This window comes from Gopherus flavomarginatus, chromosome 1, assembly GCF_025201925.1.
Source record: "Gopherus flavomarginatus isolate rGopFla2 chromosome 1, rGopFla2.mat.asm, whole genome shotgun sequence".
In the NCBI taxonomy this organism is placed as follows: Eukaryota; Metazoa; Chordata; order Testudines; family Testudinidae; genus Gopherus; species Gopherus flavomarginatus.
The window spans coordinates 161,732,439-162,885,871 of record NC_066617.1 but is presented as its reverse complement, the minus strand read 5'-3'; the positions used below and the strand labels follow the sequence as shown (position 1 = coordinate 162,885,871).

At 46.4% G+C, this 1,153,433-nt stretch overlaps 2 protein-coding genes across 6 annotated transcripts; one reads left to right on the top strand and one right to left on the bottom strand.

Annotated features, from left to right (window-relative positions):
* Positions 1-143,027: 143,027 nt before the first annotated feature.
* Positions 143,028-216,886, top strand: GAP43 (growth associated protein 43). The gene is made up of 3 exons (XM_050961726.1): positions 143,028-143,144; positions 182,728-183,334; positions 216,101-216,886. The coding sequence occupies exons 1-3, from the start codon at positions 143,115-143,117 to the stop codon at positions 216,187-216,189; spliced, it is 726 nt and encodes a 241-aa protein (XP_050817683.1). The 5' UTR covers positions 143,028-143,114; the 3' UTR covers positions 216,190-216,886.
* A 23,325-nt stretch (positions 216,887-240,211) lies between these two features.
* LSAMP (limbic system associated membrane protein) lies at positions 240,212-987,759 on the bottom strand. 5 transcript variants are annotated; one of them, XM_050960825.1, is made up of 9 exons: positions 987,684-987,759; positions 718,679-718,757; positions 494,427-494,659; positions 427,129-427,254; positions 315,294-315,428; positions 299,086-299,206; positions 295,336-295,484; positions 289,287-289,322; positions 252,755-260,036 (listed from the first exon to the last, which is right to left on the bottom strand). In XM_050960825.1, exons 1-9 carry the CDS (start codon positions 987,715-987,717, stop codon positions 259,939-259,941), a joined length of 1,011 nt encoding a protein of 336 aa, XP_050816782.1. In that variant the 5' UTR covers positions 987,718-987,759; the 3' UTR covers positions 252,755-259,938. The 5 variants fall into 5 exon arrangements, with proteins under 5 accessions (XP_050816791.1, XP_050816800.1, XP_050816782.1 ...); XM_050960834.1 differs by lacking the exons at positions 252,755-260,036; positions 987,684-987,759 and adding an exon at positions 240,212-240,675 and having other exon boundaries at positions 718,679-719,257; XM_050960807.1 differs by lacking the exon at positions 987,684-987,759 and having other exon boundaries at positions 718,679-719,257.
* Positions 987,760-1,153,433: the final 165,674 nt, after the last annotated feature.

Here is a 1,153,433-nt window from a genome sequence, read left to right as displayed (position 1 = left end):
AATCTGAGATTGACAGAAATGTTTCCATGACTTTTTATTTTTTTAAAAATTCCATCAGAAATTGTTTAAATTTTCTTTAAGTGGTTGTAAGGTAACCCCAAAATGGGACCATTGAAAACGTGGAAGTGAAAGCAGCTATAAACAAAAATTAAACTGAATTCATTGATTTTTACTGTCCAGCTCAAGATAGTGCAAAGCGTGAACAAAAAAGCACCCATGGGTGCTGGATTTTCCGATTGTAGCTTTCAAGTCATGGCTGGTGCTGGAGGGGATTCTGAGGGACCTAGCTGACTCTGCCAGATTTTCTCTGGTCTTCTAGAGAACGCATGGCGCAGCATGAGCTGCGCCACCCATGTAAGGTAGCAGCATGCACTCCCCATTGCACCCATCTAGATCATCTGTCTGGTACAGAGATGTGTGTGTGTATGTGTATCTATGATCCTATCATCTGAATTGAATGGTTATCAGTGTGGTTTCCAGTTACCATTATGGTGTCACATAGGGATACCCCAAACTGAGCAATGTTTAGGCTATTTTTGTAATGTCTTGTCTCAGTGACTCTGATCTGAAGATTGAGGTGTCCCTTAGTCCCCTGAAGTGCCTCTGGATGAAGATCATGGGCCTGCAGGAAGACAACAGGGTAGTGAACTTTTGCTGTTGGTATCACATTTCCCTTTCCATTCTGTGAAGAGTAAGGCTGAGATTTTCAAAACAGCCTAATAGTACTCCACTTTTATTGAACTTCAATAGGATTTGGGCATCTAATTCCCTTAGGTTATTTTGAAAACCCCAGCGTAAATGGATGAGGAACATTCAGCTATGCACTCACCTTCAAGATGTAACTAGTTCTCCCTTAATATTATTAGATGTGTTACAACAGTGCCCAGAGGTCTCAATCAGAATACAGGCCCTACAGTGCTAGGTGCTGTACGTACAGTGTAAGAACAATCCCTGCATCAAAGAGCTGACAATGTAATTTATGACAAGACTCAGCAGGTGGTTGTAAAAATTGGAAAGAAGAGGAAAAGGAGGATTTGGGTAAAAATGATCAGAAACAAGTGATTGGTTACATGCACAGCTAGATGATTTTAAATGAACTCAAAAAGTAAGGCCGGTTCGTGTGAAAGAGATGTGTGGGCAAAGCTACTACTACTTCCTTCCCTTTCTTCCTCCTCAAATATCATTGCTTCAAGCCTCTTGCTGTGTTTCCAGCTAGCAACACCAATTTTTTGGGAGCTCCATGGTGGCTGCTGCTCCAAGAGATGGCTGGGTCGCCCTCCTTTAGGAGGCAGAGTCCCAGCAGAATTGTAGAAATAGTAAGGTAAACCTTTTATAAGGGGTCATAGAGCAGAGATGGAAAAGACAAAGTCCTTCTGATTTTTTTCCATCTGATATGCAGTCCTATTATAAAAATGCCAGAGCAAGGTGTAGATTGTGCAAGAGCAAATTGCATACTCTGGACTGACAGCTCACTCAAGCTGTCATGTCTTAAAGGCACAGTATGTAAAGGGTGACATGCAGTATTGCAGCAGCAGCAGAAGAAGAAAGCTCAGGGTGAGGCCAGATCCTTATGTCCCCTTCTGCTTTAGAAGAGCGTAGTTTGCTTGCCCTATTGAGGCAGAATCCTAGGGGACCGGGGCTTTCTGTAAATCAGCATCTTGAAAGCTGGAATCTCCCGCGCAAACAGGACAATTATTCCAGGGGAGCGTTTTAAATCTAAAAGCACTGCCTGCTGGTGGAAACAAGTTTTAAAAGTCAGCCTTTTATGTTCTGAGAGAAGCCTGGCTGGTGCTGAATGTCTAATGAGTGGGGGAAGGGCCAGGTGATGGATTGCCTCTGTCCCCGCTGCAGTGTGAGAGCAAGCTCATTTGGCATACCCACAGGAAGGAAGATTTTGTTAATGGCTTTGTAGAAGACACAAGTGAATCCAGAGAGTTATTTGTGACCAAGATTGCAAGGTTGGAGGGGTGTTAATCTCCCGGAATGTGTGCTTTTTGAGAATCTCTCTGACTCCTTTTTGAGATATGGAATAATAATCCTTTTTCCCCTTGTAATTTCTTTGATGCTCCCACACCCCCAAGACAGAGACATTAAATATAGGGGCTGAGTTTTTTTCTTATTAAAGGGAAATGTGAAATAGCTGGTATTAGGAATAGAAGAGTCTGACCAAAACGAGGCTGCCTCAGAGTGAGCCAACCTAAGTATAATTGTTAAGGCTGACTGAAATTTTGTTTCTAATGGAAAAAATGGGGTTTTGAGTCAGTGAACATTTTCAAGGAAAGCATCTACTTTTCCTCAAACAATTTCAGTTTTTTGGTAGAAAAGTGAAAACCAAATAATTGTCCATTTTTGGTCTGAAAATTTCAGGTTTTGATGAAAAGTTAAAGTTTTCTGCTGAACATGAAGCCTTTTTATCATTTGTCAATTTTTCCCCTGGGTGAAAAACAGGTATTTTTGGCCAGCTATATTCATCATGTATTTTTTATTAATTTTTTTCTCCTTTACATCGTTGCTGCTCATTTTGACATTCATTATTTGCTCTCTTACCCTTTCTCTCTCTGTATTTCTCTCTCTGCTGCAGTTTCATACCATTTTAATTAATTTTTCACTTTCCTACTGTCTCTTTTTTTACCACATCTCCTAAGCAGATGATGAACCTCATAATATTTGAGTTTAACTTGGACTTTGGATCCCTTCACATTTGAGTTGTTTTGAAATTGGCTAAAAGTTATCCAAAAGAAAAAAGTTTGACATGAAATGTGCTAGACTATTCCTATCTTATCTCTGCACCGTGAGATTCCCTATAGCCGAGAAGGAGACGGGTGAAATGAAGCTCAGATGGGGTTTTAAGAGTCCACATGTCTCTGTTTCTCTGAGCCTATAAAGACTAAGATTTGCTCTTGTGAAGTAAGGCATAATGACCACTATTTATAATAATAAATTTACATTTCTTTAGCTTCTTTTATCAAAAAGTGCCCCATTCAAACACATTTTAGTTAAAGATTGGCAAAATTAGTAGACAGTCCGGTTTGCAAAGCCTATTCAACCAGGTTTTGGTTGGGCAGAACCAAAACCTGGTTGGTTTAGATCCAGGTCCTATTTTATTTGCCTTCCCCTGGCCCACTAACTCCATGCAATTCAGATAAATGGTTCTGATTTTTCCCTTTCTATTGCGTAAGTGTCACTCAGCCACCACTGAAGCACAGCCGATTTGCTCAAGGATCCCTCACAACAGTACTCAGGAAGAGAAGAATAACTTCTCCAGTTGATACTTCTTGGGACAGTTTAAAGGGCCCTAAGTTGCCATTTGGCCAGGACTCAGAGATCAACACTCACCCTAGCCCTAGGATGGAACTGGTGTAAGACAAGGAAATAAGTATGGGGTTTGGAAAGAAAAAAGAAAAGTCCCCATAGGTCTATTTGCTCTTGATCAGTGACAGCAAGCATTTTTCTACCTCCTTCACACATTAGTATGACAACGTCAAAGGTGTTAATACTGGTGCTGGTGAGGTTAGTGGTGCTGGCTACAGACAGCAGTGGTCTTGATAATAAGGGTGACTACAACAGTGCTGCCACTGGTGACACTAACCCTCTTGGTGAAGATGGTAAGACACAGTGAACCCAAAGCAGTCGGTCAATGGGACAAGGGTGTAAGTCTTCATGGTGTCCATGTCCTTGGGGTTTGAATTGCATGGCTTGCGTTACACAGAAGGTGAAACCAGATGATTAGAATGGTCACTTCTGGCCTTAAAAACCTATGAATCTCCCAGGAGCCCCTCTCTTTTCCCACCCTTCTTTCTTCCCCCATCACCTTTTACCCAGGAGCTCCTGAGAATCTGCTCCAAAAGTCATTATGTAGAAGCTAATGGTGTTACAGTGAGGGAACAGGGTTTATAGAACAACTGGCTCAGTCAAGACCCACTATATTGGAGCAAGTCAGCATAGCCTACGGAGAGGAGAAGAAATGGCATTGCTAAGTCATGCTGGTGGCGTAAAGGGTGTCAGTCTCCCAATAAGTGTGTATAGAGGAGGCATATGTATCAGGTGTGCAAGATACCGCCCTCTTTTAGAAACCACTAAGCCAAGTTGATTGAGAAGGACACGCTCTGTATTTCTTTTCATCCCCCTTAGAAACCTCATAAGCACATAGAGGTTTAGGGAAACTGACACATCACAGAACCCTTAGGCACTCCTTCCTGCAGCCCCCTCCTATGTACTGGAAGAAGAGTCCCCCCCCCAACCCTTCCACACTGACCTGCTTGGGATCGCTAATGGGAGCTAGGAGACGGTGTGTAATTGAATTAGTATCTCTGCTTCTTGTCACCACAAATTGTCCTGGGAAAGGCATAAAGGAAAGAGACAAAATGCAGTAACCCTAATTGAATTCAAGCAGCACAGAGGTAACAAGCAGCTGAGGCTCCTGGGTGAAAGGTGATGGGGGAAGAAAGAAGAGTGGGAAAAGAGAGGGAGCTCCTGAGAGATTCATAGGTTTTTAAGGCCAGAAGAGACCATTCTAATCATCTGGTTTCACCTTCTATGTAACACAAGCCATATAACCTCACCCAGTAATTCCTGCTTCAAACCCAATAACTTGCGGTAGGACTAAAGTATAGCTTTTAGAAAGACAGTCAGCGTAGACTGTCTAGGATCATCCCATCCTGAACAGACAACTTTAGTTCTGGCATTTCCTAGCTTTTGAGAGTTTGAGTTTGCCCTTTTAATGTTGGTTTTAGCGAGTAATTTTCCAGGTATTGTGATAAGGTTCCTCCTCTACCTTGATGGGTCCTGCGCTTATTGGCAGATTTGCTCCCTTCAGTGATCTTCCCTATAGTCTGGATCAACTCCTCCTGTGTCTGATCAGGAGTCTGTCACATATCCCACCCCCTGCTCAACACCAAGGGGTTGGGCAGCTTGGGAAGCTAGACAGTGCACACATGACAAGCCATCGGCATTGCCATGACAGCTCCCTGCTCTGTGTTACACACGGAAATGGAAAGGTTGGAGGGATAAGAACCACCTGGTCACCCTTGTGTTCTTCTCCTTGTTCCTTTGCATCCATTGAAGAGGGGCACGGTCGGTCACGAGGACAAATCTGCGCCCGAGCAAGTAGTAGCGCAATGCTTCCATGGCCTATTTTATGGCGAGGCACTCTCTCTCCACCACTGCATATTTTTGTTCCCTCAGAAGGAGTTTCCTACTGAGGTAGAGAATTGGGTGTCCCTCCTCCCTGACCATCTGGGATAGAACGACCCCCAACCCTAATTCCGATGCATCTGTCTGCAGGATAAATTCCTTGGTGAAATCAGTACAGGGTTACTGCAGAGGGCAGTCCATAGGTCTGTGAATGCAGCAGAGGAAGCATCAGATCATCTCACCAGATCAGGTCCACGGGCTTTCACTAGGTGTGTCAGGGGACTTGCCCTTGTGGCAAAGTGGGAGATAAATCATTGGTAATACCCCACTACACCTAGGAATGCCCAGACTTGTTTCTTGTGATGTGGTTGGGGCCAATTTTGGATGGCCTCCAACTTGTTCACTTGGGGTTTTACCAGACCTTTTCCCACAATATAGCCAAGATATTTGGCCTCTGTAAACCCTACAGCACACTTGGCAGGATTTGCTGTAAGGCCAGCTCGCCTGAAGGTATCAAGGACTGCCTCCACCTTCTCTAGGTGGGTTTCCCAGTCTGGGGTATGAATGACCACATTGTCCAAGTAGGCAGCAGCATAACTGTTATGCGGGCGTAATAGCTTGTCCATGAGGTGCTGGAAAGTAGCTGGGGCCCCATGTAGTCCAAAAGGGAGGACAGTATATTGAAAAAGACCCTCTGGTGTAGAGAATGCAGTCTTTTCCTTTGCGTCTTCCGCAAGAGGAATCTGCCAGTACCCCTTTGTCAAGTCGAGAGTAGTCAAATACCGGGCATTACCCAGACTGTCCACTAGCTCATCTATGCGAGGTATGGGGTATGCGTCCAACTGGGATACTTCGTTTAACGCCGGAAGTCTTGCAAAACCTTGTGGTGCCATCAGGTTTGGGCACCAGCACGATTGGGCTGGACCACTGACTGAGATTCTTCGATGATCCCCAACTCCAGCATTTTTTACACTTCTGCTTTTATTTCCTCCCTTTTGGCCGCTGGCACCCGATAGGGCCTCATTGTTATTCTGGCCCCAGGGTTTGTGATGATGTAGTGATATGTCTCGGTTGTTCGACACAGTTTTGTCGAGAACACATCTTGGTTCCGGAAGATCATCTCAGACACCTCATTCTTCTGCTCTGGTGTTAAATCGGGAGATACTCTCACCTGTTTGGAAGGCTTGTTTTCCTGGGTTAGGTCTTTTTGGACAGTTATGCACGCCTCTTGTGCATGCCAGGGTTTCAGAAGGTTGATGTGATAAATCTGTTCTTGTTTTCGGAGTCCTGGCTGCTGCACCTTGTAGGTTACTTCCCCCATTCAACCACCTCATAGGGTCCCTGACACTGGGCCAGAAGCTTGCTTTCTGCCGTGGGTACCAACACCATCACCCTATCCCCTGGTTGGAACTGTCGGACTTTTGCCTGGCAATTGTAATGGGTTCTCTGGGCCTCCTGTGCCTTTTCCAAATGTTCCCGTACAATAGAGGTGACCCGGGCTATCCAGTCTCGCATCTGTATTACAAGTTCTATTATATTTCTCCCCTCATTGGGTTCCTCTTCCCAGATCTCTTTGGCGATGTCTAGTATGCCACGGGGGTGACGCCCGTATAATAACTCGAATGGGGAAAACCCAGTTGAGGCCTGAGGTACCTCCTGGATAGCGAACATAAGATAGGGTAGTAGGGTGTCCCAATCCTTCCCATCCCAACTTACCACCTTCCGTATCATAGCCTTGAGGGTTCGGATAAAACTTTCTACCAACCCATCAGTCTGCGGATGGTAGACTGAAGTTCTCAGGGTATGTATATGGAGCAGCATACAGAGGTCCTTCATTAGCTTTGACATAAATGGGGTTCCTTGGTCTGTTAATATCTCCTTTGGTAGCCCCATTCGGGCAAAGATCCCCACTAGCTCTTTGGCTATCGTTTTAGAGGCTGTGTTCCGCAGGGGGATGGCTTCTGGGTAGCGAGTAGCATAGTCCAAAACAACAAATATATATTGGTGGCCTCGAGCAGTCTTCTCCAGGGGTCCCACTAGGTCCATGGCTATTCGCTCAAAGGGGACTTCTATGATGGGAAGGGGTACTAAAGGTGCCCTCAGGTGGGGACAGGGACTTTGCAGCTGACACTCCGGGCAGGATGCACAGTACCTCCACACTTCTTCATGTACTCTGGGCCAGAAGAACCGTCATAGGACTCGTGCCAGGGTCTTCTCTACCCCCAAATGCCCCCCCAAAAGATGACTATGAGCAAGACTTAATACAGCATTCTGGTGTTTTTGAGGTACTAGGATCTGCTGTACCTTCTGCCCCTGTACTGGTGCAACCCGGTATAAGAGGTTCTTCTTCATTATGAAGTAGGGTCCTGGTCCCTGGGTTTTCCCTTCCACGGGGACCCCATCTATTTCAGTCACCTCCTTCCTAATGTTGTCGTACCTTGGGTCTTCAGCCTGGTCTTGTCCAAAACTTCCTCTCCCAGGGCTAATCTGCCCAAGATCTAGGGGCCCAGTCTCTGTTGCCTCTACTGGTTCAGAAGCATTAGGGTGGGGGTCAGACTCAGGAGCTTCTCCCTCCTGGGTGGCCTCCTTTTCAGCTGCTTGGGTCCGCCTACCTACGAGAGCGACCCTCTGGCTTTGGGCCAGTATTCGGGTTCCCAAGGCCTTAGCTGCCCTCCTTTCCCTTTTGACTTTCTACTCTGTCTGGGAATGAAAAATAAATCTGGGGATATTTCAGAGAAGACTGGGGGTTGACAGTCTACTGTGGATGCCTCACTAACTTGAGGGTTTCCCTTTTCCTCCAATCCTCCTACTGGGAGTAAGTTTCCAAACCCTGGGAAGTCCCTCCCTATGAGCACTGGCTATGGGAGTTTAGGGACTACACCTACTGCTACCTCAGTAGTGTTCCCCTGAATCTCGAGTTTTACTGGGATGGTGGGGTAGTAACCAACTGTCCCATGGACGCATGTTATCCCTGTACGCTTAGCCCGCAGCAGCTGACTACACTTGACAAGCTTCCCCAAGACAAGCGTGATAGCATTCCCCGAATCAACCAGTGCCGTGGTCTTTACCCCATTTAGCTTTACTGGTGTGGTATACATATGTGGGGTTAGTGAGACCCCCACAAGGTGGATTAGGGAGCATGGGTCTGCCCAGTTCCCCAGGTTACACTGCATCGGCTTCTCAGCATTGGGACACTGTGCAGCTATATGTCCCCGCTCCTCGCAGGCATAACATCTGTATGGAGCCCTAGGCATTCCCCGGTCTCTTGGTTTGGGCAATCTAACATCATGATCCTCTTCTCCCTCCGTGCTCCTACTCTTTGTGGCCTCTGGTGAGCCTTCAGCCCTTCTCTTTTTCCACCTGGGCCCTCCTGGTGGCCCAGTCACCCGAGCTCTAGGGCTTGGTGCTGCTAGTTTAACCCGGGGTGCCTCTTCCTTAACTGGTTGGGTCAGCTCCCTCGCCGTCCTTCGCCTTTCTACCAGTGCAACAACCTCATCATAGGTGGAGGATTCATTCTGGCTTACCCAGGCACGAAGGTCTGGCGGTAGTCCTCTCATGTATCGGTCGATGACCAGAACCTCTAGTATCTCTTCCGGACTCCGTTCGCAACCACTTTCGTGCGAGATGGATGAGGTCATACAATTGGGACTGCGGGGTTTTGTTTTCCTGGTAGGTCCTCTTGTGATACCGCTGGGCCCGTACTGTGGTTGTTACCCCAGATCTGGCCAGGAGCTCTGCTTTCAGCTGGGGGTAGTCTGCTGCAGCCTCTTCAGGCAGATCTTAGTAAGCCTTCTGGGCCTTCCCACACAGGAATGGGGCAAGGATGCCAGACCACTGATCTTGAGGTCAGGCCTCCCGTAGGGCTGTCCTCTCAAAGACCAGAAGGTCTGCCTCTACGTCATCCTCCTACGTCATTTTCTGCAGCCAATGGCTGGCCCGTATGATCTGCATCCCATCATGGCCGCGGTTCAGCTCTGTAAGGGTCTTTACCTGGTTTACCAGTTCCTGCAACACAGCCCGGTCTTGAGAAGCCTGGTCCATCAGCAGGCGATTAGTCTCTTGCTGCAGCCGCACTGCCTCCTGTTGGGCAGCTGCCTGGACACGGGTAGCCTCCTGCTGGGCCTCCGTAGTTTGTATCAATGCCTGCACTAAGTCATCCATTGTGGTGAAAAAAAATAAACCTTCTACTTTTTTTTTTTTTAAATCACCTTCCTTCTTCTGCTGCGCTGTGCACATCAAATCCCACTCTGACACCAACTGCAACAAAGTTCCTCCTCTACCTTGGTGGGTCCTGCACTTATTGGCAGATTTGCTCACCCCAGTGATCTTCCCCACAGTCTGGATCCACTCCTCCTGTGTCTGATCAGGAGTTGGGAGGTTTGGGGGGAATCCAGGCCCACCCTCTACTCCGGGTTCTAGCCCAGGGCCCTGTGGATTGCAGCTGTCTATAGTGCTTCTTGTAACAGCTGCATGACAGCTACAACTCCCTGGGCTACTTCCCCATGGCCTCCTCCAAACACCTTCTTTATCCTCACCACAGGACCTTCCTCCTGGTGTCTGATAACGCTTGTACTCCTTAGTCCTCCAGCAGCACATCCTCTCACTCTCAGCTCCTTGTGCCTCTTGCTCCCAGCTCCTCACACGCACTTATTCTCCTCTGGCTCCTCCCTGCCTGACTGGAGTGAGCTCCTTTTTAAACCCAGGTGCCCTGATTAGCCTGCCTTGATTGGCTGCAGGTGATCTAATCAGCCTGTCTGCCTTAATTGGTGCTAGCAGGTTCCTGATTACTCTAGTGCAGCCCCTGCTCTGGTCACTCAGGGAACAGAAAACTACTCATCCAGTGACCAGTATATTTGCCCTCTACCAGACTCCTGTACCCCACTGGTCTGGGTCTGTCCCAGTATTGAAAAAAAACTGAAGAAAACAAAATTTCATCTTGTGCTTTCATGGTGACACTTGGGACATTAACTGGGTTTGCTGGAATCTTTAGATTCACCATGCAGACCCTACTCCCGGAACTTTTCCACCTTTTCTGTGGAACAGCCAGAGATGACATGTGCCTGCTGACAGTGGGAGAGGGAGAGGGGAAGGCACAATTTAAAGGTTCAGCCATCTCTGAAACAGCTTGAGCCATGACCCCCCAGGCAATCCCCACCTTATCCTCTAAGTCTCCCCACCAGAAATCAGTCACTCCCTGCAGCTCCCAGCTGTTGCTTTTGCCTCTCCCCACAAGGTACAGCTTGCCGCTCACAGGCTCTAGCAGCTGTGGCACAGGGAGGGGGCCTGGTTGCAACATGTAACCGAGTGGGGCTGGCAAATCCTGGCAGATATTGAGGAGGGGCACATGACCCCTTGGTCGTCCTCCCCCTCCCACATGCATTGCATTCACAAACAGCACTGGACAGGGAGCAGACACACTTGGCTAGCGGGTTTCACAGCTATTTGTTGTTAGAGCGATGTTAAGATTCAGGTGTCTTGGATTCCCTTCCTTCTGGAGGAGAGTCTTTTCTACTGGTCAGACCCTTTGGCCCCTGTTCTTCCCAAGCCTGATCCCCTTGGCCCTGCCCCCTCCAGCCTATCCGTGTCCCAGTCTCCAACCTTCAAACTCTTCATGCCAGTCTCCTTGCCCAGGCAATTTCCTCCCATCTCCTGCCCCAGCTCCATGTCTGATCTGTCTTCCTGACCCCCATTGGCTCTAGTCTCCTTGCCCAGCCAGTCCCAGACTCCTCCTCCAACTCTCAATCCCATTTTCTCCCCTCACCTCTTCCAGCTTCTAGTCCCACTCTCCTCCTTTGGTTCCTTGCCCCAGTCTACTCCCTTCACTGCCCTACCCTCACCCCAGTGCTCCGGTTCTTATCACCTCTGCATTTGAGTCAGGCTGCTTCTCCTTCCATGGTGCCTGGGTAGCTGTGGCAGACGTATGGAAAGCCCAGGAGGGAAAGTCTTGCTCAGACCCTGCAATCCTGGGATGGGATCTTTGGAGAGTGTAGCTGACAAACCTTAGCAAACCTCTACTGAACCTGTGTGAACTGAGATTTTTCAAAGGATCAGCAAAAGGAACGTCCCTGACACCAAAGCAACTCCCCCTTGCCAAATTTCAAGTAGCTGCTCCAAAGCAGAGAGAGGCTTCTCAGGGAAAAAGTTGTAAGAATTTTTTTTTGTCATGTTGGCAAACCAATCAATTGTTGCCCTAGTCTTGGTCTTAGAAACTGCAGAAGCAGTTTAGCTGAAACTTTCCAAAACACTTTAGGCTGAGGCAGGCACCCAGCATGGAAAATATTGCCAATCTTTAACCATACTGATTGAAGTTATAAGCAACTGAACACAGAGTTTTATAACAGGAAGTGTCAGGCAGCCTTGAAATCAGACCTCTCAGATGAGCTGCCTGCACTTGTTCTGTTTCACTCCAGGTGCAAGATGGGGTAAGGCATATGTTGTTTGGTCATGATATGATTCAGTGCATCATGATACAGGACAGTAACTTTTGCACCTCCTTCAGGGAAGCAGGGGTTGTAAGAAGCCAGCAGAGCAGACATTCTGTGTCATTGGCAGTTCAGCTTTAGGTAGCAGTGTTCCATCTCAGGGATGCCCTCTATTCTCACCCCAGATGAAAGCAGTAACCACCACTGACTTTAACAAGTGTCACTTGTATCCTATGTGGAAAAGCAACTGGGGGATTTGTCGTCTATTCTTAGTGGTGCTAAGAGGAGGAAACCAATCAGATTTTACTACTTCTTTGACAGTGAAATTGAAAGGCCGAGCTCATCCCTGGAGATCAGGGGCACGAGTGGGGCAAGGCAGGAATCCCAGGGCTCCTTTTTGCCCCTGACCAGAGCTGGGTGGTGTAACAATGGACCCCCTTCCTTGTTGGCATGACAGAGGGGCAGCTAGGAATAATCTGAGTGAGTGGTATTGCAGCCTGGTGCCTGGAGTTGCAACATCACTTCAATTTGGGGCTATTGGGCAGGTAGCTTGGACCTCTTACTTAGAAAAATTCTGGATGTGCCCCTGCTGGAGATCCACGCTATAGTGTTACATTCTGCCTCAGATAGGGTGGAGCTATGAAGCAGGACTGCGGACTGAAAGCTCTGAGAGGGAATGCTGGCGATCCAAAACAGCTATAGCATAGTCAGAAGGGAGGATATGGCTGCTGGGAAGATAGAGCTCCATACTTACGTGGCATTGGACTGGGTTATACTGCAAGCTGGGGGATTTCTTCTGGTTGTGTTAAACCATTTTGAATCCTTCGTGTACACACTGTGCTGTAATCCTCAATGATAAAACCTCACACTTTCAGGACAAGAAGGTGCTGACTGCTAAGAATGCTATATATCTAGATTGTGGAATCATTAGATGAGCTCCCACCAGTTTTCAGACCCTCTTTTACTCACTTCTTACTGGCCTGATCTGACCACAACAGCCTGGTAACTTACACTGGTGTTATAGCTTGTGAGTGGTGTGCTTTACCAATGTATCTCAGCCTGTCAAGTGTTTGAAAGAACAACAGTATCTTATAGACTAACAGACGTATTGGAGCACGAGCTTTCGTGGGTGAGTACCCACTTCATTAGGTGCATGTGCCTACATGCATCCGACGAAGTGGGTACTCACCCACGAAAGCTCATGCTCCAATACATCTGTTAGTCTATAAGGTGCCACAGGACTTTTTGCTGCTTTTACAGATCCAGACTAACACGGCTACCCCTCTGATACTTAACAGTATCTTGAGGTGGCTCCTGACACATCCCAGCATATATTTCTAGCCTAGGCTGATGTAGCGTCATGTAATCGTGAGGCCACCAAAAAAGCTCAGCCGCTCTGTATCCACCCATTAGTATGATACTACAGAGTTGTGCTCTGCTGGCATATGTCATGAAGATCAATGGATGTTTTGAAGCCTGCGGTTGGACAGGGGCCCAGACAACTGGAGAAAGGCTTTCTTCAGTATGATATCAGGGCAAAGAGTTCCTTTGTCCAGTCCTTGACTGTAAGCTACTGCCACCTCACTTTTCGTATTAGGTGATGGTTCTGGTACTTTGGGAATGTGTGAGCGAATGACATTGGTATCAGCTACCCAGTGCTTTCCTGTTCTCCCGGTCTTGTTTGTAATCGAATCAGAGATGTGATTTTTTCAGGTCTCTAGGGCAAAGCGTTCATGCTGGAATGAAGAAGAATAATGACCATTCTTCCTCCTGCACCCTGCTTCCTTGCCCCTGCTCTTGCAGGCCCTGGAACCTCCTGACCCTTTTAGAGGCAGCACAGCAGCCTGCCCCATCTTTTATTGAATTGAATTGCAAATCTGGGGATGCCTCACTGGGGGCAGGGCATCCATTTCACTTCTGTGTCCCCTGCTGTACCCTCCCCTGGGACAGGCTTAGGCCCTGAGGAAGAGCAGTCAGCCTTCATTAAGGAAGGCATTTGATAAGATTAACTCCCTGTTTAATAAGAACTCAGTCAGTCAGACCCAGCTGTGCTCAGCGGTAAGTAAAAACAAATACATGGAGCTCTGTTGCACACCCTCAGCAACTCAGGGGTCAAATTCTCACCCTTCCAACTGTGGCTCTGGAGAAGGAGACTTACAAAGTCTGACTGCCTCTCCGTCCTGTCCCTTTTCAGCAGGACTAGAGGGGAAAGACATCAAGATGACTTAGGGTGGAGGGTATCTATCTATAACAACTAGAGAGTGCTTCTGCCTTGGGACCAGTCAACAGATTGCCCCTCCCCTGGGGAGCCTCTCAAGATGGATGGCTATCACGACAGTGCCGTGAACTGCAGCCAATGGTGCATGGAATTAAACAGCCCTAATCCTAAAGAAATCAGCTTAGATGCTCACAAACCACACTAGAGCCTTGAGTCTGTGTCCTTGTTTATAGTGACTAATTCTTCTCCTGATTGCAGAGGGGAAGGAGTCACAGGGGAAGGTCAGACTGGGTCACAGATCACTGGAGAGAATACAAATCAAAGCAGAACACTTAGCCTTTTGATTTGGTTTGTATTAACAGTTTGATCTATCTTTTTTTTTAGCTCCAATCACACTTGCCTTCTGACTCTCTCAGGAGCAAACTCGTCTCCTTTCAAGCCCTACAGGATGGTGGCTCAGAAAAAGGAAGTGGTGCCTGCTAGCTCTGTGCTTGACCTCTTTCCCTGGTGATCATATTATAGCAGCACTTCACTGCACTGTCTCTTTAGGCCTGCTCCTGGGCTCCCATTGACTTCAGTGACAAAGTTCCCAGCAATTTCCACCTTTCAAGACCGGGCTTCTAGTTTGCTTGTAGCACTTTATTAATGTAACTTCTGTTCACCATTATACTGTAACTTCTGTTCCATATTGTAATTCAAACCCCATTTTAAAACACTCACTCCATTTTGTAAAAGCTTCCTCCTTCATTTTTGCAAACCTTGCTGTAATCTTATTAGTTTAGTTTAGATGTGTGAATGAGGTATGTATGAATGATGGAATCAACCTCCAGCCCCAGCCTGTCCTGATGAGATAAAGTTCAAATACCAACGGCTGAAGACCTAGACAACAGCCCTAAACAAAGTAAGAAGCATCCACCCTAAAAAGCCTATAAAGAAGAAGGGTGAGATGGGTAACATTCTGCTGCCAACATGGAAGAACATCGGTGCCTGCCCAACAGAGATCCAGCTCAGCCTTGTGCCCAGCTTTCCTGGCCAGTTAGCTGCCACAAGCTACGAACCCAAGCTGCAAAATCAAGCCATGAACTTAACCTATCTTCAGGACTGGTAACTATGCAGCAGCTGCAGAACACCTGATAAATGTGGATGTGTGTGTGTGAATGTATAGGTATTAGGTATAATGTGAATGTGAGTGTGTGTGTGTGTGTGTGTGTGTGTGTGTGTGTATATAGGTAATAGGTATAGTGTGTGTATAAGAATTAAGATATTAGTTATTAGTCATAAATTGTTATCATAATAAATGTGGCATCTTTGCCTTGTCCCCTTTAATAAGATCCTGCTGGTTTTTACTGGTCTAATATAATTGGTACAACATGCTGACATGAAGCTTTAAGTGATGTACAAGGTGGCATCTCAGCTCTATGTGATCTGGTTGGTGCTCTCTATATCTCACAGAAGTGGACTATGTCCCACCTTCAGCCTGCTATGCTGTTACTGTAACCTGAGCATATACACTTTCCCTGTTACTCCCTTCCCATGAGTGCTTATTACTAGATTTCACAGGAGCTGCGTGTATTGGATAAAGGGGAAAAGAGCTCATTTTCTCTGTGTTTCTCAACCTTTTCATGTTATTCTCCCTCCCCCTCACCTTTCTCAATGGCTGAAACAAAAAAGGCTAGGATCCTATTTCAAGATTTGGGTTTTTATATATAAAAGGCCTTGTTACCTATAAAAGAAAGTCCAATTTAGCTATCTTAAGTACTTATATGGCCCCATTGCTGTCTAGATAAGAACAGGAGGGGCCTTTATAAAGCCCAATAGCTGAGAGCACAAGGAAAACAACAATTCTGCTTGGCAAAGGATTTAAAAGTTTGTTTTTGTTCCACTGTGGAACAAAACCAAGAGCTCTTGAGGTTTGAGAGAGAGATCCAACCCAGGATAGCCAATAGCACAGTGATTAGAGAGAACCAGGTTCTAATCCATGCTCTGAATTAGAGTACAGACTGGAATCTGCCTCTCCCATCTCCCAGATAAGTGCCCTAACCTCCAAGTTTTTGGCTATTCGGGGGTAGGGGCTCTCTTTCTCTGAGTAGAAATTCCATCTTAGACCTGAGGAAATGTTTGTCCAAAGTGATATGTTAACATGAAACTCTTCTGTTTTGATGAAACAGCATTTCTGAATCAGCTGTAGCCTCTCCATTACCACAGTATCTGAGCACTCACAATCTTGAATGAGTTTATCCTCCAGTACCCTGTGAGGTAGGGCAGTGCTGTCATCCCCATTTGACAGATGGGGTACTGAGGCACAGAGAGTAAGTGATTTGCCCAAGGTCACTCAGCAAGTCTGTGGCAGGAAACTGAATCTAGGTCTCCCCAAGTACCCGGCTAGCGCCCTAATGTGTTCAAAAGAGGGATTTAGGATTATTGGGAACCTTTTGGGAAAGGAGATGCCTATAAAGGAATGATGGACACCACCTAAACCAAAACAGAAACAGATTGCTGGGCATGTAAGATTAAAAAGCTTGTAGAGGAGCTTTTAAACTAAGGATAGGGGGAAAGCCAACAGGTGCGGAGGCACACATGGCTCAGAGAGACATGTCCCTTGTCAGGGACGATGTATTAAAGAGGATATTCTATATCCTAGTAAAGAGGAGAGGATACACGTTGATAAAGTACAGGTAGGAGCAAAAGAGAAACAGTCAAACAAGAAAGTGTCCCATTCTGTTACATCACACAAAGGCAGACAACTAAATATTGACAGATTTTATAATTGCTTGTATACAAATGCAAAGAGTCTAAATACTCAGATGGGTGAGCTTGAGTGCCTGGTATTAAATGAGAATATTGATATAATAGACATCACAGAAACTTGGTGAAATGGTAATAATCAGTGGGACACATTAGTACCATGGCATTAAAATATAGGAATGACAGAGTAGGTCGTGCTATATCATATGACTGGCAGATAGTGAATATGTGGCCGATTTTTAAAAAAAGCATCCAGAGGTGATCCTGGCAATTACAGGCCAATAAGTCTATCCTCAGGGGTACCAGTTAAATTGTTTGAAACTATAGTAAAGAACAGAATTATCAGGCACATAGATGAACACAATTTGTTGTCAAGAGAAATCATGCCTCACCAATCTATTAGAATTCTTTGAGTGTGTCAGCAAATGTGGAGATGAGTAAGGTAGGAGATATAGTGTACTTGGACCTTGAGAAAGCCTTTGACAAGATCCCTCACCAAAGGCTCTTAAGCAAAATAAGGACTCATAGGATAAGAGGGAAGGTCCTTTCCCTGGATCAGTAACTGGTTAAAATATAGGAAACAAAGGGTAGGAACAAAGGTCAGTTTTCAGAGTAGAGAGAGGTATAATAGTGGGGTCCCACAAGGATCTGTACTGGGACCAGTGCTGTTCAACATATTCTGATCTTGAAAAAAGGTTAAAGAGTGAGGTGGCAAAATTTGCCAACTACAGAAAATTACTCAGGATAGTTAAGTCCAAAGCAGACTGCAAAGAGTTACAAAAGATCTCACAAAAGTGGGTGACTGGGCAAGAAAATGGCAGATGAAATTCATCATTAATAAATGCAATGCAATGCACATTGGAAAACATACTCCCAACGGTACATATAAAATGATGGAATCTAAATTATCTGTTGCCACTCATGAAAAAGATCTTGGAGTCACAGTAGATACTTCTCTGAAAACATCGGTTCAATGTACAGCAGCAGTCAAACCCCCACTCCCACCCCAAACCTAACAACGTTAGGAACCATCAGGAAAAGGATAGACAAGATTGAAAAGATCATAATGTTACTATGTAAATCCATGGTATGCCCACACCTTGAATACTATTTGCAGTTCTGGGTCGATACATCTCAAAAACAATATATTAGAACTGGAAAAGGTGCAAAGAAGGGCAACAAAAATGATTAGGGGTATGGAACAACTTCCATATGAGGAGAGGCTGAAAAGACGGACTGTTCAGCTTGGAAAAGAGAGGACTAAGGGGGGATATGTTAGAGGTTTATAAAATCATGAATGGTGAGGTGAAAGTGAATAGGGAAGTGATATTTACCGCTTCACATAACACAAGAACCAGGAGTCACCCAATGAAATTAATAGGCAGCAGGTTTAAAACAAATATAAGAAAATACTTCTTCACATAATGCACGGTTAACCTCTGGAACTGGTTTCCAGGGGATGTTATGAAGGCCAAAGGTACAATTGGGCTCAAAAAAGAAGTAGATAAGTTCATGGAGTATAGATTCATCAATGGCTATTAGCCAAGATGGTCAGGGATGCAACCCTATGCTCTGGATGTCTGTAGGCCTCTGACTGCTAGAAGCTAGGACTGGACAACAGGGAATGGATCCCTTGATAACTTTCCCTGTTCTGTTCACTCTCTCTGAAGCATCTGGCACCAGCCACTGTCAGAAGACAGGTTACTGGGCTACCTAGGCGCTGACTGGGAAAAAAATAGTGGGTGCTCAGCACCCACCAGTGGCCCTGCCCATCAGCTCCTCCCCAGCATCTCCCACCCGCCGATCTGCCCCATTGATCAGCTCCTCCTTCTCTCTTCCAGCACCCCCCACCCACTGTAATCAGCTGTTCAGCAGCATGCATGGAGCACTGGGGGGGTGGAGGAGCAGGGACAGGAAGAGGTGGAGGAAGGGCACATGTGGGAGGGGTCAGGACAGGTCTGGAAGAGGTGGGGTGGGGCCTTGGGGGAAGGGATGGAGTAGGGGAGGGGCCTGGAGCTAGATGGATTGTTGGCCTGACCCAATATAGCTGTTCTTATATGCTTTTGCTCTGTGACTAAATGAGCAAGGACAGCATGTAAAGTATGAGGAGCCCCCAGATTAAAAGGGAGTGAGGTAGAGTAAGTATTCCCAAATTGGGAGTCAAGATATTCCCTGTTAGGCAACTGCCCAGCATACTCTGAATTGTAACATATATGCATATGAATGGCTGTGTAGTGTACACACACACTGGTAGGTGTATGTGTGTCTGCATGTCCATAGGGGTGTGGTGAACATGAGTGTACGAGTAACTCTATATGTGTTTACGTTAGTTTCCCTGTGTCACTACAGAGAGGCAGCGTGTTAGCAGTTAAAACTGAGAGTCTGGAGACCTGAGTTCTAGTCCCAGCTCTGGTTTGGATGTACTGTGACTTTGTGCAAGTGGCAGTGCCTCAGTTTCCCCATCTGCAAAATGAGGAAATGAAACTAATGCTACTATCAAATGTTCAGACCTCCAGCATGAAAGTACAAAAGCCAAAATATTTGGGCACATACCTACTCCTGTGCTTGTGCACATTAGCCCATCTAGTATCAGCCCCCACATACAACAGTACATATATACCTGAAGCCACAAAAATATACATTCATGCACACATACAGCCATCAGCACACACACAGAGCTGCAGTCACATGTATTTGTCCCCAAACACTTCCCTGTGAAATCATTGGAGCTGGGTGAAAATTTTTCAGCAAAAGAGTTTTCCAGCAGAAAATTCAGTTTCATTAAACTCAAACCTTTCTGTGGAAGCGTGTCAATTTTGATGAAATTTTTGATGGGAAAAACTCAGTGAATCATTGTGACTCTAATTTCGTTTTGATAATATCAAAACATTTCATTTCAATAAGATAAAAACATTTCATTTTGACTGTAGTTTCATTTTGTTTTGATGTTTGTTATATTAAAATGTTAATAAATATAGCAGAGTTACTATTTTAATATAATTTACCAGTCAACATGAAATTAACAAAATGATAATGTTTTGAAGTGGAATGTTTTGACATTAATGAAATGAAACAATTTGATACTATCAAAACAAAACATTCTGATGACCCTGAATAGAATTTTTTGAGGAATTTCCATGACCCAGGAAATGTAAAGTTTGACTTTTTGTTCCAGTTGAGAACAAAACTAAAAAAGTCAGAATTTCCTATGAAGCAGAAATCTCATTTTCTGATCAGCTCTGGAAATGATATCCCTAGACATATAAACATATATTACAGTGTAATAGAACCTTTGGAGAGCCAGATGCTCTTGTGAATAGCACTCCTAGTATTGCCTCTCACTGGGAAGGTGTTTCAGTCCAGTTCCTCACTGGAGGATGAGCTTAGCTTCTCCTTGGGTTTGCAGTGTCCTTGTCCTCTTCTTATCAGAGTGGGACTGAGCTTGGAATGTGGATTATGCCCCTCTCCCCCACTCCACTGGGCTCCTACTTGGAGTCCTAAAAGGGTCAACAGTCTCCAGCACTCTGGAATGTCCTTGAAGTTACCCTCCCTGGGTCGCTACCACCTGTCTCTCCCTATGGCTCCAACTCCAACGTAAGGTAACAAAAGAAAAGACAACTAAACCTTAAGGTCCAACTGGGCTCAGCATGCCATCCTATTCCTCACAGAGAGGCTTCTTTGTCACCCTTGTCCAGGAGTCCTCAGAGTAGGTCTGTCTTCCTCCGCAGTTTCCCTGTTCTGCATTGAGTTGCTGTCTTTTAGGTTTCCTCTCCAATGGAGCATGCTCTGCAGGTCTGGAGGAGCAAGGCTGCCTGGGACAACAGTGGGGTTTGTACACTCCATCACATGTTAAAACACGCACGCAACTCACATTCAAGCACCCGTTCACATGCGCACATTGTTGTATGCAACACCACCGGGCCATGATATAAAAACAAAATACATACTACCTGGAATCTAGATACTATGGTAATGGATGAATTAGAAATGGCTTACTATACAGAAGCACAATCCTAACTTATCATATTCTTCATCACTGTTGCTGAGTGTCAAGCCCTGAAATCCTTATTGTAATGTCCTATCTATCCAGTCTACACAGAGGGAAGCCAAGGAGTTTCATGGAGATGGGCAGCAGGGATGGCAGGGTGAGCAAAGGAAAAGAGTACTTTCTTATTTAGACCCAGATGGTTCTGGGGGCTGGCAGTGGTAAGAAACTGCTGAGTCACATAATCCCAGCAGTCAAAGCTGGACAAGACCTATTGTCAATGTGTTATCCAGACTACTCTCCCTGCCCATTACGCATTCTGTGCCCATTGTACATTTACTAATGTTCAGTCAAGTCTAGTTTGAAATGTCTTGAATGATGGCGCTCCTGCCAAATTCCCAGCAGAAATTATTCACTAGCTAAAGCAATCATTCTGCCAGGTAGAGCTGGTTGAAAATCTTGCATCAAAACTTGGTTTCAAAAAAAGATAATGGCTCTTTGCTGAAACTGGAATGTTCAAGAGACAACTTACATTTTCATAGATTTTTTTTGGGGGGTGGGGAAGGTAAAACAGAATTTTTTTTTTTCATGTTGAGAGAACCTCACATTAGAATATCCTGTATTCCAATGGTTGAAGCACTCTCCTGAGAGTGGAGGAGGGATTTGAAATGGGGGTCCCCATATCCCAGGTGAGTGCCCTAACCTATAGGGGAGGTCCTCCTCCAGCTTCTTGTTAAAGTGGTATAGGTTCCTAAATCTAGGAGAAGGTTCACAGCTGAGACTCACTAGCAGAGATAGGCTCCTAAGTCTAGCTGCAGAGAGGTGTCTATGTCCACAAGAGAACTGGGCTTTAGCGCCCTGTCGTTGGCGTCTCCCATTGGCTAGCTGAGGCAGCTCCCTGCCTAGAAAGCTGGCTTTTGTGGATCACATTCTTAGGCACCTGTCTTTCCCCATGCTTTGTATAGGAGTGGAGGCACCTAACTCAGAGGCTTTGTGAATTGCAGTGATTTTTCTAAGTGCCTAAAAGTAAGGCATAGTGATGCTCAGGGTACGTCTACACTACCCGCTGGATCGGTGGGTAGTGATCAATCTATCGGGGATGGATGTATTGCATCTAGTGTAGATGCGATACATTGATCCCCAATTGCTCTGCCGTCGACTTCGGAACTCCACCACGTCGAGAGGCGGAAGTGGAGTCAATGGGGGAGCGGCAGCCCTCGATCCCGTGCCGTGAGGACGTGAAGTAAGTGATTCTAAGTCGATCTAATATACGTCGACTTCAGCTACACTATTCTGGTAGCTGAAGTTGCGTATATTAGATCGATCCTCCTCCCCCACCCCAGTGTAGACCAGGCCTTAGCCCATGTCCAGACTAACCTGCGGCATCGGCGGGTTAAAATCGATTGCTCCGGGATCGATATATCGCGTCTAGTCTGGACGCGATGTATCGATCCCTGAGCGCGCTTACATCGATTCCAGAACTCCATCAACCCGAACGGAGTTCCGGAATCGACACGGAGAGCCGCGGACATCGATGCCGCGCCGTCTGGACGGGTGAGTACCTCGATTTTAGAAATTCGACTTCAGCTACGTTATTCACGTAGCTGAAGTTGCTTATCTAAAATCGATTTTAATACCCTAGTCTGGACGTGGTCTCAGTGTCACACCACCTAACTCCTTTTGTGCATCCAGGCCTTAAGCACTTAGCAGCCCAAGTTGCATTGAAAGTTAAAGGCCTGCAGCTTGTAAGGGCCAAAATTACTTTTGGGAATGGAACTTGGGCTCCTAAACCATGTAGGCACATCTGAAAATATTACCCATAATCAGAATATAGGATTACGCTAATTTTATTTTGTAGTTCAATATTTATAATATGGTAGACACAAATGCCTTCCATAGGAGCCAGGAATGACTTGCTCTCAGTCAGCTGATATTTTACATGTAGATGGCTCTAGTTTGTGTATATATGACATATAAGACATGTGGTGAATGTATATGATGTGTGCATTTTATGTGTCTGTGAGTTTACACATATCAGTACTGTTTACGTTTCCTTATTCATGTGTTTGATGTGCAGAGTGGATTTGTATGGAGTGTTCAAAATAGTTGTAACATATACAGACACCAACTTTCCAAAGTGCTGGGAGGCGCTCGACCCCTGGCTTTGTCCCAGACCCCACCCCACTCCACTCCTTTCCCAAGGCCCCACCCATGCCCTTCCTTTTCCTGTTCCTGCTCCACCCCCACCCTGCCTCTTCCCACGTAGTTCTGCCCCCTTCCCCAAGCGCTCTGCATCCTCTCTCCTCCCTCCCCATCTCCTGCATGACATGAAACAGCTGATTGCGGCGGGTGGGAGGCATGGGGAGCAAGGGGGAAGTGCTGATCAGTGGGGCCTGCTGGCTGGTGGGAGGTGCTGTGCGGTGCTGGGGGAGATAAGAGGGCTTCTGGTGGGTGCTCAGCACCCACCATTTTTCCGCCCTGGGTGCTTCAGCCACAGAGCACCCACGGAGTTGGCGCCTATGGTAACGTGTATGTAATATTAGGGTAGGTCCTTTTCTGCAGCCAAACTCCACTCAGTGCAGGCAAGTGGGGAGCATTAGGGAGCTGTTTGTGGTACCCCCAAACCTTTGCTACCTGGCCCCAGTGTAAGTTTTAGAGCAGCTCCTGAGCTTCTCTCTTATGCCATTGGTGTAATGTCTGTTGGGGATTGTAGCAGGATGGTCACCCCATTCCTGCCCTGAAGGGCTTAAAATAGCTCTGGGAGAGGGCTGCGGTAGGGCAAAGCTAGGCTGATTGGGGGAAGCAGCCACAGGTGGGGCCATGCCCCAATCAGACCATAGTTGGCCCTGTAAGAGGGCTGAGGACCAGAGACTGAGACAGACACTCTCTCTAGCTCTCTTGAGAGAGAAGGACCTGGTTACCTGGGAGAGAAGGGTACCTGAGGTGGAGCAGTGCTGCGGAAGGGCAGAGGGAGCTGAGGAGCTCCAGCCTGGAAAACTCCCAGCCTGCAGGTCTTGAAAAGGGCCTACAAATAGGTACTGGGGCTGCAGAGGGGCAGACCAGAGATAAGCAAAGGCAGCAAGTCCTAACCCCCTTGCTGATGATGGGTGGTTTACAGGCTGCAGTCTGCCCCAGTGAGCGGGGCCTAGATGGAGACTGGCAGTAGCCACTGAGGCAAGGTGGCAATAGGGGGTTGGGGGTTTCCCAGCGAGGGGAGACCCAGAGAGAGAGGGTAGTGCAGTGGGCAGAACCCCTGAGCAAGGGGCACCGGGGTCCAGGAGGGACACAGGGGCCAGCATCAGGCGAGACACCAGCCAGCAGAGGGTGCTCTGGGCTGGAAAGAGCTAATTCCCTGGATGACCAGCAGGAGGTGCCACACCTGTGAGTCATCACCCCTGCCACAGGGATCTTATGCCAATTGAGTAAGGGGTTAGCTCCACTGCACTTTGTAATGCCTCTGGTGCATCCTCTATGCTGGAAGTGGAGAGGAGATTGGTTGGTGAAGGAGGCAGCTACACTGCCTCTGTCAGCTTTCTGCAAGCAGAGACGTCACTATTCAAGAGGGATCCTGAGCTGGCCACTTCTGGTCAGTGTATGGTCAATTTTCACCACCTGAGCTGCGTTCAGTGGCCTTCTCAGACTGGGGAACCTGGCCCAGTGTGTTTAAGTTTGGCCTCAGTGTGTGTAATGTGCACTCTACACAATATGGGACATATTTATGGGTGAGGCATGTGAATCTGTAGTTTGAGCCAGTAGTCTGTGTGAATTACCCAATGCATGTATTGATGTGTGGTGTTGATATGTGCTGAGAGTGCAAAATGCCTGCCCTCTCGGTTTGTCTGCAATGTTGGTATGCGGCATGGGTATGAATAATGCAGGCAGAGATGTATGGGATGTGCAGCGTGTTTGTGTTTATGGCGCTGTGTTAGGTGAGTCTGTATGGAATATTTGTGTGTTGGTAGCACAAAGGGGTGCTGATTCTGTAACGTGTTCCTCCCTAGCTGGGGGATATGTGCACGTGTATTTTGTGTTTGGCTGGTGCAGGCTGTGTGGCGCATTTGACTTCTGTAAACGGCAGGGATGAGTCAAATGGAAACATGCAGAGCACAGGACAACACTTTGCCTTTGCTTCAATCCTGGCACTTCCCCCAGTTGTTGATTCCCTCTCCATTTCTCTGTGGCATCTTCACATCAGCTGCATGTCTCCTGCCCCCACCCTCTTCCCTGCCTGCAATGTGGGAGGGAAATTAGCACAGGAGAAAACACAAATAATAAACCAAATGGAGTGAACATGAAAGTCTGACAGGAGAAGCTGCAAGGTGTCTGAGCCTGCCTGGGCCATCTCTGGAGGATGCAGGAGCAGGACAGTTTCAGGACATGGCGCCACTGCTCCAGCAGGGAATCACAAGCACTTTAATTAGAAGCCAGCATCTCGCTGGAGCTATGGGAGGGGGAGGGAAGAGGAGAGTCTCTAGGGTGAACAGGAAGATAGAAACCAGGAGCAAAGTCAAGCTTGCCAGGGAAGAGCTGGACTAGGCTCCCGGAAAAGGACACAGCTTAACGCCATTGATGCCCTGCACCAGGAGAGCATTCTGCAAGGATAGAGGGAAAAGCAGGAAAAAAATTGATTAAAAGAAGGCGGAGGGGGGAGTGAGAGAAGACAGTTTTCCTCCAAAATAGGGAGTGTTGGCAAAACTGTAGCACCTACATTTATTTCAGGCTTGGCTGCCTATCATGGTGGCAAGTCCCTTGGTAGATTATGAGCTGACTGTTGCACAGAGCCTCTTCCTTTGCTGTGCAAGTAGAACACTGAGAAACCTGCGACAGGGCCATTCAGAGTCTGCGTTGTGCTGGGGGAGGAGGAATATTTGCAGCCTGTAGTGAGAAGAGGGGATATACAGTCAGAACCAGTACTGAGTCTAGGTCTGGGGTTGGGGAAAACAGAGCCTGCAGTGAGTGGACTGGTTTTGTGGGGAAGGAGGAATATAATCAGAGCCTACAGTGAAGGGGCTGGGATGATGGTGGAGACACAGTCAGAGTCTCCACTGAGGGGAAAGATGGTTCCAGGTTTGAAGGAAATGTAAGGGACTGTGGGCAGGAGAGATTAGGTCATGTTGGGAGGGCAGATAAAGAGGGCTTCCTGGCAGGGTGGACAAGACAAGATTGACTCTTCTCCAGGAGCCAGAAATCCTCTCTTTACCTCAAGACAGAACCTCCAGGTAAATGGCCATTCCCTAAAGTGTTAAATAGCTGGCTCTTAGCTAGAATGTTAAGGATGAAAGCACCATGCAGTGGCAGTGAATTCAGTCAGTCTGCACTGTGACAGACTTAGGCTGGCCACGTATGCTAGAAAGAAGCTGCTGTCGGCATTGAGCCTCTTATCAGTCTGTACATGTCCTTCCTTTCCAGCCTAATGAAATGTCCATTGACGTTTATAGGCTGGTTACCAACTCAAAAAGCCACCTTCACCTCCAGACTGCAACTCCTCTGATCACAGTGGGCCTGATTCCCTGTGGCCTTGCACCTGTGTAGTTCTTTACATCTAGGCAAAATAAGTGGATAAGCCCTTATTTGGTGGCATTTCACATCCACCTTGCACAGGTACAAATTACTACACAAGATGAAAGGCAGTGGAGAATCAGGCTGTAATAGAGATCACAACCACATAAGAATGGCCATACTGGGTCAGACCAATGATCCATCTAGCTCAGTATCCTGTCTTCTAATAGTGACCAATGCCAGGTGCCCCGAGAGGAACGAACAGAACAGGCAATCAAGTGATCCAGCCCCTGTCACTCATTCCCAGCTTCTGGCAAACAGAGGCTAGGGACACCATTCCTGCTAATCCTGGCTAATAGCCAGTGATGTACCTATCCTCCATGAATTTATCTAGTTCTTTTTTGAACTCTGTTATAGTCTTGGCCTTCACAACTGTGACGTTGTACTCCATATGATTTTATGAAAATATGCTAATGAACATGAATATAATGTAACTGGAATATGCTTCATGCAAAATGTTTCTTGAAATGTATCATTACAAAGCTTATAATCTACTGAGTGTGTTCATCCTATTTGTATGACTGTATCATTCTTGTATCTGAAACTAGAAATATGAAATAACTCTGAGGTACTATTGTAATTATACAAAGTGTGGGCCATTAAAGATGGTTTGGAATCTTGATGGCTCCCATCAACTAGGACAATTGGTTATAAATGGCTCTGTTTACTTGCAAGCTTTCCTGTGAGTCAGGTCAGGAAGAATGAAGGCTTTGGGGAGGGGTGTCTTACAGGACATGTGACCAAGTCACCTGGTACTGGAATCCGTCTTAAATCTGGTGCTTTACAATTTAGAAGGAGGGGTGGGGACCCAGAGAGATAAAATATTCTGACCTTTGCCAAAGCTATATTAGGGGGTGGAACAGAACAAAGGAGATTCCAGTCATGAGAAATCCCCTAGTTACCATCTGAGCTGGAGCCAGTGGTGGATTAACAAATTTTGCAACCTTAGGCCCTCAAAAAATTGCCCGCCTCCGCACCCCGCTCACCTCTGCTCCCCGCGATAAACCTGGGAGGGAGCGGGGAAAAGGGGAGTTGTGGCAGCAGTACAGTGGAGGTGAGCAGTACAGTGGAGGTGAGCTGGGGCAGGGAGCGGTTCCCTTCCCACTCCCCTCCCCCCCGCAAGAGTCACTCCCTGCGCCTGCTGGCCCCAGCTCACCTCCGCTATCCCCTGAGCGCACTGCTACTCGCTTCTCCTCCCTCCCAGGTGCAAGCCTGGGAGGGAGTGGGGAGAAGGGGAGTTGCAGCATGCTCGGGGGATGGCAGTGGTGGAGCGGAGGTGAGCTGGGGCGGGGAGCGGTTCCCGGCCCCTCTGGGTTACTCCCTGCCCCCGCGGGCTCCAGCTCACCTCTGCTCTGCCTCCTCCAAGTGTGCCACTTCTTGCTTCTCCCTCTCTCCCAGCGCTTTCGCGCAGCAAGCCTGGGAGGGAGGTGGAAGGAGGGAAGCATGGCACGCCTGGGGGAGGAAAGAGGCCAGGGATTTGGGGAAGGGGCGGAATTGGGGAGGGGTCGTGAGCAAATTTGCCACCCCTTGTTGACCTAGGTGATAATACGCCTCTGGCTGGAGCTAACAAGAACTGTGCTGGGGAAAGGATTGGGCCCAGACTAGGAAAGAAGCTTATTGGAACATCTGAGGGTGATATTTTATTTGTAATCAGTTTCTTAATGTATTAGGCTTAGACTTGCATGTTTTGTTTTATTTTGCTTAGTAACTTCGTTCTGTCTGTTACTTGGAACTACTCAAATCCCACTTTTTATACTTAATAAGCAAAAAGTTATTTTAATTAATTAACCCAGAGTAAATAACACCTGGAGGAGCAAACAGCTGTGGATATCTCTCTATCAGTGTTATAGAGGGTGGACAATTTATGAGTTTTCCCTGTATAAGCTTTATACAGAGTAAAATAGATTTATTTGGGGTTTGGATCCCATTGGGAACTGGGTGTCTGGGTGCTTGAGACAGGAGCACTTGCTAAGCTGTTTTCAGTTAAATCTGCAGCTTTAGGAGTGTGGGTCAGACCCTGGGTGTGTGTTGCAGCAGATCAGCGTATCTGGCTCAACAAGACAGGGTTCTGGAGGCCCAAACTGGCAGAGAAAATGGGCTCAGAGGTAGTCTCAGCACATCAGGTGACAGTCAAAGGAGGTCTCTGTGACCCAACCCATCACAACAACACCTGGCAAGGAGTTCCACAGGTTGACTGTGCATTGTGTGAAAAGAAAATACTTCCTTTTGTTCATTTTAAACCTGCTTCCTATAAAGACATGCAGCATCTTTGGGGACTGTGTTATATTTTATGTTTAAATCACAGAAACCTCAAAAAGCCGTTGTACTGAGATGAGCCAGACACTATGAGCTGTACCCGAGTCATAGCCCTTTGTATCCAGACAAGTGATGGGTATTGCTCTGTTCCTGGATCACTGAAGGGTGTAGGGGTGTCCTGTGGAATCTGGAATGAGTAGGGGGTGATTAATGCAAAATCCCAAGGCTGGATATGTAAATTTCCAGCCTTTGAAGCTTGATCCCCTGAGCTATAGGGAGAGGGACCAGCTTTACCTGTTTTCAGGAGGCTGGGGCACACAGCAGGACTTTTGGAATGAAAGGCTGACTGTGCAAATCAACGGGGCCTTCTGTCCAAGGAAAGGTCCTATCTCATAGAACTGGAAAGGACCTTGAAAGGTCATCAAGTCCAGCCCCCTGCCTTCACTAGCAGGACCAAGTACTGATTTTGCCCCAGATCCCTAAGTGGCCACATAAGGATTGAACTCACAACCCTGGGTTTAGCAGACTTGAAGGTTTGGGAGGGTCTTTGCCCTATCAAACTCCCCAAGTGGAAGATGGGTGATGTCTGATATGTTTATTAGTAAGCAATGTAAGGGTTTTGCCTTAAGAATAAATGTATTTTGCTTTGGGAGACCTGTATGGTCACTAATAATAACACTGTCATTGTCCTCAGAGAGAAAGTACACCCAGGTTCTGGCTTTTTGGCAATCTGGCTTGCTCAGGGTATCTGATCCTACTCCATCACTATTAGGTTTTCCATCAAACCCCACTCAGTTGTCCACAGCTCTCTGCTAAACACACCTCTCTAGTATCTTTGTCTGTTAACCATGATTTTAGGTTGGAGTGGCAGAGTTTATAGAATTGTTCTAAAATCATTAATTCATAGGCCTCATCAACCCTGGTAATCCCCCAACCAGTTCTCCACTTCCTTACATAACCCCTTATTTGGACTGAAACCTCAGCATAGGTCATGTCCCTTTTTTCCTGAACTTACTGAAACTTCCTCCTACTCCTGTGGTTGGTGGGTCAATTTTTTTGAAACAAAGCTTATTTGCATAGACCCTAATCTTTTTAGTCATCTCCGTCCATATGAATGAAAGTGTCTAAAGCCTTCCCTGACAGCAGTGGAGTCAGACACAGCACCATGTCCTCTTGCCCCACTTTGTTCAATTCACACTCCATTTCAAAAGCATTTAGAAATACATCATTCTCCTCCCTGTCCCTAAAGTTAGGAAATAATTTGGAGTCTATGCTACTCATTGGGACAAGTACCATACATGGCATCTCACTCCACCTACCAGTTAGGATTTTGCTGGTGCAGTCTCTTCATATCGAGCTGATGATGCTCCTTTTCCATCTCTTCTCCTTATGCTGACACTGCTTTTCCCAGTCTGCAAATTGCTGGGCTTCCAGGTGCAGTCTGCCTCTCTGCAGCTGCAGCTTCTCTTGCTCTACCTGGAGATCTGTCCACAATCTCCACAGAAGTGATGCATTCAGTCTGGATGGAGGGTGACTGATTTTTTCTTCAGCTGCTCTTAACTCATTTCCCTCAGTCTTTCTTTTTGCTATTCCTTTCCCAAAAACACTGAGACACTTTTCTCCCTGCTTTCCCCTTCTACAACACAGGGGGTCCCGAGTATATGTCTCCCCCTTATCCGTTGTTTCAGATATCTGTCGCTCGTTGTCACAGGGTCTGCACAGCTTTCTTCCTTCCCTCTTGTCCCTGTGCTCAGGCTGGTCAAAGAAAGGGTCCCAAAGCCTCTCTCAGTTGTTTCACCTGTGTCTTTTTATTTACAGTGCTCAGTGCAGCCCCAATTCCCCCAACATCAATCCCCACACTGACTCTTCCCTGGGTCTCTTGGCCCCTGAGGCTTCCTGTATCAGTAGAGACAGAGCTGCTGTCTCTCTGTCTTCTCCCCTGGCTAGCCTCCCACTGAGCCTTTCTCTGGGCTTATATCTCCCCCAATCACCAGCCCAGCTGGCTCCACTTGGCTCAGCTGATTCCCCGAGCCTGCCCTTGTTAGGGTGTGCAGCTGATCTCCTTGATGAGTATTTGGGCCCCTGCACCTGGCTGCCCTGCCAGGGAGCAGGGGGGGAGCTACCCCTTTAGCAGGGCATCCTGCTATACCCCTGCCCTGTCACACATCTCCCCCCTTCAATGAGCCGCCAGGCTCCACCAGCCCCTGCCTCTTCTCGGCCGGACATATCCTCCCTTTGGTGGGAGTTCCTTTGCCCCCTCCTTGGGTTGCAGCAAGTCTTCCCCAGGGTTCCCCGCCCCCCCTCTCCACGGTAGGGGCAGGTCTCCCCCGTATGCCCCTTTGCTCAGCAGAGTCCACACCCCTGCTCTGGCCATAGCTGGTCACCCTCTCTCCTCAGTGGTCCGTCCTTCTGGCCTGGTGGGGTGCCTAGGTACCCCAAGTCTGGGTTTGGGCCCCCAGCTCTTGCCTTCTCCGGCTTTCAAGAGCCACACTCCTGGCACTCTTCCCTGGAGGGTCCTTTGTTGCCTCATAACCAACATTCCTTGAGTCCATCTACTTGTTGTCTAGGAGTTTCTACTTCATTCTCCCCACTTTCCCACGGCATCGTGAGAGGGGTTCTTGCTATCTTAGGGGGTTCCACTGTTCCCTCCTCTCCTTTCTATTCGTTAATTGGATTCTCCATGCCCCTTCCCCAGGATCCCCCTCCTGATTTTGTGCCTCGCCAGTAGGGGGTCTCCAATCACTTCCCAGAAGGACCAGGTAGAATAAGTTCTCTACTACCTCTACCCGCTGCCACCAGAAGCGTCCTTGGACCTCCATAGGTACCTGGGCCATCCAGTAGCTCCGAGTGTCACCATGGACACAACGAAGGGCCACCTTTGCCCCTGGAATCATCCAGTGTTCTTTCACTAGATCCTTTCGAACCAGTGAGCAGGTGGAGGCAGAGTCCACCCCCTCCCTCCGGGGCTTCCTCCCCAGCACCACTGATACAGTGGTCATGGGGCTGTTTCCCTGATCCGTTCCACCCCCAGTCCACCCACAAAAGTCAGCCAGTGTACACTCCATTTGTGGACAGTCATGCTTTTTATGTCCTGGGCGCCCACACTGCCAACAGGTCAATTCGCAGCTGCAGGTGGGCCCCAGGTCCAACTTCCTCTTGGGTGTAGAGTCCGGTGGGCTCCTTACAGGTCTTGCTCCCTTGCCAGGCTTCACTGCCTGCCTGGACCTCTCTGCCTTTATGTACTCTTCTGTCAGCTGGACCGCATTGGCCACATGGGCTGGCTGATGTCTTCGGACCCAAATGCGCACCGGGTCCGGGAGCCCCAGGAGGAATTGCTCTAGGATCACTTGGTCCATGATTTCCTCCACTGTCTGGGTGGCAGGCCTCGGCCACCTGGTGGCCCAGTCTGTCAGCTTCTGGGCGAATGCCCTGGGCCTCAGGCCCTCTGTCCAACACGCGAAACTACTGATGGGATCTCTCTGAGAGTCCAGCCCTATCTAGGATAGTGGCCTTTACCACCTCATAGTCCCTGGCTTGGGTCTCACTCAACGCCATAAATGCCGCTTGGGCTTCCCCTTCCAGATACGGGGCTAGCTGCATGGCCCACATCGACCTCTCCCATCTGGCCGCCAGAGCCACCCATTTGAAAGTCCCCAGAAAGGAGTCAGGGTCTTCTGTGGGGCCCATCTTACAGAGCCCTGACCCTGGGGTTCTGGTCCCATCCCCGGGCACTGGACTCACCACGCATTGTAGGATCTGTCGCTGGGCCGCTGACTGCTCCCTGATGAACTCCTGGAGGGCCCACTGTTGGTCCACCTGCCATGTCATCCGGGCTTGTCTTTCTGTCCGGTGTGACCGCTGTATCTCTTGCACTGTATTGACCAGCCTCTTCAGGGTCTCCTCCATGCTGGCAGCCACAAATAGCGGTGGCTAGGAGGATCCTGGACAAGTCCCCAGAGTCCCAATGCCTCTCTCAGTTGTTTCACCTGTGTCTTTTTATTTGCAGTGCTCAGTGCAGCCCCAATTCCCCCAACATTGATCCCCACACCGACCCTTTCCTGGGTCTCTCGGCCCCTGAGGCTTCCTGTATCGGTAGAGGCAGAGCTGCCATCCCTCTGTCTTCTCTCCTGGCAAGACTCCCGCTGAGCCTTTCTCTGGGCTTATATCTCCTCCCAGTCACCAGCCCAGCTGGTTCCACTGGGCTCACTGATTCCCTGAGCCTGCCCTTGTTAGGGTCTGCAGTTGATCTCCTTGCTGAGCATCTGGGTCCCTGCAACCCGGCTGCCCTGCCGAGGAGCACGGGGGAGCCACCCCTTTAGCCGACCATCCAAGGGGTTTATACCCCTGCCCTGCCACACTCATCAATAGGGGAACGTGTTCCAATTCACGTTGGTCCTGATCCACATATCTGTCATTTGCACAGATTGGGACCGACGTGACCTGGAACATGTTCCCCTATTGTACAGTGCAGTACTGTGCTTGCATCAAGTCCTCCTCCTCCCTCCTAGGGCCTCCTGTCTGACATGTTCAGCTGTTAGGTGGTTTTCAGGAGGCGTGGGGGGGAGGAGCAGGAGGATGTTCAGCGGAGAGGGCAGAACTGGGCAGGAAGAGGCTCGGTGTGGGTGAAGGGGGTGGAAAGAGGCAGGGTAGGAGGTGGGTGGGAAGAGGCGGGGCGGCACCCAGTACAGTACTGTCCTGTAGCCATCATGAGTGCAAAACTCTTTCAAAGTGTTAGGAGTGGGCCTGTGTCTAATAGGCAACATAAGAGTGTAACATTAGAAGTGAAATTAAATGTTATGAAGTGTATTGAAAGAGGTGAGCGTGCAGCCAATGTTGCTCGTTTTCTCGGTTTGCCTGCTTCAATGGTATGCTCAATTTTTTGAGTGCTGATTGAATTTGTGAAACCCCTGAAGTGCTCCGAAATTGTCATCGATGAAGATAACGAAACAGAGAAGCAGTACAATGGAGCAGATGGAATGTTTGTTGGCTGATTGGATTGATGACCTCCATGCAAAAAAAACACCTGTTAGTTTAAGCTTGATTCAGGAGAAGGCCAAAAGCCTGTATAATGATTTAAAAGAGAGGGAGAGAGAGCTCAACAGCAGAAAAGGAGACCTTCAATGCTAGTAATGGGTGGTTCCACAGGTTTCAGAAGTGTGCTAATCTACATAATGTAAAACTCACAGGAGAAGTGGCTAGTGTGGATGAAGAAGCAGCTGAAATGTTTCCTGCGCAGCTAAACACAATTGTTTCAGAAGGTGGCTACTCTCCAAAACAAGTTTTTAACATCGACAAGACAGGCCTTTTCTGGAAGAAGATACCAACAAGGACTTATATTTTTCGTGACGAGAAGACTGCTCCTGGATTCAAAGCCTCGAAAGACAGCTTAACCCTTCCGCTTGGGGAAAATGCAAAAGGCAATTACAAGTTGAAGCCCTTGTTTGTCTGCCACAGTGAAAACCCAAGAGCAAAGATGGGCTACATCAATTCTCATCTCCCCATAATTTAAAAGTCAAACAGAAAGGCCTGGAAGACATGCAATATTTTCCGTAAGTGGTTTGTAGACCATGCTGTCCCTGAATTTAAGACTTACTGTCAGAAGGAAAATTTGGCTTTTAAGATTTTCTTTCTGCTGCATAACACAAGTGCCCACCAACTGGACTATGAAGCCCTCTGCCCGAACATCAAGGTCCTATTTTTGCCACTCACATTGTTGCTGCAGCCTATGGACCAGGGTGTAATGGCCACGTTCAGGACATTACCTATAGAGGACGTTCTCCATGCTGATTAAGGAGATGGCAGGTGAAGGAAAGCCCAGTGTAAAGGAGTTTTGGAAATCCTACAATATCTTGAAGGGCATGGAAAACATGCATGCATTGTGGGAAATGGTCACTTCACAATGAATGAATGGCGTTTGGCAACATACGTGGCTAGATGCTGTTCGCAGCTTTTTGGGATTTGTTGCCATTCCTGCTCTCGAGCAAGAAATTTTCAAGTTGGCAAAGGATGTTGTCTTAGCAGAGGTGGAGGATGATGTACAGGAGTTGTTGGAGTCTCACAATGAGCAACTGACTAATGAGGAACTGATTGAGCTTGACCAACAATGGCTATCCGAAGAAAACAAGGTTGATGATGATGATGACGTAGAGCAGGATGACAAAGAATCTCTCCCGTTTCTTTGGATTGCTGGATGAGATTACAGAAATCATACAGAACAGTGATCCTTTTTGTGAATGGTCTGTCAAAGTCTCCAGGGCTATCAATGATGCAGTGGCTTGCTACAGGAAGATCTATTTAATTTAATAATTGGAGATATGCCAATCTCCTAGAACTGAAAGGGACCTCAAAAGGTTATCGAGTCCAGCCCCCTGCCTTCACTAGCAGGATCAATTACTGATTTTTGCTCTAGATCCCTAAGTCGCCCCCTCAAGGATTGAGCTCACAACCTTGGGTTTAGCAGGCCAATGCTCAAAGCACTGAACTATCCCTCCCCACCATCATTCAAAGATTTGTGCAGGAGAGCAGATGTAGATAAAATCCTTTTTAAAGACTGTTGCAATGGAAAAGCCAGCTATGGAAAATGCAGCCCAAGAAAATGCAGCCGCCACCCCTACTTAAATTTAGCGTGATTGACACTGTTTTATACTGTATTACTGTACTGTATTTACTATATTAAAATGTTGTATGTGCTTGAATGATGTTATTAGGGTTCTACATTATTTTATTCAATGTTTTTTGTGTAAAATGTGTACTCTATAACCTGTCATTGTAAAGAGGCACACTGTTTATGTACACTGTTTAGGTGAAAAGAGCATTGGCATAGGTGAGTGTGGTGACATTGCGAATGCATCCCCCCCGTTATTACATTATTTCTTATGGGGAAAATTTCCCCGGTATACGTCATTTCAGTATCCATCGTCTTTTTCAACAACACAACCCCTGTACTTGCTTTCATTGCTGTTGGCACTTATGAGTAATTCATACTGTCCTAGATCTCACATACTGTTACAATTTCAGGCTAACTGCACCTTGTTTCCCTTCTCTGTGGTCCGCTCCAGGAGTGCCCAGTCAGGTCTCAGGACTTCTGCCGTCAGCTGTCTCCTGGTAGGGAAACCTTGTCCCACTCCCTTCTGACTGGGGTTTAAAGGCTGCACAACCCCCTCCTGGATGCAGATCCATCTGGTCCCCAGTGGGAGACCTGTGTCAACCTGTGTTGACCCTAATAGTCCTTCAGTCACAGTCCCATAACACTCCTGTCCCTGCGACATTGGTTGCTTTGGTCATAATTTTGAGCCCAACAACCCAGTGGTCACAGACACTGGAAACTTCCCCCCCTCCCCAAACAGTGGTGGATTATCCTATGGGTCAATGGGGCCCATGCCCAGGGGCCCTGGCTAATCGGAGTGGGCAGGAAAAATGGGTGCCCTGCCTGCAACAGAAATTCACTGCTGGGTGGCGGAAACCCCAAGCCCTGGCAGAAGCGCCAGGAGGGCAGGGCAGGGAAAGCCCCTGTGCCCCAACCCTGCTCCTGGGCAGAAATGCTGGGTGGGTGGGGTGAGGTGGGGGAAGCCCTGTGCCTCAAACCTGCTGCTCGGCAGAATCACTGGGAGGGGCAGGAGAAGTCCCAGCACCCTGACCCTGATCCCCCACAGAAGTGTAAGGTGGCTTGGCAAGCCCCAGCACCCGGACCTCTGCTGTGGTCCCGGGACTGGAGGAGCTCTCACTCCCTGCTGTGGCCCCGAGGCCATGGCGAGAGCACAGAGCTTCTCCATTCTTGGGGCTGCAGTGGGGAGGAGGTAGAAAGGAGTAAATGGGTTGTAGGGCTGCAGTGCAGGGGCACAATGGGATGGGACCATGGGTTGAACAGGAGCGGGCCCTAGAAGGGGCAGAAAGGGGTGCGGCTGTGTGTGGGACTGTAGGCAGAAGGGGTGGGGAGGGGCTCTTCACTTGCTCTGGCCCAGGATCCCAGAAAACCTGAATCTGTCTCTGCCCATAAAGCCTCCCGCATGTTTTTGAAATGCCGTTTTCTGATTGTCTGCTTTTGCGAGCATCTGAACATACAGGCTCTGTGTACATAGAGAGATCCTAGATATGCACCTGTCTGGAGCAGGAAACAAGTCATTTGATCTCCGCACCCTCTGCAGGGAAAAGACTGCTTAAGCCCAGCCAAGGAGTAGCTGAAGAAATATAGATATCTATGTGCAAACTGCACAGGGATGCTAAAACTGGGGCACAACAGGGATGAACAGCAGTGCTGTGTGAAGGAACATTGGCAAGGCAAGGTAGGGCAACAACAGATCTGGAGACCCCTAAAGACCTGCTGCTTCTACAACAAACTGCATGCTGTACTTGGCAGGAACCCATCAGCACCCTGAATGTGAGTGATGACACTTTGCAAGAGCCTGTCATGGAGAGCCCTGCAGTGCACAGTGAGGAATAAGCCACCATGTGTGTGGGGAAACTGGAGGGACTTGCAAACCATGCGGAAAGTCAGGAGTTTGAAACTCTGTCAGAGTCAAACCAGTCTTGCCAGGCAAGCCAGATGAGCCCTGGGATGAAGGGAAAAGAAGCTCAGATAAGGGTATATATATTAATTATTCCTTATAAGATTTTTTTTAACCTTTTTTTGCCTGAAACCTACTGTCCCTCCCTCCCTTTTTAGAAATGGCACCTTCCCATCCATGTGTTTAGAGAACAAAAGCAATTACTTTTGATTGCTCACTTTATTTGTAAAACATTAGAAAAGAAATTCAAAAAAATTAGTAATGCAGTCCAAATTACGCAGTCCATATCTGATCACTGTCCTGCGCTCAGACAGATGCAGAAGAAAGAGGTAGAGGCAGCATCTAGTTTATTTACTTTGGCTTGTTGGTCTAGGCAGAGGCAGGGGTGGCTCTATGGTTTTCGGTGGCATGCCTGCGGGTGGTCCTCTGGTCACGTGGATTTGGCAGCGGTTCTGCGGGTGATCTGCCAGTCCCGTGCCGTCAGCATATCCGCCGCTGAATTGCTGCTGAAGCCACGGGATCAGCGGACCTCCTGCAGGCATGCCGTCGAAGCCTGCCTGACTGCCGCCCTCACAGCAGCCGGCACGCTGCCTCCTGCAGCTTGCCCCCCCAGGCATGCACTTGCTGCTCTGGTGCCTGGAGCCGGCCCTGGGCAGAGGGTAGGGGAGGAGCACAATTCTCTCCATAGGGAGTACTTTGTTTCTCTGAATAGGAATGTCCTTTTACTCTGTTGAGCAATCTCAAGGAAACGTTCGTGAAGTTACTCTGCAATACTCTCCCTGCTTCTTCCCCAGCAATGGAAGACATTTCCATGCAACTATGCCATGCGTTCGGCCAGCACCATTGCAGTAAATAGGCTAGAAGTAGCCTTAGGAGACCAGTGCCACCTGAGTTCTCTGGCCCTTTGTCACCCTCTGGAGTGAGATATCAGCTAAAATCAACATTGTCTGTTGAGATATTGGCCGTATTCACTTCACTTTCCCTATCCTCATACCCAGGGACACCCAACATCTAAACCTTCCGTGCAACAATTCTCCCACCCTGCTAGTCCATACTCACCATGGCTTGAGCTGCTGAGCAGTGCTGTAACGAGATGTTCCCAAGCTAAAGCAACAATTGCCATTTCTTATTAAAGGTCTTTATGGGAATAATGTAAGGGAGTTTGGAGATCTATCTATTCCTTTCCGTTGTGACTGTAAATCTAAGAATGTATCTGTCTGTTTTAATCAGCAGCCTCTGGTGGGGTGGCCTTGAGAGGTGCCTCCTCCAGCCCCAATTCAGGCCTGACCTGGATCAGGCAAAGAAAGAGGCGGATCAGGGAGGACATGTTCTGTAAGATCCTCCACGCTTCTACAGCTGCTGACTATGAACACAGGAATTGGAGGCACCAAATGTCCACCATCAAGGACAGGAATGGAGAGAGCAGTTGCTGTAGGAGAGGCCAAGGGACCAAGAAATGCAATGGAAAGTGCACCAGGGCATATGGCTCTGCTCCAGCAGATGTTAAAAACATAAGAATGGCCATACTGGTGCCCCAGAAGGAATGAACAGAACAGGCAATCATCAAATGATCCATCCCCTGTTGCCCATTTCCAGGTTCTGGCAACTAGAAACATGTTGCAGGACATTACAGAGCCACATGCTCAAAGACCCCAGACATAGCAGCCTTTCCAGTCCATGGAAAACTCCATGGTTGCTGCTCCTTATAATCCCCACATAATAGGTGGTAGCATGGCATGAACCCTTACCCTTACCTCTCCACACCAGAGGAAAACAAGGAGAATTATGACTACAACTATACTGACCTGTGATAACCACAGGATCAGCCACTAAGCACATTGAACTACATGTTTTGTAACATGAACAAAATTTTGTAATATGTTTAATATGTAATCATGGATGTTATTGGTCACTTGATTTTTACAAGTGTGGATCACTTCCCTTACAGCTAGCTGAGAGGGGGGAAGAGACCCTGAGTGCATTTATGTAAATACAATTTGCTCCTGCTTTGCTTAAATTTGCTAGTTATTCAGCTGTTGGAGGGGAGTTTTGCTCATTGTAATCAACTTGGCTGGTGTTAGGCCACAAATTATGATAGAAATGAATGTTTGTAATTATTGTGGGAATACAGAAAAGAAGGACTATGCTAAACCTGTCACAAAGGAAGGAGTCACTTTCAGTTTAAAGAACCTTGGCAAAACAAGGGCTCCAATGTCCAAGCCCTGTGAAAGAAAGGGGCGGGGTGAGGAGATCAGATCTCATCTCATCTCATCAGTCAGGAAGCTGTACACTCTCAACCAGGGTTCTCTGTAAGACTGGTTCAATCTATTTCTCCCTACCGTTCAAAGAATAGAGTTAAATAGGCTTCATTAGGAGCTGCTTTTATAATGTTAAATGACTCACTGAGAGCTGAAATCACTTGTGGCAGGACTGTGTTTTGGCCCAGCCTGCACAGAGCTTAAAGCACTAAGAGACTGCCTGGCAAGAGCAGCTGGCGGGAGCAGCAAGCAGGTGGTTGGCAATGAGCAGCCAGTAGGGCGGCGGTGGAGAGGCACGATGAGTGGCCAGCAGGACGGTGGTGGAGAGGCGTGACGAGCAGCCAGCAGGGGAATGGTGGAAAGGCGTGATGAGTGAGTAAGATGCCTCTTACCCATCATTTTACCCCTCACCCAGGGTGGGAGGTGAACTCTGCAGATGCACCTCTGAACTCTGGGTCTGCACTGACCAGGGGCAGCAGCTGTGAGTGGGGTGCATAGAAGGGTCAGGCATGTGAAGGGGACTTTTCGGTTGCTGGACTTAAGAACCGGAGGGGAAAAGGGCACTGCCCAGCCTACTTGGGGTGGGTCTTTTACTCATGGTTTATGTTTATGAACTCTTTGTGGTACTTTCCCAAATGAATGCCAAGTTACTTCCCTCCTTATATTAAGTTTCTTTTCTCCACTCAGACTCTGTGCTTGCGAGTGGGGAAGTATTGCCTCTCAGAGGCATCCAGGGGTGATGTGTAAATTTCCCAGGTTACTGGGTGGGGTTTGAGCCAGTTCTGTATTGTATGGATGGAAAGGAACCCCTAGATATTGAACCCGGCCCTGGCTGCTGCTGGCTTTACCTGGCAAAAGGGTAACTTTTAAAATGTTTGACTCGTGTATTTGCCCTTTTGTTTCCTGTTTCTTTGGGCACAATAAATGTCTGTTTTTTGAATCCCAGACTCTATTTATTAATGGACACTAAGCACAAATGCACATTACAAAATTCATAACAGCAGTCAAGCACCCAAGCACATTTAAGCTCCATGCACACAGGGAAGCACTGCTTCATAAGAGCATTACACAACACAGCTGTGGCTGACTGTTAAAATGTTCTTTTAAGGCCTCCCTCAGTCGTATAGCTCCACAGTTGGCACTTCTAATAGCCCATATGTCTGGCTGTTCAAATGCAACAGCCAGCCAGTCAACCTGGCCCCTCACCCTGGCAGTAGACTTTCCCCTGCGCTTCACTGATATTATGCGGTACACAACATGCAGCTATAATGAAGGGGAATGTTTGCTTCACTGAGATCCAGTCTAGTTAGTAAACATCACCAGTGACCTTTTAATCTACCAGAAGCACATTCAACAGTCATCCTGCACCTGCTGAGCTGGTAGCTGAACTTTTCTTTGGTGTTGTTCAGGTGTTCAGTGTATGGCTTTATGAGCCAGGGGAGTAAGTGGATAGGCTGGGACTCTCAGAATCACTAGTGGCATTTCAATATCACCAATAGAATGCACTAGCTGGGGAAGAATTCACTTACTTGTAGCATTTGGAAAATAATTGTGTTAAAAAAACACGTCACACACCTTTCCTGACCAGTCCACACGGATATAAATGAAGCATCCCCAGTGATCCACCAGTGCGCGCATAACCATGGAATCCCTTTCTGCGTATGTACTCAGTGGCAAGCAGGGTGGTGCCAGAAAAGGGACATGTATACTGACGATTCCTGCACCACAGTTTGGGAACGCTATTGCTCCAAATCCACTGAAGATTTCCTGAACCTGCAGAAAGTCCCAGTCCTGTGCAGCAGGATATGCTTAATGGCCCTACACACTTGGATAATAATGGCCCCCACTGTGGATTTTTCAGCTCTGAACTGATTGGCACTGACCAATAGCAATCTGCTGTATAAGCTTGTGGAGTCCAATCACCATCACTTCTCCACTGTCAGTGCAGCAACCCCATTCTGGGGTCCCTGCTCTGGAGGGCTGGGGTGAGCTCAGTAGATAGGCCACATTCATGGATCTGTCTCATTCAAAAGTTCTGTAGCCCCTGATCATCATCCCAAGCCTTCATTAAGCTGTGATCCCACCAGTTGGGGCTTGTTTCCTGGGCCCAGAAGCATCGATCCATTATGTGGAGCAGCTCCATGAATGCCAGGAGAAACCTGATGTTTTATTCTCTGTCTCCATCAGCATCCAGTCATCATCGTGGAAAATCTCCTTTTCTTTCTCCTGGCACCAGCGGTTGTAGCTGTATATCCCTGAAGTGCTGCAAATGCAGTAGAATTGGATGTCATGTGTTAGCAACGGTCATTAGAATTGCACTGAGCTTTGAAGGGTTTGTGCTTCTGTCCGAGAGATGGTGAAGACTGAAAAGCAGCATGTGGGAGTTTTTAAAATGGTGTGAAAATTATGGGATGGAATAAGCATTATGGGATGGAGAAAGCGACATTGTGGGAACTTGATCCCTAGCTCCCAGAAATACCAGATTGAATTGCTGGTAGACAGCAAGTCACTGTGCAAATGTCATGGAAGGCGTTGCAGTGGACAGTGGCATGGGATACCTGCCCATAGTGTACCACATTTTCCTGTGACACAACTGCTCATGGTGAGGACGTGGAGTGATGATGCAAGCAACCAAGTGTGTACGCACCTGAGCAATGTACTAAAATTGGCAGCTGTAATTTATGTTGACTGAACTTTGTAGTGCAGACATATCCTGTAATATCCTGAAGCCCAGGCCAGTGAAATAAGCTTTCTGTCCACCCTTACCTGGAAACATAGGGCATTACAGAGCAAGGTGATGATGGTGTCTCCATCTGAAAGTGGGGATATTGAGGCAACTACAGTGCACTGCCAAATCTCTGACACCCATCCAGAGGTGGGAAATGCCCAGGTAAAGGGTACAACACCTGCTTGGGAGATGACAGAGGTAACTACAGCCAGGAAAAAGGGAGAATTTTTTCCCACACTCTGTGACTGCCTGATGGTCTGTGAAAATGTAAAGGACTCAGAGCCTGGTGAGGGAGGAACTGTTGATTACCTTGACTCAGGGCAGGGAGATCAAAAGGCTTCCCCAATGGAGTAGGGAGTAAATACTCTTCCCCCTCCCCATTGAGAAGCTGAGGTCAGGCCAAACGGGTCCCCAGGCTCCAGCCTCTGAGGAGGTGGGACCAAGAATCACATGCAGCATCTTTGGGGACCATGTTATATTTTATGTTTAAAGTACTAAATCCTCAAAAAGCCTGAGGTGGGCCAGACAGCATGTGCTGTACACGAGCTCTTTGTATCTAGACAGGTGATGGCTATTGGTATGTTCCTGGATCACTGCAGGGTGAAGGGGTGTACTATAGAATCTGGAATGACTAGGGGGTGATTAATACAAAATCCTATGGCTTTGAAGCTTGATCTCCTGAGCTATATGGAGAGGGACCAGCTTCACCTGTTTTCAGGAGGCTGGGTGACAAAGCAGGAATTTTGGAATAAAAGGCTGAGTTTAAACAGACATGGGGCCTTCTTTCTCAGTGAGAAAATGGACAGGACCTTCTGCCCAAGGACCAACCCCCTTCCCTTGCTGAAGGGTTGGGGAAGGACATTGGCTTATCAGCCCAGGAGGATGAGTAGTTTCTGGTTCATTTATTAGTAAGCATACTGGAACTTTTATTATGTTTATATGTTTTCTCTGTAAAGCTTGTGCCCAAGGAATAAATGTATTTAGCTTTGGAAGAGTTGTGTGGTCACTAGTAAAAACAGTCATTGTCCTCAGCGAGAAAGCACAGCCCAGGTGGGGGCCCTTATGCAGACTGGCTTGCTGGGGATATCACAGTGTATGGCAAGGGGTTGTGTAGACTTTAAACCCTGGTCAGAAGGAAGTAGGACAAGGGTACCTACCCAGAAACAGATAACGGCTGGAGGCCTGAGACTTGATGAAAAGTGGACCTATGAGGGGGAAATATCAGTGCAGTTACGCTGAAACTGTGACATAGGTCCTCCAAGATTTCTTTTCAGAGTATTGCACCTTACATCCCTAAGACCTCTTGTATGCACAAATGGCATCTGTTTAGTTCTCAGAGGTGCTGCAACCTGCTACAGATGAGTCAAATACACTGTGCTCTCTCCTGGGGATTTAGTTTTTTTCTTTCTTGCTATTGTTTTTCTGTATCTAAAATAAAAATCAGTTTTTATTGAAAATCTATGGCTGTCAATGACAGGGACGTGGGTGGTTGGACCTAGTGCAGTGGTTCCCAAACTGGGGTTCATGAACCTCTGGGGGTTTGCAAAATGTTACAGGGGATTCTCGGGAAAAAATTCACTAATGGCGGACAGAGCTGTCCCTAAGGATCCCGGACAGCACGGGGCCAGCAGCCCAGAGCCCCTGGACTTCGAAGAGTTAAGCAGATCAAAGCAAGCCTATCTATCACACAGAGGAGATTTAAACTTCAAGGCTTCTTATAAGAAATGGAAAGGGAGGTGGATATTTTTTGCTGTTTTTAAAATTAAATAGACAGTTAGTATTGTTTTAAAAATTATTGTGAAGAACAAATGTAAGCTTTGTTGTAACGTGCGTTGTTTGCCTGGACTGCTCAAGACCTAAATGCTTGTGTAGGAGGAACTCTTTGAGTTGGCTTCTTAAATACCTTCATGCTGTTTCACATCTGATACTCCTTGATAAAACATAGGAGCCTTGTCTTATAACAGGCTTATTCAAAGTGATACAAGCTATGAAAGTGAGATCTTGGAAGAGTGTTGCCGTTTTCATATTGTAATAAAAATACTGTAATGATAAATAATAGTTAATAATAAATAGTGTGTAATAAGCATGTCATAAAAACAAATTTTATATTTCTAAGATCACTGCTTTTATAATTTATACTCTGGTAAAAGAAAAAATCCCTGGAAATTTTCATTTTTAGGAGGCGGTTCACAAGACTTGACATTTTAATGAAAGAGGTTCATAGGTTGTTAAAGTTTGGGAACCACTGACCTAGTGGATAGAGCAGGCATTGGGCAGACCTGGTTAGAGCAGGCATCGGGCAGACCTGGTTAGAGCAGGCATCAGTAACCCTCAGTGGAATTGGAGCCCAATGCCACAGCCAGAGGCGGAAACCAGAGCCAAGGGTCAGAACTGAGTTATCTGGAGTGAGGCAAGGCAGGGTAGGGCAGGGCAAGGACAGAGTGGGGAATAAGCCAGGAGCTATCACAGCCATGGACAAATGCTTTGAGTAGCTACTGAACTGCTGCTGCTACTGCAGGACTTAAGAGGGTCTACTGACTCTTCCATGCAATCAGGCAGTTTATCCAATTACGCAGCCTACTACAGGCCAGCCGCACTTATTAGGTTGCCTGGAGACAGGCTCTGCTGCAGGCCCTGATTCCTGACAACGGCTGCTCTTTGTGCATGGAAAAATGGCCTGTTCATTTGTAATGTGTCTTGTCAAACATTGGTGAGTAGATTTTTTATGATAACTTCCTTTCTCTCCATGTTACATGGCCCTCAGTTTTAACCAGATGTTTAGAGGTGCTGAAAATCCACAAGTTCCACTAAATTTCCCACCAGATCAGATTGGCAGTGACCTTGGAGATTCTTGTCTTCCTCTGCAATATGGGGTGTAGGTAACGTGGGGTGTGGGTTTAGATCTCAGTTAATCAATTTCCTACCATTGCAGGAGCCTTGGGCACCAGAGTTGCCAGGTGTCCCATTTTCGACTGAACACCTGGTTGAAAAGTGACCCTGGTGGCTCCGACCAGCATCACTGACTAGGCTGCTAAAAGTCTGGTTAGTGGCACAGCGGGACTGGCAGGCTCTGTGTGGCTCCTGGGAAGCGGCAACATGTTCTTCTGGCTCCTAGGGGGGCAGCCAGGGGGATCCGTGCACTGCCTTCGTCCTGAGTGCTGGCTCCGCAGCTCCCATTGGCCAAGAACCGTGGGCAAAGGGAGCTGCAGGAGTGGCACCTGTGGACAGGTGCAGCGCGTAGAGCCACCTGGCTGACCCTTCACCTGGGAGCCAGAGACATGCTGCTGCCTCCTGGGAGGTGCCTGGGGTAAGTGCCGTCCGGAGCCCACACCCCAAACCGCCTCCTGCACGCCAACCCCCTGCCTCAGCCCTGAGCTCCCTCCTGCACTCTGAACCCCTCAGCCCTAGCCTGGACCCCCCTCCTGCACCCCAAACCTCTCATCCACAGCCCCACCCCAGAGTCTGCACCCACACCCCAACCCCCTGCTCCAGCCTGGTGAAAATGAGTGAGTAAGTATCGTAGAATCATAGAATATCTGGGTTGCAAGGGACCTCAGGAGATCATCTAGTCCAACCCCCTGCTCAAAGCAGGACCAATTCCCAACTAAATCATCCCAGCCAGGGCTTTGTCCAGCCTGACCTTAAAAACCTCTAAAGAAGGGGATTCCACCACCTCCCTAGGTAACTCATTCCAGTACTTCACCACTCTCTGAGTGAAAAAGTTTTTCCTAATATCCAACCTAAACCTCCCCCGCTGCAACTTGAGACCATTACTCCTTGTTCTGTCATCAGGTACCACTGAGAACAGTCTAGATCCATCCTCTGTGGAACCCCCTTTCAAGTAGTTGAAAGCAGCTATCAAATCCCCCCTCATTCTTCTCTTCTGCAGACTAAACTATCCCAGTTCCTTCAGCCTCTCCTCATAAGTCATGTGCTCCAGCCCCCTAATCTTTTTTGTTGACCTCCGCTGGATTCTTTCCAATTTTTCCACATCCTTCTTGTAGTGTGGGGCCCCAAACTGGACACAGTACTCCAGATGAGGCCTCACCAATGTTGAATAGAGGGGAATGATCACATCCCTCGATCTGCTGGCAATACCCCTACTTATACAGCCCAAAATGCCATTAGCCTTCTTGGCAACAAGGGCACACTGTTGACTCATATCCAGCTTCTCGTCCACTGTAATCCCTAGGTCCTTTTCTGCAGAACTGCTTCCTAGCCATTCGGTCCCTAGTCTGTAACAGTGAATGGGATTCTTCCGTCCTAAGTGCAGGACTCTGCACTTGTCCTTGTTGAACCTTATCAGGTTTCTTTTGGCGCAGTCCTCTAATTTGTCTAGGTCCCTCTGTAACCTATCCCTACCCTCCAGCGTATCTACCACTCCTCGAAGTTTAGTGTCATCTGCAAACTTGCTGAGAGTGCAGTTCACGCCATCCTCCAGATCATTAATGAAGATATTGAACAAAACCAATCCCAGGACCGACCCTTGGGGCACTCCACTTGAAACCAGCTGCCAACTAGACATGGAGCCATTGATCACTGTCGGTTGAGCCCGACGATCTAGCCAGCTTTCTATCTGCCTTATAGTCCAATCATCCAGCCCATACTTCTTTAACTTGCTGGCAAGAATACTGTGGGAGATCGTATTAAAAGCTTTGCTAAAGTCAAGGAATAACACATCCACTGCTTTCCCCTCATCCACAGATCCAGTTATCTCCTCATAGAAGGCAAATAGGTTAGTCAGGCATGACTTGCCCCTGGTGAATCCATGCTGACTGTTCCTGATCACTTTCCTCTCCAGTAAGTGCTTCGGAATTGATTCCTTGAGGATATACTCCATGATTTTTCCAGGGACTGAGGTGAGGCTGACTGGCCCAGATTCTCCTTCTTCCCTTTTTAAAATTTGGCACTATGTTAGCCTTTTTCCAGTCATCTGGGACCTCCCCCATTCGCCATGAGTTTTCAAAGATAATGGCCAATGGCTCTGCAATCATATCCGCCAACTCCTTTAGCACCCTCGGATGCAGCGCATCCGGCCCCATGGACTTGTGCTCGTCCAGCCTTTCTAAATAGTTCCGAACCACTTCTTTCTCCATAGAGGGCTGGTCACCTCCTCCCCATACTGTGCTGTACTGCATACAGTGCAGTAGTCTGGGAGCTGACCTTGTTTGTGAAGACAGAGGCAAAAAAATCATTGAGTACATTAGCTTTTTCCACATCCTCTGTCACTAGGTTGCCTCCCTCATTCAGTAAGGGGCCCATGCTTTCCTTGACTTTCTTCTTGTTGCTAACATACCTAAAGAAACCCTTCTTGTTACTCTTAATATCTCTTGCTAGCTGCAACTCCAAGTGTGATTTGGCCTTCCTGATTTCACTCCTGCATGCCTGAGCAATATTTTTATACTCCTCCCTGGTCATTTGTCCAATCTTCCACTTCTTGTAAGCTTCTTTTTTTGCGTTTAAGATCAGCAAGGATTTCACTGTTAAGCCAAGCTGGTCGTCTGCCATATTTACTATTCTTCCCACACTTCGGGTTGGTTTTTTCCTGCAACCTCAATAAAGATTCTTTAAAATACAGCCAGCCCTCCTGGACTCCTTTGCCCGTCATGTTATTTTCCCAGGGGATCCTGCCCATCAGCTCCCTGAGGGAGTCAAAGTCTGTTTTTCTGAAATCCAGGGTACATATTCTGCTGCTCTCCTTTTTGCCCTATGTCAGGATCCTGAACTCGACCATCTCATGGTCACTGTCTCCCAGGTTCCCATCCACTTTTGCTTCCCCTACTAACTCTTCTCTGTTTGTAAGCAGCAGGTCAAGAAGAGCTCTGCCCCTAGTTGGTTCCTCCAGCACTTGGACCAGGAAATTGTCCCCTACACTTTCCAAAAACTTCCTGGATTGTCTGTGCACCGCTGTATTGCTCTCCCAGCAGATATCAGGGTGATTTAAGTCTCCCATGAGAACCAGGGCCTGTGATCTAGTAACTTCTGCTAGTTGCCGGAAGAAAGCCTCATCCACCTCATCCCCCTGGTCTGGTGGTCTATAGCAGACTCCCACCACAACATCTCCCTTGTTGCTCACACTTCTAAACTTAATCCATTGACTCTTAGGTTTTTCTGCAGTTTCATACTGGAGCTCTGAGCAGTCATACCGCTCTCTTACATACAATGCAACTCCCCCACCTTTTCTGCCCTGCCTGTCCATCCTGAACAGTTTATATCCATCCATGACAGTACTCCAGTCATGTGAGTTGTCCCAGCAAGTCTCTGTTATTTCAATCACATCATAGTTCCTTGACTGTGCCAGGATTTCCAGTTCTTCCTGCTTGTTGCCCATGCTTCTTGCATTTGTGTATAGGCACTTAAGATAACTCGCTGATTGTCCCACTTTCTTGGTCTGAGACAGGAGTCCTCCCCTCTTTCACTCTCCTGCTCGTACTTTCTCCTGGTATCCCATTTCCCCACTTACCTCAGGGCTTTGGTCTCCTTCCCCTGGTAAACCTAGTTTAAAGCCCTCCTCACTAGGTTAGCCAGCCTGCTTGCGAAGACGCTCTTCCCTCTCTTCGTTAGGTGGAGCCCATCTCTACCTAGCACTCCTCCTTCTTGGAACACCATCCCATGGTCGAAGAATCCAAAGCCTTCTCTCCGACACCACCTGCGTAGCCATTTCCTGACTTCCACAATTCGACGCTCCCTTCCCAGACCTTTTCCCTGCACAGGGAGGATGGACAAGAACACCACTTGCACCTCTAACTCCTTTATCCTTCTTCCCAGAGCCATGTAGTCTGCAGTGATCCGCTCAAGGTCATTCTTGGTAGTATCATTGGTGCCCACGTGGAGAAGCAGAAAGGGGTAGCGATCTGAAGGCTTGATGAGTCTCGGCAGTCTCTCCGTCACATCGTGAATCCTAGTTCCTGGCAAGCAGCAGACCTCTCGGTTTTCTCTGTTGAGGCTGCAGATAGATGACTCAGTCCCCTTGAGGAGGAGTCCCCAATCACCACCATCCTCCTCCTTCTCTTGGGAGTGGTGGTTGTGGAACCCCCATCCCTAGGACAGTGCATCTCGTGCCTTCCAATCGGTGGAGTCTCCTTCTGCTCCCTTCTCTCAGATGTACCATCTAGTCCACTCTCCGCATTAGTACCTGTGGAAAGGACAGGAAAACGGTTGCTCCTCTGCATCTCCATTGCGGGTATATGGACGCTCCTCTTTCTTCTTCTGGAGGTCACATGCTGCCAAATTTCTTCACCATCTCTCTCTCTTCTCTGCACAGCCTGCTCCGATTCTTCAGGATGTTGTGCCGGTAGAAGCATATCCTGATGTCTGTCCAGGAAATCTTCATTTTCTCTTATGCAACGCAGGATTGATGCTTGTTGCTCCAGACCTCGAATTTTCTCTTTCAATATGGAGACCAGCTTGCACTTTGTACAGACAAAGTTACTTCTGTCCTGTGGAAGAAAGACAAACATGGCACAACCTGTACAGGTTACAACAGCTGAATGCTCACCTTCCATAATTTCTTCCTTCTAAGAGCTTCCTCAGCTGTTGCAGCAACTCTCAGAAGCCCGTAAGATGAAAGCCTCGGTGGGCTCTCCCCAGGCAAACTCCCAGGCAAACTCCCTCTGTTAGCCTCTGCTGTGAGGGTCGGGGAGAGTGCGCAACAGAGAGAGGGAGGATGGAGTGAGTGTGTGCAGGACATCAGAGAAGGTGTGGGGGCAGAAGCGGATCTTTGGGGGAGAGGGAGAGGCAGGGAGCAGGGCAAGGATGTTGAGTTTTCTGCAATTAGAAAGTTGGCAACCCTATCAGGCACTGGTGCACCTCAGTCCTTCCTATTCTGTGCCTGTGGCACATTACAGTTGAATCTCCTGAGAGCTGTAATACCTTGCTCCAATTTCAGTTGCTGGGTTTAGTGTGCAGGTGCTGAGTGGTGTTGGTGGGTTGCCTGTGATGTGCAGGAAGTGGGACTGGCTGATCTGGTGGTCCCTTCTGGCTTTGAATTCTATTACTCTATGTTTACAGGAACTATGGATACGAACACTTCTAAAAATCAGGACATTTGTTACCAAGCAGTTGCTCTACCTTCCTTAGGTGCATTTCAGAGAATCAACCAGGTAGCTACACAGCTAACTTAATTTTGCATAAATATTTAGTTCAGCCTTTGAGTGTATTTTTGGGACTGAGGCAGTTAACTATAAGTTTGACTTAGCTGTGCACTTAGGTGATCACATATGGCAACAATTTTTTTCCTGGTGCACTTAGGTGACCACATATGGCAACAATTTTTTTCCTGGTACTCTGTGTTGTTCTACTTAATCAGCAGCATATTGTGTAAAAAGAATTTATTACATATTTCTCATATAAATTACTTTTGTGGGCTCTGTTTGTCAGGCATACACAGAGCAGCACAGCGTAATACAAAATGCTATAAATGTGTGTCTAAAATTGCAGAAAAAAAGATGTATGATATTATATTGTATTATTTGAAAAAAAGGCTGTATCATAATTAAAGCAGGTTGGAAAACTGAAAACATTTTGTGAACATTTTGAAAATTTCCTCCCTTCCCCCCATCTTTTCAAAGTTTTCTATCCAGCTGCAACCATAAGGTAAATCAACACAAGGGACAGAGTTAAAGTTTCATGGAAAACTTTACCTTTGGCATTTTCTGCCTTTGGAGTGCTTAACCATTCAATCTTAACATTATCTTTAGTTTTTTGGGTTGGAATTTCCTAGCATTTTTTTGAATGACTGAAGGAAATAAATAAATAAATTCCCAAATGCAGTGTTTTCTCATAAACAAAGATGCATGTATTTCCACTTCAGATTATTTTATTTAAGAGTACACAAAACAAAGAACAAGTATAAAGTCTCAAAGAGTAAAGTACAGTGACTGTTTGTAACATTCTGCGTGAGAAGTGAAGCACAAAATGCATCTGCCTTACACCTGTCCTTGCAGTAGAACCAAGGAGACATCTTTAATATTTCAGTATGGGAACAGGAAACAATCACACCATCCTCTTTCAATTACATAGACACTCTCTTGAAAATATCTGGATTTTTTATCGGTTTTGTCTTCTGGCAGATCTGTGTTTTATGCTGTGGCCAAAACTGTCTTCTGAGAAGGAAAGTTCCTCATCTGCACCCTCAGAATCACCTTCTAGAGTAACATTTTCATTTACATCATCAGGCCAGTAAAGAGCAGAATCAGTTTCCTTCCAATATTTGCATGGTCATGACAGTTTCACTTTTAGGGCCTTTTCCCCTTTCGGAACCCTTTTGCTACACTTCCGTCGACTCAAGGCCTAACTTGGTTGATTTAGCAGCCCACCCTTTCCCTTTCGTGCTCTCTACGAAAAAGGCATTCACCCTTATCCAGGGCTCAGAGTTAACCTTACCCCGATCCTAGAGCTCAGGGCGTAATCTTTTGCGGGTTTACGGGGTCTTTTACCAATGAAAGAGCTATACACAGTAATATCCTTAACCTCTATTCATTTACAATCACCAAAACAGACTACATACGCTAAGCATACAATGCTCATCACTCCCAATAAAGCAGATAAATTTTCCTGATGGTCAGTTAGGATCAGGTCATCCGGGGACTCCAGCGTCTGCATGGTGTGACTTGCAGGGTGTTGAGGTTTGGCAGCTCTGATCTTGGGGCTGTGTCCTGAGGTTAGTTCCAAAGAACCAACTTCCTTTAAGTCCCCAGTTTATATAGTGAAACTTGAGTCTTTCTTAGTTGTACTTTAACCAATCATTTTACTAAAATATTACTCAATCCTAACATATAGTAAAACAATTCTTTAACCAGTCATACTCCACCACCATAGTTAACTACATCTAGCAAAATTAGTTATGTAACAGACTGAAACAATCAGAAAACCAGGCAGAGACCATACAGACAAACAACAAAGAATTGGGGATTTCACAACCACAATTGTTGATAAGTGATTTCTTGTGAGACAGAATGCTATCAAACCAAGTTTTCTTTAACCATCTTAAGCACTGTTTCTTTATCTGGTAACAGTAGGTGCTATTATGACAGGATTGCCTTCTTAACAGCCCGATAGTATATTGTTTTAATGTAATTGAGATGGAATGTGAGGATGTGACTTTCTACTTCTTGGCTCATGGCTGCTGCTCTCTTATTATGGCTACAGGAAAAGGCCTCAGACCTTACACTTTGTCTTGTAAAAGCTGATCTACGTTTCTTTCTTATCTCCTCATTTACCTCTCTCCTTTTACTGGTTCTATAAACTTCCTGACACTTTGTCCCCACTTCCTTTCTCCCTGTTATTTCACAACCAACTTTCTGGTTGATGTATAAAATCCTAGGAGGCATATATTGTTGCTTTTCTAACTTTTTTTTGTTTGTTTTTTAATTTTTGCTAAATCTGCTATAAGTAAATCATCAACAGATCTAGGGTGCTTTATGGCATTTCTCCTGAGGAATATTTGTAATTTCTCAGAGGAATATTGCATGAAACAATGTGTGAAATCCTGACTCCACAGAAGTCAATGATACAAAGCCCATTGATTTAAATGGTCCAAGATTTCACCCACTATCACCATATCACCCTTATGTAACACACATATCCTGCAATGTCTTGTGGTGGGAAGGCATAGTTTCTTAGATGGGCTCCTTTGTAATCAAATAGCAAATGCAGTGTTTTGTATTTATAGGTGTTAGGGAGTTTCTCTTTCATATAGTCATAGATTTTTAAGTCTACATGGGGCCATCAACTCATTTAGTCTGACCTCCTGCAGATCACAGGCCATAGAATTTCCCAGTTATTTCTGTGCTGAGTCCAATAACTTGTGTTTGTCTAAAGCATATCTTCCAGAAAAGCATCTGGTCTTGAACCAGGTAAGTGGTAGTACTGCTGAAAAGGGATCTGGAGGTTACAGTGGATCACAAATTGTATATGAGTCATTGATGGGATGCACTTGCGAAAAAGGCTAATATCATTCTGGAGTATATTAACAAGAAAGTGCTGTATGTAAGACACTGGAGGTAATTGTCCTGCTCTCCTCGACATTGGTGAGCCTTAGCTGGAACATTGTGTCCAATTCTAGGCACCACACTTCAGGAATGATGTGCACAAATTGGAGAGAGTCCAGAGGAGAGCAGCAAAAATGATAAGAGGTTTAGAAAACCTTACCTATCAGGAAAGGCTAAAAAAACTGGGCATGTATAGTCTTGAGATATGAAGACTGAGCTGGACATAATAACAGTCTTCAAATATAACAAGGGCTGTTATAAACAGGACACGGATCAATTGTTCTCCGTATCTACTAAGGGTAGAACAATCCACAGCAAAGGGAGATTTAAATTGGATATTAGGAAAACGTTCTAACTATCAGGATAGGTAAACTGTGGAGTTGGCTTCCCATGGAGGCTGTGGAATTCCTGTCATTGTAAGTTTGTAAGAACAGGTTGAAGAAACACCTGTCAGGGATCATCTAGGGTTACTAGGTCCTGCCTCAGAAGAGTGAGAATGGATTGGATAACTTCCTGAGGTCCCTTCCAGCACTACATTTGAATGATTCTATGATCCAGAGAGCTCAAGAAGTGGAGAATCCATCACTTCCCATAGCAGTTTATTTCACTGGTTAATAGCCGCCCCCCTCCCCCGCCACTATTTTAAAATCGAGCCTTATTGCTAATTTGAATGTGTTTGGTTTTAACTTCTTGCCATTGGTTCTTGCCATTCTTCTCTAGAGTAAAAAACACTTTAGTATCTGGTATTTCCCCCCACCATGGTATTTATACACTGTAATCAAGTCACCTCTTCATCTTCTTTTTGATAAACTACATGTCCTCTTGAGGTGTGCTAAGGCCTGGGCATCACGTTCCCTCTTAGCACAGTTTCTGCACTTAGCCCGTAGAAGAAACACAGCTCTGGTCAATGCAGTGTCCCCAGGCAATGGTATCATGATCCCTGTTCTTTGCTGATGCCATTTTGGATGTGTTGAACCACTTCACCTTCTGCACCTGTGGACTGGGCCTGCCTTCCTACTATGGCAAGCTGGAGTAAGTTGCTTCCTCTCATTGTTAAGTGTTTTTCAATGTGCTCTTGTTTCCACAGCTCCTGCCAGGGCTCTCCTTGGTGCCAGCTGTGCCCTGCAGCCTATTTAAAGTCACTGTTCCTCATGCTGAAACCAAAACTATCTCTAAAGCCTGTTCAGAGAAGGGCACCCATATTGATAGATAGTAGAAAACTCTTTTAGACTGTCTAGAAATTCAGAGAGATTTTTTCCTTCCATAGATGAAAATGTTGAGAACAACTTTTCCTATGCCAGTATCTTGATGCTTCTGCTTCCATCAGGAAATCGGAAGTGTAGAAAGGCCATAAATGAGAAAGAATGAGGAGGAGGGCAAAGTAATCATTTTTGGACATAAAAAAAGACTTGACATTTGGTCTGAGTTTTGAGTGAAGTTCTGTGGGGAGTAGGGATGGCCCTTATTTTATCCAAACCTTTTGATCCGTCCTTAATGACAGCCCTTGGTCTACAAAACAAAGGCAGAAGCTTCCCTCCATGCCATACCCTTGTGCTTTAGTTGATGGCTAACTGAAGGTTTTCATGGATTTTGATGTATACACAGAGGGTCCTAGTACATTGAACTGTCCAGAGGATTCCCATCTCCCCCCACCCCCCCACAAGTCTCATTGCACAGTTTCTCTTCTCTCTCCACCTGTCTCCTTGTGGGAGCACAAGAGCGAGTACATAACTTTTGTAACAAAGCCTGGGTGCCTAACGACCTCTGTGGAGTTGTGGGGCCTACGGTACGTGCTCACTAGAGAATCAGTAGCGCATCTCGAGCCAGTGACAGCCACAGAAGTGCAGAGTGGCTCAGCAGTTGTACATCTTTACTGACAGGAAAGAGGAAAAGCCCTCTTCCCCTACCTTCTCAGTTTGCTTTTTCATTAGCCTCCTGACACTAACCTCGGAATAACTTCTAAAGTAAACAGCACATAAATATTGCACAAGTTTTCAATAGTAAATGCTGATAAAGTTTATTGCACTTATAAAATAAATAGAAGGAAATGCTTCCAGTTTCCTATTTATAGGTCTCTGGGGAGATCTCAGGTATGATTTATCACTTCAATTTTGGCAATGCTAGTCTCTGTCTCATACATGCATGCATGCATGTACGTGCGCGTACACACCCTTCTGTCTCTTGGTCTCTCTTTTGCTCTCACACATTCTTACTTCCTCGTTTTCTCCTGCGTGCACACCCACACACTCAGTGGCACACACACACACATTTGCTCCCTCCTTCCTTTTCTAACATAGAGGGTGCTGTGGGCCAGGCCTACAAGGTGTTAGGTTCCATCAACATCCATTGAAGTCGGTGAGCACTGAGAGCACCTAGTACCTAGGAAGAGACACTCCCTAACTTGTAATGCAAATGAAAAAGACTCTGATGAAGTAAACAAGAGGCAGAAGAAGGATTGAAAAAAAAAGCCAACATTTTGGACGCAGGGTGCTCATTAAAATGCAAGGGCATAGCTAACATGGGCACATGTCTTTTTAGAGCATTCCTAGATCCATGAACAATTTCCAAATGCTGCCTTTTCTGAATATGCTTCGTTGAATAATAGTGTCAGTCCACTGCGGGTACCTTGCACCTGAGGAGCTGAATGTGCTTTGCAGACATGAATGGATTAAGCTTTGCACCCCCTTTCTGTGAGGCAGACCAGTATCATTTCCCTTGCTTTACGGAGGAGGGGACTAAGACTCGGAAAGATGACACAACTTGTACAAGGTCATACAGTCAGAATGAGGTCTGCTGATGCTCATTGCTCAGTCAGAACTGCAAAGCATTCTTTGGCTTTTGGAAGCGTACACTTTTGGGTTGGTTCTGAATTTAAACACCTCTTTTATCATTTTTATTTGATGATTTTCATGGGTACTGAGTACCCCTCTGGCTCCTATTAGACCCATTCAGGGGTGCTCAGGACATCTGAAATAGCCAAGAACCTTGTTCAGTCAGGGTTTTGTTTCCTAAGAGGTTCTGCTTATACAAGAATATGGAAAAGAGACTGGAAGAGGTGCTGAAGTCCAGCTGTAGAAATCTGCAAGGACCAGGAGCCCATAGGTCTGCGGTCTAATGCTCTGCAGTGAACTGGGGGGAACAAAGGCAGCCCCGTTTGAGAGCACATTCCCATTTCAAACCCAAAGTTCAGCTTCTTTTCACAGGAGAGAAGCTACAGTGCAACAGGAAAAACAACGTTTTCTGCTAAAGAATTAAGTGGCAAAAATCTTCTTGATGAGAGTTAGAGGGAACTTAATGGGATGCGGGGGGAAATGGGTTAAAGGAAAAAGATTCTCTTTCAAAGAGATGAAAAATGAGAAACACAGACCTCTCCTGGTGTGGATGGGTGAGTCTGGAGTGGGAAGAGGTACAGAGAAGTGAGGAGAGGATTTAAGGAAAAGGGTGGTGACAGTAGTCAGATTAACTGGGGTGGGAGCAGTGGTAGGGGCCAGGGGTGGGGCAGATCTGTGGCAGGCAGATGGGCAGGCTGGTGTATATGAGATGCTTCAATCCCTTCTCCCCTAGGATAGACTGAAACTGGGCCAGAGAATCCCAGCACCCTCTCAGCTGGGGTTGTTGGGCTTCCTTGTCCTGGTCTACTGTGACTGACCCAACTGTCTGGAGTGGCAGGGCTTTCCATGTTCTGAGGCTGGCAGGAGCTTCTCTAACTTTCCTCTGCTAACGATGGTGCTAAACCAAATTACAGCCACTTTAATTATGAATGAATATCCACAGAGAGGTTTAGTGCAATTTAACTAATCCACTTTTAATTTACACTGTTAGTTAATTCAGATTAATTTTTCCTTGTATCTCTATGTGGAGAAGCCCTTAGATGACTAACGTCTTCATAACCTGGATTATTTCGTGGTCATCTCAACTAAGGCAAATACTACAGGTATAAAAGTAACAGAGGCAAATAACTGGTTGTCTCCTTCTTGTTCTAGTGGACAGTAGCCAATACTCACATCACAGAATGCTCCGTCATAGCTGGGCTGTGGTTAGTAGTTACAGCTGTGGAGCCAAGAACTGAGCAGGCCATGGAGAATGAATTCCATTCTTGCCCCAAGGGATGGTCTTTACAAGTCAGGTCTGAGGCCTATTTTGAAATCAAGATTGGATTTTTTTTGTAAAGATATGCTCCAATTCAAAAGGAATATTTTTTGGAAGTTCTGTGGCCTGTGCTATACAGGAGATCAGACAAGATGATCTCAACAGTCTCTTCTGACCTTGTAATCTATGAATCTATATTGATAATCAGGGGTGACTTGAGCTTTTTTGCCGCTCCAAGCATGGCAAGCAGGCTGCCTTTGGCAGCATGCCTGCAGGACGTCCCCGGTCCCGTGGATTCGGCATACCTGCCACCGAATTGCAGCCAAATCCGCGGGACTGGCAGACCTCCTGCAGGCACGCTGCTGAAGGCTGCCTCACTGCCACCCTCCCAGGTGGCACCCCCAACTGCTTGCTGCCCCAGACACGTGCTTTGAGCGCTGGTGCCTGGAGCTGCCGCTGTTGGTAATGGGCAGAGAGTGTGTGAGGGAGGTTTGCACTTCAGCTGCCAGTGATGATCCTGCTCTGTGGATATACAGAGATCTACAGGCTGCTACTCTGGCACCTTTCACCAGCAATAAATTCACCTTTAAGAAAATAAAAAGAAACTTGAGATATCTGGGAAGCACCCAACCTCTAGAAGAATTGGTAAGGGCCATATCAATAATTACCATTCAGGGATGCCTTGTGCTATTGTTAACATCACATCTACGCTTTGCTGCGCCATTAACTTCAGCCTCAGCACTTGGTTTCCACAGGGAAGGCTCTTGACTCTACAATAATTAGTGCTGAGACACCACAGCAGCTATCTGATCTCTGGCTGACCCATAAGGTTTGATCCAACCCTTGCCTACAGAGCCAAGATTATGGAGAGAGGAGAGGGGATAATATAAATGAGGAGGAAAAACAGGAGGAGGAAGGGAGCCAGCATCACAACTTCCCTAAGGATAGGCAATTTTGGATGAGGGTTTTGTCAGGAAAGCAGCCAGGAGGCTATTTATGAGAGGTAGGTGCAACATGTTATTCTTGGAGAGAGTTAGAGTGGAGATGAGTTTGAGGCTCAGCACCTGTTCTTTGTTTCAGGATTGTCACGACTGGGAACACGATAGTGTCAGCACACTCAAAGTATGAGAAGGAGGGAGTATTTTATATGCTTTTGCAGCAGCAGTGGCAATCTCGAAAAGCCACACTCTGTGCTTTTTGGCTGTATAGATAGTTGTTGCGATGACACAGAGGTGCTGCATGGAACTTAGTGGGAGGAGCCCAGGTTGCAGAAAGGGAGAGTACAGAGGATACACAAAGAACTCCATCTGTGTGCACATGGCTGGAGTGATAGCTATAATGGCTGCATCCTGGTAAATAGTTTTCTTGGTTTTACAAGTCTGAAGTCTTTTCATGCTGTTACCCAGCACAGGGCACACGATACCCTTCAGGGCTCCTTAGGATCATGGAAGAAGCATAATTGCTGAATCTTCTTACATACGAAACTTTAAAGAAAACAAACTCATGTGGCCTGGGCCCAGTAGCTGCCCCTGCCTTCCCCACTCTGCTGATCAAGGCTCACCCCCTCAAGCTCTGCAAGCCACTTTTACGGTGCATTTCTCGTATGGCAGCAAAGATGTAAAAGATGAAAGGGGTTAATGAGCCAACTGCCCAATACACAGAGAACCTGAGGGATGTGACAGTTTCAGAGGATGAACTGCATGGCAGGTGCTGCAAAGTCAAGCAGCAAATAAATACAGCTGCAGAGCAGATGTGCCTCTGAGCTAATGACACTGAGGGAAGAAAATGAAGAGAGCCCAGGAGATGAGGAGGGGAAGCGTGACAGGCAGCCACTGAAAGACAGGTGGATTTATTTGTCTGCCAAGAAGCAATGGGGGAAGAAAACATGGTGAAAGCAAAGCCTGCAAAATGTTAAACATAAATGTCAGTCACAAATGCATGCTAAGGAGCACCGCGAACAACTTCTAAAGAGCAGCTCTGATTTGTCAAAGATCCTTCAGTTTCAGAGTTCAGTCAACTTCCCTGGAGCTGAGCAGCGGGATGTAGGGAGCTGTCCATGTCCAGAGGATGACATCATCGCCATTCTTCCATTGTATTTCTTCTGTCCTCAGGACCACCCGTGCAACATGACAATGGTGCCTCTGGCTGAGAATAGCTGGACTCAGTGCTCAGCTGCCAATCAACATCATGGCTCCATCAGTCCAGCCAAGAGAATCCCTGCAGAATGATGCAAGAAGGTGCTTCCTCTCCCCAAAACCTGCCTGCCAAATTGGAAACAAGAGCCCAGGCATGACTCTGGGGCTTGGATCCTTCACCCAGGGTCACACTGAAGAATGAGCTGCTGTAGACTCAGCAATATTTTTCCCTAAGAGGAGATGAAAGGGGCTGAGAGCACTGAAGACGGAAGTCCTCTATCTAGTAGGTACAGCATCGACAGCAGCAGGGCACTGTTGTTCACACACTCCCATTAATAGGCCACAACACTGAACTGGAGGACTTGATCTGAGGCAGAAAGATGAGTTACATTTCTAAGACTCATTCAATCCCCAGCCTCTCCACTGCAACTGCTAACAAAAACACAATGAGTGCCAAAAGTGCTGTGGTTTTTGTGGTATGGGCACCTGTCCACTAAGAAGTGTACTGAAACCGCCAGCTCCTTTCACATGTTCCACTAAAGAGCCATCAGTTGTTAATAACTTTCAATAACTGCTACCCAGGGCTGATTTTGGCTCAGCCACCTGGAAGTGAAACACTGCATCTCCCACCACCAACCCCGTGTCATAAGTAAATTATAGCATTTGGAACCAATGCTGCAGTAATTTTTTATTACAAGTGACGGTTTCCTTTAGGGGATATTTATGCCACAGTTGAGTTTGGAGATTTCACATATAGTATGCTGTATTTTCTTTATTGAGTGTGTGTGTGTGTGTACACACACATCCTTTTATTTTTATCCACATGAAATCTTTTTTTTAAATTGCAAGACATTTTTCTCCTTTGGTTTAGTAACAAAATGTATACTTTTATTGATCTATTTATATTGATTTAAAATGTACCGATCCACCCCTCCAGCCATGTATACAGCATTAACAATGTCCACCATTAAAATTCACCCAACTCAGACCACCTTCTCCATGTATATGTTTCTACTCACACACTCTCAGGAAAAAAATCTGAGATAGACTTTGGAGCATACCCTAAAATCAGCAAGTCTGGAGCCGAATACTACAGCCCTGAAGTTAATAGGAATCCCTTGTGTGAGTGAAGATTACTCAAGTGAGTAAGGATTCAGCCCTTTCTGAATTTGACATTAGTAGCTTGAACTCTGATTTGGCAAAGTTCTGAAAGCTTGATTGAACACTTATTGATGTCCCTAGAAAGATCCCCATTGACTTCGGCAGGCAATGGAAGCACTGATTGGTGCTCAGTGTTTGCTAACTTCATTGTGAGTTTAGGGTATTTAGCAGCTGGCAGGATGGCACCCTTAATGCTGAAGACCTTGTGTGTAGTGGTTTGTAATATTATCACAAAGGGTCTGGTGCCAAACCCATTGGAGGGAGTGTGAACAGGCTTCTATTGACTTCAGTGGGCTTTGGCTGAAGCCCTAGGATTGGACAAAATAGATTTTATCTGGAGCTTGGATGGTTATGAATGGGAAGTAGTTATATGCCCCAAGGTGATTCTTGGACATATAACCATAGTCACCTCTCAGGATCCCACTAATTCTAGGAAGAATGACTTATAGTACATAAGAGACAGAGAAAAAAAGCTGTTGGTTTAATATGAATGTGTAAAACAGGACATGCACAATAAATTTCACTGCCACAGAGTGATGATCATAGAGGGAGAGAGAGGCTGAAGTAAGGGTTGTATTTTTCCTCACACACATAAAGTTGACTTGGGAAAAAAAATCAAATTAAGTGCAAGAGTAGAATGTGAAAATGAGCTAAATGAAAGGAAAGCAGTGTGGGAAAAGTCCATGGGAAGTTGTTTTAGAAAAGCTGGAGCTGGAAGGAATGATGGATTATTGCTCTGTGGCAAAATGAAAAATAATTCCTTTTCCAACCCCACTATCTTCGATTTTTCTTTTCCCCCTCAGCCTCCTTCCCACTCCTCAGCCTCTGGCCTGCTGTCCTTCGATGGCAACTCTCTTCCCTCCCTCCCTCTCATCTTTGTTTTAAACAGTTCCCTAGCAACAGCTGTTTTCAATTAAAAAGGAAAGCACAGGCATTTTGCAGAAGCAGTGATGGGCAGGAGGGCGAGTGACTTGCGGGGGTGCTGCTGACACTGGGTGAGAGGGGAATAGCACAGCTCCAATGGAACGGTTTCCAGGTTGCATAAGATGAGGCATAAGTATGATCTGGGGCTATCACATGGGGAATGTGATAGCCCCAGATCATACTTATGCCTCATCTTTAGCCATCATCTGACAAAATTGTATTCACTCTTCTTCAGTGGAATGTTCACTTAACTAAGACCTGGTCTACACTAAGGGGTTAGGTTGAATTTAGCCGCATTAGGTCAATTTAAAAATGACTGTGTCCACGCAACCAACCCCATTCCGTCGACCTAAAGGGCTCTTAAAATCAACTTCTGTACTCCTCCCTGGCTAGGGGACTAGTTTTAAAATTGACCTTGCTGGGTCAAATTTGGGGTAGTGCGGATGCAAATCGACGGTATTGGCCTCCAGGAGCTATCCCAGAGTGCTCCATTGTGACCAGGGCCGGCTCCAGGCACCAGCCAAGCAAGTTTATGCTTGGGGTGGCACATTCTATGGGGCGGCATTCCGCCCAATCCTAGGGCGGCATGGCCACTTTTTTTTTTTTTTGGTTCCCCAATCCGGCTGCCCTATAGGGGGCAGAGGAGGGGAGCTCCCTGCAGCAAACTCGGCAGGGCAGCCTGCGTCCTTCCCTCCCCGCCGACCGGAGCAGTGCAGAGCCCTCCCAGCAGGCGGCGCAGTGCGGCGGTCGGGGCCGCGGGACGAGTACTCCACTGAAGCCCTGGCCGCCCCACTTCTCTCTCTCACCCCCGCTCCCTCCCCCTCCCCCCCATTAGACCGGGCACACACTCTGCAGCACAGGGAGTCTCCCTACACCCTGGCTCTGGTCACCCTATAGGGTGTTTTTGTTTTGTTTTTTGCCTTGCTTTGCTGGCCGTACCATTTCCCCCCCGGCCACCCTCACCACCCCTGCTTTGCCATTCCAACGACGCCATTTTTTGATTTTTCCCCCCGCTTTGCTGCTCCGGCCATGCCACAGGCTTTTTCCCCCCCGCTTTGCTGCTCTGGCCGCTCCCCTCCCTTCTTTTTTTTTTGCTTGGGGCAGCAAAAAAGCCAGAGCCGGCCCTGACTGTGACCATTCTGGACAGCACTTTGAACTCCGATGCACTAGCCAGGTACACAGGAAAAGCCCCAGGAATTTTTGAATTTCATTTCCTGATTGGTCAGCATGGCGGCAGTGACCAAGCAGTCCCAGAATCGCAAACCAGCTCCAGCATGGACTGAAAGGGAGACACTGGATCTGATTGCTGTATGGGTATTAGACTCTGTGCAGGCAGAACTCCGATCCAAAAGAAGAAATGCAAATATATTCCCAAAATCTCACAGGGCATGTTTCACAGAGGCTACAACAGAGACCAGTGCTGTGTGAAAGTTAAGGAGCTCAGGCAAGCCTACCAAAAGACAAAGAAGGCAAACAGTCGCTCCGGGTCAGAGCCCCATACATATCGCTTCTATGAACAGCTGCATGGCGTTCTAGGGGGGAACCCTACCACTACCCCACCACTGTCCGTGGACACATGCAAGGGAGGAGCCTCACAGAACACGGAGGAGGATTTTGTGGATGAGGAAGAGGAGGAGGAGGAGAATGCGCAGCAGGCAAGTGGTGAATCCATTCTCCCTGGCAGCCAGGACCTTTTCATCACCCTGGAGCCAATACCCTCCCAAGGCAGGATTTCCCAACCCTGAAGCCGGAGAAGGCACCTCTGTTGAGTGTACATTTGTAACTACAGCACGGGGTTTAAAAGCAACAGTGTTCATGATCACCTGGTTGAAATAGGGGAATTTTTGTAAGGGAACAGTAAAAGGCCCCCGTTCATGCTGGGCTGTTTGTGCTTGGCTAAAAGGGATCATCCCAGACGATAGCCACACGGCAGGGGGAGAAGAGAAGAGATCATCCCAGAGAATAGCCATGCGGTGGGGTGGGGGTAGGTGTGTGCTGTACATCTACCCGAATACTGCAGCCCCTCCTTTTAAATGTGAAACCCAACTGGCATTGCTTGCTCTGGGAAGGGGAGTGCTGCAGTTTGAAGACATTCCCACATGTTATGAAGGCGTAAGAAGCCAACCCAATTTTACTCTCCCTTTTTATCACCCCCCAGGTGCAAATGTTTCTACACTCCCCCTATCATCTCCATATCTGCAGTTATCGCAGATTAGAAGGTGAAAAAAACGCACTTGCGATGACTTGTTTTCCGAGCTGATGCAGTCCTCTCACACTGAAAGGGCACAGCTTAATGCACGGAGGCATTCAGCGGCAGAGGCCAAGAAAGAATTGAGTGAGTGCGAAGGACACGATGCTGAGGCTAATGGGGGAGCAAATGGACATGCTGAAGTGTCTGTTGGGGGAGCAAATGGACTTGATGAAGCATGTGTTGGAGCTGCAGGAAAGAGCAAAGACTCCTGCTGCATCCACTGTATAACTGCCTACCCTCCTCCCCATGTTCCATTGGCTCCTCACCCAGATGCCCGAGAACGCGGGGGGTGGGGAGAGGCTCTGGGCACCCAGCCGCTCCACTCCAGAGGATGGCCCAAGGAACAGCAGTCTGTCATTCAAACAGTTTGTTTTTTAGTGTGGCTACAATAAGCAATATGGCCTTGTCCTTCCTTCCTCCCCCACCCCACCTAGGCTATCTTGTCCGTTATCTCATTTTTTTTAATTATTAAAGAAAGAATGCATGGTGTCAAAACAATAGCTACTTTATTTTGAAGGCGGGGAGGGTGGTTGGCTTATAGGGAATTAAAATCAACAAAGGGGGGTGGGTTTGCATCAAGGAGAAACACACACAAGTGTCACACTGAAGCCTGGCCAGTCATGAAACTGGTTTTCACAGCTTCTCTGATGGGCAGCATGCCTTGTGTGCTCTTCTAATTGCCCTGGTGTCTGGCTGTTCAAAATCAGACTCCAGGCGATTTGCCTCAACCTCCCACACTGCCATAAACATCTCCCCCTTACTCTGACAGATGTTATGGAACACACAGAAAGCAGCAATAACAATGGGAATGTTGGTTGTGCTGAGGTCTGACCCAGTCAGCAAACAGCACCAGCAAGCTTTTAAATGTCCAAAGGCACATTCTACTGTACCACCATTCTGCACTTGCTCAGCCTATAGTTGTACTGCTCCTTACAACTGTCTAGGCTCACTGTGTAAGGCTTCATGAGCCATGAGAGCAAGGGGTAGGCTGGGTGCCCAAGGATAACTATTGGCATTTCAACATCCCCAATGGTAATTTTGTGGTCTGGGAAATAAGTCCCTTCTTGCAGCTGCTCTAACAGCCTGGAGTTCCTAAATGTGCGAGCATCATGCATCTTTCCCAGCCATCCCACATTGATGTAGGTGAAACATCCCTTGTGATCCACCAGTGATTTTAGCACCATTGAGAAGTACCCCTTGCGGTTTACTGGTTGGCAAAGTGATCCAGTACCAAGAAGGAGATATTCATTCCATCTATCGCCCCACCACAGCTGGGGAACCCCATTGCAGCAAAGCCATCTACTATCACCTGCATGTTTCCCAGATTCACTAACCTTGATAACAGAACGTCAATGTTTGCATTGGCTACTTGGATCACAGCAGCCCCCACAGTAGACTTGCCCACTCCAAACTGATTCCTGACTGACCAGTAGCAGTCAGGTGTTGCAAGCTACCACAGGGCTATCGTTGCTCACTTCCCAACTGTCAGGGTAGCTATCATCTTGGTATTCCTGCGCTTCAGAGTTGGGTAAAGCAACTCACAGAGTTCCAGGAAAGCGGCCTTACACATTCAAAAGTTTCGCAGCCACTGTGAATCATCCCATACCTGCAACACTATGCGGTCCCACCAGTCTGTGCTTGTTTGCCTGGCCCAGAATCGGCGTTCCACTGTATCAACCAACCACACTGCTGCCATGATGTCTCAGTTGCCCCAGCTCCTGTTTTCAGGAATGTCTGTGTCCATGTCCTCATCAAAATCCTCCTTCTGCTGGCGTCTTTTAGCCCATTCTGCATACACTCCAAGATAATGCATGAGGTATTTACAATGCTCACAACAGCAGCGGTTACGTTGAGCTGAGCGGGCTCCATGCTTGCCATGGTATGGCATCTGCAGGAGAGCAGAGTTGCAGCGGAAGTGGTGGATGAGAACAGTTAGCACCGTGCACATTTCAGACAACATGGAGAAATTTGCTATTGAGACTAAGCTCATTTAGAAGAGCAGGAGAGCAGAGTTGCAGCATAAGCGGTGGATGACGACAGTTAGCAGTCCTACCACACCGTCTGCTGACAGCAGCACCCAGGACACAACAGCAGCAGTGACAGTGAGCTGAGCTGAGCTGAGTGGGCTCCACGCTTACTGTGGTATGACATTTGCATGGAAAAAAGGCGCGAAACAATTGTCTGCCTTTGCTTTCACGGAGGGAGGGGCAACTGACGACATGTACCCAAAACCACCCGCTACAATGTTTTTTTCCCCATCAGGCATTGGGAGCTTAACCCAGAATTCCAATGGGTCACAGAGACTGCAGAAACTGTGAGATAGCTACCCACAGTGCAATGCTCCGTAAGTCGATGCTAGCCATGGTAGTGAGGACGCATTCCGTTGACTTGATGCGCTTAGTGTGGACATACACAGTCAACTGTATGAAATTGATTTCTAAAAACTGACTTCTATAAAATCGACCTAATTTCATAGACTAGACATACCCCAAGATGATCTGGGTTTGGCCCAGAGCATAAACACTTAGAAACTGCAATGATGAGGGTGACATGGGATAGCTAGATGGATTATGGAGTGGAACTAGTGGCTCGATTGTTAAAGTTGAAGCTAACATCCCATTATGATCATAAAATCTATTTTCAACCCCCTCCTAATTTCCCCAGTCCTGAAATTTCCTATGCCACATTGCACATCATCCACCATCTCTCCATCCCTCTGACACCTCTCACTCACCCTTAATTTTACCCCCTAAAACTTGTAAAATTATACACAAAGGATAAAGGTTAACATTCCAAAAGCACCTCAGTGCCTTAGGTTCCCAAGTTGCATTGACTTTAATAAGATTTAGGCTCATGAGCTTCTAAGTCCTTTTTTTAAGATAGGACTTACGCTCCTAAGTCACTTTGGATCTTTTGAAAATTTTATCTGGAATTAACTACTAGGCAATTATAAAATCATATTTCCTATTCAAGAGATCCAGTTGCAATTTACAGTAACACAACTATATACTATTACATTCTTCACTACAAAAACAAACAAAAACCCCACCATGTGAATTGTTACACAATATTACTATTATAGTTAAAAAAAACACTTTTAAGATCTACATACACTTACAAAAACCTACAACACTGTATAATCAACACTCTTCATAATTCCCAACAGATCAATCATTTCCGTTCAAAACAGTATTTGTCTATTCATAAAAACATTCTTCAGCTCCTCCAACACATCACCCTGTGATAAAACTTATAAAATGTAATGTAAGGTACCCTGAGGCTATAGTCATCTTGACATCTTTATTGCACATTTAATAAATAATATATAAAATCAACAGTATGCATCCAATAGCATCATTCTATTACAGAACAAAGGAAGAGGACAAAGTTAAAGTTGGCTGGGCTTTCTGTGTCAGGTAGAGTGATGGGATTATATGGCAGCGAGGCAGTGACTGGATCCCTTAGCTGTTCATTTCCAGGATTTTTAACTCTTTGAGTTGAGTAAGGAGTATATATTTTGTGAAGAGGGTTAAGTATCTTGGGGTGGGGGCAGGGCCGGCACTACCATTTAGGTGACCTAGGCAATGGCCTAGGGCACCAGAATTTGGGGGGGGGCGCTATTTTGCCGGGGAGGGGGTGGCACGCGGGTCTGGTGGACCTACCGCAGTCATGCCGGCGAACGGTCTGCTGCTGGAAAGGCTCTGGTGGAGGTGCCGCAGGCATTTTGGCGGACGGTGCGCTGGTCTAAAGGCTCCGGCAGACCTACAGCAGTCATGCCTGCAGCAGGTCCACCAGAGCCTTTAGACCAGCGGACCACCCGCCGGCATCACTGCGGCAGCTCCACTGGAGCCTTTCCAGCAGCGGACCATCCGCTGGCATGACTGCGGTAGGTCCACCGGGGCTGCGGCGAAATGGCTGTCCACCTAGGGCGTCAGAAACCCTGGCGCCGCTCCTGGGTGGGGGGCGAGCAGGCTATGAGTTGGATTCCATTGAAACACACTTTCAGACTTAACTCCTTTTAAGATGTGTTTTGGTTTGGAATAGATAGACCTGAGTCTACCTCTGTGTTTGTACATTGCTTAGCCCCGGGGGGGCTTAGGGTGCCTACAGACTTATCAGTGTGAAAATGTGCTCACCTTTATGACCATTACTATTTCTACCCTTTGTTTCTCTTCCTTCCCGTCTTTCTTTTCTTTTTTTTTTGTTCCTCATCTTTCTGTGTGTCTCTCCTTTCTTTCATCTGTATTTCTTTCCTTGCAGCAACTTCCAGTTTCCACCCCAACATCACTCCTCTATCTTTCTCCATTCTGTCCACTAAATGACCAGCAATGAACTAGCTAAGTGTGACATTTCAAGGGAAATCCTTAGGCTTGCAGTGAGGTTCGTGACGGGTACAGGAGATCACAGGTCTCAGAGTCAATATTTTCAAGCTCAAGTAGCTATGGATGCAAGCAGAGTCTCAGCTCACATTTGACAGGTTTTGCTCAAAACCATAGAGGCTGGACACTTTAAAAAATAATTTACATTCTGCAGAAGCTGAATATGCCATGTGGGCCACATAAATACCCCAAGAGGGGCAGCTAGGGCTGGTGCAAGGTTATTTTGCACCCTAGGCGAAACTTCCACCTTGCGCCCTACCCCACCCCACCCACGGAGCATCGGTTCATTGAGGAGCAAATCCCAATGAGCCTTTATAGACCCCAGGGGCCAGCCTGCCCAGGGGCCAGCCGTGCCCAGGGGCTGCTCCCCAGACCAGGTTCCCCCTTCCCCCTCCCTGAACTCCCCTGGAGAGTGAACAGCCCCCCCGTGAGCCCTCCCCCCCACACCAGCCCCCGCCCCGAGTCCACTCACTGGCTTTGCCGGGCTTGGGCCGCTGCAGCAGCTGGGCAGGGAGGAGCTGCCTTTTGGGGGCTCCTGCAGCAGATGCATGCAGGCAGAGGCTCCCATGCATCCCCCCTGGATCCCCCCTCACAGCGCTCGGGCTCTGTGGCTCCCGGGAGTGTGAGCCACGTCGCCACTGCCCCTTCTGGAGCAGGCTAAGGGCCCTGCACCCTGGCGGCAGCTCACATGCCCAGAAGCTGCTGAGCCCTAGCGTGGTGAGGGCACACGGGGGCCTCTGCCTGCATGCATCTGTTGCAGCCTGAAGGAGCCCCTCGAGCAGGCACCAGGCCACAGCCTGGGCAGGAGGGATGGAAGGCACAGCTGCTCTCTGCTAGCGGCGCCATCGCCTTTGCAGGGCTGCTGCCGCCCCCCCCCCCCCGCACCAAGTCGGCTCCTCCATGGCTGGGGCTTGCCGCCGCCATAAGCAGGACGCTCTGGCTCTCTGGTGCCTCCAGAAGGTGACCCCTCCCTGCCAAGCCTGGGCACCGCTTTTTGATGTCCCAGGGCCGTCCTAAGGATTTATGGGGCCCTATGCATTATTATTAAGCTGGTGCCCCTATGCCCGATGGCAGCCTAAGCTTGCAGCCTGGCGGGGGCAGGGGCGGAGGGACAAGACAGAAAGAATAACAAGACGCTCGGCCTGCCTCATGGTGGCATAGAGTCACAGTTCCCCACAGAGACCTCTGTGCCCTCTCCCTCACGCAGAATGGACATGCAGAAGGTATCTAATTAAAAACACTAAACTTGGGAATAAAAAATGTCAGTCACAGATTTTTTGATATGCCCTGAAGTTTGTCAGACATTTATTTGCAAAAACTTTGTAGTAAGAGTGAGTCAGCTGTCTTGCTGAATACAACATTAAATATTATGGAATACATGATGAAGCTCTTCTCTGTTTTACATTTTCTTAATCAGTATTTCTAAGCTGATTTTATATTTTAAACGTACTCTTAAACGTACTCATTCCAGATTACTACATATTTAACTCACTGAAACAGACATTATTTTAAATTAATCAGCCACAGAGGTTTAGTGTGTTCATAACAATGTTCATTGCTTTTAGAAAAAGGGAACACTAATTTACTGTGTGGGATCTCCATAACAGTACACATGTTTATGAAATTTCACCAACTTTAAAAAATATGTTTCCAAAGATTTTAGGCATAACAAAGGATTTTATATCTGACTAAAGTACTGATTTTGCTTAATACTAGTTCATCAGGTAGTCAGAAGTAAAGAAAGGGAAACGCTTTGTCCAGTTATCCAGAAGCAAAGGGCTGTTGCTTCCTTTGCGTGGAGGGGAGGGAGGTGGAGAGGGAGAAATGACAGGAAGGACAGGAAGACTTTGGAAGTAAGTTTTTTTACTATAGCAATTAAAATGTGTATTTTAGATAAGGGTGGTCTTTTGAAGAATTTATTTAAAAAAACGTATGTCTGAAGATCCAAGCATTTAAGGCTAAAGATGATCGTACATCTAAAAATCTGTGCAGGGATTTGTTAGAGATGTGATTTTATAATATTCACCAACTCACTAATGAAATATTTTTAAAGCAAATTTTAAACTAAGGTCCTGTAGACTGACATTTTTTGAGTAAATATTACAGTCATGCACAACTGTTTTTGTCAGTACATTCAGAAACTGACAGTAGATACCTGGGGGTTGGCAAAAGCCTGTTAAATGGCTTCATTACCCCTTGAATGGCTCTTTAACAGTTTCAGTGTTGGGCTAATAGGTCTGGCAGGCTGGAGACTTTTTCACTTTAAACTATGAGATCCCCTTCCCAGGAAGACTCAGAGCCTGCAGGAAGGGTTAGAACAGGGATAGGAAAACCAGTAGGGTGGACACTAAGACCTAGTGGTGCCCCAGTTTTCAGGTGCAGTACCCAGCTGCCTATGCCTGAGGACTGCCGTGGGCACCCCCAACCACTTGCCGCCCTAGGCTACTGCCTAGTTCTCCTGGTGGTTGCACTGGCCCTGGGGGCAGTTGATTGACACCAACTCTTTGAGAGTGTTTTGATGATAATAAAAAAAATAATATTGCTCACACAGAAAACTCCCAAGCAGACAGTTTGACGTTGGATTAGGACAGGAAATGCAGTTTAACATTTGAATGCTGTAGAACAGCAGAGACTTTCAAAGTTAATGCAAGATAAATTCTATTATTATTTTTCCATGAACTTGATACTTTTACTACTGTCTCAGGTTCCCAATATAACCTATGCATTACCCAACACTATATTTTGAAAACGGGCAAGAATCCCAATATATGTCACACAGATCATCTTAAATTATTGGTCTGGAAGTTCTTCTCTGGTGTACTCTGACTTCAGTGGAGTTACACTAAGGGTGAATTTGGCTCAGTATATAATAACTAGAGTGGTTATTTGTACCATCTATAGACACGATCACTGGTAGGAATTAATGAGATATTATAAGGAGTCAAATTCTGTTTTAATTTATACCCCCTTTGATACTATGAAATCATTGGGTCTGCTAGGGTATAAGTGAAAGCAGCATTTGACCCAAGATTTATTGTAGCAGATAGCATGGTGATAAGCCCACAAGAGATTAAGCCACATACTATTTCAGTATTTTGCAAAATGCTATCAACTCACAGTAATTCCAGTGGAGAAGATAATATCTTATTGTCTACAATTATATATACTCTCACTGAACTCGGTACCAGACATGTTTATTCCTAACACAGCTCAACCATATGTATAAAGAGGTCAGAATGACCACATCCTCTCCAAGAGAAGTCTGAAGGTAGGGAGCATATTTTAAATGTATATCATGTGGAGTGGTTTAAGTTACATGCTCAGAGACCACGCCAGTGAGCACACTGTAAACACACAGAGTGAAATCCTGACCCCGATGAAGTCACTGGGAATTTTGCCATTTATTGCCGTAGCCAGGATTTCATTCATTGCCCCTTGTCCTGCAACTGGATCTTACAGTCAGATCCAGCGTGTCTCTATATGGACAAAGAATTCCTCCCATGAAGATCAATCTGATGGCAGGATTGGAACCACAGATTCAACAGAGGGTTGGACTGATTGATGGACATGGGGGTGTTTGAAATCTGGAGTCAGATCTGAATTTTGCAACTTGAAGTGGTCCCCAAGGACATTCCATTTCACCTATTTAAATAGTTGCTTTGATCAAAAGCACAGGGGAAGGGTAGAAGAAGGACATAGCAATACATAATGATAATCAACAATAAAATCAAACACATTTCCCTTGGTGGTCCTTGCTTAGAACAACACTTTTGGTGTTACAAGAAGATGAAGAGAAGAGACATCAGGTCACTAGCTGTAGAAGCACTATGAAAAGGACAGAAGAGAGGTTTTTGATGTGGAGTGTACAATGAAGGAGTGCCCCAGCATGGTGTTAGGGGAAACTTTGCTGATAGATGTTGTTTGGTCCAGTGAATAGAGCACTTGACTGGGATTCAGGAGGCCTGGGCTCTCATCCTACTTTGGCTCCTGACCAACCTTGGGCAAGTGTTTCCTGTCTGTGTGCCTCTATTTCCCCTTTCACTCTTTGTCCGTCTTTTTAGACTGTAAGCTGTGTGAGGAAGTTACTCTTACTATATGCTGCTTTTAACAGAGTTGCCACTTTTCCTTGGATGTATTCCTGGAGTTTTAATCACATGACATAATCTTCAATTAAATATTAATCTTTAATTTCTGGAGACTCCAGGACAATCCTGGAGGGTTGGCAACCCTATGCTGCTACCACACCCAGCACAGGGAGGCCCTGATCTTTGCTGGATCCCCTAGGTGCTCCTGCAATATAAATATTTAAGATGTGTAGCGCTCTGGTCCTGACCACATGTGATTGTTAAAGACCCTGTGATACCATTCTAAAGGCTAGGCTTTCCCTATCTGGTGTGTAAAGCTGGAGAAATCAGTCTCACCCTTGTGTTGTGCTGTGATGCTAACACAGAATAACTGCTGTATTCCAGCCAAGGCAGAGGTATGGCAAGGCATGTCTGTATACTCAGCAGGGTATTTAACACACATCTGGCCTGTTCATGATACAGCATGCCCAGGGGCGGCTCTAGCTTTTTTGCCGCCAGAAGCATGGCAGGCAGGCTGCCTTCAGCGGCATGCCTGTGGGAAGTCCCCAGTCCCGTGGATTTGGCGTACCAGCCGCCAAATTGCTGCCGAATCTGCGGGATCAGCGGACCTCCCACAGGCATGCTGCTGAAGGCAGCCTGACTGCTGCCTTCATGGCTACCGGCAGGCCACCCTTTGTGGCTTGCTGCCCCAGGCAAGCAATTGGAGTGCTGGTGCCTGGAGCCGCCGCTGAGCATGCCACAGACACAGGAAGAGGTGTTAGTTTCCCACAACTCCTCTTGGACTAGCAAGTACCTGACAGACTTCCAGTCCTTCCGGCGGGGAGCAGGGGCATGAGGCTGGGTTTCTGGCCACTTGTTAGCTGGATGGGACACCGTGTGTTTCAGGTGTGTGGAGGTGGCTGACTATCTGAAGGGAATTTGAAGAGAGCCGCTTGTGATTTTTTTCCTCTGATTCACAGCTGTGTTTCATTTCTTCCGTGCTTAAACTAAATGCCCTCAAGTGAAGCGAGAGGATATTCAGGGCCCCTCCCAAGAGACTCTTGGCTGTAGAGTCGAGTGAAAACCTATAGTTTTTCAGCCTTTCAGTAATGGCACCATGAGCTTGCTACGCTCTGTTCTGTCGGAGCGGAGGAGTAACATGACTTCACCACCGGGAAATTCAATGTCGAGTGGGTGGAATAAATCTTTCCGGTTGTGCATATACCTACCCTATATAACCATTTCCAACTATCATTCGTCACACTTGTGTCTTAATGTGTATCATCTTAAATAAGACTGTGGGGCCAGATGCTCTTTCCCATTAAGTCCCTTTACACTGCAATGGTTGTAAATGTTATTCTATTTAATTAGTTACACCTGCTTTAATCCCGTTTACGCTGCCAGAGCTGTGGTGAAGGGTGTTGATGTAAATGAGGATCAGGTCCAGGAACTGTTCCTCCCTGTGTGTTGTATGCTGCCTAGCACAATGTCACCCGAGCCCCGATGGGAGCCTCTGAGTGTGACTACAATACAATTAAATGTAGCATCATCATCATCTTCGTAGTAGTAGTAGTAGTAGCAGTAATAATACATTCAACCCAATTCACTTTGCAGGTGAATTATAATTCAGCTCCACCACTGGCTATTGTTTTTTTGGAATATATCTCTCCCCAACACAGTTCATTGAGCCCCATGCTGGGAGAGATTGTCTCTGTGTCTTTCCCCTGGGAGTCTCCTGTGGCCTAGTATAGTGATTATGGCTTAGGAATAATTGGAAACACACATCGGGAATGACTTGCTTCATGTGACTGCTGTATTGTCTGCTGCTAGTACAGGCCTCTGAGAGTAGCAGGGAGAAAGCTTGGCTCTGAGTGATGGATGCAGTATAACACTGTTTAACTCTTTAGTGTCTCAATAGGCTACACCCACACTGGGAGAGGCTGTCTCAAACTCACTCATCAGTATGTGGTTGGGTCATTACAAAACTTAAACTTAAATTCCTCAATACTAATTTCTCCCTACTGTTACTCACACCTTCTTGTCAATTGTCTGTAATGGGCCACTCTCCTACCACTTCAAAAGTTATTTTCCCTCCCTTGGTATCCTGCTGTTAATTGATCTATCTTGTAAGACTGACCTCACACTTGCTATAGCAACTCCCATCCTTTCATGTATTTATACCTGCTCCTGTATTTTTTACTTCATACACCTGATGAAGTGGATTCTAGGCCACGAAAGCTTATGCCTAAATAAATTTGTTAGTCTTTTAGATGCCACAAGGACTCCTCAGTTTTTTGCTGATACAGACTAACACGGCTACCACGGAAACTTCTCATCTTTGTAACCCACAAAGCAATTTCTGCTCTTTCCACCCTGCTAGGTTGAACTCTGTATTGAAACAGGTATTTATTATTAGGCACTCAAGCGGGAGTGTATTTATGTCATATCCACATCTCCCATCCCCAGCTACTGATACATTGAGGACAAAGTTGATTTCTAGGACTTCTTGTCATTGTTATTTTTCCTGCTATTGTACATTGTTGTAGCCAAAAGGGTAGCATTCGAGGGGAAGTGGAATCTGGCCACCAACCCTCAGAAAAGCCCAGGATCTCTGTGCATGCATATAGGGACAAGACACAGAGAGGAGGATTATGGGAAGCAGTAGCACTGCTGAAAGACACCAGAGGCACTGTCAGTTCAGGAAGTGATGGGAAACTGTCTGGATATAGAGATGATAAGATGTGCTACAGCGGCTGAATATAAACTATGAGGATGCTGCACCGAGAGAGAGGCTCCTTAAATCTGGTGGTTGAAATGCTGCCAATCTTCCCCACCCCCACCCTGAGTATATTCCTGACTTGTAGAGATAAAGTTCAAAGTCTCATTCCATCTCAATGGAGATTTTATGACTAAATTGCTGAGGCTAAGAAAAGACCAATTTGTAGTTTTATTGATCAGGCTAAAGGTCAGGGGCAGATGTGTAGGTCATGGTGCATCCTCTGAATAGACCAGGAACTGAGCAACAATTGACAGGCTTCCTTCTACAGAAAATTGTAGAAAAAAGGCAGGGGATAGGGGAACCTATGTTAATGAAACATTAAGGCTGAGATTTTAATCACACATAAATCAGAGCAATGTAGAGCTAAGGCTCCCACAGCAATCATATCTCTGTCCCCTTGTTCATACACATTGCAAGAGGGTCTCTCATTACGTGATCATCCAACACTGGACACTGAGACATATGGTTCAGCAAAATGGCAGGATGCCACATAATATAATGTAAGCACAAATCACGCTGGCTAAGTTTATGGGATGGAGTTTCCCTGTAATGGCTGGTGCACATGGAGGATAAAGAGTGTTATTCAAGGCATTTAGCCTCAATAGTAGGAACTTGTGCTGATGAAGATCCTGCTTTCTATCTGGGCTGATGACCCAGGATGGGTTAATTACAATAATATAATGACAATGGGAAAAGCTACACTAATTCACTGTCAAGGTGTATGACTTAAATATAAAAACGTTAGGAAGTGAGCTGACGAAGGTTCCTATGCCAATGTTAACTTGGCCCTTTGGCACATATTGGGCCTCCTTTTGTCCTCATTTACACACAAACATCATTACTGATTTCAGTGGGGTTGCATAGGCATAGCTGAGAGAAAAAAATGGCCTGTGAAGTATTTTCTGTTGCCTTATCCTTGTTAAATATGTATCTCAGTATATCACTCTTTACAGGTGAGACTCTGTGTATGTAGCCTAGTGGGCTTTAAGCTACCTTTGTGCCCTCCCAATTCTGGGCTGCTGTAAGGGCCAAAGCAGCCCTGGGGGGTAACCGAGACAGACTGGAGGGGCGGGGGCTAGGTTGTGGCAACCTATCCCTTCTTGCCAATGGGCCTCAGTGGTGCCCAAAGTTTCCGCCATGCTATGTGTTGCAGCCCTGCCCCCAACATGCTTCTACTACCCCCAGTCATCCCCGTGACAGTCCCCCATCATCACGGCTTGTGAGGGTCCTCAGAAGACAGTTTATGGCTTTTAGAGGCCCTTGATGCTGCTCTGACCCGTTTGCCTGGTTTGCAGAGTCCAGGAAGGGGTGAGAATCTCCCCCAGTGTCGTTACATGTCTACCATGTACAGGATGTCCAAGGTGACACTGCTAGAGAAGCCTTCATTTATGCATTGCCTGGCATTATTTTTTGAGATTTAACACGTGCAGCCCTAAAAAGCATTTTTAAATGTAAGTTCCTCAGGTGAAAGAAAGGAAGAAAGAAAGGAACTCTTTCATGTTCATAACTGACAAGCTAACAGGGTACAGCTCTGGACATATGTGCGCCATAAGCTAAACAATCACCTTAATTTCTGCTTACTTGTGTCCCCAGCCTTGCCCTATGTCTCCAGCCATGGTTGAGGCCTAAGCTACAAGTTAACTCCCTGTCTGCCAGAAAACAAACAGGGTCCCAGGACCCTGTCACAGGGTGATGACGTTTCACTGTCATGTGCAGGGCATCTCTAAAGAATTAGTGCCCTGCACATTAACCAATCAGATGGCTTGAAAATTTCTCAACAGTCCACTCAGTTTATGATTAAGCAAGCAATGTTGATCAAGAGGAAGGGCATTTGATGGCAGTTAATGACCATTGAAGGAGCTGAGGTGCCAAAGGCCCAGGTGACTACAAATTCAGGACTGTTGTGTTAGGCAGTATAAGTTACACATTGGCAAATGAGCCTGAGGAGACCTAAGATGGTGTACCTTATGCTCCAAGGGGCTAGAAGAAGGTGTCAGAAAGTGTCAGCTAAAGTGGAGGTGGGGGGACTTTCTGAAAAGTTCCCCTTCCTCTCCCTTTTGTTCATTGTTTCCTTCATTGTTTGTTTTATTGCAAAGTGGGGTCTAAAGAAGAGAGTTTTGCATGATATTCTGGAAGTGTTAAGATCCATGGTCATTTTACTCACTTGTGGAATGGTTGTGGGCCAGATGCTGCTTTCATGAATTTCATTGTTGAAGTTGGCCATTCCATTGTTCCAAAAAAATGTAGATGTCATGGAAGGCCATAGTCATGTAGCGGGAGGTGATATCTCAGATGACTAGGGCCAATCCCATGAAGGGCTTTGAAGACAAGACTAAAACCCTTCAGCTTGACTCTTTATTCAATGGGGAATAAGTCCAGAGAGCTGAGCACAGGTGTAATGTGTGCTTGTGATTTGTGACACTCAGTGGCTAGTGCTGCATTCTGAACCACTTGCAGCTTTATCAAGTTCATTGCAGTAGTCAAGCCTTGGAAGTCACAGCTGCATGGATCCTCATGTCTAGGTCCTCATCCAAGAGGAAAGGGCACAATCTCCTGACTGAGCAAAGGAAGAAGAAGTCATCCACACCTCAGGAGCAATCTGTTTATCCAAGAGTAGTGGGATGTCCCGCATGACTCTGTAGAAGGGGTAGGCCAAGGCTCGTCCCTCGGTGAGGCTGTGGGGTATCCCACCGCCTCACACTAGTTCGCTCTGGGCCCAAGCCCTGGGTCAGGGCGGGCCACTAAACAAACAGTCAGGAGCTTGGGCCCTTAAGCAGGGGTTGAGCCAATAGTTAACTAGGAGCCCTGGCCCTAGGTCAGGGCGGGGCAGCAAACACACAGTTAGGAGCTCAAGCTTCTGAGCTTCTGGAGCGAGGAGGAGACTGCCACCTGTGAGTGGGGTGGCAGAGGGTACGCAGGCCCACCCACTCCACTGCGTCCCAGCTCATGGTCCTAGCAGCGGCAGAAGACCTGCTGCTGCCTCAGTGGGGATCCTGACCGCAACACACTGACATTGGTTCTGACCCTGCTGCGGCCAGGACAGGGTCGGCTGCCCCCCGGCTACTTCCGGAATCCCCTCGTAAGGTACCTGGGTTTGACCGGCGTCCTTGGCAGTTCCCAGCACCATCGGTTCCTCCGGGTAACTAGTGAAGGGTAGGCTTGGCAGCTTCTCGGGATAATTGGCGAGGGGTAGGAGCGGCTCCTCCTCGGAGTAGCTGGCGAGGGGTAGGCTCAGCTGGCCCGGCCAGTAATCGGGTCAGCCGTGGCCTGCCAGCGTCCCCCAACCAGGAGCTAGGCAACAGGCATCTGGCCTCTCTGGCGGCTGGCTTTAAACTGAGCTTTGCAGCGGGGCTTTTCTACTTCCTGTCCTGTACCGTGACCACTGGGGAGTGGGTGCAGGATCCACTGGCTCCACCCATGTTGGTGCTAGGGGAGGATCGTCGCTCAGCGGGGCTCTGGGGTATCCCACTGCCTTGCTATTGACACCTAAAATTTTTATCCCTTTGATCTGTGTTCTTTCTAACACCGACTATTCATGGTAGGGTTAGATAACTATCATCACATAACACAGCTTGAATTCCCTAGACTCTGTATGTGTTTAAATCACAACCTTAACTTTCCATGCATATGTATTACTGGAGTGCCTTGAATACTTATATATATATGTGTATGGGTGTGGGTGTGCGTGGCCGGTAGGTGGGTGACTCTAGTAGGGGAGTTTACATTTATTTGGCATAATAAAGAGTGTGTCAGAAGCACAAAATAGAATGGGAACGGTTTACACAGAGCTGTCAGCTCTCACACCTGATGCTTTTTGACTGAGATGGCTCACATCTAATAGCCATATATATTAGATCGTATCAGATCTTATAATTAACTAATGGCATTGAGTGATAGATGTTTCCTGAGTGACATCAAACAGCAACAGCAGTACCTGTGCTTCCATGTACTAGGGACTGTTCCAGTCTGGAGGTTGTGGAGAGCGAAGGGGAAGAAGGATTCAGAGAGCTGAGGGAGGAGGTGTAACCTGCAGAAGTGAGGGGGAAAGGTAGCTGTTGGCCTTCAAGCAGCAGACTCCAGTTTGAGAATAGGCATTTGTATAATCCACAATCAAAATCTTAGTCTCAGAAGAAGCCTGAGTATGGAAAAATAAGCTATTCTTGCTCTTTGGCACTTACATGCAGCCCAGGATTAGGGGCACAATGCAGCAGTACACACAAATTGGACAGAATGAGACCTGGTCAGAGAGGGCTAGAGGTAGGTTTACCATCAGCAAGAGGCTTAGGGTCAGAGAAAAGGCTATGGTAAGAAAGAGAGTTGGGACTGGGGCTGGGCTGGAATGAGAGTCAGAGTCATAGAGTCATAGACTTTAAGGTCAGAAGGGACCAATATAATTGTCTAGTCTGACCTGCACAAAGCAGGCTGCAGAATCTCACCCACCCACTCCCGCAACAAACCCCTAACCTATGTCTGAGCCATTGAAGTCCTCAAATCATGGTTTAAAGATTTCAGGGTGCTGAGAATCCTCCAGCAAGTGACCCATGTCCCACACTGCAGAGGAAGACAAAAAAACCCAAAACCCAGGGCCTCTGCCAATCTGTCCTGGAGGAAAATTCCTTCCTGACCCCAAATATGGCGATCAGCTAAATCCTGAGCATGTGGGAAAGACTCACCAGCCAGACACCCAGGAAAGAATTCTCTGTAGTAACGCAGATCCCACCCCATCTAACATCCCATCACAGGCCATTGGGTATATTCACTGCTAATAGTCAAAAATCAATTAATTGCCAAAATTATGCTATCCCATCATACCATCCCCTCCATAAATTTAAAAAGCTTAGTCCTGAAGCCACATATATCTTTTGTTCCCACAGCTCCCCTTGGAAGGCTGTTCCAGAACTTCACTCCTCTGATGGTTAGAAACCTTCATCTTATTTCAAGTCTAAACTTCCTGATAGCCAGTTTATATCCATTTGTTCTTGTGTCCACATTGGTACTGAGCTTAAATAATTCCTTTGCCTCCCTGGTATTTATTCCTCTGATATATTTGTTGAGAGCAATCGTATCTCCCCTCAGCCTTCTTTTGGTTAGGCTAAACAAGCCAAGCTCTTTGGGTCCTCTTTCATAAGACAGGTTTTCCATTCCTCGGATCATCCTAGTAGTCCTTCTCTGTACCTGTTCCAGTTTGCATTCACCCTTCTTAAACATGGGAGACTAGAACTGCACACAGTATTCCAGATGAGGTCTCACCAGTGCCTTGTATAACGGTACTAACACCTCCTTATCTCTACTGGAAATACCTCGCCTGATGCATCCCAAGACAGCATTAGCTTTTTTGATGGCCATATCACATTGGTAGCTCATAGTCATCCTGTGATAGACCAATACTCCGAAGTCCTTCTCCTCCTCTGTTACTTCTAACTGATGAGTCCCCAGTTTATAAAAAAATTCTTGTTATTAATCCCTAAATGCATGACTTTGCACTTTTTACTATTAAATTTCATCCTATTACTATTACTCCAGTTTACAAGGTCATCCAGATCTTCCTCTATGATATCCTGGTCCTTCTCTGTATTGGCAATACCTCCCAGCTTTGTGTCATCTGCAAACTTTATTAGCACACTCCCACTTTTTGTGCCAAAGTCAGTAATAAAAAGATTAAATGAGTTTGGTCCCCAAACTGATCCCTAAGGAACTCCACTAGTAACCTTTATACAGCCTGATAGTTCACCTTTCAGTACGACCCATTGCAGTCTCCCCTTTAATCAGTTCCTTATCCACCTTTCAATTTTCATGTTGATCCCCATATTTTCCAATTTAGCTAATAATCCCCATGTGGAACCGTATCAAATGCCTTACTGGAGTCGAGGTAAATTAAATCCACCGTGTTTCCGTTGTCTAAAAAATCTTTTACTTTCTCAAAGAAGGAGATCAGGAAGGAGATCTACCTTTTGTAAAACCATGTTGTATTTTGTCCTAATTACCATTGACCTCAATGTCCTTAACTACTTGCTCCTTCGAAAATTTTTCCAAGACCTTGCATACTACAGATGTCAAACTGACAGGCCTGTGGTTACCTAGATCACATTTTTCCCCTTTCTTAAAAATAGAAGCTATGTTAGCAATTCTCCAGTCATACGGTACAACCCTTGAGTTTACAGATTCATTAAAAATCCTTGCTAATGGGCTTGCAATTTCATGTGCCAGTTCCTTTAATATTCTTGGATGAAGATTATCTGGGCCCCCTCAATTTAGTCCCATTAAGCTGTTCAAGTTTGGCTTCTACCTCGGATGTGATAATATCTACTTCTATATCCTTATTTCCATTTGTCATCCTGCCATTATCCCTAAACTCCTTATTAGCTTCATTAAAGACTGAGGCAAAGTATTTGTTTAGATATTCGGCCATGCCTGGATTATTCTTAACCTCCACTCCATCCTCAGTGTGTAGCGGTCCCACTTCTTCTTTCTTTGTTTTCTTCTTATTTAAATGGCTATAGAACCTTTTACTATTGGTTTTAATTCCCTTTGCAAGTTCCAAGTCTACACGGCTTTTGGCCTCTCTCACTTTATCACTACATGTTCTGACCTCAATAAGGTAGCTTTCCTTGCTGATCCTTCCCATCTTCCACTCCTTGTAGGCTTTCTGCTTTTTCTTAATCACCTCTCTGAGATGCTTGCTTATCCAGCTTGGTCTACAACTCCTGCCTATGAATTTTTTTCCCCTTTCTTGGGATGCAGGCTTCTTATAGTTTCTGCAACTTTGACTTGAAGTAATTCTAGGCCTCCTCCTCTTTCAGATCTGTACGTCCTTCAGTCCAATCCACTTCCCTAACTAATTTCCTTTTTTTTTTGTTAGCCCTTTTGAAATCAAAAACCCTAGTCACAGATCTATTTTCGTTTATCCTTCCATTTAGTTTGAACTGAATTAGCTCATGATCGCTTGAACCAAGGTTGTCCCTGTCATAAACAGATAGCTAAGGGTTAATGTCTCTTTCACCTGAAGCACCTGACCAGAGGACCAATCAGGAAACCGGATTTTTTCAACTTTGGGTGGAGGGAATTGTGTGTCTGAGTCTTTTGTCGCCTGCCTGCTTTCTCTGAGCTTTGGAGAAGTAGTTCTACTTTCTAATCTTCTGTTTCTAAGTGTAAGGACAAAGAGATCAGATAGTAAGTTATATGGTTTCTTTTCTTTGGTATTTGCATGAATATAAGTGCTGGAGTGCTTTGATTTGTATTCTTTTTGAATAAGGCTGTTTATTCAATATTCTTTTAAGCAATTGACCCTGTGTTGTATCATCTTAATACAGAGAGAACATTTGTATGTAATTTTCTTTCTTTTTATATAAAGCTTTCTTTTAAGACCTGTTGAAGTTTTTCTTTACTTCAGGGAAATTGAGTCTGTACTCACCAGGGAATTGGTGGGAGGAAGGAATCGGGGAGATCTGTGTGTTGGATTGCTAGCCTGATTTTGCATTCCCTCTGGGGGAATAGGAAAGTACTTTTTGTTTCCAGGATTGGGAACAGAGAGGGAGATTCACTCTGTTTGGATTCACAGAGCTTGTGTCTGTGTATCTCTCCAGGAGCACCTGGAGGGGGGAAGGGAAAAAGGATTATTTCCCTTTGTTGTGAGACTCAAGGGATTTGGGTCTTGGGGTCCCCAGGGAAGGTTTTTCAGGGGGACCAGAGTGCCCCAAAACACTCTAATTTTTTGGGTGGTGGCAGCAGGTACCAGGTCCAAGCAGGTAACTAAGCTTGAAGGATTTCATGCTAACCCCCATATTTTGGACGCTAAGGTCCAAATCTGGGACTAAGGTTATGACAGTCCCCTACAACTATTTCTTCTATGATGTCCTCACTGCTCACCAAAACCAAATCTAAAATGCCATTCCCTCTTGTTGGTTCAGCAACTACATAGTGAAGGAATCCATCAGCTATCACATCCAGGAAAATCTGAGCCCTATTATTATTACTAGCACTTGTCCTCCAGTCTATATCTGAGAAGTTTAAGTCTCCCGTGGTCACAAAATTCCCATTAGTATTTACTTCTTGAAAAACATTAAAGAGGTCTCTATCCATATCCAAATCAGATCCCAGTGGTCTATAGCACACCCCAAGCACTGTCCCAGCGGAGGCTCTAGTAGCTTTCTTCCCCAATGTGATTTTTGCCCAGATAGAGTCTGTCTTATCCATTCCATTACTTCTTATTTCTTTACAGTCTACCTCTTCACTGATATACAATGCTAATCCACCACCTTTGCACATAGGCTTCAATACCTGTACTCCAATCATGACTACTATTCCACCATGTTTCCATTATCCCTATAATATCTGGTTTCACTTCCTGCACCAGTAACTCTAGTTCCTCCATTTTGTTACCTAGGCTCCTCGCATTGGTGTACAAACATCTTAATTTTTGCTGTTTGTCTTCGCTCACATTCTTTACCCGATTAGGCCCAGACATTCTACAGCCAGTATCACCTATCAGATTGCTATCTACACTACCCTTCCTCTTTATGTCCATTCTCCTACCCATGGCTGTATCCTTTCTTATTTCGTTTTCTTCCCTCTCAATGTTAAAATCCGGTGTGGAGATTACCTGAACATCTCCCAACTATCTCCCTCAAATTCCTAGTTTAAAGCTCTCTTTATCAGTTCTGTCAGCCTCCATCCTAGAAGTCTATTTCCCTCTCTACTCAGGTGAAGTCCATTCCGAGAGAACAGTCCTCTGTCCATGAATGCCTCCCAGTGGCCATACATCCTAAAGTCCTCCTTATAGCACCACTGCCTGAGCCGTCTATTGATCATCATAATCTTGTCACATCTTTGTTGCATTTCTCTAGGAACAGGCAGAATCCCACTGAAGATCAGCTGAGCCTTGATTTCCTTGAGTGTCTTCCCCAGCCTGGCATAGTCTCCCTTGATATGTTACAGTGAGAATCTAGCCGTATCATTTGTTCCCACATAAAGGACAATCAGTGGATTCTTTCCCTCTCCCGTTAGGATCCTCTTCAGCCTCAGGTCCACATCCCGTATCTTAACACCTGGCAGACAGCACACCCTTCTGTTCTCTGGATCAGCTGTGGTTACAGGCCTGTCTATTTTTCTCAGTAAGGAGTTCCTAATCACTTAGACCTGTCTTTTCCTGATGATGGTGTGATTCTCCGGTCTATCCCCTGTTCCCTCTGGCTGCAAGTCCTCTTGATTACTATTCACCCTTGCAGTCCTCTGCAACCCATCCTGTATCCCCCTGGGGCTCATATTTGGTGTTGTTATCTCCATTGACGCTTCCCCTCTTCCTATAGAACTAGCTGCTCTTCTCTTCTTCCTTGCCCTCCCACCTTCAGCGACCACTTGCTGTGCCCCTTCTTCATTTTCCAACTCTGCAAACCTGTTCCTGAGCTCTATTTCTCCTCCACTAGACCGTGTTTTCCTCTGCCTGGTTCTTTTAGTCATATGCTTCCACTGTCCACTTTCCTCACCCAGCAGTCTCCCCTCAGAGTTCTTTCCTCTTGCTTCCATCTGCAAGTCTGAGCTTTTCCCTTCAGCCTCCTCATGTCTTTGCTCTATCATATGGCCTGAACCCCCTTCTAAACTCAAGCAGAGTTTCCACCTGCATCTCTAATCCTCAGATCTTTTCTTCCATTAGCTCTATCAGGCGACACTGCATGTAGACGAAACTCTTTTCAGGTACCCCCTCCAGGATCACGTACATGCCGCAGCTTCCACATTCAGTCATCTTCATTGTGTCTTCCACTGCTTGGGTCACTACCACTGCTGCCTTTGTATCTGTCATAACCTTCCCACCTAAGTCCAGCCTCTATAAATGCCTTCTCCTCCAACAAAACTCCCACTCAAACTCCTCTGTTTACAGCTCTGTTTGCTGGCTCCTCTGTCACTGCAGCTGTCTTAGAGTTAGCATTAGGCAAAGGATGAGGGAGAGGTTTAGGGTCAGTGGCAAGGGTAAGAACAGGGTTAAGGCCAAGGCTGGGACACAATTGCAGCTTTACATCAGAATAGGTATAGTGAGTCTCTGAGACACTCCTGAGGACAGTATTTTACCAGCCATGGGATATGGGGTATGAGCATGGGGTAAAATAGGGTCCAATGTGAATGGTAGGAAGGCAAAGCCCTATTTCACACTCTCCTTTAATTTAGTTTAAAGAGATCACTTTGGCTATGTCTTCGCTGCAGAGTTAAGTTGGGAGATGAACATGTGGGTTAGCATAGGCCAGGTGTGAATTGCCACGCTTCAAAGTCATATTTGAGTTACTGCACTCCCTATATGTGTTGATAGGATTTCTGGGGGCATAGTCCTTGGTTCTTTGTGTGGCAGTAAGCTGAGCTGCTCTGTGAATCTTTCCTGGTGGATTGTGGGAGAGCTTGTCAGTCCTTTTGGGTACATGAGGAATTGTGCGGCTTTGAAGGTCCATCAGTACTCAAATGGTTTAACCTGTGTCCTTACTGCAAAGTGGACAGGTTACCAGCCCGAGTGAAAGCAGCACTTGGGTTTTAGCCTCTCGCCCTAATCTGCGCTGAAATCACCAGTTAGAGTGACCAGATGTCCCGATTTTATAGGGACAGTCCCGATTTTTGGGTCTTTTTCTTATATAGGCTCCTATTACCCCCAACCCCCATCTCAATTTTTCACACTTGCTGTCTGATCACCTTATCACCAGTACACTTGACTGAGAGGGTGTGGTGTGTGGATGGGTGGCATGTTGGGGCAATGCTTGAGTTACAGCCTGAGCTAACCCTGCAGTTGAGACATACCCTCAGTAGAAGGGGAGGGGGACGTCTCCAGAGATGCACCTCTTAGTTGCAGTGGAATGTCTGAACTGGAGAGTCATTTATCCAAGGTGAGATTGAAGCTAACCTGCTGTGTTTCAGGAGAGTTTGCTCATTGGAAGTCCATTTGGATTTCCTTCTGGAAAGGAGCAAAAGGCAAAATGGATCCCGAATGAATTCACACCGGCACCCCTACCATACTTTTAACTACAGATCTAGAAAAAAAGGAACCTGCTTGGTGCACATGTGCCTCACTAAAGCTGTGTCTTTACTTCTAACGACAGTAGCATAAGGGAGCCCAAACTGACTGTCTCTCCCAGCTCCCGAGAGCCTGGAGACCTTGCACTTTCCATTGCTGGATGCTGTGATACCAGACACCTCTGTGTTCTTGGGGAACCAGGGTGCAGTATCCAGCTTGACTCATGAAAGACTCCCCCTCCCATCCCCCAGCCTCTGCTTAAACCAAAACCCATCAGAGAAAAGAACTTGCAGAGAGCAGTGAAGGGTGTTGGGAGACACACCTAGACCCCTCCTGACAAAGGTGACAAGATTAAGACATCTCCATTAGCATACAGAATGGAGAGCAGAGACGACTCCTCTAGCCTCATCTGCATGAAAGATGGGACAGGAAGACATCTCAATTTGCATACAGAATGGAGAACCAAGAACCACACTGAATTCTGGGACTAGAAAAAGCAGGGAAGTACTGCATCATGGGAATCTCTGCTCCAGATGCTAATGAACCTAGGTCTGCACACACCCAGCTCAGCTATTATCAGACCAATTATAGTAAAGAATCCTTAACTGATATCCAAATAGTAAAGCTGCCTAGTTGCATTGTGAGCTCCCTGGAAGAAAACACCACCCATAGCCAAGAGTGATCAGCTCCTTTTGTCTAGGCTAAAGAAAACCCTTGAGTTATCAGCTTTACCTATAAACAAATCTATTGTTCTCCCTTGAACAATTGTATTTTCTCTACAAAAATCCCTACTCACTCTCCAGTTAGGGTTCTGATGCTCATATCCAAACTCTGCATCAGTTCCACTAGGACTCCATACTCTCCTGACTGATCGTGCTGGGGACTCTGCCTGCCTCCTGCCCTCAAGACCCTCAGCTACCAGTACCATCTGGGAACCCCGACCAGTCCAAGCTTCAGGGAGTGGTGAGATCCCCTTCTATCTCTCTTTTCATTTTTCCTTTCTACCTTAGGTATTAACCTTTAATAACACTGGTCTACAATTTTTGAGAAGTCGTCTGCTTCAGAGATAAAATGTGATATTTATTATGTATTTTGATGTGCTGAATTCAAATATGACAATTAAAACAACTGATTGGCTACTGTTTCTAAGATGTTTAAGTTTTTACATTTTATGTCTATGTATATTGTGTAGATAGTAGAGTTTTAATCATAAATCGTAAACCTAGGTCTTTTCATGTGTTTATGGTTGCTTTACATGATAATATTTCACCTGTCCTGTTTATGTAACACTTTAAAAATCAGCAAAAGGGTTATGTAAATAAAATTTATTATGAAACAAAAGGCAAAAAATTACTATGTACATAATTTAGTCCTATTCAGTGTCTACTCGGCGCTTCTTGGCTTGTCTCTTGTATTCATTAAATGGAGCATCTCTTGTCACTGTCCAGCAATAGTCTGCAAGCATTGATGGGCTCCATTTGCCCTGATAGCCTGCCAGGAGATTCCACTGCTGTAGTCTGGAGCCCAACAGCTCTGCCTTACTCTTGGGTAGTTCCAAATCCCTGACAAGGTCATTCAGTTCACCTTGTGTTATGAGGTGTGGTTCAGAGGAGGAGGATGGGAGAAAATGTGGGTCCTGTGACATTGATGGTTCAGGACCAGAAGTTTCATCCTCTTCCTCTTCCTCATCTGACTCAAGTGAGAATGATTCTGGTGCATCAGGAACCGGCAGTCCTTCTCCGTGGGGTACTGGGCATATAGCTGATGGAATGTTTGGATAATGCACAGTCCACTTTTTCTTCTTTGACACACCTTTCCCAACTGGAGGCACCATGCAGAAGTTACAGTTGCTGGTATGATCTGTTGGCTCTCTCCAAATCATTGGCACTGCAAAAGGCATAGATTTCCTTTTCCTGTTCAACCATTGGCGAAGATTTGTTGCACAAGTGTTGCAGCATATGTGTGGGGCCCACCTCTTGTCCTGATCTCCAATTTTGCAGCCAAAATAAAGGTGATAGGCTTTCTTAACCATAGTGGTTATACTGCACTGTTGTGATGCAAAAGTCACTTCACCACAAACATAGCAGAAGTTATCTGCACTGTTCACACAAGTATGAGGCATCTCTGCTCACTTTGGCTAAACAGAAATGTGTCCTTTGCAAAATCAAACACTGACAAATAAGAGAGCATGACACTGTATGATTTCTAGAGCTGATATAGGGCAATTTGTTCAGCAGAGTGATGTAAGCTTCGTTATGATTGCGTCATCCATGACTTCTAGGAATAACATGATGCAATTCATATCATGTATGATGCAATACCAGCTTCGGATTGCATCATTCATTGTTTTGCCTAAAAAGCAAGTATTGTCCAAACCCAGTCATAGATTTATTCATAGACCCAGTCAAAGATGTATTTTAATCATTTCTGGTTTAAATTGAGATCCCTTCCCTTTATAACTCACTTACCCTCCACCATTCCCAAGTCAAGGGTCGTATATACTGACCCAATAGCATATCTTGAAAACTAGAACCAATCAACAATTTTAAGCATCATTTTCGTTCTCAGTGACCCAGAATTAGTAAAATTGGACTACATTTATTTCAGAAGCATTTTGGCTGTAGAGCAGTGTAAAGTATGTTATGTTGGTTTAGCCCTCGTTGTGTAGTTATCACCAGTATTCAATAAATAACTTGTATGGTTAAGTTGGTTGCTTCTCTCTCTCTGGCTGAACCTTACTCTTTTGTGTTTTTAGCTTCCCCCATTCACTCTGCAGCAACGCTTCTTTTACCTAAGCTAAAGATCCCTGCAGCACCCAAAAATACTGTGGGGTTTGCTCATCAAGTAGGTTACTGCCAGTACAATTGTGTTGTGAGAGTGGGGATTGGGAGGTGCTGAATCTGGGACACATAAAGGTAACAGCTTGAAAGTGCTGCTTGACCCAGTCCATGGAGCCCAGGAGCATATAAGGATAGTCAGCTTGAAAGTGCTGCTTCGTCCAGCCCAGTGAGTCCAGGGACATATAAGGGGTCAGCTTGACAGTGCTGATTGACCCGATCTGCTCAGACTTGCTCTGTTAATGTATGTGTGGGTGGGTGTGTGCTCAACTGGTTTTGGAGCTGGAGAAACCCAGCCCTAGGGAACCTAGGTCCTGCAGGATAGCTCCATTGGGAGGGGACTTGCAGAAAGGGACAAGTAGAGCTCCATATGAACACACAAGTGACACAAGCAGTACATTGATAGAATTACAGAATCCTCTTCCCCAGAAAAGTAACCCGAATAAATGAGCATACCCCAAAGTAATGGGTAAATCTGGTAACAGCTGTGAATGGACACAGAGATTGGATTCACTTAGAAGCTCAGGAGAGAGAAACCTCCAGGTTAGAGCTGACGCATCCCTAGGTAAAGCAGCGTGGAAAGAAGCTAGGACTGAATTCCGCTCTCCTGGGGTCCTCTCCAGGGCGAGGGGCAGGTTTCATCATCCTGCCTCCACTCTTTTTGCTCTCTAGAGGAGGTGGCTGATGTTGACCCCCCTCCTCCACACTAGCCATGCTTCCCTCTCCAGACTCATCAATGTCTCAGTGAAGAAGGAAAACGTCATCTCCGCAGAAAGGTCTCACACCTCTTTGCTGCTACTGTTGCCTTTATCTGTGAATTCTTGGCTGTCTCAGCAGCGGCAGCCAGCTGCTAGTGTTCCGGTTTCCATGGTGATTCTAACATGATGTAAAATGGGGGGAGATTGTGGGAGGAAAGACCAGAGGGGGGAGATATTTGTATTTAAATAAGGGATAGTGGGGGAGGGAGGAAATGGAGAGAGGGAAGGAGAGAGGAAAAGGCAGAGAGAGGCAGAGGGAGTTAACCCTTTGCTAGGTAAATGCTTAGATTCTTAAATCCTGTCACAAGCCCAGGAAAAAAAATCAAAGGAAGGCAGCAGGGGGTGTGTTTGTTTCATGCCTGAGAAACATATTGTAGAAAATGTGCTTTATTCCAGGGTGACACAAACAAGTGGATCCTTTCCAGGATCCTTTCCCATCCTCCCTTCCCCTCAGGATGTGCTTTTATGTTTGTCCCAGTGCACCACATTTCCATCAAGTGCCAATAGGTGCAAGGGGGCAAGACAGCCGTGCCAATGCACCATGGCCATCACAAATCCAAAGAGCGGTTTTCCTAACACTCTACCCCCGGAGAGCATAATTGGCTAGTTTCTGGATCTCAGTTCATTGATTGGCAGAGCCTTTAGTGAGGTGGCTGGCCGTGCGGAGAGGAGGAGGAGGAAGAAGAGAGTGCTGGGATTCCACTGCAGCAGGCTGCAGATTACATTAGCTCTAATAAAGGTCTGGCCCAGTGAATGTTAAATGCATCTCGGCAGCTGCACCCTCCAAGGAGCTCCGTGTCAGGAATATTGTTAGAGGCACCTGCCATTCTCCTTTAGAACATGTAGCAGGTTGGCCCAGTTGAATCCCACAGCTGCAGCCCCAGCAGCTCTTGAGGGAGGGTTAGTTCATCCCAGCACTTCTGTTGTGTTAGATTACAGGATGGAAAAAGGTGTTTTGCGAAGGTATAAGTCTCACAGATTTAGAAAAGCCAGGATAATGTGCAAAGCGGTCCACACTCCACAGGTGTACCTCCTTGTGGCTGGGGCTGGGAATTAGCTCTTGCCCCAGCTGCCAGCCCCTGCCAGCAGTTAATTACTGTGTGACCCCACTCTCTCTTCACAACTTGGAATGCTCTCTGTTCACGATTCTGCCCTCCAGCCACTTCACTATGTTCTCTGTCCCTCCAGGGCCTGTGCCACTTTCCCAGTGCCTGGTAGGGGAACCCAGGCCCTAGCTGGTACTCAGGGTTCCAGCCCTTGGACCCTATGATTAACAACCTAGGTATGCTGAGCCTCAAACCCTGTTGCTGTTTCCCAGGGCTCCTGGCTACCCCATCCCTCTATCTCAATGGTTCTCAAACTTCATTGCTCTGTGACCCCCCCTTCTGACAACAAAATTACTACACGACCCCATGCCACTGGGGACCCGTGAAGCTAAGTTGTCAGGGCATGAGCTTCAGCCCCATGTGACAAGGCTCAGGGTTTGGCAAAGCTGGCAGTAGACTCACTGGGGACCTGGGCAGAAAGCCCATGCCCGAGCCCCGCCATGCAGCGCTGAAGCCAAAACCTGAGGGCTTCATCCCCACGGGGCTTGGGATCAGGCTCAGGCTTCAGTCCTGTGCTTAGGGCCAGGCTTTGGCTTTTTGCCCTGGGTTCCAGTGAGTCTAACACCGGCCCTGGTGACCCCATTAAAATGAACTCACATCCCACTTTGGGGTCCTGACCCAAAGTTTGAGAACCACTGCTCTAGCTCCATGCCTATCTCTGGGTTTACTGCTGGAGATTCCTCCACTCCCCATGGCTGCTTCACTCCTCTAGGCAAAACTTTCTACAGTCTCTGGATCTCCTCCCTGTCCCTAACCATCTCCCTTTCTCTCTAGAGAGTGACTGCAGATCTCCCCCTTACAGCATCGTCCTGCTCTCACTTCCTGGCTTTATTATTATCTTATTCTAGCCTTTCCCCCACCTGCAGCTGGGCTTCATCGGCAATTAGTAGTTATCAGTCCTTGGTTCCCCTCGAGGACAGCATGCAAGGCTAATTGGCCCCTTCTGGCCCACATTAACTCGTTCAGGGCTTGTGTGGGGTGGACATCCCATCATGTAGGGATTCACACCCAGACAAAACAAGCCACAGACTAATATGTGGAGTTCGTCCTCACTGCAGATTTAGAATGATTTCTAGTGTGGGGATGTAGAAAAGCAGTGCCCTCCATGAACTGTAAAGTGGCAATTCCAGGTGTCTACTGCAGGTTAATGCACCAGCCTTTCAGCCCTGGAGTCCCTGGGATGACAGTCTGTGTTACAGTACTGTATGTTAAAAGTGAATTGAACTGGTTGATCAGGGCCTAGTCTCCATTTGATAGCCATAGAGACCAAAACCACAGCATAGATTGGCAAGGTAGTTAGTTTCTTCTCAAGAGAGGGACTGGAACAGCAGCAGGAAGCTCATGAGTGAGGGACATGGGCTGAGGTGTGCGTGGGAAGTGAAGGGCTGACTAGCAGCAGGGCTGTGGGGCAGGAGTGAGGGGCATTGGCAGAGCTGTGTGAGGGGAGCTCAGGACTGGAATGGCAGCTGGCAGCAGGTCAGAGTGAGGTGCATCAGCAGAGCTAGTGGAGTACTGGAATGATAGATAGTATTGCATGTCAGGATTGTTTGGGGATGGGGGAACAAATCTCAAAATCCTCAAGGTCCTTGCACGTTGTGTAGAAATTTATGCTTGCAAACTGGATGGAAAATGTTATCATATCACAATGCTAACACTGTACACCCATTTTATGCAAGTGTAAATGACAACACAAGGCTGAAGGCAGTGTGAATCAGGCCTGAAGCATCCATGCCAGCCTGTTGTTTGCCTGACGCAATATACTTGCTCACTCACTTTAACAAGCCTAAGGATTCACTCAAATATCCAGGTTTCAGAGTGGTAGCCGTGTTAATCTGTATCAGCCCACGAAAGCTTATGCTCAAATACATTTGTTGGTCTCTAAGGTGCCACACGTACTCCTCATTTAAATATCCTGGACATTCTTGTTGAAAATTCGAATCCTGTGTGACTGCCAAGAATGATGCCAACAAATGATCCAGAGTTAGAGGCAAAATGGGATGACCTCCATGACCCAGGAGACAGTGCTAGAAGACACAGGCTAGAGGTTTCTCTCTAGTTCTTAGACTTGGGGGTGCCAAATAATGTGAAACTCCAGAAAAAGCGAAGTGGATTAAGGCCCCGTCCCCATGCACATTAAAGTCAGGGGGAGTCATTCTATTGACTCTAATGGGAGTTGGGGCAAAGCCTTAAGGAGGAAACAGGGGCTCTTAGCAAACATGGGTGGGCCCAAAAATCCTGGACAATAAAACTAGTTCATATTGCAAAAGCTAATGCCTGTTGGGAAATGAGAACATCCCGGGAGCAGGTTGTATGACTGACACACCTTGCTCTGAGGTCTGAGCCATAGCTAGCCTATTAGAATGTCCCCTTCCTGATCTCTCCTGAGACAGTGTAGAAATAGCAGCAGCAGTGGGATTGCCTGGCAGAAGCATCGGTTCCAAAGCAAAGAACAGCAGTAGCCTCAACCGCATTAATTTGACTCAGTGTAATTAAACGCAAGCAGCGAGTTTTACTTTCTGTGCTGTGGCAGGCTCAGCAGCTATTATCACTCATTTCAAGGGATGCAAGGCTGTATTTTGCAAAGGATTTTTCACAGAAGTTGTGTCCTAGCATGCTTGACTGAAAGAAATAGAGTCACAGAGTTAATAGCAGAAGGAGAGAGGAATTACAAAGGAGAAAAGATACCATATATACCCAGACGTCACTGAGACATTTCCACCAGCATTTCAAATCAGCTTCTGTGAAAGTCATCGTATGCACAAGTCAATATGAAAATGGTTTTCTCCATTCCATCCTGCCTTGGCTTTCCAGGCGGGACCTGCTGCTCTCTCTCTCCTCTTCCTGCCTGGTAGAGGGATTTGTTAGATGGGAAACACATCTTCTCCCTACTGGCCAGAGGGAGAAGGCGTCAATCTATATGCCCATCGCTGTTTGTGTATGATGATGGTGAAACAAAAGAATCAGCTGATATACAAGTCCGCTTATAGGCAAGAACACCAAGTACACTTTCGGCCAGGAAAAGAGAAGGATCCATGATATGGGGATGTGCAGTGAAGCTGTTCTGGAGAGGAGAAGGCACTTGCAACAATAGTAGCCAAACTGAGGGCAGGGACAGAGAAAATGGTGTTGCTGAATAAACAGAGAGAGACAGAAATAAAGGGTAGGTGTGAAAAAGAAGGAAAGACAAGTGGAGGAGGTCTCATGCACCAGGATGGCAGATGCCTATGCTGTGCAAGCCTCATTCACCATAAGAATCATTGTCCAGGCTGCATGTGTTACTCCACAGCTGGTCTGATGTATTTGCTTTCAGCATGGGGTATGGGGAAGTGGATGAATGATCTCACTTGTAGGCCTTCACCTGGGACTCAGTACACAAGTTCCAGATGGTGCAAAGCCTCTCTGACTTGGCTATGTCCATAAACCTCCTCTTCCTCAATCAATTTCACTCACACTTGGCTCTCTGCACTGGCTGCCTGTTTCTGTGAATAAAACCGTGCTGTTAGGAACATTTGCAAACAATGCAGAACAAAGTTGGATGAACAGGCCAAAGCAAAATCTGATTGCTAGTTCGGTGAAATGCTCACAGATGCTTACACTATTTGACCAATTCTAACCTGTATATGACACACACACTCATTCACCCATCTCTCTGTCCACCAAATTCGCCTCTTGCAAAGTCATTCACCCTCCTTTTTCTTTCTCTCTTTCAAACATACAGACCGACTCTTTCACACGACAAACACTTATATCCGCTCCTGAAACACTTGTTCATTCCCCCCAAGCAAACCCACTGTCACATAAACACGCACACCTCTGGGATCTACGCACAATTTTTGGAGGTAGCACACGTATTGTGAGATCACATCTGTTTCTGGGGGAGGGGGGATCGCTGGCAGTGGTGAGTGGAAAGCCCTGAGCTCCCTCCCTGGCTGCCCCTAACATGAGATAAGGTTGGCACAATTCATGGTGCCAGCTGTTTCCATCCCACACAGCCCCTCATCTTGAATATCCCCCATGAAACCTTTCTTCTTGTTCTTCCTGCTTTCATCAAATCCCACTGCTCTCATCATTTTTTCTCCTCCTTCCCCACCCTCAGGCTGTTCTCTCAGTGTTAAAGATAACAGAGCAGTGGGCCTTCACAGAGAGGGTAGTAGCGGCCTGTGACCTCTCATGCCGACCTAATGCTGACCTCTGTTTTCTCACTAGGAGAGTTAGCCAGGATGACTGATGGGTCTGCCACAGCATGACAGGGAGTGGGGTGGGAAATCGTGCAGGTTATGGCAAGCCGGTGAGAATGCAGGCAGAGCCGGTAAGTGGCAGGATGACTTCGATCAGCACTGCCATCCCGGCACTGCTGACTCCACTTGGCATCAAGCCTGCCTCTAATGGAATGTGACCCACAGCTGGGAATGAGCTCATCTGTAATCCACTTAATTGAGTTTGAGGAGCAGGACGCTCAATCAGAGAGCTAGCCTGGCTCCTTCCTAGCAATTGCCCTCTGCATTTTCCTGGCTGTGGGGAGAACATGTTCTGGGGAAAGCTTCATTGTGCCGCCTGCTGGCTGGCCTTTGAGCTTCTGCCCACCTTGGGGAAGGTGAGGGGGCTGCCCTGCCATCCCCTGTAGAGAGCCTGAGTCTGGAACTCCCTAACATAGTTGTATAATTTCCTTTTGTAGTAATAAGTGACACTTGAGCTCCCATAAGGCAGTAATGATGGCATGACGCTGGGCCCTTTCGTCTTTTGTTTGTGTCCCAGGGACTCAGGATCCATAGGAGACGCAGAGACATTCCCCATGAGAAACACCTGGGGAATGCACATGTAGCACACTGGTCTGTGTGTGTTTTGGGTCCCCCTCCAAGCAATCCACAGAGGATATGAGTCTATTACAGCCCGGCACACTCCAGAGTGTTGAATTTTTAGCTCAATAAGTAACATGTCATGTTTTCAAGTCTGGAGGTCCCCAGTTCCATGGCTGGTATGTCAGCCAAGATGGTGCTGTCACATGCAAACTTGCCACGCAACCTCATTCTCTAGAAGCAGTGGGGTGGGGATGAGAGGCATTTTGTCCATGGCCTTGTGGTTCTCCAACTCTCAAAGCTGTTAGGCTTACCCTAGTTTTATACCCTGTACTTTCTTTCTCATCTTCAAGCCACCTGCATCAGGCAACAGCCCACTGCACTTACTTGAGTGTTGTTCCTGAAACAGCCAGAGGGGCCACTGGTGAAAGATCAGAGGCCAATAGGGGTGGAGTGTATGGCCCCTAGTGCACTGATAGCCTTGCTAGCCTGAGTCTGAAGACTTGGAGAAGGATGTAATCTCCTGCCTCTCAGTAAAGATGAAGGGAGAAAGACAGACCCTTAGAGACTGGGGGGCAGCACTCAGTCCCCTTGGTAAGATCTGGGGGAGACAAACGAGGACTCCATGATGTGCATTACTGGGAACCACTTCCCTCTGAGTATTCCAATGAGATATGGACTCTACATTAGCAGAAAGTGTTGGCTTGGATAAAGACCCCAGTGTGAGCTCTACAGTGGGTGCAGCTCCCATTGCTTTCCCGATCCACTAGGCCAGTGGTTCTGAACCGGGGGTATGTGTACCCCTGAGGGTAGGCAGAGGTCTTCTGGGGTTACATCGACTCATCTAGATATTTGCCTAGTTTTACAACAGGCTACGTAAAAAGCACTAGCAAAGTCAGTACAAACTAAAATTTCATACAGACAATGACTTGTTTATACTGCTCTATATATTATACACTGGAATGTAAATACAATATTTATATTCCAATTGCTTTATTCTATAATTATATGATAAAAAATGAGAAAGTAAGCAATGTTTCAGTAATAATGTGCTGTGCCACTTTTGTATTTTTAATGTCTGATTTTGTAAGCAAGTAATTTTTAAAGTGAGGTGAAACTTGGTGGTATGCAAGACAAATCAGATTCCTGAAAGAGGCACAATAGTCTGGAAAGGTTGAGAGTCACTGTGATAGGTTGCCTTGTGGTGAAGAAGTCTTGCTACCAGTTTAGGTCTGACTTACCACATAATACATGGGGCCTTGATCATGGTGTCATGGCTCAGAAGCAGGGCCGCCCAGAGGATTCAGGGAGCCTGGGGTCGGCCCCCACAGCCAAATTGCCGCTGAAGACCCGGCACTTCGGCGGCGGGTCCTGGGGCGGAAGGACCCCCTGCTACCGAATTGCTGACTAGGACCCGGAGTGAAAGAAGCTCCGGAGGCCTGGGCCCCAAGAGAATTTTCCGGGGCCCCTGGAGTGAGTGAAGGACCCTGCTCCAGGGGCCCTGAAAAACTCTCATGGGGGCCCCTGTGGAACCCGGGGCTTGGGGCAAATTGCCCCTCTTGCCCCAACCCCCTGGCGGCCCTGCTCAGAAGTTCCACAAACCCATAGGCATAAAAACAATTGTTAGTCATGTGTGTGTGGATGATTTAACATAGGGACAGCAAGACAACATGCCTCTCTTAGGGACATGTTGCCAACTTTCATCAGTCAATCATGAGTCTAGCAATGTTGGATAGTTCTCTTAAAACTCCAGCTCTTGGAGTCATGATAAGAGAAGAATCTGAGCTTTCATTTAACACCCTCCCTCCCCCGGTTTGTTTGCAAACAAAAGGTTGATAACATGAGCCAAGCACACACAAAGTCTCAAAAGCCAGAAGGAAAATAAAAAGAACCCACCATGTATTATATTAAAAATCTTATGCTTTTTTGAGGGCCTGAGTCATCAATTTTGAATGGTTGGGATTGGCAATACTGCAATAATGTTACAGCTGAAATGCACATTCTTCGCTTGACAGCCAAGGGATGGCCTTCTGAAGCATAACACTCCTTTGAACCAGCTGCTTTCTTGTGCATCCAGCCCTTGTCTTTTCCCAAATGTCTAGAATTGGCTCCAGGTTCACAGGGCCTTCTTGGCCATGTGCTTCCCAATGTGGCCAGCTTTTTCCTTCTTCCTGAGCTTTGGAAAGGGCTCCTGGAAAACACACACAGCAAGACCAGATGCTTCTTTTCACAGCCAGCTCCTGTTTCCCTTTCCCCTCATTCTCCAGGGAAAGTACGGCTCTTGGAGCATGGACTTTGAGTCTGGCAACATAACACTCAGGTCTGACCAATTCAGCCCAGAATGTTGGGATTTAGTTGGGCAAACTTAAAAAAGGTCTGTCCTGCAATTAAGTATGTCCTTGTTTTTTTTCCCCTCCAAACATTTCATGCTGAGATCTGAAAGCAACTGTCCCAGCATTATAGCAAGCTCCAAATTGATCACATATACTGCTCATGGGGAACATCCCTCCAGTGTATCCCGTGCTGGAAATCACCATTTCCTTGCACACACCTCCCCACTGCCATGCCTCACAATGGGAAATTCCTTGACATGTTTGATACTAGTTCTTCAGTAGGATGGCTATTGATCCTAAACCTATCTCCTGACTGCAACTTGGTAACTGACCAGTGCACAGCCTGGCCCTGGCAGTTTGCTCAGCCCTCCATCCAGCCTCTCCACAGAAGAAAGAAGGGGCAGGTTGCCCTCTAAACAGTGGTTCCTCCAGGAACTGAGACCTACAGGACCAAATCACCCACCTGCAGGCAAAGAACTTCATGCTACAGACCCAAGCTATGCAGCTTGCAACTGAAGCACAAACCCTGCAGGAGCAGTTTGCCTGGTTGCAGGCCCAGGTGATGCAGCTTGCTGCTGAGGCACAGAACCTACATGTGGCTGATGTCAAATGGAATGAGGTGGCCCAGCTATACCAGTTCTGGTGGGGACTCAGTGAGGAGGCAAAAGATGAGCTATCTTGCATTGAAAATCCCACCTGCCCAGAGATCTTTATTGATCTCACCCTGCATATTGACTCAGCTGCGCAAGCAGGAGGAAAGAAGGGACAACCTGATGCCCCCACATCTGCCTGCTATGCCAAAGAAATAGAACTGAGTCCAGAACCCATGCAGGTCACCCTGGGTCAACACCACCTGACCCTGGAGGAGAAAGATCGTCAATGGCAACTGAACCTCTGTTTTCACTGGGGTCTCCAGGACATGCCTTTGTCGCCTGTCCAGTTCAAAAGAGCTCAGGAAAAGGACCAGACCAGGCCTAATGGGGGGAGGGAGGAAGTACATCCTCGGCTTCACCAGTGCTCTATGTTCTGGAGCCAGCCCCAATCCTTGAGTAGAACCCACTCTGGAAACCTCAGGGCCTCTCCACATTTCCAGTTGCGGCTGCGGTTGCATGTCTTGGGAGAGGCAAGACTGATTCCCCTGCAACTGGTTATGGAAGACTCTGGAGCCACTGCCAACTTTGTAGACTCTAAGGCAGCCCAAACCATCTGGCTCCCTCTCCAGCCAAACCCAGTCCGGATGTGGTGGAGATGATTGATGGGTCACTCCTATCTTTGGCACCAGCGACCCAAAAGACTATCCCCCTAGAAACTGCAGTGGAAGGGCACTGGGAAATAATATGTTTTGATGTTATCCCCTCTTTGTTCTTCCTGATAATTCTTGGCATTCCTTGGTTGGAGCAGCATGACCTATGGATATCCTGGTGACAGAGGAGCATTGCCATCTCCTCCAAATATTGCCAGACAGCTTGCCTCCAACAAATCAACCAACCCCCAGGTGACCTGCACCCTGGGCCCCAGGATTGGATAAGACCCTCGGAAGAGAGCCCCCAGATGACAGGGGCTAGCCAGAAGGAGGAGGCTCTAGACCAAGCCCTGGCCTCCCTAACAAATGTGGAGACTCTCTGAATATGTTTGAAGGGAAAAAAAACATGGATTCATTACTCCCCAGAAGGGCCTCAGCTATCCATTAGACCTACAACCTGGGGCAAAAGTACCCTACAAATGGATATACACCATGTTTGAACCAAACTTGAGGCCCTATCTGTGTAAATCCAAAAAGTTCCATTCAATGATTCGCCTCTTCATCGGGGGCACCAGTCCTCTTGTGCAAAAAAGGAAGGGTCACAGCACATATGTATAGACTACTGCACACTAAATCAGATGACTATTCATAACTGGTATTCTCTGCCCCTCATCCTGGAATTGTTGGACTGCCTGAGGACCACCAGGATCTTCACTAAACTAGATCTTCAGAGGACATACAATCTAGTGCACATTATGTCTGGGGACAAATGGAAGACCACTTTTCATGCCCAATATGGGCATTTTGAATACTAAGTAATGCCGTTTAGCTTAATCAACTCCCCCACAATGTTCCAACATTTTGTAAATAATGTGTCTAGGGACGCCTTGCACTAATATGTGTTAATCTACCTTGATGATATACTGGTGTTTTCTGAGAGCCCTGAAGAGCACCACCATCATGTCTGGTCCATCCTGGAGAGTCTACAGAAGTATGGTTTGTATGCCAAACTAGAGAAGTGCACTTTCAACCAGGCAACCATTGAATGTTTGAGTTACATGTTTTCTCTGGAGGGCATTCAGATGAACCCACAGAAGGTGGAGGCCATCCACAAATGGGCGGCATCTCTAGGGTGACCAGATGTCCTGATTTTATAGGGACAGTCCCAATTTTGAGAGCTTTTTCTTATAATGGCACCTATTACCCCCCACCCTATCCCGTTTTTTCACACTTGCCCTCTGGTCACCCTAAGCAGCTCAGATCCTCTGAGAACACAACACTTCCTGGGCTTTGTGAATTTTTATAGGTGATTCATCAGCAACTTATCTGAACAAATTCCCCCCTGACTTCCCTCCTTCGTAAAGCTGTTTGGTTCACTTGGCTGCCTGAAGCCCAACGTGCTTTTGACCAGCTCAAGTCTGCCTTCACCATCGCCTTCCTGTGCGATTCTGCAAATCTCAACCTGACTTGTCCATTTATACTGGAGGTGGATGTGTCCAACATGGCCCTCTGGGCGGTACTCTAACAGTGACTCGGACCCCAGTCAGTTTTTCATCCTTGTGCATATTACTCCTGAAAATTCACCCCTGCAGAAATGAACTATGAAATACTGGACAAAACTCATTTACAAGAATGACATCAACAACTCAGGGGAACTTGGCATCCAGTACAGGTTTTTACTGACCATAGGAACCTTGTGTACTGCTGTAAGGCCCAAGCTTTGAACCAGTGGCAGTTAAGGTGGGCCTTGTTCTTCTCTTGATTCAAGTTTACTATCACCTACCACCCAGGAAACTGAAATGGGAAAGCTGATGCTCTGTCATGGAAGGGGGAATACTACAAGGAAAATGAGGAACCTACCTCTGAGCCATCCTACCTCTTCAAGCCTAGTAACTTTATCACTGCCCCAGTCTATCAACACCTAGTTTCCCTCATTCGATCTACCTCAGAAGAAGACCTCTTCACCCAAGAAACACAGTCTAATCCATTAGGGGCTAAGATGCACTGCTACATGCGGGATGGGGTAACATATTTCAAGGGCTCCTCCGACTTAAGGTGCTACAGCTGTGCCAAGGCACTCCATTGGTGGGTCACTTTGGCTGCCTTAATATCTCCTGCATGGTTGTCTGGTTTTTTTTCTGGTGGCCCCACATGCAGGCCAAAGTCAATGCTTACGTGGACTAGGTCCCAGACTAGACCCCTCAAAATCTTAGTGCCCCTGGAGACTCCATTCAGGCCTTGGTCCACCATCACTCTGGACTTCATTGTGGAACTTTCAGCATCTGATGGCCACACGGTAGTCTTAATGGTTGTGGACTGATTAAAATGTCCTACTTCATCTCCTACTACTACGTGCCCACTGATGAGACCACTGCCCTACTCCCGGTGCAAACTATGGTTTGTCTTCACGGACTTTCAGGCCACATAGTTTCACACCAAAACCAACAGTTTATCTCTCGCTTTTGACATGAAATGCTCCTGTTATTGGACATCTGCATATCCATCTCTAGCGAGTACCACCCCCAAACAGATGGACAAACCAAAAGAGTGAACCAAGTACTAGAACAATATTTGAGGTGTTTTGTAAACTATCACCAGAATAACTGGTCCACACTTCTACCAGAGACAGAGTTTTCATATAACAGCACTGACCATGTCTCTACAGGTCAGAGCCCTGCCTTTGCGAATTACAGGTTCTACCCCCATTTTCACCCGAATCTACCAGCTGCCACCAACTGGATCCAACAAATCCATCTCATCCAGGAGGAGCTCAAGAGCCACTTAGAAGAGGTGAAGAATGCTTACAAGAGGCATGCGGACACTGATGACAGGAAGCTCTGGAGCATCCCTCATAGGTCAATCTCATTAGAGCTAAAAAAGGAAGCGCTGTAGAAGTCCAGAGGCTGAACTCAACGTGGGAAACTTTGACAGCAGGGCCTGGGTTATGGCCGGTAAGACAACAACAAAGTTGAGAGGCAGCTGAGACAAAGATGGTGGTGACAGTGGCATCCACAGAAAGTGTTTCTCTGCTGTTGACTGTATGGGATTGCTTGTGCAGCATATACCTGCCACTGGAGGAAAGGATGTGCTTGTTTCCAGTAGCACATGTGTGGCCCAGACACTGCCAGGAAGTGATGCAGACTGCCAACAACTATTCAAGGGAACCAACTGTGTGTTGATTCTGTGATGACCAGCAGCACAATCCCACTGGAGGCTTGGCTAACTGTGGGAGGCCACTGTGTGTTACCTGCCAGGCTTTCCCCTCAGATATCTGCAGAGACTGACTATGATGGGGATTGAGGGACTGGAAGGCACCTTCAAAATACAATTATAGTTCTCTCATATGCACAAGTGAAATAAGGTCTGAAGGTCAGAAACCGTTCATTGGCAGAATAGAGGGAAGAGAGAGACACTTCCTCCCTGCCCCAAATACTCCTCAGGAGTCATAGAATCATAGAACCATAAAATATCGGGGTTGGAAGGGACCTCGGGAGGTCATCTAGTCCAACCCCCTGCTCAAAACAGGACCAATTCCCAACTAAATCATCCCAGCCAAGGCTTTGTCAAGTCTCACCTTAAAAACCTCTAAAGAAGGAGATTCCACCACCTCCCTAGGTAACCCATTCCAGTGCTTCACCACACTCTGAGCGAAAAAGTTTTTCCTAATATCCAACCTAAATCTCCCCCACTGCAACTTGAGATCATTACTCCTTGTTCTGTCACAGTCTAGATCCATCCTCTTTGGATTCCCCTTTCAGGTAGTTGAAAGCAGCTATCAAATCCCCCCTCATTCTTCTCTTCTGCAGACTAAACAATCCCAGTTCCTTCAGCCTCTCCTCATAAGTCATGTGCTCCAGCCCCCTAATCATTTTTGTTGCCTTCTGCTGGACTCTTTCCAATTTTTCCATATCCTTCTTGTAGTGTGGACACAGTACTCCAGATGAGGCCTCACCAATGTTGAATAGAGGGGAATGATCACATCCCTCGATCTGCTGGCAATGCCCCTACTTATACAGCCCAAAATGCCATTAGCCTTCTTGGCAACAAGGGCACACTGTTGACTCATATCCAGCTTCTCGTCCACTGTAACCCCTAGGTCCTTTTCTGCAGAACTGCTTCCTAGCCATTTGGTCTCTAGTCTGTAACAGTGAATGGGATTCTTCCGTCCTAAGTGCAGGACTCTGCACTTGTCCTTGTTGAACCTCATCAGGTTTCTTTTGGCCCAGTCTTATAGTTTGTCTAGGTCCCTCTGTAACCTATCCCTACCCTCCAGCTTATCTACCACTCCTCAAAGTTTAGTGTCATCTGCAAACTTGCTGAGAGTGCAGTCCACTCCATCCTCCAGATCATTAATGAAGATATTGAACAAAACTGGCCCCAGGACCAACCCTTGGGGCACTCCACTTGAAACCAGCTGCCAATTAGACATGGAGCCGTTGATCACTATCCGTTGAGCCAGATGATCTAGCCAGCTTTCTATCCACCTTACTGTCCAATCATCCAACCCATACTTCTTTAACTTGCTGGCAAGAATACTGTGGGAGACCGTATCAAAAGCTTTGCTAAAGTCAAGGAATAACACATCCACTGTTTTCCCCTCATCCACAGACCCAGTTATCTCCTCTTAGAAGGCAATTAGGTTAGTCAAGCATGACTTGCCCTTGGTGAATCCATGCTGACTGTTCCTGATCACTTTCCTCTCCTCCAAGTGCTTTCAAGTCCCCAGGTAGAGGATGGTATGTATAAGTGTTATCTTATTATTGAATAGGCCATGAGATGCAACTTCTCTTTCACAAGGTCAGGGGAGAGGAGGCATATTGGGGATGTGGTGTGAGGGAGAAGCGTATAACTCCGCAGCGGCTCCTGCGGTATCAATTCTGTGGAGAAATAGAGGTCAATGCTAGGATAGATCCTAGGGATTTCTCACGGTCTGTGGTAATGCGCTTTTCCTACTGTAGAATTTTAGTAAATTTTTCTCTTGTAAAAAATGGCCTGAAAGATTCTTGTTTTGTCACATGCCTGGTTTTATTGACTTATTTAGTGTCTGCGGTAGCCAGATTGACATCTCTGGAGAGCAGTCCCTTCAGTGTCACAACAGAAGAGGTATTGTCCTGGCAGGGGCCAATGTACCTAAAGTCTGACCTAGAAGCACCATTTTTAGGCAAGAAAGGATAGTTTTGGCTCCATGGTCCATACAGTGCTACTGAGACTGCTCAGGAGAGAACATCTGAGATGCTTGGGTGTGGGGTGGGGAAGGGAGTTGGTGGGGATGCTACAAATTGAACTGAGGCCATTAACTTACTTTCAGCCTGGACCATATTTAAACAAGTGACCCAGAGGTGAAATGTTCTGTACCCCATTCCCCGAGGTATTCCAACCCCCTTTATGTTATGGACCTGTGCTTCCAAAAGCAGTGGTTCTATTATTCCAGTTAGAGAACTAGAAAAATTTACATCATCCTATTAATACAGTCAAGCTAACCATAGACTTTTGTTGTGGAAATAATAGCTTAAGTGGAGGTGGAACCTCCTCTATACATTTTTCTCTTCTGCTTTTGAATTCTCAGGGTTTATGGCACATTATATGTCACAGGAGATACTGGTGTAACTGCATATTGTAATTTGCTTGTAGTACATATCCTGAAACATATCAATACAATGTTTGACAATGATAATAATATAGCCAATATTCTATTTTTGTATAAACTTTCACATTTGTATCAAGCATTTGAGTCTTATTATTTATGAGTTATCAGTGTATGAAGGGCATTCAGAAAGTTTCTAGCCTGACAAAGACAAAAAACCCATGATTTGCGTCCTATAGTTTATTTTTCAATATAATCCCCCTTTACTTTGATACACTTGGTCGGCACAGGAGCAGTTTTGCTATACCCAGCATGTAGAAATTCTTATCTGGTATGTCCAGAAACTCCTTGATATGGTGCTGAAACAATTTTTTTAGAGGGGTTGCTGAAAACCATTGAACCAAACTGTAAACTCTCTATATGAGGGGAACCACTTCAAGCCACGGCTGCTCTGCACCACAGCACCCCTATTTCCAGTATTCCTGCTGCAATCACCTCATCCTATTTGAAACTCTTCCCACTAAGGTCTTCCTTCAACTTGGGGAACAGTCTGAGGGAGTCAAATCTGGTAAATACTCATAAACAGTTTTTTAACTTTTCCTCACAGATCAGGGTTTCTAAACCTTTTGTCATTTTTGTTGCTGTCCACTGAACTCCCTCAATTTTTCCACATTTCTCTTAAAGTGTGCTGCCCAGAACAGGAGAGAACACCCATCTGAAGCCTGACTAGTGCTGGGGAGAGTGGGACAATTACATATGACACTGTTTTTAATACACCCCAAAATGACATTAGCTTCTTTCACAACTGTATCACACTGGTGACTCATATTCAATTTTTGATCCACTATAACCCCCTAGTCCTTTTCTGCTGTACTACCAGCTAGCCAGTTATTCCCCGTTTTGTAGTTGTGTGTTTGATTTTTTTTCTTCCTATATGTAGCATTTTGCACATTGGTATTGAATTTCATCTTACTGATTTCAGACCAATTCTCCAATTTGTCAAGTTCGTTTTGAATTCTAATCCCCTCCTGCAGAGTGCTTGCAACACCTACCAGTTTGGTGTCATCTGCATATTTTGTAAGCATATTCTCTACTACATTGGTTCTCAAACTTGGGCCACCTCTTGTTCAGGGAAAGCCCCTGGCAGGCCATGCCGGTTTGTTTACTTGCCATGTCCGCAGGTTTGGCCGATCACTTGAAATGCTGGTGGAAATGTCTCAGTAATGTCTGGGCATATGCAGTGAAACCCCTCTATAACACGATGATTAGGGTCCAAAAAATTGGGTCGTGATAAATGTGGGGTCGGGGTATAGCGAGGTTTACCATGTCAAGCTGGTCCGTTTCAAGCTGGTCAATTTCTCTTGGGCAGAAAATGACTTGTGTTTGCAAACTGCCCATAACAGTAACTGAAAGGGTGCAGCTCCAGCAGTGGGGGCTCTCAGCCATGCAGTGAGAGAGGGAAACACTTGGGGAGAGTAGGGGAGATGTGCAAGGGGCAGAGGAAGAGTGAGGAGCAGCTGGGGAAGAGAACGGCTCTTCTCACCAAAAGAGTAAGCGGTGCAGCTCCAGCAGTGGGGGCTCTCAGCCATGCAGCGGGAGAGGGAAACACTTGGGGAGAGCAGAGGAGACGTGCAAGGGGCAGAGGAAGAGTGAGGAGCAGCTGGGGAGGAGAATGACTATTCTTACCAAAAGAAGAAGCAGGGATAGGGGGAAAGAGGCAGTGAGGAAGGCACTTTCCATGTTTTGTTTTGTTTTCTTTGGCGGCACTCCAGCCTCTTTTTTTTTCTTTTTTCTTTTTTCCTTTTTTGCACTTTGGCAGCGCTCTGGTGTTTTTTCTTTTATTTTTTTTTCTTTTTTGTGCTTCCGCGGTGCTCTGGCTGTTCTTTTCTTTTCTTTCTTTTTTGTGCTTCTTTGGTGCTCCAGCCGCTTTTTTTTTTTTTTTTTGCTTGGACGGCTGGAGCCACCTTATGATCGCCTTATATCCGAATTCGCATTATAGCAGGGTTTCCTGTATGACGTGCTGGCTGTTGGCCTGGAGTGGCAAACCACGGCCAGTGGGAGCTGCGATCGGACAAACCTGTGGACACGGCAGGTAAACAAACCTGAACAAGCGACGGTCCAAGTTTGAGAAACACTGCTCTACTCATTATCCAAGGCATTAATAAAAACATTGACTAGTGCCAGATCCAGGACTAATGCCCAGGAGAGTCCACTACGTATCTCCTCACCACCAAATTTGATAGTGAACCATTGATAACTACTCTTGAGTACCTTTCAACCAGTTTTGCACCCATTTTATAGAAATTTAATCTAGACTACTTTTCCCTAAATTCGTTTACTAAAATTAAGATATATCACATCTACAGCTTCTCTCATCCATTAGGCCAATAACTTTGTCAAAGAAGAAAATTAGGTTGGTTTTGCATAATTTATTCTTGACAATTCCGTGTTGGCTGTTACTTATCACCCTGTTATCTCTAGTTGCTTACAAATTGATTATTTAATCATTTGTTCTAGTCTTTTTCTAGGTATTGAAGTTAGGCTGACTGGTCTATAATTCCCCAGGTCCTCTTTGTTCCTCTTTTTAATACTAGGTACTATGTTTGCCCTTCTCCAGTCTCTTGGACTTCACCCATCCTTCATGGGTTCTCAGAGATAATAACTAACAGTTCTGACATTGCTTCAGCTAGTTCCTTAAGTACCTAGAGTGACTTTCATCAGGTTCTGTTGACTTGAATACATTTAACTTATCTAAATATTCTTTAACCTGTTCTTTCTCTGTTTTGGCTTGTGTTCCATCCCTCTTGCTGTTAGTGTTAATTGGAATAAGTATCTTGTCACAATTTACTTTGTTTTTTTTTTACTGAAAACTGATGCAGAATAAGCATTAAACATCCGAATCTTTTTAATGTTGCCCATTAGTAGCCCTCCTTTCCTGCCAAGTAGAAGTACTCACTTTCCTCTATCTTTTTCTTGCTACTACTATAGATACCATAGTTATGTGAATGAGTGAGACTGTGCACGTATGTGAGTGTGTTTTAAAATTACTTTGTGGGTGCGCGCTTGTGTGTGTTTGAGAGAGAGACATTACATTGTGTTAGAAAGAGCGATTACTATGTGAGTGTTAGAGAGAGAACATTGTGTTTCTGTGCATCCGTGTTAGAGAGAATACAGTGTGTGCGTGTTAGAGAGAGATTACATTGTGCATGTGTGTGCGTTTGTATGTATTAGAGAGAGAAAGATTACACCATGTGTGTGCTAAAGGGAGGGAGATTACATTGTGTGTGTTTGAGAGTCCCAGCAAGGAACCCCAACATTTGAAATGTCCATTGTTTTTATTGATGAAACTTAAAAAAAATGGAATACTTGAAAAAAAATACTTGAAAAAAAATGTTTGTTCAAGATGCTCTGCAACACCTAGTGAAATGTGCTCTGCATTTACCAGTCCAGTGTGATGAACAGTGGTTGGAGTGAAGAGAAAAGTCAAATGGGTGTAGACACAATCAAAGCTGTTGCCCAAAGTGAATGTCCATGATACCTGTTAGAGATTCATGATAAACTCATTCAGAGTACCTACATTACTGGAAAACATTCTCAACTCTGAGAAATATGCGTGTGTCACTGTTGAGTCAGACGCTGGCAGCAGTGACACCAAGCACAGGTTTTCGAAAAGGGTGTACTTTTTGCTTTTGTACGCATTTTTTAGTACCCTAAAATTGTTGGCATAAAAACATCTTGCTTTTTTATTTTGCAAATATGGTCACCTTAATGGGGGGTGTGTGTGTGTGGTTTGAGGGAAAGTGTTAAGATTTTGCACACGGGGGGGCATGGTAGGGTTGTGTGCATGTTTTACAGAGAGAGCTATAAGATTACACTGTATACATTTAGAGAGAGGAAGAGAAATATATGCTCGCTCACTGACTCAGACCTCCCCTGTATCATTACAGCAGCTCCTGTTCTCCCATCTCCCACCAGTGTTTTACTCCCAAATTCAGGCATCAGATGACATCATGCCTCTTCTGGAGTGGTGTCTGCAGTGGCCCCACCAATATTTCTACTTGGGTGGGTGAATACTGAGTCTTCTTGGATGGACCCCAACTCTCCTGAAGATAGGGAGCTGTATTCCTAGGAGGAAGGAAGTCCTAGCCTACCCCAAAAGGAGTTGTGGTGGCCCCCACACCAGTCCAACAGAGGGTTTTTGTGTTGGTGGTCTCTATTATTACCACCCCAAGCAGAGGCTGGGTCACAGCATGTGAGTGGGTCTATGGAGGGCTCTATGTAGGGATGCGTGTACAGTCTCAGATGGTCTTAATCTGGTTTTGGCTGCATTGGTCAGGCTATTTGTTCCCAATGTTTTCATCCTGCTGTGTATGTGTGAGAGAAGATCCCCCAAAATAATGGAGCTCGGAGGCAGGTATGTACTATGACTTGCAATCCTGCATCAAGCAATGCAGAACCGGCAGGTCAGGAATTGCTTATTCTTACATAAGTACAGTGTCTGCATCTAGCCTGGCATTCTCCACAACAACACCTGCACAGTTTTAATGGTCACTGCTCTGATGCCATTCCCATGTAGCTTGGGATTAATTTAGGGTCACAAATAACAGGTTTCTTGTTCAGGCAGCTACTTAGAGTTAATTAAAAAGATGACATTGGTGAAGCACACTCAGAAACTTTGAGCTTTACTTAATACAGACACTTATTATTGAAATAATAGAAAAAGCAATATACATAAGTATAAGAATGAGATAAGTACATTAAAGTGGTTTCCTGAATTGTCCATATTTACAATGTGACATTGTGCATACTTACAACCTTATAGAGACCATTTAGAAACAGTTGCCCCATGTTGTCCCCCACTGTCCTGATTCAGGATGGGTTTGACAACCTTTTGTGCACCGTTTTCCATTCCACCACAGATGGCTGAGACCACATCTGTTTAAGTCTCAGCCTCCATTCATATTTGGTATTCTGGGAGACCAAATTTTATGGGTATGATTGTCCATATGTGGTATTCCAGTTGCCCATAATTACATTTCCAACAATTAACCCAACCAGTCGCATCATTCTCTTTTCCAATAGTTTTGATATGTCAATGCAGTTAGCTCTTATTGCAAAAAGCTCCTAAGATGCTACTAACTGTTTGTTTGTGGTTTACCTGTCCCTATCACAAGATGTATTGCTGAACTATCACAAGATACATATTGCTTAATTTTATAACCTTAGGTTAAGCACATATCATTTCATAAACTTTGGTCAAGCACATAATACTCAGGCCAAATGCCAGCTTCTACTGGGCTTCACTCTAAGCCCTTAACACTTAATGCTTAAGATCTATAGCCAAGGAAATTTATAATATATATATTTTGGTTCTTCTAATTGCTATTACAGCTTCAGTAACTTCCATTATGATTTCTAAAAGCATGCTTAGCAGATAGATTATATTTTACCCACAACTATAGAACCTCCAAGATCAGGTCAAGGGTCTATGGTCAACACCTGTAATGGCTTCCTCTGGGACATGGCAACCCTGGGACAGGTTGTCACCCTGCCAACACTGATGGTGCTGCATAGTATTCATGGAAAGATGTTGGAAAAGCATGCTTGTTACCCTTCTCCACAACTGCCACCAACAGACATGAGTGGGGAAAAGGGAAGTCATCAGGTCCTGTTATTCATTCAGGGAATACCCATGGGACAGAGGAGAAGGGACACAGTGACATTCTTATCTGGATACCTATGGTTCTTCTCCATCCAGGATAGGCCGGCAGCTTTTTACTATCAATGACATGAAATCATGAACTGAGCCAAGATTCAGCCTGGATGAACTCTTTTAGCTTCAGTGTGGATGCCCTGGGGTCATTCTATAGGACCCTTGTTGCAATTTAGTGGTAATTACTATTGGTCTGTATGTCTGACTCTCTGGCCTACAGCTGTACCACCACCACTGACTGCCAGACTGATGGAGTCCATAAGATTAAGCAGGGTTAGATCTGGTGAACTCTACGATAGGGAGATCTTCAAGGAAAACCCAGGTGATCTTTGTGAGTCAGAATACAGAGTTCTTCCCTCTCGGTCAGGACTGACCTTAATGGCCCTCCTCAGTGTTGCTGGAGGTGTTGTCTTTCAGATGAAACAAAGGCTTTTACCACTTCTGGTCATCAAGCAGCCAGCCAATGGCATATTACACACAAGCAACCTCAGCCTTGTTTTTCCCCAGTACCACTTGTGTGATCGGGTATGAAAGGCTTCTGTGATGGGGTGTTCGCTCCACACCAGCATGGATGAGGTTACAGTGACAAGAGAGGCCAATTAGCCTTAGGCTGCACCGGCTGGGGAACTAAGGGCCAAGGATACTGGTTGAGAATGAAGCTCACCTGGGCAGGAAGAGATGGGACTTCTATAAAGCCTAGAAGCTGAGGCTAGCGCAGAGGCTGCAGTGAGGTGAGGCTGCAGTCACATTCCCTGATACAGGGGGAGAGCAGGAGCCTGAGAAAGGCAGGACTGGAAGCAGTCTAGGGAAGGAGCAGTAGGGCCTGAGAGGGATAGATCTGAACTGCTGGTTTGAGGGTCCCTGAAATGGAATCTGGTATAGAGGGCAGGCTTGGGTTCCCCTACCAGACACTGCAGGAGTGTTACAGTCAGCACAATGCAGATGGAGACTGCCTGAGACTTTGAGGAAGGAGACTTTGCTAATACCCCAGAAGGGGAGGATGATGGTGATTTGGCCAGAAGGCTATGCTGCGAAGGGGAGGTGCAGCAGTTCTGGACCAGCAAGAGGAGGGCCGCAGAGCGAGTGACCTAGGTAACAGGCTGAGTGACTGCCAGATGGGGAGTTGACAGTAGCAAGCTGATTCCCCATATACACCAGCTATTAGGCAGGTGTGAGTGAGTGAGCAATATTGCCTTCTGGAAGCTAGTCCCCAGAGCTTATGACAGATTTAGTACCAATGCAATCTAATGATGATCTTCTTTAGTTCAAGCGGTACAGGGCTGTAATTTTTGGAGATGAAGGATTAGTTGCTAGTCCCAGTTTTGGAGGGTGTGTGGGTGATAGAGAGAGATTGATTTAGGCAGTAATTGCATCTATTGTTTGCAGCTGGTGGATTTAAACAAATGCACATTCTCTGGTAGATGTACATTTGTCCACACACTCAAATGCTCACTCCTCTCCATGCTCATGCAAACCCCAAAAGATGCATGCATGTAGCCCTATGCTGGGTAGATGGTAAATATCTCTGACAGATCCACTTTGGCAGCATTTGTATAGTGTGTAATGCCAATACAATCTCATTGAATTGAACTGAAATTGCCTGCAAGTACTCACATGTGCATTCATTCACACCTGTTGGCACTGATACACATGGCTATACATACACTCCCATTCACACACATGCAGCGTTTCAATCTCTCATTATTTTGAGTCTCACAATATTTGGTGGGTTTTTTTTTAAATGGTTCAGCTCCTGGAGTCAGGTGATTATATGAGAATCTCAGCTTTCATTTAAAAAACAACATGGGGAATTCATGCGGAAGCAAGTGCAAAATAGTTAGGGTGTGAATTTAAAATGAAAACTATTCCATACCAGCTCCCCATGTGGACATTCTTATTCCGTATCAGGAGTGCTTTTTTGTGGTTTAGGTTAATCCACTTCCAAAGTGGATTAAGCTAAACTGCACAAACACACTCTTAATAGCTATTCTGGGCTTTTTCCCGTGTAGTCAAGCCCTAAGTTTCTAGGCCTTGTGGTTGAGGAGAAAAGCATGAAAATATGACCCCTAATGGCTCTAAAATCAGAAGCCAAATAAAAAGAACCCTGCAATTTTTAGTATTATTATTTGAAAATCCCATGATTTTTAAGCCAACCTTGTGATTTCTTACAGGCCCAACTCATTTTTTGACCACCTGGGGTTGCCAATACTGCATTCCCTCATTCATGCACTTCTGGTTATATTCACATATGTTCACTGCACTGATACACCCTTGGGTACATAGCCAAATATTCACCAGTCCACATGCAAATATCAGAGCATTATGCTTTCTTGCTTTCTTTCTCTCTCTCACACACACACACCTGCATACAGAAATGCACGCACATACACACTTCTTACAACATCATTCACCTCACTTTGTGTTGTTTCCACACGCCCTTCTTTCTGAAAATTATGCCCATGTCCTTTATTATGCTATGGGAGCTCGACTTCTACTTTTGCTTGTACTGAGTAACCACCTCCCCATATCTCCCTATCCTGTCTTCCCTCACTCCAGGAAAGCTCTTCCTCATTCTCTTTTCACGGATGTCTGGTGTTTGTGCCTTGGAAGACAGAGAAAGGCAGGAAGACAGTGACGTGAGCAGACAAAATAACCAGGGAATAAAAAGGAGTTGGTTGAGAATCTGTAATTAGAAGCCCAATTTCCGCTTCATATCCAGACGCCTTTTAAATCCCTGTCAGGGGTTTCTTGACTGTCACAAAATTGAATGTCATTGAGTTTTTTTTTGCATCCTCCTGTTTCCCTGGCAACAAGTTGGTGATGCAAGAGCTAGCAATGTGCTGTGTCTCCGTGGAGATGTTGGCGTGGGTGTGCCGTGGTGACAGCCGCGATGGACGCATGGCTCTGCCAATCCCACCTCACCACCCTATGGGCCCAACCTCAGAGGTCACACTTTTATTTTTAGCTAGATAGATGTTAATTTGGCTGGTTTTCATCACACTTATACCATGACACTGAGTGGTAAAATCCAGAAGCCTTGTTAACTATTTCAGCCCAAAGTGACAGAGCTGCAAGGGCTATGAAAGGCTTTTAGGGCCAAATCCCAAGACCTTTACTCAGCGACATCTAAGGCCTTGGCTACAGTGGCACTTTACAGCTCTGCAACTTTCTCGCCCAGGGGTGTGAAAAAACACCCCTCTGAGCACTGCAAGATACAGTGCTGTAAAGCCTCAGTATAATCAGTGCTGCAGCGCTGGGAGCGCGGCTCCCAGCACTGCAAGCTACGCCCGTAGAGGATGTGGTTTACGTGCAGCGCTGGGAGAGCTCTCTCCCAGCGCTGGCGCTTCGACCACACTCACACTTCAAAGTGCTGCCGCGGCAGCTCTCCCACAGTGCTGCCATGGCAGCGCTTTGAAATTTCAAGTGTAGCCATACCCTTAGTGAAGACTGGATCCTGCACATTACCTCATCCCCCGACTCAATCAGGTGTGCTGCATTAGTGTTCCAGGTCTAGCTGAGTGTTTCCCCAGTGGCTCATCTTCAAAGAGGAATACTTATCTAGGGGGGTAGGGATAGCTCAGTGGTTTGAATATTGGCCTGCTAAATCCAGCATTGTGAGTTCAGCCCTTAATGGAACCACTTAGGGAGCTGGGGCAAGAATCTGTCAGTGACAGTACTTGATCCTGCTGTGAAGGCAGGGGACTTGACTCAATGACCTTTCAAGGTCCCTTCCAATTTTATGAGATAGATATATCTCCATATAATACAGGCAATGCACAGGACTCATGGGTGCTTGTCCATTCTTGACAAGTCATTTCTCCTTTTAGTGCTTCAGTTTCCTCATCCATAAAATGCAGATGATACTATGCTTCTCTAGGGGGATGGAGGGGAGGAGGCTAAATTTGTTGATCTATGAAATGTTTGGCTGTTGAGTACTACAGAGTTATTTGTCAAGCTGTCTGGAGTGGCTCATGAGTGCGAGTACTAACCTCAGGGTAGACTGTGAAGAAGCAGGGCCCAACCCCCAAACTGGTTGTGAGCTCTATACTTAGATTTCACCATCCAAGTACCAAGTGTGAACTCCTCAAGCATTATACCAGCAGTAATGTGGAGTCACAAACAGTCCCCTTGGGTACTCCCATCTCTTGCTTCTCTGGTAAGCTTGCCTTTGTGATAGATGGTCCTTTACACCATAAATCACAATAATGTTCAGATTACTCCCTGTACCAAAGAACCAGTCACTTACCCCAGGACAATAGCACCTTAGATGCTATATCAAAGACCACATGTGTTGTCAATCCTATAATAAATTAACTAAAGAAGTATGAACTAGGAAAAAGAAATGAGGGTTATTTACAAGGTTAAAGCAGGTAAACATACACACACAAATGAGTTAGTCTTAGGTTCCAAAGGGTGATAGAAGCTGCCCTAATATGCAATCTCTGTGTGTCCTTGAGGCCCAGCCCAGGCCAAGCACCATAAAGACCCAGTTCCTTCTCATCAGGGATTTTTATTGCCTTTCCCCAGAGTTCAAGCTGATGAGATCAGTCCATCTGCACATCTCCTTTTCAAGGGTGCGGAAGGAGCAATCAACAGAGTCTTTGGTCCTCTGATGTTCCCCAATGGCTTGTCTGGTGTCTATGGGCCTTCTTTGGCTGGGGAGGACATGACATCACTTGTGGAAAACTAGTGAGTGTGTGTGTGTGTGTGTGTGTGTGGGTGTGGTGGGGAGGGTCTTACAGCTTCAGAGCAAACACCTAAAAACTACCTTATAGCATGGGATACAGATAATACAAGTGAGATAAAGGCATTCAGCAATTCATAAGTATTTGGTTGTCTAAATACTAAACATACTATTAGAAATCTAATACCTATTTAACAGTACTAACACAGATGAGCCAAACTGGTTTCCAGTTTTGCATTTGTCCATGTTCAGTGAGGCCTAGGGGCGTTGGCATGAGCTGATACCTGGCCTGCCAGTGTCACAGTACAGTATTGTCATCGTTTCGATAAGAGGGGTTTGTCTCCTTTTTCAAAGAGTCTTTTAACTCTGTTCTCCCAGCCTGAGGCCCAGTCCCTTCCAACAGCATGCAAAGTGTCCACAGGGATTTCCAAAAAGGAACAGTTTCTTCTTAGGCAAGGGATGATGAATTTAAGACTAGGCCTCCCAAAACATCTCAATATAGAAAGCCCTTTTCCCTTTCTTGTCCCACAAGCTGGCTGGAATACATTGAAATATTTTATAGGGTCATTAATACCCCCTCTGCATGGCTGTGCTGACCTGCACTCTCTAGTTATTTGCATATATACTAAAGACTCAAAGTCCCCTTTGACGTAGCTCTAACTAGAAGCAGTGGCAGAGTAAGGGCTCCTGTGCCAGGAAGCGGTCACTGAGTGTCTGGGTGCAAGCTTATCATTGGGCTCTATGTGCACCACGGGGCTCCCCAAGTGTCTGAGAATGGGGGCTGCAGGGAGATCTATGGGGCCTATGTGCCTTAAAGGAGACCAATTTTTTTTTTTGGGGGGGGGGGAGAGGGATGACACAGGACTGTAAGCCAGTTCAAGAGTTCCAATTGCTCTGAAGAGGCCTCCAAGTATCTGAAAATGGGACTTTTGAGCTGATCAAGAGATCACCACATACTTCAGTTGAGTGGTACAGGGTGATACACAAGCCTCAGTACCACAAAGGGACTCACAAGAACCTGCAGGTGGGATATTTGTGGCATTCTGGTGTCAGTAATGCTATAAAGAGGGATCCTCAGCCCTTTTCCTCACAGCAACCAAGTCTCTGTGACATCATACAGTAAGCAGCATTGTCACTGGAATACCCTCTGCCACTCCTTCTCATACCCAATATGCATCTGTGACATCCACTGTGACATCATTGCAAACGTCAGTTCCCTCTTTATGATGCAAAACATATGATGCTATCTGTGAACACCTGGCCTCTCATCCTCCTACACAAGAATCTTCTGTGACATTGTACGGAACACTGCAATATCATCAAGGAACCATGGGCCCTTTCACCTCCTCATTTCTGAGGTGCCTCTGTGACATTGCACATACACTGAGGTCAATGAGGAACTCTCTGGGAAAGCTTGGCAGATGCTTTCCCAGGATCTGCTTTTTTCCAAATGAGTGTGACCTAGTCCCAGTGAGATCTGCATAAAGCTCATCCACGAAGCAGTAAAACTAAGCATCAAATTCTCCTCTTCAGAAAGATCAATTAAAGGATTACATGAAGAAAGCTGAATCCCATAACATCCATGGGGCAAAAGTTTTCTTTTCCTTTTTTAAACTGGAACTATTTTTGTAGAGTGTTGTTCTGGGATCACCTGATCACTAAGGAGACACCTGGGAACAAGTAGATGCTTGCCCTATAAAGAGCAGAATACAGCTGCAGCAAAAGAGGGAAAGCTTTAGGTGAGAGTGAGAGAGAGTGGTGTCTGTCTGTCTGTCTGTCTGTCTGAGATCAGGGTCTAGCAGAGAATCAGGCCTGAGATGCCAGCCGGGTAGGGACTGCCAAAGGGAGGCCTGGGATGAGGAAAACAAACCTTTGTTGTGTATGGACTTTGTTTTGAGGATTTTGAGTTTTATTTAGAGTTTATTTTACATTAATGAACTTGATCCTCAAGGAAAGGTATTTTTGATCACAAAAAAAGCCTGGGTGAAGTTTTATTTCAACAGTCCAAGAGGGGAAACTGAGGCAGGCTGCCTGTGGTATGACTCTAGGCAACAATGGGGTTCACGGGAGGCATCAAGCCCATTTCCAGAAACAAAAATGATTAATTTAGTCTTCAGAGCAAGCAGGATATTTGGACAATGTGTTTTATTGTGTGGAGCTACAGGGCACACTAAGCAATTAGGCCATGGAATTAACTAAAGGAGAAGAGTCACACACATGCATGCATACACACACTGACTCCAGTGCTCATCTCCACTAACAGCTATGGTTGGTTTTGATATAGCTAATCATGTTGTTTAGTACTGCCTATAGAAGACTCCAAGCATGCCCCCTCCTGTGTCTGGAACAGGAAACAGGCTATTCTAAGTGTTTTCTGTGGTGCACATACAGTATAGAATATATCTGGAATGCTGGAGTGCAATACCCAAGTACACTATATGGGGGAAAGGAAGCTGTAGACTATTCCATTTCAAATGGGGAATATATATATTCTTATCCCATTCTTCCACTTCCAGGGGATGTAAGGAAGACTACATTCTAAAAGGGCAGCGAAATCTATTTCAGGTTCCTTTCCTCTCAAGAGCCCCACTGATGGCCAGTTTCAGGTGGACAAAGAAATCCAGTTCAGGTTCTTCTTTTAGGAGCAGCACCATCCAAAGTGGGTACAGAAATCTGATTCAAGTTCTATTCCTTGTACAGGGCACAGAAATCCAGTCAGACTTCTTCCTCTTTATTTCTCTCTTGTGTTAACAGACTAACAGGGCTAATGTTATTTGTCATGCCCCAGATGTTTGCTCAGCATTGTACTAGGCTCTCACAAGACAAGTCCCCTGCCTCCATGAACTTACCACGTAAGGGCCTGTTTCAGCAAGATGCAGCTGCTGAACTCATTCAACTTCCAATGGCCTCAGTGGGAATAGAGGATGCTTGGGTAGTACTCCTAGGAGGCACTCAGCACAAACTGTGTGTGAGCCCTACCACAGGCACTAATAATACCATGCACATATGGCACAAGTCACTGGGGGCTGTGCTAACTGGAAGCAATGGTAATGTCTAGAGGAGGTTGTTGCTGTAAGGTGTGGTGGAAGCAAGGTATTTTACAGTCTGAAAACTGGATTGAGGAAAGGAATTAAGGATAGGGCTGGTTGAAAATTTTCCATCAAAATTATTTATAGATGGAAAATCTTTTTTTCACTGAACAATTATTTTTTCCATAAAGTGTCTCCTAATTATCATCATAATAGTTAATGTAGTAAATAGTAAATGTTAAACTGAATATGTGGGTTTGGGCCAAAAAATTTCAATTTTTTAATAAAAAGTCAAAGTTTTCTGAGCAACACCTTCCTTCATCTGCTCCCCTGTTTTCTGACTGACCTTCTCCCTGCTGGACACATAACAAAGCAGACACAAGGGCAGCTCACAAGCTCCTCCATCAGTGACAGGGAAAACTCAGGCATGATTTCATCTTGCCCAGCAGGAATGACTTCCCCTTTATCATTTGAGAAGCCAGGACCAACCTGAAAATAAAATCTAGTGATAATTCTTAGCATCAGTCCTATTATTAATTATTATTACAATAGCGCCTACAGTCCTCTTCCAGGGTGAGCTCCAATGTGCTTGGTTCAGTGCAAACAAAATAAATGACAGTCCATGCCCCAAAACCTCCTGCCACTGGAAGATTAGAATGAAACTCATCACGCAAGCTGCTGCTAATAACCCACAAAGTGAGATTTAGCAGCTCATGCAGTGTCACAAGTCCAGCCAGCTGTCATAGGACTAAAATACAATCTTTATCTCATCCCCCTTCCCCAACTTTCAAAGTTGGTTTTAAGTAAAATGCACGTCAGCAGCCACTTGTGCCCCATGCCCCTCCAAACTTACTAGATGCTAATTCTGCAATAGCAGGACCACAGTAGGGTGGCAACTCTGATTCCCACCCCGCCCTGTCAGCATGCCCCCTCACCCCAGATCATAACCTCTGTTCTTCCTACCTCTCTTTTTTATCCTGCAAGACCATAAAAGCACAAGCCAGTGTGCTAGGTCTACGCTGGTTTGTGAAAATCTTGCTAATTCTATTACACCAAAGCAGGGTTATGTTTGACTGTAGAAATAGCCCAGGGCCAAGGATTGTAAATCGAGCTGAAACCATTCACCATGCTGTTGGGGAGGGGGAGGATCTTCCTTCTGGGAGAGAGAGAACTTTATACACACACACACACACACACACACACACACACACCACATCACCACCAAGCCAGCTTATACCACAAGTATAATTCCAAACTAATATTTATAAGATGTGGTTTGCAAGGGAGGGGGCCGATGTATCACTTAGCTGCCCTTTGTAATAAGCTTTGTGCAGTTGCTTCTTCGGCTGCTCTTTTCCCTGCCAACTGCCTGCCTTATAGTGTCTGTTTGCTGCTTGCTTGTCACTCAAAAGGCACCTGTAGATTGGATGCAACAGTAAAGTTACTACGCCCGAGAAATAAATAAGTGGCAGCTGCAGTCCTATACTAAATGCTCGGCTCAATTCCAACACTGGGATCCTAGGACCATGACTCTGCCAGAGAAACATGAAGATTTTCTTGAATGGCTGCTATGGGAGCTTGGCTCTAGACTTGGCATTTGCCCAAAGTGGAGGGCATGACTCTGACATTCTAGTCAGGAATGATCAACCTGAACCTTCTAGCTAGTGGGCGCATGTACTGCTGTATCCTACGGGGTGGAATCAGCCTTATCCAAAAGTGTGTGTTTAGCCTTAATACCGCTACAGCTCAAGGACATTCTCCTTGAGCTCAGGTGGCAGGGGGCTTGTGCTTTTGTATTAAACTGTTCCATGCTCATGGTGTGCAAAATATTGGTAACTGAAAAGTCCTAGCTTTCATTTAAAAACAAAAAAAACCTGGAAAAAGCGACGATGTAAACCACTGCAGTCTTGCCTTCCTGAGTCTGCAGACCCTTGTAATAATAACAGAGATGTGAACTGCCTCATTCATCTCAATGGGGTGTTAACTCTGAAACATAACAAGGACTTATTAACATTAACGATTTCACTGACAATTATTTTAGCAGAAATATCCAGCCAATAGCCTTAGCCCACAAACTCCACCTGCCTCCCATAGCACTTTAAGTGTCAAAAGCCACAGCTGCCAAAACCTACAGATTTGCACCCTGACAATTTCTATTTTATAATTATATCTGATAAAGATTAAAATTTATGGCACACTGAAAACTGAATATATGAGGAAAATTAAAACCAGCTGAATTTAATATCAAAATCAATAACAGAGACCATTGGACTGATTGTATTATTCAGTTTTCATATTTAATTTGAATTTTTTAACGTAAATGAAGTTGCCACAGAATCCAAGATTTTTTCTGTAGAACTTAGGTCCAGCTTGTCTCGAAGTATACAGGTGCTTGACCATAGTTGTGGTTGAGAGATAGTGTTACCATTCAAAATCCTGATTTTTTTTCCAGTTACTTACAACGTTCTCCCAAAATTCCCTTTCTGGCAGAGATTTTTTTCACATTTGATCTGAGCCCAAAATGAAATTATAGTGGAAAATTTTATTTAAAAAAATCTGTTCAAACTACCTTGGAATTATTTGAATGTGAACAAAATATATGGACGTTCAGCTACTAAGGCATTTTTCAGGGTTTTTTTTTTCTCTTTCGTGCTCAGATAATTTAATAACAGCCCATCCTTAAAACTTCAGACTTGGAATGTACACATCCCTGAATGAGAAACATGAGCTTTGCCTCATATGGTTTCAAAATGACCAAGCTATGGATGGTTTAGAAAGCGCTGTCATCATGTACAGTATATTTGTCTTAAACAAGCAGCAAGATGCAATGTGGATAAGTTGTGATGTATGGAGGGGTGAATGGTGGAAAAAACACACGTAAGTGTGATTATTAATAATGCTGCATTTTATACTTGTTATAGTCCCTTTCAAAGGTAGATAAATATTTCAAAGGTAGATAAATATTATTATCCCATTTTACAGATGGAGGAAGAGGAGAGAAATTAAGCTGCCCAAGGTCATAGAATGAGTCAAAGAGGCAGTCAGGAATGGATCCCAAATTCGAATGTAATAGAATTATTTGAAATGACACTGGAAAAGGGCAGAAATGCTTTCTCAGCTTCGCACAGCACAATTATACACCCTTTAATTAGCAGATACTCCAAGATGAGCCCTGCCATCAAGCCTACAACAATAACCCTCTTTTGTCACCAGTGCTGCAGTATATACAGTTTTAAAGCTAATGGCATAACCATATTAGAGATATATGTGCTTCCTTGAATGAATGGCTGTTTTCACAGACTCTAGAAGACAGTAGCCAGAAGCTTGAACAAGAAAAGCCACGCTGCTCTGTTCAACCTATGCTGTTACAAACTATGTAACCTGTTTGGAGTGTCTTAATACTTAATAATCTGGTGCTCTGTAGGATTGTTTTTTCTTTGTGCTTGGTGTTGTCGTATCACTTGCTATTGTATTCTCTGGTCTCTTTTAAGCAGTTTCTCTTGACAGAGAGGAGGCTAATGTCATCTAAAGATTTTGGCCTTAATTGGGACTACTATTGAATGAAAAGGCCAGTTCCTCCTTAGCTTTGTGATGTATGTAACCCTGAGATGATTAGACACAGATGTGTCTTGTCTTTAAAAAAAAAAAAAAAAAAAAAAAAAGATTTTTCTCATAAAAACATCAAAGAAAACCCAAGGAAATTCTATGTAAAAACCATGTAACAACAACCCTGACCTTGTGACTGGAATAACTCCAAAATGTGGAAAACTCAGAATTATGTTCCTACAGCAGCTATAGCTCTGCTATCTTGCACATATTCATAACAATGGGATCTTTCATTACATGAGCACTCAACACCAGTTAAGCAGATTGTCAAATTCATCATTTTTCACTGAATAATATAATATAATATAATATAATATAATATAATATAATATAATATAATATAATATAATACAAAGACACAGCACTTTTCTCACCAGTGCTTCATTTTCATGACTATCAGTGGGTGGGAGTTGCATAAATTAGGGTGGCAGGACAGGCTCATGCTGTGTATTTTAGTTGACAGTATATGCTTTTTAAAATAAATATCCACCCCTTCCACACCGCGACTGAACACACCAGAGAAAACAGAAAAATGTCAAGACTAAGTGTACTTATCCTCTCTGCTGTATAAGCTAAATAAATTCTCTCCTCCTTCTCTCTCTCTCAAGCTATGGAAGATCCTTCCACCACCCAAATCCCTTCTGCTGAGCACCAGATTCCTCCTGCCATCATCTGAGTAGGTAGAAAACTTCATGTCCTCTCTGCTATTGGGCCTCACTTACCTGCTGCATCCCACTGCCTTTTTCACACTGTCTTTCTCCCTCCCTGACCTCAGTTCAGGTATGATTTACCTCAACTCCTAGACTGAGTGCACCAGCACCGGTGGGCTGAAGGTCATGCCAGGAGGATGGGGGAGGATGGACCTGTGGGAACACAGGTCGGGAGTGATAGAAAGGTTCTTAGTAGGAATATAGCAGGACTGGCTTCTCAGAAGTGTCCCACTACTATGCACATGTGACAGATGCTAGTGCTGTCACTTAATGCAGTTCTGGAAGGTACTGTGACAAAGTTCCTCCTCTACCTTGGTGGATCCTGCGCTTATTGGCAGATTTGCTCACCTCAGTGATCTTTCCCACAGTCTGGGTCAACTTCTTCTGTGTCTGATCAGGAGTTGGGAGGTTTGGGGGGAAACCGGGCCCACCCTCTACTCCGGGTTCCAGCCCAGGGCCCTGTGGATTGCAGCTGTCTATAGTGCCTCCTGTAACAGCTGCATGACAGCTACACTTCCCTGGGCTACTTCCCCATGGTCTCCTCCAAACACCTTCTTTTTTCTCACCACAGAACCTTCCTCTTGGTGTCTGATAATGCTTGTACTCCTTAGTCCTCCAGCAGCACACCCTCTCACTCTCAGCTCCTTGCGCCTCTTGCTCCCAGCTCCTCACACGCACTTCCTCTCCTCTGGCTCCCCCCCGCCTGACTGGAGTGAGCTCCTTTTTAAACCCAGGTGTCCTGATTAGCCTGCCTTGATTGGCTGCAGGTGATCTAATCAGCCTGTCTACCTTAATTGGTTCTAGCAGGTTCCTGATTACTCTAGTGCAGCCCCTGCTCTGGTCACTCAGGGAACAGAAAACTACTCATCCAGTGACCAGTATATTTGCCCTCTACCAAACTCCTGTAGCCCACTGGTCTCGGTCTGTCACATATATCTCTCCCCCCTGCTCAACACCAAGGGGTTGGGCAGCTTGGGAAGTCAGACAGTGCACATGTGACAAGCCATCAGCATTGCCATGATGACTCCTGCTCTGTGTTGCACACGGAACTGGAAAGGTTGGAGGAATAAGAACAACCTGTTTACCCTTGTGTTCTTCTCCTTATTCCGCTGCATTCATTGAAGAGGGGCATGGTCGGTCACGAGAACAAATCTGCGCCCGAGCAAGTAGTAGTGCAATGCTTCCATGGCCCATTTTACGGCAAGGCACTCTCTCTCCACCACTGCATATTTTTGTTCCCTCAGAAGGAGTTTCCTACTGAGGTAGAGAATTGGGTGTTCCTCCTCCCCGACCATCTGTGACAGAACGGCCTCCAACCCTCCTTCTGATGCCTCTGTCTGCAGGATAAATTCCTTGGTGAAATCAGGGGCTATCAGTACGGGGTTACTGCAGAGGGCAGTCCGTAGGTCCGTGAATGTTTCCTCTGCTGCATCAGACCATCTCACCAGATCAGGTCCAGGGGCTTTCACTAGGTCTGTCAGGGGACTTGCCCTTGTGGCAAAGTAGGGGATAAATCATCGGTAATACCCTACTACATCTAGGAATGCCCGGACTTGTTTCTTGTGACGTGGTTGGGGCCAATTTTGGATGTCCTCCAACTTGTTCACTTGGGGTTTTACCAGACCTTTTCCCACAATGTAGCCAAGATATTTGGCCTCTGTAAACCCTACAGCACACTTGACAGGGTTTGCTGTTAGGCCAGCTCGCCTGAAGGCATCAAGGACTGCCTCCATCTTCTCTAGGTGGGTTTCCCAGTCTGGGGTATGAATGACCACATCGTCCAAGTAGGCAGCAGCATAACTGTTATGCGCGCGTAATAGCTTGTCCATAAGGCGCTGGAAAGTAGCTGGGGCCCCATGTAGTCCAAAAGGGAGGACAGTATATTGAAGAAGACCCTCTGGTTTAGAGAACGCAGTCTTTTCCTTTGCGTCTTCTGCAAGGGGAATCTGCCAGTACCCCTTTGCCAAGTCTAGAGTAGTCAAATACCAGGCATTACCCAGACGGTCCACTAGCTCATCTATGCGAGGTATGGGGTATGCATCAAACTGGGATACTTTGTGTAGCTGCTGGAAGTCATTGCAAAACCTTGTGGTGCCATCAGGTTTGGGCACCAGCACGATTGGGCTGGACTACTGACTGTGGGATTCTTCGATGATCCCCAACTCCAGCATTTTTTACACTTCTGCTTTTATTTCCTCCCTTTTGGCTGCTGGCACCCGATAGGGCCTCATTGTTATTCTGGCCCCAGGGTTCGTGACGATGTGGTGATATGTCTCGGCTGTTCAACCCGGTTTTGTCGAGAACACATCTTGGTTCCGGAAGATCATCTCAGACACCTCATTCTTCTGGTCTGTTGTTAAATCGGGAGACACTCTCACCTGTTTGGAAGGCTTGTTTTCCTAGGTTAGGTCTTTTTGGACAGTTATGCATGCCTCTTGTGCATGCCAGGGTTTCAGAAGGTTGATGTGATAAATCTGTTCTTGTTTTTGGAGTCCTGGCTGCCGCACCTTGTAGGTTACTTCCCCCACAGTTTCAACCACGTCATAGGGTCCCTGACATTGGGCCAGAAGCTTGCTTTCTGCCGTGGGTACCAACACCATCACCCGATCCCCTGGTTGGAACTGTTGGACTTTTTCCTGGCAATTGTAATGGGTTCTCTGGGCCTCCTGTGCCTTTTCCAAATGTTCCCGTACAATAGGGGTGACCCAGTCTCGCATCTGTAATACTTGTTCTATTATATTTCTCCCCTCATTGGGTTCCTCTTCCCAGATCTCTTTGGCGAAATCTAGTATGCCACGAGGGTGACGCCTGTATAATAACTCGAAGGGGGAAAACCCAGTTGAGGCGTGAGGTACCTCCCGGATAACGAACATAAGATAGGGTAGTAGGGTGTCCCAATCCTTCCCGTCCCGACTTACCACCTTCCGTATCATAGCCTTGAGGGTTCGGTTAAACCTTTCTACCAACCCATCAGTCTGCGGATGGTAGATTGAATTCTCAGGGTATGTATATGCAGCAGAGTACAGAGGTCCTTCATTAGCTTTGACATAAATGGGGTTCCTTGGTCTGTTAATATCTCCTTCGGTAGCCCCACTCGGGCAAAGATCCCTACCAGCTCTTCGGCTATCGTTTTAGAGGCTGTGTTCTGCAAGGGGACGGCTTCTGGGTAGCGAGTAGCATAGTCCAAAACAACAAGTATATATTGGTGGCCCCTAGCCGTCTTCTCCAGGGGTCCCACTAGGTCCATGGCTATTTGCTCAAAGGGGACTTCTATGATGGGAAGGGGTACTAAAGGTGCCCTCAGGTTGGGACGGGGACTGTGCAGCTGACACTCCGGGCAGGACGCACAGTACCTCCCCACTTCTTCATGTACTCTGGGCCAGAAGAACCGTCATAGGACTCGTGCCAGGGTCTTCTCTATCCCCAAATGCCCCCCAAAAAGATGACTATGAGCAAGACTTAATACAGCGTTTTGGTGTTTTTGAGGTACTAGGATCTGCTGTACCTTCTGCCCCTGTACTGGTACAACCCGGTATAAGAGATTCTTCTTCATTATGAAGTAGGATCCTGGTCCCTGGGTTTTCCCTTCCATGGGGACCCCATCTATTTCAGTCACCTCCTTCCTAATGTTGTTGTACCTTGGGTCTTCAGCCTGGTCTTGTCCAAAACTTCTTCTCCTGGGGTTAATCTGCCCAGAGAACTATGGGCCCAGTCTCTGTTGCCTCTACTGGTTCAGAAGCGTTAGGGTGGGGGTCATACTCGGGTGCTTCTCCCTCCTGGGTGGCCTCCTTTTCAGCTGCTCGGGTCTGCCTACCTACGAGAGCGACCCTCTGGCTTTGAGTCAGTATTCGGGTTCCCAAGGCCTTAGCTGCCCTCCTTTCCCTTTTTGACTTTCTACCCTGTCTGGGAATGGAAAATAAATCTGGGGATATTTCAAAGAAGACTGGGGGTTGACAGTCTACTGTGGAGGCCTCACTAACTTCAGGGTTCCCCTTTTCCTCCAATCCTCCTACTGGGAGTAAGTTTCCAAACCCTGGGAAGTCCTTCTCTATGAGCACCGGGTATGGGAGTTTAGAGACTACACCTGGTGCTACCTCAGTAGTGTTTCCCTGAATCTCGAGTTTTACTGGGATGGTGGGGTAATAACCAACTGTCCCATGGATGCATGTTATCCCTGTACGCTTAGCCCACAGCAGCTGACTACACTTGACGAGCTTCCCCGAGACAAGCGTGATAGCACTCCCTGAATCAACCAGTGCTGTGGTCTTTACCCCATTTAGTTTCACTGGTCTGGTGTACATATGTGGGGTTAGTGAGACCCCCACAAGATGGATTAGGGAGCATGACTCTGCCCAGTTCCCCAGGTTACACTGCATCGGCTCCTCAGCATTGGGACACTGTGCAGCTATATATTCCCACTCCCCACAGGCATAACATCTGTATGGAGCCCTAGGCATTCCCCGGTCTCTTAGTTTGGGCAATCTAACATCATGATCCTCTTCTTCCTCCATGCTCTGACTCTTTGTGGCCTCTGGTGAGCCTTCAACCCCTCTCTTTTTCCACCTGGACCCTCCTGGTGGCCTAGTCACCCGAGCTCTAGGACTTGGTGCTGCTAGTTTAATCTGGGATGCCTCTTCCTTAACTGGTCGGGTCAGCTCCCTCGCTGTCCTTCGCCTTTCTACCAGTGCAACAACCTCATCATAGGTGGAGGGTTCGTTCTGGCTTACCCAGGCATGAAGGTCTGGCGGTAGTTCCCTCATGTATCAGTCAATGACCAGAACCTCTAGTATCTCTTCCGGACTCCGTTTGCAACCACTTTTGTGCGAGATGGATGAGGTCATACAGTTGAGACCCCAGGGTTTTGTATTCCTGGTACCTCCACTCGTGATACCGCTGGGCCCGCACTGTGGTCATTACCCCAGATCTGGCCAGGATCTCTGCTTTCAGCTGGGGATAGTCTGCTGCAGCCTCTTCAGGCAGATCTTAGTAGGCCTTCTGGGCCTCCCCACACAGGAATGGGGCAAGGATGCCAGACCACTGATCTTGAGGCCAGGCCTCCCGTAGGGCTGTCCTCTCAAAGGCCAGAAGGTATGACTCTACATCATCCTCACGTGTCATTTTCTGCAGCCAATGGCTGTCCCGTACGATCTGCATCCCATCATGGCCGCGGTTCAGCTCTGTAAGAGTCTTAACCTGGTTTACCAGTTCCTGCAACATAGCTCGGTCTTGAGAAGCCTGGTCCATCAGCAGGCAATTAGTCTCTTGCTGCAGCCGCACTGCCTCCTGTTGGGCGGCTGCCTGGACACGGGTAGTGTCCTGCTGGGCCACCATAGCTTGTATGAATGCCCACACTAAGTCATCCATTGTGGTGAAAAAAAAAAAATCCTCTACCTATTTTTTTTAAATCAGCCTCCTTCTTCTGCAGCGCTGTGCACACCAGATCCCACCCCGACACCAGTTGTGACAAAGTCCCTCCTCTACCTAGGTGGATCCCGCACTTATTGGCAGATTTGCTCACTTCAGTGATCTTCCCCACAGTCTGAGTCAACTTCTCCTGTGTCTGATCAGGAGTTGGGAGGATTGGGGGGAACCCAGGCCCACCCACTGCTCCGGGTTCCAGCCCAGGGCCCTGTGGATTGCAGCTGTCTATAGTGCCTCCTGTAACAGCTGCATGACAGCTACTCTTCCCTGGGCTACTTCCCCATGGCCTCCTCCAAACACCTTCTTTTTCCTCACCACAGGACCTTCCTCCTGGTGTCTGATAATGCTTGTACTCCTTAGTCCTCCAGCAGCACACCCTCTCACTCTCAGCTCCTTGCGCCTCTTGCTCCCAGCTCCTCACACGCACTTCCTCTCCTCTGGCTCCCCACCTGCCTGACTGGAGTAAGCTCCTTTTTAAACCCAGGTGTCCTGATTAGCCTGCCTTGATTGGCTGCAGGTGATCTAATCAGCCTGTCTACCTTAATTGGTTCTAGCAGGTTCCTGATTACTCTAGTGCAGCCCCTGCTCTGGTCCCTCAGGGAGCAGAAGCCTGCTTCTCCTGGGGCCAGAGATCTCTCTTTTGCCACTCTGCTGTAGAGGAAGGAGGGAGAGGGCTGCTGCTGCTGCTGCTGCTGCTGTTCCTGCTGGGCGCTGGGCCCTCGCTGCTGCTGTTTCTGCTGCTGTTCCTGCTCCTGCTGCTTCCCTGGCTGGGCTAGACACCACCACCTACCCCTCTCTCTGCTGTCTGTTTGCTGGCTGGCTGGTGGTTCCCCCCCACCTCAGTTACTGCTGTTATTCCACCTACAGCCCCTTGGGGGGGGTGCTGGCCTGCTTCCCAGAGAGGAGGGGAGTGAGGGACCCCAGCTCTTGTTACTAAGGACACCACCCTCTGAGCGGGGTCCCTCCTGCCTGGACGCCAGACCACCACCACCTGGAGCTGCTGGGCCTACTGTGGCTGTTGCTGGGGAGCTGTTGGTGCCCGGAGAAGGAGAGGAAGGAGAAGAGGACCGCCCGCTGATGGAGACAGTATGAAGACCACTGTGGAGGGGGCTTTTCTGGACTGAGTCTTTTTCAAACTGTGCTCTTGTGGTGGGGGTTTGGACTGTGTCTGCTGGGGCACCGGGGGTGTGGCGTGGAGCCTGCCCCCAGTCCATCCGTGTCCCCCTTTGCCCCCACCACCATCGTTGCCCCCTCCACCACCCCCGCTGGCTGTTTTCCTTCTGCTTTGGACTCCTGCCTCTGGGTCTGAGCTGCTCGCCTGGCTCAGCACGCCCACTTCCACCATTTGGGCCTGCAGCAGCAGCAGCCAACCATTGACTTTTTTGGCACAAGTGCCTGTGGGTGCACCACCTCCCCCCTCATACTGGACTGACCCCCTCCCCTCTGCCACATTTGTCCACCCCACCTATTTCCCTCTGCTGCCTGATAGTTCTGCCCCAGCCCTGTAGCTGTCCCCGTGGTCCCTCTACCCCAGTCTCAGCTCGCCCTTTCCCCCCACCCTGTGCTACCCCAGCCCTGATCGGTTCCCCCCCATGCGACACGCCCCCTCTCAGGCGCTTGTGCCCTTCCCCATTTGGTTTCCCCTTGTTCACTGCACTCCCCCCTCTGCCGTTGCCCCCCCCGCTACCCTAGTGCAACTGGAGGAGCCGGAACCCCCCTCTGCGTTGGTGCCCTGCACCAATCCCACCTGTAGTCCTTGGTTGCTCCCTACGCCCCTTTAGCCTTCCCCTTCTGTCGCCCTCCTCCCCTGCCTGCAGCCTAGCGGGGAAGGGTGGCCGCCTGCTCTCCTTCCCCTCCACTCGCTGTTTGTCCCCCTCCCCGCTCTCGTTATGGCAGGGGATGCGGCGGGGGAGACCCCTCGCGATGCTCCCACTACCCCTCCTCCACCTGCCCCCGTGTCCACTGCCCAAGCCTCTACCTCGACCGCCGCTGCTGATCCACCTACCACCGCCCCTGCTGGGGCACTGGCAGCAGCGAGTACTGGGGAGACCTCCGTTGCTGCCACATCTCTCGCCCCTTCTGATTCGGGGGGAGCCCCCTCAGCCGGTGGGAAGGGTCGGGGTGGGAAGAAGGGTAAGGGCCCCGCTAGAAAGGCCAGGCCCTCCATGGCGGAGACTGCCCCCGTTGCCGCAGCCCCGCTACTGGCTGCGGCGTCCCTCCCCGCTGTTCCCTCCACCAGCTCTGCAGGTGTCCCTCCCCCGGCCCCCAGGGCGTACGCCCAGGTGGCGGCGGCCCCCCCGCCTGCCGCTGCTCCTCCGCCCGCTGCTTCCGCCAACATCTACAGCGGCCGGGGCCCCTTTCCCACTTTGACCAGGAAGCACGGCGTCCGTTGCCTCCTGGTGCCCGCCTCGCCCCACGTGGAGACCTACGTGCGGGCGTTGGCCAGGGTAGTGGGGCCCACGGCCATCGTGGCGGCCTCCAAAATGTACGGGAAGGTGGTCTTCTTCCTGGCATCGGAGGCTGCCGCCCAGGAGGCGGTAGAGACGGGCCTGGCGGTGGGGGGCGTGTTCGTCCCCCTGGAGCCGTTAGAAGACCTGGGGGTCCGCTTGATCTTGACCTCCGTCCCTCCCTTCTTGCCCAATGCCGCCCTGCTGCCCGCCCTTTCTGCCCTGGGACGCCCCATCTCTGTCATCAGCCCTCTCCCCTTGGGCTGCAAGGACCCCGCCCTCCGTCATGTTCTCTCATTCCGCCGGCAAGTGCAGCTTCAACTGCCGCCGGCGGCGCGTGGCGGAGAGGCGCTCGAGGGGTCCTTTCTGGTCCCTTACCAGGGAGCCCACTACCGGGTGCATTACTCCACGGGGGAGGCCCGGTGCTACCTCTGCCGGGCGATGGGGCACATCCGGAGGGACTGTCCCTTGGCCCAGCACGGAGGAGCGTCCGGGACCCCCGAGCCCCGGCACGGCGCCGGCCCTGTCATCGCCGGTTCCCCTAGCTGCCCGGCACCCGAAGCTGCCCCTCCTCCTCCTTCTCGGTCCATCTCTGTGGAGGAGGGTATGGCGGGGCTACCGCCGGCCGTGGGAGAGGGCTCGTCCCAGGGGGAATCCTCCCCGGTTTCTGCTGTCCCACCACTGCCTCCTCGAGTCCCTGAGCCATTGCCCTTGCCCCCCGAGCCGACCCCTGTTAGCCAGCCCCCGGATGATGCCATGGAGGGCTGGTCCTTAGTGCAGGGGAAGCGGGGCAAACGGAAGGCTCGAGTTTCTTTACATACTTCGGATTCGGAGGCCCCCCGGAAGAGCAGGAAGGGGGGCGCCGATGTCGAGTCTTCCGCCTTGTCCCCTGATGACTCCCAGTTTGTGGTGCCGGCTGGGGATGCCGTGGCAGCACTGGAAGGTGACACCGCCCCTCCTCCGGGGTCCCTTCCCGTGGATGCCCCCGAGGGAGCCTCTCTCGCCCCCTTCCCACTTGGCGCCTCTGAGAGCGCCGCGGTGGGTATCGCCTCGGGTGCTGGCGGGGAGGGCCCTGGGGTGGTGGACTGTGATCTCCCTCCCATCTATGCAGAAATCGAGGCCCTGGGTTTGACCCCGGTCACGCAGGGGGAGGACGACCCTCTGCCGGCGGGCCTCGATCTGGGCGACCTCACTACATCCCCCCTGTCCCTGGGTTCCCTTCCCCTACCCGCTGTTTCTGCTCCCACCTCTGAGGGTCCCCTGGAATCTTCCCTCGACTCGGCTGCGGGTGGCACTCTGTTGGCAGCTGCCGAGCCCCTTGGGGCGACGGCCAGTGCCCCGCTGCCGAGACCCGCTTCCCAGGGGGTGTCCCTCTTGGATGTGGAGGACCCGCCCTCCTTCCTCAGCGGGGACCCCATTGACCACCATCTCTCTCTGGATGCCGAGGCTGCCGCACGTGCCACGGTGGCTGAGCCCGGCATCGTTAGGGGTCCCCTGCCCCCTTCCCAGATCCTTGAGCCTGGCCAGGAGGAGCCACCTTCTGGCGTCTCACCTATGGAGGCTCCGGATCCTGCCTCTACCTCCTTCCCGGATTCTCTCCCTGATCCCCGCCCTACTCCTGTTGGCTCTGTCCTTGTCCCCCCCACTTCCTGTGATGCCAGTGCCGCCCCTGGCAATACCTCCCAGGGAGCGGGTTCACTAGTTCTTTCCTGTCCCGACCCCCCAAGGGCTGCTGTTCTCCTTCCACCGCCCCTTCTTGAATCTGAGAGCGGGGCGGGTCGTGTGGCGTCGGTCCATCTGCTGCCACGTTGGGGATCTGCCCCCTGCCTACCCACCTTGGTGGGCCACGGGGCTGTGACGGGGGCCCCACTGGGGGCCAGTCATCGATCAGTGACCCCACCCCCCCATGCGCTGAGGGAGGAGCTGCGGGAGTTCCTTGAGGATGTCCGTGGCTCCCGGAACAAAGTCCATCTTGCGCTCCAGCGGTGGGGGGATTTCCATCAGGTCCTCCGGGCCGCGAGGGCCCTCATGGGGGAGGGTAGGAGGACCGGGAAGCAGGCCGCCGCGGCCTACCGGCGGGTCCGTGTCTTCCGTGACTCCTTACTCACCTTCGGGGTTGGTCACGGATTGCTGCGCGGCCTGCCGGAGGCCGTGGGCGTGTCTGCCAGCGAGGATCCCCCCCAGCCCTCCTCATGGCGCCGATCATCCTTGCCACCTTAAACACCCGAGGCTGTAGGATGGGTCTCCGTAGGAGCCAGGTGCTCTCCTTCCTCCGGGAGGGGGGGTACTCTGTGGTTTTCCTGCAGGAGACCCATACGGATCCGGCCGCTGAAGCTAGCTGGCGGCTGGAGTGGGGGGATGGGGCCTACTTTAGCCACTTCTCTGTCTGCGCGGCTGGAGTGGCGACCCTGTTCTCCCCCGACCTACGGCACGAGGTGCTAGGGGTCGCCGAGGCTGTGCCGGGTCGCCTGCTGCACCTCTGGGTCCGCATGGAGGGGCTTGTGGTTCATCTCGTCAACGTTTACGCCCCGACATCGGCCCCGGAGAGGCTACGTTTTTATCAGCAGGCATCCGCCTTCCTTGGCTCCCTGGACCCTCGTGAGTGCCTGGTCCTGGGAGGGGATTTTAACACCACCCTCGAGGAACGGGACCGCTCGGGGACCGAGCAGTGCCCGGCAGCTGCGGACGTCCTCCGGGAGATTGTCGACCGCCACTCCCTGGTGGACGTCTGGCGCGACCACCACCCAGACGACGTCTCGACGTTCACCTTCGTCCGGGTGGAGGCCCATCGGTCGTGCCACTCCCGGCTGGACCGTATTTACCTGTCACGTTTCCACCTTTCACGGGCCCACTCCTCCAGCGTTCGGCCGGCCCCCTTTTCGGATCACCACCTTGCCACCGTGACGGCCTCTCTCTGCGCGGAGAGGCCGGGGCCGGCCTATTGGCACTTTAATAATAGTTTGCTGGAGGATGCGGGCTTCGTGGCGTCCTTCTGGGAGTTCTGGCTGGCCTGGCGAGGGCAGAGGCGTGCCTTTTCCTCGGCGCGGCGGTGGTGGGATCTGGGGAAGGTGCGCGCCCGGCTCTTCTGCCGTGACTACACTCGGGGTGCCAGCCGACGGAGGGATGCGGCGATAGGGCAGTTGGAGCGGGAGGTCTTGGAGCTGGAGAGGCGTCTGGCCGTCAACCCCGTGGATCCATCCCTCTGCGGAGCGTGCCGGGAGAAGCGGGAGGAGCTCCGGGCCATCGAAGACCATCGGGCCCGGGGTGCTTTTGTTCGATCCCGCATCCACCTCCTTCAGGAGATGGATCGCGGCTCCCGCTTCTTCTACGCCCTGGAGAAACGGAGGGGGGCCAAGAAGCACGTCACCTGCCTCCTGGCGGAGGACGGCACCCCCCTCACGGATCCGGCGGAGATGTGCCAGAGGGCCAGGGCCTTCTACGCCGCTCTTTTCTCCCCGGATCCGACCGATCCTAACGCTTGCAGAGTGCTCTGGGACGGGCTCCCGACGGTCAGCACGGGCGACCGGGACTGGCTAGAGCTGCCTCTCACTCTGGCCGAGTTCTCGGAGGCCCTCCGTCACATGCCCACCAATAAATCTCCGGGCTTGGACGGGCTGACCGTGGAGTTCTACCGCGTGTTCTGGGACGTCCTCGGCCCAGACCTGGTCACCGTCTGGGCCGAGGCTTTGCAGAGCGGGGTCCTCCCTCTCTCGTGCAGGCGAGCCGTGCTGGCCTTATTGCCGAAGAGGGGGGACCTCCGCGACTTACGGAATTGGCGTCCCGTCTCGCTCCTCAGCACGGACTACAAAATTGTTGCGAAGGCCATCTCGATGCGGCTAGGGTCCGTGCTGGCGGACGTGGTCCATCCAGACCAGACCTACACCGTCCCGGGCCGCACCATCTTTGATAACTTGTATCTGGTCCGGGACCTTCTGGAATTGGGGTCTAGGGATGGTCTGTCGTTCGCCCTCTTGTCCCTGGATCAGGAGAAGGCGTTCGACCGGATGGATCACGGGTATCTCCTGGGCACTCTGCGAGCGTTCGGCTTCGGACCCCTGTTTGTGGGTTTTCTGCAGGTGCTGTACGCTTCTGCGGAGTGTCTGGTCAGGCTCAACTGGACCCTGACCGAGCCGGTCAGCTTCGGGCGGGGAGTGCGGCAGGGGTGCCCCCTCTCGGGCCAGCTGTACGCTCTGGCGATCGAGCCCTTCCTCTGTCTCCTCCGCAAGAGGTTGACGGGGTTGGTGCTTCGGGAGCTGGGGCTGCGGCTGGTCCTGTCGGCATACGCTGACGATGTACTCCTCGTGGTCCAGGACCCGGGCGACTTGGCGCGGGTGGAGGCTTGCCAGGCTGTGTACTCGGCAGCCTCCTCCGCCCGGGTCAACTGGGTCAAGAGCTCTGGCCTGGTGGTCGGGGACGGGTGGCAGGCGAGCTCCCTCCCACCTGCGCTTCAGGCCATCCGGTGGAGCGCGGGTCTGCTGCTCTATCTCGGCGTTTACCTTTCTGCCACGCATCCGTCTCCGCCAGAGAACTGGCAGGATTTGCAGGGCAGGGCCTCGGGACCCTTCGGGGGAGGGCACTGGTGCTTAATCAACTGGTCCTGTCCATGCTCTGGTACCGACTCAACACCCTGGTCCCGGCCCAGGGTTTCCTGGCCAACCTCCGGACGGTGATTCTGGAGTTCTTTTGGCCAGGGACGCACTGGGTCTCTGCAGGGGTCCTCCACCTGCCCCTGGAGGAGGGGGGGCAGGGCCTGAAGTGCTTACGCGCTCAGGTCCATGTCTTCCGCCTCCAGGCCCTGCAGAGGCTCCTGTTTGGTGCGGGTAGTCCGGCGTGGAGCGTATTGGCGCACGCCTTCCTCCGCCGCTTCCGAGGGCTCCGATACGACCGGCAGCTCTTTTACCTCCATCCGAGAGGTCTTCCGCGAGACCTCTCCGGGCTGCCGGTCTTCTACCAAGACCTCCTCCGGACCTGGAAGCTCTTTTCAACGACCAGGTCCGTGGCGGCCACCGTGGGGGTTGACCTCCTCGCGGAGCACCTGCTACACAATCCCCAGCTTCGTGTGCAGGTGGCGGAGTCCCCCACGGTGTGCCAGAGGTTGGTCTCGGCAGGAGTCACCAGGGTCGGAGACCTCCTGGACTACGACCGGGGAGACTGGCTGGATCCCCTGACGCTCGCTCAGCGCATGGGGCTCTCCAGACCTCGTACTCCCCAGCGCGTACTTCAGGAGGTGAAGGCCGCTTTACTGCCCGCTGCTCGGGCTTACCTCGACCGGGTCCTGCGAGAGGGCACGCCCCGCCCACCCTCCACCCCAGGCCCCGTGGACATTTTTATCGGGCCCCTGCCCCGTGGACCCGATCGGCCCCCTCACCCTTTCACTGCCAGCCGGCTGCATGATCTGCAGCCGGTTTTGTTCCAGACCGCGCCACAGAAACATCTGTACTCGCTCGTGCTCCATACCCTTCACTACCTCACCCTCGCGTCCCGCCCCGATACCAAATGGCGGGACCTCCTGCCGCCTCTCGAGGGTGAGGAGCTCCGGTGGGCTAGCTCGTACTCTGCCCTGGTCCCGAGGCCCGCCGGGGATATCAGTTGGCGGCTCCTTCACGGAGCCGTGAGCACGGGCGTGTACTTGGCGCGGTTCACATCTGTCCCTAGCACCTGCCCTTTCTGTGGTGAGAAGGAGACCTTGGCGCACGTTTATTTGGAGTGCACCAGGTTGCAGCCCCTGTTCCGGCTCCTCCTGGATATTTTCCTGCGTTTTTGGTTGCACTTTTCCCCTCACCTTTTTATCTACACGCTCCCCATCCGTGGCCCCACGAAGTCGCGGGATCTCCTTCTCAACCTCCTCTTGGCCCTGGCCAAACTGACCATCTACAACACCAGGGAGAGGAGGTTGGCCAACGGGATTTCCTGCGACTGTAGGGCCTATTTCCGTTCCTCCGTCTGCTCACGCATCCGGGCAGAGTTCCTCTGGGCGGCGTCCACTGGCTCCCTTGATGCCTTCGAGGAACAGTGGGCGTTGTCCGGGGTTCTCTGCTCGGTGTCACCATCGGGTTCCCTTCGTTTAGCCCTATGACCTCACTCCCGATCCTGTTTTTTTCATTAGTTGTCCCCCGTAATTATTTGGTGTCCCAGACCTGTGGGTCCTCCCCTTAGGCTGGGGGCAGGCCCTTTAGAAGTGGGCGGGCTTTGCCCGCCCACCCCCACTGGATGCCAATAGGACCAGTATATTTGCCCTCTACCAGACTCCTGTACCCCACTGGTCTGGGTCTGTCACAAAATCCAAATGCTATAGTGATATGGGCTGTATAAGAACCTGAATAGAATAGAACCTACTCCAAGTCCAGTCACTCAGAAACCATCCCTGCTCCCCAGTGCCTTCACAAACACTTTTGAAACTAGCCAGTCTCCCAGGTATTAAATGTTGCACTATCCAAAGGGCTAATACTGATCAGTAAGAAACTCATTACAGATAAACTGTAGATCTGGGTCAAACCTGGCCCTTCTTCTGTAACTTTAGATAAACGAACTGGATATTTCTGCATATACACTGTCTCAGACCCTTAAAATTCCATCTGTCCTGCAGGGTTTTTCCAGACCACTATAGTGACTTTCATCGAATAGCAGCATGTTCCTGAAAGAACATTGTAGGATCAGTGTATTATCTCCAGAACCATGAGCTATCATGCCCCAGTAAATACAAGGGCACAGTTATAATGGTGAGGGGGAAGGGGAGGTTTACGGTTCCCAGGATTAATTTCCAGACTGAATGCAATAACATTAATGGGCCAAATCCAGACCCATTCATATTTCAAGGGAGTTGCAGTTTGATTCTTCAGAGCCCCTACAGTTCTGTTTCTGGGCTGGATCCAAAGCCACAATGAGCCCATTTTCTGCTTCATCTTGGGATTCATCCAAAAAAAAAGGAAATAAATTGAACGAGATTTTAGCTATATCAAGCCTAAGCCCTAGCCATGGTCCATCTTGAGATCTGAGCCTGGATCTTGGGCTGAGCAGCCCTTCTTGGGCTGGGTAGCTCACCCCATCCTTTCTTTGATCCTCCACCACTGTGCCCAAATCTGGAGGACAATGGGTATTCTAAAGGCTATGACAGGATGTTTGAAGATTCCACTAGGGGGGAGTTTCTCCCTTTTCCAAGGAGAAATCTCAACTATCAATGAAGTCAATGGAAAACAAATGCCATATTTGTCTGACTGATTGACGAACATGGTGCTTCCACTCTCTTCTAACCTAAAATAGATCAGAAGCAGGACAGCTGTTTTCCACAGCAAGAAAGAGTTTATAAAAAGCCCCAACCTCTAATTCTTTCAGAGCTACAGATTTGGCTTGTGCAAACATTCAAGATCTGCTTGTGAACTTCTTGCTAGCCCTCAACAGCCATGACTTACCTACAGCACCATACATTTCAAAGGCTGCTGCTGCTGCTGCCACCACACCCCATCAATGCTACCTGCTTTCTGCCCCAGCCTCAATCATTCCTCTTGATTCACTGGATGGTCACCAAACTTATTAAGATACATTTAACACATAAATGTTAAAAACATTGAGTACTCATTGCATGAGCTGTTTGGTCAGCAAATCTCAATACCATTCCTTGAGAAGGGAAGGGGAAGGAGGCCTACAGAAAGGCTGCAGGCTTTAAAGAGGGCAGGACTGTATTAAAGCTTTGCTGGAACCCAAACTCTGATCCATTGCTTCAGTGGAGCTCCACACAGACTCAGAGATCAGCTTGCAAGATTGCAGGAATAAGACCATAGATCGCAAGGTCCGTGGAGCAGGAACCTATATCAAACGTGCATTGTATAGTGCCATGCACCCAATTGTACTAACTAGATACACTAATAATAATAGCTACTGTGACATCTGCAGTCTGGTGTCTGTTGTGACGTTTAACTTCATTTTAGACAAGCAGACAAGATTTTAATTTTATTGAAGGATTATGGTTTCTAAGCACTACACTAAGCTGGAAATTAATTGTAGTAAACATTTGCATTGTTGAGAATGCTGTGGCTGAATAATAATAAATAATGACCTGTGAGTTATGAAGGCCACCCCCCATGAGTGCTAAAATCTTTCTTGCACATGCACTATCATGTGTTCCATGCCACAGGAATGCCACACATGTTACAGGAATGTTTTTGAGAATGTTTAAAAATATTATTGGGAACTTTTCTTGTATCTCTATCCCTGGCACCAGGTGCCTTAGTTACCAAGAGTCAACTTGGGCTGTATAGGGCTCAGAAGAAGAGAAAAATGATAGTGAATAAATGTAAAACACCTGTAAAAAATTACCTGGACTAGTGTAATGGCAACAGTTGTATATTGAGTTGCTGAGTATAAGCAGCCAGCCAGTCATTAATATCATGGTGGTGGGTTAGAGCACTCTCCAAATGGACAGTTAAATCCTTTGCTTAAATGAAAAAGTTCCCTGGTTTATTGAAAGGTGTGATTTAAAGCCATTTAGGGTTCGTCTACACAGCAGCTGGGAGGAGTAACTCCCTGTGCATGTACCTCCCAGCTGCTGTGTAGACAAACCCTGCTTTAAACTGGTGCAAAACCCCACATGGACACTCTTAGTGTTTTGTATTTTTCAGTTTAAACCAGGATTATTTTAGTTTATTTTAAACCAATCAGGAATAAATTAAAGCTAAACTGCAATAAGTCACTTTCCCATTGAAATAATGAAGTTCATGCAAGGATTTGCACTGGTTTAACTACATTGGTTTTTAAACTAATTTAAGGTTGTGACACTCCACAGAGGTACGGAGGGCACCTCACCACTACCTGCCCTTAGCAAGAGGCAGACATGTCTGTTCCTGCTGTGGGTCGGCTCCCTGAATCCATCAGCCTCTGGCAACACAAGCACTGCCTTCTAGGTCTCTGCACGCTCTCTGTGTAGGTGGCAATAGGTACACACAAACCCCCAGATCCTTCGAACATTCCCTGCAGTGTCAAGCCTGTGATCCACTGAATACTCACAGAGTTACCAGTCAGCTGTTCCCAAAGGAGCAGTACACACCAGCTTGTAAGATTCATCTTAGGACCAGCCCTTTGCTAACATCACAGCGCTTAGATGTAATTATAGTGAAAACAAGAATAAGTTTACTATCAAAGATTAAAGTAATAGTAAGAATATTGGAAACAGATAACTACATATAAGCCAAAATCATAACACGTTTTTTAGAGACTAAACTTAACTAACAGGTTAACCTCTTATCTAAAAGAAGTTTCATCTCACTCAAAGTTCTTTTCAGCATTTTCATCCTAAGCTGTCTGAGACCTAGCTTCCATGCAGGGCCGACTTTAAGCCGATTCCTCCCATTCCCCGGAATCAGGCCTCGTGCCCACACCTAAGAGGTCCCCGCACGTTAGGCGTCTTTTAATTTTTTTTTTTTTTTTACTCAGCTGCCGGTGGGGGGTGAGGGGTTGTCTGCTCTGGGTCTTTGGTGACATTTTGACGGTGGACGAGGGGGGTCCGCTCCAGGGCTTCCGCGGAGGAGGGTCCTTCAGTGCTGTGGACTCCCGCCAGGTATTCAAATCGGGCCCCGCCCTTCATAAAGCCGGCTCTGCTTCCATGAATGCAAATGCACTATCTCTTTACTTCCTAGGTGCAAGGGTGTGTTCTTTGCCTTCTAGAAATACCTCCAAAGGTATTTACTCATAGACAGGATAACCCCCTGTGGCTTATTTTTTCCTATATGCCCCTTTCTTGTTGATTTCACATCACTTGGTTAACATTTGACTTGGTATGTGAACAGGCCTCCATTGTGTAAAGGAACAGTGCTTAATTTACATTCCCACAGAGAGAGAGAGAGATGCCTCCTACCTCCAGTCTGGAGGAACCAGTCTAAGACATGTCACCTTTTGGTGACCTGCTTTTAACTTTATATGTTTAAGAACATAACTTTCTGGTACAGATGCACAGCTCCTTACATAATACCCATACATACATTTCACAGTGATATTGATGACCAGTGTGTCACTGGCTTTCATTTGAGACCTCACATGGCATTCTTAGGTGGACCAGAATATACATCCCAGACTCAGGAAATTCCTGTAACTCCTCTGTACCCCTTTGTCAGTTGGCATTAAGAGGTTCTTGGGTCACAAAGTTAAATCATTGCAACTATATTGTGTAGAAAAGATCTATGTGACCTTTGGCAAATCATTTGAACCCTTTCTCCTTCAGTTACCCCAGGTGCAAAATGAACCTAGGTACACTGGGCCAGATTTGCAAAGGTAAAGAGGCAAAGAGATGCCTTGTAGCATTTTCAAAAGCACCTGTGCAGGTTAGGCATCTCCATACCTTTGCAAATCTGGTCCAATCACTTCATCATGGAATATGACTACAACCTTAAAAAAGGAAAGGCTACCACATATGTCCATAATATATAAATCATGAGATGACCCAGTCCTTCTCCCAGCCAATGCAGCATTAATCACTTCAACATTTTTTTCTATTCTAACTTTAGACATCCCAAATGGTGGGGCTTCCAAACCACTTCCCCTGGGAAGACTATTCCACAGCCTAATACACCTCACTATCAGGACATCTTTCCTCTTATTCAGCCTCAGTTTCCCTTTTCTTGGTTTCCTCTAATTTCTCCTAGTTATAGCCCAGTGTACCATGTAACAACAACCAATAGGTGTCATCTCTGGTGGGACTGAACCAGGGTCCTCTAAGGCTAAAAGCATGAGACTCTTCCACTTCATTTAAAGGAGTAACTCTGGGTAGCTACTAAATGTAGTAGACTCATGTACTCTGTGGACTGCTTAGAGGGAGAGATGTAACACACACTGAACAGTGAGTTAGGCATCACATTGAATAATTCCCTCCTTGGGCTTTATGTCTTTATCATGCTCCTTTGCCCCCTTAGCTGTCATTTAGTCAAGCTTCACAGAGTTAGCTTTTAAAATCTTTCTTCATCACCCACCCCATCCTACCAGCCCCACCCCCAGTTTTTGATCCTCTTTCTAAACTCCCTCCATTTTAGCAGAATAGATTTACAGAGTTTAAGGCCAGAAGGGACCATTAGATCATCTAGGCTGACCTGTACCTCACAGGCCCTTAAATTTTATCCAGTCACTCCTGTAGAGAGCGCAATAACTTTTGTTCCTATGTGCCTAAAGGTAAAAATGTTTAGATGTGCCTATGGGACTTAGGAGCCTACACATATTGATTTTAATGAGCCTGTAAATTTTTAAAGTTATTTAAACCCCAATAGGGATTAGGTGTCTAAATACCGTTAAAAATCTGGCCCTATGACTCTTGAAAGTGGAACTTTGACTCCTAAGTCACTTAGGCACTTTTCAAAATGTTACCGTATTCCTTCTCCTTTCCAGGATGTGATGTCTTTGGCATGTGCAGCCACAGTGCAAACTTATATCTAATTTGATACCCTCTATCAACCCTTGGTCATTTTCTGCAGCACCACTTCTCAGGTTTCTTACTTCTCTTAATTACACATATTTTGGATTCTTTTCCCCTGGATGCATTTTTCCATACTGAATCTCATTTTGTTATTTAACCCTTTGGTCTCTATGTACTGTTGCTCTGTGTTAGCTACCGTTTGCAACTCTCCTCAGTTCAGTATTGTCTGTGAATTTCATTGTCATGCTATATTCCCCCCCTTCCAGATCACAGACCCAGACCTAACACTGTACCTGCTGTACCACACAAGGAAGTTCCCCTAAACTACATACATAGACATAGATAGATAGATTATGTTTGCAAGCCTTTCTATTTACTTTTCTTTTACAGTGATGTCATAGCAACTGAATATGACTATGAGGGAATCTGCTCTGAAGCTATACCAGTAACCACATATTGCTTATATTTAAAACGTAAAAGCCTTAATAATTACTTGGGTCTACATTCTGCTCTTAGGCTGGTTTACCATAAATCAGAATTAGATCAATGTAGTAGCTCAGAAGAAGACTTCAGTGATGGTACTCCCTGATTTACACTGATGTAACAGAGTTCAGAACCTGGTTTTTAGTAAAAAAAGGAGGCTTAATCCTAATTTTGTTAGATAGATTATATCTATCTTTTCCTTTCTAGTGTATTCATCACTGTCATATTTTGGCTGAAATCCATGCGTTGCCTAGATTCTCTTTTCCATATTGTCAGACATAGTCACTCTGCTATAAATTCTGAGAAAGCACAACATTATAGCATCTGATACGTGTGTATTTGGGCACACGTGTGTGTATGTTAGTGTTTGTGAGTGTATGATGTGCCTGTGTCCCTTATGGCAAGTTTTACAGAAATTAATAAAGAAAAAAAATCAATGGGATTCTACAGAAATTATTTTAAAAATCAATAGAGAAAGACAATAGAGAACAACATCCTTCCTATAGGTTACTTGTAAAACCACCCTATATAACTCCATGGCAAGAATATAATTTTCTATTAAATTGCACAGAAACCTATATTAAAGTTATGTTCCGTTATATTCTATAGGGCATGTGTGTAGGTATATGTGCATATCTGCCTATGTGTGTATGTGCATATCTGTTTGTGACAATGCATGTGAGGAGGAAAGGAGAAGATCCACAGACATTCATACATATATTGTTATTCCCTACCTACCACAGCTCCCACCTACAGCATCTCACCTGTGCATGAAATGCCATGAAAATAACCCCACTAGCTTTCATAACATACAAATCCTCTCTTGGATGGGGCCCTGTGCTCTCTGCTTTAACTACTTTAGTGCCAATGCGGAAAAAGAGTGGCAGAAAAATGTAAGCCCTCACCCACTTCCCGTTCCCAAGCCCCCACAGACACACCGCACCCCACCCCCTCAACAATCTATAATGTTCCCTTTCCTGCTAGTCTCAGTACAGTGGGAAAGTCGTTGGGTAATTGGGTCCAGATTGGAGATGTTTAAATATTCATGAGGCTGGCAGGGGACTGGGAGGGGGTGGCTGCCTGGATTGTAGTGGGGGGTGGGGTGGGGAGGTGACTAGTCATTGAGAGCTAGTGAACAATTCTGGGAAAGATACAGAGAGGGAGGGAGGGAGGGGAAGAGAGAGACAGCCAGCTTGTGCATGTGTGATGAGCAATAGCTGTGGACCTTACAGTTGCAGCTAACTGCCCTGGTGTGTGTGTGTGTGAGAGAGAGAGAGAGAGTGAGAGAGAGAGAGAGAGGGAGGGAGGGAGTGGAGGGGGTGGAGGGGAGAGATAAGAGAGAGAGGAGGAAAAAGGAGAGAGGAGAAGGAAGGAAGAAGAAGGAAGGAAGGGGACAATACAATCATGCTGTGCTGTATGAGAAGAACAAAACAGGTAGAGCTGACAATTTTATACTTCTTTCTGTGGAGAAATTCCCAGGCTGTTGGATGTGTGTGTATGTGTATAAGGGGCGGGGGGAGGAATTTTTAACTGCTTCTAAGCAGATGTCTTTTTTGCAATTATTTAGCATCTTGCAATTGAAGGCTCTTTTCACACCCTTCCTGATGACTGTTTGTCTTTCTAGTGCTGATGATGTGGGGAGAGGGTGGCCTATCTTCATGTTTGGGGAGAAACAAGGATCCCCCTCCCTTTTTTTTTAAACTGTGGGCAGATGCATTGCATAGGGTTTTCTGTCTCTGATTCTGAGGGTGTGGATGTGGAAGGGGGAGGAGGGAAATGTGATGAGAGGTGGCTCTACCTCAAAGATGGGGGAAGCAATTCTTCATCTTTTGCCACAAAAATAAATAAATAAAAAGATACTTAGTGAACCATGATCCAAGATCAGGATGCTGGCTCTCTGTTGCTTTTTGCTCTGAGAGATGAAAGCTGCTTTATGTGCATATGCTTTGAGATGGCAAGGGGGACAGGTACATTTAGTTAAAATAGTGTGAACAAAAATAAACTGGTAATTTCTTTCTTCTTTTTTTTTTTTTGGTGTTAATAATATCAAGTACAATTAATTAATAGCAAAAGTAATTGGCCATGAAGTCGGGGGGGGGGAAAAACTCAGCCCTCTTTGCAATCCCTTTCTTAGTAAAACCAGTTAGACAACTGTGCACCAGCTGGTAAAGAGACAGAGGACCACGCCTCTATTAGCTCTGAGCTCCGATGGGATGAGAGAGACGAACGGTACAAACCTGTTGGAAACCAGTTCATTCTCTCTACTGGTACCACATGGCTTTCATTGATGAGGGTGGCAAGAGGGGCGAGGAGGCAGCTAATTTTCAACAATAAAACATGGCAAGCCAAAAATAATGAAATAAAAAAGCTAGCTAGCTCATTCCCCCCCCCCCACTTCCATTTCAAACTGTTCACTTGAAAGCCAAAATCTGCTCTCTGTTACCTCAGTTTAACTCCCTTGACTTCAGCTGGAACTATTCCAGATTTGCACCAATGTAGTCAGGGCAGGATTTGGCCCTTGGTGCATTTCAAAGGTATTATGACTACTTTCTCCCTAGGGATCATAACAAAGAGGTGGGATTCCTGCTTTAAGTGTAAATCTTGTCTCACTCTTATAACTATAGAGCGGCAACTGGCACCTTCATTATATATACCTTACAGTGTCTATTACTGCAATACTCTACAGTAATAGCCTAACACACTGCTGGAAGCTGTAGAGATTTGGACAATTATTGTAGAATACTGTATATAATTACAGTGAAGATTAAGGTGCATTTCTGTGCCTCAATCTGTGTGCTCCCAAGCCGAGGAGTCATATTGTAGATAGAATAACTGAAAGGGGCAGGTGAATGGGATAGAAAGAGACCCAGCCTTATATATATTTTCCCTATGCAGGTTTCTGATACTCTGCAATTAATGATACAGTCACTAAAACCTGGAGAAGGGTGGGAGGGGGAACACGTTGCAACCAGCCAGCAGAGCACGTTTAGTTGGCCAATGTAGGATGAAAAGAGAAGAGGAGGAGGAGGAGGAAGGCAGACGGAGAGGCAGAATGACAGGGCAGTGGGTGGAGAGGCACAGCAAATTTTAAAATAAAATAGCGGTCTCTGTAGGGTTTTTTGGAGGCCATAAGCTGGGAAGAGCCACAGGGAGTATTTTTCACCATACTTTAATAGGCTGGGCTTTAGCACACATGGTTCATACCCAGTTTTACCCATTCTTTAAATCTATACATGTTATTCCCATCTTTATTATTATTATTATAATTATTACAAAATATTTATAAACTTACGACACACATATTACTAGATCAGGCATATACACACACCCCTAAATTCAGCCACCCACCCAGACACACCCCTTCATCCTTCCCGTACATTCACACACACATCCAGCCCTTCCAGCCCCAGTACAGTCACACACATCCACACGCAGCCAGACACACCCATTCATACTTCTACGCCCATACATGCATTCATACATATTCACACACACACAATTGCTACATTGACGATGTAAAACTTTGAAAAGCAGAGCTGATGATAATCCAAAAGGAGCTTTAATTTGGAGGGGGAAAAAAGACCTAGGGTTTCAGCTTGCTTTCCTCTCTCCCTGCCTCAACCTTTCGCAAATGGAAAGAAATCAGATCAGGTTCTTCATAAGGAAACAGGAGCTTCCTTCCAAAATAAAGACAGCTTTCCTCTATCGGAGCATTTTTCTGGGGAAGCTCCCATCATCCTGCCTTTCTGATTGAAAAAGAGCGAAGTGCTGAAATTACAAATACAGAGTCAGAGAAATCTCTTTAAATTCATATATAATTACAGGAGTGGGTGTGTATATACACACACACCTCTAGAGAAAGTGTGTGCACATATACATATATATCTGTGGGTGGAGAGGATAGTGGAAAAGAACTAAGTAGCTGACGGACTGCACCTGCAAATGAGAGACCTAGATGTTTAAATTCTATCATCTGTACCAACTGATTGTACCTGCAAATTTATACCCATAAAATCTGGAGCTTAATAGATGCAAAATGAGAGATTGGGTTGAAGAACCTTTGAAATTTTCCCTAAAGTTTATTTAATACTATTTGGAAATAAACTGTGCTATCTACTGTATCTCTTGATAGCATAGCAAGCATAGATAGATAAGCATTCCATATACCTACACTAGAATGGATGGACATTGTCAGGACAAGTGCTCAGTACTAGACTGCATGAATGATTAAATGATAACTCACAAGCCGGTTTCCCACTTGTGGGTGAAATGATTTTCATTCATCGCCAGCCGTGTTTTATGGCTTTCCCTCCAGTACTGTCCTCTCTGTTCATCACACTTGTGTCTGTGAGAGACTGCAAAGGTTTGAACCCTGCCACACCCATGAAATGAAAGGCAGCAGGAGGAGGAGGCGGCAAAGAGAGTCTGCATTTCTTTCCTCTTCCACATGAGCAGCATGAATAAACAGGGCTGTATCTATAAAGATGCAGTTTAATGCAATTGGAGAGGACGCAAGCGTTAGGAGACTGTTCCAGCAATTACAGCCAACCAGCTCGGTGTCTTCTCATACTGGGAGCCACAGAGGTGAAGAGGGAGAGGGGAAAAAGACAGAGAGAGACAGAGAGAGAGAAGGAGAGGGAGGAATGAACATCAACCTGAGATTTTATTGCTTCAGGATATTAAATGTCTCATACCTCATTTAAAATAACTTAATTATGCCGCATGATGCAGATGCTGCAAAACTCGCAAGGCGTGTTCGTACCTTTAAATGCTAGCACAGAAGGAGATGTCTTTTTCCTTCTTAAAAAAGCTTCTGAGACAGGCTGCCAGTTGATGTCAATTGTTGTAGAGCCACTGACTTCAAAGGAGAGATGCTGATTTATACCAGCTGAGGATCTGGCTCGTTTCTTTTGGTAACTGATTTCTGCATATGAGGTTCATTGCTTAAAGTTCTTATGGCTCCTATTTTCCTTCCTTGGATAGTGTCTTTGTGGATTTCTTCTGAAATGAAAGTATCCACAGAAATACCCATCCCACTCTTCCTCACCTCATCCTCTGCTGCCTTCAGTGAGCTCCTTACTGTGAGAGAAATTGATTTCTCCTAAATCATGTAACATAACCACTCTGGATGGCACATGTGAGCTTCCTTGGGGAATTAATTGTAGGCAGTGCTTCCAGAGGGGAAAATACAATGATAATGTTTAGTGGGAGAGACACTAGTCTAACTGCCAATCTAAGTTTCCTGTCACCACTCACAGGTGCATAGAGGCCATAACAGAGGAATGAGCATCCATTCATCCCCCATATTCACAGAGGTCTATAGGAGCCATGTCACCTCCTTGTCCGAGTTTGACAGGGTGTATTCAGCCTGTGGACTCCTGCTCTCTCATACTCAGAGGGTGTATACAACTGAGGGTTCTTTCTGCCTCATGCTGAAACGGCTGAAATCATTTGTGAGCTCCTTCAGCCTCAGAACCCGATGGTGGTGCCTGTCGCATGCTGAGGCAGGCTGTATAACCAGAGGCTTCCCATATCTCCTATAATGAGAAGATGTGAATAACCTGAGGGCAATATCTGCATCACCCTGACAGGGTGTAGTGTGTGTAGGTTACACTCGCATGGCTGCCTCTGTCTCACACTGAGCACATGTGTGCAACTGGAGTCCTTTCTGAGTGAGGGTCTGCGGAACATGATGTGTAAAACATGGTGCGTTTGGCTGAGATGTGCTCAGAAGAGGATCTAAGGAGGCGGGTTAAATGTGGTTTTATACCACCTTATTAGAGTAACCTCGGGGCTGCTCTAATTGCACAGCTGTCCATGGATCCATGGGGCCATTCCAGGACCTGGAAATAGTCAAACTATGGAGGCATTTCAACCACGTTCTCTTTCCCCCAGCCATGCCGTTACATCACCCTGAGATACCCCATGCAGACAGGTTTCCCAGCCGGCCACAGCTGCAACCTGTAGGCTCCGACTGTCCTATATTGTAAGGGTGTGTATAACCTGTAGGCTCTGCCGGCCCTATATTGTGAGGTTATTTGTAACCTGAGGACACTGCCAGCACCATGCTGACTGGTTCTTTTATTACCTAAGGGCTGAGTGCATTTCAAGCTAAGAGACCATGCTGCCAACTTTCACGTGGTAAATAAGCACCCCGACATTCACAATAAGCCAAAAATCAAGCTAATACCATTACAAAACAAGGCCAAAACAAGCCAATCCCTAAGAACCCCAACACTCTATGTGACTAGATTCCCCCAGCGTGCTATCTGGGACTGTAGTGGGCCCGCTGTGCACCCCTGACTCTCTCGCTCTTGCCCCTGCTTGCCCCTCCTTGTCCCTGATTGCTGGGAGCAGATCAAAAAAAAGATGCAACAAGCTACAAGACAAAAACTCACAGGCCAATAAAGCCAAAACCAAGCCCAATTTCTGCGCTTTTTTCGTGGTTTGGCATGTCTGCATTCAAAGCCTGAGGACTTTGCCTTTCCCATGCTGAAATAGTGTATAAACCGATGGTTACTCTGGTCCCAAACTTAGAGAGTGTACGTAACCTGAAGCCTCAGCCTGCTCCGTGCTGGGTGTGCATGACTTGACTAGCAGTCACGTAGTCCATGCTTTCCTCCAGACTGTATCCCTCTTTAACTCTATCACTGTTCCCTCCTCCCAGAGACTCCCTGCACTTTACGTACCTCCTGCTTCTCTTGCATCCCTCTGGGATTTATCTCCACCTCATCTGGATTTCAGAGTGGGTGATGGATCTGGTCATAGGTCCAGGCTGCTGCCACCACCACCTCTGCAGTAGAGCTTGTTTACTCTGTGCTCAGGGATACCTGGGAGTGAGTTGCCTGGTTCTTCCCTTTTCTGTAAGGTTGAGTATCCTCCCCGGGGGATATTTGTCAGACCGTGAACACTTGGGCACCTCTGAGCAGTGAAGTCCTAGTGTGGATATTCTAATGCAACAGCTGTAGCCCACGGCTCAGCATAGAGGATACTGGACCTGCTGAGTCTGGCAACTGGATCCATTGTCCTGAAGCCACAGTAGGCAAGGCCTGTGGAGGGTGCTGTGTCATCTCTGTCAGAATGGAGTGGGGTTTTATTGGAGTACTGTGAAGAAGGATTTGGAAACTAAGGCATATTGCGGGATTAAATTTATGGGAACCAACATCCAACCCCATTCACCAGCTATTGTCTGAACTCTGATCCTGAAACCCATCCACATTCATTTCATGTTTTACCCCAAGAGTCCTCCTGAACAACCTGGGAGATCATCTGCACTCTCAGGACTCCGATGGGCTTATGCTGATAACTGTAGAGCTCAGTGGTCAACATACAGAAATAGGCATCAAGAGAACTGGGTTCAATTCTCAGCTCTGCTGTTTGACTTGAGCCAGGGGCAGGCTATTTGCCTGTCAGTATCTCTCTGAGAGACAGGGGTCATGCTTTCCTACCTTTTAGAAGGCTTCGGAGACTAAATTAGTTAACATTTGTAAAGTGTTCTGAGACCCTTACCTGGAAGGTGCTGTTAATAGACAGAGTTCTATTCTCCATTCTAGATCATTTGTGGAGCCCTAAAATGTTTATCACCTGCTTGCGTTGCCTTACACAACCCATCTATTGCCCTCTTAATTCAAGGTTTATCAGACTTGTTCTTAGTGTGGACCACACCTTAACACAACATTGGCATCATGGAGATTTTCCTTCTATTTGCTGTCACACCAACCACCTTCCTTCCCATCTGTGATCAAGCAACAGCTATGTAGCAACCTACAGCAATTGCTTGCATGGAAAAACAACATTAAGAAAGTAGTGATGTATTTTTAGCTTCTCGTAGCGCACCGAGGAGTTTGTCCTTTTTAAATGAAGTTAAATCACACTGTCTCCTTCTGTTCTTCATTTCGTCTCCTCTTTCCATCTGCTCTGCTCCTTGCTCTCCCCCCGCTCTCTTACACGTGCTTCCCAGATGCTAAGTCCTCCTCCCCATCTTGTGTGCATACTTCACTGTCATGTGATCCTCTCTTTTGCACATGCCTAGTCTTCCTCTATTCTGCTTTCCTTCTCCAGCATTCCCTGGGACTTTCCTATCCTAAGGACAGCTCTGGTCACCGATGGCAACTTCTATTTCCTCTCTTCCTCCACTTTACATCAACAGCCCAGAGAAGATGCAGCTCAGATGGCTTCTCCACCTTGTTTCCAGTTGCTTTTACAGGCCTCAAGGTGTCTCTTTTGCCTGGGTACCTATAGAAGCAATTGGAAACAGTTACCCCTCTATGTCTATATATTCCTGCTGCCAGGCAGGGTGATAGCCTCTCCAACCCCACAATGTCTCAGCAGTTTCCCATGATGATAGAGGAGTAGTAACTGCAGTTTCCCCCCATTATATCCCTGATGTTGGTATGGGCAATATCTGCAGGCTACCACTAGCATTATCCCTGTGCTGGGGGTGGAGAGGGGAGGGGAGGACAAATATTCTGAAGCAGTCCTATGGCAGGCCAGGGTGTGTGATGCAGAGCAATAACTAACCCTCCACACATACCATTTTCCTGCCAAATCTGCTGGGGCCACTTACACTACTCATCTCATTGTGGTGGTTGCAGACAGCTCTCTTACTCTCTTGTTGGCCTGAGAGGGGTTCTCTTAAGTCTGTCCTCCCCTTCTAGGGTTCATTGGGCTAGATTCCTAGAAAGGGAAGTGAGGAGATACTTATCTCATTTCAAATTATAACCAATAAATGTTAGCCCCATTCATTACTCATCTACTTTTGAATTTCCTTGAATTAATTCCAGTGATAATCACTGTACATCTCTATTTATAGAAAGCCGACATGTCTCACAGTATTGAACCGTCCTCTCTATAGGAGCTGCCTTTCTCTAGAGGCACAAGTCTGGTAATTAATAAAAGTTAATAGGGTCTGAGTCAACTCCACCTCTGCTCTGAATACCCCTGGATTTTGGGGAGTTATTGTATCCAGACCTAAACTCTGTAACTGGCTTTGTCCTTACCCCTCCATAATAGGTTTAAACCAAAACTCTAGGATCAAGATCCCCTGTACTTTGTGGTTTGGGCCTATCATTAGTAATCAGTTGTCTCCAGAATTATTTAGAATTTCTTTTATTCAAATACTTAACAAGGTCCTTAGCAATAAGCACCTATCCCTCACTCTGTCTGATGAAATCTAATCCATTTATTGCATGCTCCAGGCACCTTACAAATTCTCAATGCTATAAATACGTGGGTGAGGGAGGGGAGGAGCTCGTTATCCATTGTCCTGCACCACCTGAAGTCATTCACACCAGTGCAATTGGGCATGAAACATTACCATTCAGATCTGACAGCAGATAATTAGGCCCAGGATCTCTGCTCTTCTCACTTGCTCTTCCATTCCTCCAACTTCCTCTTAAGGAGTAAATTATTTTTGAATGATCCACTTATGTCATTTTCCGTATATTATTTTGTTGCTGGAAAGTGGGGACTAAAGAAATAAGCTTTATATTTTGCTCTGGTGGCCATCTGATTAGTAGTTATTTTGATCTCTTGCAGAAGTGAGTTCCACAGTTGTTGTCAGCTTATTGAGAAAGTTCTGTTTTTCTGCACTTGTTAGTTTCACTGGTGAGAATGACTGTTTCTTTGTCCCTGATAAACATGACTCTTGTGGGAGATCATATTCACAGACTGACAGGTGCTGACATAGGTAGCTCAGACCAGTCCAGGACAGGGCTTTGAATAGCTGTGCTGTAACACTGAGCATGCCTTTGTATTCAATAAGGAGACAATGCAGAGTGGAGCACTGGAATGAAGTGCTCTTGGCAACTCGTTTTGTTCAGTAGATGGCCCTCTGTATTCTGAACCAACTGGAGCTTTTTCAGGGTCAGCATTTTCCTTCCTATTTCATTGCACTGCTATGGTCAAGCCATAGGTTACAAATGCATGGGTCACAGTAGCCAAGTTGGAATCTGATGGGATGGGGAAATCTCTAGGCCAGCCAAAGGTGGAAGAGGACGTTTTGTACAGCCATAGCTTGGCGGTGGGGAGTCTAGGAGAACCCCAAGGCTGCATACCAGCTTGAGACTCTGAGAACAGATGTCTAAAGTAGAGGATGATGTTTGGTGGAGGCAAGTCCTTTCAAGGCACCATAACAAACCTATAACAAGATCAAAATCAGTGGTTCTCAAACTAGGGCCTCCGCTTGTTCAGGGAAAGCCCCTGGTGGGCTGGGCCTGTTTGTTTACCTGCTGCGTCCACAGGTTTGGCCAATCACGGCTCCCACTGGCCACGGTTCACTGCTCCAGGCTTTCCCTTGGCCTGCGCCGCTTCCTGCAGCCCCCATTGGCCTGGAGCAGCGAACTGTGGCCAGTGGGAGCCACGATCTGCTGAACCTGCGGACACGGCAGGTAAACAAACCGTCCTGTCCCGCCGGGGGCTTTCTCTGAACAAGTGGCAGCCCTAGTTTTGAGAACCACTGATCTAAATGAAGAAGCAATCGGCCCAACCAGAACCATAGGGTCTGATAAAAGAACATACCTTTATAGACACAGGGCAGCCAGATTAACAACTGGAAGAAAATGATCCCCAATTAACTGAAAGAACATAAAAGAAAGAGTGACTAGGAAAAACAACCTGCCCCACTGCCCCCCAGAACAAAAGAAGAGATGAAAAGTTAAAGAGAATAAGCAGAACATGCATTGTGCCCAAAAGGCAGCCAACAAAGCTTGAATTTGGATAAATAAGAGAGGCAATTCCATTTTATGTGTTAGAACTAGATATATGGCAAAAAGGATCTTCCCATTTCTGAATTGTATGTTAGCAACAGTTAAGCCCAAAAAGATTCAAGGAGTTTTGGATCAGAGAATCTCCCTCAAAAAGTGTAGACATAGTGTCCAGATCTTCCTGAACCCCATGGTTCTCTAAAACTGGGCTGGGTATCACAAAGAGGATGCAAAAAAAACCAGGAGTACCCATACCACTGCCACCTTTTCATGTTCTCTGTATGTATAAACATCTTTTTACTGTATGTTCCATTCTATGCATCCGATGAAGTGGGCTGTAGCTCACGAAAGCTTATGCTCAAATAAATTTGTTAGTCTCTAAGGTGCCACAAGTAGTCCTGTTCTTTTTGCTGATACAGACTAACACGGCTGCTACTCTGAAACAAAGAGGATGCACTTTCTTATATGATTTCTTGTGCTTTAGACTGGTGGCCTAGCTGGAAACCTTGTGAGAGGAGCCTGTAACATGGTAACTCAGGACTTCCTGTCTGGTCAGAACCCAGAAGTGCAGAGACAGTGCGAAAACAAGTCAAACTAAGGTTTTGAAAGTTCTGCCTAAAAAAATTCAGGCTTCAATTTATTGACACACACATGCCTCATCAACACGGTTGGAACCTTGAGGTTCACCACACAAACGTCTGCCACTTGAGCTAATGGAGAAACTGATAGCAGCAATAGGGCCAGCACTAGAGGGAGACGCGACAATTTCAAAGTGGGTTTCATCGATATTGGCTGACACTAGGGGAATAGTGAGATTCGAGGTTCTTGGATTCAATTCCAGACTCTGGAGGGGAGCCTGTTCTAGTAAGCGCAGACTCTTCTCCCCATTCTCCCCAAGTTTGTCCCTTTCCCAGTTCTATATCTACTCCACCACTAGCTCCTTCTCACAGTTCCATTCTCCTCTCCTACCATGGGCGGCGGGTGAACCCCCTCTTTGGGGAGGCCAGGTCCTCAGCCCCGCCCCTTCCTCCTGAGGCCCCACCCCTTTCCCCCTTGCTCTCTGGAGCCCCGAGCCCTCCCGTGGCCAGAGGAGGCCTGCCCAAAACTGTCCCGGGCTGCTGGTCAGCCAGAGCACTGGCCTGAGCCACAGGCTGACTCAAACCACCCCCAGCCACTGGTCAGCTTGAGCTCAAAGCTGGCCAGGCCACTGGCCCAAGCTGAGCCCCTGCTGACTTCAGGGAAGAGGGGGAGTGAGGGTGGTGCCTCGGGGCAGAGCATGGACAGGGCCTCGATTAGGGGAGGGACTATTATACCCGCTGCCCATGTTAGTCACTGCCAGTCTCCACTACTCAGGCTTCTGATCCTTGTCCCTGTCTGACTCCCTGTCTCACTCTGTCCCATTCCCAGTCTCCCCCATACTCCTACTCCCAGTCTCCTTCCCAGCATATCCAGTTCTCCCCCTGCTCCTGGCTCCTCATCCCCAGTACCCTTGTACAGCGAGTCCTAGCTCCATCCTCCACTCCCTAATCTGTCTCTTTCTATCTCTCCCACCCTCTTGTCTCCAGTCATTATCCACACCCATGTTTCCCATCCCAATGGCTTCCAGTCCTAGTCTCTCCCCCTGAGCTCCTCATTCTATCTCATTGTCCTTGCCTTCCCCAACTACTTATCCCAGTTTCTTCGCCCAGCAGGTCACAGTTCTCCCCTTCAACTTCGAGTCAGATCTGTCACCCCTTCCCACACCTTCTTCCTCCTACCCCACTGTCTCCCAGTCCCAGTCTCTTCCTTGTCCTATCATTCCCTGTCTCCCACCTCAGAGCCTCCTCTGATCTCAATTTCCTCCTGACCCACTGGCCAGCTGTCTCCCTGTGCCATTTCCATCCCCAGCTCCCAACCTATTCTCCTTGCTCCCGCAGTCCCAGGCTCTGCCTCTTGCCAACCTCCAGTCCTAGTCTTTGCTTCCCAGACTATTGGCCCTAGGTCTGGCTCTTTTCCTCTATGCCTTTGAATTAGATGGCTTTCTGCTCCATGCTGCCTGGGTGTCAGCAATGGAGGCGGGGTGTCACTGAGACAAGAGAATAGACAGGCCCCCCGTTCTCAGTTCTAGTGCCCTGTCCTACCCTGGGCTAGAGCATCTGGGAGCAATCGTTACAGGGAAAGTCCTCCTGAGTCCCCCCATTCTGGTACCTCTGCCCTGTCACTTGGTGGGGATGTTTTCATGAGCGATTTTGTCACATGTAGGAGCTGTATGCTCACTTGTTCTGTGGGGATGGCACATGTGCAGACTAGACAGTACTCGGAGCTGGGAGATTCTCAAACATGTTCAGTGATGGTAAAATCTTTGAAGATTTTAGCTAGGGTTAAGGAAGTCTCAGCTGAGCTTGTGTGAACTTCTATTTTTCAAAGGCTCATAAGTTGGCCCAATTTGGGCAGTTTGTCACAGGGAAGACAAAGGCACATTCTTGACACCAGGGCCATCTATCTGCCAAATGGCAAGTATCTCCTCAAAAGCATGGGGGCATTAGAGCTTTCCAAAGAAAAGGTCACCAGACTTGGTCACCAGAATTTTGTTCACATTATGAAATAATGTTTTTCCCCTAGCCTTGTTCTCAAAAATGTTTTAGCTGAAATTGTCCAGAATCATTCAGACTGAAACAAAGACTGAGACATGGAAATTGCTGGCAAAACTTCCACTGACTTCAACTGAAATTGGCCAAGTCTCATAATGAAATAAACCTCAGAACGCTCCTGTGGGGTAGGTCACTAGTATTAGCCCCCTTTTAGATGAGGAAATGGAGGCACAGAAAGTTGTGGAATGACTTGCCTAAGGACACTCCCTCTCTTTCTATCTGGCCCCCATCACATTCGTGTCTGAGTGCCTTACAAGAATTAAAATAGAAATGACAATAATAGCAATTTTCTGTCTTCCAAGCCCATAGAAGAAATAGCTTGATTAGTGTAAAGGCTGTTTTTGTTTGTTTTTATTTGTCTGCCTGTTTCTTTGTTTTTATTTGTTTGCCTGTTTCTATTTGTGTGTGTTGGTGCGTGGGTGGCATTTGCGTGAGAGCGTTCATCTGAAGAGCTTACTGGGGGAGGGCTATGTTGGAGAGATGAGACAGTTGAGAGGTCCCTGGCCATTCTTGCCGTAAGGGGAGTGCATTTCACAGTCTGGGTCCTGTGTAAGCTCTGTGTCCCGCACTCAGGAGCCTCCCATTTTTGGCTGACAGTTCTATGATTGCTTCTCCCTGGGTTGGCCTCCAACAATGACTGTGCTCCCAGGCAATCTCTCAGTGACATGGGTCAGTTCCATGGGAGGCTCTGAGGTCAGAGACCTCCAATGGGACTCAAGGGGGAAGCCATTGCAGAGAGGAGAGCATCCGAGTGGTGTATTCACAGTGACTCATGTTACTGAGGAGACTGGATGTTGTGTTTTGTACCAACTAGAGCATTTCTAGATTGTGTTGCTTCCTCCTTAGCTAAAATAAGTTGCAGTAATCAATTGTGGAGGTCATGTATGCCAGTACTGTGGCTCATAAGATGGGGCACGGCCTTCTGGCCAGTCACAAGTGGAGCTAGATGGCTTTACCACCACAGCTATTTGGGCATCCAGTAACACTGAGGAGCACAAAAGGCTTCAAAACAACTTAACTGTCTGAAGCCAGATACCCTCAGTAGTGGGGGATGAGAAGACATGCTCTTTGAAGCACTTCCCACTGCCTACCAGAAGAGCAGGCCGCTTACCATGTATATGCTGATTTCAGCCAGGTATTCAGAAAGCCTTGAGATGGTTTGATGTAAAGGTGGCGTAGAGCTGGGTGTCATCCACAGAAGAACGTGTACTACCCTATAATGGACCATGATGGAATCTCATAGGGGAAGTTTCTTCCTAAGTTTACACTCTTAGTGGTTGTCTTGTGCCGTGAATGAGGGTTTATATCCCTTACAAGTGTATCCTAGCTCTATTTTGCAGAGCTGCCATTGCAGTGGGTTGAAGTTTTGTGTCAAGTTTGTGCCCCCTGCCTAGTAATAGGTTGCAGGCTCCGCCCCCCATCCTCCCATGTCTTGCCTTGGAGACCCCTCCTATTGCCTTTGAGGAGGCAGGAATCACATTAAAATGACGCTCAATGCAAACGCTCCTTTTATCAGTAACAGTCGCCTTGACTGGCAACAGACTGGGTCAGAATCCAAACTGTCCCAGCTGCAGTCTGTGTACGGTGCGAATACGGTGTGCAAAGTCCAGCTCTCTGCTGTGTTTGGCATCTGCTGCCATGGTTCTGGTGGTGGCCTGGACTTCTCTTCAAACATGTCAATGTTGGTCAATGGTGAGATTAGTCACATGGCTGAAGTCACACAACTGAAGTCACATGCTATTGCTTCTGACTCACTGACTGAGCTTAATGCCATGTTTCCCGAAAAGTTCAGCAGAAGCCCTTTGGATTCATTTTCTGAGAGTGGCTGTAGTTCACTCTGATCTACTTAGGGAAAATTTGAGATACTGTTATAACTAGGGGGTCAGACGCACTTCATAGTGTGTGTAGGCTGATACTTATTGCAGCCCTCCACAGTCCCCCCATAGTCTGCCCTTGGTGTGGGCTGTGCCCCCCATTCCCTCCTCTTCCCATACCCAGGCCCCTCCTTCTCTCCCCCCATACCAGTGGCTTTGTGTGCAACTGTCATAAACGGATAGATAAGAGTTAATGGAACAGAAGTACTTCATATCTCTTTTGCCTGTAAAGGGTTAACAAGATCAGTAAGCCAGAGGACCAGAGGATCAATCAGGGGACAGGATACTTTCAAATCTTGAGGGAGGGAAGTTTTGTGTGTGCTGTTAGTTTTTTGGTTGTTGTTCACTCTGGGGGCTCAGAGGGACCAGATGTGCAACCAGGTTTCTCTCCAATCTCTCCGATACAGGCTCTTATAAGGTCAGAATAGCGAGTACTAGGTAGATAAAGTGAGTTAGGCTTATGGTTGTTTTCTTTATTTGCAAATGTGTATTTGGCTGGAAGGAGTTCAAACTGGTATTTGCTGAAAAGATTTTAATTTGTACTTGTATACTTAGGCTGGGAGGGTATTCCCAGTGTCTATAGCTGAAAGACCCTGTAACATATTCCATCTTAAATTTACAAAGATAATTTTTACTGTTTTTTCTTCTTTAATTAAAAGCTTTTCTTGTTTAAGAACCTGATTTTTTTTTATTCTGGTGAGACCTCAGGGGACTGGGTCTGGATGCACCAGGGACTTGGTGGGGAGAAAGGAGGGAAGGGGGAAAGGTTAATTTCTCTCTGTATTAGGATTACTTTCTCTCTCAGGGAGCATCTGGGAGGGGGAGAGAGAAGGAGGGGGGAAGGTAAAATTTCCTTTCTGTTTTAAGATTCAAGGAGTTTGAATCACAGTGATCTTCCAGGGTAACCCAGGGAGGGGAAGCCTGGGAGAGGCAACATTGAGGGAAAGGGTTTACTTTCCTTGTTTTAAGATCCAGAGGGTCTGGGTCTTGGGGGCCCCCGGGCAAGGTTTTAGGGGGACCAGAGTGTACCAGGCACTGGAATTCCTGGTTGGTGGCAGCACTACAGGTTCTAAGCTGGTAATTAAGCTTAGAGGAATTCATGCTGGTACCCCATCTTTTGGACGCTAAGGTTCAGAGTGGGGAATTATACCATGACAGCAACACATTCCCATTTCCCCTCCATTCCTTTCCTTTTCAGGGGCTCTTTGAGGCTCCTCTTCCCCCACACCCGATTTCCCCAAACTCTCCTGCAACCTGAGTTCCACCATTCCAGGGTCCCTCACTCTCCCCTCTGCAGGAGTTCTGTGTGCCTTGTCTCTCATCTCCCCAGTTCCCAAATTCCTACTCCTTGACAGGGGCTCTGTGTGGTTTTCCTTCCAGAGCCTCCCACTCTTCGATCCATGTTAGGGGCTCTGTGTATACCCCTATTTCCTTCTTTCCCCACCCCCCACCAGGTTTCCCAATCTTCCCCATCGCAGGGGCTGTATATGAACCTACCTTACCCCTTACTCCCACTTCTCCTTCCCCTCCCATGCCAGGGGCTCTGTCTGCCACCCATTCTCTTGCTTTTCCCCCATGCTAGAAGATCTGTATGCCCATTTCCCCCTCACCCAATACTAGGATCCCCCAACTTCCCCCACCTACACCAGGGATTCTGTGTGTCCCATTCCCCTGTCCCCTATTCTCCGCCATGTTCCAGGGGCTGTATGCAGACCCCCTTTTCACCATCCTTTCACCAGTATTATTCTTTCTCTCTGGATAATAAATCATTCAGGGTGTCAACATGTTAAACTATTAGGAGGTTGAGCAGAGTTGAGATGGGATGTTGTTATGCTGGAAGCCATTAGTGGGTCCAGTCAAACACTTGTTTGATCTATACACCATTGCAGAAGTGTTTGAAGAAGTGGCTGTGCTAATCAGATGGCTAGGGCTCCATATGCCCCCCATTACCTTCTCTTGGTTTTCCAATTTTTCCCAAATCAATAACCTGTTCTTTGATGCGTAGAACATTCCCTGGAAGTTTGAAATGTATTGGATGCAGCACTCCAAAATTATTGTGTTAGATACCGACATACTTACAAACAGAAAAATACTGTCAAGTTGGGTATAAAGTCTCACAAGCTCTTCAGTCAGAAAGTGTGATCCAGCCTGGGAAAGGATTACATTTCCCCATATTTGAGATTATAACAGAGTATCCCATTACTATTGTTTTATATAGGAAATGCAGTGCTTAGGGAATCTTAAGAATGCTGTTATAGTATCAGATCACAAAATGAAGAGGTCTTGTACCAGCAGCAGTCTGAGAAGCAGAGAGAAAAGTATTTTTCCATATGATTTAATATTATAAAAGGCTGAAGTTGGACAGGCTGGGTCAGGCCCAGGGACTGCAGCATGGCTTCTGAGCAGCTGGTCACCTCCCAGCTCCAGCTCAACAGTTTTGCTCACAGACCTCTGTGCTGCCCCAAACTTAATAAACTTAACTGGTAGGGTAAAATGTTTATTAGAGCCAGAGGTTGGGGTGTAGGTGGCCCAAAGAGAGGATCTACCACCGAGTTTGGAGGGAAAGGCTTTCTGCTGTGCTATTTAAACATAGAAACAGGGAGCCTGTCATTTTAGGATGTGCTGGCCCCATTACAAAGTGAGTCTGAAGTAGGCTGTTTGGGGCAAACCCTACTCCTGTGCACACCACAGGAGGGTTTACTGTGCCTCAGTGTAGGGGGTGATTTGTGGGGAGCACAGATCGCAGCTGAAAGAAGAGTGGGGTTAGGCAATCCACAATTACATGGATTCACTGGCTGTTTTCCCCCACTAATGGGGAGGACACTGACCATCGAGGCTACAGGAGCCCTGAGGCACCAGGAGCATGGCAGTGCAGCTATGTGTCCACTCTACACCCCGGAGGGCCTTCTCAGTGCACTCTCAGTCTTTCCCTGATGCCAAATACTATGCGCTGAGTCTCCTGCTAGGGTTCACTTTGCTGCTCTTCCGGTGCTCTGTGCGATGGTTCGAACCTGTCTCTACTGACAAGGAGACTCACTCTTTGACACTTTCCCTCCCAGGTCTAGTCCCCTAGTCTTCAAAGTGTTGCACATGAGCCTGCCCCTCAGCCTGCACTCAGAGTAGAGGATGGCCATTGAACCACCAGACTGTAGACCCTTTTCTAGGTACTTGGCTCCAAGTGCTTCCTGGTTTCAGGCACAGCCAAGAGCATCTTCCATCCTGAGTACCAGTCCCTTGTTAAGTCACATCTCTGATCAGAGTTCCTCTGGGTGGAGTCCACTGACCCTTACATGCCTTTGAGGAGCTGCGGACATTGTCATGGTTTCTCTGCTTGGGTCCCCTTCTGGTTCCCTGATTTTTAACCTTTGATCTTTCACCTTCACTTGTGTTCCTGCTTTTATCCCCAGATTTCGGTTGTGGCCTTGGTTCACTGGTTCCTCTCCCTTGGTTGAGGGGGCAGAACTTTCATTCTGGGCTATAGCTTTGCCCATCCCATAGTCACAAATATTTCAACTTCTGCAACAAGTGAAGCAAGACGCAACAGACACAAGCCTCCTACAAACCTGATTCATTCCCAGAGCATATCTGTCCTGAGCATTTAATGAGGCAAGAGTCTTGTGGACAAAACAGTATGTGGTCATGTAATTAAAGACTGTACCATAATCAGAGCCAGTTGGAAAAACTTTGATGGAATAGTTTTCTATCAGAAAATGCAGTTCCATCCTATTCTGCCATTTTCTGAATTCCAACATTTTAATTTTTCGTTTCAAAGTAACTTTTCATTTTGATTTTTTAAAAATGTATTATAATATAGACAAAACCAAAATGTAGTGTTTTGATGTCAAAACAAAACATTTTGGTCAATCCAAACTATATATATATTTGAAGGGGGGATATTTTCTTTCAAGGAAAATTTTGAAATGTTCAGGGTTAGTAACTAATCGAGCCAAAACCAAACTTCAAAATCCTGCACATGATGGAATTTCCATTCTCTGCACAGCTCTGAGCATAATCCATATGCACAAGGAACCCAAATTAAAGCCACACAGGCTACCTTAATTGTGGCATTTCCTAACTTCTGACTGCTTCACTTTGCAATCGTAATAATGTTCATTTAACCTAGTTTTTGTGTATGTAATTTCCTAGGTATTAAAAAAAAAAAAAACAGAACCCCCCTCCAAAATTCCATCATGTGGCATCATATTTTCCCACATGAGTCATCAGCGGTGTTGCAACCTTTAAAGCTGTCTACGTGAACATGGTGTCAAGTATCAGGGGGTAGCTGTGTTAGTCTGTATGCACAAAAACAACAATGAGTCTGGTGGCACCTTAAAGACTAACAGATTTATTTGGTCATAAACTGAGGTGAAAAAGCTTTTACCCATGAAAGCTTATGCCCAAATAAATCTGTTAGTCTTTAAGGTGCCACCGGACTCCTTGTTTACGTGAACATGTAGTTTGTGGCAAACTGGGATGAAAATCTACCTCTCACTAGCCTGCCAAGCACTAAGTCTCCATGTGGACACTCTAACAGTTCCCTAGTGTGCTTTGATCCACCTCGCTTTGAAGTGAGAGTAGATTCAAGCACACTTAGAAACTTAGTCCATGTCAGCAGAATCTACATGGACGGCTCGTGAGTGGCAGGCTAGATTTACACCCTAACTTGCCACAAATTAATTCATATAGACAAGCTCTAAAAGCCAACCCCAATCTGCCACTTGAGCTAATAGCATAACTGATAGCAGCAGTATGTTGTCATCCTCTATGAGGACCAGCAGCAATACACCTACTTTGCCAGTGGGTTTCACAGATATTTGCTGACAGCAGAGCAACAGGGAGACTCAGGAATCTGGATTCCATTCATAGGCACCAACTCCATGGGTGCTCCAGGGGTGGAGCACTCACGGAGTTGGTGCCTATGAATGGAAAAATTGGGGAAAAATGGAGAAAAATTGGTAGGTGCTCTGCACCCACTGGCAGCTCCCTGCCCCACCCTCTGCCCCAGCTCACCTCCGCTTCGCCTCCGCCTCCTCCCCTGAGCATGACATGTGACTGATTTTTCCCCCTGGCTCCCAGCACTTGATGCCACGAAACAACCGTTTCATGTGGCAAGCCTGGGAGGGAGGGGGGAGTGTGGCACGCTTAGGGGAGGAGGAAGGGCCAGGATGGGGATTTGGGGAGGGGTCCAATAGGGGCAGGGAGGGGGCAGAATTGGGGTGGGGAATTTGGGGAAGGGGTTGGAATGGGGGGCAGGACAGGGGTGGGGCACGGGTGGAGTCAGGGCAGGGCCAAGGGATGCGAGCACCCACCGGTGCCATGAAAAGTTGGCACCTGTGATTCCATTCCAGGCTCTGGTGGGGAGTGTGTTCTATTGGGCAGATCCTTCTTCCTGTGTCCACAAGCTTGATCTCTTCTACTCCAGCCCCTCCAGTCTGCCCCAGTCCTGTCTCTTCCCCACCACTGGCTCTTCGTTCCAGTCCAATTCTTCTCACTCAGCCAGTCTCAGTCCACAACCAGTGGCAGATTAGTCACTGGACCAGTGAGGTCCATGCCCAGGAACCCTGGCCATTGGGGGACTGGGCGGGGGGAGCAGGGCAGGCCCCCCCACCCTGACCCTGTTCCCTGGCAGGATTGAGGGGAGTGGGGTGAGGACTGCAGGAAGAAGGGGAGGAAGGGCCCCCCCATTTGTCCTGGCCTAGGGCCCCACAAAACCATAATTTGCCTCTGCCTGCAACAGCCCAGAGCTGCAGTTGCAGGGGAAGTCCTGTGTATACCTGGGCTGGAGCATGCCCAGTGCAGATGGAATGTTTGGAGAATTTAGCTTCAGAATTCTAACAGTTCTCTAATGAGCATGCACATGAATGTGTGTGAACTGTGATTTTTCAGCGGCTTATAATTTGACCACTTTTGGATAGATTTTCACAGGAGCTGCAAAAGGCACATCCCTGCCATAAAGGCCACTCCCTCCCATCAAATCTCAAGTCCCTTTTCCAAAGCATGAAGGCACCAGAGCTTCTCAAATAAAAGGTCACCAGAATTTTTTTTAAGATGGGCAAAACATCCCTTAACCTCGTTCTCCTAACCTTGTTCTCAGAAACAGCCCAACACTTTTGGCTGAAAATTTTCCCAATGTATTCAGCCTTGAGTGAGACACCTGGGATGGAAAACTTTAGCCTGACCATTCAGAGTTGGGTAAAGTTATAAGCAACTGATTTATGTTTGTAAAGTGTTTTGAGAATCTCAGTTGGAAGAGGGCATAACAGTGCAGAGGACTGTTACATTTCCTTGTGCCTTCAAATGGCTTCTGTAACCAAAGCAAAAAATAAGTGAAAGCTCGTATTAATTCTACAGAGATCAAATTGTTACTTAACTTAAAATATCAACAGGTTTTTTTCTCCAGGTTTGCTTTAACTCTTTATAGATACCAGTTATGGTTAGTCAATATCCAAAACCACTGAGGAAGGTACTTGTTTGAAAGAATTCTAAAAGAGTTTGTGAACATGTTCCTTGCTCGCACTGGAACTGATCAAGTGATACTTGGTGAATTTAGCCCTTTTTTCTGTTTGCGGATCAACCCTGATTTCATTATTCATAAGTATTCAGGAAATCGTTTATGCAGACAGATGTCAGGCTATGGGTTACTTGCAAATTGTTCACTGTCAGTAATATTCACTGTTACTGGTGCTTGGTTCGTGGCACTCACGTGGCATTATTTCTAATTATTGAGTGGATAGGAGACTCGTGGATAGAGAATGGCTAATAGGAAGTAACAAATGGTGTACTTTCCTGTATGAATTTTCAGACCAATAATCATTTGAGTTAAAATGTATGATACTTATGGGATTGATAAGCATATTCATGGAGAAACTGATAGTTATTGAAATACTGGCATGCAACTAATAATATGTCCAGGCCAAATAATAGTGATGAGGGTGTACATGTTAATTTGCAAGTCACAACTTTTGCATCATTTGATTAGCTCTACCAATTATTTATTCAACTCGGGTTATTTGTCTGGGAACGTATTAGGGATTGTTATTCTCTTGGGTCAAGAAAATTGGGCTGGTAAGAACCAGCCGTGTCCTGATGCTACCTCTGAGAGCAGAAGTTAGAGCAGAAACTCTTCATTTCTGTTTGGAAAGTATCTAGCACATTGTGAGTGCTACCATAAAAATAATAATGATGATGATGATAATACATCAATAAGCCGGGCTGACCTCTGGGGTATGTGAGTGCCTTTTCCTCTGCAAGCTTGTGTCCTGCTCATGCAGTTTGTTTTTGTGTCTCACACCACCCCATTCGCTTTTCCAGTTGCCGTTGCTTGTTTCATTGCTTCATCTCTGGATGTCACCAGGGTAATGTTACCAAGATGTAGTAGTAATAACACCAGTAATAACACCAACATGGTAAATCATCACAAGCTCGGCTTACCTTACAGTAATCTCCTTCCATCTGGACCTGAAAGCTCAGAGCCATGTGAAAATTAAAGATAAGAGGACCCTGATGCAAACAGTTAGTCAGACATATTGGAACCTCAGAAAAGTGGCTGACTTCCTTCCAGATCTTATTTGACCTAGCCTTGTTGAGCCATCCCCACATTTAATGTCCTCAGAGAGCTCCTTAACATTCTGAATACCTTTCAGGAGGCTGGACAGCAAACAAGACACAGGGCAGTCAAACTCAGGACTGTCATGTGACAATGAGGAGGGATGGTCATCCATCTATGGTAGGCTGCTTCACTTATGAATTCTCTGAAATCTTTTCTCTCCAAGTGCTTAGCTAATTTCTTCGCCATCTATGTTCATGGTTGCAGCTTCCCCGGCTGCCTTTGAGAGTCAGTTCCACACATTGGTCTATTTTTAGCGACATGGCTAATTATTATTATTGTTAGTATGGTGTGTTTTGCTATTCATGGAAACTGGGAAGACATTTAGTCATTTCTCAGTAGAACAAAATAGGACTCCAGGAAATGAAATAAGAGCTCTGAGTCGAGGTTAAGGGAGCAGTGTCTGATCAGTTTGGAGGAGAGAGGATTGATGTGAGAGATGAGGGCTACAGATATATGAAGGGATGTTACCAAGAGGTCAGAGACCAATTGTTCTCACTGGGTACCTAGGATAGAAGAAGAAGGAATGGACAGGCTTAAGCTGCAGCTGGGTATATTTAGTTCCATAATGAAATAAGCTGCCACAGGAAGCTGTGGAATCACCATTTCTGGAGAGCCCCAAGACTGAGATGGGATACCCATCTATCAGGGAGGGCTTAAGAGCAATGAAATCAGTCCTGGATGACCCCAAAAAAGAGTCCATTCCAACCCAAAAAATGATCTACAATGGTTGTTCACAGTCTGTGGTGTGTCAATCCTTCACTAGCAGTTGCTCCCAAGTGAATTACTACAGCTTCTAAATAGCGATGTTCTTGTTCACCCCTCTTGGCACTTTCTCTTTGTGGCTGTGTACTGAATGTCAGGTAGCGAACGATCCTATTTCCAAACCCCACACCTTCTGCTTGGTCAAGATGAAAACTTGCCCCCACCTCCAAAGTATACTGGAAAGAAATGGAAAAAGTTTCATGCATCGTACCTCCTACACCGTTCACATATTGCATCCAGAGAACCCCCTCTGCTTGGTTTCTTCTGCTAACTCAGCAAGAGATGCTGGACAAAGCACCCTAAAGAGACTGTTTTGATGGCACCTATCTACTTCAGTGATGGGTGTGTTATAAGTGCATCAGATGGATCTCTGTCTATCTAATCTGTCTGGGAAGAACAAGTGGCAGTAGAACTCACTTTGAAGCTATTATAATGCTTGCTGATTGGAGGCTGGACAAAAGCCAGGAGAATTGAGTTTACGCCTGAGGTGTTCAGAGCCAACTCAAGCCCTGTTTTAATAACAATTTGGAAATGGAAGGCCCGTGAGCAAAGAGCAGAAAAATTAGAAAGCAAAGAGGCACTAAGCAGGGAGCTTAGGCGGGACTTTTGGAAGAGTGTAGCAGTGGTTAGAGGTGGGCTGATGTGCACCAGGCTACTGTGAGCCTTAAATTAATATACTTCAGGTCCTTTCATTAGCTGCTCTATTTAACGCCTCCCTTTAGATCTGACTTTGCAGAGCCATCAAAGTGTCCTGTCCCAGCATACACTGCTGGTCCAGTTAGCATTTCTGGCTGAGCTGTGTGCTCCATGTAGGAACAGAGTGGGAGCGAGGATGGCTTAAAGCCACATTTGCATTTCCCATATTCCAGGGCCAGCCCTGAGGCTGTTCGAACTCCCATTCAACTGCCTGTGGCCACAAAGGGTTGTTCCAGCAGCCAAGAATAGACAGAGCTCTGCTGTACTCGGGCCAACGCCCGCTTTCCTCTGGCCATCCCCTCTACGTAAAGGGCTATGAGAGGGGCATGGCATAACATTGTCACACTGGTTCTCTGCCCTCAGGGATTACCCCTGCAGTAGGTAGCCAGGTTCATCTGTTTCATGGTCCCTTTAAAGCACTAGAGCAGCATAAACTGGCTAAGGGACAACAGAAAATCAAGCCCTGATTCTCTTGGGTAACCTGTGATGGATTCTTTGGAAGAGATAAAATAAAACAATGCCACCTCACTAAAGTCCTTACTAGAGACATAGATCTTACAAACCTGCCTCCTCTCAGTGATTTCATACCCTGATGCACTGATATACAGGAAAGGGGCCAGAGAGTATTGTACTCTGCCTTGCCCTGCTACAGAACCTTCCATTTAAGGATCTCAAAACCCTCCACAAGCATTAAGGAGTCTAGCTTTAGAGTCTCACTGTGAGGTAGGATGAGACAGCAGAGGCAGAGAGGAGCAAAGTGACTCTGTCAAGGTCACTCAGGATATCCATGGCAGAGCCAGGAATTAGAACCTAGATCAGGGGTTCTCAAACTGGGGGTTGGGACCCCTCAGGGGGTCATGAGGTTATTACATGGGGGGTCACAAGCTGTCAGCCTCCACCCCAAACCCCGCTTTGCCTCCAGCATTTATAATGGTATTAAATATATAAAAATGTGTTTTTAATTTATAAGGGCGAGGTTGTACTCAGAGGCTTGCTATGTGAAAGGGGTCACCAGCACAATAGTTTGAGAACCACTGGCCTAGATCTTGTGACTCCAAGTTCTTTACCATAGCTATGAAACCATACTCCATGCATGAAACCAACGCATGCATCTGAAGAAGTGGGTATTCACCCACGAAAGCTCATGCTCCAAAACGTCTGTTAGTCTATAAGGTGCCACAGGATTCTTTGCTGCTTTTATGAAACCATACTCAGTCCTGATTGTTGAATGCTGGGAGGGAGAAACTGGTTGTGTGATCTTCGGGTTTTCAGGTTAAACTGTGGCAGAATGCAGGAAGAGTCAGCAGAATCAGTTTTGTTCTCATCATCCTGACTCGATCTCATCTTGGTTCTTTCAGGAAAGTTCTTGAGAGCATGTAGCCCTGAATTTTTGTCTGAGTTCCTCTAGTGTTAGTGGTGTAAATGCAGACACCTGTGGTTAGATCTCATCGCTCCTTTGCCATTAAGAGGAATATTTAATAAACAGTGTTTGTTTTATTTCCTTTCTTAATTTTAACCAAAAGCCAGCTTCTGTCATGTGGTGTATGTCTATTCTATTCTATTCTATTCTATTCTATTCTATTCTATTCTGATAGCTTCTCTTACTGCACTAACCTCCACGGTATTTGAGTGACTTTTTCTCTACAGGTTTGTCCTCTGCTCAGACGGCTGTTCCTGTTTTCATCCCATTGGCTTCCCTAGTTGCTGTCATTTGCCACATTGCCAGACATCACAAAGGGGAATGCCACAAGGATGCGGTTGGTGGGGATGGGAAGGTGCTGAGAGCAGAGGCCATGGATGCTCCTGTGCTATCTATCTGCTGCTAGTGGAGCCAAGGCCGTGTAGGTGAGGTGTTCATTTAGCTTGTGCTTTGTGTCTCCCCATTAGTAAAGGGATGAGAATTGCCGTGCCCTCTCCAAATTGTGTGGGAGCAACTGGCCACTAGGCATCTACAGGCTCTCCAGTGGAAAAAGAGGGCACTGAAATAAATGGAGCTGCACCCACTTACACCAGCCAATGTTGAATTTGGCCCGGACTCTCCAGTAGCACATGGACACAGCTGCTTCTCAAATTAAAGTCTCCATTTTATTTGGACAACTTTTGGTGCAAAAGGTGCGTGGGCTCCACTCAAAAACCTTTTCAACGTCAGTTCTCCTGTCCGGTGAGCCTTACCAAGCAGATCGCAGTGGTGTGTGTCTGCACATCTTGGGAGCAGGGAGCTAGCAAAAAGCATAGTCTCCTATTCTTGGCTCTCCTAAAGGCTATGCTTTCCAGTGAGAGAATTATTGTGTCACAGCTAGGGACTAGGAACCATTATCACTTAAAAATCTAATATCCTGGATATCTAGAGTAGACTTTACTCCCATCTTTCTCTCACACACTGGTGACCAAGCAGAGAGGCCATTTTGGGTGTACAGCCCTCCTTCACTTCCTGGACAGAGTTGAGGGATGGGAAAGTAATGTGTGTGTGTGTGTGTGCGCACGGGGGGGTGGGGGGGATATTTTCCCTCTATGTGCAATTAAAAACATCAGAAGTGTAGGCCAAGAGTGATTTCACAAAAATGGTGGCATATGGGACTGTGGCATCCAAGACGTGCTGCCGCTGGGGAAAAGTCAGATACACGAGACAGGGTTGTGTCCTGCCTTCCCTGCTCACAGGGACTTCATTCAAGTGCCGTGTTGAGTCAACGCCCTTTCTGCCACCGTGTCTGGACACCTGTAGGGGAAGCCTTCCGTAGCCAGAGTGTCAGGATCTGCTGGGTCAAGCGATATGCATAATAGTATGTGTGAGCATGGAGCCCGTCTCTGTATCAGTCCAGGGCCAGCTGGGCACCAGGAGCCAGAGCATGAACCAGGGATGCCAGCTGCCCTGTCAGTCCCCAGGAATCAGAACCTAAGCTCTTGACGCCACTTTGGCACCAGCATCCTGAGCCTGTACCAACAAGGCCAGCCCCTAGTCCACAGGAGCCAGAACTGGTGACAACTGGGCCAACCAGGCCCCAAGGAGATAGAAGCTGTGCCAGGTAGGCCAGCCCCGACCAGCAGGGAGGCAGAGCTTGTGCTCAAAGGGTATGTCTGCACCGTAGCTGGGAGCGAGCCTCCCAACCCTGGGTTAGCTTCACTCAAGCTAGCGAGCTAAAAATAGCTGTGTGGCGGTTGTGACTCTGGAGGAGACTTGGGCTGGACACCCAAGCTCAGACCCAGGGCGTCAAGCCTGAGCCACAACGTCCACACAGCAATTTTTAGCATGCTAGCTCGAGCCCCAGGAATGCAAGTCTGTTTACCCAGGCTGGGAGGCTTGCTCCCACCTGCAATACCCTGAGGCTGCCAAAAAGAGCCAGGCAGGCCCCGTAGGGATCTGGAGCCTATATCAAGGGTGTGAGCCATGTGCCTCAGGGAGCAGGAATCCATAGGCGCAAGGCCAACAGGATCTGCTGCAGGATCTCTAAGCACAGGCACATCAACTTTTCAGAGAGAAAATGAGGGTGATCTTCTAGTGAATGAAGGGGATCAGATCTGGGGAGGGGCTATCATAAGCTAAGCAGGCTTGGGCCCTGCCTGTATTTGGATGGGAGATGTGCAGGTTGTACCTAGGTGCTGTAGTGTGGGGATGGTGCTTTTCTCTCTGAGTCAGTACAGACACCTGTGTGCCAGAGAGTGCTGGGGCACTGTGCTCTTTCACGGGGTATAACTAAAGATCCCATATAAGAAAAGAGATGGTAACCTTGGTGTCCTGGCCAAATCCCAGTCTGAGTAATTACAGTTTGCCTCTTTCAGTTTCCCCTGCAATTTTAATTGGATGCAGTGGTCTTCTTCACGTCTTGTCTGAAACTGTGGTGTATGGTTGCTATGCACTGTTAAGCAGAAGTGGCTGCATTTCAGGCATGGGTGAGGCAGTTTTAATGTCTGTAAAGCACTTTGGGATGAAAAGTATTACAGAAATGTCACCAAGTCATTATTATAATCCCTTGCCCCGGGAGCAGAAAGGAGGGCAGTTATGGATACCACAGAGTTTCTTCCTGCTTTATTGGTGTGTCAAAATGATGTGGTCTTGTTCAGCAGCGCAGCAATGCACAGGAGACACTTGTGTAACCATGAAATTGCTCTCAACCAGGCTTCAGCTGACACATGAGAAGCATGGTAGAATCATAGATCATTAGGGTTGGAAGGGACCTCAGGAGATCATCTAGTCCAACCCCCTACTTGAAGCAGGATCAATCCCCAAATCCCTAAATGGCCCCCTCAAGGATTGAACTCACAACCCTGGGTTTAGCAGGCCCAATGGTCTGTTTGATGCCCTAGTTGTGTAATAATAATATACTCATGATAATATTTTGCAGTTGCAAAGCACTTTTCACCTATAGGTCTCGAGATGCTTTGTAAAGATATGTATCACTATATCCTTTTTACAAGTGGAGAAACTGAGACACACAGAGGGGAAGTGTCTTGACCAAGCCCCCACCGGGCGTCAGTGGCAGAGCTGGGAATAGGACTCAGGTCTCATGACTCTCACTGCTGCTCTCAATGTGAGGCCACCTTCCTAGTGGTGACTGTCGCTGCAGGGTTCCATGTGTCAGTGTGGCCCATCCTGCTTCAGCCCACCCCACAGTGGTGCTAACAGTCTTCAGCGAGAGGAGGGAGAAAGGCCAAGGATTGAATGGGGAATTTCAGTAGATACCTCCCAAGCAAACAGACCTTGACATTTCCCTTTGCTCCTTTCTGGTATGTTCTCCAAAGATCCCCTGGCACGCTCTGAGCACAGAAAGGGGTTAATAAACCTGCTGCTCTGGCCAGTAGTCCCTCCTCTCCCTTTACAGAGCAAGGTCTAACATCTGAGGCTGTGGCTGCACTAGCCCTCACTGTAAGATCTCTCGTATAACCACTCTGTGCCAGCGGGAGAGAGCTCTTCTGTTGACAGAATGAAACCACCTCCGCGAGCGGCAGTAGCTATGTCGGTGGGAGAAGCTCTCCCATGGACACAGCATTGTCCATACTGGCACTTCTGTCGGTGTAAATTATGTCGCGCTAGGGTGTGTTTTTTCCACACCCCTGAGAGACATAAGTTATACTGACAAAAGTGGTAATGCAGACATGGCCTCAGACTGCGTGAGAGCTACTACTGAGCGTGCAATGGCTGCAACATATTCCTACACTCTTCCGGCATTCCTTGTATCTAGCGCATTGCTGTCCCTTTGGGATAACTTGGAATAGAAAGATTTTATAGATGCTCTAAGTTCGCTTCACTGGACAGCAGGCTGCCTTCTTTTCCTCTCCCCTGTCTTCCAAGAAGAGAGTCCTATGTCTGGCTAGTGCAGTTTGCTACCCATATCTATTGTCTGAAGTGGGGAAGGGAAGGGAGCAACAATGCCCGAAGCTGCCACACATTAACACATCAGTAGCCAAATCAATATCCTTCCTGACAAGGCTAATTCCCTGGAGGGGCACTGCCGCCAGCCACGCTTGCAGGAATAGCCCTGCCGTTGCTGGGGAAATGCTCATCCGGGGGTCCCTGCAACCAGTGCATTGCAGATGGCGTTCAGGGCTCAGTGCAGTGACACTGGGCGTGCCATGGAAAGATCAGCAAGTGGTGCCTGAGTTGCGGCAGCAATAGTCTTCTGTTCACACAGGTCTGCTTCTGCTGAACCTATCCAGCTATTCACTCTCCTTTTTGTGGCATCTCTCCCTCTCATACACGTCAGAGAAGCATCAGTTACTCTTTTGTCTGTCTGTCTCTCACTCTGTGTCTCTCCATGTGCCTTTCTCAACCTATCTCTTTCTCTTCTTTCTTTGTCTGTTTCCCATTCTGGCTCTTGATTTTGGCCAGTTTCTCTCTCTTCATCCCTGCCTCTCCTTTTCTCCTCTAATTATTGTCTCTTATTCCTTTGTTCCTGCCCTTTTCTCTTTTTCCTTCTTCTCTCATCTCATTTCTTATCTTCTTCCCCTGCAGCTCTCCCTTTTCATTTCTCTCCCTCTCTTCCCTGTCTAGCTGTCCCTGGTCCATGCTCTGTCCCTTGCTGTTTTCAGCCTGGGTGACTCTAATCTTCTTTCAGTCTCAGCTTTGCTCATGGTGGTTTCTCCAGACAGAAGGCAGAAAGGGTGTGGCACCTGTCTGTGTCTGTGCTGGAAGGGGAGACTCTCCCCCAGGCAGCGGTGGCGGCTGGTGCTGCGGCAGGAGCGGAGAACCAGCTGCATTGGCGGCGCCTGCTCTCTAGCTGTTTTCCAAACCACTGGGAATTAATCCGCGCTTCGCTTTCCCTAATTGCTTGGGATGTTTGTTTGATTTTCACGAACCTGTAAACGCTTTGTGGGAAGATAATTGCCCCTATTTCCAATGACATAAATTAAAAAAAAATAATAATAGAGCAAATACAGCCCCACGCTCACACTGCCAAGTGTGGAAGATGCTGGGAGCTGCTCAGCTCCCTGTGATCATTAGGCTGAACTGTTTCACCGCAGTGACATCTCACTGTCTGCAGTGGGCATCCGAGTAAGTTCAGGGTTAATGGGCAGTTGAAAAAGAGGATTGAGGAACCAGAGGGTTCGCTGCAGGCCTTTCCTCTCCAGAGCTGTGAATGCAGTGGTACATTCAGAGAGAGGGGAATGGGCGAAAGCAAGTGGGACAGAAATTGCCTCCTTTTTAAAAAGAGTTCTGGAGAGGTCACAACACCTTGGCCTCCGTGGAAGCTCAGCCTCAGTGACTGGCTGCACCATATCTGAAGGAACATTAGTCATAGGTTAGCACCTGTCCTCTGGCCCTTGGTCTTGGCTGAAGCTGGAAGCAGGGATGCCCAGATCTCATGGGAACAGTAGTTCTGAACTGCTGGAAATGAGAATCACCCAATCACGTTTGTGTGGAGCCTCCATAGTGAGACCCAAAACTAGATGAAGTCACTGAATTTTGAGTTTCCTTACAAAAGTAAAATGCAGGCCAGAATTGCCAGAGTCTGCAGGGATTTATGGTTCGGGGTTATTAATAATCATTTATACCGTGATAGCAAAAAAGGGCCTGAATGCGCTAAGAACTATATAAACACATAGAAGAACATGGTCTCTGCTCTGAACCACTGGAAACTCTATAGGCCCAAGCCACAGTGTTTGGATCCGGCTCCTAATTTCCCCAAAGTCTAGTGGTTTTAAAATCCCGGATTTGGTCACAGCCTATCTTCAGCTGAAGTCATCTGAAATTCCACTTATCACTCAGCTTGTGAGGGGAAGGGCACAAAGTACATTTAGGATTCTCGGCATCCAGTGAGCTGGCCTTCCTCAATGCAGGACCATCTGAGGCAATTTAAGGCCTAAACAAGATGCAGGCTGAGAGCGCTGGTGTTTAATCCCTTCCTTATTCTGACACCAAATTGTTTTCAGTTGCATATTGAAAATGCACGAAGGGACAAGATAGGTGAGGTAATATCTTTTATTGAACCAACTTCTGTTGGTGAGAGAGACATGCTTTCAAATGTACACTGAGTTCTTCTTCTGCCCACATGGTCATGCACACTTTCTGATTGGGCATTTTATGCCATTGCACCATGCAATCCATTCTATTCCGTCCTATGTGAGGGTGCAAGTGTCCCATAGTGAGCAACCCACATGTGATTTCTTGGGCATTCTAACAACCACTGTCCTGTGTTTTACCCAACAGGGAACATGCACACAGTCTCTGGTATTGGCAGTACTTTAAATAAGGTCAGGAAAGCCAGGTGGAAAGTGGAAACAAAAACCCAGGAGATTTTGATGAAAATGAAAAGAAAAACAAAAAAACAATGTTTAATTGAAATCAATTTTTTTTGGCTAAAAGCTGCTGAAAATAAAATAAAATAACAAAAAAATCTAGCCAAAAACTGCTGTAAATTGAAATATTTCCACCCCAAAAACTGAAGAGTTCAGGCTTATGGTTTTCCAGCAAAAAATTGAAAATTGTACAGTAAAACAGACACTTTCTATGAAAAGTTTTGTTTATCTGGTAACCCAATTTTCTGTCAAACTGTTTCAAAGAAAAATTTTCATCTAGCCCATATAATCAGTTCAGCTTGGCATATTTAGATGCCTTTCTTCACTTACCCAGCAAGGTGCTAGGGGTCTTGACATGGGAGGATATAACATTTGACCACCATATTACAGAAATACTAACAAACTGAAAGGAGTTCAGAGGAGAGAAAGAAAATGGATGAGGGGGTTGGTGGGACTGATTTGGGAGTGATTAAGAAGATAAATATGTCAAGCTGCAGTAGGTAATGGACAGAGAGAGAACATGATAATCTACAAATATTAAAGGAGTGTGAACACTCCTATCTATCTATCTAATCTAATCAGGGTTGCCCACTTTCCCAGACTGGCCGGGAGTCTCCCAGAATTGGTCTCAATCTCCTGGTGACTATTAAAGGCAATCCAGGAGATTTTAATAGGCCAAAGTATGGTCGGTGGCGCAGTGGAGCTAAGGCAGGCTCCCTATCTGCCCTGGCTCCGTGCAGCTCTCACAAGTAGCCTGCATCTTGGGCTTCTAAGCACAGGGGTGGCCAAGGGGTCTCCATGTGTTGTCCCTGCGCTGAGTGCTGGCTCTGCAGCTCCCATTGGCCAGGAACTGTGGCCAATGGGAGCTGCAGAGGTGGTGCCTGCAGGCAGGGGCAGCACACAGGGCCACCTAGCTATCCCTGAGCCTAGGAGCTGGACATGCTGGTTGCTTCTGGGAGCCACCCAAGGGTAAACACCTTCTAGCTGGAACCTGCACCCTGCACTCTCTCCCACACCCCAATCCCCTGCCCTAGCCCTGAGCCCCCTCCTGCACCCAAACTCCCTCCCAGAGCCCACAACTGCTCCTGTACCCCAGCCCCCCTCAGTTGGCAACCCTACTCTATCTATCTATCTATCTATCTATCACTCATACACTCCATTCTGGGCACCAGAAAAGAGAGGAAGAACGTTCTAACCGTGAGATCCATTAGGCTGTAGAAAAGTCTTCCAGGGGAAGGGATGGAAGCCTCTTTGCTTGGGGCATTTGAAGCTAGGTGGGACACTATCCTGTTCAATATACAATAGAGAACTATCTGTCACTGGCCCGTGGGGAGGTGAGCTAGATGAACTAACAGGTCTTTTCCCTCTTTAAATTATATTTTGACCATAACAGCAATACTCAGTCTGGAAAAAGGAATCATGTTCTTGTTTCCTCACACTGCAGACAGGTTGAGCAGGGAGCGGCAATCCTCTATCCTGGTGTCTTCACACCATTTAACTGGGCTAAGCAAAGCTGTTCTCAGTGCTAAATTGCTTCCTCACTTCAGAAGGTGCGAAAGTCTTCTATCTCTCATGCATTCACGCTTCGCTCCTTCTGCGGAGACAGCTGGTGCAGTCTTTTCTCATGTGCTTCTCTCCTCAGCTGCCAGGTCTCAGACAAACTCTCCTGCTTTTCCCATAATGCAACTCCTTCCTTTCTGCCCTTACACTCAGGCGCCAGCTCATCTACCTTTTGGGGCACCACTAATGCCTCCCCCCCTTGGCCTGCAACTCACTGAGTCCCTTTGTCCTTCAAGTCAGAGGTCAGGAGGAATGTGTTGGGCTCCCAAGAGGAAAGGAAGATGGAGAGTTGGGAAGAAACCAGAGTGAGTAGGTATGGAAGAGTTATGGGCTTATCCCAGTGGCTGGACAAGAATGGGGAGGAAATGAAGGAGAAATGGCTGACTTGACTACAAACAAGAGAGACAAAGGAAAATCACTCACCTTGAGGGAGTGTCTCTAATGGCACCAATGCTTAACTTACTGTGTGCTGTAGTCAGGAGTAGGGCACATGGAAAACTCCGGGGGAGCTGCCCTCAGGAGTCCTCCAAATACCACAGGCAAACAGCTGTCCCTGGACTAGCTTTCTAAATGGCATCCATCCAGGTCAATGAGAGGAGTCCCCAGAATATCCCAGTGCAGAGGAGAGAGAAGGACAGAATGAGGAAGATTCCCCGTTCACATTAGGTCTCTGTACCTTTGGCAAGGGAAAGAGAGTATGGAGGAGGGGAGGGTAAAATGAGGGACATCCTCTCCCAACTTGCAGAAGGGATGCCAGCCATCAGCCTCTTCCAGCCTTTCCATGGGTACAGACTCTGGTCTTTTTAATGTGTGTTGCTTTCTCTTCTGGTAATACTTGAAAGCTAAATAAACCCAGAACTTCTGGGTAATACACCGTGAATCCAGAGACCAGGGAGCTAGGAATCCTAGCTTTAATGCATACAGTCCAAGGACAAAAAGGAAAGGAAAGGGAGAGTAATGCCTCTGGGTGTGTACCAGAGTTGTCTCTGGGAGTGACAAGTAGGGACACAGTCCCTTGCAAGCTAGTGTGGGGTAGAGGGGACTCTGGTGGGAGAGGTAGAGAGGCAGGTCCTCCCAGTGTGCAGCAGAGGGGGTTCTGGAGTGTCTCAAAATGGAGCAGAAGCAAATCAGTCAATGGTCTTAAAAAATGGAGCGATGGGCTCCCTGTCACATGCCTCCTCCGTGACAGGGTATGGGACATTTAAATGGGGCTGGAAGGTCTGGTGGCACCTTCTCCATCCCTAGCAATAATTTGCCCCCCTCTACAAGTTTTTGGTGTTAGTGGCCAAGTCAGCTCTGTGAGTGAGAGGGGAAACCTCACTGGGGTCAAGAGTCAATGTATTTTGCATGCCTGGAATTCTTCATGCTGCTGGCTCTTGCCAGCTGATCGACACTCCTCCTATGTTGGGATAATTTATCTTCTTGCTTCCTGCTCCCCAGCTACCTCTGAGAAGGAAATTCTGACAGGAGCTGCCTGCCTGAAAAGGGAAGCCTATCATGTGAGCTTGGGGTGTGTCAGACAGAGATGCGGAACAAGATCATGTCTCTGTACAGAAGGCAGATTCTGTGCTGTGTAGATAGAGACAAAGCTGCTTAGCTGTGTGCTTCACAAAGAGCTTTCAAAATCCTGTACATCTTATTCGTGCCAAAGTCCCACTGTCTTCAGTTACTGTCAATGGATTGGTCAGTATTACTGACTTTCCATCTCGGTAATGTCTAGGGTTCGACTCACCATGTACAATACAGAGAACATCTACTCTGTGCCGAATGATGATGTCAGTGCATAACTTGCACAGTTGGTTAGTTTCCATATTGTCTATACAGAATTCAATCTGTACGTAAGCATGTGTGCAGCACTATTACTGTTGGACTCTGATTCCTGACTGGAGCGTCTAGGCACTGTCACTATACAAATAATAATTATTATTAATAACAGTAAATAAGAAGCCATTAAAATAGCACTCAAATATCATGAGTGTAGACAGACAGATAGATAGATTTCCCTTTTCCACTGGGATTCCTTGGAACCATGTTCATGTCCTGGAAAGACTGACTCACCTCTTCATTCTTCCAGGGAAGATAAATTGCGTTCTGGGCTGTTCACTGTGTATGGATTATTTCTGACCCAACCATCGTAAGTAAGATATTGTTTGCAGTGTGTGTAAAACTCAATGATGAAGATGCAATGCCTGTTTTCCTGACAGCAGAGGTTTTCCTTGGCCAAAATGCCTCCCTACCCCAGTGATATATGCAGCATGACACGTGCACCGGTTAGCAGCTGTGTTCCACCCCAGAAGTGGCTGCATTCCAACAGTGTGGCACATACATGGTTTGTGAAGTACTTGGGCATGCTCCAGGAGGAAAGCTGGTATGGAAATGTAACATGTTATTCCTCAATGGTTTCTGGGGCAGATGTTATAGAAATGCAACACTTATTATTGAGTGGTTCTAGCTGTGTTTGAATCACTGTACTCCTGAGCTGGAAGTGGTCTAATTATTATTATTATTATTATTGGATTCCCCTCCTCACACACTGACCTGAAATCCTTCCCGTGCTTTACCTCCTCCCACTCTCTGCCAAAGACCTCCTTTCTTTCACATATGAAATGATCCCAAAAGCATGTCTATGTTACACAATGTGTCTGCAAGCAAATCAAGGCAATGGGGAAATGATGTAATCACAGCAGGGCTAAGAGTGTGATGTCATCATGACAGCAGTTTACACTTTAAGTGCTGGTGAGGCAGGCCAGGCTCTGAACTAGAGTTCACTTTTTAGCCAAAGGGCAGATACAGCATGGTCAGCAGCGAGGCAAGCCCTGCAGATAAGGCTCAACCACTGACTTGGAGGGACTGTCCTCTGGGGGGTGAGAGGAGAGGTCAGTCTCCATGACCTTAGCTAGGACTGCTGACAAGCGAGACAGTTAATGTAATTGCATTAGTGGGGGTTGCATATTGTAAATTTCTGGTTAATAGAGCTGGGCAAATACTGAACACATGGCACACGCTACCTTCTGTGTGTGCGATGATGATGGTTGTCTGGGGTGGGAAAGGCTGAGTGGAATGGTGGGAAATGGATTCAGTACTCTATGCAGGGCCCGTGTAATATGTTGGTCAGAGGACAGGAGCACATTAATTAACCCTTTCCTCTGTGTGTGTCCCTTTTATCTAAGGGTTGATGTTTCCATTACCTTCTCTGATGAGTGTGGGAGCAGCTAGATGCTTGGGGCTAGATCCTTAACTGTGTTGTGGTTATGTTCGATGCAGCTGGCCTTAAGCCACCCTCCCATTCCCCTGATACTGGGGCTATCAGGGAGCTGACATGTTTCCTAGTCTTGACACATCCTGGAGTGGTCACACACAGAGACCTCTCCATTGACTGGAACACTGTGTGGTGCCTTTGTGCCTTCCTGCCCCTAGTGCGCCTGTGTGGGGATGAGATGGCTTGACACAGCTGAGGTTTTTCCCAGACTGAGGAAGCTTTAAAACCCCTTTGTGCCCAATGGGAGACTTAAATAGGGCTGAAAGGTATGACCCGAGGTATCTACTAACACATGGATACAGGCAGCTTTGCAAATGCAGGCACTTGTTTGATGCTCACAGTAGCTGGCATAACATGTTAACAGGCTCATAGACTCCATGGTCCTGTTGACACCATGTCAACCGGCAGGCCGGCCTTACTGCTCGCTGAAAGTTTGCAGTGCTGTAGCACTTTGCATCTGAGGCACTTAATGCATTCTGGAAACATTAGTAAACGTAAATTCACCCCCTTTCTATGCAATGGGCATGTTTGCACCCATTCACTAGATTCTTGGGGCATAGTCACACCCCACAGTCACTCTCATATCGATTGGACATGGTGAACCCTCATGCTCACTCTGAGGGATATAGGTGTGATCACGCCTTATGCAAACTCACATATTCACAGGTGTGTCTTCCATCCTCTGGCTCTCTCTCACATATGGATGTGAGCGTGGTCAGTCCCCATGCTCACTCGCACTCACTGATGTGGGCATGGTCACCCTCACACACTGATGTGAGCACAGTCCATCCCCTCATTGACTCTCACATTGATGTGGGCATGGTAAGTCCCCCTGTTCACTCACATGCTGTGGGTGTGGGTTACTCCCCAGGCTCACTCGTTGCTGTGGGTGTGGTCAGACCGTGCTCAGATTAGCGTGCAAGTGGTTATGCCAAATTCTCACTCTTACAGATTGATATGAACATGCTTACTCCTGCTCACAAACTGATGTGGGTGTGGTGAGTCCTCACACTATTCTTACATATGGATAGGGATTGGGGTCAGTCCCCTCACTCACTCTGAGGTATATGTAGTAGTCAGGTAGTCAGTCTGCATGCTCGCTCAATGACTTAGCTCTGGATGTGGTTGCTCCCCATGCTCATTCGCACACACAGATGTGGGTACAGTTGCTCCCAATTTCACCATCATAATGATGTGGCATGATTACTCCCCAGGCACATTCTCACTGGTGTGGGTGTGATCAGTCCCCATTCGCAGTCACCTTGGGTCAGCATGGTTACTCCCCGTGTTCACTCTCATACATTGGCATGGGTCTGGTCACCCAGGGCTTACTATCACACGTTGATGTGGGTGTGGTCATTTCCCACATTCATGTTCACAATTTAGAGTGGGCATGGTCAGTCCCAGCCTCATTTTCACATTGATGTGGACATGGTTAGAGCCTGTACCCATATCCACATCCGCTCTGTGATCTGCAAAAATGGGCTGTGAATATTCACAACTGCATCTGCTCATATTGGTGTGGGTGTGGTCCATCCCCATGCTCACTTGTACACATTGGTGTGGACTGTCCCCATGCTCACCTGCACATGTCCATTTGGGTGTGGTCAGTCCCCATGCTCACTCGCAGACATTGATGTAGGCGTGGTCCATCCCCATGCTCACGTGCACATGTTGGTGCAGGTATGGTTACTTCCCACACTTGCTCTGGCCTGGTTTATACCTAAAACGAAGAGAGACAAGGTGGGTGAGGTATCTCTTTATTGGATCAACTGCTGTTGGTGAGAGAGAAAAGCTATGTGTGACTTGACAGCTTGTTTCTCTCACCATTAGAAGTTGGTCCAATGAAAGATAATATCTAAGTCATGTCAGTTCCAGGCGATCTAAAACTTAGGTCAACCTAGCTGCATTGCTCAGGGCTGTGCAAAATTGCATGTCTGGTGCAATGTAGTTAGGTTGACCTAACGACTTCCTGTCGATGCAGCTAGGTTGATGGAAGAATGTGCAGCTGTAGGGGTTTGTGGTGTGGACAGATGCTGTGACACAGTGATGTTGTATGGGCAGTACCTACACTTAGTCTCTTACATTGATGTGGGTGCGGTCACTTCTCATGCTCATTTTCACATTGATGTGGATGGCATTTATGTACGTGCTCAGCCTTTGCTCACTGTCACATATTCATGTGGGCGTGGCCACTCCCCATACATACTCTCACACATTCGTTTGGGTGCAATCTGTCTGCGTGCTCATTCTTGTGTACTGATGTCCCTTTCTGGTGACCTAGCTCCAGCTACACTGCGGTTTCGGTCGGCACAGGTGGCCCTCATGGATGTGGAATTTTCACACCTCTGAGCTCTGTAGCTATGTTGACCTAAGCTTTAAGTGAAGCCCAGGCCCTGGTGTCTGAAGACATGCATTGACAGCGTAGAAGCCACTGCATTACCAGCTTGCCTCTGCTCTTTAATAGCTCTTTTGATAGCTACTGGATTTGAATATTGATGGAAAAGTATCCCCTTGTCAATATGCAGTTGAACTGCTACCTACTCAAGCTCTGGTAAATTATCAGAAGTACAGTACGTATCATAGAGTGAAAGGAGCCATTAAAGGGTAAAATCTACCTTGATGCATGAGACCAGCATGAGGCCTGTATGGATTGTATTTCTGCTTAAGACTTCAACATAGGGATTACGACGTACATGGTGTATGTGGCCCTCTGCTCATGGGGAATTAATAGAGATGCCAATTATCTGGTAACACTGGATGACTTATCACTATCTACTTAGTTTCCTTTCAATGAACCTGGCTTTGAAAGCACAAGCCGATGAGACTGGGGACAAGAGAGAGTGGTTGTAGATAGGGCATTTGTGAGGCATATATTGTGTGAGTATGTGTGTGAGAGGGAGTATTTGTGTGTCATCCATGGTGGAGCATCCCTTAGTATAACCCTTCAGTGGGATTCCCCCTAGGCAAAAGACACCAGTGACACTGAACTCAACACTACTAGCACCGAGGTCTTACACAAAGCCACCCCGAAAGCAGCGTGGGTTGGGTTTTGTAGGGTGGAGGGGTGGTGGATTTGAAGAATCAGTAAAAATAAATAGAGAACCAACATTTCTAAACTGATAGCAAATACCTGGTAAATATCACAAATTAACGGGGGGGAAAAAATCACATGAAATTAAAGAGAGGCAAACAAGTTAGCTCGGGTCCTCCGCTGCAGCCAAAGAGCACTAGGTACACCTGATTGGCTGAAAAAGTGGCTTTGAATCACCTTTGCATAACTCCAAGGGACACTGTTGTGGCCAGATATTGCCAGGGTATTGGGATATCCCTACACCCCTTTTTTCCTAGCCATGCCCCTATGCTTAGGTCGGGGGGGGGAGGGGTTCTGGAGCCACTGCAGGAGTTGTATATAGGACTGGTCACTTCATTTTTATCAAAAAGGTTTTTCAATGAAAAAATGACTTTTTGAACAATACCTGCAGTTTTACAAACATTTTCATATTGATTTATATTTTCTGATTTTTCAGTGAACTGATTCAAAATAAGAAAAAAATCAGTTTGGATCAAATTGAATATAAACAAAAAGAAAGTTTTTCTTCTCCTTCTGAAAAAACCCAAATAAATAAGTAAGCACTAGAAAAAAGGTGCTTCAAATCAAATCAAAATTATTTTTGATTGGTTTCAAATCCGTTCCAAACGAACGTTCGTTTCAGATCATTCCATCAAACAATGGGGACATTTTGGGGGGAAATGTCAAGGGAAATGCAATTTTATTTCATTGGCTATTTTCCACAGAAAAGAATTCAACATTTTTGCGCAGCTCTAGCTGGATACCGCTGAAGAAACTTCCTATGTAGGGGAGAACCTCGTGAGCCTGAGTCCACGATGTTAAAACAACTTTGTTCTGGGATCTGCTCTGAAGTTGCTAAATTGAAGGACAGGATCTGACTTGCTGTATGAAGTGAATATGCAAAATAACACACACACATGCATATAAACAACAGTGTGGTAGTTTTGCCACATTGCTGCCACATGGAGATAAGGGTGCTGCTCTAGCACATGCTCGACTCTTGACAGGCCTTGCCCAGCTGAGAGAAGCGTGGATGAGATGATATCAATGAAACAAGCTATCACTGCATGTGTAAAATTCTTTATCTGACTCCTTTCTTTCTCCCCCTTTCTCCTTAAAGGTTGAAAAAAACGATGACGTTGACCAAAAGATTGAGCAAGATGGCATCAAACCAGAAGATAAAGCTCATAAGGCAGCCACCAAAATCCAGGCCAGCTTCCGTGGACACATAACAAGGAAAAAGCTCAAGGGGGAGAAGAAGGGAGATGTCCAAGCAGCCGATGCTGAGGCTGCTGAGAAGAAGGATGAGGCCCCGTCTGATGGTGTGGCAGAGAACAAAGAGAGTGACGCTCCTGCTGCCACAGAAGCTGCTCCGTCTGACAGCGCCCCACCTGCAGAGGGCAGCAAAGATGGCAGCGCTCCCTCGGAGGAGAAGCAGGGGGAAGGCACCGCTGATGCTGGCTCAGAGCAGCCAGCTCCGCAAGCAGCCACTCCCGCCTCCTCCTCAGAGGACAAGCCCGCTCCGACTGCCACCGAAACGGAAAGTGCCACTAAAGCTTCCACTGATAACTCGCCGTCCTTGAAGGCTGACGAAGCCCAAGACAAAGAGGAGCCTAAACAAGCCGATGTGCCTGCTGCTGTCACCACCACTGCTGCAGAGGATGCTACTGCCAAGGCAATAGCACAAACGGAGACGGCGGAGAGCAGCCAAACCGAAGAGAAGACAGGTAAGTGGATGTCAAGGAGCAGGGCTCTTTCTAAATGGACTGTGAAATGCCCCTTGCCTCCCTGTGGTTCCCTGGAGTGTCAAAGATAGAGTGGTAAGAAGTTAATAAGTGAGGAAGACAGGTGGGCAATGACCAGTACAGTCATCTTCGTGTTTCAGGAAAAGGTGAGAGAGATTTTCATAATAGCTCCCTGAGCTTGTGGAAATACCTGTGGAAGCTGTATGATATGGGATATGGCTAAATGGGTGGAAGGGAGAAGACAGACTCCAGTGCAGGGAATCTTTTGAGGGTAACAAGAGTCTGAATCCAGATCTACGGTGAAAGCAGATTCTGAAGGGATTTTTTAAACCTCATTTACCTTGCGCCTGTCCAGAGACAACCCCCTGAATTCATGCCCTCAGCTTTGATTCTTTAGGGCCTGATTCTCCACTGTTTTGCCCTCTGTGTCAACCTTTACACCTGTGCAAAGTGGGTGTAAAATGCCATCACTGGAATGAGCAACCAGAGAATCTTGATTTGGTAGAATTTTACACCCACTCTGCACTCCCTTGGCACAGGTGCAACATCCCTTTCATTTGGCTGTTATCATCTCCTTTAATAGTGAGGACGTACATGAACCAGCTCCATTGTAATGACCAGAGCTAAGTAATTTATTACAGCAGATATTGATTTGATTATTTTCATCTATTTTGTTTGCAGGTTGTCAGTGAGCTGTTTACAATATTCTTGCACCTAATCGGTATTCTAAATTATTTGCAAATTTCTTCAGTAAATATTTCTTAGCCGCAGATCACTGGAATTGTGAACACTACAATTGAATATACAATTTGCAGTTCACGCTCTAACATAAGTAAATAGCTTAGCTTGCCATCACAGAGTGAGTTGTAAATTTTACCATTGCATATACACTTTTTAAAATTAGCTTTCAGTGAATATTTGAATATTCAAGCACAACATTTGCCTTTTATTCATATTCATTTGATATTCTTGCTAGCGGAACTCAAGATCTCGAGTGTTTTCAGAAAGCAAATGTAGAAGGTTTGTGACCACAGTCAGATCAAAATTCCCTTTGGAATGTTCATGAATATTGGTAACAAAATCTCATTTCCCACTAGTTGATCAGCTTTTCCAATCACAAATTCACACAGTTGGTGTGTTCTAGGATCACAGAAATTAGAGATGGGGAAAAAAAGATCCAATATGTCTTTTTATCCATTTCCCTGATGTGGGATTGTTCCCTGCAATATGTATTTAGGCGTGGCAGAATTTGATTTTAATTTTTTTATAATTTTGACAGTCAATATCCATGTTTATTTGTAAGCCTTTTTCAATTTTTATTAATTTAAATGTTCACAGTTTGGGGAAATTATGTATGTGTGTGTGTGTGGAGGGGGTCAGATAATTATTTAATGATGGGAGATACTGAGATTCAAAAAGGCTTTACAACCATTAAAACACAAATTGTCAACATCATGTCAAAATATACAAAGCAAACAGCCTTAAATCAAACTCTAAATTCTCAAGTGGCATTTTTTTTATTTTGCCTGTCTGTCATATGTTAAGATTATTGATGGAAATATTTTTTCATCTGTTTGTGTGCATAAGGTGAAATCGACGTTTTTCTAATCCTTCCGAGTCTAAATATGTTCCACAGTACTTTGCCTAGTCTAGTTGTGAAGGGCTTTCACAACAGTAGGGCTACCACAATGGAGCTTCCAGTGTTTCCTACATCTCACGGCTAGGAAATGTTCCCTGATACACAGCCTACATTTTTCTTTTCCTAATTGCATCCTATCACTCCACCGTGTCCCTCTAAACAATGCTTCTCCTTCCTTGGCTTTTACTCCCTTCCTAGACTCATACACAGTGACCATGTCCCCCTAGTCCTCATTTAGTTATGCATTATCCTGCCAACTCCCAGCAGTGCTGTGGTGGCTTGGTCATCCATGAAAGAGCGAGGACTACTAAACATCTGTCACTCCAGCACCCTGCCAGTCCAGGGACTGATCTCTTCAGCTTTTCTCAAAATCTCCTCTTTCAGCTCTATCAGGCTATTTCTCCCTGAAGTCATTCTCTTGGCTTTCAAAGTTCATCTTTTATCATTTTTGTGGTCGAAGACTAGCACCGAACTATGCAGTGTGAGGCTGCCAAAAATAAATAAATCAAATTGGCTACTGGCCAGCCTCGTTGGTTGGCTCATTGCCATGGCACGCTTGGCTGCTACTAACTACTATGAAGAGTAAGTGCAGGTCATTCTACATTTGTGTGGTGTTGTTCATTTGGGTAGAATTTTGCTACATTCATCACCTCATCTACGGGTATGTTCCTGGGGTACCACTGGGAGTGGATGAGGTCATTTGACCTACATGCTTGGGAGGTCTTTTACCTCTGCATCTGAGTAAAAGAAAAAAAAGGAGAGACTGAATGAATGAGTTAATCAATTAACCAAATTGCATTACCTGTAATGCTTAAAATTAAACATGTCTGCAGTGAACAGGAAGTGGGGCAGCTCCTCCAGAACAGTATTTACTCTACTAACACACCCATCATCCCCCAACTGTTCAGCCTGAGATACTCTATTAAGCTTGTCTTTTAGGTAACTGCTTTGGAAACTGGCTTTAACCAAGCAATCCGGTGTCCAGTATTAATTTACTTGGTGCCTCAGGGTTCCCTGAATTTTTATTATAAAGCACCTTCTAAATAATTCTGATTAGGGCTGCTGGACCATGAAGCAAAGATGTGGGGTTCTACCCAGGATAAGGCATGAATGAGACATGGGGCCAAATTCAGAGGCTGAATTAAGTTAGAATCCTTAGACCCCCCTCACATCCCCTTCCCTGTGTGTAGATGTAGGTTGATGCCACGTACAATCTGAGGAGCTGGGAGAAGATGTAAGTTAAACTAGGAGGTGGCCTACTTAAATTTACACTTCCTCACACTCTCCTGTTTGTTGCTTTTCTTGCCACATTCCTGGCTTCTGGCCCCTTAAACTCAGTCCTACTCAGTGGGACAAAGTCAGCAGGGAAGTGTAAGGAGTATCTACATTACATATTGGTAAGGAGGTGCATGTCTAAGGCCTAGTCTATACTACAAAGTTAGGTCAACGTAAGTCGCCTTGCATTCACCTGTATGTGCATGTCTCTGCACTCAGATTTGTCTCCCGGTGATGTAAGTGCCTGTTACAACGACACAGTAAAACCACTTCCCCAGATGGCATGGAACCATTGTCAATCTACTGAGGTCAATGCAGTGCAAGTATAGACACCTGTGTCGACGCTAACAGTCCTCCACAGTGCCCCATTCCCTGAGACAGTGATCACTTTGGTCACGATTTTAAACTCTGCTGTCCAAGGGTCATAGAGACCAGAAGCCACCCACAACCCCCACCCCTTTAAGGCCCCTGCATATTTTTGAAATGTCTTTTCCTGATTGCCCACCTCATAAGCACACCAAGCGGCTCACCTTTGTTGAGTGCAACCGGCACCCCCACCAACCATGCTGGCTCCACGCACACCAAGAGATACTGGATGCGCTCCTGCCTGGACTATACTGGAAGTACTGGATCTCCTGGGGCTGTTGGGAGAAGATGCTGTGAAGCACAACTAGGGACCACCCATAGAAATGTGGAGACCTATGAGCAGAATGCAGGGGGATACAGGGAAAGGGGTACAACAGGGATCAGCAGAAGGATTTTTGCCAGGGATACCACAAGGCCAGGGAATGCAACAGATCTGGTGCTGGACTGCAGACCTCCTGCTTCTACAATGAACTGCATGCCATACTTGGCAGAGACTCCATGGGCACCCAGCAGAACACTGTGGAACCTCGGAGAAGTCCAAGATAGTGACCCCTGCCATGAAGAGTGAGGAGGAGGGAGACGTGGCTGGGAACTCCAGAACCCCTTGGAAATTCTGCCACAGTGTAGCCAGTCCCGCCAAGCAAATGCGGGTGATCCTGATGAAGGGGAAGGGAACTCAGGTAAGTGTGTGCATGCATTTTTCCTTAAAATATTGACATTTAAAGATGGCGCCTGGCCCATCCCCAAGTTACTAAGACACAGGTATCTACTTTTCATTGTTTTACTTCTATGAGAAGAGGTAGTGGTACAATAAACAGAGGTAGAGTTGGCATCTGCTTTTCATACCCCTATTGGACTAGGTGGCAGGGTGAATGTGTTCATGTGGAGTTCTTTGTTTAGGTATATAGTCATGTCCCGGATAGCCTCCTGAGAGGTCTCCATGAAATTTGCACGGAGGTCCTTTGCAATACTCTCCTGAAGGTTTCTAGGGATGGCAGCTTTATTTCTTCCTCCGTGGTAGGACACTTTCCCACACCACTCCACAATGAGTTCAGCTGGCACCACTGCAGTACACAGGTAGCAGCATACAGACCCGGGCGGCTTAAGGATGCCAGCAGCAGCTGTGCTCTCTGTGCCTTTGTGACCATCAGGAGTGAGATACCAGCTAAAATCACCACTGACTGTGGGAAATGGTGCCAATATCCAATGCCATTGTCCTATACTCATCCCCTGAAATAGGGACTGGAATAGGGGCTGAAATGTTATAACTTCATGCAACAGATAATCTTTGCCCACTCCCATCGTCCCTGTGGGCCATACTCACCCTGGCTGGGGCTGGAGAGCAGTGCTGCGCAGGGGTGCTCCACAGCTGAAGTGTCAATAAGCATTTCTCATTAAAAGTGTTTGTGGGAATCAGGGAAGGGTGTTGTGAAATTTATCTTTCCCTTTTCCATGTGGCTGTAAATCCAATGGTACATCTGTCTGTTTTTATCAGCAGCTTCTGGTATGGTGGCCTGGAGGGATGCCCCTGCCACGCCCGCTGAATGCCTGGCCCTGATGAGCAGGAAAAAGAAGAGGACTAAGGAGAACAGATTCAGCAAGTTCCTGCAAGCCATGCTGCATCAGCCCATGAACGAAGGGCCTGGGAGGCCAATATGACTGACAATATGGAGAAAGACAGAGAGGAAAGGAGAAGTCCAGGAGTCTCAGCAGGTGTAAGAAAGTGAAATGCACCAGGACATAATGAGTCTTCTCAGGCAGCAAACCCAAATGCTGCAGACCCTGACTGGCCTACAGGTCCAAAAATCGTGGACTCTGCACTTTTGCAGTGCTTGGAGCACTCCGTTGTCGCTGCTCCCTAACTGCCCAACGTACCACAAGGCATCATGGGCCACATCATTATCCCTACCACACTCCACTCCAGGATACAGCAAGGAAACCCACAGCTTCACACACAATGACCTGTGAGCACCACAATTGGTGTATGCGTAGCCACACTGGATTACATTTCTTTCCTCACATGGACATAAACATTTATTTCCTTTATATTTCTAATTTTTCACCCCATTAAGTTATGTTGAAAATGTGTATAACATTGCCTATGGTTTCTTTGCCCACGGATTTTCTGCATTGTGTTTTTTTCTACTCAATAAAGTTCAATTTTGGGACAACCAAATTATCTTTATTAACTCACAATGCACATTGCAGAATGCATAGTGGCACTCAAAGCAAACAGCACTTGTAAATGCACCCCAAGCACCACAGAATTCATGGCTTAAGGAAAAAACTCTGTCACATTTATTAATATACAGCAAACACTACACAATTCTTAGCTGCACGCAAAGCTCCAGGCCCAGAGAACACTCTGGCAGAGAATACTACTGTGGCTGATAGTTAAAGTGCTCTTTCAAAGCCTCCCACAACCGCATAGCTCCAAGTCTGGCTCTTGTAATAGCCCTTAGGTCTGGCTATTCAAAGTCAGCAGGCAGTCTCTCCACCTTTGCCCTCCACACTGGTGGCAGCTTTTCCCCCTTTGATTCACGGCCAGTGTACAGTTTCATGAGCTGAGGAGCAAGGGAGTAGGTGGGCTCCCCAAAATCACTATTGGCATTTCAGTATCCCCAAAGGTAATCTGCCAGTTGGAAAAGAATGTCCCTAATTGCAGCTTTCTGAACAGTCCTGTGTTCTTAAAGATGCGAGTATCATGCACCTTCCCTGACCAGCCCACAATGATGTTGGTGAAGTGTCCCCAGTGATCCGTCAATGCTCGCATAACCATGGAAGTAGCCCTTTCTGTCGATGTACTCTGTAGCAAAGTGCTCTGGTGCCAAAATAGAGACATGCATCTATTGCCCCACCGCAGTTGGAGAACTCTACTGCTGCAAATCCATCCGCTATTTCCTGCACATTGCCGAGAGTCACAGTCCTGCATAGCAGGAGACGAATAATGGGCCCCGCACATTTGCATAACAATGGCATCCACTGTGGATTTTTCAACACCAAAATGATTTGCCATTGACCAGTAACAATCCGGCGTTGCAAGCTTCCAGAGTGCAATCGACACTTGCTTCTCCACTGTCAATGCAGCTCTCATTCTGGTGTCCCTGAGCTGGAGGGTAGGCCACACTCAGCACACAGATCCAGGAATGTGGCTTTTCGCATCTGAAAGTTTGGTAGCCAATGCTCGTCATCCCAAACCTGCATTATGGTGCTATCCCACCAGTGAATGCTCATTTCTCAAGCCCAGAAGCAGTTCTCCACCAGCTGCAGCTGCTCTGTGAACACCAACAACAACCTTGAATGGGGTTTTGCTATGTCCCGCTGCAAACGGTTGTTGAAGAAATCCTCATGTCCCCGGTTGTTGCATTACTTCCTGAGGATCTGCAAATACAGGAGACTCATGCCTTGTGTATTTGCAAGATTCAGGAGAATAGTGCAGAACTCTGTGTGCACCGTGATTCTCTCAGAGATGGCAGAGACTGAAAAGTGCTGCATGGGATTGTTTTAAAAAAGATTAAAAACTAAGGGATATGGATGGCATTATGGGATGGAGAAAATTGCATGCTGCGAATTTGACCTCTATCTCCCAGAGCTCTCTGGGTGAGTTATTACTATCCCACAAAACATTGCAAAAATGGCCCAAAATGTATTGTTCTGGATGGCAGCGCATGGCATGCTGGGATACCTATCAATCGTCTTACCATACTCTGCATCAACACACGCCCTTCTGGTGCGTACACACATCACTGACACAAGCAGCCAAGTATGCTTATGCCCGGGTGATATAAAAACTTTGGCATCTGCATACCAATGTAACGTGTGCCAACCCAAGTTTGTAGTGTGGACATGGACTAATTAAGCGAGCCACATGCTACTCTCAGTTGCATTGGTTTAAGTCTGGAGTGTCTCCACTGAAGTCAGTGGATTTACTCCAGATTTAGATAGGTGTAAAGAGAGATCAGACTCCAGTCTGGTTAATTTGAGGGAGTCTATGCTAGCTGGTGTGGGTGAACATGGTGGGGTGCAGGAGAAGGTGCAATGTGCCTCAGGTGGCATGTGAACAGGATTCACCACTGGATTTGGCTTGCTGGTTGGATCATAGCTTCCCCGGCTTGGCCCGGGCACTATAGTCATTTGCATCAGCACAAAGTGTGTGTAAAATGCTTATGAATGCATTTTGCACTGGGGCAAATGACTACACAAGGTGCAGAGCAAAGGAGCAGCAGACACCACATCTTCAAAAGGTTTGCAGCAGATTTGTGGATAGAAACTTTACAGGATGGAGCATTCTACCTGCTCCAGTATGTACACTAAACTATCACTGAATGAGGTTCTCCTTACATAATGTGTGTTGGAGTTGTACATTTGGAGCAGAAAGACCTGAGTTCAAGCCCTGCTTATATTCATGGTAATAACTGTGTTTAGTAATAATTATATGGGATCTGGCTATGAACAATCTTCCCAATGAGATCAGGTGAAGCAAGAACCTAGCTATTGTTGAGGAAGCCTTTCAACCATGATGCTCACAATACAAGCACCCCCCTTTTATTCCTACCAACCAAAAACAAAACAAAACCCCCTAGCCCATGCAGAGTATTGACCCCAAAAAGGGAAAAATGCCAGAGACTCCACAAAGTCCACAATGCACTTCACTGTTGCTATTGATTTTAAATGGAAGGCACTCATATACTAAGGTGATGGTTGGCAATATAAAATCAATGCTAGACAGCTAGAGTGATCTCTGTGAAATGTAGCTAGCTGCTACATGCCGTACAGTCATAGCCATGCAGGGCATTGCAGCCATGGATTCTCTGTATAGCATGAGCTGCTAGGCTGAACGTTGCAGCTGGGCTCTAAGCATATCAAGTATCAGCTGGGATTTATTAGCCAAAGGATCAAATCCAAGAGAGCCATCAGGGTTAGACAGTTCTGCCTTTTGTGCTGCAATTCCTTTAAGGTGAAAGCACTAATTCATCCATAAAATGATAGGCTTAGGCAAATTCCACCCGGTCAGTGTGATCAGTTTAGATGAACATTTCTTGATCACTTCCAATCCATGCAGCAGATCCATGGACTCAGCTAAGGTGGACCTATGCACTCTGAAATTATGCAGCCATGCAAATGGTTGCATAGGATCATAGGAATTGCCAGGGATAGCTCAGTGGTTTAAGCATTGGCTTGCTAAACCCAGGTTGCAAGCTCAATCCTTGAGGGCCATCTAGGGATCTGAGGCAAAATCAGTACTTGGTCCTGCTAGTGAAGGCAGCGGGCTGAACTTGATGACCTTTCAAGGTCCCTTCCAGTTCTATGTGGTAGGTGTATATGTCTATATAACATTACAGCCAAAATCCATCATGTCCAGTATCCAGCCTTTAACAGTGGCTAGTACCAGATGCTTCAAAGAAAGGTGTAAGAATGCCACAGTAGACAGATGTGGGTTAATCTTCCCCCTATATTAGGGCTCATCCTGATCTATGTTAGCTAGACATTGTCTTAAACTGTGAAGCAGGAGGTTTAATATCCCTTTGAACATTTCTGCTATTATGATAACTGAGGATATTCTTGATAGCCATATAACTATAAATCCCTTTCGAAATCTTGCTAAATTCTTTGCCTCAACACCTTACTTTGGCAGTGAGTTGCACAGTTTAATCACATGTTGTGTGAAATTTGCCACACTTTAATTACATTGAATGTCTCCTTGTTCTTGTATTATAAGACAGGGATAACAGAAGGTCCCAATCTACCTTCTGTAGACCGTTCATTTTTATTATGTCTCCTCTTATCCATCTCCTTTCTATGAGAAGCAATCCCAGTATTTTCATATATGAGCTTTTTCAGGCTCTTGAGCATTCTGGCAATTTTTCTCTAAGCATTCTCCAGTCCAGCCTTTTTGAGATGGGGTGACCAGTACTGCACACAATGTTCCAAGGGAGGCTGCATCACAGATTTATGTAATGGCATTTTCATATCTTCTTTATTGCTCTCCATCCTGTTCCATGTGCATCCTAACATCCTGTTTGCTCTTTTGACTGCATCTGCACATTGTGCTGAGGTCTTTATTGAGCTCTCTATAGCGATCTCCAGGTCCCTTTCCTGACTTGATCATTCTCCCTTTTGTAAAAATGCTGCATAAATCTTGTATTGAAACACATGATTGGCTGTAGAGTGGACCAGTGGCTAAAGAGGCCAAAAATTGTAGACAGGAGCAGGATGCTTTCGGAGCAGTCGGTTGCAATGCTGAGTTCTGCTGGGGCACAGCTCCTGCTCTTGTGGAGAATCAGAGCTCTGCAGGACAAGCATTTCTCTGGCTCTGGAGCTCCCAAGATGCTCAGCAAAGTAGTTCCTTCCTGCATTCCTTAGGAGCTTTGCCAGAGTGAAGCAAAAGCAGGCTGGCGCCAATTGTGTATTCCTTAGGACCTCTACAGCTAGGGACATTCCTGCCCTATGGAATTACAAAACTCCACAAGAACAGGGTCTTGCTCTCCTTCTCTGCATTTTAGAACATCTTCAAGGCAGGCATCTCTTCCAACAAGCTCCACACACCTACCAGTTCAATTTTATCAGCTCTTCAGCCACAGCCCCCTTCTGCGGACTCCCTGTTGTGCCAGGGTCAACTCTGAGAATAAACCTTCCTTGGGTGGCTGCTGTGCATCTCTCAAGGAAGAAGAGGAGCTTCAAGTTAACTTGTGACAATAAGTTGGATGGTGGGGCGTGGTTATAGGCTGTGGTAGGCTGTTCTCTGGAGGCTTGGCTGGTTTGTGGCAACAGGCTGCTGGTGAAGGTGGTCTCTCCACTATGCTGGGACTTTCTACCTAATTCCACGGGTCTTGCTGTATAATTCTGAGGGGCCTTGCCACATAATTTAGATCTAATGCACTGCACAATACAAGGAGTCTTGACTTTAGCCTTTTCTTCCTGTGTCCTTAGACACTTCATTCAATCCATTGGACACTTGGATGGGTTTGAGGATCTCAGCTGAGTTCCTAGCATACAGTAGCCCATATTGTACAGCTGTCACCTGTACAGCTGCATGAAAAGACAGAGAGCTATGGAAGGCTGAACCAGGATAAACCTCTAATGGAAAAGACTGTTTTTTTTTTAACCCTGGCAACAATGAGACTCAAAGCTTTCATGTAAATAGGCTTAAATAGTCATCAGTAATCACACTTAATTACTGGTTATGGTACCACACAGCTTCCATCCATCTTTTTTGCCAATAGCAAATGTCTCCTTTTCATCATGAAGGAGAGCAACAGGAATGAAAAGCAAGAGATGGAGGCGAGGGGATGTTAGTGAGGATGACTGGATGTGACCCTGACCCGGGTGGAGCTATAATACTTGCTGAAGAGATAAGAAGTCACTTTTGCATTTGAAAAATATCTGCTATCTCGTGCTACAGAAGGCCTCATAGACACAGTGCTGAGAAAGGTGTGAGCAGCCAGGACCTGTTGATACTAGAGTTCTCAACATTGCTGACTCTAGGGAAGCTGAGCTGTGGGAACCTAAAGTAGATCCTCTGGGGGAGCTGGAAGAAGGTGTAAGAAGATATAAGTTAAAATAGGGGATGATTACACCTTAAAACCCCATGCTCTTCTTGATGTACTTCTTTCTTCTGACACCTTGGCATGTGGACTTGATGCAATGTGTAAAGAGGGAAGGTGAGGGGTTCAGTGTAAGTGCAAATGGGCTGAGTTCATTACAGCACAGACATAACTGAGTATCTAAATTCATCCCCTTCCTGGAAGTAGGCTTTACTGGTAACTCAAAACCAATAACAAGACATAAACTTCATCCTATGCTTCGTCCTCATTATAATTGCTCCTACAGTTTGGGACCTTCTTTGTCCTAGCTCCTTAGTTCCCTCTAACTACACTTATTTTCTATGTGGAGTTAAGTGGGCCCACCAGCTAGCATGATCAAGTAGTAATGGCTGGATTTGAATGCATGGGGTGAAATCGCGGCCCCCATTGAAGTCAGTGGCAAAACCCCTATTGACTTTAATAGCGCCAGGATTTCACCTATGGTGTTAGCACCTGAGCCTAGGATGATTTGTTTGCAGTGTTGTAGCCATGTTGATCCCAAGATACTAGAGAAACAAGATAATTGAGGTAATATCTTTTATTAGATCAATTCCTGTTGAAGCCCCAAAGAAGAGCTCTGTGTAACTTGTAAGTTGTTCTCTTTCATCAACAGAAGATGGTCGAATAAAATATATTACCTCAACCACCTTGTTTCCGTAGGATGACTTGACAAAAGAGCCATATATCTCGGTACAAGGTCTTAGGATCTGATTCTGGACTCCTGCCTTGTTTAGTCATTTACAGCTGTACAAAGTGGGTGCACAATGCCACTATATCAGAAGGGTGCCATTCCTCCTTTGCAGTAGTGTAAGTAATGACACTAGAGGCAAGCCAACGAAAAATAAGGCCCATGTTACACTTTGCCATCCTGCCACATTAAGTTCCCTTTGATAAGTTCATGTGAGTCTAAGGGAGTCTAGGGGCTTGATTCTCCTACACCCTCTAGTGAAGGATTTGTATGTTTCTTCCCCTATCTAAATGTTGACTGCATGAATTCTAATGTGTGGCATGACATGAGTTAACCCACTTTGGAAGACACTGGCTTTCTACCTTCCCTTTCTGTGGGAGGAGACAAAAGGTCTATTTTAGCTCTTTCAAAGCCCTTCAGACACCTGACTATTTTCTGATGCATGTTCTATTTGGCTTGGTGTTGACCATGTGGGGTATCAGATGTAGAAGAATGAAGGTCAAAGGGGGAGTAAACCACAACTGACCCTATGATAACAACACTGTATGTGTGTGTGTGTGTGTTGGGAGGGGGTTGTTTTGAGAGAGGTGATTTGGGGAGGAGGTTGTGTGTACTGAAGTTTTTCTGTGTTTTGGAACATCGGTGTGGGTTTTTTTGGGTACATGTGCCTACATGAATTGGAGCAGCAGCTGCACAGAGAAACAATTTAGGTGTCACCATGGAATCTGCTAGGTTGAATGGTTTCAAGGATATGCCCCATTCCCATCCTTTTCCATTGGTTCCTCTCCCATTTGGCTACACTTGGGTTCCTGTGTTTCAACTGAAATCTACTACTGCTCCACAGAGATGCCAGGGACTGCAGTGCAACATGGGGAGATGGTCAACATGGATTCCATGAGCTGTTGTAATAGAAATGACTTTCCTTCATTTGAAATCGGTTTTCATTCTCTCAACCTTTATAAACCCCACTACAACATTTTATGGCCCACAACACTGTAGTAACACTTATTGCTAAAGCCTTTTGAACCATTATGGTAACATTTCTTTTATAAACATTGCAGTCATGGGTCATGTTTGGCCACTCACTGTGGCCCTGATCCCAATAGTCATGGTTATTCATGATGACAACACATTACTTACTATTAATTATTATTAATATATCACGTCTTTCACTCTCTCAAAACTATTTACAAACACTCCCTCATTGAAACAAAGCCATGTCTGGGGTGGTACATAGTAGTTGTTCAGTAGTAAACAGCCTCACTACACAACCTTTTGGGAAAAGAAGTAAAGAATATAAGGTCCAGTTTAAACTGCAGAGGAATTTAAGGAAGCAACCAAATTGGAACTTTGCCAGTGTCGACCCCCCCTTGCTGAGAAAAGTGCCATAGGACCTTTAGAGACTACTAATTGTACAGCTTATTGAAAGATATCTCCTGCAGCAGACACATGTGCCTTAGCATGATGGGGGCACATTGGTTAAGTACCAACTCACAGAGAACAGTGTCCCTAACTGAATCAGCTGCAGCACTTAGTTGTTCTTTGGCAAGCTCCATCCAAGTTCTGATATTTAGTGAAATACCATACTATATGGTCTTTCTGGTCAATGAGAAGCTCTTTAACCTGCCACGACCTGAATTTAGACCTATGGTGGGCCATGGAGTTCCTTGAGTTCCTGACACTGTTTTAGGAGCCAGACTGTAGCAGAGTTAAAAAACTGAACTCTGAATTCAGTTCAAGGTAGATAAGTAAGGAGGCAACTGATTTTCAACTATTTTAAAAGGTATTTATTTGTAAATTCTATGGGCCAGGTTCTCAGCTGGAGCTACTCTGACTTAAACCAATTGAGGGGGCTGGCCCTTTGTTTACATGTGTATTCCGTTGATGCTTTGGGATATTAGGGCCCATCCTACATCATTTGCGCACTGCAAGCTCAAATGTCAATATCAAAATAACAATTGTTACCATGTACATAGCACTTCGCAGCTCTAGCTCTCAAAGCACTTATGGAGAAGGGTAAGGATCATTAGCCCCACTTCAGAAAAGGAGACCCTGAGGCACAGAGAAGTGAAATGACTTGTTCACTGCCAAACAGTAATTCAGTGACAGAGCCATGACTACAATCCAGCTCTCCTGATGCTCAGTCCAGTGCTCTGTCCACTGAGACCTGTGGCCTTCCTATATGGAACGCCCATCAATTGTAATAGAAGTTCTGCAAGCATTGCATTTGCAGGACCTAGAGTGCAATCAGAATTTTGGGCGAACAACAGACCCTTAAATCGCTTAAACAGTTTTTAGTACATGCATTTAAATTCATTTTCATTGACAATCCTTTGTGGTAGCAGCAGCTATCCGCTCCACCTTCTCTTCGTATTCTGGCCAATGGACCATTGGGTGGTGATGGCTGGAGAGTGATCAGAGTTCAACTAGGGATGGCAGATGAGAAGAGGTGGCTCCAAAGTTCTCAAACTTAATATATCAATGGTTATGTGAAATGAGTCTGTGTGTGTGTGTGGAGGGAGTATCTCTGTCTAGTTCTCAGTAGACTCGGGTACACATTACAAAACCCACCACCACTGTCACCCTTTGTGGGCAGTCTCAGCAGGGCAGCCAGAGCACATGGGCCATGCAATTTGAACCCCACTCTTGCTGATAGAGGGTGCTCTTCTAGGGCAGGGGTGAGGCCCAGTGCCAGGGCAGCAAGAGGAAACACATATCACTGCTGTAGGGTTGCCAGTTGTCCAGTTTTCGAGCAGAACACTCAGTCGATAAGGGACCCTGGTGGCTACAGTCAGCACTGCTGACCGGGCTATTAAAAGTCTGGTCAGCAGCACAGTGAGGCTAACTGCCTGCAGTGGCTCCAGGCAGCTCCTGGAAGCAGTGGCATGTCCCTCCTCTGGCTCCTATGTGTAGGGGCAGCCAGGGGGCTCCGCACGCTGCTCTTGCCCCAAGCGCTGGCTCTGCAGCTCCCCTTGGCTGGGAATGTCAGCCATTGGGCACTGCGGAGGTGGTGCCTGTGAAAAGGGCAGTGTGCAGAGCTGCCTGGCCGCGCCTCCACATAGGAGCTGGAGGGGGGACATGCTGTTACTTCCAGGAGCTGCTTGAGGTAAGTGCCACCCGGAGCCTGTACCCCTGACCCCCTTCTATACCCCACCCCCCTGCCCCAGTGCTGATCCCTCTCCCACCCTCTGAACCCTTTGGTCTCAGCCTGGAGCATCCTCCTACACCTCAAACCCCTCAACCCCTGCACTCCCAGCCAGAGCCCTCACCTCCTGCACTCCAACCCTCTGCCTCATCCCAGAGCTCCCTGTGCACTCCAAACCCCTCAGCCCCAGCCCAGAGGCCCCTCCTGCACCCTAAATCCCTCAGCCCTGGCCCCAAACCAGAGCCCACATCCCCAACTGGAGCCCTCACCCCATCCCGCACTCCAACTCCCTGAGCCTGCCCAGTGAAAATGAGTGAGCGAGGATGGGGAGAGTGAGCAATGGGGCGAGAGGGGTTGGAGTGAGTGGGAGGGCAAGGCATCAGAGGACGGGAGTGGCAGGGGGCAGGAAAAGTGTCTTCAGTGTTGTGCAAGTAGAAAGTTGGCAACCCTACACTGCTGCCAGTCCAGCAGATGTTCTTTGGATAAACAGCAGACTTCGGTCTCAAGGAGCTTCGGCTCCCCACTTGTCACAGCACTCAACAGATACACAGTGTGAAAGAAAACGTTTCTTTGTGTCTCAAGCTAGAAACCTTCTTCAGGTCTGCAGCCAAATGACTGTGAGAAAGATGGATGGAATCACTGATTTTTACCATAGGCACTAAAGGGAAAGTGCCAGCCAAGCTTGAGTAATGGAGAAGACAACCCTACAACCCTTTTCTCTACCAAATATCCCTTCCACACTTGTGCTTGTAGAAATGAGCAAAGTGGCCAGCCTAGCTGGGGAGTGACAGTTTAATGGGCTACCACACGGAAATTCTGAGTGTGACATTCACCCAGCCTGGCTGGCATGTGATGGAGGCGTGCAGCCTGTATAAAATGCACCTGTCTGTATATTCAGGGACTTACACTACATGGACCTGTTGTATAGTCTTGCCTGCAGTGCCCCTTGTGGAAGACACAGGACTAAGTTGTAATGAATTGAAAGGAGACTTGTTACCAAAGCTGCTGGACACAGAACCTGTGGTTCTGTCTGGCACTGTAGCTCCTTGAATGACTAACACAACCTGTGCTGACCAGTGTCACCACACAGGGTCTACTAAGTCCTAGCCGGGACAAAGCAGTCATGGAAGGAACTGCTAGTGCACTATATTATTCATTGCTAATGGAAAAAAAATACTAGTTTCCTTCACTAGTCTAAAGGACTGGTGCTGTAGTCAGATCCTGGTGTCAGGATGCAGCACTGATAAAACAGATAGATATTCATGGGATCACTACATTTCTGGTCCCTATGTACCTGACAATCCATGGAAGCATACAGGAATCTTGAAAGAGTGAGACGTATGGAAAGATCAGTAGGCAACTGCTCAGGGGATTTCTGGTCAGTTAATCAGCAATCCTGAATTGCTTATTCATGTTTCCATACAATTTGTGGGTCCCAAATGCCTATCAGAAGCCTTTAGGTCATTTCCTGTAAATCACTGCTGTAGCCAGAGTCTGGAACCTAAAGCCACCCACCACACTCTGACCAGTGGAGACAAAGACAGTATTTGTGAGGAGGAAATGACGCCGTAAGTGGCTGAGCTGTGTGGGTTGAAGGAAATAAATGAGCAGGGACCAATTAAGTTAAGACAGTCAATCACACATTTTCCTAGCTGGCTAATGCAATCTAGGGCCAGCCCTGATCTAGTCACTGCTGCAAAGAATGACTGGATTTCTTTAATTGCCTTTTCCTTGACTAGGGAAAGAGGCAGTTTCAAGGTCAACCAGTCAAGGGCAATTGTCATACTATGTGCACATTGTGGGATATTTTTCAATAGAAGAAACAGGGAGACCTTAATCTTCACTACTAACAATCTTCTGGGGCTTGTCGGTCACTCTCCAAGGATAGATCAAGCACTCACCTCTTAAGGATTCTAGGCAGCATAACCCAGACATTATTTCCTGTACTAAGAATACAGGTAGTTTCCATCTGGCCCTTATAGGAGGAGGAGTTTATTATAATGCTACAGGGCTGCCTGTTCCAGTCATGGCTGTGGGAACACACACTCCTTGTCTTGATTTCCCTCTCACACAAGTGTCACAACATCGCAGCTCCCCTGACTTCAGTGCAGTTACTCCTGATTTACCCCAGTGTGAAAGGCAACTCAAACCCAGCATGCATTCTAGGGCCCAGTTTTGCTCACTGATAAAATTAATTTTAGAGTCTGTTCATCAGCTTTAGCAGCAAAGAACTCCTCCATTAGGCCATGTCTGCTTGTTGGAGTCTTTATTTGGGTTGCTTGAGGCATTGGATCCCACACCCTACATAGATAGGGTGACCAGACAGCAAGTGTGAAAAATCGGGACGGGAGTGGGGGGTAATAGGCAGCTATATAAGAAAAAGACCCCAAAATCAGGACTGTCCCTATAAAATTGGGACATCTGGTCACACTACTCAGATCAGGCCTCCCAGTGTTATCAGAGCTCAGTTCAGTTGTTATGCAGACTCATGCCACAGCTAGTAAAAGAATTACATCAGTGCCCTCTGCTGTCCAGAGATCTGCACTGCACTGGGCAACAATGGAGAAGCCTTGTATTTTCCAATGTGTGGGCTGATTGGGTAATTAAAGAGCTGGGCTTGCCACTGCACTCCGGTCATCTAGAGCTGTTTTCACAGCTGCCTAGTTAGGGATGGTCTCTCATTGAGCCTGAATTCATTAACCGAGCAATTGAAATCTTATTGTAAAAAGCTTGTCAGCCAATTAAAACAAGGCAGCTATTGAAAGGCGGCTGCCCCTTATTTGCTGGGTGCAGCATTCAGGAAGTTCAGAGAGTGGAAAGTCCCTCCTGCAGGGCACAAACTGTGAGCGGTAGTTTAAAAAATGCCCAGATTCTAATTAAAATTGGAATTCTTTATGCCACTGGCAGCCATCTTAATGGAAAGGAATGCCTGTGCAAACATTGGTTAGTCCTCATGTGTAAGACTTTTTAGACAGGCCTCCTGCTTTGTCATTCCTACTCTGTTCTATACCCTGGTCAAAAGTCCCAGGTTCCAGGCCCCAAATGCAGTCTTTTACACCAGGTGTAACATGCACTCATAGATTCATAGCACGTGAGACCCAGAAGAGACTATTAGATCAGCTAATCTGACATCCTGCATAACACAGGGCACAGAAAGTCCTTCAGTTACCCTTGTCCTGGGCCCAATACTTTGTGTTGGAGGCATAAAAGATGGACTGATTCTCAGCTGCCTCAGAGGGTACAAACTGGGGATGGTGTCAACCCACTTTTCTGAGACTCCACTCATGTTAAGAGGAGATCTAATTCCTAGAGCATATCTAGGCTGGAGGCTACCCCTGGTTTCCATGGCAATCTGGCTTAGTGGAAGGCTTGCAGGTTTCATGAATCCCCAATTTATCAGCCTTGTAGAGTGTATATTAATGGACACTGGGCAGTGAGGTGGATCATGAACGGTATGCATCTGTTGGACTGTGGGAGGGGAGGTGGGCGTGGGGTTGTATAGTAAGGCTGAAGCAATTTGTTCTTTTGTCAATAAGAGATGAGGGTGGAGTGGGGTGGGGGAGGGCACAGGGATAGAGGCTGTTATCAGTTCAGAAGGCACTGGAAGAATTTCCAAAGCTTTTTGCTGCAAACAGGGAGCACCATTTTCCCCATGTCCAACTGGGGAGAGGAGCACATGCAAGGCCTGCGTCCCATGTTGTGGCGACGAGGCATTTCCATTATGACAAGGAGGAAGTTATATACAGAGCTGGATCAACCCAGTGAGAGCACATGGACCCTACAGTTTTGTGCACTTCCCTCCTGTTCTTAATGCTTTTACCCTGGCAGCTATCAGTGGGTTACAACGCTCCCACTGGTGCTACCGCCTCTTTTTAAAGTCAGCCTTGGCTCTGCTCAGCCAGCCTCTCTCTCACCCACAGCCTGCCTCTTCACCTTTGCACAACTAACACGCAGCTACAAAGCCTCTCGTAGGAGCTGCCGCAGGTAAAAATGCACCTGAGGATCCCACCTGTTTACATAGCTTTCATCACAGCTCCCCTACACTTGCTAGGCCTCGCCAAAACAGTGCCCCTAAAACTGCTGTACCCTCAGCCTTATGAGCTTGTTGGCTAAGATAGACTTGCTTTTACAGCCAATCTCCTTACGCACTTGAGTAATTTCCATGGTAAGCAAGCTGTGGTTTCTTCTGTCTGGGCCTTTCAGTTCCTTATGATATTAAGCCTTCTCTAATTTCTTTACTGCATCTTCTTTCTGGATGACAGGGCTGAAGAAAATTGGACACTTCAGCCACTGATCTGCCTTGACACAAGTTCCCACACACATCTCCCAGAGCATCTTCTAGAGATTGCAAGATCCCCAGAAATAGGGCACAGATATGTTGCACAGAGGGGCACTGCTGCTACATGGGATGGGGACATCTTTTCCAGTCTGCGTGCCAATAGGAGCTTCCTACTACCGTCAAAGGTCACATGCCACATTCCTGCGCATTCAAGCTGTTCACACATCGAAGTATTTCTCAGAAGGAGTAGGATGAGCAGGTTTTACGGTTTGTAGGCTCTTAGGGAAGAGAAAGAGATCAGAAAATAGGTTGTGAATTACCTTTCCTGCAGGTCCCCTGGCTTGGGAGCCAATCAGGTCATGACTTGCCATACCCCCCTGTCCTGGTGCTACTTCTGAAAAAGTGAGCGATTAGCAAGCTTGCCCAGCCTCAGGTTTTGGCCTACGACAGGGCTTTTGTGGAATTTCTCAGGCTCTAAATCCTTCTCCGGACTTTTGGCTCTGCAGCAGCTGTTGCTGTGAAGACCATGGCTAGTAAGTAGAACAGTGAAAGTAACACTGAGGTCAGGATGGAGGGTCTAGTGAGTAAGGTAGTGGACTGACGAGGCATAGGTTTAATTTCTGGTTCTGTCATAAACTTCTTATGTAACCTCGGTCAAGTTACTCAGTGTTATGCCTCGTTCTCCATCTGTTAATGAGGCTAATGGCTCTTGCTCAGACCCCAGGGCTGTTGTTTGGAATAGACCAGAGACATAGGTACTATCTGGGCAGGTCATAATGCAGGCACCACAAAGGTCAGAGTTCATTTTAAGTGTGTGTGTGTGTGTTATATATGTGTATGTTATATAAAACATTCCAGAAAACTATATTAAAATTAAGGTTGCAAAGTTAAGCAGCTGAAAATTAGGAAATGCCAGTATTACAATTGCCTGTGGTACTGTGGAATAACATCCTCAGGGGACTGGCTGGGTCAGGAAAGTGATTAATGGGAGTCTTTACCACTTTAAATCCAGCTCAGAAAGCAGCCTAAAGTTGTTGGCTGCTTTTTTTCACCTAGACGGTGGCTATAGCAGGGGATTGGGAGTTAGATCAGCTTTGTGGATTCTATTCCAGCTTTGCCACTAACACTACGGGTGATCTTGTCAAGTAATTTCTTCTTTCCATTCTTCAATTTCCCCATCTGTAAAATGGGGATAATGATACTTTTCCACCTCACAGAGGTGGCTGTGAGAATTAATGTTTGTAAAATGCTTTGAAATTTTCAAAATGCTGCAGGAGGGAAAATTTCCTCTACCACTCATGCCAAAATCCTCTAATTCAAGATCAGCCTTCATCCGATAAACCTGTTTAAGGATCATCATGCAAATATTTTGGATACAGCACAACATGGCCAGGCCCTCAGGATCTGGAGAACAGGAACACTAGCACCTTCAAAAGATCTCAAACCCTGTGACACTACATCCTCCAAACCCCACTATCACTGCGTTGAGGAAACATCTGTCACAGTTTCGGGCACGATTCCCCCTCCATGGTCCAGCAAGAGCACCCAAGCTAGACTCCTGTCTCCTCAGCCATCACCTCTCTTTGGTGGAGACCTGCCTATCTCTCTTCTGATCAGGGTTTTTTCCAGGCTGCACAGTTCCCTATTTATGCTGTGATGTTCCCAGCAAGCCAGACAGCATAAGTTGGCCTTTGTCTCTGCTGTGCTTTCTCCTCTGAGGCTATGAACAATTGCCCAGCATTTTAAGTTACCACACAACTCTTTCTAAGCAGCACATTTATTCTTAAAGTGAAAGCATTACAGAGAAAACATATTAAAACAATAAAAGAATTTACACACGTGCTAGTAAGCTTACTGGAGATCACCCCAACTCCAGCAAGAACTCTGGTATGTGATCAGTCCTTCACACCCATACAGGGGTTCTTCTGTGATTACAATTTCATAACAGCTTTTGCTCAGAGCAAGAACACACATGAATACGTCAGTATGTCCTTTTAAACTTGGGCTTTTGATCTTCAGATTCCAGGAACTGGTAATCAGCAGACAATGGTTCTCTCCTCAGGGCGTAGCCACAAATGGTTGTGTCCAGAGGTGGAAATTTACATTCACCTTCCTCCAGGTAATTCCTAGGAAACACACTTACCTTTTGTTTATCCCAAAAGTTCCTTCTTGTTTAAAATAATCATTTGAAGCTCAATTCATTCCCAAGTTTTGCATTGGCCATGTCTCCCCCTCCAAGAAGTTAAATCCAGTCCCAGAATAATACATAAACTTTGCATTCAATACAATGGATTCCAAAGATACTTAAACTTAGTTCAATAAAGTTTTTCAAAGATATTGCAGGAAATGACTCAAACTGTCACAACGTGCCCTGAGAACACCATGCACTAGGATAAACTCAAAAACCAGGAAGGAAGCCCACAGGACTCGCCATATGTCAAAAGCTAAGACAGACCCCAGAATGAACCAAGAACAGCAAAGAAGAAGTACAGAACAGTTCTGTTGCCCTCCAGCCTAGGATGCAGAAGACGTTCCAGTCTGGAAACAGAAACATTTGAGTGCACCTATAGGGTCTGTCAGGCAAAGGACAAGAGGAACCTAGGGCTCCTAGTAGGGTTCAGGACTCCAGTTGGAAACTCTTTCAGCTTACTGGAGGAACTTGCAGAGCTGCTGACCAGCAGAGTAGTGGAATCCCCCAGATTCCTTGTCCTCGGTGATCTCATTCTCCACATAGACAAGGCCACTAATACAACTGTATTTGATCTCATGGCCTATGTGGGATTCTGCTAGGCAGCCTCTGGATCCGCACATATTCTGGACATTATCTTCAGCCTAGGAATGGATATTGGAGAGGTCACCAACATACCACTCTCTTGGTCTCATCACTGCCTCCTGCAAGCAAAGATCAGAGCCTTCCCTCCTTTCTGCCAGGACAGTGAGCAACCAAAGCTTGTCCACCTTTTTTCCCCCCTCCCCCCCCCCCAAAAAAAGACTCAGGAACTCCTTTGTTTTTCATCTCACCCTAGGAGAACAAGACACCCAACTACAAGGTCAAGGTGCCAATGAGTTAATACAGCAATACAATCACCTGTTGTCAACTACCACTGGCCACAAGCCATCCACTCCCCCTAACAATGACGTTATGGCCATGGACATAGGTAAAATCTCCATGCTCATACTGATGGATCTCTCTGCAGTTTTGATACAGCATACAACAAGGAATACAGAGGTTATTTTACCTCTATATTTGGCACTGGTATGATCTCTGCTGGAATACTGTGCCCAGTTCTGGTGCCCACAATTGAAGGATATTGATAAATTGGAGAGGGTTCAGAGAAGAGCCACAAGAATGTCTGAAGGATTAAAAAAAGTGCTCCATCTATCTAGCTTAACAAAGAGAGGGTTAATGGGTCACTTGATTACATTTAGCAAGTATCTAAATGAGGAACAAATATTTAATAATGGACTCTTCAATCTAGCAAACAAAGTGACTGGGAGTTGAAGCTAGACAAATTCAGACTGGAAATAAGGCTTCTTATTTTAACAGTGAGAGTAATTAGAACAATTAACCAAGGGTTGTGGTGGATTCTCCATCACTGACAATTTTTAAATCATTTAAAGATTGGATGTTTTTCTAAAAGATCTGCTCTAGGAATTATTTTGGGGAAGTTTTATTGCCTGTGTTCAGAGAGGATAGACTAGGCAATCACAATGGTCCCTTCTGGACTTAGAATCTATTACTCTAGGTACTGCTACAAACAGGGGTAAATGGCCCAGCATTAGAATCACTCCAACAGAACTCAGAATAAAGATGAATAGCTACTTCTCCTCTACAATATCTAGGTGAGTCCACTGGGAGAGATGTGAGATGCCATGGGCTTGGCTGTGAACGACGTGCCAATGCCATTAAGCTGTATCTCTACTGATGCTACTAGAATGTCTACAGGAAATGAGCTACTGGATAAAGACCAGCTGGCTCATGCTGAACCCAGGCAAGACTGAAGAGATGCTGGCTGGAGGGGAAAACACTTTGACGAACTTTTCAATACTTTATCTCTACCTTTCACTGAAGGCACACAGCCCCCATTCGTTGAAGTGGTGTGAAGCCTCTTGGTCTTGTTTGACTCCTCACTAAGTTTGGATGATCAGGTAGCATGAGTATCTCAAAAAGCCTTGGCCCTCTTACAGCTAGCTAGGAAATGTCATCCCTTTTTGTACAAGGACCTGGACACACTGATCCATGCCTTTGTCCCCTCCAGCTGTATTTCTGACTTCTTTGTACCTGAAGCTGAATGTGAAGATGGTGTGCCCTGCACCAGCTGGTTCAGAATGCAGCTGCCTGCCTTCTCCTTGGCTCAGGCCTCAGTGAGCATACCAGGCCTGTGCTCAGGCCCCTCCCCTGGCACCCAGTCATTTTCCAAAGCCACTTTAAGGCCTTGGTCCTAATTTTCAAAGCTTTAATTAATTGATCAAGCCCCAGGTGCATCAAAAATTGAATTCCAATCTATGAGCTACCCCAACAGCTCTTCTCCTTTTGAGAACTGCATTGTCCCAGCGCCCAGAATGAAGCATATGGGAACTGGGACACAGCATCTGGCTATGGAACAGCCTGCAGGAAGCTCACTGGCTGCTCTCCATGCTGCACTTTTTCTATGGATAGGGTCCTTTAGCCTGAACCAGGGCTGCCAGGCTGCCCTCTTGTACAAGCACTATAGTCACCCCCCCACCCCAAAAGAGCAAAGTACTTTATATACACATACCCGCAGAGCATGGCTATGTGGCTGTGTGTGCCACAGGCAAGGGAACCTTTTCGGTGACAATACAGTAAATTGAGCTAATAACCATCCCTTGGCATCTGTAGCCCTTGCCAGGTGATGCACATTTAAAGTACTTTCAGATCTACTGAATGAAGCTCCATGAACCTCCAGTCTGATTCCCTCAGTGAGGTGGTTCAGTATCATTATGCCTGGTCTATGTGGGGTGCAAACTGTACTTGAACCTTGAGCCTTTGTTACCTTGGTCGTGCTCTGTGGGACAAATGCTTCCTCAGTGTGAATGCACTGAAAGCAGCAGTGTTATAGCCAGGTGCCAGTGGCCCACTCTGCAGCTGCACAAGGTTTCTGTTCCTCAATGTATCTTCTTACTTGAAAGATGGTCCCCTACCACTTTCCAAGACAGTGAGCCACCAGGCCTCCCCTTCCAAGTACAATATAAAGCGTCCGTGAAACAAGCCTCATTGCTGATTTTGCTGCCACACGAACTGAGGAAGGTGCTACCTTCCCAGAGGCTGCAGCTGCCTATGGGAAATGGTGTGAGGGGAGACTCCCCATTGACAAGGGAGGCCCTGCTGCCTGTAAAGCCATAATAGGCTCTGTATCCCACTCTCTGGTGGGTTTGAATGGCTCAGTTATGGTACCTGTTCCGGTGTAGAACGCGTTGGTTTGCTGAGGGCGAGCAAACATACTGACACCACAGAGCAGTAGATAGGGGTGGAAAAGCAACCTGCCAGCCATAGCTTAGCCAATGCCCCTCAGCCGTTGGGTGTAGCGCCATATATGTGCATGTGGGAGGGGGGGCGGTGAAGGGAATGACGAGGAGTCAGTTCTTCCCTTTCCCAAGGAAGCAGAGCGTTTGTAAATGTGGTTGTATCAGGGTTAACGCCACACATTCACAAAGAGCATCTCTCCTTCCCCTCCTCCCCTTATTTCTCTGGAGACATGCCCATCAGCCAAAGTTGGACGGTTTCCATGGCAACCAGGCAGCTGGTGTCTAGACACTGTGAGAGATGCCTTGCAATTTAGCTGCAATTCTAGGTCCCCTTAACCCTACTCCCCCGCCCACACACACTCCCACCCTTTTCCTTTCCATTTACTGCACACGTGAATGCCCAATGGTGGAATGGAGTTTCCTTTCCACAGGCTGCAGGGTGTGTGGGGGGAATCCCAAAGCCACCTTCTCCTCAGCTTGATGAAGCAAGAAGGCAGCTGTGGCAACAGAGACAGATCTGACTGTCCTCAGAGGATTTAGCTTGGTCAGAAAATGTGAGGCAGCAGACAATTTGGTCTGCTAGGACCAACAGCATTGCTCCTTTCTTCTCCCTGCCCAGCTCTGGGTCTCGGCTGATAATGGGGCTGAACACAACATGGAGAGGAGTATCAGGATTGGGAGACCCAAACTGGAATGAATACTAGTGATATGTGACTGATTGCTACCTTTCCTGAGGACCTGACCTTCCCCCTCCGCCAGCCCTTTCCTGGGACTCCCTCCCGCAGCATGCTCCATGACCCCCTTACCTGAGAAATCTTCTAAGAGTCCATGCAGGGAGCTGCAATTTTCTACTCCCCCATCCACTTCTCTCTGACGTCTTCTGGGCTATCTGGGCACCACTGCCACCTGCTGCTGCATGTGCCAGGGGATTGAGACCCCCTTCTTGTGTGATCACTAAGAACGCTCTGAGCTCACTGGCTCTGTGATGTCACCAGGATCCGTGAGTGGAGGTGAGCTCACAATTCTCCCGAGGGGAGGCTGAGCTAAGATGGAACTGCAGAGTGCCCTGTGGAGAGCTACCAGCCAGAATAGTGTGAGTAAACAGGTAGATTTACACATCATCAAGAATTATACTTTCATACATCTGTTTATAGGAAAGGAGCCCTCTACACAATGGATAGACACGTCCCCCCAAAAAGCTGTTTTATTGTTCCCTTTCAACTGAGAAGGCACTCTAGGTGTGCTGTGGGCCAGCGACTGATCTGACTGTAGTGAGTGACTCATCAGACAATTGTGAAGACTAGCAGGAGATATTCCCCATGGAGGAGAGCCCCATGATAGACTCTGTTTCCCCTCTCTCCAGTATTCAACAGGCCTGCAACGGTCACTCAGTGAAGCAGACTGGGCCTTCAAAGGGACAGTGGTTTCCATGGAACTCTTAACAGCCTACGAGATGCATGAGGCATTTTAGTGGAGGGAGACTGGGGCAAGGATGCATTTTAGAGAGAGATGGGGAAGGGATAATGGTATCTGCAGTGGCTCTGAGCCTGAAATGGATTCCATTTCAACAGTCTCAGGCTTATAATGCTCTGCCTGGAATCAACTTTTGAGTGGCTGGATAGCTAGCTAGCTAGATCCAAGCTGAGAAGTTCAGCTCTGGATCCAAACATCATCACAGCTTGGAGCGGCTGAGATCCGGGGTTTTGACTGGGACCCATCTCTAAACCAGAGCTTCCAAAGTTCTAAAAAAATATAATTTAAATACAGCTGCCTCTGGTGTGGAACATGGCTGCTGATAGCAGTGCAGTAGACCCTGCACAACAAGAGAGCAGTGAAGGACTCCTGGGTTGGGGGGGAGAGGTAGATCACCACTGTGACTCCCTGGGGCTGGGGCCAGAGCAGAGGTCAAGGTGAATGCAGGCTGGGGTTGGATGTGGAATACTGTAATATAAGGAATGAGACAATAATTTCTGAGCGAGGAGCATGAGCAGTAATTCTGAAAATCATGGAAAAGAGACAAAGGCAAAATCCCTGAGTCAGCTGTATTGAACTAAAAATGTTTGTGTAATTTCTTTTCTCTTGGTGTTGACTGTGACAATTTAAAGATCTGTAAGAGAACAGAAAGGAAAAAGAAAACGAAACCAAAGCCACCAGCCACAAAAATATGATCAGTGGAGAGGTTACTACTACTACGGTCACGTGCTGAGGTCTGCTCAAATTTAATTAATCTTGGCAAGTCAAATGGAGCTGGGCAGGTCCCAAAAGGCAACGTTTACCCAGAAATCCACTCAACCTAATTTCACTAATGTAGGGCAGTGGAGGGACTTGGAGCGAGGCCTGCAAGCTCAGCCATTAGAATGTGGCGTAGGTGAAAGCAGCTGGAAGTGCCACCATCCAATGAAACTGCTGCCTGCCTGCCTAGCTCAGCTTTATAGCAACCGTAGCTGCATATGTTCAAGGCACTCACTTGCCAGTGGGGTTCTCAGACACAGTTCTCACCCTTTCCAGGAAATAAATGGAGCACTGAAAGGCAGGAGATTTTTTTCAAGTTCATTTCAGCAAGGCTCTGTAATTCAGTGCCATGCTTTACACTCCCTCGCACAGTACTTGGAGGGCCTAATCCAGAGAGGTGATGAACACTTACCAATGCCAGCTGAAGTTCATAGGGATGTACATTCTCAGCCCCTCTCAGAATCAGGCCCAAAGTCCACTCCAGGAGGACACAGAAATATACTTCAGCTTCAATCTACTAAACTACCCCATAGTTTAATACTGGTGCAAATGCACCATGTCAATTTAAAGCATCACACAAGGGCTCTGAGGTGGCCCAGTGGGTTTCTGAACCAGGTTTTCTCCTCCAAAATCCAGGATTAAAAAGAGAGTGGTTGCATCTCAGCTGAATCTCGAGTCTGACATTTGTCCCTAACCCAGAATCACCACAGATATGGGAAGAATTCAAAAAGCCAATCCTTCTTTGTCCTTTGGCCTCCCTTGCTTTATTTTTTTGCATATCCCAAATCCCTACAGCTTCATGTCACTGCCCTTCCTGTTTCTTCTCAGTCTCCTGGCGCATCCTATTCCATGTTCTGACATACCCCAGGGCCTCTCCTCTCATTTTCTGGGTGCTGGGGCTCCATTTGTTGTCCATACATAACCAGCCTCCCCTGCTCCAGCTGATGGCCTCTCCTGCCACATTTCTAGCTGTCTGAGCTTCTCCAGCTCCACATATCTTAGACCCAATGGCCTGTTTCCAAATAAACCAATGCCTCTTCCTTGTTCCTACTCTGCCCACAAAAATGGAGAGGCGGGGTCATGGGAGAAGGTCTCACAATGTCAATGCACTGAATCTTAGCATGCCTGGCAGGAGCAGGTGTGGCAGCTTCTGTGGGGGTGGAAAGTTGGCCACCCAAAAGGAGCGGCAGCTGGTGCATTTCAATTTTGAAAAAGGGAAGGAAAATTTTGGCTCAATGGGCCTGATTCTCCCTTGCCTTGCATCTTGTGTCACTATTTATGCCTATACAACGAGAGTACAACGTGGGTGTCAAATGCCACCGCCTGTGTTGCTGACAGGCAAATTACACATCCATGCTGCACCAATGTAAATGACATCCCAAGGTGCAAGGGAGGGGAGAATTAGGCCCAATATCAAGAAAAGCCTTCTGACAAGTGACAGCTAATAGATAACTGCCCCTTCGCATAGGACATTTAAAATTAGACTGGAGAAATCCCTGGTCAGAACACATACCCAGGAACAACCATGCACTAGTGAGAGAAGGGGGAGAGAGAGAGAGGCTATTTTACATACTTTTAGGAGTCAGATCTTCAGCTGGTGTAAATTGGTACTGAAATCAAGGGAGCTACATCAAATTATACCAGCTGAGGTCTTTTCCAACTCTGATGTCTAGGATTCTGTGATGTAGCATTTCTGTGCTTTGAACCTGTTTTGCACACAATTGTATATCCTTGTGCTGTCACCTGTGATCAAACCTCGTTGCTGACCAATAGGTTCTGATTTTTCACTGTCCTCAAATTCAGTGAAACACTGCCACAGCTGTTAAGCAAAAACTCATCCCAGCAGCAGCCAGTGCACATGTGCTCAGAACAATTCCCTTCCCAGATGCTCCCTGCTCAGATCCAAGCAAGAGCGAGGCAGATAACTAAATCTTGCTTGCTAACTTTCTTCATGGAGCAGGTTTCTCATTTATTTATGTGAATTCAGTGCTGGTGAAAGGTGCCTGGGACTGCCCTAGTGACTGAAGCCTTGATTCCCTTGTCCAGCCGAGCTGTGCTTGGTGCAGGGCCTGAGTGGGAGACAAAGGTGGCTTTATGTCACTTTTGTGGCTCCCTGATTCCAGACCCAACCAGGGGCCAGGTGAGTCCCAGTATAAGTTAGAGCAGTCATGAGGCCAGGCTGTCAATGAAGTCCATATGGCTCTGCCTATGACCCTGATACTGGGCAAAGTGAAAGGGGATAGTGTTGAGCCACCACACAAATTCCATGCCACCTGAGGATTCCCCTATGCCAGGAGTATGACCTGGGGTGAGATCTGCCACTTTTCAGCCCCTTTGTCCCATTAGAGCAGGGGTGGGAAAACTATGGCCCACGGGCTGGATCTGGCCTGCCTGCCATTTTAAGCTGGCCCTCGAGCTCCTGCTGGGGAGTAGGGTCTGGGGCTTGCCCAGCTCTGGCGCTCTAGCTGGGGTGCAGGGTCAGGGGGACCGCTCCACGCGGCTCCTGGAAGCTGAGGCATGGCCCCCCTCTGGCCCTTATGTGCTCCAATGGCCCCTTCTAGTGCTCCAGTGGGAGCTGCAAGGGCAGTGCCTGCGGACAGTGCAGCGTGCAGATCCGCCTGGTTGCGCCTCCGCATAGGAGCCGGAGAAGGGACATGCCACTGCTTCCAGGAGCCACTTGAGGTAAGCACTACCCGGAGCCTGCACCCCTGAGCCTCTCTCAGTGCCCCAATCTCCTGCCCCAGCCCTGATCCCCCTCCTGCCATCTGAACCCCTCGGTCTGAGCCCAGAGCACCCTCCTATGCCCCAAACTCATCCTAAGCCCCACCCCAGAGCTCACACTCCCAACCAGAGCCTTCACCGACTTCTGCACCCCAGCCCCAATTATGTGAGCATTCTTGGCCCTTGTGCCAAAAAGTTTGCTCACCCCTGCACTAGAGCAATGCAAAGCGGCTGTAGTGTGGCAGAACATTGTGCACTGAAGCCTTCTGTTTATCCACTGAGCATGAACAGCACAAGGCAGCATTAGTGTGAGCTTCCATGCACTGCTCTGAGCCTGCCAGTACCCCCCATTTAGAACCTGGTATTGCATTTCTCGACCACCCACAACTGTCAATCAAATCCATAGGTGTTTTAAGTGATGCCCCAGGCTTCAGGACCAGGACCTTAATTGCTAAAGTACATAGAGAGGTGTTATGACCTAGCGGACTGAGCATGGGGATTGACACAAATTCTAAAGCAGGCTCTGATACTGTGTAGCCTGGACTAGTCATGTGAACCATTCAGTGCCTCAGTTCCCCCATCTCTGTAAAACTGAGTTAATTTTTACCCACCTAACTGGGGAGTTGATTAAGTCAATGTTGGCACAGCACTATATACATTTTCACTGTACATAATGCCAATACAGAACAAAATTCCAGGGGTAGTTCTTATGTTGTTTGAACTGGTTCACCCACCTCTAGCTTTTTGTGTGTGTGTGTGTGTGTGTGCAAGCATTCATGCTTCACCCACCCATCCTGTGTATGCCTGCCTGTAAGAAAATCTGTAGATGGCTTTGTTTCAGAAGGTTCAGATGAGTCCTTGCAGAGTCTGTGCTGCTAGCAGATAAAACAATCTTGTAGCTAAAACTCACCCCTAGTTGTTAGAACTCCTGGGTTCTATTGTCCTTTCCCACTGTGTGACCATGGGCAAATCACATCTTTTTTTCTGTACTGCCATTTCTCCATCATAAAACCCTCAGCTCGCCGGCACTAGAGATGAGTTGTGGGGTGGGGGAGAGACCCAATCAATGTCAAATTGTTGTAGCTGCAAGAAAGTTTAGTAAAACCATTAAGATCACTTGAACTGTTTGGTATCAGAGGAGTAGCCGTGTTAGTCTGGATCTGTAAAAGCAGCAAAGAATCCTGTGGCACCTTATAGACTAACAGACGTTTTGGAGCATGAGCTTTCGTGGGTGAATACCCGCTTCGTCAGATGCATATGTCCCCCCCCCATTTCCTGATCTCTTCTTAGCTGCTTGAACTGTTTGGGCTCCCCAACCCTGCGTGCGTCCCATTTAAATCAACAGCTTATTTCACTCCCTGTTGATGGTTGTAGTTGTACTAATTCATGCAAGGGAGGCCTCGCAAAACTGTCGGATTTTGTTGCTTAAGAGCAGGTGAAAGCAAACATATATATGCTTCTGCTGGCTGGAAGTCTGCAGCCCCAGGGACAAGGGCAGGGTTACTGGGCCACGGTGCTGCACAACAGATTTTTTGGGGGGAACTATTACAGTAGGAGTTCAGTGTGACACCTGGTTTGGGGGTCCAAGCAGCGTCAGTTCAATAAAAGCACTTAATTGGCTCAGGAGGCAGGGGGTTTGCACACATTTTAAAGGCTCTCCTTGGGGACATAGGGTTAGGGTTGGTATATAAAGAGCTAGGTTAAGGGGTCTTGGCTGTTTGCCAAGGTTGGTAGTACATGCATGTCTGCCATCTGATGGCACTGAAAAGCTTCGCAAAATTGAGTTGGTCTCAGTTCAATTCCTTTGACTATCCACGTGCCAAGAGGCAGCCTCACTGATGTTCGGCAAGGAGTCCTAGTCCAGTGCAAGAAGTGAATGGGCTACATATGACCAAACTCCCTTTAACAGGATGGTCACTGCATTTCAGTGCTGAGGCACATCAGTGGGGGCAAGGGAGGGAGAGGAGAGGGTTTGCTCTGCCACTGCCCTTTCTGTGCTGCTCGCATTGCTGAACCAAGCACTTTAGCTTGCAGTGGTGTCAATTCACTACCTTTCACCAGCACTACACTAATATGACTGTTTTTAAAGAAACATAACCAACCCTGTATACACAGAGGGACAGTCCTGCAGTCAGTCATTATGACAAGTGAGTCCTGGAATCTTCTATCCGTGTGCTTGCTATTTATGGTCCTGATTCTCCACTCCGTTGTGTCTTGTATAGTCAGTTACCGTTGTGCAAAGCAGACCAGATTCTCCAGTGCATTACGGCAGCTTTGCGTCACAAACCACAAAAGTGAAAAGTTGGCTTTATAGCCCCAACAATCCCCTAGGCTCAGACAAGATGTGTGGGTGTCAGGGATGCTTCAGCAACAGTTCACTCAGGCCCCCTTACCACAGGAGAATGGTCTGGATGACCCAAAAGCAGGTCCATTCCAACTTAAATCATTCCACTTCCACCTACTTTGTCTCCCTCCAATGTCCCCCCCCTATTTCCTGATCTCTTGTCTAATACATGTCTAGAATGTCACTGTTTAAAGTATTTCACTTTAACATTTCATGTTAACTGAGGGCAGGTGATAGTTGTCTGATGGCCTCTACTCACAGCTCAGGCAGATGTATCCTTACAAGATGTCAGGAACCTCAGGAGGTCATCTAGTCCAACCCCCTGCTCAAAGCAAGACCAATCCCCAGACAAATTTTTTCCCCAGATCCCTAAATAGCCCCCTCAAGAATTAAACTCACAAGCTTGGGTTTAGCAGGCCAATGCTCAAACCACTGAGCTATCCCTCCCCCCAAACTAGTGCATCAGACAAGGTTTGAACTCACAACCTCAGCATCACTCTCAACAACACTGCTTTATAAGTACTGTGCACTAACCCGTTACACCCCTAGAGCTGGCCTGAAGGATGGATTAGAGAATAAGAACCCTTCTATAACTTCTTGTAGCATTTAATAGAAAATTAGCTCCCTGCTATAGACGTCTGTACTTTAAAAAAAAATCTATAGATATAGGTTCCTATTTGCTATTCAGTTCTATAGGGTTCTAGAATAATTTCTGCAGAACTCTGTCATGTGTATAGAGAACCTTGGTCTCATCCCTATCAAAGTCTATATGACTTTTCCGTATGGCTAAGTAACCATTCAAACACTTAGGATCTGGACAATATAAATTCATTTCACACAGTCACCCACACACGTGCCAGATAAGAACTGTCACATTTTGGCCCATTTGGGAACAAGGAGCTGGAGTCATTCAGGCCTCCTGCAACAAGTGTGTGAAAAGTACACTGTAGCTCAGGCAACTAACCCTCACCTCTCTCTTGCCCCACTAGATGCTGTAGAAGAAACCAAACCTACTGAAAGTGCCCAGCAGGAAGAGGTGAAAGAAGATGAGAACAAGGCTGACCAAGAAAATGCCTGAACATTAAGAAATGACTCCCTATTGCCCCTCCCTTCCCCTTTCCTGTATCCTTCTTCCTGTACCCACCCCCAGTCTTGATTCCCACCTCTTGCTCGCCCCTGTGGGCCTGTCCGTCCCTCCTGCATCCTACTTAAACCCTTTTTCTCTCTGTGTGGCAAACATTTAAAGAAAAAAAAGCAAAAAAAAAAAAAAAAAAAAAAGCAGGAAAAATCCCAGTCGACCAGTGTGGCTTAAACATTTCTTTGTTTCTTGGTGTTGTTATGGCGAGTTGTTTGGTAATGATGATGATCCAATCATTTTGGGAAAATTCTTGCACTGTATCAGAGTTCTTTGATCTGGCGCGTGCGTGTGTTTGTCTGCCCGCCGCGAGCGCTCTCTCTCTCTCTTCCCCCTCCCCTCCCTCTCTGTTCCAAGTGTGTGTGCAATGTTCCGTTCATCTGAGGAGTCCAGACTTACCAAGTGAGTTAAAAATGAAAAAAAAAAAAACACATTTTTCTTTTTCTTCCTTTTTCAATGTGATGGAATGAACTAAAGAGAACAAAAAAAAAACCAAACAAACGAAGGAAAATTAATCCCCCCACTCCCCGTTTGTTTTAAAAAATAAAGCAAAATGTGCCAATTAGCGTCACGCGTGGCTCCAGGCTCCTTTTTCAAACTGAACGACGATGATAATAATAAATAAGAATAATGATCATGATACCAGTGTCTTGTGTTTATATAGCGCTGTCCGTCCTGATGGAGCATGTCGGGAGATTCTTGCTTTGGACAACATGTTGGGTGGAGCATCTTCTGCTCCAGCCAACACAACACAGCAGGACAGTGGTGATGCCATCAGAACTACTGAGGGAATTTCAGGGAGACAGGCTGGCATTAGGTTGCATTTTGGCCTGGGCATCAGGGTTAATGTGCTGACTCCTGCATAAAACACACCAAAAAAACCCAACCTACTGTGGGACCCTTAGGGTTTGATCATGACAGTCACTCAACACCGCATGGTGAAGACTCTAGGGTAGCTCAGGCATGGCCACGTGTGGCCTCGAGCCTCTAAGCTGTGACCCTTAATGGTGACTGCATTAAGAAGAAAATCTGTGTTTGATTAGGAATTGACAAGGTGCTCCCTCAGCAGGCCCTGTGCCACTAAAAGGCGGTGTTGCCTTACAGCTCCTCATCCCCAAAGGAGCAGGTCTGGGGGTGAGCGAGCAGCGCTCCTTGGCTGCTCTCCCTTCCTGGTGCAACAGCTCCCCTGCTGCATTGTAGAGGAGCAGGGGGGAGAGTAGCTCCAGCTGCACCATGGTCTTATTCACTGCTGGGCCCCAGGGAGAGCAGCATCAGAGCTCACATAGCTCTGCCTGAGCCCAGGGCAGTAGTTCCAGTATTTATTAGGGCCTCTTGACTTTTCAGAAATAATATGTTTGGAGGACTAGGTTGGACACCACTCAGAGAGACAGGCTGTTTGTGACCATGTGGCTAGGGCTAGAACTGGTGAAATAGCAGTACTGAGAAGGGGAATGGCATCCTAGTTTTCAAATAAAGGGCTGAACTTTTTTAGCCCCAGCTCTAATCAGGGACTAGGTTTATAGTCTCATCTCCAGCTGCACAGTGCATCCTAGCATCCAGCTAGGGCAGTGGGTCTCAAACTTTTTTACTGGCGACCCCTTTCACATAACAAGCCTCTGAGTGTGACATCCCCCCCCCAATAAATTAAATACACTTTTTAATATATTTGTCATGGAGTCCCCGGGTGATGCTCTGGAACTGCTCCCCACAAAGCCAGTCAGGACCTTGGGGAGCCTCCTCTCCCGTGCAGCAGACTTTTTCAGGGCAAGAAGCTACACATCTTCACCTCCTGGGTCTCTCCTTGGAGCATTCAGCATCCTCTGCCCCTCCATGCACTTCCCACAGCGAGCCCGCCCCAGCGGGGTCCTGGGGAAGCCACAGGGTCCTGCACCCCCACTTTGCAGTCAGAAGTGACTCTCAACCAGCCAGTAAAACAGAGGTTTATTCGATGACAGGAACATGGTCTAAAACAGAGCTTGTAGGTACCACGAACCGGACCCCTCGGCTGGGTCCATTCTGGGGGACAGTGAGCCAGACCCCCATGTCTGCACTTCACTCCTCGTCCCCAGTCAGTTCCAGAATGAAAACCTTTCCAGCCCCTCCTCCTCTGCTCAGGTCCTTTCCTCAGGCCAGGAGATCACCTGACCTCTTTGTCTCCAACACCTTCAGTTGGCATCTTTGCAGAGAAGGGGCCCAGGCCATCAGTTGCTAGGAGACAGAGGGTCAGGTATTTAGGTGCACTGGCCCTTTGCTCTGCTAGATACTTAAGCATAGGGGACACTGAGGCACCAACACAATATTCAGAGAAAACATTAAGAACATTCCTAGTTCGTCACAATATTTAACACCATTATAAATGCTGGAGGCAAAGCAGGGTTTAGGGTGGAGGCTGAGAGCTCACGACCACCCATGTAATGACCTCACAACCCCCTGAGGGGTCCCCACCCCCAGTTTGAGAACCCCTGCACTAGGAGATTGATTCAGCACAGACCCAGAAGCAAGAAGCACCACCTCCTGAGTCACTAGTGCCACTTCCTGCCCTGGGTTTTCCTTGGAGATCACCAGCTGAGTACTCCCTAGGGCCAGCCTTTCTTAACGGATGCGATCTGACAGGCTCATCACCCCAAGCAGTGTGGTTGTCAGTATCTGCTATTCTCTTTATTAGCTGTAAGAGAGAACAATTTAAATGTGTTACTGAAACATCTTTTTACAGCCTCTTCTGTAAAAGCTCTCTTACGACTGTAATAACTCCTCAGAGTGGTGTGCTTTCACTATCCTGATTATTGTCACCCGCTCCCCCATCAGCTCTTACTGTGGCTTCTTGGCAACACTAGATAACCAGGGTGCCCCATGCTCTTATTGTGCAATATTGCCCTTGACAGGAGATGGAATAACAGGCCTCACAGCTGTAACACCAAAAGAAACGCTCCATCTGGCTGTGGATATTCTGCTACCCACAATGCATTTGCCACTGGCTGTCTCATGCAGTAACAGAAGCAATGGCTTCAGAAGAATGGCTCACCACTCCTCTTTTGTTTGCCAGAAGCTGGGAATGGGCAACAGGAGATGGATCACTTGATGATTACCTGTTTTGTTTATTCCCTCTGGGGCACCTGGCACTGGGCACTGTCAGTACACAGGATACTGGGCTAGATGGACCTCTGGTCTGAACCAGTGTGGCCATTCTTATTTTCCTCCACTCTTCTCCTCCTCAAAGAGAAAAGTAAAAAATGCATGGTATCGCCTCAGAGATCTTAATCTGAAAGTAAACTGGATTGCTGGAAATGCCACCAAAAAGCAGCTAGTTTCATTTAATGTTCCACTGGTATATAGGTCCTGGCATTGCCATTTACAGTGCTGAGAAATATTTGAGAGAAAGGAAGAGGAGGAGACTATAGAGAGATAGCAACAGAGCTCTTCTGCTCTGTGCAGCTCAAACACTTGTCTCTCAAGAGAAGCTGGTCCAATAAAAGATATTACCTCATCTACCTTGTCTCTCTAAAACAGATTTGTGTCATATGTCATAAACAGCATATAACCTAACTCTCCCACGTCATAATGGGCCATAAACCCTAGAAACCCTTCTGCCCTAGTACCCAGCAAATTTGGCACATCTGGACTAGTTGTCAGACCTCACCCACTTCCACATCTCTGTTGTGGAAGCTGATAGGTCTGGGGGTATGAGGAGAATTGCTATAACAGGGAGACTGAGCACAGGCCCTTCTGGAAAGGCATAGTGCATTTGTGGCTCCTGGTGCACAAAATGTCTGATCTTTCTCAGACACTGCCATCTGAAGTAAATCCTTTCTCAGGCACAGATTCAGAAGAGTTGGAATTCAACTCTTGGTATTTGGGAGAAGGAGGGGTTCATGGGGCGACATCTTTTATTTAGCCTCATCCTCCATCATGGTACTAGGGTGTCTTTTTAGATTTGACTATAACAGAAAGGGTCGAAGAATGACATTAGGGTTTTCCAGCCCCTCAGCCTTTGGATCCCAACATTTTAATCTGCCCTTTCACTGCTTGATGAAGATGAACAGTCTGCTCCTCACTCCTTCCTAGTTGAAAACATTCCTCCCTCCTCAACCTATGGAAACATTTTTCTCTCTCCCTAGGCATTCCTTGTCTTTGAAATAGGGGTCTTTTTCTGCTATCAGGGGAGGTATCAACTGCATCTTAACATTTCTCAGAGTGCTTTGCAGATAAAACAGGGTTTTTTATAAGAGGAGTGGCTTGGAATCATAGAATATCAGGGCTGGAAGGGACCTCAGGAAATCATCTAGTCCAACCCCCTGCTCAAAGCAGGACCAGTCCCCAACTAAATCATCCCAGCCAGGGCTTTGTCAAGCCTGACCTTAAAAACCTCTAAGGAAGGAGATTCCACCACCTCCCTAGGTAACCCATTCCAGTGCTTCACCACCCTCCTAGTGAAAAAGTTTTTCCTAATATCCAACCTAAACCTCCGCTACTGCAACTTGAGACCATTACTCCTTGTTCTGTCATCTGCTACCACTGAGAACAGTCTAGATCCATCCTCTTTGGAACCCCCTTTCAGGTAATTGAAAGCAGCTATCAACCTCCCTCATTCTTCTCTTCTGCAGACTAAACAATCCCAGTTCCCTCCGCCTGTCCTCATAAGTAATGTGCTCCAGCCCCCTAATCATTTTTGTTGCCCTCTGCTGGACTCTTTCCAATTTTTCCACATCCTTCTTGTAGTGTGGGGCCCAAAACTGGACACAGTACTCCAGATGAGGCCTCAACAATGTCGAATAGAGGGGAATGATCACATCCCTCGATCTGCTGGCAATGCCTCTACTTATACAGCCCACAATGCTGTTGGCCTTCTTGGCATCAAGGGCACTCTGTTGACTCATATCCAGCTTCTTGTCCACTGTACCATAGGTCCTTTTCTGTAGAACTGCTGCCTAGCCATTTGGTCCCTAGTCAGTAGCAGTGCATGGGATTATTCTGTCCTAAGTGCATGACTCTGCACTTGTCCTTGTTGAATTTCATCAGATTTCTTTTGACCCAATCCTCTAATTTGTCTAGGTCCCTCTGTGTCCTATCCCTATCCTCCAGTGTATCTACCACTCCTCCCAGTTTAGTGTCATCTGCAAACTTGCTGAGGGTGCAGTCCATGCCATCCTCCAGATCATTAATGAAGATATTGAACAAAACCAGCCCCAAGACTGACCCTTAGGGCACTTCATTTGATACCGGCTGCCAACTAGACATCGATCCATTGATCACTACCTGTTGAGCCTGATGATCTAGCCAGATTTCTATCCACCTTATAGTCCATTCATCCAGTCCGTATTTCTTTAACTTGCTGGCAAGAATACTGTGGGAGACCGTATCAAAAGCTTTGCTAAAGTCAAGGAATAAGACGTCCACTGCTTTCCCCTCATCCACAAAGTGAGTTATTTTGTCATAGAAGGCAATTAGGTTAGTCAGGCGTGACTTGCCCTTAATGAATCCATGCTGACTGTTACTGATCACTTTCCTCTCCTCTAAGTGCTTCAGAATTGATTCCTCGAGGATATGCTCCATGATTTTTCCAGGGACTGAGGTGAGGCTGACTGACCTGTAGTTCCCCGGGTCCTCCTTCTGCCTTTTTTTAAAGATGGGCACTACGTTAGCCTTTTTCCAGTCATCCGGGACCCCCTCCAATGGCCATGAGTTTTCAAAGATAATGGCCAATGGCTCTGCAATCACATCGGCCAACTCCTTTAGCACCCTCGGATGCAGTGCATCCGGCCCCATGGACTTGTGCTCGTCCAGCCTTTCTAAATAGTCCCGAACCACTTCTTTCTCCACAGAGGGCTGGTCACCTCCTCCCCATACCGTGCTGCTCAGTGCAGTAGTCTGGGAGCTGACCTTGTTCGTGAAGACAGAGGCAAAAAAGGCATTGAGTACATCAGCTTTTCCCACATCCTCTGTCAGTAAATTGCCTCCCTCATTCAGTAAGTGGCCCAAACTTTCCTTGACTTTCTTCTTGTTGCTAACATACCTAAAGAAACCCCTCTTGTTACTCTTAATATCTCTTGCTAGCTGCAACTCCAAGTGTGATTTGGCCTTCCTGATTTCACTCCTGCATGCCTGAGCAATATTTTTATACTCCTCCCTGGTCATTTGTCGCACTTACACACAACAATCCCAGTGGTTTAAAGGTATTTCTTGTCTCAAGTTAGTTGCCACTAGGAATTGCTGGCTGTAACCAAGCACACAGCCATTCTCTATTCCACATCATCCTAATTCTGCCACAGAGTTGAGGAACAGTGAGACACATCAAAGCAAAGTGCAGGATAGTTTGGAGTGTAGCACAAACTTTGCAGTCATGGCTTTTATTCTGCTTGTGAAGGGTGTCAAAATGATTTCAACATGGCAACAACTACTGTGGGAATTCAGAGTCAATATGTGGCTTGTCATGTCTCTCTAATTAGATTTGGGACCTAGCTACAACACTACTGCACACACATACTAACTAGAAAAAGGCCATTCATGTTTCACATCAAAACACAAGGCGTGACAAAATTAACAGAGAATTTGCATGAGTTTAGTCCAATTCATGGTATACACTGATGCTCTATACTGAAAGGTAAGAGGACCCAAGCGTTGTCATAGATGCCTTATGCAATCGTTTGAAAGAAAAATAAAATGGAGCCATGTTACAAAGAATGAACGCATGTCCCTTCAGAATCTTTTCCTATAACCCTGAGGTAAACCCAAAGTCTAATACAACTACTTTAAAACAATGAACCCAGGAACAATGCCAATGTAAACAAACCATCACCCAGAGAACTTCTTATAACTCATCATGTGCTTGAAAAAAGGGGTTGGGAAGAGGGATAGACACTTTAAAAAAATGGAAAGGGAAACTTCATTCTCCACTCCTTCCCTATGTACAGAAGACCTGCCTTTCTGCTTTGCCATATTATAGGTCTATCAACATGTAGAGCGGGAAGGTACACCTCCAGGTATCTTTTTCTTAAAGCGAGAGCAGAGCTAGAGGGTTTATGTCTCCTCAAGCTCACACTTACACCTTTGGCTTGAAGTGTAGACATACCCTAAGAGATTTCATGACTTCAGGAAGGATTTCTCCTCTTACGTGCACTGCTGTAAATCAGGAATCACTCGACTGAAATCAGTGGTGTTACACTGGTGTGAGAGATGAATTAAGACTCCTGCCTATACTGTGATTAAAAAAACGACGACAAAACAGTAGCACTGAAGTCCAGAGCTCAGGTCAGCCAACTGAGCCCTACGCAAACTCGCAGGACTCAGGCAGCAGGGCTAAAAATTGCAGTGTAAACATTTGGGTTTGGGCTGGAGCCCGAGCTTTGAGACCCTCCAAGTGAGAGTGCTAATCCAACAAGAGGTGATGCCAGTTTAGATTTGGTACTGGTGAGTAGTGAGGACCTCATGGAAAAATTGGTTGTGGGGGACTTAGTTCGAGTGATCATGAGCAAATTCAGTTCAAACTAACTGGAAGGATAAACAAAAATAGATCTGCAGTTAGGGTCATGATTTCAAAAGGGCTAACTTTAAGGGAATTAGTTAGTGAAGTGGACTGGATTGAAGAACACAAGGATCTGAATGTGGCAGAGGCTTGGAATAACATTAAATCAAGGTTGCATAAACTGTGTGACACCTGCATCCCAACCGGGGAGGGGGGAATTCATAGGGAAATATTGCAGAGCAAGCTGGATGAGCAAGCATCTCAAATAGGTGTCTACAAGAAAACAGAAAGTCTATAAGCAATGGGATTGATCAGCAAGAAAAGCTACTTCTTGGAAGTCAGAAAGTGCAGGGGTAAAGTGAGACTTGCAAAGGGAATTAAAACCAACAGTAAAACCATAAGAAACCAAGGAAAGAAGAAGTGGGACCACTAAGCACTGAGTATGGGGAGGTGATTAAAGATAATGTAGGCATGGTCCAATACCTAAATGAATACTTTCCCTCAGTTTCTAATAAGGCTAATGAACAGCTTACGGGTAGTGGCTGGGTGGCTAATGACGATGAGGATATGGAGGCAGAAATTACCACATCCGAGGTGAAAGTCAAACTCAAACAGCTTAATGGGACTAAATGGAGTGGGGGCAGATAATCGCCATCCAAGAATATTAAAGGAACTGGCATGAAACTGCAAGGCCAAGAGTAAGGATTGTTTAATGAATCTGTAAACTTGTGGGTCAGGGGAAGTCATACCCTGTGACAGGAGAATTGCTAATATAGTTCCTGTTTTTAAGAAAGGGGGGGGAAGTAATCCAGGGAACTACAGGCCTGTTAGTTTGACCTCAAGTGTATGCAAGGTCTTGGAACTAATTTTAAAGAGAACATTGTTAAGGACACAGAGGTAAATGGTACTTAGGATAAAAAAAAGCTGGGGACTTACAGTTGAAAGTGACAGAGGAGGCGAAAAACCCCAGTGTATTGGCTGATCACATTATGACTATGAGCTGCCAATGTGATGTGGCTGTGAAAAAGGCTAATGCAGTCCAAGGATGCATCAGGCAAGGTATTTCCAGTAGAGACAGGGAAGTGTTAGTGTAACCCACAAACCTTCTGGGTGTTGTGTTCTGTTCCATCTAGTGGCACTGAGACCACTTAAAGAGAGAGAGATAAAATGAGTCTGTCCTGGCTGTTAGCTCATGCGCTAGCTAGCAGCTCGTGCACTGAGGTTCCAGGTTCAATCCTGCCTGATGATGACTGGGTCTGTTGGTGTTACATTAGCACTGTTAAACAAGGCATTGGTTAAACCTCTTCTGGAATACTGTGGTGGTTTTGGTCTCCTGTCTTTAATTCAACCTGGAATAGGTGCAGTGAAGGATTACTAGGATGATCAATGGAAAACCTACCTTATGAGAGGAGATCCAAAGAGCTTGGCTTGTTCATTTTAATGAAAAGGTTGAGTGGAGATATGATTGCTCTCTATAAACACATCAGAGGGATAAATAACAGGGAGGGAAACAAGTTATGTAAGCGAAGCGCCAATGTGGACACAAGAACAAATGGATATAAATTGGCTATCAGCAAGTTTAGGCTTGAAATTGGATGAAGGTTTCCAAACACCAGAGGAGTGAAGTTCTGGAACAGCTTACCAAGGAAAGCAGTGGGGGTAAAAAAACCTAACTGACTTCAAGACGGAGCCTGATATGTTTATGGAGGGGATGGTAGGATGAGACTCCCTACACTGGCATGTAGCTAATCTGCGACTGATAGCAGCTAGTACCTCCAACAGCCAGAATGGGACAGTAGATGGGGAGGGTTCTGAGTTACTACAGGGAATTCTTTCCTAGATATCTGGCTGATGAGTCTTGTCCACATGCTCAGGGTCTAACTGATCACTATATTTAGTGTCAGGAAGGAATTTTCTCCCAGGTCAAATTGGCAGGGACCCTGGGGTTTTTCATCTTCCCCTGCAGCATGGAGCATGGATCACTTGCAGGTGTAAATGGTGGATTCTCTGTAACTTGAAATACTTAAATCATGATTTGAGGACTTCAGTAACTCAGCCAGAGGTTAGGGGTCTATTACAGGAGTGAGTGGACTGCAATGTGCAGGAGGTCAGACTAGATGCTCATGATGGTCTCCTCTGATCCTAAAGTGTATGATATGCTATTGACAAATTTCACGCACCCTTACTCCCCATCCATTTTTCAGGTGTTTCTCTGGTCATATGTGAAATCCTCCATTATTACATATTTTATTAAAACTTCTCCATAAAGTGATATGAGGGGGGAAGTGGCTAAGGCCAAGATTTGCAGGAGAGTTTAGTGATCTGGGGAATCTTGATTTTGGAACATCCGAAAGAGGCCCAATTTGCAGAAGTATTTTCTGCAAACCAGGCCCGTTCAAGGTCTCTCAAGTTGGGCATGCAAAACTCACTAGCCTCTTTTGAAAATCCCAGCCTGAGTCTTACTCTTCTTGCTGCAGAAGTCTGTAGCAGGGTACTTGCCCTGCCAATATCTTAGTTTTTATACTCATTCCTATTCCTAAAGAACAAAACTCACCCCTGCACAAAGGTTATGCATCACCAAAGCCTTCTTTTGATCAGTTACACTGACAGTAATGCAGTGGTGCATGCGGGCCTGAAGGAGACGTGTACAGCCTGTATAGGGTATAGAATTGTGATATATCTCGTTGCTACTACAAAAGAACCTGAGTATTAGAATGGCCTCTTTCCAAAGCTCTGAAGTGAGGCTTTGGGCAGAGTGTCTCACCAATTGTGCTTCGTGTTAGGAATTGGTCCTTCCTCAGCGATCCATTGTACACAGATGTCCTGGATAGTGTCTTAAGGCTGAAAGCTTCAGAACTTAACAGAGAATGTTCCAGAGAAGTGAAAATCATACTGATGTCTGTATTTGAAAAATTGGTCCAAATAAAATCTCTCATTGGTAGATATGCAATTATTTGCTCCCAGAGCCCAAAGTTATCCATTGAGGCAATCTCCCCTTCCTTTAAAATAGCTCTCCATTTTATGTAGCCTCAGGAAGTATGTTCTTCTCAGCCTGGATGGAGGTAGTCAAGGTCTTGTGTTGTGGATATAAATCAGATTGCTCTTTTCTGGTTATAGTATCTCTAGACAAGGTCCTGTATTGATGCAGATATCTCTAATAATGGATGCAATCTCAGGCCTCCTGGTATGTATTTTATGAGGTGTTAGAAGCCAATTCTGTATGATGTTGTTTATTTTTTATTTGTGTTACAATAGTGCCTAGAGGACCCAACCTAGATCAGGACCTCACTGTGCTAGGTACTCAACACATGGGTAGTGAGAGACTGCACTGACCCCGAAAGCTAATGGCCTGGGAAGTTAAACATATATGCATGGCCACACAGCCTCTGAAACTTGACTGAGTCAAGAAAACCTGTGCCTGCAGAATCTCCAGAAAAAAAATGTCCTGGCTGGGATGTTCTTTAAAAAAATGACAACCTCAACAGCAGTTTGCTTCGGTCCTTTTAACGACTTCCATCCCTCACACTGACCAGTATTAAAAAAAACAAATACCCCCCCACCCACACACACACATTTTAAGGAAAATGTAAAGTGAACAACTAATTTACACTGCATTAAAGACAAGAAAGCAAAACAAATATCTGGAAAGTTCATTTTTCCCCTTGCGCCCCTAGGCTGAATTCCTAATGTGTACTGAATACAGGTGAAAAGCTCAAAGGTCTTCTGGGAAATCCCTGATGCTTCTGAGCCTGGAAGATATTTTTCATTGCCTGAGAGGTTCCAGAAAGTTCTTTCCTTCAGGCTAATCCTAGTGACCAGGGCAATGAAATGTAAAGACAGAAGAGGTTTCTAAACAACTTGTGCTAGGTAGCTACATTTAACATTGCATCGTGTCTGTCACTGACTTGAGAGTCTATCTGCAATAATATTTTCAGTTCATCTCACATTTTCATCCCAAGGCACTTTACAACCACTTGGCAGGAATCGCTACACGATTCTCTGAAATGCAGCAGCTGTTAACAGGGCCCAGCAATGTTGCACAAAGGTTGGGACAGGAACTGAAGAACATTCTGTGACAGGTTGGATCACAGAAACCCCCTTGGGAACTGCCAATTGATGAGCCAAGACTACTTCTGCCTCTGCTTTCCTGCCCTAGCAGCTTGAGACTTCAGTGCCCTGCCTGGTTTGAGCCAGACACGCCAGTCTGCTCCAACACAGACCCAGGGTCTGAACCACGTGCCCCAAGCTGCAGACTTAACTGAAAGCAACTTAAGAAGTGTTCCTGTGTTTAACACTCAGTTGCCAAACTCCCTATGGGGTCTAAACACAAATAAATCCATTTTACCCTGTATAAAGCTTATGCAGAGTAAACTCATAAATAGTTCACCCTCTATAACACTGATAGAGAGGTATAAGCAGCTGTTTGCCCCCACCCCCAGGTATTAATACATACTCTGGGTTAATTAATAAATAAAAAAGTGATTTTATTAAATACAGAAATTAGGACCTAATTGGTCCAAGTAGTAACAGACAGAACAAAGTGAATTACCAAGTAAAATAAAATAAAACACGCAAGTCTGAGTCTAATACAGAAAAAATCTTACCCTCGGTAGTGTTCCAGTAAGCTTCCTTTTACAGACTAGTCTTCTTCTAGTCTGGGTCCAGCAATCACTCAGACCCCCTGCAGTTACTGTCCTTTGTTCCATTTTCTTTCAGGTATCCTTGGGGGTGGAGAGGCTATCTCTTGAGCGAGCTAAAGAAAAAATGGAGGGGTCTCCCAGGGGTTTAAGTAGACTTTTTCTTGTGGGTGGAGACCCCCTCCTCTCTCCTATGCAAAGTCCAGCTCCAAGATGGAGTTTTGGAGTCACATGGGCTAGTCACACATCCATGCATGACTCAGTTTTTACAGGCAGCAGCCATTGTTTGCATGTTATCCTGAACGTCCTCAGGCAGACTTCTTATGTGGATTGGAGCTTTCCAAGATTCATTGTCCTTTAAGTGTTTCTTGACTGGGCACTTAATTTGCACATTCCTTTCTCAAGAAGCCGACCAAATGCTTTATACTAAGGCTACTTAGAAACCAAGCAAGTACACAGCCAATATTCACAACTTCAAATACAACAATGATACATGCATACAAATAGGATGAATAGATTCAGTAGATCATAAACCTTTACAGAGATATGTTACATGGCATATGTAGCATCAAATATTATTCCAGTTATGTCATATATATACATTCATATGCATATTTCCATGATGCCTTATTGGGTGCACCGTCACACACCCTATCCAGCATGGCACTGTCTGGAGAATGTAGAGAGGGAGAATGGAGCCTCATGTGGAATCTGGCCAAGATGCCAGACTTAAAACTAAAACCAGATTACTAGATCAGCATATTCTTGAACGCAATCATTCTCCCCAAAGAACTTTTGCAAATAATTCATGGTCTGTAGCTTGTTTGCAAACAGTTTGTTTCAAGTATTTGGTACTGAAAATTCAAAGTGGCTTAGCTAAGACTAGATGCAATACAATAGTGGTTTTCAAATTGTGGGTTGGGACCTACTACTAGGTAGCGGAATGTAAGACACTGGGTTGCAGTGGTTCTGGTCAGCATTGCTGACCAGGTCATTAAAAGTCCCATCAGTGGTGCTGCCCAGCTAAGGTAGGCTAGTCCCTACCTGTTCTGACACTGCGCTGCACCCTGGAAGCAGCCAGCAGCAGGTCAGGCTCTTAGGCAGGGGGTCCATGGGGCTCTGCATGCTGCCCCTGCCTGGAGCACTGGCTCCGCACTCCCATTGACCAGGAACCAGCCAGTGGGAGATGGGGGGGCAGTGCTGCAGGCAAGAGCCACTTGCATACTTCCGCCTAGGAGCTGGACCTGCTGCTGCCCGCTTCCGGGGTGCAGCGCCGTTTGTGGTGCCAAGACAGGCAGGAAGCCTGACTTAGCATCCACACTGCACTGCTGACCGGGAGCCACCTGAGGTAAGCCTGCAAGCTAATCCCCTGTCCCAGCCTTGAGCCTCCCCCAAACCCAGAGCCCCTTCCTATACCACAAACTCCTCATCCCTGGCCCCACCCCATAGCCTGCACCCCCAGCTCAGAGCCCCTCCCACAGCCCAAACCCCTCATCCCCAGCTCCATTGGGTGGCAGGTATCAACAATTTTCTTCAACTGGGTCTCCAGAAAATTGTTTGAAAACCACTGGCATGCAGTGCAGCCCCAGCACTACACACATGCCACATGGAAAACTTAAAGGGACAGCCAAGGACTGTTGTTCATCCCCTCCTAGCCTTTCCTCAGATTGATAAAATCATCGCCTAAATGCTTATATGGCTGTGGGCCTATCACACCCTCTTAACCTCTTCAGCTCTCCTCCTGCAGCAGAGTTTGGTTGGTAGCTTTGCAAATTTGACACCATCAGCTCAGGATTAAACAAAGACCGCGAATGGCTAGCCAACTACAAAAGCAGTTTCTCCTCCCTTGGTGTTCACACCTCAACAGCTAGAAGAGGGCCTCATCCTCCCTGATTGAACAAACCTCGTTATCTCTAGCCCGCTTCTTGCCTGCATATTTATACCTGCCTCTGGATATTTCCACCACATGCATCTGACGAAGTGAGTATTCACCCAAGAAAGCTTATGCTCCAATATGTCTGTTACGTCTGTAGGTGCCACAGGACTCTGTGTCACTTTATAGGGAACAGTTCTTCACTGGCTCCTAATCTGCTACACTTTGCTCTGTTGTATTATTTTACGCCTGCAAATGACTTACATCATCATGACATCAAGATTGGCAGAGGCTGCTGCCTTGTAAAGATGAACAGAAATGCCTTTAACAAACATAAATAAAAGGAATACTGCGAAGATCAAAATCACAGATGCAAAGGAAACTACTCCCTTGTGTTACTGATTACACTTTGGTTAATTAGACATGAGGATCCTTTTTCAAACAATTTTTCCTCCCTTTTTGAATTTCATTTTGCACAAACAAGTGAGCCACACAAGTGAGCCAAATAAATCAGCCACAAAGAGAAGAGCAAAGTATGAGATTCTCACAAGCTGCTGGATGATCTTGCATGTTAGGCAGGGGACTTTGAGCTAGATTTGTGTCTTGGCTTGCTCATGGAGTCTGTATGACATCAGAGAAGAACCTTGTCTGTAAAATGGGGGAAATGACGTTTCTTTTCTTCCAGCCGTTAAGCATTTGGGGCGGGGCCTGTCTCTTACTTTTTGTTTGAATGACACTTAGCACAATGGGACCCCAGCTCTAGTTGGGACTTCTAGCTGCTACCATCATGCAAGTATTAATAAGAGCCTTTTAACTTTTCAAACAGGTGGTGCAAGGTTCCATTTTTACACAAAGACTTTCCAGGGCAGAACCAGACCTGAACATGATGTGTTTAATCAGAAAACTCTAGGGCAGATCCCACAGGCCAGTGATACTGCTCTGCCTCCTTTCTTTTTTGTTCAAATATGAAAACATTTTGTCGCAACATTTCATAGGGACGAACTCATAGAATCGTAGACTTTAAGGGCAGAAGGGACCATTATGATCATCTAGTCTGACCTCCTGCACAATGCAGGCCACAGAATCTCACCCACCTGCTCCTGTAACAAACCCCTAACCTATGTCTGAGTTACTGAAGTCCTCAAATTATGGTTTGAAGACCTCAAGCTGCAGAGACTCCTCCAGCAAGTGATCCATGCCCCACGCTGCAGAGGAAGGCGAAAAGCCTCCAGGGCCTCTGCCAATCTGCCCTGGAGGAAAATTCCTTCCCGACCCCAAATATGGCGAACAGCTAAACCCTGAGCATGTGAGCAAGACTCACCAGCCAGCACCCAGCTCGTTTAATACACCCAAGTTTCTCCCCCAGTGTCTCAGGTTCACATCTAGCTGAGGTCAGAAAAGGTCAGTTTGCTAGTCCCTGCCATCTGCCAGCACCAAAACACTATGTGTTACCAGTGGAGGCTAGGCCATGATGGGCGGGGGGTGGGGCCAATTCCAGAGGTAGGGGGGATAGAGCAGGGATGGAGGGCAGGCAGCAGGGCCTGCCCAAGAGGCAGCAGGGGCAGAAGGGCATGGTGGGCAGGGCCTGCTTTCTGTTTCAACGGTCTCTGCACAAACCTCAAAGTGGAGGGAAAAAGACACACAACGGCAAAGTGGTCCTACGGTGCTGGGTTTGCTATCCACACTCAAAAGTTAACAGCCATGTCTACCGACAGTCTCTGCAAGCGAAACACTGTGAATTGAATAGTAGGGGTGCTTGCCAAAGCGCAGGACTGAAACAGCAGAGGTGGCTGCAGGGCAGGATTGAGGAGCCCGGGCAGAGCTGTGTGGGTAACTGAGGACTAGAACAGCAGAGAGCGGGGGCTGTAGATCACAAGTGAGGTGTAGTAGCAGAGCCGTGTAGGGGAAGCAGGACCACTCACAATTTACAACCACCTTTGAAAATTCCACAAAATTTCTTGTCATCATAAAAAGACTTTCCCCTGACAATGGAGCTATTATTCCCCTTAGAGCAATATTGTGAATCCTTGAATCACACAGGAAATCTCACAGCCCAAAGCCCAGGGCTAGATGGCTAAGAGCAGGCCTGAATGAACTCAGACACACACCAGTTCCCTGTAAAACTTCTAAGGGCTTTTTGCTGTGTTTTATGTCTGAGGATGGCAAGAGAGAGTGAGAGGTTGGTGGCTAGATACAGAGGTGGGAAGGAGGCTGATGTGTTGTATGTCAGCAGCGTCCATAACACCATGGGGGTGGGTGATGTTTGCAGATGGGGGTGGGGTGGTTTTGCCAAATAGTCATTAGACAGCAGCAGTGCTGAACTACTTTACACAGTCTGCCTCTGCAGCGCTTGCTGATAGAGAGACCATTAATAAGGCTTTCCAGCTTGTCACTTCCACTCTGAAGCCTTTGAAAGCTGTGCTCCTCTGGGTCCATTAGCGGGAAGAGCTGTATCTGCTGAAACATACGGGTCTGTCAGGCACTGTCCTCTTGCCACTCGGAAAGCCACGGTTTCTGTGGTGGTTTGATGCTGAAAGACATGTCTGAGTGGTTGTGGTGGGGTCGGAGGCATTGCTGAGAAGGGCAGCTGGGGTAGGATGGTTTAAGAGGGCTGGCTATGTGATGAGAAAGGGGTGACAAGGTGGGGTGGCAGGACTGCAGAGAGGCTGTTGGTGTATAGCTTTGGGGAGAGCAGTTGGGGTTGTGGGGAGAAGGTTGAGCAGAGGGTATGGGAAGGGATGTTGGGTGGCTGGGGGCTTTGTACGGGGAGGGGTTGGGAAGTTTTGGGAGGAAGTATAGGGAGGGGTGGGGTGGGGCATTACTGGGAAGAGTATTGGATTTGTTGGGGAGCACAGTCGTTGAGGGGTGATGAGGATAGGATGGCAGGAGGAGTTGGTGGGGTGGGAATGGTGTTAGGGGAAGAGGGAGTTAAGGTGTGGCTGGTGGGGCATGGTGGCTTCTGGGTGGTAACACCACCTGGAGAATCATTTGAGTCCTGTTTTTTGTATTCCTGAAATCTTCTCAATGCCGTTGGAGTTTCTCATTATTCACCCTCCAGCTCCATTGACAGAGACTGAACGAGATTTAATGGAGTCCCCTGACTTTTGCCTTTGAAATATTCATGTGCCTTTCATGGTGCATTTCATGCTCACCACCTCCTCCTCCATTAGAGAAGCATCCGACATGGACAGAGAGGAAAGTGGGCTGGAGAGGAACTGAGGAGACTGATAAAGGGACCTGCTGCTGCTCTGATCAGCTGAATCAGAAACTTCTGGGGAATGGTTCATTCCAGGTGCCACTCCCCATCTGCTTCTTCCCTCTCAGTCTAACAGGGGCTTACATCAGGTCAGGAGGGTGATCAGAAGTTACCCCAGGGAGATGATTAATACAATGAGAAAGGAAGGAAACTAACTGAGCAGAAATGTCTATCTGAACTTACTGCCTGCCCACCCCCTTCTACAATTGTCTGTCTGCCATCACCATTTGCAAGGTTCTGCCATGCTAGTATCTAGGAACAGCACAATGGTTCTAACAGCCACTGGGAACTGCCCTGAGGCAATTAATTTACTTCACTGCTCATTCACCTCAGTCTCCTCCTTGTTGCCACACTAAAGTTTTGGGAGATGCACCGCGAGTGAGGGCAGTGCCTTTTGCAGCACACCAGCCCAAATGCCAGGCTGGAATGATGAGAGAGGGAGCTTGCACAGGTTCTGAATGATAGCACTTTGTACCTCCTCTCTGTCTTAGGCATTATTAATAACACCTAGCTATAATGTAGTGATTTTCATCAGCAGATCTGACAACACTTTACATAGGAGGTCAGTATCATTATTCCCATGTTACAATGGGGGAAACTGAGTCACAGATCAGCAACATGAGTTGCCCAAGGTCACCTGGCTGACTAGTGGCAGAGCTGAGAACTGGACCCAGGTCTGCTGAGTCCCACTCCAGTGCTAGGACGGTATCTAGACACCATGCTTGGCATGCCAGGGCTATGGGAGATGGAGCATTAGAGGAGGAAGACTGTTCAGCAGCTGCTAATGTCATGCATGGGTCTCAGATATAGAATATGCCAATGTCATGAATGACACCATCCATAGCAAGGCAGAATGCCATACTGAGCATGTTGGTAGGTGAAATATCTACAGTACCTTTCACTGCAAAGTGCCTCTGAGGGCCATGCTGGGGTGTCTGGAGACAAGTATATGTCCACATTGAACAAATAGCACCTCCCAGCAGCACACTGCCCCCAACACTATGGTAGGTATGGTTGGAACTGGAGCATATCAGTATCATGATATCAAATGGGCCACTCTGCAATGTGTGATCGTCCACCAAACCCGCCCACTGAACCAGGAATCTATCTGACTAAATAACAGTTAAGCCTGAATCAAAGCTCCAGATCCAAACCCCCAGAACTTTGGAAGAGACTTTCAGAGCTTCAGCCAAACTTTCGCCACCCAACTTGCTCAGTAATAGTGTGACATAAAGACTTGCTCATGACTCCATTGTCTTCTAGGGTTGGATCCAATCCACACTGAAGAACAGTTCCCCACCACTAGACAAATAAAAATGCTTCCTCAGCAAAAATGTCAGGGGCACCTGGAGGTGGATACAAAAGCTACTTGACTTGTTTTACATCAGCACTATGACTAGCTGTCTGAGCAAGATCTTGAAGCTGATCGGCTTGTTCCTATGACTGACAGTGGGGAGACTGAGAGACCAGAGATTACTGACATTTATTTTTCCTTTGGGCCCAGCCCCTTTCGCTCCATATGACATTCCTTTGCTCCACATATTCTTAAAACCCAACTCCTTGCCCTGAGCATGATTCAGGATCTAAAAAAACCCCAAACCCCTATTTATGCTTAATTTGAAAATATTCATCAGGCTGCCCTCCTCCCCACATGCGTGCCCCAGGAGTTAAATGTTTATGAACTAGTTTGCCGAATGTGCAGCATCAATGTGGAATTGTTATAGAGGAGCCCACAATCAGCCTAATTACCAGGGATTCATCACCTGCCCACAGGCTCTTCCAAGGCAGCTCTGTGCAGCATGTCAATGAATTAGTTTGCCTGATTCTATCCTGCTGCCAGCCAGCTTCGAAGATCAAGAGCTCCATCTCTTGCTTTCTATTTTTCAAGTGGAGCGAGAAAAAAGGTTTACAGAGCGGAAGCCGCACAGCAGCAGAGATACCGACTGAGAGCAGCAGGAGTATGATCTCTAATGTCCTGTGAATGCCTCCTCTAAGCAGACACTGATCTCTGTTTGCTTTCTCTGATCTCTGTTCACTTCCCTACTGTGCTCCCAGTGCAGATAAAGAGAACCTCACTTCTAAACAAGCTAGAAGTTTGGAAGGTTTGAAACTCATATTTGAATTTTGCAACTGGCTCCTATCATCATCATGGGCTGAACCAAATCCCTAGATCCAAAACTGGGAGGTGTGTGACTATCAAACCGTGATGCCTTTTGTTTTCTGTGCACTATACCTTCACATGCACAGCAACTCTGCCAGTGTGAGACATGTTGTTCTCAGAGGGGCTGCGGCCTGTTACAGTGCGTTCACATATACTGTGCCCTCTCTTGGAGACCTGACTTTTGTTCTTTCTTGCTTTGCCAGTTCCTTTCTCTCAAATAAAAGTAGTGTTGGATGGAAAACCAATGGGTTGGGTTTTGCTGATGGAAATGCTGCAAAGCACATCAGGGCTAGATCCTGGGCGGGCATAAATTAGCATAGCTTGGCTGCAATTAGTGGAGCTTTGCAAGTTGCATCTGCTGAGGATCTGGTCCACCACTCTCTGGGAAAGTTCAGTTCCGGATCTGTTTCCAGAATATGCAGCCCAGGGTATGCAGCATATAATCACCTGTGTGCCCCTGTAGTGTAGCGTACAGTTCCTTCGGTTAGAACTTAATACAGGACTTGGCACCATATTGAGACAGAGGGTACCAGTTCGCATCCTGTAACCCTTCTCCTTTGCATTTCGTGCAGGTGCTAAGTCTTCCATACAGTCCCTCATCAAGTCTTCTTGTCTGAAACAGCTGGCAGGGGAAATAAGCTGCTTGTGAAAGGGAGCCGCCAATAAGCCTGGCTAATGTTGATCCCACGGCAGTGCATGGTAGGTGCTGCACAAGTTTCCCTTACACAGTCTGTTAACAGCCATGTAGCACCTCAAATTCGAACTCCTTCACTTCTTACTCTTCCAGTCCTGCCCCCTTTTCTCTCTCATATAGCTCTGCCAATGTCCCGCACTCCTGCCCTGCACCCCTTTGCTACTCCAGTCCCGGGCTCCTCACACAGCTCTGCCAATGTCCCGCACTCCTGTCCTGCACCCCTTTGCTACTCCAGTCCCGGGCTCCCCACACAGCTCTGCCAATGTCCCGCACTCCTGCCCTGCACCCCTTTGCTACTCCAGTCCTGGGCTCCCCACACAGCTCTGCCAATGTCCCGCACTCCTGCCCTGTACCCCTTTGCTACTCCAGTCCCGGGCTCCCCACACAGCTCTGCCAATGTCCCGCACTCCTGCCCTGCACCCCTTTGCTACTCCAGTCCCGGGCTCCTCACACAGCTCTGCCAATGTCCCGCACTCCTGCCCTGTACCCCTTTGCTACTCCAGTCCCGGGCTCCCCACACAGCTCTGCCAATGTCCCGCACTCCTGCCCTGTACCCCTTTGCTACTCCAGTCCTGGGCTCCCCACCCAGCTCTGCCAATGCCCCTCACTCCTGCCCTACAGCCTCCTCTGCTATCCCAGTCCTGGGCTCCCTACCCAACTCTGCCAATGTCCCTCACTCCTGCCTTGCATCCCCCACAGCTTCTCCAGTCCTGGGCTCCCCACCCAGCTCTGCCAATGCCCCTCACTCCTGCCCTGCAGCCTCCTCTGCTATCCGAGTCCTGAGCTCCCCACCCAGCTCTGTCAATGTCCCTCACTCCTGCCTTGCAGCATCTTCAGCGATTCCAGGGTCGGGCTGCCCCCACAGCTCTGCTGGTATGTGGTCCTCAACCCAGACAACTAGGTCTATAGCACCATTCGTTACTGCAGGCTTGACCACATCTGGGCAGGTGACTAATCCTGTAAGTGTGTGTGATGGAGTTGTGATGCATGGCCGCCTGTCCCTGGGGAATTGGATGAGACTACCTTGTTTCACTTGTGACCTAGCACCCTTGAAACAACATCTCCAGAGAAGGAATATCCCGTGTACTAATCCACGCTGACATTGAATTCTCTATCCATTTCCCACTCTGACCTGTACTCGAAATTTTGTGCCAAAATCTTCCAGGATGCTGAATATTATCTAAAGTAGTGCTATGTATCCCACAATTTCCGAGGCTCTCCACTGCTCACCAGAACTTCCTGAAACCAGTTTGGTCTAGGATTCACACTGGGATTGGCAAGAGAACACGGTCTTTCATTCAATTCCCATTAATCTGGATGGTGACCCCCCCTACTCAATAGCCCCCTGACACTTTCGAAATGTATTGTGAGGAGGAGGGGGTGTGCACGCTACTCACCAATAGCCCCACTCATGCTTCCCTACTAAGTATATTTGATAAGCCGATTCACACCATTGCCTCCCCTAGTCCTCTCTCCCCGGTATATCTAATATATATGTGTGAGCCTTCAGCTTGATAAGAGGTGGGGGCCTTCACACCAATAGCTCCCCTCATCTCCTTTGGATTATCTAATAGCAGCGTTCAAAGCAATGGTCTTTCAACATGCTGCACAGATCAAAAGCCTTTAAAATGTCCAGGGTTACATTTAGCTCGTCATTGGTTGCCTGGCTGAGCTGTGAGAGCAAGAAGCCCAGGACCAGAAAACCCATTTCTCACTCTACTGTGCTCTGCATTAATGCCATAAAATCCCATTAGTGCACTCTGAGGCTTTATTTTAATACAGACAATAGCACCAGAATCAGCCTGCAATGGCTAATAAGCTTGCAATAGAGAAATGATATGACCAAGAGCGCCATACAAAACCGTGGAAAAAGCTCACAGATATACACACAGAGACTGATTGGTACACAGACAGACACATACATGTGCATCCAGACTGGACTGTACAGAGGACATGCCCTTTTCCTGGTCACATGCTGTATTTTAAAAATGGCCCACACCATTATGCTCAAGCTCCATGGCCCATTTTATTCACTATTCATGAATTTTCACATGAGCAGGTTTGCATGAGTGCTCAGGCAAGAACTAGTTGTGATGCGAAGTAACTCTAGGTTGCCCAAAGACAGACTGGCCAGTTAGCTCAGCCCAATGGCTCAGTTAATCAGAGCATAGTGTTAGTAATACTAAAGTTGTGGCTATGATCTTGGGTCGGACTGAAGGCTCTGGGGGGGGGGGGGTCTCTTCTCACCTTAACGTCGATGAATAGGTATCTCACTATGCATATAGTCTCCCTCACAGTAATATCTGAGTCTCAAAAATGTGAATGTAATTATCCTCACAATATCACTGGGAGGCAGGGCAGTGCTAGTATCTGCGTGTTACACTTGGGAAACTGAGGCACAGAGCTCACAATGGCCAGATTTGTCAAGGCACTTAAGCACCTAAACATATATAGAGATGTCTAAAGGGATCTTCAAAAGCACCTAGGTACCTAACCTCCCTAGGTGCCTCACTTTCCCATTGAAACTAATTGGAACTAGGCACCTAAATCTCTTTGTGGATCTAGCCCCAGTGGAATTTTCAAAATCACATAGACACCTAACTGCCATTTTAGGAGCCCAAGTCTAAAATTAAGATCCTCTCAACCCCCCTGTTCAGCTGGCACCTAATGCTTTCAGTGCGTAGATTCCCTAGGCACTTCAGTTTCCACAAATAATGTCCCCTAGATGCATAAATGTATGTCATTGGGCACGCCCACAGCTGCCTTTCCCTTGCCCCCAAACAAATGAATCTTTTATAATTGCAAACAGAACCCAAATGGCCGACAGGTGAGCTAAGCCCTCTTCTTAGTCTACCCTTCTTAGTCCAGATCCCTTATAAAACAGAGCAGCTGTTCTCTCAGTTCCTTTGACTCATAGAGTAGCTACTTCTTCATAGAAAGACTTCGAACTTCCCCTCAGCATGCCACCCCCTGGGTCAAAGGGAGGCGCTCTAAGGTCCTACAGTCCTTCAGAATTTGGGATGTGTGGCAGCCAGAGCGAACATGGGCTTTGTCTGTGTCCAGCCACCTTAATAAAGGGTTGCCCTTATGTTTGTTACAGGCCAGTTCTGTCTCTTGGCTAGATTGGAAAAAAAATAATTCCCCTTTAGCTCCTTGGTTCATCGAGGCAGAGATCCTCAGCTCAATTTCTTGTAAGAAAAGGGGGTAAATTATTTCACCTAAGTAACTGCTGAGCCACTAGCTGCACATTCCCCTCCCCTAACAAAATCCAGTGAGTTCCCTCCCGCCTCCTGCACAACACACTGGGAAAGTGGCTGGGAGCCCATGGGATGTTCCACACATTGTATGTATATCACTCACTGCTCTGTGTGTACTCTGTCACTCACTCTGTGCCTGGTCCACAGAGGATGCAAGGCTGAGCCCTCACCAGAAGATGGCTCTTTAGCTCAAGCTCTGCAGATTTATGCTTCTAACTCTGGAAGTCCCTGGTTCAGTCCCTTGATTGGCCAACACGGTGGATGACGCACATGTATATGGTTGGCTGTGGACTCTTTTTACATATTTCTTACCTCCTCCTACTTGTCCTCTTTCCCACCCCACCATACAAGCTGATGTAATATAGCTTTACTACATAATATCAGCACTCATGGCAACCTGCAACCATCAAAACTGGTGGGGTTCCCTTTCTATTTTGCCCGACAATAACCACCCTGTATTGTGCATTGGCCACATCAAGGTCTGCTCACTTTAATATACTCTGGCCAGCAAGCACTTACTCATTAGCGGCGTTTTTTTTTATTTTTTCATGTAAATGCTCTACATTAATAAACCAAAGTGTGGCTGTGAAGCTGATCAGATAAGGGGGAGAATGAGAGCTGGCCACCGACATGAATAGAACTATATTGTGCTCTTTAAATAGTATGATTCCATTTTGGTAGTGATATTAATGTGAAGTTTGAGCTAAGATTGCCTGTGTGTAGGCCCTTTGGCTGTATGGGTGCCTCTGCTTGGGACTGTGTGGATTTGCATGGATGGCCTTTGTGTGTAGGTGCACGTGTGCGCCCATGAGAGGGGAGGCATATGTGCCTCTTTGTGACTGTACGTGTGGTTGTGTCCCTCCTGCCATCTGCTTGGTAATCCGAAGGCAATGTGACTAGAGAGGTACTGAAGAAAGGGTGAGAGGAGAGACTAAAGCAGGGATGGCTGGAAAGGAGTGGAGCTCACTCTCTTTTTCCATCCCAAATGGGTCTGAGGCTCACAAGTGAGTACCTTGTCTGGGTTGGCAGAAATCACAGTCGCCGGTCTCACTGGAAGGCTGCCATGCCTCTGCCATTAAGCCTCACTGGGACCTGAAATCAAAATCGCTGTTCTTTTATCTCTGCCTTCTCCACCTTGAAACCTGTTGAGCCAGCATCCCATGAGACACAGGGAAGGGTTGGTCCATCGGACACGGAAAGGAGCGGAGTCCATGCCCCAAAATGTATCCTTTCTCCTTCCCCTTCTTTCAATTTTTAAGAAACAACAGGACTCATTCTCTGTTACCCTCCACTTTGCACCTCTGCATGGTGGGTGTAAAACGATACTGAATCAGAAGGGCAGCGGAGCTAAGTGGGTGTACAAAGACACAAGGTGCCAGGAAACAGAATCAGGTCTGATGTTTCCCTCTCCCTCTTCTTTTGCCATATTGCAGCAGCCCAACCTATTTAGCGGTCTCCCACCTCTGGCATGTCCTACAGCTGCTTTCAAAGGAAATTTTTTTATGGTTCAGCTGCAGCAAGACGGGAGGTCCCTGGCTTCATACATAATGAATGAAAGCCAAACTGCCCACGTGCTCATCAAAGACAGCCTGTGAGAGAGGTGGGAACAGTACAGTATGCTGGAGCAAGGGAGAGAGAACAACAGAAGCCTTCTGAGGATGTTAGGGGGAATGTAGTGTTAATGTCTGTTAAGCAGATAAGAGCATTAAAGCAGCGAGGAGCACGAGGGATGTACACATGTACGTGTGCATGTGCGTGAGAGAAAAAGATGGTCTCATTGCAAACCATTTATTGAATGACCTTAGCTCCTTTTTCAGTTCACATATGAACCGCAACCAGACTTTGATTTTGACTAATTTCCTCATTATTTGAAATTACTAAACAAACTGGTTTCTGTGAGTACATTTCAGCTGTTGGTTAGCCTAGGGGCTAAGGCATGCACCCGAGATCCAATGACTAGGCCCTGCTCCAATGACTATTGAAATATTTATTACAAAGTGGAATTGCTTCAATAGGAGAGACTGAAAGGGATCCAGCCCAACATAGCCTATAGCCCAGCCAGTGCACTCATCCGGAAGGTGGGAGACCTAGATTCCAGTCCCTGCTTTAAATCAGGCACAGGGGGGATCTGAACTGGGACTCCCACATCTTAGATGCGAGCTCGGGCCATGGAGTACGAAGGGGCACCACTATCACAGCTGCTGTCTGTGGGGATTAGGTATGATCTGAGAATGCCCACTTGTTCAGGCCGTATAAATGAGACGGCAGGAGAATGCCTAGTTTGTGAATCTCACTGCAGTTTAGGCATGACTAAGCAATGAGCAACTAGGCGGCATCAGGAACTAGGAGGCGGTGTGCACCCCCACTGGCAGAAATTTAGGCACCTAGGGGACTTTACCAGTGGAAACTCAGGTGCCTAGAGAAAGTGCCTCAGTTCACATGAACACTTGTGCGGTGACAGATTCTGTTCACAAGGGCACCTGGGACTTTCTTTTCCTTTTCTTGCAAACAAGAGTTCTTTCATGCCAATGTGAATAAAAAAGGATTCTGTTAAAGTGAACTCACATGTCACACGTTTGATGTGAGTAAGTGCTTTCCCAGCTGTAGTGATTATGCAAGTGGGGGGTGAGTGAGAGACAGGAGGGTGCACAGAGAGGGACTGTGAGTGTGCATTGGGCTCCATGGGAGATAAAGTTTTGTCTCTTTCAGTGCCTCTTGAATCTAGTTTCCATTTGTCTGTCTCGAGCTGGTTTTATCTCATCGAGCTGATCATTAGAGGCACAAAGTGCCTCAGCTGTAATTTTTCCTCCCTCCGGACAGTCTTCTTAGTGCTCCTTGGTTTGTTAAGTCCATGATCACTCAGCTGCAATCAGCCTCCATTACTCTGATCTGGCTGTCTCAGAATGACCCGTCCCCGCCCCCTTCCCTCCCCATTGGCATGGATGGCAAGGGTTCTGGATCCTGACCCGTGTCTAGGAACAGCAGCAAATGCTTACTCCCAGATGTCTATAGCCCATTCCCAGTTACACTTGATCTCTGTGTTTACCCTTACACCAATATCAATGTCATATCCAGTGGGACACAAAAGCACAGCAGAAAAGACTTCCCACAGTGCTGTGCCTCAACAACAAAGCAAGGATCCCTCCCTGACTCTAATGTCCCCAAAATTTGGGAGTGTCTGGGTTTTGTTATGAGCTGTGAAGTTTGAATTCAGATTCAGGTCCAGATCCTGATGTGAAGTGCCAAGTTTGGAGATGTTTGGAGCCAGACATTAGGTTTGAGCCCTGCTCTGCTTTCCAGAGGTCTGGTGCAGGTTGGACGTGCCTGGCGTAGATATAAAAACAAAAGGTCTGATACAGCGCTGCATCACTCTAGTATGTCTCAGTTACACTGGCATAAAACTGGAGAAACACAGTGGTAACTCAGGTCCAATGTGTTTTGCTGTTTAGAAACAAGGGGCCAAATTCTCATCTTGTGTAAAGTGGCATAGTGTGAGGTTATTGATATAATCGGGGACCATACAGAACATGGTTGCAAACAAGGTCCTGTAGTGGCACCAAATATTATGTAAAGGGGGTCATATAAGGTGTCTAAGACCAGGTTATGGGTTGCTGGTTATGATTATGCTGTCTGTATGCATGTATCATTTTGTAGTTGGAGTTATGAATATTGGCTCTATACTGTCTGTACTTCAAACTTATGCTATGCTTCTGGGAGACATCCCAGACAAGTTGGTGTTAGCTCTGCCTAGTCTGATTGATGGCCCATTAAGGACCATCAGCTATACAATTGATCCATTGAGAGAAGGCAGATACGCCTTGTAACTCAGCAAAGTATGCAGGAACTTGCCCATGTGACTCCAGACTCCATTTTGCTCTAATTTTCCATAGTAAGGACAAAGAGGTTCTTACACCTGGAAAAGACTATAAAAGGCTGATGCCTCATCTCCATCTTGTCTTCAATCCTGCTTCTTACCTCTGGAGGGACTTTGCTACAAACTGAAGCTCTGCACAAAGGACTGAATGACCCATCCCAGCGGGGGATGTATTCCAGAGACTTGATTTGAACTTGTAATTTACTCCATCACGACTACAAGCCTGAACTAAGAACTTTGCCGTTACTGTATGTAATTGATTCCATTTAACCGATTCTAGCTCTCATCTCTATCTTTTTCCTTTTATGAATAAACTTTTAGATTTTAGATTCTAAAGGATTGGCAACAGCATGATTTGTGGGTAAGATCTGATTTATATATTGACCTGGGTCTGGGGCTTGGTTCTTTGGGATCAAGAGAACCTTTTTCTTTTACTGGGGTGTTGGTTTTCATAACCATTCATCCCCAGGACAGGTGGCACTGGTAGTGATACTGGGAGACTGCAGTGTCTAAGGAAATTGCTTGTGTGACTTGTGGTTAGCCAGTGGGGTGAGACCAAAGTCCTCTTTGTCTGGCTGGTTTGGTTTGCCTTAGAGGTGAAGAAAACCCCAGCCTTGGGCTGTAACTGCCCTGTTTTAAGCGATTTGTCCTGAATTGGCACTCTTAGTTGGGTCCCGCCAGAACCGCATCATCACAGCATAGCTCCGCTGACTTCAGTACAGCTGTGCCAATTTACACAGTGTCTCATCCCAGAATTTCTCTTGAGACACGAATAGTCTGATTAGCTTTAACTCCTCCATGCATTGATGTCTACAGCAAATATAGAAGGAATAAGAAAGCATTAGGTGCTGATTTACTCTTCTAATCCTTGTCTTGTAAATCAGCTGTCAAATAGGACAGGAGTTTAGAACAGGTGAATTTAGTCAGCTGTGCTCATGAAGACAAGCCTGGTAAAGCAGATGTAGTCTGGGCAAACAATGTGGTGCTTCAGGGACGGAATGAGGTGCACCGGAAGGGATTTGTGGGGGAGCTTGCACAGACTATAGAAGCTTCTCCACACAGCTGCCACTGCCCCTCAGTCCTGCCCTGCAGCCCCCCTGCTATTCCAGCTCTGGGCTCCCCACCCAGCTCCGCCAATGCCCCTTACTTGCTATTCTAGTACTGGGCTACAGCTCTGCCAATGCCCCTCACTCCTGCCCTGCAGCCCCCCTTGCTATTCCTGTCGTAGGCAGAGCTTTGTGTGTGGATCCCATGCCCCTCAGTCCTTCCCTGTACCCTACCCTTTCTGACAAGGCCTCTCTTGAGCAGAGCATGCCAGTCTTTGCTGAACTGTGAAATGTTTGTGAGGAAAATTTGTTTACAGTGTTCCCAGCATCTTTGGTCATGATCCCCCTGAAACTCATTTATAGCTGTGTTCCTAGAGCTCCAGTGGGAAAATGTTACAGGCATAATCTCCTCAACCATCTTGTCACTTTCCCTACGTTTCTGAAGGTCCTGGGTTACAATGAATACTGCTAATTTAAATACTCATTTGCTGATATTACTACTCCGACGATAATATTGTCCTATGTACTTTTCCCAGTGAGAATAAGATACATCTAGTAAATGTTCTCATAGATACAGGATGCTCTATGTGGTAGTAAACGCATCAATTAATGCTAATGAGTCTGCTGTTAGCAAGTAATATTATTGGTGTTATACTCATGCCTCACCAAATGCAGAGCCTCAGTTTGTTAAACAGATGCCAATGTTAACGGCCAAATTCTCTTCCCATGGATAAGTTAGCATTAGTTAAACGTACTATTAAAAATAACCATTTAAAATGTCAATGAAAACAGAGTCTGCGCCTGCCAGGGTTTTTCTGGCCTCCCTTTTATTACTACTAAACTTTTCAGTGGAAGTGAGGTTGATTTAAAGTGCATTTCGATAATACAACAAAAATGGAGAATTGGCAGCACTAGTGAGACCCAGAGATGGCGCGTGAAAGCCTGCATGTTTCACTCACACAGTTCTGCTTATGCCCCTCGCTCCTGCTCTGCTGCAGGCCCCCCTGCTATTCCAGTGCTGACCTGAAAGTACCATTTCCAGAGTCCGCCCTCACAGCTGTGGCATTGCACCTCAATCTTGACTTGCCATTTTATTGGTTTCATTTAGGCCTTTCCCCTTTTTCTCCAGGGATTAATCACAAAATGATTATGAGTCTCCCCAATTTGTTCATTAAGTCTGGTTTCCTGCTGTGTTAACTGAAGCTGTGTCCCACTCTTAGCCGCCATTCCAGCGCCTCACGCACAGACCTGGACCCACTCATACCGAGTCGGAGAAGTGCTCAGGGCTCCAGTGGACGAGGTTGTCAAAAAGACTTATTTCTGACCACAGTAGGTGATGACAAAGGCTGCCGTTCCCTAGAGATCATCATGCCCCTGGTTTAGCACCACAGCCAAGCAATATGCAAACGGACTGTAATTATATGCTGCAAAGGAACAGTTGTCTTTTTGGGACTCGTTCCTGGGCAGGAACATGAGTACACAGGGTGTGCTGTGGTCACTTGGCTAGTCACCAGAGCAGGATGCAGAAGTTTTCACTGTCGGGTTCCTGTCTGGGTAACTCATTGTGGCAGGGGGTCTACAAACGAAAGAGTTGCTGCTACCGATGTTGATGACCAAAGTAACATGGGACAAGGTACTCCTGAGCGTAAAGAGGGGGAATATACCCCAAAAGAGAATATACCTACCACCAGGGATGATGGGGGAGAAGACGACACTGCTTCTAGCAGAATAAGAGGCCACTGGGGGCAATATGGGTGCTAGAGATTCATCCAGTGCTGTGTTTAGCAACCTCAATGGCAGCACAGAGTACAATACCTGCTAAACAGCATAAGCTGAAATCACGTGTAGGGAAATATTTTCCGCTTAACAGCTTTGGGGAAATCCATGTGGCTTGCCTGTTATGTTGGCAGATGTTAGCTATAGATTTTGGCCTGGCTGGGTGGGTTCCACATCTCTGCAGAATCACATCCAGCAGCACGTTCATAAGGATGGGCATATTCAGACAAACCAGGGTGAGCAGCAGCCTGGTGGGGGGAAGGAACCAGCACCACATCCATTCTAGGGCACGCTTTGCTGAGTAAGCAGCATGCCCACCATTTCCCACCAGAGGACCGATTTACCCACCAGAGGTTCAGACTGACCCTGCAGTTCCTTTCTGAGAGCTCTGAGACGGGTTCACAGTATCTCCCTGTACCCGCACCCCCAGCAACCCATACCTGAATGCTGCCTGTGCAGATACTAGTGCACCCCATCAGGGTGGAAGGTCAGGGCTTTTGGGAGCTCATAGTTGCTGCTGATCCACGGTGACAACTGCCAAACTCTTCTCTGAGTCCCCTCCCCTGGCTGCAAAATTTGCCAAGCAGTGAACAGTTCAGTAGAGCACGCCCCTGAGAGCTGTGTGTGGGAAGGGTAGGACTATACACCTGACTGCATGTTCTGGAGCAGCAATCAAACCACTCAGGATGTCGGCTAGGACAAGCTTTAACCACAGCTGCAGAGAGCATCTTTGAGAAACTACATGTTTCCCTCACTATAATGGATGAGTGATGTGCTAGCCAGGAAGGGAGGTATCCTGCTTTGCAACTCAAGCTGCAGCAGTTTCTCTGCGCTGATAGTAAAGTGGCCAGTGCTCTGCAGCCAGAAAAACCATCCTTACATTGTACATTGTGTTCTCTGAGAGCCTTGGTTACAGGAGGAACCTCCCTGCCACCTGGGAAAGTGAGAGGTGGGAAAGCTCCTATCTCCACAGGCTGTATGAGCAGCTGGCTGCTCTACAGGGTTTCTGTCTGCATGGCTCAGGCCCAGATAGACAGCAGCCTGTGCCCTGCAACAGCAGAATGGCCACTAATCAGGATTTCGTGTCTCCCTGATGCCCTCTGGTGATACCATCAGGATTATGAGTGTTTCCCAGCCTCTCCTGCTCCATTTCTCTTAGCCTGTGGTAGGCCTGTTGACAGAACTTTGGGGCCTCAGCACCTCATGTTTTCTGGGGCCTCACCCCAGTTACAGAAGTTTTGGGCCCATCCCATGCTCAGGGCCCCGGTACAATTCTCCCCACTTCCCTCCATCCTCTCATCAGCCCTGTCCTGGCCCTACCTGCTCTTCCTTCCCAGGTCCTGGACCACATGGCCTGTTCTAGGGGAGGGCAAGCAGGGCTGTTGCTCTGGACACCAACTTCCAGGGGGGCGTTGTTCTGGTGCACCACTTCGCTTTTTTCTGACTCTTCGCCACTCTGATTGGCTGGCCTTTTTGGGGGGTGGGAGTAGCGTATCGGTCCCTCGTGGGGGCTGTATGCCAAAAATTTTTTCCATCCTGGCTGGCAAAATAGCTAGAGCTGTTCCTGATGGGTCCCCACCTTCTAGGTCCATTTATTTCCTAGCATCATGGGCTCTCTTTTTCCAGCTCCCCCTCTTTCTGGTCCATATCCTATACGATCCTACGCCCATTCCCCAGCACCAGACCCCTTCTCCTTCAAGTTCTAGGCCCCTATCCTCAGATTTCCCATGTGCTAATTTTTCCTTCCCTACTGACCAGTTTCCCTCCTGCCCTGTTTCAAATTTCTCTGTTTCCTGGCCCATCCTGCTCTATTTTCCTGAATCCCAGCCCAATCCTTCTTATTCCGCTTCTCACCAACCTAGGGTGACCAGATAGCAAGTGTGAACAATAGGGACAGGAGTGGGGGGTAATAGGAACTTATATAAGAAAACGACTCAAAAATCAGGACTGTCCCTATAAAATCAGGACATCTGGTCACCCTACTCCACCCCTGCTGTGTTCCTATCTCCTCCCTTCTGCTCTGTTTCCGTGTAGGCCTTGGGTCTTCTGGCCATATTTTCAGGACACATCTCTGTGTGTCACCCAGTCCTGGCTCCTTGTACTCCACTGGCCTTTCTCACCAGGGGCGGCTCTAGACATTTTGCTGCCCCAAGCACGGAGGGTCCGCTGGTCCCATGGCTTTAGCGGACCTCCCGCAGGCACGCCGCCGAAGGCAACGTGCCTGCCACCCTTGCAGCGCCGGCAGAGCACCCCCCTGCGGCTTGCCACCCCAGGCACATGCTTGGAGCGCTGGTGCCTGGAGCCGCCTGTTTCTCACAGCCCCTCCTGTTTTCTCCCTAGGTCCTGACCTATCATGCACCATCTGCTTGTTTCCATGCTTCTCCCCCTCTTGTTCCGTTGCCTGTTGTCCCATTATTTCCTGCGCTGTTCCTGTTCCCAGCTCCTGTTTTTTCTATGTATAACCTGACCCCCCTCTCACGTGTACCTTTCTGCTCTCTTTTGCCATGTCCTGACCCCTATCTCCCCATACCCTAGACTCTTCTGATCCAGGTCTCTTTGGCCTGGTCCCCCCAGCCTCCCTTCTTTTTACCAGCCCACCCAGCTGCTTTTTTGCTTTCACTTCCAGGCTCCTCCTGCACTGCTGCACCCATCCTTCCCCTATCCCAGTGGCTCCCAAACTGGAGTTCGTGAAATGTTATAGGGGTTCTTGGGGAAAAATTCCCTAATGGTGGACAGAGCTGTCCCTAGAAACTCTGGGCAGCAAGAGTCAGCAGCCCAGAGCTCCTGGACTTCCAAGATCTAAGCAGATCAAAGCAAACATCTCTCTCACACTGAGATTTAAACTTCAAGACTCCTTATAAGAAATGGAAAAGGAGGTGGATATTTTTTGCTGTTTTTAATATTAAATAGGCAGCTAGTATTATTTTTAAAATTATTATGAAGAACAAGTTTAAGCTTTGTTGTAACGTGCGTTGTTTGCCTGGACTGCTCAAGACCTGAATGCTTGTGTAGGAGGAACTCTTTGAGTTGGCTTCTTAAATACCTTCATGCTGTTTCACATCTGATACTCCTTGATGAAACCTAGGAGCCTTGTCTTATAACAGGCTTATTCAAAGTGACACAAGCTATGAAAGTGAGAGCTTGGACATGTGCGGCCATTTTCATAATGTAATAAAAATACTGTCACAATAAATGATAATTAATAATAAATAGTGTGTAATAAGCATGTCATAAAAACAAGTTTTATGTTTCCAAGATCGCTGCTTTTATAATTTATACTTAGGTCTAGGAGACTATCCCTAGTCATTTTTAGGAGGGGGTTCACAGGACATTTTAGTGAAAGGGGTTCACAGGTTGCCAAAGTTTGGGAACCACTGCTCTACCCTCTTGTCCCCCTTCCTCTGTAGGCCCCTGCTGCTGTGTTTCTGTGTTCAGACCTCTCTTGCTCCAAGCCCTTTGTCTGACCCCATCCAGCTCCATTTTCCTTTGTCCTGGGGATGAGGAGGGGGATGAGATTAGCTCTAAAATCATGAGTTTGGTTTTTTTTAAATAATGTTTTTCTGTGTGTGTGTGTGAGAGAGAGAGAGAATTAGTGTTGCTGACTTACAGCGAGAAATGAGATTTTGGCCGCACTGCCCAGACATCAATGAACCTGGGGCTTCAGGTCCCACAGCCACAACTCTGTACCCCAGCACCAAATCAGTCAATGTTATGTCTCCAATTCTCATATGTGCCCCAGCCACAGAATTCTGCACCTCCTCTTACTCTCCCCACATATGCAGCCTCTGCTGCTCCTGAGGTTCTTCACTCACCTTGCCCAGGGCCTGGAGGAGCAGTGGCAACCGGGGGACACACCCTCCCCCTTTCCTGGTGTTTCACAACTTGCAAGGATGGGAGGAGCACAGAGCAGACTGACCCATTGCACACAAGAGGAATGGGGGGAAGTGCACAGACTGACCCATTGTTCATTGAGGTGAGGGGGAGGAGCACAGAGCAGACTGGTCCATTGTACAAGGGGTGAGGGAAAGCGCAGAGACTGACCCATTGCTCACTGGAGGGGTGGGGAAGAGCATAAACTGACCCATTGTTACAGGGGAGGGAGGAAGAACACAGACTGACCCATTGTTCACAGATAGGGTTGCCAATGCTCCAGGATTGGCCTGGAGTCTCCAGGAATGAAAGATTAAGCTTTAACTAAAGACTATGTCATGGGATGGAACCTCCAGGAATTCCTCCAACCAAAACTGGCAACCCTATTCACAAGAGGGAAGGGGGAGGAGCACAGCCTGACCCTTTGTGGAGGGGAATACACGTACCCCTGCTAGCTCTGATGAGCAAGGAGGTCAAAAATAGAAGTGATGGTGCGATGGGCTGGCTGCCCCAAGCATAAGTCTATCTGAACCCCTAGGGCCAGACTTGAGGGGGACAAGCCCATCCCACTAATCAAAGCGCTGGGGCTACCCGGCTATTTTTAGACTAGTTTGATCAGAGGCCGCACTGGTATGACTACCCAAGCCGGAAATTACTTCTCCAGGTGCAATGCAGCCACACCGTTAGTGTGCTTTTCATTCTGCTCCAGCCCTGTTTACGCTGGATTCCTCTGTGTCTATTAGTAACTTCCCCACATGACGTCTTCCCCATGCCTCCCTGGAGGTTGCTGTTCTGTGTTGAGTCGCTAGGGTGACCAAGTGACCAGTTTTAGACCGGAAAAGGATCCTGGCGGCTCCGGTTAGCACCGCTGACTGGGCTGTTGACTGTAGCTGCCATTGTCCGGGAACTGCAGCCAATGGGAGCTGTGGGAGTGGCACTTGGCCGTGGATCCACATGGGAGCTGGAGGGGGGACATGCCGCTGCTTCCAGGAGCTGCTTGAGGTAAGCGCCACACAGAGCTTGCACCCCTGAGCCCCCACCCCATGCCCCAACCTCCTGCCCCAGCCCTGATCCCCATCCCACCCTCTGAAAGCCTCAATCCCAGCCCAGAGCACCCTCTTGCACCCCAAACTCCTCATCCCCAGCCCCACCGCAGAGCCCACTCCTCCGCCAGAGCCCTCACACCCACTGCACCCCAACCCTCTGCCCCAGCCCTGATCCCCTTCCAGCCCTCCAAACCCCTTGGTCCCAGCCTGGATCACCCTCCTGCTCCCCAAAGCCCTCATCCCAGCCTCACACCAGATCCCACACCCCCAGCCACAGTCCTCACCCCCTCTCACATCCCAACCCACTGCCTCAGCCTGGAGCCCCATCCCACATTCTGGACTCCTTATTTCTGGCCCCACCCCGGAACCCGCACCCCCAGCCAGAACCCTCACCCCATCCCGCACCACAGCCCCCTGAGCCAGCCTGGTGAAAAGGAGCGAGTGAGGGTGGGGCGAGTGACAGAGGAAGGGGAGGATGGAGTGAGTGGGGGTGGGGCCTCAGACAAGGGGTGGGGCAGGCTGGGATCTCAGAGGAGGGTGGGGAAGGAGTGGGGTAAGAGTGTTTGGTTTTGTGCAAGTAGAAAGTTGGCACCCCTATGAGTCGCATGTCACAAGGGGCCATTTGAAAGAGGGGAACGTTGGCATCCTGAATCCCATTTGGGACAAAATGCTGGATGGAAAGTCTTAAGAACCGGTTGAGACAGTGTACATACCCGTCATTGTGGTTAACACAGGATATTATCCTGATCTCAGCGGAGGTTTTGTCATCTGCATCAGTGGGAACAAGATCTAGCCCTGCATATCCTTATGAGTATAGGCTTTGGACACAGCTCTCTCTCTGCTCCACAACAGCACGTTGAAAAATCCCTGGATAGTTTGCCTAGGGGATCCCACACATTCCCTGTGACTTTCACTGCAAATCAATGGCCATTAAGGACTTCATAGTTATCACAGTGCTGCAAGCCATAGCCATATGGAACTTCAGTGCAACAGCTGGCATAGAATTCAGTTGCTTCGGCAGAGGCTGTTCTTACAGCTTGAGCTAGAGGATAATCTCATCTCTCTTTGTACAGCAGACTTCTCAAACATATGCTGCATCCCTCTCTAGTGGCTTTTTCGCATAGAGAATAATCTGCTACTGCTACCACCCACTGGAGTTATTCCTTTAGTTCATGGGGTCTGTGCCAGGCTGAAAGCTTGCTGCCGACCCTGTGGCAGTGGCAGTGTCGGTGGCGGGGGGGGGGTGGTCATCACATCAGGGTCAAAGATGCATGAATTAACAGTTATCATTCCATCCAATAGAGGGCACTAGTGGAGTAGCGGTGCATATTCACCAGCCATTTCAGTACAAAAGCATTGCACCAGATGAGCCAAAACTGTGTATGAGGGGAAGGGAAATTAAGATGCATTTCTTCCTTTTCACGTTTATTTCATTTTTGTTTTTTTTTTTTGTTCTCTTTTTTTTAAGATCACAGAAGAGCAGAGCATTCATACATGTAAAGAAAGAGAAACAAGATAACAGAAGTTAAATACATTGAGGAAAGAAAAAAAGAAAAAGCTTTTTGTTGGTGTCAGGTTTGGGGTTTTTTTTTCCCTTCCTTTTTTTTTCACACACACATACTTGCGCATTTAAAATTTTCTTCCACAGAGCTAGTATCCGAAAACAAACCAATGGCAAAAAATAAAATGGCCGTGTTCTTGTTTCATTAAAGAGAAGTTCAGCTCATGTCTACGGTGCTGGGGAAAAATATATATAAAGATATATATATATATATATATTTATATGTATATAACACTGTTAATGAGAAAAGTTCTAACCACCCCACTGTGTAGCAAGAAGGGACACTGGACCTCCTCCCTAAGGCCTGGAGGATGAAACTTAGCTCCAGCTGAGGAAATGGAACGGTTTGGAGCTGGTGTGAAGGCAATTTTTACTCTCCCCTCCCCCCATGCCCTTTCCTTGTTTGTAGAAATTCACCACAAACCATGCAGCTGATGGCTTTCTATAGACAAACTGCTAAAAGCAAATTGAGACGTATGTGTCATTTTGCATGTGTCACTGGGGGGCGGGGTCTAGGAAAGGAGAGTGGTGTGATGGCTGTGTGAGGGATTTGTGGAGGAGAGTGGCATGTGTGTATTGTAGGGGTATCGGGAGGGATAAGTATCTGTGTGACTGAAAGAGGGAGCAAATGAAATAACTTCAGAGCTGGAAGACACTCCCCAGCTGGGAAGTTCTCTCCTTGTTGATAGTTTCCTTGTGGCCTGCGAGTACTATATCTATATGTAGACACATGCACATACTCACATTCCATAGGAGGTACTAGACATTCTGAGCAGGAAGTAAAGGGGTTGACCGAGGATAGATAGCAGGGCTCAGTTCAATCCCTCTGTTCTCACAGATACGCTGAGATGTTGATGGATGGGGCCCCAGTTAGGGTATCACAACGCACGTTCCCCACGGGGCTCACAAAGTGAGCTGAAGATATACACAAATCGGGGAGAGGTAGTTCCCTGCCCCGCCTGGAGACTTCCTTTGTTGGATAGGATCTTTGCCCACTAATGTGCTCCCCAAACAACCTTGCCATGAAGTCAGCCCTACCACCAGCTCTGCAAGCCTATCCTCCTGACTGGTGAGACACTCTCCCTTCCTCTACTGTCTCATGTACTCCTTAAAGGTTTGCAGGACCTTTTGGTGGCACTAGCTAAGCTGAACCTGCAGTGAGGTAAGAGCCCTTTACCTTCCATTTCCTGGGCTTATTTAGAGGAGCTGTCCTCTTTTCCTTGCTCTTCTCAGGGTGGCTGGCTTACTATACATGGGCCTCCCCAAGCCATGCCTGGATAGAGGAACTTGCTGGCATCCTTACCAAGCTGATTTCCTCCCTGCTGAGATAGGGAGATTGGAAAACAAGTGAACACCTGAGGTTTGGTCTTTGGGGAAACAACCCCCATAGAAACCATGCTGAGGTGTCACACTGTAAGATGTAGGTGGGAAAGGGGCATGTTACATAGAGGGGAACAAGAGGATGGTTCAACAGTTGGACACATCCCTTAATGTCGAACTCCCTAACTTTCCCAGGCACCACACTGGAAATATACCCACTTTGAGACCATACTGAGAGCCAATAGTCTTCCTCGTTGATGTGGCTGGGAATTCTGTGCATGGATTGCGAACAGCATATGGCCCTAACTTTTTTATCAATGACATAGCCTGGGAGACCATCTCCTAGTTTAATTCTCTCTTCCCGCCCCCTCCACTCTGCTCCTCATGTGAGGGGCCTCTTTTCACAGTCTTTTCTGTGCACTTGTCAAAAATGAAATAAGCTTTTGCCACCTTCAGGAGGAAGACTTAGAACTTCCAGCTCTGCCTCACCTCCCCAAGACTGTATTCCATGGCACCATTTGATGCGATTTGCTGTGTGATGTCAAGCACCATGAAGATTTTGGCCATGGATCAGTGGGGTCAGAGCAGAGGACATGGATTGTACTATTAGACTTGGGAGAGGAAACACTTCCTCACTACACACCTGGATTCCCTCATAAGATGAAGTGAAGGCAATAAGCAATATGTGAAGACCTGACCGAAATGTCTTCTTGTGGAAAGGCTGAGAGTGAGGTTAAATGCTCCCAAGCTCCACTCCCCCAAATTCCCATGAATCCTCGGTCGTTGCCCCAAATTTCCTTCCAGACATGCTACTTCTACATGGCCTGGAAAATGTGTGAAAGATGAAGTTTACAAAGTTAATGCCATGGGCTCAATTTTGAAACAATGGCACCTTAATTGGATGCTCAGAAAGGTACCTAGGTTCATTGAATAGATGCACCTGTATCTGAAGTCCAATCTGAGCACTGAAATAGGGGTGGGTGGACTTCTGAGCATAGTGTGATTGACTCTTGGTCTGGCATGGGAGAAAATTGGAGATTTGTCCATGGTTCCTGAACAGTAAATGCTATGTAAAGGGGTGTAAACTGAGGCTGTAAATCAGTTTACACAAAGCATGTAAACAACAACAAAAAAAACCTTGTTAATGTCACTGTTAACATGACCCTGATGATAACCATGGTCTACACAACTTTGCTGGTGGAGAAAGCAAGGGTTTGCATTGCTGCTCTACGTGTCCGCAAGTCGTGGTCTAGAAAAGGATCATAATGCTGAGATACATGCGTTACCTGGGGATTTTGATACCCACCTTCCCAGCATTTCACAGCCATGCATCGCTTCATTTTTCACCCAGCCAGACACATACAAACAACACGCTGCAATCATGTATGGCATTCAGGTCGTCCTAGAGGGCTACGTTCACACGGTTCATTTCCTTTCAGAAAGTTGCCCCCCACCCCACCCACTAGTAACCTGAAAAGGGTTAAATATCTGCTAGCAAGTAAGGGGCCACATATTAAATCTAAGTGTTTGTTTCTTTGCTTGGACATTATTGGACATCTCATGTCACTATCGTATATTTACAAACTTGTAGAAGAAATACAATCTTTTTTTTTAATAACACTAAATGTTAAACCTCCATCAATCAAACACAATTACACCTACACTCTCAAGGAACTGGTGTCCCATTCCAAATCCCACTGAGGGGTAGAGCAGCAAACGAGTGAATTTTGAAGAGGGGGAGAGGGGGGGCCAAAGAAGCAGGACCATTGTGGATGCCTAAGAACAAAGGCTCTGCACTGGAGGATATGTCTTTTCAATGTAATTATCCACAGGGATGAAGAAATGATCAAGGAAAATGCCTTTTCCCATCTTCATTATGGCCCTGGTCTTGGGAGGTGATGTGCAACCCTCATTGACTTCAATGGAAATGGAGGGTGCTCAGGACCTCTCAGGAGATGCTCAGTAGCTCACAGGATTGGGTCCATTAAAAACATTAAATAAATATTTCCCCACCCCAGCTCTCAAGTTAAAGGAACAGACACTGCCAAGAATGGAGATCCCAGAACAGAATAACTGTAATACTGTGCACTTGCATCATGCCCAGGGGTGCTGGGGGTACAGTGGTATCCCCCAGACTTGAAGTAGTTTCCATCATATCCAGGGTTTACAGTTTGGTTCAATGGCTCTCAGCACCCCCACTATACACACTGTTCTAATGCCACTGTCATGCCTTTCAGCAGCTGTATTGGTGAGTGAATCTCATTATCCACATTTTACAGAGGAGAAACTGAGGCACAGACTTGCTCGAAGAGTCAGGGGCACAGTCAGGAGTAGAACCCAGGAGTCCTAACTGGTAGACCTCAGCCCTAACCACTAGACAGAATGGGTCCTCCCACCCATCTTTGTCTTTTTCTGTTCCAAAAGTCTGGGATTGTTGTTGTAGTTGGTGGTGGTGAGGGGGGGGTTCCCCGCCAAACAAAAGCTTCAGTGCTCTTTTTTCTAAAAATATTTAAAACAATTCACTGCCAGTAGCTCACTACTTGTGAGGAATCATACGATAACAAACCACTGTGTGCCGCCTAGTGCTCATGAACAACCCTACAATAACACAGCGATATGTACTGCTCCGCACTCATCAGTGACCCTACAAAAACAAACCAGTGTGTACAGCTCAGCACCCCTGAGCTAACCTACACTGATGAAACAATGCGTTCAGCCCAGTCCTCATAAACAACCCTTGACAGGCTCCCTGCAGTAATGAATCAGTGCAGGCAGCCCACCACCTCTGAGCAACCCTACAATAACAAACCTATGAACCAGTATGTGGGAGAGGGTGCACAGTCCATCCCCCAAGTGCAATATCTGCTACTGGACTTGTACACTCACTCTCCTCCCTACAGCAAGACCCATCAGACTCAGAAAGAATCACCAGCAGAGGCTAGAGGGCTCCTGTCCTAAGAGACTCTGCAGGGCTCATGGTCAGTAGGTCACCTACAGGCTAAGGCCCAGATTCTCAAAGGTATTTAGGTGCCTAATGCCCAGTGTGTTCAACAAGAGCCCAGCACCTACATACTTCTGAAGGTCTGTGCCTCATTTTCTGGCCTCACTGGATCTAGTCCCACCGAGAGAGGTTTCAATGCCCAATTGCCAACCCCTCCCAAGCAGTGATGATGTCATATCTGTTATCAAGGCGCGCACACACACACACACATTCTGGGGTGTGATTTTTGTGGGGATTATTCTCCAACATCCCAAAACACTGAGGGAAAATTACAGAAGAGCCCACCTTGAGCTAAGCATGTACTTTGAGGGATGGGGGAAAATCCCCTTCCCTTGACTGGTGACATCCTGCAGGCCTGTTTCTCTGCTCTCCTCCCTTAAAAGACACTCAAAGACTAATATTTATCTGCAAGTCCTGGTGGGCTGTGAGAAGCCTTGCTGCCTCTTTAATTGATTGCCTGTCTCTGCCCCAAAACTGCCTTGCTCAGCAGAAAAGAGGCAGTGCTGTTGAGCTGCTTGATCAAGGCGAGCGCTGCCGCTGAGCCGGCACTGAATTATAAGGAGCCTCCTCTTACAAATTTCATCTTAGCTGAGTAAAGGGAAGGATTGAAACACATAACAGAATTAACTCATTGCTTTCTGGTGATCAGTCTCCCCTTTCTTAAGCCTGCTCAAGCCAGAGAGATTTCCGCCCTACTTCCCATAAGTTTTTACAGCAAATTCCAGGCAGAGCTAAATTGTACTTATTTGTGGAGGGATGGGGTGGAAAGAAGGGAATTTTTACTGCTTAGGAAACTGCTTAGGAGTAGGACACAGTGAAGGCCCGTGCGTAGCTCCTAAATCCTGACCCACAGCACCACTGCTAAGCCAGTTCCAGAGGCTCTGCTGAGAAAGAGAAGGGACTGGCAGTCCCAACATCTCCTCTGCTGTGGACACCCAGATCATGGCACTTGTGACCCTAGGTGCATTTAGACACAGGTTGCCAGAGACAAAACACTGGTGCATAACCCAGCTGTCCCCTTTCACGGATGACCAGCACAGTCAATGGGATATGTGAGGCTCTTCAGATTTGCATGTGTCCCATTGCTTACATCATATCCTGCAGGACCTGTTGCTGAAATGGCAGATTCCAGCAGATAGGCAGCATTTCAGTAACTCTTGTTTCAAATGATCTACTCTGAGACTCACCACATCTTCTCCACCAGGTGTCACTAGAATTTCTTTCATCAACTACCTCCTCCTCTGACCATCCAGAGGGCAAAGATTTCTAGAAGCAAGCTTAGCAACCTTGATGTGTTACATATTGGTGAACAAAATAGCCCCCCACTGCATACCCCCTTGTACCTCTCTTCAATGTACCACCCAAATCTTCTTTCCTGTATGTCAAGAATTTTGGCCCCAGCTTTTTTACAATACAGTCCCAGGTTCTGGCCACTTTCTGAACCAGTTTGAGTTTTCTTTAAAGTACAAAATTAAAGAAGCTCCATCTAGGTATTTTCATAGTGGCTGAGTGAGATATTTACAGGTTTGCTTTGATTGTAACAAGGAGGTCAGAGGGACAAAAAATTCATTTCTATAGCAATACTGAATGGTTATGAATTACCACTTGGAGGCTTTTCTGGTAAGAGAGATTTACTGGCCACGCCATACCTACAGGGGCAGAAGATCAGTGAAGCCCAGGTTATCTCACTGATAACCTCTCTTCCCAACGCCCCCCCCCAGGAGTGGGTACTGGAACAGTGCTCTTGAAATGCTGCCATCTATGGTCCTACGGGTCAGTCACATTGATTTTCTACCTGTTTGGACATACACACAAGCACAGAGGTAAAGCAGGAGCCACTATTCTGATGCATTACAATTGAGTGCCAGCCGGGTGGGGTTGATCAGGGACGGGTTAAAAAAGTATGGAGATTGACGCTTCCAAGCAATACGGCCAGGAGGCTGTCAAGGCAAAAGCCAGCTGTGGGACAGGAGCCCATCTGAACCAGTGCCACAACTGATGCACTCCCCACCCCCCCACATCTGCCCAAGTGATCTCTCAGCACCATGTCTCACACTTACAATGCAGAACTTTATCTACAGCATGATGAGCTTATGTACATATGGACCATTCTGTTCGCATGCTTTAGAGAGAGAGAGACATACACACAGACACACACACACACGGGAGACAGAGACACCCAGCCAAATACAGGGGGAGAAGAAGAGAATAAAAACAGTGTGTTTGTAGCATAGTCAACATAGCTTGAGCTCAGGGCAGAGAGGGAGGTAGTAGAGGAGAAGGGGCGTAAGAGAGGGGGTCAATGAGGGTGCAAGGGATGGGGGGGGAGGTGTGAGGTTTCTTCATGGGACACCAGTATGCGAAAGGGTCTGGATTACTGCTTTCCAAAAGTCTGAACTGGCAGAGAGTCAGCTCACCAAATGGCTAAGGAAATCAAGGGGTTAAGTGGCTATAAACATCACAGCAAAGACCTTCTCTTTCAGAAGATGAAAGAAAGAGGACTAAGGAAAGAAGGGGGAAACAAGAAATCTAATTGGTTGGGGGTTTTTTTTACACCTTGGCGTCTTTGGCACAACGCGGTCCCCACCCAGTGCCTCCTTCTCTCCTGCGCTCCTCGTCGCATCTTGGGTGGTCGATGGCTTGACAGATGTCTTGTCGTAATTCGGAATAAATGTTGCTGATTCGTCTTCGCTGTAATTCCCCCCCTTTGCTCCTGAACACACAAAAGTTGTGAAAGAACCAGTCCTCTCTCTCTCCCCTTCTTTTTCTCGCTCTGTCTCCTGTATGACGCGCTTTGTTTTGTGTGTTGTTATTGTTGCTGCTGTTGTTGGGTTTTTTAATTTGATTTTATTCTGATTTTATTAACATTTGCTAAGTAGGCAGAGCAGGGACACTGCCAGCAGCCACAGTGGTACGGCCAAACTCACTGAACCGTTGTCTACTCTCCCTGTGCCAGGTCCTGTAGGGAGAGAGTGGGAAGGAAGAGAGAAGAGGAAAGGGTTACATACAGCAAGGAAGAAACAGAGTCAGCAAGAAACATGTTGAGGGCCTTCAAAAGCACTGACTCACAGCTACTGTGAGCTTCTCACCCTCAGTGCTCCTGTGCCATTTCCTACAGCGCCTCCTGCTGGGAGAGGCTAGGACTGCAGGTGAGCTTCCTCACAGAGAGCTTGTTTGTCAGCGTGTCCTGCTGAGAAAAGCTGGGACTGTAGTGTCTGTGAGCTCCTCAGAGCCAGTGCCCCTGCCCCATTCCCTCCTGCACTTCCTGCTGGGAGAGGCTGATACTGGAGTAGCTGTGAGGCTTCCCACATCCAGCACCATTCCTTACAATGCCACCTGCCGGGAGAGGTTGGGCCCGTTGGAGAGCTGCTGTGAGCTCCTCAGTAAACAAGCTGTTATATCCTGCTCTAGATTTTGCTAGCGATGGCAACATGGCTGTTCTTTTCACCTCCCTCCTTGTGATGGCCCTTGAATGCCAGGACCTGTTATAATTCTGCATGTTGATGATGTCTGTTTGCAGCCAGATGCCTGCTCCTCAGGGGCCAATTCATCACAGCGTGCCAATCAATGAAACATGGAACCAATCAGCAAATGCCTTCAGGCCCAGGGGAGGTGCTGTAATAATTTGTTTGTTAATCAGGAGGAGGAACAATTTCCATGTAACTGTTATGACCCTGTGGTGCTGCACCTATAGGGAAGGGAGAAGGGAGGCCCAGCAAAGCTTTGATTTTCACAGGGGTGGGGAATGAAGTCGACAAGCTTGGCACTGCAGCAAGAAATAATGCAGACTTGCTACAGGAATATTATGTCCCAACACACGTGACATCTCATTCATCCTCCCATTTGTGGCTCTCCTTCCTGGACTGTTTTTAAGGCAGAGATTCGGCTTGACATTCTCCCTGTAGCCCCAGACAGTGGTAACTTGTTATACCATGGTGTGTGTGATACGCGTACATCTTGTACATGTCAGCACCTGCCCATGCTCGTGTGTGGTTGTGCAGGAACAGTGTGATGTATATATGGGGTGTGTGTTTGTATGGACAGGTGTATGGTGCATGGGAGAGAATCAGGCTGTCTAAGAAGACATGTTCATTTCAGCAGGAAGGAAGAACCATTTATTGTGAAAAATATCCTTTACAGGACACTCTGAGTATTTAATAGGGGAAAACCTATAAAATGTAATAGAGAATGAGAATCTATAGGGGTTTTTTAGCCATGCTACAGAATTGTATAGCAGGGATATAATTCTCTATTCAAGTCTATATGGTGCTTAAGCGAAACAAACCCGATAGAGAGGTTCTCATTATTCATGCAGTTCTGTAGCCTTTTCCCAGATGAGATTTGTTACTATCATAGCTCTTTGTTTAGTCAGCCAGCTGTTAGTGATCTGATCCCATTTTTTTCATTATTAGGAAGTTTATGTCGAATCACATGGACTGTATCATTTTCAGCCTATGGGCTGCTGCTTCAGCTATTCACCGTGCATCTAGTGAAGCTGGTTACCTGAGTCACATGGTACTGTTTCTGCGCTCTGGCTGGGTGCCAGAAACTTTTTAAACAAGGGAAGGCTGAAGAGTGAATTGTGCACTTACCCCATACAAATCCTGAGACCAATCATTGCTGAACTTTTGAGAGCATTTGCAGCCAGCGGTTGACTGAACAGTCATGAATAATGAATAATCTGACCCCACAAATCACAGTGAACGCACCAGGGGGCTTTTATTCACAAAAATGTCTGTGAGGAAGGCTTTTTATAATTCAGCTGTAATATGCATGTATGTGATTATGGGCACAGAGATGTGCATTTGTGCATGCATATTATAGATGTATAGTATGCATGTGTGAGGCTATGCAGGGGTGTGTGTGTGTGTTCATGAAGGTGTGTGTTGTGGAGATGTCACACATACCAGTGCATAGATTTGTGCTAGTGTTCCATGCACTGTGGATTGATGTGCAGTATTTATAAGTAGTCCTATACAGCTATATGTGTGTGTTCCTGCTTGCGTGTGTGTGTGTGTGTGTGTGTGTGTGTGTGTGTGTGTGTGTGTGTGTGTGTGTGTGTGTGTGTGTGTGTGTACTGGTGATTGCACACATACCAGTGTATGAAGGTGTGTGTACCTCCATGGATTGATATACGTTATGTGCCTGTGAAGATGTGTGTTTTCTGGTGACTTCATTCGTGTCAGGACATAGATATATGTGTGTGTGTGTGTGTGTGTGTGTGTGTGTGTGTGTGTGTGTGTGTGTGTGTGTGTGTGTGCATGCAACACCCCCCCCCCATGGAATGGTGTACAGTATGCATTGTGAGTCTCTAGTGGTTGGGGTGTCTGTGTGTGTGTGCGTCTGTGTGTGTGTGTGTGTGTGTGTGTGTGACTGCTCAGAACATAGTGTCTGTGTAAGTACCAATGGGTCAATATGGAACACGTGCATGTCATGATATGAGTCTCCATGCAGGCATGAGTGGATCTGTAAGAGCGTGTGTGATGTGCTTTCCAATGGCATCATCTGTAACCACGTTAGAGTAGTAGCTGCCTGTCCAAGAGTGGTACTGGACCTCCAGGAGCAGGGTTCACAGTATCACATCTCAGGTGTGTCAGACAGACTGGCCTGCTCCATCTTCACAGTCTCCCATCCAGGGCTCTGTTACAAGCCTCATCCCCAAAACAGGTCAGGGAGGGATGAGATGGGGGACTACAGAAAGAAAACATGAGCCTGGGAGGATGCACCCAGGCCTAGGAGTCTCTAGGAGGGGATGCAGGGTGGTAAGGCTAGCAGGGGATATGGTTGTGCAAGCTCACGCTCATGCTCAGAAGCATCAGTGAGTATGTGGTTGTGTGATGAAGACAGTGTATTCCAGTGTGCATGTAAGGCCACCTCTGTGGATGAACAACGGTGTGAAGTTGTGAGAGTCCTGTGAAGTGGTGTGCAACTACTAGAGTCTTTGTAGGTGATAGTGGATTGTGTGTGTAGTCATGTCAGTCCGTCCATGTGTAGCTGTAGTGCAGTCGTCCTATGTAGTCTTATCAGTGTTTGTGTGCAGCAATGAATCTGTATGCAGTTGTGTTCATGTCTGCAGTGGGTCCGTGTATAGTTGTGCAGCTGTCTGTGCAGTGGGTCTGTGTGTAGTTGTCTGGATGTCTGCAGTGGGTCCATGTGTAGTTGCGTGGATGTCTGCAATGGGTTTGTGCACAGCTGTATTGGTCTGAAGTGGGTCTGTGTGGATATATATAGTAGATCTGTGTGGAGTTGTGTGGATGTCTGCTGTGAGTCTATGTGTAGCTATGTTGGTTTGCAGTGGGGCCGTGTGTAGCTATGCTGTTGTCTGCTGTGATCTGTGTGTAGCTGCAGTAGGGCTGTGTGTAGTTGTATGGCTATCTGCGCCCTTCCACAGCAAGGATCACTGGAGACTAAGTGTAAAGACCATGCCTCCTTTTCCCCAGTCATGGTGCCTACCAGGAGGAGACCCCAGGTAGCTAGTTAAGCTGGCTTCTTGGCTGTTTGGAGCCACTGCAGCAGTTCTAAGCAGCCCCAGCCTGCATGTCGCCACGGGAATCGCTGTGTGTATCTCTAGTTAGTCTCTGTGTGTCACTGATAGCTGTAGTTGAAAATTTTTTGCTGAAGAATTCCTCAACAAAATGTCTTGTTTTGTTGAATTTTTTTTGGATTTCATCAAAAAAATGAAAATGCCAAAACTCAGTGAAAAATTTAGATGACAATGAAACTTTTTTTGCTTTAATTGAAAATTTTGCAGGAAATAAAACAGATTTCCCAACCAGCCCTGGCAGTCGTATAGGCACATGTTGCTGTGACTATGTGGGGTTGTGTCAGTCCCTGTGTAAAGGCACTTGTGTGGTTTTGTATGCATGGGACACAATCACATCTGACGTTACCGAACCTTCCTGGCTCTTTTCAGCCTGGCCAAGTCATTGGGATCCACACGGGGATCCAATTTGGATCTTCAGCTGAACAGATCAGACCAACTGTCTAGCCCCATCCCACCCTTTCTGGCTTGCCACATTTCTCCACTCAACTTTAATGGACTGTACTTGTCTGAAGAGATCTGATCCATAGAAACAACTCTTCCCCCTCCAGTCCCTCTTTTACAGGACAGCTGCCAACCTTCTATAAGGTGTCCCTTCACCTCCTATCCCCTTTGAGACCTGATGAACTCCAAGCTGAGGAAGCTGGTGGTAATTCATCATTCCTGACCGTGTGTAGAGGCGAGGCCCAACACAAACCCACAAATCTGAGTAGCCCCCAAACTTTGTGGGGGACTGAGAGTCAATTCCAGAGCCCAGTTTTGCAGGTGACCCCAGCTGCAAGAAAGGGCTTGAGCTATGGGGTGTTCACTATCTGGATCTAGATCCAGATTTTACTGCTCTACTCTTAACCCCTCATCCATGCTCCCTGAATGCCGCCAGCGCCTACCATGCCCATGTGACTTCATTCTAGGAAAATAGACGGCAAAGTCCCTGGGAAGGGAGAGGCAGGGAAGGAAGGCCAGTGGCAGTTGCTGCATGTTCTTGTGGGGTGGAGGAACCACACCCAGGCATGAAGCAAATATGAGCCATTTATATGAGGGCTCCATTTCAAGCTGATGCTATAGTCTTTGGCGCCACCTGCTGCCCATTGTTACCCACTACAGCAAGACCCAGCTGAGTATAAAAATTATACCTCTGTCAATTTAGGCTATTCCAAACACTTTTGTGAGTATATTTGTTGGCTTCCTCTGCTCATCATTAAATCCCTCGTTATTTTAGATCCACACCTCTTGCTGCTACAGTATGTACAGTTTCATCTTGTTTCCGAGTAAACTCACCTTCTCAAGAAGCTGAAGAACTGCTAGCACTGGCTACATCCAAATATCAAGTAGCTAGGTTTTATGCAAATTTATGCTCTGTCCTTCAGCCCACCAATGATTCTCCATTATGCCAATGAGCCTCAGTTTTACACCCAAGCACCACCTTGTATCCCTGGGCTCCCCACACAGCTCTGCCAAGGCCTCTCACTCCTGACCTACAGTATCTCTCTGCTATTCAAATCCTGAGACGATAGACAGGTGCTGAAATGTGCAAAGGGTCTTTTTTATGGGAATACATGCACAAAATGCATGCTTAGAGCTGATCACCTGACTCCTACCACTTGTATCACCTCAAATAGATTTTAGTGAAGGGCTCCAGAAGCGAAAAGCCATTGCACTAATCAACTTCCATCTTATATCTCTTCAGGGGTCAGTGTACACTCATTTGTCTGTCTGAGACCAGAGATTAGCTCATGCTACCAAAATTGGATTATGAACCAAATCTTAAAATACCTGAGTTCACAGATGAGATTTGAGTTCATCCTTTCTACCCAACTCAGAAGTGTCAGCTTTAAATTTCTACAGAGGTGCTTGGTTTACAGTAACCAGTACCTCTTTCATTTCCCACTCCGGGTCTAGAACCTGTGTTCTGTGACAGTGGCTTGCACGCTGATAACCTGCTTTACACTTTCTCCCTTGTTATTTGGTAGCACAGTTAAGTTCATGACCATTCACCATATGTGAAAGGTGTTTCTTTCAATTTAGCCAGGGAAGGAAACTGAGTTTCAGATGAAAGATGAATGGGAACATTTGAGGAATCTGCCAAATAACCTTGAAATTTCACCCAAGGGTCTGAAAAGCTTGAGAGAATAGGTGCAAATGAACTGGAAGTGGGAGAAACAGAGTGGAAAAGGGCCACAATGTTTGCACATCTCCTCAACCATACCTATATTTGCAACGTTGCACCTGGTTCTCCTCTGGAAAATGACTCTGTTAAAATGCATCAACAGGTTCCATGTTTCCTATCACTCAGTGACTCCAAAGCAAATGGGTTTCTTTACAAATTAAAAACTGGTTTAGCTAACTTCACCCTCAGCTAGAGTGATCAGATGTCCCAACTTTATAGGGACAGTCCTGATATTCAGGGCTTTGTTTTATGTAGGCGCCTATTACCTCCTACTCCTGTCCTGATTTTTCACACTTGCTATCTGGTCACCCTACCCTCAGTGTGGGATTTGAGAATCTAGCTTGGCTCTTTCCTTCTCATGCATCAGTAGTGATAAAGGGTCTGCTGGCTAGATTCTGCCTTTCAGAACACCTGTGTGATGCCATTGTTTTCAGAGGGTTTGCACAGACAGAATTGATTAACACCCAGGCCCAGATTCTCAAAGATATTTAGGCTCCTAGCTGCATCTCTAGGTGTCTAAATCTATCATTTTTGGCACCACTGACATGTTCAAAATCTGCTCCCAAACTCTGTAGGTGCCTAAGTCCTCTAGGCACTTTGGTTTCCATTGGCTGGCCTATTCAATGCATTCTAGGCACAGCTGCCACCCCGCAACCAATGAGCAACTCAGAAATATCGCTCCAGCCAAAGCCCCAGCATCTCCAAAGCAGGCTTCTCAAACTAGGTGGGGGACCCCAATCTCACCAGTGGGGCCTGAGCCCCCTGCCTAACACCTGATACCTATCAGCCCTGCAGCTGGAGAGCTTGAGCCAGACCGCTGGTGGGGAGCAGGGGCAGCATAACGCCCCCACAAAAGACAGCCAGGGGGTCACAGAAAAATGTCTGGTGAGCATCACAATAGTGTTGCGTGTGTGCAGTAGAATGAGTGTTTGGGCTGCTGGGGCATGGGCAACCTAAGCAGCTGACCTGGCGCAGGTGCCTCATTCCAGGACAGGGTTCTTGGTTGAGATGCCTGCACAGACGGAGGTGCCTATGTCTGGCCTGTCAGTCAGGTGCACCAGGTCAACTATTTAAGGGCCTCTACCTAGCTCCTCTCTCTGCCCCACCCCTCAGCATTTCCTGCTGGCTGTCTTACGCAGCTCACCACTCAGCCTGCTGGCTTCTGAGATCTCTTAGCAATCTGACACTCCCCATTCTTTGCCTGAGGCCCAGATCCTCAAGTGCACTTAGGCATCGACCTCCCACTGAAGTGAGTGGGAGTTTGTGACCCCAGGCACCTCTGTATTTGTCTCCACCCACCATTGTAATAAATCTTTGTACGACAGACACCTTGCAGGATATCATTTTAAAACTAACAACGCCTGGACCAATTTCTGGTGTGCTGTATGTACGCAATGTCTAATCAGAGTTATGGATGCATGCTGGAATGATAACTTAAATGTATTCAATCCAGGCTCGTCGGGGGGATTTGGTAAACAGGCCTTCTTGGACAAAGGAATGTGTATTTGAGTCAGGCAAAGACAATGAAGGGCCATTTTTACACGTTAGGTAAACTAAGCTAATTAGCAACCAAGTGGGGGAGCAAAGAGCATGGAGCTTCCTTCACCACCAGACTCCATGTCACCTTCCTCACAGTTTGAATAAACTTTACTTTGAGTGGCACCCCTCAGGAGAATCCATTGCAAAGGTTCATTGGACTATAAATGAGAGGGGCAAGGAATCCCCATGCCCCGCAATTATTTATCTTTCACCTAAGAAGACAAAGGTACCAGCCCTTTGACTTTGGGGTACAGCGCCTGACCCAGGGGTTTGGTCAGCCATCTAGATGGAAGCATGTGGTGAGGATTTTACCTTGACCCAAGTCTAGCTTGTTACATTTTAGGTATTAGAAAGCATTTTTATCTTTATTTCTCTTGTAACCATTTCTGACTTTAAGCCTTATAGTTGTACTCACTTAAAATCTTTCTCTTTGTCATTAAATAGACTTGTTTTATTTTAACTGAACTGTTTTGTAACTCCAGTTAAAGTAACAAACTGTTCACTATTGATTCCTTAAAGGAGTAATAGCCTTTAACATTCCTCTGCTAGTTCCAGAACAGGGCTGAACATTTTAAAACATGTTTTTTGGGAAAATGTGGGGCTGGGGAAGAGTATGGAGTCACCTTACCAGTCATTAGCCAAGGCTGGTGGAGGCCAGTGGAAGGCTGTGGTATTGCAGGAATGCGCCAGGATCCAAAGTGTTGCACCAGGGCTGCCCAGTACATAGCCGTAGAGGGCATGCTTGGGGCTGACTGTGGGCATCCTAGGCAGACAGTCACAGCAGCAAGGCATTGTGAGGCACTCACAGTTACAGGGTAAGAGGGGACACAATTCTTTATTGCATCTCAGAATGTCATAGGGTTAGGCATCTAAATATCTTGGAGGATCAGGTCCTGCACACCTGACTCAGGGCTGTGGATTCCAGAAGGCAGCAGCCCACCTAGGGATTAGGCATTGCAATGCTGAGTGCCTAAGTTGGAGCTGGACCTTAGTGAAAAATTCTGTTGATGATGCACACGGAATAGACCCTCAGCTCCTTTTCACTGAGCTGTGCTGGCTTTCCAGGGTTAACAATCAAAATATTCAAAGCACCACCAATGTACTTCAGCTTGCTCTGCAGCATCACTTTGCTATTCCAGTTTGGGGCTCCCCACACAATTCTGCCAATGCCCTTCACTCCTGCCCCACAGCCCACCCCTCCGCTATTCCAGTGCTGAGCTCCCCACACAGCTGTGCCAATGCCCTTGATCCTGATCTGTAGCAGCCCGAGTTATTCCAAACAGGGGCCGCGCCACAACAGAAATGACCAGCTGGTGCCAAAATTCATGACATATTTTTGATGTGTATCACCAAACTCATGTCACTTGTGACTTAGAAACAATCTGTTCCCATGCTTTCCCCCATGTATTTGTGAAGGGCCACTATGTCCTGTGGCCTGGTTTAGCTAGAGGCATGGCATGGCATGGCAAAGCGAGACATTAGTCCTTTATGTTGCTGGGCCAGCTACGTTTCTTTGGGCCTAGCTTTTGACAAGACACTATATACAGTCTGTCCTTCAGGCATTGCTCTTGGCAGCCCAATCGCTGGAGAGAGTAACTGTCTGAGAAAGGCCTTTGCCCAGGTTGGGGAGTTTTCTGGCATCTACTCAGTTCTGCATAGGGAGGTGCTGGGATGCTGTGGTCTGTCAAGGAATGAGTTGCGTGAGAAGCTACACATTCAGCTGATCTGAGGCCACCACATATTGAGCACCAAGCTACTGGGCTACAAGTCGCCACCCAGACACCATCTGAGTTAGTGAGTGGTCACGGGCTGAGACAAAGAGAAAGTCAGATCAGCTGAGGGATTGGCTGACACATAAGCTATGCAATGACATATCTTTCTAAAAAATAGGCTCAAGAGCCAGAATGGGCTAGATGCAGGAATCACAGCGTTACATTCTCTGGCCTGTGTTACACAGGTGGTCAGACAAGATGATCACAGTGGTCCCTTCTGGCCATAAAAGGTAGGCATGGGTGACACTGTCACCAGGTGGAGCTCTGAAATGGTTTTCCAGCCAGCCAGTGACTGAATCCAGAAGGCAATCCCTGAAGTGTTACATTGGCCAATTATTGCCCACGGAAGGGGATCAGTGTCCATATGAAGAGTGAGGCCAGCAGAGATAGGTATGGGAAGCTGGTGATGTCAACTCAGAGATGTGATGTCTCTGGAAAGGGGCAACACCAGCCCGCTGATATGTTGGTTACAGTACAGGGGTGGTGCCTGCTCAGCTCTGTGATAAGTACAGGCTGATGCTGGCTAAAAGTTCTGATGGGTATGGGCAGGGAGATGACGCCTGCTCACAGATGGGTTGATGTGGTGGGAAAGGTATGAGAGTAACGGTAGCTAAGGGCTGGCTATGATATGAGGATGAGGCAAGAATAGGCATGTTATGGCTAGGGACTGTGATGGGTAGGAGACGGGGCTGATGGGAGTTAGGGGGCTGATGGTATGGAAAGGAAGCTCTGGGATCTGATTAATATAAGATGGGGACAATGCTGGCTCAGGTGTGCGAGAGAGGTGTCAGAGAAGGCATGCTATGAACTCTGGGATGGGATAGTCATCAGTCAGTGGGACCTCTCCTCCTTTCTTCTCAGTGTGATTGCAATCCCCTGCCACTGTACACTGCCTTGTCCACATCTTGATGGATCCTGTGCATCTTTTTTGGGGGGGGCGGGTTGATTTTTTTTTTTAGTGCCACCTTTCTCTAAGCCTTGGGGTGGTGGAAATGGGGACACCTTGGGACAGATTCCCCAAATTGCTTGGGCCAGGCCATTGGTGTTATATGCTGATCTACTTCATCCTATCTCAGCCACACGTAATGCTCTCAGAGAAAACAAAGAGGGCAATATTAGCTGGAATTCTGGCATTCTCTCCCCCGACCCACCAAATTCCGCCTCAGAGCTTAGCTAGATCCTGCCACGAAGTGGCAAAGCAGGGTTAAAAATGGTTAATAGCAAGGGCGCTACACCACGTTTCCCCACAAGGTGGCATCCGAAGGCAAAAATGAGGACAAACAGAGCTAACCTATGCACAGCGCAGCAAACTGGAGACAAAAAAGCCCATGTGCAGATCTTATCCCAACGTTTCGGGGATGATTGCATTTGGGGATCTGGATCAGATGCACCCAGAAATGTCCCCACTTCCTCCAAATGAGACAGCTGGGCACCAGGAGAGGAGCCCAGAGTCCACATGAAATGATTCCAGCAACTGGCCCAAGCAGACTTCTGCTATCTACTTACCTAACAATCACTCCATCCCTCCCTCCCTAGTTCCCAGGTGATTGCTGTCTCACCCCCTCAGCTGGGAAGCAGAAGTTAAATCCGGCCTGTTCCAACCAGCAGCTCTATATGTCATTATCATCTGTGGACTGTGGTCTAACTCTGCAATGGAAGACCTGGAGAGGAGTGGACCTGACGTCCAACTTCACTGAGCTACTGACACTTCGTCGGCAACCCTGAAAAAACAGAATGTGCAGTACAGATGCTTCTGGCCACACAGCCTTATGGATGTTTGAATGTTGTGACCTGAGGCGAATGTGGTGTTAGTCAGAAACCTCTCCATCCCACATCACCCCCTGCAACACGGACTCCAGTTCTTTCCTATAACCGGGATGGGGAACAAAGAGCCCCAGTGGGGCCTGTAAGCAGAGTGGGGCCGTCTCTTGCCTTCAGGGGTGTAGGCAGCAATTTGTAATTAGCAGGTCCATGCACAGAGACTAATCTATTGTCCCCAGGCCTTGGACTGACCTGCCACTCCACACAATCCCACTACTCACTCAATGGCTGCAGGATCTAGCCTGGGCTGAGTGAACCCCCTCCAAGGCCCTTCAACTGCACAGAGCACAGCACTCAAATGGCACAGACACCACAGATGGATCCCCAGGAACTGAACCTATGGTCACTCGTATCACACTACAGAGGAGTCCCTTCAACTGCACACACATAACAGATTCATTCCCAAAGGGCAATCACAGCCTCTCATCTGCAGAGGGGCTCGCTGTAGCCCCTCCCCACGCCTTCTCATCTGTCCACTGGTAAAGCGACTCCCCATGGCCTCACATGCCAGGTTCCCGGGCTCAGTGATCTGAGGGAGCAAATATGCAGCTGAGACTTCCGAAACCTGAGTGTGATTCTCTTTTCATGTACATTGGTGTAAGTCAGCCAGGTGTCACTCCACTGAATTTAATGTCAAACCAGTGTGAGACAAGAACTGGGCCCTATGACTCTTTTTTTGAGGAGAGAGGAGAGGAGAGACGTGTGTGTGTGTCTGTCTGTCTGTAGTTGAGAAATTAAGGGAGGAAAAAAATCTAGCAGGCCTGGAAGACTGTATTTCAGGGAGCACCAAAGATTTTTGTGACTCCACAGCATCAGAGGCCAATTCTGTTTACAAAGAAATTCACTGATGCTTATCTCGCAAGTTCTCTTGGGCATGTCTTGGGACAGGAGAGGTTGCAGAGAAAGAACAAAACCATCCACTAAAGAAAAAGGAGCAGGGGCCGGAAAAAGCTGGGTCTCTCTCTCTCTTTCCTCCCCGCCCTCTCCCGCCACAGCCTGAGGGGGCCAGGTTTTTACACATGTCAGTTCCTCTGCAGGAAGTCATTTTTCTAGTCTGTTGACTCTCTTTGCCAGGGCTTCCAAAGATGAAATCTTTATTATCATGGAGGCTTAAAAGGGAGGAATACTCTTAATTCCATTTTCAAGGTCATACTTTGAAAGTTATTAATTTCTTTCTTCCAAGGCTCTGCACTCTACTTTGAAGCTTTAGGGATTAGCAGTTTCTACTTACTAGGGCTTGCTTGGTTGTGGGTTGTTTTTTTTTCTTTCCAACCTGCCTTTGAGCTTTGGGGAAAAAAGACACAATTCACACACCACTCTGGTTGCAGCACTGTCTGTTAATACCTATGGACCTGCTGTTGCTGCTTATATTCCCTGGTGGGGGAGGGTCTTATGATTAAATCTTGAGCTGGGGCATTGGGTGGGCCTCATGTCTACACAGTCAATGTGCTGGCTTTTCTGGAGGCAGCCAGGTCCTCTGCATGAGCTAGCGATGACCCCAATCTAAAGCCCATCCACAGTGGGCTAGCAACCGTTCATGATGTTCTAGAGATGGCCCATTTTCTCCTGGCTTGCTAGAGCCTGTCCATATTGCCATAGCTGCTGTAGAAGGGGACCGCTGTCCTAGCTAACAAAGCCTATGACTAGAAGACCAAATACGGTTCCAAGCCAGGTAGATGAGTTTCTCTCACAGCTAACCTATTTTTTTCCTGTAGATTTCAGGAAGTTCTGGGGTTTTACCACTGCTGAGAAAATCCCCTCTACCCCTCTCCTCGTTCATTCTCCAAGCAACTAATGTTGCTTTATCAAGAACCTGGCATATTGCCTCTCTCAAATGCATTACTGAGCCCTTGATCCCTCCAGCTAAAGATCTGATTCTACAAGCAAAACAGCTGGGGACCATGTTACCCAGGTTGCACCCGTGGGCCATTCCTGGGTTGGGTCTGAGTTCTCTCCTCCCCCACCACCCCACAAGCTTCTAGGAGAGAATGAATCCCTTCCCTATTCAGATTTCCAGCTGATTGCACATGTGTGCACCAGTGTGTCCCATCCCCTCAGCAGTCAGCCAGTGCTGAACATAGTCTGGCTTCTCAGTGCAGAGCTAACTGCCTGGATCCCACAGCACTGGGCGTGCAGTGTCAGCTAAATAGATGCCCAGTCTGTGTTTACCCCACCACCCATCTCCATGCATAGCTGCACTAGGCATCAAATTAAATCCTTTGGTGTGCCAGGTTTTCATGGGCATGAATGGTGTGCATGTGTCCAGGGGGTGGAGGATGGGGGGTATGGGCATGGAGACAGGGTAGGGGATAGGTGTAGGGAGTGAGATATAGTGGCTGGAAGGTCGTGGGGCAGGAAAGTGGGCAGAGATGGGACTTAAGCGGAGAGAGAGAGTGGGAAACAGAGAGTGGGGCAGAATGAGAAGCTGAGGAGTGGGGGTGGGGAGTAGTCTTAGTGACAAGGGTACTGAGTGAGACAGAGGCCGGTGTAGAGAGAGCTAGAAAGGAAGTGATGGAGGATATGTCTGCACTTTGATCGGGGGTTGATTCCCGGCTTGAGGAGACACATCTGCACTAGCTATGACCAAGCTAGAATGCTAAAAATAGCCATCACACCACAAACAGTGGGAGAGGCTAGCTACCCCAAGTACAATCCCATCCATGATGCTAGGCACATGTTTGGGATATCTCCTTCTGCAACTTGTGCTGCCATGGTGACATGTTTAGCATGCTAGCTGGATCGGAACCAGCATGGGTATGTCTCCTTGAGCTGGGATTTACACCTCTGGGTCTTGTGTAGGTGTGCACAGAGGCAGATAGGGAGAGCGGCCAGAGAAAGAAAATGGAACATGAATGAGAGAAGTCTGAAGGGAGATAGAAGAGGACAAGAGGTTGGCACAGAGAGATGTAGAGAAGGAAAAAAGGAGAGCGGGACAGAGGTTAATAGAACAGGACAGAAGGATAGTAGGGAGAGGACAGAAATGGGCAGGGAGATAGACTGACAGAAAACTGATCTGTTTTTCCCTATGGTGAAGGCTTCTTTTGTGCCTTGCTCTCCCCTGGGCTGGGGTGTGGCCACCTGACATGGCAAAGCCGCTGTTTTGTGAACAGGCCTTTGTTAGTGTCTCTGCGAGCACGTGCGTGTAGCAATGTGCAGGCTGTAGATGGCGTATGAGCTGGTTAGTGTCTATGTGCCGGCACTTGCAGGAGTAGGTGCACATCTACTTTTCGTGTTGTGTGATCAGGGTTGGGTGTAAAGTGTGCGTATGGATCGTGGGATGTCTCCGTTATGGTCACAGCTATCTGTTTACTTCAGGGGCCTGACCCTCAGTCACACTAAGGCCTCTTTACTTTCCTCTTGTTGGCAGAAATGGCCTGCAGAGAATGCCCTCTGATGTAGCGCTGACACAGGGATTCTACATAGGTGCTGCTCTCCTTTCCCTGAGGCTGCTCCAACTTATACCAAGGGCCAGGTAAGGCCCTGCACAGTCCCTGGATGAGGTGGGGGCTAGATTCTGTACTATGCCTCTCAGGAACCGCAGCCCAGAAGCTGCAGCCCAGAAGGAGAGGGGCAAAGGTAGCTTTAAGCCAGCTCTGCATCTCCTGGACTCTGCGTCTGGCTGGGGCCAGAACAGTCCCCGACAAATATTAGTGGCTTTGGGGGCTGCTCTAACTTATGGCAGCCTCCTTGTAACTGTCATTGGGCTTTTCCCCAGCTCAGAAGCACTCTACTTCCTGCTTCCAGCATGTGCCCATGCCATGGACTGCAAGAGGAGCACAGCAGTGCTGGGTATATCAGACCTAACCTGCTTCTGGGGAAGCCTCCTCCTAGCCACTGTGGCCCCTTTTTGGCCCCTTTATGTTACTGAAGCAGAATCTGGCCTGGAGCTTGAAACTCCATTTGTCCACCCCACCTCCATCTCTACCCCAGGAGGCAGGAATGGAGTAACTGAGAATGAGGCCCTAGACATGGGAGTGGGGTGCGTGTGTGCGTGTGTGTGAGAAAGAGAGAGAGAGAGAATAACTAACGCTATAGATGTCATGTGAGTTGTGCGAACACAACCCTGTATGTTTTCATGTTTGAGTTGGCGTGGGTGTGGATGAATTATAACTCCCACGTGAGTCAGATTGTATGTCTCCCTGTGTGAGTAGATAGGTGCGTCCTATAGCTGTTGGGTGAGTATGTGTGCGTGTAAATATGGGTGTGAGAGTGGCTCTGTGTGCACTCTAGAGCTCAAATGCTGGCAACTTCTAAAGCCCCTTATTGGTACTCCAGCGGTGCAAAGTGGTCTTAAAGCTACCCGAAACAGCCCTTGTTTGGGGGATTGCTTGAGTGGATCTCAGCTAGCTATGGTGGCTTTCTGCTAGCCTAGCCCAGCCCCCCGGTGGAGCAGGTTGTGCACTTGTGATCCCTGATGGGACACAGCCCCTATAGAACTGTTATAATCCATTATGACTTAGAGCAACCCTGAGGGTATTCTGAGTTTCACAGTGGGTGGGGGTGCCTTTTAGGTGTTCCTAAGAACCTGAGGAACAAGCCCTAGGTGGTGTGTGCATTGAATAAGCCTACATGTGTATCTCCACGTCAGCAAGTAGGTGTGTCCACTATAGGTGTTGGAAAAGTTGGTTTGTGTGAGTGTGTGTGTTTGTGTCAACTCCCACAACACCTACCGTATACGATGCCTGACTGGGACAGAACAAAGCTGCACTGGTTATGTCGCATCCTCTTCAACGCAGGAACCACTTGCAATGATTCCCTGCCTGCTCCCTGCTCCTGCTGCCACCCCGACACCTCCATTCCCAAAAGTGTGAAGGGCAGACTAAGCCCCATTTCCCCTTCCAAACAGACCCTCCCTCTTTTGTTAGGTCCTTTGATGGGCACAGCAATTCCTGTGTGCGCGCCAGGAGGACTCTGCTTTTCTGCAAGTCTGATTTGCTTGCGAAAAGGTTCTTTTTTTTCCCCCTGGTTGTTTTTGTTTTCTGAGAGAGCGCTGAGACAGCTGTATTAATCATGTAAGCCCAGCCATGTGTAATGTGCTTTATCAACCACAGCGCAAGCACTGAATGGCAACCAGTTCACGAATAGGCCCAGCGCAGTGCCTGAGCCTAGAAGATAAACCCGACGCTTCCCAAACTGACTTACCATCCTGGGTTAGTGAATGGAGAGGCTGTTCGCTCGGGACAATAACCAGATGGGAGGCCAATTTGTTAGGCAAATTCCTTAGTGGTTTGCAAAGTGGAAATGGGGAAGGAGAGTGAGGATAGGGAAGGGGGGGGGAACAGTTCTATTTGAGGATTTAAAAAAGAAGTGATGTCTGTTCTCTCCCCACCCTACTTTAATTTCAGTGCAGCTTTTCACAACAGGTCTCTGCTACTGGGAAGGCAACTAAAAAAGGACGTGGAGAGAGAGTGAGAGAGAGCAGGGTCTTCATGTGTATTTGTTATAAACTTGATATAAGATTTATATTCCCCCACCACACTTTTCCAAGTAAAAAGCTTAGGGAAATGGTTTAAGAGACAATATTGTTATTCCCTGAATGCTCACATGGAGGCATCAGGAGCTGGTTTAAAACCATACCAAGCTGTGTGTTTCACAGCTGGATCTGTAGTCCTGCCAAGCTCTGGATTCTTTGGGTCTGGAGGGGTATATTCTGCCTGAGTGCTGGTCTAAACTGAACCCATCCACACTACAGGTCAAACTCTGTTATCAGCGATCACACCTGCCAATGTATTACCTGAACTGATTATCGTAGGGGTGGGGGTGATTTCTAATCCATTCAGTGAAGACGGGGATTTTTCCAATATTCTGACCCAGAACACCCTCTAGGGCACTAAGGCATGAATGCAGTTTTGCAGCTATGCTCTGTGTGCAGCAAACCGTGCTACAACCAGGTTAGGCTCTAACTGGGGCTAAAAAGGGCTTCGAGTGTGTGTGCCACTCCATGGCAAGGGCAAAGGTCGAACTGAAGAGCATTTCCCTAGTCCTAGCTCTCAGCCTCCTCCTCCCTCTCACTCAGCTCATTGGATTCTCCGCAGCACTGCAGCTGGAGAGGGTTATGCAAATATATGCAATCCAGGGCTCATTTTGGAATAAATCAATCTAAATTAAAATTAATGAACAAAAAGTACAGAAACAGAGCAAGCAATACAACTATTTCTCTCTCTCTCTCTCTCTTTTAGGGAAGGGAGGGAGGAAGCTGACTTTTTTTTTATGGGGAACAGAGTTTTTTGAGCAGTCTTGACAAATGTTAGCCCAAGCTAATGTTAATTGTTATAATATTAATACTAAGACTTGGAGTTGCTCAAGCTCCCAATCCAAGGTGCTGTTTCTAGATTGAATTAATTCTCTCACCTCCCTCTGAGGTCAGTATTATTATCCCCATTTTACACACGGGGAAAGTGAGGATGAGACAGGACATGCAACTTGCACAAGGTCATATGAATCATAGATTCACAGGTGTTAAGGCCAGATGGGACCATTGTCAGGGCCAGCTCCAGGCCCCAGCGCACCAAGCATGTGCTTGGGCGGCATGCCGCAGAGGGCGCTCTGCCGGTTGCTGGGAGAGCGGCAGGTGGCTCCAGTGGACCTTCCGTAGGCGTGCCTGTGGAGGGTCCCACGGCTCCGGTGGAGCATCCGCAGGCACACCTGCGGGAGGTCCACCAGAGCCGCGGGACCAGCGGACCCTCTGCAGGGATGCCTGCAGGAGGTCCACTGGAGCCGCGGGACCGGCGAGCAGCAGAGCGCCCCCTGCGGCGTGCTGGCCGTGCTTGGGGCGGCGAAATGGCTAGAGCCGGCCCTGACCATTGTGATCATCGAGTCTGACCTTCTGCATAACGCAGGCCACAGGACTTCCCCGAATTAATTCCTATTCAGCATAGAATGTATCTTTTAGTACAACTTCCAATTTGCAGTAAACATTGCCAGCGATGGAGAATGCCCCATACCCATTCGTCGGTTGTTCCAGTGGTTAATTACCCTCACTGTTATATATGTGCATATTATTCCCAGTTTGAATTTGTCTAGCTTCAACTTTCACAATGATGAGTCTGTCTATGGTAGACCAGGAACAGAATCCAGGTGTCCCAATGGCCTGGCTTGTGCTGTAGTCACCTCTGCTCCTTTCTGCTTCATTGGCCAGATTTTCAAAAGAGCTCAGCATCCCACATGATCATGCCCTTACGTGCCACAGGGTATGTCTTCACCACAGAGTTAGATCAGGTGATTGGCACGGGGGTCTGAGACCTGAGCTAGCCTAGCCCAGTTTGAGCATCCACACTGCAGAGCCATACCTAAGCCACAACCATGTTGCTGCACCATACACTGGTGCTATACTCACCAAATTGGAGCTGGGCTTGTTTGAAAATCTGGCTCAATAACATTGGACGGAAGCCTTTTGAGTTATTGAGCCCTACTTTCTGCTCAGGGTGGCAGGATTTAAACAAGAGAGCTTCTGCTGAGATGCAGATAACTGAAGCCAACCAGCAATCCAGTTAAGTGACAGAGGTGCACCCTGGTCATACACAAATATATCATTATATACTGATAAGTCCAACCTGAATTGTGAACCCCAACACCCCGTGACCTTTGGGAAAGTTCTGATCCAGAGATGGATCAAAATGTTGCATCTCACGCTTGTCACATCTTTTAATTATTTCTATTTCCTGGCTGCTCCGGTGTCAGGAACAGAGATCAAAAAAGACGGTTACTCACCTTTGTAACTGTTGTTCTTCGAGATGTGTTGCTCATATCCATTCCAGTTAGGTGTGTGCGCCGCGCGTGCACATTCGTCGGAAAACTTTTACCCTAGCAACTCAGTGGGCCGGCAGGTCGCCCCCTAGAGTGGCGCCATCATGGCGCTTGATATATCCCCCTGCCGGCCCACCCGCTCCTCAGTTCCTTCTTGCCGGCTACTCCGACAGTGGGGAAGGAGGGCGGGTGTGGAATGGATATGAGCAACACATCTCGAAGAACAACAGTTACAAAGGTGAGTAACCATCTTTTCTTCTTCGAGTGATTGCTCATATCCATTCCAGTTAGATGAATCCCAAGCCTTACATAGGCGGTGGGGTCGGAGTGAAATGTGGCAGAATGAAACTGCTGAGCCAGAGGCTACAGCATCTCTTGACTGTTGAACCAGGGCATACTGCGAAGCAAAGGTATGGACCGAGGACCAATGGAGCTGCGCGACAGATCTCGTGGGTAGGAACACGAGCCAGCAAGGCGGCAGATGAAGCCTGAGCCCTGGTAGACTGTACGATGATGTGGCTTGGGGAAATATGAGCCAAATCATAACAAGTGCGGAAGTCCGCCATCACCCAAGATGAGATCCTCTGAGAGGAAAACAAGCAAGCCCTCCCTTTGGCCCGCTACCATGACAGAGCTGGGGCACCTTACGAAATGGTTCTGGCAGCGCAATATAAATGCGAGCACTCCACAGATGTCCAAGGAGTGCAATGGTTGTGCCCATTGCGTTGAGCTGTGGGTAACATGAAAGGCCGAAACCACCTTAGGGAGGAAAGCCGGGTGCGGTCATAACTGCACCTTGTCTTTGTGAAACCTAGTGTACGGCGGAACCACCGTAAGAGCTCTGAGCTCAGAGACCCGTCTGGCCGATGTAACAGCTATGAGGAAAGTTGTCGTCCAAGACAGGTATAGCAGAGGGCCAGTCGTGAACGGCTCGACTGGGGAGACATAAGTCTGGTTAAAACTAGGTTGAGGTCCCAGGTTGGGGCTGGGCGGCGCATCCGAGGGTGCAAGCTCTCCAAGCCCTTGAGGGATCTCGAACCCATAGAGCGTGAGAACACGGAACGTCCACCTTAGCCTGGCTGGAAGGTAGAGATGGCTGCTGAGTGTATCCTCAGCGATAATACCGCCAGGTCCTGCCGCTGAAGGCCAGAGGCAGACCAAATAGAGGGGATCGAGACCTCAGCAGGAGCAAGATCGAGCGTATTGCAGCTGTAGAAAAAACGCTTCCACCTGGCCCGGTACGTTGACCAGGTGGAAGGCTTCCTGTCACCCCGGCTCCGTTACGCAGCAGCCACACCGTGAGGCGAAGAGGCTGCAGGTCCGAGTGACGAAGCCTGTCGTTGCCCTGAGTGATGAGGTCTGGGTGGGGTGGCAGGGTAATTGGGTCTGTTATTGACAGGCCGAGCAACGTGGTATATCAGTGCTTCCTGGACCACTCTGGAGTGATCATGATGATGCGCGCTCTGCCCCTGCAGAGTTTGAGCAGGACCTAATGAACCAGTGGGAACAGTGGGAAGGCATAATGGAGTTGGCCTTTCCACGGCATCAGGAATGCGTCCAAGATCGATCCCGAGGAGAGACCTTGGAAGGAGCAGAACATCTGGCATTTTCTGCTCTCGCGGTGAGCGAACAGGTCTATGTGAGGAAACATCTCCGCTTCTGGAAAGCAGAACGCCTCACATGGGGCAGAGTGATCACCCATAAGACAGGAAAGACCTGCTGAGTCAAAGCGCCAAGACGTTCCGAACGCCTGGGAGAAAGGACGTCACCAGCTCCATCGAGTGGGCCATGCAAAAGTCCCGGAAATGAATGGCCTCCTGACAAAAGGGGGGAGTACCATGTCCCTCCCTGGATATTTATGAAGCACATGGCCGCTGTGTTGGCTGTAAATACCGAGATACAACGGCCTCGCAGCTGCCGCTGGAACCCCTGGCACACCAGGCGGACTACTCTCATTTTTAGGGCATTGATGTGGAATGCCAGCTCCCGAGAAGACCAAAGGCCTTAAGCTCGGAGGTGACCATGAGCACTTGAGCAGAGAGATGACGCGTCCGTCGTCAGGGGCAGTGAGGGCTGGGGCGGATGAAACCGCATCCCTGCCCACACCAAGGAGGGAGTTAGCCACCACTCTAGGGAGCCTAAGGTGCTCGAGGGAACGGTGACTACCATGACCATTGGCTCCCTGTCTGGGTGGTACGCCGAGGTGAGCCAGACTTGGAGAAGACGGAGGCGGAGCTTGGCGTGTTTGGTTACCAACTTGCGGGCAACCATGGACCCAGGAGACTGAGACAAGTACTAGTGGAGGTCGTTGGGAAAGCCTGCAGACCTCAGATGATTGTTGCCATCGCCTAAAACCGCAGTTGTGATAAGCAGGCTTCGGCTAGGTAGGAGACCAGGATAGCCCCTAGGAAGTCCAACCTCTGCGTGGGAACCAGAGTGGATTGCTCTATAGTAATCATCAGGCCTTGACCTGTGAATAAGACCGTGACGATGCCCACGCGCTGAGTGGTTTGTGTCTCAGAGTCTCCTCGGATAAGCGAATCGTCCAGATACGGAAAAACGCATATCCGACATCAGCGAAGGTAGGCGGCGACTATGGCCGTAAACCAGAAGTACTGACAGTTGGCTAGAAAGCAGAGGTATCTCCTGTGCGGAGGGAAGATGGCGTTGCGAAAGTACGCGTCCTTCATATCCAGGGCGGCATAGTAGCCCTCAGGAGGCAAGGATGGAATAATGGTTCCCAGGGATACCGTGCGGAACTTCAACCTTATCCTAAACCGGTTGAGTCCGTGCAGGATTAGGAAGGTCTGAGACCTGCGTTCGAGTGGGGGACTAGGGCATAACGGGAGTAAGACCCCTTGCCCCTTTCGTCCATCGGCGTCTGCACCTCTTGTACAAGGAATTGCTCGTGAGAGGGGTCCCTGAAGGGGGACAGGGCTGGAACAAATTAGAGGTGGTACCTATGCTCCACCGTGCGCAGGATCCAGCGATCTGAAATTAACTGGGGCCACGCCAGGAGAAAGCGGGATTGGGATCCCGGCCTGTGACTGGTACACCGCCCTCAGGCGCACCTTGGAAGGTTCGTCTTTGGTCCCAGTGGTAATTGTGAGGGACCTTGACCTTGGCTCTTTAGGGGTCCTGACGTTCGTCTGCGACCACGTTGGCCTCGCCGTTTGCCAAAGTCCTGTCTCTGGCTAGGCACAGAGTATGGCGGCTGGGGACAGAAAGGCCTGCGTTTGGTCGCTGGCATATGCATGCTGAGAGAGCGCATTAGGACCCTATTGTCCATCAGGCTTGGCAGCCTGGGGCTGTCTTTGCCGCGAAAGGCCTTTACCAACAAAGGGTAAATCCTGAATGGCATACTGCAGCTCCGGCCGGAGGTTTGAAACCTGAAGCCATGAGATGCACCTCATGGCGACACCAAAGGCCAGAGTCCTGGCTGCAGAGTCTGCTGCGTCCAACGAGGCCTGGAGGGACGCTCTGGGTACCTTTTTTTTTTTTTTTTTTTTCCCCCGTCCTCCAAGACGGCAGCGAACTCTTGGCGGGAGTTTTGAGGGAGAAACTCCATAAACTAAACTACCTTCACTCAGGTGCTATAATTATCGCAGCTAAGCATGGCTTGTTGCTTTGCTACCCAGAGCTGCAGGGCCTCTGCAGAGTACACCTGGCGGCCAAACAGGTTCATTCGCCAAGCCTCTTTCGGTTTCAGGGCTGGCGCCCGCTGGCCATCATATCAGAATCGTGGTCCTGAGCATAAGATCTGCGCATGTGGGATGACACGGATGCGTGTCCGGATGGCCATGGAGGTACTAAAAGAAGGCACAGGCAGAGTCTCTGACTCTATCGGACCTTGCCCAACTCGGCACCGGGAACTGGCACCGGGAGGCGTACCGGTACCTGGAACGAGATCCAGACCCGCAACCAGAATGGTGCCTGGAGGTCGACCGAGATCTCGAGGCTCGGGGAGAGGCTACAGGAGTCAAGGTACCTGTCGCGGTGCCGGGAGTCGGAACGGTGCCGATAGCGGGTCGGCGAACGGGATACCGACCGGTGCAGCGAGTGCGACCAGTACCGATGAGGAAACAGCACCGGGACTGCAAGTGGTGTCGGGCGTGCCGACAGGATCTGGAGTGTCTGCGGGACCATGATCATGAACGGTGCCGCTCTGCTGTGCTGACAGAGGACGGTCACATGAAGAGACTGTATTACCCGCACCAGCGGTGCCGGGGTCAGGCAGCATCGACTCTGTCATGGCAATGAGATCCCTCGCCGTTGGTAATGTCTCCGGCGTGGAGGGAACAGCAGGCTCAACCACAGTGCATACTGGGGAGCTGTCAGGCACCGGATTCGACGGCCCTCGTGGGACCGGGATCGACGGTACCAAGGTCGTCAGAGCTTCGGTAGGTGTCGGTGCCGGGCGATCCGAGTTAGATGAGCTGTCTGGCTGCAGTGCCGTCGGCACGGAAGCAGCAGGAGCAATAAGCTCAACCACGGCGCGCGCCGGGGAGCCGTCAGGCACCAGATTCTACGACCCTTGTGGGACTGGAATCGACGGTGCCGACGTCGTGGGTGCCGCAGCAGGTGTCGGTGCCAGGCGATCCGACTTAGACGAGCTCTCTGGCTGCGGTGCCGTTGGCACGGAAGCAGCAGGAGCAGTAGCTCAACCACGGTGCGTGCCGGGGAGCCGTCAGGCACCGGATTCTACGGCCCTTGTAGGACCGGGATCGACGGTGCCGACGTCGTCGGTGCCTCAGCAGGTGTCGGTGCCGGGCGATCCGACTTAGACGAGCTCTCTGGCTGCGGTGCAGTTGGCACGGAAGCAGCAGGAGCAGTAAGCTCTACCACGGCGCGTGCCGGGGAGCTGTCAGGCACCGGATTCAGTGGCCCTGGGGGACTGGAATCGACGGTGCCGATGTCATCGGTGCCTCTGCAGGTGTCGGTGCCGGGCAATCCGACTTAGACGAGCTCTCTGGCTGCGATGCAGGTGGCACGGAAGCAGCAGGAGCAGGGGGCTCAACCACGGCGCGTGCCGGGGAGCCGTCAGGCACCAGCAGGAATCGTAGGCTCTCTCGACCTCGGAGGAAGGGAGCGGTGCTGAGTCGACTTCGGTGCCGGCGGGGTCCGGTGCCGAGGAGGCGCTTCTGCCAGCCGCTTGATCATCGCTCGGCGCCAAAGGTGGAGGGGTAAGTAAAAGTCCCGCTCCTTTTTGTTCTCGGCTTAAAAGCCTTGCAAATGGGGCACTTAGCTGTCAAGTGTGATTCCCTGAGGCACTTCAAACAGGAGTCGTGGGGATCTCCCTTCGGCATCGGCTTCTGGCAGGCCGAGCCCATTTTAAAACCCGGTGAGCCGTGCATGGGCTCCGGCAGCGGTTCATGGAAGGGGCTACTTCCTGAACCCCGCTAACAATTACTAAACTAACTATGTTAGCAAAGAAAAAACGTATAACTATACAAATATATATATAAAAGGATTATAACTGCATAACTATATACGAGAACTACGAGTAGCTAGGGAAGTGGAGGTCAGCTAAGCCGCGCTCCACTGTTCCAACGACCGACACGGGCGGTAAGAAGGAACTGAGGAGCGGGTGGGCCGGCAGGGGGATATATCAAGCGTCATGATGGCGCCACTCTATGGGGCGACCTGCCGGCCCACTGAGTTGCTAGGGTAAAAGTTTTCTGACGAATGTGCACGCGTGGCGCACACACCTAACTGGAATGGATATGAGCAATCACTCGAAGAAGAACAAGCATTTAGGTCTGTTTGTGCTACGAGCAGGGCCGGCTTTAGGCCTATTCCACCAATTCCCCTGAATCGGCCCTCGTGCCTAAGAGGGCCCCACACCCAGTGAGAATCTCTTCCAGGGCTAGAGGTGCCTTTTTAATTTTTACCTACCTGGTGGCGCTTTGGGTCTTCAGCGGCACTGTGGCGGCGGGTCCTTCGCTCACTCCAGGTCTTCGGCGGCGGGTCCTTCAGTGCTGCCGAAGACCTGGAGCGAGTGAAGAACCCGCCGCCAAAGTGTCCCCGAAGACTTGGAGCACCACCCGGTGAGTACAAGCCCCACGTGGTTTTTTTACATGTGTGGTTTTTTGTTTTTTTTTTAGTCATCCCTGCCGGGCCCCGTCGAAACTGTTCGAATTGGGCCCTGCACTTCCTAAAGCTGGCCCTGGCTACGAGTTCTCAACCATGCTAAAGAATTAACATGTTTTAAAAGCAGTGTATGTGATTTGGGATTTCACTCTTCCTTCCTTTGAGCCATGCTAGAGAGGTGAGTTCAAATCCTAAAGAATGGCTGGGGATGGGGAGGGACTTTGAACATGGTTTAAACTGGTTTCATTATGGGGACCAAATAATGAGTGTAAAGATCAAATTCAGACCTGGTGTTAGCAGAATTTGGCCCTAAGAACACTGTGGTGCCTGCCAAGCAATTCCCTCTTCTTGGGCATGAATAGGGGGCATGGCGGGGCCTGACCCCCTTGCAAGCACCCAAGGACTTAACAAAGGATTTTTTATTGTCTTATTGGGACTGGCTGGATCAAGGGAAGGCAGTTCTTCCTGCTCAGCAGGCAAGCCCTGTACCATGTTGGATCCTCAGAGTCTGTGCTGCTCAAAAGGTCCTATTTCCCCATGGTTTTCTCCTGCAGAGACATCCTGTTTAAAACCAACCAGACCACCTAGTTTTTGCCAAATGCAGAGTCACTGTCCATGAGAAAAGTGTTCACTCACTGGAATTGCTTTGGTGCTAAGGCCCATGTGTTGGAGGGAGTGTGCTGGGAGAGAACAGGTGACCACATTAACAGGAGAAGCCTCTGTGCTTCCCAGAAGGGAGCCCAATCCCTGGGCAGGAGGGAGAAGAATGGGAGGCCGTTAAAGAGAAAGCTGCTCTTTGGGCCTCTTAGGAAGCTCCAACCTCTGGTCATTAGACACAAATGAACAGCTCTCTTCTCCCTCCCTCCCACTTCAGTCAAGGCATTAGTAACAATACAAGCTACAAGGACTACAGCTAAAAGGAGACTAGCTACAATCTACAGTCCATCCAGGGTCATTCTCCAATCTGCGTCTGTTTGGTGGAAAGACAGGCCTGCCCCCGAACAGTCACCTCACCACTATCTTTATCCTGTTGACGAGCAATGGAACTGGATTTTGTTTGATGTGGCCCAACTGAGTGGCTTCTGCACTTGATTCCTTCTCATGTTAAAATATGCAGCCCAGGACAGCGCCACTCACTGCCCTGACACTTGGCAAGCTCTGTCAGAGATCCCAGGGCAGGCACGGTGAAGGAGATGGGGCTGATCTGTAATCATTTGCGAATACTCTAGGTGACCTGGTTGGTGGGATAGTTACTCTATGGCTCTCCTGGGGTTACTGGAATGTTTACTGTATTCATGTGTTGGTTCAGTTTAATAGCAGGACTGTTAGGAAAGTGGCAGGAAGGTAACACAATGACTCCAGATAAGCAACCTCCCAGTAAACAAGGAGGGCACAGAAGGGATAATGCCTGAGCTGTTTTCTGGGAAAATGCAAGGTAAAGGCTCCAGTCAAGACTGCTTTTGCCACAGCTGGCTGCCAAAAGACCAAAGGAAAGCTAAAGAGTTTAAAAGTCCAGAGATAAGTCCAGGGATGAGGTAGCTGTCCAAGAGCTGCTCATGGAGAACAGATTGACACCGAGACAGATGCCGCTGGAGGTTCTGAAGAAGCAAAATGTACCTGGCCCACTACTATAGGGTGGTGGGGTTTAGGAGTAAGATTGTTAAGATTGGGTTGACAAAGCTGTCTGGTCACCTGTATGAAACACTGGTCTTGAGCTCCCAAAGGGAAGAACTGCAGGGGCCAAATCCAGTGGGACCTGTAAGTAATCATGGCTGATACACAGGGTTATTACAGCCCAAAGCCCAATATAAGAGTGGCAGCCAGACCTGTGACTATGGCAGACAGCACAGAATAAAACATCCTTAGAACTTAACAGAGATCCCACTAGCCTTATCCTCGGAAGGAGAGGGGCCTCCTTGAAAACTTTCTTCCACAAAAGAACTCTGAGCTCTTTTGAAAATCTGGCTCTGTTGATGATGGAGTGATACAACGGCCAGATGCAGTGACATCACAGCACAAATAGAGCAATGTTACAAAATGATGATGTGACATCAGCCCAGATGACATTTAAGGCACTTTGGATGCCTTGCCTCAACAATCAGGATGGCTAGAAATTTTACCAGGGGATTTGGTGCTATAATGGTGGTCACAGGCCCCATTTTTAACAGCTGAAATAAGGACCAGTTGGGTTTCACTTATGCTCTAGGAAAGTCTTTCTCATCAAATTCAAGCCCCGTGTATTGTTAAATAGCTCCCTTTGGAATCTCTGATCTCTTTTAAACAGCAGCTAGCAGATAATAACTATACTTAGAATGTACACAGCCCTTTCCATGTCAACTCACCTTCCCAATTAATTCATTAATTAATTAATCATCAGAAATGCCAGGAGGTAGGAAAGTGTCAGCTATACTTTATAGATAGGGAAACTGGGGTACAAAGAGGACACGTGACATGACTTAGGTCACAGAGGAGATTGATGGCAAAGAGAATGGAACCCATAAACCTATATAGTGATGGAGTCCCCGTCATGCAAGGAAACTTTTTTGCCTGGTGTTTCTCTAAAGGTGAACTGCAAAGGACAAGTGAAGATTGATTTAAGCACTAATGTCTGTGCTGAATGCCCACATGAAAGAAGCAGCTGGGAGCTTTCAGCAAAAGAAATGAGGTGCAGAGTATTAAAATTATATTTTCCTCCTGTGAAATCCTCTTAGCACTTCCTGGTTCACTGAAGATATCGCAGAATGCAACAAATTCCTAAAGACTCACTGCAACTGTGATGTCACAGTATGATGTCCACTGAGACATTATTACTGAGACAGGAAGCAGCAAGAAAATATCAAAGGCAGTGAGAAAGAATTTTCATAGGTTGATTAAAACTGTGCTGGATGGCGCAGCCAGCGTGGTTAGAACTTAGACGGGGCATTTGGCATAGAAATCTTGCCTTAGCTCAGCTGTAATTTTTAGCATTTGCCTTAATGGGCCACTAATGCACGATAGGAGACAATACAGTTGGGAGAAAAATTAGCAAAACCTTTGTCTGTCTGTGGAATTAAAAAAAAAAAGACAAAAATGTCTTTTCAGTTTGGACAGAAATATTTGCCATTAAAAACCCCACATCTTAAAAAATTAAAAGAACCAAAATCTTAAACAGCCATTGCGACTATAATATCTGAGCCCATGTTTCATTTACAGTGTGTTCAATAATTGCACTTAATTGGATTTATTTTTCCATGCTAGATTCCCAATGGCCTGCTTTATTCCTTTTCCCAGCTTCTTCAATGTTATTTGCAAATCACTCCCTGGGATTTAATTTTAATGGTGGCTTGATTTCAATTTTTCTTTTTCCGGGGTACTTTTCATTAATTGTAATTGCAAATTTGCCATTAAATATAATAAGCGTAGCCCCATCCTGGCCCTGAAGAAGTTGTTTGCAGCAGAGCTTGATTTGAAACTGCGGGGTGGTTAAGTGAAGCTGACGTGAAACTCCCACCATCCATTGCTCACTTCCTCTAAAGAAATGCAGGTGTTCCCTTTGGGCACACTGAATTGCTTTCCAAAAGAAAATGGACTCCTGGCAAGCCCTGGCACAAATTAAGCACTTTAAGCCAGAGTTTTCAAAGTGACTAGTGATTTTGGGTGCCTCCATTTTTGGGTGTCCAACTTGAAACACCTCACAAGGGCCTGATTTCAGAAAGGACTGAGCACACATCCTCTGAAAATCAGGCCCTTCTCAATTGGGACATCTAATAATGGAGACACGGCCATACTGATTTGACCAAAACAAGTGTGAGGCAGATCTGGGAATAATATTCAGGTCTCCTGATTCCCTGCCCTGTGTTCACGCTCGCTCCTTGTGAACTGAGTTAAATCAGAGGTGCCTCATATCTGCTTTAATGACTGCACTATGCTTCTTTTCACAGTTAGTGCCCCAACTGCCCTACCATGCGAACAGCAAAAGACATTTTCACTGGGACAGATGAATCACAAAGGTGAGGTGGTTTGTTAGGAATCAGCACTCAAAAGTTTGGATGCTTCTCTGGACATTCCATACCCTGAGATGGAAATCTGAGAGTAGCAGTTTTATGGCTTTTTCCCCTCTTACAGGATTTCAAGATGCTTCTGCTTCTGGTCAGATTGGGAGCACCAAGAGATGAACCTCTTTTTGAGTTACTGTGGCACATATGCTTCTGGTCGGAATGTATACAATAATTAGAAATGGGCCTGACGACAAACTGAACACTGGGAACATTTGGATCTGGATCCAAACACAACAGCTCAGGCTCATCTCTACAAAGTTGGTAAGAAAAGAAGTTGAGCAAAGTCACTTGAACCTAAGGTTTTAATTCAATCTGAGATTCTGGCAACAGTTTTTTTTGGGGAGGAGGAGGGAAGGGGCAACTGGGATGCAAAGCAAAAGGGGATATCCTTATTTTCCTGTCATTCTGCTCTGCCCACCCTCGGCTTTTAGCATTTGTTGAGATGATGGAGAATGACCCGGCTAGAGAGATACTTTGACATAAAGCATATACTGACCTGGAAAAGGGTTGGGGAGTGTGGGTAAAACTCGCTCTAAGGGGGGAAAAAACAACAATAAGCAACATGCAGGAGAAAAGGAAATGCCACTTTCCACACCCAGAAAGCAGCCGTTACAAACCTGACAGCTCCCCCATCCTGCAGTTGGATTGACTAAGACGGTTTCACATACAGAGCATTATGCTACCAACATATCACAGTACATGTTTCCATGGATTGGGATTGGGAGTTGAGGAGAAACCATCTCAATGGCACACAGAACTGAATAATCAATGTCCATACAGCAGGAGGAATAAAAGACCTGCAGTGATGCTATTTGTAGTGGATGGGTCACATGGCCTCTTCCTGCTTCCAAATGGCACTGAGTCACCAGACCGTGGGCCACCTTAGCGGCATTTCCCGCTTGGACCTAGTCTTTGTCAGAGAAGTGAATTGTTCAGGTAGGCGTGCCAGGTCATCTACGTGGATTTATTGCTGCCACAGAACCTATCTTAATGGACACACCCACAGGGACCTGAGCGCATGGTCATAGAATCATAGACTATTAGGGTTGGAAGGGACCTCAGGAGGTCATCTAGTCCAACCCCCTGCTCCAAGCAGGACCAATCCCCAGATTTTTACCCCAGTTCCCCTTAATGGCCCCCTCAGGGATTGAACTCACAACCCTGGGTTTAGTAGGCCAATGCTCAAACCCCTGAGCTATCCCTCCCCCCAAGCATTCGCCATGCTGCAACCTAATTGGTCACACATTCCTTAAGTGCCCTCACCTCCCCATGGTGCAATATTTGGGGAAAAGTTTTCACACTCCCATCAACATCTCCTTGTTTATACAGCCTGCTGGGTTGGGGGATTTAGGTATAGATTTTGAAGATTCATCTTTGGTACACTGTTATGTCATGATGCTGCTGGCACCATACTTTGCACTTCGATAGCACTCTCCTTTCCAGGATCTCAAAGCACTTAAGACAGACGTTAAAGAATTAAGACTCACATACCCATTCTGAGGGGGCAGATTATCCCCACTTTACAGATTGTGCCCAGATGCATTGAGAGGGGAAATGATTTACCCACGGTCACACAGTGAATCAGTGGCATAGCCAGGAACAGAACTGGACCCTGCCGGCACATGTTCTGACCAGTAGACCATTCTCCCTCCATTATATTGAATGGAATTTGTTCCGGCCAATTCTGATTGCTCGATGGTATGTGTCACCCAAATGGTGAATATAAGGACTGAACCAGCTAGAGGAGTTCCCAGTCCCCACTGATGCCAGGCGTGTGGCTGGGGGCATATGAGTGTGTGAACATACCATAGATCCTGATAGAGTTGAGAAGCAGCAGCTCCTCTAGATGAGCTAATAGACACTGTCTCTGTCTGACTGAACCTGTGGGAGCTGCACTAAGATCATCGCTGATGGAAGTTGTATTTGGCAGGTTATACAGGTAGTCAACCATTATTCACTTCTAAGCTGAACTTCAGCTATTCAGAGATGGGTGCTCTTTCTAAAACACCCTGTGCTCATATAAACTGATCTCTGAATAGCTGAAGGTTCTCCAAGCCAATCAGGATGTAACAGGTCAATTACATCCCAGTGAAAGTGACAGATCTCTTGCATTAACAGTCCCAGCAGAAGTGTCTGAATCCACAGCAGGAATTGGGGAAATTGCCTCTTGTTTGGAAAACACACAGCTAGGCTGGGTCTCTGTTTATGTAGCAACAGGGGATTCTTGTTCTGTGAAAACAGGTTATTGTGCTGACATGATTTCCGTGTTATTTAGTTAGTTAAATAATAAATCAGACCCGTTTCCTTCTTGTCCTGTAGATGGCAAGAGATTGCGCATTGCAAGCAGTTAGAGTGCAACAGCCTCATTATCACACTCTTTTCTATTAAATGACTAGCTCTCCATTCCCCTTGCCTGCTGAGCCTTTCTACTCCACCAAAAGTGTAATAGCTGCTTCTCAGCCTCACCCCACCCCATTATCACTATAAGAACTTTACCTCAGCACATTATTCTCCCTGCTTTTGCAGCTCCAGATACAATGCAGTGTTTTCAGGGAGGTTGTTGGGTGAAGTGCATGGTATTAACTGTGCTATTCAGTTACAAGGATATATCCCAAACTCCATCTGCTAGAAGAGCACCACTGATTATCTGAAACTAATGTGTGCATCAAATAAGGTATGGGCTAGCAGGTGAGATAAAAGTGTGTGTGTATGAGCCTGTGTATGTCCACGCATAAAACTGGGGCACTGATAGATAATGACATTTTGGAAACATGCTCTGATTCTTCTAAGAAATGTGCTCATAGCTGGAAATCTGCTGTGTCTGATTAACATGATAACCTATACCTGAAATTTCTTGGGGATTCTGTGGTCAGGACCTGCCTTCTGCTGTTTCTAACTGAAACATGCGTTGCCAGCTGCCTCTCCTTCTCCAGATCTACTCATTCAAGGGTGAAAACAGGAGAGGGGACAGGACCACTGTGGTGACTGTCCCACTGTAAATCAGACTATACAACCAGCAGGAGAGCAAGGTGCTGCCAGTGCCTATGGATTCCTGCTTTATCCCCATCAGTGGGCTAGACCTTAAGAAGGTGCAGATTATGATTTGCACCAGCTGAGGGTCTAGTCCAGGGTGTGAGGCGACAACTTCCATTTTGTTTCCATTATGCCTTGGAATGTCTTTGAAAGAATGATGTGCATGCATATGTATGTGTGCAAACGTGTGTGTATGCGTGTGCTTGTGTACATTGGTGGGCATACCTGTGTGTGTATGTGTGCCTACATACCTTTATGTGTGTTCAGGTGTGGATACACATCTTGTATATGTATGCCTGTGCGTGCCTGCAGAATGGACTTAGCTATAACTATGGTCTTGCTCAGACACTTTCCCAAAGCACTCTGTTAATTCAGGAGATGGAAGGAAAACAAAATCTTTCCTTCACAGTGTATACAGGAAAAATGTTCCTGACACTGATTCTCCATCACCAGATTCTGTGATGATACCACTTGTACCTCTCTGATCATTTTCACAGAAATCCTTTCTATCCCAGACACAGAGGGACAGGATGTGTTTTGTCATTCTTTGCTGTAAACTCAGTCTCCTTTTTCTCTCTCTTGGCTCTTGTTTCATTTCATGGGATAAATCCTTCTGTCTCTGAAAGACTCCAGGAGTAAGGGGCATAAATCTCTCTGTCCATAGCAGACAATGATGCTTCCAGGACCCTTGTACCAGGTCACTCTTTATCTATTCATCTCTCTTTTTTTTAATGTAGCATCTCTCATTACAGTACCTAAATCTAAGGAACTCAGCACTCTCTGACTTTATGGTACCTGGTATTTCCTGGAACATCCCCCTCTTTTCCCTCTCACTGTCAAATCATTTTGTGGGTCCCTTTTACCCCTCTGCCATAGGCAAAGTTACACATATCTTAGCACTACCCTATTGCGCTATTTCTGTCTCACCAGCTGTCTGTCATTTTTCAACCACTACAGAACCTTCAGGCACCAACACTCCATCTGCCTCTCAAAAGAGACGTTGTCCTAGAGTGAGTTTATTCTCTATTAAAAATATATAAAATCTTTCTCTGCTATTTCAATCAATCTGATTCCAGAGAAGAAAATCACTCAAAAGCTGTAGCTTGAAAACCTTACATTTTTTCACGCCTGGGCATGGGACTGAGAATGTTCAGTGGCTGCTGTTCTAGTTGCTATGTGATCTGTAAAAGATTTAAAAAAAAAGTGGGGTTGTGTTCTTTGCTTCCTTATGATGGATGCTTAATCATTTATTATTATTATTTTTTACTTCTCCAGCCCTCTTAAGAATGGCAATTCTGGTCTCCTCATGCTTTGATTCTCATCTCTCCCACCTTAACTGAAAGTTGGGGAAGGGTTTGTAGAAGTGTTAACAAATAATTTTCACCAAGACTCCTTCTCCTAAATTAGTCACTGAAGTTATTATATAGGTGTTTAGTAAACAAACAGTTACAAGGAGTCTAACAAAAAAATCTCTTCCCCTCTCAGCTGCTTTCTTGGCTCTCGTATTGTCTTTGTGTCACAATTTCTCCAGTCCTCAGAGAGTTTTCTAGCCTAGACAGGACCTGAATTTCTAACGTAAAAAAACCCCACCAAAACAAACCAATAAACAACCCCCAAGAATGCAGGCCCTCTTTATAAATCATGAAAAAACCAAAAGATGGCACAAACTCAATTTATGTCCTCTCTGCAGGTTATCTTTAATGGTTTCCATGTTTTCCCTGATATGGTAGATGACATCACTAACAAGCTTATTCAGGGAATGCAGCTATCTGATTGGGCTCTGAGAACTGGGACTCCTGGGATCTATTCCCAGCTATGCCTGTGACTATGTGACCTTTGGTAAGCCCCTTCCCCAATTTGTCCCTCAGTTTTCCCTCAGCTGCTAATATGGCTCATCTATCTCCCAGCAGCTTGTGAGGTTAAAATATTCACTGTCTGTAAATGCTTCGAGATCCTCAGAAGCAAGATGTGATAGGCATGCAAAGTGCTTCTATTTTTCTGTATGAGTTCTGATCTTAGATTTTGTTTCAATTAAGCATTACAGTTCATCTGCAGAAGGGCAGCCATGAGTGAGGGGAAAACTTATTTTGTCACATTTAGAATTTAGCCCCAAATCATGGGTTCTACTTTTAGCATTGTCAGTAGTAAAAGTACTGAGAACAAAACTTGTAGCATTTGAGGTTCATGTTCCAGGCTACAGCCCTGAGATTTTTATTTGAAACCCCTGGCAGTCCCCCAAGAGTAGGGCAAAAAAGACTTTCAGAGTAGAAACTTACCTTGTTTGTGTACCACAAGTTTCCATTTAGTCAAAGATATGCTAATCTCTTATTACCGTTGGAACCAGTGGTTTACATGAAGTGTTCCATGGAATGCACTTTAATTTTGCAAAACTTCAAATTAAAATATAAGAAATCCAGTTGTCTTGTGAATGCAAAAATGCCAGCGGGTTCTCCCATCCCTGCTACATCAATTTTTTTTTCATTTAAAAACTATTTTCCTTATCTTTTGATCAGGCTGGCTCCAGAAAGCATAAACAAACCTATCACTCAAAGTGAGACTCCCTTATAGACCTTATCTCCCACCCTGCCTAGAGAGATCACAACTCTATATACCCTAATACAAACCTGTATTTCCAGAGGAAGGAAGGGCTCATTTATTTATTACCTGAGGTGCAGTATTCATATCAAGAACTAGATTTCAAATACTCCAAAGTTTGGATGGGGTGAGGTGTTGAATTCAGATCCAGGCTTGATCTATTATAGACCAGGTGGGGACCAGCTGTAAAGTTTGGATTCTGTAAGCCCTCAAGGGCTTGTGGGGTTTGGGTCTGAACCCCTCTAGTTTTGGGACCCAAGCTTGTGGCTGTTGAGATCTATGGCAATACCTTCATCGACTTCAAAGACAACAGGATCAAAATCTGGGAGTTTGATTTCATATTTCCTTTAACCTGCTCTATATTTCCCTACATTCTAATCATCCCACTATCAGTGTAAGACCTTCATTTTCCCACACGTGGTTCTTGCAAAATGTAGCATGTCTCTTCAAATAATTCTGGTCTCTGTTTCTCATATAATCACTCTTGGCTATCTTGCATCACTTCCTTCTATTTTCAGATCCATTTCTTCTCTTTTCTCTGGCTCTCCCCTCCCCAGGCTCACTGGCTACTTCTCTCCATCTCTTTCAATGTTTGACATTTTTCAGCCTCCATGGAACTTTCAGGCCCCAATATTCCATCTCTCTCTTAAAGGGGCTGTCACTCTGCTCCCTGCTTAACAATATATATTTTTGTTTTACCAGATTGCAGCAAAGACATTACTCAAAGGATCAAGGGGGGCTTGAACATAACCTTTTACTCACGGTGTTTGTGTTTGCTGTTGGAGTTTGGCAGGCTAATGTCTTCCAAGTACCTGAATTCAGGGCCCCTCTTCTAAAGCACACTTACTGTAGTGTAAAGGTACAGGCTGACCTTTGTGAAAGCCGCCTCGAATCCCCCTCCCCTCTTCAATACTTACTGTAAAGGTATAGGCTGGCATTTGTGACTCCCAGCTTGTTGGCAGCCACACAGGTGTAGTTGCCATAATGTTCTTCAGTGACATTGGCCACCATCAGAAGGGACTGGCTCCCCATGCTCTTGATCTCCAGGCCATTGGCACTGTTTATCCTGAGAAGCAAAGAAAAGAGATGTACAGTGCACTAACAAGTAGTCCCCATCAGACAGGGCCGCCCAGAGGATTCAGGGGGCCTGGGGCAAAGCAATTTTGGGGGCCCCTTCCATAAAAAAAATTTGCAATACTATAGAATACAGGATTCTCATGGGGGCCCCTGTGGGGCCCTGGGAAAAATAAACATTTAAAAACCTTCCGTATCTCAGCACAAACACAGTTTTGAGAAAACTTCTTTTCAAATCACCTTTACAAGGTATCACTGGTTCTCAGCATCAGCTAGTGCTAAAAGGCACTAAAGCTCATTAAAAGGGTTGGATAAATATTTTCCGTCAAAACTTTTTCTGGATCAAAAACTAGGGGTTTTTAAAAAGCAGAAAAAAATCACAGACAATGTCTGCTTTCCTTCAAAATTTGTTGCACTTTTTTTAGTTGAAAAGCTGAAATTTGTCTGCCAAAATCTGAACATGATTTGGGGTTTCAGAAGCGTGTGGCCAAATATTTGCTGCTTGCTGTGTTTGATTTGTTTAAAGAAACAATACAAAAATTCTGCTTACAAAAAATCTAAAACTTTTGAACCACCTCAGCTTGTGACCAAATGCCTGAGCCCATCCAGTCAGAGATTTTTCCAGGTTTCTGATACTCTTCTGGCTTCCTTGACTCATATCTGTCTCCATAACTTTGGGTTCATTTAGGTTAGAACATAAGAACATACCGACAGTGGCCAATGCCAAGTACCCCAGAGGGCGTGAACCTAACAGGTAATGATCAAGTGATCTCTCTCCTGCCATCCATCTCCACCCTCTGACAAACAGAGACTAGGGACACCATTCCTTACCCATCCAAGCTAATAGCCATTAATGGACTTAACCAGCATGCATTTATCTGTTTCCTAGAGACTGGCTCCATGGGGTCCCTCACAAACAGACAGACCCCCAAATGCCCACGATCCAACCCCCCATTCTCCATCCCCTGACCACCACCCCAGAACCTCTGCCCCCTCCCTGTCCCCTGACTGTCCCCAGGACTCCCTGCCGATTATCCAACCACCCCGGTCCCTTGTTGAGCTGTGTGGAGAAGGAAATTCTATTTTGCAGAGGATTTCAATAGAGAGGATGGAGCCCTAGATTCTTAGCCAGTCTGGCAGGTGGGTTGTTAGGAAAGCAGGTGACCTGATAGAAAACCAGTCAGGTTTAACTGAAACCAAACCAACTCCACAAAATACTTGTATTTCAACAAATGCTAAACTTCAAAGAAACACTTCACCGAAATATTTCTGACCAGCTCTAGGTCCTACGAATGGGTGGGTTGCTGTGTTTAAACTCCAAATGCTTAGTCCAATCTGCTTCATTCCACAAGCAAAGTATTTGATCTTGAGAAGTATTTTATGAGCCCCAGGGCTGAGTCATCTCTGGCAGTGATGCTTTATCACATGCAGAAAGAGAATAAATGTCTGCAGTGGCAGGGAAAAGCACCTCAGCTTTGTTTCGGATTTGGAATATTAACAGAGAGCCCCCAGAAAGAAAGCATGATTTTGTGGTTAAGGAGCTGGTTTGGAGTTTGCGCAATGTGTGCTCAATACTGGCTGTCACAGACTTTCTGTCTCACCTGAGGCAAGTCATTTTATAGCCCAGGCCTCAGTTCCCCATCTCTAAAATAGAAATAAATCTTTCTCTGTTGGTCTTGTCCATTCAGATAAGAAGTGCTGTGGGGCAGGGTGTCTGTACAGTGCCTAGCATCATGGGGCTGTGATTTTACCTGAGCTCTCTAGGTTTTGTTGCAGCATTAATAATCCTCCAAGAATGCACTCCTGCACACCAGCTGGCCCTGGATCTCAAGAGATGAAAAGGCAAGTCCAGAAACCTCCATGGCTATCTAGTCCCTATATCTTTTCATACCAAATTTCAAGGCAGAGAAATTCTATTAACACCCTCCTTAAAACCTTGATTGTGATGGAAACACTGACTGGGCATTAGCTACATTGGTGCAAACCTCAACAGCGTAACTATAGTACAGAGGTAAAAGGACTCTTCAGTCCCCGGGACTCCCTGCCCATTATCAAACTCCCCCAGGTCCCGGCCGCTTACCCCCTCTCTCAGAGCCTCAGCACGCGCGTCCAGGCCGAGCGGCGGGAGCTCTGGTCCTGCTGGAGCTCACAGCCCCACCCCCCTACCACGCAGCTCTGAGTGGGGAGGAGCTCAGGCCCTGCCTGAGGCACGTGGCTGCAGCGCTGTCAAGGATGCTCCTGGATGCGCGCTGAGGTGCCGGGGGGATGGCAGGGGCGGGGGGTAGCCTCTGCCCTTCTCGTGGGGGCCCCTGTGGGGCCCGGGACAAATTGCCCCACTTGCCCCCCCCCGGGAGGCCCTGCCATCAGAAGGAAGGAGGGATGGCAAGAGCAGGGGAGAAAGACACATTGAAGATAGGTAGGCAGAAGCAGGTGGTGAAAGGCAGGAAGATAAGAGAGAAGGGAAAGAAGAAATGGGTTGGAGAAGTGGGCAGTCAGAGCATGAAAGAAAGAATGAAAGTAGTGGAGAAAGGGAGGGGGGAAATTGACAGAAAGAAAAGAGAGGATGATTAAAATGATGGTGAAGGTAGAATGACAGCAGTGGGGAAGGAAAGGAAGGGGAAAGAATGAGTCAAAAGAAGAGATGCTACACCCAGCTGACATCCTTGGGTGCAAACACCGCATTTATTATGTGCTTCCCTGGAATAAAGGGGAGGGGCTCTGCCAACGATCAAAGCCAATTTCAAGCAGGAGTTTATTGGACTGAGATAAAAGGTTTTTTAGAATGTTAGCTGGCATGTTGTAATGAACATGTTTTAAAATGCCAGTGTAGACAAGGCAAGCTGAACTTTAGCATGTGCTAAGTGGTTGAGTTGAAACCCAGTATAGTAAAACTCCTCTTTTAACAAATGCTCAGGTGTAAAGGGTGACCCAAGGCAGAGGGAATATTGGGTGTCGTTCCTCTGGCTGTTATTTATTTTCTCTTTCCCATGCTGACAGAGAGCTGCAGTGGCTCAGGGCCGGGAAAGCTAGATCCCACCAATGGACCAAATTTGGTGATGAATCCTGGTCATATGCCACCAGAGGCACATTGCACATGCGCTAAGAAGGAGGTCATACTGGTGCAGAGAATGTTACATATAAACAACCTCTTCCCTCAGAGTTCAGGGAGCCAAGTCCTAATGACCTTGGTTGGAATTTGGCCACAGCACCAGAACTAATACACTCTACTCTTGTGAAAAGGTCATGAGATCTTTAATGAACATAGATGGTCAGTAGATTATCAGAAAGATGGCACCTGTGGTGCCTTAATCCCACACCAGCATGCTGGTGCAGTGTTGAGGCAAAGGCAAGAGCACCATCTACTGAATCACCCACAGCACTTCTTTCAGCACACACAGTTTACAAGCAGGGTTTTTACTCAAGTCCTGACCAGGCCTGCCCTGCTTAGCTTGTATGAAGGAATGAGATAAGAGAGGATCTTGAGCTTATATAGCTTGTGGAGGATTTTTTGTATGGCATTAGGGGGCTTAGTGGGGAATCTACTAAACATTTGAAGGAGGTAGAATAAGGAAGAAGATAGACAATATATTTACCTGGTGTCATCTCTGTACCACTCAAAATCAGGCGTGGGCACTGCCGATGCCTCACACTTGAGTAAGGCTTGCCGTCCCGTGGCAGCTTCATTGCTCTTCGATTCAGTGATAGTGGGAGGGTCTGCAGAAAAGAAGCACATGCTCATTTCCCAATCTTTCGGGTGCAGAGAAGGAATGAATTTATTTTGGGGTTGGCTGGCAAACAGAGGCCTTTTGGTGGGTGGAGACCCACAGATACCAGTTATGTCAAAACAGATGCACAATCTCTTTCCTGACATGTTCATGCAGGGATTTAAGGATATTATATGATGTCTGATAATGCGACACATATTGATAAGTATTTGTAAATTGGAACTTGCTATGAAGGGCTGTGGGGTTCACTTAAGTAATTTAACTGGTGGGAAAAAGGACCCCACAAGGGAGATTTTTAAAAAAATATCCTGCTTGTATTTTTCTGCTCCAGCAGTATATCTCTCTGCCATGTGCATTGAGACAAACCATTTCCAGTCCATTGGACCCAGTGCATGAGATGAGTCATGAAATTAACAAATATCTTTCTATGGCCCTGAAAGCTATACTGCTAGGCTAGCTGCGGCTCTAAATGTTCCGTACTCCTGTTCTCTGCCAAAGAGCCGAATCCCTCACTTTCAGCATTCTTCATATTAGCCACGCTCTGCGGCTCTTTAAGAAAAACATTCCAGGCAGGTTGACAGCCCATTCTTTTGGCTCTAATCCTGATTTGCCATGTTTCCAACTGAGGCGTAACTAGCCAACCAATCCTGATCACTGAACAAAGAGCAGGCCCCTCACTAAGACGTAATCATGAGAAAAGATGCGGAGACCTAAGTATGTCCTGAATAGGTCCCTATATTATTCTTATATTATACTTCACAAACAATTGCCCTGTATTTGTTAAATGCATTGGGAGTGGAATCATGAGAGTGGGTTCTGTTCTGGGTTCTGCTCCCAGCTAGTTCCTTCCCTGTGATGCAGTTTTCATATCTGTAAAATGGAGATAATTATAATGACCCACCTCAGAGGGGGCATCATTACGTGAGGCATAATTCATTAATATTTGTAAAGTGCTTTGAGATCTGCAGATGGAAGGGGTTAGTGAAGAGGAACCTAAAGGATTACTGTACTTCACTGAATATGTGTCCACCTTTCAAAGCACTAAGGTGTTGCACAAAAACTAATGTAATGGCTCAGGTGCTAAAAGCCAGCTCCAGAACTCTCCTACCATCACTGTTGGCATATCCTGGGGTCAATGGGCAAAGAGAAAAGATAAGAAGTAAATTTAGAAAACAGCCACAAGAGAGGGATAATAGGGCACCATTATAGCGAGTTCTGTAATGTACTGCCTTCCTGGGTACCCAGGAGTGAGCAATGCCATCCTCTGGTGGCTGGGTCCACAGAGAGGCTATAGTATCTACTGCTAGTACCAGCCCTCTGTTAGCTTACATGAAAGAGGGAAGTGCTTTTGGAGTTGCAGGACAAGGATTCTAAGCCCAGCTCCCCAAGTGAGCGTGTAATTTATAGACTAAATTATGGCTATCTGCTCCATAGCACATGGATTTGTCACAGCTCCCCAGCCAGTCCTATCGCTAAGAAAGCCTTGCTTCCGCCAGCATGATGCAGATTGAACTCTGGGACAGAAATACAGACAACTCAGCAGATCTCAGTTGCTCTCCTGAAACCCAGGACAGAAGGTCATCCTACCAGTACTTCAGACTTGGATTATTAGGTATTATTACTGCAAATAGCACTTGCCTAAAAATAGCAACTTTCCAAGAAATATAACCCCCAAGAAGAAAGTTCTCATCAGCCTGCACGGCAGCTCTCCCCCCAGGATTGGGGGCAGATGCTAAACATTGCACCAATCCCATGCAACTCCCAATAATATCAATAGCAAGTCTTACTGTCTTTGAAGGAGTTCAGCACTGTTGTGTTTGAGCATGGTATTGTGTGCGCAGTGGATCCATAGCGTGGATTGGGGAAGAGAATTTTGTCCTGAATCATATTGACTAGGAATTGCCAGCTGGTTCAGGTAAATTCATGATGGGCCTGAGTGGCAAAAGTAGGATCCATATCTAACCTTCCCATAAGTTTGAGGTGTTTGCACCCTGGGTTTTGGTTTGGCCCCTTTATACAGCCAGATCCAGATTCAAAGTTTGGAGGCAGTTAGATCCAGGGATTTTGATTCAGGCCCATCCCTAAATAAAATAAGAACTGACCTGAAACATCAACCAAAATGGGAGATAAACAAGAGCATTTTTTGAGGTTCAAAGATTGTTTTTTTCCTTTTGGTTATGGTTTGAATTGCCCTTGCTCCCTGCACTTTCAGGTTCTGTAGGGGTATAGAAGAGTCAGCATCCTGTGAGGAGGATTCTTCCCATGGCATTTCCAACCTCAAATGAAATGGAAATCTCTACAAGAAAAGTCTATTCTTGGGACATTTCTGGCCTGACCTGAAGACTCAAGACCTGTGGATAAGAATCCATGCTTTTGGATAATTATCCAAATAACTCCTGGAGGCTTTTGGAGGTTTGGCCATCACTTAAGAGCAGGTTCTCATAAGAGTCCTCTTTGTAAAACTGACAGCCCTCTTGATGTTGTTGGGGCTGCTTGTGCTTATGATAATGTTATGAAGCCCCGAAGCTTTGATCTGGGGAACAAACTATAACCCCTGCTGCTTTGCTCTCTCACACAATAGAAGGTAAACGTTTTCTGCACACATGAAGAGTGAGTCTTTAGGTGGTAATCTCATTATGATTGATGCTATTTAATAGAAAAGGGCACTTCATTTTAGAAACCAGAGGTGGGGATGGCAAGCCAGGACAATAAGAGAAGATAAGACCCATAATGTCACATGCATTTGCATGCAGATATGGGCACTCAGAGAAAATGATTATAAAATATCACATATACTTATGGTGATGCCTTTCCAATACTTTGTCCCCGACACTCTCCCTTCCTGCCTCCCCCGCCCCATCCTGTTCAGGCCACACATTTAGTCCGGTCCTACTACTCTGTGTTTATGAATACTGTGGTGAATCAGAAAAGGTGCTTCCTGGATATAAATTCAGGCTGGCTTGAGAAAGTTCATTTTGCAGATAATTAAGGAATTCTAGCCTGTATAGGAAGGGATTCTATTCTTGCCACTTAGCAGGGATGTCAATATTATTTTTGCATCAGCTGGGATACTTAGGGACCCTTGGCTGGCCTGGCTGAGGAAGCCATACTCTGATTACGAGGTTGACACATGGTGATTTAACTATTTGGCCCAGTCATGCCAGAACCGTAAGCTCCTAGGGGGAGGGGCTGTCATTTTGTTCTGTTTATACAATGCTAATCAAAAAGGGCCCTTGGTTCGTGACTGCAGCTCCAAGGTACCACTATAACAACAACAACAACAGAATGATTTGTGGGTATGCTTTGTTTGGCCTGGTCTCAGTTAGGCTGAGGTAAACTGCCTTGCATCGACCTAGCTGTGCATGTTTCTACATTCAAATTTGTCTCCAGCCAAGGTAGGCGCCTCGTTACAGTGATGCAGTGACCCTACCTTCCCATAAGGTGCAGAGCCATTGTTGACCTACTGTGGTCAACACAATGCTAGTGTAGACACTGCATGACCTATGTGGACTGTACCAGTCCTCCAGGAACTGTCCCACAATGCCTGACACTGACTGCTCTGGTCTCAGTTGTGAACTCCATGGGTCACAGAGCCTGGGAGCCACCCCTCCTCTAAAAACCCTGTGTATTTTTGAAATGCCCTTTCCTGACTGCCCAGCTTAGTGAGCACACCTAACAGCTCTCCCTTGTTGTGTGCAACCACCCAACGACCACCTTGATTTTCAACACGTCTTGGAGCACTGGAGAAGTTCCAGAAGACTGTATGAAAGCTAATATTATGCAGTTTTTAAAAAGGTAAACTGGATGACCTGAATAATTATAGGCTTGTCATCCTCACATTGATTCCAGGCAAGATAATGGAATGATTGATATGGGACTTGATTAATAAAGAACTTAAAGGAGGGTAATATAATTAATGCAAATCAACATGGATTTATGTAAAATTAATCCTGTCAAACTAACTTGAAATTTTTGTAGTTGAGATTACAAATTTAGTTGATAAAGGTGACAGTGTTGACATAATATACATAGACTTCAGTAACACATTTCACTTTCTATCACACATTCTGATTACATAATTAGAATATAGCATTAACATGGCACACATTAAATAGACTAAAACCTGGCTAACTGATAGGTCTCTAAATGTAACAGTAAATAAGGAATGGGTCTGTTTTGAGTGGGGTCCTGCAGGGATCAATTCTTGGCCCTACACTATTTCACATTTTTATCAAAGACCTGGAAAGAAACAAAATCATCACCAATAAAGTTAGCAGCTGACACAAAAATTCGAGGAATGCTAAATAACAAAGAGAACAGGTTACTGATTCAGAGTGATCTGGATTGCTTGGTAAAATGTATGCATGCAAATATATGCATGTAATATGTGATTTAATATGGCTAAATGTAAATGTATATATCTAGGAACAAAGAATGTAGGTCATACTTATAGGATGAGGGACTCCATCTTGGGCAGCCATAAGTCCGAAAAAGATTTAGGGGTAGTGGTCGATAATCAGCTGAATATGATGCTGTGACCAAAAGAGCTTATGCAATCCTTGGATGCATAAACAGGGGAGTCTTGATTAGGAATAGAGGTTACTTTACCTCTGCATTTGGCAGTGGTGTGACTGCTGCTGGAATACCATGTCCAGTTCTGCTGACCACAGTTCAAGAAGGATGTTGATAAATTGGAGAGGGTTCAGCGAAGAGGCATGAGCATGAGTAAGGATTAGAAAACATCCCATATAGTGATAGATGCAAGGAGTTCAACCTATTTAGCTTAACAAAGAGATTGTTAAGATGTGTCTTGGTTACAGTACCTACATGGAGAACAAATATTTAATAATGGGGCCTTCAGTCTAGCAGAGATGGGTATAATATGATCCAATGGCTGAAAGTAGAAGCTAGACAGGACTGAATTCAGACCGGAAATAAGGTGTACATTTTTAATGGTGAGAGTAATTAGCCATTGGAACAATTTACCAAGGGTTGTGGTGGATTCGCCAATTTTTAAATCAAGGCTTTGTGAATTATTCTGGAGAAGTTCTGTGGTCTGTATTATGCAGGAAGTCAGACTAGATGATCATAATGATCCCTTCTGGCCTTAGAATCTATGCCAGCTATATGCTCCAAATGCACTCCTACCTAAGGTAGACACAAGGTATTGGATTCTTGGGGCTGTGGGGAGAAAAGGCTGTCCAAGCATGGCTACAGAACAGTTGTAGAAACATGGACATCTATGAGCTAAGTGCACATGGGATGCAGGAGAAGGGGATACAACAGGGACCAGCAGTGCCACGTAAAAGCAAAGGACCAGCAGCAGTGCCACGTAAAAGCAAAGGAACTGCACCAGGCATACCAGAAGGCTAGAGAGGCCAACAGATTATCTGTTGCTGAGCCATAGACTTCCTGCTTTACAATGAGCTGAATGTCATAGTTGGCAGACACCCCACCAGCACTCCGCAGAGCACTCTGTATAACTTGGTAGAATCTGAGAGACAGACCTCTGCTGTGAACAGGAAGAGAACGGGGCATGTGTGATGGGGGAGAGGCCAGCCATGCTGTGAGTTGGGATCTGTTTGAGACTATGCCGCAGTCTACTCTGTCCTGGCAGCTGAGCAGAGGTGAGCATGATGCAAGGGAAGGAACTCTGGGTAAGTGTGTGAATCCGTTTTCCATTACAATGTTTAAACGTACAGATGGTGTCTGATCCCAACATAGCAGGACACAGGTACTGACTCTTCTTTAATTTACTTATACTAGAAGAGGTAGTGGTACAACTAAGATAGATAGCACCATAATCTGCTTTTCATTCCCCTATAGGCTTAGGCAGAGGGGTTTATGCATAGGGATGTCCCTTGAATCCTCCTGAGAGGTCTTAATGAAACTTCCATGGAGGTACTCCACCATTCTCTCCTGAAGGTTTCTGGGGATTGCATATTTCTTCCTCCATGGTAGGATACTTTCCCATGCCTGGCCACGATGACTTTGGCAGGCAGCATTACAGTAAACAGGCTAGTGGTATATAGGCTCAGGTGGCATCAGGATGCCAGCAGCAGCCCTGTGTGCTCTCTGTGCTTTTGTTACCCACAAGAATGAGATACCAGCTAAAATCACCACTGCCTGTGGAAAATAGGGTGAGTGCTCCGTGGCACTGCCCTGCACTCAGACTCATGGAAATAGGTCAAAATTGTATTGTTTCATGCAACTGAACCATTCTCTCCTCATTCCACCCTGCCATGGGCCATACTCACCATGACTGGGGCTGCAGAGTACTGCTGTGCACAGGTGCTTCAAGACTGAAGTGACAATAAACATTTCTTGTTTAAAACTTTAGGGGAGCAAGGGAAGGGAGTTCTGAAACTTAACTTTCATTTTCCGTTGTGACTACACTGACAATGGCACCTCTGTGTATTTCCTGTGAAGCTGTTGCCAATGCAGCCTTGAGCAGTTCCCCCTCCATGCCCACGGAATGTTGGACCAAGATAAGGAGGAGAAAAAAGAGGACTTGGGATGACAACTTCAGGGAGATCCTTCAAGCCAGTGCTGCATCAGACAGAGGTCCTGGAGGATGAATATTGCAGACAGTATGGAGAGGGAAAGAGTGGACAGGAGAAAGACCCAGGAATTGGAGAGGGAGATGCACCAGGACATAATGGGGCTTCTCCAGCAGCAAACACAGATGCTGCACTCTCCTTTTGACCTAGAGGTTCAACAATCATGGGCTTGTCTCCCTTTGCAGTCAATAAAGAACTCCATTTTAGCACCTCATTGTACCCCCTCCACCCCAACATTCCAAGTGGCATCAGGAGCCACATCCCTACCCCTAACACTTCACACTGGGGGACAGTTAGCACAGCCACAGCTTCATATAGATTGATCTGAGAGAGCCATGGCTGGTGTATGTTTGGCAGAATTGGACTGAAATGGATGTGAATGTTCTTTCCCCTTGTTACTTTCTGTTAATTTATTTCAGAAGTTTTTACTGAATGTCTTTTTAACCGCACATTGCTTTTTTGCACTGGTTCTGTTATGTGAAGGGCCATAATGCATTTAATGTGGATGTAAAATATTAACTGCAGTTTCTGTTAAGAAGTTTCCATATAGGCCCAGAGTCCACAGATTGGCCTGGAGCATGAGGGCTAGCTAACAAACAACAATACATGGCTACTTTCCGTTCCTTCAGATGGGGGCTCATCCAGAATGCAAGTTTGAGAACTGACTAGGAGCTGAGACTGACATCCAAAGAGAGGTGAGTATGTTTAATTTACCACCTCATTAGGCTAGGGATAGAAGTCTCTCATCCCCTACAAACACATCTTGTTCCCACTTTTTAAAATTTAAGTGAGAAGGAACCTAGACACATGTAGTCCAAGCATAGGGTTGAATAAGGGTACCAACTGAGAGGAGAGGCAAGTACAAGAGGGTTATGTACTGTTTAAACTAAGGGATGTGTTATGGAGGACTTGGACAAAGAGGGCCGGCTCCTGGCACCAGCGCAGCAAGCAGGTGGTTGGGGTGGCCAACAGAAAGGGGCGGCACTTCCAGCTCTTCGGTGGCAATTTGGCAGCGGGTCCCTCAGTCTCTCAGGACCTGCCGCCCAATTGTTGGTGAATGAAGCAGCGTCGGTAGAGCTGCCGCCGGCTTTTTTTTCCTTTTTTTCGTCGCTTGGGGTGGCAAAAATGCTGGAGCCGGCCCTGTGGACTAACCACTAGCAAGGGATTGGCCTTGAGTTAAGCCCAGAACTGGCTGGGTATGCGAGCGGTAGGCAGTCCGAACCGGTGGTCCCACTTCCTCATTGCATGTAACATTGCAAGTCCTGATGCAGTCCCCGCATCAGGCATGTGACGTATATGCCCTCAGATGGTACAAGTCTTCAAACAGGGCCAGTAATTGTGTGTAACTTGAGACCACAGTGTTCCAGGGGAGTGCAGGGGGAGACGTACATCCCCATCAAGGCTGACAGCCATGGAGACTGAGATCATGGTGTTAAGGGGGAGACGTACATTCCCAATATGGTCAGCAGTCAGGATGATTAAAAGCCATGGAATCGGGCAGTGGAGGTTAAATCAGTAATTATGGGCAATACCATCTCAGGTGACAAGATCTGAGTGCTATTCTGCCAAATTATGTGGGGAGTGTCCATCCTGACATTCTTGATGGTGTTAATACTTTACCGGCGACTCCGAAGTAAGTTGGAAATGTTAAAATTGTTATATTTGACCTGGCGGGTTAGGGAACTCTAGGGTCAAGAGGAGGGACTGAAGGGCCATAATGCATTTAATGTGGATGTAAAAACTTAACCACAGCTTCTGTTAAGAACTTTTCATATAGGCCCAGAGTCCACAGCTTGGCCTGGGGCATGAGGGCTAGCTAACAAAGAACAACACATGGCTAAGGGAAAGCTGGGGTAGACAGACAACCTTGTGTGTTTCAAGTTGATGAGTGGAGTCACCAGATGGTGAGCTGTAATTGAGTGTCCTTATTGCAAGTTATAGACACACAAAGTGCTGAGAAGGGCCTCAAAGTTAACTCCCTGGTACAGATGCCAGAACAGAGCTCTGGGAGAGGCCTAACATTACTGATGCAAGTAATGACACCCTCCCCTCAGGAATGTATGCCAATCCCAGTTCACAAAAATGCAAGCGTAAAACTATAAACAATTGTTATTGTTAAATACTAATTGCTGCTTTTTTGCTTTAAATATCCAGGAATGTACCTGTTGGTCAACCAGGAGAGTTGCTACCTCATTCTCCTGGACCCCAAAATTAAGATTTAACCTACATATTTTAATAGAAACAGTTTAACGGTAATTACCTGTGTGTTAACAATATGTTACTTTGAGCCATGGGTGGAGCCTGTATGTAATCTTTTACACCATTGGCTTATTTTGCTTATCTTGTCTTGCTGCTAGAACCTATCCAGGGGCTTGGGAACTCCCTCTCTGTCGCTTCTCTCCAGCCTTGGTATCCTATATAATCTATTGTAATTAATTGCTGGGAAGTGTCTCTGATCCTAATAAGCAAAGTGACACTCCAACAGTGCTGTGTGTAATAAACTCCTGTGCTTGACTCTACATGGTGTCCATTCCTGTTCCTTCAGTATGCAATCAAAATCTATATTTTGGTAAATAATTAATCTGTAATACTTTACAAACACGTACTGCAGAAGGCATAGCGCTACTGAATGCACCCACTACTACTTATCATTGCAGAGGATGACAGAACTTGTAGGATCAGTAACAAACACAGTGTAATAATCATGAATGCATAGCAAGTGCTGCAAAATTAATAGGTGCATTACCAGTTTTATATTCATAGATGTACATCAAGCACCACACAATTCCTAATTGCCCCAAAACTTCAGAGCCAGGTGAAGCCCAATCTACCACATCACATTACTCTGGCTGACTGTTAAAGTGCTCTTTCAAAGTCTCCTTCGGGTGCATAGCTCCATATTGAGCTCTTCTGATAGCCCCTGTGTCTGGTTGTTCAAAGTCTGCAGACAGCCGCTCCACCTCCACTCTGTCAGCAACTTTTCCCCCTTTGCCTCACAGATATTATGCAGGATGCAGCAGGCAGCTATAACCATTGGGATATTTTTCTCACTGAGAACCAATCTTGTACGTAAACAGTGCCAGAATCTGTTCAATCTACCAAAAGCACAGTCAACTGTCAATCTGCTCCTGCTGAGCTGGTAGTTGAATCTTTCCTTGGTACTATCAAGGTGGCTGGTCTATGGCATCAGGAGCCAGTGGAGCAAGGAGTAGGCTGGGTTCCAAAGGATCATTATTGGCATTTCAACTCACCAGTGGTAATGTGCCAGTTGGGAAAGAAAGTGCCTGCTTGTAGCTTTCTGAACAGTCTTGTGTTCTTAAAGATGTGAGCATCATGCACCTTCTCTGACCAGCCAACATAGAAGGATACCTGGTGATCCACTAAGGTTTGTATAACCTTAGAAAAGTAGCCCTTTCTGTTGATGTAGTCTGTGGCAAGATGGTCTGGTGCCAAAATAGGGACATGCATGCCATATATCACCCTACCACAGTTTGGGAACCCCATTGCTGCAAATTCATCCACTGTATCCTGCACACTGCTGAGGTTCGCAGTCCTGCATAGCAGGGGACCATTAATGGCCCTGCATGCTTGCATGACAATAGCTGCCACTGTGGATTTTCCAACTGCAAAATTATTTCTCACTGACTGGTAGCAATCTTGCATTGCAAACTTCCACAGAGTGATCGCCACCTACTTCTCTACTATCGGTGCAGCTGCCATTCTGGTGCCCATGTGCTGGAGGGCTGGGACGAGCTCCAGGAATGTGGCCTTTTCATCCAAAAGTTCTGCAGCCACTGCGTGTCGTCCCAAACAGGGCCGGCTTTAGGCCGATTCGCCCAATTCCTGGGAATCGGGCCCCGCACCTAAGAGGGCCCCGTGCTTTAGGCACCTTTTAAGTTTTTTTACTTACCCCGGCTGCGGTCTGCTCCGGGGTCTTCCATGGCCCCACTCCCCTGACCAAAGCGCCGGCGGGAGCGCGGCTGCCCCACAGCCCCGCTCCCTCAGCTGGAGCTCTGACCAGAGCGCCGCAAGCCCCGCGGCCCCGCTCTTCTGGCTGGAGCTCTGGCCGGAGTGTGACAAGCCCCACAGCCTCGGCTGGAGCTTCGGCCGGAGCGCGACAAGCCCTGCGGCCCCGGCTGGAACTCTGGCTGGAGTGCGACAAGCCCCGCGGCCCCAGTTGGAGCTCTGGCCGGAACGTGGTAAGTCCTGTGGCTCCGGCTAGAGCTCCGGCCGGAGCGCCGCAAGCCCTGCGGCCCCGCTCTCCTGGCTGGAGCTCCGGCTGGAGCACAGCAAGCCCTGTGCCCCCGGCTGGAGCTCCGGGCCCTTTAAATAGCCCCCAGAGCCCTGGGGTAGCGAGGGGCTCTGGGGGCTATTTAAAGGGCCAGGGCTCCAGCTGCCTCTGCCACCCCGGTCCTTTAAACAGCCGCCGGAGCCCCGCCACCCCCATGCATTCCCCAGGGCTCCCATGGCTATTTAAAAGGTCTGGGGCGGGGTAGAAGCAGGGGAGTCCTGGGCCCTTTAAATAGCCCCCAGAGCCCTGGGATAGCAGGGGGTTTGGGGCCTTTTTAAAGGGCTGGGGCTCCAGCTGCCTCTGCTGCACCCCGTGCCCTGCCCGCAACAGCCCCGCCCCCTGCTGCCTGCAGCCAGCTCTGCACCCCCTGCCCACAGCCAGCCCCTACCAAACCCCCTGCCCTGTCTCCAGCCAACCCCTGCCACACACGGCTGCCTGCATCAGCCCTGCACTGCCCGCCCTGCCCTGTCTCCAGCCAACCCCTGCTGCACCCCCCTGCGTGAAGCCAGCCAGTCCCATACTCCTGTCTCCAGCCCTGCCAACCACTGCTGCACCCCCCTGTGGCCCTGCCTGAAGCCAGCCCAATCCACACTCCCCTGTCTCCAGCCAGCCCCGCACCCCTTGCCCTGCCTGCAGCCAGACCCTACCTCCAGTCAGCTCCTGCCCTGCCTCCAACCAGCCCCATGTCCACTGCTGCCCTGCAGTTCCCAGGCCAGTAACCTGCACACCTGCTTCAATGAGGGGGGCAGGAAGCAGCGGGAACCCAAACATGTGAAACGGCAGTCATTAATAACCAATCAACAGCATATATGATGCAATGTACATAATATACAATTTTATTATTTATATAGTTATGGAAAGTAAATAATACACGGAAGAAATGGAAGGCTTTTTTTTTTTACACTTTTTTCTTTTTAAGTCATCCCTGCCAGGGCCCCGCCGAAAGTGTTCAAATTGGGCCCTGCACTTCCTAAAGCCGGCCCTGGTCCCAAACCTGTATTATGATGCAATCCCACCAGTCAGTGTTTGTTTATTGAGCCCAGGGTGGCACTCCATCATATGCAGCTGTCCCATGAACATCATCAACCACCTTGAATTATTTTTGCTATGTCCCATAGCAATCTGTCCTCTATGAAATTGTCATGTCCCCTGCTGCTGTGATTCTTCCTGAGGCTCTGCAGATATTGCAGGATTTTCATCTCATGTCAGCAACATTCATGACAGGGCAGAGATATGCGGGCTCTGTGCTTCTGTCAGAAAACATGGACAGTGAGGAGGGCTGTGCAGGTTTGTGGAATTTTAAAAAAGGAGTGAAAATTATTGGAGATGGATGGCAGTAGGGGATGTGAAAGTTGCATGATGGAATCTAGACCCCTTGCTCCCAGTGACCCCAGGGTGACTTGTTTCTGCCCCAGCATGCATTGCCAAATTTTCCAAAAAGACAGTCTGCTGGATGATGCATGTTTCACATTGGGATGCCTACCTGTGGTGCATCACACAGAGCATCAACACAAGCACTCCTGGTGACTATGCACAGTGCCGACACAAGGAGCCAAATATGCACCTGCATGCGCAATATTCAAACCTTGGCAGCTGTATGCCAAGGTAAGTTGCGTCAACCGAAGTCTGTAGTGTAGCCAGGCCAAAGACAGAAGGGGAGATGGTGATGAAGCAAAGTTACACTGATCTGTAGTTGTGGATGCATACTGTGTGTTCCATAACATCTTTGACCTGCGTTGTAAGGACACAGGAGATTCTGAGCCTGGATATTTCCCATTTTCCTAGCACACCTTGTGCTGATGTTTGGAAAGTGAAGTTCAGAGAGGAATGAGATGGTTCCTGGGCATATGCTGCATGTCCTTTTATTGTTTTATTGTTTCTGTGGGAATTCTGAAAAGTTGATTTTTTTTATTTCAAATTAGAACATAATAATAATAATAATAATAATTAATGATGATATTAAGAGATGTCATGTATTACATTATAATTTGACTTGACATAACAGTTGAAATACTTCAACTATTATATTAAACATAAAAGTCAAAACAATATAGTTGAAATGTTTTGACTTTATCAAACAAAGCATTTTAAACTTTATCGAAACAAAATATTTTGACCATACCATCTTGAAAAGAATCACTTTGATAATTTTTTGTCAAAAGGTTGAATAAATCAATACATTTCTGTGGAATGTTTTGATTTTTCCAAAGAGCATTTTCCTACTTAAAAACATTTCTCAGAAAATTTTCTATCAGCTCTAATTGTTTTCATTTGTGTAAAATAGATTCATTCAGTGTTATACATTTATTTATGCAGTGTAAGCAACTATTTGAACTGACATGCTTGTTTGGGTTCTATGCCTACAACATACATATATATAATATATTACTTATTGTTTAACAAAGAAAATATAAAAAATAAATATAAGCATTATCAGGGTTGCAGGTCTGCATAACAAAGAAAGAACTTAAGAACATAAGAATGGCCATACTGGGTCAAACAAGTGGTCCATCTAGCCAGTATACTGTCTTCTGATAATGGCCAGTGCCAGATGCTTTAGAAGGAATGAACAGAACAAGGCAATTATCGAGTGAGCCATCCAGCCATCCAATCTCAGCTTCTGGCAGTCAGAGGCTGAGGAACACCCAGAGCATGGGGTTGTATCCCTGACCAGCTTGGCCAATAGCCATTGATGGACATGTCTGCCATTAACTTATCTAATTCTTTTTAGAACCCAGTTAAAGTTTTGGCCTTCTTAACATCCCCTGGCAACCAACTCCACAGGTTAACTGTGAGTTGTGTGAAGAAGTACTTCCTTATGTCTGTTTGAAACCTACTGCCTATTAATTTTATTAGGTGACTGCTAGTTCTTGTGTTATGTGAAGGGACAAATACTTTCCTATTCACTTTCTCCATACCATTCATAATTTTATAGACCTCTATTCTAACCCCCTTTAGTCGTCTCTTTTCCAAGCTGAAAAGTCCTATTCTTATTAATCACTGCAGATTGAACATACATTTTCAGAGAACTATCCACAATGACTCTAAGATCTCTTTCTTGAGTAGTAACAGCTCACTTAGGCCCCATGATTTTGTATGAATAGTTGGGATAATGTTTTCCACGATACATTACTTTGCATTTACCAACACTGAATTTCATCTGTCATTTTGTTGCCCAGTCACCCTGTTTTGTGAGATCCCTTTGTAACTCTTTGCAGTCAGTTTTGACTTTAACCATCTTAAATAATTTTGTGTCATCTGCAAACTTTGCCACTTCAGTGTTTACCCTCTTTTCCAAATCATTTATGAATATGTTGAACAGCACTAGTCCTAATACATATCCTTAAGGGACTTCGCTATCTACCTCTCTACATTATGAAAACTGACCATTTATTTCTACCCTTTGTTTCCTGTCTTTTACCAGTTTCTCATCCATGAAAGGAGCTTTCCTCTTATCCCATGACTGCCTATTTTGCTTACAAGACTTTGATGATGGACCTTGTCACAGGCTTTCTGAAAGTCTAAGTATACTGTATCACCCTTGTCCACATGTTTGTTGATCCCCTGAAAGAATTCTAAGAGATAAGTGAGGCATGATTTCCCTTTACAAAAGTTGTGTTGACCCTTCATCAATAAACTGTGTTAATCTATGTTTCTGATAATTATTTTCTTTAGTATAGTTCCAAACAATTTGCTTGCTACTGAATTTAGGCTTACCAGCCTGTGATTGCCAGGATCGCCTCTGAAGTATTTTTTAAAAAATGGGTATTACATTAGCTACCCTCCAGTCCTCTGGTATAGAGGCTGATTTGAGTGATAGGTTACATACCACAGTTAGCAGTTCTGCAATTTCATATTTGAGTTCCTTCTGAACCCTTGGTTGAATACCGTCTGGTCGTGATGTCTCACTGCTATTTAATTCATCATTTTGTTCCAAAAGCTCTGCTACTGATACCTCAATCTGGAACTGTTCCTCAGATATGTCACCTAAAAAGAATGGCTAAGGTGTGGTAATCTCCCTCACACGCTCTGCACTGAAAACTGATGCAAAGAATTCATTTAGCTTCTCTGCAATAGCTTTGTCTTCCTTAAGTGCTCCTTTAGCACCTTGATTGTCCAGTGGCCCCACTGATTGTTTGGCAGGCTTCCTACTTCTGGTGTACTTTTTTTTTTCCTGTTAGTTTGTTGTGTCTTTTACTAGTTGCTTTTCAAATTCTTTTTTGGCCTAACTAATTACACTTTTTACACATGACTTGCCAGATGGTCCTCTCGATTATTCTCAGTAGGATCTGACTTCCAATTTTCAAAGGATGTCTTTTTGCCTCTAATCATCTCTTTTACTCCTTTGTTTAGCCACGGTGGCATTTTTTTGGTCTTCTTACCATTTCTTTTTATCTCTGGCATACATTTAATTTAAGTAACCGCACGCCTAACCATGCACTGGGGCTAATCATGTGTCGGACAAGCTTGCTAGAAAGGGCAACACATGGCTAGGACTCACCAGTTATGAACTGTGTGGTGTGTGGGCAGGAAGTGAGGTTTAGCTAACCATGCCCCACAGCTGTTAAAGGCAGTAAAAGTCACTGTGGAGAGGCCCTTACCTATGCTCTGTAGATCTACAGGGAGCCTATGTTAGTATAGTTTACATGCTGAGGATCTGGAAGAAGATGCAAGTTAAAGTGGTCCCACGCAACATTAAAGGACCTCTCTTATACACATTCTCCCAGCTCCCTGGTGTGTTTGTCACACCCACTTACACCCACTCTACTGCTGAGTGAGGAAGCATAAATAGATTGGAGGGAGTCCAGTGTCAATGAGTCTGAGTGAATGTTACTGGAGTCTAATTTACACCTCTTTACACATCACTCTTAAATTTGGCCTTTAGACTCTTATCTACCCCTGTCACATTGTGGAAGTTTCTGTTTATGATACTGTTCTCCTGAATGTCAGTGGCTAAACATGGACTGTGCTGGCCCTTCTAGGGGGAAGGAAAGGGGAAACTCACAGATACTTTTTCTACATCATTCACCAAGTCTAAGGCATAAGCTCTGCCCTCAGGTGAGTCTCTCTGATTTCAGGGTATGCATGTCCAACAATAGCACATGCCCCACATATTTCCTTTGAAAAGAAATAGGGCGCAGGTTATGGGGATGTCAGGATGTTCTCCTCCTCCTGCCATCACCATGGTATGGGAGCCCACCCCCATCTGGTTTAAATATACTCACAGTTCACAGTGACCCGGACTTGCTTGACATCTGCCGAGGAAACCTCATTGGCGGCTTTGCACTCGTACTTGCCAGATTGCTCCCGCGTGATCCCTAGGATCTCCAGGTACTCTTCCTCGCCTTCAAATTCTCTGCCTAGGAGGAGAAAAATACACAGCAGGATGTCGTTAGGTGGTGTGGACTTGAGAAGCCCTCACTTTGATTGTAACATGTGAATGATCATGGCACAAGTATCCATGAAACAATGACAGATGGGAGCTACTTTGAGGCTATCTCAGCAACCACAACAGATAGAGACTTTTTAAAAAAATGAAAGCTTAGATTCTGGAGAACCAAAAGGATGCATGAAAGGAGTGCCAAATGCCAAAAACCACACACCAGCCGAAACTAAGCCTTGTGGCCAGAATCAGACACATTCATAGAAGCAAAATCTCCAACTTGCAAGGATAGAATTAGTTTAATGACTAGATATTTGAAAACCAAGGAAGGATAAACAGATTATAATTGGTTCTATGGTAGTTATGACCACCATAAATTGGGACATATTTTACCTGTAGCCCCCTGACCATGAAAAGTCATGGAATTGTTTTCTGTCTCAGAAAATGCAAACTTCCAACCCAGACCACTATTGACATGATTAAGTTTCCTGGAAATACCTCCACACTGAGAAGTACGGGCTTTTGAAAAGTAAAATTGAGCCACAATAATCACTGCAAACCCTAGCTCTCCAGTCTTCAGTTTATGCATCTGCAAACTGTGGCTAAAAATACCCCCCTCCAAGGAGGGTTGTGAGGTTAACCTATGGAAAGCACATTGAGATCCTTGGATGGAGGTGCAACAGAAGTGTAAAGTGTTAGGATTAGCATATCTAGACTATCACTCTGGAACCCAAGCATGGACTCTCCCTAAAAGGATTATGAGCAATGTTGTGCAAAACCATGATGGGAGAGTATTTTCCTGTCTTAACAGGGTATAAACACCACTCTGGAGCATGGCTGCAGTAGTGTTTGCAAACTGGATAGCACAGGCAAACAAATCCAAACAAAAAACCCAATTCTGATCTCACTTTTAAATCATACTTTCATACAATCATATTTTCAGAATAGCTCAGTGCCCAGATGATTTCATTGTTGTCAATGGGGACTAATGGGGGCTGAGATCTTTTGAAAATTGGCCTTTTCATTGAAGTGACTGAATGAGATCTAAGCTCTTTTCATAGTTTGCTCCCATCTGTGGGTGGGCAGCTCCTCTGAAAATCCATCCGAGTTGCTGGATGTGCTTCAAATACTGTCTGTGTGGACTGGGCATTAGTCCCTGGCTCACAAAGTCATGAGTGGCAGTAGCAGCTAAGCCCACCCTCAGGGGCTCCAGTTCCAATGATAGTGCCTAGAGTGGCAGAACTGTCCCAGTGCACAGACATATGTTTTCTGTGGCATATTAGCCAAAGCAAGTTAGCCAGATCAGATTAGCCAAGCACACTGGAGGATGAACACAGGGCATCAGCCAGATTCTCTTTGCTTCGCATCAGGGATAGGGACTTTGGGGACTGATAAAACTCTGCTCAGGATTCTGTCCCTTGCACTACCACTCAGTTCTTGTTTTTCCTGCACTCATCAAAATCCCCCTATGGGTAAAATCATCCCCAGACTTGGCAACTCAGTATTCAAAGATGAGCTGCCAATCCACATATGGTGAATGAAAGCTTCCAAAGCGAATAAGCTTTCCTCTTCTATTCAGAGATGGGCAGACCCAAACCCCAGATCCAAACGCTCCCATATTTCCAATGAATTTGAATCTAACCACTGTGTCCCAAACCATTATCTGCTTTTGTGTAAGTCTGCATTTTACCTTCAGGACCTACTAGCACAGATGCAGAGAGGCCTAGTGCTCTGCTGCACGACCTGCTTTTGTAGGGGTAGTGTACACTATTAGACAAAGAGGGAATATGGTCCACCCTACTGCACTGCAGGAGTCACCATGACACCGCTCCCAATAGTGCACAAGTGAAGAAGTTAGGAACAATATTCTGGTGGCAAGGCCCTTTGGGTAGGATTTTCAGAAGTGCTCACCATTGACCTAAGTCTGCTCCCATTGACATGAATGGGAGAAGCATTACGCCAATGCTAAGGTGCTCCTGAAAATCCCATCTAGAGTCAGAATGCACTCCGTTTATCACAGCATTGGCAGCTCCTGACTACTAGATGCTGAGCAGGGGACATTAATCTGCCACCACAGCAAATCTTAATAAACCAAAGACTACAAAATAATTTGCCAGGGCACAGTTGCTCTGCTCTCATCTTGTTAACATAATGGGTTGGACCCACTGTTCACACAAGGTGTCGGAGGGGGCACTGAGCAGGTGCTTCTCAAAATGCTGCCACCAAACTGAAGGGACAGTTGGGGGAAGATTTCCTAGCCTCTGATGGAATCGCCACCTCTTTGGGTGCTCCTAAACCTGCCTGCTGGAAACAGCATATCTTTGGAGCTCTGAAAAATATTCTGGAAGAGAAAATATTTTGCCAGGTTTCCCAGAGGAAGAACCTTCTGGGCTCCTCAGAACATTTCTCTCTCTCTCTCTCTCTCTCTCTCTCACACACACACACACACACACACACACACACACACACACACACACACACACACACACACATAAACAGAAGGAACACTGAGCCATCAACAGGCCCAGGAGCACTTTCAGGAACAACGCATAATCCTTTCCAGCAAAGTGGGGATGAAAAGCAATTGGTTTGCGGTACTCAGCCCCTCAGTCTTCCTTCCTGTAGCCTATGCATCCCTGGGTCATGGAGTTTAGCACACTGTTTGGGGGAACATTTTCTGGGAACTCCTTGCTAAAATGTTGTCAGTTCTATCACTGCCCTCTCCTTCTATGCCAGTTTGGTCTCTGAGCGGCAGTGTTTTGCTCCATAAACTTAATTACTCTGAACTGCAATCTCAACCCCTCCCTTGTGCTGCAGCCATGTCTCCTACCAGGGTAGAAAGTTTTTAAAAAGAGCATTTCCGTTAAGTGTGATGTCAAATGACAGGAATGAGAGATAGCAAAGACAAAACACAGCACCGTAACAGGAGGTCAGGTTCTAGTCTCTTGAACACAGCGACCTTGGCAGCCTGACAAAGAGGACCTATCCTCTTAACTCCAACCTATAAAAGTTGTTGGAGAGTCTCTCTTTGAGGAAGAGGCAACTAAAGTCAGTGACAGGGAGAAAATCTAGAAACGGTCTAGCTCAGGAGCAAGCACTGGCAGGATGTTTAGGTTTGTTACAGTCTACATTAAGCCTAGAGGCAGGGGGTAAGTGTGGACACTATCCAGTGGTGTGGTTTACTGATGTGTGTGCTGTGTTAGGAGAATGGCAGAAATGCCATCTGCTCACAGGAATCTAGTCCACTCTCATTAGGACAAGAGTTTTCCCTGCAGTGTATTCTCCCAGGAGTAAAATCACAACCCCATTAAAGTCAAAGGCAAAACTTACCCATCTCACCACAGATTTTTGTTTGGTTCAGGTTTAAATGTTCCCAGTGATGAGGTTTCCACCACTTCCCCTGGGGAGGCTATTCCAAAGACAAACAAGGTTTAGTCCTGCCATCCCATAAGACCTAGTTACATCGCCTTGTCTGATCCTAAGCAACTCTTCTCCCCCTGGGGATTATTGTCCCCCTCAGAAATTCACAGGTAGCTGGTTTCTTCTCACAGCCCCCTTAGACACTGCCTAGCTAAGCTATGCATATGTTGTCACACTTTTAATCTGTCCTCAGAAATCTGAAGCAGGAGCCCCTCCTGTTGGCCAGCTCCACGATAAGGCTTTCTATTCTGGAGACTGGAGAGAGAGAGAGTGGAGGGCTGTCAGGCTTAACAATCAAACTAACAGTGAAAGAATCGGAGAGTGACAGGTGCCTGCAGTAGCTGGGAGCTCTTGGAGGCCCTTCTGCACAGGTATGTGCTGCAGATAGCCTTGATGTGTGAACGTGGAAGCCTTTGAAAGTGCTCTCAACACAGCCATGTCTGCTCTCCCCTTGCTTGCTAGCCACACCTGATAAAACAGCTGGAAAAAAAATCTTACACAATAGTCTGCTTACAAACACCACCACACTTGTGAGGGCACATATGCACACACACCAAACAGAGTGTACAATCCTGCACTCAAAAGCACACTCACACTCTTCATGCCAACACACACAGACACTCACATCTTCTGACCCTCAGACCTCCCCTCTTAAGCCTATTTAAATACACAGAAGCACAAATACACATATACATCCCCCACATTCATATATGCACTCTTCCGGCCCCGACTGCCACCCCCCCGCATATACCTACATATATTCACTGGCACATAGCCTACTTATGCACACACAAAAGCTTCTTTTCCTTTCCACACACTTCACCAGCCATTTCATAAATCCCCCCCCCCTTCTCTCACACACATTCTATGACTATACAAAGTATTCAGACAACATTGAAAATGGTGTCATTTTTAGCTGTGTACTGTAACAGGTATGTCTTGGTTTACCATGTACTGGATCCTCAAGTTTCTAAAGACTAAGCAGCCATTTTGCGCTTTGTTCAATGCAGATGGTACAAGAGAAGGCACATACACTGTGCTCTCTCTCAGCCAGACCTGACGTCAGTTCTTTTGTAGTATTGTGTTCTTAAACTAAAAGAAAGTTCATTCTCGCTGAAAGTATCTGTTTGCATTTTGTGTATGGAGAAACACAACAGGGATTCTGCTGCTTTGTTTATTTTTTCAAACCCCTTTTGTAGTTGTGCGGCATGGAGAGCAGAAGGGGCTCTGGGATGAAGTTGGGCGCCTTCTACCTAAAACAAGATGCATAGAGGATAAAAAGATTTCACATCAAAAGATGCCATTTGAAGATTTTTTGCGGTGACTTCCAATGCTGAATTGAGGTTTCTTTTCTCTCTGCACTTTTCATTTATTGTCTAAGGTCTCACTCACCTAACTCCCTTCTCCCCTCTGCACCTTACATTCCCCAGGAGAATACTTCTGAAAAACAAAAATAGCTAAGGGAGCTTTGACATTGTTTTCTTGTTTTACCTCCAGCTGGGATTTTTTTTATTTGAAACTTTGAAGCTTTTGTTTATCAGCCTTCGCCTCCTCACCCACTGCAGATTCCTCTGAGGATGCCATTTTTATCTGTCCCCTAGCTGAAGAGACTTGTTTTCGGTAAAGAGATCAGTGGAGAGTGGCAGATGGTGTATGAGTAAAGGGACAGCCTGTGCTGCAATGCTACTGAGAGAAGGGAAGATAGAAAGTTACCATGGCATGGGAGGTAGGGAACGTGAGGAAACTGGGAGAATGAGAGAGAGAGAGGAGAGCAAAGGATGGAGATAGGAAGGGGAAAGAGGAAGATGAAGAGATGGAGAGAAGCTGGGAGAAAGAAATGTAGACAAAGTGAGATTTGGAAAGTGAGATGTTCAGAGACAGAGAGAAAAATGTAGACAGATTGCTGAGAAAGAAAGAGATGTACAGCGACGGTGAGTAAGATGGACGGCAGTGGAGAGAGACAGTGAAAGAGAGATACAGTACAGTACAGAGATACAGAGAGCTCCTTTGTGCAAAGGGAGCAGTGAAGTATCAACTGTTGTAGGGATAGGAACAGAAGAGTCAAATGTACTGTGGAAATAATCACTCTGTTTACACACCCTGTTGTGCCCCATTGCTTACTGTATAAATTGGCCTCATGCCTCCAATGCCCTTAGATCTGTCATTACTACACAAAAAACAGAGGCTAGCATGGTGCCAATGAAGACTCAGGCCTGGCTCTGGCTTTGTGAATGAGGATGAGCCAAACCAGGAGGAAAGACCCTGGCATGGTTTCCCCTGGTGTTCACAGGGACCTAGTTTATCATTCATCTCATTTCCTTTTGTGTATCCATAGAGTGAGCTGGCCTTGTCTGAGACACTTTCTGGCTTGCCCAGGGTTAAGAATGTCTGGAGTTCTCTCTAGAGATGCTCTCCCCTGCCCAAACACCTTTTGTTAAGCAGAACCCTCTTGGCTGAAAGTGACAGTTCCAGACTGAATTATACTATGTCTTGTCCACTCACCATTGGAATTAGCGGTGATGACATGGTGCACAGGAGAAGCAGGACTCACTGAGTGCGACCTGTTAGTGTATCAGCTGGAGTTGAATTTCAACAGGATAAGGGTGTCAGACATATCTGACTGGATTCAGACTACTTGCTAATACAACAATATCCTGTGAGACAGGATATCCCCTGATGTGTGCCCAGGTAAAAAAACTCACCCAGCAGTGCTCCAAAGTCTTTGGAGGATGGGCACAACAGGCAATACCCCTTCTAGCTACTTCCAAAGGGTGGTAGGACTGAGTAATTCCTTTGCTATGATGCCAATCAATATTCACTACATTCTGGGGCATCCCTGGCAACTGTGCCCCAGGCTGAATGGAAACTCTGAACTGTCAGAGAAGCAGTGTCCTTTGGTGTCTGACGACATGGCAAGCTTCAGTTTGTCCCACACCAGCTCATAACTCTGCAGCTTTGGAGAATAGACACTGCCAGCTGAGTACCAGACGTATAGCTACAGAGAATTATAGCCTCTTTATTTTGGAACACATTGGCCTCTATCTCCTGAGGCAAAGGAGAAGCTATATTAGTGTAGCAGTGGTAGGACTCACAGCTTCTCCGAATAACCAGCCTTACTTTTTTCAGATCTTCAAATGTCCTCTACAGAGCACTACAGTCACACACACACACACACCTGCGCAGGTCTGGCATTCCAGCCAGCAGAGGGAAGAAATGCCACGTGCCCCCCTCAGTATGTCACACAAGGGGCACCGTGTCACACCATACACATCCCAATATTGGGCCCCCAAACATTACCTCAAGCAACACACGTTTCATCCCAGCAACACCACCAAACATCACAACGTCGCAATGGAAATGTCATGGCATCACGACACGAGTCTCATGACATTAACATAAAAACTTCAACACACCCACAAAATTTGTGCACTCTGGTTCCTTTTTGTGTATGTGGGGGTACTTTAACCTGATGTGTGGGAGCCCTCATCAGCCACAAGAATCATCATGGCAGCACAAGGCCTTTGCGGTAAAGGGTGGGAGATAGGAAGGGGGAAATTGGGAAGTTCCTTAGGGCTCTTGGGAGCAGCAATAGAAAAGGAGGTTACAAACTTGCAGGTCTGACAAAGGATCCTAAAGCTTTTCCCACCTGCCTGAGGGTGGGGATGATTAGCTGTGTTGAATGCAACACATTTCTTTCTCTGTGGTGTGACCAGCTCTGCAGGGAGAGGTGCCCTCTCTCTCTTGTTAGTGACACCTCCATCCAGGTGGAGGGGAAGGACCAGCGGTAGCCTTCTGCAGTAGGAATAGAAAAAAAATCAATTGGTGTTTGCTACCAATGATGTTAAGCAGAGAAGGTAATAGAATCTGAGACTGCTTGGGGAACAGGGGTTTGTTGCATGACGGAGAGGCCTTTGAAAGGCAATTAAAATATAACAACCCAGCCGGTCATTTTGATCCCAGGTGACTCTGTCAAGCTCAGTCACTCTCGCTCAGCCTCATACACTCCTTTCCCTCTGAGTAGTACCATTCTAGACAAAGCACTCACTCTACTGTCATTTTGTAGTTTAAAGGCATGTTCTTCCTACCGAACAAGGCTCTGGGATGTGCAGCTCTGAGAAGGCACAGGGCACAGTGAGTTTGAAAGGAGCCAACGTGATTTGTCCCAGAAGAGGAATTATGGGGTTGCACTCCTACACGGGGCAAGTGGAGAGGGGAAGTGGGCTCTTCCTTATTTTTAGTTAAGCTTGTCTGAATGCTGAGTTCACATCAGAAACCAGAAGCCCCGTGATTTCCATTTTGCTTCAGCTGTTTCTATGGACCTTTTGCAAAGCTCTAGTTTTAAACAGTGGAAGTATGGTCAAGCTATTCCTCAGCTACTGTTGCCTCTCAAAAGTTTGTCAACTTCTGTGGCATGGTGGTGATATTTATGGGGTATATGTGTAGAAAGATTAACTTCCTGAATGCTGCTTTAGTCTTCATTTCTGCTGACCAAAATCTATGATGCAGTATTTCTCAGTTATGTCCAATATGGGTGTCAGACATCTTCCTCTGTATCTGGTACTGGCCAGTGTTGGAGATGGGACAGAGGTCTAGACAGGCCATTTTGATGTGGTCCAGTGTGATTAATTCCGCTGCTCTTAGAATCCTTTTGTTTTCAAAGAACAAGGAAGCTTCCAAATTTGCCTTGCACCGCTTGTCCAGGGGGAACTTGTCCTTTAAGCAGCAAATGGGATGTTTTGGGTTGACGCCCTTTTACATAATCCCACTTGGCAAGTAAATAACATAAGGGTTTCTTGCAGGCTGGGTGTGGTAGCTTGTTGCTTGAAAAATAGTAGAGGGAAGACAAGCACTGAAGAACAAGTGGTCCTGATTTTGAGTGGTACTGAGCATGTTGTTCCCACTGACTCCAAGTGGAGTTCTCAGCACTTCTGAAAATCAGGGCCATGGGGACATTGACAAGACTTTCCTGAAGAGCAGAGAAAGAGGAGTAGTCAATGCGTTAGAAAGGGAGGACAAGTGAGAGCACAGAAGAAAAAGTGTGTGGCATAGGGACACAGATAGACACACAAATACAGAATGTATCAGCAAGAAGAGGTGAGGGAATAAAAGAGTATTTCTGAAAGCAAAGGCATGTAGGAGGTAATAGAGTGAGAGAAGATATTAAGGGACTTGAAAGAGGCAAATCAAAACCAGAAAGGGGATGCAGATCAGACTAGAAGGCAGAGGAATCGAGGAAAAATAATAAAAAACAAAGAAAGAAGAAGAAGAAGAGAGAGGGAGAGGCAGAAAAAATGAAGAAGTTCAGGGAGAGGTAAAAGAGAAGGGAAACGACAAAAATCATTCAGTCAGGTGATCCCAGAGACTGACAGAAAAAAAACGTTGTGCCTGGAATGAGCAGGTGTCTCTACTGAGAAGACAAGCAACTTGTTCTGGCGTGAGCTAGTTATCACGCTGGATACAGAAGCTCTAGACAACCCAGAGGAACTGGCCTGAGAAACAGTTAAAAGATCAGTTTGGAAGAAACTATTGTCCTTGTTATGAAGTTCCTATGAGAGTTGGGAGTTTTGTTAAGTTTTTTTCCTGGTGAAGCGGTGGAAGTTTTGCTAGTGCTAATATACCAGTGGCACAAAATAGGGCAGCACAGATCAGGCTCTATTCATGCTTAGTATGATTTCATTTTCTTGAGGAGTGGGGAGATGGAGGGAACAGAACTAATGAGAGATATGGGAAAGGGGAAGAAGAGGAATGGGGTTAGTCTGATTGTCCCCACTGCCTCAGTAAAGAACTCTAATGGGGAGGGGTCCCATGCTCGCTGCTCTAAGGGTTAACAAAACCTCCAGAGACACATTTTATTAAGCAGTTAAATAACAATTAGGGCTTTAGAGTGGGATTTTCAAGAGCATCTACGTGACTTGGGATCACAACTTCTGATGACTTTCAATAAGATTTTATGTTCTTAAATCACTTAGGTGCTTTTGAAAATCCCTTAATTCCTTTATTAAAGTGAATGGTTGGTATAGTGCTTTAATGTGACCTGGCAGGGCATGACAGTGGGAGCTGGAGAAGAAGTGAAGGCTAGCACATCTAAATGAGAAGGGGAAAGATCCTGCTTCTCCCACTTTGTTGAGAGGAAGGAGGGGCCAGGCGGCAACAGCTCTAGGGTGGAAATCCGTCATCTAATGAACAGTTCCAAGAGACCAAGGACACTTGAGGAAATAATAGCACAATAATTCCCTTCCTTCTTCTCCCTTAGCCGATGTAGGGGAGGCACATCCATCCCTAAGATGAGGAACGCCAGCAGGCTGGGTAGAAATGTTGCTTGCAAGCCAGGACGCCAGTGGGGCAAAGCTTAATAAGAAAACAGCAGTGATTTGTCTCCACTGCTATTTATATTTCAAGTGCATGACAGGCTGTCAGGGGAAGTGAGAGCTGCTAAATTTACTGCCTCTCAGATCCCTGCCACAGTCACTCACTTGACAAGTCACTTCATTTAAAAGGCCCTGTGTTGGGATGGGCTTTCCCTCACATGACTGTTAAATACAAACAACAAACCAGCAACCATGGCTGACTTTACACTTCAAACTAGTCCCTGGGTTACTGTATTATCAGGATGTGAGAGAGGTTACAGAATAGGGAGGTTCCTACTGTCTTTGTTAATGGCCTTGATGCATTCCAGTTCTGTTCTGGACATCTTGATTGCAGCTGTGTGTTTGAGAGAACAAAGAAGGAAGTGAGATGAACCAGAAAAGGTCTCATTATAGAGATTGGACACCAAGAAAGCAAGAGAGAGAGAGAGAGAATGTAAGAGAACAAGCACATGTGTAAGTAAGTGAGAGCAGATGTATGGGTGAATACAGTTTGGAGGTGAGCGTGAAGTTTGGGTGGATATGTGAGAAAATGCACATAAGAGCGCTAGAGTGTATGTGTTTGAGTGAGGGGCTGTGTGTATAAGTTTGTGGTGAGGAAGTGAGTGTAGATGCAGGTGTGTATGTGTGAAAGAGAACATATATGAACACAAGAATGGCTATACTGGGTTACACCAATGGTCCATCTAGCCCAGTATCTTGTCTTCCTACAGGAGCTGGTGCCAGATGCTTCAGAGGGAATGAACAGAAGAGGACAATTTATCAAGTGATCCGTTCCCTCTCGTCCAGTCCCAGCTTCTGGCAGTCAGAGGTTTAGGGACACCTGGAGTATGGTGTTGTGTCCCTGACAATCTTGGCTAATAACCACTGATGGACCTGTCCTCCAGAAATGTATCTAATTTTTTTTAGCCCAGTTATACTTTTGGCCTTCACAACATCCCCTGGCAACCAACTTCACAGGTTGACCGTGTGTTGTGTGAAGAAATACTTCCTTATTGTTTTAAATCCACTGCCTATTAATTTAATTAATGGTTCCTATGGAAGGGTATTTCCCCCTGGGTAACTAACAATTCCCTATTCACTTTCCTCACACCATTCATGATTTTATACACTTTCACCATATCCCCCCTTAGCTGTCTGTTTTCTAAGATGAACCGTCCCAGTCTTTTTTCACTCTTCTCATATGGAAGCTGTTGTATAGTCCTGTTCCTTTTGGTCACCTCTCTCTGGACAGTTTCCAATTCTAATATATCTTTTTTGATATGGGGTGACCAGATCTGCATGTAGCATTTATGGTGTGGGTGTAGCATTGATTCATATAGTGGCATTATGACATTTTCAGTTTTATTATCTACTCTCTCCTAATGGTTCCTAACATTGTTAGCTTTTTTGACTGCTGCTTCTCAGTGAGTGGATGTTTTCAAAGAACTATCCACAATAACACCAAAATCTCTTTCTTAACTGGTAACAGCTAATTTAGACCACAACATCTTGTATGTATAGTGGGGATTATTTTTCTAATGTGCATTACTTTGCATTTATCAACATTGAGTTTCATCTGCCATTTTGTTGCCCAGTCACTTAGTTTTGTAAGATCTCTTTGTTACTCTTCACAGTCAGCTTTGGACTTAACTATCTTAAATAATTTTGCATCATCTGCAAATGTTGCCATCTGTAGCGAGGCGGTGGGATATCCCACAGTCCCGCTGCGGGACAAACCTTTCCCAACCCCGCTGCGGGCGGGGCTACTGGGGCCTGCGCCCGCCCCTCAGCGGTCACAGTGCAGACCCGGAAGTACAAAAGCTGACCCGCAGAACTCAGTGGGCCCCCAGCTCCCGCAATAGCCAGAGGCCTGTGGCCCCTGCTCGCCGATGTTCACGCCCGGCCAGCTGAGCCTGCCCCGCACTCGCTACCCTGAGGAGGACTGGCCGAGCTTGCCCCCCACCAGCCAATCTTCGAGGGAGGGTGTGTAGTGAGGCGGTGGGATATCCCACAGCCCCTCTGCGGAACAAACCTTTTTCCCCTGCTCTGAGGAGGCTGAAAGCCACCTAGTGACTTACTGTGTTTGCTGCCCCGCACTGTCCTAAGGGCCGGGCCTAGAACTGTTACTGCTCAGCCCTGCCTAAGGGCCTGAGCCTATTGACTTACTGTGCTTGCTGCTCAGCCCTGCCTAAGGGCCCGAGCGTAGTAACTCACATTGGTTGTTGCCCCACCCTGACCAGGGCCCGGGCTTAAGGCTACTGACAGCGAGGCGGTGGGATATCCCACAGCCCCGCTGCGGGACAAACCGTGGCCGCGCCGCATCACACGTGGTACCAGAAGTGGGGACTTCTGCCCAGAATGTGGGCACGAGCCCTCGACCCCTGTGAGAAAGGGGTTGGGGGGGAGCGGACCATCCCCCGAGACATGGACCCGCAGACCCCCAGCCAGGAGGCCCAGAGGGGACCCATCGGCTAAACCTGCCTGTAAGGCTAACCAAGATAGGCCCACTAGAAAACCCCGAGGCCTTCCTCGTGACGTTCGAAAGGGTGGCCCAGGTTGCCGGGTGGGCCCCTGACCAGTGGGCCACCCTCCTGGCCCCTTACTTGACCGGAACGGCACAATCCGCATATCGGGGTTTATCGATAGAGGAGGCCAGGAACTATACCCGGGTGAAGTCGGCAATTTTGGACGCTCTGGACGTCAGCCCTGAAACCTTTCATCAGCGGTTTCAGAGTCTCGCCTACAACGCCGGCGCCCGGCCCCAGCTGGTGGCGCAGCAGCTGAGAGACCTATGCAAGAGATGGCTACAGCCGGACCAGCGGAGCCCCAAAGACCTTCTGGAACAGGTTATTTTGGAGCAGTTCCTCCACATCCTCCCGCCGCGGGGAAGGGCCTGGGTCCTCCAGCACCGGCCCCCGACGGTGGCCGCCACCGTCGCCCTCATGGAAAACTTCCTTGCGGGGGAAAACCCACTCGAACCGGTGACGCGGGACCATCCTCCACGGATCGAGCACCACAACCCGAGCGACGGGCGAACACCCGCGCCGACCCGCAGACACCCCTGCGGAGTCAGGAACCCCGGGCTCGGCGGCCTAATGGGCCCCCTCGGCAAACTCCTACAGGCACCGGACGCGGGACCAGCCGTGACCCGCAGAGCCCTGCTGCGAGCCCGAAAAGTGGTGCGAACCGACTGAGATGACCCGAAATTGGGCCCTGTTTCTCCTGCAGGAGGCAGGGGCACCTTCAGCGGGACTGCCCAGAGATGGATTGCAGCTTTGGGCACGTCTCCACTGGCGAGAACTGCGCCCGAGGGCCGCAGGCCACTAAAATCACCGTGCACGTAACCGTCGGGGACTGCCAGACGCAAGCCCTGATTGACTCGGGCTGCGGACAGATGCTTGTCTGCCAGAACCTCGGCGTCCCCAAAGACCCTCGCCTAGGAACTATACGCTTGTAGTGTATTCATGGCAACGTCCGACCGTATGCGAGCGCCTGAGTTCCCCTTATGGTGGGGGGAGTTACATGAACCCTCATGGTCGGTCTGGCCCCATGGCTCACTTACCCCGTGATCCTCGGGTGGGACTGGCCAGAGTTTGTGGGCGTCCTGCAGGCCCACACCCGGAAAAACCCTGAGGTCACCCCCATCTTTGAAGGGGACCACCCCGAGGATTCGGCTGAGGAGACTGAGGAGGCAAGGCCAGAGAGCCAGGACGTCTCGTCAGGGGACGTCCTGCCGATGCCCGTTGATAACCCCGTGATCGACACAGATTTCTGCCGGGACCAGCGGGAGGACCCTACCGTGGGCCGGGTATGTGAGCAGCTCGCGGTGGTCGACGGCACCCTGCTTGATCCTGCCCGGGCCAAAATCTGGCCCCACTTCGAGCTGCGGCACGACCATCTCTATCAGGTGGATAGGGACTCCCACACTGAGGAACTACAGACTCAACTGTTGGTGCCTCGGTGCCACCGACGGGCAGTAATGAGGCTTGCCCACGATGTCCCAGTGGCCGGGCACCTAGGCCAGGGAAAGACCCTCGCCCGGATCTTGTCCCGGTTTTTCTGGCCCGGGATGCATCAGGAGGTGCGGAACTATTGCAACTCCTGTCTGGCGTGCCAGCTGGTGGCCCCCTCCTGGACAGCCCCAACTCCCCTCATACCCATGCCCATCGTGGAGATGCCATTTGAGCGGGTGGCGATGGACTTGGTGGGACCCCTCCCAAGAAGCCGGGCCGGGTTTCTCTACATCTTAGTCATCGTGGACTATGCCACTCACTTCTCCGAAGCTGTCCCGCTCCAGAGCACCACAGCGAGGACCACTGCCGAAGAACTGGTCAAGGTCTTTGCCCGCGTAGGCCTGCCCCGGGAAATCCTTACTGACCAGGGTACCTACTTTACTTCCCGGCTGCTGCGGCAGGTCTGTGGACTCCGCGGGATCAAGCAGCTACACACCTCAGTGTACCATCCACAAACCAATGGCCTGGTGGAGCGGTTTAACCGCACCCTGCAAGACATGATGTGCAAGTTCTTGCCCAAGGACCTGCGCCGGTGGGACCAGTTGATCCCACCGCTGCTCCTGGCCATCCGGGTGGTACCCCAAGCCTCCACCAAATTCTCCCCCTTCGAGTTGTTGTATGGTTGGCGACCGAGGGGGCTCCTGGACCTCATGAGGGAGACCTGGGAGCAGACCCCATCACCCACGCAAGGCTTTCTCCAATATGTTCTTCAGCTTCAGGGTCGCCTGGCCCGAGCTGGAACCCTCACTCAGGAAAACTTGAAGGCGGCGCATGAAGCCCAGGCCCAGACCTATAACCGAGGGGCCCAGACTCGCGAGTTTCAACCGAGGGACCGGGTGTTGCTCCTCCTGCCCGCCAACGAGTCCAAGCTACTGGTCCGGTGGCAGGAGCCCTACAAGATAGTTTGGAGGGTCAGGCCGGTCACCTACGAGATTAACCAGCCCGACCATCGGAGGAAGACCCAGAGGTATCATATTAACCTCTTGAAACCCTGGCGGGAGCGCAAAGGCCTCTTGATCGACCCCTGCCCACCCGAGCCAGAATTAGGATCCTGGGCTGCCCCACCCGAGGACCCCACAACAACGCAGCTCAGGGAGTCACTCACGGACGAGCAATGGAAACAGACCGGATGCCTCCCACATGCCTTCCATAAGACATTTATCGCCCAGCCAGGCTACACAACCCTGGAATATCATACCATCCAGACTGAACCGGGAGTCGTAATCCGAGAGGTGACTAGACCCTTACCTTATCGGATGCGCCAGGTCATCGAGGAGGAAGTTTGGGCGATGCTAGAGCTGGGTGTTATTGAGTGGTCATAGAGTGAGTGGCGCAGCCCTGGAGTCCTGGTTCCTAAATCAGATGGCACCCAGCGCTTCTGCTTCTACTTCTTCCGCGTCAACTCTATCTCGAAGTTTGATGCGTACCCGATGCCCTGTGTAGATGAGCTGCTAGATCTCTTAGGCAAGGCCCGCTTCCTTACGCCCCTCGACCTAAGCAAGGGATACTGGCAAATCCCCCTTGAGCCCGCATCCCAGGAAAAGACGGCCTTTGCTACAGCCTCAGGCCTCTATCAGTTCACTCGGATGCTCTTCGGCCTCCATGGGGCCCTGGCCATGTTTCAGTGACTCATGGATCGCCTCCTTCGCCCCCATCACAAGAACGCGGCCGCGTATCTGGACGATGTTGTCATCTACAGCGACTGCTGGGAGAACCACCTGGAGTGAGTGATGGTGGTCCTGTGGTCCCTACGAACCGCAGGGTTGACCGCCAAACTGAAGAAGTGCCATATCGGGTGGCAGGAGACGACCTACTTAGGATATACTATTGGGAACGGACAGGTGAGGCTGCTCATGGGGAAGGTCCAAACCTTAGCCACCTGCCCACCCCCCACTATGAAGCGTCAGGTGCGCCAATTCCTAGGACTGGCAGGCTGCTACCAGAGGTTTATCCCTGCCTTTGCCTCTATCGCGGCCCCATTAATGGGACTCCTGACTAAGAACAGCCCCCAACAGGTGGAGTGGACCCCGGAGTGCGACCGAGCCTTCTGGGCCCTCAAGGATTGCCTTTGCCATGAACCTGTCTTATACAGCCCGGACTTTTCCCGAGGGTTCGTCCTCCAAACGGATGCCTCATAAGTAGGCCTGGGAGCGATCCTGTCCCAGGAGGTGGACGGGGAGGAGCACCCTGTTGTATACCTTAGCCGGAAATTGTTTCCGCGTGAACGACACTATGCCGTGATCGAGAAGGAAGCCTTGGCGGTAAAGTGGGCCTGTGATGCCCTGCGTTATTACTTACTAGGGGCCCCCTCCTACTTAACACAGACCACGCCGCGCTTCGATGGTTGGCTCAAATGAAGAATAATAATATGCGGCTCACACGATGGTATCTGGCCCTACAGCCATATGCGTTTACCGTCCACCACAGGGCCGGAAAGGAACATGCTAACGCGGACTTCCTGTCCTGCCTGGGGGACATGGATGGGGCTGGCCCCGACGACCGGGAGCCACTCTTGAGGGGGAGGGTGTGTAGTGAGGTGGTGGGATATCCCACAGCCCCGCTGCGGGACAAACCTTTCCCAACCCCGCTGCGGGCAGGGCTACTGGGGCCTGCGCCCGCCCCTCAGTGGTCACAGCGCAGACCTGGAAGTACAAAAGCTGACCCGCAGAACTCAGTGGGCCCCCAGCTCCCGCAGCGGCCAGAGGCCTGGGGCCCGTGCTCGCCGATGCTCACGCCTGGCCAGCTGAGCCTGCCCCGCACTCGCTACCCTGAGGAGGACTGGCCAAGCCTGCCCTGCACCAGCCAGTCTTCGGGGGAGGGTGTGTAGTGAGGCGGTGGGATATCCCACAGCCCCTCTGTGGGACAAACCTTTTTCCCCTGCTCTGAGGAGGCTGAAAGCCACCTAGTGACTTACTGTGTTTGCTGCCCCGCACTGACCTAAGGGCCAGGCCTAGAACTGTTACTGCTCAGCCCTGCCTAAGGGCCTGAGCCTATTGACCTGCTGTGCTCGCTGCTCAGCCCTGCCTAAGGGCCCGAGCGTAGTAACTCACGTTGATTGTTGCCCCACCCTGACCAGGGCCCGGTCTTAAGGCTACTGACAGTGAGGCGGTGGGATATCCCACAGCCCCGCTGCAGGACAAACCGTGGCTGCGCCGCGTCACACCATCTCACTGTACATCCCCTTTTCCCCAATCATTTATGAATATGTTCAACAGCACATCTTCCAAAACAGAATCTTGGGAAACACCATCATTTACCTCTCCCCATTGTTCAAACAAATTAACAATTTGTTCCTACCCTTTGTTGTGTGACAGTGAATGTTAAAGTGTGTACGTGACAGTGAGCATGGGAAGATGAATGTGAGTGGCAACATGTGTACAAATGAGGGTGGAGGCGGGAGGTGAGAGGGTGAGTATGAAAGCATAAAGGCATGTATCTATAAGAAACTGCATGCATGCGAGTTCTAGTAGTCAGGTGTGACAGTCTGAGCATGTATGAGAAATTATGTACATGAATAAAAGGGAGGGTGAGTGAATGAAGGAAGAAGGAGGTGAGTTTTCATGCTGCAATTTAAAGTACCAGGTTAATCCAATATTCCCAAGAGTCCCATTGCCCCACATTCACACAATACCACAGGCATGAAGAGAAAGATGCATGAGCTGCATTTTGATGTGCAATGCAGTACAGAGGGCACACACAGAGGCAGCCAGAGTAAGCCCAGTTTCCAGGTGTGAAGAAAAAAGGTTCAAAGGATAGATTCAAGGTTCAAAGATCTCTGGATAGCAAGCGAAGGGTAGTGCATTAGAGCCAGCCCAGTGGCCCCTAAAAAAGTTTGCTATCATTATGGCCTCAAAAGGCTCCAGTGTGCAGATTACTCATTTCCAAAAGGACCACCGGGTAAGCATTGGCTTTAGCCTATAAAATGGATTGAACAGAAAGAAAACCAATCAGGAAATTGTTGCTCTACAGGAAAAAATCAACTTGTTGCTCCTTTCGTAGTAAAGTTTGTACTAAAATGTGGGGAGAAGAGGAAAGCCACTTTTACCACCAATGTCAGAGCCAGATACATGAGGATCTACTTAGTCACATGAAGGCAGGGGCACAATACCCCTCCGCCAGCTGAATTTTCTGCAGTGCTTTCACTCAGAGAACACTGACAGCCAGGCTACTGGCTGGACCCTTCCTTCACAAGAATGCTGAGGCCTTGCTGTTCTTCAGGAACTGGGGAAAAGACAATAGAATAGTGTGTGTATGATAACACCCATTGTTTCATGTTCTCTGTGTATATATACATCTTCCTACTGTATTTTCCACTGCCTGCATGCGATGAAGAGGGATGTAGCCCACGAAAGCTTATGCTCAAATAAATTTGTTAGTCTCTAAGGTGCCACAAGTACTCCTGTTCTTTTTGTGGATACAGACTATCACGGCTGCTACTCTGAACCAGTAGTTTAGTTATATATTATAGACTTAGAGAAAGAGACCTTCTAAAAACATTAAAATGTATTACTGGCATGCAAAACCTTAAATTAGAGTGAATAAATGAAGACTCGGCACAGCACTTCTGAAAGGTTGCTGACCCCTGCAATAGACTGCTGCAGCCATTCTCACCCAGCTGGTAAAGCTGGGTTATCATTTGTTCAGCACCATGGACAGCACCAAAGGGTCCCAGATGAACTGGTTGATCTAATTCTATTTGTTCTCTGGCTGCCATGGCACGCCTCATGTGGTTTCACTGGGTCCAATCAGATGAGAGGAAATCCTCAAAGATGAACAAGCACTGCCCCATACTCTACCTCCACTACACTCTCTCTCTCTCTGAATCACACATGAACACTGGATCATTCCCAATCCTCCCCCTCCCCCACAAGCTGGCTCTGTGTGTGTGTCTATCTCTTTCACACACACAGGATCTCCCCTACACACACTGAATCTTAGATACAGTGAATTCCTACCTTGCTCTCTCACATACATACACACACAACAGATTCCATTTCTTCCTCCTCCTCCTCCTCCTGAAGAATCTGCTCCAATTGCTTCCCCAATGCTGTAGGCCAGGGGGCCTTGTTCTGCAACTGTACTGTGTAGTTTATATGATTAAATGTAGCATCTGCAGCTATATTAGCTGGCCTAATAGTGACAAGGGCTATCAATCCTCACGCTTCAGAGCATAATCTCATCAGCAGCTGGAGACAGAAATCTTCCCTTGCCCCTCATGGTATCGTATGGCACAATAGGTGTTTTATAAGCGTTTTACATCATCCTTTGATGCATCAAATATCAGCTACTGTTGTAGGCAGGATATTGGGCTAGATGGGCCACCTCTCAGTCCTGGCAGAACAGAGAATTTAGGTCTATCTGCCACTGTGCTGTGTAGATTCTAGTTATCTTTCCCTTCCTTCAGTTTCTTCTCCTTTTCATCAGCATCATTCCTAGAAGTAGCTATGATGACTTGCCAATACTTTGCTCCTATGTGGATACTAATCAGACTCTGGCAAAGACTATGACACTGGATCCAGAACTGTGGAAACTGTCCTGGGGAGAGGATGGGAGAGGGGGATGCATACGCTGATGATTGGCAAATAGTTCACACCTGTGGTGGTGTATGCACTCCACATGCCTTCTTTTACTTCCATGTTTCATTGTTCTCCAAGCCACATAATGGACATTCCTGTGAGCCCCTAACCTGGGATGCTTTAATAAGGTCCACACTGGTCTCCCAGCTGGTCCTAGGATCAGTGAGCCACCACCAACTCTCCCCCTCAGCTGTGCCCAGGGGATTGAGGACATGATATCCCACACTTCCCTCCTATTAATCCTTCTTAGTACATGACTCATCAGATCAAGTGACCTTTTAACCCTTTGTCACCCATAAGCCCAATATTGCTTCTGCTGAGCACCTTCTTTTGATAAGGACTTCAGGGAAAAAACTGCAACTCATGCCCCTAAGGCATGGACATAACTTTAAAAAAAGTGTGTTTTTCACCTCTCTTTTCCACAACCACTTATTTCTCAGTTGCTCTCAGAACTGCTGGCCTTGTAATTCTGAGTCCAACATCCAAATAGGATGCTAGGTTTGATTAAAACAACTTCCTGTTTCATAGGTGATGTCAATACCCTGCTGGGATTTTATGCCACTAATCTCAGCAGTTTGCAATTTCAGAAGGGGTGAGTAGGGGAGCATTAGCTGTATTAAAATGGCAAATTCACCTGCAGTCTGTATTTTTCACTGAGTATCGGTGGCATATGTTGAGAAAATTTCAGGCAATGAAGACTTGCTCACACAGGGGGCTGCAAAGAGAGGGAGTGAAAGACAGGGAGGAATAAAGGGAGGGAAAGAGTGGAGAAGGAAGGAAGGAAGAAAAGACACAGAAAAAGGGAATGAAAAAAGGAGACATGAGAATGAGTATGAGAGACAAAGGACCACGGGAGAATAAGAAAGAGGGAAAATATAAGGGAATGAGAAAAGCAGCATGAGAGAGACGAGGGAGCTGCTGACAAAGAATAAGAGGAGGAGCAACAGAGATGAAGCAAGCAAGCAAGAGTGTGTAAGATAATACAATGAGATATTGAGAGAAATAGGTCAAGTGAGGAGTTGGTGTTGATTGGGAAAACTACTCAGAAGAGCTTGTTGTGTCCTGACTCTTTCAGATAAATCCCTCTGGAAACTGTAGTTTAGTAGCAAATAGCCTCATCAAGGGCTGGTATATGAGACTGAGGCTGTTAGTGGGATTACTGAGGCACTCAGACAGACAGACAGACAGATATAGTTCGGAGATTCTCAGATTATGAACCATGGAACACTAGTACATGGAACACATCTAAATAGTGATGTGCAGAGAATAGGCTGGTCATGTGGTGCTGGCTCCTTGTCCTCCATATACAGTTGTCACATCACATGGGCCACTTCACTTTGAGTGGTCCCTTGAAATGTGTGTTAACTACTTATGCTAAACAATTGTTTGATCCTTGTATTTAGCAATTACATTTTGAGTTAGTTTTCCAGACCTGAAGAAGAGCTAGGTTTAAGCTTGAAAGCTTGTCTCTCTCACCAACAGAAGCTGGTCCAATACAAGATATTACCTCCCCCCAACATGTCTCCTAACATCACATCAAAGGCAGTCACAATACATTAGTCCTTGCCTAGTGTCACTTTTCCAAGGGAGGAATTGTTGTTGTTGCCATGTTATACAATGGGAAAGTGTAGGGAGCTGTCCATTGTATTAAAACGCACTCCACCGTATGACAAAGCTTGAGGATCCCTGGATCAGATAGATAGACAAGGTAGAAAATCTCAACCCTTGAATTTATTTTAGTGCTGCAGAAACCCTGTGAGATCATCTCCTGCCTTTCTGTACAACCCATGTGAGGTCTTCTTGAGCATTTCTATTTATCTTCTCCCCCTAGGCTCCTGCTGTGAACAAGCCCTGGTTCTCACGCAAGCCAGTCTGACTATCACAAGGCTCAGGAACCACAGAAACACAGGGGAGCCTCTCTAGCTGCATGTTACTGGGCCATTTGTGGTTCCACTGCTCTCACTCACTAATCTGTTATGGCAGGCGAAGGCTCCCCTAATCACCCAGTCCCATCAGCTTGTCACGCAGTGAAACAAGGCCAGCAAATAAGGGACTTTGTGTGACCTCCGATACCATATGAAGCTCCTGGAACAGGGAAATGCAATAAACCCCAACCTGCAGGGGGCCAAGACTTCCATAATGACTCTCACATCTGCCAGGCAGATGACAAACATCGAGATGCCTGTATTTCTGAGAGGGGCGAAGCTCTCCATTCAGATCCACATTGTCTCCTGCCTCTTCTGTACCCCAGCCTTTCCTGTCAGGAGGCGCAGTAGGGAATGGAACTGGCTGTGAGCAGCTCCACACTACTCCAGCACTGGCCTCTGGCAGCAGAAGACACTAGAGAATGACCTTGGGGTTGTGACTGTGGAGAGTGAACAGGTACTCTAATCCCAACCTTTTCCTGGAGGAGGTGCTCTCAAGAGAGGTGTGGGGGTGTTGGCTGTGGTGGAAATCACAACTAAATCAGTCACGACCTCTCCCACTCCTGGACTACCTGCTGCACGAGAACAGGCTGCAGGGAATGGCTGAAGGGAATGGGGAATCCTGATCAGTGATGTGCTGCCAATATATGAACAAGAGGAAAAAAAAAACAAAAAACTCTCTCTTTATAATTGCAATAATTCCCAGGACCCAAGGAGGATGGGTGAGAGGTTGAGGAATCTGCTAATTCGTTACCCCATGTACACAAAAAAAATCTCACTGAGAGCCATACCCAAGGTGGGAGGCAGCAGCAGGTGGCAAATAACCCTCTTATTGGCCAGAGATCAATATTGCACCTGAGCAATATCCTGCTGAGAGTGACCATGCTAGCTCAAAAATGTTCAACCTATCTAAGGGGGTGGGGACTAACAATCTTGTCTTGGGAAACTTGTCTCTTCCCTCTCAATTTTTCATTTGTTGACGAAAATACATGAAACCAGGTACATTCTGCTCAACCCCAAAGGCAAACATTTGCTCTTCAGAAGTGTTTCTAGGAGCCCCAGAGTTGTGCTCATTCTGACAGACAGGATTCAGCATCAGGGGGTGGATGACTCTACCATAAGGAGGGAAATTCCCCCAACTCTCCCTTCAGTTTGGCTGCTGAGTTTAACAAGGAGCTGTAGAAGCCTCTGGGAATTCCCTCCATTGCCTCACCTTACAGCCCCAGCAGGTGATACTGTAGGGAATGGGACAGGAGCTCTGGCTCGGGGAATGTTCACATACATTCTATTCTCCACCTTTCCCCTGCTGTGTAGGGTACAGTGTAGAAGTGCTACCAGTTTCACTCTAGTCCAGTCAGATGCACTGCAGTGAATGGTACAGGAGTCCTGGCTGTAGATTTGATCCCAGTCTCAGGCAGGAGCCTTTCTAGGCAATGGTTCTGCAGTGCTTGCTGTGAAGCTGTTCCCGGGAGAAATGTAGGCAGGGTTAGATTCAGACTAATAGCCTAACACTTGTTCTTCTCTAAAAGCAGAAAAGGCCCAAGGCATTTTTCTTTTGCCTTTGCAAAGGCACTGATCACAAACCTGTACACTGCACAGCTCTCTGGGTCCCTTCTGCAGGGAAAAGCCATTAAAGAAAATCACACACATATGCCCAACAACAAAAAGACGAAGAAAAACAACACACGGAGCGAGAACAGCCACAGCTGTTTCAATTTATGAGATGAGAAAATCGTTATTTCAAAGAGGGGGGAAGTTTTCCTCTTTGAGAGAGTTAACCAGAATTCACAATAAAACCTTTCTCCCTTCATGAGCTGCTTCTTTTGCTGGCAGATTGAGGGGCCCTAGAAGAGGGTCTGTTGCATTCCCCAAGGCTCTGCCTTGCTGGGATTAGCTCACAAAGAGAATGGGGAGAAATTTTTGTCTGAAACTGACACAGAAATGGAGAGTATTGGTTCTGCCAAACTGTTCATGTCTAAATTCCTGTTTCCCCAATCTCCTCCCCTCCACCCAATTTTTTTTTCTGGAAAAGTTGAAGGATTTTGTTTTGACAATTTCAAAATGAAACTTTTTGGTTCAAAGTAACTTTTTATTTAGAAATGCTCTTTAATTTTATTTTTAAAAATTGAAAGCATTAAAAAACCCAACTAACCAACCAAAACAAAAAAACATTCAAAATCAAAATGAAACATTGTATTTGACCCTAAACCACTTTTTCAAACATTTTGATTAATCAAAATGTTTGAAAAAATTACTTTTTTGGTTCCACCCAAAATAATTTGCCCCCTGATTTTTTGGAATTACCTGTGAACTGAAAAAAGTCAGTTACTTGTCACAACCCTTACTCTGACATCCCAAAGACCTGACTTACATCTCCTTATTTCCCCATCACTTTTCTTTCTCCTTCTCCCTGTGTTTCACTTTTTCTCCCCTCATTCTCTCCCTCCCCAGCTCTCTTCCCTTATATTTCTTCACCTCTTGTACTCACCTCTCTCTCACACTCTTCCCCCCCAACTCTCTTTTCTTTATTTTTCCCCTCCCCCCCGTTTTCTTCTCTTGCTCCACTATACTCCACCTGTGCTACTCACACTTTGGCCAAAACAGCTTAATCCTGCTGTTAATGGGGGCTTCTATGCATTGCGTTCCACCTTGGGCATACATCTAGCAAACACATGGACCAGTCCCTTCCAGGAGAGAAGAGGCTGTGTGAAATCACCCCACATGGATGGAAAAAACTTGCTTCTCCTACATCAGAACATGAGAGAATCAAGCTATAGGAAAACCAAACCCCAGGAGATGGGTTGTGCAACTGGGGAGAAAATTAATGATGGGTGTGTGTAGCTAATAGCAACATATACAGAAGAGCACAGATGAAAAAGAGTTCCTCTGATATGAAACATTGAAAGGCTTCAAAAAGAGACTAGGACATTTTAGACTCTGATTTCGCAAGCAGCTGAAGATGGACAGATGTCTGCACCTTTGTGGAGCCCAACTGAAGTCCATGGGACTCTGTGCTGGCACTAGGGTCTTTCTATACACAGTGACTTGAAGGATTGAAGTCTTTGGAAAGGAGAAGAGCAAGAGAAGATCTGACAGCCTAGGTAAAAAATAGTGAAAGACAGAGGAGGTCCACCAGGCATTCCCATTTTTCCTTTACTGTTCCTCAAAAGATAGCAAATTTCACACGGGGCACGGAGAAGTAATCTTTGTTTGTTTGTTTTGAACAGCATAAAATTAACCTGAGGAATTCAGAGTTATGGGATTTTTACTGAAGCAAGCATCTTAAGCAGATTGTAAGTTTCCCCATAAAGGAAAAATACAACATTTTTGGTATTTATATGAGTAAGAATGGTATCTGCAGTTACACTAGCAAGCACAGAAATGATCAAGGCCTAATATGATCATCAGCTGGTGTCAGGAAGAAATCTCTCTCAGGGATTAATACTGCAGTTTTAAACTTTGCTCTGAAACATCTGTCATTGCCAGAGACAGGATACTGGATTGGATGGAACATTTGTCTTGTCTGGGAAGGCAATTCCTATATGTTCTCTGCATCCTTTTCTAGCACTTGATCTCAAAGCACATGGTTTTCTATAGGGAATATGTACACAGGGCCAACTTTATATGGCACAATTTGTATGCAGCTGTCTGGGAATGAAATCTTAAGCAGTGCAGACAGCACATTTATATTCTCCTCATTAAAAGGAAAAATTATCCGTAACCAGTTATTACTTAATGTCTGTGTCTCTTTCTGACATATATGCTGGGGTTAACATAAAAAAAAAAAAGCAATATTTAAACAATCATGTAAAAGAAAAAGAGGCTTCCTAATGGGACAGAGAATCTTTCATATCCCAGTTGTTGGTACATTTATTGCTCCAGGTGGTGATGACTGGAACTTGTTACCATCTGGTGACCATTTGGTGGCCCCTATGTAAGTCTCAGTCCAGGTCCCAGAAAGCAAGTTACCCATCCCCAAATCGTACACGTTTATGTGCGCTAATTGCTCTCCTTGTTGGCAATTTCAGTGGAGGGCCAAAGAATGAATGGCCCATGGACACTGCATTTCATTTTCATCCCAGAGGAGATCCCATCAAGACAGGGCTAAGACACTTTGGTGAGGCAGCATAGGGGAAGATTGGCTCTACATTTCATAAGCTGTATCTATTCTGGGCATAGAGAGAGGCCTTCAGTCTTCAGGGTTTGTCAGTCTGGCATCTTTCGCCAGCTCAATAATCATGCTAAAAACTAAGTGGAATCAGAGTCTTCCATGGCGAACACCCTGCTGAAACTGAAGCTCTTCAGAGCAGAGCTCTAGGCATTGGTTACCAGAGCTCTAAGTGGAATTGCCCAAGCCCTGTGTAAAGTGAGCCTGTTTTTAGTTTGCATGTTATATTCCCAGATCCACTGCTCAGGGAAGACTCATTCTCATGATTAGATGTACACATGCATAAATCTCTCCAGTAACAAACCAAACAAAACTGGACTGGACTGGAAAGAGGTGCTTCATAGCCTACCAGAGATGGTCCTTGGACTGGATGGTCTGGGCGTCACGGACTGCAGAATGGATGGCCTGTTAGCATAGAGGGTATTAGGCATGTTTTTGATTTATCACTTGACTTTTGCTCCTTTGATTCCTCTACTTTTGACATACTGATAGAGATGTAGCATGACTCCTTAGTTCCAGATGCAGTCTTGTGCTGACCTTGTTGCCCATCCCTTGTTATCATCAACTCTTCCTTGGCCTCTGTTTTCCACTGCCTTGAACATGATTGAGAACACCTCTGCAGGAAACTGTTTTACTCATCTGTAATCCCAAGTTATTACTCTGACAAGGCTCCTCTACTCCTCTATCATCTGGAGAATGCCTTTTAATTAAGTTCTACCCCTCCTTTTAATGTCTCCATCTTCTTTTCTCTCTCCACCCTCCTCTCCCCTCCCCTCTGCCTTGCCCTTCCTGTTTTTTGGAAATGTTCCAGCAATAAAGCACAAGGAGGTGCACTGAAAAAGGTTAGGCAAACACAACATTAGCAGCAGAATCAGTAGCATATTGCTCATTAAACATTGAAAATCAACAGTTGCTGTCTTGATCTGTCAATATTGTGAGAAATGGGCATTTTAGCACAAGGTGCCTCTTAGTTTCAAATGGCTTAATTTATGATTTGTGAGCTGACAGTCAGGAGAACAAAACCTTACCACAGTCAGAGCTGTGCTGACAACACCAAAGCTACGAGCAGAGCCATGTAAAGTTTCCCACCGAGTGCCACTCTATCCTGGCCATGTTTCAGAAACAAACGGGGATGTAAAAACAGTGAAATGTGTTCACAGAAGATACATTATTTAGCTGGAATTTATGAGGGCTATGTCAGCCTAACTCGCAAATTCCTGGATATATTTTATTATGCTGACAGAACATTTCAGACTGAAGAGCTTGGGTTTGGCGCTCCTCCCTCTTTTGCAAATATTTGTACATTAATACCATTCCTGGAAAAAAGAGCTAGTGATGCAGCAGATTTGCACTAGGATCATATGCTTATCGTTTAGTGACATGTTCCAGCAAAGTTGCATTAAAATACCAACTGATTTTCGAAAATTCCTTCCTTGTATTTTTTTTCCTCTAGTTTAAAATTTTGGTGAGTTTGGTGGTCATGAAAGATGAGATTGATAGCACACTGGGTATAGTGTGGACAGGGCCTGTGGAACTTGATTCATAGAACTATGTCACTGCCCCTCCCCGCTCCTTACCAGCAGCTCCCTTGCTGTTTCAGACCTGCCCCACACCCACAGAGCTGCCTATGCCCCTCAATCCTGACCTGCAACTCCCCACTGCTATTCCAGTTCCGGGAACCTCACACAGCCTGCCAATGTACCTCAGTGCTGACTTGGACACACTGCACACACTCATATCTCCTTTCTGCACTAGTAGTTGGGGGTCACTTCTGAGTAGAGCAGTCTACTAATTGCAATAGTGTTGCATAGCGATTCTGTCATGTAGTGAAACACCCCCACAAAACATTCCACGGAAAACTATAATTAATGTACATGAGACTGGGACCTAGACTGGGAACCCAGTTCTGCTCCAAATTGAAGATTTGGGACGTTTGCAATTGATTTTCAAAGGGAACAGAATTGGGTCACAAATGTTAGGACTTGTCTACATGGGGACATTCAGAAAAGTTAAACTGAATTAATTAAAGGTACAAATGTAAAGTGTATAGGTTAAACTGCATTAAACCTACATGGACACTCTCATTCAAAATTAAAGTGCCTTTATTCAGTTTAGCTTAATTAACTTCCAATCACACCTTTAGTTCATTCAGATTAATTTTCCTGAGTGTCCCCATGTAGACAAACCCATAATATAAAGGTGATTCATTCTGAATTGTAATAGTTTGAAGTAGAGGAGAAAGGATGGTCCTCTGATTAAGCATGCATATAGAGTACAATTAGGAAACATGATTTGCAAACCAGCCAATCAGCCCACTGCTCTTATGCACTTATACCCACCAATAACCAGTAAGACCCCAATCTTGCAAACACATACATACTTCACTTTAACTATATCAAACCACCGGAGAGAATCTGCCTATGTTTGTTTTGTTTTTCATTCTCCTTGTTGCCAACAGGTGTATTTAAAACAATGAGATCTCAAAAGAGAAACATTTTTGTAATAAACACTTCACTTTGGGCTGTAATAAATGCAAAAGTTAATTAGCAAGGACTGCACTTTTCCAGGCACAAGGGGTGGGAGGGAGTTTGAGAAATAAGGGGATGGGGAGGAGGTCTGACATCGTTGATACAGTTAAGCAGCAAAAGCTGTTCATTACAGCGATTCTACAAGATGGAGCTCTTCACAGCCTCCCCCTGCAGGAAGCCTATTCTCAGCTCCAGTCCTCCGTTAGAACTGCTTTTTAAACAGCTAAAGGAAAAGTCAGCTTTTTTGCTGAAATGTAGTCCAAATACCAAAGATCTTTAAGTGTGCGTGAAGCAAGGAAAGCTGTGTTTCCAAGGAGCTCCTAATCACTTTGCCAGGTAACTAAAAAATTAGTCCAACAAAGCAGGATTAGGTCTCAGTTTGTTTCCAGCCCAGCACGCTTCAAAGGAATCATTCTCTTATCATTGCTCATTCATCATCGACATACTAGTTGTGTCACTACCTCCACTGGGGTTTGCGCAGTGAAAAAAGTCCTTATGGTTTAAGAACAGTTAGTCCTCTCCTTTCCTCTTGCAGGAACATATTCCTCTGTTTGTTAATTCCACTGAACACCAGAAGTATGGCCAGACAAAATGGTGTGAATTTTTCTTGACAGAAGTAAATCTTTACTTTGGATGCAAATGATTATTATAAAATGCAATGCCCACCCTCTCTCCCCAAACACCATCACCACCATCAAATCACCAGACAATGGAGTTCACGGAGTCTCAGGACCTTGTTTAATTTAATTCAGGGATTCCACTTTGTTACTTACATTCTATACTAATTGATGGTAAAGATTATTATTATTATTTAGCTTTTGGATTACAATCATAAACTGAAGGCCCCAGTCAGAGACCAACTGGATTAGTGCGCACACACACACACGACCAAAAAGTGATTCCTTACCCCAGAAAGATTGTGCTCCAAGTAATTGTTTATTTCTATCAACTCTTATCCCCTACTCCTAAGGACACAGCTCCTAACACCATGCTGGGGTCTTGGGAGATGGAACATCTCCTGAGTACGCAGGACAGTAGCATTTCCAGCAGCACTGCTCCCCCTAACACCATGCTGTGGTCTTGGGATATGGAGCAGCTTCAGGGTGTGAAAAACAAGGTCACCGTCAAAAGTATAGTAGACTGTAATGTTTCGCTGCGTTTTTGATTAGTGGAACGTGTACGGGGTCAGAAAACAATCAGCATCTCCACAGTATCCCTTCAGCCCATGATCTTTCAGGCCATGGCTCCTAACAGATCCTATTTGAGGTCTTAACTACATTAGCACGTTACACTGGTTGAACTAAAAGTGTGATTTTAAACCAAGTTAGGATATGTCTACTCTGCCATGCAGTTTGGACTAAAGGGGTGTGAATAGCAATGTGCACTGAAGTGCTGTGCTGTAACTGAAAAGTCCTGAGTTCACAAGACTACATTAGTGTGAATTCAGGACCTTTAAGTTTGCGCCTGCAGCATCCACACAGGGGAGGCTCAGTGCAACACTTTGATGCACGCTGCTATTCATCCAAACTTGTGCAGGGAAGGGGGAAGTGTAGACATGCACCCAGTTAACCTGGTGCAACCCTCCATTTGGGGGCATTCTTATTTTGGTTTAAGACTGGCTTATTTTGGTTCAGCATAAATCATGTCCCGACTTCAGCTAAGCCCAAATAAGAGTGTCCAAACACAGCCAACCTTTTGCACCAATTTAATTAAATTGGTTTTAAAACTTTAGTTAGATTGGTGCTACTTCTTCATGTAGCCAAGCTCTGAATTCCCTATTTAGGATCTGGTAACACACCAAAATCTATTTTGTGAGAAACTACAGAAATAAGCTTCAGGCCATGGAGAGAAGGATTAAATTGCCAGTAATGAAACTGACATGCCGGGAAAATATAAAATCAATCTTGCATTTAAAAGCAGAACAATAGTGGCTACACTTCCATATTTTTCCCTCTCACACACTCTCTTTTCCTTTCTTCCCATAGTGAGCTTGTTACCACAGAGCCCATATTATGGACATTACCCACAAATCTCTGCTCTGTTTAAATTAAAAAAAGAAACAGTGTTTTTAATCAATCTATTTGCACTGCTCTGTCACAACTCACAAAAGCACTTTGATTTCTTTTCATTGTTCTCAAGAGAACTGAATGCAGATGACTAAAAAAATTAAAAGAAGAATAGAGAGGCATAAAGAATTAACAAGCCCCTGCCAAACTGAGGCAATGGTAAAAAAATAAAATAAAATAAAATAAAATAAAATAAAATGGAATCAGAATTGATCTCAATTATCTGTCACATTCTGATCTTGTGATCTCTACCCCATCACAGCTGACTGCCAAAACAATTGTGAAGCAATGCTGACCGTTTTGTTCTTTAAAGAACAGGTTGGTCCTTCTGCTTCATTTCTCAGACTACATAGCACTCTTGACACCTTCACAGTTGCACCCTAGGATGTGAATGCCAATATCCTGAATGCTGCTCCAAGTGATCACTGGAAATTCCCATCTTATCCCATCCTCCTTTGGAACCTGAACATTCAGATCTGGGGTTTTAGTTCAACGCTTGATTAAAAAGTGGGGCTATTTAGTGATTTGCTTCACATGGAATCACAGCCATAAAGAACTCTATAGCTCAGATCTAGCGAGAGTAGATTTTTATTTTTTAGTAAGTTTCTGATTCTGCTCTCATGGGAGTTTTGTCACTGACATCAGTGGGTGCAGAAGCAGGCCATAATGTGGGAAAAGGTTAGGTACAAATGTTATTTAACACGTCTCTTTAGTTTTCCATCTGTTAATCTGTAAGCACTTCTACACAGAAACATGCATATCATTATCTCCATTGCATGGAGAGCGGAAGTGACTTGCCCAAGGTCAAACAGCAAGCCAAAAGCACAGATGGAAATAGAACGTTAGTCTTCTTACTGCCAGGTCTCTGACTTAACCACAGGACCACCCACTGTTACACGAGTCAGGAATGCATAACCCATCCCATCCTACTGTACCCAGCTGTACAGCACCAGCATTACCCACTCTAATATTTGAATTACTCCAGGTATATGCTCTACAAACCAGTCCTACAACAGGCATCCCCAGCTCTGTGCGCTCTGATCCATATCCTCCGGATCTGCTAGTGTACTGGATTATTGCTCTTACAGTTTTGAGTAACTTTCATGCTCTCCCAAATTGCTGAGATGCCTTTCCCTTCCAGCCATGGCACTGAGCTCCCCCTAGGGTCCATAATGAAGGCACCTGTGACACATTAATGGTAACTGTAAACTATTAAAATGTATTAAAGACTTTAGTAAAAGGGAAAAAAAGATAGGGACTATTTGCAATATATTACCCCTGAGTTTGGTTCAAAAGGGAAATATCCACACAGTTGAGGAGTGTCTACATCTGGGGTTTTGCTTCATAACTTTCTTTAACTGAAATCCCATAGTTTTCCCTATCAACTTTAAAAATGAGGGTCCCTAGCTACTCGCTTCTTATGGTGCCTATCACCACAGTAACTCAGACTGTGATTATCAAAGCGGATGCCTTTAGGAATATGTCTTCACTGCAACTCAACATCCATGGCTGGCCTGCATCAGCTGACATAGGCTCATGGGACTCAGGCTGTGGGGCTACAAAATTGCTCCGTAGATGTCTGGGCTCAGAGGGGAGCCTGGGGTCTGGGTCCCTTCCCCCTTGCAAGGACCTAGAGCCCAGGCTTCAGCCTGAGCCCAGATGTCTACTCTGCAGTTTTATGGCCCTGCAGCCTAAGCCCTGTGAGCCTGAGCCAGCTGATACAGGCCAGCCATGGGTGTTTGATTGGACTGGAGCGTAGACATACCCTAAGTGTTACCAGGTGCTTTTTGAACAGGAAGATGAGGAGGTACCAGGCTGAATGCACTGCAAGGTGAGGATGGGGAGATGACCACACGTTCCCATTTGATATCTCCCACTTTGGTAAAAGCAGCAAGGCAAATGGACAGAGGGGTAGGAGCAACACAAACATGACACAGCATTTCTTCACCTTTTCTGGTCTAACTGACCCAGCTGGGCCTCCAAGCACACAATGCCAGGCAGCTATGAAGAACAGAAGGACACAACGGAGAAAATTCAGAGCCTGGGTTTTGTTTGGACAAACATCTGCGCCACTGTGTAAGGGACACTGGGTTCCACTGTTCTCCAACCAGCTAATCCATCCCTATGACTGATGCATAAAACTCTGGTATTTTCCAGTTAAACAAATTAAAGTATCATTGCAGCAGAATTTCTTTTTGATGAAGACCCCTAGACTGCAGAAGTCTCTACTGGCAATCAGGCTGAGGATGATCCTTCCACACTGCAAAACTCATCTTTTCACGTAGTCTTTCCTCACCAGCTGGAACTGAAGCAAGCCCTGCCTGTGTTCACCTGGGAGACAACAACCAACAGTTAACACAGGGGAATGGGGAGAGCTGAGATCCTGCCTTCATCATGAATGTTAACCACATGATAACATAAACAAGTCAGATACTATGATGCTGGAATTTTAGAAATGCAGGACAGATCTCCAGTGGGTTAAGGCAAGTTACAGATCTAATTCCAGGTGAGTTTGCTAACACCCTTGGAGATGCTCAGATGAATTACTTACATAAGGAAGTTCATGGCTTTATAGCAGGAACCTTATTCTCACCAAGAAGCCGTTCTTTTAAGAAATCTGTTCCTCCCAATGGGAGTTAGTTTCAGTGGGCCCAGTTACTATATGAAATATGCTGCAATGCATTCAGCTAGATGGTATATAAGGTTCATGATTTAAGCTGGTTGACTTTGTAATTATCTGTGATCGGAGGGGAGAATTCAGAAGTGGTGTCTCTGCTCCACCTGGGCAACTTTACTCCTATGATTATCTGCGTAAAGATTACTTCTGTCCACAGGGTCCTGATTTCCTGACATTGGATATTCTCAGCATAATGCATCTCACGGACTAAAGATTGGCATATTTATTAAAGACTGGTGCATTACCAATAAAGTCTATTTTTGGACAGTATGACATTTATGAACAGCATGACTCCATCTTTCCGAACACACCAAGTCCAAGGATTTCATCAGCACAGCATACCATCACCCTTTGCATCAGGAACTCCATTCCAACTCCTTTCTAAAACCTGACTGTAGCCAGGAGAGTGACTCTGTAAAAATGACATGGGAGGGGGCATATATATATTCTCCTGGTGATTCCACAGCAGATTTACTCGTTTTTCAAGTCAAAGTCTGCTTTTTCCAAATGCCAGCAACACACATTTCCCCTTGTGAACTGAGAATTCAGCAGGTTCTTTGTCCCTCATCCCTCATTCCTAGCAATAAGGATTTTCCCATTGGAATTTAGCTGACAATACTATTGATAACGCACAAGGCAGAACAGAATCTACCTCATTCTCCCATAGCTCTAGTGACATTGCAGGGCTAACAGAGATACAAACACGTGTTTGTTTCAGTAAAAGAAGGAGACAAGGATTCAAAGACACAAAGAGGTGTGTGTCACCGTGTGTGCACACCACTGTGTGTGTGCGCATGCACTGGAGGGAGAGAGAGAAAATGCGTGTGCGAAACATGGTTGATTTAAGCTTAAACAGAGACCAGATTAACCAATACTATATTTTGGAAACTCCTGAAAAATGGAACTTCTCTAGATTCCTGTAATCAGAGACAGACATTTCCCAATGGCTTTTTTAAACTTGCCTCCCAAAACACCTTGATTAATCACTGACTCACTTTTTGGCACCCTTAGTCCACCATGGTCTGATCCCAACAGCCTTAATCTATCCCGGTTTGCAACTGACACGAGACAGCAGATGAAGGTAGTTGGGAGTTTGCCCTCTGCTCCAGGAGCCGTAGATGGTTTGGAATCCACTCCCTCCTGGATAATGAAAGCTTCAGGGGAAAAAGACTTCAATAGCAAAAAAGCTCCAGCTTCTTTTTCTGTAGATATACAGTGAGGCAGGTCAAAATCTGCTCTCATCCGAAGTGCCAAAGGCATCAAGGTTTGAACAAGAGAAAAAAAGGCTCTTCAGCATATAGACACATTAAATCTTTTGAAATCCACGCAGTATTCTTCTCTCATGCTGGCCTTCATTTCACAACACAGAGCTTTTCCATCCATGACCCACACTAGCACCAATTTTGATGGCAAACGTTTGGAGGGGAGATTGGGGGGAGTGTTCCCCTTCTGAGGTTTTTGCTCTTTGACCTAGGTTATAAATTGATCCTGAGACTGTTACTGCATCTGATACACAGAACGGGCAAGAGTTTTCCAATGCGACATCTCAGAAGGGAAGGGGAACGCATAGGAGGGTCTCCCTTAAGATTTTGTGACTTCAAGACAACATCTCTGACTCACCAAAGCCTCTTACATAAATTACATTATTATAGGATAAGAGGGAAGATCCTTTCATGGATTGAGAACTGGTTAAAAGACAGGGAACAAAGGGTAGGAATAAATGGGAAATTTTCAGAATGGAGAGGGGTAACTAGTGGTGTTCCCCACGGGTCACTCCTAGGACCAATCCTATTCAACTTATTCATAAATGATCTGAAGAAAGGTGTAAACAATGAGGTGGCAAATATTGCAGATGATACTAAACTGCTCAAGATACTTAAGACCAAAGCAGATGGTGAAGAACCTCAAAAAAACTCAGAAAACTAAGTGACTGGGCAACAAAATGGCAAATGAAATGCAATGTGGATAAATGTAAAGTAATGCGCATTGGAAAAAATAACTCCAACTATACATACAATATGATGGGGGATCATTTAGCTACAACTAATCAGGAAAGAGATCTTGGAGTCATCGTGGATAGTTCCCTGAAGACGTCCACGCAATGTGCAGCGGCAGTCAAAAAAGTAAACAGGATGTTAGTAATCATTAAAAAAAGGATAGAGAATAAGAGAGAGAATATCTTATTGTCCTTATATAAATTCATGGTACGCTCACATCTTGAATGCTGCATACAGATGTGGTCTCCTCATCTCATAAAAGATATATTGGCATTAGAAAAAGTTCAGAGAAGGGCAACTAAAATGATTAGGGGTTTGGAATGGGTCCCATATGAGGAGAGATTAAAGAGGCTAGGACTTTTCAGCTTGAAAAAGAACAGACTAAGTGGGGGGAGGTGGGGATATGATAGATGTATATAAAATCATGAGTGGTGTGGAGAAAGTGAATAAGGAAAAGTTATTTAATTGTTGCCATAATATAAGAACTAGGGGGCACCAAATGAAATCAGTGGCAGCAGGTTTAAAATAAATAAAAGGAAGTTCTTCTTCACACAGCGCACAGTCAACTTGTGGAACTCCTTGCCTGAGGAAGTTATAACAGGGTTTAAAAGAGAACTGGATAAATTCATGGTGGTTAAGTCCATTAATGGCTATTTGCCAGGATGAGTAGGAATGGTGTCCCTAGCCTCTGTTTGTCAGAGGGTGGAGATGTATGGAAGGAGAGAGATCACTTGATCATTACCTGTTAGGTTCACTCCCTCTGGGGCACCTGGCATTGGCCATTGTTGGCAGACAGGATACTGGGCTTTGGTCTGACCCAGTATGGCCATTCTTATGTTCTCATGCCTGTATTGCTGCCTGATGAGCAACAGCAGTGTGCACGCAAGACTGAGTTTCTTGCACTGCAGGTGAGACCACCAGGGGCCATAGTCATCTGAGGTGTAAATTAGCTGCTTCCAGTGAAGCAAGAAAAAGGTGAATGCGAGATGTTGACTTCATTGGAGTGGTACCAGGGATGAATTTGGCCCTCTATCACAAGGACATCCATCATGCTCTCCCTACTAGTGGTGTGGGAGAGGCTTGCACTGCCTGTGCTATCCCTCTTCTCTGAATCGACATGGGACCTCCGGCTTCTATTGCTGTCAGTTGGGGCACTTCCAACAGCATTAAAATAATAGCACAAGACAATATTTAAGAGAAGAAAAAGACAACCCACCTAAACATGAAGGAGTCACATTCTGCACTCAGTTACCCCAGTGTCAAATCCAGAACAACCAGTGGAGCCATTCATTCGTGCTGAAGTAACAGATCAGAATTTCGCATTTGAGTGTCACTTATTGCCTTCCCACTGATCCTGAAACTCTTCCAAGAACTTATATAGGCACTATGTGTGCTTCGCCTGGATATGAAGTTTATACCACCACTTTCTCCTTCCCAGTGGACAGCAATCTGCGTGGTTGTATTTGCATTTGCTTTGAGGTTTGTTTGTTTGTTAAAGCATTTTGGAGCCCATGAAAGCAAAGGACAGAAAATACAGGATGGAATGGACTGGACAGCTTGCACAGCTGTCCTTACCCAGCTCTGCCAATGCTTCTCATTCCTGACCTGCAGCACTTTCTGCTAGCTCAGTCTTGGCCCCAGAGGGCACCTCTACACAGCCCATGGCAGCGAGTCTCAGAGCCCAGGCTGACAGACTGAGGCTCACTCTATGGCACTAAAAAGAACTGGGTAGATGTTATGGCTCAGGCTGGAGCTCAGGCTCTAAAGCCCACAACTCCTCCCTAGGCTTCAGAGCCCGAGCCCTAAAATCTACACAGCTATTTTTAGTGCCTAGCCTGAGCCCAAGTCTGTAGACCAAGGACCTGAATCTCGCTGCTGCAGGCTGCTGCTTGCTTTGTGGCTGTACCCTTTCCGTTCTGGCAATGCACCTGACTCCTCACACACACAGTACTCCCTGCTATTCCAGCGTTGGGCTCCCCACACAGCTCTGCCAGTGCCCCTGAATCCTGCCCAACAGCACCCTTGCTATTCCAGGCCTAACCTCTCTTTAGCAGAGCAGAGCATTGCTATTGATCTGGGTGCTGGTCTTGTGATGGAGAGCGCCCAGAGGAAGCCTGCTGCAACAGTGCAGTGCTGAAGCAGCCAGGAAATGATTTTTTCCCCCCCTTTAAAAGACCAAGTTTAAAGCTGTTTCTTCAGTGGTGATTTGAGCCAGGGAATAACACTAAGGGTTTGCTCATGCCATTTAGCCACAGCCCAGAGGGATGAGCAATGCGCAGTTGCACCACTGCAAGAGAAGCTGGGGGAGGGACTATCCTGGGCAGACCCACCTCTTCTAAGATGATATACACTGCGTCCCTGGTGTGTACAGCCTGCCCGACAAGCTGACGGAGGGGAGATCCCCATCTTCTTTGGGCTGCTGTTCAAGCCCAGGGGTGCATTGAGGGAAGAAATCCTATAGTCTCTTGAATTTAGGGACTGGAATTGTGACTGGCACATGCTTGAGGGAAAGGTTCCTCTCACCGCATCCTGTGCACCTACAAAAGGGCTGGGAACTATCTGGCCTCAATGCAGTAATATAGAAGCCCTCTTTTTCCCCCCAGGTACACAGGGATTTCTTTTCCAGTCTGAGTCTCTGGTTAACAGCCTGAGGCATCTACAGCTACTGCATCTCCCCTCATTCCTGCTTACTGGCATACCTCAGCCAACATAACATCATTCGCAGGGAATGATTAGAGGAACAGAGAGACCATATGGGGCAGGCAGAAAGGGTTGCTTGAGAGGAGTGTGAGAGATGACCAGACAAGAAAGTGGGAAGGAGAGAATGAGTGCAAAGAAAGAATGAAGACAGGAGTGCAAGGGCAGAGAGAGAGACAGAGCTGCACTAAGGTGAGATGCAGTAGCTAGGCAGAGAGATGCAATAACAGAATAGCTCAAAGCCATAGGATGCTGGAAGGGGGCGCTCAAACCCCACATGAAAGCTGATCAGCTCTTGGCACTTGTGCTTCAGACAGAGCTCACTGCTAGCTGCCTCCTCTCGATATTCCCTTCTCTGCCAGCTGCCACATTAAAACCCAGCTCTCCGCTGCATCAGGCCTGGGGTGCATTGATATTTCCCTGCCTTGGCTGTCACCCATGCTGCTCCAAAAGCCTTCGCCAGTGCCCCTTCCTCCAGTGGAGGCTGCTGGGGAGTTCAGAGCTGGAAAGCAAGCACTTTTGAAGTTGTAAATACCACCAGGTGGCAGGAGAACAATCAGCTCGGAAGGAGTGGGAGGCCTGTTTTGTTTTGTTATTTAATTGGACGCTACAAGGCAATAACAAGCTGTGGTAAGAGCATCTCCTGTTAATAACTATTTCTCATCACTTTGGAAGATGACAACTGTATCTCAGCTCGGAGGAGTTTTTTTCCTGACAAGATGCAGGAGTTCGCCAATGGCCTGCTATCTTGGCACACAGGAATTAGCATGCTGGGCCAATCAAGTCCTATATCCTGCCTCCAGCTGGGCCCAGTGGCTGATGCTTCAGCAGAAGGTGAAAATCCCTGGTAATGCACTTGGGTCAAGTGAGAAATGCAGTTCATGGGGATTATGGGGGAGAGAGTGAATCTTTCCTGACCACATTGCTACCCAAAACCAAATAGCTGATGTCCTGATGACTCAGATGGCACAGAGATGAGATCAGCACAAATGCTTTGAGAGATTAGCCATCAGGTGTTTGCCATCTTAAAAGTACTTTTCAAACATTAACCAGTTAATCCCCATAACATTCCTGTGAGGTAGGTCAGTATTATCCCCATTTTCCAGATGGGGAAACTGAGGCACAGAGCGGGCATGTGACTTGCCCCAAATTCACACAGCTAGTCAGTGTCAGGTTTAAATTTTCCTGTCTCAGAACACTTTTAATCCAAGAGAACAACCCTGTCACAGATGTGATTCCAAGGAGGCCCAGGAGTGGGCAATGAAAGAAGAAGATCCAGAAAGTAAACTGATAACATTCAGAACAGTTACCTCTTTAAAGCTGCCTTTAGCCAAGGTTCACTGGTGCAGCTGGCATAGCAGCTGAAAGTCAATTCATTAGATGCTTATCCCACCCACCCTGGGGCTGATAGACTGTCTGTACCAAAACCAAAACCGTGTGGGGCTCTGGCTGAAATATCTAGGACGCAGCAGGGGGCTGACAGGGAAGTGGAAGGAGGAATTATGTGGAGACAATGGGGTGAGAGAGTTGTGTTTGACCTGCAATATAGCTAACAACAAAATCAATCTACTAGCTGTAGCTATCTAGTCCTCCATCCCCGCTGTCTGTTCATCTTTTCACTGTAGCAACTGTTATTTCTTCGTCCATCCACTCTACCTATCTATCTTCCTTGCTTTATCTATCCCTTTGTCCCTCTACTGTATCTCTCTCTCCATCTTTCTGTATCTTTTTTCTCCTCCATCCCCTTACTGTAGTTATTTGTGTTTCCATTTTATCTATTGCTTCACTCTTCTATTGTATCTTTCTGTCCATCTTTCAATTGCGTCCACTATCTCTCTGTCCCTCTATGATATTGATCATTACCGCCAACTTGTATTGATCTCTCCCTGCGTCCCTCTATTGTAGTATTTAGCTACCCGCAGTATCTATTTATCAATCTACCATAAAGTAAGTGTCTGCAGTTTGTTGGCCTGCCTCCTTCTCCCCATCTGTATGTGAAATAATAAGAAGGTTGCCTTATTATGGGGGAAGGGGTGTGCTAGTGAACAAGCTGCCCTGAGTTCTCAGCTGGGGAAGTTCTCATCTTCTCCCCACACCAGCTGTGGCCTCATTTATTTGAGGGTGTGGCTGCTTTTAGTGTATATTATTAAAAAGCATAAGAAACGAACCGGCCTGCAAAAGGCAAGGTAGAGAAACCATTAAGAACAGACAGGCACTCTGCTAATGATTACCTGAGACATGTCCGGGGCAGGCAGCTAGGAAGCAGGTTTATGATTGCATCCCATGGCTCACAGTGTCCTACATGGGGATTTTTCAAATATTTTCCTGCTTTTGGACATTCAGAGGAAAATAAAGCATTACGTCAATGGTTTAACTAGGACAGGGGGTCTCAAACTTCATTGCATCTCGACCCTCTTCTGACAACAAAAATTACAACATAACCCCAGAAGGGGGGACCGAAGCCTGAGCCTGCCTGTGCCCCGTTGCCCTTGCCCGTGCCCCGTTGCCCGTGCCCAGGGCTGAAACTGACGCCTGGGATTCGGCCCTGGGTGGTGTGGCTCAAGCTTCGGCCCCAAACCCCAGCAAGTCTAACGTCAGCCCTCACAACCTCATTAAAACAGGGCGGCAATCCAATCTGGGGTCCCAACCCCCAGTTTGAGAACTGCTGAACTAGGACATTAAAAAGAAGTGTTTAGTGCCAGTATTAAATCCCCCAGCACCTACTGCCTCCTATCCAACCCTGCAGTCCCATTACTTCAGCTGATTGTTTAGTGCCAGCACAGTCTGCTAGATTCCTGTAGCCTTGTCCTCTCTCCTGCATTTCTACCTTACTGCCTTCTCCATCCTGCACACAGGCTTTGTCCCTGTTCCTGGATCCTTTCCAACAGCTGTGATGGGGCAAAGCCAGATGGCTACAGTAAAGTACTGAGGAACAGGTATGTTAGCCCCAGGCTAAACAAATCCCTAGGACCCTGGTAACCAAATGGCAGTTGCTCAAGGTTAATCAAGGCACCTGGGGCCAATTAAGATCTTTCTAGAAGGCAGTAGAGATAGCTACTTTAATTAGAACACCTACAGCCAATCAAGGCAGGCTAATCAGGGCACCTGGGTTTAAAAAGGAGCTCACTCCAGTCAGGCAGGGAGGAGCCAGAGGAGAAGGAGCATGTGTGTGTGTGTGAGGAGCTGGGAGCAAGAAGGCAAGGAGCTGAGAGTGAGAGAGTGTACTGCTGGAGGACTGAGGAGGACAAGTGTTATCAGACACCAGGAGGAAGGTCCTGTGGTGAGGATAAAGAAGGTGTTTGGAGGAGGCCATGGGGAAGTAGCTCAGGGAGTTGTAGCTGTCATGCAGCTGGTACAGGAGGCACTATAGACAGCTGCGATCCACAGGGCCCTGGGCTGGAACCTGGAGTAGAGGGTGGGCCCGGGTTCCCCCCAAACCTCCAAACTCCTGGTCAGACACAGGAGGAGCTGACCCAGACTGTGGGTTCCACAAGAGGGAAAGATCACTGAGGTGAACAAATCCGCCAATAGGTGCAGGACCCACTAAGGTAGAGGAGGAACTTTGTCACACAGCACATTCCTGTTCATGCTATTTCCAACATTCTTTCCATCTATCAATGTGTAGTAACTGAGCACCTACTTCAACCCTCACCCATGCCTTCAGGGCCATGGCAGCCTCATTTAACCCTTGATGCATATTAAGGTGCATCTTCCGAGAAGAAAAGTAGATGACGTCCTAAAACCCAGTGGCAGCTCAGCAGTTAACTTTAAGTTGACTAGACAAAATCTTAGATATTAGGCTACATTTTTTTTATTTAGTTTCCACCCATTGAAATTTGCCTGAAAGATCATGACAAGCTTTATTTATCTTATTAAGTATACTACATTAACCTTGCCAGTGTGCTAATGGGCAAAAAGTGCTGTCTCAGCAACGTACTACAATAGGAAATTAACCATGTTCATCAGAGAGATTTTAATTATTGTTCTTTCTTAAAAGTACTACGTAATGCAACAATGCCCTTTTCCTCACAGGGCAGCAGATGAAGAGGAGGACATGTGCCTTCTACCTCACGGTTGTTCCTAGAGAGGCAGAGTTGGTTTTCCTCCCTGAGAGGTGGGGCTTCTCTCTCCCTCAGATGCATGAGTGAATAGGCAGAAATTGTAACTGGCACAGAAAATTGAAGACCAATATACCAAACACTGGGGTATTGGTTCAGTGGTAGATGGTCTGTGTCACGTGAGCCCGGTTGCTGCACATAGAGAAAGCAGTGCAAGCGAAAAGGAAGTGTGGTAGATGAAAATGTTGCTGAAACTGCACCCCGGGGATCCCCTCCCAGAGTATATATAAAAACATGCCTGGAAAGTCTCCTGGAAAGTTGTCCCAATCTCTCCTTCTGGGGGACAACAGGAGTACGCATAAGTCCTGTGTCAACCTCTGTTCACAATGGTGATTATGATCATGATAGTAGGATGTGCTCTTATGTTTTCTGACCTCTGTGGCGAGCTGGTGGCTAAAGGTCTAGGTAGTGCCAGGCTCATCTGGTCATATGTCTGCACATATCACGGCTCTTGTGCTGCACAGGTGCTGGGCCACCTGCTGGTTCATGTACAGACTTTGTACAGTCATTCTCTGCTTGACAGTGCTGTGGTTATGGGTCACATGGTTTGTGGTGGGTGGCTGATCTGAGTGATGAGCCCACAATGTCTCCACGGCACTTAGCAGGCATTGCTGACGCACAGCCCCTATTCCTGTGACTTGCTTTCCATGTGAGGCTAGTTATTCCTTTCACATCAGCGTGCTGTGTGTCACCATGCTAGTGATTATTCTGTGCTGCACTGTGCAACCAGCCACTCAAGCATCAACTGGATGCTTGCTGAATGCGTGATTTCTCATCCCCATGACCTTCCTAGGAGCAGGAATAGGATATCCAGGAAAGCCCTGGATATGGTATTTGCAGTGGACTGGACTGCAGTGGGCTCTACAGACATACAGGATCACAGGGTGATTCCCTTCTATGTGGCTATCACACACATTGTGATAAAATGTCAAGGATGGTTTGCCTTGCCCTCTATCACAGGATCTCCATGTACTTCTGCTACGAAGCACATCATTGCTAAACCCAGCCTACTCTCTCATTTTACTGCCATTGCCCCTACCCATTCGAGTTCCACCTGTCAACCACCATCTCTGTTGCCTTACCTAGACTACAGTAGCACTTGCAGTGGTTGTCTCTCTGTGCTATCTAGTTTAGGGGTTGCATCCCTGCCCCTTCCTTGTTTTTGTGGGGATCTAATGAGACATTTATGCAGCTCTCATCAATTTGTTGCACATGGGGTTGGCTCCACTGCTACTGGCTACACCCAAGCCAGTATGAGCTCAGCTGTAGCAGGCAGTACACTTGCACTTGACTGCATGCCACAATTTTGTCACTTTTTTTGTGTGGCATCAGTATTGTACAATCTGTGATGATGGGTCTCACAGACTTTTACAGCTTGCTAATGTATTGCTGTCAGATGAAGTTTAGGAGATAAGGCCAATGAGCAGGGACCAATCCAGTTTTACCTGACATCTCTGAGAAGCCTTTAAGACCCTTTTTTCTGTTGGTAAATTCTTAAGTGGGGAGATTTAGCGCATCATCCAATGTCTTTTGGAAGTCTGTCCCTGATAAAACCGTATTATCCAAGCAGGGCAGAGGTTAGGGAGCTTATCCCAGGCCACTGTGAAGATGGTGTCAAAGGAAATCAAATGCTCAGAGATTTATCCAGACACAGAGAAATGGATGATGTTATCCAATATGACAATCTATTTTCTTTCACTAGCACAAATCGGATTCTATCAGTCAAACAATGCTCCTTCAGAACATGAGAGCCTTTTGGAACAGAGTGTGTGTGCAGTGCTGTAGAAGTTTTGTGGTTTTATTTTCTCTGTTGCTGCCACTCTTAGACCAGCTTCCTGTTGGGAGAGACAGAGACAGGAGTGATCGTGAGCAATGCCACAGACTGCTTTCCTCCAGTACTTTGCATCAGCAGATGGTGGAATTGGAGTAGGGGAGATCTATGATGCACTGTTCCCTATAGTGCCTCCTGCTGGGTAAGGGTAGAGCTGGAGTAGTCCTGAGCTTTCTCACAGCCAAAATCCAGGTGTTATTCCTTACAGTGCCTGCTACTGGCCAAGACTGGGATTGCAGTCCTTGTGAGCTCCACTTTGGCCAGTGTTACGCACTGTGGTAAGCAGGGCCACACAGCTGCAAAAGCTCCACCTCTATCAAGGAGGTGAACAGAGTGGCTGCTCTATGATAGCCAGTCGTGGGCTGCCTTAGACCTCAGCTTAGTCCTCAGCATTCTTCAGAGACACAGGACAATACACTGTCAGCTCTTTCTTCAGAGAAGTAGGGAGCAGAGGCTGTTTGTAAACAGGAATCACTCAAATGCGTCTCTCTGTAATCTGAAAATGTCACAGTCCACTCCACTGCTGACTATTTATTCTGCTTTCTTCACACGCCTGAACTTTCACTCAGCCCTGAGGCAGCACTAAAGGAGCTGGTGACCTGTCAGCCACCTTGCTGTTCAATAGCGACAAGGCAGCACAGAGGTGAGGAAAAGAGGGCCATTTCCATTGGGGCTGCCTGTGAAGAATACCAGCCGGAGCTCTTGTGCCTCTGTCTAAACAGTATCTGATAAGCTCCCAACTGGCCGCTCCTCCCTGCCTTGTACTGGCCTTGGCGAGTTCCTTGATGGAACATAAACAGTCATTTCCTCCCTCCCTAGCCACATGTGCTGCTCAGCGTGCTCCGTTATGTGTTCTGAGCACACCAAGCAGATGATCGGCTTGGAGATGCTGTTTCATCAGTGGATGTGTGACTAACAGATGGGCTCCTAATGAGGGGGGATTTTGGCACGGCACCTGCATGCCTGGGACCAAGATTAAAAACAGTGACAATACATGAGTTTATTCACATGGACAGCCATCATGAAAGAAAGCTTCCTGCACCAAAGAGAAGTGCTGAGGACAAAGGCAACACTTTTTTTTTTTTTTTTTTTGGCCAGATATGGCTCCTTCATACTCAGAGGAACTTGCCAGCATTTCAACCATCATGGAGGCGGGAGAGATGGTGGTGGTGGAGCTGCTAGCATTTCCCCTTCTGCACAAGCTAGCAAAGGTCACCCACGGACATCTGCCTTTCATGTGATTGGGCACAAACCACAGCCATATGTGTCTGTATCTGCTCAGGACGTTTGATATTAAATATTAATAGTTGTAGTGAGTATGCATGACCCCGATATTGGCACTATTATGTCATTATGGGCAGAGTTCAATAGAGGAAAAAGGGCAGGATAGTCCCCCTTAAGATGCAAAGCTACTTGATAATAGTTATGGAGAGCAGGAGACTGAAACTGGGATGTGGGAGAGAGGCACACACAATGGAGTGGATCCTCAAACTGACAGCTAAACGTGAGGGGACAGATTCTGTTCTCACCCATGCACCCTCATGGAAGGTATTGGACAGGTGTACACGAAAGGACAATTTGACCCAAAGTCTGGTAACTGAGCAGAGAAGTGCACCAAGAGAAATGGATCAAGAGAAAGAGACAGCCCTAATCGGGGTGGGTGTGGGGGTGAGAGAGAGAGCGAAAGCAAGCAACACACAGAAGCAAAATGTGGAGCCAGGAGGCTGAGCAGTGTGGCTGACGTGTTCCTCTGCAGCCTGCATTGCCTTCCCATTCAATTCTGGGTGCAGTTCAAAGGGTCAGCTTCGAGCTTTGCATTTTTTATTAGTATGGATCCGTGGTAGCCTAGGGATTGCCTCTCCCCTTGTACTCTTACTCCATGGATGAGATCAACCAGCAGCAGCCACTAGATCTGCAGGCAAGGGCAGGCTCCTCACTTGGCCTGATAGACCACTGCCTGGTTGACTTTTAGGGCACACGGGCAAGCCTATTCGCTCAGGCTGTTGCTCAATGGGAGGGCTCACTTCTTCCTTTGGAGTTTAGTGGCCATCATTTTATTTCAGTCTGAGTTGATGATGGTAAGTGGGTTTATATCTTTAATATATCTGCTGATTCTAGCTTATTCTAAGGTCCCTGCCACGGTGAAGGTAATTCAATATCCCTGTGTGTTGCCCTAGAGATCTGGAGCTATATGCAGTTATGGTGTTCTATGGAAACTGATTAGAATAAACAAGACTGTCTGAAGCCCACCTCCCCAATTCCACCCAGGCTGGCTCCAGGCACCAGCCGAGCAAGCTGGTGCTTGGGATGGCAGATTCCAAGGAGCGGCATTCCGCTCAAACTTTTTTTTTTGCGCTTTGCCGCTTCTGCCGCCCCTGCATGTTTTTTTTCTTTTGGTTTGCTGCTCCTGCCACCCTGTAGGGGGTGGCAGCGCGGAGGAGGGGAGCTGCTGGGAGCAGTGCCAGGTCTGCAGCAAGCCTGGCACGGTAGCCCATGTCCTTCCCTGCCCACCCACTGGAGCGGTGCGGAGCCCTCCCAGCAGGCGGTGCGGCAGGAGGGGCCGCATGGCGAGCGCCCCGCTTAAGGAAGCCCTGGCTGCCCCACTTCTCTCCACCTGCACTCCACTGCCTGGGGTCTGGAGGGCTGGGAGTCCCCGTGCACCCACGCTCCTGCTGCCCTGCAGGTATTTTTTCTTCTTTTTTGTTTTTTGTTTTTTTCTTCCCTTCGCTGCTCCGGCCAGCTGGGTGGTTTGTTTTGCACCCCCCTCCCCCCTTCACTGCTCCAGCTGGCAGATTTGTTTCACGTGCCCTCCCCCCTCTTCGTTGCTCCGACCAGCCGGCAGGCTTCCCGGAATTCCCGCCCCCCCCTTTGCTGCTCCAGCCGGGTGGCAGGTTGGTTTCCCGCCCCCTTTGCTGTTTCAGCCACTGCGCAGGGTTTTTTTTTTGTTTTGTTTTGTTTTGCGCTTGGGGTGGCAAAAAAGCCAGAGCTGGCCCTGATTCCACCCTGCTCCTTCATCAATGGCTCTGGCTTGGAACATCTTGGCTAACAGCCTGGAAGGTGGCGTGGGGGCTACTAGGAAAAAGTGTGGGGAAAACTCCATCAAGATCTACTCATTCAACTATTCAATTCAAAGAGGGAGGCCAGGAAGCTTCCTAAAGGAGACCTGCATAATAACCCCAGAATGACTGTGAACAAGGGACAGGAGCGTGACAGGAGCTGGAGCATGATCCTGGAACAGCACAAGAGAAGGGGGAAAGGATTTGATGAATAAAATATTAAATCATCCATTTTTTATGTGGAAACATGGAATGCTGTGGATTGCTGTTTCCTGTTGGTTTAACATGCTAACTGGCCTGGTTCCCCTGTGAGATTCTCCTCCATCCCCTGCTTGCAATAATTATGTCAGGCACTTGACTGCATGCAGGAGCAATTAGGCTGGGTGAAGGAGAGAAGGGAGGAAGAAGAGGATGGGAGGTGGAGGATGGAGAAAACCAGGCAGAAGACCCTCCCCAGCTACAACACTTACATGCAGGGCTGTCCAGAGGCTCCACAGCAAGGAACTAGGGACTGGGGTGCAGGTGGGAAACACTGGCCTCTGGCTTCTGCGTGATAAAGAGAAATCCCAGACGGACAGAAAGAGACAGTCAGACAGCTGGAAATTAACCACAAAAGAGCTGCAATTGATGCCTCCATAGTCTACGGGGAGAAGAGTTGCCAGATGAAGTGTTTAATGGTTGGGCTGCTGCTGGTCCTTGTTAGGAACAGTCTGCTCTGTTGTCATCTATCTATCCATCTCCTTAGCTCCCTTCGCTACAGCCTCTGGGAAATGATTTCAAGCATCCTACTTTATTGCTAGTTGATTGGACACTTATCTAGCTGTTCCTCTTCGTTTTAGACACATACTGTAACTCTACACTGGCTTTTATATTGTCTTCCATCTATCTTAGACATTTCAATAGTGCCCATTACTGTAAGACGTGCGCATTGAGAGACAGCCTGTTTCACTATTACATTCCCTCCGTACCCTTAACCCCCAATGGGACAGACAAATCCCTAAATCTGGAGAGAGACACTTATCTGCACAGTGCAGAATTGCTTCCTTCAAAATATTTAGAAGTGTTTTATCTTCCTCAAGGGGAAGGATTGACTATGGCCAGATGGCACGGGGTGTGCTGTGCAACCTGTTCGTGTGCACCTCCCTGCTGACCTAGAGAGCTGCAAGCTATGTCCCTGCACCTGAATGCCATTGTCTGCTAATGCACCCCAGTTCTCTGTCACCCTCTGGATTGGAAATTGCCAATTACACAGCATAATTTGGTGACACAGGGCCAGAGTTTCAGAAGAGCTTGGCTCTCATTTAGGCAGTTAAATAAGGGCCATATTTTCAGTACTGCTCAGCATGCAACAGCTTCTCTTGTGACTCTCACAGCTAGATTTTTCAGAGTAGCTCAACACATCGTGTGCTGAAAATCTGGCTACTTATTTTGTGCTGTGATGGAGCATCTGCCCCACACAAGGTTGAAAGGGGTTAAGGTGGCCAGGCAGGCCAATTAACTCCACTGGGTGCACCTGGAGGAGGAACCAGGGAGCAAGCCACTAATTAGAAGTAGGTTTAGCTGGGCAGGAACAGGCAGGACCAGTATAAAGCCCAGAAGCAGTGAGCAGCAAGAGAGTTGCAGCTATTCTCTGTGTGGAGACTGGCAAACCTGGGGAGGGAAGCCAGATGAGCAGGAAGAAGCCCAGGGAAATGGCAACAAGGGGTCAGACTGTGCAGAAACCTTGGCTGCTTGTTATAGGGTCCCTGGGCTGGAACTCAGGGTAGAGGCTGGGCCTGGGTTCACCTACCAGCCAGGCGAAGTGGCAAGGGTGTTGGAGACACCAGCCAGCTAGCAGGTCTGGAAAGACTGCGAATTTCCCAGAAGGGGAGGACATTAGTGAGCTGGATGGAGGGCCCTGCCACAGAGAAGAAACTGCAAACCCAGGAGTGAGTGGGGCAGCAGAGCAAGACAGGACAGGGGAAGACACCACCGCAGGGAGGGTGCAAGCCTGGCAGAGGCACTACTAGGGGTGAGTGAACCCCATGACAGGTGCCTCGATGGAAACTGAGCCCTTTTGAAGATTCTGACCCTAGTGATCGAATGTCCACTAGAAATTAGGTTGAGAACAACAAGCTTCTTTCACCTGTCCAAAGACATTGGATTTGAAACTAAGTCTCCAGATGAAACCAACTTGACAGCAGTAGCCTGCAGCACCAATGAAGGCCTAACCCCCTGTCATAAACAGATAGCTAAGGGTTAATGTCTCTTTAACCTGAAGCACCTGACCAGAGGACCAATCAGGAAACCGGATTTTTTCAACTTTGGGTGGAGGGAATTGTGTGTCTGAGTCTTTGTCTGTCTGCCTGCTTTCTCTGAGCTTTGGAGAAGCAGTTTCTACTTTCTAATCTTCTGTTTCTAAGTGTAAGGACAAAGAGATCAGATAGTAAGTTCTATGGTTTCTTTTCTTTGGTATTTGCATGAATATAAGTGCTGGAGTGTTTTGATTTGTATTCTTTTTGAATAAGGCTGTTTATTCAATATTCTTTTAAGCAATTGACCCTGTGTTGTATCATCTTAATACAGAGAGCCCATTTGTATGTATTTTTCTTTCTTTTTATATAAAGCTTTCTTTTAAGACCTGTTGAAGTTTTTCTTTACTTCAGGGAAATTGAGTCTGTACTCACCAGGGAATTGGTGGGAGGAAGAAATCAAGGGGAGATCTGTGTGTTGGATTGCTAGCCTGATTTTGCATTCCCTCTGGGGGAATAGGAAAGTACTTTTTGTTTCCAGGACTGGAAACAGAGAGGAGGAGTCCCTCTGTGTAGTTTCACAGAGCTTGTGTCTGTGTATCTCTTCAGGAGCACCTGGAGGGGGGAAGGGAAAAAGGATTATTTCCCTTTGTTGTGAGACTCAAGGGATTTGGGTCTTGGGGTCCCAGGGAAGGTTTTTCAGAGGGACCAGAGTGCCCCAAAACACTCTAATTTTTTGGGTGGTGGCAGCAGGTACCAGGTCCAAGCTGGTAACTAAGCTTGGAGGTTTTTCATGCTAACCCCCATATTTTGGACGCTAAGGTCCAAATCTGGGACTAAGGTTATGATACCCCCTACCTATCGCGCCCCTGCAACAAATACATGAAACTTTTCCCAAGTCAACTATTCACTTACTGTCCTTTTTGAAAATGTATCTCAGTGCCTGTGTCAAAAGCAGCAGTCAAAATAAGACCTAGATGATAACAAATGTACTGTTAATGACGAGATTACTGTTAACTTTTTAATAAGCTCTTTATAGACAATTGATTTAGTAAAGCAAAACTCTATTTGCAACCATTCGGCTCCCAAACAATTGCACAACATGCAAGATGCTCTCGAGAAAGGTTCCAGAGACCTGGGCCAGATCCTAGTACTGAAGCTCTTCTGCATGCTTTCATTACCACAATGCTGCCTTGGGTAGCTACTGTCCAGCTCTGCACCACTGAAGAGCAGCACCGAGATACTAGCCAATATGGGAGAGATATAATAAATAGAGACAAATAGGGATACACATTTTAACTCCACTGAATACATCCTGGCCCTAATTTAGTCTTATACTTGGTGTCCAGAAATCAGAGTGATGGGTGCAATAGCAAAACTGATTGGATAGAATGGACAAGAACAGACTGAGTGATAAGGATGGATAGAGCGAGCACACAGGACCAGTGCAAGAAAGTTTCGCACCCTAGGCGAAACTTCCACCTTGCGTCCCCTGCAACCCTGAGGCAGCTCCACCCTGAGGTGCCCCCCCGTGGCAGCTCCCCCCATCTTCCCTGAGGCTCCCCCCTCCGGGGAGCTGTGCAGCACCTCCCCACCCCAGCTCAGCTCTGCTCCGCCTCCTCCCCGAGCATACCGGCCCCGCTCTAATTCTCCTCCCAGGCTTGCAGCTCCAAACAGCTGATTGGCGCTGCAAGCCTGGGAGGCAGGAGAAGTGGAGCAGCAACCGCACGCTCGGGGAGGAACGCTGTAAAAAAAATTGGGGCACCGCTTTTTGGCACCCCCAAATCTTGGCACCCTAGGCAATCGGCTAGTTTGCCTTAAGGGTAGCACCGGCCCTGAGAGCACACTGGGATTTAGGGAGATTAGACAGACAAGGATTGAGTAATGGATAGTTCACCTACTGAATTATTCCTTAAGTGACCATTAAGAAATAGAGTGATTAGTCTCAAATCTCACCAGCTGAAGAACAGGGGAAGCAAACCTTGAGGAACAGAAAGCCCAGCAATAGAGAGCTTCCAGGACTCAAAACTTAGTGCAAAAGAGGGAGCATGACTTTCCCAAGAGGAAGGGAAAATCTGGGATCACTCTCAGGTCCTTTAAATCACTTTGCTGAGAATGGATGTAGATCATGCAAGTGCAAATTGACTTGTCTACTGAGATCTCAGAAGAAACATTGCCCAGAAGTAGCTAACACCTGCAGCCAGGACACTGGGTTGTTTTCATGCTCTGATAGCGCGCACATTCCAGTTTCATATATCACAAAACCAGTTAGTAATAAGCCAATGCCAAAGCAATGGCCCTAATAAGTCTATGGGTTCTACTGTCCTATCTCAGGAGGCAAGACCAACACTTTCAAATGGCAATTTAAAACTGAATCTTCCGGAGGATGCACAAGGGACTAATGAGGGATTGAGTCCACAAAGACTGAAAGATTCTACCCAGTGTGGATACATAAGTCTCCCACCACAATGTATTTATAGCTAGCCTAGTTAACGCACATTCTTTGTCATGAGGGAGAATAAGACCCTGAATGTGAACGTGTTCACAAACTCAGAGCAGTCTGCCTCTACTCAGAGAGAACAAGGAGGTTTGGAACAGTTGTCAATGTTTTACTAGGGACACTGTATGGGCCAGATTTTGATCTCATAGAAGTGTAAATCCAAAGTAATTCCATTGGAGTTACTTTGGATTTACTGTAGTCTGAAAACAGAATCTGGCCCCATATCCCTAATCTCCCCTGTTATAAATCTCAGAGCCATGCAATAGATGAATGTATTATGTATCAGTGCCTATATCACCTGTGCTCTTCCCACTGATCTACCCCTAGGTTTTATCTTAATATCACAAAACCTGAGCAGCTTCAAACATCCACCTTTAAAAAAAAAAAATCAGCATGCCAGAGACTTAATTCCTCTTTCCTCCACAAAAACCGGGATTTTACCTGCATATCCTCCTGGTACAAGGCCAGGCTAGACAAGTCTTTGTATTTATGTGTTGCAGCTTTAAAGTCTGACACCTCACAACCCTGAAAAAGGGCTAAAAATGGAAACTTTATACGTAGGGTGACCAGACAGCAAATGTGAAAAATCAGGACAGGGGGTCTGGGGTAATAGGTACCTATATAAGAAAAAGCCCCAAATAATGGGACTGTCCCTCAGGGCCGGCACTACCATTTAGGCAACTTAGGCAATGGCCTAGGGCGCCAGAATTTGGGGGGGGCGCTATTTTGCCAGGGGGGCGGCACGTGGGTCCGGTGGACCTACCGCAGTCGTGCCGGCGGACGGTCCGCTGCTGGAAAGGCTCCGGTGGAGCTGCCACAGTCATTTCGGCGGACAGTGCGCTGGTCTAAAGGCTCCGGCGGACCTACAGCAGTCATGCCTGCGGCAGGTCCACCGGAGCCTTTAGACCAGCGGACCGCCCGCCGGCATCACTGCGGCAGCTCCACCGGAGCCTTTCCAGCAGCGGACCGTCCGCCGGCATGACTGCGATAGGTCCACAGGACCCACGGGGGGCGGCGAAATGGCTGTCCGCCTAGGGCGTCAGAAACCCTGGCGCCGCTCCTGCTGTCCCTATAAAATCAGGACATCTGGTCACCCTATTTATACCATTGGGAAGGAGAAATCTGCTGCATTCATTTGTAGCCCCAGAGGAGCCCAAGATAATGGACTTTTAAAGCAGTCAAGATTTTATACCTAGAAAGGCTATTCCAGGTCAGTTTTGGAGGATTCCCTCTCAGCCCTGTAAAATCAGACCCATGGTAATGAAAGCACCTGGTTTTACAGTTGGAGGCATGCAAAAATAGGACCAGTCCATTTATTTAAAATGCTTTAACACCATTTCATAACACCAGACAAGATCATGTATTTTATGGGAACATATGGTGGTGGTGTGTAGCCTAAAGGTTTTGCTGGCATGAGATTGGGTTGCATTACTCATGAATGGCAAACCCACAAGTGGGTTACCACATGGAGCTCATCCCAAATAAATGAAACTGATACAACCAACATGCCATCCTGTCATACACGTCATATATCTGGGGTAACTTGATCCTCCACAGGGATGAGCAGGGTGGGGAAGAATTCTCCCTCCAAGGCACAGATTGGAAGCAGAGATACTTTATAGCAGCAGCTTCAGCCTAAGGGCTAGAGCAGCCTTGGCAACATTTGTGCGCACATAGGTGGAGGTAAATGGGCAGGAAGGAACAGAGGATCCGCAGTCCTTGTCTCTCTAGCCATGTCCCCAAATAGCAGCTTGGTGGGATCACAATAGAAGCTCCCATGGAGCTGTGCTCCACGTTGCAGAGTGGGTATGGATCCTGTCCTGCTCTTGATATCTGGGCTTGAAAGAGAACACTAAATTTAAGTTTAAATTCATATCCAAGTCTTGCAACTTGGACCCACTCTTATGGGGGTTCACGCACTCTTATGGACCTACACAACTAATATGTAATGCCCTGTGACCCCCATCCAGCTCCTCAAGGGGAGATGGAACCAATCCAGGGCCCAACCCAGCAATCTTTATTCATACAAAGACTCCCCTGAAGTGAGCTGGAGTTTGTGAGAGTGTTTGGCCAGAATAGGATCTCTGACTAAGAAGGGACAGAAAAAGATCTGTCTATAAGTATACATCTTGATTTTTTCTTGTATTTTTTCAGATATCTGCTATTTCAGTGTTTCTCAAACTGGAGTTGCCGCTTGTGTAGGGAAAGCCCCTGCCAGGCCAGGCCAGTTTGTTTACCTGCCCCGTCCACAGGTCCAGCCAATCACGGCTCCCACTGGCTGTGATTCGTTGCTCCAGGCCAATGGGAGCTGCTGGAAGCGGCGCGGGCCAGGGGACTTACTGGTCACCGCTTCCAGCAGCCCCTAGTGGCCTGCAGCGGGCCCTACTGATAAGAACACCACGTCCCTCAGACTGAAGGCCAGCGTATCGCTAATGCAAGGGGAAGCTAATTGCCTAAGAACTAGAACACTCAGTGAATCCAGAGGTATTTTTCCATCCTACAATTACAGATAACAATCCTGGGAATATCTGCATGTTCCCGTTTAAAATAGCGGCTAAGATAGAAGCCTGTGAATTAGGAAAGCTCCACCTACCCAGACAGCCCCTTCGGATCAATACTGCTGCATGAGACAGTATCTTTAAAAGGGAGGAGGGGAGGCACTGGGAAGGTGAAAGCTGGGGGAGAAGTCTACCTGGTGCTGCAAAAGAAGAAATTGCCCAGCAACTCATGGTTTACTTCCAGGCTTTATCCTGAGCCTCAGTACACACAGGAAAGGGACTCAACCGTTGAATCAGACACAGCCCATCTCAGGCTATAGCCCAGCCTTCTAGCAACTGGGCAGGGAGCTCTGCCTCCTCAGATGTCTCTCTCCTCTCTGATTATCAGGGAGATACTCTTATGGGGTCAGATTCCGTGCCGGTATAAGTCGCGGTAGCCCCATTGAATTCAATGGAGCTATGCCAGTTTGTGCCAGCTGGGAATGTAATCTGTGTTCCCCCTGAAATATTGCTTGGATCGCAGGTTCCCATCCAGCCATGATGTTCTACCCCGCATGAGAGCTCAGCAGCGAGTTAGTTCCCGGCTTGCAGGTGAACAGGTAGGGCCTCTGCATTGACTGAGCTTCCTGGCTGACTCACTGATCACCCTGGGGGCATGCTCACTCATTATTATCCCCTACCACCTGATGAAACAGGCTGTTTATATTTACCAGTCTCCTGGCTGGCTTGTCTGTCTTTCTGCCTGTGTTCGTATTTCCTAGACACGTCGCTCTTGCCCATCCATCTGTGGCTTCTGCTACTGGCTGGACAGCAGCACAGCACAGTGGACAGCGCATCTCTGCCCCCAACTTGCTTCTGCTGCTGAAGGAGAGCTCCCCTCCTCGCCCCTGGGGCTTTAATGTGCTAAACTATGTGCGATCACACTGACTGGATGAAAATGATCAGCCAGCTCCTCCAGATAGACCCGTGTTTCTCAAACTGGGGTTGCCTCTTGTGTAGGGAACGCCCCTGGCGGGCCAGGACGGTTTCTTTATCTGCCTTGTCTGCAGATCTGGCCGATCGCTGCTCCCACTGGGCACGGTTCACTGCTCCAGGCCAATGGGAGCTGCTAGAAGCAACGCAGGCCAAGGGACGTACTGGCCGCTGCTTCCAGCAACCCCCATTGGCCTGCAGCGGCAAACTTTGGCCAGATCTGCGGACAGAGCAGGTAAACAAACCGTCCTGGCCCGCCAGGGGCTTTCCCTACACAAGCGGCGACCTCAGTTTGAGAAACACTGCTAATTTTTGCAAAACGTTAACATATACCCACCATGCTCTGCAAATGAAACCATCAGCAATAATCTGGGGAGTTCTGAAACGACAGACTGAGAATCTGATGTGAAAAGGAGAAAGCAAATGAAGGAAAGAAACTGTAAGGTGAAAAATCAGCCCAGCAAACAGAATTTAGTCTGTTTTCCTCATTCCCTTGTTCAGCTTCTGCTGTCCAGCTCTGAGTGCATCATTTTTATCTCCTTCTCTCTCATATAAAAGCCCAGCTCCCCTAGTGAGAGTGCAGATGATGATTTGGCATTGTCCAGGACCATTATGCTGTCAGTTCTCAAAGGAAAGAAGGGCTTGTAAAAATCCTGTAGTCAGACAAAGGCAGAGCATGCAGTGCAGGACAGTTTGTACTGCAGCCTGCTAATAACTGTTCTGAACAATGGCTTATATGGAATGATCCACAGCAGAACATGAAATTCCTCTTCCAGCTTCATCTCTACTTACAATGCCTGTTCCAGCTTCAGCTGTACACACTTTACATATTCAATTCCTGTTCCAAACTCTTCTATACAGAAGTACGTGCGCACCACTCATACACATGGGTCATTGCTGGCCCAGCCCCGCCTCTCCTTCATTACTACATAAGCAATTTCTGTTCCAACACACACATTCCTATTCCAACCATTTACACACACACACACACACACACACACACACACACCCCTCCACCATTCACACCAATTCATATCTCACTCAACCCACATCCACATTGAGCCGTGGAACACCCCAGCCTAGCACATCACATGGCTGTTATTGTTGCTTCTGGGAAAGAGGTTGACCCTTTTGAAAAGAAAAGGAAAAACCAGTGAGGAAGGCTACTTGTTCTGTGCATCTAAGATATGAACATTAGCTCTCTCTTAAAGGGACCAAAAGTCAATATATTTGGGATCACAAAAAAGCTAAAGTGAGAGTGTGCTTCTACACAAAGAGGAGCTAGTGCATAACCCACTGGTCAGTGTGCCCGTTCTATGTCCCCGTGTGCCTGATCCACGTAAGAAGTGAGTCTGTTCCATTTCCAGCTACAGAACCTAACTCTTTAATTCAAGCTGAAGAGACTCATGCTTTCAGCTCTAGAGATCCGTTTCAATCCCTGATGTCAGCCGTCATACCTGCAACTGCATTTAATGTTGGAACATGACCTGTTAGCCTTTAAGGTGGCAAGGGGCAGGACAACTGACAAATCAACCTCAGTCTTGTTCATCAACTTGGCATTCAGTAGGTGTGCAGAAAGAGTGCAACTTGTACACAGAGGCTCTGATTCCGGGCTCTGCTGCAGCTACTTTATAACTGCACAGGCAGCTTAACCAGCCCCCAAGTGGAGCAGGGCTGGTGTAATGGCTCTAACTCCCTTCCCTCATGGGCACATGTGGCTGCAGCACTTTGTGCTTGAGCGACGCTGGGCTGTTGGCGTGGCCCATGGTTGGCTGTGGGCAAATGCTATACATCAGAGCCTCCTCTGGGGCTGATTTAACTTACAATGGGGGCTGAGTCAGTTCCAGTCCAGAACCCCAAAAGGTGCAAATATGGCATATAGATGCCTTTCCTCCTATCCCAGGCTACACCTGCACATCCTGTGCTCTGCTCTCTCAGAGGCACAGTGCAGAATCTGGCCAGGCTAGGGAGAAAAGTGCAGCAGGAAACCCAACTAACGAGAGTACAAGATCAGAGGTGAGGGATTGCTGTATCCTGCATGCCCTTCTGATAGCTGCTTTTCCTGCTACAGCTCTTGCCCCCGCCCTCAGTGCATAAGCACATTCATGTGATGCACCAATGGAACCCCAGATCAGTGCAAGGTACATTACACCACTTCTTGCCCGAACACACCCACTGTGTCATTTCATATCATCACTGAGTATGAGCCATTGTATTTAGATTTTCATTATTTTCCTCTCCTCTTTTTCGTCCTTCTTCCAGGCCCCAGGATACGATGAGCAGAACGCAAATCCAATAACATTTGAGTCAAACTTTCCAGCCAGCAACATTGAATGGGTCTGAAATTACATGTAACAGGTTTGCCCAACCCCAGCAAAATCTCCCTGCACCTCTTTAGAGCTAAGGTGGACTTCAGTGCTATGCATGGAATCTAAGACATCCCTTCTGCAATGTTGTTAATGGGAGCAGGTGCCTTCAAGGCACCGCTTCCCCTAAGTATGTACATTACAGCTGTTGGAATTAGGGTGCAGACCAGTCTGTTAATCTGCTAAATCAATCTCTCTCACTGCTAGTAGAAGTCATTCAGATGTTGTCAGCTACAAACACCCCACTGCCCACTCAGGAGTTCCTGGTCATACTCAGCAGTGCTAGAAATGGCCACTTCATGGACTATGAAATGCATTTTCCTCCCAGCCTTAGTTTGGACTATGACAAGATGTGATAGTTAGGACCACAGCTATATCTGATATGCTAAATATGCTCTATGATATGATACAGCAACTGTATAGAACATTACATCCATGCCACTTATAGACAGATGATCTTAGCAGACTATATGTAGATTTCCCCATCACATCACTGTATATTTGCTGTGTTGCCACCCCTCCAGTCAAAATGTCATGACCTGGATCCTAGATTCCCCCTATAGCTTTCTGTCTGTGCACTACAGGGAAAGAAGTGACAGCAGACCGTGCCAGAGGGTTGAAACTAGCTGGAAGAACATTGCAGTGGGACCTGGGGCTCTGATACGTGTGCAGCTTCAGCAAAACCGAAAGGCAGTAAGCAGGAAGCACTCCTTCAGCTGAGCTGAGAACGTGTGTGTTACTGAACGAGCAGCGCCATGCACAGCTTGGGGTGTGAAAATGCTTCACAAATATAAATGAACTAATTCCAGAGAGGTAGGGAAAGTGCAACAGTGGCACAGGGAGTGATGTGACTGACCTAAGGTCACGTAGAGCCAAGAACAGAAGCCAGGACTCCTGACTCGCAGGGCCCTACTTATAAGAACACCACGTCCCCTCAGACTGAAGGCCAGCGTCTCCCTAATGCAAGGGGAAGCTAATTGCCTAAGAACGAGAACACTCAGTGAATCCGGAGTCATTTTTCCATCCTACAATTACAGATAACAATCCTGCGAATATCTACATATTCCTGTTCAAAATAGAGGCTAAGATAGAAGTCTGTGAATTAGGAAAGCTCCACCTACCCAGACAGCCCCTTTGGATCAATACTGCTGCATGAGACAGTATCTTTAAAAGGGAGGAGGGGAGGCACTGGGAAGGTGAAAGCTGGGGGAGAAGTCTACCTGGCGCTGCAAAAGAAGAAATTGCCCAGCAACTCATGGTTTACTTCCAGGCTTTATCCTGAGCCTCAGTACACACAGGAAAGGGACTCAACCGTTGAATCAGACACAGCCCATCTCAGGCTATAGCCCAGCCTTCTAGCAACTGGGCAGGGAGCTCTGCCTCCTCAGATGTCTCTCTCTCCTCTCTGATTATCAGGGAGATGCTCTTATGGGGTCAGATTCCCAGCTGGTATAAATCGCTGTAGCCCCATTGAATTCAATGGAGCTATGCCAATTCATGCCAGCTGGGAATGTGATCTGTATTTCCCCTGAAATATTGCTTGGATCGCAGGTTCCCATCCAGCCATGCTGTTCTACCCCGCATGAGAGCTCAGCAGCGAGTTAGTTCCCGGCTTGCAGGTGGGTGAACAGGTAGGGCCTTTGCATTGACTGAGCTTCCTGGCTGACTCACTGATCACCGTGGGGGCATGCTCACTCATTATTATCCCCCTACCACCTGATGAAACAGGCTGTTTATATCTACCAGTCTCCTGGCTGGCTTGTCTGTCTTTCTGCCTGTGTTCATATTTCCTAGACACGTCGCTCTTGCCCATCCATCTGTGGCTTCTGCTACTGGCTGGACAGCAGCACAGCACAGTGGACAGTGCATCTCCACCCCCAACTTGCTTCTGCTGCTGAAGGAGAGCTCCCCTCCTCGCCCCCGGGGTTTTAATGTGCTAAACTGTATGTGATCACACTGACTGGATGAAAATGATCAGCCAGCTCCTCCAGATAGACCTGTGTTTCTCAAACGGGGGTTGCCTCTTGTGTAGGGAAAGCCCCTGGCGAGCCAGGACGGTTTGTTTACCTGCCTTGTCTGCAGATCCGGCCGATCGCTGCTCCCACTGGCCATGGTTCGCTGCTCCAGGCCAATGGGAGCTGCTGGAAGTGGCACGGGCCGAGGATGAACTGGCTGCCGCTTCCAGCAGCTCCAATTGGCCTGCAGCGGTGAACCGTGGCCAGTGGGAGCCAAGATTGGCCGGACCTGCAGACAGGGCAGGTAAACAAACCAGCCCGGCCCGCCAGGGGCTTTCCTTACACAAGCAGTGACCCCAGTTTGAGAAAAACTGAGATAGATCAATATGCTGATATTACTGTGTGGACCACGGACACAAAACATGACGGGGACTTTATCCAGTGGCAACAACTGCAGGTTCAGAAAAGTCAAAACAGACATGATAAAAATGCAAGAAAGGCAGTGTAGGGAGGGAAAGAAGCCCTTGTTACTTTCAGTTCATTTAAAAAAAAAAGTCTGAAGCCAGAGCACTGAGCTCGTACAAAGTGCATTAAAATCAAATTATAAAGAAGGAAAAGAAATCCCCATTTTTGGTGGTGTTACTAGGTAAAACTTGGAGTGGGAATTATAGACACTATTCAATCAAATGTCAGGGAACGGAGCAAGAATGAACATTCCCCAGTCACTATTGCTGTTTGCAAGCTCCATAGTCCTTCTACCTTCTTAACCTTAGACTGAGGACACATTGGTTTGAACACAGATCATTCAGTACTAGTCTCCTATGGGGCCAGACTAGGCCCTCATGTAACTCCATGGAGCCATTCAGGAATGAGTGGGACTTGTTGACTTTACTGAAATTGCACCAGGGCTCAATCTGGAAGCTGATGTGTTTGGGGAGGTTGCAGCTACATCAGTTTCCCATGGGCTGGAGTAAGGAGAAGTATGAGACTCTTTTTGTCCCATTCCTTCAAGGATAACTTTGACCTAAAAGGAGATTTTTCTAATAAAACAGTGATAAATGGGCTTGCCAGAAATCTCTGGATCTCCACATCACAGACCCCTTTGTGCTCAGCTGTATCGGGGAACCATCAGACTGCAGCATGGTTTCTGCCATATATTATCATTTCTATCACTTTTTGAGCATGAGGCACCAAAGGAAAATAAGGGCACTATACAAAATGTGTTTCAGTAATGAATGATCATAAACTGGGGCTTGATGGCTCTGCTATAGACCCTACCAGTACGGAACCCCTGCCACAAGCCATGAAGAAGGGTATGTGGGTGCGTGGGAAGTTAAATGCACATGAATTTAATGGAACATGCACACGCCTCCCCTGACTAAAACAAAAAAAAATTTAGCCAGGGAGAGACTAACAGGCAAATTTAGGGTTGCATAGATAACAACCCTACTATTACTGAAAAAGCCTTGCTAGCAGGCCAGATCCAGTTTGAACCTTGGATAGAAAGCCAGGAGAAGTCAGCCGATCTCTACTGGTTCGGTGGAACATAGGGTAAAATATGGCGCTGCAAATACCTTGCTCCTAGATTATTAAAGCCTTGAGTTATATCCAACTGCCATCCAATGCAGTTTTTGGAGAGCAGGCATAATTTATTCCCATGTACCTATCATGGGAAGAGGAAAGTTTGGGTCAGCTTCAAGGGAAGCCAAGGAGAAGGTATTTACAGTGTTCCAGCTGGAGTGATTGTAGACTGTAGGGAGTCACATGAGTGCGCAAAGCTAGTGTCTCAGGGTGTCTAGAGACTCCATCAGGCATTCTTAAGGTTTTATTCACAACCATGTTAGGTGGAGAACAAGATGTCAGCGTTAAAGAGGTAGCGGTACGTGGAATCACCACGTACACCCTGATTCAACCCCTGCTCAGAATATTTCTTCCCCCTGTGTCTTGGCTTCAGACTTGTAGCTCATGGGAACTCCTTGCAGTGAGATAGTGCTGGACAGGTGTGACCAGCAATGCCAAGTGCTAAATGAGAGGATATCTTCCTAGCTAGACAGAAGCTTCTCAACTCTGCAGAAAGTCTCACTCCACATGGTGTTTTACAGGTATGGAGAGGAAGGAGACCGTAAAGTTCATCACTGCTAGGGCTGAGCATCAGACTACTCCAGTTAAAGGGAACAGGGTCATTAATTATAAAAGAGTAGGCCTCTCCTGTTTTGTCCAAAATCTCATTCTCAATATAGGCCATCTTAAATTAAACACAAAGGTATAACAAGGTACAGTCAAAGTCTCATCCTGGATGCCAGGTAGGCTGACACAGCACCTTGATTTGCGTTACGCTCTGATCTCACAAACTAAACAGGTTTAGGCATGATCCATAGGTGAATGGGAGACCTCTAGAAAAAAATCCAGGAAGTGCCTGGTGTCATAAACAGATAGCTAAGGGTTAATGTTCTTTTACCTCTAAAGGGGTAACACCAGTAACCTGAAACACCTGACCAGAGGACCAATCAGGAAACAAGACTTTTTCAAATCTGGGTGGAGGGAAGTTTGTGTGTGAGTTCTTTGTCTTGTGTCTGACCCTCTCGGCTATGAGAGTGATTTTTCTATCTCCTGGCTTTCTAATTTTCTGTTTTCAAGTTGTAAGTACAAGATAGTAAGACAATAAGGTTTATATTGGTTTTTTTTGTATTTACATGTGTGTAGTTGCTGGAATGTTTTGAATTGTATTCTTTTTGGATAAGGCTGTTTATTTATTTTTTTCTTTTAAGCAGATGACCCTGTATTTGTCACCTTAATTATTTATTTTTTTCTTTTAAGCAGATGACCCTGTATTTGTCACCTTAATACAGAGAGACCATTTTTATGTATTTTTTCTTTTTTTATATATAAAGCTTTCTTTTTAAGAGCTGTTGGAGTTTTTCTTTAGTGGGGACTCCAGGGAATTGAGTCTGCAGCTCACCAGGGAATTGGTGGGAGGAAGAAGTCAGGGGGAAAATCTCTTTGTGTTAGATTTACTAAGCCTGACTTTGCATACCCTCTGGGTGAGGGGGGGAAGTACTTGTGTTTTCCAGGACTGGAAACAGGGAGGGTGCAGTCCCTCTGTATATCTCTCCAGGAACCCAGGGAGGGAACACCTGGAGGGGGGAAGGGAAATGGTTTATTCCCCTTTGTTGTGAGACTCAAGGCATCTGAGTCTGGGGGTCCCCCAGGGAAGGTTTTGGGGAGACCACAGTGCGCCACACTGTATAGATTCCTGGCTGGTGGCAGCTTTACCAGGTCCAAGCTGGTAACTAAGCTTGGAGGTTTTCATGCTAACACCCATATTTTGGACGCTAAGGTCCAGATCTGGGAAGAAATGTTATGACACCTGGTGATTCAGATGGTGACACTCGGCTGGAACAGTCATGACTGTGCCAGCATTGCATTAAGGGGTGCTCTGCTGTTAGTATTGCCATCGTTTAGGTGAGAGAAGTGATCACTAGACTTTGATTTTATCTAGAATAGCCCTGAGAGCCCACAGCATTTTTGTAAAGTTTGGGATTTTAATGCTGGTGTCCTGGCCTCATTCCAACTCGGGTAATTACAGTCTGCCTCCTTAAATTCCCCTGACAATTTTATTTGAAAAATGCCTTCTGTGTCAGTCTCCAGAAGTGGGCAAGGCAATCCTTACACATAGAGCTTCTTTGGCATGGAACCAGACAGATACCTGTCTGGACTGGAGCCAGTGGGTCAGATCCTCAGATAATGTAAAATAACAAAGCTCCAACGAAGTCAGTGGGTCTATGCTGATTTACATCAGCTGTTGATCTGGCCCAACAGTCTTTAACTGGTTAAACTTCTTGTACACTATGGAAACTGTTATTACATACCTACCTCTCTGTGCAAAAGTAACTGCATGCTCACATGTGTGTTAACTCATGGATACACACTGATGGTATGGACATGCAGCTTACGGCAATTGTACAGGCTGTAGAACTTGTGATAATGGGATGGAATCCATTGTCTGGTTAGAAGGTTATATACACAGAAGGAGGAGAAGTTGCAAAGGGACAGGGGCCTCTACAGAGCAGGGTTGCCCAGAGGATTCAGGGGGCCTGGGGTCTTCGGGGGCGGGGGGCCCCCACTTAGGCAGTAATTTGGCGGTGGGGGGTCCTTCTGCTCTGGGACCCACCACCGAAGTGCCCCGAAGACCTGCAGCGGGGGCCTCCCACTGCTGAAGACTGGCATTTCGGCTGTCAGTCCCGGGGTGGAAGGACCGAATTGCCACCGAAGACCTGGAGTGGAAGAAGCTCCGGGGGCCCAGGCCCCGCGAGAGTTTTCCGGGGCCCCCAGGGCGAGTGAAGGACCCCACTCCAGGGGCCCCGAAAAACTCTCGTGGGGGCCCCTGCAGGGCCTGGGGCAAATTGCTCCACTTGCCCCCCCCTCAGGGCGGCCCTGCTACAGAGAGGGTACAACTAACTCCTCATTACCTGCTTTTCTTGAATTAGTTTTGATATAATATGCCTGAATTTGAGCAACCTGATTCTCACAGATATGAGAGGCTGACATCACCATTTTGAGCCAGACACAGTCTAGGTAGATGCTGTGAAAGCTTCTCTAAAAGCTCTCAGAAGTGCTTCACTTTTGACCTGCAGCCCCCTCCATGCTGTTCTGTTCCCAGACTCTCCACGCAGGACTGCCAATGAACCTCAGTGCTGATCTGTAGCCCCCTGAAATTCCAGTCCTGGGATCCCCACACAGCGCTGCCAATACACCTCTCACTCCTATTGTTCTACAATACACAGTTGTTTATTCACTACCTGCTGTTTCAGTTCTGCTCATCTGCTCTGTTGAACTGTGAAGGGCTCTACTCAGTGCTAATCCATCCCATGCAAAATCCACTTACAGCTCAAAATTTTCCAATGTAACAGGGGGACAGGCAACATTTTGAACAACTCTGCTTCCAACATCTCCATGTTCTTAATGGATTGTTATATTTTTTCACATTTCTAAACCCCAAATTGGCCTTGCTCCCTGCTCAGCCCTTATATGCTGGATGTGCTTGGTATGGGGCTGCTGAAAGGAAGGAGTTAAAATCAGTTTAATCAAAGGTTTTTATCAGATATGGTTCTGCTGCTGGAATGACCTGGAAGCATCTGTTAATAAAAGGCAATAAATAAATAAATAGCTCAAATAAAACCCCCAAGCCCTTTCAGGTTGAGATTTTTTTTCCCCATCCACCTGCACCCAAAATAAGAGAGCTATCAAAGAAAGCTCCCCCATTAGCCATCAATTCAGAGCAACTTCAATCAGCCAGCTCTGCTGGAGCCTGCAGGAATCTTTCCCCAGCAGCCTCCTACATGCTGCACTTGAGTGCTCTGTCAGAGCCACGTGAAACCTGCCTGCTATCAACCCCCGGGTCTCCTTTGCTGCAATGAGGTGAGGGGGCTGGCGTTACTGACCAGGGACCACCAACTTCAAAAGAAAGGGACAGAGAGCCACAGAGGGTGGAATCTGGATTTGAGTGATTAAGCCACAAGATCTTTCAGTGAAGATTTCCCTAAACTGTTGTCTGATTTGCAAGTATGTGTTTTATCTTGATCCCAGCCAGGACCGCAGGAATATTTGAATAGGTTCCCACGGATCTGGTTTTCTCGAATATAAAAAGATGTTTTCCCTTGAAGCTCCTGAACATAGACAAACTCTGTGGTTCTCCCTGGCTCTTCAATTATCAGACACTCTCTTTGACATTTTGCTGGTTTTGCCTCTTGCCACCACACACAAGCCACAGGATGGGCTAAGCATTTGTGGTAGGGAGTGATGACATTCCCCCCTACATAACTGTGATGTGGTTTCTTCCAAAGCTCACCCAGGGCCAGTGCTTCCATTTAGGCGACCGCCACCAGGATTTGGGAGGGCAGCATTTTGCGGCTCTCGGTGGCAATTCGGCGGCGGGGGGTCCTTCCGCGCTCTGGGTCTTCGGTGGCAATTCTGTGGTGGGTCCTTCACTCACTCCAGGACCTGCCACTGAAGTGCCCCGAAGACCGGGAGCACGGAAGGACCCCCCTGCCGCCGAATTGCCGCTGCCGCCCGGAAGCGTGAAAGGACCCCCGCCTAGGGCGCCAAAAACCCTGGTGCCGCTCCTGAGCTCACCGCCTTGTCCCTGACCACATCTGTTTGTGTTTGGCAGGAGGGGACCACCCTAGCGGTCTGCTGCTACCATGGTTGGTTGGGCAGGTGGCTGCTTCCACAGCTGGCACAAACCCTTCGCCTTCCTCACAGTTTACAGCTGGAGAAGGATTTAAACAAACAAAACAAACACGACTCTTTATTTCATGCACAGAGTCTTAAAAACAAGGGGTACTTGGGATGCCTGGGACTTTGGAAGTCTTGAGTATGGCCTATTACTCCACAACAGTCCCAGTCCCACACACATTGGCAGTGAGAGTGGGTGGGTCCACACTTACACACTGTATCCAAATGCATCCAAACATTTCAAGAGTTTGGATCTGAATCTAATCTATGGGTTGGGCCAATCTATCCATTCTAGGTATTTTTAAGGTACCTTTCTCCATTGGGTCTACACACAAAACAACTACTAGAGAGTAATCTAACTGCCAAAAGGGTCTTAGCTCTCTGTCCCTCTCCATCTTCCAGATGCATTTATTTCTTCCTCTGGTAAGGTCCTCTGTTAATGGCATCTCCTCCCATGCAGTTTCGGGGGAGGAGGAGGAGAAGTAGTAGTGAGTCTTGCATTTAGACTTTAATACAGTCAGGATCAGGGTCTGTCTGGTCTCCACTGGTGAACTGTCCCATATCCAGGAATCCTGCCACCACAAATGCCTGAGTGTAGGGGGGTGATCACCTGCCTCTGCCTGGAAGGGCTTAAAATAGCCCTGGGAGAGGGCTGGGGCAGGGGAAAAGCTGGGCTGATTGGCAGAACAGCCAGAGCTGGGGTCACTTTTATAAAAGGGCTGTGAGCCAGGGGCTGTGAGGAGTCTCTTTTTCCAGTATTGGAGGGAGTAGGGTCTGGCTGCCTGTCGAAAGGGTACTGGGTGTGAAGCAGGGCTGGGGAAAGGCCAGAGGAGCAGGGGAGCCCCAGGCTGGTGACTCCCCAGGCTGCAGAGCCTGGTCCTAGGCACACCCCATAGAGGTATTGGGTTGCAGAGAAAGGCAACAGGTCCAAAACCCCCTTGCCTGTGATGAGTGGCTTATATTGCAGTCTGCCCCAGGGAGTGGGGGCTAGTTGGTGACTGGCAGTAGCCTATGACTGGGGCGAGGTGGGAATAGGGGGTAGGGGTTCCCTGGGGAGGGGAGACTCAGACTGAGGGGTGTACTGCCAGGGGGCAGCTCCCCAGATAACGGGCCACTGGTGTCCAGGGAGGGACATGGGGCCAAGTGGCAGTGGGACACTGGCCTGAAGATGGTGCTCCAGAGGCTGGAAATGCTAATTCCTGGATATGACCAGCAGGAGGCGCTGCAGGGGTGATTCCCAATTTGCTATACTGAGACTCTTATCCTAGATCTGTCCAGCAGCTGTTTCCTTTGAGGAATGTAGCTGTGGGTAATGGATAGATCAGACAGCACAGCTGTACCCTCTTAACGCCCTACAGAGTATGACTAGAACTTTGAATTCATTCTAGAAATGACCACGGCACCAGTGGAAGTCACAGGCTTAGCACAGTGATGTGTTCTCTTGGCCTTTCTTTCTTAGTGGGTGGACTGCTGCATTCTATCTAAGTTGTCCTTTCCATGTGGTCTACATGTTCAGTCCCAGCTAGACTGAGCTGCAGCAGTTTGTGATGAAGGGCTGGAACCCTGTAGCTCTCCTTATCTGAGGGATGGGGCACAGTCTGAAGGCTAGTAGAAGATGGTAGAATTTGTTCCTCTCCACTCTTCTATGCTGTGTGATTGGGAGCCATGAGGAGTCCCGAATTACACTCAAGCTTTGTCCTGTTTGGTGATCAGCATTCGGATGCCCTCAGCTGACCATGAGATCTGTGGTTGGCAAGTCTCTCACGGTGTCTCTCTCTTCCTGTCATCAGCACTTCTGTCTTCCCTGGCTTTGGTCTGAACCAGCTGCTCTTCCTCAATCTGTTTGTTTCCTCCAGGCACTGGAACATCTTGGTGATGACGGCAGAGGCTGCATCAGTGGAGCGGGATATACAGACCTCAGTGCTGTCAGTGTAATACTGACATAGTAGCGCATCGTGTCTTGCATTCTCTCTCCAAGTGCTCTCATTTATGTGCACACATGTTGAGGAGGAAAGGTGACTGTCTTGACCTTGTGATCTGTCCAGTGGGCATGAGTAGAGCCATCAGAGTGCTGTTCCATCCACTCCTGCTAGGTCCTTTAGGTCAGCCAGCAGCACACTTATCAACGGTATCAAAGGCTATTAAGAGGTCAAGCAGTATTACTGCAGCCGTTTGAACTCTGTCCAACCCCAGAAGCAGGTCATCCATCAGGGTCAGAAAAGCCATGTCTCCACCATGGAGCCTGACTGTGAGAGGGCCACACACTGGAGGAGGTTAGGTGCTGTTGGAATTTTCTCACTACCATTTCTTCATTACTTTACTCCAGAAGGGCAGGATGGAAATGGGGCAGTAGTTTGTAAGGAGCATAGAGCCAGCTGGCACAGCCCCAAACTGGGCAGAGATAGCTCACAAGATGACTGGGTCAAGTCAGGAAGATTTGTTGTTTCAGTACCTCTCTCAGGAATCCTCTGCTAGGGTTTATAGGGAGGCTTAAATCTGCCCTTCTCCAGCACAATTGCCACATATGGATTGCTATCTGCTTTCCCCTGGGCTGAACCCCACTTTAGATGCAGCTGCCTATAGGCTGGTAGGATGTTCCACCTACCAAGGACAGGAAGGAAATACCATGTCTGAGTTCTTTTTAAGGCCCCTTCCTCACAGCAGTGCTTATTTACAACAGCAGCCAAAAACAAAGCAAAATAAAACAACTTAACTGAAACGCAAGCTGCTGGGTGTTCTTGGTATGCAGGCCTCACTTACCACATCTTGGGTTCAAATCTCTGATACACCTCATAATGGATTAAATTCTATGAAAATGCTAATCAGGACCCCCAGATGCTTTCCCTACCTCAACCAGCCAGGGGAAAACACCACCTCCTCCCATGGGAGTCTGGACCCAGCTTCCTTATATAACCCACCCAGCCATTTGATTGGCTTAACCCTTTTCAGGCTGCTGCCTTCACTTTGTAACACAGCCCTTGTGGATATAAGGAAGTGGCTAGAGAGTACTAAAAACAAAGCAGTAAGGGAACAGGAATGGAGAAAGGGAGAGAAGCATGAAGAGTAGGAAAGAGGGAGACACTGAGAATGCATATAAGAAATACATTCTAAAGTTCTTTATCTCCTTGCCAGCAGCCTCATTCCTCAGCTTGCAATAGATGCTTCATCTTTTCAGAGGAGTCAGATGAATAAGAAAAGATTATAAAGTAATTTCTCTGCTGCTAAGATGGCACAAAGGAAAAAAGATTTCCACCCTGCACATCTCTCATTGTCTGCGGGATTTTCAAGGTCTTGTAGCCGTGGTAATAATTATACTAACAACGCCTTTCTGGTGCCTTTCACTTGGCATGCATGTGTATGTCCATCAAGGGACTATTTCCATGTTTGAACATTCATTTACACGCATCGGTCTGTTCTGCTCGGAATGCCCATTTGTGCCTGGGCCTTTCAGAGTGTATAGATATCTGACTTGGGTATATAATTCACAGAGGACAGGTGAGGTCTCAGAAGACACAAGAAGGGCAAACATAGTACCTATCATTAAAAAAGGGAACAAAGAGGACCTAGGGAATTATAGACTACTCAGCCTAACTTCGATTCCTGGAAAGACACTGCAACAAATTATTAAGCCGTCAGTTTGTAAGTGTCTAGAGGATAATAGGGTTATAAGGAATAGCTTGCAAGGATTTGTGAAGAACAAAATCATGCCAAACAAACCTAATTTCCTTCTGCAACAGGGTTACTGCTCTAGTGGATGGGAGGAAGCAGTAGGCATTGTATATCTTGATTGTAGTAAGGCTTTTGATGCAGTCCCACCTGACATTCTCATAAGACATCTGAGGAAACATGGTCTAGATTTAATTACGATAAAGTGGGTGCACAACTGATTGAAAGACTGTACTCAAAGAGTAGTTATCAATGGTTTGCTGTCAAAATAGGAGGGCTTATCTAGTGGGGTTCCACAGAGGTTAGTCCTGGGTTCGGGACTACTCAATATTCACTAATGATTTGGATAATGGCGTGGAGCGGGTGCTTATAAAATTTGCAGGTGACATCAAGGTGGAAGGGGTTGCAGGCACTTTGGAGGACAGGATTAGAATTCAAAATGATCCTGACAAGTTGGAGAATTGGTCTGAAATCAACAAGCTTAAATTTTTAAATAAACACGAGTGCAAAGTATTTCACTTAGGAAGGGAAAATCAAATGCCACACTACAAAATGGGCAATAATGGACGAGCTGGTATTATGGCTGAAAACAATCTGGGGATTACAGTTGAACACAAATTGAACATGAGTCAATGTGATGCAGTTGTGGAAAAAAGGCTAATATCATTTTTGGGCTATATTAACAAAAGCGTTGTATATTAGAAACAGGAGGTAATAGTCCCACACTACTTGGCACTGGCTTTTACCTGCATTCAAATGATCGTAGAAGAGATATATATAGAGATGTATTAGGCCTGGCTTACAAGCAATTTTTGTACAATGTAATTACGTTGGCCAGAGGTGTGATTCCCCCTGCCCCCCAAACAGTCACACTGGTACAACCCCTAGTATGGACACAGTTACACTGGCATAAATGTACTACTATAGCTTAGTTCTTTCCTCTATGAGAATAGCTATATTGGTATAACTGCATCCACACTAGGGAAGTTGTACTGCTTGAATTATACTTAGGCCATTATAGCTGTATGACTGGTGTGTGTAAACTGTCAGGACTGGGGTTTTTTGTTCTGTTTGTAGCACAATGGGGTCTTGGTCTATGACTGGGGCTCCAAGGTGCTACTCCAATAACCATAACAACAATACATTATAAAGTTTTACTGGTATAGCTATGTCAGCACCATGGGAAAAAAATCATGTCCCTAATTTATATAGCCAGGTCATCAACATCTCCTTCCCCAGTGGAGACACAGATTATAATGGCAAAAGAGTCTTATTGTTGGTATAGCTTCTATAGTGCTGGGAGGGACACCTATACTGGCAAAGGAGTCTCCTCGAGGGGGCTTGATTGGTGTTTCTCTACCAGTGTGTGTGTGTATTATATATCTCCTGGTAAAGCATTGGCAGCCCTTACTGAGCTTGAGTATGACTGATAGATACTTCTAAAAGTTTGGGTTAGCTGTTTTGTTCCTCTGCAGCAACTTTAATCCTGTGAACCCAAAAGCATTTTACAAATATTAAGCAATTAACCCTCACAAGCCACCATTAACCAGCATGAGGTAAGTCTTAGAATTTGTCTTAGAATTTTTCATTGCAAATAACTTGTATGAGTAATGTATCCCTGTATACCACTCACAAATTATCTGGATCAGGCTCTGGATTTTGTCATTTAAACATCTTTGATGAACATTTAATCTGAACAAATTTCATCATAGTCGATGTTCACAAAACTGTTCGCTTCAGCTCTTTGTGGCATGTGATTGCTGACCTAAGTCATGTGACAGTGCTTTTGCTCCCTGATAGGAAGAATGAAACCTTGCAATACAGGAGAATAGTGAATAATGAATACAGTATTTGTTCACACATGAATACCCTAGTTTGCACACACAAATCTGTGTATTTGTACAAAGAGCAGTCTTGCTCCAATATTAGTGGAAACAAAACCTCATTCACATGAATGCTGCGGACAGTGAATATAAGGAATATGGTGGAAGCACACAGCTGTTCAGAGTGTTTACAAATGTACTCGGACATTGTTCTGTAATATTTCCCCAGCTCTAGCAAGTCTCATTATCCCCATTTTACAGATGGGGCAATTGATTTATAGCGAGATTAAGTGAGTTGCCCAGGTCACAGAGCGTGCCACAATCTTTTTATTACCAGACCTGTGATTTAATCATTAGACCATGCTTCTTCTCCACAGTCTCTTGAGCTAAAAGATCAGATGCTTATCTAAACCACTTAAGTCTGTAAAACTGAGCTAGAAATCTCAGAAGAACCAGGAAATTTCTTGCTTCTGGTTAGAAAGAAATAGATTCATAGATTCTAGGACTGGAAAGGACCTCGAGAGGTCATTGAGTCCAGTTCCCTCCCCTCATGGCAGGACCAAATACTGTCTAGACCATCCCTGGTAGACATTTATCTAACCTACTCTTAAATATCTCCAGAGATGGAGATTCCACAACCTCCCTAGGCAATTTCTTCCAGTGTTTAACCACCCTGACAGTTAGGAACTTTTTCCTAATGTCCAACCTAAACCTCCCTTGCTGCAGTTTAAGCCCATTGCTTCTTGTTCTATCCTTAGAGGCTAAGGTGAACAAGTTTTCTCCTTCCTCCTGATGACACCCTTTTAAATACCTGAAAACTGCTATCATGTCTCCTCTCAGTCTTCTCTTTTCCAAATTAAAAAAACCCAATTCTTTCAGCCTTCCTTCATAGGTCATGTTCTCAAAACCTTTAATCATTCTTATTGCTCTTCTCTGGACCCTCTCCAATTTCTCCACATCTTTCTTGAAATGCGGTGCCCAGAACTGGACACAATACTCCAGTTGAGGCCTGACTAGCGCAGAGTAGAGCGGAAGAATGACTTCTCATGTCTTGCTTATAACACACCTGTTAATGCATCCCAGAATCATGTTTGCTTTTTTAGCAACAGCATCACACTGTTGACTCATATTTAGCTTGTGGTCCACTATAACCCCTAGATCCCTTTCTGCCGTACTCCTTCCTAGACAGTCTCCTCTCATTCTGTAAGTGTTTCCTTCCTAAGTGGAGAACTTTGCATTTGTCTTTGATAAACGTCATCCTGTTTACCTCAGACCATTTCTCCAATTTGTCCAGATCCTTTTGAATTATGACCCTGTCCTCCAAAGCAGTTGCAATCCCTCCCAGTTTGGTATCATCTGCAAACTTAATAAGTGTACTTTCTATGCCAATATCTAAGTCGTTGATGAAGATATTGAACAGAGCCGGTCCCAAAACAGACCCCTGCGGAACCCCACTTGCTATACCTTTCCAGCAGGATTGGGAACTATTAAATACTACTCTCTGAGTACGGTTATCCAGCCAGTTATGCACTCACCTTATAGTAGCCCCATCTAAATTGTATTTGCCTAGTTTATCAATAAGAATATCATGTGAGACCATATCAAATGCCTTACTAAAGTCTAGGTATACCACATCCACCGCTTCTCCCTTATCCACAAGACTCGTTATCCTATCAAAGAAAGCTATCAGATTGGTTTAACATGACTTGTTCTTTACAAATCCATGCTGGCTATTCCCTATCACCTTACCACTTCCAAGTGTTTGCAGATGATTTTGTTAATTACTTGCTCCATTATCTTCCCTGGCACAGAAGTTAAACTAACTGGTCTGTAGTTTCCTGGATTGTTTTTATTTCCTTTTTATAGATGGGCTCAAGCTCAAGCATAGCCCATTTCCTGGTACTTTGCCATGTCTGCTTCTGGTCACATCTGGAATCAGAACATGTGTAGGCATGTAAAATGGAAGAATAATTATTATAGATGTTAACCCAACATTTTCAAATCCCCTGAAAGCTTTGTGTCTCAAACACATTTCTACAGCGGGGGCCATGGTCTAGGTGAGTTCTTGTTCCTACATCAGTTCCCTAATCTCTAAAACATGGAACCCATTGCTGGCTGGATTAACTATTTGCAATCCATGGAAAGAAAAAAAAATTCACTCTCCTCAACTGTGATGTGATATCAGATTCATGAACAACAAGATCAACTCAGCCAAAAATGGAATTTTATCCTGTTCGCATCTAGAGCACCACAGATAAAAGCAGCACAGACTCCTGTGCTTTCACTGAAAATGAGGGAGAGGGCTGGCGGAACACAGTTAATTAGCACCATCTCAGTCAGAAGAAAGCAGAGCCATTTTCTTTTAATCTGCCTTCACCTTTAAAACCATTAAATCATCTCTCTCAATCCACCATTAAATCCATCCACCCTCCTTCAAATCCTTCTCATTCAGAACCAGTCATTTTCTTTAAATTAATACACCAAGCTTCCTCACTGCTACAGGAAACAGCTTTGTTTGTGGGCACAGCCCTCCCTGCAGAGCACACAAAGACAGTGGCAGTCTACTACAAACAATGTGCTCCAGCCTTAGTACTGCATCCTTTGCAACAGAGGGATTCCAAGGCACCTTGGAAGAACTGGAGACACCAGACCTCTGTTTAATTCCTTACCCTAGAAAGGTTTCAGAGTAGCAGCCGTGTTAGTCTGTTTCCGCAAAAACGTCACACAAGAAGCAATAAGTACACACTGACATTCCTTCATGTTGCTTTATTCCAGTTGCAAAGAGCACTAGACAGATGCAAAGGAAATCACAAGCCTGCTTTTGCAGATTTTTGGGACTTGGTTCCAACTGAAAAAAATGCTTGGACAGAACTCAGATCTCGGATTTCTCTTGACATGAAAAGAGACCACCAGGAGAGTATAGGATGCTGCAAGACAAGACGGCTCTCCTTGTCATATTGTACAGCCCCCACTGGCTGCTTTGCCTGCTGCACATCCCTTCTTTTGCCTCCTTAGGGTCACTTTCTCTCTTACTGGTGTTGAGAGATGCAACTTGCAAGTCACACATCTCAGTGTGTCAGAGATTCACCCCCGGGAATGTCACAGGCAGGGGTGTTTGCTATAGGACAAAGGGGGCCATGGACCTTCTCAAACCTTGTTTCCCCCCTCCTCACACTTTCCATATGTATATATGCTCCACTTTTGCCCCCATCAACTTTTCAAGATATATTATAATCACATATAATGTTCTAGATGCTGACACAACTTTGTCCCCTGCAGCCAAATTTTTCTGAAATGTATCCCAAGTCATAGGCTGCATGTCCTTAGCGGTTTCTCCTGAAGCTTTAATTTCCATCAGGGCACCGTGGGATCCCAACTCATATAGTGGGGGTGTGCTGAGTCAGTGCACACCTCTCTCATCATAATTACAACCCTTCCTTGACCAGTTGCTCCAATGACTTGGATCACTCTGACTGCGTGTTGGAACCCTTGCTGCTGTAACATTCTGCTATGAGAATTTCCACCCTGGGGACCCTGCCACTTGGGAGATGCGGCAGAACTTAGTCCATAAAGCAAATCTCACAGTAAATTACTGGCCAAATCCTGGTATACCGACTTCAACAGAACTAGGAACCAATGGCAGTTGCTCCTAGATAACATTAGTTACCCCAGTTTACACCCATACCCATGCAACCATCACATTATCTCGGAGATTGGCCCCGTACACGGAGCGTAATCCAGTTGACAGAAATGCTTCTTCCTATCTTAGATGTCTGATGTTGTTTTTCCTTCATGGTTATTTAAAGCTTGAAGAGCACCAAGTGGGGACTTTATTGTTTCACTTGCATTAGCTGGTTATAAAGTTGTCTTTTCATGGGGGAAGAGTTTCTATCTTGTTATATTCTAGCACAGTTGAGACAATACTTTAAACAGTGAGAGACCCTTGGGTCACTCTAATGTCCCCCATATAGACACCTTGACAGATATACTTCCCTTGGGAAGGTCACTCTGACAACAGTGCAAGGAGAGTAGCCAGATGGAGATACCAGCAAACTTGAAAAGATAGGGGCAATCCTAGGAGCTGTTGTCAAATATGGGAGGGAGAAGAGTGTCAGGGAGATAATAGGGAAGAAGGCAGCAGCATGAAGCAATGGGGCGCTAGAAAGGGATAAGAGAGAGAGAGAGCAGCTGCTTCAAACTCAATGGCTGAGCATGGCAACAAAGGAAAACACTATCAAGGAATGCGCAGGGTCTGGGGCCAGTGGTAGACCTGGGTGCTCTCAGGGAGCAATGATGTATGGTTGTGTTTGTAGAGGTGTTGGGGCCTGCAAATGAAATAGCCAAGTTTATTTTACCCTCTTTTCAATTAGTTACTTACTTGCTGGTGTAATATGCTGGCCTACTCAGGACAGGGAGGGGAAACAGTACCAGGACTTCACTAAGTATAGGGGACAAAAAAGGAACAAACAGGATATGGTTGAAGATCATAGGTACAAAACAAATCAATCAGAAGAGGACATGAAACAGAACTCCAGACTGTTGATTCTCTGACATGGTGCCCAGAGAAACTCTGACGGGACTCATGAACGGACAAAGGACCTGGAAATGATTTTACAGTCACTGAGAACCTCTGTCCACCTTTATTCTCCTGAATGACGCACAGGCATTGTGGCCAGTGCCAGGAGAAGATTGACAAAGAGGTCTTGTGACTTTGTAGGGCCATGGATAGGGAGTGCCTAGTCAACAAAAAGCTATGGTGGAGATGGAGGAGGGACTGAACCCAGCAAACTCCAGAATGAAGTCCTCTAGCCACAGAATGGGTACAGCATCAGCAGGGAAAATATACCTTAATGCTGTGATTTGGCCAGGGCCAGCTCCAGGCACCAGCGAAGGGAGCAGGTGCCTGGGGCGGCCAACAGAAAGGGGCGGCACTCCGTCCCTTATTGGAGCGGCACATCCAAGTCTGTGGCGGCAATTTGCTGGCAGGTCCTTCACTCCTTCTCTTCCTCTTCGGCGGCACTTCAGCAGCAGCTCAAACAGTTTTTTTTCCCCTCACTTCACTGCTTGGGGCAACAAAATAGCTGGAGCTGGCCCTGACTTTGGCCCTGTCCTGGAGACATCTTACCTCCCCAAGGACTGGTTAAAAGGACACTTCAGTCTGTTTGTCCCATTCAGTCATAGGCCTCTCTGCTAAGACTGCCAATAGACTTGTTAGTTAGTGCCAACCGTGGCGGTGATTTTTATGAGTTGAACACAGTCTTCAGGGAACTGGACTGAGACCCACAGAATTCACTGTAAGACATGTTTATTTTAATCCTGTTACGTAGGAGTTTCTCCTTTGTTCAACAGTTAATGTCCTTCACCTCTATTCTTCAGCTGAAAGAAAGTGCACTCAGATTTGTGACCTCACTTGTCCTTGGGTTACCTTGAAATTGCTTCTTAAGTTCAAAATCCCAGCTGAAGTACTGGCTTTCCAAACTCTGAGCACTCAATTTACTTAAAGAAGTGCCTCTCAAAACAAAGAGAAAGGGGGACTGAGAGAGCAATTCTCCTTGAACACAGATAATAAGTGCAATGAAAATGATTCTCTTTTGTCTCTCAGTATATAAACCACAGGGTCTTTCCGTTTCTGGGCTCACTGTTTACTCTGGCAGGAATAATTCTGCATCCTTGTACTCAGCAGGTAGGCAAAGCTATTATAAACTTGGTTTGAGTCAGTACATAGTTATACCAATGTCAGGGTACTGTAATTCCTGTGTCAGAACTCCCACAGAGTGAGCCCCGTAACTGTAATTCACAAATGAAAGAATATCTGCACCCATCTCCTACACCCTGTTAGATGATTCAAACCTCTCCAATCGCCAAGCAATTACTCATGTCATAGTAAATCTGTGCTTTAGCATACTGTGAAAGGTCATCAATACACTGTCTTAAATATAGAAACACTTATTAATACTTGGTGTTACAGTAAGAGTACTTAGGTCTGCTCATTCAGTGAAGACATCAGTTACAGAGCTTTCTAGTCAACAGGAAGGTGTACTTCTGAATGACATGTTACTTAGGCTGTCAGTTCATCCAGGCACAGTACTAATGTGTCTTAACTGTTCCCTAGAATGCCAGAGACATCTGCCATGCAACATTATGGTAACCGAGCAGTATTCTTCTCTTGGAAAGGCTGGTTCTTAGGACAAGGGGCTACATCCTGCTCTCGAACTCATGCAAAAGTCCTGCTTACGTCAATGAGATTTTGGTATGAGTAATGTGGATTTGGACTAAGATTTTATAAGAGCTGCATGGGTAAAATATGATCTGCTATGGGTTATGGAAGGCTGACCTGACTCAATCACTCTTTATGCCTCTCTGTAGCTCCCCCTTCATTTGTTTCCTGTTGTACCTCTGGAACAGAGAGCAGTACAGAGAGCAAAAAAAGTTTGCCCTTTGCAAGTTATTCCCATCTGAGATGATCAGCATCATCTGCTCAGCTTCTCCTTATGTGGACAGAGCAGTGTTTTCAATCGAATGTACTTATATGGCCCCCATTCCTGTAGAATCTGAGTGCCTCACAGTCTTTAGTTCATTTCTCCTCACTCCTGTAAGGTAGTATTATCCCCATTTTACAGATGGGAAATTGAGGCATGGAGAGACTACATGATTTGCCCAAGGTCACACAGGAAGTATGTGGAGGAGCAGACACTTGAACTCAGTTTTCTTAAGCTCTTGGTTAGCATCCTAACCACTGGATCATCCTTTCCCTTCCTCAGGTCCACTGAAACCAATCAGAAAATGCTATTATACACATGAAACCAAAATGTATAAAATGCTGCCAAAGTACACTGCAGAGTCTGAGGGGACTTTCTGTGACTCCATGGTAGGACTTGTATAGTGATTCAGGAGTTCCCATTTGTTACTGGCTTGATGAAATCTATTTATAGAGTGTACCACCAGCTTGGGGAGTCTGCCCTGTTTTCTGAGAGTCTGCCCTGAGACAGGCCCTCACAGTTGTGTTACGCTGTCTGGAGTGTCTCACAAGACATATAGAAATACAGTTGTTATAATTAATGTCAGCCCCCACCCAAAAGACAGACTGATTTATGCCCACCACCGCATATTTGTGAGGCTTTCTGTAGACACATGGGTTAAGAGTCTTGGAACCATGGGTTGAAGATTCAAATAGTGCACCTTGTAATGTAAAAGTTTATTAGCAGCAATGGAGTGTGGTGATATAAAACCAATGCAGATGCGAGCCCTAATGTGGTGGTAATGGGGAGGCAAATGAACATAAATAAGGAAAACAGAGTGAGGAAAGAGGCTAGTATGGAGGACAGTGCACTGTGAACATGGAATGCTGCCACCCAGATAAACAATGCTTAGTCTTAGAGTGCTTTTCATCCATACGATCAAAGCACTTTGCAAAAGTGGGTAAATATAACCATTGCACAGTTGAAGAAACTGAGGCATGAAGAGGGGAAGTAACTTCCCCAAGTTCTACATCCGCTACAGACTGCATGAACTAGAAGCCAGGTCTCTGATCCTTACTCCAGCACTGTACTTTGCCTCCTACATTTTACTTATTTGTGCTACAGCCTTTGATGAATCCTCCCTCCAGACCTGTGATGTCTAACAATTTACTCTGGATCTCAACTTGCTGTTTGATTATGACTTTGCACGGTGAGGGAGGCGGTGTCTGCATCACTGTACCTCTCACTCTTCATATCTAATCTAAAAACTTTATTTTGGCACATCAAGGTAGGCCATCTAATTTAATACATCCTAGGTCTGTGAATAAGATGGGTATCACAGCGGAATGTGAGGTAGGTAGGTTTAAACACTACCTCTCCGGAGTACATAACTGTAGTGCCTTTATTTGCCAGATATGGTCATTTCACATTTCTAGACCATACAGTTGCCGTAGTCTGTAATCTTCTGGAGACTACTTTTGTTCTTTTTTCTAGAGTTTTTTAGCTAACACAATATTGTCTCTAAAAGATGGAGTGTTGGCGAAAAAATACTTTTTGTGGGAAAATGTCATTTTCAACTACATTTTTCAGTTAAAGTTTTGAAACAAAGTGATTTTTTTTGTTTCAAATTGAAGTGTGTGTTTTCAGTTTTCAAAAACCAAGTCTAAATTTCATACTGATTTTTCTCCCTCTCCTGCCCCCTCCTTCCAACTGCATTAGAATGGATAAATGTCTACTTTTTCCATTTATTCCTTTCCTTTCCATTCCCATTTCTTCTGTTTCCACTTTAACTTTTCAAAACGTCATTAACTTCTGAAGTTACAGAATGGCAAAAGTTTAAATGAACCACTAATTTTTCCAAGATTGGAGAAGTTTTGAAAAGTTAGAATGGGAACTAGAAAACAAGGAGAAAAAAAAATGCTAGATATTCATTTTATTGTACTCAGCTGGGGAGAAGGGAAGAAATGAAGAAAGGCGGAAACAGAGTTTGAAATGTCAAAAATAAGACCTTCCTTGAAAAAATATTTTGTAAAATATTTCCAAAAACTGACAAATTGTTCCATTTTGACCCCTGCAAGATGGAAATAAAACAAACAAAATGTTTGTTTTGAAGTTGTTTTTCCATTTTTCAAACAGCAATACTTTTTCCTTAAACTAAAATAAACATTCAAAAAGAAACAAATATGGCTGGTCTGTGCATATGACACAGACAACCTCTACTGTGCATTGTTTACACCTCCAGTTTAGTGGTAGGCTACTACAAATTGTTTCTGGAATGTCTCTTTTCTCAAAAAGAGAGAGAGTTTTCTGCTCCTTGTTTTTAAATACCATTTTTATTTCTGGACTTGAGATTTAAACTTCTCCATGAAGCTCTGTCAAGCATTACTTCTTTTCCAAATCCACTACCCTCCCTTTTCCAATCATGGTCATTCATCACCCAAGCAATCAATCAGTGATGATTATTTTCCCAGAAAGGTAGTGGCATGGGTTAAAGTGACAAGGGAAGACTAGCTACCATTAAACAAAATTCCTTAACAACTATTAACACAAATAGATCCCCCCCGCTGCACCAGTTGTCCAGATTCTCCAGTCTTTGGCAATGAAAGAATTGATGTTCCAGTTTAGTGGCACTTGTCAGACAAAGTTTATAGCCTGCTTGCAGCATACTGAGCTATTGTTTGAACCTGAAGGCAAGGTGACCATTAAAAGGGAATGTTGTGCTTCAGAGACCCCAAAGGAGCTTTTTTTCCTCTCACTGTCCTGTCTTTCCAGCAACTTTTGGTGTCATGATGAGCCTTTGATTTAATACTCACTCCTTTAATTCTCCTGCAGTGACTTAGCTGACACTGAGAAAACTTTAAGTCAGCATTTTCCCCAGGATGGGGCTCGGTGGGGGACATCTTAACAGGCTGGGGGTCCTTCCTATAAGATTGGGCTCTCGTGTTTCTCCAGAATCTTCATATTGTTATCAATGGTGCATATAGCAGGTGAAACCTCATCACTTTTTAGAAATGGTGGCTTTCTTCAATTCAAGTTCTACAGCAGGGGTCCAGCAACCTTTCAGAAGTGGTGTGCCGAGTCGTCATTTATTCACTCTGATTTAAGGTTTCGCGTGCCAGTTATACATTTAAACACTTTTAGAAGGTCTCTTTCTAGAAGTCTATAATATATAACTAAACTATTGTATGCAAAGTAAATAAAGTTTTTAAAATGTTTAAGAAACTTCATTTAAAATTAAATTAAAATGCAGAGTCCCCTGGACTGGTGGCCAGGACCTGGGCAGTGTGAATGCCACTGAAAATCATGCATGCTGCCTTTGGCATGCATGCCATAGATTGCCTACCCCTATTCTACAGAATACTCTCTAGCTAGCCAGGAAGAAATGGAGACTTTCATGCTAGGTTTGCTTCTGCGAAACAGACATTAGACCTTTGTTCTAGGAGCTATAACCCGAATCGTAGCATACATCTCAGGGTGTTGCTCCCTTCTTTCGTGAGCTCTATCATAAGATCTTTTGTGGTTTGTAAAGGATTTATTACTACTTCACAGTTTGGACTTTGTTCCTCCAAAGGCGAGGAGCCTGGGATGTAGGTGTGCCATGCAATCAAATATTACTTTCCTGAGTACCAGCATTCTGACATCTCTCACCCCCAAGTTTCCCCACACTGCTATCCCAGACTTCCAGGGTAACTGATTCAAGAAGTGAAAAACGTAAGCCAAATTCTCTGAAGGCAGAGGCTTCAAAACCAATTAATTGTTGGGTTCGCTCTAGAGATACTAATACACGTATGCCTCCGACTCCTAAGGATTCCAGTTTAGCAGGACCTAAAACATCTCATCAGATTTGTTTTAAAAGTATAAAACATAAAGGTAGCTGTCAAGCCCTGAAAAGATATAAAATGCAGACCTAAAGGCCTGAACCTGCATCACTGAAGTCAACAGGAGCTGTGTGTTAGCGGCACTGGTAGCAGGATTGGGCCCATTAGAACATATTTTCTTTAATGCCCTCATCCTTTGTCATTTTAGAACCCACCAGAGGTGAAGTTGCTAATAGGCTCAATCCTGCAAGCTACAGAGCACTGTGGCCTGATCCAGCAACCCCTGCAAGCACATGCTTAACTGTAAAAACGGGAGTAGTCCCATACTGAGCTTCATGAGACTGCTCCTGTGCTTCAGGCTCAACATGTGCTTACCTGCTTTGCTGGATCAGTCACAGAGCTTTGCAGCTTGCACGATCAACCCCCTGATTGACATTCATGGTTTCCTAAGCCATTCGCTGCTCCTTCATCATTCATTTTAACTCCTAGTCAAAGACATTTAGATGAAAACTCCTGGAGGATGAGTGAGGTCCCAAAAGACGAGAAAAGGGCAAACATAGTATCTGTTTTTAAAACAACAGGAACAAAGAGGACCCAGGGACTTAGACCAATCAGTCTAACTTTGATACCTGAAAAAGATACTGGAACATGTTGTTAAACAATCTCTTTGCAAGCACCTAGAGGAAAATAGGCTTATCAGGAACAGCCAGGATAGACTTATCAAGAACAAATCAAGCCAAACCAACCTAATTTCCTCCTTTGACAGGGTTACTGGCCTAGTGGATGGGGGGAGTGGATAGAAGCAGTAGATGTGGTATATCTTGATTTTAATTAGGCTTTTGACAGTCTCACATCACATTCTCATAAGCAAACTGGGGAAACATGGTCTAGATTAAATTACTATAAAGTGGGTGCACAAGTGGTTGAAAGATCTTACTCAAAACAAGTAGTAATCAATGATTCACTGTCAAATTGGGAAGGAGCATCTAGTGAGGTCCCACAGGGGTCAGTCCTGGGTTCAGCACTAGTCAATATTTTCATTAATTACCTGGATAACTGAGTGGAGAGCATGCTTATAAAATCTGCAGATGATACCAAGGTGGGTGGGGTTGCAGGCACTTTGGAGGACAAGATTAGAATTCAAAATAATGGACAAATTCGAGATTTGGTCTGAATTCCACAAGATGACATTCAATAAAGATAAGTGCAAAGTCTTCATTTAGAAAGGAAAACTCTGCCAGTTATTCCCTATTTTGTAAAGCGGTAGTACTGCTGAAAAGGATGTGGGAATTATAGTGAATCACAAATTGAATAAGTCAACAATGTGATGCAAAAAAGGCTAATATCTTAATGTTGTTAAGAGTAGTGTCATATGTAAGACATGGGAAGTAACTGTCCTGCTCTACTCGGCACTGGTGAGGCCTCAGCTGGAGTACTGTGTCCAAGTTTGGGCACATGCTTTAGGAATGATGTGAACAAATTGTGAAGAGTCCAGAGGAGAGCAACAAAAACAAAAAAAGGGTTAGAAAACCTGACCCATCAGGAAGGTTAAACAAACTGGGCATAATTTAGTCTTGAGAAAAGACTGAGGATGGCGGGAGACAAACAACAGTCTTCAAAGTAGGTTAAGGGCCGATATAAAGAGGACTGATCAATTGTTCTCCATGTCCACTGAAGTTAGGACAAGATGTCATAGGCTTAATCTGCAGCAAGGTTAGATATCAGGGAAAAAAAGCTTTCTAACTAAGCCGATAGTTAAACTCTGGAACAGGATTCCAAGGGAGTTCATGGAATGACCATTGTTGGAGGTCTTAAAAACAGATTGGACAAACATCTGTTAGGGATGGTTTATGTATATTTGGTCCTGTGACAGCACAAGGGGTTGTACCAGATGACTTTGAGGTCCCTTCCAGTCCCCACATTTCCATGATTCTATGCGCAGGTGGGATTTTTAAAAGCACTCAGCAGTGGTTTAAATCTCAGCCCACTGATGTCAATCACCCAGCATATGCACCATTTTTCAGTCTGAAAATGGTATTTCTCACTTTCTAAATGCAGCAAAGCCTCTGGGCCTTTGACACAGGGTCCTAACCTGAATCACAAGTTTCTCATCTAGAGCTGAGGTAACTAGTTTGTATGAAGAACTGACTTCAACTTGCCCCTAGAACTTGATCTCAATCATTTCTGAGATTCAAAGGAAGCTCTAATTACATTTTTTCTTCATTAGTTTTCATTCCTCTGCTTCTCTGCAAATCTCATAGCTGGCTGAGGCTGGAAGTGGAAGTGCTGAAACGTCTTGGGAAGTGAAGATGGGCATGAGCTTTGAATTTCAGATCTAGATCCAATCTCTCCCCAAGTTCAGTGGTGTTCAGACTCTCTCATAAAATTTCTGTCCCATTTTTTCCAGACTCAAGGGGTTGGGAAGGTTTCAGGAAGCATCAGCTGTGGGTACCTATCTGAATGGATTGTCCTGAGATTGGCTAATCACTACTTTCAGTCTTGGAGGACTAGGTGAGGCCCTTCAAAAAGGGCCAAAATAGTCTTCTGTGCACACATACAAAGATATGCAGTAGCTCAAACAGATATTATGGGATTGATGCAGAAATTACTGGGTGAGGTTCTCAGGCCTGTGATATGCAGGGCTCAGCAGGTCAGACTAGATGATCATAAAGGTCTCTTCTGACTCTAAAACGTATGAATCTGATTTCTATTTCTCCTTTCTTCTCTAATGCAAAGTGTTGTCCTCTATCCCCAAGTCCCAGTCACTCTCTTCACAGTCCAAGAAAACTGGCCTTTTCCATTGAGAAAATGCAGAGGTCACACTTCTTTGCTCTGTGATTTACTACTTTTTTGTTACTTAGACTTATGAGCCTTGAGAAAAAGAAGTGGCTTTCTTCGAAGCTATTCTCACTGACTGGAGAACAGCTATTTAGGTGCCTTCCAAGAGTGGTTCCCAGTCCTTTAGGGCAAAAGTACCACTTTGAAAGCCAAATACCTGCAGCCTAGTGCATGGTGTCTCCCATTCAGATGCATGGAATCATGAGGGTGGACTTTGAGCACCTCAGGCGCCATTGTGAGTGAGGAATCACACAACAGAAGAGAAGGAAGGTGTGACAGGGCAATTAAATTTAATAATTTTAGGAGATCTTTGTATTAAATATAAAAATATTTACAAATTTTTGGGGGATTATATGTAAGATCTCCAGGAGGGAGACATGACTAATGTAAACCCTGGGAATTTTATGCACTTGAAAGGATTATTTGAAACAGTGTGAACTTTTAAAGTTAAGTGTAGTGAGTTTCCCAGAAAGTTTCTAAGGGGAGGTATATGCAAATGTAAGCCCTCTGAGTATGCAAGAACTCAACTTTTTGAAGCTTCACCCTGGGGAAGGGACCTTTGCTCTGTCCTCATGACAGATGATTAGCAGACAAAGATTCAAACTGTATAAAGGAGTGAGTCACAGATTCATGGAGGTGCTTTTTCCTGAGCCAAGGCATATTATGAACTTTTAACCACAGGAGAAGCCATTGGTGGGGTTTGAAGGACTTTTCACCTGCCAAAGCCCTTGTTGGAGCTGAGGTAATTTCTGGTAAGCTTATTAGTATGTGTGCAGGTTTGGTTATTGTATTCATGTTTTTCTGTAATGCTTTTCCCTTAAGAATAAATGTGCTTGCTTAAAAAGAGCTGTAACTTATAACTGGGCAATTACACTGTTTATAGCCTCTGAGAACAAAGCAAAGCAGGCCTGCTTAGGCAGTCTCGCTTGCTAGATAATTCACACCAAAGGCAGGGAACTATGCAGCCTGGGAATACTCCAGTCCGGAAGGGGGAAGAGAGGGGGAAAGAGAGAGATATGTGAGTCTCTACCCTAGTGAGGTGATGGCTAGGGAGCCAGAAGCCTGAGAATGGGTGCCCTTGCTGGGCCACAGAGGGGGAAATACAGGTACAGTTGCCCTGAGGTGTGATAGCAGGCATAGAGGCTTGTATTTAAAGTAGAGGTGAGGGAGTCCACACTACTTATCATGTAAGGATTCTGTAGGACCAGTACAAGTGGTTGAGAACATCTACTTCATGAGTTAATGTGAATGATTTATTGATTGGCCATTTCTGTAACCTTCTGAGAGCACATATTTGCATATATTTAAGACAAAACAAATTCAAGCAGTTCTGAACTCATAGTGTGGCATTAATGGTCACTGCCCCATCAACCACCTTGACCCACGAGATGCAAATAACAAATTGTCTTGTCCAAGGGCAAGCAAATGTTGAACTAAGAAAATAGGTCTTGCACTGCACATTGAATGCCATTAAACTCAAATGTATGGCAGGCCAACAGAGAGAGAGATCCATGATGGACCCCTACTTAGATACCATGGTAATAGGAGCCATAGAAATAGGACAGATTGATGGATGGAAAGCCTCCTGTCCTAGTTGTCAAGAGTTCAAATCTAGGGACTGTCAACAGGGGTATCTCAGATATGGGATAGTACAGTAAGACCCATCATCTTGAAGGGAAGGGGACAACATCAAGATCAAACCTCAGTATTCATCTGCCCCATATGAAAGGGGGTCAAATTCTACTCTCATTACACTCAATTAGGGGTTGCATAAGCATAATGGAGAGCAGCAAAATAACTAGCTGTTCAGAGATGCTCTGTATCTCCAGGCTCCTGCAGCAATAACTAGAGGCATGGGAGACATGTTACGTGACTCTTCTATTTATGTTATGTATTTATTTTATGCTGAGGATGCACTAATCTTCAAAATTCTATCTGCTCAGAAGCTACAAAATACATTTTCCAGTCTTGTTGACCCTGTGGTTTTATGGGCTTGCCCACTGATATTATATTATAATCATATTACATAGCTGGATACTGCCTTTCATCAATTTCCCATGGCTGGTTACTATTTCCCATAGCTGGTTACTATTCACATGAAATGAATACTGATTGGCCAGCATCTCCATGCCATGAATTCTGATTGGCTTGTTGCTCAAGAGCATGAAGGTCACTCATTGAATTGTTCTGTGCTTTAGTCAATATTGTCCCATGTGCTCCTGCAGCCCTGTTTTCGGAGAGCATTATCTAATTGAAAACCAAATCCCTGCATCAGAATGCCAACCTTGAGCGCAGCCTGTGTCTCTTCCCTAGAACACCACTCCAGCTTGGAGCCGCTATTACTGCTTCTCATCCTTTTTTTAAAGTTCACAAGATCTTATTAAGAGCACTCTACATGGGATAGATGGTAGTGGGAAATGGTGAAGATGGGAGGGTGTGAGCATCATTTATCAAGGAAGCTGGACAAATGCTGCAACAAAAGTTCTATGAATATTTATTTGAATGTTTTAAAAAAATCACATTGTGTTTGTGCCCCTTTAGTGGCTGCCTTCCACACATATTCTAATAAGTTTCCTGACAGGAATAATCATGGAAACAGCAAATGTTACAGGATATTCCAGAAAGCAAATTCCAAAAAAACAACAAGGAGTCCAGTGACAGAAGTTTTTGTGGGTAAAAAACCCTCACTTTTTCAGATGCATGGAGTCTGAAGAAGTGAGGTTTTTTTCCCCACAAAAGCTTATGCCCAAATAAATCCATTAGTCTTTAAGATGCCACTGGACTCCTTATTGTTTTTATGGATACAGACTAACAGGGTTACCCCTGATACTCAATCACCAAAGCTGCACTCATCCAATCAGGGGCTAAATATAACATCATGTGACTGGTGTGGCCAGTTGAAAGCTCAGTGAACTATTCATTAGCCAGTTATATACAAAGAATGGTTGGCAAACATTTTTTGACTAACAGTTTCAAATAAAAGAGACAAAGAATCCTGTGGCACCTTATAGACTAACAGACATTTTGGAGCATGAGCTTTCGTGGGTGAATACCCACTTCCTCACATGCATCTGAGTAAGTGGGTATTCACCCACGAAAGGTCATGCTCCAAAATGTCTGTTAGTCTATAAGGTGCCACAGGATTCTTTGCTGCTTTTACAGATCCAGACTAACACGGCTACCTCTCTGATAAATAAAAGAGAGTCATTTGGTGAAAATCATTGTCTGTTCACAAGCAGAAAAGGAAGTAATGTTTCTAGAACAAATAAACAATTTGCAACAGATGATTCTCCCAGTTTCATTCTTACCAGTAGTGTGGGGATTTAACAATATCGTCTGATTTACTAACCTCCACCCCATCCATCCCAGGGTTCTTAGCATTTCACTAGTGACTCTACCATTGGCTAACCTCAGAAACAGCCCAGTTCAGAAAACATAAATCGTATTTACCTTCCTCCTTATTCTATGCTATACTTATTTATGTACTGCTTACCACTGATATTTTGTCTTTTTCTACCCACTTCCATCCAAAAATTGCAAAGGCCTTTACAAACATGTATGAATTCAAAATTTCATAATCTCCTTGAGAGCGGTCAGCGTCATTATCCAATTTAATAGAGGGGGAAGCTGAGGCACGGAAAAGTGACATGAACAGCCCAAAGTCACACAGGATGTCAAGGACAGAGCTGGGATTAGAACCTAGGACATCTACATGGCAATCTTGTCCCTTAACCACCTCAGGACCAGTCTTTGTGCCCCTCCCAGATGAAGGATTCAGATGGGAGTGGTATATTGAGTACAGTGTATAGAGCACTTCAATTTGGAGGCACCTAAACAGTGGATGTTTAAGGGGACACCACCACATCAGTGAACTGCCTCGTACAGAGGGTCACTTGCAAAATGGCCCTTAATTAACGAGCATGTGTGTAGTTAAGGAGCATGATAGGACCCTTCCTAAATTCTAAACCTAATACCATTGATCCGCATTCCCTGGTCGGCAGCTTTAATTATGCCAACCTTTCCCTAGTGAGGAAGGTAGCTGTGTCCCACAAAGGGCCACAACTCAGTCTTTTCCAGCTATGGTTGAAAGAAGGAAAGGGTTACAGAGAAGAAACTTAACCATTTTCTTCAATTTTCACTTTGAGGGGGTAAAAATAGTGAGCTGGAAAATCCAGATGCTCTCATAATTGGTTATTGATGAGTGCCAAGGGCAGTGGTGACTGTTTGCACTGATAGAAAAATCTCTCATCGTGCGTGATGCTGGCATTGATCTGCTTTAGCAATATAAAGCAACATCCTTCCTGCCCAGACTCAGGAGAACAGAGGCAATTACCAAGCAAACACAAGGCAGGGAAGCAGCTGATCTGCCTGGCTGAGGGAGCAGAACGCTGGCTTTTGTTGTAGCCCATACATTGCCAGTTGAAATTTTATCTATAGGAACCTCAGCCAGCCAGTGGGTTTCACTTTAAATCAAATGCTTTGTTTATAAGAAGAAAAAAAAAAGATCACTCAAAAGCCCAACACCAGTGTTGATGAGGCTGGTGAAGCAGTACGGATCCAAGAACCATCAGGCACTCAATGGCTCAAAACCCCATTCTTCATGCTCTTCTGATGAGCTTAATAGCAGGTGATGGCCTCTTCCCTGGATTCTTAAACCTGCTTCTCTCCGTCTCTTTTCCTCCATGACTTCTCTCCTCTCTCTCCTTCTGTGCTGTCCATCTGTATCCTCTCTCTATCAGATTTAAGCTCCTCCAGGTAATAGCTTTTATATTTGGCTATAAGCGTCCATGGACACCTATGGCTCTAAAACAAAACGAGTTCCCTTCCTCTCTGCATTCTCTTTCTCCAGTTTCCTTTGTATGTTCCATCTCTCTGACTCTCTTCATTCCCTGCATATCATCCCTCTCTCTCCCTCTGTGTTTCATCTCTCTTTTTCAATCTCTCCCTTCCACCTCTCTCTTCCTCCCTGCACTCTATCTCCAATTATTGATTGATTACACGTTGTCTTTTCTCCCTTTCTCCCTTTTATCTCCCATAGTGACTCAAGCCTTGTCTCGCCCCGTTGGTTTCAGTGATGCTGTTGTTTGGGATTTTTAGGTTGTGGATTTTTTTTTTTAAAAATCATCACATTCCTCTTTGCTGTTTAGCTGCCTGTCGCTTCATTTCCCCATCTCTGCCTCCCTGGTCTGGTGCATCATTATCTTCTTTCTCTGTGTTAGCCCATCGTTTCCCACTGAGGCTGTTATTATTAACCATGCCGAGAAATGTATGAAGTGGCCAGCAAGGTTACTGGGATCCTGCTTCAAAATGATGGGAGTGCAAATGGAAAGTGGACGCAGTAAGTGGACAGGGAGCATCAACACTTCAGTGGCCTGGACCATGGAAGGGAAACTGGCAGCTGAGTTGAAATGATCCCAAACATCTTGCCCCTCACAAAGACACCTTAATTAAAATCCCCCTGGTAAAGGCTGGCTGCAGCCAGCATGTGAACCATTCTTAGTGATCCAAACTCTGCCTGTTGCAGTTTAGATCAAGTCTCATTTTACAGAAACACGTCTCCCTCAGCCTGCTGACATCTTCAGGCCAGACAGAAATTCCTTTCAATTAAAGAGCTTGCAGGAGAATCTCATTACAGTGACAGAAATCTCAAGCATGGGAGGGGGAGGAATGGCAGCCTTCAGCACTGATAGAGGGATACAGGGAGAAGCACAGATTCCAAAAATGATTTGGTCTGATCCCGGGTGGGTAAAGGGTCATGGTCCCTGACACCAGAGGGAAGGAGTAAGGGTGCGTGCGTGTGCATGTCACAGTTTCCAGTAGTGGGGGGGAAGGGGATGATCACACTTTCTGACACTGTTGGGGTGGGGTCTCTGACGGTCTCTAGTACTGATACATACGGAGAATTGTTTCCATTGTCAACTAAAAGAGGGGGCTGTCCAGTATGAAGGGGATGAGATTTGACACTCTGCAGGAGTGAGGGGCCTGGTCTCTGATTCCAGTGGGGTGTGGTCACACCAAGTATTGGGCTCAGTCTATCTACCTGATGTCTCTCTCAAGGAGTAATTCTGTTAGAGTCAGTAACATGGCAGCAACGTGTAAGTGTAACACTGACAGACCCCAGTCGTTGGCAGGTGGGATTGAACCTGGGGCCTCTGGAGCATAGTGCATGAGCCTCTACTGCATGAGCTAAAAACCATATGGCCTTTAGCTAAGGCTGTAGATCAAATTCATTAATCTCTCTGTAAGTGGCCTCAGTGCCATTCAATGGGACAGAGCACCACACCCAGGAGGTGTGCAGGTTACATAAGTAGCATAGGTGAGGAAAGACTGAACCTCATGGTGTGTCCCTAATGAAGGAAGTCTTCAAACTAGAAATCGAGATGATAGTTTCTGAAAGGATTATATGCCGTCATGCAGAGAGATTGCTATTTCTGACAGGCAGCCTGAAGGGTGGTCCCTCTCTGCCCCCCTCCACCGTGAACTGTTGGGGTTTCTGCTCTGCCCTGACCTCTGACTTTTGCCCCCACCTGTCTCCTGCATGTCCTTTGAGACTGCTACCCCCAGTGCAGCTCTGTTTCTTAAGAGAGATGTTCTTTCAAGGCCCTTCATTGTTGCTTTTTGCCAGTTATGAAAATTTCCCCAGGTTTTACTAAAGCTCTTTTCAGGGTGGGGGGGGAAGGTTAAATCAAGTTTTAACCTGATTTTGGACCTCCCCTATACACGAACATACACATTATGTTAAGAAAAGCCAAGCCATTACATTAAGCAGATTTGTTTATGTTAATAATAAATCTGGGTAAGTATGCATATGAGGCTGTCTGTTTAAGTAAGGCAAAGTAGTGGAAGATACACACACATATGCAAAGTGTGGGCACAGCTGGACATTAGTGATCAAGTTCTAAATAAGCACCAGAACTCCCCAGACCTGGCTCCCTACTCTGGAAGAGGAGATGGCAGCTTGGTTACCTGAGCTGCCCAGGTTACAGAGCCACCTACTCTCCTTCAGTAAAGAGGAGACAGCCCAGAAGTACTCTTACTTCTTTCTCTGTGTTGTTTTTATTCTGTCCTCCACTCCATCCCCAATATTTACTCAGAAAACTGTGAAGTTTATTTTTGCACTGATGTTCACCCTTTAGTTTTTGTAATAAACACTGATAAGTTCCCAGGAAATTTTAAACCAAACAAAACAAAGGGCCTTGATGGTTTTACTCCCACCATGGTTAAAGATCAGATGCTTTAGTTTGCATGGATTTTGCAGTACACATCTGGGAAATTAAAGACACTCTAAGAGTTTATTTTTCATAGTCCCAGGCAGAAGACCTCATTAGCAAGCAGTAAAGGGTGCCTTAGTCCTGGTCTACACTATGAGCTTAGGTCAAATTTAGCAGCATTAGATCGATTTAACCCTGCACCAGTCCACATGACGAAGCCATTTTTGTAGACTTAAAGAGCTCTTAAAATCGATTTCTGTACTCCTCCCCAATGAGGGGATTAGCGCTGAAATTGACATCGCCGGGTTGAATTTGGGGCAGTGTGGACACAATTCGACGATATTGGTCTCTAGGAACTATCCCAGAGTGCTCCATTGTGACCACTCTGGACAGCACTTTGAACTCAGATGCACTAGCCAGGTACACAGGAAAAGCCCTGGGAACCTCTGAATTTTATTTCCTGTTAGGCCAGCATGGTGAACTCAGCAGCACAGGTGACGATGCAGTCCCCCCAGAATGTTTGTACGCCCCCTCATCATCTCCGTTCCTGAGGTTAGTGCAGATTAGAAGGCGAAAAAAAATGCACTCACGATGACATGTTTTCTGAGCTCATGCAGTCCTCCCGCACTGATAGGGCATAGCATAATGCATCGAGGCATTCAGTGGCAGAGGCCAGAAAAGAATTGCTGTGTTTGCTTAACGGCCTAAGTATCATGCCTCGCTAGCGATCCAGCCTGAGCCAGGTTGCTGTGTCACATGCACTCCGCGCTATGTCAGCTTTGGGCAGGGGCATGACCGCTTTGTGAGCAGGAAGGCCATAGATATAGACATTCCATTAGCAACAAAGGGTCCTGTGTCACCTTATACACTAACAAATGTATTGGAGCATGAGCTTTCATGGGTGAATACCCACTTCGTCAGACGCATGACATTTTTGAAGTCTATAAGGTGCTACAGGACTCTTTGTTGCTTTTTACAGATCCAGACTAACACAGCTACTCCTCTGATATATTGCATTAGGTAGCTTCTGTAGCTAGTGTGACAGGGTCAGGCCAGATGGCTACAGGAGAGTGTTAGAAGGCAGATCTATTAGTCCCAGATTAAGTAGATCCCGTTTTCCTGGATATGCTAACTGGGGCAGTTCCAGAACAATCAGGAACTTGCTAGAACCAACTAAGGCAGGCAGGCTAATTAGGACACCTGGAGCCAATTAAGAAGAAACTGCTAGAATCAATCAGGACAGGCTGGCTAATCAGGGCACCTGAGTTAAAAAGGCACTTCAGTTTGCAGTGTGCATGTGAGGAGCTGGGAGCAAGAGGCACTAGGAGCTGAGAGTGAGAAGACATATTGCTGGAAGACTGAGTACAAGCATTATCAGACACCAGGAGAAAGATCCTGTGGTGAGGATAAAGAAGGTGTTGGGAGGAGGCCATGGGGAAGTAGCCCAGGGAGTTATAGCTGTCACACAGCTTTACTAGGAGGCACTCTAGATAGCTGCAGTCCACAGGGCCCTGGGCTGGAATCTGGCGTAGAAGGTGGGCCTGGGTTCCTCCTAACTCCTGATCAGACACAGGAGGAATTGACCTGGACTGTGGCTTCTACCAGAGGGAAAGGTGTCTAGGCTGTTTCCTGACCCACATGGTGAATCTCTGAGGCGAACAAATCCGCCAATAAGCGCAGGATTCACCAAGGTAGAGGAGGAACTTTGTCACACTAGAGAAAACATTACTGTGCATTCGGCAAAGTCTGTGGCAAAAAAAGAGAAGCCCATAGTATAATGGTGATCATGTTCACCTAACACACAAAACGTCCCCGGTTCAAAACCAGGCGGAAACAGGTCACTGTTCTTTTTTTCTGTCTTAGAACAGAAATTCTGTGAAATTTTACTTTGAATTATATCAGTTATGAGTTAAATAATATGAAACTCTCTCTAAGTTATAGTCCCCGCGTTCCTTACCTTTTCAGCTGCTCTGATAAATCAACATTTTTGTTAGGGATGGGGGGAAATTTTCATGAAGCCTTTTATAGTGACTAAATGCTGTCTAGGACTCTGAAATAATCTTAATGTGGCCCATAGAGTGCAATCCTTCATTCTGGATTTGTCATTCCACAAGTTGAACTGCTCCTTACCACTGTCCATGCTTTATGAGCCATGGGAGCAAGGGGCAGGCTGGGGTAGGTGTGACCGTGCGGTGCTGCCGGCTAGGAGAGCAGCCTGAGGCAGAAGCCTCCAGCTGGTATGATATTCCAGGCAGGACTGAATCTCCATGAGATGAAAAACTTAAAGAAGAGAATGACCTGAAGTCACTCTCATTCAGTGCTCTAAGAGGAGGATAGCCATGTCTGTACAGGCACCCCTGATCGACCTCACCGAGATCTGCCAGATGAGCGGGACCCTGGCTGTCAGGAGCCCATGGAGGGAGCCCCAGACCGCTGCTGGTCTGGGGCTCTGTCCGCCAGCCCCGCTCAGCCTGCTGCTTGCCTGGGGTTCCGATCATCCAGGCAGGCAGCGGGCTGAGCGGGTTCGGCGGACAGGACCCCGGAAAAAAGGCGTGAAATGATTGTCTACCATTGCTTTCACGGAAGGACGGAGGAAAGGGAGCTTGACGACATGTACCCCAAACCACCCGCGACAAAGTTTTTGCCCCATCAGGCATTAGGAGCTTAACCCAGAATTCCGATGGGCAATGGAGACTGCAGAAATTGTGGGATAGCTACCCACAGTGCACCGCTCTGTAAGTCGATGCTAGCCGCAGTAGTGAGGACACACTCCGCCGACTTAATGTGCTTAGAGTGGACATACACAATAGACTGTATAAAAGTGAATTCTAAAAAAACTCAACTTCTGTAAAATTGACCTAATTTCATAGTGTAGACATACCCTTAGTTACTTTCAAGAGAAAACCCCAAAGGGAACAATGTGGTTTTATAAAAAACACAAACTTCAGCAAGCTTGTAAAAGTTAAAGTGAAGTTACACTTAAACTAAGCAATTTTCTATTCAGTGTTTGAAGGAAATTGTAATGTCACTCTAACAACCTTAATTCTGCCTCCTGTCCTACTGACTTACTATGCTAATCTGCTGTGGCATCTTGCACGTAAAATGGACATACTTTGATTAATAAGCTTTTGATCAGGACTGTAAGATGATGAATAAAATGGATTTGATGTATCTGAGCTGAGGAGCTCTGGAGACTTCAGCAATGAGCATATTTTGTAAATGGTCAGAGGAAGAGGAAAAGGAAATGCAAGCAGGCATGTTGATTTGGCTCTGTTTATACATTCCTGTGTGAGTTCTATACCATCACACTCACTTCCAGACATAAGATACCTGATTTTTAGTCTGGCCCTTTCGTTTGTTGCCCTAATAGCATAGATATGTGCCTATGCTAAGCTTAAGATTTTGACCACACTTCTATACTGAAAGCTCTGTACACTTTTAGAAAACTATCCTGAATAATTGCCCTCAACGGGGTTTCTTTCTGCAACCATAAAACACTGTGTTTTTTCCAGTGACCGTGCATGGATTTAAAGAAGGTAGGTTTGCTTTGCCAGAGTGATGTAAAGACAGGGACAAGTGGTATGCGATACACTCAACTAGTGAGATCATTTCTCAGTTGCACAGTCCCTTATGCAATGAAGATGTACCTTGGCTGAAGACAAGGTTCTCTCTTGGTTTGAGGGTGTTCTTGTTCCCTGGGTGGTGAAACAGAGCTAAGCTTGGCTGGGGGACCTTTATGGTACATTTCCAGATTTTATTTTTTTTTAGGTGTAACCTTCACTTTTGAACATTTGGGAAATATTTACAACATTCTCTTCAGGGTGTATAGATTGTGGCACAGACCATTCTTTGTGTGCATGTACAAAGAGCCAGCAACAGGAGAGACAACATGGGTGAGCAGGGCAGGGAGAAGCAGCGCTGGATTAATGTAACAACACAAGAGCCGTCAAGCCGTTATTCTAGCTGTGCACATTGCCAGTCCGATGCTCATCCCATCCATTCGGTTCCCCACCTGACACTCCACACATTGTGGCCACAACATAAGAGCCATGAGAGCTTTGTAAAGTGTGCAACGGCCTTTTGGGCTCTGTAAGCTATGTGGAGCATATTGTAATAAGTAAATAATGATGGTCTCCCAAGTCCCTAAATAAATAAGTCAAAAAGGTACCTAGCAAGAGTGTCCGATTAAAACAAAGCTGGAGTTCGTAGACCAAATTGTTTTGGAGGTATAAGACTAAAAGTTACATTAGAAAAATATACTAGAAGTGAAGCCCAGCTCAGTTTTTGACCCAGCACATCTTCCAAACCCTTTGTCCACGTTACTCCACAGTAACCAAACTGTACTCTGACCTTAGACTAGGAATGTGACATTTAAGGCATTTTTGGCAATGTTAGGTCTCTGTGTAGGAGTGGGGAAATCAGGCATATAATGAGGAAGCCAGCTTGAATCTTCGCTGTTTAGATACTAATGGCTCAGTATAATGCACCATGAAAATATCGGAGTAGGATGTGTGTCAAAGCATATTCCACTAGAGCCAAACCTATATCACATTTAACTATGTCCGATACCATTCCTTAGCAGAGGTCAGGCCTATATCTTAGGAAGCATATAGTCAGAAGCACTGATTCATTGCTTAAGGAACTCACAGTGGGGTGATATTCATTTCCTAAAGTGCCTACAAGTCACTCTGCAATGTAAGGAACACTACACTGCTCGCAATGCTTGTGGAAGCCAGTAGTAACAAAATAATTCTACATTCCCATATCCCAAAAAACATTAACTCTCATGCAAACCAACTTATTAATGCAAATGGAGCTTCTAGGCCAAAAAAAGTCTGTGAATGATGACAAGCCATAAAAAAGTTAGGAAAATGTCCAAGAAGTGAGATCACTTCATTATTATTGGACTTTCTTAAACACCTTGTGAGACTGAAATGTTCCAGAATGATTCTCATTTGATACAAATTCATACATGATTTTTCAAGCAGACCATTTTTGGATTGGCCAGATTCGGGGACATGTTAAAATTGGGTTTATAATGAAAGACATGTGTCAACCATAACTATGGAATAGACAAGTCTCTCTCCAAAATGCAAGGCTCACTTTACCATTTTTTAATAATGGTGCACACAATTGATTTTGACTCCAATGTGAAGGTCAGCAAAACAAAATACCACATGTGTACACACAGACAAGAGCATGTACATACGTGCACATGAACACATACACAACACTTGATTCATCAGTAAAAGTGGTGAGTTCACCGGGCTGTTATTTCTGTAAATTTTTGGATGACTGGATTGAATTGAGATATGGCTGCGAAGCTGGAAATCATGTCATCCCAAAATTCCAGCAACAAAGTGTTCTAGTGGCTAGTTGAAAACTTCTTTGTAAGGCAGATGATTGCAGGAGGATAGAGAGCAGAAGCAGCGAGAATGAGGATGTGACTGCAGCAGCAAACCAAATACTATCTAGCAGAGTTAGGCACTATTGTTCACAACAGATAATCTGAACTTCTCTCTCTCACACACACACACAGAGTAGCTTGTTAAATATGAATAATGCCATGAGTGGCATGCAGCAATGGTAACCAATGGCCCACCATTTGTAAAAGAGTCTTTTGATTTTAAAAAAGAAATATATAGAATAAGTGTAACAAATCAGATGGCAAATCAGGATGGGGAGAGGAGACAGAGAGACTAGGATGAAATGAACAAAAAAGGAGAAATTGGGAAAAAAGCAAGGAGGGGGGTCTTAGAGGAGAAACTGGTATTCCAGTCACACAGGGAATAAGTGGGGGGAAGTAAATGCCTCTGTGATCTCTCAGTTCTAGTAAGAAAAACAAGGCGTTTGTCTCAGTAAGTCAATTAGAGCACAGCTGGAAAGAAACTCTCTGCAGTCCAGGAAACCAAAGAATCCCCAGAAGCAGTGCACAACTCAGAATTACTGTTTTTCTTTTTAAGGTGGCGGTAAAACTTTATCAGGGTAGGGGAAGCACCAAAGAAAAAGTAAAAAGTCAACTATTTCTGCTGAAAGGCCGCATAGGACTGGCCTCAGGTATTGCCAGTGCTGTTGTCTCTGGCTCAAGAAAGGCACAAACCTGGAACATCAGAGGTTTAGCAAGCTTGAGCTGGCAGAGCTGTGCAGAGGATGTTTCTGCATCAGTTGGCACTGTACTCTGCTCTGTGTCCTGTGCTATCGATCTATGAATAGGAGAGCTGCACATCTGGACTAGTGGGGGTGGGAGGGCATTGGTGGTGAGTCCAGGCGCAGAATAGCAGGGTGGGGGAGACTGCAGGCTAGAATCAAGGGGTACTGACTGGGTGGCATGGGTAATCCAGGAGTGGGAATAACAAGGGGAAGCAAATCAGGACTAAGGTGCATTGACTAGGGTTGTTTTTTGGTCTGCTCTGGATGTACTGCTCAGATGTGGATGAGATCTTATATATAAATCTTCTTTCTACTGAAGAACACCCAGTTTTGGTGGGTATAGGGATCTCAAGCATGCAAATAAAAACCTGTGTCTGATTGTAAAACATTACTGCATTGATTCCTCCTTGAAATACAAAGCAGCCAGAGAGATGGCAATCTTATTTTTCATAATTATGCATCTTTAGGGTTTCATAATGACCAATTTAATCACTTTTGCCGTTTAGAGGGCTATAACAGCCAATCACGGTAATGGGCTTGGTATTTGGTAGGAACCATTTAATGCCCAAGAGCCCTTGTTCTAAGCCACTTGATGCCACTTAAACTTGACAGACAGACTCTTCTTGTGCAAGTTGCAAAACCTCCTGGATGAGGTTCATTTCTTTTAAACAAACTCTATTCACTGATCCCCAAAGTCTCTGACTGAGGAAACCTTCCAGCTTGCACCAGGATATATACAGGTCAGCAGAAGTCAATCAGTGTCAGTCTCCAATGGGTATTCCTTTATATATTATATAAACATAAGTTTCTCCTCCTATACCAATTAAAATCTGAGTTTTAGGAAGAACCCATAGAAATACCAGTAATGCTTCTGTCAGTGCCAAGTCTTCTCTGATCCTGGCCCTTGCTGTAGCCCTATCTTCTCTCAGGACAGGGAGCCATGATCTGTGAAACTCAGCTCTCTCTCTCACACTCTCACACACACACACACACACACACACACACACACACACACACAAAATGTGCTGTACATTTGGGGAAGGTATACTGCATTCTTCATGCCAAACAAAAACTGAATTCCTGCTTTAAATGAAAAACTTGAGGTAGCCTTAACTGTGGAGTTGCAACTAGCAGCTCCATAATCTATACACTCAAAGGCTGAACAGCAATGGCAGTGGTATTGGGAATTTCACCAACACTGAACATCTTGTATGGGATGGACTGCCCTACTAACTCCACGGGACCAGGGAGAACAGGCCTCAAAGTTTGTAAAGCTCCAGCTCAGAACACAATCTCTGTTAACCTTCTTTGTCTTTCCTAGACAACCGACCAGTCCTTTCTTTCCCCCCCATTTCCCACAACACAAGAAGGAGGGGACATGCAGTGAGATCAAAGGACTTGTAAATTTAAAAGCAATAAAGGAAACACACCTACATGCAAACAGTCAACCTGTGGAACTCACAGACACAAACACAGACAGACCAAATTAGTAAAAATCAAAAGGCTCACGGCTATAATTCAAGGACTGCCGTAAGATCATGCCTAGTAAACAAGCACAGCGTGGCACAAGAAATCAGTGAACCAAAATTGGTGTGTTGGGAATTAGGCCTAACTGAAGGACAAAATAATGAAGGGATGGGCTAGTTCACTCCCCACCTCGGTTCCTCAAAGAGAGAATTTGGAGGGTGAAAAATTAGTAGTGGTGGAGTGTCATTGTAACAATTGTTAACTGAAAGAAGGGGAAGGAGCAGGCTTCGTCATCATGGCTGCAACCCTCACCATTTCCCGGGATACTGGGATCCACCATGACATTACGGGCCCTTTTTCCTCTGATCCTGACAGATATCCTGACAGACTGGGCCAAAACATGGACTCAGAAGGCCCCCCCCCCCCACTGGTTCCATGTGAATCCCAACCACCATCCACGATGTGGTCTCCCCCCAACGCAAATGTCCTTTCCATCCCCAGCAACTTATTTCTTCTCTTTCCTACCCCTCTCCTTTTTCTTCTGTCTAATAGGAGTCTGGCGTAGCCGGACAAGACTGTGTATTTTACAACATAGCTACAAGCCTGTGACCAGAAATAGGTAGCTAAAAACAATGCCCCAAACAGAGCCCAATGCTGGTACAAATTTGCCAGATCTCAGAGTGGCATGCCTGTATTTTACCTGCAGTGAGGTTTCAAGTGAGAGTCAACACCAGAGAGAAGCTGCATTTTCTAATCGGTCCCATTTTCTCTCCTTTCCTGTGCATGTTTGTCCTGTCTGTTAGGGAACGGGATCAGACTTGAACAATAACTCCCCCCCGCCCATCTCAGCTAGCCTCTGTTCTTTCCCCCAAAAAGGACAGCTACCACCACTTTTAATACCATCTAGAAGATTGCCAGACATGAGGAGGTTTCCTTCTAAAGGCTCTCTACAGCTAAAGAGAAAGGGAAAAAAGAGAGACTGTTACAATGAAAGCCTTGCTTAATTCTTCAAATGCTTTAGCTGCTCTGTCCCTTTCTGTAATAAAAAGGTTTAAGAAATGTTTAATGATGTGTTTGCCATGGCACTAAGCAGGCTGAGGTCTCTGGATACCAAACCCCAAACCCTGTTTAATGTTGGGCAGCTTCAGGGTCATGTGAACACCTTTGACTCTTTGGGCCCATGTATTCCATCTAAATTTAGTATCTCATGCCCCAACCTAGGGTGGAACACAAAAGCCAGCCCAGTCAGTGGTCCCTGCTCCTCACAGCTGATCTGCACTCAGCCATGCTCCCCACAGTTTCTGCTGCTGCACAGCTTGCTCCCGTGACACAGTGAAGTTGAGGAGGGCACTGACTGGGAGTTCAGAGGGAGTGATCTGTTCCACTCAGTGAATGAAATAATACAGAGAACAGCATCGTGCTGTTTTCCCCTTCATATTTTCCAGGTGCCAGAGGGAAAACAAAAGAAAGAAGGAAACAAACACACCTATTTTAAAGATGCAGTATTTAAAGAAACAAATTTCCAAGCCCCATGCTGTTCACTCTCACCAGATAGGAAGGGGGAGTTTGTTCCATGAGATAAGACTGAAAATGCAAACCAAACCCTTTGCAAAGGTGGGGCACGGAAAATGAGGGGACAGACAGCAACTCTGTGCCAAATTCAGCCCTACTGTATGTGGGGTCCAAACACAGGGCTGCACCCATTTCCACGAGGCCTGTGTTTGGAGCCTAGAGAAAAGCTCCTTGTTGTGGGAGGCTGACTGGCAGCTGAAGTCTCTACAAGTCATCATCCTGAGCAGCATCAGGTTTTCCAGCCCTTACAGCTCATCTTTTCACTCTGTGCCTGTCTGCCTTTTAGAAGAGCATCTTTCAAGTTCTGCTTCCCTCATTTCCTCTCCCAGCACACGCCCACCCACACACCATCCCCCGTCCCAGTGACAGCTGCATGCCAATTTACCAGCCTCCTGTGATCACAGAGCAACATAGTGTTCGTCACTAGCTCCTACTTCAATCAGTTCCTGCTTGCACAGTGATGTAAAGGTAGAGAGCACTCTGTATTACTAATTTGAGTCATCCATAAACCTCAAAGCCTTTTACAACGGTTGGTCTGTATCATTATGATTTTACAAACAGGGAAACTGAGGCAGAGGAAGGCAGTGACTTGCTCAAGGCTCACACAGTGAGTCAATAGCAGAAACAGAAATAAAACCTACATCTTCTGATACCCTACCAAATGGATCATACTTCCTGGGTGAATGAACATACTGAATATGCTATGCCTCATTGTTATAGCATGCCGGACTACAGTTATCCTGATACGTGGATATCGTCACACCGTACATTAAACAGAGGCCCGGTCGGGAAGGGGATGGGGGAACACATAGGATGGGGAGCTTGTGGGTGATAGAGAACATTCTGATTTTCCTTCCTGCAATACAAGAGCATAAATCCATTTTGCCTTCTTCCATGTCCCTTAGAGACTACTGAGTCCAGCTCAAATATTTCTGAAGTCTGTATCTGTTTGACAAACGTAGCTTCCTGGCAGCATATTTTCCAGCTATCACTGGAGCCAGCAGGCATATGCCAAGCAGCTTCATGATTGGTGTTGGTTCAAAGCAGGGGGAGGAGGAGGAGGAGACACTGGCAAAGAGAAGCGAGAGTGTGTCCATCTTCTTACACATGAGAAATGTAAGGCAGTGAGGCTTTAGGGCTGTGTATGAAACAAATACTGTAGCTTCAAGAAAGTGTTCGCTGCAGCACGCATCACACAGCCCAGGACAGAGCTGTCATCAGCCTTCACTGGGCCCCATGTAGGAGAAAGCTGTGGGAAGAATCAGCTCCTGCTCCAGTGAAGAGAGAAGTGATCAGACCCAAAGCGGCAAACGGGGGAGGGGGGTGTCTTCCTTTTAGAAAGTGCCTGGAGAAACTCCTAACTTTTCCTTCTTATTACTGAGGCTCATTTTCCCCTCCCTGCTGCAACAAGAGAGGGAACAGCCTGCTTGCTGCAAGGAAAAGAATATATATATTAGCTATAGAAAAAAAATTCAACCTTTCCATTTTCTTTTTAAGGGAGAACTCTAAAAATGTGCCCATGCTGAAAAATGTTAAACACTGAGGGTCATGAATTCTCTCTCCTTAATGCACCCATCACCTCTTCGCATCTCAGGAGTCGCAAGAACAAGAGCGTTTTAAAACCTGAATAATGAGCCCAGGCCATAAACATGCTGTCACTAGTGGGGATTGTAACATCCAGGTACTGAGAAGACTGAACTCAGGATCTTCAGCCTTAAATATGCAGTCACTGCCACTTGAGTTAAAGGAGTAGCTCCTTTTACTGTGAGTGCATCACAGGCTGATATAATTGCTGAGGTTGGTCACTTGAGGGAGACAAATTACATTCACCTAGCCAGTGTATTATCATTGGTTATATCATCCCCAGTCAACTCCCTGTGGATTAACTGATCACTCTCTATAATACAGCAGTTCTCAACTTCCGGGAGTCCCATTTGGTGTGCAGAAGCCTGCACAGGGGCAGGCAGATGAAAACCAGACAGGCCCCTCTAGCTTACCAAACAGCGTGGGGCAATGTGAGGCATGACGACAGGCAATTATCCTCTTAGTTATCCCAATGCAAATCACTGATGCCAATGAGTGTGTGAGGGTGGAAAATGAGGAGAATGCGGTGAGGTGCAGTGCATTAAGCTGTCGCTGGGATCCCACTAAGCTGTTGTGTGGTATTTCCTTTCCGTCGTTGATGATTATGATCTCTCTCACTCTCTTTCAGCCTCTGCTTGGGTGTTCTGGAATCTTCATGAACTAGTGAATAGAAAAAGCTCAAGTGATGTTCAAGATCAGCCTACAGTTCTATAGCCCTTTTCATCCCAAACTGCTCTACAAAATAATCACATTACTACTGGACCACAGCCACCTCTGGGGGTGGTGGGCAGCAGATTGCACAACAGTGCTAACGGAGGGACATTATGGCCAGAGAACCTAGGGGAAACATTACTCCTATTAACTCTCCCAAGATCCTTTTCAAATATGAGCAGAGCAGCTTCATTTTTAAGATCTCACATAGTGGTCTATCCATTCTCTGCTGACCTAAGTAAAGACACCACAGCTCCCCAGCAAATGCAAGCAAAATCAGAGCTATTGAATGGGAACATGATTAACCAGAAGCTGATGGGTAAACTCACCCCTGGCTGTAACTCACTCCCTGGAATACAGTTGAGGCAGAGAAGAATGTGGCCCGTTTCCTGTATTACTCTAACAGCCAGAAGACTTGCACTGCCAAGAAAGCCCCACTCCCTCTCTGCCACTGAGGCAGAAGAGAGAAATTAAAGCTGCTAAGATAAATGCTTCATGTATCAGCAGGGCTGCCCAGAGAATTCAGGAGGCCTGGGGGTCTTCGGCGGCAGGGGGCCCCCGCTAAGGCGGTAATTTGGCAGCTGGGGGGTCCTTCCACTCCAGGACCTGCCGCCAAAGTGCCCGGAAGACCCGCGGCGGGGGGTCTCTGCCGCTGAAGACCTGGCACTTTGGCGGCGGGTCCTGGAGCGGAAGGACCCCACCGCCGCCAAATTGCCACTGAAGACCTGGAGCGGAAGAAGCTCCAGGGGCCCGGGCCCCGCAAGAGTCTTCCGGGGCTCCCTGAGCAAGTGAAGGACCCCGCTCCAGGGGCCCCGAAAAACTCTCATGGGGGCCCCTGCAGGGCCCAGGGCCTGGGGAAAATTGCCCCACTTGCCCCCCCCCCCCCTCTGGGCAGCCCTGTGTATCAGCAGTGTTCGCACTGGAACATCAGCCCAGGCAGTCGGACTGGATGGAGCATGGCTACAACAGGGGTGATCTGCAAGCAGCACGTGTGTGTCTGGGCATGGATGGAAGAAATCAAAGTCCTCTTGTGTGTGTGTAGAGAGGGCAAGGTTTCAGGATTTAGTTAACACAGTCAGAGGAGAAAGGGTGACGATATTTTCCTGCTCCCGGGCAATGCAGGAAAAGGAGACAATTCTTAGAAGTAAAACAGGGGACGGAGGTTGGGAGACTGGGAAGAGAATAAAGAGGCTGACAGCTATTGATGCCTTCTGAGAAGCCTTGGAACACTTCAGACTTCAGCTTGTATCCCAGCCTCTCTGTGAGCCAGTGTCCATTTTTACACTGTTGGGGAAAATGAAGACAGGCTGAAGAAATTTCACGAGAATCTTAAAAACAAACCAATAGTGACTGCAGACGGCCCAGTGTTGGGAGGGAAAGGTCTCTGAAGAAGAGACCATAATCCTGGCAAAAATTCTAGCTGGAGGAAGTAGAAAAATAAGAGAGAGAGTTAAAATGATCAGTACTCCTCCAAGCCTCCTAAAAAATTAGGGGTCAGTCCAATATTATTGAGTTCTAAAATCCCTGTTTATGCAAAGGCAAGGAAGGGAGGTGGAGTGGAGAACTGGAAGAGATGGTGCAGCAACAACACTCCAGGTGTATGTGCAGTAAGTTTCCTCCTCAAGATTTTGCTCCTGAGTTTTTGAGAATGCACCAGACACAGAGACTAAATCCTAATGGATTTAGATAAGCAGAAAATCCTCTTTTCACTCATCATCACCTAGTGTTTATGGCTTTTGAATGCCCATGCTGGGGGTTTTCTGGTTATCATCTTCTTGTGGAAGCCCATGGTTCCTCCTTTGGGTGTCATGTGCAGCACCTAGCACATTACATCTAGAGACGCATCAAACAACAACAGGGGGAAAATGCTAGACAAGTGCTTGAGAGAGAGTCCTACATGGGTCACACAGCCACCTTTAATCTTGCTCCTTCCCAGAACTCCCTGGTTCCTTGCTATTAGGAGTTGTGTTAAAAAGGGACCTGTACACACTTCACATATCTGGAACAGCAGGGATGTTGGATACTGTTCCTTCCACATTAGGAATTATCCCGATCTCCAACAGTGAAGCACTGAAGCATGAAGCTTAATATCCCTTCCAATACTTTTATCATCAGTTATAACTCTGGATAGCCTTATTATCCATAGAAGTGTCCAATTCCTTTCTGAATCCTGATTAGTTCTTGGGGTTTCAATGATTTCTTGCATCAGTGAGTTCCACAGTCTACTTACAAGTTACAGGAAAAAGTATTATATAATGCTCCTTCCCTATTACATATAGTGCTGGGACAGAGCTACCTCCTGCCCTCTCAAAACATTGTAGGGTATGAGTGATTGCTTTAAGATTCAATGAGATTTGCTCATGCCCCGTGTGGAGAGAATCAGTCCACTATGTTTAATAGGCCTTCTCATTCCTCTTTGTTTCTACCACTAAATGGAACCGGATTTTGTAATAATTTTGCTTCTATTCTGTTCTATTCAGGTTCTTATACCACACATCACCAGAGTATTCTAGCTCCTGATTTGAGCCATATCGCCTAATTTTAGATACAGCCTGGTGATCATAGAGATCTGAGAGGCGTTGTGGTGTTCTTTTCAGAGTCTTATCACCAATCCACATGGTGGTCATGAAGACTACGCCGGCCTACCTGCGTAGGCAGAATGCAGCCAACACCAACAGAAGGGGGTTTCCTGTCAGTGTAGCAATACCATCTCCTCAAATGCCAGTAACTACGTCAACACAAGTCCTCTTCTGTCAGTATAGCCCCATCTACATGGGGGGGTTTGTTGGCATAGCTATGTCCATCAGGGTATGTTTTTTTGCACACCCCTTACCAATATAGCTATGCCTACATAACTTAAAATATAGACCAAGCCTAAAATGTAGTCAGAGTGTATGATCTCCTGCCTAGTTCTGTATCAAATCTCCAAGTATCGTCATTCCCTGTCCATCATGAAGGGTGGACAGGGAATGACGATACTTGGAGATTTGATACAGAACTAGGCAGGAGATCATACACTCTGACTACATTTTAGGCTTGGTCTATACTAAGTTATGTAGGCATAGCTACATTGGTAAGGGGTGTGCAAAAAAACATACCCTGATGGACATAGCTATGCCAACAAACCCCCGCCACGTAGATGGGGCTATACTGACAGAAGAGGGCTTGTGTTGACATAGTTATTGGCATTTGATGAGTGGTATTCCTACACTGACAGGAAACCCCCTTCTGTTGGTGTTGGCTGCATTCTGCCTACGCAGGTAGGCCGGCATAGCTCGGAGACATAGCGATGTCATCATAAGCTCTGTAGTGCAGACATACCCACAGAACTGAGCTGTTTGCAACTGAACTGGTTTGGCAGAAGTCTTTCATGCTGAATGGGTTTAAGGATCGATGCAGGATTTGCCCCACTGCCATACCAGTGCTGTTTAAAACCATATGAAGCTGCAGTACCCTACAGGTACCTCTACCAGAGTTCCAGCCTCAGCACCAAGCAGCAGCACACTCTGGGAGAGTTCAGAAGGCAACTGATGCATTGTGGGATAGCAGTGGAAGGACTAGTTGAACCATTTCAGCTAGCCCATCTCCATACGGACATTAAACCAATTCAGACTGAAGCGATTCTTAAGCCTACTTTCTAGGTGTTAAATCACTTCTTGAAATGGTAAATATTTCTAGTGCAAACAATGCTTTACTGTCCTCAGGATCACCAAGAAAATATTCTTAAAATCAACCAAGCATCAAATATACCTTTGAATAAGACGGATGGGGAATTTAGATTGCATCTCTCTATATAGTAATAAGAAAGCTTTTTCCATGTTCAGTTTTTAAAGTCCCTGAGACTGGGGATCAGGGTGGCATTAAACGGCTCAGGAGGTGGAGTAGAGTGGGTAGGGAGGGGGAGGAAGGAGTGATTCATTAGCCTGAACAAATCCAAGTACAGAAAAATACACAGTAAAAAGGTGCCACTTGCATTCTGCCAGTAACTACGTTACTGGGTTCTTTTCTTGATCATGCACAGAAGGTTGGATCACAGGTCACAGGGCATGATCTGAGCGGAGCTGCTTCAGAGGGGATAGACTGTAATCTAGAGTCACTAACCAAGGCTGGGTGTGCTGTCTGATATAGGCCTGATAGCCTCTTCTTACCACACCTGAATGGCAGCGTGCCAGATGATATAAGGAAGGCCCTGGCATTACTGGCCATGCCTGGGGAGTGGCAAGATAACAGGTGTTAGATGGGTTTGCATCTCATGAGAAAAAGAGGTGTACTTTTAAAAAATATAGTATGGGTTATGTTGCATGTTGCCATGCCCTTAATCTCCCCAAACTGTGTCACAGGGAAGAACAGCTGGGACTTTGCCCCTCATGGAGATGAGAGAGCCAAGATAACTCCAGTGAAAGATTTCCTGCAGTGACAAATTGATAAATGTATCCTCTCTATATAGCAAGTCAGATACTTATCCCCACTCTAGGTAAATGAAGCACAATTTCCTGACAAGTCCAATTCAGGTAGTTCCCATCACATTACCATGGGTTAACTTCACAAGCCACGATGCCAGGTGATATACTGTAGAACAGGCTTAACACCCCCAGGCAAGAGAGATAGCCATAAAATGGTAGGAAAGAGGAAGGTGGTAATAGAATTAGAACCTAGGTCCCAAAAATTCCCAGGTGGAAGCTCTGCCATCTGAGCTAAAAGGAATAGCTCCATTAGTTCCAACTGATAGACAATGACTATTAGACTCTCCATAACTAGATAGCAAGGATGCTTTGGCTTTACAATCCACTAGCCTGAAGAATAAAGAGGAAAATGGTTCTGCTGGGGAACTTTGGTTACTTTCTCTCCACCTATGTGACACTTTCTCGGGTATCCAGGATTCTGAGGCCCCTCACTAGCACATGCCGTTAGCATGAGAAGACCTTGTTTGTGCCTGTCCTCAACTCCACTAGCCACAGCCAACACAAACACTCCCCTCTAGGCCTTGCAGGCCCTGCTGTCTCTCTACAGGTGAGTGATAGACACTCCAACCCCCAAGCTGTCTGAGGTTCTTCCTGGAGCATCTGGAAACTGTTTCACAGATACAGACCACATATATGAAGAACCAGAACCACCCATCTTACCAGTTTCACCTCAAATCACTACTCCATTTAACTTACACCACTTAGACACTTCCCACAACATAGCTTTCAGAATCTATGGCTTCTATATGTCCACTTCATCCAATGCACTAAATGCCCCAACAACTACTAGGTAGCTGAAACTAGCTAATCACTATGCTCTCAAAAGAACTCTCACAGGAAAAGGATAAAGACAAAAAGCACCCAATCACCTGTGAGTGAACACTGTTCAAAGTGATCACTCTATAGCTGACCTCTCAGTCCTCATCCTCAAAACGAAACCTACACAACACCTTCAAAAGACAGGCATGGGAGCCTAAATTCATTACTCTGCTAGACACTAAGATTCATGGAATGAACAGAGACACTGGATATATGGATTATTACAACAATCTCTTACCCACTAACCTACTCTTTTTGTCCTAAGACTGTAAACGTGTTAACGGGCCACTCTACCTTGAATGGTGACAGGTTTCAGAGTGGTAGCCATCTTAATCAGTATCAACAAAAACAACGAGGAGTCCTTGTGGCACCTTAGAGACTAACAAATTTATTTGGGCATAAGCTTTCATGGGCTAAACTCCACTTTATCAGATGCCTTGAATGGTACCTAGAATATGTGCTAACAGCTGATGCTAAACAATCTGTTCCACCTTGCATTTAGCTGTGACACTCTGAGGACCTTTCTCAGACCTCCACCTGGCTCAAAAGCTTGTCTCTCTCATCAACAGAAGTTGGTTCAAATAAAAGAAATTACTTCATTCACTTTGTCTCTCAGCACTTAAATATGTTTATAGTGAAAACAAGTATGTTTATTTAACAAAGTACAGAGATTCGAGTGATAGCAAGTGGTAGTATTATTAACAAATAGCTACATGAAAAATATTCATAAAACAGGCATTCTATAACCTAGACTTACTTTGCTAGATACCTTCATGTCTTATAGAGCAATGCTCACCATAAGTCCTTCCAGCATTTTCCAGTCAGGCTTGGCTGTGCTTTTCCACTCATGAGACAAATCACTGCCAGCTCGCCTCCTCAGTGAAAGAGCCAGCGGATACCTCTGCACTCCTAGATATATCCCAGCAATCCACTGTCTTTATTCAAACAGGATTCCTTCTCTTTGTTTTTTCCTATATACTCCTTTCTTGTAGATTTTGCAGTCTCTTGGGTAGCCTGTGGCTCAGTATTTAAGTAGGGATACACTGTGGAGTATGCAATATGCCTTACCCAAATGGCCAGACAAGAAGATAAGTGTTTGTTACTCCCTACCCAAAAGGAACCTGTTTGAAGCATATCACCTCTTGGTGATCTGCTTTTAGGAACATAATTTCTAGTATAAATGCATAATGTCTCAAATATTATCCTTACATACGTTTCATGATTACGTTGACCAGAAAGCTACTGATTCTTAGTAGAAACTTTACATGCCACCCTTTGGCGCACTACGGTGTGCACACCTGACCCAGGGGATCCCTGTAAAACCCTAGGCATCCCCCAAATGCTTTCTGCCAGTGGTGTTCAGAGGTTCCTGGGTCACAAACTACTCATTCAAAATCCATCTCTGTGCCACCCTGAAAGCAATGAAATGAATTGGGAGCTGATGACATCGCAAGGAATGACATTTCAGTTTTCATTACTAGAGTACCGCCAAGAATTAAAGCTGATTTGCATTGATATTTGCCATCTGAATTATTAAAGGATTATTTTTCCCCTGCTTCAAATGATACAGGCAACAGCAAGTCACAATACAGCAATCTCATGGGGGAGGAAAGTGAGCTTCCTACAGGCAGCTTCTGGGCTTGGAAACTTGGAGCTGATGTGAGAAAAATGTCTGATTTTTCTCCACACCAAGGATGGGAGGGGGAGGGATAAAATGGAATAAAATGTTTTTTATGAAGAACTTTTCTTCCCACATGCACCCATCTATCTTTCTATGCATGGTAGTTCTAGAGAGTCCATCCCCATGGAATCCAAGCATCATGAGAAGCGTCCCTTTCTTCCACTACATGAACAGTGGTCCATCTTTTCCTATCATTTGTTTTCTTTCCTCCACTTTCCAGCTGGTAAGAAATAATTCCATTCTTCCAGAACCAACTCAGGTGATTAGACAAAAAGTGTGCAATGAATAAACTGAATGAAAGGAAGCCGAGAGAAATAAGCCAGCCATATTTTTCGGTTAGTGTACAAAACAAAGGTAATTCTGTCCCCTGAGATTTTTTAAACCTTTCTATCTGTTCATTAGCTCTCATGCGTAGGCATGATAACTAGGGAATGAATTCCTTTTGCTCTGCAAACATGTGTTACACCTTCCAGCCATGTTCTACAGCACTCATTTCGATTGGCCCACTAATTATCTTCTCCGCTAGAACTGTGTTTAATATTCCAAGTCTATTGGCCTTAATGGTCCCCGTTTAGAAAGAAAAAAATAAAGTAATAAAAAAAAAAGAACCTGCCAGAGAAATATGGATAAAGTGAAAGGAGAGAATGAAACATCCACTGGTCTGAGTGAGTTATACCCAGGGACAGTATTAAGGACTGACATGCCATTGCTAGAAACGGGCATTACCTCACTGGAGAGCTGCCTTTCCAGTGATTATCCAAAACCGATTTCTAGATCTGGCATATCATGAGATACGAGATCCTAAAATTATGACACTTTGATTTCTAGGAAAACTAATTTGGATGATTTTTTAGAGATTTCTGTATGTGCTAATACTAACATTTCTGTCACCAGGAGGCCTGCACACTGATATGCATCAGGCAGCCTGGTGACCCAGCCATGAACATATGAAAAACAGATCAGGACTTTTGAATCATCTGAGAAAGCAGCAAACCCTTACTCTCCAAGGCTGCCAATTGCAGCAATAGCAAAGGAATAATTAATAATGGAACAGCTGGCTGAATTCTTGCTTGCTCTGTGCCTTACTGGGTCCTCCTTTTCTGCCATCTCATCCCTTAATGGGGTGCAGAGCTGCTGTCTACAAAGGCTGAAACTAGCATGTGATGACTCATGTCACCACATGCTTCCTCTTTGATGCAAAAGGATTGGAAAGCCAATGTGGCGGTTTTCAGAGGATCCTACTTGACTTATTATTAAATGGGTAAGATTTTCCGCCTCTCTCTCTGCAATTAGTGGATGTGGTCCCTTTGACCCTGCAGTGTGCCTTGCTGGCACCAGAAATTACAGCAGCTAGATGAAGACAACAGCTAAGATGCAAGCAGAAGGTCAAGCATATACAGCTCCTGATGGACACCATTTAAAAGGTTCCCTGAGACAAACTGATTATTATGTCCTGTACAGCCTAATGGGAATTTTTGCGCCCAAGGCAAGGGCCAGCTCCAGGCTCTTTGGCGGCAATTCAGCGGCGGGTCCCTGAGCAGGGGCGGCTCTGTTTTTTACCGCCCCAAGCAAGAGAGTCAGGCAGCCTTCGGCGGCGTTTCTGAGGTCTGCCCTGTTGACGAAGATTCGGCAGCGGCTCTGTGGGAGGTCCGCTGGTCCCGTGCCTACAGCATACCCACTGCCAAATTAGCGCCGAAACCGCGGGACCAGTGGTCCTCCATCAGAAACGCTGCCCAAGGCTTCCTGACTGTTGCCCTCACAGTGACCGGCAGGCTGCCCCCCGTGGCTTGCCATTCCAGGCACGTGCTTGCTGCCTGGAGCTGCCCCTGTCCCTGAGTCCCTGTCGGAGGGAAGAACCTGCCGCTGAATTGCCACGGCTTCATTCATTCTTCGGCGACAATTCAGTGGTGGGTACCTGAGTGGGTACCCGAGTCCTTCCCTCCAAGAGGGACTCAGGGACCCACCACTGAATTGCCACAGAAGAAGCGGCAGTGGTAGAGCTGCCGCCAAAGTGCCCCCGATCACGGTAGAGCTGCGCCCCTCCACTTTGCACACCCGAGGCAAGTGCCTCACTCGCCTCTCCCTTGTTATGGCACTGAAGTACCTTCCATGTATTTAAAGGGTTTCCTGGCATTGCTCATCACATGGACTTACCCCTCTTTGTAGCTGCCAGACTCACTGTTGAAACCACCTCTGGTCACCAGCACAGTGTATGCAGAAGAGCTATGCTGCATGACTTACCTGTCGGGGTGAGGTGTCTCCAGGTGATGACAGGCTCGGGGCGTCCATTTGCCATGCACACCAGGGTCACATTGCTGCCCTCATTCACAGTGACATCCGAGGAGATACTGGAGATCTTTGGTGGAACTGTAAAGACAAAAGAATAATGGAGCAGGTTACCCAGAGTTCTGAGGCCCCATGAGCCTGACTCACCCAGAGTCAGCTATTGAACCCACCCACAGACAGCACTAATTACTACTACTACTACTATTTGTTAAGCTCCACTACAGTCCAAGACACGGAGGAAGTTATAGTCTTAGCCTCAAGAAGCTTGCAGTTTAAATAGAGAGGCAAAACAATTCAGGCACAAAATGCTCTAGATGACCCAGAGGATGTTTCTACCTGACAATGGAGAACCAACCTAAGTGACCACTTTGAGGTACTGACACAAAAAAAAAAAAATCAGCTGCTTACTGGAGGTGAGGCCTCCACTGACACTGGAGCAGAACTGTGCTCAGTAAGTTTATGGATATTTATTAGGGAGTTACTGTAAGGCAGGAAATTACTCAAAAGGAAAATCTCGGGCTCATCGCCTTTTAATTTTTACTTGGTATGTGCATGCCATCATTTCTCACTTACAGAAGGTGTGTGATCACCTGAGGGCTTCCTGGAGTTGGTGTGTTTAAAGAAGGGATTTGAAGGAAGGAAGGGTTAGCCACTTGGAGCACCAGAGAGAGGAGAAAGGTCCGGGGGCAGGCAATGACATGGAAGGATACAGGGAATGGTAGTGTAGGAGGTTTGGGCAGAGAGAAAGGAGCAAGGAAGAGAAAGGGGGAAGTGGAATGGAGATATAGGCAAGGCCAAAGGAAAGCCAGAAAGTACTGAGAAGATCCAAGCTGGACCAGATGCCCTTAAGAAGTTGTTTTCTTTAACTAAGGCTATTGCCTTGCACAATTCCTCGAATGCCAAGGGGATACATTCAGTAGTGATGTAAATAGTGTTGTTGGGGAGTTAAACAGCAGGTGTAAGCCATAAAGCAGCATAGCTTGCGTGGCTGTGGCATTCAGCAACTGTGCCAATGACCGCAACTCTTACACGTGGGGGCGGGGGGGAAGAGGGGACGGAAGGGAGATACAGAATTGGAAAAGTAACCAGCAAAAAACCAAGGGAGTAAGGGAATGTTTAATAATGTACCCTCCTGTTAGCTGCTTTGTGACTACCCAGCTATAAGAATGATCTCCTGGGGATATCACTGCTCCAAATATCTGCCTATGGCAATCACACTGTGTTGCAGTGCACTGCAAACTTCTAGCATCCTGATTACAGGCTATTATCATGCTGCTGTTGCTTTATGTTCGGTAAGGGATGGGTACTCACAGAACTTGCAAGCAACTTGCATGACTGAGCTGGGGAAGCACTAAAGTGTAAGTAGGAGCCACAACTGTCACAGTGCTTCAAACTCATTTCCACATTCAAAACAGCCCAGCTGGGTCCTTCAGCAGTTCTGATTGCCACATTCAAAACAGCCCAGCTGGCTTCTGCAGAGCCAGGCCTAGAGGCACTGTGCAAACTTCCTAACTCACACTGGGCACAGGCCAAAACTATGTATTAGCTATTATTACATCTCCCGAACACAGACAAGGTATCCTACTGAACAAGGCACTGTTTTGTTGGCAATGTAAACAATTGCTCACCAGAGGTTGAGCTTGCCATACCTGGTTTCATTTGTGACTTAAGTGGCCAGATTTAAAACCCAACACAACTAACTAGCTCCTCCAGTTCTTAACTATCTAAAGCAAACCCTGTTGTGGAGTGTTGCAGCTGGCGATAATATTTCTGTTGCAGGTTTCATCCAGAAAGAGCCCAAAAGGCTTCACAACCAATATTCACCCAATCTGGAATGAAGGGCAGCAGCCAGCACATAGGGCAATGCACCACAGTGTGGGGAGAAGGAGAAAGAGGAAATTGTGGCTAAGGACACTGGAATAAACCCTTGCCTCACAAAGTGGGATCTTTAATAGCCAGAAGAGTGGACAAGACTTTCCTTTCGAGGATCCTTAAAATCCTCCATAGAGGTAACATTTTATCTATTGTGGGAATTACAAGGGTTGAGTTGACTTCACTAGGATTTGAACTTGTGACTCCAGGTACCTGAAAGTTAGGCCACTAGGTCTTCCTCTGAGGCAGTACAGATTGTTCCAGTCACCTTTCTCACATTAATGTCTCAGATCCATGCTTCATGCTCAGGGGATGCAGGGGAGCTCAGTAAAAAGACTGTTCTCCCCCCAGCCCGCCATTCTCAGCTTTAGTGTGTGTGTAGTGAGGAATGAAACAAGATCATTTTCTGCTTTGCTTACCACAGAGTAAACAAACAGATGCTCCGTTCCCTCAGCCGAGTTGATTGGAGGCAAAGATGCCCACACAAATTGACTGGGAGGAGGAAAGGCTGCCCACCTGTTCCGCTACATTTTTATGAATGTTCTTAACATCCATGATTGTCCAAAATTACCACTGTCTTCTCTCTCTAGGCTCCAAACTCCTGTCCAGTGTTTCAGAGTCAAGGTGAAAAGTGAAGAGAGAGCACTGAGGACTCCCTTCTGCACAGGACTGCTATGTGTACAATTCCCAGTAGAGCTTAGCTGGGTGACTGGGCAACAAAATGGCAGATGAAATTCATTGTTGATAAGTGCAAAGTAATGCACATTGAAAAACATAATCCCAACTGTACATAAAAATGATAGGGTCTAAATTAGCTGTTACCACTCCTGAAGGATCTTGGAGTCATGAATAGCTCTCTGAAAACATCCAATCAATGTGCAACAGCAGTCAAGGAAACCAACAGAATATTAGGAAAGGAATAGATAATAAGACCAAAAATATCTTAATGCGTCTATATAAATCCATGATATGGCCACATCTTGAATACTGTGTGCAGTTCTGGTAGCCCAATCTCAAAAAAGATACATTGTAATTGGAAAAGGTTCAGAAAAGGGCAACAAAAATGATTAGAGGTACGGAACAGTTTCCATGAGGTGAAATTAAAAAGGCAGACTTTTCAGCTTGGAAAATGGGGGGTGGATATGATAGAGGTCTATAAAATTTAGACTGGTGTGGAGTGTGGCAAATAGCCAGCACTATTATGATGGGTCTCACGCTCTCTCTTCTTTGGGGGGGGGTTCAGGGCACCATTTCTTGCCCCTAAATTGGAATATTAATTGCCCAACTAGTGTCCTAGAGGAGGGGAGTGGAGAGGGAGGGACCTGGGCCTGCTCTCTACTCCAGGTCCCAGCCCAGGGGCCCTGAGGTTTGTGGTGAACCACTTGAACTGATGGTTCCTTCCCCCGGGCTACTTCCCTCTCCTGCCCTTCAGCCTGTGGAGGGCTTCCTGCCCTCCCTCTGCACAAGCCTGGTGTTCCTTACCTAAGGTCTAGGACTTCTTAAGCCACCGCAGCACTTCTCCAAACTGTCCTCTGCTTCCCTTCAAACTGTTCTCTGCTCCAATACCAATCCTTTCTGCTCCAATTCCTCCAAACTGTTCTCTGCTTCAACACCAATCCTTTCTGATCCAGCTCCCACACTGTCTGATTGAAGCAAGGGGAGGGGGTTTATCATGTGACTGACTGCAGGTGCTCTAATTGGCGCCAGGTGCTCTAGTTAATCTATAGCAAACTTTCTTCCCCTTACAAGGAATAAGGCTCCCTTCTAACCCTCTCCTGCTGCCCTCTGGCCATGCTGTATCACAGAAGAAAGTGAATAAAGAAATGTTATTGACTCCTTTACATAACACAAGAACTAGGGGTCACCCAATGAAATTAATAGGCACCTGGTTTAAAACAAACAAAAGGAAGTACTTCTTCACACAACGCACAGCCAACCTGTGGAACTCATTGCCAGAGGAAGCTGTGAAGGCCAAAACTATAATAGGTTAAAAAAGAACCAGACAAATTCATGGAGGATAGATCCATCAATAGCTATCAGCCAGGATGGGCAGCGACACAACGCCAAGCTCCAAGCATCCCTAGCCCCTGTTTGCCAGATGCTGCGAGTGGACGATAAGATGGATCTCTCAACGATTGCCTGTTCTGTTCATTCCCTGTGGCACTGGCCACTGTCAGCAGACAAGATACTGGGCAAGATGGACCATTGGTCTGACCCAGGCTGGCCATTCTTCTGTTCTTAGTTTACCAACATCCCTCCTTATAGCACATTCCTCAAGTGCCTTGAGTTCAGTGTACTTGGTCCCGGAGCAGGGAAGAGGCCAAATTCAATTCTTTGCAGTGACCCCTCTGGCTGGCTCAAGACAGATACTGGACTTCAAAGGGATCTGGACACAGCCTCCCTCTCCTGAAAAAAATGTCAGACATTATATGAGGCCTTTCAGAACATGAAGAAGTAAATAGCAAAAATGGGTAGGACAGAATTTTTGGGGCTAGAAGAAAGTCTCAGACAGCCCCCCAGAGAGGTAATAAGAACCTTTAGCAGGAGTGGGAATTAAAAGTCACGTATGTATCATATATTTTTGGTGCCTGCCCTGCCCCATCAGGAAAGAGCCACACATAAGACAAGCGAAAATCTGCTCTGGACTGAACCAAGGTTGGAATAACAGGTGAGGTGGCAGGACAGTGCTGAGGCACTGGCAAAGCTGTTCAAGGGAAGCTAGAGTGGAATCGCAGGGGGTATTAAAAGCCAATATTGACATTCAACAGTAGAGCTGCAATGAGGAAATATGCTTTGTGCTGCCTTGCTTTTGCCAGAGCTGTCAATTGTCTCAGTTTCCTGAGGACCAAATAAACCCAGAAAATAAAATAGGTCTGATTCACCAGGCAACCTCAATGCCCATGAGGGAGAAAAGGTGATCAGATGGTCACATCTGGCCTGCCACTTCCCATATGAGAAAAAGGGGGCATTCAATGCTGAAAGCCAGTTGGGAATTTAATGGCTAGTTCCTTCCAGCTGCCATCTCAGCCTAGGGGAAGGGATGCGGGAAAAAAAATTTCACAGCAAGTACAGAGTTTAAAATGTGGTTTAGTTTCACATGTTCAGAATCCAAAGCTGTCTAGTGCTAAATGCTATTGGATGCTAGCGGACAGGCTGATAATACACAAATAGAAGTTGGAAGCTTTTAATTTTGTGGGTGTCAAGTCAGTATGTTAAAACACTAAAGGTGTCACCACCAGCCATGGCTTCCTTTGTAGCATTTTCTCTTGGCGCTCATCACTTCTTCATATACATCTATTTAGGACAGTCTTAAAATAAGATGCTTTGAACTTATTTTTTCACATGTGAGTTGTGTTGTGTTTCTTCAGTCACAGGGATGCTGAAAGTAGGGATGCTGAGAAAACAGCTCAGCCCCAAGGACCCTGGGAGACTAAGCCTCCCTCACAAGCCATCCAACAGTGATTCTCACACATACGTATGTCAGGGCCATCACGGAGCAGGCACCAAAATTAATTACATTTGGGTCACTTGGAAGCTACTAACGCTGTCACGGCCACCAGAGTGTGGGGCACCCCCAGCAGAGAGAGAGCGCGCTATTTCTACACTCAGCATTTTGGGGAACCTTAGGGAAAGAGAAGGGGCTTCTTTCATATCCACCTTTCAGGGAGTCCCTTGCGGGATGACAGAGACTGCTCGCAGACTCTTTCTAGCTCAGGGGGATTGCACTGCCAGGCTCTCAGACTCAACCTCTGTGGGGTTTCCAAGAGGAGGCAATTGCAGCAATTAGACTAACAGAGAAATGGAGGTGGTCGTGGTTACGGGGCAAGTCTCCTTTTCCAGTAGTGACAGGGGAGGACTCCTGCCTTCCTTTCAGGATGATCAACTCATGTCACTGCCACTTTCCACCCAGTGCAGCGGTGACGAACAGGCAGAATACTGCAAAAGGGGTCACCATAAAGTTCTGTATTGTACATTGAAACACTGCTTTATACCTACAACTATAACACATGCCAGCAACAGATTCTGGATGCTTTTAAATAATTAACTCAGAGAAGAAAGAGTATGCGAGTTCACAGTCTTCTCTCTCTGATTCATACTCTATGGGGTTCTTGTGATACCAGGTGAACATCTCAGCTTGGCACCACTGGAGAAAAACACCACACACAATTTGGCATGAGTGGAAGTCTGCTCAGGAGAATCCCAGGACTGGAATAGCAGGAAGTGCTGCAGGGCAGGAATGTGGGGCACTGGCAGAGCTGTGTGGGGCCCAGAACTGGAATAGCAGAGAGGTGGGAGCTGCAGGTGAGGAGCATAGGCAGAGCTGTGTAGGAGATGCTTGCACAGAATCTGCTTGCACTGCACCAGCTCTAGTTAATTGCTGTCAATCCCTCACTTTCATGACAACTACAACTCACTGAAATTTAAATAACAAGAAAAAAAACAAAGAGACATGAAAAATAGACTGAACTCCCCCAGTGCAATCACTATTACTCTCAGAATGAAAGCAAGTAATTTGTTTCCACACAAAATATTACTGCGTCTTCCAAGCACCAGCTACAGTTACTTGTAACAAAAGGGATGGGGGGCAGCAGGGAAACCATAGACACTCAAAACATCTGTCTCTGAAATGTGTGTCCTTTACAACTAAAGCCCTCCAAAGCTCCGTAGCCCTCCTTGATACATCCTGGGAAATGTGTGGGAGGGGGCAACCTGTCATACCAGGCAAAACAGCTACCTCAGCCAGCAATGGTGCCAGACCCTTAGATGTCCTAAGGAGGAAACTGGCCCAGTGCTGAGCTAAGGCTCAAGGGACCACGTTCTGTGCATCTTTTAACAGACATAATAGATTACATAATGTGCCAGGAATTGGCCAAGCAGGCCCCACAATGTGTTGGGGTGTCATTGCCCAACAATAGAATGTAACTCAGGCAACATCTACCTGGGCTTCATCCTGGAATACAATGAGTTAAGGTCACCATTCTCCTGATTGGGAGCATCCTCTGGAGGGAGCAGGCCAGATTCATCTTTAGTGGACACTGGCACCCAGGCTGTGGCCCAACCCCATGCTCCACCTGCACTCTGCCCTGAGCCCCGCCCCCACCACCACTCACACAGGGGGAGGGGGCAGAGAGTCCAAGCAGAGGCAGGTCCTGCACAGTCTAGGTGCAGGGGCCCCTTCTGCATGTGGGCCTGGCATCACTGGTACCATTGTAAACTTGTTACTGGGTGCAAGGAGGCAGTTCACACATTTTAACATATGCACATTGTCTTCACACCTTTAGTTGATTTGCTTTCACTTTCCTGAGTGTTCCCACCCCGACAAGCCCTCAGACAGCCCTTAGCTTGTTCTAATAGATTATAGTGACTCTTCCCTGGTGAGTCAGCCATCTCCAAGATACTTCCTTCTTTGGCTGGTTATGCGCAACCTAGTCGATATGATTACCCACTCCTCAAAATTAGCAGCCCAAGGAGACTTGTTCGTCTTACTTTCCACTGCTTATGTCCCTATGGCCTGAGCGGACTGTTCTCAGCTCTATGAAATAACGATAATACGTAGCACTCATGGTTCATCCACAGGTCTCAGAACTCTTTGAAAAGAGTATCATTATCCCCACTCTACTGATAGGGAAGCTGAGGTACGAGAAGGGGAAGTAACTTGCCCAATGCCAAAAGGGAGTCAGTGACAGAAATTGGAAGAGAAGCCAACAGTCAGTAAACCAAGCTTTATGTTCTATTCACTGGCCTCAAGAAGGGCCTTCAAAACAGTCCAGACAGGTACCTCGGGCAAGGTTTTTAGAAGGAGAAAAAAAAGATAAGAGCTCATCACCTTTGTCCCACTCCACACATGTATTCTTCCTTATTACTTGCCTTCCTCTTCCTGATTATCTGCCTCTTCTCTGTTACCTGAGGATGGGGAAAATGAGAACTCCCACCACTACTCCACAGGAGCAAACAGAAAACCATTAAAGCCCTTCTCCAAAATCCAAGGATCTTACAGCCTCAGGCGCTTCCCGATTATGACTTGAGAGTTCTAATTTCCTCCTCCCTGGCTCCTAATTAACAGCATTTTACAACAAATACAAAGAAACTAATCAGCCCTGAGGCTGGGGGGCACACTGGTCACCAAACACCCCTTTGAGCATTTTGGAACTGCCACCGTGCCAGCCACAATTAGGAGTCCTTTCCTGGGGTAACTAATTGGCCTCATTAGCCATTGTAGAGTTAAAGTCTGTGTGAGGAGAGAGGGCTTGAAGAGGCTGGGCATGCTAGTAAATTCAGCCCAACAGCTAATTTCCCTCACCTGCATGCGGCAGGCTAATCACAGTTTTTTACGCTGGTAACAAGAAACAGCTTGATGCAGCTCAGATCCATGTGGGTAACAAGCTGAGGGTTACAAAGCAAAATCCAGCCCTTGGGGGTGCTGCATGCTAATATTTCTGATGCACTCTGAAGATGCAAAACGCAGAACAAATGATATTGTTCTGCCAGGCTACTTCATGCAACAACAGCTTCTGACTTAAGAGACCCACAGACAGAAGCTGCATCAGGGCGAGAGAGCAGAACAGTGGTGTTACTTCACCTGGGTTTTATTAAACTATGTAGACTAAAAAAATGTTCCCCAATCTCTCAATCACTGTCTGTTCTAGGGTGACCAGATGTCCCAATTTTATAGGGATAGTCCTGATTTTGGGGTCTTTTTCTTATATACGCTCCTATTACCCCCAACCTCCATCCCGATTTTTCACATTTGCTGTCTGGTCACCCTAGTCAATTCTTTTGTGTGTTTGTTTTGTTTCACTAACGCCTCTGTTTGCTTCACCAAACTATTCCAAGCAAATTGAAGCTTTTTTAACCTGCTAGAAATCAAACACTTTTCAAAATGTATTGCAGTGTGATTTAAATAGCATGAAAATTAGCTCCATTTTGTCATTGAGACTAATACTGTGCTAGCTTCGGCTCCCTGTAGCCAAGTAAAAGTCTCTGCAGAAACATCTGCACACTGCCAGAGCAAAAGTTATCATTTTGAATGTTCAATAGTTGGTTTAAGTGGTAAGGGGGATTTGTGATTATCCTGCAGTTGATAACAACATAGTGACTACCAGGATGTGGGGAAGTAAGCATATGTATAAGTAAGCTGTCTTGCTGAATGGTGTGGAGTTTCAAAGAACCAACATATTTAAAAGGAACAAGCTGCAAGCTGCTGACAAGCCACACTCCCTCGTCCAAAGTGAGGTTCCATCTCATGGGCTATAGATAGGTGTCCGGCCTATTTGTCTGCATGAGGATGTGTGGCCACATCTTCTTACCAACAGAGAGAGGCCCGAACAACCCCGCTTCAATAATAACACCCTCAAGCCACTGAAAAGGTAGGATCTAGATCTGGAACTCTGTAGTTTATCTCTATGTAATTCATTAATGTCCACATACATAGAACAGTCAACTAGACATTTCTTCAGAGTCCCTTTGAAGTGAAATTATTTTGTTTCCTGATTGGGAGGGAGACTCAAAAGAAGAAATAGTCGAAATCTCAAACCAACCTGAAAACTTCTGTTGGGTGGGGTGAAGCGAGAGGGTCTCTATTTTCACCTTCCAGCCCACCCCTCACTTAGCCTTCAACTCAAACCCCAACCCTGCTCTTCAACTGATTCCAGTTCCAGGACTGAACCCAGCCTTCTTGGCCCATCTGTTGATGATGTTCGTCCATCCACACCCAGCTCTGAAGAGTTTGGTATAAACATGCACATGTTCAGGATGAGGATGTGCTGAAACCATCTTTGTGGCTTTTGATAGCACACAAAGCCTAGATTCTTGGCCACATACTGAATATGGATATGTCAAATCATGGAAGGAAAACGTAATAGGCTAAGCGAATCCTTGCTGAAACTCCCCTGAGGAACTTGGACCACTGTGTAGAAAGTATTGTATCTTTGCTGTGAAACTGATTTTTGACTAAAGTACCAAATTCACAGCATGGCAATAGTGATGTCTTTACTCACAGCACATCTCTCTAAGAGGAGGTTCTCTCTGTTCACAATCCAAACTGTTCTTTTGCTTTCAGACTGCAACATTGACCCCAACTGCTTTTTGACTAAAGTACACAGGCAGACTTCCTGTGAATAAACAGCGTTGTTTGCATGTCACATGTAAACAAGTCACAGAAGTGTTTGCTATGCTAATTCTGAGGGATTAACCCTGGGGACGCTGCCTAATCTCCAAATCCTAAATACTTTGAGGACTAGGGATGTACATGGGGTTTAGCATTTGTGATTTAAGTATTTGTATGTATTTTCCATGGACTACATTTCGTGCCAGAGGGAGTTATTTGTGGGACTGAAATAATGCAAGATCTGGTCTTTTCATGGTTCTATTAACCATCCAGAAAAAAAAATGCTGTGAGAAGAGCAGCTCCCTTCATATTTCAGTCCCAAAGACAGATCTTAGAAGACTGTGGAAAACACTCTGCAAATAGAAGTACTAAGAAGGTCAGGTTTACCCGAGTCGTAGCTGAACCAAAATGTACAGCCCTGTTAGGGCTTGATCCAAAGCCCACTGAAGTCAGTGGGAATCTTTCCTCTGATGTTAACGGCCTCTGGATCAGATTCTTAAAGGGCAAGGCTAGAAGGTGGCCTTCAGGAGTTGCTAGACCTAGGAGAGGAAGGTTTCCGGACAGTGCAGAAAGAGCCAAGTCAAAACTCTTGTTTTAAGTGAGCCCTGGCTGGACCTAGCTGCTGGTTCCTAGCCCTTTTTTTGGTAGGATGGTGTAAATGGAGAGAGCAGGCTGGGCATGAAGTGGAGCTGAGATGGAGTCCAAAGGGGTTCCAAGGTTGGAGGTGCAAGGTGAAAGAGGTTTCCTACCTGACGGGAGGAAGGTTGGAGCTTTCTAATAATTAAAGCAGGAGTAGAGAAGAAGAAGTGTGAGAGGCCTTGAATAGAAGCTGGAAGTGGAGATGGAGGAGTGAGATGGGAAGGGAATTTCCTCCACTTACAGTCAGTTGTATTCTTGTGTGCATACTACAGGTACAATTTTGCTAAATCTTTCAGCAGCTGCAGCCTGAATGCTCCTCATTCAGCCCTCATATTATTGACATTACCACCTGGCTACAGGTAAACAGTATTTCCAGAGTAGCAGCCTATCTGCACCAGCTGGCGGAAATCTGCACGTTAGTTAAGAAAAAAATAAAGGAGGTTTCTCATAAATGCCTCTCCACTGGCTCATCTGTTTGAAAACTACCACATTGCCATACTGATAAACATGCCATGAGGCAGTGAGTTCTGATGCTGCAGTGTACAGTAGTGACTTGCATATGGCACAGAACCAAGGATGTGGCTCCATGTCGACACATTCAAATAGCTTTGAAAGGACAAGGCTTGCATACAAATTGAATGCATGTGGCAGATTTAACAATTACTCTCTTCGGAACTTTCACTTCCTAATACGTTCAGGTCTGCAAATTGGGTTGGAGATCTTGTGATAAGCCTCTTTTGTACAAGATGTCTGGTACTTCAGGATTCTGGTGGAACCAAAAGTATTGCATGGTATTTCGGTGTGATCAGTTCCGATCCCATGCCAAAGTAGGAGGTATAGTGGTGCCAGGACTGGAAATAGAATGTAAAAACTATACTCAGACATTTCAGAACCTCAGAAAAAATAATTCTTGGGTTGAGTTCAGGCAAAGCTTTTGAGAGAGGTGTGAGTGTATATCATATTCAGTTATTTAATAACTCTCTAGATCTTTCTAAGTCTTAGTATAGAACAACAGCAAAATAAAAAGTTACTGTTGACTCCCCAGAAAAAGGACTCTTTGTCCTATTTAGTGAATGATGGACAATATAGAAGGCAAGTCACTATGGCTACTCCAGCAAATAGCTAGTTCTGCAATCAAAAGGCTAATAGACAAATTCTTCTTCTGATGGTGAGAGTTCAGTCGAGGGTAGCTGGTAGCTGCTCTTAAGTAGAGAGGTGCTGAACCATATCCCTGATTCCAAATAACCCAAAACTTTGAGAAGGAGATACATTCTAAATCCAGGTCTGAAGTTTTCAGCCCAGACTCATTATTAAATTCTTGTCATTGCTTACATCACAGATGATGGCCCTGCTTGATAGAAATTGGGATACCAGAAGGAAGTTCAGAAATGCCAGCTGTAAACATTCAGACATTATCTGCTATCCAGTTTGGTGACATCTAGAAGCAGCGTGTGTTCTAAGCACTGGGAAGTTACGGCCAGCCACTTGCTGAGGAAGGAGCAGGAAGTACAAGACAAGGAACTCCTTTCATCAGAAATGTTCTCCTGCACAAGTATGATCCAGTGTGAAAAACCTTAGCCTTGCACTACATGAGCAGCTGTGTGGGGAGTGCTATGACTCCCATGATCACATGCTACAGCCCAATACTGAATCATACCCGTGTGTGTACAGTTTCTGCCCATCTGGTTCCTCTGCCAAAAGAGAACTTCTGTTTTGGCTCAACCATGTGCTGCAGCACCTGGAGGTCTTTGGAAGTGCCCCAGCAGCTCTTCTGAACCTTTACCGCATGATGAAGACTTGCTCCATATGTACAGACATTACAAAGGACATTTGGGGTTGAAATCCAGGACTTCTGGCTTCATAAACACGTCTGTGCCTCTTGGGTTACAGGAGAATTTCCCTGATTTTTCAGGAGCGGGGTTTATTTTTTTGGGGCTGCCGCTAGTGGGATTCAATTCTGTTCCCATTGAGGTCAATAGGAATTTTGCCACTGAACTCAACATTAGCAAGATTGGCCAACTAGCCAGTAAATTATATATTAGAACTGCAGTTAGGGATCCAGACCTCAATTACATGTCCTCAAAAACATTTGGGTAGCTTCAACTGACTTGTATATGTCTGAAGGGACATCAAGGTCTCAGGATTTTGTAAGAAATTCAAGAGCACAAAGCACAGAATATAAATGATTGGAAAGAAATGGACAGAGCCTCCTTTGTGGAGATGGAAATTACTCAGACTGGGGACAGTGTGGGTTGCTAAGCTGATTGGGACAAAACCTCTGCAGAAACTCTCCAGCTGAAGTCCTGCAAACAAATACTTGCTGTGCAGAGGGAATCTAGCAACACTGGCCTCAGAGTAGCAATGATGTGGCATCTTCCCCTCCTAATCAATATACAGAAATGAACACTAATCAAACCAGTGTACACTTCCGTCACAGCAGGAGATTAAAACATCTACTGCGCCATCAATTTCTGGTCTCAACATCTCTAATCTACTGACTAGTGGAGCAAAAAACCACAGTCAAAATGGAAGGAGGCATGGTCTTATATTAAAGGCAGTGGAACTGGCACTCTGGCAATCAGGGATCAGTTTCTGGGTCTGCCACAGACTTCTTGTGAGACCTTGGGCAAGTCACTTCGTCTTTCTATAATTCACTTCCCCATCTACAAAATGAAGCTAATAATACTCCCTTACCACATACATTATGAGTATAAGGTTTGTGAGCCACTTAGGTACTACAGTTATGGGTAACTTACAAGTATCTAGATAGAAATGATGCTCAACACCTACAACACTATATCATTTCCTGAGACCAAATAAAATCTAGCAAGATTTGAAAGTGTTAAAGATCTCTGTGTGGAACTAGCAAACTGTCTCACCACAGTGAGATATGCAAAACTAAGGGAGACTCTTACCACAGACAGAATCAATGGGCCTGATTCTCCATTGGCTGCATAAAGTGGGGGTGAAACACTACCAAATTATAATGGTAGTATTTTACGTTCACTTTGCCCAGGAGGAAATGATTACACAAAATGCAGGGCAATGGAGAACGAGCCTCAAGGACTGCAAACTAGAAGAGGAAACTGGGAGTTAGAGTGCACTTCAAGCACAGAGGAACGATCGTAGAACTAATATAGAAGGAAATATTGAGAGAAAGAGACACACACACTTCTGGCTCAGCAGCCAAAATACGAGGGAGTCTGAGAAAGAGATTTCTTCAAGCTATCAGGAGTGATAATGATTTTTCATGAGGATGCAATGAGGAAAACTGTTCCTAACTTCCAGGGGACAGAAGAGAGCCAACAAAGATGGCATCATGCTATTGGATCAAGCTACCACTGGATCTGCAATGGATACTAATGACAAAGGATAAAAAAGCCCAATACAGCATGATGCCATGTCCAGGCTACATGCTTGATGTGCTGGGGATTAAATTCCAAACACACTGTCCTGCGCAGATTGTATCCACTGCTAGAGAAACCGGAGGGACCTGTCTCTTTCCTTAATACTTTGTTCACTCTCATGCCATAGGATTGGGTGGGTTGGTGGAAGCAGGAGAGCACTCACTGCTCTATTTAACAGAGATTTCTACCCAGTGGAGTGGTTTTGTCTGTGACCTGGACCTCTCCATGGTCAGTGGGTGACTCCACCAGTTCTACCGGCCTTGCCAGGCTGTGAAATTCCTTGACTCCTTGAGGGGGTGCCAAGAGTTTACTGCCTTGTTTGGTATCTCTGAAAAAACCTCTGGTTCTTCTGAAGTCATTAGTCAACCTTTAAGCAAACACAGCTTCTTTAAGAGAGTTTAAAGACTGATGTTTGCATGCCCCGTGAAGGAAAGAAAATATCAGACACGCTATACAGACCAATTGCTCTTTCCCCTTGGTGAGTGACAGCTCTGTTTGTCAAGAGAGACAGCTTGTCTTGAGTTTGAGATAGCTAACTATCACCTGGGGAGACTATTAGAGAGAGAAGCTGGGGAGGAGAAAGAGGAAGGAGGAGATGGAAGAGTGTAGGGGAGAGAAAGACATATAACAGTTGATTTATTTACTTGTTAACTTTGGCAACACATGTGTGCCTTGTGATGCCAATACCCTCATTGAAATTGAAGCTGAATTGAAAGTCAAGCACAAGGGAGTGTGGATGGATGGAAGAAATCACAGCCCACTGAAAGACAAAGAACAATATATTAGTTACCTTAGAAAAACACTGGGCACAATGACACTGGGGACCAACCAACTTCCCACCGTCTCGAAGCGGGGAATTAGGATTCATATTCCAACTGGACAGTGTTGACCAAGCCCTCCCACGGAACACAAGACCACCAGGGAGACCCACCTGGAGAAGGTAGGGAGACTTACAAGAACCAAAGAGGTACAGTGGTAGCAGTATTCCCTCAGGTACTTCTTTCTGAACCATATCATAAATTAACATGTCATTGCTAGATGCAAAATCCTGAACCTTAGCGGTCATAACAAGTAGCTAAAACACACGCTGAAGCCAGTGGGTTAAAGAAAGAAAGAGGATTGAGCATGTGCACACTGTGAGGTCAAGGGAAAGGGAGGGCAAGCAGAGAGAAGGGGAGAAAAGCACAGTTTGAGCATGGGCCAGGAAGTTCTGAGTTCTGAACCCAGCTCTGACAATGACTGTCTGTGGTCTTGGGTGAATGTTGTTATTAGAAGCTGTAGGATGTGGTATAAACCTATGTTAGATCGAAGTTTGTTCCACTGAAGCAATCTGCTTAATCACGGGAATACAGTACTGAGATCCCAGCTTGTGAGTGTATATTACCTGACATGATTACAGAGGTCATCAATAGCCTAGCAAAGGGTCCTGGCATCTCCTACAATAAGGAAAGGAGACCAGACCCCATCTCTGTTCCTCAGAACTCCACCCATGACTGAAGAAATGAAAATTAACCATGAGATGCTCTCATTAATGCCCAGCTAGCAGAATACAGAGCCTGAGTCAGGTGAAGCAAGGGACATGCAAGAACTTCCTCTCTCCCGCTTCTGGACCCTGTTGTGCTATCTCATTTACACCTGCATCTCTGAAGGAAATGAACAGTGTCTGTGAATGCTGTCTGAGAAATCCATACCCTTCACTTCCCCCTCCCCCCCGGCTCACCATTTCACACACTCATGCATACACACCACCTGTGTTCAGGAAAGACAATCAATTCCTGCAAAGAGCACTCTCTCTAGCAAACTACAGAGCTGGAACACATCAGAGGACAATTTCCAAAGCAGCCCAAAACTCCCCGCAACCTCATTTGTAGCCATCCAAAGATGTTTGCCTTTATGTGATGAGACCTGTCCGCTGAGCCTTCCTTGTGATTGGGGCCCATTTCAACCAACTGTCAGACTTCACAGCAAGGGAGAGAAATACGGTGCACCCTCTGGGGCCCCTTCCTCTCATGCCCTATCCTGTTGCTGTTTCTGCTGAAGGTCAAGGTTTTCTCGGGTGAAAATAGCCCCTTCATGAGGCAGAACCACTAAACATGCTTCCTTCACACAGGGAGCTGCTACTAAAAGCTGCTTTTTAGTTCAGGTTAAAAACATGGAGACTTCCACCCATTTGCTGCATTGTGAGAGTATGTGGGTGTGTGTGCATGTGTGAGTGTCCCGCCTTTATCTATCATCAATCTTTCATTCTGTTAATCTTAAATAGCCCCTATGGCTAGAGTATCTGAGACTTAATGGCTGCTCTGAAGCTTTCATTTGGCTGACAGTTTGCAAAGTGCCAGGGTGCTAGGATAGAGATGTCCTACGTGCAGTCCCCTGAATTATACGATGAGGCCCTCTAGGCTGCCTTCATGATTATATAAAGTAAGGCCAGAAGTTTCTACCATGTAATGCTCTACTTTGAGCTAAGTGGTTTCCAAATGAGATCAACTGTAGTGTCCTTGAAATGCAATATCTTATTAAAGTTGAGGGCAGCTTCAATCTGCTTTATTGTTTGCACAGTACAATCAGTGCCTCCCTCAGTTGGATGAACTGGATGTGTCTCGTCTAAAAGTTAAGCTAGGAACTTCAGATTTACAAGACCTTTAGTTTAAATGACCAGCACAGAGTGAAGAAATTAAGAGCCAAAAGGAGAAGCTTGTATAAACCACTGCTCACATGAGTCTGCAAAAAGCATGAAACAATGGCTCTGAAAGGTGTGAAACACCCTGTCATCTCACTCAGGGCCCCAGCTGTAGAATGTGGAAATTTTACAGGATATCAGGCGCCAGCATTTTGTTTGCTGTCTCCTTGCCCTGCCTGCAGCTCCTCTTACTGTTAGTTTTCCCCACAATGGGGAGTTAATCAGATTACTGTGGACCGCCCAGAATTATCAGCAATGCCGAAGTTCATAGAGCCAGTTTGCCTGGAGAATACAACCACCATCAAACATAATGATGGCTGTAAATAACCATTGAAGAAATTGACATCAATGAGTATTTTCAACTATGAGTCATAACTGAGTGTGTGGGTTTGAATGTTGGAGGGACTGGAATCAAGGGCATTTCATAGAGGTACAATAAATTAACACTGCTGCTGAATTTAGGGGCTCTTGCTACAGAATTTGGTCCCACTGTGCTATGGAGTGCATTGGCCTCTGCATATAGGTGCCTAGACTGATGGGTATTTATAAAAATTGTCTTGAAAATTCATCTTTACAAACATTATGACAGATTAAGAACAAGTTAGACAAATACCTGTCAAGGATGTTCTAGATAATACGTAGTCCTGCCTCAGTACAAGGGATTGGACTAGTATGACCTATCGAGGCCCCTTCCAGTCATATATTTCTATATTTCTCACCACAGAACCGTCCATGCACACAACATACAGAATATTCTTATATATTACACCATTATTTAGCTACCGATGGTGTTATATGTAATTGCTACATTTTTTCCTTTAAGGTTCTTATTCTCTATGGAAAAAGTAGTCTTGCAGTTTCTCATTCTGTTGTCATAGGGGTGTTGAATTCATCCCAGGCCCTTTAAGAACAGGAGCAGAACTAGGAGGCTCCAGGCATGCACTTTCTTTGCCTTGTTCTCTCGCAGTTGGCTTAGATCAGCTCTGTCAGACAGAAGGGTCAGTGGACACGCCTCGTCACATAATCACAAGCCTCTTCCAATGGCACACATATCACACTGTGTTTCATTGCTCACAAAGGACACCAGGCATCCTCTGTAGTGCCTAGTGCTGGGGGGGTTTGGTGGAACAAGAAAGAAGCCTGTTTAGAGGGACACTTCATCCTCTGAATGCCAGGATGCCGCAGTGGGGAACAAGTTCACACATGCCTTGAATATCAATAGACTCGTAGGATGTATGGCAGCTGTCTGTTAGCTATGCTGAAAGTACTTCTTATGCCTATAAAGAGGTCACATCACTGTTAGTTAAAACAAGGATTTGGGTAGTGTCAGATGGAGAAGCAGTGATACTCAGCCAGGAGGGAAAATTCACTTCACTTATATCAAGTGCTGCTTTGTTGGGGGGAGGTGGTGGTCTGTAGGATAGATACTGAGTGGAACACCTTGGGCTTATGGGAAAACTCATTAAAATAATTAAGTTTACCACAACAGGCTGAGGAAGATTTAGTATAGTGGAAGGGTCCACACAAAATGTCTCATTAGAAATGGGTGGTATAGCACCTTCTCTGCCAAGATCTCAAAGCATTTTACAAACCTCAACTAATTCTACTAATTCACTTGTGAAGTGGGTCAATATCATGATACCCATCTCACATACTAGGAAACTGAGGCGAGTGACCTGCTTAAAGTAATATACTGGGTCAGTAGCTGAGCAGAGAGGCAGTACGGTCCAATAGCTAAGGTACTAAACTGAGATTCAGAACAGTCTTCTCCTGGCTGTGCTGGTGAGCTGCTTTGTGACCATGCACAAACCATTTCACCTCTCCCTGTCTGTTTTTCCAGACTGCAAACTGTTCAGGGCAGGAGCTGCTTCTTACTAGGCATATGTACAGCTGTGACCATGCACAAACCATTTCACCTCTCACCGTCTGTTTCTCCAGACTGCAAACTCTTCAGGTCAGGAGCTGCTTCTTACTAGGCATATGTACAGCATTTAACACACTGATGGCCCAATTTCAGCTGGGTCTTCTAGGCCAGTGGCTCTCAAACTTTCGTACTGGTGACCCCTTTCACATACCAAGCCTCTGAGTGTGACCCTCACCTTATAAATTAGAAACACTTTTTAAAATATATTTAACACTATTATAAATTCTGGAGGCAAAGCAGGGTTTCGGGTGGAGGTTGACAGCTTGCGAATCCCATGTAATAACCTTGCGACCCCCTGAGGGGTTCTGACCCCTAGTTTGAGAACCCCTGTTCTAGGCATTACCTTAGTACACATAATAACAACCCAAGACTCCTGGCTCCCAGTTCTGCACATAGATCCTGTTTTTTCTTTTTCTTCTGCAAAGATCAGATCTATGGCCTAGGACCACCTTAGTGAGGACTTAGATGTCTTGGTTTTAAAATGCCTGGGGACAGTGTATACTGGCAATAGCAAGGGTGGGACATTTTTGGTAAAAACATTATTATAAACACAGCCACGATGGCACTGCTCAAAGATCTTATGTGAAAAATAAACCCTGTATCAGAAATGGAGAAAGAACCAAAGAAGGTACAGAGTCAAAGCGGCTAACAAAGAACTGATAGGGCACCACAAAATAAGAATGGGTTAGTGTTGCCAAAGGGCTATGGAGAAGAAGAAGGGCCTATTATCTTGAAGAAAAAAGAGCACCAGATGGTAAGTGTGCCCACTAATAAATAAAGGAAAAGAGGTGACATTCATGATGATATTTAAATGACCGAGGTGCCAAGCAGCTTATTAAAATATCTCATGGTCTTGAACAAGGAAAACAAAGAACAGTGTTTTGGACAATCAGGAAGCAACAGCAACCTAATAAATAGAACTATTGATAAAATGCAAACAAGGAAATGTTAGCGGAAAATAAATCTCTACAAATAATCAGCTAATGGATTAAATGTATCTGAGGGTGAGAAGGAAATTAGTTGATCAATCCACTCAACAACTGCTAATTATATCTGACAAGTCATGGAGTACGGGGAGGTATCTGAAGACTGGAGAAAAGCAGTTGTGGAACCAGTGTTTAAGACTGCCTTGTGACTGTGTAAGGGATGGGCCCAGTGAAAGGCAAGGTGGCTGACTCAAGGATCCTTTGAAAGGTGCAATCCGCATTCCCCTCTGTGCCATCCAGCTTCATTGGCCAGTGCTCCAGCTCATAGTCCCGTGATCATAGCCCCAATTCTGAAGAACTCCAGCGGCAGCATTAATTTCAGTCATGTTTGAACTCAGGGGAGCACAACCACCACATTGTTCCTGAGTCTTAAGCTTCTTCCAGCCTCTTCCCTTCACTCTGTGCACCCATCTTTGTCCTTAAAATATGGGGGAGTGGGGGTGGGGGAAATCTAACATTCCTGGAAATTAATGTCAATTCAATCCAACTGCTGAACAAGGGATTACTTCCTCCTTCCCTGGCACAAGGCCCTAGGGCAAGGCTATGTGAATGACTGCATGCGAGGAGGAGAAAGACGATGAGTTTGGCAAGGCTGGGTACCACATCCTGGGATGCAGGGCAGAGCTTAACCCTGAGAGGGAGTGGGTGATTTTTTCTTGCCTTTCCTACCTATGCTCCTTTATTTTTCTCTTTTGCTATAAAGCATAACCCCTTGAGGAGAAGACCTTGTATTTATTTATGCTCATTCTTCCAGCTTGCAAACCAATATTAATGATCAGGCTTCCAGGAATGTCCAACACAAATGAATACAAAGAATCATTACTTGAGGGGGAGGTTTTCAAAGACAGAAATGGGAGCTTGACACCTTACTCCCATTGATTTCAAAGGGTTTCCAGTGGGAGATGTGCACCTGCCTCCCTTTTTGTGCCTTTAAAAATCTTGCCCTTAATAACTATGAGCTTAGTACTGTGGTCCTCATGCAAGCAAAAGCCTCATTAACTTTGGTTGGACAAACTTTCTTGAATAAGTACTGCAGGAGTGAACCCTTTCTTAGTTAACTGTAACCCATTTATATCCCTACACAGAAGGTAACATTCCTTGTTCCATAAAATATTGTCAGACATGTACCTAATAAAATGGAAAAGTCTGGGCTTCATCTCCAAGCTCTCACAAAGTAGAGTCAGTCAGAAACTAGAATTCCCATCCCAAGGGAATTGCCCACATTTCATTTCTCTCCCTATGAATTGGAACAAAAAGTCAAAATGTCAAGTTTTTTTTCATGGAACAGAAATTACTGATACTTTCAATTTGGGAACATTCTGTTTTGATTATGTTTAATTGTTTTGTGTCAAAAATGTCAAATTATTTCATTTTGATAATGCCAGCACATAATATAAAATAGTAAATATAATATAATATTAATCTTAATACGACAGTCTAAATTAAATTAAACAAAACTAAATGACACAGCTAAAACAACATTTATTCCTTGTCAAATAGGAAAGTCAAAAAGGTTTGTTTCAAAACTTTCCAGTAGAAAATTTCATTGAGATGGACACACACGCTGAAAATGCTTAGATTTCCATGAACCTGCATTTTCTGAAAGAAAGAGGTTCTGTCTAAAATAGTTTGATCAGCTCTATCAAAAGGCTACTCTGAATATATCGTCTGAAGATATATTTTCCTCAGCATGATTCTGACCAAGAACCTCCTATTGCCATTTGGTAAGGGGGTGCACAGAGTTGCTGGAATTTCCTGATTCTGGAATGTACATTCTGGTTCCCATAGAATGTCATGTGAGGCCTCAAATGAACGCCAGTGACAAACTGGTCATCAATATAATTGTGAAATGTACATACAGATACTATGTAAAGAGATATGTATAAATACTGAAACCATATTCTTAAAGTCTATATCCAATAATTAGTCACCAGAAACAGTAACAAACAAGTTTTCTATCAGATGGGAGATGTCTCTCCATTTATCTGTTTATACATAAACTGAATATTGGCTCATTCACCACGGGTTCCCTATCTCCAGTCTAAACCAAATGAAAATTAAAGATTGAAAGAAAGAACTTCATATAGGAACTAACAGGAAAAGAAACATAGCCGGGGAAGAAAACCTTATCTGGAGGTGTATTTCAAAAGTTTGTCTGAGTGTATTTTGGGTGACAAAGGGGATGCCCAGGTGCCATTCACTGAGGGAGTAAAAAGTTCAGTGCTTTTGCTTCACGAAAATGGGATCTCAGCCAGGCTGGGTTGGAAACACTGGAGATCTTTGGGTGAGATCAGCTTCTTTAGACAAAAGAGTAACATGTTTGTTAAGCTTAGTCTCATGAAAATGTGTTATGATTTTGTTTTACATGTAACCATTTGTTTCCGGTATTCTTACTGATTAGCACTTGAATCTCTATTCTTTAATATTAAACTTATTCTTGTTTCACTATAAATACATCTAAGTGCCTGTGTTTAACAGAGCTGTGTTCTAATGTATAACTAATAACCTGAGGTGTACTGTTGTAGAAATACCAGGCCTGCTATTCCCAAAGAGAATGGATCAGCGGCTGGACACTCCAGGGAACGCACTGAATATTTGGGGTTGGTGTGTATCTGTTGCTACCTGTACAGGGAGAGTGAGGCCTGTAGAGGCCTGGAAGGTAGAGTTCAAGCTGTCTGGGGCTGCTGGATTCAGGGAGCTGACCCACAGCAGGCACAGACAAGACTACTTCATGCTAAGGGCAGGTGGTAGTGAGGTGCCTTTCAACCCTGGGTACCCCAGGGAGTGTCACAACCATTATATTTAGATTTGTATCATTTAATATATGGTCAAGCATTTATCTGTTGTTCCCATTCCCTAGTCTCACTGTCCGCTGTCCTAAGACCATGAGCTCCTCACAGCAGCAATTATCCCTGCTTAAAGATCTAGAAAGAGCTGAACACATTGTGGGAGCTACCGTAGACAATAAATGGTTGTTAATTCATTATTATTGATGAGATTAATATTAGTACCTTTGACATGATGTGAGAAATTTCCCTAGCACTCTGGTAGCTCATTTTGCATTAGATAAGTGCATCCTTCATAGGAAGCAATTTGCATTGGGTCGGCATAATTCTCACCTTCAGTTGTAACAATGAATTTGTTGCACAGCTGGTGCAATGATAATTCTTATAAACATGCAAAAGCTATTTTAAGACAGTTATTAAATTATTAATTCAGGAAAATTAATGTGTGACTTATGAGCTAAATCAAAAGTCAAAATCAGATTGATCATATCTGATGTTATGACACAAAAACGGTGAATTTTTTGAGTATGACCATAATGCATGAGTCAAGTTGCCTTCAGGTTGCTCATTCTTCCAGCACTTATCTGCTCTCCATTCTTATCGCTGTAACTTGTTCGAGTCCAGTATGCTCCATGAAATATCTTATGATGGTATTTTTAGACTGATTTACAAAATTCATGGTTGAAGGGAATTTGGATCACATAATGTTTGATACAGAGCTTCATGAATTCCTACTTGCAAATTTAATTCAATCTGTCTTGGATTAGGAGCACTGTCATGGATTGAAAATTGCCTGATGAACCATAAGCAAAGGATAACAATCAGAGGGATGCATGTGCAAATGTGCGGGGAGGTGTTTTGTGAAGTTCTGCAGGAATCAGGATGAGGTCTGGTTTGATTTAACACCTTCATTAATAAACCAGAAGAAGCAGTACACAGCTCACAAATGAAAGTTGTGGCTAATACTATATTGGGAGGAGTTGCAAGCGCCCATGAAGGCAGAGAAATAACATATAGGGATCTGTAGAGGTTAGCAATATCATGGACAGAAAGGGACAGAATGACAGATAGACACCCAGTTTGGAGAGGAAGGACAAATCAGTGGTTAAGGGGCTAGCCTGAAAAGATGTGAGTTTCTTGCTCTGCCAGTCTTCCTGTGCAATTTTGGGTACATCCCTTAGGGCAAGCTTTTGAAAGGTATTTAGGTGCCTAAAGATGCAGACAGACACCTAGTGGGATTTTCAAAAGTACCAAGATGCCTAACTCCCAGCCCTAGGCACTCTTGAAAAGCCTAGGTGCCTTCCTGCTCCTTTAGGTGCCTAAGTGCCTTTAAAAATCTAAACTTAAGTTTCCCTGTGCCTCACTGGGATGTTGGGAGGATAAATACATTAAAAGATTGAGAGATGCTCAAATACTACGGTAATGGGGGCCATATAAGCACCACAGATCAACTGTGAACCTCTTGTCCTCATTTGGTTAGCAGTTATTCACACAAGTGGTCCCATAGAAGTCAATGGAACTACTTGTGTGAGTAACTGCTCACCACTGTGAATCAGGGAATCACAATCTAGCCTGCTATTTGCAAGCGGAAAAAGCAAGCTAGGGCCCAACTCAGAAAGCATCCATATTCAGGACAGCATGTTTAGCACATGCTCAACTTTGCACATGTGTTTAAGTACTAGTGAAGTCAATGGGATTTAAGCATATGCTTAAAGGCCTTTCTGAATCAGGGCCTAACAGAGTACCCCTGGGGAGAATAACCCAAAACACTGGCAGTCAGCGGGAGGGAAAAACTGCAACAGCTGTAATGCTGAATGAGACCTAGACGTGATGGGATTGGGCAAATTCTGCATGAAGCAGGCACATTATATGCTGGAAGAAATAAGTTTCAGCTGCAGCTACAGAGGCATCATGTCACAGAGCTGGGCTGTATCAGTCTTCATCTACATGGCTCTGGTAAGAATACACACTAGACCACCACCATCAACTCTGGCCTCTGCTTTATCATAAAGATGAAGACAAACTGTAGGAAATTCAAAGACAAGAAAGACTGTATAACATAACTGAATAAGGACAGCATAACAAATTCTACGCAACGTGTTTCACTAAGGCCTCGTTTACACAGATCAGCAATGTGCTCTATAGCGGTGTGATTCCTTGAAGCACACTAACATGTTGTGCATTAAATGGTCATCGCAGACCCTGCTGGTGTGCTTCAGCATAGTGCTGTTTGAAACAGTGCAACATTAGAGTGCACTAAGGAATCTTTAATGCACACCAGCAAGGTGTGCACAGCCACGTCAGTGCACTTTAGAAATCACTCCCCCTCCTGTGTAGAGTGCATTACCCCACTGTGTAGACAAGCCCTTAGAGAATCCTTACCTAGAGGATTAGATTGGATCAAGGTTCATTCCACAGAACAAGATCTGTCCAACATCATACTAGATGAATCAGTGATGAGTTGGTACAAAGGACTCCAGATCTACCACAAACTAATGGCCAGATTTTCAAAACAGCTCAGCATCCAACAAGCTGAGCTCTTTTGAAAAATCTAGAGCCTGAATGGGTCCTGTGTGCTTTAGAAAATGTGGCCCTACAATGTACAATCTTCTTCCAGTTGTAAATGTATAACATGATAGGACCTTGTATGGAAAGCGTTAACTACTTCATGGTTATTAATCCTTCCTTTGTAATGCTTAAATAACCTGCATACCCTTCACAAGATCATAAATTGTAATTATTACTAATCAGCAGTGACAACTATATTTACCTGTGTTTATTTTTTTCTCTGAAGTATTTTACTTGTTTTCCAGGTGGAAAAATAATAAAAAAAGATTATATACAAGAAAGAAATCAGGAATGTTTGGAAAAAGTGAATATATTTAGTCTATCTATCTATCTGTCCAGGTTCTCAAATTAGCACACATCATCATAGTATCTGACAGCCTTCATAGCTTTAGAGAGCTTATTTTAGCTAGTTCACTCTATATTACGCTAGTATACCGTATGCTACCAAGTATTCAAAGAGAGTATACATTGAGAAGTGAGAGGGCTGGAATTGCTGAGGATGGCATAAGGAGAAATGGGATGAGAATGAGTGGTTGGGGAATATTTTTCCTAACGGAGAATATAAGGATACTGTGGAATAGTCTCCTATGAGAATTAGTGGGAGCCCCGTTAGCTGGGGTACTGCTGGGCAAGAAAGTGGAAAGAATATTGTACCTTAATTCTATACTGGCAGACTGTCTCAGGGGAAAGAGAAGATGCGCAAGATGATCTAAGAGAAAGCCAGTTTGTTCTACTGTTCAAAACACTGGACTGGAGACCTGGCTCTGCCACTTACTTGCTATTACTGTGGCTTAGTTTCCCCAGTTGTTGAAATAGGGATAATGAAACTTTCTCCCACACTTTGACTGTCCTGTCTATTTAAATTGTTGGCTCTTCATGGCAGGGACTGTTTCACAGTATTTGTCTATACAGTGCCCTGCACAGTGGGGCGCTGATGTTGCGCCCTTTAGGAGCTATTGTAATGCTAATCATAATAAACAAGGTAACCGCATCCCTCAATGAACACAGTGCATGTACCACCTCGAATGTTAAAATAACCTATTTTTAAGTTATCCAAGAGCTAAAATAGCATCTGAACTATTATTTAACTCAAGAAAAGTGTGTTCTAATTCCACATTCTGGTGGTGTCATAAACAGATAGTTAAGGGTTAATGTCTCTTTCACCTATAAAAGGTGACAAACAGTGACCTGAAACACCTGACCAGAGGACCAATCAGGAGACAAAATACTTTTAAAAACTGGGTGGAGGGAAGTTTGGGTGTGAGTTCTTTGTTCTTTGTCTTGGTTCGGTGGCCCTCTTGGCTCTGAGAGTGATCTCTCTATCTCCAGGCTTTCTAATCTTCTGTTTCCAAGTTGTAAGTACAAGGATAGTAAGACAATAGGTTTATATTGTTTTTTTGTATTTACACATGTGTAGTTGCTGGAATGTTTTAAATTGTATTCTTTTTGGATGAGGCTGTTTATTCATTTTTTCTTTTAAGCAATTGACCCTGTATATTGTCACCTTGATACAGAGACCATTTTTATGTCTTTTTCTTTCTTTTTATATAAAACTTCCTTTTTAAGACCTGTTTGAGTTTTTTCACTGGTTAATGCTAAGAAACGAAGGGAGGGGGAAAATCTCTTTGTGTTAGATTTACTAAGCCTGACTTTGCATACCCTCTGGGTGAGGGGAGGGAGAGATTTGATCTCTCGGTACTTGTGTTTCAAGGACTTGAAGCAGGGAATATCCTAGAGTACCCAGGGCGGGGAAATCTGGGAGGAGGTAAAGAGGGGGAAGGGAAGTGGGTTATTTCCCCTTGTGGTGAGACTCAGGGCATCTGAGTCTTGGGGTCCCCCAGGGAAGCTTTTGGGGAGACCAGAGTGAGCCAGACACTGGAATTTTCTGGCTGGTGGCAGCGATATCAGATCCAAGCTGGTAATTAAGTTTGGAGGTTTCATGCTAGCTTCTCATGTTCTGAACTCTAAGGTTCAGATCTGAGTAGGAAAGTTATGACAGGTGGCCAAACAAATATCAAACTTAAAAAATATATATTGCTTCTGGTCTGATACACATCATGAGACCACAGCTCCAAATGCAATTTTTCCTCACCAAATTACAAGCAAAGTGTTAAAAATAATAACATTCTGTGAGATAGATTGGCACTAACTCTATTTTAAAAGTGGAGAAACTGAGGCACCTAGCAGCAAAGTGGCTTTCTAAAGACTATAAAGGAGCAAAGGTTTGAGTCATGAGGTTCCATATTTCTAGGCCTGTGGTTAGACCACATCACCACAGAGGCTTAGAGCAAAAATACCCTCTGAACACACTCTAACCGCAGTGTTAGAGTGATGCTATAAAACACACACACTGGATCACATTACACACTCAGAGGCCAATTTTCCACTTTGGTTCCTAACCAGAGTGCCCAAATACCTATTTTAGGTGCCTACATGCCTGGCAGAGCACCTATCTGAAGGATTTGGATGCATGGCTCTGAAAAGTGGCTCTGTAAAGTGGAGCCTCCCACATTGTGGAGCTGAGAGATTGCCAGGTGGATTTATAGCAGAATAGTTGCTGCTCTGTTAGACTCGCTAATGTAAAAAAGTCCCATGGTGTCACCTCTTACTTCAGTAGCTTGTGGTGATGGTTGAGCTGACACACTTGACAAAAGGAGATGTGAGTCCACAGTCAGCTAAGCATGGGAAATAAAAATAGCAACAGCAAATTGGCCACAGTGGGAATGGCAAGTGCATTTGTTCACCTGAAGGCAAGTGGGTAATTATGCTTTCAGTGGCCAGTCTGTCTTTCAACCCCTTTCCTTCTCCACTCAACAGAGACCAATGCTTCACCCTCATAGACACAGTGTGCTCAAGGCAACCCATACCCTTTGCCTGGCTCTGAGAAATGTTCCAGACCTTTCCTTCTCCAGGTCAGATTCTTTTCAGTGTTGGAGAAACAGATGAAGCCTGAATTCTTGTGAATGCTGAATCTTATAGCACTGGATAACAAAATGGGGAGGGGAGAGTGTGTGTGTTTCTGTATGGTTTTGTTCCACTTGGCTGAGCACAGGCTGAACGCAGAGGCTGTCTCCATCCACAACGTCTCAGGGAATGTTTTCACATTTCTATAGACAGGGAGCAGAGCCTCTGGAGATCTCTCCCTACAGAAAGGTACCTGCCACTGATGTCACATTTGCCTCAGAGGCACGTCAAATTGATGGCACTCAGTTTGCAAAGTGTGTTGGTGGGGGGACAATGTCATTTCCCACAGCTCATGGGAGAGTTGATACCACTCCTGCACGAGGAGTTCAGGTGTCCAGCTATCTGAACTCAGGACCCATCAATCCACAGGCCTGTCCGGGGAACAAGAGTGGCTTCTTTTTAAAAGCTCTGCTTAGAAAATGCCAGTGCACCAACAGTAGCAAGCTCTATAGGAGCTTTATGTAGACACATTTTGCTCCCAAGCTATCCCAGAACCTCTACTGATTTTAATGGAGTTACTCCAGATTTACACCAGTATAACAGAGATCCATCAGCAATACAGTTACTCAAGAGACCCCAGACTGTGGAGACTAAATGGTGACACGCTGAGGTCTTATAAACAAAGGTAATTCAGAAATAAAAGAAATGGAGCACACCTGTACAAAATATCATCTGTCTTGTGCTGTACCTCTGAGATTACGCAAAGAATAAACACAGGATGTTTCTTTGGCTTCTGTTATTTCCCTAGTTTGTAAATCTTTCCAAATCTGATCCACATCTCTAGTTTCCAGAACATAAATCAATCAATCAATTCTGAAACATGAGTAAGCAAGCAAGGGTCTGACCTGGATAACAGAGCTTTGGCCTTTAGAGCAGATTGGCTGTTTAAATTCTAATAGTCTCTGAGAAGAAGCTCTCAGCTACTCCAGTCCCAGCTGTGAGAAGGGGCTGTAAGGAATGGGACAGAAGTGCTGGTTGAGGGGAAACTCACAGCTACACCAGGTCTGGCCTCTCTCAGCAAAAGGGGCTGTAAGCAACAAGGCAGAAGTGCTGACTGTGGCGAGCTCACAGCTATGTCATTCTCTGCCTCTCATGGCTGAAGTCAATGTCAGGAATGGTAAAGGAGTAGTAGTTGCGGCACAGCTCATGGCTACCTCCATCCCAGCTTCTTCCTGCAGGAGGTGCTGTAGGGCCCTCTTTGCTATAAGGGAGCTCATAGATTCTTCAGTCCCAGCATCCGCCACCAAGTTGTTCACGTGTTCATTTTCATTATTCAAACACACTGATGGAGCATATTCTCAAACCTTTTCGTACATTGTGTATCACTTCTTAAAACTGAAATCTTCATGTAGGCCATCTTCCCTTCCTGATTCTGCACAGCTCATAGTACTGCGACATGGAAAGGTTTTAATAGGACAGTCAGAGAAAAACAAAGGGAGGTGATTAATGTGATGGGCACTGCTGTTTGGTCTCATGCCCCAAGTTTGTCCTATAGCTATGCTGTTTATTTCCTCTCCTGGGATGGGGGATGCTACATTTATTAGCACCGAACTTTCCCTCATTGCCGGAAGCCACTGCTGCTCTGATCTCCCCAATTCACTTTGCAATTAAATTTTGACCTTTTGTGAAACAGCTGTGCAGGGAAGGTCTTGGTTTTTTCGAGTTTTAGTTGGTCAAAACAGCCTCTGGAAATCCTAACATGTCTGAACAGGGTATAACAAACTAGAAAATATCACCTCATGGAAAAAGACAGGAGCTTTCCCACTTTTAAAGCAGCAGCTCCCTGGAGCACAGACTGAAAACAAACGTCTCAACAGGTTGGGCCTATTGGGTCTCAAGGAGACTGGTATATATCGGTGTAACTCCACTAAAGTCAAAGGAGTCCCTGGAGAATTACAGTGGGGTAGCTTGGAAGCAGAATTTGGCCTCTGTGTCTGTATGGGCACAGGATGGGCCTCAGGTTGATTTAATCAGTGGCAGGTGGAATACTTGAAAGCCCAAACTATATAACTCTTCTACAAATAATTACCAATTGCACTGTAAACAATTGCCCAGCAAGGAAGTTAGAGAGCATCATCTCAGCCATTTTCATTTATTTACTTTGACACCAAACCACCCTTGCACTGATCAGGCACTGCTATTACTCCATAAAGCATGAGAAGCCATATAACGTCTCTCTCTCTCTCTCATACACACTCATATGTCCTAATGATTTAAAATCAGTAACAAAATAACCCACTCACATTTACTAACACAATTTTCCATGTAGAGCCTAATCTTCACGGTCAAGCCATGAATCCCTGAAATAAACCACACTGCATGTACCAGACCTTTAACTGTTACAGGAGGGAGGCTGGCTAGGGCTGGTCACCAGCCCACAAGTTACAGGACCCTTGATCTTCATGGTATAGTTTCCAGTAAGCCAGGGCAACTTAAAATAGATGCAAATATTTTTCCTGGGTTCCTATGAAGTCTCCAGTAGAAATTAAGGTGCCTTCCCCTCCCCCATTCACTGAAGCCTTAAAGAAGAGAGAAAGTGGACATACTGCCTGTCCTTCCCGGAAGGTAAGAAATTATTCCGGTGCTTCCATATGCTTTATAAAGAGAGTTTTCCTCCCATTCTCCAGTCCCAAAGCCAGAGATAAGCTCCTATGGCTAAAAGGAATGAGGAAGGCTGGACAGGAGAGATGATGTTTGTTGCCTTTCAATGGAGATCTCCATCTGAGAGCCACAAATGGTTTAGAAACCTTTTACCTTCAGCAGCAGCAGGTGAAGACAGAAAAGGTCTGGAAAGTTAATGTTACTGTGTAAGGGAAGGATGGAGGGGAGAGCTTGGCATGCATGATTCATGGGCCTTCACGGGGATTTCTATCTAGCAAGGAGTTTGGAGCATTCCCAAAGCCAGTGAGCCACATTGTGTTCTCAAGTATATTAGTATAAATCTGAAGTCACTTCACTGACCAGCAGAGTTACTGTTTTTACAATCTTACAGTAGTGCCCTGATGAGGAGGAGCTTGAAGGAGGAGAGCATAACGGTTTTGTGGACTAGGCAGGGTGTTCCAGGCATAAGGAGCAGTGTTGGAGGAAGTCCAAAGCTACTTCTGAGACAGCCAGCTAAGTGGGTGGGTTCAGGCTGGCATCGTCAGGCGAGTGGGGTGGGTGGACAGGCAAGCGGGGGAGACAGATGACAATGCAGAAACAGAGAGGGGCAGAAAGACATGAAGCTTGAACTTGATGCAGCAGAGGAGGAGGAGTCCACTGGGCAATTCAAAGGGCAGGGGGGTGATGTGGCCACAATAGCAGGCTGAGAAAATGATCATAACTTTACTCAGATTTACTCTGGTGGAAGTGGCATAGAATCTCTCCGATCGTGCTGTGCATGATATTGGCCATCTTCTCTGATAGTGTACCCATGGAGAGGTGGTTTGCAAAAGGATTTTGGCACTGGAGATTGAGATGGGTGTACATGGGACTAGTCTGGGTGCTAGAGTTTAGGCTGCTGGAATAGAAGGTGAGTTGAGGTATGCAGCACAGGAGCTGAGAAGGTTTGGCAGCTGGAGTGCTTGTGAGATGTGTCACAGGAACATACAGGAGGGGGACTTTAGCAGCTGACGTCTGGTGGTAGAGACACCTGTCAGCAGTGAGTGAGTGGGGGTTTTAGTAGCTGGGGGGACTGAGGCAAGGAGGGAAGTGTGCTGCAGGTACCAGTTAGTTACCTTCCTTTGTCCCCCTTACACTGGGCTCTCGCTGTCCTCCCAATTTCCCTCCTACCATGACCCCAAACTTTCAGCAATCTCCAATGTCTTCTTCCTGATCTTAATGATGAATAGAGCACTGCAATTTCTTTCTTCTTCTTCTTCTTTTTCTAATAGTAAATTCACCAAAAATGCATTTTTGGGGGGCACAAAAGTGATTCATGCATTCAGATCAAATTCAGTGAATAGTTTTTGATTCAAAAATAGGGGGAGAATTACAGAAAAGTTGTGAAGATTCATTCTGGCCATTTTGAAACAAAATATTTTGACTTTTCATTTGATTTCATTACATTTGTTTTGCTTCAGACTTTAGTTCAATTTAAAAACTAAACTAAACTAAAACCAACCCTACATCCCCTCCATCAAGAAGGTGAAAAAAACTGATAATGACTTAAAATAAAATGAAATCCCAAACAAATTTAGTTCAAATCAAACAAAATATTTCATTCAACCCAAAACAAATTATTTTTTTCATTCTTTTTTGTTTCAGTGAGAACAACAACAACCCCCAAACCCCTCCAAAATCAATTTCTGTTTGAATCAAACCAATTTTTCCCCACAGATTTTTTGGTTCAGCCACTGCTCAGCTCAGTTCGTATGATGAACTCACTGGACCAGGAGTGGGTACCATGACTCCCTGAATTCTGGAGGAAGGCCCACTGCAGACACTTCACTGGAGCTGAGAGAGTGTCAGGGCCAGAACACACTTGTCACTTGTCCCAGTTTTCCTATAATCATTCCTTTTACTAGGCAGCTGTCCCAGGAAACGTATAAGTCTTCCCAGGACGTTAAAAGTCCCTTTTTTTTGGTCAGTCATGCCTCTGCTGGCTCCCTCAGCCCGTAAAAGCTCTAGCAAGAGGAGTTGCAAGGTGGCAATGTCTGCACACAAGTAGGTCTGCCTTTGAAGTGCCCGGCAGCATGGGGATGGGGCAACTCAGGAACAGAGTGTGGGATAGGGCTCAAGGCTGGCAGCACTCAGTCACCCGCACACGGGAACTGGTTACGGGGGTCACCACTGGGCAGGAGTGGAGTGGATGCAGCCAGCCTCTTGTCCTGCTTGACAAGATCTGTGCCTGGGTCAACACTGGGAGCAGAAATCTGTGTGGACTGGTACCCTCTCCTGGGAATGAGATGAGGAGACAGTGCATGGGTGTGCATGGGGACCAGGGGACACGGTACCTAGGGTTGTATGTGGTCAGGGGGGCACAATTTTGTACCTTGCCCAGATGGGATTTTGCTCACCTTCTCCAAAGCTCCTGAAAACAGGCTATGTCAATTGACAAGTGTCTGTTCAGAAAGCCTCTGCTTTACCTCCCCCCACCTACCTTATTAACTATTCTTAACAGCCCTTCTTGTGTGTGTTTGTTCAGGTAATTCTTGTTTCCTCCCATTTAGCATGTAGGAAAAAGCATTAGTAACACTCTTGGTTTTAAACGAACCCTATTAATATTTGCCTCTGCAAGGGACTGTGGGATAATTTTGATAAATGGGGCTTGGAAGCTGATCTGACACAGCCTGGCGCAGTGCTTGTGTGTTCTCAGCACATCGCTGCACACACTGAAGGAGGCAGGGAGGGGGCTGTGCAGCATGGGGTCAGGGTGATGTGAGGGGGAGAGAAGGAGATCTGGAAGACTGAGCAACTCTGCACTTTAAATCAAGCTCCTTGAAATAGCACAAAGGGACCTAAGCAGGATGAAAAACATGGGCAGAAGAGAACAAAATGAGAGTAAGCTGGGGGAAATACAAGGTGGTACAACTAGGTAAACATGATCTGAAACACAGACAGGAGGATGGGAGCCATTCATAGGAGGGAAAGAGCCAGGAAGCTGTGATGACAAAAGACAGCAAGGGGGAAAGCAAGGGGGAAAGGAAGGCAGCAAATTAGACACAAGCTTGAAGTGTGATTTGGCTGCAAAAAGGTGACCGGCCCTGGTCCAATCCCTCCAGGCTGCAATTCAGCAAATCATATAAGCATGTGAATAAAATTTAAGACATTCATTTTAATGGGACTTCTTGTGTGCTTAAAATAAAGCACATGCCATGTGGGGGCTTCAGCTGTGGACACCACATTACTATAAACATAATGATAAATTGGAGGAAGTGACCAGAAAAGAAACAAAAATGATCAGGAGATGGCGCAAGTGGGGTCAGGCTGATGGACAAAGTATGTTTACAAGAGCTTGGCTAAGGGAGGCCGAAGGGATAGGGGGGACATAATGACTGAATACTTGAAGAGTAGCAGAGGGTTATTAGCATCATAAAAGGGGGGCAACCAGAAGCAATAGGGTGGAAATTAATAAAGAATCAAATTAAGGTGAATATCATGAAAAACTTCATGGTGTGTTCTTGACAGTATTTGGCTCTGGAACAGTCTCCCAAGAGGAGAGGTGGAAGTCCCATTGCTTGTCGCTACAGCTGGCTGAAAAATTATGCAAATCCTACAATGCACTTTGCAAGTTCAATTATAAGAAAGACCATGGTGTATCATGGGAAATGTAGTCTAGCCAAGAGCCCAGCCCACTGAAGAGAATGGGGACATGAGGCATCCAAACTACAACTCCCATGAGGCACTACAGCAGCTCAGACGGACACAGATTACTGTTGAACTGACTAGAAAAGCAATGAAATACTATCTTTCAATGTTTCCAATGGAAAAATAATTTAGAAAAATTTCCCATGGAAAATTTTGATTTTATGAAACTGCATGTTCCATTTAAAAAAATCTCAACTGAAAATTCCCAGCTAGCTCTACTCATAAGATATACAACTAGACTTCAAAAGCCTAGTGAATGTACAAGATGGAAAAATCCCACCAGGCTCCCCGGGAAGACTGACTAGACCAGTGGCTCTGACCCCTGACAACTGTACCCCTTTCAGGTGTCTGATTTGTCTTGTGTACCCCCAAGTTTCACCTCATGTAAAAACTACTTGCTTACAAAAGTCAGACATAAAAATACAAAAGTGTCACAGCACATTATTACTGAAAAAATGGTTACTTTCTCATGTTTATCATATAAAAGAAATCAACTGTAATTTAAAAAATTGTACTTACATTTCAGTGTATAGTATATAGAGCATTATAAACAAATCATTGTTTGTATGGAATTTTAGTTTGTACTGACTTTGCTAGTGCTTTTTTGTAGCCTGTTATAAAACTAGGCAACTATCTAGATGAGTTGATGTACCCCCGGAAGATTTCTGTGTACCCCCAGGGGTACACGTATCCCTGGTTGAGAACCACTGGACTAAATGAACTAATGGGTCCTTTCCAACACTAGATTATGGGCTATATTCAGAACTGTTCTAAACAGCTGCAATTCTCTTTGACTTCAACAGAGTTGTATTTGCATACAGCAGAGCTAAGTTTGGGCCAGTGAATCTATCCATTTGAGAGGCAACAGCAGAATTCAGTTTAATTAAAGAAAAAAAAAACTCTGACAGAGGATCCAAAAATGTTTGGTTGCCAGTGTCTTAACATGATTTTCTCTAAGCAGGTTCAGAGGCCTTGTATCCTACAAGGAGACAAAATTGCAGAGCAGAGCGCATTTCTGAAGCAGACCCTTCTGCTTGCCAATAAGCCAACGAACTGCTCCATAGGGCTCTAATTCTAGACAGCTGGCCTCCAACAAGAACTTTCTTTGCATTGGATCTGTTCCCCAGCCTGGGCTATCCTGTGCTTTCCAAACAGTAGATCTCTGTGCAGTAATTTGTTCTCATCTCACCATGGGATCTCACTTCACAAATGGTGAATCTCATAAAAGCAATTTGCTCCCCATGCAGGACAGACAAAAACAACACATAAAACGTGCCAGAATAATTAAGTTTCCTCCCATTTGCTGGCTGTGCCTCTGCCTCAAAGTTCCGGGGGACCATGTATCACTTGTTTTCTTTTTGTGAAGGCTGCTGTTTGCCTGAAGCTGGTGGAGCCCTCTCCATCTGGTGGTAAGATACGAACCCACTGAGCACAGAGGCAGACTGCTTGGAAGTGGAGATTACAGAGCAGGCAGGCTAAGACTGGGTTGCAGAATTTCACCTCTGTAAGGGGGATAAGGGAAAAAAGCAACCCACAAAACCTACTGAGCAATTGTTCCTGCACAGCAACTTTGGTCTAATTGATTTGGACACCACAGCTAATTTTCTCTCAGACATCTGTTAGCACGCATTAGTGTATGTCATTAGATAGGGAAGCACAGATTAGATGCAGGGGCAGAGCTCAAAGGCTCTAGTTTGGGATGCTGGAAGAGGCAGTAGGAATGACAACAGAAAGGAGATGTTTGTGCAAGGTGGTACCATTTGGAACGAGCTCCATAGAGAAGGGGAGGGGGTCTGGTTAGCTATGGATGCTCCCACATAACAACTTAATCTGTTCCACACATTTACCCAGGCAATGAGCCACCTTTCACTTGCATTTGTGCTACCTGAGGTTTTGGCCCTCTCTGTCACACAGGCAATAAAACTGTCCCTAGTAAATCTAAAGCGAATGCCATTTCCTCTTCCATTTTATTTTTTTTCAACTATTGTGAGGGTTACCGAGGCTCGCAGGGATCAAATGAGAGCCAGGAGTGAAAGTGAGATCTTCTCCTCACCTCAGGGCTGCATCAGTGACCTCCAGAAACATGCTGTTTGGGGGTTTCTACAATTGTGATTGGTCTCTTGTGATAGGACCTGAGTGATGGGTAGCAGCTGAGAGCATGTGACAGGAGAGAAAAGTGGGAATAGGCAGACTTCAGCACAACTCATCGGTAATCATGTCTTTGTTAAAGATGCCAACAAAGCAGACTAGAGGTCCTCTGTTCCAACACAGTTCCGGTTGGCAATGAGCAAAAAATCATTACTATCCGATGGCAGTTCAGTGACCTATACGAAAGAGTTGCAGGGAAAGGGATCCCGCTTCAGTTCCAAATGGACAGCTGTTCACTTAAAAAAACACAATCACACTTGACACTAACTGGTCCTCTTGTTGGCAGTCTTGGCAGGGAGACCAAGCACTGAGTGGGTATGACAGTCTGTACCTTATGTTCACCCCTTTTCCAAGACTATGATACATTTTGTACAAACTATGTCTTGTGAGGTATCATTTGAAAACTCATGATTTGCTGATCATTATTGTCCTGGTAAAATATGTGTGGCAGTGTTGTATCTAAAGTTATAAGATTCTATTATAAGATATTACTAAGACATATTCCAAATCTGGGGAAGGAGCCACAAATCAGTTCCTCAGAGATAAAAGACAAACTGACACCTCACCAATGTGTCAACGAAATCAAATGGACCATCAACGGGGTAAGTAGCCATTCTTTGGCAGAAAATAGGGTGCAAGAGAGAGATTTACAACTTGCCAAAGAAAGAGCTGGAGGGGTCCCATCCCCTCAGACTTCTTGTCTCTTGAACCCCAGCTGGAGACCATTCTCAAAGAAGAGGAAAAGGTGGAAGTCCCATTGCTTGTCGCTACAGCTGGCTGAAAAATTATGCAAATCCTACAATGCACTTTGCAAGTTCAATTATAAGAATGGGAAACAGAGTCCCCAGAATATTCCTCCTTCTCTCCCTACCCAGGGTAGCCACAACACCTGAGGAACAAAGAAACAGCTTTGGACTGAGGGAGGGATCCTGTCTGAAAGGCTGCTGGAGCATGTGGTGAGACAGACTTTTGCTTTGAATTCACTTACCCTATTAAGTTAGGTATCAGTTCTGTTTTACCTTTTATTTCTTTGTAACCAATTCTGACTTTTATGCCTCATTACTCGTAATCACTTAAAACCTTCATGGGAGAGACCAGTGTGTCTCAAATTGGGGGTCCTGACCCAAAAGGGAGTTGTAGGGGGGGAAGGGAGGGTGTCACAAGGTTATTTTAGGAAGGTCGTGATATTGCTACCCTTACTTTCATGGCCAGGTTTAGGCCGATTCCCCTGAATTGGGCCCCGCGCCTAAGAGGGCCCTGTGCCCTAAAGAAGAGCGCCTAACTTAGGTGCTTTTTAAATTTTTACTCACCTGATGGTGCTCTGGGTCTTTGGTGGTGGGTCCTTCACTCCCTCCGGGTCTTCGGTGGCATTTTGGCGGTGGGTCCTTCAGTGCTGCGGAAGACCTGGAGCGAAGACCCGGAGCACCGCCAGGTGAGTCATCCCTGCCGGGGCCCCATCAAAACTATTCAAATCGGACCCCGCACTTCCTAAAGCCGGCCCTGCTTACCTCTGTGCTGCTGCCTGCGGAGCTGGGCATTCAGAGAGCAGTGGCTGTTGGCCTGGTGCCCAGCTCTGAAGGCAGTGCCCCGCCTGCAGCAGCACAGAAGTAAGGGTGGCAATACCATCCCATGCCATCTATACTTCTGTGCCGCTGCTGGCGGCGGCTCTGCCTTCAGACCTGGGCTCCTAGCCAGCAGCCACCCCTCTCCAGCTGCCCAGCTCTGAAGGCAGCACTGCCGCCAACAGCAGCGCGAAAATTAGGGTAGCTGTGCCACAGCCCCCTCTACAATAACCTTAGGACCCCTTTACAACTACTTTTTGGGTTAGGATCCCTAAAATTACAACCCCGTGAAATTTAATAGATTTAAATAGCTGAAATCATGAATTTTATGATTTTTTAAATCCTATGACCATGAAATTGATCAAAATGGACCATGAATTTGGTAGGGCCCTATCCATATTATATCCCTGGAGTGCATGGCACAAAGGGGAATACACTGAACTTAAAATTCAGGGGGCAGTGTGGCTGGGCACAGAGCAATAGATAGCAACAATTTCCAACCAGGTAGTGTTCTTGAAGGTTGTGCAGAGGATATTGAGATGCCTGCCCATAATGCGCTGCATTTTTGGATGCTACGACTTGTTGCTGTATGGGCACAGTGTGCTAGCAAAAGTGGCCTCATGTGAACGCACACTTCCGAAATAGTTCTTAGTGGTGTTATATGCTGGCAGAACTTTTACCAATACAACTTACTGGTATAGAGAAAGCCTCATTGATCACTCTAGTTCAGAACTGAACCACATGGCGGAAAGCATGAGGGAAGCTTGCACTGCTTCTGTCTGTGCTGTCTCTCTTCTGGAGATAAGTGACCACAGAAGATGCTAGCTGGGTGGACGATCCTGTGCTGTTTGGTTTTATGGCTTTCACATTCTAAGAATGGCTAAGATCAGGCTCTTTATCTACCAGGCAACACTGTCGCTGCTTCTGCAGCTGCACATGAGTGGCACAAGTTGACGTGAGAGTCACAGCAGCAATGACACAGGAATTCGGCTGCCAATGAGTAGCAACTGCATCTCAGGTTAACACCTACTGGGTTCTCTCTTGTTAACTACATCATTAGCTCATAGGACTGTGGTATGAGAGACTCCCTTGCACAGTGAAGTGAGATTTGCCAGCTGAAGCTGCACTTCTGGGGTGGAACAATCAATGTTTATGAAAGAAATTATAGGGATGGAGGCAAACCAGGCAGCCGCATGGGCCCATTCCCTCTCAAATAATGGCAGGACAACTAGCTATCAGAGAAAGGAAGCCCCCAAACCCATATCTAACATATACTGCACCTACTCAATCACACTGGGTCTCATTCTACTTTCACTTACACCAGTTTTCCATTAGTATAACTCACTGACTTCCATGAAATTACTCCTGGTCCCTCTCAGGGATAATTTTCCATCCAGCTCTGACTGCCATGTCATTTCCAATTTGGAGGAAGACTCTGATACACGAGTATCCACACATCACTTCCCGAAGGCACCCTGCTCATGCAAGGATTCACCAGCTGGGAGCTGCAGATAGGTACTGTTCATGACAGGAGTGAGAAGGGGTGTGGGGGGGAGGGGAAATAAAAGCTAATCTCTCCATCCTGATGGGCTGAAATTACTCCCTGGGGAACATGAAGCAAACAGCTGTCAGGCCACCACCAACTGCTCCAGAACATCCCTGCCCTGTTTCCTTCCTTTGTCCTCTGATAGAAAGACAAGAAAGAAAAAGGTGGAAACAGAAAGGAGATGAGTAGAGATGAGAAAAAGAGAAGTCATGAGACCGTATGATTCCTCACATTGGACCAGATCAATGATCCACCTAGATTGGTATCAATTCTCCAGTGGTCACCAGGAAGTGTCAGAGGAAGGTAATAATCTCCCACTTGGGCAATGGCACTCTCTGAAGGATAGCAGTGATGGGACACTGCACTGCTGTCCACAATCAAAGGACCCCTCTGCCCAAGAGAGACCAATTACTCCTTGTCTGGAAGGAGCCAGACAAGATGGAGGAGAGGAAGTTTTCTGTGGTCACTCGTCAAACAGTGAGATGACGCTGAGAAGAAAAGTTTCATTTTTCAGCCCTCACACTTGCTTCATCTATATGGACAGCAATAGCTACCAAAATCTTAGAAATCCCTAATAAAAGGGAATTGAAAATGTGGCTGCTTTAGATTTAGCCACTGATAACCTTTGTTCTACTGTACTGATCTCTATGTAGTCCTAAAGGCTGAAGCCTTCTGGAAAGGCAGGGGGTGCTTATTGCATACATTTTATTATTACTTTTGATCTCCTTTTTTAATAAGAGACTCAAAGCACTTTGCAATAAAGTATCTATTTATGACTCACAACCCCTCAATCGTGAGATAGGTAACTATTATCACCGGCATACCCGCCGCGAAACTGAGGCATGAGGAGGAAATAACTTATCTGGGGCAACATGAGTTAGTGACAGGAATAGAACTCAAGAGTGCAGCTTTACAGTCCTGTGCTCTAGACAAGGGGGAGGGAAAGGGCTGGGGGAGAGAAGAAAAAGGAGACGGGAGAAAGACAAAAGGGCAGAGGAGCGAGTGAACGGAAAGTGGAAAATAACCAGCATGAATGGGGTTGTCTGAGTGCATGCTAAGCAAGAAAAGGAAGTGACAGTCTGAGCTGTGGAGAGAAAATGCCCCAAACTTACTGGGAAATAGCCAGATTTGCCTGCCCTGTCTTGCATGGTAGAAAAGATTTTGCACTCAGGCAGTCTTGAGAATGCAGGAATTCTTCCTGCATTAGCACATCTCAGGGCTTCCTCGCAGGGCAGGTTCCACTGCTGAGGAGAGTGCTTGGGCCAGCAGGAAAAGATGTTCAGAACAAGGCTTGCAGTGTTTAACCTCTATTAGGAAGAAATTACACACTCATTGGCTACCAGTTTACCAGCTGCAGTGGCTCAATTACACAGGAGACTTTCATGGAGGGAGCGTTCATACATTATCATGGCAAACAAATCAGCACGATATTGTTCACAGGTATCATCCAGCCTGGAACCTATTTCACATCTCGTTGGATAGCTGAATGAGATCTAATTATACGTGCTCCCCTTGTTGCTCTGCCTCAGTGAATGGATATCACTGCTTTTGAAAGAAGATCCTGGCACATTAAGGGAAGCAGAATGAGGTGAAGAGCTCTGCCTCTCCCTATTACCTTCTGGAAAGTCAGATATCCATGGAGCCAGGATTCCAAGTAGGAAGCATAAGCATTAGCAGGAGTGAGGGAAAACACGACCCCAATCCAGCTAGTTCTCTTTAGTATCTGTCCACCACTTAGTCATAAAAATGACATTGTGGAATTGCTTATTTAGCCTCCCCCTGTTTAAATGGGCTGTTTGTGAAATCCAGTGATGTTACTCAGCTCTTCCTTAGCATCCAGCTGGTTCTTCCTACCTGTTGCATCATCCCGAATAGCGGAGATTCTGCACATTTTTTTTTCCTGATGCACAAAGCAGAATAGACTCCTACTCCCTCACCCACAGATGCCTACACTCCTGCAGGACTAACAGGAACAAGAGCTTTCATGTCAGGAAGTGAGCAGGTTTCACTCAAATCTAACGCTGACCTGCTTGTGAACTTTTATGCTTCCATTTGATGGATAAATAAGGCTCACATTTACGTTTTCAGTAATATTTTTTCTGCTCTTTTTCACCTTTGAGATAGAGGTGGTCAGAACAATTCTAACAAAAAACAGATTTTTGTCAGAATTTGCAGATTCATTGAAATTAAAAAACATTCCGTAAAGATCTGAAACATTCCATTTCAATGGAGTTCCTCTGGTAACCAGGCAGCGTTCCAAAGGCATCCTGCCTGGTTACTTGACAACTCAACTACCCAGCTCCTTGGCAGCCTGCCTGGTAGCCAACTGGGCACCCAGAACTTCTGGGATGCTTGGAGACGGGGATCCATCTCCTTTTATGTGGAACTGGAAGTATAAATTTCAGCTCAAGGAGACGTACCCAGGCTAGCTCTAATTGAGCTAGCCTCCTAAAAAATAGAGTGTAACCAAGGCGGTGTGAAGAGTTAGCCCTTCTGAGTGTGCACTTCATGTCTTGGACAGGTAAACTCTTCTCTGTTACACCATCCTCAGCACACATGCAGTTCCTGTCCATGTGCAGCAGGGTCTGGGATACCCAGGGCCAAATTCTATCGAGGCTATATGTCACATGTTAAATTTAGAATACAGGGATCTTTTAAGGTTTCATCTCTTTTCCATGTTGTTAGGAACTCCCTCCAATGATCTGACAAACATCTTCTTTCCCGACACCAAATATAGCACCCAAAAGGCTGGCTCTCCACACACACCCCCAATCTATTTCTTGATCCTGCAATGCTCTCCACCCCAAAACTCTAGCTGGTTCTCAACCTTCTTCCCTGAAGATAGCCAGAGAGAAAGAAATGTGAGGGGCTGATTCTCCCCCACTTATCCCCGTTCTACTCTGGTGTAGCTCCATTGCCTTTAGTAGGGTTAGTCCTGAATTACATCAGTGTAGGAGAAAGGAGAACCAAGCCCTTTGTGTGGATCTGCATTGCTCATTCTGAGTATTCAACAGGTTGAGTTCTGCCTCTCTGGATCCTGCCAGCCACACACCTTTAAGGATGCTTTGGGGTTCAGATTTTATTAGTGGAGAGGAAGAGGGTGGAAAAGAGGCACTCCTCTTACACTCGGTCTTCTCCTTGAAACTCCTGGTGGTTTTACTTTGGCAGAGTCTGCTCTCTTTCTTGTTGCAGAGAGCCAGGGAAGAAGAGAAACCCAGTTTCCAGGTGTGTTGGGATTGAAATGGTGACTATTCCACTTTACCAAGCTTTTCTCCTTCTCCAAGTAACCCACATCATCTGCCGCATTGAGGATATAAAAAGTGCCCTCCAGCAACACTCTGCTTTGTCCCTGACTAACAGGAGCTACTGGAATCAAAGCATTGAGACTCACTACTCATGTTCATTGCTTTCAGCTTTATTTAGCATGTCAAACTGTCCTGCAGTGACTCAGGAGTATGTGTACCAACCTGAGGCCAAACTGTTAGAAAGCAGCGTACGAACCCCAAATTGGCTGTGAGTTCAATACTTAGGTTTCACCAACCAATCATCAAGCGTAAACTCCTCAAGCACTATATCAGCCTAGCCATGGAGTCACAGACAGTCTTCTTGGGTACTCCAGTCTCTCTTGCCACCCAAGAGAGTGTACTTTTGTGACAGATGGACTCTTACACCATAAATCACAGTAATATGTAGGTTACTCCCAGTCTCAAAGGACCAATCACTTGCCCCCAGGTCAGCTGTGCCTTAGATCTCACACCAAATACAATAGAAAAAGGAAATTAGAGTATTTTTACAAAGTTAAAGCAGGTAACCATATACACACAAAAATGAGTTATAATCTTGTTTCAAAAAACAGGGGTTCTCAAAGTGGGGGTCGTGACCCCTCAGGGGGTCATGAGGTTATTACCTGGAGGATTGCGAGCTGTCAGTCTCCACCCCAAGCCCTGCTTCAACTCCAGCATTTATAATAGTGTTAAATATATAAAAAAGTGTTTTTAATTTATAAGGGGGAGGTCACACTCACATTCTCATAATTCTAATACCTATTTTAACAACACTAATGCACAAATGAGCCAGACTGATTCCACCTGTGTAATTCTTGGTGTTCTGAGGCCTGGGGACCTTAGTATGAGCTAGCATCAAATCTGCCAGCGTTACAGAGCATGTCTACACTGCATAAGCATCCACAAAGAAGTGTCTAAACTCCCAAAATACTACTACAGCATGCACTGAGCTCAGGGGTGGATTCCTGGGGCATTCTCTTCTTTGATTGCTCCAAGGGCGGGGAGGAGGGGAGTCAGCTGATCAGCAGTGTCTGAGAATTGGTGGGTTTTAAGGAAGCAACTGTTTTGTCCAGGTCATTGGAGCCTTTAACAATGGGCCTGATTCTCCTCTCCCTTAGATAGATGTAATTCCATTTACACTCCTGTAAGTGAAAAGAGAGTCAAACCCTCAGGGTCAAAGGTAATTAAACTAAGCAGGTGTGACTCACTTAGGCATCTCAGGACAAAGTGAATGGGGACAGAATCAGAATCAGGGGCATAAGTTACATGTTAAGTGTCAGCTGGTTATAAAACAGGCATGAATGGTAAATTCATGTGACTTGCACCGATTTGGCATTTGCTAGGTAGCAGTCAAAGCAACTACCAGCAGGGTGGAAGATGAAGCAGCTCCCTTGCACTTTTACTTGGACCTGAACCATCTCCAGTGCTCTTGGAACTAAATTCTGTGCTGATGTTAACTTAAATGGGGGTTTCATTCACTTATACCAGGGCTTTATTTGCTGTTCACAGAACACCAAATCAATATGTCACAATCATTTTACATGCCCTCTGAATGCCAAATTGGTGGAAGTAGCTTAACTTTGCCATTTACAGCTGTTTTATGATCAACATACATCCAATATCTAACACCACAATTGACATCATCCCTGAATTGTCACTAAATCTCAGTGTTAAGGTTAGAAATGGGAAAAATCAGGAGGGGCTTTATTTTGCAAGTGCTGTTCAATTTGTGAAGGTTCAGACTGGAGATTAATGCAAGCCACGCTGTTCAGATTCAGGGAAAGAACATCCCAAAATTCATGGGTGTTTAGATCTGGTTTTTGGTGTGGGGGCCATCTTTAATTCAGATAAACAGTTCTTAGTTAGGTAAAAGTTTATTGGACATGCATTGATCCAGCATGGCTGTGAGTCAACCTGAGCCTAACCAGAACTCCCCTAGGTAGCTTGTCCCAGTATGTGCTGGGGCTTCAATGAATGTAACATGAATTATTTGGCAGCTGGGTCTGTTTCAATGGATACAAAATTCTGGTCAGCAATACGGTCGGGGGCTTTTCTAGGTCTTTACGTAAATAAGGTTGGAGTTTATCTGCAGATGGAACGACTAAACTGAGGAATGAAGGGACATGCAGACAAGTTGGTGCAAGCTTAATGTGGGAAGCAATCTAGACCTTGAATGTTCATAGAACCTAGAGATGGAAAGACCTACTTGCACATCTAGTGCAACTCCTCAGGGTCAGAGCAGGATTGTTCTCTGTTACACATTTAATAGTGTTTTTGTCTAAGTTACAGTGTTTGAGGCAATGAGATTTCCACCTTTGCCCTTAGGAAACGATTCCACAGCCAGATTCCACAACACTAAGATGTGTTATTACATTCTTAATTTCCCCTTATTATTCCTAATTATACCTCATGAACTACATTAAGTAATACCTCTCTCTCCATGGTGGCTACCCTCCTCAGGTAGTGTGTTTTCAGGCCTGATTCCAACTCCCCCTCCCACCATGCTCCGATCCTACATTTTTATTCTATACATTTATACTCATTCACATCAGTACCAATCAGGAACAATTCCACTGAGGTCAGTGGAGTTGTACTGGTGTAAACCGCCCTAAATGAGTTCAGAATCAGGAATAGTACCCTCCTACTTGGTGGCCATTTAGGTGAGCTTTACAGATCCAGCTCTTTTAATCTTTAACATACGGTTTTCTGCTTTTTGCAGCTGACTGCAGTGACATTTCTGTGGCACTGGCCCTACGATAGCCCAGCTAGAAGGAAGGGAATTTACAGGGACAGAGTCTCACTAGCAGGAGGACAGACCTGGATATTATCAGCCACATTGCTGGGTAACTTGAGCCTTTCCAGCTCTCTCTAAAAGGAAAGGCTTGTCCTCATCCATGTACACACTCATATATGTGTCTGTCTGCCCATTATCAATAGCGCCTTTCCGAGTCTGAGCCCTTTTCTTCTTCTTCCTTCCCTCCCTCCCTTTGACTCTTCTGCCACTCATTAAAACCCATCTTCTGCTCCTGCAGCAGTGGAAAATCAGCAAGCTGCCCAGCCAGCAATAGTAAATGGGCTTTGACAGTCAGATGTTTCTTTTCTTCAGATCTGTTTGTCTTGCAGTGTGAATAATTGCCCTTATCATGGGGAGATTAACCCCAGGGCAGTGGCCATTTAGCATAGGCACAAAAAGTGAAATGAAGGCAACAGAGGAGGAGGAGGAGGATAGAGGAAACGTCATGGAAGCACAAAGGGGTAAAGAGAACTAATATGCATCCAGAATACTCCACTTGACCTGGGCATGCACCTCAGTCATTGGTTCACTGGAGCAATTCATTAGAGTGACCCAGAACCAGGGAAAAACTTGAGCTCTTTAAGAAGCAACCCTAACTGATGATAGACTAAAGCAGAGGGGAAGTTATGCTTGAGCATTTTTCAGCTGCCTTACGATTATGTGTGCCCCATTATGCCGCTTCTCTCTTTATCTCTCTGCCAGATTTGTGGAACTGAGTCTGATACTACCTGTGAATTACGAGATTGTCATAAACAGATAGCTAAGGGTTAATGTTCTTTTACCTGTAAAGGGTTAACAAAGGGAACCAAACACCTGACCAGAGGACCAATCAGGAAACAAGACTTTTTCAAATCTGAGTGGAGGGAAGTTTGGGTGTGAGTTCTTTGTTCTTTGTCTTGGTTCGGTGACCCTCTTGGCTCTGAGAGTGATTTTTCTATCTCCAGACTTTCTAATCTTCTGTTTCCAAGTTGTAAGTACAAGGACAGTAAGACAATAGGTTTATATTGTTTTTTTTGTATTTACACATGTGTAGTTGCTGGAATGTGTTAAATTGTATTCTTTTTGGATAAGGCTGTTTATTCATTTTTTCCTTTAAGCAATTGACCCTGTATATTGTCACCTTGATACAGAGACCATTTTATGTCCTTTTTCTTTCTTTTTAAGACCCGTTGGAGTGTTTTTCACTGGTTAAGGCTAAGAAACGAAGGGAGGGGGAAAATCTCTTTGTGTTAGATTTACTAAGCCTGACTTTGCATACCCTCTGGGTGAGGGGGGAGACAGATTAGATCTCTCGGTACTTGTGGTTCAAGGACTTGAAGCAGGGAGTATCCTAGGGTCCCCAGGGCGGGGAAATCTGGGAGGAGGTAAAGGGTGGGAAGGGAAATGGTTTATTCCCCTTTGTTGTGAGACTCAAGGAATCTGGGTCTTGGGGTCCCCTGGGAAGGTTTGGGGGGACCAGAGGGTATCAGGCCCTAAAATTCCTGATTGGTGGCAGCGATATCAGATACAAGCTGGTAATTAAGTTTGGAGGTTTCGTGCTAGCTTCTCATGTTCTGAACTCTAAGGTTCAGATCCGAGTAGGACAGTTATGACAGAGATACAAACCACAGCTGGGTAATTGGAACAGGCAGTTGTCCACATGCCCATGTGCTCTCTTCTTTCCCTGCCTGGATGCAGGTGTCCAGTTTTGCCTTTCATTGGCTGTGCAGAATGGGGTTGGAAATCTGAGAACAGGAGCTGGAGTGACATCTGGTCCTAGGTCTCCATACACCCAGCTGGGCCAACAGTACCAAAGCAAGCCCTTTTCTGTTGTGTCACTGCCAGGCAAGGAGCAAATACAAAGAATACTAAACAAGGTTGTATGTGAGGTGGGGGAGGGTGAGAAATAAGAATTAGCCAAATAATTTTGGACCTCAAAATCTGGGGTTGGTTAGTGATGGGCCAAAGCTGCAAAGCGCCAGTGCAGACACTTCCAATGTTTAGGAGATCTGGGGTGTTGGTTCAGTCTCTTCTCTAAGTTGGGGTTCAGTTCAAATTTGGGGTGAAGGTTGGGGGAGAAGAACATTTGTCTCTTACCAACATTGCTTACTCACCTCTAGATACAATCATCCAGCATGTCCTTATAGCTTAACTATGCCACTGAAAAACATAAGCCATATGCTGCATCTGAAAGGGGTATATAAATATGCAGATCTTACATGTGTACAGAAGCAGCCATCCAATAGCAATGACCAGCTGTCGCAGGCAGCAAAATGCTCCTGGCAGTTGGCACTGATGAATTTGCAAATACTCGCTGGTCACTGCTACCCCATTAATCGTGGGCAGTTTGCCCAGGCTTCATTCCTGAACAGCTCCCCCAACCCCTTCTTGTAACAAAGTTAATAAAAAATTTACCAGGGCAATGAAATAAAGAGCAATTTGATTTAATCTGACAGCCAGATAAAGGAGTGTTTCTGCTGTTCAGCTTCAGAGACAGGAGCTTTGGGATCTGCAGGGAGAAACATGCCCGTAAAAACAACAGAGCTAGAGGCGTGGTGAGCTGTTTTCTTAAATCTGCACAAAGTGCTGACAGTGGGGCTGGACATCAGCGGATGCCGCAACACTCTCAGATAGCAGCGGGCACTGCAGCAACCAGGAACCCATGGACAGTCGCAGGCACTGCATCATCCAGAGACACAAGCACTGAACATTTTCATGTACATGTAGCTCCCTCTAAGCTCTTAGGCCTCAATCCCACAAGCATTTAATCATGTACTTGATTTTGAGCACATGAACAGTTTCACTGAAATCAACAGGCAGGGAACACATGGATCCATCTGTCCTTTGCATCTTACAGTAACACCATTGTCACCGTACATCAATTCAGCACAGAGATGAAGAACAACTGGTTGAAACTGAACTTGAACAAGAGTGCAAGAATGCCATTTGGCAGAGGGTAACACTATGAGGAGTTTGCAACTTTGGTGTGGTCTCTCCTTTGGCTGAAAATACACATCCCAGTGGTTTAAGTCAGTTTACAGTTTAGCAGTGCTGCTGGATTCCTCATTGCTGTGAAGCACTGCAAGTAATGCTTTCTACCATCCCATCCTGGCAGACAATGACCTGGCCTCAGTTGTCTTTGTCATCTCCTCTCCAGACTCTAGCAATGCAATATGCCTGAGCATGAAGGCATCAGCCCTTAGGAAACACCAGCTAGCACAGAATGTTGCAGTGCATCTCCTCAGCAACGTGGACTGCTATGAACACATTAAACCTCTCCTCCACTCTCTACACTGGCTTCCCATACAATATCAAGTCAAGTTCATGACAGCTGTCTGTCACCGGGCAGGGCTTCTCTCAGGCTCCAAAATATATACCATCATCCTCAGTCTCTTGCGAGGAAGTTTATTTTCTTAACAGAAGGCCAGAAAACAAAGAGAAAAACAGTCTTTAATTCAGCCCTTACTTTCAGGGTTCAGCTCCACCCTTCTCAGAAGCCTCTGGCAGGTTCCCAGTTCTGACTAGCTCTGCTTTCTCTCAGGGGCAGTACCTCAGGGCTACATCCCTGAGCACCTGTCCGCATTGTTCCAGGGGAGCCACCACAGGAATTAGCCCCACTCTACTGTGGTTTTCCCACCACCGACACACCTTGTCTCAATCAATCCCTCCTCTTTCTGCCACTAGTCTCTTTAAATGGTGTAGCCTAGGCCTCTTTAATTGGCTGGATATGACTCACCTGCTCTGGCCCAGGGGAACTGGGATTTGTCTATCCACGGGGACCAGCTACCCTGTTACATTATCCTTATCTTCAAGATGTTCATTGGTCCAGGGGATCTTAAAGATCCCCTGGTGTTCGAGCGCGATGACTGTGGTTGACAACTTCACTTCCTCAGCCACAATGGAACCATCCACTGCAAGGCTAAATTTTGTCTGTTCAAGAGGCAGAGTTTTCTTGGGAGCCAGTCCTATCTATAGGATCTAAGAATGGCCTCAAACATCACCACTTTTCTCCCTTGTGCAAGGCACACTTTTTGACCTTGCCTTCAATGGCAAACACATAGCACCGCAAACACAAATAAATAAACACAGATTTAGGGAAAAAAAAAAAGATCATGTAATTTCCCTTCAGAAAGAAAAAGAAAGAAAGGCAGAACCATTTGTCACAAACATGGGTTAAATCACTTAGTGCACTTCTGGGAGGAGCTCAGATACTACTAGAGTGGTGGTGAGAAAAGAAGAGAAGAGAACTACTCACATCTTAAAATTCAGCACGTGCTCAAGTGCATTGCTGGGTTGAGGTCACGGTAAGCAGGAAATCTAGAAGCATTTCAAATGAATGTCCTACTTCCTGGCTCAGTGTGAACCAAGGGAATGGGGTGGTGGAAGGAGGAGATGGGTGCTGCATCTGGAAGCCTGTGAAAACTTATGACAGGCTTTGAATGAGGATCCAGGAGCCGTATGTGTCACTTATTGAGAATACAGGAGTTTACAGTCCGACAGACATTTTGAGGGACATAATTAATCAGTGTTTATAAACAGAAGCATTATCTACTACAGAACAGATCAATGTGTGAGAGTATTCTGTTGTTAAAGACACAAAGTTCAGGCTATGGTCAAAGCAAAGAGTCTATGTTGTCAGACTGACTGTGTCAGAGATCGTGCTATAAAGCAGTAGTTCGTACTATGGCACAGTTTAGTCTTTCCTTTGTAGGCAGGGTAGTCTATTTGTTTTCTGTGCATTAATGAGTGAATAATCTAGTGGCTGGCCCATACTAGAAGATAAGGGACCCAGTAATAGGTTGTTTAAGGGCGTTGTTCTTCATTTCAGAGAGCAGGTGCTTGTGCTTCTGAAGGTGAAAGAGGATTTTAGCCTTGGCTCCCAGGGAAAGTATGTGCATGTTACATTTGGTCCTGTTACATCAGGACCAAATTGTTATAGTCTTGGATGGTATGGCACCTATTGACCTCAATGGCAAATTTGGTCCCTGATCTTTCCAAGGCTGCAAGCATGGTTCTGTAGTATGGTTATACCATGGATTGGTCAAATTCACATTAGCAAAAGCAAACTGCATGGTAACACAGTTAGTGCTGCTGTGTTTTAACAAGTCTCTAGGATATGTTAGATTGGGCAGCAGAGAGATACCCTGAGCCTACTTGTCGAAGGTGATCTCATTATAAACATTTAATCTCCCTCCTGTCAATCGACAAATGGATTATTCTTTTTGATAAAATCATGAAACAGGAGCTATATAAATTCATAATCCTGTATCTTATTGCCGGATTTGTACAGAGTCAAAGACATACAGACTTTTCAAGAGGATGTGTTTTGTAGTTATTAGGAGAGATTAATCCCACCTGTTGCAAGGTAATTTGTTCCTTGCAATTAATGAAGCAGGCTGCCCAACACACATTTACATATGTCCAAAGGGGGCAGTGATTTTGAAGGGATTCCGTAAGACCAGAGTTGCTGCAGCTGGGGCACAAATGAGGGCCTTTAGGAATTCGTGTCTGGATCTTTAATTTACCCCTCCTCTCCTTTCCTCTGTGCATCTTACTTTGCCAGTTAGAGTCATCTTTTAATACATTGGTGGTTATGTCTGGTCCACAAGAAAGCCAAGGTCTCAATGTGATGGGGAGTCATGGATATAGATAAGCTTTCCCCCCAGCCCTCACTCTTCCAGTGCACCTCAATCCTGGTGCGTAACACCCTCTGATAGTCCTGTTCTGGGCCCACATACCCTCCAATGCACCTGAATCCTAACCTGTAGCTCACCTGCTGTTACAGTTGTGGACAGGGCCGGCTTTAGGCCGATTCCCCTGATTCCTGGAATCAGGGCCCGTGCCTAAGAGGGCCCACGTCTTAGGTGCCTTTTTAATTTTTTTTTCACATACCATGCAGCGGTCCAGGTCTTCAGTGGCACTTTGATGGTGGGGGGTCCTTCACTCGCTCCGGGTCTTCGGCAGCAGGGGGTCCAGAGCGAGTGAAGGACCTCCCGCCGCCGAAGTGCCGCTGAAGACCTGGACCACCGCTGGGTGTTTGAATCGGGCCCCACAGTTCCTAAAGCCGGCCCTGGTTCTGGATGCCTCACACACAGCTACACCAACGTACATTCAGTCTGACTCACAGCACCCCCAGCTACTCTAGTGAAAACAAAGCCATTTGTCTTGTAACCCAGGAACTATTTGAACCAAGATTACCCAAAAGGAGAAAGGCCATTATGTTAAAAATCACTGCCGCATGAGACCTCTGTCTCCATGAATTCAAATGTATTGTTTCCCTACTTTAATAAAGGCTGATATGTTGTCTGCATAGTACTGACATGGAGAGCTCAGAATGGAAAAAAAAAGATAATAGTTTGCCCAAAGCCTTCTCCCCCCTACAAAAAAATAAATCTGGGTCATTTCAATTAAATCTCTCTCTCGCACATGCATGCATATGGCATCTGCTGAGCAACATTCCATAGGTGCAGTTGTAGGTCCATAAGCCATTTCAAGGCCCCTTCTGTAATGTTGTGGATGTCATCCAATTCACCTTTGCACCCATATTTGGGGCACTGTGTGTCATGGTGCATTCGATGGTTTGGATGTTCTCACTGCAGTCACACTAAAGGGAGTCTCTGGTTTTCTACTTGTGCATCAAGTGGCCACATCTTTCATGGTTTGCTCAGATGTGGTTCAGTGTGGTCCACGGAAACCGGGGGGGGGACAGCTTGTTGGGTCAATAAGAGTGTGCTTGTCTGGAACAGTAGATGAGGTCCAAATTGTTTGCCATTCCCTGGCCGGAAGCAGTCATATGTGGTCCCTAGTGGTTTTCACAATTTCAGACATTGTTGGGATATGTTATCCAGAACCTGCCACATGGGAAGTTCTGGGTAGTCACCAGTGTGTTTAAGTTCTTGTGCAGTGGCTATATCTCACTAGTGAGCTGGATGTCTGATGTGCGCTAATACAGAAAGTCACAGCAGAGGTGTTGATTTTAAAGTTCCTGTGATGATTTGAGTGGTCTGATTCAGCTGTCCAGCCACAAATTGGGTATGGCAGCTTCTTTTCCATATCAATGCACAGCCCTCTGCACCTGAGTACAACAGGGCCAAGGCCAATGCTCGCATCACCCAGGCAGTTGATCCCCAGCTCGTTCCTGCTAACTTTTTAATACTGTTGATGTAAGTTTTCACTTTAGAGGCTTCTTTCTTAAGGTGGTCATGAAAAGTCAGTTTGTGGTCAAGAATGACACTGAGATATGTTGGGTTTAAGTCATAATGCACCGTTTCAACACAAAATGTGACAGTGAGAGTGTTTCATGAAATTCTGTTGTCAAGGTGGACAGTAGAGACTACTGATTTGCTCGGATTTGGTCTCAAATGCCATTTTTGGGACAACTTCTCTATGATCTTGTGATGCAGTAGGGACTGTCTGTGTGGGGAGTGGGAGAGCAGGGGAGGACTTTAGGGGATGGACGATGCCAGGGCCTGTAACCTGAGCTAGGTAAGGGAGGGGAAAGGTCAAACACCTTTGCCCGGGAAGGGGAACAAAGGAAGGGAGCGGCAGGAGGGAAGCAGTTGGAGTTTGGGCTTGGGGCTGTGTGGGTGGAATTCAGGGTATCCTAGCTAGGATCCAAGCACCCTGAAAGCCCAGAAGGACTCGGTGGAGGGGTCCTGACTGTGCCTGCAAGCTCTGCTGTAACCTGTGTTCCTGTTGTCCAATAAACCTTCTGTTTTACTGGCTGGCTAAGAGTCACTGTGGGTCCCAGGAAGAGGGGTGCAGGGCCGGACTCCCCCACACTCCGTGACAACTGGTGGCAGCGGCGGGAGATACTGCACCCCGTGGACGGCGCTTCCTGCAGTAAGTGACTGGGGAGCAGTAAAATGAAGGAGTGGTTAACCCCTGGGAGTGTGTGCCCAGTGAGAAGGACTTTGCAGTAACAGGGTCCCCCGGGGGATTGCAGCGAGCGGTCCCAGGGGCGGAGGAGTCTGCAGCTCGACCCTGGCAGAGAGGTGGTGACCTCACGAAGGGCTGGTGCACTAGGGGTCCCCCTGGAAACCGTGGGGAGTGGCGAGCACCCCGGCCTGTGAGTGGCCAGCAGGAAGATGTATGCCAAGCGGCGCAAGTGTGACCTGGTGGAGCTGTGTAAGCAGAGAAGGCCGCTCCCGAGGGAGAGTCAGTGGTGAAGTATGTCCTGACCTTCCGGGAAAGACTGGCCGAGCTCATGGGCCTGGCCAGGGAGAATCTGGCCCGAGCCCAGAGGAGGCAGAAGGTCTGGTATGACCGCACAGCACGAGCCCGTACCTTCGCCACCGGGGATCAGGTGATGGTTCTTATCCCCGTGAGGAGAAACAAACTCCAGGCCGCCTGGGAAGGGCCCTTCAAGGTTATCAAGCAACTGAATGAGGTAAACTATGAGGTGGAGCTGTCAAACCGGGCACATCACCGTCGGGTGTACCATGTGAACATGATGAAACCATACTATGACAGGGGGAATGTGGTGTTGGCCGTGTGTGGACATTGGGAGGGGCAGGGAGATGACCCCTTAGTGGATCTATTCCCTGGGACAAAAGCTGGTTCCCCCCTGGAGGCGATTCCCCTCTCTGAGCAACTGACCCCGGGCCAGCACGCTGAGATCAGAGGGGTGCTGCATCTGTACCGACAGCTGTTTTCCAACCAGCCTGGACGCACTAATTTGACTGTCCACCGGGTGGAGACTGGGTCACATCCCCCTATAAGATGCTCCCCTTTTCGGGTCACTGGTAAAACTGTCCAGGATCTTGAAAGAGAGGTCAGGGACATGCTGGCTTTGGGGGTGATCCAGCCGTCTTCCAGCCCTTGGGCCTCGCCAGTGGTGCTAGTCCCCAAGAAGGATGGGTCAATCCGGTTCTGTGTGGACTATCGAAAGCTCAATGCCATCACCGTATCTGATGCCTACCCTATGCCCAGGCCTGACGAGCTCCTAGACAAGCTAGGAGGTGCTCGGTACCTCACCACTATGGATCTTACCAAAGGCTACTGGCAAGTGCCACTGGACGCAGATGCCAGGCTGAAATCGGCCTTTATCACCCCTCTGGGGCTCTATGAGTTTCTGACCCTGCCCTTCGGCCTCAAGGGAGCGCCAGCCACCTTCCAGCGCCTGGTGGATCAGCTACTGAGGGGGATGGAGAGTTTTGCCGTGGTGTATATTGACGACATCTGCGTCTTCAGCCAGACCTGGGAGGACCACATGTCCCAGGTTAAACAAGTCCTAGACCGACTCCGAAAGGCTGGGTTAACAGTAAAGGCTGAGAAGTGCAAGGTGGGGATGGCTGAAGTATCTTACCTGGGCCATCGGGTGGGGAGCGGCTGCCTGAAGCCGGAACCAGCCAAGGTGGAGGTGATCAGAGACTGGCCTGCTCCCCAAACCAAAAAGCAGGTCCAGGCCTTTATTGGGATGGCGGGGTACTATCGAAGGTTCGTGCCCCACTTTAGTGCCATAGCCGGCCCCATCACTGAACTATGCAAAAAGGGGAAGCCAGACAAGGTGATCTGGACTGAGCAGTGCCAGGAGGCTTTCCGGGCGCTGAAGGAGGCTCTGGTTAGTGGCCCAGTTCTGGCAAACCCAAATTTTGACAAACCCTTTATGGTGTTCACTGATGCCTCAGGCACGGGACTGGGGGCAGTGTTAATGCAGGAGGATGAAAAGGGGGAGAGACACCCCATCGTGTACCTGAGTAAGAAGCTGCTACCCCGGGAACAAAGCTACGCAGCCATCGAGAAGGAATGCCTGGCCATAGTGTGGGCCCTTAAGAAACTAGAGCCATATCTCTTTGGGCGACACTTCACCGTGTACACCGACCACTCTCCCCTGACCTGGCTGCACCAGATGAAAGGAGCCAACGCCAAGCTCCTGAGGTGGAGCCTGCTCCTGCAGGACTATGACATGGACGTGGTCCATGTGAAAGGAAGTGCCAACCTGACAGCGGATGCGTTGTCCCGGAGAGGGGGCCCTGAACTTCCCCAGGTCACTGGGCAGTGTGACCCCGCTCAGTTCAGTCTCGAAGGGGGGAGAGATGTGATGCAGTAGGGACTGTCTGTGTGGGGAGTGGGAGAGCAGGGGAGGACTTTAGGGGATGGACGATGCCAGGGCCTGTAACCTGAGCTAGGTAAGGGAGGGGAAAGGTCAAACACCTTTGCCCGGGAAGGGGAACAAAGGAAGGGAGCGGCAGGAGGGAAGCAGTTGGAGTTTGGGCTTGGGGCTGTGTGGGTGGAATTCAGGGTATCCTAGCTAGGATCCAAGCACCCTGAAAGCCCAGAAGGACTCGGTGGAGGGGTCCTGACTGTGCCTGCAAGCTCTGCTGTAACCTGTGTTCCTGTTGTCCAATAAACCTTCTGTTTTACTGGCTGGCTAAGAGTCACTGTGGGTCCCAGGAAGAGGGGTGCAGGGCCGGACTCCCCCACACTCTGTGACAGATCTTAAAGTCAGATGTAAGGGTCACTTTAAGGTCCTTAAAGCTACGGGCCTGCATTGAGAGTGCCAAATCATCAGCATACCAAACTTCTGCTCTATTATTTCAGGCACATTGCTTGTGTATACACTGAAGAGTGTCGGAGCAAGTACAGAGCCTTATGGTAGCCCATTATTTAACATATGTGGCTTTATGGTTTGACTTCCAAAGTATATGCACATCCTTTGGACACTAAGCATGGTGTTCAGCAGCTGGAAATTCTGCACATAGGGGAACCCTTTGGCCAGTTTCTGTAGCAGACCATCCTTTCAGACTGTCATATGCTGCTGACAGATTGATGAAAGCAGTATTAGTTGTGAGTTTCAGTTGGAATGCAGCCTCAGTGTCTGTTGTGAGGGTTAGGACCCGGTTGCAGCAACTTCTGTGCAGTTGAAAAGCAGCTTGCTTCTTGGGTAGGCTGGTGTCCACAGTGGGTCCAAATTGATTCAGTAAAATATGCTAAGATACCTAGGGACTGCAAACCCTCCACAATGCCATCACTGCTAAACTTTTGCAGACATCAAAACAGCTAGTGAACAACAAATCCAGCATCAACTTCGGCAAGTGATGTCCACATGTGCTCCATCTTCCCAATGGTCTGGACTGTTCACAAGTAAGGAGATCAATGTAGCCAAGAAACTGGGAAAAGCAGCAGGAAAAGATGGTATCTATCCTACGTTCCTGTATAACCTGGATCCACTGACATGGAAATGAATGATGCAGCTTTTCACCAACATCCTGGAGACTGGTGAAATCATGTGGAGAGAAGCCAAGATCATTGCACTGCTAAAGCCTGGCAAACCTGCAGATCACCCTGTTCATTACAGGTCAATCTCTCTCTTGAATACTACTTACAAGATGATTTCAATTAAACTAAGAAGTGTCTCCAAAATCCAGTTCTTGGATCATGAAAAAGGGCTTCACCTTTCTTAACCTCTTAATTTTTGTCCTTTAAATATTAATGGCAACCTATAAAAGACAGAAATCATTTTTATGGTACGTCAAAAAGGTCTGTTGTTTTTTTTTTGAAGACTTTTCTTTTTCCCCCTTGCTTGTGTTTTTACATTAGAAACAGAGGTTTGGTCTAAGTTGATTTATTGCTGAAAGATTCCGTGGATGGCTGGAGAACTGGCAGGACTTGACATCAACAACACCATGCAAGTGAAACCTGTGTTAAAGGCTCAGGAGCCCTGGCCCTTCAATTACGGGTTTAGAGAGCACATAAGCCACATAATCTGTGTCTAAATCTTCCACAGAGTCCTTCAGCAAACATTCCTGACCTGCCTTTTTTATTAAAAAAAACTATTTTCAGTTTTTCATACTTCAATGAAACTTATAAAACAGTTACATTCCATCCATCTTTTATTGCTGATATCTGAGTTTTGACAATCTGATCACATAGCTACTATTAGCAATTCTGGTTTTTGCATTTTCCAGAATAGCAGACTTCTCTTTGTTTTCTCCTGGGGTACAATCCAGCAGCTGCTTTTGTGCCTCCAATCCATGCCTCTTTCCCCATCTTGTATTAGAAATGTACATTTTAACCTAATATTTAAAAAAAAATACTTCAAAAACCTTGGTTTTGTCTTGGGTAAGTGTTCCCTGTCAGAACACTCAATAAATGGAAGCCATTTGTCTAAGTATCTGTTCTTTTTTGTCTATTTTGTTGTGTGTACACTTGGTGAGTTCTTTTTTTCTCCTAACTTGCAAATCTATGACTTTATTAAGCTAAGTTGTTATTCTGTTATTTTGGAGGTCGTTTTCCCCTCAGCAATTCACCACTGACATTTTAGAAGCTATATAGGAAATATGATAAAAATCATTATTCCCTTAAAATGTCCTTTTATCTACTGGTAGGTCCAGAAGTACTGCTAATGTGTGAGCACTCCTGACACTTATAAGATAAAGAAAAAGAGGATATCCCAAGAAGAACACCCCCCCAAGCCTATTATTGAATACTATATTTTATTAATTATTATTAGTTGTAGTATATTAATTATTATTATTATGGTAGCCTCTGCAAAAACATATACATAATAAAAAGATGGTCCCTGCTTCAATGAATTTAAAATCTAAATCTGAAATGAGAGGCAACAGGTAGATACAGACAGGCAGGTGGGAGAAGCACAAGATTCTGGGGGGAGAATTAGGACCAGTGTGCCCAAACTGTTTCAGAATCATGTGCTGAGACACCTGGGGGCTGCAAATGATGAACAAGATTTGTTGGGGAAGAGTCAACACAACTTTTGTAAAGGGAAATCATGCCTCACTAATCTACTAGAATTCTTTGAGGGGTCAGCAAACATATGGATAAGGATCAGGAATACTTGTGGCACCCTTAGAGACTAACACATTTATTTGAGCATAAGCTTTCGCTGGCTACAGCCCACTTCATCGGATGCATGCAGTGGAAAATACAGTAGGAAGAGATATATTTACACAGAGAACATGAAACAATGGATGTTACCATACACACTCTAAGGAGAGTGATCAGTTAAGGTGAGCTATTACCAGCAGGAGAGAAAAAAAAACAAAACAACTTTTTGTAGGTGCAATCAAAATGGTTCATTTGCAGCAGTTGACAAGAAGTTGTGAGGAACAGTGTGTGGCAGGGAATAAACATGGGGAAATAGTTTTACTTTGTGTAATGACCCATCCACTCCCAGTATTTATTTAAGCCTAATTTAATAGCATCCATTTTGCAAATTAATTCTAATTCATCAGACTCTCGTTGGAGTCTGTTTTTGAAGTTTTTTTGTTGTAATATTGCGACTTTTAGGTCTGTAATCGAGTTACCAGAGAGATTGAAGTGTTCTCTGACTGGTTTTTGAATGCTATAATTCTTGACGTCTGCTGTGTGTCCATTTATTCTTTTACATAGAGACTGTCCGGTTTGGCCAATGTACCTGGCAGAGGGACATTGCTGGCACATGATGGCAGACTATTTTGATTACCACTACAAAAACTTTTTTTTTCTCTCTCCTGCTGGTAATAGCTCACCTTAACTGATCACTCTCCTTAGAGTGTGTATGGTAATACCCACTGTTTCATGTTCTCTCTGTGTGTGTGTGTATATATATATAAAATCTTCCTACTGTATTTTCCACTGCATGCATCCGATGAAGTGGGCTGTAATCCATGAAAGCTTATGCTCAATTAAATTTGTTAGTCTGTAAGGTGCCACAAGTACTCCTGTTCTTTTTGCGGATACAGACTAACACGGCTGCTACTCTGAAACATGAGGATAAGGGTGATCCATTGGGTACAATGTACTTCCACTGTCAAAAAAGCCTTTCACAAGGTCCCTCATCAAAGGCTCTTATGCAAAGTAAGCTGTCATCCGATAAGAGGGAAGGTCCTCTCATGGATTACAAAAGAGAAAACAAAGAGTGGGAATAAATGGTCAGTTTTCACAATGGAGAGAGCAGTGTCCCCCAGGGATCTGTACTGGAACCATTGTTGTTCAACATATTTATAAATTATCTGGTAAAAGGGATAAATAGTGAGGTTGCAAAGTTTGCAGGTGATAGAAAATTATTTAAGATAGTGAAGTTCAAAGCAGACTGAAGAGCTACAAAGGACTATCATAAAACTAGGTGATTGTGCAACAAAATGGCAGTTGAAATTCAGTGACGATAAATACAAAGAGCATAATCTCAACTATACATACAAAATGATGGGTCTAAATTAGCTGTTACCATTCAAGAAAAATCTTGGAGTCATTGTTGACAGTTATCTGAAAGCATCGGCTCAGTATTCAGTGGCAGTCAAAAAAATGAACAGAATGTTAGGAACTACAGGTGGCACATGAGTAGTCCATTTGGGGAAGCTTACACATGAGCTCTGAAAGCTCCCTAGAAGTGAGGAGGGGCCACCAGTGCCTGGGTCATGGCCCTGTCCTACCTCCTACCCTGAGGCCCCGCCTTTGCTCCACCTCTTCCTGCTCCTGCTCTGCCTTCTCCCCCAAGACTCCCTCTGCTTGCTCCTTTCCCCCTCTTCCTCCAATCCCCACCCACCAGCTGCTTGCTCCTCTCAACCTCTTCCCCTGAGGTCCCCCCGCCCATCCACTCCTTTCTGCATCTTCCCTCGAGGCCTCCCAAGCCTGCTGGCCGCTCACTCTTGTCTTTCACTTCCCCCAAGGCCTGCCTGTGGTGGAAAGGCACGAGCAGCAGGCATGCGAAACCTCAGGGGAAGAGGGAGTGAGGGTGGGGCCTCAGGGGAAGAGGCTGAGCAGGGTGGAGTCTTGGGGCAGAGAACTGGCAGGGCCACAGTCTGGGTGCCAGTGGCCCCCACACTTCTAGGGAGCTTCGCTTCTGGCACTCCAAAGGCAGCAGGCTGGTGTGCCTCCAAGGGACGTGATCTGTGCCGCATCCATGGCATTTGCCCTCACACATGGCCAGGCTTTTTTGGGGAGGCTGAGCCTGCCCCAGCCTCCTCTACACGCCGCTCATGTTAGGCATCATTAGGAAAGGGATAGATAATAAGACAAAAAATATCATAGTGACACTATCTAAATCCAGGGTATGCCCATACCTTGAATACTGTGCAGTACTGGTCACCTCGTTGCAATATATGAAATGGAAAAGGTACAGAGAAGGGCATCAAAACGATTAGGGTATGGAACAGCTTCCACATGAGGGGAGATTTAGAAGACTGGGACTAGTCAGTTTAGAAAAGAGGCAACTAAGGGGGGGGACATGACAGAGGTCTATAAAATCATGAATGGTGTGGAGAAAATGAATAAGGAAGTGTTATTTACTCCTTCCATAACACAAGAACCAAGGGTCTCCCAATTAAATTAATCGGCAAGATTTTTAAAACAAACAAAAGGAAGTACTTTTTCACACAAAGCGCAGTCAACCTGTGGAACGTGTTGTCAGGGGATATTGTGAAGATTGAAACTAAATCTGGATTAAAAAAGAAAACAAACTTGATAAGATATGTCCATCAATGGCTATTAGCCAAGATGGTCATGCTTGAGTTTCCCTATGCCTCTGACTGACAGATGCTGGGACTGGATAACGGGATGGATCACTTGATAACTTGCCCTGTTCTGTTCCTTCCTTTTGAAGCATTTGGCATTGGCCACTATCAGAAGACAGGATAGCAGGATAGTGGGCTAGATAGATCATTTGTCTGTCACAGTATGGCCGTTCTTCTGTTCCTGCATACACCATGGATACAGCACAAAAGAAGGACACAGACACCATTTTTCCCAGTCTTCAGCCTACCTTTAAAGAGATATTGCCAGATTAAAAGTACTATTTTTTCCAAAACAGCTCATTTCTGTCCCTAATTCCACCTCAAAAACATTAAAATGGAAAGAATTTTAAAACTAAAATATACTTGTTTATATTTATGGGGTTGGAATTGAAGGGGGTGGTTTTTTGGCTGTAATGGTAAGAACAGCCCATGGTTTTGGTTTACTTTGCAGTCAGTTTCTAGCTGCTTTTAGTTTCAGAAGTGAAATCCTTTCTCTACTGAAGTCAATGGCAAAACTCCCATTGACTTCAGTGTGGCCAGGATTTCACCCCAGGATGTCACTCCAGCAGAAGACTACAATGTACATAGACAGCACGACTGCAGGCCAGAAACATTGGCCCTGATCCAGTAGGCCCTATGGGCTTAGAACTACAAGTGACACCGACATGAGTCTTCCGCATGGAGGGTTTGCAGGATTGAGTCCTCAGGCATCAGTGCAATATATCTATAATGATGTATTTTTATATTTTATATGTATATATACATACACACACATATATGCACACACACATATAAAATGTAGAAACATTTCATTTGGATTTATTAAAATCTTATTAGAACAAAACTGAAACTTGGACAAATTTGACCCAATAGTATTTTCTTTAAATGAAAGGAAGAAAACTGAAAGCCAGATAATGGTGTGGAAAGGTTGATATGACACCTAAAGATTCGGATGTGATTAGCTTTAGCATTCATCTGCATTGCTAGTGAAAACACGGTTGATTCACAGGTTTCTAGGGGAGCATGTTATGTATCTTCTCATTATTTTGAAATAGAAATGATCTCTTCAAAAGGTTTGGGATTTTTTCTTGTTCATTTCCAGGTTTTCGAGCTGCTGGTTCATCATAGACAAGCTACTAATAGTGATTACAATAATCATTTGCATTTATACAAGCATTTATCCCCAAAGGATCCTAAAAGGCACAAGAATCGCACCCCTACGGTTGAAGGCAGCCACCTCCTGGTACCGGGGCTGAGAGCCTGCAACTGTTGAATAGCACAAAGGAATGCTGCATAAAAGATTAATTTGGGAAGTGAAGAGGAGTGTATTCCTTGAAAAGCATAACTGTACCAAGAACCCAGGTCTCACTGCATGCAACAGGTGTGTGTAGTTTTGCTGTGCCCATACTGTCACTGATATTTCAGCATGTGAAAACCGGAGCAGACCTTGGCCTCATTATTGTTATTTAATAGGTCTATGATGGTAGTGTGTAGGAGCCTCAGTCATGCACAAGGTGCTGTACACACATAAGACAGAAAGACATTCCCTCCCCAGATACAAGACAAAAGACAACAGGTGGAGACAGGGAGACAGATGGGAGAGAAACGGGAAACAATATGAGATAGTCATTAATTGATGATCAGTAGTTGTGGGGTTCAGATCTAGAATTGTAACCACTGACTGTGAACTAGACTCTCTCTATTGAAATCGGTGGAGTCATGCTGATTTACAGCAGCTTAGGATCTGGCTAATAACACTCAAAGATCCCTGGGAAATGTTTCACATGTTTTATGTGAATTTTTCCAAAAATAGAGCAACCATTTTAAAAGAGGCCTAAATCATTATTATTATTTGTATTATTGCAGCACTTAAGAGCTGTAGTCATTGACCAGGGCCCCAATGTCATTTGTGTCAGCCTGCATCTGTAAAAGGAGCACTGAAATATCTCCAAGAAAACACCCTGTGGTGATCTGCATGCTAAGAAATGCCATGATCCGACATACATCACAGACCCCAAACTTACATTGCCTGGTAATAGATCAGTCAATGCTGTCAGCCAAGCCCATAGTTAGGCAAACAAAAGTGGGGAGGCAGTAGGGTGCGGTGGGGAGGCAGTACAAATGTGGAACTTCCCTGGCAAATTGTGAAATACCAGATGCAACTTCCTGCCATTTATGAGCTCTAGGCAAAAACAAACCCACAAAGCAAAAACTAGGAAGACTACCCCACTACTACAGTGTGGTTGGAATTCTAAACTAATTTGCCAGTGGAAACTTACAGTCTAGTGAAACACCAACAACTGTGCAGCAAAAATCTTGGGCTCTCAAGCCTGGGACAATCCTCTTCCTTTTCAGTTCTATTCCTCCCCCTTCATATTGATCCTGTGTCCCCTAGCTCAGACTCAGTGCAAATTAACTCTGTGCATTCTCATCTTGGAGTCATCGTGGATAGTTCTCTGAAAACATAGGCTCAAAGTACAGTGGCAGTAAAAAAATGTTAACAATGTTTTGAACCATTAGGAAAGGGATAGATAATAAAACAGAAAATATCCTAATGCCATAATATAAATCCAGTGTATGCCCATACCTTGAATATTGCATGCAGTTCTGGTCACCCCATAGCAAATTTTATATATATATATATATCCACACACACTGGAAAAGTGGGCTAAGAGGGGATATGATAAGAGGTCTATAAAATCTTCAATGATGTGGAGAAAGAAAATAAGGAAATGTTATTTACTCCTTCATATAACACAAGAACTTGGATTCAACCAATGAAATTAATAGACAACAGGTTTAAAACAAACAAAAGGGGGTACTTCCTCACACAACGTACAGTCAACCTGTGGAACATGTTGCCAGGGGAGGTTGTGAAGACCAAAATTAAAACAGGGTGCATAAAAGAACAAGATAAGTTCATGGAGGATAGGTCCATCAATGGCTATTAGCCAGGATGGTCAGGGATACAACACCATGCTGTAAGTGTCTGTAACTTCTGTTTTCCAGATGCTGGGTATGGACAATGGAATGGATCACTCAATAATTGCCTGTTTTGTTCATTCTCTTTGAAGCACCTGGCATGGGCCACTGTCAGAAGACTGGATACTGGGCTAGATGGACTATTGATCTGACCCAGTATGAACATGAGGTACATATGTCCTTATAAAAAGCAACAAAGAGTTCTGTGGCACCTTATAGACTAACAGAAGTATTGGATTGTATGTATGTTCTTATGTACTCAAGTCACTGTTGCTTGTATTTTTAGGGCTGAAGGTCTTAAGTTTGAGTCCTACTAATGAATGTAATGTCTGTGTGTATGCAAGCCTGGTGCAACAAATAAGGATTATGGAAATGTCTCCATTAACATAATGACAGAATGAGAATTGTAGAATTTAGCCCTAAAAGAGCAGCAATCCAAGATGACATTCTGAACTGTGCAGTCACTATCTCTGAGACAAGGTGGGTGAGGTAATATCTTTTATTGGACCAACTTCTCTTGGTGTGAGAGAGAAATTGATCCAATAAAAGATATTACTTCACTCACTTTATATTGCTAATATCCTGGGACTGACATGGCTACAAGACACTGCATACTGTCTCTAAGAGGTAACTGCTCTTTACGATGTGCCTTCCATGTCAACAGAAATGTCTTAAATAAGAGATACAAAGTGCAGCTGATTTGAGACAGTGTAAAGTGTTTCAAATAGGCTGATGACACTCACTTCTCTTTCTCCACTGGGCCTGGATGAGACAGAGTTGTTGAGGCTCAGATCAGATGAGCTAGAGACAATATAGGTAGGCTGGAAGAAGCAGATAGAGGACATAGCAAGGATTATATCGGCCCATCTGATTGTCAGTGTGCGCCTACTGTTTGTCAGCAGAGTTGGCAGATCAGGTGGTGGAGGTGTCAAAAGTTCCAGGTGCTATAAGATATTTGCATGGCAGCAGTGCCTAGAAGAGCTTCCCCTCCCCCCACATCTCGCATCTCCATCTGGCCAGCAGGTCATGACCCTTTCTCAGAGATACCTCAGACCTCTCTACCCTCATCCCTTTGTCACCCCAGTAGTAGACTATTGTAATATGTTCTATATGAGACTATGCCTTAAATCAATCTGGAAACAAAAGCCAGCATGGCAGGCATCTGATTAAGCACTCTGTCATGCCATGATCTGTGCTCGCTGTTTAAAGAATGTGTCGGATGCTCTGAGATCAGTGCTGGCTGACTGAGTGGTGTTGGTTCTAAGTTATGAAACTCTAAATGACTTGGGACCTGCCTACCTGAGAAGCTACCTCTCTCTCCATGACACACTGCTGCAGCTGGGTCAGCAGAGGAGCAAATAAACCCTATTATTCCCCTAGATGGTCCAGGAAAGGGCTGGACATTGCAGAACACATGGTTTTGGGAAAATTCAGGACTGGGGATTGTTGGGGTCATCTTGCAGATGTAACTCAGGCCGGTGGAGGCCAGAGTATGGCTGGGGTGTAACAAGCTGGCTGCTGGAATCAAAATGCTGAACCAGAGCTGCAAAGTGCACAGACACTCAGGGTATGGCATGCTTGTCTGCTGGCTATTGATGTCCGGGCTGTGAGCCACAACAGCAGAGCACTTAAGGCACCCAAGGTTACACAGCTGGTATGACACAATGCATCAATGGTCTCGACTGCACCACAGTATGTGACACACATCATGAGACTTGTGATCAAACTGCAAGAGTTGCCAATAATAAACATGCATGGCTGCATTGTCAATTTGTACCAGGCCTGAATCATGCATTTAGGTGGCATTAGAACTGAGTACAGACAAACTCAAGGAGAAACAGGGTTCTGGATCTCAACTTTGTTCTATGCACCCATCTCTGATCAAAATTAAAAATACATGTTTCTGGCTCTGAAATGCATTTGTGCCTGTATTTTTCTTTACAGGTAAATGGAAATTGCTTGTTATTTGATTTCACCAGCAATCATAATAATAAAAAAACCCTACAGCTGGTTAGTTTTGCCCTACCCCAGCAGTTACAGACAGTGATGATCCAGGCTACATCTTGAATTTGCAACTTGCACTTTGCACACACTGTCTTCCAATAAACAGTTACAAAGGTCTTGAAACTGTGTGTGTGTGTGTGTGTGTGTGTGTGTGTGACAAACTATTTGACTCACACAATTGACCTGTACAATATCACCTGTGAATACACATACAAACCATACACTGCAGGTACATGTTCTATGTCCTCATTAGCACTGCATCTGCCAAGTACCACCACAGAAAGAGAGGCTGGAGCTTTTCAGAAACTTCTTGTTTTGAATCAAAAAAAAAAAAATCCACAGCCTTTTGGGTTACTAGTAAATTTGAAGAAATAACCAACTGCAGTCTGAATGATAATACAAAATCTGAACATGTCTGTAATATGTAATTAAGCCATGCCCAACCGTATATATATATATATATATATATATATATATATATATATATATATATATATATATATATATATATATATATATATATATATATTTATTTAAGAGAATTTATATGCATGTGTAATACTGATTTGGGAAGCCAGGGTTCTAGTTCTTTGTGACCCTTACATGGAGAATTAGTAGAAGCTGAGAAACAGAAGTGAGAAGAGGTGGCCTTCAAGTGGATTGGCAGTCACATCAGACACCATGTTTCACGGGGGCCGTGACTCTGGAAGGTGTGTCCACTATCAGGAGGAGATATCTAGCCACAACCCTCTAAGGGTCAATCCCCAAAATACAAGGTATTGATCAAAACACAAATTCTCCACCCTTGTGCAGAGTGGAATGGAAAGGGGAAGGAAGGAGAGAGTGAGGGACAAGAGATGAAAGGTGACATGGGGAAGGTAAAATGATGAAGATGACCTGTGGAAAGAGGCAGAGAAGAGATGAGGCAGCCAGTATATTGTCTCTCTGGCGAGTGGTATAAAAACAAATGTATTTGCCTCGATGTCAGTACAGCCAGGGCCAGCCCTAAAGTGCAGTGGAACTGCTCTAGTGTCGTCAGCATTCTCTGCTGTGTCTGACCTTTGTAAGCAAGGCAGCGTTAGGTCATGTGTATCACAGTGGAAGATGACACTAGAGATGTGGTGTGAACTAACGGAATTGCCCACGCACAGCCTATATTGCTTGTTCCACAGTTTACTGGGTCTGTATTCTCTCCTCCAGTTATTTACAACACAGATTCCCCAGAAAGAAATCACCCGCACCTCCACCCTTTGCTCACTCTCAGTTCTTGTTTCTTACCTTGCACAATCAAATAAACCTGGGAAGTCCTGGGGTGATGCTGTGTTTGCACTGAGCATGTATAGGACCCCTCATCATAGACATCCACTTTCTGGATTCGGAGGCTGTATTCCAGAGGGGTTCGTTTTTCCAGTTCTACCCGAGGGTCCAGGGACCACTTATCCTGTCCAGCAAAAATGATGCCAGAACGGTTTAACCAGGCCACTTTGGAGCTTCGGTCTTCTACATAACATCTGTGGAGGGTGAGAACAGAGATTGGGGTATCAGCTCAGACTCCACTTTGGCTCCTACCTTCTTCCAGCATCCCATGGGATTCTGCAACATGCTCCAGGCCTGCCAACAGTCACACATCATCAGCATTGACACCACTTATTACATCAGCCACATTACTAAAGTGCTTTATAAATATGAAATGATCAAGGCAGCTCAAAGGAGATGAGAGGGGGCATGAGTAACCTGGGCCCTGCTATCTCTCTCCCTTCATAGGGACTTTTCACACGCCAAGGGGCATTCTGAGGGCTCTAGGGCTTGCATCCTGACCTCCAGCTTCCCTTTGATCCTGTCAACGGTATAGAGCAGTGTAGCAGGGTGGTCACCCTCTCCTGCCTGGAAGGGCTTAAAACAGCCCTTCAAGAGAGCTGTGGCAGGGGAAAGCTAGGCTGATTGGTAGAAAACAGCCTCAGCTGTGGCCATGCCCTAAACAGACCCAGCTGGCCCTATAAAGGCCAGGGAAGCCAGGAGCAAATACTCTCTCTCTGATTTTAGAGGGAGAAGGGCCTGGCTGCTAGGGAGCACACCTGGGTGCCTAAGGTGGAGCAGGGCTGGGGGAAGGTGAGAGGAACTGGGGAGCTCTGGCCTGGAAACTCCACAGACTGCAGGCCTAGGATAAGGCCAACTGGGTACTGAGGTTGCAAAGGTGCAGCCCACAGGTAGGCAGAGGTAGCAGGTCCAAACCCCATTGACTGTGATGAGTGGCTGATATACTGCAGTCTGCCCTAGTGAATGGGGCTAAGTGATGTCTGGCAGTAACCAAGACTGAGACAAAGTGGGGATAGTGGGTGGGGGTTCCCCTGGGTGGGGAGACCGAGAGTGTGGGGGTACTGCCAGGGGGGCAGCAACCCGGAGTAAGGGGCACTGAGGTCCTGGGAGGGACAGTCAGAGTGAGGTAAAGTGAATCACCGGCCTGCAGGGGATGCTCCAGGATGCTAGAAGAGCTAATTCCCATGGATGACCAGCAGGAGGCGCTGCAGGGCTGAGTCCACTCCCTTACAGGCAGACAGAGATGAAGATTTTTGAGCTCTCTTTCACATGAGCCCCCTCCCCCCAATGACTGAGTACACAAAAGACTCAATATTCCCAGCCCCCTGCCAGCCTGGGGGTGGTGATAGGTCAGAAATGAGAATTGGGTTTGTTGTGTAGCAAACAGCTGCTGCATCATGTGATCTACGTCCTCCATCTCCCAACTTTTGTGCCCCCAGTGTTGTATTCTGCTCCCTCACACCACCCTGATGGAAAGGCTTGGAAAACTAGATGTCCCCTTCTTGCAGCTATATATGCCATGGGTGTGTGCATGTGTTCTAACCAATGATCGAGAGAGCCTGCAGGGACGTCACTGTCACACCCTTCCACCCCTCATGACAATTGCTGTGTGTCCTTATAATGTCACACGGCATGGAAGGGTGGAGGGCAGGGGGGTATGGTACACAGAGGAGCGACAGTATTGGCTTACCACCCATCATGGCCCTAGTCCCAGCTGCCAATAGCAGCAGGGGCTGGAGGCGGGAGGATGGATTGACAGCCCTTGCAGCTACATTACAGTGATCGAATTATTTTATAGATGGTAGAGGAGCCATCACAGTCAAACCCAGCTTTAGCTGAGGTACTGGCTCTGTACAAATATCCATCTCAACCCTCTGAGCACTGACCATAGGAAAGAGACAGACAGGGGGCATGTATTGATGAGACTGAACTCCCCCATTCTTTCCTCACAGGGGTCCCCTCCAGGGCAGGGCTGAGCAGTGGCAATGGAACAAGTTTTATAGAGGGGGTGCTACAAGCCAGTGGTATCCAAATGTTTTACCTTGCACCTCCCCTTACCCCTGTGGCCCCTCCAACCCCCAGAGCTGGCTCAAGGATAGGGGTGGGATGCAGACAGGAGTAAGGAGGCTGAGGCTGAGACCATAGCTGGGGGCAGGAGTAAAGCCCCAGGTGCAGGTCTTGCAGCCGGGACCCCACATACAGGGCCAAGAACAGAGCCCTGAGTGTGGGGCCAAGAATAGAGCCCCAGGTGTGGGTCCTGCAGCCGGGGCCTCACGTGCGGGTCCAGGACTGAGCTACCACTTCAGTTTTGAGAGGAAAAGTCCTCTTTCCAAAATCACCAGACAACTTGCATGTCAGAGAGAGCAGGTTTATAGCTGTAAGACACTTTCACTTTCCATATACGTGGCAAATAAAGCTCTTAAAGAACAACAAATAGTGAAAGGACAGTCGTGGCCTCTCCATCTAGACCCTGTATAAGCCATCTTGTAGGTTCCACTGTCTCCGAATTTAACAGGAAACCTCTATGCACTAGTGCCCACCTCTCCCAGTTCCCCACCCCCACATTGCACAGGGCAATTCTCGGCACATTCTTTGTGGCACCCACTCAGTCAGCCTGAATGACCCAGCCTGCATTGCAGGGCAGTAGAAGAAAGTTTGGCAGTGAGATCACTGGCCAGGTTTGTTCAGATTTGCCTTGCAAGAGAAGCCACTATTCTCATAGTATTTCTTACTTGCCCACAATAGCAGGGCTTCTCACAAGCATTTCCAATACCCCACGGCAAGCATATCGTGCTAACTCTGAGGGAAAACAAAATATGCAAGAGGCTGAACTGTGACACATGTAACTTGCACAGGTTCCTTGATAGTATAGTGGTAGGGAATGGAGGCACTCTGACAGCTCAGGTATGGGAACGGAGCCCCGAGTGTGGGTCTGGCAGCAGCCGGGACCTCGCATAAAATCTTGGGGGTGCTGCGGCACTCCCCACAACCCTAGTTCCCACGCCTATGGGGCTGACACACACATGGATGGAACAGAGGGTGGACGCTTGCCCTCAAGCTACCCAGGCTGTGCCTGTTCTGTGGACATATAAAGGAGTAAAATCTCTGAGGCTGTTAGACCACCACCTCTCATGGCTCCACTCCATCTGTGGGAATTCAAAGAGGCCAGCACTTCTCATCAGCACTATTCACACAAATGTTGCACTTAAGAGAGAACAAAAGAAGATAAAGATTGTTGCCGAACAACAAAAAGGATATTGACAGTAGGTTTTCAAATAGCCTCTTAGGAAGGGTCAAACATTTTCCAACTTCCTACACTTGAATGCGGTTCATTCAGATTTTGCTGAGGCAACAGTCCACAGCTATGTGACTCCACCCGTATACAGCACTCCTCTCTAGCAAACATGCCCACAGAAGCTTTCTGAGTTGTTCTGGGGTCAGTTCTGGGCAGTAGGAATGCCATGCTGTGTGGTGATAAACAGGCACTGGTCAAGCTAGGAGCTTGACTAACATTTGCCTGCAGGGTGCAGCCCATAGATTTCGGCCTGTGTAACTGACTTCCAGCAAAGAGAGGCCAGTGAGGCTTCACTCGCCCAAGTCTGAGCTGGTTCTTCTGTCCAGATGCACATTTCCCCTGAGGCAAGTTTACAGCTGGGATTGTTTTTGTTTTAAAATCTGCCTCTTTACTAAGAAAGAGGGCCGGGGAGAGGAATCACTCTGGGATCATTTGCGTTTAGTTAGGTGGGCAGTGGATCAGGTGGCTTTGAGGCATGCAATGTCAACGAATGGTGCCACCTCAGACTGCAGTCCTGGTGACAGGAGCAGAAAGCAACCATCTGAGGAAGGTGCTGAGACAGAGGGCTGATAACACATCACACTATTGGTGACCTTCTGCCCATCTCTAATGTCTTCCACCCGACCATCTCAGAATACTGCACTCACATTCATGAAAGTCGCCCTTCCCATCCAGTGGTGCAATAAATCAGTATTATTACCACAGAAAGGCTAAGGGCCAGATTTGCCTAATTCAGTGCCTAGAGCTGCAGATGGGCACCTAATGGAATTTTCAAAAGCACCTGTGTAGGTGAAAGCTGACATTGAAGACAATGGGCGTTAGATGCCTACGGCACTTAGGTGCTTTTGAAAATCCCTCTGTTCTTAGCTGCATCTCTAGGCACCACGGGTGCAATCTACAACGCGACGTAGGCACCTAAACTCCAGAGTTAGACACCTAACTCCCTGTGTGTGGCACCACTATGATTCATGAAATTCCCGCTTAGCTGCTGCTTAACCCCGCAGGCATCTAAACTAACTTTGCACTGTTAAAATTCCCTGGGTGCCTAAGTTTTAGATCCTGGGACACACACACTGTTGCCTCCATCAGAACAATTCATGAACTGAAGGAAGATAGGCATTCAGTTGCTGAAATCACATGAAGGCCTCAATCCCCTAAATATAGTCAGAGGCTTAAATAGCCACTGGGCCAGGGAGTGTGAGAGAGAATGACTCTGTAGCCTGGCGACTGAGGCACCCACCTGCCAGTTGCTCTTTCATTAATTATCCACAGGGAAACAGCTTCAACAGGAGAGACTGAGGGAGCTCTACATCTGAATATCCCAGAGCTCTGAGAGGTGGGAGAGCCTTGTGCAAATCCTTTCTCCCCCTCTGGAAGAGAGGGGGGAATTAACCCTGGGTCCCCCACATCCCATTTGTGTGCTCAACTCACTGAGATACAAGTTATGAAGTGGGCACCAGCACTACCACTGGCCATTTTGTGTGGAGCAAGGCAGGCACCTAACTCATTCCTGCAAGAACAGTTTAGGTGCTTAAGCCACCTGACTGCAGACAGTTGGTTCCTGTTCAGGGGTCGATAGTAGAGATAGATGCTCCTGCAACCTGAACATATGTACCTATCCCCTGGAGAGGGGTGGGACCTAGGACAAACTCTTCTAGTCGACATCTCCCATTGGCTAGCTTAGGCAGCTCCCCACCTAGCATGTTGGATTTTGTGGACTGTATTTTTAGGCTCTCCCATCACTTTATAAGGACCTAATGCACCTAACTCAGCTTTGTGGATTACAGTGTGATTTTCTAGATTCCTCCAAGTCTGGTGCCGTGACACTCAGCATAGCAGCACCAAAGTCCTTTTCCCTAAATCTGGCCCTAGGTGACTTCCCCAGCATCAAACTGCAGATCAGTAGCCAAGCCAGGACTAAAACCTAAGTCTCCTAACTTCCAGGGCTAAGCTTTAACCATGAGGCCATCCTTGCTACCCTAATGCCTCTTAACTTCACTTGTGTAGGATGTTCACTGCTACCCCAATGTTTAGCTTTATCTGCCAAGGCTTGCTTCCACTGGAATGACATGTATATGTTAATGCCTATGTTAGTGCTGCAGCCCTAAGCAGTTTTGCCCTGGCCTCCATGTTCAGGAAACGAGCATGCACGTACTCTCAAGCGAGAAGCATTACCCGAAAGTTACCGTTGGGGCTAGGCAAATTTTGTGGTCAGCCATTTCCAGGAAACCTCACCCCCCCGAGGGTGGTAACGAGGCACCTGTAAATCTCCTAATTAGGAGAAACCTGGCCAAAAAACTGAACACGTCATTACCCTTATAAATTGCCCACCGTGCAAGGGTGGGCAGGGAGAAAGAAACGCAGAAGCCCATACCCGTAACCGAGCCTGATCAACTCGAAGTCTCCCTCGGCTCCGTGTTCTCAGAAGCCTACCCGTCTGCCGGTGGTAATGAAACGTTTGTGGTTTGTGTGTGTAAGTATGCCTAGCTGCTAATTTTGCTAATTCTGCTAACTAACTGAGCCTGTAATCGTGTTGTAAGCCGGAGACGAAAGCTGATCCCAGCCGCCCCAAGGCTCCTACTAGGGGAAACCCGTTGACCAGGAAACCTTGAACGCAAGGGGGATTGACCAGAGTATCACGGCAATCTTTAACTGTCTTATTGCATTTTTTTTACTTAGACGAGTAATTGCATTTATGCTTAATAATAGCACCAATAGCACCTTTACTAACCCTTGGAAGGACCTGAATAACTACTGGGACTTAGAGCGGTACCAGGATCAGCTTCTGTTTGTAATTGCAGTATTTTTATTATTTGTTCTAGTATTATATTGTAGGTCCAAGTTGTAACTAGTATTAAGTTGTTCCTCATCCTCACTTGTGACCCATTCAATAAACCCTCAATTTTAACCCCACGACTCATTGTTTGCGTTATCCCCATTGCTACCTTCAGGGCACTTGTCACCCCTCCCGAGGACATCCAGTGATCGAGCCTCCGCCCTATCCCAACGCTTATTACCCGGTAGATAACGGGCACCTTGTGACCATATCGGTGGAGCGAGGGGCAAGAGTAATCAGTGATCAACAGCATACTGCCCTTTAATTGCCACAGCAGCCATTCCATCACCAGGGGACACCCCAGCTTAGTGGCAGAAGACTGAGCAGCAGTGAGGGAGGAGTGAGTATGTTCCATAAATCCATTCCAGGGGAGTACAGGCTCGGTCCCAGGTGAGTACAGAATGCACGGTGGCTTTTGCCTGTCACTGAAGACAAACATCTTCAGCCAAGCAAGGGCAGCTAGATGGCTAGGTCCAACCACGTGTTAAGGAAGAACAGAACAAACCTGCCAGCTGCCATAAGAAATGCTGCCCCTGGGAAATTAAAATGTGTATGTCATAGCCTATCCTACACTGCTGACACCCAGGGGTCAGATCATCAGTAGAGCCCAGTGGTCAAGGCAGGTCACTTGCTAGATTCTAATAACCTTGCAGGCTCCCTTGTAATGGACAGTGCCAACAAAATGAAAACAAACAAAGAGAGAGAGAGAAATTGGATGAGTAAGTGAAATGGATTTGAGCTACTCTCGCTCCTGTTCCTCTAAAACTGTCAGAGAAAATCCATGTACAAATGTGGAAATTCCAAGTCCTGGTTCTCTCTGAACATATATCAAAGTAGGTTAGGTATCTTGGTGCATGTATACACGTACACACATGTACCTATCTTCCATATGGATCATCCAGCTTTATTGAGTACACATTAATAAGGATTTATGTGATGATGCTCAGTGTCAGAAGTGTTAATTCAATACTAATAGAATATTAACTGGTATATTAACTAATATTTGAACAGTAATTGCTGTGTGGCATCCATTAGATCAGGGGTAGGCAACCTATGGCACGTGTGCCGAAGGTAGCAGGCGAGCTGATTTTCAGTGTCACTCACACTGCCTGGGTCCTGGCCACTGGTCTAGGGGGCTCTGCATTTTAATTTAATTTTAAATGAAGCTTCTTAAACGTTTTAAAAACCTTATTTACTTTACATATAACAATAGTTTAGTTATATATTATAGACTTATGGAAAGACACATTCTAAAAACATTAAAATGTATTACTGGCACGTGAAACCTTAAATCAGAGTGAATAAATGAAGACTCGGCACACCACTTCGGAAAGGTGGCCTACCCCTGCATTAGATATTAAACAACTGTTAATGTCTGATAATCAGTGAGCATTATCACAATTACATTTGAAGGTTTCTGATTAGATTTATTGAAATCATTATTGTCCCCTTAAATTAACACATACTGATTGTGATGCTACACCCCATAGTCATCATAGAAATATTGTTATAATATGAATATGGCATAACTAAGATATATTTTATGCAAGATGGGTCATATAAGGTATCTTTGGAAAGGTTATGATTTGCTGAATGTGATTATCCAATCTGTATGCATGTATCATTGCTGTATCTGAAGTTAGGAATATTGACTATATAACAATTACAACTGTGTGTGTATTTGGGGGAATGCCCACCACACAGTAGTCAGTCAGCCTCAATAGGCCATGTAAGAAGGACAATAGAACTTTATCTCCCACCTTCCTGAGAGGCTTCCTGGGATGTTGCTTTGACCCTGCAGGATCATGTGATGATGTCACCTGGTACAGAGTACCACCTTGGACACGGCTGGTATTTTTCCAAAGGATTCCCGCCTTATGTAAATCCTAATTAAGGCTGGGAAGTAAGTCAATCAGAGCTCTTCTGCATTGCCTCCCTGCCCAAAAAGGCAAACTGCTGAAAGCACCTAAAGCAATAAAGGAACTAATGGGGGAGGGATGAAAAGAGCAGGGCATATCTCCCTCCACTTTGAGGGAGGGGGTGATTTTTATGAGCTTACGCTATATAGATCTCTATACAGCATGAGACAATATAATTTTAGGTTTACATTTCAGAGAGTGTGTACACAGGAGAGCTGGGCATTCCTCTAGCTGAGCCCTCCCCAGGGCTGCCCAGGGGTGTGTGTGGAAGTGGGGCAATTTCCCCCAGGCCCCGGGCCCCACAGGGGCCCCCATGAGAATATATTATTCTATAGTATTGCAACTTTTTTTTATGGAAGGGGCCCACAAAATTTCTTTGCCCCAGGCACCCTGAATCCTCTGGTCTGATAACAGACTGTGTGATTCTACAGCTGGGTTGTCCCTGCCTGTGCGTGCGCTGGACAGGGGCTTGAGAGCCTGACATTGTAGCACAGAGTGCGGGGGACCCAGGCTGGTGGGACAGGCAGACTCAGTGGCACCCCAGAAGGGGGGGTCCAACCCATCACATTCATTATTTGCAATACATCTTTTTTGGTTTTTCTTTCCCAAAACATTCTTGGGTGCAGGCTTGGAAAATGAATCCTCTACACAACACCAGAGCACATGTCAATAATGACCTGTAACAAGCCACGGGCCTGTAAAGTTGGGCTGCAACTAGCCTATTCAGTCCTTGGCCACTGCTCATGCTGCCACCAAGAAGGCCAATCAATACTGGTGGTGGTTCCTTGGAAACTGTTTCTTCCCCATTACTATGTAGGCAATCACAGAGCCATTAAATGGCAATGACTTTTGTTTAATATCAACCTTAGATCAAATTTAAACCAAAGACCTAGAATAGAATATCTCTATGTCCTACAACCAATCGCCCTAAGCCACCCAGACCACATAAAAGCAAATTCACTGGAGGCTGGCAGGCATATAATAAGATGCTTAGCTATTGGATCAAATTTTAAACCTGCCACAGATGTAATTTCAGTACTTACATGGTATTTAATATCCATGCAGTAACTAGCCTAGTGATTAGAGAAATGGCGCAGGAGCTAGAACTTTACAGGTTACACAGATAGTCCTTTCGCCTCTCTGTGCCTCAGTTTCCCATTTGTAAAATGGAGAGAATGACTCATAGGAAGTGGCAATATACTCATTAGTGTTTTTAAGTGCTCTGAGGCCTTCAGCTAGGACTGTCATCCATACAGTAAGTGCAGAATGTTATCATCTAAGGTAATTGCCTGCAGGAAGGGTATTTAGGGAAACTGCATTGAACATGCCACTGTATGTGGAAAACACAGTGTATTTCTAATGCTACCTCTTGCTCACGCTCACCTAAGACAGATGCCACTCACCTCCCTGTTTCAAGAGGATGATGCGCTCATTAGTTATTTACTTCAGATACTTATCTGTACCATCTGTACCAGTTCCATAATACGGTGCTCATTAGGAACGCAAAATTTGTAAGAAACATTCACTAGATTAAGGTCCCCACATTTCAGGATCTGTTGCTCAGGGGGAGAAAAAGTGTCACAATGTCCTATCGTGACACTGTTACTGAATCCTCAGGTGATGAAGTCACATCACCACGCCAGTATGCTCCAGCCCAAATCACATGGCCACCCCAGCCATGTGCTCAAGACAGCAGCACAAGAACCTGAATGAACTGAACAAAATAGACCACAGCATGTAGGGTGACCAGACAGCAGGTGTGAAAAATCGGGACGGGGGTTGGGGGTAATGGGAGCCTATATAAGAAAAAGCCCCAAATATCGGGACTGTCCCTATAAAATCGGGACATCTGGTCACCCTAACAGCATGCCCCTGTCTGAAACAATTCATGAGTTCACCATGCCTCTGCCTGAATGACATCTGAATTACCCACAAGAATGATGTGGGACAGTCCCTTGAAAATCTAGACTGTTCCATCAAATGAGAGCTGCTTTTCAATCCAAAATCAGTTTATTTCTTACCTTGCTTCCTGTTTGAGCACTTTCATTTCTGGGGTCCCCACAAAACTGGGTCTTTCATTTCCTTCTGTGGCTCCCTGGTGCTCACACATTTCTATTTCATTTTATTGCTTCTGGTTTTCAGCACCAGCAAGGCAAGCGGGGGGTGGGTGGGTGTGTACTTCTTGCAGCATGCAGAGGAGAGTTTTTGAGAACCCCTGTATCCCAAATCCCAGCTGGATTTGGAACTAATTCTGTGGCAGCAGCAGCTCCTGCTGCTGCTCTTCCTTCCTCCCCAACTCATCTACGTAATTAACAGAACAGGCAAACCAGAGGTGACTTTGCAAGCCCCCCTCAATCAGAGTTTGATTTAGAGCCAGCATAAGGTTGGAGTTCAGATCAGACTCCCATTTTATCTGAACCTCTCAACGTTTTAGGCATTCCAGTTTGGGCCTTCCTCTAATTACAAAAGGAAATGTGAGCCTTAAAAGATCTCACAAGGGGGTACGTCGCTGCTGTGTCCTCACACTGGCAGACACAGCCCCCTCCCCTGCTGAATGGAGCATAAGGGTCTGATCAGAAGCTGACGGATCCCTGAGGTCTAGCTACGAATCACTGGGAGTCTCCTCAGATGGTGAATTATAATCCCATAGGTTGCATTTCCTTCCCTCAACCCTTCTCCTTTTTCTCGCTCCAGCCCTATCATTTTCCCTCAGAATTTCTCCACGCTGCCTCTCCTCCCGTAGAGATGACTGCATGCAGCGTATTCATTTCCCAGCATGTTGTTGAAACACTTGTAGCAGTTTATGTTCTTTCTGTCGCTCCCACAACTCTTGTCCCCAGATCCCCCTCCCCACCTTCCAGCAAACAGACGGGTGCGCTGTCAAGAAGTGTTATTTCGATGGAAGCCAGTGACAGGTTATCAAGACCCAATTCATCATCAGCCACAGAGAGAACAGCAGTAAAGCGCTCACCTCCTATTTCCTGGAAGATGGCCATAGCTAGAGCTGGGAAGCTGGGCAGGGCTCTGAGATGGCACCAAGCATTCTCTCTCTCAGGGCTTAGCTGGCTGGTTCTTGCTCACATCCGTAGGGTCTAACCGATCACCCTATATGGAGACAGGAGGAATTTCCCCCTACACTGGATTGGCAGGGACCTTGGTGGGGGGGAATTCACTTTCCTCTGCAGTATATGGGTAAGGGTTACCCAGATATACCCAGGATTGTCTGGGTATATCTCATGTAATCATTTGCCTGTGGGGGATTTGAACACTGGTGCACCTCAGTCCCTCCAATTCTCTGCCCATGGCACATAATAGTCTAGTCTTCTGTGGGCTGTAATGCTTTGGTCTAATTGCTGGGTTTAGAGGCAGGGGCTGGGTGGTCGTGGTGGTCAGAGAAGACGATCTGGGTATTCCCTTTTGGCCTTAAACTTTATGACTGTGTGGTGGGGAAGGTGGAGCCATTTTTTGGACTATATCTGTGAGTGCTTCCTCTCTTGTATGAGAACAATGAGGCTAAGCAATTGTGGGTTAAGACCAGAGGTTCTCAAACTGTGGTCCGTGGACCACCAGTGGTCCGTGAGCTTCATTCAGGTGGTCTGTGAATAGTTCCCTCTAAGGTTTGTGCCTGGGTGGCCGCACACGAAAGAATGAAGAACCCACCTAATCAGTGGAGCCACGTAGATGTGGCTCCACTAATTAGGTGCCTGGACCCTGGAGAAGAGCACATGTAAGGTGAGGTGGTGGCCTTGGGGGGAATAAGGGGTAGGTAGGAGGGGGAAGTAGGGTGAGAAGAGGGGGTGGGGAGAATTTGGGACTTGCAGGGCTGCGGCAGCCAGAGAAAGAGGTGACTTCCCCCAGCTCCACAGCTGCGGCTGCTGGGAAGAGACCCCCCCCTCCTTCCCAGCCCCATCTTGGGTGTTGCCACAGCAAGGGGGAGAGGGCACATCCATCACATTAGAAAGGTAAGACTACTGATATTAAAATATGAGTTGTGTGCTTTTATTTGTAGAACAAAAAATAGTTAATTATTATTAAGCTTTTTTCATAGAGTGCTTTTATCCAAAGTACTTTACAATAGTTAGCTAACGGTACAAACAACCTTTGGAAAAATCATTAAGTGGTCCGCCAAGACCCTCAGCAATTTTCAAGTGGTCTGTGAAAAAAAAAAAGTTTGAGAACCACTGGTTTAGACTATAAAGAGGGTGGCTGAAGCACTTTTTTCTACTGCCTGTAGAGGCCATTATTCAGCATAAATGTATAGGACTTTTTGGAGAGGGCAGAGGGTACACATCCCACAACAATGGAGGGTAAGAAAGGAATCTTTGTGTGTGACTGGCTGAGGTTCTATTGAAATGATTATTTGATGGTGCTGGGATTTTATTGTATGACCAATGATGTGGTAGGATGTCTAGAGCTTTGAATAAGATCATTTTATTATTTTAAATCTAAAATAAAATAAATGAACTCTGACCAGCCAAATCCTGTAGTTCTTACACTGGCAAAACTCACTGACTTCAAATGGAGTTTTGCCTGTGTCAAGACTGCAGGACTGGGACCTATGTGTTTAAATGAAATACAGTGTTGGTTTACCATGAAACCACAGCTCTTGCTTCAGTTGTAAGAAAAATTCTTGTGGCCTTAGCTGACATTTTCCATTCACTGATCTCAACATACTTTGTAGAGATAAGTGTGAGTGACATGACCTCCGATGCTCCCCTTTACTCCGTTACCCTGTTATAACACTACCTCCATGGAACACAACAAAACTCAGCTCCCTGCAGAAAATAAATAGAGGCAGAAGGTAAAATTAAACATTTCAAATCCAGCCTACTGCATTCTTATATCAGAAATGCCATCTGCCTTCTCTGGACAGCATCAAAGCCTGCCGTGGCTGAAACGTCCACATAAAGCTTGCCTTCTCATAAGAGCCGTGCTCCTGCAAGGAACGAGGAGCTTTCTGTAATCATGTGTGTCTGCAGGATTTAGCTAACTTCCCCTGCTGCCCTCTACCCCAGTAACATGGCAAGACAGAAAAGAAAATGGAATCAAATGCTTCTTATTCAATGCAAAACACTGACTCCTGGACACGTGCACTGAATGGGCCAGAAAATTCTGCAATGTGATGCAAAGCGTGATCCTGGATGGACAGTGTGATTGTTAGATACAATAGTGCCAGAGGCCCTGTGAAGAAAATCCCAGAGCACATCACACTAAGTTTGTTTTGTCTTGTCTTCCCGTTCTGCTCAGCCCTTCCCTGCCTGGTAAGCATTAGGGTGACCCGATGTTACTGATTTTATAGGGACAGTCCTAATATTTGTTTTTTTTCTTATATAGGCACCTATTTTCTCCTCGCACCCCCTACCCTTATCTCGATTTTTCACATTTGCCATCTGGTCACCCTAGTAATCATTGACTCAAGTACAGCAACAGTTAACAGAGAAGAGTGGCAAGAATGAACCACCTTAGTTTGCATTCACCTTTGTTTTTTATTCCATTATATACTCATGAAGAAAGAGCTGTGAACATGCTGCACAACATTCTAGTCCTAAGCTCTCCCAGCAGAAGGTACTGTAGGGAATGCTCAAACTGTAGCAGGTTGGTTATAGGAAACACATAGCTACTCCAGCCCCAGTCTCTGCCAGGAGGAGTCACTGTAAGGAATGGGGTAAGAGCACTGGCTGGTGCAAAGCTCACAGCTACTCCAGTCCCAGTCCCTCCCAGCAGGAGGTAGGTGTCAAAGAGATTAATGCAGAATTGCCGGCTATGAGCAATTTGCAGTTACTGTAATCCCAGACTGGCCCAGCAGAAGGTGCTGCACGCAGTTGAAGTTGAATACACCCTCATTAAGGCCTGGTCTACACTGGTGGGGGGGTAGGTGGGAAAATCAATATAAGACACACAACTTCAGCTACGAGAATAGCGTAGCTGAAGTCAACGTATCTTAGATCGAACTAAAATTATGTACTTCACATCCTCGCGGTGCTGGATCGATGCCATGGCTTCCCCTGTCGAGTTTGCTTCTGCCTCTCGCACTACTGGAGTTCAGCAGTCGACGGGAGAGCGATCCGGGATTGATTTATCACATCTACACTACACGCGATAAATCGATCCCGATACATTGATCGCAACCCACCGATCCGGGTAGCGCAGACATACCTTAAGACACAACTTTTTTAAAGGGCTGGGGTACCCTATCACTGACACTCATTAACTGTCATCAAGGCCTCGAACCAACAAAACACTTAAGCATGTGCTTAACTTACTGTGATGAACTAGGAATGTTCTTAATGTTTTCTCTGAATACTCTGTTGGTGCCTCAGTGTCCCCATGGCAGTTCTTAAGTATCTGGCAGAGCAAAGGGCCAGTGCACCTAAATGCCTGACCCTTTGTCTCCTAGCAACTGATGGCCTGGGCCCCTCCCCTGCAAAGGCGCCAGCTGAAGGTGTTGGAGACAAAGAGATCAGGTGACCTCATGTCCCGGGAAAGGAGCTGAGCAGAGAGGAGGGGCTGGGGGGGGGGTTGTTAGTCTGGAGCTGACTGAGGGCAGACATGGGGGTCTGGCTCACTGCCCCCCAGAATGGACCCAGCTGAGGGGTCCGGTTCTCTGTACCTACAAGCTCTGTTTTAGACCCTGTTCCTATCATCAAATAAACCTCTGTTTTACTGGCTGGCTGAGAGTCACATCTGACTGCGGAGTGGGGGTGTAGGACCCTGTGGCTTCCCCAGGACCCCACTGAGGCGGGCTCGCTGTGGGAAGCACACGGAGGGGCAGAGGATGCTGAATGCTCCAAGGAGAGACCCAGGAGGTGAAGCCGTGTGAGCTTCTTGCCCTGAACAAGTCTGCTCCAAGGGAGAGGAGGCTCCCCAAAGTGCTGACTGGCTTGGTGTGGAGCAGTTCCAGAGCATCGCCCGGTGACTCCGTGACACTTACATTCTAAGCAAGTGCTTAAGTCCCTTTAACTTAAAAGTTAAGCACATTGCTGAATCAGGGCTTAAGTACAGTTCCAAGCTCTCTTTACCACCAGGCTATTACAGTCACTTTGGGATTTTATTATTAATTATTTTTCTGTTGATTTAGAAAGTTTGCATTTAAACATGGCCCTACCCTGGGAAGCTGGTAGAAGTGGAAAGAAGTAGAATCCATCCATCACTCACTTTCTATCGAGTACTATTATTTTGTCTCTGCTCTCAGACCTGCTTGTTGCTTCCTAGGGCTCTTCTCACTTTTGTTATGATTGTGGACAATTCCCTTGTAATGGGATTCCACAGGGCTGATAAGCTCTCCGGAGTCTTGTTCATTTCATTTAGTGTAACTCCGCATCTTTTTAGCTAAAGCGATAATAATAACAGTGCTGCCAATTCTCATGTGTTAGTCATGAGTCTCATGATAATTATGGCTTTCCTTAAAACCCCAGCTCCTGGAGTCAAGTGAATATGTGATTATTTCAGCCTTCATTCTTAAAGAAAAAGATGGCTGTTGAGAAAGCTTTAAAATGTGACCTCAGTGCACCCTGAAGTCTCAAAAAGCAGAAGAAAAATAAAAAGAACACCCAATCTATTATTTTTTACATAACCTCATGATTTTAAAGACAATCTCATGATTTTTGGTGAGCCAGACTCATGATTTTTGAGCATTTGGAGTTGGCAAGACTGAGGGAACGTGGCTACCAGTGTTGTGCTGTCTTTATTCAAGGAACCGACTAGTAGCCTGGCACATGCGATATACCCCAATAGTAACATGCCAGGGAATTCAGTTCTCCAGCCAGGAGTCAGTGCTCTGTAAAACATCACCCCAGTGCCTCTCACTGACAAACCTGGTCTACATACAGAGTTTGTTCCAGTATAACTATTTTGGTTAGGGGTGTGATTTCTTTACCCAAGAATAGTTACACCAGCCCAACCCCTAATGTGAATGTAGTTATATCAGCATGTAGATACAGATTATTACCCTTCCTGTATGAGAACTACTATCCCGGTATAACCGCCTTTATACCAATATAACTGGGCCTGTATCAAGGGTTGTACTGCTGTCACCATACTGGTATAGTTAGAGTGGTACAACTTTTGTGCATAGATCAGATTTCAGACCAGGGCCTATCTGAGCGATCCAGGATTTGCATAGGCAGGATCTCTACCCCTTAACTCACCAGACAGGGGAAAGGCAGTGAGATCCCATCAGCCTCCTCAGGACATCCCATTCAGGGAACAGAGCCTCTGTTCTGTTCTCCTTTGTAATGCAGCATGTACCCCTGCTGTCACAGCCTGAGGGTATGTCTACATCTACAATTTTGCAGCGCTGGTTGTTACAGCTGTATTAGTACAGCTGTATAGGGCCAGCGCTGCAGAGTGGCCACACTTACAGCAACCAGCGCTGCAAGTGGTGTTAGATGTGGCCACACTGCAGCGCTGTTGGGCGGCTTCAAGGGGGGTTCGGGGAACGCGAGAGCAAACCGGGGAAGGAGACCAGCTTCACCGCGGTTTGCTCTCGCGTTCCCCGAACCCCCCTGCAAACCGCAGGGAAGGAGACCTGCTTGCACGGGGGTTCGGGGAACGCGAGAGCAAACCGGGGAAGGAGACCTGCTTCACCGCGGTTTGCTCTCGCGTTCCCCGAACCCCCCTGCAAACCGCAGGGAAGGAGACCTGCTTGCTCGGGGTTCGGGGAACGCGAGAGCAAACCGGGGAAGGAGACCAGCTTGATTACCAGAGAGGCTTCCTCAGGTATGCTGGGATACTTGCTTATTCCACGGAGGTCAAGAAAAGCGCTGGTAAGTGTCTACACTTGATTACCAGCACTGGATCACCAGCGCTGGATCCTCTACACCCGAGACAAAACGGGAGTACGGCCAGCACTGCAAACAGGGAGTTGCAGCGCTGGTGATGCCCTGCAGATGTGTACACCTCCTAAGTTGCAGCGCTGTACCCCCCTCACCAGCGCTGCAACTTTGTGATGTAGACAAGCCCTGAGTCACTATCTCTGTGGCTCCACAGGATGGACTGCTGCTGCCTTGCATAATCTCAACCTGGCTGTTGTTTACAGAGCTGCCAAGTGCCTTGATAGCTTGAGTCAGGATCTTGCTCGCAGAAAAGGCAGAAAGCAGGAATGATGAGCTCTCTGTGGAAGCAGACTATCAATTCCTTCCTCTCTTTTGGGTCACTTGAGAACTCATCAATTTCCAGCCAGAAAACTGGCTCTGATTTTGATCCAGAATGATTGGAGGATGCTAATCAGCTATCAATCACACAGACTTAATTAAGTGCCCAATCAAGAACATACTCTTCACTCAACCTGCCTGCAATTTTCCTCCATGTAGCCAGTGCTGCTACTCTTTCAGAAGGGGAAGCCCTGGATTGGGGCTGCAGGTCAGGAGTGAGACAAACTGGCAGAGCTGTGCCAGGAGCCCAGGATGGGAATAGCAGGGTGTGCTGCAGGTTGGGAGTGAGATGCATTAGTTCATCACTTGATTGCACTTTGTCAGAATGAAGGGTCCTTCACCTATATCTTTAATGAGGATAAAAGTGAACATTTTCAAAAGCCCGTAAGTCACTTAGGAGCCTAAATCCCATTGAAAGGCAACAGTACTTAGAAATTGAGCAAAAAAAGTCTGAAAGCATTTGAGGCCGCCAGACTTCTGCCAAAGAATGTCAGAGTTTAATTTTTGTCCAGGAGAAGCACTTATATAGGAAAAGGAGCCCCAGAACAACCTCAGACTGACGGACAAGCAGAAAGACAAATTGCCCCATCTTCCTTATTCTTTAGTACAGGTTTTCCAAAGTCGAGGCATTTGTCACATAATCAGAGAGCACCAAGAGGTTGCCACCCTGAATGCTTCCAAACTTTTCCTCCAGACTTTTTTAAAAGAAGAAATGCATTTCTGAGACACCACCTCCTCTTATGGTAGGGGGAGAGGAAGAGTGATCAATCTGGCTGGAAGGCCCATGTGACTGCTCTGTGTCTGGTAATTATCCAGCCCGCAGAGACAATCTGAAACGTTCCACTCTGTATCAGAGCATTACAGCATCTGGAGCTGCTATACCCAGATAAAAAGCAGAAAGACAATCAGGCAGATGGGGAAAGACAGTGCTACATCACAGGAGGGAGGATGATCGGCAAGAACTGGCGAGAAGCATCAAGGCAGACAGTGCAGCTACTGGGGAAATAAAGCCACAGATTAGTAATGCAAAGGAGAATGTTGAAAGAGGCAGAGTGAGAAGGAAAGAAACAGAGTGATGATGAGACAGGGTGAATGCAAGAAAGAACGAAACAAGAGAGAGTGGGACTTGAAAGAGGAAACTTCAAAGTCCTCTACCCTTCCACCTGCCCACCCAAAATGAACCTGGAGGGACCAGTCAAGGAGAATGTCAGCATGGCAAGGGACAGAATCAGAAATTAACTAATTGAGGGTGGAATAAACAGTCACAGCATTGCAACCAGTGCTTTCCCATAGTGGTTTGCAAAGGGAAGGGGACTATAAACTCAGGCTAATATACAAGTAATTAAACCTTTGGGGTTTACTTGATTTACTCTATATTTAGGGAAGAGAAAGAGGTTTAGGAAGGAATTCACTCTCACACATAACGGTGTAGCATTGCACAATAGCCCAAGTAAATTATATGGTGGTTCCAACCTTCCTCTGCAACATCACTTACTGACACCAGAGGCAGGATACCGTACCACATTGTCATAAGGTATTCTTATCCAATCTATGCCCTGATATGCAGCACGGTTCTGCCTGACACGGGCTGTCTGCCCAATGTGTTGGTAGTCGGTTTTACTGAACCAGGAAGACCTGAGGATCAAATAGCAGGAAGTCACATGTAACCTCTGTGGGTTGAGAAAGGGGCAGATTAATGGAAATGTGCAAGAAAATTAAGAGACTCAACGAATGAAGAATCTTCATTAACAAAGGCAGAGGGTGTAGTTAGTTTTTTTTTTTTTTAAGAGGCTGACAATTGACACCAGCTGGCAGTGGACTGCCAAGTGCATAATGGTATGTAGTCCATCTGTGTAGACCTGTGTTTTATATGTGTTGGAGGAACCAAATCCCTGGATCCAAACACCACAAATTCTGGATTGGCAAATCTGAATAGAAACAGCAGTTGCAACCCTGGATCCAGTAGAATCCAGTATCCGGCATCCAATTGTGATAAGTGCCAGGTGCTGCACAGAACAGTGTAAGAACCTCCCAAATGGACAAATATAGAATTACCTGCCCATAGGAGATGTTTCTTTATCTTCATCATCTAGATGATCTAATGGTCCCTTCTGGCCATAAAATCTATTAATCTAGCCCCAGCAATTAGCAGTTGATTTATCCTCTGAACTGCAAGGATTTACATTCCTCAAAAGTGTTATTCTATCTAATGAAACAGTGTAGGTACTTATTATCCACATAAATATCTCACAGTTTTTAAAAATCCTTTTAAGCTCCTGTTCTCTGTGAAATCTTATGGCAGTGAGTTCCTCGGGTTAATTATGAATTATGTGCAAACATATAAAATGTAAAATAACAGTTTTAAATATGTTGCCACTCAGTGAAAGATGTGCTCTCATTTTGGAATTGTGAGAAAGGGTTCCTTCAGAATTCTTGGAGGTACACCATTCAGTTCTTGTGAGAGCCATTTCTGTTTTGGAGACTGTAGCTAATTCACATTGTAGCTGGTACTTTCTGCTCTGATAGGAAAGTGAAAGAGAAATCTCAAACCTGAAGAATCAGTCCACTCCCCTAGGAAAGATAGGGAGGGGCAGCAGGGAGAATGAAAACCCTATTCTGTACCCTTTGGGTGGCATATGAAAATGTGAAAGGGCACTGCTGGATCCTCCTTCCTGAAACCAACAGTGTGCATAGAATGACACCCCATGCACCTCATCATTACCATTCTCCCTCCAAAATATATCCATCTAGCCACTGACTGATTTGCATTCAGTGGCCTGCAAGCAAGATCTGAGGGGTGGGGCTTGGCTACAAATAGGAAGTAGGCCCCATCCCAAATGCATATATTTGTTTATTGCATTGCAACCAGAGACAGATATCTCCCTGATGTGCTAGCAACCTTATGTTATTACATACTGTGACAAAGTTCCTCCTCTACCTTGGTGGGTCCTGCGCTTATTGGCGGATTTGCTCACCTCAGTGATCTTCCCCTCTGGTGGAACCCACAGTCTGGGTCAACTCCTCCTGTGTCTGATCAGAAGTTCGGAGGGTGGGGGGGGAGGACCCAGGCCTGCCCTCTACTCCAGGTTCCAGCCCAGGGCCCTGTGGATTGCAGCTGTCTATAGTGCCTCCTGTAACAGTTGCATGACAGCTACAACTCCCTGGGCTACTTCTCCGTGGCCTCCTCCAAACACCTTCTTTATCCTCACCACAGGACCTTCCTCCTGGTGTCTGATAAAACTTGTACTCCTCAGCCCTCCAGCAGCACACTCTCAGCTCCTTGCACCTCTTGCTCCCAGGACTGTTTACACTGGCGCTTTACAGCACTGTATCTTGCAGCACTCAGGGGAGTGTTGTTTTTTTTTTTTCACACCCCAAGCAAGAAAGTTGCAGTGCTGTAAAGCACCAGTGTAGCCAAGGCTTAACTGGGAGGCTTTTAACTAGTTCCAGACAGCCCTTGATGGGCTTCAGGTGTTCTAATTAAAGTAGCTTTCTCCACTGCCTTCTAGAAAGATCTTAACTGGCTCCAGGTGTCTTGATTAACCTGGAGCAACTGCCATTTGGTTACCAGGGTACTAGGGATTTGTTTAGCCTGGGGTTAACATACCTGTTCCTCAGTACTTTACTGTAGCCATCTGGCCTTGCCCCATCACAATTTCCAGGCCCTTTATCCTTTACATTTCCCACTGTTGCATTGGCAAGAGCAGGAATGAGTGCAGAGATTATGCGCTGGTGAAAACATGAGCTTCTTGTCCACAACAGAGCTCCCATCATCGCTACCAGAGGTTGACCTGCACCAGTGGGAGCAACAGAGGGAAGTTTAAAGGAAAATGTCTAGTACAGACATAGCCTTTGGGGAGCTTAAGCCTCTCTATCTCCCTCCATCTCTCTCACAGTTGAAAGCAGAGAACTGCTTCTGAGGGGGACACATGCACTCATTTCCACACCTAAGGCTAGTCCTGAAATACCATCCTCAAGCGACACTCTCAGAGAAGAGACCAAGAGGCAGATTCATTTTCAGCTTTTTTTGCTTCTTTTTTATTCCACCCATAATGATTGCCACAGAATATCTAGCACACCTGGTATGAGGCACTCCATTCAGGGTGCCTTGTTGCCAGAGAACTATTGGCAAATTGGAGGGAGTTCAGAAGCGTGTGACTCAAAATTATCAAGGGGCTGGAGGGGGATCAGCACATATGGAAAGCTTACAAATGTTAAATATGTATAACTTGGCTGAGAAAGGAATTAGAGGGGACATGCTAATGTCTACAGACATTTGAAGGCTACAAACAACAAGTAGGCAGAGGAATTTAGTGTGATACACAGGTGTAACTAGGAGTAATAGGATGAAATTAAGAAAGCAAAAATCTAGGTTAAACAGAAGAAAGACCTCCTTGACAGAGAGAGGTATTAAACTGCGGACTAGTATCCCAAGGGCAGTCAGGGAAGCCTTATTGCTTCAGATATTTAAAACTAAATTGGACGAAGCATGAGAAAATAAGTCCATTCTGTAGGGTATAATCTTGCACCGGCTGCAGGGAAGATGGAGTGGCTGAGCTAATATTATTGTTATTATTTATTTGAGTGTGCCCGGGAGCTTACAAAGGAGACATGGTCCCTGTCCTGAGTTGCTTGCAGCCTAAATGAGAAATGATTTTGCTGTTTCTAATTACTATGATCAGAGGATCACATTTTCCAATGAGCTCAGGTCCAGATTACCAAGTGTTCAGCACCAACAATTGGGAGGAGATTTTCAAAAGAGCTCAGCTCCCATTTAGGCACCTGAGTAAGAACTACATTTTCAAAAGAACGCAGAACAGAGCAAATCCCAATGCATGGCCAGATATTCAACAGAGTGCAGTCTTCAACATGATGGTCTCTCTTGCAAATTTGGCCACTTATTGCCTAAATGAGAGCTGAGCGCTTTTGAAAATCTGGCCTATAATTCCCAGAACAATCATTCCCTACTCAAAAACTAAGTGCAGTAAATTTGAGGGGAAATGCTGTAATTTTCATACATGCCAAAGAGGTTGATTCCCAGCTTTGCTTGGAAAGTACAACTCAACCTTAACCATGAAGCTACAACCAGTACCTCCATAATAACTAGGAAATGTTAAATTCCACTTTTTTCTTTTCTTTTGTTTCCCGGTGTCACTTCTATCCACCACGAGGCTTTGGAAAGAAGCATATGAAAAGGACTTGAGAGAGGGAAGGTAGAGAAGAGAGATTGCTGGGAGTGAGGACTCGTGGGAGCTTTGATCTGAGCTCACCTTCATCCCTGCACCCACAATGAGTTTTCCAAAGGAGGCTATACGGTTATAAATAAGTAAACAGAAGAGAAAAAAGAAAAGACCAGATGTATTTGATAGAGTTTCTGCTGTTGACATGAAAGTTAGGAGTAGACTTATAAGTAATGTTCGGGGGAAGGGAAACAGGCAGATGATTTACTACCTGAGTGGGAAGAGCCGGAAGCACCTGTTCGGATCGCCCTCCCACTAACAGTAACCTTTTGTGCTACAGTAGCATCTTTCATCTGAGGTTCTCACAGGCCTTGATTCAACAAGACCCTTAAGCACATGCCTAACTTCAGGCACCATTCATGACAATGGGATTACTACCATTGGGCTGAGGTATCTTGCACAACCAGAGCCTTTATGCCTTGCAAAGGAACAGCATCATTAACCCCGATTTAGAGATGAGGAGAGTCAAGCACACAGCGGGGAAATGGCAGGTGCAAGGTCATCCAGGGAATCCATCACAGATTCCTGACCCTTTCACTCTGCTATGGAAACAAGAGTCTCTCTCCACACGGTGGCCTGGCATCCAGGCATTTCGGTCTCCCTGATACTCTCACAGCCTCCCTCGTGAGCCTATTTACGGGCAAGAGAAATGATTCATTTGAACCCGCTGCTACTTTTGCCAGCAGAACCTGGATGTTACTGGCTTGCAAACAGTGGCTAAACTGTCCTGCCTAGATTGCTATGGGGGGCCCTCTAGAGATGAGGCAGGAGAGAGAGGCAGCTCTGCTATTTAAGGGCTCTGGGAGCATCAGAATGTCATTGCTTTTCAATAGGGTCATGGTGACAATATGTCTGCCAGACAGAGTCAGATTAAAAACGGACACAGAAAGTAAGGCATGGAAATAGCCATAGTCTACAAGACCTGTCTATGGTTACCAAGATCTCTATCACCTTGAAACTAGGATACTGCAGTGCACCTGCATAGGGCAATGCTAGACTTTAAGAGCATCCAGAACCTGAAGAAGGTGCCGAATGTGGCCACTCATTTATTAAGCAGAATTGTTCGCTGTGATCACATGACACCTCTTGATCCAAAATGGCGCTTATTAATTTACCTTCAGAGTGCACTGCAAAGCCCAGCTATTTTCCTGGGCTTTGGGGGAGGTTTATAGGCTGACTGAGATCTCTGGGGAAGAGCAGAATAATTTGTCACAGTTACGGGGCTGACTGCACCCCTTTCTTGGTCCAGCTGAGTGCACACGCCTCAGGCTGCGTGCCTTTACCTCTCTGAGGGCTTGTCTACATCAGAAAGTTGCAGCGCTGGTGAGGGAGTTACAGCGCTGCAACTTAGGAGGTGTACACATCTGCAGGGCACCACCAGCGCTGCAACTCCCTGTTTGCAGCGCTGGCCGTACTCCCGTTTTGTCTCGGGTGTAGAGGATCCAGCGCTGGTGATCCAGCGCTGGTAATCAAATATAGACACTTACCAGCGCTTTTCTTGACCTCCGTGGAATAAGCAGGTATCCCAGCATACCTAAGGAAGCCTCTGGTAATCAAGCTGGTCTCCTTCCCCGGTTTGCTCTCGCGTTCCCCGAACCCCGAGCAAGCAGGTCTCCTTCCCTGAGGTTTGCTGGGTGGTTCCGGGAACGCGAGAGCAAACCGGGAAAGGAGACCAGCTTCGCCGCGGTTTGCTCTCGCGTTCCCCGAACCCCGAGCAAGCAGGTCTCCTTCCCTGAGGTTTGCTGGGTGGTTCCGGGAACGCGAGAGCAAACCGGGAAAGGAGACCAGCTTCGCCGCTGTTTGCTCTCGCGTTCCCCGAACCCCGAGCAAGCAGGTCTCCTACCCTGAGGTTTGCTGGGTGGTTCCGGGAACGCGAGAGCAAACCAGGAAAGGAGACCAGCTTCGCCGCGGTTTGCTCTCGCGTTCCCCGAACCCCGAGCAAGCAGGTCTCCTTCCCTGAGGTTTGCTGGGTGGTTCCGGGAACGCGAGAGCAAACCGGGAAAGGAGACCAGCTTCGCCGCGGTTTGCTCTCGCGTTTCCCGGAACCACCCTGCAAACCGCAGGGAAGGAGACCTGCTTGTTCGGGGAACGCGAGAGCAAACCGCGGCGAAGCTGGTCTCCTTTCCCGGGTTTGCTCTCGCGTTCCCCGAACCACCCAGCAAACCGCAGGGAAGGAGACCTGCTTGTTCGGGGGTTCGGGGAACGAGAGAGCAAACCGGGAAAGGAGACCAGCTTCGCCGCGGTTTGCTCTCGCGTTCCCCGAACCTCCCTTGAAGCCGCCCAACAGCGCTGCAGTGTGGCCACATCTAACACCACTTGCAGCGCTGGTTGCTGTAAGTGTGGCCACTCTGCAGCGCTGGCCCTATACAGCTGTACTAATACAGCTGTAACAACCAGTGCTGCAAAATTTTAGATGTAGACATGGCCTCAGGGTGGAATTCTGGGAATTTCCCATTATTAGACCTGGTCTCAGGCTACAGAATCCTGTGGACCAACTATTTTACCCAGCAAGTCCGACTGGGTTTAGGTGCCTGAGGTTCTTCCCTTCCGGAGTTGTGACCATTGGTCAATCGAGTGTCCCAAACAACTTTCTCAAACATAAATATGGCTTAATCTTAACAGTAGGACCAAAGCACAACAGAAAGAACAAAAGGTCTACACTCGTCTATTTTACTTAAGCCCTATCACCCTGTACCTTGGAAGGGCTACCTTCTGCGTTTGCCCTGTGAACAGCTCCCAAACAGTTGTGAGCCTCTGGACAGAGAGGGACGTGGTAACTGCTCATAGTCTTTCCATCCAGCACTGGTAAAATAAGCTGTGTATCTTGGCTGGAGCTGAGGAAGTAGCCTCTTCCCAAGTAATAACTCAGGTATTGTCTCTTAATCCCTCTTGGAGTGTTTACCCAGAGGTGTCTTATCTGGAGCCACTGACTTGTCTTGCTGCTTGTTTTTTCCAACAGCCAGCTATTGAACTAAAGCAATATACTCATATAGTAGCCTCCCCAATACACAGGTCACAACGCAGTATTCACAAATAATTACAGAGCTGCTGCATGTCCTTCGCATATAGCCCTTTTCTGCTTGGGTGTCCAGCTGGCTTTTTGCTTTGTGACTGGGTTGGAGCTGCTTTAGGCTGCGTTTCTACTTTAATTCCTTGGTACAGTTGCATGTTTTAAATGACTTTCAAGCACCCATTACTGTATGGAGAGGGACTAGGCTACAGCCTCAACAGGGGTAAAATCACTAGGGTCCACAATGCCCTCCAGAAGCAACGTAGACGTAAATTCAGAGCAACGTAGATTTACACCAGCTGAGCGTCTAGCTCTCTGTTTGTACAAGTCTCTAAATAAACTAAGTAAATGAAACACTGCATTCTGCTCAAATAGAAATAGCTACAGCTGGCAGAAGGTTTCAACTCAAAAGAATATTTTAAAGAGTGGGATTTTGTTGCCGTCAAACAAGGAACAACAGCGAGAATTTGGAGTAGCTTTTGGACAGAGGTGGATTCTCATCAACCAAGGAGAGAAAAGGTCACCCCTAGACAATGAAAATAAACATATCCTCAGGGTCTTTAAAGCATATTACATCTACACAACACCCCATGTGCTTGGTGGCAGAGCTAAATATACTGCCAGGCCTCTGGATATGTAGCACTTTAGTGCAGTAGATTGGGGTAGTTGATTTTCCTTATTTACTATCATCATTATTAGAGCCGGTGTTTACTGAGGCCTCTATTTACCAGATTTGAAACCAGGGTAAGCGGCAGCTGTGCAAGCCCCAATATACACTGGTGCACTGCTTCTGCATTGGGGGGTTGCACTGGTGTAGCTGTACTGGTGCAGTTACACTAGCACCCAGAATCAGGATTGGGTCTCCCCTGTGCTAAGCACTATACAAACACATAGTGCGCTGCAGAATTTTGTATTAAAAACACATATCTGCACTGTCGAAGTTGTCAGAGGTAACACTGGAGGGTTTGATAGCTGGGTATGGGACGTGGGGCTTTTGGGACCTAAGAAGGTGTAGAAAGTGGTTTGGGATTTGTGAGACAAGCACAGAAGCTGGATGTTTCTAGTAAAAGGCTAGTAGTGAAACAGTTAACAATAGTGACATTTAAATATTTGGTTACCATCCCATTAAGATGAATGGTGTAGCTTACACTTCTCAGAGCTACTGTTTGCAGGCTATCTGCTGACTCAGACAGACATCACTGCACTGGAAACACTTCACAGTTCTAGGGTTTTTCTGTGCAACCAGGAGGGCTAGAAACTTGGTTCTCGACTGAAAGCTTGGATTCTGGAGTGCAATTCTGCACAAAGGGGAAGATACTGCAGCTTCTAGTTCTAACTGTACTGCTGAAGAATCACAAAATACATGGGGTCCTGTTCCTTCGGCACACTCGTAGCACACACATATATAGCATGGGCCAAATTCTGCCTGCAAATACATACCCACACACAGCTCATAATGAAGCACTGGGAAGCACATATGCAGAGCACTGAGTGGAATCTGGGCCAGTCAAGGAAAATGCTGTATATAAAGTGATTGAATGAAGGTGGTTTCTGCAATATAGAGTATATGCTGGGGAATCGGCAGCAGGTCTGACCAGAATGAAAACCCTGCTGAGTGGAGGGCATGAGACATCAGCCCTCTCAGTATCTTCTCTCCCAAAGATACTGGGAGTGGGAAATGTACTGCAAAAAGAAGCGTGCAAAATGAAACCAAACCTTCCTGAGCATCTGGGGAAAAATCCTCCCTCTTCCACATTGGGCAGGTGTCATATACCATGTGGAAGACAGCAGTCATGTTGGCTAATACAGATGGCACCATAGTATTTAACATATATAACATATATAAAATAAGAGAAGCCAAAACAAAACTGATGGGAAATAAGCACTGAGTGAGAAAGGTCCAAGGATGACACAGCTCACCCCCAGGGCTGATATCTCTGTCCCTACCCTAGAAGAGGTCTGAGAGGAAAAGCCAGTAAGTTCCCTGGGTTTGCTTATTGCTGTGAGCTAGCGAGAACCAGAGAACATAAGAATGGGCCATACTGGGTCAGACCAAAGGTCCACTCAGCACAGCATCCTGTCTACCAACAGTGGCCAATGCCAGGTGCCCCAGAGGGAGTGAACCTAACAGGTAATGATCAAGTGATCTCCCTCCTGCCATCCATTCCCACCCTCTGACAAACAGAGGCTAGGGACACCATTCCTTACCCTTCCTGGCTAATAGCCATTAAAAGACTTAGCCTCCATGAATTTATCCAGTTCTCTTTTAAACCCTGTTATAGTCCTAGCCTTCACAACCTCCTCTGGCAAGGATTTCCACAGGTTGACTGTGCGCTGTGTGAAGAAGAACTTCCTTGTATTTGTTTTAAGTCTGCTGCCCATTAATTTCATTTGGTGGCCCCTAGTTCTTATATTATGGGAATAAGTAAATAAAACTTTTCCTTATTCACTTTCTCTACATCACTCCTTATTTTATATACCTCTATCACATCCCCCCTTAGTCTCCTCTTTTCCAAACTGAAGAGACCTAGCCTCTTTAATCTTTTCTCATATGGGACCCTCTCCAAACCCCTAATCATTTCAGTTGCCCTTCTCTGAACCTTTTCTAATGCCAGTATATCTTTTTTTAGATGAGGTGACCACATCTGTATGCAGTATTTGAGATGTGGGCGTACCATCAATTTATATAAGCGCAATAATATATTCTCAGTCTTATTCTCTATCCCCTTTTTAATGATTCCTAACATCCTGTTTGTTTTTTTGACTGCCTCTGCACACTGCGTGGACATCTTCCAAGAACTATCCACAATGACTCCAAGATCTTTTTCTTGACTCGTTGTTGCTAAATGATCCCCCATCATATTGTATGTATAGTTGGGGTTATTTTTTCCAATGTGCATTACTTTACATTTATCCACATTACATTTCATTTGCCATTTTGTTGCCCAAACACTAGGTTTTGTGAGATCTTTTTGAAGTTCTTCACAGTCTGCTTTGGTCTTAACTATCTCGAGCAGTTTAGTATCATCTACAAACTTTGCCATCTCACTTCTTACCCCTTTCTCCAGAGCAAAGAGATTCTTCTGGTGTTCGCAGCGCCGATGCTTGCAGCAGAAAAGGAAACTTGTGACCTTGCCGGCCTTCTTCAGCAACAAGGGGGCAGCCTGAAACTTTATGTAACATTCTTCAGCTGAGCTAATTTCACATCTGATTTCCCCACTGCCTGGCATCTTGGGTTGTTATGCAAAGTGAGCGCAACACAGTTCCTTGGTGTGAGCAAGAATTCCAATTTAGTCATATTTTACACTCACTTTGCACAGGTGCAAATGATGACATGTGGCTCAAGACAACGGAGAATCAGTCTCTCTGACTGCTTATCTCAAAGCCAAATTCTCTCTTTCTCCTCTTCTCTCTCTTTCTCTGGCAGAATGATGATAGTTGTTGCTTTTGTTGCTGTTTTTTTCTAGGGCAAATATAACCACCAAACTAGAACCGCACCCCTAAGGAATTGGAAATCCCATAAACCTTGCTGGTGTTGGACAGAAATAGGCCTGAACTGAAACCTAGATCAAAACACTCTTGAATCTTGGGAGAGTTGGAAGTCTGTATCCAGAACCAGATTTTGTGTCTACAGCCCTTCTCTGCCTTCAGGCCTGGTGAAGGTTCTGCTGCAATTCCCACACTGAGAAAGGAGAGCAAAACCCCATCAACTGACCTCCCTCATCCGCAGATGTGGGGAAGCCTCAGGATGAATTGTTTGTTGTACCTGGGCTGTTACTGGAGGCGCTCAGTGACTGCTTCATGTAAATGTCGATTCGGCAGATGCTTGGAAAGACAAGTGAGGTTAACCAAGCTGCACAAATTGCTCCCAGCAGTGCTGTATATGATAAACCACAACCTGTGCCTCTTTGCAATAAGTATCCGGCTGGAGGTGAAGCATGAGGTCACAGTGGCCTCACCTTTCCTCTCCCTACCTGATGGATTATTTGTAATAAATTGTGTCCATTTCATCATTTCTGAATTTAAACCCAGTCTGTTGGGATTCAGGGAAGATAAAGATTTCAGCCACCCTTTTGAAGAGCCTTCTCGAGAACTAAAAGCCCCCGTTGGCAGAAAAGCTAGCAAGTAATGGGCTCTCGCAGTCCCTGACAGTAGTTTAGCACCACAGGAGCTCCGAGTCCTTTTATCGCTCTTCTTTATTTAACTGAAGTCATTAAAATAAACTGATTTCCCAACCAATTAATTATCAATTATCTGTAATAGCTTTTAAGCCCTGCTATTGCTCTGTCTCAGAGGCCTCCACAGGCCATGTTAACCTGCTGGCTCCTTACCTCAGCAACTGCTGTTTCCATGAGCTTCCTCCCAGTTACGGGGCTGAAAGCACAAAACCAGAAGGGAGTCTGGGAAGGGTCCGGAGGCATGGGGAGCTGTTTGATCAGCCTGGCCACGAATGTGTACAGCCAGCCTAGGCAGAGACGCTAGTAAACGCCTGCTCAACCGTGGATACCTGATACCTCCAGTTTGACCCAGCCTCACTTATCTGTTATTACCTTCCTGCTCACAGACATTGTACAAGCCTTGGACACCAAATACCACAAACCCAGCCCAGCCCATCCACAAGTACATCCTGCCACAGACACCTAACACTGCCAGCCTGGTTCAGTCACGGATACATGCACTTACCATCAACAGCTTAGTCTTGTCAGAGATATAAATGCTGACATCCCAGAAAAGTCACAGAAACTCGGTGCCACCCACCCGACCAATGAAATCACAACCAGTCCCAAAGCCAGGCATCTCAGGGAAAACCAATATCTCTCTCTATATATATAAGCTAGAAGCCAGCACTTGCTACTACGACATTAGCAATGCCTCCATCATTTATTTTATAAGCAATAAACCTTGCTTGTCTGTTGTTTCAATTAGGAGTTTTCAAATGAGATTGGAGATAATGCATCCCATAATTTTTCATCCCTCTCCTTTCCAGAGACTCAGGCAGAATCATTTCCAGGCCAAAATGCAGTCTCTCCTGATTGATGAGGCTGATAAAGTGGCTTTAGTGTGATATAAATAGCCTTAAAAATGTCCTGGATAGTCAATATCAGTGCATGACGGCCTCATACAAGCAAGGTCCTTGTCTTAAGTAGCATTAATGCTTGATGAGTTATGCTTCAGAAAACTTTGCTGTAGGATTTAGGAAGCTACAAAATGGTGGAACCTGAATTAGACAAGCAAAGATGGAACTGTTTCAATGCCTCCCGCCTCAGTCCCTATTAATAATCTCTTCGCTCTCTAACGGCATAGTGCACCAGTTCAAACACAAGCACCAGTTGAGCTCAACACAAACCACAGGTACATTATGCTCAAACTTCTCTTTGCTGGAAGGTTACCAACCACAACATCAAATGATCAGACACTTCTATATCTTTCTTCATCCTAAAAATCCCAAAGCTGCTCACAATCTATACAAATGCATACAGCCACCTCTGGGGTAAAGGGCATAAATCTTTCTACCTTAGACACTAGTATGACCCCACCACCATAGTATCTGAGTGTCCCACAGTCATGTATTTATCCTCACAATACCCTTGTAAGGCAGGGAGAACCTCCACTTTAGAGAGTGCCCACGGTCACACAGAAAGTATGTGGTGTGGAATAGGGATTGGAACTCATCTCTGAGACTAGCACCCTCACTGTACTTCCTCTCAAGAAGGCAGCATCCAGAATGATCCACAAGAGGAGACCTATTTGGCCAAGTACATGAGAAAACCCTGCTCTTATGAAGCGCCCTATAAGGTCTTTAATGCCTGTGCAGGATGCTGGCTTTTAAGGCTTCAGCTGAAAGACAGAAACACGCATACACACTGTTCAATTTACTCCAGAAACATGAAGGATGGAGTTGATTCTGCTGGAAACCTGAGGATTCAGAAAGCTGAGATACTGCAGACTTAGAGCTTTGGCCATTTAGCCATTTCTTCTGCCTAGTACAGATATGGAGGGAGACTGGCTACTACATAGATTACTAGCAGCTATGGTGCTACATACACCTATCAGGTGATTATGATGATATCATGGTAACTGTGACAGTGAAGGTTTAGACAAGTGTGTGTGTGTGTGTGTGTGTGTGTGTGTGTGTGTTAGTGCAGGGCTGGCCTTACCATGAGGAGAACTGAGGCAGTCGCCTCAGGTGCCAGACTGTGGGGGTAGGGAGGTACTAGGACCCAGAGTGTAGAAAATTGTGTCTGTTGCTGGTGCCTATGTATTCTCTCTGCTCTAGATGCACAGAGATTGAGCAGTGCTGCGCTGGAGGAAGGAGGGGACAAGAGACATAACAAGCAGGCAGGAGAAAAGGTAAAAGGGAATAACAGAAAGTAGCAGGAGCTGCGGGGAGAGAGAGGAGGAGGAGCCTCTTATGTACCTCTTTAGCACTCCCAGGAGCCTGGACTGATTAACATCAGCTTCTCAGGGAGCTTCCTGTTTCCTGCTGCTTCCCTGAACCCACTTGAGGAGAACACGCAGTCAACTGTAGTAGTAGGAACCATTTAGGTCCTTAAGACGCTGATATCTTCCCTCACTCAGGCCCAGCTACCAGTCTGCTTATTTGTCCCCTTAAATTGAGTGTTGAGAGCCACTATAGCTGGCACAGAACAGCAGTCATGAGTGAAAGAAGAAAACGCCCATCTGGGGCAGCATTCAGAAAAAGAAAGCAAAGGAAGCTTTTCTATCTAAGCAGGAAGGAGCTCTCCTGAGATACATAGACACAGATGTTCACGGTGAGCCTTCCATCCCCAGTGAGGATGTGAGTGGTGAGGAGATGCCTGATCTTCCAGTTAGTCAGAGTGCAGGTGACCTGGCAGCTACTGCAGCATCCGTTTCTCCATCTCAAATGGCTGTAACCATGCACATTCCTGAAGAAAAGTGTAGATCAGAGAAGAGTGTGGTGGAGGTGCAAGAAACAGCTGCTGCTGAGTTTAGTTCCTTAAGTCTAGATGATCCAGGACTGTGGACCCACTTGAGCAGTAGCCTGAGGGACTTCCTTGTACTGCATGGGCAGCAGCAAGTAAAAAACTTCTTGTTCCCCAAAGACAATGAAAATAGAAGTTTCCATCCAACACATTACTGGCAGGAAATCCCTAATGGTGACAAAGTGGAGAGGCCATGGCTTATGTACTCAAAAACCCAGAATGCTGCATACTGTTTTTGTTACAAACTCTTCCAGTTTAATGTTCTAGCCACATTGGGTTCTACAGGAACAAAGGACTGGAAAAATCTGGCTAGATATCTGGCATGCCAGGAGAAGGCAGCAAATCACCAGAGAGCATTCCATAGGTGGAAAGAGCTTGAGATGAGACTAAGGTTAAAGGCCACCATAGATGATCAGCATCAAGAGAAGATTGCATCAGAGTCTCTTTACTGGCAAAATGTTCTGAAAAAGCTCATTGCCATTGTCAGAATGCTTCCTACCCAAAACCAGGCACTGCGTGGCACTTCAGATCAGCTGTATGTGCCAAACAATAGAAACTTCCTTAAAATTGTGGAGCTGATGGCTGAGTTTGATGCTGTACTCCAGGAGCATATAAGGAGAGTCACCACCGAAGAAATGTACACACATCACTGCCTTGGAAAAACAATTCAAAATGAGATCATGCAGTTACTGGCAACAAAAGTCAAACAGAAGATTGTGGTAAATCTGAAGTCAGCAAAATGTTACTGTTATTCTGGACTGCACACCTGACATCAGCCATACGTAACAAATGACTTTAATGGTGTGTTTTGTAACAACAACAGAATCTAGTGAAAGTGTCCCTGCAGTGGTGACTGTCAGAGAGCTTTTTCTAGAATTTATTGGCATTGATGATACTACAGGAGCTGGTATGACAAATGTGCTGCTTAAAGAGCTGGAAGATATGGGAATTGCGATAGCTGACGTGAGAGATCAGGGCTATGATAATGGTGCCAACATGAGAGCAAAGAACAGAGGAGTGCAGACAAGGATCCGAGACTTAAACCCTCGAGCTCTTTTTTGTCCCATGCAGTTCTCATTCTTTGAACTTGGTGGTCAGTGATGCAGCATCAGCTTCTAGTGAGGCTGCTGAATTTTTTAATGTAATTCAAAGCATCTATGTATTTTTCTCTGCATCAACTCATTGATGCCAAATTTTGAAGCATCATCTGGGAACATCATCTCTGACACTGAAACCACTGAGTGCCACACGATGGGAAAGTTGAGTGGAGGAGATAAAGCCTATCAAACACCAAATTGGGAAGATACATGATACTATAGTTGCCATTATGGAGGATAATGCTATGACAGGAACTGTTTGTGGGAGAATAGTGGCAGAGGGAAATGGAAACACCAGAAACATACATAACTTCAAATTTCTGTGTGGCTTAGTGTTGTGGCATGACATACTGTCGGAAATAAATGTTGTAAGATAGAGACTCCAAGGTGTTGACCTTGATATATCCTAAGCAATGGAACAAGTGGACAAAGCAAAGTCATACCTACAGTCTTACCGGTCAGATGAGGGATTTCAAAATGTTCTGAAGAGTGCACAGAAGTTGACAGAGAAACTTCACACTGAAGCTATTTTCCGACCCATTCAAGAATATAAGTGTCACTGAAGAAGACGACATTTTGATTACGAGGCACGGGATAATCCCATAAGAGACCCCAAACAACAATTCAAAGTTGAATTCTTTAGCCAGGTGTTAGATTGTGCAATACAGTCAGTTGAAGAAAGTTTCATGCAGTTTAAGGAACACAGCAGTATATTTGGGATGTTGTATGATATTCCAGAATTCCTCACTATACCCGAAGAAGACCTACAGCAGCAATGTAGGGCACTAGAGACAGTGACATTGATGTGAGTGATTTAGGTGATAAACTGAAAGCCCTTTCAAGATACATTTCAGCAGGATCAACTCCAAAGGCTGTTCTGGAATATATGTGCACAAATAAGATGACCACCCTCTTTCCAAATGCTTTTGTTGCTCTGTGCATACTTCTAACTCTTCCTGTAACAGTTGCCAGTGGAGAATGCAGCTTCTCCAAGCTAAAGTTAATAAAAACACATCTACACTCCACAATGACACAGGAGAGGCTGGTCGGCCTTGCAACCATCTCAACAGAGCATGAGCTAGCCCAGACTGTGGACCTTCAAGAAGCAGTTCAAATCTCTGCAACCAAGAAGGCACGGAACGCACCACTTTGATTATTCAAACTCTGACAAGATGGCCAATGTAGTATGGTGGGTCCTGGACTTTTCTTGGTGGGGTGCTAAGATGCCACCCCTTGCCCCTGCTCTCGGGGCACCAAGGGCACCACTCATGGCCTGGGATGGTGGTAAAGGAGGGAAGTGGGGGAGGAGTCTGCATTTGCTCCTTACTCTGAGCCCCAGCCCCTTTCAACCCCTGCGGGTTCTTATCCTCTTCCCCCTTGGGTGGGGTACCTTCGGTCCTTGAATGCTGGGGGAGGGAGTCTCCCTCTCCTGCTGGGGCAGGGTCTCCCTTACTCTGGTTTTCTGATCTTCCAAGTCTCATAGCACACCTCCAAGCTCTAGTCCTCTCTCCTTCCTCCTTCTGCCCTGACTGCCTGAAGCAGAGGGTTTTATTAGGTTGCTAACAGGGCCTTAATTGACTACGGGTGCTTTAAATAACCTGTAGCAACCCTCCCTAGTCTACAGGGAACCATGCCTTAATTAGCCTAGGTCATATAGACTTCCACGCTACCACTCTCTTCCTGCTCCCTGGCCCTTCTGTATCACATATCCCCTCCCCGCCCCACTCAACACCGTGGGGTTGGGCTATTTGGGATGAAAGACAGTGTTGTCGTGATAGGCTGTCTGTTTTGCTGTGTTGACTTCCGGCTCTACGCTGGATCTGGAAGTGAAAAGATCGTAGGGATAGGAACTATCTAGTCACTCGTGCATTCCTTTCCTTATTTGTGTGCATCCATTAGAGTGAGGCATGGTCCGTGACAAGGGTGAACCGCAGCCCAAGTAGATAGTACCGTGGAATCTCCATTGTCCATTTAATCGCTAGGTATTCCTTTTCTACTATGGTGTACCGTTGCTCCCTGGGCAGGAGCTTTCATCTGAGGTAAAGGATTGGGCGCTCCTCATCCCCCACCATCTGTGAAAGGACAGCCCGAAGCCCTACCTCTGAGGCGTCTGTCCAAGGATGGAATGGGTATGGAGAGCGCACTTCTCTCTCACTCTAAGAAGAGATGAATTCCTTTGTGAAATCTGGGGCTGTGAGCACGGATGGCTGCAAAGGGCCGTCCTTAGGTCTTTGAAAGCTTCTTCTGCTTCCTCGGTCCACTTAACTTTCTCCAGGCCCCGAGTTCTTATCAGGTCCATCAGAGGTGCTGCCCTTGTGGTGAAGTGAGGGATGAATGAGTGATAGTACCCTACTATCCCTAAGAATGCTATGACTTGATTCTTGCGGATCAGGCTGGGCCATATCTGTATTGCCTCCACTTTGTTCCATTGGGGCTTCACCAGGCCCCTTCCCACTACATACCTGAGGTAGCTGGCCTCGGCTAGCCCTATTGCAAAATGGGTTAGCGGTGAGGCCAGCCTGTCTAAGAGTATCTAGTAGCACTTCTACTTTCCCCAGGTGCGTCTCCCAGTCAGGACTATGAATTACCACATCATCTAAATAGGCAGAAGCATACTTGGCATGGGGTCGAAGTAATCTGTCCATCAATCATTGGCAAGTCACGGGGGCCCTGTGGAGCCCAAAAGGGAGGACGGTATATTGGAAGAGGCCATCAAGTGTAGAGAAAGCGTTTTTTTATCTTGGCGTTCTCAGCCAGGGCAATCTGCCAGTAGTCTTTTATCAAGTCAAAGGTGGTCAAGTATCAGGCCTTGCCTAACTGATCCACCGGCTCATCAACATGTGGTATTGAGTAGGCATCGAATTGGGATACCTCCTTTAACTTCTGAAAGTCATTACAAAACCTCAGGGTGCCATCAGGCTTGGGGACCAAGACAATAGGGCTGGACCACTGGCTGTGGGATTCCTCAATCACCCCAAGTTCCAGCATCTTCCTTACTTCTGCCCTAATTTCTTCTCTTTTTGCCACCGGTATGCGATATAGTTTTATCACCACCCTTGCTCCGGGACAGATGACGATGTGGTATTGGATCAGCATCATACAGCCTGGTTGTGTGGAGAACATGTCTTGGTTCTGCTGCATTTTGACGACCTCTGTTTGTTGTTCTGGGGCTAATTCGGGGGATATCCTTGCCTGCCCTTGTGGACCATCTGCCTAGGGTGGAGTCGGGAGGATGGCCAGGCACATCTCCCGATCATGCCAGGGTTTCCGTAAATTGACATGATAGATCTGCTGTGGCCTTCGGCGGTCTGGCTGCTTTACCCTATAATTCACCTCCCCAACGGCTTCCACGATCTCATAGGGCCCATGCCAACTGGCCAGGAGCTTACTTTCTGCTGTTGGTACCAGCACCTGGTTGAAATGTCCTTGTTTTTACCTGATGATTGTAGTAGGTTCGTTGGGCCTCTTGTGCTTTCTCCAAATGCTCTCATACTATGGGGGTCACTTGGGCTATTCGTTCTCTCATCTGGGCTACGTGTGCAATGACATTTTGCCCTGGGTTGGGTTGCTTGTCCCATTCCTCCTTCGCGATGTCTATTATGCCACGTGGGTGGCATCCATACAGTAGCTCCAAGGGGGAGAAACCAGTAGATACTTGGGGAACTTCTCGTATTGCAAACATCGGGTATGGTAGGAGGGTATCCCAGTGTTTTCCGTCTTGGGTCACCATCTTTCGGTTAAATTGCTCAACCAGATCATCTGTTTGGGGATGATAGATCGCGGTCCGCAAGGCTTGGATGCAGAGCAGGGTACATAAGTCTTTCATTACTCTCAACATGAAGAGAGTCCCTTGATCTGTCAGGATCTCCTTAAGGATGCCTACCCTAGCAAAAACCTGCACCAGTTTTTTTGCGATTGCCTTGGACGTGGGGTTTCTTAAAGGAATGGCTTCAGGGCACTGTGTAACATAGTCCAGGATGACAAATATGCTTCGGTGGCCCCAGGCCATTCTTTCTAGTGGGCCCACTAGATCCATTGCTATCTTTTCAAAAGGAACTTCAATTATAGGCAAGGGTACCAAAAGGGCCCTTAACTGAGGTTGGGGATTATGAAGCTGGCACTCTGGGCAGGAGGTGCAATAGTGTTGGACTTCTGCCCATACCCCTGGCCAGTAGAACCTTCTTAGGACTCTATGCAGGGTCTTGTCTGCTCCTAAATCTCCCCCAAACAGATGAGTGTGAGCTAACTCTAATACGGCTCTTGTGTGCTTCTGTGGCACCAAGAGCTGTTCTACTACTTCCCCCTGTATTGGCACTACCCAGTACAACAGATCCTGCTTGATTATATGGTATGGCTCTGTGCCTTTGGTTTCCCTTCTACTGGCATGTCACTTACCTCTACCACCTCCTCCCTCATGTTTGCATGTAGCGGCTCATCGGCTTGGTCCTGCCCAAAACATTCATGTGCAGGACCAATCTGGCCTGATTCTATTGACTTGGGCTCCCCTCCTTCTTTTGGCGTGCTTCTGCTGTTGCTGGAGGCCATCTCTGGGTCTCCACGGGGCCTCCTCCCAACAAGGGCAGCTCTCTGGTTTGCCGCCAAGATCCTAGTTCTTAATCTTTTCTTTGCTCTCCTTTCCCGTCTGGGTTTCCGGGACTTCCCAGGGGGTGAAAATAACTCTGGGAAAACCAAGTAAAAATTGAGGTAGGGTCATTAATGGGCACCTTAAATTCTGCTCGGGGTTTACTTCCCTCCCCTAACTTGATGAGGGGGAGTAGGCTCTCAAACCCAGGAAAGACCCTGCCAATTAAGACCAGGCAGGGGAGCTTGGGGACCACCCCGATAGTATTTCCCTGGATCTCAATCTGTATTGGAATTGTGGGGTAGAAATGTATTGTGCTGTGGACACATGTCACTCCAGTGCTCTTGGCCCGGCTCAGTTGGTCTTGTCCCACTAACTTCCCTGAGACCAATGTGACAGCACTTCCAGAGTTCACCAAAGCCATGGTCTGGATGCTATTCATCTTTACCCACCTGGTGTACTCATGTTAGACTGTCGCAACCCTCACCTGGCTGATTAGGCCAATTGGTCCCCGTGATCCCCCAAATTACATTGCATGGGCTCTTCCCTGTTGGGGCAGTGGGCTGCTATATGCCCCAACTCCCCACACTCATAACAGCGATATATCATTCCGGAGGATGCCCTCTGACTTGGGCCCTCTTACTCACTTCTCCAACCCTCTCCCCCCATACCCTTAGGTCTCTTTGGGGCCTCAGGCTCCTCCTTGGAGCCTGTTCTTCCAGCTATGGCTTTCCTGGAGTTCTTGATGATCCGGGGCCTTGGGGTTGGGATTGGTTTCCTGAAATACCATGTTTCACCTCCCGGGGTTTCAAACAGTTCACGGGCTGCCAGTTGTCTCTCTACAAGGGTGACTAGTTTGTCATAGGTGGAGGCTTGGAGACCCAACGGTAGTCCCCTCATATAGTGGTCCAGCACCAGGAGCTCCATCATTTTCTCTGAGCTGAGAGCCTCCAGGTGTAACCACTTCTGGGCTAGGTGGATTAGGTCAAATAGTTGTGATCGCGGTGTCTTGGCTTCACAGTACTACCATTCATGGAACCTCCGGGCTCGCAAGGCTGTCGTTACCCTTGCCCTGGCTAGGATCTCTGCCTTCAGTCGGGGGTAATCTGCTGCCTCCTCTGCAGTCATATCATAGTAGGGCTTCTGGGCCTACTGCACAAAAATGGGGCAAGGATACCTGACCACAGGTCTCGGGGCCAGGCCTCCCTCAGGGCTGTCCTCTCAAAGGTAGGGAGATATGCCTCCACATCATCCTCCTGGGTCATTTTCTGCAGACAGTAGATGGCCCATATGATCCGTGTCCCATCATACCCGCAGCTCAGCTCCATAAGGGCCTTCACTTGCTTCACTAGTTCCTTCAGCATGGCCCGATCTTGGGTGGTCTGGGTCATCAGCAAGTGATTGGTCTCTTGCTGCTGTTGGGCAGCTGCCTGAACCCGGGTAGCCTCCTGCTGGGCGGCAGTGGCTTAAACCAGTGCTTTGACCACATACTCCATCTTGAGCCAGGGTGGTTGTGACCCACCCTGGATTATGTTCACGGCGCAGAGATCACACTTCTCACACCACGTGTGACAAGATGGTTGATGTGGTATGGTGGGTCCTGCACTTTTCTTGGTGGGGGGGCTAAGATACCACCCCTTGTCCCTGCTCTTGGGGCACTGAGGGCCCCACTAGTGGCCTGGGAAGGTGGTAAAGGAGGGAAGTGGGGGAGGGGTCTGCATTTGCTCCTTACTCTAAGCCCCTGCCCCTCTCAACCCGTGCGGGTTCTTACCCTCTTCCCACTTGGGTGGGGTACCTTCGGCCCTTAAACGCTGGGGAGGGAGTCTCCCTCCCCTGCTGGGGCAGGGTCTCCCTTACTCTGGTTTTCTGATCTTCCAAGTCTCACTGCGGACATCCAAGCTCCAGTCCCTCTCCTTCCCCCTTCTCGCCTGACTGCCTGAAGCTGGGGGTTTTATTAGGTTGCTAATAGGGCCTTAATTGACTACAGGTGCATTAAATAACCTGTAGCAACCCTCCCTAGTCTATAGGGAACCACACCTTAATTAGCCTAGGGCAGTGTTTCTCAAACTGGGGTCGCTGATAGTGTAGGGAAAGCCCCTGGCAGGCCGGGCCGGTGTGTTTATCTGCCCCATCCGCAGGTCCAGCCGATCGCGGCTCCCACTGGGCATGGTTCGCTGCTGCAGGCCAATGGGGGCTGCTGGAAGCAGCAGTCAATACATCCCTCAGCCTACACCGCTTCTAGCAGCTCCCATTGGCCTGGAGCAGTGAACCGTGTCCAGTGGGAGCCGTGATCAGCCGGATCTGTGGACAGGGCAGGTAAACAAAGCGGCCTGGCCCACCAGGGGCTTTCCCTACACAAGCGGTGACCCCAATTTGAGAAACACTGGCCTAGGGCTTATATACTTCCCCTCTACCACTCTCCCACTGCTCCCTGGCCCTCCTGTATCACAAAACAGATACAAATGTCAGTGTTTACTATGCAGACAAGAAAAGTTACGTTTGCTGTTCAGGCGTTTGAAAGTTAAGTGCTACTTAACATTTTTGAACAAGCCATTTTAAATTGTTAGTTCTCCTTTATTGGGGTAGGTAGCAGAGCAGTACCATGAGAGGAGTAGAACAGGAAGAAGGCAGAATTAAGACCTCTCAAAGTTTTTGCCCAAGTGAGAGGACCAGGGAGCTTGGGGGCATCATTTGAGCTCCCCGCCTCAGGTGTCAAAATGTTGTGGCCTGACCCTGTGTGAGCGCCCATGTGAGAGAGAGAGAGAGGCCTTGTTCAGAATCTTCCTGTATGTATTTGAGTATCACAAGTTTATAACCAAGACAAATATGTATGTATGTACAGTAACTCCTCACTTAGAGTCATCCCAGTTGACTTGTTTTGTTGTTACATTGTTACGTTGCTGATCAATTAGGAAACATGCTCGTTTAAAGTTGAGCAATGCTCTCTTCTAAAGTCGTTTGGTAGCTACCTGCTTTGTCCACTGCTTGCAGGAAGAGCAGCCTGTTGCAGCTAGCTGGTGGGGACTTGGAACCAGGGTGGACTAGCAGCCTCGTATTAGCTCCCCGCTCCCCTAAGTTCCCTGTGCAGCAGCTGCCCAGCAGGCTAGCAATTGCAGCTGTCCCCCACATCCCCTTCCATGTGCTGCTCCTGCCCTCTGCCTTGGAGCTGCTCCCCAAGACGCTTGCTTGCTGTGCAGGGGGGAGGGAAGAAAGAGGGGGGCTAATATCAGGGTGTCCCCCTCCCCCTGCTTCTGCACCACGCTTACCCCATCTTCCATAGAGCGGGGGGACACACAACAGGGCTCAGGATGTAGGGAGCTTGCAGCAGCTGTGGTCTTGGCAAGCTGATCTAACTAACAAGGCAGTGTACTTAAAGGGGAAATGCGCATCTCTCTCTCTCACGCACACAGTGTGTGTCTCTGTCTGTCTTCCCTCCCTCCCTCCATTCCTGCGGCCTTGTAGAGTGTGAGAATTAACCCTTGAGGGCTCAGCCAACTGCAAGTTCATCATTTAGCAGTAAGGCATTCCCTGGGAAATATCCCTCCCTCTGACTCCTCCACCTCAACCAAGCTTCACAATCATCATCACTGTGTGCCAGTATTGTTTGTTTAAAACTTATACTGTGTGTGTGAATATATATATAATACAGTCTTTTGTCTGGTGAAAAAAAAATTTCTGGAACCTAACCCCCTCATTTACATTAATTCTTATGAGGAAAATGGATTCACTTAACATCGTTTCGCTTTTTCAGGAACATAACTACAATGTTAAGTGAGGAATTTTTGTATTCAATTCAAATACAAAATGTCCCTCTGTCTGGAGCCATCTCTCCTGGCTTGTTTGTTCTGTTGTGAAACTGTTTGTTAGAGGAACAGAATTGTTAGAGGAAAATTCTGAGGAGTCAGATAATGGTGGCAGCAGACAATTATTTAATGACAGTAGACACTGACATTCAAAAAGTTAAACTTTTTATCATTAAAACACAAATTGTCAACATCACATGTCCAAATATACAACATAAATACCCTTAAATCAAACTCTATTAAATTCTCAAGCAGCATTCTTCTTACTTTGCCTATTAGCTATGGAAATATTTCTCCGTTGGTTTGTGTGTGTATGGTGAAATCGATGTTTACCTACATTTACTGATAAAAATTGAATCCTTTCAAGCCCACATAAATTGAGTTAATTCAATAGCTGGATTGCCAGGAAGTGCTCCCAGGAAGAGGGAATTTTCCTGATATATGCTTTGCAGAAAATACTCGAGACACAATGCAAGAGCAACTTCCTTGAATGCTCTGGCTCAAACCCCTGCGGAGCACACCAAACTGGTTTTGGCCAACAAGTCCAAGCATGCGAGATGAAAGAACAAAGAATTTTGGCAGGATATAAAGTGGCCTCTCTAGGACACGAAGAGAGAGGGAGTTAAGGGGGACATACTAAGACACAAGCCCCCAGAAGTTAGGAGCTCAGGGTAAGATAGGCCTGCCTAGGACTTGTGATAAAACAGATGTGTGTAGACCTTTCATTGTTTTAAAAATCCTTTTCTCTTATATTGTGCTTTGTTCCTGCTGTTAGGATTAAACAATACTTTGGTTTTCAGAAAGCTGTTGGGTCTCTGTTAATCCACTGGTCAGTGCTTCCGAAGGGAAGACCCACAGGTGTCATAACCCAGTCTGCCCTGCTGGGTAAGCATGGTTGGTATGCAGAGTACTGAAGCCCAGGCCCTGGCTGAGAATTGTGGAATTCTACCCCAGGAGAGGCAGAAGCATGAGACCTGAGGGTGGGGTGCTCAGAGAAACCAGAAAAGGAATCAAAAGTGCATATAGGCCTGTAACCGTGATCATAGCATCAGAGGTAACTCATCCCAGCACCATACAGAAACTTTAGATCATTTGCAAACAGTCCCATCAGTTAAAACGCAGTAGAAGCTTTTCAGTGTGTGTGTTTGTTTTCTTAAAAGTCAGATTAAACAGTTCTCACTTTACAGCTTGAAAAAGACGGTTACTTACCTTTGTAACTGTTGTTCTTTGAGATGTGTTGCTCATATCCATTCCAGGTAGGTGTGTGCGCGCCGCGTGCACGTTCGTCGGAGAAACTTTTACCCTAGCAACCCAGGCGGGTCGGCTGGGCGCCCCCTGGAGTGGCGCCGCTATGGCGCCCAATATATATCCCAGCCGACCCGGCCACCCTTCAGTTCCTTCTTGCCGGCTACTCCGACAGTGGGGAAGGAGGGTGGGTTTGGAATGGATATGAGCAACACATCTCGAAGAACAACAGTTACAAAGGTAAGTAACTGTCTTTTCTTCTTCGAGTGATTGCTCATATGCATTCCAGGTAGGTGATTCCCAAGCCTTACCTAGGCGGTGGGGTCGGAGCGAGATGTGGCGGTATTTAAGACTGCTACGCCGAAGGCCGCATCCTCTCTTGATTGTCTGCGCATAGTGTGCGGCGAATGTGTGGACCAATGACCAAGTTGCAGCATGGCATATCTCCTGTATAGGCACGTGCGCAAGGAAGGCCGCCGACGTCACCTGAGCTCTCGTGAAATGAGCCGTGAGATGGCCAGAGGGGGCGCGAGCTAAGTCGTAGCATGTGCGAATGCATGCAGTTACCCAGGAGGAAATCCTCTGTGAGGATATAGGCTGCCCTCTCATTCGTTCCGCGATCGCCACAAACAGCTGAGGGGGACTTCCGAAAAGGCTTTGTTCTCTCGATGTAGAAAGCAAGCGCTCTACGTAAATCTAAGGAGTGCAGCAGTTGCTCCCGCCGAGAAGAGTGTGGTTTTGGAAAGAAGACAGGGAGGAAGATGTCCTGGTTGGTATGGAAGGTGGAAACCACCTTAGGGAGGAACGCCGGGTGGGGTTTCAGGTGCACTTTGTCCTTATGAAAGACGGTGTAGGGTGGGTCCACTGTGAGAACTCTCAGCTCTGAAACCCGTCTGGCCGATGTAATAGCCACCAGAAAGGCCGTCTTCCATGACAGGTATGTGAGCGAGCACGTCGCCAGTGGCTTGAATGGTGGGAGCGTGAGCCTGTTCAGGACCAAGTTAAGGTCCCAGGTAGGGGCAGGGCGGCATACGGGGGGGTATAGACGCTCCAGGCCCTTAAGAAATCTGGCGACTAAGGGATGGGTGAAGACAGAACGACCACCTTCCCCTGGCTGGAAGGCGGAGATGGCCGCTAAGTGTACCTTTAAGGAGGAAATTGCCAGGCCCTGCTGCTTAAGGTACCAGAGGTAGTCCAGGACCGTGGACATTGGGGCCTGCGTAGGGTTCACCCCTTGAGAAGCGCACCAGCAAGAAAAACGCTTCCACTTGGCCCTGTACGTTGAGCGAGTGGAGGGCTTCCTGCTGTTAAGGAGTATATGCTGGACCGGTGCGGAGCAGCTAAGCTCCGCTGTGCTCAGCCATGCAGGAGCCACGCCGTGAGGCGTGGTCCTGGGTAATCAGGTCTGGGTGGAGAGGAAGGGGAATCGGGTTGTCCACAGATAGGTCCAGCAAGGCGGTGAACCAGTGCTGTCTGGGCCACGCAGGTGCGATCAGGATCAGATGCGCCTTGTCCCTGCGCAGCTTCAACAGGACCTTGTGCACCAGAGGGAACGGAGGGAAGGCATATAGGAGGTGGTTGGTCCTCAGCAGAAGAAACGCGTCTGTGATCGACCCAGGAGCGAGACCTTGAAAGGAGCAAACTCCTGGCACTTCCTGTTGGACTTGGTTGCGAAGAGGTCTACGCGGGGAAATCCCCACCTCCGGAAGATGGAATGGATGACATCCGGTCTGATCGACCATTCGTGGCAGAGGAAGGATCGGCTGAGGTTGTCGGCCAGCGTGTTCTCGACCCCTGGGAGGAAGGATGCCAACAGGTCTATCGACTGGGCTATACAGAAGTCCCAGAGTCGAATGGCCTCCTGACATAGGGGAGACGAACGGCTTCCCCCCTGTTTGTTGATATAATACATGGCTGTTGTGTTGTCTGTAAGTACGGAAACGCAACGGCCTTGTAGGTGTCGTTGAAATGCCTGGCAGGCGAGGTGGACTGTCCTCAACTCCCGGACATTTATGTGGAGTGACAACTCCTGGGATGACCAGAGGCCCTGGGTGCGCAGGTCCCCTAAGTGGGCTCCCCACCCCAGGGATGACGCATCGGTTGTTAGAGTTACCGATGGCTGCTGTGGCTGGAACGGCATGCCCGCACATATTAGAGATGGGGTCAGCCACCAGTCGAGGGAGCGGAGAGGATCGGGGGGGACCGTCAGCAATACATCCGGGTGGTCCCTGCTCGGTCGGAATACTGAATGAAGCCACGTTTGGAGGGGCCTCATTCTGAGCCTGGCATGCTTTGTCACGTAAGTCTAAGAGGCCATATGGCCGAGCAGTGTGAGGCAGGTTCGAGCCGAGGTGAGTGGGAAGGCTTGCAAGCTCCGGATGATCACACCGATCGCCTGGAAACGAGGTTAAGGTAAGAAGGCCCTGGCTTGAGTCGAGTCCAGGGTCGCGCCTATGAAGTCCAACCGCTGTGTGGGTACCAGGCTGGACTTCTCGGCATTGATAAGCAGGCCCAGCTGGGAAAAAAGGTCCGTAACGGCCTCGACATGCCGTTGCACCTGCGACTGAGAGGACCCTTTCAGGAGCCAGTCGTCGAGGTATGGGAAGACGTGGATTTTCCGCCGACGGAGGTGGGCAGCTACGACGGCCATGCACTTGGTGAACACCCTTGGGGCTGTAGAGAGGCCGAAGGGCAGAACTGCGAACTGGAAGTGCTGATGTCTGACCGTGAAGCGGAGGTACTTCCTGTGCGGTGGAAAGATGGCGATATGGAAGTACGCGTCCTTCATGTCGAGGGCGGCGTACCAGTCTCCAGGATCCAGGGATGGGATAATGGTTCCCAGGGAGATCGTGCGGAACTTCAACTTGAGCATCCACTTGTTGAGGCTCCGTAGGTCTAGGATGGGCCTGAGACCTCCCTTGGATTTGGGAATCAGAAAATAACGGGAATAGAATCCCTTGCCTCCCTCGGCTATCGGTACTTCCTCTATAGCCCCCGCCGTCAGGAGGGAGCGAACCTCCTGTAGGAGGGTTTGCTCGTGAGAGGGGTCCCTGAAGAGGGACCGGGAAGAGGGGCGGGAAGGGGGTAAAGAAGCAAATTGCAGATGATATCCATGCTTCACTGTGCGTAACACCCAACGGTCTGACGTTAATTGGAACCACGCCGGGAGGAAGTGGGAGAGGCGGTTGGAGAAGGTAGGGGAAGGATCCTGCGTTGAGACTGGTGAGCAGTCCCCGGGCGCACCTTCAAAAACCGGACTTGGGGCCCAGCTGTGCCTTGGAAGGTCCTTGGTTCTGGCCTCCCTGGGCGCTGGGTTGGCGTCTGCATCCTCCCCGGCCACGCCGTCTATTGAGGTCCTGCCTCTGATGGGGTGGGAAGTATGGGCGCTGTGCTTGGCGCCTGAAGGGTCTACGCTGGGTGGAAGGGGTATGCATCCCCAGCGAGCAAATAATGACTCGATTGTCTTTTAAATTTTGTAGTTTGGAGTCCGTATTCTCTGAGAACAACCCTTTCCTGTCAAAGGGTAGGTCTTGGATTGTATATTGCAGTTCCGGGGGTAGTGTGGAGGCTTGAAGCCATGAGATGCGTCTCATGGTTATTCTGGACACCAGGGTTCTGGCTGCCGAGTCAGCTGCATCAAGGGAGGCCTGGAGGGAGGTCCTGGCCACCTTCTTACCCTCCTCCAGGAACACGTTAAATTCCGGGCGTGAGTCCTGGGGAAGTAGTTTGGTGAACTTACCCACCTCCGTCCAGATGTTGTGGTTATAGCGTCCCAGCAGGACCTGCTGGTTGGCCACCCGGAGTTGCAAAGCCCCCGCCGAGTATACCTTGCTCCCCATGAGGTCCATCCGTTTTGCCTCCTTGGACTTGGGGGCCGGTGCCTGTTGGCCACGCCATTCCCTGTCGTTAACCGACTGAGCCACCAGGGAGGAGGGAGGAGGGTGGACATACAGGTACTCGTACCCCCGAGAGGGTACCATGTACTTCCTCTCCACTCCCTTAGCTGTCGGCGGGATGGAGGCTGGTGATTGCCAGAGGTTCTCGGCGGTGGACTGAATGGTCTTTATGAACAGGAGAGCTACCCGGGTAGGCACATCGGCCGAGAGGATGCTCACTACCGGGTCATCCACCTCTGCGACCTCCTCCACCGGGAGGTTGATATTAAGGGCCACTCTACGGAGGAGGTCCTGGTGGGCCCTGAGGTCTATCGGTGGAGGTCCCGATGCCGATGACCCAGCCACTGCCTCATCCGGCAAGGAGGAAGAGGAGGATACCCCGGGGATGAGGGTATCCTGTACGGTCTCTTGTTCATGACCTGTTTCCTGCTCTTGATGTCCCGGGGAGTGTGTGGGTGACTGTTTGTCCGACTCAACCACCGGGGGGCGGGAAACAGTGGCCTCTGGTACCCGACGCTCCGAGGAGGTGGGATGTGTCTGAGGCACGGGGGCACCCTGGGCCTGATGGTAAGCCCAGGGTGTCCAAAAACCCCACTGTTGGGCAGCCGAGTCCTGTGGGCGGGGGTCTTGGAACACCCCCAGCGGTACTTCGGGGTCCTGGTCCCCATAGTAGCTGCCTGCCTGGGAGGATGCCAACGTGCCCCTTGATGGCCACGGTGGCGCTGCAAAAGTCGGTGCCGAGGTACCGACCGACGTCACACCTCTGGAAGATGATGACCGGTGCTGGTATCGGTGCTGAGATCGAGACCGGGACCTGCGACCAGTTCGGTGCCCGGAGGTAGACTGGGATCACGAGCGCCGTTGCCTGGATCTGCTCCTGGAGGTGTGGCGTCCACCTCGGTGCCGAGAGCTGGAGCGGTGCCGGGAGTCTCGAGTTGACGCTCGGGACGTAGACCGGTGCCGGGAGCTCGACCGGTGCCTAGAGCATGAGCGGTACCGGGTGATCGGTGCCGGGAGCTCGACCGGTGCCGGGAGTCTGATCGGTGCCTGGAGCTCGACCGGTGCCGAGGCGATCGGTGCCGGGAGGTCGACCGGTGCCGGGATTGTGATCGACGTCGTAAGCCTGAGTGGCGCCTTGATGTCGAGCGACCGCGGGACTGCAAGCTGGAGCGGTGCCGGCCTGCTACACTGACCGAAGCTGGTCTGGTCAGGGTCGGTTTGCCCATAGAGCAGAGAACCCGCACCGGTGGTGCCGTGGGTAAGGGCATTGGCGCCTCGGTGATGGCAATTAGCTCTCTCGCTGCAGCGAACGTTTCCGGGGTCGAGGGAGAGGCGAGCTCTACCACGGTGCATACGGGGGGGCTGCCAGGTGCCGGACTCGACGGCCCTCGCGGGGTCGGAGTCAACGATACCGGCTTGGATGGTACCGCGGCAGGTATCGGTGCCGGGCGATCCACCTTCTGCGCAGGATCGGACTGCAGGGCGGTTGATGGCGAGATGGTCTGCGCCTTCGCCGCCTTTGGCTTCGGGGAGATGGAGCGGCTCTGGGCTGGTTTCGGTGCCGGCTTCTTGGTGACACTCGGTGCCGCGGTGCCCTTGCTCAGCGGCTGACTTGCGGTCGGTGCCAAGGGCAAAGGTGTCAGGGCCGCTTCCATAAGGAGCTGTCGCAATCTTATGTCCCGCTCCTTCTTGGTCCTGGGCTTGAAGGACTTACAGATAGCGCACTTGGCCGATAAGTGTGACTCCCCTAGGCACTTCAAGCATGAGTCGTGGGGGTCTCCCACGGGCATGGGCTTGTGACAAGCCGAGCACTGCTTGAAGCCCGATGAGCCGGGCATGGGCTCCGGCTCCCGGTGCGGGGGGGGGTACCCCGATCCCCTCGCTACTACTAATAACTATACTAACAACACTAAATAACTTACTAACTAACAACTATATATGTACAATAACAACTACAACTACTATATACAACGGTAGCGAAAGAGCTGCTAGGGAGTGTGGAGGTCAGCGAAGCCGCGCTCCACAGTTCCAACGACCGACACGGGCGGTAAGAAGGAACTGAAGGGTGGCCGGATCGGCTGGGATATATATTGGGCGCCATAGCGGCGCCACTCCAGGGGGCGCCCAGCCGACCCGCCTGGATTGCTAGGGTAAAAGTTTCTCCGACGAACGTGCACGCGGCGCGCACACACCTACCTGGAATGCATATGAGCAATCACTCGAAGAAGCAGAACTTTCTGGTTACATCATCATAGCCATAGGTCCAAGCACCCCTCCATGTTTGGGAGTTGGAGATCTGGATCTAAACTTCATATCAGTGAAAAGAGGAAGTAGCGTCTTGTGGTTAAGGCATTGGTCTGGGACTTAGGAAACCTGAGTTTGGTTCCAAATTCTGTTGCCAACTTCCTCCATGACCTTGGACAAGCCATTTAATTGCTCTGCTCCTCATTTGTGACGATGTGCATAATAAATTTCCTACTGCCTATTTAGACAATAGGCTGTCTCCTACTATTTGTTTGTACAGTATCTGGCACAACGGAACCCCATTGGCTCAGGTCGGTAGGTGAGACAGAGTGTGGTATAAATAATAATACTTATTTTAGTTTGTAAAAATTACTCAGGCCCTTTAAAAATCCTTCTACAGCATTTGACTTTCTGACCTCCTGAGGCAGTGTGTACTTCACAAATTGACTACCTGCTGTGTGAAAAAAGTGTCTCCTTGCATATGAGCTAAATTAGGCTGCCATTAGCATTTCAGAGTGACCTCTTGTTCTAGTATGACCGGACAACATAAAAAGGAGAGTGATCAGCTTTCCCTGTACCCTTTATTAGCCTATATTACACAACTCCTGCTAGCTCTTCTCTTTCTGGAAGCTAAGTAATCCCAGCTTTTGCAGTCTCTCTCCCATATCTCGGGCTAAGCAAAACAGAGTGAGAAAGTGTAATGCACACTCAAGAACACTAGAGGGAGCTTAGGCAAAGGAAAGGAACAGAGCAATGACAAGGGAGAAAATGGAGCTCCTACAGTTTGTGAGTTTGCTGCAATAAAAAATCCTGTTCCATTCAACTAACTGCAGCTTCAAGACCCTTCTCTTAGGCAGTCTCCCAGGAGCACTAACCAGGTTTTGCTGCCCTCAGGTAATTCCATACAGTGCCCTAAAGGAGAGTTTATCCTGTGTTCAATATCAGGTCATTTGTATAATGTTTGCTATTGTATTTTTGTCCCTTAAAGGCACCCAAGCATCATCTATCCATTTGTAATTTCTGCTCCTCAGTGAAGAAGCTTTTAGTGAGTTACACACCATGACTCCCAAGTCTCTTTCCTCCAAAGTGCTTTTGAGCTCAGAGCCCATCAATGTGTAGTTGAAGCTGATGCTATTGTTTTCAGTCTGCATTATCTTATACTCATCCACATTATGTCTCATCTGCTATCCCACTGTCCAGGCCTTCTCGGTCCTTTAAGTTCTGCTGACTCACTGAGGTAGGTGACTTGTTCTTCCACCCGGCTGGAAGGAGGTCGTTGAGTTAGAGCAGCAATACTCAGACCTCCGTGATTCAGGAGCTAAATTAGTGATCGACATTACCCAAAACAGCCACAGTACAGTAGTGTGAATTCATTGTTTCATCTACTATAGCACTATATATCATACTTAAATGGTATGTCGGGGAAACATACATATATATGTCTTATAGCAAATAAGAGAATAACTAAGTGCAAATTAATAACTTAATTGGTTAATAACATAGTAAAAACATCCCGACTGGTTAATAATTAAGACTGGTTAATAATTAAATCACATGATGTTTTAATATCATGCTCTGCAAAGAGCCACAGGAGACACATTAGAGAGCCACACCTGGGTTAGTGGAACCAGGGGGTGAGCAGTTCAGAGACAGGAACCCTAGGGCCAGCCAGGCCTAGGAAGAAGCCTTGCGCTGAGCTCTGTTATCATGTTATCTGTGTCTGTGTTAACGAAGCCCCCAGGAAGGGGTGAATTTGGACCCACACAGCAGGTGGACTGTGCTTGTTGAGCAGGTTGGAAAAAGTAGCCTGTTCAAAAAGTCTGCTAGAGGTTTTTTTTTAAACAGTCCTCTTGGTTTTTATCAATCTAAATAGCTCAGAATCATCACTACGCTACCAACATGCTGTCCACATACTGTGGAGCAGATTAAATAACACCACTCTGACTACTGACTTTCACGATTAATTTCTCTCCGTGCTAAGGAGGCGAGTGTTCTTTACTGCTCTTTGTTTCCTAATGCTTAACCAGCTTTTAATCCATTGCAAGACCTTGCCCCTTATCCCATGGCTATTTATTTCCCGTAATAAATTTGTACGAAGGACCTTATCAAAAGCTTTACGGAAATCAAAGTACATTTTGTCTGCTGGGGATCCGCTTTATCTCCTATTTTATTAACTTAAAAAAAATCTCAGCTCAGAGAGACACAATTTTCCCTTACGGAAGCCACACTGGATTGATCTTGTCATGTTATACTTATCCTAGTGTTGTACAACTCTGTCTGTAATTAGCTTCTCAATCCGTTTGGCTAGAACTGAGAGGAAGCTCACAGGCTTACAATCCTCAGGATGTCCTTTGGCTTATTTTTAAAAATAATGGGTATTTGCATGGTTGGGTCCTTGCCCATCCATGGATCTCAAAGTACTTTGCAAACATGAATTTACATCCACCCATCCCTAGGAGGCCGTGCATTATTATCATTTCACAGATGGGGAAGGGAAAGAGATGGAAAATGACCTCCCCACAATGAGTTTGTGGCCAAGCTGGGAATAGATGCAAAGGTCCTAGCCACCAGTCCTATTCCTTATCCACAGAATTGACATTCCTCCCCTAAAAATAGGCACCACTGGACCTGCGCAGGGCTGATCTCCTCATGACTAATTGTGGAACATAGCAGGCGTCACACGGAATCTGTCCCTTTTACTAATGACTTTGAACTCCTTTGGAAGAGCTGCTGTTTTTAAGGATCCGACATAGGCTGTTGTTAGCACTATATTTCATGCGTTTATTTACTTCTCAGCCTAACACTATCCAGACTCAGTGATTCACTGCATTTGAGTTTCTCAAGCTGATCCATAACTTTGGGTAGTAATAACAATAACAATAATAAAATATTTTGCATGTATCTATCATCCCTGTCAACGGGCTACAGTGTAATTCCATTTATCTGAATTCCCTTTACACAAAAATCCTGGTTACCCAAATCCACAGTGTATCCCCCCAAGTAGCCCTATCACCCACTAATGACTTGTCAATTAGCCTTTTAGCTCCTGTTAGCACTAATCAACAGCTTTGTTATTTTAATGCTTAATACTTTGTATGTTATTAAAGAGTAAAAATACCCCAAACTTAGTGAGTTTATTAAAATGCCTACATTGTACTAAAACCACAGTGGACATAATTTTAATACAATTTTGGTTGTAACATAAATTTGTTGATAATAAATTGAATAACGTTTTTTTAACTCTTCAGTAAAGTACAAAGTACTAAGCAACCACTAGCATTACTCCCTTTGTTCCCTGGATTTCTATATCAGTGAAACTGCAGCTCCCATTTAGCCAATTCCCCAGTAACCTGAAAATTCTTGCTGTCCCCCTAGGTCATTTGGATAAATGGGTGTGTCTGGCATACACAATATCTGCAGCTTTGAAGCTGCGATGAGGCGTTATCCGCTTGGGTTGGGGAAATTTCCTGGATCGACTCCCCCTCTAGATGGCAACCGCCCTAGCTCTCAAAGAACCATATGCTACTGAGGAGGTTTTGAGCCTCAGGGGTGGCAGATGGGGTTGGGTGGCATATGCAGGATCCCCTCTTTTGACCTAACCCAAGTCCAGTTGGTGTGAACAGTGTGCCCCTCTGTGATACAAACCAAAGGGAGCACTTTGCTGCCTGCTTAGCTCAGGTGGTAGCTCACAAAGCTTTTAATCTTAGGGTTGTGGGTTCAAGTCCCATTTTGGATAACTTGTTTGAGAGGAAAAGGATGATCCAGTTGTTAGGGTTCTAACCTGATACTCAGGAGACCTGGGTTCAATTGCCTGCTTGTCTGCAGACTTCTTGTGTGACCCTGGGCAAGTCCGTCTATGCCTCAGTTCCCCATCTGTAAAACGGGATAATGGCATTACCCTACTGCATAGGCATGTTGTGAGGATAAATGTATTAAAGATTGTGTGGTGTTCAGATACTGCAATGCTGGGGGCCAAACATGAGAGTATCTGGCAGGTCCTCCTGACTGACCTCTAACTCGGACTGCTCAGTAAAAGCATCTTCGGGAAATAAATCTTTGCATCCTCTTTATAATAAAGAGTGATGGAAAAAGACCTCACTGACTTGCTTGGCTATTTCATCCTCCTCCTTAATTACTGCCACAATCCCCACACCGCGCCCCCCACCCCCCAGTGATCTCTAGGCAACCCACAGTCACACACAAGGCCCACTTGCTTTTAACAGATTTGAAGCCTCTTCTGTTAGTTCCCCAGTCTCTTGTTTTCAGAACACATCTTTCTTTCCAATTTACACCTCACCTGCCATTACACGTGATCCCAGCTAATTCAGCTCTTTGGGCAGAGTTCCCATTTTTTAAAAGATGCTTAATTAGCCCTAATACACTCCCCCACTTCTCCATGTAACTTGGAAAGCTCTGCTTCCTTTTTCGACTCTGTTTTTCTTCTCACAGAGCCATCTGTGCCTGTAACACAGAGTCGTAAGTGACCTCCAAGCTGAGTCCAGGACTTTAATGCATTTTGTTTCCTTTTCTCTTTAGTCCACTGTTAGCCAGTTTGCTCAGAGTTTTAAAACCAGGCCATTTGAAGTGAATCAATTCTGTGTTACCCTCTAGGGCAGTCACCCTCAATTAGGAGATCAAGTTTCACTGTGCAGTTGTCCCTGTTGCCCACTGCAGCTCCTACATTCACTTCCTGGCTGTATATCAGCTAAATCTCGCTGACTCCTAGAAAACATCCCTATTTGCTCTTCCCATGTCTACCTCCCTGTTTGTCCTTAGACTATGAAAACCCAAAGGCAGGGACTGTCCCTCCCTGAATAGGCCCTACTGTACACAAATCATAATAACGAATAAAATAACAAGATATAAGAATAATCGGCCGATTCAAAAATCATCACTCACTCCTTACTCAGATAAAGCTCACACTGGCTCCAGTGAGGAGCCAAACCTGTAGTCCTTATTGATACAAAATCACTGAGGTCAGTAGGGGTTTTAACAGAGCATAGAATAAGGACCCCTCTCCACATTTAGTCCTAAGAGTTGAAGCACAGTCCTAACTGCTTCTTAGATCCTGCATGGTGACACTAGGCAGCACAGGCTGTGTTAGACTGCATAGGAGCTGGAGAGTCAGAGAGAACCACAGGGTGTGTCTACATTCAGCAGCCTTGATAAAGAATCCCTTTTACATTCAGACAGCACAGCCCTGTTTCTTTTCCACCAGGAGGGACACTACAGAAATTCTGCCGGAAGAGTAAGTAGTGCTGAGTGGACCCTAAATCAGTTACATCCTTGTTCCTAGGCACCCAAACAAGCTGCTTTAAAACACTGTCATTTATGGCATCGATAAATTGCCTCTCCAGATCATGCCCAGATGTGCAATTTAAGGCCCAGTCACCTTGTCTTTTTATTCGTGGCTGCAAAACGCCCTGCTGCCTATGGCATTCTCTGACTATCAAATCATGGCAATTTAAAAACACAGGAAAAGCACCCATTATTGTTATTAATTATTATCATCATTGTTGCACAAACAGACTGAGGACTTCTTTAATCTCTGTAACCTACTAAAATCCTCCTGAGCTGAGATTGTGAGCTCCTCAGGATGGGGACCTTATCTTCCTGTACATCTCAGACAGCGCCAAGCATGATGTCAGCACTTCATAACAGGCAGTAACAACCACAGGGTTTACTAGAGATCAAAACAGCCCACAAAACTGCTGCCTTGTTTATATACCTGATGCTTTGGTAATATATATTTGGGGCAAGACTAGGCCTAGCTGCCGACCCTTGCTCTAGTCACAGCACCTTGCCTCACCCACCTTTTCTCTGCCTTGTCTGTTTATCCTGTGAGCTCTCTGGGACAGTGCCCAGCACAGAGATTGGCATTGCCAGGCACTACCATAATGTCAATCACAAGAAGAACGTCATGGGGCCTGGCCCTCCAGCGAGAGCAGACCTCACGCAGATGGCAGGGCCTTTCCCAACAGCGATGCTACCGTTGTGTTCCCTGCACTCCAGAAGCCATGGGGCTTGCTTGCCACACATGGCTCCTGCTGGGGTGGCACAGCTCCAAGTGGCCCATAACGTAAGGGTGCTGAATAACTTCTGTCTGTCATGTGGTGTGAAGCTCAATGGGAGATTAGATCCAGTTCAGTCCCCAGCATTAGAGTGCTGCTATCCACTAATAGTGCTGCCCAAATAAATTCATTAGACTCTAAAGGTGCCACAAAGACTCCTCATCGTTTTTGCTGATACAGACTAACACGGCTACCACTCTGAAACCTATCCACTAAGAGTGAGCTTGTAAGAGGGCAGTGGGTAGCATGTGGAGCTAGCTGTTCCCATCCCACTCCCTGCTTTCTCATCTGCTGCACAATCTTAGCAATGGAGATGGACACAGATGGACACCCGACTCTTTACTAAAATACACAGCTATATCTCAGAATACACATTCTTCTAAAACACAATGATTTTAAAGGGAGTGTTGCTGCAGGAAGGTCTGCAATGAGCACTCAGATATCATGGTAACGGTAATCGTATCAAAACCTACACAGAGAGACTGGGCCCTGTCTTGACAGGAATCACTTCACCTACTGCTGAGCCGTAGCCCCCTGTGAGTGGGAACATGGCAGCAATATGACACCACAGTTCAGCTCAGAAGGTAAAGGCCAACTGAAACCACAGGGGAAGTTATAGGTAGGTCAGGCTACAATTGTCCAATCGAATGTAGCCCAGACTCCTGGGATAATACATCTATGCTTGTTGTGGCAAGGCACCTTCTCAGTCTCCCCAGCCTCTGCTGCTTTTAGCCCTGGTGAGACAGGCTTGGGTAATGTGGTACCCCTTGGGACACAGGGGAAGTCTGCTCCCCGTATCTCCACTAGTCCTATTTAGAGTATTTTTCACTCTCTTGTGTGAGAGAGTACTGCCTCTCCTCCTGGTGAGGCTCGCTGGCTTGCTGCTCCCACACCCCTGGCAGCAGGGCTCCTTCTCTCTCTCTGCTCTCCCCCACTCCTTCCTCCTAGGGAAGGGTTTAAAAAGGTCTCAGGCAGCCCTACCTTGGAATCAGCTGATACTAATTAACATCAGGTAGCTCCCCCTCATCTGATTCTAATTGCTACCTTGGTAATCCTTTCTCAGTTGAACCTGATTGACCTGTAGTTGCCTCCCAGTTGATAAGGAGAATGGGACTGATTCCTACCCCTCCCTTGCAGCTGTCTGTCCTGAGTTTATCACATTGTGAAACAATCTAATGGATCATTAATGACCTGAAGAGGCCGGGACGTTTGTTTTAACTCACCTCTTAAGCACAGTGACACTGTTTCTTTGTTCAAATTCTAACCCTCCCTTTACCCCTCCTCTCTTCCAGGAGCTTCCCACTCCACCCCAATGTCTTTCCCAAACTGTCCCTTTCCAGTTGATTTCAGCATGTTGTCTCCTCGTCCATTTATTGACAACTTTCTGGAACAACAGTGAGACCAACTGCAGACCTATTTGCAGAGAGAGAGATTAGGAGGATCACTTGACAGGCATTGAGCTGAGCTTTCCCCTGGCTGCATCAGGGACATGTGGCTGGAGTCTGTAATATGATGAATAACATATGAAGTGTGGAGTGCTAGCCATATGCTGCAGTAATTCCTCTAAACCCAATGCACACCGCAGAAAACATATCAGCCACGTAGGGCACTGGTGAAAATGCATGTTCACCTTAAGACTTGTACAGGGAATCCCCACTCTTCAGTGATGGATGGTGGTCAGGGGAGAGGGAGGAATGAAGGGAAGGAATTGCTCCTGGAATTGATTTACAAGCAGCCCTAGTTAGGTCAGCTTGCCTATGTACACATATACAGGGGTCGTGATTGTTATAAGGGGCAGGAGAGAGCAGGTGACCTCATGACTAATTGTGGAACATAGCAGGCGATCTATGAGCAAGCAACCATCTTGTGGCACATGTTGCCACTACTCTCTTCTTTATTAAAAACTCCTGTGTCCACAAATTTATTTCTGGGGCAGCTATTACAGGTGACGATTGGCTAGGACTATGGGGTCAAGAGTCACCATTGGATTTACAAATGCCTGACAGGAGACCAGAAATTCTCTTGAGCCCCATTCCTCAACCACACCAGGAGCCAAGTGTCAGGGCAAACACTCTCTGTGGCTGGGACCCCTCTCATCATGCCAGGAAAGGACAAGAAAACAGATTCCAGGCAGATCCTGTGGACTGGACTGGTGCCGAGTTCCACTTGGAAGCAAAGGGTGTTAGGGTACGTTCCCTGTGCATCCCAAAGAGATGACTCAGATCTTTCTTTCTGGTAATCAGACCCCTGAGTCAAGTTGAGAGGGGATGTCAGATCTGCTCCCAGGTGGGCCTGCTCTGAAGGAGGTTTAGAGCGTGGTACTTAAGTCCCCTATTTAAAGACAGAAAAGGAAGGAGCGGGAAGATGCATCACGCTGGAGGGTGAAGGAGAGAGACTGGCTGCATTATGCCATTTGAGCAATTTTTCCCTGTTGTTAGACCCTACCTTGGGTGAAATTCTGAAACTGCAAAAGTGGCCAGAAGGGCATTTCAACCTTTCAACAAGGTGTGTAAAACTGTTGTTGAAAAAAAGCACAAAATGGAGTTGAAGGAATGACGGAAACAGAGTTTGCATGAACTTAAAAAATAACTACCTCATAAATTAAGGTTTTCCAAAGCATCTGGTGAGGTTCTGGGGGCTGCCATCTTGGCTGGGATCAAACCAGGAACTCACAGCTAAAAAGCACAAGTTTCTAGGGCTTCAGCTCTTTAGGTGGGGCTGCAACAGATTCTCAGCCGCCGACGATCAGGCACAGAGGGGAAGCTGTAACGCATTCACCAGTGGGTTACAGTTACAGAATTGTTATTGCAAGAGATCAGATCCTTCTTATGAGATGAAGAAGTGACCCACTGGAATCCTGTTTTGATTGGGCAGTTTTGCTGAGACAAGGCTAGCATTCCTTCCAGACAGCTGGTTGTCCACAGGGACCACTGGTTAACTTAGACAGCTCAGCGTGGTGGGGAGCGTGAGTACATGGAATGCTCCTGGCCCCTTGCCTACACTAGGGCTCACTGTGGAAGGAACTGTAGCAGCAAAAATATCCTAGGCTAAACAAGGCAATAGAGAGAGGGACTAAGGGAGATTGTTCCAATAATAATTTACTCAAATTTTAAATGGTTTAATTCTTTTCCTCCCTTCCTATTTTATGTGTGTTAATAAGAATTCAGTTGTTAGCTGGGCTAGTTGGAGAACTGCAGGCAAAAGTCTCTGACAACAAAACCCCAGACTCAAATTATTGTCAGTGCTGCAGCAGTAATAAACAAAGCAAACAAACAAACAAAAAACAGCAAGTTAAAAATGATAACATCCTAAAATCCTTATCCAGTCCTTACAACACCCCACAGCTATAGAGACCCTGTGACCTGGGGAATCAAGGATTGAGGGGCTAATGCATTTCACCTCTAGGATCAAGGTTTCGCATTGGCATCAGGTCACCAATGAATTGAGTTTGGCAGTGTCAGTCATGGCCCTAACAAAAGTTTGTTCACCCACAACATCATCTCCCGCTGCAGGCAGCATTACGGGAGTGTTCTAGAAGAGAGATGCCAATGTTCATGCAGATCGTTAATAGGTACAGTGTCAGTGGATGGCACTCAGTAATATGCAACATAGATACTAGGGTTCTTAGTGCCAACAACGGTTATTCTTCACTGCATGATATCCTCTGTGCAGCTCTCAACAGACAGTGCTTACTTCGAGCACTGGCTAGGTTAGGCCACATCAATGTAACGTAGGAGTTACATCAAATATACAGCTGCTGCGCATTTGCAGCACCCACTTCGAATCTCTCCATCTGGACACAGACATGCCACCTGCTAAAGCAGTGACCACATTATGCTTTTTTCCCCTTGAAGCTTCCCCCAGTGCAGCTCTAGTGCAGAAGAGGTGCGGGTGCTGTAACTGCTGTGTTGAGACAAGTTGATTCAAACACTTGTGGGAAGCCTGTGCTAGTGCTGCTGCTGTTGCTAGTGTGGGAGGAGCTTCAAAGAGGGAAAATGGAGGGGAAAACAGTTTGTGTAGGTACAGCCTTTGACTCTCCCTACTCCAAGCTGGGCACACAAGCCACCCACAATTGTCAACAATAATTTCATCTAGCTCCCAATCAACTGGTATTGAAAATTGTCTGCGAACACGGAAGGGACCAAACCATTTTCAAGACCATTACAGAAAACGTGATAGACCGTGTTTGACCGGGCATCTAGCTCATGTTCTTTAACAGGTTGCAAATGGTTTGGTCCTGTGTCCACTACCAATGCAGGGGAGCCCAGAATGGGGACCTCTCATTGACAACTATTGCCTTGCGTCAATGGACCTTATGACCCTGGCTGAGCACAACTTGCCAGGCACTATGACTCTCTCTGGCTAGGCACCACAAAGGCTCACTCTGGTATGGCAAAGTTACCACCCACTGGGCTCTCTCTGTTTTGGAAGACGAGCAGGGAGATTGCTAACTGCAAATGTGGCCGTGTGCCTTTGGAATTCCGCCCCACACCATTACTCAGGCCAGGGGGCCCCGCTGAGAGCAGAGCCCCACTGTGCTAGGCACTGTCCACACACACAGGACCACAAACAGCTCACACCCTACATAGACAAGACAGAAAAAAGACAGGATGGAAAGAAATCTGAAGGCGCTTCAAGGGAAGCCTGTGACAGGGCCAGGAATTGAACCCATGTCTCCTGAGACACTATCTAACTTAACCAAAAAAATCATGCTTCTGTTCTGAAACCTGGGGGAGAGGAGGAAGATGAGGGGACATTAGATAGGGGGACATGATATGCAAAGAGGAACGGTGTAATTTACAACTTACATGACACAGAAATCAATTACACCAGTGAGACCATTTCAGCCCATTGCGATCCAGAGACGCCACATGTGCTGGCAGACACAGCCCTGAAGTACAGCACCCTACTGCATACGACCTAAAAACCACATCAAAAAATCCACACACCCCTCTCACTCTCCCAACCCTTCTTCAGGGGACAAGAGAAGCCAGCGTCTCCGCTGGCGCTGCTCCCTGCCAGCTGAGCTTCAGCTGTCAGTGGCCAGCACCCCTCTCGGAACAGAGGGAAAACAGCACAAGATTGCAGTTGCGCTCAGTCTACTGCTGCTCTCCCCTCTTGTTTTAAATCAATAGTTTATGACATGTACAAGGGGAAACTGTAAATTTAATTTTGTCCCCCACAGTGCGATTCGTATCTTGTTTGCTGGTAACATAAGGAATGTGTTTGCCCTCGAGGCCCCCTGCCCAGAGGAGCAATTGAAGGATAAAAAAAGAGAAAATAGCAAAGCACAATTTTTTTGGGGGGAGGGTTTAATGCTGGATTAATCAGGGTCTCAGCTAAAGATGGCTTTGTGCCATATGTACACAGAGAAGGAAGCTGGGGGGAACAGTTAGCCCACAGGAGAAAGAGAGAGAATCATATACTTTTCTTTGCATTAAAAAGTGTACAGATCATTTGAAGGTGCATGTTCTTTGCTCGATTAATGCTGGAAACCTGCTTTCGCCCCATTGTGCATCTACACAGTGCTCCCAAGATACCCTGATTCATTTGATTCCTACCTCACAAGTACTTTTAACCCCATAAGAGAGGACCTGAAATTAGAAGTGTGTGCAGATCCAAAGCTTGGACCCAAACAACCCCAACCTTTGGGAATACAGTACTTATACCTAGGTCCAGAGCCTATGTTTTCAGCCGCCCCTTATCTCTATCAGCAACAGAACCAAAAAGCTGGGACAGTTCACATCTGGACCGGATCTCTGCAGCTTGTACTCATCTCTGCTTTCGGGTTTGCAAAGGGCTGGAGTAGCTGAAGGCGCAGTGGGTCTGTCTAGCAGGATTTTGGCACTTCTGCTTCCAACCCATGCTAAAATCAGGGAGTGCAAAAGTGTATGGAAATTTTAAAAGTAATCAAACTCTCTCAGCCCCCAGAAAAGGTTGGGGTGAAGGGATGAGTCAGCCCTGGTTAGCTCTGAACTGTTCAGCCACTCTCTGTTGTAAATCAGTTTTCATTCCTGTTTTAGTTGCTCCTTTAAAAATCCTTTTACACTGAACTTCAGAGGAGGCTCCCTCTGGACAGGTATTTTGAGATGGATACACTGTGATTTTTACCCGTTGCTGTAAATTGCCTCCAAGGGCACCTTTACATGTCAGGTCTGCCTACTGTCTTCACATGCACAGAGAGTGTGTTGGAGGGGATGGGAGAAAGGACTTTAAAAATAAAACAAAGAGGAGAGCAAAGACATAGCAGACCGACTCCTTCGAACCATGTACTAGAGCTCACCTCAGTCATGCTCCCAATGTCCCTGGCATCAGTTATGGATTCTAATAATAAGAGAAACACCTGAGAAGCAAAGTTCAGTTTGGGAGTGGCCAGCTTGGGCCCACCGCAAATTGCAGTTGCAACTTGGTGATGGCACAGTGAGAGTGTGGGAGAACAGGACGTCACTCACTAGGCATACTCCACAGTCAGAACTTTATACTACTAAAGGGCAAACCTGTTCAGATCCCCCCAATTCCTCTGGGAGAGCTCAAATACATGAGACACCATCCAGGGCAAGTTAGAATCCGGAAACCCACTAGCCACAATCTAACCACACACTGATACACAGTTTGGGTAAATACTCATGACCTTCTAAAATTGTGCTGAGCTAAATTATTAAAGGAAAAAGCTTGGGTTCAAGGTGAATTTGAAGGAAAGCCTTAGGGGTTAGGATCATACCCACCCCTTTTTAAGTGCAAAGTATAGTTCTCCCCAGTCTAGGATGTACCAGATGAAACATTAAATTAAGACCAGTGCTTGAATTACAGGGGGACTTGAGGGACTGGGTCCCCTTACTGCTTTTAGGGGCTACCTTGCTTCTGTCTTATGGTCCCCTTACTTCTCACTACTGCTTACATTAAAGCAAGCCATTTGACATTTAGGGACCCCTTACTTTTCTCCCACAATTCAAGCACTGATTGAGACAACACTTGCTTTTGGTTCATTGTAAGTGGAGTTAGAAGGAAGACATCGTACTGTAGGAGATCTTGTGGTGGTGAATAAGAAAATAACCCCTGAGGTTGGGCTAGGCATGAATTTGAATGACAGCATTACAATGTGGCTGAAGGCCATTTTTAAGGTAGCATTAATGTTGGGGTTAGGGACAAAAACAAGAATAGGGTAAGAAAGGCACTCTGATTCTCCAGCGATACAGGGCGATGGGTGAGTGGGATGAATGAATGGCTAGATGGCAAGGATACCATTAGGGAAATTTACTAGCATAATTATACCAGTAAAATTATATCAGAAACTGAAAAAGCCACTCACTTCCTGAAATAAGAGGGTCCACCTGGGGACTTATACTGGTATAACTATAGTGGTATAATTGTACCAGTGTAATTATGTCTGTAAATTTCCCTGGAAAGACAAGTCCTTCACTTTCCAGTTGAAGATATAGGTTGGGTTTAATGAAGACCATGTTAAAAGGATTAAGTGAAAACCAATTTTCCTCTCCTCATGCTTACTGTAAACAGTAAGAAGAGCAATCCCTATTTTTCCTTACAGTCCTCCATCTGCCTGTCCATCTCCTGTCCCTGCTGCTTCTCCCTTCCTCGTTCCTTGTGTTGCAATTACATTTTGGAGCGTTTCATCCATCCCAGACAATCAGTCTCCTGCTCCTTGGGACAAAGAGACCAACACTTTGATTAAACACTTCTTGGACTTTGCAATCTCATACTTTTCAGCTCTGACAGTTTAATTTCCAGATTCAAAACTTTTCTGAATCAGAAAGTGCCAGATTTATGCATTTTCACGGGTAAAATCAAAGTGTTCCTATTTATTTCCTGGGCTTGGTAATCTGTCTGAAGACTTTTTATATTTTATTAGTCCTCACAAAGTTGTTTCTCAGGATCTGAGACAGTGAAAGTTACAGTATATAAGTTCCCACTGTATTTGGCACTGTCAAATTCTCCAAGACTCAGTAATTAATAAAATAAAAATATTTATAATTATAATCTCTACATTTACAATATGCCTTTCAGTTCTGAAAGATCCAAATGTGCTTTACAAACTATATGTACTTCACACCCCACTGACATACCAACACTTCTAGGGTAGAATGTGGAATTTAGGTAGAAAAACTGTGTTCGTCTAAACACCATGTTTAACATCAAAGTTAAAAACTCTGTTGTCTGTGGAAAGTTTCTTAACGTATTTAATGATCACAAGTGTTCAGGGCCTTAATTTTACATCCCATCTGAAAGACAATACCTTTGGCAGCACTCTGTCTCCAAGGACCATGATACAGAGTAGTGTGGTGGTGGTGGGGGAACCTCCTGGTTCGTTAATGTTTCCATAAGTAAAAGAGCTGAATTTGAATGGCTATGATTTATCAAGTCACGGTACTCATTACTTGGGTGCTGGTAAAAAATGTTTGCAAGTCCCCAAAACTTCATATGAGAAAGTGTGTCGTTTGTTTTTCTCTTCTTGAAAATGTCTCAGTCATACAATAAGAAAAGGGACCCATTACCATGGGACTTAGCTGACCAATCACATGACACAGAAAATGAATAGCAAGTAATGATTCATCTCGTATTGAAGCAACATGAAGAAACCTCATCATCATCTGTCTAGTTTAACTACTAATATGGCCCCTGTGACAGACATGGCAATTTCCTGCAATATCCTGGACAAACCTTATTGGATTAAGTTTAAATATCTTGGGAGTTCATTGCATTAAAATGCAAATGTTTATGCATTATTGTGAAATTTAATGTAATGTCTCCATGGAGGAGACCTGATTAATGTACAATTCTGAGAGGTGATATGAGCTTCAAAGGACTATTTGAAACAATATGAACTTTTAAGAGTTAAGTCTCTAGAGGGAGATGTATGCAAATGTAAACTCCTCCAGGTATGCAAGAACTCAGCCTTTGAAGCTTTGCAAGGAGGGGAGGACCGTTTGTGGGCTGATCCCCTGTTACACCAAGACAGATAAAATAAAGGTCCAAGCCAGATAAAAGATTGACTCTGAGATTCAGGGGTGGGCTTGTTCTGAGCTAACAGCTCCTATGAACTTGTGACCACATTAAAACCCTTTGGTAGGGGTTGAAGGACTATTCACTGGGTCAGCTTGAGGTCTTGTTGGAATAAGGGGCTAATCTCTTATTAGCCTGTGTGTGGGTCCTTTGATTGTTTTTAATATGTTTTTTTCTGTAATGCTTTTACCTTAAGAATAAACATGCTTGTGTAGCAGGGTGGACCCCTGCTCCTGCCCTGCAGGGGTTAAAAACAGCCCTGGGAAGGGGCTGTGGCTGGAGAAAGCAGCCTTTAGGCTGGGGCCCAAAGCCTGGGCTGATTGGGGAAAGTAGGCTCAGCTGTGGCCATGCTCCAATCAAGCCCAGCAGGCCCCTATAAGAGGCAGAGAAGCCAGAAGCCCAGGCCAGTCTCTCTCTCTCTCGCTGTAGAGGGAGATGGGCTTGGCTCCCGGGAGCTAGAGACAAAGTAATTGAGGGGAGCAGGGCTGAGGACAGGCTGAGGAGCGGGGGAGCTCTAGCCTAGAAAGCCCCAGGCAGCCGCCTAGCATTAGGCCAAAAGGTACTAGGGGTTGCACAGGGCAGCCGAGGGATAGGCAAAGGCAGCAGGTCCAAACCCCTTTGCCTATGGCCACGTCCAGACTTGGTATTAAAATCGATTTTAGATACGCAACTTCAGCTACGGGAATAACGTAGCTGAAGTCGAATTTCTAAAATCGAGGTACTCACCCATCTGGACGGCGCGGCATCGATGTCCGCGGCTCTCCGTGTCGATTCCGGAACTCCGTTCGGGTTGATGGAGTTCCGGAATCGATGTAAGCGCGCTCGGGGATCGATACATCACGTCCAGACTAGACGCGATATATAGATCCCCGAGCAATCGATTTTAACCCGCTGATGCCGCGGGTTAGTCTGGGTGTGCGCTATGATGAGTGGCTGATACTGCAGTCTGCCCCAGTGAACAGGGGCTAGGTGGAGACTGGGTGGTAGCCTATACTAAGGCAAAGTGGGGATAGAGGGTGGGGGTCCCCCGGGGAAGGGGAAACCCCCAGAGAAAGGGGTGACTGCTTGGGGGCAGCACTCCATGTAAAAGGGCACCGGGTCCAGGGAGGGACACGGGCCAGAGGACAGGTGGATCACCGGCCTACAGAGGGCACTCCGGAGCTGGAACCGAGCTAATTCCCAGAAGTAATCAGCAGGAGGCGCTGCAGGGGTGAGTCCACACGTCTACACTTGCCTAGAAAAAGCTGTGTGGTAACTTAAGTGGGGTAATTACACAGTCATGGCCTTCGAAGAGTACGCAAAGCACAGACACAGGCCTGTTTTGGCAGCCACCCTTGCTGGGGAAATCACAGCGTAGGCAGAGGACTTTGCAACCTGAAAACACCCCGATGAAGAAGGAAGGAGAGGCAGGTCTACATCAAGGAGAGGTGCCGCAAGCCAGAGAGTAGCTGCCCTTGCTGGACCATGGAGGGGGAAATCCAGGTGTAACTGCCCTGAACTGTGACAGACCCCATTACTGTAGTACCCAAACATCTCATCTTTACAGATGGGGAACTAAGGCATAGAAAGGCTAAGGGATTTGCCCAAGGTCACACAGACACCTGTGGCAGAGCAGGAAAGTGAATTCAAGTCTTCCAAGACCCAGGCTAGTGTCCTAACCACTGGCCCATTCATCCACTCAAGAATGTTGTGCATCACCCTGCATTGCAAGGCACCACATGGATGTGGGATTCTTCAGTTGTCCCGTGAGTCAGGCCTGGAGGACACAGAGCAGAGCTCTGGAAAGTAGGTTTGTTCCACACATTCTGAGCTGGTGACAACCCATCCCTGGAGCCTAATAGGCAGTGACCTACAGACAAGCACTGATGCTTTAGGCATGCACCCGCTGAGAAGAAACAAACCAGCCAGACTCCAGGATGGCTCAGAGCACTTGTGATTTCTATAATCTGATGACTGTTTAGTACCTCATGTGAAATGGCTCCATGGTCTCAGTCAGTTCCCTAATGAATGAGCTTCCATACCACACAACAATGGCTCTGTCTCCCTGGCAGTCTCAGCGGAGATGCCAAGGGTTGAGTGCGCCATAGGGACTGGAGTCCTTTCTCACACTAAGGCCTGGTCTACTCTGGGGGCGGGGGAGATCAATCTAAGTTACACAACTTCGGTTATGTGAATAATGTAGCTGAAGTCGACATACTTAGATCTACTTTTCACGGTGTCTTCACTGCAGTAAATTGACAGCTGATGCTCTCCCATCCCTTTGTCTGCGCCTCTTGCTCCAGTGGAGTACTGGAGTTGACGGGAGAGCGCTTGGCAGTCGATTTATTGCGTCTAGACTAGACATGATAAATTGACCCCTGCTGGATTGATCGCTGCCAGTCGATCCAGTGGGTAATGTAGACAAGCCCTAAAGGTGTCTCCTCAAAGGCAGGGCTGAGGTACATTAGCAGGGGCTGGTGTCAGGGAAGCTTGCCTTGCTGCTCTATTTCTTCTGTGGATAATGAGATGACTTCATTCTCTGGCATTGCTGAGCTGCTACTTCTCACCAGTGTTAAACACACTTAAAAATAATCAATTGATGTCTGGACTGTTGAACAAACCCCCTAGAGTTCCCTGTGTCACTGCCAGGGACCAGCACTCCCTCCTCCAGTACAGGCAGTAATTTCATAAACAAACAACATGTAGGCAGGAATAGACTTCTTCCACAGCGGGATTTGGCAGAAACGGAAGTCTCTACTTGGAGGCTGTAGGAAGAGACACGCACACCCACATGCACGCACACTGCGTTTGTATCTGAAACTCACCTCCCACCCTAAAGTTTTTCTTTATTCTTAACTTAAAACATAATCTTAGCTTGAGCTTCCTCACGAGCTGGTTATTTCTTGGCCTTTTCTCTGTGAGGCCTCCTGTCTTGCCCTTTACCCCTCTCTTGCTTTACAGATGCTCCATCACCTTTTCTCCTCCTGTGTTGGAGGCCAATGAGACTCACGTGCTCCGGCTGCCAGATGGATCAGCAGAACAGTCCTGCATCTCCATAAAGGGTGCTAGAACCTGGTGTCCTGTCCCATTGGCCATGGGAAAGGGAGGGCTGTGTGTGTGCTTGGTCGGAGGTGACAGAGTACATCTAAAACACATGAGGAAAGAACAAAAAATTGTCCTAGGACTGTCATCACTGGCATAGAGGGAAGGAGTGTGTGCTTCTCAGGCCAGGTGCAGGACACTTCTTTTTTTTTGGTGCCAGGTGCAGGAATAAACAGAGATTATTCTTCATCTGGCACAGTTCGGTGTGGCCCAGCCTACCCTTCAAAATGGAGAATGAGAGCATGAGACCCTGGCACAGGAAATAAAGCACTCTCCTTCAGATGAGCTGAGGTTTCCTGGCGGGAGCCTCCTAAAGAGCTAGCTAATCTCCCCTCCTCCTCTCCTTCCCCTTCCGCTGGCAACCTCAGTCCTTGAAATTTTATTAAACTGGTTTTTAATCTCTTTATGCTCCATGTAAAAGCCCTGCACCCTGGAACTGCCAATGAGCGAGCGAGTCAGCAAGCTTTTACTAGTTAATAAAAGCACTGCTCTGGCTGCAACCCCCTCCCATTTCCTGCAGCATGACCTCTGTGAATGGCTTCCAGCTCCACATCTCTCCTGGTGGGGGGCTTTTTGGAAGAGTGAAACAAAGGACAGCAGCACCCACCTCTTCCTGGCTGCCCTTGTGCACACAGCTAGAGAGACCTGTATGAACAGCTCCTTTTAATAGTTGCAAGTTAAGAGCAGTCATATCCTCACTAGATCCACTGTGATCAAAGCAAATGGAAACACAGAACTAGGAACCTTGGGATGCCTACCTGGTGCGGGTGAGTGTGTGCAGAAATAAATGTGCAGAGAGGGGAGAGGACTAGGGGTATGCTGATAAAATGCATGTGGGGCAGGGATGTCAGTGGATGAGTATGTGTATGGCTGAGCATGGATGAGTATATGTTTGTTGCAGATGTGCTGTCATCAGGATGAGTGTGCATGGCTGTGTGCACGCACGGGCATTGGTGTGAGGGTATGTGTTGATGGGGGGGGGTCAATGGGTGAGTGTGCATGAAGGGGTGCTTCAGCAAGTAGCTGTCTGGGCAAGTCCGGAGGAATGGACGAGGGTTATGAGTGTGTGTGGATAGTCTGGGGTGTGTATGGGGTGGGACACTGAGTAGGTGCATGCTGCCAAGAGAGGAAGTGGTGGTGCGTGTGCGTGTAGGGGGTAGATTTGAGGTGCAAGACTGTACAAGGGTGCTTCCTGTAGGAAAATGCTATAGGGAAATAAAGTGTAACCCTGTTTGCTGCTGGGCAGAACTGCTGACATCGTCCTGGTCAATGCATGAGGTAGCCTGTACCTCAGCCTGCACAGAGAGCACAAATTGCTACTTGCACCTGTAGAAATGAAATAGTTAAGTAAACTATAGAAATGAAATAGTTAAGTAAACTTGCACCTGTAGAAATGAAATAGTTAAGTAAACTGGGAGGAAAAAGAGGGGTGGGGGGAGGGCCAAGACTCCAAAATGTGCAAATTCTGAAAGCAATCCAGAGCCTTAGGACTAAATTGTTATTTGCAGAGCAATACCCAGAATGCTTTGCACTGCAACTTTGCTCCTAAATGCTGTAGATTTAGAGGTCACCCTAACCTAATTAAGTCTCTGCTGCTGGCTGAGACAACAGCTGCACAACACATGTGGGCCCAGGGAGGGTGGAAACCAGCAAATGTGTGCTCTGTGATTGCTGTTACAGCCGTGGCACAGCAGATTATCGGGGCCTCTTGCTGGTACAGCTGGGCCATCACTGGCAAACCAGCGTGGTGTTTTAAAATCATCTGCACAGCATTATCCATCCATGGTGACACTGGCTTTTAAACCCCAGTGTCAAACATAAGTGTAGGCATTTCCTGTCCTACCTATCAGCTGGAAAAGGGAATGTATGTGTGATGGAGAGCTTGAAATACAGACAGGGGATTGTTTAATTCTGTCCCTTCGGGAGATGACTTTCAGCATGAGCATAGTCACCACTGCATTCTTCACATAAGACACTCAACGCCAGCATATTCACCAGGTGGCGCTTCCCCTGGCAGTGTTCTCAAAAGACTGCTTTTCTACTCCTGGTCTCGGTTTTAGGACAACTGAGGTAGAGAGTCCCAGGTTTGACATGCTAGGAGAACTTTGGGAAATTACAGTCAGTACTGAGTAGGCCTTTGGCGCGAATAGGGCCTTTTCCACAGTTACCAAAAAGGCACGACAATAAACACTGTTTGCAATGCTTTGAGCTTGCAGTGCAGGGACAAAAACCTTGTATCCACCACACAACAGCCATCCCAAGGGTTTTACAAGGCCTGGTTGCACTGGTTGGTTGCAACACATAGGGTGAAGTCTGGATTTAAGGGCTGAATAAAATGTGCAGCCTACAATGGTTTCTTCCCAGTATGAGCAAGAAGCTACAAATGCTGCAATGGCACCAATTCAGCCTTCCTCTTAATTTTATCCCCAAATGCAGTGCCTGGTGTTTGGAAACTGCCCAGGAGACCCTTTTAGTGAAACTGAGAAGCATTATGGGATAGGTGCTTGAGTCCCAGAATGCAACAGTACAACCCTGGCCATAAGGGGCTCTCTATGAGGTTGTGCCAGAACTGTTCTGTCAGAAACAGAAGGGAGATACACTGAACCATTCTGAAGGCAAAGATGGGAACTGACCATGTCATGCCATCAACATCCCTACAGCCGTTTCTGCCTCCTCATTTGTAGCTACCCCCTGAGTCATTCTGGGGCTGGACAAAAGCATGGCACATCCACTTTGTGGCAGTTCCTGCAAATGCTTTCTTTGGGTTTGGTCTGCCCACCCAGGCACCACCTCGCTGCAGAGTTTTGCTTTGTGTTTTGACTCAAACCGAGGCTTGATCAAAACTGCTGACTTCCTTCCAGTTTCATGATGAAAACATGCAAAACTGAATTTCAGAACATTTTGCTGCAAAATCATAAATCTTTGAAACTGCAGCTGGTTTTGCTCAGAAGGATCAGAAACCTCAGCAAACCTGTGCTTAGCCTCAAACTTGTTGCAAAACCTGAAAGCAGATACATGCTGGGTCCAAATAAAATGCCTGGATCTCGACACTTGCAAACTCTGAGAAGGTTCAAATTCAGATCCAAACTTTGTTAACGACCCCTGCCCACTTTCCACAATGGGCTTAACCAAAAATGCAGGTCTACATGCAATCCTGTGCATTGGAGAAGTTCTTGGTGTGGATCCAAACTTTCCGGATTGGGTTCATCTTCAGATGGTTGATTTCAGTCTTCTTCATCGTCATCTTTATTCATTTTTATGATGGTAGTTCCTGGGAGCTCCAGTCATGGACCAAGACCTCTTAGTGCAAGGTGCTGTACAAACACAGAACAAAAAGGCAGTTCCTGTCCCAAAGAGTTTACAGTCTAACCTTTCTCCCAGCTCCAATTCATTCTAGCTTTCTGGAAATATAAGGCATGGCTCATCTCTCCCTCCCCAGCTTCTGCCCAAACCTAACATGTCCCACCAGTGAAAAAGAGAACATCTAAAAAGGGAAACTCTCCAGTTATTTCTTCTGCAGAGGGGGAGGAGAATAATGATCTTGTTCTTGAAGAAAACCAAAGGCTGCTGACACCTTCATGAAACATCAGCTCTTTAAATTGTATTTATTTAAGTTATTTATTTATTTTTGTGGTTGCTTTAATCCTTGTAGCTTAAAGGCAAAATGTGAGCGCATCGGGCAGGAAAACAAAGGGCATGTGACACTATCAAAGGAGGAAACCAAACCTGGGAAGGGGCGTATGTGTGTAGGGAACCTTGTTAGGAGGCAGATTGAGGCCCTCCAGCTGACAGACAAAGCCTTTATGAAGGGAGGGTAAAGGCCTTCTCATCCTTTTAATTTCTTACCCATTATCTTTTTAATCCTGGCCTCTCCTTTGTCATCTCCCCCCTCCTGTGGCCCCCACTTCCCAAGGGATTCCACTAAGAATGCTTAAATGGGTTGCTTGACGGTTTTTGCTGTGGCACCGAGGACCGAAGTCTCTATTACAAGGCACTGGCCCTGCTAGCGCGGCACTGCAGCACAGCCCATCTGAATTTGAGCAGCCATAACGGCACCTTGCAGCTGTGAGTCAAATTCCCTCTATTTGGAGAGACTAAACAGGCACCTTGTGCTGGATGTGGTCTGACACTGTTTGATCCCTATTTTCTGGAAACCGCATCAAAGTTAGTGGGAATTGTGTGCTCAGTCATCTGGCTGCAGGGTGTGAGGAGTTGACAGCAGTGGGTAGAGGCTTCCATCTCGGGAGGGTGGAAGAGAATCCAGTCAGCACCACTGCTTATCCAAGGTGAGAAGTAGAAAGAGCAGAAACACAAAGCAGCACATTCTTCTCTTCTTGTTACAGTTTGACAGTCCAAGGAAATTACCCCAGTGGAGACACTTCTGTTTGCAGCTTCTTATAATGAGGATCAGTACATGACGGACTTGGATCTCTCCCTCTCTCTCTCAGCTAATTTTCTGTGATCTTTCTATCTAGTGCATCTAAATGTCAATGCTTCCTCCTTCAAAGCATCAGGGGCTTGGTGGAACAGGAGAGTTTTACATTGATCCAATTTATGTCAGCATTCTCCCTCCCCGCTCTGAGTGTTCTTGCCTGGCAGAGAGGTCACACATCATTTGCTCATGTATCAACACACCGGTCTGTGTGTACACCCTGTCTCTATAGTGCCACAACAGGGACTTCAAGTTCCATCCTGGCCCATGCAGTGATATCATGCTGTTCTTCCAAGCAGAAGTTGCACAGATTCACCCCACCTTCCCCTTTCCAGAAATGGCCCCTCAAAAGAACAGGGCAGAGAGTGAAATTTGGGCCCTGTCTATCTAGGTATTTACCTGGCCTTCATCACCACAGCACCTGACCACCTGATAATTGTACTTTCATAGCACCTCTGTGAGACAAGGGGGTATTAGCCCCATTTTACAGAGAGAGAAATGAGGCACCGGGTAGACTAAGTGACTTGCCCAAGGTCACACAGGAAGTCTGTGGCAAAGCCAAGAACTGATCCCAGCTGTGTTTGTCCTGTCTGCTAGGCCACTCTTTCCTGTGGGTTCCTACTCTCAGGGAAGACTTGTGAGCTGAGTTCCCATCCACTGCTCTCAGCTGGTATCATGCAAATCACCAGGTACCCTCTCAGGACCTGCTTTTGGCTTGCACCCCACCACTCAAGAACTGTTTCACTAGCAGCACTTCCTCACTACTAATGGGATCATGTAGGAACCATTTGTTAATCATCATCAAGGCACAATGGTCCTGTTCACCTGCCAAAGTGCCACTCCTCTGCCAGAAGTCACACTGCACAATTCTGCTTCTGCCAAGAGAAATGCCAAAGATGTTTCCAAGATGTCCGTCACACATCCATAGGAGTAATGCACACTTTTTTGTGCCATTGTTGTGTATGAATACAGTGCACCTGTTCAGTGATGAAGGAGTTAAAACCAAATTTTTATTCAAAGTGTATCTCAGCTACTCTACCAGTGATCAGAGGAGCCTGGGAAATCGACAAGATGCCCTAGGATCAGTGCTCTAATCGCCCTGTGCAAGCCCAGGCAAAGTGGGCGCATCACTAAGTAGATAATACTTAGTCCTGCCACGAGTGCAGGGGACTGCACTAGATGACCTCTCGAGGTTCCTTCCACTCCTATGATTCTATCACTAGTCACATGCTGGTTGTCACTAAGTGTGCCACTAGGGGGCACATTCTGCAATCTTTAAAATTAGTAGAACTTACTCTTGTTTCATGGGCAAAGGGGATGCCAAACTGTCCCTTATTTTCATAGGAACACAGGAAGCGCCTGACCAGATCAATCCCAAGATCCATCTAGTTCAGTATCCTGTCTCTGACAGTGGCCCGCATCAGGTGCTTCAGAGAAAGGTGTAAGAACATCATCACTGCTGACATATATGGGATACTCTGCCTCCAACATTGGGTTTCCACCTGATCTCTGGTAGCTATGGATCAGCTTAAGTCCTAGATGTTCTGAGGCCTCAGTGGCTGCCAACATACCAAACAAAAATCTAATAGATGACCGAACTGTGCAAATGCTGGACTTCTACTCCCCATGGCACATATGGACAGTGCTAAACCGTATCCACACGTGAAATGGAAGATGTCCATATTTACTCCATAGATGGAATGGGAGGGAATCACCAAATTGTGACTGTGGCATGCTGCAAACTGTCGGACACATCATGGACGATTGCTCAATCCATGCTCATCCTGGAGATGTTGCAGCCATTCACATGGCTACCCCTTCTGCTCTGGACTGGAGAAGAGAGTTTAAGATACAACTGTAGTCAGATCATTGCTTTCACTGTTCTACCATCGTCGTACGAAAGAAGCTTAAGAACCTGAAGCACAAGATTTAATATCCCTGTGACCCTAACAACATCCCAATACAAGAAGGCAAGGGACTCACTGGTATCTGGTAGTGAGGTTCAGCTGACCTGACCAGTTCAGTGTACCCACCTCGCAAATGTCATAATCTGTATCTAAAAAGTGGCATGTAAGATACCAATAGAAAGCTAGTAACATGATGACTATTAATATTAATCAATAGCGTATGTTCGGAGGACTAATGCAAAATTCAAAACATATTGGAAGTTATGTTCTTAAAGTGTGTTTGCCAGGCAGGGCTGAAGTTACCCCCACCCTGACAAAGGAATGTTGTACCGCCACCTCAAAGGTATTTCCAAGGTATATTAAGAGACACTGAGAATGCTCTGTACCCAAAAGGTAAACAGGCTAATCAAGGCAAGAAGGAGAGGAGACAAACCCTCAGCATCACGGCCTGGGAAGGAGATTGCAGGAACAGATCAATTTGCATTTTAGCAAACACCAGCAAGGGAAGAACCCAGTATGGCACTTCCCTCCCCATGAGACTCCATGTCTCCTTCCTCACAGCTTGAAGGAACTGTACTGGGGTGGGAGGGTAACCTTCAGAAGCATCCATTTCAAAGTTTCACTGGACTATAAAAGAGAGGGGCAGAGACCCCCAGTGATCTTTTACCTAATATAACAAAGAAACCAAGCACTTTGTCTTTGTGGGAGATCCAGACTGATGGAGTGGCCAGCTACCTTGCTGGAAGGTAGTCTGGTAAGAATCTGACCTTGAACCAACACTGTAGTTTTGTTAAGTCTTAGTCTCTATAAATTTTTTTACTCTGATTTGCTTGTAACCATTTCCAACTCTATCCTTCATACCTGGACTCACTTAAAACCCTATCTCCTTTTGTTAATCAACTTACTTTACTTTTAATCTAAACCATCCCAGTGCTGTGTGCATTGAAGTGATTGTTAACTCCAGTTGAAGTGACAAGCTGTGTATTATGTCTCTTAGGAGGAGCAAACAGGCCTTGTTATTCCTCCGAATGGTCTAGGAAAGGGCTGGACATTGCAGAGGACATGGTTTTGGGAACATTCAGGACTGGGAGGTGTTGGGGTCATCTTGCCAAGTGTAACCAAAGTTGGTGGATACCAGAGTGTGACTAGGGTGTAACAAGCAGGAACCAGAGTGAGACTGTGAAACAAAAGCAGGGAAGAGTCAGTGGAGCTCTCCTGCAGCGCAGCAAGCAGTGAAGAGGTTTAGGCACCCAGGGGGGCAGGGTACAAAACCGCTGACTGGTCTGGACTGTACCCCAGAACGTGACAATCCTATTTGATATTTCTGCTGTTATTAATTATGATAACTGGAGATATTCTTGAATCCATGAATGGAAACACAGGCAGGCAGGCAACTGACAGAGTAAACGGCAGTGATCCTGGGATGTTCAGGGACATTTTCTCTCAAAGGAATGTATGAACTGGGGTCCCAGGGTATTCTCGCAGGGAACATTAGGGAGAAAATCCAGGGCTTTCAGTGCATTACAATGGCAAATCATAACTAAATAATAATAAAGAAAGCCTGCTGTTCAGAAATATTTCTAAGAGCCAGAGGGAAAAGTCAATCCTGGCTGGCATGGATTCATAATAGCCATAAAGGGGGATGAACTCCATCAGAAGTAAGGCAATCGCTCCTTCCCCTATGTGTTTGGAGACTGGGGATCTGCAGAGGCAGGGAGGTATACCACAAAAGTCAGGAGATATCATTCTATTCCTGCCTTTGCCAACAACTCACTGTGTGACTGTGGGGGAGTCACTTTTGACCTCTCGCTTTCCCTATGTGTAGAATGATAGTAGAGTCTCTTGTAATACAGACTAGAAAGGCCTCAGGTGTAATGAATGGAAATGGGTATTCTTTTATTGAGGTTGCTGGCCACTGATCATTCTGTGTTTCTCCTCTCAGCTTCCTGGCTCCCTGACTGACTAACACAGCCAGTGTTGCCCAGTATCTACACACAAGGTCTCTCAGCCCTAGTCTACACTAAACAGTCTGGGAAGAGAGTGCTGACTGCACTACAGGGATAATAAAATTGATCTACCTCAGAGGGGTGTAGTGAGGCTTCAATTATTAATGCTTGCAAAATGCTCTGAGATTGTTGGATGAAAGGCGCCAGAGAAGGGATGAGTGTGATTATTATTCAGAGGTCCAGTTTGCCCTTATTGCCCTGACCTGAAGGAACTGGAAGGAAGGGAAGCCAAAGAGACCTGCATACAAACGCGAGACAGCGGGCGTGAGCTGGGTCAGACTAAGGGCTTGGCTACACTTGAGAGTTACAGCGCTGGTGGTGGCTTTACAGCACTGTAACTTACTCCCCGTCTACACATATCTCCCTGGATACAGCGCTGGCTGTACTCCACCTTGACGAGAGGAATAAAGAGAACAGCGCTGCTCTTGCAGCACTGGGGTGCCAGTGTAAACAGTGATTAATCTTACTACGCTGTAACTGACCTCCAGAACCTTCCCATAATGCTTTTTAAGTAAAGATAACATTCTTTGTTTTGTTGTGAACTGGGGGCTCCTGGAGCTGCTTATCTAAAAAACAAACACAGCTACTGTTTGCTCGAGCAGAGGCAGGTAGGGGGATGAATGTCCACAGCTAGTGTTTGTTTGAGGAGAGAAGCAGCCCGGAGGGGGGGAGGGGGCGCTCTGTTTTGGAGCAGCTGCTTATCTGGTCCGAAGGCTATTTGCATTTAGTGAATGAGAGAGGGGTGGTGGAAGGGGTCAAAACTTTTAAAATGATTGAAGGTTGGTGCTGTGTATCTTCAAGTCCTTAGAACATGCAAGGCAGGGTCCTGACACAGTGTCAGCTCCAAAAATCCACTCTCTCTGTCTCCCCCACGCTCCCTGTCACACTCCACCCCACACCCCTCTTTTGAAAAGCACGTTGCAGCCACTTGAAAGCTGGGATAGCTGCCCATAATGCACCACTCCCAACACCGTTGCAAATGCTGCAAATGTGGCCACACTGCAGCGCTGGCAGCTGTCAGTGTGGCCACTCTGCAGTGCTTTCCCTACACAGCTGTACAAAGAGAGCTTTAACTCCCAGCGCTACACACCTGCAAGTGTAGCCAACTCCTAAGGTGACAGAAAGGGCAATGGGAAGCAGAATGGAGGGAAAGACTCCTCTCCCCCAGAACGTAGGGACACGGTGCAGAGTCCATCAAATGAATGCAAATGCATGCCAAGGGGAGCTGGGTACCAGACCTGGATCAAAGGGTCAGTCCAAGGCATATTAATGACGCCGTTTCATTCCAAGCATTTTCTATTCTTACAACTCCAATTTAAAAAAAAAAACCTGTGAAACTCAGCAACTGTCAAGCATTAGACTGGAACAATTAAACGTGATACTTAATTAAACATCTCCACTCTCAAGGAATGTGAGGTTTACCTTCTTTCTCCCTTCTGTTAGAGGCAGCCCGGAGATAAAACCTTCAAGTTATGAGTAATTATGCCCCGCTGAGAAAAGTGATGGAGTGATACACTCTGAAGAACTTGCCAGGCTCTGGAAAATGTGGAGTCAACACTTAGGGGTTTTTTATTATTATTATTATTATTTTTTCCGCCACTAACACTTTTCCCAGCTTGTTCCCAGAGGGAGATAAACAAACAGTATGTACCTACATTTTAATGGAATAAACAGAGCTAGTCTAATTCACCTTCTTGTTGGGCTGGCTTGGAATTCTTCACACTAGAGGAATGCGAAAGGGGCTCGATATGTGGAGTGCTGTTAGGTGTGTGTGTTACCTCAGTGATTAGGCCAGTAACCTAGGCCTTGGGAGACCTGTATTCAAATCCCCGCTCTGTCACAGACTTCCTGTGTCACCTTGGGCAAGTCACTTAGCTTCCCTGTGTCTCAGTTCCCCTTCTGTATAATGGGGATAGCGGCAGATCCCTACCTGACAGGGTTGTTGTGAGGATACACACATTACAGATTGTGAGGTGCTCTGAGAGTACAATGATGGGGACCACAGAACTACCTGAAATAGATTAGTGGCAGGGTCCCAATCAAGAGAACATTTTCCATGTGGTCTCACTGGATCATGCTGGGATCAAAGACTGGGGAAAAAAATCAGATGTGACATAAGCGGATGCACATGAATATGGCCTTGGGTTTCCATGAACACACTGGGAATTAGAAACGGTTTTGAGTACAGTCACACTGGACTGGGCAGGAATTAGTGGTGGGAGTCTAATTCTCCACTGCCTTGCAATTTGTGTCATTCTTTACACCTGTTAGGGCTGGGTGAGCACTGGTACAAAAGAGTACCCAGTCAAAACTGATCACTCTTTTACATCGATGTGGAGACTACACCGAGGAGGGGACTTACACCTACTTTGCACAGATGACACAAGATGTAAGAGATATGGAGACTGGATCTGCAATACAATCCAGACTAATTGCTGGATTACACTTGAAATTGAAATCTGCTTCCATGATGTCCTCACTGGTGTGCACAGAAATCTAAATGTTGACAGCCCCCGTCCCCATCCCAGCAGAGGGTCCCCTCTTGTTTTAAGAACAAACAGGAGTCCAGTGGCACTTTAAAGACTAACAGATTTATTTGGATATAAGCTTTCATGTGTAAAACCCCACTTCTTCTTCTGCATGGAGTGAAAATTACGGATGCAGGAATTATATTGTACATGAAGAGAAAGGAGTTACTTCACAAGTGGAGAACTAGCATTGACAGGGCCAATTTGATCAGGGTGGATATAGTCCACTCCCAATAATTGATGAGGAGGTGTCAATTCCAGGAGAGGCAAAGCTGCTTTTGTAGTGAGCCAGCCATTCCCAGTCCCTATTCAAGCCCAAATTAATGGTGTTCAATTTGCAAATGAATTTTAGTTCTGCTGTTTCTCTTTGATGTCTGTTTCTGAAGTTTTTTGTTCAAGAATAGCTACTTTTAAATCTGTTATAGAATGTCCAGGAAGATTGAAGTGTTCTCCTACTGGCTTTTGTATATTGCCATTCCCGATATCCGATTTGTGTCCATTTATTCTTTTACGTAGGGCTGTCTGGTTTGGCCAATGTACATGGCAGAGGAGCATTGCTGCCACATGATGGCATATATCACATTAGTAGACGTGCAGGTGAATGGTGTGGCTGATGTGGCTGGGTCCTCTGATGGTGTTGCTAGAGTAGATATGGGGACAGAGTAGGCAATGAGGTTTGCTACAGGGATTGGTTCCTAGGTTAGTGTTTCTGTGGTGTGGTGTGTAGTTGCTGGTGAGTATTTGCTTCAGGTTGGGGGACTATTTGTAAGTGAGGACTAGCCTGCCTCCCAAGGTCTGTGAGAGTGAGGGATCATTTTCCAGGCTAGGTTGTAGATTGTTGATAATGTGCTGGAGAGATTTTAGCTGGGGGGCTGTACGTGATGGCCAGTGGTGTTCTGTTATTTTCCTTGTTGGGCCTGTCCCATAGTAGGTGATTTCTGGGTACCCGTCTCGCTCCGTCAATCTGTTTCCTCACTTCCCCAGGTAGGTATTGTAGTTTTAAGAACGCTTGATAAAGTTCTTGTAGGTGTTTGTCTCTGTCTGAAGGATTGGAGCAAATGCGGTTGTATCTTAGGGCTTGGCTGTAGACTATGGATCGTGCGATGTGTCCTGGATGTAAGCTGGAGGCATGTAGGTAAGTATAGCGGTCAGTAGGTTTCTGGTATAGGGTGGTATTTATGTGATCATCACTTATTTACACTGTAGTGTCCAGGAAGTGGATTTCTTGTGTGGACTGGTCCGGGCTGAGGTAAATGGTGGGGTGGAAATTGATGAAATCCAGGTGGAATTCTTCAAGGGCCTCCTTCCCATATGGACCCATGGGAATTTAAAGTAGAATCTTTTGTTCCATTTCACTGCTGTAAATCTGGAGTATTTCCACTGTAAATCTGGAGTTACTAAAAATGGACTCTGGTGTAACTGAATGCAGGGGCTGGCGGCCCTTAATGCTTGTACTGTAAGCACTAAGCATTTGTATTCAGCTTCTCCAGATTCAGCAGATGGGCTTGGTGCAAGTGGGGGTGGGGAGGGAAGAAATCTTGCCCCTCTCCTAGGCTGTAGAGAGGCATGAGAATTGCTCTCTGCTCTGTGAAGGTCAGAGGATCCATTGGTCCTGCCCTTGCTCATTTCAGTGACCTCATAGACACTCAATAATAACAATACGCACCTTTTCCCCACTTCCCGACCAGGGAGCCCTTTATGGAGCTACATGGATTCTTCAGCGCACATGGTGTGTGGCCCCTTTGTGCTGGCCCCCAAACACTCCTCCTCCCACTCCCTGGCACCTCCATGGCTGCAGGAGCTTCAGATTGCATCCCACAGCAATCTGAAACAGGACAGAGCTAGCCCAACCACCTAGCTATCATAGGATCGCTCCCTCTGCCATATTGTCCGGTCCAGTTGTTATGCATTGAGGCTCCCGCCACTTCCCTTTGGAGACCACTCCATAGTTGTGACTCCATTGAATCTTGCCATCAGGACATTTTTCCACTTTCCCTTAATGACATCTCATGCCTCCTAATTATACTGCCTTGTACCATCTTCAACAATTCCTTGTCCTTCGTGGTGTTTACCCTTCAAATGCTTGCAGTCCCTGGTGGGGGGCATGGTACCTGGGGAAGATCTGGCGAGCGTACAGAAAATGGGAAATGCTTTGCAGGGAAATACAAAATGCAACTCTTGTAGAATAAATATATCAAAAAGGGGAACAAAAATCCAACAAACCAGCAGAAACAACAACAACAAAAAGCCCTTTGGGGACTGAAATCTGAGCCATGCTCTCCCCAACACTCCTCTAATCTCTGCTGATGCTAGTTCAAACACACCGAAGGCCCAATCCTGAAAAGCGCTGAGCCTATCCTGAGAGGGGCTGAATGCCCTTTGTTTCCGGTAAGTTGAGAAGGCTCAGCCCTTTGTAGGAGGCACTCAGTATCAAGCAGGATTGAATTTCTACAGCACACAGCCTACTCCAATGGGAGGAAAAACCATTTTCTTGCTGAGTTTGAAACAAAAAGCTCTACCTGCTTGTCAGCTGCCATTCAAGTCACGATCGGCTCTGGCCTTTCACAAAAATGCAAGCTCATTAAAACAGCCGGCAGAACGTCCGGAGCCTCTCTGAGGAGGGAGGGGAATGTGAAGCAAACCGCCAGCTAGCAAAATGAACAGAAAGAACTTTCATTTGAAACAGGGGCCTGTTGAGTTGGTTAAAGAGCAAATAAATATGGAATAGCCAAAGGGTCAGGCCTGTGGGTGGAAGCGGGAAGAGGGAAGGCAGGAGATTGAGGGGGTGGGCACAAGCACGCTAGATAGAAGCCATCAAATAGTTTTCTTTGGTTGTCCTGAAAGGCATTAGAAATGGGTACCCAGGACTTGGCTCTGAACTGTACAAATATAAATGATGTAAAGTTTGAGGGAACCTGTGGTCTTGTTTAGACTGAAGGCTGGTCTACACTGGGAACTCACATCGACATAGCTATGTCATGCAGGGGTGTGAAAAATCCACACCCCTGAGCAAAATACTTAAGCTGATCCCCAGTGTAGTCAGCACTTGGTTAACAGGAGAATTCTTCTGTCAACCTATCCACTGCCTCTCAGGGAGGCAGATTAATTACATGGATGGCAGAATTCCTTCTGTTGGCATAGGTAGTGTCTACACTGAAGCACTATACCAGTGCAGCTACAGTGTTTCAAGTATGGACAAACCCTAAGATTTAAGGGTGTGATTCTAGAAGAAGTTACCTCGCTTGATTGAATTAACACCTTCTAAAGCGCCAGTCAAGACACAACAGCTGTACTTTAGAATGTGCTAGGATGATTGAGCCTAGAGGGAGAGCAGCCGTGGCCTTTGGCACTGAGGAGTAAGGTCCTGTTTACATGCAAAAGTTTCTTCTTAGAAGATAAGGTGTGAATTTAAAGCAAAAGAATTCTACTGGTATAGCCGCCCCATGTGAGGCTCTATGAGGGCCTCTTTTCAGTTTAGCTCATGTGGCGCGGGAAAGAGTTTAGCCTAATCAAAAATCCCCAACTCTTATTCTGGAATAAGTGTCCACATAGGGTCATGTGTGTATGTGTGTTGGGCGGAGCCATAATGGTAAAACTGGTAAAACTTTCCCACATAGGCAAGGCCTAAGGGTATGTCTACACTGGAACCAGGAGGTGTGACTGCCTGGGAAAGCATAATTCCAAATATACATATAAAATGATGGGGTCTAAATTAGCTGTTACCACTCAAGAAAGAGAACTTGGAATCATTGTAGATAGTTCTCTGAAAACATCCACTTAATGTGCAGCAACAGTCAAAAAAGCAAACAGAATGCTGGGAATAATTAAGAAAGTGATAGATAATAGAACAGGAAATATCATGTTGCCTTTATATAAATCCATGGTACGCCCACACTTTGAATACTGCGTGCAGATGTGGTCGCCCCATCTCAAAAAAGATATACTGGAACTGGAAAAGGTTCAGAAAAGGGCAACAAAAATGATGAGGGGTACGGAATGGCTTCCATATGAGGAGAGATTAATAAATCTGGGACTTTTCAGCTTGGAAAAGAGACGGCTAAGGGGAGAGATGATTGAGGTCTATAAAATCATGACTGGTGTAGAGAAAGTAGATAAGGAAGTATTGTTTACTACTTCTCATAACACAAGCACTGGGGGGGGGTCACCAAATGAAATTAATAGGCAGGAGGTTTAAAACAAACAAAAGAAAGTATTTCTTCACACAACACACAGTCAACCTGTGCAACTCCTTGCAAGAGGATGTTGTGAAGGCCAAGACCATAACAGGATTCAAAAAATAAAAGACGGTTACTCACCTTTGTAACTGTTGTTCTTCGAGATGTGTTGCTCATATCCATTCCAGTTAGGTGTGTGCGCCGCGCGTGCACATTCGTCGGAAAACTTTTACCCTAGCAACTCGGTGGGCCGGCAGGTCGCCCCCTAGAGTGGCGCCATCATGGCGCTTGATATATACTCCTGCCGGCCCACCCGCTCCTCAGTTCCTTCTTGCCGGCTACTCCGACAGTGGGGAAGGAGGGCGGGTGTGGAATGGATATGAGCAACACATCTCGAAGAACAACAGTTACAAAGGTGAGTAACCGTCTTTTCTTCTTCGAGTGATTGCTCATATCCATTCCAGTTAGGTGAATCCCAAGCCTTACGTAGGCGGTGGGGTCGGAGTGAAATGTGGCAGAATGAAAACTGCTGAGCCAGAGGCTACAGCATCTCTTGACTGTTGAACCAGGGCATACTGCGAAGCAAAGGTATGGACCAAGGACCAACGGAGCTGCGCGACAGATCTCGTGGGTAAGAACACGAGCCAGCAAGGCGGCAGATGAAGCCTGAGCCCTGGTAGACTGTACGATGATGTGGCTTGGGGAAATATGAGCCAAATCATAACAAGTGCGGAAGTCCGCCATCACCCAAGATGAGATCCTTTGAGAGGAAAACAAGCAAGCCCTCCCTTTGGCCCGCTACTGTGACAGAGCTGGGGCACCTTACGAAATGGTTCTGGCAGCGCAATATAAATGCGAGCACTCCACAGATGTCCAAGGAGTGCAATGGTTGTGCCCATTGCGTTGAGCTGTGGGTAACATGAAAGGCCGAAACCACCTTAGGGAGGAAAGCTGGGTGCGGTCATAACTGCACCTTGTCTTTGTGAAACCTAGTGTACGGCGGAACCACCGTAAGAGCTCTGAGCTCGGAGACCCGTCTGGCCGATGTAACAGCTACGAAGAAAGTTGTCGTCCAAGACAGGTATAGCAGAGGGCCAGTCGTGAACGGCTCGACTTGGGGAGACATAAGTCTGGTTAAAACTAGGTTGAGGTCCCAGGTTGGGGCTGGGCGGCGCACCCGAGGGTGCAAGCTCTCCAAGCCCTTGAGGGATCTCGAACCCATAGAGCGTGAGAACACGGAACGACCACCTTAGCCTGGCTGGAAGGTAGAGATGGCTGCTGAGTGTATCCTCAGCAATGATACCGCCAGGTCCTGCCGCTGAAGGCCAGAGGCAGGCCAAATAGAGGGGATTGAGACCTCAGCAGGAGCAAGATTGAGCATATTGCAGCTGTAGAAGAAACGCTTCCACCTGGCCCGGTACGTTGACCAGGTGGAGGGCTTCCTGTCACCCCGGCTCAGTTACGCAGCAGCCACACCGTGAGGCGAAGAGGCTGCAGGTCCGAGTGACGAAGCCTGTCGTTGCCCTGAGTGATGAGGTCTGGGTGGGGTGGTAGGGTAATTGGGTCTGTTATTGACAGGTCGAGCAACGTGGTATATCAGTGCTGCCTGGACCACTCTGGAGTGATCATGATGATGCGCGCTCCGCCCCTGCGGAATTTGAGCAGGACCTAATGAACCAGTGGGAACAGTGGGAAGGCATAATGGAGTTGGCCTTTCCACGGCATCAGGAATGCGTCCAAGATTGATCCCGAGGAGAGACCTTGGAAGGAGCAGAACATCTGGCATTTTCTGCTCTCGCGGTGAGCGAACAGGTCTATGTGAGGAAACATCTCCGCTTCTGGAAAGCAGAACGCCTCACATGGGGCAAAGTGATCACTCGTAAGACAGGAAAGACCTGCTGAGTCAAAGCGCCAAGACGTTCCGAACGCCTGGGAGAAAGGACGTCACCAGCTCCATCGAGTGGGCTATGCAAAAGTCCCGGAAATGGATGGCCTCCTGACAAAAAGGGGGGGGAGGACCATGTCCCTCCCTGGATATTTATGAAGCACATGGCCGCTGTGTTGGCTGTAAACACTGAGATACAACGGCCTCGCAGCTGCCGCTGGAACCCCTGGCACGCCAGGCGGACTACTCTCATTTTTGGGGCATTGATGTGGAATGCCAGCTCCCGAGAAGACCAAAGGCCTTAAGCTCGGAGGTGACCATGAGCACTTGAGCAGAGAGATGACGCGTCCGTCGTCAGGGGCAGTGAGGGCTGGGGCGGATGGAACCGCATCCCTGCCCACACCAGGGAGGGAGTTAGGCACCACTCTAGGGAGCCTAAGGTGCTCGAGGGAATGGTGACTACCATGACCATCGGCTCCCTGTCCGGGTGGTACGCCGAGGTGAGCCGGACTTGGAGAGGACGGAGGCGGAGCTTGGCGTGTTTGGTTACAAACTTGCGGGCAACCATGGACCCAGGAGACTGAGACAAGTACGAGCCGAGGTCGTTGGGAAAGCCTGCAGACCTCGGATGATTGTTGCCATCGCCTAAAACCGCAGTTGTGATAGGCAGGCTCCGGCTAGGTAGGAGACCAGGATAGCCCCTAGGAAGTCCAACCTCTGCGTGGGAACCAGAGTGGATTGCTCTATAGTAATCATCAGGCCTTGACCTGTGAATAAGACCGTGACGATGCCCACGCGCTGAGTGGTTTGTGTCTCAGAGTCTCCTCGGATAAGCGAATCGTCCAGATACGGAAAAACGCATATCCGACATCAGCGAAGGTAGGCGGCGACTATGGCCGTAAACCAGAAGTACTGACAGTTGGCTAGAAAGCAGAGGTATCTCCTGTGCGGAGGGAAGATGGCGTTGCGAAAGTACGCGTCCTTCATGTCCAGGGCAGCATAGTAGCCCCCAGGAGGCAAGGATGGAATAATGGTTCCCAGGGATACCGTGCGGAACTTCAACCTTATCCTAAACCGGTTGAGTCCGTGCAGGACTAGGAAGGTCTGAGACCTGCGTTCGAGTGGGGGACTAGGGCATAACGGGAGTAAAACCCCTTGCCCCTTTCGTCCATCAGCGTCTGCACCTCTTGTACGAGGAATTGCTCGTGAGAGGGGTCCCTGAAGGGGGACAGGGCTGGAACAAATTAGAGGTGGTATCTATGCTCCACCGTGCGCAGGATCCAGTGATCTGAAATTAACTGGGGCCACGCCAGGAGAAAGCGGGATTGGGATCCCGGCCTGTGACTGGTACACCACCCTCAGGCGCACCTTGGAAGGTTCGTCTTTGGTCCCTGTGGTAATTGCGAGGGACCTTGACCTTGGCTCTTTAGGGGTCCTGACGTTCGTCTGCGACCACCTTGGCCTCGCCGTTTGCCAAAGTCCTGTCTCTGGCCAGGCACAGAGTATGGCGGCTGGGGAGAGAAAGGCCTGTGTTTGGTCGCTGGCATATGCATGCTGAGAGAGCGCATTAGGACCCTATTGTCCATCAGGCTTGGCAGCCTGGGGCTGTCTTTGCCGCAAAAGGCCTTTACCAACAAAGGGTAAATCCTGAATGGCATACTGCAACTCCGGCCGGAGGTTTGAAACCTGAAGCCATGAGATGCACCTCATGGCGACACCAAAGGCCAGAGTCCTGGCTGCAGAGTCTGCTGCGTCCAACGAGGCCTGGAGGGACGCTCTGGGTACCTTTTTTCCCCCCGTCCTCCAAGACGGCAGCGAACTCTTGGCGGGAGTTTTGAGGGAGAAACTCCATAAACTAAACTACCGTCACCCAGGTGCTATAATTATCGCAGCTAAGCAAGGCTTGTTGCTTTGCTACCCAGAGCTGCAGGGCCTCTGCAGAGTGCACCTGGCGGCCAAACAGGTTCATTTGCCAAGCCTCTCTCGGTTTCGGGGCTGGCGCCCGCTGGCCATCATATCCGAATCGTGGTCCTGAGCATAAGATCTGCGCATGTGGGATGACACGGATGCGTGTCCGGATGGCCATGGAGGTACTAGAAGAAGGCACAGGCAGAGTCTCTGACTCTATCGGACCTTGCCCAACTCGGCACCGGGAACCGGCACCGGGAGGCGTACCGGTACCTGGAACGAGATCCAGACCCGCAACCAGAACGGTGCCGGGAGGTCGACCGAGATCTCGGGGCTCGGGGAGAGGCTACAGGAGTCAAGGTACCTGTCGCGGTGCCGGGAGTCGGAACGGTGCCGATAGTGGGTCGGCGAACGGGATACCGACCGGTGCAGTGAGTGCGACCAGTACCGATGAGGAAAACAGCACCGGGACTGCAAGTGATGTCGGGTGTGCCGACAGGACCTGGAGTGTCTGCGGAACCGTGATAATGAACGGTGCCGCTCTGCTGTGCTGACAAAGGACGGTCACATGAAGAGACTGTATTACCCGCACCGGCGGTGCCGGGGTCAGGCAGCATCGACTCTGTCATGGCAATGAGATCCCTCGCCGTTGGTAATGTCTCCGGCGTGAAGGGAACAGCAGGCTCAACCACAGTGCATACTGGGGAGCTGTCAGGCACCGGATTCGACGGCCCTCGTGGGACCGGGATCGACGGTACCGAGGCCGTCAGAGCTTCGGTAGGTGTCGGTGCCGGGCGATCCGAGTTAGATGAGCTGTCTGGCTGAGGTGCCGTCGGCACGGAAGCAGCAGGAGCAATAAGCTCAACCACGACGCGTGCCGGGGAGCCGTCAGGCACCGGATTCTACGGCCCTTGTGGGACTGGAATCGACGGTGCCGACGTTGTCGGTGCCTCAGAGGTGTCGGTGCCGGGCAATCCGACTTAGACGAGCTCTCTGGCTGCGGTGCCGTTGGCACGGAAGCAGCAGGAGCAGTAGCTCAACCACGGCGTGTGCCGGGGAGCCGTCAGGCACCGGATTCTACTGCCCTTGTGGGACCGGGATCGACGGTGCCGACGTCGTCGGTGCCGCAGCAGGTGTTGGTGCCGGGTGATTCGACTTAGACGAGCTCTCTGGCTGCGGTGCCGTTGGCACGGAAGCAGCACGAGCAGTAGCTCAACCACGGCGCGTGCCGGGGAGCCGTCAGGCACCGGATTCTACGGCCCTTGTGGGACCGGGATCGACGGTGCCGACGTCGTCGGTGCCACAGCAGGTGTCGGTGCCGGGCGATCCGACTTAGACGAGCTCTCTGGCTGCGGTGCCGTTGGCACGGAAGCAGCAGGAGCAGTAGCTCAACCACGGCGCGTGCCGGGGAGCCGTCAGGCACCGGATTCTACGGCCCTTGTGGGACCGGGATCGACGGTGCCGACATTGTCGGTGCCTCAGCAGGTGTCGGTGCCAGGCGATCCGACTTAGACGAGCTCTCTGGCTGCGGTGCAGTTGGCACGGAAGCAGCAGGAGCAGTAAGCTCTACCACGGCGCATGCCGGGGAGCCATCAGGCACCAGCAGGAATCGTAGACTGTCTCGACCTCGGAGGAAGGGAGCGGTGCCTAGTCGACTTCGGTGCCGGCGACGGCCGGTGCCGAAAGGCCTTGGCAGTACCGGCGGGGTCCGGTGCCGAGGAGGCGCTTCTGCCAGCCGCTTGATCATCGCTCGGCGCTCCTTTTTGTTCTCGGCTTAAAAGCCTTGCAAATGGGGCACTTAGCTGTCAAGTGCACTTCAAACGGGAGTCGTGTGGATCTCCCTTCGGCATCGGCTTCTGGCAGGCCGAGCCCATTTTAAAACCCGGTGAGCCATGCATGGGCTCCGGCACCGGGTTCATGGAAGGGGCTACTTCCTGAACCCCGCTAACAATTACTAAACTAACCATGTTAGCAAAGAAAAAATGTATAACTATGCAAATATATATATAAAAGGATTATAACTGCATAACTATATACGAGAACTACGAGTAGCTAGGGAAGTGGAGGTCAGCTAAGCCGCGCTCCACTGTTCCAACGACCGACACGGGCGGTAAGAAGGAACTGAGGAGCGGGTGGGCCGGCAGGAGTATATATCAAGCGCCATGATGGCGCCACTCTAGGGGGCGACCTGCCGGCCCACCGAGTTGCTAGGGTAAAATTTTTCCGACGAATGTGCAAGCGCGGCGCACACACCTAACTGGAATGGATATGAGCAATCACTCGAAGAAGAACTAGATACATTCATGGAGGATAGGTCCTTCAATGGCTATTAGACAGGGTGGGCAAGAATGGTGTCCCGAGCCTCTGTTTGCCAGAAGCTGGGAATGACAAACAGAGGATGGATCACTTGATGATTACCGGTTCTGTCCATTCCTTCTGGCGCACCTGGCACTGGCCACTGTCGGCAGACAGGATACTGAGCTAGATGGACCTTTGGTCTGACCCAGTAGGGCCATTCTTATGTTCTTATGTTATGTTATGAGCTAGGTTTGATCTTATTAGATAAAGATCTTGTCATTTTGCTCAAACTAAACCAAAGCTAGAACACGTAAATGTAGAGGAGCTGCAGTCACACCTCCTTATTGCAGTGTAGACATGAGGTGGGGAGAGTGTAGAATATACTGTAGTAAGCCACACATCCATTTATCCCTATCATTAAGCCACTCAGAATTTGCTTTGCTACTTCTGCTAACTGTTTAAAGCATCTGGGCCTGAGTCATCTCTCTGGTTCACCATTTTTATGCCAGTGTGACTCCACTGGAGTAATGGAGTGGTGAATCAGACCTTTAGTGTCTAAGCTAGCAGCATTACATCCCCCTCTGTTCAGTTTCTTCTACTTGGTCCAGCTGGGAAGCCAGAGAATGCCAGGCTTGCATCTAAGGCTAGGTGCAAAGTTTGGGTGACCATCTACATTTAAAGGAAAGAAAGGACAACTGTGTGAAAAATACGGATGAAGCTGATTTTTAAGAGACACCACTGAACAATGTTTAACCTGTCTTGCAGATTTCCATATATGTATCACAAAGTCTCATCCTTTGCATAATTATTGCTTAAAAACAAACTTTATATCTGATCAAATGCTTTAAAAAAACTCCTTTTAAGCTGTGGATCACAGGAAGTGATGCAAAAAAAACCCTTCTCAAGTCACCCAGATTTTCAACATCCTAGACTTCAAAGGGATTTGGATCTGGAGTTTTGGTTCAAGGCCCATCTTTGATTATGACACCAAAATCATTGCAATTGCAAAATCCTCTGCTATCAAGGCCACAGCATTTTCTAGGACTTGGCTGTAGGTCCAAGCAGATATAGAACAGACTGGCTAGGCTAGACTCAAAAGCTCCTCTCCAAACATCTTTAACAATAGCAAAGAAGGAGAATATTCAGACAAACTGGTGGTAAAGTAATTGCTTTGCAAGGGAGTGATCATAGATGTTGTTCAGTGCCTTTGACTCCCGTTAACTTCAGTGTTGGTTGAAGGTGCCCAGTACCTTTCAGGCAGTGCTCAGAACCTCACAGCATCAAGCACTATGTATGCACCTAAGCAGAAGTGCCAGAGCTGGATGAATGAGGAAGAAGATCCTTCATAAATATGATATTTGAAAAATATTGTGCAATTTCCCAAATGAAGGATTCAGCTAATATGATCCAACCAACTCTAGTCTATGCTGCGTAGTGTCTGGGAAGAAGAAACAGCTGTTAGAAGAGAAAAGTTGGCCCCTCCATGTCTAAGATTCAGCTTCTGTTCTAACCATTTATAGTTATATTACTTATATAACACCAATAAGATGCCAGGTCCTTTACAAAACAACTCTGAAGATAAGGTCCTCACCCTGGAGAGCTTCACTATAAATCACTTGTTTCCAAGACCCTAACCCTAGCTCTATGTTCCAGTATCTCTGAAATCCCTTAAAGGGCTCCTGCCAAACACGTTTACCAAAATCCTATTAAAACTACCTGGCACCCACTCTGTGCTGCTTTTCACTGGTGATGTTTACCAAGATCTTTCTGGACTGTTTTCATACTTCTATTTAGAAAGAGAAAGAAACAGAAGCAAACTCCTTTACAAATAGCTTGGCTCCTGCCTATTCTGGGCATTCGGATCCAGCTTCTCCAGGATAGAATTTACAATGCTGTATCAGATCAATGATCCACTTACTCTAGCACTCTGCCTTTAGCAGTGGCCAATACCTGATGCGTTAACTCCTCACAATGGACATCCCCACATAAGCAATGCTGTACATGGAAGACAATTAATTTCTGAGTTCTGCAGTGATCATCTGTAGTCCTGAAGCTTTGTCATTCTTATCTTACCGAAGTACATATTTCATTAGTGGTCAGAACACTAGCCTGTGATGTTTAAAGTTCAGAAAGAGCCCTGGATTCAGGCCACCTGTGGCAGGAAATTCCACAGGCTGATGCATACTGGGTGAGGAAGTATTGCCTTTTCTGGGTTCTATTGACATCCATTCTGTTGAATGACCATGAGAGCTTACACTATGGAACAGGGTAAAGGGAAAGGATGGATCAACAACAACGTGTGTCTTGGTCACAACTCCAGCTCTCACGTGTGTGTGCATGTATGTCCCCCTCTCTCATTCTTTTGCTCGCTCACTTTTGTTTTTAGGTGAATATGTAACCAAAATCTTGTCTGAAAAGCAGCCCATGTTCCCTCTGCCTTGTCAAGCTCTTCAAGGGAAACATTATCGCCTTAATTGCTTAATTCCAATTTGCATAATATGGCACTCTGACAGCTGCAAAACAGGGATGCAAAAAGAAGATTAACAAGCAACGTATGTGCACTGCCAGCCTTTCGCAGTTGGGAAAGCAAAGCGGTGGAGCAATCCTCGGATCAGCAACTCTGCTGTCTCACCCGCTCTGCATTCCTCCCCTCCCATTTCTCACCTCTTGGCTGGTTAGTAAGGTTTTTCATATCTATGGGATTCTGCTTGTACCGTCTGTGGTCTGGGCACATGGCATTCTGAATGCCTTCTAGTTGTGTTTCTAATTATAGTATTTCTTAGTACAGGAAATTACCAGTTAGGCCACGTTGTCCAGATTCTTTAATAGGAATCTGGATGAGACTGTGTTTGGACAGTGGAACATTAAACAAACTTCAAACGCTATCTTTTCTTATGAAACATAGAATACCACCTGTGCACAATATACTGCTATATCCAGTGCACAGAAATTCAGCCTTTACTAAATCCCAGAACACAATTATACGGCATTGTAAAAGATAAGGATGGACAAAGTGGATAAAACAAGTGACCTGAATCTTCCCTCCTGCTAGATTACTAAGCCACCAACCTTTCCTGATCTTTGAAAATGTTTGGTTAACTTTTAATTATACCCTTGTGCTACCCAGCACTAGTGAAGGCATTTCCATCTGTGAACACTTGCATTCTGATTTGGAAGCAGACAGAGGTAATCTCATGAGAGCGCAGCCTGTTTTCACAAAAATTCCAGGCCTATGAGGTTTATATGAGTCTTGGAGAAATACACACATTTCTGGGGTCTACGCTGTACCAAATCCAAACTTCATCTGATGTCAAGAGGTGCATGAAAATGAATCAGGAGTTTTTAGATAGTTAACACAAGCTTTTCGAAGATCAAAAAGGATTAGTTTGAATTTTGAGCAAAGGTTCAGATAACTTGTTATTTTATCTATAATGGCCCCGAATTTAAAACCGGGATAAAAACACTCCTGAACACTGGGAAAGTTCTCATTCAGATGTTGATCAAAACTCTTTACTTGTGTCATCATTTTTCTTTCCAAACCAGTTGGCACAGCTTTAAGTTGAATATAATTAAAAACAAGACAGATTCCAAAAATAGCACTAGTCTAAGAGAAAGGAAATGAGGAAGCGATAGCTTTACAGAGACCTGCATAAATGACAGAATTTTGATCTTGGCTCATGGTGTGCATTTATGTAGAAGGGTCTATTTCAAGATATAAAGTTCACACAAAAAACTTGGGGCTGGCCTACACATGATTTTTGTACCATTATAACTATATTGTGTTAGAAAGCAATATACATGAAGTGATATAACCCCCCAAGTATGGATGCAATTGTACCAGTATAAAGGTGCTCATAGCTTATCCCTGTGCATTTAGATAGTTGTAGCTGTAAAAAAAAATTCCTGTGTTTAGACAAGCCATTGGATCCTTGAAACTCTGACCTGAATTGGCAGCTTGGGATATCTGTAGGTGAATCAGATGCTGACTAGGACAGTACCAAAGCAGAATAAATCCAAAGAAGGGGCCGTATTCCTGGAGGCAAGATTTTACTTCTTGATATAGTTTGTTGAAGAGCTATGAAACAGCCAGAGGCTAATCCTGGGAAAAAAAAAAAGAGCCATGTATCCTGACTGATAAATAGGGTTCAAAGTTAAGGAGGCATCTATGATAGGATTCAGCAACGCCAATATCACTGGACTGGAAAAACACAGTGATGTAAGTACTCAGAAGAGTAACACAAGGTAACTCTGTTGGATGAGGGTGAGAACACAAAGCATCTTAAGGAGTTTTGGCTGGAGTTTGAGGGAATCTGCCTCAGGAAAATGGGTGGTGTTTATGATGAATCCGCAAATGGAGCTCATCTCGCCATTAGGTGTGAACCATAAAAGAAGGGGAAGTTAAGATATATAGAGCAGTAGAAGCAGATGGCTTTTAAGAACACACAGAGAGCCCTGGAGGAGGAGGATCAGAAGATACATAAATATGAGCAGAAGAAAATCAGAAGGATAATGAAAAGAGCAAAAAAGTACAAATGTCAAATGGCAGAGATTATTCTAAATCACAGCAAAGGGATTATTCTCTTACAGCCACAGGAAGGCAGTGGTGCTGGAACTAGGGGTGTGGCAGCACGCCCTGGCTTGAAGTGGTTTCCATCATATACAAGATTTATAGTTCGGTTCAATGGCTCTCAGCACCCCCACAAATTGTTCCAGTGCCCCCGCAGGAATGTAAAATTGGTCCCCAAGAAAGGCTTGTGCAGACCTGGGGACTAGGGAGAAGGAAACAGCAAGTCTGTTGTAAAGTTTCAGTGCCAGCTCCTGCCATTACTGAGAGGAAGGACTCTGCCTCTGATTCCATTGCAGGGGGAGCGCCTCAAAGAGTCGGAAAGCCTGCAGACTAGTAAGGATGGGAAACTCCAAGAGACTGGTTGTTCTGGTTGGATGCGAACTGGCCACGAGGTGAAAATCTCACAAGAACAGCAGCCTTCAGCACTTCCCTTTCTCATTCCACAAGTGCAGAGGCAGCACCAAAATGACAGTTCACAGGGAGAAAAGCTATTTGCGTTTCAGAACAAGAAAGACAGTGCTGTCTTGATGTTTGGGCTTAGTTTCAGCTTGGGGAAGAGACTCACGGATCCCTGGAGCTGACAGGAATGGAAGCAACTGAGAAAGGACAGGGCACACTTAAATTAGATTAGACACAGTGTGGGTACAGCCTGTTGGAATCAACAGAAGCCTTTTCTGTGACTTCACTGGATCAGGCCCATGATGTGCGTCTGCCAGTTAAAAAGAACTAGAGCAAGATTGTGCAACCAAAGCAGGAAAGAGTCCATGGAGCTTCCCTGCAGTCCAGTGAACAGTGAAGAGGTTTTGGTGGCGCTGTGGTCTGCAGGACACATTCAGAGTCTGACCTTCCAGGAAGTCTGCTGTGAACTACCAGGGTGGAGTTTCAGGATAATTCCAACACTGGATTTAGGGGAGACTGGAGAAAACCCATGATGAAACCAGTCATCTTCCCAGGGGATGATTGCTTTTTCATGATATGGTTATGTATGTACATTTCAGCTAAAACCCACTGCAGTATCAATTTAATACGGATACATTCTCTCTCTGGGGGAAGCTATATCTCACCCCTGATGGGGTGGGACACAATGGTCTAATAGATCTTCTCCATTTCTGATGAACTACTCTCATCCCATGAATTTGGTAGATTTCACCAGCAATGGGTTCTAACCCAACTCCAGGATCTAAATACCATTGTACACATTTGGGCAAGTTCAGATCCAGATTCAGACCCAGACTTTGTCCTCACATCTTTATTGAGCTGAACCCAAACCCCCAGATCCCAACAACCCGTCCTCACCTCAAAGTTTGGGCAGGTTCAGATCTGAATATTGTATCTCACATATCAAAACTCACATATGATCCCATCTATTGGCTATTTGTCTTTCTCAGTATAAATCAGTGTTTCTCAAACTGGAGTCGCCGCTTGTGTAGGGAAAGCCCCTGGTGGACCGAGCCAGTGTATTTACCTGTCCCGTCCGCAGGTCTGGCTGATCGTGGCTCCCACTGGCCGTGATTCACCGCTGCAGGTCAATGGGGGCTGCTGGAAGCGGCGACCAGTACGTCCCTCGGCCCATGCCGCTTCCAGCAGCTCCCATTGGCCTGGAGCAGCAAACTGCGGCCAGTGGGAGCCGTGATCGACCGGACCTGCGGATGGAGCAGGCAAACAAACTGGCCCAGCCTGCCAGGGGCTTTCCTTACACAAGCGGTGACCCCAGTTTGAGAAACACTGGTATAAATACAGCCTTCTAAATGATCTGCTGACATCAAATACCGATCTGGGAGGAGGGGCCAGCCCAAAGTTCAAATTCCCTTTGATCCATTCTCTTGCCTTGGTCCCATCTGCAAGGTGACCCCGTCAAGCAGTTCTCTGATATCAAATTGTTTCCCTCTTCCACAGATCTCCTGATGCAGAGCCACTGAATCCACTTTACAGACCTACTATGCAATGCATACCTGGCTGTAATTCACAGGGGAAAATGCCTTATCTCCAGCAAGTGTCTTCCAGAGACCTTTACCTGACTGAACATGCTGCATCTCAGCTACCCCCTCCCTACTTTCATTTTCAATAGCGTGTAATCAGTTTCTAGCTCTTTAACCTTTTTCTGAGTGCTCTCCTTTTTAACAATTTTCTATTCCACCCTCGAGCACTCAAAGAGAAAGAAACACATACATTTTAATTACATTTCTTTCCAGTTTTTCTTTCATTTGCATATTTTTTTCCTGGGGAAAATAAATAAAATAAATAAAAAAGGAGAAGGATGTGGAATGAAACTGAAAAGATTCTGGGCCCTGGAGCCTGGGAAAGGAGTGTGGGGAAAGGAGGAATTTTAGGAGCTGATCTATAGCTAAGCCCAGGTACTAGGTGTTCATGGCAGTTTAAAATGCTGACCCGTTTTGAAATACACAGATCCAGAGCAGAGACAGCGGGCTGGCCATCAGCTCCTAGGATACTGATTCACGGCACTGAGTAGCTGTCATAAACAGATAGCTAAGGGTTAATGTCTCTTTCACCTGAAGCACCTGACCAGAGGACCAATCAGGAAACCGGATTTTTTCAACTTTGGGTGGAGGGAATTGTGTGTCTGAGTCTTTTGTCTGCCTGCCTGCTTTCTCTGAGCTTTGGAGAAGTAGTTTCTACTTTCTAGTCTTCTGTTTCTAAGTGTAAGGACAAAGAGATCAGATAGTAAGTTATATGGTTTCTTTTCTTTGGTATTTGCATGAATATAAGTGCTGGAGTGCTTTGATTTGTATTCTTTTTGAATAAGGCTGTTTATTCAATATTCTTTTAAGCAATTGACCCTGTATTATATCATCTAAATACAGAGAGAACATTTGTATGTATTTTTCTTTCTTTTTATATAAAGCTTTCTTTTAAGACCTGTTGGAGTTTTTCTTTACTTCAGGGAAATTGAGTCTGTACTCACCAGGGAATTGGTGGGAGGAAGAAATCAAGGGGAGATCTGTGTGTTGGATTGCTAGCCTGATTTTGCATTCCCTCTGGGGGAATAGGAAAGTACTTTTTGTTTCCAGGATTGGGAACAGAGAGGGGGAGTCTCTCTGTGTAGTTTCACAGAGCTTGTGTCTGTGTATCTCTCCAGGAGCACCTGGAGGGGGGAAGGGAAAAAGGATTATTTCCCTTTGTTGTGAGACTCAAGGGATTTGGGTCTTGGGGTCCCAGGGAAGGTTTTTCCGGGGGACCAGAGTGCCCCAAAACACTCTAATTTTTTGGGTGGTGGCAGCAGGTACCAGGTCCAAGCTGGTAACTAAGCTTGGAGGTTTTCATGCTAACCCCCATATTTTGGACGCTAAGGTCCAAATGTGGGACTAAGGTTATGATATGGTGTAGCAGCGGGTGGGATATAGACAGAATCCAGAAGCCAGTAGGAATATTATATTTTTCTCTTCTCTGCTAAGGGCTTTTTAGCAGAGAGAAACAGTTGGTTTTAAAAGGGAACCAGAGAGAATTTTTTTTTCTGCTCTCTCTGGCAGTTTGTGGCTTGCATGTTAAGCAAGAAGCCATTACCAGACTGTTAAGGGTCTTTTGTCATGCAATAGCCCTCCCATTAGGAGGCAAGTTCCAGCACTATATGAATGCAAATAAAGTGGTTTTTCAGGTTTACTTAACATTGAAAATTAGCTAAAGGCACTGTTGCTAGGCAGACTTCTGGAGGCAACAGAGAACCTGCAGTTCAGAAGATAAACACCGGAGGGCACCCCAACACAAGAAAACAGGAATCATGACTTCTAAGGCAAAAATTGAGGCCGAAGAGCAAATCAAAGAAGCTGAACACAGGCGACAACTGGAAATAAAACAAAAAGAGATGAAGATGAAAGAAAGAGAAGAACAAATCAAACAGGCAGCACACAAAAGAAAACTAGAAGAAGAAGAGTTCGCCCACCGAAGGAAACAAGAAGAAGAAGAGTTGGCCCACCGCCGAGAAATGGAAAAACAACAAAAAGAGAATGAAGAGAAGGAAAAACAGAAAAAACATGAACTGGAGTTGGCAAAAGCTGGGCTGCCTGTGCCAGCCAACCCTAACAACCCGGCGCCAATTATTGCTCCACAGCACAGGAAATTTCCCACCTACAAGGCAGGTGATGACACCGAGGCCTTCTTGGAAAATTTTGAAAGAGCCTGTCTTGGGTACAGCATTCCCGAAGACCAGTACATGGTAGAGTTAAGGTCACAGCTCAGTGGACCTTTAGCAAAGGTGGCAGCTAAAATGCCTAAGCAGCAAATAAATAACTATAAACTTTTTCAAACCAAGGCCAAATACAGAATGGGGATAACCCCAAATCATGCCCGTCGGCGTTTCAGAACCCAAAAGTGGAAACCAAAGGTGTCATTTCCCAAACACGCCCACTACATTGCAAAAAACTATAAGGCCTGAATAACAGGAAACAACATTCAAACCTCCTCATACAAATGGAGCAGTTCTTGGATGGTGTCCCTAAAGACGTCACACGGTACATACAAAATAAAAAACCCAAAAATATCGCTAAGGCGGGGAAGATTGGAGCCAAATGGATGAAACTGGCAGAAAGCAAAAAAGCTACTGTCAAGGGGAACGATTACCCCAGGGGGCACACAGACCATAAACCCTACAACCAAGGACAGCCAAAGACCCCACATACAACCCAAGTCAAGCCACAAACGCCCTACTCTTCCACCTCACCAGTCTCCAGTAACTCACTTCGGCCTAGTGACCCATCAGATGGAAGATGCTTTAAGTGTAATGAACTGGGACATATCAAGGCCAACTGTCCAAAGAACACCATGCAAGTGCAATTCATTACACCACCATCACACCAAAGATCCCCAGGCCCGGATGCCTCTCAAATACCCTTGGAGCGAAGGGAAAATTTGAGAGTGGGCGAAAAGAAGGTTACTGCGTGGAAAGACACGGGGGCACAAGTGTCAGCTATCCACCAATCCTTCGTTGACCCCAAATTCATCAACCCAAAGGCCAAAGTTACAATTTACCCCTTCATGTCACAAGCTGTAGACTTGCCTACAGCTCAACTGCCTGTCCAGTACAAAGGCTGGTCAGGAATGTGGACTTTTGCAGTCTATGACAATTATCCTATCCCCATGCTACACGTACTTGGTAACTAAGCTTGGAGGTTTTCATGCTAACCCCCATATTTTGGACGCTAAGGTCCAAATGTGGGACTAAGGTTATGATAGTAGCCCAGGTTTCATCAAGGCCATCAGCTGATTCACAGCTTCTACCCGGGGTGGTGTGCATTTTCCAGTCATTAGCTGGGATTGGACCCCAAGTTAATGAGTGGTAAAATGATGCCCCACATTTTGGGATGGTGCTCCATAGTCTGGACCAATGCCGGGGGCCAGTGACATTTCCAAACACCAATCTGTGTCACAGCACCAGGGAGCCATCTTGGTGATGCCAAGGGAATGAGACTGCTTTTTTAGGATGCCAAATCAGAGCTTGGAAAGAACAACAGGGACACTGCTTTGGGACACTGCCCTGGTGCTGGCGATTTACTGCAGTTCCATTTCTCAGACAGGCTTGATAACACCCCACTCTCTGGGATAGCACCTCCTCTTTCCTCCTGTAAAGCACATTTCCAGGGCACACACTGCCACATCCTTCTCTCTGTTGATGACCAAGGCACAGAATTCATTTCTCTTCTCCACAATCTCTGTATATGTGCTGATTACCCGCTTTACTGACTCTTCCTTGGGCTTTCTATTCCTGGCACTTCGAGAATTTATTATTATTGGCTGTGTTATCTTTGGCTATTTCTTCTTAACCACCTCCATACATCCCACCTGCTGCAGTTCACATTCCATTGTACAGTATTAGCATCATGTGGACTGTATATCCAACCTCTAAAGGATTTTTCTTCAGCCTGAACAAACCTTGCCATTTAATTGTACTGGTGTCTCTCACTCTCCTGGGAAAAGGTGTTACCTCCTGTGACTCTAGTAAGGGATTTGTAGAGCACTCTCCCTGCTGATTCTATGGATTTTGATTTCCTAACTTCTCCCTTCAGGTTGTTTTTGACTAACTTCCTCTTAAAAAAAAAATCTCTGTTTTGATGTTGCATGTCACAGAACTACTGTTTGGGACTAGAGAATTTCAGATATTGTTTTATTATGGTCACTATTACTTAGACTTCCTGTCTTGCCACTGCCAGGTTCTACGTGTTACTCCACACCGAAGGCAGCCTCCCATCTTTTGGGAAACTGCAGAATGAGCTCAAGAAACTGATAGTGCTGAGGGATGGCTTCTCCATTGCATTATCAACCATGGGTCTAGTGAGACAAAACACCAGCTAGGAACACCTTTGGAAATTTCAGATCTAGATCTGAACTTTGCAATTTGGGCCCCATCTCTTCTGCTGGCATGTATCACTATCTGACTTGAGTGCTCCCTCAGCACCTGCTGGCTTTCCTCCAGTTCCTAGTCAAAATAATCCCCACAAACCAGTTTAGTTGTCACACTGGGGTCCTCTTCCAGTGACGGTGGAGCCCATCCCTTCTGTATAGTCTCCTTCTTCTGCCAAAGGTTCCCCAATGCCTCATAAAACTAAAGCCCTCTTCACTATTGTACATATTGTTTCATCCATCCGTTCACCCAAACTTCTGCATCCCTTTCTCTAGCTGGCCCTGCGTGCTGCACTGAGAACAATTTGCAGAAAACCTCTCTGAAGGCCTCTTTCTAAAAGCCCAAAATTAGTGCCCCTATGGCACTCCTACCACAAGCCTGGCTCTCTCAAAAAGCCTGTTTACTGTTTATTCCTTATAAGAGCCAACACCCTTCTACCTGGAAGGTCTGTTACCCTATGTGCCCCATGATTGTACATACGCACAGCTATTTCTGCTCCTCATTGTTGAATCTCCTGCCATCAGAGCCTGCCTTTCCCAGCTGATAAGCACAACTGGATCTCCTTTTCCTGGTGCGACTTCTTCAAGGCATAAGAAACTTTTTTACCCCTTGTGGTAGAAGCACCCTTTGTAAGGGAAAAGGAGCTGCTGAGGGGATGGAGAACTCACATAAACGAGCAGTTATGTGGGTTCCAGGTGTCGGGCTTTCCCCACCATTCATAAATATGTTTTTTCTCCTTGCCCAAAGGCCCTCGGGTTCTGAGGTGTCCACACAGCAGATCTGAGTCACAATTTGGCCCTCAGCAACTAACTCCTACTCAAACCAAACTGCTTCTTAAGTTGGACTTTCTGGTCCAAAGTTCCACCCCATATTTATAGTGGAATGAACCAAATATCCATGACCCGGAACCAAACTCTGCAGTTTGGACCCATTTTCAAAGTGGTAATATTTCAAAACGTGAGGTTAGACAGGCACATCTGCTCTGCTTGTGTTTGAAGGCATGTGATTAAACAAAATATCTGTTCCTCTCAAGGCATCTGGGAATCTTGCTGCCCATCTAGCAGTATATTATGTGTAAGGATCTTATTGCAACCCATACCATTATATTTATATAGGCTACGTCTACACTGCAGGCCCACCACCTGTGGCAGTGTGTAGGGTATGTATAGCTATACACCACAGGGAAAAGCAGGCTGTGTCCACACTGTGGTGTGTAGCTACACATGTCTATGAAAGGCTCTGGAGGGGGAAGGCATCAGGGAAAGGTTCCAGCAGCGGAAAGGCAGCTGCGGCAGCGGAACACACTGCTCAAAATAGCAGTGTAGATGGAACACACTGCTTGGCAAGTAGAGAGCTGCGTAAGGTACATATCTAGTACATACTTATAGGGTTCAGCTGTGTCTTTACTCACCTAAGTGGTGCCTCACCATCTTCGCTGCTATTCATAGCTGTGCTAGGGATGGAGGTAGTGTATGAACTCCACACACTGCCAAAAGCCATATGCGGTGTAGACATACCTATAGTGACTTTCAACTTACCATGTCACAATCCTGCCCTGTTTCTTCTCTACCACAGTGAATTTAGGAGCAGAATCCACCCTTAGGTTGAATCTCCAGACCTCTAAGGTTCACCCATCCACACTTCCCAAAAGAGCTAAGCCAGAGCCATGATGATTGATTCAACTTCCTGTCTTTCTCAGAGTCCAAAGGGGTTCAAAGCAGGTGTGAAAAAGGTTCAGATCCCCGTTATGGAGATGGATTCAGGCCTCGGAGATCAGAGCCAAATGCAGACCTGGCCTCTGTTCAAGCTTTTCTCTGGTCTCTGTTTCTTAGTCAGAATTCCACAAATATTATATCCCGGAAGGCCTCCCAGAGAAAAGTATATGAAACTGGCCTGCATTACCCAGCCGTCTGGACTCTCACCCTGTGGGGGGACATGCGCGTGACGCATATTTCACACGTTGCCTCGCTTTCAGATGTGCTGCCTTTTATTTAAAATTCTCAGGCTCCTACTCCAAAGAGAGGCTCCTCTGTGACAAAGCTGTTCAATAAAAACCCTTTGCAGCTGTCGTGGCCGCTCGCTGCCTCAGCGCCTCCAAACGCCACTTGGCTTTCATGCGCTGATACATTTACTGTACTGGTAATTAATGCCGTTAGCTTTGTAATTAAAAAAAACAACTTTTTGCCTTTATACTTGGGGTGATAATGCTGCAAGTAAAAATTAATTAAAATGAGATGAATTGCCTTCAGTTAAATGAAACGGAAAGCAAGGGAAAGGAGGAGGGGGTAGGCTGGAAGGGGGGGCAGATTGAAGTGCAGCAGCCCTGCTAATGAAGCAAAATGATGCTGTTGGCTTTTTAAAGATTCTCCCCCTCCTTTTTTGTGCCTTCTGTGTTAATGGAGCCTAAAGCGATCAGCTGGTGGGGAAACACTGTCAGTCACGGTTATCCATCCTTTCGGCTGTGGATGACCGGGAGGTCCACAAACACCCCTGCCCATGTTTGTTCAAGCCCCTCCCCATACCTGGCTGTGTGGAGCAGTGGGCTGTGAAATTATGTTTTCTATTATTATTAATTAGATCTGATGTCAGGGTTTTTTCTTGCCCTACTTCAGGCAGAGAAAAGGTCTGGCTCCATAGATGAGGGCAGAGATCTTACAAACTTGATGCACTGCTTGGAGCAGGGCAGGTGGTAGCAAATGCACAGCTCCTTGATTAGCAGGCCAGACTCCCTCACCCTAGCAAGCCTGCCATGGTGGATTCTTCTTTTCACAGCGTAAACCATTGGGCGCTATCCGGATTTACCCTGTGGTCATACAGATGGTATCCTGTCTCAGCAGACAGGATGCCTGAGAGTTAGAGGTAACTGTCAGTAAGGAAGGATGGGGTAGTAAGAGCATAAATAAGGGATGAGACTGGAGAGGATACATAGCAAAAGAAGAGATTGGCAGCTCTGCAGAATGCAAAGGAAAAGAGTCTGAAAAGCCAACATGCAGCAGCAGGAGCTGGATCAGCATATGAAGCCCCCTTTAGATTTACGCTGGGCTGGAGCCATAAAGTTCAGATCCAGATCATCCAATCTTCTCTAGAGTCTGGGGGCTCTGGATCTAGATTTTACCTGAGACCAATAAAGGTCTTTGCCACTGATATCTTCTGTATTCCATACAGCAGAAAGGCTGTGGAATTCCACTCAGGGTTAGTTTAGGCCTTGTGGCTCTCCCTCCACCCCTTCTTTCAACTCTCACCTCTCTCTGTGCTATGAGGAAAAACAGCCTGTGTGCCACAAGGAAGTAGGCTCTGAAGACATGAACATGGGATTAAGAATCAGAATGTCTAGGGTTCTAATCTCAACTCTGCCACTGACTCATTCTATGAACTGGGGCAAGTCACTTCACCTATCTAGGCCTCAGTTTCCTCATCTGTAAATACCTACCTGATAGAAGCTTTGTGAGGATTGATTGATGTTCACATGTGCTTTAAACTTTTAAAGTGCTATCTACCTGCTCAATTATTTATGATTATTATTACAACAATTCTGGGCAATGAAAGGAACTTTGGCAATTTAGCCGACAGAGGGCAAGGAACAATCTGACCTTTCCTGATCTCAGGTTGCTGTCCAAGGACATGAGATAAAGAACTGAGAATATCAGTCTAATTTAAGGTTTTCTGCAGGATCTATCACTGTGGTACTTAAGCACTTCCCTTTACTACTGTGGATCAGGAAGAAGTACTGTTGCTGTGAATAGGCACGAGGCAGCTGGAACTGTCTTGTGAGCCCATGATGTGACCAGGACTTGGAAGGGTTTTAGTAATCCTGTGCCAGGAATTTGAAAGTTCCATGACTGTAAGCATCTCAGTAACTTTCCCTCCTCCACACCATCTAACTCCAAGGAATTGGGACTGTCCCCCTGGCTTCGAGCTTTTGGCAAATCCAAGGAAGTCACTGAGTACATTCTAGCCTGCCTGTGGAAGTCATTTCCTGAAGACCTTACAAGTGATACGAATTCAGACTAACCAGCTGGCTAACCCCAGGGGAGAGCCACCCAGCAAAAACTTTGCTTATGGTCAGGAAAGTGCAAAATGTGCCGTATAGGTAGTTTGAATCTTACTGTAGCCAATGGGTTGAGGGGATGCTGCACCTTGCAGGATCAGACCTGATGTTACATGAGAAGAGCAGTTCATGTCAGGCACTTTTAAAATCCACAGGTTACTGATGTGCCTGAGTCAATCCCTTATAAACTGGCAGCCACCTCTGCCCCTTAGAAAACAGTCACATAAGAGACACATGGGGACTATATTCATTTTGTTTCCACCTGGGTTTTTGACAAATGTCCTGGAGCTGCTGAAGCTGGATGGGTGCCTTCCCCGAGGGAGGAACTGGGAACACAACTAGCTCCTTTCTTCCCAGAATATCCTCCTTGCACTCACACACCCACTGACTCACCCCTGCAGACAAATATGTGGGGATTGGTCGGTGCGTAAGCCAAGGGAGAGCAATTAGGATGAACTGAAAATGTCTCTCAGTTTAAGTCATACTGCACTGACACTGCACGGACCCTAATTCTTTCGTGTTCCTCAGCTGCCTCCTTTATTACAACACATTCACCATTTTCCCTCAGGATGTGAACTTGGAGGAGGAGGAAAGAGAATAGTGTTTGAAAGGGGCTAGCTGGCATGGAGGATTGGGAAGGAAGGGTATAGCAGAGCCAGTTCTGGTGCCCTTTCTGTAACAACTAAGGTGAAGACCGAGTGTGACGCCTCCCTACTATTGTCATCAACACCATGGCCTGGTGAATCATCCCTCACAGAGCAGTTTGTCCAAGGGGCGATGAGGAAGACAGGGGACTTAACTGTGAAACAATACTATTGCTACTGAGAAACAATGAGACCCTCACCTCCATGAACTGGTTCCTTCCCTCTTGCTTCAAACTCCCTTATTCACCCCTTGATACAGCACTGTGCAGGGTCATGCTGCAGAGACGGCAGATGACCGATCCCTCCTCCCTACAAGACTCTCAGCTTGGATGCCCAGGCAAGAGATTCATAGGGCATTTCTACACTGCAGCTCAAAACAAGCCTCCCAGCCCAGGCAGTGAGACTTGTGCCTCTGCGGGGCTCGAGCTAGTGTGTTAAGAGCTGTGTGAACATTAGTACCAGCAGAGACTTGGAATAGCCATCCGAACTCAAACCCAGGGGGTAGGCTGGGCTTGAGTGTGGGTGGCTAGTCTGAGTGTCCGCCAGAGCCACAACGTCCACACAGCTATTTTTAGCACACTCGCATGAGCCCCACTAACACAAGACTGTTTGCTTGGGCTGGGAGGCTCACTCCCAGCTGCAGGGTGGACATACCCATAAGGCCTAACCCCAGAAGTCTTTACAGAGCTCTTAGGGAAGGCAGCATGGTCCAAAGGATAAGGCTTTGAACAAGGCATCAGGAGTTGTGGGGTCTATGTGCAGCTCTGCTGCTGATGTGTTGTGTTACCTTGGGGCTATGTCCAGAGAGGTAGAGGAAACACCACCTTGTGCCACATGCATCCTTTGCGTAACTCCAGTGAATATCAATAAAGTTGAACCAGGAATGAATGTGGCTCTTCATCAGAAGGTACTGTCTCAGCATGACCTTTCCAGCTCCTCTTGGCTATTCAGGCTGTTGACACTGGCTTATTTCATGGCAGGGCTAAGTCTGCCTGACATTTTTGAGAGCACAGCCAATTAAGTAGAGGAGGTGCAAGAAAGAAAGAAAAAGAAGTCAGAGCTGAGAACATTGTTCCTGACCTTTTAAATATTACTCTGTAGCCAAGCTTTGTTTGAGCACATACCTGAGGCTCGATCTCACTGGGTTGTACACATGTGTAGCCCCACTGGCTTCACGGGAGTTACTCCTGATCTACACTGGTAGAAGTGAGAAGAAATTCAGGTCCCTTTGCAAGTATGCACAGCCCAAGCTGCAGACAGGCCTTGCATGGCATGCAGGGGCGACTCCAGGCCCCAGCACGTCAAGCGCGTGCTTGGGGCGGCATGCCGCGGGGGGCGCTCTGCCAGTCGCCGGGAAGGCGGAAGGCAGGCAGCCTTCGGTGGCATGCCTGCGGAGGGTCCGCTGGTCCCGCGGTTCCGGTGGACCTCCCGCAGGCGTGCCTGCGGAGGGTCTGCTGGTCTCGCGGCTCCCTCCACCGGAGCGAAATGTCTAGAGCCGCCCGTGATGGCATGGAACCTCTAAGAGGAGTCTGACACAGAGGCATGGCAGAGGATTAATAGCCACCACTGTGTCTAGATGGGGAGAAAGAAAGGAGTGAGTGAGTGGGTATTAGGATATGAGTCAAAGTTAAAAGGTAGCTAGCTTCACCAAACTAAGTCCCCGAAGCGACCCTGTGTAGTTCTGTAGCTGCTCTCCCTCAGCAATTCTCCAATTCAAATGGGCTCGGTCAAAACATATTAGAGATGATTTTCATCTCAGACATGAGTGTAAATCAGGAGTCACTTCATTACTATCAGGGGAGTTCCACTGGTGTAAATGAAAGGAAAATCAGGCTTGGTGTTCCCATCCTGTGAGAACCACAATATTCATCAGGATCTGAAAATCAGCTGGTTCTTTCTGCCTCGTCCATCATCCCCAGTAAGAAAAAGTCTGCTCTGGGACCATAGGTGGCAGGTTTACTGCTGATGCCTGAATCAAATTGGACGCCAACTCATTCTCCCTTAGCTGCGTCAGCTCCTGCTCCAGCAGTATAAAAGAGTTATAAAGCCAAATAAACCAGCCACCAGGGTATTTCCCCAGTGTGCAGTTGCCCCTATGTGGCCTTCTCTTGCAGCCTCTAGCCTTAAAGGAACGTGTTGGAGGCATGGTCAGTGAAAGGGACTGCTCTGCTCCAGTGTTTCCCTGCTGGCTCAGCAACCCCTGCCAGCCAGCCCTGAGACTGCTCCCAGTTTTCCTGACGGCATAGGGTACCCAGGCCAACCCCAGCACCAGAGACCTTTGCCCCCATCCCCTTTAGCTGCACCAAATGAAGCTTGGCTATAGCTGAGGAGTGAGCCCATTAAGCAGGGAAAAGAGATTTATAAGTGAACTGAAAGGCCTTCTAAGAAAAGTAACTAAACAGGAAAATGGTTTAAGATCTCAGATCATCCACAGCACATAGGAATATTTTTTTTTTAAAAAAGAGATTTCACAACAATATTGTTTAAAGTTATCCTTTCCTTTGGTACCAGCCCAGGAGTTGGGCTTGGCAGGGGTGTGTATTTCCACTCATTCAGTGGATGACATTACTAGGAACTAAAAGATTGTCTGCTCTATAGAAATGATCACTGTTAAGCCACAAGTGTAGCCAAGGATAGCTCATGTTCGGCACCGTTCAGGAACCTGCTTCAAGGATTTGCCCCCAGTTACTGAACAGGTGTTGAATGCAGTTTGTAGAACTCCCGACTTCCAGCCTGTGGTGGAACCAGGACTATCTGTGTATCTTTGGGTAAGTTCCCCCTGCCCCACTGAAATGCAGCCTCCTCTGAGGTTGAACATGGCAGCTGTTTCGATACCACCCAGCCACACTACGCAACTGTTAAGGCAATGAGTGAATCGAATGCTTATCTAATTAAAACCACAGTAGGACTAAGAGAGTGTTAGGATCTGCCAGAACATTGGGGTAAAAATGTCAGGCTCTGTAACATCTACACATAGTCAGGACATTTATATCTTCTCATAGAGACAACACCTCCTGCAGCACAGCAGCTGCTAATCCCATGCTGAGGTACTGGATTCGTACTGATTGGGAGGAAAAGCACCACATACCGTACTGCTAACAGCACCATGACTTTCCATTGTAGGTCTCCCATCCAGCCCAGCCCTGTTTAGCTCAGATGATCACAGCTCCAGGAAGTATGTCTCCCCATAACTGGGGGCCACTTTTCTGATCCAAGCAGCAATATGCTTAAGATCAAGATTTCAGATACAGTAAAATTATTCAGTGTTTTCCTATGACAAAATACTAAGCCCCAGCTGGCTCCCCCAACCCCTGTTCAGCCTCTACCATCCTCAGCCACCAAGCTGATGGAGAGGAAACTACAAAAAGAAAGAGGAGTGAAATGAAACAAACTGCTATGGAAAGATGTCCAGAAAGCCAGCCCGGAGGACAGGGGAGAATCGTGGTCTCCACAGATGAATGCTTTTAATTAGGAAGAGGGGTGAGCAGCAAGGAGCTTATGCTAATGAGCAGCCTCTTTTAATCAGCTTATTAAAAAAAAAAATTCCAGCATTTTTTAACAGTCAAAGTAGTTTTGAAAAATGGTAATTAACAGAAAGGCGTTAACAGGGAGGAGGTGGGGCTGTGAGCTGAAATTAATGAGGCTCCTGTCTGTGGGCAAGAAGACTGCACCTCCTGCAGGACAGACAGCCCAGTGTGCTCGCAATCTGAGGGGGTGTTGGTCAAGCTCTCTCACGTCCCAGAACTTTAAATCTCTTTCCCTCCCCCAAGTCCAATTAATGCCCTCTCTCCCCTTCTCTTTCCCCCATGTCTCATCAATCCTTCTCTTTCCTCCTTTCACTATATTCTCTCTGTTCATGGCTTCATTTCTCCCCCAAACTTTGCTTTCAACTCAGGCTCTTCACTGCTCCCCTCCCTCTCCCAAGGTTTCTCTCCCATTCCCTTGGCTTCACCCCCTCAGTGGGCTACCCCTGCAGGAACTTGTGCATTGGCCTCCTCCTGATCACACTGAGAATGCTGCCATGCCAGTTTGTGCCCTTCCAAGTCCTGAAGGGAAACAGAACCTAAAAAATCCACCATTGTGTCTGAAACCTCTGAGCTCACAACAGTCAAACTCATTTGAAACTTTTCCCAATTGAGTTAATCCCTTTACTCTGGGAGTTCTGGATACCACTGATGGAGACTTGAGCAGCTCTGTATATGATTAGACAGACAGATTCCCTGCTCACTACGACTCTTCCCCTCTAGTGCCCTTTCCCCACATCTGAAGAGCTCTGCTGGACCCAGAACACCCAGGAATTTCAAACTCTACATGTCTTTATCACCATCCCACTCCATGCCTAGGTATAACCCTGCTGTTTCTCCAAACTGCACCGGACACAGATTTTTCAGTACTGTTATGTGCTGACAAGACCGAGGCAACTGAGTGCCAGTTTGCAGAATCCTGGTTTGTCTGAGGAAAGCATGCCAAGCGTACAATGCCATCTGCTCCTGTAGGGCTGCCAACCTCATATTTCTCTGTACCATGTGTGATAAAGAACCCTACCAAACATCACTCTCTGAGCTTCACAACCACCCAGGGCAGAAAACAGGAGGGGAGATGACACATCCAAAGTGCTGCACATGGCAGGGCAGAAGCAGAGAGATATAGAGAGAGTATATATGAACGGATGGATGGATCAATAGATAGGCAGACTGATACTCTAGGTGGCTAGAGGGCAGACAGGGCCGGCTTTAGGCCTATTCCACCAATTCCCCTGAATCGGGCCCCACACCTAAGAGGGCCCCATGCCCAGTGAGAATCTCTTCTCTGGCTAGAGGCGCCTTTTTAATTTTTACTCACTTGGCGGTACTCCAGGTCTTCAGGGGCACTTTGGCAGCGGGTCCTTCACTTGCTCTGGGTCTTTGGCGGCACTTAGGCGGCGAGTCCTTCAGTGTCACTGAAGACCTGGAGTGAGTGAAGGACCCGCCGCCGAAGTGCCGCCAAAGACCTGGAGCACCGCCCGGTGAGTACAAGCCTCACATGTTTTTTTACTTGTTTTTTTTTTTTTTTTAGTCATCCCCGTTGGGGCCCCATTGAAACTGTTCGAATTGGGCCCTGCACCTCCTAAAGCCAGCCCTGAGGGCACAGCCCCAGATTCTGAACAGCTGCCTGAAATACTGTGGCTTCCCTGTGCCATCAGTGGCCATTCATTGGGGTGCAGAAATGCCTCGGTCACACCCTTTTCCCCCAGCCTTGCGCCCTGTACTGTGATCTGGAGGCGATACAACTGTTCTTTGCCTCCACGTCAAATCCTTCACCAGCAAGTTACAATAGCATTAAGGCTTCTTTGTGCCACCAGAATAGTGCAAGGCAAAACAGTCTTAATAAAGCTCCCATAGCTGGGCACAGAGAGCCAGCCATTTTCTAGAGGTCAAAAGCCACCTGATGGAGTGGTCAGCATCAGCACATTTCAATACGGCTGAAGTTCCATTCTCCCTCATTCCTTTCCCAGACCCAAACTTTCAGTTACAGGGTCTAAAAGCAACCAATCCAGCCTGCAATTCAGTGGTTCCTGGATCTCTGGAAAGAAAGACATAGAGGATATAAACTTCATGATGATCAAGTATCAGCCCAGTTCTGTAGCTCTGGTTTCAGGGGCTTGTCCCCTGGGGAAATGAACAGAATAATCTGTGACTTGTCCCTAGAAGAGCACTGTCCTTACTGAGCAGGAACCTGGCTACTGAGTATGGCATGGACATAATAATATGATTCCACAGTCACAGAGATCTGGCTTGTTATATCTGTAGACCTCTATCTTCCTTTGCAATCATGGCCTTTCTGTGCGAGAACAGGCTTTTTTGCTGCTGGTGGTGAAAGCGGTATAGTCAAACCTGGTTTTTAATGCCATCACTGTACATTTTGGTCCCTGGGGCTAGCTAACTACTCCAAATAAAGCGACACCTTGAGTTGCGATCTTATCAGATCTCACACACCTTAGCAGTGTTGTGTTATGGTCACTATCTGGGGCAGGAGAGTTCAAAAGAAAACCCTGCCACAAGTGGCACTGGTGAGTCAATAGGTGACACCCTTTTATTTGAGTCCGTGCAGAACCAGTTCCCCACTGCAGTGCTAAAGGCATGTTTGTGCTGCTGGAGATACCAACATAAAACCAGGGATGAGACATCAAGTCAATGCTCTGACCTTTGTGAGCTTTTAAAATTCCCTTTACAGATGTGTTAACCCTTGTGTGCAGGCCAAAATCCTGTTTGATATAATCTAATTGTACAATGCACCTATCACAATATGTACCCACTAATCTGGGTATCTAATGACATTCTATCTCCCTAAATTCCCCCTGCAGTTCCAGTCTAAGGCACTTTTCTCTTTGACACCCTGCTCTAAACTATCATTATTATTAGTAGTAGTAGTAGTAGTATTAAATATGTATATTATGGTAGCACCCAAAAGACCCAACTGGAATCAGGGCCACTTTCTGTGTGTTACTCTACAAACAAGAAAAGAGAATTCCTGCTCTGAAGGGCTTAAAGTCTAAAAAGTGAACTAAACCATGATACTGCATTGCTGTATGCTGATAAATAGCTTCACGTTCCACCCCAGAGGCATTAGTTTTCAGTCGTGGGTATATAGTCTGTAGAGGGTTTTGGAATCTTTCTGCTTAAAAAACACTATATAAATTCAATATTTTAATACACAGTAATAAACACTGTTACTAGAATGGGACCCTCTCTTCTTCTGTGATTAGATGCCTCTGTGTAGTAGCCAGGACAGCGTGAAAGGTTTGGCTGTGATAGCCAGCACTGGACAGACATTTTAAATATGACTTTCAGAGAGGAAGCTCCTGGTCCCTGCCAACAAAAGCCTGAATGCTTATCCCAGTGGGACTTGTCTCCCAAGATAGGATCTATCATCATCCTGCATGGCATGGATAGAAAAAGCATGAGCTAGACAGAAGTCATCTTCTGTCCAACAGGCACGTGCACTCCCACACAGATGGCTCTGCATACACCCAGAGTGTTCCACTGCCTGAGGAAAGGAGCGTGCGTACACGCTGAGTGTATGCAGAATCGTCTGTGCTCAACCACTCCTTGACTCCAACTCTGGTACAATGTGTAAGTGGTGTGTGTGAGAGTAAGAAGAGGTGACTCACTGGTTCCTCTAGAATAAGGGATCAGCTGTTATCACTGAAGCCAGCAGCACATCATGGGCAGTGACAGTACATGCTTCCCCCATACTGCCTTGCCTACATACTTCACCCCTGACCAGAAGGATCCCTCTAGGGGTAAGAAGATAGTTCAGTGTCTGTGGTCAGTTCAGTTTTTGGCCTCTGTTGAGATAGTTAACAAGGGTCTAAATATACTGGCAATTGTAGAGCTGGACTAGGTGACATGGACAACAGCCCCACTAGGAACTGAACTGAAAGCCACTAACTCATTTTATATAGAGCAGGCCACCCTGTGGGACTATTCATGAAAATATGAAGGCACATGGAAGCTGGCGGAGTAGAGCTGTGAAAGGATCAGCAGGGAGACAGTCCTTTTGTCAGTTAAGGTTTTATCCCTAAGGATTCAGAGAACATAGACATTTTAAAAAGGCTTTGCAAAATATACAACCAACAGAAGACAAACCCTTCTCAGGGCTATAACACAGCCATGTAACCACTGGGCAAAGATCTCTCTGTCTTCTCAGCAGCCTCCTTCTTTCAACTACCAAATATCCATTTCTATAAGGGTTCCACCAGTCTCATAAGGTTTCCTCTATTCCCTGATTGTTCCCTGTTTCCTTACTCCACCCTGCACAGATATGTGCGATCTTAGAAAAGAATTAACGCTGTGCCTGCTGCAAAATAAGCTGAAACTCTTGCCCTTATCACCATAGAAAAGAACAAATAGTTTCAGTGATGATCAGAGGGCTATGGATAAAGCATCGTCACTTCGGAGTTACTCGTTCTCTCACTGTGTCTACAAACCTGCCATTGGCTGGTTCCAGACATGTGGGGATGCAGTAATTCTCGCTAATTCTTATTTATCTATTTCTCAATTTTAACACCATTGAAATGCCATTTATTTGTTAACATTTTATAACTCCGAACCCATCTCCTTATTCTGCCTTTGAAGCATCCAGCCCTTTGTGAGAAATGACCAGCTGTAGGCAGCCTGAACAGGCCAATGTTCATTAAATGTCTCACTCAACCCCAAATCTCATTGTTTAATGGACAATGGAGAAAAAAGCCTTATTTCTTCATGTGTCAGCTCTTGTTAAACGCCTCCCTACCCCCTCTTGCTTCTGGCTATGAACAGGATTAACAATCCCCCAGTTCCTAGACGCAGTGAGTGTGTGCACACGTCACATACTGGCAATCACATGCACACAGTCCAGATGACTATGCTGCACAAATATGTGCACATGCTCACGCAGAATGCATAGAGGTAAACACCTCCTCCAGACACACCACCACAAACAGGCAAATGTCCACACCATGCACAAGAAATTGCACACCTGCAAATGAACACAGACATAATGACCACACACACCCAGACAGATTAATACGGGCAACGCGAACATGTGCACACACACAAACACACAAATTCTCTCCCATACACACCGAGAGATTATGGGAGAAAATGTCACTAGTATTCACTAATTCTGTGTGCCTTGGTTTTTGTCTGTCCATCTTGGGACACGTTGTATCTGGTTTTCATAGGGAATGAGCACCTGAAAATCAGACACAAAGTATGTCATAGAGTGCCTACAAAACCAGGTGCACAAAAAAAAAATTTGAAATTGGGCCAGCTGCATGTACACAGAAACCTCCCAGGCACACAGCCCCGGTGCACACACAAATCCTTGAGGTCTCAAACACAAGTGGTCAAATCGGACTCTTGCTCAAATGTAGTGTTCAGTGAACCCTGCCAACTCAAGACATGAGAATTCATTCTTCCGCTCTACTCTGTGCTGGTTAGGCCTCAACCGGAGTATTGTGTCCAGTTCTGGGCACTGCATTTCAAGAAAGATGTGGAGAAATTGGAGAGGGTCCAGAGAAGAGCAACAAGAATGTTTAAAGGTCTAGAGAACATGACCTACGAAGGAAGGCTGAAAGAATTGGGTTTGTTTAGTTTGGAAAAGAGAAGACTGAGAGGGGACATGATAGCAGCTTTCAGGTATCTAAAAGGGTGTCATAACGAGGAGAGAGAACTCTTGTTCATCTTAGACTCTAAGGATAGAACAAGAAGCAGTGGGCTTAAACTGAAGCAAGGGAGGTTTAGGATGGACATTAGGAAAAAGTTCCTAACTGTCAGGGTAGTTAAACACTGGAATAAACTGCCTAGGGAGGTTGTGGAATCTCCATCTCTGGAGATATTTAAGAGTAGGTTAGATAAATGTCTATCAGGGATGGTCTAGACAGTATTTGGTCCTGCCATGAGGGCACGTGACTGGACTCGATGACCTCTCGAGGTCCCTTCCAGCCCTAGAATCTATGAAGCTATGAAATTCATTGTAAAATCCCTTTGGAGTCCAAGGCCAGACCCTCAGCTAGTGTAAAGCAGCATCGATCCATAGACTTACATGGCACAACAGTGACTGACACCAGCTGAGAGTCTGGCCCTAGAGCAGCTGAACATTAGGGGTGAACGGAGGTAATGGTGAAGAGGAGTGGCAGCCTGTAGATAAAGCATATTGATCCCTATGCTAGTGCCCAGCTCTTGGTGAGGCTCTCATGGCATTCTCATCATTCCCAGCAGCAATGGGAGAGTTTCCAACACAAATAACGTTGCAGACATGAAAATGCTGACCAGCTGGCAAAATGACGTCACTCGTACATGGAGTAAAAAGAGAGACAGCATAGATGGGAGAGAGAATGAGGAGATATTGGGAGTAAGTGCACAGGCAAAAAGAACCTGCTGGGGACAACGTTATCAGCCTCACACTGTACAGGCTGGGAGTGGAGATGTCTCTCAATCCAGCTTTTGGCCAGGAAAGGATGGGTGCACTATTCTCAGCTCCTCTCTGACTGTTCCCACAGGAATGGCAGCAATATCCATTGTGACTAGATGCCACTCTTTGGAATATGCCTCCTGTAGACTGGACTCCACAGAATGGCATCACTGAGCTCTGCAAAATGTGAAGCTGGGTGACACTTGAAACGCGAGCTGAAAGTTTCCTCAAGATTCACCAGGCTTTAGGTCAAACCTGGTTCTGTTTTATCTTTTTACTTCAAAATTATGAGAAATTCACAGTCTTGGACACACAAACAGGTGAGAGTCCATGGCACAGCAGCATGTAATTCACAAAAAATCATGGATTTGATTAAAACAACGTTTTCCTGATAGTGAATGGATCCTGAAATTCTCACGTTTATTTATTATTTTAAATTACTGATGTATTTTGGCAATACATATTCCTTATCTTGCACATGGTATATGTACTGTGGACATTAGAATAGGCTGTAAAACTCACTGTTTCTGCTCTAACTAGTGCTGTGACATTTGCACCACTAATGAAACCAATACAAAGAAGACTGTTTACACCACTGTATATCCTAACCTGGTTAGATACATAAATCATCCTATCAGGGAACGCAAACAAGACCATATGGTTTATGCAAGTAACCAGGAGAGCAAAATGTGAATGGCACAATCTGATATTCCATTTAAAATTTGCATTTGACAAATATTCATGGTAAAAATTTCCTTTTCACAAGTATTTGTGTTAGCAAAGCTCGAATGCTGGGATGTTTGCAGAAAAAGAAGGCACAAAGGCTGCAAACATAGTCAAACTGAAATTCATTTTCAAATCTGAACAAATATTTGCAGAATTATTTTCAACCACTCACTCAGCTCTACTCAGCAGTTTTAACTGAATTTCGAACTCTCACCATCCACTTCATGGCTCTTTACAGGTCTGGGCCTGCTCTTTCACTCCTCCTCTCCACCCAAGCTCTCCCAGCGCAGTGCGTCTGGTTGCTCCCCTCATTTCCTTCTCCCAAAAACAACTCCTTTCCTTTTCTTAAACATCGCCTCTGCAGCCTAGAATCAACCCGTTCATCCTCTGTTGTGCAACCCCACTCTCCTTCCATCTCGTCTTAGTTCTCATTTCTGCTGGCCAGCCCCTCCAGTGCTTACCTCCTCTGTACCACCTCTGCTCTTAAACAGCATATTTCAATGCTTTTAAAAAAACCAAAGTCCTGCACAAACACAAATTGTTATAAAGACATTTAACCCTCACTCAAAAAAATAGGAGCAAATAGATGTGTATACAATGAAATGAACTTGTGATCTGTAATCTATATACATCATCCCCTGTACTATACCAAACCTCAGACCTCTCTCTCTCACACACACAAACACTGCTATTCCCTACTCTTAACTGTAATTCCTTAGTGCAGCATCTTGCAAAACCTTCATCACATATGTAATCCCATTAAAGTCACGGGGGCTACTCACCTAAGTAGGGCTTTGCAAGATCATGCTCTTAATGCTAAGCTCTTCAGGGAAGAGACCTGTCTTTTTAATTTGTCTGCAAAGCACCACATACACCCATTGGACTAGAGAAACATGGCCTGCTTCACAAAAGTGCTGAGCCCTGTCAGATCATGTTGACTTCATTAATGGCAGCTGTGGACACTCAGTACCTCTGCAAATCAATATTTCAATAAATAATAACTGTTACTAATAAGTTTTATATCATTTTTTGTTTCCTTCAGACTTCATACTCAAAACAAAATTGAGGGGCTGTCAACTGATGTGTCAAGTATCAGAGGGGTAGCCGTGTTAGTCTGGATCTGTAAAAGCAGCAAAGAATCCTGTGGCACCTTATAGACTAACAGACGTTTTGGAGCATGAGCTTTCGTGGGTGAATACCCACTTCCTCAGATGCATGTAATGGAAATTTCCAGGGGCAGGTATATATATGCTAGCAAGCAAGCTAGAGATAATGAGGTCAGTTCAATCAGGGAGGATGAGGCCCTGTTCTAGCAGTTGAGGTGTGAAAACCAAGAGAGGAGAAACTGGTTCTGTAATTGGCAAGCCATTCTCCTCTCTTGGTTTTCACACCTCAACTGCTAGAACAGGGCCTCATCCTCCCTGATTGAACTGACCTCGTTATCTCTAGCTTGCTTGCTAGCATATATATACCTGCCCCTGGAAATTTCCATTACATGCATCTGAGGAAGTGGGTATTCACCCACGAAAGCTCATGCTCCAAAACGTCTGTTAGTCTATAAGGTGCCACAGGATTCTTTGCTGCCTCAACTGATGTGGTTCGGAATCAAAGAAACTATTGTTTTCCCAGCTATAATCACAATGCCAGCAAGTGAGGTTTTCACTTTCCAGCCATAATCACAGGCTAAGCTCCCAGGACACAAGCTTTTTCTGGGACACTGGACATGGCATGCACGCTATGTATGTGTTTATATTGCTGTTCTTTTTATTTTCTGAAATTTCTTTTCAGATGGCCATTAACTGGAAGGAGGGATGGGGAGGGAAGTCCAATATAACAGTATAAGCAATAAATCTTAACAACACGCTATTGATAGATCATGTGACCTAAGCAAGGCAGATGGGGGCTGTTTTGCTGAGACTCACGCTCCAAAGATGGAAATTTTTTGCTTACTGTTTTCACATTTTCCATCAGACACTGCCATGCTCCATCAAGCTCCCCATTTTAAACACCTAAGAAGGAAAGCAGAAGGGGGGGGAACCAGTCCTGTGTTTGAATGTGTTTCGACAGCCATATGAGCATTAATGTTGGCTAAAGTCCTGTTGCAAAATTATTTGTTCTCCTGTCTGTATGTCTGAGAAGCAGTCCTACATAACAAAATTAAACTGAAATTATCAGACACAAAATTGTTACAGTATTCAGGTTAAAGAATGTTTTTTGATGTAGTGAATGAATTTAAATACAAATAACTTCATAGTTTACACTGTTGTAGCCGTATTGATCCCTGGATAGTAGAGAGACAAGGTGGGTGAGGTAATATCTTTTATTGCAGATGACACCAAACTGGGAAGAGTGGTAGATATGATGAAGGGTAGGAATGGGATGCAGAGGGACCTAGACAAATTAGAGGATTGGGCTAAAAGAAATCTGATGAGGTCCAACAAGGACAAGGGCAGAGTCCTGCATTAGGACGGAAGAATCCCAGCACTGCTACAGACTAGGGACGAAATGGCTAGGCAGCAGTTCTGCAGAGGACCTAGGGTTACAGTGGACGAGATGATGGATATGAGTCAACAGTGTACCCTTGTGCCAAGAAGGCTAATGGCATTTTGGGTTGTATAAGCAGGGCACTGCCAGCATATCGAGTGACGTGATCATTCTGCTCTATTTGACATGGTTGAGGCCTCATCTGGAGTACTGTGTCCAGTTTTGGGCCCCACACTGTAAGAAGGATGTGGAAAAATTGGAAAGAGTCCAGCAGAGGGCAACAACAAAGATTAGGGGGCTGGAGCACAATTTATGAGACGAGGCGGAGGAAACTGGGATTGTTTAGTCTGCAGAAGAGAAGAGTGAGGGTGGATTTGATAGCTGCTTTCAACTACCTGAAAGCGGGTTCTAAAGAGGATGGATCTAGATTGTTCTCAGTGGTACCAGATGGCAGAACAAGGAGTAATGGTCTCAAGTTGCAGTGGGAGAGGTTTAGGTTGGATATTAGGAAAAACTTTTTCACTAGGAGGGTGGTGAAGCACTGGAATGGGTTACCTAGGGAGGTGGTAGAATCTCCTTCCTTCGAGTTTTTAAGCTCAGGCTTGACAAAGCCCTGGCTGGGATGATTTAGTTGGGAATTGGTCCTGCTTTGAGCAGGGGGTTGGACTAGATGACCTCCTGAGGTCCCTTCCAGCCCTGATATTCTATGATTCTATGGACCAGCTTTTCTTGGAGAGAGAGACAAGCTTTTGAGTTTACACAGAGCTCTACTACAGGAAGGAGAGAGATTAGTACAGGGGTTGGCAACCTTTCAGAATTGGTGTGCGGAGTCTTCATTTATTCACTCTGATTTAAGGTTCCATGTCCCAGTCATACATTTTAATGTTTTTAGACGGTCGCTTTCTATATGTCTATAATATATAACTAAACTATTGTTGTATGTAAAGTAAATAAGGTTTTTTAAATATTTAAGAAGCTTCATTTAAAATTAAATTAAAATGCAGAGCTCCCCGGACCAGTGGCCAGGACCTGGGCAGTGCGAGTGCCACTGAAAATCAGCTCGTGTGCCGCCTGTGTCACTTGTGCCATAAGTTGCCTACCCCTGGATTAGTATCTTCAAAATCTTATTGTTTCTTCCTAATGGCCCATCAAGGCTGATGGCCTGTTGTCTGATTGGTGTTTCCCAAGTACACACCCACTTGTAACTGTTACATATTCAATATTCCTAACTTTAGATACAGAAATGATACATCCCTAAAAATGGATAATCACATTCAGTAAATTATAACCTTTCTAATGATACCTTACAAGACCCATCTTGCAAAAAATATATCTCAGTTATGCTATATCCATATCATAATCGTATTTCCAAAAACAATATGGGGTGTAACGTCACAGACACATTAGACCCTTGAGTACTGTGGCATTTTGGCATTGAACTACTGTCAAAGGCATATTTTAATTCCTTTTCCCCCTTGGCTTTCCTCTCCCCTCACCTTTTCTGCTACACATTTGGACTCGTTTTCCTAAACTCGCTGGTTATTTCTCCATGTCTCTCACTCTTTGATCTGTTTCCTATTACCAACTGTTTTCTCTTCTGAGTCTCTGTTGCCTCTCTTGAGTTTATTCCTTTCCCTCTTTCACCACCATTGTGGTTTTCCTTTCAGTATTTTTGCTTTGCTCTATTAACTTTTATTTATTTTACTTTCATTCTTTTACCATGTTTCTTCTCTTAGCTCTTGTGCACCATCTGTGTATCTTTGTCTGCCTCTCTCACTCCTCCACCACAGCTAAATTACCCACACAATCTCTCCTGCAGCAGATCCACCCTGTATCATATTTCTCTCCCCACTAACTCTCTGCTAAAGCTATTCAGTCTCTATCTGCCCGTTCCTTCGTTCCCTTCTCCCCACCAGTTTTCTGGAACATGCCCTATGTATGAGGTCTGAAACCCTCACATAAATGAGAACATTTTAGCTGAAAAATTATGAGACACTAGGGGGAAATGTTAAAAATCAATTTGTGGTTAAGCAGCAAATAAACGTCCTGTGTTTTCCAAATTCTCAGGGGAAAAAAACTAACTTCTCCTCCTATTTTAGGCATCTCAGTTGGCAAACAAATTAGTTACTCCAAATAAAAGTTAGAGAGGGATAGAAAATAGGGCTAAGAATGGAAGTGTAGATTCAGCCTTGACTATTTGAATCACTATCAATGCCTCCAAAACAGGTAGGGTATTAAATTTGAGGAGAGGCATGGTTTAGTGATTGTGGCACTGAGAGTCACAGACTCCTGTGTTCTAATGTTTGCTCTCTCACTGACTTAGGATACGTCTTCACCCCACAGTTAACCTGAGTTGTAGGCGCCGACTCCGTAGGTGCTCCAGGGAAAAAATAGTGGGTGCTCTGCACCCACTGGCAGCCAAGCTCTCCTCCTCCCCACCCTACCTCACCTCCTCCACCGCCTCTGCCTCGTTCCCTGAGCGCGCCGCATCCCTGCTCCTCCACCTACCTCCCAGTGCTTGCCGCCACCAAACAGCTATAGCAAGCTTTGTGAGGGAGTGGGGAGGAGACAGAACATGGCACACTCAGGGGTGGAGGCGAGGAAGAGGCGGGGCCGGGGCAGGGATATGGGAAAGGAGTCGGAATGGGGCAGGGAGGGGGTGGAGTTGGGGCAAGGACTTTGGGGAAGGGGTTGGAATAAGGGCAGAAGGAGGCAGGGCAGGGGTGGTGTCGGGGTGGGGCCAGGGGCAGAGGGGGGTCAAGCACCCACTGGCGCCAGTAGAAGTTGGCGCCTATGACCTGAGTGTGAGCCAAACCCTGTGATAGCATCCCCACAGCAAAGCCGTACCCATGTTACAATGCCTCACTGTTTCTGCACTCACTGGTGTGCCTCAGAGGGCATATCGCATGAGCCTTTGTGCTGAGAAGCTCTAGGATTCTTTCCCAGTCAATTGTCTGTCCTTCCCGGTAAATGTGGGAAGACACTGGTGGACTATCAGCAGTTGAGTGATTTAGCCTGATTCTCTCTACAAAGTGGGTAGGTTCCAGACAGAGTTAAACTGGAACTTGGGTTCCAATTCACCGCCCAGCTCGGTAAGCTAGCCTGGGCTCAAAGCACCTCCATACCTGGGTTAGAGGTTTCTCTGGGTGAATGGGAAAGGATTGAGGCTAAAACCTGAGTACGAACCCTGCCTAACTGTGGAGTGAAGGCATACCCTGGGTGTGAGCTTGGATGAGTCACGTTATCACTGTATGCCTCAGTTTCCCTGTCTGTAAAATGAGGATAGTGATCCTGACCCACCTCACATTTAGGAATGTTGTAAAGTAATGCATCTGACGATTCACCCATGAAAGCTTATGCTCCAATATGTCTGTTAGTCTCTAAGGTGCCATAGGACTCTTTGTCGCTTTTTACAGATCCAGACTCACACGGCTACCCCTCTGATACTTTAAAGTAATTGGAGACCCTTAGATGATAGGTGCTAGAGAAGTTCAAAGATATTTCGTTCTTGATGCACAAATGTCCTGGCTGTTGGCTACAGTTAAGGAAGGGAGACAGAAATGGAAGGAATGTGACAGCTTAAGCAGAGTGTGGCAGATGCTGTTACAGAATGAAGAGGGAAGAGGCTAGAAACACTGCGTCTGCAGTTGCTTATTGCACTGGTGTGGGAGGAGGGGTCACTCTCGACCATGCCATAGGAACGTGAATAGTTCTATACAGCTTGGAAACGGCCACCCACTGCCTCTGTACCCTGAGACTATTCCCCTGACTCAAGAGGAGAACTTCATCTTGCCTGGTTTTGATTTCTTCCTCCTGCTTTGGTTTCAGTGATTTGACAGCAGGCTGTGTGCGGCTGTCACGGCCTCTCACTGGGAGCTGAACCCAAGGGGACCAGCGCTCTCCACAGTGCAGGGCTGTGACAGCACAGCATCCAGGTGGGCATGGGGGAGCAGGGAAGGCAGAGAGCCATGGTATGAGGAAAGAGTTGCCAGAGAGAAATAGCAAATTAACAATCGCTGCACCTTCGAGTGTGGGGATTCCATCCCAAACCCTGACTCCAAGAGAAGATCCCCAGGTTGGAGGGGTCATTACAAGGTCCCACCAAAAGGTCTGATGAACTTCAACAACATGCCCAGAAGCCTAGGTACCCCCCACTCAAGGCAAGACCTGCTTCATGGATGGCCTACTTTGGTGGGACCCAGGAGCTGGTGTTTCGGGCAGGTCCCCAGCTAGCCAACAGGAAACGAGACATAACCTGAAAGTTTTGGCAGAATTTGTGTGTTTGTCTGACCCCCAGTTTTGGATTGGAATTTGTCAAGAGTTACACCCACAAGGGTCAAAGCTAGGAAAAGGGGCCAGGAGCATAACCCAGCATTTTGATTCAAGCTTCTCATTCTGGGGCATTTTCAGCAAACTAGGAATCGAAACTGGATTTTACAAAGGAGATCAAGAATTTATAAAAAAAGCAATCTCAGCAGATTCCTGTGCTGAACTCCCCACCAACCAGCCTGCCTGCTCAGGCCTCCTTCAGCCTCATCGGTTATCTTCACAGTCTGGTCATGCAATCCACCCCCCTAGCTATTACATGCACGCACTCTCATTCACACCCACAGAGCCTGGCTATCCCTATGGAGGCTGCTCAGCACATAAATTTGTGCTTAGCTTTATTTTCACTGTAGCTTTGCAATTCACTTTTACAAAAATAAACTCTCCTACGTGGAACTTTTCCAATCAGACAAGAGGCCAGAACAAACAAATGGAAAAACAGCCACATCAGCAATTCTCCAGCCATGTAAATCGCACACACTGAGCTGATGTAAAAACGGCCACGATCCCAAAATGGTTGCACTGGGCCCTTTGCTGGTGCTCCTCTCTGTTCAGCCGGCACGCCCCTGTTTATCCGATCTAATGCAATAAAATGCGTAATTAATTTCTAAACGCTTCCGTTGAGCAGTGCAATTTGTCAAGTCGAGTTGTTAATAGAATTAAGCTTTTTATCAGCGATTAGCAAAAGAAGGTGAAAAAAAATTAATTACGAAATTGTATGCCTCCCTGCTTCAAAGCCAGGTTTGGGATTAAATGTTTGATAAAGGTTTCCTGGAACATTATAAAACATTTAGCAAAAAGCTGCTTTCCCCTAATGTTTTTGCAAAACAAATTCTCCACAATGGGGGAGACAAAAGGGTGTAGCAAGCGCATTTGAGCATGTTTAGGGTTAGCTTTAAAATCTGGAAAATCCATTGTAGGGAAACTCACCCCTGTATGACTCCTCCTGGCCATACACCCTGCCCATCTTTCACTCTTGAATGTCTATCACGTGGCCTTTTAGATAATCTAGTGGGTTGGGGATACATAACAGTGCATCACAAACAGTATTAATTATTAACAGAATTGTGTGTGTGCGTGTAGGAAACGTGCAGACTTGCGAACGTTCAAGAGGCAATAGGGTTGCCAACTTTCTGATTGCAGAAAACCGAACACCCGTGGCCCACCCCCTAACCCAAAACTTCCCCAAGGCCCAGCTCCTGTCCCGCCCCTTCCCCGAGTCCCTGCCTCCACTCACTCTAATCCCCTTCCTCCCTTGCTCTCCCCCACCCTCGCTCATTTTCTCCAGGCTGGGGCAAGTGGTTGGGGTGTGGAAGAGGGTGAGAGCTCCAAATGGCAGTTTAAGCTCTTGGGTGAAGCCAGGGATGAGGGGTGTGGGGTGCAGCAGGGGGCTCTGGGCTGAGGGTTTCAGATTGCGGGAGGGGGCTTAAGGCTGGGGCAGGGGTTTGGGGTGTGGGAGGGGTGCGAAGACTCCTGCTGGGGGTGAGGGCTCTGGGGTTAGGCCAGAAATGAGGGGTTCGGAGTGCAGGAGAGGGCTCCTGACTCGGGCTGGGGTGCAGGAGCAGATGAGGGCTCCTACCAGGACTAGAGGCTCTGGGGGGGTGCAAGGATGAGGGGTTTGGGGTGCAGGACGGGGCTCAGGGCTGGGACAGAAGGTTGTGGTGCGGCAGGAGGTGCGGGCTATGGGCAGCGCTTAGCTTAGGTGGCTTCCGGAAGTGACTGGCATGTCCCTGCAGCCCCTAGGCGGGGAGGCCAGGTGGCTCTGCATGCCGCCTGTGCCCACAGGCCCCACCCCTGCAACTCCCATTGGCCATGATTCCGGGAGCCACATGGAGACTGGGGCAGGCAGGGAGCATGCCACAGCCCCACTGCACAGCCGACTGGACTTCTAACGGCCCGGTTAGTGATGCTTACTGGAGCAGCCAGGGTCCTTTTTTGGCCAGGTGTTCCAGTTGAAAACCTGGCAACCTTAAGAGATAAATCCAGCCTCCTCTCCTTTACAGTTGCAGTGGAGCTGGTGCAGTTCCACCGCATAACCAAAGGGTGACTAGTTGTGGGGGAGCAGCAGGGTTGAAGGATCTACAAGTCTGCAGCCTTGGGGAAAGGTTTGGCCAATGCTGCCCATCACAACTTTGTACAGCACCTGACCTGACTACTCAGGCTAGGTGCTGAGCACCTGTATTAGCCCTAACACACAGGAGGAAATGTTCTGGGCTTTATGCGCTATGTGACTGATGAAAGAAATACTGTGGTTAACCCTCCCCTGCACTCCCTCCCCCACCCTATAAACACAGGGCCAAATGGTGCCTTGGGTGTTTGTACTGAATTCCCACTGAAGTTGTTAAAAGATATGCATCTGAATTCCAGATTGGAATTTGGCTCATGCTGGCTGTGTCCCAGCCAGCCAGTTACCAGGGGCCTGGCATGGATTTTAGAGGAGATACAGTAACTCCTCATTTAAAGTCATCCCAGTTAACGGTGTTTCATTGTTACATTGCTGATCAATTAGGGAACATGCTCGTTAAAAGTCCTGCAATGCTCCCTTATAATGTTGTTTGGCAGCTGCCTGCTTTGTCCACTGCTTGTAGAAAGAGCAGCCTATTGGACCTAGCTGCTGGGGGCTTGGAACCAGGATGGACTGGCAGCCTCCCCATCAGCTCCTCACTCCCCTAAGTTCCCTGAGGCCTGGTCTACACTACGCTGTTAAACCGATTTTAACAGCGTTAAATCGATTTAACGCTGCACCCGTCCACACTACACTGCTCTTTATATCGATTTAAAGGGCTCTTTAAATCGATTTCTGTACTCCTACAAAACGAGAGGAGTAACGCTAAAATCGATATTACTATATCGGATTAGGGTTAGTGTGGACGCAAATCGACGTTATTGACCTCATTATTTTACAGTAGCTACCCACAGTGCACCACTCCAGAAATCGACGCTAGCCTCGGACCATGGACGCACACCACCGAATTAATGTGCCTAGTGTGGACGCGCACAATCGACTTTATAATATCTGTTTTATAAAATCTGTTTAAGCTAATTCGAATTTATCCTGTAGTGTAGACGTAGCCTGAGTGGCAGCGGCCCAGCAGGCTATCAATTGCTAGCAGTTCAGCTGTCTCTCCCCTCATTGCCATGTGCTGCTCCTGCCCTCTGCCTTGGAGCTGCTTCCCGAGACTCCTGCTTGCTGTGCGGGGGGGGGTGGAAGTGGGTGGCTAATGTCAGGGTGTCCCCCTCCCCTCTTCTCCTGCCCCTTGCTTACCCCATCTCCACAGAGCGAGGGGAAGGGGGAACACAACAGGGCTCAGGACAGAGGGAGCTTTCTTGCAGCAGCTGCTGTCTCAACTTGCAGATATACTTAAAAAGGCAATGTACTTAGAGTGGGGTCAGAGACCTTAAAGGAGCAATAAACATCTCTCTCTCACACACACACAGGATGTGTGTCTCTGTCTGCCATGCTGTCTCCTCTCCCTCCATTTGTGCTGCCTTGTAGAGTGTGAGGCTACGTTAACAATGTGTTAACCCTTGAGGGGTCAGCCAAGTACTAGTTCATCATTTAGCAGCAAGGCATTCCTTGGGAAATATCCCTCCCTCTTCCATCCTCTAACTTCACCACCTCAACCAAGCTTCACGATCATCATTGCTGTGTACAGTATTAAATTGTTTGTTTAAAACTTATACTGTATATATACAGTCATTTGTCTGATGAAAAAAATGTCCCTGGAACCTAATGCCCCCCCCCCCACATTTACATTAATTCTTATGGGAAATTGGATTTGCTTAACATCGTTTCTCTTAAAGTCACATTTTTCAGGAACATAACTACAATGTTAAGTGAGAATTTACTGTACAGTAGACTCCTCCACTGACCTAGCCAGTGTGCACTTGGACCAGAAGAAGGGAACTGTATAAAGGGTAAGGGGGGACGGATAGCTCATTGGTTTGAGCATTGGCCTGCTAAACCCAGGGTTGTGAGTTCAATCTTTGAGGGGGCCATTTAGGGATATGGGGTAAAAATCTGTCTGGGGATTAGTCCTGCTTTGAGCAGGGGGTTAGACTAGATGACCTCCTGAGGTCCTTTCCAACCCTGATATTCTATGATAAACAGAACTTGGTGTCAAGCTGCCCAGAGCAGCTCAAATGTACCAACTTCAGGGCACAAACCCCAAATGAGCTGAGAGTCTTATATTTAGATTTCATCAATCAAGTGTCACCTCCTCAGGCAATATAACAGCCTAACTATGGAGTCACAGACAGTCCCCTTGGGTACTTCTATCTGTCTTGCCAACATGGTGAGTGTACTTTTGTGACAGATGGTGCCTTACACCAAGAATCATATCAATATTCAGGTCACCCGCACTCCCAAAGGACTAGTCACACTTGCTGATCTCACACCAAAGACAGTGCTTGTAGCCAATCCTATAATAAACTATCTAAAGACTCATTAATATGAAAAGGAAATAAGAGTTATTTGAAAAGTTAAAGCAGGTAGCCATATACACACACATATGAGTTACAATCTTATGTTTCAAAAAGTAATAGAAGCTTCTATAATAAGTAAGCTCTATATGGCCATTAGGGCTAACCCAGGCCAAGCAGCTGGGGACCTTTTGCTCATGCCTAGAAAACCTTGCCCCCCTACCCATTTCAACCAACATACAGATCCAGTTTCTTCTGTTAAGGTTTTTTATCCTCTCCTCACTTGTGCTTTGAGCTGCAAATTCAGCTGATGAGAGGAATCCACTTGCATGATTCCTCTTCATGGGGGTGGGGACAAAATATGAAGTCTCTTTTGACCTCTTTAATTTCCACAATAGGCTGTCTGGTGTCAATGGGTCTTCCCTGTTGGGCAGAACGTCATGCCTTCTGTTGGAGACCAGTGCTTCACATTAGTTAATGTCTCTCTCCTGTCTGGTGATTTACATAGTAACAGAGGCTTACAATACAATCAGTCACATATTATCTTTATGATATGCGACACTGATGTTATAAGTGAGATTATTTCATGCGGCAACTCTGAAGCATTCAGTAAAGTCTAAACACTAAACACATTCTCATAATCCTAATACCCATTTTAACACTGCTAACACACAGATGAGCCAGATTGATTCCAGTTGAGTATTTGACAGTGTTCAATTGAGGAACGGGGATGTTGGCCTGAGTTGGTACCTTGTCGGCCAGCGTCACACTTGGTCATTGCTGAGGTTTATACTGGTGATCTTTAGTGAAGATGACGTGCCGGAGTGATGTGATGTCACCAGGAGCACTAGGATGGTGGCTTTGTTCTTATGCATGGAGACTGATATCCATGTTTGGAGGAATTATGGTATTGATCAGGCAGATTGTATGTGGGAAGCCCAGGAGGACTAGAAGAGCAAGGGGTGCTGCGGGGCAGGACTGAGCCACATTTGCAGAGTTGTAGCGTGTTGGGCAGGATTACATTAGCAGAAGTGACAACCACCCCAATACTCTACAGCCTCAGTACTGGAATTGACCCCACTGACACCCTACCTCATGCTGTCTCTGCAGTTAAATTTCATGATGCACAGAATTTCTGCTAGCACAGTGCAAGTTTCATGCAATGACTCCCGTCCACACAGGGATGAAATGAGAAGGAGTTGCAATCTTTAATCAAAGATCCCTGATCCTCTTAGCAAAACATAATTATACAGATTATAGCAGATTTTGCAGGAAACCTGGAAGAAGTTGCTTTGGATCCCTGTGCTTTAAAAGGGAAGGACCAGAATATGAACGAAAGGTACTCTTGGGAATCAATTCCTTAAAGGGCCTCTCCACTAAACTCTGTCTCCTGTCTTCCATTTCCATATCCCCAAGGGGCCAGCATCTGCAGAGATGTGGAATGTCCAGCAGTAGCTTTTCACTATGAAGGTTACCCTCATATCAGCAGCTACAGCGGGCTGAGAAACGGTTACTGAAAATCCTTTCCCATGGTCTCAGCCAAAATGGCCCAGGTGTCCCTTATATACCAAAAAGGGAAAAGACCTTATAAAGATTATCAACACCATTTCCCAGGGCCCAGTGCATGGATGCTTTTTCTCCTCTAATGTCATACATATTGTTATTTAATAGGTCAAGCAATAGAGCTTCCACTATTTTCTTCAGAAGATTTTTTGACAATCTAATTATTTCCCCCTACTATTCAACCTAAATTTTCATATGCTCAGTTGGTTACCATACACCACCTTGAACTGCCCCAGCCAATTCCTCTCTCTCCTCAATGTTTACACCCTTCAAAAGCTAGTAAATGGTTATCATTCATGTCCTTCCTTCAGCTGCCATTTAGCCAAGCTAGATATAGTTTAGTTCCTTTAATCTTCTTCCCTAATAAAGCAGTCCCTTCGCTCGTCAATCATCCTTGCTATTCTCTGAATTCCCTCCAATTTGTCTACGTCTTTCTAGCACTGAGATACCCAAAAGGCAAAGCAGTAGTTTGGGTGCAGTCTCAGCAGAACTGCACAGAGATATCTGTTTCCCATGACTGGATGTCTTAGTGTGTGCAGCCCAAGATCACCTTGTGTTTTTGACCATCACAACTCACTATACCACCACCACTGTGCATTGTTCTGGAGATAAGATGTCTTTGGGGTGGCTGCAGCTATGAAACCATGATTGACTGACCTTGATTTTCCTCTCATTTACACCAGTTTTACTTCCAGTATATCTCCATTGCCTTCAATGGGGCTACTCCTGATTTGTGTTGGATTAAGTGAGAGCAGGACTAGACCTCTTTTGTTTTGTGTACGGCACCTTTAAATTTTAAGAATATACATTTCAGGCGAGCATGGTACAGAGGTAGGGATTGCTATAGAAGTTTCTCAGTGTCAGGACCACTGAGACTCTTCTACCAAGCAAATGGTTACACCAGCCTCTCTACATTGGATTTATAGAGAACATCTCAGTGACTGTCACATTGATTTGAAAGTAAAATATTAAAAGTACAAAAAATAAATAAAACCCCACTGCCATGAGAACTCAGTGTGTGAGGTCTGTGCCCTTCATCTTCTAAATCCAGCATCAAATAGTGCTCTAGCCCAGCCTGGTAAAATTCTATTCACCCAGGTGAAAGGAAGGCTGGTCTAGTGGGTGGGGCACTAGCCTGAGGTGTGGGAAATCCTTCAATTCTTTGCTCTGCCAGAGACTTCCTGGGTGACCTTGTGCCTCAGTTCCCATCTATAAAATGGGTGACAGCACTGCCCTATTTCCCAGAGGTGCTGCAAAGATAAACACATTAAGGATTATGAGGTGCTCAGACACTGTGGTGATGAGGACCACATAAGTACTGCAGAGAGACACATCTCCCTAGACAGGTAAATAACTTACTGGTTTTAAATCATCCTCTTTTTGGAAAAGCTGGGCAAGCAGATTTGAGTCTGAGCTATGGACTATTCATGATCATTTTGCAGGGCTGCTCTAGCAGCCTGCTCATGCCCAATGAGAAGGTGTGAGGGTGTTTGGTGCATGTTAGTTTAAATACACAGGAGCTGCTCTCCATTTGGGTCAGACAGGTCTTTCTCTAAAGTGCAGCAGCAGTGGCCAGAGCCCCGGGCCCTTTAAATCGCCGCTGGAGCCCTAGGTGGTGCAGGCTTGGCAGAGCCGATGGGCTGGCTAGGGGACGCTGACCCCTAGCCCCGCCCCTTCTGCCCAAGGCCCCACCCCTTCTGGGGGCCAGAGTCCCCCCCGCCCCAAACCAGTAAGTGTTGAGTGTTACTTTCACCCCTGCTAATAGGAGCTCCTTTTGTGACAACAGGGGAGGACAAGCAGCACCTGGGAGAAGCTCCAAGGAAATGCCCACTGCTTGATAGGTACTAAGGTACAATTTACTGTCATCTGGATTTGGATATTGTTAGTTCTGCTAAGGCATGGGATCTTACAGTTGGTTTCTGAGATCAGGATCCATTAAGCTTACTGCTGAAAAGACTCTTTTCATAGCATGGAAGATGCATCTAGAACGTGCAGCCATTTTCATGGACACATTCATTTTCCCAGGGCCAGCTCCAACAATGCCGCCAAAGCCAGTGCCGCACAACTGGCATCCCGTCTGTTCTCATTGCCACCTGCCCCTGGTGAGGTGCCCCCTCACCTGCATCGGGACAGACTGAAGGCGGAGTGAGATGTCTAGCACACATGCTCCAGTGCCAGCTGTGGTGCAGCACAGACTGCTTTGTGCTGAACAAGAGCTCAGTATAAAGCCCCCCAAGGAAAAATACCATGCACCAGTGCTGGGTGAATTACCCACTGGCCTCCCCACCCAGGATTGCACACTGAAGCTTGGACTTCACAGATTAGGGCCTAATGGAATGGTTTTGCAGGGATACTCAGCTGTGTTTGAAACAGTCGTACGTCTCCTTAGGGATTTTGTGGGCACTGGGGCAATTTTCCCACTGTTATTCTGGTGCTTTTCTTGAGGATGTTCATGATGCCAACTCCTTCTTCTAAATTTCCTAAAGACTCAATTTACCTACGACACGATAAGGTTCATTTTCATTTGATTTTCTGATCGGGAGGTGGGGAGCTGTTTAATGGAGACAATTTTGAACAGATTAAGGGGCGATATGGCTGCCGAGTTCATTATGAAATGGCATTTTATTTTATATCCTAACAAACGTGCATCTGCCTCTTCTGTAATGCACTAACTCTTCCAATCCACACAAGTGCCAGGATGTATGGGACTCATAGACTCGCCACCTGCTTCCCCATCATAAGCAACCCAATAGCACGCACACTGCTGAAACAACGGACTACTTTGGTAATAGTCTTTATTTTATTTATGCCACTGCTTTGCCCGGATCAATCCTACCTTTTCTCCTCCCTGCTAAGAGCTGCCCTGCTGAGGAGTCCATGCCTGCCCCTGCTGCAGCTAGGCAGAGGCCCCTGCTGATACAGGTTGGGGGAAGTGCAGTCCCCCTTCCCATACATGGTACACGCACAAGTACAACGCAGACACATGGTGCGATCTTCCCCACACAGATCTGGCTGTGTCCCTCGCTCCTGCCCTGCAGCCCCTGCTATCCTAGCCCTGGGCTCCCCCACCCCACAGCTGTCAATGCCCCTCCATTCCATCCCCCATCACCCCTTTCTATTGTTCTATTTTTGTCCTGTGTAGGGTTCCCCAAGTTTGCAAAAGCATACAACTTCCTCATTCCCACATTTCCATATTTTTCCTCAGCCTTTCCCTTGCTCCATAATATTCCTGTGTTACAATCAGCTGTTGATCTATCCAGGCTCCAAACTCTTCCTTGGCCTTTCATGAAGGCAGGTGCATTTGTTCTATTCCAGGGAGATTTTAGTATCCTTTAAACGTGTGCAGCGGGAAGGTATAATTCTGAAATGATGGGTGGGGGCAGGCGGGAGGGAGGCTAACAAAATGTTTCCATTCCTCTCCCCTTGAGAGCTTGCATTTTGCTTGCTGCTTCTCTCCAGGGTCACAATTTACTTAGGATGTTAAAACAACCTCCATCCCACCCTCCCCAAGCAGCCCTTCATCCCTCTCCCCTCAGCTCCACACAAGAGGAAACTTGTAGCGAAACACTACTTAATTATCACACCACGTAACTAATTAAAAGCTAAATGCTTGTGTGCGGTATGCTAATGGGGCATTAGAGAGCCAGCGTGCATTGGTAAAGAGACACGGGCCCCCTCATTTCCCCTTCACCTCCCTGCAGGGGTTTCAGACTAACAGGTAATGGTGATGAGATGGGAATTTATTATGCTGCATTAGAGTTTAGAACTTTATGAGAGGGCACCAAGGTCAAGCAACTTGATCAGCACAGAGGGGAAAAAACACCTGGGCAGGAACCAGGAGAGAATACTAGTGGATGGTTTGCTGCAGGAAATGACAAGTGGCCGAGAATAGTTCCTGGTGCTCTACACAGGGAGTCTCGTTCTTTCTTCTTTGGGTGCCTCCTGGGAAATAGAAGAATCTCCGGGTGTGGTGGGGGGGGGGGACTGTTAAAGTCAGTCTTACAGGCATGATGTGTTTCAATTCCACCTCTCCCATGTCTGTCTGACTTCCATCGCCCCTCCACGCTGTGCTATAAATCCATTAGGACATGATCCCATGACCAGTTTACAACACACGTCATTGAGTTGTGCTCACTCAGCAGCTTCTTTCACAACACAACCAAGCATCAACAGTATTTGTGCATCCACCCTACCAAGCAGCCTAACTGTGTTGGTGTTGTTTTGTCCTGGGAGAAACTGGGCAGCTTTCCTATGGTGCCTTAGTGAGGGAGAAAGTGCCCAGAGGACGAGCAGCCAGAGCAGCACCAGCAGCAACGTGGGGACAATGTGCTCTCAGAAGCCCTACAGCACAGAGAGTGAGGAGAGAGTACTGGTCAAACTAGTTACACAGGCATGATTAGGGGATCCTCTTAATCAGTACAGCAAATGAACAGTGTTAGGGTCCAGTTGACAGAAGCTGGGAATGGGCGACAGAGGATGGATCACTTGATGATTACCTGCTCTGTTCATTCTCTTTGGGGCACCTGGCATTGGCCACTGTTGGAAGACAGGATACTGGCCTAGATGGACCTTTGATCTGACCCAGGATTGCTGTTCTTATGTTCTTATGTACAGGAAGACAACTGGATTCCCTAAGATGCTGGCAGGGGTGACGCATCGTTAGCTGCTGCAGATACTGAACCAAGTGCTAGCCATGTGGCATGTTGGCAATAACTATGTTTAGAACTAACCACATTACTAGCTAATTGCTAACTTGGTTAAGAACTGCAGTGTACACAGGACTACAGCATTTAAACTCCCTGAGCAGAGACCCTGTATACTCCATTTTCAACACAGCTCATTGCCCCATTCAGCAAACTGCCTGAGAAGTTAGTCATGTCCTGTGGAGGTGAGGGAAGGGAGAGAATCAGAGCGGGAGACACTCAAAAACAAAAGCACAAATTATTATGGGCCAGGCCATACAAGCTATGGCTGCAGCAGGAGGGCAGGGTCCATTCTCAGTTAAGAGCCTTTGCACTTAGCCTGCCTCTCCATTGCCTCCTGCTGGTCTGTCTTATGACATGGAAGACTTCAGAGATGGATTGGGCTGTCTTTATTACCACATCCCCTGGCCAGGGAAGAACATCTCTGTGCTTGCACATGTCTTAAGAACAGAGATGGGGTGTTTGAGATAAGGTGGGGATCCAGAGAACTCTGGGACACATCTTTATTGGAAGAGTGATAAGTATTGTGGGTTTTGGGCGTGGATCTGGATAGATCCCACAGCTCCAAAAGGAAAAGAGGGTGTTTCGCCAACGTGTAGGCAGGGCAGCGATGCTATAAAGCATATATGGAACCTCTGCACTTGGACATACCCAGAACTAACTCCTGCCATTGGACCGAAGCAGGGACAAACTTCAGCAGTTACAGTGGTTCACTCTCCCAACCCCAGCTTCCTCCACACTCCCCCATCTCTCGGCATAGGGCAGTAGAAGAGGTAGAGGAAACTGTCATAATGAAGGAAATCCACCATGAGGACAGGTATTTGATTCGAAACCAAGGAAATGCATACAAACTTTGGTAACTGAAAACAACAAGAGGATTCATGCAGGTTTTCTATCGCTCACACATCTGTTGGGAGTGTGGTAAACAAGACTTCACTCTGCCAACTCCTGAGGGGCCCTACCCAGCTGCCCCCTTTCACAGTGAAAGGGCTACATCTGATGGGCCACATTCTCCCAGGAGATATATCTACCCTGGTGTTTACCAAGGAAATGAGGAGTGATTTCTGTAAAGGGAAAGTGACCCTGACCAAACAGCATCAAAAATGATCTTCCCCTGAGTCTAATTTGACAGGAAATTCAGTTTCACTCCCCCACTCCCATCTCCCGCTGGAAGAGGCTTCTAGAAGTTTCTTTCCAACTGGCATCTGGTATAACGTTAATTACATCTAGCAAATTGCTAAACCAATAACCTGTCAGAGGCTAATGCACCACTCTCTTCAGTGCCTGTAGTGCATCATGGGAGGATGCTCCCATTGGGAAGCTCAGCCTTGTTTATTGGCGCTGTCTCCTCCTCTCGTGTGGAGCTCTGTGTAAGCTGTCAGCTCTCATTTTTCCCCTTCTCTCCCTGCTCCATTACTTAAGTCAAGCTACATTCTTCACTTTCCCTCACTGTTGCAGTCTCTATTTCATCAGCTGTTTCTCTCCCTCTTTGTGTGAGAGGGGAAACTCTATTAACACCAGGAGCGGGAAGATATTGCAATTCACAAGATCAGGGAATTTATAGCGGGATGCTGAATTACTCCCATATCCCTTGGAGAGAGAGTGAGCTGGAATGGGGAGAGAGGTCTCCCACCTAACAACAAATTCTTCTGGGTGAAGGTTGGTCTTCTTTGAGCAAATCAAGCTCTGTACTACTGGTGGCAAACCCCACATTTTGTTTCTTTACGTCTCAAGCCCAAAGATACTGTATTCATCTGATAATATAAAATCACCCTAACTTGGCATTGATGTTACCAGTGAAGGCTGGAGTTAGCGTGGCAGCGGAGAGGTTATAGTACAGGGGTAGGCAACCTATGGCACAGGTGCCGAAGGCAGCACACGAGCTGATTTTCAGTGGCACTCACACCGCGTGGGTCCTGGCCACCGGTCCGGGGAGCTCTGCATTTTAATTTAATTTTAAATGAAGCTTCTTAAACGTTTTAAAAACCTTATTTACTTTACATACAACAATAGTTTAGTTATATATTATAGACTTATAGAAAGAGACCTTCTAAAAACATTAAAATGTATTACTGGCACGCAAAACCTTAAATTAGAGTGAATAAATGAAGATTCGGCACAGCACTTTGGAAAGGTTACCGATCTCTGTTATAGTACTTCAATCTCTGCCATGACTGGGAAGCAGCTGAACCTGATTTCCTCCCACTCTGGTGTTGGAGGGTTGTGTTGGGAAGGACAATGATGGATATAAAGTAGGGTTGAGATAAATATGAAGAAGATTGGATTCTGCTGTTCATTTATTTATAAGCTTTCTGACCTGTACAATCCTCTAGCCTGTGCCCTGGGCTTTGTATTTTTGTTCAGACTCTCCTGGTACCCTGTGCTCTGGAGATGAGTTCCCAATACTTCATGGATGGCAGTTCCTGGCTATCTGCACTCTAGAGAAGGATCTTCTCCTTCACGATCTCTAGTCATTCATGCTTCCACTTCTCCCTGACTAGCTTTCTCCAGCTACCTGTGCTCCCAGTGCACAGGACTGACAATATCACATGATGATGTTCTCATCACCACATCCTCACAACAAACAAACAAAAATCCATTCTGCCAGGACACCTTCCTGTCTGCTCAGACTCAACTCTTTACATTCAGGTTTGGTGTGGCAGGCTCAGGATGTGTCTTATCTGGCGACTGATCCTGCCCCCTCCACCTCTTTCAACCCCAAACCTGCACCCCTACTTTATGGATATCCCAAAGTGCCAGGTTGTCAGAACAACTTCAATTAAAGCAGTGATGGGCCCTGTGCCACCATCAGCATCCATGGCCTTCAGCGGCTGACAAGGACTAATTAGGAAATGAAACATTAGTTAAGTCGCTCTCAATTAGGACCAGGATAACATTTTCCTGGCAGCGGTGGGGCACTTTAACTGTTGGTCCCATGATGACTGTGAGCACATCAGACTTGCTGAAGGAGATTTAATGTTTAACATATGTTGGAGGATTACAGAAACCTTCTCAGCTGTGACATTTCTGTGTGCTTCCTGCCTTCCCTATCCCCTGCAGCAACCTGAACGGCAAGCTCCACAGCACAAGGAAGATGTTCAGAGCAATTACCAAAAAGAAATATATGTGTATATATATCTCCCACATTTTCTTACACATCTGCGACAACCTCCCTCCTCCCAAAAACAAAAACAAAAACAAAAACCACAGGTGAGATGAGATGAACAGCTTCTCAGGTTAAAAGGCATCAAATAAGCCCCAAACCATGGCCAATTGCAGACAGGTTTCCAGCTACCAAGGCACAAAAAGACAGGGAGGTCAAGAGGGAGGTGAGCTTGGAATTTCTACAAATATAAACCAGAGGCAGCTAAGCCTTGTATGGGAATCTCAGGGGGAAGAAAGCAATAAGCAAAAACCTAATCCAACCAAAAGAAAAGGAAAAAGGAAAAGGAAAAAGACTCGTGTTCCCTAGGAGAATAACATCGTTTTCTTGTTTGGTTTGGTTTGGTTTACTTGTTTATTTTTGCAGAGTATTAAAGTAAAGCAAAATTATAGAACACACATTATATTTTACATTACAGGCCTTTCATGGAGCACAGTAGCTTGTAGGGGCAAAGGGGCAGCACAAACACTTTGTTGAAATTAGAGGGCGGACTTGAACTCCCTGTTCGCTCTCTCTTGCAAGGAGATGGGGGGCTGATGCAGTCTGCTATGGCTGTAATGAGTGCAAACTACAATGTGTGGATCCAGAGAAAATCTGAGCCAAGTCTGGTTAACATTTTTCTGTTGCAACTATTTTTCTGTGGAAAATTGGGTCTTTGACTAAATGAATGTTTTCGGGAGGAGGGTCTGCTTTCCTTAGGAAATTTGGCTTTTCATTAAAAGAAAAAAAAAGAAATCGCCCCAAACAAACATATTTCGGTGAAAGGTGGCAACTTTTCACTTTTGCTTTTTTTTCTCATTTGTTTTTTCTGTGAAAAGTTGAAATTTTTCATAGAAAATTTTGAACAAAAAAACCCACCCACATTATGTTCTCCATTTTCTTTGACATTTTCTGTGGGGAAAAATAATCTATTTCAGACCAGCTCCAAGATGCACCATTGTGGTTTTGGCCCATCTCTAGGCATCTGAGCCAAAGCCCATTGAAGTCATTGGGATTTTTTCCATTGAATTTATTAGTCTTTGGCTCAGGTCTTAGCTGCCCAATCAGCAGGAGAGTTTATGCCATGAAATAGCAGGTACGGGTACTTCTGTAGCCCATAAAACTGGGAGTTTTAAATTACTGCATTGAAACCCAATACTTAGGTAAAGAGTTATAGGTAGCATAGCAGTGTTATCAAACACATCTAGCATGACTGATTTATACAGAACAAACCATATGCTCCCGGTGTGTCTCTGTCCCTGCATACACAGGATTTTGTGTAAAATCTGAGGTGAATTCCGCAAAAAAATGCCCCTATTATTATTGTTCCAAAGTGCTTATCCTGAGCCAGATCTTTCCAAGCTATTACAAGTGGTTCCTGGCAGCCAATCCATGCACAGCTGCAGAATCTACGTCAGCAAGGACAAAGAGGCTTACTATTCCCTTAAACATAGGGTCAGATTCTGATCTCAGTTACACCAGGGTAAATACAGAATCTAGACTACAGTAACTACACTAAAGTCAACAGAGTTACTGTGGATTTATATCCAGGTAACTGAGATCAGAACCTGGCCCAGGAACTATGGCAGCCTAACTTCTCACTGCCTGGCACTCTGTGTCATCACTTACACCTGTGTCAAGTGGGTATAAAATGCAACCAGATTAAGAATGGTGTCATTTTACATGCACTATGTGCAAGGGTAAGTAATGACACTTGATGAAAGGCTGTGTACAGTCATGGTGTATCAGGGGACACCCAGAAAGAAGTGAGTTTACACACATTCCCAAGACTTGTGTGACACTACCTTCTTTGGTTACAGCTACTTTAACGTTGTTTAAACCTGGTTGAAAGAAAAGACTGTGCTTCTTTTCCTTTTCTGATCTTCTAAAAATCAAACCACACATTTTTAGGGACTGTTTTTTTGGGTCAGTAACATCTCAGTATACAAATGCTCCCCACCCTGCTTCCTTTTTGGCTGAAATGACCAATTCCGGTAGCTAGAGCCTTCTGCTGGCAGCATCTTTCAGGCAAGGCTGAGAAGACCAAGAGTAACCCACTGGTGAGTGTGTTATAGGTCCCCACTGTGCCTGATCCACAGAAGATATGAGTCTGTTACAGCCCCAGCTAGGGAGCCTTAGTTCTTTAGCTCAAGCTGTCACAGCTCATGCTTTTAGCTCTGGAAGTCCCTGGCTCAATGCCTGGTGCATTGGCCAAGATCGCAGCCATCACAAAAGAATCTCCTCTTTGCAAACAGGCCCATCCCAATCAGAATTCCAATTAAAAAACTCTTTAAAAAAATGCAGTGACTGTAGGTGATGGTATCAGAGCTTGGCTCAGAGAGAGCTGAGGGAAATGTATCAGAGAAGGGGGGCGGGGAGGAGAAGCCAAACCGTGAAGTTCCTACCTAATATATTTTTCCTTGGTGTTACCAGGAGTTTTCCTGGAATTCAGTTGACTATCAGATTGTCAATTCAATGTAACTGCCAGTGGGAGTTTTCATGTACTTTAACTGGACTACTCACAGTGAATGAAGTTAAGCACATCTTAAGTATTTGCAGTGTGGAGGTCTGTGTGTCATTCCTATGCTGTTATTCCTTTCTTCTTGTTCTACCCTGCTGTGCGTGCAAAACACCCTCCTTAGAACGATGACATTGTCAACTATCAGCCTACCAGAAACGTTTAGAAATGGCAATTTGGAGATTTGGGCTTTTTTTTTTTAAACTCTGCTTTCGGCAAGAATCAATTTATCTACTTACTTACCTATCTCACATTTAGAACTGCACATGTGTTTATTTGCATTGACAACTGGATGGATTAATTAGATAGACAGACAGACAGACAGAGAAAATGACAGTATTCAAACCCATGCATAGTGCATCTCAAAGCTCTACCAGTCAGTCTTTCTCGGAAATGAATTCCAGAAACCTTGAGATGGAGACTTTTTGTGTGCAAATGTGTGCAAATATTTAACTAAATTTGTCCCATAATAAAATTTCTAGGGGACACAAGTGTCAGTGGATGAATATATTACCCAGTGGGGTTAAAAGGGTTCCCTGCTGCAGAAATAAATAATTTAAAAGAGGAGACACAGGAGGTTTCACAACTCCTGATCTTCCTTTAATAACATTCCATTAAAAATGACCGCAAGGTAACTTTCCTCCTATAAATCAGGTGCTTTGCAGCTGCCCTCCTGTCCTAAGATGGGCCTTTCTTGCTTTTAACAGCTTCCCTTCCTTCTCCCTCTGACTGTCTCCAGATATGTCTGATTTACCTGGATTAACACCATTGGCTACCGTTTTGCAAAAAGTGCTGCTCAATTTGGGCTGACGAGAGATTTAAAGTCTCAAAAATTGCTTCCACCATGGAAAAATTCTAACTGATTTTAGAAAAATCTAAATCATGACTCGCTGTCTGTTTACTAGAACCTATGTCCCTAGAGTATGTTTGCATGGCATATAGAGCAGCACCCACTAATTCTAGAAGTTCCCTGTGTTGTACTGGGAGACTTATACATACCCCTTTTCCCTTTATATCCAATTTTGTCCCACTTAGTGACTCAGGTCATTGCTTGTTATTAACAGGTGTTGTCTAATGGTCTGAACACAGAATTAGGAGCAAAACTCCCCTTTATAAATTCACTGCATCAGTTTCCCTGTCTGTAAAATGGGGTTCACATTACTTACCTAACTCAAAGGGGTCCTGTGGATGTAACCCACACCCACTCAACGTGGCCCTGAGTTCCCAGCTAGTGGTGGCTCAGCCACAGATAGAGGTTCATTAGCCTTCTAGCTCCTTGGCTAACAGAGTTGCATTTTTTAACTCCGGAGGTAGAGGCTCATGCATTAAGAACCAGAGATCTCAGGTTCAGTTCCTGCTGCCAATGACCCACCTAGGGCTGTTGTGTAACATGAGGATTAATTAATATTTGTAAAGCGCTCGGAAGATGGAAAGTGCTGTATAAGTGATAGCTATTAATATTTCCTGGGAAGAAGTTTACTAGGTACACATCTATCACCTGGGTAGACTTCAGCTACAACTGTTTACTCAAACAAATAAATTGCTTTTAGTTGAAACTTGCCTGATGGGAATTGTAAATTGACTTGCTCCAGAGCAACCGCAAAGCTTGCCATATGGGAGACTGGGGAATAAAATGAGCACACATGCACACAAACATGCATGTCATCATAGAGAAATAACAGCTGCAGGGAAAAAATAAACATGTATTCACTCTTTCAAGCACAGTAAATTCTATTGCCAATATATGAGGGGTGCTCACCGGACAATTTCATTCTGACGTTTGTCGAGGAGAGAACATCATACAAATTTTATATGAAAAAAGTGTGTGTGTGTGTGGGGTGGGGGAAATCCAGTATTTTCTGAAAGCCTAAAATAATCTTTAATAGTTTGTTGTAAGATCTTATGTTATAGGCACAGAACTGAACTGCAGTCAGCACTTTACAGAACGCAGGAAAAGGTAGAGGCCCTGCACACAATGGCTTATAATCAAACTCAGATACATCTGAAATGCAGGGGAGGCACTGAGCCATGAGAAGATGTATGATCTGTGGAGAGACCAGTGCAGGAAGTGGGTTTAAGGAGTGATTTAAAGGAGATGGAGAAAGCATGGCACATGAGAAATGGGAAGCTATTGCAAGGAGAGTGAGGAGGGACAGGCACTGTCTTTTTGTTCTGTGTTTGCGCAGTACCCTAGCACAATGGGGTCCTAATCCAGGACTAAGGCTCCTAGGTGCTACTGCAATACACATACTGAATACTCATAAAATATTTGTATTTTATATTTTAGTGCCTTTGATCCAAGAATCTTGAAGCAATTTACAAACATTAATCAGTTAAACCTCACAATCCTACAAGACGGTCCCATTGTACAGATAAGGCAACTGAGGCACAAAGAGGCAAAATAACTTGCCCCACCTTCACCCAAGGAGTCAGTAGCAGAGTTGGGACTAAAACCCAAGATGCCTGACTACCAGTGCTGTGATCTAAACATCAGATCACACCTCCTCACTTGTAGCAAATTAGAGAGACATGCTGGATCAGACCGATGATCTATGTAGTCCAGGATCCTATCTCTGCAAGTGGCCAGCATCGAATGCTTCAGAGGAAAACGCAAGTGCACTATGTCCAAGGGGAAAGGTTTTTCCTATTCCCCCCAGGCTAGTAAGTGGTTGGCTTGTGCCATGGAACAGGAGGGTTTTGATTCCTTATATATGATCATCTTACCGAATGTTACTTGGCATCTTACCATTATCCAAACAAAGGTTTCATCCTGTTTTGAATCCTACAAAACTTCTAGCCTCAGTGCTATCTTGTGGTAGTGATTCTCACAGGTTCATTTTGCATGGTGTAAAAGAGTATTTTGTTTTAAAAGGTTCTTTTCCATTTAATTGGTCTCTCCTCCCCCTCCCCCTTGTTCTTCTGTTAATAGAAAAGGTAAATAGGAGCTGCTAATTGACCTCTATCACATTCATTATTTTCATACCTCTATCCTGTCTCCTCTTATTTGTCTCCTCTCAAGAATGTAGAGCTAATCTTTTTAATCTCTCCTTATGAAGAAGCCTTTTAAAGGCTCTAATCAGTTGTGTTGTCCTTCTCTGGATCTTTTCTATTTCTGTTCTATCCTTTTGTGAGATGGGGTGACCAAACTGAACAGAGTGTACAAGGTGAGCATGTACCATCGATTTATATATAATGGCACTGTATTATTTTCATTATTATTCTCTACCCCTTTCTTAAAGTACCTTCATTTGGAATGCTTTTTTAAACCATCACTACACAATGATCAAGTGTATTTATTGAGTTGTTCAGAGCCAAGTCTAAGTCTTTTTTCCCTGTGTGGTTACAATTAATTTAGAATCCAGCAATGAGTATGAGTATTTCTAATGTGTTGTTTCCTGTGTGCACCATCGTTCATTTGCTACACTGAATTTTATCTGCCATCCTGCTGCCCTGTGAACTGCCTCTGCTAGGTCATTTCTGGAGTTTTCTTACTGTCTTTTCTAGGCTGGACTAACCTAAGTAATGGTCGGCTGTCCACACCTCAGTATTCACCCCTTTTCTGGGTTATTAACACATATCAAACAACAGGCTTGGTAGCGACCATTGAGACATTCACTGCTAAACACCTTTCAAGCTGAGAATCACTTATTTATTCTTTCACTTTTTTTTGCTCTCTCTTACCTAGTTTCTTATCTATGACAGAACTGTATCTCTCATCCCATGACAACTTTGTTCCTTTGATAACCTCCCATAAGGGACTTAGGCCATGGCTACACTGGCGCTTTACAGCGCTGCAACTTTCTCGCTCAGGGGTGTGAAAAACCCCCCCCGCGAGCACAGCAAGTTACAGCGATGTGGAGTACGTGCAGCACTGGGAGAGCTCTCTCCCAGCGCTGGTGCTGCGACTATACTCACACTTCAAAGCGCTGCCGCAGCGCTCCCACAGCAGCGCTTTGAAGTTTCGAATGTAGCCATACCCTTAGTGAAAGGCTTTTTGAAAAACCAAATACATTATATCTACTGGTTTCCTGTTATCCACTCTCTTTTCAACTCAAAGAATGTTAGTAAACTGGAAGAGGAATCAATTCCTTTTACAGAAGTCATGTTGGTTTGTCTTTATCATATTATCTTCATCAACTGGAAGGAAGGAGAGCTCAGTGGTTTGAGCATTGGCCTACTAAACACAGGGTTGTGAGGTCAATCCTTGAGGGGGCCACTTAGGGATCTGGGGCAAAATCAGTACTTGGTCCTGCTAGTGAAGGCAGGGGGCTGGACTCAAGACCTTACAGGGTCCCTTCCAGTTCTATGAGATAGGTATATCTCCATATATTATCTAAATGTTTTCATATTTCTGCCTTTAATTAATATGTCAACCAATTTACCTACTACTGAAAAAGAACTCACTGTTTTGTAATTACCACAATCACCCCATGACCTTTTTTCAAGATAAATTCAGGGTTTGTTGTAACTCTCTGGTACAATAACTGATTTTAATAATAGATTACATATGATTGTTAGCAGCTCAGCTGCTTTATTGTTTGAGTTCCTTCAGAATCTTGCTCAAACATCAACTTCTCCTCATAATTTATTGCAAAATAAGGGCCAGATTTTCCAGTACTTTGCACCTACATGTTCAAAGTGCACACAAAAACTATCAGACCAGATTTCTCCACTCACTCACCAAAGGCAAACTATTTGACATTCACTTTGCCCAGGTGTAGCTAACTGCACAATGTGAAAGGCAGGTTAGAATCAGTCCATTAGCAACCTATTTGTTCCAGCAACTTCTCTTTTGACACCTCAGTATCTGACAATCCCTCATCTTCACTACTTGAACAGACGAGGATGGGATAAGTACCCCCCCAACCTTCTTTGTTGCCAAGATAAATGCAAAGAAGTTAATTAACTTTCCTATAATGCCCTTAACCTCCTGTCGTCTGTAGTATATGTCTTATTTATGATCCATCTATCTATGGAGATAGAGACAAAGATCTATAGATATATTTAGGAAGAGGAGAAGGAAAGAAAGAAAGGAAGGACGGGAAGAACAATCAATCTAGGTTTTAGTTGATCAGATTAGAACTCTAGTCTAGCATTACAGGGGTCAGCACTGCGAACTGTTGTGCCTATGATTCCTTCACCTACCACTCCTCAGATACGATACATGATAAGATGTGCTCCCTGATTGTCTTAGTTTACCATACATACAAATCCATCTGTCAAACAATAGGTTTAGAGAGCATTCAAAGGGATTGTCTACACATACAGCGCTGCGGCTGCACCACTGCAGTGTATCTGGTGAAGACACTCTATGCTGGCGAGAGAGAGCTCTCCTGTCTGCATAATAAAACCACCTCCTCCAGTGGCAACAGCTGTGTTGGCGAGAATCTCTCTTATTGACATAACGCCCTCCACACCTGCATTTATGTGGGTGTAACTTATGTCGCTGGGGGCGGGGGAGGTTATTCACATCCCTGTGCGACATATGTTATGCCGACATAAGCTGTAGTATAAACACAACACTCCTCTTCCCAGTCTCCATGTGTACTTACATGCTTTAGCATAGGGAAAACTTCCAGGTTGCAGTGGGATATTTATTCCCAGGTGTGTATACATAGCATATCTGGCTCCACCAGCCAATACAGCTTAAAGCACTAACATTTTTCAGAGACAAAGAAAGAAAAGAGGCACTTTTAAATACTCCAAAATAAGAATGACACCATCAAAGTCTGCAGCAAACACACACACACACAGAATACAGCAAGAGCAAGGCAAAAGACTGAGTGTGAGTGAGGGAGCAAGTGCTTCTCGTAGCTGTTTCATTCCAGGGTGAGAGGAAAGCTCAGCAGCATCAGCCGCAGCATCGTCATGCTTTCATTTTCTATCTCCAGGCTATTCCTAACTCCTTGCCTCATGATAGCCTCAGTCCAGTCTAAAGGTAGATCTACACCGCAATCAAGGATGGTGACTGACTGCAGCTCACATAGCCAGACCTGAGCTAGCTTTGTTCTAGCTTGTTTGGTATTGGAGCAGTGAAGCCAAGGCAGCACATGTGCTCACTGCCCAAGTACTTACTCTGAGTTCCTGGCAGGGTTGCACAGCTCGTGCTGAAGTGCACCGTGCCATGGCTTCACTGCTCCAGTACCAGAGCCAGCTTTAATCTAGCTGGCTTAGGCATGTCTACTCGAGCTGCTGCAATCACCTCCCTCACCCCCCGCCAATTGCAATATGGACATACTCTAAGTGAAGGTTTCTACAATACCCACCACAACCCCTCTTTCCTGCAAGAATAGAAAACACTTTTGATTAAATGATGTCATAATTTTCCCATCCAAGGGGAATAAGGGAATGACCCATTGTTTAAACTGGGTTTGAATGATCACGGATTAGTAGGAAACAATGCTTCAATGGAAATACAGTCAAGGACCCACCTCGTTCCCCCCCAAAATGGAGGCAAATATGCTTGAAGTCACCCTGAGTCCCCTTTGGGACAGACTCCTGAAGCCTTAGCATTTTTTTCTAGCCATTGTTCATTGCAGTTTCACATGAAAACTGTGAATGTCATAGGTTGTCATTCTGACCCCTCCCCCAGTCTGATCAAAACAGAGCCGTTGTATCAGCAGTATCATTTAATACTATGTGAGAGACCCACGTTTGATTCCTAGTTCTGGTATTTAGTGTGACAATCCAGCAGCAGTGGGGAGGACTATACAGGCAAGACTGTCCTTGGCCATTGTTAGGAGGGCAGGCCCAATCCACAAAGGTACCTTGGCACCTAAGTCTGGGATTTAGGCACCTTAGTCACAGTTTGGGGCTTGGCATACATTTGAAAGTTATATTGGCATAGCTACATCAGTCAGGGATGTGGAAAAAGCACCATAGCTATGCCAACATAACCCCAGTGCAGACAAAACTATGTCAATAGAGGAGTGCTTCCACTGATCCTAGCTAATGAATCATTTGGGGAAGTGGTGTTCCTATAATAACAGGAAAAATCTGTCAGTGTAGGCTGCACTCAGTATAATATCCAGTGTAGATGTTAGGCTCCACTGCCATACTCAGAACTCCTGCCGAACTCGCTTGGCATCTATATTTTCAGTTAAAAGTTCCCTCAGCACCTATGTTTCTGCCTCTGGGAATGGGCACTGCTGCCTTCCTGTAGGTGACCAGGTACCTATCTTCCACCTAAGAAGACCCAGACTGATCCACGAATTGGGAAAAGATAGACATTTGCCTGCCTATCTCGTGTGCAGGGCCAGATCCGGTAAGTGGCTCGGAGGCTGCCTACCAGATCAGGTCCTATTCAAAATGCAGCCAGAGGAGAAGTAGGAGGTGGTGGTGGGGTCATTGGGCCAGAGAGAGAGAGAGAAAGAGAATGAGTCTGAAGTGTGGGGGTGAGGGCACCCATCGGGGACGTGGGAGTCCCCAGCTCCAGTCCCCCTCCTCCAACCATTCTTTCATTATTTATGCACAGTGGAAAGCTTAAGCAGAAGAGACTGAGAGAGCCTCACACCAAAATATACCAAAGCTCATTGGCTGGAGTACTTTCATGAGAGGTGGAAGACTCCTGTGCAAATCCTTTTCTCCCCATGAGGCAGAGGAGGGGAATTGAACCTAGATCTGCCAGCATCCCACATGGCTGTTCTAATCACTGGGCTGAAAGCCATAACATAGATCCCATGGATACATCTACGCTGCAACTGAAAACCTGCGGCTGGCCTGTGCCAGCTGGCTTAGGCAAGGGGCTGTTTAACTACGGTGTAGACATTCAGGCTCAGGCTGAAACCCAAGCCCTGGGATCCTGCGAGGGCTGGAAGGATATAAGCTACATCAAGAGATTTTGCAGCTAGAGGAAGATGGAAAAATAAACAGTACTACTTATACTTAAGGAGTTCAATAGTTCTCTTTCTCTGCAGGAGCTGTCTTTGTCAGCAACAATACAGCTCCTCCATATGCTTTATGGAGAATGAGCCAGGCCAGAACAAGGACAATAATGGCACACAATGTACAGTACAAGCAGTGAGTGTGGTATAAACACTTAGATAGATAAACAGTAATTATTCTCTTAAATTAATAAATTACTTCACTTTGGCCATGTTTATGCACATTTCATATTTGCTTTCTGTGACTATTCTAGCAAACATGTTTATTGGCCAGAATATTTACAGAAAAAAGTGACTATTACACAAATATTAGAATATTTGCAGAAAGCACGTTTGTAACTTGTACACAGAAGAATGTCCACTGGAAACTTGACTCTAAGTGCTATCCAGCTGGGGAACAGAAAGGATTTAATGTGACCTATGTGGCCAATCAAAACTAACAGCTTTAATTTCGAATAAGAAATACTTGCTTAGAACTAGCTTTAAACAATCTTCTTACAAAGAATTACTCATCAAAATTAGCTGGTGAATCATTACTGTCTCTGAGCAGATAGCAAAAAAAAATATATAGCTACATTATTCTAATACACAGTTGACTTGGAATTATTCTTTCAGCTCTAGTCAGAACACGGAGCCATTCTTACAGAAATAAAATGATGGAGAAGGGAAAGCGAGGTGAGCCTATCTTGGGGACCAGTCCTGTAATGCTGGTAGGCCAGACCTGAAATCACAGGGTGATCATGAATCCAGGCTATCATCCTGGCTTGTAAATCTATGTGAAGGCTTCCCTGTGGCTGCTCTCCAGGATGCAAATTGCTCTGAAGCTAGCTAGGAAAACAGGTTTTCTTCACAGTGAATTGCTCTTAACATGCCCTAAAAGTTGTGGGCTTGCTTAGAAATAATAATGAAAGATGTATGGTCAGGCAGCCTTTTAGCCATGGCTCTCTTGGAGACAGTACAGCCTATGGAACTTGGGTCAAAAGAAACAAAAAGCCGTAGAGATGTTCCAAGGGCTTCAGTCCACTCCTGACGATAGCTGCTGACATCCTGAAAGGCTATAAACAGGGAGAGAGGAACAGCAAGAAGAGGACAATAAGCATGTAGCCAAATTAGAGAGACCTGAAAGAGAAGGCAAAACTAGCTGTTTTGGTTGATCAGATGATGAACTGAGTTGTGGTACAGTTAGATGAGGAAGCTGCCACTCAGAGTTCCTGCACCATCAGCTCTTAGAAGGATGCTAATTGCAACAGGGATTAATTATTAATGGTCCTGTTAACAGTTACCAGGGCTTCGAGATTGGGAAGGTGGTTGGCAGGAGATTTGGCTACGAAACTCATGCTACTCACATACACAATGCATGGACCCAAGATTGGTGGGACTCCTGTGAGCTTCCATGCATCCGACGAAGTATTCACCCACGAAAGCTCGTGCTCCAATACGTCTGTTAGTCTATAAGGCGCCACAGGACTCTTTTGCTGTGAGCTTCTGACACCCACCTTTTAAGAACCGTGTGTGTGCACGTGGTCCCGAGGAAAAGCTCAAAGAGATGTTTCCTTTATTTCCCAAAAGCTGAGTACAATTCAGGATAGCTGAAGGAATCACTGAAGCATAGGGGCAGATTTATGGATGCTGCTGTGGCCCCTTAGCAACATAGAATTAATACCCTGAGACTCAGCATGATTTAAAGCACTAGAAGCTTTATTGAGCACATCCACTCAGACCTGAGGGAAAGTCCCTGAAGTCCCTTCCCAGCATGCACTGGGCCTCACTTAATACATGAGGTAGATTCTTTGCAGGGCTGGTTCCAAGCACCAGCATTCCAAGCTGGTGCTTGGGGCGGCAGTCTGCAAGGGGCGGCAGTCCCTGTAATTTTGCCCCCCAAGCAGCGCGCTGAATTGCCGCCGTGGACGGCGGGGGCAGTCCATGTGCCATTAGGGAGGCAGGTGCATTTCCACAGTGAGGGCAATTCGGCAGCAGCTTGTATGTTTAGGTGTCCGGGGTGGCTTCAGCTAAACATAGAAGCTGCCGCCGAATTGCTGCTGCCGTGGAAAAGTGCCTGCCGCCCTAAGGGCACACGGACTGCCCCCGCCATCCACGGCGGCAATTTGGTGCGCTGCTTGGGGTGGCGAAAACTGTAGAGTCTGCCCTGATTCTTTGGGGTCTCTCTCTTTATCTGTTCCAAAAACAAGTTCAAAAACACAAAAGGGAACTTTCCAGGACACCATTAAAGAGATCTTTTGAGGCCCTTGCCCTCAAGATCTTTGAGGTAATCATACACCTCCATTGTTCTTCACTGACCCTACAAGCATGTGTGACCCCGGCAGACACTTAACCAAGACTAAGCTCTGCAGTGGACATGTTGGTTTGTAGATTGACCTCAGAAGATGCATTAATCCCCAGTTCTTCTTGGGAAATGAAAGTCCTTGGCTCTCGCATGAATGTTGCTGGCAAAGGTCCCAGTACTGTAATGCACTTTGCCAGTAAACCGCCCCCACCCCCTTTCTGTATCTTTAAGGTCATTACACTGCAATCTAGCCATTTTTCTGTTTAGAGCACGAGGAAGTACAAAATATTCGGAAAGCATGGCAGTCATACTTTGAGATACACGTCCCAAGGGAACTCAACTGCACATGCATGGGCTAAAGTGCTTTTGATCTCTGGGTCTCTCCAGTTTGAATTGCATCCCAGGCTGCTAGTGAGCGCCCCTCATCTAATACTTCTTTCAGTTGTGAAATGAATTGGAGCGTCCCAGTGGGGAGATAGGTACCCTCACAACTTGCACCAGCTGCCTCCCCTTGCTGGGAGAAGTACATGGGCTGCAGAAATTTGACTCCTCTCTCATCCCTGGATATGTTTCCTCCAGAGCTGAGTGGAGGCTCATTGCTAGGACAGTGATAAAGAAGCTTGCCTTGATACCACCTATTCTTTGTGACGTCAATCCCCAGAGCTGCCAATTCAACACCTTTCAGTAAAACTAAAGCCCAACAAAAGAGAAACGGGAATAAAAGATCTTTGTGACTCCACCTTGGAAACTGGCACTAACCCTGATGATTTACAGGAGATGAAATTTTCTTACTTGACCTACAACGCAGAGAGTTAATTTAAACTTTATCTCAAATAATCTCACTTTTTATTTATTTTATTTTGGGGGATTTAAGTAGAAGGTGTTTTTTAATAATTAAATGAAGTAGGAAACAATCTCATCCTGACAAAGCTCCTAATCTTCCCAGTTTATTAATAGAAGCTGCATCAGGGCAGCCTGTCCTTAATCCCTGCTCTCTCCATGCAAATTCGGAGCATTAGAAATGGAAGACAATCATTGAGGCTCTAGTGCCATGAGCAATGATCTTGTCAGGTGTCATAAATTAAGCAAGCTCAGATCCAGTCACCACCTGGACATGAAACTACTCCAGAAAACCCCAGGTGATGTGGGGAGTGACGGTGAGTAGGTGACCTCTTCTCACCATGCCAGTATTGCACCAATACACCAATGTGCTCTTATGGGTCTCTGTGCTACTGCTTCGTCATCTTAAACGTAAAATTTGCTACTTGATCTCTTTTGTGTTCAGAGTGTTTAAAGAGCTCAGGGCTAGATTTACTAGTGTTCAGTACCTACAACTGGGGCCAGATTTTCAAACGTGATGAGCACCAAACAGCTTCCATTGTCAAAATTAGGGGCAAGGTTTCCAAACAGATCAGCATTTTGGATCCTGAGCTCCCTCAAAATCTGGTCACTTAGTTAGATGCCAAACTGGGAGTTGAGCTCCTTTAAGGATCTGACCAGCCTGTGAGTGCTGAGAATTTTTAAAAATTCTGGCCCCCATCACTAAAGATCTCAAGATTTTTTAAATTCTTCCTGGAAAGCCCCTGGCCTCCGAGTCATATTCTCCTTTTCCTAGCTTATGAGATCTGACAAGAACATAAACCAAGGAAGTATGACTTGGCAATCTTTATTTCTGTCCCAACTGAACCATGCACTCAGCATGTTATTCCGATGATTTTAAAAAAACCAATCTAAAAGCAATCATTAATCCACTACTGCCACAAGGAAATAACCAGCAATATGTAGCTGATTACATTAAGGATCCAGTAATCAATCATTTTTAATGGATTTTTCTTTTACAGTAACACCTCTTCCCATGTTCACCCCCTCTGTGCACCCACCACGTACCAGGCGACGCATCTGAAACTTTTTGAGAAAACAATGTTTTTTCACATTGTGTAAAATTAACCTCTGGAACTCACTGCCACATGCTAATATTGGAGCAAAATGCTTAGTAGACTGAAACAAAAGACTTACCAATATATATAACAAGAATATCACCCACTTCTAAAAATTTTATAAAGACTATAAACCTTCGTGTTTCAGGGCATAAGTCAACCACTAACTACTTAGGAGAGGAAGAAATTTCTCCCAGTGACAGATTATTTCATAATTGTCTATTCCTTCCTCTGAAACATCTGATCATGGCAGCTGCTGGAGACAGAATACCGGATTGGTATGATTTAGAATGGCAACTCCTGTGTTCCTGTACATGGAGATTTGTGAACGACTTGGGGAAAGGATTCGTAAATGTAAATATCGGATGGCTAACCTATGGCTGAGGCTAAGATTTTGTCATGGTTATTCTCAGTAAAAGTCATGGACAGGTCAGGGGCAATAAACAAAAATTCATGGAAGCCATGACCTGTCTGTGGCTTTTGCTGCTGCAGCTCCATGGTTTCCCCTGTTACCAGGGTGGCTGGGAGCTGTGGGGTGACCATGTTTCCCAAAGAGAAAATGGGACACCTCCAGCCACTCACCTGAGGTGGCCTCCTCCTTCCCCCCTCAGGAGTCTGTCACCTGTTGCTGAAACTTTGCAGGGGGCCCCTTATCGCTGCTATTGCCTGTCACTGCAACCCTGCCAGGGCTCCACTGGCTGCCAGCTCCAGAGTCCTGCAGCCCCTGCGGCTGAAGCAGAGAATATCATGGAGGTCTCTGGAAGTCACAGATTCCATGATGTCCATGACCTCCGTGACATAAATGTAGCCTTACCTATGGCTAAGGACTGGGATTGCTCATTTACCAACTTTGTCAAAGTTCTGGGGTACAGTCCTGCTGATGAATGAATCTTCCCAAGCAGTAAGTATAACTTCCAAGCCTGAAAGGTCCTTGAAGGGGGGGATGAAATCTACAGAAACTAGCCTTCCCCAACTTCCTAGAGTCCCTGGCACCTGGGACCTTTCCATCTACAGTTCACCTGCAGGATTAGATGGCGGAGAACATGCACAGGATCAACATCTGAGCTTTGGTGTTTCCTTGTTGCTATCTCGCCAGAAAAGAAGTCAGATAACTCAATACCTCCTGTGTTTAAAACAGATTTTCTTCTTAGTGGCTATCTCCCCTTTATCTTCTTTACAAGTAGCATCCACCAGGATCCATGTAATCCATTGAAAAATATCATGTGACAGTATATGCCAGCCTATTGGGCCAAATTCACCTCTGGTGCAATGACACTAAACTGACTAAACTTCCACTCGGGGTGAATTTGGTCCACTTTCTCTCTCCCTCTGTATCTCTTTCAGCTACTCCTTGTGTCCTGACTGTGACACTGATGCCCAGAATGCAATGCACTTGCTGGACTTGCCTCCCCTAAGACTACAGAACTCTAAAGAATTTCCCTGGCTCTTTAGGTTACAGTTTGTAAAGGGCTTGCTCTGTCTTAAATCGGCAGGGCTACAAACTCTATTGATTAAACTATGCTTACTTTTCCAGCAGGGAATATAGCATGGGTCTGTCACTTGAGGACAAGCGAACCACAGAGGAATCAATCGTTGAGTTTGGAAAAGTACCACAAAATGTGGACATTAATTCTGAACTATCTGAAACCGTCAGGTTCTGAAAACTTGGGCTGTAAAATCTTGTGAAAATGGCTCTCTGGTGGGATTCAAGACTTCTCACTGGGCTAGAAACATCTGCCCCCTCCCACCTTTGAGTTAATCGCTCTTGTGGCATCCTGGCACTGCTGCTTGCAGCATTAGGGTGCTTCTCATAGGATGATTCATTAGTAAGGTGGCAGTGGTGGTGAGCAGAATATAAATGTGATAACCACCATTCTGGCATATACATCAGGGTTGCACCATGGACTTCCAAGGCTAAAACCATGGGCTGCCACAGCTTGAGCTAACATTGCCTAGGTAGGGTGATAACAGACTCATATATTCTATGGACTAGACACAGAGGGGGAGCTGTAACACATGTTCACCACTGGGTTTCCAAAAATGCATCAACAGATTATACAGAGAGATTGCAGCTCTTAACAGGGCCCACCTTAGCCATCCCTGATGCCTCCTCCTCCGCAGACATAATCAGGACACACAGACATGTGTGACATTTAAAAATAAAGCAGGGGACAAAAATTGTCTTTTTTCTTTTGCAAGTCTCAAAAAGTTCCGCACTGGATGTGAGATTTTGCTGGGGTTTGGGTCTGTAACCTGTCTCTAACCTGGTCTCTGCAGGGGTTATTCTGCCCTCTCCTCGGAGCTGCTCAGGCCCATCGCCTAGCCAAAAAATGCAGAGAGAAATCAGCAGCCTGCTGCAGTTACAGCTACCTCTCAAGTGAGTGCTGGAGCCTGACAGCCTAGCAAAATGACCCACTTCTTGCAGACTCAGACAAAAAGGCTCTGCTTAGGCCCTAGGAAAGCGTCTCTAATAAGGCCATCCGTTAGCCACGTCACCTGGGCCCTTCTCAGCGATCCTTCATCCCTTCTCCCGCTCCTTGCAGCCAGCCATTAATGCAACAGGAGAATGAAGCCGTAGGGCTCAGTAAATATTACCGAGTGTTCATGGGGAGCTTGAGACCATTATTTAGACTCCTAAGTTCCAGGTGTGTTTTCATCACACCAGTACGGCAGAGAGTTGAAGGAGTGCTGGCTAGTGGCTGAGTGGCATGCACACGCCGGCAACTGGGCTTAGAGATGGCTGCTCTCAGATCCAGCTGAGCAGAACCAAGCACACTTATGACAGCCCCTCTACATTTGTATTTGCTTGGACAGAGCAAGACTGTAGCATGATTCAGGGGCCAAATTCGTCCCTAAAATTACATTTAAGGCAGACACTTCAAAGTGACTGTACCAGGACAAAACACTTCATCTCCATGGACACCCTGAGGCCCTGCTCTCCAGACTCCTTCTGGTGCTCTCATATTTACAAAGAAGCACAGCCACATCACTCCAGTCACATTATCAAACACCTCCACTGGCTCACTGTTTACTATGGGGTCCAGCTGAAAATTGTTTTTAAACCTTCCATGGGTTGGTTTGTTAGTGAGAGCTAACCCACACAAACCATTTTTCTCTCTCATCCTCACCTCATTCTTGGTTTCTCTAGCACTAGCCTCCTCCTCGGCCTGTCACATAATCATACGTGTCTGCACAAGAGCCTTCGCGGCCACCGCTCCTGTCCCTTGGAACAGCTTCCCTATTGCTCACCACACCACCCACTCTCCATCTCTGTTCACATCTCATCCTGCCTTCCCTCTCTACCTTTTCTTTTCTCTTCTCTCTCTGCTTTTGGCCCTATGACCGGAGACTTTAATTTATTCACTCAGCCAAGGGTGTGAATTATGTTTCCCTCTAAGCACTGGAGACACAGATTGTGTGAAATATCCTAAATAGAAGGAAGTTGTTTTGTACTGTATTCGGACAGAGACTCAAGCCAGGTCTCATGAGGGCTGAGTGTCAAGTTCCCTAAGAGAGCCCCACAGACTGAGCAAGTAGAAAGAGCAGATTGACAAATCCTGTTTATTACCTACACTGGGGTATGGAAGTGGGAGAGGTTTTCTAAAGTCTGGCCAGCCCCCTCCTGTCAAACCCAAGGGTGACATTGGAAATTCACAAGTGACTAAGACAGAGACAGAGAACAGTGACTTTGGATTATTAGCCCATAGAACAGACTGAAGCCGAGAGACAAAATATCAAAAGGTTGGTGGCACTCCCACGATAATTAAAGGGACACTAACATCCCACAGAACACTTGGAAAAAACATTGTTAAACAGAACTGGATGTGATGGAAAGCAAGGCAGCAGTGCTGGGCTTAGTTCCTCCTGCAACAAGCCAGTTAACACAAAGTGTCCTCAAAGTGCAGTTCTATTCTAAAAAGTGACTATGCAAGAATGCTGCTTTGTAACTCTTCTGCTCTGCCTCCAGGCTTGTTCAGTCAGAACTATTCATTTACCTACAATAACCATTTGCTGTTCTTTCCTCTGGTTAGCCATGCAGGAACCAGCACAGCTCTGGGATCTGCAGTCTATTCTACTTTGCACATCAGCAACAGAATAGTTAACTAAGCTCCAACTGCTGAGCCTTTATTGTTGATAATACTGAAGCATCATGATGATACCCAGCTTAACTTTCAAATCCCAGGCTGAGGTTGTGGCTCTGGGAGTTAAAAAAAACTGTTTTTATTCATGAATTGAGTATATATGTTCTGGAGTCATAACCATGGTGGAACCCCATCATGCCACTTTTAGATTCACAAGAGTAGAGTAGAAGTGCAGGGAGGCAGGGCCATGGCATTCTCCTATTCTATTTCTGCATGTCCCAGCCCATTCTGCTCATCATCATTATCCCTATTTTCTTGAAGGGAAAGATGAGGCCCCAAATGGGGAAGTGACTCTGAAAGTTAGTGGCCTATGTAGGAACGTAAACCCCAGTACCACAGAGGAAAAGCAGACATTGCCCCACTCCCCTGAAAAAGCAGAGCACTCTGCTTTACCACCCTACTACATGCAGGGAGGAAATTTTTCCTGGTCCCTGTGGATTTCCTTATCGCTTCATGTGATAAAACAGATCTTCCTTTTATGAACCAGAGGAGCTGAGAAAAAGGGGCAGCAGAGAAAGCATTTATTTTAACCCTTCTGATAAGAAAAAAGCCTCAGCTCGTCTGGAAGCTTCTCCTCTTTTGTCAAATGCACTGGCAAGAACATCTTAAGGTCGGACTGCAAATCATGTAAAACACCTTTATCTGCTCAAACTGGTTCTTCTCCTTTGTCCCCACTTCCTCACCTCCCTTTCAATAAGCAAGGACGTTTGAGATCATCAAATTCCAACACTGCAAGTTACCTGCTTTGGTGGGGGAGGTTTCCTCTAGTCCTAGTTAAACTCCCAGCCTCCCAGAGCTGTGGGTAAGAGCACCATACAGCAGATTTATTCCCTAAAGGGAACACATTAAGGGTGCAAGCTCATTAGGGGTCACTATCTCCGGGCTTACTTTCATTGGTAGGGGAATTTGTTTCTCTTAAGCGTCTCTGATAGGACTGGCCACAAAGAAGCATCATGTGAGAAGGGAGTATGCAAGTTCACCTACAAAGCCATGTCAATACATCTCAGTCATGGCCCATAACAACCTCTTTCAACTCTAGTCCAGCCCCTAGCCCTGCCAAGGCATTGTAATCCAGACCTGCAGCAGCCCCTGCTATTCAAATTCTGAGCCCCATCACAGCAATGCCAACGTACCGCAAGCCTGAGTCATCTCTTGCTATCTCAGTCCTGGGCTTCTCCTGAGCACAGACTGCCTATCATGCTGAGTTGCATTCTGGTTTTGTATTGTGGGCAAACATCCCCCTAAGACTTGGGTGTCATCCACATCTTCATATGTGATTTTATTTCACCTCAAGTCTGCAGAGCTGAAAGCCTTAGCTACCCCTCAGTGCATGTATGCTAGAAACATTAGTACCCATACTACAGACAACAATGGTGCAGCTAAACTTGCGCTAATCAGCTAAAGATAGACATTAAAAACTGTGCACATCCAGACAAATATTCAGGCCATTTCCCAAACAGGCTGTTATTTCAGGATCCAAAGCACATTGGGCCAGTGCACCCCAGGCATTTGTACATATCCATAAGCTCACACCCACAGCATGTATGAAACTGCACATATACATTGCATGTATGAAAACACATGTGCAAACATATGCACAGTCCTCCTTGGGAAAGAATGATAATCACTCCTAGCACATCTGTATCACCACAAGGCAAGATTAACCAGGACTCTGGCTGAACTGACCTAGCTTCAGTTCCTCCTCTCCTTGGCTGGGATGGGAGGCAGCAAGATGGGGGCCTGTCAATAGTCTGTCAATAACCTGAAGAAAGATTCTCCTCTGCTCTCAGCCAACATGGTTTAATTTTTAATTCAGGAAAGCAAGGACAAGGACATGGGATGCTGACACCAGTCAGCAGAGCAAATTGGCCAGGACAGGCTGGATCTGTGAGGAGGAAATGAAGACACACAACAGACACGTTGGGCTACGGGTGGGGCTGAGGTTGGCTGTGGAACAGCAGGAGGACAAGGGGAACAAGAGAGAGAGAAACAAAGCAAGGGCATCACTGCATGAGAGGAATTATTGGCAATTTGATCAGCTATGATGTTAAAGGAGCCCAGCGCTCAATAGCCTTTACACCACGGAGGGACTGCTGCCCACATTCATATAGTTCATATTGATCATATACAGTGTATATATTTTTAATGAATTTCAGTGCTGGTGGCTCACTTTCTTGATCCACTGAACGCAGGCAGTAGCAAGGCAAGCTTCCCCCATGCTAATCTCCGCTGATATGCCTCAAGCTCGACCTGGAAGGAGTAGCTAGGAATGCTGGGGGAGCTCAGTTTCCATGGCCCTTCTGGTTGGTGATACGTAAAAAGGTTTGGTGGTATGTCTACATTTTGAGTACTACACCACACCATACACACAAGAGTTCATTGCTATTTTTCAATGACAGTTGCAACTCTAGCCCCTTGTGCCAATTCACCTCTGATAATTCAGGTCTATGAGTGATTGAATATTTCCAAAATTTGTTATTTCAATTAAAAAAAAGAATGAAATTTTCAATGAACATTTTCCCAAAAAATCTGTGCTGTGTTTTGAACAGCTCTATTCAGTACCAAGGCTTACCAGGCAAGGCTTAGCCTATTACAGACACATGTAATCTTTGCAACAAAATGCAAAATTAGCCAAAAATTGGTTGCTTCCATGCTTCTTTACAGACTTGAAACTCTACATAGGTTCATCAGAAGGATCCTAAATCTTTAGAATGAACCTGACGCGAGTTTGAATCAAATCGGAGAACAGCAAGAATTAAGAATTAGAAATTAAGTACAGCAAGAAATAAGAATTAAGATGTTTGTACACCAATGCGAGGAGCCTAGGTAATAAAATGGAGGAACTAGATTTACTGGTGCAGGAAGTGAAACCGAATATTAGAGGGATAACAGAAACATGGAATAGTAGTCATGAGTGGAGTACAGGTATTGAAGGGTATGTGCTGTTTAGGAAAGACAAAAATAAAGGCAAAGGTGGTGGAGTAGCATTGTATATCAATGATGAGGTAGGCTGTAAAGAAATAAGAAGGGATGGAATGGATAAGACAGAGTCTGTCTGGGCCAAAATCACATTGAGGAAGAAAGCTACTAGAGCCTCCCGTGGGACAGTGCTTGGGGTGTGCTATAGACCGCCGGGATCAGATTTGGACATGGATAGAGACCTTTTTAATGTTTTTAATGAAGTAAATACTAATGGGAGACTTAACTTCACATATATAGACTAGAGAACAAGTGCTAATAATAATAATAGGGCTCAGATTTTCCTAGATGCGATAGCTGATGGATTCCTTCACCAAGCAGTTGCTGAACCAACAAGAGGGGATGCCATTTTAGATTTGGTTTTGGTGAGTAGTGAGGACCTCATAGAAGAAATGGTTGTAGGGGACAACCTTGGTTCGAGTGATCATGAGCTAATTCACTTTAAACTAAATGGAAGGATAAACAAAAACAGATATGTGACTAGGGTTTTTTATTTCAAAAGAACTAACTTTAAAGAATTAAGGAAATGAGTTAGGGAAGTGGATTGGACTGAAGAACTTGGGGATCTAAAGGCGGAGGAGGCCTGGAATTACTTCAAGTCAAAGTTGCAGAAACTATCAGAAGCCTGCATCCCAAGAAAGGGGAAAAATTCATAGGCAGGAGTTGTGGACCAAGCTAGATGAGCAAGCATCTCAGAGAAGTGATTAAGAAAAAGCAGAAAGTCTACAAGGAATGGAAGATGGGAGTGATCAGCAAGGAAAGCTACCTTATTGAGATCAGAACATGTAAGGATAACATCAGAAAGGCCAAAAGCCATGTAGAGTTGGACATTGCAAAGGGAATTAAAATCAATAATAAAAGGTTCTATAGCCATATAAATAAGAAGAAAACAAAGAAAGAAGTGGGACAGCTAAACACTGAGGATGGAGTGCAGGTTAAGGATAATCTAGGCATGGCCCAATATCTAAACAAATACTTAGCCTCGGTCTTTAATGAGGCTAATGACAAACTTGGGGATAATGGCAAGATGACAAATAGGAATGAGGATATGGAGGTAGATATTACCACATCCGAGGTAGAAGCCAAACTCGAACAGCTTAATGGGATGAAATCAGGGGCCCAGATAATCTTCATCCAAGAATATTAAAGGAACTGGCACATGAAATTGCAAGCCCAATAGCAAGAATTTTTAATGAATCTATAAACTCAGGGGTTGTACCATATGACTGGAGAATTGCTAAAATAGTTCCTATCTTTAAGAAAGGGAAAAAAATGTGATCCAGGCAACTATAGGCCTGTTAATTTGACATCTGTAGTATGCAAGGTCTTGGGAAAAAAATTGATGGAAAAAGTAGTCAAGGACATTGAGGTCAATGGTAATTAGGACAAAATACAACATGGTTTTACAAAAGGTAGATCATGCCAAACCAATCTGATCACCTTCTTTGAGAAGGTAACAGATTTTTTAGACAAAGGAAATGCAGTGGATCTAATTTACGTCGATTTCAGTAAGGCATTTGATACGGTTCCACATGGGGAATTATTAACTAAATTGGAAAAGATAGTGATCAATATGAAAATTGAAAGGTGGATAAGGAACTGGTTAAAGGGGAGACTACAACGGGTCGTACTGAAAGGTGAATTGTCAGGCTGGAGGGAGGTTACTAGTGGAGTTCCTCAGGGATCGGTTTTGGGACCAATCTTATTTAATCTTTTTATTACTGACCTTGGCACAAAAAGTGGGAATGTGCTAATAAAGTTTGCGGATGACACAAACCTGGGAGGTATTGCCAATACAGAGAAGGACCGGGATATCATACAGGAAGATCTGGATGACCTTGTAAACTGGAGTAATAAGATGAAATTTAATAGTGAAAAGTGCAAGGTCATGCATTTAGGGATTAATGACAAGAACTATTGTTATAACCCGGGGAGGTATCAGTTGGAAGTAACAGAGGAGGAGAAGGACCTCAGAGTATTGGTCGATCACAGGATGACTGTGAGCTGCCAATGTGATATGGCCATGAAAAAAGCTAATGCGGTCTTAGGATGCATCAGGCGAGTTATTTCCAGTGGAGATAAGGAGGTGTTAGTACCGTTATACAAGGCACTAGTGAGACCTCATCTGGAATACTGTGTGCAGTTCTGATCTCCCACGTTTAAGAAGGACGAATTCAAACGGGAACAGGTTCAGAGACGGGCAACTAGGATGATCCAAGGATTGGAAAACCTATCTTACGAAAGGAGACTCAAAGAACTTGGGTTGTTCAGCCTAACCAAAAGAGGGCTGAGGGGAGATATGATTGCTCTCCATAAATATATCAGAGGAATAAATACCAAGGAGACAGAGGAATTACTTAAGCTCAGTACCAATGTGGACACAAGAACAAATGGATATAAACTGGCTATCAGGAAGTTTAGACTTGAAATTAGACGAATGTTTCTAACCATCAGAGGAGTGAAGTTCTGGAACAGCCTTCCAAGGGGAATAGTGGGGGCAAAAGACATATCTGGCTTCAAGACTAAGCTTGATAAGTTTATGGAGTGGCTGGTATAATGGGATAGCCTAATTTTGGCAATTAATTCATCTTTGACTACTAGTGGTAAATATGCCCAATGGCTTGTGATGGGATGTTAGATGGGGTCGGATCCGAGTTACTACAGAGAATTCTTTCCTGGGTGTCTGGCTGGTGAGTCTTGCCCACATGCTCAGGGTTTAGCTGATCGTCATATTTGGTGTCGGGAAGGAATTTTCCTCCAGGGCAGATTGGCAGAAGCCCTGGGGGGGGGTTCACCTTCCTCTGCAGCACGGGGCACAGGTCACTTGCTGGATGATTCTCTGCACCTTGAAGTCTTTAAACCATGACGTGAGGACTTCAATAGCTCAGACACAGGTTTGATATAAGAGTGGATGGGTGAGATTCTGTGGCCTGCATTGTGCAGGAGGCCAGACTAGATGATCATAATGGTCCCTTCTGACCTTCCAGTCTATGATTCTATGATTCTATGTTTAAAATTGATGAAAATGTTTGCACAATCTGAGAAATAAAACTTCCAAGTTATGCTGAACTTTAATCCTTCAAAATGAACCCATTTCACAAGCAAAATGAAATCAGGCAATTTCAAAAATAAGTATCCGTCCAATAGCAAGACTGAAATCGTTCAAGAATTACTCTGGAAATGTACTTTTCCCCTCCCCTTCATAGGAGAAATAATAATACATTGAATTTATTATAACATAGAATTATAGGTCCATAGTATTCTGGGTGCCCTCTAGTGGTAGTCATTATTACAGTGTTACTTAATATAGGGAATTTCTTATTCCACTATTCCCACAATCCTTAACAGCAAGCGGGTGTCTCTGATGGAAGCATAAACTCTGGCAGATTATTAGTATTATCAAAACTTCAAAGTCTTTCCTTAAAATAAATAAATGCCCTATGCAATGTACTGCAGGACCCTAACTGTGAGCCCTTTATATATGTTAGCCCTCTGGCTCTTCCTACTTTCAAATAAGATCCCTCAGAATTCAAAGTACTTTAGGGCTAACAAGTAACATTTTCTAAAGTACTTAAGTAACTTAGGGGTCGAAGGTCAAGAGGACTTAGGCTCCTAAGTCACCTAAGAGCGATCAAAAATTTTGTCCTACATGGGAAATGTTTTGGATCAAACAGAGTTTGGTTTTGCTGTACAAAAGTAGTAAGAATTACTATGTCTCTGCGTGGATGGAAACAAATTAGCAGCGATTGTAGTGAAAGATGAAGAACATCAGTAGAATTTGAAATCACTGTGCTCGCAGAATGAGGCACAGGCTTTAGCCACTAGACTACACAATCTTTGTTTCCTGTCTAGAGGAAATTACAGGTGTTAAATTAGTCATAGGAGGGCTCCCCTATTGTCCTCCGCCACTGCAAGAGAAACACTGAAAATTATAAGGACTAAATTAAGAATGAAAAATGGAGAATGAAGGGCCTAATTCTGCTCTTAATTACACCATCTGAAAGGCAGAGGTACGCTGCTGTTGTCAGTGACCTTACTTCAATATTACACGAGTTTAACTCACAGCTGAATTTGTCCCATAGGCTATCGACTTTAAAAGAAAGTGCGTTCTCTAATTCATATCCTGTTCTACTTGAATGCCACCCTTCATAAACCTCAGTCTTAACACTGTATGGGACTTTATCCTGCAAGGTGCTGAACGGCTCCTCTGAGGTGCTTAATGCCTTCCACTCCCTTTGACTTCAATGGGAGTGGAAGGGGAGTTGAGGGCATTTTGCGTCTCGCAGGATCAGGCCCTATATTATGTTTTGCTCCTTGAACAAAGAGAGTTATTTTAATATTTTCATTAAAAGCAGAATATTTTTGGATGATACAGATAAGTAAGTGCTGAAAGTGTAGTGATCCATTTGACACACAGAATAAAAGATATGAAGCATTTCTAATAAAAACAGAACCCCTGGTGGGATTTGAACTCACTGCCTGCCTTTGTAATATAAGGCAAACACTGTAGCCACTAGACTAATGCACTCTGCTCATCATGCTAGCAATTTACAACTCCTATATTGGCTACACAGGGTCTCCCCTGTTGTTGTTGCCTAAATGCAAAAGAAATATATTACTGAACATTGCAGGCAAAAATATTTTTTTTAAATGAACATAAGTGTTATAAAGTTCAGAAATCTGTTCTGTAGTTTGTGCCAGGATCTAAAGTGCATGCTTAATTTCAGTACACTCACTGTTAATTTCCTGTATGTTTTGCTTCATCAGTAACAACAACAACAAAAGGAGATGATGATGATGATGATGAAGGCTCCTATTTTTTAAATGTCCACTTCTCCATAAGTAACATTAGAATAATTTGAATGTCTGATGTGATTAGAGAGATTAGGTCTGCACAAAAACACACAGAGAAAAAAGTCTCCAGTGCTTGGCATTGTTAGAACACTCAATTACCCTAGGTTCCCCCGGCAAGTTCAGTCCCGTTGAGATGGGAACAATGCAACCTCTGTTCTAGTATGGATTGAATCACTACCATGATTCTCAATATTACCATTGCAAATCAAGTCACACAGTCTTTTACAGCATCACAGATGTTTGATACATATCAAAATGGGAAAAAAATACGTTTTCAAATAAGACTTCTAGCTTACATGCATATATTTCTGCGTCAGAGAAAGTGTGGGGGTCTTTTTGCCTTGTGGATACTACTCTTTCCTGGGAAAACTTCCATTGTTGCACTATCCCAAGTACAGCTTTACCACTGGCAGTAATGGTGGGAAGAAAAGTGTAGGCTGAGCACTAGTGAGGGGTGGGGGTGAGGTTACACCACTGTGTCATTTAGAACTGCTGCTGGTACGGTTAGATGACACAGCAGTAAAAACGCCAGTGCGTAGGCTATCCAATGGCTTTCCCTGTCCAGACCAGTAATGGAGCCAGTGTAGAGATTTCTAGATTTACATATGGCTTCCATCCCTGTTGCCTACTCTTTGGATTTTATCAGAAATCTCGCAGTAATTGGTGTTTTTCTTTAAGTCAGAGATCCTGGATTCAGGTGACTACATGACAATCTCAGCTTCAATTTGAAAAAAAAAAAAAAAGAATCAGTTTCTAGCTGTCACAGTTTCAGAGAAAAGCTTGAAAATGTGCATCTTAAAGGTTGAAAAACAGGCAGCAAATAAAAAGAACCCAAAATGTAGTATTAGTTTTATGTCTCATGATTTTTAAGACAATTTCTTGTTTCTGGGTAGCCTGGCTCATAATTTTTTAATTCTTGGGGTTGGCGATTCTGTTCATGTGTATGCGTGTGTGTTTGCAGTTAGTATGTGTGAGAGAGAAGTATGCACTGGCACTGGAATTAGCAGTGCTGGAGCTGCTCCTGCATCCCCTGGTTTGAAGTGGTTTCCATTATATAGAGAGTTTACAGTTGAGTTCAGAGGCTCTCAGCACCCCCACTATACAAATTGTTCCTGTACCCCTGGAAGTATGTGTGTGTGTGGTTGTGTGTCAGTGAGAGAGATATAATGTGTGCATGTTATGCACTCTCACGCACAATGCACCTGTGCATCTTACTCTTTCAGTGCATGTAGGACTGTGTGGTTATATCAGCGAATATGAACGCATGAGTGATGATGAGAGTGTGTGTATACACACATGCACACACACAAAATTCTCCTTCCTCCCTCTGGATCTGCACCTCACAAAGGTCAGCCAGCTCTCCTCAGGTTTAATTCCCTTTCTTGATGCTACTGTTCAGAGGTAAATGTTCTCTTTTTATTAAAAATCAAAAGCAGAGGTGTTTATAATCCTCCTGACGCTGTTTTTTCTCATATAAATGGAAAGTTTAGCTCAGAGCAAAACCAGCTAAATTTGGAGTGAAATCAGCAGCTGATTCCCAGAGGAGGTGGAAAAGTTAAACAACATTTTGAGGGTTGTTTTGTTCCTATTTCTACATTTTTTCAGCATCTATTGTTTTATTATTACTATTTTCTAAGCAGGGAGCTTGGCAAATCTTTATAGATTGCATCAAAAGTTTCAGAGGGCATTTCTCAAACAATATTATAACCCAAACATCTTCTGCCTCTACACAAAGAACCCAGTTATAAACATGAGAAAGAGGTGTTACTGTACTATCATCATTCACCAAGGGCCCTCTCTCCTCTTTAAATCCCCTGCTAATACCCTCCTCCCTTCTTCTCATAATTAATACAGCCCCCTTCCTTTCCTGAATAATTAGGGTGACCAGACAGCAAGTGTGAAAAATCGGGATGGGGGCGGAGGGGGGGCGGGGGGGGTAATAGGAGCCTATATAAGAAAAAGTCCCAAAAATCGGGTCTGTCCCTATAAAATTGGGACATCTGGTCACCTTGTGAATAGTTGTCCGTTACCTTGTCTTGCGTATGTCTTTCCCTATGCACACTCTAAATGCCTCAGACCATGTTACAGCTGTGTTTATCAGCCATTAGTAATATTGTCAATCTCAAATGTCGAAAGGATATTGGGTTCTTTTTCTTTACCTTTGGGTTTCTGAGTCTTTAGGTTATACTGGGTCACAATTTCAAGTTTCTCCCCTGCAACCATGAGGATAGAAATTTACTGGAAAAAAAAAAAACCTAAAGCTGAAATTCTCACCTAATTACACGACTCCAGGAGCAGGGGCTTTAATTAAAAACCTCAAATGACAAGTTACTCATGGTAAGATCCTAAGAGCTGGTAACACTGCAGTGTGCACTCCCACTCACCTTCCCGTCCTTTCCATCCCCATCAATGTCACAGTCATCCGCACACACCTTCCCCACTCCATAAACTCAACCAGAGAAACTGTCCCAAAGCTCTGCTTCTGGTCCACATCTTATCTGACCCTCTTTGGGTTGAACAGGAAGCTGGAAATGTCAAGAAGTAGAGTTCAACCTGTTTTGAGATTTATGTTGCCCTCTATTTTGGACACTTCCCCTTTCTGGGCCCAATTAGAATTGGAATACAGAATTGTGAGAAAAACAACTTTTTCAAAACATAAGAAGCTTTGGTTTGTGTGTGACTTTGGGCCAGAGTTTGGGACTGGTTTTATCCAGACTGGACTGCCACATCCCTACGCCTAATCACCCTGAACCTTGGGTTAATAGGATAAAACTGAAATTAGGTCAGAGTAGTTGTGTATAAGAACCTCTTGTACAGAGAGTTAATCTGTTTTTGTTTCCATCCTTGGCCCAATAACGAGCTGTGTCAGATACTGAGCTGTGTGCTTGATGAAACTCAGGAGTGAGGTGTGACAGACAATATCCTGTAACATCCCAAACAAATCTTATGGAATTACGATAAATGTTATTGAATTAGGGTTAATACCTTTGGGGTACATTGTATTAAAAATGCAAGTGTGTATGTGTTACTGTGGCATTGTACATATCATCTCCAGTAGGTAGGGAGGGAGGATGCTACTACTTCCTCCGTGATCACCCTTTGAAGCCAGACACCTGGAGAGGGGCGCATATGCCAATTCAAACTGGATTTTCCTGGGACCAGCAAAGTAACGGTCAGACTCAATGGTCTTCACTGTTGAGGATGTGAGGGGGATTCCCAAACCTGAGCCTTTTTTGGGTGACAGATGTGAGGAACTGTTCCAGATTGAGGTGTCATTAGAGGAGGTTTTGGAACAAATTGATAAACTAAACAGTAATAAGTCCCCAGGACCTGATAGTATTCACCCAAGAGTTCTGAAGGAACTCAAATGTGAAATTGCAGGACTACTAACTGTCATCTGTAACCTATCATTTAAACCATTTTCTGTACCAAATGACTGGAGGGTAGTTAATGTGACGCCAATTTTTAAAAAGGGCTCCAGAGGTGACCCTGGCAATTACAGGCTAGTAAGTCTCACTTCAGTACCAGGCAAAATGGTTGAAACTATCATAAATAACAAAATTGTCAGACACATAGATGAACATAATTTGTTGGGAAATAGTCAACATGACTTTTGTAAAGGTAAATCATGCCTCACCAACCTACTAGAATTCTTTGAGGTGGCCAACAAGCATGCAGATAAAGGAGACTCAATGGATATAGTGTATTTAGATTTTCAGAAAGCCTTCGACAAGGTCCCTCACCAAAGGCTCTTAAGCACAGTAAGCAGTCATGGGATAAGAGGGAAGGTTCTCTCATGGATTGGTAACGGGTTAAAAGATAGGAGACAAAGGGTAGGAATAAATGGTCAGTTTTCAGAACGGAGAGAGGTAAATAGTGGTGTCCCCCAGGGATCTGTGCTGGGCCCAGTCGTATTCAACATATTCATAAATGATCTGAAAAAAGGGGTAAACTGTGAGGTGGCATGATTTGCAGATGATACAAAACTACTCAAGATAGTAAAGTCCCAGGCCGACTGCAAAGAGCTACAAAAGGATCTCACAAAACTGGGTGACTGGGCAACAAAATGGTAGATGAAATTTAATGTTGATAAATGCAAACTAATTCACATTGGAAGACATAATCCCAACTATATGTATACAATGATGGGGTCTAAATTAGCTGTTACCATTCAAGAAATAGATCTTGGAGTCATTTTGGATAGTTCTCTGAAATCATCCATTCAATATGCAGCAGCAGTCAAAAAAGTGAACAGAATGTTGGGAATCATCAAGAAAGGGATAGATAATAAGACAGAAAATATCATATTGCCTCTATATAAATCCATGGTACACCCACACCTTGAATACTGTGTGCCAATGTGGTCACCCCATCTCAAAACAAAAGATATATTGGAATTCGAAAAGGTTCAGAAAAGGGCAACAAAAATTATTAGGGGTAGAGAATGGCTTCCATATAGAATCACAGCACAAGTATGACTTTCATAGAATCACAGACTTTAAGGTCAGAAAGGACCATTATATGAGGAGGGATTAATAAGACTGAGACTTTTCAGCTTGGAAAAGAGCGACTAAGGGGGTATCTGACAGAGGTCTATAAAATTATGAGTGGTATAGAGAAAGTAAATAAGGAAGTGTTATTTACTTCTCATAATATAAGAACAAGGGGCCACCTAATGAAATTAATAGGTAGCAGGTTTAAAACAAACACAAGTAAGTATTTTTTACACACAACGCACTGTCAGCCTCTGGAGCTCCTTGCCAGAGGGTGTTGTGAAGGCCAATACTATGGCTGGGTTCAAAAGGGAGCTAGATAGATTCATGGAAGATAGGTCCATCAATGGCTATTAGCCAGGATGGGCATGAATGGTGTCCCTAGCCTCTGTTTGCCAGAAGCTGGGATTGGGTGACAGGGCATGGATCACTTGATGATAACCTGTCTGTTCATTCCCTTTGGGGCACCTGCCATCAGCCACTGTCAGAAGGCAGCATACTGGTCTTGATGGACCTTTGGTTTGACCCAGTATGGCCATTCTTACATTCTTAAGAAAGGGGTTTTGGATAAATAGCCTGGTCTTAAACTGATTCATGGCCTTCCAGCATATCGACAGGACCTGCTGGTCTACAGCAAGCCCCAATTCGTTGGGCAGGGATTGGAGGACTGGCCCTACTGAAGCCTCACAAGATTGAATGCTTGTTCTGAGCTGGAGCTGTGATGAACGTCTAACCACAGGGAATCACATGTGGTGGAAAGTTAAAGGACTATTCCTGTCCCATTACAGTGAACTCTGGTAAACTTATTAGCATGCATGTAGGTTCTTTTATTGTTTTAAATATATTTAGCTGTAGCAATTGCACCTGTTAACTGTCTCTGTAGAAACAGCAAGCATGTGTCCTTGGGCAACCTGTCTTTGTTGGGAATAACACAGCAAAGGCAGGGAACTGTGCAGCCTGGAAATACCCCAGTCAGAAGAGAAAGACAGTTGAGTCTCCACCCAGAAAGGCAATGGCTAGGGAGCTGGAAGCCTGAGAGTGGGTGCCTTTGCTGGGCCTCTAAGCAGAAATACAGATGCAGATGTCCTGAACTGTGACATGGGGCAAAAGGCCCAAGTGGCTGTATGCTACCTTTGTAGCCCCTTGATTCTGGAGCAGACCAGAAACCAGTCTGGCACCTGCTGTAAGATTGGGCAGCCTGAACGCTGCTCTGCCATGGCCTAACTGCCAATTCCAGCAGCCTGGACCTTGCATTTATGGCCCAGAAAGAGGGGGGAGTGGCATAGAAACAGTATGGTGACTTCATACCATCAGTGCATTCTCTCGACCCAAGGTGAATTCCCCAGGAGCTGGTTATGCCAGCTTTATGGCTGCTTGATGCTGCACAGAGCAAAAGGCTAGAATCTGCCCCCGTTTGCAGCGAGGCTCTTGCTCCCACTTTACCAGTTGATGACTAAAGTACTGTAGGTCAGGGGATTTGCAGGGTGTACACTGGAGAAGGGGTGAGCAGCAGTTACCCGGTGAGGCAGCAGCACCAATTGGAAGAGAATGTGAGGTCTTCCTAACTCCTGCCCAGGGGGACTGTAAGGCTCAGGGTCTGTCTCCCATATATAAACATACCACAGGAGGTGGTTACAGCATGGTTTACATTTTTAGTTTAGGCTACACTATATTATAACTGGGTTGCACAGGTGGACCAGAGTCTTAATCACATCCTAATGATCCGTTCAAGGCTTTAGCCCAATTATCTGACTCAGTTACAACACTGGAGGTCCTCTTTGCTCTAGTCATTTAACCATATTATAAATCAGGTTGGGGGATCACTACATCATAATGAGGTCATCCATCCATCCATCCATTCATCTATCTATCCATCCATCCACGGGATAGCAGGTGCTCTCTATTTCCCTGGGACTCCTTTGTACTCCGTGGACTTCTGTTTTGCCTCCATCTTCTTGCTGCTAGCAGTCCCACACACTTGAGAGTTTTTGGGTGAACAAACCCTGGCAGAGGAGCTGAGCTGTACTAATTTCTCTTTCTGATACCTGTCCTCTCCTCTGAACTGGCCTGCACACAGTGACATGCCTTGGTATTATCTATACCATTTAGGATTTTACACTCAATTAAATCCCCTCTTAACGGCCTCTCCTTCTTCTTCATAGGCTATAAAGACTTTGGTTTTATTTTTAGCCTGTCCTGTTAGCTCAGAACACTTAGCCTCTCACATCCCATTTGCTGCCCTTCTGCGCACCTTTTCAAGTTTACCATTGCTGATGGAGCCCAAGACACTTAAGTGGAGTGAGTAAAGTCATCATGTTGCAGAGTGGTTTTTTTATGCTTCAGCACCACAGCCGGGCAATCTGCCACCATCTGAACTGTTTCATCACTTTGTCCACACTCTCCTTGGATAAAAGGATCCACTCTCATCCCTCCATGACCCTGTCTAAACACTGTCTGGCTTTGGAGCACTTCTGTCCTGGACATGATTTCTCGGTCTAAGACCCTGGCCCCTCCCCATTCGCTCAGCCTCTGATGTTTTGATTAGGGCAGACTGAAACTCAGAATTTCCATTTCCCTAGCTGAAGACTCCTCATCCCTCACAATCAATACAATTGAACCCAGCAGGTGATGGTCCCCAGTCTCTGAAAAATGACTCAAAGCCCAACCCTTATCTCTCCAGCTTGGTATAATCCTGGCCCCTGGGCAGTGAGGCAATGAGGTTTGGGTCAGAAGCCTGGTGGGACAAGGCATTCTCTTTTCACTTCTGTGGAGACTTATTCTCTATCCTGGTTTTGGTCACAAATAATATGAGTGTGTTGGTCTCTGCATGGTCCCTTTATGCAACCATCCATCACACTATCCTACAGAGGATGGATGGTCCAGGGGTTAGGGCACCTGCCTTGTGAGAGCTGCTGGGCTCAATTCTCTGCTCTGCCACAGACTTGCTGTGTGACCTTGGGCAAGTCACTTAGTCTCCCTGTTCCCTATCTGTGAAATAAGGATAATAATACTTCCCTGCCCTACAGAGGTGTGACAATATGCTAAAAAGACTATGAGGTCCTCAGACACTATGGCTATGGGAGTCATATAGATACCCCAGATAGATAGATCACCCCAAAAAAAAATTATTAAAAAGGGACCTAATGCTACAGCTGTGTAAAACCACCAAGCTTCACAAAATTTCCCCTGGAAAACATAGATCAGGCCAGGTTCCCCCAGAGACTAGGCCCAAGAGGAGCTTACTCCACCAAGGTTAGGCCCAGATGGGATCTCCTGAGTTTAGGTCTGGATAAGCCCACATAACCCAAGACTAGGTCAGGATGTGATACACCCCACCCCCCAGTGCCCAAGAATAGGCTTGAATGAGTTCCCCACCCTAAGCGAGGCTTGGGTTCCCCCTCATAACACAGCTTGCGTTTGCTAGAAGATTTGCAATCACATCCCGAGCTTGTAACAAAAGCCAATAGTAGCTGAGTTTTCTTGTCATGGGGTTTCATTCTGAGAGTTCTTTGTGGTCCCAGTCAATACCAGAGAGCTGAGACCTCAGCTGTACTGATGCATGGCTAATGTTTCACTGATAAGACAGCAGGCTTCCACATTCATGAGTAATCAACAATTTATTAATATCATACTGGGTTGTTCTCTATGTGTGAGTGCGCTGGTTTCCCATATATAATAGACATTCAGCAATCACTTCCACAGCTCTTTGATAAGCTTCCAAAGGAAAGAAAAGAAGAATGAAACAATGCGGCAATGAATTCAAAGTAATGGAGAGAAATGTCATCTCACCAGCCAGTTCTAAACAATGGGATCCTCTTCTCATCACCCCACTTGATAGGCAGGCCTGAGGGGCCTGGTTACCTCAATGCACTGTGATGTCTGTGATTTACATGGAGTCAGTAAGCAATATTCACCAGCCTGGTAACCAGAGACATGGTGAGAACTGGGCATACCCCTCACTTGCATTTCCAGTAGGGTGACCAGACAGCAAGTGTGAAAAATCGGGACAGGAGGTATGTGTGTGTGGGGGGGTAATAGGAGCCTATAAAAGAAAGCCCCAAATATCGGGACTGTACCTATAAAATCAGGACATCTGGTCACCCTAGCACGCAGCAATTAATTTTTGTGGCATTAACTTAGTCTTGCAACACAGGATGAGCATAATGGTGCCATTGACATGCCTCTAACCATCTGCTTCCCACAGTTAGTGTTGAGGACAAGTTGAGACTAGTATGTTCAACACTGTATGCACAAACCTGATGAATCAATCAGGGGCTGGATCTATCAGGATCAAGACATTCCCTGAAGGACCAGGAAACAGGGTGATCAGTCTTACAGATGAAACATAAAAGCACATGGGCTTGATCATTTATTGTCATGAAAGATCCACAGGGCTTTTTGCAAGAGTTAGGGAGCCCTGGCCCATTTCCAACCAGGGTAATTACAGTCTGCTTCCCTAGCCTCCCCCCTGCAGTTTTAAATAGGTATGGTATTATTCTCCACTTAACTGCTATGAAGTGTTGCTGTGCACTATTAAACAGTTGCTCTCTTTCACCCCAGGCTGGCTGCATTGCAGTGGCAGATGAAGTGACTACATATTTTATATATATGCTAGGTGTGCATGACAAGAGGAGAGAATGAGCAGGAAAACTTTCCTCTCGGTGCAATCACTCAGGAACCAGCGCTGGGGAGGGCAAAGAAGGTAGTGGCAGCACTAACAGCCCTAGATGGGGTGCTTATAGGCGGGTCATGGCTCTGTCCTGTCTGTGGCACAACAAGGGGTGCCCCTCTCCTTTTTCTCCCCAGGCCTACAGAGACATTATCCCTTTAAAATGTGACTTGGGCTCATAAGAGTCATAACTGAATCCCTAGTTTGTGAAGCCTGTAGAGCTTTCGGATCTCTGGATGAAAAATGTAGTTAGCTACATAAATAGAGTTAGCAATTATCATTATTGCTATTACTGATCACTAACATGGCCAGGTGTGGTGCTAAGCTACTAAAATCAGGGAGAGATGTCATTCAAATGGACAGGACCCTTCTACACACACATGCACGCACACACTCACACACACACATGTTAGTGTTTAATCCAGGGGCCAGCTGACAGATCAGATATCTGCACTAGCTGGTGGGGACCTGCCACACAAGTACTGAATCTTCTACAGTGGCATTCGTCTCCACTTGATGACCATACACAGTAGGGTCTCTATTGGGGCGGAAGTGATTTCAACAAAGGTTCATGTGGGACTTCAACATACACCTTCCACAAAGGCAGATATCCAAAAAGTTAAAAGCACCTAAATGCAGTGGTGATTTAAGGTAAATAGCTCTCCCTATGTTTTTAAACCTTGCCCATAACCATTGTATCTGAGAGCCTTGTGCATTTCAAGGCTGTAGATTAGATTAGGTCAGTAAACAGCTGGACAGAAAAGAATCACCTGCACACACCTGGGAGCAGGAAGACAATTTCATTTTGCTGGATTTCTTAGTAATTGAGGATTCCCAGACACAGTAAGGCAAAGAGCCAAGAGCCATTACCAGTCCAGGTGTGGATACAATCCAACAGCCCAACTATTTGGCCTTTCCTTACATTTCCTTTTAGCAGGTGGAACTTTTTCACATTTAGCAAGAGATCAGTGGTAACTAATTTCTTAAAGGAACAAGCATTCCATCTCCCCAACCCAGCAGCTAAATTAATTTAGCTCCATCTTAATGGCATCCGTGCAGTATATTTCCTGTATGTGTGGGCGAGAGAGGTGTCACTTAGGGGTATTAAGGGATTTGATTATATGTAGCTAGACATCCTTCTCTCTGTTTCACTCAATCTCTTGCTCACTGTTTTGTTTTTAAATGTACTCTCCACAGATAGACAGGTTTGTTCTGTTGTGCCAGGAGATGTCCAATGTAGAGATCAAAATTTAATTTGAAGGGATAGTTGATGTAGGGGAATATGACAGAGATAATGATATACTTATCTAGTGATCTCCCTCTATTATAATATATAGTTTATCAAACTGGCCTGTGAATCACTGGAGTGCTGTGAAGCATTGCTGGTGGTCTGCTAACAATGGGCAGGTCACATAACCCCAGCTGTCAGCAGGCAGGATGGAACCAGGGACCTCTGGAGCTTAGTGCATGAGCCTCTACTGCATGAGCTAAAAGCCAACTGTTAGCTAAGGCTGTAGAGCAGCAGACTCATTTTCTCTCTCTCTTTAAGTGGTCTCAGTGCCACTAGATGGGACAGAATACCACACCCAGCAGGTGTGTGGGTTACACTAGCTTCCCTTCCTTGCTTACAGCATGCAATGGGAGAGGATGACCAAGTGGTCGGGAAATATATGCAAAGGAAGAGGAGGAAATGTGTCTTTCCATCTCATCCCAGATGCAGTTCCACTCCTTGGCAGTGGCATATACTAGTGCTTCACAGTATGGCAGAGCTGTCCCTTTACAGCAGAAAGGGGAAATGCAATGGAGGAGGAGGAAAGGTGGAACGGAATTCAAAACAAACACAGAACACAGTAATACTGTGCTGCATGTCTGTGTGTTTTTTGCCTCGTGCTGAAAGTGAGGGATGCTACAGTATTTGGCAACGTCCTTCTCAAAACTGTGACTTTGGCAATTATATTTTGTTCTCCCTGTGTCCTCAAGGACAATAATAAATAGGCTGAAAGCAAAACCACTCTGTGCAGCTCTTTAGCTGGTACCCTTCACAAGCGCTCCAATGTCAGCACCTTTGGAATTTCACCCTCCACCTGAAAGTAGGGGAAGCCTGTTTGATCAAGTGACAGCAAACATCAGGGGAAAAGCTGATCAGAGCAAGAGAGATCGGAGAGTCCAACTTACCCCAAACCCTCACAGCTTTGTGGACAAAAGGAAACATCAAATTGTATGCTGCTTGAACTCAGCTCAGAGTTAGGAGATCATTGTGGTAACAACCCCAACTATTTGTATTATAATAAACAAGAAATAATAATTCTCCTTGGCCATTCAGTACTGCAAGTATTTGCAGAGTGGTCATGACCATAGTACTTTCTCAGCCCGTGGGACTGCCAAGGAGTAAGGAGAGAACATTAAGGAGAAGGTTATTGCAGAAAAGCTACATTATTTTTTTGCATTAGTCTTCACCCTACAGAATGTTGGAGAGATTTCAACACTGACGGAGCTCTATGTCTGGAGGCTATATTTATGGACAGTCCTTTTGTATTATTTGTGTGTGCTTTTAATTTATGGGACAGATGCCCAGAGTATAGGATTGGCATCTGCTGATGTTTTTTATAAATTCAATATATTCAGATTTTCAAGAAGAATTTGACAGACTCTCTCACAAGAACCTGTTAAGGAATCTAAATATTCACAGGATGGTAGGTAAAGTTCTGTCATGGATTAGAACTGGTTTAGAGACAGCAGACAAAGACTAGGAATTAAATGTATCAATTTTTAATAAGGCAAAAGGTAAACAATGGGGTGCCATAAGGATCTGTATTAGGACTAGTGTGTTTCATAGAATCATACAAATATAAGTCTGGAAGGTAAATCAAGATGTCATCTAGTCTATGCCTTTGTGCTGAGGAAGGATTATATTCATGAACTGTTTGGAAAAGGGGATGAATAGTGAGGTTGCAAAATTTGCAGATGAGAAAATTATTTAGGGTGGTTTGATTAGCTTCAGCAGATCCTAACAGAGCTAAACCACTGGGCAGCACAATGACTGTTGGCAGACAGAATTCAGTATTGACACAAGTAACGCTCATTGGAAGACATAGATTGTACTGCTCGTATACTTTCCTAAGTTCTGAAGTAGTGGGTTTTTTACTCACGAAATCTTATTCCCAATAATCTGTTAGTCTTTAAGGTGCCACCAGATTCCTTGTTTTTGTGGATACAGACCAACACAGCTATCCCTCTGATACTATTCCTAGGTTCTATATTAGCTATAGTCATGTGGGACATATGCACAAAGATCTGCAGTCATTGTGGACACCTCAAGGAAAAACTCAGCTCACTTGGTAGTGATGGAGAAAAAAGTAAACAAAATGTTCAGATAAAAGAGGAATAGGATTGAAAATATTACTAGGTGAAACTCACCTCTGGGCACAGGCCCAGCACAAGGCCTGAGCTCCAATTAAATCCCATTTAAGACCACAAAATAGGGCTTAAGTTGGATTTAAGTGATGCATAGGGCTTGTGGGGTCATCTAAACGGGGTAATTTTCATCCACTGAAAATATTATAATGCCATTACATAAATCAATGGGATGCCTTCACCTGGAATACTGTGTTCAATTCTGGTTATCCCAGCTCAGCTATGTATATGTATAACAAAGAGAGGCGTAGATGGCCAACAAAAGTAATTAGAGGCCTGGAGACACTTCTGTATGAGGAGACAGTAGATTGTGACTGATTAGCAAAGGGACAAATAACAGAGGGCATATAAAGCAATAAATAGTAAAGAGAAGGTTAATGGCCACTTTATTTCCCTCTCACATAATTCAAGAACAAGGGTAATTCAGTGCAATTAAAAGGCAATACATTTCAAATGGTTACAAGGAAATACATACATTACACAACACACAATAAACCTGAGGAACTCACTGCCTCAAGTTACCACTCAGGCCAAGAGAGAAGAGGATTTATAAATTCTTAGACATTTGTATGAAAAATAAGACTGAACCAATCTTTCTAAAGATGAAGGGAGATGGGGGAGGGTTGAAGAAGGATCAGTAGGCAGATGAGAAAGAAATATGCCCTCTATCCTACAAATTTCAGTGCTAAATCTAAAGTACCTAATCTTGCACCTAAAGCATTTGTCTATTTGTTTTGTGCTATTTTTATGTTGCTATTCTAGCCAATCACATAATAGCAATGCTGGTGTTTGTTTTCCTTCACTCTGGAAACACTGAATAAACAAAGCTCACCGACCCAACATCATCTAGAAGGGTCAGAACAAAAAACACAGAAGGTTTTAGAGTGGTGAAATTGAAGTAATATCTTCATCCTTTGCAATGATTCTCTCCTGGATACAATGGCCCAGGTTCATAGCTGGAGCACTACTACCATGAAGTGACACCAGGGGTAAATTGGAATCAGTGCCATTCTGCAGCTGGTATGGCAGGAACAGCACTTTGAAACAGATGAATTGGCTATTTGGCATATTTGGATGGATTTACCCAACATACAATAGGTTTGCAATCTTGTAATGGCGTGACACCCACCACTCTCAAGCACCCCTTCTGGTATGGTGTGTCTGTGGTCTTTAGACAGTCCCAGCCTATTTCGAACTGTACCCCAGGGCTTTCCCTGTTGAGGCAATGGTTTCACTCTCTTGGTCTGTTCTGGCCACAGCTCTTCAGCTGGGCCACTAAATAGCTCAGAACCCCTTCTGGAGGTTTATTGCTGTCCAATTGTAGGCCAGTTCCCCAGTGGCCTATGGGGTGGGACCTGGGCACACCCACTACTCTGGGTCTCCAGGCCAGAGACCCTAAGAGTAGCAGCCATGCTCTGCTGTGTCTATTCAACAAAACTGCCTTCAGTTCCCTGGGCCACTTCCCCATGGCCCCAGTCTTCACCGATGCTTCACTCTTAGCTCAGGACTCTTCTGTGTTTAGGCCTAGCATCCAGCCAAGAGCTCTCTCTCACTCCCCTGGTCCCTGCCAACACTGAGCTGTCCATGGTGCTGCTGCTCCCTTTGTTGCAACCAGGAGCAACCTCTGCACTCCCCTGGCTCCAGCAAGGAACCGATTGTCTCTGGCTCTGCAGCTCCTTTTTATATGGCCCTCCTGGACCCTGACTGGCTGCTTCCCGCACAGTCTCCTTAAGCTGCTTGGAGGATTTAGCTCCACTGCTCCTTTGCTGGGACTGGGGTGGCAGGAACCTAAGGCCTCCAGCAAAGGGCCTCTGGACCTAGTCCACCCCAGTCACAATCCTGCATTTGGTTCCAAAGGACAAAGGTGTTTGCATTAAAACAAAAAAACACACACCACAGTGTCAAATAAAATATACATTGCAGCCTGGTGCAACTTGAGGAAAAATTGCAGCTTTTACTACAAACAGTAGCAGCAGCTTCTACTAGTCTTCAGAAAGCACAATGGAAAGGCAATGTGGTGAAGCTCAGAAGCAAAAGCAAGAGTGATCATTATACGGCAGGGTTTGGATTCATCGACACAACAGTGGGATGGGAGAGCTAAGGACCAAGTGAATGTGAACACTGAATCCCCTTTCTCTTTGAAAGAAGGTGATATCCTCCACATTCCTGGATGGTGGGGCAATGTTGGGACCTTGGAAATAAGTTGGTTCTGAACCTATTCCCATCTTGGTGCCTGAGGAGGTGCTGTGCTGCTAGTGGTGATATCTTTCAAATGAACTGTAAAACTAATGCCATGACCATGTTTATTCAATGAAAAATCCCTTGGACTTTCCAAGGGCATGGGGTGTCAGCCCTCCTGTACTGGTTACCTTCTGGTTCGGCATTTGGCTTTCCTGAATTCCCCCAACAGTTTCCATGGAGAAATGATTCTTCACTTCCTGTCCTAAAAGTTCCATTGCACTGTGCAGAATGGCAGCTCTGTTCCAGCCCAGAGATGATTGTATTTCTATAGCGAGCAGAGGTTTGGGATTATTCTGGATGAAAGGCACTGTATAAATGTAAGTTATTATAAATATGCTTCCCTGCAACTGTATATATTTATATATTTGCATCTTAGGGGTTTCCAGAGACTGACACTCCCCCTCTAAAAACCTATGTGAAAACAGAGCCTACTAATGCACAGCTGGGCATTTAGTGTATTTTATATCATTGCCCACGCTGCATTCCACACCAAAACAGCAGCCCCTACCTCCTAACTTCAGGAGAATCTGACCAGGAATTCAAATACAACTCAGTCTCCACTATAGCTGATTTAGCACAGCAAGAGAAGGGGATAAGTTTCAAAGTCATAAAGCTGACAAGAGCGGAAACAATTATTTCTTTCCACTGCATTCCCAAAAACCTGTATAGAAAAAAATCAAATCAACAAAGTCAGGCGGATAAAATAACATCAACACTCCAATGATATTATGGCAGGCCAATTAATTTTGGAGAATTTCAAGAGTGAACACACACCTGCATGATGTACTGGAATACTGGCAAGGCCTGATGTTGTACACAGTACATTACACCTAAATTGTGCACCTGGAATCACAGATTAATGCAGCAGGGACCTCAGATTTGTGCACTCAAAGTGGCAGTGGACTACAGAGGGACAGCAGACCAGAGTCAGTGAAGCACTCACAGAGAAGACTAGTTCTAGAGGTGGTTGGAAAATTTTGGCAATTTTGTTGGAAAATTGAGGAGGAGAGGGGATTGTGATTGGATCTTTAACTAACACTCTGCACCAGTGATCTCACTGGTCAAGCATTTATGACACTATAATTAGGAACCATTAGATTTCACATGCTAAGTGGGGAAGGTGTTAAAAATGGAGCTGATTCCAAGAAAGCGAAAGAGTAAGAGGAGAAAGAAAAGGACAGGTGATGAATAGACATGGCGAAAGGAAAGAGAAAGATGATAGAGAGAAGAAGGAAGAGGCAACAGTATACAGCACTGAATTAGCATTCTGAATGTAAAATGTTGAACAAACATTATCTAATCAATCAACTAATGGCCTAATTAAAAGCGGGATACAGAAAGGGAAATAAGATGAGGAAAAAGTGAAGAGAGTAGAGTAGAGGGAGGTGGGGCAACAAGTACGTGTCTCATTCAGCCACCCAGCATTATCCCAGGTGAACCTGTGCCAAATCGCCATGACAATACTTAGCCAGAGTTCCCTGACAGATCATTATGAGAACATTAGCTGGGCACTAGTGAGAATTACCCATTTTTCACACATTGATTACATGCCATTGCTAGCTCATTAGTGTATCAGCTTCGAAAGCCCTATTTTAACTAGCAGCTTCCTCAGCTGAGATCTAAACCTGCTTAACTGGGAGCAAGCAGCAGGGACAGGCTCTGCTGAACCAGATAAGCACATATCCATTTACCATGTTCAGGAAGAAACCCATTAATCTACCTAGGTTATATACAGCAAAGCTGAGACTGCATTCCACAGGAAACCTGTAATCTTACTCCTGAATCTATCCTGTTAACTGTGCATGGAGCAAGGAACCTGCCACTACAATCCCCCCCACCTCATACTGAGAGGGGCCGTCTCTGTGCCTCACCCCCCAGAGCACCTTCTGTTCCATGCTTGCTTCTCTCTTCATAACATAATTATAGCTTGGCATATGATGCCTCAGCATCCTACAGTTCTCCACACTCACTCTATTGCATTGACTATCTGGTACAAAGAGGAGGAGGTATAACTAGGTTTAAACGTGTTTCAAGGGAATGGGAGGACAGGCCAGGGCAACAAGATTATTTTTGCCATCAGAAGTCAGATGCTGTATTGTGTCTCTGTAAACAAGAACAAGCCTAAGCCAAGAAAAAGTGACTCGTGACTGGGGATTCTCTCTCCCACACCTCTCCACCTGTCCACCTACGCACAAAACAAATTTCATTTGAGTCATATGTTTGCCAACGTACAACAATCCTCTTAGTGCAACTGATTATGCCTTCCTAATCCAGCGAGGTCTAGCATGGATACCTGAGATCCAAGGGTTCTTTCCCTCCACCTCTCTCTTTCTTTCTAAATCTGTACATCAAAACAGGGCAGGCTGGAATACGTGAGATGAATTATTGAGATGCCAGAAGCTAAGGCTCAGCAGAGATGGCTGGATTATAGGACAACTGAGGGTGTGCATAAGTCACCGCGCATAGCCCTGCAAAGGAGTGGGAAAGCAGGGCCTTTCAGCTCCAACAGAATCGCACAAGATACAGGAGAGGGAAAAAACAGCTCTCTCACTCAGAAAGTGAAGAGACACTCTTTGAGGGTCAAAAAACAGAGGAGAAGAATGGGTCTTGAAGTTAGGTCAATGGATTAAAAATGGACTTGTCACTGTAAACATCAGAGATGGGGAGCGTAGGTAAATGGGACAAAGGGGTTGGCATCTGTGGCAGGGTGGAGGAGGTCAGAGAGGATAGAAGGATGAGGTCAGAGATGTAAGATGGAGCAGAGTTGAGTAGGGTCTTGAAGGCAAGGACCAGAAGTTTAAAATTGACATAATGCACAAAGGAGAATCAGTGGAGTGACACAAAAACAAAGGGGACATAATCAGATCAGCAGAGAGGGAAGACCATTTTAATGGCCACCTTTTGGATGGATTGGTGGGAGGCAACACGGGTGTCGGGGGGTTTGGAGAAGTGGAAGAGGTTGCAGTAACCATCATAGGGGATGATCAAGATGTGGACAAGTGTTTTAGCTGTTGAGGCAGAGAGGAAGGGGTAGGTTTTCTAAGGTTGTAGAGGAAAAATAATGTCAATGTGTTGAGAGGAGGAGGAGGAAATGGAGACACGTCCATGTTACAAGTCTGTGTGACAGCATATTTTATTGTTAATGGTCATGGAGACAGGTGGAATTGGAAAGAGTTCAGAAGAAGCCATGAGGGGTTTCTTCTGGCAACTCATCCTGGGGGGGGATATTATAGAGACTGGTTGGTCAGGTGTGTAGGAGTTGATTTGGGAGCCATTATAAGTAGAGATAATAGAATCTAGGTGTGTGGATGAAACCATCCAGGGATAAGCAGCAAAAGGAGGAGCATAGAGGATGAAGGGGGAGCTCTAAGAACCTCTATATCGAATGAGTGGATGGACGGAAGTCACTGACAAATTGAGGTGTGATGCTATATAGAAAAAAAGGTGACTGTTCACACTAAGGTATCATCATCACCACTGCTGTATCACCACTGTGCATAAGTTTTTTCACAATTGTGCAAAAGGATGCTTTGTATAGAATAACTGGAACCGTTGTGATCTGCTGAACAATGTTATCCTGTTTATGTGCGTGTATTATCATTGTGTATGAAGTTATAAATCTTTGCTATGTGTTTGTACTTCACACATGATGTGTTCCTGGGTAACAGCCACAAGACAGATTTACATCCCAGACAGCCATGGGCCATTAAGGAGAATCAACTCTTCCAATTAGCCCCTCCTGAGGATGCCTCAGAGAGGATGTAGACAATGAATGTCTCATGACTCAGGAAGGCATGCAGAACATGTGATCCCTGACTCCATGTTTGAGACAGTAACTTTCCATGCACCTGGGCTGAGGGGGGATACACTAGAGAGTCTGATATCATTCTCCTTGCCTCTTTTCTACTCCACGTCTCTGGATTATGATTTCTAACAGAGAAGAGCTTTGAAAAATGGATTGAGGACCCCTTGGGATGAACCAGAGAAACGTATTACAAACTGGCAGATTTAACAGTACTGCTATTATCCTGATCTACAAACTCTGAAATCAACTGTATGTATATAATTTATTTAAACCTCTTAATAACTCTCTTCCGTTTTGCATTAATAAATCTTTCATTTTTTAGTTACTAAAGGATTGGCTACCAGCATGGTTAAGTATATTTTGACCTGGGTGCGTGTCAGGTTCTTTGAAATTGGAAGAACCTAATATATGTGATTCTTGGTTTTGATAATAATTTATCACAGAAGTCAGGTTTGTCTGGGTGGCACATGAGAGGCTAAAGGGCCTGAAGCGTACTGTCTGTGGCTTCATAATTAGTACTGTATTTTGGAAGCACACATGTTACTGGCTCGGTGAAAACTTATGCTGGAATATACCTCTCACTTGGGGTACATGCCCTGATTTCTGGCAGTCTGACCTGATATTGGCACTCTTAGCTGTGTCCCATACAGGTGGCGTAAGGCATGGACAGAAGTGGAAGGATGAGAACAAAGTGAGAAGAGTGTTTCAAAAGCCAGAGATGGACAGGATGTTGTCTGAAAGGGAGTGATCAGTAGTATCAAAGCTGAGGAGAGATTGAGGAGTATGAGGACAGAGAACAGGCCCTGAGACTTTGCCAGAAAGAGGCTGTTGTGAACCTTGGCAAGAGACGCATCAGAAGAACAGACAGGGCAGATGCCAGGTTGGAGGGGATGCAGGACTGAGGCTATGTCTACATTACAGCCAATGTGAGCAAAATGTATGTTTCTTAGGGCTGTGAGTATTCCACCTGCCCCTACATGTGACATAAGTTACACCGACATAAGCATGTACCACTGCCATAGCTTATGACACTTGCACGGTGGCAGGGGGAGAGGTTATGCTGATGGGACAGCTGCAAGGCGGACCTATATCGGTACAGCTGTGCCACTGCAGTGCTGTACGTATAGACATGCCCTGAGTAAGAAGAGAGGAAATCAAGCAACAATTGTACAGGGCCCATGCCATGAGTTGAAAGGTAAAGGAGAGAAGGAAGATGGAGCAGTAGATGGAGAGATGCAGATCCTAATTTGTCTCAGATAGGGTTGCCAGGTGTCTGGTTTTCAACTGGAACACTCGGTCAAAAAGGGATCCTGGCAGCTCCAGTCTGCACCACTGACCGGGCTGTTAAAAGTCTGGTCGGCAGCACAGCGGGGCTAAGGCAGGCTCGCTGCCTGCCATGGCTCCACATGGCTGCCAGAAGCAGTGGCAAGTCGCTCCTCCAGCTCCTACATGTAGAGGCAATCAAGAGGCTCCACATGCTGCCCCTGCCCCAAATGCCAGCTCTGCAGCTCCCATTGGCCAGGAACTTCAGCCAGTGGGAGCTTCAGGGCTAATGCCTGCAGATGGGGGTAGCATGAAGAGCCGCCTGGCTACATTTCCATGTAGAAGCTAGAAAGGGGACATTCCACTGCTTCCAGGAGCTGCTTGAAGTAAGTGCTGCCTGGAGCCAGCATGCCTGACACCCTCCCATGCCCCAACTCCTGGCCCCAGCCCTGATCCCCCTTCCACCCTCTGAACCTCTCGATTCCAGCCTAGAGCACTCTCCTGCACCCCAAATCCCTCATCCCCAGCCCTACCCCAGAGTTTGCATCCCCAGCGGAAGCCCTCACACATCTCTGCACCCCAACCTCAGGCCCCAGCCCGGAGTGTCCCCCCCACACACTCCGAACCCCTCAGCTTCAGCCCGGAGCCCCCTCCTACACCCCAAATCCCTCATCTCTGGCCGCACACCAGAGCCCACCCCCTCAGCCAGAGCCCCTCTGCCAGACCTCCTACCCCAGCCTGATGCCCCCCCGCACCCTGAACCCCTCATTTCTGGCCCTATCCTGGAATCTGCATCCTCACCCCAGAGCCTGTATCCCCTCCTACACCCTAGCCCCCTGCCTCAGCCCTGAACCCCAAACGCCTCATCCCTGGCCCCACCCCAGAGCCCACACCCACAGCCAGATCCCTCATTCCCTCCCCCATCCCCACCCACTGAGCCAGTCTGGTAAAAATGAGTGAGTGAGTGAGGGTGGGAAGAGTGAGTGACAGAGGGAGGGGGGATAAAGTGAATGGGGGGTGGGATCTCAGAGAAGGAGTGGGATGGGGCGGGGCAAGGGTGTTCAGTTTTGTGTGAGTAGAAAGTTGGCAACCCTAGTTTCAGCCACATCAGGAATGCACAGGAGCTAGTGAATAGGAGCAGCAAAGTGGAGTTTTTCAAGGTAGTTTAGAGAGGGAATGTGAGAGGCAGATATACCTAACAAACATTTTGTAAAATTAAGCCAAAACCCCACTAGTCTCGAAGAAAACACACACACCCAAACAAACAAAAAACAAAAAAAATCCTCCAAACCCAAAAAACCCTGCAAGAGCAAAAAGAATGCTTGCAGACAGGTCCAGCAGCACAGTGGGTGCTAAATACTGAATGCAGCTTGTGTGATTACGTATCTTTTGGGCAGGTGGCATATGTGCGCATTTGGTGCAAGCAACTCATGGCCCTCAGAGACAGAGTACAGTCTCTTGAGAGAAGAGTTCCTGAACTGGAGGAGCTAAGGGAGACAGAAAAATGCATACAGGAGACTTTCCAGGACACAGTAGAGGGAACCCATCCTCAGTCTGACAGCTTCTATGCTGTTGTGGAGGATGAAAGTTTCAGGGAAAGAGAACATCACATGAAGGCAGACATATGCAAATACTAGAAGTCTAAACACTAAGATGGGTGAACTTGAATGCCTGGTATTAAATGAGGATATTGATATAACAGGCATCTCAGAAGCTTGGTGGAACAATGACATTCAGTGGGACACGGTAATATCAAGATACAAAATATAAAGGAATATAGGAAAGACAGAGTAGGTCATGCTGGTGAGGGAGTGGCACTATATGTGAAAGAAAGCATAGATATAGTAAAAATCTTAAATGAATCAAACTGTACCATGGAATCTCTATGGATAGAAATTCATTGCTTCAATAAAAAAAGTACAACAATAGCAATATACTACCAATCCCCTGACCGGGATGGTGACGGTGATAGTGAAATGCTCAGGGAGATTAGAAAGGCTACAAAAACAGAAAACCCAATAATAATGGGGGATTTCAACTATTCCCATATTGACTGGATACATGTCAACTGAGGACAGGATGCAGAGATAAAATTTCTAGACACCCTTGGTGACTACTTCTTGGAACAGCTAGTCCTGGAACACACTAGGGGAGAGAGAGCTTTTCATTTAGTACTAAGTGGCATACAGGATCTAGTCCAAGAGCTGAATGCAGCTGAACTGCTCAGTAATAGCAACCATAATGTAATTAAATTTAATATCCGGGGCGGGGGGAGAGAGGAGAATACCAAAGAAACCCACCACAGTAGTATTTAACTTAAAAAATGGGCAATACACAGAAATGAAGAGACTAGTTAAATGGAAACCAAAGGGAACAGTCACAAGAATGAAATACCTGCAAGCTGCACGGAAACTTCTTAAAACACCATTATAAAGGCTCAAACTATATGTTACCCCCAAACAAACTATAAGAGGACCAAAAATATGCCATTATGGCTAAACAACAGAGTAAAAGAGGTAGCTAGAGACAAAAACACATCCTTTAAAAATTGGAAGTCAAATCCTACTGAGAAAAATAGAAAGGAGTATAAACTCTGGCAAATGTAGTACAATAAGGCAGGAAAAGCAACTAGTAAAAGACACAAAAACAAACAGCAATATTTTTGTAAGTATATCAGAAGCAGGAAGCCTGCCAAAGAATCAGTAGGGCCACTGGATGATTGAGGTGCTAAAGGAACTCTCAAGGAAGACAAGCCCATTGCAGAGAAGCTAAATGAATTCTTTACATTGGTCTTCACTGCAGAGGATGTGAGGGAGATTCCCACACCTGACTCATTATTGTTAGGTGAGAAACCCGAGGAAGTGTCCCAGATTGAGGTATCAATAGAGGAGATTTGGGGATGAATTGAAATACTAGTAAGTCACCAGGACCACATGGTATTCACCCAAGAATTCTGAAGGAACTCAGATATGAAATTACAGCTCTACCAACTGTGGTGTGTTAACTTTTGCTTAAATCAGCCTCTGCAACAGATGATTCGAGCATAGCTAATGTGATATTGATATTTTTAAAAGGCTCCAGAGGCAACCCTGGCAATTACATGCAAGTAAGCCTAACTTCAGTACTCGGCAAACTAGTTGGAACTACAGTAAAGAAGAGTATTATCAGACACAGAGATGAACGTGATTTGTTGGGGAAGAATCAACACAGCTTTTTCAAAAGGAAATCATGCCTCACTAATCTAATCAAATTCTTTGAGGAGGTCAACAAATGTGGACAAAGGTGATCCAATGAATATAGTGTACATGGACTTTCAGAAAGCCTTTGACAAGGTCGATAATCAAAGGCTCGTAAGCAAAGTAAGCAGTCATGGGATAACAGGGTATGGAACAGCTTTCATTTGAGGAGAGATTAAAAAGACTGGGACTGTTTAGCTTGGAAAACAGATGACTGAAGGAGGATACGATAGAGGTCTATAAAATCACGAATAGTGTAAAGAAAGCGAATAGGAAAATATTATTTACTCCTTCTCATAACACAAGAACTAGGAGTTGCCCAATTAAATTAATAGGCAACAGGTTTAAAACAAACAAAAGGAAGTATTTTTTCACACAACCCACAGTCATCCTGTGGAACTCTTTGCCAGAGAATGTTGTGAAGGCCAAGACTATAACAGGGTTAAAAAAAGAACTAGATAAGTTCATGGAGCATAGGTCTATCAATGGCTATTAGCCAGGATAGACAAGGATGCAAAACCATGCTCTGAAGTGTCCCTAGCCTCTGTTGGCCAGAAGCTAGGAATGGGCAATGGGATGGATGACTTGATGATTACCTGTTCTGTTCATTCCCTCTGGGGCACCTGGCATTGGCCGCTGTCATAAGACAGGATACTGGGCTAGATGGATCAGTGGTCTGACTCAATATGGCCATTTTTATGTTACGTGCTTATGTTATGTGCAGCTGTGCTTTGTGCCCTCTCACCAGCCCCACCTCCAGCTCAGCGAGTGGGAGCCGTGTACTCAGGATGAGGAGACTGCTACCTGGCGATGCTTATGCATGTATTTGTTGGGGAGTGTGCAGCACTGGCCCCATGGCCTGGCTTAGGCAATGGCCAAATTGACTAGGTGCCTGCCAGTTTCCCAGTGGCCATGTCTAGGCCTCGTAAGTACATTATCACTCTAAGCGGTATTGTCCTACATTATCTGGTATTAATCAGACCCTTTTGACTTTTATCGACCTCTTTTAAACAGAAGCAGATGCTTCAACTTCTAATGTAGGGCACAGTCCAGAGAGCAGAGTGCAGAAATGACAGAAATTCTCTCTCCGTCCTTGCTCAGGCAATCAGACAAGATCTAGGGGATGAGGAGGTGGAGATTTTAATTTTAAGTACTATCGCCCCCTTCCCACCACCTCTGACAAACAACTAATCAAAAAACAACCACCAGTGATGAGAAGGATCAAAATGTACAGACTGTCCCTCGGAAAAAGGGAACAAATGGGGCAACGGCCACTCCTCCGACGAATGCTGGGGCGCAGCTCTGACAGCTCTGAGAACAGCCTGCCATTTCAAAGTAAATTGAGGATGAGACTGAGAGCAAGCACTTTTCCCCCCTCTCTGTAAATTAAGCCAAATGAAGCGCACACAGGAGGACAATGGACAGATGGACAAGTGGGAGGGCGTGGGAAAGGGGAGCAGGACTAATGAGAGGAGAGGCCTGTGTAGCTCTCAAAACTGGCAGTTGAGAGGTTGAGGGGAATCAGCTGTAGGGCTACAAGTTCTAATTGCAGCCTGTAAATCCACGGAAGGCAAGCACAGCACCAGGGCTGCTTTTTTGACTTTGGGCCATGACAATCTGCTTTTTAACTGGCGGCAACTGTAATCCAGTCTGTGAACAGATGGTACAGAGAGGGGAAAAAGTAAGAGCTACAAATGCAAAGCTCTCCCATATCCATCACAAAACCAGCCAACCTCCCACGGGGAGGCAGTCACAGAAGGAGAGAAAAGACTGTCTTATCTATATGACGATTCACTGGTGAAAAAAACATCAGGGACTTGACCTTAAAAAAATTACATCATCACTGGGTCTTTCAGAGGAGATGTAAAATTGAAGTCTTGACCACTCACTGCCCTTTGAGTTCTAATGGGACTTTCCACAAGCATAGAGAGTGTTAGTCCTGCTGTACTGGTCAAATTTCATCTCAGGTAATTATATTTAGCCTCCCTAAATTCTCTGGGAAAACAATTGATTAGCACTTCTTGTCCTAAACGGTTGTTGTGAGCTGTGCACTGTAATAGTTGTGTGTTTCACTCCAGAGGTGGCTGCACTTCAGTGGTGAGTGAAATGACCCCTTTATGCATGAGATGTAATTTGCAATTCTGTAACGTGCTCTGAGCAGGGACAGGGACAAACTCAAAGCCTGGGTCCAAACACCTCTGCTCTCTGGGGAAAGTTTGCATCTGGATCGGAACTTTGCAGCTGAAACCTGTCTCAGTAAGGGGCGTGGAGTGTCCCTCACTGTAGAGAAGATGGAAGGCTGACAGACAGACGAATCCTCTGGTTCTCTGTCTCTCTAGCTGACTGGCACAGCCCATGCTGACTAATGCCACTGCACATGGCCTCCCTGATTCCTGTTCCAGGTTGGGCCATGGAATGCACTGCTGAGTACCCTACAGGATTGAATCAAAACTCCAGATCTGAAGAGCCAAAAGCTCTTAGGAAGTTTGGATCTGGATCTCAGCTTTGGAAATCAGGCCCATTTACCAATTTTAAATTCTGAAATGCACTAATAATAGAGAAACTGCAGCAGCTTAGGGTGAGGCAGTAGAGTGACTGGTGTTATTCCCCAAGAGCCGATTGCCATTCTGATGTATTTGGTGACCACTGCATGTGCCATAGGGAAATACTCAGCAGAAAATGTATGAGACTGGTCTGACATACATGTGTGCCCTTTGTGTATCACCAAGACCCAACAGTAATGTGTGTGTATGAGAGCAAGAGGGAGAGAGAGAAGCACTTGCCACATTATTACACCAACGATCACACTGGTTTCTGATGCATTTGCCTCATGTCATTGCCTGCTCATTGCTAAGAGTCAATGCTGCTGTAACCCACAAGTGTGTTCCAAGGCCCCTTGCTGACAAGCCCTGGGCTCTGCAGACCTGGCGTTTTGTAGCAAGCAGATGCTCTGATTTTCTGATGAAACATGCTGATATTCTTCCTGTTTATTCTGCCACCATCAAACTCAGCAGATTTTTCCCTCTCTCCGCACTGCCTTAGAGCTGGCTTGAGTTCATGGGCATGATACTCCCAGTCCTTACTTTGTCTCCAGTGATGCATCCCTGCAGGAAGAATATCTCAAAAAGATATTTTTTTAATAACACTTTGCCTTTGTCCAGTACCTTCCTTAGCAAAGTGCTTTGAGAGCATTGTGACATAGATTAAAATTAATCTCAAAGGTCCCCTTTGTGAAACAGGGATGCGTCCATTTATCCTTTTCCGTAGAGACTGTCCAGTTTGGCCGATGTACATAGCAGAGGGGCATTGCTGGCATATGATGGCGTATATTACATTGGTGGATGTGCAGTCTCTACGGAAAAGGATAAATGGACACAAATCAGACATTAGGAATGGCAATATACAAAAACCTGCAGGAGAACACTTCAACCTCCCAGGCCACACTATAGCAGACCTTAAGGTGGCCATCCTGCAGCAAAAAAACTTCAGGACCAGACTTCAAAGAGAAACTGCTGAGCTTCAGTTCATCTGCAAATTTGACACCATCAGCTCAGGATTAAACAAAGACTGTGAATGGCTTGCCAATTACAGAACCAGTTTCTCCTCTCTTGGTTTTCACACCTCAACTGCTAGAATAGGGCCTCATCCTCCCTGATTGAACTGACCTCGTTATCTCTAGCTTGCTTGCTAGCATATATATACCTGCCCCTGAAAATTTCCATTACATGCATCTGAGGAAGTGGGTATTCACTCACGAAAGCTCATGCTCCAAAATGTCTGTTAGTCTATAAGGTGCCACAGGATTCTTTGCTGCTTTTACAGATCCAGACTAACACGGCTACCCCTCTGATACTTGTTTATAATAGTTAGTGTTAAGCAGTTGTTAAGTGTAGCTAGAAGTTTAGAGTCCTCTAAGACTGAGGGAGCCATATATTCCCAGTATTTATTTCAGCCACAGCAAAACATGGACCAGCACATGAACGTGGTTGAAAAAGGCAGATTAGCATTTCATGGTAAGTAAAATTGTAGATGAATTTGGTGCTTATGAATGGGAACTGTTGGTAGCGCTATGTGCTGCGTGTGCTTCTTTTGCATAGCTCTGCCAATGCACATTATTTCTCCCCTGCATCTCCCCCTCCCTGCTTTTCCAGCTCTGGGCTCTACTCTCGCAGCTCTGCCATGCTCCAGTGGTTTGAAACTCTTCCCCTCTGAAAAATGACACTTTTCCAGAACAAACGCTTCCACTTAACCAATGTCAGCCTGCTGTAATTTTGACTCATTAAACTTGTGACTCAGACAAGCTCTCTCATTATGCTCACTTTCTATTTACCAGGAGCAGGCAGTTTTAGACATGGGGAACCCCCCAACCCCTCCAAGATCTTTGCTATATCAAATAACTCTTTCTTCTTTCCCGCTCCCTCCTTCCTGTCTGCTCCCTTTTCCCCTCACTCATTGCACGGGTATTTGGTTTTTTTTGCCTTGCAAATCCTTCTGCAGAGAGAAGCAATCTCTCAGCCAGAGTTTTAACATGCAAAATCTCCTTTTCCCATGCCCTGTTCTTCCCCTGTTCATTAGCTTTTCTAAGCCCCCTCAGCTGTAAGTGTACAGTAGTATTTATATTGACCAACAGTGACCTAGCAAGAGGATGTCAGTATTAGTGCCCCTAAACATGCTGGGATCTGGATAGCGATCCCTCTGTTGTCACCTGTCTTCCTTCTCTCTGCCTTTGTTCCAGCCTCTCTGTCATTTGAGTCTCTCCTTACAATATATGGAGATATACCAATCTCATAGAGCTGGAAGGGACCCTGAAAGGTCATTGAATCCAGCCCCCTGCCTTCACTACCAGGACCAAATACTGATTTTGCCCCAGATCCCTAGGTGACCCCCTCAAGAACTGAACTCACAAGCCTGGGTTTAGCAGGCCAATGCTCAAACCACTGAGCTATCCCTTCCCATTCTCTTTTCTTTCATCTTTGTACTTCTCCCACCTTTCATTCTACCCCCTGCCCGCCCGCCTGCCTTCACAACATTCAGAAGGACTGACCTTTTCTTTCCATCCAGGCAGATCAAAATCTCTCCCGTAAGCTCTTATTTTGGGATTGCCTTCACTAGTGAGTTAGCACAAGACAGAGCTCAATTAGACTGGAAGCTCTTTGAGGCAGGGACTGTTGCCCGCTCTCTGTGTAAAGCATCTAGCACAGTGGTATCCCGACCTCAGCGGGGGCCAATAGCCACTCTCAAAGATGAGTAATGATTTATTATTTTCTCTCTCCTTTTACTTGATCTTTCGCCTTATTGTTCTAGTTTAATTGTTTTCTCATTGCCCCTCTTCTTCATTCTCTATCCACTTTCCCCTCTTTGTACTCCACATAGCCTTGCATACATTAATTCTAACGTCAGAAAATCAAATAAAGACCTCAAGGGCTATGAATTATCCATTCAGTTTTAATAATTCAAGATGAATACACAGCCAAGGCAGCGTAGGCATTCATCTGAACGATCGCATAATATCAGCAATGTCTTTGGTGGCCCCTCGTGAAATATATTAAAATATTTCCCACCCACATGCATATGGTAGTAGTCCCAACCCTGTCCCGGAACCACTCAGCAGCCATTCAGATCAGCTGCCCTGAATTCGATCGGGGTCTATATACTACTTGGCTGGGCAGGTTTGAGAGTTTTTGATCATTCTCAACTTACAGCTAAAGAAAAGCAGCTTATTATTAAATGCAAATAAATAAATAAACAAACAAAAACCTAAATGAAGTCCAGCTGCCTGGGTGCAGATAGAAATTACACAAAACCCATAAGCCACTCTGGAGATCTTAACTAGCAGAGGGAATGTGATCTGGGAAGCACAAATCCCTGCTTTGAAGAGGCTGCACCCAGTAATCTCTCCGAAGAGCGACACAGGTTATATACAGACTGTTTGGGAAGAAAGGGTGCAATAGTAAAGACAGACAGGGTGGAGGGCACGTGAACTGCAACAAAACCCCTCTGAATTTTCAAAGTATCCCAGCTTTGGTTTTTGGCAAGTTTTCTCCCTTTGCTCCGTACAGTGACTAGTTTGCCTCCTAGGCAATGTCAGGCATGTTAGAAAGGGTGTAGAGGGGCTGGCTGAGTGAACTTCTAAATTGCTTCTAGCATTGCAGCTACACGCCTTTGCAGAAATGCTGAATAATTCCCACTCCATGGGCCACCATTTCTAGTGGCTGGTGCAGAAAACAAGGGAAGGAGCAGTGACAGTACTCCCCAACCTTCTCTGATTTTGGTTAGGCCCCAAGAAGAGGTGCGTAAGGGGATGAGAGAAACACCTTGACACCTCCCCAGGCTAGCCTGAATCTACCAGTTACAGATGGAGTGGGGGAAAGGACAATTCCACAGCTCAGTTGTAAGAAGGCGTGCAGAATAGATGAGTCTTGCATTGTGGTTTGAAGCTGGCAAATTGAAGGCTCAGCCTGATCTCTATAGGTAATGAACTCCACAAGAGACGAGCTTCCATCAAGAATATGCAGGCTCCTGCATGTTCTAGTTTTGGGTTTCATCTGCTGCAACATTCCCATACTTATGCAGACACAGATACCTGGGGCCTAGCCCATTTAGGGCTTAGTTGCTGTGACCGGCAGTGAACTGAAAACAATGTTTACATTTAAATGGTCATCCTGGGGTTTCATAATTAGCACCCCATTGAGAGGAACGTTCACACCATTCATAGCTACTGCTCCAGACTGTCTGCAGACTCAGGTACACACCACTGTTCCAGTTTGGAATCAGATCATAATTGGAGGGTTTTCTTTGCAACCATAAGGGATAGGAACCCCCTGCACACCCTTTTTGAAAGACAAAAAAAGGGAAGACTGATTCTGGAGCACAGTTCTGTGGCCGGTTCCACAGCCGTAGTACTGCAAAGCCCTTGCCATAACCATATTCACTAAAAGCAGGTCCTGCATGTTCCACAGCCTATCTACAATATATCTAATAGTATGACTGTATGGACTACAGAGTGGATCATACCAAAGGGTAAATTTGGTCTCAAGTATGGAAAGTGGTATAGCCATCCTATGCCCCACCTCCAGATGGGTAAGCATACCTGCTGCCAAACTAGGGTTAATATATGCCTTTACTCTTGCTGAGACAAGCCCAGTGCACAGCCCCCTCACACATTCTTAGCATCTGAAGTATTGCACGGCTGTAAAGAATGGACACATTTCATTAGGACAACAGGAAATGGAAGTATTTTGCCTGTGTAAGGTGGCTGGGTTAATGTTGAGAAGGAAACCTTCCTGGTCTCCTGACTGTGAGTGCTTGATTTCACCACTCTACTGTTGCATTCATGAATACTTTTCCAATGTCATCTGTCTGATTGTTTTTAAAGGAGGGAAAAAAAATCAGATCAGTTGTTTGGTTTAATGTGTGCAAAGGTCCAGGTCACTTCTCTACCTTTTTAATCACACAAACTGCTTGGGATGAAGTAAGAATTGACCTGAGCCTATGTCCCCAAACTGTCCCCTGTGTTTTACTGCCACTCTTCCCAGACCTGGCCCTTTGGACACATTGTGTGACTTGAGTGTTTGCACATCCCTAGTATCAGCCCTGCTAGGCCTCATTCCTGCACACAGGTGAACAGATCAAAGGAGGATAAAACAAGTCTTTATGGGGCAATAGGAAATGAATGAATTTTTACTCAAGAAATCATTTCAGAGGGACAGTGGCTTTAAGTCTCCTGTTTAGAAAGCGGCAACCTATCTGTAAAAAATCCTATCTTCCGCCTCTCTCCATTTCACTTGTGCCCTGCACGCTCTCCTTTCACTCTACTGCCATAAATATTGCACTTCATTTTCTTTTACTGTTTCTTTCTCTCTCTTTTTTTTTATGCTGACCCCATAATCCTTTCTTAACCCTCTAATCCTCTCTGCAGCTCCCTCTTCTTTCCCTGATCACGGCTCCATATCACTCACAGGCTGCCACGCTGACAAGAGAAAAAGAACGGCAGATATTTACCAAGGTATTACCATAAAGATTAAAGCTGGCAAATACCGCAGCTCACTTCTTCCCTCCAGCCCCTGCCCTAATGAAAACTCCCCTCACTTTTTCCTTCTTCTTGTGGACAAAACTATAAAGCCCTGTAATCTCTAGGAAAAAGAAGGTCTAAGTGATTAAAATGAGAGTGAGAGAGTGCGAAAGACACAGAGAGAGGGAGGTGGGAATAATAATAATTACACATTTCTGAAGGATGTGACTACAACCTATCAAGCTGACCAGCACTGCCTCTTCGTTTCCTCATCTGTCTATCAGGATCCACCTGTTGTTGCCTATATTTAGATTTTAAGATCCCTGAGGCAGGTCCTCCTTTTTATTCTATGTTTGTACAGCACCTTGCACAAGTCCCTGGTCCATAACTGAGGATGCTAGGCCATCCCAGAAAACAAATAATAATAAATAGATCTCAAAGCATTTTACGAACGTGGGCAAGTGTTCTCTCCATTTTACAGATAGGAAAATGGAAGCACAGAGTGATAAAGCACCTCACACCAAGACACAGAGTAAATCAGTGACACAGACAGGAGGACCCAGGTCTCTTGACTCCATCTTTTCTGTCTGTTCCACTGGCCTCCCCTCCCCCAGTAATGAAATGAAGACAGATGGATGAATGGAGACAGATGGGAGAGAGAGAAAAAAGATACAAAATAGACAGGTATAGAGAAGAAGGATGAGTAATGAGAGAGAGATAGCATGTGAAAGGGGAGAGATTAAATAAACAGAGAAGGAGAAGAAATAGTGAAAAAGTGATACAGACAAAAGTAGAAAGGAGTAGCATTGCGGTATGTGGAATTGGAGAAAATCGAGAAGTAATGACTGCTGCTTTAGTGAACAGAACTGATCCTCTTTGGATCTTAAGGCACTAGCTCTGACAGTTTGAGGGGAATATCACATTTTCTTCTCTCTGGTTCAAACTTTTAAAAATTTGAAATTCAAATAACGTGGAACTGAAAAACAGTCAGCTGTATATTCTCTGTGGAGGGCATGCACACTCCCTTCCTGTTTTCTCATTGCCCACACTTACATCTGTCCCTCTGTCTATTTTTTCTTTACACATCCTTCCATCCATGCATACATCTAGAGAAGATGGATACCATGCTCAGGCTAAAGGATTTATTTGCAAGGCACATACTTGATTCCTGTTGTTTGTGGTGTTTTATAATAAAAGTAAAATTAAAAGGACTGAAGTAGGAGAACTGCCCCATTACAGAACAATTTAACTTTAATGCAACTCACAGCACTAGGTTCTGATTGACACCAAAAACAGACTATTTTCATGAATTAAAGACAAAAACCCCAAAATGAATAAAAAAATCCCTAACCTCGTTCCCTAAACCCCAAATTTAGCTAGTTTAAAAGGGGAGTTTATTAAATTGATGGCTTCTTGTTAGCTGAGGTCTGTAATTATTTATTTCCTATTGCTATTCCCCATCCAGGGAATGGGTGTATTCACTGTAAAAGTTTATTGTTAGATAGGTGGATGTCACCCATTTGCTGTGCAGTGAGAATCACGAGAATGCTTTTCACTTATCTGGCTGCTTTCATTAGAAGATCTCCAAACACTTGACAAATAGTTCACCCAGGTCTCCTGACTCCCGATATGGTGAGCTATCCACCATGCTATCTATATAAAATTTATTTAAAACTTTTAATCAAAGAGATAATTATCGTACCTCCAGCAATCTGGCTGGCCAATGCTCATCCCAGGTGGTATAGCCACTTAATAAAACTACAAAAAGAAAAAATCCCCCAAGCCAAGCACTGTGTTATTGCTAACGTGACTCATTAACTGGCCCTATTTCCTTTTGCATTCCTCTACACAAGGCACAGTAAATGCTTAACTTCGGTCAGAAAGGTACAAGCATACAAAACTACTGATTGTCTCATAAATTGGGTGTAACCGGAAGTGCAGACTCTTGGGGTAAATGTGGTTTACAAAGATCATAGTGCACTTGAAGGCAACCTGAACAGACTTTGAGGATCTACAACCAAAACGACTAAGTCTCATGTTGCAATACCCCATCCCCAGGATCAAGAAGGGGCATTGCATCCTGGCACCTGTAGTCTCAACAGGACATGCCTCTGTTTTAAAGATGAAGGGCTGTTGCAATTGGCTTCATTTTGGAAAATTAGGTGCAGCTGTTAGGATCCTAGTAAGTTGTCTATATAGTACTATGTTGGGTAAATCCTGAGCACTCCTAAGGTAAAAAGCCTGATTATATTCTCCCACTATATCCTAGATGCTGGTTGGATGAGAGAATGGCAACCTGATGGAGTTGCAATGTAATGTGGATGCAATTGGCTGTGTTGACTCCAAGATGCTCCCCTCCTCCCTACCACTTGATTGCTCTGAACTAGTATATTAATACAGAGAGATGCTACTGGAGACAAGACATGTTAGAGGTAGTCAACCCTTTGAGTTAATAATTAATTACCAGACATTCTCAATCACAGGACATTAACCACTTAGCCTTTTAAATAATAGTAAATGGAAGGTACGTGTCTAATTAAGGGTCTGTTGAATATTTTGGAGAGATGAACATGTAGGGAAAAAGAGAGAGTATTTACAAAGTGAACAGGGAGACAACCTGCTGTTTGAGGGGACGGAGGGAAGAGATGTGGTTACTATGAAAGTCTTTTATTTTACAATGTACTGGAGCCATGGTTATCTGAAAGGACTTTGGGGTCTCTCTCTGATTCCACAGCTGCATATTCTGGGAAAAGCGGGGTGAGGAGGGTGGTATATCATGTACAGATGGGACTGATTTTTCCTGTAATCTCAGAGAGATGGACCTTGAGTTTTTGCTGCTGCTAACAATCTACCTGACTTCATTTTACATATCCAAAAACACAAAATGATACCAATTCCACACTAAGAATTCTGGGTAATATGGTCCAACAGGCATTTTCTGGACAAGAAATACTGTAATCAGAATTGCCACTAGAAGTGCACAAAACACTGTGGGCCAATATTCTACATTACAGAGCCTTACCTGGATTCACTCTCCTTGGAAAAAAGACAACCTAAGGTGTAGTGAATGAGTAGCTCTTTAACAGAGTCTTGTTGAAATGCATGCGCCCTTCCCCTTCCTCACCCTTCCCAGGGATTATTTCAGGTCAAACATTGCCAGAGTTCTTTTTCTCCTGGTGACAGACATGCTTTCTACTCTAAAGGACAGTTCAGGAGATGGGGGTCACTTACATTGCCTGATAAAGCTGTTAAAACTCAAACTACTGAAGCCATATGGAAGTCAACAGAGCTACACCAGTTTACACCAGCCAAGGAGCAGGCTCGAATGGTTTAGCTCTGGAGAAGCATGCTTTCAACATTTCTCTATCATCACTGGCATCTCCAAATTCTACTGTCTCCAACTTGTCCCTCCCCTCTCTGTCCTCCTCTCAGTCCTGTAGAAGTCCCATGTATCTACAGATTTCAAGAGACATCAAAAAAGATTCGGATCAATAGTCTTCAGCTTTGAAAAGCCAGGGGATATGCAAGAGCTTAGTTAGCCACATGTTTAGGTTTCACATGGTTTTGGTGACAGGTGGATTTTACTTTACTTGGACCATTTACTGGTTTTCAATCTCATCTTTCTTTTAGCTTTACCACACTCTACCTTTTCCATTACTGACACATTTTATGGCACTGCTTCCTACCTAAGATTTCAGGCATTTATGATGCTGGATGTGTCAACTTTTGAATGAGCCATATATCAAGGGTCTGACCACTTGTGATCATTAAATATCCCATGACACTTTTCAAAAGAACAGGGTGCAAAGGCTGCTATCCTGACTGAATTCCAGTTAGTTTTTATTACTATGTGCTTCCCTAAAATCCCCCCTGGAATTTCAACTGGATACATTCTTCTCCAGGTCTTGGCTTAAACCTGTTCCTGTGTGCCATTTAATAATTGCAGGGTTTCACCTCAGAGCTGACTGCACTTGAGTGGCGGGAAAAGCAAAATTATCCTTATGTATGTATACTACTTCATTACACCATGTGGCTCTGTATTTCAAGGGTCATAGTGAGGGAATAATAATTAAAACTAAACAAGTATACAGAAGTTTAAGCAAAAATACACCATGATCCCATGAAATAATAGTTAAAAGCAACCAACAAATCCACAAAATTTGCCAAGGACTGAGAATAAAGTAGCCTTTTTGGCTGCTAAATTATAGTTCTGGCAAGAAATATAATGTAAGATAATGCACACTGGAAAGAATAATTTGAATTACTCATGCACATTTTTGGTTCTAAGTAGCTGTAGCCTCTCAGGACAGAAGATCTCATTATGACCAGCTCATTGAAAATATCTTGTTAACGTGGAAAAAAAATGCAAACAATGTTACGATTTATAAAGATGAGGATAGAAACAAACAACATTATAATGCCATTGCACTGAAATACTGTGATCAGTTGAGATCACCCTGTTCCCAAAGATATAGCAGAATTAAAGGCGGTCAGGGACAGGTGATAAAAATGATTAGAGTCCTGGCAAGACTTCTCTATGAAGAGAGATTGAAAAGACTGGGATTGTTTAGTTTAGAGAGTGTACAAATAAGAGGGGATATGGTTGGAGAATACGAAATAATGAATAGTGTAAAGAAGGTAAACTGGCAGTTCCTATTGCCCTCCTTTCTCTTAACACATTTCATAAACTGAAACATTATATATTTAAAACTGGAAAAGAAATATTTTTTTACATACTGCATAATTACCTTGTGGAACTCACTGCCATAAGGTATCACTGAAGCTAAGCACTAAGAAGGATTTTAAAAATGGATGATACTTTATATGGATAATGGATTATACTTTATATGGATAACGAGACTATCTACAGTTACTGTACATAGGGCAAAGAAAAGAATAAACCCTCATGCTTCAGAGCATAAGCAGACAACTGATTGTCTGGACAGGGAAGATACTTTCCTTATAGGCCGTGCGACCAATATGGCAATTTCCTGCAATATCCTTTAAATACCTTATTATATTAAGTTTGTGCATTAGAGTGGCCAGAATTGTATGTAACCTCTCTAGGGCAGCAATGTGACAAATGTATGATCTGGGAGTTCAAAAGATTATACTGAAAGTGTGTGAGGCACGTATGGATTTTGGGGACAATAAGATTTCCTGAGAATCCTTAAGGAGAGATTAGCGCAAATTACCCAAATCCAGTTATCCAAAACCCCAGCCTTTTGAAGCTGTGCCCTGAGGACAAGGTCTTGGTTTGCTCATTACCTGTTGCAGAATGCCAAGATCAAAGGCTCAAGCTGTATAAAGAAATGGTTGTTCTGCCCAGTGGTTGTTCTGGTTCTGGATCTAAGATAGATACGAACTTGTAACAACTGGGAAAACCCAGCTGTGGGTTTTGAAGGACTAAAAGCTAATAGATCCTGAGGCTGGAGTTGGGGTAACTTTCTTTCACCTTAAGAATAAACATGCTTGCTTAGAAGGAGCTGTGTGATAACTTATAAGTCTGGGCAATATGCTTTGTAGCCCAGTGGACTAGCTTGCCTTTATCATATTCACTGGTTTGCATTATATTTTGCTTTTATTATATTCAGCAGTAAGGCAAGGAACGTACAGGCCTGTATCTTGTAAGACATTAGCTTCGGGAAGCTAGCATAAGACTTGAGGCCTATGTACTTTATCTGTCTGAAGTTTCTCTCTTCAAACAGCCCCACGGAAAACCCCAAGTATAGGAGGCTGAAAATAGAGTATTTAAAGGGAAGTTCTGACCATAGGTACATGATCCAACCACAAGAGTGTCATGGCAATGAACTGACATATATAACAGGTACATGAGTATCAGGGGAGAGCCGTGTTAGTCTGGATCTGTAAAAAGCGACAAAGAGTCTTGTGGCACCTTATAGACTAACAGATGTATTGGAGCATAAGCTTTCGGGGTGAATACACACTTCGTCAGATGCATGTAGTGGAAATTTCCAGAGGCAGGTATAAATATGCACGCCTGCCTCTGGAAATTTCCACTACATGCATCTGACGAAGTGAGTATTCACCCATGACGGTACATGAACTACAACCACAGATACCTAACCACAAGAGGGACATGTAACGAGTGGGTTACAGCTGCTCATAGCCTCTGAGGAGAAAGCAAAGCGCAGGCCCTTACCCCTTTAGGCAGTCTGGCTTGCTGGGGATATCACAGTGTAGATCCAGGGAGCTGGGAAGCCTTAAAATCCCAGTCAGGAGGAAATGAAACACCATTTCGGCACAAGAAAGTTGATGGTTGGGAGATGGAAACCCACTGAGAGCCCATGGAAGATGAATGCAGGTGCAGTTGTTCAAACTATGACAGGCACGTTATTCCATATTTGTCTACTTGAGAGTTTCTTGCATCTTCCTCTGAAGCATCCTGTACTAGACACTGTCAAAAGCAGGATACTAGACTAGATGCACCATTGGTGTGATCTGGAACTGCAATTCCTATGTTCCTCTGTTTAAGGGACATTCAATACATACTAAACAGAGTTATTTTTTGCAAGTATTCTCTACCCTTAAGAGGCTTGGGAGGGCTCAGGACTGCAGAAAACAAGTAATTATCCTGTTCATTTTAATGAGACCATTGCAAACATGAAAAGAGATTTCAGGCTTAGATGTTCGTGTCTCAATGGCAAAGAATTACATCTTAGGCCATTTAACATCCCATAAGAGCTTTTAGCAATCTCCAAGAAGTGCCGGCTTTGTCATTGGCCAACAAGGGAATGTATTTGTTTGTAATAAACTTCTAAGGATCAGGCTGCTTGTTCAAATATAGTTATAACACCACTCCCTCCAGGAAACTGTCTCATACACACCTCTGAGATCTCCACATCTGTAACTTCCTGTGACCCAGTATATTGATCTTTCTAAGCCTTTCTAACACAGCCTGATGAGTTGTTTTTCAACATGAATTTTGCAGCCATTTTTGGGATGTCTTCAATTTTTTTGGAACATAAACAATACATCTATAAATACTAAAAATACTTAATGCCAGCTGGACTGTGTCCTTCTCTAGCACCTGATATCTAAAGTTTTCAAAGTATTTTACAAACATTTATGAATTTAGCATCTTCCTCCACCACCACCTCTGGGGGTAGGAGTCAGTATCATGAATTCCATTTTACAGGTGGGAAACTGAGGTATAAAGAGATTCAAGTGATTTGCTGAAGATCATCAAATTAGTTGATCATCCCAAAAACCTAGCAGCTTTGGTCAAGTTTGTTTTTCTTGAGTTGGAGCCCCCAGCATAAACCTTTAGAGAAAACATGGCATGAATTTCACATTTATAACAAAACCCTAAACGAAGAGGACTTATCACCTGACCTGGGATTTTGTTAAGAAATTTTCACATAACTCTGGCAGTGTGTCAGTCAATGGCCCAGCTAGAAACAGAACTCACAAATCGTGATTCCCAATCCCATTCTCAAGGGAAAAAGGAGGGCTGAAAGTCAGGTCACCTGCATTCTATTCCCTGCTTTGCCACTGGACTTGCTGAGGCATGTCTTTGCTCTGTGTCTCAGTTTCCTCATCTGTAAAATGGGGACAATAATAGTGACTTATCTCACAGGCTGAATTCATCAAAGCAAGTTTTGATCCCTGGATGGAAGGGACTACATTGTAACAAGCTCTCAAACTAGTAACATGTTCTGGCAGATGTAGGGCAACCAGATCTCACGATTGTATAGGGACAGTCTCAGTATAGATTCATAGACTAAGGCCAGAAGGGACCAATGTGATCATCTAGACTGGCCTCCTGCACATCACAGGCCACAGAACCTCACCCACCCACTCCTGTAACAGATCCCTAAACTCTTGCTGAGTTACTGAAGTCCTCAAATCATGGTTTAAAGACTTCAAGTTACAGAGAATTCATCATTTACACTAATTTAAAACTGCAAGTGATCTGGGGCTCTGTCTTATATCGGCACCTATTACCCCCCCACACACACTCTCCGTCCCAGTTTTTCACACTTGCTATCTGGTCACCCAAGGCATAGGCCAGACATCTAACACAGGAAAATTAAAATACTCATCTATGAGCACATGTTAAGCTCCACCAAATTAAACCAGAGTCTGCACCAGGCATCACCAAGCACAGTGCCCAAAGTGCCATTTCTGTGATGTGCCCTGATGCCTGCAAAAGGCTGTGAATCTCTCAATACATTAGAATAATAAAAACAAATGAAACCTAAGAACAAGAACAGGGCAGAAAGGACAACACATACTCAGGACAAAGGGCAGAAAGAATAACACATACTTGAGTTTGCAACGTAACACGTGGTGCATTGGGAAAACATGGAGTCCAAACTCGTCCCAAATGAAGCACACTGCACTGCAGTAGCTGACAGGCACGCATCAGGCGATCGATATCTACACCCCAAAAAGGTCTATGGCCCTCCACAAATCTCACATGAGCAGATCTCATTTGAATACCCATCTGTGTCTGGCACCAACGCCTCCCCTGTGGTGCTTGGAGAGAGATCTTTGGCCAGCAAGCAGAGTGCAAGACTTATAGCCTCAAACCCTGAATGCAGCAACATTTGCTGAGGCAAACAAGAGACCTGGGAGCAGTGTGGGCAGCCTGAGGCTGGAGTGCCCCTGAAGCAGGAGAGGTCATGCCTGCCTCAAGCAAGACAGCGCCTGGCCTAAGCCAGGGAAGTGGAAAGAGCTTCATCTACCCAGAGGCATTCATATGCTAATCCTTGCACACAGTCAGGGAGTGGGGAGAGACTGCACTTGTAAGCAGGTTCCTTTTTGCTCCTCGCATTGTATGGATTACTGTAGCAGTAAATCAAACCCAGTGGGGAGGAGAGGAGCAAAGCGTCCAATCCTGGGAAAGTACATTACTCTCTTTTAAGAATGTTTTCTTCATCTTAACCTCCCTGTTGTACATTCCGGAATCATAGCTGGCACTTGCATTTGGGAGGATATATTTATTTTCGTTTAGGTGAATTTGTCTGCTCAGCTAGGATTGATAGCATTAGCTAGACGCAGTTTTGTGTTGGTGGGTATAAAGGCAATTCTATACATGCTGCTATTCCAGCCCAAAGACCCTCCATCCCCACAGCTCTGCCAATGCCTCTCACTCCTGCCCTGTGGCCCCCCAGCTATTCTAGTCCTGCCTCCCTCCTGCTTCCTCCTGCAATGTACACTGCTCTGCTGATGCATCTCAGTCCTGATTCAGAGTGCTCTCTCTTACTTCAGTCCTGAGCCTATTGTGAACAGAAACTACCATTTACATCAAAGTGGGAATCCCTCTGTAATAAGGACACGCACAAGGAATTAGGTTCAGAGCAGAGACTCAACAAATTCACTCCATTTTTGACCTGGATCAAGACCTGAACCTACGGGACTCCTGAGGTGCAGTACACTGCTAACTCACTTTGCCAACTGAAAGCTCTCCTCGCTACCTGAAAGGGGGTTCCAAAGAGGATGGAGCTCGGCTGTTCTCAATGGTGGCAGATGACAGAACAAGGAGCAATGGTCTCAAGTTGCAGTAGGGGTGGTCTAGGTTGGATATTTGGAAAAACTTTTTCACTAGGAGGGTGGTGAAACACTGGAATGGGTTACCTAGGGAGGTGGTGGAATCTCCTTCCTTAGAGGTTTTTAAGGTCAGGCTTGACTAAGCCCTGGTTAGGATGATTTAGTTGGGGATTGGTCCTGCGTTGAGCAGGTAGTTGGACTAGATGACCTCCTGAGGTCCCTTCCAGCCCTGATATTATATGATTCTATGTTCTGGAAAGAAGGCAGTAAACTGCAATAAGGAAGATTTTTCCTCTTAGACGCAAGGCGTTGCTACTATTTATAACAAATCCCATCTGATTTGGAAAGAGCCTACCCTCTGTCCCCAGCTCGGCATGCAATCAAGCAGCATCTGCCCCAGTCCATGGGGAGACTCAAACCCCAAACATCTCCAATAGGTGTGTGTGTGCAATGCTGACTGCTACAGAATCAAAGCTGCAGGGCAATGGTGGGGGGGGGTGTTTGACCTTTGGGCTCGTCTGGGGTTGGGGACATGGAGATGCAGAAGCCAGCCGAGAGGGCAGGCTAAGGGACCAAAGGGAAAGGACTGTAATAATCATACCAGTGATTTGAGATTCCACATATGGTTTCTCGTTAGTGTTGCTGTTGTGAAGTCCCCTGGATATACCTCCGGAGGCCCCTTCCTGCCAAAGCCAGGCCTGGAGCTCCCAGTCTTAGGGAAGAACTCAGAGACTTTGAGAACAAAGACACCCCTATGTTGGGGAGACGGGAATAGGAGCTGTATACAGGTAGTATCATGCACACACCCCACCACCTCTGCTAGTTCTGCAGGCATCTCCTCCCTCCTCCAGGGTTAGGTCTGGGACCAGCAATCCCTATCACAGATTCTCATCTGGCAGCAATCCCCCTCTCCTTTCCCCCAGCCTCCTGTCTGCAAGCAATGCCCCCTTCACCTCAACTTCATGTCCAGGACCAACCACCTCCCCCTCCCTCCACGATTACCCTGTCTGGAAGAAGACTCCTTCCCATCTCCTAGTCTCCTATCTGGACACCTCTTCACTTTACCCACCCCAGTGTCTTGTCCTCGAGAAGCTCCCTCCCAGTCTCCTCTCGGGAATCCTTCCCCCCCATCTCCTGTCCAGGAAAAGCTCCCATCCCCCCAATCATATCTCTTGTCTAAGATAAGTCCCCTCTGCCTCCTTCTTCTCCCCTGTCTTCTTTCTGGAATAAGTCCCCTCTCTCCCCATTCTCCTGTTTGAGAGGAGCCCGTGGTGCAGTAGCAGTGAAGAAGATTGTTTTCTTGCTTGGTTGGAGCAACAAAGGAAGCTGCTTGATACTGGCGGCTTTATCCAGCCGTTAGCCCTGGGCCTGGCTCACAAGAGGTGACACCAGCACAAACACGAGGCAAGGAGGAGAGGGATGCAGGATTTCAGCAACATGCTCTCCAGTACCAGAAATTGAGGGTCTTGCCTAAGAGCTTCTCTAGCCTTGGTCAAGCCAAGCAGCCTGCTAATCTTTTGGGGCCTGGGCTGCCCACTCCAAGGCCTCCCACCCCACTCCGGGAGGGGCGAGATAAATCAATGTGAGGCAACATCTGCCAAGATATTGACTTTGGCTCTGATCATGGGCTGCCAGCACTTCAGAGCTGGGAAATATTCAGCTTGACTATCTCTCACCTGCCAAGAGGAAGTTTCTCTCTATGCTTAAAAATCAGTGGGATGAGCCAAGGAGGAATCAATCCGCTGGAGAGAAACGCTGACAAGAAAACATGAATCAGAGACAGGGCGAGGGCGGATGATGGGCAAGCAACGGAGACAGCCTCTGGCATCTTGCCTGGCCAGGTTAGCAACCAGCATCAGGGCCGCAAAGAGAACAGGCTGAACAGGTCCCAGAGGCACCAAAGCTTTGGAGCAGGCCCCTTGGACAGATCCTTCCTCCCACCCTCCCCTTCCCCTCTCAGAGGGGCCTTTCTTTCCTATCCCTCCATTCCTCCACCCCAAAACATTCCCTCTCCACCTTCCTCTGTCCCTCCATAGCACTGGGACTATTTAGCTCCCTTGTGTGTCCCTGAAAGTCTCCTTGCTTGCCATCTCAGCTGAAACATTCCCCTTTGTAAGGATCAGCCTCCCTCCCTCTCTGCAGCTCTGTGGCATATACCAGAATCCCATCCCTCTGCCAGCAAAGGGATCCATCAACATTCGCACTGTACACAACCACAGTGAGGCCTGGCCCTGACTCTGAAAACTCTCCATTTCCTCCATCCCTTTTGACAGTTGGGGGGTTACCCCAAATTTACTCTCTCCTTTGCAGAGAACTTAGAGCTACAGATGAAAACTGCTGTATTCAAGGTTAAGTATTATTACTGCTATTACTGCGGTCCTGGCCCTTAGCCCATCAGGCCCATAGATTGATACGGCGCTGCCAGTCCCAGGTGGGAGGAAACTGAATGGGGCTCTCCATGTTACTTTGCGTGGGCACACACTCATCTGATGGTTGGACCTGCATACTCCTGACTTACCACCAATACTGGAGATGGGACAGTAGGACAGGAAGGGAAGAAATATCCCAATAAAGGTTAGTGAATTCATTTGACACAATAACCCATATGGACTTTAATCTCTGGGGTGATGGTGCTAGAGTTATTATGGTACTGAGCACTGTATTCATCCATGAGGTTGGTGGGTAGAATGACAGACAATTGGATAGTTAGCTGGATATGGTGGAGACTGGATACAGGTTTAATGCTGTTTTAGAAAGGCATCCCTAAGTAGGTTGCCTGCAGCAACTTCTGCTCCTAATTACAAGATGTCAGTCTCAGGTTCATCTCAAGGGTGTAAAATCAGTCAGGATCTATGCATCACCGCAAAGTCTTAAAGGGGCAGTGCCCACCCTCCTCCCCCGCACACAGAAGTATCAGAGGGAGACTAGAAAGGAGCATCTGGCTTTGAGGAAGGCACCTGGTATCGCACAAGTTGCTATCACGATTTTACTATGCATCTCCAGTATTGTGTCCCTTCTATTCCACATGGACTAGAGGACATTCCCAGAGCCACCTCTAGCCCTATTCTTGTGACTGAAAAACTCTGGGTGAGGTGTTTGTAAGACAGCAGCTGACAATCTGCTGTTTGATATAAGTGGCTAATAACACAAAACCTCGAGTTCCGGAGGACCTCTGTCCCTATCACACACAGCTCAGCAGCGCCATCATATTTTAGATTAATCATTTCTCCTTCTTGGTTGAATAGCACTGGCTTCCAGCACAAGCAAAGCAAGGGGCTGCTTTTCCTACCCTGCCCCGGCACTGCTGCACTGACTCAGCATCTCACAGGAATGTCTGATCTCCCTCTCTAGAACTGGCTCTGGAAGGGAAAAGAGATCTCACACCCATTCTCCTTCTATTTCTAGCAGCAGGACCGCAGCAGATAAAGGAAACATCTGGCTGCGTCATTTCTCTCTCCTGACAGCAGCAGTGTGAGGGCCCTAATTGTGAGCTTTCCGCCTCTGTCCTGACCTGTAACCGCCCCATTAACAAACTGGCTTTCCCTCCTTTCTATTTTCATTTTGGGGTCCAATTAAGAGAGAGAGAGAGTGAGGGAGGGGAAGACAGAAGGGCAGAGCCCTGAGCAATGGAATGATAAAGGCATCTGAACGCATTCCTGCTGGGAAGAGAGAGCGCTTTATTGAAGAGATGGCCCCCACTTCCCTCTGCCTTTCACCCCCTTCATATGAGCCGTTGGGACAAAGAGGCACCAGGCATTCAGCTCAAGAACAGAAAATAAATACATTGGGGATACTCGGCAGCCCCTGCCTGAATACAAAGCACTGATTGATCAGCCATCTCTACTGAGAGAGCTGAGAGCCTGCACTGTGATCTGCACCAGAGCAGATCAGCTGCTCTAACTCCAGCCACCCACTCCACATCCCTTTATAAATGTCCTAGTTAATATGGGCAGGAGGGAGGGAAGTTCAAATTAGATTAGCCGAGCCAAGAGGAAGGAAGACAGAAGGTGAAGAAGGGAGCGGAGAGCAGGAGTAAGTTGGGACAGGGGGGAACAGAAATTGAGATATAATGGAAAAGAGGAAGGGAGATGAAGATGGCAAGAGTTATCTGTGACTGACATCTCCATCAGGCAATGTGGCTGCTGGATCAGGGAGTTTGCCAAGCAGAGGGACGCTGGGTGTGGGTTGAGGGGGATGGAAGAGATTGTATGTCTCGGGTTTTATAATGAACTTACATGTTCTCTCTCAATGGACAAATCTCTGGATATTTCCCTTTCCCTTTCCCTGCCCTGCTGGGAGCATAAGGCAAGCAGGATGCCAACAGAGAGAAGGAGGAGAGGTTAATGGGATGCATTGTGTGCCAGCCTAACTCTAAGGCTAGGAGTTTGTGGCTACTTCAAACGATTCAGAGGAATAAGTATTAATGGGGAGGAAAATGACGCTAAATCCTCCTCAATAGCAATGGGACTACCGCAGTGGCTGTAGTCAATGGCAATACACAGTTATCAGGGAGAGGGATAGCAACAAGTGTAGGTGCTAGCTACCCCTCCATCCATCACTATGGGATGATTTGTTATTACTAGTGCCCACATATTGTACATGGTGCTAGGCTCTGTCCACATGTATCAAAAGACATAGCGCCTACCCTGAAGAGCTCACAGTCTAAGACAAGTAATATGCAAAGAGTGTAAGGCAAACTACTAAAATATGCACACTTTTTATATACAGTATCTAAATCCTGGTTTGTTTATTACATAACCACATATCCGCTACCACCAACCACCTCTAAACCTGCCAGTTAGTAGCTGGAGAATTCTTACAGGTGACAGAAAATAACTATCTACCTAGTAATAGATAAGAGGAGGGGAAGGTGGAGATAAGTAATGCACATTTGATTCTTTGATTCTGCAAAGACTTGCACTCTACTCACGTGAGTAGTCCCACTAAAGTAAAATATTCTCAGTGTATTAAGTGTGTGCAGAATCGGGGTCTTAATTTACAAACAGAGACACCTATGTTTATAATGTATATATAAATGATACCAAATATTAATTAAATATTCAGCAAATCCAGGAGTTAAACAAATGCTTATGGTTGGATGTACATCAGCCTGTGTCTGTGCATGTGAGTCTTCGCTGGTGGGGATGTGTGTCATTCTCCACGTGTCTCTCTAGGGGGTCCAGAAATTCAGAAGCCAGCCTATTCCCTTACATTTACTACTGATACAGCTTGTCGGCTCTGTTTTTATCCAGTCAGCAGGACAGGAGCGAGGGCATGAGAAAGGAGTGAACAGGGAATCCAAGCAATGTAGCCAAAATGGGCTACTTCAAAGAAGAAGAAGAGGAGCTGAAATGCTCAAGGATGGTGAGCTGTGAGAGTCTGAGTCACACAGCTCTTGCCGGCTCATCTGTTCTAGAAATGAAATGGTTGTGCAAGATGTTCCCAGGGAAAGGGAAGATGGTGGAGGAGAAGAGGGTGACACTCTAAATAGGTTGCCTTGGGTGCAGGAGCTTCATAGATGGAGGAGCTGCAGGGGTCAGAGGACCCTCGAGCTGCTGTCTGGAACAATAATGCAGCTGAGAGCTCAACAGCCCAGATAAATCTGCTGGGCCGACCGATGGAACTGGAGGGGAAAAATGTCTGTCTGCGAAACGGCAGGGGGCTGAAGAAGGAACATCTCCCTTTAAGAGCAAACCGGCTAATGGAATAGCAAATGGAAATACTGAGGGAGCCTGAGCATTCCAACCCCACCTTCTCCACCCAAACCCCGACCCTGGGGACTTAAATCCTTCCCATCCTTCTAACTGCAAGAATTGTTAATAAACCCATATGCTCTGAGATGCCTAACAGACACCCACCAAGTTATGTCTCCCCCATGCCCTCTGATACTGGGGCATGGGGATTCAAATCACTCCCTAATGTTAGGCACCAATAAACTACCAAGCCAGCTGGCTCTGAGTTCTATCAATGGGGGGCCCACTGACCCAAGCCCTTCTGTAACATTTGCCAGAGCTGAGCGAATAATTCACAGGGAACAATCCCTCAGTGAATTCAGCTTCCTTTTGCGCTTGTCCAGCCCTGGGCAGATGGTGATTTTCTCAAACTGATTCACTATCTGAATTCACTCAGTGAGTTGTTTTCTTTTGTTTAAGCAGCAAAGAATCCTGTGGTACCTTATAGACTAACAGACGTTTTGGAGCATGAGCTTTCGTGGGTGAATACCCACTTCCTCAGATGCATGTAATGGAAATATCCAGGGGCAGGTATATATATGTGTGCTAGCAAGCAAGCTAGAGATAACGAGGTCAGTTCAATCAGGGAGGATGAGGCCCTGTTCTAGCAGTTGAGGTGTGAAAACCAAGAGAGGAGAAACTGGTTCTGTAATTGGCAAGCCATTCACAGTCTTTGTTCAATCCTGAGCTGATGGTGACTGTGAATGGCTTGCCAATTACAGAACCAGTTTCTCCTCTCTTGGTTTTCACAGCTCAACTGCTAGAACAGGGCCTCATCCTCCCTGATTGAACTGACCTCGTTATCTCTAGCTTGCTTGCTAGCACACATATATATACCTGCCCCTGGATATTTCCATTACATGCATCTGAGGAAGTGGGTATTCACCCACGAAAGCTCATGCTCCAAAACGTCTGTTAGTCTATAAGGTGCCACAGGATTCTTTGCTGCTTTTACAGATCCAGACTAACACGGCTACCCTCTGATACTTTCTTTTGTTTGTTTTTTGTTTTTGTTTTTTGCACAAGGGTTTAAATTCACAAACACTTTGCTTAGTTGTGATTGGTGTTTCTGTTCCCTGGCTGGATGAATGTAATAACTCTTACAGGGCCTGATCCCTAGACCACTGAATCAATGGAAAGATTCCCACTGATTTCAGTGGACTTGGGATCAGGCTCATTATCTGGAGGAGGATGTGAAGAAGTGCCTGGAGCTTTGTTACTGTCCTGATAAGGGAACAGTTTAGGGAGAGAGAACACATAAAGATTTTAGAACATTTTAACCTTTCTTTTTCTGTCCTGGATAGGCCTTGCCTGAGATGTCATTCATAGAAGAATTAAGCTGTTGTAAGATTGATTGGCTGGGTACAGAATTTAAAAGTAAATTTCTCATCACATTCACAAAGTAATGTGGTTCAACGTGCAACCAGATTCACATCTGGCTTGTTTAACTGCCTTTGCAATGGGTGTCTGGTGAGGGTTATGGGAAACATCTCTCACTGCTTCCCCACAAAATATATCAGGTGCATTGCATTCACTAGCCTCTGTCATGAACAGTCACTGACACAAAGTAATTACATGGGTGTGAGAATGTGTGTGTATAACACACACACACATACACAGACACACGCACACACACACAGAGTCCCAGCTGCAGAGGGTGCAGTGAGATTCTCATTTGCTCATCTTCTGGTCTGTTTAAAAAAGACGGTTACTCACCTTTGTAACTGTTGTTCTTCGAGATGTGTTGCTCATATCCATTCCAGTTAGGTGTGTGCGCCGCGCGTGCATGTTCGTCAGAAGACTTTTACCCTAGCAACTCCAGTGGGCCGGCAGGTCGCCCCCTAGAGTGGCGCCGCCATGGCGCTCGATATATACCCCTGCTGGCCCACCCGCTCCTCAGTTCCTTCTTGTCGGCTACTCCGACAGTGGAAAAGGAGGGCAGGTGTGGAATGGATATGAGCAACACATCTTGAAGAACAACAGTTACAAAGGTTAGTAACCGTCTTTTCTTCTTCGAGTGATTGCTCATATCCATTCCAGTTAGGTGAATCCCAACTTTACCTAGGCGGTGGGGTCGGAGTGAGAAGTCGCGGCATGGAGCACTGCAGAGCCAAAGGCCGCATCGTCTCTGGACTGCTGGACCAGGACATAATGGGAAGCGAAGGTGTGGACGGAGGACCAGGTCACCGCCCTACAAATCTCCTGGATGGGCACATGGGCGAGGAAAGCGATCGATGATGCTTGTGCCCTGGTGGAGTGCGCAGTCACATGGCCCGTAGGGGTATGAGCCAAGTCATAACAGGTCCTGATACAGGACGTCACCCACGAGGAGATCCTCTGTGAGGAAATGGGTAGTCCTTTGATTCAGTCCACTACCGCCACGAAGAGCTGGGGGGATTTGCGGAAGGTTTGGTCCTCTCCACATAAAACGCGAGTGCCTGGCCGACATCAAGCGAGTGGAGCTGTTGCTCCCTGCGGGACAAATGGAGCTTTGGGAAAAAGACAGGGAGAAAGATCTCCTGGTTGACATGAAAGGCTGAGACCATATTGGGGAGAAAGGCAGGGTGTGGCCTCAGCTGCACCTTGTCTTTATGGAAGACCGTATACGGGGGATCTACCGTGAGGGCCCGGAGTTCTGACACCCGTCTGGCTGAGGTGATGGCCACCAGGAAAACAGTCTTCCAGGAGAGATAGAGCAGGGAGCAAGTCGCTAACGGCTCAAATGGAGGACCCATGAGCCAAGTCAGAACCAGGTTGAGATCCCAGGTAGCGGCAGGGGGTCGAACTTGGGGGTAGAGACGTTCTAATCCTTTTAAGAATCTGGTCACCATAGGGTGGGAGAAAACCGAACGGCCATCTCCCCCCAGATGAAAGGTGGAGATAGCCACCAAGTGAACCCGAAGGGATGATATTGCCAGGCCCTGCTGCTTGAGGGACCAAATGTAATCTAGAATATTGGCGATAGAAACCTCCAGAGGGAGGAAACCCCTCTCCGTGCACCAACAGGAGAACCGCTTCCACTTGGCCGAGTACGTCGCTCTAGTGGAAGGCTTCCTGCTGCCCAGGAGTACTTGACGTACTGGGGTAGAGCACCGTAGTTCCGACCTGGTCAGCCACGCAGGAGCCACGCCGTGAGGTGCAGAGACTGGAGGTCCGGGTGACGGAGCCTGCCATGGTCCTGGGTGATCAGGTCCAGGTGAAGGGGCAGGGGGACTGGGTCGGCTAGAGACAGGTCCAGCAACATCGGATACCAATGTTGCCTGGGCCTCGCTGGAGCTATCATAATCAAGCGGGCCCTGTCCCTGCGCACCTTCAGAAGGACCTTGTGGATAAGCGGGAACGTAGCGAACACGTAGAACAGGTGCGTCGTCCACGGAATAAGAAAAGCTTCCGCTACCGACCCTGGTTCCCGGCCTTGAAAGGAGCAGAACATCTGGCATTTCCTGTTCCCTCTGGAAGCGAAGAGGTCCATCCGGGGACAACCCCACCTCTGGAAGAGTGAGAGGCCGACGTCCGGGCGAAGGGATCATTCGTGCGAAAGGAAGGATCTGCTCAGACGGTCTGCCAGCGTGTTCCGTACTCCGGGAAGAAAGGATGCCATGAGGTGAATGGAGTGGGCTATACAAAAGTCCCAGAGCCACATCGCCTCCTGACATGGGGAGAGGATCTCGTGCCGCCCTGCTTGTTGATATAGTACATGGTCATCGTATTGTCGGTGAATACCAAGACACAGCGACCTTGAAGCTGATGGGAGAATGCTTGGCAAGCAAGGCAAACCGCTCTCAACTCCCGTATGTTGATGTGGAGGGCCACCTCCTGAGGAGACCACTGGCCCTGTGTCCTCAGGGTTCCGAGGTGGGCCCCCCAATCCTGGTCTGAGGCATCCGTTGTTAGGGATACCGAGGCCTGCGGCGGATGAAACGGGAACCCCGCACACACTACGGACTGGTCTAGCCACCACCGGAGGGAATCCAGTACCTCCTGGGGGATGGTGATAACCGCGTCCAGCAGATGCCTGGCCGGGCAGTATTGGCTGATAAGCCAGGACTGAAGGGGCCTCATACAAAGCAACGCATAACCCGTAACGAAGGTGCAGGCTGCCATGCGGCCTAAGAGGGTTAGGCATGTCCTTATAGAGGTCAAGGGAGCCGCCTGTAGATGCCGAATGATGGCCGACAGCGTCTGGAACCTGGACAGCGGCAGAACAGCCCTGGCCAAGGTGGAGTCCAGAATGGCCCCGATGAACTCTATCCTCTGTGTGGGGAGCAGAGTGGACTTGCCCACGTTGATAATGAGGCCCAAATCTCCAAAGAGTCTGCTGATCTTGCGGACATGGTTGCGGACCTGCGACTCTGACGTGCCTCAAATCAGCCAGTCGTCGAGGTAGGCGAATATGTGTATGCGACTGCGCCGAAGATACGCAACGACGACAGCCATGCATTTCGTGAATACCCTCGGGGCCGTGGAGAGGCCAAACGGGAGGACTGCAAATTGATAATGGTGGCGGTCGACCATGAACTGAAGGAAGCATCTGTGTTGCGGAAAAATGGCTATATGAAAATAAGCGTCCTGCATGTCAAGGGCAACGTACCAGTCTCCAGGATCCAGAGATGGGATAATGGTCCCCAGGGATACCATGCGGAACTTCAACTTCATCATATGTTTGTTGAGTTCCTGCAGGTCGAGGATGGGTCTGAGGCCTCCCTTGGCCTTGGGGATCAGAAAGTAGCGGGAATAAAACCACTTGCCATTCTCGTTCTCTGGAACCGCCTCTATGGCTCCTTTCTCGAGGAGCGTCCGCACCTCCTGAAGGAGGAATTGCTCGTGAGAGGGGTCCCTGAAGAGGGATGAGGGTGGGGGGTGGGAGGAAGGGCGTGAAATAAATTGCAGACGGTATCCCGTTTGCACAATGCGTAAGACCCAACGGTCGGAAGTTATTTGGGTCCACGCCGGGAGGAAGAACGAAAGGCGGTTGGAAAACGGGGGGAATGGATCCGTGGGGGAAACTGGTACAGCGTCCTCGGGTGCACCTTCAAAATGAAGGTTTTGGGCCAGGTGGGGCTTTAAAGGAGCCCTGATTCTGCCCCCCTTGGTTGCCCGATTGTCTGTGCCGGCCATTCCTGCTTCTGCACCTACTAAAGTCTTGCCGCTGGCAGTACTGGAGATAGGGCCGGTGCTGCTGTTGCTGTTGCGGCCGGAAGGGTATGCGCTGCGTCCCGGGCGTGTGCATCCCTAGAGAGCGCATGATGACCCTATTGTCTTTCAGGCTTTTCAGCCTGGGGTCAGTCTTCTCTGAAAACAGGCCCTGACCTTCAAATGGGAGGTCCTGGATGGTGTGTTGGAGCTCCGGAGGAAGGCCAGAAACCTGTAGCCAGGAGATGCGGTGCATTGTGACCCCCGAAGCCAGAGTTCTGGCGGCCAAGTCTGCTGTGTCCAAGAATGCCTGCAATGAAGTTCTTGCGACCTTCTTGCCCTCATCAAGAATTGCCGCGAATTCTTGACGCGCATCCTGAGGCAACAACTCCTTGAACTTATCCGCTGCCACCCAGGAGTTATAGGCATAGCGGCTAAGGAGGGCCTGCTGGTTAGAGACCCTGAGTTGGAGGGCGCCCGCTGAGTAGACTTTCCGGCCTAGCAGGTCCATGCGCCTCGCCTCCTTGGACTTCGGTGCTGGGGCCTGCTGCCCGTGGCGCTCCCTCTCGTTCACAGACTGCACAACGAGGGAGCATGGGGTTGGATGGACATGCAGGTACTCATATCCTTTGGAGGGTGCCACATACCTGCGCTCCACCCCGCGTGCAGCAGGAGGGATGGAGGCCGGTGATTGCCAGATGGTATTAGCATTGGCTTGAATAGTCCTGATGAAGGGAAGGGCAGCTCTGGTGGGAGCATCCGCTGAGAGAATGCTCACCACAGGATCTTCGATTTCCGAGACCTCCTCAGCCTGCAAGTTCATGTTTTGCGCTACATGCCTGAGGAGGTCCTGGTGCGCCCTGAGGTCGAGTGGGGGAGGACTGGAGGATGACGTTCCCGCCACTGCCTCATTGGGGGAGGACGACGAGGAGACCCCTGGCAGGAGCGGGTCCACGGGGGGCTCCGTCTGTACCAGCGCCTCTGATTCTGGACGGAGCTCAGGGTCCTGCTGGTTAGAGTGGTCTTCCCCCGCTGGAGAGGGAGGAGGGCGAGACAACGAGGCCTCCGGAGCCCTGCGCTCAGATGCCACTGGTTGAGGTGGAATGTGTTGAGGGCCCTGGGCTTGATGGTAGGCCCAGGGTGTCCAGAAACCCCACTGCTGCGGTCCCTGATCCTGCAGAGGAGGGTCATGGAACAGGGCCGCGGGTCTGTCCTCGTCCAGGACGTACATGCTGTCTGCCTGAGATGAGACAGACGGCTGCCGGGAAGGCCATGGTGGGGCCGAATGTGGCTGATAGGGCTCCCTTGGACCCGACGTCGACAATCTTCTCGGTGCTGGGGACCAGTACTGGGAAGCGTACCGGTGCCGGGATCGGGACCGGGACCTACCACCAGCGCGGTGCCGGGAGGTCGTCCGGGACCTGCCGCCGGCGCGGTGCCGGGAGGTCGACCAGGACCGGGACCTGCCACCAGCTCGGTGTCGGGAGGTCGACCGGGGTGCTGACCGCCGATGGGAACAGCTCCTGGTGTCTCCGTGCCGGTAGCAGTGACTCGATCCAGACCGGTGCCGGAAGTAGCGAGACCATCTGGAAGATGATTGGCGCCGCGAGTGCGACCGGTACCGCCGAGGGGAGCGGTGCCAGGACTGCGAGCGGCGCCTGGAGCGAGAATGTCCACGGTGCCGGGACCTCAAAGGGGATCGGTGCCGGCTGGGCGAGTCCGGAGACGGCGCTTGCATTGTCGCAGGCTTGCCCCTAGATATAACCCGCACCGGGGGTTGAGGCTGGGTAGGCTCCGTGTGAGCAATTAGGTCCCGTGCCGAAGTGAATGTCTCTGGCGTCGAAGGGACCAACAGCTCAACCCCAGATCTTATATGGGAGCTAGGAGGGACCGGACTCGACGGACCTCCGGGGCCCGGAGTCAACAGAATCCCTGCTGGTGGTGCCGCGGCAGAGGTAGGTGCCGGGTGCTTCGCTCGAGTCTGCGAGGATGGAGTCGCCGACGTCGAGGGCCTTGCGTCGGGTCCTGGTGCCAGAGAAGGTCGGTGCCGGGGCGTCCTTCTGGTGCCGGCGCGGTCTGGTGCCGGCGCTCTGCGTTGGGGCCACAGGGTTAAGTGCCGCTTCCATCAGGAGAGTCCTTAACCTCTGGTCCCTCTCCTTTTTTGTCCGAGGCTTAAAAGCCTTACAGATGCGGCACTTGTCTGAAATGTGCGATTCCCCCAGGCACTTCAGACAGGCATCGTGGGGATCGCTGGTCGGCATTGGCTTTTTGCAGGCCGAGCACTGTTTGAACCCCGGCAAACCAGGCATGGGCCCGGTGCCGGGCGCAGGGAAGGGCTACAGTCCAAACCCGCTAATAAGTATATACAGCTATACTACAATTAACAATAATTAACTACAATTTACAACTATCTACAACTATAAGAACAGTGAAACGAAGGAGAGCTAGGGACGTGGAGGACAGCTATGCCGTGCTCCACAGTTCCAACGACCGATACAGCGGTAAGAAGGAACTGAGGAGTAGGTGGGCCAGCAGGGGTATATATCGAGCGCCATGGCGGCGCCACTCTAGGGGGTGACCTGCCGGCCCACTGGAGTTGCTAGGGTAAAAGTCTTCCGACGAATGTGCACGCGCGGCGCACACACCTAACTGGAATGGATATGAGCAATCACTCGAAGAAGAATTTGCTTTCCATGAACATCAGGGCAAGTAAAACTCAGCTGCTGAAATATTCCCCGAGAGGGAAAAAAAGTGCTCTCAAACAAAAGCAGCACAGCTGCAGCCAAAGTGAATTCATTTTTACATTCAAGAAAATGTTCATGGGCCATTTTTTCTGCTATTTGCCTAAGCGTTAATATTTGGAGTATGGCACTGAACCACAGGCTGTGTGTTACAGGCACAGTATGTCACTGACTAGTCCTCTTTGCCTTGAGTTCTACATTCACACTGTATCAGTGAGGAGCCATGGTCCCCTAGCTTTGAGTCATATATTTACGGTATACCACTGCACAGTTACTGTCTCCTAGCCCTGCATTATAGCCACAGCAAACGAATGAAGCAGCAACAATCATTATGTTTTACATACATCACATTCTTATGAAACAAAGGCCTTGCTCTTCTGCACAACTGAAGGCAAAAGCAATGGCAAATAAGAAAAGCCCTGTTTTTTAGCTGCTGTAGGGTGTTAGACCTCCTGCTTCTCCTGTGACTTCTCCCTCCAATTTTCCCTTTCTTCTCTTGCCCCCTTCATTGGTTTCTTTCCCTGAGCTTCCTAAGCCAGCTCACACAAGCAAAGGAATATGCTACAGCACGCAAGGGAGATTCAACTGAAGCACTAAGACAAGAGTGGTGTGCACTGCCTCTTCCTCCGCCATAAATACAGCTGAGACTATGACTGGGTAATTGGCTAAGTGCCTTGTCAGTTTAATAACAGAGAAAGAGATGGAGGGCGGGGGAAGGGGAGAGATTGGTATTTACTATTCAAAGCCATGGATGCTGACTGCCAGTGGATTTCAACGTAGGTTTTGTTTGCTCTGAGAGGAAAGAAAGTGAATGGACACAGAGTTCTGAGCTGGGGTCTCCCTTGCCTGGCTCTCACACAAGAGTGGAGGAGCAGAGCAGGAGAGAGGGAGTTGGAAAAAAACAGGACTAACAGACACCATGCAGTCTTATTGGAGTCTCTGGTTAGAATGCAGTTGTGCTTCGCAACTAGGCTAAAGTACCATTTCTGATCCATAATGAGACTCAGCAGAATCATGCATTAACACCATCACAGAGAGTTGTGGTACCAGGTCTTTCAATGTGGCTGCGTTGTAGTGTAGATGTGGATCTTGGAAACAGGGCTGATGGGAACTGTCACACTGCAAAGAGACTCCATCTCATGTTCACCAGCTGGGGGGGTGACTTCTGGGTATAGAGTTTAAAGGTAATTCTCTCTTGTCACATTCACAGAAAGTCATGTGGTTTAAGGTGCGATCAGAGTCACAGGTTTAATATAAAGCTAACCCTACCAACTCTCACTGAGCAGCTACAGGAAAGGAAAAAAATCATTACATTTCTTGATACTTCTGGGGAAACTGAGGCACAGAGTGGGGACATGAAATATTCAGAGTTGCAGAGTGTATTACATCAGTGATGTGATAGCCAGGAATACAGACCAAGCAGTTCTTGTTTCCCCTCTCCAGCTCTACCCACTAGTCAGCACTGCCTCTCAGACACATACTAATGGCAACATTAATAAGCATACAAGTACACACACAATCCCTTTCACAAATGGAGACAAGCAAACTCATCCCCATTTTAAATACGCACATGTACACAGATACAGACATATACACACAAATGCATGCAGGCTCTGAAATATACGAACACTTTATAACATCACACAAATGTGCTATTAAAAAGCATAAGTGGAATTCAACCATAGTGTAAGTGGGTGTAACACCACTGATTTCAGTGGATCTGTGCCTTCATAGCCAGGGCGAAATGTATCCCCTTTGCTATAGTTTGTACAGTGCCTAGCACAAAAGAGCTCTTGTCCATGTAAGCAGAGTCAGGATAAGCTCTACCCTGACATCTGGTGGAAAGAATTTCAGAGAGTGTATTTGCATAGGCACGCCTACCCTATCCCAGACTGCTGAGCTGTGGGACTGCTTGGTGACAAATGACTCACCCTCAGTTGGCTGGTACTTGCTAGACAAGGGACATGGGTTCCAAAACCCAGTGAACTGAGAGAGGCTGGGGACAGGTATCTGTGTCTGGTGGTGCAGTGTCCTTGTGGAGCCAGAAGCACCAGTTCCACCCACTCCTCTCTCCACTGTGGAATGTCAGAGTTGATTTTTTTTTATTCCCTCAAGAATCTAAATACAGGTTACTGAGCTGAAATCACTTTGGGCTAATGGTGCACTAGCACTGGGGCTCCCCCACTAAGAGCTGAGATCACTAAGAGTTGAAATCACTAAAGAGCTGAAATGACTGAGCTGAGAGCACTGAGTACTGTGCTAACTAGTGGGGGAGCCTGAAGTTATACTGTGGAACAGAGCAGCTGGTGGAGTGGAGCAGTTGCGGGGACGGCTGGTGGCAGCAGAGCGGCTGGCAGAGCGGAGTAGCTGTGGGACGGGTGGAGCGGCCCACAGAGCGAGCGGAGCTGAGCAGTTTGCAGAGCAGCTCATGGAGCAGAGCAGCTGCTGGAGTGGAGCAGTTTCTGAGGACGGCTGGAGGAGCAGAGTGGAGCAGCTGGTAGAGCGGAGCAGTTCGTGGAGAAGGCAGAAGCAGAACCCACGGAGAGGCAGGGCAGTTGGCCCCGGACCACGTAAGGTGCCCCTTTCTACCCAGGCTGGGGGAAGGGACCTCTACAGATAAACTCTCGAACTCTGGGGTGGCATTGACCAGAGACTTTTGGGTTGTTGGACTTTGGGGTGATTGGACTTAAAACAATAAGGGGAAAAAGGACAGTGCCAAACGTACTTGGAGGTGGGTTTTTGTTTATGGTTTGTGTTATAACTCTGTTTGTGGTGTTTCTCCAATGGGATGCCGCATTGATTCCTTCTTTTATTAAAAAGATTTTGCTACACTCAGACTCCGTGCTTGCGAGAGGGGAAGTATTGCCTCCTAGAGGCGCCCAGGGGGGTGTGGTATGTGAGTGTCCCAGGTCACTGGGTGGGGGCTCGAGCCGGTTATGCATTGTGTTACTGAAACAGAACCCCTGGATACTGAACCCGGCCCTTGTTGCTGCCAACTCAGAGGGGCAGAAGGGGTTACATCCATATCTGGGGCTTCTAGAAGACACGGTGAAAATAATCGGTGTCACCAATATACTATATTCTTTTGAAATAGTTGTTTTCTGAGCAGAAGTGAAATTTACCTTTATTAGCAGCAAAGAGTCCTGTGGCACCTTATAGACTAACGGACGTATTGGAACATGAGCTTTCGTGGGTGAATACCCACTTCGTCGGATGCATGCACAAAAGCTCATGCTCCAATACGTCTGTTAGTCTATAAGGTGCCACAGGACTCTTTGAGGCTTTTACAGATCCAGACTAACATGGCTACCCCTCTGATACTTACCTTTATTAGTTGTTATTACTTACCAAAAGAACCAGACATGTGAGATGCATCTTAAAGCATGGAGCGAATGCTTTTGTATCAGATTTAGCTGAAAATCACACTCGCATTTCTCATATCAGCAGACAGTAAAAACAAAAACTAAGTAAACTTCCGACTTCATCTTTGTGGCCTCCTATTGCCCTTACTCACAGAGAGCATGAGCCTTTGCAAATCCGAGTGAATTTCGATGGACAGGCAAAAGCAAGGCATCCAGAATGAGAATGGCTAAATTAATTCCAGGACCAAACCCAATCCAGTTATACCAGATGTGAATTGGCTCTGTCACTCTATCAGAACCAGACCCCTAGGTATCTGGGTTTCAAAAGCAGTATATGCAATACATATTTGAAAACGTTATAGTTAGAAACCATAGATCCCAGTAACTTCAATTTACTTCAAGGCAAGGGGAGCAGAAGAGAGATGGGCTCAGAGACACTCCAGGTAACTCGCACTGCTATATAAATTTTAATGCCAACTAAGCAGGAAAACATATGGCACTTAACTGCAAACTGAAGTGCATGCGAAGACCCAGGGGAGGAGGTTAAAGCAACAGTCTGACGCAATCTCTCCTCCTCCACTTTCTTGAACATAAGTTATATGTATAAACACCATATGTATATCAATACAACTTCCTTTTCATATTCCCCACTGAGGCCTTGTTTGTGATCTGTTACACCCGTTTTTGGGCAAATATATATTTCACGATGGCCCTGTCACCATTGGGCATATATATTTTGTGAGCCCTCTAGCCTCCAGGAATTTAAATCTTGTGATACTCCTTATCACCAGGCATATATTTTGTGACACCATCTGCTGCTATGCCTGTATATTTTGCAGCACTCCTCCATCCCTGTGTGCGTGTGCGCGTACGCGCACCCCCCCACATACCTGTATACATACATACACAGTTAGTGTAGCAAAGATACACACAAAATATTAGCAGAAGTATAATTTGTTCTTTTGCAACAGATCCTGATATGCTTATCTCTCTCTGTTTGCCCACTCTACCTGACACCAAGGCCTTGTATAAACTAGAGAGGAAGATGACCTGGCAATGCAAATCAGGACATACTAATAAAAACTCTGGTCTGTTGCATTCATTGGCTTATTGTATTAACTGGTTGAAAGGCAATGTGGCACAGTGAATAGGACACTAGTTTATTCCGTGACTGGTTGTATGATCCTGGGGAAGTCTTTTTACCTCCCAACCTATGTCTGTGTTGTCTAATAGATTAAAAATTCTATGGAGCAGGGATCGTCTCTTACTCTGCACAGAACCTTGGGATCTTGAAGTGCTGCCATAATACAAATAATAATGATTAGGATTTTACTGTGGGACTACGTTAATATGCTACTTTACACCGCTGGATATATCCATAGCCATTTCTAGCAAAGAGCTCAGCTCAGTGCTTCGTGTTATAAATCATATGCTAATTCTAACTGTAATCCAAATAGCTTTTACTTTTCTTTTTTCCATATAACATAGAACATAAACTTTGTTTTGATGCCATGTTAGTGTTCTGCTTGAGGGGCTTTATCCATAAGCATTGCTGCAAATGCAGGATATCAATAACATATCTGAAGGCCAAAAACAGAGTTTGAGTAAACTGCTTATATTATAGGATCACACATACAACACTGTAACTACTGCTGGAAATGTGATTGTAGCTGCTCTTTTGATGCACATATAACTTTCAGAAGTCAACTGCCCTTTGGGCTGAAATTTCCAATATCTATTATCACACCAAAATTGAGTATTTTTTTAAACATTTGGTCAAATTGGAAACTGTCCATTTATTCAGAAGTTGGATCAAATTTTATATTTTTCAGCAATAAATCAAAATCAGGTTGTTTTTTTCTTGTGTGCTTGGAAACACTCGAGAATAGTTAGCTAGATTTTGCAGGCAGAGAGGTCCTGATCCTCCAAGCAACTGAGCATCTTCTGGGAGGTGCTTAGGAGTCTAATCTCTCTGTGAAGTCACTGGGAGTCAAGGGCGCACAGTACTGCCTCTGTGGTACTTGGGAATCAGCTTTTGAGACTGGTGTAAATTGGGAGTACTTCTGGTAACCTGACTGGACATCTCTGCTGTAACTGAGCATAATTCACCCAATGGAGTTAGATCAGGGATGAACATGGCCCATTTTGTGTTTCACTGGTGACATGATGGGCATTAAAAAAATGACTAAGGGTTAAGTTCACCCCTGTGCAGGGGGCCAGCACAAGGTTTGGGTAACTCTTCCACTCTTGCTATCATTGATGGAGCTGCACCAGAAAGAGTATCACAGTGAGAGCATTTAAAATTAATGGCAGTGCAGACAAGGCCGTGGGCATACAGGCAATGGAAGGCTCTCTTGACATGAGACCCTTCATGCAGAATTGGGGAGGAGACAGTAGGGGGAAACCAACAAATAGGTCCTTGCTGTAATGCTGTGAGGATGAAATTTCATCTCAGATCACAGAGACTTAAGGTCAAAGGAAAGGACGTTTTTCACCATCCCAGCCCTAAGTGGCAGCTCTGGCTCCTAACCGTCAAGTTTTCCCCATTTCCTCTCAGGCAAGAAGTGAAACGACATAAGAAAGGTGGTAGTAAGCCATACCTAGTAGAACTGTTTGTCATAAGGAACCAACACCATACAGCCTGTCATATCTCTTTAAAGAGCCTAGGAAGACTGGCTGAGGAAGCGAATGCATGTATGCTGTCCACAATTACTTCTGACAGAGATCCACCAATCCAGGAACATCATCTTGCTTGGGGCAAGTAATAAGGCTAGGAGATGCAGAGCTTGTGTGAGCGTGTAACTCACTGCACATCTGGCTCACGCAGCTGTATCACTTTTAGTGTCTGGTACAACACTGGCAACTCTCTTCACATGCCTGAGACGCTCTCAGACGTATCCTTATTCTGATCACACTGATAAACCCTCACACATGGCAGTTACAAATACCACCTCAATGCTACACACATTTAATGTCGCTGCAAATGCAGTTTTAATACAAAGCATCTCGATAAACTCCAGGGCTGCAGGGTTAAGTGAGAAATAGAAATTCAATGACTGGGGTGCTCAAGTGAGCTTAATAGCTTGGTTGCTGCCATATGTTCTGAGCACATCCAACAAACACTGTCCCCTGCTGCTCATCGAAAGTGGTGAGCCGTGGAATAAACCTGCATTAAAAAACTGCAGCATATAAGTAGGGTGGGGAGGCCTGCTGAAAAGGGTTAATGAAATATACGAATCCCCACAGTGTGGAAGGAGGGGAGAGGACTCTGGAGTCAGATGCAGCACTCATTGTTAGGTGTTTTCCATGTCAATTCTAAACCCTTCCATCATGAACGCAAGGCGGATGAATTACTTTGCAAATCCTATTACTCCATGTGGATAGACCTTACATGCAAGTTAACAAGTCTGGAGAGCCAGGGAATGAAATCGGCTGAAAGGATATTCCAGGATCAAAACAACCCAACACACAAGCAATGAGAGAAGGAAGGAACGAACATACACATACACCTCCCTATTTCCTAACATCTTCCCTACACACATACTCCTCCATCACTAAAGGGAGAGATGCAGGGCACAGCAGATCATGTAGCAGGACATTTAGTGACATCTAGCAGTATTTATTTCAGAGGAAGAGAAAGAAAACTTTGCTGCTGCAGTTAGCTTTGCTAGGGAATTGCTCTCTAGATGCTCCAGGGTTTGTGCACTATCAGCTACTCATACATGCACACACACACTTACAGTTCATCCAGTAGGGGAAGTTGCAGTAGGTAAGTTGGGTAAACGTAGGATTTGAAAAGGAGCGTGTGGGAGATAGTTTATTTTATTTTAGTTATGTAGGACACTGGTTTGTTCAAAGCTCAGATAGCCTGGGAATGACCCTTACAAAGCCTCCACAGGGAGCAGTTAATCTTAGCTCTGCACAATACTAGAAAATCATCCTTCCCATGCAACAATACCCCCATGAGAACCATTAGTACATGTATATACAGTATAGATGCATTTCCTTGGCTCTGAAGGGAAGTCATTACAGTGACCAGAGACATAACTCAGACGGATCTCAGAGTTGTTACTCTCTTTACTTCGCCAGCCCTTAAAATGAGACGCCCCAATGTATTAAATAAATAAAAGTCATACCTTCCAAAAGGATCTCATATCAGAGTTCTGGCAACACAGTGGATAAAGTTTTGCATAGGAGTAAAATGGAGTATCGAGAGAGCAGTTGAACATCTGGCAAGCACAGCTGGACCCCTTTCAATTTATCCATTGATACTGTGGGGCCAGTGAAACACACATGTGCATGAGCACATTTTCCTTTTCCCAGTAAAATCCTTCTTTTCCAGAGGGTGGGGTGAGGGGTAATTTCAGAAGCTTTTGGGTGACATTAAGGTACAGAAATACACATGCACACAGCCCCGATTCTAGCAGCAATCACTACTGCAGTTCAGGGAGTAAAACAACACACACACAAGAAAAAGTTGGCAAAATGCCCTACCTGAGGATGGCCGTATCCCCCTGCCTCACGGTGATGTTATCGGTGCCTCGGGTAAAATCCAAGCTGCGGACTGGCAGCCCTGTAGGGAGAAGGCAAAGCAATCTCAGTAGGACCAACGGTAATTGTTTCCGATCAGGCTGAGCCCTTCCTCCCATGGCTGGGCTGCTTGAGTTTCAATGTATGTACTTCTCTCCTTCTGCACGTGTATATGGCTAGATAGAGAGCAGTATGTGAAAACACAGTAAAAATAATGTGCAACTCTGTCTCTGCCGGAGAACCCCAGGAAGAGATGATTTTGCAGTCTCTCTTAGCTGCCACTTTCTCTCAGTCCTTTCAGTCTCGTGCTGGCTTAGCTAAAATAAAAATTCTCCAAAAAGTCTGAGCAAAAAACTCCAACAAAAAAGAAGTGTGGGGGATGCTTGGGGAGGAGATCAAAATGAAGCAAGAGGGGAAAAAATACAGATGTAAAAAATAATTAAGCCTGTCTGGAGTGATGGTTAAAAAAGGAAAATGAAAAAAGAGTCCTGTGTGCTTCCCCTCCGCGTGCAGATGCTCCTGCTCCTGTGAGTGGCTGTGCAGTCTCTGAGCACTGAGCTCCCTTCCTAACCCACTTTCCCAGGCAGAGTGAGGCAAGGAGGGGGAGGGAGGGAGCCTTACTAGTGAAACAGAAGCTCAGCACTACAGTAGGAGCATGGGGGGGTGGGGGTGGTTGTGAAGCCTTGAACAGCAGCATCTCCTGTCTTCCTCACCCTGTGCAACCCACCTGCCACTTCCCCCCTCCCAACCGGGCACACACACCCCATCCCCCACCTCTTCGCACAACTGCCCCCTTCAGCAGAAGCCAGCCCTGATCAAAGCCTGATGCTCCTTTAGGTTGTCACGACAACAGCTCCATCTGAGGCCTGGCCGATTCCTTCAGAAGAGGGACTTGGGAACTTAGAAAGAGACCTAAGTTAGGGAGATATGGGACTGGGCAGGAGTAGGGGACAGAGGGGGCTGGAAAAAAGGGGGACGAGAAAAGGAGAAAGGGGAAAAGGGAAGAAGAGGAGATTGGAAAGGAAAGATGAGAGGGAGGGTGGAGGGCATTGGGAAAAAGAGGATGGGGAGGAGGCTGGAGAAGTATGTATAAAGAGAAGGAAGACAGGAAGGATGGGGAGGGGAGATGAGAGAGACAAGGAGGATGAGAAAAGGAGCAGGGAGAAGTGGGAAAGGGGAGATGAGAGGAAGAAAGGAGTCTGGAACAGAGGGATGAGAGAGGAAGAGGGCAAGGAGTCTGAAAAAGGGGAAGAAAAACAGGGAGCTGAAAAAGGAAGACAGAGTGAGAGAGAGATGCTGGAAAGGGGGCAGGGAGGAAAGGAAGGGAGAGATACAGGGAATATTAAGAAGAAGGCTAGAAAGGGGGAGAAAGAACTTGGCAGCGTGGCCTGAAATCAGAAGCTAGTTGATTTAAAGAGGAACATTCTTGGCAACTGACTTTTCAGGCTAAATCTTGCTTTTTCCCTCTTGCTCTTTCCTGCACCAGATAAACAGTCCCCCCACACCCTGGCCTTTGAGGGATAAATGGGAGACAATGCTCATATTGAGTTGCCCGCAGTGTGAATACTCAGTCTGTCCTCCCCGAATGTCAGCACTGGCAGCTGAGCCCTGATCCCTGCAGCAGCTTTGCCGACCTGGGGAACACTCCCTTAGCTCACATACTATCACCATCACAAGAGACGGGAGATTAAATTAATGGAGAGGAATAGCCGTATGTTTTACTGCTGATGCCTTCCTTCCTCCCTGCACAGAGGAGGAGGGATGGAAAGAGCTGCTCCTAGGGATGGCTGGCCAGTTACAGCTGCACATGTAACATGCTCAGGGGCTAATGCACTGGGGCTGGGGGCAGCAGCAATGAAGGGTGAAGATAGAAAGGGTGCCAAGAGAAGAGCAGGTAACCGAAGGGTCTGAAGAGCAGCCCGGCTGTTAGTTGCTGCCCCATGCAGTCCCATTGCCAAGGGAGGGGCAGTATTTGGCCCCCTGTATGTTTTCTATTCCCAAGAGTCAGACTTCTGGAGAGTTACAGAGGACAAGGGAGACCCAAAGTGTGTGTGTGGGGGGGTGTCAACAGCCCCTTGTCCCCTTTGTGCTGAAGGTTTCCTATGACTATTTAAACAATCTCCATGTGTGCTGGAGACCAGGCCTAACTTTCCCAGCACTAGGAAATAAGGGTCTGGGCCCCTCACAGCGGATACAGCTTCGACAGCAGCAGCAGCAGCAGCAAAGACTAGCTCTTTGTAGTCAAGCAAGGAGATGAAAGAGACTGAGAATTCCTCTGGGGGAACTTGAGGGCAATAGGACCAACAAGGGGAAGTTACCAGAAACCAAAGGGTTAAGCCAACACAATGAGAACTAATGCTCTCAAGTTGCTGCAGCAAGGGGCTGGTTCTACCAGGGCACTGCTGAGAGAAGGCCTAGACCACTGGGGTTTCATCAAACCTCACCCTAGTCCTGAAAAAGACCCGATGGTGCTGAAAAAGAATTTCCCAGAAAGCTTCAATTCAGAGGCTCCTATTCCCAAGGCACTGCTGCGAGGAAGCTCACGCTGCTGATGTCCAAGCTGGCATGGGCAGAGCACTGCCGAGAGGAAGCTTACCCGGCTGGCATTGACCTGGGCATGGCTGTGAGGATGCTTACTGTTGTGGTGAGAGTTGGCACAATAATGAAGTTGACTATAGTGGAATTCATTGCTTCATGCCAAACAGACAGAAGTGTGATATACAACCTTATTTTTACAGGGTCTCCCATATGCATTTCATTTATATTTAAGAAGTGCTATTGTATGTCAGGTAAATGCCAGTGGAGTAAGGAAAACATATTTGCCGAAGATTAACAATTATGCAACGTGAGGAGCATCTGCCACACAATGCTAAAGCTCACTAAATATTTCTTTTTCTCTAAGTATTTACCTAGATGAAAATATCTATCCCATTAAATCTAAATTCAATGTTTAGTGAAATATATTTCGGGTGTACTTCATGGAGAGTGGCATCAATTCGGTTTATAGAGAAAATGATGGAGGAGGCATCAGTAAGAGCAAACAAAATAAATCATTCCCAGGGTTCACATGACACCCCAAATCCCCATACAATTACAAATTGAGGAGAGAGAGCCCCCCACCAGGGACAAAGAGAGACTCAAGACCATCCAGAAAGTTCTGGTCACCTCAGGGACTCAGAGTGAAAGTCAAATACCCTTGCAACCCCCAACTTCCCTCAGAAGATGGAACTGCATGGGCAATAATGGAGGAGGGCTGCAGGGAGAGACCAGTTCCCCCGAGATGAAACTGCAAGGGAAAGAGTGACTGGAACTCTCATCTTCCCATGTATTTATATAGTGCCTAGCACAAGCATCCCAGTCCTGACTGAGGCCTCTGGGCAGTACCATCATGTAACTATTTAATAATCATCATAATAAAATGCGGGCTGCGGAAGAAATTCACTCCAGGGTCTCAAACTCTGAAACATGTAATCCGTCAAGGCTAGTCAATTTTATTTATTATGATAGGTAAATGGATGCAAGAGAGAGGGACAGAAGCAACCAAAAAACCTGGAACCATATATAAAATCTCAAGGAGTGCCTCGCAATTAAAATATATCACAGTCCTTTTGTTTTCCCAGTAGAAATGCTCTCTGGACTCATCTCCCCCTGCTGGAAGCAGATAAAGAAACAGTACAAAATCTTGAGGGAAATTTCATGCAGAGACAATCAGAGCATGGACACCACAAATCTGCTTAGCATATTTTAAAACTATTTCCTAGCACTTGGTGCAGGATTCACAATCCCAGACTCCAAAATTCTGTTAACTTACAGTACAGGTATGGCACAGGCGGGGCAGGGCCAGCTTCTCTCACACTACTGCTAATGCCTCTCAACAGTGATCTGGTGGGACCATTGCTTAGGGCTGGTCAGCACTACAAAGTTAGGTCAATGTAACCCTCCTTGCACCAACCTAGTTGTGTGGGTATCTACACTTAAATTTGCCTGCCACTGATATAAGTGCCCCGTTACAGCGATGCTGTAACACCACCTCCATGAGTGAAGTTGACCCATGGTCAAAGTACTGAGGTCAACGCAGTGTGAGTGTAGACATTGCGTTACTTATAGTAATCCCAGCAGTCCCAGCATCTGTCCCACAATGCCTCACACTGACAGCTGTGGTCACAACTGTGAACTTCATTGCCCAGGGGTCATATAGATCAGAAAGCCCCTGTCCTTTTTAAAGTCCCATACATTTCTGAAATGCCTTTTCCTGATTGTCCAGCTTGGCGAGCACACCTAGCAGCTCTCCATTGATGCATATAAACGCCCTGCTAACCGTGCCAATTGTGCTGTGCCAGGAGTAGAAAGGAGATATTGCATCTCCTTGGTCTGTGGGGAGAAGAGGCTGAGCAAGCAGAGTTACATATCAGCCACTGAAATGTGGACATCTATGAGGATGGAGGAGAAGGGGTACAACAGAGACCAGCAGTGGCACGTGAAAGCAAAGGAACTGCAGCAGGCGTATCAGAAAACTGGGGAGGCGATGAGTCAAGCTGGTGCTAAGCTGCACACCTGCCACTTTTACAAAGACCTGCTTACTTGGCAGAATCCCCACCATCATCCTGCAAACCACTGTGGATACTTCTGAGGAGCCCGAGTTACAGGCTCTGGCATGAACAGCGAGGATGAGAAGAACGTGGAGGATGACAAGGAGGAAGATGAGAGACATGTGACTGGGGAGTCCAGTTATACTGCAGGTCAGGACCTGTTTGAGATGCCATAGCAGTCTAATCAGTCGAGCATGGGTGAGCCTGATGCAGGGAAAGGATCCTTGTGTAACTGTGTACATTTATTTCCCATTATAGTGATGGCGCCCCCAATTTAACAGGACATGGCTTTCGACTTTTCATTGGTTTATTTGTGCTAGAAGAGGTAGCGGTAAAAAAGACGGTTACTCACCTTTGTAACTGTTGTTCTTCGAGATGTGTTGCTCACATCCATTCCAGTTAGGTGTGCGCACCGCGCGTGCACGTTCGTCGGAAACTTTTTACCCTAGCAACTCCAGTGGGCCGGCAGGTCGCCCCCTGGAGTGGCGCTGCCATGGCGCCCAATATATATCCCTGCCGGCCCACCCGCTCCTCGGTTCCTTCTTGCCGGCGACTCCGACAGTGGGGAAGGAGGGTGGGTGTGGAATGGATGTGAGCAACACATCTCGAAGAACAACAGTTACAAAGGTGAGTAACCGTCTTTTCTTCTTCGAGTGATTGCTCACATCCATTCCAGTTAGGTGAATCCCAAGCCATACCTAGGCGGTGGGGTCGGAGTGAGAAGTCGCGGCATGGAGCACTGCAGTTCCGAAGGCCGCGTCGTCTCTTGACTGCTGGACCAGGGCGTAGTGGGAAGCAAAGGTGTGGACCGATGACCAGGTCGCTGCCCGACAGATTTCCTGGATGGGCACACGGGCGAGGAAAGCCAGCGACGACGCCTGCGCCCTGGTAGAATGCGCAGTCACACGGCCCGTAGGGACATGGGCCAAGTCATAGCAGGTCCTGATGCAGGACGTTACCCAAGAGGATAACCTCTGGGAGGAGATAGGAAGCCCTTTCATGCGGTCCGCTACTGCCACGAAAAGCTGGGGGGAATTGCGGAAGGGCTTGGTCCTCTCCACGTAGAACGCGAGAGCCCTACGGACATCAAGCGAGTGGAGCTGCTGCTCCCTGCCTGAGGAGTGAGGTTTCGGGAAAAAAACCGGAAGGAATATCTCTTGGTTGACGTGGAAGGCTGAGACCACCTTGGGGAGAAAAGCAGGGTGTGGTCTCAGCTGCACCTTGTCCTTGTGGAAGACCGTATATGGGGGGTCTACCACAAGAGCCCGGAGTTCCGACACCCGTCTAGCCGAGGTGATAGCTACTAGAAAGGCCGTCTTCCAAGAGAGGTAAAGCAGGGAGCAAGTGGCTAACGGCTCAAAGGGGGGCCCCATGAGCCGGGACAACACCAGGTTAAGATCCCAGGTTGGAGCAGGGGGACGGACGTTAGGGTATAAACGTTCCAACCCCTTAAGGAATCTAGACACCGTCGGGTGAGAAAAAACAGAGCGACCTGCCGCACCCGGATGAAAGGTGGAGATAGCTGCTAGGTGGACTCGCAACGACGATATGGCCAGACCTTGCCCTTTAAGGGACCAAATGTAGTCCAAGATATCGGCTACCGAAACTTCCATAGGGCGGAGATTTCTCTCCACGCACCAACAGGAGAAGCGCTTCCATTTGGCCAAATATGTCGCTCTTGTGGACGGCTTCCTGCTGCCCAAGAGCACCTCCCTCACCGGCGAGGAACAGCGCAGCTCAGAGCCAGTCAGCCACGCAGGAGCCACGCTGCTAGGTGCAGCGACTGCAGGTCCGGGTGACAGAGGGTCCCGTGCTCCTGGGTAATCAGGTCCGGATGAAGGGGCAGGGGAACTGGGTCGGCTATAGTCAGGTCCAGCAGCATGGGGTACCAGTGCTGTCTGGGCCATGCCGGGGCTACCATGATCACGTGAGCCCTGTCCCTGCGTACCTTCAGAAGGACCCTGTGGACCAAAGGGAATGGGGGAAACGCATAGTACAGGTGGGTCGACCACTGGATGAGGAAGGCATCCGCTATCGACCCGGGCTCCCTGCCCTGAAAGGAGCAGAACGCTTGGCACTTCCTGTTCCCCTTGGACGCGAAGAGGTCCACCCGGGGATAACCCCACCTCCGGAAGATGGAGAGGGCGACGTCTGGGCGAAGGGACCACTCGTGTGACAGGAAGGATCTGCTCAATCGATCCGCCAGCGTGTTCCGTACTCCGGGGAGGAAGGAAGCCATGAGGTGAATGGAGTGGGCTACACAAAAGTCCCAGAGTCGTATCGCCTCGTGGCACAGGGAGGAGGATCTGGTGCCGCCCTGCTTGTTGATATAATATATGGTCGTCGTGTTGTCGGTGAACACCGCGACACAGCGACCCTGAAGCTGATGACAGAACGTTTGACAAGCAAGACGGACCGCTCTCAACTCCCGCATGTTGATGTGTAGCCCCACCTCCTCCTGGGACCACAGGCCCTGCGTCCTCAGGGTCCCTACGTGGGCCCCCCAGCCGAGATCTGAGGCATCCGTTGTTAGGGACGCCGAGGGCTGAGATGGGTGGAAGGGGAGACCCGCACACAACACTGACTGGTCTAGCCACCAGCCGAGAGAATCTAGGACCCTCTGGGGGATTGTGATTAACATATCTAGGGGCTGTCTTGTCGGCCTGTAATGACTGATGAGCCACAACTGGAGGGGCCTCATGCGGAGCCGAGCGTAATTGGTCACAAAAGTACAAGCCGCCATGTGGCCTAACAGGGTTAGACATGTCCTCACTGACGTTAAGGGGGCTGTCCGCAGCCGATGCACGATCGCCGACAAGGCCTGGAACCGCTGCAATGGCAGCAAGGCCCTGCCCACAGTGGCGTCCAGGACGGCCCCGATGAATTCCACCCTTTGTGTGGGAACCAGGGTGGACTTGTCTGTGTTCACCAAGATGCCCAGATCACATGTCGGTGATCACGCGGACATGGCTGCAGACTTGTTGTTCCGACGTGCCCCGAATCAACCAATCGTCCAGATACGGAAACACGTGGATACGACTGCGCCGGAGCTGCGCCACAACAACTGCCATGCACTTCGTAAACACCCTCGGGGCCATGGACAAGCCAAATGGGAGGACTGCAAATTGGTAATGAAGAGACCCCACAACGAAGCGAAGGAAACGTCTGTGACGTGGCCAGATAGCAATGTGAAAATACGCGTCCTGCATGTCGAGGGCGGCGTACCAGTCTCCCGGATCCAAGGATGGGATAATGGTCCCCAAGGATACCATGCGGAACTTCAACTTCACCAGGTACTTGTTGAGCTCTCGCAGGTCGAGGATAGGCCTGAGGCCCCCCTTGGCCTTGGGGATCAGGAAGTAGCGGGAATAAAACCCCTTGCCTTTCTCGTTCTCCGGCACCGCCTCTATAGCTCCTTTGCCGAGGAGCGTCTGCACCTCCTGCCGAAGGAATTGCTCGTGAGAGGGGTCCCTGAAGAGGGACGAGGAAGGGGGGCGGGGAGGAGGAAATGAAACAAACTGCAGGCGGTATCCCGACTGCACCGTGCGTAAGACCCAGCGGTCTGATGTTATTAGGGACCACGCCGGGAGGAAAAACGAAAGGCGGTTGGAAAACGGGGGGGAAGGATCCATTGGGGAAACTGTTACTGCGCCCTCGGGCGCACCTTCAAAATGAAGGCTTAGGTCCAGGCGGGGGCTTAGAGGAGCCTTGGTTCTGCCCCCCTTGGTTCCCCGAGTGCCTGCGCCTTCCGTTCCTGCCGCGGCGCCTGTTAAGGTCCTGCCGCTGGCGGAACTGGGAATACGGCCTGCGCTGTTGTTGTTGTTGCTGCGGCCGGAAGGGTCTGCGTTGCGTCACTGGTGTGTGCATCCCAAGTGACCGCATGATGACTCGGTTGTCTTTCAGACTCTTGAGTCTGGGGTCTGTCTTGTCCGAGAATAAGCCTTGGCCTTCGAAAGGAAGGTCCTGTATAGTGTGCTGGAGCTCCGGCGGAAGGCCAGAAACCTGCAGCCAGGAGAGGCGACGCATTGTTACACCCGACGCGAGGGTACGGGCAGCCGAGTCCGCAGCGTCCAAAGAGGCTTGCAAGGACGTGCGTGCGACCTTCTTGCCTTCCTCCAAAATGGCCGTAAACTCCTGACGAGCATCTTGTGGCAGCAGCTCCTTGAATTTATCTGCTGCCACCCAGGAGTTGAAGGCGTATCTGCTCAGCAGGGCCTGCTGGTTGGAGACCCTGAGCTGCAGCGCCCCAGCCGAGTACACTTTACGGCCGAGGAGATCCATCCGCCTGGCCTCCCTGGATTTGGGGGCTGGAGCCTCCTGGCCGTGACGCTCTTTATCGTTGACTGATTGGACCACCAGGGAACACGGGGTCGGGTGCACGTGGAGGTACTCGTAGCCCTTCGAAGGAGCCATGTACTTCCTCTCTACGCCCTTCGCAGTGGGAGGAATGGAGGCCGGAGACTGCCAGATGGTGTTGGCGTTGGCCTGGATGGTTCGTACGAACGGCAGGGCGACTCTGGTGGGAGCGTCTGCCGAGAGGATGGTCACAATTGGATCCTCTATCTCCGAGACCTCCTCGGCTTGCAGACTCAGATTTTGAGCTACTCGCCTGAGGAGGTCCTGGTGCGCCCTGAGGTCCAGCGGGGGGGGGGCTGTTGGAGGAGGTCCCAGCCACCGCTTCATCCGGGGAGGAGGATGAGGAGACCCCCGGCAAGAGAGTGTCTAACGGCGGGTCTCCTTCGGCCCTCGCCTCTGCCTCAGGAGCCAAAGCGGAGTCTTGATGCTTGGACCCTTCCTCCCCATCCGGGGAGGGAGGGGGGCGAGACAACGAGGCTTCAGGTGCCCTGCGCTCCGCAGTCGCCGGCCTAGCAGGGAGCTGTTGGGGGCCCTGGGCCTGATGATATGCCCAGGGTGTCCAGAATCCCCATTGCTGCGGGCCTTGGTCCTGCTGTGGCGGATCGCTGAACAGCGCCGCCTGCCGGTCGGTGCCCAGCGCGTACCCACTGTCCGTCAGCGAGGATACGGACGGCTGTCTGGAGGGCCATGGCGGGGCGGACCCTGGATGGTAAGGGTCCGCGCGGGCCAGCACGGACGATCGTCTCGGTGCCGGGGACCGGTGCCGGGAGTCATATCGGTGCCGGGACCGGGACCGGGTTCTGTCACGGTGCCGGGATCTGGACCGGTACCGGGCGCCGCTTCGGTGCCGGGATCGGGACCTGCCACCAGCTCGGTGCCGGGAGGTCGACCGGGACCGGGACCTGCCACCAGCTCGGCGCCGGGAGGTCGACCGGTGCGGCGAATAAAGTCTGGATCGGCTCCTGGAATCGCGGTGCCGGTATCTGCGGCTGGAGTCCGACCGCGATCGTCGTGATGTCGACCGGTGCCGCGAGTGCGACCGGTACCGCTGAGGGGAGCGGTGCCGGGACTGCGAGCGGTGGCGGGATCTGGAGCGACCGTGACGTCGGGACCTGGATCGAGAACGTGAGTCCCGGGACGGTGCCGACATCATAGGTTTTCCTCTGGACACGACCCGCACCGGCGGTACCGGGGGTGGCCGCTGAGTGGGCTCAGTCATGGCTATGAGGTCCCGTGCCGACGCGAAGGTCTCTGGTGTGGATGGTACCACTATCTCAACCCCAGATGTCATGGGGGAGCTTGGCGGCACCGGACTCGACGGACCCGCCGGGCCCGGAGTCGACGGTGCCGGCGGCGCCGCGGCCGATGTTGAGGCCGGGCGCTCCAGTCGGGTCTGCCTGGCCGGAGTAATAGACTTCGACGGCCTAGGCTCTGTCCCCGGTGCCGGAGAAGGTCGGTGCCGGGGAGTCTTCTCGGTGCCGGTGCGATCCGGTGCTGGCGCCGAGATCACGGCCTGCGAAGCCGCCGGGTCAAGTGCCGCCTCCATAAGGAGAGTCCGGAGCCTTTGATCCCTCTCCTTCTTAGTCCTTGGCTTAAAAGCCTTGCAGATGCGGCACTTGTCGGATCTGTGCGATTCCCCCAGGCACTTCAGGCACGCGTCGTGGGGATCGCTGGTGGGCATGGGCTTCTTGCAGGCCGCACACTGCTTGAAGCCCGGCGAACCAGGCATGAGCCTGGTGCCGGGTGCCGGGAAGGGCTAAGCCCCCGGCGAAGAACTATTTACAAACTACTTAACTTAACTACTACTATCTACACTTAACAATCTAATTAACAACTACAATAGTGCTAGAGATAAACGATAGAGAACAAGGAGAGCTAGGGACGTGGAGGACAGCTATGCCGCGCTCCACAGTTCCAACGACCGACACGGCGGTAAGAAGGAACTGAGGAGCGGGTGGGCCGGCAGGGATATATATTGGGCGCCATGGCGGCGCCACTCCAGGGGGCGACCTGCCGGCCCACTGGAGTTGCTAGGGTAAAAAGTTTCCGACGAACGTGCACGCGCGGCGCGCACACCTAACTGGAATGGATGTGAGCAATCACTCGAAGAAGAATAAACAGATGTACAGTTGTTATCTGCTTTTCATTGTCCTGTCAGGGGGTGGGGGCATATGGCATGCAGAGCAATTTGTTTATGCATACAGGCATGTCCTTTGAACTCTCTTGAAAAATCTGAATGAAACTTCCATGGAGGTACTGTGCAATCCTCTCCCGAAGGTTTCTAGGGATGGCAGTCTTATTTCTTCCTCTGTGGTAGGACACATTCCCACACTACCCTGAGATAAGTTTGGCAGGGACTATTGCAGTACACAGGCTAGCAGCATACAGGCCTGGGCAGCTTTTGGACTCTAGTAGCAGCTGTGCTCTCTGTGCCTTTGTTACCTTCAGAAGTGAGATAGATGGAAAACGGTCCCAGTATTCAGTGCCATTGCCCTATACTCATAGTTTTATGCAACCAAGAAATTCTCTCCTCATTTCCCTCATACCTGGTGAGCCACACTTACTATGATTGGTGCTGTGAGTGGCGCCCTGCACAAGCACGCCAAAGCAGAAGTGTCAGTTAGCATGTCTTAATGCTTTCGGGGAGCAAGGGAAGGGAGTTCTTAACCTTAACTGTCACTCTCCATTGTGACTATACTGACTATGGCACATGTTTAATCTGCAGCAGCTGCCATTGCAGTCTTCAAGTGTTCCTCCTCCACATCTGTGGAATGCCTCAGCCAGATAAAGAGGAGAAAGAAGAGGACTCGGGCTGACATATTGAGAGACATCCTGCAAGCCGGCGCTAGACCAGAGTGAGCGCAAGGGGCCTGCAGGACAGACACTGCAGATGGCCTGGAGCAGGAAAGAGCTAACAGGAGAAAGGCCCAGGAGTCCCAGCAGAAAAGGGAGAGGGAGGTGCACCGGGACATAATGGGGCTTCTCTGGGAGCAAACAGCAGACTGATGTTACAGAGTCTTGTGGGCCTACATGTTCAACAATCCAGGTTCATCTCCCTTTACAGTCCACACAGAACTCCAGTCTAGGGCCTCCCTATATCACTCCCTCACCATTTCATGTGGTATCATTACACCTATTATTCCACCCCACAGGATATTAAGGACAACTAGAGCATCACATGCAGCAACTATGGCTTTCACAGGTCAGTGTATGTGTAGGTAAAATAGACATGAATGTTCTTTCCCCAATTAAGTTCTGTTCCATTAATTTATTAAGTTTTTAATGAATTTGCTTTTAAATTGCTCAGATTTTTTTTGCCCTGGTTTTGTTACTGAATAAAATTCTATTATTTGGAAAATAATTCATCTTTATTAGTGCACAGCATATGCTGCCGAGTGCCTACCAGTTCTGAAAGCACCCACTTATTACTGTACAGTTTGAGAACTCACAGGATCAGTGACAAAATGCAATAACCATAAAATGTACAACAAGATCTGCAAACTTAACAGGTGCATTGACAGAGTTATATTAATAAATGTGCACTGACCACCACACAATTCCTAACAGGCCCCAAAATAGCAGGGCCAGGGAGAGCACAGTCCACCACAATACATTTCTGCGGCTTGCTGTTAAAGTGCTCTTTCAAAGCCTCCCTGAGCTGTATAGCTCTGCTTTGAGCTCTTCTAATAGACCTTGTGTCTAGATAGTCAAACTCAGCAGAAAGCCCCTCCAACCCAGCAGCAAATTTTCCCCTCTTTGCTTCACAGATATTATGCAGGACACAGCAGGCAGCTATAACCATTAGGATATTTTTTCCCCACAGAGATCCAACCTTGTAAATACACAATATTGGCAACACTTTTATCTACCAAGAACATGTTCAACTGTCATCCTGCACCTGCTGCACTGGTAGCTGAGTCGTTCCTAGGTGCCGTCCAGGTGGCCAGTGTATGGCTTTATGAGCAATGGGTCGGCTGGGTCACCCATGATGACTACTGGCATTTCAAGATCGCCAATGGTAATATGCTACTCGGGAAAGAGAGTGCCTGTTTGTAGCTTTCTGAACAGTTCGTTGTTCTTAAAAATGCAAGCGTCATGCACCTTCCCTGATCAGCCATTAGTGATGTCAGTAAAACATCCCCGGTGATCCACCGACACTTGCATTACCAATGAAAAGTAGTCCTTTCTGTTGATATACTCTGTAGCAAGGTGATCTGGGGCCAAAATAGGGAGATGTGCGCTGTCTATTGCTCCACCACAGTTCAGGAACCCCACTGCTGCAAATCCATCCACTATGCCCTGCACATTGCTGAAGGTCACAGTCCTGCGTAGAAGGAGATGATTAATGGCCCTGCATTCTTGCATGACAATGGCTCCCACAGTGGATTTTCCAACTCCAAAATGATTTCCCACAGACCAGTAGCAATCCAGCACTGCAAGTTTCCACAGTGCAATCATCACTCACTTCCTCACTGTCAGCGCAGCTCCAAATTGGCTGTCCCTGTGCTGAAGGGATGGGGTGAACTCAGTGCATAGATCCACGAATGTGGCCTTGCAGTTTCAAAAGTTCTACAGCCACTATTGATCATCCCATGCCTGCATTATGATGGGATCCCAACAGTCAGGACTCCTTTCTCGAGCCCAGAAGTGACACACCACCACCTACAGCTGCTCTGTAAACACTACCAACAACCTTGAGTTGGGTATCAGAGGGTAGCCGTGTTAGTCTGGATCTGTAAAAGCAGCAAAGAATCCTGTGGCACCTTATAGACTAACAGACGTTTTGGAGCATGAGCTTTCGTGGGGAAGTGGGTATTCACCCACGAAAGCTCATGCTCCAAAACGTCTGTTAGTCTATAAGGTGCCACAGGATTCTTTGCAACCTTGAGTTGGTTCTTCCTATGTCCCCCAGTAATTCGTTCTCCAAGAAATCATCATGTCCTCCGGTGCTGTGGTTCTTCCTGCACCTCTGCAAATACTGGAGGATTTAGATCCTGTGTTTGCCATGACAATGGTGCAAAGTTGTGCAGGCTCCATGCTTCTGTCAGAGATGGTGGACAGCGAGGAGGACTGTGTGGGTTCATGGGATTTTTTAAAAAGGCGCAAAACTTATGGAATATAGATGACATTATGGGATGGAGATGCTTGCATGCTGGGAAGTTGACCCTTTCCTTTCAATCACCCCTAGATGACATATTTATGCCCCACCATGCATTGCCAAAACTTCCCAAAAGACACCACATTGGATGGTGGCTCATTGCATACTGGGAAACCTTCCCATGGTGCACCACACTCTGCACTGATACAAGCACTCCTTGTGTGTACGTGCAGTGCTGACACAAGGATCCAAGTATGCAAGTGCATATGTGATATATTTACTGTGGCAGCTTTATGCTGACATAACTTGTGTCAACCAAAGTTTATAGTGTAGACATGGCCTTACAGTGCTAAAGTACCATGCTGACGGGCACTGAAGAGTTATCTGAGATACAGCATGATAGGGTTTGGCAAGAAGAGTGAAAGAGAGAAAGAAACAGACAAGTTCAGTGTCCATAGATATTCAGAGACTGATCTTTTGAAATGCTGGAGTGCCCTTAACTTTCACTGTAATCAGTGAAAGTTGAAAGCATTCACTAATTAACATGCAGGGATGTGTGTTTTGCCTTTGGTCTGTCTATTGACATTGCTAACAAGGCAACTAACTAGAACCAGTTGTGATGGTAGTTTGTATGATGTGGACAACTGCCCTCTAGGAACTGAAGGGAGACCCAACAACTCACTCCACACATTCTCCCAAACAGCCAAGAAATGGCCACTTGTAAAATGTGACTTTCAGTCATTGTTAAGCTAGGTCACATATTAAAGAGATATTATAAAGAGGAGAGAGATCAGTTGTTCTCCCAGTCCATTGTAGGTAGGACAAAAGGTAATGGGCATAATTTATAGCAAGGAAGATTTATGTTACATATTAGAAAGACTTTCTAACTATAAGAATAGTTAAGTTCTGGAATTGGCTTCCCAGGGAGGCTGTGGAATCTCCATCACTGGAGGTTTTTAAGAACAGATTAGACAACCACCTGTCAGGGATGATCCAGGTTCTGGTTCTGCCCCAAAACAAAGACTGGACTTGATGACCTCTCGAAGGTCTCTTCCAGCCCTATGATTCTATGATGTCCAAGTATCCCAGGATCTTTTCTTCAGCACATCTGCAATGACCAAATTGTTTGATGTGTTTATAACTATAAAATGTTTGTTCAAGATGCAACAGGACATAAAGTAGAATGTGCTCTGTGTTTACAAGGAAGAAGCAGTCCACTGGAATGAATGTTCAATATGGTGAACAGAGTTTGGAGTGAACAGAAAAGTCAAATGAATGTAGAATCAAACCTGTTCTATTCCCCAAAGCAAGTGCTCATGAGACTTACTCAGAGTTCCATGATACTCATTCAGAGCACTAAGTTACTGGAACTGTACTGTGAGAAATGTGCACGTGTCAGCAGTTGAGTCAGCAGCTGGCAGTAATGACACCAGCACATTTTTTTATTAAGAAAGTATACTTATGATTATTTGACAACCCTAAAAAATGTTAGAAACAAAAGTTATCTCGTTTTTTTTTATTCTGAAAATATGGTCACCTTAGGCATAAGTCATACACAGGGCCACACATGGCAATGCACCAGGCTGAGATTCCTCTTAAGTGAAGTAAGCCCTTAAACCAAACACAAGAGCTTAAACACCTAACAACATTCATTGATAGCTCACAATTCTGGAAGCACACAGACACATGCAATACCTCTTTCTAAACCTGGGCATTCAGCCATAACAGAATATTCTACTGTGAAACAGCTATTGCCAACTTTTAGCTACTTGTAACTTTCTTAATATGTAGTCCATGTTTCCCAGCTGGTCATGGTTGTACTCGCCACATTCTCAACTGGTCTAAACTGAAGTGGAACTATTGAGGTCAATGGAAATTTATACCAGATGAGGACCTGGCCCCAGATTTCAAACTGCAGCTGTCCTTGAACTGTGTATGTGGGGCGGGGGGGGGGGGGGTGAATGCCTTGATCATTTTTTGAACATGGAAAAAATGTGTCCAAATGGATGAAGAGATTTTGTTTGGATTTCTCAGAAAATTTCACCTTTGGCTGAAGACCAAACCTGGGGAGGGGATGGAGAGAGGGGAGGTGAAGAAAGGCAGCCCCCAAAGATTTTTTTTATGAGTGTGTGGAATTATGGGATTAGCGCTGAAACTGATTTGTGACATTCATTATTTGATCACTACCAGCACTGCTCTTTGTAGGACCACAAAGCCTATGGCTACAAGTCCCTCCCATTTCAGAAGAACTAGAAACAAAGGAAAAAAATCTCGATTTGCAATGAAAACAAAAGTAAGCATCCAGCTTTGAAAATGTAACAAAAGTGTTGAAAGTGTGCCACTGATTCTTCCTAAAGATCTCTGATTATTCACAATTCTCTGATAGCCACCCAGGGCTAGCCTTTGGGCTGTAGGCTGCATCTTCTTCTTTTTTTTCTTTTGTGGGCTGCCTCTTTGGCTGCTTGTTCTCTTTTGTAGGCTGCCAGTTTGATGTTTTCTTCCCTTTCTTTCAGCTCCACCTCTTTTTCTCTTTTTTCCATTTGTCGCCTGTGGTCTGCTTCTTTTATTTGTTCCTCTGTGCCACTTTTTGCCTTGAAAGTCATGGTTCTGGTTTTCTTGTTTTGGGGTGCCCTCCGGTGTTTATTGTCTGAACTGCTGGCTCTCTGTTGTGTCCTGGGGTTTGCCTAGCAACAGTGCCTTTTTTTTATCTAGCTAATCTTTTAAATGTAAAGTAAACCAGAAAAATCACTTTATTTGCATGTGTGTTGTGCTGGGTACTTGACTCTCAATCAGAGTGCTATAGTTTAACAAAAGACCCCTTGTCAACCTTAATAGTTCCTTGCTTAATATGCAAGCCCAACTGCAACTGAGAGAACAGAAAAAAAAATTCTCTCTGGTTCCTTTTTAAACCCACCCTTTCTCTCTGCATAAAAGCCCTAGCAGAGAAAAAGAAAATAATATTCCTACTGGCTTCTGGATTCTTATCTTATCCCACACCACTGCCACTCATGTCATAACTCTCCTACTCAGATCTGAACCTTAGAGTTCAGAACATGAGAAGCTAGCATGAAAACTCCAAACTTAATTACCAGCTTGGATCTGATATTGCTGCCACCAGCCAGAATTCCAGTGTCTGGCTCACTCTGGTCTCCCCAAAACCTTCCCTGGGGAACCCCCAAGACTCAGATGCTCTGAGTCTCACCACAAAGGGAAATAACCCACTTCCCTTCTCCCTCTTCCCCTCCAGGTGTTCCCTCCCTGGGTTCCTGGAGAGATATACAGATTCAAGCTCCATGAATCTAAACAAAGGGATTCCACCCTCTTTACCTCCTCCCAGATTTCCCCACCCTGGGTACTCTGGGAGATTCCCTGTTTCAGGTCCTTGAAACACAAGTACCGAGAGATCCAATCTCTCTCCCCCCTCACCCAGAGGGTATGCAAAGTCAGGCTTAGTAAATCTAACACAAAGAGATTTTCCCCCTCTCTTCGTTTCTTAGCCTTAACCAGTGAAAAACACTCAAACAGGTCTTAAAAAGAAAGCTTTATATAAAAAGAAAGAAAAAGACATAAAATGGTCTCTGTATCAAGGTGACAATATACAGCGTCAATTGCTTAAAAGAAAAAATGAATAAACAGCCTTATCCAAAAAGAATACAATTTAACACATTCCAGCAACTACACACATGTAAATACAAAAAAAAAAAACCAATAAAAATCTATTGTCTTACTATCCTTGTACTTACCACTTGGAAACAGAAGATTAGAAAGTCTGGAGATAGAAAGATCACTCTCAGAGCCGAGAGGGTCCGAACCAAGACAAAGAACAAAGAACTCACACCCAAAACTTCCCTCCATCCAGATTTTAAAAAGTCTTGTTTCCTGATTGGTCCTCCGGTCAGGTGTTTGGTTCCCTTTGTTACCCCTTTATAGGTAAAAGAACATTAACCCTTAGCTATCTGTTTATGACAGCCTGTTACAAACAAAATCCTAGGCCCTTTGATTTTTTCAGAAGTCCTCAAATTACTTCACAACAGTAGGAGGCAGTGCTGCTCAGTCTACCACTGATGAAACTACAGATACCACAAGCTCCATTGTGGCTGGCTGCCACAGGCTGAGCCAGCACAACAATTTGCCACAAGGAGGGGCAGTTAATAGTCTGAAAGTGAGGATGGAATATGAACTAAATAAGGGCCTAATCCAGAGGTGGGCAAACTACGGCCCGCGGGACCCTCCTGCCTGGCTTTTGAGCTCCTGGCCGGGGAGGCTAGCCCCCCGGCCCCTCCCCCATGGCCTCAGTGTGCTGTGCCACCAGCGTTCTGGCCAGCTGCCCCTGCCAGGCAGCATGATGGTGTGGCTGGCTCTGGCATGGAAAGGGGCCGGGTGTCCCGGGAGGCAGTCAGAGGACAAGGAGCAGGGGTGGTTGGATGGGGTGGAGATTCAGGGGGAAGTCAGGGAACAGGGGTGGGGGTTGGATAGGCATGGGAGTCCCAGGAGGCTTGTCAGGGGGCGGGGCAGTCAGGAAGCACGGGGCTTGGCTAGGGGTGGGGTCCCTGGGGGATGGTTAGGGGCAGGGGGTCCCGGGAGATGACGGTCAGGGGACAAGGAGTCGTGGGGGGGTTGGATGGGGATCTGAAGGGGGCAGTCGGAGGTGGGAAGTGGGAGGGGGTGGATAAGGGGTGGGAGCCAGGCTGTTTGCAGAGGCACAGACTTCCCTACCCAGCCTTCCATACAGTTATGCAACACAGATGTGGCCTCGGGTCAAAAAGTTTGCCCACCCCTGGTCTAATCCCTGATCTGACACTTTTTATGTGGACTTACTTGGGTGCCTGAAGTTAAGCAAGTAAATCCAGAGTGATTAAGTGCCCACAGTTCCCACTGATACTAATGGAGCGGTGAATGCTCAGCACCTCTGAAAAATTTAGAGGTGAAATCCTGATGCTATGGCACTCAATGGTAAACCTACTGATTTCAGGGGGGTGAGGATTTCACCCTCAGTGCTTAACTAACTGCCTAAATGTATACGTGCAGGTATGACAGTGTCTGCCTTGTCCTCTCTGTACTTCCTCCTGCACATCCGTAAAAATGGACACATTTACTTACGTCAAATGTGTTTTGAGGAAATTAAGTATTTCATGTTTGCAAAGTGCTACATAAGGCTTTGTCTATATGGAGAGTTAGAGCAGACGTTGGTGTAAATCTACAGCACTGTAGCCTGACACACACTAGCTGGAGTGCACACCCTGCTACTGAGTACTAAACATCCTCTAGTGCACTTTGAACTACTGCTGTGTCAAACTGTAGATTTACATCCCAGTTTGTGGCACGATAACTCCCCACATAGACATGCCCTAAAGTCCCCAAATTTACCAGCTGCACACAAAATCCTCCACCCAGCTCTCACCCTAAGCCTCATCTGACTTGGGCCAATGCTCTCTCCAAAATATTTCACTATATCTTGGCAAATGGGCACCGACACCAGCACAAATGGGCACCACTGCTGTAGAAAGAGACTGGTGAGACAGTGCCTAATCCCCCTCCCCCAACATATGCACATGGAAAGATGATCCAGTGGTTAGGGAGCTCACCTGGAGACCAGGGTTCAATTCCCTGCTGTGCCCCAAACTACCCGTGGGACCTCAGGAGAGTCATTTACCCCCTCTGTGAATCAGTTCTCCATCTGCAAAATGGGGATAATAGCATAGCCCTACCCATTATGTTGTGAGGGTAAATACATCATGGATTGTGGAGGTGCACAGACAATATGGTAAGTGGGGGGGCATATAAGACACATTAGTTAGTTCGGTTGGTGGCTTACGTCGAAGAATACTCATTCACACTTCCCAGGGCCTTCGGTGGCTTGCCACATATAGTGTTTAGAACTAGACAAATATTTTCCAATGGAACAATTTTCCATTGGAAAATGCTGATTTGATGGAATCAAAGCAATCTGTGGGAATGTATTAATTCCATCAAACAGTTTGACAGAAACTACGCAGGCTCTCCGACTCCCTGTGTAACTGCTTCCCAGGGCTGCCCTACTCCCCACCCAGCAGCCAGACAGGGGAGTCTTGTGGCACAGGGAGGCAGTGGTCCAGGGAGGCAAGTACCTGCAAGCAGCCAAAAAAAAATTCCGTTTCAATTTGCCTGAAATTGAATTTTTCAGAACGTTTCTTCTGGTAAAAAAAATCAAGTTTTTTACCTATCATCCTGATTTGGGATGAATTCCTCCCCCCCAAGATCTAAATTTTTCACTGGGGAAATGTCATCATTTAGCTAGCTCTGATAGTGGACAGGAGACCTTTATAGTGAAGAGGTAGTAAAAATCCCTTGCTTTGCCGTCCTCCCATAATTGCTACACCTAGCTCCAATGAGGCGCACTCATCGAAATACTAATGGACAACAATAATCATTCTGACACTGGCGCTTATGAATGCCTTGCTGAAACGATACAAGCTACACATTCATCACCGCTAGAAAATTAATTCGGTTGGGAAGAATAGACTGCAGCTGTCTGTTGTACTGCACATTTTCTTGTCCATTATGGGGGTTCCCACATAGCTTTATGAAACTTAAACTGAGATCAACGAGGCGTCAGGAAAAACTCTCAGGATTTGTGATGCTGTCAGAAGAACGTGAACTGCCAGAAAGCCTGAACTAAAACAGTGTGATAGATAAATTTGTACACAAAAATGTTGAGAAGGTCCCTCTGAAACTGTGGCCTGCCTGAATTTGAATTGCTGCAAATGCTCAACAATAGTTTCACAGTTTGGGCCTGTATTTATATTAAAAATAAAGCGAATATACTTATGAACAGATGTTCAAGGTGAAAAACCAGGACACTTGTTCTGTGGATGAGGGCTCAGAGAGTACTGTTTTAGCAGGGTTCAGGGAGGTCAGTGAACAGAAAGGTTTGGCAGCTGGAGACTGAGGCAAGGACAGGAGTAACAGCAGTCGACTCCTTCTTGTTGTATTTTGTATGCTTTTGTCTTCCTTTTCTTTCCCCACACCCTTCTCCCCTGCTCCTTTCTCCACTCTTCTCCCCTTGCTTGTTCCTATTCCCATCGCCTCTCTAGTTCTCTTCCGCATATCTCCCCCTCACTCTTTCTGCCACACTTATTCAATCTGTCACATTCATAACTTCACAGGTTTGAAGGCCAGCAGGAATCATTCTGATCACCTCGTCTGACCTTCTGCATAACACAGACCATAGTACTTCACCCAGTGATTCCTGCAACAAGCCCAGCACTTGCAGGTGAACTACAGTATATTTTGTAGAAAGACATCTGGTCTTGATTTTAATACTTCAAGCAATTGAGAATCCACCATGTCCCTAATTGGAATGGTTAATTACCCTTAATGTTAAAAATGTGTGCCTAATTTATCTAGTTTTCCACTTCCAGCCATTGGACCTCCTTATGCCTTTGTCTGCTGGATTAAAAGGACCCTCTACTATCAGAAATTTTGTCCTCATATAGGTTCTCACTCCTTTTGAGCAGGGCTAGCGCTTCCATTTAGGTAACCTAGGCTGTCGCCTAGGGCGCCAGGATTTGGGAGGGCGGCAGACTGCTCTGGTGGACCTCCCGCAGGCACGCCTGCGGCAGGTCCACCGGAGCCGTGGGATCAGTGGATGGTCCGTAGGAATGCCTGCGGGAGGTCTACTGGAGCTGCGGGACCGGTGAGCCAGCCCTGCGCCTAGGGCCCCAAAAACCCTGGCGCCACTCCTGCTTTTGAGTCCAACTTTTCTCCTTTTTGTTCCCACCCACAACACCTTGCCACATCCTGGTGCTCACGTGCAGGGCAGTGGAGAGGAACAGAAGTATGGATGGTAAACCCCTAATCTGGGTTGTAGGGGTGGTGCAGTTCAACTGCTGCAAGGCACCCCCGACCCACAGCAAGGCCCAGTCCCAGGGCGCATCTATGCACAAGAGTTGCTCGTGTTTAACTAAAACTGGTTTTAAAATTGATCTAATTAAACCAGAGCAAATTCATGAGTGGACACACTTACGTCAGTTTACAATTGGCTTTTATCCATTTAGCTGAAGTAGGTTGAAGCTTTGTGCTGCATCCACACTTGCTGCAGTGTTGCTGCCATGCTGCTCTCTGGGTACACATCCCACAGTTTTTGGCACAGTCCCTAGAGCAGTGGCTGATGAAAAACTTCACACAGCCTCCTGCGAGGGCTGCTGGTAGAGGATGCTCTCTGTGAGGTTTCATAAGTGTCAGCGGTAACTTTATGTGACCAGCATTGGTGGGGGGGGGGCGGTCTTTGAGTTGCATATCTGCTCACCCAGCTAACAACACAGAAGACAACAAAGGAAATGGAGAAAGGAAGAAAAGGCTAAGACGAAAATATATGGTGGGATTTTGTTCCTGGCTGAAACCACTTCACGTCTCCTATAGGATAGTATTGTGGAGCTCAACATGAAACTGAGACCAGTGTTCAAATCAAAATCCCCACCTGGGAGCCTTTCCTCATCATGTCAGCAGTGTACAAAGCAAGAGCCAATGCCACCAGGAAGCACCTATTTCCAGAGGCACCTTTTTGCTCACATTTATCCAGTAAATATTTAGATAAGCGGAGCCAGGGAATTGCTATTGAAATTGATTTGACTCTTCAAGTGCCTAAGTAAACTCTCCCTCCTTCTCTCCTTTCCCCTCTTGCCTCCTTCCCTGGTGGAAAGTACAACGAGAAGCATGTGGGTCAATCTGCATTCCACAAGAGCACTTAACGAGGGCCTTTTAAATTTTAAACAGCCCTTTCTACATTCAGGAAGAACATGGATGCATGAAACCTTGTCAAGAAAACCTCTCACTAATGGAATATGCTAAAATTACGAACAGTCCTCTCTTCCTGTCATTACTCAGCAAGCAAATAAACCCAGGCATTCAGAAGTCAAGCTGGGCAAACTATTAGTAGCCAACAACATCTTCCTCACAGATAACCCCCTCTTGATATTCGCAAATCATCCATTTTTACAAATGCGGTCATTGTTTGAAATCTTTTAATGAATATATATATTAAAAGGTTCATATTTTGCTTGCAAACCATTAGCCACAATTATGGTGTTGAGATTTCACTAGTTGTACTGAGTCGAATGATATAGTTTCTGTTCCTTGATTGTATAACTGACACTTCTGTAAGCAGGACCAGAATGTCAATAAATAGTAAGAATACGTGTGTAAACATGTTTGCACAAGTATTCACATTACTGCATGAAAAGACACATGCACAAGTATTTATGATGTTGCTAGTACAAATGATTAAACACACACATTGTGCCAGTAGTGCTACCACTACCAAAGAGAACACCCGTACTTGGGACAAACTGGCTTTCCACAAACAGTCTCATAGAAGAAAAAATCAGTCATTCACAAAAAGAAAATGGAGGGGATTTCAAAGAGAGAAAAAATAAAATTTCAAGTTTCTGCTACAATGCACATTTGCAAATACATTTTTTCAGCTGTCACACAGCTTTATAAAGAAATAACGGACCTAGAATGTCCCCTGTTGCTCTCACATACTGCCCAATCTGCTGCTAGGGTGTGTGGTACCTACTACTGGGCAGATGTTTGGTCAGTGGTGTGAGTGGAGCCCCTGTGCTGGGGTAGATGAGCCTGTTTGATTGTGGGAAGTCCTGCACTGCATGTACACCATACTGCAATCAGAGACAGTGGTGAGTGGCAAAGTTTGTATGTGGTTCTGGACTCTTCCCAAGTTCAGAAGTTCCAGTGGGAATGAAAGGGATTGAATTGAGTACTCTGGTTACAGCTCATCCCAGATGATAAGACTGACATAGCTATACAATAGATGAAGCTCAACATGGCAGGAATCCTAGTGCATATGAGAAACAGTATGTTACAACTGAGATCTTTAGACTGAGGCAATGGATTATCCTTACAGGAAAAAGCCAACACACTTTGACTGCACATGGCACAAACCTTCCCCACATCACTTAACATGGCAGCGTTGCAGTGCAATGTGCCAGTTTTACAGCCCCTCAAGAAGAGACAAGCTCACCTCTGTGAACATCTCCCATTTGATACAATGATACTGTGTGTATGTGAACTGAGATCTGTATTTATGGTATAATAAAGTGGTGAGATGATTCAGCAGAAAAAAAGACAGTTGCAGTCTACAGGGTTCTTTCTTCATGGGATGTTCATAAACAAGATAGCAAAGTAACTAAACGCAGGGAGAAAAGGAAAGAGAAAACTGCCCCAGCTTGGGGGTGAACCTTGCTCTAGGTACCCAGCCTCCCCAAAGGCATCCTCACCATCATCCTCCCAAAGCAGCTACTTTTATAGCCCTGCCCCTGAGCGTTTATGCCAGGGGAGGGGAAAATAGGACTGGACTTCATCATTTGATCATTGAGGAACAGTCCCGGCACCTTGTCAAAGGTGTGTGCAATCCATCACAAGACATGGATGTCACTGATATTGGTCTGAATGGACACATGGATCCTTAGTTTCATACCTGAGAGCTTTTCTGAGATGAAATTGAGAATCATTATCTCTGGGTCCCATAATATCTTTTCATAAACCTGCCATGTGTTTGGGCAGATGTATGGGGAGATAGATGGGTTTAAAAGTACAGGAAGATTGATATCTAAAGTGGTTAGAGTTCAATTATGACGCTAACGAAGCTGTAACAGCAAATCCAATCAGGATTTGCATGCTACACAGCTTTGTCTGACTCCTTTAATCCAGCAGGCAAGAACAGCCCATCCTACCAGGGTACAGTTCCTAAAATTAATAGTTTCCACCTCCCTTGACCATTGTTCCACCATGTGACGTGATGCCACATGATCCAACATGATGATGCAGAGAGGTTCTGCTGACCCATCCAGCAACCAGCGCAGGTGAAGCTCATTAGCTCCAACTCAGGAGGGTAAAAATTGGAGAGTTCATAAGACTTGAGAGAGGCTAAGGTTTAAGACAGGAGGCCTTTCCAAGAGAATCCTGTACAAAGACAACTCAAGAACAGAGGTGGTCAAAATTTTTTTAATTTTGAAGTTTCAATGAAAACTGGAAAGAAATAAAACAAAACATTTTTTCCATGAACTCCCCCTCCTTGCTGTTTTTGACCATATACAGAGATAGTCTACATTTTTTTCAAATTTCAATAGACATTTTCATCAAGATTTAGAACTCAGAGATCAACTGGAAACCAAAATGCTTTCTGACCATATCTTCTCAAAATAGAGGAAGCCCAGCCCTAAATTTATATTCTTAAGAAGAAAGGAAAACCCCAGGTAGGCAGGGCCGGCGCTTCCATTTCAGCAACTTAGGCGGTCGCCTAGGGCGCTAGGATTTGTGGGGGTGGCATTTTGCCACCCTCGGCAGCAATTTGGCGGCAATTCGGCGGCAGGGGGTCCTTCCACGCTCCGGGTCTTTGGTGGCAATTGTGTGGCGGATCCTTCACTCGCTCCAGGACCCGCCGCCAAAGTGCCCCGAAGACCGGGAGCTGCGGAAGGACCCCCCCTGCCGCAGAATTGCCACCAACAACCGGGAGCATGGAAGTACCCCCGCCTAGGGCGCCAAAAACCCTGGCACCGCTCCTGCACCCAGGCGGCTTTGGGAGAAGCAAAGACTCCAATGAACGTAACTGTCAGACTCAAACACACTCCGAACAAAGGTGACTCCAGATGCCATCCCGGCAGGGTCAGTGTTACCATTTAGGCGGACTAGGTGGTTGCCTAGGGCGCCAAGATTTGGGGGAGCCAAAAAGCGGTGCCCAATTTTTTTTTAAGCATTTCAGCTGCCGCTGAGGGAGAGGGAGTCTGACCTGCCGCCGGCAGCCCAGGGCTTCCCCTGGGTCAGTGCACTGCCGGCAACCCGGGGGTTCCACTGCGCAGTCGCTGCTTCACTTCTCCCGCCTTCCAGGCTTGCGGCGCCAATCAGCTGTTTGGCGCTGCAAGCCTGGGAGGAGAATTAGAGCAGGACAGCATGCTTGGGGAGGAAGTGGAGCAGAGGTGAGTTGGGGTGTGGAGGTACTGCAGGGCTCCCTAGGCCAGGGGGTGGGGAGCTGCCATGGGGGCGGGGGGCACACCTCAGGGCGGGGGGGGGCGGGAAGCTGCTGCAGGGCTGGGGGGGCGCAAGGTGGAAGTTTCGCCTAGGGTGAGAAACTTCCTTGCACCGGCCCTGCAGGTAGTGACTGAGTTTTGGACATTAACCCATATGTATGTTATTCTGAGACTGAGGTAAGGACCTTGTGCATACAGGCCTTGACTAGACTAGGATTTGGAGGGTGTTAACACATGTTAATAGCTTTGGTTTAGATAGGCAGTGTGACTCATATATATTAAACTGGTTGAGTTATAGCCCAGTCTCCCACTCCCTAAATACACCCCTGTCCAGTTTAACATATGTTGAATGCACATTGCAACCCAATATAGCTTATACTAGTTCCCTGAACAAAAAAACAAAAAGGACCTTTTTGTTGGTATAACTGTGTCCAGACTAGGGCTTTTGCTGGTGTCATAAACAGATAGCTAAGGGTTAATGTCTCTTTCACCTGAAGCACCTGACCAGAGGACCAATCAGGAAACCGGATTTTTTTAACTTTGGGTGGAGGGAATTGAGTGTCTGAGTCTTTTGTCTGTCTGCCTGCTTTCTCTGAGCTTTGGAGAAGTAGTTTCTACTTTCTAGTCTTCTGTTTCTAAGTGTAAGGACAAAGAGATCAGATAGTAAGTTATATGGTTTCTTTTCTTTGGTATTTGCATGAATATAAGTGCTGGAGTGCTTTGATTTGTATTCTTTTTGAATAAGGCTGTTTATTCAATATTCTTTTAAGCAATTGACCCTGTATTGTATCATCTTAATACAGAGAGCCCATTGGTATGTATTTTTCTTTCTTTTTTATATAAAGCTTTCTTTTAAGACCTGTTGGAGTTTTTCTTTACTTCAGGGAAATTGAGTCTGTACTCACCAGGGAATTGGTGGGAGGAAGAAATCAAGGGGAGATCTGTGTGTTGGATTGCTAGCCTGATTTTGCATTCCCTCTGGGGGAATAGGAAAGTACTTTTGTTTCCAGGACTGGGAACAGAGAGGGGGGAAGGGAAAAAGGATTATTTCCCTTTGTTGTGAGACTCAAGGGATTTGGGTCTTGGGGTCCCCAGGGAAGGTTTTTTCAGAGGGACCAGAGTGTCCCAAAACACTCTAATTTTTTGGGTGGTGGCAGCAAGTACCAGGTCCAAGCTGGTAACTAAGCTTGGAGGTTTTTCATGCTAACCCCCATATTTTGGACGCTAAGGTCCAAATCTGGGACTAAGGTTATGACAGCTGGTATATAAATTTCATTTAAAAAAAGAAATCACATCCCTAACTGGCACTGATATTCCTGCAAAAGTTTCTAGTGGAGACCTGCTATAGGCGGTCATAAATGCTAATACTTTAATGCTACCTGGCAGCCCTTCATGGCATAGGCACAATGGACCCTGCTCTTCTTGCTTCTCTCTTGCTGCTCCCCTGAGTCCAGCTCACCGATGAGGGAGCAGTATCCTTCCTATTTCCCTTTTCCCCCATTAGCGGAGACCAGTCTACCTGTGGCATATGCACCAAGCCCCAAAATTCTAGATTCTCCAAGGGATCACGGGGGAAAAGAGATATCAGACACAGATGTGTCTGCTCTAGAATAAGATCTTGATTCATCTAAAGACATAAGAAACTGTCTTGGGGGCGGGGGTTGAGGGAGCAGACTATCCTTGTGTTATTTGTATGTACAGTCACTTCCACTATAGATATAACAAATCATAATAATCATGGTTTTAAATCCAACCTTTTGGTTTTGTGTTAATTAAATCTATTATTCCTACACAGCAACTTAGGACTCCTTTAGCGTGACAGATGTTTACCTAAAATGTACTACAAAAAATATAGTTAAGGTTTTGTATTTCAGGTGAGACTTTTGTTGCTGCTTTTCAAATTTTAAGCCTCCTCTTGTATTTACAATCCAAACTTTTCAACATTGTGCTGGCGCATGAGAAGTAGATTGTGAAACAGACCAAGCTCTTGTCATCGACCAAATGGAAAACATGAATAAAGAGTCAGAATACAGAAAGGCAAATAAGGTTTCTAAACTTCTGTGTTTTAATAATCTAACACTCATAATCTAATTAGCAAGACCGGGGAACAAATAGGTTAAAAAATAGGTTAAATATTATAGCAGTGTCCTTTAAGGAAGAAGAATCTCCTGGTGACAATTTTAATGAGTCAGTCTGCACTTCTCGGCATTCATGGTGTCAGGTTACCAACATACAGACAGACAAAGCTCACTCTGTGATAGAGGGTGAGATAACAATGTCTAGTTGTGTGAGCACCTTATGTAAATGCTCTCTCTTCAGAAGCAGAATCCAATTATGAAGCATTCTGCACAGCTTCATTGTATCCATATTAATCTGACAGGCAGGAACAGCCCACATCAGACAGCTCGTTCCCTAGCTGAACTGTCCACCCAGGCAGCCTCTCCTCAGATGTCTACCCCTTCTTCCCTCTAAGGCAATGGTGGGCAACCTGCGACCCATCAGGATAATCCACTGGCAAGCCGCCAGACAGTTTGTTTACATTGACTGTCCACAGGCATGGCCGCCCGCAGCTCCTAGTGGCCGGAAACAAACTGTCTCACAGCCCACCAGTGGATTACCCTGATGGGCCATGTGCGGCCCGCAGGATGTCCACCACTGCTCTAAGGCAGAACTATATGAAAACCTACCAGCTGATTGATAAAGTACGATCCTTACTCAAAATTTACTCGGATGAAATTCCCAACTAAATCATTCCTATTTAACTCCCCAGTCCAGATTCTGATTCCAAGTCCAGTTTCCGATTCCAGGTTTTGGCACAAGCCTCTCTAATAATTACTGTCATGGTTACTTCTTTATATAGCAATATGCAAGGTGTTGGATGATGGTAGGTCAGTAGCAACCACCTAATAGGTCTGTGCCTCAAAATGCTTACAAAGTAGACACAAAATTGTGCAACTGATGAGCAATAGATTAAGTTGTAAGTGCCATAGGTTAAGTAGTTTACAACATCTGAAAAGGTCAAGAAGGTATAAGAGGCAGTGAAGGGGTTGCTTGCTTAGAAGTGGAATGAAAGCAAAAACCTACCTTGAAGCAAAGCTTCAGTTATTATAGCCGGAAATGGTACCATTGCCTTTTGAAACTTTGCATTATAAAACCCTGTTTTCAGCTGCTTATAAACTCTGCCAAACTTTAACTATTTCAGTTGAAATTTCCCGTGCTGTGTGTCTACCTCTGGCTGAATGTAGTGCTTAATTTGTAAGGAAAGAGGTGCAGGGGCTCAAGCAATTTTTTTACTTGCATAATTGACGCAGCAAGCCCAGAAGTGCCGGGGCTATGAATTGTTAAGCCTAAATGTGTCAGGGCTCAGTCCTGGCTAGCCCTGGCACAAGTTAAGCACTGGCTGAGTTCTATACATTTAAAATTTCAGCCAAAATGGTTCTATTGTTTGAGAATGAGAGTAAGAGAAAATGTTCTGCTCCTATATAAAATTATTAGAGAATTATTTCTTTGGAAAGCTCTAGCACATCCATGAACAGGATCATGGACTTGAAATCTGGCTGTGGGGTGACCCTCATGTCAGAAATGTGCCTTTTGCTGTCCCTGTGAAAATCCACCCAATTTTTGTCCAATTTACAAGCCTTGGAAAAATTGCAGTTTGAACATGCTCAGTAAAGATTTGCTAGATGATTCCAGTTTATTTCCCCAAAGATGCCATCCACACTGAGCATGCTCCAGCTCGGGGCTGAACAGGATTTTCCCTGTAATTGCAGCCCTAGGCTATTAAGGGCAATGCCAGAGGCAGGTGCTGGAACTGAGAGCAGGGAGCCTCTCTCTCCCTTATACTTTCAATACCCCTTCATCCCCACACTGGGCCCAGGCCATGAGAAGGACACTACCAGAATCAAACGTCGAGGGGACAAAAGCCAGAATTGATGGGAATGGGAGAAGTACATTGGGACAAGAAGACTATCTGGCAGGGAAGAGAATAGGACTGGAGGCTGGGAATGAGGAGGAAAGGGGGAAGGAAACTGGGACTGGGAGTTGCAGGGCAATTATGAAACTGCCTGGGCAAGGAGACTGGACAAAAAGACTAAGACCTGTGTGAGGACAGCACTACGATTGGATGAGGAGGTTGGGGCAGACTGGGAGCCAGGGGAGGGGGAATGTGGGCATGGGGTAATTGGAGGCTGGGGGAGACACACAGATCAGATGAGGAACTCGAATGGTTGGGCCAAGGAAACTAGGGCTAGGACGACGATGGGAACTGGGAGTACAGGAGGCAGACTGGAAGTGGGAAGGTGAATCCAGAGGGGGAGACTAGGTCTGCCTGGACACGGTGACTGGACCTGGAATGAGAAGCCTGAGGAGTGGAGACCGGGACTGACCGGGCAAGGAGAATGGGCGGGACTGAGAGCCAGTGGAAAGGAAGACAAAGAACTGGGAAACAGACACGTCAGAGGAGAAGTGCAGAAGGGGTCAAGTGTGGAGGAAAAGGGCAGAAGAATCTGTACTCACTAGAGCACGCTTCCCTCCAGAGCCCAGAATGGAATCCAGGATTCCTATGAGTTTCTCCGTCAGTGGCAGAGATCTGTGTGGTAAAGGTGCCAACCATGCTGATGAACTGTGTGAGTATCAATATGATGCCACATGATGGAATTTTTTTTTGTTTGCTTTTTTAAAAAAACAAGGAAATTACACACAAAAAATATGTTAAAATACTACTATTAAGGTTGCAAAAAGCACTGAAAAGTTAGGGAATTCCTCTATTAAGATAGCCTGTGCAGGACTCCTGCCTCATTCAGTGCACAGGAATAGACCAGTTCTGGGGATGAATCAGGATTGTGTAATGAAAGAGACCATTGTCTTCAGGACCCCTGCCTCATTTGGTGCAGAAGTTGGAAGGTATGCAGTGATGAGGCAAGGGATTGCAGAAAGAGAAAAGACGGTTACTCACCTTTGTAACTGTTGTTCTTCGAGATGTGTTGCTCATATCCATTCCAGTTAGGTGTGCGCGCCGCGCGTGCACATTCGTCGGAAAACTTTTACCCTAGCAACTCAGTGGGCCGGCAGGTCGCCCCCTAGAGTGGCGCCATCATGGCGCTTGATATATACCCCTGCTGGCCCACCCGCTCCTCAGTTCCTTCTTGCCGGCTACTCCGACAGTGGGGAAGGAGGGCGGGTGTGGAATGGATATGAGCAACACATCTCGAAGAACAACAGTTACAAAGGTGAGTAACCGTCTTTTCTTCTTCGAGTGATTGCTCATATCCATTCCAGTTAGGTGAATCCCAAGCCTTACGTAGGCGGTGGGGTCGGAGTGAAATGTGGCAGAATGAAAACTGCTGAGCCAGAGGCTACAGCATCTCTTGACTGTTGAACCAGGGCATACTGCGAAGCAAAGGTATGGACCGAGGACCAATGGAGCTGCGCGACAGATCTCGTGGGTAGGAACACGAGCCAGCAAGGCGGCAGATGAAGCCTGAGCCCTGGTAGACTGTACGATGATGTGGCTTGGGGAAATATGAGCCAAATCATAACAAGTGCGGAAGTCCGCCATCACCCAAGATGAGATCCTCTGAGAGGAAAACAAGCAAGCCCTCCCTTTGGCCCGCTACCGTGACAGAGCTGGGGCACCTTACGAAATGGTTCTGGCAGCGCAATATAAATGCGAGCACTCCACAGATGTCCAAGGAGTGCAATGGTTGTGCCCATTGCGTTGAGCTGTGGGTAACATGAAAGGCCGAAACCACCTTAGAGAGGAAAGCCGGGTGCGGTCATAACTGCACCTTGTCTTTGTGAAACCTAGTGTACGGCAGAACCACCGTAAGAGCTCTGAGCTCGGAGACCCGTCTGGTCGATGTAACAGCTACGAGGAAAGTTGTCGTCCAAGACAGGTATAGCAGAGGGCCAGTCGTGAACGGCTCGACTGGGGGAGACATAAGTCTGGTTAAAACTAGGTTGAGGTCCCAGGTTGGGGCTGGGCGGCGCACCCGAGGGTGCAAGCTCTCCAAGCCCTTGAGGGATCTCGAACCCATAGAGCGTGAGAACACGGAATGTCCACCATAGCCTGGCTGGAAGGTATAGATGGCTGCTGAGTGTATCCTCAGCGATGATACCACCAGGTCCTGCCGCTGAAGGCCAGAGGCAGGCCAAATAGAGGTGATCGAGACCTCAGCAGGAGCAAGATCGAGCGTATTGCAGCTGTAGAAGAAACGCTTCCACCTGGCCCGGTACGTTGACCAGGTGGAAGGCTTCCTGTCACCCCGGCTCAGTTACGCAGCAGCCACACCGTGAGGCGAAGAGGCTGCAGGTCCGAGTGACGAAGCCTGTCGTTGCCCTGAGTGATGAGGTCTGGGTGGGGTGGCAGGGTAATTGGGTCTGTTATTGACAGGTCGAGCAGCGTGGTATATCAGTGCTGCCTGCACCACTCTGGAGTGATCATCATGATGCGCGCTCTGCCCCTGCGGAGTTTGAGCAGGACCTAATGAACCAGTGGGAACAGTGGGAAGGCATAATGGAGTTGGCCTTTCCACGGCATCAGGAATGCATCCAAGATCGATCCCGAGGAGAGACCTTGGAAGGAGCAGAACATCTGGCATTTTCTGCTCTCGCGGTGAGCGAACAGGTCTATGTGAGGAAACATCTCCGCTTCTGGAAAGCGGAACGCCTCACATGGGGCAGAGTGATCACTCGTAAGACAGGAAAGACCTGCTGAGTCAAAGCGCCAAGACGTTCCGAACGCCTGGGAGAAAGGACGTCACCAGCTCCATCGAGTGGGCCATGCAAAAGTCCCGGAAATGGATGGCCTCCTGACAAAAGGGGGGAGGACCATGTCCCTCCCTGGATATTTATGAAGCACATGGCCGCTGTGTTGGCTGTAAACACCAAGATACAATGGCCTCGCAGCTGCCGCTGGAACCCCTGGCACGCCAGGCGGACTACTCTCATTTTTGGGGCATTGATGTGGAATGCCAGCTCCCGAGAAGACCAAAGGCCTTAAGCTCGGAGGTGACCATGAGCACTTGAGCAGAGAGATGACGCGTCCGTCGTCAGGGGCAGTGAGGGCTGGGGTGGATGAAACCGCATCCCTGCCCACACCAGGGAGGGAGTTAGCCACCACTCTAGGGAGCCTAAGGTGCTCGAGGGAACGGTGACTACCATGACCATTGGCTCCCTGTCCGGGTGGTACGCCGAGGTGAGCCGGACTTGGAGAGGACGGAGGCGGAGCTTGGCGTGTTTGGTTACAAACTTGCGGGCAACCATGGACCCAGGAGACTGAGACAAGTACGAACCGAGGTCGTTGGGAAAGCCTGCAGACCTCAGATGATTGTTGCCATCGCCTAAAACCGCAGTTGTGATAAGCAGGCTCCGGCTAGGTAGGAGACCAGGATAGCCCCTAGGAAGTCCAACCTCTGCGTGGGAACCAGAGTGGATTGCTCTATAGTAATCATCAGGCCTTGACCTGTGAATAAGACCGTGACGATGCCCACGCGCTGAGTGGTTTGTGTCTCAGAGTCTCCTCGGATAAGCGAATCGTCCAGATACAGAAAAACGCATATCCAACATCAGCGAAGGTAGGCGGCGACTATGGCCGTAAACCAGAAGTACTGACAGTTGGCTAGAAAGCGGAGGTATCTCCTGTGCGGAGGGAAGATGGCGTTGCGAAAGTACGCGTCCTTCATATCCAGGGCGGCATAGTAGCCCCCAGGAGGCAAGGATGGAATAATGGTTCCCAGGGATACCGTGCGGAACTTCAACCTTATCCTAAACCGGTTGAGTCCGTGCAGGACTAGGAAGGTCTGAGACCTGCGTTCGAGTGGGGGACTAGGGCATAACGAGAGTAAAACCCCTTGCCCCTTTCGTCCATCGGCGTCTGCACCTCTTGTACGAGGAATTGCTCGTGAGAGGGGTCCCTGAAGGGGGACAGGGCTGGAACAAATTAGAGGTGGTACCTATGCTCCACCGTGCGCAGGATCCAGCGATCTGAAATTAACTGGGGCCACGCCAGGAGAAAGCGGGATTGGGATCCCGGCCTGTGACTGGTACACCACCCTCAGGCGCACCTTGGAAGGTTCGTCTTTGGTCCCAGTGGTAATTGCGAGGGACCTTGACCTTGGCTCTTTAGGGGTCCTGACGTTCGTCTGCGACCACCTTGGCTTCGCCGTTTGCCAAAGTCCTGTCTCTGGCTAGGCCCAGAGTATGGCGGCTGGGGACAGAAAGGCCTGCGTTTGGTCGCTGGCATATGCATGCTGAGAGAGCGCATTAGGACCCTATTGTCCATCAGGCTTGGCAGCCTGGGGCTGTCTTTGCCGCGAAAGGCCTTTACCAACAAAGGGTAAATCCTGAATGGCCTACTGCAGCTCCGGCCGGAGGTTTGAAACCTGAAGCCATGAGATGCACCTCATGGCGACACCAAAGGCCAGAGTCCTGGCTGCAGAGTCTGCTGCGTCCAACGAGGCCTGGAGGGACGCTCTGGGTACCTTTTTTTTTTTTTTTTTTTTTTTTTTTTTTCCCCGTCCTCCAAGACGGCAGCGAACTCTTGGCGGGAGTCTTGCGGGAGAAACTCCATAAACTAAACTCACTCAGGTGCTATAATTATCGCAGCTAAGCAAGGCTTGTTGCTTTGCTACCCAGAGCTGCAGGGCCTCTGCAGAGTACACCTGGCGGCCAAACAGGTTCATTCGCCAAGCCTCTTTCGGTTTCGGAGCTGGCGCCCTCTGGCCATCGTATCAGAATCGTGGTCCTGAGCATAAGATCTGCGCATGTGGGATGACATGGATGCGTGTCCGGATGGCCATGGAGGTACTAAAAGAAGGCACAGGCAGAGTCTCTGACTCTGTCGGACCTTGCCCAACTCGGCACCGGGAACCGGCACCGGGAGGCATACCGGTACCTGGAACGAGATCCAGACCCGCAACCAGAATGGTGCCTGGAGGTCGACCGAGATCTCGAGGCTCGGGGAGAGGCTACAGGAGTCAAGGTACCTGTCGCAGTGCTGGGAATCGGAACGGTGCCGATAGCGGGTCGGCGAACGGGATACCGACCGGTGCAGCGAGTGCGACCAGTACCGATGAGGAAAACAGCACCGGGACTGCAAGTGGTGTCGGGTGTGCCGACAGGATCTGGAGTGTCTGCGGGACCGTGATCATGAACGGTGCCGCTCTGCTGTGCTGACAGAGGACGGTCACATGAAGAGACTGTATTACCCGCACCGGCGGTGCCGGGGTCAGGCAGCATCGACTCTGTCATGGCAATGAGATCCCTCGCCGTTGGTAATGTCTCCGGCGTGGAGGGAACAGCAGGCTCAACCACAGTGCATACCGGGGAGCTGTCAGGCACCGGATTCGACGGCCCTCGTGGGACCGGGATCGACGGTACCGAGGTCGTCAGAGCTTCGGTAGGTGTCGGTGCCGGGCGATCCGAGTTAGATGAGCTGTCTGGCTGCGGTGCCGTCGGCACGGAAGCAGCAGGAGCAGTAGCTCAACCACGGCGCGTGCCGGGGAGCCGTCAGGCACCGGATTCTACGGCCCTTGTGGGACCGGGATCGACGGTGCCGACGTCGTCGGTGCCGCAGCAGGTGTCGGTGCCGGGCGATCCGACTTAGACGAGCTCTCTGGCTGCGGTGCCGTTGGCACGGAAGCAGCAGGAGCAGTAGCTCAACCACGGCGCGTGCCGGGGAGCCGTCAGGCACCGGATTCTACGGCCCTTGTGGGACCGGGATCGACGGTGCCGACGTCGTCGGTGCCGCAGCAGGTGTCGGTGCCGGGCGATCCGACTTAGACGAGCTCTCTGGCTGCGGTGCCGTTGGCACGGAAACAGCAGGAGCAGTAGCTCAACCACGGCGCGTGCCGGGGAGCCGTCAGGCACTGGATTCTACGGCCCTTGTGGGACCGGGATCGACGGTGCCGACGTCGTCGGTGCCACAGCAGGTGTCGGTGCCAGGCGATCCGACTTAGACGAGCTCTCTGGCTGCGGTGCCGTTGGCACGGAAGCAGCAGGAGCAGTAGCTCAACCACGGCGCGTGCCGGGGAGCCGTCAGGCACCGGATTCTATGGCCCTTGTGGGACCGGGATCGACGGTGCCGACGTCGTCGGTGCCTCAGCAGGTGTCGGTGCCGGGCGATCCGACTTAGACGAGCTCTCTGGCTGCGGTGCAGTTGGCACGGAAGCAGCAGGAGCAGTAAGCTCTACCACGGCGCGTGCCGGGGAGCTGTCAGGCACCGGATTCAATGGCCCTGGGGGACTGGAATCGACGGTGCCGATGTCATCGGTGCCTCTGCAGGTGTCGGTGCCGGGCAATCCGACTTAGACGAGCTCTCTGGCTGCGATGCAGGTGTCACGGAAGCAGCAGGAGCAGGGGGCTCAACCACGGCGCGTGCCGGGGAGCCGTCAGGCACCAGCAGGAATCGTAGGCTCTCTCGACCTCGGAGGAAGGGAGCGGTGCCGAGTCGACTTCGGTGCCGGCGACGGCCGGTGCCGAAAGGCCTTGGCAGTACCGGCGGGGTCCGGTGCCAAGGAGGCACTTCTGCCAGCTGCTTGATCATCGCTCGGCGCCAAAGGTGGAGGGGTAAGTGAAAGTCCCGCTCCTTTTTGTTCTCGGCTTAAAAGCCTTGCAAATGGGGCACTTAGCTGTCAAGTGTGATTCCCTGAGGCACTTCAAACAGGAGTCGTGTGGATCTCCCTTCGGCATCGGCTTCTGGCAGGCCGAGCCCATTTTAAAACCCGGTGAGCCGTGCATGGGCTCCGGCACCGGGTTCATGGAAGGGGCTACTTCCTGAACCCCGCTAACAATTACTAAACTAACTATGTTAGCAAAGAAAAAACGTATAACTATACAAATATATATATAAAAGGATTATAACTGCATAACTATATACGAGAACTACGAGTAGCTAGGGAAGTGGAGGTCAGCTAAGCCGCGCTCCACTGTTCCAACGACCGACACGGGCGGTAAGAAGGAACTGAGGAGCGGGTGGGCTGGCAGGGGTATATATCAAGCGCCATGATGGCGCCACTCTAGGGGGTGACCTGCCGGCCCACTGAGTTGCTAGGGTAAAAGTTTTCCGACGAATGTGCACGCGCGGCGCACACACCTAACTGGAATGGATATGAGCAATCACTCGAAGAAGAATGGGCAGTCTCAGGGTTAAGGCAGTAGAATGCTGCCCTGGAGAACTGGATTCTATTCCTGCCTCTGCCACAGAGTGTATGTGATTCTGAGCAAGTCATGTAAACCAAGCTTTCCATAACTGTGTGTTCCTCATTTTCTGGGTGCCTGACTTAACAGCCTGGGGTCTGATCTGCAGAAGGGCTGAGCACTCAGAACTGCAAGTGATGTCAATGAGAGCTCTGCTTTGAACATATAAAGTGCTATAGAATGCTAAATACTCTGAAAAATCAGGTTTCCAGGCATCTCAAATTGGGCACACAAAATTAGAGGATCCTGTTGACCTTAATCTCTCTGTGCCTCAGTTCCCCATTCGTAAAATAGGGATAATATTCCCTTAACTCACAGTGGTGCTGTGAAGATAAGTTAATTAATGCTTGTGAAGCAAAACTCTAGTGATAATAGTACAGTGATGAATACCATATAAAAGCCCATGGGGAAATTAATAATTATGTCTTCAGAGCAGGGTTTGTACAGCATGCAGGAATAAGATATGGGGCCACATACTAAACAATGCGGAGAAAATAACATATTGAATACCCTCCCATTGCAGGCACTCAAAGAGACAGGGGCTTTTTGAAAAAATAGGATGTGATCATGTAATTAAAGACTGTATCATAGTATATATGCGGAAGGGGGCAGACAACCTTAATTCTGGCATTTCCTATCTTTGGAGCACTTATTTTTTAATGGTGCGTGTGTGTGTGTGAAATATACAGAGAGAGAGTGTAGATTTGATATAGTGTTCTGAGCTGCTCATATTTTCCAAGAAGCCACCACTTGCCATTTCTGCAGTGGGAAGAGTGGAAGCACTGAAGAAGAAAAGGGGTATAGGATGAAGTGGGGAAGAAAAGTAAGTGTGGAGGCTTGGAGTAGTCCAGGTAGGAATAAGGGGGATGTTTGTGGGAAGAAAAGGAAATTTATCTGTCTGGGAAGGGTCTCAAAATGTTGTTAGATCCAGGCCCTGCGTCAGAGCCCATCTTCCTGCATTTGAGGTTGAGGCTCTTTAAAACAAAAGCAGCTGCTCCCTCTGCTGCCCTATCTTCATGTTGCTGCTGGCCGCTTTTGCCTGAGGGCTCCCAAACCCAACCTTTTATTTATAAAAAGATTTATTTATAAAAAGATTATATATACAACCCAATCTTTTTATTTATAAAAAGATTGGGTTGTATATATAATTTTACACATACACACACCCACACACAAAATGGAGGGGGAGCTTGTGACATTTTCATTCATTGTGAATATCAATTTACTGAAGAGCAAAGGTTGTTCATCATTTGTACATCATAATACTTAGTTCTTATACAGTATAATCAGTTCACAGATGAGGACACTGAGACACAAGTACGTGATGGGACTTGCTAGGTTAGTGGCAGAGATGGGAACATAATCCAGGTCTCTTAATCCCAGGTCAGTGCCCTGTCTGCTCAACCATGCTGCTATCCACACTAGCACCATATAGACAAGTTAAAAACATGCCTGGAAGTCATCGCCATCGATTTCCATGGAGTCAGGATTTCACACACAGTCCTTGGCTGATACATACAGATTTTCCTAGGTGAGTCAGTTATGTTGTTCTTTAGTGGATATAGGATTCACTACTATTGCTAACTCTTTCAGGTCAAGCCTGCATCTGTGAAGGTGAAAGAACAGGATTCCAGTCCTAGAGTTGTATGTGAGTTATAGACACATTGTGCCTGTAGGGCTTCAGATCATGGATTTGATACACCAACTTTACAGATTAGAATCAGCTGGGAAAGAAAGAAACCCCTCCCCCCACACCAACACGACTGGGTTAGCATAAGCCAGGACTGCAGCTGCAGTCTGAAACCACAGGAAGGCTGAAATGGAGACCGCATATAGATGTTATGCTGGAAATTAAAATGGCTGACATGACATGGCAAAGGGATGGGATATACATGCCTGTTGATAGGCATCCTTTCATAGGCTAGTCATACTGTTCCACATTTTCATGCACAGATTGAGGCCCAGGGCATCTCAAGACCCCTTCATGCATAACAAATGGGCAAGGAACAAACTGAAACCTGGCATAAGAGGGTGCAAGTCCACTGACTTCCATACAGCCCCTTTTACATCAGGACTGAAACTAAAAAATAGCCTCACCTGCACTCCCATAACTTCCCATTGCAAGCATGGTTACTGGGATGTTGAGCAGTGTTTCCACTGTTATTTTAGTGTTAGCAGCCAACTAACAAGAGAGGAAGGCTCTCTGGTTGTAGTGTGTCATGAGGTGGAACCATATGGATCCAAGAATCGATAATGGTATGCATGTTGAAGCTTTCACTTGTAGAGGACTGCTTAGAAAATGCCCTGGGTCAGTAATGATTGAAAGTTATCATCTCAAGACTACACACACTGTAAAGACAGCATATGAATGAGAGTTTGTTACTGACCTGAGGTTTGTGTATCTTATTTGGGAATCTATTTCAATTCTAGATTCCAACCAGTGCAGTATCTATATCATCAAAGCCAGCTGTCAATCACCACTGACTTTCAGTTATCAATTAATAAACCACAAAACTTTATGTACAGAACAATGTCATGCCCTAAACTGAATAACCTAAATTCCTGTGTCAATACATAAGTACAGTAACTCCTCACTCAACGTTGTAGTTATGTTTCTGAAAAATGCAACTTTAAGTGAAATGATGTAAAACGAATCCAATTTTCCCATAAGATTTAATGTAAATGCAGGGGGTTAGGTTCCAAGGAAATTTTGGGGGGCAGAGAAAAGGCATTATATACTGTACAGTACTGCACTGTGGTTGGGAAATGCCCCTGCCTTACCCCACACAGGCATAGCTCGCTGCAGGCAAGGACACTAAGAAGCACCTTTGCAGCAGCAGCGGCAGCTTCTCCGGAGAAGAACAGGCACTGACTTTGCCAGGGGGATGCTCCAGGCCTGCCTATTCCTCTCCCTGCTCCACTGCAGGCCCACCTCTTCCCACTCCACTCTACCTCCTCTCCGGAGCACACCGCATCCCCACTCCTTCCACGCCCCCCAGACACTCCTAAGTGCCGCCAAACAGCTGTTTGGCAGCATGGAAGGGCTAGGAGGGAGAGGGAAGAGTGGGGAAGCGCTGCATCTCCACTCCTCCCCCTCCATCCCAGAAAGTCCTAAGCACTGGGAGGGAAGTGTTAGGAGGGAGGGGGAGAAGGCGGAGAAGAGGAACTTATGCAATGCTCCCTTGTAAAGTCGCTGCTCTTCCACAGAATCTTACAAGCAGTGGACAGAGCAGGCAGCCAAACAACGTTATAAAGGAGCATTGCACAACTTTAAATGAGCATGTTCCCTAACTGAGCAGCGATGTAACCTTGAAACGATGTTAAGTGAGGAGTTACTGTATAACATATATGCGCACTGTCACCTTGTGCTTGCTGGGAGACATAATGGCCAAACAAGAGGGAATGTGTCTGTGCACCCCAAAGATCAACTATCTCAGCACCTTCTGATCACAGAACAACCCTCCTGGAAACCACCACCTCTGTGCCCTTCCCACAGTGTATCTTTTGCACAACAATTAACAATCTGCACCAAAGCATCCTAGAACACCAAGAGCAAATAACAGGCAGGTAATGAAAGTGTTAAGAGACTTGTGATGATTCTGCAAGACATAATGGAAAATAAAATGTGGTGCCTGGTAAGGAAAGAGGTGAGGAGATTTAGTAAGTTAATAAAAAAGAGCTACAGTCCTGAGCCTTAAAATTCCATTTGTCTCTCAGAGACTTCCCTGCCTGCAGGGGGAATTCCAGTGAGTAGAACTTAGTTCCTGTAACAGACACTCTGATCTTACACGCAAGTGGATTTTTAAGTCTACAGAACTGTACTGTGTAGAGAGAGAAAAAAATAGCAGCAAAGTAATACAAAGTCAGTGCTGAGCAGGGAAAATAAGACACTGAACTGTGCTCTTAATAGAGAGCTAATGGATGTTAATTAACCACCAATTGACAAAGAACATATTTACTGTAGTTTAACAACTCTGCAACCAGATACAAAACCATTTACACATGTTTAAACCTTAATAAATACATTTGCAGTCATTGGTTGCTTAAGCTGATGTTCAAACTGTCCCCCATAGTAAAGCTCAAGAGATATAGTTGCTTGCAAAAGTTATTGCACATTAATTAAACATTAGTTCCTTACAGAAAACAAATAGGTTGAAGTGAAATGACCATTTCAGTCAATACCAATTCATTACACAGCCATTAAAGGGCTGCATGTAAACACATGGATTCTCCACTGCCTTGCTCCTTGTGCAGCCATTCACACCGGTGAAAAGGGAGTGTGCATTCTGGGAAGGGAGTGTTCCGTACCTACTTTGCATAGGTGCAAGGCAATAGAAAAATCAGGCCTCTTCCTCTACTGTAGGTGATGCTGCAGAAGCAAGTTTCCAGACGTGATATGACTGAGGTGATGGAGACTCGATTAATAGACTTGGACAAGTCATTCCCAGCATAGGGGGCAGGATGAAAGAAAGTGTGCAGATGCCCATAAGGGAAGGGGATGAAAATGGTACTGAGGTTCTTCAAATCCTCCCTGTTCTTGTTACAGTTTGCCCTATGAACCTTGTCTCTTATTTGAGTCCTTTCTCCACTTGTATAGCACCTCCTTCCTTCCTCTTCCTCCATACAATCTCAATCCGACTGATGCAGGACCCACCTTCCCTGCAACTCTTACTGTCTGATACCACCTTCTTGTATCTCACCACCTCCACCCCACTTCAAGTCTCATCCCTTACTGTTTCTGTTCTACTGAGCTTCTGTATATCACTTACTTCCCAAAGGAGAGCCCTGAGGGTTAATTAGTCAACCTGTGTTCAATGCTTTGAGATTCTCTGATGGAAAGGGCTACAGATGGATAAAGGATTATGAATGTTTTATTCTGGGATACAGTCCATAGGCAAGACTCTGCACAGAATCCAGCGATACTCAATTTTATCATGCATTGTTTTGTGCTCTGCTACTGTTACAGAAACCTCCAGTGGAGGGAGCCCAAAATACCAAACTAAACCTTGACTTCTGAGAGAGGCCCTGACTTTAGTTGTCACCTTGTGTTTTGCATTAAAAAAAAAATCTGAGAAGAGAAAAAAAAAAAACCAGCCTTCACCAAATGGAAAAGGTCCACATCAACAGACAAAAGAGTTTTCAGATTGCAGCGCATAGGACAAATGATGGGGAATAGAAAACTCATTACATTAAGAATTATAAAACCTGCTCTTGTCTAATAGCTCAAGCAACACTATCCAGGGTCAGTTAGTTATCATACTCAACAACAAACACATTCACACAAGTCCGCAACTGAAATAAGCTTTACTTAAATTTCCATGGGGTCTGGTAAAGAAAGCTGAATGGCAGCTCCCTTTCAGAAATTACAGCACACTAGCTGATGATCTCAAAGCTCTTTGAAAACAACATGGAGGCTCAAATCCACCCTACGAGGCGGCACAGCTTTACCTACAATGTTACAGATGGAGAAACTGAGGCATAGAGTACAGAGGTAGCTTGCCAAGAGTCACATGGTAATTTTTGGTCTGGCTCGGATCACACACCTCACAATACAGATGAGACTATAGCCTTTTGAATCTGACATAGCAATTATACCTCCAGATGATGGATTTGTTACAGACCTGCACCAGACACTTGGATTTGAGTTCCTATCTTCCTTGGGATGATCTTGTCTAACTGTGGGGTTGGAGGAGGAATACATTGCCTTCCAGTGACCAACTCACAAAAATAAGAGCAATGCTACTGCTACCAATCAGCTAAGTGAGTTCTCTTTCAGCTCAAATGACAGATTTGTGACTGGTGGCAGATGGAGTTTGGCTGGGGAGGAGGAAGAAATGTAATGTGTATAGTTGGTGGGTGTTTGTCTCTTGTAGAGCCTCACCCCTCTCTCACTTGTGTGTGAACCTCCCTTTGGTTCTGCGAGAGCACAGGCACTTCCTTTTGGGCAACCAGGAGGGTGCCAGGGATTCTCCCCCTGTGTGAGTGCTATATTGGAATCAAATCTTGCCTGTTGACCCCTGCTGATGCAGCAATACTAACAAGGCACACACACAGTGGGTGGGCTTTGAATTATTTGTTTTCCAGGAGTACACTGCACACCAAACAATGTGGCTGGAGAACGAGCAGCTTTAGATCTGATGTACATGGAAGGCACTCAGTTGTTCTGCCACTATGTGGCAAGATTCAGGCGGTACCCGCTGGCCTAAGGTACCAGGGAGGAGCTGTGCCAAGGTGCCCTTTTCCTTGCAGCCATAGGCAAGGATGAATTTGCCCTCCTAGTGGATCTCCTGGCACTCCATTCAATGCATGAGGTCTCTCTCCCATCCCCCAGATGTTTTGCAAATATGCAGGGACCCCTGCAAAACAGGGCTCCCTGCTGGAGCAATTCATGTTTTCTTCCAGGAAACAGCAACCAGGGGAGTCCTTGTCAGAAACTGCAGCTTCATTAAAATTGGCACCTAGACAGGATTTTCGAATCACAGTGCCAGAACAACTAGTGCTGGGTATCCAGAACCCAGCGCCGTATAATAGGCTTTTTAATAGTGCCCTGTGATGATGCTACAGATAGGGAAAAGGCATTACAAGCTTTACCATACGTGTTAGTAGGGGCTGGCACCCATTCAATCAGCATCCCAGCAAACATCCTCACAAGAAGCAGAAGTCATGGCTAGTCATCTTCAACTAGCTAGGCCCAGCAAAATAGCTCTGACAGGCTCTTTAATAAATTCAGACATTTACTATGTCCAATTATTCTTCCCTGCCCCATGATAGGAGAACCTAGCTCTCAACAAGATATCTAAAAACAGTGGGTAGAATTGCTGGGATATTCCTCAAATCTTTGATTGAGCCTGTGGGTGGGTCTTCTTCCCCTCTGCCCCTCACAAAGCACGAAGTCTTGCCAACTGTCATGACAACCAGAAGTATCATGGCATTTGGTGTTTTCATTAAAGCCCCAGCTCCTGGAAGCATGTGATTATAGGATAATCTGAGTTTTCATTACCATAAAAAAAATTCTAGCCCTTGTGGTTGTGGAGAAAAGCTTGAAAACATTTTCTCAGTGTATCCTAAAGATATAAAAAAACAGATGGCAAATAAAAGAATAGTGAATGTATATAAAACTAAGATTTTTGGGGAGCCTGCCTCATGATTTATGATGCTCTCCAGGATATTTATATGGCCCCATCACCATTGTGTTTGAGCACCCAACAATCTTTAATATATTTATCCTCACAATACCCTGTGAGGTAGGTTAGTGCTAGTGTCCTCATTTTACAGATGGGAAACAGAGTCAGAGAGCAAGAGACTAAAGAAGTCACTCAGGATCACACAAGAAGCCTTGGACAGAGCAGGGACTTGAACCTGAGCATCCCAAGTTCCAGGCTAGTGTCCTAACTACTGAATCACCCTGTCTATCTAGCTCTGGCACTGGTAATACTGGGCAAGGATGAACCACTTGTGCCTGATTTTCAGCCCACTTTAATTCTAAGAGTCTGAATGCTGGAAAACTGTGCAACAGGGAGCAGAGTATGGAGGGAGGGGTGGGGGAAAGGTAAGGACAGTAAGATAAGCAGTTAGAGGAGCAGAAACTTTGAAAGAGATGAAGACACTGAAATGAGGAGCAGGGGGAGAAAAAAACATGAAAAAATATAGATGCAGTCCAGATACTCTGTACATAGCAAGGCATCCATTAGCTAATTTTGGGGGGGGGCACTTCTACCTGTAATCTAAAGCACATGCCCCCTCTCTAGTATGAAAAAAATGTCCATTTCAAAAGTCAATCACCCTTGGAAAATGAACAGGCTGAGGAGCAAAGGAACCTAGTTTGCAAGAGCTCTGAAACGCTGTGAATTCCATCAGGCTTCCTTTTCCCTGCCTGGGAGGTCCTCTGCTGCCTGCATTAGGGCTAGGAGTGTGTGTGTTTGTGTGTGTGTGTGCATGTGCGTGCACACTTCTGCTGGCAGTCTCCTCCCTAACCCCTAGGGGTTTCTGCTTTGCCAGAGGGTGTGATGTCTACCTCTGGCTATGTTCTCCTCTGAGGTCTCTGTCTCTCTCTGCTCCTCCCCTAACATACTCCTCTCCCTGCTGGATGGCAGTAGGGTATGTATAACAAAATGTCTGTCTGCAGGTGCTGAACAGTGATTGATGCTGACAGCAGGCTGGCCAGCCCAGAACTCACCTGCTTTGCTTCTGATTAAGTGCACTTTGTGTACACTAATTGTTTGTAATGTTCTTCCCTACTCAGTCAGTTATCTCCTTGCCCTCTGGATTTTACCTGAGCTGTTCAGGCTGTGGCAGCAAAGCTAGAACCCTCTGAGCTCACAAAGCAGAAATATGATGACACTGACCAACAGACCAATGATTACTGTTCTTTGTCTTCAAGTGACTAACAATCATCATATCTGGGATGTGCAGAGCAGTGTTCTTAATTGTTGTGCTTTACGTTCCTGCAGCCTGCCTGGGACACAAGCAAATTTCATGATCCTTGCTTTACAGATGGGGAAATTGAAACACAGAGCCATGGAAATTAAAGTCAACAGGTGCTGAGGGACCTCAGAACCTCAGAGAATTAGGCCATGAGTGACTCACCTGAGACCAAACTGCAAGTCAGTGTCAGAGCTGGGCCAAGAACAACAGAGTTCCTGGTCACAACTGTATGCTTAGACAACTGGTAGCTCATGCCTCATATCCAGCCAGAGTGCTAAACTTAGAACATACGAACGGCCGTACTGGGTCAGACCAAAGGTCCATCTAGCCCAGTATCTGTCTACCGATAGTGGCCAATGCCAGGTGCCCCAGAGGGAGTGAACCTAACAGGCAGTGATCAAGTGATCTCTCTCCTGCCATCCAGCTCCACCCTCTGACAAACAGAGGCTAGGGACACCATTCCTTACCCATCCTGGCTAATAGTCATTTATGGATTTAACCACCATGAATTTATCCAGTTCTCTTTTAAACGCTGATATAGTCCTAGCCTTCACAACCTCCTTAGGCAAGGAGTTCCACAAGTTGACTGTGCGCTGTGTGAAGAAGAACTTCCTTTTATTTTTTTTAAACCTGCTGCCCATTAATTTCATTTGGTGACCCCTAGTTCTTGTATTATGGGAATAAGTAAATAACTTTTCCTTATCCACTTTCTCCACATCACTTATGATTTTATATACCTCTATCATATCCCCCTCTTAGTCTCCTCTTTTCCAAGTTGAAAAGTCTTAGCTTCTTTAATCTTTCCTCATATGAGACCCTCTCCAAAGCCCTAATCATTTTAGTTGCCCTTCTCTGAACCTTTTCTAATGCCAGTATATCTTTTTTGAAGTGAGGAGACCACATCTGTACACAGTATTCGAGATGTGGGCGTACCATGGATTTATACAAGGGCAATAATATATTCTCAGTCTTATTCTCTATCCCCTTTTTAATGATTCCTAACACCCTGTTTGCTTTTTTGACTGCCTCTGCACACTGCATGGACATCTTCAGAGAACTATCCGCAATGATTCCAAGATCTTTTTTCTGACTCGTTGTAGCTAAATTAGCCCCCATCATATTGCATGTATAGTTGGGGTTATTTTTTCCACACAAAGGGGGCAGGCAGGGCTGATAAATTACTCTTCTTATTCCTGCAGTCCTAGTAATGCCCCTGGTTCTGTACAGTATGTTTGCCACTTCAAGACAGTTCATCTTCACAACTAAATAACTGCATCAATGTCATCCTGGTCAAATGGCAATGCTGCATTGCATCATGATGCAATATTATCAAATGACGACAGGATATCATGTTCTTATGGCACTGTGCCAAACAAAGGTTTGTCATTCATAGCATAACTCAATTTTCTTCCAACCCCCAGCTGTAGAATAAGTCACTACAGAGTCTCATGGCAGAGAAAAGAGAAGGGTATGATCAGTACAAAAGATAGTCATTAGCGAGGCTGTTGGACACAGACAGACCCTACGGTTGTCTAGCTCCCAAATTAACACAGCCTGTGCTGCCCAGTGTCACCTAATATGGCCTCCATAACTTCTGGCTTGAACCGAGCAGTCACGAGAGAGAATTATGGTAGTATTAATTACATTTCGTACTACACTGCAGAGGCTGCCCTTTGAATCTGAACCATCTTACAAAGTCTGTGAGAGGCAACTTTGACAGTATTTACATACCACATTAAGTGGTTCCTACTCATTTTCCTTGGGAATGCGGCCATCAGTAAGAGTACATCTGCTTTCTGGCCAGTATGCAAATTCCTTCCCCAGGGAGAGCTGACTGTCCTCTTTACGGTTGGAGAGCAGGGGATGGCTTACACCATATTAGCATTGCAGGTCAACACCCACACCCTCCCTCCACTCCACAGTCAGTGTTTCTCTCTCATCCATTGCTGGTGTCAAGGTTGATTGGTTATTGCTGCTCCTACTCAGGGGTTATTAATGTTACTGAGGGATGGGGTATGGCCCGGCTCCAGTGGCCCAGTATGCATCTCTGCATTTGATAGCAATTACTATCGTCTAAAGCAAACAAAACATTACAGGCCAAATGAGAACTATCAGTGCAGTAGAACTGAGGGAAATAGGTCTGAGATTCTGAGCTTCCTAATCAGACTTTTCCTGTATTCTCCTGCCACCGCTGCACAGCCTTAGTAGTCAGACTGTGTGTGGGTCAGACCCCATGACAGTCCCTAGACTCAGCAGTACCACTGGAGTAACTCTGCAGCCATCATGAATACAGGTATCCTCTCTGCAAGGGGAGGAAGGAAAATGCCTGGACAATCCATAGAATGGGCTACTGCTCTAGGCTGCCCTCTGCCAAAGACTACAGGGTAAAGGATCCACTCCACCCCCAAGCTGTGCTACTGGGCATGAAAGGGGGCACGGGAGGGAGCGGCACCCTCTGTGTAGGCTCCTGGAATCCTTGGAAATAGTTTTAATTCCACCATACCTGAAGGGCATGGTGAGGAGGCAGCAGTGGCTCCCAAGGAAGGGAAAGGCAGAAGATCCACAGATAACTTCACCCTTTCCCACAGAGATTTGGCCAAGGCTCTATGAGAACAGTGAGCCTTGGGGCAGAAAATGCCAAGAAGGGATTCGATGGGTAGATAGGACAGAGAGATGGGGCTGGTGCAATACAAGGACCAGAAAGAGGGGCCCCTCCATTACTAACACTGTCAACCCTGTGGCACTAGGGTTCTTCCATGAGGATACATTAAAGGGCCATATGTTTTGGGCCAATAAAAGGAGATAATCCTTTATACAGCATCAAGTCACCCTGTGGAATTCATGCTACTACATGAAGGGCAACAAGTCCCAGACAGTGGCTGAAGTTCTCCGTTTAAACTGGCTGGGTAGTTGTATTAGCATGAATGGCTTTGGCCAGCAATGCAAGTGAAGGTATCAACAAGGTAGTTCAAATGCATACTTCAGAGCATAAAGTGATTGTGCTACAGAGCTCAGGAAGGTCCTCACTCCCTAACTGGGCAGATGCTTTATGCTGGAAGAGGGAGGTCAATTTGCCTTCCATTGAAACATTAGATGTTGATCATTACAGGAGGCAAGTGTGATATCCTAGCACCTAATATTCATCACTGTCATGTAATTAGGATATGTTCTGTATAAAGCATGCCTTGTGAGGTATCATTCTAAAAGTCTTGATCTCCTAGATATTAATCTCTCACTGGATTGCATGTGCTATTGTCTATGAAGTTTGGCTATGTATGTGTCACTGAAACATGTTGTGAGGTTGAAAACACCCACAAGCAGCCTTTCAGGTACAACAGTAAAAAGGCCAGACAATGACAATAGCTTATTGAAGAAATGCACACAAGCACAAGGATTACCTCAAGAACTGCGTGCAATAGAAACCTCTCAGAAATAGCACTACACAACATTTGACCCAGGTCACAGCAAAAGAGCTTTCCAGCAAATGGGAAGAAGATATAAAAAGGGGAGAATGATGAAATCATGATGGTACCTCACTCTCCCTACAACATACCTGGAAACACCTGAGGGGCAAGGACTGAACTGTGGGAAGCGATGGTCCAAGGCTGGAGGGATTTCTAGCCTGCATATGAAAACCTAGGAAAGACAAAGCAGCTTGTGCCTTAAGAATCTGCCAGCCTGTTTATAACTCGGTGAGAATTTCTAATTCATACCCTACCAACTAGTGTGTTAACTCATTTTGTAGTTCTGTTTATTTACTAATCTGTTTGTTATCACTTATAATCTATCTTTTGTAGTTAAACTTGTTTTGTTTTGTCTAAAACCAATATGTAGAAATTATTACTTGGGGCAGAAAGTTGTTGCATCTCTGTCTCCACACTGAGGGAGAGGATGAATTTTATGAGCTTACACTGTACCATTTCCTGTGCAGTGCAAGACGGTATAATTTTGGGATTACACTCCAGAGGGGGGTGCATGCCTTAGCGACTGGGAGATGCCTTAGCTGAGCCTTCTCATGCAGAGCTGATCGCAGCGTCTGTGTGTGAAGCTGCAGCTGGGTGTGCCCCTATCTGTGAGTATTCTGGTGACAGAGCAAGCTTGGAGAGTTTGGAAATTTATCACAGCCATACGCTGTGAAAGGGAGCCCAGGCTGGTGGGTCAGGCGGGCTCAGTGGTACCCCAGTCCCGGGGAGGAACCCATCACAGTAGGATACCAGACTCTTGTTCTGGGACCACAGAAAGGGAGCTAAAGCTGCTCCAAGGAGTGAAAGCAGGCCCCTCTTATGTGGTTTGGAAGCTGCAGAGGACAGGGAGCAATGCAGAGTACAGCTGGTCCCTGACTTCGCTATCTCCTGCCCATTCCTTCCTCCCCCAAATGAGACACTGGGTCACTTTTGGGGAGCAAACATGCTGAACAGATGCCTATCCTCCATGTTTCCCCTATGGCCTTGGTCTAGTTTTGCTCTCATGAATAAGAGACGGGAAGGTAGAAGAAAGGATATATGGAACAGACATGCCTTGAAGGATTAATAACCACTGATTCCTTATGGCCTTCATAAAATGAGAAAAAGTCACTCATCTCTGTTTATCTCAGAATAGGATCCACCTAAGTAAATATAGTAAGGAAATGGTTCACATCATGAGAGACACTTTGTCTAAGCACCTACAGATCAACCAAGGTTGTTAATCATGAGGCAAGAATTTCTCATGCATAAACCCTCTTTCTTCCTCACAAGCTATCTAAAAACAACTCTAAGTTACCAAGAAAGCATTACATCCTGCTCTCCTATGCAAAGTGGCCTGCTGCTTATTGAGTGGATCAAGAGATGGGTCAGAAAGCTGCAAGTTAAGCAAACTAGAAATGTGGCTGTAAGATTGAAGGTCAAATTGGGTGAACTACTTGTTAGCAAGAAATCCAAACCACATGTTTTCAGCCCAAATGTAAACTACACATTGATTTCCTTGTAAATCAAATATACCGAGTATAATCGGTCATTCACTCCAAATTAGAAGCTGCACATTTGTTTGCCTCAAGAGTCAGATCTACTGCCTTCTCTACATGGAAAATGTCTTGTTCTATTGTGAATCCTAAATAATGTGAAATGCTTATGTACAATCAAAGAATGCACAGAATATGTCCTCCAAATTTAGGAAATTATAAGGATTTTGTTGGTTTTCATTGTCAATAAATGTTGCACTCCAGAATAGAAACTGTCTGACATAAGGAAGAAGAAATGTTATAAAGATATAAACCAGGGTATAGTTTTGGGCTATTACGAGAAATTGCTTAAAAGGGAGGATCCCAATTGATAGTAGGAACTAACAATGAAATATAATCCTTGAAATGAATCAAACTTAAAAGCCTCCCATAAGAAAAAGGACTGAAAAAATTTGTTATACGTCACCATTGAGTGGATGCCAATGGAAGCAGCAAAGAAACCGAAAAAGCTAAAACCTTAAGCATTCACTTGGCATGTTTCCAGTAGGCATACTAAGAGTGCAGTCCCCTTCTACAAGCCCTGAAACTAGGTTATATAAACTGAAGTCACCCCATGCTCACGAGCTTTGACTGAGCCCAAGAAGCTGAAGAATCCTAAGTGCAACCAATACCTGCAGCAGCTGTGTGGAAAGGACTCTCTCCCATCCCAGGAGTAAGAGGATGAGAAGAAGAGGTGGGATTTCGTTTCAATGATTGTATTTCCCCTTCTATTCTTTAATATAAATAACTGTAGGTTATCTTGCTGAGTCTACACTCTAGTGAGATCTGAAATAAAAAGAGTTAAAATCTAAAATATGGTTACAAGTCCAAGCAAATTAGCCTAAGAGAGATTGAAAAGAACAATTTTAAGCAATTACTTTTTAGTTTTTCTCTTTTGAACCAATCCCTTCACATTGTAGTAAATGCACTATTCAAAGTGCCTTAAAGACAAGTGCATCCTTATTGTAATTGGTAATTTATATTGTTCCTTGATATACCTGCTGAACCTCAACTCTAGTCTGTGATAATTGCTTGCAAGCCTGTGTTGTTTGCGTAGTTCATACAACGAGTTGAGCCTACCTTTGACTGGTCAATTATTTAGTATATATTAATGTGGTTCTGGATGAATTAATGCACTGTTGGTTGGTTAAGAATAAGCAAGTGAGAAACACTGTCCAAGTTAAAAGTTGACCTGAAAAGAATCCAGCATTAACACCAGTAAGCTAATGCTCCCTGAACTCAATAAAAAGGAGTTATTATATCTTGGCAAGCTATTATATTTCACCTTTAAACCTGACATCTTTGCAAATAAGACGGTTACTCACCTTTGTAACTGTTGTTCTTCGAGATGTGTTGCTCACATCCATTCCAGTTAGGTGTGCACGCCGCGCGTGCACGCTCGTCGGAAACTTTTTACCCTAGCAACTCCAGTGGGCCGGCAGGTCGCCCCCTAGAGTGGCGCCACCATGGCACCCGATATATACCCCTGCCGGCCCACCCGTTCCTCAGTTCCTTCTTGCCGGCTACTCCGACAGTGGGGAAGGAGGGCGGGTGTGGAATGGATGTGAGCAACACATCTCGAAGAACAACAGTTACAAAGGTGAGTAACCGTCTTTTCTTCTTCGAGTGATTGCTCACATCCATTCCAGTTAGGTGAATCCCAAGCCATACCTAGGCGGTGGGGTCGGAGTGAGAAGTCGCGGCATGGAGCATTGCAGATCCGAAGGCCGCGTCCTCTCTGGACTGCTGGACCAGGGCGTAGTGGGAAGCAAAGGTGTGGACCGATGACCAGGTCGCTGCCCGACAGATTTCCTGGAAGGGCACACGGGCGAGGAAAGCCAGCGACGACGCCTGCGCCCTGGTAGAATGCGCAGTCACACGGCCCGTAGGAACGTGGGCCAGCTCATAGCAGGTCCTGATACAGGATGTTACCCACGAGGATAACCTCTGCGAGGTAATGGGAAGCCCCTTCATGCGGTCCGCTACTGCCACGAAAAGCTGGGGGGATTTGCGGAACGGTTTGGTCCTCTCCACATAGAACGCGAGAGCCCTACGGACATCAAGCGAGTGGAGTTGTTGCTCCCTGCGTGAAGAATGAGGTTTCGGGAAAAAAACCGGGAGGAATATCTCTTGGTTGATGTGGAAGGCTGAGATCACCTTGGGGAGAAAGGCAGGGTGTGGCCTCAGCTGCACCTTATCTTTATGGAAGACTGTATACGGGGGGTCTACCGTGAGAGCCCGGAGTTCCGACACCCGCCTAGCTGAGGTAATAGCTACTAGAAAGGCAGTCTTCCAAGAAAGATAGAGTAGGGAGCAAGTAGCTAACGGCTCAAAGGGGGGGCCCCATGAGCCGAGACAACACCAGGTTAAGATCCCAGGTCAGGGCAGGGGGTCGGACGTTAGGGTATAGACGTTCCAGCCCCTTCAGGAATCTAGTCACCGTCGGGTGAGAGAAAACGGAGCGGCCATCCCCACCCGAGTGAAAGGTGGAGATAGCCGCCAAGTGGACCCGCAGGGACGATATCGCCAGGCCCTGTCGTTTGAGGGACCAAATATAGTCCAATATATTGGCCACCGAAACTTCCAATGGGAGGAGACCCTTCTCCACGCACCAACAGGAGAAACGCTTCCACTTGGCCGAGTACGTCGCTCTAGTGGAAGGCTTCCTGCTGCCCAAGAGTACCTCACGTACCGGGGTGGAGCAGCGCAACTCAGAACTGGTCAGCCACGCAGGAGCCACGCTGCTAGGTGCAGCGACTGGAGGTCCGGGTGACAGAGAGTTCCGTGGTCCTGGGTGATCAGGTCCGGGTGAAGGGGCAGGGGAACTGGGTCGGCTATGGCCAGGTCCAGCAACATGGGGTACCAATGCTGTCTGGGCCACACTGGGGCCACCATGATCACGTGCGCCCTGTCCCTGCGCACCTTCAGAAGGACCCTGTGGACCAGCGGGAACGGGGGGAACAAGTGGGTCGTCCACGGAATAAGGAAGGCATCCGCTATAGACTCCGGTTCCCGGCTCTGAAAGGAGCAGAACGCCTGGCATTTCCTGTTCCCCCCTGGACGCGAAGAGGTCCACGCGGGGACATCCCCACCTCTGGAAGATCGAGAGAGCGACGTCCGGGCGAAGGGACCACTCGTGCGAGAGGAAGGATCTGCTCAGGCGGTCCGCCAGCGTGTTCCGTACTCCGGGGAGGAAGGAAGCCGTGAGGTGAATGGAGTGGGTTATACAAAAGTCCCAGAGTCACATCGCCTCGTGACATAGGGGAGAGGATCTGGTGCCGCCTTGCTTGTTGATATAGTACATGGTCGTCGTGTTGTCGGTAAATACCGCGACACAACGACCCCGAAGCTGGTGACAGAACGTTTGACAAGCAAGGCGGACCGCTCTCAACTCCCGCATGTTGATGTGTAGCTTCACCTCCTGCGGGGACCACAGGCCCTGTGTTCTCAGGGTTCCCAAGTGGGCCCCCCAGCCGAGATCTCAGGCATCCGTCGTTAGGGACACTGAGGGCTGGGGCGGGTGGAGTGGAAGCCCCGCACACACTACGGACTGGTCTAGCCACCAGCTGAGAGAATCCAACACCCACTGGGGGATTGTGATCAGCATGTCTAGTGATTGCCTTGCCGGCCGGTAATGTGTGATGAGCCACGACTGGAGGGGTCTCATGCGGAGCCGTGCGTATCCGGTCACAAATGTGCAGGCTGCCATATGGCCTAACAGGGTTAGACATGTCCGTATCAATGTCAAGGGGGCTGCCCGCAAGCGCTGAACGATCGCCGACAACGCCTGGAACCTTGGCAACGGCAGAAGGGCCATGGCCACGGTGGAGTCCAGGACGGCCCCAATGAACTCCACCGTCTGCGAGGGGAGCAGGGTGGACTTGTCCACGTTGATCATGAGGCCCAAAGTAGCAAACAGGCCGGTGATCCTGCGGACGTGGCTGCAAACCTGCAGCTCCGACGTGCCCCGAATTAACCAATCGTCTAGGTAAGGGAACACGTGGATGCGACTGCGCCGATGATGTGCCACAAAGACGGCCATGCATTTTGTGAATACCCTCGGAGCCGTAGAAAGGCCAAATGGGAGGACTGCAAATTGGTAGTGAAGGCGGCCCACCACGAATCGAAGGAAATGTCTGTGGTGTGGCCATATGGCAATATGAAAATAAGCGTCCTGCATGTCGAGGGCGGCATACCAGTCTCCCGGATCCAGGGATGGAATAATGGTCCCCAGGGATACCATGCGGAACTTCAACTTCACTAGGTACTTGTTGAGCTCTCGCAGGTCGAGGATAGGCCTGAGGCCTCCCTTGGCCTTGGGGATCAGAAAGTAGCGGGAATAAAACCCCTTGCCTTTCTCGTTTTCTGGAACCGCCTCTATAGCTCCTTTGTTGAGGAGCGTCTGTACCTCCTGTCGAAGGAATTGCTCGTGAGAGGGGTCCCTGAAGAGGGACGAGGAAGGAGGGCGGGAGGGTGGAAATGATACAAACTGCAGGCGGTATCCCGTCTGCACCGTGCGTAAGACCCAGCGGTCGGATGTTATTTGGGTCCACGCCTGGAGGAAAAACAAAAGGCGGTTGGAAAACGGGGAGGAGGATCCGTGGGGAAAACTGGTACTGCGCCCTCGGGCGCACCTTCAAAACAAAGGTTTAGGTCCAGGCGGGGGTTTGGAGGAGCTCTGATTCTGCCCCCCTTGGTTCCCCGACTGTCTACGCCTTCCATTCTTGCCGCGGCGCCTATTAAGGTCCTGCCGCTGGCGGAACTGGGGGTATGGCCGACGCTGCTGCTGTTGCTGCGGCCGGAAGGGTCTGCGTTGCGTCCCAGGCCTGTGCATCCCAAGGGAGCACATAATGACCCGATTGTCCTTAAGACTTTTCAGTCTGGGGTCTGTCTTTTCCGAGAACAGGCCCTGCCCTTCGAACGGGAGGTCCTGGATGGTGTATTGGAGCTCCGGTGGAAGGCCAGAAACCTGAAGCCAGGAGATGTGGCGCATCGTTACCCCCGAGGCGAGGGTACGGGCAGCCGAGTCTGCAGCGTCCAAGGAGGCCTGCAACGAGGTTCGTGCAACCTTCTTGCCCTCGTCAAGAATCGCCGCAAATTCTTGATGAGCCTCTTGTGGCAGCAGCTCTTTGAACTTGTCCGCTGCCACCCACGAGTTAAAAGCGTAGCGGCTAAGAAGGGCTTGTTGATTGGAAACCCTGAGCTGAAGGGCCCCAGCCGAATAGACCTTGCGGCCGAGGAGGTCCATACGCCTGGCCTCCTTGGATTTGGGGGCTGGGGCTTCCTGTCCGTGACACTCCCTCTCGTTCACCGACTGCACCACCAGGGAACATGGTGTCGGGTGAATGTGGAGGTACTCGTAGCCCTTGGAGGGGGCCATGTACTTCCTTTCGACGCCCCTCGCAGTAGGGGGGATGGAGGCCGGTGACTGCCAGATTGTATTGGCGTTGGCCTGGATCGTCCTAATGAAGGGTAGGGCGACCCTGGTGGGAGCATCGGAGGAGAGGATGCTGACAACGGGGTCCTCGATCTCAGAGACCTCCTCAGCTTGCAGGCTCAGATTCTGTGCTACGCGCCTGAGGAGGTCCTGATGTGCCTTGAGATCTAGCGGAGGAGGGCTATTGGAGGAAGTGCCAGCCACCGCTTCGTCAGGAGAAGAGGATGAGGAGACCCCTGGCAAGAAAGTGTTCAGCGGGTTGTCCGCCTCAGCCCTCGCCTCTGGCTCAGGAGGGAGACCAGGGTCTTGTTGCTTCGATCCTTCCTCCCCGTCCGGGGAGGGAGGGGGGCGGGACAACGACGCCTCCGGCACCCTGTGCTCTGCCGTTGCAGGCCTAGGAGGAAGCTGTTGGGGGCCCTGGGCTTGATGGTACGCCCAGGGTGTCCAGAACCCCCACTGCTGCGGACCCTGGTCCTGTTGCGGAGGGTCTTGGAAGAGAGCCGCTTGTCTGTCGGTGCCCAGCGCGTATACGCTGTCCGCCTGTGATGACACCGACGGCTGTCTGGAAGGCCATGGAGGGGCTGACCGCGGCTGGTAAGAGTCTCCGCGGTCCGGCACCGAAGATGTTCTCGGTGCCGGGGACCGGTACCGGGAGTCATACCGGTGCCGGGATCGGGACCGGGTTCTGTCTCGGTGCCGGGATCTGGACCGGTACCGGCTGCTGCTTCTGTGCTGGGATCGGGACCGGGACCTGCCACCGACGCGGTGTTGGGAGGTCGACCGGGACCGGGACCTGCCACCAGCTCGGTGCCGGGAGGTCGATCGGTGCGCTGAACGACGGCGAGACTGGCTCCTAGAGTCCCGGTGCCGGTATCGGCGGCTGGAACCAGACCGTGACCGTCTGGAGGCCGATCGGTGCCGCGAGTACGACCGGAACCGCCGAGGGGAGCGGTGCCGGGACTGAGAGCGGCAGCGGGATCTCGAGCGACCGTGGCGTCGGGACCTCGATCACGAGCGTGAGTCCCGAGACGGCGCCATCATCATGGGTTTGCCCCTGGACGCTACCCGCACCAGAGGTACCGGGGGTGGCGGCTGAGTTGACTCAGTCAGGGCAATGAGGTCCCGTGCCGAGGCGAAGGTCTCTGGAGTCGATGGGACCAATAGCTCAACCCCAGATCTTATGGGGTAGCTCGGCGGGACCGGACTCGACGGACCCACTGGGCCCGGAGTCGACGGTGCCGGTAGCGCCGCGGCAGATGTCGATGCCGGGCGCTCCACTCGAGTCTGCCTGGATGGAGTTGCAGACTTCGAGGGTCTTGTTTCTGCAGCCGGTGCCGGGGAAGGTCGGTGCCGGGGAGTCTTTCCGGTGCCGGTGCGATCCGGTGCCGGTGTAGAGATCACGGTCTGCGAAGCTGCTGGGTCAAGTGCCGCTTCCATTAGGAGAGTCCTAAGTCTCTGGTCTCTCTCCTTCTTTGTTCTGGGCTTAAAAGCCTTGCAAATGCGGCACTTGTCCGACCTGTGCGATTCCCCCAGGCACTTTAGACACGCGTCGTGAGGGTCGCTGGTCGGCATAGGCTTCTTACAGGCCGCACATTGCTTAAAGCCCGGCGAACCAGGCATGAGCCCGGTGCCGGGTGCCGGGAAGGGCTACGGCCCAAACCGGCTAACAACTATCTACAATATTATTTACACTAATAACTATATAACTAACTATACTTAACCACTAACTAACAACCGTAGAACAAGGAGAGCTAGGGACGTGGAGGACAGCTATGCCGCGCTCCACAGTTCCAACGACCGACACGGCGGTAAGAAGGAACTGAGGAGCGGGTGGGCCGGCAGGGGTATATATCGGGTGCCATGGCGGCGCCACTCTAGGGGGCGACCTGCCGGCCCACTGGAGTTGCTAGGGTAAAAAGTTTCCGACGAGCATGCACGCGCGACGCGCACACCTAATTGGAATGGATGTGAGCAATCACTCGAAGAAGAATCATCAGTTGACACCCTTTCTCGCTTACAGTAGTGTTTTGTGTTCCAGAAATGGCCTCTGTAATTTGTCCCATAGAGCACCTCTACTGCTTCTAGAGTCTCCATGTGCATTTCATACAGTTTTATATATGCTAAAATGCAGCCAGTTCTTGGGGGGAAAGGTAACAGCTATTCTCCATCAGTCACAGTATTGGGGGTGGGGGGGAAGAGTGAAGAATGCTTCTCCAGTTGAAGAAGCACAACAATAGAGGGAGGAAGGGGGCTGGGTTGAAGTTTCTTAACCTGGCATTGAAAGGACACTAGTATATAAATTATTTCAAAGTATACGTACAGCACCCAAAAGGTGCTTTACAGGACAAAAAGAAAGACAGTTCCTGCCCCATGGAGGTTAGAATCTCATCTGAGATGTGACAAGTAAGAACAGCAAACAGTTGGGATGCATAGGATCAAGGGTTACAGCCGTAATATTGCACGGTTTCTCAGTTTGACTACTTGTGCTACTTGAGAGTTCACTGCAGAAGTCTTTTTGTTTTATAACTGCTATTGGTTCCCTATTTATGTGCATCATGGAAGAAAGAGAGACTTAAGGACAGATCTGAATAAAGAGAGGGGAGTGGTTTAAACCTCCTACCCTTCAGAAAAATGCCACGGCATCTTTAATAATCATGACAACGGGCGCTTTGTTTTCCATCTCATCAGAAACACAGCATGACAGGCCACACAGCATCACTGACCACCACACTTAAGTACCAGTTTAGTTCTGGCTAAGAAAACATAGCCTATTGACCATCACCACTTTCTGCAACACCTGGATTTTCCTTTGAGGTCTCCCATCCAAATAGTGACTAGACTCCATCATGGCTTAGCTTGTAAAATCAAAGAAGTCCTAGACTGAGGTGGTCTAGATGCATGCCACAAGAAATGCTGTGTGCAGCATGAAGAGCCCAAATCCATTCAGCCTCCCCATACGTTTTCAAGATGTGCAGGTACAATGACCAGCATTTAGAAGTGTTATCACTTTCATGGCCTATTTTCGCTGTTGGCCAGGCCCTATACTATACAGCCACACCAGATACCTACACAGCTGGAAGCTCCGTTAGCTGCTCACATTCCTCCTTGAGTAACAGCTGCTTTACATTAATTCCAGTTCCACATCAGCTGGTTAAATATAAACTGTAGCTAAGTTTCTCCTCCCACAGACTCCCCTGCAATTCGTTAATGTGTGTGTTGTAACTGCTGTTGTGCTTAGCTGTGTTTCAGTCAAGATTTCATAGCAAATGAGGTTACCAAATAATGACTTAATAGTGAGCCTGCATTAATTCATATATCAGAATTAAAGATTAAGGTTTAATCTTAATTAAATCTCACAAAAGTTCTGCAGAGCTGCCTGAATTATAAAAATAGAGAGATATATCGATTATTTCAGAAATGGAAATCCCATTTAATAAACATAGGAGTGAGCCATTAAGGGAGTGGACAGATCAGAGAAAGCACTAAATGGTGATTAAAAAAAGATAAATGTTTATTAAATGCTGCTATGATTTATTAAGCTGTGTTGGGCTAAACAAATGTAATTTGATATCTGAATCATATCTCATTCTGATACAGCCTTCATTAAATCTGAAGTCTTGGCTTTAAATGGATGTCATATGTTCCCTTCAATTCTTAATCTCTTTGAAATATCAGTCTGATGCTGTGGAGGACATTAAAAGTCACAAGACTGAAGTCTCCTGTGTATCAATAAAGCTGTTTTGCAATGCAGGTCCTGGGAGTGGACTTCCAACTCCTTTGTGCTCTCCCATCCATTGTCTACTGTGACGTTTTATTGTCCTGTGATTATAGGGCAACACACATAGGTCAACTCAATCCACAGGACTTGAACATTGTTCTGTCAGAATATCAGGGCAGAGAATTCATTCAGTGCTGGGCTTTCCCCTCACATGGCTCCAACAAACTGTGCATCTTCTCTGGCATTAAATTAGGAGTTTAGTTCTTTATCTTAATCCAGCCACGACAGGGCACTAACTGAAGTTGAGTCTACAAGGACACAGTTGCCCTTGTCAATAGCGAGTAATTAGTCTAATATACCAAAGAGCTGTGTCCATGCAACATTTAGGCTGAGATGTTAATCACACAGAGATCCAGAAATTCACCCTTCTGGTTCATCGAGCCCCCTATCTCAGGCCCCTGCAAATACGGATTAGAGTCTTTCACAACACAGTCGTGGAATGCGTATGGAGTATTTGAATATGAACTACTGCATACGCTACATGCATGAGAGGTTAGAAAGAAAGATGCAGTTTAATCATGAGAGCATAGGTTTAGATTTATTTATTCTGCCTGGCAGGAGAAAAGAGTGTGCAGCTTCCTCCCACTTTAACCTGCAGAATGGTCTAGGTTAGTCGGCCGATTATTTGGTGTGAAACACATTCTTACATTGCTGCTTAGACCTCTGCTGCGGAGAGAAGCCCCTCATTGGAAATTATAGCTGTAATTTCATTCTGTCTGCTAATTAAATTTTGCAGATAAAGTGAATGTTAATTTATAGTGAACGTTCCCAGTGCTACAGGACTGAATTATGGACCAGTCAGTGAGCTCCATTACCCACTCCTCTGTGATCAGGGAACGGGAGAGCCTATGGTAACGCATTCTGGCAATGAGGTAGGGGTGAGGACTGTTGCCCATTTAAAATAAATCTCACCACTGATGTTCTTGTCCCCTTTAATGGCCTTGCTTTTTCTTTCTATTCTTTTTAAAAATTCAAACAAATCAGAGAGAGAGGCAGGCATATTGTTCCCTCTGTCTCCACAGGAAGAGAGGACAAGAAATGGGCGGAGCTGGGGTATGAGAAAAGATGTGAGGAAACAAGATGGCCACTTCTATAGCTCTGTTACCCCCCCACACACACACACACACCCCACCCCATACCATGAGGACCCTCCACCACAGGGTTTTGGCAGTGCAATTTTGGATGAGTTGGGCCAGGAGATGGCAGGGCTGACAGACAGAGACTATCTATGCTATCATACCTCCCATGCCTGCAGGACTTTGGATGGCTGCTGACATCCAATCTGTGAAATAACCCCCTGAGAAAGATTCTAGGGGTAGTGGCTAGTGGAACAGCCACTGGCAGTAGGGTATAAAGGTATACAGAGTCAAAGAGCCCCAATAGTTCCCAGGAGATCTGCTGGATTTGAAGGCAAACTCGTTCCACCTACTCCAGGCAGAATTTCTGCTCTTTCCTGTTACAGGTAACATATTAAGAGCCAGGTTCCAGCACTACAGGGGTGGAGGATTCACTGGGCCAAATTAAATATTTCTGTTTACTAGAGGGATGCAGTCAGTGCTGATTTTCAGAGTTGGGACACTGTATTAAGTCATCTAGCCCTGTAGTGGGCAGGACTGTGCACTCTTTAGGGAAATAATGCAATTAATTTTGCAAGGGCATATTCCTGGAGCTTCCAGCTCCATGGGCAGGGGATATGGCGGCTCACTACCATTTATTTCATTGCATTTGTCAAAACACGCAGCTTGTCCGATTCCCCAACAAGGCAATGGATTTTCTTCAGAAACTCACCTCTGGGCTGACAACACACATGAGAAATTCCAGTCTGAAATGCAATTGTCTTGGAAAGTTCTAAGCTACTGAAGATAGTGGGCTTAAGATGAAAGTGCCATCTCAACCATAACTGCAATCAAACACAGCTAATGAATAAGTGTGCCCTCACAAGAATAAACTAAAATTGCAAAGGCTGATGGGGCCAGTGCAGAGAAGAGGAAGGTAACCAAGTGAAGAAACGGCAAAGGGAGGATTATCTTTATTGGGAAATAATCCATTCCAGCAAGAAATTCAACCAGGGAGCTTTACATTAGAAATTCACAGGGCAACCTACAAAGCTAAAAGATAGTCTGCTCTTTCTGACACTTTGAGTCCCTGTTGGGACTGTAAGCAACACTCTGGTGCTCAAAACATGCCATGTTTTATTTTGATAGCGCCAATAGCAGGAAAGGTGCTTCAGAGACAAGCAAAGCCAAGATCCTCACCGCCTCAAAACGCTTACCATCTAAGTAAGCCACCATCCTATAAATTTCAGATGTGCCTGCAGAACTGCGGACTTGTTATAAGATGTGAAGATGAAAGTGATCACTCACACTTAGCGTCCAGAGCACACTGGCCCTGACCCCAACTTCTGGGATGCGATGGGAGAACTGTAGTCACAGAGCCTAGATCAAAGTAGCATCTTGCAAAATGAGCTAGAGAAAATGTTGAAGGATAAGGAATACTTCAACTGTATAAATGCTTAGTCCAGAGATGTCTTCGTACTCCAGTAGGGCCACTATGTGCTGCTGGCACTGTGGAGGACAGGCTCTGCAGATGCGACATTTCAGGGCCTCTCCTGCTTTTGGAAAACTATAGCCATGGTTCAGGGAGTATCGTGGGTCAAATGGAGACCAATATCAAGAACCTTTATTAAACATGAGGAGATCCACGAGATAGAGACACAGTACAAAACAGGGAACATCTGACCAACAGAAAAGCATCAGGGAATCCAGAGATGCATAGACAGCATGCATAGTTTAAACCAGAGGCAGAAGGCTTACATTTTGGGTTACCATTTCTTCTATATATTCAAAAACCTATGACAGGTTTCAGCAACAGGACTACAGCAGCCTCTGTTATTCCACCCCTGGGTTTCTCCTTCACCAATGCACTGCTAAAGCATCTCCTTCCTAGCCTGCAGCTCTCCCTGCTATTCCAGTCCAGGGTTTTAAGGAGCTCCATCACTGCACCTCAGACATGACATTCAACTCCCCTTATTCTTTCAGTCCTAGGCTTCTCCTAAGCAGAGTTACTCATTCATGGCAAACTGCGTGATCAATTCTGTGATATGATCAAGCGTTCACCAGTGGCTAGATAGCCAGACATGTCCATCAGCCCCTGTTGCGATGCTCCCTAAATGGGCTTGGATCTCTCTGAAAAAAAAATCTTTAAGTGCTAGGATGACATGAGTTAACTCATGTCACTTAATGACCTGCAGAGGATGACAACCCAGACTCCTTCCAGAAAAGGTAAAGGTGAGTGAACCAATTTAATTCCCTGTGCCAGTATTGTCTCAGCAGCAAACTCTCTGCTAAATATCACTGAGACTTTGGCTCACTTTGAAGCAGTTCAGTCAGCATCAGAATCGAGTTTCCTCCGGAGTCCTCACTTGGATCTGTTTTAGTCTCTGCTCCTGCACCTGCCTCCATTTGAGACTCAATTGTTCCTCCTCCCTTCAGAAAAGAGAGGCCAGATTGAGGCTGTTCTTTGGTGCAGCTCCTCCACTGGATGCAGATGTCTTCTCTGATGAAGGAGAAACGCTTCACTGGCCCATATTCCATCGTCTGTAGAAGCTATTTTGAATGGGAGCTGCTGCCATTACGTGAATAAGTCATGCATGATCCCTGGGTACATTACCAGGCCCCTTGTGGAACATTTTTACCAGTGATGAAATGTTATTGTTGTCGGTGTCAGACGCTTAGTCTTTATCAGTGTCCCCGATGACAGGCCTCATTATTCAGGCAAGTCTTGGGACACCTTCAAGGGAAGATCTTCTGATCCAAGGTCAAATGGACCAAGTTTCTTTCCTTTCCCTGGCATCTCCCTCCCCACCTCCTCAAAGCATTTACAGGGAGGAGGAACACACAAAAAACACAATCTAAAGAGCAAGACTGAGGCTGTCCGAATTCCAGCCCCTAAACCACAAATCCAGGATGCTCTGTTCCCACAGGGGTGCACAGTATCATCATTTCAGAGGTAGAAGTGGGAGGGGGAAAAGACAAGGTGCCCTGCCATGTCACAGCATTGGCTCATTCTCCACACAAGCTACTTCACAGTTCTTGCAAGTCAGAGTTGAAAGGCTTTTGCTGAGGGTCTTTGGAAACGTTAGTAGCACATGCCTAGAAGAAAATCCAAAAGCTAAGGAGAGTTTGGAAACCAGAAGATGAAATGGATCAAGGAATTGGCTAGACCCACACACTCTAACCTCCCCCCTGCTTCACATTTTTCTGAAAAAACACCAAGTGAATACACTCTGTCTATGTTTTCCCTATCCATGATACCCAACATGTTTGAAAATCCAGTCATCTGGGACCCTGAGTAGAAGTGTGATGAGTGGTGACTAATGACTGCATTAGAGTTATATTCTGCCCACTATCTTTCATCACTGAATGGGCTATCAAATGCAAGGGCACAGTCTTCAAGTTCAGACATAGGTATAGGACAATACTTTCCCCAGGTATAGCTTTTCAGGTATCCAGGAGAAATGAGGGGTCCAGGTGAACCTCAAAGCTAAGGCCCATATTGATGATCTGAGGGCAGTTGTCCATGATGGAATGTGACATTATCATGATAATGAATTCTTAACAGTGCTTCCCTGTTCCTAGCAACATCCCTTCCATCTGGCCCAAGTTTAGCTCCAGTCAGCTCTTCTTATAGGTGCTGATGCCTCCCAGGCACTTGAAGAGCAGGTAAATGGCACTGTTTTTGTTACATGAAATCGGAGATGTAGAGCTGGTTGTTGCCCACTTATTGCTGGCTTTTGCGTCCCTTCATCTCATGACCTCTTTTAGCAGCTGCACATAGATGATAAATAGAATGTGAACTAGGACAGATCCCCATGGAACACCCATGTGCAAGAACTCTGGAGGAGGAGCAGCTGCTCACTTCTCCTTCTGGATATAGTCAGAGAGAAAGCAGCAGAGATATCTCAGCACGTTTCTGCTAATCCCTGCCATGACTCTAATCCTGACAATCAGGGGATGCTGCTGTCATGCCTTAAACTCTGGGGACAAATCCAGCAGTATGAACAAGATATATAGATACACACACACACACACACACACACACACACACACACACACACACACACACTCTACCTCTTTTGTCCATGGACAAGGGCAGACCATCCAACACTACAACCAGAAATCTCAAGGGGAATGAATAAAGCTTTCAGTAAGATGGGAACTGATACTGATCAAGCACAGAAGAACCCAGCCAATGGCAGTGGGTCTGATGGAGCCCTACTGCTAGGAGAGGAAATGGGCCAGTGGAGTCACACAGAGGGGCATCAATCTGTGTGTGATGGCTCTTATTTCTTTGGATATAGGATCACTCTTCCCCAAAGATGGAAGTGAGCCACTGTGCTGGAAGATCTCACCTACCTCACAGCCCCTTGGCTTCTCCCAACAATAAGTGGCTCTTTCACAGGAAACTTTGGGGAGCTTACCCCAGGGAGTTTTTCTTGCCAGCTCCCCTCCCTCACAGTCTCCTGTTCCCAGGATGGCAAGGCCGGAGAGTCTCAGCTCTTGGGTTTGGGGCTACCACATGCCCCTCAATGATGACTGTGACACCTGAGGGGTGCCACTGATGCTGGGAAATGTAGCTCCACCATTTTTCCTAACACACAGCATCCATAAAGGGACATGTCATTTCTGTTCATTACAAAGGCATTCACTGTTTCTTGCAGGTTGAGAGCAACTCTTTTTGCTTTGGTTTTAAGAACAGGAAAAAAGCTGGGCCATGGCCGAATGACCATGGAGCCGGCCCCATCCATTTCCCCTCCTGGTTAATGGCTTCATTTCCCATTAAGCTGCAGGAAGTTTTCTGACCATTTTATGATCAGCTGTTGATGATAATCATCATCAACCCCCCTCCTCCTGCCTGCTTGGCCACCTGATGAGAGAGATGAAAGCCATCATGAAGACTCCACGCCCTAGCCTGGTAAAAAGGAGGCAGCTGTGTGAGAGAACAAGAATGATAAAGCTAAGACACCACAATATTTAACTGACCCCCTTGGCTAGAAGTACATAATTATGTGGATGATGACTCAACAGGTCAACAGAGGAATGGGGTGTGGTAGCTTGAAACACATTTCTGGGGCAGAGTTCAGTACTTCAGATTCTGTGAACGCAGCTTGGTACAGTGAACACCAGTTTGTTGTTTTAAATCTTCTCTCTCATAGTCATATCTACACACACACACACACACACACACACACACACACACACACACACACACACACACACACACCAATTACAAGTGGCACATTACCTGGTAATCGATGAGTCTTTGCAACTTGCATGACCTCTGCCAGGATGGCTATACCCTCTGGGGGCAGCACACAAGAATAACCCCTATCCCTCCCTTCATCAAATCCACAAAACCTGAACCATACCAGGCCTCCATAACGAAACAGCAGGTTATGAAAACAGGATTCCCTCACCCCTCTTCTGTTTCCACTTGGTAGCTGCTGAACTATTCTGACCCATGTGACACTACCAAGGGGATGTAACCATCAGCTCAGCTAAGTGAATGTTTGGCAAAGGTGCTTTACAAATGGAAACTATTATATACAGTACATATTGATTGCTAGCAACAGCTGAACAGGAATATAGGAAAATCTCAGAAGAGATCAGAGTGGAGTACTATAAAATCTCTAATGCTATACCCATCCCCTCCTCCCCGTTTCCAATACTTTACACTACACTTACACAGCATCTCTCTTTGGAGGCTCTCGGGGCATTTAACACCCACCCCAGGTGAGGTGGACCAGTATTACACTTATGTTACAAATGGAGAAACTGAGGTAAGGGGAAGTGAAGTGACTTATCCTAGTTTACATGGAAAATAGGAGGGAGAGTCCAGAACAGAGCCCAAGATTGCCACTGGGCTCCCTGTCTGATACTCTAACCTCACTTCCTAAATCCACATGTACCCAGAGGGAGTAAGACATTTTGTCTCTCTTGGGATCCTTTGCTGTAAGTCACAATTCAAAGGAAGAGCCCTAGGCTACTTTAACCCAAAGGCCGGCTGGTAGCAGCACTTCTAATGTGTGAGAGAGGGATGGAGGAAAGAGAGATGGCGGGTAGAGGCATAGTTTAGCATCTGTCACACACGCCTGAGAAAGAGGAAGACAGCTGTAGCATCTACAGCTCAAAACCAGATGAGGAGGAAACTGCTTTGGATTGAGCCTGAGGTCTTAGTTGGGGAAGTCAAAAACAGGTCTTGTGTCTGAATCTTGCTACTGATTGCTGGATGAAGATTAAGATGTTGGATTTCCCCTACAAAGTCCTAAATGATTTGGGTTCTGCTTTCAGAAAAGATGCCCTCCCCCCATGTGATACAGTGGCAGCTTAATCACCTTGAGCAATTGTAGTGAAGAATCCCCTGTTTAAAATGGAAGGGAATTGGTGTCCCCACTGGGGCATCCAGGATTCAGGAAATAAATTCCCTCCTTAATTCATCATTGGGACATGCTGCAAGACTTATCTGTTCACCTGGCTCTACCGAGGAGGGGAGGGAGGTGGATTGAATGGGAAATGGAAGGAGGGTTACGGTAAAGACTGCAGTGAATATCATGGTGATGGTTAGTAATGGTTTTCATTCAGGAAGGCTGTTGTAAGATCTAGTGGAGACGTGTTGTACAACCACATGTGCTTTTAAAAGTTTAGAAGGCATTTAAGAGTTCTGATAGGTGCAACTGGAAAAAAAAAAGACAAATAAATCATGAACATAATTTTTAATTAAGTTCCACCTACAGGGACACATTCTGCTTTCAGTGATACCAGAACAAGTCCTTTAATTATACAAGTGTAAATATGGCATTTTGGGGCTCCATGTTTAGTGCCTCTTTATGACTACTTACATTTTCATATAGAAGCCACTCATGCCCTCTAGGATCTGAAAGTCAGGCAGGTTCTTTCATTCATGCACTTTATTACCAGAAATAAAAGGCTCTGAAAGCCCAACTGCACCCTCTGCAACACAATCCCAAGGCCATTTTTACAGCACCACTTTTCAGAGCAGAACTGCCCTGTCATAAACAGATAGCTAAGGGTTAATGTCTCTTTCACCTGAAGCACCTGACCAGAGGACCAATCAGGAAACCGGATTTTTTCAACTTTGGGTGGAGGGAATTGTGTGTCTGAGTCTTTTGTCTGCCTGCCTGCTTTCTCTGAGCTTTGGAGAAGTAGTTTCTACTTTCTAGTCTTCTGTTTCTAAGTGTAAGGACAAAGAGATCAGATAGTAAGTTATATGGTTTCTTTTCTTTGGTATTTGCATGAATATAAGTGCTGGAGTGCTTTGATTTGTATTCTTTTTGAATAAGGCTGTTTATTCAATATTCTTTTAAGCAATCGACCCTGTATTGTATCATCTTAATACAGAGAGACTATTGGTATGTATTTTTCTTTCTTTTTTATATAAAGCTTTCTTTTAAGACCTGTTGGAGTTTTTCTTTACTTCAGGGAAATTGAGTCTGTACTCACCAGGGAATTGGTGGGAGGAAGAAATCAGGGGAGATCTGTGTGTTGGATTGCTAGCCTGATTTTGCATTCCCTCTGGGGGAATAGGAAAGTACTTTTTGTTTCCAGGATTGGAAACAGAGAGGGGGAGTCACTCTGTGTAGTTTCACAGAGCTTGTGTCTGTGTATCTCTCCAGGAGCACCTGGAGGGGGGAAGGGAAAAAGGATTATTTCCCTTTGTTGTGAGACTCAAGGGATTTGGGTCTTGGGGTCCCAGGGAAGGTTTTTCAGGGGGACCAGAGTGCCTCAAAACACTCTAATTTTTTGGGTGGTGGCAGCAGGTACCAGGTCCAAGCTGGTAACTAAGCTTGGAGGTTTTCATGCTAACCCCCATATTTTGGACGCTAAGGTCCAAATCTGGGACTAAGGTTATGATATGAGTGGCAGCAGGTGGGATATAGACAGAATCCAGAAGCCAGTAGGAATATTATATTTTTCTTTTCTCTGCTAAGGGCTTTTTAGCAGAGAGAAACAGTTGGTTTTAAAAGGGAACCAGAGAGAATTTTTTTTTCTGCTCTCTCTGGCAGTTTGTGGCTTGCATGTTAAGCAAGAAGCCATTACCAGACTGTTAAGGGTCTTTTGTCATGCAATAGCCCTCCCATTAGGAGGCAAGTTCCAGCACTATATGAATGCAAATAAAGTGGTTTTTCAGGTTTACTTAACATTGAAAATTAGCTAAAGGCACTGTTGCTAGGCAGACTTCAGGAGGCAACAGAGAACCTGCAGTTCAGAAGATAAACACCGGAGGGCACCCCAACACAAGAAAACAGGAATCATGACTTCTAAGGCAAAAATTGAGGCCGAAGAGCAAATCAAAGAAGCTGAACACAGGCGACAACTGGAAATAAAACAAAAAGAGATGGAGATGAAAGAAAGAGAAGAACAAATCAAACAGGCAGCACACAAAAGAAAACTAGAAGAAGAAGAGTTCGCCCACCGAAGGAAACAAGAAGAAGAAGAGTTGGCCCACCGCCGAGAAATGGAAAAACAACAAAAAGAGAATGAAGAGAAGGAAAAACAGAGAAAACATGAACTGGAGTTGGCAAAAGCTGGGCTGCATGTGCCAGCCAACCCTAACAACCCGGCGCCCATTATTGCTCCACAGCACAGGAAATTTCCCACCTACAAGGCAGGTGATGACACCGAGGCCTTCTTGGAAAATTTTGAAAGAGCCTGTCTTGGGTACAGCATTCCCGAAGACCAGTACATGGTAGAATTAAGGTCACACAGTGGACCTTTAGCAGAGGTGGCAGCTGAAATGCCTAAGCAGCAAATGAATGACTATAAACTTTTTCAAACCAAGGCCAGATACAGAATGGGGATAACCCCAGATCATGCCCGTCGGCGTTTCAGAACCCAAAAGTGGAAACCAGAGGTGTCATTTCCCAAACACGCCTACTACATTGCAAAAAACTATGAGGCCTGGATAACAGGAAACAACATTCAAACCTTGGAAGAACTGCACCTCCTCATACAAATGGAGCAGTTCTTGGATGGTGTTCCTGAAGACATCACACGGTACATACAAGATGGAAATCCCAAAGATATCGCTGAGGCGGGGGAGATTGGAGCCAAATGGATGGAACTGGCAGAAAGCAAGAAAGCTACTGTCAAGGGGAACGATTACCCCAGGGGGCACACAGACCATAAACCCTACAACCGAGGACAGCCAAAGACCCCACATACCACCCAAGTAAAGCCACAGATCCCCTACCCTTCAACCTCACCAGTCTCCAGTAACTCACCTCGGCCCACTGACCCATCAGATGGAAGATGCTTTAAGTGTAATGAACTGGGACATATCAAGGCCAACTGTCCCAAGAACACCATGCGAGTGCAATTCATTACACCACCATCACACCAAAGATCCCCAGGCCCGGATGCCTCTCAAATACCCTTGGAGCGAAGGGAAAATTTGAGAGTGGGCGGAAAGAAGGTTACTGCGTGGAGAGACACGGGGGCACAAGTGTCAGCTATCCACCAATCCTTCGTTGACCCCAAATTCATCAACCCAAAGGCCAAAGTTACAATTTACCCCTTCATGTCACAAGCTGTAGACTTGCCTACAGCTCAACTGCCTGTCCAGTACAAAGGCTGGTCAGGAATGTGGACTTTTGCAGTCTATGACAATTATCCTATCCCCATGCTACTGGGGGAAGACTTGGCCAACCAGGTGAGGCGGGCCAAGAGAGTGGGAATGGTTACACGTAGCCAAACCAGGCAAGCTCCCAGACCCATTGCTGTTCCTGAGCCGTCCACAGAGGCCCCGTCTGTGTTACCAGAGACCCAGACAGAGGTAGTGGACCCGGATTCCATGCCTACCACTGAAACAGCCACAGCATCTCCAGTCCCAGGCCCAGAACTGGAACAGCAACCAGCACCAGCAAGTGCAACCACATCTTCAAACTCAACGCCAGAGGGCGCCAGCGAGCCAGAACTGGCAGAAGCAAAAGACAGCCATACCCAAAAGGCTCAGCCATAGCCTGAAATACCCTCAGGTGCACCAGCGGAGAGCGGTTCACCAGCAACGGAAACAACCCCATCACCTACATCGCTTCCAGAGGGACAAACCCAAGTCCACAGTCTGAGGAAGAACTGGTGACCCCAGCCTCAAGGGAACAGTTCCAGACTGAGCAGGAAGCGGATGACAGCCTTCAGAAAGCTTGGGCGGCGGCACGGAGCACCCCACCGCCTCTCAGCTCTTCTAATCGATCCCGGTTTGTTATAAACCAAGGACTTTTATACAAGGAAATTCTTTCTGGTGGACACCGGGAAGAATGGCAGCCGCAAAAACAGTTGGTGGTTCCAACTAAGTACCGGGGGAAGCTCTTAAGCTTAGCCCATGATCATCCCAGTGGCCATGCTGGGGTGAACAGAACCAAGGACCGGTTGGGGAAGTCCTTCCACTGGGAGGGGATGGGCAAGGACGTTGCCAAGTATGTCCGGTCTTGTGAGGTATGCCAAAGAGTGGGAAAGCCTCAAGACCAGGTCAAGTCCCCTCTCCAGCCACTCCCCATAATTGAGGTCCCATTTCAGCGAGTAGCTGTGGATATTCTGGGCCCTTTCCCAAAAAAGACGCCCAGAGGAAAGCAGTACGTACTGACTTTAGTGGACTTTGCTACCCGATGGCCAGAAGCAGTAGCTCTAGGCAACACCAGGGCTAACACTGTGTGCCTGGCCCTAACAGACATCTTTGCCAGGGTAGGTTGGCCCTCTGACATCCTTACAGATTCAGGGTCTAATTTCCTGGCAGGGACCATGGAAAAACTGTGGGAAACTCATGGGGTGAATCACTTGGTTGCCACCCCGTACCACCATCAAACCAATGGCCTGGTGGAAAGGTTCAATGGAACTTTGGGGGCCATGATACGAAAATTCCTCAACGAATTCTCCAATAATTGGGACCTAGTGTTGCAGCAGTTGCTGTTTGCCTACAGGGCTGTACCACATCCCAGTTTACGGTTTTCACCATTTGAACTTGTGTATGGTCACGAGGTTAAGGGGCCATTACAGTTGGTGAAGCAGCAATGGGAGGGGTTTACGCCTTCTCCAGGAACTAACATTCTGGACTTTGTAAGCAACCTACAAAGCACCCTCCAACACTCTTTAGCCCTTGCTAAAGAGAACCTAAAGGATGCTCAGGAAGAGCAAAAGGCCTGGTATGACAGACATGCCAGAGATCGGTCCTTCAAGGTAGGAGACCAGGTTATGGTCTTGAAGGCGCAACAGGCCCATAAGATGGAAGCATCATGGGAAGGGCCATTCACGGTCCAAGAGCGCCTGGGAGCTGTAAACTACCTCATAGCATTTCCCAATTCCTCACTAAAGCCTAAAGTGTACCATGTTAATTCTCTCAAGCCTTTCTATTCCAGAGACTTACAGGTTTGTCAGTTTACAGTCCAGGGAGATGATGCTGAGTGGCCTGACGGTGTCTACTACGACGGGAAAAAAGACGGTGGCGTGGAAGAGGTGAACCTCTCAACCACCCTGGAACGTCTGCAGCGGCAACAAATCAAGGAGCTGTGCACTAGCTTCGCCCCATTGTTCTCAGCCACCCCAGGACGGACTGAACGGGCATACCACTCCATTGATACAGGTAATGCTCACCCAATCAGAACCCCACCCTACCGAGTGTCTCCTCATGCCCAAGCTGCTATAGAACGGGAGATCCAGAACATGCTACAGATGGGTATAATCCGCTCATCTACCAGTGCATGGGCATCTCCAGTGGTTCTGGTACCCAAACCAGATGGGGAAATACGCTTTTGCGTGGACTACCGTAAGCTAAATGCTGTAACTCGTCCGGACAACTATCCAATGCCACGTACCGATGAGCTATTGGAGAAGTTGGGACGTGCCCAGTTCATCTCTACAATAGACTTAACCAAGGGGTACTGGCAAGTACCGCTAGATGAACCTGCCAAGGAGAGGTCAGCATTCGTCACCCATGCGGGGGTGTATGAATTCAATGTCCTTCCTTTCGGCCTTCGAAATGCACCCGCCACCTTCCAGAGGCTGGTAGATGGTCTACTAGCTGGACTGGGAGAATTTGCAGTTGCCTACCTCGATGATGTGGCCATTTTTTCAGACTCCTGGCCCGAACACCTACTACACCTGGAAAAGGTCTTTGAGCGCATCAGGCAGGCAGGACTAACTGTTAAGGCCAAAAAGTGTCAAATAGGCCAAAACAGAGTGACTTACCTGGGGCACCAGGTGGGTCGAGGAACCATAAACCCCCTACAGGCCAAGGTGGATGCTATCCAAAAGTGGCCTGTCCCACGGTCCAAGAAGCAGTTCCAATCCTTCTTAGGCTTGGCCGGATACTACAGGCCATTTGTACCACACTACAGCCAAATCGCTGCCCCACTGACCGACCTGACCAAAAAGACCCAGCCAAATGCAGTTAAGTGGACTGATGAGTGTCAAAAGGCCTTTACCCAACTTAAGGCAACGCTCATGTCTGACCCTGTGCTCAGGGCCCTGGATTTTGACAAGCCATTCCTAGTAACCACAGATGCATCTGAGCGTGGTATAGGAGCGGTGCTCATGCAGGAAGCAACAGATCACAACTTCCATCCTGTCGTGTTTCTCAGCAAGAAACTGTCTGAGAGGGAAAGTCACTGGTCAGTCAGTGAAAAGGAATGCTATGCCATTGTGTACGCCCTGGAAAAGCTACGCCCATATGTTTGGGGACGGCGGTTCCAACTACAAACTGACCATGCTGCACTAAAGTGGCTTCATACTGCCAAGGGGAACAACAAGAAACTTCTTCGTTGGAGTTTAGCTCTCCAAGATTTTGATTTTGAAATTCAACACATCACAGGAGCTTCTAACAAAGTTGCTGATGCTCTCTCCCATGAGAGTTTCCCAGAATTCAGTAGTTAAAAAGTGTTCTTAAAATGTAGAAGTCTGTTAGTTATATACTTAGGAGTATATGTAAAGGTGTATGTGTTGTATTAATCTGTTTATTTTCAAGTTCTAGAAGGAAATCGCCGCCAGTGAGCTTCCCCACTGTCTGCAATTTGGGGGGCGTGTCATAAACAGATAGCTAAGGGTTAATGTCTCTTTCACCTGAAGCACCTGACCAGAGGACCAATCAGGAAACCGGATTTTTTCAACTCTGGGTGGAGGGAATTGTGTGTCTGAGTCTTTTGTCTGCCTGCCTGCTTTCTCTGAGCTTTGGAGAAGTAGTTTCTACTTTCTAGTCTTCTGTTTCTAAGTGTAAGGACAAAGAGATCAGATAGTAAGTTATATGGTTTCTTTTCTTTGGTATTTGCATGAATATAAGTGCTGGAGTGCTTTGATTTGTATTCTTTTTGAATAAGGCTGTTTATTCAATATTCTTTTAAGCAATCGACCCTGTATTGTATCATCTTAATACAGAGAGACTATTGGTATGTATTTTTCTTTCTTTTTTATATAAAGCTTTCTTTTAAGACCTGTTGGAGTTTTTCTTTACTTCAGGGAAATTGAGTCTGTACTCACCAGGGAATTGGTGGGAGGAAGAAATCAGGGGAGATCTGTGTGTTGGATTGCTAGCCTGATTTTGCATTCCCTCTGGGGGAATAGGAAAGTACTTTTTGTTTCCAGGATTGGAAACAGAGAGGGGGAGTCACTCTGTGTAGTTTCACAGAGCTTGTGTCTGTGTATCTCTCCAGGAGCACCTGGAGGGGGGAAGGGAAAAAGGATTATTTCCCTTTGTTGTGAGACTCAAGGGATTTGGGTCTTGGGGTCCCAGGGAAGGTTTTTCAGGGGGACCAGAGTGCCCCAAAACACTCTAATTTTTTGGGTGGTGGCAGCAGGTACCAGGTCCAAGCTGGTAACTAAGCTTGGAGGTTTTCATGCTAACCCCCATATTTTGGACGCTAAGGTCCAAATCTGGGACTAAGGTTATGATATGCCCTAAATAAAGTGCTGTGCATCTTTGCACACTCCACAAATTGGTTATTCACATTTCCAGATAGTCTCCTTAATCTGTTTTATACCATAGTGCCAAAGATCTATGGCCCATGCTGACCAGCTCAGCATTTGATTGGCTGGGATTTCTCTCTTCTCTTTAAAACAAAAAGGCAGGCATAAACTGCAACATTAGGTTCTAGATTCAGATTCTGGATTTCCCTCTCCCCAGAGTCTGCAGGTTTTCTGATCCCAGAAGCTTACGTTCAGACCCATCTGTTTCTGAAGAATACTCTTCACTTTTGCTTCTTTCTCCATACGGTTTTGTTTTCTCACCTTCATCCTGGAGTACATGCTGCATATCTCCGGAAGCTCTACACAGATATTTAACAAGTGCCGTTATACTGACTCCCCTCCCACTCTTTGTACATCTTATTAGTTAGATTGTAAGCTCTTTGGGGAAGGGAGGATATCTTGCCATGCCTAGCACAATGGGGCCCCACTCTCAATCAAGAGCTCTAAGAACTACCATAATGCAATATATAAAATAATAATTCTAAGGATTTCAATATTGCCAGTTTTCCAATCAGGAGTCTTGTCAATGAACATCTGCATTTTCAATAATCCACTTGTTCAAAGTTCAGTGTCAAAGAACTAGCTCTTGATACAATGCTCCTGGGGGGAGAGGACAGCAGATTCTGGTATATTCTGGTCTCTCTTACTTAATGACTCAGTCACATTCAATAAAGCTGATTGGCAAATTTCCCAATGCAAAATGCAGATTCATCAAAATCTAAATGTTTCGGGGGAACATGTCAATTTCAACTACGTTTCAATGGAAACCTTGCCTGGTTTCCTTCCTGTTTGTGCACCTGTCTCCCTCACTTTATGGGGTGCTTAGGATAACTGACTCACTGGGCAGCTGGAAGCACAGGCTCCTGACTCCTCGAGCTGTCTGTTTCCCAGGTAGGAATTTCCCTTGACTGCCCAGATCCATAGAGAACAAACCAAAATACTAATAATATTAATTATAATTTGGTTTTCCCTAAATTCATTCCCCCCCCTCAATTTTTCCTACCTTGGGAAAAAAATTCAAATGTTTGACTTTTCATCCTGATTAGAGATGAGGGGTTTGGGGATTCTGCCCCCCTCTCAAAATTGAAAATTTTCAAGGGAGGGAAAAGGCTGTGTTGCAGCCAGCCCTAACATTCATCCCTGAATTAAGAACCTGAGAGTAGCTCAGGACTAAGACAAGAGTCACTTCTCTTTACTAGCAGCAAAGAGTCCTGTGGCACCTTTCAGACTAACAGATGTATTGGAGCATGAGCCTTCGTGGGTGAATACCCACTTCGTCAGATGCACTGTGTGCTCTAAAACTAGCTGCTTCACATAACATTTGTTTAAGCCTGATGCAGAGAAATTGGTTCTATAACCCAGACTCCCCTGGCATATGCAACCAGTTTCAGTATGGATCATTCAAGATCATCCTATTCCAAACAGGCCCAAGCCACAAAGTTCTGGTCCAGATGTGAACATCGCTTTTCAACGGTCTTAGAACCAGGGTTTTGGTCTATCTTGAGGTGTCAAATTTTTGTTTCCTTCATAATCTCTCAGCACTGTGACTTCACCCCCACTATCCTCATCCAGAGGCTGGTAAATGGTTAACGCATTCATGGGTTTTTTTTAAAACCCAAGATCTGTCTCATTATAGACTCTAAATCATTATCTTCCCCATCCAAAAATTGCTCTTTTGACAGACTCTATGGAAACCTTTATGCAGAATGCTCGTCTGGCACCTCATCTAACTTTCCCGCATCATTTAGAGTCAGGATTTATGGAATCACATTGATTGCTCCCAGCGAGTACATTTCAGAAGTGCCACTTACTGTGCTAACTCTTATCCCATTTCCAGCTCACTCATTTCCTCTAAAAATGCTTACACACCATTATGTTATGGGATCAGATTCTGGCTGTGCCATCGTGCAGGGAAAGGCACAAGGTGTCTTCCTCCTCTGGGGAACATGTATGGGGACAGCAAGAATCCCAATGCTTTTGGCCTGGTCCACCTACAGATTTTACAGGTGTTTGGGGGGGCAGGCAAAAAGTCATACCAGTACAACCCCCAGTGCAGATGCAGTTATACCAATATAACGCTATCTTCTACTGGCATAGATTATCCTTATTCCTGTATGGGAACAAGTGCATTTATACCGGTATTACTATGTCCACATTGGGGGGCAGGGGTTTCAATACTTGAACCTGCTGTAGTTAAGCCAGTAAACATTATGGGTGTACACAAATTCTTAGCTTCTGGAGTCAAGCTGAATCAAAATGTAACCACTACCAGAGGGGCAAGGCATGACTAAAGACACCCTCACCTACAGACTGATGCAGGACAAAGCTGGAAGGAGACTCAGAAAGGGAGCATGGACACTGCTTCCCTCTAGTATCCTGTGGAGGCATTTCTGCCCCTGGAACGGCGGCAGCAGAACTGGAGAGGGAGGGGGAGAACGGAAGCATTGCAGGGGCTGATGTGCATTTCCACACCCCTCTGCCAGTGTTTTCCATTCACAGAATATCTTGGAGGCGAGATCAAGACCTGGAGGACGGGGTAGCGTGGCCACTGCTCTGCATAGGATCTGGTCAGCTACTGGGGAGCAGATAGGACCACCCTCTTCTCCCCGTCTTCCTTCACTTGGCTAGCCATAGTGGCTGCACTGGCCAAGGCTGGTGTGCAGACATGACACAGTGTATGCCAGAAATGGCCACTCTTGTGACTCCCTGACCCAGCCTGATCTCATCTTCCAGCCATCATGGGTCCCAGTAGGGTGAGACAGCCAGGGGAGGGGCAGGAGCATGTACACCAGCTGCTGTGGAGGAACGGCAGTAAAAACAGCTGGGACAGCTCTTCCCAGCCTGGAGCCACCTTGCCCCCCGCAGTCAAGTTTCAGTAGCTCCCCTTGCTCCCCTTCCTATTCCTTTACTCTCTTTCATAGCAGCTTCTGCCCTCCCACCCCCATGGAGCACCGCGTTCAACAGAATGCCTATGGCAGGTGCAAGTGACTAGGTGCCTCCCATGTCCGCACTACCCAGAAACCGCACAGGCTCTCCCAAACAGTACCTAGCCCTATACCTGGAAACAGCTATTTTTCCTATACAACTTGTTTTGCTTCATTCTTTGGATGGTTCTCCTTGACCAGATTCGCCTTTCCCCAGTGCCGCCCTATTGATGGGCTACTACTCGTACTGGGTGCAATATTTCACATACTTCTGCTGACCCCAGTAGATTTCATTGTCTGGCCTGAGAGCTCCTCAGCAGCTGCCCTCTCCCTCAGCTGAGGGCCATTTCACTTTCACTTCCACCACCAGCAGGTGTTAAGCTGGAAGCCATCCCTTCAGGAGAGACTCTCCCTTGCTCCAAAGATTTCCCCTTACTCAATAAATGAGCACTGGCTGTAGGCTGCAGCCAGGTCCTAACCCCACAAACACACCTGGGGAATTGCTACTAAGCTAAGCTATCTCTGCAGTTCACTCCTGGGAGAGGAGCAGGAAAGATAACCAAGGAAGGGTGGGGAGACATCTAGCTCCCACCTCAAGCTGGCATTTTGTGCTCAGATGTGAGGATGACGAGGAATATGTCTAGAGCCAAAAGCTTGGGGGAGTGGGGTGGGGAGGGGAGGGAGATAACTGTGGGAGTTGATGGTCCTAGCGCCTGAAGCTCACTCTGTAAGCAGAGAAGACCTGTCACGTAACCAGGATATGAGAGGTTGGGCCTAATGGCTGGAGCAGGAGGTAGGCTAAGAGGTTAGAACAAGAGTCAATAGCCAGGAATCAGAGCAAGAGTCAGACACCAGATACCAAAGCCAAGGGTCACATAGCTGGAGTCTGGAGCCAGGAGTGAGGCGAGGCAGGAGCAAAGCTGGGAACAAGCAGATGCAGGAGCTGTCACAGCTTTGGCCAAATACTTCAAGTAGCCACTGAACTGCTGCTGGGCTTAGGAGCTGGTCTGCTGATTCTTCCAATCAACAGGCAGCATAGCCAAATCAGGCAGCCTACTACAGGCCAGCTGCACTTGTCAGATTTCCTGGAGACTGGAAGTGAAAGTAAGCTGGTATACCCCGGTACTGGCAAGAGCTGGTGCACTGTATCAGGGTGGCCCGGCTTCCCCAGGCAGCAATTTAAAGGGCCTAGGGCTCCCAGCAGTGGCTGGAGTCCCGAACCCTTTAAATTGCCGCCAAAGCCCTGCTGCCGGAGCCCTGGAGTAGTGGCATGGGGGTCCGGGGATTATTTAAAGGGCCAGGGCTCCCGCTGCCTCTACTGCCCTGGGCCCTTTAAATAGACACCAGAGCTCTGCCACCGCTACCCCAGGGCTCCGGGAGCTATTTAAAGGGCCAGAGTGGTAGAAGCAGGCCTGCGTCCCCCCGCCACCCCTCCAGGGGTGTCAGACTCCCCCCCCGCCCGCCGCCCTTTCCCTGGCCTGAGGAGGCCGAAACCTACTAGTTTAAATAGCCCCTGGAGTAGCAGCGGGGCTTTGGGGGCTACTTAAAGGGCCCGGGGCTCCTGCTGCCTCTACAGCTCTGGCCCTTTAAACTGCTGCTGGAGCCCCCAGCTGCCGCTGCTACCCCAGCGGGGAGGGGAAGGCACTTACCAGTACAGGATGGGCCGGGGCTGGCTCTGACCCCCTGTGATGCGGTGTGACCGCAGTTTGTCCCGCAGCGGGGCTGTGGGATATCCCACTGCCTCGCTGTTAGTAGCCTGACGCCCAGGCCCTAGTCAGGGTGGGGCAAAAACCAACGTGAGTCACTACGCTCGGGCCCTTAGGCAGGGCTGAGCAGCGAGCACAGCAAGTCAATAGGCTCAGGCCCTTAGGCAGGGCTGAGCAGTAACAGTTCTAGGCCCAGCCCTTAGGTCAGGGTGGGGCAGTAAACACAGTAAGTCAGTACTAGTAGGTTTCGGCCTCCTCAGGCCAGGGAAAGGGCGGCGGGGGGGGGGAGTCTGACACCCCTGGAGGGGTAGCGGGGGGACGCAGGCCTTCCCACTCCACTGCGTCCCGGCCCGGGGCCCTAGCAGCGGTGTGGAGTCGCTGCCGTCAGTGGGGATCCAAGCCGCAACACACTGACATTGGCTCTGGCAGTGCTGCAGCCAGACTGGGGTCAGCTGCCCCCGGGCTACTTCCACTCTCCCCCTCGTCACGTACCTGAGTCGTTGTGGTGTCAGCAGAGGGGTCAACCACCATCAGCTCCTCGGGGTACGTGTTCACGGGTGGGCTCAGCAGGTCCTTGGGGTAGCTGGAGTGGGGCGGTCCCGGCCAGTCCTGCTTGGGGTCGCTGGCGCGGGGCAGACTCAGCTCTTCCTCCGGGTAGCTGGAGCGGGGTGATCCCAGCCAGGCCTCCTCGGAGTAGCTGGCATGGGGCAGGCTCGGCCAGTCCTCCGCAGGGTAGTGAGCGCAGGGCAGGCTCAGCTGGCCGGGCATGAGCGTCAACGAGCAGGGGCCACAGGCCTCTGCGGGAGCTGGGGGCCCACTGAGTTCTGCGGGCCAGCTTTCGTACTTCCGGGTCTGCGCCCTGACCTGTGAGGGGTGAGTGCAGGCCTCGGTGGCCCCGCCCACAGTGGGGTTGGGAAAGGTTTGTCCCGCAGCGGGGCTCTGGGATATCCCACCGCCTCGCTACACTCCCCCATCCCTGCCCCTTCCGTCTGAGGCACCGCCCCTTCCGGGGGCCAGAGCCAGCCCCAACCCAGCCCCATACTGGTAAGTCCCTATGTCTACTTTCACCCCTGCTGGAGACTGACTTTGCTGCAGGCCCCAGTTCCTGACAAGACCAGCCTTCACCCTGGAATACTTATGGTTATTGAGGAAGTGAGCCACAAGGTGCCAAATAAAGCAGGTTTCATGGCCCATGTGAAACCACCCACCCAGCTCCCCTGCTTGGCAACATCAATACTTTCCAATAGCCAGATACTCCCCCAAACACACACTGTCCCTCCAGCTCAATAACGCAATCACAGGTCAGACCCCTCCACAAGAGACCGTGAGCTAGCCATTAGACCTATCCCTGGTGTAAGACTGTTGGCTTCAGCAGAGTTAAATAGGGATCAAATTTGCACCACAAATCCCTCTCTAATGCAACAGAAAGTGTAAAGGGAAGAGCAAATGAAGAGATAAAGGAGAGAAGAACACAGGGTTCTGGAAGTAGCTGGGACTGTTCATGGCAAGCCATCCAGACCCAGATATTTGAATAATGCATGCTCCATAAATCTAAGTGTCCCCGCTTGCAACATTTTAGAACAGGGAGCAAAAATAATAGCTACTGTCCATACTTATCACTAATAATAAATTGCAGGGCTCCTACGTGTGGCAGCGATTAATGCAAAAACACAACCCAAAACACATGACTAAATAAATAGATAGTTTGACTTTCCTGGGGGTTATCATTTTCCCTCTCTACACCTCTCTGACTCTTCCCTGCCTTCCAACAAGAAAGTACATCCAAAAATAACTACCCTCACACCACACCTCCTTGAGAGAGACAGGCAAAGGGGGGCTAATTCACCCCTTGCATGAGCTCCATGCGTCAGTGGAGTTATCCATGGATTCTCCCCGGAGCTGGTCTCCAAAAAGGGGGTGCAGCAGTACACATTACAGCTTAGTGTGTTGCTAACAGAGATCAAGGAGCAACTAGGTAGTAACCTGCCTTCGGCACATGATGATTGACACTTCCCAGAAGGGGAGGCTTGCTTGCTTCCTCAGCCGAGATCAGACCCTGCTGCTAGACTGTTCAATGGCTGGTTTGGAAAACATATCCTTGTTACTGAGACACAACATCATCTGCCTTTGGACTTCAATTGGAGTTGACTACATGAATGTGAAGGCAGTACTTGGCCCATAGGAATGAAGTGTAGCAGCAAGAAAGTCTCCTAAAAATGGCACAGGGAGAGGGGCAGAAAGGATTACAGCCTGTAGAACTGGTTTTACCAATAGAAGTTGTCACCGTGATGCTCAATAGTGCCCCAGTCCATCCTTGCGCCCAGAATGACAGTTCCTGGTTGGGAAATTACTCTCCGCTACCCAGCCTGCCAGATAGCACAACCTCAGTGAATGTATCTCCTCATGGATAAGAGGAAAGGAAAAAGAAAGACCTAAAAATACGTTCAGTAGCTGAAAGGGAGATAGGCCCCATCTGCAGCCCTTAGACATAAAATGGCTCACTCAGTTACAGATGCTCATCTCCCTCAAATGCAAAAGGGAGGTACCAGGAGAGAATGCTGGGGAAAGCCCTGCTAAGAGGAGAGGTCAGTGGTGAACTGACAAAGTCACAGACAGCATAGCTCCTAGGGAAGGGAGCCAGACATCTGAGTGAAGACCCATTCACAGATAGACCCTGGTAGCTCTCAGATAGTTGTGTCTTGTTGTTCTCTTTTAACATGTTTCCATAATTAAAATGAAGATGAATTTTTGAACATTGGCTGCTTCCTGTGCTTGACCAGTCGCCCCCACCAGCACACACACACACACGCACACAGAGCATTCAATGCTTCCTTTGGAAAGGATCTCTCTCTTATCCACTTCTAGTTACAGGATGCTTCTCCTTTAAAGAATTACTCCTATTTGTAAAGTGTGTTTCCTCTTGAAAATTACTCCTGGCATCTCCCATTTGGAATAGTGTAGCAAGGGACAGAAATAGAAAGGTCACAGTGGCACTCCTAAGAAATCAAGGCATTAAATGTGCTGAAATACCACGGCCATCAACTACATCACACACATTAGACAGCTGGGATAGAGCGCATGACCCCAAGCCTGTTTGAGACTACAATTTCCTGCCACTTGACTTGCAAGAATCTCTCTACTACCTGTCAGTTGTCATAGAGCATATGCCCTCACTTACAGCTGCTTTACATCAGCATGACTCCACTGACTAGAATGTAGTTATTTGTGATTTAAAATAGTGAAATTATTGTGGACTCAAGCCACTGAGGGTGAAACAGACAGACGACCAGAAGGTGCAGCAGTTCATATACACCAGGGGTCGGCAACCTTTCAGAAGTCGTGTGCCGAGTCTTCATTTATTCACTCTAATGTAAGGTTTCGCGTACCAGTAATACATTTTAATGTTTTTAGGTCTCTTTCGGTATGTCTATAATATATAACTAAGCTATTGTTGTCTGTAAAGTAAATAAGGTTTTAAAAATGTTTAAGCAACTTCATTTAAAATGAAATTTAAATGCAGAGCCCCCTGGACCCGGGGCCAGGACCCAGGCAGTGCAAGTGCCACTGAAAAAATCAGCTCATGTGCCACAGGTTGCCTACCCCTGATATACACAGTAACCATTGGTTTCAGAGTAGCAGCCATGTTAGTCTGTATCCGCAAAAAGAACAGGAGTACTTGTGGCACCTTGAAGACTAACAAATTTGAGCATAAGCTTTCGTGGGCTACAGCCCACTTCATCGGACGCATAGAATGGAACATATAGTGAGAAGATATATATACACATACAGAGAACATGAAAAAGGTGGGAGTTGCCCAACCAACTCTAAGAGGCTAATTAATTAAGATGAACTGTTGTCAGCAGGAGAAAAAAAAACTTTTGCAGGGATAATCAAGATAGTCCATTTAAGACAGTTCCACAAGATACTTAACATGAGGAAATAGATTCAACGTGTGTAATGGCTCAGCCATTCCCATTCTCTGTTTAAGCCTAAATTAATTGTATCTAGTTTACATATCAATTCAAGTTCAGCAGTTTTTTGTTGGAATTTGTTTTTGAAGCTTTTCTGTTGCAAAATTGCCACCTTTAAATCTGTTACTGAATGGCCAAAGAGGTTGAAGTGTTCTCCTATTGCTTTTTGAATATTATGATTCCTGATGTCAATTTGTGTCCATTTATTCTTTTGCATAGAGACTGTCTGGTTTGGCCAATGTACATGGTAGAGGGGCACTGCTGGCACATGATGGCATATATTACGTTGGTAGATGTGCAGGTGAAGGAGCTGTGATGGTGTGGCTGATATGATTAGGTCCTATGATGGTGTCACTTGAATAGATATGTGGACAGAGTTGGCATCAGGCTTTCTTGCACGGATAGGTTCCTGGGTTAGTGTTTTTGTTCTGTGGTGTGTGGTTACTGGTGAGTATTTACTTCAGGTTGGGGGGCTGTCTGTAAGCGATGACAGGTCTGTCTCTCAAGATCTGTGAGAGTGAGGGATCATTTTTCAGGATAGGTTGTAGATCTTTGATGATGCACTGGAGAGGCTTTAGTTGGGGGCTCAAGGTAATGGCTAGTGGCATTCTGTTATTTTCTTTGTTGGGCCTGTCTTGTAATAGGTGACTTCTGGGTACTCTTCTGGCTCTGTCAATCTGTTTTTTTCACTTCAGCAGGTGGGTATTGTACTTTTAAGAATGCTTGATAGAGATCTTGTAGGTATTTGTCTCTGTCTGAGGGATTGGAGCAAATGCGGTTGCCTCTTAGAGCTTGGCTGTAGACAATGTATCATGTGGTGTGTCCTGAATGGAAGCTGGAGGCATGTAGGTAAGTATAGCGGTCAGTAGGTTTCTGTTATAGAGTGGTGTTTATGTGACCATCGCTTATTAGCACAGTAGTGTCGAGGAAATGGAGCGCTTGTGTGGATTGGTGTAGGCTAGGGTTGATGGTGGGATGGAAATTGTTGAAATCATGGTGGAATTCCTCAAGGGCTTCTTTTCCATGGGTCCAGATGATGAAGATGTCATCAACGTAGCACAAGTAGAGCAGGGGCGTTAGGGGATGAGAGCTGAGGAAGCATTGTTCTAAGTCAGCCATAAAGATGTTGGCATACTGTGGAGCCATGCGGGTACTCATAGCAGTGCCGCTGACTTGAAGGTATATATTGTCCCCAAATGTGAAATAGTTGTGGGCGAGGACAAAGTCGCAAAGTTCAGCCACCAGGTTAGCTGTAACATTATCAGGGATACTGTTCCTGATGGCTTGTACTCCATCTTTGTGTGGAATGTAGGTGTAAAGGGCTTCTACATCCATAGTGGCCAGGATGGAGTTTTCTGGAAGATCACCAATGGATTGTAGTTTCCTCAGGAAGTCAGTGGTGTCTCGAAGATAGCTGGGAGTGCTGGTAGCATAGGGCCTGAGGAGAGAGTCTGCATAGCCAGACAGTCCTGCCATTGGGGTGCCAATGCCTGAGATGATGGGGCGTCCAGGATTTCCAGGTTTATGGATCTTGGGTAGCAAACAAAATACCCCTGGTCAGGGTTCTAAGCATGTGTCTCTGCGGATCTGTTTCCCCCCCCATGTTAAGTATCTTGTCAAACTGTCTTAAATGGGCTATTGATTATCACTACAAAAGTTTATTTTTTCCTCCTGCTATCAACAGTTCATCTTAATTAATTAGCCGCTTAGAGTTGGTTGGGCAACTCCCACTTTTTCATGTTCTCTGTATGTATATATCTCTCCTCACTATATGTTCCATTCAATGCATCCGATGAAGTGGGCTGTAGCCCACAAAAGCTTATGCTCAAATAAATGTGTTAGTCTCCAAGGTGCCACAAGCACTCCTGTTCTTTTTACGGTAACCATTATTATTAGCTATTACTTGTTTGTTTATCAATATTACAGTAGCATCCAAAGGCTACAATTTAGGATCAAAAGTCCATAAAGTTGTCTTTCTATTTGCATAGAACCTATGAAAAGATCCATAATTTATAGACTAGAAACTGCAAGCAAATTTAATAACAAAAAATTAATAATAATCAGAGAAAGGGACCCTTCCTGCAGGCTCCCACAGATGGCTGCTCTAGCCTGGTGAGTCTTCCTTGGGAGGGAATCTAGTAGTTAAAAGTGAAAAAACCTCCAGCCTGCCAGACCTATTAGCACAACATTGAAACTGTTAAAGAGACATTCAAGGGGTAATAAAGCCATTTAACAGGCATTTGCCAACCCCAAGGTATATACTGACAGGTTTCAGAGTGGTAGTCCTGTTAGTCTGTATCAGCAAAAACAAGGACGAGCCCTTGTGTCACCTCAAAGACTAACAAATTATTTGGGCATAAGCTTTTGTGGACTAGAACCCATTTCATCCGATGTCCATGAAAGCTTATGCCCAAATAAATTTTTATACTGTCAGTTTCTGACTTTACTGACAAAAACAGTTGTGCATTAATGTAATATTTACACAGAACATGTCAGTCTACAGGACCTTAGTTTAAAATTTGCTTTAAAAATATTTCATTAGTGAGCTGGTGAAGATTATAAAATCACATTTCTAAAAAATGCTTGCATAGAGTTTTAGATGCACAATCATCTTTAGCCTTAAATGCGTGGATCTTCAGACATACAGTTTTTTAAATAAATCCTTCAGAAGACCTCCCTTATCTAAAATACACATTTTAATTACTATAGTTAAAAAAAAAAGTGCTTCCAAGTCTTCCTGTCCTTTCTGTCCATCCCTTCACCACCTCTCCCCCCACTCCCCACTGAAGAGAGCCCTTAAAGGGACAACAGTCCTTCCCTTCCAGATAGCTGGACAAAGAGTTTCCCTTTCTTTACTTCTGACTATCTGACGAACTAGTTTTAAAAGAACCCTCCAGCAAAATCAGTACCTTAGTAAGACAAAATCCTTGTTATACCTAAAATCTTTGGAAACATATTTTTTTAAAGTTGGTGAAATTTCATAACCATGTCTCTTGTTATGGAGATCACACAAAGTAAATTACTGTTCCCTTTTTCTAAAAGCAATGAACATTGTTATGAACACACTAAACCTCTCTGATTAATTTAAAAGAATGTCTTTGTTTCAGTGAGTTAAATATGTAATAATCTGGAATGCTGGTTTAAGATTTGAGTACATTTAAAATATAAATTCAACTTAGAAATACTGAATAAGAAAATGTAAAACAGAGAAGAGCTGCATCATGTATTCCATTATATGTAATGTTGTATTCAGCGGGACAGCTGACTCACCCTTACTATGAAGTTTTTGCAAATAAATCTGACAAACTTCAGGGCATATCAAAAAACCTGTGACTGACATTTTTTATTCCCAAATTTTAGTGCTTTTAATTAGGTACTTTCTTCATGTCCATTCTGCATGAGGGAGAGGGCATGGAAGTCTCTGCGGGGAACTGTGACTCTCCGCCACCATGAGGCAGGCTGGGCATCTCATTATCCTTTGCTGTCAAGTCCCTCCTCCCCCTCCCCCACCAGGCTGTGAGCTTGGGCTGCCATCCGGCACAGGGGCACCAGTTTAATAATACTGCGTAGGGCCCCATAAATCCTAAGGATGGCCCTGCATATACACTAAACATATAGTACTATCTCATTACAGGGTTTTTCTTTTGTTTTGTTTTAAATTAAGAAGTCTCCTGCTTCAAAAGTAGCATGGTTGGATATTAACAGTTCCCGATCATGTTTGACATGACTGATAACTCATTTTCTGAGTTCACTGGTGATGGAAAGATGCCACAGATAATGTTAAACATACTACCAGCTCCACTGTGGCTTGAGAGACCTAAATTCCATTGGCCCCCGTTTACAGAAAAACTCTTTTTATATACTATGTTTGACAGGTTAGGTGCTGGCGATTAGACCCTAACCATATCCTGGTTTTGACAAAAAAAAAAAAGGTAGTAATAATACAGCAATCAGGATCCAATCTGCCCAAGTTTAATTGTCCTTTCCTCTTAATTTAGGAGACGGCCAATCAACTCCTCCTGTAGCCTACAGGAATCCACTTCAGCCTATTTTCCGAAATTGTAAATTGGGGTTCATACTTATTAACTTATCTCCTAGAGTTCTTGAAGATTAGTTTGAGCACATTTGTGAAGTGCTTTATATGTGAAAAGTACTGTACAAGCATCAGTGACGGTATGGATTTCAAGGGTATCCATGGTGAAAGTAGTGACACCCTCACTGGGTTATGCAAGCTTCTTTTTAAATCCTTGCCTGTGCGTCAGGAACATGTAGTGCACACAGCTTGGTGCCTCGGTCCATCAGTGAAGATGACGTTTTGCATCTCACAGGTGTACAAGTATTTTATTCTATATTGGTTCTAATATCTTCATCACCATTGTATCTGAGCATCCATTAAGTGATGTGACTATCATTTGTCATGTAGTTTGCTTTCTCTTATCCTCCCCTCTGGAGGTAGAACTATGAGTACAGGGTAGTGTTTTCTTTTAGTAGGGCATTTGGATATTGTTGTTTTTAAATGTATATGCTATTAAGTACTTATATTACAGAAGTCAGGTTGAAGAAGCGCACCTTGCACTTACAGCAGAAGGTGCTGAGGTTTGTTATAGTCCTTAGGTTTTTGGGAGTTCATTCCTCAGTCTCAGACCAGCCCCCGAGAAAGCTCAGTCTCCTGCAGAGATGAACTTCCCCTTGTGCTTGAGGAGCAGAGCTGTCGACCATCTTGTGACTCTTAGATATGCTAGGCACAGGCCATTGAGAGAGACCTTGAATTTGACTTGATATTCTATGGGAAGGACAGGTTTGATTTGCCCATAGTAGCCTGTATTGCTAAGATGGGCCGCCGGATACTTTACCAGCTGGGTGTTTCCTAAGGGCTGATAGCATATCATGCCCAGGTATATTGCACTGCTGGACTCCAGGTAGGACATGGTAAAGGTGTGAATGATCAAGACCAGTCACCGTCCATCAGGATGCGATGGAGTATCCTAGCCAATCAGAGATAGTAGAAAGCATCAGTGTTGTTATGTGAGAGCTTAGCCTCAGAGAAGAATCTAGGAATACTCCTAAACTGCAGAATGAGTTGACTGATTATGGGTATACATGTTTCAACCAATGAAGATCGCACCGTGTCTGCAAACACATCAGAATGCTTTCCTTTGCCCCCCAATAATCTCCTCTGTCTTTCTTAGGTTCAACTTCATCCCCGAGCTCACCTTGTTCAAGCATTGGGCCATCTTGCTGGTAGTGATATGGTCAGATGTAATAAAGGATAGTTAGAGCTGTGTCTCCATCTGCCTATTGCTGGCACTTCAGTCCATATTGTCTGACCAATTCCCTATCTCAAAGGCACATTGTGAGTATAAATACACTAAGAACCAGGAGGTGATTATGGTATTAGAGGTCCATGAGAGTCCCTAAAACAAAAGGGATGAATTCACTTAGTGGCTGCATGCAAGGATTGAATATGATCAGAAAGAACTGATCTTTGTGGGACTCCACAACTGAGGGGTGTATTGGCAGAGGTGCAGTTTCCCCCAGCCACTCTTCAGGTGCATCGCTCCGAGGAGTGTCCCCAAAGCCTCAATTACCATAGGTTGCTACTAGCACTACTGTCCCAGAAAGATCTATTGTCCTACCATTCACAGTATTCAGAAGTACTCAAGGCTTGGCTACATCGGGAGTTACTCTGCAATAGCCATTCCTGATTAACTCCATATGTGGAGACACTTATTCCAGAACCCAAGTGGATTAAGCTAATTCTAAATAAGGCAATCTTATTCCAGATAAGAGCATCAGAATTAAATCAGGAACAGTTAATCTGCTTCAGATTCACATTTTACCTTATTCTAGATTAATTTTCATGTGTAGAGAAGCCCTCAGTAATTTACCTTGCTTGGGCTATCCAGTATGTACTAATCCACAGTTATCTAACGGAAATCCAGTGTTAATACCATAGGAGATGTATTGCCAAGGACGTGGAGCTGGAGATGTGATAGGGAGAAAAATATTTTACCATAAGGCCAAATGCTTAAGACTATATTCAGTCCTTAATATGGCAAAACTCACTGAAATCATTGGGAGATTGGTCAGAATGAGAACTAGTGCCCCAATCCTGCAAGATAGAGGCCTGCAGTGGGACTGGGATCCCACGGTACACGCTGCCATAATAGCAGGAGTGAGATCAAAATTTAAACAATCGTGGGGTGGGACAGGAACAGAATTAAAAAAAAATAGTCCCATGAAGGCTCTACTGTAAGCAGTTCCCTGCACACTGACCCTTGTTCTGTCATTTATTGATGTCAACTAGGTTTCATGCAGGGAATGCCACTGCTTCTTAATTCCCCAATTTGAGCCCAGCATAAGGGTCCACACACAGAACAACTTGTAGACAGAAGCCTAAAATCTTCTCGCTCCGAGCAGGACTATAGTAATGAATGGTTTCTCTCTTCTGGGCTCTTTCTTCTCTATTTTCTTTGAAGGCCATCAAGCCCCCCGGGGCCTGTGAATTGGGCTTGTTAATTCAATAGAGGTAGGAATCATTTCTCATGTTAAACACTGAGGACAACATACTGCGCTCTCATGCATGCTTTGCTTTTATTCCTTCTTGTTCTTTTCCTTAATCTCAATGTCACTTTGAACTGAAAGTCCTTGTTTTGGGTATGGAGACATCAACAGGCAGTGTCCAGGAGTTGGTTTATATAGTCCAATGACTGCTAACGATGCCATTAAATAGTAAACATCTTGAAGCGAAAGCTAAACCACAAGAATTTGGTACTAAGGCTCGGAGAAGGAATTCTGGGAAGCTGCCATTCTCTAAAGAAAAAATGTTTCAGGTCTCCCTCAGTCCGGACAGACTGACAAGCGAGTACAGACCACTGCAGCCCAGCGTAGCCTTGTGCTAGCAGAATGCTGCATTTTATCACTTATTCTCGGTTTACTGTGTTTTTCTCTCTTTCAGTCAGATTTCATTACAAAAGAACATGGAAATTTACTTGACATTTATTTAGTAGAGACTGGGCCCAAACCACATGCCTGGATCTAAACATCCCAGATCTCTAGGGAGGCCAAAGCCTAACTTTACAGCCTGATTTTCTCTCTCTAAGGCCTGGGCTACACTAGCGGGGGGCATCAAACTAAGATACCCAACTTCACCTACACAAATAGCATAGCTGAAGTCAGCATATCTTAGGTCAATTTACCTGGCTGTGAGGATGGCAAGTCGTCCGCTGCCGCTCCTCTCTGGACTCTGCTTCCGCCTCTCGCCATGATGGAGTTCTGGAGTCGACGGCAGAGCAATCGGGGATCGATTTTATCATGTCTACACTAGACGTGATAAAAATTCATCCCCGATAGTTCGATCACTACCCGCTGATCCAGCAGGCAGTGTAGATGTACCCGAAGGGGCTGCACCAAACAGTTCTTATCCATGGCGATGTTTGATTATAGATATAACAAGGAGTCCAGTGGCACCTTAAAGACTAACAGATTTATTTGGGAATAAGCTTTTGTGGGTAAAAAAAACATCACTTCTTGTCTGAAGAAGAGAAGTTTTTTTACCCACGAAAGCTTATGTCCAAATAAATATGTTAGTCTTTAAGGTGCCACCGGACTCCTTGTTGTTTTTGTGGATACAGACTTACACGGCTGCCCCGATACTTGATTATAGATATGGTTGCCTATTCAGCTCAGGCCCATCTCTAATATTTACACCTCAAAACTGCCCCATGGCATTTTCTGCATGTATCAGGTAGTGTGCTTAGCACTACTGTGATGAAATGTTCATCATTAACTTTGGGGATCTATTAATAATTATACAGACTTCAACATCTCCCTTAGCATGCAAAGAGCACATGCCAGCCTGAGGAGAAGATTTTTATGAAAACTCTGCTGCTTTTGGATCTCTCCAGCCATGCAAAAGAAGTCAGATACATTAAACAGAAACCTACTTGTCAAGAAACTAGTAACATGGTTCCAGTGTTCCAGGAAAACATGAATTAGGGAGTATTTCAACTTCTTCTGGGTCTCATCTTGTATCTCTAGTAGCCTCATTATACACATGGATGCGGAGAGGCTGGTCTTTCCCAAACTTCTACGCCTGGAACCTCTATTGCTTAACAGCAACAAAACTCCAAGAGCCTCCTTTAATACTGAGCTGCTCCAAGCTATTTCCAGATAAATAAGCAAACAAGCCATGGAGTTTATTAAAGGGATTTTCCTTTTCTTCAGCAACAGCCCATGCTGCTTTTCTGGTTCATGGGTTCTAATCAAAGATACTGCTCAATAGTGTGGCTGGTGCAATGGGAGAGACAAAAGCAAAGAAGCACGAATAGGTGCAATTTTAGATTTTGCACGAGACTATAAAGCCACTTGTCAGAATCTATGATTTTTCCATAGTCGCAAGCTGGACCTGGCAAGAAAGACAGTCCCACAAATGGGTCTGCAAAGGGAGCAGAGAAAGCATGACTAGATGAGCCGTATGTCAATACACAGATCACAATCAAACCATAAACGATTATGTTGAACACCTTTGGGAGAAGAATCCACATCGGGTTGAGTAAGTGCTTGATGACTCTAGGGAGGAACACCAGATTAGAGCTTCAGTGTGTCTACAGGATAAGACGGTTACTCACCTTTGTAACTGTTGTTCTTCGAGATGTGTTGCTCACATCCATTCCAGTTAGGTGCGCGCGCCGCGCGTGCACGTTCGTCGGAAACTTTTTACCCTAGCAACTCCAGTGGGCCGGCAGGTCGCACCCTGGAGTGGCGCCGCCATGGCGCTCGATATATACCCTTGCCGGCCCACCCGCTCCTCAGTTCCTTCTTGCTGGCTACTCCGACAGTGGGGAAGGAGGGCGGGTGTGGAATGGATGTGAGCAACACATCTCGAAGAACAACAGTTACAAAGGTGAGTAACCGTCTTTTCTTCTTCGAGTGATTGCTCACATCCATTCCAGGTAGGTGAATCCCAAGCCATACCTAGGCGGAGGGGTCGGAGTGAGAAGTAGCGGCATGGAGCACTGCAGATCCGAAGGCCGCATCCTCTCTTGACTGCTGGACCAGGGCGTAGTGGGAAGCGAAGGTGTGGACCGATGACCAGGTCGCTGCCCGACAGATTTCCTGGATGGGCACACGGGCGAGGAAAGCCAGCGACGACGCCTGCGCCCTGGTAGAATGCGCAGTCACGCGGCCCGTAGGAACGTGGGCCAGCTCATAGCAGGTCCTGATACAGGACGTTACCCATGAGGATAACCTCTGCGAGGAGATAGGAAGCCCCTTCATGTGGTCCGCTACTGCCACAAAAAGTTGGGGGGATTTGCGGAACGGTTTGGTCCTCTCCACATAGAACGCGAGAGCCCTACGGACATCAAGCGAGTGGAGCTGTTGCTCCCTGCCTGAAGAGCGAGGTTTCGGGAAAAAAACCGGGAGGAATATCTCTTGGTTGATGTGGAAGGTCGAGACCACCTTGGGGAGAAAGGCAGGGTGTGGCCTCAGCAGCACCTTATCTTTGTGGAAGACTGTATACGGGGGGTCTACCACAAGAGCCCGGAGTTCCGACACCTGCCTAGCTGAGGTGATAGCTACTAGAAAGGCAGTCTTCCAAGAGAGATAGAGTAGGGAGCAAGTAGCTAACGGCTCAAAGGGGGGCCCCATGAGCCGAGACAACACCAGGTTAAGATCCCAGGTTGGAGCAGGGAGTCGGACGTTAGGGTATAAATGTTCCAGCCCCTTCAGGAATCTAGTCACCGTCGGGTGAGAAAAAACGGAGCGGCCATCCCCACCGGGGTGAAAGGTGGAGATAGCTGCCAGGTGGACCCACAACGACGATATCGCCAGACCCTGTTGTTTAAGGGACCAAACATAGTCTAAGATATTGGCCACCGAAACTTCCATAGGGCAGAGACCTTTCTCCACACACCAACAGGAGAAACGCTTCCACTTGGCCGAGTATGTCGCTCTAGTGGAAGGCTTCCTGCTGCCCAAAAGTACCTCCCGTACCGGGGTGGAGCAGCGCAGTTCAGAACCGGTCAGACACGCAGGAACCACGCCGCTAGGTGCAGCGACTGCAGGTCCGGGTGACAGAGAGTCCCGTGTTCCTGGGTAATCAGGTCCGGGTGAAGGGGCAGGGGAACTAGGTCGGCTATGGCCAGGTCCAGCAGCATGGGGTACCAATGTTGCCTGGGCCACGCCGGGGCTACCATGATCACGCGAGCCCTGTCCCTGCGCACCTTCAGAAGGACCCTGTGGACCAGTGGGAACGGGGGAAAGGCGTAGTACAAGTGGGTCGTCCACGGAATAAGGAAGGCATCCGCTATAGACCCGGGCTCCCTGCCCTGAAAGGAGCAGAACGCCTGGCACTTCTTGTTCCCCCCGGACGCGAAGAGGTCCACACGGGGATAACCCCACCTCTGGAAGATTGAGAGGGCGACGTCCGGGCGAAGGGACCACTCGTGTGATAGGAAGGATCTGCTCAGGCGATCCGCCAGCGTGTTCCGTACTCCGGGGAGGAAGGAAGCCGTGAGGTGAATGGAGTGGGCTACACAAAAGTCCCAGAGTCGCATCGCCTCGTGACATAGGGGAGAGGATCTGGTGCCGCCCTGCTTGTTGATATAGTACATGGTCGTCGTGTTGTCGGTAAACACCGCGACACAACGACCTTGAAGCTGGTGACAGAACGTTTGACAAGCAAGGCGGACCGCTCTCAACTCCCGCATGTTGATGTACAGCTTCACCTCCTGCGGGGACCACAGGCCCTGTGTTCTCAGGGTTCACAGGTGGGCCCCCCAGCCGAGATCTGAGGCATCCGTTGTTAGGGACACCGAAGGCTGAGGTGGGTGGAAAGGGAGCCCCGCACACACTACGGACTGGTCTAGCCACCAGCCGAGAGAATCTAACACCCCCTGGGGGATTGTGATCAGCACGTCTAGCGGTTGCCTTGCCGGCCGGTAATGTGCGATGAGCCACAACTGGAGGGACCTCATGCGGAGCCGAGCGTAACCGGTCACAAATGTGCATGCTGCCATGTGGCCTAACAGGGTTAGACATGTCCGTATTGATGTCAAGGGGGCTGCTCGCAATCGCTGAACGATCGCCGACAACGCCTGGAACCTCGGTAACGGCAGAAGAGCCCTGGCCACGGTGGAGTCCAGGACGGCCCCGATGAACTCCACCCTCTGCGTGGGGAGCAGGGTGGACTTGTCTATGTTGGTCATGAGGCCCAAGGTAGCAAACAGGCCGGTGATCCTGCGGACGTGGCTGCAAACCTGTAGTTCCGACGTGCCCCGAATTAACCAATCGTCTAGGTAAGGGAACACATGGATACGACCGCGCCGAAGATGTGCCACAACGACTGCCATGCATTTTGTAAATACCCTCGGGGCCGTAGAAAGGCCAAATGGGAGGACTGCAAATTGGTAGTGAAGGGGGCCCACCACGAATCGAAGGAAACGTCTGTGGTGTGGCCAAATGGCAATGTGAAAATAAGCGTCCTGCATGTCGAGGGCGGCGTACCAGTCTCCCGGATCCAGGGACGGGATAATGGTCCCCAGGGATACCATGCGGAACTTCAACTTCACTAGGTATTTGTTGAGCTCTCGCAGGTCGAGGATAGGCCTGAGGCCTCCCTTGGCCTTGGGGATCAGAAAGTAGCGGGAATAAAACCCCTTGCCTTTCTCGTTTTCCGGAACCGCCTCTATAGCTCCTTTGTTGAGGAGCGTCTGTACCTCCTGTCGAAGGAATTGCTCGTGAGAGGGGTCCCTGAAGAGGGACGGGGAAGGGGGGCGGGAAGGAGGAAACGATATAAACTGCAGGCGGTATCCCGTCTGCACCGTGCGCAAGACCCAGCGGTCCGATGTTATTTGGGTCCACACCGGGAGGAAAAACGAAAGGCGGTTGGAAAATGGGGGGGAAGGATCCGTGGGGAAAACTGTTACTGCGCCCTCGGGCGCACCTTCAAAACGAAGGCTTGGGTCCAGGCGGGGGCTTAGAGGAGCTTTGCTTCTGCCCCCCTTGGTTCCCCGAATGCCTACGCCTTCCATTCCTGCCACGGCGCCTATTGAGGTCCTGCCGTTGGCGGAACTGGGGGTATGGCCTGCGCTGCTGCTGCTGCTGTGGCCGGAAGGGTCTGCGCTGCGTTCCCGGCGTGTGCATCCCGAGGGAGCGCATAATGACCCGATTGTCTTTGAGACTCTTAAGTCTGGGGTCTGTCTTTTCCGAAAACAGGCCCTGGCCTTCGAACGGGAGGTCCTGGATGGTATATTGGAGCTCCGGTGGAAGGCCAGAGACCTGCAGCCAGGAGATACGGCGCATCGTTACCCCCGAGGCGAGGGTGCGGGCAGCCGAGTCTGCAGCGTCTAAAGAAGCTTGCAACGAGGTTCATGCAACCTTCTTGCCCTCGTCCAGAATGGCCGCAAATTCTTGGCGGGCCACTTGTGGCAGCAGCTCTTTGAATTTGTCCGCTGCCACCCACGAGTTAAAAGCGTATCTGCTGAGCAGGGCTTGTTGGTTTCAAACCCTGAGCTGAAGGGCCCCAGCTGAGTAGACCTTGCGGCCAAGGAGGTCCATACGTCTGGCCTCCTTGGATTTGGGGGCTGGAGCTTCCTGCCCATGACGCTCCCTCTCGTTCACCGACTGCACCACCAGGGAACACGGTGTCGGGTGGACGTGGAGGTACTCGTAGCCCTTGGAGGGGGCCATGTACTTCCTCTCGACGCCCCTCGCCGTAGGTGGGATGGAGGCTGGTGACTGCCAGATTGTATTGGCGTTGGCCTGGATCGTCCTAATGAAGGGTAGGGCGACCCTGGTGGGAGCATCAGACGAGAGGATGGTGACGATAGGGTCCTCGATCTCAGAGACCTCCTCGGCTTGCAGGCTCAGATTCTGAGCTACTCGCCTAAGGAGGTCTTGGTGCGCCCTGAGATCCAGCTGGGGAGGGCTACTGGAGGAGGTGCCAGCCACCGCTTCATCAGGGGAGGAGGATGAGGAGACCCCCGGCAAGAAAGTGTCCAGTGGGGGGTCTCCCTCGACCCTCGCCTCTGTCTCAGGAGCCAGAGCAGGGTCTTGCTGCTTGGATCCTTCCTCTCCATCCGGGGAGGGAGGGGGGCGAGACAACGAAGCTTCCGGCACCCTGTGCTCCATCGTTGCAGGCCTAGCAGGAAGCTGTTGGGGGCCCTGGGCTTGATGGTATGCCCAGGGGGTCCAAAACCCCCACTGCTGCGGACCTTGGTCCTGTTGCGGAGGGTCTTGAAATAATGCCGCCTGCCTGTCGGTGCCCATCGCATACACGCTGTCTGTTTGAGAAGACACCGACGGCTGCCTAGAAGGCCATGGCGGGGCCGACCCCGGCTGGTAAGGGTCTGCACGGGTCGGCACCGAAGATCTTCTCAGTGCCGGGGATCGGTACCGGCAGTCATAGCGGTGCCGGGATCGGGACCGGGTTCTGTCTCGGTGCCGGGATCTGGAACGGTACCGGCCGCTGCTTCGGTGCCGGGATCGGGACCGGGACCTGCCACCGACGCGGTGCCGGGAGGTCGACCGGGACCGGGACCTGCCACCAGCTCGGTGCCGGGAGGTCGACCGGCGCGGTGAGTGACAGCGGGACTGGCTCCTGGAGTCACGGTGCCGGTATCGATGGCTGGAGTCAGACCGCGACCGTCTGGAGGTCGATCGGTGCCGCGAGTGCGACCGGTACCGCCGAGGGGAGCAGTGCCGGGACTGCGAGCGGCGGTGGGATCTTGATCGACCGTGGCGTCGGGACCTGGATCGCAAGCGCGAGTCCCGAGACGGCGCCAACATCATGGGCTTGCCTCTAGATGCGACCCACACCGGAGGTACCGGGGGTGGCAGCTGAGTAGACTCAGTTAGGGCTATAAGGTCCCGTGCCGAGTCGAAGGTCTCCGGCGTGGATGGGACCAATAGCTCAACCCCAGATCTTATGGGGGAGCTTGGCGGCACCGGACTCGACGGACCCACCGGGCCCGGAGTCGACGGTGCCGGTGGTGCCGTGGCCGATGTCGATGCCGGGCGCTCCAATCGGGTCTGCCTGGCTGGAGTAGCAGACGCTGACGGTCTCGCCTCTGCACCCGGTGCCGGGGAAGGTCGGTGCCGGGGAGTCTTCCCGGTGCCGGTGCGATCCGGTGCCGGCGCCGAGATCACGGCCTGTGAAGCTGCCGGGTCAAGTGCCGCCTCCATGAGGAGAGTCCTGAGTCTTTGGTCTCTCTCCTTCTTTGTCCTGGGCTTAAAAGCCTTGCAGATGCGGCACTTGTCCGACCTGTGCGATTCCCCCAGGCACTTCAGACACGCGTCGTGGGGGTCGCTGGTAGGCACAGGCTTCTTACAGGCCGCACACTGCTTAAAGCCCGGCGAACCTAATTACTTAACTAACTACACTTAACGATCTAACTAACAACTGTAACAATAACGGTAGTTAACAAGGAGAGCTAGGGACGTGGAGGACAGCTATGCCGCGCTCCACAGTTCCAACGACCGACACGACAGTAAGAAGGAACTGAGGAGCGGGTGGGCCGGCAAGGGTATATATCGAGCGCCATGGCGGCGCCACTCCAGGGGGCGACCTGCCGGCCCACTGGAGTTGCTAGGGTAAAAAGTTTCCGAAGAACGTGCACGCGCAGCGCGCGCACCTACCTGGAATGGATGTGAGCAATCACTCGAAGAAGAATCTAAGCTTTCATTTACCAAAGAAATGAGCCTTAGAGTTGCAACGTTTTTTTATTGTACCTGACTATAGTGCTGCCTCATTAACTCTGCAAAGAGACAAACATAGCTATGGCAAGTACTAACTTCCCTAATGCATCTCAGTGGGTATTAATTCTGATGGCTAATTATGTCCATTTAAGTGTTAGCATTATTTGCTAAAAGGAGCAGCCTTTAACAATCAGCCTCCTCTAGGGTTATGGGTGAAGTTTGGGATTGTGGGCAGAGCTCTGGGAAGAACGATGAGGAGGTGAGATGACGAAATGAGAAAGTAGATGTTAAAAAGTATTGGCATTTCAACCTCACGGAACTGATGATTAGCTCTAAGTGACAGTATTATATACTCTAAAAAGAGGATATAGGGCCTATTTTTTACTCACACCCAGTAAGGATTCTCTGTTAGTTCAAGTGACAGTGGCCTGTGTTGCTAAGCTGAAGATCCTGTTTATTTTGTTGTTGTATTTTGTTTATGTCACATGTTATCTGTCAGTCCTGGTGTCTTGTCTGTGACTATGGATTTGTTATAGCAGGTGACATTGTTGGCGAGGGTGACAAGACAGCAAATATGAAAAATCAGGACAGGGGGTGGGGGGTAATAGGAGCCAATATAAGAAAAAGACCCCAAAATTGGGACTGTCCCTATAAAATCAGGACATCTGGTCACCCTGTTGTTGGCCAACACTCCATTTCCTCATCTAACCCTGAAGAGTTCTGAAAATGTGGATTATGCCATGAGCCACCACAGATTCTCACCATGATATGCAGTCTTGAGGTCAGGACACAAACAGCAACAGTCACCAAAAATTCCTCATCTCCTTTTGGTCGGCCAGAGACCACACCTCCTTTCTTCTTGAATGAGGACCTAGCCTCAGTTCTCTAGGCTGTCATCACTTCTAGTTTAGGCTACTACAATGAACTCTAACCAGGATTCATCCTGAGGCTCTTTGGAGCACAAATGATCTTTTTGTATAGTACCTAGCACAATAGGGTCCTGGCCCATGAATGGGGTTCATGGGCACTTAATTTGTATCCCCAAAAGCTCAAGACAGTTCAAGACACACCTAGAGAAGACAGAACAATGAGAGCACAAACTAATACTTTGATTTCTGCATCAATTCACAGATTCCACAAATAGCACAGTAGAAAGATACCAACAGCACTGCTAGGGAATGGTGCCCTCCTCCACCCTGATCCAGCATGAGTGCCCAACTCCACTGCTCACTGTCAGGGTGGCCAAGTGCATGGCTGTCACTAAAATGCCTCCCTTCTGGTTCATGTGCCTAACAGTCTTCTGAGCATGGGCATAGTTTGGGGGGTAGGGGGCCATTGCCCTGTTAAAAAAACTGCAAGCCTTGGGCAGGCACAGAATTTGCCCTCTCCCCCCCCACACACAGCCCCATTGGTCTGATTAGAGCTGCCCCTCCCCCAAATACAGAAGTCAAACTACACCTATCCTTCTGAGTTGCACTCCCAGAGACGGAGCATTCCTGCCAAAGGCCCCTGTAATACAGGTCACTGGCCAGTCACTAGATCAGAAGGTTCACCACACTCACAGCCTTGACTCAGATTTGATCCCATTCAGTAGAACGCAGTGGTGCACACACAATTTGTCACATGCTTGGCAATTCTGCAGGTGCAGCATTCTGTGTTTCTGCTTCTTAAATGCTCGCTGTTCCTCCCGTGTGTGATTCTAATGGGGAAAGAGTCTTAACTGCCATTCTTTTTCACCTTGATTTGCTGTGTCCTAATTTTCCACAGGGCTTGTTTCAAATTAATTGAATTGGCAAAACACATCATTTCAGCTTGTAGATGTGATGGAAATAACTTGTGTGCGTCAACAATCCCAGTTAGGTTGTCTCATCCATCGTTGGTGACAGACATCTCTTGTATTAAATGAGATCACCCAGTTTTGGAGAGGACCAAGTAGAACACAGATCCAGCTTTTTCTTCATCTGTTAACAGTGTGCTTTTTGAAGCCATATCAAATTCTTTCCCAAAAGTTAAAACAGAGGATTCTGCAGGACATGATCAAATCACAATGTATACAAAATAGTTTTAACAATAATATTTTCCACTGTCTTTTTACATTATAAAGAATTTTGCCCTTTTCTCCATCTGAGGATCTCCAAGTGTTTTACAAAAATTAGTGGATTTATTACAAAAAACCCCCAAACCACATTTATATGACGTCTTTGTGCTCTTCTAGCAACGAAAGGGACCAGAATGCTGCCAAACGTCCTCAGCTGGGGAATTCCCTAGAATGGGGGAATTCCTTGCTGGCATAGAATTGGTATAGCTGGCTCCTATGCCATCATGACCCACTGCAGTGTACAACAGAGGGGGCACATTTAGGTTGAGAAGGGGTGTGGCTGGAGTGCAATTGCTCTTTGGCTATACTTGTCTGTCATGATTTCTGGGTTCATAGCCAGCTGACATTGTTTAGAGGAGCTCTCAGGTTAGTATTCCTTCAAGCTGCTCTAAATGACTGACAGGTATTATGATTTAAACAAAGGAGAAGAGTAACACAGAGGTTAAGTGATGGAACCAATGCTGTACAGAGAGTCACTGGCAAAGCTGTGCCTTATGTTTCTCAATTGCCAGTTGTACTTTCAGACACAAGAGGAGTCTTCCTCCTGAAGAGTTCAATTACACTGCTCTACAGCCAAAATGCTTCTGAAATAAATGTAGTCCAACTTTACTAATTCTGGGTCACTGAGAACGAAAATGATGCTTAAAATTGTTGATTGGCTCTAGTTTTCAAGATATGCTATTGGGTCAGTATATACGACCCTTGACTTGGGAATGGCGGAGGATAAGTGAGTTATAAAGGGAAGGAATCTCAATTTAAACCAGAAATGACTAAAATACATCTTTGACTGGATCTATGAATAAATCTATAACTGGGTTTGGACAGTACTTGCTTTTTAGGCAAAACAATGAATGATGCAATCTGAAGCTGGTATTGCGTCATACATGATATGACTTGCATCATGTTATTCCTAGAAGTCATGGATGATGCAATCATAACGAAGCTTACATCACTCTGCTGAACAAATTGCCCTATATCGGCTCTAGAAATCATACAGTGTGGTGCTCTCTTATTTGTCAGTGTTTGATTTTGCAAAGGAACACTGTTTAGCCAAAGTGAGCAGAGATGCCTTGTACTTGTGTGAACAGTGCAGATAACTTCTGCTATGTTTGTGGTGAAGTGACTTCTGCATCACAAAAGCGCAGTATAACCACTATGGTTAAGAAAGCCTATCACCTTTATTTTGGCTGCAAAATTGGAGATCAGGACAAGAGGTGGGCCCCACACATATGCTGCAACACTTGTGCAACAAATCTTTGCCAGTGGTTGAACAGGAAAAGGAAATCTATGCCTTTTGCAGTGCCAATGATTTGGAGAGAGCCAACAGATCATACCAGCAATTGTTACTTCTGCATGGTGCTTCCAGTTGGGAAAGGTGTGTCAAAGAAGAAAAAGTGGACTGTGCATTATCCAAACATTCCATCAGCTATACGCCCAATACCCCATGGAGAAGGACTGCCGGTTTCTGATGCACCAGAATCATTCTCACTTGAGTCAGACGAGGAAGAGGAAGAGGATGAAACTTCTGGTCCTGAACCTCAATGTCACAGGACCCACATTTTCTCCCATCCTCCTCCTCTGAACCACACCTCCTAACACAAGGTGAACTGAATGACCTTGTCAGGGATTTGGAAGTACCCAAGAGTAAGGCAGAGCTGTTGGGATCCAGACTACAGCAGTGGAATCTCCTGGCAGGCTATCAGGGCAAATGGAGCCCATCAATGCTTGCAGACTATTGCTGGATAGTGACAAGAGATGCTCCATTTAATGAATACAAGAGACAAGCCAAGAAGAGCCGAGTAGACACTGAATAGGACTAAACTATGTACATAATAGTTTTTTGCCTTTTGTTTCATAATAAATTTTATTTATATAACCCTTTTGTTGATTTTTAAAGTGTTACATAAACAGGACAGGTGAAATATCATCATGTGAAGCAACCATAAACACATGAAAAGACCTAGGTTTACGATTTATGATTAAAACTCTACTATCTACGCAATACACATAGACATAAAATGTAAAAACTTAAATATCTTAGAAACAGTAGCCAACCAGTTGTTTTAATTGTCATATCTGAATTCAGCACATCAAAATACATAATAAATATCACATTTTATCTCTGAAGCAGACGACATCTCAAAAATTGTAGACCAGTGTTATCAGTGCTCGCTGCAAAGATGAGGTTTTTGTGATGGGCATTTGGTTGCAGTAGGAACTGGCCCCTGACCATAAACATTTCACACAGGGCCCACTGAACCACCACCAGTCTATGACAATTTTCAGCCACTACCAACTTGTACTAGGGTCATACCAGTAGCCTAAAGGAGAACACAATCGGCTTTTGCAGCCACAGTCATCAAAAGGCTGGATTTCATTTCACTTTCGTCATAGAAAATGTTAAGGTTTACCGTAGGCAGCTCCAAACACAGGAAAAGCGAGAGTCACCTTTGCAATGATGTGGTTTGGGTTTGCTTGGTGTATTTTGGGAATTAGAGAAAGTAAAACATTTCCAGTTCAAATGTGCTGCAGCTACTGCCATGGTATTTTAAAGACTGTGTTATTGGCATGCATCCCTAAAAGCAGTTTTAGAAAGACAGGACTTGGACTTAAGCCCCAGTCTTCAGGAAGAAGGGAAAATACCCAACCAGAAGTTTTTTAAAAACATATTTTGGTGAGTTTTGTGTTGCTGAAAGGTGCCAGATGGAAAGCTCCAGGGAATGCAGACAGAGTAGCTGCACAGACAGTCAGTCACACTATCAGCTGACAATGTGACTCAACCTGTCTTGGAGGGACAACCTCTAGAGTGAGAAGGGAATTTGCCCTCCTCGTGACTCGTTCTCTGAAACTGCCAATGAGGTGGGTGGAGGGTCCAATTATCAGTGCTCTCTAAAAAGATGTTTTTGTGATGGGTATCTGGTTGCAGTAGGAATTGGCCCTTGACTATAAACATTTCACACAGGCCCACTGAACCACCACCAGACGGTTACAATTTTCAGCCACTACCAACTTGTACTAGCGTCATACCAGTGGCCTAAAGGAGAAAAGCTATATTACTACTATCATTTTTTGTTTAGCAATGACAGTGCTCTTAGCAGTGTAGGGTACATACAGAGACACAGTCCTACTGTCCCCAATTGCTATGTCCTTACCCATTAAGTCTCTTTCATACCAAATTTTCCTTGCACTATGCTTGATCCCTCTTTGATCCCTCTTTCTACCTTGAGGATTTCAGTCAGCACAAGTGACACACTTGCTCCTCCTGATCAAAAACCCGAGAACAGTGTTTGTTTTGAATATTCTATATAACTGGGAGAAAACACCTATGCAGCAGAGTGCCTAGGTGGGCTCTAGGGGAAAACTAACATTCTCCATCTTCTGAGAAAGCTGCTTTGCAAAACTTTCAGAGAGGTCTCCCTGTGGGCTAACACCTCTTCACAATCCCCATGTAAACACCCCTTGAAAACACATGATGCACTGATATAAACACAGAAACTCATTGGCTCGTTACAGAGAGACTTATACTATCTTCAGTGGTTTCTACAAGCTCTTACACCCTGATTCTCTTACAGTCTCACAGAGGAACCTTGACCATTCAGCACCAAGGACAGGGACAGACATTTACTTGGAAGGCCTATAACTTCAACAGAATCATATAGGAACCAAACACTGGAGAGGTAAAGAGACAGTCCCACTTAGTGTGGGTGTGCGCTCTAGGGAGCAGGGGAGAGGTACAGAGAGCCCCTCCTAGTGTGGGGTCAGGGGCGCTGAAGGTTAATTCCCCAGATTAAATCTTTTCCCTGGTATGCTGACTGGTAGCTTTCGTAAACTGGAAATCCGTGCTAACATCTGTAGGTATAAGCATGTGCTAAAGGAAGAGGGAAAGGTAGGGAGGGAGGAAAGAGAAAGGATGGAGAGGAAAGATTTTGTTTTCCTCTTTTCTGTGTGGGTTTTTTTTTGTTTTTTTTGGGTTTTTTTGGTCTTCTGCTAAGTGAAAGGCCTTCTGTTCAGATAGCAGGAGGAGGCTGGTAATGATTAATTGATTTTGCAGTCAAGTACAGGAAACACGTGTGTGAGGGGTGCAGGCTACCATTTTTAATGATGGAAAAAAACTTTCATTTCTGGTCCCTGATAACCTTTTTTTAAAAAAAAAAAAAAAAAGGGAGCAAGCAAGAGAGAAGCAAATACACACAGAAAGAAAAGCCAAGACACAAGGAACAAAGCCTTCCAACAGTCACTGTGGGAAAATGAAGAATCTGCCTGGATGTTTTCTGGGCTTGAATGAAACACAAAGGCTAAAAAGAAGCCAGAAAATAGCAAGCACTGTCACGGTAAAGCTACCCCTCTTGCACTTCTGACTGTGGTCTTTGCTACCAGAACCTCTCTCCTCAGATCACCCATGGGGTGTATTCTAACACAGATGCCCTTGCCATAACACCTGTATTAAGCCAGCCAATTACTCTATCTTGGTTTTAGGTTCTTATATGGATCTCCCCCCAATACCATAATAATCATCACCTGTTTTTTAATGCATTTATCCTCACAACATGCCTGTGAGGTAAGGAAGCACTATTATCTACATGGTACAGATGAGGAACTGATAGACTATGTGACTTAATCAAGGTCACACAGGAAGCCTGTGGCAGAGTACGGAATTGAACCTGGGTCTTCTGAGTCCCAGCAGCCACTTATTTACAATAAAAAATGTAAACACACACACACACACACACACACACACACACACACACACACACACACACACACACACACACACACACACACACACACATATAATTCTAGCTTTCTGTCCATCCTTCATCCCATTTGACTTATCGCTTGTCTTCTTAGGCTGTAAGGTCACTGGAGAAGGGAGCATGTTGCCAGACATTTGCTAAATGGCTAGGACAACAGAACCCCATTCCTACTGAGGTTTCTGTTCACTGATTTTCAGTCCTTCTCCTGAGATTTTGTATGACAAACATCCAGCCCAAAACCAATTGATTAGGCCAAGGAGAAAGAAAATGGGTCTTCATAGATTAGAGATGCCTGCAGAGAGCAGCACTTTGGGGTTCCACCGTTCAGGAAACCTACTTCCCGAAGCTACCCAAAAAAAATAAAAAAAAAAATCCACCCTAAAGGAGGCACATCCCCTCCCTGAAAATCTTTATGGAAAGATCAGAGTAGATAATTCCTCTTTGGGGAAGAGGGGTGTAAGCGTCTGCTGTTGGGGTTTCGCCTTCCCCGGGGCAGCTGGGAGACAGGCCGCCTCACTACACGAGTTCGGTGCGTTCGTGACTTAGTCGGGTGGGTCAGGACACAGCCAGGAGCTCAGGCCCTCAGGCAGGGGCTGAGCAAACAGTTCAGTAAGGCAAGCCCAGGCCCTAGGTCAGGGTGGGGCAGCAAACCACAGTTCAGGGCTCAGATCCTCACGCAGGGGCTGAGCAAACAGTTCAGTTTAAGCTCCGGCCCTAGGTCAGGGTGGGGCACCAAACAGTAATTCAGGGCTCAGACCCTCAGGCAGGGGCTGAGCAAACAGTTCAGTAAGGTAGGCCCAGGCTCCTGAGCCTGAGCGCAGGGGCAAGGGGGAGACTGCCACCCATGAGTGGGGTGGCAGGGGGACGCAGGCCCACCCACTCCTCTGTGTCCCAGCCCGGGGCCCTAACAGCGGCAGGCAGCCTGCTGCTGTGTCAGTGGGGATCCTGGCCGCAACACACTGACATTGACTCTGGGTGTGCTGCAGCCAGACTAGGGTTGGCTGCCCCCAGGGTACTTCCGTACTCCCCCTCGGGCTCTACCTGGGTCCTGGCGTTGGCCTCTGGGGGGTCCAGGAGCATAGGTTCGTCGGGGCAGGGGTTGGGCGGCAGCTCCGGCAACCCCTCTGGGTAGCAGGTGCGGGGTAGCTCCAGCAGCTCCTCTGGGTAGCGGACGCAGGGTAGCTCCAGCCAGTCTGGGGGGCCACCTGGGGCTGCAGGAGCTTCCCAGTCTCGGGCTCCCCTAGGGATGTCTGCTCTCTCCGGCGACTGGCCAGCTTCTTAGCCCTGGGGTTGATCTTTTATACTTCCTGCCCTGCGCCTTGACCTCTGGGGGCTCCTGCGGTTCCGCCCACTTTGGCGTCCATAAGGGCTCGTCCCTCTCTGGGGCGGCTGGGAGCCAGGCCGTCTCACAACAAGGGGGAAAAAAAGAAAACCACTGCTCCCTCTGCTCTCAGTTCATGTTTGAGCTCCCAATTATTTGCACTTGAAAGTCTTCAGGCACCTTTGAAGTGAGAGGTGAGAGATTCAGACTGTCCATGGAGAAGACAGCTTTGAGGACCCCAATCTTTCAGGGCGGTTTCTAGAACACTCCTCCCTAAAGCATTCACTGCTTCCTCAATTACTTTGCATGGGCAATCAATTTCCCCCTACCACAGCCACAAAATCCTGGTGTCCAACCTCCAGGAAAAAACAGTTACTCACCTTTGTAACTGTTGTTCGAGATGTGTTGCTCATATCCATTCCAATTAGGTGTGTGCGCACGATCGTCAGAGAATTTTTACCTTAGCAACACCCAGTGGGTCGGCTGTGGAGACCCCTGAGTGGCACCGGATATATACCCCTGCCGACCCAGCACCCCCTCAGTTCCTTCTTGCCGGCTACTCCGACAGAGGGGAAGGAGGGCGGGTTTGGAATGGATATGAGCAACACATCTCAAAGAAAAGACGGTTACTCACCTTTGTAACTGTTGTTCTTCGAGATGTGTTACTCACATCCATTCCAGTTAGGTGTGCGTGCCGCGCGTGCACGTTCGTCGGAAACTTTTTACCCTAGCAACTCCAGTGGGCCGGCAGGTCGCCCCCTGGAGTGGCGCCGCCATGGCGCTCAATATATATCCCTGCCGGCCCACCCGCTCCTCAGTTCCTTCTTGCCTGCTACTCCGACAGTGGGGAAGGAGGGCGGGTGTGGAATGGATGTGAGCAACACATCTCGAAGAACAACAGTTACAAAGGTGAGTAACCGTCTTTTCTTCTTCGAGTGATTGCTCACATCCATTCCAGTTAGGTGAATCCCAAGCCATACCTAGGCGGTGGGGTCGGAGTGAGAAGTCGCGGCATGGAGCACTGCAGATCCGAAGGCCGCATCCTCTCTTGACTGCTGGACCAGGGCGTAGTGGGAAGCGAAAGTGTGGACCGATGACCAGGTCGCTGCCCGACAGATTTCCTGGATGGGCACACGGGCGAGGAAAGCCAGCGACGACGCCTGCGCCCTGGTAGAATGCGTAGTCACCCGACCCGTAGGGACGTGGGCCAAGTCATAGCAGGTCCTGATACAGGACGTTACCCATGAGGACAACCTCTGGGAGGAGATAGGAAGCCCCTTCATGTGGTCCGCTACCGCCACGAAAAGCTGGGGGGATTTGCGGAAGGGCTTGGTCCTCTCCACATAGAACGCGATAGCCCTACGGACATCAAGCGAGTGGAGCTGCTGCTCCCTGCCTGAGGAGTGAGGTTTCGGGAAAAAAAACCGGAAGGAATATCTCTTGGCTGATGTGGAAGGACGAGACTACCTTGGGGAGAAAGGCAGGGTGTGGCCTCAGCTGCACCTTATCTTTGTGGAAGACTGTATACGGGGGGTCTGCCACAAGAGCCCGGAGTTCCGACACCCGCCTAGCTGAGGTGATAGCTACTAAAAAGGCAGTCTTCCAAGAGAGGTAAAGCAGGGAGCAAGTAGCTAACGGCTCAAAGGGGGGTCCCATGAGCCGAGACAACACCAAGTTAAGATCCCAGGTTGGAGCAGGGAGTCGGACGTTAGGGTATAAACGTTCCAGACCCTTAAGGAATCTAGACACCGTCGGGTGAGAAAAAACAGAGCGACCATCCGCACCCGGGTGAAAGGTGGAGATAGCTGCCAGGTGGACTCGCAACGACGATATCGCCAGACCCTGCTGTTTGAGGGACCAAACGTAGTGTAAGATATTGGCCACCGAAACTTCCATAGGGCGGAGATTTCTCTCCCCGCACCAACAGGAGAAACGCTTCCACTTGGCCGAATATGTCGCTCTCGTGGAAGGCTTCCTGCTGCCCAAAAGCACCTCCCTCACCGGTGTGGAGCAGCGCAGCTCAGAGCCGGTCAGCCACGCAGGAACCACGCCGCTAGGTGCAGCGACTGCAGGTCCGGGTGACAGAGGGTCCCGTGCTCCTGGGTAATCAGGTCCGGATGAAGGGGCAGGGGAACTGGGTCGGCTATGGTCAGGTCCAGCAGCATGGGGTACCAGTGCTGTCTGGGCCATGCCGGGGCTACCATGATAACGTGGGCCCTGTCCCTGCGCACCTTCAGAAGGACCCTGTGGACCAGTGGGAATGGGGGAAACGCGTAGTACAAGTGGGTCGACCACGGAATAAGGAAGGCATCCGCTATCGACCCGGGCTCCCTGCCCTGAAAGGAGCAGAACGCCTGGCACTTCTTGTTCCCCCCGGACGCGAAGAGGTCCACACGGGGATAACCCCACCTCTGGAAAATGGAGAGGGCGACGTCCGGGCGAAGGGACCACTCGTGCGACAGGAAGGATCTGCTCAAGCGATCCGCCAGCGTGTTCCGTACTCCGGGGAGGAAGGAAGCCGTGAGGTGAATGGAGTGGGCTACACAAAAGTCCCAGAGTTGCATCGCCTCGTGACACAGGGGAGAGGATCTGGTGCCGCCTTGCTTGTTGATATAGTACATGGTCGTTGTGTTGTCGGTAAACACCGCGACACAACGACCTTGAAGCTGATGGCAGAACGTTTGACAAGCAAGGCGGACCGCTCTCAACTCCCGCATGTTGATGTGCAACCCCACCTCCTTCGGAGACCACAGGCCCTGCGTTCTCAGGGTTCCCAGGTGGGACCCCCAGCCTAAATCTGAGGCATCTGTTGTCAGGGACACCGAGGGCTGAGGTGGGTGGAAGGGGAGCCCCACACATAGCACGGACTGGTCTAGCCACCAGTCGAGAGAATCTAATACCCCTTGGGGGATCGTGATCAGCATGTCTAGCGGCTGTCTTGCCGGCCGGTAATGATCGATGAGCCACAACTGGAGGGGCCTCATGCGGAGCCGAGCATAACTGGTCACAAAGGTGCAAGCCGCCATGTGGCCTAACAGGGCTAGACATGTCCGCACTGATGTCAAGGGGGCTGACCGCAGTCGTTGAACGATCACCGACAATGCCTGGAACCTCTGCAACGGCAGCAGAGCCCTGGCCACAGTGGCATCCAGGACGGCCCCGATGAACTCCACCCTCTGCGTGGGGATCAGGGTGGACTTGTCCATGTTTATCAAGAGGCCCAAAGTAGCAAACAGGCCGGTGATCACGCGGACATGGCTGCAAACTTGCCGTTCCGATGTGCCCCGTATTAACCAATCGTCTAGGTAAGGGAACACGTGGATACGACTGCGTCAAAGATGTGCCACAACAACTGCCATGCATTTTGTAAATACCCTCGGAGCCATAGAAAGGCCAAATGGGAGGACTGCAAATTGGTAATGAAGGGGGCCCACCACGAAACGAAGGAAACGTCTGTGGTGTGGCCAAATGGCAATGTGAAAATACGCGTCCTGCATGTCGAGGGCGGCGTACCAGTCTCCCGGATCCAGGGATGGGATAATGGTCCCCAGGGACACCATGCGGAACTTCAACTTCACCAGGTACTTGTTGAGCTCTCGCAAGTCGAGGATAGGCCTGAGGCCTCCCTTGGCCTTGGGGATCAGAAAGTAACGGGAATAAAACCCCTTGCCTTTCTCGTTTTCCGGAACCGCCTCTATAGCTCCTTTGCTGAGGAGCGTCTGTACCTCCTGCCGAAGGAATTGCTCGTGAGAGGGGTCCCTGAAGAGGGACGAGGAAGGGGGGCGGGAAGGAGGAAATGATACAAACTGCAGGCGGTATCCCGTCTGCACCGTGTGTAAGACCCAGCGGTCCGATGTTATTTGGGCCCACGCCGGGAGGAAAAACGAAAGGCGGCTGGAAAACGGGGGGGAAGGATCCGTGGGGGAAACTGTTACTGCGCCCTCGGGCGCACCTTCAAAATGAAGGCTTGGGTCCAGGCGGGGGCTTAGAGGAGCCTTGGTTCTGCCCCCCTTGGTTCCCCGAATGCCTGCGCCTTCCATTCCTGCCATGGCACCTATTAAGGTCCTGCCGTTGGCGGAACTGGGAATATGGCCTGCGCTGCTGTTGTTGCTGTGGCCGGAAGGGTCTGCGTTGCGTTCCCGGTGTGTGCATCCCGAGGGAGCGCATAATGACCCGATTGTCCTTCAGACTCTTAAGTCTGGGGTCTGTCTTTTCGGAAAACAGGCCCTGGCCTTCGAATGGGAGGTCCTGGATGGTATGTTGGAGCTCCGGAGGAAGGCCAGAGACCTGCAGCCAGGAGATGCGGCGCATCGTTACCCCCGACGCGAGGGTGCGGTCAGCCGAGTCTGCAGCGTCCAAAGAAGCTTGCAAAGATGTACGTGCAACCTTCTTGCCCTCATCTAAGATGGCTGCAAATTCCTGGCGGGCGTCTTGCGGCAGCAGCTCTTTAAATTTGTCTGCTGCCACCCAGGAGTTGAAAGTGTACCTGCTGAGCAGGGCTTGCTGGTTCGAAACCCTGAGCTGCAGCGCCCCCGCCGAGTATACTTTACGTCCGAGGAGGTCCATTCGCCGGGCCTCCCTGGATTTGGGGGCTGGAGCTTCCTGCCCATGACGCTCTTTGTCATTCACCGATTGTACCACCAGGGAACACGGTGTCGGGTGTATATGGAGGTACTCATAGCCTTTAGAGGGGGCCATGTACTTCCTCTCGACGCCCCTCGCCGTAGGGGGGATGGAGGCCGGTGATTGCCAGATGGTATTGGCGTTGGCCTGGATGGTCCTTATGAAGGGTAGGGCGACCCTGGTGGGAGCATCCGATGAGAGGATGGTAACAATCGGATCCTCTATTTCCGAGACCTCCTCGGCTTGTAGGCTCAGATTCTGAGCTACTCGCCTGAGGAGGTCTTGGTGCGCCCTGAGATCCAGCGGGGGGGGGCTAATGGAGGAGGTACCAGCCACCGCTTCATCAGGGGAGGAGGATGAGGAGACCCCGGGCAAGAGAGTGTCTAATGGGGGGTCTCCCTCGGCCCTCGCCTCTGCCTCAGGAGCCAGAGCGGAGTCTTGCTGCTTGGACCCTTCCTCCCCATCCGGGGAGGGAGGGGGGCGAGACAACGAGGCTTCCGGCACCCTGTGCTCCGCTGTCGCAGGCCTAGCAGGAAGCTGTTGGGGCCCCTGGGCTTCATGGTATGCCCAGGGTGTCCAAAACCCCCATTGCTGCGGGCCTTGGTCGTGTTGTGGCGGGTCGTGAAAGAGCGCCGCCTGCCGGTCGGTGCCCAGCGCATACCCGCTGTCCGTTTGTGAGGAGACCGACGGCTGTCTAGAAGGCCACGGCGGGGCCGACCCTGGCTGGTAAGGGTCTGTGCGGGTCGGCAGGGACGATCTTCTCGGTGCCGGGGATCGGTACCGGGAGTCATAGCGGTGCCGGGATCGGGACCGGGACCGGGTTCTGTCTCGGTGCCGGGATCTGGACCGGTACCGGCCGCCGCTTCGGTGCCGGGATCAGGACCGGGACCTGCCACCAGCTCGGTGCCGGGAGGTCGACCGGGACCGGGACCTGCCACTAGCTCAGTGCCGGGAGGTCGACCGGTGCGGCGAGTGACGGCGGGACTGGCTCCTGGAGTCACGGTGCCGGTATTGGCGGCTGGAGTCCGACCGCGACCGCCTTGAGGTCGACCGGTGCCGCGAGTGCGACCGGTACCGCCGAGGAGAGCGGTGCCGGGACTGCGAGCGGCGATGAGATCTCGACCTGCCATGATGTCGGGACCTGGACCGCGAGCGCGAGTCCCAAGACGGTGCCGACATCATGGGCTTGCCTCTAGACGCGACCCGCACCGGAGGTACCGGGGGGTGGCAGCTGAGTAGGCTCAGTCAAGGCAATGAGGTCCCGTGCCGAGGCGAAGGTCTCCGGCGTGGACGGGACCAATATCTAAACCCCAGATCTCATGGGGGAGCTTGGCGGCACCGGACTCGACGGACCCACCGGGCCCGGAGTCGACGGTGCCGGCGGCGCCGCGGCCGATGTTGGGGCCGGGCGCTCCAGTCGGGTCTGCCTGGCCGGAGTAGCAGACTTGGACGGTCTTGGTTCTGCCCCCAGTGCCGGAGAAGGTCGGTGCCGGGGAGTCTTTTCGGTGCCGGTGCGATCCGGTGCCGGCGCCGAGATCACGGCCTGCGAAGCCGCCGGGTCAAGTGCCACCTCCATAAGGAGAGTTCGGAGTCTTTGATCCCTCTCCTTTTTTGTCCTTGGCTTAAAAGCCTTGCAGATGCGGCACTTGTCCGATCTGTGCGATTCCCCCAGGCACTTCAGGCACGCGTCGTGGGGGTCGCTGGTAGGCATAGGCTTCTTGCAGGCTGCACACTGCTTGAAGCCCGGCGAACCAGGCATGAGCCCGGTGCCGGGTGCCGGGAAGGGCTAAAGCCCCCGGCGAACAACTATTTACAACCTATTTACACTTAATTACTACTATCTATACTTAACAATCTAACTAACAACTATAACAATAACGAGAGATAACGAGAGATAACAAGGAGAGCTAGGGACGTGGAGGACAGCTATGCCGCGCTCCACAGTTCCAACGACCGACACGGTGGTAAGAAGGAACTGAGGAGCGGGTGGGCCGGCAGGGATATATATTGAGCGCCATGGCGGCGCCACTCCAGGGGGCGACCTGCCGGCCCACTGGAGTTGCTAGGGTAAAAAGTTTCCGACGAACATGCACGCGCGGCGCGCACACCTAACTGGAATGGATGTGAGCAATCACTCGAAGAAGAACAACAGTTACAAAGATGAGTAACCGTTTTCTTCCCTTCTTTGAGTGCTTGCTCAGATAGATTCCAATTAGGTGACTCCCAAGTCTTACCTAGGCGGTGGGGTAGGAGTGAGATATTGCTGACTGCAGAACCACTGAACGAAATGCGGCATCATCTCTAGACTGCTGAAGTAACGTGTAGTGAGCAGCAAAGGTACGTACTGATGACCAAACCACAGCTCTACTGATCTCGTGAATCGGAACCTGTTCCAGGAAAGCAGCCGATGAGGCTTGAGCCCTCCTGGAGTGGGCAGTGAGGCATGGGGTCAGGACACCGGCCAAGTCGTAGCAAGCACAGATACAGGCCATGATCCAAGAGGAGATGCATTGCGAGGAGACTGGTAGACCTTTCATCTCGTCGGCCACTGGAATGAAGAGCTGGGTCGTTTTCCTAAATGGCTTCATACGCTCAATATAGAATGCAAGGGCCCTAAGAATGTCCAGAGAGTGTATTTGTTGATCCTGCCACGTAGCGTGCGACTTTGGATGAAAGACCGGGAGGAAAATGTCCTGGTTCACATGAAAAAGCATGATACCACATGATACCACCTTGGGAAGAAAGGCAGGGTTGGGGCAAAGCTTCACTCTATCTTTATGGAAAACTGTATATGGTGGCTCCAATGTGAGGGCTCTGATTTCAGATACAAACCTCACTAAAGTGATGGCTACAAGGAAGGATGTCTTCCAAGATAGGTAAAGGAGTGAGCAGGTGGCCGTTGGCTTGAACAGGGGCCATGTGAGCCTGGAAAGGACCAGGTTAAGGTGCCACACTGGAACCGGTAGTCGCGCTTGTGGGTAGAGGTGATCTAAGCCCTTCAGAAATCTAACGACTATCGGGTTGGAGAAGACAGAGGAAGCACATTCTCTTGGATGGAAGGCCAAGATGGCTGCCAGGTGCACCCTGACAGATGATATCACCAGGCCCGGCTGCCTTAAGGATAGGCGATAGTCTAGGATGAGAGGTATCGACGCCTGCAAAGGGGGCATATCACACTTCTCGCACCAACAGGAGAAATGCCTCCATTTAAGCAGGTACGTGGCTCGAGTTGAGGGTTTCCTGCTGCCTAACAGAACCTGCTGCACTGATTGTGAGCAAAGTAACTCCGATCAAGCTGGCCATGCAGCATCCACGCTGTAAGGTGGAGTGATTGCAGGTCGGGGTGACAGAATTGTCCGTAGTCCTGCGAGATCAGGTTCGGCCACAGTGGGAGTGTGATCAGAGGCTCTACTGATAACTCCATGAGTGTGATGTACCAGTGCTGCCTGGACCATGCTGGGGCGACCAGAATCATGCGTGCCTTATCCCTGCGAAGGTTGAGTAGGACCCTGTGGACCAGCGGGAATGGAAGGAAGGCGTAGAACAGCTGGTCTTTCCATGGAAGTAGGAAAGCATCTGATAGGGAACCCTGAGAGCGCCTCTGGAGAGAACAGAACACTTGGCACTTCCGACTGATGCACGAGGCGAATAGGTTGACTTGGGGAAACCCCCACCTCAGGAAGATGGAGTGGATGTTATCTACATGAATCGACCACTCATGAGGCTGGAAGGACCTGCTGAGGTGGTCTACCAGCATGTTCTGGACCCCTGGGAGAAACGACACCATCAGATGTATTGAGCGGCCCATGCAGAATTCCCACAGGCGAATGGCCTCCTGGCATATGGAGGATGACCAGGTTCCCCCTTGCTTGTTGATGTAGAACATGGCCATGGTGTGGTCTGTGAGGACTGCCACACAACGGCCACGTAGGTGCTCACAAAATGCTTGACACATTAGGCGTACTGCCATCAGTTCTCAGACATTGATATGCAGAGTCAGATCGGACGAGGTCCACAGGCCCTGTGTTTGGAGCTCCCTGAGGTGGGCACCCCATCCCAGAGAGATGTGTCTGTGACCAGGTACGAGGAGGGTTGTAGGGTGTGAAATGGTACCCTGCACACTGACGTGGGGTCCAGCTTCCAACAGAGAGAAAAGTCAAAACCAATTCCAGGACAGTGACCACCATGCTCAGGCTGTCTCGACCTGGTCAATATGCTGTTGATAACCAGGCCTGAAGCGTGCTAAGCTGAAGTCTGGCATGCCTAGTTACATAAGTGCATGAAGCCATGTGTCTGTGCCCCAGAAGGCTGAGGCATATCTTTACCATGGAAGTCAGAAAGTTTAGGAGGCTGCCGATGATGCTCGCCATTGACTGAAAGCGTGCGTTGGGCAGGAGAGCGCAGGGGAGTCTGGAGTCCAGGACTGCCCCAATAAACTCTATTCTCTGGGTTGGTTCCAGAGTCATTTTTCTTCTGTTGAGCAGGAGACCCAGCTGGCAGAACGTGCTTAGGGCGAATCGAACTTGGTCCCTGGTTTGGCCTTGAATGAGCCAGTCATCGAGATATGGAAACACTTTGATCCGTTGACAACGAAGGTAGGCTGCCATGATGGCCATATACTTGGTGAACACCCTGAGAGCCATGGACAGGCTGAAGGGAAGGACAGTGAATTGGTAGTGTTCATGATTGACCACAAAGCGAAGGAAGCGCCTGTGTGGCGGGTAAATCGTTATGTGGAAGTACGCATCCTTCAGTAGATTTGGAACTGCAAGGCCTGGATTTTGAGAAAGTTTGGATCTGAATGTTGTGAGTAGTTCTTCACTCTCTCTAATGGGCTAAAAAGAGTGTGTGCGGTATCCTATCTACCTTTGGCTATGGAGTAAAGAGGCACAGAAGGAGGAAACAGAAGGAGGGAAGATTGGGAACAGATTAAAGCCCTCCAGGAACTAGATATTGCCATATGTTTAGATATACCTGGTGAGAGGAAGAAACTTTCAAACAGATTTGGGAACCATTCCTGAGAATAGATATGTAGAATTTCTCAATCACAAACCAGTTAATTGCATCTGGTAACCTGCCTCCAGCAATAGCCAATAGCTGGTGCTCCAGAGAAAGGCAAGCCATTTCTTCCCTCACCATAACATAATGCACCTGCCCTATTCTGCGCTGCTGTGCATGGGAGGCAGGGGGCTGGAATTCTTTTCTGATCATGGTTGCCACCACTGTATGCCCTGAAGCAGGAGATCTGATAACCCATATTGTAGTTTGTTTCATTATTCAGAGAAATTCAAAAAAGGAGGAGTCCTTGTGGCAGCTTAGAGAATACCAAAATGTATTTGGGCACAATCTCTAAGGTGCCATAAGGACTCCTCTTTTTTTTGCGGATACAGACTAACACGGCTACCACTGAAACCTGTCATTATTCAGACCTTCTGTGGTTGTACTACATTTATCCCAGCCCTTTGAATAATCTAGCCACACTATTTGATTCTCTGATCTATTGTGGCAGAGTCAATTCCACAGGCTTTCTGTGCTGTGGGAAAGAGTATTTAGGTATTGGCAGGTATAGCTCAGGTCTTTCATAGAACCCAGCTGTGCCGAATAAATAAATCACCTGCGGTCATTTATGTGCAAACAACATGTGCCCAGGGGCCTTTTGGAAGGAAGGCTTTCAATCTGTGATCAGAGCAGTGGTGCAGTAATGGGAACAAATAAACATGCGCTCTCTCCTTCTCATTCTCTCCCCCACCACCGTGCTTTTGTAACCCGGCACTTTGCCTTGCCGAGTTAAAGCTGAGAAGTGGTGTTTTGCATTACGTAGATGGCCATTGCAGAAGAGAAAGAGCCACAAAGTGCACTTAACAAAACCCACCCTCCACTCCAGTGTTGGGAGGTTAAAACCAGAGATGAGTGAATGGGGTTCATTTACCCATCTGCAGCCAATTCCCTTGACAGGTCCTGTTAAAAAGCCAACAAGCTCTGGAGCCCCATCTCCCAGAGGAGCTCCATGACACAGTTATTAAGTAAAGTACACTGGCTTTCATTGTGATGGGCTGCTTAATGTAAGTGCAGCACTTAGAGGGCAAGGAGAAGCAAAACTAGAGAAGGTTTGAACCTTTGATTGTTTCAGTGCTTTAGTCTTTCCTCTACTGTAGCTAGTGAAGGCCCAGTTATGGCATAGCAGCACTTACTAGGCTGGATGACCTAAGGTCCTTTCCTTCTTTTCACCATCCCCTACTATCAATTTTCTTCTTACTCAAAGAGCTTGATCTATAATAACTAGATATAGCTCTGTTAGGACTCTCAGCTTCCAGTGTCCCTATGCAGGCATCCTCACACACACCAGCACAGAATGCAAAAGTACTTTCCAGGAATAATCCTCTGAATTTAAACAAACATTTTGGCTGTTTTCATACTTCTTGTGCATTTGCTTTACATGAATATTCTGGTGAACAAGCAAACTGGCAGGATCACTCATGGAAACACAATGTTCTGTAAATATCACAAGGTAATCAACAGAAAGCAAATTGTGCATTTGCAATTGCAGATATGTACTGTGAAAACTTGATCTTCAGATTCACACCAAATCCACACAGGGAATAGAAACATACTCTGATCAACAGGTGCTATCAAATACTTGCAATGAACTGTTTGTAAATGAGCTACAGACCAAGAATTATTCACAGACATTATCCAGAGAATTTTGAAGTAAGGGATACATTTGATAACATTTCAATCTGTTCATGGGCAATTTACAAACAGAAACTGAGGTGAAATTTTCCAGATAAATTATTAGTCATGAACAGGCAGATTGGGGGGTGGGGAGGAGAACAGACAAAATCCCAGTGTTGGATTGATTTAGCTCTTGACCAATCTGTATAGGAAAGCATGTATTACAGCAGGGTGCTGCAGCATCAGACCCAATGTGGGGAACCGGCTTTCAGATATTGTAGCCTGCAGGATTCAGAGAGAGTTGGACTCTGCTCCCAATATCAGAGGGAGCTGCATCACTTCCTCTGATCCCAGAAGCAGCTACACTCAGATCTTGCCAAGAGAGTCACTTTCCAATTTGCAGTATCTTAGCCACATACCGTCCATCCAAACAGAGTGGCAATTAGTGGCTGTTGATAAACTTTGCTGTCAGGGCTTTAGCTGCTCTGGTGCTAACTATTTACAAATTGCACTAGTTACAGACACATCAGAGAAACAGTTTTTACAGTTTCTGTCCCACAAAGTTTATTCCCTCCCCCCCTAGTTAGAGCAGATAATGAGAAGATCCTGCTCAGAAAACCACACAACCCTGTGAGCCGAGGATTGGCACACTAGATTCACAAGTCTCTATTGCCCTTCTGAGAGGCGTGAGAACAGTCATCACTGGGAGTTGGAGGGGGGGATCTCTTACCACATAAGACAGCCTTGGGATGCTAGAGAGTTGTCATAACATTTTTCCCAGATCTGGACCTTAGCGTCCAAAATATGGGTGTTAGCATGAAAACCTCCAAGCTTAGTTACCAGCTTGGACCTGGTAAAGCTGCCACCAGCCAGGGATTATACAGTGCCTACCTCACTGTGGTCTCCCCAAAACCTTCCCTGGGGGACCCCAAGACTCAGATTCCTTGAGTCTCACAACAAAGGGGAATAAACCATTTCCCTTCCCCCTCCTCCCCTCCAGGTGTTCCCTCCCTGGGTTCCTGGAGAGATATACAGAAGCAAGCTCCGTTAATCTAAACAGAGGGACTCCACCCTCCCTGTTTCCAGTCCTGGAAAACAAAAGTACTGAGAGAACTAATCTCTCCCTCACCCCCCTTCACCCAGAGGGAATGCAAAGTCAGGCTAGTAAATCTAAGACAAAGAGATTTTCCCCCTGACTTCTTCCTCCCACCAATTCCCTGGTGAGTTGCAGACTCAATTCCCTGGAGTCCCCACTAAAGAAAAACTCCAACAAGTCTTAAAAAGAAAGCTTTATATAAAAAAGAAAGAAAAGGACATAAAATGGTCTCTCTGTATTAAGGTAACAAATACAGGGTCATTTGCTTAAAAGAAAAAAATGAATAAACAGCCTTATCCAAAAAGAATACAATTTAACACATTCCAGCAACTACACACATGTAAATACAAAAGAAAACAATATAAACCTTATTGTTTTACTATCTTTGTACTTACAACTTGGAAACAGAAGTTTAGAAAGCCAGGAAATAGAAAAATCACTCTCAGAGCCGAGAGGGCACAGACACAAGACAAAGGACAAAGAACTCACACCCAAAACTTCCCTCCACCTAGATTTGAAAAAGTCTTGTTTCCTGATTGGTCCTCTGGTCAGGTGTTTCAGGTTACTGGTGTTACCCCTTTACAGGTGAAAGAGACATTAACCCTTAGCTATCTGTTTATAACAAGAGTAATTTAAATTGCCCCCCCACACACACACACCATCTCTCAATCCCAGAGACAGCCTGGAAGAAGTACACAGGGCGGCTTTTTCAAACTTTGGAAGTCTGAGGTATTGGGATGGAGGCAGCCTGCCATGAGCACTGAGAAAGGCTCTGGGGAAAGGATAAAGGAATGTGGGCAGAGGCAGATTATGGTTTTTTGGGGCCCCTGGGCCATAGCAAGTGGGGGCCCCTCCCCACCCCTTCCACCTGCAGTCTGTTTCCCTTCCCCCTAACCCCCCGTTCTCTCCCCAGAGCTCCTGCCAGCGAGTGGGGTTGGGGTGTGAGGACTTGCCCTGCTCCACCTACCTGGTGCTCCTGCTCGGGAGTGGGGCCTTGATATTTTTCCCAGGCCCCACTATTGGCCAGGGTCCCCGGGCACAGGCCCAACTGGCCCAGTGGTGGATTAGCTACTGAACGTGGAGTGCCAGGTGGAGACAGATCTCACAGTGATGGATGCCAACCTAAGTACCAAAATACCCAGACCTCAGTACTCTACTTCACCTCCCGAGCCCCCACACACTTGTTTGTATAAGATGCAGCACTGTGCTGCTGGTGTGGCAGCCTTCACCTCTGCATCTCCTACCTTTTGGAGCAAGCTCCCTGTTCCACTCTGCCTCACTGACCCCCCATCTTCAATCTCTCATGACAACCTCTCTCCCCCTCAGGCACTTAGGGTACTGCATGTATGACAGGCACTGGACTGTACAGAATAAAGTTTTATGGCACTGTGCTGCAATTGTATAGTTCTACTGACTGAGGCACAGGACACAGAGACTCATGTAAGGGTCACACAAAATTGCTACCCTTTCTGCCTCCCGGCTTCTTGGCTTGAGCCACTAAAGAGTGCAAAAAACACCATTTGCCACAGGTGGGAGAGCTACTGTAAACAGGACACAGACATTTTGATTAGTGCATCAGGACTACGACATGTGCCTGATGACATCAGAATACAAGTCCATTCTCCTGTGTTCAGCAGTAGCCAACACAATGTTTCAGAGGAAGGTTAAAACACTGTCACAATGAACCTGATCATTTGCTGCAATGCTGTACCTGGTTGGAGGTAGGGGGAGATAATTTCCTGGCCCATATCACAAACATCTTATGCCATGAAGCATGAGATTTCATTGCCTCATTATTTTAGTGAACAACTCCAAATGGCCATAAGATTATCCAGGCCTTTTCTAAATCCTGCCACAGTAATTGACTTGATGGCCTCCTAGGGCAATGAAAGCTGTACGCTGGGAGACGGCTGTACATTGCACTAATGTACTGCTACCTCACAACAATGAGGTACAAAAAGGCAAAAGGGGTTATGTAGCACTCGTCTCATGAAAAACCCCACAAGCCAACACTTCCCAGGGAGGCTGCATAAAAAGACGGTTACTTACCTTTGTAACTGTTGTTCTTCGAGATGTGTTGCTCATATCCATTCCAGTTAGGTGTGTGCGCCGCGCGTGCACATTCGTCGGAAAACTTTTACCCTAGCAACTCGGTGGGCCGGCAGGTCGCCCCCTAGAGTGGCGCCATCATGGCGCTTGATATATATCCCTGCCGGCCCACCCGCTCCTCAGTTCCTTCTTGCCGGCTACTCCGACAGTGGGGAAGGAGGGCGGGTGTGGAATGGATATGAGCAACACATCTCGAAGAACAACAGTTACAAAGGTAAGTAACCGTCTTTTCTTCTTCGAGTGATTGCTCATATCCATTCCAGTTAGGTGAATCCCAAGCCTTACGTAGGCGGTGGGGTCGGAGTGAAATGTGGCAGAATGAAAACTGCTGAGCCAGAGGCTACAGCATCTCTTGACTGTTGAACCAGGGCATACTGCGAAGCAAAGGTATGGACCGAGGACCAATGGAGCTGCGCGACAGATCTCGTGGGTAGGAACACGAGCCAGCAAGGTGGCAGATGAAGCCTGAGCCCTGGTAGAATGCACGGTGATGTGGCTTGGGGAAATATGAGCCAAATCATAACAAGTTCGGAAGTCTGCCATCACCCGAGATGTGATCCTCTGAGAGGAAAACAAGCAAGCCCTCCCTTTGGCCCGCTACCGTGACAGAGCTGGGGCACCTTACGAAATGGTTCTGGCAGCGCAATATAAATGCGAGCACTCCACAGATGTCCAAGGAGTGCAATGGTTGTGCCCATTGCGTTGAGCTGTGGGTAACATGAAAGGCCGAAACCACCTTAGGGAGGAAAGCCGGGTGCGGTCATAACTGCACCTTGTCTTTGTGAAATCTAGTGTACGGCGGAACCCTCGTAAGAGCTCTGAGCTCGGAGACCCGTCTGGCCGATGTAACAGCTACGAGGAAAGTTTGTCGTCCAAGACGGGTATATCAGAGGGCCAGTCGTGAACGGCTCGACTGGGGGAGACATAAGTCTGATTAAAACTAGGTTGAGGTCCAAGGTTGGGGCTGGCGGCGCACCCGAGGGTGCAAGCTCTCCAAGCCCTTGAGGGATCTCGAACCCATAGAGTGTGAGAACACGGAACGTCCACCTTAGCCTGGCTGGAAGGTAGAGATGGTTGCTGAGTGTATCCTTAGCGATGATACCGCCAGGACCTGCCGCTGAAGGCCAGAGGTAGGCCAAATAGAGGGGGTCGAGACCTCAGCAGGAGCAAGATCGAGCGTATTGCAGCTGTAGAAGAAACGCTTCCACCTGGCCCGGTACGTTGACCAGGTGGAAGGCTTCCTGTCACCCCAGCTCAGTTACGCAGCGGCCACACCGTGAGGCGAAGAGGCTGCAGGTCCGAGTGACGAAGCCTGTTGTTGCCCTGAGTGATGAGGTCTGGGTGGGGTGGCAGGGTAATTGGGTCTGTTATTGACAGGCCGAGCAACGTGGTATATCAGTGCTGCCTGGACCACTCTGGAGTGATCATGATGATGCGCGCTCTGCCCCTGCGGAGATTGAGCAGGACCTAATGAACCAGTGGGAACAGTGGGAAGGCATAATGGAGTTGGCCTTTCCACGGCATCAGGAATGCGTCCAAGACCGATCCTGAGGAGAGACCTTGGAAGGAGCAGAACATCTGGCATTTTCTGCTCTCTCGGTGAGCGAACAGGTCTATGTGAGGAAACATCTCCGCTTCTGGACAGCAGAACGCCTCACATGGGGCAGAGTGATCACTCGTAAGACAGGAAAGACCTGCTGAGTCAAAGCGCCAAGACGTTCCGAACGCCTGGGAGAAAGGACGTCACCAGCTCCATCGAGTAGGCCATGCAAAAGTCCCGGAAATGGATGGCCTCCTGACAAAAAGTGGGGGGGGGAGGACCATGTCCCTCCCTGGATATTTATGAAGCACATGGCCGCTGTGTTGGCTGTAAACACCTAGATACAACGGCCTCGCAGCTGCCGCTGGAACCCCTGGTACTCCAGGCGGACTACTCTCATTTTTGGGGCATTGACGTGGAATGCCAGCTCCCGAGAAGACCAAAGGCCTTAAGCTCGGAGGTGACCGTGAGCACTTGAGCAGAGAGATGACGCGTCCGTCGTCAGGGGCAGTGAGGGCTGGGGCGGAGGAAACCGCCTCCCTGCCCACACCAGGGAGGGAGTTAGCCACCACTCTAGGGAGCCTAAGGTGCTCGAGGGAACGGTGACTACCATGACCATTGGCTCCCTGTCCGGGTGGTATGCCGAGGTGAGTCGGACTTGGAGAGGACGGAGGCGGAGCTTGGCATGTTTGGTTACCAACTTGCGGGCAACGATGGACCCAGGAGACTGAGACAAGTACGAGCCGAGGTCGTTGGGAAAGCCTGCAGACCTCAGATGATTGTTGCCATCGTCTAAAACCGCAGTTGTGATAAGTAGGCTCCGGCTAGGTAGGAGACCAAGATAGCTCCTAGGAAGTCCAACCTCTGCGTGGGAACCAGAGTGGATTGCTCTATAGTAATCATCAGGCCTCGACCTGTGAGTAAGACCGTGACGATGCCCACGCGCTGAGTGGTTTGTGTCTCAGAGTCTCCTCGGATAAGCGAATCGTCCAGATACGGAAAAACGCATATCCGACATCAGCGAAGGTAGGCGGCGACTATGGCTGTAAACCAGAAGTACTGACAGTCAGCTAGAAAGCGGAGGTATCTCCTGTGCGGAGGGAAGATGGCGTAGCGAAAGTACGCGTCCTTCATATCCAGGGCGGCATAGTAGCCCCCAGGAGGCAAGGATGGAATAATGGTTCCCAGGGATACCATGCAGAACTTCAACCTTATCCTAAACCGGTTGAGTCCGTGCAGGACTAGGAAGGTCTGAGACCTGCATTCGAGTGGGGAACTAGGGCATAACGGGAGTAAAACCCCTTGCCCCTTTCGTCCCTCGGCGTCTGCACCTCTTGTACGAGGAATTGCTCGTGAGAGGGGTCCCTGAACGGGGACAGGGCTGGAACAAATTAGAGGTGGTATCTATGCTCCACCGTGCGCAGGATCCAGCGATCTGAAATTAACTAGGGCCACGCCAGGAGAAAGCGGGATTGGGATCCCGGTCTGTGACTGGTACACCGCTCTCAGGCGCACCTTGGAAGGTTCGTCTTTGGTCCCAGTGGTAATTGCAAGGGACCTTGACCTGGGCTCTTTAGGGGTCCTGACGTTCGTCTGCGACCGCCTTGGCCTCGCCGTTTGCCAAAGTCCTGTCTCTGGCTAGGCACAGAGTATGGCGGGTGGGGGCAGAAAGGCCTGCGTTTGGTCGCTGGCATATGCATGCTGAGAGAGCGCATTAGGACCCTATTGTCCATTAGGCTTGGCAGCCTGGGGCTGTCTTTGCCGCGAAAGGCCTTTACCACAAAGGGTAAATCCTGAATGGCATACTGCAGCTCCGGCCGGAGGTTTAAAACCTGGAGCCATGAGATGCACCTCATGGCGACACCAAAGGCCAGAGTCCTGGCTGCAGAGTCTGCTGCATCCAACGAGGCCTGGAGGGATGCTCTGGGTACCTTTTTCTTTTCCCCCGTCCTCCAAGACGGGAGCGAGCATAAGATCTGTGCATGTGGGATGACACGCATGTGTGTCCGGATGGCCATGGAGGTACTAAAAGAAGGCACAGGCAGAGTCTCTGACTCTATCGGACCTTGCCCAACTCGGCACCGGGAACCGGCACCGGGATGCGTACCGGTACCTGGAACGAGATCCAGACCCGCAACCAGAATGGTGCCTGGAGGTCGACCGAGATCTCGAGGCTCGGGGAGAGGCTACAGGAGTCAAGGTACCTGTCGCGGTGCCGGGAGTCGGAACGGTGCCGATAGCGGGTCGGCGAATGGGATACCGACCGGTGCAGCGAGTGCGACTAGTACCGATGAGGAAAACAGCACCGGGACTGCAAGTGGTGTCGGGCGTGCCGACAGGATCTGGAGTGTCTGCGGGACCGTGATCATGAACGGTGCCGCTCTGCTGTGCTGACAGAGGATGGTCACATGAAGAGACTGTATTACCCGCACCGGCGGTGCCGGGGTCAGGCAGCATCGACTCTGTCATGGCAATGAGATCCCTCGCCGTTGGTAATGCCTCCAGCATGGAGGGAACAGCAGGCTCAACCACAGTGCATACTGGGGAGCTGTCAGGCACCGGATTCGACGGCCCTCATGGGACCGGGGTCGACGGTACCGAGGTCGTCAGAGCTTCGGTGGGCATCGGTGCCGGGCGATCCGAGTTAGATGAGCTGTCTGGCTGCGGTGCCGTCGGCACGGAAGCAGCAGGAGCAATAAGCTCAACCACGGCGCGCGCCGGGGAGCCGTCAGGCACCGGATTCCACGGCCCTTGTGGGACTGGAATCGACGGTGCCGACGTTGTCGGTGCCTCAGAGGTGTCGGTGCCGGGCAATCCGACTTAGACGAGCTGGCTGCGGCGCCGTTGGCACGGAAGCAGCAGGAGCAGTAGCTCAACCACGGCGCGTGCCGGGGAGCCGTCAGGCACCGGATTCTACGGCCCTTATGGGACCGGGATCGACGGTGCCGACGTCGTCGGTGTCGCAGCAAGTGTCGGTGCGGGGCGATCCGACTGAGATGAGCTCTCTGGCTGCGGTGCCGTTGGCTCGGAAGCAGCCGGAGCAGTAGCTCAACCACGGCGCGTGCCGGGGAGCCGTCAGGCACCGGATTCTACGGCCCTTGTGGGACCGGGATCGACGGTGCCGACGTCGTCGGTGCCGCAGCAGGTGCTGGTGCCAGGCGATCCGACTAGACGAGCTCTCTGGCTGCGGTGCCGTTGGCACGGAAGCAGCAGGAGCAGAAGCTCAACCACGGCGCGTGCCGGGGAGCCGTCTGGCACCGGATTCTACGGCCCTTGTGGGACCGGGATCGACGGTGCCGACGTCGTCGGTGCCGCAGCAGGTGCTGGTGCCAGGCGATCCGACTTAGACGAGCTCTCTGGCTGCGGTGCCGATGGCACGGAAGCAGCAGGAGCAGTAGCTCAACCACGGCGCGTGCCGGGGAGCCGTCAGGCACCGGATTCTACGGCCCTTGTGCGACCGGGATCGACGGTGCCGACGTCGTTGGTGCCTCAGCAGGTGTCGGTGCCGGGCGATCCGACATAGACGAGCTCTCTGGCTGCGGTGCAGTCGGCACGGAAGCAGCAGGAGCAGTAAGCTCTACCACGGCGCGTGCCGGGGAGCTGTCAGGCACCGGATTCAATGGCCCTGGGGGACTGGAATCGACGGTGCCAATGTCATCGGTGCCTCTGCAGGTGTCGGTGCCGGGCCATCCGACTTAGGCGAGCTCTCTGGCTGCGATGCAGGTGGCACGGAAGCAGCAGGAGCAGGGGGCTCTACCACGGCGCGTGCCGGGGAGCCGTCAGGCACCAGCAGGAATTGTAGGCTCTCTCAACCTCGGAGGAAGGGAGCGGTGCCGAGTCGACTTCGGTGCCGGCGACGGCCGGTGCCGAGAGGCCTTGGCAGTACCGGCGGAGTCCGGTGCCGAGGAGGCGCTTCTGCCAGCCGCTTGATCATCGCTCGGCGCCCAAGGTGGAGGGGTAAGTGAAAGTCCCGCTCCTTTTTGTTCTCTGCTTAAAAGCCTTGTAAATGGGGTACTTAGCTGTCAAGTGATTCCCTGAGGCACTTCAAACAGGAGTCGTGTGGATCTCCCTTCGGCATCGGCTTCTGGCAGGCCGAGCCCATTTTAAAACCTGGTGAGCCGTGCATGGGCTCCGGCACCGGGTTCATGGAAGGGGCTACTTCCTGAACCCCGCTAACAATTATCAATCTAACTATGTTAGTAGAGAAAAAAACGTATAACTATACAAATATATATATAAAAGAATTATAACTGTATAACTATATACGAGAACTACGAGTAGCTAGGGAAGTGGAGGTCAGCTAAGCCGCGCTCCACTGTTCCAATGACCGACACGGGCGGTAAGAAGGAACTGAGGAGCGGGTGGGCCGGCAGGGATATATATCAAGCGCCATGATGGCGCCACTCTAGGGGGCGACCTGCCGGCCCACCGAGTTGCTAGGGTAAAAGTTTTCCAACGAATGTGCACGCGCGGCGCACACACCTAACTGGAATGGATATGAGCAATCACTCGAAGAAGAACTTATCAGTGCAAATGGACCTGGTGCAATGCAGCTGATCACAAACTAAGTCAGCAACAATGCACAGCAAGAATGATGTAAAAACACCACACTTCAATGGCAACTGACCCCAGCCAAAGATTAACAGCTCTCCAACTTCCCCAAGAAGAGCTGACCCTTTTCTTCAGAACCATAAGTGCTTCTGCATGTTCAATTGTATTCACTAGCAAATCAGATGGGGGTGAGAGGCAACATCGAGCCTGGAGAGGTGACTATAACATCTGTGACCAGTGCCATGAGAGGTATTCCTGGCTCTGCCATGGATTTGCTGAAAGACCATAAGTGAGCTCTCTCACCTCTGTGTTCCCATCTGTAGAACACTATATTACTATTTCCACCCTTCTGTAAAACACCTTGAAAGCTAGAAATAAAAAGCTCTGTATAACAACTATTAATTCTGAAGTATTAGTATTATTGAGGACAAGAGCATAACAAGATTCAAAAAGGTATTAGACATTTATATGCATAAGATTCACACTTGAGCATTAAAAAAACAACTAAGGGCATAAGGTAACGAATCCCTGATGGCCACAGGAAGCAATTCCCCCACGGGCAGGAGCGGCTCCAGGCCCCAACATGCCAAGTGCGTGCTTGGGGCGGCAAGCCGCGGGGGGCGCTCTGCCGGTGCCGCAAGGGCAGCAAGCAGGCTGCCCTCGGCAGCATGCCTGCGGAGGGTCCACTGGTCCCGCGGCTTCAGCGGACCTCTGAAGCCGTGGGACCAGTGGACCGTCTGCAGGCAAGCCGCGGAAGGCAGCCTGCCTGCTGTGCTTGGGGTGGCAAAATTCCTAGAGCTGCCCCTACTCACGGGCAGGTTATTCCATAATCAATTATGAGGTTTCTTGCACCTATCTCCAAAGAAGCTGATACTGAGCACCACCAGACACGAGTACTGAACTAGACGGACCATTGGTCCAATGGAGCAATTTTACCAAAAAAAATTGTTGAGCAGGTTTGTGAAGAGACTTTCCACAACAGCACCAGAAGACAGGACAACAACCCTTTGCTGCAACCACAAAAGATGGTCCAACAAAGCCTCTTTTCTCCCTTGGCTCCTTAAACAAAAACAAAACACCCAAGATCACCAGCACTTGGACTTCTCCCACCTCTTTTCCTGTGGGGCTGCCTTTGCCATACGCAAGGGTAAGTAAAAAAATAAATAAATAAATGAAAAAGCAAGAGATAAAAAAAACCACACAATATAATCTTAAAAAACACTCAAATTTTGAGCCAATGATTGGTCATGGGGGTCTGATTCATGACTGTTGAAATTTGGCGGCTGGCAATTCTGAGGTAACCCTCTTTCACCCCTTCAGATTTCATTCCCAGTTTAATCCCCCGCCTACACAAACTCCTTCATATAGTCTCCTCCCTCTCTCTTCCTCCCACTAAATCCCAGTTTCTCCTCTCCAAACTTCCCCCAGTCTCTCCCCCAACTCCCTTCCATTCTCTCCCACCACATCATGCCACCTCTGGACACAAAGCCTTCCAGCTTCTTTTCCCTTTATCCCAATTCCCCCAGCACCCATCCCATGCCCAGAGCTGTCCCTCCTTCATGCTTGTTGCAGTGCTGCCAACACCCAAAGTTCAAAACTCATGCAGCAGTCTCCCCTACCCCCAAAAAGTCACAAGATTAAAAAAAAACTCCCATAATTTTGGAGCAAAGTTTATACAGTGTTTTTGGTCTGTCTTTGGCAGTTTGAGTCCCCCTGTGCACCCTGGCATGTGGGTGGCTGTACCGTGTTGCAGCTCTCCCAGCTGTACAGCGTGAGGGGATTCTAGCCCTGCTGCAGGAGCTCTCGTGGCTGCTGATGGAGCAGAGCTGCCAGCTTCTCCACACACCCCAACAGACTAATTCATTAGTTCTGTATCTGCCCAGCCCCTCAATTAATTATGCCCCCTTAGCCCTATGTCTGCCTGTCCCTCAGAGAATCTATTGCTTTTCTGGGGTTCTTCACCCTACCCCATTCCTGGGGCTACAACCATGGGGGCCTCTTCTCCCCTGTCCCAAGCCTGATGTTGCAGAGATGCGGGGGGAGGGAACCTGAGCAGATGGACCCATTGTTCTGGGGTGGGAGGTGGAAGTGGATTAATCCTGAGCTGCTGGGCTCATTCTGCTCCTTCCCCTGTGGGAATGGTGTCAGAGGGCTGGATCTTTCTGGGCAGTGACCAGACTGGACTCAGTGGGAAACAACAAAAATAAAATAAAATTCCGCTATTGGTGAAGCAATTAATGAAAGTCAGTAACATGGTGTAGTCACTGCCAACCCCAGTGCCTGTCCCCAAGAGGAGCTAGAAAAGCTGCCCCACACCAGCACTGCCAACTCCAGGCCTCTCCTGATCTGTGGATCTTCAGAGCTGGCAGGTGAGCCTCTCAGCCAGCTACAGAGTATAACAATGTCCTTTCCTCTGCACTGACACTTTTCCAATGCTTTCCTTTTCAAAGCCCTCTGCTTTCCAACATTAGTTAACTAAACCTCACTGCCCCCCTACTAAGGTAGGGGAGTTATCCCCATTTCACATATAAGGAAACCAATGCACAGAGAAGCAGAGTGACTTCCTGGCTTTGACTCAACCTCTGATGTTGGAGAAGAGAGCCTCCTAGCTGAGCCCTAGGTATGGGCTTCGTGCAGAAATTACTGTGTGAAAATCTCTGGGCTGTGATGTGCAGGAGATCAGACTGGATGATCTAATGACTTTATGACCTTAACAGCCTATGAAACCCAAGAGTTTCTGGTTTCCATTCCTCTGTTCACACCACCAAACCCCATCTCTAGCTTCACATGGAAAGATACCTCCACACTGAGGAGCAAACTACTTAAAAGCTGTGCCTCTGAAGGCAGCAGCCCACTAATCTTCCCCAATCCTGCCAGGGAATAACCCCTCTGGTGTGTGCTGATATAGCATCAGACATCACAGGTTAAGCCTAAAGAGTCCTCTTCCATCACCTTGTACACTTTTGCTTGATACCATATCCTGTAACTGTATTGGCTAGCCAGGGCTCCTCAAGTTAGACTTTAATCCCAACCAAGTTCATAGTGAAATTAACTTGATCTTTATCTTGTGGGAGCTTTCACTGGTTATGTGTGTTTGCAAAAGAGGAAGGGTGGTGTTCTGGTAAAGCACAGTGCGGGGACTCAGGTGACTTGAGTTGTATTCCTGACGGATACAGCTCTGCTGTGTGATTAACAGAATGTTAGGAACCATTAAGAAAAGGATAGCTAATAAGACAGAAAATATCAGAATGCCACTATATGAATCCATGGTCCACCCATACCTTGAATACTGCATGCTATAATGGTTGCCCCATCTCGCAAAAAGACATTAGAATTAAAACAAGTTTAGGGAAGGACAACAGAAATGACTGGAGAATGGAACAGCTTCCATCTGAGGAGAAATTGAAAAGACTGGGGCTGTTCAGTTCAGACTAAATGGGGATATGACAGAGACATATAAAATCATGCATGGTGCAGATAAAGTGAATAAGGAAGAGTTATTTACCCTATCACACAAGAACCAGTGGTCAGCCAATGAAACAGGCAGCAGGTTTACAAACATAAGGAAGTAATTCTTCACACAACGCATAGTTCACCTGTGGAACTCGTTGCCAGAGAATGTTGTGAAGGCCAAGAATATAACTGGGTTCAAAAGAGAATTAGATAAATTTGTGGAAGTTAGGTACATCAATGGCTATTAGCCAAGATGGTCAGGGATGCAGCCCCATGTTCTGGGAATGGATGACAGGAGATGGATCACTCCATACTTGCCCTGTTCTGCTCACTCCCTCTGAAGCACCTGGCATTGGTCACTATCAGAAGACAGGACACTGGGCTAGTTGGACCATTGGTCTGACCCCGCATAGCTGTTCTTATGTGATCTTGGCCAAGGCAGTTTCTTCCCCTGTAATGGGAGATTACTACTTCCCTTGTCTCTGTAATGCAGTTTGAGAGCCTCACAGGGAAGGAAAAGTTTGTTATTGTTGAGGCTACATTATGATTGCAGGGGAGAGGTCCACCCACCAAAAAAAAAAAAAAAAGAAAAAAAAAGGAACAGGGAGGGTAAAGAGGAGGGAGAAGTTTGACAATAATCATTCTCTACATTTTTGACAAATCAGGAAACTTTGTGCATTCACCAGGCATTTCCAACTTTGCTGTCTCCCACCGCGAAGCTCCCATCTCATGCCTGACTGACTCTTCTCTTGATTTATAGTAATTAGGAGCCTTGCAGCCTGCCCAGAAGGAAACCTCTGCTTGCTGCATCCTCCTTGTGAGTGGCCATTCAGAAACCATTATTGCAGCTGATGTTTAAGCACCACATCAGGGTCCTGGATGACGAGTCCACATTACTTGTTTGTAGTATCTAGTACACCCCCAAACTGGCCCTCCAAGTTTACCCCTTAAAAAAAAATCCCAGAGACTGAAATCAGAATGCCAACTTTAAACATGGAGATGGACACCGCTTGATGGAGATGATTCCCCTACCCTCAGGGATAGAAGCAACAAGAACCCCTTCAAGCCCCAATCTGAATCCTCTGCCTTTAAAAATTATCTATGTATTGCAATAAAATTGATTAATGCTTGTCAATATTGAGCCAGCAAAATCTGGGTTTTTAATAAGCTCTTCTAGATTTCACATTCTGCTCACTGTCTGAGCAATGGCAATGACTGCCTCCTTTCAAAATTGATTTCATCCCAGGCTTGGTTTTAAGAGGTCAACTGTGGGTTTGGGTTATTTGGGGTATTTTTGCCCCAGAAGCGAGAACAATATCTCTAAGTGGGTGAAGCAGAGAGAGCAAACTCTACAATGAGGATAGACTGTCAAAATCTGTCCACATGTGCACCTTGCTCCCCATCACCCCAAGTCTAATTTTCTTTGAATCTCCAAAACAACAACAAACAAGGGGTGACAAAGACAGGACGAGAGCAAAAGAAAGACCAAAAAGGTTAGACAGGCTGGAAGCAATCTACTGTTGTTCAATTAGGCCTAAATTTTCAGAGAACTCTAGTTTGGGATACCACAAGTTTTAGGGACCTAACTGACACTCATTTTCAGAGGGGCTGCACATTCATGAATTAGAGCTGGGCAACCCCTCTGAAAAAAAATAATAATCAAGACTTAGGTCAGCATCCAGAGACTGAGGCATCCACAATGAGAGGCTACTTCTGGGGGGAAAAATATAAAAATTTAAAAAAGGCCAAGACTCGTTTCTAAAAAGATTCCTTGAATTGTGCCGCTGATACACTTTAAAATCAGGCAGCCGCCCCTCCAGACTGTCACACTGCTGTGAGCGCATCACAGCCGCACTTTCCTTTGGGCAGGGCAGTGGCCAGAACACTTGGCACTATGGCAGCTCTACGCTGTGGAGCAGCTTATTGGCATCACTGGGGAAAGCGGCAATATGTAAATAAGAGCCACACAAACCACTCCAGTGCAGCGCAACATCCGAGAGACTCAGCTAGCATAAACCTACCCCCCTCATGACTCCTGCCCCCCACCTTCTATCTCTTGGCCCATGCAACAAGGTAGCTGTTAGAGTGGAACATAACAGAGGAGGTCCATTTAGAGTGTGATCATCATAGCAGGGGAGCTGTGTTTTCTGTAAAGGATATGAAGTGGGAGCTTGAAAATTAAACCAGGACCAAGGCGGAAATGGAAGAGCAATTCTATTCCCTATTAGTTTTCATTACTTGGAAGTTTCAAAAAATATGTCGCTTACACAGTGTTTGGAGTCTGTGTGAATCCATCCTGCCTTTCTCTTATTTACTGCCACTGCCATTTTTAATCTTAGCATTTTTGCATCTCCCCTGCTCGTGTGTGACAGAAAGAATGAATGACTTGGGAGAGTGAGGAGAATGGGGAGGGAGAAATCTGAGACAGAGTTTGTGTGACACTGTGTGCATATGTTTGCAAGCGAGAATGAGTAACACTGGGTGATACAGCCTGTGTATGTCTGAGAGGAGAGAGAGAGAATATGTGTGAGAAACTGTGAAGGACATAGCAGAGATGAGATGCCTGAGACAGGGAGAAGGGCTATCAGTAATTCAGTCTCTCCTTCATCACTCTTGAGCTCTTATCTCCTCTCCCCTATTCTGAGCTCTTCTGCCTCCTCCTTCCCCCACCCCGTGCCCCCTGCTTCCTTCTCCAGGAGATGTTACATTTTCTTTGAAGGTTGTGGGAGGGAAAATTTCAAACCTCATATCTGCTCACTGAAGCTAAAGAAGGAAATGGGGAGGGGGAACCAAACGAACAAAAACAAACGACCTAATCCCAGAGCCAAAATAGGAGTCCTAAAGAAACAAAGCACTCCTGCCAATGAGCTGCAAAATCTGTCACAAACATAGCAGCCAAAGGTGAGTTGATTAGCTCCCCCCGACCCTAGTTTCAATAGCACAAGGAGAAGGGCTTTTGCCATGCTAAAGTGATGCACTGGCTTTGGTGATGGAATTGATTACAGAGGCACCACAGACTGCAAACAACACAGAGGTTCAAGTTCCTGCTGTGATGAATAATCCATAGCAGCATTTCTGCTAATTTATTCTCCCCCAGCCCCATTAACAAACAGAGCTGCTGTATATTCGCTGACCCGCACAAAGTGTGTCTGCTGATGGCTAGGAGACACTGGAAGAGAACTGGAGATGCTAAAATAGCCAGCTATTATTTCTAACACCATGCTCAATAGTGACTCCTGCTGGAAGAGGCAGAGACTAGGGTAACTGAGAGCTCGTCGCAGCCTGTGGTCATGTACCTCCTGCAGAGACATTGTGAACAGAGTTATAAACAGAGAAGCTCTGAGCCCCTTCCACAGTTACTGTTCTCACACCATCACATAGAGTGACTGGGAATACATCTCCCCACAGCTGCTGTTCTCACACTGTTTCCTACAAATCAGGGGGCTGGGACGGGAATAGCCGCAAGCACTCCATCGCATGACATCATTACACTTATGCATTTTGTAGCCTAAGTGATAAAATACATACATTAGAGGGGCAAATATCAGGGAGGGTGAAGAGCTATTTAAGCTCAAGGACAATACTGGCACAAGAACAAATGGACATAAACTGGCCATGAACAAATTCAGGCTGGAAATCAAAAGAAGATTTCTAACCACCAGAGGAGTGAGGTTCTGAAACAGCCTCTCTATAGGAGTTGTGGGGTAAACAACTTAGTTTTAACTAGATAAATTCGTGAGTGCAACTGTATGACAAGGTTACTTGTGATGATAGGGGGCAGGGCTCAGCAACCTTGGGGCTCACTTCTGGTTTTTGTCTTATGTTTCTAAAAGCTTGTGTTTAAGCCATCTGCAGAGGTGAGGAAGGGATTTCTCACCTCCTCTGCACCCCAGGATTCTGGGTCCCCTCCATCCTTCAAAGGATGAAGGACAGCCATGGCTTGAGAAGGGACATTGGACGAGGTGAGGCAGGGCTCTAAGGTAGCACAGAGTATTTTCTCTCTCAGGTGCTTGGCTGGCTGGCTCTTGCTCAAAGGCTCAGAGTGTAACTGATTGCCATACATGGCATCAGGAAAGAATTTTCACTCAGTCAAAATGGCAGGGACTTTGAGGAAGGAGGGGTGGCAGGAGAAGGTTCACTTTCCTCTGAAGCATGCCTTGGTGCATGTCACTTGCTAGGATTACCTGGGTATCTCTCACTGTATAGGCTAACCAGACAGCAAGTGTCAAAAATCAGGACAGGAGGAGGGGAGGGGGTATAATAGGTGCCATGTGAGAAAAAGACCCCAAAATCCAGACTGTCCCTATAAAATCGGGGCATCTGGTCACCCTATCATTGTATCATTTCCTTGCCATTTCAGGGGCCTTGAGCACTGGTGCACCTCACTCCCGCTTATTCTTTGCCTGTGGCACATAATAGTCTAGTCTCCTGTGGGCTGTAACACCTGGGTCTCATTGTTGGGTGTTGCGTGCGAGTGGTGGCCTGTAATGCACATGAGGTCAGACTAAAGGATCTGGTGGTCCCTTCTGGCCTTAAAACTCTATGATGCTAAAATATGTGATTTTGCTGGAACAGCTACAGTAACTCATCTCCAACTTTTGGAAAGGATTATTAACAGATGGACCGACGTGGTTACGTATTGTAGCCTTATCTATAGTTAGGGGTTACTTTAACCCAGTGATACTCAGACTGAGACTTGTAAGTTGCAAGTGGCTCTTTAATATGTCTCCTGCAGCTCTTTGCAGCACATGATATTAATGTGATTTAATTAACAACCAAACAGGATGCTTTTACTATGTTATTAACCAATTGTAGTTAGTTGATAAAATATTTGGTCAGTCATTTTGCTGTGAGAATGTATATATTTTACACACACTAAATATTTCCCTTGTCATGCTAGTATGTATTCATATTTAAATATCTTAAATGAAACAATGAATTAGGACTTCTATGGCTCTTTTGGGTAATATTGATCACTAATTTGGCTCCTGAACCACTGAGGTTTGAATATCACTGCTTTAACCAATTACCCACTCCCACACCTACTTTAATCTGTGAGCATTCAGCGACAGTTCCCAAGACTGACTATAGTAGAGAGGTTATCAATAGAAGGGGGACCACCCCCTACAGCTCACAATAGAGATTACATAGAGTCTTTCTGTAATAGCTACTTGTATTAGCCAACCAAACAATGCAGAGTGCAATCTGGTAAAGGAAAAAGACACACCCCCCCGTACAGAATACATGGTATATCCATTACAAACATATGCCTTGCAGAAAAACCTGAAGTGTCAGTCCTCGACCTCACCACAAGCACCATCACCAGCAGGGCCGGTGCAAGGATGTTTCGTGCCCTAGGCAAAACTTCCACCTTGCGCCCTCCCACGTCCCCGAGCCCCCGCCCTGAGGCACACCCCCCCGGAAGCACCCCCTTCCGCCCTGAGGTGCCCCCCTGCGGCAGCTCCCCACCCCCCACCCTGAGGCACCCCCCCACACACCCCAGCTCACCCCTGCTCCGCCTAGTCCCGGAGCACGCCGTTGCTGCTTCACTTCTCCCTCCTCCCAGGCTTGCGGCGCCAATCAGCTTAGACACCGCAAGCCTGGGAGGCAGGAGAAGTGAAGCAGCCATGGCATGCTCGGGGAGGAGGTGGGGCAGGGTGGAGCTGGGGCGGGGAGTTCCCCTGTGTGTCGCCCCACTCCCTTACTTGCTGCAGGCGTCCCTCCCCATGCTTCCCTGCCCCAGCTCCCTCCGCCTAAATGCTGGTGGCGACCGGGGCGGCCAAAGATCTGGCTGCTGCGGTCGCCGTCGAAGAAAATGCTATCCCCCAAATCCTAGTGCCCTAGGCAACCACCTAGGTCACCTAAATGGTTGCACTGGCACTGATCACCGGTAGTTCTTATCCTGGCATTTCCCCCTCCACCAGCACATGGGCCAGGGTTCAGCTTTTATAATATGTTACACTGATGCCCACTGGGGTTCATATGTATTCTTGAAGGTTTTCACCCCTTACTACCTGAGTACACAAAAAGTTGAATGCATTCCTAATTCCAACATTCATCTAACATGGTTTAGTATTTTCCTGTTGCTTCTGCCCAGTAGATGTGAAACCACTGTGATGTAATTACATTAACATAATATCTTCAGAAATGATCTTACTCCTACAGCTCAGCCACTGGTTGGTTCACTTCTGCTGCAAGGCAACTTCACGTCTAAAAATAAAGCTGTCAACAAGATGGGTGACAATCTCAAGTTATGTGATTTAATTTGCACCATTGATCTGGAATAATGTTGGAGGGAAATTTTAATTTGAAGTGATGAGATGATACCACTGAAAAGTGCACAGGTTGACAGAATTGTGACATCAGAGGTATAATAGCTGCCACTCTTTTCTTCTCCCCCTTCTGACTGCTTCTTATGTTGCTTTTCCCCTATGAACAGTTTGCCACTAAGTCCTGGAGGGATATACATCAGAGGGTGCACAAAGCGCAAGGGGACATGGGACACAGACAAGGCTAATATTTAAAGGGATGAATTGCTAAGGTTTATAATGCTAGAGATTGTGTAGTGCATTTGAGGGTTCTCTCACTTGGAAGAGGTCACTGCAATATTATCATCTAGCACAGGATGGCAGGGAGAGATGAGGCAGGGGAGAGAGAAAGTGAGAGGGAAATTGTCTTCCTTGCCTTCTAGACCCTGAGGGAGTAAGCTTTACCATAATACTGATGATGTAAACAACCTTCCCTGAAGAAAAAATTGCATCCTTGAAACATTCATCTATATTTAATACTCATACATTTGTAAAAATAAAGACTAAGGCCAGGATCCTTCAGAGGCTTAATTACTGTCTTAACTTTATGCACCGTGAGCACTCTTTGAAGGCTCAAGGCCTCTTGGGTAGCCATCTCGTGATATTCATCTCATGGGAAAAATCAATCAAGATCACGCACAGTTTGGCCCAACTGACTCACAAGTGAGGACATTTAGCTGGGATAAGAAAGGGGCTACAGGACACAGGGATGTCTCTGATTTAGAAGAATTGGTCCCAGTGGAACCATTGTGTTCACAGAAAAACTGGAATGAACAGGTGGCAAGGAAAGAGACTACACATTCTGAAATATTAGCAAATCCCCAGGAAAGTACTCACCATGTGGATTTATGCAGTGTAAGAACATAGATAGTTCAATCGAATCTAATAGGGGCGGTGTGCCACGCAACACACTAGATATAGCTAGCGGGAGTGACAAATCCCACTACAGAACAAAACTTCCAAAGCAAGCTGAGAAAGGAAAACCAGCACAAGTTGGAATGGGAGTCAGACTGGGAGATGTGATCACCACTTGACTCAGCACAAGTCCCTTTCTTCCAGGGAGCAAAGCAGCATTCCACCCTGGAAGCAGTCTTCTACCCTTCAAGACCTTTAGGAAGTACATTTAGAGTTGTTTTCACAGTCTGTTCACTCAAACAGCCAGAAAGGTATCCTGCAATAATCACTCATGGTTGTTTCATGCCCCACTGAACCCAGCTCTCCTGTGTCATTCTATACAGTGCCTCCTGCTGGGAGAGGCTGGGACACCAGCAGCTGCAGGTGCCTAAAAGCCAGCACTCCTGCACTGCTCTTTATGGTTCTGCCTGCTGGGACAAAAACAGGTTAATTCTCTGCTGGTGTAAACTGGTATAGCTCCATTGACTTAAATGGAACTGCAATTTAATAGACACAAGTAGAGAATTTGGCCCTAGCAAAGGAGTAATGGTGAGCTTCCCCTCAGAGCCAGCATTCCTGCCCCTCTCCCTGCTGGGAGAGGCTTGGACTGGAGTCACTATGAGTTACTGACAGCCAGTGCACCAGTCTTGACCACTACAATAGCTGCAAGCTCCTTACAGAAAAAAAATGAACCAGTTGCTAGATACGTACACTAACTACTAGTGCAAATTCAAAGCCACGCTGCAGCCATGCAGTGACCTTTAGCTTGGAATATTATTATACATTGATGTGTGTTTCCCCCACCTGTGTTCTCAAACAGAAGGGAAACTCACTCCAAACACCTTATTCACAGCATCCCTCATTTGCACCTTAAAAGGGGGATTCTGTCTGTTCTGGTTATTCTGTTCTTTCATTATCCTAATGAAAGCAACAGTGAATTCCCCAGAGGTTTGGTCCCTTTCTGACTGCCTGCTTTTAACTCAGAAAAAAGGGAGATGAGAGGCCATCAAACTTGTTAATTTTTTAGCTGCCACAGCTGGGAAAGAGTCCCCTGGTACCTTGTGCAACCTGGCCAATACGTTACAGCAAAACAAGATGCTGATCCAGAGCTCCTCCTTTTCTGCCACGTGGGAAGGTCAAATAAAACCCACTTGGACTCAGAAAGCAAGAAAACTGGGTTCATACAACAAAGTCTGTTCTGGACTCAGACACATGCTGAGCATGCCATGTGTGGGTACAATGTTACATGAATACCCTCCTCGGGTTGTGGGTGGATTGCTGGGTTTAAAGGCTTCCATTAAGTGTCATTAATGTGTGACATTAAGGCTTCCATGTGAGCATGAATAACAGGTGCTTTACAGAGCATCGCATGACAGATAGATAAGGAACTGGATTCGGAGTCGGGAGACCTGGGTTCATCTCCCAGCTCTGCAGCCTTGACCAAGACACTTCCCTTCCCCACTCTATTTCCCTCTCCACCAGTAGCCTGTTTAGACAGTGAGCTCTTTGAGGCAGGAAGTCTCTCTCCCAGTGCCTACCATAATGGGGCTTTGATCTCAACTGAGGCCAATGGCTGCTACTGTAATGTAAATGAATGAGTGTAATAATAAATAGCAATAAGGAGTTCTCTATTGCCAATAAATATCACATATTAATAAACTTTTAAAAAATATATGGTAACCCAAACAGGCTGTTACTCAACTATTAACATATTTCTTCTAAAGACCATGGGAAAACTATACCCATCTGTAAGTGAATTTGTACAGCCCTAACAGTATCCACAGATTTTCATTAATAAGCCCCTATATACACATACATTATCTGACATAAACCACTGCAATCCTGTTTCTAGCACCCTTCACCTGCTCTCAGTAGTGCCAGCACAAACCCATTGCTTTCAATAGGGCTACATAAATATAACAGTTGAGTTTGGCCCTATTAAGGTTGGTATACACTCCTGCAGTTCCTCCCTTCTGTCAAGGCCAGTGCATCACCCCTCACACACCCTGGCAGCCCAGTGCAGAACAATGCCCCTGCCTCAGTTTCCCCAGTGGGCTTTTATATAGTGAACAGTGCCTCTTCAGGGGCCTGATTTACTGGAATTAAGGCTAAACATGGTACACAAGCAAGCCTTTGTCCCAGCATCCTAGTTAAAAGGGGCAAGTTAATCTCGATCTATCTACCCCCAGCTGAATCTATCTAGGCACCTCACCAGTAAGGCTTCTACAACTCAGGACCCTCCTGGCCCATCAAGTCAAGCCTCTTACCTTCACCTGAGGAAGATTCATTCCCTGGACTTAGGGTTCCTGCAGAGGGCAAACCGGTACAGCTCTTTTCTGGAGCAATGTGTAATTACTCTGCAATCTGGACCCACTTTCTGGAAAGGTCCCTCCCTAAAGGCTTGTCCCTCATAACTCACCTTCCAGAACCTCTTTTCTCTAGGATTACCTTTGCTAGGTTCCTTTTCCTAGTGATATCTCTCACCACTTCCCACAAAAAGTCCTTTTCCTGAGAAGCTTTCTCTCTCTCTGTCTCCTAGAATATGACTAAACCCTCATAACCCTTTATGAGACCCAGGTATTCCTTAGATAAATAACTGCTGTCCAGTCACCTAGGCAATGAATCACTTGCATGTGGATCTGGGTTGGCTGGTTCTCCTGAGCAGAGCCTATCACAGGTTAGGCCAGGTGCCTGACCCCCTCAGGGGCCAGATAAACAGTGTGGGCCCATGGCAGGGTGAGGCAGTGCCCACCCACATCTATCAAAAGGCTGTTTAGGGAAACTGCCTAGAGCTCTTTTTATGATGCTAGAACGGAGAGGGACTATAGCTCAGTGGATAGTTGGCTTCTATTACCAGCTGTGCCACTTGCACGGGGGTGGGACCTGGAATGTATCGCTTTGTTTCTCAGTGCCTTTGTTTCTCATCCTTTGTCTGTTTTGCCTACTTGGATTGTACGTTTTGTGGGGCAGGGACTGGCTCTCATCATATGAAATAAACAAATGGTGTCTGTCTACTCACTAGAGCAGAGGTGGGCAAACTACAGTCCACAGGACCATCCTGTCTGGCCCTTAAGCTCCTGGCTGGGGAGGCTAGGCCCCGGCCCTTCTCCCCCCCTCCCCCACAGCCTCAGCACGCCGTGCTGCCAGTGCTCTGACTCACCACTCCTGCCGGGCAGCACAGTGGCGTGGCTGGCTCCAACATGGTAAGGAGCAGGGACCATGGAGTCCCAGGGGGCAGTCAGGGGACAGGGATCGGGGGTGGCTGGATGGAGCGGAGGTTCTTGGGGGAAGCGGTTGGAGGAGGTTGGATAGGTGTCAGGGGGTGTGTGGATAGGGGCTGAGGCAGTCAGGGAGCAGGGGGGGTTGACTGGGGGTGAGGTCCCTAGAGGGCGGTTGGGGCAGGGGGTCCCGGGAGGGGGTGGTCAGGGGAAAAGGGGCAGGGGGGCTGGATGGATCAGGGGTTCTGAGGGGGGCAGTCAGGGGTGGGACATGGGAGGGGGTGTATAGAGGGCAGGGGCCAGGCTGCTTGGGGAGGCACAGACTTCCCTACCAGGCCCTCCATACAGTTTTACAACCCCAATATGGCCTTCGGGCCAAAAAGTTTGCTCACCCCTGCACTAGAGCCATGCATGTAACAATGGGATAGCTAGTGAATAACCCACTTGGCACTGTACCTAAACACCGCTATCTTAGGTAACCCCTCGGTAACCTGCATCCTCTTAATAAAACAAATAAGAACACGTATTTAGTAAAGTAGCTGCACAAACACAAGACCCAATGGCTCCTAGATTTTTTTTTTCTGGGGTCCATGGGCTGGAGGTTGTCTTGAGTCAGAGTAAACCAGCAGCCATTGAGATGAGTAACCTGAATTTCACTTGCTAGAAGAGCAGAGGGGAAAAAAAGAATGATTTCTCAAGTGTAAGTAAGGCAAGGATGAGACCAAGAAAAGAAGACCAATAGGATTTATTTGTAATGACAAGTGACAAGTGATCACCATAAAGATATTCCTGGAATAGAATCCTGCTAATCTTTGCTATAATTCTAGTTCCAAATTGTTTGGCTCTGGCAATGGTCTTAGAAATGATATATGTGAAAGCAATAGGGATTGTCAAGAGGGGAATTTTGGCCTGATGGTTTTATTTTACTTTATTTTTTATATCTATATCTATATCTATACATATCTATATCTATATCTATACGTGCAAGTAAGGTCAGACATTATTAGTATTTAGAAAGAGGAACATTTATAACATCTTGCCTTTGTTATAATTTAAATTTAACAAATGTACTGAACGTGGGTAGGGTTAGTTTTTAGCTATCCGCAGCACTCTCCCACTCCATCTCAGAAAATATGCACCTCTTGAGAAAAAATCTGTTTAATCAGAGCCCTTATAAAATGCATTGAAATGACAACACAAATAAGCATTTGAGTGGTGCTGGTTCCCTCGCTCACTCTCTTTATAGTGAAATCTCTTCCAGTGGGGAGAGAGAAGGAGAAGAGGGGAGCGGGAGTGGGATGGAGAAGGAGGGAGAGAGGGAGTTAATGAATATTTGATCACAATTGCCTTTAATAAATGTTTTTCTCAGCCGTGGCCTCTTGATGTAGCAGCTGCTCAGTTAACCTCACCTCTCACACTTCATCTCACAGGCACGGATGCTGCAAGATTTCAAAGTAGCACCCTACAATGCTGGCCTCCTTCTTGTCTCTGTTCTCCCCCATATTCTTTTCATTCCCTACACACCCCCACCCCCACCACAAACACACACATACACACAGAGAAAGGCACCCGCCACCATGTACATGCTGCCAGGCAAAGCTAATCCATACTTTTCCCTTATGCTGACAAGCTTGTGGGTTGGGGCCTAGAGCCCCACAGAGGAGCTGCTGCCTTAGGGGAATGGTGTGGAGTTGTGAAGTGGAGCCACTGAGTGAGATGGAGAGGGGTCCTAAAGAATAGTAGGAGAGAGGCTGTGAGACGAGATGCTGCTAGGTGAGCTGGGAGCAGATAAGGCTCCTGCGGCATTGGGGAGATAAGGAACAGCTCTGGCTAGTGGCCAGAAGGGACCCTACTGCACAGGAGCTCAGAGCAGCAGCACCAAGAGCCAGCCAGATGGGAAGGACTACAGGCAGAGACCAGCCCAGAACCCCACCTCAAGCCCCACTGCTCCCTGGCCATGCCCTCCCCACCATGAAGGCTCATACTCATGTTTCAAATGAGACCAAGTCACATGGTTCATACTGGTTTTTGCCTTTCAGTTAAAAAACCCTTTCCTGGAAAGCCAGAGAGCCAGCTAGGCCCTTGTCCTAGAACATACCTCTCAGCCTGTCAAAGTCCAAATGTGGGATGCAATGTGCCACAAAGACCCAAAATGAGGGACACAAAAAGCACTCACGCAGAGAACTTAAAATGCTGTGTGATTCTCTCTAGCTACGGTACTTAGGTGGCCCCCGTTACTAGAGTATCTGAGGCCCAACTTCACAAATATATTTAGGCTCCTAACTTCCATGGGAATACTTCTGTGGATCTGGGCCTCAGTGCCTCACAGTCTTCAATACATTTACCCTCACCGCACCCTGGTGAGGCAGAGAAGTGCTATTATCCCCATTTGACAGATGGGAAACAGAGACACAGAGAGACTAAGGCCTAGATTCACCAAGGTACTTAGGTGTTGTGATGCTGCTGGAGGAGGAAGTGGAGGACCACCCTCATAAACTTTTAGCCCAGAGGTTACAGCATTCACTTGCACTGTGAATTCAACTCCCTTCCCCACCCCCCATGAGGAGGAGAAGGGATTTGAACACCTCTTAGAACTGTGGTAGGCAACCTGCGGCCCGTCAGAGTAATCCGCTGGCAGGCCGCGAGACAGTGTTTACATTGACTATCCTCAGGCATGGCCCCCAGTACCTCCTAGTGGCCACGATTTGCTGTTCCCAGCCAATGGGAGCTGCAGGAAGCGGTGGCCACCACATCCCTGTGGGCGGCTGTGCCTGTGGACAGTCAATGTAAACACTGTTTCACGGCGTGCCAGCGGATTACCTTGACGGGCTGCAGGTTGCCCATCACTGTCTTAGAAGGTTGCCCTAACCACTGAGATACAGGATATTCTGATGTGTGGACTCCTTCAGTCTTTGCTGTTGAAGCTGTTCCATTATGGATAGATACTTAACAAATCATTGGAGCAGGGAGACTGAATCTTCAGTCTCCAACCTCCTGGTTGAATGCCCTAACCACCAGGCTACAGAATCATTCTCATGCTTGTTCTCTCTCTCTCTCAATCTCTGGCCCAAATGGCTCTTTAGTTATTTATCCAGAGTGCAACAGCTTGAATAGGAGAGACTGACGGAGCCCAACACCAGACAATCCCATAGCCCAGTGGTTGGGGCACTCACCTGACAGGTAGCCAATCCCTGTGCAAATCCCTTCTTCTCCTTGGGTGTAGGGGGGACTTCAACTAGGGATCTCCCACATACCAAGTGAGTGTCTTAAGCACTGAGCTAAAAGTTGTGAGGTGGATCCCTTCCTCCCTGGCTGTTTTGTGTGACCTGAGGGTAGGTGTGCTTTGAGGCAGCCTGCCAGAGCAGGTCCTGCATATAGCTTAGGTGGCTGAATGCCTGTGTTTCCCTAATTTGTGAATTGCTTTGGAGCTTAGGCAGGAGATGGAAACCTAAGGCAGTGGTTCTCAACCAGGGGTACTGATACCCCTGGGGGGTACCCAGTGGTCTTCCAGGGAGGTACATCAACTCATCTAGATCACTGTTTCTTAACCTGGGGGTCGTGACTCCTAGGTGAGGGATCACAGTATGGGGGTTTGGAGGGGTCACAATTGCAGGGCTGGCATTAGGGAGGTGGCAAACAGGGCAATTGCTCAGTGCCTCACACCACAGGGAGCTCCATGAAGTTAAATTATATGCTTCAGCTCTGGATGGTGGGACTCAGACTTCAGATTCCTGAAAGGTGTACAGTAGTGGGGAAAGGCTGAGAACCACCGGCCTCGAGGGAGGCAGCACTGTGCATGCCCATAGGCAGGAATGTAACTGTCTAGGGAACTTTTCACTGCAACACTACAAATATCAACTGAGTTTAGGAGCCCACAGGGTTCATGGGGAGTTTGTGAAACGCAGTGGAGCCTAAAATTGGGACTTAGGCACCTAAGCACATTTGTGAATCCAGACATAAGTGACTTTCCCAAGGTCACAAAGGAAGTCAGTGATAGAGCATGAAACTGCAATCAGCTCTCTTAAGCCCCAGGCTATTACCCTAGTCACTGGACAATACTTTCTTTAGCATAAATAACTCTTATTATAACCACACTTACAACAATTCCTTACTTCAGCGGTAAATGATTTTCAAATAGCAGATAGATGAGGAGCATGTAAGGCTTATGTCACAAAGAGCTGAGGAGTGAAACTCGAGCATGGATGGTATCTTTGGAGAAGAGAACCAGGGTCTCATGGCCGAACTATTCTGTCAATCTGTATGAAGCTATTGGATTTGCATGGGTTATTTGACTGTTAATAGCGGAGAAAAGTAGGATATGGTGGTCAGCTGGAAGGTTACTGAGGTCCATTTGGTGAAACAGCATTATGAAAATTAATAAGAGGTGTCATGATGGGTTATGGAGGAAATTCCTGGGGCAGGAATGCAATTTATATATTTTTTTCATATAGGTAAGAGAGATGGTGCTCTAGTTAAACAGCAGGCTACGTAAAGGGCATGGTTATTATTCTGCCCAGATGTCACAATCTATGGCAGTTAACTGCTAAAAAGGGCTAACTGGGATCTGACCCAGAAGTAAAATAATAGGAGCAGGTTCAGCTGCAGGGATTCAAACCTGAGCAGATTCTGAGTTGAAATTCTGGTGTTAGCCCATCTCTGCTTGAAGCATGAAAGAAAGTACAAGAGAGACAAGTGTATTGTTGCACTGACCAACTTGTTCCCTTTCTTAGCTCTCATCTTCATCTGCTTTTGGAGAGAAGCCAACCATGAAAAGGTTTGGCCCTGACCATGCCTCCTTTTAGGAAATTCACATCCATGATCTCCACAGCACACCCAAAAAACAGCCCAGCCCTGGGCACAGTAGTATGTCCCCTCTTGCTGTGCCCACCCTGTGAGCATGATGTCCCATGCCATCTTTTTTGTCATAATTTACACTCTTTAGGGGAGGATTAGCTGCGACTCTCCTCCTTTGTGTCCAACATGCACCAGATGGAATAATTGGCCCCATGTGGTTGGGGGGCGGTGTGTCAAAAAGAAGCTGGAATAGCTGAGTTCCTGCCAAAAGACACAGGCAGAGCTGAACTGAACTTATTCCCCACAACTGCCATTGCTCAAAAAGCTTATGAACAGGTAGATCCCTCAAGTGACCCTCCCCAATGCAAAGTTTGCACTCCCCAGACATCACTGTGCAGTGGTCGAGGTCTTGCCTGCCAGAACCACTCTACGCAGTCTACAGCCAGTGACACAATGCAGGAAGGCCCAGTGTCATGCTCGGGATCCTCAGTCTACCCAATGAGTCAATGGCCCTGTCCACATCCCAAGGTCCTAATGCTGCTCAGTTGGCTTTTGGATACACAGAAATACACAGAGGACCAAATGCTGAAATATCATGAATGCCTGTGCACACTTCCACTTTCCCTGCAAGCCTCCCCTCAACTAAGGGGTAAGCTGGATGCACCACCACAGGGACCTAATTTACATATCTTGTGCTCTGTTCAGCAGCTGTGGAGCTAGCATGGTACCCAGTGCAGAGGAGGGCAGCCCTTAAGGCTGCTGTACGTTCTTATGCCCCTGCCACAATGGCCCCACAATGGCAGAAGCCAAGCTGAAAAACCTGGGGCACAGCTGGGGAACTATTGAAAGACTTGCCAGAAACAGACAGGAGTGGAGAAGCTTCATCGCTGCCCTAAACGCCAGAGGCATAATAGGAGCATTATGATGACGATGACAACAGTGGCCCCTATAGGACTTTGCAGGGATGCAAAATTTCTGAGGTGCAGGCCTACCTCACCCCACACCTTTTTATCCCCACTCTTCCTCCTCTGGCCCACTCATGCCCCAACTCCACCTCAATCCTGCCCCAATACCCTTCTGTGCTTCAGGATGCTAAACAGGTGGTGCAAGGAACCTCCGCACTGGGAGAATTCCATGGGCTGACCTTACACCTGCCTGGTGGCCTCTTTGCACAAGCTTAGCAGGGTCCTAAAGTTTAGTTATAAATCCTGGAAACAACAGGCAAAACTAATCCCTGGTGTAAGACCATTAAAGTCAATGGAATTGCACCAGGAACCAATGCAGCCTGCTAGTTCTTGGAAGTGGCACTTTCAGGCATTACAATGTGGCATCCTCATCTGCAGATGATGTGCTCTCATTTCCTGATCATAATTTTTTCTCTTCAAAACACTTTACGAGCATATGTTGATAAAGTCTCAAAAAAACCCTACTTGCAAGGTGGGTCAGTATCAGTCCCATTTTAGAGATGGGGAACTGAGTCATAAAGAGGTTTACTGATGATTTGCCCACAGCCATAGAAGAAGTCAGTAACAGAGCCAAGGTTAGACTTTAAGAGCTCCAGGCTCCTGCTCTGACCACTGGGCCATGGTGCTCTCTCTGTTTCCAGTTAGTAACAGAGAACAAGCGACTATCACATATTTAAAAACTGGAGACCAAGTTAGCAGCCCTACACTGCAGGGCATAAATGCACCTCATATTCTTTGCATAAAGGACTGCAACTCCCCTGTCATAAACAGATAGCTAAGGGTTAATGTCTCTTTCACATGGAAAGAAGGAACCTGAAACACCTGACCAGAGGACCAATCAGGAAACAAGACTTTTTAAAACCTGGGTGGAGGGAAGTTTGTGTCTGAGTTCTTGGTCTTGTGCCTGTACTCCCTCTCGGCTATGGGAAGGATTTTTCTATCTCCTGCTTTCTAATCTTCTGTTTCCAAGTTGTGAGTACAAAGATCATAAAACAATAAGGGTTATTGTTTTTTTTCTTTTGTATTTACATGTTTGTAGTTGCTGGAGTGTTTTGAATTGTGTTCTTTTGAATAAGGCTGTTTATTCATATTTCTTTTAAGCAACTGACCCTGTATTTGTCACCTTAATACAGAGAGACCATTTTTATGTATTTTTCTTTCTTTTTACATAAAGCTTTCTTTTTAAGACCTGTTGGAGTTTTTCTTTAGTGGGGACTCCAGGGAACTGAGTCTGTGCTCACCAGGGAATTGGTGGGAGGAAGAAGTCAGGGGGAAATCTGTGTGTGTTAGATTTACTAGCCTGACTTTGCATTCCCTCTGGGTGAAGAGGGAAGTGCTTGTGTTTCCAGGACTGGAAATAGGAGAGGGTGGAGTCCCTCTGTTTAGATTCACAGAGCTTGCTTCTGTGTATCTCTCCAGGAACCCAGGGAGGACACCCCCAATCCTAATTGTGTTCATTTGGAGATACATACACTCCAAACTCCTAAGCTGCTCACCTCTTCCTTCAAAGGAGAAAAAAAATCACTTCTGTTTTTAGAGAGAAAAAATATAGCGGATTAAATGCATCCCTGATGGAACTCTAGTGAAGTCAATAGACTAACACCAAGGATGCATCTGACTTGTTACGTTTTCAGTAAAAAAGAAAACAGTCCAATACCATGGCCTGATCGCTTGAGTCCTAGGGCTCAGGGTTGCATATTACAATTTCACCTTAATAACAGCAATAATCATGTCCTCAGGATTTAATGCCTTGTATCCGTTTTGCAAGAAAGAAAAGGGAGGGGGGAGAGAAAAGCAGAAAGAAAGAAAGAATAATTTCCTGTACGTTAGGTCAATCTTTTCACAGGCAGAGTCATGGGGCTTTTTTCTCCCTTCCCTGTAAAATGGGATTAAGCAGCGCTGCAGCATCTGCCGTTGGCTCGAATTCCCTGCCTCCCAGAATGGGTACTTGTAATTAAAAGCTTAGCTCACCTTATCCCTCCAGTTTCCCAGGCGAAAAGTCAAAGCCTGCATTTAATTGCATATATATGTGTGCATATTTAAAACCAAAGCTCCACAGAGAGGCAAGATTTGTGAGAGGGGAGGAAAATGAGCAGAAAGTTATTTGACACAAAATTTCAAATAGAAAGGAGAGAGGGAAAAGAAAGGAGAGAGCAAAATGAAAACATTTTCTTCTCCTCTCTCGGCTTGGATTGTCAGAACTTGAGTGGTTGGGGGGGGTTAATTTGTTAGTTCTATTATTTTTATTTGAGTTCATGATGGAAGCTAAATAGGAACCACAGAATCATAGAAATGTAGGGCTGGAAGGGACCTAAAGAGGTCATCAAGTCCAGCCCTCTGCACTGAGGCAGGATCAAGTAAACCTGGAACATCTCTGACCTACGTTTCCTAAAAACCTCAAAGGATGAGGATTCCGCAGTGTCCCTTGGAAGACTATTCCAGAGCTTAACTACCTTTACAGTTAGAAAGGGTTTCCTAACATCTCTCCTAAATCTCACTTGCTGCAGATTAAGCCCATTACTTCTTGTCCTACCTTCACTGGACATGGAGAACAATTTATCACTGTCCTCTCTATAACAACCCATAACATATGTGAATACTGTTAACAGGTTCCCCCTCAGTCTTCTATTCTCAAAACTAAACAGGACCAGTTTTTTTTAACCCTTTTCTCATTGGTCAGGTTTTCTAAACCTTTTAGCACTTGTGTTGCTCTCCTCTGGACTCTCTCCAATTTGCTATATCTGTCCTAAAGTGTGGTGCCCAGAACTGGATATGCTACTCCAGCTCAGGTCTCACGAATACTGGGTAGAATGAGACAATTACCTCCTGTGTTTTACATAGGATACACTTGCTAATACACCCAGAATGAAATTAGCCTTTTTCGCAACTGCATCACACTGTTGACTCATATACAATTTGTGACCCACTATAACCCCCAGATCCCTTTTCAGCAGTACTATCAGCTAGCCAGTTATTCTCCATTTTGTAGTTGTGATGTTAATTTTTTCTTCCTAAGTGAAGTACTTTACTACTAGCCTCTAGATGTTTAGAAACTTATTATTTAATACTTTGTTACAGCATCTTTCCAGGTATCAAAATTAGGCTGACTGGTCTGTAATTCCTCTTTGTTCCTCTTTTCTTAAAGACAGGTACAATGTTTGCCCTTCTCCAGTCCCCAGGACCTAAGCCGTCCCCCATGAGTTCTCCAAAATAATTGCTAATGGTTCCAAAATTGCTTTGGCTAGTTCCTTAAGTATCCTAGGATGAATTTCATCAGGCCCTAGTGACCTGAATACACCTAACTTATCTAAATATTCTCTAACCTGTTCTTTCCCTATTTTGGCTTGCATTCCCTTCCCCCTTGTTGTTAGTATTAAATGTGTAGAGTTTGTCTTAGGCTTTGCCATGGATATGATTTGGTTTATCCATTTGGTCCAAATGGGGTAGACTGACTCTCTTCTTATGCATGAAATTAGCACAATACAGGCAATCATAGCATAAGCATCTCCCCTCACACTGCCCACCAATGTGCATCAACCTGGTTCTGGAGGACCATTGCTAAGAGTTCTGTCTCCATGGTTCATGTAATCCTTGGTTTCTCTGCTGAGGCCACAAACATAGTTGTGATCAGTTATTGGTATAACAGTAGCACCCAGAGGCACCTGTACAAACACAGAGTACAAGACAGACCCTATTCCAAAATTCTTTCAGACAAGATGAAATGGATGGAGCAAACAATCCAAAAGGTGGAGGTGGCTTCTGTTATGCGGATGTGAAAAGAAACTGGACCAGGACCACCAAAAAGCGTCAAGATGGTAAAAACATTCAGTCACTAATCATGTGATAGGATTTGATCTGGGGACCTAAAAGTGAGTAGTTCCATGTTCTATTTCCAATCCTCTGAAACTTCCAGTGCCCCTAATGCTATATCTTCCATGCAAAATACATAAAGACAGCTGCACAGGTTAGCGTTTAGCAACATTGGTTGTAACCCTCCAAAACCAAATGATAATTCAGTTCTCTCTCCCCTGAAAACCAGTGGCCACAAGCTGGTGTCAATTCTCAAAATGCCTCACCCTCCACAGAGTCTTTTCTCTGCTCCTGTGAATGAGAGATACAGGGTCAGGGGTTTTACATTTTTATATGTAGACATTTACAAGGTGCTGATTTTTTTTAAGTTTTCGCCAGGCAAGCCAGGAGAGCAGCAGAAAGCACTATCGCATCCAGTCTCATCTCAATGGTCCAGTCACCTAATGATGCAGCCAGCTAGTTCAGAGAATCAAAGGAAGTCTCAGTGCAACTGACATGATCCTCTTTTGGATGCACAAGATTTTTGGGATAATAGTGGTGTGATTATAAGGGACTGAAGAACAGTATTCAGAGAGCCCAAGCACAAAAGTGCTAAAGAACCTTTACCCTTATCATATTTGGCCGGACATTCCTGAAGCATAAACAATATGGGCCAAGGCAGCTGCAAGTCCTTCCCTGAAGTCAACAGGAGATGCTGGTGTTTGGCACATAAAAAGGTCAGGCTCTATATTTGTGTAATCAGTCAAACCATCCAGCGGGGACTGGGTTTCCTCGGACAAACAGCGCGAATCCCTAAGAGTTCATGCACCAACAAGCAAAGCACATTTCATTTCATCATGAACTCTGTAAACTATCTGAGCTAGCTTGCAGGGCTTCACTTTTCCCCTTCCACCACGCTACTTATGCAAGGCACAATGCGAGGAAATGAAATACAAATGAACATGGAGACCTGGGCAAAGCCCTCTACTCCCGAGTTTGTAGCTGCTCTGCACATCTGTCTATCATGACTCCTAGGGTCCCTACTGTAAGGGTTTCGGCTGAATGCTAATGGAATCCAATAAACTCAGTGCAGTTTCCTATTTTGCTTCCAAGCAAGGAATCTTATAGCATCCTCTTCTGAGGGGTCACAAAACAGGGATTCAATGACGCAAGGTAATTAAAAGAAAACTGCAGAGATTGGTTATACTATTTTAAGGAGGCAAATAACTACCTCATTTATTGTAAGTAAATATATTTACTCTATAATAGATTTGACAGTGATAATACTTAAGGCTACATTTTAGTCACAGGTATTTTTAGTAAAAGTCATGGACAGGTCACAGGAAATAAACAAAAATTCATGGCCTGTGACCTGTCCCTGACTTGTACTATAAATACCCCTGACTAAATCTTACATGCTCTGGGGGACACGAGGGTACTGCTGCTGCTGCTGCTTCTGCTGGAGGGGGGCTCCAGGGTGCTGCTGCTGCTTGGAGAGGGCGGCCCGAGGCCCCGCTGCTATTGGGGGATTGGGGGTGGGGCAGCCTGGGGCCCTGCTGCTGCTCGGAGGGGGCAGCTAGGGTTGCCAGGTGTCCGGTTTTCGACAGGAACAACTGATCAAAAAGGAACCCTGGCAGCTGCAGTCAGCACCGCTGACTGAGCCACTGAAAGTCCAGTTGGCTGCTTGCAGTGGGGCAGACAGGGTGCCTGCATGGCTCCCGGAAACAGCTGGCATCTCCCTCTGGCTCCTACTCATGGGGCAGCCACGGGGGCTCTGCACGCTGCCCTCACGCCAAAGACTGGCTCCGCAGATCCCATTGGCCAGGAACCATGGCCAATGGGAGCTGCAGGGGTGGTATCTGAAGGCAGGGGCAGCATGGAGTCATCTGGCTATGCCTCCGCCTAGGAGCCCAGGGACATATTATCGCTTCTAGGAGCTGCCTGAGGTAAACGCTGCCCAGAGTCTGCACTCCTTATCTTCTCCCGCACCCCAACACCCTGCCCCAGCCCTGAGCCCCCTCTCGCACCCAAATTCCCTCACACAGCTCACACCACAACCCTTGCCCCAGCCTTAAGTCCCCTGCACCTAACCCCCTGCCCCAGCTGGAGCTCTTTCCCACACTCCAAATCTCTTTGTCCCATCCCACAACCCGGAGCCCCTCCTGCACTCCAAACTCCACATCTCTGGCCCCACCCCCAGCTAGAGCCCTCAGCCCCCTCACAGCCCAACTCCCTGCCACAGCCTGGTGAAAATGAGCGAGTGAGCGAGGGTCGGGGAGAGGGAGCACCAGAGAGAGGAGGGATGGAGTGAGTGGGAGCGGTGCCTCAGGGAAGAGAAAAGGCAGGGGCGTGGCCTCCATGACAGACTCACAGGCTTAATAATACTATATATGTATATACTTATATAATCAAAACTCTCAATCTCTCTCTAAATATCAGCATAGTATAATATGCACATCACACTACTGTCATTATATATATATATATATATATATGTAAATATAGGCATGCTGTTTAATCCCTAGGCAGCTAGTGAGTGGTGACCGCTGCTTCTACTGTACCAGTCTTGATTGTTTCATGTCACCTTCTCCTCCTCCTCCCCTCCATTTGTCTGTTATATGTGAAGGGGCAAGGCCAGATGGCTACAGTAAAGTACTGAGGAACAGGTATGTTAGCCCCAGGCTAAACAAATCCCTAGTACCATGGTAACCAACTGGCAGTTGCTCCAGGTTAATCAAGGCACCTGGGGCCAATTAAGATCTTTCTAGAAGGCAGTGGAGATAGCTACTTTGATTAGAACACCTGCAGCCAATCAAGGCAGGCTAGTCAAGGCACCTGAGTTTAAAAAGAAGCTCACTCCAGTCAGGTAGGGAGGAGTTGGGAGCAAGAGGCACAAGGAGCTGTGATTGAGAGGGTGTGATACTGGAGGATTGAGGAATTATCAGACAGCAGGAAGAAGGTCCTGTGGTGAGGGTAAAGAAGGTGTTTCGAGGAGGCCATGGGGAAGTAGCCCAGGGAGTTGTAGCTGTCATGCAGCTGGTACAGGAGGCACTATAGACAGCTGCAATCCACAGGGCCCTGGGCTGGAACCTGGAGTAGAGGGTGGGTCTGGGTTCCCCCTCCCCCCCGCCCCAAACCTCTGAACTCCTGATCAGACACAGGAGGAGTTGACCCAGACTGTGGGTTCCACCAGAGGGGAAGATCACTGAGGTGAGCAAATCTGCCAATAAGCGCAGGACCCACCAAGGTGGAGGAGAAACTTTGTCACATATATTAATCAGCTTTCTCTCATCATATGATAAGACTGTAAGCTCTTTGGGGCAGAAGCTGTTATTTTTTTATTGCATGTACAACATCTAGAACAATGAGACCCTGATTGGGTTACCTAGATGCTACTTTGATAATAAACATATACTACTGCATTTTGTGTAAGGAAATTGATTTGAAAATGCATTGCATAGATATGCCTGTTACTGTTTCACTTTCTCCACAGTAGTGCTGGTCCCACTCTCAGCAGAACTGCTATTTTGCTCCTGCTTCCCAGCAAGAAGTAGATGATGAGGGTGCAGCATCGAAACAGGACAAACAGATCCATAATTAAAGGCAGGAGAATTTCTAAGAAGCTGTGAGGAAAGCAACACTAATTACCTTACTACCACTTTCCGAATCCTCTGCCTCCCTGTCGCTTTGATACGCTGAGCTGCATTTCCTGTGTCTCAGATTGTGTTGTCAGACTGCCAGGGTGTTAGCTGCCTGTCAGATGGTTCATCATTCTTCAGTATTGTACTTATGGAGATTTATTTGTTTAATTTGTGAGGGTTTGTCTTTATTGGAATACCTTTTATAGTACCCTGTCCTTTTTCCTTAAACTGATTTTATGGGACTCAGCAGAAATACAAAAGCCCCCAGGGGGTGGATATTTGTAAGGATGTGAGAAAATGGCAAATTTTTTGGTTCAAAAGTTACAAAGTTTTGTAAAGTTCAGTCAGACATCAGTATGTCATCATGGCACCAGGCAGACATTCCCCTGGAGGGTGAGGGTGGTCTAGTCACAGGCTTCCCCTCAACCTGTTCCTGGTGAGGAATTAAGATCCTCTGTCTGCTGTCTCCATTGCTGCTGTTATCCATGCCAACTGGATTCAAGTTAGCCATGGAAGGGGAGAGCCCAACTGTAAAAAGGCAAAGAAGCTTCCCCAGATAAATGAGTCACCACAGTAACTGGCAGCTCCCCAATGTGAAGATCACCTTGAGTTTCCTCATGGCCTCCTGTGGGCTGAGGCTCTTCTCACAAGTGTCAGAGCTCAGAATAAACCTTCATCCCCACCCTCTGCCTTTTTCTGGCAAATCTAAGGGTTTTTCATCTGTTTCCTCAAGGGCACAGTACAGAACCACTCCGAAAGATGGTTCAGACCCACCTCCCCCACCCCGCCCCCAGACTTGTGCAACACAAGGTGGGGCTGGGAAGCCAGCTCCGGAGCTACCGGACGCTTGAAAGGATCCCATATCAAACAGTTGGGAATGTGAAGATCAAGCCTTCACTGTTTTAAAAAGGGTTTAGAGGCCCAATATGAATTCTCTTTGATAAAAGAATAAAGTGCTTCAGTCCCAGCAGAGCAGAGTAGCTAGGGTTCCCTAGGCTTTCATAACAGGTGCCATTCCACAGCTTTCCCCCCTCTCCCCCATGACACCTTCCCTCACAGTATCCAACAAGAATGGCTTCAGCACCGTGAGGGAGGGGAGGCTGCTTTTCTGTTCCCTGCCTGCCCCATGGTACATTAGAGCCACTGAGTGGATTCCTCCATTATTGAAGGTTTGAGGTGTGGTGGTGAAGGGTGCTCTGTGTAATGGCCACAGTGTGAGAAATGAAAGGTTTGCACATTCCTCTGAAGTGGCAGGGCTGCGTTTATAGGGAGCGGGGAATGGCAGCTCTGCCATATGCCTTGGGGTACAGTACCAGCTCCTTCAGCTTTCAAGACACTTTCAGGCATTTTTGTTGATTTAATTAAACATTTCTATGTTTAATTGATCACCTTCCAGGTCTGAGGGAGCTTGGATACATACTGTGTAATAGAACCAAGTCTCCTCAGTGACCTGGAATGTTGCGTGCTGATGGCTTATCATCACCACAAATCCCAATTCCCCTTTCTTATTATATATATTCCAAAGTAGTGCCTAGAGGCTCTCACTGTGCTTAGAGCTGTATAAACACACAGAGACAACTCTTGCCCCAACGATGTTTCACTTTAAATAGATAAAACAGACAATGACTGTGAAGAGACATGACTTGTCCTAGGCCTAATGGCAAAGCCAGACTCCCGTCACTTAGGTCAACATGCTCTCCCACAGCCTCCATTCATGGACATGCTGCACTGAGAGCATCCATCACTGGCCTCGCTAGGCCAGAGTATTCTCTCAGCAGTGAAGAAGAGAAGTCTGATTCATGGACTGCTCCTTGAGCCTGCAGCCCTGCACATGTGAGATGGTTCCATAGCCCATTGTAATGCAGGGGAGAACAACTGACTCCTAATTTGCCCACAGCTAGAGGAGAATATCTATTTTGGGAGGAAAGATGGATTCTGGGTTATGCTGCTTTCTGCAATTCCTCTCCTCTGCCTCAGGTTTCCATGGACTAGTCACCTCCTACAAGAGGAGACTACTCCCTTCACTGGAAAACTGTGGCATAGTCTGTAATAGATCAGCCAGTGTGTACCAGTTTGTGGAGGCATCACTGCCCTCTACTAGATGGAATCAGAACAGGTCAATTGTGTGTCATAGGCCCCATGATGCCAACAGCTAAGGGAGATTCTTATTTAGCTCAAATGGCCTGTGCTTTCAGAATAGGAAGAGTTCAGTGATCTGTCCCCAAGTCCTCATGAAGTTCCAAGTGGCGGTGAAGAGCAGCACAGTGATTTGTTAAATCCTGCATGTCCTTTGGTTTGTTACAACGCTTAGGATGGGTCTGTGGATCACAATTCTGTGGCTTTTAGAAAAGATGCTTTTGTCACACCCAAGTCATTGAGGGTGGGACGTGACTGGGAGAAATTCAATAGTCTGTGTTATACAGGAGGTCTCATCTAATGGTCCGTTCTGCCCTTAAAATCCATGACTCTATAAACATATGGATCCAGATTTTGAACCTTTCCCAAACTTAAGTGTGTTCTGAACCAAGGTGTTGGTTTGGGTCCATTTAGTTTGGACCCAAATGAGGAGGTGATGATCATTTGCAAGTGAGAGCCCCCAGAATCTGCTCCTATTTGGCAAGAACCCCTTCTTCCGTAACATTTCCTTTCCAGGGCTGACTGATGGAAGCCACATGAGCTCAGATGCTGAAATGTGCAATTTGCTTGCAACCAGAATGTCTCCAAAGAGTCTGAAGATATCAGCAGATTCTGGAATCAATGCCTGGAGTTAAGCACACGTTTGCTGGCAAACTCTGCTTTTATCTTCAGATTCTTGTCCGGTCTCTTTCCGGGACAGCTGTGCAATGAGACGAGGGAGGAAGAACATAAGATCCTTGGCTGTCAGTTCAGTTTAAATACCATCTTTTGCATATTTTCCTATGTGAGCAGGGAAAGGCCACTTCCTCACACCTAATCACCAGCAGGCAGCAGGCTCTGTGGTTTTTATCAATACGCCAATTTTTAGGTTAGTTTATAATTTAGAGAGAAGTGACAGAGACAGTATCATTTCAAACAGATTTTTTTCTAGTACATTAAAGAGCTTTTTCAGTTTATTTATTTATTTATTTACTGACAGTCCAGGAGGGAGGAAATGAAGATAAACAAAAAAGTAAAAAAGGAGACTTAATGAGGATGAGAGAGAGACTGAAAGGATGCTTCTTTATCTTATCGAGCAGTTAGGGAACATCAGGATGGAGGGGAAGAATAAATCCAGCAGATGGGGTGGAACCATGAGGGTGAAAGAAGAACCTATGCAAACCCACGTTCAGAAATTCAGCCAAACTTATTTAAATTTGAGAAATTTCTCCTTCCCATTTTCTCTCGTTTTTGGACATGCTGCTGCACTTTCCTGGTGCTGCTGGGGACCCAGTGTGGAACACCAAGGTACCACCTACTCTTATTTCTTGGCAAGTGAGCAAATGTGGCATATATCTCAAGGTGCCTGTATGCAAATCTGGAACCTCTGGTCAAGTCGTTCCATTGAATCCCTAGTTGTGAAGCCCAAATTTCAGAAAACTCCCTTTCCCACACTTCCCTCAGAACGCTCTGCCATTTCAGGTTAGAGAGCTAGAAGGGAATGTATGTTTCTCTACGTAGCCACATGTAGCTCCATAAAGGCAAGTGCAATCTGACGCAGATTGGTCATGATATGTCTCAGCCTGAGAGGGGACACAGTGCCCCTTAATTCATATGTTTGCAAATATCCTCAGATGGAAGGGACTATTAAAATTCTAAGTATTATTTGTTACTTCTCAAATCCCCAGCTGACTCCGCCTTCCCAAGACATTTCAGCTTTTTTCCCTTCGTGAGTCTTATTTTAGTTTTAATTTTCAGACATCTGAGCTAGATGAGGGCCTGGAACGACTGACTTATGAGGGGAGATTAAAAGCCCTAGATACATGCAGTTCAGTTAAACGATGGACACGATAACTCTCGGCAAGGATCTCTTTTTCGGAGTCTGCAACTCTGAGTGTTATTTTATTTATAATTTGTTTTTATTTGTGTACAGCGGGAAAGATACAAGTCCCGCCATAAAGGTGACATAAAGACATAGAATAACCTAGCAAGGAACGTGACCCAGGGTTAACATGAGGCAGTTAAACTGCTGCATCAGGAAGGCTACAGAGAGAGGGACAAGCCCAGCTAACAGCAATGGAAAATGCACACAGTTTTAAGCCCCAATCCAGCAAATACCCACACACAGTAATTTGCAGAATCAGAGACTGAAACTGTAAACCAATTACTAGGCTAAGCACAGCTGAAGAAATCTAATCATGGAAACACTTGCAATATCTCATTGATTAGTGGTTAACAAAGAGAGAAGAGGAAATTGGAAATACTGCCACATTAACGTCCAGCGCATGCCCAATTCATAGACCCAATGGGAAACAGTAGCAGCAGCCTAATGGAGAAAGTAGAAAGAAAGGGAGGTTATCTTCAGCTGCTTTGGCACTTTGTAAAGGAGATCATTCAGGACAAGTTAAATCCCAGATCATAGAATCATAGACGATTAGGGTTGGAAGAGACCTCAGGAGGTCATCTAGTCCAAACCTCTGTTCAAAGCAGGAACAACCCCAACTAAATCATCCTACCCAGGGCTTTGCCAAGCCGAGCCTTAAAAACCTCTAAGGATGGAGATTCCACTACCTCCCTAGGTAACCTATTCCAGTACTTCACCACCCTCCTACTGAAATAGTTTTTCTTAATATCCAACCTAGACCTCCCACTGCAACTTGAGACCATTGTTCCTTGTTCTGTCATCTGCCACCACTGAGAATAGTTGAGCTCCATCCTCTTTGGAACCCCCTTCAGATAGTTGAAGGTTGCTATTAAATCCCCCCTCACTCTTCTATTCTGAAGGCTAAATAAGCTCAGTTCCCTCAGCCTCTCGTCATAAGCATGTGTCCCAACCCTCTAATCATTGTTGTTGCCCTCCGCTGGACTCTCTCCAATTTGTCCACATCCTTTCTGTAGTGGGAGGGGGCCTGCAAAACTGGATGCAATACTCCAGAGGTGCCGAAGAGAGGGGAATAATCACTTCCCTCGATCTGCTGGCAATGCTCCTACTAATACAGCCCAATATGCCATTAGCCTTCTTGGCAACAAAGATAAAATATGGACTCATATCCAGCTTCTCGTTCACTGTAGTCCCCAGGTCCTTTTCTGCAGAACTGCTGCTTGGACAGTCAGTCTCCAGACTGTAGCAGTGCATGGGATTCTTACGTCCTAAGTGCAGGACTCTGCACTTGCACGTGTTGAACCTCATCAGAATTCTTTTAGCTCAGTCCTCCAATTTGTCTAGATCCCTACCGTCCAGCATATCTACATCTCCCCCCAGCTTAGTGACCTCTGCAAACTTGCTGAGGGTACAATCCATCCCATCATCCAGATCCTTAATGAAGATGTTGAACAAAACCAACCCCAGGACAAACCCCGGGGCACTCTGTTTGCTACCGGCTCCCAACTAGATGTCGAGCCATTGATCACTATCCATTTAGCCCGATCTAGCCAGCTTTCTATCCACCTTATAGCTCATTCATCCAATTCATACTACTTTAACTTGCTGGCAAGAATACTGTGGGAAACCATATCAAAAGCTTTGCTAAAGTCAAGATATATCACATCCACCGCTTTCCCCATATCCACAGAGCCAGTGATCTCATCATAGAAGGCAATTAGGATGGTCAGGCATGACTTGACCTTGATGAATCTATGTTGACTGTTCCTGATCACCTTCCTCTCCTCCAAGTGCTTCAAAATGGATCCCTTGAGGATCTGCTCCATGATTTTTCCAGGGACTGAGGTGAGGCTGACCAGTCTGTAGTTCCCTGGATTCTTCTTCTTTCCTTTTTTAAAGATGGGTGCTATATTTGCCTTTTTCCAATTGTCCGGGACCTCTCCTGATCACCACAAGTTTTCAAAGATAATGGCCAATGGCTCTGCAATCACATCAGCTGTCATATAAATAATGATCTGTGCAAATGTTGGAATTGGAGTGGGCATGGTACTGGTACTGCAGGTGTCATGGCTAAGGCACTACTGTGGGGAAGATCACAGCCCCAGTTATAGGCTGGCACTGGAAGCAGCTTCAGGCTTTCCTCCAAAGCACTGCCATGGCTGAGTCTTGTGCCCCAGATCCCTAAATGGCCCTTACAGGGATTGAACTTGCAACTGTAGGTTTGGCAGGCTGGTGCTCAGGCCACAGAGCTATCCTTCCCCCCATTTTGGTCCTACTTTGAGCAGGGGGTTGGACTAGATGACCTCCTGAGGTCCCTTCCAATCTGGATATTCTATGATTCTATTGTGTATAAGGTGGGTATGACAAAGAAGTCAAAAACAGGCCTTGAACTCTATAACCCAGTGGTTCTCAACCAGGGGCATATACAACCCCGGGGGGGACGCAGGTCTTCTGGGAGTATATCAACTCATCTAGATATTTGCCTAGTTTTACAACAGGCTACATAAAAAGCATTAGCAAAGTCAGTACAAACTAAAATTTCATACAATGACTTGTTTATACTGCTCTATAAACTATACACTGAAATGTAAGTACAGTATTTATATTCCAATTGATTTATAATTATATGGTAAAAATGAGAACATAAGTCATTTTTCAGTAATAGTGTGCTGTGCCATTTTTGTATTTTTATGTCTGATGGTGTAAGCAAGTAGTTTTTAAATGAGGTGAAACTTGGGGGTACGCAAGACAAATCAGACTGCTTTAAGTGGTACAGTAGTCTGGAAGAGTTGAGAATCACTGATATAACCTATGCTCCCAGCATGGACACTGCATGATCAGCTTCCCACCAACAAAAGAAGTGGCTGGGTGTACAAATAGCTCTTTATAGGAGAGCTCACCCCCTGGCAGGTAGACACGTGGGTCTGAATTGGAGTCTAACAGCATGTGAAGGGTGTAAAGGCGAAGGCTGCGATTCTGTGCTGTGCCTCCAAACAGTGCAGTGTAGAATGGACAGCCCAGGGGGAGGACTGAGGGAAAGATGGCTTGAGCCTTTCTCAGATTGCACTGTTAGGGGGGCTGACAAGGGCAGCCAAGAGTTGCTCTTATTTACACCATCCCCCACCAGGGCCGTCTATGGTTGTTCCTCAGCCCACAGCAGCACAGACTCTCTCCAGCATTCGTCACTGTTTAGATTCCCTCTTCCTCCCTCAGGCCAGCCCTTGGCAAGCTCCTGGTACTGGGAATTGTGGGGTTCAGGGAATTCTCTTTCTGCCACCTGCAGAGCTTTGACAGTCCTCGTACGCCATCACAGCAACATATGTAGGCTGCAGAGGAGTGAAGAATCCTTCCTCCAGAAGAGAAGAGGAATAGTTGAAGGTGAGGGATGGCATTAGGAGTAATAGGATATGTATGACGAAAGAGAAGTCTAGGTGTTTGTGTATAGGTCTGTTGGGCCCTTGACACAGTACCACAGCAAAGATCCACACTAGAGTCCTTGTGACATCTGTACAGGTAGCAGCCCGGAGCAATGACAGAGCCTTCCCTAGTCACTAAGACCTGGGTCAAGTGAAATCATTCACAGGATTAAATCCTCTTCTCCCTTAATCAAGCCCAAGAGGATTTCCCTGTCTCCAGAATGCCAGTTAGTAGCAGAGTGGCTACATATGCCACTGCAGCCCTGAGCCTGCAATACTCCCTGCCATTTATACAATCCTGCTGTATTGGGGTCACTTTCCAGCTCTTCCTCCTCTTTCAGTGCACCCCTAAACCACACAGTCTGGAGATGTGCAGGGAGACCCTCAGAGCTGAGCTCTGTGGCACTCAGGACATGCAGACCTATGGCACCTCTCCAGTTTCTGCACCAGAACAGAAAAAGTTAAGTGGCAGACAAGACTTAACTGCAGCGGAACCAGATTTGCCCCTTAATGCTTGTGGGTTGCGTCTGGTGTGAGTTTTGAAAAGCCCTGCATATGCGAAAGTCTCCAAGGTGCAGTGGTTCGTTCTGAAAGAGACAGATAGCTGGCGGGTGAAAACGATCATTGCGTGGCAGATGAGATTCCACGGCACGCTGGAGATGGAAATATCACCTTAACAAGCATGGACAGCCCCCAATGGACTATAAAATTCATTTGGTAACTGAGATAACTCAAAGGAGCCAAGTGGCACAGCAGTAAAAGCTGGAACATATAAATTTAAACTTATAGAGCTCTGCAGTGGCCTGGTAGAAAGGGACAAAGCAACCCTTGCCTAGGCACACAACCATCTCCAGCACATGAATGAAACCCTATGCAAAGGCCACAGTGCAGTTCAGAGTGCCGCACAGAAACACAAGTGGAAAATTCACAGAAATGGTTTCCTTTCAGCTATTTTGGGTCTGTATTTAAGAGTTATGTCCACATACTCTGAGAGTAGACATATGCATATATAAATATGCGCACAGAATGTGTACACATATCCACTCTATCAAAGTAGTTCTGCTAAGCACTGTATACACTTCCTCTTTTCACAACTCTTGGTCCTACCTACAAATCATTAAATATAATGGGGCAAAGTCTGCTCTAAATTATACTTGTGCAGCCCACTTAAAGACAATAGGGTTGTACTGCTCGGGTGTAACCAAGGGCAGGTTATGGCCAGCTGCCTTTATTTAGTTTTTATGAACTTCATAAATTCACCTGCCCTCCATCCACTCAGTCCCCAGTGGGGTTACTTCCCATACTAAAAACTGCTCAGAAGTTTTCATGGAGTTGCCTTTCCCCTGGAGCAGGTCTCCAGACACCTCCTTCTGAAGAACTTAGTTTGCCACTTGTAATGTGAGTAACCTACAGTTGTGTTAATAAAAACTTTATAGTACTCCATTGTGGTCATTCACACTGATGTCCTCTCTCTCTCTCTGGAAACAGCAAAAAATCACAATACTGGAGAAGAAATAGGATATTTCTAATGGTACCCAAGGCCTGTAAGGTTCCCCTCAAAGTATCTTGATCAATAACACCTGAGAGAGACCTGACACTGGAAGTTGCTAATCAGTGACAGTTGCTTTGTCATAGTCCAGAGATGGAAGTCACAAGAGATGTGATCCATACATCTCCCTGTCCTGAAAGGGAACTCTTCTAACTAATACAACAGGTGTCTCCTGGGGGTGGGGGAGGATCAAGGAACCAGGTGTCAAAAGGGAGGTAAGTTGCCAAACTGAGTTTCATCAGAGAAGTGTGGAGGCTTTGGGATGATTCATATTCTTTCTTAAGAGGTTCAGCATAGCACACACAGCTCTCAGTGCTTTCCTCACTCTCCCACTCTGTCTTTAATCTTCTGAACAAAAATTCTCCCTGTAGTCTGGGGGAGCAGCATGGAGGAGCATGCTGGTTAGACCTGATGACACAGAAAGGGGGCATTACCTTGGCTAGCCAATTAATTATGATTATTACATCAGATCAAACAGCTCTTGCACCTGCATTGTGGAGTGGTGGATTGCTGCTCTGACATAAGGAGCTAAAATAGTATGACTTCCTAGTACAGTAAATCATGATGGACACCATAGCAGTCAACAAGGATCAAACTTGGACCTTAAGCACCAAAAGCATGAGCCTATAGCTCTTAAAACTAAACGATTTGCTCCATTAAGTGTTAGTAAGTATCAGAGGTCAGCCACTAGAGGGAGACATGACAACACACCTTAACACAATGAACAAGGAACATCTATGTTTGGGGTCCAAACAGCCAGAGTTTTCTCCTCCTTCATCACTAACAGTCTTCACAAGCAATGGTATTTGGCTGTAATGAATTAATATTAGAGATTATGTTTGATTGTGATTATGTTGTGTATTGCTTTAGCACCTACAAAGACACAGAACTGATTCATGAATCAGTGCTCCATTGTGCTAGGCACTGTATAAACCCAGAACAAAAGATGGGCCCTGCTCCAAAGAGCTTAGACCCCTGGAACATAGCTGCAATATTCCTTTTACCTGGACTCCCAGATGGTTAAATGCTCTGTGTTATGGGATAGGCAACACTGACCAGGGCTGGGTTAAATGTATCTTAAAGAAAAGTAAGGGGAGGCAAATAAAGAAAATCTCATTAATGAGCAGCTGACATGGGAAGTGCTGAAAAAATATCATTTTTAGATGTGGTTCTGCTTAAACTTTCTGATTTTTTTTATCCCTACCTCTCTTCTTCTTAATAAGGGGATTTGCATGACAACTAGGCTATTGGTTGCTTTGGAGGTCATTGACTTTGGCTGCTTATTCCCCTCCTCGAACATCATCAAGTACTCTGTGAAACAGAGGGTGCCGCAGAGAAACAAACATGTTCCCTAGGATTGGAGAGCGCAGTGTGTCACAATCCCTTTGCTTATGGAGTGCCATTTCTTACTTTTTTTCCTAAAATTGGGCCCAATTTTTACATTGAGCCTTTCATATTATGGCAACCACTGAGACCCCACTTCAGCATCTAGGCCTCTCATAAACATCTTAGGCCTGGTCTGCACACAACTTTTGTACTGGAATAACTATATTGGTTAGGGCTGTGATTTCTTACAGTTAAATGAATACAAACCTCTGTGTGAATGCAGGTATATTGGTATAAACCTGCCTTTTACCTATTAAATTTAAGAGAATAAGCTACCCTGATACAAGCCCCTTTATATCATTATAACTGTTTACACTAGGCGGTTATGCCAATTTAACTATGTGTGTTTCAAACCAATATGGTTAAACTGGTACAAAAACAGTAGCTCATCCTTCATTGCCAAATTTAGGGCCCACTCCTATACACTCCTATAATGTGATATACTAGGGGAGACTGTAGCAACTTTGCTACCCACCTGCTTCACAAATTTCCACCCGGCCAGTGGTCCATTCATTTGCACCCTGAGGTGTAAATGGGAGGAGATGGCCTGAAAAGGGATAAAACACCTCACTCACAACCCTCTCCTGCACAACCCTCCTACACAGCAGGAATGTGGGGCATTGTCTTCCAGGAAGAGGAGGATACGAGCTGCTAGTAGAACCCAGCAAAAGAAAACCCAGTCACAGTCAGCAAGAACTTTCCCTTAAAGGATGTTTATAATCAGAAATCAAAACAAGTTACCACCAGGGCCGGCTCCAGGCATGTGCTTGGGGCAGCACTTCTCAAGAGCAACAATGAGTCCTGTGGCACCTCCAAGACTAACAGACGTATTGGAGCATAAACTTTTGTGGGTGAATACCCATTTCATCAGACGTCGTGTCTGATGAAGTCGGTATTCACCCTTGAAAGCTTATGCTTCAATACATCTGTTAGTCTTTAAGGTGCCACAGGACTCGTTGCTTTTTACAGATCCAGACTAACACGGCTACCCTCTAATACTTCTCAAGGAGTGGCACTCTGTTGTTGTTCTTGGGGTGGCAAAAAACCTGGAGCTGTCCCTGGTTACCACCACCAAGAAACACCCCTCAATCTGGGGTTCAGCCCAGCCCTAAGACACTGATTGTGCTACTTGGTATCCCCAAGAACATCCACCCAATGCTGTCTCCCAAGCAGCCCCTCTCATAATCAGTCCCCCTAGCACCTGTGCAGAGGGACTGGGTGAGGGAGATAACCCCTTGCTCATCAGAGACATTGTACCCTGTCTCAATGGGAATATGCATGTGAGGCAGCCGGAGGAGAGCAAGATGAGGCTAAATGCTTTCGCCTGCTCGGAATTTCTTTGCCTTCGACAAAAGAGCACGCATTCCTGACTTTGTCAATGCAGCCACAGAATTATGACTGAGGTATTTATTTTTTCCTTCTTAGAAGTAACATTTGCAGAAAGTCATTCCTCAGCTGACTCCCTCTTCCTAGTGCCCTTAACGCCGCCATTGCGTAACTGCTAATGAGTGACTTCTGGGAATTAGATGCTGTTGCTTAGATCAAGCTTGAGATGTGTCATTTGGTTTTTTCAAGATGGGAGAGAGGTTTAATTTTCATCCCACTGCCGCTTCTCAGTGCTTCATCTGCCTTGAGATGAAACAAACAGAAGGGAGACGGGATTTTGCATAAGCTGGGGAATGTATGATTGATAACGTATTATCTTGTCAGCTGGAGACACCTGTGTGGTGGGTATTTATGGTATAAGAAGGGTTCTCGTTGGTGAAACAGTTTGGTGCTGATAAAGAAAACTCAGGGACTTCTGGTGCCAGTCCATTGAGGGGAGGTGGATTAGTGCTGGTATTTCACAGTATACTCTTATTAAATTCCAATTCCTTTTGTCAAGTGGAAAAAGAAGAGGGGAAGAGCAATTGGTTTTAGACAGATACAAGACACATGATGGGGTTGATGAATGGGAACACAGATGCACAAGAGATCTCTGAGGAATGCAGAGGAAAATATTAACCAATTTTTTAACTGATTAGGCACTGTCTGTCAGGCAGGGAGATGGGAGGAAGGTGGTGCCAAGATGGCTCTGTGGAGTTCGCATGCATTTGGAGACACTGTTGTGGTGTTAAAAAACATTAATAGAAAGCCCAACATTATAGATGCGTCAAGAAGACCATTTCCTTTGTCCTTGTTGGGTCTTCCTAAAGCAAATAGCTGCATTAATATTCAGATGTTAGGGTCATGGTATGGCCTGCAATCTGCCAGTTGGGCTTCTAGGGGCATGGAAAGGAGATGAAATAATACAAGTGAGAACTTCTCCTCTTCAGAGCTCTTTACAGACACTAGCACGCTCACCCTCATAACCCTTCTGGGAGCAGCTCTGTTATTGTCCCCATGTTAAGACTGGGGAAACTGACATACAGGCAGGGGAGGTTACTCACTCAAGGACAGAGCATGTTTGTGAAAGTGCTCACTTGATCCTTCTGAACTAGACCAAAGGTCTGACTTCCAGGCCATACTGCCGTATTATGATCTCGTGGGTTCTTTACAAACCACAATGATAAAAGCACTCAGGATGCATAAAGCATTGGGTTTCTACGCCCACCGGCAGGGTCTCCCACCAGATATCTTACAAATGCCCTGCTACTCTCTGGCATCAGCACATCTCACAGGAAGATCCCTCTTTAAAAACCTTCTTTGTGCTAGTGACATCTGAGAGTGGTGCCTCTTACACCAATGTCCCCTAAGAAGGCACCACCCAACAGTTCATACCAGAGCTGAGCGTGGGGAGCCCAAGACTGGAATAGCTGGGAGGTGGTGGTGGAGTGGGAGGCTGTAGGTGAGGACTTCGGGGCACTGTAAGAACTATGTGAGGCAGGCTTACTGCTCACAGTATACCTAGCCATAGTGAGTACTTTTAGGGCCTGATCCAAGGCCCATCAGAGTCAGTGGAAGTCTTTTTAATGATCCCAATGGGCTTTAGATCAGGCCCTTAGCCCTTTGGTTTCATACACATCTGAAAAAATCACCTAAAGCACTCAAGAAAACACTTAAAAGGAGAGAAAAAAAAGAAGTCTGACCAACTTCAAAGAAGGAAAGACAATGTTACAAGTGTTCCACTTGGAAGGCCTCAAGGGCTGGAAAAGAAACAGACTCAAACATTTAAAGGGAGAAAACCTGTGCTACAAACACCCATGGAAATCCCTGCCACAATTAATCACCCACACTCTTAGATTACAAAAAAGGGTAATGAGGAGCTTTGACCACTGTAGCTGTCATTGACACTCAAGCCCAGTAGTCAGATACAGATAAATCACAACACTGTCAGCACCAGTACATATTCCTCTCATAAGCAAGGAGCATCCATAATACAGACACAGGCAGAGACTTTTGGTTATAGGATTCTGTTTGTGGTTTTGAGGGCATCTATTATTAACACCCTACAGGGCTTTAATTAGAGCTGAGAGACTCATTCATTGTGAATAATTTATATGATTAATTTTGCCTCTGTGTCTGTTTGCGAATTGTCCACAAGCAGTTTGTAATGTTCCCAAATTTATTTGTCGTTTGCAATTACTTGCTGACTAGCCTCTGTAAAGAATTCTCAGTCTGTAGTTTGCCCATGAGCAGTCAGTATGCAAAATTTTGAGCTGCACTGGCTACATTTTGAGTGAACATATGTTGTAGATCCTATTGCACGTTTCTGTTTTCTGAGTAACCTTTCAAATTGGGCTTCCACAGAGAAAATTTCCTTTTAGGAGTTCACATTTGGCTTCCTGCAAATAGTCTCAAAGAATTACATAACATTCACTGTTCCCAAGACCATTCCTACCAGTCAGTGTGTTCACTACAATATTCATAGAAACTGAACAAAACCGGGGTGTTTCATAGCTGGAGGACATAGTCCTCTCATTATTAACCCACAGTGTACACGTCTCTGCTTAGGAGACCTGTCTGGTCTAGTTTCTTTACTCTTCTGGCCTAGGGCTAAGTTATCCAGAAGCCACATACCTGTAGAAATAGCACTGTACACACAGTAGACCTCATTTGTGTGACTTCCTTATCAGCCTATCTCAGAAGAAGGCTTCCTATGAACATGGTGCCAGCTGGCCAGAGGCAGACATGTCAGTGTGAACACTTGGGACGATGAGGTGCTCCAGTCACAGCTGAACTTGGCAACAGGGAGCACCTTACGCCTGGCCAAGTGAGCCATCACTAGGTCCAGAAAGCAGTGCTGTGAAAAAATGAAAGGGCAAAAATTGCAGCACAGCAAGCTCCATCGTGATAATAGCCACACACCAAGGCAGCAGGAGAAACCTGCATGTTCTGTAATGAACAGGGCTGTAATCTTGGGGCTCATGCTTCAGCACAACCGAAAATACTACTTGACAGTAGAGAGAGAGGCTTCCTGTACTGCAGTGATGACGATCAGTGAGGGAAAAAAAGAAAACACCATGTTGTAACCACAGGGTTACCTCACTTGTGTAGGTTTGAATTAATACCATCATATAGAGACATGTAGACATATATTATCATCATCCCATAGAGGGTTGAAGCACTTAATATTGTAGCATCAGGCATAGATTTGAAGGCTCATACTGTTTAACATCCTGGAGGTTTAGAAGGCGTGTGATGTTATTATTAAAATTCCGGGGATGTTTGTTAGCTGGTATTAACTTTTAATAGGGTTTGCACGCATATACAGCAGTAACAGAATCACAGACATCAGAGATGGAAAAGACCATTTGGGAGCCTGGGAGTAGAAACCTTTTCTAGTGCTTTGTCCATACAGGTTTTAACTGTTGTGAGAGCTCAGGCTCCCATCAATTCTCTTGAGAGATTATTTCACAATCTGATAGATCTCAGTGTCAAGAAGTTCTTCCTGAAAGTCAACCTACCCTTTCCTTTTCACAATGCAACCTTCTTACTCTTAGCTATAGACATGTATACCCTTTCTCTCTGGGGCCTGGGTCCAAAGCCCAATCAGGTCAGTGGAGAGAAATCCCATTGCCTTCAATGGGTTTCACATCAGCCCCTTGGTGTTTACCTCCTTGGGAACTATCATGTTTGCCCCACACTTTCGTAGTCTGTTAGCCATGCGACAAATCCTTAGCCTCAGATCAATTTCTTCAGCACTCTCATCATTACTGTTACTCACATCTGTACTTTCCCCAAATATTTTTTCCCTCATTCTGGTAATAAGGTGCCTAGAATGGAATGCAATATTTGAGAATTGCATGGAGAGGGAATACCTTATGGGTGTACATTAGCATCCTATAGAGCTTTGTGGGTACATGCAATATTAACAGTTTATAAGGTTTTGTAGACATTCATTATTAACACACAGTCGGATATGTGTAGCTGCATTATTAATAATCTCTTGGCTGGCAAGAGAATGGTGATATTTTCTTATGAGAAATGTAATTGTTTAATATCAAACAGTATTATTTCAAAGATTTAATTGTGTAATTGGGGTCAGCAATCGCTCCGTCTCTCCCAGTGCAAGAGGAACTTGCAGGGCAAAAGATTTATTGTCCTGACAATAGAGAGCAAATTTTAATATTTCTGAAAAATTGAGACCTATTAATCCTGGCATGTGTTACTCTCCAACACAAGGAAATGATCAAACTTTGATCTAATTTTCTCTTTGAAGGGGCGTTGGTGAGGTGGGAGGAGAGAGGGTTAACTGTCTGCAGCCTGCTGAGGAGAACACCGAGAAGCATGAAGGCCAACCACATCTGACATTACAGGAGTTCTAACATGGTACATAAAACAACTCCTGTGAAAACTGACTGTTTCATTCTAACTGCTTTGGAGGTGAAGGGATGATGGGAGTGGTTTTCATGACCTCAGGCTGTTCTATCGTCATTTCTCCAGGGGTTACCAATTGTATTTGCTCCCACTGTACCTCAGGTTTATGTGGGAAAAACAGCATCTGCATGCTCAGATCAGCCAAATATATGTACAACTGAGTAATTAAGTGCATAGTTATCAGATGTGCATATGGAAATTCCAGCTTGTGCATACAAATATGGGGTTTTGCAGGTGCAACCATTGCATCTGATGCTGAATATGTGGCCTGTTATTATTATTAATAGTTGTTTATGGTAGTGCTTATTATGTGCTAGATTTTTTGCAGACATTCAAGAATGTTGCACATTTTAGAGAAAAAAGGTATCTTAGGAATTATTTTGAAAGTGTTTTGATATATTCTTCAAAGTAAGCATTTCACCAAAAAAAAATAAAATAAAATAAAAATGTTTCCTTATTCCCTCCCAAATGACCCAGGCCTGATGCCCAGGAGGGGAAATATTCAGTCCTGCACCTGCAGTGATGTTGTGCTTGGCTAGACACGGGAGCTTTATTCTATGGTCAAGAGGAGATCCTCTGTTTCCAAATGGGAGACACAGCACTTGTGTCTCATCTTGAAAGATCCGAGATATAAGACTTCAAAGTCAGGACATTTTTAATGCATTGTAAAGATATTTTAGGACATGGGCATAAGATTTCATTGATCCCCTTGAGCCCTAAACAGCGGGACTCATAGTAACGAAGGGTCTTATCCTGTCCACTGAAGTCAATGGGAGCTTTCCCGACAACATCAATGGGTGCAGGATCCAGCCCTATGGCAGCTAGTTATAGAGATGGATAGAAAAAAGAAATCCCAATAAAACCTGTAAAAATGCTAGTAGAGCCGGGCTTTTTAGCTCAAGTAGTAGTGGCTCATTTTTTGTTCAAACACTGAGCCTTGTTGAAAGTGTAACAACGTGAGCTCCCTATGCTCCACTCTGCCAATTCAGTATGGAGACACCATTCACCTGTTTCTCACACAAGGAACTCTGCAATGTCCTGCCCTCTATGTATGGAACAATGTCCCTACTCTGCTCCACTGGAATACCATTTCCTGGCCAATACCGGAGACAGGCTGCTGGACTGATTCAAGACTGGACCAGTGATTCTGACACAGCAATCCCTGTGGCCTTGGCTCAAGCCAAGCCAGAGTAGGAGCAAAGATGGGACCTTTCTCCTTCTACACTCTTCTCCAAGAGATGTGAACTTCAGAGCCAAACGGGGGCCATGAATGGGATAAGTGGAGGCAATTTCTTTTTGCTCTTTTATTTGAAAACAAAGAAACAGCAACAACAAACCTACACCAAGGGAATTAAATGCAAAAAAAAAAAAAAAACCACCTTTGTGAATTCAGTGTGAAGCTGATGCTGTTAAAAGCACGAACAGTTGGGGAATGCAGACGCTAAGATTCTTCTAACAACATTAGCTCAGCATAGGTAAGACGTTCCAGACCTGTCTTAATGGATAAATGTGTTAGTTAATACATTAGGGCAGGTGGTGGCTCAGGTTGGGGAAGGAGGTGCATGCTGCAGCAGGAGTCCTTGGATGAGATCTGGATGACTTAGCCAGAATTCCTAAAGAGGCTACAGTCTAGCCCAGTGCTGGCTTCAGTGGCAGCTGCTCGGCCACCCTTAGAAAGGGTGCAGCATCCACTCCACAAAGGCCCTCTCAGCTCCACTAATTGGCAAGTTGCTTCCACCTTCACCCCATCCCCCTTGCTCCCTTTGTGGCTGGGGCCTCAGTGGGGAGGGAAGGCCCCGTAGACCTTCTTTCCCAATTTGCAAAGTAGTGCAGGGCCCAACTGTGTCTGTGCATGCCAGAACGCATCACTGTGTGTATGCACACATACGCACTCACACTCCCTGTATATACTGTATCAATACAGAGCTATCTTTTTGTATGTGCTAAATGTGGAAAGGTCACACCGGTACTTATTCCAAGCCTCTTGCCAGATGGAAACTCAGGTATAATCAATGGGGAAATGTGCTCATGTCCCCAGAGTCCTTTGAAGAGACATGAGAGCTTCCCCTGGGATCCCATACACATCAAGGTTGAATCAACGTGGCCTACTTTTCAGAGACTAAAGACCAAAAAATTATTACAGATTATCTGTAATGTACAAATTCAGAAACTTATTTGCTTGGACTTGGAAAGATTTTCTATAAAACTTTATTCCTCCTCAACGATCTGCCCATTTATCCATCCAGTCCTCCCCTCCCCTCCCTCTCTTGCTTCCTGTCCCTCAACACATGCCTACATCACCCTCCGCCCAGTCGCTCAACAAAATCCAAAACTTAACAAAGTTGCAAGAAAACAAAATGGACAAATATGTCCTGCCTTTGATGAAAGATAAATGGGAGGTGGGCAACAGCAAGCTAGATAATAAATGGTATTAAATCATTGCCTTCTAGCCTCAGGTATTTCCTTTCTGCCCTTCCAGTGTCTCCAGGAGGGAGAGAGACCAGGTTACATGTCTGCCCCATGGCAGGATCAAAGCACTGAAAAGATAATCAAACTGCTGTCTCAAGACAGGACAAAGCGGGGGAGAAGGAAAGGAATGAGAGAAAAGTAGGCAGTACAGCAAGAAACTGTGAAGTGGAGAGGAGAGGGAAAGGGGCAAAGAGACAGCAAGAGAGAGAAATGAATTGCCTCAGACTAAATACATTAAAAGAACAGATTTTCATTCCACCTCGTCACGCAAGTTTCATGTGGGCTTTATAAGAAAATAAACCTGTCGTGGACATGGACTGACTATGTATCGAGGCAACATGTGGGGAAGAAAGCTTTGCTAACCCTCCCAAGCAAAACTCCACCAAATAACCTGTGGGGGATTCTCCTATAGTCATCCCACAGTTAAGAACAGGAAATAGGCACTTCTGAGCCCCAGTGAGATCCCTGTACTTAGTGATTGTAATGTTGGGGTGCTCTGTCTGAAGCCTTCAGAATGGCAGAGCCAGATCTATAAGGACTATTTTCCACAAGGAGCACAAGCATGCCACAGCACTCTTCAGGCAAGTCTCTGTGTTAGCCAGCTGCATTTTGCACATGATGTAGGCAAGCAGGCAGAATTGACATCTGTTATTCTGACTGCTATTATGATCCTGTGACAAAACCTTTGTTTTCCTCTCCTTATTGCTGCTTGGTTCAATGATCATGGGCCAGATGTTTGGAACTGCACATCCAATTGCAACCACTGAAAAAACATTTTCATCCAGGGCACCAAGAAACCTGGGGCCAGCCCTGGTTGCATTTAGATTTGCACAGTGCCCTGGACACACAGTTCCCAGTAAATTCTTAATCCACAAGCCAGCAGGGTAACTAATCAGTACCCTTCCCCAACTCTCTCCACCAGAACTCAGGGCCTGCTGGTATTCCCAGGCTCCCTTCAGTCTGGCTCATTTCCTCTCTTTGCACAATGCATCACTTGGCTCTCTAAAGCCCAGCATCTCAGTCACAAAAAAACAATTCTTTTTGGATCTGCAGTGGTTTGGTCATGGAATATTCAAAGCTTGAATTCAAACACCACTGAAGCTATTAGAACTATCAAAACAGAGAGAGAGATGGGGGGAAAGGAGTAGTAGTTTTCTGGCTGTGGAACTCTCTAGAGTAGTCGTGAACACTGTGGAGTTACAGAGAACACTGTTCCATCCCCCTCCTCCAGGCAAACTTACAGGAATATGCTGGCTGCCTTGTGCCACTCTGAGAATGGGGGTAGCTGCAGCATTTCCAGGACTATGTGGATGATTGTATTCACCGTGACCCATAATGGAGGGTAAGGCACTCAGGGAGACTTTAAAGGCAACAAGTGTGCTTCTGGGCAACACACTGTATATTTAGTTATGTGAGGAACCCACTACTGCCTTACTGAACAAAATATGTTCAGATTTTTTTGAAAAGGATTAGAGACTTACAGTATATGAATAAGATCAGCATCATCAGTTACTCTAGCTAGGATAACAAAAACCTGCACGACTGGTCTTGGTGTTTCAGGCCGCAGGCTGATTTCTAACTGGGTGGAGTGTAAAAATACCCCCGCTATATATTCCATACTTCAATGTGATATGAGGGATTTCCACCTGCCTCTGATTCATCTGACACTGGCCCCTGCAGAGACATGATATGTGACTAAATCAACAATATATAACCTGTTTGAATTGTTTCCTGAGTACCTATGTCCTCTCACTACTCACAAACACTACAAGTTCTGGGGACTGCTCTGTCTGATCCGTGTGTGTGAACTGAGTGAGAGGTGTAACAACATGTTCCTTTAATGGTCGGTGGCCTGAGAAATGAGCCGGGCTAGAGGTTAGTTTAGTGTACCAGCTGTTAGAATGCACTGCAGACCCCTGGAGCTCAGTTAATAAAAGGGCATTTATTCTGTGCTTCTCTGTGTCCTTAATCCACAGTGCACCACAGATGGCCGTTTTTTATATCCACAAGAATTGCTCCCTTGTAGTATATTGTAGATGTAACTCCAGGCATGCAGCTATTGGGTTAATGCTCTTTTATTAGCCAGTACATTATTATTACTATTATTTAATATAATAGGGCCTAGGAGCCAAACAAGAACAGGCCCTCATTGCGGTAGGCCCTGTAGAAACAGAGAATAAGAGACAGTGCCTGTTGGATTGCTCACATTAAAACTGGACCACTAGCCGAACCTCCAGCAGTGATGGGGTCTCAGGATAGGGTAATCTTAGAGGAAAGTAATCTGCTTTCTGTTTTAGGTGCTTATATGGCTCCCATTCCCATACGATCTGAGTGCTTCACAGTTGCTAATGTATTTATCCTCCCAACACCCTGCGAGGTAGGGAAGTGCTACCATCCCCATTTTACAGACCCAGTGGCGCAGATCCTCAAAGATATTTAGGCTCCTGACTTCCTTTGAAACAAGTGGATGTTAGGAGCCTAAAAATACTTGCGAGGCTCTGGGTCAAAGTGACTTTCCTAAGATCACAGAGGAATTCTGTGGCATGGCAGGGAGTTAAGCCAGGGTCTCTCAGTCCCAGAAGAGGGCCCTAACCACTGAGCCCTCTTCCCTCCTACACCTCTGACCCAACTTTCACATCGAGATTAAGCAAGAAGCTTTCCTTTGCAAACATTATCTCCACCACCACTGCAAATTTCCCTTAGAAATACTTCCAGACAGACTTCATCCTCCCAAAACATGTGGGTACTTATCTTAAGGGTCATGCTCCAAGCTTCCCTGCTGGAAAACATGTGCTCCTCCCTCAGAACCCAGGACAGTGGCCCAGTTCTCACATTTCTCTTCAGATACCTGGGCTATTCGCAGGCCTGCTCTGGTATTTCCCCTTTCTCCCCAGCTCACAGGAGGCGAGAGAAGGGAGAGGTGAAAATGCAATGCAGCTACAACCTCTTTGGTTATTTTAGGAGAAAATTGGACTCTACTAAACAGAAGTGCATTCCAGTGAAGCTCAAACAAACTGAAGGGAATTGTTCTTTCTTTCATCCCCCCCCCACCTGAATCCTTTTATCTTTTCCTGTCTTTGAATCAGCAGATAGTGTGAGGATGTGTATGACCAAATGCAAGTGTACCTGTCTGAATGTGTGTGTCAGTGTGCAATTGTATGCAGGCACCTGAGTGTGTGTACCACCAAATGTGCATGTGTTCATACATGTTAAAGTCTGCAAGGGGCTGCAGCACATAAGCTACCACTTACATCGTTGTGTTTGAGTGTGCACGAGTGTGTGAGTGTATGTGCCATCGAGGGGTGCATGATGTATGGATTTCACATGAGGCTGTTGTGTGCGAGCGCTAGAGTGCAGACATGTGGGTGTGAGCATGCCTGCCTTTTGAAGCACAGGTGGGATGTGTGTGACGTGTAGACGTGTGTGGGGTGTAGATGAGCACGTGACCACGTGTGTGTGTGCCTGCATGCCCGTGTCAATCTGCCTCTGAGGCCTGAAGAACAAGGCAAGTCACTTGCATTCGCATTCTCCTAGCAGCCCTGCAACACCCCTCTGCTCCAGCTGAGGCACGGGATTAGGCACCAGAGGGATGTGTCAGGCAGGTTTTTATTCATGGCCAAGGCTTTGTTTCTCAGGTGCCTGAGGGCTCTGGAGGAAGGCACTACAAGTCTGCAGGCTCTCGCCTTCCCTAGCCCCTGGCTCAGCCCTCCCTGTGCCTGCAGATCTATAATTGACATCACTGGAGGAAAGAGGGGGTTTGGCTGACTGAACACAACTGGCCAGGAGACACGACAGGAACAGGCACTGAGTCCACTTGCCCACAGGGGAGACAGCAGAGGGGCCAGTGCAGGCCACAGACCCAGGAGAACACACTGACAGCTTTCAGACTAGGCAATAGGGACGAGCTTTTCCCCACCGAATGGAGGGGAACTTTGCCCCACCCACCACACCTAGACAGCCCAAGATTTGTCTCCTCGACTGTTTAGCCAAGCCATTCCTGTCTACCTAACCACACAAAACTCTTCTAACAGCCCCTTCAGTCAAAGGCCCCAGCTGTGGCCACTGGCTTCCTTTTCAACATATGCCTCTCAATTAGGCTGCTTTGCGCTCCCTCGCACTGTGTATCGTGATGGTTATTGAGGTTGACATAGAGCAGTCTCCAGGAGGGCGCTTCCTTTTCTCCTTCTCTGCTGCATTGCTACTAAAAGGTGCAGGCAACAAAAAAAAATGATGGTCACAAGGGAAGATCAATCATTCGCGCAGCACACATCATATCTCTGCACACCTCAGCCTCATACAGGATCACACAGCAATGGATGAATACCCCCGGCACACACATCTCCCCCTCCAACACTCTTATATACGCTCAGTCTCACACACACTTACTCTCTGACACACCGTCTCACTCTTTCATGTTCTCTCTCCCCTACATACTCTACAACACTGCAACACTCCCACTCTCTCTCGCTCGCATATACACACCCCACCTCTTTTACTCACAATCCTTCTTTGGTGGGCAAATATTATTTTGCAGCAGCTACTGCAGAAGTCCATCCTTTTTCAATCTGTCCCCTCCTGGATTCAACATGCATCCACCATGGTAAGGCTAGAATTGGTGAGACCTGAGAGCATGCGGCCACTCGTACTGTGCTGGCCATACAGGGCGCTGGCAGAGTGAAACAAACACAGAGTGCATCCTTTGATTTTCTCTTTAAAACAGATTAGTGCTGGCAAAAGCTGTTGGACTGCAGAGGCTCCAGGCGGAATCCTGGCCCCAGGGAGGTAAATGGAAGTTCTGCCATTGACTTCAGTGGAGCCAGCATTTCACTCTGTATCTTCCAGTGTCCTCACACCGCCAGACAGGTCCCTCATGCCTGACGTAGAGAGTTCACTTCTCGGGGCTAGAGAAGAATTCAGTCGCCAGGACCCTTTTGCTCCTTGGCCTCTTTCCTGAGAACGCCATCAAGGATACCAATTAGTACCAGTTGTGCTGGGAGAGTAGTGCCAACTTTGTGATGCTGAGGCATGTCCAGGGAGAACTGTAGAGACCCACCAGCTTCTTTCACAGTACAATGCACAGTCCATCATCATGGAAAAATTGACAGCTCTTCCCAGCCAAATCCACAGAGCCATATTGACAAAGAAATTACACAACAGCCTGGTCACTAAATTACCCAGTAGCTATGAGGCCAGTATTCTGAATTGCTTTGTTATTATTTCCCTAATACAGCCTGTTAAAGCATCCGGCATGGCAGAGTGTTTTGCGGTGAAGCATGCAATAAAAACTGTGTGATTAGGTAGGAACTGCCTTGTGATAACAGAGTAGAGATTTGTAACTGATGTAGAGAGAGGTATTCTCTCTCCTAGAGCAGAATCTGAACAGAAGAGCTAAAAACTGCAACTTATATAAGATCTCATCATCCCTCTGGCAGGGAAACCACACAAGGGGATATATTCTCCCCCCATTGTTCAGTCAAGGGTGGGCAGGGTTGCTCCTGCCACACCCTGCAGAATAGGATTGGACCCTTAGCCCCACAGCCCTCCCCACCATGAAACTCATGCATCCGGGGAGATCAGCAGAGGCCTGTGCAGCTCTGGCCCCTTTCCTTAGCAATGCAGCTCCAATACTGCCTCAGTATCAGAGACCCCTCTGTCTGCTGTAGCTCTTAGGACAGCCTAGTAGCTCTCTCTCTGTGTGGGGGAAGCAATGGCAGTAGGGGAGTGATGCACATCCACTCCCAGCTGACCTCTCCCTCCATACAGATCCCTGGACCTGCAGAGGGCCCTCCACGGAATCCAAGGGAACAGAGAGTGCTGTGGAAAAGGCTGAGTTCTGTCCATGGAAGGGGAAGACCTGGGCACAGGAGTGGAAGCGGGTGGGGGAGACATCATCAGTCCCATAGAAATTAACCTTTGTAAAAACACCTTTGACTATAATTACCAGGTAGTGTGCAAGGCCATGTAATCACCATGTAGTTATGGGAAATTGGGCATGTAATTTGCTGCGTGGTGAAGTTAAAAGGATACTTGTCAGGTAATTACTAAGTAAAGTAAAGCCTATGTGCATGGGTCTAACATAGGTGAGTAACGACAGTCAGAGGCCAGTCACCAAGGAATTTACAGGTCAAGAGGGAGAAGCAACTGACAAATTTTGTTCATCTCTTCCCCACCATCGCCACACACACTGCATTGAGATTATAGTTGGAATATCTGCATGCCTCTGCATACGGATTGTTTCCAAAGCTCTCAAATGCATCCCTTACCATGTCCATTCATGAATGTCTCTGAATGGGTTACACTTCCATGTACACATGCACACCTGTATACGTGTTATGGCCAGGGCATTCACATGAGTCTTGTGCATTTGTGTACAGACTGTGCCCAGAACATGCGTGAGTCTCTCTATCACATCTTTTTCCTGCACGAGTGTGGTGTGCCTGCACAGGTTACATGCATGTCTCTGTTCGGCTCACACCTACAGAATCTGCATATGTCCTGTGAATGTCTCTGAATGAATGACACCTAGCGACGGACTGTTTCAGAGATCCCCTAAGTGCCAAGCCTTTAACAAGTGGCCCAAGTGCAGTCTATATTCCAGATTTATCAGACCAAACTTTGTGTAGGACCTTTTCACTTTAAATAGCTCCAATCTTTCATGGTCAACAGCCTTCACCTGGTATTTCTCTTCTGACCACTGATGATTTGAACTCCCACATGTTACAGAAGCAGCATTTTGATTTTTTCCCCTTTGTTAACTAAACAGGTAGCATGCAGTCATTTGCAGTTATTTCACATGCAGCTCTGGGATAGCGCTGACTTTTTCTGTTTATTTACAGTCTGTTCACATGTGTCCAACAATATGTAGCCCCTAGGGCAGGGGTTGGTAACCTTTCCAAAGTGGTATGCCGAGTCTTCATTTATTCACTCTAATTTAAGGTTTTGCGTGCCAGTAATACATTTTAATGTTTTTAGAAGGTCTCTTTCTCCAAGTCTATAATATATAACTAAATTATTGTTGTATGTAAAGTAAATAAGGTTTTTAAGTTGTTTAAGAAGCTTCATTTAAAATTAAATTAAAATGCAGATCTCCCCAGGACCCAGGCAGTGTGAGTGCCACTGAAAATCAGCTCGCGTGCAGCCTTCGGCACATGTGCCATAGGTTGCCTACCCCTGCCCTAGCGCCTCAAACGCTGGGGCTTTAATTTGTCTTGCTGTTACACATCCAGCAATGACAATTTGCACTGAATATCTTCTTCATGTCTCGGGAGGTGTGGGGTAAAGCTGTATGGACAGACATGCAGACTTCCTACTCCCAGCTGGATATGGGCCTGAACCAACCCCCAGATAGCCAAACTTTACGATGGATAATGTTTATCATCAGCTAAATCCAAATCCCAGAACCCAACTCCCCTGAACTTTACAGAATGTGGCAGCTCAATGATCTTCCTCCACTCCTAATAGTAGTAATTCCTGCTTTTCCCAGAGGCAGGTTTATATCATTCATTCGCTGAAGGCACCACAGCAGGAGAGCTCAGAACTAGAAGTGGCCAGATTATTCACTACATATAGTTTATATTGTAGATTTTGCCCCCTTTTTTCAGTTAGTCTGTGAACAAATCACTATTTTTATGCATTTATTTATTATGGAACATTGTTCAATTAATATGTTACATGAGCAAATTTCAGCCAGAAAACTTGTAAAGGAGTTTTCATTCGATTAAAGAATTGTGAATATTCATGATCACTAACTGGCTATCTAAATCACATGCTATTTTTTTCTGTTCAGTGATTGGATAACTTCCCTTTTGTAAAGTATTTCTGTTTCTGCTCCACATTAATTTATTTTCTTGAATATAGAATCTTGACAACAGAATTCCTCTTTCCGTGGTCATTCAAACAACACTTCACTTGCACAAGTGACTGTAAAAAGCCAAACCACCACCAAAGGACACAAAAAGAGTGAAGTGGATTCAGAATCCATGAAAATGCAGGCAAAGTGAGCATTCACAACTGTGAAAAACACCTAAGAGTGTTCCATGAAGTCCACTCACCCATTGCAACAATAACTCTTCATGGAAACAGGGATGCTGCTGAACTTTATGAAACCTTAACCAGATTCACACTGTTTTCCCAGTTCCAGATATATCCACGTCACATCCCAAATCACCATCACATTTAGCACTAATTGCCCCTACCCCCTCGTTCCAGCATAGAAGCCAAGGGCTGAATGGGCCATGGAGACAAAACTTCCATACTATACCTTGACAGTTAAGACACATTGAAAAGAAGCTTGGTCTACCATAATCCACAACTGCCAGGTGGGCAGAGAGAGATTTCAGTCTACAGGCCTACTATCATTATGAATGATATGCCACTTTCATTTTCTGTTCAGGTATTCAAGTCCAACTTTATCAAAACTAATTCTGTGGGCAGAAATATCTCACACTGATTGGGAAAGGGTGAACATTTGCTGAACAGCACACAGCTCAACCATATCTAGTGAGCCAGATGTTTCTGAGTATCAGGTGGAAAATATCCAGCCACCCAATATTCAGGCGTGTGCACCCCAGAGGAGGGCACAGGTTGGGTGGGGGGAGCCCAGCCAAGTCTCACTGCGTTTGGGGCACAGTAGTTTAGTCTGCTGAGGGGCTGTAATACTTTGGTCTATGTTTGGTTGCTGCATTTAGTGAGTAGGTGCTGGGTGCTGGCCTGTGATATACAGGAGGTCAGACTAGATGATCTGCCCTTAAACTCTTGGACACATGGTAGCATACCAGTCAATCAGTGGCAATATGCAGGCTATCGGCCCTGTGGCTTAGGTGATCAGACATTTTGCCACCATTTGTCCACAGTTTGACTGCTGGTTGGAGGCAATTGGCTGTTCTCCTCTCAGTGCTTTCTGGAAGAGATGAGGAGAAGGAAACTAATCTCACCACTCCTGTTCTGGATGCAATACTGACCTTCAAAGAGTGGGCCTGATTCTCCCCTCTCTCACACCAGCGAAAATCAGTATAATTCCACTGCAGCCAATGGAGTATACCAGTGTCATACCAGTGCAAGAGGAAAGCCAGGCTCAGTATCTTAATTACTCTTCACTATGGTGAGGGAAACCAGCAACAAACAAGCTAATGCATTGGCATCAGAGTCAGGAAGGAAGGAAAGGTGATGGAGAAGGTGGGAAAGATTAAGCCAGACTCATATCTCACTGTGCTACACCTAGCGGAGTCTGGCTATCAAATCTTACCAGTCCAGAAGGGTAGGAACACCTTTACAAGTGTAAAGGACTCCACAGGGTGCAAGGCTGTGGAGATTCAGCCCGTTTGCTTCTGTTCCCATCTCCTGTGCTTTAGTGTGTGTGCTACCAGGTATATACCAGCATATGGATAGCAGCAGTACACAATGGATATCCGCCCCCTGAATCCACGTGTTGTACTAATGGTTGGTGGTGTTGCTCTTTTGGAGAGCCAGTTGCTACCTTACTTCAGCTAGGGAATGTGAATCAAATTCCCCTCATTTGAATGTGCAACTGAATGCAGAAGGAAATGCTCAGGCACCCTTTCCTCAAGCAGGGAAATTACATGATGTTAATGCGAGTTAGCTCAGGGTTGACTTTACACACATAAAAGTCAGGGAATTTTAAAAAATGATGGTTCCCACAGCAATCTTAACTCATCGATGCTGCACATGTCTAATAAGGCAGAGTTAACAGCGTACACACGAATGTAAAATACTACTCAAGCAAATCTCAGCCATCACATTGCATTAATATTGATTTGTTTCATTCAATAATAGATTGTCCCAACACTGCTTTTGAGAGAGAAGCTTTTTTATGAAACTACTGTTTTAAAGTTAAGGCTTAAAAAAAAAGAAAAAAAGCCAACATATTTTATTAATGTCTGATGTTGTAGAGAAAAGACATTGCTTTTCATCAGAAGAAACTGACAAGCGATCAGGTAGAGTTCAGTCAATGGTTTAACAATATAACAGAAATAGCAGTTACAGAGTTTTTAATTAAAAATGTGAAATCTAAGTAGGATGACAGACAGAAGAGGCGTGAATAGTCCTATAGAAAAGAGGCTTTAATACTAGATATTGAAATGTCCTCCTTCACACTCTGTGCTTCCCCTAATTTCCACTACAGAACCAGACCCTTCGTTGGGTGTAAATCAGCTGCGTTGATTTATACCAGCTGAGGATCTGGTCCATTTAGTGCTGCAATGGTTTCAGCACTGGAATAGCAGGTGTTGTTACAGGTAAGAACTGTGAAGCTTGGCAGAGCCATGTGGCGTTCAATGGCAGGAGGTGCTACAAGTTAGGACTAAAGGCCCAAACCCACATAAGGACTTAGGCGTTGCAATGCTGAGCATCATGGCACCTAAGCTTTAGGCGCCTAAAAAAATCACAGGAACAACACTGTGATCCACAAAGCCAGAGTCAGGTGCTGAGGCTCCCTAGACAATGAATAGGGAGAGAGAAGACCCTTGGACTGGGATGCCAGCTTGCTAAGTGGGGAGACGCCTAAGGTAGCCAATGGAAGATGCTGACAATAGGGGTATGTGCTAAACCACTCCCCTCTCACAGAGATGGGCACTAAGTCCAGGATACAGGGAGACATACACCTATCTCTAATTGCGATCCACCAACAGAAACCTGTCTCGTGGAATCAGGAGCCTTAGGTGCCTATGGGGGAATGAGGCAGGTACCTGCCCCACTCCACAAAACAGCTGGAGGAGGTAGTGATAGTGTTACCCACTATAAAGCATTTAGCCCAGTGTGTAATGCACTTAGCTGGGATGTGAGAGAGCCTGGTTCAATTCCCCCTTTGGGCAGGACAGGAGAAAGGATTTGCACAGAGGTCTCCCACCTCTCTGGAGTGTGCTCTACCCACTGAGCTCTGGGCTATTCTGATATGAGGCTTCCTCAATCTCTGCTGTCGAAGCTGTTCCACTGTGGATAAATGACGAAAGAGTGGTTGGAGCTGGGGATCTGGATGCAGGGTTTCCCTAACCACTGGGCTACAAAGCCATTCTCACTCTCTCTGGCCTAGTGACAATTTAAGTATTTATCCCCGGTGGAACAGATTCAAGAGGAGAGGCTAAAGGAGCCCTACCAGAATATCCCATAGCCCAGCGGTTGCAGCACTCTCCTGAGAGGCGAGAAACCTCTGTTCAAATCCTTTCTCCCCCTCTTCCCGTGGGGGAATTGAATCTGGGTCTTCCGACATGAGTGCTCTAATCCCCTCCTCTGGCTGGATTTTGAATGGAACCTAATGCAGTAGGCAAGCTCAAGGTATGGATACCTAATAGGGCACACACACACAAGTTAGCAGCCAAATGCCTATCTGCCCCTGATTCGTGAATCATTCCGGGGCATAGGTGGGAGATAGGTGCCTACAGTGAGACAGCAGTGCTCATGCTCAGAGGCAGAAATATAGGCACCTAGGAAACTTTGGGGTTGAAAACGTAAGGTATGGGAAAACACCTGCGGCTAGCCCATGTCAGCTGAGTTGGGCTTGTAGGGCTATGGGACTATAATATTGCCTCAAGGCCTGCAAAGCCTGGGCTCCAGGCCAAGCCCAAATATCTACACTGCAATTTATAGCCCTGCAGCTTGAGCCCTGCAAGCCCAAGTCAGCTGACATGGGCCAGTCACAGGAGTTTAATTGCAATGCAGACATATTGTTAGGCACTGAGTGAGTTCAAGAGTCTGCAGGGTTCAGCAGGAGCTTTGTGGACTGCAGTGGCAGGTAAAACTTAGTCTGGGGTTTAGGCTCGTAAGTACCTTTGTCAATCAGGGCTGAAATACCAGGGCAGAGCTGTGCCAGGATCCAGACCCAAAGTAGCAGGAAGTGTTGCAGGTCAGGGTTGAATCCTGGTGTAAATAGATTGCATTGCCAGCTGGTGTAAATCTTGACCTGCAGCACTGGACCCACAACTGGTAAAAACTGTATGGAACTGGACAATGCCATGTGGAGAGCCCAGGGTTGGAAAAGCTGCAGGGCAGGTGTGACGTGCCTTGGCAGGGTTGTGTGGGGAGCCCAGGAGTGGAACAGCAGGTTGCTGCAGGGCAGGACTGAGGGGCAGTGTCAGAGCTGTGTGTGGCAAGTGAAGAACTGCTATTGCAGATGGGCTGCAAGGCAGGATTGTGGTACTTTGCTAGTTATACACAGGAAGCCTGCATGGCACCTTTTTGTAATAGGCGCGGCCCTTAGTAATGCTGGCAATCTCTCCCTTTCAAAAGCACCAACACAGAGCACATCAGGTACATCCCAGATAGCCACCAACATCATCATCACAGCTGTCTAAGAGCCCTACTGTTTAGCTGCACCATGCACAGATCTCAAACTGACTTCCATGGCACGTCTGCCTGTGGAGTAGATGCAGGGTCAGGCCCATAAGGCTACGCCTACACGACCTCTGAGAGTGAGCCTCTTAGCCCGAATAGACTGAATAGTGTGGACACTGCAGCTTGGGCAGCAGTTCAGGCTCTCAAGCCCACCCAGCTCCATGGGTCTGAGCTCAGGGGGGCTAGCCACAGTCCCCTCCGGAGCCACAACATCCACATTAGCTCGAGGAAAGCTAGCATGCATCTGTCCAGCCAGGCAGGGAGGCTCTCTCCCAGATGTAGTGTAGCCGTACCCTATCGTGCTGCACAGCCTTATACCAAAGAGAGTGAGCACCAGCAATTCAAGTCGGCGTGTTGAGGGGAGTATATGACATTGTTTAGCCAGCAAGACTATTCCACCCTCACCCTCACCTCCTTCCAAAGCACAAATGAATTAGCATCAGAGAAAAATAAACCAACCCACAGCCTCAACTATGTCACATTTTTTAAAAAAAAGATAAATAGAAACAAATCCTTTCATTTGGTTCCGAAGTCCTTGTAAAACAAGCTCCTACCCCCCTCCCGCTTAAACTTTACAGCTCATTTAAATTAACTGGCTAAGCATTTGAGCCACTGGATGGTTTGAGGCACTATCTGGTCCATCGGTGGAGCCTTGGCTGGTCACGTGACAGCTCTCATTAGCGAGAGGCAGCGACTCAGCTGTGCTGGCTTTGATAAGCCCAGCTCGATTCTCACAAGTACACCGCAAAGCAATTAAAATAGCAAATGGCCCTTTATTCCTCACCAGCCTTTTTCTTCCTCCTCCGACGCTGAATAAAAATGATTTGATAAATTATTCTTTTCAGAGCTAAACACTCAGGGAATGGAAGGGGGGAAAAAGCCACACAGAGAAGAAAAAGTCGCTCTGGAGGACTCGTTATTAGCATGAATTCCCAGCTCCCCAGCAATCAGGACAAATCCTGGTGATTGCAGGTGTGGGATGGAGGAGTTTGAAGCTAATGTTCAATGGGGTCCATCCTGTGGTGAGTCACTGGGCCTGCTCCACTCAGGCCAGGGATCGTGGGGAGTATTAGTAGCATTAAACCAACTTTGCGTTCCCCATATTCTGAGGCTATGCAGGGCCCGACTTGCCCCTGCCCAATGTGAGTTAAAGCAGCCTCAGGGTTGCTCTAACTTAAATCATGTTGAGAAGCAGAGTCTGCTGTAGTTCAATGCCATCTAGTCACTCCTTTGCCAGGAACAGGGAGCAGGGCCAGCGTAGAATCCCTGTACCAATTCCACACCACTCAGGAAGTCCCTTTGCACAGAGGATATTCCTGGGGGGGTGATTTACATAAACTTTAGGGGCCCTTTAGGCTGCCAGAGTGCCATAAAAGGGCCTGAGTGTAATTGAAAGTCATGCCAGTGAAGTACTCAGCTGTAAACGGGTACCTCCCCAATCTACTCTCAATACAGCACATGCCATAGGTTAGCATCCTAGGTTCACCCCCGTTCTTGGTGTCTGCCTTTGTTCTTATGAAATTTAACATCCCTGCTCAGCTTGCAGCAGCTGGGAGATTTGGTTGGAACTCATCAGGAGGCTCTGAACACACGCCAGAGCCTGGGCCAGCGGAGCTATTGACAGACATGTGCCTCTCAGTAACTGCGTTCAGCGACTGCGTCGGCTGCATCTAGGAGGCCTTGACAGAGTCATCCATCCTAGCAAGACACTCCATCTTTCTCCATTGTGTCAGTGGCAATGAAACGGGCTCAGTGCCCACCTTGGTTACTCACTGCTGCCTCTTGTGTCTTTACCGTTGGCCACATGTGCCAGTTATCGTAATGGGGATGGAAAGGAGTAGGGGGGGCACATACACGTGCAAGGGAATTAAATTGGCTACACCTCCCTGCCCCAACCCATATTTGTTCCTTGAAAAATTCTGCTCCCTTTCCCCCATGTCAGAGAGCCCACTGACCTGAGTGAGGGTGCTTACAGGATTAAAATGTGGGGTGCAGGCAGAGCTGTAGGGGGATATGTCAAGAAACAAAGCAAAAACTTCACATTCCCTGTTCTCTCCACGCTTGAGAAATTTATGAGATGCTTTCCCACTTGGAAAAAAAATGCCTTCAGGGAAAAATAAATAATAACAATACTCTGCTAGAGCTTTCTATCTGAGGATCTCAGATTGCTTTGCAGACACTAATGAATTAAGCCTCGAAGTCTCCCAGTGATGTAGGTCACTGTTTCGGTCTCCATATTATAACTAGGGAAATGGAGGTGCAGAGAAGGGAAATGACCCATCCAAAGCCACAGCAGAGCCAGGAATAGAACCCAGAAAAGACTGCTGGGAGGAGTTGTCATAGAGCTTAGCTTGGAAGTGAACTGAGAGAGGCTAAGAAAAAACAGAAGGGAGACCAACAGGGGGACAGGGAGGGCCTGGAGAGATGTGGGGAGCTGGAAGGGAATGGGTTTTGCACACTTTAGAGGCTTATCTTTTTCTTCTAAGTTGCTCAACCCCTCGTTCCCGACTCTCTACCTGAAATGGGACCTTTGCTCCAGCAGTGGCCACCCAGAGGGAAAACCCTATGGGAGAGAGGAGCCTTTGGTGAAGGAGTCATCCACAGCTGGTGATGCCAGGAGATGCTGACAATTCGTGGGTGCAGTATATGAGGAGAAGGGTGCAGGAAGTTTAAAAGTGGCAGCTCTTTCCTTCACCTGGAAGGTTACTTCTCATGCAGAGTGAGTGTAACCCTCCAATGTGTCTTCCAGCCAGTGACATTCAGGAAATGTTTTATGGATGAGGCTTCATCACCTGTTGGCATGGGGAGTAGAAGGCACAGAAGCCAGTGATGGATGGCCCCTCAGAATCTGCACAGTGTCCTCTGTGCCTGACTCGTCCCCTCCCCTCCCCTCCTTATCGTGCATCATTCAAATAGTATCCATCTGCCACTGCCAGGAAACTCCCAGTTCCCAGGCTCTCCCTCTCTTGACTTTTGAGATGTCCCCACCCATTCCCCCCTTACTGGGAGTGTCTCTATAAGGAAGAGATGCCATCATCAGATGGGAGTAACCTCCCTGCATGTGGAGGAGAGAACAGGCCCTGCTCATTCCCTGCTCAGCGATCACACAGCCCTCTCTGGGTACCAATGATATTTGAAAGGGAATTGGATACTTATCAATGGGATTTTGGCTCACCACTGTGGGGTGCATCCTATCACAATATTAGTAGTGGGAAAGCAACTGTCTTCCGGGTCTTATTGGCAACAGCACTGGCATGGGATGGAATTAGGCACCCCCATATGATCAATTCCCTGTAGTGACAGAGGGCCAGTGGTGGGCCCATCTTTTCTTGTTGTGCTTCTTCCTGGGGCTCATGTTCTTTTCGCCAGCTCTCTGTTTCTTTCTCCCAGGCATTTCTAGGGCACCCCTCAGCATAGTTTCTAGGCTCCTTTGTGAAGTGAACACTTTGAGGAGTCTGGTTAGTTAGTGAGGGATCCATATGGATCCGGAGTTAAATACAAACAGGTCTTCCTTCCTTTCAGATGGGCCACTGAGACTTGACTCAGGATCTCCACAGTACTATAATCCATAGGAGCCAACATTTACTTTTCCCCAAGAGTGCTCTACCCCGTCTCCTCCCGAGGCTGTGCCCTCACCCAACCTCTTCCTGCCCCCTCCCCGAGACCCTGCCATCACTCTGCCTCTTTCCCCCAAGACCCCCAACCTCAGTCCATCCTCTCCCTGAGGCCCTCATCTACCCTTGCTCGCTGGTCTCCCCCCTCTCCCAAGCCCCTCCCTGAGCTGCCAAACAGCTGTGACTGGTGGGTGCTGAGCACCCACTATTTTTTTTTCTGTGAGTGCTCCAGCCCTGGAGCACTCATAGAGTTGGAGCCTATGCTATAATCATTTTGCAGCTATGGGTTTAGTGACCTTTGCAAGTCCTGAACCAAGAAGCATTTGAGCACAAAGGCCTTAGAGGAAACACGTTCAGCAGGGCTAGGCCAGTAACTTCACAAATATTGATCACATGCAATACCAGAAATGCTTTATGCTTTGTTGAAACTTTAAGTGCTGTGGATTCAAGATCGGAAATGTAACTCAGGTTAACACCTGACATAAATTGGCAGGTTTCACCATAATACCCAGCAACTGTTCGCTTTACTGAACCACTACGCAAATCAGCACCATTGCCAGTCTCTGCTAAGAGACTTAACTGAAGCTTAAAATGGGGAGCAAGGGGGAGAGAGGGGGCTGCAGGTCAGGAGTGCTGGGCATTGGCAGAGCTGGGTGGGGAGCCCAGGACTGGGATAGCAGGGGGGCTGCAGGTCAGGAGTGCTGGGCATTGGCAGAGCTGAGTGGGGAGCCCAGGACTGGGATAGTGGGGGGGAGGGGCTGCGGGACAGGAGTGAGGGGCATCGGCAGAACAGTGTATGGTGAACCATGCACAGTGTCTGCCTCTGGCCAGCACTATCATGCCATAATATTCACCAACGTTTAAATTCACCCATGTTTCAAACATACTCACTCCTGCATCATACACAGGCCAATTTACCAAACTCAGCCTAGTGCAGCTCTTGCGGGGGAAAGGAGTGTTTGATCTGCACAGCAAACCTGATAGTTCAGCCTGCCAAATGCATCATGATAGCGATTGCAGTGTTTCTGAAAAAGCTCCGAGGCTAAGCCAGCCCACTCCCCACTCCCGGAAGGAGAAGTGGGGTATCGGGAGAGCAGATGGCTCTGGTGGGCCATGAAATGTTACAAATGAAATTAAACGGCTGCAGAGATGGTGGGGATGTGTCCTAGAGATGGATACATGCTCTCTGAGCAGATTCCCTGCATTTATCAGTGTTAAACAGCAAAAGGCACAGGGAGATGAGAGTGAGAGAGGAGAAATAAAGGAGAGAGAAGATCTGGGGCCAGCAAAGGAGGAGTGAGCGGGAGAGCAGACAGGTAGGAGAGAGAAAAGGAGGTGGAATCAAATGAAAAAAAAAGAGAAGCTGGAGGGAAAAGTGAGGGATGCTTTATGGGGGAGCCAGTGAAGATGGGCAGTTTAACACCACCTGCCCTGAGAGGAAGGAAAGCTGTCCTTGCCTTCTTCCCTGGCTCATCCGGGGCTGCTTGGCCATGTAAGCCCAGAGCAAGAGCCCTTTCCAACTCTCCATGCATTAATATATTCATTTCATTATTCAATTATTTAAAATGGTGCCTATGTTCCATCCATTTCACACAAATAGGGTGTGGGGAGGCTCTCTCCCTCTGGTCTCTTTATAACACGAACCACAGCCTCAGAGGAAAACATGTGTGTGTGCAGGGTCAGCAGGGCAGACCATCTACAGAAGTGAGAACTGCCAGGGGGGCCTGGGGGATTCCTTTACTCTCCCTTCACCCCTCCCTACACCAGGTCCCTCCAACTCTCACCCCAAAGACCCTGCTGACCTCACTTCCATCCTCTTGCACAGTAATGAAAATCATGGAGGCTATTGCCACCAAGGGAGGGGGCAGTGGGATGTTGACACTCCTCATATATCTGTAGGACTGGCTGGGGTTGGAGGGAAACAGAGAGCCCTGAAACTTGGCAAAAGCAGTTCTTCCTTCAAACTGGGCTGTCCCTTGCAGGCCATCCACCTTTATCTCACGGGAAATACAGGACTACCCATTGGCCCTTTATTAAAAACATGCCATTCATAGAACATCACAACTGACCAGTGTCCTCAAACATCACAGGTCACAGGAGCTTTTCTGTCACTGCTGTGCCACACCATGGCTGCAGGTGACTGGTGTTTTTATAATGAGTAAGTCTGAGATCCTCCTTCCTTTCTCTTTCTTTGCCTACTAGCCTTTCAGGTGGGTAATTAGTCATAGTTAGACAGCGTCTCCCTCTGCCTAGGGAATCAGTGAGAGTTGTTCTCTGTTTCTTTTTGTGGCACGGGATCATTACTGGTTTCTTGGTTGAGGGCCCTCCAGGAAAGGACGTCTCTGTGAGCTTCAGGAGGTGGTGTTGATGGTGGTCGTGCTCTTCCTATAAAGTCAGTACCGAACTCAGTGCCTCAGTAGGGTGGGGTGCTCAGAGTGTGCCAACTTGAAACCAAAGGTCCTGATTGTTTGTGGTGAAGAAAGATCCCAGAGCACCTTGCATATTAGGCAGTGAGCCCTGAAGTCCTGGCAAGTGATTACAATCGGTGTCTGTAAAATCCCCCCTTATTAAAACTGAAAATGGGATTCTTCTTCCCCCGAAGCAATTGTGTAGTATTGCTGTGTGCTATTGAGCAGAAATCACATTCCATATCAGAGGTGGCTACATGTCCCAGTCAGCTGAACTGATTCCTGAGTGACATGTAGTCCCAGCTCGTTTTAAGGCTATGGCTACACTTGCAGACCTAGAGCGCTGGGAGTTAAACCAGCCCTCGGAGACAGCAGCAGGGAAAGCGCTGCTGTGTGTTCACACTGTCAGCTGCAGGCGCAGTGGCGTGGTCACATTAGCAGCTCTTGCAACGCCACAGAGAGCCGTGCATTGTGGTAGTTATCCCATCGTGCAAGTAGCTGCAGCGTGCTTTTCAAATGGGGAGGCGGAGTGTGACAAGGAGTGTATTGTGTGTATGTGGGGGGAGAGAGTGTGTTTTGGGGGGCAGAGTGTGTCAGCATGCTGTCCTGTAAGTTCAGACAGCAGCAGGGAGAAGGGGGAAACCCTGACATCAACCCCCACCCTCTGCCTCGCTCTCTCACATACGCATGCACAAATGCCTGCCTCTGCAGCAGGAACATTCCACAGTAATGGTTTGCTTTGTCCCGGAGCAGAGAAGCATGCAGGCTGTCAGAAACGGAGCTTTGAAAGGTGATATCTGCATGCCTGCAGTCCAGTTCAAAACAATGCTGAGAGAGGCCACTTGACTTCAGGGGATTATAGGATGTTTCCAGAGGCCAATCACAGCATAGTAATGCAACACATTGTCCAGACTGACACCCCGGCATTTCAGCCAGCGCGCAGCAAGCTCTATGCTTCTCGTGGAGGTGGATTGCCAGGGGCGCTCCAGCTGCAGAATCCAGGTGCTCTATGTGCCTTGCCAGTGTGGACAGCTCAGGATTTAGGGCACCTGGAGCTGATTTAATGCGCTTTAACACGCAAGTGTAGCCAAGATATTTCACACATTATATGAAATAGGTATTACTCTGCCCAGCCCTCTGCTTCCAGTTAGCAGTCATTGTTTGCCAAAGCTTTGAAAACAGCCACTCCCCTGCTTTCTTGCTATTTTACCTTCCCTTTGTGATATGTGGACTTTTCCTAGGGCTCACCAGCCCCACTGTGAGTTGCCTCATTACTGGGAGCTGATGAGCAGTGGAATTGACCTGTGTTCATTGACACTGCCAGTGTGAGATTGGCCTTGTGTGTTAAGCTTCTTGTCATTAGAACCAGTGGGTGGATCAGGCTCCAGATTCACTGTGTCTTTTGCTATCAGGAAGGAGGGAGGCAGCTGGAGGATGTTTTTATAGGACATCAAGCAAAGATTATTTTTGGCGTTTGTGGGCAGGGGCTTTATCTGTCTGAATTCAATTTCTCTGCTCCTTTATTAGCAACTAAATTTTTGTTCGTCCCTCAAGAGAGATTTCTCTGGATGAATATTTCAGTCATGTTTCCATTCAGGCACCTCTGTTTGGGTTCTGCACAGTCAGAAGTTACCAGCACTAAAGAATCACAGCAAATGAAGAAGAATAAGAATGTTTGGGGAATTCATCCCTTTCTTCTGCTACAGCAGCTCAGCTGTCAGCTCCCTCCATTTCATTCTCCACAGCCCTGTCCAGCCTGCTACTACTATATGTCCCCAGTGTGATTCTACCCTTTCCATAGGGGAGACAGTCCCACAGCCAGATGCTTCTCACTGGCAGGAACCCTTGCCAGATAATCATCTCCCATTTCACTTTCATTTAATCCCTTTCCTCCTGCTTATAACTAAAGCCAGGCCAATAATTCATCATGTATCGTTTATTAATTCTACCTCTTCCAATTTGTGAATTGCCCATTAACAGTTTGCAATGGTCTCAAACTCATTCCCTCTTCAAAACCATTTATGCCTGGACACAGCCCAGCCCTTTGAAGTCAGTGGGACTATTCCAGTACTTAACGTTAAGCCGGAGTTTAAGCACTTTGCTGAATTGGGGACTGCCTCAAAGAAACATTTTTTTTCTGAAATCATTTTTTTGGGCTGTAGCTTGTTTGGGAGCTGTCTGATGTGCTTATTTAATATACTTTGATTGGAGACATGGGAAATATGGTCTATCTGTATTTCCTGGATTGGATGGAAGTAAGTCTTGGAGTCCAGTTTCCCATGCAAGACTAACCATTCAAAATTTGTTATCCTGGTACAGTGTTGCCAGTGCCAAGCATTCAAAAATCATCAACCAGGCCCCCAAAACTTCCGAGATTGGCTTTAAAATCATGAGATCTTTCAAAGATAATACATTTGGGATTCTCTTTACTTGCCTTCTGATTTCAGAGTCCCTAGGATACATTCTCTTCACATCTGAAATCTTTTCTCCACAACCAACACGGCTAGAAACAATTTATTACTGTAAACTGAGATTTTTCTGGTTTCAGCAGCTTGGAGTTTAAGAAACATACTAAATATCATCAGGCTCATGATACAACTGCCAGAGTTGGTAACACTACTGAGCTAGAGTCTGTGATATTTACTTACATCCACAGCTTCCACCAAAGCTCTAGCCAGGAAACTTGTTTGTTGAGATGTTCACAAAGAACTCACTCAAAAGGGGTGGGAACAGCGTCAAAGCCAAATCATTTAAAAATCCAGTTGCATGTTCATGTGCAGTAATCACCCAGCTCTAATCATCTCCCCTGTGGTCAGCACCCTAAACAATGCCGTTCGCTCCTTGTTGTTTTTACACCCTTCTGACAGATGAATACATATGATGTCCCATTAGCCCAGCCCTACAGATTCAACCCTTTCCATCTTTCCTTCTCAATCAGCCCCACCACCCACCCTGGTAATTTTGGCGGCTCTTCTCTGAACTCCATCTGATTTGTCAGTATCTGTTCTGGTGCCCAGGACTTGGCTCCCAATTCCATCAAACTGCACTGGCTGCTCCTCGCCTTCTGTTCTGAACACAGCTGCAGCAGTCTTCAATGCCAAGGGTGATGTCTGGGCTCCCTCTGCTGGTTAGATGGTTTAGCACAGGCAGGGCCACAAAACTACTATGGCTGTTCCTAGGTGATGTCTGTACACAACTGATTACATGGGGGAGGGTTTCTTTTAAAGTGTAGGGGCTACTGCCACATGCCCTAGACAATCCCATCCACAGAAAGTCTAGGTGAGAGAGCTATATCTAACCCCGCCCTGTCAGTAACAGAAGGATACCTAGTAATTTCTAGACTGGATGCACACACAAACACACACTGACTGTACTCTGTGAATTCAAATTATACCCATTCCCAGTCAAATTGATGACCCTATCCCAGTAGAACAGATGGTTTCATGCTCTTGATTCTTCCTAGCGAAACCATCTTGCTCATTCCTTGTTGGATTTGAAGCAGCTTTGTCATGCTTCCCTTGCCAAGAGTCCACTAGCCCTAACAAGGGGAGAGGTATCAATTTCTGGAGTGGGCCCAGTCTGCCCTGACCTTTCACTAAAAAACAAACAAACGATGCCTGCTATGTGATCTTCCACGCATCTCCCAGCAGGTCACGAGGCAGAAAATTTGGCCTACTTGCCACAAAGGCCTGCAGTGTTTAGGAAGGCGGATTCTTCCTTGCCCAGAGATGGCTCCCTCCCCTCCTATCCATCTTAGGTACTTATATAGGCCTCATTCCTGCAGTATGTGAGCACCTCACAGTCTTTACTGTATTTATCCTCATGCACCTCTGTGAGGTAGGATAGTATTGTTATCCCAATTACAGAGACGGGAAACCTGAGGCACATACTGACCAAGAGGTGGGTCCAAAGTCAAACAGGAAGTACGCGGCAGAGCAGGAAATTAAACCAAGGTCTCCAAATTTCTAGGTTAGTGCCCTAGCCACTGGATCATCCTTTCTATCTACACGGCACAGCTTCTGAGGTCTCTTGAGACAGATCACTGCAGAGGCTAATGGGGAGCTCCATGTTACCGCCTTTCACTATGAATAGGGGTTGGCTATATCTCCCCGTGGATAGTTCTAGGTTGTCCCACCTGGGACAAACCTATATGTTGTTGCTTTATCAACCTCTGCCACAGTAGGGGGTGAGGAAGGACCACCACACCAGTGCAGTGCTCTGGTTCCACTCATTTGCTTTCAGTATGTCTAGTGAAACCAGTGCTTGTGCTCAGGTGCAGTGGGCACCAGGATTCCAGCTGCTTCCTGAGCAGGAGAGCTAGAGGGTGAGGGAGAGGGTTTAGCTGGGCCAGACTTGTCCCTAAATACTTCTCAAATGGCCATGTCTGGACAGACACTCAGGTTCATCCCCTGCAGGTCTGACAGGTCTCATCAGGGCCAAAGCACCCAGCAGCCTCTGCACTTTCCTCACTGAAAAAGGCGCAAGCAATTGGGGATCATTGCTATGAACAGATCAGCCTGTCAGGCAAGGGAACTAAGAGAGACAAAGTGGGTGAGGTAAAATCTGTGGCGCTTGAAAGAGAACTTCTCTTACCAAGAGAAGTTGGTCCAATAAAAAATACACCTTTACCTCGATATAACGCTGTCCTTGGGAATCAAAAAATCTTACCGCGTTATAGGTGAAACTGAGTTATATTGAACTTGCTTTGATCCACCGGAGTGCGCAGCCCTGTCCCTTTCCCCCCGAGCACCGCTTTTCCGCGTTATATCCAAATTTGTGTTATATCGGGTCGCATTATATCATGGTAGAGGTGTATTACCTCACCCACCTTGCTCCCACTATCCCCATCTTCCTCAGAGATGGGGTTCCCACCCACAGAGCAGCACTGATTGGAGTAGTTTAATCCCTAGTTAGCAATGAGACTGAGCACAGAAGAGCTCTACGCACGGAGCTGGCTGCTGCGGGCCACTGATTAACCATGCACTGTCCTTCTTGGTTACCCTATACAGCTGATCACACCTGTAAGATATTTTTGTGCTTGAGTCATGCGCTAACTCAGGCTGGAGGTACTTATGTCACTGGCCAGGTGGCAGGCTGCTGCCAGGGTGGCCACTTTGAGGCACCTGGTTCTGGCAGCAGGACAGCTGTGTCTAAGAAGGTGTGTATGCACGTGCAGCTGGGACTATATTGCCCTCTAGTGGCAATTCTGTATTTCAAATGGTACAAGCCTGTATTGTCAAATGGGAAGTTCCTGGGTTCTATCTTTAATGCTGGGTGGACGCTGTGGTTTAATGCTTGGACCTGCTACCACTCATCTAGGAGGGAAAGGCAGGGCTGGGTTTACTTTTTGTGGGCCTGGCGTCAAACATACTTGTGAGCCCTCATAATAACCAGGCTTAAAAATCAGGCCCAAGCCCACTTTGAACCCAAATCAGCATTTTTTTTAGCAGATACAAAATTGGGGCTGGACAATTTCTCCCAGCCCCTGTGTTAATCCACCCTCCTGAGTGCTTTGTAGCCCTGGGGGGAAAATAAATTCTGCTTTGTTCGGAAGATGCTGGCTCTGCATCTCTGCAAACATGTGCCGTCACAGGCTCTAGCAGGGGAATGCTCCAAACCCTCCTGGGCCCATGTCATTAACATAATTGCGGCCCCCTGGTTCAAAGCCTGGAGATCCAGCCAGAAAACGGCTGGACCAGGTGGTTGCACCTGGGTCATCCAAGGCGTGCGTTGGAGAGGGGTCACAATGGTCGCTGCTTGCTCCACAGCCATGGCCTCAGCCAATCCAGGTTTGTAACACACCAGGTGACAGCGATTCAGGACCGTACAGGTGGAAGGAGCAGAGGAACCAGTTGCTCTGGCTCAGAGCAGGGTGGATATTTCCTTGTGAATCAGGGATAGGGTGAGACAAAGACCTTTGTGCAGAGATGGGCCAGCCAGTTCTGGAGAGTGTGTGTGTGTCTGGTCCCTGCTTGAGGGAATCAGACCCGCTCTGTATGTGTGACGAACTGAATTAATGAATCCCTGCATTAACGTCACGGATCAGCCACACCGGTGTCATTGCTCCTTCTCCTCACATGCTTATTTTCTGTGATTTAGGAGCACGCTCGGGGACTCACATTTCTTGAGAGGCAGCGTGATCTAGTCGTAGCAAATGGGAGTAACTCAGAGTCAGGACTCCTGGGTTCTCTCACAGCTCTGGGAGGGGAATGGGGTCTAGTAGGGTGTGGGTGTGTGTGTGCGGGAGGGGAGTCAGGACTCCAAAGTTCTATACCTAGCTCTGGGATGGAATGGGGGCTAGTGGTTACAATGTGGGGGGGGATGGGAGTCCCTTCCATGGACCTTTGACAGTTGAACATCTCTTTCTCCCAAGTCTGCTCAGCTCCCCACAAAGCCACCCCACTGCTCAGAAACCCCATTGCCCCATCCCCTGCTGATGGATCTGAAAAGCGAGAGAATACATCTCCCTCCAGTCCCTCTCCACTGCATGTCCCCCTTCCCCTGCCCAGGTAAGAGGAAAGGCCCTGAGCCAGGGAGTAGCCAGGCTCTATTGGTGGGAGTGGGTGCCCCGGGAAGCTTGGGCAGAGCTACACATGGAACAGGCTGCACCTGCCAGACATCACAGCTGGTGCTGCTATGCTGGGGGCTTGTAAGGGAGCAGCTGTGGCTGGGCACGGAGCCAGTGCAAAGGGGTCCAATGAGAGCCACTAATGGAGCCTGGCTGGGAAACCCATAAGTGCTTATTTGCAGGACTAGAGACTGGACTGGGCAAGGCATCCCCAGCCAAGTAGTAGGCCTTGTGGCCATCTGCCAGGGGAGGGGGCAACCACCAACTTACCCAGCGTGGCAGGGAGAGGCGAGTCCTGTCCCCAGTAACCCCAAAACTGACAGTCACCAGCAGCCTGGAGTGGAGCGGCCGGCAGCAGCTGAGGACTCCTCTTCTCCCTGCTGCCGGTGATGGAGGCGGAGAGGAGCAAGTGTGTGAGGGAGGGGCAGAGGGTGGAGAGGAGCCAGCAGCTCAGGGCGCAGCACAAATGGAGTGGGCCGGGCGGGGTTAGCATCTCACAAAGCGAGGAAGCCAAACAAGCCAACGCCTACTCCAGAAACATCTTGCACATGGCCCAGTCAGGTGTTATACAAAATGCAAGACAGTAATTACTCCCCAGCCCCAACTGCCATTTGGCACACACTTACTATGCATTGCCTGGTGAGAAACAACGCTTCCCTCTGGCTCCTCCTTCCAATCCTGCCCCCTCCCCTCGCCTCCCAGCCCATCGCTTTGCTGTTAGAGCCAATTCATTCAAACAGCCAGGGACAGGAATGACATGATACAAGGAATATGCTATCACATGCCCACTGGCCTGCATTGACAGGGATGCCTTTTGAAGGGAGGGAGGGAGGGAGGATACCTAGGGCGAGACTGTGGCAGTTAGCCGTCCAGGTGCCCTAATCTGCCCCCTCTCCGCACACTGGCACAAGGAACAGGAGCAATCTGTGTCCCAATGTGTCAAAAGAAGGGATTGGGAGTCAGAACTCCTGGGTGCTATTCTCAGCTCTGCCAACTGTGATTCAGGTTGCCAGATTTCTGGTTTTCGACTGGAACGGCCGGTTGTAAAGGGACCCTGGCAGCTCCGGTCAGCACTGCTGACCAGGCCATTAAAAGTTCGGTTGACGGCCCAGGCAGGCTCCCTACCCAGCTCTCAGGAAGCTGACGGCATCTCTCTCTGGCTTCTAGGTGGAGGGACAGCCACAGGGGCTCTGTGCACTGTCCCTGCTCCCAGTGACAGCTCAGCAGATTCCAGTGGCCCAGGAACTGTGGCCGATTAGAGCTGACGGGGTGGTGCCTGCAGACTTGGGCAGCACCGAGAGGTGGTCACGTCACCACTTAGGAGCCAGAGGGAGATGTCAACAGCTTTCTGGGAGCCGCTTAAGGTAAGTGTCATGTGGAGCCTGCTCCCCATACCCCCTCCTGCACTCCAACCCCCTGCCTCATCCCTGAGACCCCTCCTGCACTCTGAACCCCAGACCCATCTCAGTGCCTTCTCCCTGCCCTGTACCCTAACCCCATGCCCCAGCCCGGATTCCACTCCCGCACCCTGAACCCCACATTTCTGGCCCCAGCCCGGAGCCTGCACCCTCCAGCCCAGAGCCCGTACCTCCTCCCACACCCCAACCCCCTGCCTCAGGCTGGAGTCCCCTCCCACACTCCACACTCCAACCCCCTGCCTCAGGCTGGAGTCCCCTCCCACACTCCACACTCCAACCCCCTGCCCCAGCATGGAGCCATCTTCTGAATCCCAAACCCCTCATCTTTAGCCCCACCCAAGAGTCCATACCCGCAGACGAAGCCCTCACTGCCAATTCCCCCCCCCTCGCTCTGCACCCAACCCCGTGCTCCAGCCCAGTGAAAATGAGTGAGTGAGCGAGCAAGGAAGGTGGATGGAGTGAGTGGGGAGGGGGGCATGGCCTCAGAAAAGGGACAGATCAGGGGGTGGGGCAAGGGTGTTCGGTTTTCTGCAAATAGAAGTTGGCAACCCTATCTAGATGATGTGGTTTAAAAAAGCTGAACGTTTTCTTTCTTTTCTGTTTTAAAATATCTATGATCACAGATCCATTTTGCTGATGCATTAGACTAGATCACCATGACCACAGGACATAGCGCATCCTGTCAATATGACCAGGAAAGAACTGCCCAGAGAATATCTAAATTTAACACAGTTTTACGGGGAGCTCTGGAGGGATGCAGACGAGGAAGCCATATGGATCGTTAGCAAAATATGCAAAAAACTTCTACAGAGATGCCTTCCTTCTCTACTCCCCAATAGAATAAACAACAGAATAAGAGGATGGCATCCTAATAGCTAGAGAGCAAAAGAATATTGCTTATTTATATTCGCAGAGGGCCTGATTCTGTTCTCCTTTATACCAGAGCAACTCCAGTGGCCCTTCCTTTCCACTGCCTTGCATGGTGAACCAGTGGGAGAGTTAAGAATTCTAATTCGTTAGCATTTTACATTCATTGTGCACAGATGTATACAACTACACAACATACAAGGAAGGGGAGAATCAGGCCATTAACATCAGCATAGTTACATCGGAGTGACGAGAAAGCCCCGAAAACCTTCATCTCTGAACTCCTCACAAAAAGACAAAGAAAGCAAAACATCCCTTCTCTGTCCTCCCCCTCCCCAGCATAGTTACATACAGCTCTCTAAATACAGTGGTTCACAGGCTGTGTGAAAGTCCCCTGATTTCAAGAAATAGGCTCTCTCCTGGAAGCAGGATTGCCAGGCATTCGGCTTTCAAACGGAAGGCCTGGTCGAAAAGGGACCCTAGCACCACCTGTCAGCACAGCTGACTAAGCTGTTAAAAGTCCGGTTGGCCACAGTGGGGCAGGCAGGCTCCGTGCCCAGCTCCATGCAACTCCAAGGAAGCAGTGGCATGGCGCTCTGGCTCCTAGGCAGAGGGACAGCCAGGGGGCTCTGTGCACTACTACTCCCACAGGTGCCATCCCAAGTGCTGGCTCTGCAGCTCCCATAGGAGCCAGAGGGACATGCTGGCTGCTTCCCGGCAGCCACGCGGAATTCCTCTGTCCCTGCAAAATGCCAGGGCCACCTGGGGTCAGAGCTGCTCAGACCTTGCACCCCAAGCCCCCTCCTATGCCCCAACCCCCTTCGCTGTTTGGAACCCCCTTCCACATCCCAACCCTCGGACCACTCCTGAGCTCCCTCTCATGCTCCGAATCCCTCATCCCCAGCCCCACCCTAGAGCCCACACCCCCTACTGCACCCCAATCACCTGCTCCAGTCTGGAGCCTCCTCCCACATCCTGAACCTCTCATTTCTGGCCCCACCCTGGAGCCCGCACCCGCTCCCACACCCTAACCGTCTGACCCAGCCTGGAGCCCCCTCCCACACTCCATACCCCTCAGCCCCACACCCCAGCCTGGAGCCCCCCTCCTGCACCCCAAATCCCTCATCCCCATCCCCACAGCCTACATCCCCAGCCAGAGCCCTCACCCCCTCCCTCACCCCAAGCCCAGAGTCTTCTCCCACATGCCAAACCCCTCACCCCAGCCCAGAGCCTCCTCCTGCACCTTAAACTTCTCATCCGTGGCCCCACCCTACAGTACACACCCTGAGCCGGTAATGTATGGCTTTAGGCCTCAGTTCTGAAATTACCAGGCTCCCTGCGATCACAGGCTCCATTCTCAGTAAGGTCAATACTGCCCATGACCTTCTGGAGTAGATATAGCAGGGTGGATGCTCCACTGCGCGGGTCCCAGTGTAGGGACACAGAGGAAGCAGTGTGAACAGAACTGGCTCTGTATCTGGGTGTAGGAACCCTTAGCCAGTCCTGTGGTGCCTTGATCCCAGGGAAATTGGTGCAAAAGGACTAAAGCACAATGACAGATCAGGCCCATGGAATGCCATGAGGTTGACTGTGGGGGTTTCAAATGAAACCTTAAAATGCACAAGGTCCAGTTCTTTGCACAGATGGTCACAGAATCCTTTTCATAAGATTTGCCTCTTTTAAATTGGCTAGTGTTTCTTTCCACCCTAGACGAGGTTACATTTTCAGCCATGCTGTGTGTAAAGTGCTTTAGGATTAGGATCCTTTAGGATGAACGGAGTTATAACAAACGTATATGATCTGATCTGAACAGTCGGGATTTCTTTGCGAGGGGGGGAGTAGCAAACTCCAGGGTACAAACCAACAAAGCGTAATCCCCTTCATCCATCCACCCTCCTTTCAAAGCCTCTTTATTCTGATGCTCACAGCTTCTCAGTGGCCTTATGAGCTGCAATTTTCTATGCGGCCAGCAGATGGCAGAGGTGTCCCACTTTATATTCCCAAGCTCTAGTTACTGGGAAAGTGGTCCACATTGATGCCATGTACTGCACAACCTAAGAGAACTCTCTCTCAACCCCCCGCCCCCAACCCACCATGTTTGGACTCTGTACAACAAAACAGTATTTTTTTTTAAAGTGTGGGGGAGTAAATAATGACATTTCATGTATAAACCCATAACCCAGGAGCCTGTGTGTGACAGAAGGTTCTGGCTTTGCAGAGCAAACATAATAAGTTTCTCATTTTCCCTTCATTTGTGTGTGGGCTGGAGTCATAAACAGCCGCTCTGGAATATTTCAAGGCACTAACAGGCTTTCTTTGCCCTTTTATCTCTTGTGGTGAAAGAGATGAGTTTTTCACTCCACATGGTGCCTCACATGAGTTGAGCAATGAACATTGCAGGTATTAGCTAGTGACAAAGGATATCCTTCAACTTTTGCTTCTTCCAGTCACGTCCATCAGCATTTTCTCTCTCTTGGCTCAGAGGAATGTCCCTGAAATGCCCTTGAGAGACAGAGGGTAACAGAGGGGCTGCAATATGTGGCAATGTCCACAAAAGCAAACAGCATGCACAATATACAGTCTGTTCATTTCCCAAGGAATTAGCAGATTCATGGACTGAGATCCAGTCCTTCACTCCTCTGAGGCCACCGCAGAACTGTTCCCCACTCCTCCCCCCCAAACACACTGCATTATTCTGCATCTGTGCTGTTTAGTACCAAATGTCCCGGGCAATTGGGCTCTCCAGACTTCCCATGGGAGATCATTGAGCCCAAGTGGAGGAGCCCAGAACCCTGCCATCCACGTCAGGGGGTTCAGCTTATCTAGTCTTCAGAAGAGAAGAGTGAGGGCGGATTTGATAGCAGCCTGCAACTATCTGAAAGGGAGGTTCCAAAGAGGATGGAGCCCGGCTGTTCTCAGTGGTGGCAGTGACAGAACAAGGAGTAACCGTCTCAGGTTGCAGTGGAGGAGGTCTAGGTTGGATATTAGGAGGGTGGTGAGGCACTGGAATGGGTTATGGAGGGGGAGGATAGCTCAGTAGTTTGAGCATTGGCCTGCTAAGCCCAGGGCTGCAAATTCAATCCTTGAGGGGGGCATTTAGGGAACTGGTGTAAAAATCTATCAAGGGATTGGTCCTGCTTTGGGCAGGGGGTTAGACTAGATGACCTCCTGAGGTCCCTTCCAACCCTGATATTCTATGATTCTACCAAAGGAGGTGATGGAATCTCCATCCTTAGAGGTTTTTAAGGACTGGCTTGACAAAGCCCTTACTGGGATGATTTAGTCTGGACTGGTCATGCTTTGAGCAGGGGGTTGGACAAGATGACATCCTGAGGCCTCTTCCAACTCTAAGCTTCTATGGTTCTATGAAAATCCTGCAACTGAGAAGAGGAAACCCACTGAGCCAGTGGTGTGATTTGGGAATCCATCTTGCCACTCCACACCTGCTGTAGGAGCGTGGGGGAGTGGGGTATGCTCTTGCAGCGCAGAGAATGTAGTGCTGGTCTAGGGAGACTCCTAAATCAGTGAGGGGAGGAGTCACTACAGGTTCAGGGAGCTCCGCAGGGACAATATGGCTTCATGGGGTGAGCTATACGGGGATAGGTGATGAAGGGATGGAGGGGAGATGCAAGTTGAACTGATGAGCCACTGTTGCCCAATGGGTGAGCAGCAATCATGGCATGGAAGTGACCAGGGTACTTATGTCTCAAGAATGCACATGAGTATGGGGGGGAGCGGGGGAGGGAGGGAAGGCACCTCATCTCATTGGTATTTAAGTTGGGAGGGGACATGTCTCTGACAGAGGACTGATGAGAGAGGAAGGGGAGGCTCCCAAGCAACAAAGGGGAGTTGAGTCTGTAACGCCCTCAGAGGTTCTCCATGACGACCTGTCTCATTAGTAAGGATAAAAACCACATCACAGCGATTGGCAGTGTTTCAAGCCCCCCTCTCACTGAGTAATCCCACAGGGCAGGGGAGAGAGGTGCCCTTGAGACAGGATTTTTATCTGAGAGATTTTCAACAGTGGCAAAAAAAGGGAAGAAAATCAAAACACACCACTCTCTTTCCTTGCCACCAACCTCCCTCCTGTTCTGCTGTAGAATCGCCCTCTGGAAAGGGATGCTTTGTCTAAAGACACTCCTGAAAGCCCTGTTGCTGTGAACGGCCTGGCGTGTAGGGAAGTGCAAGGCAATCCAGAGAAAGAGAGTAATAAGGAGCAAGAAAGGGAGAAAAGAAATGCAAGGGGGTACATCCCGCCTTTCCAACATCCCCCATATTCAGGGACAGCCACCAAGGATCCCCCTACCACCCAACCCCTTGCTTCTGTTTCAGAGGTGGGGATTTTCCAATGAGAAAGACCATATGGATGGCAGGAAGTTACAATCTAGCTGTGGTCTCAGTTTGTTTAGCTCTAAGGGAAAAACACAGACCTTGCAATGCTAGCAGCAGCAGCCTTCTCAGCCTTTCAGTCCTGATGCAGAGGGTGTCCCTGACTTGGGTCCTTCAAGCCAGTTTGGTTGGGGGGATGTTTGTGATCTCCAAAGAAACTTATGCTTATGTGATACATACGTGGTCTTGGCTGCTTATCTGTCTGCAGGTTAGTTTAAATATGGGATGGGAGGATTCATTGCTCAATGGAAAGGGAAATAATCACCCCACAGATGATCTGGGTACACAGAGGACACATGCTGTGGAAAAGCCACACACACAGCCCTTCCAATACCCTTCTCTCCTGGCCTGCAACACTCCCTACTATTCCAGCCCTGGGCCCCCCTCAAAGCTCTGCCAATGCCCCTCACTCCTGCCCTGTCACTATTTCAGACCAGACACCCTCCTAAGGAGTCTAATTTAATGACATTTTTGTGATGGAGCTAATGTGGTTGAAGACAGACCCACCTAACCTATTTTCACTTGTGACTTCAATCAGGACTTCGAGTCAGGCTTCCGAAGGTGAAACCTAAATCCAGCCTGGGCCATCAAGGTGCTGGATCCAGGGGCACAAACAGAAAGGAGAGGATGATGGACATACAATCACACCAGGTATCCTGGTTACAGACTTTGTGCTTGCATCTACACCCAGAAGAACAAATGTCCTGTGGTGAGCTACATCAGAAGAGCCAATCGCAAGGGAAGGAAAGCTACGCCAGACTCTGAGCCAGCAGTTGGCTGGCTTCCTGCTGCAGAAAGCTGTTACAGTCACAGGGCACCAAAGCAATGTGCACATGCACCCACACACAGCACCAAGATGCCAGATAATGGAAAGGAACAAAATCTATTTGCATATCCTGTGCAGCACAAACACTTGAACCAACACACTCTCACACACACACACCAGAGACACTTCAGCAAACACAACCAAGCATCACACACATTTATGAATACACAGTTGAGCACCTCCTACATGCCCATTCATGCAGTCAGCACTTTGTGATTCTGCTCTCCCGTTCCCTGAAGATGAATTATGCAAGTGGATTCCTCCCATCGGGTGAGTTTGCAGCTCAGAGCACGGAGTAGGAGGGGAAAAACACCTCCTGACACAAAGAACTGGTTTGCTATGCTGCTCAGACTTCAGGGGGCAAGGTTTCTAGGCATAAGCAAGGGATCTGCAGCTACTTAGCCTGGGTCAGCCCTAAAGGACATATAGAGATTGCTTATTATAGATGCTTCTATTACTTTTTGAAACAAGATGGTAACTGAGTTGTGTGTATATGGTTACCTGCTTTAACATTGTAAAAAACTCTTATTTCCTTTTCCTATTTAAGAAATCTGTATATAGTTTATTATAGGATTGGCTACAAGCACTGTCTTTAGTGTGAGATCTAATGTGCAAATGAGCTGGGGTAAGTGACTGGTCCTTTGGGGCTGGGAATAACCTGAATATTGCTGTGATACTTGGTATAAGGGAACATCTCTCAAAAGGCAGGCTCACTAGGGTGGTGAGATAAAGGGGAGTGCGTGAGAGGACTGTCTATGACTCCATGTTAAGGCAGTTATAGTGTCTGAGGAGTTTACACTTCATTATTGGCTGGTGAAATCTAAAGTACCCAATTCACAACCAATTTGGGGTTTGTGCCCTACTTCCTAACAGTCTGCCCTGAGGTTGGTACTCCTGCTCTTGAGTCACTGCAGGCACAGACACTGGCTTCTTCCTTGCCTGGGGGTGCTCAATCCCTGCTCTGCCCCAATCCACTATACCCCTTCCCCCACGGCCCCACCTCTTCCCCACAGTTCTGCTTCCTCCCCTGAGCGCACCCCATCCCTGCTCCTCCCCAGTGCCTCCTGCATGCTGCAGAACAGTTGATTGTGGTGGGTGGGAGGCACTGGAAGGGAGAAGGAGTTTACTGGGGGGCCGCAAGTGGGCAGGAGGCATTAGGAGGGAGGGGAAGAGCTGGCTGCTGGTGGGTGATGAGCACCTGCTAATTTTTTTTCCTTGGGTAGTTGGAGCACCCACAGAATCAGGCCTATGCATACAGGCAGCTTGACAGTCACAAATGCACCCACTGGAACTCAGCTACACACAGCATCTTGAATGTGTGTGACTCAGCGATGAGCCACATACAGCATCAGATGTTAACAAAGTTGCACACTCACACAGGTAGGCAGAGGCATATGAGACAAACACTCCTTGTGTACCGCATGCAGCCCCACACACGCACATAGGAGGCAAAGAGCAGAGTGCAGACTGGTCACTAAGCTATCCAGCAAGGGGCCTGCAAAGATGTAACACAGGATCTACATTGACCCAGCACTAATCACCAAGCACAGTCTCTCCTGTGTGTGCTTGCAGCTGCATTACACAGATGAGAAAATGCAGGTGCTTCCTCCCTACAGTAGCTCAAGCAGCCAGGTACCTACTCTCTTGTTATTGGGGGTTTGACTTGCCCCACAGCCCATCTATTATATGCGTTTAGCACACTGCATTGTTACACTGGCAATCTTGAGAGTGAGGGGAGAGGAGCAGAAGGGCAGATGAGAAAGAAGTGAGGAGGAATGGAGGGCCACATGCTAGTTGGTGCAAATTGGCTTAGGTCTACTGAAGTCAATGGAGCTTTGCCACTTTACTCCAGCCGAGGATCTTGCCCTCAGCATCCTGGGTGATTCTGAAGTGCATTCTGTAGCCAGGGCTGACAGCAAATGGCACATGTCAGTGCCTCCTGGTGATATATGTAGCAATTACATTAATTTCTCTTGATGAATACCATCACTTGGAACTACATAGAAGGTGGTAAAGTGATAGGGAATAGCCAGCATGGATTTGTAAAGAATAAATCTGTCAAACCAATCTGATAGCTTTCTTTGATAGGATAACGAGTCTTGTGGATAAGGGAGAAGCAGTGGATGTGGTATACCCAGACTTTAGTAAGGCATTTGATATGGTCTCGCATGACATTCTTATCAATAAACTAGGCAAATACAACTTAGATGGGGCTACTATAAGCTGGGTGCATAACTGGCTGGATAACCATACTCAGAGAGTAGTTATTAATGGTTCTCAATCCTGCTGGAAAGGTATAACAAGTGGGGTTCTGCAGGGGTCTGTTTTGGGACCGGCTCTGTTCAATATTTTCATCAATGACTTAGATGTTGGCAAGGAAAGTATGCTTATTAAGTTTGAAGATGATACCAAACTGGGAGGGATTGCAACTGCTTTGGAGGACAGGGTCATAATTCAAAATGATCTGGACAAATTGGAGAAATGGTCTGAAGTAAACTGGATGAAGTTTAAAAAAGACAAATGCAAAGTGCTCCACTTAGGAAGGGACAATCAGTTTCACACATACAGAATGGGAAAAGACTGTCCAGGAAGGAGTACGGCAGAAAGGGATCTAGGGGTTATAGTGGACCACAAGCTAAATATGAGTCAACATATGAGTCAACAAAAAAAGCAAACGTGATTCTGGGATGCAGTAACAGGTGTGTTGTGAGCAAGACATGAGAAGTCATTCTTCGACTCTACTCTGCGCTGGTTAAGCCTCAACTGGAGTATTGTGTCCAGTTCTGGGCACCGCATTTCAAGAAAGATGTGGAGAAATTGGAGAGGATCCAGAGAAGAGCAACAAGAATGATTAAAGGTCTTCAGAACATGACCTACGAAGGAAGGCTGAAAGAATTGGGTTTGTTTAGTTTGGAAAAGAGAAGACTGAGAGGGGACATGATAGCAGTTCTCAGGTATCTAAAAGGGTGTCATAAGGAGGAGGGAGAAAACTTGTTCACCTTAGCCTCTAATGATAGAACAAGAAGCAATGGGCTTAAACTGCAGCAAGGGAGGTTTAGGTTGGACATTAGGAAAAAGTTCCTAACTGTCAGGGTGGTTAAACACTGGAATAAATTGCGTAGGGAGGTTGTGGAATCTCCATCTCTGGAGATATTTAAGAGTAGGTTAGATAAATGTCTATCAGGGATGGTCTAGATAGTATTTGGTCCTGCCATGAGGGCAGGGGACTGGACTCGATGACCTCTCGAGGTCCTCTCCAGTCCTAGTGTCTATGAATCTATGAATCTACATAGGAATTTCACACTACGGCATTGCCCCAGGTAATCACTACACAGAGTCCTGCTAAGTAACCAGTCTTTTGATTTAGGAGTCTAGACTCCGCAGTTTCCCTTTTAATGTCACAGCTGTATCCTGTGCAGAGCCATAACTAAGGATTTTTGTGCCTGAGGCAAAGGGAGAGGGGCAGCACATTCGGCTCTTCAGTGGCATAGCGGCAATTCGGCGGCAGGTCCTTCCCTCCGAGAGGGACTGAGGGACCCGCCGCCGAATTTCCATCAAAAAGCCGGACGTGCCGCCCTTCTCCCTTGCTGATAACCGGCGCAATTCGACAGCAGGTCCCTCAGTCCCTCTCGGAGGAAAGGACTTGCTGCTGAATTGCCGCTGAATGAGAGACTTTCTGCGCCCCTCGCCTTCCGCACCCGAGGCAAGTGCCTCACTTGCCTTGCCCTCATTACGGTACTGATCCTGTGCCCCTTTGGTGGCCATCACACAATTATCCCAAGGTACATATTCATGTCCTGCCCCCAAGTGGAGCTGGTCACAAGCTGGAATTTCCATTCCACAGGCAATTTCAACATTTTGACATTTGTTTTTGTTCTGAATAGGAAGGAAAAGTTGAAATTTGAAAATTTCTAACCGAATGGAGAGTCCAAAAAAATTCAGTTAAAAAACATGGGAATATTTTGATTTGATAGTGATTTGATGTCCTCTTTTAAGGTAATATAAATATGATGTTAACATTAGTATGCTAATATAGGATAAAATCAAAACAAAATTAATCAAAATGTTAATGACAAAACAAAAACATTATACCTCACTGACATGAAATGTGCTCGCATGACTGAAACGTGAAAGTCAAAATTATTCATTTCAGCACTTTTCCAGCAAAAGTTCTGTCGAAATTGATGCATTTCCGCAAAGCATTTAGATTTTTACATAACTGCATTTTCCAGTAGAAACCTGTTCCAGCAAAAATGTATTGAGCTGCTCTACCTAATAGCCTATATGGCACTTGCCACATGCTTAGTAAGCCACAGGTCAACCCAATGCTACATTGTGTTGTATATTGCAAACCCATTTCTAAACAATGACTGTTATCACAGCCTTACATCATGGAATGTCTATGGCCCATTCATGTTATAAAACAAGGAGATAAGGCCTTGAGATGGACAAATAGTCCTCACTTTTTTTAGGGACCTGAACCTAGGGCCTTGACTACACTTAGAGTTACAGCGCTGTTGGTGGCTTTATAGCGCTGTAACTCACTCCCTGTCCACACTGGCAAGGCACATACAGCGCTGTATCTCCGTGGCTACAGCGCTGCTTGTACTCCACCTCCCCAAGAGGAATAAAGAGTATAGCGCTGCTGCTGCAGCGCTGGGGCGCCAGTGTAAACAGGGAATAATCTCAGTACGCTGTAACTGACCTCCGGAAGCTTCCCATAATCCTTTAAAGTGAAGGCTACTCTCTTTGTTTTGTTGTGAACTCCAGGCTCTGGAGCTGCTTATCAAAAAAACAAACACAGCTCCTGTTTGCTGTGAATGAGCAGAGGCAGGGGGGCTCCCTTTGGAATGTGCACAGCTAGTGTTTGCTTGATGAGAGAAGCAGCGCGGCAGGCGGGTGGGAGGGAGGTGGTCCATTTCGGCGAGGCTGTTTATCTGGTCTGTGAGGAAAAAAAGCTGTTTGCTTTCAGTGAGTGAGAGGGGGTGGTGGAGGAGGGGAGTCGGAACTTGCAAGGCAGGGAGCTGACACAGCGTCGGCTCCAAAAATCCACTCTCTCTCTTCCCCACACTCCCTGTCACACTCCGCCCAACCCCCTCCCCCTTTTGAAAACCACGTTGCAGCCACTTGAACACTGGGATAGCTGCCCACAATGCACCGCTCCCAATGGTGCTGCAGATGCTGCAAATGTGGCCACGACAGTGCGCTGTCAGCTGTCAGTGTGGATAGACTGCAGCGCTTTCCCTACACAGCTGTACGAAGACAGGTTTAATGCCCAGCGCTGTACAGCTGAAAGTGTAGCCATACCCTCGGTTTGCAGGGGCTGAGGGGGGAAGACACAGAAGTCCTGTTTTGTTTGCAGTCTCAGAGCCCCGAAACTGCCCTAAAGAGAACATGCAGATGATAGGGTTGGAGCACTATAGCATCATGTAGGAAGGCTAGCAGAGGGAGGACTGTGGATTAACAGATGTGCACATAAAATGGGCAGCTCCACCAGGGTAATCCTGGACATTCCTTTCCAGTTTGCAGCTTTGGTTCAGCTCTGATCAGTTGGGGAGGGAAGGGCAGTGGTAGGTTTATTGTGCATGCATGTGCCGATTCTGATACCAAAAAAAGACAACAGAAATGTCTTATCAGACAAAAGACTCCAGCATCATAGGAGCAAATAGGAGTTTTTAATCTGTTCGATTATACAGTCACTGAGGCGCCATCCACAGAAAGAAAGAAAAAATATGTGTCTGCAGTGAGTGGAGTTTGACCTCCTCCCTCTCCTCTATTTGCAAGAATAGTGAAATCCACGTCCCTTAATATCCTGCTCCCAACTGAAAAAAAGAGCACTGCTCAAATGGCCCTAACTCATTTCTTACCCCTTGAATAATTCCAAATTTATGTCTGCCTTTGAGTCTTTATTATCTCCTTAAGTGGCTAGCTTTGTACACAATTTATTTTAAAAGCCTGGAATCTACAAATTACAGATCAATCGACAACTACACAGAAAACAATTAACATCTGACAGCAGTTTCATCTATAAACCAGTTTCCTCCTGCCCCTCACTCCAACATGGTCTCCTCTTTTCTGAGGGTTTGCAGGATACTAGGAGTCCCCTCCCTGCATCCCACATGACTCACTGAAAGGCAGTGTACTCCCATGAACAAAACTTTCTCCTCATTAACCTACTTTTCCTCCAGCTTTGTTTAATGACATGCCTCTCTGTCCAGCTCCTATTGTAATCCTGATGGGTGCCTACGTTTCTGCTCCACACGTCTCATGAACGGGTATAAGAAAGCTAGTTTCTTTGGCCAAAGGGGAATTCACTCTTCACGAGTCCTGTCAATGCATCTCCATACAACCTTAGCTTTTCCCGTCAGCATATCTGTTCCTGGTTTAGGCCCAAAACAGAAAAAAATAGTAACAGAATGAGAAGGCCAAGAAAGCCTCTCCCAGCTCTCTGTAGTTAACCTTTTGTTGAGTCATGCCCTTGGCGGGGTTGAAACTTTGTCTAATGATGGCTTTGAGCAGCAAGGGGAAAGGCACCACTTTCCGATGCTTGGGGATATCCTGCCCTCCTAGAACGCTTTTCGTTGACACAGGTGTGCTTAAGGATGAAGGCTGTTTCCAGCACCATGTTTTCTCCAACCTTGTTGTCTTCTCATCTCATAGCAACACAGTTACTCACAGGTGTTGTAATGTGAATATTGTATTGTGGTGTATGTGTGGTGCAACATATGCAATTTTTTTTCAACTGGAGGAACGTGAAGGGGTTTAGTCTCAATATTCCTGCAGAAATACCTTCCTCAAGCAGGCTCTCTCTCTCTTCCCCATGACTCCCTTACAGGAACGATTCCTACCCCTCTGATTCCATCACTAAGCCTGTGTGAAATATACAGCCACTGAATCCTCTGCTACTGGGAAACCCCTGGGGGCACCTAGAGACAGGAGCGGTGCCAGGGTTTCTGGTGCCCTAGGCAGAATTCGGGGGGCGGCATTTTGTGTACTCCCCACGGGGCGCGCGGGAGCTTCTGGTTCTACTCCCATCGCACCGCCAAAGAAGGACCCTTCACCGAAATGCCACAGGCAACAGCGGCAGTCATTGGGCTGCTCAATTGCCTGTCGCTGTTTTCTGCGGCAGGTCGGCAGAAGGTCCTTCTTCGGCGGCGCAACTGGAGTGGAACTGGAAGCTCCCGTGCGCCCCATGGGGAGCGCACAAAATGCCGCTCCCTGAATCCTGGCGCCTTAGGCGACTGTCTAGGGTCGCCTAATGGAAGTGCCAGCCCTGCCTAGAGAACATGCACATAGCACTGCAGCTCCAACAAATGCCATCTGGCTCAACCGCTCAACACCTGAAGTGATCAGCAGCCTGGGGCAAGGGAGCCTACTCCATACATAAATGCTCTACACAGCTGGATAAAAACAATTGGTCTCTTGCCATAGAGTCACAAGTCGAGAAACATTGCCTATGGGAACCCCTGAGCATTGCTAACAGTGGCTGGCAGACTCCTCAGCAGGGAGATCAGTGGGCAGACCGATTTGACTCACCATACCGCACCCTCTCCAACCTACACTTGCCAACAAGTGCTGCAGAAATGTTTCAGCTGTGTGGACAGAAGTAGCTGTGGAGTGGCCTTCACACTACACTGGGCTGTGACTGATACAGGTGGATGGAGCAGAGCCACCTTGGAGATGCCTTCACCTAGCAGAGGGATGAGGGTAGCTGATATGGACGGACGGACAATGCTGAGGAAGCCGCCACCCTTCAGTGAGATAAAAACAGTTGCTGTTGATGATGATCACTTCCTAAATAATTTGCTCTAGTACAAGCTTGGTAATGGTACATACCTCTAGAGTAGCAGATTCATTCTAAACTGACATTTTATCAATTCTTTGAAGAAGTTCCCTACAAATTATTCACTCAACTCATGATAATATTAGCCCACAAAGATGCCAGATACACCTAGCTATTATATCTTGTTATATTTACCAACTTTTAGCATAGAATTGGAAAACTGTGTTTCAAAATGATACCTATTACCATATCATATGGTAGCTACTGCATCATTGCTACAGGTTCCCCCAAAAAACATTTTATTAAGGCAAAGTTACAATAAAACGTTAATATACTAAGGTTCTTATTAATAGTATTCATTATTTATATTGCAGTAGCATCTAGGAGTCCTACTCATGGACCAGGGCCCCATTGTAAGAGGCACTGCACAAACATAAATAAAAAGACAGTTCCTGCCCCAAAGAGCTTACAGTTACCATAACTTTAATGCAACAAAACCAGGTGATACTGACTATTACTACAGGACCTTAAACTACAACAGGGCACTCTACCGATGTCTCTTGAGTTATTGGGCCTAATTCACTACTGGTGTAAATGGAGTAACAGTGGTGAATCAGCTCCACTACATTTAGCTGATAGTAACTGTAGACGAGCAGACTCACCCCGGCAGCGCCTCCTGCTGGTGACTCCTGGGAATTAGCTCGGTTCCAGCTCCAAAGCACCCTCTGCAAGCCGGTGATCCACCTGCCCTCTGGCCCCCGTGTCCCTCCCTGGAGCCGGTGCCCTTTTACACGGGGTGCTGCCCCCTGGCAGTAACCCCTCAGTCTTAGGGTCTCCCTTCCCTGGGGAACCCCCACCTACTATCCCCACCTTGCCTCAGTATAAGGCTACTGTCAGGCATCATCTAGCCCCCATGCCCTGGGGCAGACTGCAGTTTCAGCCTACTCATCACTGGCAAGGTAATGAAAAACCCTCTCAGGGCAGAGGGGAGATTGGCGTGGTGGTCTAGAAAGAGAAGATCAAGGGTGTGGGTTGAGCAATTTGGATGGAGGAATCCTAGGCACATCCAAGGCAGATGGGAAGTGGATGAGTTAAGACTCTCTGTAGTGCATCGATTGGATCTAAGAGCAGGTTTGTGAACGATACTTGCTCACATCCCATTTCTTGCATGAGTGGAAGTTGCAGGTTTTATGCCTTGTGTTCCCTCCCACATAATTAATTATCACTGTTCAGCTCAGTCTCATCCGAGTCTCTTCTTCACCTAAAATGAGATGATTTGACATGTAAACACTGCAATATGTCCTGTCTCCTCACACCCTCAGATGTTAAAGAGTCTCAAGGCAGTGAAAGGAAACATCACTTACACTCAAGTTGCCACATGATCACAGCATGTCAGCAAGAGGACAGCTGCAAACTGTAGTAAAACTACAGTAACCCAATAGTGGTAAAATAGTAAGGTACTATCAGCTAAATGTAGTGGAGCTGATTCATCACTGTTACTTCATTTACGCCAGTAGTGAATTAGGCCCAATAACTCAAGAGACATTGGTAGAGTGTCCTGCTGTAGTTTAAGGTCTTATAGTAATAGCCATTATCACTTGGTTTTGTTGCATTAAAGTTTTGGTAACTTTGGGGCAGGAATGGTCTTTTTATTTATGTTTGTGCAGAGCCTCTCACAACGGGGCCCTGGTCCGTGAGTATGGCTCTTAGATGCTACTGCAATGCAAATAACGAATACTGTTAATAAGAACCTTAGTATATTAATGTTTTACCTAGTTAAACATTCTCCAGAAGGATCAACACCTGCTAACAGGGTGGGGTGTTCTAGGCCAAACACTGCCAGCCTGTCACACATGGGAAGGTAACCTAGAGGTTTACAAAATATCTTTCAGTTTCAAGACAAGACTGTTTGTAGAAGGAGGAGGAGCAGCCGGCATCTCCCAAAGGCCATAATTTGGAATGGGGTGACAGGATTCACACTTAAATAGTCCTGGGGTATGTCTACATCACAAGCCAAGGTGTGCCTGCAGCTTAGACAGAAATACCTGTGCAAGCTTCAGCCATGCTAGCACAGCTAACAGCAGCATTGTAAATGTAGCTGCATGGGCTTCAGCGACCCCAGGAGGCACCCAGGGTCCTGGGTGGGCTTCTGCACCTACACTGCCATTTTTAGCCATGCTAGTGCCTGTCTGTCTACCCAAGCTGCAATCACATCTGGAATTGCAGTGCAGACATACCTTCAGTGCCCCGAGGAACACACCAGTGGCTGCCAGAGGGAGGACAGTGGCCACAATTCCAGCACGTGCTTCGGAGTTTCAGCTTTGTGCCTGTCCTCATGTGATTTGTCCTCAATCCTCCATACATGTCACTTGCATTTAATCTGGTCACTTGGGTTTTATGAGGGTGAAGTGGATTTTACACAGAGCTTGTGCCTTACAACATCCTTCAGCAGCAGCGGGATGGGTTTTTAAGCCTGCACAGTAGCCATACAAGTATGCCCAGCTTCACAATGGCTGTAAGCAGTCCAGCCAGCCAAGGCTCAGCTTCAGGGGCAGATGTTGCAAGGGGCTTGGTGGCAGACAACTCAGTATTGGTATATTCTCCCTCTCCTACTTCTACAGCAGAATGATTAACAGGGGACACACGTACCATAGCAAAGGAACGTTTCACGGTTGAAAGGTTAATTCTTGATTTGATTTGTTTCAGAAGTATTGGAGATTTGATAGAGGAGGCCGGCTAGGTGGAGGATTACAGGGGCTCCCGCTCTCAGAAGAGAATGATTATGAGATAGACACTAATGTGCGGGGAGAATTGTGTGGTTCCTCCCGAAAATTTATCTGTTTGATTTTCTTGTAATCCTCTTCCTGCACCACCTCCACTCTGTAATCCCCTGGCTCCCATCACTGTACACTGCAACAATATCCCCTACTTTCATTATCACAGATTAATACTAGAAAATATGGCTGATTTGGGGGGGGGCAAGGGGGAGAAAGGGAGAGAAGAAGAATGGATGAAACCTATATGTGCAATGTTGAATCTCACATGCCGAATGCTAACTATGAGAAAAGTAACCTAACAACCCTGAAATAGAGAAAAGTCCAATTTAAATTCATTACATTTAAATTAAATTTAAAGCCCATGTAAATAATTGCCTTTGTTAAGAATGTGTCACGTGGAAGTAAAAAGGGCAGTGGTGGCATACAATTTCACAATTCATACCAAAAATCTTTTTACCTTGATACTAGATTTAATATACACACAGACCCTGTAAAAGCAAATATATATTTTTTTAAATAACCCGATGTTCATGCAGTTCGCTGAAGTCACTGAGATGCAGTAACTCTGGGGTGGGACACAACAATTGCTTCCCAGCACAGAGCAAGAATTTCGAGCAGAAGGCAGAAAGGAGGGAATTTAGGGAGGGGTTTTGCAAGATCTCTGTGTCAATACCATGAACTGAATGAAAAGGCTATGGGATCTGTAACCACCTTGACCTTATTTCCAATCTGAAAGAACATTTTACTTGTATTTGATTCAGATAGTACCAAGTTTGTTTTTTAACCATTTTTTGAAAATAGTTACTTAAACTACCCACCATTCCCATTGACTGCAGCGGGTTCTAGATCACAGTATGAAGGATTAGGCTACTGTAAGTTTAAGCAATACCATCATTTGCCAGGAATAAAAAAAAAAGTCAAGCATTTAAAAATCCCAGCCCACTCCCACCTCCCCCACCTCCCATTCACTCACACCATGTTTTTTGTTTGGTTTTCGCCTATTAGACCAAAATTGTAGCTATTCTTTTAATTTATTTCTTTGCAAGAAAGCAGTAGATTGATTTAAGCAACATACATTTATAAAGGTATTTCCAACCTGATTGCTACAATGTAATGCAAGTAAAGGTGGTATGAAACGGACGTTTTAATCCAGTAATAATCTGATTGGCAGGGGGTAGGGGGGCGTGTCAGAATGGACTGACTATGCAGGAACACCAATTTTGTCAAAGTTTTGTTGGCACACCCCTCCTAGCTGACATAGTTATGCGAACAACCCCCCCCCCAATGTAGATACAGCCATGCGGGCATAAGAGAGCTCCATTTAAGATAAAATAAACTGTGTCTACACTAGGGGGCTCTGGTGGCACAGGTATAACAGAAAAGTATGTATAGTGTAGCCAAACCCTCGCTCCACTAACAGGAATAGTCAGTCCAAGTAACTTACTTCCATACTCATGGCTCTATGTTAAAAAAGAAGTTTCTCTTTTCACAGGGGGTGGTGAGAGATGAGCAAGTTTGCCTGGATACAAGATCCTGTGCAGAGTAAGTCCAGTCAGTTATGCGGGACATCTGATTAGCTGAAAAGTGACTTTGATCGATATCTCTAACACAAAGGTGGAGGTGGGGGATGTAGTGTTCAGGGTGGAGCAGGTTAACATTCCTAGAAGAACAAACAGAAGCATCTGTTTCTGCTGAGACTGAGCTGTGTGTTCTAGCAAGAATTGCCTGTGTGCAGCTTTGCTGCTGTTCTTGTCATTTTTGTTCAAGGTGAACAGAAGCTGTATGTCCTGTGACTAAAACAGACTACTGTGTATTTGGCTCCTACCTGCCATAAAAGGAGAGACACATTATACATACAGTTATTTTTGTTAATTTAATCTTCTTATTATCCCAGCATCCAAGCAAGTGGGATTTCAAGCACAGGGTTGATTTTTTTCAGGTGAGGAATGAGTGATTCAGAGACTCTCAAGCTCTCATTCTGGTCCCACTTACACTGGTGTAAATACAGAGTAACTCCCCTGCAAACAGTGACCATGCCCCAAGGTAGAACTGGTGTGAAATCAGAAGTAGGCCCTATAAGTCTCTGCATCACTCATTTCTCTCCCAACAAGAAGTCAACCCACTCTTGAAGTCCCATATGCTCTGAAGCTGGGACAATATTCAATGATGTAATAATGAACATACACATTCATAAACGTATATCTTCTTAAGACACTAAGGTGGCTTCACTTAGGCTATGTCTACATCACAGCTTATGTCAGAATAACTGGTCGCTCAGGGGTGTGAATAAGTCACCCTCCGAGTGACATAAGTACCGGCGTGGACAGAGCTTCTCCCACTGACATAGCTTATGCTGCTTACAGGGGCTGGGATAGTTAAACCAACAGGAGAGCTCTCTTCTGTTGGCTTAGAATGGCTACATTAGAAAGCTTATAGCGGCATCAGTGCAGCTGCACTTCTGTAAGCTCTCTAGGGTAGCTGTGCTCTTAGGATAAACCCCTGAACCTGCTGAAGTCAATGGGAAGGTTGCCTTTGAATTCCACGGGACCGGGATTTCATCTTTAGAGCTTAAACAATGGAGATAATAAGCCAGACAGACACCCAGAAATAGGTTTTGGGTTACTGACAGTTTATCAGAAGGGAGTGTTTCTAAAGGCTGTTTAATACTGGGGGAAGGGAGGTGAGGTAGATGCTCTAGAGCAAAATCCTTTGTGCTTCTCTGGCATTTTCCAACCAAGAACCTCAAAGCAATTCAAAATCACAACACTAGTGGAGTGAACCAGTGTTAATCCCATTTTACAGATGGGGAAACTGAGATGCAGGAACACCGAGGTCAATTAAGAATGAAGTCTGAGTGAGGCCAACAGGAGTTGCAAGTATGGAGGAGCAGGCCCAGGGTCCAACAACAGCATGGCAGAGTTGGGTAGAGGACATGGATCAGCAGCCTCTCAGTCCCGTGCCTCACTCACAGGAACATGCCCTCATTTGACATTCCATGCCTTAAAGTACATCACATCAAAGATGGGCTGCACAAACTCCTAAAAACATGGAATTGTCATGATGCTCAAGGACAGGGCCGGATTTAGGGGCAAGTAACCCAGGTAACCACCTGGGGTGCCGGGTTTGGGGGGGTGCTGGGAGAGGGTGCTGTTTTCATTGTTAGTGTCAGGTATGATACGGATAAATCATGCATACAAATCATGAATCAAAGTCATGAAATGGGCTACAAAGCAATAAAAAGTAAGGTATTCAAAAGTTTAACAAATGGAAGTGGGGGCTCTGAAGAAGGTCCTCACCTAGGGCGTCATTTGGTCTAGGGCTGGCCCTGCTCAAGGAGTTGGTCTCAAATGTAACAAGGTGTTTCCTGTTAAAAGGTTTAAAATCTAGCCAGACCATCTTAAAGATTGAACCAAAATATCTTGACAAAGCCCCTTTAAATGGAGCAGATATTGGTCTTGGTGTGTGGAAAAATACAGCATGAATTAAGTCTCCAGAATGAGGACACTGGAGGAAGCAATCTGCATTGACTAGCAGCCGATACTGCTGCCCCACATGATGTGTAACTAATAACAGCAAGCCAGACATTAAATATTAATAACATTTTTTTCTGACTCATCGTTAAGCTAGAGCCTTGCTGCACAGCACAAACTGATTTACAGACCATCAACACTGGTCTCCCTGTGCTGCCCATGTCACCAAGCATGCCACCAGTTGGCTGGGTGGTTGCTGCAGGATTCGCCGGCAAGATGGCCTAGGAGCACTGAGTTCAAACTTAAAAGAAATAACCCTCTGGATTAAAATACAATTTTCATTTCAAGCACAGAGAGTGAAAGTCACCCCTAAGTGCAAGGCCTGTGCACCACTTTAAGTCAAACAGCTTAGCTTCATGAATGCATTGGTCGAACAAATGTATGCAGGGCCGCCCAGAGGGGGCGGCAAGTGGGGCAATGTGTCCCAGGCCCTGCAGGGGCCCCCACGAGAATATAGCATTCTATAGTATTGCAACTTTTTCTTATGGAAGAGACTCCCGAAATTGCTTTGTCCCGGGCCCTCTGAATCCTCTGGGCGGCCCTGGATGTATGATGCATTCCCCCCAATATACATTTATCCTGCAAATGTAGGTGTAATTGTAGCACAGGCAGACATTCCTATACTACCTTGAACCTAGCTAGCCTGAGTAACAATAGCAGTGAAGATGTGGCGGCATGGGCTTCAGTGCAGACTAGTAACCCAGGTATGTACACAAGGTCCTTTGCAGGCTCATGCTGGAGCAGCTAACCCACCCTGAGTCCCTTGCTGCTGTGTCTATACGGCTATCACTGGGAATGAGCGACAGGGGATGGATCACTTGAGGATTACCTGTTCTGTTCAATCCCTCTGGGGAACATGGCATTGGCCACTGCTGGAAGACAGGATACTGGGCTAGATGGACCTTTGGTCTGATCCAGTATGGCCGTTCTTATGTTCTTATCATTACCTGTGCTAGCTAGATCAAAATGAGCATGGGCAAGCCTACCCACAATACAGTCACACTTGCACTTGCTGTGAAGCTGTACCTTTAGAGCAGCAACAGTCAAATTGGATCCTCTCCCTTGTATTGATAGGCAGTGTATTCACAGATCATTCCAGGGGAAAAAAACGATGAATAAGTAACATTATAGGTAATCACCAAAGGGACAGTAGCCGACTCACCTACCACTTTATGGTGAAGTGGCAATCTCTACTAAGGCTATGTCTGCACTAGAGAGTTTGCAGAAGCACAGCTGTAACATCTCTCATATAGATGCTCTATGCAAGCTCCCCTGTTGACTTAATTATATCACCCCCAATGAGCGGTGTTAGTTATGTCGGTAAGACAAGCTCTCGTGCTGACATAGCTCTGTCCACACCGGTGCTTCTGTTGTTGTAATTTTCATTATAAACAGATTTTGCCCCCCATTCTCATGACCTCTACTTTCCTCAAATAAAGTAATGTCCTCTACAACTTAAACTTGCACTGCCTGGGTTAGAAAGCAATTTTTGGCCTGAATCCAAAGAGAGCTTTATGTAGTGAGACTGAGACAAGGCATTTTTGAGATCTGAGACTTAGCATAAAATAAGCTGGGGGGTGCCGGGCTCGGGGTGCTGTTTTTGTTGTTAGTGACATAAGGGCAAATAGAATGTTTGAAGTAATAGGTTTCAGGTATTCTCTATATGGATTCATTCTTCACTAAACTCCTAGAATGTTTTGGAGCTTTGTAGAATCTCATGGAACCTTCCAGGCACATTCTGAGATCTACATTTTCCTTGAACCTCCTAAAATGTTGTGAGCCATGCCTTCAGCAGTTGTATAAGTGGCGGTGCATTGCCAGTCAGTCAGACAGATACAAGAATGAACTGAACTGAAGAGAAAACCTAGCTGGGATATTGTGAATCTCGTTTTACTGTGTAGTTGTGAAAGTGTACTCGTGTTTTAAGATTTGAAGAGTTTAAGCAGTGACACTCTGAAGCTGTGTTCAGTTTGCGAGGGCAAAGGCGAGAAAAGCGACCTTTTGAACTGAAGGACTAGGATTAACATTATAAGGCTGTCACCTACTGTCACACCATTTAATATGAGTCCACCCAATGATGGTGCACAGTTCAGTCTCTTGATGTTAGTACATTTCAGTTATTCTTTAAATTAAAAAGTTTCTATAAGCTGAGAGGAAACAATTTTTTTTATTTGCTTATATGGAATGAATAAATACCATATAGATTGACAGATCCTAGCATGCAAATTTATCATCTTATATGACTGGGATAAATCCTACAGGCAAATTGTGCATCAAAGTCATGAAATGGGTTACAAATGCAATAAAAACTAAGGTATTCTAAAGTTTAACAAATGGGTGGGAGGAGGAGAATGACACTCTTTGATTGGGGCACCCTGACTGCTGGAGACGGGAGCTTCCATTTAATTAACTTAGAAAAAATAGTAGCTATCTAGTTCAGTTCCTTTGTGAAATCTTCAAAATGTAACCAGATCAATAGGAAAGTTTTGTCACACTGTGAATTTTCAAGAGGAAGAAAAATGAAAAAAAATATCGTCATTGAACCCCTCACCTTACACACTTGGCTGTGTCATTGTCCCTTGTTTCCTGAGCATTAACAGACTGTGCTCTTAACTCAACTATTGGTAGAGTGGCCTAGTGGATAGAGGATTGAATTTGGGTTCTATTCCCAGCCACTGGCCTGCTGAGTGATGCCAGGCAAGTCACTTCACCACTCGGGCCCTCAGTTTCCCCATCTGTAAAATGAGAATAATGATGTTGGCCTCATTTGGAAAGTATTTTGAGAGCTCCTGATGAAAAGTGGCATGTATGTGTTTGTTTTTAAAAGCTAGGTATTATTTCTATTCCTGGTATCTTCTTCCTCACCCATCAGGATAAGCATCTATTGAATCTTCATACCTGGTCATGCCTTTCCTGACCCCTTTTAAATCTTAGCTCTGACTCTAATGGCCAGAGCAGCAGTATCACTAGAGACTATCAATTCCCCTCTCCTCTTTTATATATACAGCCCCTTCTACAAGCACACAAAAAGCCCATGATGGACTCCCAGCACCTCAAAGCACAAAGATTTAACAGCACAAAGCCGTATCGAGATGTCATATTACCAAAGCTTTATTACTCTTACCAAATATGCTACAGCACATTATGGACTTATAAACAATTAACTAAGTTATGGCTGTCAAAGTGAGTGAGTAAAACACATTTTATGATTCACTGTCTTTTTTTATTATGATGATGCTTGCTTGCTAATTCACAAAATTCTCAATGGGTGTCACTGTCATTCACGTGAATTAGCCAGGTTTTCTCACAAGGATCGTGTGCGTTGCCACTTTATTGCTCAGTTGTTATGATGCATTGGAATAAAACTGATGGCTCTTTTTAAAGTGTCACTTTTCAAACCGTTTCCTGCTCTGGACCAAACACCTCTGTGCATAGCTGCTGAGTCACTGTGGATCAGTTACTCAGGGTCTTCCTAACTTGTTCCCCCACCCCCTCAAAGGCTCCCTGCATATCTAAAAGCTATAGAGATTTTGTACATTGCCCAGCAATAATGTCAATAAAAACAGCATTAGAGGCAAATGAAAGCACCAATACCTGACACTCATTTACAAACGAGCTCTGGGTGTCAATTAAAATACTCCAAAAATAACCAGGAACCATTCCATAGAGACCCAGGAATATAACCAGGAAAAAAAAATACAGAAAGGAAACAGGGTTGGGGTAAGCTGGGAGAAAAGACTGTCCAGGGAAAACTGATCTCTGCATGGAATCCCTGCTCAGAGGAGCCAAATTGTGTTGATAAAAGGGATGTTTAAGAACTGATAGTGTGTTGCACTCTCCAGTATGACACTGATGGCTATGGGATTTCTCCAGCAGCAACTTTAGCCACGAAGATCCAAGTGAGAGATAATGAAATGCAAAAAAAGAGTAATGTTTGCTCTGTGTCAGCACTGGAAGCAGCAAGAAGGGCGAGGAAAGGAACCAGCTGATTCCCTCACTAGCTTCCTCAAGACTCTACTGTTCATTCAGCAGATTGAGGCTCAGATCACATCCAGGAATCCCAGTTTCCTTCTCTCTCTTTTTTTTCTTGTGGAGAATTCAGTAGTATTAGAAGATGGCCAATTGACAGCCTCAGAGTCCTCTCTATGCACAGCCAGTATAGTTAGCTTCCCTCATCTTCCTCCTTCTACCAATACCCAGGTATACAGAGATGGTTTATAGATCAGTCTCCATGATCGAGTCAGTCTTTGCCTTGTCTATCAAGACTTTGGGCAAAGGAATCCAGATGATTACTTTAGTCCAACTTCCAGTGGGACAAGGGTCCACCTCATAAGATCACCACCATCCCAAGTTATTTCACATGTACCAAAGAGATTAAAACTGAGGACAAAGTCTCTGTCCCCTTACTGCCAGTCCCATGGGTCACCCACTTTGTCGTTATTTCTCTCCGTCCAATCATCAGTTTATGGGCCTTTTGTCATTGTTTCTCAATGATCTCTTGCCACAGGTGACAAACCCAAGAACCAGCTCAAAAATTCCTCTGTCTCCTGTCGCTCACATATAGGTCTATTTCTCACCCCTTCACTGCACTTCCTTCTTATGAGGAACTAGAAAGTCTGCAGTTTTCTTTAAGAGGAAGCATTTAGAAAAGAACAACATTTCACATAACCTGGATGAACACTATGTATTTATCTGTGTTTATAGCATATTAGGGTTGGGATTTAATTAAAAAAAAACACCACCACACAAACATCAGGAAAGTATAACACACACAACAGCACCACAGGAATCATACTTCAAGAGAGCCAAGAAAACAAAAGCAACCCATCTAAATTGACTGCCTAGATGAGTAAAATACAAAGCCATGTAATGGAGTGAAAATTTAGATCTCTGGCTTTAAAATGTTATTAGTAACACTGATAAGGGATTAAAAATAATGCTGTAGGTGATTTATCTTGACTGTGTCTCTTTAACAACAGTGTGGCTACCACCATAATAAAGGAAATTAGTACTCATAATTTGATCAAATCCTTTACGCCATTAATCCCACTTGAAGATATTGTTAGATAGGCTGGGGTTTAAAGCAATATCCTCTATATGTCCAAGACTCATTAATTAAAATTGATATTTAATGTGTTCCATGTGTTCTTGGAAATATTCAGGGCCATGTCCAACTAACTCATTTGAGACAATAGTTTAGTCACACCAGAAAAAGAATCCCCCATTCTGAGCCAAAGATTACCATGGAGCAAATTAGTTTCTCTTTCAATGGCACTTAGGGCTTGCCTACATGGCACCACAGTGATGTGATTTGTAGAGCGCTTTAAAGTGTTGTGCACTAACTGTCCCATGCAGACCCTGTGGGTGCGAACTAGTAGCTGCCTGGTTCACATTAATGTAGTTATGTTAATGGGTGAGCGGGTGAGCTTCTATGACCCGAAGGGTGACCAGACAGCAAATGTGAAAAATCGGGATGGGGTGGGGTGTAATAGGCGCCTATATAAGACCCAAAAATCAGGACTGTCCCCATAAAATTGGGACATCTGGTCACCCTAGTGACCTGCAATGTGCAGGAGGTCAGACTAGATGATCTTGATGGTCCTTTCTGACCTTAAAGTCTATGAATTTATGTGACAGGAAAAATAGCCATGCCTGAGAAAAAAGAAACCACGCCAGAGAGAATACCTTCTACAGTTGAGGCCCTCCAACTGTTCACCAGCCTTAGAAAAACAGGAGCAGTCACTTACCTGAAAAGAAAGAGAGAAAAGTGTCAATGTTTATTGAATTTCCAAAGGAAGAAAAAATACACTGCATGCTGAGAGAGATGAAATAAAATGACCGAGGTGCACTGGCAGAGCTGTAAGAGGTGGGGCTGGGAATGGAATAGCAGGAGGCGCTGCAAGTTGGGAGAAAGATGCTTTGGCAGTGCTGCATTTGGGGAAACACAGGGCTGGCATCTGGAATAGCAAGGAGTGCCGCAGATCAGAACTGAGGTGCATTGGAAGGGCTAGAAGGGATAGTTTAAATAGCGGGGGGCCAGGAAAGCCACTACTGGAAAAACTGGGGATTTTACAGGTCAGGAATGAAGTCCATAGGCTAGAAGTAGGGGCTGGAGTGCCTGAAGTGTGCACAGTACTTCTGGACATGTCTCTTCCATTTCAATTATAAATTGATATGGAAGATTCCCCTTCAATGAACAACCTTAATTTATTCCCTGTTGTAGACAGACATACTCATTTTATGTACAGTCTAATGTGTAAGGATAGTGAGAATTCTCGGTAAAATAAATAAGAAATAATAAAATAATAATAATAAAAGATGAACCTGCAAATGAACTCCCCTTTGTCTAACATGTGTGTACAGTCCCATTCTGCACTGACTCATTTATAAGCTTAGTGAGAAACACTCTGTAAAATAAAAAATAAATAAATAAAGAGGACCCTGCAAATGAATTTGCTTTTGTGCAACCTGAGCATACAGTCCCATTAGCAGCAACACAGCGGGCAATCGATTAGGGAGGGAAAAATGGCTTTTTTTATGGTAATGGATTTTGAGACTCCTGGTGATAATTTATTTACTAGGAATTTTTGCAGAGCTGGCTAGTGTGCTGCCGAAAATCCTTAGAACTGGTTCATTTAAAAAGGGGGTGGAAAAAAAAAAGAGTGGTGTTGCTTATTTTTGAGAAATATTGTTATTAAATCATTTGAAACATACTGATAAAATGCGCCCAAGAGCTATACTGTTGTAATTTATAAAACAAATTACACTGCTATTGACAAATGGCAATTTAATCCAGCGATTAACTTTAACAATATGAATTCCTCGGTTGCCTCTTATTTTTTTTAAAACCATAATATACAACACAAGAGGTAGGTTATGTGCCAGGCTCACCAGATGCTGTACTACTCCTGGCCTCAAACTTATTTTCTGCCTCATCTCTCCATAGGGGATAACCAACTGGGAATAATTTAACCAATTACTCTACTTCCTTTAAAGAAGAATCTGGCCCTGGCCTGTAACCCTGAATATACATTTGGATTCAAGTCAAGTAGCCGCTCTATCTCTTTCTCTCTCCATATAGATAATCCCATCTATTGCCCCTGTAAGTCATAGGATCACTGGACTGCAAGGGACTTTGAGAGGTCATCTATTCCAGCCCCCTGTACTCATGGCAGGACTAAGTATTATCTAGACCATCCCCGACAGGTGTTTATCTAACCTGCTCTTAAAAATCTCTAATGATGGAGATTCCACAACCTACCTAGGCAATTTATTCCAGTGCCTAACCACCCTGACAGTTAAGAAGTTTTTCCTAATGACCATCCTAAACCATGCTTTCTATAACCTCAGAGGTTAACAAGGACCATTCTTCTCCCTCCTCTTTGAAACAACCTTTTTATGAAAACTATTATGTCCCCTTTCAGTATTCTCTTTTCCAGACTAAACAAACACATTTTTTTCAGTCTTCCTTCACAGGTCATGTTTTCTAGACCTTTAATCATTTTTGTTGCTCTTCTCTGGACTTTCTCCAATTTGTCCACATCTTTTCTGAAATGTGGCACTCTGAACTGGTCACAATACTCCATCTGAGGCCTAATCAGCATAGAGTAGAGTGCAAGAATTACTTCTCGGGTCTTGCTTACAACACTCCTGCTAATGCATCCCAGAATGATGTTTACTTTTTTTGAAATAGTGTTACACTGTTAACTCATATTTAGCTTGCGGCCCACTATGACCCGCAGATCCCTTTCCACAGTACTCCTTGCTAGGCAGTCATTTCCCATTTTGTATGTGTGCAACTGATTGTTCCTTCCTAAGTGGAGTACTTTGCATTTGTCCTTATTGAATTTCATCCTATTTACTTCAGTCCATTTCTCCAGATCATTATGAACTATAATCTTATCCTCCAAAGCCCTTGCAATGCTTCCCAGCTTGGTATCATCTGCAAACTTTATAAGTGTACTCTCTATGCCATTATCTAAATCATTGCTGAAAATATTGAACAGAATCGGACCCAGAGCTGATCCCTGCGGGACCCAATTTGTTATGCACTTCCAGTATGACTGGGAACCACTGATAACTACTCTCTGGGAACGGTTTCCCAACCAGTTATGAACCCATCTATATCAGGGTGGTTACTCTACTCCTTCCCAGAAGGGTTTAAGACAGCCCTGGGAGAGGGCTATTGCAGGGGGAAGCAGCTACTAGGCTGACTGGGGAAGCAGATGCAGCTGGGCCACGCCCCAATCAGGCCTCAGCTGGCCCCTATAAAATTTCTTTGAGCCAGGCACTCAGACAGTCTCTTTCTACCGAGATGGGGGGGCGGGTTGGCTGCTGGAAAGCTCAGGATCCTAAAGTGAAGCAAGTCTGGGGAAAGGCCAGAGGGGCTGGGGAGCTCCATGCTGGCAACTCCCCAGGCTGCAGGACCTTGTCCAAGGCCCCATAGAGGCACTGCGTTGCAGAGAGAGGCAGCAGGTCCAGACCCAACGTTGCCAATGATGAGTGGCTGACATTGCAGTCTGCCTCAGGGCATATGGGTGAGTTGGTGACTGGCAGTACCCTACAACTGAGGTGAGGTAGAGATAGGAGGTGGGGGTTCTCCTGGGTGGGTAGACCCTGAAACTGTGGGGGTATTGCTAAGGGGCAGCACCCCAAACACAAGGGGCACTGGGTCCTAGGAGGGACATGGGGGCCAGTGGTAGCAGGACACTGGCCTGCAGAGGGTGCTCCAGAGGCTGGAACAGCTAATTCCCTGGACAACCAGCAGGAGGTGAGTCATGCATTGCTACACCACCTTATAGCAGCTCCATTTAGGTTGTATTTTCCTACTTTGTTTATGAGAAGGTCATGTGAGACAGTATCAAAAGCTTTACTGAAGTCAAGATATACCACATCATCTGCTTCCCCCTTATCCACAAGGCTTGTTACCCTGTCAACAAAAGCTATCAGGTTGGTTTGACACAACTTGTTTTTGACAAATCCATGCTGGCTGTTATTTATCATCTTATTATCTTCTAGATGTTTGCAAATTGATTGCTTAACCTCCTCCAAGGTGCCCTCTTGTGTCTTCAGGGTAGCTCTGCAAATGGCCCCTCAATTCCACACAAACTCAGTAAAGCCTTCAGATTCTATAAATAGCCCTTTTTGCAGGGTTAACTTACTACCAAAAATCCCACTACAGTAAACCAGGCACTGCAGCAGAGCACAAACGAAACCTTTGTCTCAACAGTCCGACCCCAAGTATGGCTCCAGTGTCTCACCATGCCCCAGTTCAGCTCCCAGGCACTGCTCTGGTGTCTCTCACCACACCTTGTCTCAGCTCCCAGGCTTGGCTCTGGTATCTCTCACCAAGCCTCACTTTTGCTCCTGTAGCTGGGATGTTTCTCCACCCTGTTTCCTTACCAGACAGGGCTCCAGATCTTGCCTGGAGTCATCAGCAGACTCAGCTCTTCATCACACCCCAGCCTTCAGCCCTACTCTAGCTCAGAGAGCCCACAGGCATCTTCCTCTGCTCCTCCGAGCCTTCACTCCTCTCCAGCCTCAACTTTGGAATTCTCACTGCTCCCTCCTTCAGGGGCATCCCCTCGCTGAAGCTGTTAGCCCAGCTCTGCTCTTCCTTTGATCTCTCTACTCTCAGCATTTTGGACTCTCTTTTCTTGACTCTGGGATTTAAAGCTCTCCTTCTAAGCACTCTCAGGATTCTGGGCTCTGGGTTCTGAACCCCCCTCTCCCCATTCTGAACTCTGATCTATAACTCCCAGGGTAAGCGCCACCCTCCTCATTACACCAAACTAGGATGCACCTGGACTGGAAGAGGAGTGCTGAGCCCAATTTCATTTAAGGGTCCAGTTAACCTGTTACACCCTTGTGACCCTAAGCACCCCTGTATTCACACCCTATACGCCACTGCAGCAATGTTTGTACAAAATATGCCTTGTAAGGTATCATTTGAAAATTAACACACTGGTCGTTAATATTATTGTAAAATGCATGTTAGCCTTATGTGAAATTATGAATTCCATGTTACTATAACATCTTTGAGACAAAGAGAGCCTAGCCTAGATAAAAGTGATAAACAGGTTGTTCAACACAAAGGAATGTGGGTTTACCTCAATTTGCACATTAGCCATCAACAAATCTATCAGGGTAAACCAGAGTGGGTTGATTTGAGTCTCAACTCAAGAGACAGAGAATTAACCGGCTTCCTGTACTCCAGAGAGACACAGGAGACTGAATCCCCAGGAGGACTTCCTTTCTTTAAGAACAAAGACAGTTGTTTGGGAAAATAATGGATGGACAGAGACATCCCCACCATCTTGATCTTTCACCTAAGATGACAAGAAAAACCAATATCTCGTACTTCCGGGGAAGGTCCTGAATGAGAGATAGTCAGCAATGCTGGACTAAGAATTGGTGAAAGAAACCATTTTAAACAAAGACTGTACATTGCTAGATTAAGTTTTAGACGTTTAGATGCGTGTTTTCACTTTTATTTGCTTGTAACCATCTCTACCTTTATTTCTTTTACTTGGCAGCACTTAACCTACATTTTGTTAATAAATTTGTTTTATTTTTAGTCCAACTCAGTGCTATGTTTGGATTGAAGTGTCTGTTAACTCTAGTTAGCATGGCAAGCTGCTGGGTATTGTCTAGTTAAAGGAGCAAACAAATCTTCTTATCTCCGAGTGCTCCTGGAGAGTGCTGTACACGTCAGAACAGACTCTTTCTGGGAACTAGGGACTGGAAAAGAGTTGGGGTCATCTTGCCAGGTGTAACCAAAACTGTTGGGTGCCAGGGTTGGGTTGCTTTGCTGTAGGCAGGCTGCTGGGATCCGAGCACTGAACCAGGGCTGCACAGCACACAGACACTCAGGATACTCCATGTTTGTCTGCTGGCTGTTGGTGTCCAGGTTGTGAGTCACAGCAGCAGAGCATTTGAGGCACCCAGGATTACAGGGTAGGTGCTGACACAACCCATTAGTAGTCTAGATTGCACCACAAAACATTACTGTGGGAATTTTGTTGGGCATTGTCAAGTCTCACCTGGATTTAACCTAACTAGCCAATGTGCTATAATGAAAACAGGAAACATTGCATAGCAACAAGGAATGCATATTCGGCAGTATTATAACCCACCAGTCTCTGTACAATCTTTCAATAGGAAGCAAAACCTGGGATAGATGTACCATGAAACTAGACCCATCTACCCTCTGTGCAGTAAGAGAGCAGAACGGCAGTCTATAATGGTATCTTGGTAAATCAGATCATTCTAAATTTTAAACTGATTTCTATCACATCTTTGATGGCTACAGGAGCAGTGTTAAATGCAATAATGTGGTATTGCTTGGTCACTTAATTCTAGAAGTAAATTCAATATTTGTGTCTTTTGCTGGTGCATGTACTGGAGCTGTTCAGGCAGAATTAACTTTGCAGTATATCGGCGGGGGTGAGGGGAATAGCCAAGGTGTGTGTTTAGTGAGTTGCTCAGTCTTACCTCTTTACAACAAAAGTGCTCAAAAATCCCTCTACATCTCCAGTGCCCTTCCCTTGTGACTGAACTGCAGTCTGGGACCGTGAGAATTTCTCTACCAGTAGCACAATGGATCTTTTCTCATTGTTCTCAACATTGTCAAAGTGAGGATAGTAGCAGAAGGATTAAAGTAAACCTTATGTCTCCCCTTGAGTTACCATTGGTTTTTGTTCAGATAAGGAACATATGGAACAGATGCCAATTTTTTAGTGATGGGTCAAAATAAAAAAGACTTGGAAACTCCATTGTTTATCCAGTTCTCCAAATCTGCTGAGTCGTGCTGGGAATCCCGCAAGAACAGTTTTGTCATATTTTGGTGCCTCCTTTTGTGGCTGGAGCCAATAGGGGCAGAGAAATATAAACAGGAAAAAACATCAGGAAGAAAATTAGCAAAGAATCCTGTGACACCTTATAGGGAGAAAATTGTTAATTTTAACCCGCTAAAAAGTTAATTTCAAATATTAGATGAAGGTTCAGATCAGTTGTTTTCCACCATTTAAAATGTTCATCTATCCTGGCACAATAATATCACAGACCGGAAAAATCTGCAAATAAAAATATTGTTTTGCCCAATAGGGTATTTGGGGGGAAAAGGTGATTGATGATCTTGTGTTTAAAGAGGAAGGATAGGAGACAGAAAATCAAGATCCTAGTTCTGTTTCTGGCATCGATTTGCTGTGTGACCTTGGGCAAATCACAAGTCCTCTGTACCATGATCTGTAAAATGGAAATTGGCAAGGTACATTAATTAATGTTTGTACACTAGTTTATGCTCCTTGGGTGGGAGGTGCAATAGATGAGCAAAGATGAGGGTTTTATAGGCTTTATCCATGCAAGAAAATTGACCAGCAGAACAAAGCAGTATAATTATACCATTATAATTCTGTCAGTCAACTTCCCTGTGTAGACCAACCCTTATTCTTCTGCTACAGAACTACTATTGGCTCTTTAATAAACACTGGCTATGATGATTATTTCATGGGGCTTCCCTATCACTGGTGCTTGTTTTCCTAAAGTAGGCACAGAATGATCGGTTATAGCACAAAGAGGCAAAAAAAAGGGAAACTGATTGATGACCATTGGGACACATCTACCCCAGATATAACTCCATGGAGCTGCTGGGACACTTGCATCCCTAATAAAATGCCAATGAATTTCACAGGCAGGGGTAGGCAATAGGTTGACCATGGGCCAAATCTGGACCATCAGACTGTCTGGAATGGACCTCAAAATCTTTTTATTTACTTATTATCATTATTAGGTTTTTTATTATTTTCTCTGGAATCGGGACCTTTACTATACCTTGACCAAGAAACTTGGACCTCGACAAAAAATAGACGACTCCTTCACAGGAACGAATGCAACCTGTGTTTAGTACTGGCTCAGAGAGGTGGGTAACACTGACTGAATCCACATCACTTCCTGAAGCATCTAGGTTGTCCCTGAGGTTCCCTCTCTACACACTGACCATCCCCCACCCCTCCTTATTTTGAGCATGTTGATGAGAAGACAGCCTGAGGTGGCATGTCTGCAACTGTAATGCAATCAGAAGATAATGATTTCAGAAGAGGAGAGGAGGGGGAATAATCAGCAGAGACAGATGAACTCCCAAAATAAAAAGATTCCGTTTTCATGCAGATGTCCCTAATAATAAAAAAGGAGGAAAGAGCAATACAGCAAATGCATTAAATAGAAAAAGCACTGTATCTAAATGGAACTATTTCAGAGTTTTCCATGGGATGTTAGCAGCTCTTTAAAGCAAGAAGATACAGAAATACCTCAGACATATCCCAGCTCTATCCGGGCCACACTGTCTGTGAAAATAGTCATATGTGTGTGTCCATATATCTGTTCTCCAGTTTAGAGTGAGTCTTAGTGGAAAGTGAGGAAGATGTATAAAGTATGCAGGAAACATCCCCATCTCCCTCCAGGCTCAGATTGAGCTCAGTGTCTTATGAAAATATTATGCAAATACAACAGTGTTTTCTTTGGGTGAGCCATTTAACTGAAGCTTTCAACACCTTCAAAGCCTGGAGAGAAAGAGGAGGGTTAATGATAAATGAAATTTATTTACAATAGGCTTAAAAGGAAGGTGCAGGCAACTGCTGTGAAAGGTGAACTCCCCCTGCTTCCCCTTCCTGCTCCACCATAGACCTCAGCCTTTACCCACAATCTCTCTGCCTCGTCACCTGAGGTGAGGACGTTCCAGGGACCACTCCGTTCTCAGCTTCCTCACTCTCTGCTCTTACTCAGATTCTGTATACTCATGCATGTAACTTCCATGGGCAAGAAGTCTTAACTACTAAGTTCAGATCAGTAAAGGATCCCTTCAGCCTGGCAACCTGTCCTGGGTTTTCACATGTTCACAGAATTAACTCTGGATCCAGCTCCAGAATAACCTGCAGCAAATCCCCCAGCACTTTAAAGCAGACATTAGACACAGTCATACTACTGTATTGGTCTGTCAATTCTCCCAAGCTTAGCAATGTTCATCTGGATCAGTGCTCAGGAGAGAGAGTTCCTAGGACCACACAGGTATTGCAGGATGTGACACTGTCAAATCTGGACTGAACCTAAGCCCCAATGTGGTGCTGGGGATGCTGTGCTACTGGAGTTGTGGGGCCAGACCTTCACCTGGTACAGATCCGCATAGCCACTGTTATCCTTTGGATAAGATGTAAAACAGAGGTCTTGACTTCCTATGGTCATTACATAGCCAGGGCCCCTCTTTTTACTAAACCCATTGGTTGTTAGCACTACTGTCCTGGCCAAATTCCAACAAGGATAATTATAGTCAGAGTTTAAAGCCAGAATTAGATCATCTAGTCTGACCTCCTATACATCACAGACCACTCAGCCACCTGCCCACCAAACCCATCAACTGGAATTAGACCAACAAATTACAGCTCTCAGGAATCTAAATGATTGTGCACCAAAGACAGACAATGGCAGGGATTGAGGTGCACCGATGGCTGAGGCCTCTGCATTGATTAAGTGCAATTTACCTAAATGATCCTAGCCTCCCCAGGTGTCCTATGCAAGTTAACTGGGTAGACCTTTACTTCACTTCCTATATGAACCTGCTGCTCAATTTTGGATGCTCCTAAAAACAGCTGCTGTGTTGCATCCAAGATGTGAACAGCGGCAGCTCCAGGCACCAGCGCTTCAAGTGCATGCCTGGGGTGGCAAGCCGCATGGGGGTGCCTTGCCGGACCCTGTGAGGGCAGCAGTCAGGCAGCCTTCGGTGGCTTGCCTGCGGGAGGTCCATTGGTCCCAGGGATTTGGCGGCAATTAAACGGCGGGTATGCCGAAGCCATGGGACTGGCGGACCTCCTGCAGGTAAGCCGCCGCAGGCTGCCTGACTGCCGTGCTTGGGGCGGCAAAAAAGCTAGAGCTGCCCTTGGCTGTGAAGTAGGTAGGTGAAGTAGTGATCTCCATAAAATTAAGCTTGCAAAGGACTGTTTAAGCTCTCTGCATAAGAGGCATAATGCAGTAAATGTAAGTTATACTTTATTATTATTACCCCAGAAGACCTAGTACCCTCTTAAAAATATAATCCCTTTTAATTTGTTCTAAGTAAAATCATTACTTACAGGGGTGACAAATGTATTACTAATTATGTAATTACTTTACTATGTAGCCTAGTAAAAATGATGAAGTCAAAATTAGGTCTAATAAAAAATTACTTAATTTAATAAATCATTTTGTCTCCAATAATTATTTACTTAAAAACTAGAGTTTGCTGAAAAAATCACATTATTTTTATTAATGGCACATGAAGTAATTCTGCAATTAGAAAACAGCTTACAAGGTGACACATTTTACTCAATAATGATGCATGATATGCGTATAGCACTTACCAGCCAGAAAGATCCTAAATCACTCTACAAAATAAATACTAGTGCATAAGAAACACTTCACCTACCACTTAAGTGCAGCCACTTCTGGGGTCAGAAGAGGCAGCTGTTTAATACAGCACAGCAGCACAATACAACAGTTTAGGACAGAAATTCGCAGAAATGTATGTATCTCAAAATCATCTAGTCCAGTCCCCTGCACTGAGGCAGGTCTAAGTATGTAGACAATCTCTAACAAGTGTTTGTCAATACAGTGTCCTACTGAAACTGGAGAGTAAGGTTGAGAGGCAAGACATAATCACTTATAGTGAGATATGCCTAGGATTAGGTTGGCCAGGTGCCCACTTTTCCACCAGAGAGTCCAGCCGAAAAGGGGACCAGCCAGTGTCCAGTCAGATTTATTGACTGGACACCCAAAGTCCTGTTACTGCAGGCAGATGAGGCAGGGAGGTGCTGGGTCATCACCCATGCTAGCCCCTAATCAGTCAGGGCTGCCACCTACCTGCATTGGGTGGCTGCAGCTCCCAGCACTGGTTGCACAGGCAAGTCCCTCCTGACCCAGGCAGGGGTGAAGAGGTGGGAGGGGAAAAGCAGTGAGTGATGGAGAGAGAGTGAAAGAGGAGTGGATGAGGTGGGGCCTCAGGGGAATACAGAGGTGGAGATTTGGGGGAAGAGGTGGGGCAGGGCTTCGAGGGAAGAGGTGGGGCAGGGACAGGGCTTTGGAGGGTAGAGATGGGGTAGGGGTGGGGCCTCAGGGGAACAAGAAGGTCAAGGGAGGTTCCAGCACTCCTGCTAGAGTGTCCGTTTTTTAAATATTACCAAGTTGTCAACCCTACCTAGGACACAAGGGCTAATATCTTGACTCTCACAAGAAAATGGCTACAAATGGTCAGGACCTCCATTTTGTGTCTCATCTGAAAGGCAGCAAGGTGACCTAAAGACGTGTTCCAGCATTTGGTTCAATATTGATTTTCAGGGAAGGAGGCCATCTACTGAATTCCCCAGTACTACTACCTATAGCATTTCTGGATTTCTTGGAAAGAGTCCATCCAAATACTGAGCAAGCTCAACCCTGCTAAGTTTACGGAATCCGATCAACTCATAGCCTGGGGTAACTAAATGAGAAGTAAACACTGTACATTTCCATGCACTATGGAGTAGGAGTATGGTGAGAAAATACTTTCATGCTTCTCTCTCTCCTTCCATCCATAGACCTCTAAGCACTTGACATGCAAGTCACCAGGGCCTGATGAAATGCATCCTAGAATACTCAAGGAGTTAATAGAGGAGGTATCTGAGCCTCTAGCTATTATCTTTGGGAAATCATGGGAGATGGGGGAGATTCCAGAAGACTGGAAGGGGGCAAATATAGTACCCATCTATAAAAAGGGAAATAAAAACAACCCAGGAAACTACAGACCAGTTAGTTTAACTTCTGTGCCAGGGAAGATAATGGAGCAGATAATTAAAGAAATCATCTGCAAACACTTGGAAGGTGGTAAGGTGATAGGGAATAGCCAGCATGGATTTGTAAAGAACAAATCATGTCAAACTAATCTGATAGCATTCTTTGATAGGATAACGAGCCTTGTGGATAAGGGAGAAGCAGTGGATGTGATATACCTAGACTTTAGTAAGGCATTTGATACGGTCTCGCATGATATTCTTATAGATAAACTAGGAAAGTACAGTTTAGATGGGGCTACTATAAGGTGGGTGCATAACTGGCTGGATAACCGTACTCAGAGAGTAGTTATTAATGGCTCCCAATCCTGCTGGAAAGGTATAACAAGTGGGGTTCCACAGGGGTCTGTTTTGGGACTGGCTCTGTTCAATATCTTCATCAACGATTTAGATGTTGGCATAGAAAGTACACTTATTAAGTTTGCGGACGATAGCAAACTGGGAGGGATTGCAACTGCTTTGGGGGACAGGGTCAAAATTCAAAACGATCTGGACAAATTGGAGAAATGGTCTGAGGTAAACAGGATGAAGTTCAATAAAGATAAATGCAAAGTGCTCCACTTAGGAAGGAACAATCAGTTTCACACATACAGAATGGGAGGAGACTGTCTAGGAAGGAGTATGGCAGAAAGAGATCTAGGGGTCATAGTAGACCACAAGCTTAATATGAGTCAACAGTGTGATACTGTTGCAAAAAAAGCAAACGTGATTCTGGGATGCATTAACAGGTGTGTTGTAAACAAGACACGAGAAGTCATTCTTCCGCTTTACTCTGCGCTGGTCAGGCCTCAGCTGGAGTATTGTGTCCAGTTCTGGGCACCGCATTTCAAGAAAGATGTGGAGAAATTGGAGAGGGTCCAGAGAAGAGCAACAAGAATGATTAAAGGTCTTGAGAACATGACCTATGAAGGAAGGCTGAAGGAATTGGGTTTGTTTAGTTTGGAAAAGAGAAGACTGAGAGGGGACATGATAGCAGTTTTCAGGTATCTAAAAGGGGGTCATCAGGAGGAGGGAGAAAACTTGTTCACCTTAGCCTCCAATGATAGAACAAGAAGCAATGGGCTTAAACTGCAGCAAGAGAGATTTAGGTTGGACATTAGGAAAAAGTTCCTAACTGTCAGGGTAGTTAAACACTGGAATAGCTTGCTTAGGGAAGTTGTGGAATCTCCATCTCTGGAGATATTTAAGAGTAGGTTAGATAAATGTCTATTAGGGATGGTCTAGACAGTATTTGGTCCTGCCATGAGGGCAGGGGACTGGACTCGATGACCTCTCGAGGTCCCTTCCAGTCCTAGAGTCTATGAGTCTATGAGTCTATTGAACTCCAAAGTATCCCTGTAAGGTAGGTATTAGCTCCAGTTTACAAATGGAGAGAGAAATCAGCCAAAACTGGAAAAAGAACTGGATACAGAACACAGCTTTGCTGAAGCATGGCTCTAAGTTGTAACCAACATACCATGCCTCTCAATTAAAAATCTGAAGAAATCAAGGCAGAGAAACATTTACTGTTGTCAATTGTTCCCTATTTTCTTTATAAAAGCAAAGAACAGATTAAACAAATAGTGCTGGACAAACAATTCTTAGTGAATACTCTATTCAACTAATTTTGGTGTTTTTTCCTGGTTAGATAAGAGTAACTTCCGGAATCTGGTTTCTGGGTGCAGATATTGTCAATTACAAATTCAAAAAATTGTTGTCTATGAACATTCTGCAACATTCACTTAAAATTCACTCTGTGACCCTTTCTGGCTATAAATTTGCTTAGGAGAACAATCACAGAAAATTGATGCAAGAGAGTGTAAATACACATTAGGGAAATTAGCTAAACAATTGAGGAAAACATTTGGTAGCCACTCACTCAGCTTCGATAAAGAATCAGCAGGGACTGAAGCTGGGACTTTCAGAACTGAAAGCACAGACTTCCACCACTTGAATTAACAGCATAAATGTGTTTGCTGGTGGTAGCTGGAGGCTAAAATCATCTACGGGCACCAGCCACTAGAGAGGGACATCATAGACATTTAGCCCCCAGTTATCCTAAGCATGAAATGCACAGGAGTTCAATCTCTGTATGAACCAGCACTTGGTAATGACATCTATCATGAGCCATCAGAACAAATCAAACGCAGGATGCTTATTTAAGAAAAGTCAGGGTTGATATGTTAATGTAAGCTTTATAATACACTCAGAGAGACGCTAAGGCCAGAAGGGACCATCATGATCATCTAGTCTGACCTCCTGCACATCGCAGGCCACAGAACCTCACCCATCCATTCCTGTAATAAACCCCTACCTTCCGGCTAAGTTACTGAAGTCTTCGAATCATAGTTTAAAGACTTCTAGTTTACAAAGAATCCACCATTTACTGTTGTTCAAACCAGCAAGGGACCTGTGCCTCACCATGCAGAGGAAGGTAAAAAATCCCCAAGGTCTCTGCCAATCTGACCTGGGGGAAAACTCCTTCCCAACCCCAAATATGGCAATCAGTTAGACCCTGAGCATGTAAGGAAGACTCTCCAGACAGAGACCTGGCAAAGAATTCTCTGTAGTAACTCAGAGCCCTTCCCATCAAGTGCCCCATCACTGGCCGCTGGAGATAGTTGCTACTAGCAGTCACAGAGGGGCCATATACAATTGTAGGCAATCTCATAATACCACTCTCTCTATAAATTTATCAAGCTCAGTCTCAGACCAGTTAGGTTCTTTGCTCCCACTACTCCTTGGAAGGCTGTTCCAGAACTTCACTCCTCAAATTAAAAACCTTCATCTGATTTCAAGCCTAAACTTATTGATGGTCAGTTTATATCCATTTGTTTTTTTTACTTTGACTGTGTGTTGCATAATTTTTGTAGCATTTAGCCTGCTTCCCCACCTTAAATATGTCTCCTATTACTTTCCTGAAAAGGCTGATCCAGAATATATGTTCCTGGTCTGGTCACTTTGTCTTCTGCCAGTTTCTCCTCTACCCCACATACTCCTGCTGCCTTGGATGCTGTGATTTTGCTGCTGAGATTTTGGGACCCCAAGGGAAACAGTGCTCTAATATTTCTCAATACAGCAGCTGCTAGTTATTTTCCAAACGTCATTTTTAAGCAATCTGGAACAAAACTATTCTTGCATTTGGCAAAGTGGGTTTTTTTTAAAATGGCTAAATAACTGTCAGTGCAGGTATGATGAGTGTAGCCAAGCATTCCGCTCAGGAGAATGACAGCACCAAGTAAGCAATGCCGACTCATACCTTTAACCTACTGGATGTATTATAGTGTTTCTTGGTTATTAATTTACTTTGGTTGGATCAATATTGAGGACCTTTTCTATCTACTGGACTTTCTCTGGTTGCAAGTTTGATTCTAAAAACCTGCCCCTCCCATCCACATCCTGTGCTGAGATTTTCAGTCTAAACAGAATCATACCACATATAGTCTTTGGCTAACTGGGGTTTAAAGGGGGTGAGGTTAGTATATCCTAGTTAACATGTTTTAAAAATGTAATGAAGACAATGCCATGGACTTTAGCACATGCTAAACTAGTCAAGTTAAAACCTAGGGTTCCCCACTAGGCTTTAGCTCAACCAGTTTAGCACAGTCTAAAATACAGCTTGCCTTATATTGACTACAGCTTTAGAAGTTGTTCATTAGTTCAAGGTAGCTAAAATGATATAACATCACATCTTCATATCCTTGTCTAGACAAACACTTCCTGACCCCTAGAACCACCACCTTCCCCACACGTTTGCTGGCCTTGCTTCCTCTGTGGTATGGATCCTGGAATCATTGCTTCTCCCTCCTGCGTAAATGCGAGGTGAAAACTAACTCCCGTTTCAAATGAGTTTGGCCCCACTGGTGTAGCATCATCTTTTCCTGTTGGCCTTATTCTATCAATATCCAGGCAGCGGGAGGGGGAGTTATGAGAAAGAGAAGACAGTTCAAAACCATCTCAAGTAGCCATTTATCCCTCACGTGCACTGCCATGGGGGGGAGGGATAGCTCAGTGGTTTGAGCATTGGCCTGCTAAATCCAGGGTTGTGAGTTCAATCCTTGAGGGGGCCATTTAGGAAACCGGGGTAAAAATCTGTCTGGGGATTGGTCCTGCTTTGAGCAGGGGGTTGGACTTGATGACCTTCTGAGGTCCCTTCCAACCTTAATCTTCGATGATTCTAACAGTAGTGCTGCAAGATGACTCTGTGTTGAAAATCCAATAGCATAGAAGAAATATAAAAAATAAGCAAGGTGGTTCCAAAAGAAAGAAGGGGCTTCATAGAATTTAAGGTCAGAAGAGCCCATTAGCTTATCTAGTCTGAGCTCCCATATGTCACAGGCCCTTACATTTTACCCAGTTACCCCTGTACTGAGCCCAATAGCTGGTGCTTGACTAAAGCATATCTTCCAAAAAGGGATCATCTTGATCTAAAGACATGGAGAATTCATCACTCCCCCTGGTAGTTTGTACCACTGGTTAATCACCCTCACAGTTAAAAAATGTGCCTTATTTCTAATCTGAATGTGTCTGACTCCAGCTGCGAGCCATTAGTTCTAGTTATGCTTTTGTCCTCTAAATTAGAGAGCCCTTTAGTACCCAGTATTTCTTCCTGTGAAGGTACTTTCACACTAATCAAGGCACCTCTAAATCTTCTTTTTGATAAGATGAACAGATTGATCTATTTAAGGCTCTCACGGTAAAGCATCTTCTCTGGCCCATTTCTGTGCCTCTTTTCAGCTTCCTTTCCAGTTTTTCAACATCCTTTATAAAATGCAGACACCAGGACTGTACACAGTATTCTAGTATTGGCCTCATCTACGCTGTATACAGAGATAAAATCACCTCCCTACTCCTAGTCCCTTCTTTATACATCCAAGGATCACATTAGCCCTTCTTCCTCACAAGCATCGCTTTGGGAGCTCATATTTAGTTGCTTGTCCACCATGACCCCTGAGTCCTTCAGAATCACTGCTTCCCAGAATACAGTCCCCCATCCTGTAGGTGTGGCCTGCATTCCTTTTTCCAAGATGTATAACTTTTCATTTGGCCATATTAACACACATATTTGAATGGTTCCAGCTTCCCAAGTGATCCAGATTGCTCTCTCTGACTGCCCTCTGCCCATCGTTATTTACCCCCGCTCTCCCCAATCTTGGTGTCATCTGCAAATTTTATTTACAGGGATTTTTTATTTAATTCTAGATCAATGATGAAAACATGCTGCCTAGATGATCACTATGCTCCCTTCTGGCCTTATAGTCTACGGGTCTATCAATCGAGTTGGACCTACTATCGATCCCTGCAGAGCCCAACTAGCACTACCACCATTCAATGATGCTTTCTCCTTAACAACTACTTTTTGAGGTCTGTCAGTTAGCTAGGTTCTTAATCTATTTAACATGGGCTTGACTGATGTTATATGGTGCTAATTTTTAATCAGACTGCCATACATTACTTAATCAAAATGCTATATAAATGTGTGCGTGTGTATATATTGATATATATTTCATAGATGTATTCACCGTTATCATCTAAACTTGTAATCTCATCAAAAAATGAAATCAGGTTTGTTTGACAAAATTTATTTCAATAAAACCATGTTGACGGCATTAATTATATTCTGATGCTCTAACTCTTTATCAATTAAATCCCTTATCAGCTTTTCCAGTATTTTGCCCAGGGCTGATCCTAGGCTAACTGACTAATAATTACCTAGGTCATCCCAACTGCCCTTTTAAAATATTGGCCCAACATCAGCACTTCTTCAGTGTTCTGAAATCTAAATATTCCAAGATTTGTTAAAAATTAATATCAGCAGGCAAGGGAGAGCCTCAGCTAATTTTGTTAGGACTCTTGGGCATAAGCTATCCAGGCCTACTGATTTAAAAAATGTTTATCCCTAATAGATATTGTTGAACATCCTTTTTAGTTACTACTGGACTGGAAAGTACTTTATCATCCTCATATGATTTGAGTACATCATCCTTCTTCCTTCCATACACAGAACAGAAATATGTGTTAAACATTTCTGCTTTTTCTGCATGATTATTAACCAATTTATGATCTCCATCTGGTAAAGGGCCTATACCATTGCTAGGGTTTCTTTTGTTCCTAATATGCTTTGAAAACTCCTCCTTATTTTTCTTATCCCTGCCAGAATGGATTTTTCCTTGACTCCTTTAGCTTTTTGATCAATTTCCTACACTTTATATCATCTAATTTATATCAGTTGTAATCTCTCCTCTTTTTTCATTTTCTATACGTTGCTTTTTATTGTTATTATTTCTAATTGCTGCCTTCATTTCACCACTGAAATAGAATGGGCTTTTAGCCAACGTTCTCCTCCTTCTTAATTATGGAATTGTGACTTTTTGGTCATCTAATAAACTTTTCTTAAAGAACATTCACATTTTTCTATGTAAATTTTTCATCAAAATCAACGTTACTCATAATTTTCCTCAGTTTGGGGAAATAAGCCCTTTTGAAGCACCAGTAATGCATATGACTGATTGGGACTGTCTTCTGTTTGCCTGTATTGAATGTAATGAGGTCCATGATCCCCAGGCAACTACCAACTTCCAGTCCAGTTATTAATTCATCTTTATCTATCATAATGAGGTCTAAAATAGTTACCTCATGCTGGGTGAAATACCTTTTGTGTTAGAAAATTATCATCTATAATTCTTAGAAACTCTACTGATATTTTACTACTGGCTGCATGAGACCTCCAGCGTACGTCTGGTGTACTGAAACCCCCCAGACCAACACAATTTTTCCTTCCACACATTACAGATAGATATTTAAGGAGTAACTCATCCTCTTCTCTGATTTGTTTCAGTGATATGTAACAGACCCTCCCCAGCACCCCTCCTGAGTTTTTATTAGCTAACCCATCGATCCACATGCATTCAAGATCCTGCTGTTCTACGTTATCAATAACTCTAAACCAGCTAATGGTATATCTAATGTAGAGTACCACCCCCCTCCTCTTGTAGCTGCTCTGTCCTTCCTAAACAGTTTATAACCAGGGGTTTTAACATTCCAGTCATTCACATTGTCCCATCAGGTTTCAGGAGTGTCACTTATATCAAAATTCTTCTTATTAATGAGGATTTCCAATTTCTCTTGCTTGTTTATCCAGACTCCCAGCACTGGTACATATGCAACTGAAAAATGTCTTCACTTCATATTCTTTGCCACTGTGGTCCAACTGTTTGCAACCTGCTGACTTTGAGTTTGTACGGCATTTGCCTCTGCAGCAGAGGATTGAATCCCCAGCGGCACCCAAGAAATAGTGGGTGCAACTGAGGAGAGAAGCCACAAAGCAATTATCATCCATGAGGAAGTGAAACAGAGCTGGCTCTAAACCAACCAAGGATTCCTTCCAAACCAGTGAAATCATTAGTTGACAGTTTAGGGAAGCTTTAAGCCTTTTTGTAATGCCCCTGGGCATAATAGAGGGAACACTGCAGGGGCCTCCGTGTGTTTCCATGGTAGTTGGCTGATAGTCTCTGTTTGGTTACAAGGCTTTACACTCTAGGAGCAAAGCTGCAGAAGGGAATGTTGGAAGAAAACTGACTTATGAGGAGAGGTTAAAAGAACTGGACATGCTTAGTCTTGAGAAAAGCCAAGGGAGGGGGAACTTGATAACAGTCTTCACATGTGTGAAGGGCCATTTAAAAAAGGATGGTGATCAACTGTTCTCTGTGTCCACTGATGGTAGGACAAATAGTAATGGGCTTAATCTGCAGCAAGGGAAATTTAGGTTAGATATTAGAAAAAAAAATCTAACTACAAGGGTAGTTAAGTTCTGGAGTAAGCTTCTGTGACACTGATAAGCTGTTCAACTTGGATATTATCCACAACAATGTCATGCATCCAACGAAGTGGATATTCACCCACAAAAGCTCATGCTCCAATATGTCTGTTAGTCTATAAGGTACCACAGGACTCTTTGCAACTTAACAAGAGGCATTGAAATGTAATCAAGACAATCTACTTGCATTTCAAAGAGATGTACTAAACCAGCAAACATTAACCCATGCATTTGTAGTAGTAGAAAAGAAGGGTGGATGCTAAGTTTATTTGTGTTTACCTTTCTGTCAGAAGTTTAACAATGTAACTAGATTATCTTGTAGATGCTAATTCCTTTTGATGTCTTAATTGTTTTATATTATGTATGCAGATGGTTCAGTTAACCTGAAGTTCAAAGATGTTAGATACTGCAGAAAACAAATAATATTATCTATATTTTCTTCAACTTAATTATATATACTATAATGAAGTACAAGTTATTTGCCTTACGTGAATGAATGCAAATAGTTTACCTGTGTATGCACTGGAAATAGATTAGCTTCAAAGCAACAATCTGCATTGCCTATTCTTCTTTGTGGGAGGTCCTGCTGTGAAAAGAGGCTTGTCTGCTTGCTAGGGAACTGTAAAGGAAAGCCCCAGGCCTGATCCTGCCAGCTTAGATCTGCTTAAACTTCAACAGAAAAGGTCTAAGACAGGGGTGTTCTCAAACTAAGGGTCAGGACCCCTTAGAGGGTCACAAGGTTAGTATGTGGGGAGTTGCGAGCTGTCAACCTCCACCCCAAACCCTGCTTTGCCTCCACCATTTATAATGGTGTTAAATATATACAAAAGTATTTTTAATTTATATGGGGAGTTGCAATCAGAGGCTTGCTATATGAAAGGGGTCACCAGTACAAAAGTTTGAGAACCACTGGTTTAAGCCAAAGACTGAGGTCTCCAGGTTTACCCTGGAATTCCCATGGAAGAACTTGGACAGACTCCACTCCTGGACTGCCTATTGGACTATAATATTTTAATTGATTCCAGAAATACTTTTACAAACCAGCAGCCTCACTATCTCTGCTATGAAACTGACCTAAGGACTTTAAACGTATCTTTATGTATATTGATCTTAACCACCGCAACTCTCTTCTTTCTCTTTCCTATTATTATTAAAACTTTAGTCTTTTAGTTACTAAAGGATTTGCATCTGCATGATTATTGGGTAAGATCTGAGTCTCGTATTGTCCTGGGGAAAACTGTCCAGTCCTTTGGGATTAGTGAACCTCACATATGGTGATTAATGTTTTCAGTAATCCCTCCCTGTATTTGACTTGGCTGTCCAGCTGGAAGTCAAGGGCTAGAATGCTTAGAGGGGACTGCATCTGGCTTCTTGGTAACTGGTGTGGTATTACAGAAGCTGTTTTGTTACTGGCTTGGTGAGTCTAATGATAGAATAAACCCCCAGCTCTGGGGATTGTCTGCCCTATTCCTTGCAGTCTGCCATCAGTGACAGCATTCCCAGCATAGCCCATCCAGGCACCCTGGTCACAGGGAGGCTGTGGAATCTCCTTCATTGGGATGGTGTAGGTTTACTCAGTCCTGCTTCAGCATAAGGGGCTGGACTAGATGACCTCTCGAGCTTCTTTCCAATCCTTTGTTTCTACAATTCTAAGAGGCTTGTATGACCATTGTTGAGACATGATTATAGGTGGTTTGGTCCTGTCCACACAGGAAAGACAAATTATAATATCCGAGGTACTCCTCTGTTAGGGGTGCATGATCCCTCACCATGCGAGGTGTTCCTGTGAAGATGATCCTTTAGGCAGGGATTCTGAGCCTGAAATTTCAAGTCAGTGTTGCAAACAAACCAACTGACAAGCATTGTCCAACACCATTAATATGAAATGCCCTCTTCCTCTCGAGAAACATCATACTCACTAAATGCCCACAACGAGTTCACTGTTCCAGCACATCTCTTCCAATCATTTGTGTTTTGAAGCTGCTTTCCTGGCCTCGTTCAGAGAAAAACAAATTATTTCTTGATCAGCCTTGAGGGCACATATAAAACATGCTTTTAGGGGTTCCATCCCCCATCTTTCTACTCTTTGTTTCCTTGCACTGACCGTTTCCAAAAGGAAACCTACAGTACGAGACCAACAAGGGAAAGATCATTAGACTGGAAAACAAAAACAGCTCTTAGCCGGAGGAGAGAGTGTTTAGTGAAAAAAGCTGCTCAATTTAACAGGGGTGCATGGGCATTAAAGGCCTTCAAGGGATTTCAGTCTCCTCTTTGACTGAAGGCAGGCTTTGACCTATGGTACAAATACATTAGCTTCCCTCCAGATGTTCTTTGGCTACGACTTCACATGAACACCAGCATCTAATAAACAGTCATTCCAATAATTAGTGCTGACAACATAAACAAACAAAGTTTCTTACATGGAGTGCAGTGGGGTGGAGTTCAAGAACTTGCTTTGACTCATATGGGCCACTCAGGATAATACACACACCATTACAGAGAACTGAGGTGACTATGCAGGTGAAAAGATCCCAAATTGCAGTCCTAATGGGAAACGACAACACTGTGAACATTTTGTTCCAGAGAAGAGGCAATATCAGAAAGATTTGTGAGAATGAGAGCAACTGACAGTACAGGCAAAAGACAGGCACAGCGCAGGCAGGGGCCATGAATACTTTTGTCATGTCATGAGTGAATGCACCTCAGCCTTGACCAACATAGCCCTTTGCTATTTCAGGTTTTTTTGGCTCTGCACATAGCGCTCTCTACTTACGTTCCTCAGTCCTGGACTCCAGCTAGCCCATAGGATTAAAGCTCTCATGTAAACATGACTAACTGTGATCAATTTTGTCATCCTTTCTGACATGAAATAAAAATTTCTCACAGGGACTACATATGGTAGGTTGAGACAACAAACAGAAGAGACAACTACTGCCAATAAAGAGCCTCCGTTTCATTGTACTGGCATCTCCTGTACTCCGCTAGCTGCAACATGGAGAATGGGAGGCTACAAGAGGGCAGAGAAACCAAAAGGAGGGCAAAGATAGCTCTGCAGCACAGCAGAGAAGCAAAATCAAGTACTATATTGCGAATCTTGCTTAAGAGAGCAGAAGAAGCTAGGATACTTCATTTTTTAATTCTGTCACCAAGTAGGAGACCATGTTGAGCAGAAGCTAGATCTGGACAAGAGATTAATTTTTTGGAGGTGCAGGTTGTCCACCACCAAACATGAAAATGCTTTCTTGTCATATTACATTTTGTCTAGGGTAGCATAACAGCTTCCTCTCACCTTCCATATTAGCTGCTCTCAGACAGCTCCATTTTCCATTTGTGCATATAAGTATCCCTTCCTATGTGTACCACTTTACATTTGTGCTTATTAAATTTAGGTTTATAGATTTCATCTCACTTCTTGAATTCATCAGACTCAGACGCTTGGTTATGCCTATCCTCCAGCATATGGGTGATTGACCCCAGTTTTGTGCCCATGTATCTGATTTGCATACTTTCCACTCCACCCTCTAATCTGTTAATGAAAATATTGAATGGTATTGGATACAGATCAGACCCACACAGGACCCCTATCAAATGTCATCCAACTTGACACTAAACCACTCTTAATTATCTGTGCCCTTGGGGTACTTTAATAAAAACACAGTTTGGTACCCATTTTACAGTAATTACATCAAGTCAACGTTTCTAGATTCCAGACAATATCATCACATAAGATTGTATCAAATGTAGAGAGAGGCCAAGGGGACAAGTTGTGAATCTAAATTAAGGTTAGGCATATTGAGGCTGAATCAGGTTTAGAGTTCACATTCGATGGTACCAAAGTCTTATAAGCAGCTCTCGAGAGATTTCAGTCCAGAACGGTGAGAATCGGCTAGATTTCTGTTGTCTTGAGCTGTAATCTCCTGACATGGCTGTTCTTACACAGTTCTGAATAAAATTGAGTTGGTGAGTGTGTCTGTTTTGGTTTTGATCTAACTGCTATTTGGAACTAAACTGAGGGAGTTGAAGATTGAGTCCAGGGTGTCTACGAAATTCAAAGAGGTTAGGATTCAAGGTTCTGATTTTGGCTCAAATCTAATCAAATGCTTTACTGAAGCCAAGATACACCAAAACTGAAACTGTGGTCTTCACATACATGTGTAACTTCCATTGAAGGCAGTGGGAGTTTTGCCTACATTAAGGCTGCAAAAATCAAGCCTACTATGTCCACTGATGTTTCACTATCCACTATGCCTATTATCCAATCAGAGAACAAACTGAAAGCTGGCTGACACAAATTAATTTCTGAAGTACCATTATTTATTGTTTTATTTCCCTCTAGGTGGCTTCAAATTGGCTGCATTATTAACTGAACCAGCAATTCAGCAATATTAAAGTGTAATAAAGTGGGTGTGTAATTCCACCCTTCTGATACTACTGTATGCTTTGTTTATCCTTTTGCAATGCGCTAGGACCTCGCCTGTCCTCCAGGAGTTCACAACTACAACTGCTGATAGCAGTGCTGGAAAAGATGCAGGGGATCGGGAGGGAGAAATTTCTCTGTCTCTGGTGAGGCTAATCTCCCTCTCTGGACAGCGATGGGCTTTGGAAGACACAGTCAGTCTGGGAGACTGGTTTAGATGCTACATACAAACAGGCCAGCTCATTACATATCATTGCCTTAATCATCCTCTTATTATTATTACTATTATCCTTTTCGGAGAGGAATGAAGCAAAGAAGCACTTCAGACTTCTTCTGGTCGCCTCTAATCTCCTCTTGCTCATGTTAAGAAGCCGATTGATTGAATGGTACTATTTATATAACACTTTCCACCTTCAAAGCACTGTACAGACATTAACTAACTCCCTAAGCCTCTGTCTACGCCAAGGGTTGATGAAAATCGCCTTCCATCGCAAATCTACCAACAGTGGAAACACTGCTCCAGCTTAGGGTGAGTCCAGATGACATGGCGGTAAAGCTGGGAGCCACCCACACTAGCACTCACACTGTTGCTACAACTGTGGAGCTGCAGTGGAGCTAGAGCAATGGTATGAGATTTTCACAAACACACACAAGACCTTTGGAAGGCCAGCTGGCTCCTCCTCTTTGCTTTCATCTGCTCAAGTGCATTTAGAAAGGCTAGAAACAAATTAAACACCTACCTAAGGTTAGTTTTCAATGGTAAATACTTGCTCTAAGTACCACAGGGATGTGATTGAATCATCAACAGGAGGGGAGAGGACACATACCATTATGAACAGTGAATTCTCTGTAACTTGAAGTCCTTAAACCATGATTTGAGGACTTCAGTAACTCATCCAGAGGTTAAGGATCTATTACAGGAGGGGGTGGGTGAGGTTCCGTGGCCTGTGACGTGCAGGAGATCAGATCACAATGGTCCCTTCTGGCCTTAAAGTCTGTGACTCTGTAAACAGGAGGGGAGGTGTCCACAGGACAATTTCTGTCCACATTGATCAAGCCACCTAAAATGTCTATCCCTATTGTCTAGGATCCCCATGTTCTTTTTATTGTGTCACTCAGCATGGCAGCTGATACACTAGGTCTTCTGAAGTGTAATACTCAAAAACCTAGCAAGTAGCTCCCTTTGCTGCTGTTGGGAGGTCAGTTTAACTAGGTAGTTATATACTCCCCTTACTGTAGTATCTGAACACCTCCCACTCTTTAATGCGTTTACCCTCACAATGTCCCTGTGAGGCAGGGAAGTGTCATTCTCTCCCTCTGACAGATGGGGAAACGGAGGCACAGAAAGACTAAGGATACAATTTTAAAGGTGCCTAAGTGACTCAGGAGCCATAGGCCAGATTTCCAAATAATAATGCAGACAGTCACCGACTGGGGTTTTCAAAAGCACCTGGTGCATAACTCCCATTGAAAACAATAGATGTTAGATGAGGGGCCTTGGCAGGGAATATCCATTAGGTCAGCAGTTCTCAACCTTTTTCTTTCTGATGCCTGCCCAACATGCTCCAAAAACAGTTTATGTATTATTCCAAAATCTACTGTACTATACATGTTCCAGTTGAGTGGCCAAGCTTGAGAAATTCTAGGCAAGGAGGTGGCAGACACACTGTAAAACTTTATACTCTAGACTGTTAAAAAGTAAGAATATCACATTTCCTCACTTCTCTTTTGCCAGTCACACAAGTAAAAAAAAAGTGAATTTGTGCCCCCCACTGGGTGGAGCTGTCTCTGTATTCCTTCATTGCCTCTCATTAAAAGTGTTTTTCAATCCTAAATTTCTCTTTCTCCCACCACAAATGACCCATGTATCGATGTGATCCACAAACTCCATGAGGTAACATGTGGTGTTCAATGATTACCCAGTGAAAGCTTTATTCTGTGTCTGGGTCCCACTACCCGTGCATAACAAGAGCTTTCCAGCACTTCACCCAGACGCTACACCTGGGAAGTTCAGCCTCTAAAGTCACAGTCCTCAACACCACAACGGATGTTATCATTTTCACGTGTTCCTCCGCTTCAGGCTCTAGAGGTGTTCTTTGGGCTCACTCCACCATGTGGATCCAAATGCCACCATTTCCCATATGGGTGAGGATAAGTCCTAAACTGCAAAAAGCCCAGTCACAAGGTTATGGGCTGAAATCTTTCCAAACTCAGAGGCAGTTGGAGAAGATATAATTGGGGTTTTTTGCTGGCTGCTCCTTCGTGCATGGAGAAAAGGCAGCATTGCCTTTTCAATAATTTCTTTGTTGTTTTCACATGAAAAGAATACACTAGACTGAGTGGGTCAATTTAAAAATTAGTCTTCTACAGAGAGAAAGTTCTTAAGCAGAACTGCTCTGGCATCGAGTGCTAAGAGTAATTTTCTGGTTATTGATCTCTTCCAGATGGAATTTCTTTGTGTTTATTTCCCATTTCCATTCCCGCCTCATCACCTGTCTGCAAAGACCTTCCCAGGAATAGCTTTCCATTCTCTGCTCCTCTGCTGCAGTCACTCTGACTTTGCTTCTGTAGCCATACAAGCTATGCCCCCTCGCCCTTGGATAGAGGCTAGGAGATAGACTATAGATCAATCACAGGCCTCGTAAAACCAATAGGTGTGCTAAGCACCCTTCTTTCAGGCTAAATGAAATGTGCAAGTGAGCCCCTTTATGGAGTAAGAGAACTGGAGACAATAGAAGCCAGCACCCAAGGCAACCAGCTGCACAGCAAAGCCTCAGCAGACTAAGCTGTGTGGTCTGAGGGATTTTGCTGGGATAGATAATAACTGCAGAGGCTGGGGCAGGGGTCACCAATGCAGTGCCCGCAGGTGCCATGGTGCCCGCTGGGGCGTCTAAGAGTGCCCGTGTACTGGCCGGCGGATGAGCATCCGCTGAAATGCCGCCGAATTTCAGCAGCGACACCTCTGGATGACGCTGCTTGTCGGCAGCAAGCGGCATCATTCAGAGGTGTCGCTGCCAAAATTCGGTGGCATTTCAGCGGATGCTCGTCCGCCGCCACGGTCCTCTGTTTGCCCACCAAACGAAAAAGGTTGGGGACCACTGGGCTAGGGGATTGATGGGTGGTAGCTGTGTGCACGTGAGAGCAGTAAGCCAAGAGAAAGCCAGCAGAAAGCAAGAGAAACAGTTGTGAGAGTGCCTCTGAGAGGGACAGAGCTCCTTGGGCCATAGGACTCAACAGAAAGGCAGGATGGAAAATGGTGAACCAGCAAATTACCCTCTGCTGTTTGTTTCTACTGTGTTTAGATAAAGAAGACTTTGTTCATTGTAAACAAACCAGGATTGCATCAAACAATACCTGACTCATTTCATCAATTTCTCCTCTGAATGAAAACAACCCATCAAGGCCCCAGATATTGGCTAAGCACTCAGGCCAAAAGAGGCAAAAGTACTTGTGACTTCCCAACTTGTGTAATGTGACTGTCCCAAACTGGTGTTAATGAAACCTTTATATCCCACCCGCATGTATTCCAAATATGTATGCAGTCAATATTATTGAGTCAGTTCTAATTGTCTCCTTTCCTAACAACTATTCTAAAAAAATAATAATTACAGAGAGAGAGAGAGAGAGAGAGAGACTGCAGCCATGCTACCCTGAAGCTCTGTTCTTCTCAGATCCCACTGGGGTCAGTGTTAGGACAGGAGACTTCCAATGCAAGCCCAAGTGCTGAAGGAAACTGTGAAACTGTGACTCAGTAAGTGGTCCCTTGCCCCCTGACACAGCACCGACCCAATGCCCTAGCATGGTGGCAGGGGGTAACATACTGCTGCAGATGATGTCTTTTAGATTAGATGTAAAACCAAAGACCTAACCCCTTGTGGTCATTGAAGACGTTCTTTTAGAAAGAGTTCAGGGCTGTATTTCCTGCTGTATCCAGCCCCTGCTGGGTCCAATAGAGGTGGAGGATCTGCAAAGGAGCTGCTTGTGGCTCACTGGATATGACTGGGGGCCTATTTGGCTACTGGCAAAATTTAAAAAATCCTCAGGGCTGCTCTAAACTATTTTTCAAAGGCAAAGACTTTCAGGAGACTATGCACAGCCAGGTATTGCTAAAGCAAAGCACACTCTAGCCGTCCCACTCTCCATGCCCGCTTTTGCTATGAAAATATAGCTGACTGTTTAACCCAAATACATGGACCCTTTGTACTGCTCCATAGTGGGTCTCGGGACTGAGCCCAGACTACTATCCTTGGTGTCCTGCCTAAACTCCAAATCCCTAAATACTCCCAGCCATTTCAACTGGAGCAATTAGTCTTCACATCCCATCCTAAACATTTGTGGCAGAAAATAGCTGCCACAAAAGAGTCTTGTATGTCTGTTGTGTGTTAAATAATCCTTGTACATACAGTCATGAAACTCACTTGAGTAAGTGTGACACAGAGACCCATTGGCGGCTCTCTCCTCTATGTCAGCAACCCTTTTCAGATCTGACATTCTCACTACACCTAACACACTGCTATCATAATGTGTATTAAAAGGTGCCATGTAAGGTAAATAAAGCATCAGGAGAGCAAGTGGGGAAAGATGTTCATTTAGTCTCCACTGGGGACAGAGACTGCACCTGCAGGATGCCTTACCATCTCTTGCAACAGGGTCAAGGAACTTTGGGAAGATATAAGGAGAGAGAGAGAGCATGCGTGCCATTTTGGCATCCTTCCCCTGCAGAGACAAAGGAACTGAGTACTTAAAGATCTATAAATTTATACCTGCCTCTGGAAATTTCTACTACATGTATCTGACGAAGTGGGTATTCACCCACGAAAGCTTATGCTCCAATATATCCAGGGGTGAAAGTAATTTACAGGACTTACTGGTACTGCCAGAGTCCTGAGGGGGCGTGGCCTCATCTGCAGCAGCAGGGAGCTCTGAGCCTTTTAAATCCCAGCCCTAGTCCGGCCGCTGAGCCGCGAGTGGGATTTAAAGGGCTCTGGGCTCCCCACTGCTGCAGGGAGCCCAGAGCCCTTTAAATTCCTGCTGCAGAAGTCAGTGCGGTCCGGCATGACGTACTGGCTCTTGCTGGTACGCCGGACCGGACCGGACCGGCTTACTTTCATCTCTGAATACATCTGTTAGTATATGAGAGCTTCTGAATGTTCCCGCAAAGGGGTGGACACTACAGGGTAGACAGTTTATCGGAAATTCAGGAGTGGGAGGGGGGATGTTGGGGTCACTTTGCAAGGAGTAACCATGGCTGGTGAAAGCTAGAGTAAGGCTATTGTTCTGTGAACATGCTACTGGTGCCAGGGCTCTGAACAAGGCTGTACAGCACAGAAATGCCAAGGATTATAGGGCAGGTGGTGACATAACCTCTTATTGGCGGGGATTGAACCCCAAAGCATCACAATAAGCAACTTCCTGTAAACAAGCAAAGTGAAACTACTGAGATCTTTGCCAAGTCTTGCAAGGCTGTGGCCCATAGAGCTCATTTCACATCACAGGGGGACCCAGGAAGGATATTCATCTGCTGGGAGAAATGCCAGATTAAGGATTAATCTCAGATCCCAAAGCAGACTGGTGTATTCTGTAATCACTGCACTGCCTAAAAATTTAGAATTGGAAGCTGCACATTCCCAAGGTGACAGAAATCTGCTTTGTGATCATTATTTCAGGCCAAGGATGGGACAGTGGTACCCTTGGCCAGTCGCCTTCAGGCACTCTCTGTGTCCATCATTAGAGGCAACATTCTCCTGGACTAAAAGCTGCAAAGTACCATAGCAGTGCTTAAATAGGGGATTTTTTTGTTTTGTTTTTTTAGCTGTTTGCTTATTGAACTCTCAGTATTACCAGGGTTTGCATTTTCAGTTAGAGAAAGAGAGACATTCCACAGAACACCTTCCCATGCAGCTGAGATCTGCTCAGGGCTTCATTTGTCTGCTGCAGAGTTTTCCAGAATACTGTCTAGTTCCTCAGTTTTCAGCAGCCTTTGTTATCACACCACATGCTCAAAGAGATTGGAAGACTCATAATGATATGTATTCATTTGTGCTTCTCCATTGCCTCTCATCTGTGGATCTCAAAGCTCTTTACAACCCCCACATCTCCCTGTTGAGTTATGTCAGGATGAAGATGCCCATATGACAAATGGTTAAAATAAGGTACAGACAAGTGACAGCCTGACATGAGTGTCTGACATGCTCACATGACCTCATTACAACAAACCCATATGGCTGAGTTGAGTCCATGCAACAGTGTTGTTGTTTTTTTTTCCAAATACAACCATGTGCTCCATCATGTTGGCACATACCATGCTGCCTGAGTGGGTTTCTACTAGAACATTAAGGAAAAATCTGAATAGCTCTCCCATGTTACCACTGCCGGGGAATGAATGCCAGAAAGACAAGCATGCGGATTTGCACCAGAAACATGAGCAACGTAGTTTAGCTTAGCACTGGACTCTGTGGTAAAGGCCACATTTCCACGTGCTGGATGTTCAAAACCCCATTGACTCTGAACTGGAGACAGCCCTGAAACATCCATCTCAGGCAGGGCCTATGGCAGTAGCAAGGATTGGGGAACTGGCAATTCCTCAGGATGATCAGCTCACTGTCAGCTACAGCTGATATGCTAAGGAGGAAACAGATTGAAACTAGAGATGGAGGTAAACCACATAATTCAAATCCACATCCTAATCCATTCTTCACCACAGAAGGGACTGGCTTGGGCCCATTTTTACTTGTAACAACAAACATGTTTGCTAACTAGTGTGGGAAGAGAAATTATTAAAAATGTTTGAAACCCAGGCATGACAGACAAGGCAGATATAGAGTGTCAAGAAATCATACTTGCTATAGATTGAAATTATTGAGAAATGGGGAATTATGGAAAACTATAATCACTTTGCAATTAAGATTAGGACTAAAAAGGATTTGCCTTCTTTGTAATACGCAAGCTGGGCAACAGCTAACAACCCCCTATGGAGTTGGAGCTATTAACATGCAAATGATCATTATTCTGACCCAGTATATGCAGAAAAAAGTTGACATCTATGGAGATTTCAAAGGAGCTTTTCAAATAAGGTTTGTTAGGGTATAGGAGAGGGAAAAAAAAAATCTGTTTACTCAAGAAAACAGAGTTCCATTCAATATGGAATAAAACTGGAAGACAATTATTGTTGCCGGAGACTGAGACCGAGAGACACAAGTGTGGGATTTGAGCAAGGCTCCTTGTCAACATGCTAATGCAAAAGAGAACTTCAAGGCTGGAATGTTAATGCAAGAAGCTCACACCTTTACTTCAAGGATTTACAGGAACACAAACCAGGGAGGGAATGGGGTGTCACTGACTCTCAGAGGTGAAACCTGGAGACCTTGAGAGGTAAGAGGAGAGGCAAAGAGAACCTGATGGAATGACGTGAACCCGAGCTCTGGGATGTTAGTGAATATTAGTTTATGCTTGTATTTGCAGGACTGCACCTCCTTGGCTGAAGGTGTTACTCAGGGTTCGATCAAACGTGATTGTATACCACTGACTATGGATTTAAGATGATTTTCTCTCAATTTTCTAAGAAACTTTGCTCTCTTTAATATCAATTTGATCTTGGATGTCTCTGGCAAATTCACTGCAGTTTGTTCTCAAGGACAAGGAAAATGAACTGTTGAAATGTGGTGAGAGAGGTAAAAGTGGGCAGCAAAAGTATCCTGACCTGGGGTGTTCAAAGAAAGGCATAAGGCAAAAGAATGCTGATATGTGGTGGGGAAAGCCTGGACATCACAAGGAGAGCTGGGAACAGGGGCTGAAGGTTACAACTGGAAACTCAAAGTTTTATTTGGTTTACTGTAGTACTGAAGTCAGAGACCAGGACACCACTAATGTGAATAGTTTTCCACATATGATGGAAGCTTCCCTTTGAGGGAAAGGATATTTACAGTTTCATTTCACTGCAGCTCTCCTATACATTCAGTGAGCCTGAGTACTAGGTCGGCAGGATTTCAAGGGACAGTGAGGCAGACCATATTCTGGAGGTTTAGGTTTAGGTTTCTGGAAATAACTTTTGTGGTTCATGTTCATGCAACATTGTAATATTGTAAGACTATGTTGCAGAACATGCCAGTGAGACATTAAGAGACATTGTAACGCATGAGTTTTACCTGCATGACAAAAAAGGGGGAGAATGAGAGTGAGCTAGTGCAAGCGTGTAGCTAGGGTTAGGTCATTTTTTTCTTTATTAGGCCTCACTCATTTGAAGGTACAGTCTTATGTGAACCAAGCAAAAGGGTTCTTCGAAAGAGGAAATTACTTTGGGAGTGTAGAATTACCAGATTTGAGATGTGCATTTAGAATCTTTCAAATCTGCAAGGGCCTCAGGCTAAAAACCTGCTCATTCAGCAAGTGGTTCGGTAAGAGAAGTCAGACTGCTGATGAAAGCAAAATGGATACACAACTTAGGTCAGTGGACCTAAAAATCAGGCCTATCAGAAGCAGTGCATTTGGGTTTTGTAAGTGCTTGTATATTGCACCATGTCCCTTCCACTGTGCACTCTACTTTCTCACGATCCATTCCAATGTGACCACTACCACACAAGTACTGAACTGCACAAAAAGTCTGTTGTAGCTATGAGCACTTCAAAGAGAAGGATACCTGGCGCCTTATATTTTTTGGACCTGAAATAATCATAAATTCAGTTATTGGAGGAAGAACCTGAATAGGGTTTTTGGGCCCAGTTGGTAGTAATGTAGTATCCAGAGATTTTAAGACTTGCAAACCCATGTCCTAGGCACACATATTCCTCTTGCTTTCCTATGACTGCTGTACATATCATACAGCAGAAGTGGGAAAACTATGGCCCGCAGGCCGTATTCAGCCTGTTGGACCTTTTAATCCAGCCCTTGAGCTTCCGCTGGGGAGCTGAGTTAGGAGCTTTTCCTGCTCCAGTGTTCCAGCCGGGGAGCGGGGTCAGGAGCTTGCCTTGCTCTGCTCTGCGTGTGCAGCAGATCCATGCAGCTCCTGGAAGCAGGAGCAGCCAGGGGGCTCTGCACGCTATCCCCACCCCAGCGCTGGCTCTGCAGCTTCCATTGGCCGGGAACTGTGGCCAATGGAAGCTGCGGGATTGGTGCCTGTGGATGGGGCAGCGCGCTCAGTAGCATAGCCCCACCTCCGGATGGGGGACGGGTCACTGTTTCCAGGATCGGCTTCAGGTAAGCACCGCTCGGATCCTGTACCCCTGAGTGCCACCCACCCCCCACCCCAACCCCCTGCCCAAGCCCTGATAGCCCTCCAAACTCTTTGATCCCAGCCAGGAGCACCATCCTGCACCCCAAACCCCTCACCCTCAGTCCCACCCCAGAGTCTGCACCCTCAGCCGGAGCCCTCATCCCCCATGCACCCCAATCCCCTGCCCCAGCTGGCCCTCCATACAATTTCCAAACTGAGATGTGGCCCTCAGGCCAAAAAGTTTGCCCATCCATGTCATACAGTCACTAACAATGATCAGAAGAGAAGAGCTTCCATAAGGGATCAGACTGGTGGTCCATCTGCCATTATCTGACCTCTGACAGTACTTCTGTGGAAAGCATAAGAAACAAGTTGTGGATAATTATGGAATAACCTGCCCACAGGGGATGAGAAGGACAGTGCTCAACAAACAAAGTAGCTGTCTGACATTTCTTTTTATCCTCAACAGTTAATGTGTTGACCTACACTTCATGTGCTATACACTATCCACCTGTCACACTAACAAGGAATTTTGTATAGGCAGTGCAATGATGCTCATCGCCATATCATCTGAGCAACCTACACACAGATGAATTTATCCTCACAACAGCCTATAAGGTAGGGCACTGCTATTATACCCAGTTTACAGATGGGAGACTCAGACATAGATAAGCTAAGTGCCTTGCCCAAGGTCACATAGGAAGGCTGTGGTCAAGCTAAGGCTACAATCCAGATCTACATATCTAGTGTCTTAACCACAAGATAGTCTTTCCACTTTAAGCAGACCCCTCCCTTGCTCACTATACATCATCCAATCATTGCGGGGATGAGACAGGGGTGTTTATGGAGACCAAACTAGAGCCGGCTGAATAATGAAATTATGTATGAAAAACATTGAAATTTTGAATTTTTCAGTGTTGCAGTTTTCTGAATGGAACTCTTCTTTTCACATTTTAATTATTTTTTCCCAAAAAATATTGAATATTTAAAATTTCAACTTCTTTTTTGCCCCTTCCTCCACATTTTCTCCTTTCCCTGCTCTTTTTTGTCATGAAGTGCAATAAAATGAATTATTTCCAGAGTTCCCCCTACACACACTTATTCCTTTTTCTTATTTTACTTTTTCCACTCTGACTTTTCAAGACTTTTTTTAATGTTGGAAAAGTTCCAAAATGCCAAAAGCGGGCGGGTGGGTGGAGGGGGGAGGGACACCGATAGCTGTGCCACATCACAAGTTGAGGATGTTTATTAATGACCAAAAATGGCCCTTTGTAATGGAAAAACATAGGCAAGCTGAACTGTAAGCACAGCTACACATGCTGCTTTTAATTGTGATGGACAAATATGTCTGCTATTTTGAGACTGAATTCACCACTACTCCTACAATTTATTACTGTTAGGCAAAAGCTTTTTCAGCCAATGTTGTCCCAAATGCTGTGAAAACCCACACACTGCCATTTATTGGGCACATATCCTTTACAATATGCAGTACACTTTGGATTTCTATCAACACAAGATCACAGCTTACTAGCTCTAAAAGCTAACAGCATTGTCAATTAATGGGAATTTCTTACCAAGTGAGTTCAGATTGCACATCAGGGCACAAGCCACTAACATAAGTTCACTGCCAGTTTCTTCAAAGCTATAGGAGTCTGCCAGCATCCACCTCTGTCCTATCTCCTGTTGAATTTGTCTTCATTAAGCTCAACATGGCTGTTAGGTTCTCCTTCACTAGCTTATGGTGGTGTATATATCCAAAATTGTGACATGGCTCAAACAAAATAGAATAAAGTCCTATATGGACAAACAACAAAGGCCCAGCTTTCTTCAGCCTGGAGAAAGATAGCGTAAGCCCCACTTGGAGTTTGCCAGCTCCTGGAATTCTGCATTGAACCTCTTGGGGGTCCTATCCTATGGTCTACAACAACAATGGCTACCAGAGCTTTCTGACCCCATTTTCCAGTATTTTTGATGTAAGGGGTGTGGACAGAATGAACTAGAAATTCCTGCTGAGGCCAATAGGGAGGCATCTGCATGGGGTGATATGGGCAGGCAGTTTGCTGGGTCATAAGAATGGCTATGCTGAGTCAGACCAATAGTTCATCCAGCCCAGTGTCCTTTCTTCTCACAGTGGCCAGTGCCAGTTGCTTCAGAGGGAATGAACAGAACAGGGCAATTATTGAGTGATCCATCCCCTGTCATCTAAGCCTATCATGAGAGAGGGAGGTTGACACCCTAAGCAGCCTACTCCAACTCCAAATCAGTAGAGACAGAGGAGACCATCTCAACCTCTGGGCCAAAATCCTCTAATCTGTTTCAGTGGTGAGGAAGGTGGGCATAAAGCTAGAAGATGGCCTAAGCCCAAGAATGGAGATGATGTGATTTGGAAGTTCCTACAAAGATACTTAAATTAGGGACTCAATGAAGAAGCATACTGGGTCCTGGCCGAAGGATAGCTCCAGCAAAGTTAAGCTGCCTGAAGTAATGACTATTCCTCAGAAAAAAACTGCCTAAAGCCTTGTAGAACCTGCCTTGGAAATTACACTGAAATTAAGACATACATGTAAAGCCACCTTAGACAGTGGATCCCAAGTGACCATCATCTTCAGAGCTCTGCATGACAAGTATCTGACAGACTTACTGGCAACTAAGGACCTCTTCATGTTCAATAAGAATTATGGGGATCACCTGGGTCTGATATCTGCATACAAGTTTGCAAAGAGGTGTCATGTAAGGTCTCTGTTGAAAGCCTGTGTCACACTGGTCCTCATAATCATTGTGAACTGTATGTATGGATAATATGTAAGGCATGTACACACACACACACACACACACACACACACACACTTACAATTATGTTTTTAAGGCTGTGACATGGGGCTGGTCCCTAAAAGCTGAGAAACAGGTTTCTTTGTAGCAACAGATGTTTATCTATCTGTCTGGCTACCTGTAAATTGAGCAGTGTATACTTCACAATGAACACCTACTGACAGTTTGTGCAAAATGCTAATGTAGTGATTGCAAAGTCTGCAGGGGAGAATCTAGACAGGAAAACACAAGCAGTGGGGGTTATCCTGTTTGCAAGTAAAGACAATGGATTTTTGGACAATAATAGTTGAGACAGAGAGACACACACCGGATCTTTTCCACTGAGGTGACAAGAGGGCAGCATGACTTGTGTTATGAATGAAATATCACAGCAATGCCTGGCTGTAATATGCTGGAAGGATTTTTGATCAGTTTTTGCTCTATCTCATATGGTAATAACTAGGTAAGTAAGTTTAGGGTCTAGAATGCATCTTTATGTTTTTATTTTATATGTAACCATTGATTCCATTAATTGTTTGCTTCTTTTCAAAACTCTGTTCTTTGTTAAATAAACTTTTACTTATTTTCACTACAAACAGATCTAAGTGCTGTTTAAGGAGAACTATGTTGTAAAGCTTAACTGGTATGCTGGGGTATACTGTTCTTTTGGGACCAGGGAATTCTATCAGTGCTCAGTGGATTAGGGGCTGGGCACTCCAAGGAGATGCTCAGAAGACTTGGTGATGTCCCTGTTTTTAATCTGTATAGACACAGTGAGGCTTGGAAGGCAGTTCTTGTGTTGCCAGCCACCTGACTCACGGCAGGCACAGACAAGACTTTCTCAAAGCAAGGACAGGTGGTAGTGAGATGCCTCACAATCCTGGGTACTCCTGGGAAGTGTCCCATTTGCTGCAATGATTAAGCCATATGGGGACTAAGTGACTATGAGTGCCTTTACTCTAGGTACATCACTGTTCAAATAGATTTTTTTGCTGATGTGACTGGAGTCAGGAATAGAATGGACAAATTAGCTTTGGTCTGCCCAGATCCACAGGGGCACAACCAGGTGCCTATTCTTATTGGTACTAATGCCAACATGTTTGGACAACTTGCCAGGCATTGCTTTGAGAAGGGAGGAGAAGACTCTCCTTGTGTTTTGCACATACACTCCATGGAGAGGAATGCCTACTAGAAACATAATAGCGTGGTTCACCAACCCGTAGGTGGACCCACGGGGAAGATATTGAAGCTTTGGAGGCAGGCTGTAGTGATACCTGCTGGTGCAGAATGTGTTGTAGAAGGCACTGCAAGTTATGGAGTGGAAGTGAACAACCAGGTCACTCTGACCTAGTGCAGACTGGTATCCTCAGCAAGAGTACGTTGAATCACAGTCACAATAAAGAACAAGTACACCCATAAGATTCCCATACCTCTGAATGTGACTCTAGCCCACAAGCACATATCAGACACCGTGGCTGCGGCCTTTCGAGACCTACAACCTAGACACCTCGAACTGAATGTCTGCCTTTACAGTCACCTGCACCGGAGAAATTGAAACAGCATCTGCACTGGTAGATGGCTGAGAAACCTGACAAGTTTTCTCTCCATGAGTGGGATGTAGGCAGCGTTAAGGAAGACCAACACCACATGTGCTTGAGTGACAATAGACCCTTTTGGGAGAGATCCAAGAGACTTCCTCCAGGAGACGTAAAAGATATGAGAAGACCTCAGAAAGCTGGTGTCCTTGGGAACCATCAAGGAAACTCGGATCCTTATTAATGGAAAGAAAGAATGGCCAAGTGTACATGTGAATTGACTATCGGATCCTAACCAAAAGCAGAATTCTAGATCAATATACCACACCATGAGCAGATGATGTCCTTCATTGTTTGTCAGGAAGCAAATGGTTTTTTGTTCTGGATCTCTGGAGTGGGTACTGTAAGATCCCCCTGGGAGAAGAGGACAAAGACAAATCTGATTTCATCTGCCCTCTTGGATTCTACCAGAGGGAATCTTGGGAGTACCTGCAATGTTCCAGATGTTAATGTAGAACATGGTTGGAAATATGAACCTCCTTGAAGTTCTAGTCCATCTAGGTGACTGTATCTTCTTCGGGAAGACCCTAGAACAGAGGTAGGCAAACTACGGTCCACAGGCCACATCCAGTCCATGGGACCATCCTGCCCGGCCCCTGAGCTCCCTGATGGGGAGGCTAGATCCCGGCCCCTCCCCTACTGTCCCCCTCCCCCACAGCCTCAGCATGCCGTGCCACCAGGGCTCTGGCCCACTGCTCCTGCTGGGGAATGCAATGTCATGGCTGGGTCCGGTATGGTAAGGTGGTGGGGAGTCCCAGGGGGCTGTCAGGGGATAGGGAGCAGGGGGTGGTTGGATGGGGCGGAGGTTCGGAGGGGGCAGTCAGGGGATGGAGAACGGGAATGGGGGTTGAATAGGCGTAGGAGTTCCAGGGGGCCTGTCAGGTGCAGGGGGTGTGGATAGGGGTTGAGGCAGTCAGGGAGTGGGGGAGGGTCTTGGCTAGGGGATGGGGTTCCTGGGGGCGGTTAGGGGCAGGGGGTCCCAAGAGGGGGTGGTCAGGGAACAAGGAGCAGGGGGGTTGGATGGGTCAGGGGTTCTGAGAGGAGCAGTCAGGGAGTGGGACATGGGAGCAGGTGGATGGGGGCAGGGGCCAGGCTGTTTGGGGAGGCACAGACTTCCCTATCCAGCCCTCGGGCCAAAAAGTTTACCCACCCCTGCCCTAGAGCAACGTGAGACATGTCTGCTGAAGGTCCTGGACCATATGCGGGCATATGGCTTAAAACCATCACTGGACAAGTGTGTTTTCTGCCAAACATCAACCAAGTACATGGGCACATTGTGTTGGAACATCAGATCTCACCAGACCCCAATAAGTGCTTTAACTACCTGGCCTCAGCCATACAGCTTACGGAGCCTACAGTGGGCTCGCTCTGCACACCCCACCCCACTTGGGCCTCACCATTCAGAACCCCCACTATAGCCTTGTGCATAGTGTAGCACCCATTATTTGGGTAACCTTTCTGTGACTTATCTTTTTTTCCCCACATTTCTGCCATGAATTTACTACAAATATCAGTGCCTAAATTCTAACAGATGTATTGGAGCATAAGCTTTCTTGGGTGAATACCCACTTCGTCAGACGCATGTAATTACATGTGTCTGACGAAGTGGGTATTCACCCACGAAAGCTTATGCTCCAGTACATCTGTTAGTCTTTAAGGTGCCACAGGACTCATTGTTGCTTTTTACAGATCCAGACTAACACAGCTACCCCTCTGATACTCAGTGCCTAAACTGTAGCCTTACTTAAAATTAACAAGTTATTTGGACTAGAAACATTTCTTTAAGGAGTGGGAGGAGAGAGCAAAAAGATGTGTCATCTAGAATCTGTGTAGTACTAGTATGTAGAAATTTAACTAGTCCTAGTAAAGAGGAAGTGGAGAAGCCAGGGTATTATAAGCAGGAGGTGAAGAGCAAAGAAGCAGCAGTAAGATGTTGATTGGCACCATCAAAGAAAGTCTGAATGCCAGTAGACCAGGGGTGGGCAAACTTTTTGGCCCAAGGGCCACATCGGGATTTCAAAACTATATGGAGGGCTGGGTAGGGAAGTCTATGCCTCCCAAAACAATTGGACTACACAGAGGTATGGAGAATACAATCAGGGAAACCATTTTACACATCTGAGTCACACAGAGCAAGGAGAGGAGGAAATGGGCTAGATGACCTCATATAAAACTGTATTTTAGCTTGTAAGTACCTCAGAGAGAGGACCTGGTTTCTTTCATGTTTTGTAGGGTGTTGAGCACATGTTCAGAGCTCAACAAATAAATACCAGGCTGTTAAGCTAGACCAGGTGATGGTCAAGCATAAAAACATATGACATGTGAGACCCAATTTCACTCCTTCTCAGAGCCTTCTGCTACCCACAAATCATCACCTCACCATAGAGAAGGTGGGAGAAGAGGGAAACTTAGAAACAGTGGTGAACATGGTTGAGGAAAGAATTACTGATCTTGTAGAGAAAAGCAAGGGCTGTGGAGAGAAACTCAGAAGAACATTGTGGGTTTGGGTGTGAGAAAAGATATTTTCAAAAGAGCTCAACACAGTGGATGCTGAACTCATCTGAAAATCTGGCCACTTATTTTGGAGTCTAAAATGGGAGCTGAGCTGGATCCAACTTGTGGGTGCAGAACATTTTTTGAAAATCTAGCCCTCCATCTTTTGGAGCGTGACACAAAGTTCATGTAAGTCAAAGGGAGTGCTTCCACCAGTCGCAGTGGGCTTTGGGTTAGGCCCTAGTTGAAGGGGATTATGAGCCAGTTCTGTAAAGGTAGTTAGGCACCTACTGGGTCAGAAATGAGGTACCTAGATGCTTTTGAAAATCCCACTATGTCGCTATTTGCATCTTTAGGCACTTAAATACCTCTGAGTCTACATATGTGTCCAAATCCTACTCAAATGATTCGGTGTGAAGTGTCAAGCACTCACTGATCTATGATCAAGAAGATGCCTGATCTTGTTAAAAATTCACAGATGAGTTAGACACACACCCGAGACACAGAGTCTAGACTCAGATCTGAGCTTCTCCAAAGTTCGGGGATGTCTGGATGGAGAGATTGGGTTCAGATCCATTCACAGAACAAATATCTAATGGCCATTTGACAGGAAAACTGCACTAACATGCAGAAAGCCTTATGTATTCAGATCCAGAACTTCGATTTTCTTTTGGTTGGTGGTAGTTTTAATATCATCATCCATAATGTGGACAGTGGAGAAAAGGCTATAAAACAGTATTACAAACATTGTCTGACTCATTTCATGTCTCAGGCAGGCTTGACTGATGAGTAAACATCCATTCCCAAACTCACCCAGTTAAGAAAGGGTTATCAGATGGTTGAAGGAGTTGATAGCATCCTCATTCAAACACCACCAAATGTGAAATCATGATGCTCTTAGAGGAGTTCTCAGACCATTGCCAAATTATGTTGCCTAAATATTCAGAAACCGATTAAGCTTGGAAGGGAGTTGTGGGAGCTGAACAGTTAGCTTTTTAAAGAGAAAGGAAGTTTCATGTCGCTTTGCTGGTTATTGTGAGTGAAGAAAGCCGTTCACTGTATATTCTGCTTAACCTTGGGACTAAATGGGAGGCACGAAGGAGTCTTTTCACAAACAAGAGGCTTTGTAGCTTAGTAAATGGAGGAATCGTGCATACAAAACTCCGCGGTTTAAAATAAGCAGGTTATTTTCCAGGTTACACAAGTGAGGGATATGTGAACTACCAGGACCCTGAAACCTTGAAAGAAATACTGAAAGCACATAAACAATATTATAACCTGGCACTTCTGTGTTACAGCACTTTGCATTCATAGAATTGAAAGGCTGGAAGGAACACAGAGGGTCATCTACTCCATCCCCCTGTGCTGAAGCAGGACCAAGTAAACCTAGACCATCCCTGACAGGTGTTTGTCCAACCTGTTCTTACAAAACCTCTAGCAATGGGATTCCACAGCCTCCCTTGGAAGCCTGTTCCAGAGCTTAACTATGCTCACAAAGTTTTTCCTAATATCTAACCTAAATCTCCCTTGCTGCAAACAAAGCTGATTACTTCTTATCCTCTCCTTAGTGGCCATGGAGAACAATTGATCATCATCCTCTTTAAATCAATCTTTTACATATTTGAAGACTCAGCTTTCTCTTCTCTAAACTAAACATGCCCAGTTCTTTCAATCTTCCCTCATAAGCCATGTTTTCTAAAAAAATTATCAGTCTTGTTCCTATCCTTCGGGCATTCTCCAATTTGTCCATTTCTTTTTTAAAGTGTGATTCCCAAAACTGGACACAGTACTCCAGCTGAGGCCTTACCAGTGCCGAGTAGAGTGCAACAATTATCTACTGCGTTTTACATACGTCACTCCGAATAATACATCCCAGAATGACATTAGTCTTGTTCACAAAAGCATCACACTATTGCCTCACATTCATTTGTGATGCATTATAACTCCCAGGGCCTTTTCTGTAATACCTCTGCATAACCACTTATTTCCCATTTTATATTTGTACATTTGAATTTTCCTTCTGAACAGAAGTGCTTTGCACTTTTTTAAAATTGAATTTCATCTTATTGAATTCAGTCCAATTCTCTAATTTATCAAGGTCATTTTGAATTCTAATCCTATCCTCCAAAGTGCTTGCAATCCCTCCCAGTACTATCATCTGGAAATTTTGTAAAACTACTATCTATTCCATTATCCAAGTCATTAATAAAAATATTGAATAGTACCGGATCTAGGACAGACCTATGCAGGAAATTATTGGAATGCACAACAGATAATGAATTAATTTTCACATCCTCTCTTTGAAGTGGGGTTTCCCATGCTATCGAGGGGGAAATTGAGGCAGAGTGCGGACTTGCCAGAGCCATAGTGGCAGAGCAGGCTGCAAGTATGCAGAGGGAATTGACAACTAACTCTTTTCCTGGGCCAAGTATCAAGACAAGGGGAGGTTAAGAGTGAATAGACATATTGATTGAATAAAAAGCTGATGTTTAAAGGATTAAAACTCTAGGAAAACTCTTCCTGAAGGAGGAAAACTGCTCAAAAGATACTGAATGCTTTTTGACAAGGCTTAGTTTTCTACTGCTTTCAGAGGATGTCAGCTTATTACTAACCATTCCCATCCTCTTCCACAGACAAAAGACATCATGTCTCGTAAATACCACAAAGCAATAAAATTGACCAAGGAGAGGGAAAATTCTTGGATGTTTTGGCCTCATTGAGGCTTTTGCACACCTTCTAGGACCCTTGCAGTTTAAAAGATTTTGCTTTGAAACCAGGAAGCTCATCTGGATCATGGTATTTATCTTGCTTTCTTGCTTTGTATACCACTCCCATAACTACACTGTTTGAGCATGAAGTATAAGTCTCCTGCTAACATTGTTTCAGGGGAGGTAGGGATCTCAGGATATATAGGATTGATCTCCTTCAATAGTGATTATAAAATACTTGTCACATTTCTTGTTGCAGACTACAGTACATCAGCTACTTACGTATTACTCTTTGCTTTCAGCGGTGTGCAGTTCAGGGACAGAATACAGCAAATAATCTCACATGCACGTGGGAAATTCTTGAGTTTAGAACAGGGTGGAGAGGACAGTTTCTTTCTATTAAGCACAGATCATCTCATATTATCACCTGTTTTATGCATTACTGGCACACATATTCTCGCTCTCAAAGGTTTGTTAGCTGGTTGGGGTCTCTGGATGGGGAGCCCTGTCGTTAGTGGTTTGCTTTGGGTGGAATGGGGAATATGTGGTCAGATACCTAGAATGACCCTCCCCCAAGCGCAAAGATATTCTTTGCATCTTTCCCTAGCTGATTTTTAAGGCAGCGTAGTGGGATTACTCGAAACAGTGGCATCTTCATGAGGAGGAACATGCATAGCTGTGGTTCAGTTTAGGTCAGGCTCCAGGGAGGCAATGGCATTACTGATCATTCAGAGGAAAAGGCTTCCTGGAACCCAGCACGCAAACACGCCGAGATTCTGTTCTAAAGCTGGCAGAGCAGGCAGTGCCCACCTCAAAGGCTGGCCGGAGCCAGCAGAGAAGGCAGTGCCCAACCTATGAAGAAGAAAGGAAGGAAAGTGACAGAAGTCTAGGATTCAGATGCAGAGAGAACATCTAAACCTGTCAGTTTGCCTCCCCACTTTCACACACCACTAGCCCCCGTGTGCGAGAAGCTGAACACTGGCAGTGCAGATGGGAAGCATGCTCATCAGATCTTCTCTCTCTCCCGAGTACCTTCCCTGCTGCTGTTTATGTTCCCCAACCCCAGGGACCAAAGTGTCTATTAGGCTCATCAGCATTCTTCCATGGAGCATCCCTGTGAGGGGTTCATTAGGCCTTGATGCCTGACAGCATGCAGCCAGAGTACCAGGTGGCTACTTTCCTCTGCAATCCCGGCACTATTTGCAGGGGTGTCAGTCTCATTGGGAAGATGCTTTTAAACCTTCTGTTTACCAGACACAAGGAGGGCTCCATAAACCCCCACCCCCACGCAGCACAGATGGAGTCAACAAAAACAGTATGTTTGACACACTCTCTGGAGGAGTTCATTACCATGGGGAAGAGTGTGACATTCCTGGTATATCTGCACAGAGCTTCAGCACAGTATCTTGCTCTTCTCTAGCCTTTTCCATCCAATGATCACAAAGAATTAATGAATTAATGAATTAAATCCCACAACCATCTCATGAGGCAGCTCAATATTATTGTCCCCATATTACAGATGGGGAAACTGAGGCTTGTCCCAGGTCACACAACAGATCTGCAGCAAAGTGAATGGAATCCAGGAGTCCTGGTTCTGGGCCCGTGCTCTAACTGCTAGACAGCACTCCCTCTGACCATCCCAGTTTTGTCCTTCATGACTCTCTGAGCATAGCTATTCCACTTCAAAGCCCAACTCTATGTTTACTGTGCTCTCCCCGAGGAAGAGACTGGATTTTTGGAGACAGGAAAGAAAGAGAGAGAAAGTTTTAGGTGATAAAGGATGCAAATATTATAGGAGTTATTTGGGGGAATGTGAATGGGAGGAATCCAGACCTCCAAGCTTGGGTGATATAATTTAAAAGCATGAGAGTCAGCATATGGGTCATTAAGCAACATCCTGCCAGTTTATATGTAGAACTTACCATTGTTTCTCCTCCCCACTGAATTTGTTACCATTCATCCCTACAGCTGCTGCTTCCAGATGTTGTGAGGTTTAGGTGTCCCACAAGTAAGGAAAATACTCCTAGGTCCCCAAGAAATAGGGAGGCCTCAGAGTGAATAACCAAACTATATTATTCCTTGCGCTTCCTCCTTTCCACCATTTAAATGAGCTTTAACTAAATGGAGATGCCTCCCTCTTCCCTGCAGTCAGGAGCAAAATGTAACACAGCTGATGTAGCTGCCTTTTAAGTGGGGTGTCTCTATGCAGGGTATTAAAACCCTCAATGAGAAAATAATTATGGGGTAACATTTTTGTAGTCTGCCTTTTTCAATAGAGAGTTTATTTCTGGAACATCCTTTTAACAGAGAAGCGTGGGTGTCACAGCAGCATTTCAACTAAGCATCAGGAGGAAGGATGGCCTTGTGGTTGTGATATAGGAGTCAGGAGAGCTGCCTCTTATGCTGACTTGTACACAGGGGCAGCTCTAGACATTTCGCCGCCCCAAGCATGGCGTCATGCCATGGGGGGCGCTCTGCCGCTCGCTGGTCCCACAGCTCCAGTGGACCTCCCGCAGGCATGTCTGCGGAGGATCTGCTGATCCCATGACTTCAGTGGAGCCGCGGGACCAGCGGACCCTTCACAGGCATGCCGCTGAAGGCACACTGCCTACCGCCTTCCCGGCGACCGGCAGAGCACCCCGCCGCGGCATGCCGCCCTAAGCACGCGCTTGGTGTGCTGGGGCCTGGAGCTGCCCCTGCTTATATGTGACCCTTGGCAAGTTATTTCACCTCTCTGTGCCTCAGTTTCCCTCTCTGTTTAACTGGGGGTACTAACAGTTACCTGCCTCACAAAGGGATATGTTTGTTAAGGGCTCTGAAGAGGAAGAACTCCAAAGTGAGTCTCTGCCAGCAGGAGGAGCTGCAGAGAATGGTGCAAAGCACTGGCTGTGGGAGCTGGGCAGTTGTATTTCCAGCTTCTCCCAGAAGGTGGCAATGTAAGGCATCAAGCCTGCAATGTTGCCCATTGGGAGCTCAGAGCTACTCCTGTCTGTTTCTCTCAACGAAGCCACTGAAGTGAATGGTGCAGGAGTGAGGCTGCCTGTGAGCTCCAGTCCCCCGCCTGTGAGGCTCCATAAGGAATGGTTCAGGAGAAATGTTTCTCTTTAGTAATGTTTGCTGGCACGGTAATTTTTCATGTTCAAGGCCCTTCTCTCCTAGCAGCTAGATCTCAGACAGAGTCATAGAGCTTAAGACCAGAAGGGACGACCAGATCATCTAGTCTGACCTCCTGTATGTGACAGGTCACCAGCACCACCCTGCACTTGCACAGTAAACCCCACAATTAGACCAAAGTGTTACAGCCCACAGTAGACTAGACTACTACGTGCCACAGGCAGAGAATAGGAGGGACCATGCAGTTCCAGTGCTCAAGGCCCTTGCAAGGATAGGGAAATGATTAAATAAGATATACCAGACAATCCCAGCAAGAGACCTGCATCCACACACTGCAGAGGTAGGTGAAATACATCCCCACCCCCACCCCCAAGGTCTCTGCCAATCCGACCTGGGGGAAAATTCCTTCCCAATTCCACATATGGTGCTCAGTTAAATCTAGATCAGTGGAGCAAGAACCAGCCAGCCAATCACCTGAGAGAGAGAGACTCCTCAGTGCCACTTCAGAGCCCTGGCCCTCCCCATCCAGCATCCCATCTCCAGCCATGGCCATCCTTGATGCTTCAGAGGAAGGAGATAAAAAAATCCCAGAATATATTTGAGGCATGGGTGAGATATCCCTTCCTAACCTCTCCAGGTGACCAGCTGAAACCCTGAAGCATAAGCTTAAAGGAATATAAAACAAACTGGAAGTGAGCCGCAAGGTGCTGAGCTGATTGATTAAAAGGATTCTCTGAATCCATAGGAAATCCAGAACAGAATTGTTGAATAATGCCCCTTTCAGATGCATTTTAGTAGAAACTTCAGAATCTAAATTTTTTTTATTATTTTCCTGCAGAAGGGAAATTTGTAGTTCCTTCTGATTGCAGAAAGAGCCTTGAAAACATACAGCACATGGATGAAATGATACACAACAGTAGCGTGCCTATGACTGGAAAGGCAGTGCAATCAACATATAATTAACCTATGAAACTTGTTGCCAGAGGATATTATAGAGGAAAACAGATTAGTAAGATTCAGGAAAGGATTAAACTTTACAAGAATAGCAGCTGCAGCTACACTAGTCAGGATAAAAAACATATGGGTTATTAGTCTTTCCACTTCAGGGTATAAAGTGATCGCCAGCTGGGGTCAGAAAGAAATGTCCCCCTATTACATAGCGTTGTAGAACTGGGCACACTAGGGGGTTGTTCCACCTCTCTCTAAAACATCTAGCATTGGCAATGGTGGAGACAAAATACTGGACTGGATGGGCCATTAGTTTGATATGGTACAGCAATTCCTATTTTCCTAGACCATTCTGCAATCATTTCCTGGGAGAATTCCTCTCTCAAAACAGATACACACTCCAATGATTGAAATTCAAGTGTAAACATGTTATTGCCTGAGCAATTTGTGGGCAGAGAGAGGCAGGGAATAGTATTTAGAGCCCAAGGAGGAGCATTTGGTGGAAGAAAAGGGTTTTTTGCAAAAAAATTAATATTTTTTATTTTTATTATAGCTTTGCAATAGCCGTCTAGAAACTTCATGGCTGTCATTTACAGTTCCTCTGCATGGGTGGAGATAAAACCAGTACCCTCCTGCACAGGCCTTAGCAGAGAAGCAGAAGTAAAACCTCTTAGCAGTATGGAACCTATGCCACTCAGAGTTGCACAGTTTTGATTCCATCCACTATAGTGCAGCAGTGGACAACAGCCCGTAGTACCTCCATACCAAGCTCACTGCTCGTGAATAAAATGGAGACTGGACCACCCACAGGGATTGGTTTAGCCAAACAGGCGGACCAATGGCTACAATGGGCAGGACAGCACAGTAGGCCAAGCCAACCAACATCCACAATGGGCACCAGGGTGCAGTAGGCCAGGCTGACTAACTGAGACAAGGGGCAGCCTGGCGCAGTATAACAGAACAGGCCAACTAACACCTCTACCCAGCACAACGTAGTTAGAATGCCACCTGTCCAGGTTTTCCCAGGATTGCAGCATTTTATATGTAGCTGTCCCAGGAAATCAGATTGGGGTACTCAGCTCACACTGCCAGTGGGCCACTTTTATGGGCTCGGGATCATTCCAGATATCCCTCTTTTTGGACCTCAGAAGTGTTAATCCTAAATGCAGCACGGGGTGGGGGGAAGCGGGGGAGAAAACGGTGAAGCTGTCTAGTGAATTAATGCCTCAGGGAACAGCAGAGCAGAAGGAGTCAAGGCAATTAATTTCCAGAGGGGTAGCAAGGCAGCATCCCCAGGATGATCATGTGATGTCAGCACCTCATAAGATGGGAAGAGTTCTAGGTAAAGAGAAGTCAGCAGCACAGAGCGCTTGCAGCACTGGGCTAACCCATCTCCCCTCTTCTCAGCCTTTCCGGAGGTAAGATTCATGGATTCTAGGACTGGAAGGGACCTCGAGAGGTCATCGAGTCCAGTCCCCTGCCCTCATGGCAGGACCAAATACTGTCTAGACCATCCCTGATAGACATTTTTCTAACCTACTCTTAAATATCTCCAGAGATGGACATTCCACAACCTCCCTAGGCAATTTATTCCAGTGTTTTACCACCCTGACAGTTAGGAACTTTTTCCTAATGTCCAACCTAAACCTCCCTTGCTGCACTTTAAGCCCATTGCTTCTTATTCTATTCTTAGAGGCTAAGATAAACAAGTTTTCTCCTTCCTCCTTATGACACCCTTTTAGATACCTGAAAACTGCTATCATGTCCCCTCTCAGTCTTCTCTTTTCCAAACTAAAAAAACCAATTCTTTCAGCCTTCCTTCATAGGTCATGTTCTCAAGATCTTTAGTCATTTTTGGTGCTCTTCTCTGGACCCTCTCCAATTTCTCCACATCTTTCTTGAAATGCGATGCCCAGAACTGGACACAATACTCCAGTTGAGGTCTAACTAGCGCAGAGTAGAGCAGAAGAATGACTTCTCGTGTCTTGCTCAAAACACACCTGTTACTGCATCCCAGAATCACATTTGCTTTTTTTGCAACAGCATCACACTGTTGACTCATATTTAGCTTGTGGTCCACTATAACTCCTAGATCCCTTTCTGCCATACTCCTTCCTAGACAGTCTCTTCTCATTCTGTATGTGTGAAACTGATTGTTCTTTCCTAGGTGGAGCACTTTGCATCTGTCTTTGTTAAACTTCATCCTGTTTACCTCAGACCATTTCTCCAATTTGTCCAGATCATTTTGAATTATGACCCTATCCTTCAAACCAGTTGCAATCCCTCCCAGTTTGGTTAAACTTGCAAACTTAATAAGTGTACTTTCTATGCCAATATTTAAATCGTTGATGAAGATATTGAACAAAGCCGGTCCCAAATCAGACCCCTGCAGAACCCCACTTGTTATATCTTTCCAGCAGGATTGGGAACCATTAATAACTACTCTCTGGGTATGGTTATCCAGCCAGTTATGCACTCTCCTTATAGTAACCCCACCTAAGTTGTATTTGCCTAGTTTATTTATAAGAATATCATAGATTCATAGATTCATAAACTCTAGGACCGGAAGGAACCTCGAGAGGTCATCGAGTCCAGTCCCCTGCCCTCATGGCAGGACCAAATACTGTCTAGACCATCCCTGATAGACATTTATCTAACCTACTCTTAAATATCTCCAGAGATGGACATTCCACAACCTCCTTAGGCAATTTATTCCAGTCATGTGAGACCATATCAAATGCCTTACTAAAGTCTAGGTATACCACATCCACCGCTTCTCCCCTTATCCACAAGCCTCGTTGTCCTATCAAAGAAAGCTATCAGATTGGTTTGATATGATTTGTTCTTTACAAATCCATGCTGGCTATTCCCTATCATCTTACCACCTTCCAAGTGTTTGCAGATGATTTCCTTAATTACTTGCTCCATTATCTTCCCTGGCACAGAAGTTAAACTAACTGGTCTGTAGTTTCCTGGGTTGTTTTTATTTCCCTGTTTATAGATGGGCACTATATTTGCCCTTCTCCAGTCTTCTGGAATCTCTCCCGTCTCCTATGATTTTCCAAAGATAATAGCTAGAGGCTCAGATACCTCCTCTACTAGCTCCTTGAGTATTCTAGCATGCACTTCATCAGGCCCTAGTGACTTGCAGGCATCTAACTTCTCTAAGTTATTTTTTTTAACTTGTTCTTTTTTTATTTTATCTTCTAAACCTACCCCCTTCCCATTAGCATTCACTATGTTAGGCATTCCTTCAGACTTCACAGTGAAGACCGAAACAAAGAAACCTCCTCCTCCCTTGGACTGGAGACAGCAGCTCCTTGTCTCCAAGTGGTGCCAATTAAAGGAGGCTGGGGAGAGGGCAAGCTCTCCACCCAAGATTTTTGCACTTGCTCAAAGGTCAATAGGCCACAGAGCCGGGCAAGGCCATGGCCCACCCACTTTTAAGCAGTGGTCCTGTACTAAGTCTGCTGCCAATGCAATCTGAAGTGTTGCTCAGGCTGTGTAGTTGCAGCTCCACTGAAATTTGGCCTTGCCACCCCTACATCTGGACAGAGGGCGGTTTGGCCAAATGGTGCTGAGACCTGGTGCACAGAGAGTCTGTTCCTGAATGGTAGAGCACAGGAGAGTCCACCGAGAACTCAACTCCTGGCAGCATTGGCTCATTTACCATTTGGGTGAGAGACAGGGAAAAGGTCCCCAGTTGCTCCCTGTGGGTGGCATGGGGCGCCTCTGTGGGGGAAGGAGAGAACTGGAATTCCCCCCCAAGAAATATCTGAGTTGGCACACTACTGGCTCCCCTGCTGGGTGAAGGCTGGTGAGTGAAGTCTTACAGTCTCCCCCGACACCCATAGCTCCTGCTGTCAGACTCTACCTCCTCTCTGCATTGGATTGTAGGGGAGGCAGGAACAGGGGTGTGTGTAGAGAGAAGTGACCAGCCAGGAGTGGAAGTATGTATAGAGCCAACAGTGTGGAGGAGGAATGGGGCAGTATGCATGTGAGGGAGGAATAGAAGAGAGTGGGTGTTTGAAAGGAGTAGGAATGAGTAGTAAGGAGAGTAATTTTGGGGGGTGAGTGGTTGTGACAGCAGGAGGAGCTAATGTTGAAGGGAGAGGGACTGACTGGGGCAGGGCCCATGCATGCAAGTAATTCTCCCAGGGATAGTTCTCAAAGCCCGCAAAAATGTGACAGGTTGACTGATGTCAGGTAGCACAGCACAGAGCAAGGCACATAAAAACATTGATTTGAGCAGCGTGGTACAGAGGGACAGGTGGACTAACTTGGAGCAGTATGGTACAAACGGACAGGCAGACTAATACCCACAAAGGAGAAGGACGTACAGCCAGACTAACAGCAGAGCACTACGGTGGGAAGGATATACAATATTTAAAATGCCATCTTCTTTTCCCCAAGGCCACAGCAAGAAAGGGAGATGGCAGCTAGTAGAAGGCAAATGGTGAGCGGGTGGTGTTCAGGGTGTCAGCCATCAGGAGAAAGAAGCCAGTCAGTGTTATGTGCACGTGTGTAGCAAAGGGTGGCACAGAACAGATTTATGGTGTCAGGCAGATACTCTCCTGTGATATCCTCAAACTTCATTTTTGGAGATGAGGCTCTGGCCCCAACCTGTTCCCCTGGCTCTTGGGCCCTGCTCACTTGAAAACCCATGTAGGCTCACTGAGTTACAGACAATCCTTTGAACATGTGTTAGTACAGTGCCCAGCACACGAGGGGCCCCAATCAAGAATCACAGCTGTAGGTGCTACTTGAAATATTTCGTAATAAATACTACTACTATATATCCACCCACCCGTCGCTCTTTCACAGCCATTCCAGATCCAATAGGCCACATCTTAGGGGACTATATCCTTCCCTTATAGGGGAGTGGACTCAGAATAATAGCAGCTCACTTCTATCTGCATCTACAAGGATCCTAGGATACATCTGCACACTCAAGAGGTCAGACAGGTCTGTCCCTCGAACCCTGCCCCCTGGTCTTTGCTTTTGACTCCTGGGCTAGGCTGATTAGTTCTTGTGTTTAGAAGCTCACAGGTTGATTTCTCTCCTTCCCAGAAATGGGACACATGCACACATGCCAGTGTATCCAGATGCAAACACAGCTTCCTTGGCTACTCACTGCTCCTCTCAGCAATGGACACTCAGAATGTTTAGCCCCACTGTGATGATGATCTAAATGGAAAGAGAAAAGCCTTTCACCTGTGAAACTAATTAATAGTCAACAAGCTCGCTGCAGCATAGGAGACCTGGCAAAGGGGAAGCAGCTCACTTACAGGCCAGTAGAGCCCTCTTTCTTTTGCTAGGTGGCAGTATTCATTCACTCACGCACGCTAATCACATATCCAGAGCTTGCCAAGTTATTTGCTGGCTTTAATTCTGTGTGAAGTTGATGCTCATCAACGTGAGGGACTGTTATAGCCCCAGCTGAAGCCAAAAAGCTCAAGGCTGCTGCTGTCACTGCCCATGACAGGAGCATTCATAAACATGAAAAGAAAGCAGTCCTGTCTTCAAAGGGGAACTGTCAATTAGGTTCATAGCATTTTAAAGGGATATACTGGTGAAGCCCGATGTCTCAATGCGGTGCGGATGCAATTTTGACTTAACATCAGGATTGTGTGCTCCTCCAAAGCTATTTCAGGGTTCTCTATCACTGATAAAAGAGAACATTTATCTTCAATGAACTTTGCAATGCTAATTAATTAGCTCTCACAACTCAAATCATTACCTCTATTTTACAGATAGTAGAACTGTGGCCCAGAGACCCAAGGTGTCATAGTGAGTTAGTGGCAAAGCTGCGTCCCAGCCCCTTTCACTTGACCACACACCACAGATATAACATGGGAAGGGACAGTCACTGACTCTACTGGGAGGTGGTAGAGTCTCATAGATTGGTTTCAATGGAGTGCTGGTGTGTTATCAAAGGAAGAGCCAATGGCCCTATAGCCGGCAATCTAAATGTATTAGATATGCAACCCCATATTGCTATCCACTCCCACTTTGATGTGTTCCTGGCAAGGAACCTTCCCTAAATATCAGAGCCTTAAAGCTAATAAATCTAATCACCTATTCCAGAAGCCATTTCTTTACTTTTCAAATAACTTTGCTATGTAATAACAGGGGATTGGGAGTGCTTGGGGACTGGGGGAGAGGGCAGAGAAAACAAATAGAGAGAAAGATCACCAGTCTGAACCAAGTGCTGGGAAGGTTTTGTTGTTATTTCTGAAGTGTGTTTAGCACCAAGACATATTGTACATTTAGTGCGAGTCACCGGGACCCTAACGAGCTCTTAATGTGCCCCATACTTCAAGGTTTTTCCAAAGAGGGCAGTAACTTAGCAACGACAGTGAATCCTTGACGAGAATAATCAGTATTTGTGTTGCAGCTTCAGGCTTCCCTTTTTCTCTCCCATCAAGCAGGAGAATGGGCTGGTTTCCTGTATGCTGTTTTCCTTTAATCCTCTCCCACAATGAGGAAAAAGGAGCACTAGTCTCTTTGTGGCTTTGTGCTAGGCAAGGTCCCACCAGGCAAGGCACAGAGGGAATGAGGTCCCAGGAGTGCTGCAGACAAGGGGGTACAGAGTGAGGGGTGCATCTCCAGGGATGCAGTAAACAATGAGCTGGAGTGAGAGGCGGTTCTCAGGTGACAGCAGGGCAGGGAGACACCAGGGCCAGGGGTGTTCCCTCAGGAGTATCAGCGGCTAACAAGAGCCGTAAAGAGACAAGTGCTCAACAATCATCCATCCTTTCTGGTTTGTTCACATCTTTCAGAGAAGGGGAACTGTCTGAATAATTAAACTTCATGGATTTTCCCTTAAGAAAATATAGCAATTCTGTCAACTACTTTTACTTCTAGAAGCCACATGAGATGCCAGTCTTGGGAGGAATCTAAGGTCCTGTAATATGGGGCCTTCAGAAGACTGGCTCTTGATTTCTTGGTGTGGGATAAAGTTGGGTGCCACAGTGTATGGTACATGCCCCTTTCCTGTCAATTTCTGTCTGTGCTGCTGCAGGTTACAGAATATCACTGAAAGGAGGCTGCTTCCCATCTCCAGCAGGAATGAATGCAAGAGACTATGAGCAGCCAATTCAGATGTTGAGAGGAGCCCATGGGACAGAAGGAAATACCTCTGAATGAATGCTCTCAGTAGACGGAGGAGGCTACTTCATAACAACGGCCTCTACCAAGCAGCAAGACTTCTGTTTTAGCAGGGCTGAAGAGGATGCTTCAGTGCATCCAGCTGACAATATCATTCAGGCACCCTCCAAAACAGGGAGCAAGCATGCAATAGGAATGTCTACAAGCGTGCTCTGTGGTATGAGTTCTAAGGTGCAATTGGCCTAGGGTAAGTGACTGGTCTTTTGGCACTTGGAGTAACTTGAATATTGTTGTGATGGTTGGTATAAGGGACTATGTCACAAAGGCAAGCTTGTTAGGTGACAAGATAGATCAGAGTACCCAAAAGGACTGTCTGTGACTCCATGGTTAAGTTGTTATAGTGCCTGAGGACATTACACTTGATGATTGGTGAAATCTAAGTATAGAACACTCAGCCAACTTGGGATTTGTGCCCTAGTTCTAAACAGTCTGCCCTTGAGGTTGGTACTCATGTTCTTGAGCCACTGCAGGATAGTTTTACAACCAGCAATGTTCATTACTAACCATACTCAGCTGAGTCAGCTAACTCTGACCTAAAACCATCAGGAGTTCATTCCTGATCCTAGCTAGTGCAGCCTCACTCCAAAGGAGACCAGAACAAGGATGTCAATAGAGTCCAAGTATATTTGGAATTTAGTAGTGACAGCCTTCACAATCTCTTTTCCTAAGACAAAAGATTTGAGACTAGATAACTGGCAACCATTCCCACATCAAGGGTTTCCTGGACCAAGCAGTGGACAACCAAATCTTTAGGAATGGTTAGGACTTGCTAAGAGAGCCTTTGCAAAGGAAACATATTAAGAGCACCACAGCCACTCATTTGTGTTGAGAAAAATTGATGGACAAGGATCAAACATGCAGACGGCGAGTCTTGGCCAAGTCAGAAGACTAAAGACAGCTTAATCAAAACTGGTGACTAACACAAACAGGAGACAGACAGTCTCATCAAAATGTCTGGAGAGACCACTGTGGAGTCAATCTCTCTTACCTGCAAAGAACAAACTCATGGCAGCAATCAAATGAAGACACTATTACCAGGAAGAGGCAATCTGGATTCATCAGATTGCTAATTGACCAAAAGTGATCTCTTCGCTGGATGGCTCCTCATAGTGTCTATGGTTAAAGATACTTTTCCTTGGTCTGAGCCATGGCATTACAGTATCCTTGCACAGAAGGAGACCAGTTTCCATTCAGCTCCCCAGTCATCGTTTCTCTAATGCAGGGGTAGGCAACCTACGGCACGCATGCTAAAAGCGGCACACGAGCTGATTTTCAGTGGCACTCACACGCCCGGGTCCTGACCACCAGTTCAGTGGGCTCTGCATTTTAATTTAATTTTAAATGAAGCTTCTTAAACATTTTAAAAACCTTATTTATTTTACATACAACAATAGTTTAGTTATAGATTATAGATGTATAGAAAGAGACCTTCTAAAAACGTTAAAATGTATTCCTGGCATGCGAAACCTTAAATTAGAGTGAATAAATGAAGACTCGGCACAGCACTTCTGAAAGGTTGCCGACCCTTGCTCTAGTGGGTGCCTTAGCTGCTTCCATTCCTGCTTCTTTGTTAAATCACAGTGGTCTCTGGGCAAAGGAAACAACTAGCATTTAGGCAAAGAGCCAGGGATTGAGAATCTCCTTTAACAGCTGGTAATACCTGTCAACGAACTGAGAGAGTGGATGTGGGCCCACCCATGCCCTACAACAAAGAGACAAAATCCATTCGTCTCTAAAGCTGTGGAGTTACTAATTTAATTCAGTGCAGATTTCAGGGGCGCAACAGCCTCACTCTATAATACCCATCCTACTAGGATAATCCAGGTACTTAAGATAATTAAACAAGACTCAAAGGTTGGGAATGTGGAGGATCTCCTTGAGAAACCCAGTGAGCCTGTTATTTCAAGGAGCTGATGTATCCGTGTACATTGAAGTCCCTGAGGACAGTAATCTGTAAGGTCTCCAATTGCAGCACAGACACCAGCACAGAGAACTTGGCTGTAAAATTCTGTGTAGCACCCTGTGGTGCTTTCCCCAGCAGAATCATAAATTTTGGTTCTAACATAAGAGAATAGGAGATCTCTAGAAGCTCAAATAAACTTCATTCTCTGGCTGTCCATCACATGCCTCACAAACTGGATGAAAATATCTCATCTCTTCCTCTAAATTATGCATGACGCTGGTGAATCAACGAGTACCTGGCTGGCACCAACCATGGCAAAACTGAGCCTGCATCATCATCCAGTCAGGTCTCTATGATGAATAAGAGAATTAGTAACAGTGTCTCTTTCACTCAACTGACCTGGCATTACCCCAACCAAAAATGCATGCAGGAGGGATCTGAAGAATCCATTACATCCTTTTAGTTTGTTATATCAAGTTTGTTGGTTTGTGGGAGTATCTGAGAAGACACTTCATAGTAGGAACACTAATATACTTTAAACAGGTTAAAGGACTTGGACTTTTGTAGCTCTTTGCCAACTGGCTATCACTAGAAGACCTTTTATTTTCTAAAAGTCAAGAGTGTTACTTTGTCATAGAACAACTCCAAACTGAGCAAGACAATCTCTCTCTCTTTCTCACTCTCTCTCTCTCACACACACACACACAAAAACCAACCACTACCATGAATCAGGACTGAGCATGAGAAATTTCAAGCCAGAAGTAACATATGTGACAAATATCAGAGGGGTAGCCATGTTATGTGTAGCCAGAATTTCAAGCCAGAAGCAACATATGTGACAAAGACAAGTGGGTCAAAAAAAAAAATAGACGCTTATGATAGAAGATTGGGGAACTGTTTAGACAATACTATTTACCAGTACTGCTCCACATAAGCAGTTGCTGAAGTAGCCTGAACTGCAAATAAAGGTATTCTAGAAAACCAGAGTGGAGATTATTCATGTCTGCAAGATTAGAACCACTGCATTTCAGGTAGACAAAAGAGAGCAGAGCAGTGGAGCTACAGGGTTATGAATTTCAGAGACAGGTGTGGTCTAGGCTGCTGAGCATGGGCCTGAGAGCCAGGAGTTCCTGGAAGCTAATCCTGGCTCTGCCACTGACTTGCTGTGTAGTCTGGAGCAAGTCATGAATGCATCTCAGTTTCCCCAGTTGTAAAGTAAGGTTAGTGATATTAACTCATCTGCCTCATGGCTCTGCTGTGAAGATTTATTAGTTGATGTTCATGAAGTGCCAAGGGCTTCAGGATGTAGGCCCATACTTGGGCAGAACTCCCACTGCTTTCAACAGGAGATTGTCCTCATTAAGAAATTAATAAAAACTAAGGACTTCAAGACTTGACCCAGGATTTGGCACAATGAAGACCACCGTACAGATAGGGCCCTGATCTGCTAGCTTCTCCAAGCAGGCAAAGCTAATGGGGAGTTCACACCTCTCCTTTTTCCACTTCAGATTTCACTTGTCACCTTTCACTGTGAAATGAAATGGATACAAATGCCTGGGGTGAAATCCTGGCCCCACTGAAGTCAAAGGCAAAACTCCATGATTGACTTCAGTGGGGTCCAGATTTCACTGCTTGTCTGAAATTCTCATTGAGACAAAAAGAATGGCTTGTTTTTTCTCTCTCTGACTGATGTAATTGGAGAAATCCTGAATCTAGATGCAAAGACAGTGCTAAGTAGAAGTGGGGCTGGCTCTTTCCTAAGACCACCTGTCCCAGATAAATTGCTGACTTGACTTTCTAGGGAGCTCAGATACCCTCTCAGGATCAGTCCCTTTACAGTCTGCTTGAGCCAGCCCAGTAAAGTGTTTGACCTTTTCCAGCCTTTCAAATTTCATTATGCTGTAAAAGGAGAAAGAAAAGCAGGGGAAAGTGGCTAGTTAAAGAGAGAATTTTCTCATTTCGATAAAGTATTCCTATTACATGTAAAGAAAATTCAGGCTTAAAGTTGCTCAGCCCACAATTTACTTCTTTCTCAAATCAGGGAAGGATGCTACAAATAATTTCATTCCTAAAGGCAAGAACACTTCTCCAGAAGCTGCCTGTTAATCAGAAATGGACAGAGTGGGCCTGTGGGCTAACAGTTAGGTAGTCTAGAAATCAAGCTTCAATTTTTGGCTTATGTCAAAAGTCAAAATGAATTTTGAAGGTTTGCTCTTAGTCCCTTCGCAAAACCTGCTGTGTAGTTCAGCACAAGTTGCAGTGGCTATTCAACCTGGACCCAAGACTGGAATATTAAAAGGAGCTGTAAAGTCACAGTGGAGGTGAACCGAGAAAGCTGGAGGGAGGAAGGGGGAAGGATTAAAATAGCAGAAGGTGCTGCAGATCAGAATTAAGGTGCATTAGTAGACTCGGGCGTATGCATAAAGTTTGCACTATGCTTCGTTTTAACCTGCAATAACTGTCTCTCACTTTTTATGAGCACTAGAAATCACTATGTCCAAAGAGACCAAACAAGTGAATTAAAAAGCATTTCTGCTTATTTGTTTGGTTTCAAGACAGGATATAAAACAAAGGTCTTCCTGGGGCTACACGCTACTTGCTGGCTGATAGAGGCAATCACTTTACTACTGGTGCAGTTTTGAAATACCATCAGGACAATTATTTCCATTAAAGGATCTGAAATAGATCTCCAGCCTCTAGCTTGATGGTACGGGGATGAGGAGGTGTGTGTGTTCTGAGGGAGGGCTGGAGACTAATTTGGTATTAAGAGCCCTAACAAAAGTACGTACATGTATTGGAACATGGGAAAGATGAACCCAAACATCCCCAAAATTAAGGCCAGTTAGTTCTTTCAGTTCAGTAAATCAATTGTAGAGATAAGAGTCAATCATAAAGTTCCGACTAGTTCCATGTTTGAAGTCATTTGCATCTGGGATTTTGGTCTGGGCCCATCTCTAGTGTTAACCCTATATTTAGATATTTGGGTCTGCATTTGTTAGATTCTAAAGCATTTACAGTAGAATCCATTTGAAGAGAGGACTTGTATCAATAAAGTTGATCATTATTGCAATTACCAGTAATTTCCTTGAAAGACAACCAAAACCAAATGTAACATCAAACTCCCATCTGCTCACTAGAACCCCCCCCAAGTCAAACCTAAAACAATACCACAAATAAATACCTGCCTAGAGCTCCAGGCAGCTTTGATTACAGAAAGAGGATGGGATGGAATGGAATGGGCGGCGGGGGAGAGCATGATCTCTGGATACAACAAGCCTCTCGCTTCCGCTGGGTTTGTATTCCAGAGCATCTTCTCGAGACAAGAGGGGTTATTTTCCATTGTGTTGCTTCTTGATTAAGTGGAACAAGTACCTTTACTCCTGTTGGTTAATTAGAATGACCTGCTATGTAGGTGTATCCTTTTCCAGTCCCTTGATTCTAGCAAATAAAAAATCTATTTTGGCTTCCCTGGGCTGACCCTTTAATTGAACTAACATAGGTTTTGTTGCTGTTCTTTGGTTTTAAATAAAGTAATTTCATACTTGCAGATTTTAATTTCCCACATGGCAACACCGTTCTCAATATCTCCAAATCCTGGGCACCACAGCAAGCAAAAGTGCAACTCCGCCTCCCCACACCCCACCAAAAAAGTGTCAGGAATCCCACATGATTAGCTCTTTGCCACGACATTCTGTTGGCTTCAAACGAGAGATTGTCCTCATTTGGCTATGCTAATCCTGTCATTAATTCCATTATTAAAGTTATAGAGACAGGAGATTACAAATCACTTACCTACCACTAAGCCCAACAGATTTCCAAAGAGTCTAATTAGATATACTGGACATATATAGTAGATTGGCAAAATTCTATTCATCCGCTCACCAAGGGAGAATTATTTTAAAAAAAAATATATTATGTTCTTCACCCCCTCCCTCTTTATCTTCATCATCAAGAATTTATGCTTGGGCTGGTATTTTTTATGACAGTCTCATTACACATTTTTTGAGCTTATATCTCTGCCAGGTTGGTTGGGCCGGTAGTAGGTAAATGACTTGTAGTCATGTCCACTGGCATGTCCACAGGGACACACATTTATAGGCCAGATGCAGCTACAATGATTTTACCAGCTGAGAATCTGAGGCAATATAATTATGAAGAAAATCAACAGCCCTGTGTTAATGTTACTTTAAGGCTGTGGTCTCCTCTGAACTGGGCCTGGGACTGGAAGATAAAAATCCTGGATTCTGTTCCTAGTTCTGACACTGATTTGCATATAGCCAAGGACAAGTCCCTATATGTAAAAGAATTATGATACTAAACCACCTTTGCGAAGTGCTTTGAGATCAATGGATGCATGGTCAGCACTGCACTGTCAGATAGACAGACATGTGTAAACTACAGTTAACTTTCAAAAGCCAAGAAATGCCAGTTAGAGTTGCACAAACAGCCTTGACTCTGCCCCTTCTGTGTATTTTTTACCATACAGTCTTTAATTACATGATTACAGGATTTCTCAAATGCAATATATCATAGTTTTTCTACAACTGTAGATAGATGAGCTGCATTTTATAATTGTTGTCGTTTTCATGTTTGTATAGCTGCACTAATTTTATTGCCATTATGGTCCTGTCCATCATGATTGACAGACATTTTACTGTTAAGCAACTTTTTCTCCAAGGTATGTATTGTAATAATTTTGTCTGCACCGTGTACTATATTAAACAAAATATTTTGTTTTTCCTCTGGAGACAGATACATTTCTGAAGAGTAATTTATTATTGTAGGATTTCACAAGCTGTTTGTCAAACTAATATAGAGACAAGTGTATTAATATCATGTATGATATGTTAGTTTGACTAGGTCTCTTGTATACAAGTATAGCTAATTTGTATCTTGGAGGTGACTTGTTCTCAATCTGTTTTAACAAACTTCAGTGATTAGTTTCTCTTGGCATTTGATGTACTTTAAAAAAATATTGTTAAACTGTTTCCTTAATTTTACAGAACATCCTGGGTACATGCATGGACATGACTGGTTTCAAAATGACCAATACATGTTTAGCTTTACAGTACAAATGCATAAGCAGACTGTGAAGAGACAATGCCCCAACCTACTCTCAGCACCACACATGTGCACACACTCTCATGTGCTTAGTCTCCAAGCCTTTCTGTTGGATTTTTTTAATTGTAAATGTAAATAGCTACATTGAAACCTCAGCCAAAACGTCCCCTTGCCATGGGCCTGATTCCCTCTTCCCCCCTCAGAGATGGACATATAACCCTTTTATACCTTGGATTGCAGCTAAATGAGTCTGAGACAGACTTGGAATGGCCAATAATAACTTATGAATACTGTATAAGGGTCTGATTATTGTAATGATGTTTTCTGTATGCATATATTTATCTAACTCAAAGGATGGTGTTGCCAGAAAGAGGAAGGTGGCTTCAGATAAAAACCTACTTGTAAATTCTTAAAGATTGTTAAATGACAATGCAAGGACTATTAGCTTTGAATCCTGGTCCCAACTCTTGGGCCTGAGCCTGCTGGACAGGTTTCCTTAAAGGAGTAATCAAGGCCCTATAATCACAGAAAATCAAAAGGAACTGTAGCAGGATTTAAAGGCACACTCCTTTAAGGAAAGGGAAGAGAGAGGTTTTTGGTAAGGAAAGCAGACAAACTCCAAAACTTGCTGCACAGTGGCTGAATAAGATGGGCCCCCCTAGGCCATCGTTATGGGATGGTAGCATTTAAAATAAGATAGGTATGTGTAGATTCCTTATAGTTTTAAAATCTTTTTTCTTGAAATGCTTTGTTCCTATGGTTTAATAATAAATATTTTAGGGTTAAGAAGGCTGAAGACCACTGGTCACAGACTCCCAAAAGTATGAAACACAGTGGCTTGAACTTACAGGGTAATCATGGGGGCTACATAGGGTGCTGTAGTCCAGGGCCTAGTCTAAGAGTCAAAGAATCATGGGCTTCCTCCCTAAGAGAGGTGGAGGCACCAGATCTGAGACCTAAGGGGGTGCACTCAGAGAGACCAGAAAGGGGACAGAGGTGCAGCTAGCTCTGTAACAGTGACAGTTGCACCTGCTCTGCCTGTCAGCATGAGTCAGCAGAATAGCACTGCCTTTTCTTGAGGAGTTCTAAAGCCTGTGTCACTCTAACAATAACATGTGGGTCCTACGAATTCAATTGTATTAAATGCTGATCACCTAGTTACCATGTGACGTACATATGAAGTTCAGTGGACATCAAAATGGAGCCTAGTGTGCTCCAGTTTAATTCAAATGCCAAAAATTCTGTTGACTTGCAGTGGATTCAGTGTATATGGATTATATAAGAGTTCATGTTGTAATTTATTTGTACACATCTATATGCACTAACAAATAACTTTCACTATGTACTATTACTTTACTTCATCTATGGCAGGGGTTCAAAACCTTTTTTGAATCATGCCCCACCTTAGCTTTATTTTTTTTCCAACTTGGAGCCCACCTCTCTTTAAAATAGTGAGAAGGGCACTGCCAGCTAGCATTGCTAATGTATTAGTTCAGGAGATGCTAGGCAAGATACTCAAAATGCAAGTCGTAGGCTACTATATAAACATCCATTAGCTGTGTCAGTGCTGCCAGAGTCATTCAGTGAGAGATCTGAGTGAGTGGCATCATGACCTGGCACACAGGGTCACATTGCCACTCAAATTTGGTGAGCCCCCTCCACACTCAACATGTTGGAGGGATGGCTAGGCCAAATTTGATTGAGTGTCATTGCAGCCTGGCCTCCCACTTTTGCTATAATTATGGAATTATTAGAAGGCTTGCCATGCCATCCTAGAAAGTTTGATGTCCCCTCCCACCCTGAAGTCAAGGACCTCTGATCTATGATGTATTATTGAGAGAGACTTTTCCTGTAAGTGATTTTCATAAGCTCTGTTTGCTTGGGATGCATAGAGTCCTGTGCAGTACTACAAGATGCTACAAATGTGGATTGATGGATATAGGGGGGGAAAAAACTATTCTTATATTGTGTTATGTAAGAACTAATATGTTATCCTGTATTTAAAGGGTTCATTATAATGCATATGTACAAGAAGGCAGAGTTAAGGCTGAATGTTCACTCAATTTGGGGATTTCATCTAAGCTAAACTGTAAAATATTAGAGTTGGGCAAATGCGACCATAATACCTTATGGTGCCACACATAAGGGGAACAATTTTCTGCAGGTCTTGAGGAGTTTGTGATGTTTGCAACCAGCATCCCTACCCAGTCTGTATTTTTGTTTCTTTATAGCTTTAGAGCACAGGAACCTATTTCCAGCTCTTTCCTACCTCCTCAATATTTATTTTGATTCCTTATATTAATAAATAAATAAAATCTCCAGCTTTATTAGGGGTATAAAACAGCTCAATTCACGGCTGGGTTACAGAGTTGATACACTATATATTTCTCATTTATTAGCTTCATTCCTTTGCCAGGTCTCCAGTGGAAACATTATATTTCCCATGGGGGTCACATGAGATTTTTATCTTGCTTGTGTTTGTGCACACACGTGGTTATTTATTTAGTAGGTATTGTCCCCTTTATCAGGTATTTATTTCAAGCTTTTCCCCATACTCATCTGCCATGAATAAATTGGCTATGTGCGATCTGTTTATAACCAGGCTCTGTCCTTAATGGTGTATTTACACCAAGTTTTCACTCAATACCAAAGAGATCCATAACCAAAGTTATTTAAAAGATGATTTCACTGTTCCTTTCCCCAGATCTGCTTTGCCTTTCACAACAAGTAGGAAATTGAAACTGTGAGGGAAGGATTTGCCTGTAACTTTGCTGTAAAAGCACTTTCCTCTTCTTCAAAGAAATCCCTCTAATAAACAAAAATTAAACCAGATTCTCACTATTGGTAGTTATCTTAAGAATAGGCCTTCGGGGATCACTTACTTCTACCAAGCATAGCACTAGTTAAGGCACTGATACATAAAAGCAGCACCTGCATATTAACACCTATGCCTCTTGTGAGATGTTGAGAAATGGAAGTAGCACTTGCAGGTTCGGATGGGCTGCACTCTTAAAACGCGATGCTGGGGTATGAGCAGTTGATGCATGTCCTGGTTGTGATATCAATACCTCCAGGCATGCAGTGTCCCATTGCCATTCTGGGCATGTTGGATGAAGGATCATGTCTAGATTCTGAAGGACCTCAAGCGATCTCAAATGCCATCACCTAAGAAAGCAATGTCCCTTGTTTTTGCAAATATTCCTTTGTCCTCTTCCACCACTAGAACTAAAACAGTACTGCTGGTCTAAAAAACCAAAGTTACAAACAGTGCAGAAAACATGCTTACAAGTGTTCCTAGAGTTGACATACCCTTGCAGAGTTTTGTAAACCAATTTATAACACAGTGTATGCTAGCCAGATAAACCATCATAGTAACAAACATGTTCTGATACAGTTCTGACTGCCACTGTACAAACTAAAGTTTAACAGGGCCTTATTAAGCCTCAAGAACCACAGACTGGTAAACTTTTACAGCAGAATCTTTGCTCAAACCCTTCTAAATGATGAGGCACACTTTCGTCCCATCATTTCCTTTCAGAGAGGTGCATGGATCTAAACAGCAGAGTTCTCTATTTTAAAGAGACTCGTCTTTGTGTCCGTCTCATTTAGCAACATCCTAGCTTTTATCAGCTCAAAAAATAGTTTTCAATACTGATGAGAAACTAAAAAAATTAACAACCCCCCACCCTGTTCCCAGTGGAGCCTTCCACCCTTATTAATCTACAAGAAGATACACAGAGAAAGTATATGACAGTTTAATGATGTTTGAAGCAAATGAAGCAAAGAATCCTGTGGCACCTTATAGACTAACAGACGTTTTGGAGCATGAGCTTTCGTGGATGAATACCCACTTCCTCAGATGCATGACATGCATCTGAGGAAGTGGGTATTCATCCACGAAAGCTCATGCTCCAAAACGTCTGTTAGTCTATAAGGTGCCACAGGATTCTTTGCTGCTTTTACAGATCCAGACTAACACGGCTACCCTCTGATACTTGAAGCAAATGAGTATTTTAAGTAAATTTTTGTGTTCATTGTTGTATCACGAGAACTTTCTGATCAGCCAAGATTAATGGCACAGTTGACTTAACACAGAAGCTCTTCAAGAAACTCAACCTTGCTGCCCTGTTAGCCCGAGATCCAACAACTCAGCCAGCTTCTCCAAAGAGAGCAGAATTGGTCACACAATACTGTTGCAGAACACAGATATTGCCTTAATGGTACTGCTCTCCAATAAACAAGATCCTCCTCAGCACTCGTGAAAGCAGATGGTTTGTCAGCACTGGAGACTGGAGTTCCCTATTTATATCCACAGAATAGTTATAGAAATACTGACCCCATCAATATGCCTCAGCTGTAACTTGGAGGGGCCTCCTCCAAAGGCAAGAGAACAGTTTCCGTAGCACAGTCAGTCCTTTTGAGACAGCCAAATAGTACTAGACATGGCAGTGGTTTGTGATGTGGACACCTGACCCTGGGGAAGCCAACTGAAACAAACCAAGCACGGCACACAAAACACTGAATAGATAGATGGAAGCAGGTAACATCTTCCAGTTGCTAATGATCTGGGGTAAATTTTTCAAAAGCACCTAAGTGACAGGAGTCTAAGTTCCATTTTGAAAAGTAGCTTGGGCATTTAGGCGCCCAAGTCCCATCGACTTTCCTGGGGTGACAGTACTGGGGGAGGGGGGACTGGCACCCTCACAATGGAAATATTGCGGGGGCCAATCGAGGTTTCCACCCCAGATCTATGTTTCTTAAAACCTACTGATTTTCTCAGGGGAAGCAGAGGCAAGGGTTGAAACCAGAGGAGCTGGAGAGGCCACTGTAGTACTGGCAGGTAGGAGTCAGGGCAATCAGTCACCCTCCTACCTCTCCATTCCAGGTGCTCTTCCGTCACCTCTGGACTTTCCCTTTGACTTGTCATGAGACTTAGTCACTTTTGAAAGTAAGACTTGGATGCTTTTGAAAAATGTAACTCCTGGTCAAGATCTGAACCTGTGATCGGGGGGGGGGGGGGTGGCAGGGGAATAGTATGACTCGTTATCAACCCCCTGAGTACGGAGAAGATCCTTACCTGTGCCTACCTATCATATTATTAAGTATAAGATATGAAACATACATCTTCTTAGTGCATATCTCTGGGTCCCTTTGTAAAAGGAAAGAAAAGAAATCACACCCTTGCAACCAGGATCACAGGAAAATATTTTCATCACTTCGGTCTCTGCTTTAGCCAAGAACGTTGCTGTTAAACATTATTGCTCGGAGTGCCCAGTGGCTCTCGCTAATTATAAAGCCGCCCTTCAGCAACAGAAAGCTCTCCCCAGCCCACCCCCCAGGAGAGGATTATCAGCTGTTCATGGAGAGATAATGCACTCCATACATCCCTGGTCTTTACTTAATTCTTCACCAACGTTTGCATTTCAAACCTTATATGCAGCATGGCTAGATAATGGAGCCAACCCCGAGGGAAAGAGCATACACAATGCTCACTGACATGCTGTCTTTTATTTCTCTTTCCGAGAAATCTTGTGAGGCAGCAGCTTTACACACCAGAGACAGATTTACATAAAAGAACATTTCTGTCAGAAAATGTTTCTCTAAACCCCATTTTTGCCTTCAAATTGTAGCGCTGATCAAAACAATTAAGGTTTCCTTCATTTTCACAGAGAATTCTAAAATAGATTACATCAGAGTGGAAACGGGGAGAGAGAGAAAGAGACCAAGAGGTTACTTGGCAATTAGGTGATCTTGATTATTTCCCTCTTGTCTTGCTGACTCTTTCAGCTGGCTGTTGGGTGGAAATGATTTTCTGTTCTATCTGAAACCCACTGCACAGCTAATTTGGTTCCCATCTATCTGTTCTTATTTGGTCCCCATCACTATTTTATTTGAGTGCCTCCTACAAGTGCAAACAACAACACTGGTATCTCTCTTTTTTTAATGCTGGGAAGAGGTAGGCATGTTTGTGGACAGATATGAAAGTGCAAAGGCCTGGGTGAAGAGGAATATGTTACCTTTAGCACTAATTTGGCAAGGTCAGTGATCATTTTTTCAGGTGACAGCAAGTTCCTTAGTCTTGATCCAGCTTCTGTGAAAATTCTGTCTCCTGCAGTCATGTGCCTTATCCTTCTGATTACTAGTATCATCTTTCTAGTGGAATGCAGCCATTGTGAGAGGCTGTGATCTCACACAGAGACAGGCAGTTTCTCAGATAGTGTCATGAGATTGGGTTGTGGGCAGTCAGGCTGAGCAGGTGGAGCAGGAGTCAGCATCCAAGTGCCAAAGCCAAGGATTGAGGCCGAGGTATAGCCAGGAATTGGAATGGAGTGTCAAAACCGGATTACTGGGACTCAGGAAAGGCAGGAGTCTGGCTGGTTCCAAGGCTGGCACAGAACTGAAACAAGGTCAGGTGCAGAGCAGGGTCTAAGCTGCAGCAAGGCTGAGAACAGACTAAGATCTAGACTGAAGCAGCAGTTAGAGTAAGGCAAATGGCCTGCTGCTGCTGAGCTTAAGAACCAGCCTGCTAGCTTCCTCAGCCAATCAGGCAAGGTGGTCCATCAGGCAGCCTACCTGACTCAGGCCACCAGAGACCAAGCAGGTGCAGCTGCAGGGCCTTACTCCTGACAGGTAACTAGGACCAATTCTCTACAAGGCTTTGAAAATCAAATCAGAGACCTCCAACTGGACTCTGTGTCCAATGGGGAGTTGATGAGGAGAGTGGCAAATAAGGGTAATGGGTTCCTCAACTCCTCCATTGCTGACCAGGTGAGCTGGTGAGTTCTAGAGCAGGTGTGCTGAGGTTTCATTCCTAGATGTGAAGAATTGCAATTGTCAGGTTCTGGATGTTATAAAAATGTGCACTACAGTGACCAGATCTGTCTGCAGGTGATTCAGCCCTCTTGCGTCAGGCTGCATCAATAGCATCTACATAGACTCAAACGTTCATATGGTTACCAGAACCATTTGCTCTTGTTTGTATGGCACCTGGAATGAAGCTCTTAGGTCCTATGGAGAAACCTATCACTGTATTTACGTTACAGGTAGATTAAAAAGAAGGACCAAGCAAAACAGTAAATTGTTCACTTTGCTTAGACAAAATGGTGCTAAAACTAATTGCTTGTGTTCACCTGGGAAGCAGTGTGGTTAGTAATCAGAACAGAGGGCTGGGAGTCAGGACTCCTGGGTTCTATTTCCATCTCTGTGACTGATTTACTGTGGATGAGTTACTTCCTCTCTCTGTCTTAGTTTCCCAATATATAAAATGGGTATAATTATAGAGACCCACTTCATACGAAGGGTTGTGAGGTTTAATTAATTAATTGCTATTTGCTATCCTCAGATAGATGGAGTCAGCAAAGTCAAATGGATATTGATGCTGTTGCTTTCTAATTAACTAACTGTAAGGACTCATTCTGGATTTTCACAGACCCTGGATTTTTCCCCAACAGCTTTGTACATTGTAGACAGGACCTTGTGAACAGCCAAAACTTTATTTTTGGAAAAAAATTGCAGATTCAATGACACCAAAACATTTCATGATTTTGTGTATGTTTTGTGAGTTGTGTCAGTTGAAAACAAACCCACAAATTTTAAAAAATAAATAAAAACCATGAGTTTTGGTTTTTTTCAGTTTGAAACAATGTTTCATTTCAAAATTTCCTGGAAGTCTATATTTTAAAATACAATTTAAAAAATGGGTTGAAATAAAAAATCTTCACTTTAAAATGCCAAATCAAAACATTTTGTTTGATCCAAAACATTTTTTTTAGCTTTACAATAAGCCAAAAATTTGAAAAACATTTTTTTTGTTTTGGCCGCAAACTTATTTGTAAAGATTTTTTTTTTTCAAATTTCCATCTACCAAAAAATCTGTTATTTGCACAGCTCTACCTGTGAAGCACATTTCTGATGCTACCCTAAAATGCAGGATGCCTTCAGGAGGTGAGCTGCCTGGACATACTAGTTAAGACACTTCCAGGGAGCATGCTCTATCATAACTCCTTCGGTCCAGTGAAGACTCTTTTCAGGACCAATTTAGGCAGGTAGCAGCTGCAGCAAAAGAGTTAATAGTATTGTCCATACTTATCATCATTTCAGCTTCAGCTGGCTCCCGGGGATGTCAGCAAGTTGACTGTGCAGATCACCCTCTTTTCCATCCACTGACAACTTGTTTCTGGAGCTCTCCTTCCCTCCCTCCCTCTCTCAGCCTTAACTCCTTTTCTGCTTTGCTGGGGTTGCTGCTTTCGTTAGAGAGAATTTTAGCTTTGATTAATAATTGCGCCTGTATTGCTGCGGGTTTTCTATTCTCCATTTCTCATTACTGATGCCTTGCAGCTTGTGTGCTTCACTGGTCCCGTTGCAGGATTTGATGGATGGACCTGTGAAGTTTTCCTGCCTGCACAACAGTCTTGCCTTTTGCTTGATTTTGTTGAGTGGACAGGGAGTTTTCCTGTTAGCTACTGTGTGCATTAAAACATACGTGCCTGACAAAGAATTATTATTATTGTGGTGTAAGTAGCTTGAAAGTCTTACTCCTTTGCTTTCTGTTTACTTCCCCTTTACATTTGTTTAAGAACTCTGCCTGTCGGCCATTTTGTTCTCAGGAGGTGTTGCAGCCTATTACAAAAGATTCCCCAATACTCTGCTCTCTCATGGGAGACTTTATTTGTATTCTTCCAGGTTGTTTGCTTTAATCTAAAGTTAAAAATTATACATACTAAAGATATGACATTTTACTCTGTGTGAATAGAAACAACCATTACTAGGGCCGGTTGGTACAACGTTTTGATCAACATTTTTCATTGGAAAAATAGGGTTTCACTGAAAGCAATATATCGTGTGTAATGGCTCAGCCACAGGGTGAGGCCACAGTATATCATGGGAGATGTAGTTTAGACAATGAGCAACACCCAAAAGCGAAAATAGGGGCACAAGAACCCAGACCTACAACTCCCATGAGGCACTGCAGTGCTCAAGTAGACCCAGAAATTGGCTTTGACATTTCTGAACTAAATTTTTTCAAAACTCTTAATGCAGTGAAAGGTGTCGCTACTTTTCATCTTGTTTCAGGAGGCAAATAATGTCAACACACCTGAATTTATGCAGGGAGGTAAAACTTTCAATGAGCTATAATTATTATTAAATTAATCCCTATTCCAACTCCAGTTTCAAAGGAGTTAAACTGGAGATGACCCTGGCCCATGTTCTTCATAATCCGACTCAACTGGGTGCTGACCCACCCGTCCAGTCACAATAAAGGTATATTACCTCTTACGTAGCTCTGTGTGTAAGGACAGGTCTACACTACCACTTGTGTCGCTATGATTCACGTTGCTCAGGGATGCGAAAAAGCCACCCCCAGGTGATACAAGTTACATCGACCTAAGTGGCTGTCCACACTGGCACTATGTCAGTGAGAGACACTCTCCTGCCAACATGGCTTCCACCTCTCATGGAAATACAGTAAATATGCCAACAGGAAAGTGCTCTTCCATCGGCATAGGGTGTCTTCAGCAGTCATGCTATAGTGGTGTAGCTCACAGCGCTTCTAGTGTAGACTAGCCCTGAGTCACGCAAGGTACATTTAGCCTAGATCTCACCTGGTGGTGTCACTACAAACCTTTGTAGACCACCCTACATCTATAGTTCTCCCTTTTGTCCTGTAAATGTCAACATATTCAGAAGAGACATCCAAGCTTGGAGAACAAGGCTGTGATGCCGCCCCTGCACACTCTCCATGTGGCTGAACATCCTTTAACTGCAGCCGTGGCCTCAGTTTGTCTTTTGTGCCCTGACGTCTCTGTGTCCAGGCACTGTGAAAAACAAGGTGGCCTTGGAGGAGAGAGCTATCTCTGTTCTTCGGCACAGCTGCTTAAGCGTAGCCAACCTTATGAATGCTCCATCTGTCCCTTCTCTTACTATAAGGGGTCCGAGAAAAAATGTCTGTGGTCAGCTTGAAAAATGCAAGGGTCTCTGATCCTGCAGTCAAATAGCTTGGCAATGAGTGTAGTATAAGGACTAGGTATATAGTTTACATGGACAGCTTTGCTTCTGCTTCCCTTCAGGACTTCCCGTACACAAATAAGCAGCAAAGAGTCCTGTGGCACCTTATAGACTAACAGACGTTTTGGAGCATGAGCTTTCATGAGTGAATACCCACTTTGTCGGATGCATACACAAATAGGCTTGCACAGGTAGGAGCACACATACTTGCAGGCATATGGACGCTGACAACCCCAATGTAGGTGCATATGCACGCCCACACACCTGTGTGCATACATGCACACCAGCAGCCTCTCCCTCCTTTCTTTCCAGCCCCTCATTCCAAGGCTCCCTAGCTTATCAGTAGCTCACAGAAACCTGCTGTTAAGCCATTCTGAATCCTGAAAACCTTCTGTATGAAACTGCATGTCATGGAACTGAAGTGAACAAGTGGGCGGGTTGGGGTTCCTTCAGGCAGAAAAAAAACTGGCACTGTTGTGAAGTCACACAGGACAAGCATCAGGTCTCAGGCCCATTGCACCCAGCTCTTCAGTGACACACACATCCAGCTTCCATCTGACTTCTGAGATGGCAGTGGGCATAAGTACAACAAAGCAGGGTCACATACAGGCAGATACAATAGTCCCCAACAGGGAGAGAACCCAGGGACTTCAGCACCAAAAACATAGAGCTCTACCACTGCAGCTAAAGGTGCAGTTTGATTCCCGTTGATGGCCAGTGTCTGGATGTATGTAGCCATGGGACATTAAGTAAATCAGTGCAGAACTTGGCCCACCGTGTCTCATGTGAGCTGAAGCTTTTTGCCATTGAGTGTCCCCTCATTTCCCCCAGTTGGACCTGGACAGCTTCAGAATGAGGCATGCAGGTATGATTGGCCAAGAATGGGCATCCATCCAGAGATGATGTGTAGCTGTTGATGATGGTGGGAGAATAATTTAAAGGTTCTGGTGGTATGCAGTGGGATTCAGGGCAGGGCACATAAACCCTGGCAGAAATCTGGGGGGGACAACGTGATCCTGCATGCCTCCCCCGACACATTGCTTCTGCATCTGTCACATCCCCGATCAAATTGTTGCAAAGCTTTGCACATGAATAGTTTCTACCTAGCTCAGAAAGGAGAAGAGCCCTGAGGATTTTCTACCAGCATGCTGAGCGTGAGCCCCCCATGTTCTATCCATTACTGTGGCAGAGCCAAAGCTTCTGCCCCACCACCACATGCTAAGAGAGATCAGCATCTCTCTTTATTTTATAGTTATCCAGCAGCTTTCATCTGTTACTCAATATTGGCAAGAGAGCCTGCTGGGATCGTAGTGTCTCACGCTGAACAGTATTTGATGGCACATTCAAGACTCTGCAAGTCACAAATCCCATTTCTCTAGTAACTGTGTCTCACCAGGGCAGAACAGCTGGGAGAAGTGTAAACAGAGGGCCTGGCTGTGGGCACACAACTGGAGGGAAGTCATTTTGGGTAAACAAGAGGCGAGTATTTCTGCAGAAATTGATGGCCCAAGCCATCCTTCCCCACTCACCTCACCAGGGAAGCTTCCCACTCACCACTAACTAGTGGGTGAGTGGATTTATGCAAACCCTGCAGAAGACCATTCTTCTGCTGAACGTGAGCTGAGAGGGAGGGAGGGAGGGAAAACCTTGTCCATGGAGGGTAATAATATTCTTGAAGTAGACACAACTTTCTCAGCATCATTGCCCAACAGGAGAAGAGTTTTGGCAGATGTGCGTCTAAGGCTATCTCTACACTGGCAATTGAATGACACAACTTTCGTCTTTCAGAAGTGTTAACCCCCTCCCCGCTCTGGACAGACAAACGTTTTGCCATGACAAGTGCCACCGTGAACCGTGCATTGTTGGCAGGAGCACTCTCCCGCCGACAACACAAACGCCACTCACTGGGGGTGGAAGTTTTTTGTCAGCAGGAGAGGCAACAAACAGCGACTACGCTGTGAGTCTTTTAGCGGCACAGCTGTAGTGACATAGCCATGTCATTAAAAGCTGTGTAGTGTAGACACAGCCTGAGAGGGAGTTGGTTTGGGGATGGAGGATGGGCCAGTAAAGTAGAAGGGGATCTGATCCTGGATGGCTGCAAGACAGAAAGTGCTGAAAGCCAAGGAAGTCAGATTGTGGGCATACTGGAGAGTTTGGCAGCTGTGAAGCGATTGGACCAGGAATGCAGTAGAGATCAGCCTATAAAAGCAACTGGGGTCTACATTTTTGTAACCTGTGAGTGGGGATAGTGAAAGGGATTCTGGTTTTCACTATAATCAGCTGGGACATTCCTTGAAAGCCTGCATATTCCAGTAAACTGGGATATCTGATTGCTGAACGCTTGGAAGTCTGGTTCCCTTCTGCTTGGATTCAGTCAGGGGAGGGAGAACCCCACTCAAAAGCCACTTGGACGTTAGGATTCTCACATTAAAGTCCTTCTCTGTATTTCCCTCTGCATTGTCCTCTGTTTCTTCTAGCTCACAGTTGGATTGTACAGAGATGTCTGCCTAATGCCTGGACTCTGATCAGAAACTGCACTGGGGCTTGGCCTTTTCCATCTGGCCAGGTGGCACTTCTGTGGCAGGAGACTGCCCCTCTCATGACATTTCCATCCATCAGCGTCAAGCCCATGCCAAGATGGCTCTGGGAATGAATCACTGCACTCTTCTTACTTCAAAGACAAACCCACACTAACCACTACACAGTCCTCTAGAAATGTGGCTTCTCTGCTTGTGTTTCTCTGGGGGCCTGGTGTTTAACAGCAGCCAAAGCGCTCATCTGTCTGCACACCTCAGAACTCCAGCTGCCCAGTTTCCCACAGACAAGCATGTCAGGGGAGTGCATGGGAGGGAAATATTTTCTCCCCATTAGGAACTTGTTTCTCTCACTCCCTTCCCCTTCACTCCCCAGTGAAGTTGCAGGGAAATGTAAGGGGGGGAAAAGACGTAGCTTTTCTTCTACCCCAAAGAGAGAAACTATTACAACTTCTCCCAGGAATCATGAGCATCACTTGGAAAGTGCCAGTTTGTTGCAGCCAGCAGGCATATTATTTAGGGAAAGGAGGAGGGTTACCGGGAACATGCTTTGAGGGCTATGATTAGTTATTCCTGTAGGGTACAACTAGTATTGTAAATGGTCCACTCCAAACCTTTCTTTTCCAGACAGAAATCTTCTATTATAGAAAAGGAAAAGTCCAGTTTTCTGGAAGAATCACATGAAGAAAATCTCCCTACCCCTTTCTACTTTGGAGATAGAAGGATTTTTTCCCCCTGCCAAAGCCCCCAGAATGAGACAATTTTTACAGATTCCCCTGGAGGCGAGAGAGATATAGTCTATGCTATGTAAGACCCTGTGCATTTTCCTCCACACATAACAGTTAATACTTTGCCATATGTACTGTGTGCACAGTGATTCCCCTGGGATTTAAGGAAGGCTTATCATCATCTCAATGTTATAGATGGGGAAGAACAGACATTGAGAGAGATTAAAATGCCTTGCTCAAGGCCACACAGAGAGTCAGTAGCCGAGCCAAGATTAGAACTCAAGAGCTACTAGCTGCTAGTGCTAGGCATGCACCAATTACTAGATACACAGAATCTCTGAGCAGAATTGGCCAAGTCACTGGAGAAGCTTCCTACGTTCCTTGTTAGGATGCAGAGATGCTTCGGTTTCTACCAAAGTGTAGTGGGGGATATCACAGCATTCCTTCCTGACCTCCTCTACCAAAAGGACAACACCCCAGCAAAGGTATGCCTACCAGGAGATGGAGGAACCCATACTGAAATACCACAGCAGAAGTGTAGTGTGAATCTAATTGCTTGCCTTGTTCCCTGTGCTGCACCTGCCTCTCCTTGCCTGTCTCCTGTTTGCCTAACGTGCAGTGTTTGCTCATTCGCTCGTTTGCACTCGCTCCTTTCCTCCCGCCTGCCCTCTCAGCAGTGCCAGGGAGACAAGTGAAGGTTATTGTATGGCATGTTTGTTTTTGCATTATTTATGTTGTAGAGGACGGAGTTAGACATCTAGAGGACAGTCTTAGGTCACACGTGAATCTTTCCAAATAGGGCTCGCTAGTACTGCCAGCCAAGTAGAAAACACAGCTGGGTAGACCCATGGAGGGAGGCTATGTTTGGGAAGAGAGATTATCAGCGTGCCCATCACAGGCAACTGGTAGCGCCCCAGGTTTGCCGGTAATTCCACCCTTTACTCATCTTCCTCCCCCCTTCAGATGTACACATCCCTTTGTCAGAGCAAAGGGGAAAAATACACCCTAAGAAATAATTTCACTAAGCTAGCATGCTTCATTGACACTCAGATATTGTACTTAAATACTGTAAATGTCTCACACTAATAGAACTTGCTGGCACTGGAGTACCTGTGAGCTCCCCACAGCCAGCACTTCCACACTGTTCCCTACAGTGCCTCCTGCTGAGTGAGGTTGGATTGGAGAACCCATGAGCTCCCCCCAGCCAATAATCCTGGCACCATTCCTTCTGGAGCCACCTGCTGGAAGAGCCTGGCTCAGGAATTAAGAGTTCTATGCCTACAATTCCTGCAACTGTGCTTTTCAGCGACTCCCACGTTATCCAATAATAAATATTTATACAGCACCCCAATGACAGAGGGTTTTCCTATCTCATCTCTTCCCCTTCCCTTCAGTAAAGCTAAGTCTCTGTCAATTTCTTACTGAAAATGAAATGGGGACAGTATTGCTTATGCAGCTGGAGATAGTGATCGCCAGTGTGCAGACTGACTTATCAAGCAGATTCTTAATGCCATAAAATCAATGGATTTAGAAATTCTATTATCCTGTCTCTGACAGAACATGGCAAACTAAAGAAACTTCTTGCCCTAATTTTTTAAGGATACTTAAATATAACATTACTATGGTCCCAAAACAGGCTTCCCCCATGCTCCTCCAGTAAGCATCAAACCATGAATACAGGGGTTACCAATACCTGGGGTTCATGGTGGAGCAGGGCAATTTTGATGCTTTTTTTAAAAATCCCTGGCCTTTGTTGTGCTCTTTCAGCAAACACATCACAAATGTACAACTAAGTCATCTACTGCAGGGTTCTGGGTGAATGGGCATCATGGCAGGTGATGGGGGCATCTCTCCAATTAAGTGAGGGGGGCGTGTAAAAAAAGCAGATGCAGAAAGAGGGAGATGTATGTGTGAGTGTAAGAAACAGAAAATATGTTACACTGTGGGGATTATTCTGGCATAGCTACAGCATCAAAGCATAACCCAGGAGCCTTTGCTTTGCCGGCATAACCCCGTAGTATAGATGCAGCTCCAGTGATGGAAGAGGGTTTTCCGTCACTGTAGTAACTCCACTTCCCTAAGTGACAGTAGCTAGGTCAATGGAAGCATTCTTCTGTTGATACAGCTGCATCTACACTGGGGGTAAGATCGGTACAGCTACAGTACTCAGGGATGTGGATTTTTTGCACATCTGACCAATGTAGCGTTGTCATCCTAATTTTTAAATGTAGACCAGGACAGAGACAGAGAGGTCAGAAGAAGAGCAGATGCTGAGAAGAGACTGGCATTCTAGAGAAGGGCAAACCGGAGTTCAAGAGCAAGTCAGGCAAGGGAATCAAGTGGGATATGAAAAGGTCAGAGGAAGGGGGTCAGTTGAGAGGCACAATGAAGGCTGGATTAGAGAGGTTAGTTAGGATGACTAGAGAAGATAAGGTGGATGATGAAGAGAAAGTTAGGTGACAGGAATCAGGTAGGACATAAGGGCCTCATTCTCCATTTACATTAAGGTGCCTTTATGCTGTAATGACACATAATTTACATCCACTTTAAGGCCCATTACACTGTCAGAGACATGTAAAGAGGCTGTAGTAGAAATGAGAACCAGGCCCAAAGAAGAATAGCATGATCATACACTCAGGAGAAGGGGAGGTGCCTTAATATTTAGAGCACAGCTCTGTGAATCAGGAGACTGACCTGGATTCTGTTCCTGGCACTGGCAGACTCAGTGTATGGATCCGGGCAAGTCACCTCTGCTCTGCACCTGAGTATTCCCATCTGTCAAATGGGGCCACTGGTATCCACCTTTCCAAAACACAGTGAGACATGTGGACGACAAAAGTGTAAGTATCGTCATCATCAGCATCATCTGGAAGCAGCTGGGCCACAATGGACCGTGCCAACGAAGCCTTACTGCATGTACACTCTCTGAGCAAGAATGATTTAATCGTGGAATGGCTCCAGAGAAGAGAGTTGTTTTGACCTGATTAGCCTATCACAGTGGCACACCAAGATATAAATTATTCTCAGGCTACAAGCAGCAATGAAATACACTGAAGCACTGGCTACTTTTAGCTAATGAAAGAGATACAGGGATTTGCCGACTGCCATTTCTCCGAACAACTGAGCAATCAACCAAGGAAGAAGACAGCAACAGAATGATCAAGATCTATTTTTTTGTAGCTTCACAATCAATATATATAGTGAGGCAGTTTCTGCAGATTGCTTTCAGAGAACCAATTGTATGTTATTTAGCCTTAATGTATTTGGCTCCATCTATATTAAAGATGCTTTGTGATCATGGGACCTGATTTCCATTTAGTATCCTGCCACGCAAATAGGTGCATTCTACATAGAGAAGATTTTAGAGGCAAATTTCCGTATGTAGGAACACAGGACATTTTTCAAAGGATAGACAATTTATGGTGGGGTAGAGGGAAGATCGAGGGGGAGGGGTAGGAGAGAGAGAACCATTCAGCCTTGTTCTGTATTTAGAAAATCCCAGGCAGCTTCCCAACATTTAAACCAGCCTAGATAAGCCACAAAGCAGAAGGGGAGCATGGAAGCAAAATGAAGATTGGCCCAAACCAAAGCCCTGGATCCAAGCACCAACAGGTTTAGGGGAAACCCAGGCCCATCACTACTCAGTGACTAAATCCATTTCCTTATCCCTCCGTCCACTGTCTTAGCAGAAGAGATTTGAGACGAGTTCGGTCTTCCTTGCATGGAGAAAATTCGAGCCAAAAGAGAGACTTTGAATGAGAGAATTTAAAGCCAAGGACAACCTCTGAAGTGGGAACATTCAAACAAGAAGACCATTTGTTCTGGCTGGAGTGTGCTGCCTTCCTTTTTGTTATCATCAAAAGCCTCAGCACTTGTGGGAGAATATTTCTGCCCTACATCCAGCTCCGCTTCTCCTGCTGTGAGGTCATAGCCCTGTCTTTGTGACATGGCTGCATGTTGCCATGGAAGTGTTTGTGCTTTCAAAAAGTCAGCACAGCGATGATTTCACAAGCAAGGTCATGGAGGAGCAGATGGGCTTTCAAGGAGGAAGGGAGAGAGACCCTCTTGTTTAAACACAAATAGCAGTGATAATTAATTAACCAAAGTAGCACAGGAAATTATGAGAAATAAGTGAAAGGTAAAAGGATTTCTGTTTAGCTGCCTTTCCCAAGAGTGGAAACATCTCAATTATAAGATCTTTACAGCAAGCTAGTAAAACAAGGACATTTTCTGGAAATGCTTTGGGTGGACACCCTCGGAAATTATATAAACAATTTAAGCTTTGCTTCTCCTGCCCTCCTCATCCTCCCACCAAAGGATCAATATTCTCTGGCCCAGGAATCTATGGTAGCATCTATCTTGTTGGGATTCAGGAGGTGTGAGCGTGGTGCACTCTGTCACAAAGTAGCACCCTGTAACCCTCATATTCATCATTTGTGTGTGGCTGTGATATTTCATACAAAGCATGCCATGTAAGGTAGCATATGAAAGCCCACGATCCACTGAAACTCATTCTGTCAAAATATGTGTATCATCAGTGCATATGGAGTTATGAGATTTTGTAATAAGGCTGTTATTGAAATATGTTGTGCGTCTGGGAGACGCTCACAGCTAGTTCCCCAGTGGCAACAAAAGAGGTGACCCACACCCAAACCGGCATTAAGTGAGTGGCAGGAGCCATTGACCAGCAGGGGAATTGTAAACAAGAGATTTACAATTCTGTAAGAGAGTTGCGCACGCACAACTCAATGGGGATTGTTCAATTCTGTGACTCAGTAAGGCCCCCCAGGACATGTCTGGCCCAGTATCTTCCCCGGGACATGAATTAAGGCGTTGGCTACACTGGTGCTTTACAGCGCTGCCACCTTCTCACTCAGGGGTGTGAAAAAACACCCCCGAGTGCAGCAAGTTACAGCGCTATAAAGCGCCAGTGTAAACAGTACCTAGCGCTGTAAGCTACTCCCCATGGAGAGGTGGAGCTCTCTCCCAGCGCTGGCGCCGCAACCACACTCGCACTTCAAAGCGCTGCTGCAGAAGCACCCCCGCGGCAGCGCTGTACAGCTGCAAGTGTAGCCATACCCTCAGACTATAAATTATTGGACAGGGGCATCATGAGGCCACCTCTATCCTCCCCAACCTACGCTGAAGGCGACAAGAATGCTGGGCAGACAAAGACTTCAAACTAAAGGCTTGTCTACACTGGCACTCTGCAGTGCTGCAACTTTCTCACTTAGGGGTGTAACCCACCCCCCACCACTGCACGTTTCAGCATTGTAAAGTGCCAGTGTAAACAGTGCACCAGCGCTGGAGCTATTCCCCTCACGGAGGTGGGTTTTTTTAAGAGCACTGGGAGAGCTCTCTCAGCGCTATGCCACAACTACACAAGCCACGTTAAAGCGCTGCCGTGGCAGCACTTTAATATTGCCAGTGAAGACATGCCCTAAGAAGGCTGGTCCCCAGCTGAGAGGGAAATTCAGCCTGTATATTAAGAACTGTAACCTGACTCTGACATCCAGTGGGGTGAGAAAAGCTGTTTGAGTCAACTCTTGCTTTGTCTGAAAGTTTAGGATTTAGAATGTGTTTACTTTCTATTTTCTTAGGTAAGTGTCTCTGACCTTCATGCCTTCCACTTATAAGCACTTAAAATCTATCCTTCTGTAGTTAATAAACATATTTTAATGTTTTATCTTTACCAGGGAGTTTGTCTAAAGTTCTTGGGGAATATGCTCAGATTACGAAGCCTGGTGCATGTCCACTTTCCTTTGAAGGAGTGGCAAACTAATTAATGAGCTTGTATTGTTCAAGAGAAGGTCTTGAGCAGTGTAAGATGGTATGTTTCTGGGGTGCAAGGCTGGGGGGATTTGCTGGTGTCTCCTGGTGTATAGTTCACGAGAGGCTTAGAGGGCATTCACGTAACTTAGCTGGGTGTGTCTCTGCATGCTAGTGGCAGAGTGATAACAGCATCTGGAGGGGTTTGCTGCTTGTCACTAGCAAAGTATTATGAGAGACAGCCCAGGCTGGAGAGTTAAGAGGCACAGTGGTCCCACAGTTCCAGGTGTACCCCAGGGATCCAGTCACTGTAGATAATAGACAACTACATGAACACCAATGGTGTCTTGTGGATATAAGTGAGATTATAACATTTATGGTAATAATGCTTTGCATTTAGCACCTTCTATCCCCAGATCACAGTATTTTATGAACATTGAAGTTGATCCACTCTGAAAAGCAACTGTGAAATGACACCATGGGCCTCCATGTTTATTGTCTCTTGGTGACTTAAGAGCAAATATGCTCAGTTTATGAGGGAAAAAGTTGTTTTTTCCCCTAACAGTCACCTTCACAAACTACCCTGGGAGCTGAGAGTCAAGTTGGGCTCTTTTCTTCTTACACAGCATCAACAGTGATAAAGAATCTGCAGCCAAATTATGCCCTCACTTTCACCGGTGCATTTACAATCCCCCATAGCAGGGATGGCTCTGCAGGGCAAGAGCAGTACAAATGGACTTTTGCCACCAAAGTCAGCAGATCTGATTCTGAAACACCCAAGGAGCAAATGATCTACATAGGACTGGGGGGGGGGGGCGGGGGTAGGGGGAGAGCTGTATCTCACATGGCTGGATCCCTGCAACCATGAATGGTTGGGTGGCAATTTTGCTCTTCCTGGATTCCCCTCCCGGGTGCAATCCACAGAGTATGCAAATCAACGCCCTGCCCACAGCAATGACTGAAGAGTATCTGCAGCCAACAAACTTTGAAGTCCAAGGATTTCTTCCCTTTGAGGTTTGAAGGAAAGGTGATAGTCTTGTCCCCCATTATTTTTACATTTACATGTGACAATCCCTTTCTGGTTTACAAGTAGATGGAGAAATGCCCAAATACTTTGGAAACAGCTGTTCTTGGCCTGATGTGAGGCAAGAAGCATAGGAAATCAAACCAGGAAGCAAGTTTACACATGAAATGGTAGTTATCTTTTTTAGACCTGAGAAGCCTGGACAAAGTTCTGAAAAGCATCTCAACCTTTTGGTTCTATTTTGCCTACTGTTAAAAGTGCAACAAGACCATTGCTAGAGGAAAGGAGCAGGGTGTTCAGCTGGTTTACTTTGGGGATCACAAAAGGCCCCTTCTTCTCTTCCCCAGCAAGCATCAGTATTTTCATTCTCCAGGCACAGTTGCGGACGCATCAGCGTATACATCCAGGTGCTTCAAGACTACACACCCTATCTGCTTATCAGTTTCACTAACAGAAGTACCCAGCACAGTTGGGGTGACAGTCATATGTATGGGGAGATTGATGGGGCCTAGAACATCTGTCTTCAGGCCCCACAGAATCTAAGGCTACCCTTGGCCAGGCACCGTTTTTGGGCCCTGTGTAACACTCTTCTTTTGGCCAGGGAGAGTATAATGCAGCTTCCACTGGTGCCTGTCAAAGCCACAATTAGTGCTAGCCAGGGGGAGGTGTTGCCAGAAAGCAATGAGAGAGAGTTCCCTCTCCCACTCTGGGCCCATAGCATGCTGCCTCTCATGGTGGCTACAGACTGCTAGGTAGAATTGATGGGGGCAAGGCTGAAAGGAGTAAATCTGGCACCCCTTGTAAAATCCTCTACCTTTCTGCAGGGTTATGTTAAAAGGTGCCATTATTTCCAATGAAGTCCCATGTTCCACACACCATAATAAGGCATACTTAGTATCACTGCCTTTTTATCAACATTGTGAATGCACGTCCCTGGGATAAGCTACTGCTGCCTCCTATCAGATAATTATTCACTAAGTCATTCAACCAGCCACATGGTATAGAGCAAGGACACTGTTTCCAAACCATAGCATCATCTGCTATTTATAGTGCACCTTTTTATCTCAAAGGATTTGAAAGATTTACTAATCCCCTGAATCGCTCCACCTGCCACAGAAATGCAGCCACCTCTGGAGTGGAATGTTGAAGCATGTTAGGAGTATGAAGTCACACTATCCAATAGCTTAGCACAGGAAGGGAAGATGAATCATGTATCCACTTGAATCTGGAAGGAGAGTTTAAGGGGAAAGAGTGTAATTATCTAAGCAGGTATTTGACAAGGACACTAAGGCTAACAATCTTACTTTTTGTGAAAAGCGCTATGAGAATTTTCATGACCACACATGGTCAACTCTTGGTTTTACATGAAAAATGGCAGGCAGCATAGTGCCTCCTATGATCACACAAAGGCACTTTATATTACTGACAGAGGAAAAGCATTACCTACTGAACCACATCTGTCACCGCCTACAGCACTATAGCCTCTCTTTGGTGGTCTTCCATACAAACCATGAGAAGACACAACATTTCTTAGCTTTGGAAAGTAGATGAAGTGAGAGCCCAGTTTACATGGTCCTGAACTATAGCCTCAAGATGTCTCTATATAATTAGCTGAATCTGAACACCAAATGCAATAGCTCCAAAATTTGGGAAAGTTCAAATTTAATCCTGATTTCCAGCCCCTACGTTTATTAGTGTTCAGATCCAGGGCTCTGGTATGCCTATTAGATATACAAAGTTTGGATCCAGAGTTTACACCCAGGATTTACATTCAGACTCGTTTCCTAATTGATGGGTACACATGTAGGAAACCATCATGACCTATAGAATATTGAGCTGGATGATAATTTCCAGATACAATTGCTTCCCCGATATCAAATAAATGTGGTCATTTTCACTGAAAATCTCTGTTGAAGTTCATAAAGCTACCAAAAGAGCCATTTATTTGGTATGGCTGGTGAGGGAGGAACTTGAACATTCCTGGAGAACTATCCCTTTCAGGAAGCCACCTTTCTCCCACCAATTTCAGTATAAATTCCAATGGGACTTCCAAAATGAACCATCGTTCTCATGGTCGGGCACTAGCCTGGGAGACATGAATTCACTTCCCTGCTTTGCCACAAGCTTTCTGGTGACCTTGGGCAAGTCACTTAGTGTCTCTTTGTACTCCAGTCCCCCATCTGCAACCTGGGAATAACAACACTGCCCTAATTCACAGGGGTACTGTGAGGATAAACACGCTACAGTGCTCAGATACCAAGGTAATAGGGACCACCTTACCACTTTGATCTCTATCTGTATAGATGAACACAAACCAGAAGAATTGCCATGTAAAAACATTCCAACAAACGGAGGCACTCCAGTTTCGTCCACATCTGAACAAATCATCTGGAAAGATAAATATGTTCTCACAAGGACAAACCCCACTGCAGACGTTGGCAGCATGGATGCACCACTCCCCCATCCCTCCCCCGCCCCAATCTTCTTTCTTGGAAATGGCATTCCTGACATTAAAAAGGGCAACATGAAATAAGGAGAGAAAGAGCGAGAGGTTTTAACCTTTGCCATCTGAAAAGGTCACTTCATCTACCATCTCTTCTTCCTCATTCACCACCCATCACTGTGCACACTCTCACATACACACACACACTCTCCCTCTTTGAAGTAAAATAGCAGTTCCATCAAGTCTGTGGTTGCCCTTAACTGAAATCAGTCAACTGGATCTAATATCACAGGATTTGTGGCAAGTCCCACTTATCCAGTATCATTAATCTGTCTATTGTGAGTCTGGGAAGGCGGGTGGAGAGAGAAGGACAGAAAGAAGGGCTGAGTAAGCAGCAGCATCAGACTCATCTTTGGCAAAGGAAGTCCTGCTGCTTCCCTTTCTCCCATCTAACCCTGCACCCCCGTCTTCTCTCCCTCCCCTTTCTCACTGTCAATTAGCCAAAACGACATGTGCTGCATACCACTAGAAGTCACCATCTTCTGTTTATTTCCCCTCTCTCTGCTTCTTGGGGCTGCAAAATCATATTCAAGTCAGACTCTCAGTGGCACAGATAAATTTTCCTTTTTTTCTTGAATTATCATGCTGATGAATAAAGGGGCTGCTCACTTCAAAGCCATGAACGTGAATCATTGCAAAGACATCTGTTCTCTGCAAAGTCCTGAGTATGAATCAGAACAAGTTTTTCACCTCGCCAAAATTCCATTGCAGGCCAGGGGAGGCACCGATGGTGCTTGGTAACTTAGACCCGACCTACACTACACACTTATTTCAGTCTAACAATGTCATTGAGGGGTGTGGAAAACCCACACCCCTGAGAGATGCAGTTACACTGCTCTAACTCCCAGTATAGACAGTGCTATGTTGACGGGTGGGCTTCTCCTGTTGACATAGCTACCGCCTCTCAGGGAGATAGATTAACTACTCCGATGAGAGACGCTCTCCCATCAGTGTGGGTAACATCTTCACTAAGAGCTACAGCTGCATAGCTGCACCGACGCTGCTGTGTTGCTGCAGCACTGCAAGTGTAGACAAGCACTTAGGCCTTGTCTACACTATGGGGGAGATTAATCTAAGTTACGCAACTTCGGCTATGTGAATAACGTAGCTGAAGTCGATGTACTTAGATGGACTTACCGCGGGAACCACACTACGCGATGTTGACAGGAGACGCTCTCTTGTCAACTCTCCTTGAGCCTCTCATTCAGGCGGAGTACAGGAGTCGATGGGAGAGCGATCAGCAGTCAGTTTAGCGGTCTTCACCAGAGTCGCTAAATCGACCACTGATGCACAGATCGCTGTGCATCAAACCGCCGGTAAGTGTAGACAAGCACTTAGAGTCTGTTACAATAGATCTCATGGGCCTGGTTTAAATTTGTGACCTCTGCCCCAAAACGGCCCAATTAACCTTGCTCCTGCCCTATTTTTATTGCCTTAGAGTTGATCCCAATGCCAGAAATTCTCTAGGGCCCACGTGGAGGCCTCACAGAGATGGTCCTAAACATTTCTTTGGTTTACTGTTTTTTCTTTGATAAATACATACAGAGTTCCTGAGTGGCTACACTGAACTCCCTCGGTCATGTTTGGGTGTGCACAAACTTCAGAAATCTCTAAGCGTCCCAGTTCAGTGAGGTACTACAAGTCCTCGCGTGACAGTTGCCATCTTGACCTGTTTGTGAAGAGGGGATTCTGACCCGACAGTCACCATCTCAGCTGACACATCTGGGACTGAACCTTCAATTTGGAACATTTCCAAAATAAATGCTGCACTATAGTTCCCTGATCTCATCTCTTGTGAATCACACCACAACCCAGGAAAACATAATTTCCCCTCCTTGTAGGTCTGGTGGAGATACTTGGTCTCTGGCGAATATGCTCCTGGAGGGATCACCTCTAGCACTGACAGGGGAAGTTAGTCTGCACTGTGCAGTTGGTCCTTGACTTCTCCTTTCTAAAAATGCCAACAAAGGGACTCAGTTCTGTAGGGTGGTGTTTGTTTCTAAATATGTCTCCTTTGGTGCACTGAAAACTGTTACATTTTTAAGCTATCACTTTAAATTTCAGGGTATTCAGTGGTCTTACTTAGGGGCTCTGCAGGGAAGCATGCAACCTGGGTCTAGCAGCAGTCATTCTGCAGAGAGCCAGTCTAGATTCAGATGGAGTGAGTTGTGCCCCTCGGTTTTAGGAGACAGCCTGTTTTGTCTGTGTTTTGGGATTCTTGTGTAGTAGAGTTCTGAATTCTAAGAAATAAAGTCATGTTACATTACAACATTCCAGCAAGCGCATTTATGTTTATTTAACTTCTCTTTGTGTATGCTGTAAACATAACAGATCCCTAATATAATAAAAATGGAATTGAAACCCATCTACTTGTAACATACAGGCCACAAAGTGACGAGCAGATAGTAATGGACTTCTATCACAGCTGAGTCCACAGCAAAATGGAACCTTTAACTTAGAGGTAGCAAGTTCCCTAGCCCATCACGGATCCCCTCAACTAACCAGTTTCTCACAGGCCAAAATAAATACCAACCATAAGTGCTGGAAGTAGGGGTACTGGGTTGAAGTGTTTCCATTATTTACAGGGTTTACAGTCTGGTTCAATGACTCTCAGCACCCCCACTGTACAAATTGTTCTAGCACCCCTGGTACCAAGAGATAAAAGCAAAAAAACCCAGAATTGCACTCAAGACAATAAAATAGCATGGCGAGACAGTAGCAACATGCTCAAAACAGGGAGGGACAAAACCTGGCCAAAAGCATAGCCACATACTCATCTCCTCTCTCTGCTGTTAAAAAGGGAAGTGAATAAAAAATAAAAGGGAAGAGAGAAAATTGCATTTAGATAGTTAGCCTTTGAATTTGATTCCCATGCCTTGGTGAGCTTTTACTGCTGCTACAGGATTGTCTTTCTGCGAGCAGAGATGTCAGCTATTAACCTTGTGTAGTGTGTTTTCTTTGCTGAGCCACCAGGTTTGTTGAGACCCAGTGCAAAGATGCTATGCGAGTCCCCCATTATCTTCATGAGCCACTCAAAGTACCTAACCTTGCGTGGTGTGCAAGCCCTGTGGTCCACCTGTCTGCTGCTGAGAAGCTTTCAACAACCATTTATTAATCTGGCAGATGAGAGAGCATTATCATCATGAAAGTTATCTTGGTGCAAAATAGAGTCAGAAAGCAAGAGATCAAAGAAGGAAGATGCCATATGTATTGTGTGTATACAGAATTACATGTGCATGTGCATATAATACTTGTTTTTGCCCAGGTGCATCTGCATGATTATGCCCATGTGTGCATAAAGGAATGTCTATGTAGGAATTTGGTGCATGTATATATGTAGACACATGCACCTATATTTATGTATGTTTGTGAACAAGGACTGGATTTGCCACTGTACATGACTGCATGTTTGTTGACATATGCACACCAGAGTGTTTGCATGTGTCCACACCTTTCACTGTGCAGGTGAAGATATGTGGACAGGCAAAACATCCTCCCATCCACCTGCATATTGCATGATGCAAATCCAGCCAGCAGCAGCATGACACCAACTCACCTACCCTCCACCCATTGTTCTCCCGCTCATCTCTCTCCCTCCTGTCACTCATACAATAATGGTTTGTGTTGTGGGCATTTGCTGGAAAGCTTTAACATAACCATTAGTTTTTAGATTGCTGGAATTGAGGTGGGCGTCAAGGACACCAGTGAAAACAAATAAGCTCAGACCTGAGCAGGCTCCATTTTGTATAATCTTTACTGAGCAATGATCTTGGGAGGCGCCTTGTTTGTTTTCATTCAGCGTGGGAGGAGAGTAAGCGACTGTGCCAAGGCAACTGCAGTCTGGATTGATCTCACCTGCTCATCTCCCGAGGACTCCTGCACCTTCTCCATCACAACAGCTATAATCTGAACACGACGTATTATCCACCAGGAGACAACTCCACCCACCCATTATTGGAGCAGCGGAGGCAAATATTTCTTTCTGCCCTGTTGACTCCACAATCATGTGACCAAATTAGACATGGGCTGAGCCTTAAAGTATACATCCACACTGCAAAAAAAAGACGATGGCAGCAAGTCTCGGAGCCCAACCTAGCCCCCGGATAGCATTTCAGAGCCCAGGTTCCAGCCTGAGCCAGACTGTTGATGATACTATATTTAGCCTCATAGCATGAGCCCTGAAAGTCAGTTCACCCAGGCTCTGAGACTCACTGCCGCAGGGTGGTTCCCCCCCCCCGCACCAGTGTAGATGTACCCTAAGCCAGGATCCAGATACAATCGCCTCCAAAATGGATGCTGGTGTTGGGTTTGAGCCCATGGCTAAATTGAAAGCTTATTTTTTAGTGTTGTTGGATTGCTTTAAATGACCACACAAGCTCACACCATTTTTTAAACCAGAAGACAGTTAGAAGATTGAATGGAAGCTGAGCAGCTAGAAGACACAAACATGCTTTTTCTTCCTTGATGTTCATATAAACAACCACAAACCTGCTCCTGCATAATCTGGACATGCTTTCTCTCCCATCATAATCAGCCACGTGGGTCTGATGAGATTCCATGCTGCAAGAGGGTATGTCCTTCACATCCTGAACTTGCTTCATCTCCCAACATTGCACCAAGGCATGAGAGGGTGCTGCGGTATTGGAGGTCCAGCACTCTTTTATAAGCAGGACAGTTCCTTGTCCCTCGAAGTCCTGATCTGCATGATGTTGGGGAGCGCTATGCTGCTAGCGTCCTTCAAACCTGGACATGTTCCCTAGGACAAGACCTCAGCACGGTTCTAGAAAGTCCTGTGTAGCCCGTTGAATCTCTCAAACATGCTTAATCTTCTAACCCCATATCTTGGAATTAAGGGGTCCTGTGCTGCCAGGGGTGCCATCTCTCTTAACCTAGAGATTTTCCATACTACCCCAGGCTTAGGTACTATCTGGCACATGAACATGTGGGATCAGCCAGACACACAGCCTATTTCTCTCTCTGAGCCCCAGCCCCTCGGGTGATATAAACTGGCACAGATCCATTAACTTTAGTGAAGCTATGCCAATTTACACCCGCTGTGACTCTGACCCTCTCTTTCCACTTTCATACACACACGTCCGTGCACACACACACACACACACACACACACGATATCCTCCCTTCAGCATATCTCTCGCAATGACTATAGCTGATAACACAGAACAACTAAGCAAACGCAGCACAGGAAGAGAAACCCTTGATAAACAAATCTTTTTTGCATGAATAGGAGAATATGTAGTCCTCATAAAAATGGTAATTAGAGCCCAACATGAGGAGGCTGCATTTTTCACAATAATAATAATAAAATCTCCAAGAGCTATCATCCAAGAGGAAATAATATTTGCTAGCATTATTATTATTGTATTACCACTAATAATGATGGTAGAGTTCTTGCTAAGGGACAGGACCTTCTGTGTAACTAAGTAAACATGCTTAAAAAGGGGCTCCCCTGAAGGCATGTCTTCAATTAATAAAAGAAACTGACAGATCTGCTCATAGCCCACTGCAAGGTACCAATTGATTGCCTCTCTCTAATAACTGTTTAATTAGTTTTCCCCTTACCAATCACACCATGCAAATTGTTGGCCTCTGCCACATAGTGACAAAACAGTTGGCATTTGTGTGGGCAGACCTTTGCTGATCCACCCCCTCCTCCTCACCCGCCACCTTCTTCATCAATTCTACTTGTTCCCCCTCTCGAGCCCTGCACAAGACACCACTGTTAATTTATCTGAGAAACTGTTTGATGGCGATAGGAAAGGAGAGTGATCAGACCTTCAGAGCAGCCACCACAGGAAGAAAGAAACATGCCTAGCCATTTCTCAGTGACCTCTCCTCATGCTTAAAGAAAACTCATAAGCTCCCAGCATGAATTAGCATGGCCTCATTATGGAAACAGAATTGGGGTCAGAAGAAAGTAACATGGGTAAGGAAACATTTTTTCCCCCATCCATAGCAGCCAGGGAACTGCTGCCCGCACTGAGCACAGTGAAGGACACCAGAGCATGATGATTTTGGGGAAGGGAGGACATTTGTGGGAGGAGGCAATATAAGCAATTCTTCATCAAAAAACAGCGTTGTGGCAGCCTGAACAGTACTGGAATGGGGTGGCGAGGAGTTCCCGGCTTTCCCTTCTACTGAAGGTTTCCTATTCAACCCGTTCCGGATCAGTAGCAACCAGAACACATATTAGTGTTTGATGGCCAGTTCCTAATGAACAAGTGCCTACTTCTCAAATGGTTAAAACAATAGGCTTTAATTGTTGTCCCCCTTCTGGACAGCCTCTGTAGAGTGACACCAACTTCTCAATGGCCATGACATGATTCTTTTCTGCCTAAAGGAGACCCTCTTGATCACAGCTGAGGCCCAGTGGTGACGAAGCTTGCACTGCCATCTCTGCCCAAACTTCTTTAAATGGAAACAAAGAGCTTCACTTTTCAGGACTCCCAAGCTGGCTTTTTTGTTGTTGTTGCCAGCAATGAAGCACCTAATTTAATAAAATTAAATGTCATTAAGTTGTCCCACCTGTAAATGGAGATGCAGACAGAAAGTGGCAATGGGTACTGAAGGAGGCTCACTCTTCTATTTAATGGAAATAGGATGAATCATGCAAAGTCTCCAGAGAAGGATGCCAGATGTATTGGCTGTCTAACAGCAACCCCAGCTAGTGAAGATGTATGTGAAGATAGTGAAGGAAGATCCTTCCCCACTGCCAACCACCCACTCTTTTGTTGGTGCTGCCCTCCAAGTCCTAGAGGAAGTTATCCGCCGCTTCCCGCATCATCCTTCCTGTATCCCATGGAATCGCTGAGAGAACCCATTACTCACTTGCAGTGCTCTCCGGGACTCAGCCACCCCTTCTGCGTTCTTTCTTATGAAATTAGTGCTGGTTTGATAGGCATTGCTAGACTTTTCTAAGTGCCCTTCACCATAATACCTGAACTTTTCCCTACCCTCACAACCCCCCTGTGAAATAGGTCACTGTGATTATGCAGATGAACGGAGGCATAACGCGACTTGCTCAAGATCACACAGAAGGTGTGTAACAGAACCAAGAATTGTATCGAAGTTTCCTGATTCCCAGTTCAGTGACTTAAACACATCATCATCCTCTACTTATCTGCACAGATAGGTACAGACTAGGCGGTAGCAGTGCAAATTTCCACCACAACATCCTACTAGTGCGACTCGACCCTGACCCAGAAAGACCTGACCTATAGAGCTGCAAGGGTGGGCCAATCTCCATGGCCCACTCACTTCTTGACTTCTGTCTTGAGACTGCCCAAAGCAGGCCAACATGGTGGCAGGATTTTGGTTTTTTCCTCATGTGCCACAGGCTGAGCTAACACACTCGTGTCATGCTAATCACTGATTGACCATCAAATGCTAACAACTTTTCATTTGCTACCAACCTAGCCTGGATTTGAACTGGCAACCTAGAAATGAAAAGCTGTATAGCCCTTACCACCTCTCTCAGCCATCCAGTCCCGCTTCACCTGGGTGTGGAGGTGGGTCATAGCTCAATGCCATCAGTGTGGCATGATTCCATTTATGTGGCATTCAGTTGCCTTTCCTTTGATACCGAGAGGCAACAGGAGGAACAGTAAAGCAGCCAGCGAGGCACGAACTGTTACAAAGTAACTGAGTCAGCAGCTTAGAAGATTTGTCTATCTGCTTTTTTATTTTATTTATTTCGGCATTGAGAAAAAAGTTAGATGAAAGAGAGAATAAATTGGACTCTGAGTTTATTTACTCCAGTCTTCTCCCTGATAATTCTCACCCTTGAATCATCCTGCTGCCATGCCGCAGGTTCTTCTGACATCAACATTAATGCTCCCTGCTCACAGCAGCGGCTAGGGAACATGACGTTTCATAATTCAGATGTAAAAATTAAAAGTCGAGTGCTAGAGAACATGCACGGCAGCCACGTACACTCAGCCTGCTGACTGATGGCCCTCTGGTAAACTCTACAACTCCCTGCCACCGACACAGAAAAATCATAGTCAACAGGGGTTCAGGAGTTGCTTGAGAATTATCTCTAGCCTCTTAGGAGGGAGGAGGCTATAAAGGTTCAGAGGATAAAGATCCAATGGCTCAGAAGGCTGGACTAGCTTCAGCCATGCTCATGTAAGGAGATAAACATGTTAAAGTCTGATGTTCAAAAAAGAATGGGTCAGCCCCTCCCCTCAAAGTATGAGCTTGTTAAAAATAAGACATAATTTGGCATTTTTTATTTGCCTTGGGGCTTGGGGGCCTTTAAGGGTTATATTTTTGAGCTTTTCATCCACAAGGGCTAGAAAATTCCTTAAAAAAACTCAGATCAAATATAAAAAGACAGCAGAGATTCTCATGTAATAATAAGTCTAGGGCAGCATGGGCTTAAAGAAAAGCACCAGCTACTGTGAGCCTCCTGAGAAAATCACAAGTATTAGTAACAACTATCTGCGAGAGAATAGCATGGGGCGGGGTGCAGGGCAGGATTGAGGGGCACTGGCAGAGCTGTGTGGGGAGCACAGGACTTGAACAGCAAGGTCATCTACAGCTCAAGAATGAAGTGCATTAGCAGAGGGAGCTAGAACCAGGAAAAAGGGGTGGTGGGTGCTGCAGGTCATGATTGAGATCCGTCAGAGAATTGTTAAGCATGAGAATGATGGCTGGGCATCCAATCACTCTAGGTGGAGTAACGTTAGCCAGTGCTTAATTTGTAATCAAAGAGGTGCTGGGGCTCAAGCAATTTTTTTTTTTAAACTTTCATACCTGCTGCAGCAAGCCCAGAGGTGTCGGGGCAATGAACTGTCAAAAGCCTAATGGTGCCAGGGCTCAGCCCCAGCAAGCCCTGGCACAAATTAAGCACTGACATTAGCTTATCCACATCAGGTCACATTGCTAAAATCTCTTGACTACACAAAACAGAGTGGAGAATGTAAATCAAATTATTTTCTGTTGACAACCAAGAGGCCAGGCTGTGGAGATACACCTAAAAACAGCTTTGCTAGGAACATTCAGTGAAAGCCATTTCATCCTTTAGCTCTCAACATCACACTCACCAACATATTTTATACCAGATGATGCCCTCTCCTCCTTTTATCATGTTACATTCTTGTACTCGCTGTCAGTACAGCCCAGCCCAGGAGAAGTGACTTTTACAATTTGCTGTTGATCTGTTATTTAATCAGATGGCTGCTGGAATCAAGGTTTTCTGGTTGGAGCAGCAACTGAGTGGGGACTCTCAGAAAGTGGAAATGTCAGTCGACCTCTTGGGAGACATTCTGAATCCATCTGGAACATCCTCAAACACTCTTAATTAGCATTTTGTATTTTAAAGGGCCAGGGGAAAGGGGACTCTTAAAATAATAAAAGCAATAGAATGAGGTGACTGTGTCTGCAAAGGCTACTAAAACCCCATCTGTTTGAATTTCACTTAGTGCCCAGAACACTGACCTGCTTTCCTAAGGAAGCTTCCAAGGTCCTGCTTAAAGGCACACAAATATCACCAGATTTTATTCTCCTCATGCTTCTTCAGTGTTTCAGGGAAGCAGGGGCTGAATGCAGTTAAGATTAAGGATGGGTCTCAGTAACTAGAGGCAGGCACAGTGAGTGAAGATGACGTGCAAACTTGACTTTCCCCATCACCCACAGCTGTAGCAGCACACCTCACTCCAGACTTATAGCATCCACTTTCCTGAGTCCTTCTGCAGCTCTGCCATTGCACATCAGTCCTGGCCCATAACATCCATATTATTTCAATCCCTACTGAGCCTCCTCTCTGCTGCCATTTCTGTGACAACAGTAGTGAGCTTTCCTCTGGAAAAAACACCCATTAGCAACCACTCATAAGCAAACAAACACTTGATTAGGGGACTAGACATCATTTGGAGCATGGTATCCAGAAAGCAAATACAAGCACATTAACTCACTGCAGTACCCCCAAGATGTTTTCGGTGAAATCAACAGGAGTTTTGCCACAAATTCATCCGTTATGTTAAGGTCTTCAGCCCAACACCTTGTACTGCGATCCCACTGGTCACAAAAGTTGATTTTAGGTCAGGCTGGGTCAGTATTTCAATGAGAGCTCTCCAGAGAGTATTGACGTATTGCAGGAAGTGGTGCTTAGGACCCAGTGCGTGGCACTCCTCTTGCTGAGCTAGTACTGAACCTAGGCCTCCGTGGGTCTATCTATATTCTATGTTCCCCGCTATTGTAGTATCTGAGCACCTCACAGTCTTTAATGTAGTCTCACAGCACCCCCATAGGTAGAGTAGCACTGTTGTCCCTATTTTACAGATGAGGAATTGAGGTGCAAAGAGGGTAAGTGACTTACCCAAAATCGTACAAGAAGTCTGTGGCAGAGCAGGGAATTAAATCCCATACCACCACCCTAAGCGCTAACCATCTCCACCTCACCCCATAGGGCAGTAGGGGTGGCTGTGCTGCTGGAAGTGCTGTCTTTCTGATGACAAAAGCAAAGTCCTGACGACCTCTGACCATTAAAGAATCCTGGACATTTTCTCAAAGATTAGAGGTGTTAACGCCGGTGTCTTGGCCCAATTGCAACATCATTTATTACATTCTACCTCCCTCATTTCCCTCCCACCCCACACTTTCAAACAGAGTCACAAAGGAATCCTTCCCTTTGCTGTCATAAGTTACCTTGTCATGTTTTTGTTAACTAGCCAGTGACACCGGTGACCAGCAACCCCGCAAAACAATTGACAACAGCAAGGCAAGGCTCCATGTGAAATGGCATCCATTAGAAAGCAGAGGAAGGGAGGGCCTATTTACTAAACCTTTGATTCAGCCCTTTGGCTCTAATCAGCAGGTTGCCAAGGACTACTTGAAAGATGGCAAAACTTCGTTCTTGGGTTCGTCTGGCCTGACCTGCTCCAAAGTGGCCATCTCAGGGTTGGTGCCCAGAAGGAACCTTGCGTGGCTGTGGCCTGCTCATGAAAAGCTCTGAAGGAGGCCAGCCATAAAGAGAGGAAACTCTCCCCAGAATGTAAAGGCTCAAAGAGTCATTTTAGTGCTAATCTCATATCTAGATATAAATCCATGGAAGGCACATATTTTCCAGCTACAATTGAAGCTGATGAGCTGCTTCCCTATGTCAGAAAAAGTAGCAAAGAAGTGCAAAGGAACTACAGAGATGAGAGCCAGAGAAACACCTCTACATAAAAACCAAGAGAGAAAAACAATACAGCTGGCAACCAAAGCAACAGAATTTAATCATAACTAAATATGCATAATCTAATGCAGAGTACACTGAAGCTTTGACCCACAAGCCAAAATGGCCTCATTGTAAAAGTTTTTAAAGTAATTAAAATAAATTAGAAACTTCACAGGAGAACAGCATCACTGAAAATAAGAGGCACTTTATGACACACACAGTGACTGAAAGTCAAGCCCATGGGACCAGCTTCTTTTTAAAAGAGCTTCTGGCTAGATTTTCAAGTGCTTGACATGGACAATTAGGGCCAGATTTTTCAAACAGCTCAGCTCCCAGATGGATATCTAAATAGTGGCCAGATTTTCAAAAGTACTCAGTGTCCAGCAGCTCCCTTTCTGATAGTTATGGCCACAACACGTTGAGGTCTTTTGTAAATGGGCCTGCTTACTTTGGTACCTAAGAGAGCTGAGCTCTTGAAAATTTGACCCATAAAGAGCTGAGCATTTGATCCTTTCCTTTAGGATGTCTAAGCACGCTGGCTTGAACACCTTTGTGCTGGGAGGGCCAAAGGTTCCAAACACAGTTGGCCACATTGAACCAGGGCTGCCCGGGGGGTGGGGGTGGGGGGAAATGGGGCAATTTGCCCCAGGCCCCGGGTCCCAGAGGGGCCCCCACGAGAATATAGTATTCTATAGTATTGCAACTTTTTTTTATGGAAGGGGCCCCCGAAATTGCTTTGGCCCAGGCCCCTGAAGCCTCTGGACAGCCCTGCATTGAACATCCAATACTCTACAGGCACAAGTAGAAGAAATCCTGCAATCTTTATTTTATCCTTAGGCAAAATGTCCCATTGACTCCATGACAAAGAACTCCAGAATTTGACTCAGCATCATCACGGAAACAAAGTTCTTGGAACGTTATAATGCTGCTCGCAGCTGTTTTGCTAAGAAACATACAGTACATCCTTGCGGCACCAAAAGCGTAGGAATTCAATCTGAGACAGAGAATAAGTTCCCGTTAGGAATACTTTTAAGGGAAGAAAGAGACTATCAAGTTTTTTCCTGGTTGCTAAACCACTGTTAGCTCAGCTGAGAAGTGAAAGATTTTGCAGTGTTTGAGAAGGAAAGCTCTCATGCAGCCAGTGTTACAAACTGATGTTACTTGCTAGCTAAATCACTACCAACAACATTGTCATTGTAAGGACTCTGTTTCTGTGAAGATACAGAGATGGATGCTGCAATACTTAGGTTTTACTCTGAGTTACTAAAGTTACCAAGTAAAGACTTCAGGATTGGGCCTATTGCACATCTCGGCAGCAGACTCAGGAAACGCAATTCAAAACACAAAACCATGTCAGTTAACAATCCCTTCCTGCCCCACTCTGAAACGGACACAGGCCAAATTTGCTTTGGGACAAATTTTAAGTTTCTTGCTAATAAAAACTGTTTCTCACCACAGCCTCAGAGCTTTCAGCATGCTGGAATCAGAACAAATGAGTGGGATTTTCCCTAAATTAATTATGTCACTAGGCAAAGATGTGTGTACATATTCTCTGTTGAGGGGTCTCTCTCCTCACAGCCTGAAGCCGTGGAACCTCTCAGCCAGCCTGAAACTTGTGCAGCAGATACTGTTAGCGTACTCTTGACTGCACTTACCGCTATGCCTGCTGAAATGAGTTACTCATGCTGCAATACAGGCTGCAGAGCCATTGCACTGTCCTGGAGTTTAACAGGGTGGCAGACTCTAGTTGTGAAATCTTGGCCCTACTGAAGTCAATGCAAGGTTTCACCTAATGACACTATATGAAGGGATGAAAGACTCCTTCATAGATATCCTGTCATCAGGCGATTGAACCCTGGATGAAAGTGTAATGCAATTACTACGGTATCATACTAAATACAGAGATCTGCTCTGCTCCAACCAGGAAAGAGAGGGGATGGAATACTTCTATAGGCAGAAGGAATTAGGATCCAGAAGAGAGAGATTCTCCAGAGAAAACTCGTATGGACAATGACAGGTTTCAGAGTAGCAGCCGTGTTAGTCTGTATCTGCAAAAAGAACAGGAGCACTTGCGGCACTTTAGAGACTAACAAATAAATTAGTCTCTAAGGTGCCACAAGTGCTCCTGTTCTTCTTACGGACAATGGCAAGCAAAGAGTATAGGCTGAGATTTGGGTTTGCATGTGGTTCAGTTACTAGTAAAGCCCAACCCCTACAAAGATGGGGATTTTGCACTATACAAAGAATGAAATATGGATATATTTTGTTCAGATCAATACGGGAACTGGGTGAAAAAATTTCAAAAGCAGCTAAGTGATTTAAGAGCCTCAGTCCTATTGACTTAAGCTCCCACCTCCCTAAATCACTCCTGAAATGGGACATCGGCTCCTAAGTCCCCCTACCTTCCTCCACCATGGAGCAATGAGCAGGTGCATGGCAGTATGTGTGCTGCACCACACCTTCCTTTCTTACACTGCCTGTTCCCCTTGAGGCAAGATAATAAGATTTCCCCCTAAGAAAACATCAATATTTTATTTTTAATGAGCTGGGCAGAGCCAATTATACCAGCAGGTTGTTACTACACAGAATTCTGGAACATGGCTGCAGCTTTGAAATGGGAATTTCTGACACATGGAGCATGAGATAGATGCCATGTGGGTGGGTGGGCAACTGGGAAGAGTGTTTAAGAGTCAAATTCACCTTAGCAGCAACAATGTTGCAGAGAGAGAGAGAGAGAGAGAGAGAGAGAGAGAGAAGGCGTCTAATGACTTGTCCCCTAGCATTCAAATATCCTCAGTAAGGCCCCAGACAGGGCCGGTGCAACCATTTAGGCGACCTAGGCGGTTGCCTAGGGTGCTGGCATTTGGGGGGGACCATTTTCTTCGGCAGTGACTACGGAAGCCGGATCTTCGGCCGCCCCAGTCGCCGCCAGCATTTAGGCGGAGGCTGCTGGGGCAGGGGAGTGCAGGGAGGGCCACCTGCAGCAAGTAAGGGTAGGGGGTGGCACGCAAGGGAACTCCGCGCCCCAGCTCACTCCTGCTGCACCTCCTCCCCGAGCACGCTGTGGCCGCTTCACTTCTCCTGCCTACTAGGCTTGCGGTGCCTAAGCTGATTGGTGCCGCAAGCCTGGGAGGCGGGAGAAGTGAAGCGGCCACGGCGTGCTTCGGGTGCTTGCGCACGGAGCAGGAGTAAGCTGGGCACGGCGGAGGGTGGGGCGGTGGGGAGCTGCCGCAAGGGGGGTGCCTCAGGGCAGAGGGGGGGAGCTGCTGCGGGGGGGGGGGCCCTCTGGGCAGGGGTGCGGGCACAAGGTGGAAGTCTAGCCTAGGCCTGCAGCTTTGAAATGGGCCTAGGGCGCGAAACATCATTGCACTGGCCCTGGCCCCAAAGAGTCATGAATCACAATTTTTTAAGATAATACATTTGGTGTCTTTTTATTTGCCTTCTGTTCTTTGAGCTTTTTGAGGTTTGTGGATTTAAGCTTTTCTCCCCAGTGGAGACTCAAGAGGTAGTTGATTTTGTTTTGCTTGAAATGAAAGTTGTAATTCTCCTGTAATCAAATGACACCAGGAGCCCAGGCTTTAAGAAAAATACCAAATATCATGAGGCTTGAGAGTGCTGGCAATACTGCATGTGGCATGAATGAAGCATATATCTGTTGGGAAAGAAAACTGTCACCAGTGACAATCATGGGGCGTTAGGTTCAAGGAGGACAACAGTACCTCTCTTCCCCTCACCCTCCCAGATTGTGGCAGCAACCTGGGCATTCCGAATTTTATGGAGAGGGTATGAGAAAACCGCAAAAGCTCAATGGCCAAATATTTTTAAGTGCTCAATATGCACTGAAAACAATGGGAACTGCTGAGTGCTGAGCACTTGAAAATCTGGTCACTACTGTACAGATAGATTCATTGCACAAAGTTCAAATCCAGATCTAAACTTCCTCGATGCGTAAGGACAAGAGAATGGCTCGCATAAAAAACAAACAAGCAAAACACCACCTAAACTGACTTTGTGGTCTTAGCTGGGTAGAAGACAGCATCCAGTACAGAGAAACAAGAATAATTAATAGTTTGTGGATATGAAATTTCCATTAGGCAGACATTTTAGCAATCCCAATGGTACTAACATTTCACGTATGCATAAAAAATAAAGATAAATGTGATTTTGTGTGTGTGTGTGTGTGTGTGTCCCAGTTACATTTTAATACCTTTACTCATGGTGAGTTGAGCTATAATCCATCAGTAGTTCCACTGAAATCAACAGGACTACTCGTGGAGAAAGAGATAACTAATTGTGAATAAGGGTATCCAGATCTAGCCCCAAATGAATATTATACACACACACAAGACTCAGTACCAGACTCCAAATCTAAAACATCCCCAAACTTGTTTCTCTGGGTGGTCTGAAAAGCTTTGAGTTGTTCAAAATCTGGATTCAGCTCAGAGTTCAGTAGCTCAGGCCCATCTCTAACGTCCTTCATGTGTGAAACGCTTTTTCTGACACCACTAACACAGTCATATGACTTTGCAGTTAGCTTTTATGGGTAACAGCAAAACTGGCATCCGGAGCCAGCTCAGTAAAAATAAAAATCATTTGAAAAACAAAACACCCTTTTCTAACTTTGAACTCCCCTAATTGGCTGGGGTTTCAATAAAAGAAACCCTTCTTAATGTTTCTTCACTAACTGATTTTGCTGCTCATCCTAATCATAGAAATCAAGACATTTAATTCCAGAAAGATGTGAAGGCATAGTACAGACTTTGATCCAAAGCCGTTTCTTCTTGTGGGACTCCAAAAATCAGTTTTCAGGCTTCCAAAGTCTCTTTGCCAAGCCTGATTTGAAGCTACACTGGCTGACACAGTAATTGCTCCATAATCATATCTTCAGTACTCTGACCTGGTTTAAGCCTACAATCTATATTCTAATAGCAGTCAACAGGTCACCAGTTAATAAAAATACCATTAATGTTCCCCTGTGACTAAGAAATGGAGATATTCATCTCACTCGGCCAGTGGCGGGCCAATATAATTTCCACAGCTGTTAGTGTAATTAACTGTGCTGGTGTGTGAATCTCCTTGGAGGACTGTGCAAGCACAGAATGACCTTGATGAGGACACTTGCTGGTGGGCACAGAGATTTTCAGGGGCTAGGCCAGGGAGGAATGAGTGCTTGGATGTTCTTATGGTCCAGCCTCCAAGTACTGAGGCGCTAATAATTCAGAGGACGTTCTTAAGCACATCTGTCTCATTCAGTTAAATGGAGGGGGAAGGGATGGACTCCAATGGACAAATACGACCTGTATTTTGTGGCATGTTGTTAAAAAGGTGTTTAATGGTCAGGGGGACAGAGAGGGATGATCAACAGGAATGTGTGTTTAGCCGGGCACGGGGGTGGGGGTGCAGGTGAGCCGAGAATCAATACATTAATGACTAGACAGATTTCCATCCAGTCTCATGTTCACCCCCTCTGAATGTAATGCACCGCATGGGACATAAGTTGCACTTCTTGTTCATAGCTATAAAAAACAGAATGATCTAGAAAACCTCAAAAATATAAATATTCTTCAGAGCCTGAAGTTTCTCTAAACACTTCGCTTTAGCACATATTCTGCTCATGGAAAGGTTTGTGTGTGTCAGGAGTTACAAGATGTTGGAGATGTAGGGTTTTCTTTGGGATGGGAAGTCCTCTTGCTGTTGCAGTAATCAGTGTAAGGAAGCACACTACAGCAAATAACTATCCAGATAAACTAGTGTTTGCAAACTAATCAAATGGATTTAAAGTGAGGGGCTTGGGAGCTACCTGAGTTTTATCCTATTTTACACCTAGCTTGGCTGTGAAGAGTCTGAAACCCAGTAAAATTCATCTCGCATAGGGGACCCAAGGTGACATCTACCCACCTGCAAGCAGGCTGAAATCCAGCTGCATTCATCTCACACAAGGGTGCCACGCAGAGAAGCCATCAAGCTGGCGAAAGACGAAGACCTATTAGAACTTGTTTCACAGAGAAGTCCTGCGCTAAGTTCAAAGTCAGTTTCCAGCAAATAAAGGTCCTGTGTTCAACCACTACTGCACACGTCACCCAAATCTTCTTAGATACGCATCAATGACCTGCCTGCACAGACTTATTTACATTCTGCTCCACCTGCATGTGCTCATCTGGATCTAAGCCAAGTGCATGTGAATGACTCCTCTTTACTCAACTAAGCATTTTATTATCAAATGTCTCCTTGTCCTCTGATTCCTTTTTCTTCCCTTTTCTTGAACAGAGTCAAAGGGGCATCCTGAGACTTCAACAGTTGTTTTATTGTTCAGATGAAAAGACAGAATCAAAGGAGACTTGCTGGCTGGATATATTCTACCAGATGATACACAAAATTACAGATGGACATTTTGAAGTCACTGTGTTGCTGTCTGACGAGGCTCGCCAGCATTTAAGAAACGTCACGTCTCCAGGAGCCAGAGAAAAGCTCCTACATCATGTATCATTATTGATTCCTTTTGACCAGGGGCAGCTCTAGGTATTTCGCAGCCCTGGCTGCCTTCGGCGGCTTGCCTGCGGGAGGTCCCCGTCCCGCGGATTCGGCAGCACGCCTGCGGGAGGTCCGTCGAAACCATGGGACCAACAAACCCTCCGCAGGCATGCCACTGAAGGCAACCTGCCTGCTGCCCTCGCGGCAACCAGCAGAGCGCCCCCCGTGGCTTGCCGCCCCAGGCATGCGCTTGGCGTGCTGGTGCCTGGAGCCACCCCTGCTTTTGACCCATGTTTTTTAATTCCTCAAGCCTGTTATTTCAGTAATGTCACCACACTGGGGAAATGACTGAAACAGGGTAAGGAGTTAAAATCTTTTTCTGTTTTGTTTCTAGAGACAGACCCTCTTTGTCAGGGGGCTTGCTGACTTTGTGGATAAAGCCTTCATCCGTATGACTGTTAGATGGCTTCACGCAGCAGCTCATGGGGTTCCAGTCTGATTGCACCCACAAGTGAAGCTGAGTTTGGTGGGTTTTCAAGAGAGCCCTCGTGGGTGCCTGCCCAAATTACAGTGTTTGGTAGAACTGACAGCATTTGCTCAGGATGGGAACAGAGTCGAAAGGCAGGTCAGGATGGAGTTGGCACTGTGTGCAGATGCACGGGGTGGGGAGAGGGTTGAAAGTGAGCCATTGGCATAATTAGTCCCTCAGTCTCATGAGCATCACACTCAGATCAGTGGGCTCTGCTTGGCTTATAGAGAACTATGCAGACAGTTCCATGCAGGAGTAGGGTTCACATAGAGAGATCCACAGGAGAAGAGTGCTGGGCACCAGAAAGCCACAGAAGAAGGGGAGTGTCTGGCACTCTCAAGTGAGAGCAGCAGCAGCAGTCACTGGATCAAGATGAAATTCTTCTCATCAGTTCCCAGAACCACAGAGAAGAAATGGAAATTCAAAGCAGAATAGTTTATAACTGCATTATTCACTGGCTGCATGCAATGTATCTTTATATACCGAATAGCTAACTAGATTAAGGAAATGAAATATACACAGTTGATAAATAACCCAGCTAGAATCCACTTTCAAAGACAATCAGGCACCAGCTTTACTATAAATTAAGGAAAAATGCGAACACAAAAGTGTGCAGAGCATACAAGAATTGTTTAACATAAGAGAACAAGGAGAACAAGAAAGGAAGAAGGAATGGAGAAGAGGAAAATAGCAAACAAATTGGAGGAGGGAATGGGAAAGAAACAGTAGAAGAGGGATGGCTCAGTGGCCTGTTTGCTCTTGGTCTTCTTGTAATCAAATTTTGAAAGCCTTTTCAAGCATGGTGCAGCCTTAGGCTCTGTCTGCACTACATGTCCAACAACGTTTTGTAAGCCAGTTCATGATACTCTTCTCTGATTTGGCTATAGCAACTGTGATTGAGATGTTTACATACAGACACTGTTTTCACAAACAATATATGCCAATGGTGTTTTCAGGATGTGCCAGTGTCAGTTGTAAGCATCACGACCCACCGGGCTATCTTATGGTGTTTACATCAGTGTATTGGGAACATCTGGGAAGTTCTCCCATAGTGTCTCAGTAGAAAGTTAGACAACCCAGAAGACATGAACTCAGAACAGCACCAACAGAAGACGGGGCACTCCTGGATATCCTAGCGCATAGCACAGAGAAGAAGGAGGAATGGGTTACAGACACCACTATGAATTCTAGATATGTTATGAAAAACACAATGAAATCAACCCCCACTGAGCCTAACCAGTTACAGGAAGACAAGTATGTGCCAACTGAAGCCACTGGTCAGAGTGAGCGTGACAGTCAGGATACAGACACCTCCAGGGGAGAACGGGGAGGTTGAACCCCAAAGAATAAGCAACTGAATGGTATACAATATTACTGTATATTGAACATATGCGAATATGTTCATATTTATTATATTTTATAAAAGCTTGTTATGTTCTGAACTTGAGTGTTCAGCCTGTGGGTATGAATTTATCTCCCTAGAACAGAGGTCAGCAACTTTTGAAAAGTGGTGCGCCAAGTCTTCATTAATTTAAGGTTTCACATGCCAGTAAAAGGTTTCACGTGCCAGACCAGCAGTGCAGTTAGCAGATGGAACCCCAGACCCGGCAGTGGGCTGAGCAGCTCATCCCGCTGCCAGTCTGGAGTTCCCTCCGCCGGCCCCTGCCAGCCAGGCTCCTGGCTGCCAGCCCTGCTCAGCCTGCTGCCGGCCTGGGTTCCATCCATCCAGGCTGGCAGTTGGTTGAGCGGGGCCAGTGGCCAGGACCCCGGCTGGCAAGGGGCCGGCAGCCGGAACCGCAGACCAGCAGCTGGCTGAGCAGCTCATCCTGCCGCTGGTTTGGGGTTCCGTAATCCAGGTCGGCAGTGGGCTGAGCAGGGCTGGCGGCCGGGACCCCAGCTGGCAGCAGTGTGCTACTAAAAATCAGCCTGCGTGCCACCTCTGGCACGCATGCCGCAGGTTGCCAACCCCTGCTCTAGAATACTATGCTCATGACCTGTACTACAATTTCAAATATGCCACACACCAGAGAGGGGCTCCTTCCAGGCCAGGTGTAAGCATGAAATCAGCTCCAAGGAATGATCCACCGTTAAGCAGGGAAGACACAATGGCTGACCATTAAAGTTAATGGAAAGACACTGAAACTAAGAAGAAAACCCCTTAGAAAACTAACCTCTGGAAAATAACCTCTACACTAGAAAATTAGTTCTGAATAACTACATCTCTCAGGGATGTGAAAAATCTACACGCTAAGCGACCAACTTAAACCAACCTTATACTCAGTGTAGACAGTGCTGAGTCGATGGGAGAATTCTCCCATCGACCTAGCTACCATCTCTCTGGGAGGTGGATTAACCACACCAACCTGAGAACCCCTCCCCATCGGTGTGGGCCTTGTCCTCACTAAAGCACTACAGCTGTGCCACTGCAGCATTTTAAGCATAGACAAGCCCTAAGATATGAGGGAGTTCCCCCATCCTGGATAACCCTGAGTCATCATGCCAGGAGAAAGAGGAAAAAGGAAAAGAGAAAAAACTCTTTTTTAAAAGCAGGCTTTTATCTGAGATTTGGCATCCAGAAACTAAGGGGCAGCCTATATGAGTATGTTTACACATTAATCAGTACAATGTCAACATCTACGCCAATGAGAGGGGTTCTTCCATTACCCTAGGAAATCCACCTCCCCATGAGGCAGTAGCTAGATAGACAAAAGAATTCTTCCTCCAACCAGCCATTGTCTGCACTGGGAGTTAGGTTGTCTTAACTACACTGCTCAGGAGCGTGGATTTTTCACACTTCTGAGCAATGTAGTTAAGCTGACTTAATTTTCTGGTGTAGACCAGGCCATAGCTACATTTCTCAGTGATGTGGATTTTTCACACCCCTGAGAGACCTAGCTATACCAATGTAAATTCCTGGTGTAGACCAGCCCTACATGGGAAGCTGTCTGTGAAACACTGAATCCCTCTATGACAGGAGGCATGACAAGCAATAGATGAATTCCCTTTTCTAATATAAATTATCTAATATAGAAGCATACAGCCTGGAGTTGTGTTGTGTCTATGTTTATTTCCTGTATAGCCTGTATGTGTGTGCTTTTCCTTATTATTTTATCTTTGAATCTGATTTTTCTATTAAATTAACTTTTTATTTGCTTTTACCTCCAACTGGGCTCTGGTGTGCAAACTGCGTGGAGTATGTGTGCCAAAGAGAGCTGATAACTGGGGCTGTTTTCACACCTTTGGAGATGATGAACCCGGGGGAAAAGTCTGAGTGTCTGGTAGTTAAGAACTTGGGGAGACTTGGGACTGGAAGGACTAGTGGTGTCACCCTGCAAGGAGTAGCTAGGCTGGTGGAAACCAGGGTGAGATTTTTATGCTTGTGCACTGGCTACTGGCGTCAGGCATCTGAGCCACAGCAACATAGCATTAAGGCACCCAAAGGTTCAAGGCAAGCAGTGGAAGAACCCATTGCTGGTCCCCAGTACAATTGTAATGTTTTGGCTTCTCACAGTTACAGGCTCATGGGAACTTTGCACTACAGATTAGCAGGAGGCGTACTCTCTAATACGGGTTTAGCTTTTAAACTTGAAGACAACAAAAGGAAACAGAAAGCAGTGAAAAGGTGCTACAGCAGTGTAGGAAAGTGTTTGTTGACTAGATTCCTTGCAGAAGGATGATTGAGAACTGTTTCTGAACATAGCTCTTGCTATCATGGTTCAAGCCATAGTGGGTGTGTCTATCCTACAACCAGGACAGCGCATGAAAGTCAAAGGGACTTAAGCTTGTACTCAAGAGCTTGGCTGAATAGGGATGGTTTGCTGACATTGGGGCCACTGATGTCTACACTGCAACTGAACACCCACAGCTGGCCTGTGTGAGCTGACTCGGGCTCGCAGGACTTGAGCAACAGAGCTGTTTAATTGCAGTGTAGCTGTTCAAGGATTTTGGGACCTTCCCCACTCACAGGGTCCCAGAGCCCGGGCTCCAGCTCAAGCCCAAATATCTACACCACAATTTGACAGCCCCATAGCCCAAGCCTTGCAAGCCCAAGCCAGCTGACATGGGCTAGCTGCGGGCAGGGCTGGCGCTTCCATTTAGGCAGCCTAGGCGGTCGCCTAGGGCGCCAGGATTTGGGAGGGTGGCATTTTGCCAACCTCGGCGGCAATTCGGCGGCAGGGTGTCCTTCCACGCTTCGGGTCTTCGGCAGCAATTCTGTGGCGGGTTCTTCACTAGCTCCAGGACCCGCCGCCGAAGTGCCCCAAAGACCAGGAGCGCGGAAGAACCCCCGCCTAGGGCACCAAAAACCCTGGCGCCGCTCCTGGCTGCGGGTGTTTACTTGCAGTGTAGAATTCCCTAAGTCTTCAATATCTAAGACTCAAAACTCCCCCAACCATCCAGCTCAAGTCAGGACTACAAGAGAGGTAAGCAAAGAAAGGTAAGTCAGAACCTATTATACTGAATAAAAAAACCCAAACAGGGTGAACACTTTATCCTTAAAACTGAGACTGTCTGTATAAAGGAGGAGTGAGGATGGGAATACCTAAAGTCAATGTATTTATAATTTGCTCATTGCCTTTAAAAACCTATGTTTTCCAGCACAATGCGCTCTATCTCAAAACAGTGCACATACGAGCAATAGCTGTGAAATTTGTCATACATGTAATTAATATATATTCTTATTCCACTGGGAAACAGACACAGGCACTACATCAGCACAAAAGAATATCATCTCGTACTTTGCTTCGAATGGACTGCACAATCGATCTGGCAAGACTGAATGAGAGGGAAAGTAAGCTATTTTAAAGTAATAACAATAATAATAATAAAAAATAGAAGGTGCCATATGCTAGGCAGCAGAGAGAAAAGAGGCCCATTAGATCATCTCCATTACTGTATCCCTTGGCGAGTGCAGGACTGTTCCTTGCAATTTCTGGCCTGTAGAGTTTTAAATGTCTCAAGCAATAGAGTTCCCCAGTGAAATCATTCCACATCCTATACATCTCACTGCCAGGAAACTTCACCCCAAGTGTCAGCCTAAATTTTCCATTGTTCTGTTGTCACCACATGTCTTCCCACCTCCCCTGCACTGGAGGAAAGATAAGTCAGCTAGAGAATGAGGAATTTAGAAAACACTCATCCCGGGACCTATCAGAGCTTGATGTGGTGCGCTATGAAACGTGGCTGTGCAAACATATTCAAGAGTGGTGCCCAACTTTCCCAACCTGGGGGCCAAACACATTATTTCAGGAGGGACAAAGAGTCCCAATAAATACTTTAAGACCTGTTCAGAAAAAAAAAATCTATCCGCCTACCCTCTGGCATGAGGGAGTGCCCATCAGGTGTAGCTGGCTTCCTCATCTCCCTCTCTGCAGACCCTGGCACAAGGGGTGTTTCAGGGAGAGTGAAGGGGAGACAAGAATGCCTGGTGCAGACCACACTCCAGCTCTCCCTAGGTGCAGTATGGGGCCGAGGGGACCACTGCCAGATGGTGCAGGTTAGAGCAGCCCCCAGCTGGGCAGAGAATTAGGGGCTGTGACTGCTGCTTCTCAGCATCTCCCTTTCCTTGGCTCCTAGGCTGGCTGTAGGGGAGAGGAGACACTCTTTGTTAGTGATTCCCTAGGCTCAGGCAGAGCCATTCAGTCTCCAGTGCTGCTCTCCTGGGCAGGGCCAGCTCTAGCCATTTCGCCGCCCCAAATACAGCGGCACGCCGCAGGGGGCGCTCTGACGCTCGCCGGTCCCACAGCTCCAGTGGACCTCCCGGCAACCGGCAGAGTGCCCCCCGCGGCATGCTGCCCCAAGCCAGCCCTGCTCCTCCTCACAGACCAACCAGGAATCAGGCCCGGGGCAGCCAGACCTGCTCTTGCCTCCTTCCCCTGCAATGTAGCCGGGGCCAGCAGGGGAGCTGCTGAGGGCCAGCAGCAGAGGAGGGACAGCTGCCACTCAGAGCAACCAGCTCTCATCAGAGCTACAACTGGGGCAGCAAGACATGAGATGCCCCTTTCCCCTTCATAGCACCATTTCAGTTTAATACCACAAACAGGGCCTGGCTCAGAGACCACATTTTCAATTCCTAATCCAACACACATTTTCTTCTGAACACTGTCACCCTCGAGGGCCACAGCTCAGACACTACTGATCTACATTTTCTTCTCCTGATTGTGAAAATCAGTGCATTGGTGACCAGAACCTCAGCTGGCATAAACCAGTGGGGCTAGGTCAACTATACATTCTGAGGCTCTGGCCCTAAAAGTTATTTTGAACTGTAAAGAAACAAGCCCACGGATGGAGGTGTGGGAAGATTCCTATAGCCCCACCGTGTTAATAGGACAAAGACAACATTACCATTTCAGACAGCTTGACTCTTCCTTCTCCCTAGTGAAACGTCAGAGATGCTAGCCCAGCACCTAGAATAATTTTCAAGTATTTTTTCTACTTACCTAGAAGAGAAAAAACAAGAACAAAGAAAAAGCATGTTACAGGAGGAAGAACTCACACTGGTATGTATAACACTAACATCCAGCTCTTCTACAGCACAGTCGCCGTGAGGATCACATAGCACTCGCACATTAACTGGGGAAGATTCACAACCATCCAGCTCAAAGGAGGGCAGCCAAGCGTCAGGGCTCAGGTTGGTTTCTTATCTCCGGACGCTGTGCTAGACAGTCAGCCTACCCCAGGTTTGAATATTCCCCGGCTCACATCCCTCTCTTCAGAAGATGCAAGTCTCTAGATCGCTGCTGAGATAGGTAGCAGTGGAGAAAGGATTCACAGATACCTCTCTCCCTTCTGTTCTTCCCCCTATTCCTTCTAGCTTTCTGCACTCTGATCCATTACCTTCACAATATCCTGTCCCAGTACCTAGTTTTCTCATGATGACATTTCCTGCCACCCACCACTGCCCACTTGGCAAATTCTCCCCTTTGAAGATACCATCTTATTCAGTTTCTTTGTGAGTTTTCCGGCTATGCATTCCTCCCACACACATGCTGCTGTCATGTGCTGGCACCCGCACCCACCGAGCCACCAAATACCCAGAAAAGGTCCATGAAACCACTGCTCACTTACTTAACTTCTTTGCCAGCTTCCCAGACCTGGGTCCCTGCTCTCCTCTCCAGAACTAGGAATATTGTTTATAGAACTGGAAGGGACTTGGGTCATCAAATCCAGTACCCTGCTATCACAGGCAACCCTGTTATATAATCTCATTCATAAATATATCAAGCTCTATTTTAAAATTAGTGAGGTTGTTTGCCCCCACTACTCCTACTGGAAGGCTGTTCCAGATCCTCACACATTTCCAGTACAGACAGTACGCAGATGGTGAGAAATGAATCCCTATACTTAGGTTTCCTTCTAGGTTACATTATGCCTCATGCTGCCAGCTACCCAAGAATTGCAGCAACAGCTCCTCGTGCCATGAAAAATCATGGCCTCTCTCTCATTCACTCCCACCCCCACCTGCCACAGGACTGGAGTTGAGTAAATCAGATTATGTTCCATAAAGTATGTAAGTTTCTATACAAACAATATTAAATATGATAATTTCTTCCCCTCTCCTCTTTAAAGCTGTTACATTTGCTTTCCCTCTCAGCCACACCAGCTTTGGAGGGAAAAACAATTGCAAGGACTTTTGGATAATGTAGTTATGCTAATTTACTGTAAATCTATAAAAGTCAAAGAATATGCATTGATATGGGAGCCCTGAAAATAAAGTGGTTCATTTTCTTTTCCCACATACCCCATTTTGTTGATCAGAAAAAGTGACCTGCTGCCAAACTATCCCTTTAACCTACCACTGATCATAACTATTTCTATATCAAATATATATAAAGATTTGAGAATAAGATCACAGAGCTCAGTGTGCTATTATTTGTGGAGTCTTATTATTCATATAACCCCTGGATATTCAAGAAAATGTCCACAGTACTCCAAAGTCTCATGAATTTTAGCACAGACCAAGTGTCTAAAGATTAGATCTGAAAAATGCATAATTTGCATATAAAAAAAAGAAGTTTCAGTCACTCACTCGGCAGAAACTATACTACGTTACTTCAGCAATGAGTTGCACAACACTAAAGTGATCGACCACAAAACACTAAGAGCAAACCACAGACAGTCAAAATGAATGGTTCCCAAACAACCCACAGGCTGAAAAGTGTCCATCCCAGCTATTTGCTGAATGAGTTCATAGGAAATCAAGATCAATTCACAAACAGGATGCTTTAAAACAGAAAAGTGGGCCAAATTTGTAATAAGTATTGAGCCATATCCTCAGCTGGTGAAAAACAGTGTAGCTTTATTGCCTTTGCTACCGATCTGGTTTGTTACTTACAATTAATTATTCAGCCAGCTCCACTGAAAATCTTCAACTCCTGCAAATTTCAGTGTAGATGGATTATTGCTCAGGATTTGACTGAAGATCAGCTCAAGCCACAGAGTTTGGATCCAGATTTCAAGCGTCTCAAAGTTGAGACTTGTCCTCATCTGGGTTTTGGGTTCAGCCCATTAGAGAATGGGGCTACTTCCAAAATTCAGATCCATGTTTAGATTTCAAGCACTGAGCCTGCAAGTGTTCAGATCCTGATCCCATCTTTAGATCACTCCTTGGATAGGCCATGGGTGCGAGGGATGGGTGAACTGCAGGAACACTGGTTCTGATGAGAACCCGGAATTTGGACTAGAATAACCCAAACCTGCTAGGGCTGCAAAACTAGGCTAGCAATTCTACTTCCTTCTGACATTTCTAGTGCTTCCGACTGGGCTAGAAATGCCATGAGAACAAAATTTCCATGTCCCGGAGGAAAAAAAGCACATTGGGCAAGGACTAAAATCCTTTCCCATTTTTAGCTGGTCTGCCTGGTTCTGCTGAAGAGTGGAGGTGAAAACGATGAGGCTGTCTGTCAGCCAAATTATCAGCCTGCGGACAGAAGTTTCTCAAGGAAGCCTGTTCTCTTGAAATTGAGAATCCAGGCCTAGCAGACTCTAGGGGCCCAGGTACTGTATTTCAGATAAGCCTGCAGAAGTGGACCTGCAAGCATTATAAGGCTTGAGAATCGCTGTTCAAATCACAAGGTGCTCTGCTCCTCTGGACTATCCCAGCTTCAGGTCAAACGTATAATTCATGTTAACCATAAAGGAACAGATTTCTACTTGGACTTTGTAAAACTTGGACTGTGGGATCCTGTTTCCCTTCCTACAGCAGGGGGCAGAGATGGGAGACCTGGAAGTTGTAAGTGCAGAGCTGCTCCTTAGGCACACAGTGTCAATCAAGGGGGTGGGAGTGTTCAAATGGACTCAGGGAGGCTGGGTAATTATCAGGCCTACAATGGCATTTCCTACCTGGAAAGGAAAGTCCATGCCCTGTGATTCATGATCAGACAATCCATGGCTGGAAGGCTTTTATGCCTCCAGAAAAGCTTGGGTTACATCACAGCTCAGCAGTGTGCTGCGTAGGGTCTTTTAATTAAGATCCAGCCACTCCATTTGACTCGCTGCAATTCCCCAGGCACCCAAAATCAAATGTTTAAATGTAAGATGTGAAATGCCCATCAGACTAGAGGAAAAAATTTAAAAAAATCCATCCACTCCTTAGCTCAGAGCACTGGAGGTGTTGCACCTGCTATACAGAGCTAATCTGTGTCTGTAACAGTATCTGGCATTCTCCCCTTCAGTTCTGCTCTCATACAATGGACCTGTGTGAAGCAGTTCAAGCTCTCTCCCTCTTCTCTTCTGGCTTACAGAGTCCACAAATAGCATTGCACATGCTATTCCCCATAAATTATTTGGTCTCTCTGATGCAGGGCAATGATCCACCAGGGGAAACCATCTCCCCAGAAAGGAAGGATGGTCTCTGGAAGTGGGAAACGTTTATTGTTGCAACTCAGCTCAAGATTTGTCTGGAGCCATTCTGGTCAGCCTCTATCTCAAATGGACAGGAAATGCTTAGCACAAGCGAAAGCCCAAATTCCAAATGAATATTGAGTTATCAGTGTTCTACTCCTTCTTTTCTGTCTCTGGCCTGAGATCACACCAGACCTTTTCTTTTTGATCTCCTGATTAGTGGCTAGGTCTCGCCTGGCCAGATTAATGCAGGTTCCGCAAGAAACCCAGTTGCTTTCCTTCAGCTTCCCAGGGTGATGGGAGAAAGCCCATCCCTCAGGAGCTGAGGTTCAGAAATGTAGCCCTTATTCCTACAGTTGCCTTGGCAGTAGCTTCTCAGTCCTCTTCTGGAAACCTAAAATTGACCCTACATTGCTGCCCAAAACCTTGAAAGGCTGTCCCTTTTCATGGAAAAACTCAGCTGAAAAGCACCATGGGGAAGGCAGTGTCCGCTGAAGCTCTGACAAACCCGCAAACCCAGTCATGCTCTTGCTCCATTTGTGTTCAGTATCACTTGCTCTCTCTGAGCACTGGATGCAGCATCAGACACTCTCTCTGTTATCACGGCGATGCGATACACTCACACACTGCATGCAGTATCAGACACACCATCTCCCCGCTGGCGCTGTGTACATTATCACATACTGTCCCTGTTATCGCTGTCTTTCTGAGCCACACAATCTCACGGCTTTCTCTGCAATCATCCTCTTGCTCAGAGCAGCGTGATCTGTGCGCAGGGCTACAGGCTCCTCCTCTGTTATCACGGGCTTGCAAGCTCGCACAGCCCGTGTGCAGTAACTCAGACGCTCTCCATTAACGCTCACTCAGTAAACAACCTGCGTACAGTGCCACCGTTCCTCTATTGCCCATTTCTCTGTGGTGTCATGTTACAGCATTTCATTCTCACCAATACAGATATTTGTGTACAGTAGCTTATACAATAAATATAAGAGGCAGAAAGTACATTACAGACAATCTGTGCACAGTATCTCAGCCCTTCTCCATGTTATTTCTCTCTTTTTCTCACACACACACAATAGGTATTCCTTATTCAAGCTCAATTCCCATGGCCTTCAATGAGATTTTTGCCTCAGTAAGGACAGCACGATCAAGTTCGCGTTCATGAAAATCTATTATCTGTTATTCTTACTCTTTCTTTCCCTGCTGAGAGTCATAAAAGATAAAAAAAGACTAAATAGACAGCTTATGAAGTGGGAACTAACATAGTTTTTACAAAAATATAGGTCATGCCCGATCAACCTCTTATTTTGGGAATAAGATCATTGACAAAGGGAGTTCATGCTACCTACAACTGCAAAGCCTTCAGGAATGTAGAGACTTAAGGTGAAATCCTGGCTGCACTGATATCAATGGGAATTTGCACACATTTCACTGGGGCCAGGGCCTCTCTTTTGATTCGTAAGAAAGAGGGGCCACCCTGGACAGGGAATGCAGATAAACAAACTAGGAAGCAAAGCCATGTCATTAAAAAGCTATTTATGAAAGAAACAGAACACAGCTATTAGTGGGATCAGTTAGAAAATGGTTCAAGAGTTTGTAAATAAAAAAATAACCTGGAGCAGGTCTACGCCTATTAAAGAGAAATGAACAGCAGCAGAGGTGCTGCAGACTCAGGCAGATGGCAATGCATTAGTTCATATTTGGGTGGTGGTGGTTTTCTTTGCAAACACAGGGGCAAACAAAACAAACAAAAAATGCTAACATTCTGCAGAAATTGGTGGCTTAAACTCCCAACTCAGCAGGGAAAGTTTGTCCAGTGGATTTTTACAGCCCTGCACTATATGGCAAATGTTTCACCCAGCCAGAGTCTAATAAGTCAGTCAGTCACCACCTAACCCACTCACCTCAAAATTTATATACCAGACATAAGCTTACAGAGCCTGAAAAGAACACATGGAAAGGAGATGTCCCTACTCACCATCAGTGGTTCTGGGTGAGATTGCAAGTCTCATGATATTTGGTGTTGTGCTGAAAGCCCCAGCTCTTATCTGAGAATCTCAGCTTTCATTTGAAAACAAAGTTTTGATCACTCATGGTTGCAGGTACTTATATAACCCCACATCACCATAGTATCAAATCACTCATTTAGGTGCTGTGGTGATAACTGGGCCTACACATTTACCCTACCTATGAGTATGACCGCCTCACAAATCTAAATGTATTTATCCTCATAACACCCCCAGGTGGGAGGGAAACCTTATTGCCCCCATTTTACAGATGGGGAACTGAGCAGAGAGAGGCTAAGAGACTTTCCCAAGGTCACACAGGAAATCTGTGGCAAAGCAGGAAAATGAGCCCGTATGTCCTCAGTTCCACTGGACCATCCTCACATTGCCTTTTCACTCTAGATGGGACCCAAGCTCAAAATCCCTAGCTTAGGACACCACTGCCTTATCAACTAGGCAAAAGAAAAGATGGAGCCCTCCAGAGGTTTAAAGATAGCATAAGGTTAGAAATCCCAGCACTCTCTTCCTTCCCAATAGCTGGGGGTAGGAGGGTAAAGAAGAAGAAGGAAGTCCCACAAAGGCACAGCTCCTGCATTTTATTAATCTTCTACTGGCCAAAAGCCAGTAGAGGTTTTATTTTCTGGCTAATAAGTTTCCACTGAATTTTCCCATTCCCAGGCTTAGTGGCCCATGTGAAAGGCGTTTGACGGGCCTCAGAGCAGTTCCCAGTGACCAAGCATCCATGTTACAACATCTACCCTCACAGTGGGCATTAACTGGCCTCGTGGTGAGCAGTCCCACCAGCAAGACCAAGGACTGGGTGGGCCAGGGAGACTGACCTTGCTTTTCACCACTAGAGATAAGGGTCTCCAGGGCAGGGCTGGGGCATATCCTTAGCCAGGGACATCAATGTGAAGGAAGCTTGCCTGTGTGGTACCTGCTCCGTGGACAGAGAGCTTCAAGGGATGTCAGCTGGCACTTTTCACAAGCACACCTGCTTAACCAATGTCTGAGGAGACTGACATGTTAGCTGGAAATGAAAGGGACTACTAGGGATCAAAGGAATGGCACAGAGAGCTATTCTCAGACTGTGATGGTTACTGCAACTCACAGGGAAAAGGGGTGGGGGGTAAGCTATGATTTCTGAGTCTCTCGGGAGCCACTGTATCTCCCTCTCCCTGTCTGACTCCAGTAATGAGCTCCAGGGGGACTTCCATTCCTGCATTTGAAGTATAATGTTTCTCTGCATACACTTTAAAATTCCTTTCGTATAGTATTTGTTTGCTGCTTGCTGTGGTTGTCTCCTTGTTCAGGGGGCTGACAGCTGTTAGCGGGGCCATCACGACTGCTTGGGAACATGTAAGATGGAAAAACAAAAAACAAAACAAAACCACATCCACTAGAGGAATGCAAAATCCCCAGGCTGGGAGCACTGTAGCCTTTGCCTGTCAGCCAGCCAGAGGTTATAAAAGAGCCAGAAGGTGCAGCAGGAGCGGTGGGGGCAAGCCTGAAAGGAGATAAGCAACAGAACCTGACTAAGACAGGTGCAGATGGACAGCTCTGGACAACCCAGGCCTGGAGGAGGACAGAGGAAAAGGGGAGTAGGACTTACACTGATCTTAAATTTGGGCTATTAGCTGGACAATTGGAAGAGAGTGTGGCTGACATTTTTAAAGGGCTGGATAATTGTATGACTATTAGTGATGTTGGTAGCGCTGGACTTCAAACCTCAGGCTTCAGTAGGTCATAAAATAATTGAGTGAGAAGGTCAGTGAGGAGTATCCACTTCCTCCGTGGACAGAACGAGAAAAAGAAATCTCCTTCCTCACACAAACACACCAGATAGTAGACAATGCAGGAGACTAGGTGGACTAACAATCTGACTAACTTAGGGGAGCTGGCTTCTAGATCCTATTCTATTACACTTTGAATCTTTCATTATCTGGAACTGAGGTATCTTTGGGGCAGCTGCATACCACAGATGGGAAACTCCTCCTCTCCTTCCCTTAAATTGTACATGCCACCATTCCATGACATTGTTTCAAGGTGCTGCGGCCCACCCCCATCACTCATCATTTTAAAGGGCTATTGTGCCCTTTTTTTGGATCAGGTAAGGGAGTTGGACCATCCTTCCCCACAATGCCAGGGACAGTCATGGTCCTTTTGAGAACTGGCTTTCAAAATGTAACTTCACTGAGTGTTCCTGGAAGAGTTTTCTAAGGGGACTATCTAAGGGGAAACATAAAAGAACTGATTTTCAGAGGTGCTGAGCACTCACAGCTCCAGGAGATTACAGCTGTGGCCCCTCAGCACGTCTGAATATATTTGAACATTTGGGGCTTTATTTTCATGTGATTGCTGCATAACAGGCAATTTCCCAAATTGTACATGGACAGAGAAGCAAAGGCCAAGATTAAAAAAATAATAATAAGTAGATCCCTATAGTTATGCTTCCTAGTTCATCTAGGCACTGTTGTATTGATTTAGATGGAATATATGGGTCAAAAGAGTCAAAGATGCTAACGTATCCCATGCATTGTCCAACATTAAATAGTGTTAAAAAGGGTGTGGGGTTTGGTATACAGAGACCTCAGCCTGAGCAGTGCCATGGCAAACACAACATTAAACATCTTAGCCTTTTATTAAAGATACAGAAAAGGAGGAGGAGGGGAAGGATAAAGCATCTGAAATGGAAAGTGTTAAAGTAAGGCTATGTCTACACTACCATGGTAAGTCGACCTATGCTATGCAACTCCAGTTATGTGAATAACTGATTTCCAGTTCCACACACGTTGTTTACCAGGCATGATCTTAACCCAGCCCTTGAGTTATATCAGCAAGCCTTTTTGCTAGGACGAATTCACTATGTCTCTTTTTTGTACCTTTCCCCATCAACACTTATTATAGGTAGTTGTGACATCTTATGAACTTTCACTCACTTTTCACAGCTAAGCTCACAGGTAGGGTAAATGTATAGGCCCAGTTATCACCACAGCACCTAAATGAGTGATTTGATTTTCAAACATGCTGAACATCCAGCGTCTCTCACTTAAGTCAATGGGCAAAAACTGGATAAGAGTATCAGGATTTGGCCTTAGTTATAAATAATAATAAACATTTAATATCAAAGGAGGTCAATCAGGCTATAATTGCACCTTACGTGCAAAGCCTTGAGCAGTGATATTTATCCAAGTGGATTTCTAACAGGTGTCATGTCCTACATCCACTTCTGACAAGGGCACCTAGGATTACCGGAAAGCCTCCATTCAACTGCTCTGAGATCACAGGGAATAACCTTGCAAATCTCATGGTATCTGTGGAACTGGGAGGATGCAGGAATTTCCATAACATGTCAGACCCATGGTCTTGATGTCCTGTCACTGAACATGGAGAGTCACCGTTTCTGTACATGATATAGAGAGGAAACTCTATAGTGTCCCTCCTGTATCTTTAGGCATCCCGCAGAATGGCATGTGCTATAAATTAATATTTATATTATGACAGTGCCTAGAGATCTCAATCAGAATAGGGCCTCTGTTGTGCTAGCTGCTCTACCAACAGAGGTAGACATAAGCCCTGCTCCTCATAGAATAATTTTTTATCTCGACAGATTGAATATTTCAGCCCAATCATATGACTATTTCTCACTGTCCTAGAATGACTAATCAAGGGATTTATAACTGCAGAAAGATTTAGGATCAAGTATTACGTAGATACACAGTTTCTTCAAGCTTTAAGAAACTCAACCCCATTTGTCAGTGTCACTAACCACTAAACTGTTCAGCAGAATCACTTCAAAACTGAAAAGTAGCACAAAATATATAATGGCAATTTACACCACTTCTCATACAAGGCACACACAGCTGCCAACAACTCGGCGTAGGTAGTGAGCTTAATTGTCTATTCTCTACCATATGCAGCTATTTGCACCTGTGCAACATAGATGTAAAGTGTCACCATTACTGTGAGTTGAAAATTCTAATATTGTAACATTTTACACCCACTTTGTACAGGCAAAAAACGCAAAGTGCATCTGGAGAATGCAGAACCGCAGACACATATAGGATTTATAAAAGGTAATGTGTTTAAATCAACATGACTGGTTTTGTGGATCTTCATCAACCTAAGCAGGCAGCACAGGAAATCCCACCAGCTAACCTGTTCTCTTGACATTTCCAGCCCAATTTTGCAGACTCAAGAGATTTGGATTAGATTTGAATAATTAATCCAAATTTGTCAGTGCTTCATGGATGAATCAAGCCTTCAACTCTTTTAATGTTCACTCTGGCTGCTGATAACTTGCTTTATCTAAGCATTAGCAGAGTAGAATAGTTTAATGATTGAAGAAAATTAAAAAAAATAAGATTTATGCTGTCAAAACTTTTGTCACAGAACGTACTGTGGAATTCAATCCACAGGGTTCTTTCAAAAATGAGATATGAAGATAAAAAAATACTCAACTAGTTTAAAAACCCTCTGTGACGTCAGATAATGTAGTATAACCAAGGGTAGTCTGCACTAGCAAAACTACAATGAAAGATAAGGGACCAGCCCACGATGTTAAAAACATCTTAGCGCCTCTGACAAATGGTCTATAGTTTTGCTTGATCCAAGGAGCCAGTGGCCACTGGAATCTCATGGACCACCACGACAAGAAACAATTGCCATGCACCATGGTTTCCAAGCATTGGTTCATGCTGCTCTAGCTGGTGTTCATGCTCTTCCATTACACTGGAAACCTGCAGTGCTAGAAACAAGAAAGAGGAGTCAGCCTAGCTGCACCTAACAGGGGTTGCAGATACAAAAGAGAAGAGCGGCTGGAGTCAGCAGTGGGACTTATTCTGTCAGTCAACATTAGGAGAGGAATGTTCCGAGGAGAAGGGAACAGGGCAGCTGTGCAGCATACCCATGGGAACAGAGACAAAAGAACATCAGGTGGCAGGAGTAGCATGTCCAAGGGAGAAGGTAACCGAGTGGCAGGAAAGAGGAAGAGATAAGGCACAATCAGCAAGGAAGCACATGCAGACAAGCTGGGGACAGAGTAACACTTGGCACAGATGTAAATGATAAGACAAGGTATAATGCAGCAGAAAATTGGGTCCTTATGAACCTAATATAAAATTGGCTGCTAGAATCACTTTGGAATTGCAGTGGGAGAAGGGAAGGGGCATGATAATCAGAATGCTGGGTTGACTGGATTACATAAAAGATTCAATATTTTGGTTGCTATTGAATGTTATCTGTGTCACATTTCCCAGTAATTTCACAAGGCTCAAACACGTATTAACATGTGTCCCATGATTATCTCTCCCAAATTTGTCTGAAGAGTTTTTACCAAGATTTGAGAGCCTGTGAATTGTTTATGAGATATTCTATTTTTAATTCAGGTTCTTAGACCACACTCATCACTTGTATCGGGTGCCTTAAATGGAAATGTATAAGGTTTGGTATCTAGTAGAAGCCTTAAATGTGGAGAAGCTATACAAGGCCACTTCAGATAGAGGGCTGGTCTACACTAAGGGGGAAAATCGATCTTAGATACGCAACTTCAGCTACGTGAATAACGTAGCTGAAGTCGAAGTATCTAAGATCGAATTACTCACCGTCCTCACAGCGTGGGATCGATGTCCGCGGCTCCCCCTGTCGATTCCGCAACTCCGTTCGGGTTGGTAGAGTTACGGAATCGATATAAGCGCATTCAGGGATCGATATATCGCATCTAGATGAGACACGATATATTGATCCCCGAGCAATCGATTGCTACCCACCGATACGGTGGGTAGTGAAGACGTACCCAGAGTTGGAAGTATAACTTCACTCTCTAATCTTGCAGACTCAAGACATATTTTCTCAATACCATTGCCTTTACAGGTCGATCTGTAACAAGTATTCAAGTCAATTATTCAATATTCAGAATGGTTTATGTTTGGTCACCTAAGTCACATGGCATTGCTTCCATTCCCTGACTGGATGAGCTAAGCTTTATATAAAATGCTCCCTCTTCCAAATTTCATTTCCTCATGTAGAAACCTGCATAGAACTTGGAGGGAGGAGCACAGGTTATAGGAAGAAAGAGTTTGGAGGATGAACCAGTCTGTTTGCACCTGGGTAGGATCCTGCTGCAGTTGCAGCATCTAGTTCGCTTCATAAAAAGCCAGATTTGAGTTACAAGCATGGAGTCCTCTCATGTTATTACCCAGTACATGACTCATGAAGGAAGAAAGGAATTTTGTTTCTTGATTAAACAAAACCTGGCTCTGAATAACTGTAACTCTGATTGCATTAACTGCAAATACCAAGGAGGCAGGAAGAAGCTGTATCAAATCCATAGTCTCAAATCCATCTGAGATACTGTAGTGGTCCCCACTGCTATAGTATCTGAGCACCTCACCGTTTTTAAGGTATTTCTCCTTACAACATCCTTGTGAAGTAGAGAAGTGCTGTGCTCCCCATTTTGCAGATGGGAAACTGAGACACAGAGAGAGTAAGTTACTTACCCAAGGTCACACAGTAAGTCTGTGGCAGGAATTTAAACCCATAGTTCTCAAGTCCTAGACTACTCCTTGGACCATCTTTTCTTTTGCTAGATATAAACAGGTTATTTAACGTTATCAAAACGATTCTTGTATTTCACTCGGATTACTAAGCACTGGAGGGATGGATGGTTTCAAAAATAAAATTCCTGCCATGGAATAAAGAGCGTTTTCCCCAGGAGAATTCATAACTTGGAAGACACATTTGGTATTTGTCCTTAAAGGACTTGACAGAATCTTCGTAAACAAAATCTATAACTGCAGCCAGTGGTTCATGCTGGCTTTCTCCGATGTGAACCGTATGGGAGTGCAGGTGATTCAAGTGCCTGCCTTGTAAGGATTCTAAAACATATCCCTGTATCACACCAGAGGTCGGGCTCATTCTTGTTGAAATATAGTTGAATACATTGCTGAGAAGGCCTTTCCGATATAAGCAATCAGGGTGTTTCTAATAGCCCAAATCTGTTATCACATGGACACGGAGCTAATGCAGCAGGCCAGTTGTGGCCCAAGAAGCTCTTGTTTTATTCTTCAGTGGGCTTGCTGCCATTTGGTCTGGCAGAGACTCTCCCTTCAGAGTTGCTCAGTGCTTTCTATGTTATAATATTTTATAAACATCAGTTATTTACTCACTACTTTTTGAGGCAAGGCAAAATACAGGGAATAAAGCTGTTTGTCCCATGCCTCACACCCATAATAAGAAAATATACCGACTGGTCTGTGGTGTAGTAACTGATTCCTAGGGTTGACTATATAAATCAAACATATTTGGGAAGCTGAGATTAGAACCCTCGGCTTCAAAACCATAGGCCTCTACTACATGAGCTAAAGCAGGGGTTCTCAAACTGTAGGGCAGGACCCCTCAGGGGGTCACGAGGTTACTATATGGGAAGTCATGAACCGTCAGCCTCCAACTCAAACCCCGCTTTGCCTTCAGCATTTATAATGGTGTTAAACATATAAAAATGTGTCTTTAATGTATAAGGGGGGGTCGCACTCAGAGGCTTCCTGTGTGAAAGGGGTCACCAGTACAAAAGTCTGAGAACCACTGAGCTAAAGGAAAACTCCTTTAGTTGCAGTATGTCCAGTTGTTTTTCCTGTGAGCTTGGCCACTAGAGGGTGACATCACTTGCTCACATACAAAGCTAGCATATGCCAGCACTTTCTGTCTACAGCAGGGATGGAGTTTGTGACTGGGCCAGCTGCTGAGGATGAGAAAAGTGGGGAAACCAATCTCTGCACTAGCACAGCTTCACAGAGCATTTATTTGCAAGTGAGAAAAGCGGTAGCTGCTGCCTTTATGAAATGGTTGTGAAAGTCACTTCAAAAATAATCTCAAAAGATCACTGAACATTTAATTTTAGGTGTATTTTGATTATTTTTCTTCTTCATTTTTGCAAAGTGAAGCCCAGAGAGCAACCATGATCCCTGCAGACAATGGACTGCCCCACTCCAGTGTGGATCTGTCTTGGCATAAGAGAACATGGCGCCACCCTTACACGCCCAGGCAGCCTGGCAAGGGAGGGGAAAGCAATGACAAAACCTGCTTCTTAAACAAGACATGAAATTCTGGGTATTGCTGGTCAGAAAAGCACACCAATAAAATTATCATCTTTCACTGCTCCAGAGGGATTCCACACAGATTTCCCTTCCAATTCAACCAATTTAAAAGGCAAAAGGGAGAGTTTCTTCATTTATAAAATATGCCTGTGGTAAGCTCTTTGGGACAGAGACTGGTCTTTTTGTTTTCTGCCTAGCACCGGGGGGCTGCCCCAGGATGTTTGGGCTTGGGCGGGAGCCTGTGAAGTGGGAGGGTCCCAGAATATATACACTGCAGTTAAATAGCTCCTTAGTCTGAGCCTCTGAAGATACAGTCAGCTGGCATGGGCCAGCTGCAGGATTTTAACTGCAGTATAGACATACCCTTAGGTGCTATTGCAATACAAATAAATAAATAACGATCACCACCTGTGAACTGACAATATCAATTTAAGCAGCATTCAAAAAAGATCTCCCAGGCAACAGAAAAAGCAACATTTCACAGGTGCTTTAATTGGGCTGGCCCACTGGAGCTCAGCAAACCGATACCATTGTTCCTGGTGGCTGCCATCCTGTGTACCAGAATTGCAGCTTTCATTTAAAAAAAGTCTCTAGCCCTCCTAGTTGGGATAACAGCCCAAAGTGAGGCTGTGGGGACGGGAGGCTGCCCAGAACAATAGCTCTGGCCGGTGTGAACAGCCCTATTTATGTGAATGGGATATTGACGCAGTCCTAACAAAGACAGTTTAAATGTCAGTACTGTGAACTGCTTCACAGCACACAAAAAAAGGAGAGGAAGTGTTCTTTTATGACAGATCCATAGTCTATGCTGTGTGATAGAACTGGCATCATGGGTGGTCAGATCTCATGTTGTGGGAGGAGCTTGGGGGAGTACCATCATCACCTGTATTTCTTTTCCAGTTTGACACTGTCTACATCCCACCCACCCCACCCCCATGTCCATTCAGGCAAAAACCTTGGTAGAATGACAGGACTCAGAATATGCTGCATAAGTCAAAATAATTCTGTTGGAGCAATGAGGAAAGCAAATTCCAGAATCAAAAGTCCTGCACTGAAAAGGCCCTCTGACAACTGCCAGTGTACCAATCTAGGGACTGTTAACTCTAGCGTCTTCTGCTGATCTCAGCTGCTGGGATGCAGCAAAAGGGCTGAGATGGTTTCAGATAGGGCTGAGCTGCCATCCAGCACTGTGAGCTCAGGATGTCTGGAAAACGCAAAAAACAAACAAACAAACAAAAAAACCCTCTTCCTACACCATCATCAACAATAAAAATCCAGGATGCCAACTGACATGACCATTTTGCTACATGGAACACTACAGAACTAGAATTATTTGTTGTAGATGATATTAAATTGCTAATTCAGCCCCTTCTTCTGCTAAGGAATATTCAAAATAATCCTGATGTCTACAAATGTGTTTGTGATTCAGAATCACTTGCCAAAGAGCTGGACAAACCATTTTCAGCCTTTAGAGGTTGTTCCCAACCTGTTCAGCTTGACAGCCAATATTTTCTATTCATAATGTATGATTGGTCCTCTTCCACTCCTATGGCATTGTTTCTGCTCTCTCCCTGGATGATATGTTTTTCAACTTTGACACAGTTAATACCCACTTTCTGGTACAGATTTTTGGAAGAATATAACTTTTTGAGTTAAAATTAATGAAATGTGTGGGAATCACAAATGTTTTTGGCAATATCCAGCATCCATCCAAACTACCTTGTATACCAAAGAGTACAACCACACACAATGCTTGTCTTTGTTAGCCAAGTGTAACTTTCAACCTACTTTGATATTCCACAACTAAGTTGGCTTGAGGCAGCACAGCTGCCAGCAGCAAACAGTATTTGTCATAAATGAACCACATGTGTTTGTGAAACTCCACAGTGGGATGGTGTTCATAAGTAACAAGATACTGGATAAATTCCCAGTCCCACTGAAGTCAATAGGAGTTTAAATGCAGCCAACGTCACAATTACACTTTAAACAGTAAATATCAAAGAGTTAATGCTAAAAGAACTGTCAAAACAGTCCTATCACAACATCCTGCAGATTCCAAGGGCCTGACCATCCCCTGCCTTGCACCTGCACTGTGCAAAGTGGAAAACTTGAACATCAGAGTTTTACACCCACTTTCTACTGATGTAAATGATGGTGCAAGGGGCAACGCAATGGAGACTCAGGATATTGATATCTATTGCTGGAGACCATGTAAAGATTAAATAAGAGAGAGAGAGAGAGAGAGAGAGAGAGTGTGTGTGTGTGTGTGTCCATTTATAATATTGGTCTTCAGTTATACAACATGTAGGTTTAAATCATAATTTGGCTCCCAACTTTGTAGCTTGGGCTGATCTCCAATGTCCATCAGACACAAAGAGATCAGTATGACTCATCTTTCTGGCACAGCCATTGAACATAAAGATGAGCAGCACACACAGTACCCAGAGCCAGGAATTTCAGTAGTTGCATGCTTGCTGCTGAAGTAAATGCTGGGCCTGCTTTTCTCACCATTATGCAGATGACTTCATGCCACATTCCCTTTCTCTACACGTGCTAGTGACACCCCCTTCTCACATTTTACCTAAGTACTCATAGCTTTTTAAAGAAAACCCAATGAGTGGAGAGAACCTTATGAGTGTTCTGACACTTCAAGGATGGGAGATTGAAGAGCTTGCAGCTTAAACATATCCTCCAATTGTTCCTTTTTAGCAGGAACCAGTCTCTTTATTTTTGGACAGGTACTAAGTACATTTGTATTCCATAGAGATTGTTTGGTACCATTACAAATATGGGCCAGATTCTCAGCAAGTATAAGTGATTTCAATGGAGCTATGTTGATTTATACCATCTAAGGATCTAGTCCACAGTTTCTAGATTTCAAGTAACTGCACATTAAAGTTCATTATTAAGAGTTTTCTAATGTGCTCATTTTTGTTTAAATATAATGTTTTTATTTATTTTTTCATCAAAATTCATAAGTAGTATACCAAATTGGTTGTCTTCCCAAATGGCTATCAAGTCCAAACACCATACAAAGGTGTACTACATAAGAGCCACTAACCCACTCCAAAATTAAACCACTACAATTTACTCCACTTAAATCATACTGTCCCATGTTTGAGGAGAGGAGTGTGCTGAAAACAATGGAAGAGTTCTATACATACATTGTACATGAGTGAGACAGAAGCATCTATTAACACAACACAATGACAACTATTTACACACACATTGTTCCATACAGAGCAAAGGAATGCTTTCAGGGAGAACTATCTTTCATTTAGGTGGAGGCAACAGCAAACAAGAACGAACCAAAGTCAAGTCACTACAAGAGAGAAGGAAATGCATGTCTCAAAGTCAAGACTGAACTCTGAGACCAAAATTGCTGCAGAGCTCTGCATGCAAGAAGTGAGCTTTGAAATGTCAAGGTGTGATAGACAGACAACCTAACCATGGATGCCTTTACCCAGATCCTGGTGTGGATTTGCAGAGACTGCGGCCTGCATTTCCCACTCTCAGAAAGCCAGGCTAAGGGGACCATCCAGTGCGAAAGGTACCTGGTGGTAGAATCTCTCAGGAAACAGGTAGGAGAGCTACAGGAGGAGGTGGCTAGGTTGAGGAGCATCCATGCCCATGAGGAATTCCTTGAGAGTATTCACATGAATATATCCAAGGCTGAGGAAGCTATCCAGCTACAGAGGACTGTTGTCATACCACCGAGGGAGGAGGATATGACTCTGTCACAGGGAGTTCACTGGCAGCTGGTTACTTCTGGCAGCAGGCAGAGTTCCACCCCTACTCCCAACCCACCCACCATGGCGATGGAAAACCAATATGCTGCCCTGGCAATGAGGAATCACTCCCAGAGGAGGAGGAGAGGACATGTACCCCCAAGGCTGGGAGGATCACAGCCACCACTCCCAGGAGGAAATGTAAGAGAGTGGTGGTTGATGACTTGCTTCTTAGGGGGACGGAGACATATGACATAGCTGGCATCACAAAGACCTGGTGGGATAATACACGTAACTAAAATGTTGATATAAAAGGGTACAACTTGCTCAGGAAGGACCAGCAAGGGAAAAAAGGGAGGAGGTGCTTCCTTATATATTAAAAATGTATACACTTGGACTGAGATTGAGATGGAAATAGAAGATGGACTTGTTGAAAATCTGTGGTAGGGATAAAAGAAGTAAAAAACAAGGGTGATGTCATGGTAGGGGTCTACTACAGACCACCTAACCCAGAAGAAGAGGTGGATGAGGCTTTTTTTTAAACCAGCTAACAAAATCATCCAAAGCACAAGACTTGGTGGGGATGGGGAACTTCAATTATCCAGACATCTGTTGGGAAAATAACCCAGCAGGACACAGATTGTCCCACAAGCTCTTGGAATGTATTGGAGACAATTTTCTATTTCAGAAGATGGAGACAGCTACCAGGGGAGAAACTGTTCTATATTTGATTTTGACAAATAGGGAGGAACTAGTTGAGAATTTGAAAGTGGAAGGCAGCTTGGGTGAAAGTGATCATGGAATGATAAGAGTTCATGATTCTAAGGAATGGTACGAGGGAGAACTGCAAAATAAAGACAATGATTTCAAGAAGGCAGACTTTAGCTAACTCAAGGAGTTGGTAGGTAAGATCCCATGGGAAGCAAGTCTAAGGGGGAAAGTAATAGAAGATAGTTTTTCAAACAGACATTATTCAGGGCACAATAGCAAACTATCCCACTGCACAGGAAAGATAGGAAGTATGGCAAGAGACGACCCTGGCTTAAGCAGGAGATCTTCAATGATCTTAAAAAAATAATAAAAAAAGTCCTACAAAAAGTGGAAACTAGGTCAAATTACAAAAGTTGAATATAAACAAACAACACAAATATGTAGGGACAAAATTAGAAAGGCCAAGGCATAAAACAAGATCAAACTAGCTAGAGACATAAAGGGTAACAAGAAAACATTCTACAAATACATTAGAAGCAAGAGGAATACAAAGGACAGGGTAGGCCCATTACTCAATGGTGGGCGGGGAGGGAGGAACAACAACAGAAAATTTGGAAATGGCAGAGGTGCTTAATGACTTCTCTGTTTCGGTTTTCACCAAGAAGGTTGGTTGTGATTGAACATTTCACATAGTGAATGCCAGTGAAAATGAGGTTGAATCAGAAGAAGTTAAAATAGGGAAAGAACAAGTAAAAAATTACTTGGACAAATTAGATGTCTTCAAGTCCCCAGAGCCTGATGAAATGCATCCTAGAATATTCAAGGAGCTGACTGAGGAGATATCTGAGCTATTAGTGATTATCTTTGAGAAGTCATGGGACATGGGAGAGATTCCAGAAGAGTGGAAAAGGGAAAATATAGTGCCAATCTATCAAAAGGGAAATAATGACAACCCAAGGAATTACAAACCAGTCAGCTTAGCTTCCGAACCCAGAAATATAATGGAGTGAATAATTAAGCAATCAATTTGCAAACACCTAGAATATAATAAGGTGATAAGAGTCTGCATGGATTGGTCAAAAACAAATCATGTCAAACCAGCCTGTTAGCTTTCTTTGACAGGATAACAAACATTGTAAATAGGGGGGAAGTGGTAGATGTGATATATCTTGACTTTACTAAAGCTTTTGATGCTGTCTCACATGATCTTCTCACAAAAAACTAGGGAAATGCAACCTAGATGGAGCTACTACAAGGTGGGTGCAAAACTGGTTGGAAAATTGTTCCCAGAGAGTAGTTATCAGTGATTCATAGTTAAGCTGGAAGGGTATAACAAGTGGAGTCCTGCAGGAATCAGTTCTGGTTCTGTTCAATATCTTTATCAATGATTTAGATAATGGCATAGAGAGTACACTTACAAAGTTTGTGGATGATACCAAGATGGGAGAGGTTGCAAGTGCTTTGGAGGAAAAGATTATGATTCAAAATTATCTGGACAAACTGGAGAAATGGTCTGAAGTAAATAGGAGGAAATTCAATAAGGACAAATGCAAAGTACTCCACTTAGGAAGGAACAATCAGTTGCACACATACAAAATGAGAAATGACTGCCTAGCAAGGAGTACTGTGGAAAGGGATCTGGGGGTCATAGTGGATCACAAGCTAAATATGAGTGTAACTCTGTTGCAAAAAAAGTGAACACCATTCTGGGATGTATTAGAAGGAGTGTTATATGCAAGACACAAGAAGTAATTCTTCCGTTCTACTCCTCTCCGATTAGGTCTCAACTGGAGTATTGTGTCCAGTTCTGGGCCCCACATTTCAGGAAGGATGTTGGGAAATTGGAGAGAGTCCACAGAAGAGCAACAAAAAATGATTAAAGGTATTCCCTCATAGGTCATGTTTTCTAGATTGAAAAATTTGGGTTTGTTCCGTCTGGAGAAGAGAAACTGAGAGGGGATATGATAACAGTTTTCAAGTATGTAAAAGGTTGTTACAAGGAGAAGGAAGAAAAATTGTTTTTCTTTTTCCAGTGGGAAACAGACACAGGCACTACATCAGCACAAAAGAATATCATCTAGTACTTTGCTTCGAATGGACTGCACAATCGATCTGGCAAGACCTCTGATGATAGGACAAGAAGCAATGGGCTTAAATTACAGCAAGGGAGGTTTAGGATGGACATTAGGAAAAACTTCTTAACTGTCAGAGTGGTTAAGCACTGGAATAAACTGCCTAGGGAGGTTGTGGAATCTCCATCTCTGGAGATATTTAAGAGTAGGTTAGATAAATGTCTATTAGGGATGGTCTAGAATAGATAATACTTAGTCCTGCCTTGAGTGCAGGGGACTGGACTAGATGACCTCTTGAGGTCCCATCCAGTTCTATGATTCTGTAACAAAGGTAACAGTTTCATAGCTACCTACACCATATATTTGGTTCTATAACATTTTATGCTCTGCTAGTGCTGCTGCTGAAGAACCAGCCGGCAAAGAGAGAGCAAGTGCCCTAATAGACACCATCCATCTGAATGGCAATGATAGCTACAGCCAGGCAAATAGCTGATATTTCAGTTTGCTGGCAGTTCTGAAAAGAAATAATAAAAACAAAAACTGACAAACCAAACTCAAAAAACCTCAAAACCATTTGCAATCAAACTAAATATTTTGTTTCAATTTCTAGTGCATTTTTAAACTTTTTTTAAAAGAAAAGCAAAGATTATTTCAAAACCAAAAGTCATCAGGAAAAAACCTAAAATGTTTTGTTTTGAAAAGCATCCAAACAAAATATTTAGATTTTTGAGTTTGATTTTTGACACAACTTGGTGAAACTGAGACAAATTCACAAACATTTCAGTGCAGCTGAGTTTGCTTTTTTTGCCCCCAAAAATTTTGGATGGAAAATTTCACCCAGCTCTAATGCCAGTAACCATGGCGCTGATAGAAGTACATAGAGAGGGAAAAGAAACTTGTGTTAAAACAAAAAACAAAACAAAACAAAACAAAAAAAAAACAGAGGAAAGGGTGGAGGGAAAGAGTCTACCAAGGAAAAAACACTTTGTTGGGGGAAAAAAATATTCTCAGGCCTTTAAAAGGAAGGAAAAATTAATGGAGATTGCAGATAGCCTAACCCATCTAAAGGGGACAGGGGGAGGGAAATACTTTCGAGTGTTTCTTCAAATAGTAATGCCTATTTTGAAATAATTACTTGAATCCACATCTAATTCCCTTATCTAACCCTATTTTCAGCCCATTGTTTATAGTTTTAGATATAGAATTTGTATTCTCCACCAAGGTATCAATCCTGCAAGTTACTAAGCAGCCTTGCAAGGGGCTTTGTGCCCATTGTCTTCTGTGGAGCTGAGCAGGCCGCCCAGAGGGGGGGCAAGAGGGGCAATTTGCCCCAGGCCCCGGGCTCCGCAGGGGCCCCCACAAGTTTTTTGGGGCCCCTGGAGCAGGGTCCTTCACTCGCTCTAGGGGCCCGGAAAACTCTTGCGGGGCCGGGCCCCAGAGCTTCTTCTGCTCCCGGTCTCTGCCGGCGGGGGGGGGGTCCTTTCGCTCCAGGTCTTCAGCGGTAATTCAGCAGCGGGGGGCCCTTCCGTTCCGGGACCCACTGCCGAAGTGCCCCGAAGACCCGCGGCGGGGGCCCCCCGCCGCCAAACAGGGCCAGCTCTAGACATTTCGCCACGCAGGGGGCGCCCTGCCACTTGCCGGTCCCGCGGCTCCGGTAGACCTCCCGCAGGCACGCCTGCGGATGCTCCACCGGAGCCACGGGACCAGCGGACTCTCCGCAGGCACGCCTGTGGGACGTCCACCGGAGCCGCCTGCCGCCGACAGCCCCAGGCCCCCGGAATCCTCTGGGCGGCCCTGGAGCTGAGGGTGCTCAGCACTTAGCAAGCCCGAGCTCTGACTCACTAACTTCCAAGGTCAAGAAACTGACCTAGGAAAAAAATTGACAGGTTATTCCTTCCTCCACATCAAACTTTAAAAAAGTAATTTCCTCTTAAGTCCAGGTGCTCTGTCCGTACATTCAGGATTAGAGAGGCAACTGGTCCACCTGCTGCAGATGCTTTCAGTACGTTAACATTTAATTAGGAATGTCTGCTTTAATCATTATAAGGGATATTAAATGCAAATAGAGAGAACAAGTGACTGAAGTTGGCTGTGTGTCTGTAAGCAGTTTCAGAACTCTGTAACATGGAAGTAATAGGTGGTTGCAATAGGGAAGCGAGAGAAGAGCGTTGCATGAGTTAAACCAGCACAGGGACAAACCAAACCCAGGCCCAGATTCTGGCTGATGTTCCTATAAACAGCTACAGGGGACAAGGGAAACATGGGAGTGAAGGTGGCACTTTCACTCAACAAGTACTGGGACCCAATTTTACCTTCCACAAAGAATGGCAGAAAACCCTACCTGCCAGTGATCCTCAGGAGTGGATGTCAAGGACTGGCAAGAGGTGAACAGAGTTTTATCATAGATTGGGTATGGTTTGTGTGGTCCCCCAGCATAAGTGGGTCTTTGCTAGCAAAACCATGTGCACAGCATCTGAGCAACTTATTATACTCAGACGTACTATGTTAGGCTCATGAATACATGAAAGAGATTTGTGGTGTGGTTTATACAGGTCTCAGACATGTTTAAATACACTTAATATTACAAGTGCAGAGCAAAATGTGTGTCCAAAATCTGGTGTACTAACATGGCCTTTGGTGTCTATCTACTAGATAAGAGCTCAAATACTATGGTGATATGGATGGTATAAGAAGCTGAACAAAAGTGGTTTGAGCATTGGCCTGCTAAACCCAGGGCTGTGAGTTCAATCCTTGAGGGGGCTTTTTAGGGAAGTGGGGATTGGTCCTGCTTTGAGCAGGAGGTTGGACCAGATGATCTCCTGAGGTCCATTCCAACCCTAATAATAATAATAATCTGTAATAAAACAGAGAGTAGGTGCATCACAGCAAGGCTACAGAGGATGCAAGTCCTAATACTATTATAACAATGGACTAATCTTCTTTCGCTCAAGCATTAGATACTTTGGGTAAAATTCTGGCCCCACTGAAGCCAACTGAATGACTCCCACTGACTTCAACTTGCCCAGGATTTCACCCTACTTCTTGGTCCCAAGTGATATCCATGATGTGATCTTTGTGCATTTTTGCCCATGAGACCAGCCATGTACATTCCTGTAGTGCTATTTTCCAGATATGCAGGGTGCTTTTCATAAGGCAGCCAACTAATACATTCCTGCGGTTTGCACAACTTCTTTCAAACTTCTTGGGTCCTTGCAATTGAAGTTCCATACCTCAGTTGATTTCTCCCCACGCTTGCCCTGAGCTGAGTTCTAACCTCACAAGAACTGAGTGATAGTGGAAATCCACAGTCTTATAACGAAAGTAACATACGCCATTTCATAAAATAGAAAGTAGATTAAATACAGAAGAAATCGGAGGGCTATGGCATGAAACAAGGAAGCAGTAAGAGAGAAGTGAATGCTATAAAGATAGTGCCACAAAGAGAGAATAGGGCATCCTCTTACTTAATGAATATTTATTGCAAACTGCTGCCTATTATCTTTCAAAGAATTTTTATACAGTTCCCATGACTTTCATCTGTTTCATGTGATGGTTTAGCTAACTGTGGAAATTGCATGCATCAGGTAAATGTTGATTTACATGCAAATTGCCTCTGCTAAACTTGCCTTTAAGTAAAATAAGATTCAGAAATATCTTTCCTCTTATTAATTTGCAGTTTCAACCCCGCCTCCCAAACACAACAAATGCAAACAATCTAATTCATTTGTAAATATAAAACAATTTGTTAGGATTTAACTTCGCCATATTTTTTCCTCCATGTTCTTTAAATAAATTGCCATGTTTACCAAAGACAAATAGAAGAGAAACACTGTGTGTTCCAACTCAGCAGCTTCCGTCCCTTTTACAGGGTTACTGTCAAGATAAAAATCACAGGCCAGATTCATTCCTGATGTAATTACTCACTGAAATGGATTTACACTAAAGATTCACTGGACCCCCATATATTTAAATCCAAATATTACTCCCTTGGGTGACAGAGTGAGTGAGGTAATACCTTGCACTGGACCAACTTCTGCTGGTGCAAGAGACCAGCTTTTGAGCTTATATAAGAGCTCTTCTTCAGGTCTGGCTGGAATCAACATGGCTATAACACAACAACACTTTAGATTATTGGAAGTAAATTTTAAACATCTGGGCCTACATCTGCAAAAGTGACTCGTGGTTTTGAGTGCCAACCCTAATTTACTTTTAACCATCTTTGTCTCCTTTTTGCTTAGCTTGGACGAGAAGACTGTGTTGGTCAGTTTTCACGTTCACTTTATAGTTAGCGGTTGCTCACTGTGTGCACCTCATGAAGTCACTTAATCTGTGTCTCAGATTCCCCATCTGTAAACTGGGGATAACAACAAGGTACTTCCCAACCTATCACGGTTTTGAGGATTAGTTAGTTAATATTTACAAAATGCTAAGTATTAGGATTAGGTTCTGGCCAGTCTCTCTCTCTGGTTCTTATATATTAGCACAATGATCATGCATTTAGGTTTCCAGGAAGAATGCTTACATCCATTACAAAAAAAAGTCTGCTCATTGATGTCTGTCAGGATGTTTCAGAAGCTCAAGATATTGCATTCAAGTTTCCCCTCAAGGTGTGGGTTTGATTCCCATTCTTCTCAATAGCAACTTTTTGACAGAAAATATGGGTGGGGTAAAAGGCTCTGGGATGGCACTTGGAAGACCTAGGTCCAATTCTAAGCCATGCAACAGATTGTATGTGTGACTTTTGGCAAGTTCCTTGAGGCTTATCTCCACAGGGAATTAACCTGTTATAGCTATTCCGAAATAACTCCTTGTGTGAATTCTCTTATTCTGGAATAAGAGTGCCTTATTCTGAATTTGCTTACTCTGTTTCCAGAGAAGATTAAGCTAATTCAGAATAAGACTGTCTTGTTCTGGAACAAGAGTGTCCACAAAGAGAGTTAACCAGGAATAGCTATTCTGCTTTAAACACACTTCCTACCTTAATATGAATTAATTTCCCTGTGTAGACAACTCCTTTGTGTCTCTGAGCCTTAGCTCCCCATCTGTAAAATAGGGGTGATAATACTTGTTATCTTGTCTATATAGATTGCAAGCTGTTTAGGATACAGACTGTCTCTTAGTGGGGCTATGTCTACACTACCACTTATGTTGGTATAACTTCTGGCCCTCAGGGGTGTGAACAAAGCCATCCCCGAGCGACATAAGTTATACTGACAAAAGTGCCGCTGTGGACAGCGCTATGACAGTGGGAGAGCCGCTCCTGCTGACATAGCTACCGCTGCTTATTGGGGGTGGATTAATTAAGTCGACGAGGGATCTCTTTCCCCTCGGCTTAGAGCAGCTACATGACAGAGCTTACAGTGGCACAGATGCACTGCTGTTATCTCTCTCGTGTAGCCGTAGCTTAGGTGTTTGTAGCAAGCCAACCACTATGGGGCCCTGATCTCTGCTGGCACCTCTAGATGTCACTCTCCTACAAAAATAAAACACATCTGTGTGCACTTAAGTAAAAACAAAAACACAGAAATGTTACTTTTCAGATTTGGGCTTAATCAAGCTGTCTTTACCAAACTCTAATGTGATTTGGGAATGTCAGTTTTAAAATACAACTCACATTCAAAAATGTTTCACTACATGGAACCTTGTCTTCCTCATTTAAATGAGAAATGTGCTGTGTGTATTTTGCAAATGCTCTTCTAAGCCAACCTTTTTGACATAACCAAAAGTCATTCCCAGATGATCTAAGGACTTTCTGAAATGCCTTGATATCAATCCAGTTCACAATGAACTAAAAACCACCACCACAGCTGACACTACATTTGCTGACAGTCTCTCAGCAGAGAGGACAAGAGCTAAACAGAGAAAGAAATCTCCTCTCATCCCAAGAGGTGGTCCCTATAGGTCAGCATTGAAGCTTATTGGCTGGCCAGCCGGAGGGAAGCTTGCCCTGCTATAGCTGTTCTGTGAATAGGTAGAAACTTCAATTTCCAGTGCTGTCAATCTGGAACTAATACTAAAATTTATATATAAAGAAACAGGAAATTAACCACTCTGCAAAAGTGTAGTTAGCCACTGTAAAGCTTGATTTAAATATTTTGCTCAGTTGCAGCAGAGTCAACCAGTAGAGGGAGCCAGCTAATTAGCAAATCCTATTCCCAGACCTGCATCAAGATTATTGGTGACATCAAAGCAGGATACAAGAGGAATGAAGTAAACAAAGTGAAGTCACATTGGCTCATGCACCCTAGTAATAAAGGAGAAAATAATATTACCAATGGTAATATTGCTATGTAGCAGGGTAAATAAAACATCAAATTAATGGAGAGGTATCTGGTTTTTTGAATCTCTGTCCAGCAGCCTGAATACTTATTTTCTGTCTGGTTCTCTAGTTCCCAGACTGACTAATACAGTCTGAATTGCCTAGTGTCATGCCACAGGTTCACCTTAAATCCTAGCGTGTTGACTTCCTGTCATGGTATAATTCCCCACTCTGAACCTTAGCGTCCAAGAGATGGGGTACCAGCATGAATTCCTCTAAGCGCAATTACCAGCTGAGAACCTGTAGCGCTGCCACCAACCAGTAATTCCAGTGCCTGGTACACTCTGGTCCCCACAAAACCTTGCCCGGGGACCCCCAAGACCCAGACCCTCTGGATCTTAACACAAGGAAAGTAAACCCTTTCCCTCACCGTTGCCTCTCCCAGGCTTCCCCTCCCTGGGTTACCCTGGAAGATCACTGTGATTCAAACTCCTTGAATCCTGAAACAGAGAGGACAATTCACCTTCCTCCCTCCTTCTCTTTCCCCCTCCCAGACCCTTCCTGAGAGAGAAAGTAATCCTGACAAAGAGAGAAATTAGCCTCTCTCTCCCCCCTCCCTCCTTTCTCCCCACCAATTCCCTGGTGAATCCAGACCCAGTCCCCTGGGGTCTCACCAGAATAAAAAACAATTAGGTTCTTAAACAAGAAAAGCTTTTAATTAAAGAAAGAAAAAACAGTGAAAATTATCTTTGTAAATTTAAAATGGAATAGGTACAGGGTCTTTCAGCTATAGACACTGGGAATACCCTCCCAGCCTAAGTATACAAGTACAAATTAAAATCTTTTCAGCAAAATACCAATTTGAATTCCTTTTAGCCAAATACAAATTTGAACTCCTTCCAACGAAATACACATTTGCAAATAAAGAAAACAAACATAAACCTAACTCACTTTATCTACCTCATACTCACTATTCTGGATCTATAAGAAACTGTATCAGGGAGATTGGAGAGAAACCTGGTTGCACGTCTGGTCCCTCTGAGCCCCCAGAGTGAACAACAACCAAAACTAACAGCACAGCACAAAAACTTCCCTCCCTCAAGATTTGAAAGTATCCTGTCCTCTGATTGGTCCTCTGGTCAGGTGGCAGCCAGGCTTACTGAACTTGTTAACCCTTTACAGTCAAAGAGATATAAAGTACTTCTGTACTATTAACTTTTCTTATCTGTTTATGACACTTCCCTACAGCCAAAGGGAAAAAAATGTCCTTCTTGGGCTTCTAAAAGAATATTACAAACTGTGCAGCACAATGAAAAATGATTTGCAAAAAAGATAACCTAACATGTACAGATTTGCTCTGTTCTGTGTTTTTTATCTGCTTGTAGCTCATTTTGCCAATCAAGCAAGTGAGAGATAATGTGCATGTGTGGGTGCACACCTGTGCGTGTGAAAGAGAGAGAGTTTATATATAAGTAAAAACAGGCCAAGACATTCCTGCAAGGAGTGTGTTGGTTAATGAATGAGTTTAAGTGAGCCAGTCTAGGGAAGCTTCACCATCTAACACTAGTGCAAACATCATTACAGAACGGTTCACCAGAGAAGGCATTAAGACAATCATACACTGAGGCAGCCCACTGCTCTTCAGACACTAGTGCATACTCCATTAGGGAATGCTGTTTATTGGAGTACTCCAGGGCAATTCTAGCCCTCTCTCTGCTTTCCTATAGCACAGATTCTGTTGGATACAGGGAAATCCCATGCACATGTTGGGGAAAAGGGAGTCTCACAACTCTGATGTAATCAGAGGGCTAGGTCTGACAAGTGAGATACTTTGAAACAGGAGCTTTTTTGAAGTGCTAACCAATACTTTTGTGCTAGTGAACATTTATGCTGCCACCACTTTAAAAGCAAGAGAAAGAAGAGAACAATGCACACAGCCTTTTAACCAATAGACTCTAATATGCAGGTGAATCAAGATGAACTCTGCAATTATTCACCCATTTACTTCTGCTCTCACAATTTTCTGCCAGCCTAATATTGACTTATTCACAGCTGTTTTGTCTTCTGGGATTGAGGTGGAGAACTGCATGCTGGGACTTGTAATCTCCATGGTGTCACACCCTTCCTTTGAGGAGGAGGGATCGCTGTTGACTGCTCCATTTTACTCACACTAACAAGGGATCCGATTCTCAGGCGCCTAGAAAGTAGCCAGTGTAGAGCTTAGTTGTGCAATATATAAGTACCCGTTTTAGGTCAGATGTTCCTTTTATATAAATAGCACTATAGCTTCAGTGTACATATCCTTAGAGTTTCATGTGTCCAATAGTGGAAAAATATGTAGCTTAAGTGTTCCATGCAGCTCTCTGCCTCCACCCACTCATTAGAACACTAGCACTATGCCCCTGACAACAAATCAATTCACACTACAGTCTTCAAAAGTGTATTGTGCCTGGAGAGAAGTAGCAAAATCACTGCAGGCACGTTTTGGCAAATACCCATTGGACTTGCAGCGCCTGGGTGCACTTGGGATCAAATCAGGTTTCACTTAACCATAGGCCTGAGCGCTTGTGATTTGCATGAGTAATTAGAACTGATTAATAGAATGACTTGCTTAATTAAGTTTCTCTCAAAAAGGTGCCCCTTGAAGACTCCCGAGTGCGAAAATTCAGAGGCAATTTCCCCTCAGTATCCATTCTGGGTTGGAATTCTTTCAGGTTTGGGCGGGGGAGGTGAGTGAGGGAATGATCACAGCCTGGTTTTAATCAGGGCTGCGGAATGTGTGTGGAGAGGTCTCAAGCAGTGAGAGACCAGAGGTCTGAAGGGACCTTGAGAGAGGCTGTTCTAATCTTGAGTGGTGAAGTTCAGGCAAGGGAGAAAATGGCATTTTGCCACAAGCAGCTGAGTGTTTATATTAAAGGATAGCTACTGGATACAACTAACACACAATTTTGCACTTTTCTGACTTACCAGAACTTTTTCTGAAAATCCATCACCTTTGTCCTATCCCTAGGGCAGCTCCTATGCTGGTAGCAATGGTGCAGTGCTAGTGTGGACTGGCCACTAGTGTTTTAACTACCCTGGTTAAAGCAAGTTTAAGGACTAAGTGATAGAAATGCTGATGGCGACTGGCATGTTGTCTACCATTGTGCTACCATTTCCACTGCTGTCTGGTGAGAGACTTCCAGAGCTAGCTGTCTGGTGAGAGACTTCCAGAGACATCCCAACGTAGACAAGGCTATAGAGCATTGTGCCTGGCACTGAATAGCGACCTGGGTTCTAATCCCATAAACTACTTTAAGCACAACTGTTGAGTGAGGCATGTAATGACTTTTGCCAATGTGAATGAGTTGCTCACTGAAGGGAGAACGTCTCACAAGTTGGTTTATTGGACAGACCGTTTGGATCCCTCTCAGGATGCACAGTATTAAAGACCAATCAGAACATATGAGCAGTGTAACTCCATGGTAAGATGGGTCACCAGTGAGAGCTCTATATTTACCGCCAAACAGGGCACATTCAGGTGACAGGACTTAAAACAAGAGTAATAATAAGGATCTGTAGCAATACCAAAAAGGTGCCTTTTACCCTTAAATCAGCACCCATAAAAGATGCTTCCTACACACATCTGAGACAGAGCAGGGAGGCAAGAGGGAATCATCTGCTGCCTTGCCTGAGAAGGCCATTTAACAAGTAGTTCTTACTTAGGACCCCGTGCTAGGAACATGTCCAGCTCATTGAATAGACAGGCAAGTTAAATTTTGACAGGAGTCCAGGGGGAGCAGGGGAAGTTCATTCTTAGATGAATTAAAATGAAGCGTCAAGAAAAGTGAAGATGAAAAGGGAAAAAGTCAGCCAGATCAATCAAGGAAACAGGCAGCTGGAAGAGGCACTTATTGACCCAATTGCTAAAGAGACCCCTCTGAGCTAGGATTACCCAGCAGCCACAGCCTCCTATCTCCAAGAGATACTTGCTCTGGTTAACCAGGAAAAGTTGTGCCAGGAGACAAAAGAATAAAGACCAGGATTTCCAAGGTCCCATAGAAATCCTCCAGAGCGTGGAATATTTAGAGCTCAAATTATACAGCCAGAGTATGGTTGAGGATATAAGAAAAAAAATAGATATTGATATAGGGGAGAATTGTGTATCTGTGGGAAGCCCAAGGAATAAGAGAGACACGGTGGGTGAGATATCATCTTTTACTGGACCTACTTCTTTTGGTAAGAGAGACAAGCTTATGAGCGCCACACAGCAATTCTTCAGGTTTGTGATACTGAGTTAGGGTTTCCAACTTTCTAATCAAACAAAACTGAACACCCTAGCCCCACCCCTTCCCTGCCTCTTCTGAGGCCCCCAACCCCCCACCACTCACATTTCTCCCTCTGTGGCTCACTCTCCCCACCCTCACTCACTTTCACTGGGCCGTGACAGGAGGTTGGGGTGTGGGAGGGAGTTAAGGCTCTGGCTGCAGGCTCTGGGGTGAGGCTGGGGATGAGGGAGTTGGATGCAGGAGGGGGCTCCAGGCTGGGGGTGGGGCCGAGGGATTCGGAATGTGAGGGGGCTGTGGGTTGAGTTTGGGAGTAGGAGAGGGTGCGGGCTCTGGGCTGGAGCCGGGGATGAGGGGGGTTGGATGCAGGAGGGGGCTCTGGATTGGGGGGGGCTCAGGGCTGGGGCAGGGGATTGGGGCTCAGGGTTGGGGCACAGACTTACCTCATGTGGCTCCTGGTCAGCAGTGCAGGGGGGCTAAGGCAGGCTTCTTGCCTGTCCTGGCACCCTGTTGTGCCCTGGAAGCAGCCAGCAGGTCTGGCTTCTAGGAGAGGGGTTGGGCAGGATGCTCAGCACACTGCTCTTGCCCGCAGGCACTGCCTTACCAGCTCCCATTGGCCACAGTTCCCAGCCAATGGGAGTGCAGAGCCGGTGTTTGCGGTGGGGGCAGCATGCGGAGCCCCGTGGCTCCCTCACCTAAGAGTTGGTCTCGGGCACAGCGTGGTGCCAGGACAGGTAGGGACTAGCCTGCCTTAGCCCTGCAGCAATGCTGACCAGACTTTTAACAGCCCAGTCAGGGGTCCTGACCGGAGCCACCAGGGTCCCTTTTTGACTGGGCATTCTGGTTGAAAACTGTTCACCTGGCAACCCTACACTGAGTATCCTTCCCAGATCTGAAGAAGAGCTCTGTGTAGCTCGAAAGCTTGTCTCTCTCACCAACAGAAGTTGATCCAATAAAAGATATTACCTCACCCTCCTTGTCTCTCTAATATTCTGGGACCAACATGGCTACAGCAATACTGCACATGGAGGCATAAGAGGAAGGCAGGAAGCTTTCCACCCTCAGAGCACCATCTGCTCACAGTAGGTAAGAATTTTCACACCATCCCACTGTCATATTGTGGCCCCCATCAGAGAGCTGTTAGGAGAAGTTAAACTGGATTGTTTATCCAGGCAACCTCACACAATGTAACTGCTCCCTATTGGCCCTGGCACCTCCCTCATAATCCCAAATCTGCATTGTATCTACTAAATACAGCATCCACCAGAAAGGAGTGAAAAAATGGGTAGTGATTCCTGGTGGATGAGGAACCCTATAAAGTTAGAGATTGCTGACCATTTAAAACCCAAATTTTCCAAGCGAGTTAGGCAAATCTACTTTGTTCCTCCTGAATTGCTGCTGCTGTTACTGTACACATAATGGGCCTGAACCAAAACCCTGGGTAAGAATATCCTAAACTTTGGGGGAATTCTTATCCAGATCTACCTTTATGGTCAGGCCCATCTTTATTAGTACTAATATTAACAATAATGAATCAATATTTGAATACTAAGAGCCCTTATTCCAACAAATGTAAACAAGGAGTAATAGGAAAATTTCTTGCAATTCAAGTACATTCCATTTATGCTTCTTTTCTTTATGTTTTATTGTTGTGTTGTCACAGCACTTCTGGGTTCTGGCCCAGATCAAAGGTAAAAAACACCAAGAGAAGCAGAAGTAGAAGCAACACACATTGGGAATCTCCTGAGAAAGCCTGTTTCTGAGAGCACAAATGCACAGATCCAAGAGGTCAGATAAAGGTTCAGAATCAAAGCAGCTACATTTGTGTGTGCTTATCTCAAATACAACTCTAAATTAAAGTGAGGAGTCCAGATCTTCAACATTTGAGAGGCTGGAGATATGGAACCATCGTTAAATAAATACTTCCCATTTCCAAAGCACTTTCCATCTGAGGATCTTAAAGTGCCTTGCGGTTATTACACCCATTTTGCAATCAGTATATTCTTCTTCTCCTTCATTCCTTCTGCCTTCCTGTCATTGCAGGAGGAAGGATCTTGTAGTGAGCATCACAGGGATGAGAAAGGGACACAACATATGAATTTTGGTCCAGTTGAAGGAAGAACACGGGGTCAGGAAATGAGGAATAGCTGGATTGCAATGGTGGCAGCTGAGTTCAGCACTGACCCAGGAGCCTTTTTCACCCTCTGCCATTCTGGTTGTGAATTATTTGCTTCCAGATTATAATGCTCCTCAAATTGACTCTTCCTCCAACAATCTAACATGGAGATGCCACCCCTTCCCCTATGCTCCCAATAGGCACAGATGGAGCATTAGAAAGAGGCAGCTGTGAAAATATTCAAGTTACCTCACATCGATCCACACCCTTTTTTTCCTATTCCATCTCCTTGCTGGGTCCCACCTGTTTCCGGCAGCACCTTCATTTGCTGTGCTAATGAAACAGCTTGCTGAGCCTAGACATCTGCATCTTCTTGCTCGTGCTCAAATCCATTAGCCCATGATCTCTTATGTATGAATGCACCGTTCATGAGCATTGTTCTAAACGGCACATTACAATGTTGAAATTTAAAGTGCATTTTAACTGTGCCTTTAAAGAGATGATAATTTGCTGACTGCATCATAAATACTCTGTGGCCCCTCTCCTTTGGCATATGCACAATCACTTGTACCCAGGCATTTGTTCATACAATAAAAAATATAATAAAATCCGGAGCAGTACCAAGAGAGATGTAGTGAGTATGTGAAACAAGTGTCCCGATCCAGCATAAAAGCTAATCTCCCTGCTACCAAAATGCCTCTGGTTAGTGATGACAGCACTGAGGAACATTTCATGGGGGCTTGCCTGCAAATGCAGTAATTTGATACACTCCAGATACCAGGGCTTAGATTCGATTCTTGGTAAGAAATTATTTGAGTTTGGTTGCCTCATTATACTGCAGTCATCTTTAGCAATTTCTTCATGTGGAAGAGCAGGGCACTTGCAGATCAGAAGTGTGGGGCACTGGCAGAGCTGTGTGAGCAGCCCAGGCCTGGCTAATTTGGGTGCTGCATGCTTTGACTGAGGGGCATTGACAAAGCTAGAAAGCATTTGTCAAAGTAAGGCTTGGCCCACTACGGTGAGATGTTTTATACAGATCAAAAATTAAATACATGAGCACTCTCCTTGGCCTTTTGCCCTTTACTGCAAATATTGAAAATCCAGACACATACGGAGACAGAAGAACTAAAAAAAAACATTAAAATTTAAAAGCGAAAGGAAAAAATCAAGCTCAGCTAACCTATTCCATAGCACCATATTGAGAATATAAGTGGCCTGGATGCTACCCCTTATTACTCTGAACTTAATACCCTATGCTTTGCATGACAATTTGTGAGCCAATGAAAATGCACAGGGCCTGCTTTTGCCTTTAGCTGCATAACCACTATTTGAAGTTTGCCAGCTTCTAGAACTCTGGACTGAGCCTTTACCCTATAGACCACAATAATGGCTACCAGAGCCCTCTGACACCATTTCCCAGCATGCTTAGAGTTCGGGGGGAGGGGGATAGAGGGAATAGAAATGCCTCCTGAGGCAAACAGGCTTCTGCATAGGGTGATATGGTCTCAAGCACTTTACTGGGTCAATGCTGAACCAGGGCTGCTGAGTCCCACAGTGGGAGCGGACAGCCTGACTAAGAGAAAAAGTGACTCGGTTTAGTTTCAGTTTGGGCTGTTTGAAGTTGGAGCTGAGAAGCAGAACAGCTCAGAGCTGATTAACTGCCCTCTCCACAAAAGGAGTCTGCTGTTGGATTTAGTGTCTCAGTCAGACAGTTCCACCCCTGAAGAGACCAGCATCCAGAGAGGCAGAGACCCAACCTGCTGCTGGCTACTGAGAGCCAGATGAGCCCTCCATAGGACTGCAGACCAGGGAGTCAATAGATGATCCTGTCTTACCCAAGGTGAAGACACTGGCAGAAGACTCTTTTTGTTTAAGCAACCAGTGTTCTCAGCACCACAGCACTCACTGCCAGACTCATCGTCCATGTGCCCAGAATAGAACTGGGGGTTGAGACGTGTTGGGAGGTGGGGAAGTGGTTGACATGTTAGTGTTTAGTACTTACTCAACCTGAACCCTTTCCTCCCCAGATCCTATTTTCCTGCTCTCAATGAAGTCCCCACTTTTAACATTGTTGGTTTTGGATGTGTCATTTCTATGCTGGGGTTGCTATTAGTGTCCTTTATCGTTTCTTGTGTACTGGGATTTATGCTCCTTGCCAGCAATGGTAGCATCATTCATTTTCCCAAAGGACAGCACCCCTTGTGAAATACACAGTGAGGAGTCACCTTGGGTGGAGGCACCAAGTGCCACAAAAAGACCCAACCCGCGCAAGGAGAAGCCTCTCCAAGTAGCAAGCACCAGGAAGGAAGCTGGAGCCACACCTCAGAGGAGGGCTACAATTGCATTTGTATAAATCTGGAGTAAGACCGTTGATGTTTTCAGATTCGCTGTACACTTTATTTTCACCAGCGTAACTGGGAGAAAACGTTGTCATATATTCCCTGTCCAGACAAAGTTGGGTTTACATTTTATGGTAAAATGAAATGCAACAAAGACAATGGTTGGGAAAGAGTGGAGGGGGGATTGTAGCTGGATGGTGTCAAATTCTCTTTGAAGATAATTTTGAGATTCTTCAAGAGTGAGACGGGCAGAAACTGGAGATGGGCACAGGAGAGAATCAAAGGTGGAAAACATCACAGCAGTAGAGAGCTGTAATTGTTCCATAAGAGTCTCTGGGTATACCATCCCTGCATGGAAGCTGAATGAGGACTGGTCGGCTTTATAGTGGAGAAAGTTAGCAAGGTCCTTAGTTTTCGTCCAAAAGCACATGGTGGCATGTGAGCAGGAGCAAAGGAGATTGCTGAGAGGAGAGAGCCTGGGCTGGGGGTTGGGATGTAAGGAAGAGTCATAGGAGGTGGGGAGGAGGAGAAGGTGGAGCTGAAGGTAGAAATAATGGGAGTCCAGAGGGCAGAGAAGAGGTAGAGAAGTTTGAGGTGTTGCTGCAGTGCAGGTGATAGAAGAGGTGAGCAAGTTTATGGGGAAGGGGTTGTGGTAGAACAAACCAATGGATTCCGACTGAGATGGCAGAGAGAACAATGCTCCTCCATGGAGATAAGGTCAAATGAATGACCAAGACAGCAAGTGGAGGAGTCATTGTGATACTGAAGGTCACATAAGGTCATTAGGGAGAGGAGGCCAGTGACAAAGGGGAAAAATCAAACCAGTTAAGATGAGAGGACGAGCCTTTGAAAAGAGTGAGATTGAAGAATGATGAGCCAGAGGTGTCTCTATGGTTATCTGTCTTGGACACCCAGAAAAGAGCAGGGAACAGGGGTTTCTGTATTAGAGAGAAACCGAGAGCTAGGAAAATAAAACAAGCATTTTATCTCCTCCAGGACCTCCTGTTACATCATTTCCATTTTAAATAACAAAAATACTTCTAAATAACCAGAGAAACATTGAAAAGTTAAGAAACGCTTGTTTTAGTTAATGTGCCTGAAAAGCATGTGCATGCACATACACCACACACCCCAAAACCCCATCTCCCTAGGGGAGGCTATTGTTATGCAAAAATTACTCTAATTAGGTCATGAATATATTTGGTCTTATTCGGTGCCAACAGGAGAAAAAAAAGACAGAATTGGAACCGCGACATGTATATACTCCTGTTGTTAGGGCGATTGGATTCCAAAATACCATTAAGAGATTAAAAGTTCACGCTGTAGGGAGGCAATTGGAACAGCACTCTAGTAACTGATTAAAGGGGCTTTCATTTGTAGAGAGAGGGGGCTTGAGAGAGGGTCTCTCGAGAAAGTATATGATCTTGATCAAATAGCTATTTTCAGGACAATAACACAGGAGAAGAGAGACAGAAACCCTTGACATCTATTGAAACACATGCACTTGCCTAATAAGAACACTTTGAATATCATGTTTTAAGACAACATTAAAGGCAGTGGGTATTTTCCCCTCCTGCAAGTTGCTCTCTGTTCAAACATGTGAGCCTTCGTTTTTCCAGCTGTTCCCATAAGAGCTGCTGCTTAGATGCTGCCTGCATTGCATTAGCAAATGCTAGATGTTTTTAATGAATCAGTAATATCTAGAAGAACAGGCCAAGGGGATGAAACTGCTTCTGTTGTCCCCTCACCCCCATCAAAGAAAGGGACCTGCACACTGAACTAATGCAACTCCTGGCTTTGTGGGTGAAATGAAACAGGAGAAGGGCCCGAAGACCTTGCCAATGCAACCCCCTCCCATGGAAGAAATAAGGGGGCAGGGCTTCAAAGTGTCCTTAATAAGGAAAACTTTTTCATAGAGCAGAAGAGATCCTGCATATGCCAAGAAGAGATGCACTGTGGTCTGATGGATAGAGTACAGGACTGGAGGGGTGAGTTATATTTCCAACTCTGAAGCTCACTGGGTGTGTGACTGTGGGCAAGACACTTCACTCTTCTGTGCTGTCAGTTATACCTTTTATAAAACCATGTGGCATGTCCACCTGTGTGCTTGGAGGAAGAGATACTCTATGCCACTGTCTACTCTAAGCTACCACACCATTTTCAGCTCTGCTGGTGATAGCTCTAGTGTAGATAAGGCACTGGTGACTACCAATATTTTCCCCACTGTGTTACACAGACTGAGTTGGGTTAGACAGCATAGTGCTTAAAATGATGGGCAGCCACCTGCTATCCTGCCCACACTGGCAATCCCAACTACTGCTATAAGGTGACCAGATGACCCGATTTGATAGGGACAGTCCTGATATTCTGGGTTTTGTCTTATATAGGTCCCTGTTATCTGCCACCCCCATCCTGATTTTTCACACTTGCCATCTGATCACCCTAACTGCTACCATCAGTGGAGCTGAACCATTGGAAGTGATGGTGGGGAATTTCTTGCAAAAAGACACTGTGTGCTGGTAACTCACATGGTTGAGCACTGGTTGGACAACATATTGAGGTTGAACAGCCTATTACTCCATTGGCTGGACAGAGTTGAGTCTCTCAGCTCAGGCAATAGAGTCTCATACTTTAATATGCAAAGATCAGTTTTAATCCCTCACTGATGACAACCCATCCAGGGACATGGTATCACAAGAGTATCCCCAATAATTCCAAGAAGGTTGATGTTGCTATTGAGTTTCCATGATAAGTCTGATTTGTTTCTTTTCCTACCAACCAAAACACACTCAAAAAAGGAATATCAGCCTCCATGTTAGTAGTTTAGGTCTTTGCCAGAGGAAGAATTTTGCTACTAAATTACAAGTGAAAATTTTGAATTTGTCCTCTGAGAAATTCCAACATGACAATATTTGTTTTTGTCCAGATCAAAATGAAAAGTTGAAATTTCTAAATTTTTCACTGAAGGAAATTCACCCAACCCTTCCAAGAAAAAAAAAAGGTCTGGAAATGTGACATTCATTTTGACATTTTCAATTCCAGTGTAACATTTTGATGTTCCCAAAATGCTTCATTTTGGTCATTTCAACATTAAACTTAATTCTCCCAATACAGTACATTGCCTCATGGGAGTTGTTTTCCTTATGGAACAGGCTCCCTGGCTGGACTACAGATCCCAGGATGTACCCAGAATCATGCAACTCCCATGATGCACTACACAGCACTCTGTCAGAGGGAAATTCTGTTGCATTATGATAGATATAGTCATCTGGGGAGCTCAGACCACAGGAGAGATTGAGGGCCTGAACTACAACTTCTATAAAGCAACATGCTGATAAGGAAATGCCTGAGGGCCTGTCACAGCAGAACAGGGTGAGGAAAGCCAGGCTGATGGGCAGGCTCATTAAGACCCCAGCACATCAGGTGGCATCCCAGATGGGAGAGTTCAACCCGTCACATGTGGGAACTCCATTTTCCATTGGAAAACCATTCCAGTGACAAATTCCCAACAGGTTCTATTTTGAAGCAATTTAGACAATGATATTGGCTTCAAGATGCCTCCCCTGCTTTGCTACCCTCTCCTCAAAGACCTACCAGCTGACTTCAATACCCAACTACTGTGTCATGTGCATTCTAGCCAGAAAACCTTAGGAGAGCTACAGGAGGTGGGTGTGGGAAGGGGAGAGTGCCAGCAGCATGCAGTTGTGGGAGAAAATTGTAGGAGAAGGGTAGAGTATTTTTGTCAGAGAAGCAGAACAGAGAGCATGTCTTCCTTCAAAGAACAAGGGCTGATTCAAGATTTTCAAGAAAAATGTGATTAAAAGTGATAAAAATGCCCTTTTATAAAAAAAATAGCAAAATATTTCATTTTTGTTTTAAATCAAAAGCGTTACTGAAATCATTACTGCCATGCATCATTTCCCAAAAAGCAAGTTACGGGGGTCTGGCTTAGACTATCTTATCCATCACTAACAAATGGTTTCATCTCGACCTCACATACTCAAATGCTGTGTGTGTCATCATGCAGTAGTTGGGCCACTTCCACCCTTCTTTGCTCTCAAACACAGACCACAAGGCGAGGAAGGGGGAAAAGCTTTACGAGTTACTGATTAGACAAACAACATGGCCCACTTCTCATTTTGGGCCTGATCCTGCAGCACACTCACCACCTTACAGGATGTGCTCATGGCTCAGTAGGATTATTTATTATTATTTTAATTGGGAATTGGTCCTGCTTTGAGCAGGAGGTTGGACTAGATGACCTCCTGAGGCCCCTTCCAACCCTGATACTCTATGATTCTATGATTGAGCCCCATAATTCTAGGTGCAAAGCAATGATCCAAGTGTCATTAGACATAGCTAGTACAACTGCAATGGAGATGTGAAACCTCCTATAAATCAATCCCCTGTGGCGCACATTTTCAATACTCCATCTGCAAGCTGTACAAACACAGCAGCTGTCAAAATTTGAACCATAGGCCACAGATTTTTAGAGGCCTTAGAAAAAGGATGTTCATAGTCCCCTCCAAAGGCCTCTGGGGGTGGTGCTATAGGTAGTCAGGGGCTCCTTGGTCCAGATCTAAAATAATTTACAAAGGAGTTATAAAAGGAACAATAGGACAGAAGATGGGGCTTTGGGATCACTACGGGGACAGAGTTAAGGTCAGCTGGTATATTAACTGTGAATTGTTACAGTTTCAGTGGTTGGGTTTCTAGTATGATTAATCTTTATGCTGAATTTACAAGCTTTTACACTTATTTTCTGATGACAGAATATAAGAATATTGTAAGACTATTTACCCACATGATACTGATATATGATTTAACCTTAACTTTTCAAGTTATTCCCTTCACCCGGAATTCATACTACCACCATATGATTGATGTAATTTGAGCACAGAATGAAACAAGTTACAAGCACTATACTGTATGCCACACTGGGCATACAGACTGGACTGAAATAATGAAACGTGAAGGCTTTCTGCACAGATTCAATTGGCATCCGCCATAAAAGATCCAAAATAATAAGTGACGAAGTAGCCACGCTTTTCTAGCACTGAAAGCCTGAACTGATGTGATTTCTACTCCACACCAAGTAATAAGCTACAAGGTCAGAAGAAATGTGTTACCAAGCTTCTGTTAGTCATTTGCAGCTACAGAAGTCTTTGCCACTCTACAGCATGGCTACTATGCTTGGTACATGACTGTTTCACTTTTATGTGTAGGTAACTAATATCTTTGGATGACGTAGTCTGTGCACGAGACCCACTGACTCTGGGGGAAGCAGTACAAAATAAAGCTGCATTGTATAAACTCTTTCATACAAGCCATCCTGCAATGCTTTCCAGAGTTGAACAATAGAGTTATAGTGTTAAATAATAAATGACTGCAGAGGGGGACAGATTAAGTGGCACAGCTAGGGAAGAACTAGAGGGATCTCTTCACATGAGACTTTAAATCAGACTGAGAGTCAATGAGTGGGAGAGATACAAGGAGACTAATTTAGATGGTACATGTCGCAAAGGAGACGACTTGCACCAATGGTGGTGAGATTGTAGGCCGTGAAGATTCGCTGACAGCTTTCTGAAGACTTTAAATAAATCGAGTATGTACTTGGGGATTAAAAGACTTAAAACTGTCTCTTTCAAATGTTTGCCAAGTGTCTGATGCTCCTGTATATTCCTGTATCTGCCCAATGAAATCACATTACGCCACTAAAGTTGAAACTCACATAGTCTTTGACATTGCTCCCGCAAGAACCGGTTTCTAAATGGTAGAAATGTATTTAAGAAATTGCCAGTATTTGAAAATGAAACATAATTCCCCATCAGTTAACCCAATGAAGAAAGAAAAAACAACAAAAAACAGTGATGGAGAATGTTAGTAGTTAACCTCTGACTACAGTAGAAACCTCAAAGTAATGAACACCTTGGAAATGGAGATAGTAAAAAACATTTCAGTTACAAACACCGAGCAAAACATTATGGTTGCTCTTCCAAATGTTTACAACTCAACATTGACTTAATATAGCTCTGAAACTTTACTATGCAGAAGAAAAATGCTGCTTTTAATGATCTTAATTTAAATGAAACAAGCACAGAAATAGTTTCCTTACCTTTATTTTGTTAGCAGTTTGAGTTTAAACACAGTACTGTATTTGCCTTTTTTTTAACCTCATCTCTGTTGCTGCCTGATTGCATACTTCCAGGAACAAATGAGGTGTGTTGCTGACCAGTTCATAATTCTGGTCTTCGTAACTCTCAGGTTCTACTCTACAGTTCAAAAATTAAGGGGAATTCTAAGATCTGGTAAAATGATGCCTCCTCCTGCATTCCGCCCTAAAATAGCCTCCTGAGCTAGAGAAATGTGCAGAAGAGCCATCTCTTCCATTGAAAAGCCTTATTAAGCTTTGTGAAGTGCAGAGATGTATTTAGGCACAGATCCCACAACAAACTTTACATGAGCTTCAGCTTTTGTGGTGTAATGTGATTTCACTGGGTAGACACCAGAACATAAAGGATCATCAGGCACTTTGCAAACATTTGAACGAGGAATCAGTTTTAAGGTCTTTTCATCTAAGTGCTCTGTGATCTCATGGGACCCCAGTGAAATAAATAGGGCTCTCTACGCATACAGAGATCTGGCAGCCCAGCTCTCCTTGCAGGATCAGGGTCCTAGTGAAAATTTACACCACTGTCTTGGGGTGAGGGTATCAATATTACTGCCTCCATTTTGCATACGGAGTGACCAAGGCATGAAGAGTTTAAGTGATTTTCTAAACATTATAGAAAAGCTGGTAACAGAGGTGGGAACAAAACCGTGATCTCTCACAGAATAAGACCTGAGCTTAAATTCCACCAGAACCTCCAATATTTCAAGTATCTGTACTTCATTATCTGTATTCAAGTATCTATACTTGATCCTGCTAGTGAAGGCAGGGGGCTGGACTCAATGACCTTTCAAGGTCCCTTCCAGTTCTAGAAGATAAGATATCTCCATTAATTAATTTATTTTATATATATCAATTATAGTATCAGGCTATTAATGGTTTGTAAAGTGTTTTGAGATCTACAGAGAGAAAAGCACTGTCAAAATGCAAAGCATTATTAGCAGCCATCTTTTTCAGAAGATTAACTAAAGCATACAGTGGCTCGACTGGGAGGCATTGTGACATTCAGAGGTAGATACTCGCTACAGAACCAAAAAAAAAAAAAACCCAAAACAAAAAAAATGTATGTTCAGGTCTTGGATCTGACACCTAACTTACTATCATTTTGGAAGTACTCTATCAATATAAAGATTAAGAAAAATGGTATATTATGGAGAAAGTGTATGGACCCAATATTGTTAAGGTTGCAACTAGGGTCTCAATAGAAGGCTGATCCCATTTCCAATCTCCTTGTAAATCAGTCAAAACTTTCATGCTTTCACATGCTTAGAGTTAAGTCTCATTGACAACTAGCATTTGCTCTGAAATTTGGAATACTTTAATCTCTTTCTGAAGTTAAAAAAACAACAACTTATAAATGGCTCCTTTTTAGAAAAAATTGTGAAGTGTCTGATGTTTGTGTGTCCCTCTGTCAGCTCAATGAAATCACATTGTATCACAAAATCCAAAACTTAAGTAGATTTTGCTGACTAGCCCCAGGCCACCTCTCTGTTGTTTTTCAATCCATACAGAACGCTTAAATACCACAGTGATAAGTGCTTTATAAAGGAATATAGATAGATTTTGACATTGGCTCATGTAACAGGCAGTTTTCAAGGGCAGGAATAGTAAAACCTTTAAAAATTGGCATTTGAAAACTAGACATGATTCACCATCATTGTAGCTGATGGAGAGAATAAAAAGTGGAAGGATAATACATTTTATGACGGCATATATTGTTGGTGAATTATTTCACCTTCCAAATCAAAGACACTGGATTGTGTATTGTACACAGTGCATTTTTGCTGCCAGATATTTTTGTACAACAATTTCAAAGATGCTGGTAGAGTAAGGATATTGTTTTTTCGCTATTACTAGTTTTGCCAACAGTACTTACTTCTGTAATTTAGCAATTTGGTGACCTTTCAGTCCCACTTACTAAGACTTTAACAAATTATATCTTCATTTACCAACACAAGAGAAAAAAAATGAAACTAAAAAACCCTGGGCTACAATAAAAGTCTTCTCTCCAAAATCTAGTTAAAGTTGCTAAGCGACAAAAATATATTTACCTATTACATGGTTTACAAAACTCAAGCACTTAGAATAAAGAAACAAATAGTTAAAGATATCGTAAAACTTATCAGGTCCACAGAATAAGCACAGTATTAATATCAAGAACAAAACTGCATATTGTATCACTGCACACCAAATTAAGCTATTGCCCTAAATAAATGCTATTATTTTGTAAAGGAATATCAAAATACAAATACAACTCAGTCTTTCTGAAAGAGGAGCATACAGACTGAACTGGTAGATATTAATGACACTGACACATTGGTCAGGTGCTTACAGAACTGGTATTAGGAAACCAACTTTAGGATATCAAGTTGCAATCTGGCCTTTTGGAGTCTGTGATCAGACTGTGTTCAGTTTCAGACAAGGGCTGGTTCAGACAGACCTAGATTTTGTTTGGAACACCTCCGTTGAAGCCTGCTTTGGAATGCTGACTTGCACACAAAGATGCCTGGTATCTTACACGGCCTATGGCAGCGTCAGCTAACATGGTTCTTCCCACAAGCAGAACTATGGAGTGAGCCAGCCTGATTCTACTGAATAAACTTTGTCTCTTCTTCAGCTGCTTTCTGGGACTCAAATCCCATAAAACGCTGCCAGCGTTTCTCTTTTGAAATGGAATTACAGAGTGGAGCCAAGGTGTAGATGCAGCGAGGAGTGCAGACAGACAGAAAGCTGGAGCAGCACCAAACATTCTTGGGGGAGTAACAGAGCCATGCCTCTCCATTATGAAAGGAAGAACTACCTCCCTCTAACCAAGTCCTGATTCCCAGCACTACATTCCAAATAGATGCTCTGTCTCATACAAATGCCTCCCCTTAAGACAAGAGGAGATGCCAACCCAGTTCCGAACAGTTACTTCTTTAAAGCTTCATTAAAATAAATTAACTGATGTTCCAGTTCCCAGATGGATGGATTTTCTCTACCCTCCTCCATCACCTCACAAAAAATATAGAGTGATGTATTCAGGGCCCTCTGTATGCCACATTTCTAAGGTCACAGAATACAACTCTTGCCACAGAAATGTACAACAGAATCAAACTTCAGGATTTTTTTTAAAAAGTGGTGTTTTTAGCCCTTGCAGTTGAGAAGGAAGTGTGAACCAAATCCAACACAATGCTATTTGGTCTTCCTGAGCCTGCAGCATTGGCTGGAAGTGTGAGCTGCTCTACTGATCTAAACGATGTGTTAACTCTGAAACATAGTGTCATAATCCCCATTAGAATGTCAAGATTCTTCACTATTTCACTGTAGATTGTTTCAGCAAAACCAGCTAGCTAACATGATAATGTCACATACTTTGAACACTTAGGGCAGCTGTAGTGACAGTATAGCCCATCTTAAATTAATACAATATTTGTTACCTAATTTCAATAAAGCAGATGCATAATTTCTACCCTGCATCCAAGTCTTACAGCATCCAAGGAAATTGCTGCAGCATTTGGGCCCAGCTTGTCTTGGAATACGGAAAGTAATGTCATTTTCCTATATCCAGAGTCTTACGGGTTGTGGTGCTACTAACTGACTGGACTCCAATCTACTAGTTCTATATATTTACAACTGCAGAGTCCAAGCCAGGATTTAGGGAAACCTGCACTAGGCAGCACAGGCTGCGTTAGTCTGGCAGCCAGGGAGAACTACAGTATCTGTCCGTGTCTAGGAGCCTCAGTGAAGAATCCCCTTTATACAGATTACAGACCAATACTCTCTCCTATGAGGGGCATTGTAAGCTGATCATTATCTGCGCTACTAGTTACTATATAAGTATGGGGGTCACTCATCATCAAGGATTATAACAGTTAATACCAGGACTGAATTAGAACCAGGGCAGCATGGGGCACAGGGTCACTTGCAGGTTTAAACTAGTGTAAATGGTGAATTCTCTGGAACTTGAAGTCTTTAAACCATGATTTGAGGACTTCAGTAACTCAGCCAGAGGTTAGGGGTCTATTACAGGAGTGAGTGAGGTTCTGTGGCCTGCGATGTGCAAGAGGTCAGACTAGATGATCATGATGGTCCCTTCCTGCCCTAAAGTCTATGAGTCAATCTTGTGGCAAGTGGGCTATTGGGGCTTAATCCTCCATTAACGACACAGGGATTTAAATGACTTGTGCATCCAACTCTTTAGCCCTGGAGGGAAGGAAAACTAGAAGCAAAAAAGAACAGCAATGGACTGCCACAGCCAGTGGGACTTTTCCATCAGCACCATCATCCTGGAGGCAGCATTTCAGGACCACACACAGATGTGCCCCAGTCCTTTTAAGGCTGGGGTTCTCAAACTGTAGTTGGCTGAGCCCTTCCTGGTAACCTGTAGCATGAGGTATCTTGCGAGGAAGCGGGGTAAGGCAAAAGGAGGTTGGGTGCTATAAGGGGGAGAGGTCTCTTTCATGAACGGAATGACAGAAGTGGACAAGCGCTACTTTATACAAACCCCTTTCCTTGTGAGAAGCTGAGCCATTAGGAACTGCACATCAAGAGTGATGCGAGTGCCCTCCCTCATCACGCTAATCAAAATATTTCCATTTTACCAGGTGCTCGCTTGGAGGAGATGGAATGAGTTGGTGTCACCTTGATCCCCTGGGGTGAAAGTGGCATCACATGACAACGCAGCCCTTCACACATTCTATCTCCCAGCTGTGCTCTGTCTGGAGCAGAAAGGGCTGCCACTTAGAAGATGAAATATATTTACAAATTAATTAACTTTGCCCAGTGACTGAGGAATTAGATTCCTGTTAATGGGGATTCTGTCTGAGTGATGGATACTCAGGACACTGAAGGAATAAAATGCTAGCCCTTCTCACCTCCCTAATCCGAATGCTCAGCAAGTAGTGATGCTTTCCCTAAATCGGTCTTCTTTCTTTGCTGCCATCCCTTCTTCCCTCAAAGCTGGTGGAATTTGTTTTGGTAGATGAAGGCACTTGTGTATTAAAGAGAATGTTTGATCTCTGAAAACAGCTCATTAACTCATTACACCGACAGAAGGCTATTAGGCAGCAAAACAGGGGATGGCAGAGGGGAGCTGGTGGTAGAGAGGGAGGGCTGGGCTTAACTGTGAATGAGAATGGAGCTTGTGATACATAAAACACTTTGATACTCCAGGGCATAAGGCAAGGGCAAGGCAATGCTTGCTATAAGAAATCGTGTACAGGCTGCATGTTAAACCAGGCCAGAGCTCTCTCTTAAGCATGTGGCATAGGAAGTAAAAGGTATTTGTATAGCTGCTGGGATGACAGACGCTGGATACGTGCATGTGTCTGTGAGTGGGGAAGCATGGACTCTGTTACTAGGGATGTGGCAATGTTGCACAACCTTGCTGGTATGATGAAGTCCCCTCATGGATTGTGGGTCACCGGTGGCTTACTTAATGCAAACCAGCACAGTTGCAGAACCCTGCAAGCCTCAGAACCCGTTGGGTCTCCAGGCCGCAGACATGCCACAGGCTAGAATTTAGCCCACTTGTAACTGGCCTCATGGGTAGTGGCTCTCATAGCAGAGCAAAAGCCGGGGTATTGTTACTGACCCAGGTGTGAGTCAATCAAGCAATAACATTTCAAGTGTAGAGCAAAACGAGGGAGCCTTCCTGCTTCATCATGCAGCACAGTTAACTCTTCTCTGTAGAAGGGACTTCAGAAAGCCACTGATATCCCTTGTAATTATAATTCTACCCTGCACTTTGTTAGAGAAGTGAACCAAAATCACAGATTACTTGACACACCAGCTGTTCATTTAGAACAGACTTCATATTTGCACAGGTTAGCGCCACTAAAGAATACAAGAGGAGATGAAAATGAAACAAAGCTTGCTATCTTCACAAGCAAACCCGTAGGGCAAAGAGAATGTTCAACCCCATTACATCAGTGAATGGAGCTCAATAATCAGGTGTTCATTGGACTATACTTAACGTAACCAATATCCAGCCATATCAACCAAAGCAGGTTAAGACTGGCTAGTATCTCAGAGTCAGAGCCATAAACAGTTACTGGTCTTCTGAATCCCAGTTCAGAGCACTATCCACTGCACCAAGCTGGCTCCCATTGACAGCTATGATGTCATGAGGCAATCTCAGTTTGGTGGCATCAGGTCCTGCTTTGCTGTCCACCCAGTTTCCAGCTCAGCAGAGTGATTTTTCAGATCTTGCCCACCCAGCTGCTGTTTAAATGGCCTTCCTAAATGGAAAACTAAGAGAAAAATAATCCCACTTCTTTATATGGTGCCTGACATCTGAACGGCTTTACAGACATTCGACAGAATAAGTCCCATCATCGAACTCTCAATGCAGCAGCTGTTTAGTAGCGCACAGCAACACTATACAATAGTTTAGGACTGGAAGTGAAGAAGATTGTATCCAATTCAATTTGCAGGGGAAAAATATCAAATTACCCAGCTTGGAATATGGCCAGGACACCACAGCTAACACCCCAACTCTTGCAAAGTGTCGTGCAATCTTTAATGATTGACTCAGGGACTCTTAACAGCTGAGCAAACCCCCACTAACACCATGATAGTGCCTTACTACTTTTGCAAAGACTTAGGTCTGGTCTATACTGGGGTGGGGGGGTGGGGGTATCGATCTAAGATACGTAACTTCAGCTACGAGAATAGCGTAGCTGAAGTCGACATATCTCATATCGACTTAGATTGACTTACTTCGCTTCCTCACAGTGCGAGATCGACGGCTGCCGCTCCCCCGTCAACTCCACTTCCGCCTCTCATCCTGGTGGAATTCCAGAGTCAATGGGTAGTGCGTTTGGGGATCGATGTACCACATCTAGACGAGATGTGATACATCGATCCCCGATAGATCGATCACTACCCACCAATCCAGCAGGTAGTGTAGACATACCCTTAGAGCAAAGAGCACATCCTGCTGATTAACCGTCACCACTTCCTGCAGCAGCCTGAATTTTCCTTAGGGGTCTCCCATTCAACCCATGACCTAGGCCATCCCTCCTTAGTTTGCAGGATTTGAAGACACTGCACCCTGAGTGGTATGGCTGCAGGAATGATTATCTCCTGGTGTGTAGAAAGACAGGATTGCCAAATGACCCAGCAATAAGATGACATTAAGGGAAATTGCAAAGCATTTCCCCTGATTTCTGCATCTTGGAAAAGGAGGATGAAGTGGCAGAGTCTTAAACCTTCCTGTAGCAGACTGAAGTTGGACCAAAGACTGTAATTTACAAGTCTCCTTGTGAGTTTCATGGGGGCATGTAATTGGCTCTTTGTAGCAGGGTATTCAGAGAAAGGGAAGAGATACAGTAGGGTAGGCTATTACTGAGAAAAGGCAAGGCCCCTTAATCAGAGGTGTATAAGACACACTTGTGTTCTTTACAAAACTTATTTATAAGTGTTTCTATAGTATTTATTGCTGTTTGAGTGCCTCAGATTTTTTTTCCCTGTGAGCTAATGTAGGTAAGTGACAAAGTTCCTCCTTTATCTTGGTGGGTCCTGCGCTTATTGGCGGATTTGCTCACCTCAGTGATCTTCCCCTCTTGTGGAACCCACAGTCTGGGTCAACTCCTCCTGTGTCTGATCAGGGGTTGCGAGGTTTAGGGGGGAACCCGGGCCTGCCCTCTACTCCGGGTTCCAGCCCAGGGCCCTGTGGATGGCAGCTGTCTATAGTGCCTCTTGTAACAGCTGCATGATAGCTACAACTCCCTGGGCTATTTCCCCATGGCTTCCTCCAAACACTTTCTTTATCCTCACCACAGGACCTTCCTCTTGCTGTCTGATAATGCTTGATTGTCTGATAATTCCTCAATCCTCCAGTAGCACACCCTCTCAGTCTCAGCTCCTTGTGCCTCTTGCTCTCAGCTCCTCACACACGCTTCCTCTCCTCTGGCTCCTCCTTGCCTGACTGGAGTGAGCTCCTTTTTAAACCCAGGTGCCCTGATTAGCCTGCCTTGATTGGCTGCAGGTGTTCTAATCAATGTAGCTATCTCCACTGCCTTCTAAAAATATCTTAATTGGCCCCAGGTGCCTTGATTAACCTGGAGCAACTGCCATTTGGTTACCATGGTACTAGGGATTTGTTTAGCCTGGGGCTAACATACCTGTTCCTCAGTACTTTACTGTAGCCATCTGGTCTTGCCCCATTATATATACCTATCTTGCAGCAGGGGAAAGTGAGGCACAGAGTGATTCAATGCTTTGTCATTGGTCACACTGCAAATTAGTGAAAGCACTGGTCGGAGCCCTAGTGCAGACAAAGCTTTGGCTGCTTCTGGCATTTTTACCACTGTGTCTCTCAGCACTATATTCAACTGACAAAATGATGAAAACACCAGAAGCTGATGGAGCCTTGTGTATACTAGAGCTACTACCAGTGCAACTGAATTGATTATGGCACTTGCAGGAATTTTTCCCAACATTTCTCTAGAGTAGTTAAGGCCATCCAGGAAGGCTGCTCTCCACAGCTGCAGAGGAGAAGACACTTGCTCTAGGAGTGACAAGATTGTTTGAAGGAACAGAGAGAAGGCCAATGTTAAGTGAATGGAGAACAGACAAAGGCTGAGAGATAGTCTAGAGGTTCCTGTACTGGATGAAAAGAGAGTGTGGTTGTCTGAGGACACATAGGGAGGTGAAGGAAGTGTGGTTGTATAACCCACACACCTCCTGGGTGTGGTATTCTGTCCCATCCAGTGGCACTGAGACCACTTAAAGAGAGAGAGAAAATGAGTCTGCTGCTCTACAGCCTTAGCTTACAGGCAGTTGGCGTTTAGCTCATGTGGTAGAGGCTCATGCACTAAGTTCCAGAGGTCCCAGGTTCAGTCCTTCCCGCCAATGACTGGGGTCTGTCGGCGTTACAATTGCACTCCCTGGAGTAGTCACAACACTAATGATTTCCACAGCAACTGACTAAGTCATTGCTTGCGGAGGTTTAGGAAGATGGAAGTGAGAGATGCTGCCAGTGCTAGCCATTATTTATCTTTGGCCATCAACCCCTTGTAGAGACAGTATAGCAGCAGCCCAGCGAGGGCAAGTATATAATCTGATTGAAGATTTGTAGGTGGCTTTTGAAAACTTGACTGAGCATGAAATCTCATTGTTAAAGTTTATTTCTTGAGTGAGTGGAGGGAGAGAGATAAGAGCAGGAAAGGCAGGGATCTGAAGCACATGGAAGGATGGAAACTTTATAACCAGTATCTATGGAGAGATGATGCCCAATCTTGCTAGTTCCAAGCACCAGATAGGCTCCTGGTTTTGAATGAGGCGCAGAGAGTGGGAACACAGAGGCTCTTCAAGGGGAGATCCTGAAAACATGTTGGAACCCTAGAACAAACCAGCTGCCTATCGACAGAGAACACAGTTAGCCCAGATTTAGCCTCTTCTGTTTCAATGCATAGACGGATAATACCTAGCACTGAACAGTCCTGGAGCTTTCACTTTTCACCTGTTCAGCAGGAGATTTCCTGTCCAGTAGGGAAAATTCCACTGAATCCCCACAAAAGATCCTTCTTGCAAGAGAGGCGAGGTTTTAGGAATGCAGAATCCTATCAGCGACCTCAAAACACTTTTTTTATATGGATTTAGCCTCATGGCTAGATCTGGGGTAATACTGCAAAACCTTTTTAACAAACAGTCATTCTGATCTGAGAACAATTTGTCTATGGTCATTTGTGCCTTTGTGTTCATTTTCTGACATTGTTCCAACAAACAGAATTTAGTGGCTGAAATGTTCAGAGAAACAGCAAATTAATTCTACCTACCATTGGATATTTCTGAAGAATTAATTCTAAAGGATTAATCCTGAGTTGTCACACTGGAACCTTCAATCTCAGGTCTGTGCTCATCCTATCAAGAACCAGAACCGCCTTGGGTCACCTCTGCGTGCAATCAGAACTAATCAATGCAGATCTGATTTCAAATATTCGCAATAGGCAGCTCCTGAACAAGCTGCAAGTCAAAAATTATTCATAGAAATGTGTCAAGTAATTCTGAATGATGAATAATTCAGAAAGATCTTGCACTGTTCATGGACAATTCACCAGCAGGAAAAGGGGTGACATTTGTTCAATATATTCACTGAATTATTCACCCAACAGTGCTCAAAACATCCCTACAAACAAACAAACGTCAGCCTCATTCTCTTCATTTTACAAATAGGGAAAATGAAATAAAGATCCCGCCCGTTGGCCCTGAGGACTACAGAGGTGCCAAGCCCACCCAGCTGCCATTGACTTCAGTTGGAGTTAATGGCATCAGCACCTCAGAAAACTAGGCCCCAAGGGTTTCAAGTTGGGACCCCAAGTCTGAGTCAGTCAAAATCAGTAATCATTTGCCTTTAGTGACTCATCTGAGGCAGGGGCATGACGATTATTCACTTCTCTTGACTTCTAATCCTGTACCTTAGCCACAAGGTCATCAATTCCTCCAACAGGGCAATTAACAAAATATGGTTCATTTAGCACTAAAATGCACCCACCTCTTAGGTGGAACTTTGATGGTATTCTGCACCAGTAACACAACAGGTTTTGAAGAGGGGAAGTGAAGAATAACAGGAGGAATTCTTCAGAAAAGCAGAATGTAAATATCAATATAAGAATTTGCCCAGGATGTGGGTTAACAACCCTAGCTCCTGCTAATAGTCCACACAATATGGAATAACTAACTCGAGGTAATTAAGACTTTGCCACCTCATCTGTAAGATGGCACCTCTAACAGCACAGCACATCCTAACACTGTGCCAGGAGAGGGAGGAGCACTACCTACCTAACATCACTTCCTCCACCACAAGGGATCTCTCTTTGGGGGAATGGGGGGAGAATATCTCCATCTGAGTTCTAACTAGACTTGACTCTGCTTAGCATTAGAGATAATCAAAAAGAAAAATTAAATTTCTGTGACAGAGGGAGATACTGCTGAGCATTATGGGAAGTGTAGACCGGTCAGTGAGCAGGTCCCAAAAAAAAGAATGGGAACTGAGGGACCCAGAATTTCAGCTTCCACAAGGTACCAGGGCAGATGAGATGGATTCAGAGATTAACGTCATCTCAACTCAAAGAAAAACATTTAATTTCAAACTGACAACCTGAAACAAAGTATTTAGATCTGATTTTCCCAACAAGAAATTCCACCTAAATCAATCTTTCCAAACAGAAAAAATTGATATTGATGAAACCTTGTTTTCTGACAGGAAAGTGATTTGTTCAACATTTTTCAACCAGCTTTACTTAGCATGCACAGTCTAACAAGATCACAGTCCCCACACGGTAAGTATCTGAGCTTCTTTGTGCCCTACTGATGCAAACTTGTATAGACTCATTCAGCACCACAAAAATCATGCCGGAAATTGCAACAGAACAGGGTCCTTCATGATATGTTCAGTACTTTGAGCCTCTAGTCTCACTGTGAATCAAGCAGCAAAGAAGTGAGAAAGAGAATAATAAACACCCTACTTTTTTTTATTTTTTTTGAACATCTAAAAAGACTTCTCAGATTAGGCTTGGGCAATGATCCAGGTCAATTTTACTTATCTAGAGCTGGTAAGGAATTTTTTGACAAAATGTGTTTTAGCTGAAAATTGCCAATTCATCAAAACCAAAACTGATACAATTCTGCAAAATGTTTTGCTAGTCCAGGATTGAATTTCTGGCCAACATGAGACCTCCCTAGGATAGCCAGTAATCTGGTACTTAAGGCACTCAGCCTGCTCTGCATCAGGACTTGAACCTGGTTCACCCACAACCCATGATCTCTCTCTTGTGTTTTTTGTTTTGAAAGGTCTTGATTTCATTCCAATGTAGACAAAACCAAATTTCAAAATTTCAATCTTCTGCAAAATGGAATTGTTATTTTCAGACCAGCGTATATAAATGCAAGTGTAACTAGTCCATGAATTCTGTGGCCTGTTTTGTTAGTCTCTCACTCTACTTTGCTGCCATACATTTCATTTCTGTTTCTCTCGTAAAATAAAGTGTTTTCCATGCTCTCTTTTCTCATTTCACCTTGTGAGAACAATTAATCCCCATGATGCTGTGTGGAACATCACTTAAGAACTCATGCAAACCATCGCTTTGCCACTTAAAAAGGTACCCATCAGAACATCTGGAGACAAATTAGATTTATGTACAGAATCGCTTGATAGCAAATGAGAGGCTGTGATCAAAATTAAAAAAGAATAAAGGGTTACTTTACAGATGCCCCCACATCTTTTCCCCCCCTCACACGAAATGAACAAAATAGAGAAAGCTCAGAGCTACGGAAGAAAGAAGGTTAAATTATGGAGAAGGAAAGATTACAAGTCACATGTACCTTCACAATTTCTTTCACAGATTTAAGTGCTCACACATGAGCCTCCAGACATATTGAAGCAGCTGCTTGACAGTCTTGTCACACCAGCATGTGAGCAACTGCTCATCTGAAGAGCCAATCGCCAGCATGTCAGCTCTGGTGAAGTTTGTGCCAGACTTTTTAAAAACTCTTGTTATTTTTCTTTGAAAACACAACATTTGACTCCTATGGCAACCAGAAAGCACAGCTCCTATCTTTTTGCAAACAGGGCAAGTCAACATTCCCAAAACTAAATAGAGCCCTGAACTACCCACACATTGCTGGGCCTTCTGAAAAGTATGAATCCCCCCCTCCCCCACATTGGACCCCTACACAAAGAGGCTATCTTTCTTCCCCTAAATCCTCAACACTCCCCCAGCACAGAGTCCAGTGCTGTGCAGACACTGCACAATACAGCTGGCAAAGATTCATTTGGACATTGGACACAGTTCACTTCGACCTGTCTGCACCTGCTTTCGTGTGCTCTTCAGGAACATGGATGAGGATGGGGTGATGGCACGGCATGTCAAAAGGCATCCTCCCACTCTGCGTCCCAAGCAGTCGCTCTTCTAAGTCCTTTCCTGCAGCACTTGTACAAGTGTAGGAAGCACAGGTATAGTGTTACAGGGGCTCAGGCCTCACACTTTTGGCTGGCTCTGAGCAGAAACACAGCAGCCCCGCCTGCCCTCCAGGCCATGCCAGAGACTGCGGCACAGGCAACCCTGTGGCCGTGGACCCACCACCAGCACAGGAGGTAATGGGCTGGGCAGGGATGGGAGAGACCCAGCAGGGCAGCCCCTGTCAGAAACCTGGTGCTTCAGCCTGGGATGGGAGGCTCTGGCACTTCCCCCAAGTCCCCTGCCCAGGAAGGCCAGCAGTATGTGGAGGTGGGAGGCGGCTGCAGCCCAGATGCAGGGACTTTCCATGGGGAGTGGGGCTGCTGGTGGCCTGCACCGCTGCATGCTACCTCCCCCTGCACTTGGCACATCCCTTCATTTCTTTCCCTGGCTGCAGCTACACAAATCTGCCAGTGGCTGGCTCTGCCCTCTGTGAGTCATGCACCACAAGGAGACCTACCTATGGGGCAGCCAAAGCCCCACTGTCTTTTCTGCCCCAGGACTGGCACCCTACTGGAGATGAGTCCTCTCTGTGGGCCCCCTCCTGAGGAAAATTCTGGTTGTGCCTCAAGGCGCAGAGATGCAGAGTTGAAGTTAACTGTTGCTTCCCTGGGGAACAGCTAATGCCTCTGGATCCCTGGACCCTGACCCAGAGCGTTCGGTGCTCAAATATACAGATTCATATGTGATCAAGAAGATTTGTGTTTATGCTCCCAAGTACAATTTTCCAGCCACCCAATCAGGCAGCAGGAGCGATGCCATGTGGTCCAGATGACCAAACACACACCACAAACTACACTCCATCTGATGGCAAGTCATTCACAGACAGAAAAAGGACTACATTCATCACATAACATTTTCATCAGGTATCTCTCAGCCAGCTCTAGCCCCCTCTTAACTCCTAACAATCTCCAGTGACTCTGATGTAAAATCCCATCACACACTAGACATTCCTGGTATGCTGACTCTCAGCTCCATCAAATCCCTAGGCCTGAGTTCTGCCTTAAACACAGAGAGGGAGAGAGAGAGAGCATCTGTTTTTCTCTTCCCCTTTGGTCTCAACCCATTTCCACTGCACATCAGAGTCACTTGGCCCTTTCTCTCCTTCTATCTCTTTCCACCTGAGGTGACAAACTGGCTGCAAAGCTGGAACCCTGTGGCAAAACCAGATGCTGAATCCAAGCTAAACTCTTCTGGGCTAGGAGGTGAAGGTGAGGACGACGAGGGAGCAGTGGAGAATGAAATTACTCACAAACCTCCCTCCCTCTCCAACACTGGTTCAGATGAAGTGATATTAAAACCAATGGGAGACATAGTATAGACAAGTCTCCAGCATCTGAATGGGATTTCACCATCATTTTAGGTTTGGCAGGTCTATTTGAAATGGTGGTAAACACAAGTCTGGTTACCATGGCCTTGTCTACCCTGGATTTCTTATCAGCATTAACACAGTTCAGCTAAACTGGTAGTAATTGTTTATACATTTCCCCAGGATAGACAAGGCTTTTGAGAGCTCTCAGGCCTGCAGGACACTACACTGTTTTCTCTGCAACACTTACTGGTTCCACAGCACCTGGAGGAAAAACACATAACCAATTACTGTTGTGGTTGCACGACTAGTGCTGTGATTTTTGGGGTGCAGTTACAGTAACTGTGCAGTTGCTCTTAAAGCCTGCATGTGTTTCCACCAAGCACACAGGCTATATTGTGTGGTTACACCAGGAAGTTAGGAGCTGGTGCTTTTTAAGTAACCTTTGTAATTAGTTACTTGGATGATACAAGCAAGAGCCAGAAGCAGACCTGCTGCTGTCTCATTGTCCAGAATTAGAGAACACTTGGGAGGAGAGAGCAGGGAGGAGTTAGTGACATCGAACTTAGTTATTGGGAGAGTTTAAATAATATTATTATGCAATGATAGGACATTTCTGCTATGGGCATTTCTCTTACCAGCAAGCTTGAGTAGCCTGCAGACAATTCAGAATAAGGGTTTTTCTACACAGCAATTGGAAGGCCTGACTGCAGCAGGCATAAACTCTGACTCAGTGGGTGCTCCAGGGCTGGAGTGCCCATGGGAAAAAATTTAGCAGGTAATTAGCACCCCCCAGCAGCCAAGCTCGCCCCCCTCCCCAACCCCGATGCCTCCTGGTGGTCCCATGGATCAACTCCTCTCCCTCCATCCCTGCGCCTTCTGCACACTGTGGAACAGCTATTTCATGGCATGCAGGACGCCCTGAGAGGGAGAGGGAAGAGCAGGAAAGGGCATACTCGAGGGAGGGTGTGGGAAGAGGCGAGGTGGGGGCAGGGTCAGGAACAAGTGAGGTTGTGTGGGGACTTGGGGGAAGGGGTGGAGTGAGAGTGGGGCTGGGGGAAGACTGGAGGTGGGAATAGGTGGAGCAGGGTGAGGGCTTGGAGGAAGAAGTGAAGTGGGGGTAGGACTGGGACAGAGGGGGAGTCAAGAACCCCTAGGGTAGAGAGGATGTCAGCGCCTATGCAGGGCCAGCGCTTCCATTTAGGCAACCTAGGTGGTCACCTAGGTTGCTAGGATTTGGGGGAGTGGCATTTTGCCACCCTTGGTGGCAATTCGGCGGCGGGGGGTCCTTCCGCGCTCCGGGTCTTTGGCAGCAATTCTGCGGTGGGTCCTTCACTCACTCCGGGACCCGCCGCCAAAGTGCCCCGAAGACCGGGAGCCGTGGAAGGACCCCCCCACCGCAGAATTGCTGCCAACGACCTGGAGCGTAGAAGGACCCCCGCCTAGGGTGCCAAAAACCCTGGCGCCGCTCCTGCGCCTATGGCAGCATGCGTAGGCACACTCAAGCAAACGTTGATCAAGCTAGCTCACTAAAAATAGCAGCATAGCTGCAGCAGCATGGACAGCAAGCACACCCTAACCAAAACGACCACTTTGGGAAGCTTGCGGGGACAAAAGAAGGAATGTGTGACACTGAGGGTATGTCTACATCTACAATTTTGCAGCGCTGGTTGTTACAGCTGTATTAGTACAGCTGTATAGGGCCAGCGCTGCAGAGTGGTCACACTTACAGCAACCAGCGCTGCAAGTGGTGTTAGATGTGGCCACACTGCAGCGCTGTTGAGTGGCTTCAAGGGGGGTTCGGGGAACGCGAGAGCAAACCGGGGAAGGAGACCAGCTTGCCCGCGGTTTGCTCTCGCGTTCCCCGAACCCCCGAGCAAGCAGGTCTCCTTCCCTGCGGTTTGCAGGGGGGTTCGGGGAACGCGAGAGCAAACCGGGGAAGGAGACCAGCTTCACCGCGGTTTGCTCTCGCGTTCCCCGAACCCCCCTGCAAACCGCAGGGAAGACCTGCTTGCTCGGGGGTTCAGGGAACGCGAGAGCAAACTGGGGAAGGAGACCAGCTTCGCCGCGGTTTGCTCTCGCGTTCCCCGAACCACCCTGCAAACCGCAGGGAAGGAGACCTGCTTGCTCGGGGGTTCGGGGAACGCGAGAGCAAACCGCGTGGAAGGAAACCTGCTTGATTACCAGAGGCTTCCTCAGGTATGCTGCGATACCTGCTTATTCCACGGAGGTCAAGAAAAGCGCTGGTAAGTGTCTACACTTGATTACCAGCGCTGGATCACCAGCGCTGGATCCTCTACACCCGAGACAAAACGGGAGTACGGCCAGCGCTGCAAACAGGGAGTTGCAGCCCTGGTGATGCCCTGCAGATGTGTACATCTCCTAAGTTGCAGCGCTGTAACCCCCTCACCAGCACTGCAACTTTGTGATGTAGACAAGCCCTGAGAACCACTGCTGGTTCAATGCTCTGCGTCAACAACCCTTGTTAGGCCAGAGATAATCAGCGTACCTAACCTCACTGTTGTCATAATCTGTATCTAAAAGTTGGTGTGCAAGGTATCATATGGAAACTAGTAACACTCTGGTCCCGAAAATGATCGTGTGGTGTATGCACAGGGTGTTTACATCGTTATAAATACGTACTAGAATTATGTTCTTAAAATGAATTTGGTGAGCAATGCATAAGCACAATCTGCCTTAGACAGAGGAAAGTGTATTTGCCTGTCTGACCAGCCTGGTAATCAGAGACAATGAAGGTGTTTACATAAAAGGTAAACAAAGCCATACCAGCGTGAAGGCATCCATCACTTGAGGGACTAAAGGAGTCAGATTAAACAGAAATCACAGAACGTTGTAGCCTTTACCAAAGGGGCTGAAACATCTGAGAATTGAGTATAAGTGAGAAACCTGATTTGGGAAAGATTGTATCTTAAGTTTTAGTCTCAGAAGTTTATTTTTACTTTTGTTTGTAACCATTTCTCTCCTTATTCCTTCTGCTTGATACCACTTAAACCTATCAACTTTTTTGGTTCATTAGCTTGTTTTACTTTTACTATAAACAAATTCAGTGCTTTGAGAGAGTTTGTCAAACCCCACTTAAATTAATGAGCGGCTGTTCATGATCTCTTTGGAATACCAGCAAACTTAATAACTTCTCAGAGCGTTCCAGGAGAGGGCTTGATACTACAGGGCAGACAGCTTTGGGGAAATTCAGGATGGAAAGGTCTGGGCATTACCCTACAAAAAGTAACTGGGGTGTGGAAGCTGGAGGGTGGCCTGCATGTTTGTAGGCTAGCTGTTGGGGTCAGGGCTTTGTGCCATAGCAGCATAGCATTTCAGGCACCAGTATTGCAGGGCAAGTGGTGACAACCCCTTACTGGTCTGGCTTGAACCCCAAACCATCATAGAATGTAAATATTATCAAGAGGCTTAGATCCTGAAGTCATTCAGAATTCCCCCACGTCACGGGAATAAGGGACGGAAATGGCTCCAGATAGGGCCTTTAACCTCTGTGAGGATTTGTGATGCATCATGGCTTCTGTGGTGCTTGGGGAAAGGCTGCCATGAGGCCCTTGTCGACCTTCTTTCTGCCCCTCAAAGGATTCATAGATATCTTTTTCCTAAGTTGTTCTTTTAAAGACACACAATAGGAAGGGGCAGGGAAGGAGAAAGGGACAGGATAACACACACATCCCCACCCTCATTCGCTCCCTCTATTATTATACTCGCATGATACCTGCTGCCAGTTTGGTAGTGTGTGACTTCAATCAATGCTGTGGCCCTTTGTTCTACGGCTGAATTTGGTCTCCACAGAATACACAGCCAGTGCAGTTCCACTTTATTTTGCACATCCACTGAATGCTGTAGTGGTGCAAAATGCGCCATTTGGTTGCCCAAAATTAACACTGGGCTCCCACCACCACCTAGGATGTACTATCACCCTAGCACTTGGCCCAATGCATGTTCAACAATCACCCGATGTTCCTGCTGCATGTTACACCTAGCCCCACATTCTCCACAGCTTGAAGTGATTCTCGACCACGTGCACTTGGGGCTTGGACTGTGCTCTGATTCAGGTGAGCAGACCACCATAGGAGGCTACTATCCTAGTTCTCCCATGACTCATTTACTCGCTGCAGAGAACAAGTAAACATGGCTGTAGAATTTGCTGCAAACTACCAAGGCAGAAGGTCTGAGCCTTGTTTTACCTGGCTATAACTCTACTGACTTCAGTGGAGTTATTCCACACTTACTCTAGTGCGCGAGAGCAGAATCGGGCTCTTACATCACTTCACATTGTACAAAATGTCCCAGATACACCTCTTCCTTGGTGTGTTTTAATAGGAGAGCCCCCTCTCTAGGGTCCTTATACCCCCAGCACAGCCTTCTTTTGCTGGCAGCAGAGGAGCCCCTAGGGGTGATGGTTAGCTGGGAGGTTACCAAATTACAGTGGCCTCTCCCATAACATCGTTCCTTTTGCAGCTAAGAGGGAGGTGTGAACTGGAACAAATCACAGAGCCGCATGATCACCTTGGAAACTAGAGATGAGAGCCTCTTGTGATGGGGAAAATGACTGGTGAAGAGTTTTTCCCCCTGGTACTGTTTTGTGTTAAACATAAAGTTTGAAATTTGAAACAAGTTAGGAATGTTAAAGAGGCTGATAGCAGGAGCTCAGAACAGCTTAGCAGAGAATGTCTGCTGTCTTCTTGCTAAAGGTTACTTACCACAAAACACTTCTGAAATCTTACACGCGTTCATTCAAAGGGGCTTGTGGCACTCTGCAGTCAGGGCACTGATCTTTAACCTTTGGATTCCAAAACGTGAATGCTGCTTTGGTCACAAGTAAAATAATTTTGGTGAGATTCAACATCACACAAAATTACCCAGGCTTTTCAGCATGACTGACAGCCTCTGTTCACAGGCATGTAGTATAACATTTGGATGGCTGGGTGTCTTATGGATCACGGTTGAAAAAGACTAGAACAGCTGTGTTGAGGGGTAAAATATGAGAGTGTTCCTGCTACAGAGTTAGGACAGGAATAGCAGGGGGCTGCAGGGCAGGAGTAAGGGGCACTAGCAGAACTGAGTGGGGAGTCCAGGACTAAGATAACAGGGATGGGGTGCTGCAGGGCAGGACCAGCACTGATGAGTTTGCTTTAGTATGAGTTTGCTTAAAGTAGAATTCAACATTCTCCATGTGGCACAGCTGTTCACCACTTACATGTCAGTGAGATATCCCATGTAGTGGGTGGGAAGGGCTGTCATGAAGTTTCACTGGGAAGATTGTTGAGAGAGTTGAAGCTGAAGATAGTGGTTTTCTGTTTATTTTTTTATTGAGCCCTTTGGGGCCAAGAAAGGAGTCGTCTAGGGAAGGCTGGTGAAGTGGTTTAGTGGCTCCTCTCTTTGGGACACAGTAGACTCTCTCTCATCCCAGAGGTGAGGATTCTCCACCAACGCTGCACCTAATTCCATGAGAAAGTCTTAAGGGCACTTCAGTAGCACCATGAGGCCTCAGCCAAGACAGGGGCTCCATTGTGCTACATGCTGCATAAACACATAGGGATTGTTATCACTTGCTATCTCTGAGAGTAAAGAGTCTAAGGAAAACAGCCAGGGAAAGAGTGGGAGAGAAGCAGTGTTCTCTTCCCCACTTTACAGGTGTGTAGCCAATGCACACAAAGGTTATTAAGTGCCTTGCCCAGGGTCACACAGGAAGTATGTGAGAGAGGCAGGACCTGAACCCAGAACTCCTGAAGCCTAATGCCTTCCTCTGACAGTTATTTTCACTAAATTGCAGCCCCACACTCAGCATATACACATATGCAAGACCCATCTACCACTACAACGGTCTCCTTCACAGGTTGGGTCTCTGCCAACTCATCCTCCCATAATAAATCACCCCTTACCCATTACTCTTCATATGCATAACAGTTCTATCAATTCTCCAGCCCCCTGTCTTTACCTTAGTCATGAGACTTTTACAGCCATTAAAATCCTTTAGTATATTATTTACAGTGTCTGGATTCCCAAGGGTTTAACAACATTCCTTTTGCTTACGTAGACTCTTAAGTTCTTTGGGGCAGGAACTGACTCTTATTGTGCGTATGTATAGTGTGTAGCATGACAGAGTTCCAACTTCATTGGGGGCCTCTAGGTGCTATTGTAATGCAAATATTAAGCAGAGCTATATAAACCACTATGTGGACTTCTTCAAATCCAGAACTGAAACTGAAGAAGGGTGTTGCACACATTGGTCTGAAGAGCGTATTTACTGGACCCTGGGTAAGTGCTCTAATGACCAGGCTAGAGAGTCATTCTCTTGTACTCTCACGTGCTCTCTGGCCCAAATGACTCTTTAAAAGAGCATGAACAAGACTGAGAATGACTCTGTAGCTTGGTGGTTAGAGCATTCATCCAGGATGGGGGAGACCCAGGATTCAGTTCTCCTGCTCCAATGACTTTAATTATTTATCCACAGTGAAACAGCTTCAACAGGAGAGAATGAGGAACTCCCTACATCAGAATATCCCACAGCCCAATCATCAGAGCACTCGCATGAGAAGTGGCAGATCCCTGTTCAAATACCAGGCTAAAAGTTGAGAGGGCGGTCTCTTCCCTCCACACTTCCCTCCAGGGCTGTTGCCTAAGCTTGCCTATGAGAACCTGATCCAGTAGGCTGCCACTGAGACAACCTACTGGATTGGGCCCCTCAGGTAAGTTAGGCAGCTGAATGTCTACTTTGCCCTAGTTTGTGAATCGTCCAGGAATCAGGTGTCCACAGGGAAACAGCAGCGTGCATGCTCAGAGGCACAAACATAGATTCCCATGGACTTTTTAATATAAAAACTTGGGCACTGAGCAAGCTTAGGATCCTACAGGGTTTCAGTGGGAGTTCTGTGCATCACCATGATCCCAGAACTGAGACTTAGGCACCTAGCTCCTTTTGAGCATTCAGTCCATTGAGCTTCATTGTAACAGCAAGGATAGAACTGTGATCTTCCTGCTCTAAAAGAACAGCCCATATGCTGCTAATGGACAGCTGAGCAATACAGATTGTATTTAAACACACACCATACTGAGCTGGTTAATTACAATCTAGTAGGAACAGGTAGCCATTATTCTTACACAACAGTGCCATAAATATGCAAGGCAAGCAACATAGCTGAATGACTAGAGAAAAAAATGAAAGGAGAAAAAAATCCATGTGTTTGCTTGACTTGTTATTCTAATTAATGTCACTTGTGTGTTCACTCTGAATAGTCCAGAAAGTGAAGTGACAAGCAGAAATTGCTCTCAGAAACAGTGAATTTTAAGATAATATTACAAAATATAAGAAATTCTGATCTCAAAAGCATCAGCTCAAAAAATCTGACTGGAAGAGTTCCACGCATCCAATGAGGTAAAATAAACATCGTGTTACCTATTAGAGAGACGAGGTGGGTGAGGTAATCTCTTTTATAAAATACTTTACCTCACCTACCTTGTGTCTCTACTATCCTGTGACCAACATGGCTACCACTACACTGCTTAAGTCACCTATTAGTCTAGTCAAAACTTGCCAGTGTAGCTTGATTTCTAAATGCTCACAGCATGAATCATCATTGTGATGAATGAGCTACAGGCCAAGAATTATTCACAGAGATTATCTGGCAAATAATTCTGAGAAAATCTTAAATGGTTTACACACAGTTTGTGACGAGAAAGAGGCAAAAATTTGTCAAATCAACTGTCCGCTGCCAATCACTCACTTAACTCTAGTAAACAGCCAGTAAGAAGTTCTTGAATTGAAGAACGGGAAAGGAGAGGATGTTTGTACTTGCATTTCTTTTATTCAACCTCTCAGTAACGTAGCTTCTGTCAAGACCTTTCAAGCCTCCTAAACAAAATAATGGCAACAAAATGGTATGTAGAGTCATATAGCCTGGTCCACTGAAAGCAGTGAGTTTTATTATTAACTTGAATGGTTCCAGGATTTGGGCCTTACAGTTATGACACATTAGGGTGACCAGAAGTCCTGATGAAATCGAGACTGTCCCAATTTTGAGGAGTTTGTCCCATGTCTTGACCAGACTACGGTCAGGACACCATTTATTCCAATATTTTGTTTCCTGGTCTTTGGCGGCAATTCGGCGGAGAGTCCTTCAGTTGGGGACAGTCTTCAGCAGTATTTCAGCGGCGAGTGCTTCTGTCTTTGGCAGCAAGGTTTATTACCCGTTGCTAAAATACTGCCGAACTCCGTCCGCGACTGAAGGGCTCTCCGCCGAATTGCCATCGAACTCCCGGATGGGTAAGAGTAAAAAAACAACCCTTCTGCCCCACCCTCCCCCGCGGTGGTCCTGATATTTTCCCCTTAACATCTGGTCACCCCATGACATATTACTAACAGCTAAATTAGCAGTGCACTTGCAACAGACCGGTATTTTCTTTCACAGGTGTTTGGAGCAGTGGAAGGGAGATGTGAGGTCAGGTGACTGCTAGTACTGATTTATAAGTAATGGCAATGCACGAATATCAAAATAATCCCATGAGCATTCATGGAGCACCAGGGACAGTGTCCCACCTAGCCCACAGTTAAATCACAATAAGATAAATCTAGTTCCATCCCAATACTTTGCACTGTTCTCAGTTGAGAGTTTCTCAGCACAGCACCTCCACACAGTGCCTGACTGTATGTAGAGGAGACAGACAGATAAACCTGTACCAATGCCCCAGAGCCAAATGGTGTATTGCACCACACCACTGAGAGACTTTCCAGCAGCAGGACTACAGGAGGACACCAATATTGGTCCAATATCTAACTTGCTCAAGGAAAGTCTTTCCTAGCCCACAGTTACCCACACCAGTGCTGAACTTTTTGCTGCCCTCCTGTTCTGTCTCTGCTGTAGAGAAAGTCACCATAGCAGGATGAGGGAGGGTCACTTTCAAAGTTCCCTTACACTGAGTCTTAAGCACATGCATAGCTAGCCACACCTGGAACACCATCCAGGTACTGAGCACATGTGTAATTAGCCACACCTGGAACCACCATAAAGGTATTTATATGGCCTTCAACACTGTTGTAACTGAGCATCTGCAATGTATTCGTGGATTTATCCACACACAACCCAGGGAGGTAGGAAAGTGGTGCATTTCCCACTTTACATCCAGGGAACTGAAGCAGAAAAAGATTAAGTGACTTCACTAATGTCAGACAAGATAGTGGCGAGGTCCAAAACACAACCAGAGTGTTTCCTAAATCACTAAGTCCCTTGTTTTACCCACTAGACAATGTTGACTCCCTAGAAAAATGGCTGAGAGCCCAATGCCCAAGCAACAGGTATAAATGGAAGTAAAAAATCCAGTGGCCTAATATTTCTCAGTACATTTCAAACCCAGCTGCACTTTTAGCTTGGGTGACTGTTCTTGAGGTTTGAGACACATTCCTCTAATTCACCCCCACCTAGAAGAAGCAGAGGTGGAACATGACTGAATCATTTATTCTCTTGCTTTGCACACTTTTGTCTTCCTGTGAGTTGTTTTATTGTGCAGTAAGCAGCAGCCCTCTTTGCAATTCATTCTCTTGGACTCCCATCTACATCTCTCTTCCTGTTACTTAGACACTTTGATGTGCTGGTGTCTATGAATGGGTTGCCAGCAGCACCCACACACCAAGAATCATTTCTAGTTCTCAAAAGACTGACACACACACATATACGTACACAGACATTTATTTTCTGAGTAACTGATACGGTTACTGAGCAGGAATTCTGCTTGGAGGGCCGGTTCTGCAAAGTCATGTAGTATGTAGATTTAAAGGGACACTGTCAAGTCTCTAAGGTGCCACAAGGGCTCCTCATTGTTTTTGCTGATACAGACTAACACGGCTAGCCTTCTGAGACCTGTCAAGACAGGACTCGCTTAAAGACATTCCCTCACATGTTTTACTGATACCACCTTATTCCTGGTCAGTATCACTCTAGATTTCTGATTTGTTTCACTTTCCCATTAGCACGCAGGGTCACAGGTTGCTGTGTTTGGGTTTACACACCTTGTCATTGGGTTTAACCTTACCATAGGCGTTATCACTGAACAAGAACCTCAGGATCAGGTTCAGTAAAATTAAAGTTCATGAAAACTGTTCTATTCATATTACCCTGTGAAGAAACCCCACATCGCCTTTTAAAGAAAATAAAATCTCAGGCAATTACCTGATTCTAGCAGTTGGCGTAGGGCCTTACAAAAAAAACCAAACACACACACCAAATATCAGAAGGCTCACAATAAAATTGTAAATTGGCAACACTGGATTAAAATGGAGGTGGCTTGCAGAAAAAGGTGGAGAACTGTAATTAGTATATTGGGGATACTTTGGGGAGATGACTTAGCACTGGAGGCTGCCTAACATATGTGAAAAAGGTCAGCTCTTCATTTGTCTGTCTTGGTGGGTCAGGTTTCCACTGAAGCGTGAGCCAACACAGAATGGTTGATGGAAAAGTTGGTACAGAACAGCAGGTTCAGATTTGGCCCAACGCAAAGAAACGAAGAAAGGAAGAAAAAGACAATCATCTCTCTTTCATTTTCTCCTGGGCTTGCTTGTGGTTTCTCAGGGCTGTCACAGGAAAGCCAGCCTCGCAGTGATCAAAACATCGAGCTAATATTCAGTGCCTGCAACTCAGAGACCATCTTCCCACATGACAGGGAGAGAGTACACCACCCGTTTAGAGAGTTGGTGGTAATTTTTGCTTCCAGCCCCATTTAAATAATGCCTCATTTTGTCCCAATGCTCCATTATTTCTCTATTTTTCACTGTTGCTTTTTTGTTTGTACAGACATCTCGAGAGTCCAGCAGCCAACAAGAGATTACGGGGGGAAATGCTAGAAAAGTGATCACAGATTATTTTTAAATTGTGCCTGCAAAGACCCACTCTGATGGTTGTGTAACTGCCTCCAGAAAGGTATTAATGGTGGTAGAAGAGGCTGCTACAATTGGCCCCTTCAGTCAAGCCACATATAATGTATTCTCTGTAACATGGAGCTCCACTTTGAACAGGGGGACATCAGCATTATGGCTATGCTGCTACTACCGCTGCTGTTAAGAGGTCTTTTTGGCCAGTTCATTATACGCCATTATTTTCTGGTGTTTGAAATCTAGCTGTACAAAATGTGTTCTGCTGTGAAATTGACAGGCTCAGAACTGCAGCTCAGAGCAAATTATGTGAGTTAAAGTTTTTTTTAAAAAAACCAGTTTGTTCCTTTTTAGTAGTTTGCATTTATTTCACACTTTTCATGCCAAAGCAAGCCACAAAATTCTGCACGTATAGCATTGGTGGAGTGCCGCCCCTTCTGATGAGCATCCAAATGTCACAGGAAGCACTGGACAACTGCAGAGGGAAGTGGAGAGGGAAGATTTGGACAGTGTTATAGGATAAAACCCTCTTCTCACATGGAATGCCACAGTATGGGTCATTTAATACTCATGTTGGACAGACAGGCCCTTAGCTTCTTGGGTGTTCTCTGAAAGACCCACCCAGAACTGCACAAAATTAAGTTCATCTGCCTCAGAGAGACAAAGGGCTGTGTGGACTCCGCTGAGATTTTAATACAAGGCCGAGGTGGACTAGTCCGGAGTGCTTGCCATGCTGAGAGCATCCCAGCCTCTCTGCTAAATAGTCTGCATTTTTGTCTGGCAAAGAAGAATTAGTAACTTGTGCCCAGCCATGCACACGCTTCTGACACTCTGTACAGGAGAGGGACTGGTAGAAGGTGACAGTGATGAATCTGACCCAAGGAAGAGGCCAAATTGTTGTGGGCAGTGCTCATAGCTTAATACACAATCAATGGCCCCACGGAGGCTGAGGATTTCAAATGTGATGCTCAGACATTTAAGAAATCCTCCCCAGGACACAGTAACCCTGCAGAAAACATGGGGAGAGGGTTGAGATTTTGGGGGGCGGGGGGCCGTGATTTAATATCTCACAATCCGTGCAAAGGAAAAACAGATAAGGTATCCTCCCTCCCCTCCTCGTGCTTTTTGTTGCCAAAGGAGACTTACAAAAAAAACCCAAATCACTGTCTCCACCCAGAATTAATAACTCATTTTGAAGGGTCTCTTAAATTCATTAGTTTCTGTCTTTACCATTTTTATAACAGCGGGCAAGTAGATGTTGTACCTTTAACTGGTCCAATTTTTCAAGACTGCCTTGCTGAGCAGATGCAATAGTTTATTATACAACACCACAGAATCCAAAAGGATATTTCGCATGCGTTGAATCAGCATCAGCACAAATCCCTCCTAGTTGTACTGAGGCTATACTGGCTCTGAGAAAACAGTTACAGTCTCTTAGGTCAAGAAGGGGAGGAAGGATGGGCTTGTGGTTAAGAAAAGAATCACCAAGCTGTTATGTATTTTATGCTCAGCTCTGACACTGACTTTGGGAAACTTACTCAACCTTTCTGCAATTTTGCTCTCTCCCTGCAAGATAGGGCCAATATATTTATGGTATCAGTAGACTGTCAATTTACAGGCAGACCCTAAAATGGTTCCAGAGGGAAAGAAAGGAAAGACGGGAAAATAGGAAAGGAAAAGAACAAATATGTGAGGAGGAATGGAAGAAAGGGAGGGGGAAGCACTAGGAAAGTGAAGGCAAAAGTTTTGCAACGTTGGCTTCACCAGCTCATTGGCCGGGGTTCTACGAACCCAATGCTCTACTTAGCCTGGCCATTTCCAAAGATGGATTAGCAAATTAATGTAAGCAGAGCATAAAGTTGCTGACTGTGGTGGCGTTGAGTCACCTTGGACCTCATCAGCATTGCTAAACATTGCCCGTAACCTTTCCATTATCACTAAGGGTCTGCACAGCACCAGGACCCAACTGCTCCAATAATTTCAATTACTTTCCCTGACAAATTTTATGTTTCATGTATTTTACTGGCCTGATAATTATGATTTCTCTCATTTCTCGCTATCGAGCTTAATGGGTTCCAGCACGAGTGTGCTGTTTCAGAAATTAAGTTCCACTTGAATTCACAAGTTATTATCTACTTTCACTAATGGAATTGGAAAAAAGAAAGAGTGGTTTAGAGATAAAGGATGTGTAGAGAAGGAAGAAGAGAGAGAGGGAAAGACAAAGAGGAAGGGAGAGTAAAGAAAAACAAGTCAACAAAGGAAAAAATTGAGAGAAACAGAATAGAGTCAGAGCTAAGAAGAAGATGAAGCACAAGAAGGATGAAAGAAATAAAGAATGTGTGTGAGCGAGATAAAGACGGAGAGAGAGAGAGAGAGACAGGGGGACAGAAAAATGGCTATACAAAGCAAGCAAGAGCTACCAGCATAAAGAGCAACCAGATGAGTGAGTGTAGGAGCTGGTGCAGTGTTAAGGACATTCAGCAACTTTTGCTTGCATCACTACTAGAAAGTTAATAGTTTTTCTCAGAAGGCCCCACACAGGCAGATAACAATGTAGCTCATCTTTGCTCTGCACTTTCTGCAGGGGTGAAACTAAGGCGATATGGCAAACCAGTAAGGCATACCAGTAAAAAGTGGCCACCTGTACCGGCCCATACCACTGACTGGGGGAGGGTGGGGGGTGGACAAAAGGGGCAGCAACGTTAAAGCACTGCTGCATCAGTGCTTTAACGTTGCTGCCCCTTTTGCCCACCTCGGACTGCCAACGGGGGGTGAGGGTGGGGAGGGGGGCAAAAGGGGCAGCTACCCGGGGCCGGCAATTTAAAATGGCCTGAGCTCTGGCCGCTGAGCCCCGGGCCCTTTAACTCACCTCTGGAGCCCCAGGCAGCACGAGCAGGCGGTGGCAGGCAGATGCTGATCCCTAGCCCAGCCTCTTCCGCCCAAGGTCCCTTCTGGGGGGGGAAGCTGCCCCCCCTCAAATACTGGTAAGAGAGACATTTTACCTTCACTCTGACCTTCTGCTATTGCCCTAACCAGAAGTGATCAGTATCCAGGGACGAATCTTGTTGGTATGGGAGGGCAAAGGAAGATCAGCCAAACTTTTTAAAGCCTGCTAAAGATCTTCTTATTTCATAGTCCTGCCCTCCATGTGGATTCAGTCAGATATGCACAATTTACTGACCCCACAGAGTTGTTACTGCTCTTTTCTCCCATCAGCCCTGCAAAGTCAGTACCAGTTGGGAAGAGATGGAGTCCATTCTGAGTTGTGTATCTAAGGGGGGAAGACTTTCAAAGGCACAAGTAACAGCTTGGCACCTATCCCCCACTGCAGCTCCTGATTTCTATTTGTGCCCTAGAAAACTCTCCCCCTAAGTTCCAACTGCAGAGCCCAATTTTTGCCTCTATTACTCCTGTTGCTTGTTTGAAGGCTGTGACAGGTTGTCCTGCTATCACTGGAGGCTGTATTTGACAACCATGAGGTTACAGTTTAAGCAAGGGCAGAATCTGGCTTGCAAAATCTTTATTGTTGCTGGAGCTGTACAACCAGGAAAAAGCCCAGCTTGATTCTCAGATCCCAAGGGGTGTTTGTGATGCCAACAGTTGGGTGGGGGACCTATCATTTTACTTGCTAACTGAGTAAGTTGGATATGGTGTCATTGAAAGACAGCAATATGGACCCCCATTTTGTCAGAGGCACATTTTAGAGGAGACATGCAAGCTGTTGTACTGAAGATGTTTAGTCAGGTGCCCATTCAAGCTTCATACGTAAGCCAGGTGTCAAAAGTGATAAGGAGCTGGGGGCAGATCCACAAAGGAATTTAGGCTCCTAACTTCTGTTGAAATTAGTGCAAGTTAGGAGCCTAAATATCTTTGTCAATCTGGACCCTAACAATCCGTGTTGGGATACTAGGCTCACTCTGCTAACTCATGGTCCAGTTCCTATGTTAACTTAATGGAGAGTCAAGATGCAGAATACACATCCAGAATGCCATACACTGTCACTTCTGTGGTTGGGTTTTACATGGATGTTGCTTTGTATGTCACAGGCATACAAACCTTGTGTAGCATGGGTTTAAACATTATAGGATAGAGAAGATATTAGGAAACCCAAGACCTGACTGTTTGGCTACTGGCTAACACATAAATAGCTGTTCAGTATCATCTGGCCCTTTCCCTTATACATGTGGTGACACTTGGCTGGGTGCCCATCAAATGTTTAAGACCGACTGCTTCTCCCCTACTACATGCTGCTAGGAGCAAGGATCTAGGGAGGGGCATCAGGGGTTAAAAGGCTGCACAATCTTTCAAGACCCCTGAGCCTAGCATCTTCCACATAAAAGGAAATATGGAAGGCTACAAAGGAAGAGAAAAATCAGGACTAAGACTCTACTGTTTATGACAACCCTTTGCCTGTCTAGCGCTTCCCATCCAAGGATCTCAAAATGCTTCACAAATGTTTATTGGAAAATACATTAAATCAAGTCTATATCTAATAAGAAACACGTAATATCAAAATATGACAACGCTACATACATGTTGGACCTCTTTCTTGTGCCCTGTTATTGGGGGTGGGGAAAGGATTGTGACTCTTCAGGGTAAGGGACATGCTTATAGTTGCCAAGTTTATTGCTGTTCTCTAAATGACCTTTTTTGGAAATGTTATGTGAAATATTTTCAGATTTGCCTAGCTCCATGAATTTCAGCTTATGGTGAACCCACTCATCCCCAAGCAGTCATGGGAGCAGGGCAGGAGGCTGCATAAAACTTGGTCATGATAGCTGAAGTTAGGAGAGGGGTGAGTGTTCAGAGTGCATCTGAGGATGCTGAGATTTCTGGCTTTTTATGGAAGCAAAATTTACAGAGGTGAAGTAACTTTTCTGGGAGAGTGGGTTGAAAAATGGTATGGAATTTTCAGGAAAAAATCATTCTGGTCCCCCACGCTCCCTCCAAAATCGGAACTTCTCAGCTCATAGACTCATAGACTCTAGGACTGGAAGGGACCTCAAGAGGTCATCGAGTCCAGTCCCATACCCTCACGGCAGGACCAAATACTGTCTAGACCATCCCTAATAGACATTTATCTAACCTACTCTTAAATATCTCCAGAGATGGAGATTCCACAACTTCCCTAGGCAATTTATTCCAGTGTTTAACTACCCTGACAGTTAGGAACTTTTTCCTAATGTCCAACCTAAATCTCCCTTGCTGCAGTTTAAGCCCATTGCTTCTTGTTCTATCATTGGAGGCTAAGGTGAATAAGTTTTCTCCCTCCTCCAGATGACCCCCTTTTAGATACCTGAAAACTGTTATCATGTCCCCTCTCAGTCTTCTCTTTTCCAAACTAAACAAACTCAATTCCTTCAGCCTTCCTTCATAGGTCATGTTCTCAAGACCTTTAATCATTCTTGTTGCTCTTCTCTGGACCCTCTCAAATTTCTCCACATCTTTCTTGAAATGCGGTGCCCAGAACTGGACACAATACTCCAGTTGAGGCCTAACCAGCGCAGAGTAAAGCGGAAGAATGACTTCTCGTGTCTTGTCACCCCATCCCCCTTCACCACTCAGCAGGCACCCAGGTACACAGGCTGCAGGGAGTGCCAGTGGGGCAAGGGGAGCCCTGCCATGGTCAGGGACGGCACCAGGCAACAGCCCAGCAAGCAGGTGCTTGGGGCGGCCATGTGGAAGGGGCAGCACATTTGCAGCCAAATTCCTGCCAAAGACTGATGCGGTAGTGTTAGAGCTCCCGCAGATCACGGTCGCAGTTTTTTGTTTGTTTGTTTTGCTGCTTGGGGTGGCAAAAGCCCTGGAGCCGGCGCTAGCCACAGTTCAAGCTTCGCCCACTCTTTCTGACCCCGGCTCCGTGTGTGTCAGCCCAGCCACGTCCCCCTCCTACCGGCACTGCGCGCTGCTGCCCCCATCTCCAGCCCCAGCGCTAGCCCCGCCCAGGCCCACCCCCACAAGGCCCACTCCCTGCGGGGCTAGCACTGGGGCCAGAGATGCATGAGGCCTCGGCAGGAGGGCGATACAGCCAGGCTGATGCACACCAAGCCAGGGTCGGGAGTCGCAGCCTGTGGATTTGGGGGCTCCAGCCCTGATTTGGGTGGGCCTGGATGCTAAACAGGTGGGCCATGGCCCATCCATGGCTACGCCCCTGCTGAAAGGGGTACAGTAGTCTGGAAAGGTTGGGAGCCACTGGCCCAAAGCACAAACTAAACTCTGAATCTTTTGTGAGTTTCAAGACAGCATGTGATGAGCATTTTTACCCTTTTGATTAATCAATAATGTTTATCTCCCTCCACTAATAGCCTAAATAGAGCTGTTAAATCAAAAGACTTCCAGTCCAATTTTGAAAACTCAAGAGGCTTGAGTAAGCAGGTGGCTTTCTGGTGCTGCCTATCTATTCAAGAGGGACAAAACCTCTGAACACTGAGGCTCACTTGTCATTGCGAAGGAAACAGTGAACAGGGAATACAGATTCTATTCCAGAAACTGATTTACTTCATTACCTTGAGTTTATGTTCTCTCTCTGTGCATCAATTTGCCCTTCTGTACAGGAAAATAGGTGCTGACCTCACATGGGCTTGTGAAGATTACTCTAGTTAATAGCAGTAAGTTCTCCAATAAGCTCCCTCTCCACACTCCAAAAACTCTTCTTTCTGCAGCAACTCAAGGCACTAAGGCCAAGATCCTCAAAAGTATTTAGGTACCTAATTCTCATCAGTTTCAACTGGAGTTCAATACCCACCTTTTCAGGCCTAGGGCCCGACCACAAACTCTGTTACCTACATAGTCCTTTCACTGTTAGGCCAGTGATTCATAAACACACTGCCACAGGACTCTTTGCTGCATAAACACATGTATGTATATAGCAGCAGCACCTACCTAAGAAAGCTGCTGCTGCTTCATTTTCTGTTCATTTAGTTTGGGTTTTTTTGGCCTTCTCAAACAGTTTGTCTGATGCAACAACTTGGCCCTCCAGATAAGTCATAACAGAAAAGGCCACCCTTTCTTGGGTCTCAGAGTCTAAACAAACAGAAAATCGGAAGTCTTCCACCCATCTGACGCTGGGCACAACCCTTCTTTCCTCAGAGTCTACCCTTCTTTCCAGTTTCAGTCCAGCCATTCCCACTCTTTCATAGTGTGCTCTCCCTCTCCCCCACCTAACTCAGATATTCCTGAAGGAATCTCCTCACACTTCTCCCTGTGACTGTGTTCTTGGCTGGCTTCTATAAGGGTCAGGTGTTCTCCATTAGATGCTACACACTCAGCTGAGAGAGTTAATCAGTCACAGAGGGGGCTAGGTCCACCTTTGAAGGGTCCCCTCTGTGACTATTTATAATGTGCCTAATTGTTACTGAGTCCTCCAATCAGGGCTTAAATTCTGCTGCAGCAGTCCCAAGCAGAGCTCTGGTGAATATCTTTAAATCAATGGCGCTCCAGGAAGTACTTTGAGAATTTAAGCCTAGCCCTCTAATTCTCTCTAATAAAACTGGGAGGGGGGAGGAAAGGAAAAGACTTCGCAAGCTGCTCTTAAAGGGGAAGTGGCTCCACTGCAGTATCCTTTAACTCAGCACGAATCTGTTGGGCAAAAGCAACTGAATAACAGAGTTCTTGTGAAAAAGAGACTTCCTTCCTGTAGAGAAGGTCACCGTTTAAGCCTCAAGGTTATTACTATTTGTATCATAGCAGTAAAGAGTCCTGTGGCACCTTATAGACTAACAGATGTTTTGGAGCATGAGCTTTCGTGGGTGAATACCCACTTCGTCAGATGCATGTAGTGGAAATTTCCAGGGGCAGGTATATATATGCAGACAAGCTAGAGATAATGAGGTAGTTCAATCAGGGAGGATGAGGCCCTGTTCTAGCAGTTGAGGTGTGAAAACCAAGGGAGGAGAAACTGGTTTTGTAATTGGCAAGCCATTCACAGTCTTTGTTTAATCCTGAGCTGTTTAAACCTGCCCCTGGAAATTTCCACTACATGCATCTGACAAAGTGGGTATTCACCCACGAAAGCTCATGCTCCAAAACATCTGTTAGTCTATAAGGTGCCACAGGACTCTTTGCTGCTTTTACAGATCCAAACTAACACGGCTACCCCTCTGATACTATTTGTATCATAGTGGTGCCTAGAGGACCCATTAAAAATCAGGTCCCTATTGCACTAGTCCCTGTACAAACACAAAGTGAGAGTCCCTGCCCTGCAAAGCTTACATCTAAACAGACAAGACAGAGGAAGGGAAACACAAGGAGTGAGTGGCCAAGCTAGAAATAGAGAACTCTGGTCTCCTGACTCCCAGTCCAGTGCCCTATACATTAGACTGCTCTGCCTTTCTAGAAAATTACATGATTTTTGGAACCTTCCATGCACCACTTTATGTACCCTCTAATTATAACACCTGCATAACAACAGGCTAATTATTGTTTAAATGTTGATACTTCCTACCAGCAAAGAAATGATGGTGGTAGGATAGACTTAGTGTGGGAACTCAGGGCCACTCCAAGTTCACTAGGTAAAATTCAGGACCCTACATTCAAAGCACCAGAGATCACTGGGATCAGATCCCATGGAGTATATACAGACAAGAAGTGCCCTTGAGGATCAGCAATTCAGAGTACATACCTTCGTCAGTCCAGCACCTCCAATTTTTTCAGAGACCTCAAAGATCACAGAACCTGTTTCATGAGGACCACAAGACTCCTTGTCTAGAAGACCAGGAAAGCAAAAGATTGTGATCTATGGAGCTGTAGGACTTTTCCCAGAGATATTTCATGTGTCTGCCTGGAGGTGGCATTTAATTATAGAGATTATCTTTTGTAGAGCCCTGGCTTAGGTTGGCTAATAAGTGATCTTTGATGACCTCCAAATTCTGAAAAGGCATTTGGTTTACTCTCTCTCACCTTATTGTCCTGGACAATAGAGGGAGATGAACCTCAAAAGGTTAACCAGCACTCAGAAGTCAGGATGTTTCTCCTGAACTATCTGACTTGCTCTGCAAAAACAGCCTATAAATGCTGTAGGAACAAGCTTGGTTATAAGATCTCCAGCCCTTTCCACTCTTAGGGTGGACCCGGAAGTGGCCTCTCACACTACTTCAGCACTCCTGCTCTCAGAGGAACCTGGAAGGGCAGAGGCCAGGGCCGCCCAGAGGATTCAGGGGGCCTGGGGCAAAGCAATTTTGGAGGCCCTTTCCATAAAAAAAATTACAATACTATATTCTCATGGGGGCCCCTGAGGGGCCCAGTGCAAATTGCCCCACTTGCTCCCCCCCCCCCAAGGGCGGCCCTGGGAAAAATAAACCTTGTGCATCTCGGCACAAATCCAGTTTTGAGAAAACTTCTTTACACGGTATCACTGGTTCTCAGCATCAGCTAGTGCTAAAAGGCACTAACGCTCATTTAAAGGGTTGGACAAATATGTGCAGTCAAACCTGTTTCTGGATCGAAAACTAGGGGTTTTTAAAAAGCAGAAAAAAAATCACAGACAAGGCCGGCGCTTCCATTTAGGCGACCTAGGCAGTCGCCTAGGGTGCCAGGATTTGGGAGGGTGGCATTTTGTGGCCCTCAGCGGCAATTCGGTGGTGGGGGGCTCCTTCCGCGCTCCATGTCTTCGGCAGCAATTCTGCGGCGGGTCCTTCACTCGCTCCGGGACCCACCACTAAAGCGCCCTGAAGACCGGGAGTACGGAAGGACCCCCCCGCCGCTGAATTGCCACCGACTGGGAGCACGGAAGGACCCCTGCCTATGGCACCAAAAACCTGGCGCTGCTCCTGATCACGGACAACGTCTGCTTTTCTCCAAAATTTGTTGTGGTTTTTTTAATTGAAAAGCTGAAATTAGTCTGCCAAAACCTGAATATGGTTTGGGGTTTCAGAAGCGTGTGGCAAAATATCTGCTGCTTGCTGTGTTTGATTGTTTAAAGAAACAATAAAAAAATTCTGCTTAAAAAAAAATCCAAAACTTTTTGAACCACTTCAGCTTGTGACCAAAAGCCTGAGCCCATCCAGTCAGAGATTTTTCCAGGATTCTGATACGCTGCTGGCTTCCTTGACTCATATCTGTCTCCATAACTTTGGGTTCATTTAGGTTAGAAAATAAGAACACCCATACTGGGTCAAACCAAAGGTCCATCTAGCCCAGTATCTTGCCTACCGACAGTGGCCAATGTCAAGTGCCCCAGAAGGAGTAAACCCAACAGGTAATGATCAAGTGATCTCTCTCCTGCCATCCATCTCCACCCTCTGACAAACAGAGGCTAGGAACACCATTCCTTACCCATCCTGGCTAATAGCCATTAATGGACTTAACCTCCATGCATTTATCTGTTTCCTAGAGACTGGCTCCATAAAGTCCCTCACAAACTGGAGACGGTTACTGTGGGTTTGTCTTTAGTATATCTTATGTACATACTCCACGAACTGAGCATTTGAGCTTGTTCCAAATCTGGAATAAGCCTATGTTGTGAAAACTGAAATGCTCAAAATAGCACATGCATATGAATGGACATAGGGTGTTAAAATTAAATTACCCCAGGGATTCTCAAACTGGGGGTCAGGACCCCTCAGGGGGTCACGAGATTATTACTGGGGCTGTGAGCTGTCAGCCTCCATCTCAAACGCTGCTTTGCCTCCAGCATTTATAATAGTGTTAAATATATAAAAATTGTTTTTAGTTTATAAGGGGGGGGGTCACACTCAGAGGTTTGCTATGTGAAAGGGGTCACCAGTACAAAAGTTTGAGAACCACTGAATTAACCCCTCTGGAGCCTCAGGAAAGGTAGAGGGGGGTCTCCCTTGGTAGGGTTGGGAAGGAGGTAGGTGGTGTAGGATATTGCTCTTCTCATGTGATCCCTCCCCGAGTGGCTAATTTTAAATGAAGCTACCCTCCCCTGACATGAATCTCCCTATGGCACTGAAATTAAATGTAGACTATAATTTGGCACTTGAGAAGTGAAAGGGACGGTAGCCCTAATGGAAAAGCTAACAGCTTGGCTCTTCTGCAAGCCTCAAACTGCTGAATGACCCTTAGGATAGGGAAGGCTGTGCCTCCCCAAACATCCTGGCCCTGCCTCCTATCCAACCCCCACCCACTTCCTGCCCCTGACTGCCCGCGCCCCCTCAGAATCCCCAACCCATCCTGCTCCTTGCCCCCTCACCATCCCTCAGAGACTCTCCACTACCACCCCAGGACCCCACCCCTGCTCCCTGTCCCCTGACTGCCCCGACCCCTATCCACCCATCACTACTGAGTGCTGACAGACCCCTGAACCCCCACAATCCAACCCCCCCGTTCCCTGTTCCCTGACCACCACCCCCAACCTCTGCCACCTCCCTGTCCCCGGGACTCCCTGCCCCTTGGCCAACCCCCTGGCCCGGCCCCTTACCCCCGGCTCCCCTCTCACTCGGAGCCTCAGTGCATCCAGGAGCTTCGCTCGACAGAGGCAGCGTGTCTCTGGCGGGGCCCGAGCCCCACCCCGCTCAGAGCCACGTGGTCAGGGGGCGGGGCTGGGAGCTCCAGGCTGAGCTCAGCTCCCTCTGCTAGGCCTGGAGCTCGCAGCCCCGCCCCCTAACCATGCAGCTCTGAACAGGACGGGACTCAGGGGCCCTGCTGGAGCTACGCTGCTGGATGGGCTGAGGCTCCGGAGAGGGGAGAGGAGGAGATGGGGCCATGAAGGAAGCCTCAGCCATGCTCGTGGTGGGCCCTGCAGAGCCTGGGACCTGGGGCAAATTGCCCCACTTGCCCCCCCCTCTGGGCGGCCCTGGCAAAGGCTCATCCAGAATGAAAAAGAATGGGGAGAAAAGTTAAATCAAAGTTATCAAACCTCATTATAAGTTCCAAGTTCCATCTGAGATTTGGGAGAACATGCAGAGTGGCATGTACACGGAGAGGATCTCCAAACTGGTTCATCCATTCCCTAATTTGGCCTTTTTCTTTTCTACCCACATGAAGAATGTCCTCAGAGCCGTTTCCATGCATTTCATTCTCTCTCAACTCCACAGGGTCATTGAAACTGTTGCTAATCAGTTTGGGACTGGACCTGTGCCCCTCGTCCCATCGCAGCCTCACACGGTAACTCCAAAGTGGAGGTAACAGAAAGAAGGAGCTACAGTGGAAAAGGTTGTGGAAAATGCATCTCAGCAATAACTCACAACTGGAGAGCAGGAGGAGGAGAGAAAAAAGAATGAAAGAGGGAAAAAAAGCTCTCAGCAAGCATTTCTTCAGAAGGAGCCACATCCTTCAAGAAAAACAAAATCTTTAAGAGGCATCTCATTGACAAATTCTCACTGTCTCTCATAAGCTCAGGCATATCCCCTGGAGCTGTCACATTAAGGGGCTGTGTGATTTCATGCAGAGTCTGTGATCAGCAGCCAGAGAGTAGAGTTAAAGCCACTTGGGAGCAGAAGAGAATTTAATCATTTGCACATGTCCCATGTGCATTAGCAGAAAAGAGAGAGGGGAAAAAACTGCCTGGCCATTGGGAATCATGGGCGTAGGATCCTGAAACCAGTGCTATTTCTAGTCCTCATTATTTCCTGTCTCTGCCTGAACATAAAATAAAATATCAGAAGAGGAATCTTTTTATCACCAAGTCTTGATCTGATGACAGTTTTCTCCATTTGATATTTTGGGTTGTGTTTGGGTTTTTTTTGGTTTTTTTTTAAATCTTGTGTGCAGACAGGATTATATCTGCTGTAACCTCAGTGATGCATTCCCATCCGTGAGATGACTGTGAGACTGGCTTCCCAAAACTGTACAGGTGTTAGGAATGGGGGAAGATGACAGTGTTCAGGGGTTCATGAGTGGAGAAAGGAAAACAGAATATCATCTACGTGGAACCCCGTCCTCCTAAAATACAAAGTAATAGGCTGGCTTCAAGTCGGTACTGGGCCTTGTGCTGAGAGCACAGGACTGGGAATCACGAGACTTCAATTCTAGTCTGGTCTCTGCCACTTGGTTGTAATATGTGTGATCATGTTGCCCTGTAGTGGATGGGCCCACAGAGAGGGATAAAGGACTTACTACTACTGACAGCTAAGGGATGCCTCCTTTAGCTCAAGTGGCCAAGGTCTGCTTTTTTGGATCTGAAAGACCAGTGTCTACTCCCAGCTCCCGCTATGTACCCATGTGATTTATCTGGAACACTTACAATCAAAAAGTCCTGAAGTGCTCCCTCAGTAGGGGTACACTTGCAATAGAAGAACAAAGAATCATTACAGCATGACCTTGGGTAAGTCATTTAACCTCTCTGTGCCTCATTTCCCATATCCACAAAAACAGGAATGATGTTTACCTACATGGTAGGGATATTGGGCAGCTTAATTTGGTACTGAATTAGAATGACACTGAGATCTTCAGATGGAAGGTGTTATATCAATGCTATGTGTTGTCGGGGACAGCCTAGTCGCACATAATAGAAAAACTAGAATTAAGTGAATGGCCCTTTCTCAATTCACAGTTTGCCCTGAATTACTATCCAAACAGGTGGAACTTATCCAGCTAATGTTATAGATATATAATTTAAAGTGCTGGATTGACAACCCCAGAAAATGGAGTCCTCTGTAAATCCACAGGACAGGAACAGCACATGCTTCCACACCCCATCTCCCCAACACGTCTCATCCCTGACACAGAGGGACCATCTCCGTGGCAGAGATCAGAGTACAGCGTAGGACTCCATGGACTGCCAACAAGAGGGCCAACCAAGGCAAATAAAATAGTAGCTTTTGTGCAGTGGCCACCAGTTTCTTAGGCCTGACCCAAAGATTTCCCTTTAGTTCAGTGGGCTTTAGATCAGACCCAAGAAACTGGTAGGGGACCTATCAAATACCCTGATACACCACCTGACAGTTGACAATGATGCTAATTCACTGCCATGCTAGTCCGCACTGAAACAACAGTTTTAATTTTATATATGATGTTCCCAGTGTCCCAGGAAATTATTTCAAGACACCTGAAATGACCCAGTTTTTAATCTGATCTTTTTTTTTTTTAAATAACTACAAACCATATTCCATACTGAGTACCATGTGGGAAGAACAGTGTTTGTGGGGAAAAGTGAAAAGTCAAATGAGTCAACCACTATCCAAGTTGTTCTTTTGCTTGGAGTTAATGTTAATGGAACTTCTTCAGCATTTCGTAATGGACTAATTCAGAATCCTATGTTACAGGTAAAGAATTTTTCACTCTGAGAAATACACACAAGTTGCTGTTGAGTCAGAACCTGGGAATAGTGACAGCAGCGCACGCTCTGGTAACAAATAAATAAATCAATAAAAATAAAAATAAAAAAAGGTTCTTTCTGCATAACAGCTCTAAGATCTGGCCTTTTCTGTCTATCCACACAAGCAACTATTTCGTGATCCTAAAAATGTCACCACTCCAGTGTTTTATTTTGAATATGTGGTCACCTTACTCATGTTGGACTATCTGGGGATTGGTCCTGCTTTGAGCAGGGGGTCGGACTAGATGACCTCCTGAGGTCCCTTCCAACCCTGATATTCTAGTCTATGATTTTATGTGAGACAACAGCGAAAGGCTCTGAATCCCATCTTCCCAACCCCTAAACCAGCCAGTCTCCAAACTTTTGTTATAAACATGTCTCTCCAATGCCCTGCCCAGTGCTTGTTGTGGGTATGCTGCCTGATGTCTTTCTGCAGTACATATTAGTAATTAGCCTGTTATATGCCTATAAGCATGAACAGTAACAGCCTCATTAAAAGTAATGCTAGCTAGAGGCAAGGACTGTGGAAACACATTATCCACAGAAGCCCAGTTCATACCTGATCTGTGAATTCAACCCAAGCCTGCATTATAAAACACCTGCACACCGATGGCCTGATTCTCCTCTCACACTGCTTTTACACCAGTTTAACTCCATTGGCTCTAAATGGATCTACTCTTTTCTACACCAATATCAGAGAGAGGAGAAATCAGGCTCTATGTATTTTTAAAGACTCCCCTACTGTCTCCTTCTGCTTGTATAAATCACTCTTGCTCCATGTTTGGACAATACAATGTTCTGTGAATGGCTGGTGAGAGGCCCTCTACATTGTTCCCAAAGCCAGCAACAGCACTTTATAACTCCAACAAAATGCAGGGAAGTCCTGACCAATATGAATTTATTTTTCGTCATTTATCTGAGTGGGTCAGGAGGTCATAAAAGTAATTTGGAGTAAAAAGATTTTGATGAAGTAGGGAACTTTTCAATGTATTTTATACACATTGGAGGGCATGACCTCACTCCAGATAAACAAGTATTTTATGCCACAGATGTTTGCCTGTATTAAGTACTGAATTATTACTCTACATGTAAATGTAGTTCTGTTGAACAGGCAAGAAGGAAGAGCTAATTAAATGTGTTCCTTCCAGCAGTTTGTGATGTAAGGAAATGTCCTGAGTTGAGTGTTGCCAGCTATCATGATTTTAATCACAAGTCTCACAATATACAATGTCTTTTTCTTAAGGCCCCAGCTCCTAGAGCTGAGAATCTCAGCTTCCTTTTCGAACAAATTCGTTTTTATTCCTCAGAGGACCCAAGAGAAGCCTGAAAATGTGAACCAAGCGCATTCTAAAGGAATTAAGGGTACGTCTACACTGCAATCAGAAGCGTGACTGCAGCATGAGTGGACCTACTCGAGCTAGCTAGCACAAGGACCAACAGGAGCAAAGCCACAGCAGCATGGGCTTCAGTGCAGGCTGTACAAGCCCACCAGGAACCCGGGGCACTTATTCAGGCGAGTAGCCCACGCTGACGTGTGCGCTGCCATGGTTTTGTGTTATCTGAGCTAGCTAGATCAAAACTAGCTGCAATCACACCTCCAGCTGCAGTGTATATATACCTTTAGAAAAAAATTTAAAAGAATAAAAAGAAAAAATAAATAAAACCTCAACATTTATTAGATTTTTAAATCTCATGATTTTTAAGCCACTCATGATTTCGGGGGGGCTGACTCACGATTTTTGAATACCTGGTGTTCTCAATACTGTACACACACTTATTTGGCCACTGCGGCTCTTTTCAGTGCCTTTTCTACTGTTTTTGCACACTCACAAAAGGAGATTTTACTGCTCTAGTTATTCAACCAACTTTCCAGCCTCTTACAGGAGGAGGCAGAAGACACACTTGTGGAATGTTAAAGATGTTTGCTTACCAGCTACAGGCTCTGTCTGAAAATGTTTGCACTTCTTTATGCCTTGAAGTGCCAACACAGCACAAGCAGCCTCTCTAATTTGCATGTGAAGAGCATACAGCACCAGGTAAAGTCTTTTTTCTCCATAGTGAGAAGTGCTCCCTTGCCTGTCTCTCTGTGGAATTATAAAGTGCTCTCCTGAGCTGTTGGAGTGATACCTGCAGCAGTGAGCAGTACTTGGTAGTGTCCAAGCAACAAGCCAGAGCACTTTATAATTTAAGAAAGAGATTGAGAAAGGCAGGGGAGCCCTTATAAAGTAGTGAGACACACACAGACAGACTTGCAATTAAGAGAGGCTGGCTTGGACTGAAGGAGAATGTTTCCTATTTTAATTATTGAAATGCAGAAGTGATATAAAGAGCACCCTTCAACTGCATTTCTGCAGCACATAGTACAATCTCTTTTGGAACAAAAGAGTGCTGAAGAGGCTGGCATGTTCTCTTGCTGCGACAGGGGTGGTGTGCTGTATAATATAAATAGGTTTTAAATACTATATTTTCAAATAGATTTCAATACTAGCTTTTTCAAAAACTTTGCAATGTTACATATTTGACATAATTCTTATTTATTTATGATAGCACCCAACCAATATGGATAGAATTAGTGGGATTTAGGTACCTAAATACCTTGAGGATGTGGGCCTATGGCTTTCCAAATATTCAAGAAAGTCCCTGATCCAAGAAGATTTACATTCTAAGGACGAACAAGGAGACAACAGTTAGCAGCAGGGGAAAACACCCAGGCAATTTATATACAAATCAGCTTGATTCACTGTAAACACCACAGCAGAAGTGGCTCCACATCCACAGAGCACCCATTGTATTATTTATATAGTGCCATATCTGTGCATAGGGTTGCCAACTTTCTAATCACACAAAACAGAATACCCTAGCCATGCCCCTTCCCTGAGGCCCCACACGCCACTCACTACATTTCCCCTCCCTCTGTGGCTTGCTCTCACCACCACTCTCACTCACTTTCACTGGGCTGGGGCAGGGGGTTGGCGTGTGGATTCTAATTTTGAGTATGGGCTCTGGGCTGGGGCTAGAAATGAGGGGTTCAGGGTACAGAAGAGGGCTTTGGACTCAGGCAGGGAGTTGGGGTGCGGGAAGGGGTGAAGGCTCTGGGATGGGGCTGGGAATGAAGAGTTTCAGGTGCAGGAGGGGGTTCCAGGCTGGGGCTGAGAGATTTGGAGTGCAGGAGAGGGCTGCAGGTTGAGACAGGGGGTTGGGGTGCAGGCGGGATGAGGGGCTCTGGACTGAAGCCAGGATGAGGGGTTTGGGGTGCAGGAGGGGGCTCCAGGTTTGGGTGGGACTGAGAGCTGGGGGTTGGAGCTTGGAGTTGGGGAACGGGCTTAACATCACCCTGCAAGCGGTCAGCGGGTCCAGTTCCTAGGCTCTGGAAGGGCAGGGGGCTCAGGCACCGCGCCCCCAGCTCCCATTAACCGCGGTTCCAGTCAAAAAACGGACACCTGGTCACCTTATCTGTGCATGGCATTTAACAGGCAAAAATGAAAAAAGAGTCTAATTAGTTGAACTAAATCTCCCACAATGCATCAGCCTTCTCCTCCTTGGGAGGGGAAGCTGTGCAACATGGAGTCTCTGGCTGTGATGCAACATGGGCAGGCCTGCCAACAGCAATTCCAGGCCCCAGGGCCAGAGCTGTGCCTAGGGAGATGCGGGGCAAAGGGCGGAAGTGACGAATCCATCACTTCCAGGACCAACTGCGCTGGTCAATCGTGCAGGCCCACGGGGCCCCCGTAATTCCTTTCCATGGTACTCCTTCCTAGGCAGTCATTTTCCATTTTGTATGTGTGCAACTGATTGTTCCTTCCTAGATGGCATACTTTGCATTTATCCTTATTGAATTTCATCCTATTTACTTCAAACTATTTCTCCAGTTTGTCCAGATCATTTTGAATTTTAATCCTATCCTCCAAAGCACTTGCAACCCCGCCTCCCGCAGCATGGTATCGTCCACAAACTTGATAAGTGTACTCTCTATGCCATTATCTAAATTATTAATGAAGATTTTGAACAGAACTGGACTGAGGACTGATCCCTGTGGGACCCCATTCAATATATCCTTCCAGCTTGACTGTGAAGTGCTGATAACTACTCTCTGGGAATGGTTTTCCAACCAGTTTTGCACCCACTTGATAGTAGCTCCATCCAAGCTATATTTCCCTCATTTATTTATGAGAAGGCCATGCTAGACAGTATCAAAAGCCTTACTAAAGTCAAGATATTCCACATCTACCACTTCTCCCCATCCACAAGGCTTGTTACCCTGTCAAAGAAAGCTATCAGGTTGGTTTGACAGGATTTGTTCCTGACAGATCCATGCTGTTACTTATCACCGTATTATTTTAGGTGTTTGCAAACTGATTGCTTATTTGTTCCATTATCTTTTGGGATACTAATGCTAACTGACTGGTCTGTAATGTAGTCCAGTTGGAGATCCTCAACCAGAGAGGAGAATGAGGACATGAGGAGTCACCCACCACTCCCAAGCAGCACTACAACTCCCGTTTTCAAGTTCTGGCAAACATTTGACTAGGTCAATGGAAAAAGTGTTTTTCAACCAGTTCTAGTTATTTCTGTTCCGCACCCTGACAGCCAGACTAGGTGGCTCCCATTGACCCTAGCACAAGTGCATAAAAGAGTATGAGTCTCCTTCCAAGGTAGAGGGAATGATGGACAGAGTCAGAGGGGCCCTGTAGGTGCAAACCCTAGCAACGGCCAAGCTCTTGTAGGTTTCGTTTGACTGTTGTTTAAGATTCCAGTGAAGACAAACCCCATCAAAGGTAGTAAGTTTAGCCCTGAACCAGCCTATGGGTGAGATTTTCAAAGATGACATAGGGGATTTAGCCAAACAACACCCATTAATTTCAATGGGGATTATGCAGATTGTGCTGAGTTAAGCGCAGGGTAGCAATGTCCGCTGCTTACAAAGCTACTAACAAGAGGCTATGTGAAGGTAAAATAAAGCAGGGTTTAGGGGGGATATTTTATGTTACTTGCCTGTTAGTTGCTATTCCTGCTATATAGCCCTAAGGTGTGTGAATTACATCAATTTACACTCCCGTGCATTACCTAGACTTAAAACCCCATTCCTGTGATCAGGAGTTTGGCCCCATATGTGAGAGTGCATGAATAAATGTGAATGGGAGAGTTTCAGTTGGAGCACAGGTGTGCACATGCACCTGAGAACACATGAGCAAGAGCATCCATATGTGTGCTTGCATATGTGTGGCCTCGGGCATGTGGGTATAGCTGGCTCCAGTTATTCCAAGCGCTTCCCTTAACAAATGAGATCAGTAATATTCCCCCTGAAATTGGTTGCTCCCGGGTGTTTAACGAATGGTTGGCCATTTAATGGCCCGAGGCGAAGCCAAGGAAGGTTAACGTACTGACAAAGCGAACATTAACTATGATAACAACTGTTTTCATGGGGGATTATTGCTGTTATAAACCTTACTCAATATCATAACACAACCACTCAACCCCTCCCTTTTCCTTCTCTTTATAATAAAGTTACTGTCATCTTCAAAGTGGGAGAGCCAAACAACACTGACGACATCCCCCAACACTGAACAGTCACTTTTCCATTGATCCCAATGCAAGAAGTACTGTACTTAGGCAGGAACATAGACCAGAATAAAGTAAGACACTGGCAGGCAAGGGGACCCAAACACCTCTTGGCCTGGGGCAGGGGAGGGGAGATGACTGCCTCCCCTGTGCAGTTTGGATGGTAACGACAGAACAGAGTTTGAGCTTGCTGCACTGAAGTGACATTCACTGCCTAGGAGATGCCATCTGATGTATTTCCTGCCCAGGGATAGAAACAGGGTTCCGCCATGCAACATAACTATCTGGGTGATCCATATCTAATTAAAACTGCAGGGGGAGTTTAGGGAGGCAGACTGCAATTACCTAAACTGGAATTTGACCAGGATACAGTAGTTACCCTGTCTCTTGTGAATCCTGCCATGGGATCTTTAATGAGCACATTACAAGTGGTCTCAATTATTTGGTTTTACACCTCATTCAGAAGACAGCTCCCTTTTACACCTCACTGCAGCACAGCTGATTTACTGAATCACCAGCACTACTTCTTGCCAGACCCTGGGATTGTTTTGGTGTCTCCCATTCAACCACTGTCCAGGGTTGACAATGCGTGGCTTCCAAGACCTGACAAAATCACAGCCTGGAGTGAAAGAACTGCAGGGATTTCTGTAGAGTCTTCTCAGTCTTATAGTCTTTATTTTCCTGGTTCAGACACGCTAGCAGCATGAAACTGTCACCTGACACAAACTCTGCTGGTAGAGAAATATATCTTGATCGTGTTTGCTTGGGGAAAAAAAAATCAAACAATTAATGGTATGAAAGATAGAAACCAGACAAAGGTTTCAGATACTAGAAAGATTCCCAGTACAGAGTAGCTCCATGGTTCTCAGAAACCGTACCAAAGGATCAGTTCTCTTTGGTGGCTAAGATAAGACATCGTAAGTGTTACTCTGCAAAGATCACAACCAAATGTTTCAGGAACATCCATGATCCACAGCCACAATTGGACCACAGAGGGATCAAGGAGATAATACTAATTAAAATCCTCAGTGCAGGCATCAGTGACCTAACAATGCTTGATCTTTTCGGTTTCTGTCACATCAGCCTTCCTCGTGTTTCCTCTACTGGTGACTGGCCACTAGGGAAGTAGAATAGAGATGGGCCATACATTTGTTTTAAAGGGAGGATGGGGAAATGTACAATATCATCTGTAGTCTCAAATAAATCAATAAAGCCTACAGAATTTACATTCCAGTTCAGCTTTCAAGTTTAAAAATGGGCAAGGCTGATATCAGATCACTGGAGTGTTTGTGTCCAACCCATATGATAAATAGATTTAATAATATAATAGCTGTGCTTTATACTGCCTAGGAGATGCCATCTGATGTATTTGCTGCCCAGGGATCTCTTCAAAATCTCAAAGTGCTTTAGAAATAATCAAGCCTCCTGATACCCCTGCATGGTTAGTGATATCATTTTTGCACAGAGAGATGAAGTGACTTGCCTAAGATCACAGAGTAAGTATGAACTCAGGGGAATGGGAACAGTATGTCAATAGAACCCACCTCTAAACCCATCTCTAAACCAGTGGTTTTCAATCCTGGGGGTCTGCCGACTACGTCTAAGATTTCCAAAGAAGTTTGCACATCCATTTGAAATTTTTTAAGGGTCCACAAATAAAAGAAAGTGGAAAACCACTGCTCTAGATTCTTAGGGTATGCCTACGCATCAATGTAAATCCAAGCTTGAGCATGGTCTCAAGCCTAATTCCCTGGCATCCACACACCAATTGTGTTAACCCAAGATTTGAACCTACAATCCCAGGACAATACAGGACTGGAGGGTCCAAGCCTTATTGCTTTCCTCTGTGCACATGGCCCCAGCTTGACTTGGGTCTTGGAAGTCTTCCAGATGTATCCCACAGTTCCTTGGGACAACTTCCTTAGTCCTCTGTATGCTGACAATCTGTGGTGCAGACTATTGCACTCTATTGCAACCAGAAGCCACACCTCTTTGCAAAGAGAGTTGCCGCTGGGCTCTGCATTAACCTATTGTCTGCTGAATACCGGTCTGCGAGCACACTCTCAGAGAGCCCTGCACGGTTTTCAGTGGAGACTGACCGGAAGAAGCTTTTTGCAAAGAAAGTTGCTTCCTGGTCACAAAAGCACAGCCAGATTTTGGTGCACGCTGCACGGGTGCGCGTGCACACACCGCCCCAGGGTGGGCGAGGAAGTCCATGAGCAAAGGCCAGATAGCAGAGCAGGAACTATGCAGATACCCTGCAGGGATGGGGCGCAGCAAAGCTCCTGGCTCAGCGCAGGCAGGGAGGTTGACCCCCCAACAGGGCCGGCTCTACTGTTTTTGCTGCCCCAAGCAGCATGCCGAGTTGCTGCCGTGGACGGCGGGGACCGTCCGTGTGCCATTAGGGCGGCACGCGCGTTTCTGCGGCTGCGGCAATTCAGCGGTATGGGCCACTGCTGGAGACAGGATAGTAGGCAAGATTGCAAGCTCTAACTTTCTTATGAAGATATCATCTAGTGAATCCCCAACACCATTTGCTGACACACAGTATCTCCCAGAAGTGTCACATCTACTTAGCAAACTGTTCTGACTCGGCTTATCTTATAAATCCATCCAACCAGATCACAACTCAAGGTGGCATGATATACTTTTCTCCCTATCTCTGGTGGCTTACCTTCCTCTGAAGCATCTGGTCCTAGCTGCAGTCAGAAATAGAATCACTAAACTAGACCTAGAGGGACTACTGGATTGGCAATTATGTATGTTCCTATGGTGAAATATGTCTCCCAGTCCACTCCCTGATTCTTACAAAAAAGGGAAAAATGAGGGACAAAGAAGTGAATAGGATTCCCTGCTGTGACACAGTGAGTCTGTGGCAAAGTTCAAGATGCAGCTAAGATCTCATGAGTTGCACACCTGGCCTTTAACACAACCCCCTCCCCACACAGAAACACGTGTATTATTTCATTTCTTCATCTCTAATTGCTGACTTCCTAGAATGAGCAGAGGCCAGGTCCTGTTCATGAGTTGTATAGTCCTTTGCACAGTCAATATTCCACTAATAATGAAAAGCAGCAGCAGTTCACATGTAAAATCTGTTGAGAAGCCTTGATATACAGGATACTTGATAAGGGAGCCAGCCTGATAGTTCACATGAAATCTGACCCCATAAAGACAAGCCTTTGGCAAACTCTGAAAACTCAATTGACAAGATATATGGTCAAACTCTATGCCAATGGTTTTTCCCTCTCCCCATCGTGTCACTGCACTTTGAACCACCAGCTGCAATGTGCAAGGAGCCCAATCCCAGAGCTCTGGCAGCAGGAGTGGGATACTACCAAAGCAGAAGAGACCTGGAGCACAAGCAGGGCATGCACAGGGCAGATACAGGTACAGATTCTGCCAGACTGTTGAAGATAGGCATCAGCAGCAGAACCCAAACTAATGGCACTGGAGTCTACTGCTCCTGGAAGCAGTAGGTATGTTCATCTTTTTATTTCAGAGCAGGCATTGAATGCCATTATGAAAAAGGGTATCAGTGCCAGCTCACTGGGAACACCTGCCCGAAGACCCAAGGCTGCATGACATGCCTGTCGTCAAAAAGCTCCATGATCACTGACTTCTGTGTGATCATGGAGGCGCCGCTTATGTTCATATCATCTGCGGTCAGCAGCGGAGGCTAAATAATAACTTCCTCCTTGGCATCCTGAATGTACCCATCCACAGCTGAATGGAATGGAAATAATAATACCTGACTAATACGGTGCTTTTCATCAGCAGGTCTCACAGCGCCTCCCAACCTTTAGCACAACACCCCTGTGAGGTAGGGAAAAGACGGTTACTCACCTTTGTAACTGTTGTTCTTTGAGATGTGTTCCTCATATCCATTCCAGGTAGGTGTACGCGCCGCGCATGCACGTCTGCCGGAAACTTTTTACCCTAGCAACTCCAGTGGGCCGGCAGGTCGCCCCCTAGAGTGGCGCCACTATGGCACTAGATATATACCCCTGCCGGCCCGCCCGCTCCTCAGTTCCTTCTTGCCGGCTACTCCGACAGTGGGGAAGGAGGGCGGGTGTGGAATGGATATGAGCAACACATCTCGAAGAACAACAGTTACAAAGGTGAGTAACCATCTTTTCTTCTTCGAATGATTGCTCATATCCATTCCAGGTAGGTGATTCCCAAGCCTTACCTAGGCGGTGGGGTTGGAGTGAGAAGTCGCGGCCTGGAGCACTGCCGAACCAAAGGCCGGATCATTTCTGGACTGCAGGACCAGGGCGTAATGGGAAGCGAATGTATGGACCGATGACCAGGTCGCCACCCTACAGATCTCTTGGATCGGGACGCGGGCGAGGAAAGCCAGCGATGACGCCTGTGCTCTGGTGGAGTGAGCAGTCACACGGCCCGTCAGAACTTGGGCCAGGTCGTAGCAGGTCCTGATGCAGGAGGTAACCCATGAAGATAACCTTTGGGAGGAAATCGGCAGCCCCTTGACCCGGTCCGCTACTGCCACAAATAACTGGGGGGACTTGCGGAAGGGTTTGGTCCTGTCCACATAAAATGCTAGTGCTCGACGGACATCTAGCGAGTGAAGCTGCTGCTCCCTACGTGACGAATGGGGCTTGGGAAAGAAGACTGGGAGGAAAATCTCTTGGTTCACATGGAAAGCTGAGACCACCTTGGGAAGAAAGGCAGGGTGAGGTCTCAGCTGTACCTTGACTTTGTGGAAGACGGTATACGGTGGGTCCACCGTGAGGGCCCTCAGCTCTGACACTCGTCTAGCTGAGGTAATGGCCACAAGGAAGGCAGTCTTCCACGAGAGGTAGAGGAGGGAGCAAGTAGCTAATGGCTCGAATGGAGGGGCCATGAGCCGAGCCAGGAGCAGATTGAGGTCCCATGAAGGGGCCAGAGGGCGAATTTGCGGATAGAGCCACTCCAGCCCCTTCAGGAATCTCGCCACCATAGGGTGAGAGAAGACCGAACAGCCGTCCACTCCAGGATGAAACGCAGAGATGACGGCTAGGTGTACTCGGAGGGACGACAGTGCCAGACCCTGGGTCTTAAGGGACCAGATATAGTCTAAGAGAGTGGTGACAGGAGTCTCCGTAGGACGAAGAGCTTTCTCTGAACACCAGCAGGAGAAACGCTTCCACTTAGCTGCGTAAGTAGCTCTGGTGGAAGGCTTCCTGCTGCCCATGAGAACCTCGCGAACCGAGGTGGAACATTGCAACTCAGAGTCTGTCAACCACGCAGGAGCCATGCCGTCAGGTGAAGAGACGGAAGGTCTGGGTGACAGAGCCTGCCGTGGTCCTGAGTGATCAGGTCCCAATGAAGGGGCAGGGTAACTGGGTTGGCTACAGAGAGGTCCAGCAACATGGGATACCAGTGCTGTCTGGCCCATGCTGGAGCTATGAGGATCACCCAGGCTCTGTCTCTGCGCACCTTGATTAGAACTCTGTGAATCAGCGGGATGAGCGGGAAAGCATAACACAGGTGGGCTGTCCATGGGATCAGAAATGCATCCGCTAGAGACCCTGGTTCCCAACCCTGGAAGGAGCAGAATGTTCGACACTTCCTGTTCACCCTGGACGCGAAGAGGTCCACCCGGGGACGACCCCACCTCTGGAAGAGTGAGAGGGCGACGTCCGGACGGAGGGACCACTCGTGTGAACGGAAGGATCTGCTCAGCCGATCCGCCAGGGTGTTCCGCACTCCCGGGAGATAGGAGGCGGAAAGATGAATCGAATGGGCTATGCAGAACTCCCAGAGACGTATTGCCTCGAGACAGAGTGGAGAGGACCTGGTGCCGCCCTGCTTGTTGATGTAAAACATGGTCGTTGTGTTGTCAGTGAAGACCGCGACACAACGACCTTGAAGGAGATGGACAAACGCTTGACAAGCAAGGTGGACCGCCCTCAATTCCCGTACGTTGATATGGAGGTTGATCTCTTGTGGTGTCCACAAGCCCTGGGTTCTCTGGGTGCCGCAGTGAGCCCCCCATCCCAGATCGGAGGCGTCCGTGGTCAGGGATGCCGAAGGCTGGGGCGGATGGAACGGAAGCCCCGCACAGACTACCGATTGGTCCAGCCACCATCGAAGAGAGTCCAGCACACTCTGAGGGACGGTGACGACTGTGTCCAATGACTGTCTGGCCAGCCGATACTGCGCAATGAGCCATGATTGGAGAGGTCTCATGCGGAGTTGAGCATATGCTGTTACAAACGTGCAGGCTGCCATGTGGCCTAGGAGGGCCAGGCACATTCGTAGAGAGGTCATCGGGGCCGCTCGCAAACGTAGAATGATGTCCGACAAGGACTGGAACCTGGGCAAGGGTAACAAGGCCCTGGCCAGGGTGGAATCTAGAACGGCCCTGATAAACTCTATCCGCTGCGTGGGAAGTAGAGTAGATTTGTCCACATTGATTACGAGGCCCAGGGTCGCAAAGAGGGTGCAGATCCTGTCGACATGGTCGTGGACCTGTAGCTCCGACGTGCCTCGGATCAGCCAGTCGTCCAAGTAGGGGAAGACGTGGATGTGGCAACGTCGAAGATGTGCGACAACGACTGCCATGCATTTTGTAAAGACTCTCGGGGCCGTAGAGAGGCCAAACGGAAGGACCGCAAATTGGTAATGGCGGCGGTCGGCCACGAAGCGGAGGAAACGCCTGTGTTGGGGGGCAATCGAGATATGAAAGTAGGCGTCCTGCATATCGAGGGCGGCGTACCAGTCTCCGGGATCCAGGGAAGGGATGATGGTTCCTATGGATACCATGCGGAACTTCAACTTCACGATATACTTGTTGAGTTCCAGCAGGTCGAGAATGGGCCTGAGGCCGCCCTTGGATTTGGGGATTAGAAAGTAACGGGAATAAAACCCCTTGCCCTTCTCGTTGTCCGGAACCGCCTCTATGGCTCCCTTGGCAAGGAGCGCGTGCACCTCCTGACGGAGGAATTGCTCGTGAGAGGGGTCCCTGAAGAGGGACGGGGAAGGTGGGTGGGAGGGTGGGGGCGAAGAAAACTGCAGGTGATAACCGGCCTGCACCGTACGCAAGACCCAACGGTCCGACGTTATTTGGGTCCACGCCGGGAGGAAAAAGGAAAGGCGGTTGGAAAACTGCAGGGAAGGATCCGGAGGGGAAACTGGTACTGCGCCCCCGGGCGCACCTTCAAAATGAAGGCTTAGGTCCTGGAGGGGCCTTGGTGGAGCCTTGGTTCTGCCCCGTTTGCCCACCAGACTGCCTGCGGCGGTTGTTCCTGCCTCGACGCCTCGAAAGGTCCTGCCGTGGGCGGAATTGAGAGTATGGCCGCCGCTGCTGCTGCTGGTTTTGTTGCCTGAACAGCCTACGTTGAGTCGCCGGGGTATGCATGCCCAGGGACCTTATGATGACCCTGTTGTCTTTTAGATCCTTCAATCTAGGGTCTGTTTTATCTGAAAACAGGCCCTGGCCTTCGAAGGGGAGGTCCTGAATTGTGTGCTGGAGCTCCGGCAGAAGGCCAGAGACCTGCAGCCAAGAAATCCGGCGCATCGTAAGCCCCGAAGCTAGGGTCCGAGCGGCCGAGTCAGCAGCATCAAGGGAGGCCTGTAGTGATGTTCTTGCAACTTTCTTGCCCTCGTCCAGGATGGTGGAAAATTCCTGGCGTGCATCCTGGGGCAAGAGCTCCACAAACTTCCCCGCCGCTACCCAGGAATTGAAGGAGTAGCGGCTGAGGAGGGCCTGTTGGTTTGAGACCCGGAGCTGCAGCGCCCCCGCCGAATAGACCTTGCGGCCCAGGAGGTCCATCCGCCTAGCCTCCTTGGACTTGGGCGTTGGGGCCTCTTGCCCGTGGCACTCCCTATCGTTCACTGACTGGACCACCAACGAGCCGGGGGTCGGGTGAACATATAAGTATTCATAGCCCTTTGAAGGGGCCATGTACTTTCGCTCCACCCCTCTAGCCGTCGGAGGGATGGAGGCCGGTGACTGCCAGATGTTAGTGGCATTAGTCTGGATTGTTTTTATGAAGGGCAGGGCCACCCTGGTGGGAGCATCGGATGAAAGGATGCTCACCACTGGGTCCTCCACTTCCAACACCTCCTCCGCCTGCAAGTTCAGGTTCTGTGCCAATCGGCGGAGGAGGTCCTGGTGCTCCCTCAAATCCAGTGGGGAGGGGCTAGAGGACGAGGTGCCCGCCACTGCCTCATCTGGAGACGAGGACGAGGAGACCCCTGGCAACAAGGTGTCCACGGGGGGTTCCGTGAGGGGCTGCACCTCCATTTCCGGAGGGAGCTCTGGGTCCCGGTGAGTACCGTCCGTCTCCAGGGAGTGAGGGGGTCTAGACGCCACCGCTTCCGGTGGTCTGCGCTCCGCCATAGGGCGGGGGGTAATGTGTTGTGGACCCTGGGCCTGAGAGTATGCCCATAGGGTCCAAAACCCCCATTGTGGAGGCCCTCGTTCTTGTGGCGGAGGGTCTTGGAACAGGGCCGCGTGCCTGTCCTGTGCCATGGCATAGACACTGTCAGCGTGGGAGGAAACCGACGGCTCTCTAGAAGGCCAGGGGGGGGCCGAGCTTGGTTGATATGCAGCCCTATGCGCTGTGACTGACGCTCCCCTCGGTGCCGAGGCTCGGTGCCGCGACCCACATCGGTACCGGGATCGGGACCGACGTGATGATCTGTGCCGAGATCCTGACCGGGAGCGGGAGCGATGACGGTGCCGGGAGCGGGACCGCGACCTTCTGTGAACGCGGTGCCGGGCCGGCATCGGAGATCAGGACCTACCACCAGCGCGGTGCCGGGAGGTCGACCGGGTTCGGGACCTGCCACAGGTTCAGTGCCGGGAGGTCGACCGCGGGGCTGAACGCCGAGGCGAACGGCTCCTGGAGTCTCGGTGCCGGTGGTGAGATGAGCCCGACCGGGACCGTGCGGATGGTGATCGGTGCCGCGAGTACGACCGGTACCGTCTTGGCGACTGGTGCCGGGACTCCGAGCGGCGCCCCGAGCGTGAGCGTTCGCGCCTCCGGGGTGATCGGTGCCGGGACTCGGGAGACAGCGCTCGAAGCATCGGCTTACCCCTGGAAGTTATGCGTCCCGGGGGTGCCGGCTGAGGCTGAGATGGCTCCGTAAGTGCAATTAAGTCCCGAGCCGAAGCGAAAGTCTCCGGCGTCGATGGGACCCTTATCTCGACCCCTGATCTTACGGGGGAGCTAGGTGGAGCTGGACTCGAAGGACCTTCGGGGCCCGGAGTCGACAGCAGTCCTGCAGGCGGTGCCGCGGCTAAGGTAGGTGCCGGGCGATCCGCTCGGGCCTGCCTTGATGGTGTCACAGATGCCGAGGGACGTAGATCTGCTCCCGGTGCCGGAGATGGTCGGTGCCGGGGAGTCTTGCCGGTGCCGGCGCGGTCCGGTGCTGTAGTAGAACTGGTTGACTGCACCGCCGGTGCCGGAGAAAGGGCCGCTTCCATGGGGAGAGCGCGAAGTCTTTGGTCTCTCTCCTTTTTAGTGCGAGGCTTAAAGGCCTTGCAAATGCGGCACTTGTCGCTAATGTGCGATTCCCCCAGGCACTTAAGGCACGCGTCGTGGGGATCGCTCGTAGGCATCGGCTTTTTACACGCCGAGCACTGCTTGAAACCCGGCGAGCCCGGCATGGGCCCGGTGCCGGGTGCCAGGGAGGGCAACGGCCCACCCGCAGGCAACGTCCGATAACTATTTACAAAATTCTAACTAACTACTAGACTAAAGAACTATTTACAACTCAACTAAGAACTATCTACAATCAAACGACGAAGACGAACAGGAGAGCTAGGGACGTGGAGGTCAGCAAGCCGCACTCCACAGTTCCAGCAACCGACACGGCGGTAAGAAGGAACTGAGGAGCGGGCGGGCCGGCAGGGGTATATATCTAGTGCCATAGTGGCGCCACTCTAGGGGGTGACCTGCCGGCCCACTGGAGTTGCTAGGGTAAAAAGTTTCCGGCAGACGTGCACGCGCGGCGCATACACCTACCTGGAATGGATATGAGCAATCACTTGAAGAAGAAGTACTGTTATGCCATTTCATGGATGGGGAACTGGGGTACAGAAAAGCTAAGTGACTTGCCCAAGGTCACGCAGAAAGCTTGTGGCAATACAGGGAATTGACCCCACATCTCTCAAGTCTTACTCTAATGCCCTAATTGCTTGACCATCTTTCCCCCTTCCATGGTTTGCCAAACAGCTGAAAAACTGTGTCACCGGCGAGCAAATTCACGGTGACCACATCCTGGAATTAGCATGAGAGACCACCCACCCACTGTTACTTGAGCAATAATGGTAATTCAACCACTCCTTCCCAGCCAGCAGCCATATTGCTCAGGGGTTGGCGCTGAAGAGCCACAGTTTTGAGACGCATTTGTGCAAACCCTCTTTTAATAACAGCAGCACCCACAAGCACTGCTAATGTATCATCTTTTGGGAAGTGAGCATGCCATACTAGGTAATCAATGTTCTTCATCCCTGAGCTGGACAGAGCACTTCTAGCACTAAGGGGTCAATCTCCACATAGATTCAGTGCTTGATCTCTACAGTGAAACTGCCAATCACACGCTCTGTGAAATGCTGATATTAGTTCACCAGGCGTGGTGTAAGACCACTCACTCAATGCCCATGGCACATTCAGCAGCCATCAGAGAGGATAGACTTTCACTCACACCTAATCTGTGATGTATCTGAGCCAGTTCCCTAGAGATAAATAGTTCTGTATCTGACTGAAGGCAGCGCAGAAGTAAGGGTGGCAAGACTGTGACCCCCTAACATAAACTTCCAACCCCCTTGCAAGTCCCTTTCCAATCAGGACTCCCAGTTTGAGAAATGCTGGTCTCCCCCGTGAAATCTGTATAGTATAGGGTAAAAGCACACAAAAGACCAGATTTCACAGGAGGAAACCAGATCTCACAGTTCGTGAGGCGTCTTTCACGGCCATGAATTTGATAGGGTCCTACTCATTGCTCCATGGCTGGATTTGATTCTGAGTGGCTTAGAATAATAAAGATTATGGAGTTTCTAAAGCAAGAGTATCAGAACAGCAAGACCCACATGCTGTGGCTCTGTGGGAGCACCAGCTACAATAAAAGCAGCAACGCAGAGGGAGATGAGCAAGCCACAGTGTTACAGGGAGGGTCTTATGAACTGGGGCTTGATCTGGGTACGGAGTGGGGAAGAAAGGTCCAAGGTTAACTATTGTGGCTGTATTGTATAGTATCCAGACCTCATTTTCAATCTGTTACTGCTGATGTGAGGAAGAGTTCTTTCTAAGGGAGAAGAATCTGAAGGGAGACATTATAAAGAAGCAAGTCAGAGTTTCTATTTCAGTAGAGCCAGCACAGCACAGATACGCTGTAACATGACCCACTTAAAGAAGGGAGAGGGTGAGATACAACCATTAACCACTCTATTTCCAGGGAGAAGTCTCTGAAGTGAGATAAGAACCCACTTCGGCAGCCTTTCTCACTGACTATTCTGCCATTTGAGTTGCATGGTGCTATCAGCTCCATAGATTTATTACCCACAATTCCTTAGCTACACATACTGTTTTACAGATGGTGAGATCATGGCTGAAGCAATGTGTTGACACAATGACTCATTCCTGCACAAATTTTCTGGTTGTAAAATGTCCCCTGAGAGAGAGAGTTTTTCTAATATGGCATGGTCTTTCTACTGTAAATCTCAACCTGCTACGTGCAGGCAACAATGGGGAATCATTTCCCACCCAAGTTAAACAGAGCTTTGGTCCTCAAGCAACATCAATCAACTCACCTCAATTTGGTTGTTTCTAAGAGTATTTAATATTGGTAATGTTCCCTTCATGGGGCCCCCATCCCATTCCTCAAAGTCAGAATTGTGAGCGGGGAATCACTTTCTTTGTGTTCACCTGGGCTGCTCCACACTACCGCTGCAATAGACTTGAACCTTACCCTACAGAGCCCACTTCCTCCCATCAGATGAATAAGGAAATCAGACTTGGTGTAATTGAACACAGCTTCACTGAAGCCAATGGAAATGCAGCTGTTACACTGAGTTACATTTAACTCTCAGTCTTTGTTCATCCTATTTTTGGTCCTTATATGGCCCTCATCCCCACTGTATATCTGAGCACTCCACAATCTTTAATGTATTTACCCACACAATACCCCGGTGAGGTAGGATAGTCCTATTTTTCTCATTTTACAGATAGGGACCCAAGAAACAAATTGAGACTAAATGACTTGCCCAGGATTACACTGAAAGTCTATGGTAAAACAGGGAATTGAACCCAGATCTTCACAGTCTTAGGCTAGTGTCCTAACCACGCTAATGATGGCAAATATGGGCGGTGGGGAAAGACTACGGTTACCATCGCCCTACAATTCTTGTGTTTTCCAGTCTGTGTGCTTAGTAGATATCTATATGACCACCAGCAGGCTCTACCAAGTTAATACAAATTAACCTACACAGTGCTGGAGCATCTCAGTTACTCCCTTCCCTCCGCCTCTTATTTTGCCCATATAGTTTTATAACTCACAAATTTGTATTTAGGGTTTCTGGGGCAAAAGGGAAAATGATTTTAATAGTAGGCAAGGTTTTCAGCTCAATATCCTTAAAGATAGAATTCCTCTTACTGGTATGGACAATCACAGGGCAAACTTCTCCCTATGTGGCATCCCCAATGATTGGCTTCCTCCCTGAACTGAAAGTGGTACTTCTGGTGGCAGGACAGGAGTTCAGTCTGCCTGGTCCTTTCAATTCCCGGCCATACTGCTGGGGGTAAAAGTGCAATTTGGTGCCAGTTGTGGTGATGATTTTAGTGATGTGGACACCTATCCACTAGGAACTGGACTGAGATCCAGCACACTCATTTCACAGAGGCCATTAAAGAAACTCTCAAATGGATGATGATGTATGGTGACTACCGACCTAGCAATATGAAGCCAGGATGTCATGGTTAAATGCTCTCTCTCCTCAAATCAAGCCCCATAGCAACCCATTCCCCCCAAACTATTAATTTTTTACTGATGTTTCAGCACCCAGTAGGTTGGCAACAGCGTGCAACAGCATACACAAGATGCTGGCATTTTAACCACCATGTTGTCCAACTCTCTTCAGTGTAACCAACAGTATACACAGTGACATCAGCTTCAGGCGTATTCTCTTATGTGTGTCACATCTCATTGGAAATATGCTTCATTCCATCTTACTTAGGAACTTATTTTTTGCCCCCACTCTTGTTAGGTTCCTTATTAACACATGGTAAGCCCAGGTCCTGATCCAAAACCCACAGCAGTCAAAAGAAAGACTCCCAGTTATTTCAGTGGGCAGTGGATCAGGTCCCAGATCTGTTCGTGGCACGCTTGGGAAAAGGTGTGATGAAGGAAGGGGGTAAAGGTGGCATTACACCATCACTGTACTTACCCACTCTTGGGGACCATTAGAACAGCCTCAGGGCTGCTCTACCCTCTGGTATTTTTATGGCCCTTACAGCAGTTTTGCTGGCCCAGGAGTGCTGGAACACAAAGCGATCTAGTCATGCCCACTGTTGCCCCCTCCTGCCTCCACTGGAGGGATGGTGCAGAATGGGCTTTGCACCTCTTGAGGATTCCCCGAGGCAAAGGGAATGTGCAGTTGGCTATTTAAGCCAGTTTTCTATCAGAAAAAATTGACTGGAGCAGGGCAGAGGGTTTGGCTCACTGGATACAGCAATATGACCTGCATGAAACAGACCCCGATAGGACACTGTAGTAAGCCTGTATTGTGCTTGCTGCTTGTGCAGGCACTTCAGAGTGGATGTGGGCATCCAACAGAACCTGTTTTTTTAATCTCTTCAGCAGAGGAACTGGCCCGTTTTGCTATTAGAGGCATGAAACGGTAGAAATGCAGCTACTGAACAGGCAGTTGGGTTTGTCCACAGGTTACATAAATACTAAACCTGAATCTCGCCCCCACCCATCCCCAAAATAATAGTGTGAGATTTATCCAACATGCTATAATGGCGTAAACTCTAAATTAAATTCTTATTGGAGGCATGATCACTTCAAGCTAGACTTTGCTTTCCTTTTCTCTCTGCTAATATCTAAACCAGATAGAGTGAACCCGGTTGATCAATGCAGTTCAGCTCAAGTTCAATACAGAGGCAGTTTGATGCAAGAAACTAAACTATATTAAATTAAAAACACCACCACAATACATTCTGCCCATAAGAAAACAAAGGAGCAGTCCTGGAGTTCAATGTCCAGATAATTTCCTCACATTATGTGGATTCATGATTACTATCCTTCTGTGCTGCACAAAGACTAAAGTTGCCATGTCTCTCACACTTCTTTGAAAAAAAGGAAGCATACAAAAAAAGAGGGAAAACAACAAATGGAATACAGCAGAGGGAGGTGCAACTTGACTGACTGGAATGGTGAAATGGAAAGGAGCATAGCAAAGAATTACAATATAATAATAGGTAGCACTTCCATAGCATCTTCCAGTGATGCTCTCAAAGTACTTTACAAGCATAATTTAGACTCAGAATATTCCTCTTCAACTCTCTCCTCATTTTGCAGATGTTTAAACTAAGGCACAGATCAGTTCAAGTGACTTGCCAAATGTCACATCAAGTCCGTGACAGATCTGGGGATGCAGCCAAAGAGTTCTGACTCCAATGTACTTTAGCGACAAGACCATATTTGCCTTCAAACTGGACAGGGTTACTGCAGAGGGTAGTAACAAATACCACCTGATTTTGCTTTTTGCCCTCTCAATTTTTTCACAGTTGTGCCCATTATAGCAAGGACAGGGTTACAATGGCAGAGAGATGGATGGGTGAAGATTTTGGATCTATTTTCTAGTAGTGACTCACCAGACACACGCTGGTCATGTGGTGAAGTGAATCATGACAGGCAGAGGTGTCATCCGACTATAAAGATCTTCAAAAATCAGCCACATTTGTACAACAGTAAATTAGCTGCTACTGGGCGGGACACCAAGTCAAGGAAGAACAATGAAAGAATTTGGGGAGCAAGGAGAGTTTCCATTTTGGTCCCTCTGAAGCTAGTGAGATGTGAAGACATCCCCACTAAATTTCCTTCAGGAAATCGAAGATTGTGGTTAACAAAAAAAAGCATAGCTCCAAGATCAAGAACACTGGTGAGACTGAGGCAGAAGCAGGGCTCCTCAGTCCAATGGCTGTGTACTTCACGAAACCTAAATCTGTCCAGAAGCTGCCAGGACTCACCCCACAAATGAAACATCTCAGACATGAAGCTGTCACCCTTAAGCTCACTTTATGTGAACTCCAGGAAGTGATGTCTACCTGCCTCAATCACCACCTCCCCTCCCCAGAAGATATACAGAGTTAAGACAACAGCACTCTCATCAGTCATAGCGAACAATATTTTCACTTGCCTCCCTCTCTCTCTCTGCTTCCATTTGCTCTTTTTACCTTTTTTTTTTTTATGAAGGCAATATTTACAGCCAAGGCAGCGCTGAGTAAGATGCAGTGATTATGGCTGATTTTATCACAGCCGTATTACTTAGCTGCAAGGTGAAGCGCTGTGCTAAAATGGATCATGAATCCCCGAAATTGACTATCCGTCACCTTTATAATCCTGATGGAAAAGCAGGTCAGATCAGGCCTGACAACTTCCCATGCAAACGAGAGTACAACAGAGATGTCCATTCTCCTTAAGGCATTTATTTGTCTGGAAAGAGGAGGTGCTGCTGAAGGCAGAGCGACAAGAGAGAGATGGATACCAAAGGCAAATAACCACAATTACCATTGCAGTAATCATGTGTAAACAGAAGGCCTAGATGCATGCCTGAAGAGAATGCTAGGCATGAGACTGAAGGAATAATAAAGGGGTTTAAAGCTCAGGACTAGAGCTGGAGGATGGGTAGTCTGGACTGGAGCATGGAGAAGTTTCCAGGTTAGGAAATGATAGCCAAGGTTCCTTGATGGGGATCGCTTACAGGGGGTAACAGCTAAAGATGGAAAAACTTCAAGTTATACTGGCCCTGAACCCAATACATTTAGTGTCAAAGCTCCTATTACTTTTGTGCCGAGTCAGACACACAAGTTTGGGTGCCAAATTCAGCCCTGATGTCAGTCCGTTAAAATCATTGGTCATATTGACACGTGATGTTCACTTCACTGAAGTCAGTGGAGTGACACCAGAGATGAACTTGGCCTGGGATGTTTACCTCAGGATCTTCAGGAGAGCTAGCTGGAAAATGGAATTGCTGTTCCA

What these genes read in the sequence shown, in the direction of transcription:
- GAP43 (XM_050961726.1), top strand. Translation starts at nt 143,115, where the DNA reads ATGCTGTGCTGTATGAGAAGAACAAAACAG. An exon ending in GTATGAGAAGAACAAAACAG is followed by an intron (nt 143,145 to 182,727) that starts GTAGAGCTGACA and finishes TTCTCCTTAAAG; the next exon opens with GTTGAAAAAAACGATGACGT. An exon ending in CCAAACCGAAGAGAAGACAG is followed by an intron (nt 183,335 to 216,100) that starts GTAAGTGGATGT and finishes TTGCCCCACTAG; the next exon opens with ATGCTGTAGAAGAAACCAAA.
- LSAMP (XM_050960807.1), bottom strand. Translation starts at nt 718,833, where the DNA reads ATGGGAGGAAGGGCTCAGCCTGATCGGAAACAATTACCGTTGGTCCTA. An exon ending in GGGGATACGGCCATCCTCAG is followed by an intron (nt 494,660 to 718,678) that starts GTAGGGCATTTT and finishes CACCCTCCACAG; the next exon opens with ATGTTATGTAGAAGACCGAA. An exon ending in GGTTTATTTGATTGTGCAAG is followed by an intron (nt 427,255 to 494,426) that starts GTAAGAAACAAG and finishes TTGTCTTTACAG; the next exon opens with TTCCACCAAAGATCTCCAGT.